The sequence below is a fragment of the Hemiscyllium ocellatum genome, chromosome 22 (assembly GCF_020745735.1).
Source record: "Hemiscyllium ocellatum isolate sHemOce1 chromosome 22, sHemOce1.pat.X.cur, whole genome shotgun sequence".
Taxonomy (NCBI): domain Eukaryota; kingdom Metazoa; phylum Chordata; class Chondrichthyes; order Orectolobiformes; family Hemiscylliidae; genus Hemiscyllium; species Hemiscyllium ocellatum.
The window spans coordinates 23,095,982-24,249,414 of NC_083422.1; the positions used below are offsets into that span (position 1 = coordinate 23,095,982).

Genomic DNA, 1,153,433 nt, shown 5'->3' on the forward strand with positions numbered 1-1,153,433 from the left:
AATATTTGAAAAGGAGCAATTTACAAGGACAAGAGGTAAGAAGTATTAGAATGTATAGTCCCACCCAAATGACAGCTTCATGATAAATTCTATAAAACTTCTTGAGCACTCATTTTATGTAAGTATTCTTCATTTCCCATTGAACACAAAATAGTTATTGACACAATTGAGCTCTAAGATTAACTAGTTGATGAATTATGTGATGATGCTGCTCCTTTAACAAGGTTAGGTTGTCCTTGTTTTTTGTTTCTGAGGGTTGTAAAGACACAGACTCCGAAATGTCTGGGGTTGATTTACTTGAGAATGCTTTCGAGTCTTTTTTAAAAATCTTGTACAATGAGAGGGAAGTTGACAGTTCTCCTAGTTCAGCTTTTCTCTGGCTTGGTTTGGTTTCATTTGGTGTTTTGCAATCTGGCTATTCAGTGAAAGCAGTCAGTCAGTTTTTGAAGCTACATGGAAGAAGTGTTCCATGCTGAATCTCTCTCTCTGACATCTCTCTCCTGAAAGATGCTGTGTTTGATTTTACTTTTTTTTTAAACTAAGGGGTGTTTGTGGGGATCATTGCAAGTATTTGGAACAGCATCATTAAATTGGGATAATCTGTTGGGTCTTTCTGGATAGGTTAAGTTATTCTATATTCTGTCCTCTGTTGTTTGTACTTCATTCAGTAATAAAGACTGTTTTGTTTAAAACTAATTGGTTGGACCGGCAGCATCTCCTCTGGAATATCCAGTTTCTAACTGCTTAAAACAATTAGCAAAGTTAGGGTCCAGGCAACTTTCTTGAAACATGGGAAATGGGAATCCTGCACTAACCGCCTAAGCGCCACATACGAACAACTCCGGTTCCTACATGAATGCCGAAAGAATCGAATCCTTCCACAATGTGTCAGGTACAGACCACCAGTCAACAATCCACAAGCCAGGGAAACAGCCAAGCAGAACGGATTCAGGATGATCCAGGTAATGATCACAGACGCTCACAACCGACTCCACAAATACAAACAAGAAATTGCGCACCAAAAGTCGTTAATTTCAAAAACCACTAATCGTGAATGGACCCGGGCCATAGAACAGGCTGTCACTATAGGACAGAACAGGACAACACACTGCAAAAAAAAGCACTAAAAGAAAAAATGGCCAAACAAACACACAACAAAGAGGACACTACAACACACACCTGGGTTAAAAGCCTCTCCCACAGACAGCTCACAGACATGGAAAGAACAATACTGGCCAAGGGACTCAACTACAACCACAGGGATGCCAAGACAGCAGACTTCCTAGCAGCACAAAAATGCACACTCAGGAACAATGGACTGACAGAAGAGACACAACAAGCAGTGAGACAAACGGTCGTACCTATGATGATAGGGAAAAGACAAACACATAACCTCAACACCAAGGAGAGGGAAGCACTGAAAGCACTAAGAAACGATAAGAACATTATCATACTACCAGCAGATAAAGGCAGAATGACGGTCATCCTAGATAAATCAGATTATATCCAAAAAGCACAACAACTACTCGCAGATACCAACACCTACCAAATGAAGGAATTTGACCCCACACCACAACTCACCAATAGAATAAATAACACACTGAGGAATCTACAAAAAAATGGACAGATAACCAAAGCTGACCTACAAAGAATGAAACCGAAAAGCAACAACACCCCCAGATTCTATGGACTACCTAAAGTACACAAACCAGACATCCCACTCAGACCCATAGTATCACTACCAGGGACACCAGCATACAAACTAGCCAAAGAACTACAACAGAAACTGAAACACCTGGTCAGCGGATCCAAACACTCCATACAATCAACACAAGAATTCTTGGACATCATCAGAAATATACACATAGACAAAGAAGAAACCATGATCTCATTCGACGTGATGGCACTGTTCACTTCGATTGACAAAACCCTAGCCAGAGAAATAATAGCCAACCTACTGGACATACAGAACAGAAAACAGGAGGCGGAACCTATCAACAAAGACGGCATATTTAAACTACTGGACTTGTGCCTCACTACACACTTCACATTCAACAACCAGATATACAAACAAATCAACGGAACACCCATGGGATCACCAATCTCGGGACTCATAGCAGAGGCAGTTATGCAAAGGTTAGAACAAACAGTCCTACCACAAATTCAACCCAAACTCTGGGTCAGATATGTCGATGACACGTTTGTAATCATTAAAAACACGGAAATAGAAAAAACACACCGGATCATCAACGCCACACTCACAGGAATCCGATTCACGAGAGAAGAAGAAAAGGATAGCCAACTCCCATTCCTAGACGTGATAGTACAGAGAACACCAAACGGAGAATTCACCACAAGGGTACACAGGAAAACAACACACACAGACCAAGTCCTAAACTATGAAAGTAACCACCCCAACACACACAAACGAAACTGCATCAGGACACTATTCAAAAGGGCCACAACACACTGCAGTACACCAGAACTGCAAAAAGAAGAAGAGGAACACCTATACAAGGTATTCGCCAAAAACGGATACCCACGCAACTTTATCAACAGATGCCTAAGAGATAGACCACGGAACGAGGACATGCCACAACCCAAAGGACTAGCCACACTACCATACATCAGGAGCGTTTCTGAACTGACAGCCAGACTACTGCGACCCTTAGGACTCATAACGGCACACAAACCAACAGCCACGCTCAGACAACACCTCACTAGAATGAAGGACCCGATACCCAACATGAGCAAAACTAATGTAGTGTACAAAATACCATGCAAGGACTGCACAAAACACTATATAGGACAAACAGGAAGACAGCTAACAATCCGCATACATGAACATCAACTAGCCACGAAACGACACGACCAGCTATCCCTAGTAGCCACACACACAGACAACAAGCAACATGAATTCGACTGGGACAACACCACTATCATAGGGCAAGCCAGACAGAGAACAGCCAGGGAATTCCTAGAGGCATGGCATTCATCCACAAACTCCATCAACAAACACATCGACCTGGACCCAATATACCAACCACTACAGCGGACAGCTGAAACTGACATCCGGAAGCGGCAAGGACAGACCACTATAAATACCGGAAGAAACATCAAAGAAGCGCTTCGCAGGAGGGTTCAAAGCACTGATGATGTCGCCTAGCCAGGGGACGAAACGTTTGCAACAAAAACTTCCAGCTCGGCGAACAGAACCACAACAACGAGCACCCGAGCTACAAATCTTCGCACAAACTTTGAACGTTTTGAGGGGATCTGGCCTGGTCCACAACAATTACTTTTGTATCTTTAAAATATTCAAATGTTATTTGTTTACAAATGTCAAAGTAATGCTTGCAAACAACTGTGCAATAAGCATTATCAAGAACCAGTCTATGTTGTTACGTTTATGTTATGGGTTAGACAGATATGAGTTGCATGAGCAAAGCCCCATCTGTTAGTAACTGTTCCAACTAATTGGACCATTGTCCAATAAACGTCCTTCTCCAAGCGAAAATGAAAATTGGATCCTGCATCCTCTTACTAACAGCTATGGAGACAATTAGAGCTGAAATCATATCAATTAGTACTATTTGATCATTTTGATTATATTTACTTAATTTGTAATCATTTGATATAGTTTCCAATTACACCCAGATAAAGTCCTTGTGTTATGATGTCCTGCTGTAGGACCTTGCAACATAAAAGTACCTGTAGGCTCCCAAAAACAGAGGTTCTCATCACTCTAGCTGAAAGTACAAATGGAGGGTGATTATTTTGTGAACGAATGAGATTTTTAAAAAATAAAACCAAGTACATGCACAAATGAATTAGAATACCATCATGGTACAGGGTTTTTTATGCCAAGGTGAAATTTGTGTTTCCTCAGTGCATATAATTCTAAATGGAAGGACCTTAAGCTTTCGTCCACTATTGGTATCTGTGAAGGTTCTCTGACAGTTTCAATGGGGTAACAATGCTGTCAGTTTTACATTGATTACCACAAAGTCTGGGCCATTATTTCTTAATTTATATGTGATCAGATACTTATTTATGTTTATTAATAAGGCCCAGATGTTCAATTCTCAGTGGTAGTGCAGAAGCAATTTAAAAATCCAATGCTTAGTCTGCTCACACCATTTAAGTGAATTAAATTTCAATTGATCAATTTATGTTTAGCCCCTATCCATTCAAAGCAAGAATTACAAATAAAAAATCTGTATTGTTTGCCTTCAAATAACACAGCAAATGAAATTGATTTTTTAAAAGTCTTAGGCATGCTTACAACTGTTACATTCAGAGGTTCAGCTACTGAGACTCTCCTGTTGTGATGTATAAAATGCCATTATCAGTGACTGCTATACTGATATAAGAAACAAACTGAAAAGTCAACCAAAGGTCTGCTTCTAAGTGGACTCTGTTAGTAAATGGTTTCTCATTGTGCATTAAATTCAAATGATACTGGAATAGAAAGTTTCAGAAACAATTAATACTTAGTGGTCAGTCAATTAAAGCATGTGAAATGCATAACTCATTCACTAATTATGTGTTGCTGAACAGAGACAAAGGCATTCATCAAGGTAGTGAAATACACATTTTAAGGACTAACAAGTCCACATGAAATTAATTAGGTGGAACATCTTGACTGTGTTATATTTCTAGAACATTAATCATTTCTCTGATTATAATGACAACATTACTGTTGCCTCAAATTTAACTATTGCATACATTTTTAATTCTCATTGATGAAGAAATCCTGAGCGGACTGTCAAGACTCACTGGAGCAGTGCACTGGAAATCAAGTGCTATTCCTAGAGTTGTCAGAAATGTGAAATGATCTAGTCAAACCATCGAAAGTCCCCAATTTACTTGACAGATGAAATCACTGACAAACTTTTAAAAACTCACCAGTTTCTGTACTTAGCAAGAAAATAACTGTTCATTATGACCAAATTGTCAATAGCCAGTGCCAATTAGAAATTATGAATTGCTAACTTATAACTCAACAAATTAAACTCTATCCCTTCTTAAATTCACCATTTCACAATCAGACAGAAATAACATAGACATTAAGGTTGAGAAAAGAATCAGGGAAGCACAGTTCAATAGCACCAGTCTAGACCACAGGAGTTGATGAGTTTGATATTTTTCCAAATCCAATAGTTCTTTGTTGCAGACATGAGGTTCTTTAAACATTGACATTCTCTTTCATACACTTTACACATTTCAGAATATTATAGCTGACTGGTGTAAAAATGAGTTGTGCCTTCCTCTGACTGTTTTCTGCTACGAAAGATCAGAGCATCACCTTCTGCCAGAATGTAGAATTCCCTTCTTACATAAAAATAGAAAACGCCAAAGTACAAATCTCATGCATGCATTCATTTTCACATATATCTGAAAGCTTTTATTCCTCCTTTAACAGTGAACTTATAGAGAAATGTAAGTGGAAGACAGCCAGCTGTAATTGGAGACCTTCTGGTACCTCCATATGAGAGAAAGAGACAGATTGTTTTTATGCTTTCTCTTTGCAGGCTGGGTGATTTGCTGTTGCACTGGCCCTCACACAAGCCACAGTCATCTGGACAGCAGCCAATTAAGATGTTATCCAGCAATTTTTCTCTTTTTAGTTCAGAAACCATCAGCTCCTTTGTGTCTACTTTTAATCCCACTGCTGCAGGGAAAACATTATGGAGCCAGATCTTTTAAGGCATGCATAATATTTCTACTTTGGCATTTTCTATTTTTATGTAAGAAGGGAGTTCTACATTTTGGCACAAGGTTATCCTCTGTTCTTTCGGAGCAGAAAACAGTCAAAGGAAAGCACAGCTCATTTTTACACCAGTCAGCTGTAATATTCTGAGATGTGTAAAGTCCAGGCATTTACTTTGACAGTTACTGTCAAAGGTTAAGTAGATGAAGTAAGTGTGATGTTAGAGAGCTGAGAGGGTAGGATGCCAGAAGGGTAGGATACAAGTTGACTTTGTTTGGATACTAGATGAATTGGGGATATGGTGCCAGCTATGTAGGGTGCCAATAGAGTAATGTGCCAAATGGGTAGGGTGCCAGGTTGAAAGGTGGCAAGGTAAGTGATATAGTGTTGAGGTTAAGTGGGAGAGATTGGGTCAGATTTGGTGTTGGATGGGGTCCAGCAGTGAGCATATCATGTCAGGTCCAATGCGAGGGTTGGGCACAGATGAGTGGGACTGATTTAAGAGCAGGGGTGGTCTTTTCGGTCTAACTTGGGAAAGTGATGTTTGATTGCGGGGAGAAATGTCGGATTGGCCCTGACAACAAGGGGTTATGTCTGTTGTGAGAGGAGGGGTGTGGGGGATTGGGTCCCAGGGTAACGGTTCTGGTTGGATGCAAGAGAGTTGTCAGGTCAGGTTCTGGGAGGCAGAACTGCTCTGGGAGATGCGCAGATGTGATTATGTGAGGTAAGTATGTGGTCAATTGAATAGTTACGCAGGAGTTAGACTATCGAATTAACTGTCTAACTTTTCCTGAATAACTATTTTGCTTAATTTCATAAGAACCATCTGAATTCTCTGATTTTAAACTGAGACTTTGAGTGGGTTTCAGGTGTCGAGGAATTGCCCAATGGAATCCTCAGTTTCCCAGACAATTACTTTGGAGTCTGCTATAATGAGAATTTTGTGCGGTCCCCATGCACAACTCTCTTCCACACTGGAATAACAACAGTCTGGCCAATTAAAAATCGGGACCACTTTTAAAAATTTCATGTGCTATAGTAAACATGATATTTAAAATTACAACCATTTTTAAATCTTGGTTTAAAGTAGTATCTTTCTTTTTAGCAAAGCTAAAGGAATTTTTTTAAAAAGTGGTCTTTACAAGAATAAAAGTTTTACTTGTGCAATGTAGCACTGTAGGAGTAAATTTATAGAATTGTCTTTTTTTTATGAAAAGAGCACTGATTAACAATGAAACAACAATGATTCAGCTAAATGATGATAGCTAACATCATATCACAAAATTATTGACTGATTTACATTTCACCTGGTTGGCCCCACAAAGTTATAAAAAATTAGGATTTGGGATTCAGGTTCAATACTTAAAAGACAAAATACATTGTCAATGTGACATGCCATTTTTACAACTATTGTGGTTTGACAAATGAATGACCTACCTTGGACAGGCAAGATGCTTCAGGAACATGATTGAATCAGCTTCTCAATGTGTAGTTGGAAACCTGAATTAATTCTAATAAAGTGTGGAAATGACAGGACTCTCCACACTGCAGGCACCCTGCCTCTATTCCTGATGAAGAGCTTTTGCCCGAAATGTTGATTTTCCTGCTCCTCGGATGCTGCCTGACCTGCTGTGCTTTTCCAGCACCACTCTAATCTAGACTCTGGTTTCCAGCATCTGCAGTCCTTGGTTTTACCTCATCTAAACTGGTCTAGTGTTGGTAATTGTTATGATGGAACTCCACTTTGGACCAAGCCCATTACTTTCATTTTTTTTACAGTTTTTCTCCTTCTGCTCTTGGCCACAATCAGAAAATCTGGCAACGATAGAGTTGGCTGTGGATAAGAGTATTTTGTAGCAACAATTTGTGTCAAGTGAAGCAGGAGTCCTCCCTTGCCTTTAATGGAAACCTTCGGTCCCCTTTCTGCTGATTGATAGTCAATCTTTAGCCCCAACCATAAATTGCAACCAACGGACTGTCTAATTCCAGCTCTGATCTCGAACGTTTTCTGTGATCACCATTGTTGGTTTACAATCTTCCTGTGATCATTAATTCCTCCTAAACAGCGATCTAATAGCCATAAACAAGATCCCTAACTACAACCTCTTATCACTCTTTTTAAAATAGTCAATCTGTCAATTTAATCAGTTGCTGGGTGTGAAATGGAAGAAATAAAGTACTTTTAAAATTAGCAGGCATTCTGCCTTCCTATTTCTGTGAGATTTTCTGTGCCCCATTACTTATGACCAAACCCAATATTATGATCACAGCTGATGTTACTGGACAAACCAGATCCCAGGCCGAAACCTAATTTGATGGATTATTTCATCACAAGAGGCCTAACAGGGAAAGCAGACAAACTCAGGGCATAGTTAGGAACGTGGGACTGGGATATTATAGCAATTACAGAAACATAGCTCAAGGATGGACAGGACTGGCAGCTTAATGTTCCAGGATACAAATGCTACAGGAAGGATAGAAGGGGGGGGGGGTGCAAAGAGGAGGGGTGGGGGGTAATGTTTTTGATAAGGGATAGCAGTACTGCAGTACTAAGGGAGGATATTCCTGGGAATACATCCAGGGAAGTTGTTTGGGTGGAACTGAGAAATAAAGGGATGATCACTTTATTGGGATTACATAATAGACATCCCAGTAGTCAGCAGGAAATTGAGAGATAAATTTGTGTGGAGATCTGTTACCTGTAAGAATAATAGGGTGGTTAGGGTAGGGGATTTTAACTTTCCAAACTACAATAGTGTTAAGGGTTTAGGTGAAGAGGAATTTAAGTATGTACAAGAAAATTTTCTGATTCAGTATGTGGATATACATACTAGAGAAAGTGCAAAATCTAACCTGCTCCTGGGAAATAAGGCAGGGCAGGTGACTGAGGTGTCAATGGGGGAGCATTTTGGGACCAGTAACCATAATTCTATTAGATTTTAAATAGTGATGGAAAAGGATAGACCAGATCTAAAAGTTGAAGTTCTAAATTGGAGGAAGGGAAGTTTTAGTGGTATGAGGCAAAAACGTTCAAAAGATGATTGTGGGCCGATGTTTGCAGGTAGAGGGACGGCTGGAAAATGAGATAACAAGAGTCTAGAGACAGTATATTCCTGTTAGGGTGAAAGGCAAGGCTGGTAGGTGTAGGGAATGCTGGATGACTAGAGAAATTGAGGTTTTGGTTAAGGAAAAGAACAAAGCATATGCCAGGCATAGAAGGAAGAGATTGAGTGAATCCTTAGAGTATCAAGGCACTAGGAGTATATTTAAGAGGGAAATCAGGAGGGCAAAAAGGGAACATGAGATAGCTTTGGCAAATAGGGTTAAGGAGAATCCAAAGGGTTTTTATAAATACATTAAGGACAAAAGGGTAACTAGGGAGAGAATAAGGCCCCTCAAAGATCAGCAAGGTAGCCTATCCATGGAACTGCAGGGGATGGGGGAGATACTAAACGAGAATATTGCATCAGTGTTACTGTAGAGAAGGACATGCAAGATACAGAATGTGGAGAAATAGATGATGACATCTTGAAAAATGTCCATATTACAAAGGAGGAAGTACTGGATGTCTTAAAATTCATAAAGGTGGATAAATCCCCAGAATCTGATCAGATGTGCCCAAGAACTCTGTAGGAAGCTCAGGAAGTGATTGGTGGACCCCTTGCTGAGATGCTTGTATCATTGCTAGTAGCAGGTAAGGTGCCAGAAGACTGGAGGTTGGCTAACGTAGTGCCACTATTTAAGAAAGGGGCTAAGGAAAAGCCATTGAACTAAGAACCCAGTGAGCCTGACATCAGTGATGGGTAAATTGTTGGACAGAATCCTGAGGGACATGATTTACATGTATTTTGAAAGGCAAGGACTGATTAGGGATAGTCAATGTGACTTTGTGCATGGAAAATCCTGTCTCACGAACTTGATTGAGTTTTTTGAAGAAGTAACAAAAAGGATTGAGGGCAGAGCGGTGGATATGGCCTATATGGACTTCAGTAAGGTGCTTGACAAGGTTCCTCATGATAGACTGTTTATCAAGGTTAGATCTCACAGAATACAGGGAGAATTAGCCATTTGGATTAGAAAAGGCTCAAAGGTATGCCTCATTCTTTGTCTTGACCAAGTATTCTAGTCATCCAGCATTCCTTGCACTTACCAACCTCACCCCTTGCATTAAGAGGAATATACTCTCTCTGAACTCTTATTAACTCATTTTTGAAGACCTTCCATTTTCCAACTGTCCCTTTACCTTAGAACAATCTCCCTCAGGCTGACAATACCCCAGATGGCAGTCTTGTATATTGGTACAAACCCTTATGGGTATTAATGGTAGCAGACTTCACAGAATCCTCATCTAACAATTGCAAGTATGCAAGCTAGCTCATGTCCAGCTTTGCAAAGGAAAGCCCCCACCCCCCCCACACATACCCTGCCAGCTTGGTGAATAAATCCACTGTGTGAGGGATTGGATATTTATCCAGTCTCGTCACCACTGAAATAACTTCACAGAAGCTGGTATGCCATCACCAAGTCACCCCTTATTTACATGAGGAGAGTCCTTGACACTGATCTCACTCCCTCCGAGCCAGCTCTCAGAGTAAACAGAATGTCTGACATTCCTTTTATATGTCAGCCAGGGCTTCCTGATCAGACCAGATTAACAGCCTCAATCAGGGAACTCATATTGTATGAGGTTCACCTAGCTGACTGTGTTACAGTCATTACAATCACTGCCTCTAAATTCCTATTAAAGTTATACATTGCTCTGATATGGTCACATGTGATCATTCTTTCACCATGTTGGGGTCAAAATCTGGAAATTTCTGTTCATTGCTAGTGAAAGTTTGCAGCAATTCAAGAAGAGCTGGAACAACTTTCTTGAGGGCAAATAGAAATGTGAAATAAGTGACACAGGCATTCATATTCTGAATATTTAAAAGATGTAGCATAATATTCCCTCATCGGGTGTTTAGCAGATTCTTGATTCCAGGAATTAGATTTTAAGATGAAGAAGGCTTTAAAGGTAGTTCCACGTTTACCCTGACTAGTCATACTCTTGCATCATTTAAAAACTTCCACCTACCTTCCCTCTCACCGTATCCCTTAATTCCTTTATTTTTCAAAAAAAAATCTACCTTGGCTTTAAAAGTGTTTGCTAAATTAGCATCAACTACTTCCCTGGGCAAGGAATTCCATAGATTAACAACACTTCGGGTGAAGACGTTCCTTCTCAATTCAGTCCTAAATCTGCGCCTTATAATCTTGAGGCTATGCCCTCTTGTCCCCCCTCCAGTGCCAGCACATCCTTTCTCATGTAAGGAGACCAAAACTGCACACAGTACTCCAGGTGTGGCCTCACCAGCAACTCTGCTTTTAGGAGAAAGTGAGGACTGCAGATGCTGGAGATGCAGGAATGAAGATTCCTGAAGAAGGGCTCAAGCCCGAAACGTCGACTCTCCTGCTCCTTGGATGCTGCCTGACGTGCTGCGCTTTTCCAGCAACACGTTTTCAGCTCTCTGTTTTTAAACTCAACCTCTTTAGCAATGAAGGACATAATTCCATTTGCCTTCCTATTTACTTGTACCTGCAGACCACCCTTCTGTGATTCATGAAAAAGGACACTCAGTTCCCTCTACCACATGTTGCAACTTTTTAACCATTCAAGTAATAATCTTTTTTACTGTTACTCCTACCAAAATGGATTACTTCACATTTATGAACATTGTATTCCATCTGCCAGACCTTTGCTCACTCACTCAATGTATCTATGTTCCTTTGCAAAGTTTCACAGTCCTCTGCACGCTTTTAGAGCAGTCCTCTCCACTCATTTTAGTGTCATCTGCAAACTCTGACATCATCCATTTCCCAATTCCAAATTACCTATATAAATTATAAATAATTGTGGTCTTAACACTATCCCCAATCTTTGCTTCCTGTTAGGCAACCAATCCTCTATCCATACTAATACTCTACCCTTAATGCCATGCTTCCTTATCTTATGCAGCAGCCTCTTGTGCAACACCTTGTCAAAGGCTTTTTGGAAATGTAGGTACAACACATTCACTGGGTTCCCATTTGTCTACCTTGCTCAAAATGTCTTCACAGAATTCCAAAAGATTTGTCAAGCATGACCTACCCTTCATGAACCCATGCTGTGTCTGTCCAACAGGTCAATTTCTTTTCAGATGCCCTACTACTTCTTCCTTGATAATACACTCAAGCATCTTCCCCATTGCAGAGATTAAGCTAACTGGTTGATAATTCCCCACCTTTTGTCCACCTCTCCTTCTAAATAGTGGCGTCATATTTGCTAATTTCCAATCTGCTGGGATTGCCCGAGTCCAGCGAATTTTGGAAAATTACCGCCAGTGCATCTGCTATTTCTCCCACCATCTTTTAGTACCCTGGGATGCATTCCATCAGGGCCAGGAGACTTATCTATCCTTAGCTCCATTAGCTTACCCAAAACTAGCCGTTCCATAATAATGATTGTTTCCAGGTCCTCACCTACCTTTGTCTCTTTGTCAATTACTGGCATGTTTTTAGAGTCCTCCACTGTGAAGATCGATACAAAATATCTGTTCAATGCCTCGACCATTTCATCATATCCCATAACTAAATGCCCCTTCTGGTCCTCTAAAGGACCAACATTTACTTTAGCCACTCTTTTTCATTTTATATGTTTATAGAAACTTTTGCTATCTGTCTTTATATTCCATGACAGTTTTTTTGTTCTCATACTCTATCTTTCTTTTCTTTATTGCTCATTTTGTGGCTTTCTGTTGACCTTTAACATTTTCCCAATCTTCTAAGTTCATGCTGTTTTTTGGCCACTTTGTATGCCTTCTCTTTCAATTTGATAGCCTGCCTTATTTCTTTAGACACCCATGGCAAATTACCCCACTTCTTACAGTTCTTTCTTTTCATTGGAATATACTTTTGCTGAGCACTTTGAAAATTTTCATTGAAAGTCCTCCACTGCTCGTCAACTATCCTATTACAAAATCTCTGTTTCCAGTCTACTTTAGCCGAGTCCTCCTTCATTCTATTGTAGTCCCCCTTGTTGGAGCACAGGACCCTGGTATTGGATTTCATCTTCACACTCTCCAGCTGTATTCTAAATTCAACCATACTGTGATCACTTTTTCCAAAAGGATCCCTAACTATGAGATCACTAATTATTCTTGTCCCATTACACAGAACCAGATCTAGGATCGCTTGCTCCCTCGTCGGTTCCATTACATCCTGTTCAAGAAAATTATCCTGGATACATTCAATGAACTCTTCCTCAAGGCTACTCTGACCGAGCTGGTTTGACCAATCTACATGTAAATTAAAATTCCCCTGCTAATAGCTGTACCTTTTTTACAGGCATTAGCTTTCTCTTTGTTTATTGCCCACCCCAATGTGATGTTATTAGTTGGTGACCTAAAGACTACATCTATCAGTGATTTTTTTCTTAGAATTTCTGATTTCCACCCAAATGGATTCAACCTCATTCTCCATAGCACCTATATCATCTGTCAGCACCACCCTGATGTCATCCTTGAATATCAGAGCTACTCCACCTCCCTTACATTCCTGTCTGTCCTTCCAAATAGTCTAGTAACCCTGGATAATTAACGCCCAGTCGTGACCATTCTGTAACTATGTCTCCATGATCACATTCATTCGCGATGATTTGTGCTGTTAACTCATTAACCTTTTGTTAAGAATGCTACAAGCATTCAGGTAAATTGCCTTTATAATAGCTTTCTTACTGTCATGATTCACAACATCTCTAATGTCTCCTGAGTTATCCTTCCTTTTTGCTTCTTTCATAGTCTGCCGTGAACTTAAACCCTACTGCATTCTGCTTACCTTTTTATTTACCATCATACTTCCTGTTGCTTTCCCTTTCCCTTCCCCCGACTCGCAAGTTTAAAGTCCTAGTGACCACCTTATTTATCCTGATTGCTCGAACACTGGTTTCAGATCGGTTCAGGTGGAGACCATCCCATTTGGTCAGATTCTCCTTGTTTCCAAAACTGTTGCGAATGCCCCATGAAGTGGAATCCCTCTTTCCCACACTATTCCCTTAGCCACCTTTTACTTTCCTGGTTTTCTTATCCCTGAACTAATTTGCACATGGCTTTGGAAATAATCTGGAGACTATGACTCTCGAGAATCTGTTCCTTAATTTCATTCCTAGTGCTTGATAATCCCCAACAGATCCTCTATCCTAGCCTTGCCTATGTTGTTAGTCCCAACATTGACCACAACAACGGGATCCTCCCTCTCCAGATCCAATAACCTTTCAAGTCGGTCAGAGATGTCCTGCACCCTGGCACTGGGCAGGCAACACGCCATACGGGACTCCCAATCTGGCTTGCAAATGGTGCGATCTGTCCCTCTAATTATAGAATCCCCTATAACAACTACTTGTCTTTTTGCTCCCCTCTCTTGAATGGCCTCCTGCATCATGGTGCCGTGGTCAGCTGGCTCATCCTCCCTGCAGTCCTTTTCCCCATCCATGCAGGGAGCAAGGATCTCATACCTATTGGATAAGGTCAAGAGCTGAGGCTCCTAAACTCCTGAACTCAGGATCCCCTACCTACGTCACTTCTATTGACACCTTATTATCCCTGATCACTAACTAAATTTGAATTACTTAATCTACCAGGTGTGACTGCCTCCTGAAACAAAGTATCCAGGTAACTCCCCACCCCCCTTCCAGATGGGCCGCAGTGTTTGAAGCTCAGATTCCAGATCATCAATTCTAATCCGGAGTTCTTCCAGCAACCAACATTTGCTGCAGATGTGATCACTGCCGTTCACACTGGGATCAGCCAGCTCCCACATCATAAAGCTACAGCACGTCACCTGCCCAGCCATCTCTACTTAGTTAATTCATACGAATTTATGAGTTAAATAATTTCTAGTACTTCTCTGCTATGGTGATATTCCAATAACCAACTAATAGATAAATAAAAAAGAAAATAAATTTTTAACCAATCACACGGTACAGAAGAAATAGAACTAGAAATAGAAGAGCCTGACCTTATCAACCCACCACAGAGTCCTTTTTATTTTGGTTAGAGGAGGAGGGCGGGTGGGAGACACTACATGTGGTGTCTCTAGTTCAACCACTGCCCAAATATACTCTTGGCAGCCCCCGATCTTTGGTGCCACCTCTCCCTCTGCTCCTGTAAAATGAATCTTAAGTATTTTATAAGACATCCTGCCACCCACTCTATTCAAGAGGAAGGAAACCCAATCTCTATGTCTAATGTGATACCTAAACAAGGTATTGATCGCACGATCCTGCTCTGAATCTTTTCTAAAATCTGCACATCTCCTACCATGTTGGGGGGATTTCGTCTAGACAGAATATTCTCAAGGGCGAATATAGGCATAGGGTTCATTAAAGGGAAAGCATTATGTATATAGTTGGGGTTGCTGCCCCTTTAAGTTAGTTGGTCAAGTGACTTGGAGGGGCAGACCTTGGGTCCAGTCTAGATTGGGCTACGGAGGTGTGAACATGGTCTGTAAAGTGCTTCTGTTCAGATTTATCATGTGTCTACCTAGTATCTAAGTCCTGGTTAGAAAGAAAGCACCAACATGACAGAAAGGACTTTGGACAAACAGATCCTGCTGATTTATTTTCACTAAATGGTCGTTAGAAATTATTCACTGGTACTTCTTTTTTATCTGATACTTATTGGGTAGTTTCCTTCTGATTTCTTTTCATTAGAGTGTTTGTTGGTGGTATGACAAAACTGTGCAAAGCTCCTTTCTGGTGACTATAAAACTTCAGCAAAGAAAACCTGATTTATTTTGTTACTGGCCAAGCAATTATGCTAATTGCCAGAGTTGACAAAGCTAATAGGGATTGCAGAGATGGTGTATTGTCATCCTCTGTTTGAACATGATAATTGGCTGAAAAATGCTTGATGCCATCGCTGCACAATACATCATTTCGAAGTTATAGTCAAATTACTTGGGTGAAGTATTTTAATGGTCTCTGTGTCTCAATGTCATCCCTATTTGGTAATGCAGGCTGAGCAATTAGCTTCCACATGCTGCATATTTTGATCCAACATCTACCTTTTTTAACATTATGTGAACCCCTGAATGTGCTCAAAGATGCCTTCATAAGAATAGAATATAATACTCAACTCATCGATCGCCAGTTCCGAGGACACAGCAAGAAACCATAATGACCTCCTCAGGAGACAGACACGGGTTGCAACCGATAGGGTACCCTTTGTTATCCAGCACTTCACGGGAGCCAAAAGGCTATGCCATGTTCTTCGCAGCCTGCAACGCATTATTGATGAGGATGGGCATCACACCAAGACCTTCCCTACACATCCACTTCTCGCCTTCATACAACCGCCAAACCTGAAACAGACGATTGTTTGCAGTAAGCTGCCCCAGCTTTAGGACAGCATCAACCACAATACCATACGACCCTGTCATGTCAACCACTGCAAGACATGTCAGTGCCGATACGGATACCACCATTACCCGTGGGGACACCAACTTCCATGTATACGGCAGGTACTCATGTGACTCAGCCAACGTTGTCTATCTCATAAGTTGCAGGCAAGGATGCCCTGACGCATGGTAATTTGGCAAGGCCTAGCAGACACTACGACAATGGATGAATGGACATCACGCAACAATCACAGACAGGGGTGTTCCCTCCCAGTCGGGAAACACTTCAGCGCTCAGGGACTTAGATCTTTGGGTGACCATCCTCCAAGACGGACTTCAGGAAAGGCAACAATGCAAAGTGGCCGACAGAAGCTGATAGCCTAGTTCAGTACCCATGGAGATGGCCTCAACCGGGATCTTGGGTTCATATCACACTACAGGTGACCCCACAACACTATACACTCTCTCATTCACACACAAGCACCCAGAGAAAATTCACGCAGCCACAGGGAGAAAGTGCAAACTCCATACTGACAATCGTCCAATGCTGGAATTGAAGCCAGGTCACTGGCACTGTGAGGTAGCGGTCCTGACCACTAAGCCACCATTGATTTCACTTCTGTGATTTAGCAAAAATGCTCAATCTGAATATGCCAGAAGACCACTGTATATGTGCCAGCATATTGTGTATTTGATGTTTGCATTGAATGAGGTTATCAACACATCAGTAAACTACAAGTGTCTGTCTTAAACACTCTTCCTCATTCTTAAAATGACCTGTATTTTCTTCACATTAAGTGAATAAGTAGTAGCTTGATAGATTCTGAAGAAATGTATATTTATTACATGTGTGAAAGTAGCTATTATACAAGTGAATATGGGCAATACTGGAAATGGTCTATGTCTTAGAAAACTAGTTGACTTATGCATTTTTTTATTTATTAATTCTTGAAATGGGGGCACAATTGGCCATGCCAAAGCCTATTGTCCATCCCAATTGTTCTTTAGAAGGTGAGTGAGAGCTATTTTCTTAAAATCCCAAATGGCAAAGGTTATGCCCATAGAGTCTAAGGTAGGTATTTCCAGAATTTTGACCCAGTGTCAATAAAGTAATGGTGGTCACACACTTCCAAGTCAGAATGATCTGTGACATGACAGGGACTTACAGACAGTAGTGCTCCCAAGCATCAATTGTCTTTGCCCTTCTAGGTAGTACAGGGCATGGGTTTGAATCAGTGAACAAGCCTTGAAAGCTTTCCGAAGCTTATTTTATAGAAAGCAGACACTGCTCCCAATGCACACATTGGCAGTGGGAGTGAATAATTAAGACAGTGAGTTGTTGGTATGTCCTGAATAATGTCAAAATTCTTGACTATTATTGGAGTTGCATTTATTCCAACAAATGAGTACAGTAAAATATCGCCATGTAAGTATTTATTGTTTGCAAATCCACTTAAAGTACTTCACCAGTTGAAGGCCCACAGTGTTCATTGATAGTAAGGACCTGGAAAATTCGATTAGTATCTTAAGCCTCATACCAGTTATCTCCTTGGGTTAATTGTTTCTGCAGTTTTCACTCACACATATTTTATGATAAATCAATTACAATAATATCAGAATTAATTCCATGTCACAAGAATCCCCTTATAGTCATCGATGTAAGGAAGCTTTGTGCTCTTATAGAACATGCACACTTAAATTGAATATTATTGACAATACGCTAGCCAAAAAAGGTAAAAGGAAAGCTATTTCTAAGACTAAATCTATGAATGAATATTTGGCCACCAAATAAAAAACATTGAAAACAACAACACATGTTAATTGATGAGCTGTCATTTATTTGGAAGAAATCAGAAACTCAGCTTTCTGCTTCATGCACTTTTTAAAACACTTCTGTCCTTTTTTTCCTAATGATGTCCAATCTGGATGTATACCTCCTGCCAAAGCACTAAGCTCATTCATGGTTTTAAAAGGATCCTTGTAACATCATGAAAGTAATCTAATCTATTTTGTGGCATTACAACTGTAGAGTAGAGTATTTTCTAGGTATTAACAAATTATTCAGAAAGATTCCTCTATTTAGCTTATGTAAGTTGTCTTCTTTGTGAGAATGGAAAACAAGTCCATGGATACTTGGTTCTAATAGATTCATAGAAACAGAGGACATATGAGCTGGAGTTGGCCATTTGGTCCTTTCAACCTGCTCCACTATTCAGTTAAGAGCAAGGCTGACCTAGTTGTTTTAAATGCACTTTCCTGACTGCATGCATTATTCTCAGCTCCCTTGTCTATCCAAAGTCTATTGCTCTCAGCCTTGATTAAATTTAAAGACCCAGCATCCAAACCCCTTTTGGGAATGAAAATTCTACATTCTACAATTCTGCCTAAAAAAGAGAGACCTCTTACTCTTTGCCTAGTTTTTTGTTTGCCCCATAAGTGGAAATGTCTTCTGGTTATCAACACTATCCAATCCTTGCCTCTTCCAGTTATTAGAGATAACCCTTTCATCCCAGCAATGAGTTATGTAAATCTTCTTTAAATTGCTTTAATGCAATCACATTATTTTTCCAACAGGGAGACCAAAGCTTACATAATGCTAAAGATATGATCTCACCCACAGCTAGTACAGCTGCAGTAATATTCCATTCCCCTTGCAAAGAAAAAAGTTTATTTTGTCTTATGGTCATTTATAGAGTCAGTTCTATTTCTTTACTTTGTTCTATTGAGAGACAATGGAGTATGTTTGCAGCTTTAGCTATTTTTAACAAAAGTATAAATAGCTGAGTAAAAAGTAAGCAATATGACTATTTTTGCTGAAAGAGAAACAAAGAACAATAGTGTAAGGTCTTCTGACACAGCAGCAATATAACCAATAGAGTTGAATTTCATTTTCTTTACATGTTTAATATTAGGATACAAGAATTTTCATGCCATTAACCAGAAGGACAATGTTCACACTGTTCTCTTGTAAATAATCAAAATTTTAATGAAAATTCTGTGGATTTCTTAGTACTGTAATGACATTTCTTAGCAACTTCAATTCATCTTTAACTATGCAAGCAATTTGTGCTGCCTTTTCTGTTGACTTTTAATTTCACTTACCATTAAAATAAACAGGAAGAATCCTGTGAAGATTCCTCCCTAAAGGATGTTCGTAAACCTGATGAGCATTTCCTAATAATCAGCCATGGATTCATGATTATCATTCAATTCTTATTTCCAGATCTTTATTAACTTCAAATTCCACCATCTGCCATGGCAGAATTCAAACCCAGATCCCCACGGCATTACTTTGGTCTCTGGATTAAAAGATCAGCAATAATGCCACAAGCCATCACTTCCCCTTGGTTAGCTCAGAACAGACCAGTGATTCAGTCTGCAATCTTATTGACCTCTAGTCTCACAAATACATTGACAGGACATTCGTACAATCAATGACTGGAGGAAGTGTATTGCACTAATAGTGATAAAATCAGAAATTGAAAAATAGCATTAAAAATGCACTAAATCAGAAATGTATTAGAACCCATCACTGCCCATTGGACTTTTCCAAATTATCATTTGCTGACTTCAAACTAGTCCTACTGATGATAAATAGGAATGTATATGCTTATGATAACCTGTGGCACTTACTGAAGTTACCTAGCTTTACATATCCTGGCTGTTTGCCATCCTGGCATAAGTGCAATGGAATTGTGTTCCCACTTACTTATGACACAAACTGGGGAGGGAGAATTCCCATGTAGAAGTGCATCAGAGACTGCTACTCTGAAATGTCAACCAATCTGTCAAAGTGTTACTATTTCACTAAGCCCTGTGTGTGATTGGTATAACTACATGTGAAAAAAAAACTAAGGTTATGGCAGCTCATAGTTCTAAAGATTTGGGATTTTAAGTATACCTTCCATAACATGCAGGCACTGTTTTTTGAGAGTTAACTGAGCAGGATACAACACTCAATCCTTCAAATACAAAAACAAGAGCTAATGTAAAAATAATGTATCAAGTCTCACTGTCAGAATTCTGTAGAGATTCTACACCTTGTGTCATTGTTCTGAGATCACCTTTCATTCTACGTGGAAGGCATCAAGTCCTTCGGAAGATTGTCAGATCTGGGAGGGTTTAGTTTGTTAGATTTTGTCTGAAAAGGTTTTAAGCAGGAACACAACTTCAGGAGCATATTTTGGACTGAGACTGCACTTTAAATAGAACTCCATTGACAGAAGCAGGAACTAAGCCATTACTTTCAGTTGTCCTTTTAGTGAGCGAAGTGCAAGTTAAAATACTGCAGACCAGGCTGGAGAGAAGAATCTAATCAGTAGCAGGTCCTAGCGGCCAAAAGATTCAACAAAGTCTAACTTTGCAAGTATGTATTAACAGTGAGATGAATAGTGGGTGAGTGGAAGTTTTAGTCAATTCCATTGATTGCAACTTGATGGAATAATGATAATGACTGCTGACAGTTTCATTGTCAGCATCACCATGAAATCCAGGCTTGAATGTGTAATACAACACAGTAATAGATTTCTGGAAGCCAATTATTTAATCAGGCTTGTCAAAATATTACAATCAATACAAATCTAACAGTCACAACAAAAGCACTGTGTCTCCACAGCAGCAATGTTACCGGATCCTCTGATTCCACCAGTGGTATAATTTAATGAAAGCATACATCCTACAGAAGTCAGTGTGAACAGAGCAAGTAGTAAGTTAGACAGAACCATTTATTCCTGCTATTTGTAATTTGCAGTTCTGATTTTTATAATAGCTGCACTAAATATTAGAGGCACATTCAGAGTCAAGACGAGGTGAGACTGTTTGCTTTAATCTTTTCAATGATGGAATTTCAACACCATTCAAATTCTGTTGCAAATTCAAATTGATTAATTCTGATGCTTGGTGTTATGTTTGACCTCATTTTTTTTTAATAAAAAGCACCATCTAGAACTATTCCTGAAGTTACAGGGACAGATAGGCCTTCCACAAGGACAAGTCAAATGGAGGAACAAGAGCCAGGAAAGATCTCTACAAGCAATGTGCAATCCATTCCAAGGATTATAAACAGAATGCTCACCCTCTCATGGAAAAATCCTGCTTAACATTGACTACTACTGTTACAGGCTACAAAGCACATTGAATTAAAATAATTCTGTACTTTGATACCATTTTTTACAAAGGCATTTTGTGCATGATTTTGCTCGGAGCACTGAAATTTTGAAGGGTTGTGGAAAAGGGTTTCAAGTTTTATGGACATATATGGATTGGTTTCTTTAAAAGGAAGTTCACTGTGGCCCATGGAGGTTTCAATTTTCTAACAAGACTTCATAGAAATCCCTCGAATATTGCTGAACAGAGAGACATTTTGTCGAAGGTTTTTACCTTGTGCTCATCAGGACCTTTCACTAGGATGCAAATTCAAAGGGAAAACTTGCATTTATAATTCACAGGAGGAGACTGTGATTGGTTGGTGTGTGAAATTGATTGGTAGATTCATTACAATGGAAAATGCACCTATGGCTATAGTCATAGATAATGGCTGTTCAATTCCCAAAGGCTACACCATCATGAATAATTATTGCTATGGTAGTGATAGTGAGATTAACTTAGTTCTTCACTAGCTATAGATTACTGATGGAGATCTGGTCAGATTAAGTTCCTAATTTCATGTCTAGAATTTACTAAGAAGTTATGAATAGTCTTGAGTATAACACAGTTAAAATCTTCTGTATATCACCCATGTACATAAGGCACTTCGGAAAGGTACCATCAAACATCAAAACCATGATCAGGACATAATGTCATAATCTCCTCATGACTGGGAGAAAGGACTTCCTTGTTAGTCACTCCGACTCACCTAATTTACTAATTTTAGCCCCTTTGAATTTGCTTTGGACATGCTGTAAGGGGGCAGCTGAAACTATTAAAGAAAACATTTAAGACTGAAAGGCGGTCATTCATGTCAGATTATGTGTCCATGTTCCTGAACCAGCTCACATGACCCTGCAAAATAGCTCAAGAACACCTTAGAGTGTCGCAAGCTTCTATGGAACAATGGGCCAACAAAGATGCCCAATCAGTTCAACCAGAGAATGAGGGATTGGTATTACAGCTTTAAGGAGAACCATTGAAAGCGTAGTTCAGTGGTCCATACAGGATAGTCAAAATAAGAGGAAAAATCTAATTAACACTCCAGATGGCTGGAGAAAGAATTGACCTGTCATATAAATACATTGAAGCATTATCACATTCAGGAGGAAGATAAGCAAGTGTCATTTAGTAAGGACAGTGGTGGATGAAAGGGATAGTGAGGATAATGAAGGAGGATGAGACAATTCTTAAATAAGACTACCTACTATCTATTTGGGTAACACGGAACTGTTATGGAGTTTGCCATGCTTGCATTATTACAGGCAGAAGATCAAAAGGACCTAGGAAAGTTACACACCAAATTTAAAATACCCTTTCTTGGTAAACCTGGGTGTTTAAATTTAGCCATACACATTATGGTTGTAGAATAATCCTCTCTTATAATAAAAAAATGCATCCTTACCACTTGGGCCCTGGTGAAAGCAGAAATCCAGTAATGTTCTTTGGGGAAGGAAATCTGCCATCCCTACCTGGTCTGGTCTACATGTGACTCCATATCTGCCAGAATGTGATTGATTCTTGACTGTCTTCTAGACAATTAGGAATGAACAATAAATGTTGAGCTAAAAATTGCTCCAGCAACTTTCCAAAGACCAATGAACCAAGTTCTTAATTGTGAAGTTTAATCTGATGATGTACTGAAACACAGTGATACGAGAAAGGGTGACATGGAATAACTTGGAGCTTTGTTTAGAAAATTACCAGCAGCTGATGGGACAATAAAAACTTGCCAAAAGTGAGTAACATATCTGAGCAATCAAAGGAAGGGGATATGTGATATGATATACAGCGAAAGTACAAGCAATAGTGGAGTTTTCTGCTCCTATAATTAATGGGAAATAATGAGATGTTTGGAGATGTGTGGGTTTGATTGCAAAAATAAAGTAAATTACAGCACAATAGTTGCTCCATAGACAAACTCACTAAAGAAAAGCCAAAGAATTGTCTATGTACTAAAAGTTAAAGTCTCTGTAACCCTACCAGGCTTTTCTCATTAGAGAGAGAATTGACTGATGCTGGTTTAACCTGGTGGTCATCATGTCTGAGGCGAGGGGAGAGTTTTGGAAGGAGAGCCCACTGGTGCAGGGTATACAGAATTTTGGAAGATGGCAACCAATACATCAACTGTTGGCCATCAGCCTAAACTAATGGAAGGTGTCATCAACAGGGCTATTTAGGAGCACCTGCTCAGCAACATCCTGCTCAGTGTCACTCAGTTTGGGTTCTACTGGGGCCATTCTGCTCCTGACCTCATTATAGCCTTGGTTCAAACATCGAGGAAAGAGCTAATTTCCAGAGGCAAGGTGAGAGTGATAGCCCTTGATATCAAAGCCACATTCATCAGGGGGCTTCAGCTGAACTGGAATCAATGGAACAGAAAACAGAAATTGCTGGAAAAACTCAGCAGGTCTGGCAGTATCTGTGGACAGAAATCAGAGTTAATGTTTTGGGTCCGGTGAAGAGTCGATTTACTACACACGGATTGCAAAAGTTCAAGAATCACCACCACCTTCTCAAGGGCAATTAGACATGGGCAATAAATGTATCCAGGCCAGCAGTGCCCACATCCCACAAGTAAACAGAAAAAATTCCATGTCCACCTAATTACTACCCATCATTACTAGATGCAGCTTACCAGGGCCTTGGAATTTGTCAGCTTTCAATCTGCTAATTTCTCTGATACTGATGTCCTTCAATTCCTGTTTCTCACTGGACCATTGATTCCCCAGCATTTACAAATAATAGCATAAGTAATATGAGCAGGAATAGGCCATTCAGCCCTTTTAAACTGTCTTGCTGTGCAATGAGCTAACAGTTTAATGGTTCCAGGCTTCTCGTCCTCCTTCATGCTGGCATGTCTTTCATACAAGTTCCCGTTCAACTTTTTCTGACAGAGCAGATTTCCCACCTCTGCCAGCTTCCGACTAATCAGAGTTGAATACCAGTAGGGGAAGGTTGAGGCCCTTAGCTATTTCACTTAGTAGTTTCTGATGGGACTTACACACCAATCTGGCAGAAAGTTAGAGTAAGTCCCGGTGACTGATAATTCTGTTGTCCCTGTAGTGCAGGAAAAAAAAATGTATCAACTGCTGAGACCCTGAGGAACAAGCTGATAGAGTCTGGACTCAAAGGTAAGACAGATCCCCGCAAGTGATCCCCGGAGGGGAATTATAGGGGTTGTGATTGAACAAAATATTGAGGGACTTTGATAGAGTGGTCAGGGAAGATCTGTTTCGCCTAATGGAGAGATTGATAACAGGGGACACAGATTTAAGGTGATCACCACAAGAATTAGAAGAGACATGAGGAAAGATGTTTTCACCCAGGGGGTAATAGAAGTTTGGAATTCACTGACCAGGTTGGCAGTTGAGACAGAAACCCTCACATCTGATGTACTGTAACCTGCAAAACAAAGGACCAGACACCGGAGAGTGGAATTAGAATGAACAGCTGGCATAGATACTTTGGTCTCTTTGTGGTTACTCTTCTGTGATTCTTTCAGGGTGGAGGAGACCATCCTTCTCATGTCTTTGTGATCCTCATTAATACACAGTTATCTCTAAGTATATACTTCTCTATTCCCATATGATCTTCAGGTATCTCGAGAGGTTGTTCCCAATTAAGTTTTCCCAGCAAGTGTGCACTTATGAACCTCAGACCACTGTCTAATTCCAGTCACCACCTTGAAAACTTCTTTCTGACCCTCTCTTGCCCATCGGCAAAATCTTTCTTAAGTTTTACGAAAAACTAATTGGAGGACCATCCTTAGGTCTGGCATTAAAAGTTGCAACATGTTCCAGAAATGTAGGAAGGTTGATACACTGCCTAAGAGTTCTGTTTTCATTGTGTATATAACATGGGGATAAAGGAAATTTGAACAGGAGTAGGGCATTCCACCTCTTGGCCTGCTGTGCCATTCTAGCTAGACATCTAATTCCACGGCATTTTGCTGTTTTATGATCCCAATGAAATCACTTGATCTCTGTCTTGAGCATATTCACTGACTAAGTTTCCACAGCCCTCTGGAGTACAGAATTTCAAAGATTCATGATCATTTTGAGTGAAGAATTTCCTCCTCATCTCATTCCTAAATGGCTTGGTCTTTATTCTAAGCGTGTGTACCTAGTTATAGATAGTACACTACCCACCCCCCACCAACACACCTCCACCTCCACCCCCCGTATTCCTGCCTTTGGTGAGCATCTAAAATCCAATAAGCTAGCGAAACCAATCTAAACAAGCATATGAGAGTTAATGAAAGAGTTATACCCCTTCACCCCAATCCAACTGATGCATTACCTGTCAGAATTGTAAATCAATGTTGTAATTAGTTCAAAGTGAGCCTGCCAATATTCTCTTGGAGAATTCATGGATCGGTCTCTGGATTATTAGACCTGTTATACAGCCATTATACCTTTGTGCCTTCTGCTCACTGAAGCCTGTTTTAACTATTAAAAACACTGGCATCATATTTTCCCATCTAGAACATCACAAATGTAGGCTTTAGTAATTGATACATTTGATCACAATTTGTAAAAACATTACAAAAAAAGTTATCACAAATTCTGTGGTAACTGCAATCATTGTTGTGAAGTGAAGCTAAAGTAAACCCCTTTTGAATGAATCAAAAAATTGCATAATGCTCCTTCAGTGTTTTGATTGTAACATTTTCCTTTTAATTCTCCTTACTTTTCATCCTGTCTTGAAGCTCTCATTGGATTTTTTTAATGTTAGGTAATTTTTTTCCTCCAAAATACACCACAAATATTTTTTTCAATCTGTTATTTCAAAGAACAAAAGCATCAGACCCAACGATAAACTCCTCCTCCAATTTCCCTCCAAGACACACAATATCCTGTTTTGAAAATGTAACTAAATTTCTTCATTGCCATTGGATCTAAATCCTGGAAATTCCTACCTGACACTACTATGGAGAATTAAATGGAATAATTATGACATCTTTCAGTCGATGAACATTGAAGAAATGAACACTAAGAAAACTTATAGTTTTAAAGTAGGCATGAGAGAATCAACCTGTTAGTTTCAGTGTGTTGGAAACTGCTCCAGATAACTTGGAATCAAAGATTGCAAAGAAAATAGTAAATGAGCAATGGATAGATAACTAAGTTAAATAGAGGAGAACATAGAAAGAATGTAAGAGAGGGGAGGAAAAAATTTATAACAAGAGTTTAATGACTAACATAAAAGGGAAGTCCAAAGTCAAACAACTTTAAAAAATCCATATACACAACATCAATTGCAGAACCTATGTAAGTGGTTGATTATATACCGCATAAGACATGTCAGCAAATGTGGCATCTACAGATTTGAAGGAACACTAACACCTTTTATATAAAACTAACTAAGAAGCAGAACTAAAGAAAGTAGTGGTGAATAGCTTTTCTTAAATCTCAGGGATATAATTGTCTGCCTCAGGATTGTTAGAATTACTGCTGTTTTGGATCAGGACTTGAGTATGGAAGGCATTACTTCAAAATCACCAGACAAAAGATGAGCATAATATTCAGAAATATTACAACCAATGAGGTGAATAGTAACAAACTTCAAAAAGACATAACTAGACTGGTAAAATGGACTAACATTGAGCAGATGCAACACAAAGGAGAGTTGACTGAGATGGCGCATTTTGGCTCAAACAATGACCAATAACAATTTTACAGAGTGCAAGACAGCAAGAAATTTGTGAAGGAAGCAGGACAATTTGAGAAACCAGTTTATAAAAATCATATGGAATGTTAGGCTTTATAAATAGAAGCAGAGAAGTCATTGGAAGTCTGCTTAATCACTGGTTAGGTTTCAATTGGAAAACTATTCAATTCTGGTTTCACAAAATAGCAAGGCCTTATAAAATATGTCGAGCAGATTTATGGAATTGCTTTGGAGCTTTGGATGTGAGACTTTAGTTCTGTGGGGAGAGTGGAAAACCTGGGGTTCCCTTAAACGCAGAAAAATCTGAGGCTATCAAAGTTTGATCAAAGCATAGATAGTGTAAATAAGGAGAAACTGTTCAGCAACTGGCAAAAGAATCAGAAGTGGCATGAGGAGAATACAGGTCATTCTACAGTAACATGTGTTCCGTTAACATGAAATCTCAAATCCAGCAAAGGCATGGTGGGGCCAATGGCCTCCTTCTGTTTTCTATCATTCTGTAATATGATTGACAAATTGAGGATACTGTTTCTAAAGCATGAACTTTTAAAATATGCATTGGCTGTAACACAATTACCAACACTTTAAGTGCTTGTTTCAAAAGTGCAATTTTCCTGTAACATAAGGTTGCACAAGAACACAACCATCACGTTATAGAAGAACTATCTGTAGTTTATAGTAGTGACTTATTATGATCTGAAATAAACTGTCTAAAGAACATTGGGAGTAGATTCAATCACAACACTGAAAAGGAAACTGGACAAATATTTTAAAATGCAAAATTTGGGAAAAAGGGCAGGAAATGTGGTTAATTAATGGGCTTTCTCAAATCCAGCAAAGGCATGGTGGGGCCAATGGCCTCCTTCTATTTTCTATCTTTCTGTAATTCAATGAAGAAAGATTACACTTTAAACTCCAATATTTCTACTTGCCAAACTCAAAATCTTTAATAATAGACAGATGGGATTGATGAAAGGGATTATTTTAATTTGTTAAATAACATATTGGTTTATGGAATCATAAATTGATTCAAAACCAAAACCAAGCACAACACCTTAAACAAGGAAAATAATTTGGATGGACAGTGGTTTGCCATTAAGAATAAGTATTCAATTAGCCACTACAAAGTTATTTCTGTTTTCTTTTACAATTACTTGCTTAAGCTTAAATTTTGACAGTTCCATGTTCACATTGAAATGATTTCTGTTTACTAATTGGATCTTTACTCCCAAAATGCCTGGTAGACACTATTTTTGCCAATCTGTGAACTTCAAAGTGCTCAGGCAGTTTTAAATCCTTTTTATGCCATATTATTAATTCCAGATCATTTTGATGTGCAGGAATGTGTTCTTCTGAGCTGGAAAAAATTATCAACTTAAGTCAGATGCCTTTATCTTTATCTTCTCTAGGATGCCTGTGGCTGCAAACATGTTATCAGGCCAAGCCTGCCCTGTTAAGGACAAATAAATACTTGTGAAGTCAGCAATTGAGATGAATTAATATATCATCCTTTAATAAAAATGAGTAATTACTTTTATACATTTCATACCAACATTTCCAACTTAATCCATGGGCCATACAAAGTTAACTGACACCAGCTGAGGCAAAACTTTGGGAGCCAGAAACTGAATTTAGTGCTCAGATTTTTTTTTTGTCCTCGATTGCTATATTGTACAATGACTCTGGCTAAAAAGTTAACTGAACTTAAAAATTCTTACTTAAAAATAAAGGAAAAGGTTACAAAAACGTGAAGTTGAGTCAGAGACCACCTTGTTTTTTCAGAAGAGTGGATAACTATTTGGGAAATACAGAGGTACAAAGACAGAGCAGGAGAATGGGATTAATTTCAAATTGTTCCAGCAAAGAATAATCACAGATATGCAGGCCTGGATGATGCAGTTGTGAAATTGTTAGGTTTTATTGTCATTATACTCTGTAAATCACACTTTTGGAGTCTACACATGAACAGAATAACATGGAATTCCAAGAGTTGTCATTAGGGATTCTGCACCCCTTTGTAAGCTGCACAATTGGAGTCTCCACTGTTTAAATTACCACAAACTGCAATGTACTGGAGTGAACTTGGGATAGTTGCCCAGTTCTTATGAGCTTTCTTTACCAGAAAAACTCAAGCTTATGCAAAGATGCTCAAGGAGAGTGTTCTGACAAAATATGTTTGTAAATATTTAGTAAAGCACCATTGTACCAGAAGATTTATGTGAAATAAACTGAACCAAAATGGCTTTGAGACACAGCTATAAGATTGTTCCATTTCTGTACAGAGTTAAATTAATTCTCATAATTTTATTCACATTTATATGTCTTTTGAAACATTTGTTTCTACCAACTTACTTTGTAAATATGTTTGTCAAAGCACACTCTGGCAAGTGGAATCACATAAAGAGGGAGAAAGTGTCTTTTCTACTCTTGACCCCAATGTTTTTCATCTTTGAGGCAAGGAATAGCAAGGAGAAATCAGGCATCAGATCCTTAAGCTGATCAGGAGGAACTTTTACTCAACCCAAAGCTTGTGTGATGAATAGTTGGCTTTCAAAATGAGGTGAAGAGACAACACTTCAATAAAGACCAAATACCTGCTTAGCTGTTTGATTGAAGGACATTAAGTCACCATATTACCACATCAAATGTAACAATGGTAAACAGAGTACTCAAATTTCATGCATTACTAATCATATTCTGAAGGTTACACTACGTTTTAGCATTCATTCATGAACAGAATAACATGCAGGAAATAAACAAAGGATATGAGGACAGAGTATGGGCAACGGGATTACTTTCAGATTATTCCAATGAAGAACAAGCAGACTCATCACATTATTGTACGAGTAATAATATCTAACAATAATAAGCAATTGCCAGTGCAGGCACAGTAGGCCAAATAGCTTACTTCGGCATTGTAACAATTCTGTGATTCTGTGAATTAGATGTTGTATTAAGAGGGAAGAGTGGTACTTCTGTCCTTCACTGTGGACATAGTCCCACCCTCAGATGCTGCTCGATTTGATTGGCCAGCAGCTCCAATAGATTAGATTACCTACAATGTGAAAACAGGCCCTTTTGCCCAACAAGTCCACACCAACCCTCCAAAGAGCAACCCACCCAGCCCTATTCCCCTACATTTACCCCTTCACCTAACACTACGGGCAATTTAGCATGGCCAATTCACCTGACCTGCACATCTTTGGACTGTGGGAGTTAACCGGAGCACCCGGAGGAAACTCACGCAGACATGGGGAGAACGTGCAAACTCCAGTGCAGGGACCCCCTGCGGTCATTCCCCTCAAGAACAAGTATACCGTTTTGGATACTTGTGGGGGGGATGACTTACCAGGGGCAAGCAACGAGGTTCAGGCCTCTGGCACGGAGCCTGGCCCCGTTGCTCAGAAGGGTAGGGTGGAGAAAGGTAGAGCAATTGTTCTTGGGGACTCGATAGTGAGGGGTACAGACAGACGGTTTTGTGGGGGTGACAGGGACTCACGTTTGGTATGTTGCCTCCCAGGTGCAAGGGTACGTGATGTCGCTGATCGTGTTTTCCGGGTCCTTAAGGGGGAGGGGGAGCAGCCCCAGATCGTGGTCCACGTTGGCACCAACGATATAGGTAGGAAGAAGGGTGAGGATGTCAGACAGGCTTTCAGGGAGCTAGGTTGGAAGCTCCGAGTTAGAACAAACAGAGTTGTAGTCTCTGGTTTGTTACCCGTGCCACGTGATAGAGAGTCGAGGAATAGGGAGAGAGAGCAGTTAAATGCGTGGCTACAGGGATGGTGCAGGAGGGAGGGATTCCGGTTTCTGGACAACTGGGGTCCTTTTTGGGGAAGGTGGGACCTCTATAAAAAGGATGGGCTACACCTGAACCTGAGGGGCACCAGTATCCTTGGGGGGAGGTTTGCTAGTGCTCTTTGGGAGGGTTTAAACTAAGTCCGCGGGGGCATGGGAACCAGGACTGTAGCTTTAGGGTACAGGACCTTGAGTGTAGGGAGGTTAGGAATAATGCAGCGATCTCTAAGGAGGGTGCCTGTAACCAGAAAGGTGGATTGAAGTGTGTATACTTCAATGCCAGAAGTATAAGGAATAAGGTAGGTGAACTTGCAGCGTGGGTTGGTACCTGGGACTTCGATGTTGTGGCCATTACAGAGACGTGGGTAGAACAGGGACAAGAATGGCTGTTGCACGTTCCAGGGTTCAAATGTTTTAGTAGGATCAGACATGGGGGTAAAAAAGGGGGAGGCGTGGCATTACTTGTCAAAGACAGTATCACAGCAGTGGAATGGACGATGGAAGAGGACTTGCCATCTGAGGTAGTTTGGGCTGAGGTTAGAAATAGGAAAGGTGAGGTCACCCTGTTAGGTGTTTTCTACAGGCCTCCTAATAGTCCTAGAGAAGTAGAGGATAATATTGCGAGGATGATTCAGGAAAAGAGTGAAGGTAGCAGGGTGGTTGTTATGGGGGACTTTAACTTCCCAGATATTGACTGGGAGAGCTATAGCTCGAGTTCATTAGATGGGTCGGTGTTTGTACAATGTGTGCAGGAGGGTTTCCTGACACAATATGTCGACAGGCCAACAAGAGGGGAGGCTATATTGGATTTGGTTCTAGGTAATGAACCAGGCCAGGTGTTAGACTTGGAGGTAGGTGAGCACTTCGGGGGCAGTGACCACAACTCGGTGACTTTTACTTTAGTGATGGAGAGGGATAATCGTGCGCCGCAGGGCAAGAGCTATAGCTGGGGGCAGGGAAATTATGATGCAGTGAGGCATGACTTAGGATGTGTGGATTGGAAAAATAGGCTTCAAGAGAAGAACACTAATGAGATGTGGGGATTGTTCAAGGAGCAGCTACTGCGTGTCCTCAATAGGTATGTACCAGTCAGGCATGGTGTAAAGGGCCTTGTGAGGCAGCCGTGGTTTAGTAAGGAATTGGAGTCCCTTGTGAAAGGGAAGAAGGCGGCATATGTAAAGATGAGGCGTGAAGGTTCAGTTGGGGCGATTGAGAGTTATAAGGTAGCCAGGAAGGAGCTAAAGAGGGAGCTAAGAGAAGCAAGAAGGGGACATGAAAAGTCTTTAGCTGGTAGGATTAGGGAAAACCCAAAGGCTTTCTATAGGTATGTCAAGAATAAAAGGATGACTAGGGTAGGTATCGGTCCAGTCAAGGATAGTAGTGGGAAGTTGTGTGTGGAGGCGGAGGAGATTGGAGAGACATTAAATCAGTACTTTTCATCAGTATTCACTCAGGAACAGGACACTGTTGCTGATGTGAATATGGAATCACAAATAATTAGAATGGATGCCCTGGAAATATGCAGGGAAGAGGTTTTGGGAATATTGGAAAGGATGAATATAGATAAGTCTCCTGGGCCTGATGGCATTTAACCCAGGATCCTATGGGAAGCTAGGGAGGAGATAGCAGAGCCATTGGCCTGGATTTTTATGTCGTCATTGTCAACGGGAATAGTACCAGAGGACTGGAGGATAGCGAATGTGGTCCCATTGTTCAAGAAAGGGAGTAGGGATAGCCCTAGTAACTATAGGCCAGTGAGTCTGACTTCAGTGGTGGGCAAAGTCTTAGAGAGAATGGTAAGGGATAAGATTTATGAACATCTGGGTAGGAATAACGCGATCAGGGATAGCCAGCATGGTTTTGTGAAGGGCAGGTCGTGCCTCACAAACCTTATTGAGTTCTTTGAGAAGGTGACTAAGGAAGTGGATGAGGGTAAAGCAGTAGATGTTGTGTATATGGATTTTAGTAAGGCGTTCGATAAGGTTCCCCATGGTAGGCTAATGCTAAAACTTCGGAGGTATGGCATTGAGGATACATTAGAGGTTTGGATTAGGAATTGGCTGGCTGGAAGGAGACAGAGGGTAGTAGTTGATGGATTATGTTCATCTTGGAGCGCAGTTACTAGCGGTGTACCACAAGGATCTGTTTTGGGACCATTGCTTTTTGTTATCTTTATAAATGATCTAGAGGAAGGACTTGAAAGCTGGGTAAGCAAGTTTGCGGATGACACAAAAGTCGGTGGAGTTGTGGATAGTGAGGAAGGAAGTGGTAGGTTACAGCGGGATATAGATAAGTTGCAGAGCTGGGCGGAAATGTGGCAAATGGAATTCAATGTAGCTAAGTGCGAAGTCGCTCACTTTGGTAGGAATAACAAGATGATGGATTACTGGGCTAATGGTAGGCTACTTGGTAGTGTGGATGAGCAGAGGGATCTTGGTGTCTATGTACACAGATCTTTGAAAGTTGCCACCCAGGTAAATAGTGCTGTGAGGAAGGCATATGGTGTACTGGGCTTTATTGGCAGAGGAATTGAGTTCCGGAGTCCTGAGGTCATGTTGCAGTTGTATAAGACTCTGGTGAGGCCTCATCTGGAGTATTGTGTGCAGTTTTGGTCGCCATACTATAGGAAGGATGTGGAAGCTTTAGAACGAGTGCAGAGGAGGTTTACCAGGATGTTGCCTGGAATGGTAGGAAAATCTTATGAGGAAAGGCTGAGGCACTTGGGGCTGTTCTCATTGGAGAAGAGAAGGTTTAGGGGAGATCTGATAGAAGTGTATAAGATGATTAGGGGTTTAGATAGGATAGATACTAAGAACCTCTTACCGCTAATGGAGTCAGGTGTTACTAGGGGACATAGCTTTAAATTAAGGGGTGGTAGGTATAGGACAGATGTTAGGGGTAGATTCTTCACACAGCGGGTTGTGAGTTCATGGAATGCCCTGCCCGTATCAGTGGTGAACTCTCCTTCTTTATGGTCATTTAAGCGGGCATTGGATAGGCATTTGGAAGTTATTGGGCTAGTATAGGTTAGGTAGGATTCGGTCGGCGCAACATCGAGGGCCGAAGGGCCTGTACTGCGCTGTATCCTTCTATGTTCTATGTTCTATGTTCTATGTCCACACAGACAGTTGCCTGAGGCGGGAATTGAACCCTGGTCTCTGGGGCAGCAGTGCTAAGTACTGTGCCACCGTGCTGCCCATAGGAGAATGCTTTGCTGTGAGAGCAGGTAACCATACATCTTGGACCTAGGTAAGTGGGCATAGAGGGTCTGACCAGATTGGAAAAGGAAGGTGAGGTGCATGATATTTTGGAGAGCAGGAGATAGTAAGGAGGTAACTCTTCATCACAAAAGGATTGTTTAAACTTCATGAAATTTTCTTTAATAACCCAGCTGAAACTACATCTTTCTGTGAGAATGGTCAAATTTTCTTTGACTGACCTTTCTCAAATGTTTCATGTGTTCTAACATTTCCTCAAATAGTGCACAGATCCATGGGAGTTCAAACATGTCTGGATTTTGCACAAAGTTTCCATTAGGACGATCGGTCAGGGTTAGTGAACGATTTTCTTTCAGATCAGTAGCAAGCTTTGTTGCCATGGCACTGACAGTAAAGCACAGGCTAATGAAATTGAGAACACATTTCTGTTCAATAAATTTCTATGATTTTTTAAAATTATTTTGATTCAACTTCAGCTACTTAAAAGGCCATTGTAGTCTTCAATAAGCATCAGCACAGGCTATGATAACCTTTCTGAATAGATTAGTGGGTGGCACGGTGGCACAGTGGTTAGCACTGCTGCTTCACAGCGCCAGAGACCTGGGTTCAATTCCCAACTCAGGTGACTGACTGTGTGGAGTTTGCACATTCTCCCCGTGTCTGCGTGAGTTTCTTCCGGGTGCTCCGGTTTCCTCCCACAGTCCAAAGATGTGCAGGTCAGGTGAATTGGCCATGCTAAATTGCGCACAATATAAGGTAAAGGGGTAGGGGTAGGGTTATGGGTGGGTTGCGCTTCGGCGGGTCGGTGTGGACTTGTTGGGCCGAAGGGCCTGTTTCCACACTGTAAGTAATCTAATCTAATCTAAAAAAAAATTGATTGCTTAAGATCTTCACAAGGTAAGTATTTAGAAAACACTGGCAGCTCCCACTGATTTAGACTTTAATTGAATTGAATTTACTTATCATCATGTATACCAAGGCAGAGTGAAAAGCTTTGCCTTGTGAGCAATACAGGCAGATCATGTAGTTAAGTAGCATAGATAGTAAATAATAGGTAAACAGCAGCAAAAATAAAAACACAGGTACAGGCAAATGTTAAGAATTTGTGAGTTCATTCAGTAATCTTACAACAGTTGGATAGAAACTGTTTTGAAACCGACTGGTGCAAGTGTTTAAGGAAATTTATATAAATCAAAAAACGTTGCATGTCGATTGTCCATATCACTTTCCATCAACTCATTGCAATTATGAGAATGAAGACATCTTGTTCTGTGAAGAGATAGGAAAGTCATTTTTAATATGTAAACTATTCCCAACAACCAAATAGTCAAAACTGATATAAGTAATGTTTGACTGCTTAATAATCTAATACTACTTAGAAGCTTAGTCTTCACTTTGAATTATTATTCATAAATGATCTAGGAAATAGATCATGGAGGACTTTAACCAGTCAATGATCAAGTTCAGCATGATGTAAGATACAGAACTGTTGGAGCTTAAACCAGGTGAATACCACAACCTACCATTACCTTGTTGCTAATTACAAAATTGACTCTTACAATTTGTTCAGCACTTTTCCTGTTTCAGTCAGAACCAGAAGGTGGTGAGAACATGGAACTCACTGCCTACAGGAGTAGTAGAGAAAGAAGCCATCATAGGATTTAACTGTGCACTTGAAATGTCAAGGCATGCAAGGTTATAAGCTAAGTGCTGGAAAATGGGATTAGAATAGTTAGGTGTTTGTTTTTGACCAATGCAAACTCTATGAGCTGAAAAAACATTTTCTGTGCTGTAGATCTCTATAACTTTGAGTTAGGTAGTGAATGGTTTGGAGGAGAACTTTCAGGTGGTTGTGGTCCCATCTCTCTGCTGCCCTTGGTGTTCCGGAGGGTGCTGTCCGAGGACTGTTGGTGAATTTCTGAAATGCATTTTGTAAATAGTACACTATGCTGCTACTTGAGCACCCGTCATAGCAGGAGTGGATATTTTTGGATGTGGCACCAATTATACAGGCTGTTTCGTCCTGGATGGTTTCAAGTTTCTTGAGTGTTGTTGGAGTTGTACTCATCAAAGCAATTGGGAATATTCTGACAAACTCCTAACTTGTATCTTGTAGATGGTGGACATGCTTTGGGGAGTCAGGAGGTGAGTTACTTTAGAGTCATAGAGCTGCAGAGCATGGAAACAAACTATCTGGCCCAACTCGCCCATGCCAACCAGATATCCTAAATAAATCTAGTTCCATTTACCAGCATTTGGCCCATATCCCTCTAAACCCTTCCTATTCATGTACCCATTCATATGCCTTTTTAAATGTTGTAATTGTACCAGCCTCTACCACTTCCTCTGGCAGCTCATTCCATACATGCACACCCGTCTGCATGAAATATTGCTCCTTAACTCCCTTTTAAAACTTGTCCCATCACCTTAAATCTGTGTCCTCCAATTTTGGACTCACCCATTCCAGGGAAAATACCTCGTCTATTCACCCTATCCATACCCCTCATGATTGTATAAACCTCTAAGGTTATCTCTCAGCCTCTGACGCTTCCAGGAAAATAGCCCCAGCCTTTTCGGCCTCTCCTTTTGGCTCAAATCATCCAAGCTTGGCAACGTTCTTGTAAATCTTTTCTGAACCCTTTCAAGTTTCACAACATCTTTCCTATAAGAGGGAGACCAGAATTGCATGCAGTACTCCAAAAGTGGCCTAACCAACGTCCTGTTCTTGCTGCAAGATTCCTAGCCTCTGACCTGTTTTTATAGCCACTGTGTTTATGTGGCAAGTCCAATCAGTTTCTGGTCAATAATCACCTCCTCAGGATGTTGATAGGGCAAATTCAGTAATGGTGACACCATTGAATGTCAAGGTGCAGTGGTTAATTATCTCTTATTGAAGATGATCATTGCCTGCCTTATGTCAGTCCAAGCCTGGATATTGTCCAGGTCTTGCTTCATGGACTTCTTCAGTAGCTGAAGAGTTGTGAATGGTGCTGACTAATGTGCAGTCATCAGCAGTTTTCACATTGTCAGTTCGATGCCAATGTTGTAACTGTACTGGAACAGTTTGGCTAGGGATGCAGCAAATTCTGGAGCAAAGTAATGCCGGACAGTTGTCAGTGTCCATGGCCTTTGCAGTGTCCAATACCCACAAATGTTTCTTGATATCATGTGGAATGAAACACCTTGACTGGAGACTGGGAACTGTAATGTTGAAGAAGGCCAATATGGACTGTCTACTCTGCATTTCTGGCTGAAGATTGCTCTGAATGCTTCAGCTTTATATTTTGCACTGAGGTTTTGGGGCTCACCTATTAATAAGAATTGGAAAATTTTGGAGCCTCCTTCTCCAGTCAGTTGTCTAATATTCCACCAACCGACAGGTCTCCTTCCGATTGGAAAGATGTTGTGAAACTTTAAAGGGTTCAGAAAAGATTTAAAAGGATGTTGCTAGGGTTGGAGGATTTTAGCTATAAAGAGAGGCTGAACAGGCTGGGACTGTTTTCCTTGGAGTGTCGGAGGCTGAGGGGTGACTGTATAGAGGTTTACAAAATTATGAGGGGCATGGATAGGGTAAATAGATAAAGTCTTTTCCCTGGGGTCGGGGAGTCCAGAACTAGAGGGCATAGGTTTAGGGTGAGAGGGGAAAGATATGAAAGAGACCTACGGGGCAACATTTTCACACAGAGGGTGGTATGTGTACGGAATAAGCTGCCAGAGGAAGTGGTGGAGGCTAGTACAATTGCAACAGTTAAGAGGATTTGGATGGGTATATGAATAGGAAGGGTTTGGCGGGATATGGGGTGAGTGCTGGCAGGTGGGACTAGATCGGGTTGGGATATCTGGTCGGCATGGACGGGTTGGACTGAAGGGTCTGTTTCCTTGCTGTACATCTCTATGACTCTATAACTGGATTTGTCAGAACTGCAGAGTTTAAATTTAATTCATTGTTTGTGGAATCACTTAGCTTTGCCTGTTTCTTGTTGTGGTCCTGTTTTGTAGCTTCAGCAGGTCGACATCTGATTTGTAAGTGAGCTTGGTGCCGCTGCTGCACTCTTCATTGAAACAAGGCTCATTCCCCAGTTGGTGGTAATGGTAGAGAGGGAAATTTGCAGATTGTGTTGGAGTATGGATCTGCTGCTAATGGCCAACAGTGCCTCTTGGATGTCGATTCTTGAATTACTAAATCTGTTTGAAGTCTGTCCCATTTAGCATGGCGATGGTGCCACACATGGAGAGCATTTTCAAAGGGAAGATGGGGATTTGTCTCCACAAGGACTATGCGGTGGTCATTCTTAACAATACTGTCAGGGATAGCTGCATCTGCAGCTGGCAGATTGGTAAGGATGAGGTCAAGTATTTGTGGGTGGCACGGTGGCACAGTGGTTAGCACTGCTGCCTCACAGCGCCAGAGACCTGGGTTCAATTCCTGCCTCAGGCAACTGACTGTGTGGAGTTTGCACATTCTCCCCATGTCTACGTGGGTTTCCTCTAGGTGCCCCAGTTTCCTCCCACAGTCCAAAGATGTGCGGGTCAGGTGAATTGGCCATGCTAAATTGCCCCTAGTGCTAGAGGTAATGTAGAGGTATGGGTGGGTTGCACTTTGGCGGGTCGATGTGGACTTGTTGGGCTGAAGGGCCTGTTTCCACACTGTAAGTAATCTAATCTATGTTCTCCTCTCTTGGTGGTTCCCTCACCACCTGCCACATATCCATTTTAGCAATTATGACCTTGTGGACCCGACCAACTCAATCAGTATTGCTGCTATCGAGTCACTTTTGATGGATATTTTGCATCCTTTCACCCTCAGAGTATCCTCCAAGTGTTGTTCAATATGCAAGAGCACGGAGTCATCAGCTGAGGACGGACAGTACATGGTTATCAGGAGGAGGTTTCCTTGTCCATGTTTAAGCCAAAACCATGGGGCTTCATGGGGTCCAGAGTCAATGCTGAAAACTCCCAGGGCAACTTTGACTTGAGTGTACACCACTGTGCAGCAACTCCTGCTGGGTCTGTCCTGCTTGGTGGGTCAGAGCATATTCAGGTATAGTATTTGTGGAGTCTAGGACATTGTCAGGTATGATTCTTTTGAGAATGGCTTTATTAGGTTGTTGTTTGACGTGTCTGTGAAACAGTGTTCCCAGTCTGGCACTAACCGCAAATGTTAGGAAGGGGGGATTTTGCAGTGTCAACAAGGCTGTTTTTGCTGCTGTTGTTTATGGCTTTTAGGTTGAATCCAGCTGGTCAGTCTGCTATCAATTCTTCTTTAATAAAACTGAGTCACTTGCTAGGCCATTTTAGAGTGCAGTTGAGAGACAACCATGATATTATATGTCTGGAATCACATGCAGTCCAGAGAAGTTAAAGATGGCAGTTTCCTTCCTTAAAGGATATTACTGAAGCTGAAAGACTTTTTTTCTGACAATTGACAATAGTTTTATGGTCATCATTAGGCTTTTATTTGATTAATTTTGACCCAGGTACCATGGCGCAATTCAAACATGGGTCCATAAAGCATTACCTGGACATCGTCTAGCAATAATATCACAAGGCCATCGCCTCTCCCTCTGCTGCAAAAATAATGAGCAATGAGGGTGACATTGTTCAGGTTTTTTCTTTGCCAGTTTTCTTCTATGTTCTACTTCAAACGTTGCATTTTCCGCATGTCTACCTGACTCCTCTTCTGGTACCCTGATCAGTTCATTATCAATGTCACCAGAATATGTACTAGTTACTACAATAAGTCATTAACTTTCTTTAAAAAAATCACTTTGGACATTATACCGTAAGTAATTAGCAATTACCTTCTGTGTTCTAATGTCAAGAAATGTCCTCAGAACACATTTTAACTTAATATTCAAGTATTAAGTATTGAACTATTGGAGGAAGCAATTATGTAGTATAAATGTAGTATGAGAAAGTGGTGTTTTATAAATTATTAAATTATTAGAAACTTCATTATAGTGTACTGTCACCTCCCCTTTTTTTTAACAAACTCAGTTTGACATATTACTAACAATATGTACTGGTTACCAGATGACTGTCAATTCAAATTAATCAGTCAGGAAGTTTCCATCTTATTCTGCTGAAAGTGACTATGAATGACAGTAATAGGGTTTACTGGAAGATGAAATAATGCACCAAATGTTCATTATAACCAAAATGTGGCTGAGTAGTGGCAATAATTAAATATAAATAGTGTTCATATAATTTGCAATTGTCACCCTTTCAAAAGTTCATTTACGTCATAGCTCTAAATCAGTTTTACAAGCCTCTGACTCATTTAAGAAAAGGTGATTTATGAAATTCTGGAATGACTCGTGAAAAGAGTACAAGTTTAAAATTAATGTGGATTCCGTTTTAAATTCAAATGAAAAATGACAGACTTGGAACATCAAATACTTTGGTGATGAAGGATGAATGGTCAGATTTGAATGATATTTTATCCTTATTTCTATGGCATTGCCTTTTGTTCGAAATAAAGAATAGTTTAAAACTCACATTTATCCACAAATTTCTTATTAGTGGCAAAGAATGTTATGGTTCAAGGTATCAAATAAAATGAATCAAAATTACATACATTCATGTAATATTTTGCTAGTATAAGCTCCAACACTAATCAATTTTAATAAAATAAGACTTTAAATTAAACATGTTATTGCAAACTTTGAATTGTAATTGTAGCTAGCTTCCTTCCATTGAATCAAAAGCACTTCAGAGGTTATAAATGCTTTGGTTGTGAAAAGCACTACATACATTCAAATTAATCCTTTCATTTGACCCCAAATTATAACTTCTAACATTTGATTGTGACGCTGTTGAAAACAAAGTGCCTGCATCGCAGATTTATGTTTATAATGGTGCATAGCCCTAGGAAGATCAGGGCCACCAGCCTGGAATTTTATTGGAAATTATCAGCACGATTTTAATACAAGATCAAAGTTATGCACTATTTCCCTCAAATGAGTTTTGCATGTAACTAATTTCTAATTAATATTGAAATGTCACTGAGCATAAATTTCCTTGATCATTTGCACAGTCACAACTTGTGTTCACCCGAATCTCAGCTAACTTGGTGATTTCTGCATTCAGATTCAAAGTATGGTTGCAGATCAGGCAGCATCCAAGAAGCAGGAGAACTGACTTTTTGGGCATAAGCTCCTTCCTCATTCATAAGAGCAATGAATCCTGTATTTACACCAGCTTTCACCAGCATAACTTGAAACCCAAAGTATAAGGGGAAGCAGATAAAAAAAGTCAATTTCTGATATGATCATGTTTTTTAATTACACAGCAGAGGCCTTTTGGAACAACATATCCATGTGATAATAACCCTTCTTCATCTAATCAACATATCTGTATATTCCTTTTTCTCTCATCTAACTCTCGTTTAATGAATCCACAAACTGTCCTTAGAACTCCATGTGTGGTTGAAGCAGCATTCTATGCAACTTTAAACTAAATTCTCTATTCTTTAATTCTATCACTCTAAAAATACTCCAGTGGGATTTTTAAAATAGGTTGATTAAGCTGTGTGACTACTTTTTAGGGCTTTGGGCATTTGCAGTCCAGGATCTCTCATCCATTCTCCTCTGTGAGATCCTTTTTTTCCTAAGGAGTATGTGACTTCCTTATTCTCCCTGCCAATTGACTACCTCACACTTGTTGAACATATTAAGATGCAACTACATTATTGTTCTGCAAGCTTATTAATATCTTTGTATCTTACCCAGTTTCATCTTTATTAAATGTATTCCCAATTGGTGACACTTGTAAACTTGAAGTTGCACTTCCAATGCCTGAATAAAAATCAATTAAATAGATAGTCAGAGGTTCCCAGCATCCAATACCATTTCTCATCTTTTGCTCATCTAAGGGACTATCTTTAATCACTTCTCTCTAATTGCTGTTTTGTAACCAATTGGTCTGGTTTTTTTGTCATTGCTCCTCACAGCTCTATTTTTCTGTCTTTTTTTTGAAGGAGAAAAACTTTTACAATTATATTTTCTCTAAAATGTTGCAGTAATATAATTAGTGGCTTAATGTTTTCAAACTTCAATTCCCATAACATCAATAAGGTAAAGAGGGCCATACAAAAGGAAGGTGGTCTATGTTCCACCCACTTCCTTGGCCCAGATTCTTTATGCTGATTTTTGGAAAAGGTTATGAGGACGTTCACTGAGTAATACTTCATTTCAAAACTTCCAGTTCCTATCAAATACCTTCAATTTGTTTCAGTGTACAGGTGATTTATTTAAGGACACAGCTCTTTGACGTTTTTTATGCAATTAGGTGCAAATGGAACTTAAAGGACTGGTGCGTAGTCTTTGCAAGAACTTCCAAGTTGCTCATATTCATGCAACTGACTGGAAACATTGTTTACCAAGATCTGCTCAGATTGGGAGTTGATTTGACTTAGTGGAAATAGTCACTTAGCCATACAGAACTTGAACATTGCTGAAAATAGCTTTCTGTCATGCACTCATCAAGACAATTTGTAATAACAATGTAAGGAGAAACTAAGATTTATATTGCATGAAAGAATTAGTTTTTGGCTGATTCATATTACACTTTCATTTTGGTTGATAGAGGCCACAGCACAGTTCAAGCACCAGGTAATGATAACTGACAGCTTACTGCTAAACTGTGTTTAAATTTTAAAACAGGCAGTTTGACTCTGGTCAAGTCATTGCCCAGTGAAATGAACTAGTGAATGACTGTCACCTGTTTTGAGTTGAAACAAGCACAGTGCATGTATGTGTTCTTTCTGCCTGCAAACCCAGTAGGGAAAAAAACAGAAAAACTTGCAAATGTCAGATGCTGGTCAAATTTGTTTTGTATGCCTCAGAACAGTGGTCCAATTCAACTACTATCTTCATTTCCAAGTATTCCTGTTTTCTTTTACCAGTATCTCCTTCTGGAAAGCCTTCTAGCTTAAGAGTGTCTGAATGTCATATTGAAAAAGATTAAATTGAGTCACATCTACTAGATTAATAGACACTTATATTGTTTAGAATCATTGTTAATTTATTCAACTTACCCATTTAATCATTATTACTCAAATTTGTTTTGTTCAAGTTTGTATATTAAAGATTCTTTGGTGTTTGAATTTATTCCTCTGGTCCTGCCACTCATTTTGTTACTCTTGGCTCTTCCAGTTATTTTGTTCTTTAAGTGAAATGGGGTCTAAAAAGCTCTATACATTTAGTAAATATCCAGCTTGTCCAGCATTCTCAATTGGGATAATATCATTTACTAATGTTCAATTTGATAACCAGCTCAAAATGTTCTATAAAGATATGCAAGGACTTGGGAAACTAGAAACTGACAAATCTAGTTTGCAAATTTAAAAAAAAACAGCATTGTGTCATCTTCACTTCACATCCATTAGCCTAACCTGAATTAAATATTAACTTTATTGAATTTCTATTGAGTAACCAAATAAATTATATTGTTATGAAGATGTTTTATATTTCATTCTTGGAGAGGTTAAGCTTTGAAAGCCCAGTGTTCTGACATGGGGTAAACCCCTCTGCTAATTTAAAGCAGCCGCACAGAAAACGTTCACCTCATTCCATAATCTGTTAAAATTTGAGAGGCAAAGAACTATCCCAGTGGTCATGATTTAAAGTAAAAATTAACAATTTTATTCTTTAAGTCCAACAGAGAATATTAAAACCAACAACTATTTACAACTCCTTTCTCGTAAATCTATCTTTTACCTCCCACTCCACAATACTGATCCAATTAAAAAATCCCAATTATGATTTACAAAAAAAATTATGTTTCAAACTCAGTCAGCTTTGCCGATTCTCCTTTGTCGATTTTCCTCTGTTGATTCTCTCCATTTCGGCCTCTAAGTTCTGCTGCCCAGACTCCCCACAGACAGGTGACTGTCAGAGAGCTCTTCAGCTAGTAGTCTACATTTGTTGGTCTTTGGCTGTCCTTCCCCTAACTGTTCAAACTGTCTGGTTTTATACCCCGAAACATTGGATCATTTCTTGGTTTTAATATTATCAAAATACTAAATTCAAATTTGATTTGAATTTTGGTATCTTGGGGCATAATTTAAACTGGTTGGCTGAATTTGTATTTGTCTTGTTTCATGACAACCCAGCTGTTGCTATTTGTTTCAACCAAGTGTTACATTATTACCTTGTTTAGAACTCTTTGTACTTTGTCAGTCCTTGCTAGCCTTTCAACTCACTTAAAGGCACAGTACATCTCTACACCTTCATAACAGTATGAAAAATGATTTATTTCATTGTTTTATGAAGATTCCTGCCATGATTTTTTTTAAGTTGAAAGGCCACTGTGAATGCCAGAATTTTATTCACAAAAATTCCAAGGAATCACATGACTGGTAATAACTGTTTGTACTACTTGTTTAAGTGGACTGGATACGTGACTCCTGAGGTATTTTGCAACTAGTTGGAAAATAAAAAGCTGCTGACGAAGAGCGACCCAGCTGATTAGTTTTGTTTCTGAGAAGAGTTCAGGGTGAAATCTATTTTTCTCCTGAAGGAACATCTCAATATTGCATTTTCTGAGTGAGCTGTATCTGTCAAGACTTCAGAGATACCATACATGGCTTGTGATGACTGCATGTTTTGGAACTTCAGAAAGGCAGACTTTGGAGCATTCTACATTTTATTCTTTTTGATTTCAAGGATAACTATAATGACATGAAATTTTATTTAAAGTGAGTTTCTGCAGAAAGAAATCCATTTTCCAATTTTGCCAAAGACCATGTTTTGGGTTACACAGAGGAATAAACATTTATACATCCGTATTACTGGCTGTGCTTGTTACTGCAACATCAATTAATACATTTTGATTTGATAATGAACCAGTAATTACATTTATTAAAGTAACCTACTGATAAAACATTTATTTTACAAACTGGATCTAGATAAGATATGTAATTGTCATTTTTGGTGACTAGGAAATGGATTTTTAATTTTTCATTATAACCTATGAAGTAAAATATTAGAGCAGCAGTGTACTTCCCAAACCTCAGTTATCAGTGTTTTAAGAACATCTGCAAAATGTGAGCTAACACATCTTCTAATTGAATAAAACTTATTTCATCAAACTAAGGGAATTATCACATTGAAACTCTTGGAAAATGCCATGTATTTCCTTGAGCTTACACTGACCTTCTTTGAAACAGTGTAGGAGGCCAAGGACTGAGGGGCTAGTGTGAGAGTGGTATGGGGAATTAAAATGACAGGGAACTCAGGAGGCAGGCTTCAGAGCTGAGCAGATATAGTCTACAAAGTAATCACCCAATCTGGAGATTTCCTTTGTCTTCAAAAATAATTATATTAAGTTGTTTGAAATGCAAGTAAATTTTTTTCTCACCTGGAAGGGATGTTTGGACCATTGGTTGGTAAGAAGGTAGGAGGTGAAAAGACAGGTATTACAACGCCTAGTTTTATGCTTTCACATTTGATTCAAAGGAAGTCACACTTAATTTCATTAAGGACATAATCTGTAGAAGAGAATGGCTGAAACTAGGCAGAGCGGAGTCAATGAGCTTTAGCTGATGCCCCAGAAAACCATAAGGAACAGGATCTACATGAAAATGAGTGAAACACAGTACATTGTAAAGCTGTTTAGAGGTTCAGGCTGGGTAAATGTCCATCTTGATTCTGTTAACTCTTGTTTGAAGACTTGGGTCATGTCCAATTACCATTGCTAAACCGCATCAGGACTCCAATGTCTGTTATACAAGGACATCCTATGACTGGAATGCCTGAAAGATTTATTTACAAAATTCAGTGTGTGTCAAAGATCAGAAATGAGTTGGTTTTCACAAGTAATGAAAGATAAATAAACAGATGGTAAGATGAATGGGAGTACCATGTAGAGTTCTCCAAACATCCATACTGTTTCTAGCTACTTGTGGATCAGTGGGTAACACTGCTTCCTCACAATGCCAGGGACCTGGGTTTGATTAAAGCCTTGGATAACTGTCTGTATGGAGTTTACACATTCTCTGCATAGGTTTTCACTGGGTGCTCCAATTTCCTCCCACTATTCAAAGATGTGCAGGTAGTGGCGAATGGTCGTGCTAATTTGTCCAAAGGAATGGGTATTCCTGATGAAGGGCTTTTGCCCGAAATGTCGATTTTCCTGCTCCTTGGATGCTGCCTAACCTGCTGTGCTTTTCCAGCACCACTCTAATCTTGACTCTGATCTCCAGCATCTGCAGTCCATAATTCTGCCTATGTGTAGGCTAGGTGGATCAACCATGGTAAATGAGTGGTTAATGGAATAGGGAAGGATGCTCTTCAGAGCGTCGATGCAGACTCAATGGGTCAAATCATCTCTTTCCTTAATGCAGGGATCATTTGACTTTGATTCTAAATGTTGTGGATTTAAAATATCAGAGTATGGAAGTTAAATATCCATTGAGCACCCAGACGGAGGAATTGAAGACACAATTTACAGGTTACACATAAATTCTTACAATTCAGTAATGTACACACTTGAATGCATCAGTAGCAAATTAAATTCTGTACAGGACCTGGGGTCACCAATTTAAGATGTTGGGCAAGAGTTGCAGATTGACTGTGAGAAGAAGCCTTTTCAAGCAGTGAGTGCGAATGACATGGTACTTCTATTCACCAAGGTGCTGGAGGTAGAGTTGATCAATCATTTTAAATGGAAAATAAATGAAACTTGAGGAAAATAAACTCATTTGGCTCTGGGGATAAAGTGTCAGAATGGAACTGGCTGGATCACTCCACTGAGATCCCACATGGACTCAGTTGTGAAATGGTCCCCTCCTTTCCAAATTCTTTTATTCAATAACTTTACAGATACATGATTCAGTCATTTTGAATTAAAGATAGAAGCTATGTGTAATCCCTGGGAGTATTTAGAGTTATAGAGCCATAGAGATGTACAGCATGGAAACAGATCCTTCAGTCCAACTTGCCCATGCTGACCAGATATCCTAAATTAGTCTAGTCCCATTTGCCAGCACTTCATCCATATCCCTCTAAAACCTTTTCATTAACCCATCCTGATGCCTTTTAAATGTTCTAATTGTACCAGCCTCCACCATTTCCTCTGGCAGATCATTCCATATACGCACCACCCTCTGCATGAAAAAAGTTGCCCTTAAATCCCTTTTAATTCTTTCCTCTCTCACCCTAAACCTATGCACTCAAGTTCTGGCCTCCCCCACCCCAGGGAAAAGACCTTAACTATTTACCCTATCCATGCCCCTCATGATTTTATAAACTTCTATAAGGTCACCCCTCAGCCTCCGCTCCAGGGAAAACAGCCCCAGCCTGTTCAGCCTTGTTATAGCTCAAACCTACCAGCCCTGACAACATCCTTATAAATTTTTTTCTGAACCCTTTCAAATTTCACAAGAAAGAATTGACAATTCCATGAGAGTTAGACCACAGAAACAGATTCCTGGCAAGAAATTGCTCCTACCAATGACAAATTTATGTAACACGTTATAGCAAAGAATTAATATTAGGTCAAGCAACAGAGTGAAAGATATGACATATTAAAAAGCAGAATCACACATTTGAACTACAGCTATAACAATATCATTATTATATTCTATATCAATGATCATATGATGTCAAACATCAATGTATTGTAAATCATTATCTCAAAGTACAAGATAAAGCAGCTCTTAGGAAGGGAGTTGCAGAAAGTTGATCCAGTGGCTGTGAAGGAACCAAATGGCTTCACTTCAGTGATGCAGAGTTAGTCTGCAACCACCATTATGTATGTCCATGCAAGATTCCCAGAAAGCTGCCAAGATATTTTTATCTCCCATCAGCCAAGTTAGCATGAGACATTCAGTCTTTAAACCAGTATTAGTGCATGACTCCTTGAAGACGATGATTACATTCCAAAGATGTGAAACTTGTCAGGAGCCTAAACGTTGTCATGCAGGAAAGCTACAACAGACACGACATGAGCATAACAGAGTGAATAATTGTACAATCATTTGATACCGATTATTTTCACTGTTATTGTTGATATAGAATATTATAGCAATAGTGTATTGTTTTAGGTCTAGTTTAAATGGGTGATTCTGTTTTTTAATATGCCAATTTTTTCACTCCTTTGCTCGATTTAACACATTCTTACAAAGATTTGGTATTATGCAAATTTGGCCAAAGTTGTGACTCAGGTGGCTAGGCACTTTCAAATGGGCATCAGCTAGAATTTCTAAAATGTTAGCTGTTTGCCCTGTCATTTGCAATATTGCACATCAATGAGGACTGGAGTTCCACTAGGAAGAGATTGAGGAATAGTCTGTCTTTTTGGAAAATGGAGGAGACCAAAAGCAGCAAGGGAGGTGTAATGTGGCAAGGGCAGCGTTTGTCACATACCTAACTGTAAAAAGTGGCTGTGATTCAGGAACATGTCAGTTAAACTGAGGATCTTATGCTGCAATGGGGTAATCTACCCACAAAGCTGTTAACAGGCCCTGCAGTCTTCCATAGTGGTCTCCTCATCTCAGTTCCAAAGCCTACCCTATTATACTCTGATTCCTTGTTCTGGACTTCCCAGTCATCAGGATCACCCTTCCAGCAATTATCCTGTCTCGTCCTGTTTGAATTTAATAGGCATCTATGAGATCTCCTTCCCTTCTTTATTTTAAACTCCAGTGAATAGAGTCCTACCTGATCCAATTTACCATCATATATTAATCCTGCCATCCCAGGTCTCAGTCTGGTAAAGCTTTGCTCTACTCCCTCCATAGCCGGAACAGCCTTCATCAGATAAGCAGACCAAAACTACTCTCAAAACTCCAGCAATCTGAGTTTTTGCAATTCACTGCTCCACATTTGGGCAAGTACAATTTTTAAAATTTATTTGGTAACGGTGCCCCAAAATAGCTTTAATTACTTCTGACTTGCCTGCTTTAGATTTCGAACTGCATGCTATCGATAAAATGAAATATGGGAAGGAAACCTAAGGCTCTTAATTTAACAGGAAATAACTTCAGACAGCCTTGCATGACATCATAAGAAGGTCCTCACTACTTTGGCAAGTATCCAAGGGCAAAACAATTTCACAAGTACTGCTTTCTGTTGTGAACCATTCACCTGTATTTTCGCTAAGAATTAGGCATTGCTTAATCCCATTCTTTGTCTTAACTAAGAGTCAACATCTGGGGCAAAAATGCCAAGCCCAGGTTTCTGGAACAACTGAGACCATCAAAGTAAAACTTTATTAAAAGCATTGAAAGGAACACAAAACAATTCAAAATATAAACTTGATAGTTGTAAAAAAGGCAACTTATTTTGAACGCTCCCAGTTTTATGTCTAAAGCTTATTCTTGTTACTAGTTTAACTCTAATCTGTAGGGCGATGCTGCCTGGTGGCCAGGTTTTGCAATTACAGACATCAAAGATTTCCATTATAAATCTGAGCTTAGAAATTTATAATGGAAAAAGTTAGCTCAGAAATGGAATGAAACAGTGGCAGCAAGTTCATAAGTACAGGAAATCCATGAAGATGCAATAAGCTATTGGTTGTCTTTTAGGCATGATCAGACTCTTCAATTTAAGAAAAAGTTGCAATTGCAATTTTCACAACACAAAAAAATTATTGACAATTGCTCATTTGACATTTAAAACCAGTAACCATTACAATATTTAAAATCATTTCATGGGTGATGTGGAAAAATTAAAATCGATACTCCATTTGTGTCACAATGGTACTGCATCAACTAGCTCAACAAAAGAAGTCCAGACCTCTCAGACAATGAGATAGGTTGATATTAGTTATTTGAAAATAATAATTGTTTTTTTTCTCTTACTATTGAAAAGATAGTACACTACCTCAACAAACTCAAATGTTTTGAAATTCATATTTTCCGTCAATGTTCAAAATTAATTCATCTATATATTGAGAATGCTCTTTTATTAAAAATAAATTTTAATTGCTGTTAAATTGTCACACGATTTGCAGCTTATATTTCAAAGAAGATGCTGGTCAATTTTCACTGATAGTGCACTACGAAATAAAAAGTTGAAGAATCAATTTCAGTCTCTTCTTACAGTCAAAAGTTATTTGATTTCGTATAACTTTACAAAATCTGTTTATAGGCCTAACTCGAGAACTCACTGCAAGTGCATTATGGGAAAAAATATCAGCAAAAGACAATGTACATGTGGCAGAGGTGCTGCAATTGTCAAACTTCCCATGTATTGAGATGTTTATTAATTTTTGGCTCAAAGTACATTTTTTTTCCTCTCACATTTTAAGAAAGGCTTGCATGTGTCATTCATTATCCACAATCTTTACTTATTGGGGTTATATTTGACATAAAAGTCCAGTTAATGATCATGTCAGTTACACAAATCAAATGGGACTGATGAAGTTGCATATCACACTCCCCTGCAGGTTAACTGACAACACCAAATTGCCATTCTGTGTGAAGTGTTATCATGCACTTTAAGGTGAGCTGTGTTTTTAACTAGATGAAACTGTCCAGAATAGAATATGGTCATTAAATGACAAATTACATTTTCAAGGATTACAGTACCACTGGCACTCAAAAGATGAGAAATCTGATAACTAAAAACTGAAATAACTGCAGATGCTGTAAATCATGTTATGACATTTTATAAACCCCTATGCTAATTTAAACCTGACACACAGACAAGCTCAGTTTGGGCTGTAATCTGTTATATGTTGAGAGGCAAGGAACTATCGCAGAGGTCACTATTTGAAGTAGAAATTAACAATTTTATTCTTTAAATCCAACAGAATATCAAAACCAACAACTATTTACAACTCCTTTTTCTTAAACTTATCTTTTACCTCCCACTCTACAATATTGGTCCAACAAAAATACCAATTAAGATTTACCAAAAAAATTCAAATTTCAAAACCAGCCAGCTGTCAAATCTTCTCTTTGTATCTTCCTCTGCCATCTTTTCTTTAGTATTCTGCTTCACAAGTCTTTTATATGAACAGGTACCATTCAGAGAGCTATTTGGCTAGCATGCTATACTTGTTAGTTCCTTTGGTAGTTCTCCTCCTACCTGTTCAAAATGTCTGGTTTTATACCCAAAAACATCAACTCATTTCATTGGTTTGATGTCATCAAAACACTATATTCAAATTCAATTGGATTTTGGTATCTGGGGCATGATTTAAAGCGATAGGCCAAATTTGGATGTTTTATTCCACGGCAACACACTTCCAGCTATTTGTTTCGACCAAGTGTTACATTTTTACCTTGTTCAGGATCCTCTGTGCTTTCAGTTTGTCCTTGGTAGCTTCCTCTTTCACATAAAAGTACAGTACACCTCTACACCTTCATAACAATCATAAACAAAAACAGAAGTTGCTGGAAAAACTCAGCAGGTCTGGCAGCATCTGTGAAGAAAAATCAGAGTTAATATTTCAAGTCACCTGATCCGAAATGTTAACTTTGATTTTTCTTCACAGATGCTGCCAGACTTGCTGAATTTTTCATCAACTTTAGCTCTTGAAGCTTAATAATTAGTCCACTCACTCGTGTTTCTATGCCCAAACTCACTCCATTCAATTCCATTTCCTTCTTTGCTCTCACTTTCTCAGTCACAGCTTATTAAATATCTGAGTTTCACTGTTTGAATTCTGCCTCTCATGAGTATGTCTTGCTAAAATTCTCAAATACTGCACAATGCTCAGGCTGTTTTGGCAATGGTTTGAAACATTCTGAACAGTTTTTCAAACCATTGAACTAAATGTTTCACTTTGGCATATGCTCCATGAGATACCTTGAGTTTAGCACTTGCTTCTCCAAAAGTGATACTTTGTGATCTGATTTACTGACATAAATGGATTACTCATGATCATGCACTGATCATCGTATAAACATGCTGCTTTAACTTAAATCTGTTTCAATTGCTGTCTTATCAGCTTTAAGGTGATGTCACTATTAGAATTACAATGTGCAACGAGCCAATTATCCAGATGTTATCACACGATTACAAGCCACAGGTTCTTGGCTATTGAGCACTCTCGATACAAGCTGTGATTGGAGGTTACTCTGTGTGGGATATATTAGTCTAGCTAATCCATTAGTCTAGCTAAACAGAATCTATGTACCTGACCTCAGTTAAACTAATAGCTACCAAGTGAAAATTAGGGACATGGCAAATTGTACAGTATCTATAAATATTTTCTTCATTGCTAGATTCCAGGAGTCTCCAACACAGAAGCCATCCAGAGATAAAAGGATACATTTTAAGCCCATCAGGGTAGAAATAGAGTTTCTGATCAACATATTGGGGCTATTAATTTTAAACTAATATAACTAAGGCCTAAGTCTAAAGCAGGCATGCTTTATGTCTGTAGTCAGCAATTGCTGTCATTGATCCTCTGAAACTGACAGCACCTTCTGATGACCACATGTGCAATCAGTGATTCATAGACTCTAATACTTTTCAGTTACACCTGACCCGATCAGTCAGGAAACTGTTCATTTACCTCTCAAATTTCAAAGGATCCAAACATCTGATATGAAGAACCTGAAGAACAACCTTATTGCAAAGACCCATGTGAAGGTGATCAATGCAGAAGGGCATCCTCACTTTTTACAGCACTAGCCACCTTGTGGTTTAACTCTTTAAAAATGTTTTCATACAAGGGACGTGGTTGTCACTGGCTGGCCAACATTTATTACCCAGTTACCCTTGAGAAGTGGTGTCTTCCTGAACCGCTGCAGACCACATGTTATAGGTTGACTTACATGCCCTTATGAAAGGAATTCAAGAATTTTGACACAGCAACTGTGAAAGATGTTTCCAAGTCAGGATGGTGAGTGTCTTAGAGAGGAACTTGCTGGTGGAGATATTCCCATGTGTCTACTGCACTTGTCTCTCTAGATGCAAGTTAGCATGAGTTTGAGGATCTTTGATAAATTTCTGCAAAGCATCTCATAGATAGTATACACTGCTGAAACTGAGTGTTGGTGGTGGAGGGTGTGGATGCTTATGGATGTGGTGCCAATCAAGTGAGTTGCTTTGTCCTAGACAGTGTCAAGCTTGTTGTGTGTTGTTGGAGCTGCACATATCCAGGCAAGTGGGAAATATCTCATCACACTCCCAACTTGTCTTGTGCAGATGGTGGTCAGGCTTTGGGCACTCAGCAGTGAGTTATTTGCCACAGCATTCCTAACCTCTGACCTGCTCTGTCACCACTGTGTTTATGTGGAAAGTCCAGTTGAGTTTCTGGTCAAAGTAACACCAAAAATTTTGAGAATGGGGGATTCAGTAATGGCAAGACTTATTGAAGATGGTTATTGTCTAGCATTTGTGTTGTGCAAACGTTACTTGCCACTTGTCATCCTAAGTGTGGATATTATTATCCAGATTCGGTTGCATTTGAACATGGACTGCTTCAGTATCTGAGGAGATGTGAATGGCACTGAAAATTGTGCAACATTGGCAAACATCCCTATTTCCCACTACTTATTAGTGGATGGGTGACTGGGTGAATAAGTCAATGGGCAGATTGGGTATGCCTGGTGGGTAAGGTGGTAGGCTGGTCATGTGGCATGTATGCTAGCTGGGAGGTGGGTTGCCAGATTAAGTCAGGTCAGGATAGGCATTCAGATAATAGGGAGACTGTCAGATTTGGCTGGGGAAGAGTCAGGTTGGGATATGGATATTATCAGTAGATCAGGCTGCTGGAGAAGCTGAAGAGGGTGGGTTAGTGTGATTGCAGAGGATCAGTTTTATGTTGACACAGGAGTTAAATGAAAACTGATATACATAACCTTTCACAGTTTCTGATTCCAGCTCAGGGTCAGAGAGCTTGTTTGCTCCTGTAAAGCAGGGGATTAACCCTTTGGAAGTTCAAACTTCCTTGACAAATGTCACAATGGACATTGGCAAATCAGCCAGGTCATGATATGCACCTTCAATTATACATCCAGTAATCCGGAGACTGGAAAGTGTGAGACTATATTTCTCCAGTGTTCAGGTCCTGGAAGGCTGACAACAAGAAGCAGTTACTAATCTGACTGGAAATGCCACTGTTAAGCAATAATCTTCAGACAAAAACTCTTGAAAAAATTATACTGTGCTGAATGAGGCACATTAATTTCATACTCACTGCTGAACAGCCACAGGTGATCCCAAAAGCATAGTTGTGGAGAGTCAAGTTTCTCCACAATGATAAATCAAAAAATTACAATGTCAATCTTGTTTTCTGATATTTTAGCTTCTGCTTAAATCCCACCTGTATATCTCAATTAATTCTAAAAGGATTTAAAGCGAAGTGATTTTCACTTCCTGGTTTACATTCTGTGAGAAGACTGCAATTTGATTAGTTGCAGTATCTTGCTTGATGCTGGTTTGACACCAGATTCCATTTAATATTGAAAAATACTGTTAGAGGGAGATCACTGTATTTCCATGGACAATGTTCTTCAAGGTTAATAGAAAGCGCTGTGACTTTATTCCTACTAACTGGAAGATCAGAGCCAAACATAGGCAATGTACATTATCATCAAAATCATCCTTTGTGTGGATTTGTTGAGCCAAATGGTCTGTTTCCACACTGTTCGGGATAGTATGATGCTATGATTTAAGTTCCCAAATTCAATGATCAGTCAAACTGGCCAAATGTGATTTATGCTTTATAAATATAAAACTATGTTTCAATGAATTCTTGATCAAATGGCTATTTCAGAGAAAGGGTGATGAGTTTCGTGTGACGCTGTTGGAGGATATAGAAGTAAGATTGCTTGAAAATAGTACCTGCCTGAAAACTACTTAAAAGGAATATCACACACAAGTTTTTCAATAAAATTAATTGCAGTGCCAGCAATGTATTGAAGCTAACAATTATCAAATATGTTTCCAAAGACAAAACAAATGCCAACAACTGCCAATCAGTCCACCAACACAGGCAATAAATTGTTCCAGCAAATCATTTTTTTGCTGCAAACTTAACGGTTTCACATAAAACAAAGTCGACGTAGCTCATATAAAACCTTTGCAAATGCTGGAGAAGTAAAATCAAAAACAGCTCCAATGAAGGTCAGAATGCACTTGCAACCACTCACTCTATATCTCCCTTTACAAATGCTGCCAGACCGGCTCAGTTTCTCGGGACTTCCTGTTTTGAACCATAATAATTCTACAATATTTTCTCCCAGGGCAGGCCAAAGAGATAATTTCCCAAAATAGTATATCAGATGTATGCAACCTGTTGCAAAGACCATAAATTCAAATAATATTTTTTCAATGCAACATTTTTCTTTACTCAAATTGAAACTTAGAAGGATCAAAGTATACTAAGGATGCATTTCTAGCTGCATGCACCATCTGTTAAAAATCATATTTATAGAATAATTTGAAGCTTTGAAAACACATCATAGGCATTAAAACTGATTTTCAGCATAAACATTTTTCAAAGGGAAGCTTCAAATACCTACATTTAATGCGCAGAATACAAATCAGTATTCTATTTGTTTGATTATTTTTGATTTGCAGTGAAATGTAATTTCAAGGTGCATACTTCATATTTGTCGAAGCTTTTACTGTTTTGCAGATAACATAGGTACAATTGCATTCTTACACTCACACTGTTGGTGACCTTAGGCAGTAAGACACAAAAAAATATAATTGTCAATTAATGCTAAAATAATAACTCACAAACAGCTGTCAATGTAATTGAGAGGCTAATCATGTTCACTGTTATTCATGTATAAATGTCATGGCAACTTCATATGAAGGCAGATTTGCAAATAAATTCAGAAGTTAGAAAGATGGACTACAACGTTAATTTTCAAACAAAAAGCATCTCACTGTCTGATAAACCTTGGAAATGCATTGATTGCCATGATGTTATTGTTGATGATGTGGTGGGTATGAATTAAATTTGCCACAGAAAATGACAGCTCTTTTGAATTAACAGAAAGAGCCTTTTTAGGGGCAATTTATGACCCTGAACATTTAATAAAGCTTGGATAAACTGTCAAAGATCCTTCTAACAATGTGCTAATTATTAGTTGCTTCCAATGATCCATCTCGCTACTGTAAATTAATTATTATGAATTTGGCATCTCATTTATTTCAGCTATAATTATTGTTGGAGATTTGTTTTAAATTGTTGTTTCACTTATATTTTCTGAATTACATTTGCTATTTGTATCGGATTAGAGAGAGAGATGTTGGCAGCCATTGTGAGGAGTGGTAAATATCTTCACACCAGTATGGCATGTTGCAGACATTTCAGCTACCTTCGAGCTGCAATAAAGGACAATTCCAATTGCTTGAACATTTGTCCTGATATTGAGATGACCCCTTGCCACATGGGATGACCTCCTGGGAGACCCTGACTGCCTCTCAGCCTAGCCTCTATTCTACCATGACACAAAATGAAGGGACCAATCCTGGTTCATTCTAAGAGTACAAGATGGCCTGATCAGAACAGCATCAGACGCACCAAAAAGTAATTTGTGAACCTGGAGAAGCTATAACAAAAGATGAGCAGCATGCAAAACAAAGAGCTAGGCAATCTCAAAACCACTGGATCAGATCTAAGCTCCACATCCAGCCATGAATGATGGTGGTAAAATAATAACTAATAGCACGATGAAGCAGGATTAATGATGTGAGAGGCCAGAAAATCAGTATTAAAAAAAAACTGAAGCATTTGTATCCACCTTCAGCCAAAACTGTGTTGTAAATGATCAACCTTGGCTTCATTCAGTGGGCCTCATCATCACTGGTGTAAGTATTCCACACTGGAAGTTATTCTACTTGATATAAAGAAATAGCTGATGACTCTGGGTCCTAACAACATTCCAACAATAATATAGTTGCACCCCTAACCAAACTGTTCCTATGCAACTACCATATTGGCATCTATTCAATAATGTGGCAAATCACCCAGGTACATATAACATTCATAAAAAGGAGGACTAATCCAAGGCAACCAATTCCCAACCCCATCAGTCTGCTCCGAATCTTCTGTGATATAATGAAATGGATAAGTCCAGGGAGAGAAATCACGGGCTCTGCTGCTCCAGCTTTCTTTCCCTTTTCCCCATCTCCCTGTTAACTTTTTAACACTTGGCTTTAGTTCAAGCATGCATCGAGCATCACCACAGTTTGATCTGTACCATTATTGATCCCTAATAATAATGCTCCATGTGAAAGTCATCGTGTTCTTTCAATGCATATGGTGTCAAACCTGTCTAGGCACTTGCATTACAGATCTTGAATTGACTTAATCTTCATCATTTGAGTCCATTGCATGCTGGTAATTCCATTGCCACTGGTCCATTGGTGTCAACAACAAGCAGACTGTGGTAACCATGCCCAGACCCTTTGGTCCATCAAGTTCACAGCAACCCTCCAAAGAACATTCCACCCAGGCCCACAAACCCTTTCCCCCCACCCCTTCATTGTTACCCTGCATTTCCCATGCATCCCTGGAAATTTTGGGCAATCTAGCATGCCCATTTCACCTAACTTGCACATCTACGGACTGTGGGAGGAAACTGGAACACTGGGAGGAAACCCACACAGACACAGTGAGAAAGTGTCAACTCCACACAGACCATCATCCAAGGGTGGAATCGAACCTGGGTCTCTGGCACTGTGAGGCAGCAGTGCAAGCTACTGTGCCACCGTGCAGTAAATCCAGCTCTTGTTGGCTGTATTATAAATTTGCATTTTATCAGATGATTGCCTTGAAGTAGTAGTGGCAAACCATTAGTATTTGCCCCAGTATTTACCTTTAATCATAGTTGATGCCTGACACCCGAACTAGGCGTATAGTCTTAAATGTGGTATCAACTTTCAAGTCATTGTATCCAAATACAGTATGACTGTCACTATATAGAAAATTTGTTCACTTTCTAACTCCTGTTCCTCTCTGTATGCTTTCTTTTCCATTTGTGTCTCTGCCTAACTCATAGGCATACCTGTGCTTGAACTGGTATTTGGTGAACTCTTTTTTTTATTCTTCCCACTATTCTGACTGTTTGATTATGGCTTGTTATCGTCTGACCATTTCCTCACTGCCAAAGTTTCTACACAATTTGTCCAATATGTCTTTCGACTGCTTGTCTGTCTGGTGTCTCTCAGTGCAGCACAGTTTCCTGGGTGCTGCATCATATAGCACTTGTTGCACCCATCACCCTGCATGCTTTCCATACAATGGAATGTCTGGAAAACTATTGCACATCCTGCAAAATGATGATACAGCATGTTACGAGAATTTTATTTTATCAGGTACTCTGCCCCACTCCTTGGACTTTCCCCATCAGACTTTCCCTATCGGACTAGGGTTTGTAACACCTGGACTTTCCCTAGCAGACTTGAGTTCATAAGACCAGAGAAACAGCTCCAAGTGCCAGCCATCATCCTGATGAACAGAAGGCAATGAGACTCATTTGTTGCATATGTCTAAAATAGTTTAAGCTAATAAATTTGCTTTATGTCAAGGCACACGTGTCTTCTTGTAACCATTTTGATCAGACTTTGAAGAGCTCATTAAGCACTTTCACCCTAACAATACACAGATACAGCTTATTTTCTAATACTGAAGATGTGATAACCATATATAATAGATTATGGTCAAATACCACGCAGCACACATCAAAAAGCAATGTGCTCAAAATAGATCCTGTGGATTTCTCAAAAAAATTCACACCACATATTAATTACATGGTGAGTTATCAAAACTCATAAAGGATTACATTCATTTCACAAAGGATTACAATCTTTCACTTTTGTTGATCTGATTTTGAACCTATCTCTCATAACTGCTCCATCCTCGAATTCCTCAACAACTGCTCAAGTGCTGTTGATAGGCTTTTTTTCCTGATTCTATGCTCCCCTTGGCGCCAAAACGGCACCCCATCACTCGCTGATGGGTATAACTCTCTGACAGTTATCCACACTGAGCCAGCCTTGGATTGAGCTCCAATCTGTTCAGTTGCATTAAGTAGATACTGCTAATGAGTTTTTTGAACTCCACCCCACCCTCCCACACCCCAACCTTCACAAGTTCACTGGAGTATTATTGTAGGTTTCTTATGAGCCAGTCACAGCTTCACTCAATTTTGAACCAGTGACCTTCCTATCAAAGTCAATGTTTTCCTACAAAGGGCTCAGTGAATGTTGTTGAAAATGTCTGTTCCATAAACGTTATCAATCATAGGTTGCTGGCTTGCTTAGCACAGAATAATGGATTAAAATAAAGAATTGCATTACATCCTTTAAATGATTTTTCCTTAACCAAAAACAAAACAGTTTTGATCCACTGCCTGCAGCACCGGGCTTCTGCCATATTCTGAGATCTGTGGCTCCAGTACAGACTTGGATCCTCTCCAATGAGAAGACTCCATCCACAGCTTTCTTTATTGCAGGGAAACACAAACAACATCAATGGCTCTGTAGTATTGTAGGCCCAGTAAGGATCAGCTTTCCCAATCTAAAGTTCTCAGAAAACTGGTCTTCTGGTTGACAAGTATTCAAGTTGTAAAGTCATTTTATTTTTCTGATTTTTTAATTGTGGAATGAAATGGGAAAAGGACTGTTTTAAAATCCAAGAATTGTGGAAGGGATGGCTGCATTTTTTACGTTAAAAGTCACACAACACCAGGTTATAGTCCAAAAGCACTGTAACCTGGTGTTGTGTGATTTTTAACTTTGTCCTCCCCAGTCCAACACCGGCACCTCCCCATCAAGCATTTTTAGAAGCAAGCTATCAGTACCTATTGTAAATGTTGTTTACATGGTACTTCGTTCAAGCAGTGAAGGGAGGTTGCTGCAGATGAGCTGAAGCCAGGTGTATGTCAGAAAGGATCTTTGGATAGCAACAAGTAACTGATTGGTCTGTGGAATGATGACCTGTTGTCAGTGAAAAATACCTTCTCCCACCTATGTGATTAATAATTTGCTATAACTGAATAACCTAACTGAATAACTTGGGATTGACAATGAGATAGCCCAGAAATCTTTTGACCTCTAGAAAAAGTGGCACTATCTTTCTCTCTGCAGTTAAAACCACCTAAAGTTTGGAAGAAGTCAGTTTCTTTTCTTTCACCAGTTACTGTAAACTATGGTTTTTAACCAATAGCTCAGAGACTTTTAAAGCTGTGATCCAGATGCTCTGTGCCTCTGCAAGCAAATGAATATCCCTAGAGAAGGAAAATTATGGAGCAACAAATCCTGCCAAGCCAAAGGAATCCATTCAGTGAATCACATGGACAGGAACCATTGAATTGCTTTCCCATGTTTTCCCTCCATCTTTGATACCATTTTTTTTTAAAGTTGGAACAATAGAAGTAGCATGAAGAAATGGTGTCAAACTCCCACCGAACCAGGATTTTAGTTTAGCTTAATTAGCAAAGACTTAATTACAAAGACTAATTACAACAATAACCATCCCAACATCCACCAACAGAGTTGCGTCAAGACTCTCTTTAAATGAACTATAACATATTCCAAACTCCAGAGCTCTGCAAAAAAGAAGAGGAACACCTATACAAAGTCTTTGCTCATAATATGTACCCAAACAGCTTCATCCACCGATGCCTGGCATACAAACAACACCAAGAAGACACTGTGCGCCCCAACACACTGACCACCTGATCCTACATTAGAAATGTTTCAGAACTGACTACAAGATTCCTATGTCCTTTGGGAACAATGGCAGCACACAAACCAACAGCCATACTTCACCAGCTACGATCCAGGACAAAAGACCCCTGCAATGTGCAGGATGAATATGATACGCAAAACGCTGTGCAGCAACTGTGAGAAATATTGCATAGGACAAACGGGCAGGAAGCACATCACCAAAACGCATGAGCATCAGCTTGCAACAAAACAGCACGACCAGTTCTCCCTCATGTCAACACACACTGATAATGAAAGACATCAGTTCAGCTGGGAAGTTACTATAGTGCGACAGGCAAATAAAGACGAGCTCAGGAATTCCTGGAGGCCTGGTCTTCATCCACTGGTTCCATAAACAAACATATTGAAATAGAGACCATCTACAGACCACTACAGTACAAAACCAGAAATAGAACCCCCCGTCATTACAAACAGGACCGTATAAATTCAAGACAGATCACAGCAACAGTGTTTCTTTCGGGTAGATATTTGGACTTGAAAGCTACTGTACATTTCTTCCGCCTTGAGTTCCCTCTCTTTCTCTCTCTCTCTCACACACGCACTCTCTCAGAAGTTTCTCTTGATGTTCTTTCCTCTTGGACTGGAGAAATGTTGCATGTGAGAAAATCTATTTTACTGAATTTGCTTTTGTCAAGGGTATGCTTATGAAATATTACTATTTGGAAAGGCTAATTAGTGATAATCAACAGATATATTATCATGTTGAATATTTCAATAGAACATAGAACATAGAACAATACAGCACAGAACAGGCCTTTCGGCCCACAATGTTATGCCGAACATTTGTCCAAGCATAAGCACCTAACCATGTACCTATCCAATTGCCGCTTAAAGGTCACCAATGATTCTGACTCTGCCACCCCCACAGGCAGCGTATTCCATGCCCCCACCACTCTCTGGGTAAAGAAGCTATCCCTGACCTCCCCCCATACCTTCCACCCTTCACTTTCCACCCTTTACCTTCCACCCTTTACCTTAAATTTATGTCCCCTTGTAACACTCTGTTGTACCCGGGGAAAAAGTCTCTGACTGTCTACTCTATCTATTCCCTGATCATCTTATAAACCTCTATCAAGTCACCCACATCCTTCGCCGTTCCAATTAGAAAAGGTCTAGCACTCTCAACCTATCCTCGTACGACCTATTCTCCATTCCAGGCAACATCCTGGTAAATCTCCTCTGCACCCTCTCCAAAGCTTCGACATCTTTCCTAAAGTGAGGCGACCAGAACTGCACACAGTACTCCAAATATGGCCTTACCAAGGTCCTGTACAGCTGCAGCATCACCTCACGACTCTTGAATTCAATCCCTCTGCTAATGAATGCTAATACTCCATTGGCCCTCTTAGAAGCTCTATCCACCTGAGTGGCAACTTTCAAAGAGCTATGAACATAGGCCCCAAGATCCCTCTGCTCCTCCACCTTACTAAGAACCCTACCGTTAACCCTGTATTCCGCATTCTTATTTGTCCTTCCAAAATAGACAACCTCACACTTGACAGGGTTGAACTCCATCTGCCACTTCTCAGCCCAGCTCTGCATCATATCTAAGTCCCTTTGCAGCCAACAACAGCCCTCCTCACTATCCACAACTCCATCAATCTTCGTATCGTTCTCAAATTTACTGACCCACCCTTCGACTCCCTCTTCCAAGTCATTAATAAAAATTACAAACAGCAGAGGACCAAGAACTTATCCCTGCGGAACTCCACTTGTAACTGTGCTCCAGGCTGAATATTTACCATCTATCACCACTCTCTGACTTCGACCGGTTAGCCAGTTCTCTATCCAACTGGCCAAATTTCCCACTATCCCATGCCTCCTGACTTTCTGCATAAGCCTACCATGGGGAACATTATCAAATGCCTTACTAAAATCCATGTACACTACATCCACTGCTCCACCCTCATCCACAAGCTTGGTCATCTCCTCAAAGAATTCAATAAGACTTGTAAGGCAAGACCTACCCCTCACAAATCCGTGCTGGCTGTTCCTAATCAAGCAGTGTCTTTCCAGATACTCATAAATACTATCTCTCAGTACCCTTTCCATTACTTTGCCTACCACCAAAGTAAGACTAACGGTCTGTAATTCCCGGGGTTATCCCTATTCCCTTTTTTGAACAGGGGCACAACATTCACCACTCTCCAGTCCCCTGGTACCACACCCCATTGACAGTGAAGACAAAAAGATCATTGACAACGGCTCTGCAATTTCCTCTCTTGCTTCCCACATAATCCTAGGATATATCCTATCAGGCCCAGGGGACTTGTCTATCCTCAAGTTTTTCAAAATGTCTAACACATCTTCCTTCCTAACAAGTATCTCCTTTAGCTTACCAGTCCGTTTCATGCTCTCCTCTTCAACAATACGGTCCCTCTCGTTTGTAAATACTGAAGAAAAATACTCATTCAACACCTCTCCTATATCTTCCGACTCAATACACAGTCTCCCACTACTGTCCTTGATCAACCTATCCTCGTTCTCGTCATTCTCATGTTTCTCACATATGCATAAAAGGCCTTGGGGTTATCCTTGATCCTAGCAGCCAAAGATTTTTCATGCCCTCCCTTAGCTCTCCTAATCCCTTTCTTCAACTCCCTCTTGACCATCCTGTATCCCTCCAACGCTCTGTCTGAACCCTGTTTCCTTAACCTTATGTAAGCTTCCTTCTTCCTCTTTACTAGACCTCCCTTGTCAACCAAGGTTCCCTCACACGACCATCTCTTTCCTGCCTGACAGGTACATACATATCAAGGACACGTCGTATCTGTTCCTTGAAAAAGTTCCACATTTCAACGACATCCTTCCCTGACAGCCTATGCTCCCAACTTATGCTCCTCAGATCCTGTCTTGCAGCATCATATTTACCCTTCCCCCAATTGTAAAACCTACCCTGTTGCATGCACCTATCTCTCTCCATAACCAAGGTGAAAGTCACAAAATTGTGGTCACCATCACCAGAATGCTCACCCACTAACAAGCCCATCACTTGTCCCGGATCATTACCAAGTTTCAAATTCAATATGGCCTCCCCTCTGGTCAGACAATCTACATAATGAGTTAGAAAAGTTTCCTGGACACACTGCACAAACACCGTCCCGTCCAATCTACTTGATCTAAAGAGCTTCCAATCAATATTTGGGAAGTTGAAATCGCCCATGACTACTACCCTGTGGCTTCTGCATCTTTTCAAAATCTGTTTCCCAATCTGTTTCTCCACATCTCTGCTGCTATTGGGGGGCCTGTAGTAAACACCCAACAAAGTGACTGCTCCTTTCCTATTTCTGACTTCAGCCCATACTACCTCCAAACGCAGATCCCCTCGAACTGCCTTTCTGCAGCCATTATACCATTTCTAATTAGCAACGCCACACCCCCTCCTTTTTTACCACCCTCCCTAATCTTACTGAAACATCTGTAACCAGGAACCTCAAACAACCTCTTCTATCCACATTTCCGTGATGGCCACAACATTGTAGTCTCAAGTACCGACCCACACCTTAAGTTCACCCACCTTATTTCTGATATTCCTTGCGTTGAAGTATACACACTTGAACCCATCTCTGTGTCCACAAGTATTCCCTGTCAGTGCTACCTTCTCCACAGCCTCCCTACATTCTTGGATATCCTGAAAAACAGCCAACCTACTTGCTGGACTACAAGTCCGGATCCCATCCCCCTGCCAAATTAGTTTAAACCCTCCTGAAGAGTGCTAGCAAACCTACCTCCCAGGATATTGGTGCCCTTCTGGTTCAGGTGCAACCCGTCCTACTTGTACAGGTCCCACCTTCCCCAGAATGCAGTCCAATTGTCCAAATACCTGAAGCCCTCCCTCCTACACCATCCTTGCAGCCACGTGTTCAACTGCACTCTCTCCCTATTCTTTGCCTCACTGTCGCGTGGCACTGGCAACAACCCAGAGATGATGACTCTATCTATCCTAGCTTTTAGTTTCCACCCTAACTCCCTGAGCTCCTGAATGACCTCCCCACCCCTCTTCCTACCTATGTCGTTGGTGCCTATGTGCACCACGACTTCTGGCTGCACACCCTCCCTCTTAAGGATTCTGAAGACATGGTCTGAGATGTCTCGGACCCTGGCACCCAGCAGGCAACAAACCAACCGAGAGTCTCGCCCTTGTCCACAGAACCACCTGTCTGTCCCTCTAACTATAGAGTCTCCTATAACTAGCACTCTTCTCCTCTCCCCCTTTCCCTTCTGAGCCTCAGAGCCAGATCTCGTGTCAGAGACCCGGTCACTGCGGCTTACTCCCTGCTAGGCCGTCCCCCACAACAGTATCCAAAGCGGTATACTTATTGTTAAGGGGAATGACCACAGGGTAACAACAGAGTTACAGTTAAGCTAATTTTTTTATTATTCTTATTTTGTCTGTATTTTTAACTATTGTGAAAGAATAAAGTGAGTTTTGCTTTAAACCTTGTAGTCTGACCAATCAACTTGCATTTGGAACACAATGCCTGACACCCATCTTTAAAAATAAGAAAACATTGGGGTCTAGGCCAACTTCTTAAAATATTTTGAAAGGGTTTGGCCTGGTACATAAAACTAGCTCTTAACAAAAAATGTACCAGCCGCTCTTAAGAGTTTAGAAGAACAAAAGCTAATTTATAGATATATGGAAGGTTTTAGGGGGCTCAACAGGATAGATACAGAGAGGCTATTTCCCCTTGTGAGAAATCTAAGATGAGGAGGCATAGTCTTAGAATAAGGGGATTGCTCAGTTCGGACAGAGATGGAAATTAATTTCTTTTCTCAGAAGGATCTGTGAACATATATAACAAGAAGAGTTGTTGAGGCTAGGTTATTAAAGTATATTCAAAGCTGAGATGGACAGATGTTAATAAGTAAGGGAATCAAGGGTTATTGGAAAAAGGCAGCCAATCTGAGGATTATCCAATCAGCCATGATCATATTGAATGGCAGAGAAGACTCAATGGACCAAATAGCCTGCTTCTGTTCCTACATCGTATGGTTGTGGTTTTACTTTGACAATAATTGGAAATCTAAAAGATGGGTTCTTTATTTATGAATAACAGGATTCCGGGAGAGCCCTTCATACATGTGTCATCTGTTGATCAACATTGTTTCAGCTATTAGATCACATGCTAATTTCCCTCACTTCTTAATGTATTCCAAAATCCATTAATATATTCAGCAGTATGCTATTGAGTATGCTAAACTTATTCATTTCAAAGCAATGCAACAACATTCAATGTTCAATGAGCACAAACATCGACAAAGAACTAAAAAGCTAATAAATAGAATATTCCAGCAAGTAGCAGCCAAAGTAATGTAAGAAAGTAAAGATCATGCCCGGTCTCATTTTTATTTTCTAAGAAGAATACTGAATGAACTGCAGAAAGACTTAACACATGCCCGATATGAGTCCTCCAGAAAACTATTATAAACCTCTGGATGAAAAGCTGTTGCACAAGACCAAACCAATAGGAAAACCTTAAATTGAATGAAATATTTTTTGAAGGGAAAGTAGCAGGTACTGGCTGGTGATATAGGATTCGATGAATCATTAAATTATATACAGTGTGCAATTGCTGATTTCAGTACCCATCCAACCTTCCAGATATGGATGTGAAGTTGGGTGTGGATAGGAAGGTGTATGGGGAGAGTGCCCACACTATGTTATAGGCCAAACACACCCTGTAGGGGCATGTCATATTCAGCCTATTAAGGAGTCAAGGATCAATACTGGGATATTAACTGGCAATGATTTTCTGATGGTTTTTGCTTACAGTTTCATATTTTGCCTTCATGAAGTCTCAAAGGCCACTTGTGAAGCTTAACTGTTCTTATTGTATTGACGGTACAAAGTATGTCTTGCTGCATAATTGGCGTTCTTGGTCATTCATTATAATATAAGATTGTACAAGGAGGAGGAAGCATGCATATTCTCTATACTCTGATCATGGGACAACATCACTCAGGAAGATAAAGGAAAGGGAGAAAATGGTGTGTAATGTGTCAGCACTTCTGAGAATCATATGGTGTGACTATGTGACCTATGAACTAGATTGAACATAGAACACAGAACAGTACAGCACAGGAAAGGCCCTTCGGCCCACTACGCTCTGTTGAACATAACACCAAATTAAACTAAAATTCTGCCTGCCCTTGGTCCGTACGCCTCTATTTCTTGCATATTCACAGCTTATCTAAAAGTTTTTTAAGAATCCCTATCGTATCTGCCTCCACCATCACCATTGACAGTGCATTCTAGATTCTGACCACTCCCTGTGTAAAAAATATGCCCTCACATCTCCTTTGAACTTTCCCTCTTTTGCCTTTAATGCATGCAACCGGGTTTTAGATATTTCAACTCTGGGGAATAAAAGATTCTTCCTGTCAACCTGATCCATGCATCTTATAATTTTATAAACTTCTATCGGTTGACTGATTTGAATTATTGTCATATGTTCCTAAGTACAGTGAAAAGCTTTGTTTGTGAGCAGAACAGGTGGATCATAGTAAACAAGGACGTACAGATTATAGGATAAAAATAAACTGAGACAGAATAAGGCATACAGATTATATCACACAGGACGTTCATTAGGCAAAATCAACATTAACAAATTCAACATTATTTGAAGTTAGAGAGTCCATTCAGCTGGGAAGAAGCTGTTCTAGTACCTGCTAGTGCATGTGTTCAAGCTTCAGTATCTTCTGACAGAAGAGGTTGTAGGAGAGCATTACCAGTGTGGCATTGGTCTTTGTTGGCAGCCTTGATGCAGCAGTGAGAAGTGTAAATGGAGTCCATGGATAGGTAAAAACAATGACTGCAGATGCTGGAAACCAGATTCTGGAGTAGAACGGTGCTGGAAAAGCACAGCAGTTCAGGCAGCATCCGAGGCGCAGGAAAATCAATGTTTCGGGCAAAAGCCCTTGATCAGGAATACAGGCAGAGTGTCTGAAGGGTGGAGAGATAAATGAGAGGAGGGTGGGGGTGGGGAGAAAGTAGCATAGAGTACAATAGGTGAGTTGGGGTGGGATGAAGGTGATAGGTCAGGGAGGAGGGTAGAATGGATAGGTGGAAAAGAGTACAATGGGTGGATGGAGGTGGGAATATGGGATGGAGTGGAGGAATTGGGAATACGGGATGGGTGGAGGAATTTTTCCCAATTCCTCCGCCTCCACCGTATCTGCTCCCAGGAGGACCAGTTCCATCACAGAACACACCAGATGGCCTCCTTTTTTAGAGACCGCAATTTCCCTTCCCACGTGGTTAAAGATGCCCTTCAATGCACCTCGTCCACATCCCGCACCTCCGCCCTCAGACCCCACCCCTCCAACCGTAACAAGGACAGAACGCCCCTGGTGCTCACCTTACACTCTACCAACCTTCGCATAAAGCAAATCATCCGCCGACATTTTCACCACCTCCAAACGCACCCCACCACCAGGGATATATTTCCCTCCCCACCCCTTTCCACCTTCCGCAAAGACCGTTGCCTTTGTGACTACCTGGTCAGGTCCACGTCCCCCAACAACCCACCCTCCCATCCTGGCACCTTCCCCTGCCACTGCAGGAACTGTAAAACCTACGCCCACACCTCCTCCCTCACCTCCATCCAAGGCCCTAAAGGAGCCTTCCACATCCATCAAAGTTTTACCTGCACATCCACCAATATCATTTATTGTATCCGTTGCTCCCGATGTGGTCTCCTCTACATTGGAGAGACTGGACGCCTCTTAGTAGAGCGATTTAGGGAACATCTCTGGGACACCCGCACCAATCAACCACACCGCCCTGTGGCCCAACATTTCAACTCCCCTCCCACTCAGCTGAGGACATGGTGGTCCTGGGCCTCCTTCACCACCACTCCCTCACCACCCGATGCCTGGAGGAAGAACGCCTAATCTTCCGCCTCAGAACACTTCAACCCCAGGGCATCAGTGTGGACTTCACCAGTTTCCTCATTTCCCCTTCCGCCACCTTACTCCAGTTCCAAACTTCCAGCTCAGCATTGTCCCCATGATCTGTCCTACCGGCCTATCTTCTTTATCACCTATCCACTCCACCCTCCTCTCTGACCTATCACATTCATCCCACCCCCATCCACCCACTGTTCTCTATGCTACTTTCTCCCACCCCCACTCTCCTCTCATTTATCTCTCCACCCTTCAGGCAATCTGCCTGTGTTCCTGATGAAGGGCTTTTGCCCGAAACGTTGATTTTCCAGCTCCTCGGATGCTGCCTGAACTGCTTGCTGTTCCAGCACCATTTTACTCCAGAATGTGGAGTCCATGGATGGAAGGTTGGCTTCCATGATGGTCTGCACAACCTTTTGTAGTTTCTTACGGTCCTGGGAAGAGCTGTTGCCGTACCAGACCGTTCTGCACCCAGACAGTATGCTTTCAATTTTGCACCTGTAAAAGTCGGTGAGGGTCATTATGGGCAGGCCAAATTTCCTCAGCCTCCTGTGGAAGAAAAGGCTTCTTGACCATTACATCTATGTGGGAAGTCCAAGACAGTTTGTCGGTTATCATCACTCCAAGGAACTTGATGCTCCCCTCCATCTCAACCTTCACTCCATTGATGTAGGTGGGGGCATGTTGTCCTCCTTTATTTCTGAAGTCAATGACCAGTTCTTTAGTTTTGTTGACACTGAGGGAGAGGTCGTTATCATTCCACTACATCACCAAGCCCTCTATCTTCTTTTTGTATTCTGACTCATTGTTGCTTGATATCTGTCCTACCACAGTGGTCTCATGAGCAAACTTGGAGATGGTACCATGTATATCAAGTCCCCCTTCACCTCCACTACTCCAGAGAAAACCCGAGTCAGGATTAGAGGTTAGGAACTCCTTATAGTTCCTAACCTCTAATCCTGACAGCATCCTGCTAAAGAGTAAAAAATGAGGTCTGCAGATGCTGGAGATCACAGCTGCAAATGTGTTGCTGGTCAAAGCACAGCAGGTTAGGCAGCATCTCAGGAATAGAGAATTCGACGTTTCGAGCATAAGCCCTTCATCAGGAAACAGCTAAACCCTTGTCTGCACCCTCTCCAAAGCCTCCACATCCTTCCTGGTGGCCAGAATTGAATGCTATATTCTCAGTGTGGCCTAGCCAATGTCTTATAAAGCTGCAACATTACATCCTGACTCTTGTTCTCAAATCCTTGACCAAAAAGGCAGTCATGCCATACACCTACTTTCCCACCATAACCACTTACATCTCCTCATCAAGCTGGCCTTTGTGTGGAGCCACAGAAAATGGGGGAGATACTAAATGAATATTTTGCATCAGTATTTACTGTGGCAAAGGATATGGAAGATATAGACTGTAAGGAAATAGATGGTGACATCTTGAAAAATGTCCAGATTACAAAGGAGGAAGTACTGGATGTCTTGAAACAGGTAAAGGTGGATAAATCCCCAGGACCTGATCAGGTGTACCCGAGAACTCTGTGGAAAGCCAGAGAAATGATTGCTGGACCTCCTGCTGAGATATTTGTATCATCGATAGTCACAGGTGAGGTGCCAGAAGGCTGGAGGCTGGCAAATGTGGTGACACTCTTTAAGAAGGGTAATAAGGACAAACCAGGGAACTGTAGACCAATGGGCCTGATGTCGTGGGTGGGCATGTTGTTGGAGGGAATCCTGAGGGACAGGATTTGAAAAGGCAAGAACTGATTAGGGATAGTCAACATGGCTTAGTGCGTGGGAAATCATGTCTCACAAACTTAATTGAGTTTTTTGAAGAAGTAACAAAGAGGATTGATGAGGGCAGAGCAGTAGATGTGCTCTATATGGACTTCAGTAAGGCATTTGAAAAGGTTCCCCATGGGAGACTAATTAGCAAGGTTAGATCTCATGGAATACAGGGAGAACGAGCCATTTGGATACAGAACTGGCTCAAAGGTAGAAGACTGAGGGTGGTGGTGGAGGGTTGTTTTTCAGACTGGAGGCCTGTGACCAGTGGAGTGCCACAAGGATCGGTACTGGGTCCTCTACTTTTTGTCATTTACATAAATGATTTGGATGTGAGTGTGAGAGGTACAGTTAGTAAGTTTGCAGATGACACCAAAATTGGAGGTGTAGTAGACAGCGAAGAGGGTTACCTCAGATTACAACAGGATCTGGGCCAGATGGGCCAATGGGCTGAGAAGTGGCAGATGGAGTATAATTCAGATAAATGCAAGGTGCTGCATTTTGGGAAAGCAAATCTTCGCAGGACTTATACGCTTAATGGTAATGTCCTAGGGAGTGTTGCTGAACAAAGAGACCTTGGAGTGCAGGTTCATAGCTCCTTGAAAGTGGAGTCGCAGGTAGATAGCATAGTAAAGAAGGCATTTGGTATGCTTTCCTTTATTGGTCAGAGTATTGAGTACAGGAGTTGGAAGGTCATGTTGCCGCTGTACAGGACATTGGTTAGGCCACTGTTGGAATATTGCATACAATTCTGGTCTCCTTCCTATTGGAAAGATGTTGTGAAACTTGAAAGGGTTCAAAAAAGATTTACAAGCATGTTGCCTGTGTTGGGGGACTTGAGCTATAAAGAGAGGCTGAACAGGCTGGGGCTGTTTTCCCTGGAGCGTCAGAGACTGAGGGATGACCTTATAGAGGTTTACAAAGTTATAAGGGGCATGGATAGGATAAATAAATAAAGTCTTTTCCCTGGGGTCAGGGAGTCCAGAACTAGAGAGCATAGGTTTAAAGTGCGACGGGAAAGATATAAAAGAGACCTAAGGGGTAACTTTTTCACGCAGAAGATGGCACGTGTATGGAATGAGCTGCCAGCGGAAGTGGTGGAGACTGATACAATTGCAACATTTAAGAGGCATTTGTATGGGTATATGAATAGGAAGGTTTTGGAGGGATATGGGCTGAGTGCTGACAGGTGGGACTAGATTGGGTTAGGCTATCTGGTCGGCATGGACGGGTTGGACCAAAGGGTCTGTTTCCATGCTGTACATCTCTATGACTCTATGACTCTATCCCTCTGTACATCAGTGCTGTTCAGGGTCCTGCCATCGAACGTATACTTTTCCTTAACATTTGATGTCCTGTAGAGCCACATCGTTGGTGTTCCACAATGTTCATCTACTAGGGAAAACAACCAAAGCTGAAAAATATTTCAAGGAACAGCATTTTACATGTGCTTTGACAATGATAACAACTCTAGAAAGGTAAAACGGTGTGTAACAATAGTTTCACTTTGGTAAAGGTGATAAAGGGAGACTTTTTTGGCAGAATGCAGCTTTGAGACACAAATGCATAATACTTATATGACATAATTAAACATAATTTGATCACCCTCTCACATGAGAAAAGAAGATTTTATTTTCAGTAAATTTGCCTTGACCCAGATTTATTTGAATCTGAATATCAAACTAAAACAACAAAATTACTGAATGATTTTGACATAATCCAGCATACATTGTGGGAATTAAAATAAAGACCAAGTAAAATGGAGAGAAAATGCAAAATATCAAAATTATCCTATTTTGGGAATAATTGTAGATTCTGGGAAACATTGTTTGAGATTAATCATTGGATATGGATTGTCCCTCATGTGTTGGCCTCAATGCAATTGATCATTTTGATGTCTTTCCTATGTCTGATGATAGCGGTGGAAAGACACCAGAAGATGAAGAGACAACAAAAGTGAATGCATAAGTTGAAGATGCTTTAAAAGTGACTGATATTTTGAGGACCCTGGATATCAGTCATCTCTGGTGACCAAATTCTTTAGCTGGTCTTTTAACTTAAAAGAAGTCAACATTTAAAAGCCCAAAAGAAGTTTCTGTAAAAAGATCATATGTATTAGGCCAATTTCAGAAACTGGGTAAATTTAACCCTCCAGCATTACAAATTGCAACTGGTCCAAAGTAAAAAGTGAAATCTTGATAAAGAACCCAATGGATTAGTGTAAACTGCAACAGAACTGTAAACAAGACTGACAGGTTCATGAGTTATACAGATTCATGTTGTCTCAAAGCACCCATGTTCTTTGGAAATGCTAATCATGTTCAGAAGGATTTCTACATTCCACATCCTGAGGGCTCAGGCACGAGCTCACTTAGGTGTTCAGAGTATATACTATATGATAATTATTTGGTAACTTGACTGAAAGAAACAATAAACCTGTTTTCCTTTTTAGTTATAACTGTGTGACTTTTTTAAAGGGTCAGAATATCATTTTTAAATACGACTTCAAAACAGCATTTCAAGAAAGCATGTGACTAAAGCTGAATGACTCAATAAACTACACGGAGAGCTAATTTCTGAAGAGTTCACTAGATAGAGTTCTTCCAACCCACAGAAAGAGAGGCCACAAGCAACAAGCAGGTCCCATTCAGAAGGAGTAAAAGACTAGCAGCAGAACGGCTTAGTGTTAGCAGTCTCCAAGTGGTCAGAGCTGGAAAGAAGCTGTTTTAACAGTCCAATTCGACAGGGCTTGAAAATGCTCTGAGCTTTTGTTAGCACTAAGGAAGAAACATCAGTGAGACAGCCTGTGTCTATGTGTCCCTGGTAGTGAATGATAGAATCACATCAGATGAATGTGTAGAGTATTGCTGAATGGAAACTGGTGTAACCTCATCAATTGATTAAAAAAAAACCAAAGGGAAGAGTAATGCTTTACCAGAGACAAGTATCTGTAAAGGATATTGCTGGGAAAATGGGTTGAATCTTGCTTTCTGCTGCTGAGCAAAACAACTTTCCTTTTTGTCTTCTTCATTTAAATATATTTCTTTTTCTTTATTTTTTTGTGAAATATATTACTTCTTTCTGTAAAAAGTACACTGGCAGTCTTTTTTTCTGAAAATATTCAGTGACTAACCCCCCCATGGGAAACAAATTTCAAAAACTAAGACTTATAGTCTATCAAACCAGGTTTCATTCTGGAATCTGACTTGTATATATATTAGTTAGCTGAAAAGGATTCGTTAACACAATTGACCAGATGCTGGCTTACAAAGCAGTGATGCCAGTTCCTGTACTGGCAGAGGTCCAACATACCCTTGATAAACTTTGCAGCCGTTATGAATAGTGATAGATTGGGAAAGAGTGAGGCACATTAACACCTGGGTGTCATTGAACATCAGTTGCTGAAAGTAAATATGTAGGTAATGATGAAAGCCTTAACGTGGGCCTTAAGGTGAGAGGATTTGAGTATGGAAGCAGCAATGTCTTGCTGCAATTGTGTAAGCCTTAGTGATACCATACCTGGATTATGATTTGCAGTTTTAGTCTCCTTATCGGAGGAAAGATTTTCTGGTTACAGAGGGAGTGGTATGAAAGTTTCCCAGACTGATTCATGGGAGGGCTTGGCTGATATTTGAAGAGAAATTGAATCAATATTATATTGTAGGGTATTGATTCAGAAGAAAGAGAGATATCTCATAGAAACTTATAAAATTCTAACGGGATTAGACAGGGTAAACATCGGAAGGATATTCCTGATGGCCTGGGAGTCCAGAACCAGGGGTCACCGATTAAGAATGTGGGTTAGGCCATTTAGGACTAAGGTGACAAGAAATTTCTTTACCTAGAGAGTGGTGAGGCTGTGTTTTTCCTGCTATAAAAAAGTGAATGAGGCCAAAATAGTGAATATTATCAAGAAGGGTTAAACATAGTTCTCAGAGCTAACAGAATCATCTCTTAAAATAAAAGTCTGAGGTGCAATGTATCACATCCACCAACAGGAATGCATTCTCTTTATCCCTGTTTCTCTCATATACATGAGCAATTACTACATTATGTCAGAAGATGAGAAACAAGAGGATGAAAAGGTAGAGTCAGAGGAATGAAGCAGCATGCTGGACAACCTCCTTCAATTCCATACTCTACATTTTATTTAAACATCCTGTGTCAAACATGATCAATTTGCTTCAGGCAATCTATAAAGACGATATCCAAATTAAGCTGCCTTAACTGGATTTTAATATCAACAAAGAAAATTGTCACAAAGCTGGTCCCTTTTTCCCAAAAGCTGTTCCTTTTTTCAAGGAGACTGTGTCCTTGGTTTTTTCTCAGAGGTATCATAAACCACTCCCTGTTCTGATTAGGCGGGTTTGGCACAGAGGTTAAAGGGTATTGAGAGGCTTTTTTGTTTATATGTAAACAGATGAAACTTCGGGCGAAAGTGGTCATGTTTTAGAAGTGACCTGTATAATGAAAGGACAGTGGTCAGCTCTCTAGCTGAATAGTTCAGTCCAGAACTAGTTGGGAGTTCAACAGTGAGCTGTGTGGAAACTCCCTCTCTCCTTCTGCCTTTCTGTCTTCAACCTGTAAACATTTGTTCAATTTTTTTATTGGTCTTTAAGGGAGTTGCTTATTGGGACTGTTGTGTATGTTCGGAACAGCACAATTAAGTCTAGTTTTGACAGACTAAGTTCTGTTTGGGGGGGCGGGGGTTCTTTATTATGTTCTTTGTGTTTCATTGTGCAACTTTGTGAATACATTTTTTGTCTGCTTTAAAACCTGGTGGTCAACCTAGCTAACTTACTGCGGGTGTTTTTCACTATACACCTACAGAAACAAATAGCAAAGTTATGGTCTGGGCTGCCTGCTTGAGAATATTTTAAGTGGTCTGGCCTTGACAATAAGAGATTGGCACTTTGCGAGATTTTAAATAGCGAGTGGTAGGTGCTAGTGTCTCTAGTTTGGGTGTTGGCCTGTTTGGGTAGACTTGGGATAGTAATGGCTCTTTCAGTCACCAAAGGTTTTCTGGAAGTGGATGCGGTGACTCTGGAAGTTTTGCAAATGGTGAATAGCACCAAGCTGCAGGAATTAGCTGAAAAATTGGAATTGGAACTGTCTGCTTCTGTGAGGAAAGGAGAAATAATTACAGCAATAGCTCAGCATTTAAACTTGCTGGAGAAACCATCAATATCTCAAGAATTCAATTGCAAATGAAGCAGCTTGAGTGAGAGGTCAGAGATAAGGAAATGGCAGCAGAGAGGGAAAAAGAGAGAGCAGCAGAAGAGAAAGAAAAAAGAGAGCTTTTGAACTTCAGAAACTGACACTTAAAAAGGAAAGTCAGCTTAAAAGGCTGGAGATAAAGGTTGTAGGTAACATTAGCAAGGAAGTAATGCAAACTCATGTGGAAGAGCAGAGAGTTAAACAGCAAGGTTAGCATCTGATGTGGCTGATGATTATGAGCTGGTCCATAAAACTTGGTTTGGCTTCCAGAATCAACTTCAGTCCATGAGGGATAGAAATTGGGGCAAAGAGAAATCCTTGTGTAAAAAGGAACCCCTTGAGGGGGACAAAGAAGTTAAAAAGCTCTGGTGTTTTCATTGTAATAAAGTGGGTCACACAAAATCACAGTGTTGCTGGGATAGGAGAAAGCCAGATGCAGGAAAACCGGACAAGCATGTGAGTTATGTTGGACAAGTTACAAAAAGTACAAGGAAAGTTAGACAACAGCTTCAAAGTGTACGAGATGATCTGAGGTTAATTAAAGAGGAAGTGCCAGATCTGCTTAAAAAATATACATGCAAGGGTAAAGTTTTTTCAAATGGGCCAGAAGTAACAGGTAAAGGGATTACAATATTAAGGGACACAGGATCCTCTCAGTCTGTGATGCTGAAGGATGAGGAGATATATACTCCTGAGGGATTATTGTCAGAAAAGGTACTGGTAACAGGAACTCATGGTGAGACAAAAGTGCTCAATTATGTAAAGTGAGGCTAGACAGTTCAGAGAAGAGTGGAGAATTTGTGGTAGGAGTACTGGACAAACTCTTAGTTCCAGGAATACAATTTGTCCTTGCAAATTATATAGCTGATTCACCAGTAGCTGTGCTGCCTAATCTAGTTGAAAAGCCTGTGGAGATGCAGGCAACTGAACAAATGAATAATGCTTTTCCAGGAATTTCCCCAGAATGGGTGGTCACAAGATTATAGAGGCACAAGTTGAAGCAGGAGAGGTCAAGAGGCACAGGTAAGGAAGCTGACTTCTTTTGATCAGATAAGTGGGACAGAGCAGGAGCAATTAGGTAAACATGCAAGTATCTTTAGTTTTGTTATGCTTATTGAGTTACAGCAGAAATATGAGAAGTTAAAATAGTTGTATTAAAAGGAATTTACAGAGAAGGAGAGTGAATGTATCATTTGTGTGTCATTACTTAACAAATTATGTCTTAATGAGAAAATGGAGACCATCACACATTCAAGCTGATGAGAAATGGGTGGAGATTCACCAAATTGTTTTGCCAGTAGGGTATAGAAAGGAGGTGCAGCGTGTGGCATATGAACTACCATTTGGAAGTCATTTAGGGGTGAGGAAAACACAAGCTAAAATACAAATCATTTTTACTGGCCTGGACTACACAAAGATGTAGTTGAATATTGTCAGACGTGTCACACATGTCAGCTAATCGGAAAACAACAGGCAGTAATAAAATCTGTACCTTTAATACCTATTCCAGCATTTGAGGAACCTTTCACAAGAGTCTTAATTGATTGCATAGGTCCCCTATCTCAAACAAAATGTGGAAATAAGTATTTATTAACAATAATGGATGTGTCGACTAGATTTCCGTAGGAATCCCATTATGCAACATCACAGCTAAAAATGTTGTAGGAGAATTGCTTAAATTTTTTACTAGATACCGACTACCAATAGAGATTCAGTCAGATCAAGGATCGAACTTCACATCCAAATTATTCAAGGAGGTGAGGGATAACTTAAAAATAAAGTAATTCATATTTACTGTATACCATTCCAAATCATGGGGAGCGTTAGAAAGATGGCATCAAATACTAAAGACTACGTTGAGGGCTGATGGTCAGGATTATCCAGACAATTGGGATAAGGGAGTTCCATTTGTACTTTTTGCAGTCAGAGATATACCAAATGCATCGACCAAATTCAGTCTGTTTGAATTAATTTGGGGGCAAGAAGTAAGAGAACCATTAAGATTGATTATGGAGAAATGAATAAATCAGAATTCAGAGACCACCCAGTTGGACTCTGTGGCAAATTTTAGAAAACAATTAAATAGAGCTGGAGAGTTGGCCGGACAGCATTTAAAAGTATCACAGCATACAATGAAACAGGAAGCGGATAAGAAGTTACAAATGCACAATTCTGCAATTGGGAAAAGGTATTGGTGGTACTTCCAGTAACAGATGAACCTTTAAAATCAAGGTTTGTTGGACCTTGTCAAATAGAGAAGAAATTGAGTGAGGTGATCTCCTTGATAAGAACTCCAGACGGGAAGACATCTCACAGAATCTGTCATGTGAATATGCTCAGAAAGTATTTTGATAGGGAAGGAAAGCAAGAGGAGAAGGTGTTAATGGTTATAGCACAGAAGGAAGAATTAAGTTCAGAGGATTCTGAATTGGACATTCCTCAAATCAAATTGAACAATGAGAGAGTTGTCAAAAATTAGGATAAATTATTGAGTACCTTCCACAAGAAAATCGAAATGACCTGAAAGAGTTATTACTATCACACGGGGAGATAAACGGAAATAAACTAGGAAGTGTGAATCTAATTGTGCATGATGTAGAGATAGGAGATGCCATTCTGATTAAGCAACATCCGAATGGCATAACCCTCTAAAGTTGACACAGGTTCAGAAGGGGATAGAGTGCATGCTCCAAGATGGCATAAACAAAGTGAGTTACAGTGACTGGAGCTCACCTATAGTCATGGTGCCAAAGTCAGATAGTACCCAACAGTTATGTGTGGACTATCAGAAAGTCAACATCATTACAAAGAGTGCATCCAATTCCACAGGTGGAGGACTGTATCGAGAAAGAGGGACAAGCAACTTACATTTCTAAGTTGAATTGCTTAGAGGCTACTGGCAAGTACCTGTCAGAGCAAAAGCAATTTTGACTTTCGTAAAGCCAAGTGGACAATATCAGTTCAAAGTCATGTCATTTGTTATGAAAAATGCTCCAGCCACATTTCAGAGACTGACTAATAAGGTCATTGCTGGATTACCCAATTGTATTGCTTACATTGATGACCTGATGTTTTTTAGTCACTCATGGAAGGAACATTTACATCATTTATTGGACTTGTTCAATCAATTTCGAAAGGCAGGCTTGGTGATAAACCTCGTTAAAAGTGAATTTGCCAAAGCCCGAGTCACCTTCATAGGCCATGTTATTGGACATGGACAAATGGCCCCATGAGATGCAAAACGAAAATAATTGGGGAATTTCCCACACCGTCGACAAAAAAAGCAGTACTACGGTTCCTGGGATTGAGTGGGTTTTACCGAAAGCTTGTACCGAACTTTAGCAGTGTGGCTGCTTCTCTCACCGAATTGTTAAAAAAGCGCAAGAAGTTTCAGTGGACAGCAGACTATCGAAATGCATTTGACAGCCTAAAAACTGTGTTAATCACTGTCCCAGTATTAGCCACACCAGAATACACAAAGTCTTTCAAGGTGGCTATCGATGCCAGTGATGTGGTTTTCGGTGCAGTGCTCCTGCAGGAGGATGATGAGGGGATAGAAAGAGCCATTGGAAATTTTTCCAGGAAGTTGAACATTCATCAACAGAAATATTCAATGGTGGCAAAAGAGACTTTAAGCTTGGTGTTGGCCTTACAACATTTCAGTGTTTATATTACCAGCAATACATCTGAGACAATCATGTACACTGATCATAACTGATTGACATTTGTGGAAAAAATTTAGGACAAAAATGCCAGACTGTTTAGATGGAGCTTGTTGTTGCAGCCATTCAATTTGACAATTTGTGCAGGTGGCAGATTGCAAAAACGTGATTGCTGATGCATTATCAAGACTTGAATGAGATATGGGGGTGTTTAGCGGCAGGGATACCATGGCTTGAATTTGCATGTGGCTGTGCATATTTGCATGTTTATAGTATCATGTATATGTGTGTTTTAAGCTACTAACCATTTTGTTTTCAAAGGGTTTTAAAAATGAAGCCATCTTTTGGTATTGATGGTTCATTTCTCTTAAGGGGTAGGTGTCACAAAGCTGGTCCCTTTTTTCAAAAAGCTGTTCCTTTTTCTTAAGCAGGCAGTCTGGGCTGTTTTAAGTGGTCTGCCTAGTCCATAACAAAATCAACTAAAATATTACAGCATGATCTACTATTCTCATCCTATATTGACTCTGTTGGTCAGTTCATACTTGTTAAAATGATGGTAGATTCCAGTAACTGATCTAATACAGATTATTGAATATATCCAACAAGTTCTGATTTCTTCAATCTCCTGCCTTAAATAATTGAGTGAAGCCACAAATTTCAAAATCAAAGCACAATTCCTGAATGCAGGAAGGTTTATAAATTAATGACTAACCCTTCTGCAATTTCCCTAAATTTTACAACTTCAAGCTGGCAACTAACTGATCCTAGAGATAAGTCTTAGGCCACATTACTTTCTCCATTTTAATTTGTGTTAACTCCACACAGTAGCTTCCATAACTTATATTTGTCCTTTTGCAACACTGTGAAAGCACTGATTTGACCAGCCTTCCATGTCCTTAATATCAACCATAATCAAAAGCCTGTGAAGGAGTTCTCAGCTTTTCGACAAGGAGCAGAGAGGCTGATCAGATCAGCCATGATACCATTAAATGGCAAGCAAACTTAACAGGTCAAATGCCTTATTTCTGTTCCTGTGCCTGATGGCCTTATGAACATATGGACTGGTTTGAAAAGCATTGCAAGAGACTCAGAAGCTAATCAACGGAAGCAACACCACAATTCAAGAAAAAAAAGCACATCATGAGGTGTCTGAAGGCGAGATGCTTGAAAAAACTTGCATCATAAAGAACCAATAGTGGTTGGAAAGAACATGGGAGTTCCACCAACTGACAGATGACAACAATATATGACACAGCAGAGATAGACTCCTTTACACAAATGCAGAACCACATTTCCCTGATCTGGGAAGAGGAGCACATGTCGGAAAGTTTCAAAGAATTTGTAATCATGGCTTCTTCAAGGAAAGGGTGTAATAGTAGTAATTACTTTGATGCCTATTATAAGGAAGACCATTGGCAGGCTCTTTCACAACCACCTCCTCCCACAACCGTGAGGCTGGTCTTTGCCCCATTAAGAAGTACTAGAAATGCCATTTTTATTTCATGACTAATCTTGGAAGATTCCAGAGGCCAACAGCAAATGTTCTATATTGCCTCTGTGACCTCCCAGAAGCCTTTGACTCCATCAATCATGAGGGCTATGGAGCATTCTCCTCAATTTTGGCAGTTCTCAAAAAATTTATCACTTCCCTTCACCTATCACCTGGTTAGATGCAATTCATGATCTTTAGGAACCAAGAACCAAAGACCTCATCTCAATGAAGACTCCAGTCAAACAAAATTGCTGTGTATCGAAACTTTTCTTTCACAATTCTGCACCTCACTTCCAGCAAGCTCCCCACAAGCTGACAAAGAGATTATTTAAGCTTTGTCATCTTTCTTCCAAAACTAAGGTTCCTTCAACAACAGTCATTGAGCTTTAGTGTATAGTTAATGCTTGTGTTTGTGCTCATTCAGAGACAAGCTCCAAGTCATCATTGATTCTTTACTGAAACATATAAAATAATGTGACTTAGTTTAAACAATTGGGAATCTAATTTGTTTTTCTAACATGCTAGCACAGTGCAACATCACCCCCTGCTGACTAAGATTCAGGAAAAAAATGGATCACTTTCCATATATTGAGCTGGTATAACTCAATGATATCAATAATGAAATCCATCAACACGTCCAGTGTGCCAGTTCAACCTTTAGTCAGCTGAGGAAATGAACATTGGTTGATCAGAATCTCATATTCAAGGCTAAAGTTACAGTTAACTGTGCAACAGTTATCTCTACAACCCTTTATGCTTCAGATTCATAGACAGCTGCTGAAGATTCAAAGTTTGTGAGAAGATTTGTAGCTCGGGTGCTTGTTGTTGTGGTTCTGTTCGCCAAGCTGAGAATTTGTGTTGCAGACGTTTTGTCCCCTGTCTAGGTGACATCCTCAGTGCTTGGGAGCCTCCTGTGAAGCATTTCTGTGATCTTTCCTCCGGCATTTGTAGTGGTTTGAATCTGCCGCTTCCAGTTGTCAGTTCCAGCTGTCCATTGCAGTGGTTGGTATATTAGGTCCAGGTCGATGTGCTTATTAATTGAATCTGTGGATGAGTGCACAGGAATTCCCTGGCTGTTCTCTGTTTGGCTTGTCCTATAATAGTAGTGTTGTCCCAGTCAAATTCATGTTGCTTGTCATCTGCGTGTGTGGCTACTAAGGATAGCTGGTCATTTTGTTTCATGGCTAGTTGGTGTTCATGAATGTGGATCATTAGCTGTCTTCCTGTTTGTCCTATGTAGTGTTTTGTGCAGTCCTTGCATGGGATGTTGTACACTACATTGGTTTTGCTCATGCTGGGTATCAGGTCCTTCATTCTGGTGAGTTGATGTCTGGGAGTGTCTGTTGGTTTGTTGTCAATGGAACAAGGACATGCCGCAACCCAAAGGACTAGCCACACTACCATACATCAAGAGTATTTCCGAACTGACAGCCAGACTACTGCGACCACTAGGACTCATAACAGCACACAAACCAACAGCCACTCTCAGACAACAACTCACCAGGACAAAGGACCCGATACCCAGCATGAGCAAAACCAATGTAGTGTACAACATCCCATGCAAGGACTGCACAAAACACTACACAGGACAAACAGGAAGACAGCTAATGATCTACATCCATGAATACCAACTAGCCACGAAACAACATGACCAGCTATCCTTAGTAGTCACACACGCAGATGACAAGCAACATGAACTTGACTGGGACAACACTACTATTATAGGACAAGCCAAACAGAGAACTGCCAGGGAATTCCTAGAGGCATGGCACTCATCCACAGATTCAATCAAAAGGCACATCGACATGGACCCAATATACCGACCACTGCAATGGACAGCTGGAACTGACAACCGGAAGCGGCAGATACAAATCACTACAAATGCCGGAGGAAAGATCACAGAAGCGCTTCACAGGAGGCTCCCAAGCACTGAGGATGTCACCTAGACAGGGGACGCAACGTTTGCAACACAAATTCCCACCTTGGCGACCAGAAGCACAACAGCTCCTGAAGATGCGTTCAGGGTATTAGAGTAATACTCAATGTTGTCTGGACATAATTCTTCAAATTTATTATCAGTATAAATGGTCTACTTTTAGAATTCCTTCCAAAAGCAACACTCCTAGTCTTACAGGACTAAACAACCAAAGTTAACTTCGCTGGGCAGGTTAAATTATTTGCATGCTTGCCACCTGAAATAACGGGTCTGCTTCAAATTTCATTGCACCAGGAGGTTCCCAAGAAGGAAAAGGAGATCCAATATCCATATCAATTCACCGAAATCCTTGAGCCCTGACCACTTTTTATATAAAAGAAGCATTCAGAAAAATGCAAAAGAAACTCAGAAGATTGTAACCGGAACAAACGGAGTCCAAGTTGCTGTAGAACAAGGAACCCATTTACCCATCCTTTCAAATACCTACTGTGCCTCGTGGGTGAGATCTGCAGATCACACCATCATAAAATGAACTTAGCTGCAATAAAAGAAAGTCAATCTTGATCCGAATGAATTGCCTAAGAGAGATTATTAACAAATCAATTGCATATGCATTTCATGAGCTGTTTCTTATTCACCCTCATCAGTTTCTTTCACTTTGTATTTTTTTTTAAAAATGATTAGTTTTGAAACCTCTTAGCATCTCTTGTTCATATTTTGATTTTGGTTCTCATTATGTTCTTTTGCACTCCCTGATTCAGAGTTTGTAGACTGTAGGTCATAACCTTCATTGGTGCCACATGATGAGATTTTGACATTGCCTATCTCAAGTAGGCAATGGTTATTGTGGAACTTGGACTGGCCCAATTCCTGCTGCAGAAAATGTCTGTGAAGAGCTAGGTGTGGTCTTTCATGTTGCAGTTTAAGCGCTCTCAGCCATATTCAACCTCTCCTTCACTCAACAGTTGAAGACCACATGTTCAACAATTCTCATATGCCCCAAATTTCACTCTGGTGTCACACAAAATCTGGGGCTATTCAAATGGTGTTGTATGGGGAATGGTTTGGTAAGCACTGTCTTAGTTGTTTAACATGTGTTTGAGATAAAATAAAGCTATTAGCAATCAAACCTCTCTGGGATAGACAGCAAGTCTGTCGCACCATGTTACCAACTTTCGCAAGATATCTCCTTTCATGCTATCACACATCAAACTGTAATATGTTATGTGAGCAGTGCCATGGTAATTTCCTTCGGCACGTTATGTGTAATGCAATTGTAAACCTCGTTAAAAAACCAGGAATACAATCATGGCATTCAAATCACTCACACATTATAATCATCCATTATGCTTATAGTAGCACATCAAAGACAGTAACACAGTTCAAGCTGCTAAATAAAATTTGCTAATATACTTCATACTAAAAGTTTGCTTATATGAAACCCACCACCAACCTGTAATTACACCTTACCATAATGCTGAAATTATTATCCTTAATAGCCAGTCGAGTAGGAAAGATCTTTCTCCAAGTCTTATAGCAGAGACTGCCTGTATTGCATATTAATATTGTTAATTCAGCTCATTAATGATCTTCATACACTGCTCATCTTTCAGTCATCCTGCAGTTTGCTCATTTTGAGTGAGAGATGAATTCCCTATTCAATTATTTAGACAGCTATTGACCAATTTAATCCAACAGTAAAAAGTACTCACAGTAAAGAGCTTCTCTGCTCACGAAACACTAGAAAATCTGTGCTTGATAGTCACTTGACCAGGGAAAAGGTAGCACCCACCTAATTACTCTGATTACAGTTCGCCCAAAATCCACCCACTTCTTGTCAATTAAAAACTGGGCCTAAGGTTTTTGTACTGAACTTCTTACTGATTTACATTCACAGAATGAAACTGCTTTAAAATATTCCTTGGTTCGGAAGGAAATTGACTTAACAGATGTGATAAAGCAGAATACTAATCTAATTAAGTTCTTTGAAAAAGGGTTCTGATGAAACATTGACTCTATTTCTCTGAACAGACACTGTCTGATCAGCAAAGTACAGTGTATTTTCAGCATTCTCTGTTTTTTAATCAGCTTTCCAGCACCTGCAATAGTTTGCTTGTGTTACACATGCTTGAAGTCCTTTCTCACTTGGCAACTCTCAAGGGAATTCCAGACTTGTCTGAGCAGGACAAGCGACCATGAGGGTTAAATTCAATAATTCCGAAAACTGGCACAGAGATTGCTGTGCAGGTTGACTGTGATTGTTGCTTCTGATTCAGATAACAATCTGGCTTTGTGCAGCCTACTAATGGACACGATGGCAATGCACAGCCAGTGCTAACCACACTGTTTAGTGGCTGTAGTCTCAGAGAGTCATGGAGTCATAGAGATGTACAGCATGGAAACAGACCCTTCAGTCCAACTGGTCCATGCTGACCAGATATCCCAATCTAATCTAGTCCCATTTGCCAGCACTTGGCCCGTATCCCTCCAAACCGTTCCTATTCATATACCCATCGAAATGCTTTTTAAATGCTGCAATTGTACCAACCTCCACCACCTCCTCTGACAGCTCATTCCACAACCCTCTGTGTGGAAAAGTCACCCCAGAGGTCCCTTTTATAGCTTTCCTCTCTCACCCTAAACCTATGTCCTCTAGTTCTGGACTCCCCCACTCTAGGGAAAAGACTTTCTTTATTTATCCTATACATGTCCCTCATGATTTTATAAACCTCTATCAGGTCACTCCTCAGCCTCTGTTGCTCCAGGGAAAACAGCCCCAGCCTATTCAGCCTCTCCCTATAGCTCAAATCCTCCAACCCAGGCAACATCCTTGTAAATCTGTTCTGAACCCTTTCAAGATTAACAACATCCTTCCAATAGGAAATCATGCCTCATGAACTTGATTGAGTTTTTGAAGAAGTGACAAAGAGGATTGATGAGGGCAGAGCGGTGGACATGATCTCTATGGGACTTCAGTAAGGCATTTGACAGTGTTCCCCAACTGAGAAACAGATCCTGGATAAAGCACCATTTACCACCAGCATTAACCTCTTAAAGAAAGGTGCATTGCTGCTCAAACAGATCATTGTACAACAGCGTCTGACCTGAGAAATTCAGAAGAATATCATGCAGTGATAGAGAATAGGCTGAAAGATGTTAAAACGTCACTCAGGTGATCTTGGTCAAAGAGTAACAGTGGAAGAGGAAAGTCATTTATCCATAATAAACCAGGCAATCCTCTACAAAAGCTCTTTGAAGGCTGTGCAACCCAATTACTGCAGTAGTCAATGGTAGGGGACAGGGGCCAAGAGCCTCCTCGATCCACAACTGTTCATAGCTGTCCCTGCAAAGTCATTTGGTACTTCCTCCATTGAAAGTCATCAGCCTTCCATACTGCAGTCACTGGGTTGTCAGTACATGGGAGCACCAAAACAAGGAAGAAATGGCATTAAAGGAATGTACCTTGGTGATTAATTAGTATTTATATGCTGAACATGGATTGTCTTAAGTAGCTTGGAATTTTTATTTTATAATGGCCTTTATCTTTGCACTGTGACCAAATGGATGCTTTGCTGGTCATTCACAGAGGTAAGGTGAGCCGTGGAACTGACTAATGGTAAACACAGAATTATTCTTTAGTTTATTAATATCACTGTCAGATGGATTGTTCATGGACAACTTGGCCAGAAGCAGGTCACTTGCCATGCAATTCCATTCCTCTTCCTCAACCTCTTTATCCTCTTATTCTTCAACTTTTTACTGTACAGTTGGTCGAAAGGACGTGTTTCCTAATAACAAGATTACTCATACAGCACTTACACCGACTCTGCTGGGGACAACAATCCTCCTCCAGGATGACCCAGGAAGTGGAAATATTTTCTTGGAATGCTTGTTCTGTCACATTTCATTGCAGTCATACTACCTGCAGGTGTGTGTGTGTATGTGTGTGTGTGTGTGTGTGTGTGAGATAAAGTTTTCAGCTATGTTAACAATGGATAATCCAGTAACCACTCTTTCATCCATCAAAATCTCATATCTTATGTGGGTAGCATACTGAAATCAAGCCGCGCTATTCTGAAATTGTCAGAAATAAAGATTATATCACTGTATGTAAAATTCCCAAATGTACTTGTCTTTGTAAACCCATATTAACAGATAGCATGGACCAGGTTTTTATACTTAACAAGAATTGTTATTTATTTCAAATAAAAATTTACTACAGGTAAATGACTATGAACTGTCAACTTATAAAACTAGTAGTTAAAACTCTAAATACCTTTTAAAACACACACACACACACACACACACACACACACACACACACACACACACACACACACACACACACACACAGAAAATATAACTTTTCATATTCACTTGTGAGATGTGGATGTCGCTGGCAGGGCCTGCATTTATTGCCCATCTTAGTTACTCTTATGAAGGTGATGATGAGCTGCCTTTTCAAGCTACTGCAATCCATTTGGTATAGGGCACCCACAATGTTGTTAGTGAGAGAGTTCCAGCATTTTGACCCAGCAACATTGAAGGAATTGTGACACATTCCCAAGTCAGGATAGTGAGTAGTTTAGAGGGGTTCTTGCAGATAGTCATGTTCCAGTATATTTTTTGCCTTTCAGATGGTAGTGGTTTTAAATTTGGAAGATGCTGTCTCAGGAACATTGGTCAATTTTTGCAGTGCATCTTGCTACTGTGCATTGGTGGTGTAGGGGTTGGTTGTTTGAGGATTTGGTGTCAAATAATTGTGTTTCTTTATCCTTGAAAATGTTAGGCTGCTAGAGAATTGTTGGAGCTGTACTCATCCAAGCAAGTGGGCAGAATTCCATTACACTCCTGATTTGTACCTTCTTGATTGTGAACGGGAAGAAATGAATTATTTGCTACATGATTCCTAGTTTCTAACCTGCACTTATAACTACAGTACTTACATGGCTAGTCGAATTCAGTTTCTCCTTAATGATAACCCCCAAGATGTTAACACGGGGGTGGAGAGGTTCAGTGATGGTAATGTCTTTGAGGGTCAAAGGGGATGGTTGAAGTCTCTCTTGTTGGAGACAGTCTTCTGACACTTGAATGATGCAAATGTCACTTGTCACCTGTCAGCACAAGTCTGGAAATTATCCAGGTCTTGCTGCATTTCGACATGGTCTGCTTCTGAATCACAACTAATGCTGAACAGTGTGTAATCATCAGCAAACCTCTGATCAAACCTCCATCCCCACTCCTGACCTTATGATGGAGGGATGGTCATTGATGAAGCAGTTGAAGATGGTTGGGCCTGGGACACTCCCCAGTGGGAGTCCTGCAGAGATGTCCTGGAGCTGAGATGACTGACCTCCAATAACTACAATCATCTTCTTTTGTGTCAGATATGACTCTAGCCAATGGAGAGTTTCATCCCTGATTCCCATTGACACCAATTTTGCCAGGGTTCCTTGATGTCACACTCAGTCAAATGTGGTCTTGATGTCAAGGAATGCCACTTTCACCTCATCCCTTTTGTCCATTTTTGAACCAAGGCTGTAAAGAGGTCAAGAGCTGAGTGGCCCTGTCAGAACCTAAACTGAGCATTAATCAGCAGGTCATAACTAAGCATATGCTGCTTGATAGTACTAATGATAACATGTTTCATCACATCACTATGGACTGAGAGTTGACTGATGGGTTGATAACTGATTGAGTTGGATTCTCCTGCTTTTTATATCCAGGAAAATAACATCTCTCCATTCTTAATGTGCATTACTTGTGCCAATTGGGCGAGTTATCTTGGTGGGGGAGCTATGTTTATCCCCGCACTTCAAAATAATTTGGGAAACTTTTCCCCCTCAAGTCACCCATGCTCCACACCAGAAGTGTACTTTTTTCTTCTAAATCATCCTATTGTCCAAAAAGCAATCTGACACATCTGAAATTTGCAATAGGTATTTCTCCTTAACCAAGTAAATTGGAGAAACGTAACATGGTGTATTCAGTTCAATGTCAAGCATTCATTTTTAAAAAATCAAGTGATCCAAAGAAAAGTGAGATTAAGAGAAAAGATAGGAAAAGACGCTGAATTATGAAAGTAACAACTGAAGTTTTATTAAAACTTTTAATTCTTTAGACTTACAAGATGAAACTGAGTGCCAGAAAGGTTGTTTGGCAATAATTCAGACAACATTAAAATGTTTGTGCTTTAACGTTTTTTTTATCATGTTTCAGCATGCCCATAATGCATTTCAATGCCACGACTCGAAGTGAGATAATAGTGTGCAGATAAACCCAGAGAATGCTGGAGAAACTTAGATCTGATAACAACTGAACAGAGAGACAGGGAGTTTTGAGTCCTGTGTGACTCATCTTCAGAGCACCATAGTAGTTGATCACAACATTGTGGTATGCAGACATCTTTGAAAAGGTTGTGCCAGATTTCCAAGTTTAACTGCCAGTGTGCAGGTGTTGGAAGTTGCTGACCAATTTATCTCCTATTCAGTGAATGCTGTTCAGGTAAACCCTTAATTGATTAATGGTTTAACCATTTAACATAACCATTTCCAGTTAGTTTCACTCAGTTGGCTGGATGGTTGATTTGCAAAGCAATGTGATGCCAACAGTGCAGGTTCAATCTCCGTGCCAGCTGAGGTTACCCCTCACCTAAGGTATGATGGCCCTCAGGTTAAATCACCATCAGTCATCTCCCCGTAATGAGAGAGCAGTCCTATGGTCTGGTAAGGGTATGGCAACCTGACTTGATGGTTGGTGCCAAAACTAAAACACATTCAACTCAGAAAAAATTGTGTCCTTACAACAACTTTCCAGAAGAGGGTGCTAAGATTCAACACTACCAACTCGGAGTATTGTATTCTCCAAAATCAACTGATTTTACACAGCAACAGGATTAAAATATTGTGAATCTCTGATGTGGAAGTTCAAAGTATTCTGTAAAAGCTAATATTTCAAACATATTATTTTGATGTGTTTTGTTCCAATGTGAGTTTGAAATAAAGTGAATTTTCTCACTTCAGTGAAAAGCTAAGAGATGAAATTTAACATTGGTGGTAACACTAAACAGACAGTATCTTACATACCACCTGTAATTCACACTGTGCAACGTCCAATTCAACTGACATCACTCAGTGTTTTCCTTTCCATTGCTCATCCAATTCCCTTTTTAAAACCACAATTGAATCAGCTCTCATTATATATTCAAGCAGCACATTCCAGATCATAACCATTAATTGTATAAAATTTTCTTTTTCCATTTTAATCTCCATCCTTTTCAACATCTCTGCAAGTGGCTACTCTAATCAGATCACTTATTATCTTGAACATCATATTGGGTCTATCCTAAAATTTCTCCTTTCCAGGAACAATCCTAGTTACTTCAACCTATCCACATAACTAAAGCCCCTCACATGTGGAGTGAGGATTCTTGTATATCTTTTCTGTACACTGTCTAAAGCCTTCACACTTTCTTAAACCGCAGTGTTCAGAATTGAACACAATATTCTAATTTAGATTAAACCAGGCTTTTATAAATGTTCATCATAATTGTTTTGCTTTTGTACACTACATCCTGTTTACAACTTCCTGTGTGTAGGACCTTCCAGTGTGCAGTTTCATTGGTTTACATTAGAACAATGACTTCTCCTTAAAAAGGTAACTTATTGGTTGTGGCATCCATTGGAACATTCTGAGAAGATAAAAGCACTACAATAATGTAATTATTTTTTATCTTGGGCAATTATTGTTTTCTGATATAGCGTCATGGCCAATCAATGAGTATAGGGAGAGTTCAAACAGTGGAATCTAATCTACTACACCAGGATTTCATAGTGCATTTTTATATGCCACAAGTTACATCGAAACAAACATGAAGGATAGCAATCTATGCTGTGTTAATCATTTGTCTGTATCCTTTTAACTAACGACTGTAGGACAACCAGTTTTGATATCAGGATGACCAATGTCCTCTTGCCAATCTCATCTGAAGATTAGTAATTATTATTTCTAAGACCATAACTTTCTATTAGGAAGTACTGTTATTTTGGATAAATCTTTGATGTCAGTTTAGTGGAACATCATGACCTCTGCTATCTTGGGAATTCTTGTGTGCTGTCTTGTACCTTCCTTTATTCTTTATTTATTTATTTTTAATATATTTGGGGAAGGCTGGTTACTATTGTAACAGCAGTTAAACAATATCTCACACTTCAAAAACAAAAAAAAACTTTATTGGGATCCCAATTTCCAAATGCAAATTTATGGAAACATTTGTTTTCAAATTGTTGCCAAGATCTTTTATTACGTAATTACCTACTTGCAACACTTTATAAAGTTTTGTGCTTGAAAAATCCAAAGGTGATGCACTTGGGTTTGATAAAAACTTTCTTTTATTGATATTCTCCAGAAATAGCACTGAGATATTCTGTCTCCCCTTTGTTAGATCAAGTTATTTCTGAAGCTAATTGTCAGGCTACTCTAAAAATTAAGTTAATCCTCCATTTAAAGTCAGAAGTGGGATATTTGCTGATGATTGCACTTTGTTAATTTTTTTGAGCTCCTCAGATACTGAAGCAGTTCAAGCTCATATCCAGAAAGACCTGGACAATATTAGGGTTTCAACTGTTAAGTGACAACTAACATTTACACCACCCAAGTTGCCCATCTTTAATAAGAGAGTTTGCAACCACCTCCCCTTGACTTTCAATGATTTTATCACTATTAAAACCATCAGCATCAACATCAAAGGAGTCACTATTGACCAGAAATATAAATGAACCAGTGACATAAATATTTTGGCGCTTAGGGGTCAGATTTTCTGTAGCAAGTAACCCAGCATCTGTCTCTCCAAAGCCTGCTCACCATCTAAATGGCACAGGTCTGGTGTAAAATGGAATATTTCCCTCTCATCTGGGTAAGTACAGCTCCAACAACTTTCAAGAAGCTCTTCAACATGCTGACTTGACTGGCATGCCATCCACCACTTTCAAAATTCATTCTCTTCATCACTGACACACAACAGCAGCAGTGTCTAATTTTTTTTAATATGCACTGCAGCAATTCACCAAAGCTTCTTCAATATTACTTTCCAAACCTACAATCTCTGCAGCCTAAAAGAATGATAGCAGCATGTGCATGGGCACATAATTACCAGCTTACACTCATCCACACACAATGCTAGCATGGAACTATATCACTGTTTCATCATTATTGCTAGATCAAAATTGTAGAACTCTGTGTCAAAGAGAATTGTGGGTCTACCTATGTATTTGATTCCTGTGTTAATAAGGAGGTTAATGAAGGAGGTTCACCAACCATCAACTCACCCATCCCCCACCCTTCTCAAGGAAAGGTAGAGATGCACAATAAATGCAGACCTAACCAGCACACCAACATCACATGAATTTCGAGATGGGACTGCCAGTTTGTTCGATTGGCAGTCATGAACGGAATAGTCAGTACTCTCATTCTGAATATATATCAGATTAGAAAGTGCAGTAGCCAAGATAGATATTGTAGGAGGCAGGAGCTAAATGCAGCCATCATATGTAAGTGCATGTCACCAAGTGAATTCCAGAAACATTCATAGATCAAGGAAACCAATAGATCTGTATGAGAAACTAAATACCTTCTATGTTGAATGTATAGACATGTACTGATCATTACTCTCGTGAGGCAAGAGTATGTGGTATGTTGTCTCTATAGCAATTAGGAGTTTACCATGAATGTGCTGACTTCTCAACCTTGCACCTCACCTGAAGCATGGTAACTCTTAGGTTAAACTTCCATCAGTTAGCTCTCTAATAAGAGAGCAGCCCTATGGTCCTCTGGGACTGGGGTGAATTTTTAAATTGGGAGTTAGTCACTCTGTTTACTGTTGATCTGAAATTAAATTTGATTAGAGAATGCACAGTTGGTTTGATTTTAAATAAGGTTTCGACATTTATTAGTGGTATTTCTTTTTGCTGATGATATAATCTTTTTAAATTCAAAGAAATGGTGTCAAAATGCAAGGACAGCAATCCTGGTTGCTGTAATGTAGAAGATTATGGAAATATGAGCTATGTGCCACCAAACATTGTTATTTGCTGATGCTTCTGATAGGACTGGGATGCGGGTTACCAAGTGCTGAGGCCAAAAATGAGAGAACAGTTAGGAATTGGCATGCACTTTGTCTTACAAAAAATACAAAATGTATTGCTGTGAGATATGAATGGAGCTGCCATTGGATATTAGAGACCTCTGAACAACTGAAGGAGCTGGAAATTAGATAGCTTTGAGCAAATGCACATCATTAATTCTAGTAAACTGAGAGAATGTGCAGAAAAGAAATAGGTTAGATTAGATTCTCTACAGTGTGGAAACAGGCCCTTCAGCCCAACAAGTCCACACCGACCCTTCGAAGAGTAACCCATCCAGGCCCACTTCCCTCTGACTAATGCACCTAACACTATGGGCAAATTAGCATGGCCAATTCACGTGACCTACACATCTTTGGACTGTGGGAGGAAACCCATGCAGACGCAGGGAGTATGTGCAAACTCCACACAGGCAGTCGCCTGAGGCTGAAATCGAACCTGGGACCCTGGTGCTGTGAGGCAGCAGTGCTAACCACTGAGCCACAAAAAAAGTTTAAGGTTGAATAAAGAAGTTAACTGCTTATCTAATGCACTGCTTATGGAAGAGTAAGAGAAATCTCCCTTTCAAACAATTACTGCTCACCAACAAGAGCAATTGATGATCCCATCATTACTTTTTGTGAGTACTTGTTCTCCCCATATTGGCTGCTGCATTTCCAACATCACAACATTACCTGCACTTCAACATTATTGCATTGAATGTTGTGCACTTTCAGATGTTCTGAACTCACGAAAGATGCTTTTTCATTTTTTTTTCTGTGCCATATTGAGGACCTCTTTGACTTTTTGTTGCCTAGATCAGAGACTTGTAAGCTTATGCTAATCTATTGTGACACTCAGTGATAGGAACTTGTAATGGCAAGTATATCAGATCTGTTAGGTCACTGTTGTGTTTTACCAGCCAGCAATAATCTCTTCTGGTATTAAGTGTCCTTTGCATTATGTTGAGTGAATATTAACTTTTTCATAATGGATTTTCACATCGAGATAGTGTTACAAAGTATTTTTAAATACATTTTGAAGTCAGATGTTGCAACTTATTCATTAAGTTTAATATTAGAGTCAATGGGAATTAGAGGGAAATTCTCCCCTGATTGGGGTTGTACCTGACACAAAGGAAAGTGGTTAAGATGGTTGCAGGTCATTCATCTCAGCTCCAGGACATCTTTGCAGGAGTTCATCAGGATTGTGCCCTTGGCCCAAACATCTTCATCTGCTTCATCAATGACCTTCCTTCATCACAAAGTCAGAAATGGAGATGTTTGCTGATGGCTGCACCAAGTTCAGCACCATTCTGACTCCTCATATGCAGAAGCTGTCCATGTCCAAATATAGCACAGCCTGGACAATATCCATGTTTGAGCAACAAGTGACAATCATTTCACACAAGCATTAAGCAATGACCATCTTCAACAAGACATCATTTTATCATCTCCCATTGGCATTCAATGACATCATCATCACTGAATCTCCCACTATCATCATCCTGGGTTGCCACTGACTAAACTTGAGCTGGGCTAGTCATGTAAATAAGGTTATACTGTATACTGGCTACAACAGCAGGTCAACTCCTCACTCCCAAAAGATGATTCTACTCAGTGCAACTCCAACTACACTCAAGAAGACTGACACCATTCCATTTGATTGGCACCACATCCACAAACATTTACTCCTTCGACCATCAGCACTCAATAGCAGCAGTGTGTACCTATGACAAGATACACTGCAGTGATTCACCAAGGCTCTTTTGAAGCACCTTACAAAAAGGTCCTAGGGCAGCTGACATGTGGGAAAGCCACCACCTGCAAAGTTCCCTCCAAGCTACGCACCATCCTGCCTTGGAAATATGTCATCATTCCTTCAGTATTACTGGTTAAAAATCCTGGAAATCCCTCCTTAATAGCACTGTGGGTTTACTCACAACCACTGAACTGCAGTAGTTCAAGAAGGCAGCTCACCAACAATTCAAGCGTACATGAGAATGGTAAATAAATGCTGCCAACGATGCCCACTATCCAGGATTGAATTTGAAAAATAAAATTGGTGCCCATTTGCCTTTATCTTTAATTTTTTTTGTACATCAGTTAATTATGTTGATTCCAAGAATGGATGCATTTTCTTATGAAGAGAAGTTGAGTAGTTTGGGCTTGTACTTTTTTGGTGTTTAGTAGAATGAGAGAAGACATTATTGAAAAAAATACATGTTTCTCAGGAGCATGATGTGTTAGATCTAAGAGATTGTTTCCACTCTTGAGAAACTATAGTAACAGAAGCTAAAATCTCAACGAAAGGGGTTGACCAGTTAAGACAGAGATGAGGAGGAATTGTTTTCTCTCAGAGGTTAATGGATCTGTGAAACTCTTTATAACAGAGTATTGTTGAAGTTGGATTTTTACATATATTAAAGATTGAGATTGGCAGATTTTTATTCAGTAAGGCATTCATGCATTATGGGGAAAAGGCAGAAAAGTGCACTTGAAAGACGATCAAATCAGCCTTGATCTCAGTGAATAGCGAGTGGATTTGATGGGCCATATGGTCTAAATCTGCTCCTACATCTAATGGCCCTATGGTCTAAATTTCCAGTTGCAAAGCAAGACATGAAGTTTGTTTGAGTTATGATAGCAAAATCAAGAATCCTGTGATTGCCATAAGTCAGAAAGAAGGCATTGCTGTGCCTTTACAACGAAAGCAACTAAGTTACTACTGCCAGAATTGGAAGATTAGACCTATGACTCTAAAGACAGCCTTTCTGACAAAACGTTTTGTAGGGACTGTCAGTGTAATGCAACACCTCTAAGAATATTCATAAATGTTCTGTTCAGATAGGTTTTTTACAAATATATATATTGCATCAGTTTTACTGATAAAAGCACTGAAAACATTGTTATAGTTGTTAAAGAAAATCGCAGTTCTTCAAAACAGAATTCATCTGATTTAGTCATTCATCTTTTCCTTTCTTTTATAGATGGGTTTTCTTATGTCCAACTTGATTTTTTTAAAATTCACTCGTGTGATGCAGGTGGTACTGGCTGCTTGTATTTATTGTCCATCCCTGGTTGTCCTTGAGCAGGTTGTGGTGAGCTGCATTCTTAAATCTCTGCAGTCCATGTTCTCCAGGTAAACCCACAATGTCATAAGGGAGGGAACTCTATAGTATTGGCCGAGCAACACTGAAGGAACAATGATAACTTCCCAAGCCTGAATAATGAGTGGTTTGGAAAAGAACATGCAGGCAGTAGTGTTCCTATGGCACAGCTGCCCTTGTCCTCTTAGATGGGAGTGGTTGTAGAGTTGGAAGGTGCTCTGTAAGAATCTTTTGTGAATTACTGAAATCTATCTTGGACACACGGCTTCTACTGAGTGTCAGTGTTAGAGTGTCAGATGTTTGAGATTGCATTGCCAATCAAGCAGGCTGTTTTTCATTGGCTTTTTAAGTCTTGTTGGAAGTGTACCCATCCATGCAGGGGGATGGGGATGTTTCAACATTCCTGATTTATACCATAGAGATTATATACAGACTGTGGGGAGTCAGGAGGAGGGTTATTTGCTGTAATGTTCCTAGCCTCTGACTTGCATTTGTAACCACTGCTCATGTAAACTGAGAGTTTTTGATCTATATTCCTCTGTTCAAATTGTCCATTAGTTACCTCCTCAGAATATAAAATAAAACATAGAAAAGTACGGCACAGAACAGGCTGGTTCGGCCCGCAATGTTGTGCCAAAGATTATTCCTAATCTAAAATAAGTAACCTAACCTATGCACCCCTCAATTCACTGCTGTCCATGTGCATGTCCAGCAGTCGCTTAAATGTCCCGAATGACTCTGCTTCCACCACCACAGCTGGCAACGCATTCCATGCATTCACAACTCTCTGTATAAAGAACCTACCTCTGATGTATCCTCTAGGCCTTCCTCCTAATATCTTAAAACTATGACCCCTTGTGCCAGTCAATCCTGCCCTGGGGAAAAGTCTCTGGATATTGACTCTATCCATGCCTGTCATTACCTTGTAGACCTCCATCAGGTCTCCTCTCTTCCTCCTTCTCTCCAGAGAGAAAAGTCCGAGCTTAGTCAACCTCTCTTCGTAAGACAAGCCCTCCGGTCCAGGCAGCATCCTGGTAAACCTTCTTCGCACCCTCTCCAAAGCCTCCATATATTTCCTACAATAGGACAACCAGAACTGGACACAATATTCCAAGTGTGGTCTCACCAGGGTCTTGTAAAGGGGCAGCAAAAGCATGTGCTCTTAAACTCGATCTCCCTGTTAATGAAAGCCAAAACACCGTATGCTTTCTTAACAACCATATCCACTTGGATGGCAACTTTGATGGATCTATGCACTTGAACACCATGATCCCTCTGTTCCTCCATGCTGCCAAGAATCCTGTCTTTAATCCTATATTCAGCATTCTAGTTCGACCTTCCAAAATGCATCACTTTGCATTTATCTAGGTTGAACTCCATCTGCCATTTCTCAGCCCAGCTCTGCATCCTGTCTGTGTCGCGCTGCAACCTGCAATAGCCCTCGATACTATCAACTGCACCTCCAACTTTTGTATCATCAGCAAATTTACGAATCCACCCCTCAACCTCCTCATCCAAGACATTGATAAAAACTACAAAGAGCAGAGGCCCAAGAACAGAGCCTTGTGGGACACCACTCACCACTGACCCTCAGGCAGAATACTTTCCACCTACAACCACTCTCTGCCTTCTGTCAGCCAATCAATTCTGAATCCAGACAGCCAAATCTCCCTATATCCCATACTTCCTAACTTTATGTATGAGCCGACCATGGGGAACCTTATCAAATGCCTTGCTGAAGTCTATATACACCACATCCACTGCTCGACCTTCATTGACCTGTCTTGTCACCTCCTCAAAGAACTCAATAAGATTTGTGAGGCATGACCTGCCCTTCACAAAGCCATGCTGACTGCATTTAATCACACTATGCGTTTCCAAATAGTCATCAATTCTATCTCTCAGAATTCTTTCCAAAACCTTGCTGAACACAGATGTAAGACTAACTGGTCTGTAATTGCCAGGGATTTCTTGATTACCCTTGTTGAAAAGAGAAACAGCATTCACCTCCCTCCAATCCTGCAATACGACTCCCATAAACAGTGAGGAAGCAAAGATCTTCGCTAGTGGCTTACCGGAGCAATCTAGGATAAATCTGGTCTGGCCGTGGAGACTTAGCAATCTTAATGTTTGCCAAAATTTCCAGCACATCAACTTCATCAATCTTGATCTGTTCAAGCCTGTTTCCCAGCTCCTCAAAGTTCTCATTCACAACAAGGTCCATTTCCTCAGTGAAATCCAAAGCAAAAACCACATTTAGGGCTGCCTCTATCTGCTCAGACTCCATACACAAGTTCCCTACGCTATCCCTGACCAGCCCTACCTTCTCCCCGATCATTCTCTTATTCCTCACATATGAGTAAAATGCCTTTGGGTTCTCCCTAATCCTTCCTGCCAAGCCATTTTTCGTGCCCCCTCCTGGCTGTCCTCAGTTTTTTTCTGAGCTCCTTTCAATTAAGCCTATAATCCTCTAAAGCTGTGCTAGATCCTTGCTTCCTCAACCTTACGTAAGCTGCCTTCTTCCCTTTGACAAGAAGTTCCTCTGTTTTCGTCATCCAATGTGCCTTAATCTTACAACTTCTTGCCTGTCTCAGAGGAACAAATTTGTGCATCACTCACAACAGCTGCTCCTTAAACAGTCTCCACATGTTTGTTGTGCCCTTTCTGTGGAGCAATTGTTCCAAGTTTAACAGCACAATCATTTAAAACAAATTTAACTGCCAGCACAAATGTAACAGCACATGCAGCAATCATTTAACAGCACAAATCATCGCTGTTTTACAAATTTGAGTGAATCATCTGTAATAAATCTGTAATATTGAAATATTCAGTTTCATGTCACCCAAAATGTGACGCAAAACATATGTTGTGATTATGAAAGTATGCACCAAGCACCATATTTCCAGGTACAAATGCAAATGTCCTGTTGATCTGGAGGATATAATACTTTAAAACAATCGGGTACAACACTATTTATCGAACGTATGTTGTGCAGATTCTGTACAGTGCAGAGCAGAGAGTGCTTTAAAGCCTGCATCTGTGTGTCATTTGGAGTTTTATGCACTCCCTCTAACACCTAGACTAAACCAGTATGCTCCTGACAATGTCTGACTAAGTGGTCAATGCCCTCCCAATTGAACTTTCTCAGTCACAAGCCATGGTTTAGCCAAGGCATTTTCTCTTCCTCCTGGTAACTACTTGGAATTGAATGCTTGTTTTTGAAGTCTTGAGACAGGCATATGGATGATGTGCCTGCCCAATTAGGCTCATTGATTGAAAACAGTGCCTCAATGCTGGGGATGTTGGCCTGGGAGAAGACATTAATGGAGAATCTACCCTGCTATTGAATTTGTAGGACGTTGTAGAGGAATTGCTGGGTTCTTTCTCTGGGGATTTGAGATGTCTGTTATATATTGTCTATGTCTCCGAGGCTGATAGATCTGCCAGGTAACACTGCCACCCTGTAGATCATGAGCTTTGTGCTGGGTTTGAGGGCTTTGTCACCAAACACTCTCTTCCGCAGATGGCCAAAGATTATTCTGACTCCATGGAGATGTTGTTGGTTTTCATCATTGGTATCTGCCCTCACTGCAAGGAGGCTCCCAAGATATGAAAAATAATTCACACTAGCCAATGAGTTACCACTGATCTTGATGGTCAGGGGCCAGTGTTGTGTCAGGAGCAGGCTGGTAGAGCACCTTCCATTTCAGGATGTTTAGCCGAAGATCCATTCTCTTATACACCTTTATGAATGATTCAATGATGAATTGGAGCTTGGCCTCTGAAAACACGCACACTGAAGTATCATTTGCATGCACATGTTGAGGTAGTGCATTCTGGGCTGGAGGTGATACAGATTGAACAGTTTCCCATTAATCCTGGGAATTACTTGGTACTCCATGGGTACGTAGTGTAGTATTGCTTCAAGAAATGTTAGTGCAATGACAGAGTCTTTCTTGACCCCAGTTTGCACATGCAATAGATCTATGATGGCTCCGTTGGCGAAAATCACAACTTGCATGTCATCACGCAGCAGATCGAGACTGGTGACAAATTTCTGCAGGGCAGCCAAATTTGATGAGAACACTCTCCTGAATTCCCTTCCAATTTACAGAATCAAAGAATTTTATGAAGTCAAGACAATCCATGAACAGAGGTTGCTGGTGATCTCTGCACTTTCCTTCGACTTGTCTTGCTTTGAAAATCGTGGCCATTGTACTTCAAGTTAACGGAATCCACAGTATGATCTAATTAGGAACTCTTGAACCATTGGAAGAGAACGATTGAGGAAGATTTTTGTAGTGATGTTCTCCACAATGTTTAGCAACAAGAACCTTCTATAATTATGACAGTTACTTTTGTCTCCTTTCTTGAAGATAGCTACCACTATAACATCTTGGAAATTTACCAGCTTGCTTGTCTCCCAATTGAACAAACAACAATGACAAATCAAAGCAGAAGTAGAATTCTTTTTTGGCCTCCTCCATTGATTCTGGGGCTGAGGATGTACTGTTTCAGCAGGTATTAATTTATCCCATGGTGGTTGGGTGGTGATGCGGTTCATTAATAAGGTAAACTGTTTTTTCTTTTATAGTGAAACCAGAACCTGATATCATTGTTCTTCCCCAGATTTACTTTCCAGAAGAAGATATATCTGCCACCTTGTTCTTTGTGCTGACATTCTCCTGCTCACTGTGTCTAACTTATGGCAGCAATGTTGTCACAGCACCAGAGTTCCCAGCAAAGACTGTGGTGCAAAGTCCAGGTCTTCACTCCTGGGATAGTCTATGAGGTTCCTGATGTTCCAGGTACAAATCTCATTTTGAAGAGGTGATAAATACCTGTACTTGTTGATAATTTTAACGTGCCTGGCCATTGCACACTGACTACCACATAGTCCAGGTGTAGCAAGGTCTACATCGAAAAGCAGGGAGAGGCGAGATATTTAGAGATCAGTCTCCACTACATGGACGATACTCAACAAATCAACGTCTATATATTGAATTAGGTAACAAAGTTCTTTCCAAGATTTCCAATTTGTTTTGAAAATCTTCAGTTTAGCACAAACTCTGGATCCATGCTCTGAGCATCACTTGTTCTTCATCAGCTCAAGAGCTATTCTGGCTTGCCCTTAATGGGACCTACATTTCTAACTCTGAGAGGTGGAGCCTAACACCTGAATGTGGTTGCCCCCAGAAGCCCCATCCTAGGAGCTGGCACTCCTGTTTACTGATGGGTTGGTATTGAGACAAAGGGATTATTTCATATCAATCAGCTCCTGAGAAATCAGCAAGAACTCATTGCGGCCCTAGCAGACTATATGCTTCACAAGTGACCAGTCAGATCCTCCCCTTGTGCCAGAGCAGCATGAGAATCACTCCTGCCCAGTAAACCATGACCTTCGTCTTACATTTGTGATGCTGGCCCTCAAATACACTTATTTCTTTCATTTGAGAAAAGACTGAGCCAGCACATTGGTAACAATGTTTAATTTTGTCATCTATCTGCTGCCATTAAGAGTCGCCTCTAAAGTTATGGACATTTTCCTAGAACTTGTCATTGTTCTTAATTGAGATGTTGTGGAGATGTATTTTGCTGTGGGAGCTGGTTGAAAAAGGACCTCGGTTTGTTTGGTGATTTGTTCATTTTCTTACATGTTTAAGGCAATAACTTGAGTAAAGTTTCTGAGCAAGTGCACATGTAAAAGTCATCTGAATACTGCAGTTCTATGATTGATGATGGAGAGGTTTTCATCTTGAACCAAAACCAATAGTGTAATCAGGACCATTGATTTAAGATGAATTTTGCTTATGCCACAGACCTTTCTTGGCAGTATTAGGATTCTTTCGGCTGATACTTGAATCTCTCCAAGTGGATAGGGTTGTTTACAACATTTTCAATTTATATAAATTACTTAAGACAATGGGACTGAGAGTATGGTCGGTACATCAGCCAATGACACAAAGATGGGAGAGAAAGTAAATTGTGCAAATGACATAAGGAGGCTACAAAGGGATATAAATAGGTTAAGGGAATGAGCAAAAAACTGACAAATGGAGAAAACCATGGGAAAAATGTAGTCACAAGAGGTTTGAGAGTCCATTTTGGTAGGAAAAGTAAAATAATGGCATATTATCTAAATGGTGAGATTGCAGAGCTCTGAGATGTGGAGGAAGAGGGATTTCTAGGACATATATCACAAAAGGTTAGGCTGCAAGTAAAGCAATGCTATTGTTTAGTTCAAGAGGAACTGAATATAAAAGTTCTGAGGGTATGATTCATTTATACAGGATATTGATGAGACGGCATAAGAGTACTATGTGCAGTATTGGTTTCTTTATTCAAGAAAGAATGTAAAGCAGTTAACTCGACTGAAGAAGGGTGAGTCAATCAGAAACATTAACTTTGCTTTCTCTCCACAAATGCTGCCAGACCTGTTGAGCTTCTCTAGCAATTTCTGTTTTGGTTCCCTCGACTAATACCCAGAATGGGCAGGATGTCTTATGAGGAAGGATTGGCAGGTTAGGCTTGTATCCAGTAAAATAAAAAAAATGAATTTTGGATGCTGGAGATCAGAAACAAACAAAAACAGAAATTGCTGGAGAAACTCAGCATATCTGGCAGCAACGGTGGAGAGAAAACAGAATTGACATTTCAAGTCCAGTGGCCCTCCTTCAGAAGTAGGCTTGTATCAGTGCAATGCAGAAGAATCGGAAGTGACTTGATTAATCCTGAGACATCTTGATAATGTGGATATGGAGAGGTTGTTTTCCCTTGTGGAAAAATCTACAACTGGATTAAATACAAGGAGCCATCCATTTAAAACAGAGATAAAAGATTTTTTGGGGGATTTATGAGTTTTTGGATCTCTCTTCCTCAAAAATCAGTGGAAGCAGAATCCTTGAATCTTCTTAAGGCAAAAGGAGTGAAAGTTCACTGGGATAAGCAGGAATGTAGAGTAATCAGATCAGCCTTATTGACCGGGGGAGCAATTCGAGCTGCCCAGTGGTCTATTCTTGCTCTTAATGTGAAAGTTAATATAGGAACAGGACTAGGCCATTCAGCCCATCGATCCTGTTATACCATGCTATACCATGCAATGAAATTACGGTCAATCTATGGCCAATGTGAAATGGGAATAATAGAGCAGAGACGTCAAAGTGTACAACTTGAAATGTGGTTTATCAGCTTGCTCTTGTGAAGCATCTTTCAGTAATGATAGGAACATTCATTCATTAATATTCCCACCCAGAGTCCTCAAACCTTCCTCCCTCTTTGCTCCAATTGCCTCTAAATTTCCCCTCCTACAGCCTCCAATACCATCCCACTGCCTCCAATACATCCCATCACAGTATGCAATGTGATAGCCTCCGATGGCCTCCCCAAGGCTCCTGGACCTCTCAAAGCTTCTGGTATCTCCCCCTACAACTTTTGCTACTTGTCTCCCTCCCTTCCAATCCCTAGTTCCAGACTGGCGTTGAAGGCTTACGTACCCACAGCCAGTCAGCATTTCAATTTGTCTGACTTTGCCTGAGAAGTGACTGAAATAAAATGCTAACCAGTCCCTGCCATTAGATTAGGCAAACCTGCTCTTTTGAGTTTCCTGAGCCCAATACTATACACTTCCTAAACAAAACAAAGGTAAAAATCACACAACAACAGTATTTATCTCTCCACCCTTCAGGCACTCTGCCTGTATTCCTGATGAAGAGCTTTTGCCTGAATCGTCGATTTTCCTGCTCCTGAACTGCTGTGCTTTTCCAGCACCACTCTAATCCAGAATCTGGTTTCCAGCATCTGCAGTCATTGTTTTTACCTTTTACATAGTCTAACAGGTTTATTTGGAAGCATTAGCTTTCAGAGTCCTGTTCCTCCAGGCTACCATTAAAAAAAAGGACAGTGGATGCTGGAAACCTGAAACAAATCAGAAATTGTTGGTGAAACACGACAGGTCTAGCAGCATCTATGAGGAGAGGGAAGAATTATCAGTTCGGGTCAGTAACCAGCCTAAAAACTCTGCTTTCTGTCCACAGATGCTGCCGGACCTGCTGACTTTCTCCAGGACTTTCTGTTTTTGTTACAGCATACTTCCGGACAGCTAACATCAACCCCATTATTACCTGCTCCCTCCTCTCTTTTGAGTAAAAAGAAGTATCCATTATTTGTTTAGATTACGTATTTTTTTTAATCAACCTGTATGTCTCAGACATGTTATGACACGCCTCCGGGGCAAGTGGAACATAAACCCGGACCTTTTAGCCCAGAGTCCGAACATTATCACTGGGCGAAGAGAAGCAGTTTGTGTGTCAGATGGTCCGTATGAGGCAACAAAGTCTAGTTGTTGCAAGTCCTAAGTTCAATTGAAGGTTAGCTGTTTTTCATGAATATTGATTGGCAGTTACTTGTAACTTTCTCACATGTCTGAAAAAAGCGTCAAATGACTTTCTTAATACACTTTTGGTACAACAATGTGATGCAAATATCACATACAATATTTTTATAAAGGCTAATTTAATGCTTTACTCATATTTTTGTGAAAATGATGACAATTCTGGAGGTAAAAATGAATGTTGAAATAAGATATTAATTTGCAACTATTGAAACCCACTTCTAGATTCACTGTGCATTCTAATAGATAGCCTTTGCACCTTTTCATTTTCTAAGGGCTAGGAAGCAGATTTCTTCTTGAAAATTATTTTATTGAATGGAAAGTGAAAATTATCTCAGGAAACCTGTAAGAATTGAACTTGCAGAAACGGTCAACGTTTTGCCTGATTGGTAGACGAAAATAAACAAACTACCAAGACAATTGACTTACGTTTGAAATCATTTATTAATTATTTTAATTAAAACCTAATTAACACAAGATCCGTCTAATAATTAGTGCATATTTCAGATGGTCGCCACACATTTCGAAGTATAACTTTGCACCTGTAGAGCCTCATTAGTACAGACACTCATTGTAAGACCAGCGTTAAAAGCAAGTCCGTGTAATATCGAGTATCTCAGCTCAATGTGCTGGTGCCTTGCAAAATATCTGTCCATCTCCTTCACTTCTTTTTCAAATGTAACGACTTGGTGTTTCAGCTCCTGATTTTAACTAAAGATACATTTTGCTCCGCAATAACTTAATATTTTCATTAAAAGCATCCCAAGTGCGATTCCAAGTCGCTTCAATCCGTCCCTTTAGCTAGATTTCTCACCTGCCGATAAACCTTCACCGTCGATTTCGAATTTTAAGCAAACTACCACTTCAACCAGAAATTCACGTCACATGAGGCAGAACACTTAATTTTTTTTTGACATTAAGTAATTCAAGTGATTTTTGAGACCATAATGTGCAATTTCTACAGCATTTAAGTTACCGCTGTATCTGTGACCGTGTCTCTTTCCCCCTTCCTTTAGACCTGAGGAAAGTAACTCAGGAAATGGAGTGCATGTATTTTTCGGCGCTGTTCTCGGGGAAAAAAAGCATGTGTAATGCTATGGTAACTGTGACAGAAGCACCCTACAGCAGCTCTGTTGCAACTGCTTGGGAACTTAAGAGTTCAAAACCTGCACAGGAATTTGAGCGAGGTATGGAAACTTCGCTAAGTCATGTTTGATTGGATGAGGATGCATTTTGCGAGAATATATGTGTTTCCGTTTGGGATTGCATTTGGAGTGAATCAAAACATTGGTTTGAACAGCCAATCAACCGTACTTAAAATCCCAATTCAACCCAGAATAAAATATACATTTGAGTCAAAATTTCAAAAGTTTATTATTTCAAAAACAAAAATCCAACTATTTGTGTCAAAGATATGCGGGCCTTCATGGACTTACAAGGAGCTACATATTTTACAGAGAATTGCCGGATATTCAATTGGGATATTCAATGTCTGCTCAGTCGGTCTTCAGATCCTCAGTATTTGGCTTTGGAGCTGAATATTGAAACTGATTCGGATCGAAGGGCTCAACGTTTTTGATTGAGCTGCCATTAGTGGAACTCAATATGTTACCGTCCACGATCCCAGGAGGCATCCAGATGAATGAGATTAAATATCTGGATGCACCAGGTTTGTTACTCCTGCTCTGTAAGTTGTCGGTTGGTAACCCAGTATTTTTGCCTTTTCCTATTTGTCACAGCTTAGAGCCGCAAAAAGACAAGGACACCAGGCAGTTTGCATGTTTGTGTTTTTTTTTAAATTTTGCTCCACTAAATACATGCAAAATCCAGAAACCTGTAGACACCTCGGGAAATATTTCTCGATGAAACACGTTTCTCTGCTTTATTTGAATAACCAAGTGTGAACAATCAGGTTGAATCTATCACGTAAAACCTGCTTTTAAAAGCCCGATATAGAAAGCCTCGTCAAAACCAATATTTTGAGCGTCGTTAAAATGTAGTAAAGGCCTCCTCCATTGTTTTAACATTCTCCCATATTTTGTCTCAAAATTAACTCTAGCCCAACTGGTTGTAGCAACCTGTTTAAATAAGCGGCATTGTGTTCATTTATTCTGATGTAACATGGATTTTCTTTTCACACAGCATTTAATCTAAGAATGGGAATGATGATTTATTCTCCTTAAACGAATGCAGCCTGTCCAACAGAGAAGCTCCTGTAACGACCACTTCCATCTCAACCCATTTGGAGGACCTGACTGCGCGTTTTAGCTTTTGAGGATCGAACGGATTTATGGTCCTGTCGGGGTGTTATCTCCTTGTTAATTTGTGTCATTTGTTTCATTTTTGTATAAGACAGCAACCATTTACTTCCACGTGGAAACCATTAAAACCAAATCTGCATCCAATCCCCCAGCTCAGCTATCTGACGATTTGGAATGTTGATTTTGGTTTGTGGTGGGGGTGTTGTTTAAATATATCAAGGTGAAAAGGAAAGACGCCGTCGTTTTGGAGGATCACATAACTGCCCTCTTATTAAATTTGGCCTGAGGGTCTTCACTACACCTCAGGCGAGGGGGAAGGTTGAGAAGGAGGGATCTACAGGATACCACGTTGAAATATGTAACAAGTGTTTTATCGAAATGTAAAGAGGTCTAAAATTGTTAATAAAATTAATAGAGTGCTAAACAAAAATGGTGTCCAATAATGGTTAATGATTCGTTTTGATTCACCTTCTGATTCAGAAACACTAGAAATAATAAACCAACAATTGTGTCTTTATTATTCATTGGCGGGAAGTGGGCATCGCCAGCTGACCAGCATTTATTGCCTGTCCTTAGTTGTTCTTGGGTATATGCAGTGTCAATGCCAATTCACGGGCGAACTGAATCAGAAACTAAGGATGTGTGTGGTTACTTCGGAACATCCAATAACCAAATAACAGTTTTATAATGGCATCAACTATACAGGAACATTACAACAAAAATCTATCTCTGAAAGGCGTTCTTGCAGATTAGAGATTGTAGGTATTTTAGATGAAACCATATTGCACTCATAAGGAACGATACTATCGTTTCATGCCAGTAAATTGTTTTGGTGGTAGACGTGGTATAACCGGATGGAACACATCAGATTTGCTAATTTTATAAGATCGATTCCAGGTATCTGCTAACTCCTACGTTATATTTTTTTAAACGAAAGCACAGTTTTAGCTGGAAACTGGAGGTAGAAAAGTAATACCTGTTTGAATACTTATAAAATGACCCAGAGCTACGATTTGAAAATTCCACAGATACCGAATAGTAGCAATATGGACCGGGAGACACTGCATAAATACAGGCTTCTTCCAGAAGAATACTGGAATGAAAACCAACCATTTCAGCATCACGGAACGAAGTTGGTAATTAGCTGGTCTCGTCTCTCAGATTGTCCTCATTAAACAGAATTCATTAAGCCCTCATTTAAATACTTTGTGCATTGGGAATCAATAGGTGCTGGGGTAATGAGTGTCCCCATTCATCACCTTCCTGTTATCCGACATTAATCTGCACCGTTCTTTCGATTTGATGTGATGTTACTTTGTTCAGTACTTGATGCTCGATAGTGGCGTTGGGTACATCACATAACTCTGCTTGATTATACGTAGAGTTCATTCGCAAATGTTGATCTTAAACCAAATGCTTCTAATTAAACCGCAGTCGATTTTATCAGCCCTATATCTCATTGTCAAACGAGTGGACCTTTACTAAGGAAAATTGTTGTGTGTCATTTGAAATTTGTAGGGAAAAGTTTTCTGATAACTGTGGCCGCGCTCTCTGCTCTAACCCCATGTGCTCGCTAGAGGTCTCACGCCGCGTTCTCAAGACACGGTCCTCGTCTCGCTCATTTCTTAAAATAAAACGATTCACCCGCACTGAAAACTTTCCAATCATTACAGATAAACTACTTGGGGATTATTAAAAACGATTTGCACTGCTTAAAGCTCCGCAAGGATTTAACATACTCCTGTTTTGTTCAATAGGTTGCGAATTATAAGTGGTAGAACGTTGCAAGTGGCTGATTCCTCATAAGTTTTATTTGTAAATGAATAAAGCTCGAAAAGGGACATCTCGTGTTCATTTATCTTACACAATCGGAATAGGCGCCATATTTGGATAGTTAATCGTTACTATTCCAAACTGGATGGGTCCTGCTGTGGGTGACAATGAAGTATGACTGATGTCTCCTGTTAAGAGGACACAGGGAGCTGATGCATGAAGATATTCTCCCAAGGAATACACTTCGCTAATGCTCATTGAACTAAACTGACGGCTTAAAAAAACTCAGGCTCCTCTACTTAATTTCAAAACAAATAACTCAATTTAAAGTCATTCTTTATTCAAGTATATATCACAATATTCCATATCTATGTAAACGAGTTATTAACGTGGAACACATTCAGTTTGCGTATTCCCTGTCCCCTTGGTTAGTTGATCATTTTAATGGTTCAATTCTGAACTCGTTTAAAAGACTTTTTTTTAAAAAGTCTCAAACAGAATGTAAATAAGTAGAAAATTGAATCGGGTTGAAGATGTTTAAATATTTCCATTATTATCTGAACTATTTAAAACCATTAAATAATACCGTGAATATTGGTGATGAGTGCGTGTCCTACTGATGTGTGGCAATTTGACTCATTCAAATGCCTGTTGAGAATGGGGAGTTCACTCCCGCTGTAACTTGTGCAACTAGTCTTTGCCTCTTTTTATTATCATTGGAACAACTGATCCAAATTGGTTCCTTTAATTTCAGACCAACTGAAGTAAAGCGAGTTTGCTATCGTAGCTGTAAGTCGATGAAGTGGAGCGTCTCCTGCGTGTGCAGATAATTAACAACGACAAGCGGTATTGAAACATATTTGTGTGTCAGCAGCAGTTATATATTTAAAGATTGAAATGGGCTGTATTTGACTACAAACCACAGCGTTGCTGCTTTTGTGGGTGAGATCTTCTTATCCTTATTTAATAAAGAACAGTTTTTTTTAAAACATTAACTGTTCGCGGCCTAACCATGAAATTAACATTCACAAACATTAGATGGCAAACCCCTGAATTAAGAGTTTTAGATCACCTTACGAGCCACCACTTTCTATAGATATATAAAAACTTGAGATGGTAATAAAATAAGATAATTTCGTTAAAGTCTTGGGAAACTACTACTGTGCACATGTGGTATATAATGCATTTAGTATACAGAATATAACAGTTGTAGATCAGTTTTGATTTGGATTTGCAACAATTTTTTATTGCGTGTTACTGTTTCATTCCTATATTCGCTGTCTCTCGTTGAAGTCTGGTTAGAAGAACTCGACTGGAATGAAAATTTGTTAAGTTGTTACTTCAAAATGAAGCATTTTCTGAACTGCAATCCTTTGATACAAAAATAAAGTTAAACCATCCAATTCATCGCACAGACAGAATATAGCAACGACAACAAAGAGAAACAGAGGGAAAACAAGCTTTCTTGCTGAGGTTGACTGGTGGTTTGGATCCTCTCATGGACAAGGGGTTTGTTTTGTTGAAGTGGGACTGAAACTGGAAGCAATCTTGCCTGATGCTCGCCTCATCTTCCGGCCGCCGCGACCCAACTCTGAAGCTGACGCGCCCCCAGGAGCCGCAGGCGTGCGGCCAATCACAGAGCGAGGGTGTCGGCCCTGGACCAATGGCGAGGGGGGAATGGCAGGTTTATCAGCGCATCTCCCGCGCCCGGCCCTCGACTCGCCTCAATTTCCGCGGGAAGCCCAGGATAGTGGCTGGTGGCCGGGCCACAGAGCACAGCGTGCTGCCTCACCCTCCACCTCCCAGCACACAGCATCCCCACCCCCTCCACTCCCTACCCCTCCCCTCCTCCCCCACACTCCCCACCCCCCCCCACCCCCCCCAGCCTGGAGATCTCCCCGGACTGGACAGCCTCCTCTGGATCAACCCAACTTCTGACTGGTGGCACGGTCACCCTCTATCATACACCGATAGATCTGTACCAGCAACAACAGGACGACCCAGCAGAGCTCTCGCAGCGTTTGCCAGTGGCCCTGTCAACTCTATGAGCTGATCAAATGTTAGCCGTCGGGCAGATGGATACCCGCCAGAGTGCATTCGTCCTGAGCAGTACGCCGCTGGCTGCGCTTCACAACATGACTGAGATGAAGGCGTCTATATTTCCCTACTCCCTGCAGAATCCGTCCAGCTTCAAGGCGCCGACCCTGGCGAGTTTGAACGCGCAGATCCCGCTGGGGACGCCGCACGGGATCAGCGACATCCTAGGCCGCCCGGTCACTACCGCTGGCAATCTGCTCTCTGGACTCCCTCGACTCAACGGACTTGCCACCACGGCGGGGATGTATTTCAACCCGACAGCAGCCAGCGTCTCCAGGTACCCCAAGCCCCTCGCTGAATTGCCGGGGAGACCTCCCATCTTCTGGCCGGGAATGATGCAGGGATCTCCGTGGAGAGATCCCAGGGTGGCCTGCCCAAGTAAGTACTCTGTTGCTGTTTTTAATGTTTACACATACTCTCTTATATAGACGTATATTTACACGTGCATACATACATATATCTGTTCGAATCTGTTATTTGAATTATTAGTTAAAACGTTGTCTCGAGAAAAGAACTTTACTGTTTGCTGTGAAATTCCGGATAAATGCTTTCACTTCAGCTTTACAAACTTTTCCTGAATCCCAGCTGCTGTAACGTTAACACTATCACTGTGATAAATACTGATCCAACTGGTGAGACAACTTGGCAATCTGTTGTTTCGTTTTGCGCTGTCAGTGCTGACCCAACAGGCACTTGCTGGTTTTGTTTTGATTTTGTGAAACTCCACACAAAAAAATGACAGAACACGGCCATTAATTGCAGCCAATCCCACTTCTTCACGTGTTCACTTTTAACTTGCAAAGAACTGGGCTCGCTTGTTTTTATTTTAATGCCGTCGATCTACCTATTACAGACAATATTTCCCTGTTTGATTTTTTTTCGTTTCCCCCTCCACAGCTCAGGGCAGTTTGGTCCTTGATAAAGACGGGAAGAAGAAACATTCCAGGCCAACATTTTCAGGTCAACAGATTTTCGCTCTGGAAAAAACGTTTGAGCAGACCAAATATTTAGCTGGACCAGAAAGAGCCCGGTTAGCCTACTCTTTGGGAATGACAGAGAGTCAAGTAAAGGTAATAAGTCTCACTTGCCTAACTGAATCCATAAGGCGAACATAGATAGAACGTGGTGGTCACAATAAGGAAACATTCAACTTAGTATTTGCTAACGTCCTCAATAAACATACAGCAGAATCGTACATTCAAATTATGCTGTTAATGCTAAAGCGTTGTAGATTTTTTATTGTTGTTGTAGACCTGTTTATTCGCAATAGTGATTTAGGTACTTCTGTCAGGCCGGGATTGACAGCAAGGCTTGGTCTCAATCCTCAAGTGACTGGAAGCGGCTAATGTTGACTCATAGTTTCCACGTAACTACTTTAATAATGTTGGTGTTAGAAATATGGACACTGTTGTACAAGCACCAACAACGGACTGTCCATTTCCTCTGCCCTTTTCTAAATCCAAATGTTTCATTTTGAGTATCGAATACACTAAACTGAAATTTGACCTTGCTAGTTCTTGTGAAATACAAAGTAGCAGACACAACATTGCAAACTGTATTGCCGTCGCTTCGTTCTTTGAGACGACACATTTTACAATTGCCCGAGTGCACACAGTGTTGTATTAAACTTCTGGAAAACGATGAGGATAATGGGTAAAGCTCGGCCTTCCTATATAACATTTCGGATAGTCATTTAAAGTCAGTTAACTGCATTGCTGAACACAAGGCGGGATGGTTGAGATTAAGCTCGGCTGTTCAGACAGGGAACTGAAACCCACCGCACTGACACATTCAATTTTCTCTTCGCAACAGGTGTGGTTTCAGAACAGACGGACCAAATGGAGGAAGAAACACGCGGCTGAAATGGCCACGGCCAAGAAAAAGCACGATTCAGAGACTGAAAAACTCAAGGAAACGTCGGAAAACGAAGAGGATGAAGACGAATACAACAGACCCCTTGATCCCAATTCAGATGACGAGAAAATCACACGGTTATTAAAAAAGCACAAAAGCGCCGGATCGCTCACCATCCTGGACCCACACAACAGCCCGGAGATCTTGTGACAAACTTTTTTTAAAAAGAAAAAAAGAAATGATTATTTGAACAGCTTGAAAGGCTGAATTAACCAGGGTATATATAAAAAGTTTAAAATAAATCGATGTTCCAGAGAATGGTGATATGTGTTGTACAGCTTAATGTATGTGAGATGTATATATTTTTTACAGAATAAGTTATGGAATTATCTTACAGCTCGATTATATAAATAACTTGGACTGAATCTGGCGGAGGTTTAAAAGGAGTTGTTGGAAATCACAGTTCACCCTCAAGTGTCTATAAAACCAGGGGTGTTTTTCTTAGAATTTTCAATGTTAAGGAATAACAATCAGAGCTCATCCTTTTGTATAAATTACAGATTACAACTGTAGCTGTACATACTAAGATGCACGTTTGTGTTGTAAAAAATATTAAATGTAAACTTTTTTTGTGCATTCACATTCTAAGGCTAATATTTTGCTTTCGCCTGTGTTAGTGACTTCCTTCAGAGGAGTTTTTTTTCTTCCCGCGTTTTAGCGCCATTAAATCCCAAGGAATTTCCGAACACTGCTGGAGATGATTGAAGGAAATATTATTGCGTCCACAGTGGTTGGGGTGAGGGGTAGGGGAAACTTTGTATTGCCAATAAATTATTTAACAATATGAAACCCGGTGGTCGGAATCCGGCTGATTTTTGTGCCCTGGAGCTAGAGTTCACGATTTACGCGGAGTTTGCTCAACAGTTACCTGTGACTGACAAATTCAGACCCCCTTCAGTGATGACTGGAACCAAAACGGTCTGTTAACTGCGCTGATAACCTCGAATTAATTCCGAGTTGTTTCCAGAATAGAGAATTACAAGCATGTTATCACTTTACTAACAGGTTTTGTATCAAACGGAACTTGCAAACCTAGTTTGATAACATTTTGGTGAATTTGTTGAGAGTTTAATATTCAAAGCTGGGGGCTTTGCAGGTCAGTGCAATTGGGTGTGTTTATAACCACTATTGCAATCAGTGCTGGGACAGTTCATAATATTGTAGCAGTTATGTAAGTTACAAACAAGCCGGTGTGCATCTCAACCGGGGCAACAGACCCCATCAAAGTTAGCAATAGTAGCTGCTTTGCAATACAGCTCGTAGTTACAGCAAACGTAACTAACATCTTAAATTTGTCATAACATTTTGACAAGTTTCCCATCTTTTAGATTGAAATTGCATTTACTAGTTATGTGAGTATTACGGTCATGTTTGTACGGCGTTTTGTTTTACAGCCGATGAACTCCGTTAATCATTTCAGAAATCAAACTGGTCGGAGGTGAGCCAGTGAGGCTTTTGACACTTTCTAAAAATGAAGTATTTGATTTTTGAGGGAATGGATGACCGCGGCTCTGCGGTGCAGCTGCTCAGAGTCTGCTGTGGGGCGCGTTGCATAGTCCATCCAGGCACCTCAGAAATAGATCGAATTCTGCTGAATTTACAGACTCATTCGTAATTTGACGGAATCATTTATATAAGCGAACAAATGAAAGCGGGAGCAATTTCTTGTTCAAAAACACTCATATATGTGTCTGGAGTCCAATGTTGGGACACTTTGGTATAAGTTATTGTTTTAAAGTAATAACGCCGTCATATCACATTGAAACTAATCGAATATTTACCAAAAAATATCGCGATTTGATGTACCAATGCTTCCAACCACTTATGCATCAGTGCGGTGTGCCTCCTCATTGGAGACCAGATGTCATATTCTCGCTTCTTCAACTGTTGATGAAGAGTTAACATCTTTCTCCCTCTCCTTCCAGCCCTCATCCATCGAGAATCATTGATGGCCATATAGATTGACATAACGAAATATCTCACTGCAGACACATTTCAGTCGCTCATTTCTTAAGCAGAATCACTGGCCGCTCTTGCAAATTTTGGGAACTCGCGCGGTGTGGGATATCTTGTGCGGGTATTGCAGGGGCGAGGGTGGAATCAGTTCTGAAATGAGTGAAGAGCTGGGGAGGGGGTGGCGGGGGGTGGGCAAGGTCACATAGTGGGAGAGGACAGGCACAAAAGGGAAGATCAACTGCGAGAGGGAGAGAGTTTGGGAGCTGCGACTGCGGCGGCTGGCGCCGTTCTCTGCTTTTTAGTTCACATTCCAAGAAATTGTCTGAGAGGGAAAAAAAACAATTCTTCAATAGAAATATAAACTTTCCACGCGGTATAGTTAGTGAGGTTAGATATGGTCGCCAAGTTTAGATCGGGGAACAGAAATCAGGGAGCCAGTCAAGCGCATGAAACTGACAATCATCAGAGAGAAAACAGCAAGTAGTGACTGAAAGAGTTTTATGCTTTAAATGCAGAGCGAAACCGCATGTGTGTGTTTATGTGTGTGTGTGTGTGTGGTGGGGGTGACCCATACCACTCTTAAGGTGTTTTTTCTACCATGTCCGTGTTAAATACAACGACGTTGCTGTTTTAAATATATATACTTTTTAACTTTAATCCCTCATCCACAACTAACCTTTGAATATTTTAAAATACATTTCACTCGGTGCAAAATCTACTGCATTTTTCGTCAATTGAGATGAGATTATTTCTGATTTCACAAATTAACTCAAGACTTTTGAATACTTGCATCAATTTTCAAGCAGTTTAAGTCAATTTTAAATAGTCCGATCATAGACTTTCTAAGTACGCCGCACAATACTATCTGCTTAAGAATTGTGATTATTTCGCGTATTTCAGTGGCGCTCGGTGGGAAATGTCAGAAATCTACACCACACCAGCTCATGACGAGAGGACTCGGTTACTTGGTGAGACCGTCAAAGTGTGAACGATAGCTAAGTCGATTCTCGCTCATGGTTAACTAGATTTGCCATCAGTTCAATCTATGTTTGATAATGCTGCTCTGATGGGGTGTGAGCCGAAATGTTTCACTTGCCCCTTTCCCTCCCAGGGACGATGCCTAACCGTGTGGGACAGTTCCCAGCGAATCTCACTACAGATACTGGAAATACCAGCCTGCCACTGGAGATCTGGGGACCGGCAAAGAGTTGGGAATCTTAAACCCGCACAAATTAGTGCAACATTGGCTTCTGAAGAAGGGTCACTGAAGTCGAATTCTTGCTTTCTCTCCACAGATGCTGCCAAACTTGCTGAGTTTCTCCAGCATTTTTTGGTATTTTTTTCAGCATCCTCATCTTTGTTTTTAACCCCAAACCAGACCCCTCCAAACACCCGTTGCTTATTTTGCTTTACTCATCCCCCCTTGTGAAATTCAACCCATTCTCGTTGTCAGCTCGGTGTGTGTGAGTCGAGCCGATGAAGCCCTTGGTCCCAGACTTTTTTTTAAAGAACCTCCTACTTTTCACGTTCTCCTACTTCGGGGAGGGGGCGTCGTCCGTCGTCCGTCCAGGAAAAGTTAAGAGGAATTAAGTTCTAGAAATGGTAAAAGGCGCGTCTCAGTTTACACATCAAAAGGAGACCCAGATATCTTACAGAAGAGTCGGTTACAAGCAAGAAATAAACTAATTGTGACACTTGAATTGTTTGAGAAACAAAGAATTTTATTTCTATAGCCCATAAACGTCACTTAAGTTGAATCCTTGATTTAATAAAATAGTTTACAGTGTGTGGCTATTGATACATGGACACATCGGTACAGTTTGTCTGCATCCTCCTTGTTGCATTCGGTCTACAGACGAGAATGATCTCACGGTCACGGTCACATAAATTCTGCCGGCGGACACAAAATCATTTCCAATCGTAGTGATTTATACGAAAACACGCATCAATCCACCGCTATCAAGTAGCTAGTGAACTTTGTAGTGTAGTAAATTAAATCGATAAGAGGAAACGTTTCGGCATTGGCTGTGTTTCCCATTTTCGGACCTAATCATCTTTTAATGCTGTAAGGAAGGCAGCATGTACAATTTGCAACATTAGCGCTGGAGATTAAATATACGCGGTACAATACGAAATTGGCAACTTCAGGTTTCAGGGCATTATATACAATCCATTAAAGCACATTTAGCAAGCGATTATCAGGAGAGATTCCCACTAAACTCTGTCCATAGATACTTGGCACTATATGCAGTAACAAAAATAGACAGAAATAGTTTACAAAAAATCTTATGATACCCATCCTCTTAATTTTCACATTCTGAAAACAGCATTATTCAGGAATAAGTTACAATAGAAGTACTGAACACAAAGACTGTTGTTGTGTGGTGCTGATAGCAACTTCGATTATTTCATCAACAATGGCACGGTACAAGCTTTATCTACAGTCTAATTTGGTCGAGGACTTGTACGTTTTTTTATCTATTCAATCTGCTGTAGGTACTAACTAATAGTTGATATGTCAGAGCAGTCAGTCTTTATGAAAGGAATTTCACGTAGGCTTGTGGAAAGATTATATTATAAATTAGTTTCTTTTTAAAAGTGAATATAAAAATGAGAGGAGCTAAACTGTGATTCAAAACCAGATATGTAAAATGTAGTATCTAATATAGGGAATCACCAAACTGAAAATGTCTAACTAGCCTACCACAGACATAAAAAGATGAAGGGAATATCAATAATACCATCACTGGAAGTAATTCCACGATCTATACAATCCAATGTACAAAAAAAACTCTCTAATACAGTATCGATATACAATTTTCGCATTGCACTTCATAAAACTTTACATAAGGAAACAGCTTCTTCCTTTTAAAAGACACACAATGTTTTCAGCTAAACATTATAAACGTGAGATATTTAAAGGTGTAGTAAATTCTACTGTTAGTGTTTGGCAACAAGTCTGTGACACGTTTTTAAAACTGTCCCACATTGAATTCAAGTGTCACAGGAATGTCTGAAATGGCGAGGTATGTGTGGCCGTCTTGTGCAAGACTTCAGATGTCAAAGCAAAATGGATGATGAGCAGCTTGAGGTGCGGCCCTAAGAAATACAGCATCAACATGAATTGAATGAGAGAGATGTGTGCGAACGTTCTGATGTCCCTGTTCCTCCGCTTCTTATTTGCTTGTTTGCAAACAGACTAGAGGGCAGTTTCTCGAAAGATTTTCTCAGTCCGCTGATACCGTTTAGCTGCTACAGAGGAGAGACAGCAACAAGGAAACCGCAGTTAATATCGGTTAACAGCAACAGCCAAAGTGTTAAAAAGTGCCAACAAATTAGTTCAGTGCCCAAAATGAAAATGAGTGAATAGTAAAAAAAATAAAACATTAATATTTACCACCACATCACTGCACCACACAACAGTTGCGCATATTTCTATTAGGTTTACCTGCCCCAGCAGCTATTCGAAAGAACAGGAAGACAGGCTGTGAAAAAAAAAGACACACACAATCACATTACTGGATCAGGGTAACATTTCAAACTGCAATGTTTGACCCATGAAAGAGTTTGAGAGTCCAGGCTTCTAAATTATTCTGTTTTTTTTAAGAAGATGGGTTAAAAGGGTAAAATGCTTATTCATGTTGCATTAATAATATTGGAGGCGAGTAAGGACACTTTTCGGGTCAGTGTGAGATGTATTAATTCGAGGGGTTAAATGGTTTATTGATGTCATATTTATCTTCTTGTGCTGTGTTTGTTTGCCCTTCTTGTCCTCGAGAGAGAAATCCAGCATTTTTTTTCCCCTTCAAGGTTGTGAAACCTCGCTGTTATACTGAAGGACAGCGCGAGTTCCGGTTGCTGCATTCGGCCACCCGCTGATTCTTGGACTATCCACTCACTTCGACCAATGAAAGTCACCTCTTAGTCAAGGCAGCGTCCCAAAACGTCCAGCCAGAAACTCAAGATCAGAATGTGGCTGTCAGCGATGGCACTACCAACAGGAGAAACGGACTAGAGATTTGCGGCTTCTACACGGGGAGGTGGTGGCAAGGTGGTAATGCAACTGGACGAGTAATCCAAAGCTCCCAGTTGATGTTCTAAGACATGAGCTCGTTGGTCCTGAACATGATTCCAAACCCATGGACTCTTGAGGGAAGTTGAGACCTAATCCGTCCAAGGGCAACAAATGCTGGCCTGCCAAGGAAACTCAACACCCGTCCAAGAATAAAGGAGGGAAAAATCTGGGAAGCTTTGTCTCCTTCCTTGCTCTTTATAAGTCCTGCATCATCACAGCACCCTTTTAGATGCTCTCCCTCTTGTGCACCTGATAGAACACCTCTATGGCTGCAGAAAGCCAGCAGACTAACTGCTAAGGAGAGAAAAAAAGGTAGTGGGAAGAAAATGGAAAGATGAAATGAAAAGACCAAAAAGAGGGAGAGCTAAATGCAAGAGGACATAGAACAATAAAAGTGGGAGAAAGTAAAGGATTTTTAAAAAAAAAGACAGAAAGGAATGGTTAGAGTTGCAGAACTGAAGGTGGTGAAAATGAAGGAAGAGGATAGATCCAGGAGAGAAAGCCCCGAGCGAAGAAAACCAAAGTGGAACTTGAGAATGAGAGCTGATTAGGAGAGGTGAGGGTACCATCAAGCTGCCTTTTGAAAACTTATCAATATCAGAAAACTTCATTAGAATAGTGTAAGAGGTGTGTTAATGGAGCCTAAAAAAATTCATAACTACTGAATCAGAAATTCTTATTATCATTGATTGTTTGAGAGTGGTTTTCAGACATCTCAAGTGAAACTTTGCTGGACATCATTTCTATTCTTGGCTTCAGGTTACACACATTATATTGCGCATTTGGTTATGTTGCTGTGTGCTCCTACAACCACTGCACATCACCTTACATATGGCAGTGAAACTGCTCAATTTTAAATGATAAAATCTCAAATGCTTCCTTATTATAACAATTAGCGTTTTTCATGAAGGAGGTTGGGTTAAAATGACCCCAGAAGTTTTATGATATTTTGTTTTTTGTAGGCATCACTCTCAAGATATTTATTGCCCATCCTAATTGCAATTAACTAGATGGTGAGTTGCTTTTTTTGAATACAACTGAGTGGTTTACTAGGACATTATACAAGGCAGTTCTGAGGAAAGATCACTCAACCCAAAATACTAACTCTATTTCTTTCCACAAATGCTACTAGATCTGCTGAGTCTTTCCAGCAATTTCTATTTGTTGAAGTTGAGTCATTGCTGACTAACCTAGACCAGTATGATGAAATCGTCTTTTTGTAACCATTTTATGCAGTGCACACCAGCAATCTGTGAATATTGTAATTGTCAGTCTGGTACCGAGGAGTAGGGAGAAGAGACTCCATTCTAAAAAGGTGCTGTTACAGCATGCTCCAAGCTATTGGGACTCAGGAGAAACCCGAGGGGCTGTGGGCCTCTGAAGAAGCAATGTGTCTTAAGTGCAGCTGACTGCAAGGGTGAAAGATGCCTACAAGCAGCACTTGCATTCTGCAACTGAACAAGAGAGCTCTGGGAAACACAAAAGCAGTACCAGCTTAGTGAAGCTAGTTATATGTGGACTGGTCGAAATTGTGCCTGTAAGTAGGTAGAATAGATCCAAGCAGGAACACAGTCCCAGTTGGGAGGATGAACTACTGTGAACTGTTATAGAGATAGTCCATAAGGGAGCAGTTTTTGAGGCAGTACAACAGCTAGTTCTTAAATTGTGAAGAAGTAGAATCTCATGTAAAATTTTAATTGGATTTGGAGACCTCCAGCATCACTAACATCAAGAGGTTGCTGAGAAATACACAGGATTTGACTTGTTTGCACTTGCTATGATTTTCAGGGCTAATTAGATTGTTCTGAAGTATTATGAACTTAATATCTAACTAAAAATCAAATTGCACCTCCTTAAAAGTAGAGCAACTTTTTAGAGCAACTTTAAAATTTATCTTGCTTTTTACAAGTGCAAAGTTCATTGATACCAAATTGATTGTAGTCTTCCAGCAGTTGAACCCATGAAAAGTTTTAGAAGTTCTAACAACATCTGAATTTCCACACTTAGTTGAACATGTATGAACACTAGACATTGCTGCTGGTTTCATAGGAGTAATGATAATAAATGCCAATAATTGTGTCAATATTATTAATGCCAAATCCTGACCATTATTTCCACTTGGTCACTATCACTTTTGTTGACAGAGGAAAGCTACGCTGACAGTTGTGGCAGGGGTTTCTTGTGCTGCCTCTTTCCTTGGAGAAATAAATGAGGAATAGTGGAAAGGCATCAACTGCCCAAAATTCCAGCAAATCTATTGAATTGCTTCTGACACAATATACTTTATGCAAATGTTAAGAGCACCAATTAAGACTTGAACTTGGCCTGCAGCAGTTGATAAATGTGGAATGTGAGCTTTTGTAATGATTTAGAAATATTTACGATGGCCCTTTTATATATTTGAGTAAGAGCCTACCACCAAATGTTTGATAATGTCAGCAATTGCCTGAAGCTCACATTTGGAATGAGATGAAAGGCACATTCATGGACTAAGCTATAGGTTTAGCTCTGCTCTATGAAATGAGAAAAGGAACTTTTATCCTCAGCATATTTTTACTTTGGAGACTGGCTTGTTCTTAACAAGAATTGACTGAGTTATTTCTACATATGGAGCCAGCCTGCTCCTTATATCAATAACAAGCCTACAACTGAGCAAACATATTGATTCTAACTATGGCTTTGCATAATGGAAGTTTCTCACTTTTTAACATGCATTGTATAAATCCCTTACTTAAATTATCATGCCATTAAAAGACAAAAGAACATTTGCATCTAAACAACTTTATTTTCAGCAAGCCCTCCCTAAAACTAAGCCATAATCAAACTTTGATCAATATAAGCATGAACTAAACATCTCTTTCTCTCTCTTGTGTAAGTGTATTTGTACAATCAGACTGTTGATTTTCACTTTTGACTTGCATGTTCCTGATAGCTACACAGGATCCAAGGGCAAAAAAAAAGGTCACTGATGTAAATAAGCATGCAATGACTTACTTTAAGCATTAAAATATTAAAATAAGTGATGTTGTATAAAGATTTAATTTATCCCTATAGTTGAGAAGACCTTAATCATTGGTTGGCTATGGCTAGGTACAGATTCAAAGACAAATATATTAGCAGATGTGCAGATCTTGCGAAACAATGGCTTATTTGCAAAGTTTGTAGCTTTAATTTATTCAAGAAAAGGATTGTTGAAAGTTCCTTCCAGTCCTGAAAGTTGAGTTGAATGATGTTGTGACACTATATCCTATAAACACACAAAACACTTGTAAAGGGGTTCACATATGTTAAAGATACTATCGTGCATAAAACAAAATGCAGCATGTTTAACTATATACTCATTAAATTGTTACTAATCTAAGAGGAAGAGTAACAGTTAAAATAATCCAATTACATTAAAATGAGTACATATGCAGATATACACATGCATAAATACCAATTTTTCCTAGCTGCTATCAGTTCTGATTAAGTATCAGGAGACTTGAAAGGTTAACTCTGCTTTCTTCCCACAGATGCTACCAGATCTGCTGAGTTTCACCAGCAATTTCTGTTTTCGTTTTAGATATAAACACAACCTAGTTACCAATATTAGAATCCATTCATTTGAATATTTATGTTGAAAATTAATTGCAATTTTAACACTATTTTAACTTAATTTAAAAAAGGATAATGGCAAATGTTTTATACAACTCCAGAGATTTATTGCAAATCAGCAACATAAGGATTTTGGAGCTAACTTTGCTATTAAGTCCCATTGACACTGGGTGATACAATGATATTCTAACTCCATCTGCTTAACCTACAGTTATTTAACTGATCATGTTTCACAAGATTCCTTTAAGTTCTTTCTCTTAGCATGTTAATGTGAGAAGAGCGCCACCATTTTATAAGTAGCAAATTTGACCACAAAATTAGTCGATAGTCTTGTTTCAGCAGTTTTCTCTAGAGTTTAGCTGTAGCCCACTTTGAATGTCAAATCTACTATAATCTATGGAAAAGTAGAACAATTGAAGTGCATAAGGAATGTACTCTGAACAGGTATATGTAGAACAAAATAGTTTGCAACTTATAAGGAATAAGCCACAATTGATTTAGTAATGAGTAGCTAATGAGCATTAGTTAACAGACATGATCATATGGATACATCTTGAAAATATGAATCAAAATAATGATTGAATTTGATGTTAGAATTGAGAGGAAGAATGAAGAGGCAAAACTAAGGTTTTATATTTAAGTAACAAACTTAGAAATTAATTAACCACAGCAAACTGGGCTGAATTGATAAAAGGTAAGCCATGGCAAGCAATCAAAGAAGTATTTAATAAGACACGGCACATTGTCCTAATAGAAACAAGATTCATTTATAAAGTTCAGCCACCATGGTTGACAAGTGAGATATGGCACAGTGCCAAATTAAATGCAAGGAGAATGCAATGAAATCTACTGGAGTGGGAGAGTTACAAAAAACAAAAAAGAGTAAAAGAGAGCAAGTCAGTGAGTTTAATTTACAAAAAAAAATTAATACAAACATAATAGGACAAGATCCAGGTCCTGATCATTTCTATCCCAGAACACTTAAAAAAAGTGAAGCAATTTCAGATGCATTAGACATAATCTACAAAGCACTCCAGATTCGAGAATTAAGCTGTGCATTGGTAAATTATCAGTGTCATTCAATTGTTGAAGGATCACAGAAAACATCAGTTGTGGAAAACTTATTGGCATCTCAAACACATGGGAGATAATCAAATGCATGGGAGGTATAAGCTGACTGGTGATATTCCATAAGGATTAATATTGTTGAATTTCTTGAGGAATTTGCTTTCACAGTAGAGCGCAGCATCTTTGGAAATTATCTATCTGAATTTCCAGAATTTATCTGATAAAGCTCTGCACAATTAGCAGGGAAAGAAAAATAAAAGAACATAGAATGGGAGGTAAACCAGTGAAATCCATTGTTAATTGGCTAGAAGACTAAACACAAATAACCAAAATAAAGGGATAAATCTCTGATTCTGAAAGGATTTTTCTTGTATAGTAGAGACTAGAATCAAAGGATACAGCTTAAGAATAAGAGGTGATATGAGATGAGGAGAATTAATTTCTCCCAGAGGTGGTTAGTTGGTGAAATGATCTTCCCCAGAAAATAGTGCAGACTGGGTAGATGTACTTATTCAAGGCTAAAAGTTAGATAGGTTTTTTTGATAGACAAGGGAGTCATGGATTATAGGAAGGCAAATAATAAGGTGGTGTTGAAGCCACAACTGCATCCTCCGTGCTCTTACTGAATGGTGGAGCAGGCTTAAAGGACAGAATATCCTACTCTTAAAGACCTATGTAAAAGAAGATAACTGGTCCTCCATGAAATAAAAAAAATCTGAGCAGGGCACTAATTTTCCTCATGTATATCACTGAATTGAATGAAGGAACAGAGAGCTGTACATCTAAGTTGTTTTTTGGGACATGGAGTTACAAAAATAAAATATATAGACAGAGTACATTAGAATGTAAAGCTATGGCAGGTGGAGTTCAATGGAGAGAACTGAAGTCATCTACTTTGAAGCCGAAAAAGAAGGTCAGAATATTTTCTTCATGGTGAGAGGTCTTCACCATAGATCAGCAAAGAAATTTTGTCATCTATGTACAAAATTCATACAAAGCCAAGAACAAAGAATGTTCAGATAGGCTCACGGGATGTTGGCTTTTATCTCCAGGGGAGTGGACTATACAAGTCAGAACGCGATGCTCCAAGCCAGCAGTACAATGTTCAGATTATATTAGAGCTAAGATGTACTAGCATTGGAGCAATTTGCTGTGCAAATTCACCAAAATAATGCAATACATAAGGGGTTAAATTAAGTTAACTGATCGTGTGGACTTGGTTATATTTTCTTGATTTTATAAGGTGATGATCTAATCAAAGTATTTAAAATGATAAAGGTAATGGATAAGGTAACTGCAGAGAAGCATTTTCTCCAAAAAATCCAGAATTAGGGGCTTTAACCTTAAAATTAGAGCTATCCCTTTTAGCAGTGAAAACACAAAACATATTCCCAAGTAAAAGACAAAAAGAAGCTTAGAATTTTCTTCTGCAAATGGAATACTCTCCACCTACCTGGATGAATGAGGAGCTCCAACAACACTCAAGAAGCTAGATACTAATCAAGAGCAAAGCAGGCCATTTGATTGGCACGACGTCTACAAATATTCACTTTCTCCACCAATGAAGCTTAGGAACAGAGACAAGATGCATTGCAGAGTCTCACCAAGGCACTTCAGATAACACTTTTCAAATCCACAACGACTGCCATCTGTATGGACAAGTGCCACAGATGCATGGAACATTACCCCTTGCAAGTTCCCCTCCAAGTCACTAACCATTCTAAATTGAATTACATTCCCTCTCTTTCACTATTACTGTGTCAAAATCCTGAAACTCTCTCCCTAATACTACTGCGAATGTTTCTACACCAAATAAACGTCAGTATATCAAGAAGACAGCTCACCAGCACATTCTCAAGGGCAAATATGGAATTGCAATAAATTCTAGTCCAGCCAGTGAAGCCCATGTCCCCTGAATGAATAAAGACTAAGGACGCCGATTAAATTGAAATTTCCAAGTCTGAGATCAAAAGGCAATTGTTAGCAAATGTTACCAAGGAATATGAAGCCAAATTGTTTAAGTGAATTTGAGGTACTGACATTATTCTGAAAAATGATACAATATAACCTTAAGAGAAGGGCTTCAAAAATTCACACTGCAGGTACTTGGGAGGAGTTTAAAGGCCAGCAGAAAATAATAATGTATGGCAAGGGGCATGTAAAAGGGAAGAGTCTCTTTTGTCAGTTTTGTAATCATTAGAGTGCTGTAAAAAAAAACTTATCTGGATTAATTGGAAAATATGAATCATGGTCACAGGTTTATTCAACTGAACAACCCACTACAGCCAGTTGAATAATGCAGGGAAGCATTGTAACAGTGGACATTGATGAAAAGGGTCTCTAATTAAATGCAACTTATGCATTGGATGTAAAGTCAGAATAGATAGTGTACAAGTAAATTCAATTGAATAAAAAACTCAATGTAACTAGAAGTTATAACTGTATTATAAACTATTTATACATTTAAAAGAAGCAGGCTGTTGAAAGGGTCAGAGTTATACTGTTCATCCTGATCATGTAACGACTACACAAATAGAAATTTGAGAAATATTCATGTGTCTACCAGATAAATACTGTTTATGGAAAATGCTCATATGCCCATATGTAAATAGGGTTCAGAAAAATATATCCTCATATCAATAGGAATTATCTAGCATTACCTATGTTCAGCTTATAAACATTTTTTGAATTTTTATGAATGCCAGTTCACTAGGACTGCTTTTGTTTTCTAATGAGAAAATTTCAGTTTTACTTATTCTCATAATATTTTCTGCCAATTTTGTTGGTATCTTGCAGCAGTGAACTGCTTATCTGTTGATCAGAATGAAATAGTGGAGGGAACGGAAGGGAAGAGAAGTTCAAGAGACCATATTGGAGAGCGCGTTGACGAAGCATGAAAAAGAGTGACAGAAAGAATTTCAATTCAATGCAGTGCTGAGGGAGTGCTACCCTGTTGGAGATGATGGGGTGGAAATTCATCTCAGGTAGTGGCAAAATTGGATAAACTGTCGCATAATTGGTTCCATTGCAGTTAATAAATTAAATTATCATCTGTGTTCAACAGTCCATTGCCTGATATGATAAGCTCTCTCTTGTCCTTTATATGACATTAAACCAAGGCATCAACTCTGCTTTTTAAGAACATAAAAAGATTGCATGTAAGGAAATTCTTCTGGCACCCCGGCCAATCATCACATTTCAACCAATGCTGCTAAAACAAATTAATTAGTGCTTAGCGCATTACTATTTGTAGGAGCTTGCTGTGAACAAATTCACTGTCATGTTTGATTACATGGCGGCACTGACTTTATATCAAAGGTACTTTGCTGTGAAGGTTGTAGACATCATAAAGAATAGATGTTGAGTTCATTTTCTCCTCTTTTGACTATATTGGAGCAGAAATTGCTGTAAGAGGACACCTAACATCGTCTGATATTGGCTGAATTGGTCTCTGCGTCCCTTCAGCTCAGTGAATGTTTACCCACTAAATTGCTGAGGTATGAGGTGGAAACATTTCAGTGTGGGAAACAGGCTGTCCAGAACCTAAATACAGCAGGATGGCTCCTTAACCAAACTGAAGGATTGAAAAATAAACAGTGATAAGATGTATATTACTGTGCGAACCACAGCAACCTCACAACATTCAACAGATTTCAATGGTGATCAAAAATTCTTCTTTCGAGAGCTTAGTGTAATGGTAAAATCTGGGCAGCCAGCTTTGGCTTTGACATTTAACCATACATCTCCACTCATCTGAAGTTGCTGCAACATTTTGGCACAAATAACAGTGAATGTTATCACTGTCAGTATCAGTTTCACACCAAATCTACCCGTTACGATAGAGAACTAAGAATGGCAAAATATCGTATTACTAATACCTTGTCATTAAAATAATTTCCCACCCCACTCCAAATAGTACTCACAAACAGCAGTACTTAACCTTGTTGATATTGACTACTGATGGCATATATCTTTGGTGTGTCGTTAAAAAGCTTTCATATGTAAGGAAATCAACAAATTAGTGTTAAAACATCATTTCCAAAATTAAGTTTTAAAGTTGGACTTTATACATTAAAGAATTAAAAAAGAAATCCCCCAGGAAACTTGAAGAGTTGAATCCTTATGCTGTGTATTCAAGATTTCAATAATGTTATCCTCTGATATCAACAGCTTACCAGACATTATAGTGAACTTAATGCCTATTTAATGTACATCAGTTATTTAAAAACATTATTGTTTTGACTCGACTTTTAATTTATAGAAATTCTAATTTTGATCTCGACAGGAATCCACTGTATACTTTCAGCCAGTTAGATTTCTTTATTTACTTGCGTAAATGTTGTTTTTAAACAGACCAATATCAAAACAAAGTACAACATAGTCACAATGGACAAGTATGACAAAGGAGTTATGAGAAAAGAGGGGCCAGGAATTTGGAGACAGGGCAAGATTGCACAGAGGAGCCAACAGGGGGTCAAGAAGAGGGTGGGTGGGAACCTGGGGTTACAGGGAAATGGCAAGCGAAGATTTAGGAGCCTCAGCAGTTAGCGAGGGGTGGAAGAAAAGCAAAGGGTGGATAGTTGGGAGGTGAGGAATCATGATGGGCAGGAGTCAAAGGAGCGGGTAGTAAATATAAGGGACCGGAAGTCAGAAAGGGGTGCAGAGTGTCAGAATGGTATTAATGAGACATGATGGGGAGTCTGGGATGCAGCAAGCAGTCAAGGAAGGGGTGGGCAGTAAGGTTTAGGGCTGGAAGTGGCAGGTGGTTGCAAAGTGCCAGAGAGGGCAGGAAATCTCAAAGATGTTAAGGTGTCAGCAGGGGCAGGAGGTGTCAGAGTAGTGGAAAGGAGAGAGAAAATGATTGGGGTGACAGAGAAGGGTTAGTGAGGCAGGTGGGGACTTCTCAGAGGTGTTGGGAGTCAGAGGGCTTTTGAATTTGTGCTGGACTCAGATGCTGGGGTCTCAGTGAGTGGTGGAGTCAGGATGGAGTCAGACGTTGAAGCTGAGGAGTGTTGGAGTGAGCAGCAGATTCCAATGTTGGAGTCTCATCAAGAGGTTTGGTGACTCAGACACCAAGTGTGGTGGGGACTGAAAGAGGATTTGGGTGTCAGAAAAAGGCCAAGAGTCAGACAGACACTGAGAAATGCATAGAACAGTTCTTGTTCTATAGCAGAAAAATACTAAAAATGATCAGAAATACAAAGCAGCTGCTTTAACACCCAAAAGAAAACGGTGAATGGTGTAAGTTTGGATTGTGTCAGTATTGAGATCAGACTCAATGAAGGGCAATTCTTAAAATATTAGCTTTCTCAGATCCAGTGTGCATCCATCACTTTAAGGTAAGAATTCTCAATTTCACGTGTCATAATTCCTTGTTTTATTTCTTATAAAGTTTCCTTGACTGCGACCTGAGTTGACAGAATGAAACAAGGAGTCGGTATTGGAGAATTGAAAGTGAATTCTGGAGTATATGTGCAACATTACTATCACATTCTTGAAACAGACCTTATCACACTCTTACTTATATATCCAATATCTTCCAAAAAGACTCCAGCACGGTCTGCACACTGTTCAGGTTTAGTGGCCATTTTGTTCAGTTCTACAGCTAATCTCAGATATTTTACTTATAAAGTTGACTAAATGGAAAGGTTGGTATAACCAAGTGGGACAGGGGCATTGTATCTAAAATTTAATGCACCGGACAAGAACAACAGTATTATATTGTGAGCAAAAACAAATTGCTGGAGGAACTCAGCAGGTATCTCCAAAAATACATGTTTTAATTTCAGATTTCTAGCATCCGCAGTTCTTTGTTTTTTTGTTTCGTACTGTATTAGGCATTCACAAAAATCCACAATGAACCACAACTTGAAAAATCTGACCTTCAGATGGCACACATTGTTGAATGAGCTTTTATTCCATAGAATCCCTGCAGTGTGGAAACAGGCCATTCAACCCATCAAGAGCACACCCTCTGAAAAGCATCTCACCTAGATCTGCTTCTAACCTGTCTCTGTAACCCTGCATTTCCTATCACTAATCCACCTAGCCTCCACATCCCTGGTCACTATGGGCAAGTTAGCATGGCCAATCCACCTAACTGCACATCTTTGGACTGTGGGAGGAAACTGGAGCACTAGGATGAAACCTACCCAGACACGGAGAGAGAATGTGCAAACTCCACACAGACAGTTGCCTGAGGGTGGTATTGAACCCAGATCCCTGACACTGTGAGACAGAAATGCTAACCACTGAGCCACTGTGCCACCCAATTCCCATTCGGCAGAGATTGCTTGTCAGGTGGGAAAGAATTGCACCTATGCACGTAAGTGAGTAAAATTAATCAAATACAAAAAGTCTGATTCTATGGTAATACACTGCATTAGGCATTTGTAGATTTGCTTCACCTCTGAAGAAAATGACCAATAACCCAGACCTAATGCAATTGGTTCTTAAAATCTTAAAATCTGAGCCAAAAATAATAATGAAGTGTATTGTACTATGCTTCTATGTTCTATTTGAGGGCACAGTGCAACCAAGGTTTCCAGCAGACTTTGACACAATGCATTTGGGAATGACTTCAAGAATCTAAGAAATATAAGTTAAAAGCTTTATGTGTAATATCAACGTATTAGCATCTATATATTAAATGCACCCAGCTATGGATATTTTCAAATGGATTAGTGACCATGTTTAGAACGACCAGGGATTTGTTACAGATAATCTTGGGGTGGTGGTGTGGGGAAGAGATTTAAAGAAATGGGAATCAAACTATTTCAGCTTGGACTGAGCAATTCATAGCCTATAAAATTGCAGCCAAGGAATGAGATCATTACATCATTTAAATTCTAAATACGGTGAAAGCAGATTACCAAGCAGTTTGAATTTAAACTGCTTAGACCATGTGGTTTTTCCAGAGTTGCAATTTCTGACCACAGAAGTTGATTGAGTCGTGCAACCAACTAAATTATAATTCAATACTTACTTGTTACAACTTGAAAGTCAATTCGTATATACCTTTTGGGAAATAAATTATGAGTAAAAGGGAAATAAAAATAATCAGCATACAACATGTCATACAGTAATGTTACCAATAAGAAGAGACAATAGCATTCATTGCATTCAACAAAACTATTGAATTTAGCAACAAAGTATTCTTTACCTTGTGGTCCCCCATGCAAACATTTGGTCCAATGTTGTCATAGATAACTGACTTCTCATCATTTTCTGCCTGTAAAACAGAGATCACTTTCTTTAGAGACAGAGTGGCTATTCACAGCAAAGGTCTTTTTCACAATTGCTCTGCTGCAAAGGCAAATATTTAGAAGCAGTGAGAAAGCAATCTACAAGAGTTTTAACAAACAAATAGAGCTGGAAGGCCACCCCTGCAAGGATTTGTTAAAACTGTTCCAAATGTCAGTGAACTATTTGCTCCAGCAATTACAAATCAAAACCAACATACTGTACAGGGGTGGTGAAAGGTAGCAGACAGAAGACCATCATTCTCAAAGTAGCTGAATAAAGTTGCTAAACAATAATTCTATCTACAAGATGGTGTTTGTGCTATTACTACGTGGCATTTTCTAATATTGATGATTTTGTTGTTTCTGGCATCTTTATTCATGACAGATTACACCATATAACAGCTTGATTATTTTAAACTGGATGCAAGTACTCAGATAATTGCCCACAATTTTTGAAAAACTGTATTAGGGACCATTAACACATAATCATTAAATACTTTGCATTAATTTGCACACAAAGCCACCAAAAATAAGCAGATGATGTAGTAATAAACATTGGTTATAAAAACATTTATGTCTTCATGTAGTTTAAGGCATCAATTTATTTCTATTGCAGTGCCAGTCTTTAATTAGTAACCCGTTGTGTATTTCAAAAGAAGTTGAATTTAAGACCAGTTCTGTTGGAGTAAGTCCTACTTATGGCGAATTTTTATTTATACAAAGAGCCTTAATTTCTGTATTATTTGTGCAGAAGCACAGTTATCTGATTATATCAATTGGGTTTTTGAGGTCAATGATTTTCCTGTCGTTCATTCTGCAGTGTTTTATTAACAGCTGCACTTGAAAGTTTTGATTCTTAGCATTTGTAACTTTGCATCACAATTATTTGATAGCCTAATTCCCTTAATTCTATTTTGTCCCATTAGTAGGAGAACAGGATTTCTGTTTTGTGCTGTGCCGTGTGAAAGGGCAGAAGAGTGGGTCAGGGTTAAATACACATTTATGTGGTGTCTCCAGGACTGCCATCAGCATTTTACGTCCTCTGCACTGTTGCATGAGCTTCAACCTGATGAAGTTACTATGACAACCCTGAATAGGGCCCAGTGGAGGGTCTTCACATTTTTTTAATAAGTTGCAAGAAGTTTTACTGTGTAATACTCCTGTCTCTGACAAGGCCAAATTCTGAATGACATTTAGAGAATTGCTTTGTGAAGAAAGAGTTTTGGGATTGGACAGCAAGTGTTTTTCGCAGACCTATGAATGCCTCGTGAAACTGATGACCAGACAAAAGAAAGTAAATGAAACCAATTGCTAAGCGTCTTAATATTAGGAATAGAGTGAGACACTCTTAAAGTTTACTGTTTTAAACTAACATTAGTGAGACTCAAAAGGCCAGTTCTACATCTGATACAATGTATGGGAAATTTTCACTGATGTTTTTAGCTTAGATTGGGAAGAGGCAGTGAAGGCTTCTGCAAGGCTATCTGAATGGGAGGTCATCTGCTGCTGTGGGGATGGTCTGAATGGTTTTGGGTGAAGCAGAATCAGATTCCTATTATGGCCTTATTCCTGATGTAATATGACGAGTATCCTTCTCCGCGAGTTTGTCTCAGCTATTCTACGTAAGTTTATTTCCATTTGTTCAAAAATGTTTAAACATTTTTCGTTTGATAAAATAATTATGGATTTGCAAAGGGAACTATATGGAACACAATTTGAATAGAGGGATCAGCAAAATGAATCCGCTAATCATGATCAATCTGTAATAATACACAAAATCATGGTGAGACCTTGGGGGGGCTGGGGTCTCATTGCCAAGACAAAGCTGCCTCTTTATGCGAAAGCCCATGAATCAAAAAGTGAGACCAGTGATAGTCCTTCCCCAGAGATCACGTGCCAGAGTCTGGAAGTCTCAAGAGCTGCCAGCCAATCAATCAGAGGCTGGTAATTCTGGAGCTCAGCTGAATAACAGACAGGCTCTTGAGTCCCAGGATCACAGAATGGCACAGGCCACCGATAAATAATGGCAAGACAGGTTCCTTGGTGTGTGAATCATGGGAGATAGGTACAGGAGGGTCAGCAGACTGTGCTGTAGCTTTCAGACTGTGTTCGATTAAGGACACCACCACTGCCCCCCACCCCCCCCAAACCACCTCCACAAACCTTAGCCACCGACCCCCTCTCCCCCTCAAGCCACCTCCCACCCTGGAAACCATCAAGCTGGTTACATTATGTATGCCACACGGTGGCAAGTTTTTCTGCACCAATGGCAGGATGAGGCCGTTAGATGGCCATTAATCAGCGATGTGGCTGACTTTTAACTCTGATATGATCTCACTTGTTACTCAGTTCAACTGAATTCTGGCAGAGGCAGAAAAATGGTTGGGTTCAGCTACACTACCATCCAGCCAGATTAAACAGCCTTCCCAGCTCCAAGCTCAGTACCACAGAAAACAGAGAATTCTGCCAATCGCTCTTCAAAACTTTTCAAGCAGCTACGGAATAATTGGCATCTATGCTTAAAGGTTTATGAAACTAACAATGGAGTGCACTGTACTTTTCATTCGTGACTGAGAGACAAGGTCATAAATTCACTTCTTACTGTCTAAATGGACTGGAAAATGGAGAAGCTCCCCTAAAAAAAGGCAAGCTCCGTGGATATATATCCAGCACTTGGCACTTCATGCTCTAGTAGGAGTTCTTGAAGACATGCATCGATATAGAAGAAGGTTGTAGTTGTTAATGAAAAGTCTCAAGAGAGCTGTCCAGAGCTCCATACTTGCGTGATCCGGATCTCTGAGAAACCAACTGAGGGCTATCAGGCCGACAGTCCCATGGTAGAATTGATGATTGCTGTATAAATGTTGCGCATCTCTATCATTCAAGAAGATGTCATCCATCTGAAGAGGTGGATGTGGGGTTTTGGTTTAAGAATGTGCCAGCCATGATTATGCACTCTAATGCTGAGCTAGACTTAGGTCAAACATAGGAGAGGGATTTGAACTCTCAAAACAAAAGTCCTCGCAATCGAGCCAAGTAGACTTGAACTAATGGAAAAATAACAGACAAACTGACTGTTCTGAAAAAGGGTCACTATACCCAAAACATTATCTCTGCTCTCTCAGATGCTGCCAGACCTACTGAATTTTTCCAGCAATATTTGTCTTCGACTTCCAGTACCTTCAGTTCTTTTTTTTTTGTTTAATGATTTTATTTAAGTTAGCATAGAATAAAATCTTCACACTTTCCCACTATTACTTTTCTTTGGAAAGCATGCACAAATATTCATCTCTCCTGAATTAGGTATACCACAGGGTAGACACAGTTGCATGACCTGTGATACCTCGCATCTCAGAAGAGGGCACACAAGCAAATCTACCCAAAGTTTAACAACCACAAGATTTCTTCTTTGCTGTAAGTACAGGGTGTTGCCTCCTGGGGAGAATCTAGAACCGGGGCTATAGTTTAAAAATAAGGAGTCGTTGATGAGGAAATATTTTTTCCTCTTAGAAGGTGTGGAGTCTTTCAAATTCCCTTCCTCAAAAGGCAGTGGATGCAAAATCTTTAAACATTTTTAAAGTAGAAGTGAATAGACTCTTGATTACCCAAGGGATGAAAGATTATTGGGGTACTCAGGAATGTAGAGCTGAGGTTAAATTCAGATCAACTATGATCTTATTGATTGGCCGAGTAGGTTCTAAGGGCTGAGTAACCCATTCATGTTCCTATTATCTCCCATTTAAAGCAGTCCTAATTGCACAATTTAGTTTCTTTGCGAAATTGGTAAATTAGAAATGTTCCCTAAATAATGCTTCCTCTATTCTAATTTTAGTGGGATTATTGAACACGTTGAGCTTTTTTCTAAACAATATCAAACTGTTGCTTTGCCAATTCCTTCTTGTCACCTCTCTGCCTGGAATCTCCTGCTCACAGCTTTTCTCCCCAATCTTTCTGCTTTTTGCTCCATTTGGCCCAGCCCTTATAAAGGCCGCAGTCTATTGCAGTTGACAACTTTGGGAAGGGTCTAGTGGTGCAGTGGTAGTGTCACTACTTTGGGGCCAGAACTTCCAGGTCCACCTACCCTGAGATGTGTCATGACATATCTAAAAAGGTTGATGAATAGAAGTACAACTGAAGCTTTGGGAGGTACACCTGAGCAAGCAGCCAGGTTAGAAAGCTCCATACTGACAATGTTGCACTCCTCAAGTACTACAGTTAAGCATCAGCCTACTCATTTGCTCAGCCCCTGCAGTCGGGCTGTAAGAAATACCTGCTGATTCAGAAATAAGAGAGCTACCATTGAGCCAAGAATACCTAAAAACCCCTCATTCTCCTTCACAAGTAAGCCAAAAGTGCTTACAACTTATTTTTATTAAGACCTCTAAAAGTTATGTTGAAAGATGCAAATCACTGTACAACAAAGATGCAAAATGCCATCCATATGAATGGCTAGACAAAATATATGACATTTGAAAGAATTTGGCAGGACGGATTTCTATTTGTCCTTCGTCAGTATCCTGGCCAGTCCCAATTAATGTGGTTCTGCACTAACAGTATGGATGAGAAATTGGTGAACACATGACAGAGCTGAAACAAGAGGCACAGCTGCCATGTGCACAGTTAGTTCAAGTTTCATTTTAATTCCACGGGTGAGCTGTCAGCGCCTGTTAAACCAACAGAGGCAGCTTGTTTGTGCCGAGGATTTTTAGTTTCAGTTGGCTACATTGTAGTATTAGTTCTCAAGTAGATCATTTGTGGGGAGGAGAACAGGAAGGGTTAAATGGTGTGAGTAGCCAGTGGTACTCTAAAGTGCTAAGGAGCTGGCTCCTAATAGCTTTGTGTGAATTTATATTATTTTTAAATAATACAAACTAACCAACATTGTAAAAGACGTGCAAGCCCTCACCTGTTCTGCTCAGTATAGCCCCATTCTTTGAAGTAATCAACTATTTTGTAGTTTCTTTTCCATTTTAGCAATCAGATCAGAGGAATATCATGGGCAACATGTTCATTGTCTCCATCCCAGTACAGCAAAGCACCATATTTTATTTCCAACATTGTACACTTTCAAAATTTACTATTGCGCTGTCAGCTTGGAGTATAAACCCGTTTGCCCTGCATTCCATGGTGAAGTTAGCATCACAGTATTTAAAAGAAAAATGATCTATTCATCCATCAGTTATCCATTGAGAGGAGGTACAAAGATTGTTGGAATAAAAGTATCTATTTATTGTTATTCAGCATTTTTGTCAATGGTTCATTCTCTCACTTTATTTTACAGAGGCATAAACATAACTTGGTTCAGTCCATACGACGGGAGAAAGGTCAGGATCAAGCTAAGGCTACACTCCCACCTATTAGCAAGTTAAACAAATCAATATTCTGTTCAGTTATGGAAATAACGGAATCGCCCATGATACTTTGTGAGGCTTGAACTTGTGTAAATAGAATAGGACAGTAAATAGTAAGTACAAGCTCTGTGCATCACGCTTCAATTAAACGTCATCCAAGTCTACAGTTTCTGCAGCCAGCTTTAATGTTCATTCATGCCCTACAAATCCACAGCTTCCAACTTCAATTCAGCCACCTGCTCTCATTATATTGTCTGTCCTTCTTCAGTTGTAAATTAAGTAGAGGATCATCTTAAGATCAATTCAAATTGTGTAAAACTCTCAGGATCAAATTTTATTTGTGAGATGTACCTTATATAAAAAAAAACGACCGGTACTTCACCCACCCATTTTTGGCTCCCCTGCAAGCTGAGTTGAGCATAAAGCATTAAGGGAGCCTGTATCCATTCAGTCACCCACAACTAACAGGGAATGTATGGAGACAAGCAGCTGCCATGGAAGCAATGGATTCAAATAGGAAAACTGGGTTTGAATTAGGTCTCATCTATGAAAGGATTTGCGAAAAAAAAGGTTCCTGTGAGTCTGTTACTTCATGCTTGTGATGTACAGTCAAATGGACATCACAGAAAATTAAATAAACTCACAACATAAAACACAAGAAATCAACAATCTTCTAATTAGTTTTGAATGCAATGAGCTGCTTTAAGGTCACACACATTATTATAAAGCACTATTCCCCACAATCAAAATGTAACCTTTTATATGTATGCATGGACACTTTCAATATTCTGGAATCATCATGTAGTCTTGGCAGGAAGTTCAAGTGCATTCATCAAATTCAAGATGATAATTTTCAAAAGCAGTTTAAAATTGTAGATTTTCGGCTGCATAATCTTAAGACAGATAAACAAATTACAGCAGCACACAAGCAGAAACAAACCTACACTTCACTGAGCATTCATTATCACATGCTATCAAGCAGTTATGCAGCTCCGTAGCAGTGGCCAACCTTTGGTGTGTTAGGGCTCAGAAAGCATAAAATAACATGATGGTGAGTTAACGGACCATGGTATGATAGATGATGTTGCACAGCGGCTGTTTACAGCTCCATGTCTGTACAATCTGTAACGCCTAGTGCATTGTGCTCAACATGCCGTTTGCTAATATGAAACGATTCACACATTAGCTAGGCCACCATCTCCAGTATTCTAAAGTGAGCTCTCTATCTGTATGATTATGTATCTGAGCAATCACAAGAGGCAATAAAATAAATGTGGAAAGTGATACAATCTAATTATAATGCAAAATCATTTTACGGATCAGATGCTTTATTTTTTATTCTGAATCGGGAAAGATCAATGAAGGGGGAGAGTGAGAGAGAGAGACAGTTTACTACTGCAGCAGTATTAAAGTGATGAAAATGAACAGCAGAAGCCAGTCAAAAGGCAATACAGTTCAATTAGCTAAGAAGTACAAAGACTAAAAAGTGATAGTTACTGAACGATAAAAACCCTGAAAACTTGCAGTTGCAAGTAACTGATCAGCTTGATGTCTATATAAACTGTACTATTGTTTATAACTGACTGATATGTCAATTAGATAATTCAACATATCAGGCAGTAATAGAGTTTAGAAGCCAACTTGCATAAACCCTGAATGCTACATTGTCATGAACAAAACCATGATATCAAAAATTAAAATCAAGTAATTCAGCAATCAGCACTGATTTGCAATATTGCAGTATATTTCACACAATGCCATTTGTAGATAACAAAAGCAGTTTTGATTTCAATCTTCAACAGAAATCACCATTCAATGAGTCGTGTGAGAACCTGTTAGGTACTAAACATGTGTCTGTTTCATGCTCTGAATACACACTGAAGTCCATAGACTACTGCTACTATTCTGTCAGAAGCAGTTCAAAACAGAAAGAAAAATGAGGGAAAAATCGATGTCAATAATTTTAATCAGGACTGAAAAAATCCAGAACTAAGCTACTGGTATCTTAAGAAGAGCAATGCAAAATGTGAAATTTTCAAAAAGATTCATCTTTCTATGAGTACAAATCAAGCAAACATTTAGTTCTTATGTAAGGAGGAGTTAAGCTTTCATAGTACTGCGATTATGATATAGTTAAAGTTACTTGAAGTACAGATGGTATAAAGCTAATGCACATGAAACGTTGCATCAAGTAAACAGCTTATTTTTGCTACACAGCAGTATAATGATTAGGGCTTCTGAGTGAATTTGCCTGGTCAAGGAATCAAGGTGATGGTAATATTGCTGGGGAGTGAGCGACATTAAGAAAGGCAGAGACAGGACCAGACTGACAGAGTCATACATGCAAAGAGATAAAGAATTGGATCTAGGGAAAATGCCTATTTTGAGATTATCTAGTTGATGGCCACTATTAAAACCAAGCTTAGAAATAGTTTTCTTTACTGTTTATAGCAAGGATGTGTGGATAATTGAATAACTTTGTAATTAAATATTTGTTTTTCTTTAAAATGGCCTTGATATAATCAGAGACCTTTGTTCTTTATATGTTCAATGAAATGATGAATATCATTTGCTGCACACAGTTATGTATGTATAAAAAATTATATGCTGTCTGATTTTCTCTTCATTCCTGAATTTATTGTGCAAAGGTTCTGAACTTGCTATCTGGTGAATTCTTGCTCCAACAGAGGACAAAGTTACGGTAGATAATATTTTTATGCATTGAATTTACTCAGAAACAAACATTTTTATGCAAAATTACAGCACACGGGTCATAGCTCAGACTTCTTGTATTGTGTACAAATTCAGAGGATTTATTGTGGATGCTAACATCGCACCAAAACGCCTGCTTTCTAATCACCTGATGATGGAACATTGTAGAGTCTCAGAGAAGTCTTGTGAATGGACAGGTAATATAAATTGGAAATTAAAGTTTTAAGGGATACTAATCAATAAATTAAAGTCTTTGTATGCAGTTTTCCCTTCCTGAAGGTTGTGAGAAAGGCAGCCAAAAGGGGAAATAATTCAGCAAGTTGACTCGAGACAGACATTTCACCTTTTTTGCTACTTTACTCATTTAAAGCTTAGCAAGAACATCCATTGTGGATGTTCTTGAGTAATCTGCAATGAAGGCACCGAAGTGGTTAATTAACAGCCATTTAAAGGTCTTGGTTCACCCCCTTCCTTGTTATTTACCTTCCTGGCAGGTGAAAAAAGTAGCTGGTTTCCCAAATGGGTAACCAGGTTAACCTGCCTGCTGTGTTGGTGGGTGTGCTTCATTTATGCCAATCTTGGGCAATTAGAAACATGGATGGTTGCAAAACCACACCTCCATGTCTTTTAAACTGAACCCCATACCCTCCCTCGATTCTCCTCTCCTCACAATCCTCACACCATGAGAAGCAGAAGAAAAGTACGTATCGACTCAGGTTTGGATCCTCTCAAGCACAGACCTCACCTGATGGTCTTAAAGAACCAGAAGATACAAAACTCTGATTAGGCAGGAGTTTCTGGTGAGCCAGGATGTTACAGTTGAAGCCTGACAATAGACCGAGAAACTCACTGGTCAGCCCTTAGCAAGCTGAATGGCATCTGATCTGGTGAACTTTCTCAACAATAAGGTGGCCAATTAGTTGACACCTAATCTACCTGCAGCACACTTAATCTAAAGAAGGAAAAAATACTGCCTTAGCCTTCATGGCTATTGTAAGCAGTGTGCTGAGTGCAGTTTTTTTTTACCAGAAGCTGGTTGTCATGACGAGTGTAGTTTTCCAATTGTACAGTCTAGTGAGATGGCCAGATATTGCTGCTTAAGTGATGAAAAGATGGTGCAGTGACAAATTGTACAAGAGAAGCAACAGTTGCTAGTAGAATGAAAGGAAACCAAATGCTGAATATGAATTCATCATACATAGCAAAAAATAAATTATCTTGTTCCTGTTTCTACCCTTATTGCCAGCTATCTGATTTCTCTGAAGCCTAAAAGTTGTAAGTAAGTATAGGGTAGTTGATACCTGATGAACTTTCCACTGCAGATTTTTCCACCTCCAGGTGGTAAAGAAGAGAAAGTTTTACATAATTTTAAATAAGCAATTCCTGATTCCCATTCATTAGTACTTTCCAGTTAGTTAATTTTATTTTGAAACTTGAGGAGTTTGACATTTAAACAATTTCATATCAGTTCTGTAGAGATTCTCCAGTGTGGAATGCACATTATGATTAAGACAGGATAAAAATAGGCATTGAACTTGAATCTGCAAGATTTTCATGTCGGGCAGTATGGCACGAGTGAAAGTGAGGACTTCAGATGCTGGAAATTATTGTGGTGATGGAAAGTTGTAGCAGGTCAGGCAGCATCCGAAGATCAGGAGAATCAATGTTTCGGGCAAAGCCCCTTCATCAGGAATGGTATCTGAACTGTTTTGAGTAAATATTCATTCTTACATTTACTTTAGTTTAAAGGAACAAAATTGTGCATGAACTACTTACCTTATAAATAAGGTCCCGTGCTGAATGAGACAAAAGGATACGATCACACCATGAAGGGCACCTTGTATTCATGTACTGCTTTCCCTGATTTGAGTCCTCACTGTATGGATAACTGTAAAAGAGAAGTCAGAGTAAGCAATCCTTTCTTTAACCAGGAAGAATTATAAGATATATGTTTGTTACTACTAGACTTGGCTGCTCCCAGCCAAACTCTTACATTCTATATTTTGTAAACTTGTGGTCACCCAGACGGTTTTTTTATGCACCAGCTTGTAACAAAGTTTCATAAACCCATCACAAGGATATGCATTGGTTTCCAGTTACATGACACTTAGAGTCATAGAGATGTACAGTACAGAAAATACCCTTTGGTCCAACTCGTTCATACCAACTAAGTACCCTAAATTAATCTAGTCTCATTTGCCAGCACTTGGCCCATATCCCTCTTAACCCTTCCTATTCATATATCTGTCCAGATGCCTTTTAAATGTTGTAATTATCTCCACCACTTCCTCTGGCAGCTCATTCCATATACACACCACCCTCTGAATGTGAAAAAAAACCCTTCAGGTTCTTGTGAAATCTTTCCCCACTCGCCTTAAACTTATGCCCTCTAGTTTTGGACTCTCCTACTTGGGAAAAAAAAGACCTTGGCTATTTACCCTATCCATGCTTCTCATGATTTTATAAATCTCGAGAAGGTCACTACACAGCATTCTACACTCCAGGGGAAAAAAGCCCCAGCCTATTCAGCCTCTCCTTGTAGCTCAAACCCTCTAGTCTCTGCAACATCCTTATAAATCTTTTCTACATTCTCTCAAGTTTAAAAACATCCAATGGCAACCAGAATTGTACACTGTATTCTAAATGTGGACTCACCAATGTCCTATACAGCCACATGACATCCAATTCCTATATTTAATATACTGATCAATGAAGGCAAGCACGCCAAATACCTTCTTCATCAATTTGTCCACCTGTAACTCCACTTTCAAGGAACTACCCTTGAAGCCGTACCTCTCAATTTTAAAATTCTCATCTTCAATTCCAAACTTTTTAGTGCTTTTGCCTCTTCCCATCTCTATCATCTTTTCCAGCCTAACAACTCTCTAAGTTATCTGCGCTTGACTGACATTGGCCTCTTGAATGTCCCGGACTGTAACTCTACCATGCCTTCAGCTGCCAATATTCTGGAATTCCCTCCCTAAACCTCTGCAGTTCGCTTCTTCAGTTCCCTTCTCTAAGGTGCTCCTTACAACTTACCTCATCAACATCGACATTAGTACCTTCTTATTTAATTTGATAACACTCCTGTGAAGCACCTTAGCATGCTTTTCTACATTGAAGGTATGATATATATGTATGATGAACTTTATCAGCCTGAGATAGCAAGGGGGTAAAATGGCACAGGAAGATGTGTTGTATACCTGACCAGGATTGACAAAGTGCTGCCATTAACATTTCCATTAGCATGGCTGGAGGTTGTTGAATTTGGCTTCGGTATGCTAACCATTGGCCAGCTTTGGTTGGGGTAGTTTGCTGACTTAACTGAATTTCTCTGAGAAGAGGGTCTTACCTTAAAGGTTTATTGCGTGATGGCAATTAGGCACAAGTTACATTCATGATAATAACAGTGTTACTAAGATTAAAAGGAGGAAGTAAGGACTGTAGATGCTGGAGATCAGAGTCAAGAAGTGTGGCGCTGGAAAAGCACAGCAGGTCAGGCAGTATCCGAGGAGCAGGAGAGTCATGTTTCAGGCATAGGCTCTTCATCAGGCATGTTGAATGGCCGATGCCCGAAACATCGATTCTCCTGCTCCTCGGATGCTACCTGACCTGTTGTACCTTTCCAGTGCCACGCTTCGCTAAGATTATAAAGAAACCTGTGGATATAAGTCTACACTCCATGAGATCCTAAGATGCTTTGCCTTATTCCCACCCAAGTCTATACGTCATAATCAAATTGAGTGAAGCTTAATACAATCTCCAACATTAATCCTTACAGAACTAATATGGTATACATCTTCCTCTAAGCTTTTCCCCCTTTGTTTTTACATCCATGTATCCATGTTTATGATTACATTTATCACTACTCCATCCTCCCTAGCTTTTCCTAGGGCTCCTTGATGCCATACTCAATTGAATGTAGTATTGGTGTCACAGCTATCACTCTCACCTCGGGAATTCAGCTCTTTTGTCCTTTTTTGAACCAAGGTGGTAATGATGTCAGGAGCTGAGTGGCCCTGGCAGAACCCAAACAGGGCATCACTGAGCAGGTTATTGCTGAGTAGGTGCTGCTTGATAGACACCTTCCATCATTTTACTGATGATTGAATGTAGACTGATGGGATGGTAATTGACAGGCTTGGATTTGCCACACTTTTTATGTACAGGACGTACCTGGGAAATTTTCTACATTGTTGGGTAGATGCCAGTGTTGTAACTGTTATTGGAACAGCTTGGTTAAGTTCTGAAGCACAAGTCTTTAGTACTATTGCTGGAATGTTTCCCGGACCCATATCCTTTGAAGTGTCCAGTGCATCTAACTATTTCTTGATATCACGTGGAGTGAATTGAATTGGCTGAAGACAGGCATTTGTTATACTGGAGACCACTGGAGGAGGGCAAGATGGATCATCCACTTGGCTGGGGATGCTTCAGCCTTATCTTTTGCACTGATGTCCTGGGCTTTTCCATCGTTGAGGATGGGATATTTATGAAGCTTCCTCCTCCAGTGAGTTGTTTAATTGTCCAGCATCATTCAGCAGGGATGAAGCAGGGCTGCAAGGTTAGATATAAACCATTGGTAGTGGGATTGCTTAGCTCAGTCCATCACATGCTGCTTATGCTGTTTGATAGTTTGGTCCTGGTTGGTAGCTTTACCAAGTTGACACCTCATGTTAAGCTATGCCTCATGCTGTTCCCAGTATGCCCTCCTCCACTCTCTATTGAATCAAGAGTTGACCCCCTGACTTGATGGTAATGATTGAATGCAGGATATGCCAGGCCACAAGGTTGCAGCTTGTGCTGGAGTCCGATTCTGGTGCTGTTGATGCCCCTCAGTGCCTCATGGATGCCCAGTCTTGAGTTGCTAGATCTGCTTGAAGTCTGTCCCATTTAGCACGGAGATAGTGCCACACAACATGATGGAGAATATTCTCAATATGAAGGTGGGACTTTGTCTCCACAAGACAAAACTGATTCACTTTGTTTATAGGGAAACAGGGAAGGAGTTTGATGAACGTCCCCCCTTCCACTTGCTCTCCCTGCACCAGCAGCACTTCATTCGTCTTTCACCTGAGCAGCCAACTCGTCTTCATGCTAGAGTGAACTTTCTGGGGTCATCTGTGACGGTTAAAGATTGTGTTGCTTGATGTTCATGACAAGTTAATAATGCTGTGAAAGGGGTTCAAAACACAAAGAAATGGTCTGAGTAGCCAAAAGCAGCTCTCTGATAGGAATCAAAACGTCGCTCTGAAGCTTTCCAGCATATTGTACTGAGACCAGTGGGGCTTCAATTGAATATTGTTGAAAATGGCTTCTTTCAATTTGAGAAACTGGAAACAGTAAAGTCAGTGGTTATACCATTTTCTGAGAGTTCCAAAAGCCAGAATAAAATCTCTCATATCTATTTACTCCTTTAACTCCTGCCTGTTTCCGGTAGGAGCAATATCACTGTCTAAAGTGGTGCCAGCTCAAACAATGCATTGGGTGGGTCTTAGATACTAGTTTGAAACAAAAAATTAATGACTACCACCTAGACCTACTTAATATATCAGCTGAAAATATTTATCTTTCCTACTGGCATCATGGCAATGATATCTCAACTTTATATATAAAATGAAAATTGTCATGAATTGCATTATAAATGGTAAAGATTAGCAAATATCGTGTTCCTTTCTTAAGGGCAAAGTTGGCCTTAATTTTTTTACACAAAAATGAAATAAAGACTAACAAGAGATACTTTTCATAACGAGAGGCCAGTTGAACCTTAGATAATGCCCTCAGCACTAGCAGAACTGAATTATTCCAGCACCTTTGCTTGCTGTCTGTTCAGTGACAATGGAGTCCTGCACATGTGTTCTGGCATGTATGATCAAGAGCTCCACCCACTGGTTTCCAGATGTTACTTAACATTTTAAATGTTACAAACATGACAGGAGTACAGCATCTCCTCTTACGTGAAAACAATTCAAAGTTATACTCAGCAAGTTTTAAACTTTGTGGAAACCTTTTAAACTCAGCTTTACATAAGTTCCACCTATTCTGACTCCTGAATATTGCTTTGCCTCAATGTGGGTCCAAAATTGCCTTGATAAAATGTTAAACAATAGCCTAATCAACCCAGAAGGTGCCTAACTTGTCAGCTAGCACAGCTTGGATAACAGCAAAGGGATTTATACTTGAAAAGATTGTCAAAATATCCAAACTCTAAGCCAACTAATGGAAAAGGCATAAAAAGAACCTAAGAGGAGGAAGGAAGAGAGCTACAGACAAAGTACTGGGAATAGAACAAAAGGATTGCATTTATATAGCATCTTTCCCAAGCTCAGGATGTTTTAAGGTGCTTTACAGTCAATAATACATTTTTGATATATGGTCACTGTGATTTCCTACATTACCATATTGTTTGCATTTCAAAACTAAGCACTTTGCAATGTTGTGAGATCATGAAAGATGCTCTAAATATGCAAGTCTTCCTGTATCAGTTGAGAGTGAAGATTTTAGGTAATAATTATCATCTCATCTTGCATAAAAAGTTTGTTCAGTAATTGCATTCACTACACAGATACACGTGAATCCAGGGGAAGCAGTCACAATTCACTTGGAGACCTTCATCTAACCCCTTAGGCGGATATAAATATTACAGTACAAAGAAAATCAGATGAGTTTATTACAGTCTTCTGGAAAATATTTATCAACGCTCAACATCAGTAAAAAGATAGATGCATCCTGATAAGCATTTAGGGAATGCTGACCAAGATCACATTTCTGTTTTTGCACCATAATTAACCACAAATTGACCGCTGTATCTACTACAATGACCACAAAAAAAGGTGTTTTAAAAGCTGTATTATAGATTAGATTACTTACAGTGTGGAAACAGGCCCTTCGGCCCAACAAGTCCACACCGACCCGCCGAAGCGCAACCCACCCATACCCCTACATTTACCCCTTACCTAACACTGCGGGCAATTTAGCATGGCCAATTCACCTGACCCGCACATCTTTGGGCTGTGGGAGGAAACCGGAGCACCCGGAGGAAACCCACGCAGACACGGGGAGAACGTGCAAACTCCACACAGACAGTCGCCTGAGGCGGGAATTGAACTCAGGTCTCTGGTGCTGTGAAGCAGCAGTGCTAACCACTGTGCCACCGTGCCGCCCATAAACTTTGTGATTATAGTTGTGATTACACCATATAAATGCAAGATTCTTGATGAAGGGATTTTGCCTGAAATGTCGATTTTCCTGCTCCTCGGATGCTGCCTGACCTGCTGTGCTTTTCCAGCACCACTCTAATCTAGATTCTGGTTTCCAGATCTGCAGTCCTTGTTTATACCGTATAAATGCAAGTCTATTGTTATGTTGCTATATGCTTCATTAGGAGCCAGGACTTAATTATCACATGAATATATATCCTCAATGTCCTCATGACATATGCAGGAGCAGGAGTAGGCTACTCGGCCCATTGAGCCTGCTCTGTAATTCTAGATCATGAATGATCATCTTCTCAATGCGTTTTCCTCCACTATTTCCCTCACCCAAAATGTCATTAAGGCTGACACCTACTAATTTCATTCTTAACCCTGCTCAATGACTGAACTTCCACAGTCTTCTGGGATAGAGGATTCCAAAGATTCACTGTCCTCTGAATAAAGGAAATTGCTCATCAGCTCAAACTTTAAGGCCTGCCCATTATCCTGAGATTATATTCTCTAGTTCACCAATTCTTCATTGCTCTGAAAGAATTTTCTGAGTTTTAATGGAATCTTCTGTCATTCTTCAAAATTCTAGAGAATAAAGACCCAGTTACCTCATAAGACAATTCTGCAATCCCAGCAATGAGGTGCTGAACAATAATGTATCAGTCCACCATCCACATGGGGAGGTAAAAGAAATACATTCACTGGAGCTCCAGCACTTTGAGTCTGGAGTGTGATTATTTCTGACTTATGGAAGGAGAAGACATTAAATTTGTCTTTTCAATCTAAACTCCAGAAGACTGTGCTTACATTGCAGTTCAGGATCTGTAATTTGAGTATGAAAATCCAATTAATGGAAGATTGGTTTTAAATCACTTAGTGTGATATGTAATTAAATCATTAGAGAAAAACTACATGTTCACACGAGCACTAGTGTTGCAGGGAATCAGAAACTGCTTATGTGTAATAATACCGAAATTTGCACGTGAGTGTATTGTAAGATGGAAACTCCACATGAACTGAACACTGACTTTTAATCTTTTACCAATCCCAAAATATTGTAACGATACAGATGATTATGAAACGAATAATACATCTTCTAATTTGGTTGTAAGAACATCAAACAGACAAAATTAATTTCAAACTAAACATCACACCTAAATGCTCAGAGGCTGATTGGTCCTCGAATCAAGTAGATATAACATTTTAAAATGATTTTTTTTGCTGTTGTTAATAAAACTAATCTTTTTCAATGATATTTTGATAATTCTGTCTTAAAAATGACCAAAATCTCTCTCAGATACAAACCTACCTACCTCACTTGTTTTACTGAATAAACTAAGATGTTGTGTAGCTCATTTATATAAAAAAATCAGTATGGTAAACACAGGACTGCAAACATTGCAGTTAAAATACAATGTGTTAAACAGCTGCTACTTGCAAATGTTACAATAACACCATGGTGACCAAGCTAACAATGGGGTCAAAGGTTTCAGAAGAAAATGGGGTCAATCAGGCAATCCATGGGCTGCAGTAGCAAAGGACAAGAAGTGTAAATATTACTTGAGTCATAGCACTGCATATCAGATCAAAATCACATAGAAGGTTTTGCGACAAAGCTGACTCAAATCTCAGACCTTTCCATGGTGTTAACTGAAAATCACAATCAAAGCTTTGAAAAAGCTAAATTTAATTCTTAAAAATTTGCCACTGTACTCTGAGTTTCCATTTGTGGGGAGGACCGAAATAAATACTAGTTTCTGATTAACAACTTTCAATGATCCTTTCTGATCAGTAAGTCTGAGCTCCACAAATTTGCTAAGACAAACTAAACAGGTCAGGTCTCAAATGAGGAGCTTCAAGCAAGACTCAATTGACTACAATGTAAACTACCCTCTGATGTCCTGCTACATTGTGAACATCGTGTATGTCCCAGCAGATTACATGGCAACCTAATACAATGCCGAACATAAGGCGGTCACTACTGATTAATTTCTCTAGATTAGTTCTCCTGCATGCTTATCAGAATACAAACTCCAGTATAGGGTGTGTGCCATGCAAAAACAACACTTTTAAACAATGTCACTTTACAACCTTCCAGAATCAATACTGTAATTAATGAATTGCTTGACAATGTAACAATTACTTACATGTTTAACCTTCTTCAAGAAACCTTCATTCACAATTTGTGTTCTGCTCATTGATTCGTTATTTACTGATACTCCTGGATTAAAATCTGAGTCTTGTTTTATTGTTAATCACTGGGACTGTCAAGGGACAGAGTGACTAACTCTTACTTTCAGACTGAAGTGATCAGGTGAGGGGGAGCGAAATCTCAAAGTAAACAGGACTCGCAGTGAATTCCCAGGCTAGGTTAGGCATCCTTTTATACAGTCTTCTGGCATGAATAACAGACATGATTCATCCTGACAAAGTTCTATTGAGAGGGGTTTGGCCTAGTGAGTAACCAAAATTGCATGATGGGTTACATTCAAATTGGCCAAGATGCCACATTTCCTAGGTAAACAACACTCTGAACACTGTTGGAAATGTAATGTGGTGCACTGGATAAAATGCAAGTGGGTGTCAAATAAAAAATGTCACTAACATAGTAGGAAACTAAAGAAGGACAAAAGCAGATCTTCCAGAGTCCTGCTCAGGGCACATGTTGACTGAGCTTATTTTTGCAAACAGTTAGCATACAAAATAAGTTTTAAAAAAGAAAATATCCCTAAACAAAAACGCAATGCTTTTTTTTCTCTTGAGGCCTAACAGAGGTATTTAAATTATCAATTATAAAAAAAATACGCTTCCACTTGTGGGCAGACCAAATTTAGGGGTCATAAATTAGATAGTTTCCAACAAATCAATAACAAATTTAAGGAGAAACTCAAAGAATGGTTGGAATGTGGAATCTGCTACCACAAGGTGTGGTCGAGGTAAATGTATTTAAGGCAGAAGTTGAAAAACACATGAGGGAAAAAGGAAGAGATTGTTGTGCAAATAGGATTAGATGAAGGGGATGGATAAAGGCTCATTTGGAGCATATATACTAGTGATAGGACCATTTGTTTCTATTTGCTTTCATGTGTGTTCAAGTGATCAGTCCACTGTTGTTCCTCTATGCCTTGCAGTCCTGCACTTTCCTCTTCAGTAATCAATAATGTCATAAGGAAAAACATATATTCATTATTTCCCTTTGCCGTCCTCATATGTACCTATGGCAATATACACTCTGTCTGAATGATCCTCAACCTATCAGCAGCTGTTATACTTTAAGGGTCTCGCTTCTCCACCATCACAACTGAAAATTCATTGGTTCCACCATTAACTATGGCTCATAATCCTGGGAATGAAACTCAGATGTGGAGCTGGGGCAGTGCGCAAATTATCAGAGCTGACTACTTTTCAAAGTCTCAAAGAATCCTGATACCTTGTCGATTCGATGTAACTCTAAATGAAAATTATTGGTCATATGGAACATAAATTTTACTTTAAAGAGAGACATTACTGAAGCTTTTCCACTTGTACTCATCAGGACTGATGTAAGAATGGAAAATTTCAAACCATCACAAAGAGTACAGCGGAAAAGGGGGCTGACTGGTTGTCAAATCATCTCTAATTGCTCAACATAATGCCAAGAGGAAATTGAGAGGGAATGATCAGTTGCCCATATTCCTGAATAATTGCCAATAGATGCAAAACTTGAACAAATTCCTGTATTTTCAGAGAACATAGACTTATGCACGAATGTGCATTGGTTCTAGCAACTAGAAATGACATTATGAGCACAAATTTGCAAATCTTGATTTAATTCTTTCTGCAGACTCAGATGTCACAGAAGTGCCAGCAATTGTTTCCCCTCCTGAAATATCTTCAGGAAGATGGTGAGCTATCTTCTTCAACAATTGCAGTCCCTCTTGTTTGACTTTTCTGCAGCAGTTTATGGTACAACTGAGCTCCTTGCCAGACCATTTCAATGACTGTTCAGAGTTAACCATGTTGCTATGCATGAGTCACATGTAAGCCAGACCAGGTGAAGATAGCAGAATTCTTTCCCCTAAAGGACATTATTGATTGAGATGGGTCTCTATTCCTATTAAAATTTCACCAGTTTATTTTACATTTCCAGATTCATCTTACCAAAGTGAATTACTTCACACTTTTCTGCATTGAATGTCACCTGTGTCCAGTTCATCAGTGAAGGTCATCCTGAAGTCTCTTACAGTCCCTCTCACCATTTACTACTCCTCAATTTTACAATATCTACAATCTTTGCTATTACATCCTCTAAATTCAGGTTAATGTCATTAATATCCAGTATATCAATACAGCAATGATGCATCATCTCAGGGAAGTTGCCCATGGGAATGTTACTGGGCTAGTAATTCAGAAGCTTGCACTGAGACCTGAAACCAAGGCTCCTTAGTCAGCATCTTTTAAATTCATAGTAGACAAGCAGGAGGCTGGAAGAGCACAGCAATCCAGGCAACATCAGGAGGTGGAGAAGTTAATGTTTCAGGTATAACCCTTCTTCAGGAATTCCCATTTCACCATCAAACCTGCTGATAAAGCCAGGGCGTGGTGGGTGGACCTCTATGTCACAGAGGCCGAAAGCCAGCTCTCCGACACCATGTCCTACCTCCCCCTTGACCACGACCCCACCATGACCCATCAGGCCACCATCATTCACATGGTCAGTGACCTCATCACCTCTGGTGATCTCCCTCCAATGCCTCCAAACTCAGTCCCGCAGCCCCGCACTGCCCAGTCTTACCTGCTCCCCAAGATTCACAAGCCCAACTCCTCTGGCCAAACCATCATCACCGCATGCTCCTGCTCCACCAAATTTATTTCTTCCTACCTCAACTCCATTCTTTCTCCTTGGTCCAGACACTTCCCACCTGCAACTGGGACACTAACCACACCCTCCACTTCTTCAGTAATTTCCAGTCCCCAGGGCTTCATCTCCTGCAGTCCTTGTACATGTCCATACCCCACAGTGATGGCCTGCAGGCCCTCAGTTTCTTCCTCTCCAACACACCCATCCAGTTCCCCTCCACCAATATTCTCCTCTGCCTTGCTGAATTAGTCCTCACCCTCAATAATTCTTCCTTCAACTCTTCCCATTTTCTCCAAACCCAGGGGTGACTATGAGCACTCGGATGGGCCCCAGCTATACTTGCCTCTTTGTTGGCTATGTCGAATAGTCCCTCTTCCGTGCACACACTGGCACTGTTCCTCAACTCTTCTGCCATTACATCAATGGTTGCATCGGTGCTGCATCTTGCACCAAGGCTGAACTGGAGCAGTTCATGGACTTCACCAACAACTTCTACCCTCCCCTCAAATTCACTTGGTCTATCTCAGATACATCCCTCTGCTTTGTTGACCTCTCCATTTCCATTTCCACTGACAGTTTATGGACTGACATTTACTATAAACTCAGACTCCCATAACTACCTGGACTAGACCCACCACACCCCCCCCAAACCTCGGATCCTGCAAAACCTCAATCCCTCTATCTCCACCTCATTTGCTCTGACGAGGAGATGTTCCACTCCCAAACATCCCAGATGTCCACCTATTTCAAACAACATGATTTTCCACCACCCCTGTCATTCAGACAGCTCCCCCCCCCATCTCATCTCCTCCATTCTTCGCTCCACTGCTGTAAATCCCACCCCTAACATAATAAAAACAAGGTCCCCCTTGTCCACCCTCACTTCCCACTTCACCAATCTCCACATCCAACATATTATCCTCAAACATTTCCACTGACTCCAACTGGACCCCACCACTAAGAACATCTTCCTCTCCCGATCCCTCTCTGTGTTCTGCAAGGGCCGTTCCTTTTGCTAATCCTGGGTTTGCATCACTGTCACCAACACCCCCCTCCACCCCAATAACTTTCTCTGTAACTGTAAAAGTTGCAAAATCTGCTAGCACACCATCCCTCCCCCCCCCCCCTCACCTCCCCCCAGGACCCCAAGCAGGCCTTCCACATGAAACAGAGGTTCACCTGCTTCCCCAAACTAGTTTGCTGCATCAGGTACTTCCCATGTGGTCCTCTCTACATAAGAGAGACTAAACATAACCTTCTGGAATGTCTCATTGAGCATCTCAGCCGGGCCCATAAGGACCAGCCTGATCTCAACGGTCACCACCCACTTCAATTCCTCTTCCCAGTCCCTCTCCCACATGTCCATCCTTAATTTCCTCCATTGCCACAGTGAGTCAGACCACACATTGGAGGAATAACACTTTACCTTCCATCTAGGGAGCCTACAGCCCGGAGGACTCAACATTGAATCCTTCAATTTTAAATAACCTTCCCAACCATCCCCTTGACTCCCTTTCAGTCCTGCCTCCACCCTTCCATTCTACCTCCCAAATCTTCCTTCCAGTTTCCAACCGGATTCATCCCTCCCTTTGACCAACCAGATTGTACCCATCAACTGTGCTCACTTTTACCAGCACCTTACCATTCCGCTCCTCTCCCTACATTCCCCACTCTTCGTGTGCAGCTCCTCCTACTCCCACCCCCAGTCCTGAAGAAGAGTTATATCCAAAATGTCGACTTCTCCATCTTCTGATGCTGCCTGGCTTGCTGTGTTCTTCCAGCCTCCTGTTCATCTACTTTGGATTGCAGCATCTGCAGTTTTTTTTTTGTCTCTAATCTATTAACCCCATGGCCATTACCATCAAGAAGGACAAAGGCAGTGAATACATGGTAACACCATCATCTGCATGCTCCTCTCTAATTCACTCATCAGCCTGACTTGGAAATATACTGCTATTCCTTCATCATCACTGGGTCAAATGCCTGGAATCCCCTCCTTAACAGCACTGTCATATTTCTAAAATAAGTAGTGTGCAGCTGTTCAGGAGGTAGCTCACCACCACCTTCTCAAGGTCAACGAGGAATGGGTAATAAATGCTGGCTGAGCCAGCAATGCTCTCATCCCTGAATGAGAAAACAAAAATCAGCTGGGGGTAATTCAACATCAATGAATTAATCTGGAATAAATTGATTAGTATTGATCATGAAACTACCAGATTGTTGTAAAAGCTATTCAGGTTCATGAATGACCTCTAGGGGAATAAAATCTGCAGGATTTGGGGTCTGAATAACGTAATGCTTCAGACCTACAGCCATGTGGTTGATTCTTAAGTGCCTAAATATATTGAGCAAGTCACTTCAGTGTATGAAACCCACAGAAAGAAAAATAATGAGCACCTAAACTGTAACTCAATAAGACAGCTCACCACCACCTTCTGAAGGGCAATAAAGGCTGATCTTGTCTGTGGCACTCACAATCAAGACAGAATTAAAAGAAAACACAGGTAAGAGGTGCATTACATCTGTCTGCATTGTGACTATTGTCCTGTTGTGTTGTTTTCTGCAGGAATAAAAATGAACTTGCATTGCTACAGTGCTATGCAAATCCTTATATTCACAAAGGAGAAAGTGAGGACTGCAGATCAGAGCTGCAAATGTGTTGCTGGAAAAGCGCAGCAGGTCAGGCAGCATCCAAGGAACAGGAGATTTGACGTTTCGGGCATAAGCCCTGAATTCCTGAAGAAGGGCTTATGCCCGAAACGTCGAATCTCCTGTTCCTTGGATGCTGCCTGACCTGCTGCGCTTTTTCAGCAACACATTTTCAGCTTATATTCACAAAGCACTGCATTGGCAACAAATTATATTTGAAGGTGTAACCACTGACTTTCTGTATGCAATTTATATATGCAATTTGGGCAGTTACTTCAAGAATGGCTACATTGAACTGACTGATCCAAGAGATTCAGTGATGCTGGTTAAAGGGGTCGCTGTTAGCTATGACACGAATGTGCTCTATAGTTCTTCAGGCTAAAGGGATCAAGGACATAGGGAGAAACAGGAACAATTTACCGAGTTGGATGATCATCCATGATCTTATTGGATGGTGGAACAATGACTCGAAGGGCTGAATGACCTAATCCTACTCTTATTTTTATGTTTCCATGACTCCACTGATATCTTTGGCTAAAATCATTAAATCTTTTCATTCTCTGGAGCAAGAACATGGGACCTTGCTTTAGTGTCTGGCCTGAAACACTGTACAGGTGACAAAGCAGCATGCCTCCACTATCAACTACACACTATCAACATCCTTTCTCCCCTAGCACTCTAGCCCACAACATGGCATAAATGCTGCCCCCTTCACACTTCACGTCAGCTCTGATGAAGAGTCATTTAGACTCAATGTTAGCTTGCTCTCTCTCCATGGATGCTGCCTGACCTGCTGTGATCTCCAATGTTTTTTGTTTTCAGTACAGGTTCCAGCATCTGCAGTTATTTGCTCCTGCCTCCAGTATCACCAATGCATTTGTGGTTCTGGATTAGTGTTGAACCTAACCTTGCTAACTCAGAAGTGAAAATGCTATAGCTGATTTAAAGCCAGAACATGAAGGTAATTTAACAATTATTTGCAATTCGATATTGGGAAAAGATAAGTTTTAACAGTCAATAATTAGGTATAGAATTTCACTAATCAAATGGTTTCTTCCAAATACCCATACAATAAATACCAAATCAGTACTTCAGATCCTTGAGAGATTTCTTGCAATAACCTTCCTGATGTGATGATACTTCAAAATTTGTGATATGTATTTTCCAGTATGTTTAAAAATTAGTAGATTTTAGCTACCTAGTAAACAGCTTTTCAGATTCAGAACACTGTCGCACTGTAGTGAATGTGGCAATGTCTATTTTGCTCACGGAGCTTTACTGAATGGACTTTGGTCTTAAGGAATTTGTAAGGATGCAAACAATTTCTAATATCAGAAGAATAATGATATTGCTACAACTTCTGTTAATATGATAAAAAATAACTGTTCCAATGTAAAGCGATTTTCACATTGACATATGTACTGAAAACAAAACGTTATTTATATCTGTGAATTCCAGATCATGTGTTCATACAAATGATTCAATGAGACATAGTAGCTTTCAAATATTTCACTTGAAATTCTTTCACAATTTGCATGCTTTGAATATTAACTTCTTGAGCCTTTGAAGTTTTTTTTGAAATTCAATGCATTTTGTCAAGATGGTGTAAATACAATTGGCCTTTCCAAATTCAAGTCATTTCTTATCAGTGACAAGAGATTGTAGTGATCATGTGGTTACTGAGCAGAATCAGATCTGGATTAGGACAGGTACAGTCAATCCAATTGTTTTATGATGCCCAATTCCTCTGAACAAAATTTTATTAAATTTCGTTATCTACTTAATTGAACTTTGAGAAAATTTCAAGCCATTTTTTGTCAGCTCATTATTTAAATGTACATTTATGGTGTAGAAAACTTGCTACAAACTTCTTTTATTATTACAAGAATCACATGTATTTAAAATTTTTAATTGATTCAACTATTTCCCATGTATCAGAGAACACAAACATACTACATTTTTTACGTTTTCAAAGCTTTCATGCTAAGTAACTTTTTTGACCTATCCTCATACACCTGCAGAGTTTCTAGGATGTCTGCTAACTTGCCAAATCCAGCTTCAACGAGTCTCAGTTTACTATTAAACACCCAACGGTGAAGAGACAACTGTATATCATTCCTTACTCCCATTGCTCCTGTCTAGACTTGGCAAACACCCTGAAGCGGGAAAGAAGCCATTCATTTAATCACTTTGGCTGCAAGGACAATGTATTCCCTGCTGTGCATGTTAGCAGTTTCAAACATAATCAATGCTTAATGTCTTCATAAATAATACAACTGAGACTCTTAACAAATTATCATTTAATTTTATGAACTGCAAAAGACTAGCTCTTCATTAACTAACGTTTAATGCCAGTCCTGACTTCCTCTTCTCCACTAAGATTACATGTAATTATTAAGTAATGATTTAACTCTAAAACGTTATTAAATGTTGTTTTGAAAATCAAAATAATTAAACTGGAATCTTCAAATTTTTTGGAACAGCGTAATATCCTGGTACATATGTTACAATTGAAAGAAATGCCAACTTGTAGAGCATATCACAGAGGCACACTATTTAATCATTTGGATACAACAGTAGCACGTCCAGATTTCCATAAGTTAAAACTGGGATGAAAGGCAAAAGTCCATGATAACTGACATGTTGGGGTGATCAATGGCAGGAGTCTGGGAAATGGGCAGTTGAAGGTGTGAGGCAATGTAATGACATCTGATGGAATATTCTCAGTCAGAATTGGCAACTCTAATCCATAGATTGTTTAAAAGGCATCATCAGTAATGGTGCATTCAGTGCTAAAGTGAGGAGATGGGGTTGGGGCGGGGGGTGGAGAAGGGGAGGAGAAATTCATGCCAGGAAGGATACTGGTTCATTGTATATAATGGTGTGATATAACATATATTTACAGGAAGAAGGACAACATTTCACACAGATTTGTTCCAATCTGGCATTGTTTCTATTTGATGAAAAGGAAAAAAATTGAAAACCAGACTGTATGAACTATTTTTAGGAAGTTATCAGGACACTGGGGCAGTTCATGAAGAATGAAGACAAATCTAGGATGTCCGACCACCCTATATAACATACACACCAGGCTGGTTTTACAGATTTCGTCAAGTTTTGGGTTTTGCTCATCTTGACTTGCTGGTCCAAACAGACAAGAAATTTAATAATAACTCAGCATTAAGCTGTGATCACACAACTGTATTGTATTACAATAACTCCTCCCAGTGATAAAGGGTTCTTTGCCAGGTAAGTTTGCACAGGAAAGTTTGTACATGTTCTTTTTGAGTATGTGTTTACCGTGATAAGAGGTTTGAAGTGATCCGTCAGAATCTAACACTCCATCAATTCCATGTCATGCCTCTCTGGCTCCAGAATGACCACTAACATGGGAAAGCCAAATTCTGCACAAATACGTGCAGTGTTCAGACTTGTCACAGTTGGCCTGATCGATGACTTCTTGAGCGTAAGCAATATACATTTACAGCTTGTACCACATTCTTTAAATCCAAACACAAGGCATGATAATGCAACTGACTAAACTAATGTCCACAAAATATATTTTGGAAACACAGCAATCTGCACATTAACCAGAATCCAAAGAGCAATGAGTGCATACTGGGGGAGAAGAAGATTGCAGAAGCAGGATGGAGAAATGCCACAATATATTTTATCTGTTATATTATTGTGACAGACACACAGAACTTTAAGTCTGGATTTGAATGCCCAGGTTCTGGAGTTGAACTTGAGTTCAAAATCTTCTGACTTGGAGAAAAGAAACCATGGTGAACCAGCACCTTAAATTGTCTGCACATTCAGAATGGTTCAGTTCCTGTGATTTGGTGAGCTGACAATCTCAAGCAAGCAGCTCTAGGGAAGTTGTTTAAAGCAAGGAGGAAGCAATTTGATGGTTCACACAGCCTTTAAGTTATCAAAACAGTGCTTCAGTACCAAACAGACCTATCGCTTGTAGACCTCTGAAACATTTAGTCAGAACAAAAAGGCAACCAAAACGTGTGAAGTTACATTAAAGACTAAAGAATCAATCCTGCAACTAACCTGCAACTTTGGCACGATCTTTTAAAGTGACAGTGGTGGTGGGAGCTCCTTTGAGACATTTGATGATGTTGTCAGCTTTGTGAGCTTTTAAGAAGGTATAGGTTCCAGGGCTCTGTTCCACTGACTGAAGCTGTAGTAGTTTAGCTCTTTTGCTTGTTGCTGGTAGTCACTAGGAGTGAGTAAACTAACCCCTCGCAAATAAGGCCAACACAAAAACGAGAGTGTAAAATTTTGCAATGAAATGCTGAGTGTCTCTCATATTCCTTTAAGTCAGGGATACAAGGAAGCCTCACGCACACAATGCAAGAGTAAACAAACTATTCAGCCTGGACAGCAACATCGGATCAGAGAGAACATTTCAAAATTCAGATGTCTGAAGCAAGGTTACAGATTAGAGAGACCGCTTCCCCACAGCTTGGTTGAACTGTGATTTGGGGCCAGGGGTAAGTTAGAAAGATTTTAAATTGCTTTCAGGTTCAAACGAAAAACTGAGGATTACAGGAAAGGCTGGGGTGGGATGCCAGAGATACACAGGGCATCAACTTCCAGCCTTGGGAGTTGGCACATCAGTCAGACACTGGAAAGATTTTTTTGTGCCTGCCTGAAGCTTCAGAGGGCTGAGCAGGAGAAATTAACTGTGCAAGAAGCAATAATTGAAATGCCTGACAGCAGGCTATAGGTTTGCCACGAAGTCTTTCAGATGGGTTGACACTCCCACCCTTCATGGTCAGAACCTCTTTTCTGTTCATCAGCATGCCACAAACACTCATTAACACCTCAGCCCCCAATGCAATTATGCTCAGAGGTTCAATCTTCTTAGTCAAAAATGAATATGTCTGTTCACAAACCTGATGTATAAATATCCAAGGCACGTACCTGGCCAGGTACAAACCTCTTCAGTGACTTGTTTCCTTCCCAACCAAGCGGTTTCACTGCACATAGGGGCTGAATGTGTCAGGGGTGAAGCTCCCCTTTGTCAATCAGCTTTTCAGAAGTCTCAGTTTTCTGTGGTTTTGCTTCCTGTAGTTACAAGTGTAAGCAGTGAAGGATAACTGGGCCCACCAGCCTGAGCTAGCCACATTAGGGGCGGCACGGTGGCACAGTGGTTAGCACTGCTGCCTCACAGCGCCTGAGACCCGGGTTCAATTCCCGACTCAGGCGACTGACTGTGTGGAGTTTGCACGTTCTCCCCGTGTCTGCGTGGGTTTCCTCCGGGTGCTCCGGTTTCCTCCCACACTCCAAAAATGTGCGGGTCAGGTGAATTGGCCATGCTAAATTGCCCGTAGTGGTAGGTAAGGGGTAAGTGTAGGGGTATGGGTGGGTTTCGCTTCGGCGGGTCGGTGTGGACTTGTTGGGCCGAAGGGCCTGTTTCCACACTGTAAGTCTAATCTAATCTGGCCAAGCAGCTAACCTGACCAGAGCAAGCAAGTGGGACTCATCTGAAAGGGGGTCCAAAATGAAAAGTTGTCTCTGCTGAAAAGGGGGCAGACAAAAAAAAGGTTCTCAAAAAGGTTGGCAGGGTGGAAAGGAACACAAGAGGATCAAACTTAAATGGCATGGTTGTCAGGGGCACTGGAAGGTTCCTGAGGAATCCAGGGACAAAACTGGGATACAGTGGGGAGAATCACAGTGAAATATGAAAATGGGGTTATTAGATGTGCTAGGAAGGCAGAATAATCAGGTGAACTGAGTGAGGAACAGTGAAGCGGTCAGGCACAGATTGGGATTCCAGATGGTTGTGAGAAGAGAAGAAACATTGAGGGGAAATGCCGAAAGGACTATTAGTCGCGTGGGAAGTTGTAAAAGGAAAGAAGTGATGCCAGCGGAAGGGAGAAGGGCATCTACACCAATATCCCTAGGTTTGCAGGCGAGACAAAGATGGGTAGAGTGATAGGTGGCATTGTGGATATGGGGAGGCTGCAGAAGGATTTGGATACATTAGGAGAGTGGGCAAATAAGTGGCAGATGGAGTCCAACGTGGGAGAAGGTGAGGTCATGCACTTTGGTAGGAAGAATAGAGGCAGAGATTATTTTCTAAATGGTAAGAAAATTCAGAAATCCAAAATGCAAAGCGACTTGGGAGTTCTAGTCCAGGATTCTCTCAAGGTAAACTTGCAGGTTGAGCCAGTGGTTAGGAAGACAAATGCGATGATGGCATTTATTTTGAGAGGACTTCAATATAAAAGCAGGGATGTACTTCTGGGGCTCAATAAAACTCTGGTCAGACCACATTTGGAGTATTGTGCATACTTTTGGGCCCAATTTCTCAGGAAGGATACACTGGTCCTGGAGCATGCTCAGAGGAGATTCACGAGAATGGTCCCAGGAGTGAAAAGTTTAACATATGAGGAACTTTTGAGGACTCTGGGTTTATACTGTATGGAGTTTAGAAGGATGAGTGGATACCTAATTGAAACATATAGAATACTGAATGGCCTGGACAGAGTGGATGTTGGGAAGATGTTTCTATTGGTAAGAGAGACTAGGACCCGAGGGCACAGCCTTAGAGTGAAGGGAACAGAGCTAAGCCACAGAGTAGTGAATCTATGGAATCCATTGCCACAGAAGGCTGTGCAGGCCAGCTCATTGAATATATTTAAGAATGAGATAGGTACATTCTTGGCTATCAAGGGGTTCAAAGGTTACAGGGAGAAAACGGGAGTATGGAGCTGTGAAACTTATCAGGCATGATTGAATGGCAGAGCAGACTTATTGGGCTGAATGGCCTAATTTCTGCTCCTTTGTCTTATGATCTATCCCATTCACTTCCTGTCATTCACTAACCTTTACAAGAAGGAAACACAAGAATCACCAGCAGCATACAGAGTCTTATGGCACAATGATTGTGTTCCTACCTCGGGGCCCAAACATCTGGCTTCAAGTCCCACTCAGGAAGTGCTTGTCACAGAAGAGTGTCAGAGCACATTCAAATAGGGTGCCTTTAAAAAGGAAATCAGCAACAGTATTGATGGTGCAGTAGAGGGCTTTTCCAGAGTCAACTTTCATACCCACATGCTGGTGAATAGGAAGTTCATAGGGATGAAATTGTTCTGCAGGCTGTAGCACTGAGAGACAGGGAAAAACATAAGCTACCTTGAATCACCATTGAGCTGACTGCCACATACATGGAAAGCAAATGTAAAGATCAAGACCACAAAGACCCTCCACACAGGCAGCATCAGGAAAGGGAGAACTACCTACAGGTCATGGAGGATCCTCCACAGGGCAGGATTTAAAATAGCACCTGACCAGCCTGATAAGGCCTCAAAGGGCAACTTGACTGTACCAAGATCTCAAGTGGAAAACAAACACCCCATTCCTGATGTTTCTTCATAAATCAGCGCTTCCAGATCAGGCATTCGACCAAGATAACCCAGCAGCTGTGTTAGCTTTACTAAGGATAAGGAGGAGGGGGACAGCACCGACAAAACCAAGGACACTAGGCTCAGGGGATTGCAGCTGTGGATGGGTAAACAACACATGAAGAGGGTAACCAGGGCCTTCCGCAGCATTGAGCAGTCTACCCAGAGAGACTTTATCAAAGATGTCACAGCTAGCTGCAGATGAGTGAAAGACAGTTTCAGAGGTTTCTTTGTATGACTAGAGATATCATTAGCTACATTTGCCCCCGCCTGCAGGCAGTGCTGCAGCAGTGATGTCCGTACGGAATAGAATTTTATAGCAGCATTGAATTTCCTTGCCACAGGCTACTTCAAACCTCAATTGGAGACCTTGCTATCATCTACCAATCTGCAGCTCATAAGCATGTGTGTGAGTTCACTGATGCCCTTTGCAGTAAACAATATTATTTGCCCACTTCACTGTGGGTTCAGAGAGCCAAGGTGTTACCCACATCATCGGGATCCCTCAGAGAGCCCAAGGGATAATTGAGTGCACACAGGTGATGCATGGATCTCCATAGCATCATCTAGCCACATTCCTTAATTGGAAGGGATTGCATTCCCTCAATATCCAGCTGATTTGTGACCACAAGCAGCAATCCCAGCAGGCATGCACCCCACTCTTCAGGGAGCTGTCACAATACTTATGTTCTCTGCAACTCCCAGTTTCCCTGAGCATTTGTACTCCTTGCATGATCTCCAAGGTTGACTCATGGGTGACAATGGGTACACCCAGTTCTCCATCTGTCCTCCAGGTGTCAGAGACCTTAGCTGTTTCTTCCTCCTTTAGCTGCAGACTCACGTCAGTGCTGTGCTCACCAGAATGTGACCCCAAGCGTAACTGGTTACATTATCAGCCAAGGTGAATGTCTCCGCACTGGTGGAGGGTGGGAGAATAGTCTTGATGTTGCATTCTCTGAGGCTCACAATTGTCACTGTTCAGAGGTGTGCTGTGAGGTGCTTGCAGAGATGGTTCGGGAGGCCAGGAGCCTCTGGCTTGGGAGTGGGATCTGGAGGTTGCATTTAAAAACAAAAAGACTTGCTCATCATACGATTTGCCACCCCCAAGGTTTCATTAAGACATTGGTTCCTCATGTGCAGCTGGAAGGAGCAGATTGGAGGCTTTGTCATTAAATACAATCTTCTCTTCAGCTCAACCATGCTTCACTCACTCAGTTGCCAGCTCAATGGCTTGCTCCTCAAAGACGGTCAGGATCCACACATCAGGCAATCTTGCTCCAACCATCTGTCTGTGCATGCTCATATCTTTTATTATACATGTTCTTCTCTTTCAGGAGAGTAGCATTAAGAGACATTAGCATGGTTACTTTAGTATTTTGCCTGCATTGGCAGATACAGGTAGAGCTGCCAATACCAGGTCTGTGAGTGTCTGTGGATGTTACTTTAAAAAGAGTGTGGTATGGGTGAAGTTAGGAATTGAAGGGTCCAGAAAATGATTCAATGTCATCCAAGAGCTAGAAATGATGCAAATTGATAAAGCATTGAGGTACCTGTGAGGTGTTCATCTCAAGGCCATACTTTGTGGCAGTGTTCTTGTCCCACGCAAGTCTCTGGTGAAGAGTTATCATCTGTGCATGCTCTTGTTAGGATGAAAGGGCAGTGAGTTGTTCAGGTGTGAGCTATGGAGTGTTGTAGCTCCTTTTATGGGTTAAACATGAACACAGACAGATGTGTGAGAGGCAACAGCACTCTGGTACAAATAATGCTGCATTGGCAGCGGAAGTGAAGTTTCAGATGTTGACTGCATATGAGGCAAGTGATGAAGATGGCTGACGATCCAACTTGTGTGAGATAGTCCTGCACAGTGGCAAGCTTAGATTGCTAACTCATGCTCATAGAGTCATGAAGCATTGAGCAGACAGTGGTACATATGCCAAGCGAAGTGCCAAACGGATCATTCATTCGCTTGCGACAAGGGAGCTACATTTTCTTGAGCCACCCATGGGTGTTGATCTCCGCAGCCTCTGCTGTCCAGCCTGCCCTCCTCAGTTACGATGGTCTCATTGCTATCTCAGGGGAATAACATTTCCTTTCTCTCTTGGGCAGTCTCCAGGAGAAACTCTCCTAAGGTGTTACTGAATCATGCTCACTTTTTGCTGATATCTGAAAGCAGAGCACCAATGAGTGATACTAGTGGGTTGCAGAATATGAAGTGGTATCTTTTAAACTTGGTGCTTGGAATTTGGAGCCTGGAAGGCTCTGGCAGTTGTGGCAGGCAGTTATTCCTGATGAAGGGCTTTTGCCCAAAACGTCGATTTTACTGCTCCTCGGATGCTGCCTGAACTGCTGTGCTCTTCCAGCACCACTAATCCAGAATCTGATTTCCAGCATCTGAAGTCATTGTTTTTACCTAGAACGTCCCACCTGCCTACACAGTGGGATATGAATGTACAACAAGCTAAGAAAAATGTGCAAGAAACCTGACCCACCCTGACATAAAAGTACCTCCCAACTTTGGGCCTGCCTTCACACTTAGTCTCACAAAAAAGATTGTGCCCATGGACTCAATAAATTGGCTGTGATGGACTGGATAGCTTTCTTCTTATATTTTTATTTTTTCAAATTCAGATTTATTGCTAACATTCCAACTCAAAAGAATGAATGCTGGAATCATTGATGACACAATCCATTTACCAAATAACCAGTTGTTGCACAATGAAAGCTCCTATGGTACTGCTTTGCAAAATAGTAAAGTACCAAATGAAAGCTTACCTGGCTTATAAAATTCTTCAGGAGCAGCATATTCGGAATTTACTTTATGAAAATCAGAATATATTCAAAATGGTGCTGTTTTATTTTATAATGGTTTTATTAGTTGGTCTATTTATCTATTTGTCTAGTGCACAAGTAATTCAGAGATATACCAAAATAATATTTATACAAAGGGTATCAGCTGTGTTTTAGTGGACTATATCCAACAAAAGTCAGAGGATATTAGATCACATGACAGAATGAGCATCATCACCAAGTTATTTTCAACTTGAGCAAAAGCTGAAATATTTTGTAATTTACTGCAGACTTTTAGAGTCATGGCTAATAAAATATGTTCAAGGAGATCCTACAACATGACAAGGTAAATACTGGGTTTTAATAAGGCACAGCATATCCCACAGCATAAACAATCAAAGGTCAAGTCATAACCTGAATGTAAACAAATCCCCTTTCTTCTATTTTCTGATGGAGGCAGGGGCCCTGTTAATTATCACTAATCCAACAAATCATTTTCAAAGAATACAGACAAACACAGTCCCACCTCTCACATCGGCATATTGAGATTAGCTAAAAGAAATCTAAATGTTTGAAATATTAAGACTTATTTGAAACATAAAGTTCTAAAATATAAAACATTCATTCAAATGTTTGTTGTAGAATTACAGTAGTATAAATTTTGTACCTTGGTGGAAACGATATCTCTTGTTCACTCAACTTGTCTTTGAATACGGACAACTCTCTGTCAAATTCTAAAAGCTGAAAAGAAATTGATTAACAGAAGGTTATTCTACAGCATCTTGTACTTAAGGCATTTCATTAATCCACTGAACAATCGTGTTCAAATATCTTTTCTCAACATCAGATTTCTCCCCTGCCTTAATCTCTAGAAATTGTTGGTGTCTTGATAGCACATGGTTGCATATATCACTCTGTAAGTGTTGACTACTTTTGGAATATAAAGGAGATTATAGCAATCCTGTCTCCTTCTGATATCCAATACCAAATATTGCCATCAAAAAGAATCATGGCTAACTTCCTCCTTGTCAACTGACAGATGCAGAGGGCAACAGAGGTTTGTCTAGTCTGCTATATTGTTGGAGGAAAGCATCCAATAGTTCAAATAAGGATCAAACCATGGATCATGTGATCTCAGACTCTGTAACTCACTGAACAAATTGTTGAGTCAGTAGAATGTACTAATCAATATTTTACTGGCAATTCGACTTACTTTATCTCATTGTAATTACATATTTTTTATATCTATATATAAATATTAACGTTCATGCCTTTATGACAAAAGTTGCCGACTCTTTTAGGTAAGGTGTCCTTTCCAAATTGGCATTCATATTCATTTTTACCTTTTGTTCGCTATTTTTCCATTTCCTTATTTTGATATTGAATGGCCTTATGCCTAAAAGTTGTACATTCAATATTTAAAGGATAAGGCCCTTTTCCTTTTGGTTTGTTCTTTACTGGTACCAATGCCAAAATGAACACTGATTCCAAATAGACAACAAAACTAAATTAGGTGACTGACTGATATAATCCTCAAATACAGCTCAATGCAAACAACTCTTGGTAATAGCCAGTGCACAGGAGCAGTCAAAATTTCCAGCGACTTTTAAATGATAAATTAATGTCAGTGCTGGAATCAGGCATGTAATTCAATTTAAAACTTTAGAGCACAAAGCGACTGGGGGAGGGGTAGTTCTCATTACAAACCTTAAGGGAGTTAGATGGTTCATTCAGTTTGGTTTGTGATGACCTGAACTAAATACAATCTCAAGTCTGAAATTATGATATTCATTTTCTACACATAATACGGTTTTCGTGCATTATTCTCCCATTTAAAGGGTACAAATGTATTTTCTTAACTTTTACTGCAACCCAAGATTAGATCACAGAGCTATTAGCTGGTTTTGAACAAACATCCATTCAAATTTCTACAAACAGCATTATCTTTGCATCAATATTTGTTCTTATCCTGGATTCTAAGTGAATAAGTGACTGAATGCTCATAATAATCTGTTCTGCTACTGACCATCACTCTTTGTAAGTACCGTTTCCTATTCTGACAAGTATGTCATCAAAATAACACCTTTTATGACTACAGCGTGTTTATGCTACTGCCCATTAATCATCTCTCATCTCACAGCTGCGCTGATACCATTGTATGGGTGGCAGAGGTTCTGATCTAAATTAGATTATGTCCCTCTATCCCATGCCACCTCATAAATCATTCCTGAAATGCAAAATTAGCAGCTACTTGTACACATTAATTATCCGTACAAAGGCAGTCACCTGAGCCACCTGCAAGGATGACCAGTTCTTCCACCTTTCCATTTAGAGACAGGAATCAAAGTCCTTTCTATTTGTAACACAGCCACGTTGTTCAAACATTTTCATTGCTTTATCAACTATGGACCTATCCACTTCATTGAACAAATGTCTTCAACATTTATAACTTATAACAAAAATGTGACCAAGGGCACTTTTGTTTTGAACATATTCAAATTCAGACAGTCTGTGGCCTCAATGTTTATTTCCAGTGAAACTGAAGCTTAAGTAGGTTTAAATTCAGACTGAGTACACTGACCTGAGGCTACACCCCTCCCACAAGGCAATACTGTACTTTAGCTGATTTTAAAACCAATTGAGATTTGTGTCGATTCAAAATGAGTTACAACTGGAAAGCAATACTCGATGACTCATGATGTGCAATTTTACAATTTTCATGAGCTGGGGAAGTCTGCCCAATATCAAACCCACCAGAGAAGAACGGCAGGAATTCTAATTGCTAAGTTCAAAAAAGAATTGCACTGGAATCATTGTAGGTCAGGAGGAGCAGGGAAGTTCTCCCTAGACTCCTTATGAAGTCTTCAGTCATCCCCAGTGCCAGCGTCCCAACAGCTACCAAAACTCTTACCTAGTAATAACTATAGACCAGAGGGGACTACTTTATGTCTTTAGGCTCAGACCCAATTATCTGCTCCCAGCAACTGACAATGTCATTATCAGGACACAGGATAGTCTGAAATTATTTTAAGAAACTCCAGGAGTTTAACTGACCCAATCCCAGAGCTGAATTTCCCACAAGGATTTCCTGCCCACATCCTGTCTCATCCATAGCCAATCCCAGTTAAAATCAAATCCTAAATGTTTTAATTACCATACAAGAAAATTACTAGAATTATATTGATATTCAAGTGGACTTCATGACAAAATGACGTGACCAGATTTGAACACCATTCAATAATTCAATGCTGGATGAGCAGAAATTTCCTCCAATTAAGTATTGGGAAAACCAAGGACATTGTATTTAATTCATTCCACAAACTTCAATCCCTGTGCATGTATTAATTATAGGTATAATTTCACATGTACTTTTATCATTATGTTTTGTTCAGAACACTGAAAGCAGCATTGTAGTGCTTTTTATGTCTAGCCATATTCTTAATTGTCAGTGTTTTGATTCACATGCAAAATAAAGGAGACACTAAAGCCTGTTTGACTGTAGAAGGCTTTGTTTGACTGTAGAAGAGGCCATCTACTGTATTGGGAATGGACATAAAACTACTACCGTCAGCAACCTTGTAAATATATCAAGTATCCACATCCACCACTGACTAGGTCTAAAAGCAGGATATTGGTTGGATTTAAAAGTTTTTAGTGGGCTAAGGATGGCAGAGTGCAAAGTGAATGGTGTGTTTACTTCTATCATCTCATTAAATTAAGTGTTGGACTGCCATTCAGTGGGTCTCTGGCAGGGTGACAGCCAGTTAATAGTGTGAAGGGGCCTCTGCAACCAATCAAGAGTCTAGACTGAGATCATGTCACGTAGCAGAGAGGTCCATACTGTGAACAGGAACTTAGTGATAGTTTCAAAGGTCCCTTGCTTTCTGAAACTCTATTTCTTACGGTGGGCTGAAAAATGTCAGTAAAAGAAGTCAAATCATACAGAGCTTCCACTTCCACCACTATAATTGGTTGCTACTTGGAGCCATGATACTGGTGGCAGAATGTTTCTTCCACTCTTGTGCTGCCTTATCTTATCTGCCATAAAACATTCTCACATGTTTTCCCAGTTCACAGCTGTGAAATGAAGAGTTAGGTATATATGATTCTCTCACAAACTTTTCAATTCTTAATTTCAAAATAGCACCTGGGCTCCCAATTTCAATGCCCACACAATCTCTCTGATTTCAGAGGTTGAGCAGTGATGTTGCTGACCCAATATCATCTGGCTTGTAGGGATTGGCCTGCCCAACTTGTAGCCATAAAACCCAGCTGAACACTACGTCCTAAGGTGAAAAACTAAAAAGCTGTGCATTTGCAAAGAATCGTAGCATTAATGCAAAATATAGAAATGTTCAGCATGGATCGTTGACAGGATTTCACAAACTTTCCCACCATCCTTGAATGGTTAATTCTACTTTCTGACACTCTGGATAACCACAGTCAGCAGAACAACAGCTATTACTCTTCAGGACCTACAGCCCAAGCCTGCAGTGAGTCAGATTAAGAGGTGATGCTACTTACATTTGTCAAACCCATCAGTGCCATTCACGAGAGGCTCTGCAGATGCAAAAAATTAGCTGATGTGTGGAAGGAGGAAAAGATGTGACTTGCATTTTGGAAATAGTTGGAAAGAATGATACGTTAACAAAAGTTTCTTATCAATAGAAAACATCTCAACTCTTCGAAATTTACTTCAAATCTCAGTGCTAATTATTCCAGTACTGGATGCAGATTGTAAAAATTCTCAGAGCTCCTTTAAGCATTTGTTTATGATAATAGTTTGTTTATTCCTGTGGTTAAATGCAGCTCATGGTAACCATTTAATATTGTCCTTTGGAGGGGATTCAAGATGGCGGCGACTCAGCAAGTCTGAGTCTATAGTGCTCCTCCCAAGACTTGGGCAAAATGGATCGCCCACCCCCACCACACTCACCAAATCATCTAAAATAGCTTTTATTTAATATAATTAGTTGTTTGGTAGTGTTAGTATTAAATTTAAATAATCTAATCGCTTAGGAAAAATGACTAAAGGGAGGAGAGCCCACAGCTCTCAGCAAGCAGGAACCCCTCCCCCACCCTCTCCAGCTGCAGCTGAGGCGTCCATAGCCGCCTCGGGGGACTTACCGACAATAACAAGCCTTGTGGAGATGATCACCAAGCTGGACGCGAAAATCGACGCATCTATCGAGGAGTCCCGAAATCGATGGGAATCACTCTCAGCCGAGCTGCAAAAGCGCGGCCGAGACATCCAGGAACTCGAGTGCCGAGTCGGAGGGGCGGAGTTAAAGGCCGCTACCTCCGAGACTACAGCTCAATCGGCCACGGATCGGGTCCGGACTCTCGAACAGCAAGTCTGGACCTTACGAGAATTACATCGACGACCTCGATAATCGAGGTCGCCGAAAAAATATTCGTTTGCTGGGCCTTCCCGAACGGGAAGAGAAAGGCCAGCTCACAGCATTCCTGGAACAGTGGTTGCCACAACTTTTGGATCTGGAGGCTGGATCAGGCCAGGTGTGGGTAGAATGGGCCTACCGGGTCGCAATACGCGGGTCTGGCTCGAACCAGCGCCCACGCCCGGTCCTGTTCCAGCTGCAGAGCTATAGGGAGAGGCAGATACTCCTAGATGCCTCTAGAAATCTTGGAAAAGATCCCAAAGCCATGGTCTATAAAGGATCCAAGATCACGTTATTTCAGGACATCTCCCCGGCTCTGGCTCGAAGGAGGAAGGCGTTCGATGAGGTGAAGAAGTGTTTAAGGGACTTAAATATTCAATACTCCTTACGCTACCCAGCGACGCTATGTTTTAACCATGAAGGATCCGGGTATAATTTCAGATCTCCAGAAAAGGCTAAGGAATTTTTGGACTCTCTTAAATAAATCGTAAGAGACAATGTATGTTAGCTTGCCTTTTCCCCACTCCGATTTATATCCCCCCCCCCTTTTTCTTTTTCTTATCTTACTGTTTATTATTATCTTGGGGGGGGGGAGAGGGAATTATTTATTTGCTCTCCATTTAACGATTTTCTCCCCCCCCAGGGTTCTTTTATTTTATTATTATATGTATGTATGTGTGTATGTACATATATGTGTATATATGTGTATATATATATAAGCCGGGGGGTTTAGTTAATGTTGGTGGGGAGAGGTGGTTACCTTATTCTATTTTACTTTTGTCTCTAGGAGCGGGGTTATTTTCCCTTGCTATTTTATATTATTATATTTAATTATAATTTGTTGAAGTTGTAATTTTATAGTTATATATGTTTATACATGGTATTGATACTACCAAATATACTCAGGTGTGGGTGGGGGTGGGGGTAGGGTGCTCACTGTTAACTCTAGCTCTGTATTATATCTGAATTCTCCTCATCCTATTAAGGAGCGCCTGGGTCAAGGGTCGGGCACGGGTTGGGAGAGGATATGATGGACCTTTGGAAAAGAAGTGATACCCCATGGGAACAAGGGGGATAATCTCCATTCAAATATGTTTTATTTTTTATTATTATTTAGAAATAGTTTCCTTTTTATTATACTGTTATGAGTGTATTAGAGAACCTTTATTTTTGTAAATTCTATATGCTCTATACGCGGGATGTTTTAGATAGGGTTTCCCCTCCTGAGAGGTCTCGGATTTACCGGGATGATTATGGTTGATCAGTCGGTTAAGTGGTGCACCTGGAATGTCAAATAGGAAGAGATTATTTTCTGTTCTCTCTTTCCATATAAGGAAAAATATTTTGGTAAACTGGGTGGCTGAAGGTTCCCCTGGATTTTCAAATTGGCACAGATTAATCATGGAATGTATTCCCTTTGACTTCCTTACAAATATGGTGCACCGAAAGACCGAATTATTTTATGAAATATGGCAGCCCTTTTACATAGATATTTTGGCTATCCTAACAAGGGCTTTTATTTAATTGAGATTACAAACATGGCTGGACCGGGGCCCCTTGGGAGACGAATCCCGCACGAATACGGGTTTTGTTATATATGATGTTAACACATTCCGAGCAAGTATTTCAATATCCAACTTCTATGTTAACCGTTGGGGTTTTTTTTTCCCTCCTCCACTTCTTTTTTTCTCTCTGATTTTCTCTTATTTGAAAGATGTAAGTGACTCAATTATACACTCTGGCTAATTGTAGGTTAGATTAGTAGTTAATTGAGTTTTGTTTTTTCTCTCTCGGTATTTTTCTTTTGTTAAATTTTGATTATTGTATATTTAAGATTTATTCTATATCAATGTTTGTACTTGAGAGTTTTGTTTATTTTTGTAAATTTGTTAAAATGTTAAATTTCTAATAAAAATATCTATAAAAAAAATTGTCCTTTGATTCAGATTCGAGGAGGGCTGGGCCTCAGTATTTCTGCTGTAATTCCTGTGTGTGTAAGCATGCCACAGGTCTGAGATAATGTTACATTACAACCACTGCATACCCCAGATGCAGGTCTTGTGCAGTTGGCTATGAGGATACCGCAGTCTTCCAGAAATCATTAAAACCAGGCAGTCTAAATTCATTTGTCCACATAAACTCGTACAGGGTTCACAATGTAAGACTCATCTGCACCTGTTGCTGCTGAGGTAGGCAACACTCCAGGTTTGTGCTGTCCTATTTAACATGACTATAGAATACAGTCAAAGCTGACTGGGTGGCTGAGCTAGTGGGGTCCAAAATCATGAGAGACCAACGTCAGGTAAAAATAGCCTGTATACTTGAAGCTGGATTGCATTTCTTAATGGGAAAGTGGCTATTGGATGTTATGTTGGAAAGTGTTCTAATGTGGAAAAGAATATTTTAATAATAGAAAGATATGGCAGAGGATGTGCTCCAACATTTTCTGACACTACACTGGAGAACGTGGTGGAAGAGGTAGAGGAAGAGAGATGCGTTCAATGCACGGGGGGCCTGGCCGAAATGTTGCAAAAATGTTCACAACCTCACATGGACTGGTGAGAGTTAATAAATATATCTTGAAGTATCATCTTCCTCCATCTGCAATACTAGCCTGATACACTGTTCAACTCATATCTTGCTGGCCAAAGATTTCTGTCAATTATGAGTAACACACCACATTTATAGTTTCATCACCTTCCCACTCTTACCACTGATCGTAGCTAACTCTCACAGCCAGACTCACTGTTAGCTATTCAATCATGATGATCATATTTCATCTCTCTCATTGACACATTTCTCTCTGTGTCTCTCGTAGGGAGGGTGGTGCACAAAACAGGAGCTAACTGACAGAGAACATAAACAAAAGTATGTCCTCTTCCACCAAGAGGTGATTGGGTTTTCCATTATTATAGTAGCGTGTCAAGGGTCTGGGCCAGCAATGCCTAACACTTCAAAACTAATGTTACTTCCCACTTATTCCACAATCTCTTCTCTTTAGAAACTGCAGATGGTCTAAACATGGACCTTGTACTTCCTTCGGTACTCTCTTTCCCACCTTAGTCTTTCTCTTTTCAACTACCCAAAGAACTGGAATCTAGTTATAAAATGGTGAGAAAGCAACTGGTTCAATCAACCAATGGCTAATTTCTAAGTAGCTGATGATGCAGGGTGGGAGATGGGGCTTGATGTTCCTACTGCTCACTGTGTGTTCAGCCATACACGATTCAAAGACCAGTAACTGGAATGTTGAACTTCATTACTTTCATCAGGGCAGCAATAGACATTGATCGAGATTATGATCTGCCATTCTGAGTGCTTCAATCTGTTTATCGTGTGTGTGCTAATGCCCTACCAACATTGTGTCAACCACAACACACACCCTAAGTATGGATGATGCACAGATTCCATTCTGGATCTTTAAGGCCACTTGAAGCTTCCAAAGAGATGGATACAATGTGTGCAAACTTTGTATCCATCTCTTACTAAGTCCTAGGCAGTTTCATATTTGGCTTACAACTGACTGATCAAAATCTGCACTTCAGGAAACCATCCACATTACAGTACATGTGCAATATTGTAGCCTCTCAGAATATCCAGTTTACAAGGCTATCTAGGTCTTGAAGATTAACAGGTCTTCTTCCATTGATTGGGGTTGTCTGAAGTGTAATTAGGATGGAACACTCTTCAAAGCATTGGAAAAGAATGTAAAACTCCAACAACACTGAACATGGATTCAATAACATAAAAGGACAGAATGTGCCTTTGTTAGATGGTGGTCCTGGAGCTCGAGACTTAAAGGATCAACATAAAAGCCAGTCTAGTTTTATTATATGGGTAAGAGTCTTTTCCTTTGATGATGCCAATACTATATTGTTATCTAGTATTCTGCAATTATTATATAATAAAACATACATATAATAAAAGGCTTGGGTTCAAAAGACTTAATTATAATGCTGTTAGAATACAACAAAATTAAAAATTTACCTTTGACAACTTACATTCTGTCTTCCTAATGTGCAATAAACAGCTCTTTAGATAAGAGACACAACAAATGCGATACTTTAAAGGGTTAATGTAATTTTGAATACTGCTTCACGGATTGCCATTCTTAGATCTTGGTGACAAAAACATTATGATGCCAGAAGTAAATGTTTAAAAACAATATCAAATTCAATTATTTATAAATCACATCTCTAAATGCAAACTATTTCCAAGAGGATTTGTTTTTTTTGCATTGTACACTCAATAAAGAACATATCAAAAGCATTGCAAGGATAAAATTGTGCTTTAGCAGACTATGCATGAGAGAGGCCAAGGGGACAGTGACAAAGCAGTTTACTGACAAGAAAGTTTGTCAGTGATTGTTCAATTTAAATAGATTCCAGTGTTACTGGAGAGACATCACACAGATAAAGCCCAAAAATCAATGAGACTTCAGCATGCAGCAAGTCAGAGACTAAATAAGCAGGCACCAAGAACAACTCTATCCTGCATCAGGCTGTGAAATTCCCAATTCTACATCTGTATGGCAAAGGAAAATTTAATCTTCCCAAATACTCATCACTGCATTCCATCCTCTGACCTGACAGCTACACTTATAATTAATTATACAATTTAGATGGGAATATCGACTAAACAAACCTATAAATCATAGAAAAAGTCAATAGGCATGGACACATTCAATCATGTCCAAACCAATGATTACTGCTTTCAAAATACAATAATTATTTTCAAGAGCTGACTTGAATTAAATTTCTGTCAACCTGGTACAAGACCAGTGGTTGATGAAGGATGCAATAGATTTTTGGGGGGGAATTTGGTATAGGAACATTCATCCTGAAGAAGGGCAGTTTGTTTTTAGTGATCACACCACTCTGTGTATAACCAGACCATGAAGATTAGATTATCTCAAATGGCTCATTAAATCATTTATCTTTCCCATGAAGTTGATCCAGAGAAGCTGCTCACCTTCTTGCATTCCAATGAAATCAGATGTAATGAATTCTGCTGCACAGTGAATGTGAAGGAATGAGGTGGTACATTTACAGTTGGAAAAGCGGCAGCAGCGCAAGTGGAAGGCACTGTTTCATTGCCAGCCTTCTGAAAATGCCCGATATTAAAAGAAAAGCAGCATCTTAAACTGTGACTAATGTCCGATCTCACTCAACTAAAGGTGCTCAAGTATTTCCTATAATTTTACACTTGTCAGGGAATGGAGAGCTTAACTGAAATGTACTCCTAATGCCACTAGTGCAACAGTAGAATGACCAAGAATGGGAGATATTTCGCATGGGTCCAGTTTGCCTCTGCTAACCTAACCCCCACAACTTTAAATTCAAAAATACCCTGCTATCTTAAATTTTGGATGATAGCTGTACTGCTACCCACTACTGCAAATGTCAGTGAGAATGTCAATAAGCATGAACTAGAGCCTTCATCCCTTGGATCTCATTCTCCCACTTAGACCTTGACTGGACTTTATGTTGAAATAGATTTCCGAACAGAGTTCTATATCAGGCATACCTTGTTAGGGTCATGCTTGTAATGTAGCCTTTTAAGTATGTCACACATTGATTCAAAGATATTCACCATAACATTAACAGCTATCTTTCATACTGGGGCAAAATTTAAAAGCACCTGAAAAAATGACACGGGAATGCACAATTAATCTGTGACCATTCTTTTCAGTGGAGGCAGCATGTAAACTAGGTGCTGCTCATTCATGAACGTAATTGCTGTATGCAGCCAGCATTACATGCACTCCTAAGCAGTTAGACACCTAAGGAAAGGGTCCAAAAAGACTCACAGAGGTTCAGGCTACATTAACAAAATACTGCATACTCTGAAAATCTGAAACAAAATCATAAAATGGTGGAAATTCTCAGCAGATACAGCAGCATTTGTAAGGAACAATGAATTTTAACAGAATATGTTCAAATTAGCCTGTCCTACTTAAACAGAAGTACATTTTGAGTGGAATAGGTGACTTTGGGGAAGACACAGGAATGCACTACACGGAAGAGAGTATGCTCCAAGCTTCCACAAAGTAACATTGGAGGTCTTGGGACATGAGCTGATCAGAGCAAAAAGATCCTCTGTTCAAATGGATCTAAGAGGTTATTCTGACATCACAAAGGCAGTGACAGCAGATAGCTATTGCATTTAATGCCAACAGTACTGCTACCATGATATGAATAGAGTGGTGTAAGAGGTTTGATGGTCTCGCAGGAGCGGTCCAGGCCAGCATATGCATCTTCAAACTCCATATTCCACCAAATGCAATTTTACCTCGTGATAAACTACGCATCCACACTCACATACCAATAATCTCCATCAACCGTGACCCATACTTCACAATGACAGCTTCACTTCACCATCACACACTTAACATTGCCACAAACTGTTTGTTGGATGTATATTTAGCAGGAGGATGGAGGCATATAAAACAGCTAACTGGCCACCTTTGTACCTAATCCTGGGCAGACTTTCATGATATATTATGTAGGTGTCTGTTGAAAGTAGCTGGCCTGCCATAATTCAATGAATAATTAAACAATGCATTGCTCATACTAAAATATAGTGGACAGGAGGTGGGCAGACTGCTTTTCATGAGAAAAATGCAGGAAGGAAGTGAAATAACTCCACAGAGGCCAGTATCCCATAACCAAGTCACCCTTTATTTACATGTGGAGAGTCCTTGACACTGATCCAGCTCCCTCAGAACCTGTTCTCAGAGTGAGCATGATGTTTGACACTCCTGTTTATATCTGTCAGCCAGGGCTCCCCAATTGGACCAGATTATCAGCCCCAATCAGGGAATTTATATTCTGAGAGGTCGACCTGGTTGACCTCATTCCAATCACTGCAGGAAGAAAGGAAGGAAGACTGGGGGACCTCATCCGGAGGTTGGCTTGTGTGCATCAAAGGCACTCACCCCACAAGTTCTCTCCTGCCCCCACCACCCATACAGACTTGGGCAGCCCAGTCTTCCTGCCAACTGAAGTGAGCACTAAAACATGACCAGCAAACCTGAGGCATATCTCACGCAGTGCCCTTTTACATAGCTTTACTACGGTGAGGCCAAGAGATGAAATAGACCATGCATTGCCTCACATTAAAATGCTGTGAACTGCAAATTTGCACACCACCAGGAAATCATTGCAGGACCAGCTTCTCCTATTCAATTTTTTCTCTGCTACTGTCATGCAGTTACTTGATGCAGTGCATCAAAAACTGTTCAGCTACGTCATTGTAAATCGAGTCAAACTCCGAAACATCATCGCAAGCAAGGACTTAATGACTAGCCTCAGTTTGTATAATGTCAAGCTTTATTCATAGTCAATAAACTAAACAATCTAATTAGCTAGTCGTCACATGGTAGATCAATCTAATAACATTTGAGCAGTGGATTGGCTGCCATTCTTTATAAGGAATAGGAGTTTTGTTATTCTGAGTGTAATTAAACTCACATGGTCATACATGTGTGTTGTGAGAAACCATCAAACAAATATATGACAGGATTAGAATTTTAACTTAATTCTTTCCCTGACACACTGTTAGCATCACACTCTAATGCAGGAATGCTATTAGACTTAAGTCTATCTGATGGTTCAGACACACTTTCTTGCTTAACATTATTCAAGAGCAAGAAAGTTACATTTTTAACAGGTCACCTCAAATCAAGGTACAATATTGACAAACTACTTTTCCAATTCATTAACCAGCAAGTATTAAAGAAACACTGCATCATCATTTAAAGAATCGGTCTCCCCCGTTTTTCTCCGTGGTAGAGTTACACTTCCTCGTAGCCTGGGATCAATTCCAATGCTTTCACAGCATGAATCCCTGATCCAAGCTCCCATTCTTTATATTTATGTGAGATAACCTGACTCAACAGAATCACTGTGGGACATCGCTGCTAAACCTAATCTCTATCCTTGTCCAATATCTATATTAATGGACAATGTTAAAGATTGCACAACACTAGGTTATAGTCCAACAGGTTTATTTGGAAGCACTAGCTTTTAGAGCACTGCTCCTTCATCAGGTAACTAGTGGAGCAGGATCATAAGACACATAATTTATAGCAGAAGATCACAATGTCATGCAATTAAAATGCTATACTGAATAAACCTCGATTGCTGTTAAGTCTTTCATCTTTTAGAATGGGTTGCAGGTTTCAGTTCATTAATACGACGATCCAATAAATATTTTTAAGTCATCTTCTCGAGATAACTTAAAGTTTTATAAAAAAGGGTGACATCTCAGCTCAGACAATGTATTAAAAGTCTAAGGTTAGAGTCTGTCTATACCCCAACCTTGAGTCAAACTGATTCTATTTCCAAAGTAGGAATTTATAAAACGTTATATGCATTGACTGCCTGCACTGACCGCTTGCAGATTGCAGACAATTTTCAAATTGTATGGTATTTGCAGATATATTATATTTTTACTCAAAAAGCACACAATCTGCAATGTAGGCAGTCAATCCATATAACATTTTATAAATTCCTACTTTGGAAATAGAACCAGTTTGACACAATATTGGAATACAGACTCTAACCTCACATCTTCAATACATTGTCTGAGCTGAGATGTCACCCTTTTTTATAAAACTTTAAGTTATCTCAAGAAAGTGACTTAAAAATATTTATAGGATCGTCGTATTAATGAACCGAAACCTGCAACCCATTCTAAAAAATGAAAGACTTAACAGCAATCTAAGTTTGTTCAACATATCGTTTTAATTGCTTGACTCTGTGATCTTTTGCGATAAATTCTGTGTCTTATGATCCTGCCCCACTAGTTACGTGCAGAAAGAGCAGCGCTCTGAAAGCTAGTACTTCCAAGTAAATGTGTTGGACTATAACCTGGCATTATGTGATTTTTAACTTTGTCTACCCAAGTCGAATACAGGCACCTCTGCATCATATATTAATGGAAGCAAATGCAAAATACTTTTGACGCTGGAAATCTGAAATAAAAGTCTTTTCAGAATTACCTACTTTTATACAGCTTTTAGAGCAAGAGTCACAATCTCAAACATTGGCCAAATGTTTGCCTCCCTGGTCCAGAGAGACTGAGGTTACCTGCAGAGATTAGGTTCTAAATAGAAATCATCCAGATACTTATAGATCAATGTAGAAGAGATTATGCATTTAGCCGCTGAATTAATGAGGGAGGCCCTCTGCAGAATTTTGGATCAACATATATGAAATTCTGGGGAAATAGGAAACGCTTTTCTAATACATAAAATGAAAAGAATACTTAAAAAGTTTAAATTGTTTTATCTTAGAAAACAAATCTTGAACAAAATAAATAAAATTATCCAGAATAGAAACAACAGAATGCTTTAAACTTGATTTGTTCTACAAATGAAAGGCAGATCTTTCTCATTCATGAAATAGATTGGGCATTCTGCGGTTCCCCCTAATGTACCTGTGATTTAATCACTGCAGGGAAATTTTTACTGATTGAAAGAGCAGGCACTCATGCACTTTAACCCCATTTATACAATAGTGCAATTTGTACTTGTTCTCAATTTGGAAATGTTTCACATTCTAACCTCCAATGAAAATGGTGCCGACATATTTACTCAGATCTTTGTTCAGATAACAACTCACACCTCCTGAAGCTGGGTTAAAGCCAGTTGGGACTCACTTTGATTAGAGTCAGACTGATGTAAACAGTCACTTTCAAATTTCTGCTACTTGCTGCCCCTGAGGAAACCCTCAGTGCATGAGTTAGGGGCTGATGTTTGATGTCATCTGGCATGTGAATTGCTTTAGGGCAAAGGTGAGTGTAAATGCTGAACTATCACATTCAGTTTAGATCAATTCTGATTTGCTGTGAATGCTACTGCACAATGTAAAACAGCCTTTAGGCAACTTAACCATTCTCTCTGCCAGAGAAACATTCACAAAAATCTAGGGCTTTATGTCCCAAAGGTACAGTTTTGGTGGACCATGTTGGTACCAAAATAATATATATCCTATTTTGGTTTTAAATTTGAAATTGTACAAAAACGCTCTGTACAGAGATATACCTTTATAGCTTCTAAAATAAGTGGGATATTTTGCTTTTGTCACTTCAGAAAAAGATCATAATAGCAAACAATTAGAGAAACAAGGAGAGAACAAACCCTGGACCAAATCATACTCTTTTTACTGGGGAAACTTGAAAATACAGAGCGATTTCTTCATGCAGTCCTTTAAACGAATGGAAGCCTGTAGCTCTAAATTTGTGGGGGGCCAGAAAGCTAATTGAGAGTTGACATCATGATAATGTTGGCTTGTGGAGCAAGCTATATGATATCAGTAATTAACGTATGGTTAAATAACACATTGCAGTTTAGAGAGATTTAAATGCCCTTCCACTTTCTCCTTTCCCGGCAGTATTAGATCCTGCCGTGAAGTGATACTGGCTGTACACTTGTACCTTAATCAAGCTTTAAATAAAACTGTCAGATTTTATGTTGACAATCAAAAAGGACAAATGCTTCTCTCCTCAACGCTCTCTATAATGCCAGTGGAAGTAATTCCAGTACAACTCTGAACACTAATTGATCCATTAATTGCATAAACTGTACTGAATAAAGATGGTCCAATCCAGACCATTGATGACAGATCTCAGGTAGGCCTTGGTCTGGACAAAGGGTGGAGGACAGAGAAAGAGAAATACCAATGGAACAAAGGGAAACAGAGGAACATAGGACAGAACACTTGTGATGAAGCTTATGATATATTCTTACCATTTGGGAATTTGGATTTTAAAGGAGAGATCTGTTTTAAAGGAGAGATGAGCAGTTCTGAGTTCAGATCAGAATCAATTTTTTAGTGTAAAAGACTAGTTTCATACCAGCAAATGGACAATTTGTCAGTTATGTAGAAATCTCCAGATTGCAAATATTTAGCTTGCAGATCTCCAGCTTGTGAGACTTTAGCATGTGAGAGTTTCTGTAAGTCTTCAACTAGTCAGAACTGAAAAAAAAGGTTAGTTCAAGAGAACTCAAAAGGAAGCCAGGCCCATCGTGCTGGACTGAAGTATCTCAGTTTTCAGAACTAAAAGGAACCAATTAATTCAGAAATTGAAGCACTGAGATGGCAGCAAACTAGGATTGACTGTCTATGAAGGATATTCCTGATTATGTTAAGAAATTTCTGATATTTTGCTTTGTGTGTTCTTCTTCCTTTTGTTATGTTCCATAACTAATCACCATGATAACTAAATGCAAGATTGAGAATTATGACATATCTGGGATCTGATCTGTCCAGTATTATCATCTGAGATCACAACAGCTTTTCATAACCACACAGAGTGTCAGAAAGTCTCCAAAGAAACAGAACAATTTAGGTTTTCACCCTGCAGAGAAGCAAAACATTCCTCTTAAAATGGCAAGAGGTATTGCATTGAGGGATTAAATACTTTGTCCCCTGCAAACATGGCCCTCTCTTCACCAAATGGGCGGCACGGTGGCACAGTGGTTAGCACTACTGTCTCACAGCACCAGAGACCCGGGTTCAATTCCCGGCTCAGGCGACTGACTGTGTGGAGTTTGCATGTTCTCCCCGTGTCTGCGTGGGTTTCCTCCGGGTGCTCCGGTTTCCACCCACTGTCCAAAGATGTGCGGGTCAGGTGAATTGGCCATGCTAAATTGCCCGTAGTGTTAGGTAAGGGGTAAATGTAGGGGCATGGGTGGGTTGCGCTTCGGCGGGTCGGTGTGGACTTGTTGGGCCGAAGGGCCTGTTTCCACACTGTAAGTCTAATCAAATGGATTTGAAGAAAAGGCACAATATTCCGATGTATCGTGTACCCCCCTCAGAATTTCAGAGAACTGTTTCAATCTTCACTATGTACAGGGACTGATGTCTCAGTAGTGCCATTACAGGTATGAAAGCCTTACCCAAGAATTCGAAGTCTAATAGCAGCCCAAAATATGTCTTTCACTTTGAACAAGTTCCAAGGAGGAAAGAAGAATGATGTTAACGAAGTGGAAAACTTGAGATTTAAAGGAAAAATATGTAAAGAAAATGTTTTAAAAAGGTGAACTGAGCCCTCTTTCGACTGAATATATTAATTTTTTGAACTTGTGCTTCAATTGAACTCACTGTAGCAAAATGAGAGTTCAGGCGTAAGGATGCAACAGGGAATACCAATTTAGTCATCTGTAAGATGTTTTTCTTGACTTCTATTTCCAGTAAAGTCAACATGAATTTTAGAAAGTTAACTAAGTCAACATGCTGTAATGGACAACTTGAATGTTTTGTGCTGAGCCAAATTATCAAAACTTCTGTCACAACAAGCAAAACATCAATAAATTTACCCATATTGATACTTTGTCGAGCTGGACAAATGTAGCCTTGGAAGAATACAACAAACCAATTAAATTTCAGAAAACAAACACAAATTTTACTTGACCGCTTATACGCATAGAGAATTAATGGATGCTTCTAGGATTGACAATGCTGTAACACACTGTCATTGCTCACTGGGCTTGAAATCAAGTCACACTATTTCCACAACCATCACAACTGTGAAGAATTGATTAAACCACTGCATTGGTCAAGTTTATCCTCACTGACTCATTCAAGTTAAAATAATACGCACACTTGGTGTTTTCTATTAGCAAGAAAATACCAATGGCAAAAAAAATCATTAAATTGCTAATGTAGAACTTAAACTCTGCTCCTTTCCTAAAATTCATATACACATACTAACAGACACACTAAAGGACAAGGCATAGGTATTGTGGATGATGAAAATAAAGAAATAGATCTGGCACCAATCCAGATCACAGATGTTGATGAGTTTTTTTTTGTCTGGTTTTCTTTTGACTCCTTCCAGTTCTTTGCTAATGGTGCTTGGTTTTGGGTGTACTGATTCTCAGACTTTCATTTATTGAACAAAGAACAAAGAAGATTACAGCACAGGAACAGGTCCGTCAATGCTCCAATTTTCACCGATCCAGATCCTCTAATTAAACCTGTCGTCTATTTTCCAAGGAGCTGTATCCCTCTGCTCCCTACCCATTCATGTACCTGTCAAGATACATCTTAAATGATGTTATCATTCCCACCTCTACCACCTCCGCTGGCAATGCATTCCAGATACCCACAACCCTCTGCGTACACAACTTTCCAAGCATATTTCCCTTAAACTTTTCCCCTCACCTTGAACTCATGACCCCTAGCAATTGAGTCCGCCACTCTGGGAAAAAAAGTTTCTTGCTATCCCCCTGTCTATACCTCGCATGATTTTGCAGACCTCAATCAGGTCCCTCTCAACCTCCACCTTTCTAATGAAAATAATCCTACTCGACTCAACTCTCTTTATAGCTTGTTCCCTCCATACCAAGCAACATCTTGGTGAACCTCTTCTGTACCCTCTCCAAAGCATCCACATCCTTCTGGTAATGTGGTGACCAGAACTGTATGCAGCATTCCAAATTTAGCAAAACCAAAATCCCATACAACAGTAACATGACCTGCCAACTCTTGTACTCAATACCCCATCCAATGAAGGAAAAGCATGCCATATGCCTTCTTGACCACTCTATCAACCTGTGTTGCCACTTTCAGGGTACAATGGACCTGAACACCCAGATCTCTCTGTACATCAATTTTCCTCAGAGCTTTTCCATTTACCAAATAGTTTGCTTTAGAATTGGATCTTCCAAAATGAATCACCTTGCACTTGCCTGGATTTAACTCCATCTGCCATTTCTCCTTCCAACTCTCAAATCTATCTATATTCTGCTGCATTCCCTGACACCTTTATCTATCTATTGCATTCCTAGATACCTTCTCCCCAGCCCCAGCCCCCACCCAATCATCTGTCAGTCCCCTTGCCCCTCCCCACTCCCCACCCCACCTCTCCTGATGAAGAGGTTATGCTCAAAACATCGACACTCCTACTCCTTGGATGCTGTCTGACCTGCTGTGCTTTTCCAGCATCACAATTTTGACTGCATTCTCTGACAGTCCACTTCACTATTTGCTATTCCACCAATTTTAGTGTCATCTGCATACTTGCTAATCAGACCATCTATACCTTCCTTCAGATCATTTATGTATATCACAAACAACAGTGGTCCCAACACGGATCACTGTGGAACACCACTGGTCACAGTTCTCCATTTTGAGAAACTCCCTTCCACTACTACTCTCTGGCTCCTGCTATCCAGCCAGTTCTCTATTCATCTAGCTATCACACTCTGGACCCCATGCGACTTCACTTTCTCCATCAGCTTACCATGGGGAGCCTTATCAAACACCTTATCAAAGTCCATGTATATGACATCTACAGCCCTTCCCTCATCAATCAACCTTGTCAACTCGTCAAAGAATTCTACTAAATTGGTAAAGCATGATCTTCCCTGCACAAAACCATGTTGTCAATCACTGATAAGCCCATTTCCTTCCAAATGTAAATAGATCCTATCCATCAGCATCTTCTCCAGCAATTTCCTTACCACTGACGTCAGGCTCACCGATTTATAATTACCTGGATTATCCCTGCTACTCTTCTTAAACAAGAGGACAAAATTAGCAATTATCCAGTCCTCCAGGACCTCATCTGTGTTCAAAGATGCTGCAAAGATATCTGTTAAGATCCCAGCTATTCCATCTCTCACTTCCCTCAGTAACCTCGTTATGGATTTGCCCTTTCCATGCCACTGAAATGAGGTTTTCAACTTTTCGATGAAAGGGGGTATTTGCAGCGAGAACAACTTTCAAAGAAAATGTGAAGGGAAGTAGATAGACACAGGAATATTTATTTTAGTTTTCCACACAGATGGGAGAGAGAGGGATGAATTATTTCTCTTCACAGGCTAGATATTTTCTGCTATTTTGTCTACACCAAAGGAAGTGGCCTCCTGCCAGACAACCAATGAATGACTGTTGCTATCCTGATCCCTCCTAAGCCCACAACAACTAATCCTATTACAAAATCAAATCAAGACTGTATCTGGGCAAAATTGTCATGACCACACACCATTGTTTGTGATGCTCCTTCACTACTTGAATAAGGCAACATTATGGATACAACTCACAATGTCTTTCAATAACTTGGTTTGCGAACTGCAAGTATTATTTTACATAGTTCCCTTGGTTTAAACCAGCAGGTTCTCCCTATTTTAGTCCACAATCCAAAAATACAGTAGTCTTTACAACATTGAAAGTGGTAATACTCACCTCAACTCCATTGTTTTGCCGAAATACATCTTGGTTAAAGTAGTCAAAAAGCTTCTTTTCTAGTTGGAGCACCACCTTTAATAAAGTCAAAAAACAGTGAAATTCAATTTACACATCACACAGAACAAGGGATTATAACAAATGTTTTCACTGCAATCAAAGCATACCTTCCGATCGTTCTTTGATTCACGGAAAATTAACTTATTTATTTGATTGGTGTCTGCTGCTCGGATAGTTTGCATTGTTGCTGATGCACAGAGTGTCTAGAAAACAGTAAAACAAGACTTGGTAAAGGAAGTGCAACAATAATGTTAAGTCAGTTTGAGCTTCCTGATACTTTTCAAGATTTAGTATGGAGTGAACAAAAGCAATGTTATGAAACATCATTGGCCTCACAGACTTTATTTTACTGCATGATAATTGATTTTTTAAAAGCAAATTGTAGAAGTCATAGATTCATTTGGAATTATAAAGTTTAAATACAGTGGGAACAATGCATATATTTATTCAGCTGGAAAGATTTCAGTTTAAATCATCTAACAATTCAAAAAGGTTTAAGAATACGCTCACATCAGTTTTGTGAACCAGAACATTAAATTACTTCACATGCTTTTGGATTTTCTGTGTGGTTTGTGTAAGGGAACAAGTAGTCGTGGTTATATACATGATCCTACACTAGTCATATGTGTCCCCAACTGGGGTTGTGAGACCCAAGAGTGTGCAACTAATAGAACTTGAGTTGTAATCACTCCACAGTGAGCTTACCCATCTGCGAATTACACATTTTGGGGCAGTTTGTTTTTGAAAGAAGTGACAAGAAGGTAAGCATCAGCTGGAGAAATAGAGCTGTGAGGGATGATCAGTATATTGAGGAACTGGAGGAGAACTGTCCCACTCCTTCTGTGAAAACAATTTAAAAAGAAACTTACATTTTGCTATCAGCTGCTTCGGAATCCTTCTTGCTAGTGTACTGAAAACAGGAGCTTGTGCTCAACATAAGAGGGGCCTAGTACCTGTTTTAAGCATAGGCCAAGAATGCCTGAAAGGCATTTTCCACTCGTATGGATCTCATCTTTGACGAGTGTTCTGGTCTATCCACTTGAACCTGAAAAACTAAATCGCCCAGCCAACAGCACTCCCATCCCCTGCTCCCCAAAAGCCTTGGGTCTGCACTGGCTATCTTGTATGGAGTGGATGGAAACTTCAATATCTGCAACAAGCTTACCAGATATTCCACCCTACTGGTACCTAGGCCTTGTTACACACATGGCAGAGTAATTGTGGAGGCCAAATAACTGCAGTGTCACAAACTGTGGATCCATGGAGAAAACACACATATATAGATACACACAAAAAAAAACAAAGTGTAATGAATGTCCATACCCACAAAGGTTTACTGCCAATAAATGAATTCATTTTGTGACTACTTTGTAATATGTTATTTCATGTGCTGTGCACTGAAATCCTATAGAAGAACTGTACACAATAGATTAAACTCCAGCCATATCCATACTGCTATGCTCAAAGGAAGTGCTTTCAAAACTTTTTTTTTAAACAGCAAGAAACTTCAATACCACTTAAACAAAGTGTGAAAATCTTGCCATTCAAGGACAAAGCTTTTATGGGGAGGAGTTTGAAAGGTTCTTGCAGTCCCAAGGGACTTAAAGTCTTCTTGTTATTGGTAGACTTCTCTATTTCTACCATTGCCAGTCTTTGTGAAATTGTTAGATGAATGGAACTATTTAATTTCTAGTTTGGTGAAACAATAATGACAGAAAACTTGGACTGTAAGGATAATTACTGGCTTAAATAAGTGATGGTACATTCATACAGTCCCAGGCAATTCCTGTCATTTCTTAGTAATTTTTAAAAAATAAGTCATGCTCAGCATTTTAAGCATAAAAACAAAACTTTCACCTTTTCAGAACAGTTTCATGTTTGAATAATTGTCATGTCATACTTTTAGATCCAAAAGTAAGTAAATGATAGGTAAATAAGGGGTGGTTTAATTGAAATTTTCATTTACAATGAAGGAATAGGAATCAGTTATTCCTAAGGCTATGGTACACCATAGAATGCAGTAATATCAAAATACAATAAATTCTAATGGCTACCAACACGGTCTCGATCATGGCCAAACATAAGATGAACACTGAACAATTTCCTACCACTAAATTGCTGCTGGGCAACTTGTTCATTGCACTGTCAAGTTGATAAAACACTAAAATATGAACAAAAATCAAATACAGCCAGTGCGTGATGAAGCCATTAAAATACATCAATATCCAATCAATGCTGCACAATATTCTTCAAAATTATAGTATGCAAAAATGATCCTGGCCACACACCACTGCACACTCAAACCAAATTATTCCTCACTGCCCTTTTTTTCCCCTTTTGGTCAGGGAACAGTTTACCATCTGTGTTTGACTGACATAATCCACAGAAGAGCTGGTTCCCATACTGAACACAACTGACTCAGAGTTTTAAATTCAAAGCACAGATTAGTTAATCACATCAAACTAAAGAGCCCTTTAGACTCGTATGTCACAAATCAGCCTGGTCGCCTTTAAATACTGCACCACATCAGAACAAGTACCAGAACAAACCAAAGCAGAAACCTCTAGTTTTCTAAAGCCCTAACAAATCGGTCCATCTTTCAGTCATTTAAACCTTCCAATCAAGGGTCAATATGGTCCAAGCATCCAAATGCTAATGCACTTAAGTGCGCTTAAGCTGCTTTCCTAAGTGAATGGGTAAAAAGGACTGCAAAGGACAAGGCAGAGTTACTGTCACTGTCAAAAGTCATTGTACCAACCTCCAAGCAGGCACAATTCAACAAAGTCATGTTTTTAAAGCATCTCCTGAGAATCTGGACTGCCTCAGTATCAAACCGATTTAATGCTTCTCCGATTAGCAAAAATCTGCTACACTACTGATCAAAATAAATAATCCATTCCTCTTACGCGTTCTGAACTAACTAGATTCAAAAATAATCTCAGAGTAGCTTCATTGCCACTTACAGCCTGTTTTCCTCCAAATCTACCTTTAAAATACTGGATTATACATCAAAAATCAAACAGACAAAAAGATTTTAGTGTTTGTTCCTCTCTATCAAAGGTTTCACAAAGTGTTATGATTAATACAAAAAAAAATTGTGGTTGATAATTGCGTAGGATGTTTGGATCCTCATTGTTTTCTGGAGTAATTTCTGAAGAGAAAAAAATAAGTATCTACTGGTATAAACACAAACATCGTAATCATATTGGTAATAGATTTCCTTTTCTAAGAGACATACTTATGTAGGTCATTTATATTTTTAAATGTTTAAACCAGTGTATTAATAACACATTGAAATAAAGACTCCACAAGCAACATTTCTGAAGACAAAGCAAGTTTTGAAAATAAACTGCATTTTAGGCTGAGTTATAAAGTAATTGTTATAGGACAGGTGAAATGAGAATTCTTCCAGCAAATATATATTTCACTATCATTAAAGTATATAAAGAGCCTTAAACTTTCAGGAGATCAATGACAATTCCAGCTTACTCAGAAAAATAACGAACAGTTCACAGAGCGATGCTAAAGACTTAATTTATTTCTAGAATAATATGTTGAATCAAGGAATCAAGAATATTCAAGGAGGCATTGAAATGCAGAGAGGTTGAAGAATGACCACTTGAAAACTTAAAAACCCACATGAGATCAAAAGAAAATGGCCAGCTGCATAGAAAAATAGATCACACATTGCAGCACCACTCTGCAAACTCACTGCAGCCCAGGCTGGATGTCAAATAAAAAAAATGTTTCAGTGAAGATAAACTTAAACAAGAAATCAGATTATCAGTTTGCTAATAGTTGACATTATAAAGGCACACTAATTGAATGAATGAATGAGTTTGTATAGATGAGACATCAAGATAGTGTATTTTTGAGTTGCACATCTGGAATATATCTTTAAAACTACTCTTTGCCTGTTAATATGCTATTCTTTTCCAATATTTAAAAAGTGCTATTAAATTCATTTGTCAATTCAGTATGACTGAGGACCACAAATCTCCAATGGACTTCTTGTGTTAAGCTCTGACAGCAGTATTCTGTTTCTCCACAGGAAGACATTTGTGTATTCTTCTGCTCAATGTGATTTCCACTTTTTAACTCATCTGCCATCCAATTCCCCGCTCAGAAGGACAAATTGCTCACTGTGATTCCTTTCAGCATGAGCACAGCCAGTAGAAAATTGTGACTGAGCAGAAACACAAGAAACAGCAGCATAAAAATTCATCACTTTGGCCTGTTGACCTCTCACCACTAGGTTGACACACCCTGTCTCGGTGAGTAGCATCAAGGGAGAAATGTGCAGCCTGGGTGAGTAGAATTACTAACAAAAAAACTTAGAAACAGGAAAAGCCCACCAGATGCTTCATTGTTTTGTATTCTTTTCTAAAGAACTGGTCCAGCAAAAGGGTTTACCACATGGCATATTGGATGGAATGAGTACAGTCATTGTTTCATGGCAGTACTGTCACTTACTGACTGCAGTACAAAGAGGTGTAATGCAAGATTAAATCCAGACTTTTAGCTAGCAGATTAAAACCAATCATGACAGATGTCCATGAGACTGTTTAACATACAAAATGCATGACACGTCCATGAAGTGAAGGATAAAGCTCTCCATTTCTTCAGCAGAGCAGTCTTTCCAATTCGGCCACCAAAAGAAATTCTAATGATGCCTATAACACTTCCTTTCTAGTTTTCAGCAATGCATGAATTTCGTCAGTATGGTATATTTAGTAATGCCCTACAATGTTTGTCAAACCGCGTCACCTCATTTTGGGGTGACATTGCTTCTGCTAATACAGAATTTTTTTTTAAATTGCTCTTGTGGATATCGAAAAGTAGAATAAAGAAATCCAAAAGCTGTTTCTTTTCACCAAACAAAACTTAGGTGAAAAGAGCAGTAACATCAACTAAATTCCACATACTCAAAATTATCATCTCGGTAATTTATTTTAAAGGGATTAAATTTGGGTAATAACTGCAAAAAAAAAATTTGCAAAGAAAATTGAATGTGGTGAACCACACAAATTTGATCAAGTGCTAGGGTTCTTTTATGTTGTAACACTTGTAGCCAAGAAATACTGCAAAAGAAATGCTGTTCTGACAGTTCTTATTTTTAAGTGAGAGTTTGACAGTTTAAGTTTGCGTGTGTGTCTCTAGAAATGAATTTAAAAGTAGGATTGTTCAATCTAAATTCAAGCTGCTCTAAGCAACCATCCAGTGGGTGGGCTTCTGATACATTTTACCAATTTTTCATGCCCATCCCTCTAAATGTGACCCTGCTCCTCAGCTTTTATGCCTCTGACAACTTGGCTGAGGAAAACATGCGGCCTCTCTGATAGCATGAAATTGGGAACAAAGGCGTGGGATAAGAAGAGAGCTCGAAGGATGGATACAGCCAGAGCCCACCCGATTTCATCTGGAAACAGATGTTAGTTAAACCAATGCACCAGCAAACTGAAAGTAGAACATTCTGTGATTCTGGAAGGAATAGCATTCCAGTACTTAGTTTTAAAAGGCAAGACAAACAAAAAAAAGAGATCTGTCAGAGATAAATGTGTAAAGGATAAGCAAACCAAACTGGGATCATGTATTTCCACAGATCTGCGGTTATTGTCAGAAGAATCAATTAGCACAACATAAGACTTTTGAATAACCATTATTCTTTAAGAAGGATCAATTAGCACAGCAATAAGCTGCAGTTGACCAGAAATAGATTGACACCAAACTATAATTAATACCTGTTTGCTGGACAATGATTGAACGGTTTGATGTCTTGATTAATTTTAATCCTTTCACTTTTGGATAAAAACATAATGACTGCACAAACATTGGGAATATGTGGCCCAGTATCAGTTTTGAGGGCTTTTGGCAAAAAAAACCTTGACCTTTGAAAAGAAAGGAAAACAAATTATAAAACATGAACCAAGGAATCAGTGCCTCAGAAGCAAAAAGGTAACAGGCTGCCAGAGTGCTCTTGCTAACCTGCACAATGGACCTGCAACACTTGTCTCTTGTGATATTTGAAGGATTTTATCACATGATCTACTCACGATAATAGGACTGCATAGACTTAGTAATACAGTGCTAAAGTGCCAGGGCGTGTGGTTACATTTCAGTTCAATGACTAATAGGATTTATTTTAAAAAAAACAAAAACTGACTTTTTATAATTGGTACTTGTGACCCAGCAGAGAGGAAAGTGATGTTTGCAGTGTTCTATTCTAACCAGCATTGACATGCATGATACCATGCTTTATACTTAAAATATCTTTCCTGTCTTTTTTTATATTGATGAACATTCAAAATAGAGCTGGCTCAGTGACTCCTTTCACAATGTCTTAATTAATTTTGAGAATATGACAGGCTGATTAAGATAAAGCTTGAGAGAAATGAGTCTCATCTCCGAAAAGCCTGGCAACAAGGCACAGCTGGTGACAGTGCAAGAGTCACAGCCAGTCCCTGGCAAGCAAAAGCTTGGAGCTTCCAAACCCCCATCAATCATCATCAGTGTTGACTGTGTGATGAATGGCAGGTGTGGCAGCATCTAGCGCCAGGCTCCCCGATCAGTGACGAGCGCTACTGGTACCACTATCTCTCTATGTCAAACCATGCCAGCTGAAACCCACAGCTGCCAGTTGCTGCTATTCAGACACATGCTCACACTGACAGCAGCAGCTACTTTTAAACATGTTATTATTAATTACATTAATGACGCTATGGCCTATTAAAAATGCAAGATAACTACATTCATTCCGCGTATGTTTTAATTATGCTCAGTGCTTTGGCAAATTAGATCAAAGCCCCGGCTTTTCTGTTCCACTCAGTTGCCCTGTTTGTATTAATTTACATCTCAAATAGGCGGTGCTGTTAATTCCAGCTGGGAATAACCTCTCTTTTATTCTTTAACAGTGTCATCTTTCCAGATAATGAAGCCTTGTAGGACCCTGGAGCTGATACAGTTTAATCCCCTCTGTTTGTGCAAATTAAAATCTGGTTTATGACCACATGCATCCAGATTCTCTGAGGGCTGGAAGCTCCCACCGCCAGTTGTGAAACAATACAGTCAGCTGCATTGATAATACAGCCCCTGCCCTCCCGTTGAATGATGGAAGGGAAAACAATTGCATCATTTAATTTACTATTTCAGTGATTATATGCCTCATTGGCTTCTCGTTGTTTTGATGATGGATTTAATTAACCTCCAATGAATCTTTCCAGTAGCAAGGTTAGTGGCAGGGAGGAATAGCAAGTGTCAAAAATTCCAGCAAAATGAATGGAAATAAGTGATATGCTGCTGGAAAAGCTGTTGGAATTTAATCTACTGAATTGATCACGTATTAATCATAACATCTAAAAGGTAACAGCCTCCTTAATATTCTGATAGAACTTGAACTCAGTCCAAGCTTTTCTTGAGATGCTTAAAAACATGTTAAATTTAGTCTCCAGCTATAATTCCCTCTGTAGAACATTGCTTTTCTTTCTTCCCATTATTTGATGATAAAAAGTTTTAACAAAGACTTGAAAATGTGATTACTGCAATTTCAAGCCAGTCATTTTGGATGTAGCATTTGTTTAAATTTCAGTCAAGATCACTGACTGGAATTTCCTTTCTAACCCCAAAAGAAAAACAATATGCATTTGGATACCAACTTTTTAGGAGGGCCAAGAGCATCAGATCAATAAAGTAGTTTGGAAGGACACTCTCTGTTGCAGTTTAGGAAACACGGCAACCAATTTATGTATCTCACACAAACAGGAAAGAGATAAAGAGAGTCATAGAGTCATAAAGACATACAGCACAGAAACAGAGCCTTCGGGTCCAAGTTGTCCATGCTGACCAGATAGCATAACCTAATTTAGTCCTATTTGTGAGCACTTGGCCCACAACCCTCTAAACCCTTCCTATTCATATACCCATCCAGATGCCTTTTCACTTATCTGTTCCAGTCCTGTGAGCTCTCTCACAAAGGTTCCTCCAAGGTCAGTTGTGAAGTTTGCTGTTTGTTAATTTTTTTCCTAGATGCACTCCAATGTCCAGAAATATGAACTCAAACAGCAAAGGCACTAACTGTGCAGATTCTCGCTCCCTCGCTGACCATGCCTTTTGTCTGTCTTTCTCCCTTTGACATTTTTCCTCAAAGTTCCAAAACAATGTAACAGTATATAAAACAGTAATTGCTGCTCCTGGAATTCGAGGAAATCACCTCCAACACCTAAAATATCTCAACAAAGATCAATTAAACAAAAAACAAGAACTGTGAATGCTGGAAAACTAAAACGAAAACAGATATTGCTGGAGAAACTCAGCAGGTCTGGCAGCATCTGTGAGAGAGAAAGCAGGTTTAATGTTTCCAGTCCCGAGACCATTTTTCAGAACTGGAAACGCTGTTGGGATTCATTGTCCTGAAATGATTACGTATTAATCATAACATTTAAAAGGTAGCGGTCATTGGACTTGAAATGTTAACCCCGATTTCTCTCTGTAGATGCTGCCAGACCTGTTGAGTTTCTTCAGCAATTTCTGCTTTTATCATAAGTGATCAATTAAGCGATTTTAATGATGCTAATCGACAGACATTGGTTAAGAAAAACACTGGAGGAAATCATCCATTCATCTTGGAAATGTGCCATAAAGTCTTTCTCATCCATTGAAGAGAGCCGATACAGTTTCAGAGTAAAATCAAATTTGTGAAATGATGTTTATCCATGAGAATCTGAAGTTTAACAGTTTGTCTTCAAAGCACATGGATGATGCACATAAGATGTGTATATTTCTTAACTTAAAAAATATGATGTGCTCTTACAGATCTCAAAGTAGAAAGGAGGGAACATGCTGACTGCAGAAATTAGGTCATTGTAAGAATGTGTTCAACAGTTGGCTGGGTGCTGTGTGAATTACTTTTGTATCATGTTTCATTGCCATTTAAAATAACAACTTGAAAGTTTGGGCATTTTTTCTTTTTTGTTTAACAAAGAATCCTGTTCTTGAAAAGATGTTATCCGTACAATGTCTTAACAGAATATGACTATGATTGGCTTGGTCAGTCACGAGGCCTTTTTAAGCTTTTATAAGGTTGCTATTTCGGCGGGAAGCAGACCACCTCTGGAGAGCACAGTGACACCATTAGTATCCACGTGGCTGTGTCTTTTGTACACTTTCAAAGGAGAACAGTGAATAAAGGTCAATTGAAGTCAATTCTTTCTGTCTGAGCCAATTAATTATTCTGCTAATGTGAGAGTGGCTGCAGTGCTCAGTTACTGCTCTCCCCCACAGAGTAAACCTGCGACTGTAAACATCGAGTTTTCTGGTACAACCCACAGGAAATCAGAATGATAACTGGAAGTAATATTTTTCAAGTGACTGCAGCTTTCTCCCATTGAAATCATACGAGGCAGTGTAGTGCAATGCCGATGATGCAAAATGCCAATTAACTCTGAGTGCTATTTTTGGAGGAATGAAAGATATTAATAGATTAGTGGTCAGCTCAGTTGCAGTCTGAAATCATTATTTGCACTTTTTCTTGATTCATTGAAATGTTTGGTAATGTTTGGGGAAGTGTAGTTATTTTTAGATTCCTTACTGACAGAAACCCTGAACTGTTATTGCTTGACAATGTCACTTGGAACACCCAATCAACAGGGAACACACTCTACAATGTCACCTGACACAAAGTCTTGACATCAATGTCCCTTTCCCCTCCCAGCAGATGTTATCTTTCACTTTCAATCTCACAGATGCATTTTTCCACGTGTGTAGTTTCCAAATCTGAGCAGAGTGTGTGAAAATCCTGGTTGCCTTGATGACATACATACTGGAAGTATTCCTTTTACAAACCAGGCTTCACTTTTAAAATTCCCTCTACGAACTGTATACAGAGCCCATGTTCAATTATAGTGAGGAAAAGAATTACAAGTTACCTTTAGCAGAGCAACTATTATTGATTTGTAACAAGTAAAATAATCAGCATATAGAGTCGATGGTCAGTTAATCAGTTAATATAAACAGAGACTGGTAACAACAATGGCAGGGCCTGGTTACAATGTTAATTCTGATATTAACTCATGACAGAATAATTGATTAAGGCAATCAGATCTTTTCCTAAACTAGCCAGCAACAGGCAACTACATTGACCAAGGTCCTGGGAGAATGGGCTGTAAATGGTGCCAAAAACTGTGGGCTGGGGTGGGAGGTCTAGTTGCCTGAGTAATTGTCATCAAAAGGAATTCTCGCCATTAAGCAGCCTACATTCAGAGCTGAATAACTAGCTTTGAATGATTCTGATTTTATAAAAAGTTAGTTTTACTGACAGTTGTTGCCTATCAGTTTACTGTTGTCATAGGATGTAGATAAATAGGTGATTGAGTGTCAATTGCATGTGAACATATGAAACAGCAGCAGGCACAGACCGTTTGGCCTCTCCAAACAGCTCTGGAATTCATTCGTTAAGATCATGGTTGATTTGCTTGTGTTTTGAAATCTTCATTTCCATCTACTCCCAAACCATACCCACGTGTATAATACATGAGACAGGAGAAAGTCTTCTAGATCTTGTGACGCTTATCTGCTAAATACTGGTGGGGGTTAGCTGAATGGCTGTTTTGTGCTGCAGAGGTAAGGTAAACAGCATAAGTTCAATTCCCATATTGGCTGAAGTTACCATGAAGGACACCTCGTCTCAATCTCTCCCCTCTCCTGAGGTGTGGTGACCCTCAGCTTTAACCACAATCAGTTGTCTCTCTCTAATGAGACAGCACCTCTGAGACTATGGTGACCTTTCAGTGCTGGTATTGAATCTTTCCCTAAATTTATTGTTACTGTGTATATATGGTGCAATATGCTGAACATATTAAGTTGGTTGTCACCAAAATCAGTCTTGCTGTCTGTGCTAAGCTAATGAGATATTTTTCTGTCAGATTAACAAAGTTGCACAATGCTGTTCAAGTGAAATTTGCACTTTTTCGTTTGTTCAATAGCTTTGTCCTCAGGTTGAACACAAATTAATATCCATTATATCGCTAATCACCTGTGCTGGAGATATATTGGACGATATTATCATTTTATGAGGATTTAAAGTATTTGTTTGATGAATTGATTGGTGAACCTTGAAAGCAGTACAAAAAGCACACATTGTTGAACAGAGAGGGTGGGGGGTTAATGTCAAGGCAGAGTAAGGAGGGCAAGGGGCTCAAATATAGGACAACTGTCAGGGCCTGTGAATTTTCTCCCTGGTCCTCCACTGATCCGTTGTCTTTGAATTATCAATTCATATCTGGGAGTTTCTCCATTGTACAGTGATTGTTATCACTGTATAGAATGTCATTACACATTCGATAAGATCAAAAGGCATTGAAGGAAACTTTGTTCCACCTGTAACTTTCCTGTACTTTGTTGTTGCAACATTCAAATTCTGTGTCAAGGAAGTTAAGAAGCTCAGTGGTAACCTTGTTACATTCTTATTGTTTTATTCTTGCATAACTCGACTGTTCAATAAAGCTTGCCTTAACTTATTTTATTTACTTTCCTGGCTTTTGAGGAACATGGTTTATAGAACTGAGGAGGATCTTAATGTGATACAACCACAATGTTCTCAAAGCTATAGATAGAACAACATTATGTATTTGAACATTAAAAAGAAAGAAAAACAGTTTTCTTTAGTTTACACGGTATTGTGGAAGATTGATAGATGAATATTACATTTTGTTATCATGACATGAATCGAACTACATGTCTTCATGAATAACTCTTTAGAGTGGGATGAAGCTTAAAATTCATGTAATCATACAAAAGCACAATACTGTGATTTGTTTTGGTATACTGGTAAAATTTAGCTTCAGTATCTATAAAAAGGATACATTGCTTAATCTGATAGCAAAGTCATTCTTGGGGGTCCTACTGAAAAATGGGCTGTTTTTTTTCTCATCCAATGTTTTGCAATGTATCCGAATACCCAGCCATCATTGTTGTAAGCGCCAGAGAGGGAGAAACTGAATTGTGACATAAAATAATATTCAATGAACTTCATGCTATATGGCTTTGAATAAAACTTTTCTAATCTGCCATTGGCACAATTGTGGCAGAAAATATGAATGGATTTTTTTCTGTGTTAAATCTTACTTTTTCAAATGAGATTAACAGATTTTAGGAAGCTGACAATTATAAAGCTAATTTATCAAGAGTCTATAAGATATGACGTTTCTGTGCATTTATGCACCTATGCGGGCTCCTTGAAAGCAAAGTACAGTACTGCTTTCATTGTCCATTGGGAAACACAAATGGAAATCATCGCAATCTAAGCAGCAGGTATAAATGCAGTTTGCAGATTTAATCTGATATCCCAAATAAAAGTATGTTAGATAGGCGGGAAAGCGCAATGTATTGTTAGAGTCATAGAGATGTACAGCACGGAACAGACCCTTTGGTCCAACCCTTCCATGCCGACTAGATATCCCAACCCAATCCAGTCCCACCTGCCAGTACCCGGCCCATATCCCTCCTATCCTTCCTATTCATATACCTATCCAAATGTCTTTTAAATATTGCAATTGTACCAGCCTCCACCACATCCTCTGGCAGCTCATTCCATACATGTACCACTCTCTGTGTGAAAAAGTTACCCCGTAGGTCTCTTTTGTATCTTTCCCCTCTCACCCTAAACCTATGCCCTCTAGTTCTGGACTCCCCAACCCCAGGGAAAAGACTTTGCCTATTTATCCTATCCATGCCCCTCATAATTTTGTAAACGTCTATAAAGTCACCCCTCAGCCTCCGGCGCTCCAGGGAAAACAGCCCCAGCCTGTTCAGCTTCTCCCTTTAGCTCAAGTCCTCCAACCCTGGCAACATCCTTGTAAATCTTTCTGAACCCTTTTAAGTTTCACAACATCTTTCCAATAGGAAGGAGACCAGAATTGCACGCAATATTCTAACAGTGGGCTGTACAGCCACAACATGATCTTCCAACTCCTGTATTCAATACTCTGACCAATAAAGGAAAGCATACCAAACACCTTCTTCACTATCTTATCTACCTGTGACTCCACTTTCAAGGAGCTATGAATCTGAACTCCAAGGTCTCTTTGTTCGGCTACACTCCCTAGAACCTTACAATTAAGTATAAGTCCTGCTAAGATCTGCTTTCCCAAAATGCAGCACCTCGTATTTATCTGAATTAAACTCCATCTGCCACTTCTCAGCCCATTGGCCCATGTGGTCCAGACCCTGTTGTAATCTGAGGTTTTCTTTAATCAAATATTCTTTTAGCAAATCAGATGCATATGTGGCATTTTGAGGTGAGATAGATACGCTAGATTTTTGACTTTTATTTTACTCATATAGATTTTCTTTAACTCTGACAGGACTACCATTCCCTTGGTTACCGTTTTACTTTTGTTAGGATCAGAATCAAACTGTTTATTACTTTATTCATTATATCACACCACGCAAATGTTAATAAGATAATATTTATGCCCCTGGATCATAAACGACAGAGGATTCATTTACATAAATTATATCTGTGCTCGAGGACCAGAGCCACAAGTTACAGAGGCTCCTTAATTCACAGCACATGCTGCAGTCCACTGTTCTTTTTCCATCACCCTGATAACTCAAAATATGTTCCCTTATGGGTCTTTTCTTAGAAATATGTCTGGTTGTTTCTATAATTTACAAACTCACGTTTTACAGACTGATTCTAAATATTTCAAGTATCATCTTTCTAGTGTTTTAACTCATGGATCTGAACGTGTAGCAGTATAATCCTAAAAAAGGCAACAAATAACTGTAGTTAACATGCATGAGCCCCTTCTCTTGGTAATGTTTAATAATTGTTCCTCATGCCACCTGCTACAGCTCAAAGGTTTGTCTTCATTTTCTGCAAGGGAGATAGTTGCATGCAACCATCAGCAGGGAACCCACACTGATGATTCATTCAACCTATAACACCTTAGCTGTTACAAAGAGCACACCCTCCAAATGTTTGGCATGAAGGTCACTTATGGAGTAGGTGAAAAAGAGATTGGTAATCTTGTTCTGTGTCAACAGGATAAAGGTTCACTTCAACTTTGACTTCTCGTTAGCAGACTTCATGGAATGTATGGGCAACAGACTGCTTTCAATTGTGGCACCATAGTGATCTGCCACTGTGTGCACACTCACACAGCATGCTAACATATGTCCTCTTTCCATTTGTGGTGCATCTGTGGAATTAAAGTATCATACTAATAAAATGACATTATTTATTCTCTTGCCCTCACATGTGATGAATCTATTTTTGAATAACATTTTTGGATAATTAATGGAATCTTTGAGCTGCATTTGTGCCTGACCTTAAGTTGTCATGGTTCCCATTTGTGTTCTTTACTGGAGGATGAATACTTTTCCTTTCAAGGAACTCCCAAAGGTGCATAATTACACATGAGCTTCCTTCAACTGCCTTCTGTAACAATACCATGGTAGGTGTTGCTTATGTCACTCCTTAGTATTAACCCTTTCAGATCCGTACACGGTGAGAACCAGGAAAAGGAGGATGAAAAATTAGGGTTGGATAGATAGCTACTGGAATTCCCATGGCTTTGGAACTTACACAAGTTACAAATCAAACTGCACAAGTTTTTACTGCAGTCCTTTGACCAGTTTCACAGTTCTTAATATGGTATGGAAGAGAAAAGAACCCGTTCACACACTTTCTGTCAACAGTTAACTTCCTTCCCTTTGCTTATATACTTTGGAGATTGTTTGGAGAATTTCCTTTGCCCCACAATTGCTCCATTCACCAGATGGGTGCTTATGTGTATAAAGTAGCTCTGGAAACTTCCAGAGAAACACAGAATGAGTTGCAGCTCAATAGCAACATCTGAGGCTGAGAGAATTCAGCTTTCATGTAACTTTGCTTGTCGAAGCTGGATGATGCTATTGGAACCTTGGGCACCAATTTATAGAATCCTCTTCGTTCTAGTTTAAGGTATTAGTTCAAGAGAATCCTGATGACATGGTCAGACTCCTTATTGCCTGCAAGGGACAGATAGAGTTTGATGAGGATCTTATCTTTCTTATTCAATTTTGGGTTCTTAAAATTGCAGAGTATCGTCGGTCACTTGTTGGAAGCCCCAACTTCTCACAATTTAGAGTCAGAGAGATGTACAGCATTGAAACAGACCCTTTGGTCTAATTCATCTATGCCAACTAGAAATCCTAACCTAATCTAGTCCCATTTGCCAGCACTTGGCCCATATCCCCCTAAACCCTTCCTATTCATATACCTATCCAGATGTCTTTTAAATGCTGTAATTGTACCAGCTTCTACCACTTCTCCTGGCAACTCATTCTATACAAGTACCACTCTCTGTGTGAAAACATTGACTCTTAGGCCCCTTTTAAATTTTTTCCCTCTCATCATAACCCTGTGCCCTCTAGTTCTGGATGTTGTTAGCTATTTTCAACTGTGAAGGTGATAAACCAAGACTGTATGAATGTCTGACTCAACTGGCAAATGTTGACAGTGGTAGCTTGAAACAAGCCAGTTGCATAAGCATTAAATGAGATGGTGAATTTAACCAGAACAGGCAGGGCTGGATGTCCTCTGAAGGTCAGTGTGTGGTAACTCCCTGTTGAATGGTAGTCAGTGCAATTATTTTCCACCATGCGCTGGGAGGTATAGTTGTGTTTTCTGATATGATTCATATGTTACCTGAGGGAAGGTGCCAGCTAACCATTGCAGCCAACCTGTTTCCCTTCCCACTGCAGAAACTGCTCTTCCTCCTTCAAATCTAGCACATTAATGAGAAGATACATCGGGATGCACGTGGCTAAAACTGTCTGTAGCTGGAGGGGGTAAACTGGTGGCAGTAGAAATGCTGCTGTGAGAGACATGGCATTGAAATGGCTGCTGAATCAAATGTGAAAACAACAAGGAAAAAAGATGCAATGCATTAAAAACAATAGTTGAGTCAAAGTGGACAATTTGAACGTCCGGCACTTCAAGCAGCAGGTTTGCCCACAATGTATCCAGTGTCTTTCAGATGTCACAATGCAATATAAAACATTACAAAAAATGTTACACAAATTCCTCATACCTTTATCAAACTTCATTTCATTTCACATAAGTTATTTCAGTCAAACCTTTGATACTTTTATGATGGATAATTGTTTTGAAAGCTAATTTACATATTATGACACCCAATACAGGGAAGTTGGAAATTTACTGCAGTGAAGCAAAATCAAACTGTTGTGGCAATCTTCAAGTTAAACCTTGAATCAATTGTATGTAATTTCGATAGGGCTAATATGCAACAAGCAGTTGGACTGAACAGATAAGTATTCATGAGATACATATTGGGTGACATTTGAAACTTTTACCCAGTGCTCAAATGATTACTTTTGCTGCAATAAACAGCAAATGAGAGCTAAAAATAATGACACTGATTCTTGGCAATGGCATAAAGCAGATGACAGAACAATATAAAATATTTTGTATAGTTAGCGATCAAACTGGAAACAAGCATAACAATAGAGTTTGCAGCTACAGGTGATGCACAGTAACCCCTAAACTAAGCCAGACTGTCAGCCAATATGAGAACAATGATCATTCTACATCATTGCTGCTTTTAACCTGGTTACACATGCTAAAGGAATTTAGAAAATTTAGTAAATAAAGCAATTCTTCATGTTCTTATAGCAAATGCATTAGCAAAGTACCATAAAGTTCATTCTTCCCTCAAAATACCATATAGCCTATTAAATAGTTATGATGCATGGCTATTCCAATTGCAGCACATTGCAGCAGTAATTTATGTTTGTAATTCTTCCAATAATGATATCTGCAAAGGAATTCTGTGAAAAAAAGTCAAATAAATTGAAACTGCATGTGCATGTACATATGATGGCCTATGATTTCATTACATGCGTTCTCCACACATCCCAACTGCTTCTGTGCTTGCACAATAAAATGGCACATTAACCTACAAGAAACAGACATTGATGAGAGGAAGTGTTTTTAATGTAAAGAGTTTTGGATTCCTTCCTATATTGGAATCAATGGCAATGGGCTCCATAGTGGGAGAATGGGCCCCTCCTTTAAGTTCAGAGCACTTTCACCTTTTCCATGTACTTTCTCATCACCCTGTTCACACTTCTCCCGGCATCCATTTAAACATGTTACCATAAATGTACAATATAACAATATTTGAAGGAGTGTAAGCAACATTATATTGCATGTTCCTTCAAATTCTTCTGCTAACATTTAACAAGAAGCAATGCCAGAAGGGGTCAGCACCTCACAAAGTGTTGTGTCACTCACTCTTTGTTACAAATACTAACATGGATACATTAACCTGGAGCAAATCAAGTAGTGTGTTGTACAAAGGACCACGGGGTGGAGGATTGAATATAAGTTAGAAGAACAAATGCTGCTGCAAGTGAAAAAGAAAGAAATGGCTTGTTGGAAAGCAAACCTACATTCATCTGCAGCAGATGAAATCTTATGGCACCTGCACTTAAAAGAACACTGTCAGCATGGTCCAACCAGTCCATGCTGAACATAATCCAAAACTAAACTAATGCCACCTGCCTGCTCCTAGCCCCATCCCTCCAAACCTTTCCAATTCATTTCCTTATCCAAATGCCTTTTAAATATTAAAATTGAACTCATATCCACCACTTCATTCTATATGCGAGCCACCCTCTGTGTAAAAGAATTGCCCATCATGCCTTTTTAAAATCTTTCTCCACTCCCCTGAAAAATGTGCCCCTTAGTCTTCAAATCCACCCCACACCCCCATCCTCGGGAAAAGACAAACACCATTAGCTCTATCTATACTTCATACTATTTTATAAACTTCTATCAAGTTGTCTCTCAACCTCTTATGGACCAGTGAAAAAGTCCCAGCCTACCCAGCCTCTTTTTGTAACTCAAACCTTCCATTACCCAGCAACATCCTGAAGAATCTCTTCCGAACCTTCTCCAGCTGAATATTATCTTTCCTGTAACTGGACGATCAGAACTGAACACAGTATTCCAGAAGAGGCCTCACCAATGTCCTGTACAACCTCAGCATGATTTCCCAAGGATTGTGCAATGAAGGCAATTGTGCCAAACACCTTTTTAACCACCCTGTCTATGTGTGACGCAAGCTTCAAAGAAATATTTACCTGCACCCATAATGAGTAATAATCAATGATAATGTTAGCATCAAACTTTGTAGGATACCTTAAATGTGGAGTAATCTCCTAGTTGCATCAGGGCTGTCTAGACAATGTCTTTTCTGCACTGTAAGCTGTCATGGACTGAGTACCTTAAGTGGCATCTTAAGTGGTGCTCCCACATCCCAACTCAGCCTAAAGTTGCGGATGGCTGCACACCCAAGATAATCCCAGTGATACATAACAGCAAACCATGCTCCTCCTGCCATTGAGAAAGCACCTTACTACTGCTACTTTTCTACAGTGGGAAAAGTTTATAATGGGATGTCTAGTTTCGCTATCAATTCAATGGTCTTTTGAAATGTTGAGTGGGAGCAAAGAGATATCTCTTCCAGCGATGAGCAAATCAAAAGGATATGATCAATAGTCTGAGACTCAAGGTCACAATTTCACAAGATCACCCTCACCTTCCACTTCTGGAGCAGTTGGCTGCTCAATCATGCCCTGATCAGATTTGGGTAGCGTCCATTCCCTTCCAGGAAACAGAAACCCAGTACTGGGTTCTAAATGTTCAGTTAGTGATAAGATGACTTTCTTTTAAGTTGCTAGTGTATAACTATTATTTCTACCTTGTACCAGGTATATGTGTGACTGGTGTCATTTTAAGCATTTTCTCAGTAGGTGTTTCAAGCCTTTGTGAGTGACTTTTTCCATCTCATTGAGATCAAAAGAGCATCACAATGAATTATAGACTGGGAAAATGTGAGAGTTACTTGCTTATATTGTTTAAATAATTCCTGACTGTCAAACAGGTTTTATCTTTAGGAGAAAGTGAAGAATACAGATGCTGGAGATCAGAGTCAAGAGTGTAGTGCTAGAAAAGCACAGCAGGTCAGGCAGCATCCAAGGAGCAGGAAAATCAACGTTTTGGGCATAAGCCCTGTTTGGTGGTGGAGGGGGCCCAGGACCTGCATGTCCTTGAAGTAGTTGGAGGGGGAGTTGAAGTGTTCAGCCACGGGGCGGTGGGGTTTGTGGGTGCGAGTGTCCCAGAGATGTTCTCTGAAACGATCCACAAGAAGGCATCCTGTCTCCCTAATATAGAGGAGACCACACCGGGTGCAACGGCTGCAGTAGATGACATTGGTAGAGGTGCAGATAAATTTCTGATGGATGTGGAAGGATCCCTTGAGGCCTTGGACAGAGCTGAGGGGAGTGGTGTGGGCACAGATTTTGCATTTCCTGTACAGGCAGGGAAAGGTGCCAGGAGTTGGGTGTGGACCTGACGAGGGAGTTGTGGAGGGAATGATCTTTTCGGAATGCTGACAGGGGTGGGGAGGGAAATGTAGGTCTGGTGGTGGGGTCCGTTTGAAGGTAGCGGAAGTGGTGGAGGATGATGCGTCATATTTGGAGGTTGATGGGATGGAAGGTGAGGACTGGGGATTCTGTCCTTGTTGCGTTGGGAGGGGTGAGTTTCAAGGGCGGTGCGTGAAGAGATTCACTGGAGGGCATAGTCAACCACGTGGGAAGGGAAGCTGTGATCATGGAAGAAGGAGGCTATCTGGGTCTTTCTGAAGTGGAACAGATGCGACGGAGGCAGAGGAATTGGGAATAAGGGCTGACATTTTTACCAGAGGTAGGGTGGGAGGAGGTGCAGTCTAGGTAGTGGTGGGAGTCGGTGGGCTTGTAGTATATGTCTGTGGTTAGTTATCACCGGGAGGGGGGGGGGAGGCAGGGAGGGAGAGAGGTTGCTGCCGGTGTAACTATTGAAGATGGACTGTTCCCCATATCTGACAGGAATTCCTGAAGAAGGGCTCATGCCTGAAACATCAGTTCTCCTGCTCCTTGGATGCTGCCTGACCTGTTGCGCTTTTCCAGCAACACATTTTCAATCCCATATCTGACAAACAGGCAAGCATAGCTGGGTCCTATGCAGGTGCCCATGGCTATCCCTTTTGCTAGGAAGAAGTAGGAGGATTGGAAGGAGGGGTTGTTGAGGGTGAGGACCAGTTCAGCCAGGTGGATGAGGGTATCGGTGGAAGGGTACTGGTTAGGACGGTGTGAGAGGCAGAAACAGAGGACTTGGAGACCTTCGTCATGGTAGATTGATGTGTGCAGGGACTGGATATCAATAGTGAAGGTGAGACGTTGGAGGCTGGGGAAACAAAAGTCTTGGAGGAGGTGAAGGGCATGGGTGGTGTCACGAATGTAGGTGGGGAGTTCCTGGACTCATGTCCAAAACGTTGATTCTCCTTGGATCCTGCCTGATCTGCTGTGCTTTTCCAGCACTACAGCCTTTTCCCCAGTTCCAATGTGATGATATCTAATTTTAGATAATTCATTTATTAGTTAAGAACAAAAAAAAAATCCGGAATAAATATTGTTCAGCTGGAGGATGGCCTATTTCATCAAATCGAAGAAGCATTGGGAGCCATTCATTTGGAATGGACTTAAACAACTCGAATACTGTTTTCATGGGAGAACTTATGGTGGTTTTTGTGTAATAACTGAAGGATCATAAGATGTTCCAATATTTGTAGCAGAAGACTTGACATTCCAGCAAGTTTCCAGACCAAATTCACTCTTTTGTTTGGACTTTTTAAGCCAGTGTTGGTGCAGTGAGGTTGAGAGGTGAGGCTCAAGTCTGTGACGCCACACAAGATTTTTGGGTTAATGCCATCCTGTTCTGAAATGTTATTTACCTTAGTTGTTACCCAGCAGTATCATTCCTAACAAACGCTGAGACACAACTGTCTTCTCAAGTTTGCAGGAACCAGGCCTGAAGCAAAATGGCAATAGATCCAGGTTAATGGTAAACATCCTATCCACTTCCTCGAGCGCTGGAGGTTGTATCAACAGCAAAAAGGAATCAGTGTGGACAATTTTCCATGATTTGCTGCAAAAGGCCACTGCAGGTACCCACTCCTGTGGTGAATTGCTGAGTACCCATTCTTCACTGAGATAAATGAGGAGATTACAGTTGGTTGCTGGCCTTTAATAAGCCTAAGAAATTTGTGGCATTGATTGATTGACCTACGGTAGGCAGGTCTTCACACCAGATTGTATCTCATGTCAATGAGAAACGTGCAAAAGCAAATCCAGTCTTCAGCTGATTCTGGAACCTAGTCCTAGTCCATGAGTGCAAAATGCCAAACAGAGCAGTTTCTTATCCCTGAAGCCCATCATTGGTCAGTTTTCTGGTCATTAGGGGACAACAACTTCAGCATGACACTGGACTCCTGGGATTATCCAACATTCCAAGATTTTAGAAATGAGTTTGACAAATCATATCCACACATTTGCATTCTGGTTCTTGATGGTTTCTAGACAAATGCCATTGATCCATAACTTGACAGTTGTCAGCACGATTGTTCCACCACTTTGGTGTGAAGTCTGCCAAAATGGTGCTATGTGAACTGGTTTTCTTGAAGAGAAAGTTTCAGCAGCTTTGTTTTCAGTCATGTTGCCTTTCAGTTGTTTAGGAGCCATATCGCAATGTTATCTGCAGTGACTTCTGGCAACTCATATGGGGCATGTGAGGCAGCTCCTGCCAATATAATCATAGAATCATAGAAGCCTTACAGTGTGGAAACAGGCCATTTGGCCCAACAAGTTTCCATTGACCCTCTGAATACTAACCCACTCAGACCTATTCTCCTACCATATTACTCCATATTTACTGCTGACTAATGCACCTAACCTACACATCCCTGAATACTATGGACAATTTAGCATGGCCAATTCACCGAACCTGCACATCTTTGGATTGTGGGAGGAAGCCCAGGCAGACATAGGAACTATGTGCAAACTCCAAACAGACAATCGCCTGAGGATGGAATTGAACCCAGATTCCTGGCGCTGTGAGGCAGCAGTGCTAACCACTGAGCCACTGTGCCACCCGTGATAGTATGATTTAATTTATAAATTTGGCTTGCAATACATATTTGCGTTGCTTTTTATTTCTGCATTGTGGTCCAGAGGATAATGTGAAGATCAGTGCTTGAGGGAAGTTAAGAAATGTGTAACAGGCCAATTATTTGAAAAAGTTATCAAATCTATCCCAGTCCCCTGGCACATCTCCAGGGTTCTCAATTCATTCCCTGTCATGAGAAATAAATTGCTACTTTAGTATCAAAGATTCTATGTGCAGAAGTAGGCCATTCTGCCCAATGAGTCCATACTGACCCTCCGAACAACGTTCCACCCAAACCCACTCCATGACCCTATCCCTGTAACTCTTCATTGCCCATGGCTACTCTACCTAGCCTGCACATCCTTAGGACACAATGGGACAATTTAGCATGGCCTGCACATTTTTGAACAGTGGGAGGAAACTGGAACACCTGGAAGAAACTCATACACGGGATGGGGCAGGGGGGGGAGGAATGTGCGTACTCCACACAGACAGTCAAAAATGGAATTGAACTCAGGTGCCTGGCGCTGTAAGGCAGCAGTGCTACCACTGAATGACCCACTAATGCTGTTCCAATAACATTAATACAACTTTTGGCAGTCCATTTCAGTCAGCTTTTCTTTGTTTATGTGCTCCATGTTTAGCACCTTTTTGGATGAACATTGAACTTTGCCATTAAAAAAAAGTTCATGATATTGCAAACTCTTTCCAAGGCATCAGGTTGAGGATGAATTTACATACTGTCCTCTGGGAGCCACTATTACCTCCTACCGTAGGATTTGTAAAGGTTGCTTCTTTCCTTCCCACTTCAAATTCACAGAAGCTGTTGGATATTCCCCTGTCAACCTCCCCCTAGGAGAGGTTCCTCCTTATGCCAAATAAATCAATCAACAAGTAAGAACATCTGCCTGGACAGCACAGGGGAAAGGGCAGTGCTACATGTTAAAAGAACAAAATGACAGCGAGAAGCAAACACTGATCTGTGGGCTGCTTTCAAATTTATGAAAAAAAGGTCATGACCTGGTCTCAGCTGTAACACAAACACAGATGCATAAAAACAATAGAATAAAACCAGCAAAAAAAATTGCTACACTTCATTGAATGCATCTTCATGTACTCCTGCACAGAAATAATTTTTCTTTTCCTTCAATAAGAGTGAGGATAATAACTATTCATAAAACTAGATTCTCTTGCACAGTTGCCAAGCTTTCAACAACGACAAAAGGAACATCAGTTCATCATCGGCCCGCATGATCCTGATCTCAGCTTTACTATCAAGAGGAGAATTAGACTGCAGGTTGGGCATGGCTCCATAAGGAACAGGGCAATCAGAGACCACCTCAGCCTGACTCATACTCACTGGCATCTCTGTAGTTGGCAAACAAACTGGATTATTAGTGCAATAACATGGAGGTCTTTAAAAAGAGTGGTTTTGTTGTAAATGAGGAAAGCACAATATAGAAGAGAATTGGAGGGCTCTTCTGTGGCAGTGGTAGCATCTCTAGCTCAGGCGGCCCAGGTTTAAGTCCGACCTGTTCTAGTGTGACACAACTTCTGAGCTGGTTAGTTAGAAAATGACTAAAATGGAGGCTCCTGTAGCAGGTATGTCCCTACATGTCAGTCAGAAAGGCCCACCTGCTTCAGAGGTGCATAATGGTATCTCTGAACAGATCGATTACAAGCTATTTAGAGAATAAAATTAACAAGGCACATATTTACATAGGAGAGTCCAAAACCAAACCACAGCAAATAACTTACTTTCAAACAGCTGAATACAGCTTAATTTGTACATGAAGGTTTCACAAATTCTAACTGGCAGCTTAAAGTTCCACGATACAAATGCTATTAGAAAGGATAGAAAGGGGGGGGGGGGAGTAGAGAGGAGGGGGAGTGGTGTTTTTGATAAGGGACAGCATTACTATTGTACTTAGGGAGGATATTCCTGGGAATACAATGAGGGAGGTTATTTGGGTGGAACTGAGAAATAAGAAAGGGAAGATCACTTTATTGGGATTGTCCAATAAATCCCCCAATAGTCAGCGGGAAATGGAGAAACAAATTTGTAAGGAGATCTCAGTTATGTGTAAGAATAATAGCATGGTTATGGTTGGAGATTTTAACTTTCCAAACATAGACTGGGTCTGCCATAGTGTTGAGGGTTTTTTCATAAATGGAGAGGAATTTGTTAAGTCTGCTTGACCTGCTGTTCTTTACCAGCACCATAGTCTCGACTCTGATCTCCAGCATCTGCAGTCTTCACTTTCCCCTAAGATTTTTCAAAAGCTGACTGGGGGCAGATGTTCACAGGTAAAGAGACAGCTGGAAAATGGGGAGCCTTCAAAAATGAGATAATGAGAGTCCAGAGACAGTATATTCCTGTTTGGTGTAGGGAAAGCTGGATGACCAGGGAAATTGAGGTTTTGATTAAGAAAAAGAGGAAAGCATATGTCAGATGTAGACAGGAGAGATTGAATGAATCCAGAGAAGTGTATAAAGGCAGTAGGAATATAAGCAAAAGGGAAATCAGGAGGACAAATAGGGGACATGAGATAGCTTTGGCAGATAGGGTTCAGGAGATTCCAAATGGATTTTATAAATACATTAAGGACAAAAGGGTAACCGGGAGAGAATAGGGCCCCTCAAAGATCAGCAAGGCAGCCTATCTTTGGAGCTGCAGGAGATGGGGGAGAAACTAACAAGCATTTTGGATCAGTGTTTACTGTGGAGAAGGAAGGTACAGAGTGTGGGGACATAGAAGGTGATATCTTGAAAAATGTCCACATAACAGAGGAGGTGGTGCTGGATGTCTTGAAATGCATAAAAGTGGATAAATCCCCACAACCTGATCAGGTGTACTCTAGAACTCTGTGAGAAGTTAAGGAAGTGATTATTGGGTCCATTGCTGAGATATTTGTATCATCGATAGTCACAGGTGCAGTGCCATAAGATTGGAGGTTGGCTAATGTGGTGTCACAATTTAAGAAGGGTGGTAATGAAAGGCCAGGGTACTATAAACTAGCGAGCCTGACATCAGTACAGGGCAAGTTTTTGGAGGGAATCATGAGGGACAGGATTTACATGTATTTGGAAAGGCAAGGACTGATTCAGGATCGTCAGCATGGCGTTGTGCATGGGAAATCATGTCTCACAAACTTGATTGAGTATTTGAAGAAGTAACAAAGAGGATTGATGAGGGCAGAGTGGTAGACGTGATCTATATGGACTTCAGTAAGGCGTTTGACAAGGTTCCTCATGGGAGACTAGTTAGCAAGGTTAGATCTCATGGAATACAGGGAGAACTAGCCATTTGAATACAGAACTGGCTCAAAGGTAGAAGATAGAGGGTGGTGGTGAAGGGTTGTTTTTCAGACTGGAGGCCTGAGACCAGTGGTGGGCCACAAGGATCGGTGCTGGATCTACTGCTTTTCATCATTTATATAAATAATTTGGATGTAAACATTGCAGGTATAGTTAGTAAGTTTGCAGATGACACCAAAATTGGAGGTGTAGTGGACAGCAAAGAGGGTTACATCAGAGTATAACAGGATTTTGATCAGGTGGACCAATGGGCTGAGGATTGGCAGAAGGAGTTTAATTTAAACAAATATTAAGGTGCTGTATTGGAAAAGCAAATCAGAGCAGGACCTATGCACTTAATGGTAAGGTCCTGAGCAGTGTTGCTGAACAAAGCGACTGTGGAGTGCAGATTCATAGTTCCTTAAAAGTAAAGTCACAGGTAGATTGGATAGTGAAGAAGGCATTTGGTATGCTTTGCTTTATTGGTCAGAGTATTGAATACAGGAGTTGGGAGGTCATGTCGCGGCTGTACAGGACGTTGATTCGGCCATCTTTGCAATATAGCGTGCAATTCTGGTCTCCTTCCTATTGGGAGGATGTTGTGAAACTTGAAAGTGCTCAGAAAAGACTTACAAGGATGTTGCCAGTGTTGAAGGATTTGAGCTATAGGGAGAGGCTGAATAGGCTGGGGCTGTTTTCCCTGGAGCGTCAGAGTCTGAGGGATGACCTCATAGAGGTTTACAAAATTATGAGGGGCATGGGTACGATAAATAGACAAGGTCATTTCTCTAGGGTGGATGAGTCCAGAACTAGAGGGCATAGGTTTAGGGTGAGTGGGGAAAGATATAAAGGGGTCCAATGGGGCAACGTTTTCACACAGAGGGTGGTGTGTGTATGGAATCAGTTGCCAGAGGAAGTGGTGGAGGCTGGTACAATTACAGCATTTAAAAGACATCTGGATGGGTATATGAGGGATATGGAACATGGGACTAGATTTAGTTAGGATATGTGGTCGGCATAGTTGAATTGGACCTAAGAATCTGTTTCTGTGCTGTACATCTCTATGACTCCAGATTGTTCTGGTGATGGGAAAAGCAAATCCTGTCTATCCACAAGCACTTATATGGACAGAGAATTAGTGACTCATAGTGCCCTGACCGGGCAAGAGGGAGAGAAACTAAAGGTTAGACAATGGGGCAGTGGCAGATTCCTCCACTCCATATTCTGCTGTATCTGCAGTGAGCCTGCTCAAATCCAACCACTATGTGCCCTTGGATAACACTCCATTACTGGTGTGGGACCCTCATTCACAGAATGATACCTTCTTGATTGAAAGCATGAAGCAAAATAGCAGTACACAAATGTATATGTTGTGGTCAAGCTAATTAATCAAAGGTGAGGACAGGAATAATCTACACATGGCTGAAACCTGAGCAGCCTGAGTGTAAATTCTATCATGCTCACTTAGTCATTACACAACCAAATTACTGACCTGACCCATTGAGTATAATTGCTGAAATATAAATTATTAAAGGGAAACGTGTCCTTGATCAGTTCACAGAGCAAGAATTTTGTAAGAAATTATTTGACCAGGCCATCATAATACAAAATCTGATAATCAGTGAGGAAAATATTCCAAATGGTGTGCTAACCTTTGACCTGGAAGCAAGAAAATAAGGATAATTTGCAATTTCTTGAAAAGATTTGCAGAATGTTTAAAAATGACTTTATAACTTCACAACAATTATAAAGGATCAATGACTGTATATCTCCCTTGGATAATAAAAAAAATTGCTCCGGGATAACCAGGCTGTTTTTATTTGGTCACTTGAAAACAAACTCTGGGAAGCTATTCCATTCAGACTGTTATAACCTGAGGAAGTGAGTGTTCATGGAAGCGTGCCCTGCTGATGATAATTGTACGCATGAAATTTTGAGGTAAATGCTAATAGACTTGGGTAAATCTCCTGACTTACTCTGTGCAAATAAAGAATTGCCTTTGTGGAACTCTGTAGCTCTTTAAAGTCACATGTTTGTGGAGAATGGTGCTGCTGCTTGTCATTATCTAAGATATATCTTTGTTGCAGTGATTAACTATTTGAAGTGATATTTACCTTTTTATTTCAAGCATCATTAATTCATGTTTAATTCATATTGCATCTAATTCATGTTAAAGTAAAAGTAACAATGTGAAATCTTGTTGATGTTTTCTCAATTTTGGGGTTGATCAGTAAAATTTGATTATTCTGGTTTACGGTTCACCCGTGGAGGTTTAAACAATGTTTAAAGTGCAGGGAGAACTACCCACTTCCTGACTCAATGTGTTTACAGACATTTTTAAAGCATAGCCAGTAAGCACACTTGCCTGACACCATCAGGCTCATTCTCTATATGTGGAGATTGAGCTCTTACTGCACATAATCTACGCCTGGCCAGGACAGCAGTTGTAGCTTTCCCATGCAGTCAAAGCTGCCAGGATCTGCATCACGATTCATTGGAAGCTCAGAGAATTAAAATATGTTTCAGTTTGCGGTTTTCTTGTAGACCGACAGAGCTGGATTGTTTCCGCTTACTTTAGTCCTGAGACTTTTGTGCCTGGGCTGACTGAAGTAGTGGTAGTGGCTACCATTCCCATTGGCACTGCCAGATACTGAAGAGCTTCCAGCTTCAGATTGGTGGAATATCCACTGCTCACTAGATGGTATAGTGGCCCTGCTGAAGTTGGGAGCTTGAGCATCAAGGTTCCAGTTGCTAATTAGGCATTTTATTTTATTAAGTTCATGGAAATAGCGTCCAGATGGTGCTACCAGTTTTCAGTTCAGAAGTTAGAACCCCTCCCCCAGGTTAAAACTTGCCTACTGTTATTGCAATATTCTGTTCCATAATTTGTTTACTTCTAAAAAAAGGAACATTGTCATATTCTTCATTGTCCAATCCTAGTTACTCTGAGGACATTTATGAGTCAGCCACATTTCTCACTTCTGTCCCTAACAATTAGGGAAAGGAAGCTTTTTGTCTTTTGCCTACTGCGTGCCAGCTTTTTTAAATGTAATATCACAACTTGCAATGGTGGGATTACAGTTTATGACCTCTGGTCTGGTGGTTCAGTAATAAGTCACAAAGCTATAGAATCCTACATTATGATGGTTTCCCTATCTCCTTTCTTCCAGCCATGACCTAATAGTTGACTTCACATCTCAATGAATCAGAAAGCTATCAGTTCAAGACTCACTCTAGCAACTCAAGCACAAAAGTCTCAACTAACATTATTTTAAGAAACAGCAGAAGAATTCTCCCTGTTGTAGTCAATATTTACTTCTCAACCAACGATATGAAAAATGGGTTATTTAGATATTAGCATATTGCTGTCTTTGTGAGCTTGCTGTGTGAAATTGTGTTTACTATATTCAAACATGACTACATTTTGAAAGTAGCCCACATTTTGGAATGTCCAGAGGTGTGTGAAAGGTGGTATGTATTTCTTTATGTGCCCAGATTCAGTCAGAGAAGTATGGTGGTCTTCTCCCAGTCTATCATAATGCCAAATTACATGAATTATCTGCCGGATTGCTTTGTGGAAAATAATCTTTCACATTCGCCCATCTTCAGCTTCTCCTCCCGAAAAATAATGGGCAATGTCACCAAGAGAGCTCCATCTAAAGGTCCAACTGGAAACTGGCAAGACTCAAAAACATGCTGGATTTAAATACTCACTCCAAATCGGTAACTGTTCATCAGATTTAAAGCATTTTCCTCAGGTCATGTATCATCTGAGCCACATGTAGCTTCTCGTCACTTAATCCCAAAGGCATGGTTTCCAATGTAGGAATGTTAAACATTCTCAAATACTATTTGACTTGAGTCTCAAATCAAAAGTGTCTGCTACACTTACCCTTCAGGTAAAACTGCATGTGACTTTAATCAAAGTTGCTGAAAAATTCTCAGACTCTTTTTGCCAGCTGATGTGCACATCCTCCCACGCTCATTAGGGAACTTCCTCTTTTATGGTGGGATTGTCCTGCATTTCCCTTTTGTTCCCAGTGTAAGATATAGCTTCTTTCAGGACAGCATTTTCTCCTTCTGACTTTTTAAATGAATTGTATCCCATTCTAGCCTGCACTATAATGGGCATAAACAGCAGTGGGAACAATGCAGTTTCAGAATAAACACAGCTGTGATGGCTGTGATTACATGAATAATGAGCTTGAAATCTGCATTATCTCAGTGGTGACAAAGAAGCACCAATTACAAGTGTGCAGTGGTTTTCTAGCAGTTGATGCTGATTAGCTGTTCAGGGCAACAAGGCATTGAAGTGATGTTTGCTCTTCAGTTCTTTAAAGTAACAAGAAAACAAAGGAAACAAAGCTTGGCCCTTTAAAACCCTGAACAGATTTGCTCACAAGTAATAAATAAACGTAATAAAATCAGTTTGAGCAGTCCTCAAAGAACCATTTGCACATCCTGGTTCCAGATATTTATGCAGTTTCTGCCCCCACCTGTCTTAAAAAGTGTGAGAAATAGGGAAGAGTGTTGTTTTTGCAGATATAGCAAAACGATAATGATGATAAGCTTTAAGCAAAAAGTGCTGACAGAAGGCAGCTACCTGACATGGTAAAATGAGCAGACTTCTTAAAAAAAGGCAAGCTTGCACAAAAAACAAGACAATGGAAAACCCCTGGCACAGTAGGTGCTAGTGTGGATTGCAAATAACGGCCCAAGAAAAGGAGAAGTCACCGTAGAGGCCGCCAGGTCACAAGTTAGGGATAGAACTAGGGTGATTGGGTAACATGGGAGGCAGGAGAGGTGACCTCATGCAGCTCAAAGGTATAAATGTGTACGTGTACCAATGTTCATTGCTCATTTGCTTCAGCAAGCATCTGATGCCCTTTCCTTGCAAGATCGTAAAATAAATTGTTTGGTTTCCAGACTTTGGTGGTCTCAGTTAATTTTGTTAAGTTTGTTTCTAACAGATTTGGGGGCTCGTCTGGGATCCCAATCTCCGGTCGCTCGGCATTCTTGGAAAGACAGAGAAGGTGCACCTCGCCGATTTCGGCGATCTCTGGTTTCCACTTGTTGCCGCGGCAGCTTTGGGCGAGTGTGATCTGGATGGAGAGACCCAGGAAACAAGACAGGAAGGCGCAGCTGGTTCGGTCGGGCAACTCTTGTGCACAAGACCTGAGTCTTAAAAAGGTCTTAAGGTCTGGAAAAAGACATATCCGGGCGACTGGGGTTTGCAAGACCAGTAAGTTCTGTGTGGTTTTGCAGTGACCAGTTAGAGCTGCAGGAATTGCCGCGCAGGTTAGGAGCCGACATGACCAGATAACTCTGTGCACAGACTAAGGTAAGAAAAGGACCTTTAAGTATTGCCTTGGTGGTCGGGACGACCTTATGTGGTCAGGAACATATGAGACTTCCGAGGAATTGGCAATGTCTATTATTAACATTTAAATGGCCAGATTGATTAGACAGGAAAAGGTGTCAACCTGATTCCAGCAGCCAGCCTTAGACAGGTTATTAAGAGGGGAAGTCCCCCATGCGAATGATGGCAATATTGGGGACGTTATTCTCAGGAGAAGAGAGAAGTATGATTAGGTGGGCTGCCCGACAAGAGTGGGAAAAGAGGCACCCAGTTGGTGATGAAGAAGCTCCTGCGGAGGACAAGTTTCCCAACATTGGGATAACAATGATAGGCGACACAGAGGATTAATGAAGGATTCAAGGGAAATGGTAATATTGGGAATATTGAGGCAGCACCAAAATCACAGAACTTTGTGAAAGCCTTTGAGGTAAGGCAAGAGAAGGATGAAACTCCTTCAGCGTTTCTTCAAAGGCTCAAAGAGGCCACAAGGAAATATTCGGGACTGAATCCTGATGACTCGGTGGCGCAAGGACTCTTGAAGGTCCAGTTTGTGACTAAATCATGGCTGGACATACAAAAGAAATTGCAGAAAATAGATGGATGGAGTGAAAAACAGATGGAAGAGTTGTTACGTGAGGCACAGAAAGTGTATGTGAAGAGAGAGGACGAGAAGCAGAAGTAGAAAGTGAAAATGATGGTGGCAGCAGTAGATGAAATAACAAAGAAGAGATTAGGATCGGGAGATAATAGAATGGATAAGGATAGAGAAGGATACGAAAGACAAAGATTGGATATCCGGGGAAGGAGGCAACAGGCGGGATGTTACCATTGTGGAAAAGTGGGGCATTTTAAACGAAATTGCCCTGGGTTAACAAGGGAATGGGAAACTGTTTCCCTGATGACATTTGATGAGAAATAGGGGAGTCAGGGGTTCCTTCCTCCTGAAACCCACCGGGAACCCTTGATAAATCTAAAGGTGGGACCTGAAGGGGAGGAGGCAGTATTTTTAGTAGACACAGGAGCGGCACAGTCATCTCTAAGTTTTAGACCTACCGGTGTTAAATTGACTAATAAAACGCTCAAGGTTTCTGGGGTAAAAGGCAAAGAATTCCTAGTGCCCATCTTTGAGCCAACGCTAGTTAGAGTAAATAACGAAGAAGTAACAGGACAGTTATTGTATATTCTCAATATAGGAAGTAATCTATTAGGAAGGGATTTGATCATCTTGTTAGGCTTAAGAATTGGGGTGGAAAATAGTGCAGTGATCATAAAGATGGCCATGTTAACACCTAGTGATGAAGAGTAAATCAGCCCCAATGTATGGGCAAGACTGGGCAATACAGGGCATCTAACTATTACTCCTATGGTAACGTTGATTCAGGAGAATAAGACAGTTCGGATTAGACAATACTCCATATCACTTGAGGGTCGTAAAGGTCTACAACCAGTGATAGATTCTTTGTTAAAAACCGGATTGTTGGAACCCTGTATGTCACCCTTTAATACCCCAATACTGCCCGTCCGCAAACCACACGGAATCTATCGATTAGTGCAGGATCTCAGAGCATTGAACCAATTGGTCCGAACACGACACCCAGTAGTCCCCAAACCGTACACCTTGCTAGGCAAGATACCGAGTGACCACCGTTGGTTTAGTGTGATAGATCTAAAGGATGCATTCTGGGCCTACCCTCTGGCTCCAGAGAGCCGTGACATGTTTGCCTTTGAATGGGAAGACCCATACAAGGGTAGGAAGCAACAATTCCAATGGACGGTACTTTCCCAGGGGTTCACAGAATCACCTAACCTATTTGGGCAAGTACTGGAACAGGTCCTGGAACAACTTGAGATGCCTAAAGGTTACAATATGTGGACGACCTGCTTGTGTCAGGATGGAAGAGAGATGACGTGAGCCTGGCCACCAATAGACTGTTAAACTTCCTAGGACAACAGGGTTTAAGAGTATCTGGGAATAAATTGCAATGTGTGGAGAGAGAAGTGAAATATTTAGGGCACCTTATTAGTGAGGTATTAGGCGAGTTAACCCCGAGAGAATTAAAGGAATAGTAGAACTACCCCTCCCGACCACCAAGCGAGAATTATGAAAATTCTTGGGGTTAGTGGACTATTGTAGATTATGGATAGAAGCATACGCCCAGAAAACGAAAGAATTATATCATAAATTGATAGAATCTGAACGTGAAAGACAGCACTGGACAGAAGAGGAAAAAGAAGGGTTACATGAGTTAAAGCGTAGCTTAATACAAGCTCCAGTGTTGGCTCTTCCTTCCCTTGAAAAACCATTTCACCTTTTTGTGACAGTAAATGATGGAACAGCCTTGGGAGTGTTAACACAGAAAGGAGGTAGCCCATAGCTTTCCTGTCCAAGATCTTGGATCCTGTCTCGAGAGGATGGCTTGAGTGTATACAGGCAGTGGCAGCCACTGCCATACAAGTAGAGGAGAGCCGTAAACTTACTTTTGGAGGGGCGCTAATTGTTAGTACCCCCAATCATGTCAGAACAGTACTAAACCAAAGGGCAGGGAGATGGTTGACAGACTCACGAATCTTGAAATACGAGGCCATCCTGATGGAGAAAGATGACCTTGTATTAGCAACAGACACCTGTCTAAACCCAGCTACCTTTCTATGGAAGGGAGAACCCCTGGATAAACGAGAATTAGAACACGACTGCTTAGATATCATTGAGTATCAGAATAAGTTTGGCCAGATCTAAAAGATACTCCCTTGCATGATGGGGACAGACTGTTTATAGATGGGTCATCAAGAGTGGGACAAGGAAAAAAACACAATGGGTACGCCGTAGTAGACGGTAACAAAAATCAAACAGTTGAGGCGGATTGATTGCCTAATACATGGTCAGCCCAAACTTTGGAGTTGTATGCATTGAACCAAGCCCTAAAACAACTAGAAAATCAGGATGGGACAATTTGCACCGACTCTAAGTATACCTATGGAGTGGTCCATACTTTTGGAAAGATATGGCAAGAACGTGGACTAATTAATAGCCGGGGAAAGGAATTAGTACACGAAGAATTAATAGGACAAGTGTTGAAAAGTTTGGAATTACCGCATGTACTGGGGCACCAAAAGGGGAACACTCTAGAAGCAAAAGGAAATAGGCTAGCAGACGAAGCAGCCAAAGAGGCAGCTATGACCCTTACAGTAACTAAAATACAGGTTCTCACACCTCTGGTGGAGTCTCCTTCCGTGGACTCCTTATACACGGAGGAAGAGGAGAAAGAATTCCAGGAGATAGGGACCACTAAGGCAAGTGGGGGAAGATGGATTCTCCCGGATGGGAGGGAAATGTTGAGTAAACCAGTCATGAGAAACATTCTAAATACCCTGCACCAAGGCAGTCATTGGGGCTCTCAAGCTATGTGTGACATTGTGTTATGAAAGTACGGATGTAAAGGGATATGCACTTTAAACCAAGCAGATATGCTCAGGATGCCCGATTTGCCAAAAGATTAATAAAAAGATAACAAGAGGAGGGCAAAAAGGTGGAAGGAAGCCCGGGGTGAGACCTTTTCAGAGCATACAGGTCGACTCTGCAGAATTACCCCCCGGTAGGGAAACAAAAGTACTTATTAGTCATAGTAGACTACTTAACCAGGTGGGTAGAAGCCTTTCCAGTGTCTTCAGCTCCCTCAAAAGGAGTAGTGAAAGTGTTCCTTGAACATATCATTCCACGATATGGAATAGTGGAAACTATAGATTCAGACCAAGGTATCCACTTTACTTTTAAGATCTCACAAGGGGTAATAACAGGGTTAGAAATTCGTGGGAATTCCACACTCCTTGGCACCCACCCTCCTCTGGATGGGTGGAAAGAATGAATTAAACCTTAAAAAAGCAATTATCAAAGTTAGTCCTAGAGACTCAATTACCATGGACTAAATACTTACCTATTGCACTATTACACATTTGAACGGCCCCGAGGTGAGATATCGAACTTTCTCCTTATGAAATGATGTTTGGGCTGCCATTCCTGGGAGGGAAGGGAGAGGTACCCATGGCCGAGTTTAACAACAAGTTTTTGAAAAACTATATTGTTGCATCATCTGTTCTTGGGAATAAACGGCCTTCTGGTACAAACACCGCCACTCGAGTTTGCGGTCCATCAGATACAGACAGGTGATTGGGTCCTGATAAAGGCCTGGAAGGAGATCAAACTAAACCCGAACTGGGAGGGACCATTCTGAACTCTTCTGACTACTGAAACACATCCGAACTGCAGAAAAAGGGTGGAGCCATCACACTCGTGTCAAAGGCCCCGTGGACGCTCCTCCCTCTTCGGCAGAGTGGCAAGTTCATCCTACAGATAACCCTCTGTAAATCAAGCTGAGTAGAAAGACTGAACTGAAATAAGAGATTTTTAATATTTGCTGCTATTGATTTAAAAATTTCGCTGCTACTAATTGTAAGGGTTGCGTGGACTCACCTCTCCCAGATGACTACAAAAAGGGAAAAGATAGGCAGGAAGGCAGACAGAGGTAAGAGATGGGTGGGTACTGGTTTAGTATAATGATAATTATACTGATGGCTCAAGGAGATCGGAAAAATCATTTTACTTCCCTATGCCCATATTATGCTGAACAAAAGGGGCTTGCCGACTGTTGGGTCTGTGCAGAAATCCCTCACCATAGCGAATTAGGAATCCCCATTTCAATAATACCACTTACCCAAAGCGAAGTTTATGATGCCCAGCAATTTGACCAAAGCTCAAATAATACAAAGTGGAGATCCGAAAGGGACAAATATAACTTTGAGGGATTGTTCCCTCGACCTGGCCTTAAAACCCTGGGTGCTATCGATGGACTTAACGTTCATCTGCCAACAGGGACAGTGAACGCCACTTACTTCCGTAATCGGAATGATACTGCCCCCTTTCAATTAGGAAATTCATCTTGCGTCTACACTAACCAGGCTACGGCCACGAACATTCCCCTATTATTAAACAGAACATATTGGATATGTGGCTCGAAAGCTTATCCATATATGCCTGGAGAAAAATACGTTGACATGGTCGAATGTGTGAGAGTGTTCAAACACTGTCTCAAAGCCAGAAAGGCTGAAGTGGCTGCTGTTACCTCGCCTATATAATTCCCCACCTCCGGATAGAACACACCCTGAAAACAGAAAAGCAAATAAGTCGTCTCTGAATGGGACCGTTTCTGGTGGACATTATTCCCAAATTACGGCACTGCAAGAGCGGGGAGGGAAGTAAAGAAACTGGCGGCAGCCCTTGAGAAATTGGTTAATGATACCACTGACTCGTTTAGAGGAACAGGGTCCCAAATATCGGCCCTAACCACTGAAATGATTGCCACAAGACTAACAGCTTTACAAAATCAAATGGCTTTAGATTATATCTTAGCCGAGAAAGGGGGAACCTGTTAATTGGTAAAGAATGTTACACTTTCATCCCAGATGCCTCTTCCACGGTGGAAGAAAAAGCAGAGATAATAAGGAAAATGATAAAAGATATGAGAGAAATCGGGGATGAACTTTGGAAAGATAAAGGGACAGAATGGGGATGGGATGATTGGAGACTAGTGGGTTGGGAAAAGTGCTTGATCAATCGAGCAATCTATGGATTATTAATATTGGTGGGCCTGGTGGTAGGGTTCAATGTCCTCAAGTGGATAATGAGCCAATTGATGAAGTCCCTTGGGGAGGGGACTCAGAGACATCATCAGATGCTTTTACAATCAACAGGTGACCAACAACAGAGGGAAAGTCAAAGAATGCTCCCAGAATTTGAGAGACAAATGGGGTAAAGTGATACTGTGAGTAAGATTGTGAACCTCTGCAGTTTAGAGTGCAAAGAGGGCAGAATAAGTGCAAAAACAACAAGTTGTAAAAGAAAAGGAATGGGGGAGTTGTGAGAAATAGGGAAGAGTGTTGTTTTTGCAGATATAGCAAAAAGATAATGATGATAAGCTTGAAGCAAGAAGTGCTGACAGAAGGCAGCTACCTGACATGGTAAAATGAGCAGACTTCTTAAAAAAAGGCAAGCTTGCACAAAAAACAAGACAATGGAAAACCCCTAGCACAGTAGGTGCTAGTGTGGATTGCAAATAACGGCCCAAGAAAAGGGGAAGTCACCATAGAGACTGCCAGGTCACAAGTTAGGTATAGAACTAGGGTGATTGGGTAACATGGGTGTCAGGAGAGATGGCCTCATGCAGCTCAAAGGTATAAATGTGTACGTGTACCAATGTTCATTGTTCATTTCCTTCAGCAAGCATCTGATGCCCTTTTCTTGCAAGATCGTAAAATAAATTGTCTTGTTTCCGGGCTTTGGTGGTCCCAGTTAATTTTGTTAAGTTTGTTTCTAACAAAAGGTTATGAACCTTCCAGGGGTCACCCAACAGGAAATAAAGATTAATCTCCAGTAATGCAGAGGGGAAAAAATATCAAGGAACATTATAATAAAGTTTTTAAAAATAATTTTCTCTGTACTCTTCCTTTGTTGATCATAGAAGTGTCACCAGTAACTCTGATTTGGAGATGCCAGTGTTGGCCTGGGGTGTACAAAGTTAAAAATCACAAAACACAAGGTTATAGTCCAACAGGTTTATTTGGAAGCACTAGCTTTTGGAGCGCTGCTCCTTCACCATGTGGTTGTCACCTGATGAAGGAGCAGCGCCCCGAAAACTAGTGCTTCCAAATAAACCTGTTGGACTATAACCTGGTGTTGTGTTTTTTTTGACTTCATCAGTAACTCTGGTGGTCAAGACTCATCCAAGTGTTAAAATGAAGAGCATGCCTTTACTTTCCGATTGGTTCTGGAAGGTTGAGCACTTTGAGTATGAACTTGTCAGAAGATCATTGTTAGGAGTGTGGGGCAGAGAGTTTGGAGGTAAGTAGTCAAGTGAAGCAATTCCAAGAAAATGGGAAAAGGCGATGGAAATATTTATCCTAACTTTGCGATGAAGGATCTGATGGAACCTACCAGAAAATTACCCACCGCACTGCGTTTCTGCTGTTTTCTAACCTGTGTTTAAAGACTGCCTCAAGATATCCAGAGGAGAGATATTTGAAATTTAGCCAAGAGACTTCCTTAGATCACGCAGGATTGGTTATAATCCCTGAAGCGGGTATACCAAGTGAGACGGACAGTACCAGTCTCTCATTATACATTGGTGGGTTCAGGCTGAACTCATGAATAATGCAACCCAATTCCTCAGATTATGCAGGGAATGCACCCATGGATTGTCAGGGCTCTAGTTTGTTGGAAACAATCTCAAGAGAGACATAGCAACATAATGTATATATTTAATCTCAGAAAGTGCACGTAAAGTTGAGGTACAACATCTTTTGTGCTTGTATTGCTTCTGTTGCCTCTTTCAAAATAGACTTGACATAATTTTCTTCTCCATATTTCAAGTCACCCCTACATTACAAGCATATGTATACTTTCTGCCTCTAAAATACTTTGCCAATTGAAATAGAATACCAGGACCAACTTTTCTTAAGTCCAAATGCAAAATCAACCCATGAGGAGTCTATAAAATTGGAACAAAACTGAAAAGTTTGGATATTCCTGTCAATATTACCTTACTGTAGTAGGTCTCTGAAAACCATAACGATTTAACTTGCCAATGAATTATCACATGCCAAAGACACTTTAACTCCAGCTACAGCATTACATTCTGCAAAGACATTTTATCTTACATACTGGAGCATCATTAACATCTAATTATATAATTTCAATGAGTAATTAATGGGAGAAATATCATTCTAAAGCTTGACTAATAGGGAAGCATCCCCAAGGGAGAAGCAAAACATATCCAAAAGATTACAAAAAAGTAACTCCAAAATCCATGCTCTGCTCTTCGCATTTTGAGCTCCAAAATTACCCAACGTTTCTGATGAAGGACTTATGCCCGAAATGTTGACTCTCCTGCTCCTCGGATGCTGCCTGCCCTGCTGTGCTTGTCCAGTGCCACACTTCTTGACTCTGACTCTCCAACATCCATGGACCTTAATTCCTCCTAAATGACTCCTGACCAACATAAATGTAGTTGACTCTTAACTCCCCAATAAATGCTGGCCTACCCATTGACACCTCAACCCGTGAATGAATTAAAAAAATTCTTAGTTTAAGCAAAAGCAGTGTACTGTTGTTCAAAGAGACTGAAACAAATATTAAATGTGAAAGAGTAAAATAAGCTCTCGAGTATTCCTCCCTTGTAAAAAAGGAAAGTGTAAAAAGGGAAGGTAAGGTAACTTAGTTGATATCAACGTCAATATTGATTCCTAATCAATTGTGATTGGTATTCCAAATCAAAGTAAGTCAAATAAAGTGGGCACTCAATGGAGTGCATACCTCTGTCAAACCACGCTAACATGATTGGAGTTATGCAGTTCTTCCTTGAGGTTTTATTTTCTGTTTGCTTCATGCTCAAAAACTACAAAGATTCAAAGAAACCTTTCTAATAATAGCTTTCTTATCACTGAAAATGCTTTAGTCAAATCACATCCAACAATCTGTTCTGAACACACTGCTCACATTTGACAGCTGTGAGAAATTCCACAATAGCATCTTGTAAAATTCACAACATTCTAAAACATCCAACAATATTATAAGAGAAAACATTGCACAACATCCTTTTTTCCCATATAAAAAAAGTCAATTTGCTCTGACTGTTAATGTAAACATAACCTTTGAAATAAAAAGATTCCAGGAATTGGATCTGCTTGTTTGCTAATAATAGATCAGTTTTTCTTTCTTTTCTAACAACTCGATATTCTCTGTATCAAATTTCACTGAAATTCTATTGAAATACATAGTTGACAAATAGATTGATAAAATGTAACATTAATTCTGCCTGTTTTCAATGGTGGAGACAATCGCTGTAAAACAGTTTAATCTCAATAACCTCCATGGGAAAGGGTAGGGCTCCACATGAGCAGAAGTCTTGAACAGATAAAAAGCAAAGGTTTAGATATATGATAGCTCTCCAATTGCAAGTGTTTTCTCAAAACAGGTTCCACTTACTTCTTGGACATATATTTTACCATGATGATCAACACTTATTCACAGATTTTCTTGATCAGTTCATTTCAGTCAATCACAGAACTGGTGGATTCAGAGGTATGGAACAGTAGGCAATAATTATAACCCGGGCTGGCATTTCCAGACAGTTTCTAACATTGGGCATCAGAGTTATTCACATCTTTGTTTATATTTGGGAGTATTGACATTATAAGGGTACCATGGTGTGAACCTGTTTCATTGAGGTTAAGGTGTAAGTGTGGTTTGCATTTTGCTATTATGCTTTGTTTAAATTTTAAACAGCCAGGCTAATGGATTGCCCTGTGAAATGAACCATCCAATAATTGTCACCTATTTTACTGAGTTGAATCAGGCATGTTTTGTTTCTGGCTGCAAAATACAGAGAGTTGTATTCACTTCACCAGTTTCCCAATCACCCCTCCACTCCCCCACCTCATCCCAGAACCAACCCTCCAAGTCGGCAATGCCCTCTTAACCTGTCCATCTTCCTTCCCACCTATACACCCTCCCCATTGACCCATCACAATCGCCCACCTATGTATTAATATAACAGTTTCCGGTATCTGCACATGTCCCACACTGGGCGCGCTGTTCGACAATCCTAAATTGGTTATTAGCACATCATTTTGCAAGTGTTGTCCAGTCATGAAATCACATTTGTTCTCAATATGCAAGGTCTTCACCACACCCAACCAGACTGCATTTGCAAAACTCTGCTAAAAGCAGGGTCCTGTTTATTAATCTGTGTAATTTCCAGAACATGTACACATGCTATATTGTCACTAATTGACAGTCCCAATTTGATTACTAACACTTTTTTTCGCACACTCGGGATTAATTAGCAAATGTTGTCCAGTCATGAAATCACATTTGTTCTCAATATGCAAGGTCTTCACCACACCCAATCTGTCTGCATTTGCAAAACTCACACAATGCTCAACATCAGATGCAATTTTATGATTAACTGACATTTGCTAAATAATCCTGAGTGTGCAAAAAAAGTGTGATGGCAATCATATTGGGACTGTCAATTAGTAGCAACGAAGCATGTGTGTGTGTTCTGGAAATTACACAGATTAATAAACAGGACCCTGCTTTTCGCAAACAGAAAGAACCAAAGTACCTAGTGCACCTCTTCCAGTTCAACATAATAGCTGACTGCCATTCTCTGGGCCATTTCTCAAGGTAATGCCCTGACCAATTAGATTCAACTTAAACTGAGTTTGACAGTTAACAGTAAATCATCATTAACGTGCTGCTACTAATCCAGGTCCAACCAATTCAGACTAGCTCTTCATACAATTTAAATGCTGTATTCTTTTTAATTTGGTACTGCTTGCAAATTGTGCTGATGAACCAAAGATAAAACTTTTTGACAAAATTTAGAATTTCCCAGCAATACTCATGTCTATTACCAAATGTCAGAATGTAAATGTAGTAAATAGGTGATCATGAATAAGTGTGTTCCTTTCAATGTGATTAAAACCTTATGATATCTAATCTCAGCTTGAGTCCCGAGATCTGCCCATGGTAGGTGCTAAGTGAAGTTGGATTGTGGGTCTAATGGCAAAAGTAATTGGAGGATACAGGTTGGAAAGAATTGGTATTATTTTGGCAATGACGTTATAGGTTATCAAGGAATGTCAGAGCAGTCATGGGAGAGGGTACAGGGATACATTTTGGAAAAAAAGACATGAGGGACAGGGGAAATATGTTGATATGATTTGGCATGGATGGGGCCAGGGGAATGTGGAGCTGAAGGCTGAAGGAATGTTTTATGTTACATCATCTAGACACATGGCAGTTCCCTGATAAAAACATTTCTGCATTCAACAGTCTCCTCAGTTTTTCTGCCTTTGCCTGCCTAACCTCTACTTACCTTACCCCAATACTCCCTGACCAAAGGTCTGACACGTTTATAAAGATCAGGTTACTGGGAATGTTCTCACCTCTGCATACCTGACCCAGGAATGAAAATCTGAGCCCAAGAGGAGCTACTAATCCCATTTTTGCACCATCAAAAAGACTTCCTTTTTTACATCTCTGTAACATTGCTTGACTTTGGCCCTGTCTCGGCTCATTAGCTGTTAGAACTCCTTTCCATTGTCTTCATTGTGTCTGGTCCAAGCAATTTCAACGAACTCCAGGCTCCCAAAATCAATGTCTTGTTAACTCCAGGTGATCCAAAACCATTTTCATGACCTAACTAGCAGAAAGTCTTGTTTCCTTAACAAGAGTGTACTCGCTGACCTGTACTGGCTCCCAATCAAGCAATGTCTTTCACTTAAAATTCTCCTCCTTGATTTCAAATCATGGTCTTGCCCCTCCCTATATCTGTCATTTTCTCCAACTCCACAACCTTTCAAGATCCCTGCACTCCTCTAATTCTGAGTTCTTGCGTATTTTCAATTACAATTGATCCACCCTGCCTTCAGTTGCCTAGATCACAAGTTCGGAATCCCTTCCTTCCTCCTCCTCCAATTCACATCCCTCTTTTAAAACACTCGTTAAAACATACCGCTTTGACCAAGCCTCTGGACAAATCATCTAACATCGCTTTATGTGGTTTGGTGTCATCCTTTGTCTTGCAATGTTCCTGTAAAGTGCCTTACAACATTTTATTGCGTTAACAGCAAAACAGAAATATAAGTTGTTGGGGGTCATGGTAGGCTCCAAAATCAAATAAAAGTTGATAAAGTTCATACTGACATAAAATCTGCAGCACACATGGATACTATCAGATACTATTTAATTTGAATTTAACCGGCTAGCAAAGAACTTTAGTGGGAGTAGAAATACTCCTGTGTGACAAAAATTAATTTCTTAACAATAAAAAAAACCTGTGGATGTTAGAAGTCAAAAACAGAAACTAGTATATATAAATTGCTGGAAAAACTCAAGCTGCGTCTGTGGAGAGAAAGCAGAGTTAATGTTTCCAATCCAGTGACCCTTCTTCTGAGCTTTGCCAGAAATTTCTGTTTTATTTCTACTTTCTGTTTAACAAGTAGCATATTTAGAATCCTTGCACTTATTTCCAAAAGTGCTCTTTTGCCTTACTCTGAACTGTAGATTGATGCTGCTAAAACAAAAATAACTTAATTTTATGATGATAGATTGTGATTTATATTACAGGGCTATGCTAACATTTTATGTAATCCTGCCTACACCGAATACTTTCTGAACACCGAGCACCTTGTACAATTGGTGAAATCTGAAGAATATCACTCCTCCCCCTCACTTGTACTGAATATAACCCATTTATACTTAGTATTTCTTCAGCAACATTTACCAATTTTTAAAACAAACTCTTATTTATAGAGCCATAGAGATATATAGCATGGAAAGAGACTGTTTGGTCCAACTCATTCATGCCAACCAGATATCCTAAATTAATCTAATCCCATTTGCCAGCAGTTGGCCCATATCCCTCTAAACCCTTCCCATTCACAGTCCCACCCAGATGCCTTTTAAATGTGTAATTGCACCACTTCCTCTGGCAGCTCATTCCATACACGTACCACCCTCTGCATGAAAATGTTGCCCCTTAGGTCTCTTTTAAATCTTGCCCCTCTCAATGTAAACCTACTCCCTCTAGGTTTTGACTCCCCTACCCTGAAGAAGAGACTTTGACGATCGTCCTTATGCTGCAATTTATCTTTTATTTAACTCTATTTGTTCTTCTTAAATTTATTTTCCTTTTATCCAGATTATCTGTAAATGCTCAATTATACTGTGCTCACATATCGAAGGGCTCAGTGCCCAGACCAGTGGTACAAAATTCCCAATAACATAACTCCACTCTCTACAAACTGGAACAAAATGAAGACAGAATTAGACAATCTGCTGACTCCTCATTTGTTATGATTTTTAAAAAATGTTAATTTTCTGTTCATAAAACAAGAGCTAATTGTGTCAATGCTAGTGGTCACTTGACATAAATGCACATTTTATTGATGAATAGCCATATGGAGATTGTTTATTTCAATGATTCCTCTGTAATGTGATTAATTGAGATAAATATGCTCCAAAAGAGTTCAAATTCCAACTCTCGCCTCAATAATTTTTCTTTAATGTTTCCTGCTCTAATATTCTAACTTCAACTTTCGCTAGTGTTTTGCCCTTTTGGAAAACCCAACCCAACTGTTGAGAATATTGTGAAACTAGACAGTAAAAACTTGAACGTTGGTGGAACCGGAGTCTTGTAGAACTTCTGTTCATCAATAACACCTACCTCTATCACACCTTTAGAATCCAACCTGAAGTTGAAGTCACCAAACAGGAAATGTGGTACTTTGTCATATCGTTGATCTGTAATCCTAGAGTGAGGATGAGAAATTTATTTGCATTTTCTATATACTTTTAGCTCAGGTTTATTAATTTAAAATAATAGAACATTGCTAAGTCAAGGATACAAAAACAAATTTAGAGTGACTCCTGCCAGAAGCACAGAATTGGTGAATTTATCCTTAAAACTGGATCACTTTGAGTAAAATTACATTAAATATCATAAGTTACATCATGAACTTACAGATCACAATCAAATTTCTCAGAGCAATTCAGACAATGTTTTCTAATGTGTGTCTTGATGAATAATGAAAAATATATTCTAAGAACCTTTACAATGTGCAAGTCAAGATGCATTATTTTACAACATTACATTCGGCAGTTTCACTTAAGTCCTTTGGAAAAATAATATACATGACAGAAGGTACAGGTGAGGAGCATGTTGGAATATTCTTCATTTACCTGAATGAGTCCAACTCAAAACATCTGACCCCCATCCAGGACAATGTTCTCTACTTGAAAGTCATCCCTCCATCATTTTAAACATTCACTTTCTTCATTACCAGTGCCCCAACTGCAGTAGGAACCAATTATAATATCTACTGCAGTGACACACAAACGTTTTTATAACCGTACTCTTTAAACCTATGATATTAGCTTCCTAGAGGACAAGGACAGCAGATACAAAAAAAAAAATGACCTGCTGCCAGTCTCCTCCAAATCAAACACCATCCTGACTTGGAAACATACTGTCATTCCTTCACAGTCCTGGAACTTCCTTTGTAACAGCACTGTAAAAGTATCTGCACCATTGGTCTGTAGTGGTTTGAGAAGATAACTTACAGCCACTTTCTCAAGAGTAATTAGGGATGAATAACAAATGTTGGCATTGCCAACACTGCCCACATCCCTGAAAAAAAAATGTACGAACTGGAGGAAGATAATTCATATTTGCCAGCACTGTCAAAGGATAGAGAATTCATCAACACGGATCATACCTGGCATTTGCAGGCTCGGATAGCACTTGAGGATGGTCTTGAAGTTTAGGAACACATTTCACAAGGCAAGATCCTTATTTCTTCAGCACTAAAAGTATTCACTTTCCAGGTTAGGCCCTCCACAACATCATCACAATACTCTTACATCATTTGAAAAGTGTGTCCTGGAGTAGTAATAGAGCTTTCCACAAGCTTATGTACACCAAATTTCCACGTTATTATAGGAGCCATAGAGATGTACAGCACGGAAACAGACCCTTTGGTCCAAATCGTCCATGCTGACCAGAATCTAGTCACAGTTGCCAGCACTTGGCCTATATTCCAATAAACCCCTCCTATTCATATACCCATCCAGATGCCTTTTAAATGTTGTAATTGTACCAGCTCCACCACTTCCTCTAGCAGCTCATTCCATAATAGCCCCACTCTTTGTCTGAAAACAGTTGCCCCTGAGGTCCTTTTTAAATCTTTTCCCTCTCACCCTAAACCTATGCCATCTAGTTCTGGACTCCCCCACTCCAGGGAAAAGACCTTGTCTATTTACCCTATCCATGCCCCTCATGATTTCATAAATCTTTATGAAGACACCCCTCAGCCTCTGACATTCCAGGGAAAACAGCCGCAGCCTAATCAGCCTCTCCCTATCGCTGCAACCCTGGCAACATCCTTGTAAATCTTTTCTGAACCCTTTCATGTTTCACAACATCCTTCCTATAGGAGGAAGACCAGAATTGTGCACAATATTCCAAAAAGTGGCCATACCATACAATGTTATTATATAAAAACCAAAGGAACAGCGGATGCTGTATATCAGACATTGCTGGAAAACCTCAGCAGTTCTGGTAACATCTGAGGAACGTTCTGGGGAAGGAACACTGCACCCAAAATATTAACTCTAATCTCTCTCCACAGATGCTGTTAGACCCACTGAGCTTTTCCACTAGTTTGTCTTTACGCCACTTTATTATGTATCAAGCATAAATTTGATTCGTAATCCAATGAGGCATTGACATTTAGGCATAATTTTCTGTCTTCATATTTAATGCCTCAGTCACAGATTATTTGTCGCAATGCTTTTTCCAACCTAACCATCTGCAAGAAAACTTTTAAGATGCAAGTGTGATACTTCTGTATGATGGCTTTTTAAATGCTATCATCTTCCTTTTATGCTATTATTTATCCATTTTATACTAATTTTAGCTTTCTGTAGGTGTCCACTATTTGGCAAAAGTGAGGACTGCAGACACTGGAAACCAGCCTCAGATGCTGCCTGACCTGCTGTGCCTTTCCAGCATCACTCTGATCTAAAGTCCACTTATTTGCCCTAAATGTACATTTCTTCTGAAACATTGTTTCCTCATTATGTCAAAAGTTAACAGAACATTTTTTTTTCTTTCTGTATTGTTCAAAATTTGCTGATTTGGTTCCAGTAACACCGGATCCAAGTCAATCTTGATCCTCCAGTTGGTTGGAATTTGAAAGACTAGAATCAAGGCAACTGACAAGTAGTAAAGTACTAAATTCAAATCCTTAATCCCAGCAGCAAAGCATGACACTCACAAATAAATACTGAGTCTATCCTGCCACCATGATAAATTAGCTAGATTTAGCTTGGCACGCAGATATTAACGTCCCTGAATCAAGACTGAACAAATACCAGGGTAAAACACCATCCTTGGCGCAATTATAGCCACAACTCTCACCACAAAAACTTTCGTTCTGAGTTTAAGTGATAGTTTAACATAATTGTTTATTGACTTCAGTTCATTTGAGATGTTTGACTGTTGTAAGTTTATTGTTGCTACACTATTGCTAGTCCCTGTATCTCAGCTGATATTGATCATTATTTCTCCAAATTGCTTGGTGTTTTTGCATTCTTTTTTACATAAATACAGTTACATAAATAGAGAAATGCACGTAAAACAAGAATCTTGTATTCAAAGTATTTTTACTTGACATCTGACGCTGAGACAGTTGAGAAAGTTTGATGCTGAATTCATAAAGTGCTTTGTTCCCCATTATACTGATGAAACACCTCTCCGTTACACAAAATCAGTAAAGAAACAAATAGTCAATGACCACTTGAAGTTGCTGTTCAAATAAGAAGTTCCGAAAGATAACACTGTGGTGAACATTTTCTGAATCCTGCAGATAAAATAGTTTCATGAGCAGACTGGACCTTTCCAAAAAAAGTAACAACATTTCCATCAATTAGGAATAATTCTTCTGGAGTTGTCTTTCAAAGGTCAGGGAGTGCTACTGGGTAACGAAACAGCTTACAGCCTTATGTTTTTTCTCCTAATTCAATACTCCTGTATACTAAGAAGTCAAAACCAGGACAAAAAGCACAAAACTAGCCATGTCAGACATTGCAGTGGTAAAACGACAAAGAGGCCTGCAGCCCCTGATTTGCTATAACATTTCATAGTTATTCTGTCAGGAGGATCAGTTCCCCTTTCAGTTAATTGCCATGCCTAATACGATAGCCTGTATCATTCAGTTGTTCTAAGTCAAGGTATCAGCTGCAGGTCAGAAGGTAACATTTTGTTTACAAGATTATTTCCTAAAGTACTTATCCCACATTCCCTGTGAAAGTTGACTTTGCTTTTTGTGGAGGAAGAATTGGGAATAGAAAATTATCCACAGTGGCTGGATCTGAATGGGTTTAGGTGGGAGGTCTGAAAACTGCCTGCCATGACACCCAGCAGGATGCCTTATTAGCTGCGTCATCACAGTTCATTCAAGCAAACCATAACAGTGTCACCAACATTCCCACACAAAGACAAAGTTCTTCACACAGTCTATAAACATGCTTCTCCTGGCCAATTCTTCCCCGGCTGACATCAGTGAAAAGATTTTAAAAATAAGCTCCGTCAAGCAGACTGAATGAGCTGACGATTCTTCAAGCTTCCTGAGAAGAGATGTTCTGGGGGTCAGCACATAATTTATCACTGATGAGAAGAGTTTATTCTTCCAGCTATTATAACTGCAACGATATTACACAAACTAGTTCTTACCATTAGAGATTTTTCAAATGTAATATGAAGCTGTTAAGAAAGAGTTTTTGTCAGAACTGTCACCAATTTTTATAAAGGATTGGCATCAGAGAATATTCAAACAAAAGGGACATTTACATACGTTCCATATGAAATAAAAGTCTGTGTGACCTCCCAAAGCATAGAATCCAGAATAGGAGTCACCAGGAGCAATGCAAACTAACAATAAAGGTCACTGAAAGGTTACTGAACACAGCAGAGAATGACAGATACAGTCACACAAACAGTATCTACTCTGTCAATTATCCTAGTGGTGAGTTTTATGACAATCAAGCTAAATGTCTAAAGACTACTGGCATTAAAATAGTCAGAAACCACTTGGTATCTATTCTGTGTTACTGTTCTTTATTATAATTCACACTGCATTTGAGTGCTCTCATCTTATAGTCAGACAAGATAAGTACCTCTTATCTTTAAGTGGATATTTTCAGTCCCAGGACATTGGGTAAAGCAACCTCTGGTTTTCCTATGATCATTTCCCATGAGTATCAATTTTCCTCCCACAGTCCAAAGATGTGCAGGTTAGGTGAATTGACCATACTAAATTATCCTAGTGTTCAGGGATGTGTAGGCTAGGTGCATTAGTCAGGGAAATGTAGAGTAGTAGGTGTAGGTGAAAAGGTCTGGGTGGGATACTCTTCAGAGGGTTGGTGTGGACTTGTTGGACTAAATGACCTGTTTCCACACTGTAGGGATTGCAATTCTAGTATTTTACAGCACAGCACAGAACCAGACCATTTAAACTAACAAACTTCTGCTAATGTTTATGCTCTAAGCAAAATTGCTTCAAATATACATTATCTTGCTGTACATGTCTTTCTATAGTATTCACAGCACAGAAGCAGGTCATTCCATCAAACAAGTCAATGTTTATGTTGTACATAAGATTTCTCTCATCTTTCTGTGTCTAACTCCATCAATATATTTTTCCACTTTCATATATGTCTGACATCCCATTAAACGTAAAACACAAACATGAAGTGCTGGCAGCATCTGGTGAAGCAGGGTTACCAGACTCAAAATCTTAACTCTGCTTCTCTCTCTTCTCATGCTACCAGGCCCGCTGAATTTCTCCAGCACTTTCTGTTTGTGATTCAGATTTCCAGCATCTGCAGTTCTTTTTTATATTCCCTTTAAATGAATCTATTCCGATTATTTCAACTGCTCTGTGTGGTAGTGATTCCACATTCTAACCACTCCCTAGAACTTTCTCCGGAATTCCATTTTGGGTCTTTGAGTGACTCTTCCATATTTATCACGTCTTGTTCTGTTCTCTGCTAAAAGTGGAAACAATTTCTCTGCTTTTACCCATCAAACCCTTTCATAATCTTAAAGAGGTCCAACAGGTCACCTCCTAGTCTCCAAAGAAAAGATCCCCAACCTGTCCAACCTTTCCTAACAGGCATAACCTCTTATTTCTTGTATGACACCAATAAACCTTCTCCACACCTTTTCTAGTGTGACTATACAATACTGAAAATGTGTTGCTGGTTAAAGCACAGCAGGTCAGGCAGCATCCAAGGAACAGGAAATTCGAAGTTTCGGGCCAGAGCCCTTCCTGATGAAGGGCTCTGGCCCGAAACGTCAAATTTCCTGTTCCTTGGATGCTGCCTGACCTGCTGTGCTTTAACCAGCAACACATTTTCAGCTCTGATCTCCAGCATCTGCAGACTTCACTTTTTACCTGACTATACAATACGCCAACATTTTCAGATGATTCCTTACCATTTGTAATTTTGTTTTAGCAACTTCCAGCAGACAGTCTGTTTTGGGGCAAGTGTGAGGCAGATAGTCTGTTTTGGGGCAAGGTCATAAAGGCTAACAGGGACAAATGTTTTGGCTTTACTAACAGCATTTTGCTTTTGGTACTGTCATGCCTCTCTTTCTGAAAGGAGATTGATATGCAATCCAATTAAGCTCCAATAACACACTGAATGATCAATAAATGAGAAGTTAATATTTCCAAACTTGTTTACTGCTAATTGCAAAACATCATCAGAACACAACATCGAAAACATGGGTGTGGCATAAACTATTCATTTAACAATCTAAAAGGGACTGGACCACAAAGTTATTGAAACACTTTTGAAAGCAGCCTTTAGAGTATTAAGTGAGCTCTGAAGTCTCACTTGGAATAGTTACAATACACCAACGTTTTAGAAAATTCTGAGGAAAACAAAACTGGCAGTATTCCTGAAACACTAAAAACAACTGAATATATTGATTCTAAGGATATAAGAATGTGAAAGTTGTATAAGTCAAATTCCTGTCAATAAAATTTCATGCAATACTCTCTTATAGCTATCATTGTATATTTGAAGGCCACGCGCAGGGAGTATTTTGTTCGGTTAATTGAATGCTGGATAATTGAATGCCGGTTAACATAGTTTAGCCATGCATCGGGACCTTGAAGTCTTCTTTGGATAATCTGAAATTCAGATAATCGAGGTTCCTCGATGAAACCTACAAAGGCTTATACTATCTCCAAGAACTACAAAGCTTTATTCACATAAACATAAATAACAGAGATTACCGATAATCAAGAATTATGCAGGACTATTCCACCATATACATGAACTAAATAGATGTATTCTTATTTTCAAAAAAAAATGTGTAGGAAAGTCTCCTTTTCATGAACAATCTGGGCATATACCTAGAAACAAAAATGGTCAAGCCTTCTTTGCGATAATTGTAAATGAAACTGATTTTGAAAAACATACATGAAATATTATGTAGTTGTTGATTTTCATGGTGTTTCTCACAAGCAGGAGTACTTTTTCCTTACTTTATGGTATGGTAGATGTCAATCCATAAAGACAATTAAAGCAATTTTAACAATGTAATTTTTACAGGGTTGATTAATCTCAGGGATGTAGGAACAGGAGTAAGCCATTCAGCCCTTTGAGACTGCTCCACTATCCAATACAATCATGGCTGACCTGTTTCCACATTCCAGTCTAATTCCATATGCCAGTCTCAGGCCCAAATTCCTTGGTACCTTCGTTTAATAAAAGTTTGTCTTTCTTATGATATAAATTTAACAACTTAATTAACACCGACTGCCATTTGAGGAAGATAATTCCAAACCTCCACTACCCTTTTCATGTAGAAGTGCTTTTTAATATCTCTCCTGAATGTCCTGGCCGTAATTCTTAGACTATGCCCCCGGTTCTAGAAGCTTCAACCAGTGGAAATAGTTTGTCTTGATCTACTCTGCCTTTTCCTGTTAATATCTTGAATACCTCAATTGGATCACCCCTTAACCTTCTAAATTCTAGAGAACAAAGACCTAATTTGTCTAATCTCTCCTCATGATGTAACCCCTGAAATCCAGGTACCATCACTGTAAGCCTGTGATGAATTCCCTCTTGGGCTAAAACATCCTTCTTAGGGATGGTGCACTCTTAAGTGGGGTGTAACTTGAATTTTGCACAACTGCAGCATAATGTCTGCATCCCTACACTCCAGTTCTTAGATAGGAAAGCCAGGATTCCATTAGCCTTCCTGACTATTCTTGGTACTTGTTCAAGGCATTTTGTCTTGAAGATTATCAATAACCATGGGAAAGAGCAGACATACTGAATGATTAATTTGCTTCAATATTCACAGCAGAATACAATAGCTTACGGTGGTGTGGACTTGTTGAGCTGAAGGGCCTTTTTCTATACTGTAGAGAATCTAATCTAATCTAAAAAGTCCCAAAGAAGTTAATCGACGATCAGGGACAAGGTCTAAATAAACTAGCTGAAGTAAATCATCAGGTGATGGGGAAATTAATGGAAGCGAAGAGTGATAAGTCCCTAGGACCTGAAGGTTTCCATCCACAGGTGTTGAAGAAGGTGGGAGAGCACATTGCTGATGCTAGAACCATAACCTTTCAGAGTTCCTAGATTCAGGAATTGTACCTCTGGATTGGAAATTTGCTCATGTCACTCTGCTCTTTAAGAAAAGTGACAGATGGCAACCGAGTAATTATAGACCAGTTAGCCTGATATTTGTGGTGGGGATTTGTTGGAGTCTATAATCAAGGACTGGGTAACTGATTACTTCAAAAAATTTCAGTTAATCAGAGAGAATCAGCATGGATTCATGAAGGGTAGGTCATGTCTAATAAACCTCAGAGGATTTTTTGAAGAGGTGACAAAGGTAGTGGACAGAGATAAGCAAATTGATGTTGCTTATATGAAGTTTTAAAGTCCCACAAAGATACTGTTAGCTAAGGTGGAAATCCACGGAATTGAAGGCAAATTACTGACATGGATAGGAAATCAGTTGAGTAGCAGGAAACAGAGAATTGAAAAATGAGTAAGAAATGGGCCAACTCTTGAATCCAGAGAACTCGGAAAGTTTACGGTTAGGGCATTGGCAATATGCTTTCCTCCCTCCATTACCACCTGTGGATGGAAACCATCAGGTCCTGGGGATTTGTCACACTTCAGTTCCATTAATTTCCCCATTATCGATGTTTTATAGAGTCACAGAGTCATAGAGATGTATAGCATGGAAACAGACCCTTCGGTCCAACTCATCCATGCCGACCAGATATCCCAACCAATCTAGTCCCACCTGCTAGCACCCTGCTCATATCCCTCCAAACCCTTCCTATTCATATACCCATCCAAATGCCTCTTAAATGTTGCAATTGTACCAGCCTCCACCACTTCCTCTGGCAGCTCATTTCATACACGTACCACCCTCGGTGTGAAAAAGTTGCCCCTTAGGTCTCTTTTATATCTTTCCCCTTTCACCGTAAACTTGTGCCCTTTAGTTCTGGACTCCCCAAACCCAGGGAAAAGACTTTGCCTATTTACCCTATCCGTGCCCTTCATAATTTTGTAAATCTCTATAAGGTCACCCCTCAGCCTCCGACGCTCCAGGGAAACCAGCCACAGCCTGTTCAGCCTCTCCTTATAGCTCAAATCCTCCAATACTGGCAACATCCTTGTAAATCTTTTCTGAACCCTTTCAAGTTTCACAACATTTTTCCGATTGGAAGGAGACCAGAATTGCATGCAATATTTTATTTAGACCTTGTCCATAATCATCTGTTAATTTCTTTGGGACTTCTGGAAAGCTAACCTCCTTTTCAGCTTGAACACTGGAACAAAATAACTATTCAACATGTCTTCCATTGCCCCTTGGCCATTGAAAATAACACCATTCTCAGCCTTCAGTGGGCCAACAGTACTCTTAACCAGTCACTTCCCCTTTATGCAACTACAAAATCCCTTCTGGGTGTTAGAGGCTGGGCCTCTTGCTGAGATATTTGTATCATCGATAGTCACAGCTGAGGTGCTGGAAGACTGGAGGTTGGCAAACGTGGTGCCACTGTTTAAGAAGGGTGGTAAAGACAAGCCAGGGAACTATAAACCGGTGAGCCTGACCTCAGTGGTGGGCAAGTGTTGGAGGGAATACTGAGGGACAGGATGTACATGTATTTGGAAAGGCACGGACTGATTAGGGATAGTCAACATGGCTTTGTGCGTGGGAAATCATGTCTCACAAACTTAAATGAGTTTTTTGAAGAAGTAACAAAGAAGATTGATGAGGGCAGAGCAGTAGATGTGATCTATATGGACTTCAGTAAGGTGTTCGACAAGGTTCCCCATGGGCGACTGATTAGCAAGGTTAGATCTCAAGGAATACAGGGAGAACTAGCCATCTGGATACAGAACGGGCTCAAAGGTAGAAGGCAGAGGGTGGTGGTGGAGGGTTGTTTATCAGACTGGAGGCCTGTGACCAGTGGTGTGCCACAAGGATCAGTGCTGGGTCCTCTACTTTTTGTCATTTACATAAATGATTTAGATGCGAGCATAAGAGGTACAGTTAGTAAGTTTGCAGATGACACCAAAATTGGAGGTGCAGTGGACAGCGAAGAGATTACAACAGGATATGGACCAGATGGGCCAATGGGCTGAGAAGTGGCAGATGGAGTTTAGTTCAGATAAATGTGAGGTGCTGCGTTTTGGGAAAGCAAATCTTAGCAGGACTTATACACTTAATGGTAAGGTCCTAGGGAGTGTTGCTGAATAATGAGACCTTGGAGTGCAGGTTCATTGCTCCTTGAAAGTAGGGTCGCAGATAGATACGATAGTGAAGAAGGTGCTTGGTATGCTTTCCTTTATTGGTCAGAGTATTGAGTACAGGAGTTGGAAGGTCATGTTGCGGCCATACAGGACATTGGTTAGGCCACTATTGGAATATTGCATGCAATTCTGGATTCCTTCGTATCGGAAATATGTTGTGAAACTTGAAAGGGTACAGAAAAGATTTACAAGGATGTTGCCAGGGTTGGAGGATATGAGCTGTAGGGAGAGGCTGAACAGGCTGGGGCTGTTTTCCCTGGAAAGTCGGAGGCTGAGGGCGGACCTTATAGAGGTTTACAAAATTATGAGGGGCATGGACAGGATAAATAGACAAAGTCTTTTCCCTGGGGTCGGGGAGTCCAGAACTAGAGGGCATAGGTTTAGGGTGAGAGGGGAAAGATATAAAAGAGACCTAAGGGGCAACTTTTTCACGCAGAGGGTGGTACGTGTATGGAATGAGCTGCCAGAGGATGTGGTGGAGGCTGGTACAATTGCAACATTTAAGAGGCATTTGGATGGGTATATGAATAGGAAGGGTTTGGAGGGTTATGGGCCGGGTGCTGCAGGTGGTACTAGATTGGGTTGGGATATCTGGTCGGCATGGACAGGTTGGACCGAAGGGTCTGTTTCTATGACTCTATGAATCTAAGTAGAAATTTTGAGCCATTTAACATTCCTTGAAATTTACTGTTTAAGCATCAGATATGTTAGACAATTTTAAACTGATATATAACCTTTCAAAGAAAATGTCTGGCTTCAGCAAATAGTTTACACAAATAAATTACAAAGCTTCAGCCTGTGATTTTATGTTTCCCAACTGCAAATTGAAGGGAGTTCATTTTTACTTCACATGGTCCTATAAAATAGATGTTATGATATGAGTTGTTCATTACACATCACTTCTGATATTTATTACCTTTGACTGCAAGGGCCAAGGAGTGGCAGATGGAGTTTAATTTAGATAAATGTGAGGTGCTGCATTTTGGAAAAGCAAGTCAGGACAGGAATTATACACTTAATAGTAATGTCCTGGGGAGTGTTGCTGAACAAAGAGACCTTGGAGTGCAGGTTCATAGTTCCTTGAAAGTGGAGTCGCAGGTAGACAGGATAGTGAAAGCAATGGTATCCTTTCCTTTATTGGCCAGAGCATTGAGTACAGGAGCTGGGAGGTCATGTTGCGGCTGTAAAGGGCATTGGTTAGGCTACGTTTGAATATTGTGTGCAATTTTGGTCTCCTTCCTATTGGAAGGATGTTGGGAAACATGAAAGGGTTCAGAAAAGATTTACAGGGATGTTGTCAGGGTTGCAGGGTTTGAGCTATACGGAGAGGCTGGACAGACTGGGGCTGTTTTCCCTGGAGCATTGGAGGCTGAGGGGTGACCTTATAGAGGTTTATAAAATCTTGAGGGGTATGTATAGAGTAAATAAACAAAGTATTTTCCCTGGAGTGGGGAAGTCCAGAACTAGATGGCATAGCTTTAAGGTGAGAGAGGGAAGATTTAAAAGGGATCTAAGGAGCAATTTTTTCACACAGAGTGTGGTACATGTATGGAATGAGCTGCCAGAGGAAGTGGTGGAGGCTGGTACAATTGTAACATTTAAAAGGCATCTGGATGTGTATATGAATAAGAAAAGTTTAGAGGAATATGGGCCACGTATTGGAAAATGGGACTAGATTTACATAGGATATCTGGTCAGCATGGACAAGTTGGACTGAAGGGTCTATTTCCATGCTGTACATCTCTATGACTCTAATTTGTGAATAACGTAGTGAATGATGAAATCCTTGTTGAATTGTTGTTACAGTGGGATTTCAAACTTAAAGATGGGCAACATTGGTAGTGCTTTTCTGTGGATACAACAATTATTAGGTTTCCAGAGGTAACTTTAAGATGCCAAAAAGCCCTGAATTCTACTCAGTGAGCAAGAAGTATGTATGTTCTGTCAACAATTGAGGGAACAAATAATCAATTTCAGGCTGGAATATATACAAATATCATGATTGAATTTTACCAACATTGACTGTGTCAATGTAGGTGAGCTTCAATGAGAGTTTCTCACTGTGAATCCAACTGAGATTTCTCCTGCTACCTTCCTCAATTCAAATCACTACCTATGCTGCCCATACCATCTTGCTTACTTCATCTTCCCTCTTACCAAAGGTGGAAGTACTGGCCATTGCTATAGAGCCAGGATTCCTGGTGCCATCACCTTCTTTGAAGCCTAGCCTTGGATGTAGTCAAGTGATGATAGTCTGGAACAGCCCTTCACCATTTCTGTCAACTGCCCCAGATATGCTGGGCAGAGGGAAATTGGTGCCCTGCTTTGTTGATAGAGGCATGAATGTCCTTCTGGATGTGATTGCTTGGGTTCATAGCCCATAGAGCTAGCCTGAGATATTGACGACTGGCGGCTAAGATAAAGGGGCAGAGGAGTGAGCAGAGAGTTGGTCAACAGGTTATTGCTCTAACTTTCACATTGGGTATTGTTGCCATTTACGTCCTCTCCAGTGGGTGGGAGAATGGGAGACGGCATCTAAATAAGGTGAGATATTATAGTAAGCCGTCAATGTGTGCTAAAGCTTGCAAATATTCCTGCTGTCACTCATGAGTGAGAAACTCGTATCATTCAACACAGTTGTAAAATGCGACTTTGTGCTTTTGATGTCAGGAATTTCTTTACTGCCAATTTCATGAGATTCGCCCAATGTTCTCGTGAATGTCTGTGTTGCTCTGTGGTTAGGAAAGTCCAACTCCAAAGGAACTATGATAGAGAGATAAACATTGGAAATGCCTAGATTCCAAAAACTCTAGCAATTGCATATGCACACAAAGGTTATGAAGGAGCACCTAAAAGCACATGAGGGAAACCTGAGATAAAATATCCAGTATGATAGTGGAATAGCACTGAACATTCAGCTTCTCAGGGCATTGGCTAGTAACCAAACATAGCAAGCAAAGAAAAGGAGATGTTGTAAAACTTAGGAGATCAGGGCGGCACGGTGGCACAGCAGTTAGCACTGCTGCCTCACAGCGCCTGAGACCCGGGTTCAATTCCCGACTCAGGCGACTGACTGTGTGGAGTTTGCACGTTCTCCCTGTGTCTGCGTGGGTTTCTTCCGGGTGCTCCGGTTTCCTCCCACAGTCCAAAGATGTGCGGGTCAGGTGAATTGGCCAAGCTAAATTGCCCGTAGTGTTAGGTTAGGGGTATTTGTGGGTTGCAGGTAGGTGTGGACTTGTTGGGCAAAAGGGCCTGTTTCCACACTGTAAGTAATCTAATCTAATCTAAACAGTCAAATGGAAGTATCAAAAAATGCAGGACAAACATCACAAAAAAATGAGGATTGCAATTTTACTAAATTAGCTTTTTTTGTCATAGATAGTGAAAATCAAGTATTGTGATTCATTTTTAATTGTTTTGCTTTAATTTAACTAGCTCTTGTTGAACGTTGTCAAATTCTATAGATGTATCAGACATTCACAAAAATACTTTTAACTCCAATTATTTTGATCAATCATACACATCTGGCAAAATATCCAAGCAATCTATTGAAAAAAAAGGCATTTTGATTGATATAACATGCTTTGCAGGGAAGTACTTTTGAAATATTCATATAGTCATAGTCACAGCATAGGAAGTGTGACAGCCCGATTGCACACAGCAAGCTTCCACAAATAGGAATGTGACAATGATCAGATGATCTGCTTTAATAATGATGAAGGGATCATATTTGCCCACAATAGCTGTGCTACTGTGGCATCGAACATGGTTCAGAGACAAGAGTGCTATTAACTAAGCCACGGCTAATCCTATAGATTGCAGAACCAACGTAACGATTGAACAATTATTTATTTCTTTGTATTAACTTGATTGCACTTCAACAACAATGAAGTACATTGACTTGCTATCAGCACCAACAGCTAATTCATTTCCTGCTTAAAACAGACACAAAACTCAATAATGCATTCATCTGTAATGGAAAATGTACACCTACTTAATAAGCACTATATGATTCCTAGGTTGTATTTCCAAGTTATAATCTAAACACAGGGGTTCATAAAGTGATCATCAAACCAATCTTGCAATTTACAACATCATTTTAATCCTTTAAATATATCGACTGCTTTGTAATCATTTCCAGGTATTCGCCTCTACCTTAAACAGGAAGTGTAACAAAACCACAGGGAGTTTGTGGAAGGAAGTGGGGTGGGCGCTTATGTATTGTTGAGTCATTTGCGTAAAAACCTTTTTAGAAAGATGTTATTTTATTGTTATATGACTACAAACTAATCTCAAATGTATGGTTGCAATCATGTTATCAGAGCTGAAATACCTTACTGGCCACCATTGATGGAGTGGAATTATCACTAACAATAACTATCATTATGGCTCTGTTAAAACCATTATTAAATATTCTGAATCTCATTACGTGAAAATAACACAGTCACTAAACAACAACTGCTCAAATATTCCACAGAAACTTTCAAATGTCATTATGATTTTGCAATTTCACTTTAGCTTTTCAGTAAAAACTGAATTTTCTTCAGTATTCATTCATGCCAAGCAAATTATTAAAGAAAATAAAGTTGCATAATGGCTACAGACTCATCACGTGCTGTACAAGTTAAATTGTAATCGACAGGCAGTAGTGTACTAGCACACAGCTAATCATCATTTTTTTTTCCCAGCACCAGTTTGGCAAATACAATGAGCACACATACGTAAAAAAATTGTTTGGGCCTGTCCAGCATTAATTGATATCACAGTCACTGAATGTTCTCTCATCTCACAATCCACCACACACTTTCCTTCTTTATTTTACAAGAATGATTAAATTCAGGGACATGTGTATTCTTTGTTGTAGTGCATCTTTGCACTTCAAACAAATTGTCCGTTTATTATGCAGTTTTGGATTACAATCTTGTGAACAGCTCAGCTGTTGCTACATTACCATTCCAGATGCTAAAGCAAAGCCCAGATTCACTACCACATTCTCAACTTTTCACCTTGAATCTTACAAGCTATGATTGAACATAAAACTATTAACCCTAGACTTCTGCTCGTATTTGCCATATGAAATTATACTAAAACAGTGTTTGATGCCAGTGGTTTTGTGCCACTATATTAACAAGCCATGACTTCAATTATTAGTTCGGATATAAATCCACCATGCACTGAGGCCAGTACAGTTTTACTGTGCTTTCATGCCATAAATCACTGGGTTCATCTAAACATGGATGGAAATAAAATATATTCATTGAAATCAGTTTCTCGTTTCTTTTGTCGTGCATCAAAATCAGAGTAAGATATTTATGTTTAATATTGTGAGGATTTACAAATCTTGTAACTAACTACAAAATGCTTATCAAATTCTGATTATTAATATTGAAAAAGGTGCATTTTATTGGAAATAAGTGATATGGGGAAGAAATCCCAAACAAACAGAACTCCATTCTTTACTCCTCTGTTGAACTAAATTTAATTTTGTCCTCTGGGCTTCCATCTGTTTAAATATTTGAAACGCATCAGTTTTTGCCCTAGCACTTTTGATCTAGTCAAACTAATGTAATCCACATCAAAATAATCTAGAAATCTTTTAATGCTGAAGGAGTTAAATTATTTGAGTATATTATGCAATGTTAACAGTGTGTTGTACGTATTTGTTCGCAATTAACATAAAATTCAGAAATTCAGGTTTAATCAGGCTTCCATGGTAAAATTATTACGCTTAATTTCTCGAGGTACAGATTGCAATGTATTGATCACTATGTACTTTTTTAAATCCTGTGTCCAGGTCCTATATCCTGATAAATATTATTTTGAAAGCTTTTGTAGGCTGTGTTAACCTAACAGAGTAATTTTTTTTCTCTTCAATATGATAAATGAGGTAGAGAAATATAAAAACATTAAAACTGTGCTTGGATGGTCCTTTGTATACAAACTGCAAGCTCTGATTTTGCTTTGCCCCCCCTTCCCTTTTCCGCAAAACATCACAATTTGGCTGCTGCTGGTAAAATCCGCCCTGGTGAAACCTCAGAGGCCAGGCATTCAGCCACACTTTTAATAGGAGCAAAGAAAACAAGAGAGCAATACAGCTCAGAAAACGGGAAGTAGGAGGGATAAATATTTCTTCACATTTTGCCAAATTGTGAAGCAGAATGAGAACGTAATTTAAACACTGACTGGAGAAAAAGATCCAGAGAAAAACACAGCAAAATACTTTACATATCTCATCCAGAATGGAAATAAATTTATCATCTGAGCAGGGATATTTTTTCCTACTTCTCATGTAGGTAATTCTGGTTGTTAATGCAGTAAGGGTGTAACATTTGCTGACTCGTGTGATAAATTGCAACAATCATTTAATCGTTAGTAGGATAATGTGTACATTTTATCTCTTGCTTTCCATCGTATTTATAATTTTTCACACTACATCTCAAGACTCCAGCCATGCATTATATAATGGTGCTTCATCCAACTAAGACCATATTCCAATATGAAACTCATAACTTTTATATATAATTACTTTGAAATATAAAATATTCAATTGTTGTATATTTTGATGGTGGAAGATGGCCTTTGATGACCTGAAAAATGTAAAACATTTTAATGAACAGTAATGATTATAATTAGAGTATAGATACTAACAGAGTGAATTTAAAATTTAATGAATATTTGCCAGGCTCACATTCTGACAAGAAATTGAAATTTCTGGTATAAATAATCACAGAATGAACTTGTCTCATACAATTCCTGCAATGACTCTGATCAATGCTGAGTCTCCCTTTCACCATTCTCGGTTTTGCAATTCTATTTCTTTTGAGGGGAAATCTCTGCTTTCACTTCAGTCTTTTAATAAAGCCATTCGCCGTTATCTTTTAAATAACTAAAAATGCACTCACAAAGAATGCATTTTCTGTCGCGTTCTCAGTGCCATTTGTGTTGCTGCCAGGGAGCTTTGTAAATTGGCCGTTGGGACTAAATAAGGCCAAGCTTGTTTTAATAGGTTTTCAAATAAATAAAACCAAATACCATCACGTCACTTCTGGCCAATCAAGTGTGATGTTTACTTGCACAGATAGACAATATTTAATTGTTGATAGCTGCCAGTTGATCGGACCATCAAGCAGCTGTGGCCTGCATAATCTAATAGCGACTGTCAACAGGAGCTATCTACTTGGAGAAGGGGCTTTGATCTAATGGTTACAAGTTTACATATAAAACTTTAACCTGTTGGCTCCTGAGAGATTTCCTCCTGTGCCGAGTCAATTAATGGCTTATAAAAACTTTCTAATTATATCTAGAAGTCTTATAGCTGTAAAAGAGAAAATTATTTTGTCAGTAAATCACTTCCTTTGGGGTCACCTAAAATGATGAGATTTTATTTTCCAGTAAAAGAAAGCACTTCCACAGCTGGTCTAGTGTCAATCTCATTTTTGAGAAACATATTGTTTCCTGTCATAGGTTGCAAAGGGTAATAGAAAAATTTGATGATTGCAATGCCGGTGGCAAACAAGGAATTTGCTGAAGTAAATGGTTGGTGAAAAATTTACACAGTTTTGGAAGGCTGATTAATGAGGGGAAAAAAGGACGACTATTTATTACAGTACAAACAAAATAAAGTGTGTGAGAGGCTTTCTAAAGAGATGAGCTTGGGCATTTATAGCCAAATTCACATTAAAGTCAAGGCAGCAACTCAACACTGATCACTAGTTAACACCCAGTAGTACTGGTTTTGCAATCTCATTCAAGAACTCACAAGTTCATCTTGTGCAAAATTTCACACCGGTGCGATTGGAAAAGAATGCCTAGGCTTGGTCTTAAGGATACATTGCAGCAGAGCAGAAACAACTTTCTTCTTCAGCTGACTGAGTTACATCTGACGCCGAGGGTCTGATCTACACATCAATCGCCCGAAATAGAGAAATGTTTCATTTCTCACCTTGATAAGCACAAAAATGTATCACATTGTGTGGGTGACCTTCCTAAATTAAGCAACCTGTATTTAATAAGTATCAGCACCCTCTGCTGTGATTACATCAGTAGAATGAGTTCCTCGATCAAAATACTTTGTGATTCTGAACATGAAGTCAAACCAAAACTAAGATATCTCACGCAAGAAGTAAAATATTTGCATTCTGCCAAACTGGTCATCACACTTCCCTGAATGTTGAATGTTGAAATTCAAGGAAGTTAATTAAACAGCCTAGAAGCAAAGTAAATATTCCTCACCCCAATTTTACTTTTCTCTCTCTCTCACACATGAATCTATTAACTTGTGCAACAGTGCAATTCTGGAAAAGCAGAGCAGGTCAGGCAGCATCCGAGGAGCAGAAGAATCAATATTTCATTTCTGATGAAGGGCTTATGCACGAAACATCGACTTTCCTGCTCCTCAGATGCTGTCTGATTTGCTGTACTTTTCCAGCATTACACTCTCGATTGTGAGCTCCAGCATTTGCAGTCGTCACTTTCTCCAACAATCAATTCCCCAATGGAATAATCATCTTGTGTGATAATCCTGACTGTCAGCAGAGTATGTGATTGAAGCACCTCTGACCTCACTCATTGGGTGGAATTCAATAATGGTGACACAGCTGCCACCCATTGGTTGGAGAACTAGAGGCAGCCTTGTGTTCTCTTGCTGTCAAAGGCTCAATACTATTTCAATGCATGCTCACCTGGATGTCCTTGGACTTCCTACTGAATTATGGCTCAATAAAGGTGCAAATCCCACTGCCAAAAACTTCCAGTGAATCAGAGGCCAGCAGCTTTCTATTACTTACAGGATTACCAGACGCTGTGGTTGCTGCCAATAATTAGAAAGGCCTTCACTACTGCCATCGAGTTGACTGCCATTTCAACACACCACCCTGTTCCCTGGCAAACATCTCTGTCTCAGGCTTGCTACAGTCCTCCAGCGAAGCTCAGCACAAGCTGGAAGAACAACACCTCACTTTCTGCTTGGGAACCCTGCAACCTTCTTGACTCAGTTGGGCATCACAGTGGCTTACACTGCTGCCTCACAGTGCCAGGGACCCAGGTTCGAGTCCAGCTTCAGGCAATTATTTGTATGGAGTTTGCACTTTCTCCCCATGTCTGCGTGGGTTTCCTCCAGGTCCTCTGGTTTCCTCCCACAGTCCAAAGATGTGCAGGTTACGTGAATTGGCCATGCTAAATTGCCCATAGTGTTCAGGGATGTGTAGGTTAGGTGCATTGGTCAGGGGTAAAAGGAGAATAATAGGCTAGGGGAATGGATATGGGTGAGTTACTCTTTGGAGGGTCGATGTGGACTTGTTGGGCCAGGTGGCCTGTTTTCACACTGTGGGGATTCTATGTATATGTCAATATAGAGTTCAATAATTTTGGGCCTGAGCACCTTCTCCCATGTCCTTACCCCAACCCTCAAACACCTGGCTTTGTCATCAGATGGGCTGCTACCACAACCTTCCCATTGTTAGCCACTGATGGTCCCAATTAGCAGCTATTCATTCTCCCAGGCTGACCATCACCAATTCCTTTGTCTACCCAACTGTTTTTTTTCTCTGTCTGGCCTCCACTTATCACTTAACTCCTGCTCTCTCCCCCCATTCTTCTCCAGCATAGATACCAACATTTTTTCTGCAGTCAGTTCTGAAGAAAGGTCACTGGTCTCAAAACATTAACTCTGATTTCTCTCCACAGATGCTGCCAGACCTGCTGGGTTTTTCCAGCAATTTCTGATTTTGTTTCTGATTTCCACCATTCAGAGTTCTTTGCTTTTTTGTTTCAGCCTTCATCGTGACTTGGTACTGTTTTTCTAGACACAGAGAAGTGGGACGGGATGGTGGTTGCAGGGAGGCGGTCACTGGATGATTGGATGAAAGGGCAGTGACACTGACTTGTCTCCTTCCCAATGCAGGATTCTTTATTCAGGCACTGAGTGCCTATGAACAAGTGACCCTCTATTTAGGCTGTTGGCAAACATGGCAGGAGTAATGACACAGTGAGTTTCTGAAGTGCTAGTGAAGTCCCTGAGTCAGCATGAAATCCTGGTAGGCTGGAGGATTATTGCTCCAGAGTGGCTCATTAATAAGCCTGATTAGCTTCCTGCCATCAGTTGGTGTGTTTCCCACATTAAACCCGTGCTACCCTTCACTACATGTGGGCATGTTTCCCACCACAGAGAGATGAATCGATCTCTTTGGAAATTCTCCCAATACGTGGGAGTCCCACTTCAAGAGAGGTGAAGGTTTTGGATGCTGGTCCTAAACTTAGTGCAGAAGGTTGTGAAGAGGAGAGATGTCCTGCAATGGAAGAGGAGTTGGGGGCAAGTGGAAGAAGGCCCTTCAGACATGGTCAAAAGTCAGTGGAATCAAAGAAATTGATCGCAAAAAAACTTGGAGATCATTGCAGGAATCAAACCTTGAGCTGGATATAGTGTCACAAAAACCTCAATTAACCTTAAACAAGAGGTCAAAGGTCAGCGAACACATCTACAAATACCATGTCCCATCACGTACAATCAGCCAACCATTTTAAAGGCTGGTAGTGACACATAAGTTGCAATCATATAAAGACTGAAATGACAATATTACCAAGTAAGGGATAATGTTATCTTCTCAGCTGATTATCATTTCAACAAACCAGATTCCAGAGTAAAACCTGGCTTGATGGGTCATAAGTTTTATTTTTGCAATTTGGTTACTGTAAGAGCCAGTCAATCAATGTCTTCATAAAAGACTGTCAGTGTACTTTTGACAAAAGAACATAAGTTTATTACACAGGAGAAAATTAGTAAAATCAAAGTTATATATTTGTATAAGACAACTTGGAAAGACCTTATCATAAACAGAAAAGGAAACATTCAACCCTTCTCCCAGCAATATCCCTTATGAACATTCAACCCCAGTGAAATATCACTTCTATCTTCACTCCTTAAGTTCTTATTCATTTTAATCAGATGACAAGCATTTCCATTTTGTGACTTTCTGCATATTCACCAGATGCGATTCTCTCCCTGGGACACATGCTAATTTATTTGACTTTTCTTATTGAATTCTGTTTTCGTCCAGTTACTTTGATGACTTTTAGACTGCTAAACAGCACATCAGCTGTTATGTATCTTTTCTACTTAAGTGAACCTGCTTCTGATCTCTGGCCTCACTATCTTTCTCTTTCTAGGTTGTAAATGTGTTTCTCAGTAAATATTTCAACAATTGTCTCACCAGGTAGTTTGTCTATTCGTTTAGCTTCAGTCACATAGAACATAGAACATAGAACAATACAGCACAGAACAGGCCCTTCGGCCCACGATGTTGTGCCGAACATCTATCCTAGATTAAGCACCCATCCATGTACCTATCCAATTGCCGCTTAAAGGTCGCCAATGATTCTGACTCTACCACTCCCACGGGCAGCGCATTCCATGCCCCCACCACTCTCTGGGTAAAGAACCCACCCCTGACATCTCCCCTATACCTTCCACCCTTCACCTTAAATTTATGTCCCCTTGTAACACTCTGTTGTACCCGGGAAAAAGTTTCTGACTGTCTACTCTATATATTCCTCTGATCATCTTATAAACCTCTATCAAGTCACACCTCACCCTTCGCCGTTCCAACGAGAAAAGGCCGAGAACTCTCAACCTATCCTCGTACGACCTATTCTCCATTCCAGGCAACATCCTGGTAAATCTTCTCTGCACCCTCTCCAAAGCTTCCACATCTTTCCTAAAGTGAGGCTAGCAGAACTGCACACAGTACTCCAAATGTGGCCTAACCAAAGTCCTGTACAGCTGCAACATCACTTCACGACTCTTGAATTCAATCCCTCTGGTAATGAACGCTAATACACCATAGGCCTTCTTACAAGATCTATCCACCTGAGTGGCAACTTTCAAAGATCCACGTACATAGACCCCAAGATCCCTCTGTTCCTCCACCTGACTAAGAACCCTACCGTTAACCCTGTATTCCGCGTTCTTATTTGTTCTTCCAAAATGGACAACCTCACACTTGGCAGGGTTGAACTCCATCTGCCACTCCTCAGCCCAGCTCTGCATCATATCTAAGTCCCTTTGCAGCCGACAACAGCCCTCCTCACTGTCCACAACTCCATCAATCTTTGTATCATCTGCAAATTTACTGACCCACCCTTCGACTCCCTCATCCAAGTCATTAATAAAAATTACAAATAGCAGAGGACTCAGAACTGATCCCTGCGGAACTCCACTTGTAACTGGCTCCAGGCTGAATTATTTATTGGAACTACTGTTTTGATGCACTTCTTTTAAAAAAATAGGTTCTGACCCTTAGTACCAGAATTCCCCAAATAATAACAACAATATATTATATAACTTCATTACACAAGCAATCTGTGAATGCTAACAATTCTTACGCAGCTGTAACTTCAAATGACTTAACAATGGCAGGTTAAAAAAAAATAGCTTTTGAACAATTTATTCTGTTGCTTCATTAACAATATTGTACAAAATGATACAATTATTGTGTCTAAATCAAAGCATTTCGATTAGTAACTGGTTGCTGGAATATAAGTGAGGCCTAGTGATTATAACAGCCCAGAACTCAATTTGATGACATTTCAGAATGGTAGGGGGTGGAAGGGAATGCAGTTGGTCAGGCAGGGGTTGATGGCCTCCAATGCTCCACCTTCTTGAATCTCACTTCCAGTTAAAATAGAGTCATAGAGGTATACAGCACAGAAACAGAACCTTCAGGGCCCAACTCATCCATGCTGACCAAGTTTCTAAAACTGAACTAGTCTAATTAGCTTGTGTTTGGCTCATAATCCTCAAAAGCTTTCCTATTCACGTAACTGTCCAAATGTCTTTTAAATGTTGTAGTTTACCTGCCTCCACCACTTCCTCTGGCAGTTCTTTCCATGTACACACCATCCACCATGTGAAAAAGTTGCGTCTCAGGTCTGTTGTAAATCTTTCCCGTCTCACCTTAAACCTTTGCCCTCTTGTCTTGGACTCCACCAATATCATGTAATTGTCAAAGGATTCATAGAGAACATTTTACTCTGTTCAGGTCCTGAAAGATGAAACTTGGTGATTAACTAGCAGTTTATGTAGACAGGGGTGAAGTCGAAGGGTGGCAAGGGGGCTCTTTGGAAAAGAAATGAACAGAGTACAGGTTTCACAACACATTAAGGAATTTCAACTTGTTGATAGGTTTCCTGCTCAACAGCCAGTCTGATTGACAGATTTGAACTGTAGTTAGGTGGGAAGCAATGTGCAGCTGGACAAAGGGCAAAGCTGACATGATCCACAACTCTAAGGCAGTCTAATCTCTTGACACCCCAGTGGATCTTTATATGGTGGGCCTGGAGATTTTGGAGGAGAATGGTTGTTGAAACATTCCAACTTTTCTGGATCACAAGCCATGCTGTGAAGGCTCTCACCTTCTCCCCAAGTCTGATCTCTCGAACTGTGGAAATAGGAGCAGATGTAGACCATTCTCCCCAGCAAACCTGTTTGACCGTTCAACAAGATCATGGTTGTTTATCTAATACAAAACCACATTCCTGCATTATCCCCATATCCCTAGATAGCAATGTGGCACTTCATTTACAGGGTCCTGAACAACCTGGTCTTCTCAGTATTGAACCTGTGAAGAGGAATAAGTCTGAGATTCCCAGTCCCATTAAGATACTGACCAACCCAACAGTTCTCCTGAGAGCTGTTTTGCAGTTATAAATCCTAGGAGTGTACAGTTTGAATTTTTGTTCCGAATTGTTTTTAAATTAATGTGACTTAAATCAGTCCCACACATTCAGAAACTCCTTTCTAATTTTTTTAAATTATTCATTCACTGGATGAGGGCATCGCTGGTGAGGTCAGCATTTATTGGCCAGAGGGAGGTGAGAGCCAGTCGCATTGCTGGGGTCTGGAGTCACATGTAGGCCAGACCAGGTAAGGATGGCAGTTTCTTTCCCTAAAGGACATTAGTGAACCAGATGGGTTTTTCCAACAATTGACAATGGATTCACAGTCATCATTAGATTCTTAATTCCAGGTTTTTATTACATTCAAATGACATCATCTGCCATGGCGAGATTTGGACTCAGGTCCCTGGTACATTACTTGGGTCTTTGGAATAATAGTCTACCAACACTAGGATATCGCCTTCCCTCTGATAGTTGTTACACTACCTATTTCAAAATATTTACCATTTCATGGTTATTACTATTAGTTGAATGTTTCATGTATATCAAAATTGTTCTAATTCTGCAATAATTCCACAAGGAGCCCTCAGTAAGCACATTGGGTTGAAAAGTTCCAGTAATCTTTTCAAGCAAGATAGAAATGTGGTAGGACAGGACTTCAGCTCATTTTGCTGTCATTGTCGAGCACTGGGGTCAGTTAAATATTTGGGACAAGTGCCAAATATCTGTGTCCTTGCAACAGAGGCACCTACCCTGCTCAGGAAACTCTGAAAGTGGCAGCCAAGATTGAGAATGGCCTGAAAGGAAACGTCTGCCTTGCTAAGTTATTTGACCTCCTCTTCAGGAAGATGGACCAGCTAGGAGAAGTCATGATGCAACTAGTACTCATTTCAAGCTGTGTGGGACATACAGGACTAAACAGAATCTATACAAAGAGGACATAACTTGGTCAGAAAGGGCAGAACCTCTGGGATAATCTGGCACCCCCCACGGACATGTCCCCAGCAGTAAAATAGGGGTGAATCTAAAAACTTACACCTTGAAATTTAATCTTAGAAGTGAAAATCCTGTGAATCAGATTGTTTCCCTTCCGCTGGGGTTATGACAATGATCCATATTTCTCTAAACTGGGATCACAAATCCTATTTTGATCAAATTAATCACCAGTAACAGAATGTCATGCAATGTGGTTCAACTTGATTCTGATATTGTGCATTGTTTTTCTTCCCTACATAATGTTCCTAACAGGGACAATTAAACACACATTATTAAATCTGATAAAATAGTCTCATAGATGTCTATTGTAACATTTCCTCTATATCCAATAAGTAATTACAAGGATAAACAGTATAAAAGAATTCACAGTGGTATGCAAATACAACACTTGTACTGTAAAAGATTTATCATTCAGTCATACTTGTGGTTTTCTGTGAGTCAATGCAATCTTATTCAACAAGATAGTTTTCATACACCACTGCTTCCTATGGTGTATCATGTGTTACATAAAGAAGGCTTTCATGTGACACATTTATCTGGATTTTCAAAATGTCCTCTGTTTCATGTTTATTAGTTATTGAAATAAATATTATAATTGTTGCAAAGAAAGAAGGAGGTCACATTTCCCTAAATCTCTGAAATTACTGGGTGGTGGGGGAGGGGAGCAGAAGAATGTGGCAAAGCTAGATGGTCAATCCAAAAAACACCAGCAGAAAGCTAGATCTTTAAAGCTGCCTGTGTCTTTGCCTAGAAACTGAGTAGCTTTTCTTCCCGTATTCAGCTACCAGTTCTGGGAAAAGCCAAAAGGGAAACATTTAGATTGGAGGGTCTTTGAAATGTGGTGACAGGTGACTGATGAGCATCCATAAAATGACAAAGAATTGTTGTGTGCAGCCTGTGCATCACATAGCCTCTCCCTGGGAAACTAATTGCTTTGAATTGTTAATGGTAACATTATTTTTCTGGCAATCATTTCTTTAGAATACGCAAAATGAGCATGAAACAGTTCTTTTGACTAAACATAAAAGTTAAATGTCCCAATGTTGATCAAATTAACTTCAGCTATGTGACAATGGACTATATTTGTGAGACAATAATGGAAAGGACAAAGAGCTGCTTTATGCCAAGATTTCACAGTTGTAATGTAAAAATGTTGCAGTTGAACTAGGCCAGAGAACATTCAAAAGGCAAACAGAAGAGTACTGTCACTTTATAGAAATCTAGCTACACAGACCTGAATACACAGGACAATTTCAGGAAGTTTCAATAGTTGGCACATTGAAGTCAGCAAGTATCCTGTGCTGCTCTGTTATTAGAAGTATGATGCAGAATGAAACAAGTGCAGAGCAAATATACAGGTGAATCAGAAATCTCAAGGTCATAATCTCTGCTTCAATGGTACCAGTAGTCAAGCATTTTAAATAATTTTAAAGTAAAAGGCTCAGCTGAGCCAATGTTCAGGAACTCAACAGCAAGAAATAGAATATTTTAGGTTCCCATGTTGTCCTGGCATTAAATTGCTGTAATAGCTCCTACAGAGATCTGCTTAAATTACCTCTTCTAAAACTATTTATACATACACCACTAGCGAGAAGCACTTTGGTGTTAAAACAGTGTTTTACACAAGTTGAAAGGATTGAGAGAAGACAATCACTCCTTTCTGAATAGGGTTAAAGCTGCCTTAGTTCATGCAGATAAGTAATTCAAAAGCCCAGCTTGAAACTTCTCTTGTGTGATTATCTGACATCACATAGCTACAGTAGCTTGGCTGGAAATGTAGATCTACACAGCTTTTAAGAGAGATTAAAACTGAAAAAGAGGTTTACACCATAGATGCTCTCACTTTCTCTTTCCTACTGTCGGCAGGAGTAATAACAAACAATGGCCAAAGATGGTTCCCAAAACCTCTGAATGGCTACACTGTTGGTGGCAGCATTCATTCAAACTGAGCCCAGTGTATTGTCCCCTCTATCAGTGGATCAGAATAGAGTTTGCTGGTGGCTGCCAAAAGGTTAGCTGCACTGATGAAAGGAGTTTCCCATTATTCACTGCTCTACAGAGCTTTCCTATTATGTCTCCCTGCCACCGTTCATGATGGAGGTCCGGATCCGCGGCTGGATGATCAGTCAGAATAATTGATTTGTGCAAATGAAGCCCACAATAGTCGTGCAACATAAAATCTACTTTCTCCAAAGACAAATGATTTTGGCAGATCTGGTGCTGTCACATTCTAATGATATACATTATAAAACTTCTGACCCAAAAGTGAAAAATACTACAAACCTCCGAGTACATTGTGGGAGGTCCTAAATGGGGAGCCATTTGTTAAAAGGAGACAGCACCATCGTCTAAACTACGAAGAGTTCTTTAGCCTGTCAATTAATCTTTTGCGATTCTTTCACAATTTTGGTCAGACACTTGGGAATGCTTCCAAAAATAGTTTTGATATGGATACTACTTTAAGAAGTATGAGAGGATTGTTCCTCTGACTCAATTATTACTTGATTACTGGAGAATTCTGTATAATTTACACCACAGTTTTTGCAGTAGAATTGACATTAATGCAATACAGTCGATTGCACAGCACCAAGTGCAAACCTTATGATTTCAGAATTTTTCATTAGTGAAGTGATGATCCCTCAGCACAGCACGTCAACTGTAGATAGAATACGACACTATTAAAATGGAAAATAAAGTTTAAAAACGACTGAAGACTTTTAAACATGGTATAATTGTCTTTGGTTGCAAATGGCTGATTATCCGGTTAGTTCATTCTTATCATTAAATATTTTAAAGTCAGAAGCAAGACAAATTTGCAACCTCATGTTCAATTGCACTCGGATGGATCTCTGTTGCTCCCAATGTAGGCACTCTGTATATGCAACATTGCGTCCTGTGTAACATTTTTAAAACTACTCCAGTTATTGCAACAGTGTATTTACTGGAGTAAAGTTTTCTATTTCCTGTTTCATAAATAACATCTTAATAAATATAAAAAAAGTGCATTTAACCACATCTAATTTTTTTAACTATTTAATCATTACTATTCATTAGACCATTTGAAAAAAAAATTAATTTTCTCTATTTGACAGGTACAGAACAATCAAGCAAATAAATTGGAGTGGTTTCATTTCTGTTCTTGCCAATTGTTAATCTTAATACTGCTATATTGACGTGTAAATGCTAATTAAAATTCTATATGACCAATTGGATCCAGTGATAGTGATACTTTGGTAGTGGAGGCTCTCTAGGGTAAGTAGGCAAAAGTGAGGGCTGCGGATGCTGGAAGCCAGAGTTTAGATCAGAGTGATGCTGGAAAAGCACAGCATGTCAGGCAGCATCCAAGGAGCAGGATAATCGACTTTTCGGGCAAAAGCCCTTCATCAGGAACGTAGGGTAAGTAATCAATCTTGCATGGTGTGCAAGGAAACTTTAATCCTCTGCTACCTCAGGTATCTGTCCCGTCCTGGAGACAATTCACTTAGTGACTTGACGATTGCTTTTCCGTGTGTTCTGGGTGGACTATCTCTGGCTATTCTTGTGGTGAAAGGTTAGATTTTCCCTTTCCCTCAGTTATGGCCATGTTGAGAAAGCCACAGATTTAAAAAAACATCAGAGTCAAATGCCCCAGTTAGAAATTTATGCCAGTGAATTGTTTTGTGGCCAACCTTGACTCATCCTGTTTCCAATGAAAATCCACTCAATTAATCTTTAAAGTAATTTCTGCCATCGCTAATTTGGTTACATTTCTTCCCTCTGAGTCATACAATTCCAGCTTCAAGGTCATTCCAGGACTTAAGCACAAAATCAAGGCTGATGCTGTAGTGACTATTGAGTGAGTGCTGCACTGTTAGAATCACTGTCTTTACTGAGGAAATCTTCAAGCTGATGCCATGTCAGTGTTCTCAGCTGGGCGTAAAAGATTACATGACATCATTCTGAAGAAAAGCAGGCGAACTATCTCTGACGCTCTGGCCTATGTTTATCTCTCAATCAACATCACGAGAATAATCACAGCAAACTTTATATTAACAGGCACCAAGGGGCCTGGAATGTTCTGGTTGATCAAATATTTGGGATAATCAACATGTCCATATAATCAATGTAAAAATACACACTAATAGAAATGTAATGTCGGGGGTTACACCACTGTTAAACTTTATTTACAGCATAAATCACTTAACCAATAATGTAACTTTGCCTCAAATAAAACGTGATGGCAGATAGCCTTCTTACTCACCTTCAGCTGGCTACTCTAACGTCACAGTGATATTTCATAGTCATAAAATTATGCAGCATGGAAAGAGACCCTTTGGTCCAACTTGTCTGCACAGATCAGATATGCTAAACTAATTTAGTCCCATTTGTTAGCATTTGGCCCATATCCCTGTAAATCCTTCTGATTTATGCACCCATCCAGATGATTTTAAATGTTTCATTTGCACCCAGCTCCACCACCTCCTCTTGCAGCTTGTTCCATACACAAACCACCCTCTGAGTGAAAGAAATTGCCCTTCAGGTCCCCTTTAAATCTTTCCCCTCTCTATGCCTTCTGGATGTGGACTCCCCTACCCTGGGTAAAAAGACCTTGGTTATTAGAAGAGAAACTGATTTGAAATTGAATCAACTGTGGTTATTTTGTTTGGCCATTCAATTGAACAGCAAGTATATGTACAGGGTAAGTACACAAAAAAACCATAATAATTGCACAGAATAATGCAGTGAACTTTTCAGTACCTGAGGTGTATAATTTTTGCAGGTTTATCAAGGATGCCAGATCATCAATTTGCTGCCACATTTACTACATTACAAAAGTGACGATACTCCAGGAGTTGTTCTTTAGTGCCTTGAGATATCCGATCACTGTGAGATGTGGTGGATTAATGCAAATTTTGTTTTGACATAGGGTCATAGAGATGTACAGTGTTAAACAGACCCTTCAGTCCAACCTGTCCATGCTGACCAGATATCCCAACCCAATCTAGTCCCACTTGCCAGCACCCGGCCCATATCCTTCCAAACCCTTCCTATTCATATACCCATCCAAATGCCTTTTAAATGTTGCAATTGTACCAGACATGCTTGCACGAAGTATAATTTATCAACAAAGGCAGCAAAAAGTCCCAAAACAATAAAAGTACAAACCAAATTGAGTGTTTATATTATTCACCAGAATGTTATCACAAGCTTTCAGATCAACTTAAATCCATAAACCAGTGAGATTGCTACCATTTATACATCACGTCATTTGATCTGTGTTGGGATTATGTAATTTGTGGTTGCAACAGTGCCATGCATTTGAGTCCTGCTTGTCAATGCTGACTGTATGCTCCAAGAGAAATACTGGATTAGAGCTGGGCCACAGCATTTCAGGCTACTCAGATCAGATGTACATCAGATTTTTTGCAATTTAATTTGAGGCTAGTAGCAATCATAAGATGCAAATGAGATATTAATAAAGAATCCTCCTGACAGCAGCTATGTTCACTGTATTGACAACCCTGAATATCCAACACCTACCTCTGAACAAATGTTAGATAAAAATGGATAGAATTACATTGGTGAACAGATTTTATGCTATTCATATAATTATCATACACATTGTAATTGCACCTGCCTTCCACTGTATAATTTTAATGAAGAAGATAATAGTGCAATGGAAAACCGTTGTAGAAAATTAATGGTTATGAACTTATTAATATAAACAAAACAAATGCTTTTATTTCACCTAAGTCAACAACAGTTATCTCACACCTATATCAAGATAATACAAAAAGCAGGATGTTGTTTTAAAATAACTACATCTGCTGCTTGTAGGCACAGAAGCAGTATATTTTGAAAAAAAAATTAACAGGTGGATATAAGTATTAATACAGTGAAGCATATATTTGGTTTGGTCCTAGGATACTAAAAGAAACAACTAGTGGAAGCATAGGTAGTAATCTTTGAAAAATCTTCAGATTCTGGAGAAGTCCCAGATGATTAGAAAACTGCCAATGTAACACCTTATTCAAAAATGGATGGAGGCAAAAACAGGCAACTATAGGCCAGTTGGCTTAATATCTGTCATTGTGAAAACGTTAGAGTCTATTATAAAGAATGCAATGTCAGAATCTTTAGGAATGCATAATATGGTCAAACAGAGTCAACATGGCTTCATGAAGGGGAAATTATATCTGATAAATTTATTAGAACTTTATTTGAATAAGATATCAAGCAGAATAGAAAAATGAGAATCAGTAAATGTTACATATTTGGATTTCCAAAAGGCATTTCATAAGATACCACACATAAGGCTAGCTAATAAGAGCCCATAGTATCAGTGCTAGTATTTTAGCACGGCTGCAAGATTGGCTAACTGATAGAAGACACATAGTTGGGATAAAGGGGGCATTTTTAGAATGGCAACTTGTAACTAGTGGAGATCAGTGTTTGGGAAAAAAATATTTATTAAATATATCAACACGTTGGATAGGAAGGTACGATAGCTAAGTCTGTGAATAACACAAAAATAAATAGGGAGGCAATGGTATATTAATTCAAAAGGCTTATACAGGGTACAGAGAAGATATAGACAAGTGAGCAAATACTGAAATATAATGTAAGAAAATGTGAAGTTATGCACTTTGGCAGGAAGACTAGAGAAGTAGAATATTATTTAAATGCAGATAGCCGCAGCCACAGGGCTTGAGGGTCCTTGTGCATGAATCATGATCATGTCTGTACCTAGCTTCTACTTTAATGCATCAATACAAGTAACTTTGACTATTCCTTCTGGTAACAAATTCCACATTCTAACCACTCTCTGGGTAAAGAGCTTTCTTCTTACTAATGATTTGGCAGCAGTCCTGAAATAAAACCTATTTCCACCTCTGATGCCACCCATGCTCAATGCCTCGCATCTCACAGTTTCTGAGTGTGGCATTAAAGGGAGTATTTCTTGTTGTTCATAAAGTGAATGGAAGCCTTTCTTAGTAATAATACTTTGAGATGAGACAACGAGGCATAAACACAACAGTAGTGGCAATCAACAAACTGGTCCATTTGGTTTGAATGCATTTCTTCGAGTTTTACAGCTTTCAAAACTGCGTACATTTGCTTTGTACTAAAACCCAACACTTAAATCTAATTCAATTCAAAATCCTTCTCGCGAACAATAAAATGATCAAGAATCCTGAAACATGACAAATCATATGTTTAACTATTCATCAAGTCAGAAAGTATTGATTTCCAGCTCTAACAGCCCAGCCTCAACAAGTCCATGGGGAGAGAGTTCCAGATTTTCACAACCCTCTCTATGAAAGAGATGTTTTCGGCCTTTACCTCTTTATGGCCTAGCTCTAATTCTAAGACTATTACCCTGATTCCCTCATTTTGTGCTCTGTTACCAATTCGATTCCTCCCCAACTAAACAAGAATGTTTGAATCATCAGCGCAGCATGCACTTTTTTTATAGCAGCTTACATACCTGGAAAATGCTATACTGACAGATTTGGCACCTTGGGAGGTAGAGGAATTTGACCCCTGAATACAGGAAAGTTTTGATTCAAAGGAGGGAAAAATGGAGAATGGTCATGGGTAGACAGAAACAGTCCTGCTCCTCTTGGCCCACAAACATTACTGTAAAGGCACTCACTTCTTCCTAAAAACATCTCTGCAGAAATATTCTGTCAGGTTTTCTCAGGGCTGGGAAACCAAGCAGGCCCAGTTTGGGCCTGCTGACTAAGTCAGCTTTAAGGCACAGGCCTCATAAAATATGCATTAAAAATGTTAACTCTATTCTGATTCTATCAAACTGAGAACTACTTGTGTAAAATTCAGGTTAGGGTCAGAATTGAGAAGTTCCAGAACAGAAAGAAAATTGGTTGTGAATAGATTTAAATGATAATTATTCAATTACACCATAAACATTTGTACTTCAGTACATATGCATAGGTGGCATTAGTTTGAGCTCAACATTGCACATGATTTGATATGCTTTATCAGCAGTTCAAACAGTGCTACTAGTTGAGAGTCTATTTCATATAAATGGAGACAATGCTTACCCATGCTGTTCAATAACTCTATAATCATTATAACTTGTAGAAAAGTTTCACTCAAGTTGTTTGGGGAAATCTCAATCCATATGATCATGAAATGGAAACACTAACAGAAACTGCTGGAAAAAAAAACTCAGCAGATCTGGCTGCATCTGTGGAGAGAAATCAGAGTTAACATTTCAAGCCCAGTGACCCTTCCTCAGAACACTGACATGAAATGGATTGTTTTGGAGTTGATGGTGGGACCAAGAAGGACAGGACAAAAGAAAGACTTGCATTTATATGGTGCAGTTTGTGACAACCAAATGTCTCAAAAGTAGCGAATGAGGATAAATCATTTGAGTATAGTAATGAGCAACGAGTCAATGTTGTTCAAGTGGAAATAACATGGAAGGAGGTAATCTCCCTTAATACTGCACAAAAGAGAAACAAATGATAAATTTAGGATGCACAGACTATATTGAAACAACAGGAATCCTACAAGTATTTGTATTGCGTTAGTGTATCTAACATTGTTCCCTAATATTTATGGGATGACATTGAAGAAAATGAGGGAGAGTGAAAGCTGTCCAGGAACATGGAAAGGCCAAATTTAACAGCAAGGCCACATCATCATATCTCAATTTCAATTTTCACCCAGCAGCTGGTTGACAGTCTGGGGCATGGGGCTGTGCTAAGCCTGGGAGGGGGAAAGTGATAGAGAGGTCACAATCAGCAGAAAGAAGGCTGATGATGATGTCCAGGAAGCACACATGGTCCTCCTGGACCTACCAGAATTGCGAGAAATGAAACTTAGCTTCTGGAAGGGGCAGCTTTCATCTCAATTTTGCCACTGAATGTTGGAAAAAACTCTCTAGGACAGTTAAAGTTTTATGCTGGGCTCCCAGTCGTTTAGTGGGAGACAGTTTTAATTGCATTACTGAGGTGCACTGCATACCCAAAACGGAACTCACACACTTTGCTCCTTGCAGCCACAAGAAACAGTGAGCAGTGCAGGCACTGGGGTGAGGTTGCATCATATATTTTCTGGGAATTAGCATGCCCTCCCACAGTGTTAGGTTTAAGATCAAAGACTGCAATGCTATGTGAAAAAAATATGATTTATAAAAATTCTGAAGCAAATGCAAGCTACTCACAGAAGAAATTTGACAGACTCTGAAAACCCAAACATTTCACGTTGTACAAAGCAGCAATAACATGGTCAACAATACTTCATTCAGTAAAAGCAAACAACAAATTCTCAACATCTTGGACATGGGGACACAAAGATAGAACTTTCCTTGCTTTAATAGAAGCATTGGATTAGAAAGCAGCTAAATGTCTCATTCTCAGGCTGGAAGCCCAACAGAACTGGGATGACCAGCATGCCCTGAGCGGAGCAGGCCAGCTAGTGGGCTGGAGGCCTGATTGGAGTCAGGACGGCCAATGGGCTGAAGGCCCAAAGGGAGTGGGGATGGCCAGTGGGCTGGAGGCCTAAATGGAGTGGGGACAGCCAATGGGCTGGAGGCCCAAAGGGAGTGGGGACGGCCAGTGGGCTGGAGGCCCAAAAGGAGTGGGGACAGCCAGTGGGTTGGAGGCCCAAAGGGAGTGGGGACAGTCAGTGGGCTAGAGGCCTGAATGGAGTGGGGACGGCCAGTGGGTTGGAGGCCCAAAGGGAGTGGGGACAGTCAGTGGGCTAGAGGCCTGAATGGAGTGGGGACGGCCAGTGGGTTGGAGGCCCAAAGGGAGTGGGGACGGCCAGTGGGTTGGAGGCCCAAAGGGAGTGGGGACGGCCAGTGGGTTGGAGGCCCAAAGGGAGTGGGGACGGCCAGTGGGCTGTTGGCCCAAAGGGAGTGGGGACGGCCAGTCGGTTGGAGGCCCAAAGGGAGTGGGGACGGCCAGTGGGCTAGAGGCCTGAATGGAGTGGGGACGGCCAGTGGGCTGTAGGCCCAAAGGGAGTGGGGACGGCCAGTAGGCTAGAGGCCTGAATGGAGTGGGATGGCCAGCGGGTTGGAGGCCCAAAGGGAGTGGGGACGGCCAGTGGGCTGGAGGCCTGAACAGAGTGGGGACAACCAGTGGGCTGGAGGCCCGAATGGAGTGGGATGGCCTGTGGGCTGGAGGCCTGAGTGAAGTCAGGACAGCCAATGTGCCCTGAGTGGGGAGAGTTGTTCGACTGGCGACCACTGCAGGCAGTCAGTGGCTTGAGAGCCTGGTCAGATCATGTGTGGAAGACCCTTGCATAGATCTACTGCAGGCCCTTTTTAGAAAGGCTGTAATGTTTATCTTTTTAACTTTGGTTCTTATTTTTCTAACTTACACTATGAATAACTACAAGGAAATGGAACTTTTTTTCCTTTATCTCTCTGTTTTGTATCTAAGATTTGTACTTGGGTATCTAAGATGGCGTCATGTGGGGCAACATTGTAAACCTTTCACTGGACTCCTGTACTTGAGTACAGTGACAGTAAAAAATGAGGTCTGCAGATGCTGGAGATCACAGCTGAAAATGTGTTGCTGGTCAAAGCATAGCAGGCCAGGCCAGGCAGCATCTCAGGAATAGGGAATTCGACGTTTCGAGCATAAGCCCTTCATCAGGAAACCTAATTCTTCTAAGAATTTCACTAGTACTAACAAATATCTAGTTTAGGCATTCAATGTTTATCAAATCATTTTCTGAGGTAATCTGAAAAATCCAAAACACAATGGATAGGATGTATATGAGAGAGGGAATAATTCGTTCAGAAAATATGTGGCAAAAATTAAGCTGATCTTAACAGGACCATCTAAAGGCTCTGCAAAGCAGACTTTTAGTAGGTTGTAGGCAAAAGTGAGGAGTGCAGATTCTGGAAACCAGGGTGTAGATCAGAGTGGTGCTGGAAACGCATAGCAGGTCAGGCAGCATTCGAGGAGCAGGAAAATTGATGTTTTGGGCAAAAGCTCTGCATCAGGAATAGAGGCAGGAAGCCTCCAGGGTGGAGAGATAAATGGGGCTGGGGTGGGGCTGGGCAGAAGGTAGCAAAGAGTACAATAGGTGAATGGGGGTGGGGGTGGAGGTGATAAGTCAGAGGAGATGGTGGAGTGGATGGGTGGGAAGGGAGATTGGCAGGTAGGACAGGTCATGAGGACAGTGCTGAGCTGGAAGGTCAGAACTGAGGTAAGGTGGGGGAGGGGAAATGAGGAAACTGGTGAAGTCCACATTGATGCACTGGGGTTGAAGTGTTCCGAGGCAGAGAAAAGCTAGTCCTGTTGGATGTGAGATTGCTCCTTTTCAAAACTGAGCCTTTTAAAGTTACACTTAGCAAAGAAATAGCTGCAGCCAAGCATCAAGGCTTTAAGGCAGCTGATGTCATCCATTTTAATACAGTTCATTACTCACATTTACTTAATGCTCGTAGTTATTCTGCTGTTAAAATTGAAGCTGCCCCAAAAGAATTCAGGTTTTTACTGGTACATTCTCATATTTAGAAGGGATTCAGCATCATTGTTTGCCGGACACAAAGTGAAGATTACCAGAGTACCTGGAATTATTGCGATTGAAAAGTACTCAAGTTATACTCATTGAGAAGGCTCTGCTTACTGCCACTACAATTACAGGGGAACAGTCATCACTCAGGCAGGTCACATTCCTATAGCGGCACTGCCAGAGATGCACCGGGTAACTTCCTGCAAAGACTAAGACCATCCTTACCATTACAGCAGAAACAATAAAATGTGAGCTTTTTCCAGTGTTTCTCCATTACACACTTGTAACTGTTGTGTGATCTTATTGTGCCAGCCTAACACTTTGGCTCAGGATCACATGGCAAATTGAAACAGAGCCAAATGGTGGGATCAGATGGAGAACCAGTGGGGCAGTGGAGTACTGAGAGAGTTAGAGCACAGAGCAGTGTGCCAGTGAGATAACAACAGTGCAACAGGCCACAGGACAGTGCTTGAGTGAGACAGGGCGGGGCAGACAGAGAGAGAGAGAGAGAGAGAGAGTGGGGCAGACAGAGAGAGAGAGAGACAGAGAGTGGGGCAGACAGAGAGAGAGAGAGAGAGAGAGTGGGGCAGACAGAGAGAGAGAGACAGAGAGTGGGGTAGACAGAGAGAGAGAGAGAGAGAGACAAAGAGCAGGGCAGACAGAGAGAGAGTGAGAGACAAAGAGTGGGGCAGATAGAGAGAGAGAGAGAGAGGGAGAGAGAGAGAGAGAGAGAGGGGGGCAGACAGAGAGAGAGAGTGGCAGACAGAGAGAGCAACAGAGAGAGACCAAAAGAGTGAGAGAGGTAGAGTGGGGAGGGCAGAGAGACAGTGGGGCAAGTACAATAGTGAACAAGAAAATACAGCAATGGAGGGACAACTGAGCAATGGAGGAGGCTGAGCCGGTGGGGCTGTGGTGCAACAGAGCAATCAGGCAGCAAAGCAGCTCTGTAGGAAGCCAGTGGGGAAGCAAAGTGGCAGAGGAATATTACAATGGAGAAGCAAGGCACTGCAGCAGCAGAGAAGCAGGGCAAGGGGGAATTGTGCAGCAGGCCAGATGAGTAGTGGAGCAACAGAATGATGAGCTGGTGAAGCAGTGTACTGGCTGGGCAGCAGAGCAGCAAGTACAACAGTGCATCAGAGGCACGTGTCTGGTGCCACTTCAGCAGAGATGGTGTTGACTTCTTGTGCCAGGCTGACATCAATGGTATCCACACCACTGGCCCCTGCAATGTACCCTGCATTGATGCTATCAGGGCATACTGGAACTTCACAAAGAAATCTTGACAACAAAGCTTTTAAGACCATAGCTGGAAGTTCCAATTATTGAAGAGCATGAAACAAGCAATGGCTTGATCTATTGTACACTCAGTTTGATTGTTATGCGCACTAACACTGTAAGTAACCTAATCTAATCTAATCTAATAAATGTGCAGGGTGTATGACAGGCAGTCAATCCAATACAAGTCTGAAGATGAAGAAGTAACGAAGAGGACTGATGAAGGCAGAGCGGTGGACGTGATCTATATGGACTTCAGTAAGGCGTTCAACAAGGTTCCCTATGGGAGACTGGTTAGCAAGGTTAGACCACATGAAATACAGGGAGAACTAGGCATTTGGTTACTGAACTGGCTCGAAGGTAGAAGACAGAGGGTGGTGGTGGACGGTTGTTGGTCAGACTGGAGGCCTGTGACCAGTGGAGCGCCACAAGGATTGGTGATGGACCCACAGGCTTTTTGTCATTTAGATAAATGATTTGGATGTGAACATAAGAGTTACAGTTAGAAAGTTTGCAGGTGACCCCAAAATTAGAAGTGTAGTGAACAGTGAAGAAGGTTACCTCAGAATGAAATGAGATCTTGATCAGATGGGCCAATGGGCCGAGTAGTGGCAGATGGAGTTCAATTTACATAAATGTGAGGTGCTGCATTTTGGAAAGGCAAATCAGGGCAGGAATTATTTACTTAATGGCAAGGTCCTGGAGAGTGTTGCCAAACAAAGAGACTTCAGTGTGCAGGTTCATAGCTCCTTGAAAGTAGACTCGCGGGTAGATAGGATAGTGAAGAAGGCATTTGGTATGCTTTCCTTTATTGGTCAGAGCATTGAGTCTAGGAGTTAGGAGGTCATGTTGTGGCTGTAAGGGGCATTGTTTAGGCCACTTTTGGAATATTGTGTGCAATTTTGGTCTCCCTCCTATTGGAAAGATGTTGTGAAACTCAAAAGGGTTCAGAAAAGATTTACAAGGATGTTGCCAAGGTTGGAGGTTTTGAGCTATAGGGAGAGGCTGAATAGGTTGGGGCTGTTTCCCTAGAGCGTCGGAGGCTGAGGGGTGATGTTAGAGTTTATAGGGTAAATAGACAAGGCCTTTTCCTCGAGGTGTGGGAGTCCAGAACTAGAGGTTTAGGGTGAGAGGGGGAAAATTTAAAAGGGACCTAAGGGGCATCTTCTTCATGCAAAGGGTAATGCATGTATGGAATTAGCTGCCAGAGGAAATGGTGGTGGCTGGTTCAATTACAACATTTAAAAGACATCTAGATGGATACATGAATAAGATGAGTTTAGAGGGATATGGCCCAAGTGTTGGCAAATGGAACTAGATTAGTTCAGGATATCTGGTCAGCATGGATGAGTTGGACTGAAGGGTCTGTTTCCATTCTGTACATTTCTATGACTCTAAGACTGAGTTGAACTATTTGCTCCTTGTTCCCTTTCAATTATCGCTTTGCTGATTATCTTTCACTGATATGTTAAAAATCATGTCCAATTAAAGGGACATTGACTTTTTTGTTTTGGTGAGGGGAAAAGAGCATACATTATTTTCAACTCAAGACATCATACACAGATAGAGAAACGATGAATTTCAATTCAATTTTCCTCATTATATGACGTGCTTCTAATTAAATGAAGGAACACATGCCAAATACTTATCAGGAAGACAACATTTTTTAAGAGTAACTCCCAATACAGGACCTGATCCAATCAACAGTACAAACCACACAAAATAAAGACTTTTCAGAGCTGGCTATCACATCGAAGCACATAATTTTCTAAATTAAGAGGTCACTTGGTTTCAGTGTATAAAATGTAAAGTAAAAATCCTTCTTACCTATCTAGCACGTAAGTAAGAGCTTTCTGTCGGGTTCCTGAGTAGACAGATGGGCTTGTTTCCCAAGCAATTAAATTGGAAGCATCATGGAAAAGATGAATGTTCACCAAGTCAAAGGCACTGTCAAGAAAATAACCATCACAAAAGTGAATCATCAGGCGAGTGCTCTTACGATCATGACAGAATTTAGAAAAGGGTCGCACTGCACATCAAACTGCCATAATAGGAGCCTTACAAATACATTTGTATTTTGGAACATGCCCTTTGCATGTACTGGGATTAACTATTATGGTTAATAAAACAATAAAATTCTTTCAATAATGATGCTTGCTGACTTTCCTTGACAAAATTCATATTTGCTTACTAAGCATACTGCCTCTGTTGTTTTAATGGAGAATTGCTTTTAAACAATACATTGTAAGTAAACTCTGATATCTATCACCCCACAGATGGAACCTCATTATACCTGTCAGCTCACACCTTATATATTGAATGCTATTGTCATCTAATCCATGAAAAGTAAATAATGCATCCCTGTGTACATGCTCTGGGAGGGTAGCTTCACAATAAGAATGACACAATCATAAAAATGTGCCATTTTGTGCATTAGTTTATTAAGTGTTATTAAAAATCTGTAAAACTGAGCTTCATTATTTTAAGTGTTTTACAGCCAGCATTCGGAAGCACTTGGAGAGAAGGATTTATGAGATCTGAGGGAAAATTTTGATCCAAAAAAATAAGAATAGCGAAATTAAATCATTTTCACCTTGTAGACGAAATGTCATTCACTAAGAAATTGTCAAGCTGAAAGAATTACTTTCAGTCTTTCATTTAATATCTTTCTAAAGTTCACTAAGAGCACAGATGAACATTGATAGGAGCTCCAGATCTGAAAGATATTAACTGAATACCAAAGTTAAATGATAGAGGATACAAGTGATTCCCTCTTCTTACCAAGTGAAGAACCTTATGAAGAAAAATACCTAGTCACATCATACTTTTACTACATGCAAATCTCCTCAGTACTGAGATCCAATGCCAATATTTGTAGCAACACTAAAATGAGGAGTGTTTCATCCACTCAGAAAAATTGTAATATGGGATGAGGGACTGGAGAATAATCAAATTTATAAAACTAATTGATGGATTTCTCCCTATCATAAATATTCTACAAATTCAACAAATTCAACAAATTAAAATCAAATAAATGAGAATGGCAGCAGAGTTAATTCATTTCAACTGGGGTGACAGTGGATGGACTACAATCAACTTTGATTTCACTGGCATTGGTACAATGGGAAGAAGAAAATCAAGCTGATTCCAAGGCTTACTGGCTCCCCATTTGGAAAGCAGATGTAAAGTTATAACAGGCACAGTCTAAAATGGCCTACTCATGTATTTGTTACTGTGAAATATTTGCTGATGCTTACATATGAGAATTTGACATGTAGCAAGCTATTGATTATTGCTAGACCTGTGGAAATATATATGGACCAATCAACAGGGTAACATTATGAAGAAGGTAAATGTTATGTTGACCTTCAGAGCGAGTGGATTCAAAGCAGGAGCAGGAATGTCTTGCTGCATTTGGACAGTGCCTTGATGAGACCATGCTTGGAATATTGTATGCGTTTTGGTCTTCTTACCTGAGTAAGAATGTTCTTGCTATAGAGGGAGTGCAACAAAGATGGATCAGATTGATTCCTGGGATGGCAGGCTGGCATATGAAGGCAGAATCGACCGGTTAGAATTATATTCACTGGAAACGAGAAGCAGTAGTGGGGACGTGATGGCCTAGTGGTATGATCACTGGGCTATTAATCTGAGGACCTTGGTTCAAATACAGCAGGTGGTAGAATTTTTTTTAGATTAGATTACTTACAGTGTGGAAACAGGCCCTTCGGCCCAACAAGTCCACACCGACCCGCCGAAGCGCAACCACCCATACCCCTACATTTACCCCTTACCTAACACTACGGGCAATTTAGCATGGCCAATTCACCTGACCCGCACATCTTTGGACTGTGGGAGGAAACCGGAGCACCCGAAGGAAACCCACGCAGATACGGGGAGAACGTGCAAACTCCACACAGTCAGTCGCCTGAGTCGGGAATTGAACCCAGGTCTCAGGCGCTGTGAGACAGCAGTGCTAACCACTGTGCCACCGTGCTGCCCACTAATTTGAATTCAATAAAAAATTTAAATTAAGAGATTTCCATTTCATGGGGCATTGGCACCAGTTTTGGAACCGGGGTGGGGTGGGGGGCGGGATATGTATCGTTGGAACAGTTTCCACCTGAACCAATCTGGAACCAGTGTTCTAGTCAAAAGGATAAATAGGGTAGTCAGTCGGACTTAAAACTTCTGTGTCGGGAGGTAGGGAAAGCAAAAGTGATGGGAGGTATGGAGTTAAATGGAAAGACAAACAGCGGGATAGCATATATGCAGGTGGTTTTAAGCTCGAGGCAGACTAGGAATGCAGCAAAAAGGAAGGATAACTTAGGACATCTTATGATATCCAATATCTCTAATAATGATAAGAAATTCAGCATTAAGACACTTTACCTGCATGCTTGTAGTATTGTTCGTAACAAACTAGATGAATTAACGGCACAAATCATCGTGAATGATTATGATGCAGGATTGGCTGTCTGATAGAGACAGAGTTGGGATAAAATGTTCTTTTTCGGAATAGCAACTGGTGACAAGTGTAGGGTTCAGTATTGGGGCCGCAGCTGTCCACTTTACCTGTAAATGATCTAGATAAAGAGACTGGGGGCATTCTGGTGAAGGTTGGCAATGATACGAAGTTAGGTGGACAGGCAGGTAGTACTGTGGAGGTGGGGAGGTTGCAACAAGATTTAGACAGTTTAGGAGAGTGGTCCAGGAAATGGCTGATGAAATTCAACAAAAGCAAATGCGAGGTCTTGCATTTTGGAAAAAAGGATATTTGCGAAAAGGTGAGAAAATTCGTAAAGCCAAAGTACCAGGGGATCAGGAGTGCTCGTCCAGGATTCTCTAAAGGTCAATTTGCAGGTTGAGTCTGTGATTAAGAAAGTGAATGTAATGTTGTCATTTATCTCAAGAGGGTGGAATATAAAAGCAGCAACGTGCTTCTAAGACTTTATATACGTCTATTAGGCCACATTTAGAATACCATGTCCCTGGAATGGCAGGCCTAACATGCGACGAACAGCTGAGGATCCTGGGATTGTATTCATTAGAATTTAGAAGGTTGAGGAGAGATCTAATAGAAACTTACAAGATGGCTTAGAAATGGTGGACGCTGGGAATTTGTTTCCGTTAGGCAGGGAGACTAGGACCTGTGGGCATAGCCTTAGAATTAGAGAGGGTCAATTTAGAACAGAAATGAGGAGACACTTCTTCAGCCAGAGAGTGGTGGGCCTGTGGAATTCATTAACACAGAGCACAATGGAGGTGGGGATGTTAAATATCTTCAAGGCAGAGACTGATAGATTCTTGATCTCACAAGGAATTAAGGACTACGGGCAGAGTGCGGGTAAGTGGAGTTGAAATGCCCATCAGCCATGATTAAATGGCAGAGTGGACTCGATGGGCTGAATGGCTTTACTTTCACTCCTGTGTCTTATGATCTTACCTCCTCAAAACCTGTAATTTTCTAACAGTACTAGACAGAGTAAGGCAGGAAGAAAGGATGTTTCTGATGACTGAGGAGTCTAGAGAACAAGGAGTCACAGTAAATGGCCTACCTATAGGGTAGGCCATTTACGACTGAGATGAGAAGACATTTCTTCACCCAGAGAATGGTGAGCCTGTGGACTTCTTTCCCACAAAAGCAGCTGAGACCAAAATATTTAATAGTTCTTAGGGCTAAAGGGATCAAAGGGTCTGGGGAGAAAGTGGAATCAGAGTACTGAGTTAGTGATCATTTATGATCCTACTGAATGGTGGTAAAAACAAGGACTGTAGATGCTGGAAACCAGAGTCTAGATTAGAGTGGTGCTGGAAAAGCACAGCAGGTCAGGCAGCATCCGAGGAGCAGGAAAATCGATGTTTTGGGCAAAAGCCCTTCATCAGGCTTTTGCCCGAAACGTCGATTTTCCTGCTCCACGGATGCTGCCTGACCTGCTGTGCTTTTCCAGCACCACTCTACTGAATGGTGGAGCAAGCTGGCCAAATGTCTTATCCTGTTTGTATTTTCTGTGATCGTATGAAATGGTTCTTGAAAGAACCTGGGTAATTTCCCTCTCTCCGTGATTTGTTGAAATTATGTTTCACAATTATGTTCCAAAATAGAAGTTCGGAACAGGAGTAAGCCATTCATTCCTTTGAGCCTGCTACACCATTCATTATGATTATGGCTGACCATCAAACTCCATACTCTAATCCCACCCTCCCCCACACATCCCCGATCCCTTTAGCCACAAGAGCTACATCTACCTCCTTCTTGAAACCACATTACGTTGTGGCCTCAACCACTTTATGTGGTAGCGAGTTCTACAGGCTCAACACTCTCTGGGTGAAGAACGTTTTCCTTATGTTATCCTTAAACTATGACCTGGACTCCCCCACCATTCTTCCTGCACCTTACAGTAGAGTGCTGTAAGAATTTTACAGTTTTCTATGAGATTTCCCTTAAACTCCAGTGAATACAATCTTAACTGACCAATCTCTCCTCATAGATCAGTCTTGCCATACCAAGAATCCTCTTGATGAACCTTCACAGCACTCCCTCCATAGCAAGAACATCCTTCCTCAGATAAGGAGGCCAAAATGGCAAATAATGTCCAAGTCAAGCTCATCACCAAGCCTGCAAGTTATTGCCCATCCTTTGGGCAACTTGCAATGCCACGTCAGACACTTTTTATCTTCTGCCATATAACACATTTGGGAAGGTGACAAGACCTCTGCCCCAAAGGACATTAGTGAATCTGTGTGGCTGTCATAACAATATGAATGTTTTTCTTGTGCCATCTCAAAACTTGCTCAATTTATTTAATGAATTTCCAGGACTGACCACCTGGGGTTCAAGCTCAGGAATTTGAGCTTCTACTGTGGTTCTACAAATGCACACTTACTGATCTGGAATGTGTATCATGGGTTGTCTGGATGTCAGCCCTAACATTGATGGGAGATTAATGGAATTCCTGGAAGAAAAGGAATTAGGCATTCTCAGATGTATACTCCAACTGATACCCATCAATGTTACAAACAGAGACTGAGGCAGCTCCCTTGCAAGTCACAGTCATTGTCTTCAGGAAAGGAAGAGAAGAAAGAAGGAGTTCAATACCATGAAAATTGCCCATTCCTTGCAACCTTAAATAATTGGCCCTCATGTGATGGGTAATGAATCATTTGGATTGATAAGTTATTGTGAATTCAACCAGCCTTGGTCAGTTCGTCTGATGAGAAAATTGAATCAGGGTGAAATGATCAGAAATTAACTTTATAATATTCATTATCTCATAAACAGAAGTGTTCTAAGCATGAGATGGGGAGCTGATCCAGACAAGTTAGAACACTCAGAACTTTTGTTTTTTTTCATTAGTGTTGCGTAAGCTGATTTTAACTGGAGTATTGTAATTGCTTTCAATGTCTTAAGCCATGAAAGAGCAAATCAACCACACATCTTTGGATCCTGTTCTGGCTGCAGCCCCTTTGTGCCCCACACACAGATCTCAATCTCATTAATCTGTTGTTTAAGCACAAGTTCATCGAATGATCAAAACACAATGATCTGCATCTAGATCACTGTGCTTTAGCTGTTGATATTGTCCCACACAGCTACCCATTCTCATTGTCTTTTGACCGTATTTTTGAAAGGCCTGTTCCCCTATCCCTGCAGATTCAGGACATTTCTACCCTCTCCTCCCTGACCTATCACCTTCATCCCCTCCCCCACTCACCCATTGTACTCTATGCTACTTTCTCCCCACCCCCACCCTCCTCTAGCTTATCTCTCCACGCTTCAGGCTCTCTGCCTTTATTCCTGATGAAAGACTTTTGCCCGAAACGTTGATTTCGCTGCTCCTTGGATGCTACCTGAACTGCTGTGCTCTTCCAGCACCACTAATCCAGAATCTTAAATAGAGTGCCTATTATGGCTGATGTCATGGCTGAAGAGAGTCTGATATCAATGGACACCAACATTGCAGCCAGACCTGGAAATCAGTCGGAAGTGATTCGATATCACTTGAAACATATTTCAAAGTCCCCAGAGAAGAAAAATAAAAATCGCTGATATTGAAATAGATAAGGTTACTTTGTATCCTGCAACATTCTAAAACTCTTTTATTCTTAAATGGCAAGTACCAAGATACCATTTCAGGATTTGTTTCCTTTGTTGTTTATGTTACCTTACTCCAAGGGTGTAGGTCAGTCCAATGCACTGCAATTACCTGGAGCTAATTGAAACAATTACAAATGGCCTTCAGAATGTATTGCCTTTCTCAGGACCAATATATTTATATCACAAAAAGAGTAAAAACTTGCGATAGTAGCAATACACTCTACCTCAAGGGTAGTAAAAAAATCGTAAGGCTAACCATCTGCCATCAGGTAATCTCATTATCTGGGTCATTAATACTGCTTACTCTTACTATTTTTATTAGCCATGATAATTTTTTAAAATCTAAATTTATCATCTTATCTTCATATACCTCAATATCTTGGCATATCAACAAAGTGTCTGCAGTTTAACAAGCATTCCATAACTCAGAACATCCACTGTCCCTTCTGAAGCAGGAATATCACAGATGGAAACAGGGTCAAGATAGTTAGGTACAATAGTATCGTTAATTGTCCAGATCATTTCTGTGGCTTTCAGTGGAAGAGGTCTTCATGGATAGTCAGAAAAGAAGTTACGTTAAAAATTTCTAGTTTGGTATTTCCATATATTCTGTCTTATTAAAGTCCGATAAACTAAAATATAAAATGTTAGGTGAAATTGCAGCAGCATTATGTAAAATGCCAGGCTGATGGATTAACCCTTTCCACCATAAATACATTTCCAAGGACATAAGGTATGGCGAATGACAGTGAAGTGACTGAAAAGGTCTGGACATCAAATCACAACTCTACCCGGTTTGTACCTCTAATGCTATTAAATAAATTGCAAATTAATGTACAAGTTAAAATCAAAAGGACTGGAACATACCAATCAGTGACACTCCATCGTGTTCTGATGAAGCCTTTTCTGGACCACTTACACTATTAATAAAAGAAAAGGAAGATGTCAATTTTACATTGTAAGCAGGAAGAAAGTACAATCTTCACAATGTGGCAACAGAGTCTGAACATCAGACAAGAGCTTGTTTCTCTTCCTAAACAAATTCTGAACTATCAGATATTGTACACGTCATTTATAACACAAGCACAGTGGAAGACTATCAAAATGCAGCGGAAAATTACTGAACCAGAAAAGAAAAGGCATTTGATTTATTTGTTTGGCAATAATTTATCTTTGGTTATAAATCACTGTAATCACACTCAGTTCATTCCACTAGATGGAAGGAAAGTAACAGCTTGGCAAAGAAATTAATCACCCCTTGCTCACTACACTTAAGAGAAGATGCAACTGCAACATACCTCAATACAAACGTTCACACAAAACTGACAAGGAGAATGGGAGACTTATATTGTACTGTCAGAATATTGTGCATTATTCCAAAGCTCTGCAGGATCGAATTTTAGCATAACCATGAAATTCACAAGCCACTTGTCACCTGTCTTGTAGTTGTTAGCAGTTAAAGGTCAACATTCAAACTATTTATAAGTGCCATTGCTTTATTTGAGAAAAACAGAAATGGCAGATGAGAGGCCTGAAATGTGTTATCAACCAGCAGAAAGGATGAGGAGCAAATCTGTGCAGTGACGGGCATTTAGTTCCAACTGTTGGGTGGCGCGAACATTTTCCTTTTGTAAACTTTCATTTTCAGCCTACCAACTTGTTAACTTCTGGTTTCACAAATGGATCGAGACTAGACACTAATATTGTACTTAAGTGACTCTTGTGTATATGTCGCTAAAATATAGCTACCATAGTGAAACTACATCAACCTTAGTAGCTCAAAAGATTAGTCAACTGACTGACCAGTATATCACATGACGGCAATGCTTGATGTGTACTAGTATTCCTATGAACCACAGCATGAACTGTATTGCTGAGCAGTGGTGCTTGGCAAACACTGACACTTTCAACAATTGATTAAAAAGCTGCTGAACCTCCCACGCTGATGAGCTGGTGAGAATGTTAGTGCTTTATAAAGAATATGAGTGCTTTTATTTTGCTATTGCTCTCAACTCAAAAGCAATACTGTGCATGGAGCACTGTTCAGCTGTTTAGAGTACTGGTGACGAGACAGTAGCATTGCGTTGAGTATTGTTCACACATCATCTTATGTTCACTCATCTACACTGGTTCCTGATTTTAAAATTGTTCTTAAATGCTTCCTAGGCCTCTCAGCTCCCTATTTCTGTGACTGCTTCCAGGTCTACAACCCTCCCTGGGATCTGAACAGCTCTAATTCTGATCTCTCAAGCATCACTGATTTCATTTGTCTCAACATTTGAGGCTGTACTTGGGATTCCTTCCCTTAACGTCTCCATGTCTCTACCTCTTTTCCCTTCTTTAAGATGTTCTTTAAAATCACCTTTGACCAAGCTTTAAATGATCTGCTCCCATAACTCACCATGTGACTCATTATTATCTTTTCTTTAATAACAGTGAGGTGCCTTGGTATGTTTTAGTATGTTAAAGGCACTCTATATCTATGTGTTATTGTTGTACACTTCATGCTCTGCTGCTGGTCAACTTCTCAAATGTTCTTCTCGAAGCCTCCATCCTCCACTGACTAGAGTACAATGAGGGCCACGACTCACATCCTCAACCACAATAAACCCTGCCTTCTCATGTCCTCCATGCTTACTGTCATAGACTCGATTTGGAGATGCCGGTGTTGGACTGGGGTGTACAAAGTTAAAAATCACACAACACCAGATTATAGTCCAACAGGTTTAATTGGAAGCGCACTAGCTTTCGGAGCGACGCTCCTTCATCAGGTGATAGTCTGCTGAAGGAGCGTCACTCCGAAAGCTAGTGTGCTTCCAATTAAACCTGGTGGACTATAACCGGGTGTTGTGTGATTTTTAACTTTGTCATAGACTCATGCAGCACAGAGTGCCGGCTTATCTACAGCAATCCCGCCTTCCAGCACTTGGCCCATAGCCTTGAATGTTATGACATTTTAAGTCCTCATCCATGTACCTTTTAAGGATTATGAGGTCTCCTGCGTCTATTGCCCTAACAGACTATGCATTCCAGATTCCCACCACACACTGGGTGAAAACATTTTGCTCAAATCTCCTGCAAACCTCCTGCCTTTCACCTTTAAAAACTGTCTCATCATTGAACCTTCAACTAAGGGGAACACTACTACATTTTATTTCAGATGAGGAACCAAATGAAGGAACAGTTTGAGTGTTTTGTTAAGTTATATGTATAACAGATGGTTATTTTTCAATGTGACTTCACAGTCATTCAAATTCATGATGTCTCAGTAAGCATTCTCCTGGTTGCAACAACTCCACAGAGGCCACTATCCCATTACAAGTCACCCTTTATTTACGCATGAACAGTCCTTGACTATAGCACTAGCTCATACTGTGTACTAACTATAAGATGTACTGCAGAAATTCAGCAAGGGTCCTCACACAGCACCTTCCAAACCCATGACCATTTCCAGCTAGAAGGACAAGGGCACCAGATATATGGAAACACCATCACTTTCAAGTTCCCCTCCAAAACACTAACCATCCTGATTTATAGAGTCATAGAGATGTACAGCATGGAAACAGACCCTTCGGTCCAACCTGTCCATGCTGACCAGATATCCCAACGCAATCTAGTCCCAACTACCAGCACCCAAACCCTTCCTATTCATAACCCATCCAAATGCCTTTTAAATGTTGCAATTGTACTAGCCTTGACCACTTCCTCTGGCAGCTCATTCCATACACATACCACCCTCTGTGTGAAAACATTGCCCCTTAGGTCTCTTTTATATCTTTCCCCTCTCACCCCAAACCTATGTCCTCTAGTTCTGGACTCCCTGGCCTCACCGAAAACACTTTGTCTATTTATCCTATCCATGCCCCTCATGATTTTGTAAACCTCTATAAGGTCACCCCTCAACCTCTGACGCTCCAGGGAAAACAGCCCCAGCCTGTTCATCCTCTCGCTATAGCTCAAATCCTCTAACCCTGGAAAAACCCTTGTAACTCTTTTCTGAAGCCTTTTAAGTTTCGCAACATCATTCCGTTAAGAAGGAGATCAGAATTGGACGCAATATTCTATTGGTGGCCCAAACAATGTCCTGTACAGCCGCAACATGACCTCCCAATCCCTGTACTCAATACTCTAATCAATACAGGAAAGCATCTTAAATGCCTTCTTCACTATCCTATCTAGCTGCGACCCTGCTTTCAAGGAATTATGAATCTTCACTCCAAGGTCTTTGTTCAACAACACTCCCCAGGACCTTACCAATAAGTGTATAAGTCCTGCTAAGATTTGCTTTCCCAAATGCAGCACCTCACTTTTATCTGAATTAAACTCCATCTGACACTTGAGCCCATTGGCCCATCTGGTCAAGATCCTGTTATAATCTGAGGTAACCTTCTTCGCTGTCCACTACACCTCCAATTTTGGTGTCATCTGCAAACTTACTAACTGTACCTCTTAAGCTCACATCCAAATAATTTATGTGAATGACAAAAAGTAGTGGACCCAGCACCGTTCCTTGTGGCACTCCACTGGTCACAGGCCTCCAGTCTGAAAAATAACCCTCCACTACCACCCTCTGTCTTCTACTTTTGAGCCAGTTCTTATCTAAATGGCTAGTTCTTCCTGTATTCCGTGAGATCTAACCTTGCTAACCAGTCTCCCATTGGGACCCTTGTTGAACACTTTACTGAAGTCCATATAGATCACATGTATATTGTTGTTCTTTCACTGTCACTGGTTCAAAATCAAGGAATTCCCTCTCTAATGGCATTGTGGGTCAACCCACAGCATATTAAAAAGCGTGGCACCGGAAAAGCACAGCCGGTCAGGCAGCATCCGAGGAGCAGGAGAGTCAATGTTTCGGGCATAAGCCCTTCCTCAGATGCTGCTTGACCTGCTGTGCTTTTCCAACGCCACACTTTTTGCCTCTGATCTCCAGCATCTGCAGTCCTCACTTTCTCCAACCCACAGCTGGTGGGCTGAAACGGTTCAAGAAGGCAGTTCACCACCACCTTTTCAAGGGCAACCAGGGACAGGCAATAAATGCTGGCAAACCAGCAACACAAATGAATTAATTTATAAAAAACTGAGTCAAGCACCATAGTGTCAGTAACTCTATTGCTCACCCCTTTTTATCTGTCCCTGATTGGACCAGATTAACAACCCCAAATCAGAGAATTCATATTCTATGAGATCCAGCTGGCTGACCTCATTATGCGGATGGCACGGTGGCTCAGTGGTTAGCACTGCTGCCTCACATCACCTAGGTGCCAGGTTCGATTCCCACCTTGGATGAACGTCTGTGTGGAGTTTGCATGTTCTCCCTGTGTCTGTGTGGGTTTCCTCCGGGTGTTCCAGTTTCCTCCCAGTCCAAAGATGTGCAGGTTAGATGAATTAGCCATGCTAAGTTGCCCATAGTGTTGGATACATTAGTCAGAGGGAAATGGGTCTGTGTGAGTTGCTCTTCGGAGGGTCAGTGTAGACTGATTGGGCCGAAGGGCCTGTTTCCACACTGTAGGGAATCTAATCTAATTACTATATTGGTGTAACTCTGAGTGAGAGTTCAGAATTTCCACTATAAAGCTGAAATAGGACGGTGTTGCTGTCACTCTGCCCCGCTGTTATTCTCGTTCTCTCCTGGTGGACAGTGTAATCCCACCCCTGGAGGGGCCAACAAGGAGAAATAGTTCAGCACAGCCAACAACTCCCTGACAGTTCAGAAATCTACCTCCTCTTTAAATTTTTCCACTGATTTGGGGAGATTATTCCAGACAATCACTACCTTCTGTTTTTCATGCAGAACACCCTGAGTTTTCTGTGACACACCTTTTTGGATCCTCCCTCTATTAAATAACACTCTGTCTTTTGATTCCACCAACCAAAATCATGATCTTTCATTTTTCTCCATTGAACTCCATCGGTCAGGTTTTTTTGCCCACTCACTCAGCCTATTTATTTCTCCTTGCAGATATTTTATGTCCTTATCACCAACAGGCCCTCCCAATTATTTTGTACCATCAGCAAATTTGGATTTGTTATACTCTGCTCCCTCTTCCAAGTTATTAATATTGAGAGAAAGAAATTGAAACCCCGTGACTGACCTTGTAGTAGTCCACTAGTTGCATCCTTCCTACCTAAAAAAAACCCATCGTTCCGAACTCTGTCTTCTTTGTGTCAACCAGTCCTCACATATGCAATACACTGCCCTCAATACTCCCATCTTCTGCACTAATCTTTTACGTAGCACCTTACCAAATGTCTACTGAAAATCTAAATGCACTGCATCAACAGGTTGCCCTTTATCAATTCTGCTTGGAGATTTATCAGATGTGATTTCCCTTCACATCTTGTTGCATTACACTTTCCAAATCCCCTGCTATTCCTTCCCTGAGATGGACTGTAGCATTTTCCTAATGACAGATGTTAGACCAACTTACCTACAGTATTCTGCTTCTTATTGACTCGTGGCATCATATTATTAGTTTTTTTTCAATCTGCTGGAACCCTCCTGGAATCCAGTGAAATCTGGAATATTTTATTCAATGCCTCCACAAACTCTGTAGCCACCTTTTTTAAAAGTCTTGAATGCAGAGTATAAGATTCTGGTGATTTGTTTGTCTCTAGTCCCATTAGTTTGTCAAATACATTTCTGTCACAAGATCATTCCTCCATTTAACATCTTGCTTATCTGATGTTTTTCACCGCAATGACTAATTAAAAATATTTGTTTAAACTGTCTGCTATTTTCCTGTTCCCTGTCATCAGTTCTCCATTTGCATCTTCAAGAGACCCACACTTATTTTAGCTATTCTCTTTTTATAACAAAAATAGAAACTGCTTGAAAAACTCAGATGTGGCAGCATCTGTGGAGGGAACGTAGAGGTAACATTTTGAGTTCAGTGACCTTTCTTTCTTTTTATACACCCACAGAAAGTCTTGTTGTTTGTTCTTATATTTCTTGCCAATTTACTTTCATAATCAATTTTCTCTCTTTTCACTAGCTTTCAAGTCATCTGCTGATTCCAAAATAAAACCCAATTGTCTGGCCTACCATTAGGTTTTTTTTACCACTTTGTATGCCTTAGATATTGACTGAATACTCTCCTTTACTGCCTTTGTGAATCATCATGGATTATTCAGCCTGCCATTGGGTCCCTCTTCTTCATCAGAATAATTTTTGGCTGATCATTATGAAATATCTCCTTAAATGCCTGCTGCTCATTCATTGACTTATCCCTGAGTCTATTTTCCAAACCTTCAGAAATAATTCGTTCTTCCTATCTGACACTGCCATTACTTACATTTAGGACACTGGTTTCAGACTTGAGTTGCTCCTGCAAATTGAATTTGAAACTTTACTGTGTTGTGATCACTAACCCACCCCCCTCCCAAACCAGATGACGTTTAACTTTGAGACCCCTTTTTAATCGTACCTCATTACAAAATTTAAAATATCTTGTTCCCAGATAGATCCTGCAACATACTGCTCTAACCAACAATCACTGATGCTGCCAACAAATTAATCTTCCATGTCACCATTATCCTTCTGCTTTGTCCAGTTGAAATTAGTTTTTACATCACCCGTGACAACAGTAGTGTCTTTTTAAATCCTTTGTTATTTTTCCATACAGAATTTTCCCTCTGAGGGCCTGTCGATGACTCCCACTTGTGACTCACACTTATTCTACATCTTGATCTATTGCAACTATGTCACTATTCACCAGCAGACCAATACTATCCTTTATTAACAAAACTATTCCACCTCTATTTCCGTTTTCCATGTTCATCTGGAACATCAAACTGCCCTTGATTAAGTGTTCCCAATTGTAGTCACCCTGCAATCATATCTCTGTAACAGCTAATAGGTTATATTCATTTATTTCTGCTTGTTCTGTCAACTTGTTTATCTTGTTACAAATGTTGCATGCATTCAGATACAGAGGCTTAAGCTTTGACTTTTTACTGTTATAATTCTTCCTGGTTCTGTAGTTATGCTGCATGGTAATTTTTAGGCCTTCCTGTCACACTTCAATTGTAGATTGCTTTTTCACTGCTCTGCATCTTGCTCTTTAGTTCCTTGTGGATTTTTTAAACCTCCCTTCAATTGAACCCCCCCCCCCCCCCCCCAATAATTAGTTTAAAGCTACAACCCTAGTCAAGCAATTTGCCAGGATACTGCTCCCACCATAGTTCAAATGAAGCCCATTCCAACAGAACAGCTCCTTCTTTCCCCAGTACTGGTGCCAGTTCCCCATGAATCAGAACCCATTTTTCCCACATCAATCTTTGAGTTTATCTCTCTAATTTTATTTACTCTACACCAATTTGCATATGGCTCATTATTACATTTGCGGATCTGCTTTTCAATTTAACCGCAAAACATTCATAATTCTTCCACAGACCTTCTCTGATAGTCCTGCCTATGTTTTTGATACTGATGTGGGCCATATCCACTGAACCCTTCCCTTTCCACTCCAAGTTCCTCTCAACAGAAAAGATGCCCTAATCCATGGAACCAGATCGGCAATACAACCTTTACGGCTGTTTCTAATTCCCTAACAATGTTATGCCCCCAGTTGGATGGCACACTGGACCACACTGTTGTGGTCAGTTCACTCACCTTCACTGAAATCTATGCCCTTGTCTGCAGCGATAGCGAAAACCTCATGCCTATTAGTAGGTGATGGCAGTGACCCAGGTTCTGTCAAAGCTAAATTCTGGTTGCCAAAATCTGCCTCACTGGCAGTCACTGACCACAGACCAATTTAATGTAATTAATCTAATGCGTTTGTCTATCTTCTGAAACACAGTGTCCAGGTAGCTCTCCTCCTCCCTGATGTGTGGCAGTGCCTGCAGCTTGTCAACTCTGAGCCAAAGTTCCTCGGGCCGCCAACACATTGCAGTGGATGCGACCATCTTGGATCACACTGACATCCAACGGAAAGTGGTCATTTAATGGCTAAGTAAAGGCCTCAACTCATCATTTCCTCAATCACCTGCCTTCCCATTGGGTGAGAACTGTCTGGGTGATCTGCCTGTCTAGTTGGAGAAGCAGGGGAGTGCAAATCAGAGGCACAGATGACAGTCAACAGATTTCTTCAGATTAGGTTAGATTCCCTACAGCGTGGAAACAGGCTCTTCAGCCCACCGACCCTCCGAAGAGTAACCCACCCAGTCCCATTTACCCCTGACTAATGCACTTCACATTATGGGCAATTTAGCATGGTCAATTCACCTAACCTGCACATCTTTGGACTGCGGGAGGAAACCGGAGCACCCGGAGGAAACCCACGCAGACACGGGAAAAACGTGCAAACTTCACACAGTCACCTGAGGCTGGAATCGAACCTGAAACCTGATGCTGTGAGGCAGCAGTGCTAACCACTGAGCCATCATGCCACCTAGGGTAGGCTCTGAAAGTCACTCCTCCTTGCCCTTCCCTTTGACTCCCCTAAGACCTCTCACATACAACCCTAACCAGCGACAGCAAGATGAATATAGCTTCTTGTCTCCCTCCACACTAGGACTCAACTGACAGCCCTTATGAAGCAGAGGCTGCTGATCTCTGATGATCATGCTGAGTGTCAAAGTGCCTGAGAGGATGACAATCACATTTGCACGGTCTTTCAGCTCTTACTTTGCCTGGGGAAGGTGAACTGCTAGTTGCCACCTAATACACTTACCCCTCACTTGGGGAAAAAAGAGAAAATTGAGCCATTGCTCCTGATTGGTTTTAGAACAGTTCATTTAAAGTTGGAGCCCACTGTTGGCAAATGAAATATAAAATACATGTCTGCACCAAACTTTCAAGTTTCCTGAAGAAATGAGACAGACACAAGATAAAGCTGGTAATGATAAAAAAAGGAGAATATTTATAATGCTGTAAAAGTTACTTACATAATGAGACTTCAGCATTTAGATTGCAACCATTTATTGAGTGCCTTTCATGGCAGGATATTATTAAATTGGATAGGGTTCAGAAAAGACTGAGAAGGGTGTTGCTGGGACAAGACGGTTGGAGTAATAAAGAGTGGCTGGATAGGCTGGGAGTTTTTTCACTGGAGTGTAGGGGATTGAGGGGTGACCTTATAGAGGTTTATGTAATTATGAGGGGGTAAAGATAAGGTGACTAGCAAAGTACTTTTCCAAGCATAGGAGAGTCCAAAACTATGCAATAATCAATGATCTTTGAGCACTGTCATACACTTAGGCACCTTGCCATAAATTAATCTCCATTGGAAATAAATACCTCGGTGTTATCCAATGGATTACACACAACTGGTTTGTTTAATTATTTCTTGTCAAATCATGCCTTACAGCCTCTATATAAAACATATATTTAACTCTTACAGTAGGACCTATGCAAATGAAAAATACATGAAAATGTTAAGACTTTTGAATTAGTGTCTCATTAATCTTTAGGTAAGCATGAGATGATACAGTGGTTTTAGACATATCACGTGCAAAGTCATATTAAAGTAGGCCTCAGGCTTAAATAAAATCTCTTACTGACCTTTCAAAGAACCTCCATAAACATCACCTACATAAATACATCAGCTGCATGGGGTAAAACCTCTATGGAGCATCAACAAGGAGACAAAGGTTACACAGGGCTAATGTCAGAATGCACTGTGAGTAATAACTAATGCTTACAACTTTGATTGATAATGTCCCATGCAATGTCTCAATTCATCTTTTGTATCATTTTGCTGCGGGAAACCATATCAACTTAAACAGCAACACAGCAGGATTGATTCCACTGAACAAAGCAGGCAAGGAAAGAGACACAGGAGGAAGTGTCAATGGCTCTGTCAAGAGTTCATACCTATTATTAACAAACCGCATGAATGTGAAGGGGATTGGGGAGGCGCTACAAGAGGATACAATGATTTAAATGCGTATTAAAAGGACAAGCCTTAAGTGAGGAGTGAGTATACTTTATACCGCCTCTTTTTAAAAAAAACAAATCACCCAATCCACATAAGCAGGAGAAAAGATTCCAATAAGAATGTTAATTCTTTAAGCAAATCATGTTTCAGTCATGAACATGGCAAACAAAACAGCCTATTAAGGTGAGCTATCAGTGATAACATACCATGGAGGGAAAGAGGAAAGCAGATTTATTTCCCACAATCCCACAGTGTTGAAGCTATATCTGGTTTAAAAAGAATCTGGAATATTCCTGCACCAGCATTGGCGCAGTGAGGTGGCACTTTATCCACCAAATATTTTCTTTTCCTCAGTGAGAGTGAAGACTGGTTTAGCAACCAGGCTGTTGACAATCCTGACAATGTCAAGGTGGTATTGGATGGCACTACTGTCATTGTTAAGGATGAACATTGCAAAGGGAATTTGATCGCATTACACTGGAACTCAGCTTTCTTGGCATTAAGAGAAAGAAATATCAAGTTGACACACAATTGTGTGATAGCAAAGAGCTGGCCACAGTGTGGACAAACTGAAGTCATGAACAGAACATGATCAAGGGCTGCAGTGTCGGTTTCTCCGATAAGATCAATGTAAACACATTCCCAATTAAAGTGGTTTGTCAGCAGACAGGAACTTCGGTACCTTTTTGAGAGAAAGCATCATCTGCAAGTCTGAACGAAGACAGATGTTACATGGATGGCTTTCTAGGCCTAGAAAGAAAAGTTACTTCTGCAGGGAAATGACATTGAATTGGTGTCCATCTCTGCTACCCTGATCCAACAATCAAAAACAATGATAACTAAAAGTCCTCAGACATTATTTGTGTGCCTAGGAAGATTGCAGTCGATGATACCATTGCACAAACACAATGGCCAGCAAGTAAAAAGATATAAAGTTCTTCATCGGTGCTTGGATATCACCACACGCTTAAAAGAGCTCTGGTCATCCACAATTCATTTCAGCGAGTCAATTATTTTGGATAATAACATTGGATCACAATTTATGGACTGAGAAAAGTATCACTTCACTTCTTTTCTGTGTCCTGTCGAACAGTCATTTAAGTAATGTTGAAAGAACCACATCTGATGCTCCAATAAGGGGAAGTTAGAGCCAGAATTGGTCAAGTAGCAATTTGGATTTCTTTTTTCTCTTTTTTACATGTCACAAAACCACATGCAGGGGTTATCATGCTATGTACAGGGCTGAAAATGTGTTGCTGGTTAAAGCACAGCAGGTTAGGCAGCATCCAAGGAACAGGAAATTCGATGTTTCGGGCCAGAGACTTACTCAGTGGCAAGACTTATTTTTGAAATGAAACAGTACCTGTTGTGGGATGACTTTCTGGTGAAGAATATTATTTAAGACTGCAAAGAGATCTCGATCAATTTGGTCAATGGGCTGAGGAGTGACAGATGGAATTTAATTTGGATAAATATGAGACATTGCTTTTTGAGAATACAAACAAAGACAGGACTTATACAGGTAGGGCCCTGGGTAATGTAGTTGAACAGAGTGAACTCGGGTTCAGATACACAATTCACTGAAATTTGTTCCACAAGTAGACAAGATGGTTAAGAAGACATCTAGCATGCTTGCATTTATTGCTGAGACCTTTGAGTATAGCAGTTGGGACACCTTGTTGAGATTGTACTGGACATTAGTGAGGCCTCTTCTGGAGGACTGTGTGCAGTTCTGGTCACCATATTATATGAAGGATATTATTAAACTGGAGAGGGTTCAGAAAAGATTTACTAGGATGTTACTAGGAATAGATGGTTTGAGATTTTAAAAAAATAGACTGGAAAGGCTGGGAATTTGTTTTACTGGAACTTAGGACGTTGAGGGGTGACCTTATTGTGGGCTATAAAATCACGAGGGGGTAAAATATGATGAACACGAGTCTTTTCCCTAGGGTGGGGGAGTTCAAAACTTGGCAGCATATTTTTAAGGTGAGAGGAGAAAGATTTAAAAAGGACATTAGGGGCAACTTTTATCGGTGGTTCGTGTGTAGAATGAGCTGCCAGAGGAAGAGGTAGAAACAGGTACTGTTACAACATTTAAAAGACATTTGGATAAGTTCATGAATGGGAAAGGTTTGGAGGGATATGGGCCAAACACTGGCCAATAGGACTAGTTTATGTTGGGAACATGATCAGCGTGGACTGGGTGGACCAAAGGGTCTGTTGCCATGTTGTATAATTCTATGAATCTGTCTGACAAAAGACACCTGACTACTTGCAAAATAAGATGGGACAGATCCCAAGAAGACCTGTCTGTCCCCTCTCACCTCAGACCTCATCACATTGAAAGTGGCCAATGGTATGTGAATAGTGAATCCAGGATCCGTCTTATTTCCTGACCTTCCATCGACCATATTTATGATGTCAAATGTCAAATTTCTATATCAGTTGCAGGTAAATCCATTAACTATTTATCCATTCACAAAGGGTGCTGTGTCACAAAACGAATCAGGCCAATACCGGACAGCTCACAGCAAGATTTCAGCAGTCAGAATTCCAGAAATTCACTTTGGTTAAATTATTGAACAGATGCAAAGATAACCATGGGGCACAGTATGCTACTCTGTGGTATCAAAATACATTTTATATTCAAGGATAATTACTAATTGAATCTGGTGCAGATAGAATAGCCCCAATACCGTCTTCCTGCACTGTAATCATTCTATGATAATCAGTAAGTCAACCCACCTACACCAGAACTTAACTTTAAGTCCTTTTAATGGAAGCTGGAATAAGAACTCTAAACATCCAATGTTTCACAACAGAACATAACCAACTAGTCTAATGAGGGTGCTGAAAGGGTAAATGAACAAGATGGGTTAATTTACCAAGGAATGAAGATCAACTAACTTTCATTTCTCAATTTGCTTATGCATTAAATTAATTGCATTAAATACATCAGATGGTACTAGTTACATAAGTGAATATAATTAATAGCAACATATTCATGCAGCCACACAAACTGATTAGATACAGTTCAAACTGAAATGTCATGTAGAATGAAATCATGCTTCCTGTCCAACCAAAGTTCATTGTGTTATGGTACTGTTGCCTAATCTGGAACTAAATACCATACAAAAAAAAAGGAAAATATCAGCATAGATTATAAGGAGTAACATTTCTTTCCACGATTATTTTCACATCTTTCTGTTGTTTCCTATTTCTTCAATTTAAGGCAAACAATCATTTCAAATACAGTTTGGTAACCCATTTTTATGCTAAAGGTGCCAGAGCAGTCTGAGGGCATTAATGAACAATGATTCACATTGGTTTGAGCTTGAGGCAAAGACAGCTGTCTAAATTAATGTCAAGCAATATTATTTACCAACAATGAACTCATCCAAGATCATTATTGCCATTATATTATGGCATGAATGATAAAGTTCATTTATCAATGTTTAAGATTTAAAAATAAACTTAAAAAGACAATATTTTTAGCAGTGAACATATTTTTAGATGCTAACATTGGATTACTAATTAAGAGTTCCTTTTAATCTTTTGCATATATTTCATGTTAGAAGACACATTCATAAGTTGAGTTGAATTAGTATTTTCAGAGACTTGTAGCTTTTGTGCATGAAGAATGATTGGCAGCTCACATTAGTTAACAATTAGTCCTCCTCTTTTACAAGTTCCATTGGGAAGGGTATCACTGATGGTCAATAAAAATAAAAATTAAGTCAGGTCAAATGAGTTCTTTCTTTGTTGTGTTTTACAAAATAATTTCAATTGAAAGGAGAATGGATATGTACAGAATATCTTCTTGCCTCCTTGCATTTGCCTTCCGACACAGATGGTGAAACATTATGGGTTTCTTTCTCTTTGAGGCTGAACCTGTACAGGCATCTCCCTTTCCATCAACCTTTTCTTCCCATGATACCCATGCTGATTCTCTCTCCTTTGCAATTTCTTGCCCAATATCCCGGGTTCACTTCTCCTGGAGACCTGACTTCCTCTCCCTTGTCTGTTTCCCTAGTCAACTCTTGACTATTCAATAAACTGCCATGTGTTTATAGTTCTCCAGCCACAAAAACTGTCCCTCTGCCTTTCAAACAGATCATTATTATGCCCTCTATAAAATACCTGACCCGTGACCCAGCTCCTTCTTCACTCAAAGGTCTTTAATGCTGCCTCCCGGCTCCACTGCAATGCATTCAAATGTTCCTGTATAAATTCTTCAAGGAGCAAAGCCATTAAGTTTGTTTAGGTGAGCAAGTTGAGAATAAGATGAAGATGATACTTGCTCCACCAATGGTGTCTGTGCCTTCAATTTCCCAGGGTGTAAGCTCTAGAATATTCTCTCAACAACTCTCTGCCTATCTAACTCTCTTTCCTCTTTGGACCACCCTGCTGAAAAAGCGTAAATTACTCTATCTTCTATTTCCATGAGGTTCTACCTTGTGCAGTTTTGATTTGACTGATTATTCTTCGATAACCTCTCCTGAGTTACCCAGTTCCACTTGTCCTTTGATACTTGGCTGCAAGGGGCACCTGACATCACGAAAGTCACCTCGTAAGATGCATTCTGTTCTGTGAGTCATCTTGGGTTCCAACAACTTGCCATAGTTTCCAATGAAAGTTGAATTGAGGACACGATAACACTTTATGTCATACAAACTCAAAAAGGATGCAAGCATTATTCCTTAGCTCAGCAAGCTGATTACTTAAAGTCTGACATCTGCAGCATCTGCCTAGCACTCTGATCCACCTATGCATATGTAGACATTCTCTTGTGATGCATTTTTTTTAAGGAAAAACATGAAAGATCAATGAGGGCAGCTTTGGGCTGGTGAAGAAAGGTGGACAGGGCAGTCAGTGTGGACTCCAGGACCTCGCTCACTACATTGTACACACCCTCCATTGTCAATTCACCCAGGCAGGAAAGGAAAAAGGAGTCAAGCACACCAAGCGAGAATATACTCTATAACACACTCCAAAACTCATAGTGATCCCTGTTTACATTGCTAAAAAATCTTTATATAGTTACTGTCAATGTATTATAAAGCCCACCTTTCATCAAGGCTTTATTTGCATTTCCATGCATTCAACTCCTGAATGTTGGAGTAAAACTTTTCCCTCCCTTGTCATGTGCTGGAGCATAGATTGCAAAACTGTGCATTCAGTTGTTAACTTTGTGGAGAGAAATTGGAGAGTGCATCCCATTAGCAATACTCTCTTCCAGAATACAACGAAGGGCCAACAAAACAGAATATTTTATCTATAATTACTTGTTGCACAAGCTTTTTCTCACATTCATTCTGAGCTCGGTACAACATTTTGGTGTTGTTCCATGACATGGTAACTGAATACTTTTCATTTTCTTTCTTTAAGACTAAGCCTGGTGAGAGCAGAGAGGTGTCATAGACTGGAGGTAGCTGCAATAAGTTTGAACCACAGTGTCCCCAGGAGGAGGCCCTGCCCAATATTGGGAGTAAGGCCATTGGCATGTTGATGATGAGAGATTTAAGAATGTGATGAAGATGATAATTGCTCCGCCAATAGTGGGTGTGCCTTCTGTTGCTTAGGCACTAAGCTCTAATATTCTCTCCCTACAACCCTCTGCCTCTATATCTTTCCTTCCTCTTTGAATACACACTTTGTAAAAGGTCTTGCTTTGACAATTTCTTATTCTCCTGATTATATCTCCTTACATGCCTCATTGTCATATTTTATTCCATAGCACTCTTGAGAATCTCCTTGGGATTTTTTTTTAATCTCAAGGATGGTATATACATTAAAGTTGCTGTTGTTTTAAATCTAAGATAATATATGCCAACTGAACTTCACTGGGGAATTCTGCATTTTCTATTGTTAGTGTGAACTATCTATGAATGCACTGTAGAAATTCTTTGAATAGAACTTTCCAAATTCATGTCCATTACCATCTAGAAGGACAAGAGCACCAGGTGCATGGGAACACCATAACCTGCAAGTTCCACTTAAGGCTGCATACCATCCTGACTTGGAAATAAATTGCTATTTCTCAAGTGTCGCTCACTCAAAGTCCTGGAACACCTTCCCTAACATCATTGTGGATCCAGCTACAACAAATTGACTGTGATCAAGAAGGCAGCTTACCACTAACAGGCTAAGAGACACTTAAGGGGAGGTGATGGCCTATGGTATTATTTTGAGATAGCTAATCTAGAGACCCATGGAATGTTCTTTGCAGTTGGGTTTAAATTCCGCCTGCACAGATGGTGGAATCGGAATTCAATAAAAATCTGGAATCGCGAGTTTAATGGTGAGCATGGAGCCATTGTTGATTGTTGGAAAAACCCAACTGGTTTACTCGAGTCCTTTAGGAAAGGAAACTGTCACCCTACCTGGTATGGCCTACATGTGACTCTAGACCTACAGCAATGTGATTGTCTCTTAAATGCCCTCTGGGCAATTTGGGATGGGTAATAAATGCTGGCCTAGCCAGTGATGCTGATATCCTGAACGAGCAAAGAGAACAAACTAGGGATGGGCAATAAATGCTGGCACAGCCAGCGACACCGTGAGTGCATGAATACATACAAAAAAAATGTCACTGATGGAGGAATTGAATGTTTAACATGATGGATTGGGTGCCTATCAAGTGATTCACATTGCCTTGCATTATGCCAAGCTTCTTCACTGTTGTTGAAACTGCATGCATCCATTCGAGCAGAGATTATTCATCACAGTCCTTAACTGTGCCTTGTAGGTGGTGGACAGACACTGGGGAGTCAGGAAGTTAACTATTCATCACAGAATACCCAGCCTCTGACCTGGTCTCACAGCCGCAGAATTCATATGGCTGCTCTACTTAAAATTCTGATCAGTGGTGAGCCCTAGGATATAAGCAATGGAGGAATTTAGGAATGTTATTGTGTCAGAGAGATGGTTGGATTTTTACTCCACTGGGAGATGGTGATTATCTGGCATATGTGGGCATGGGTCACTCTGATGACAGGGGCACTGTGCCAGCTCCCAGCAACGTGAATACTTGCTTGCATGATAATGTTCTACTGGTTGCAAACAAGCTGCTGACAGATAGTTGGTGCCCTTTCTTATTGGCATATATAAAGGGCCATGCACAGGCAAATGAGTGTATTCCTTTGATTATAGCCTTTCAAGACATGATATATAGCTGCAGTGCTCTACATCACCACCATGTCTTCCGTAGAGAAGCTAGTGAAATGTTTAGTCCAAGTCAGGTCCTGCTGATCTATCTGTGGACAGTAAATTGGTCCATGTGGCTGGTGGCCTTAGTCACATAAATGTTTTGGATGGCGATAACCCAACGACCACTGGCAGAAAATGAAAATGCTGGAAATGGGTGATGTCCTCTTGCAGCACATGCTGATACTCCTTCATAAAATGAAACTTAACAGATATCACATTATACCGCTATGTACTCAGTTTGGGGAGTGCTATTGAGTGTATGTCGTCTCTCTTTCTGGAGTGGCTGGTGGGTAAGGGTGTATGGCGGATTGGGGAAAATAAAATATAATTGTAAGATATGACAAAGTAAAATTCGTATAACTAAAGTGGAGATAATGGAAAAGTGGATGGCAGACATCACTATGCCATTCCTATCCCACTTAAATGTGACTAACATCAATATCATAAAATTAAAAATGACACAACACTAGGTTTTAATTCAACAGCTTTACTTGGAAGTACTAGCACTCAGAGCGCTGCTCCTATATCAGGTAGCTAGTGGAGATGGAGGAGCAATGCTTTGAAAGCTGATGCTTCCAAATAAACCTGTTGGACTATAACCTGGTATTGTGTGATTTTTAATTCTGTTCACCCCCAGTCCAACACTGGCACATCCTCATCATCAATATCATAAGCCAGGATTCAGAATGGATACTGAAGCAGGCAGAACAGATCTGCCTTGGGCTAGCAACAAGATATCTTAGACTACCTACTGCCAAAAACACATGAACAACTTGGTGAATCCTAGCTGCCCGGTCCTCCAACAGAGTTAACTACATAGTCATTCAAACAGCAAGAGTGAAAGGATACACTGTTCCAGCAGCTGGTTGAAGTAACGTTGCACAACGCAAAGAATGACAGGACATAAGTGCTCAGCAACAGTTTCCACATCAGATCACTACTTTTGGACTGGTGATTATTTCATTTTGTGCAAATGCTTCTGCTTGTTTGAGAAAAAGAAAACTGAAAGGCAAGACAATCAAATCTTTTCTCATGTGCCTCGTAGTGGTTAGTCAGAGAGTTAATGAGAAGATTGAGAAGAGTAGTAGACACTTAACTTGGAAATTTTTGACAAAGTTCTGCATGGTAGACTAATTGGTGAAGTTAGAATACATGGGGTTCAGGATGAGCTTGCCAATTGGATAGAACATTAGGTTAATGGCAGGAGACAGAGAGTGATGGTGTGGATTGGAGGCCTATTTTTGAAGAGGTGGCCTGCTACAGGCGATTGGTGCTGGGTCCACTTTGTTTTTCATTTATTTAAATGATTTATATGAGAATATAGAAGACATGGTTAGTAAGTTTTCGGATGACACCAAAGTTGGCGGTGTAGCGTAATCTAAGGTTACAAAGAGATCTTGATCAATTGAATCAATGGGCTGAAGAGTGGCAGCTGGTGTTTAATTCAGATAAATGTGAGATTTCGGTAAAAAAAAGCAAGGGCAGGACTTATAAAATTAAAAGTAGGGCCTTGGGTGGTATTGTAGAAGTGAGAGACATAAGGGTTCAAGTACATAATTCTTTGAAATTTGTGTTGGTGAGGCTTCTTCAAGAGTATTGTATCCAGTTCTCTGTTATAAGAAAGATGGACAGGATTCAGAAGAAATTAATTAGGGTGTTGCTGGAATGGAGAGTTTGAGGAAAAGAAGAATCTGGACAGGCTGGGACAATTTTTTAATGGATTTTCATAGGTTGAGGATTTTTACAGAGGTTTATCAAATGATGAGGGGGTATAGGTAAAGTGAATGACAGGCGTCTTTTCCCTAGGTTGGAGGATTTCAAGACCTGGGGGCAAATTTTAAGGTGAGGGAAGAAAGATTTAAAAGAGACATGAGGGGCATTTTTTTAACAGTGGTTAAAGTGGTTTGTGTGTGGAATGAACTTCCAGAGAAAGTGGTGGATATGTACACAGTTACAATGTTCGAAAGTCATTTGGATGGGCACATGAATTAAAAAGGTTTGGAGAGATATGGGCCAATCGCAGGCAGATGGGACTAGTTTAGTTTGGGATTATGGTTGGTGTGGACTTGTTGGGCCTAAGGTTCTGTTTCCCTGCTGGATGACTCTATGACTCTATTCAAAGTTAAACAGAGAAATGTCCCCACAAATGTTTTATTCCATACATCCAGTAGCTCTCTTTGCAGTAATCCATCTTTTTGATGACAATTACTGAAGGAGGTGGAGAAGGGGTTCAGTATAATTTAAAGCTGGAATTACAATCAATTTAGCAACACTGAGTATACACTGGGCTATATTAGTCTTCCTTGAAACCTTTCATCAGTCTGGAGTGTGAAATAAAAAGGGAAGTGAAAAATCCCATGTAGCGTAAGTCAGTGTCCCTGCTTTGCACGGCAGATGGATTATATACAGGCTGTTTCTTTTATTAAAACATGACATAAATCACTATTGAGAAACTAGGGACCCCTACAAGGTTATCCTTGTACAGCTTTGTTCATGAAAGGTTCACATTAGAGCATTAGTGAAATTAATTCATCTTTCATAAGAGCTTTGAGCAGTATCTATGATGTATGATAACAACCAATTTCTCACTACTGGCAAAAATTATTCAGGTCTGATAGACTACACAAATCTGTTCTTTTTAAATAGCCTAACATTATCTCAAGTGCTGGTCCCAAAGGCATCATTTAAGATTCATATACAGCCAAGAGGTACAATAAATCATCATGAAAAGTTTTGTTAGTTTTATATGCAGTGAATTGTAATTATTTTGGATTGCATTATACCTCAATCAATGTAATTACTTTTAGATCATCTTTAAGCGGCAGTAATAAAGAGAAAGAAATCAGTCTTAAACCAATTGAGAGGATTGTTTGCATATCTGTCAGTTTCAGAAAGGAACAAGTTATTACTAAGATGGAGAGTGATGTTCTCAGTCTGATATATTTACCAGTTACAATTATTCTGTCTTATTTATTGGAAACAATATTAAATTATCGATATAATAGGACAAGTTTTGATTTATATGGTACTTAAAAATGATGCAAGAGATTTTTGGATAAATTTTAAAAGCATAATGAGGATGTTTTGTGAAAATGTAATTGGCAAAGAAAGGATGCTGGGCCTAAATTATTGAAGCATATCCACTCCAGATTTCAATTAGTGAGCGCAGTTGAAAAAGTATAAGCTCAGAATCAAGTACTGCATTTGTATGCACAATGTACACATGCCATCACATGTGGTCACCTCAGTTATGCTTCTGTGAGTTATTGCATGACCCACAAAACAATGTCAATCATGTCACATGACCTCAAGTCAAGGTCTCCAATATCAATAGATTTTTAAAACAGTTTTATTTTTTGTGATTTTTTTATTACTACTGTCTTTCAGTATCCAAGTTAATGCAATACAGACTGTTTCCTTTATGTGAGATACATAATGTTACAAATTCTGTAGACACCAATAACCTTTAGTAAGGAATTTGAACTTAGCTGAAACAGGAAGATTCCATATATTGAAACATTTATAATAAAAGAAAAACCAGTAGTAAGTAAATCCTACTTACTTTTTGTACATATATTAAACTACAGAATCAATATTCCGTTTTATACTCATTTATTTAATGGTAGAGGTCTCACTGAAAAGTAGGTAGCGTTCGTGCCTTTGAACTAGAAGTTCCAGGTGTGAGTCCTACTTCAGGACTTGATGCACACAAACATTACATTAATAACAAGATCAAACTGGTTGAGTATCAATCTTTAAATCCTTTGAATCTGACAATGACAGACATTAAGACAGAGAGTGTCTTGGTCAGCCATGTGGAAAGGCATGCCTCTGACTTTAGCTGCAGGTGACATGTTCCAAGAAAAAGCTAGCTACTGAGATAGATTTGTCTGTTTTATGTGTCACTAGTCAGAGGAGCAAACCTAAGCCCAACATGTATGTCCTTTTCTCAGTTTTCAGAGAGATTCTTAAATCCACCAGGCGTTTAAAGCCGAACTAAATCATTTTATCATGCCTGGTTATGTCAGGGCTTATCCCCTGGAACTTGCAGATGGCTGGAGAATGTGACTCTTCAAGTAGAGACTGTTTGCGTCCTACGTCCAGCTGTGGTAACTCAGACAGCCAAGTAGCTTCCTTTCTCTGCTGACCACGCAGAACCTCTGTTGTCTATCTGAAGGTACTCAGTGATTTAAAGGGAAGCCCATAACCTCAGAATGGCTTCCTTTGCCCTCTTCTCCAAGGCAATGTGAAGAACATTAATTTTGAATCGAATAGAAATTCTAATTAGCTATATTTGTTCTCAACTCCATAGAATGTCTACAGTGTGGAAACAAGCCATTTGGCCCATCAAGTCCGCACCAACCCGCTGAAGAGCATCTTACCCTGCCCCGCCCCTACCCTGTTCCTGGAATCCTGCATTCCCCATGGCTAATCTATCTAGCCTGCACACTGGTGGAAACAATGGGCAATTTCCCATGGCCAATCCATCTAACCTACACATCTTTGGACAGTGGGAGGAAATCAGAGCACCCAGAGGAAATCCATGCAGACACAGAGAGAACGTGTAAACTCTGTATAGTCAGTCGACGAAGAGTGGAATTGAACCCAGGTCCCTGGCACTGTGAGGCAGCAGTGCTAACCACGGAGCAATCCTGCTGCTCTTTCATCTTCTTTAAGCTTTGAAGAATATGGACAACGTACAGTAAAATAGCGTACAACCTGCCATTTTCAGCATCTTCCTGGCAGTTTGGAAAAACTCAGCATCTATTCATTACAAATCGAGAGTCTACTGATATTGTTTCCAAGTATAATTACCTTGCATTTTCTTTCCAGTAAAATATTACAAATCTTCATTTGATCTCCAACAATCAAACCATCCAAATTTACTGTCAAGTTGACTTCTAAACAAATCATATAATCTCTTTCACTAACCCTAAATTTAAAGTTAAAAATCACACACCAGGTTATAGTCCAACAGGTTGATTTGGAATCATTACCTATCGGACTCCTGCTCCATCCACAACCACCTGATGAAGGAGCAGGGCTCTGAAAACTAGTGCTTCCAAATCAACCTGTTGGACGATAACCTGGTGTTGTGTGATTTTTAACCTCGTCCACTCCAGACCAACACTGGCACCTCCAAAACTAAATTTAAAGTTATAGTCCCAAAAAACAATGATCTTACAAACCTCATCACTGTAACAATGAAAATAATTCACAGGACAATGGCAAAACAAACATAAGAGATCTATTCTGCAACCCTTCCCAAACTTGCAAAGCAAATCATTTTAAGACAGCTATTTGACAGATCATTAAATAACATGATCCCTTGACAGGGACAACGATAAATCTTTGCAACTTTACAAGTCGACTTTGTGTTTTATGTGATTCAAAAGACTGAGCAACCTACCTCAGGGAAGTAATCTTGTGGAAATTTCTCTTTTTCCAGCATGGGCGTACTTTCTAACGTTTCTGAGTAGATTTCTTTACCCGTTACTTTCTTGAACTTTTTAGCTTGAAGAAAAGAAATCACATAAAATAAATTTCACCTAAGGAATAGTTGTTTTTACTGAGAACAGTATGTCTGGTTATTCTTAATGGAGTACAATTCACAGATTCTGTTAGCTTTCTATAGTATACTAGTGCCAAAACATCTTTTGTGAGACGTGATGATGTTTGTAAGCTACATGCTATAGACATTTTTAACTCACCCTGCTCTGCACGTAGTTTGAATCAGCCCCATATGTTCATTCAGAATTCCCTGCTTCAACAAACGTCAATACTCTAGCTATATTTTTTGTTACCACTCAAAAGACATTCTCTGCAACAAGAGAGTAGAAGAAGAAACTACCTCTTCACAATCAAAAGGAATTTCCTTTCAGATTCCTTTCCACTCTGCTGTATCTTTGTCGAAAAATTAGTAGACATCCCGTCTCCTGTGCAAACAGAATTTCTGCCAAACTTATAGCAGGGGTGGAGGAATCCAGAGGAAATTTCCAGCCAACCCCTCCGTTTCACTTTAAGCTACTAGTTAGTCTTTTCCTCACATGAAGTCAGGGTAACCCTTGTTGCAAAGCTGTCTTCTTTCAAGAGAAAATATGGCTGAAGAGAGAAGACACCTCCATGCTTCATTGTGATTCTAAACATTTTAGTGTCAACCAGCTCCTTCCTCAATGTATGGCTGCATTTCTATCTCAAAATACACTTTCAAAAACACACTTTAATTATCACAACCGAGGAAGGAAATTACACCTGGCTCAACTATCATACAGATAATAGGGTAAGGACACTAAATTTGATTGTTCTCAAGAACAGGCATGGTGATTAGGATGTGTAATTATCCTGCATCTATTGATTGTAATGCAGGCTGCAATGCAATTTTGGGCTGCCCACTTACTTCAGTGATTTCAATATCCAGCTTTTGCTAATGACACTATTAATAAGTCTGATTAAAATACAGGCAGTCAGCATCAGGACTGGTAGCATCACAGAATGTGCAGGTGTATTATGATGCTTGGGGCATGTGCTGAGAGTAACAGTTGATGAGAACCTGACCTGAGGTGTAGGGGAGACTCATCTGTTCAAAGGGAAACAGATAAGTAATTGCAATGGTATGGGAAAAGTGCAAGAAAATTGCCCATCTAATGGTGATTGGAACCAACTGCTCACTTTCTGTGCCATAAAAAAGGGTTATCTGGATTGATTGACGATGTAGTCAATGTAAGAATTTAAACAACACGCTTCTGGAGTTTCACAATTAGATTAACTACTAATGTAACAATATTTAAATTGACCATTACTAGACCTTCTGTAATACACAGAAAAGTTAGATTGCAAATGCACAAATTACTAGGTGGCACCCTCAGTAGATGTGACAATAGAAAGGATCAGTAAATATTTGTTTTGTTTATAAATTCCCTAGAATGTTACCATGATTTCAAAATGACTTATCAAGGAAGGCTTGAGAAACTAGGATCTTTTTTATAAAATGTTGAAAGGCTGATGGATGCTTTGATAAAGGCCTTTGATAAACATTTTCCCAACACAACACAGTTGAGAAATTGGCAGGTCCGCTGTGGTGGCATTGCAACATATTCTAGGGCTTAATGTGGCTCCATAGCAGGTTTTCACAGAAAGGCTCTCAGTAGCTATGGTATTGCCAAACCCAAGGTACTGCCTTTCCAAGCATCTATGCTGTAGCTACTGAGCTGCCAACCCTCTGATTAATTGACAGTCACCCTAGGGCCTAGCTGCCAGCTGGAGCAGAGGTCGCTCCCATTTTAACCCTAATTTCTGCAGGAAAATTCAGCTGTTCAACATTAATAAGAGGTACAAGTGGGTGAATTCGTGATTGCACAAAATAACACTTAAGAAAGATATTTTGTTTTACATAGGAATCTCGATTATTCGAAGGACTCGGGCAGGGAGTATTTTGTTTGGTTAACCAAATTCCGGATAATCAAATGCCGGATAACATAATTTAGCCGAACATCGGGACCTTGTAATCTTGCCAGATAATCCGATATTCGGATAATCGAACGCCGGATATTCGTAGTTCCTCTGTATATCCTGACAATGAACAGGAGAATTCATTTGCTTTGTAACAACCATACATTTAAATATTGGATCTTGACCTGCAGTTCTATTTACTGGATGTGAATGAAAAGTCAATTCCTTCTGTGTCAACAATTGGTAAGTAGATCATTCCTAAATCATTAAGGCGATAAAAGGAAACATCCACATTTGCCGAAATACTATAATTTAATATAGCAGTTGCAATACAGTAAATCTGAATCTGCAGTGTTCAGTAGCATATAGTTCAGCAACAAAAAAAATTAAACTGATATTTTATAACTTCATTTTACAGTCATTAAATGTTACACTATGGAATAATGACAGGGCATGTAACAAGCATTTGCAAATCATCAGCATTTATAATTGAATTTTAATTGTTCTTATAATATGATCTTCTTTTCTGATGCTTAGTAGACTAAAGCCCTTTCTTTACCCCTCAAGGAAAGATTTTTTTAAACTAAAACTTTTCCAAAATAAAGCCTTTTTAATCTCTGTTGGGTTACAACTCCAGAAATGAGTTGACTCATTTTAAAAATAATTGTCTATGCGTATAATTTTGTAGCAAAAAATAATTGTATGCACTTGGGTATGATGGTATATTGGTTATGCTAAATGAGTAGTAAACCTGGATTAATGATCTGGACATGAGTTCAAATACTACCACAGCTTCTGGGAATTTAAGTTTGATTAATTAATTAAGCATGGAATAAAAAGTTAATATCAGTAATAATGACTATGAGATTGTCATAAAGACTCTCTGGCTCAGTGATATCTTTAGAGATGCAAATCTGCTGCCTTAATCCATCTGGTCTTTATATGCCTCCAAATCCACAGGAACCCACATGTAGTGCTGTCTGAAATAGACAAACAAACTACTCATTGGTAAAGAAGTTGGTTAGCTATCACCTTCTCAAGGGCAGTCAGGAATGGCCTTCCCTGTGAATATACATATTGTTTTTTAGAATGTGCATGAATGTATGTGAGGAATGTAACTTATGCTTTGAGCAGCTATTGTTTCATGACGTTAAGCAATAAGTCAAATATCAGAAGTCAATATAAGGACACTGATCCACTTAAGCTGATGCCAATTAAAACACCAAAGTCACCAGCTGCATTAACTTTAATATGAATGTAGAATTCAGCTCACTATTTGCTATCTTACAATTAATAGTACGTAAGGATTACCTTTAAAATCAAATTGATAGGTATTTTTCAAAGACTCGTGAAGAAAGTAAAGATTTCCTAAAGCCTGCAAAAGAAACAGAAGTTTTATTTAATACTAATTTATGCAGTATATTTGGAAAGAAACAGGATGAATTATGCTTTTACAAATCTAAAAGTAAACTGCAGCTATAAAAAAAGTTACTTAATTGTTACTGCAATTAGCAATGTACTTCCACTTATTGAAATCATGAGAGTCTGTCTGTATTTCTATATCTAAAAAAATTTGTATTGTGCAAGCCTATACTATACATTTCTCAAACATCATACGTTGGGAGGTACACATCAGTTTTTCTGCTACAGTTGCAAATATGATACAAATATGGAATCTGAACTAAAGACAGCAGGAGACAGCAAGTGAAAACCATTCATCATGAAGCTACAAATCATAAATTGCAGGCTCTTATGAATAAAAGAATTTGAAACAATTACATTACCTTCACATGTTGTTTGTGCTTTGCAAACTTAAAAGATCCATTTGGAATCTTTGATTGAATCCAAGATATTTGATTAGGCTTTGCTAACCCTTATTTCTGTGAAACCTCTGATGATCCCCATTTGGCTACTGTCTTTGCCAATCAGGGTGAGTTCCTCCTCTCTGCAACTTCGCTCCAGAATTTAGCTTACTGGAATCTGCTGCTACTGACCATGTCTCCTTGTGGTGGTGTTCTAAAACTCAAAGGTCTGTGAGATAAACTATGGTGTTTCTGAGTTTTCCTGAATGATTTATACAGATAACTACATAAAAGTGTTTATGAGTGTGGAAAAGCACAGCAGGTCAGGCAGCATCCAAGGATCAAGAGAGTTGACGTTTTGGGCAGAAGCCCTTCATCAGGAATCAGTGCCACATTTTTCGACTCTGATCTCAGCATGTGCAGTCCACACTTTCCCTCATTATGTACACGTGGTTGAGTTTTTGTGCAATCAATGTTCATTAAAGTAGTCATGCGTTTGTTTAATCCATGAAATTCTGCAGGACTGAAATATTACAGTAATGCTTTCCTAGATGGAAACACAGCTTGGAAATAAGATGATAATATTGCAGTACTAATTCTCACATCTAATTTGAATGCAACAAAGTACTCGAGAAATATTAACAAAGTTACCCTCCGATTCTTCACTTGGTCATTTCCATCAAAGCAAAGCTAATCGAATTCTTCAGACATGATTTTCTTGGAAAACCTATTTCACTTACAGTTGTCAAGATTTATTTGTTAAGTATATCATCAGAGGCTCTGATATATCAGACTTGGCCTGGTAGGATTTTAGCAGCAATTGGGTAGATGCTGGGTTCTTGCAGCAATTAGAAAGACATCCCAAAGATCAAGCAGACTGGAATCTTGGGACATGTAGTTCTGTAACCTTATAGTTTCATGGCCAATCAGAAAGATGACACCTTGAACAGTGAAGCACTCCCTTGGCACTGCACTGAAGTGTCTGCCTAGTGTGCTCTAGTCTCTTAAACCATAACCCAATGCTGACATCATAAGCACTATATTGCATTAAGTAAAAACACTTCATGAAATGTTTAAAACTTAATAGTTTATTCAATCGCCCAGTATTTAAAACCTAATTTACTTTGTATAATGGATTAGAAAAGAAAGATTAGTTTACCATATTTCAACACTTCAACTGCAGAAATATAACACTTTATTAATAAATGCTCTTGCTGATTGCTGCAAAGAATTAGAGGGCATAGGTTTAGGGTGGGAGAGGAAAGATTTGAAAGGGATCTAAGGAGCAACTTTGTCATTCAGAGAGTGGGGAATGTATGGTATGAGCTGCCAGAGGAAGTGATGGAGGCTGGTACAATTACAACATTTAAAAAGCATCTGGATGGGTATATGAACAGGAAGGGTTGAGGATATGATGAGACTAAATTAATTTAGGATATCTGAGTGGGAGAGGGAGAGACTGGGGTATGATGGAGATGGGAGACTGTGGGACCAGTGGGACTATATTTAGTGTCTGTCTTCATCTGATCCCAATCCCATTAGGTTTTAAAATCAAACTCCAAGTATTGCACTCAGTTGTTTAATTAAATAGCAGCAAACTGGGACAATCTATTTCACTGTGACCCAAAATAACTGCACATCAATTCCATTTTTGAGACTCTAAACTGCATCATAAAATTTCTAATGACCTTCAGCTAAGGCTATACTCATATACCTTGAGCTCATAGTTATGTACTACTTATGTTCTTCAAATATCATAGGATTCAACAGGAATACACTGTTCAAAAGATTAGAAATGAAGTTTCTTGGTAGTCAACATAAACTTTTAACTTTCCAGATAATGATTGATATATACATTTCTTCCTTGTGTCCTTCAGCAATAAACAAATCTTAGGTATATCATTATGAACATTATGTGTTACATATGAAGGAACACTATTCTATTTTTTGTGGATGCTATCAAATAGAACAAGGTGAGACATCACAGGATGGAAATGTAAGACTTGTCCCCACCCTCATAATTTTTTGAGTGACCATCTATTTTAGAATCGGGGTCAAATGGACTGTCATTTATGAAATGCTAACTGAAATGCCATCTCACTATTTCACCAGGACATTCCATTGACCCTGCTGACATTACCTCTCATGATTGTGTTGTGGTTGACTGCCTAAGAACAACTTCCATGCTCTTGCTTTCAAATCTTGCACTCACTGCTTGAATGATGAGGGGAGAGCCTGTACCTTGGTAACAGATGTATTAACATGCACTGTACACATATCATTGAAATTTCTTCACCATTCACAGGTCCACAAATTCCATGCTGTATGTTCTCACCAAGCCCAGACTGAAAGTACAATTACAGCAAACGATTCTACGAATCATAGTGCTGTAGATCTCAAGAATTCTTTTATTATTTCCTCATGCATTGGTGTTGATTCAGAAAATGCTGTGTATTTTGCAAATAAAAAGGTCCCTGATATATTTTCACAAATATTGTTGCAGTGAGCAATCTAAAAAACAAAATGTAAAAAAAACATCAGAAAGGAACAGCTATTATCACTGCATCTGAACTAAATTCTGATAAACCGCAAAAGGCTAAAATATCATTTTCTTTTGAAAGTACAATGATATATTTCATTTGCTAGATCTTCTGTGGTAATAAAGCAATGAAACAAAAAAAAAAGTGGTCTTTAAGAATGCAACCCAAAAAGAAGTGATTTAGTTGACTTTTCTTTCCCGACTGCAGTTCCTGGGAAAACATTCACACAGGGTTCTGTCTCAGTAATCACTGCATTATTTATGAGAACTTGCACATCATGAGATTAAACATTTGTTGATTTGTCAAAAGCCCAAACATGAGGTCCTGCCCATCTCCTTGACATATTAGTTCATCCAATGCAAAATTCCATAATACATTTAATTGATGAGTATTCCTCTTGTGACCCAAATACTCTGCACCAGGCTTTCTGAAAGTGGCAAATGAGGTAGGCCAGCAAGAGACGTCCTGTCAAATAACTCAAGGTGAACAGCCTTTATGACAAGGACGCTCTCAGGTTTGGGAAAACACTGTTCTGCTGATGATTTTAACTTTTTTTAACTTTAGGAATACAACAGTACTAACACAATAGATTTAGTATCACTTGGCATAACAGAATAGTTTACTGAAGAGGTCCCAGGTGTTGAATGGAAGGTGAACAGCTCCTAGACAATGTTATCAAAGAGAACACTAAGATGGCGTTCTACAAAGATCACTATGCTCAGAGATCAGTCTCTGGAAGTTCTGCTAATTCTCACTGCTCATGAATGTCATGTTACTCTTTTGAACATAGGTATGCTATCATTATAAGAGTTAGTGCTTCCCTCAGACAAATAATTTAAGCTGTATCTTTGAATTCAATCCTGTTTAAATTACAGAACCAGCACTGGGGGACAACCTCAGGGTTGTGTCACATTTTAATTGGATTTAAGATTGAGTTGAGAATGACTCGAACATCAAGTTGGAGTTTAAAAAATGAAGTGATTTGTGAGTGGGGCATATGAAATTCTGAGGGGTTTTCACATTGTAGATATGGAGAGAATGTTTCCTCTTATTGAAGAATCTAAAACTAGAGGGTCACGGGTAAAAGTCAATGGTTTACTTTTCGTAAAAGACAAGGTGAATTTTGTTCAGACAGGGCATGAATCTTTGGAAATCTTGCTGAAAAGTCCGTAAAAGCAGAGTCCTTAAATATTTTCAAGGCAGAGGTAGGTCGATTCTTGTTAAGTAAGGGGTAAAGGGTTATTTATGATAGGCAGACATGCGGATTTGAGCTTACAATCATATCAGCTATGATCTTATTGAATGGTAGAGCTGGCTCAAGGTGCTGATTAGCTGATTCCTAATTTCAATGTTTGTGTGTAAAAGTGGTCAGGTAGTTAAAGTGGATTTAATAAACAATGGCAGAGTTTCATTTAATGTCCCAAGAGAGTGGGGAATACCAACTGCTTTTGTAATATTAGATGTCTGAATGTGTGGAGGCAGAAATTTCATAGTTGTCTCTTGGGTTAAGAAACCCTGCTTATAAGCCTTTAGTCTAACTTGAGTGCTGTTGGCTATCTGACTCGAACAAGCATATGAAGGAAACCCACAGACTTTTAAACATATGCTTAATTTACTGAATTAAACATATGCTTAATTTACAGTTAAACATATGCTTAATTTACTGAATTTATCCTGGAAAATGTAAACAGCTGCAAAAGATATGGAGAAGCTGGAATTTTACAGATCAGAGTAAAATGAATATCAGTTAATTTTCTGGGACATTATGTAGCTTTCTTCACTTTATTACGTTTATCCTTTCAAATCAACAAGGAAAAGACTCAGAGGATCACCAAATAAATTGCACTGATAGAAAATTATTTAACTGTTTGTGGGACGTGACCAATATTGATTGGATAGCACACCTCTCCACTTCCAGACACCCTGAGCTTATTATGAATCCACTACCTGATTTCAGTTCTTTTGGTAACACACCAGCTTTAGAGTCATGATGCCCTGCTCCAGAGTTTGAGCAGAAAAATCAAGGCTTACAGTCCATTGAAGCACTATTAGAGACCTGTTTTTTTCAATGATATATTAAATTGCTTAACTGGATGCAAAAGATCTAATGTTACTGCTTTGGAGAAAAACAGGTGAGTTACCAGAAAGTCCTACAATTATTAATTCTCAATCAACAATAGAATAGCTGGTCATTCTAATATTGATATTTGAGGGAGTGTGTGGTTATATATATATAGTGACTAGGGTGGGGGTGGTGGTGGTGTGTGTGTGTGTGTGTGTGTGTAATGATTGGAACATTTAAAAGGCATGTGGATACGAAGGTTTAAAGGGATATGGGTCAAATGCTGGCAAACAAGACAAGACTTATTACGGATATCTGGATGGCATGCACGAGTTGAGCCAACGGGTTTGTTTTTGTGGTGTACACTTCTATGACTCCACTTCAAAATGTATTTCATTGGTTGTGAAGCACTTAGAGTCTTTCACAACCACCAGACAAATCAAAGTGCAAGTCACAAGTAGATCACAAGAGACTTTCTTTGCTGAAGGGCATTAGTGTGTTGGTATTAGTCCACAGATTGACAGCAATTCTAAATCTAAATTCATAACTTAATTTCCTGAACTGTTATTTAACAACTAGGCTGCAACACCCACCAAGGTCTAAATTTCCAATAATGTAACATTCCCCCTGTTCTCCATGGAGATGCTAGCCTAGATTAACACTACTCCACTGGAAAGAACACGCAGAGTTGACATTGCTACCCACGGAGCCAAACTAATAATTATAGCTGAACATGTTCCTATTTTCCATATTAAGGTAATGAATTAAAAGGAACACAGAATTTACTACCATAATGGAGACATTATGGAAAAGGCTGGTTGTTACATAAAGTTGTGCACTAAAGTTTATAACCCTCACACTATCTATAAACAAAATGTAAAATGAAGGACTGAGAGTAGTGTGGATCTTGCAGCTGCTTCTGAGATTGCAAGCTTACTTCTAGATTTCTTATAGTTATGATGATTATATTTCTTACAATTACTGTATAAGATTTTTATTTTGATTTGTTTTGGTCGAAAAAAACAAAAGCACTTTTTTTTGCAAACAAGAGTTGGCTTTATGGAGCTTTTGACAAGGCCTACATGTAGACAGTTCAAGCTTTTTTAAAAAAAATGGTACCTTAAAAAAATTGTGTGTGTGCAGGGAGAGTTTTTTGTCAAATATCACTGAAAAGATACTTTTTTTGAATCGCAGGGAAGTTGCGTTTACAGAGTTTTTGAAGTGGCCTACATGTGGCTGGCTCTGCAGTGAGATTGTTTTATCATCAGAGGATTGAAAGCTGTCTGCTGAACCACTTGAGGAATCATTTTTAATTCGCTTGTTCACCTAAGTGGTTGATTTGCTTTTTTCTATATTTTGCATGCTTAATATTAATTCCTTGGGTAAAAAAAATGTTGATTTTATATGAAAACTGCTCCTTTTTAGGCTTGATATCATTAAAGGCATATAAAAGACACAGAGTTATATGCTGATAGATTTAGAGAAGTGCTTACACAGCACCATTCATCAGATAAATGGTTGACTATCAAGAAAGGTAAGAAGATAGTTCCGAAGTCTTTTGTGGCTATTCCTCTCTCAAATAGGTATTCAGTTTTGAGTACTGTTGAAAGGGATAGTCTCAGAGGAACATGGAAGAGGCAGTCAGAGCTTGAGCACTACAAAGAATCTTATGTAGGCTCGGTTTGACAAAACTTAGAAGAATAATTGTTATGGAGACTCTCCTGTCAGGGATACAGACAGGAGATTCTGTGGCAGTGAGTGTGAATCTAAGAAAGTATGTTGCCTTCCTGATGCCAGGATTTAAGGATGTGACAAAACATTTGAAGCATATTATTAAAAGGGGAGAGTGAGAAGTCAAAAGTTATTGTAGACATTGATAATAATGACATTTTTGGGGAAAAGATTAAGGCTTTACAGAGTGAATATAAAACTTAGGAAGAAGATTAAAAGACAGAACATCAAAAATAGTAATTTCTGGTTTCCTCCTGGAGTCAAGCTTGAATGAGGGAAAGAATAGAAAGATAAAGGAGATAACTCAATGGCTGAAGAGCTGGTGTAATGTTCAGGGATTCAGGTTCTTGGATCATTGAGATCGCTGCTGTTCAAAAAGGATGGGTTTCACCTGAACTGGAAAGGAACTTAAACCTAGCAGGGAAACTTGGGGGGGTGGGAGGGTGTGGAGCGCGCGTGTGTGTGCGTGTGTGTGGGAGATGGGGAATTGGAGTAAACAGAGTAAATAGAAAAGATTTGAGGATGGTTCAGAATCTGAAATAAAACTTATTTAGAAAAGATAGGGAAGAGCAAGTCAGAGAATAAAGTTATTCTGATTAATTAAACTGCAATTCTTTCAATGCAAGGGATGTCACAGGTAAGGCTGATGAACTAAGGGCATGTTTGTGAACATAGATTTGAGTCAGCATAGCTAATAAAGAAACTTGGCTTAAGGATGGACAGAGCCGAAAATGTGTTGCTGGAAAAGCGCAGCAGGTCAGGCAGCATCCAAGGAGCAGGAGAATCAACGTTTCGGGCATGAGCCCTTCCTCAGGAATGAGGAAAGTGTGCCAAGCAGGCTAAGATAAAAGGTAGGGAGGAGGGACTTGGGGAAGGGGCGTTGGAAATGTGATAGGTGGAAGGAGGTCAAGGTGAGGGTGATAGGCCAGAGTGGGGGTGGGAGCGGAGAAGTCAGGAAGAAGGTTAGGAAGGCGGTGCTGAGTTTGAGGATTGGGACTGAGTCAAGGTGGGGGGAGGGGAAATGAGGAAACTGGAGAAATCTGAGTTCATCCCTTGTGGTTGGAGGGTTCCTAGGTGGAAGATGAGGTGCTCTTCCTCCAGCCGTCGTGTTGCTATGGTCTGGCAATGGAGGAGTCCAAGGACCTCATGTCCTTGGTGGAATGGGAGGGGTAGTTGAAGTGTTGAGCCACGGGGTGGTTGGGTTGATTGGTCCCAGAGTGTTCTCTGAAACGTTCCGCAAGTAGGTGGCCTGTCTCCCCAATATAGAGGAGGCCACATCGGGTGCAGCGGATGCAGTAAATGATGTGTGTGGAAGTGCAGGTGAATTTGTGGTGGATATGGAGGGATTCCTTGGGGCCTTGGAGGGAAGTAAGGGGGGAGGTGTGGGCGCAAGTTTCTTGCGGTTGCAGGGGAAGGTGCTGGGAGTGGAGGTTGGGTTGCTGGGGGTGTGTGGACCTGACGAGGGAGTCCCGGAGGGAGTGGTCTTTTTGGAACGCTGATAGGGGAGGGGGCTTCTGTATTTTGACTCGTCGTTGTCAGATATCCTTCCTACCACAGTGGTGTCATCAGTGAACTTGTAGATGAGTTTGGAATTTGGCAAAAGTTGTGGGTGTACAAGGAGTACAGTAGGGGAAGAGGTTGTAATAATAGGAGATTTTAGTTTTCCAAACATTGACTGGGGCTACCATAGTGTTACATGCCTGGATCATTAAGAAGTTGTTAAATGTGTTCAAGGAAATATCTTTCATCAAAATGTAAATGTTCCTACTAGAGAAGGAGCAAACCTTGACCTTCTTTTGGATAGTAAAACAGGGAAAGTGACAGTGATAGAAGGGGAATATTTTGGGTCTAGTGATCATAATTCTATTAGTTTTGAAACAGTTCTGGAAAAATATAAGCCTTCCAAAAATGTTATGGTTTTTAAAAGTGGACTAAGGCAAATTTTAATGGTATGAGACAAGACTTTCAAAGATTCATTGGAGTAAACATTTTGCTGGTAAAGGGATGTCTAATAAATGGGAGACTTTAAAAGTGTGATAACAAAAGTTCAGAATTATTATTTTCCTGTTGGAGTGGAGGATAAGGTTGGTTAGGATATGGGAATAATGGATATATAAAGATAATTGGATTCTAGTCAAGAATGAAAAAGAATCATATACTAGATATACACAACTGGGTTCAAATGCATCTCTTGAACAGTATAAATGATGTAGGGACGTTCCCTAAACAAACAAGGGCATCACTTATACAATTAAAAGTAAGGTGTTGGTTAGCGTTGTAGGACAGAACAACCTAAAGGTTTAAGTACATAATTCTATTAAGTCTACATGTAGACAGAGTGGTTAAGAAGGCATTTAGCATGTTTTGCCTTCATTGTTCAGATTATAGAGTACAGAAGTTGGGACGTCATGTTGACATTGTACAAAATGTTGGTGAGGCCTTCTTTGGAGTATTGTTTCCAGTTCTGGTTGTCCAGTTATAGGAAAGATATTATTTAGCTGGAGAAAGTTCACAAAGATTTAATAGGCTGTTGCTGGAAATGGAGTGTTTGAGTTACATGGAGAAACTGGATTGGCTGAAACTGTTTTCACTGGAGAATAGGAGTGACATTATTGAGGTTTATAAAAATCATGAGGGGTATCAATAAGATGAATAGCAGGTCGAGAAGGTCAAGGTTTGCTCCTTCTTCAGTAGGAACATTTACATCTTGATGAAGGATATTTTCTTGAACATATCTAACTTCTTCACGATCCAAACATTTCGCAGTATGGTAGTGTTTCCTTGGGCAGGTGACTTCAAGATGAAGCGGCATATTTTTACGGTGTGAGGAGAAAGATTTGGAAAAGACATGAGAGCCAACTTTTTTAAACAGAGAGTGGTTCATGTGTGGAATGAACTTCCAGGGAAATGGGTGGTATAGTTGCAATGTTTAAAAGACATTTGGTTAAGTACATAAATAAGAAATGTTTGGAGGTATCTGGGCCAAGCACAGGCAGGTGAGACTAGTTCAGTTTGGGATTTTGGTCAGCAAGGACTGTTTGGACTGAAGGGTCTGTTTCCATGCTGAATGACTCTATAACTACCTAACAATCAAAAGACAAATACCAAATCTGCATCTAGCTGTATAAATACTCAAAAGTCAGAATTCGGATCAAAATTGAGCAATGTTTTTTATGCTGTGTATGTCATTACCAATGATGAATGAATTTGTAATCACAATCAAAGAATATTAATTGGAAAATGCTCTGCTGACAAGAAATCTTGATCTCTGAACAATAGCATACGTCAACTGTATGTTTGTCACGTCCCATTTTATTGATTTCCTGCCATTTTCACTTGAAATAATTAAAACTATATTTTACATATTTATAAACCTCACTGTCAGTAGCTCTACTTAATTTTCCATTAGTAAAATGCATCTATTAACTTCTGAGTAGGACCCAAAGGAGCAAATGAGTAATTGCATTAACTGTAGACAGAAATAAACACAATAAGCATACAGCAAAATTATGGTTTCCAAGACATTATGGAAAAGTATATCTTATCTGAGATTCATTCACTTAGTCCCAGTGCTGTGCAATCACACTCACTGGAAGATGGGAAACCTCTAAGAGGTAAAAGATTAGTCAAACTTTTTAATGTTTTTTTATGAATGTTTGTTATATTTGGCTTATGTAATCTTACTGAAGATATGGGACAATCTGAGTCATTAGCAGATATTGAAAATATATATGTGCCATTCATTTGGGTGTAGTTATAGTGCAAAGTAGCTTAACGTATTGTCCAACTGGAGTATTGCATTCAAAACTCTGTCAATTAGTATGAAAGTTGAAAAGGAGCAAATAATACTTTTGGTTAGAAATTCATTGCTTTGCTATTGAATTGAGCAGCTCACCCAGTCAGTATTAAAAGTGCTTGCTTCTTTAAATACGACCTGTATTTTCTTTGCTTTTAAATTTAAAACAGCAACACTACAACTTCTCAATATATTCATCATTTAATAAATAGTCCAAATTAAGTCAGTCCTGTTGCATCCAAAAGCATTCCTATTTGTAGTAAAGCTATCATCTAGCCCATGAACACTGGAACTGCTAGTGACGAGGTGTGGATTTATACTTGCAGCTGTCCAGTTCTTCCCCGCCTGATTTCCAGTGCATCATGAAGGGAGAGATCTGGAAGGCGATTCCCTCATAGGGGGATTGAGCTCCTGAACTGAGCTCATGGAGTTGAAGTCATTGGCTACAGCTTTAGTAGCAGGTCTTTTTTCTGATTACTCCAACAAAGGAAATATTTATTTTAAAAAAGAAGATAATTCAGAACTCAAAGGTTCGCAAATGACAAAGATTATATTCAGCTGCTTCAACATGAAGTACAATATTCCTACATATGAAATCCATATGCAGAAGTCAATTACTGCACAGCTAAGGTAATTTTCAGGTAATTTTCAGCTATCAAGAAATTTAAAAGGCTACAAATAACCCTCAGGAAAATTTCTAATGCCAGATTTTTAAAAAAGTATAAATAGCTGTTTTGTCAACTACATAATGCATATGAGAATCTGTTCCCATAATTACAGACTCAATATTGAGCCTTGTCATTTATTACATATTAATAACAAGAGGCGTGATTAGCAAACAGACGGAGCTGACACTTTTGTAAATCCATCATTTCTTATTTGGAAAATGATAAGCTATTTGTTGAATTGAACTTATTAGAGAAGGTATGTATATTGAGTGCACTACACAAGATCTGTTTTCTGCAGCTATTTTCTAAAGGAAAACCAATCATATCAATGCAAATAAAATATATGAAGAAAGTAGCTTCTAAAACATTAGATAATCTCATTTATTTTCATTTCTTCTCTGAGAACATCAAATATAAAGTTCACTTTATTGCCCATCTCATTTCATTTTACTGTGGTTGATTCCCATACTAAAAGGCATTAGATTGTAACAGGATACAGTGGCCATATCAGAGCACATATTAAACTGTTGTGAGTTTCAGTGATTCTTTGTCAATGTCATACAGTTAAACATGATTGATTTATAAACTACAGAAGTTTAAAAAAATGGAGTTCAAGTAAATATGAAATAATTGGACAAAGCAGAACCCCAGACTGACCTGCCACAATAAAGCCCTTTCAAGGTTGCCTGCATTACTGAGAAATATGTGCATAATTTCATTTTGTCTACCTTCCAACATACAATGTTAGAAGTTAATTAAATTGCATGTCCATTGTGTTCATCCACTTACAAAGTTAATGATATTCTGCTCCTGAATTGAAGAGCATTTTATAAAGCATACACTATGGGACCTGGCAGACAGTACATAGTGCAGTTGAACTCTGTCATATTCCCCAATTACAGATCTCCTAATTAGGGCAGAAATGAATGGGTTTTTGTTTGACAATTCAGAACATAACAAGTCACTCTGAGACACAGGGCATGTGCTAAGCTTATTTTAATAAGCTGTGCTTGCAATGTTCACTGCTGTATTTCCATGCAGAGGAGTGTGTTGATTTTTGAAACAACATAAAATAGAGAGAAAGGATTTCTTTTTCCCTATAAGAATAAATGAATCCCATGTTTTGAAAGATATATATTGGCTGCTTATCCTGCATATTGCTATTTGTAGACTTACATTCCAGCAGAGTCCGGAACTTCATCATACAAATTAGAATATTTAACAAAAGACATAGTGCTTTCAATAACAATTAACAAGGTCATGTGAAATGACTGTGGCAAAGCCAATTGGAAAGTGGGTCTACTTCACATCATGCTGTAATTGATATTTAGAGAAAGATTTGCTTTCATCTTCTGTTGTGTGGTTTAATGTCCACACCCATGAGTTTTGATTCAAAAGAGACTGGTGGAAGAAAAGGTCAAGGACGGTCTTCAGACTTGGGCTTATTTATAACATTATTGCATGTTAAGACAAAATACTACAACACATCATATTCAGAGCTATACCAGGTTCCAATCTTACTGTCACATTATTGAAATACCATTTTATAAAGTCTACTCCACTTGTTTTTCCGCACATTTCTAAACCAGTGTAGCTAAACTTCAGGCTTCTGCCAAACTAGCCATATATTTTCCTCTTCCCTTTACTCCAATCACACCATGCTATTTATGCCCAGTGAGAAAACAGCTCAGTGACATCATTACAAAGTTGCTCCAGGGTCCTCAAGGTCTTGCACAACCTTTCACAATCCAAAGAATATCCCAGCTATTGAAATAGACTTAAAGTGCAGTAGTTACCCTTATAACGTACAAAACAAAGACTTGAAAAGAAAATGTTTGCAAGGGAGTGGGGGAAAACTATCAGTGATATTAATTGTCTAGCTTATCAGAAAGCATGCACAGGATGGAACAAATATTTTTCCCTTGTGTTGTCTGATTTTAAGAGAAACAGTCAGCATAAGTGGGGACCTATGAGAACAAACAATATTTGCCACAATATATTTCTGAGAATTTCACTTTTTTGCAAAATACTTCACTTAATCCATCCATTTTCTGCCTCAGTACGTGCGGCACTTAAGTTTTGAATTGGGTACCAACAGTTCCCAGTCTGACATAAAATCTCAGAAGTCACAGCTCAGTATACTTATATGGAGATGAACACATCCTACTGATTAAGAAGCAGTGAAGGCGCTTTGACAATGCGTCAGCTTTTTTACAAATCACAAGATGTGAAACCTACCAAAAATGAACAAAAGTTGGAAAAGAGAAGTATCTGGGTAAAATCTAATAAATAAAGAATTCACTCATTGAACTAAAAAGGATTTTTTTTGTAGACCTATTTTATATACAAAGTGTACGTTTCCCATTTACAACTGTTCTCATCCAATTGATGAGAATTTATTTTTTCCTCTTTTGTGCCTCCGAAATGACTTATCACTGCCCCAAGCTCCTAGTGTCAAACACTACTAAAATTCACAATAATGTCAGGTATAGTTGTATTGTTGCAGCAAATGCCTGTTGCCTGTTCACTTTTAATTCAGAATAAGGTATGTAATTTCCCCTTATTTTATTGAGAATCGTAAAACCTATACTGTGTGGAAGCAGGCCATTCAGCCTATCAAGTCTGCAGTGACCCTCCAAAAAGCATCCCATTCAGAACCACCCTCATATTGTATCGCTGCAACCCTGCATTCCCATGGCTAATCCACTTAGCTTGCACATTCCTGGACACTATGGGGCAACTTAGCATTGCCGATCCACAATTTTTGGACTGTGGTAGGAAACTGGAGCAACCAGTGAAAACCCATGCAGACATGAGGAGAATGTACAACTCCGCAGAGACAATTGTCCGAGGGTGAAATTGAGCCCATGTCCCTGGCACTGTGAGGCAGCAGTGTTAACCATTGTGCAACATGCCTCTCCAACACAGTTTTTATTCTGAAGTGTTTCTGGAATAGAATTTAACAAGGAATAACCTTATCAAAAACTGGTCTAAGTCTTTTGATTCATAGGAATTAAGAACTAAAAGGTAAATGAGGAACCCTGGAGAAATATTTGAATGAAACCATTCTAAAGAAGTCAATGCTATTACTATACAACATAGAGCAACATCAGGCACCCACAAATAATAATAAACTTGAACAGTATGCTACATTAAGAAAGTATCTTTGCTGAATTTACTGGCGCAAAGTATATTATAACGGATGCACTGATTTCAATTTTGAGATACATGTTTTTCTGATTCTGAATGCAACTACAGCAAAAAGTTAACCCAGAGAGACAGAGACAATCTCCAGTTCAGGGTATCAGCTATTTGCAAGACTTCAGCACATATCAGGATTAATACAAACCAGTCAGCAGGATTATTTATTTGGTAAAAACAATGACTGCAGATGCTGGAAACCAGATTCTGGATTAGAGTGGTGCTGGAAGAGCACAGCAGTTCAGGCAACATCCAAGGAGCAGCAAAATCAATGTTTCGGGCAAAAGCCCTTCATCAGGAATAAAGGCAGAGAGCCTGAAGCGTGGAGAGACAAGCTAGAGGAGGGTAGGAGTGGGAAGAAAGTAGCATAGAGTACAATGGGTGAGTGGAGGAGGGGATGAAGGTGATAGGTCAGGGGGGAGAGGGTGGAGTGGATAGGTGGAAAAGGAGACAGGCAGGTAGGACAAGTCCAGACAAGTCATGGGGACAGTGCTGAGCTGGAAGTTTGGAACTAGGGTGAGGTGGGGGAAGGGGAAATGAGGAAACTGTTGAAGTCCACATTGATGCCCTGGGGTTGAAGTGTTCCGAGGTGGAAGATGAGGCATTCTTCCTCCAGGCATCTGGTGGTGATGGAGCGGCGGTGAAGGAGGCCCAGGACCTCCATGTCCTTGGCAGAGTGGGAGGGGGAGTTGAAATGTTGAGCCACGGGGCAATGTGGTTGATTGGTGCGGGTGCCCTGGGGACGTTCCCTTTTATTGCCTACATTTATTTATTTATTGCCTACATGCATCAAAGTTTTAAAATTACAAAATAAGTCAACAGATGATGACATTTTGAGATTTCATGCAAAATGCCTGATGCAGAGGGGAAAATATATCACTGCCAAAATTACTCAGTTTACTTTGCAAATACGTTAAAGAAAGCCTGGCTGAGTGGAGCACATTATCTGCCTCTTAGATTAAGAAAGTAAGCATCATTAAGATGAATATATTATTGAGGTAAAGTTTCCATTACAAATACTGCTTATCTCAAATGTTTAGTGTGTCTTTGGGGACTTGGGATTTATTGCAAGTTTTGTAAAGTTTGAATAACTTTTTTTGACAGGACTCAGAATTTTTAGATGTGTTATCTAATTACACCCTAATGAATCTAGCATATAAAATGCAAAACATTAAATAATTCCACGGCATGTTGTATGATTGGCATCTTTTTCTTGTACCATCGATGCCATTATCAGCCCGATGTAACAGTAGAAATTAAGAGTTAATGATGTATTCACTATGCCAGCAATATGATTTGACGACAAAAAAATAACTTTCAGCTGCCAGTGATCACATGGTTATTTTCGGCTGAAATTTCCCAGCCCCTGTAGAGGTAATGATGAGTCAATTGGAAAGATATGGCGAGATTGGAAAAATTAAATTCTTAATTCTCATGCGATTTTTCACGCAAGGTTGGAAAAGTGTGATAAGACTCTCGCTTTGAGTGCCATGACGCCCACTTACATGTATTAACAACTCAATGTTATCTATTCTTACCTCATTTACAAGTAGTTTGTTTTTCTTCGACATGGCAGAGAGAAACTAGACAGTGCAAGTTATTAACATAATAGTTCAGAGCAGGTAGCTGGCAGATTGAGCAGGCCACTTGCTCCTCCAGGTCTCCATATGGCCACGGTCAAGTCAAGGTGGTCCATTAGCTGAAAAGGGGTGGGACAGAGGTGTTGGATATCAGCAGTAAGTCTTAGGCATTTTCTAAAATCAGTCTTGGGCTTGGTTCACTGTCAATTGGGCACTTTGAGTAGGCAGAATCAAGAATTCATATCATTTCAACCCACGGACTGGACCATGGTTAACTCCAATGCAACAGGACAGGGGATTTGTGATAAGACAGCTGGGAGCTGCTCAGAGGTCAGTCAGGGAATAAAAGTGGTCAGCTGATGTTCCAACTTCTACCATGCAATGGCCAACTCTTAGACACTTTGTCCTACTTTCCCTTGGCCCATGACTCCATCACTGAACATCAGGTTGTTGTTTTTAGAGCTGTCACTGACCTCATCTCCTCTGGAGACCTCCCCTCCACAGCTTCCCACTTGATGGTCCCCGAACCCCATAGAGTTCATTTCTACCTTCCCAAAATCCACAAACCAGACTGCCCCGGCAGATGCATCAATTCAGTCTGTTCTTGCTCCACCGAACTTACTACTTTTTATTAGTTTCCCTCTTCATCCAATCTCTTCCAACTTACATTTGTAAATCTTCCCATGTTTTACATCAGTTCCATAATTTCCAGTTTCCAGGGCCTAGCTGCTTTATTTTTACCCATGCAGTCCGTCTATGTCTCCATACTGTTAAAGGATGATTTGAGGCTCTCTAGTTCATCCTTGAAAGTTGGATTGACAATTACCATCTATCACCACACTCCTTCATTTTGCTAAGCTTGTTCTCAGTTTCTCCTTCAACTCATCTCACTATCTCCAAGTAAAAGGTGTTGCTGTAAGTACACCTCCATGGGTCACAGCTATGCCTTTCTCTTAATGTGATATGTGGAACGTTCCTTATTCCAGTCCTACTCAAGATTCCACCCTCAACTCTGTCTCTGGTACATTGATGACAGCTTCAAGCTATTGCCCAGACTTGGAAAAAAATAATCAATTTTGCTTCCAATTTCCAACCTTTTCTCACTTTCACCTGGTCTAAGTCAGATTGTTCCCTTCCCTTCTTTGGCTTCACTGTTTTGAATTCTGGGAATAGGCTGACCACCGATATGACTACAAACGCACTGATTCCCAAGATTACCTTGACTGCACTTCCTCACACCCTAATGGTTATAAGTAATCTATTCTATTCTCCCAGTTTCTCCATCTCCGTTGCATATATTCTGATGGTGTCATCTTCTATGATGTGTTCTCCTCTGATATGTTCTCCTTTCTCCTCAATCAAGGACTCCCCACATAGCAGCTGAAGGGTACCTCAGCTAAGTTGGTCTCATTTTCAGCCATTTTGCCACCATCTCTATTCCTCCCTCTTAGAACAATGATTTATTTCCCCTTATCCTCATTTGCCACTCCATCAGTTTCCGCATTCAAATGATCATTGTCTACCATTTCTGCTAGCTACAGCAGGCTACCATCAAATATCTCTTCTCCCCAGCACTGTCAGCATTCTGCAGAGTTCAATCTCTGTGGTACCTTGATCTACTCCTCCATCCTAACACTTCCTCACTCCCTCATAGCACTTTCCTATACAATTGCAGAAGGTACAACATGTCCCATTTAACCGCTTCCCTCTTCACTGTCCAAGATCTCAAACACACCTTCCAGGTATTTCTTTCAATCAAGTATCCTGTATTGACTGCACACAATGTGCTCTCCCCAACATGGGCAAGGCCAAATGCAAACTGGGTGTCTGCTTTGCGGAATACCTCTGCTCCGTCCATAAGCACAACACTGACCTTCCAGTTGCTTGCCATTTCAATAAACCATTTTGCTTTCATGCTAACATTTTCATCCTCGGGCTGTTGCAGTGCTCTAGTGAGGCCAATCACAGACTGGAGGAACAGCACTTTATTTTTCATCTGTGCACTTTACTCAATAACTTCAAAGTGTTTCAACACAGGGTAATCCCTCCTGCTTAATTTACACCAGAAACACAGAAAGAATTGATTCCGTGCAATAATCTATGAAAATTCAAGAGGCCAAGAATATTTAAAGTACAAATTAACAACTTTATTTCTTAACGTATAACAGAGAATAATTAATGAACAACTATTTACAACTCCTTCCTCTAACCTATTTTTTACTTTACCCTCTGCAATACTGGTCTGATAAGACTCCCAATTAAGATTTACAAAACAAAACTTCTTATCTCAAAACAAGGCAGTTTTTAGTCCTTCTTTGTATTCCTGTCTTCTTTTCCTCTTCTTAACAATTCTGCTTCACAGTTATTGATTGATAAAGGTCTCTTTAAGAGAGCTATTTTTCAGACGGTCTTTACATGCTGGTGGCTTGGCAGTTCTCCTCTCAACTGTTCAATTTTCCCCGGTCTTATACCCCAAAGCATCGAACTGTTTAATTGGCTTTTGAGATTGTCAATATACGAAATTCAAACGGAATTGGAGTTTTTTTTTGGGGGGGGGGTTATAATTTACACTGATTAGCCTAATTTGAATCTGTTTTTGTCTCTAGGCAATCAGTTACGCTAACTTCTCGACCAAAAGGTTACATTATATCGTTTTTCAGAACACTTGGTGCTGACAGGTAGTTTTGTTGCTTTTAATTCTCTTAAAGGTACAGTACGTCCACATCTTCATAACAAAGGTATGAACTTCCATGTAGATTATGACCCGTTCACCCACCTGCATATACCCATGCCGTGTACTAATGGCATGGGCTTGCTTTCAACAGAGTCAACTTATATTTTACTGTTCTTACCCATCATTTACACTTACTTTGTATTCGCATTTCTCCTTCACTGCCATTAGTATTCCCATTGTCTTTTGCTCAAAGAAATCTCACCATTTGTTCCATGTATTCCTCTTCCTCCCTCTTTGTCAAAAGCAAAAGTAAAACCCATCATTTTACAGCCTCTTCAGTCCAAAGAAGAGTTATTAGACTTCGCATGTTAACTCTGTTTCATCCTCCACCAATGCTGCCAGACCTGCTGAGTTTCTCCAGTATTTTCTGTTTTTATTGAAGATCAATCAGAGATCTGCACATTCTTCAGTAAAATCTGGCTGATGTTCAGTAAAACTGATATTTTGGGTGCAATTTTAACAGTAGACATGTAAGAGACTTTTTTCCTGTTTATAATAAAGGACGTTGTGCATCACTGCCTTATGGGAAAATGAAAATGCACAAGTGGGAGCCTAACAAAGAACTGTGAGAGTCAGGAATCTGTCTCTCAATTTTTGGTAACATGTCCTCAAGGTGAGTCTTGTATAAAGATCTGTAAGTTCAGGTGACAAGGTTGAATTTTCCCAGGCTGCCAGGTATAGGTTTGGGGCAAGCAGAGTGAGAGAATCCTAGGAAATGAGGGATGAATGTTCCTGACATGATGTTGTCCACTTTTAGTTTCCTCTATGTCCATTTCAGGACCTTTGAAGGTCAGCAGTAAAACTCCCTTGCTGGTGTTGGGTAAATATTTAAGAGCCTGTTTTGCTAAGTAATCAATTATGAATTGGCTCAGCCTTAATTCCTGGATTTCCCATGGAATCTGTTTCCTGATCTGTCAACAACTCAGCAGGATCATTGAAATGAGTGCACAGCAGGAAGAGTTAAGTTTCTTCAGCCACAAAAGTTTTGATCAGTTATGATGAAGAGCTCCAGCCACAGACATTGAGATGCTGCTTTTCAAAGTATTTCTTCTCTCAGAGAGTAATCTCTCACTATTTGACAGGTAAATGCCAGCCTCTTGGAAGACACTTTACATGTCTGGCATTTCACTCACATTGAGCTTTCATCATAAAATGGCAGTGGAATATGTAGTTGCACCTTCCACCTTGGCTGAGAAAGTCCACCAGAAACATCTTCAACATCAACTGCTTCAGCAGCAGATGGAGCGACACTACAGAAATTATCAATTGCCTCCTGCTCAAACATATGCCTCAGCAGAAATGTCCCTAATTCCGACATAACCATTAATGTGTGCCATCTATGAGGCATGCTGCTCCAGTAAGCTAGTCCCAAGAAATGACATGCATAAAGTGAAATCCCTGTCAGGTCCAATATTTACAAGTGACATTTAAGTGTGAAACATGCCTGTGCCTTGTGCTCTCCAAACATTGCATGCTAATGATAGTGGAGTTCAGCTGGAAAGTTCTAATTGGGATGTAGGACCTCCCTATTCAGTCAGAAGACTTATTTATATACACTTACACCGGCTGCATTATCATATGACAGTGGCTTTTTCACTGAGTTATGCTTCCTCTGTCATGTCATCACATAAGTTTTGCCTGCATGATATTAGTATCCAGAATCAATAAAAAGCAAGAAAGCGCATGTACACCCCTCTTCTGATTCTGCCATTGGGCACAATGCACCACAGATAAAATACCACCCCCGACTGTGTATGAAGAGCGACAATCCTCACCAATAAGAAAATCAATAAGAGCAGATTGCAGACAGGAGGCAATCAGTTCTAAAATTCAGATTCACCAGTTTGCTGCTGCATGCCACTATTTTGGAGCTTATTATTACACATATTAAATTTGCAATATTGGAATTACAAACTCCGAGCAGAAATAATAACTCAATTTTTCAGTTTGCAGCTCCCAACTCCTCAGCCTGGATTGCAGATAAAATCCAACTCAATTGTTCAGCTTCCAAAATTATTGCTAAGTTTTGCCTTGCTACTACAAGTGATTGAAATATATAAGACAAACACAAAAATAAAATTGATGAATTTGTTATAGCACAAACCTACATCTGTGCACCGTGTTCTAACAACCTCCTGTTCGCTAACCCAATATTGTACCTGAAGACTAGAGTTAGTTCCAACTCAGTTGCTGGTATTTAAGCCAGGCATCAGAAGCCTTACCTGCAGTTCAGAGAGCCTGCAATACCAAGAACTGTCTATCACCAGCTGAAACAGAAGCTGCTGCCAGCAATCCACCCTATAGTGACCCAGGATTAGCCAGGGACACAAGTCTACAGACAGAATGGGTCATGAAAAGATGAAAAATAGGGGTTGGCACCAAGGACAGGAGGACAGCTTTCAGGAGCTGGGTGGCTGAAAAGAGTAGCCCACTGAGAGCTGTGCTCCCCTTGTGGCAACTTCCTCATCTGCCAATTAATGGGCCAGTTAATTCCTGCCTGATTTTGTGTCATCTTGGTCTAAACCTGCCCTGCAGGAGGGCATTAAATTCTGAAAATGAAATAATTTCAAATATTCCATTTGGGTTCATCAGCGATAAAGAAGAATCACATATTTGTACGTCCTTTAAGGATAATATCTGTGGCTTTGTTGATTTTTAGATTGCTATGCACAGGCTCAACTAATTGAATGCTGTACAGGCTACATGGTGCTGCTATGTATTTCACTGTTTGTTATTTGAGGAACATGAATTGTTCCCTGTGTTTGATTACTATTGCTCTTTCAGCCATATGGCTGAAAACAGAAATGATTTATAAAAAAAAATTGTCATTGTGCTGCTGCCAAATTCTGTCAGAGATCAGAATAACTTGCTGCTGACATTGATCAAACGTCATCCTTGATATTGCGTGACAGCCATCAACATTATTTAAACCCAAACAACATTTCACTTTTACCATTTACATGAAGGTACAGTACTCTCACAGTGCTATAGTACAATGAAGTTTTGGTGAACTAGTAAATTAGCCAAACTCTGTTTCAATTCTATTGGACACTGATGGCTCTTTGGAATAAGAGAAAGGAGGAACACTAAAATGGAAGCGTGTCATGAATCAAATAAAGTAACACTTTCCGCAACTGGAATCTATGAATTCCTGATTTGCTGATGATTTATGTATTGCTGTCTGTATCTTAGTACACATTTCAGGACATCGGAATAGCAGGGAAATACAAACTATTTCTGATAGGAATGGGTAAGATTGCAATGCCTATCCATGGTAAATCTAGTTTCTCTTTTCATTGCTGGGTAAACTTTGTCCCTATTATGCTTATCTGGTCTACTTTTGAAACATTTGTTGTTCACTGCTACTAAAAATAAAACAATATCCAACCAATAAATCAGACCAAAGGGCAAAGCAATGCAATGATAGGCTGCTACCTATTAAAATAAAATTACTAAAGGGAGAAAGGAGGCCATTTGTGGCCTATCATATCTGGACCATTTCTACAAATAAGCTTCTCCCCAAAGTCAATCTCCTGTCTTTCCTCCATGATCCATTACTATCTTCCTTTCAAGTAATTCTCTAATTTTCTTTTGAATCCCTTTGTTGAACCCGCATCCAATGCACTCTGAGGTTGTGCAATCCCAATCCCTCATTGTAATGAAAAATGTAAATAGTGTTTTTTTCTTGTGTCTTCCCTCTCTCTTGGTCCTTACATAAGTGGCAACATTTTCTCCCTATTGACTCTGTCCAGATATCTTGCGATTTTAAACACCTCAACCAGATTTCCTCTCAGTCTTCTCTTCTCAAACAAGAGCAGCTCAGCTTCTCCAATCTTTCTTCATAACTGACATTCCTCATTCCTTGAAGCTTTTTTTTAGATTAGATTAGATTTGATTCCCTACACTGTGGAAACAGGCCCTTCGGCCCAACCAGTCCACACTGACCCTCCAAAGAGCAACCCACCCAGACCCATTCCCTCTGACTAATGCACCTAACGCCACAGGCACTTGCAAACTTCCTCTGTACTTACAGCAGTACATTCAGATCTTCCCGAAATTGTAGTGCCTAGAACTGGACATGATACTCCAGCTGAGACTAAACAAGTTTCACATAACCTCTTTGTACTCTACATATCAGTTAATAAAACCGAGGATATTGCATGTTTGTTCGTCTCCACCTCAAAACCATCTTGCCATGTTATAATTTTTAAATTTTTTTTCTCTTGCCACCTTTAATGACTTATGCACATATACTTTCAAGTCCCTCTGCTCCTTCATCTCCTTCAGAATTGTAATACAAAGAAAATTGGTTACTGATCAAAAGCTATTGTCAAAATGAATTCATCTCCTAACAAAATGCTACTTCACAGAAGCAGGCATTTGTCCCCTGATATCTTCACTAGTGAGGTATAATGATTTTGTGATGGCACATATTATTAAATTCACGTGGTCAACAAAACCATTTTTTAAATTTAGAAAGTGTTTAAAAACCTTGTCCTCAATTAGAATAGGGATTAATGCATCAAATGATATTGAACCTGTAGTGTTGTATTACAGTATCATTTGTTCCCATGGCGAAATTAAATAAAAACTACTTCAAGAATAAGTTTATTTGTTCTTAGGGTGCTCTTCAAATGTTCAAAACAAAACCTGTGGAGTATTGCCTTCAACACATTACAGTTCACTAAAAGACTATCACACATCAGCTCAAAGCTATTATGCCTTCATGGTCAATTAATGTATCGTTGAAGCAGACAAATAAAAACAAAGGTCTGTGAAATTTACTCAGCACTGCACAAAGTTCAGTTCAATGCCCTCAGGTTAGGGGCGGATGTGTAATTCAAATTGAATGTTCAAACATGCAGTCCACATTACACTACTTCATCATTAGCTGTTGGAAATGTGCTCAGATTTTGTGGATGCTCAGCATCAAAGGCAAAGTGAGAGGAGGACTAGGCACCACAACCTCACTTCAGGAACTCCTGCTTCAAGGCGACACAGTGGATAACACTGCTTCCGCACAGCACCAGGGTCCCAGGTTCGATTCCAGCCTTGGATGACTGCCTGTGTGGAGTTTGCACATTCTCCCCGGGTCTGCATGGGTTTCCTCCCACAGTCCAAAGCTATACAGGTTAGGTGAATTGGCCGTGCTAAATTGCCCATAGTGTTAGGTGCATTAGTCAGAGGGAAATGGATGCTCTTCGGTGTGGACTTGTTGGGCTGAAGGGCCTGTCTCCACACTGTAGGGAATCTAATCTAATCTAATCAAAGGAGGCAAGGTGGTGGCAGCTGGCAACCACAGATAGCAGGAGCAACAGACATGCACACTGTTCCTCCACCTCATCTCTGTCAGTAATCCCATTGCAAAAGATCAGCCCGAGGAGATTACATCCCTGCTGGAGACTACCACCAGCTTGGGTCCTCGAGGCAAAGTTTCATAGTCACCAGGACAAGCCAGTCAGCAGGCTCCATCTACCCCAGCTATAGACATTGAACCCATACGTAGAAGTAGCAGTACGTTAAAAAAAAGGAATTATTTTACAGGGCACTTCAGTTGGATTGGTTTTATTGATGTGAAGAAAGAGAACAGTTGTAAGTTTATATGTACGTCTGTTGTTCTAATGTTTGATGTAGTCTCATTTCCCTGCAGGGTGCCTGCTTGAGTTATCTTCAGTGAAAGCCATGAAATAACTTCCCCCATTACAATCAGATGCTGCCTTTCCTTGGTGCATCTTTGATTTTCTCACTCATGAGCAACGTATGTATCTGTACTTCCACTTGCATTTCAGAGAATAATGAAAATGTCACTTTGACAATATGGCCAGAGCTGCAGAGATAAAGTTTAACAGCACACAATTTGTCCCAGCAGTTCAAGGGCAGGACACTGGGCCTGGAACTGCCAGATAGTGAACCCCACACAGTGAAAGCCATGCTGAGAGGTGACTCGCTGACTTTGCAGATGAAAGGATTTGAGTATAGAAGTCGGGAGGTCTTGCTGCAGTTCTACAGGGTCTTGGTGAGGCCACATCTTGAGTATTATGTACAGGTTTGGTCACCTAGTCTGAAAAAGAACATTCTTGCTATTGAGGGAGTCCAGCAAAGGTTCACCAGACTGATTCCCAGGATGGCAGGACTGCGAGATGAGGGAAATCTGGATCAACTGGGCTTGTACTCACTGGAATTTAGAAGAATGAGGGAGGACTGCATAGAAACATATAAAAGTCTGATGGGACTGGATGGGCTTGATGCAAGAAGAATGATCCCAATATTGGAGAAATCCAGAACTTGGGGTCACAGTTAAAGAATAAGGGGTAAGCCATTCAGGACCGAGATGAGGAAAAATCTCCTCACACAGAGAGTTGTGAACCAGTGGAATTCTCTCCCACAGGAAGTTATTGGGGCCAGTTTGTTAATTATATTCAAGGGGGAGCTGGATTTGCCCCTTGCAGCTAAAGGAATCAAGGGGTATGGAGAGAAAGCAGGAGTGAGATACTGAGATTGCATGATCAGCCACGAATTCACTGAATGGTGGTGCAAGCTGAAAGCTAAATGGCCTACTCCTACACCTATTTTCTATGTTTCCATGTTTCGATGTTTCTCCACAGCCTGAACTGGTATTCTCACTAAATAAGACAAGCAAAGCACGTCTAACCCTAAATCTAACTCTCACCATTTCTAGTGGAGTATAGTGGGGAACTGTTAGCATTCATGCACCTCGATATACCGAACAGTAACTCACTGGGAATGTGCAGCCATTGTAATGGTGCAGTGTAGGATCCTAACTTTCTACTGAAGTGCAGCGAGAGAGAGGGCAGAATAATTCTAATGGCATTAGATGGGATGTCATCAACCTGGGGAATCTCACAGGCACCCTGATCAGCTCTCTCTTAAATAGAGGGATAGCCCAGAACATCACAGTCCCTCTGTGAGCCCCTGTTCAGGACAGAACCCAATGTTTTACAGATGAAAGTGTGTGTAGTTAACACAGAGCATAGAGCTTGCTCAGTTAGGCTTCTGTGTCACAATTTATCACATCACAGGCAGATAACATGAGAACTTTGCTTTTATTCTAAACAACAGTATAAAATGAAATGTTTCCCTGTCAATGAGGTATGATTAATTGTGAATGTAGTAAATCCTTTGATCTCCCGATAGTCCTTAGCTAAGGGGTACTCTTAGAGAGGAATTATAATGATGGCTTATGCTTCAGGTAATCAACACCTTCATAAGGCAGGTAGAAAGCTAACCACAGAAAAGGAAAACTGAACTGGAAAAACATTCCTGTATTGAAATCAGCTGCAGTAAATTACTTCATCCTTTTAGTGAATGATAAAGCTTTTATAATAAATCTATTATCTTCATCACTAATTGCATTAAAGTTCACCACTTAGCATAATGCAAAGGCCAAATATCCAAACCTGAGCCCACTGGGATTTCTCATAGCAATTAAGCTTATTTTTGTTATTTATTCTATTGTCTGAAGTTATTAAATAACCAATACCATCATCTCATTATCTTAAAATACATTAGTAGAATTATACTTCATAAATAGAAATAAGAATAATTAGTTTAAGCCCCAGTTTTATCTATAGGGCAATTAAAACAAATCTGCATTTATTCTATACTGGCTGGTTGTGGATTACACAAAAAATACAAACGAAAAACTATGGGAATTGCACTGCAACTATCTGCTTACAGAAATGAATTTTGCGACCATGACACAATAAAGAAGAGCTCTAACACAGAAACCCATGTACTTTCTTTCTATCATAAAATATATATTACTAGTTTTGTCAACTTAATGGCCCCACAAAATACATGTTTTGATTAGATTACCTACAGTGTGGAAATAGGCCCTTCGGCCCAACCAGACCCTCCGAAAAGTAACCCACCCAGACCCATTTCCCTCAACTAATGCACCGAGTTTTATGGGCAAATTAGCATGGCCAATTCACCGAATCTGCTCATCTTTGGGCTGTGGGAGGAAACTGGAACAAACCCACACAGACACGGGGAGAACATGCAAACACCCAACCACCCAAGGCCAGAGTAGAACCCGGGACACTGATGCTATGAGGCAGCAGTGCTAACCACTGAGCCACCAAGCCATTTAGCAAGTGACTAGAATTATTGCCACACTATTTATTTAGATTTAATTGATTTAGTTATGTATTTATTTTTTAATTTATTTAGATCAAAAGGAAATTGACAACAAAAGGAGGCCAGTTAAAATATGTTAGAGTGGAGTATGGCAGTTTGGTAAGTGTGGGAGTTAGGAAAGTGGGAGATAGAGGCTTTTCTTTTATTCTGCTGTTTTGTTTCCCTAAATACTTTCAGTGGGGGCAGGAGCAGACCAAGACCAATAGCTGAGATACATTTAAGGGATTAACTGAGAAGCACCAGGAATAAATAAAAGTCAGAGAAGGAGACTTAAAGTGGGTATTTTTAAAATTCAGTAATTGGAAAAGTTAGCAAGTTGGACTAAGTAAGTTCAAGTTTAAGCCATGGCAGGTGAGGTCAGCCAATCGGGCTATGTGATTGGTCATACGTGGAAATCATGGACCCTTACTAGCATTCAAGATGATCATGTGCAATGGTGGATGGAGATACTGTGATACATATTGTGAGAGTGAGAGTTATGAGGATAATGTGTTTAGAGAGTTGGCCACAACTCAGCTGAAGGGACTGTAGGAAAGAGGGATGAGTAATCACGAGCAGACAGTCAAAGAGAATTGGTAGGTAGTGCAGGAGCCCCTTGAGGTCCAGCTCACAAATCAGTGTTCCATTTTGGCAGCCAGTGAGAGTTTCCTCAGGGGAGACAGAGCCAAGCTTCTGACACCACAAACAGCCTGACTGTGCAGGAGGCAAGGAGGAAGAAAGCAGCAGCAATAATAAGGGATTGATTAGGTAGGAGGACAGACCTTAGGTGGTTGTGTGGTTGTAAACTTGAATGATAAGTTGCAGCCCTGGTGCCACGGTCGGGCATGTTACTGACCAGCTGCCGGGCATTCTTAAGGGAGGATGGGGGTGGGGGGGTGATAAAATCGTGTTCTGGTACACATTGGTACCAATAATACCAACAAGAGGAATGACGTATTTCACCAAGAACTTAGGCAGCTGGGCAGTAGCCTAAATACAAGAACCTCAAAAGCTGAAATCTTTGGATTACTCCTGGCACCATGTATTCACTAGTACAAATCTAGGAGAATAGGACACATGATTGAGTGGCTCAAGAGTTGGTGTAGGAGGGAGGGTTTTGGATTCCTGGGCAAGGTGTCCCCTGTACAAACAGGACAGTCTTCACCTGGGCCAGAATGGGACCAACATCCTTGTAGGTGGCATTGCTCGTGTTATAGGGAGGAATTTATGATAGTTTGGCAGAGAGCAAGGACACTTTAGTAAAGGAACTAAAGGACAGGAAGTTCAGCCATGTTGAGTTTCAGGGGAGTGACACGTGCCTCGATTGCTTCTACTTTATGACTTAGAGCATTATAGGAGTTAAGTATGTCATTCGACACATGGAATTGTGATAGTCTTTCCATCACAGAGGTGTAGTTGAAGGAGGGTCGAGACTGGCAAGTGAACACTCCAGGGTATTGGATCTTCAGATGGACAGGGAAGGGTATAGAAGGGGAATGATGTTGCATTATTAATTAAGGAGTTAGCCACTGTAGTATTGGATGATATCTTGGAGAGGTCTACAAATGAGGCTTTGTGGGTATAGTTTAGGAATACAGAGGGGGCAGTCACACTGCTGGGAGTGTATTGTAGATCCCCAAACAGTCAGCAGGCAATACAGGAGCAACCAGGTATGTAATTCACTGATGGTGTGTAAAACAATAATTCTCTTAAATTTCAACAACCCCAACATTAATCGGGGTAGTTATAATATAAAGGGTGTTTCGAAATGTATGCAGGAGAACTTCTTATATCAACATGTAGAAGGTTCAACAAGGTACAGTGCAGCCTTGTTGTGATAGCAGCCATGACATTCTATTTTAAGCTGTAGTGGAAAAGAAAAGATGATCTTGAAAAAAAAATGGTTTTGGATTGGGAAGGCAGATTTTATTAAAATAAGGCAGGAACTGGTAACAGGAGCCAAGCAACAGCTATTTTTGGATAAATCTATAGCAGAACATTGGGGAGTTAGCAAGAGTACAGGTCTAATATGATCCCTTTAGGGTGAAATGTAGGAGCAACAAGTCCAAAGAACTCTGGATGTCTAGCAATAATTAGGATTGACTAAAAAGGAAAAGACAGGCTTTTACCAGGTACAAAGGGGGCAACTCAACAGTGGACCAAATAGAGTCCAGAATGCTCAGGTCAAAAGCAATTAAGAGAGCAAAGAGGGAGCATGACAAAACACAGGCAGGTGAAATTAGGGAGAATTCCAACATATTCCATAAATGTATCAAGCAGAAGAAGTCAACTAGGGTAAGAGTAGGGTTAGGGATCAAGAGGGCAAGCTGTGCCTGGAGCCAAAGGGACATTGGTAACTTGTTAAATGTGTACTTTACATCTGTCTTCACTTTGGTGTAGAATGACATAGGTACAGCCACAGGGAGTGTGAGGATCTCAAGCAGGTTAACATAGTGAGTGAGGAGCTAGTGAAGATTTTGATGGGTTTAAAAGTGGACAAATCGCCATGTCCAGATGAGTTGTATCCCAGGCTCTGTGGGAAATGAGGAAAGAATTGCAGGGGTTTGGAGCCAAATTTTTAATTTCTCTCTAACTACAGGGACTGGAGGACAGCTACTGTGGTTCCACTTTTCAAGAAGGCTGGTAAGAATGAACCAGGAAAGTACATACCAATGACACTTGCATCAGTGGTAGGGAAATTAGATTAGATTACTTACAGTGTGGAAACAGGCCCTTCAGCCCAACAAGTCCACACCGACTCTGCGAAAAGCAACCCACCTAGACCCATTCCCCTACACCTAACATTATGGGCAATTTAGCATGGCCAATTCACCTGACCTGCACGTTTTTGGACTGTGGGAGGAAACCCGAAGAAACCCACGCAGGCATAGGGAGAATGTGCAAACTCCACACAGATAGTTGTCCAAGGCGGGAATTGAACCCGGGACCTGGTGCTGTGAGGTAGCAGTGCTAGCCACTGAGCCACTGTGCCGCCTTGTAGTAGGAGTCCCTGAAGTGAGGTTGTGGTGCCTTGTCCTGCTCTCACCTTGCCTTTGATGCTGAGCACTCACAAAATCTGAGCACATTTCCAACAGAGTAGATTTATCCAAGGCTGCTCCGGAAAGCAAGAAAGGAGGTTGCTAAGCCGCTGGCGAGGATATTTACCTCCTCACTCTCCACGAGAGTCATATCGGATGATTGGAAGAAGGTGAATGTTGTTTCACTTTTCAACAAGGGTAATAGGGAAATTCCTGGCAATTACAGACTAGTCAGTCTCATGTCTGTGGTCAGCAAAGTTGTGGAAAGAATTCTGAGGGGTAGGATTTATGACTATTTGGCAAAGCATAGTGTGATTAAAGGCAGTCAGCATGGCTTTGTGAGGGGCAGGTCATGCCTCACAAATCTTATTGAGTTCTTTGAGGAGGTGTCAAGACAGGTCGACAATGATCGAGCAGTGGATGTGGTGTATATGGACTTCAGCAAGGCATTTGGTAGGGTTCCCCATGGTAGGCTCATTCATAAAGTCAGGAAGTATGGGATACAGGGAGATTTGGCCATTTGGATTCAGCATTGGCTGACTGACAGAAGGCAGAGAGCGGTTGTAAATAGAAAGTATCCTGCCTGGAGGTCAGTGTTGAGTGGAGTCCCACAGGGCTCTGTTCTTGGGCCTCTGCTCTTTGTAGTTTTTATAAATGACTTGAATGAGGAGGTTGAGGAGTGGGTTAATAAATTTGCAGATGACACAAAGGTTGGAGGTGTCGTTGATAGTATAGAGGGCTACTGCAGGCTGCAGCGCGACATAGACAGGATGCAGAGCTGGGCTGAGAAATGGCAGATGGAGTTCAACCTAGATAAATGCGAAGGGATGCAATTTGGAAGGTCAAACTCGAATGCTGAATATAGGATGAAAGACAGGATTCTTGGCAGCGTGGAAGAACAGAGGGATCTGGGTTAGCAAGTACATAGATCCCTCAAAGTTGCCACCCAAGCGGATAGGGTTGTTGAGAAAGCATATGGTGTTTTGGCTTTCATTAACAGGGATATCGAGTTTAAGAGCTGCAAGGTTTTGCTGCAGGTCTACAAGTCCCTGGTGGGACCACATGTGGAACATTGTGTCCAGTTCTGGTCGCCCTACTATGCAGAGGCTTTGGAAAGAGTGCAAAGAAGGGCTTGTCTTATGAAGAAACGTTGAATAAGCATGGACTTTTCTCTCTGGAGAGAAGGAGGAAGAGAGGAGACCTGATTGAGGTGTACAAAATAATGAGAGGAATAGATAGAGTCAATAGCCAGAGACTTTTCCCCAGGACAAGATCGACTCGTTTGAGAAGTCATAGTTTGAAGATATTAGGGAAAAGGTATAAAAGAGACATCAGAGAAAGGTTCTTTATGCAGAGAGTTGTGAATGCATGGAATGCGTTGCCAGCTGTGGTGGTGGAAGCAGAGTCATTGGGGACACTTAAGCGGCTGCTGGACATGCACATGGATAGCAGTGAGTTGAGGGATGCGTAGGTTAAGTTACTATATTTTACATTAGGAGTAAGTCTCGGCACAACATTGTGGGCCTAAGGGCTGTTCTGTCCTGTACTTTTCGATGTTCTATGACAGGGCAATGTTTATAGGGTAGTTAAGGTAGTACAGACACTTGTCTTTATCAGTCATGGCATAAATTATAAGACCAGGGAGGTTAAGTTGGCAGTACAGGACTTTGGGTTACATCATAGTTGGAGTACTCTGTACAGTTCTGGTCTCTACTATAGAAAGGATGTGATTGCACTGGAGTTAGTGTAGAGGAAATTCACCAGGATGTTGCCTGGAATGACACTTTGTAGCAATGTAGCGAGCAGGATAAGCTTGGGTTGTTTCCTTCTGAGTTAAGAAGACGAGAGGGGACCTGATAGAAGTATATAAAATTGTGAGGGGCATGGACAGGGTGGAGAGAAAGAAGCTGTTTCCCCTTATTGACCTTACAACTAACATGGGAGAATAATTTTAAGATGAAAGGCAGAAGGTTTAGAGGGGACTTGAATGACTTTTTTTCACCCAGAAGGTGGTGGGAATCTGGAATGCACTGCCTGGAATTGTAATTGAGATGGAAAATCTCACAATTTTTGAAAGGTACTTGGATGAACACTTGAAATGTCATGACAATCAAGGCTATGGGCAAAATGCTGGAAGGTGGGACTGATGTCAATTTAGTGTAGTTTTGTTTATGTCAGTGTAGACACAATGGGTCTCTTTTGTATGGTATATATCGAAATGCAATCACAAAATATGCCCTTACTAAATATAGATTTGATTGAGCTCTTGTGTGTCTATGATGGAGTATAATTTAGTTTATGACTCTTGAAATACGTGAATGTGAATGAGCTGAGGATTGTTTAACGCAAAGAAAACAGAAAGTTGGGATTAATGGACAATTATATCACTAGTGGGTTGTCTCAATGTTTTACAATCCACATTAATAACTTTGAGAAGGGCTCAGGAAACATACTCAAATTGCTGATGATACAAACACAGGTGGGAGGTCATGTTGTGATTAAGTTATAAGAAATATGCAAGGGGACATAAAGAGATAGAGTGATTGTGAAAAAATGGAGCTTAATGTCAAAAAGTGTGAGGTCATGGACTTTGGTTGGAGAAATCAAAAGGTAGACTGTTACTTAAATAGAGAGAGATTCCATGATGTGCAACGCAGAAGGGAGCTGGGTGCATGAAACACAAAATGTTAACACAGGTGTGGCAAATAATTAAGAAGACAAATGTAATTTGATTCTGGATTAGTGGTGCTGGAAGAGCACAGAAGTTCAGGCAGCATCCAAAGTGCACCGAAATCGACGTTTCGGGCAAAAGCCCTTCATCAAACCATTCCTGATGAAGGGCTTTTGCCCGAAACATCGATTTCGCTGCACTTTGGATGCTGCCTGAACTGCTGTGCTCTTCCAGCACCACTAATCCAGAATCTAGTTTCCAGCATCTGCTGTCATTGTTTTTACCTGAATGTAATTTGATCTTCATTGCTAATGAGGGAGTTTTAAAAAAGAGAGGTCAAGTAGAGGATATGGCTGAGGATGCTCCATGAGTAGTGTGTACAGTTCTTGTCTGCAACTTTAAAGCAGGAAATACTGGTATTGGAGGCAATTCAGAGGGATTCCGTTGGCCCTTACCTGGGTATTTTTCTGGGGGTGTGTGGTGGGGTTGACCTATCAAGAATAGCTAAACAGTATAGGCCTTTATTCATTCGAGTTAAAAGAATGAGGGGTGACCTGGTTGAAACATTTAAGATTCTGAGGGGCTTCATAAGATAGATGTTCAGATGATGTTTCCACTACTCAGTGATATTGACCTAGGGAACGTAGTTACAGAATGAAGGGATAATTATTTAAATATTAGACGTGGAGGATTTTTTTCTCCCAGTGGATACTGAATGCCTGGAATCCTTTACCACAGAATTGTGGATGTTAGATCACTGTATCTATTTATCAAGGGCGACATAGTGGCACAGTCATTTGCACTGTCTCACAGGCCAGGGACCTGAGTTTGATTCTAGCCTTGGGCAACTGTCTGTGTGAACTATGCACATTCTCCCTGTGTCTGCGTGGGTTTCCTTTCAGTACTCTGGTTTCCTCCCATAGTCCAAATATGTGCATGTCAGGTGGATTGGCCATGCTAAATTGTCCGTAGTGTCCAGAGATGTGCAGGTTAGTCTGGGTGGAATGCTCTACAGAGGGTCAGTGCAGACTTGATGGGTCAAATGGCCTCTTCTGCACTGCAGGAATTCTGTGATTTAAAGAGGCATTACGTTGATTTTTGAGATATTGAGAGTCATGATGAGCTGCCATGAAGGAGGAGTTCAGGCCTGAGGCGAATAACGGGGTAGATTTAAGGGCTGAACAGACTACTCCTGCTCCTGCCTTGTATGCTGTTATTTTCATCCAAACCAATGTGCTGCTGTGTCCAAATGGAAATAAGTTAAAGTTGCCTTCTTCTCATTTTTTGCTTGGACATTGATAAGTTTTTGTGAAGTGTCTTTAAGTTGTCTTACAACAATTTTAAAAAATTAAGACACTGCTTTGAGAAAATTAGGTTTGCGTGTGAATTATGAAGAGTGAAGATTGATTTTCTGTTGTTTAAATTTTCAAATTCATTGGTGATTAGAAAGAAATATGGAATCAGTGGTTTGTTGTGTTAAGATCCTCTTATCATTAACACAGACAGTGAACACCAATAGCAGTATTTTAGGTCCTACAACTTTTACCTGTCCTCACAATCCAGTGTGTCCTTTCAGTCACTGATCTTACTGCTCTGCACTGGCACTGCCTTTATTTGCACTTAATCCTCTCTCCCTTTTCTGGCTTTGTTTTCCTCTGCATATAAAACTTAAAATAAAGTCTTGCATCAAAACAGGATATCTTTAAATATCTTGCTTGAAGCAGTGTTGCCTCTTCCAAGATTATACTTTTGGAGATATACACTGATGTACTATTTCTTAGTACCTCTGTTCTTATGTCGGGGTGATGATGGCATAGTGGAAATGTCACTACTCCAAAGATTCAGGTTAATGGACTGGAAACATGAGTTCAAACCCACCGCCACAGCAGTGAGTGGAATTTTACAAAAAATGTTTGGAATGAAAGCCAGGAGACTACAAAACTATTGTTATTGTAAAAACATATCTGATTCACAAATGTCCTTCAGGAAATGAAATCTACTGTCTGTTCATCCATGTTCTGGTACATGTACATTTCATACAGTTCTGGTCAACACACTACAAGAAGGATGTGGATGTTTTGGAGAGGGTATAGAAAAGAGAGATCCTATAAAGTGGCCAAGAACAATGGGAAATCAGAAGATTGGGAAGGCTACAAAAACAAACAGAGGATAACAAAGAGTGTAATAAGAAATGAAAGGATCAAATATGAAGGTAGGCTAGCCAGTAATATTAGAAATGATAGTAAAAGTTTCTTTCAGTACATAAGAAACAAACGACAGGCAAAAGTAGACATTGGGTCACTTCAAACTGATGCAGGAAGCCTAGTGATGGGAGATAAGGAAATAGCAGGAGAACTAAACAAGTACTTTGCGTCAGTTTTCACAGTGGAAGACATGAGTAATATCCCAACAATTAAAGGGAGTCAGGGGGCTGAGTTGAGTATGGTTGCCATTACAAAAGAGATAGTGCTAGAAAAGTTAAAAAGTCTTAAAATTGATAAATCTCCTGGCCCCGATGGGATACACCCTAGAGTTCTGAGGGAGGTGGCTGAGGAAGTAGCAGAGGCATTGGTTGAGATCTTTCAAGAGTCACTGGAGTCGGGAAAGGTCCCGGATGATTGGAAGATGGCTGTTGTAACCCCCTTGTTCAAGAAAGGATCAAGACAAAAGATGGAAAATTATAGGCCAATTAGCTTAACCTCAGTTGTTGGTAAAATTCTAGAATCCATCATTAAGCATGAGGTTTCTAAATTTTTAGAAGAGCAGAGTCTGATTAGAACAAGTCAACATGGATTTAGTAAGGGGAGGGCATGCCTGACAAACCTGTTGGAAGTCTTTGAAGAGGCAACAAGTAGATTAGACCAGGGAAACCCAGTGGATGTGGTCTATCTAGACTTTCAAAAGGCCTTTGATAAGGTGCCACACGGGAGGCTGCTGAGCAAGGCGAGGGCCCATGGTGTTCGAGGTGAGCTAATGGGATGGATTGAGGATTGGCTGTCTGACAGAAGGCAGAGAGTTGGGATAAAAGGTTCTTTTTCAGAATGGCAGCCGGTGACGAGCGGTGTCCCGCAGGGTTCAGTGTTGGGGCTACAGCTATTCGCATCATATATTAATGATTTGGATGAAGGGACTGGGGGCATTCTAACGAAATTTGCAGATGATACGAAGTTAGGTGGACAGGCAGGTAGTACTGAGGAAGTGGGGAGGCTACAGAAGGATCTAGACAGTTTGGGAGAGTGGTCCAGGAATTGGCTGATGGAATTCAACGTGAGCAAATGCAAGGTCTTGCACTTTGGCAAAAAGAATAAAAGCATAGACTACTTTCTAAATGGTGAGAAAATTAGTAAAGCCAAAGTACAAAGGGATCTGAGAGTGCTAGTCGAGGATTCTCTAAAGGTAAACATGCAGGTTGAGTCCGTGATTAAGAAAGCGAATGCAATGTTGTCATTTATCTCAAGAGGGTTGGAATATAAAAGCAGTGATGTGCTACTGAGACTTTATAAAGCTCTGGTTAGGTCCCATTTGGAGTACTGTGTCCAGTTTTGGTCCCTACACCTCAGGAAGGACATACTGGCACTGGAACGTGTCCAGCGGAGATTCACACGGATGATCCCTGGAATGGTAGGTCTAACATATGAGGAACGGCTGAGGATCCTGGGATTGTATTCATTGGAGTTGAGAAGATTAAGGGGAGACTTAATAGAGACGTACAAGATAATACATGGCTTGGAAAGGGTGGACTCTAGGAAATTGTTTCCATTAGGCGAGGAGACTAGGACTCATGGACACAGCCTTAGAATTAGAGGGGGTCAATTCAGAACAGAAATGCGGAGACATTTCTTCAGCCAGAGAGTGGTGGGCCTGTGGAATTCATTGCCACGGAGTGCAGTGGAGGCCGGGACGCTAAATGTCTTCAAGGCAGAGATTGATAGATTCTTGTTGTCTCGAGGAGTTAAGGGCTACGGGGAGAACACTGGTAAATGGAGTTGAAATGCCCATCAGCCATGATTGAATGGCAGAGTGGACTCGATGGGCCGAATGGCCTTACTTCCACTCCTATGTCTTATGGTCTCATGGTCTTATTAAAAGGTTTACCAGGATGCTGCCTACTATGGGGGATTTTCACTGTGAAGAAAGGTTGGATTGACTGGATTTGTTTTCACTGGAATGCAGGAGGTTGAGGGATGACATAATATAAATTTATAAGATTGTAAATGGCATGGATAAAGTGGAAAGTATGGGGCTTTTTCCCCCAGGGTGGAGGGATCAATTACTAGGGGACACAGATTCAAGGTGTGAGGTGGGGACTGGGAGAAACAGGGGAGTTTAAAAGAGATGTGTGAGGCAGGTTTTTCACACAGAGGGTGGCGAGTGTCTGGAATGCATTGCCAGAGGAGGTGGTGCAAGCAGACACAGCAGCAGCATTCATGAAGCACCTGAACAAACACATGAATAGGAAGGGAATAGAGGGATACGGACCCTGTAAGTGAAGACAGTTCTAGTGTGAAAAGGCAAAATGTGGTGGCACAAACCTGGAGGGCCGAAGGGCCTGTTCCTGTGCTGTATTGTTCTTTGTTCTGGCCTTCATGCAACTCTAGTCTGATAATAATATAATTGGCACTGTAATGGCCTAGTTAGCTAACATACGAGATAATTGGAGATAAGCCACAAATGTTAGCCTTGCTACTAAAGCTCACATCCCATCAAAAGATTAAAAAAACTTCGGCTAGCCAATGTTGTCAGTGTATCAGCTATTGTAAAAGAGGTGCCCCTTCTTCCACCTTGGCATACGCTGGATCTCACTTCTCTTGTTCCTGTGGTGATCAATACTGGCAGTCAATATTCTTTAATATCTTTTTGTCCTGCAACATGCCCCCGGGAAGGAGGTCAGGATGACCTCATTATAATTTTATGTATAAAAACCCGAAGAACTGCAGAGGCTGTAAATCAGAAACAAAAACAGGAATTGCTGGAAAAGCTCAGCAGGCCTGGGAGTATCTGTGGAGAGAAATCAGGGGTAATCTGAGGAAGGGGCACTCGACTCAAAACATTAACTCTGATTTCTCTCCACAGATGCTGTCAGATCAGCTGAGCTTTTCCAGCAATTCCTAAAGTTGAATGTGTCCCTGCTTGAAAGTGGCTCCAATTACAGGCTTTCATTTGGTACAATTTACATGCTCACTCCTTTCCCTTGCATACTTACCAACGAGAGATTTGGTAGCACCATTGCCAAGATAGTTAGCAGTTGTTTGCCATGAACAATTCTGGTGTGGTTAGTGCCATTTGCTAATGGCACAGAATGACGGTTTATATGCATAGAATTCCTGATTCTTATATCAGATTATTTATAGTTTCTATCTCTCTCCCTCCCCCTCCATTAACATCTGCATCATCACCATCCTCATTATCTTTGAATAATTCAAATACTCTTCCTATAAAATTTAACTCTCTAACAATATTTGTTTCAGATATATTATGGAAGCTAAATATTGACTTCAGGTATCTCTACCATTTGAGATCCTGTTGTCTGAATACAGCAATAAAAAATATCAGCTGGGATACACATATACAACTTTTCAATTATAATGAAGTAATTTGACCATGACATTTTGCAGGACAAAAACATCATAGTTCAGTCACTTGTCTTTCTATTTTGCACACTTTGAAAAGTCCCTGATGATTTGAGCAAGGTGTTCACTCAAACTGAAACACCACATGCTTTATACAGATTATTCTCATGGATTTTGATCTCCAACATATTCTTTGTCTACTATTTGAAAATTCATATACTCTTAACTTTGATTGAATTTTAACGATTTCCTGCCATGTCACAGTACAAAATCAGTTTCCTTTTGTGATTTGAGTTTTCTAGGCATTCTTTTGAGTATTGATACATTATAAAGAACAAAGAACAAAGAAAATTTACAGCCAGGAACAGGCGCTTCGGCCCTCCAAGCCTGAGCTGATCCAAGTCCACTGTCTAAACCTATCGCCCAATTCCTAAGGATCTGTATCGCTTTGCTCCCCACCTACTCATGCATCTGTCCAGATGCACCTTAAAAGAATCTACTACCTCTACTGGCAACACTAAACAGGCAAAGTGAAGACCTGAAACGAGGGCTCGTCCGGGATTTATCAGGCTGCGGATTTTATCTTCAGCAAATTGTTGCTCAAGTGTATAGCTGAATGGTTAGCCAAAATGGCATGAAGACATTTGTTTGTCTCCACTTGGTTGATTTGTCGTTACTGGTACGACAAAGCTTTTGCTGATACTGGGACTTCCTTAGTAGGAAGTACATTGCATACAAGAATATTATAACTAAAAGCAAAGCTTTTAAATATTAAGAGTTAATTAACCAATATCTTAATGAAACAGTATAAACATACAGCTAGCATGCATACAGAAAGAGTTGGGGCAGACAGGAGGGGAGTTACTCACTGTAGGATTCCTAGCCTCCAAATTGCTCTTGAAGCCACAGTATCTAAATGGTTAGTGCAGTTCAATTTGTGGCCAATGGCAATCACAGGTTGTTGAAGTGATTGTCATGTACTGAACATCAAGGAATAAAGCATGAACTCTTACATGTTCTTAATTAGAAACAGGAATGGTGGATTGGCCTTGATAAATTGCCTGGTAGCATCCAGGGATGTGTAGGCTAAGTAAATGTAGGGTTTAGTGACATAGGGTGAGAAGGTGGGTGTAGGCGTAATGCTACTTAGAGGATCAGTGCAGACTCAAATAGGCAGAATGGCCTTTATCTACACTGTAGGGATTTTATGATTCTATGAATGCTACCGCTGAATGAACTAAACATGTTTTAGCAGTCAACCTACCCACTTCATGGCACCAGCTCCAGCTTCTTTGCTTTACCGATAGTTTTGAATACATTCAGTATTTGGATTTTTGAGTTGGAGGGGAATATCAAATACCAGAATGAAATATTCACACCAAATTTAGGGTAAGCAAAGATATTGTTTATAGTGTTATTGTGTAATCAACTTATTTGAATTTAAAACAGTGAAATATTGATAACATTATTATAACAACTGTTCTAGTGTAATCTCAAAACCATTCTGAACTCAGGTGGAAAAGAAAAAGGTTTACTCATAACAAAATCACGTATTAAATGCATTAATTTTAATTTTAATATACTATGTCCTCATTTTATTTTCACTATATTCTTCCTAAATAGATCATTTGTTTGGACTCATCTTTATCTGTAATTTGGTTTCTAACTTTGTTTATACTTCTTAGATTTCTTAAAATTCTAAAAATGGTTTTTTAGAATCTCTTACATGTCGAATTAAACAACCCACCATTGTGTGTATCAACCATGGGCCAAATTACATTTAAGAACTTTGGAAAATAGAATAGATAAACGTTTTAAGGTTGATTTAAATCTGTGAAAATCAATGAAGTATTATGAGAGAAAATAAGGACACCAATAGAGTTTTTATTTTGTTCAGAAAGCACAAGGCTAGGCCATACAAGGCTTATTCATTTGTTTATGAAGAGGAGTATTGATATGTTTGACACTTGCTGCATTCAGAATAGGAAACAGTCCAATTTAGCATTAGACATATGACTGATATTTCCAGCATGTGATTATCTCAATATTATAATGGGCTTTTTATAATCTTTATATTTGGACATAAAATAGAAGCTTTTAATGAAAAATAGAAGATATTTAATTCCATCCATTAGATGGTAATGCACTGAAAAACAGCTTTTCGGAAAAATGTTTTAGAGAGCAGTTGAAGAAATTGAAGACATCATTAAAAGCAAACACAATGTGAGAAATATAAGTCATGAACGAACATCTGAGTGTGGTTTTTTTCTGTCAAATATACACATGTGCAGAACGAGCAATGATTTTAACGGCTGTAATCCGTTCGTCTGACAATGATTACCAGAACAGATTCTACATCAAAAAGCATTACAAGTGTCTTTTCACAGTTTGTTATTCAGTAAACACTCTACCACCCCCACCCCCAATAAAAAAGAGCTTCTTAATTCAAACCACTGATCCTAAAAGATGAACTTACACACAATTCTAATATAACTAGGATGCAGAAAATATGAAAAGCTTAATTATCACTATGGGCAACATAGGATTTTTTCATTACTTACTCTTTATTACAACCCACAAAAGCTATGCTCATATATTTTCCAGGTTACCCAGCATTAATCAATTAAAACTGGCAATCTTATAAATTGTTGAATTTTGGTCACTTCACATTTTCATAAATGAAAGCATATTTATTAAAATAAAGTGGCAATATTGATTACAGTTCAGGTTTTCTGTTAAAAATGACTTCACAAAAATGCATTGGAAGAAGAAAAACAAAGTGCCATCAACTTGCAGGAGCATTTAATATTATTGTCTACACTTAGAGTCGCAAGGAGACAGGAACTTCAGAGAAGAAATGAGAGAAGGATAAAAGATAGAAATGAAAGACAGGGAAAAAGCAAAAATGGAAGGCAGAGGAAATGAGGACTATCAACAAGTATATCTGAAATACACCAACAATTGCATAATTGCCAAAGTGACAAATTTGGAGTTACTATATTTGCATGAATGAGCATTCATAATTAATGTACTTTATTAACAACACAAATAACTGTCAACAGTTATGATATGATTGTGATAATGGAGACATGACTGCAGGGTGACTGAGACCCCTGGAATTGACCACCTAAGTGTATTCAATCTTTCAGCAGGGCAGGCAAAAAAGATAAAGGAGGTGGAGTGACATTGTCATTGAAAGATGAAGTTCGTGCAGCAGTGCAAAAGAATGCTGATACAGGAAACATATGTGCGCAACCAGGCTCTGTGGAGCTAAGAAACAGAGACAGAAAACATAAGGAGGAGTTATTCATAGGCCTCCAAACAAAGTAGGGGGTGACAGTAAAGAGGGAATTAGAGATGCATGCTACAAGGGTGCTACAGTTATTTCAATATTTTATTCACAATAATGTTATTTCAATATATATAGAAATTGGGTAAACCACATTAACAATAACATTTCAGTAGCTGAATTCTTTGAATGTGTACAAGATTTTGTTTCAGACCAACTAGACAATAGGTTTTTCTCGATTTGGCATTGTGCAATGAAAAGAGATTAATTAATAATCGTGGTGTGAGAGATCCTTTACAAAAAAGTGATCATAAAATGACCAAATGTTGAAGAATTGGATAGAAACTGATGTAGAGTGATCCAAAACTAGTGTCCTCAATTTAAACAAAAAAAATTCTGAAGGTTTGAGGGTTGAGTTGGCTATGGTAGACTGGGTAACTTCATTGAGAGGTCAAAGTAATGGTTAGTAATTAAGAAATTAGCACAAATATTCCTTTCAGATAAAAGAACACATCAGAAAGAGTGGCCTAATTGTGGTTAACAGAGAAGTTAAAAATAGAAATAGATCCAAAGGTGAGTCATACAAAATTACTAGGAAAAGTAGCAAGCCTTAGGATGTGAAATAATTTAGAATTCAGCAAAGGAGGACTAAGAGTTTGGTTAAGAGAGGAAAAATAGAGTGGAAGAGTAAACTTGGAAGGAATAAAAGTATATATAGGAACTTCTATAATTATGTGAAAAAAGACAAGCTAAATAAATGCAGATCCTCCTCCCCAACACCCTTTTTGATGCAAAATCACTGGGGGTGTTGGAGAGGGAGATCTGCATTTGTTTACACTTGTCTTCTTTTTGCAAGCAAAATCACTGAACATACTTCAGAAAGAAACAGATTGACTTCTAGAAGCTAAAGGTGCTAAGAAGTATGGCATTGAGATAGAGGGTAAGCCATGGTCATGTTGAATAGCAGAGTGAACTCAATGGGCCGAATAGCATACTCTTTTCCCTATTTTCTATTTTTATGTAACTGAATGGACTGAGGAAAGCTCAACATAATAGGAGCATAGAATTTCAACATAATGCTCGGGCTTGAAAACGACATTGTAGAATAGCTTGCCACTGTAGCAATCACCTAATTTTCATTTCCACTGATTGCAAATGAGATGTACAAAGGACAACTGATCCACTATCAGACATTTTTTTGTCTAGCATCCATTGATAAAATTCATATTATTTTTATGTTATGAAGTTTGTCATAGTCTTTATAAAATCCTGTTAGTAACTACAAATCTTCCAGTAAATTCTAAAAAGTTGTTTTGAGTTCAGTTTATTAGTCAGTCAGTTGCAGATCCTGTACTGTGAAGCCAGCACTGCAGATTTTACAACTCAGTTCCAACTGACACTGACTAAAAAGGGATTCAATAACAGAGGTAGGCAGAGTTTGTCAACCAATGATTTTATCAAATATTATTATTCATTACAGTTACACCTAACGTTAATAGACAAATATTTTATTAATTATTTTGAGGTTCAATGAATTGCAAAGTGAATAGTATTTTGTAAAAGCTCTGCTAACTTGTGAGCAAGGAATATACCAACAAAGACATTGGCATGACTGCAAACTTAGTTCATGAGAAGTGATTTAAAATAATGCCACTCTAGTCAGGTTGAACGTAACTCTCCAGGCTGATAAATGTCCTGTCATATTACAATGAGTGTAAGCATCATTGTTCTGCTTTGCAACTTTTGTTGAGAGTTTGATATTTATTGTGTGCATATGTCAATAATCCTGCAATCTGCACATGTAATGCTGGCGTGCAGTAATAAGTTTAAATACTGTCTCCTGAGTTATTGGATTCTTAAATGTTCATTTTCTTACTTGGAGTGCCAGAAGTATCTCTGGTTAATCATAATCTTGAACGAAGGTGGAAAAGTTAATCATGTTCTCAGAAAGCAGAGGCATATCAAAGGCACAGATTTGGAGATATACAATTTAGACAGCAAGCAATGATGACTTACATTACATGCATAATCACCAGAGTCATTGTCAAAACAAAAGGATTGACATTTAAGTATATCATGAAAGAAGGGCTAGGATTATAAAGTATAAAGGCATCTTGAAAACAGTCGTAAGTTGATGATCAAGAAAAAAATAATTTTGGGATAATAGCTGAATTTTAGTACAGAAAAGCAAGAGATACTTCTGGCACTCCAAGTCAAGTCACAAATAAATCTGTTTTTCCAAAACAGTTTGAAAAAAATCATAACATTAGAAAACAGTTAAAATATTATTTAATTATGTAAATGAAAATAAATACTTAAATTCTCTGGGTTGACAAATTATTAAACCCTGAAAAGGGACAGGAGGATTATGAACAGTGATGACCCAGCACCCCTCGTTTCCATCACAAACTTTTTACTGTGTGCTCATTTAAGCAAATGCAGCTGCACACCTGAGCAGAATACACATGGTTGTGAAACACTAGCACCAGGTCAGGTTTACCTGCACTAGCTGCTTAAAACCAGACTATATCTCTCAAATGGGAGATATATTTTAGCTGCAGCAGGTATAGGCAATCATTGTCAGAGTGAATTTTACCTAGAAAAATCAAACAAATGATACCATACACCATGGAATGATCACTAAGGACCAAAAATTGTACCTCTTTCGTGACAGATTTTGTGGCAGGGAGACAATTACTCAGGCTGAAGGAGGTCACGGAGGTCTCTGCTGCTTCTCAACTCCACCTCAATTAAGTCCTTGATGGGAAGGCTCATGGATGACCATGCTTCTGCCAAGTGGGTAATGCTCTCCCAGTGCCGCTGATATTAACCAACCAGTAGAAAGATTTGCTTTCCAATGGGAAGCATAACAACAAACAAACGTGGCAAGTTTGCTCATGGACTTCTTACATTGGTGTTAGTGTAAGGGCTGGAAAACAAGAAAGATGTTACCTATCAAGGCAAATGCTGCAAAGTAGAGGGACCAGACAATGATAACAGTTAATGCCAAGCTCAGAGTCGCGAGATGTCGGATGCCATATAATAAGTTCAATTACTGCACTTCTATGGTTATAGACAAACCTAAAAGATTTTCTTCTGTCACACAAATGTTGGATATAATTTTCAGTGCTAGAGTACTGACATGTATATATGGTGTTCATCTCAATAACTGATCGATTGTATCAAGCTTTGTTCATGTTGAAACTCAAAACCCTATGTCATTTCTCCAGGGGTTCTTTGAACCTAAAGTCTGGTTGAAGATTTGTAGCTCGGGTGTCCATTGTTGTGATTCTGTTTGCCGAGCTGGAAGTTTTTGCTGCAAACGTTTCGTTCCCTGGCTAGGGAACATCATCAGTGCTATTGGAGCCTCCTGTGAAGCGCTGCTTTGATGTTTCTTCCGGTATTTATAGTGGTTTGTTCTTGCCGCTTCCGGGTGTCAGTTTCAGCTGTAGTAGTTTGTATGTGGGGTCCAGGTCGATGTGTCTGTTGATGGATGTTCTTGCCGCTTCCGGGTGTCAGTTTCAGCTGTAGTGGTTTGTATATGGGGTCCAGGTCGATGTGTCTGTTAATGGAGTTTGTGGATGAATGCCATGCCTCTAGGAATTCCCTGGCTGTTCTCTGTCTGGCTTGTCCTATGATGGTAGTGTTTTCCCAGTCAAATTCATGTTCCTGGTTGTCTGAGTGTATAGCCACTAGGGATAGCTGGTCGTGTCGTTTTGTGGCTAGCTGATGTTCATGGATGTTCATGGATGCGGATTGTTAGCATCAGCTAGCCACAAAACGACACGACCAGCTATCCCTAGTAGCTATACACTCAGACAACCAGGAACATGAATTTGACTGGGAAAACACTACCATCATAGGACAAGCCAGACAGAGAACAGCCAGGGAATTCCTAGAGGCATGGCATTCATCCACAAACTCCATTAACAGACACATCGACCTGGACCCCATATACAAACCACTACAGCTGAAACTGACACCCGGAAGCGGCAAGAACATCCATCAACAGACACATCGACCTGGACCCCACATACAAACTACTACAGCTGAAACTGACACCCGGAAGCGGCAAGAACAAACCACTATAAATACCGGAAGAAACATCAAAGCAGCGCTTCACAGGAGGCTCCAATAGCACTGATGATGTCCCCTAGCCAGGGAACGAAACGTTTGCAGCAAAAACTTCCAGCTCGGCGAACAGAATCACAACAACGTTCTTTGAACCTCCTGCCCAATTGTATCTGAAAACTAAATAGGCTGTTCACCATTGTGTTAGTCAGAAATTTGTAATAGTTGGGCTTAAGGTAGGAGGAACTAATTTAAAGTTTATAATGATAGCAGTCAATCTGTTCATTTGCCCTGATTTAGTTCTTACCACATCAAGGACACAGATTAGTAATTATAGATATTGCTTAACTGCTGATAATGAATTAATAATTGAATGATAAATGAATAATTACATTCCTGTATTGCACAGAACAACCAGTTTGACGTCTGAGTCAAGGCCCATGACAAATATCATCAGAGCCAAACATGGTGGCCTTGGCCTCTGTGAGGATGGGGAGGGAAGTTGGTAAGTCTCTGCCACTTGCCCAGAGGTGTATTAGCATGGTCTGTAATTCAAATGGGCTAGAGTGGGGAAAGAGCTACTGGTGATTGTTAATTTATTTCTATACTGAATTCTTAGAATAATTCCACAGTTAATAATTGCCCATAATTTCAACATAATTCAGGGACTTAATTAAGAGAGCACTTAAAACTTGAGCCATTTTTAAATTCAGTCATGGGATTCAGTTGCTGCTGAGGTGAGCATTTACTGCCCTCCACTCCCACTGTCCTTGAGAAAGTGGTAGTGGTGAGTTGCCTTCTTGAACTACTACAGTCCCTAAGGAGTAAGTGTACTCCCAGGGTTAGAAATAGCGTTCTAATAGCTCATGACAGTAAAGGAACAACAATATAGTTTTGAGTCAGGATGATTCTTGGCTTGGAAGAAATCTTGTGTCTGGTGCTGCTCGCTTGCATCCGCTGTCCTTGTCCTTTTAGGTGGAAGAAATCACAGGTTTGGAAGATGCTGTTGAAGGAGGCTTGGTGAGTTTCTGTGAATGACTTTGACTGCTGCCACTGTGCTTTGGTGGCGAAGGGAGTGAACATTGAAGGTGGTGGATGGGTTGCCAATGATATAGATATTTTGTCAAGGATCATGTTGAGTTTGTTGATTGTTGTTAGAGCTGCATCCAATCCAAACCAGTGTGATATATTCCATAACACTCCTGATTTGTACCTTGTGTCTTGGACATATGTTTGTTAGTCAATAATAATCCTGAGGGCAGAGCTTCTCAAAGTGGAGTAATGAAATGAAATCTTAGGAGTCCTGATTATTGAGGAAGTAATGACTGCGGTGGAGCTCCGACTGAGTTTTAACGACTGTGGTCTTACTCTAACAGGTTCCAGTTCTCAGACCACCCCCTACTCCTCTCTCACAGTTCCCACTGAGGGGCCATGACAATTTTCAAGCCGTAATATAGAGTCACAGTGAGAAAAAATTTGTAAAGAACTGCTGCAGGTTGTTGTTTATGGGGGCTTGAGAGGTTGCAATGTCACTGAATGTCAAGGGTAAATAGTAAGATTCTCTCTTGCTTGTGATGGTCATTGTTTGGCAACTGGGTGGTGCAAAGTATTAACTAGATACCTGAAGATGAGTTCACTGGTGCATGCTCATACTATTACACTTGGTTCACATCTAAGTGATGGCAGTCATTTGTAAACATACTAACCTAGACCAATTTCCAACTCACGGAGGAGAAAGTGAGGACTGCAAATGCTGGAGATCAGAGTTGAGAGTGTGGTGCATCAGGAATCCTGATGAAGGGCTGATGCCCAAAACGTCGATTCTCTTGCTCCTCGGATGCTGCCTGACCTGCTTTGCTTTTCCAACACCACACTCTCGACTATTTCCAACTCATGTATGTTCAGGTAGATAAACTGGGCAACTTGATAACACCAAATTACTGGGTTTTATCTTTATTGAGAAACACTTATCAAATCTTCCAAAGGTGCTACTTGATTAAGGATAATTGCTATTCTGAAAAATGCAGAAGAAATCAATTAAAATCCTATTAAGATATGAGCTTAGAAGATGCAATTGATTTGCATTTAAAGAATAATCAATTTGCAAACTGATTTGTATTCATAGATTACATGTCAGGCTTGAAAAGTTGCAATTTACGCTGTGCTGGACCCATGGAGAGAGATGACATTTAGAATATTTCTGTCAGCTTGAGGTTTAACATGTCTTCACTATCATGTTAAAAGTTTCAATTTGTCACCATTGAACAGCGTTTGCAGCTTCATCAACTTGAATTTATGCAAAAAAATGAAGTACTGTATTTCAGATTTCTAGTATCTAAAGAAAAATGGCAGAAATACTCCACACTTGTCTATGTATATTGCAATTTTAATATTACTTGTTTTTTAGGATGAAACATCTACAAATGCGCCAGGCCAAACTTACACGTTGATGTTGTCGAAAAGTGTGATGCTGGAAAAGCACAGAAGGTCAGGCAGCATCTAAAGAGCAGGAGAGTCGATGTGATGTTTCGGACATAAGCCCTTCATCAGGAATGTTGACGTTGTTTGAGTTTGATTCTAACAGGTTGAATTCAATGGTTTACAGGTCGTTGGAGCATATTTCTCATATTGGCCTTCCCATCACCATCCATTCTGCGGTTTTACAGTGCTGCCTGCCTCCTTGTCCCCATTGGCCTACCAACCAAGATTTCCACCCATTCTTCTCACTCTCGAGGTCTCACTTTCTCAGACTGTCCATAAATTGTACTTCATCATCATGATATTGAGCCACACATCTCTTATTAGCAAGTATGTATTTACGTCAAAAGGTCCTGATGGGAACATTTCAGTATCATGGTCTGTTGATAAACTAGACCAATCCCGCAACTGTTTTTGACAATAACGTCCGCCAACAATTTTGACACAGTAACAAGAATCAATAATAAGAATGATTATACTTCTGAACTGCCAACACAAAAGCTCAAGTCATGATGAGAATTGGCTAACATTTATATTTTGACACAATTGTTCTTTTTCCCTCATGATTGCCAATTAGAATAAAAAAGCCCAAGAACACAAACAATAAACAATATAGTTTACAATAGCAGGATCAAATTTGTTTGTTGCATTGATATTTTTATTTATTGTGCATTGCCTTCATTCAAGTTTCTTTTTGAAGACCCTCCAACAATCTGGGTGTAGGCTGGATACATTTTCATTCTCCTCCTCCTCAGACGCTGCCTGATCTGCTGTGCTTTTCCAGCACCCCACCCTAGACTCTGATCTCCAGCATCTGCAGTCCTCACTTTCTCTAAGTGGATAGTTACTGTGCAGATCAATGATGATATTAACTGATTAGATCCTACAGTCATAACACATGCCATGTCCCAGAATTCATCCATTGTATTTAAGCTAGACAAATGATAGAATGCTTTTCTTTCAATTACCAGGAAAATCTATTTGGCTGTATTTCAAAATTATTAACAGAAAAAAAACTGGAGAGGTGTTTTCAGAAATTTACTTAAGTTGTGTTTGTTTTGAATATTTGCGATTTTAAAACTGAAAAGCTGTATGCATGTGTCCCCTCACATATAAAAGAATAGAAAAGAGATAGTACTAACATTGTGACCGTGATCTAGAAACTAGATTGAATCGAGATCAGGGTGTTATTCTCAGTACTGTGTGTGCTGAATGTGCAGAAGGAGGATTATTCTTTGGTGATGTGAGGGCTGGTGGTTTCGCCAACATTTCTTTCTTTCTTAACTAATGTAATTGCAAAACAGACTACATGATAATTTAGGAAGAAAAAGTGAGGTCTGCAGATGCTGGAGATCAGAGCTGAAAATGTGTTGCTGGTTAAAGCGCAGCAGGTCAGGCAGCATCCAAGGAACAGGAAATTTGACGTTTCGGGCATAAGCCCTTCATCAGAATTACATGATAATTTAACTAATTTTATGTGAAATCTTGCTACATTTTCTCCCTCATATCTTCCAATCTAACAATAGTGCATGCACTGCAAAAGAAGCTGATTGACTGTGAAGCTATTGGGTCATCCAGATGACATTAAGGCACAATGGCCTGGAGTTCAGGACAGGGCTTCTTCACCATCAGCAAAATGGCATAGGTGGCTAGATATCTGAAGGCCCATCCTTGAATACCATTATCCCGCAGATGGGAATGGGGTTAGTTTGCATTTCAGAAATGTATGTTTTGCGGGGCAGCTGCCTGTATAATCCAGCAGCCACTGCCCTCATTTCTGATTTTGGTGACCAAGGTCTGTGAAACATGACGTGGAATGACTAGAACTGGTAGGTGAAACTCTGAATCGTGAGGCTTCATTTGGATAGCCAGCATACCCTTTGTGACAATGCTGTCACTTTAACAAAGTTATTTTGTCTTTGGGCTTTTTTCAAGAGAGGTTGTCAAGGCAGAGGTGTCAAGATGTCTGGAAACTTTACAGTGGCAGAGGAGTGGCCAGTTCTCCCAGTTCATGTTTGTTTCTGGTTTGGTTTAGTTGTAGCAGAGAAGCTGTTAGTAGCTGTAACAGAAACTGATACAGTGCAAAAAGGTTCCATGCTTCAGCAGATGATTTTTGACTGGCTTCTCTCTCTGAAATCTCTCCTGACTGTATGAACCAATGTTTGAATTTACCTTTTGCCAAGGCATGTTTACAGGATATCACGGGAATTGGAACAGCACTTTAGTTAAGTTGCTGGGTCAGTTAGGTTTTCTAATAGTTAAGTTATTCTAAATTCTGTTTTATTTTGTTTGTGTTTCAACTGTAGTGTTAAAATAAATTCTGTTTTGCTTAAAGTTCAGGGGTTTGACCAGCTGCATTACGCCTGGAATGCTCACTCATATCTGCCTTTTAAAATAAGCAAGTTTAGGGTCCAGGCTACCTTCTTATCATATTATGAGGGGGTCTAGCCTGGTCCATAACACCTTTGGATTTGAAAATGGGAGAGCTAAAGATATTCTTTGGAATTGCTAAAAGGAGGCACAAATGTGCATAAAACTACATCACCTGATAACTGTTAAGCCCAGTAAAACTGTCAGGGGACTTCTCAAAGGCGTCAAGAGCAAACGATACAAAGCTCTCTCAAAGGCAACTGTCAAATCTGTCAAGGCATTTAAAATTCTTGTTCTTTAGATCTTTGGGGAAAAATGTCTGGAATGTTACATCATTCCTTGCTATTTATTTCTGTCAAAATAGCTCTGTAGGCTGCCATTACTGGGTTAGTGCTGCATAAACGACTTCATAAATCTTCCATCAACACAGAATGTTGCATATCATTTCACAGTTTGATTAACAGCTTCAAGTGGTTATAGACTCTTGGCAGTGGAACAAAGATTTTAAATGCTTGTTTTTAGTAGGAGTTGTGACTTGAATGAAATGGTTATTTAAGGGATTTTGTAGCTGAAGGCAACTAAATGTCGAAAATGACATTTAATGATCAAACAGATTTTTTTTTGATAAAGCTGTTATAATCACTTGAGTGGCTCCTGAGGTCTGTCCATGGTGAGTTAGCAGTTTAAGCATAATGACAGAGGGTGGTAAGTGACCAGGTATGGTTTAACATCAGTTCTAAGGAAGAGTCACCAAACCTGAAATGTTAACTCACATTCTCTCCACAGATGCTGCCAGATCTGCTGAGCTTTTCCAGCAATTTCTGTTTTCATTTGTGGTTTAGCACGAGTTGGCAATAAGTAGCAGAGGAGCTGTAAAGAATCATGAGGATGGGTGGAGGGGAATAGGCTGGCATTGAAGGAAGGAGTGGTAATGGAGGGCTGACAGGCATCAGCCAGTATTGGAGGATGGATCGTGGTATGGAAGCATTGGCAGAGGGGGGAACTGTGCGAGAGATGAGGGATAAGGGATGGAGAGTGTTTTTGTATGTAATTCTTTTATCTACTTTCACATAGTGCCAGGGCATTGGCAGGTCTTCTGCCTAGCCCTCCACCACAGCCACCAGCCCTGCACTTATTCCAGGGTCACGTAGCCTGGCTGTCAAGTACCCCAGCACCCAGGAATTATAATTCCAACTTATGAAGCACTTGTACATATGCTGAGTTTGCAAAGCCAGAAATGTCCTGACTCTCCTTCGCTCAACCTTTGCCCAATTCCAATACTAAAATTAAAACATGTCATTTGATGATTTGCTATAGAAAGAAATTATAGAAGTCAAAGTCCTAAAGGGAGTACTTCAGATATAGCATTGTGATGCTGAATGGATTTACATTGTAACTCGCTGATCTCTCGGTTGTTCATTCAGGGGGAAAAGAACGTGGTATGCTGTCAGTTTTCCAAGACATTAAAAAAAGGTCAGTACACCTCATTGCTTATTGAATATCCATAAAAGTCTCAAGAAGTGACAATAAAATGGCTAATGCAGAATTAGACAAAGGGGTAAATAGTTTTCAAATATATTTTACAGTGGTAATACACAGAAGAGGCCTCAGCGGTATAATTATAACTGTGCATCTATGATAATGTAAACCACTTCTAATTGATTATTGAAATGAATGGGATCAGCGAATGAAGTAGCTCCTGTAGCAGCAGCAGTCAACATGGCAATTCTGCAGCTGAGTTTTCAACAAGCTCTCCAAGGTGCTGAAACTGCTTGATATTTTTCCAGCAGAGCACTGCTCTTTGTGTGGGAGGAAGATGTAAAGGTGTAAAAGGAACACCACTGTGTCTTTAAAAACCATTAATGGCCACGTTTTCTACAGAAATAGTGACAGAATACATTGTGTGTGATGAAATACTTCTACAGCTGATTCATATTCACTCTTCTTTTAAATCAGAGTGCGGCCATATCTTGTGTTCTAAAAACATAGCAATTGTAATGTGTCACTGCTAAACTAATTAATAATTGTTTTAAGCATTGTAGATAGGCCAGAGCCTGAGCATCATACTTTACCACCAGCATGAAAAGCGATATATCAGCTATCCATTATAATACTGCATAACTCTCTCTAAAAAGTGGAAATTATTTTCATGACAAATTGTGGTTCATGATTATTGGAGAAAATTGCTCAGGATTCTTTTTGAATAAGGTGATGGATTAATATAAGATTTATTTGCAAGTTGCATTGCCAGTGGAGAAATTGCTAAGTGATCATCCTCAGGATATCACTGCAAACATTACATTGGCTCAATCTATCTTCAGTAAAAGCATTAGGTCAATGCACACATGTCCAAAAGATGTGGTCCTTAAAGGTCCCCTGCATAAACAGCACCCCTGGTATAAGCCCTTTTCCCCTATCTCCTCCTCATTCTTCTGGTAGTTTATGTTTCTTATGTTAGCTTTCCTTAATCCTGGTGGCACCCGATCATTCTAGAGTTCATTTTTTTGTTGGGGGTTTATTCTATGAGGATTAGGCCTTCATTTCCTTGAATACAGATGAATGAAAAATGATCCAGTTGAAATCTGCAAAATTCACAATGGGCTGGTCAAGATACTGATACTGAGAAAATGTCTTCTTTGACTGGGGGGGTTTGAGAAAATTATAACACAATCTCAGGATAAAGAGTAAGCAATTTTGGACTGAGATGAAGAGAAATTTCTTTACCGAATGAGCCTTTGAATTTCTCAATACCGAAAAGCTATACACGTTCAATCCTCAAGCATATTCAAGTTAGAGAGTGATTGTTTTTGGTCTTGAATAGATTGAAAGATATGGGATTGCCCAGAAGTTGGGAGTTGAGATCAGTCAGCCATGATTTTGTGGAAGGGGTGAACAGCCTTCACAGGTCAAATGGCCTCCTCCAATTTTTTTCTTAGCTTCTTAATAAACTTTCCCAAACATTTGTAATGTCAAAAGGAAGGCTTACCAGGCCTCCCATTTCTGGGAGCAATGTTTTATGCAGAATTCTTGACATCAGCAATCACATTTCCACATCTGTCCATTCAATCCTCCATAAATTTCATACTGAAACAAGAATGGGGAGGAACAAATGCTTTTTTTTCTTTTCAATCTATTTTTCTAATCAACCTGTTCAGAGATATAACTATACACCTCTGGACCAGGTGGGACTTGAACCCAGGTCAAAAACCATTGCGCCACAAGAGGGCTCCTACAGCCTACTGCACCTGGTATTCCCTGATGGTCTCTCATTGAGGCCTGAGTCTGTTTAGTTTCTGAGATCAGGTGTTTTCAGATGAGTATGGCCGTAGGCAAGGGCATGACAAACGCTTCTGAAATTCTACCAACCCACAGGAAAGATCAACCACAAATAGTCCATAAGTAATTGATAACTGCTTCAAATGGTGCTGGTGTCATACATATTGTGCTGAGTGTGGTTAGGGGAGGGTGTTGGCTGGAGTGCCTGTTTTATTCATTCATGGGGATGGGCATTGCTGACTGCAGTAGTATTTATTGCCCATCCCAGAGGCAAGAATGTGGTATTGAGCTGCCTTCTTGAATTGTTGCAACACCTTTGGTGTAGGCACACCCTCAATGCTATCAGCGAGGGAGTTCCAGGATTTTGACCCAGTAGCACTGAAGGATCAATAACAAGTTCACAAGTCAGGATGATGGAGGGAGACTTGCAGGTGGAGGTGTTGCCTTTATCCTTCTTGATAATCACGAGTTTAAAAAGTGCTGTCTAAGGAGCATTGGTGATTTGCTGCAGTGAAATTGCTAGATGATACACAGTTGAGAGTGTGGTGCTGGAAAAGCACAGCAGGTTAGGCAGCATTCAAGGAGCAGGAAAATCGACGTTTTGGGCAAAAGCCCTTCATCAGGAAATAGGTTGATGCTATCCTGAACAAAGCAGACAGCTTGACTGGCACAATATACAAACCTAATCAAACACATTTCTGATGTAAAGCTTATGCATTCCTGATGAAGGGTCAGTGTGGACTTTTTGGGCCAAATGGCCTGTTTCCGCACTGTTGTGATTCTGTGAATTGTGCACTCTCTATTCCCTCATTGATGGCATGAAGTAGACCAAGGTGAAACCAGTTAAAATCCAGGAACTCAATGTACCTGAAGCCAAAGTACTAAAAAGCATTCCTTAATGACCCAATCAATGTTTTCATTCTGTACATTCAGGTAGGATGATGACATTACGAGTTTTCAATCTTGATAAATGAACAAGGATTACCTTAACTGAGTTTGGTCTCTTTGAAGCCATGTTGCCGTGGATATCATCATTTGCTGAATCATCAGATTTCAGATGTTCAGTTACACCAATCAATTGCACACTATTGCATGCAGGTACTACACAGCTGAGTCACTGCAATTTGAGTGCCCTTTGAGGGCATTTTAATGTGGATAACTTTTATACAAACTGTGTTCAGGAAAATACTTGGTTTGTTGAATTATTCTTAAATCAGAATAGACTGAAATGTTTGTTTTCGATTAATGTTTCTATTAATAGCATATTTGGTGACTATTGTGTGCTCATTTGGCATATGTAATAAAACTTATAGGCATTACATTAAAGCATAACAACTGCAGTGCAATACACACTAAAAAAGTAAACTTGAAGGATTTTTAAACTAATGGCACTGCTTATTGACACACCAGGACTGTTGTTGACAGGAGATTTTTCCACCTGCAATGCCACCCTGAACCCTCATAAAATCTGCTCAGTTAAAAGGTCATATACAGTAACCTGAATTCACTGGATAAATAAATGCAAGTAAAGCAGATGAATCACAGGAGAATTGGTGCATGGCAGTGAATGAATAACCTGCAAATGGTTCCCAAACCCCATTATTTCCTTTTTTTTTCAGGCCAAAGATTCATGTCCCTGCATCCTGTCAGTTCATTACGGAGAAATATCATTCCTCTCATGGCACATTCTGGACTACCCTCTCAGCCCCATGAGGACCCTTTAATGTTTAATTCCCCATCATCTGCTTCAGTGAACAGTTTAATCTCTGCTTGTATGATCAATACTATATCAGTGTAAATTAAAATGACAATTTTAAAGTAATTAAGCCTGTTAATGCTCGATCCAAATATCATTATTTGTAAAAGGGATATGGGAAAAATTACACAGTGTCTAGGGTGACAGGCAGATGTTCTATCATTGCAATCCTGTTGCATTTGTAGACACTGAAGGCTTAAGGAAAGCAGATTAACTTCTTGCTCAGACTGCCAGGATACCTATCCAATTTCAAAGGGTATAACACAATTTGATAAATTTAATTTATGGGGCAAATGCAATTATTTTTAATATTAAAAGAAAACTGGGCAGACTCCAAAAATGACACAATGAAAATGCACTTAACTGCAGAACAAAATCCAGAAGTAATTGTGTTATTTAATTTCCCAAAACCTTTCTAAAACCTTTAAATAATTGTAATGCTAAGATGAATAGCCAAGATTCATTTATAGACAGTGCTCTGAATTTGATACAGTTGTTAATAAAAAGGTGCTGTTCACAGTATAAACGTTCATTCTTACTCGCATTTGGCAACATATATTACACTTGAATCATTAGGTTGTTCAATCTCATAAATAGCTCAATACCATTCAAAATACTTCAAAGCAAATTTTTGATTCTGTCCAGTATTAATCCCTTTGAATATAAGTTTACAATGATGACTTATCTGTTGTGGATTACTTCATTTCATTAATTGATAATTGACTGATACAAAAGTTTGTCAGTGCTGGGCTAGTTTGTGTCTTCTTGACACACATCTTCCACAGTTTGTTTTAAGTATACAAGATTACATCGTGAATGCAAGTTAGCAGGCTCAGGAACATGAGGTCAGACATGAAGATCAAAGTATTGGTTATTTATTGCAGGAAAGAAAATAAACCTCAACAACAGAATATGAATCAAACATGAACGAAAACAGAAATAGTTGGAGAAACTCAGCAGGTCTGGCAGAATCTGTGAAGAGAGAAAGCAGAGTCAATGTTTTGGAGCCAGTGACCTTTCTTCAGAACCGAGACTGAGAGTTCAAATCCACATGTGTAGAATATGATGGATCAACTTGTCCATCACCTTAACCTCGCAGCCGCCTTCTGGACCTGAACTGTTTAGATTAGGTTACATTACATTACTTACAGTGTGGAAAAAGGCCCTTCGGCCCAACAAGTCCATACCGACCCACCGAAGCGCAACCCACCCATTCCCCTACATTTACCCCTTTACCTAACACTATGGGCAATTTAGCATTGCCAATTCACCTGACCTGCACATCTTTGGACCGTGGGAGGAAACCGGAGCACCCAGAGAAAACCCACGCAGACACCGGGCAAATGTGCAAACTCCACACAGTCAGTCGCCTGAATTGGGAATTGAACCTGGGTCTCTGGCGCTGTGAGGCAGCAGTGCTAACCACTGTGCCACCATGCTGCCCACAAATTTGGCTTTCTCTCTACAGTTGCTGCCAGACCTGTTGAGTTTCTCCAGCCATTTCTGTTTTTGAACCACAGATGCTGGAAATCTGAAACAATGTTTCCAGTTTAATGAATCAAACACCTTGGCTGGGATTTTCCCTTTTTGTTCTATGTGTGGAGGTGAGTACTGTAGTTTTATCAATGACTAACATACTACCAGCAAGATAACTCTAGCCTATTACCCACCCAACCAGCTCATCAAGATAGTTAGGAAGATTTCCTGTTGTGAGAAGGCAACTCTTGATTTCTTTATTGTAACAGGTGAGGATCATGGGAGAAGGGGGGAGGTTCAGAAGCAAAGTTGGGAGAAGGTTTTCAGAAGACACTCTCTTGTACACCATATGGCTCCGACTGCTCCAGATTTGGGAAAGAACAGCAATTCTCCAACCCAAACTCTGCAGACAGGACACCTTGGTTTCTCAATCAGACTCTAACTACCCTTCTCAGTCATTGGGAAGGCAGGTGACTGGGGAGGTGGTGAGCTGAGGTCCTTAAATGACCATTAATTGACCAAGTATGGGCTTACTTAATTGGTGGTGGATTGAAAAAGCTGACAATTGACCTTCTTAATCAGCATTTAATTACAGACTTGGTGAGAAGGGGCCATATTTCTCTCCAGGGCAAAGTAACCCAATTAGTTCTCCTCTCACCATCTCCAGGGAGGGGAAAGTACTGCCTATTTATACAATACAAAAGTGGCTATTAGTCTGGCACAAAATAACAACTTAATGGATGTACTGCTGAATATGATGGATTTCATTAAGTTCATGACATCTTAAGAATCTTGCAGTCATAAGCATTTCTCCTCTGCTCTGAGGGGCCTAACTGTGCAGACTTTCCAATTAATTCACTTGATTTTATGCCTTCAAAGGTGTCCTCATTTTGAGGTGCCATCACCGAGACAGCTTCAGCGATGGCTACCTTCATTGGTGGGCTGCTAAGGGATAGAGCATTCAACCTGTGACTGTGAGAGCACCCACTAACTTTACCAGGAAGATGAGCAGCCAAATTGGCTGCTGTCTCCAGAAGGTTAACCACATTGACCCAGCTCCCAGTAAATGTGGGTTTTGCATCCTCATTTGGTCCTCATGTCAGGTTTCCAAATTCCATGGAAAATTCCTGCCTATTATTCAGGGCTTTTGATTTTAAACAACAAGATGATGAACAGCCTACTGAGAGTTGTCACCCTTTCTATCATCTGAAACCACCCTCCGCCCCATTTCTCCCTTCATCCCTCCAGCTCTGGTCAGCTAACACCACCCTCCCCACAAGCCATCGAACTCTCACTCAAATGTGGCCCATGCCTTTTACTGATTTTAAGTCTCTAGTGCGTACTACTAGCAGCAGCCACTGGTGCTGATGAGCAAGGAGGAGATATTGGCCTCTATTGACCAGCTCCTGGAGTGAAGGCGTTCATTTCCAAGATCCCAAATTCTATGGAAGGCACTACGCTGGCCACTTATGTGTATAATAGTCGTTGAATTTTAGTGGAAGTGATGCTGGGCTCATTACTAGTTCACCAACCAGCGAGTACTACAGCCATCAATGTCACATTCTGCTCTCAGTTTTTGCTGTATGGGTACAGAAAAATAAAGTAGCAGGCAAAAAGTAATGTAATAGTTTAAGTTTTGTTATTCACACCATTTAAACTGAACAAAAAAAATACTTGGGGAAAATCTACTTTCCAGTTTGTCTGATTTTTGGATTTCCAGAATATAGTATTTGATTTTTTATAATTTCTGTCTAGTTTTCCTAAACTTAAGTGAAATATATATAGATGCAATGATCAAGAGTTGTTCAAATTAGCAAACTTCAGAGTTCTTGCAATTGCAGATTCTGTCCATGCTGCAGTTTCTCAGGATGAGATCTCCATGTCCCCAGGTGTAACAGCACAGCTTAAACAGCAACCCACAGAATAATTGTGTACAATTAATTTAGCTGAAAAATCACTTTTAAATTCAATTGGATTTAACCAGATTAGTCACAAAATTCTTCCAATAACGTTACGGATAAATATATTCCATGGTGTGCTGTGAGCCATAAATCCCCGGACATTCCCGGATTTGATTCACAGTCTGCATGGTTAGCAGACATTGTTCAAATTACTGGGTGCATTAAAATTACCCAAGATACAGATGCACCATGCAGGAGAAATATCAACCAAGATGCTCACTCTTGGCATCATCCTGCTGAGTATTAACAATGCTGAAGAACAGAGTCAGCTTTAGATATAATGCCCAATTCAACTAGCTGCTAATAGTTAGCATGAAAACTTTGCCACAGTCAATTGGGAGAAAAAAATCTGGCATTACTAGAAGCATTCTAGTCCAGCATGAATGACAGATCCAAGAGAAAAACAGGAGATGAGATGGAAGAAGATCCACAGAAGACTGACAGCAAGTTTACATTGACCATCATACAAAAAATGTCAATAATTTGATGGTACAAAGGTCTCACGCATATGAATGGTTAATAGTCAACTTTAATACAATTCCAAAATTCCTCAGTTCAGATTATTTTACATGCCTATTATTATCAAAAGCAATAAAATTTGAATATTACATTTACATATTTTGAGATAAGAGTAAATGGTTGGGTTATATAAAAATGTAAATTAGGAGCAGGAGTAGGCCATTCAAATCCTTGAACTTGCTTTAACATTTGATAAGACCATGGCTGATCTGACTGAGGCCTGAACTCCACTTTCCTGATGACACACACCCACATCCCTGATGACACACACCCACATCGCTGATGCTCTTTGACATCCATGTCAACAATTGATCTAACTCATGCTTTAAAATATTCAATGACCCTGCGTCCACCACTCCCTGGGGAAGAGTTCCATAGACATATGACCTTCAGAGAAAAAAAAACTCTTTTCATCTCCATTCTAAATGGGAGGCGCTTTATTTTTAAACTGTGTCCTCGAGTTCTAGCCTCTCCCACAAGGAGAATCATCCTTTCAGCATCTATCCTGTCAGGCCCCTCAGCATCTTAATGTAGTAATGAGGTCATCTCTCATTCTGTTGGACTCCAATGGACACAGGCCCAACTTGTCCAACTTTTCTTCAAAAAATAATCTCATTCCAGGAAAGTGCAAAGTGAATCCTCTTTGAACTGCTCCTAATAATGTAGTGTCCTTTTTAATTAAGGAGATTAAAATTGTTGTGGTCTTACAAATTGCCTGTAAAACTGGAGGAAATGCTTCCTTCTTTATATTCCTTGATCCCTTAGTACGGAGAATTCTGCAGTTTTTCTCCATTTAAGGAATATACAGCTTTTTATACTGCTCTCCAGCCAAATGAATGACTTCAGATTTTTCCACATTATACTTAACCTGCTTAAATTTTACTTAATTCACTCAACCTCTCAATATCTTTTTTGCAGGCTTCTTTTTGTCCTCTTCACAACTTATCTTTGTGGCATCAGCAAATTTAACAATATATTCAACCCCTTTATCCAAGTCATGATATAGATTGTACATAGTTGAAACCTCAATGAGTGTTACTCCACTTGTTATGCCTACTGTTTCCTGTTTGTTAACTAATCCTTTTCTATGGTAATATGTTACCCTCTATATAATAAGATTTGGTTTTATGTAGCAATCATTGATGTGGCATTTATTCCAATGCCTTTTGGAAATCTAAGTACACCATATGCTCTTTATCCACACAACTTTTTACTTCCTCAAGAACTCTAGTAAATTAGTTAAACATGATTTCCATTTCATAAAACCATGTTGACTCTACCTCTACGTTAAAACTTCCGAAGAGACTTGGTACAACCTTCTTAAATAACAGATTCTAGCATTTTCCTTGTGACAAGATATTAACCTGACTGCTCTATTGTTTATTGTTTTGTATCTCCATCCACGTGTGAATGAAGGAATTCCATGAGCAATTTTCCAACATAGAGTCATAAAGTCATAAAGAAGTACAGCATGGAAACAGACCCTTTGGTCTAAGCCGTCCATGCCGACCAGATATCCCAACCCAATCTAGTCCCACCTGCCAGCACCCAGCCCATATCCCTCCAAACCCTTCCTATTCATATACCCATCCAAATGCCTCTTAAATGTTGCAATTGTACTAGCCTCCACCACTTCCTCTGGCAGCTCATTCCATACACGTACCACCCACTGCATGAAAAAGTTGCCCCATAGGTCTCTTTAAATCTTTCCCCTCTCACCCTAAACCTATACCCTCTAGTTCTAGATCCTCCACCCCAGGGAAAAGACTTTGCCGATTTATCCTACCTATGCCCCTCATGATTTTATAAACCTCTGTAAAGTCACCTCTCAGCCTCCGACACTCCAAGTCTATTCAACCTCTCCCTATAGCTCAAATCCTCCAACCCTGGCAACATCCTGGTAAATCTTTTTTGAACCCTTTCAAGTTTCACAACATCTTTCTGATAGGAAGGAGACCAGAATTGCACGCAATATTTCAACAGTGGCCTTACCAATGTCGTGCCCAGCCACAACATGACCTCCCAACTCCTGTACTCAATACTCTGACCATAAAGGAAAGCGTACCAAACGTCTTCTTCACTATCCTACCTACCTGCAACTCCGCTTTCAAGGAGCTATGAACTTCCCCAGTATCTTGCGAATTTTAGAAAATTAAAACCAGTGCATCTACTAGCCACTTCTGGTATGACGCTAGGATGACGTCCATCAGAACCTGGAGACTTAACAGCTTCTGGTTCTAATAATTTTCTAAATACCCTTTCTCTGGCTGATTATAATTGTTTTATATTTCTCCCCAGCTTTAACCTCTTGATTTACAATTATATCTGGGTATTATTTGTAACCTCTACAGTGATAGCAGACATACCACAGCAGCTGCCTAAAGAAAACAAATTGTATTAATCAGCTTTTTACTATTCGTTGTCATCTCTGAGCTTAGTTTATGGCTTTGGGTTCTTCATTATCCTGACAAATTAGATTCATTTTCAGTTTTCTTATACATCATTAGTTGAACAAAAAGCATTTAATTTTCAGAGTTCAGTTTATTTTTAGGCTGATTTCAAAGTCAGAACACTGTAGCTCAAAATAATGTAATGCCAAGAGAAAGATTAATGTTTGGTTTTGTGTCGAGAGAATGGAAATTCAAATTCATCAACAAGGCAAAGTATTTTCATTTACAGTGGTGGTGTATGGTGATTGGAGGCTGATGGGCAGGGAGGAAACTCCCATGACCCTCAAAACAACAAAAGTGTTGAAGACTTCAAATGCAAAAAGAGTCTTTAAAAAAAAAAGTGACTTTCCATTCTCGGACTGCAGAAGGAATCAAAGGAGACTCATCATTTACATTGTACAAGGGCTGGCAGGAGATGGTGTGCTCCCATAAGGACACTTCAAAGATACTGTGGGCCCAAGTTCCCAATCTACTTGAGGTTATTTTTCCTAAGTGACAATTTAAAAATAAATGGTGATATCCAAGAACATGCATTATCTATAAGAATTATCCATAACTACAGCTTAAAATTCCCAAGACATCAATGCAGCAATGGCAATCAATTATTGAGCCTGGTGATAGCAGATCTCCACCTGGGCCTTTAACTATGTTCTTATAATGATTCAACAGAGGTACCATTGATGAAGTAAACATGTCAACTCTTAGTGTCCCAACTTCTAGTTACTCTTGTCATATTGCAGCTGGATTAAAGTGTGGTAGCACATTCAACAAAATACAGTAAAATAAAAAATCCAGTAAAATGTTAAACAAGCTAATAAGCTTAGAATGTGTAACCAGAGCATTTCCCTCCCAAAATTCCTAGTTGGTTTTTGTTTTAATGGTCGTTGCCTTGAGTCCGTCTTGAATTTAAGCATTTTGTCAACCTGATCTGAAATACACTTTAACCTATTTAAAATACACAGAATCAAAAATAAAGCAATTTATGTGGCAATTGTTTGTCTTGTGTTTAATAGAGTAATGTCATCTCATCTGTTACATGGGAAATAAAAAAGTCAAGCTTAAATGTACAAAAAATTATGATGGAAGCCCTAAATAAAGTGAAGTAATGCAAGTTTATTGAGTACAGAATCAATCAATCAATGCACAAGTGGATTAACAACAACTCATCGACTCGAGAGAGATGATTTGCCAAAATATCAAGAAGATTGTGCAATTAAGGACTAAAAATGTTGTCTGCAACATTATGGGATGTAAATGATGAGAAATCAATTTGCAAAGGAAAAGAACAGATGCACCTCCCTCCCCCAAATCCTGACATGCTGCTTTATTTATTGCTAAACAACATTGCTGGAATGACCTGAAACTTCTGTAGGTGTTTATTTACTCTCAACACATCAAATGATCAATATTTTTAATTTGGGTTCAAGTTATTATTTTTCACATCACAGCTTCAGGAGCAAAGTAAAGTGGCTCATATTTTAGCGCTAAAAAGATCGATATGACAGATTCACCTTCACTACAGACCCTGCCAGTTGACTACAGCACATCATAATGTACAGTAGGTGATGTAGGTGCAGCCGCGCTGGAATCACATCATTATCCAGACATGGAGCCAGACAGGAATGATTTAGCCCATCATGAAGCGCCTGATGCCCTTAGTAAACCAATCTCAGCTCATACAGTTTATCAGACCTGTCTTTTATTGAGCAAAGGACGGACAGTTTCATAAAGCAGATTACGTCCCTCATCATAAATGCATCCAATTTTTGCTGAGCCAAGGAACATCTGTAAACTATAATTAATTTTCCATAAATTTCCAAACAAAATTATTCAAACCTGAAACCATGCCCTGAAATACACAGTTATAATTCATTTACTACGGTGAATTCATTGATCGCCATTCCGTATGTCTGTGCCTACAGGAAGAAGAATTACAGCCACAGCGTATTACTTCAGTGACATCTACTTCATTTAAATGATTTGGGACTGGTCTGCATTTCCTGAGTCAAAATGAAAGGTGGCTGGATGGCTCATTCTATCTCAGTCGCATTTTGTCTAAGCTGGAAATGCATTCACAGTTTATGTTTGACATAAATTCAAGACACAATTCTCAATCAAAAATTTATCCCCTGTTCAGAGGATCATACTTCTTAACTCTGAACAACTGGCTGCTTTTATAGCAGTTTCTCTGTTAAAGAGTTTTGCACAAAATGATTTGCTTTAATAAGCCAAAGGTTGATGGGGAAACCATGCTTACAGTCAAGTCCTTTGCAGCTTATTAAAGAGAAGTTAATTATCCTTGATAATTGCCATAGTGGTTTTTCAAGTGACACACTTAAAGGCCACATATACCTTTTTGGTGAAGATTAATATTGTGTTGATTGTCGTTGGGTGCAGAGGGATGGCAGGGAGGAAAGTCAATAGAAAAGGACTTAACAAAATGATGCTTCAGAGGTTAAATGGAGATGTTACAGGTATGGTGGCCATATATATATCAAATAATCCAAAGGACAGAAAATTTTCAGACAGTAATAAGTATAAATTAAACATTACAATCCATTAGGAGGCATTCAGCACCACATGGCTTCTGGGTGAATTTGACTGCTGATGAGCCAATATTTCCAAATTTCCTTCAACACTAGGACTTTGCCCAACTATGTCACATCTAGAACCATATTAAGCAATTCTCTGATTCAATTTAATTATAAAAAATGACAGCATTTTAGCTACATTGAGGAAAATTCCATATTTGGTAGACTGTCTCTAAACCAACAGCATGAAAGCTAAGTGAACAGCCAGTTAACGGTGACTTTTCCATGGCAAGGAAGACATCAGGGACGACATAACCACGTACAGTTTCCTTATCACCTCTTGTGCCTTTACAGGCAATCAGCTGCAGGGTGCCTGTCATGCCAGCAGTGACCCTCAGGACACTTATGGAGCTCTGGGTAACGTTGGGATGAATAGGAGGGAAACTGACTGCTCACTGGCAACATCTGCTAGCTGAGCTGTGAAATGAAGAGGGGCTCTGTTGTTGACTCCACAAGAGTCATTTAGAGTAAACTCGCCTTCCGTTTAGCCAGCAGTGCTAAGGCCATAGCACCAAATGAAGAATCCTGATAAAGGCAGGCCCAATGGTGTTCTAAGCAAAGACCAGTCGTGTGTGTGTGTGTGTGTGTGTGTGTGTGTGTGGTGGTGGGGAGGGGGGGGGGGCCTTAAAACAGGTCGTAGCCAAACCGTCTGTATCCAAAGTAAGAAATGGACTGATGTAATTCTGGCACAGAATGCTGAAATTGAGCTACATTGCACTAGCTGTAAAACAGTTTTAATGTCCAATCTTTTCTGCCCATTCTGCAACAAACAAATCCCTGAAACAGATGACATTTGCAAGATTGAGCCATGCAAGTATGAGATAATATGTAGCTATCACCGCGGCAGTGAAAATAATGAGTATGAGTTTGACGCCTGAAAAAATGAGGACAAGTGATTATTAGTTGGTCCACCTTTCTAAGACAGGAAGTAACGGCAACTCAAGAATACAGAGGAGCTATAAGGTTCAAGAGTCATAGCAGCATAGTGTAGTACAGCAAACCTAGCCATCAGGGCAATGTAGAGGTGATTTGGGCTCACCATGAAGGTTTTCTTACTGAAGCATCGCTATCCTGCAAAAATCCCGTACAAATCCCAGTCTGTGTAAACATTGTGTTTCTCCCTCCTTGACAGTCCTTGTTTATTATCAGATACAATGGGCTTGTAACAGTTCAACTGTCTCAGAAGTAGGAGCATTACCATTGCTTATTTAGATCATAGTTATACTTGAACCACAGTTATTTAGGTCATAGTTATACTTGAACCCCAGTTATTTAGGTCATAGTTATACATGACCCCCAGCTATTTAGGTCATCCTGTGCTAAATAGTTGGGAGAAGTTTACGTCACCTGGTGGACTGTTTTTATTGAGTTAAGAATGTGATGCTGGAAAAGCACAGCAGGTCAGACAGCGTCAGAGGAGCAGAAAAATCAACACTTCGGGCAAAAGCAGTGCATCATGATCAGAAAGAAGTTTCATGTCACTTCAGGTTAAACTGTATCCTCAGGAAATCCACATTTCAAAACTACACTTCTTTACTTTGTGGGATGTATACACTAATTTTTTAAAAAGTCCATCGTTTCAAGAACAGGAAAAGAAAGTACACCACATTTCATGGTCAGATCCTGCTTTCATCAGTAACTTGGCAAGCTGTAGGGCTTATGTAATGATAGGTTTGTGTTTTTAAATTCCACATAACATTGTGGGAACTCCAGTGAGGAAATGACATGCACATCGCAAGACAAAGAATGATTTGTGGCTCCGCAATGCACTTCCTACAGCCCTACAGATAGCAGCCTCAACAGAAATTAAGGAGCAGCCAATGCTAGCTGTGGTTATAAATGAAGAATGAAATTTGGGGTAAATCAAAATGATTTAAGTTTATTCAAAAAGTATTCGAGCTGATGCTAATTCAATCGACAAGACCAAGTTCTAAAAAAAACAAGGTACGTGACTTGGAAACCAAGGCAGGACATGGATATCTGTTGAGGTGCAGGCGGGACTTGAATCTAGGCCTGTTGTCTCAGAGGTAGGAGCATTACCATTGCACCACAAGATCCCTCAAAATGAGGTATGCCTCAGTAAAAAACATAGGGCGAAAATGAGGACTGGAGATCCTGTAGCTCAGAGTCAAGAGTGTGGTGCTGGAAAAGCACAGCAGGTCAGGCAGCATCAGAGAAGGAGGAAAATCAATGTTTCAGGCAAATGCCCTTCCTTTCATTCCTGATGAAGGGCTTTTGCCCAAATGTTGATTTTTCTGCTTCTCTGATGCTGCCTGACCTGCTGTGCTTTTCCAGCACGGCATTCTTAACTCAATAAAAACAGTCCACCAGGTGACGTAAACTTCTCCCAACTCATTAGCACAGGATGATCTAAATAACTGGGGTTCATGTATAACTATGACCTAAATAACTGGGGTTCAAGTATAACTATTATCTAAATAACTGGGGCTCAAGTATAACTATGATCTAAATAACTGGGGGGTCAAATAACTATGATCTAAATAACTGGGGTTCATGTATAACTATGATCCAAATAACTGGGGGTCATGCATAACTATGATCTAAATAACTGGGGGTCATGTATAACCATCCCAATAGCACATCAAGGACACTCAGTGGTTCATGGTGGACCAGCACCCAGCTACTCAAACCCAGAAGAATCCCAACTCTCACCTGGGTCCGAAAGAGTAGGATGCAAATTTTGAGTTCCAGTTGCTTTTATGCATCAACCCAAAGCCAATTTTCTTTCCCTAAACATCTCCCTGACCCTCTCCTTTGACTGCAGTGAAATCCTGCCAGGTCTCAGCAGTTAATAATTATAGTGATGCTTTGTAAGGACTGGAGGAATGGCAGTTCTCAGGGAAGTTGAGGAATTCCCTCTGAGGCAAGCTCTGCCCTCAACCGGGAGTGAGGGGGCTGGATAGTAGATTCAACTATGGCCTCTATAGGAATATTTAAAAGACCACTGGCATATGAGGCAGAATCCTCATGTGGATCATTTCCGCTTAACGTTCCTGTCTCCTCAAGGTCAAGATCAGGCTGTCAGGTTGAAGTCATTTGGAGCTGGACACAAAAGTGGATCTCAAATCCCAAATGAATTGATGGTTTCGGCATTTTCTTTTAATTGTTTAAATCAGGCATCCCTACAAATACAATAATCTGTGCAGTTATATGACAGACAATTAAAATCAGCTGACTGTAACAGAAAGAAGAATAAGGTGTGGTGTATAATCAGCCATTCTCAGAAGTCCAGTCATGGACTTTTCATGCACAGCACAGTGCCTATCAAATTAGACCCATCAGGTTAGATTCTCATTTTCACAGCCTCTGCAGTACTCCACTGGAACAGTTCACCTGTGCATTGTGAAACCATCGGATTTTCACTCTTCTAATTTCATGGAGCAGAGCAGCTGGATTCTACAGCAGAGATTTCACCAGCCTACCAGCCAGACAGCAGCAAAGGTGATAATCTACTTCCGTATTTCCATTTTGCTGCCCCTCAATTGTTATATTAAACTGGAAACTCTTGTTAAAAATACTGGCTATTAAATACAAGCAGAGTTCACTCCCCATGCTTCGTTCCAATCGGTCAAACTGCAACCCCAGTCCTAGAGAGACTGGATGAACCGTTCCTGCCTGATGATCTTTCAGTGTTGCGGGGTACACTTGGTCATGGTATCAGTAACCAAAGTGCCCAGCTTTTTACAAGTTGTATGCTGCCATTTATTTGCACTGCATTTCTAATTCAGTTCAGAACATGTTGCCACTGATCTTGACACAAATGACAATTCCATTGCCTGATTCACAATTATTCCACTCATTCGTGGTACTGAGTGTAGTCACTCCAGACTTCATTATTGGTCAATTTTACATTGGAGAACATGATTGACTAGAGGAAATTACACAATTCAGATTGTTGAACAATGTCAAGTAACTACACCAAAATTATTTTTCACAACTGCGAGGATTTATAAATGTTTCTCTTTAGTAACTCCACCTGCTCTCTCATTAGAGGGATATTGCTGGTGGTGATTTAACCCGAGGGTCACTACACCCCAGGTGAGGGATGAGATTGAGAGGCTTGGACCTCCAAGGTAACCTTAGCCAGTGTAGGAGTTGAACCTATGCTGCTGTCTTCAGTCTGCATCACAATCCAGCCAACCAAACCCCAATGTTACTGTACAGTGGTAGACTAGTGACATTGTCAAAGAACTGAGGTGAGGAATGGGACTTGCAATTTTAAATTGAACATAAATTGATAACCCCTTAAAAAAAATTATATTGATGCTACCAAACTCTTGCATAGCTGAATCTTGGTAGTCACCTCTGTACTGCTATAAATACTTAGAAGGAGAACCACTTGAAGGCAGCCACTCAAACAAGGGGCCATCACAAAAGCCAACCTCCCATTCATGGACTCTATCTACATTTCTCATTATGTGGAAAGGCTGCCAACATCATCAAAGATCCCTCCGACATCCGTAATACTCTCTTCCAACCTCTTCAGTCAGACAGAAAATACAGAAGCTTGAACACACATACCAGCAGGTTCAAGAACAGCTTCCTCCCTTCTAATATTAGACTACTGAATGAACTTCTCTAATTTCAAATTTAATAAAGATCTTGCTTTTGTGCACCTTCTGTGCAGCCATAACTCTGTGTGCCTTGTTCTGTCCAAGCACCCTATTATTTGTATGTCCTTGCATGTTATGATCTGCCCATACTGCTCACAAAACAAAATGTTTCACTGTACTCAGGTACATGAGACAAAATAAATCAAATCAAACAAATACCAATCGCAGCAGGACGTTTGGCTCATCCACTGGTGTCTAAGTATAGCAAGAAGCCTCTCTCAAAACTGAAATCCAAGATAGAAAAATGAAGCCATGTGATTACAGAAATTGGGGAGATGAAAAGAAACGTTTTCCTCATTAAATAATGGATAAGTGGGAAGAATTCAAAAGAGAAGAATCAGACACGTCTAATAACCAACATGAAAATACCTGGATATTACATGGTTGAAAATGGATCTGCATATTCTAAGAATGGGTGCAAATTAAGATGATCAGATAGTCCATGAGACTCAATATTTATTATGTTAAAGTCTGAAAGACAATAATGTTTGTGGAAAGCAGCAGTTCACAGCTGGACAGATGTAAGGGTACTGTAATGTTGATATAAGGGTACTGTAATGTTAGAGTTATGTTATTGGATTAGTAATCCTAAATTAGGAATCCAGAGAGTGAGACTTCAAATCTCACCATGGAGACAGTTCGAAAATTTGACTCTAGTTAAAAAAATCTGTCATTAGTTAAACTGACCATGAAGTTGTCAGATTATCAAAAAAACTGAGTTGATACTGTTACAAAGATGATTTCTATTTAATATTGCTTGGAGGACAGAGGTTTTGAAGGATTGTGGAAAATTGATTAATTTTAATAATTGTGGAAATTCCTGGAGTGGTTTATTTGGAAACAGTAATTGAAAATTCACTGTGGATATTGGTGATCTTTTTAACAAGGCTGCTTGCAACTCATGTGACTTGTGTTAAGTCTTTTGCTATCGGCCTCTATTGTGGCTATTTTGAATACAGCCTAACTTGAAAAAGTGCTTGCATATCTGGTTCAGTTAGAATGAAGTGTAGTGTTTGTAATGAGGCCAGCCAGATGGGTCTCAGAATATGGTTCTTGATTGGGGCTTTTAATCTGGTCCAATCGCGGAACCCTGGCTGACAGATAGGAGTGTCAGACATCTTGTTTACTCTTGACAGCTGGCACTGAGTGAGCTGGATCAATGTCAAGGACTCGCCACATGTGAATGAGGAGTGACACGTTGAGGGGACACTGGCCTCTGTGGAGTTATTTCAGGAAGCCTGCTAAGAGCAAGTTGTCCAGTTGTTCTCTCATTTCTGAAAAGAAACATCTCGAAATTAGTTCAGCCTGAAACTCATTTGTTCTTTTGAAAGAGTCATTAAAGAAACAAATCAAGATTGTACTTCCTGACCAATTGCATCTGTAAGACCTCAGGGAGCACTGTCCAAACTTAGTGATTCAACTAAACATGCCAGAACATCAGAACAGAATGCAGAACATTCTATGCCTTATCCTTTTAACTTTGAGAATATAAGTAAAGTCATCATAGTCTTACTAAACCTTAGGGCTCCTCTCTTATTAGAGAGAGAGAGAGAGAGAGTCAGAGACAGACACACATAGACAACTGGTATTAGCTTAACCTGAGTGACGTCACCTCATTTAAGGAAAGGAGAGTCCTTCACGATAACCTCAGCTATGGGGGAATTGAACCCATGCTGTTGCATCACAAACCTGCCACGAGCTAATTGACCCCTAATGCTCATTTTGAGAATAACCTACTGGTCAAAGTCTTTTTTTTTCTGAAGGCAATTCTCTCTGGAAAAATCTGTATCTTTTCTACCTGAACACTGTGTTGAATGTATGTATTGGGGATATTTAAAAGCATAAGCATTTTTTGTCTAAATTACTGATGTTTATGTTAACAAAGTACTTTACCTTTACTGAATAAATTTTGTTCCATTAATGAATTAATTATTGTGTTTATAAAGAAACATAGCTGATAGAACTTTTAATTTAATCTAACATAGAAAAGGTGTCTAATTGGTGAGTTTAGTAATTAGAAAAAAAAATATTTTCTGTTGTGACCATGGAAGTAGTAGGATAAAAGCAATGGTGCATTATCAGTAACAATAACAATACTCTCAGGGAAGGAAATGTGCATAGACCATGCTGAAATCAATCCTACACCAACATGGCTGACCCTTAACTATTCCCTGAGATGACCTGGCAAGCCACAAGAAAACACATCATTCATTGCAGGATAACTCAGGATCAGCAGTGAATGGGAGCCGGGCCAGCAACATCCAATCCTAAGAATGAATTAACAAAAATATTTCCATCAGAAAATGAAATGGTCCCTGATAGGAATAATTGTCCAGATGCGTAATAAATTAGATATTTTCCTTTACTTAAGAGTTAATCGAGTTAATTACTTCAGAAACCCACCCCTTTTTCGTACTACTGTCACTGTTGACTTTACCATTCTATCATGCTGTCGGATTATTTAAAGTCATTGAGTCATAGAGTCATACAGCATGGAAACAGACCTTTCGGTCCAACCAATCCATGACGACCATGTTCCGAAATTAAACTAATCCCACCTGCCTGTGCTTGGTCCATATCCCTCCAAAGTTTTCCTGTTCATGAACTTATCCAAACCTCTTCTAAATGTTACAACTGTATCTGCATCCACCATTTTCTCTGACAGTTTATTCTACACATGAACTACTCTCTATATAAAAACGTTGCCCCTCTCACCTTAACAATATGCCCCCTAGTTTTGAACCCCCCCCCCCCCGATCTAGGGAAAGGTCCCTGGTTAAACTGTAATTTGCTCCAGGTAAACTGAGTCATCAACTTTGGGCTCTGCCAAAAACATTTGACCTTTGCCACCACTTTGACTCCATGCTGACTGTTGTATCAGTCTGAACCAAACTGTTTGCAGTCTTGGATTCCTTTTTTTCTGAATTTTGGCTTCATATCTTTTCCATCACCAAGACTGTCAACTTCCAACTCTGTGACATCACCCACTTTGAGTCATAGAGTCATAGAGATGTACAGTAGCAAGGAAACAAACCCTTTGGGCTAGCTCGTCCATGCTGACCAGATATCCTAACATAATCTAGTCCCATTTGCCAGCACTTGGCTCATATTCCTCTAAACCATTCTGATTCAGCTACCTTTTAATTTTACCAGCCTCCACCATTTCCTCCGGCAGCTCATTCCATGCATGCACCATCCTCTGTGTAAAAAGATTGCCCCTTAGGTCCCTTTTATATCTTTCCCCTCTCATCCTAAACCTATACCCTCTAGTTCTGGTCTCCTCACCCCAGGGAAAAGATTTTGTTCACTTATCCTATCCATGCCTCTCATGATTTTATAAACCTCTATAAAGTCACCTCTCAGCCTCTGACATTCCAGGGAAAACAGCCCCAGCCTATTCAGCCTCTCCCTATAGCTCAAATCCTCCAAGCCTGGCAACATCCTTCTCAATCTTTTCTGAACCCTTTCAAGTTTCACAACATCCTTTTAATAGGAAGAAGACCAGATTTGCATGCAATATTCCAAACGTCCCAAAACAATGACCTGTACAGCCGCAACATGATCTCTCAACTCCTGTACTCAATACTCTGACCAATAATGGAAAGCATACCAAACGCCTTCTTCACTATCCTATCTACTCAAATGTGTGTTCGCCCTTTGGCTGCTGTAACCTTTACTCTTGCTCTTATCAACTCCAAAATTCAACGTCAACACCAACAATCCAAAATCCACATTTTTTTTAAAATCACACATCCATCTTGCTCCTCATTATCAATAGAACATTATTCAACTCTCTAACATCCTGAAGTCCTATTTCTCAGCTTCACTACATTTCTTTACTCTAAATTCCTCCAACTCGGGCCTTGTGCATACTTTGTCTCATCATTACTGATTATGCCTTCAGTTATCTCAATGCCAGACTCTGGAAATACATTTCTTCAATTCCACCTTCAAAGCTACATTTGCCCAAGGTTTTGACTCTTCTTAGTCACTGCTCTTTTAGTTCAGTATTATTTTTGTATGATTACGATTCATTGAATTGTCTTGGGATAACACCATCCCAACCCTTACAGCTACCCCATTCCTACAACCACAATGCTGTCATCATCCACCTTAGCTATACATGAAGTAGCTCAGAGAGTTTCCTCTAAGTAGTGATGGATATTCTATAAAATAACACAGTTTGCACAAAGGGAACCAGCAGAGCTAGGAAGAGTCATAGCGTCATAGAGATGTACAGCATGGAAACAGACCCTTTGGTCCAACTCATCCATGCCTACCCAATCTAGTCCCACCCACCAGCACCCGGCCCATATCCCTCCAAACCGTTCCTATTCATATACCCATCCAATAGCCTCTTAAAAGTTGCAATTGTACCAGCCTTCACCACATCCTCTGGCAGCTCATTCCATACACGTACTACCCTCTGTGTGAAAAAGTTACCCCTTAGGTCTCTTTTATATCTTTCCCCTCTCACCCAAAACCTATGCCCTCTAGTTCTGGACTCCCCAACCCCAGGGAAAAGACTTTGTCTATTTATCCTATCAATGCTCCTCATAATTTTGTCAACCTCTATAAGGTCACCTCTCAGCCTCTGATGCTCCGGGGAAACCAGCCACAGCCTGTTCAGCCTCTCCTTATAGCTCAAATACTCCAATCCTGGCAACATCCTTGTAAATCTTTTCTGAATCCTTTCAAGTTTCACAACACCTTTCCGATAGGAAGGAGACCAGAATTGCACGCAATATTTCAACAGTGGTCTAACCAATGTCCTGTATAGCCGCAACATGACCTCCCAACTCCTATACTCAAGGATAACGGCTTCATCATTTCCAAGTGGGGTCTCCAAAGAAAATGATCTTTAACTGAACAGGCCAACGGGAACCTCACCATAAAGAGAAATATTTCAGGATCACACGTTAAAGCATTTCGGTCATTCTTTAAGGATGTGGACATAAAGACAGGAACATTAGTTCTTCTGTGCAGAATCCTCAGGGAAACTTCTCTAGATTGCAAATAGCATTGGGACGAACATCAAAGCAAAACACAACAATCTCATCAAATGTAACAGATCGGGAAGAACTAATGTTAAAACACATGATCTATTTGTTGAGCTGCCATTGGTCATGACCACAAATTACAGCTCTTAAGCTCCATCTTCCTTCCTCTATCACTGGACCTCACCATTCATATCCCAGACTCCATACCCACTCCATCTGCCTCCTGCTAGATCTGATTTCTCCCACCCATTCTGACTGAAGCTATATCATTTACCTGACTCCCTTGCCCCCTTACACAGTGACACCCACCGCTCTGTCATCTGGCAGCCTCTCCCCTATCCAGATGGTACCATTCTCACCTGGCATTCTACCCTAACTAAATCCTACCACATACCCTCACACTTACCCTACATATTTATTATTTGACAACAGCTGTCAAAGTGACTTCAGGACCTTAAAATGTCAGAATACAGCTGCCTGCTGTGGAAAAAGGACAGGGTTTATCTTCTTCTGGCAATTTTATGCAATTAAACAACTGTCAGCAAAGGAGTATGGCTCTATATTTCTGAGGAAAGCTTGAATAGAAACCCCTCTCAATTATGCAGAGTCCCTTCCTTTTGTATAAAAGTAGGGTGAAGTGACAGTGTGAAATTGCTACTCTTCAGAAAATCTAGTGCATTATGTTTTTTATTCAAGTACATTTCAGCTGCAGGGTACATTTAATATCCAAGTATTTGATTCAGACCTCCATTAAACTGGACAATTGATGAACACCTGGAACAACTTACAGTATCATGGCCTTCTCTATTGCTGTAAAACCCAAATGTCTTAAAATATACAAATTTTGCTTCAAAATACTGTACTGTGATAGATTATTTAAAGCGATTTCTCTCTGCAATATATCTTAATAATGATCACAATAATTAACTATATGTCCAATCCAGAATCTCTGTGAATGAATAATTCAGCTTTTCCTAACCAACAGATAGAGGAAAAAGTAATCCCGCACTTCATTTTTAGATTGTTATATGCTGAATTTGCACCAAATGCAAGCTCCTTTTAAACATGAGACATTGGAAGATTGTTAAATTTACCAGGTTCATGATTCATACAAAGCCTTTTGGGACCAATGTGTGTGTCACAGGATTGCTTGCCTTGCTGATTCTGATTTGATAACTGTCTTCAAATTAGTTGGCACTAATTAATCTGATTAATGGCAAGGGGTGATTGTGGGGAACTGGATGGTGGGTGGTTTGAAAATCACTGGTTTTTGTTCATGGTGTATCTTTCTTAGCTGTCATTTTGCTAAATTCCATTCACCGCTGGTTTGTACAGAGCTGATTTGAAATATGCTATTGTGACTTTTTGATTGAATTTGCAGGTGAATTCTAGGTCGTATTATCCAATGTTCAGGCAGTTCGCAATACTGCATTTTGAATAACATCATAGAAAAGCATTTTGTGATTATCGTGATCCTTCAACCATCACTTGTCACCTACAAACAGTTAAGATATTTTTATTACCACCAAACGTCATTAACCTTTATTGCAATGTCAGGTAAATAAAGGTGTGCACAAAACTGGGCACGCAAAGCTAAACAATGCTATTTGATGACATAACTAGCAAATAGCAATTAATTAATTAATTACTATCAGCAAACAAGTTTAGTTATATTTATAGCATATCATGCCTAATCAATGAGCTGTTAATAGTTCAATCTAACAACTCCCTGTCATTAGATCCATATTTTTCCCCCACAGTCCTTCAATAACATATCATATTTTTTATTTATATGAGATAACATTTCAATAGAATTTGTTTTAAAATGTAGCTGACTAAGGAATAGAAAATTCTGAAGAGATTGTGGGATGATTGAGGAAGGACAGTAAGAGAGCAGAATGGGGTTAAATCAGGGGTGAGCGGTGGTGGGGGGAGAATGGGAGTATAAGCATTGAGTGTATATACAGAAACACAGGCTATTGCAAAGTTTCTTTTGAAACTGGCAAGTTTTGGAAATTAAGTAAAATTTAATAAACTGATAAGTTAATGAGGGGCAAGCTATATATTGTTCTCAGTAACATAGCTACAAATTAACATGAAGATCTGACTTAAAAGTGACTGCAGATGAAGTATACCAATGAATCCACAATTTTAAGATTCCAGGATAATTCAGAGTAGGGAATTAAAAGGTTTAAAGCAGACCACATTAAATAAATGGAGGAAGTTGAGCAAACTGAATAGAAGAAAATGAATAAACCTAGCATTTGGGCCTGGTTCCCAGTTTTGAACGCTGGCATTAAAACATGTCTCTTTGACAAAGCTTTTGGTTACTTCTTCCAGGATTGCTTTCTGAAGTTTAGTAGCAAAATTTATTTGCATATGTCACATGAGATGTAACACTATAATAAAGGTTACCCCTGTATTCCAGTGAAAACTGTAATCTAGAGAGCTATGCTAATGTTTGAACTCATCAAGGTGAAACATGTTAAGGCTGGTAGATTGAACACTCCACACTTCAAGGTCCAGCCTTTCTGCAAGGCAATGTTCAATCAATAAAATGAGAACACCACTTCAACAACTGTTTCAGCAACAATGGCCTAGATCTTCTGGTGTCCAGATAGTCAGAGACCTGACAAAGCCTGGAAGATGAGCATGATGACCATGCATAAATCTCAACTTACTGACTATGTTGTAGTAGAAAATCTCAGCCATAGCAAAATGAGCTCTCCATGCCACAGTGGCAATTTCCTGCACCAGCGTGGCATTTCTGAGTACACTGCCAATTTATTGATTAATTTGGCATGTTTTATACATGTTGACTAGAAATTGATTTGAAACCAAAGAAACTCATTTATTTTGTGTGACAATAGCTTGGATTGAATTCATTGCCAGGCCTATAGACGAAAGTCCATTATCTATAACACACTGAGTCTCAAAGCTCCTATATCCATTAGCACATATATTGCTGAGTTGAAAGTTCAACTCACAGATTGACTATGCCACTAGTTACCTGATGAAGTGGTAGCACTTTGAAAGCTAGTACTTCCAAATAAACCTGTTGGACTATAACCTTGTGTTGTTTTATTTTTAACTATATAGATAAATTAGATACTTTGGTGATAGAAATCTTCCCATATCATGAAAATGGGAACGTAACTTGTATGTTTACAGACTAGGAGACCTGAGCCGAGAGTGTGGTGCTGGAAAAGCACAGCAGGTCAGGCAGCATCCGAGGAGCAGGAAAATCAACCTTTCGGGCGTAAGCCCTTCATCAGGAATCTGATTCTCCTGCTCCTCGGATGCTGGCTGACCTGCTGTGCTTTTCCAGCATCACACTCTCGACTCTGATCTCCAGCATCTGCAGTCCTCACTTTCTCCTAGACGAGGAGACCTGACTGTATATCAAGTTGATACAGGTGTAGCTTTTTCCAGTTGTGATGATTCGTACATATACTTTTGAACTGAAATGAAGAAATGTTGAGTTTTGGAGTTTGATGGAAATAAGCGCTTCCTTTCCCAAGCAAACTGAATGCATTTCCTTTTTTTTCAGTCTTGAATTTCAGCCAGTATATTTCTGATCCTTAGAAATTCCTGCTGTTGGATGCCATCTAGTGAAGCAACCTGGTAACATGATTTGGAGATGCCGGTGTTGGACTGGGATGTACAAAGTGAAAAATCACACAAAACCAGGTTATAGTCCTACAGGTTTAATTGGAAGCATACTAGCTTTCAGAGCGACACTCCTTCATCAGGTGATAGTGGAGGGTTCAATCATAACAGAATTTAAAGCAAAAATTTACAGTGTGATGTAACTGAAATTATACATTGAAAAATTGATTGTCTGTTAAGCCTTTCATCTGTTAGAATACAGTGATAGTTTCACTTCTTTCATGTGTAAATCACAAAACCTTTTTTTAAAAGTTGCATTCTCGGGTTAGCTGTTAACAATGGTGATAGCTAGACAATATGTTGAAGGTGTTGGCCCCCTGTGTTCTCTGTCTATGCCATGATGATTAGATTGATTCTAATCTAAAATGTGAGAGAACAGTTTTACATAAATTAATGCAGTTTTTTAGCGCAGAGTTCTACATGAATGCATGCAGTTTTTGAGCAAAGTACAATGTAACTCTGCAAGTACAAATTCACCCCACAAAATATATGTGTGCATGTGGGTCTTTGTCTGTCTGTGTGTGTCTGTCTGTCTATCTGGGGTTGGGGTTGTGAGTGTGAGAAAGTTTGTGTGTGTGTGTGTGTGTGTGTGTGTGTGTGTATGTGGGTGTCTGTGTGCGTGTCTGTGTGTACCTGTGTCCGTGTGTATGTGAGAGTGTGTCCCCCAGACAGACAGACACACACAGACAGACAAAGATCTAAAACTGCATGCATTCATGTAGAACTCTGAGCTCAAACACCGCATGAATTTATGTAAAACTCTGTTATCTCACTTTTTAGATTAGAATCAATCTAAACATCATGGCATAGACAGAGAACACAGGGGGCCAACACCTACAACACATTGTCTAGCTATTACCATTGTTAACAGCTAACCCGAGAATGCAACTTTTAAAAAAAGGTTTTGTGATTTACACATGAAAGAAGTCAAACTATCACTGTATTCTAACAGATGAAAGGCTTAACAATCAACTTTTCAATGTATAATTTCAGTTACATCACACTGTAAATTTTTGCTATAAATTCTGTTATGATCGAGCCCTCCACTATCACCTGATGAAGGAGTGTCGCTCCGAAAGCTAGTATGCTTCCAATTAAACCTGTTGGACTATAACCTGATGTTGTGTGATTTTTAACCTGGTAATAGTAAGCTGTTTGGTTTCCAGAATAAATATTGCTCCAATCTGATTAGCACAGTCAGGGATGTCTTGAGAATTGTCTCTCAAAAACAGACATGAAAATTTATTGTGGGGAATTCATTAAGCATTCATTAAACGCTCCATACTTCTGTGATATTTCCCAAACATTTTATCTTGCAAGATGTTGATACTTCATTCACAATATCGAAGTAGCAACAGGGAGGACAAGCATATATAATTTGGTGTCATCTGATTTCAGGCTAACCCAACTTGTTAACAGTAATTTCTAACCAGTGCTAGGCCCTTATTCATTTGGGAGAAGAACTACTGCAGATTTAAGGTGCAGGCCCAGCATCTTCACTTTGTACCAATATGACTCGTGGAGAACCTCCTGTACATGCATATCGTGCACCATGGGTGCCCAAAGTTATATCTGTTGAGCGTCATTAAATTTCTTCACCCATATCCTGAACGTTTATACCCTTGATGTAAAAGTTGTTCATTTGTTGCCATATTGTCAAATAGATGGAATGTAATATTTCATTATTTAAGAATTACTCCCTTACCTGTTCAATCATTTGTACAAAATACAGCAAGGAAAAAGTGAATTCTCCACAGGATCATGAGGAAGCAAAGGGGTGCCAAGTACTGGGAGCAGTCTCATTCTGGTTTCTATGAGATTCCAAATTTACACACAAATGCGTCTGCCTGAGCAGCTACAATGAAGTCTCATGTAGAAGTCACTGCTACCAAGAGCTGGATTTCGTATTGCAGATTGCAAACATTTATAGGCAGTCCTATTGTTCAGGTTGGTTTTGTTTACATGGATGCTTTGTCACATACATTTGACTTGTCAACTCTGGGCTGAATTTTACAGAGCAACACCTTATAAATCTAATCATACCAATTACAACAATTTTAAATGAAAGACTGCCGCATACTATTAAATACAACGTGCAGCAAGCAAAAAAGATGGCTGTGTTATTGTGTACCTTGAATGTCAGTGCTGCTAATCAGACTCTTCCGAAATTCAGTCTTGGGAGTTGCAAATTTCTATTTATTGTGCTGGAACTGGGATATGATTAATACTCCTCCCCACCCCATGAAAACAATAAATCATCTAATTTTGCGGGCAACTGAACTCCTTGTCATTGATGTAATTCAATCTCAAAATAAAAATCTTCATGTTCTTGCTGCACGTTAAGATATAATGTCCAAACTTCTTATAAATTTTAATTCTTGAATCACAATCACATGGTTGATAGGGATGCCATGTTGATTAAGGAAACTCTTTCTTACCGTAAAATGTTCTTGCGATTTGTAATTTTCATCCAAGTACACTCGTGCTCGGTTATACTCATTCATTTCATCACTCGATAGCAATTCTCTACAACAAAAGAAGAAAAATACAAGTCTTTCTCAGGTGATCTCTTTGATGGCTTCCAAGTCTGTCTTTCAAACATTTAAACTGTTAAATGTTACAATGGTTTAAGAATATTGTCCTTTCATCTCCTGGGACAAAGGGTCAAATGCAACCTAATCTGAATGAACAGAATACTTTCTCTTATTGCTGGAAGGTGAACTTCAGGCAATAATCCAAAATTCAAATTTTCCTTAATGCTGAACAAAATGGCAGTCCTGAAGAGGCAAGAAGGTACGGGAAGTTCAAATTTATAATAATGCAGTGGAAATTTTTGTTCTTAGCTTGAAGCTAGGGAACATTTTCTTGTGATAGAAATGCAAAAAGACATTTGTAATGCATTTTAGCTTGGTGCTGCCTTTAGGTGCCAAAACTTTTTTTTAGATTAGATTAGACTTACAGTGTGGAAACAGGCCCTTCGGCCCAACAAGTCCACACCGACCCGCCGAAGCGCAACCCACCCATACCCTTACACTTACCCCTTACCTAACACTACGGGCAATTTAGCATGGCCAATTCACCTGACCCGCACATCTTTGTGACTGTGGGAGGAAACCGGAGCACCCGGAGGAAACCCACGCAGACACAGGGAGAACGTGCAAACTCCACACAGTCAGTCGCCTGAGTCGGGAATTGAACCCAGGTCTCTGGTGCTGTGAGGCAGCAGTGCTAACCACTGTGCCACCGTGCCGCCCTAAACTTCTTAAATGTTCACAGTATCCTTCATTTTAATATCCCTTAGTATTCCTCACTACAATATTTCCTTTATGATGCCCCTCACAGAAATTCACTGACTTTGAAAACAATAAGTAAAAAGGATCAGATTAGTCAGTAGTTAGCCAAATAATGCATTGAAAACACAAATCTAGTTTCAATTGACTATAAATGAGCTGCTGGCTCATTATCTGATTCTGCAGCATCTTAAATTTAGGCTGGCTCTCAAAGATGGGGGAACGGGGAGGAGGCAAGGAAAAGTCACCTTTAAAACTATGAGCAACATTTAGCAAATTTGTGGAAAATCAACGAGAAGTTACTTTTATTTAAGAAACAATACTACTGTAAATAGAATAATAGAAATAAAAGGAGAGGCTGAGGTTTGGCATTAGAACACCTAAAATAATAATTGATACAAATATATTTTCTCAAAAGCATTTGTGTTTTTTTAAAGGATTTTTAAAAGTATATTGCTTCTCTAAGCCAAAGAAAATCTGCACTCTTTCCAGTATGTTTTCAGTAAACTGATGCCTGAAGTTTTGTTCAGAGTTATAAATCTTCACAAACATTTAAAGATAAAGGTTCTTCTGCTGGTCCTATATCCTGAACAGAGCTCAAGTATCAACAACATAGAATTATCAACGGGACTGAGGCTACTTACAAATGACAACATCTAGTTGCTTTATTCAAACTGAGCAATCAACATGAGTGTCTTCCAGACAGCAAAAGTCCTTTCAGTCCAACAAAAATATCCCTCTTTCAGAAATCAATCCCAGCAACCATCTCCGCAATATATGTCTAAAACCTTATTCCTGCGAAAATACTTCTAATTGTCCAGAGAATCCCAAAGACCTTCCCTGGTAACTTACTGCACAATTCTCTTCAGTGCAATCTTTCAGATAAAATCATTCAGTATGATTTGCTTCTTTATTCTTAACATCCTTATTTTTTGTTTACGTTTTGTGTTATTTTAGCTTTAATGAAATCTGTTTCATTCAACCACTGTGAGCACAAAATTACACGCAGTTCGTAATCTTACAATCTTCACTGATACCATCCTAAGGATATCATTGTTTCTGAGGAAAATAAGGAACAACAGGAAACGTATAATCACTTCATCTGGTCCTCATTTCAAATAAAAGTGAGGTACAGCGGTCGCAGATGACCCGGAAAGTGCTGAAAGTAAATGCACTGACAACTGGGATTTTAAATGATCTTATTTGTGAATTATTGTGTAACATGTGCTAAATAAAAGTTTGAAATATGAACTGTAGATGACCTTTTGAAGATGTAATCTTTGCAACCTTGGCTATTATAATATCGGTTCTACATTTGACACCATCTGATAGTCACAGTACAGTGGAAATTCTCCCATTTATATTGAGGATAGCTCCATTACTAACGCAAGATAAAAATAGCCGTGCACAATTGCACATGCACAGTTGTTTGTCTTAAATAGAACTTAACTTTCCAGCACTTAGTCATTCCCAAGGGGTGGGATAGAGCCTATTTTGGACCAAACCAAGTTTCCTTCCTGCAGTGGCTTGTATGTATGGGCTGAGCTCAGTGATAGTCAGAAAGGACAGCATTAACTTCTTGAAGCATCAATGTTGAGGATGAAGGGGATGGTGTGGCTGTGGAGATATTGTCACTGCTGTCCCTTGAGGTACTTTGTGAATCCTGTCTCTTTGAATGGGACTTAGTTCTGCCAGAGTTGAATAACCTGCCAATGCTTCAATGATACCCAAACAGCCTCGAATCACTACCCAGCGATTAGTCAATGTTTTCAGGTGTGGAGGTGAGCAGAGCTCAAGCAAGGGAGAACATTCTGAGAAACTGTGGCAAACAATTGACAATACTTTAGCCCCTTCCTTTACATCACATCATTTGTTTACAGACTTGAAGCAAAGGGTTAAATGTGGCATTAAAAGCCACTCTGCTTTGATTTTTAATTTCTTGAATACCGGCAGATGGATACAGAAAAGAAAAGATTAAATAAGAACGATGAGTGCTTACAGTAGTTACACAGTTTCCTATCAAGATTGGAATGCCTACACCATCTTGTTCTGTGTCAGTAGGGGGAGACACTGTCAAGAACAGATCACATAAGCTGACAAACATTGTAAATACACACCGTTTGTACCAGCAGAGGGAAGCCTACGCTGTCTGGAATGTAACCTGTGCTGCAACAGTCTGAAGTTTCGATGTCTCAAGGATGGGCTTGCCATTATGATAATACTGAGCAGATTTTAAATGAATAAAATAAATTTAACAGTGAAATTTAGTACGTAATTTGCAAATCTTTATTCATGAATAAAGAAATTATCAACAAAACCATTATAAAAATTACTGACTCTAATAATAAGGCAGCAAGTTACCACACAACTGGAGTACCCTGGTGAACACACAACACAACAGTGGCTGGATATGGCCTCACTGTCACTGGGGGAAAATGACTGTTTCATAATGACTTCTTGAACAGTTACTGATTTTTCAAATGAGTTTGATCCTTCATGGAAATTATTTGTTGTATGAACTTTTGATTGGTGAGAGATTTAAAGCTGACATTTGGCAGTGATCAACAAGTTTGTTAAAGTCATGAATCAAAATTCTTTGTTGTTGCTCACTTTGTGTTATGCAGTCTGCAAAACAACAGAAGGGAAAATGACAGCCAAATGATTTGAAGCAATGCAGTTTGATATTGTACCTCAATAACGTAATGTGAGTTTTAAATCTCTGCATTTTTATATTCATTGCAACAGAACCACAAAGGAATGAGTGGAGGATTCTATTTGCTAAGCGAATTATACTTGGTACTTACTTCACAAACTTGTCAACATGAGACATTGACGCTTCATAGTTCTTCCCGCCAACCTCTTGGCAATGCAATGCAATAAAATGAGGCTTGTGCGTGTGCACAGTCTGCAAGGAAAAAGAATACATAATCAGTGCCTCAACAGAACAACCTGTACAATTCACATGGAGTACAATGGCTGTCAGCTGATAAAATGCTTTAGATGTGTGGTCTAATGTCAAAATGGAAACAATCGTCAGGGAACTTGTCTTTGCGTATTTACATAGAGTAAAAATGATCCACAGCAACCTTTGGAAAGCAGAGAGAAGGCCAAGCATGATCAATCAACTGCTGTCAATGTTTAAAAAAAAATGCTCTGATTTGCCCTTTTGGGTTTTGCAGTTTACTTCAGCAGAGATCTGAGCTACAACTTCTTGCTCACATCAGCAGCATTCCTTAAACGTCAGGTTTAACCTGAGGTTGCCAGTTCGGCTGGGAATGGATTGATTGGCCCACAGCAGACCTGCTGTCCCATGTGGTTTCAGTGGTTTGGACCAGGTGACTGAAAGAGGAAGCTATGATTTTCTGTCACTACTTCCCATACTCTCTTCCTCTCCAGTACTTTGAGGAATGGAGTTCTCACATTATTCAATGCACAAGTTGAAAGGCAGCTTGGTAATTCTTCATCGCAACATTAGTAAAATCAAGACACTGGGATAAATGGGGAAACCTGACCTCTATTATTTCAGACAGATTTTTAAGTTCCATTTAAACAATAATCCACTGTTTTCAATCGGTAGGAAAAAGGCAAATGTTAATACTAAGAACAATGTTAAGCTAATTTAATGTTCAGAGTCTACAACAGGTTTGTGAAAAGGTTATACTAATCTCTTGAGAGCAGATTTCGTCTCTATCTTGGTTTAAAACTATGTTGACTGTATTATTTTGTTACGGATGTTCCAGTTTCCTCCCACAGTCCAAAGACATGCAGGTCAGGTGAATTGGCCATGTTAAATTGCCCAAAGTATTTGGTGCATTAGTCAGAGGGAAGTGGGTCTGGTTGGGTTACTCTTCGGCGGTCCAGTGTGGACTGGTTGGGCCAAAGGGCCTGTTTCCACACTGTAAGGAATCTAATCTTTTGCTTTCATCTGTGTCCTGTAGCATGGAGATAGACCCTTCAGTCCAAATAATCACGTTGACCATGTTCCCAAAATAAACGAGTCCCATTTGCCTGTGTTGAATATTTATCCTTAAACATCATCACTAACATGGATCATCTGGTCATTCTCATCTTGATCTTTGTATAAAGCTTGCTGTATATACATTGTTTATTGCATTTCTGACATTACAGTGACTACACTTCAAACGGATCTATTTGCCTGCAAACAATGATAGATTCTACTTGTATCACATCCTCATGTAATTAAACATCCTGAAGGCCTTCACAGGAGCATGGTAAAAGAAAATATGATACCAAGCCGTATAAAGGGATATTAGGTCAAATGTACAAAAGCTTGGTCAAAGAGATAAGTCTTAAGGATAGTCTTAAATAGGAAAGCAAAGTAGAATGAGGAAGTAGTTTAGGAAAACATTATGTAAATAAAAGTTTATCTTCTTTATCCTAACTTAAAAAGTACTATTTGTGATATTGATGTTCATTATGCTCATAAAATCCCTACAATGTAGAAGCAGACCTTTCAGCCCATTGAGTTCACATCAACACTCCGAAGAACAACCCACACAGACCCACCTCCCCCATCCTATCCCTGTAACCCTGCATTCTGCATGGCCAATCCATCGAACATGCTCAACTTTGGACTGTGGGAGGAAACTGGAGCCCTCAGAAGAACCCCACACAGATACGAGAAAAACATGTCAGCTAATCAGAGGGTTAGATAGGGTGGACAGGGAGAGCCTTTTTCCAAGTATGGGGATAGCAAACACGAGGGGACACAACTTTAAAGTGAGAGGAAATAGGTAAAAGACAGATGTCAGGGGTAGTTTCTTTAGTCAGACAGTAGTGAGTGTATGGAATGCTTTGCCTGCATTGGGAGTAAATTTGCCAAGTTTAATTGCATTTAAGTTGTAATTGGACAGGCAAATGGATGTACATGGAATAGTGTAGGTGGGATGGGCTTCAGATTAGTATGACAGGGTGGAGCAACATCGAGGGCTGAAGGGCCTGTACTGCACTGTAATGTTCTATGTTCTAAGTTATATGTTCTATGTTCCATATAGACAGTTGCCTAAAGCTGGAATCAAACCCTGGTTCCTGGCGCGTGAGGCGGCAGTGCACCTATTAATGATCCAGGAACACAGGGACTAATCCAGCTATTTTCACCAAGTTGTCAACTCCAGTAAAACAGCATTCCACACCAATGTATTAATCGGATGTTTTTCAAGGTTTGTGAAGGTTTGTAGCTCAGGTTGAGGTTTAGGGTGTAGGTTTGCTCGCTGAGCTGTAGGTTTGATATCCAGACGTTTCATTACCTGGCTAGGTAACATTATCAGTGGCGACCTCCAAGTGAAGCGAAGCTGTTGTCTCCTGCTTTCTATTTATAAACATATAAATAGAAAGCAGGAGACAACAGCTTCGCTTCACTTGGAGGTCGCCACTGATGATGTTACCTAGCCAGGTAATGAAATGTCTGGATATCAAACCTACAGCTCAGTGAGCAAGCCTACACCTTATTAATCGGATGTCTAACATGGCCAAAATAATTTCCATTCTTCATAAAAGACAAGGAATCAATTTTAAAATCATTATTATTGAGAACAATAATTTCAACCATGATGATGAGTTGTGAAGAGTGCCTCCGGAGTAAAATAGAACTAGTATTGCAAGTTCCTTAATGAGAATTTTGTTTATATTATGATCATATTTTCCCACTGAATATTATTGAGCTTTATTATGTTCCAAAGATTGTTTTACCCTACTCCACAATCACAGGAGACTGCTTCCACCTTATTTCTGCACAGCAAAGGTAGCAGCTCTCAGAATCATCAGGTCTCGTTATTGTTTTCTTGAACAGTACGTAAGGGAACATGCAAGGGAGCAAGGTATCCCAGATCTGCTTCTGTGTAATGAGACAGGAATCATAAATGATCTCATAGTTAGGGATCCTCTTCAAGATATTTAAACAGAGCTGGAAGGCGAGAAGGTAAAATCCAATACCAGTGTCTTGTGCTTAAACAAAGAAGACAACAATGGGATGAGGAACGAGTTGGCTAAGGTGGACTAGGAGCAAAGACGATATGGTGGGTCAGTTGAGGAACAGTGGAGGACTTCCAAAGTGATTTTTTTCACAGTGCTCAGCAAAAGTATGTACCAGTGAAAAGGAAGGACTGTAGCAAAGGGGATAATTAGCCATGGTTAATGAAGAAAATAAAAGACAGTATCAAGTAGAAAGCTAATTCATAGAAAGTGGCAAAGAATAGTGGGAAATCTTTAAAGGTCAACAGAAAGCCAAAAAAAAGCAGAAAAAAAACTAAGCTACATTACGAGAGTAAACTACTTAGAAAATGTTTCTACAAATACATAAAATGTAAAAGAATGACTAACATTAGTCCTTTAGACAATGAAAAGGAAGATTTAATAATGGGAAATGAGGAAATGACCTAGCGTTGAACAGATATCGTGTGTCAGCCTTCACAGCATAAGACAAAATAACATTCCAATAATTGATGAGAAGAAGGTTATGACAGGTGAGGACCTAAAAAAAATTAGCACTAAAGTGGTAACATCATAGAGTCATAGAGATGTACAGCATGGAAACTGACTCTTTGGTCCAACTCGGCCAAACCAACCAGATATTCAAACTTAGTCCCATTTGCCAGCACTTAGCCCACATCCTTCTAACCCTTCCTATTCATATACCCATCCAGATGCCTTTTAAATACTGTAACTGTACTAGCCTCTACCACTTCCTTGGGCAGCTCATTCCATACATGCACCACCCTCTGTGTGAAAATGTTGCCCTTTAGATCCCTTTTATATCTTTCCCCTCTCACCCTAAACCTAAGCTCTCTAGCTCTGGACTCCCCCACCTCAGTGAAAAGACTGTCTATTTATCCTATCCATGCATCTCATGATTTTATAAACCTCTGAAAGGTTACCCCTCAGCCTCCGATGCTCCAGGGAAAACATCCCCAACCTATTCAACCTCACCCTATAGCTCAAATCCTCCAAACCTAGCAATATCCTTGTAGAGCTTTATGAATCCTTTCAATTTTCACAACATCCTCCTGATAGGAGGGAGACCAGAATTGCACGGAATATTCCAAAAGTTGTCTAACCAACATCCTGTACAGCCACAACATGACTTCCCAACTCCTATTAAGTAAAAAATGAGGTCTGCATATGCTGGCCTAACCTGCTGTGCTTTAACCAGCATCTGCAGACCACATTTTTTACTCGAAGATTTTAACCTACTGCGAATCCTCTTGCAATGCCTTCCTTGAAGAAGCTCTCTTCCTCCCTCTCAGCCTGCTTGGCTACTCTCTCTCATTCCTGATGAAGGGCTTATGCTCGAAACGTCGAATTCCCTATTCCTGAGATGCTGCCTAACCTGCTGTGCTTTAACCAGCAACACATTTTCAGCTTCCCAACTCCTATATTCAATATTCTGAGCAATAAAGGAAACCAAAAAACTAACATACCAAATACCTTCTTCACTATCCAACCTACCTGTGACTCTACTTTCAATGAACTATGAACCTGCACTCCAAGGACTCTTTGTTCAGCAACACTCCCTAGGACTTACCATTAAGTGTATAAGTCCTGCTATGATGTGTTTTGCCAAAATGCAGCCCCTCACATCTACCTAAATTAAACTCCACCTGCCAATCCTCAGTCCATTGACCCATCCGATCAAGATCCCGTTGTACACTGAGGTAACCATCTTCGCTGTTCACTGCACCTTCAATTTTGGTGTCATCTGCAAACCTGCTAACTATATCTCCTATGTTCACATCCAAATCATTATGTAAATGACAAAAAGTAGAGGACCCAGCACCGAGCCCTGTGGCACTCCACTGGTCACAGGCCTCCAGTCTGAAAAAGCAACTTTCCACCACCACTCTCTGTCTTCAAACTTGGAGCCAGTTCTGTATCCAGATGACTCGTTCTCCCTGTATTCCATGAGATCTACGGGTAAAAAATGAGGTCTGCAGATGCTGGAGATCACAGTTGAAAATGCGTTGCTGGTTAAAGCACAGCAGGTCAGGCAGCATCCAAGGAATAGGAAATTCGATGTTTCGGGCATAAGCCCTTCATCAGGAATGAGGAGAGGGTGCCAAGCAGGCTAAGATAAAAGGTAGGGAGGAGGGACATGGGGGAGGGGCGATGGAGATGTGATAGGTGGAAGGAGGTCAAGGTGAGGGTGATAGGCCGGAGTGGGGTGGGGGCGGAGAGGTTAGGAAGAAGATTGCAGGTTAGGAGGGCGGTGCTGAGTTGAGGGAACCGACTGAGACAAGGTGGGGGGAGGGGAAATGAGGAAACTCCGTATACAGCGTATCATCTGCCGTCATTTCCGCCACCTCCAAACGGACCCCACCACCAGGGATGTATTTCCCTCCCCTCCCCTATCAGCGTTCCGCAAAGACCACTCCCTTCATGACTCCCTCGTCAGGTCCACACCCCCCACCAACCCAACCTCCACTCCCGGCACCTTCCCCTGCAACCGCAGGAAATGTAAAACTTGCGCCCACACCTCCTCCCTCACTTCCCTCCAAGGCCCCAAGGGATCCTTCCATATCCGCCACAAGTTCACCTGTACCTCCACACACATCATCTATTGCATCCGCTGCACCCGATGTGGCCTCCTCTACATTGGGGAGATGGGCCGCTTACTTGCGGAACGCTTCAGAGAACACCTCAGGGACGCCCGGACCAACCAACCCAACTACCCCGTGGCTCAACACTTTAACTCTCCCTCCCACTCCACCGAGGACATGCAGGTCCTTGGACTCCTCCACCGGCAAAACATAACAACACGACGGTTGGAGGAAGAACGCCTCATCTTCCGCCTGGGAACCCTCCAACCACAAGGGATGAACTCAGATTTCTCCAGTTTCCTCATTTCCCCTCCCCCCACCTTGTCTCAGTCGGTTCCCTCAACTCAGCACCGCCCTCCTAACCTGCAATCTTCTTCCTAACCTCTCGCCCCCACCCCACTCCGGCCTATCACCCTCACCTTGACCTCCTTCCACCTATCACATCTCCATCGCCCCTCCCCCAAGTCCCTCCTCCCTACCTTTTATCTTAGCCTGCCTGGCACCCTCTCCTCATTTCTGATGAAGGGCTTATGCCCGAAACGTCGAATTTCCTATTCCTTGGATGCTGCCTGACCTGCTGTGCTTTAACCAGCAACGCATTTTCAACTTTCTTCCATGAGATCTAACCTTGCTAACCAGTCTCCTATGTGGAATCTTGTCAAATGCTTTAATGAAGTCCATTCAGATCACGACCACCACTCTGCCCTCGTCAATCCTCTTTGTTACTTCATAAAAAACACTCAATCAAGTTCATGAGACATGATTTCCCATGCACAATGCCATGGTGACTATCCCTAATCAGTCCTTGTCTTTTCAAATACATGTACATCCTGTCTCTCAGAATTCCCTCCAACAACTTGTCCACCTCTGACATCAGGCTCACTGGTCTATAGTTCCCTGTCTTTTCCATACCACCTTTCTTAAATAGTGACACCACATTAGCCAACCTCCAGTCTTCTGGCACCTCACCCGTGACTATCAATGATACAAATCTCATCAAGGAGTCCAGCAATCATTTCCTTAGCTTCCCACAGAGTTCTAGGGTACACCTGATCAGATCGTGGGGACTTATCCAATTTTTTTATGTTTCAAGACATCCAACGCCTTGTTCTCTGTAATATGGACATTTTGCAAGATATCACCATCTATTTCCCCCCATTCTATGCCTTCCATGTCCTTCTCCACAGGAAGCACTGATGAAAAATATAGAGTTAGGATCTCCACCATCTCCCATGGTTCCACACAAAGGCTATCTTGCTGATCTTTGAGGGGTCCTATTCTCTCTTTAGTTACCCTTTTGTCCTTAATGCATTTATAAAAACCCTTTGGATTCTCCTTAACCCTATTTGTCAAAGCTACCTCTTTTCCCTTTTTGTCCTTCTGGTTTCCCTCTGAAGTATACTTCCACTGCCTTTATACTGTTCTAAGGATTGTCTCGCTCTCTCCTGTCTATACCTGACATATGCTTCCTTCTTTTTCTTCTGTCAAGCTATGGGGGGCTAAAGATAAACAAGTCTCCTAGCCGTGATGGAATGCATCGCAGTGTATTAAAAGAGATGGTGGGTGAAATAGCAAATGTGCTTATGGGAATTTATCAAAATTCGCTAGATTCTGGCGTGGTTCTGGCAGATTGGAAGACAGTGAATGTGACACCACTGCTAAAAAAAGGAGGATTGACACAAGGTGGATAGCTATACACCTGTTAATGTAACTTCTGTAATGGGGAAAAAGCTTGTTCATAGCTCCGTGAAAGTGGAGTCGCAGGTAGATAGGATAGTGAAGAAAGTGTTTGTAACCTTTCCTTTATTGATCAGAGTATTGAGTACAGGAGTTGGGAGGTCATGTTGCGACTATACAGGACATGGGTTAGGCCACTGTTGGAATATTGCATGCAATTCTGGTCTCCTTCCTATCGGAAAAATGTTGTGAAACTTGAAAGGGTTCAGAAAAGATTTACAAGGATGTTGCCAGGGTTGGAGGATTTGAGCTATAGGGAGAGACTGAACAAGCTGGGACTGTTTTTCCTGGAGTGTCAGAGGCTGAGGGGTGACCTTATAGAGGTTTACAAAATTATGAGAGGCATGGATAGGATAAATAGACAAAGTCTTTTCTCTGGGGTTGGGGAGTGCAGAATTAGAGGCCATAGATTTAGGGTGAGAGGGGAAAGATATAAAAGAGACCTATGGGGCAACTTTTTCATGCAGAGGGTGGTACATGTCTGGAATGAACTGCCAGAGGATGTGGTGGAGGTTGGTACAAATGCAACATTTAAGAGGCATTTGGATGGGTATATGAATAGGAATGGTTTGGAGGGATATGGGCAGGGTGCTGGCAGGTGGGACTAGATTGGGTTGGGATATCTGGTTGGTATGGACAGGTTGGACCAAAGGGTCTGTTTCCGTGCTGTACAGCTCTATGACTCTATAAGGAAGGAAGAACCAGTGAGACATTCGGATAGATATTATCCGATTGGGCAGATGCAGCGTGGGTTCATGAAAGGATGTCATGCATAACTAGTTTAGTGGAATTTTTTGAGGTCATTACAAGCATGAACAATGGGGAACTGGCGGATGTTGTGTATCTGGAATTCCAAAAGACATTTGACAAGATGCCACACTAAAGGCTGCATAAGATAAAGGTTCACAGCATTACAGGCGATGTATGGATAGATGATTTGTTAACTAACAAAGGAAAGAGTGGTGATAAATGGGTGTCACCTGGTTGGCAATCAGTGGCCCATGGCGTTCCTCAGCGATCAGTGTTGGGGCTGCAGTTGTTTACAATTTAAACAGATGATTTAGAGTTGGAGACCAATTGTAATATGTCAAAGTTCACAGATGACACTAAGATAAGTGATACAGCAAAGTGTGCAGAGGACACTGAAAACCTGCAGATGGATCTAGATGAGTTACGTGAGTGGGAAAGGATCTGGTAGATGGAGTACAATGTTGGTAAACATGAAGTCATCCATTTTGGCAGGAATAACAGAAAAATGGACAATTATTTTAAAAGTGAAAAATTGCAGCATGCTGCTGTGCAGAGGGACCTGAGTGTCTTTGTGCATGAATCACAAAACGTTGGTTTGCAGGTGTAGTAAATAATTAAGAAGGCAAATGGAATATTATCCTTCAATGTTAGAGGGATGGAGTTTAAAAGCAGAGAGATTACCCTGCAGCTGTATAGGCTGTTGGTGAGGCTACATCTGGAGTACTCTGAACAGTTTCGGTCTCCTTACTTGAGAAAGGATATACTGGCACTGGAAGGGATGCAGAGGAGGTTCACCAGATTGCTTCTGAAGTTGAGAGGGTTGGCTCATGAGGAGAAATTGAGCAATCTGGGACTATACTCATTCAAATTTAGAAGCATGGGGGTGGGGGAATCTTATAGAAACATAAAATTATGAAGGAAATATATACAATAGAAGCAGGGAGGTTGTTTCCACTGGCAGGTGAAACTAGAACTAGAGTGCATAGCCTCAAAATAATGAGGACTAAGTTGAGAAGGAACTGCTTCACCTAAAGTGTTGTGAATCTGTGGACTTCCCTGCTCAGCGAAGCAGTTGAGGCTACCTTGTTGAATGTTTTTAAGGCAAAGATAAATAGAGTTTTGAACAGAAATTAAAGATAATAGTGAGTGGGCAGATAAGTGGAGCTGAGTCCATGATAAGATCAGCGATGATCTTATTGAATGATGGAGTAGGCTCGATGGGCCAGATGGCCTTCTCCTGAACCGATTTTTTTATGTTCTTATGTTCAATAAAAAAGCTCTGAAGAGCACATCTATACAATTGTAATGACAAATGCCTAAAAAAATGTTTCTTGAAGTAAAATAGAATTTCATAGAATGGGAGTTGGTGAACTCGTGTTGAAATTTGTCTAGAAACAGGTTTATATGATTTGGTTGCCATGGGAACACAGGCCCAGGCCAAAACTCTTGGAAACTCTAGCACCAGTGTTATACCTTCACACAAAGGAATTGGTCTGTCTGGACACAGGTTCTGACACTCAGAGAACCTGGCAAGAATTGCTGCTGTGAGAGGCAGATGGTGAAGACTGCATTCACCACAAATACAATGTTGGTGTGAAACAGTTTTTCATTTGAAAAGATGGAATTTGTCTAAGTTTAACAACCAAGGAGTCACTGGTTGCCTCACTACTGGAAGATCTGGAAAACTTAAAGAAACAACTTTCAAAGACTTGCCTTGATATGTAGGAAGAAGCAAGTCTGCTTAAAAAAAATCTGGGTGGTTTTAACGTGATCCACAACACTCTATATCTCTGCTGAAAAAGTGGTGAAACATATTGAGTCATGAAGGATTTTTGGTTGTCTTAATTAATTAATGAGGTAGTGCTTTTTTTAGTTTGGTATGTCAGCCACCTGTTAAGTAATGTTTAGTCTTTGTTGATTTTAGTTGTTTGCTAATTGAATTATTGGCAAAACACTCAGTTATTTGAAGCAGTAGTTTTATTGAGCAGTTTCCACATTCTCCTTTAGCATTTTTCTGCCGAGAGTCCAAAGACTTACAGGTTAGGTGAATTGGCGATTTGTATGAACATAGACCTACTGTTCTCAATTTCTCCTCATAGCATAATCACAATGAAGAGCTTTGCCCAAAATATCAATTCCCCTGCTCCTCAGGTGCTGCTTGACCTGCTGTGCTTTTCCAGTGCCCCACTCCCGACTCTGATCTCCAGCATCTGCAATCCTCACTTAAAATCTTGTTGATTTTGAACTTACTGTGAAGCCTCTCCCAAGGATAATTACTTCATCCTAGATAGCAGTCTTGTAAATCTTTGCTGCAGTCCCTGTTAGGCAAGTGCTGTACATCCCTCCTTAGGGAAAACAAAACCTACATAAAACTCCATGCTGATGTCACAAAGGTCCATATTTGCAGTAAGACATCTTTACTCTTCTATTCTGCTCTCTTTATAACAAAGGCAAAAATTACATACGATTTCCTGACTGCTTGTTGTACCTCATATTGACTTTGTGTGATTTGTGTGCAAGGATATCCTGGTCCCTCTTGAAACAAAAGAGATCCAGTCTCTCATCAGTTAAAAATAAAATTCTACTTTTCAGTGTTTTTTTTAATTTTGTCTAGAAGATGTCCTGTAATATAAAATTAACTTGATCCAGGCCAGACAACCCCACTGGCAGTAATAATGACTTATTTTATGATGTATTACTTTCATCTCTGTTACATTCAATAAATATACTGCTCCATCTTTTTAAATTGGACTATATTTTGTCTGAGTTATGGGAGTCATTGGGTTTATAATGAACAGTAGTTCATAACCTATCCCCAGAAATTGGGGTAGAGAAGCCAAAAACAAGAGAGGAAGAGTTTGGCCTGGACCCTGGAAAGAAGTGGAAGAAAGGTGAATAGTGCAAACAAAATTGATTATCTTTTCTCATTCAGGCTGAGAGCAGGAAATAATAACAGTATAGTCATTGATATACCAGAAAAAGAGGTGAGGGAGTGAGACTGAATAGAACTGGAATTAGGAATATGCCACATATCCTACAAAATGGCAGGGAGTACTAGGATCCACGCAGGTATTGATAGCAATAATTTTTTTTCTTGAAATAACTGGCTGAAGTTAAAAAGAGAAGTCATTCAATGTGGGAACAGGTTCAGTCAGACAGAGGAGGTTAGTGAACAATAGGGGACATTGGCTCGGTCTCCAGTTAAGAAGTGGAAAGCTCACAGATTGGTCTGTTGGGATGGATGAAGGCTTAAAGGAACAAATTCTGAAATGTTAACTCTGTTTTCTTTCCACAAATGCTGCCAAACCTGCTGAGTTCTTCCAGCAATGCCTGCTTTTGTTTCATATCTCCCACATCTGCAGTTCTTGGTCTTACATCAGATGGGATGACTGATGAACAACATTCCACAAAACAATCTCCGAGGGTAATTTTGGTCCCAGTCACTTACTATCTTAATTATTCACCTAGCTGTCACACTGCCCTCTGTACCCTCAGTCTGTAGCAGCATTCCAATGAAGTGCAACACCAGCTTGATGAACAGAATCTTAACCATTGAGTTTGGGATGCTCTAAAGTGCCTAATCAATGTCAAGTTCAACAATTTCAGATTATAACCTCTGTCCCCATTTTGTTTCCTTTAGCTTTGCAGATTTTGGTTTCACTCTCAGTTTTTTTCTCCTCTTACTTTTGGGAGTAGGCCATGAATTTGTCTGCCATTCATACCTCCTCTTGACAAATCTTCTATTTCTTTGCTTGTCCCATTGTTATTACCTTTGATCTTGTCCTTTCATTACTTCGTTATTTAGTCTCTCTTATCTTCCATGCTATCACAGATCCCCTTTTATACTTATGTAAACCTATTACAGTTTTAACTTTTCCTCATTCTAATGAAAGGTCATCAATCTGAAAAGTGAATTCTGTTTCTTCCTACAGATGGTGCCTGGTCTGCTGATTATTTCCAGCATTTTCTGTGTTTAGTTCTGACTCCCAGCATCCACAGTGTGTGGTTTTGTAAAATTAATTTTTAGATTGATTAGAAATAACGTGCCCTGAAGGAAAAAAAGGCGAGAAGCGTGAGATACTTGGCGGGTATCTTTGCATAGTAAACATCTGATTATATCAGGGTGGAGAAAGATGATAAAACTGAAATCAGAAATGATATCTAATCTTATCAATGTTTTGTTTCCACAGCATTGTGTGGGAGGTGATGAAGTGGAACTTATTACTATGGTAAAGCAATTTTTAAGGTTCAACCACAATTGGGGTGGCTGGGTGGCTCAGTGGTTAGTACCGCTGCCTCATAGTGCTAGAGACCTGGGTTCAATTCCATCCTCGGGTGACTGTCCAGTGTGAAGTTTGCACATTCTCCCTGTGTCTGCATGGGTTTCCTCCGGGTGCTCCAGTTTCCTTCCACACTTCAAAGATGTGCAGGTTAAGCCGATTGGCCATATTGAATTGCCCATAGTGTTCATGAATGTTTAGGTTAGCCATGGGAAATGCAGGGTTAAGGTAGAGAGATAGGTCTGGATAGGATGATCTTCAGTGTGGACTTGTGGGCCAAAAGAACTGTTCTCTCACTTTAGGGATCCCATTCTATCACATAGATGTACGGCAATCATAACTGCATCAAAATAATGTGGCTCAGCTTGCATGTCTTTCTCAACCTTAATTCATTCAAACTTTTGCCTGAATCCTATCCCACCCCAGGTTATCTCATCCTGGTTTCCCACATTGCCTCCCAGATACTAATAATGCTTCCAATTTAAAGTTTTTGTTTTGATTTTAAATTCCTTTCATGGATGCTCTGTGCTGTCTCCTCTACCTCGACATATACCATTTCTCTTCAATTCCAGACCCCTGTACATCTGCTTGTTACCGCCACCATTGGACTCCATGTCTTCACCATCTATGTGCCATTCTTTGGAATTTTGTAAATCCTTCTGTCTTTCCATGTCCATCTTCCACAAAGGACTTCGGTTTAAAGGGATTTGCAAAAGAAGAAATGGGAGGCATATTTTGGAAAGGTACAGAAGTGACTGGCTTGTTGTTATGGGTGACTTTACCTTCCCTAATACTGATTGGAACCTCCTTAGATCAAATTGTTTAGATGGAGCAGTTTTTGTCAGGTGTGTCCAGGAAGGGTTCCTGACTCAATATGTAAATAGGCCGACTGGAGGGGAGGCCATATTGGATATGATGTTTGGCAACGAACCATGCCAGGTGTCCAATCTCTTGGTGGGAGAGCATTTCGATGTTAATAGAGTCATAGAGTCATAGAGATGTTCAGCATGGAAACAGACCTTTGGTCCAACCTGTCCATGCCGATATCCCAACCCAATCTAGTCTCACCTGCCAGCACCTGGTCCATATCCCTCCAAACCCTTCCTATTCATATACCCATCCAAATGCTTCTTAAATGTTGCAATTGTACCAGCCTCCACCACATCCTCTGGCAGCTGATTCCATACACGTACTACCCTCTGTGTGAAAAAGTGTCCCCTAGGTCTCGTTTATATCTTTCCCCTCTCACCTTAAACCTACGCCCTTTAGTTCTGGACTCCAGGGAAAAGACTTTGCCTATTTACCCCCTCATAATTTTGTAAACCTCTGTAAGGTCACCCCTCAGCCTCTGACGCTCCAGGGAAAATAGCCCCAGCCTGCTCAGCCTCTCCCTTTAGTTTAAATTCTCCAACCCTGGCAACATCCTTGTAAATCTTTTTTGAACCCTTTCAAGTTTCACAACATCTTTTCAATAGGAAGGAGACCAGAATTGCACGCAATATTCCAACAGTGGCCTAACCAATGTTGTGTACAGTCGCAACATGACCTCCCAACTCCTGTACTCAATACTCTGACCAACAAAGGAAAGCATACCAAATGCCTCCTTCACTATAATGATCACAACTCCCTCACCTTTACTATAGGGAAGTATTTAATTGGGGGAGGGGGAATTACAATGCTATTAGGCAGGAATTGGGGCACTTAAATTGAAAACAGATGTTCTCAGGGAAATGCATGACAGATATGTGGAGGTTATTCAGGGAGCACTTGCTAATAGTGCTGGACAGGTTTGTTCCACTGTGGCAAGGAAGTGTTGGTAGGTTTAAAGAACCGTGGGTGACAAGGGATGTGGAGCATCTAGTCGAGAGGAAGAAGGAAGCTTACATAAGGTTGAGGAGGCAAAAATTAGACAGGGATCTAGAGGGTCACAAGGTAGCCAGGAAGGAACTGAAGAATGGATTCAGGAGAGCTAGAAGGGGGCATGAAAATGTTTTAGCAGGTAGGATTAAAGAAAACCCTGAGGCACTTGACACTTATGTGAGGAACAAGAGATACCAGAGTGAGGGGAGGGCCGATCAGGGATAGTGGAAGGAACATGTGCCTGGAATTGGAGGAGGTAGGGGAGGTCTTTAATGAATACTTTGCTTCAGCATTCACTATTGAGGGGGACCTTGATGTTTGTGAGGACAGCATGAAACAGGCTGATATGCTCAAAAAGGTTGATGTTAAGGAGGAGAATGTGCTGAAATGTTTTTAAAACATTAGGATAGCTAAGTTCCCTGGGCCAGATGGGATATACCCAAAGTTGCTACAGGAAATGAGGGGAGAGATTGCTGCGCCTTTGGCAATGACCGTTGTGTCCTCACTGTCGACTGGAATAATACCAAATGATTGGAGGGTGGCAAATGTCATTGCCTTGTTCAAGAAAGTGAATATGGATAAGCCTGGGAACTACAAACCAGTCTTACATCAGTGATGGACAAATTAATGGAGAGGATTTTGAGAGACAGGACTTATGATTACTTGGAAACCCATTGCTTGATTAGAGATAGTCAGCATGGCTTTCAGAGGGGCACATCATGTCTCACAAACCTTACTGAATTCTTTGAGGATGTGACAAAACACACTGAGGAAGGTAGAGTGGTGGATGTGGTGTATATGGATTTTAGCAAAGCATTTAATAAGGTTCCACACAGTAGACTCATTTGGAAAATAAGGAGACATGGGATACTGAGAAATCTGCCTGTCTGGATACTGAGCTGGCTGGCCAATAGAAGACAGAGGGTGGTAGTAGACGGAAGGTATTCAGCCTGGACCTCGGTGACCACTGTTGCTCCACGGGGATGGGTTCTGGGACCTTTGCTCTTTGTGATTTTCATAAATGACTTGGATGAGGAAGTGGAAGGGTGGGTTAGTAAGTTTGCCAATGACACAAAGTTTAGTGGAGTGGTGGATAGTGTGGAGGGCTGTTGTAGGTTGCAACAGGACATTGATAGAGTGTAGAACTGAACTGATAAGTGGCAGATAGAGTTCAATCTGGAAAAGTGTGAAGTCTTTCACTTTACAAGGTCAAATTTGAATGCCGAATACAGGGTTAATGGCAGATTCTTGGCAGTGTGGAGAACAGAGGGATCTTGGGATCCACGTCCATAGATCCCTCAAAGTTGCCACCAGGTTGATAGGATTGTTCAGAAGGCATATGGTGTGTTGGTTTTCATCAGCTAGGAATTGAGTTTAAGAGCCATGAGGTTATGCTGCAGGTCTATACAGCCCTGTTTAGACTACACTTGTGTTCAGTTATAGTCGCCTCATTATAGGAAAGATGTGGAAGCTTGAGAGAGGGTGCAGAGGAGACCTACCAGGATGCTGCCTGGACTGGAGCACATGACTTATGAAGAAAGGTTGAGGGGGCTAGGGCTTTTCTCATTGGAGCGAAGAAGGATGAGAAATGACTTGATAGAGGTGTACAAAATGAGGAGAGGCATAGATAGAGTGGATAGCCAGAGGCCTTTTCCCATGGCGGAAATATCTATCACAAGTGGGTATAATTTTAAAGTGTCTGGAGGAAGGTTTAGGGGAGATGTCTGGGGTGGGTTTTTTTACATAGAGAGTGGTGTGTGCATGGAATGCACTGCCAATGGTGGTAAAAGAGTCAGATACATTTGGGGCATTTAAGCAACTCTTGGGAAGACATATGGAAGATAGTACAATGAAGGGTATGTAGGTTAGTTAGATCTTAGAGTAGGATAAAAGGTCAGCACAACATCAAGGGCCGAAGGACCTGTACTGTGCTGTGCTGTTCTATGTTCTATGTGAGGTAAGGAAGATAATTTTCATAAGGAAGTAGTTAGGGTCTGGAATGCACTGCTTGGAAATATGGTGATGACAGGTTCAATTGATGCATCCAAGATGGCATTGGATAATTATTTGGATAGAAATGATGTGCAAAGGAGGGGGAGAAAGCAGGAGATTGGAAGTAGGCAATGATGCACATTTGAAGAGCCAATACAGACATGATAGGCTAAATGATCTCTTTCTGTGCTGTCATGATTCTGTGATTCTCCTCCTTTTATGACCCACTTTAAAACTCATCCATCTTTTCCTGCATCTCAATGCCCGTTCCTACCTGACCCACATCTGTGAAGTTGCTTGAGACATTTTGCTACATTAAAGGCGCTATACAAATGCAAATTGTTGCATTATTCTTCTGCACTCAATAACACTAAGATCATGCTGCACCTTTCACAATTGCTGTCTAATCTAAGAAGTACTCCTGAAAATCTGTTTCCTGTGCTAAATACAGGAACAACTGTGCCAGTCTAACTGATCTTTCCATGTAGCATTTATAGCCTTATTTCCAACAATTTATTTGACAGACGAGGCACTTGTGGTTTAAGACCAAAGCACTTGAAAAACAATATGCATTAGCTAGCAAGCATTTAATTAAGACAACAGGGGAATAACAGTGATTTCTTTTTCTTGATGTGGCTGCCACTTTTCAGAAAGTCACACAGAAAGCACCTCAATAACCAACTTTTTCCAAATATGTACAGAAACCACAACATGGAACTTTGCAAAGACACCAACAATTAAGACGAATCATTACCATTCACACAAACACTTTTTAAAAATAAATCTTTCACACATATAAGATGGACAACAGACAGAAAAAGTTCTGTAGCCTGTCATAAGGAAGGTAATTCCAGAATGATGGAAGGAAATATTCCATTTAGCAAATATTTACTTTTGCCAATACTGTATAGCCCCAGTTACCTGGTTCTGTGAGTAGCATTGAAGTTGGGCTTGCAGTAACACAAGAAGTGTAAGGCATTAGAATGCCAAACAAAATGTGGAATTGAATATGGTAAAAGAAGAGAAAAATGAATAAAAATAGTTTACTAATGTTCAAAAGTAAAGCGTGGGTTGTAGAGGGGCTACTGAAATGGGGTCAGGACAGGACATGTCAACTAACGTGGCACAGACATCAAAGGTAGTCTTTTTTGTCTCAGTCTTTACCAAGAACACAGGCAACTTCTCTGATCTGGAAAGGAAGCTGCAGAGAGCTGCAGAGGCAAATAATGATATTAATCATATTACTGCCAGGACGCCTGCCAAGTACCAAGAAAACTCAAGGCAAATAAATCTCTGGGTCAGATAAGATGCTTCCAAGGATACTTAATTCAGTTAGGGAGGAAATTGCAGGAACTTACACATATCTATTAGAAATTCTTGAAAAACGAGGATTGGAGAATGGCAAATATTACCCCTATTTTGAAAAGGTAACAAAAGTGACTTTGGAAACGACAGGCCAATAAGTGCTTTGATGCCTATTGTGGCTGTAACTACTGACACCCTTCTAAAAGATCATCAAACAGCTGGATGCAAATATGGCATCATGAAGGCAATGTCTTCACTGTTAATTCATTGTTAGGTACAGCCTGCTTGGGAAGAGCAGAGGAATTTGGATTTAAGACAATAAAAACTTTCCACCTCTGGGTGTCACTTCACATCTGGATTAACTAATTCGAGATTAAATATTATGATTAGTGAACAAATTCATTATTACTGTCTCCTGTAAGTACCAGGAGTGTCAAAGGCAAGTTAGGTGAACTTTGGGCATCTTGCATCTAGTAATTTCTACGAGAGCTTGATGCTAATTCTTTAGTCTTCCTTCAGAAAACAGAAATTGCCTGAAGTGATCACAAATCTAGAATTGCCATCTTTCACAGTATGTCTCCTACTGCCAAAACTTGTGGCTGTGAGTCTGGTTTTATTAAATCTAAAATGTGTTACATATTGGCTATAATGTAAATCCTACAGTCTGAGCAATATAAATCAATGAATTGGCAGTAAGAGTTCAAACCAAACATAAAGTTGGATACATTTGGTCATCATCTCATCTTACACAATATATAATAAAATTCTACTCAGCAATAAATAAAGTCTTTAATATTATAATTGGGTTGCCCTTCATTTCATGTGTAATGATTGTTTTACAATCATTTTAAACCTTTCCAAATTAAGGATGGCAGATTTAAAATTATGTGTCAATTTTTAAAATTTTGAGATGAAATACAGATGAATAAGCTTTGATATTTGAGAAATATCCACTTATAAAGTAAACAAGCAAATAACTTTAATCTAAATACGCTGATTTTGAGAGGTAAAAACACTTCTTCCATTTATGGAATGAACCTGAAGAGCTGCTGCTAATGACAAGAAATGAGGTAATAGATGCAGTTCTTGTATAAGCTCTTTTATGTAACAGAAGTTGGCAAAGCTCTCCAACCAAAGTTAGAGTTATCTTTTTGATTCAACAACTACCTAGCATCAAGCTTACAACAACAGTAACATGAAGGTTTAGCAGATTATACTTCACTTAAACCAAGACGTTTCATGATGTTATCTAGAAAATCTGTTATACCATCATTATACTTTGTTTCATTAAAGTTGCTATATAAATGCAAACTGTTGCTGTTACACATGATTTAAAGAATGTGTTGAATTGATTTGCGCCCTAGTTGACAATGCATGTGTTGAATAGACTTGTTACTGTAGCCAACAGCTTTTGTGAGGTGAGGTTACAAGTTGTGAAGGAACTAGAACTTCCTGAAACATCCTTAAAGAGTTGATAACTTTCCCTTTTAGTTTTAGATTGCACTGTTTTAGGCTAAATGTCTAAGGATATGATTAAATTGAAAAGGGTTCAGAAGAGATTTACAAGAATGTTGCTGGGAATGGAGGATTGAATTATAGAAAGAGGCTGGATAGGCTGGGACTTTGATCACTGGAGCACAGAAGGTTGAGAGGTGACCTTATTGAGGTTTATAAAATCATTAGGGATATAGATAGGATGAGCAGCAAAGGACTTTTCCCAAGGGTAAGGGGGTTCAAAACATATTTTTAAGGTGAGAGGAAAGAAAATTAAAAGGGACCTGAGGGACAGCTTTTTCACACAGAGGGTGGTTTGTATGCGGAATGAACTACCAGAAGAAATGATAATTACAGGAACAATCACAACATTTAGAAAACATTTGGACAGGTACATGAACAAGAAAGGTTTAGAGAGATATGGGCCAAATGCAGGCAAGTAGGACTCGTTTAGTTTGGGAAACTTAGTCAGCATGGATGAGTTGAACCAAAGGGTCTATTTTCATGCAGAATGACTCTATAACTCTATAAAACTGATTACTGCTGGTTTGTAAAAGCAGATGAAAATGAGAGTGTTAGACTAACAGAACAGAAAGAACAACTTTAGAATGCACAAGCAATTGAGACTGGATGCTGTAAAGATAATAAAAAGACTAAGTTAAAGATACATGTAGCGTTCTTAACAAAGAAATCAAATTGATAGCACACATTTAAGCAAATAAATATGATGCAACAGCCATTACAGAGAAGTGAGTGTGTGTTAAGAAAGACTCAATTCAAAATTGTTTAGTGGTAAGAGAAAAAGGATAGAAGTCTGTTTGAGAGACTGGTGGTCAGTGTGCAGTGGCATATCACAGGGATCAGAGCTGCATCCCCTATTGTTTGTGATCTGTATAAACACTATTGAAGGCAACAGGGAAGGATTGGTCAGATGGGTACATTAGGGGCAGATGGAATTTAATCCTGAAAGTGAGAGGTGAGTAACTAGACAGGGGAATACTCAAATCAATAGCAGGACACTAAAAAGTTTAGAGAAACAGAGGGATCTTGGAGTAATTGTCCACAAATCACTGAAGATAGCATGACAGGTTAAGAAGGCATACCAGACACTTGCCTTTATCAGTTATGGCACACATTATAAGACCAGGGAGGTTATGTTGGAACTGTCCAGGACACAGCTGGAGTATTGTGTGCAGTTCTGATCACTGCACTATAGGAAGGATGTGACTGCATTGGAGAGGGTGTAAAGGAGTTTCAGCAAGAAGTTGCCTAGAATGGTGCTTTTCAGCTATGAAGTGTGACTGGATAAGCTGTTTTCTTTAGAACACTGAAGTGTGAGAGGGGACCTGATTAAAATCGATAAGATTGTGAGGGGCATGGACAAGATGAATCAAAAGCAGCTGTTCTCCTTAATTGAGGGGCTAATAACAAGGGGCATAATTTTAAAGCCTTCTTGGGATTATAAGAGAGATTGTAAAAAGGCATTGTGTTAATTTTCAAAATTCCTCCATTCAGTAACGTTCAGTCCGGCTGGAAAGTAGTAAATTTAATTCCTCCTCTTCAAGAAGGGAGAGAGGCAGGATAGAAATACTTTCAGTGACACAAAGATAGGTGGGGGACAGCTAGTGTTGAGGAAGTGGGGAGACTGCAGAAGGATTTGAATAGGCTAGGAGAATGGGCAAAGAGATGGCAGATGGAACATGAGGTGGAAAAGTGTGAAATTATGCACATTGGTGGAAAGAAGAGACGCATAGATTATTTCCTAAATGGGGAAAGGCTTGAGAAATCTGAAGTACTGAAGAACTTGAGAGTCCTCATTTAAGATTCTCTTAAGGTTAACATGAATACTCAGTTGGCAGTTAGGAAGGCAAATACAATGTTAGCATTCCTTTCAAGAGGGCCAGAATTCAAGAGCAGCGATGCACCACTGAGGCTGAATAAGGTTCTGGTCAGACCACATTTGGAATATGGTGAGCATCTTTGGGCCCCCTATCTAAGGGAGGATGTGTTTGTGCTGGAAGGTTCCAAAGGAAGTTTACAAGAGTGATCCCAGGAATGAAGGGCTTGTCACAAGGAGCAGTTAAGGACTCTGGGTCTGTATTTGGAGTTTAGAAGGATGGGGTGGTTGGCGGGGGGGGGATGGATTCTGATTGGAACTTACTAAATACTGAGAGGTCTGGATGGAGTTGACATGGAGAAGATGTTTCCTCTAGTAGGAGAGACTCAGTCGCGAGGGCATAGCTTCAGAATGAAGGGATGACCCTTCAGAACTGAGATGAGGAAGAATTTCTTCAGCCTAAAGAGTGGTTAATCTGTTGAACTCATTGCTTCAGAGGGCTGTGGAGGCCAAGTCATTTAAGACAAAGATAGATAGGTGCTTGATTAGTAAGGGGATCAAGGGTTAGAGGGAGAAAACAGAAGAAAGTGGTTGAGAATCATTTCAGATATGACTAAATGACAAATCAGACTGGATGGGCTAATTCTGCTCCGTTATCTGATGTAAAAAATGAGGTCTGCAGATGCTGGAGATCAGAGCTGAAAATGTGTTGCTGGTTAAAGCACAGCAGATCAGGCAGCATCAAAGGAACAAGAAATTCGATGAAGGGCTCTGGCCTGAAACGTCGTATTTCCTGTTCCTTGGATGCTGCCTGACCTGCTGTGCTTTAACCAGCAACACATTTTCAGCTCCTTTATCTGATGGTCTTATGGTCAATGAGTGGGCAAAACTTCGGCAGACATCATATAATTTGGGAAGATGTGAAGTCGGTCACTTTAGTCATAGGAATGAAAAAGCAAAATATTGTTTAAATATTGAACACGTGGGATTCTGAAGGGAATAGATATCTATGGGTTCTAGTGTTTGATTAACAATAAAATCAGTTCACAGAAAGATCATGTAATAAAGAGACATTTAGAGAGGACATAAATATAAGTTATACTGGGCATTGGCAAGATCAAATGTTGTATACAGTGTGTACTGCTGATCTCTTTATCTAAGGAAGGATGTAAATATATTGGAGGCGGGCTCAGAGGTGGTGTACTTGATTGATACCTGGAATGAATGGGTTGTTTCAAAGACAGGCTGCACCAGTTGGGCTTTTTGCCGTTGGAGTTTAGAAAGTGAGAGGTAACGGGATTGAAGTGTATAAGGTCCTGCATAGTCTTGATACAGTGAAAGTGGAAAGAGCATTTCCTCTTATGAGGAGTCCTGAACTCAGAAGCACTGTTTAAAATTAGGACACGGGACATGTCCTTTTAGGACATGGATGAGGAGAATTTTATTTTCCCATGGTGTAATAGAATCATTGAATCTCTTCAGAGCAGAAAGAGGCCACTTGGCCTATTGAATCTGCTCCCATCCCATACCCACAAGCCTGCATTGGGTTTTAACTCACTAACCTACGAGGCAATTGTTTTCTTAACATAGGCAATCCATCTAACCTAAATGCTGTGGGAGGAAACCAGAGCTCCCAGAGGAAACCCACTAAGCTACAGGGAAAGCATGCAAACTTCACAGTCATCTAAGGCTGGAATCGAACCCAGGTAAGCAACATGGCTGACCACTGTGCCATCAATAAGTGTTGTGCAAGTTTGGTAGTCTTTGTCTCAAAAGACAGTGGAAGTGGGTTTCTAAAGTATTTTTAAGGTCAAAGTAGATTGATTTCCTTGCTGACAGGAATCTAAGATTATCAAGAATAGATAGGACTGTGGAATTCCAAACATAAACATTATTGAATGGTGGAGAAGAGTTGAGGGGTCAATAGCATACCTGTGCTCTTATTTTGTGTGTTGGTATGAACATGCCATATTATATATTGATATTGTGCTGAGTGCAGAAACCTGGAGCGAATGGTCCAGGATAGGGACAGTGTTGGGCATGGTCAATTTTTAATCCTAGCCCTCAGTGAAACATTTCAATGCAAGTCATCCCTGCACCCCTGCAAAGGTGGTGGTGAGCAATAGATGCCGGTCAATTCTGGGAGTTAATGAAATGGTCCTGTTGGAAGTGAGGGGAAAAAAAAAGTGGAAGTTAGGAATTTCTGACAATGATGGTCAGGGTAAGGGGATGGAAGCCTGGGACTTCTTATTCCTCCATGTTCTTCTCCGGTCTTTGTTCTTTCTTCCAAATGTCTCTCTCTCTGCCTGCAAATTGAACTTGTTGCTTTCAGATTGCTCCGCATGTACTCTGGATCACTCTCTCGTTCCTGTGTGGATCCCGCTTTTTCTGTCACATTCTCATTCCTCCCAGGACATTCTCACTACACCTGACACATGCCTGTTCATTCCTGCTCCTGTCCCCTCCTCCATAAGCTAATCTTAAAAGAAGAAGGGAGTTGGGGTTCTTCTGGTCCTGATCCTGCTTGTTGCCAGCATTCACTGGTGGCCCCGGAACACCATGTAATTTGCATATTTCACAGTTAAACTAGCAGCCGGGTTTGAGTGATGATAAACAGGATATTTCTACCTATTTGCAATTTGTGAAATCAACACTCATTAGAAACCGGAGGTTAAATTCTATTGATACAGCAACACGGGAGACCGTCTGAATGCTGCTTTGACAATTGCATCACTTCCCCTCTCACCAACTCCAACCATCCCAGTTGCACAGGCAAGATGAACATTGGGGCATTTGTCTCTGTCTGCACATTAGCACACTTTCCCAATTAGTGTAATCTCAGCCTCTTTCACATTCAAGGACAAAACCCTAACCGTAGGTACATAATCATTTTAAAATATGCATTAAGTTTTAGACCACACACACACAGCCTGAAGAGTCATTGAAAGCAGGATTGAGCATTGAACAGAATGTGTTCATTACAGTGTGACAAGGATACAGCAGGTTCACATACTCTAGTAACCGAGCTACAGCATGCTTTAGCAAGCTATCAGACTGATTGCTCAATCCACAATCTGTCCTTATAGTACATCTCCTGTTCTGGTGACATTTTGTAAAGGCAAATAAAAGTTCACCATAAAAGGAGTCATTTGCACAGTAAAACTGACCAGCATGAACAGTTCAAAAATTGGCAGTCCTCTTGTCACAGTATTTCTCACAATGTAACTGATGTAGCCAGACGACTAATTCTGGGAAACTGTGACTTACTCAAGATCTGACATGTGATAGACAGGAAATGCTGTATCCCTTGTTTATGAAAGTTATCAGTAATGAATTCTTCACTCTGGACATATCAATGCAAACATTTTTAAACATCAACATGATGTTTATTTGTGTAAATTTTATTTAAAGATCATGAGCATTAGATTTGACTGATAGTTTGACAGAATCAGGCATCTGATTGAACCACTATACAGTACAACCCTGATTCACAACCTCCAAGTTTCTGAACCACATTGGCAATGTATTGCTTTTGGAAAGAAAACCAAAACTGTCATGATTCTATGTCTTATTGTGATGTATTTCTGTTAATCTGAGTCTCTCGCATGATTAGTGATTCCTCAATTCAATTAAAGAGTAATAAGAACCATAAGTGTGTCATTCCATCCATCGAGACTGCATCTGTATAAGTTCCAGCATTATCCATCATGACTAAAAGGAAGGCTGTAAATAGCTTTTAGTCTAAACTAAATGTAATACTTAAACTTGAATATTAAACAGAAATCACAAGAATTTTTTTCTATTAGGCAATAACTTCAAGATTATGACATGTCTGCTGGCCTCTTTCAACAGGTTGGTTCACATGTGATAAATTGGATTTTAACCATACTTACAATTGGCAATGTCTACTTGATTGTGTTTTGCGATTCCCCTACAACTTCATTCTGACTCTCACAAGTCACCAACTCATGTTGAAGTGTAGCTGCACAATGACTCGCCATTCAACCCCTTACAACTCTTCAAAGTTGTATAAATCAGGAAGGCGGCTAGACCCGAGACTCTGCAACTGTAGTATCTCCCACCCGCTCTCCTCCTCTAACCTAGTTAATAAGGACTCTGGTTTGTTAAGGTAAGTATTTTCTATTTCTTTATCAGTGGTTGGTTAAAAATTTACTTTTTTGGTTTATCTATTAATTGGTTTTAGAAAAAGACTATAGCAGAGAGGTATCAGAAAGTATTTTAACTCAAATTTATACAAAGTAATAAAGTAATTAACTAAGCAGAGATGGCTGGGCAGTTGATGTGCTGTAGCTGTATGATGTGGGAGCTGGCTGATCCCATTGTGAATGGCAGTGACCACATCTGCAGCAAGTGTTGGTTGCTGAAGAACTCTGGATCAGAGTTGATGATCTGGAATCTGAGCTTCAAACACCGCGGCACATCCGGGAGGGGGAGAGTTACCTGGGCGCTTTGTTTCAGGAGGCAGTCACACCTGGGAGATTAAGTAATTCACATTCAGTTAGTGATCAGGGACATCAGAGTGTGAGTGTAAGTGAGGCAGGTAGGGGGAACATGAGTTCAGGAGTGCAGGAGCCTCAGCCCTTGACCTTGTCCAACAGGTATGAGATTCTTGCTCCCTGTATGGATGAGGAAAAGGGCTTTGTACAGGATGAGCCAGCTGACCACGGCACCATGGTGCAGAAAGCCATTCAAGAGGGGGGAGCAAAAAGACAAGTAGTTGTTATAGGGGATTCTATAATTAGGGGGACAGATAGTATCCTTTGCGAGCCAGATCGGGAGTCTCGCATGGTGTGTTGCCTGCCCGGTGCCAGGGTGCGGGACATCTCCGACCGACTTGAAAGGATATTGGAGCGGGAGGGGAAGGATCCAGTTGTTGTGGTCCATGTTGGGACTAACAACATAGGCAAAGCTAGGGTGGAGGACCTGTTTGGGGATTGTCAAGCACTAGGAAGGAAATTGAAGTACAGATCCTCAAGGGTCATAATCTCCGGATTACTACCCGAACCACATGCCAATTGGCATAGGGATAAGAAAATTAGGGAAGTAAACACGTGGCTAAGGCATTGGTGTGGGAAAGAGGGAATCCACTTCATGGGGTATTGGCATCAGTTTTGGAACAGGGGTGATCTGTACCGTTGGGACGGTCTCCATCTGAACCAATCAGGTACCAATGTTCTAGCGAAGAGGATAAATAGGGTGGTCAGTAGGACTTTAAACTTCTGAGTTGGGGAGAAGGGAAAGTGTAAGCGACAGGGAGTATGGAGTTAAATGGAAAGATAAACAGCAGGATAGCATATGTGCAGGTGAATTTAAACTTGAGGCAGACTGGGAATGCAATAAAAAGGAAGGATACCTTAGGACATCTTATGACTTCCAATATCTCTTACGATAAGAAAGTTAGCATTAAGGCACTTTACCTGAATGCTCGTAGCATTCGTAACAAAGCAGATGAACTAACGGCACAGATCATCGTGAATGACTATAATGTAGTAAGCATCACAAAGACATGGTTGCAGGGGGGTCAGGACTGGCAGTTAAACATCCAAGGATTTTCAACTTATCGAAAAGACAGGGAGGCGGGCAGAGGGGGTGGGGTTGTCTTGTTAGTTAAAAACAAAATTAAATCTATGGTACTGAATGACATAGCGTTGGTTGATGTGGAGTCTGTGTGGGTGGAATTGAGGAACCACAAAGGCAAAAAAAACATAATGGGAGTTATGTACAGACCTCCTAACAGTGGTCAGGACCAGGGGCGCAACATGTACTGGGAAATAGAGAAGACATGCCAGAAAGGCAAGTCACGGTGATCATGGGAGACTTCAATATGCAGGTGGACTGGGTAAATAATGTTGCCAGTGGGTCCAAAGAAAGGGAATTCATGGAATGCTAACAGGATGGCTTTTTGGAACAGCTTGTCATGGTGCCCACAAGGGAGCAGGCTCTTCTGGACCTAGTGCTATGTAATGAACCAGACTTTATAAAAAAATCTTAAAGTAAGGGAACACTCAGGAAGCAGCGATCATAATATGGTAGAGTTCAGTCTGCAGTTTGAAAGAGAGAAGGCAAAATCAGATGTAATGGTGTTACAGTTAAATAAAGGTAATTATGAGGGCATGAGAGAAGAACTGACAAGAATAGACTGGAAGCAGAGCCTAGCGGGGAAAACAGTAGAGCAAAAATGGCAGGAGTTTGTGGGTATAATTGAGGACACTGTACAGAGGTTCATCCCCAAGAAAAGAAAGATTATCCGGGGAGGGACTAGACAGCCATGGCTGACAAAGGAAGTCAGGAAATGTATTAAAGAAAAAGAGAGATCCGAGAAAGTGGCCAAGAGCACTGGGAATCAGAAGATTGGGAAGGCTACAAAAACAAACAGAGGGTAAGAAAGAGAAAAATAAGGAAGGAGAGGATCAAATATGAAGGTAGGCTAGCCAGTAATATTAGAAATGATAGTAGAAGTTTCTTTCAATACATAAGAAACAAACGACACGCAAAAGTAGACATTGGGTCACTTCAAACTGATGCTGGAAGCCTAGTGATGGGAAATAAAGAAATAGCTGGAGAACTTAATAAGTACTTTGCGTCAGTCTTCACAGTAGTAGACATGAGTAATATCCCAACAATTAAAGGGAGTCAGGGGGCTGAGTTGAGTATGGTTGCCATTACAAAAGAGAAAGTGCTTAAAATTGATAAATCTCCTGGCCCCGATGGGCTACATCCTAGAGTTCTGAGGGAGGAGGCTGAGGAAATAGCGGAGGCGTTAGTTGAGATCTTTCAAAAGTCACTGGAGTCAGGGAACGTCCCGGATGATTGGAAGATGGCTGTTGTAACCCCCTTGTTCAAGAAAGGATCAAGACAAAAGATGGAAAATTATAGGCCAATTAGCCTAACCTCGGTTGTTGGTAAATTTCTAGAATCCATCATTAAGGATGAGGTTTCTAAATTCTTGGAAGAGCAGAGTCGGATTAGAACAAGTCAACATGGATTTAGTAAGGGGAGGTCATGCCTGACAAACCTGTTGGAATTCTTTGAAGAGGTGACAAGTAGGTTAGACCAGAGAAACCCAATGGATGTGGTCTATCTAGACTTCCAAAAGGCCTTTGATAAAGTGTCACACGGGAGGCTGCTGAGAAGGTGAGAGCCCATGGTGTTCAAGGTGAGCTACTGGTATGGATTGAGGATTGGCTGTCTGACAGAAGGCAGAGAGTTGGGATAAAAGGTTCTTTTTCGGAATGGCAGCCAGTGTCAAGCGGTGTCCCTCAGGGTTCAGTGTTGGGGCCGCAACTGTTCGCGTTATATATTAATGATCTGGATGAACGGACCGGGGCATTCTAGCGAAGTTTGCCAATGATACGAAGTTAGGTGGCAGGCAGGTAGTACTGAGGAGGTGGGGAGGCTGCAGAAGGATCTAGACAGTTTTGGAGAGTGGTCCAGGAAATGGCTGATGGAATTCAATGTGAGCAAATGCACTTTGGAAAAAAGAATACAAGCATGGATACTTTCTAAACGGTGAGAAAATTCATAAAGCCAAAGTACAAAGGGATCTGGGAGTGCTAGTCGAGGATTCTCTCATTCGGGTTGAGTCTGTGATTAAGAAAACAAATGCAATGTTGTCATTTATCTCAAGAGGGTTGAGATATAAAAGCACCGTTGTGCTACTGAGCCTTTATAAAGTTCTGGTTAGGCCCCATTTAGAGTACTGTGTCCAGCTTTGGTCCCCACACCTCAGGAAGGACATACTGGCACTGGAACGTGTCCAGTGGAGATTCACACGGATGATCCCTGGAATGGTAGGTCTAACATACGAGGAATGGCTGAGGATCCTGGGATTGTATTCATTAGGTTTAGAAGATTAAGGGGAGAACTAATAGAAATTTACAAGATAATACATGGCTTGGAAAGGGTGAACGCTAGGAAATTGTTTGTGTTAGGCGAGGAGACTAGGACCCTTGGACACAGCCTTAGAATTAGAGGGAGTAAGTTCGGAACAGAAATGAGGAGACATTTCTTCAGCCAAAGAGTGGTGGGCCTGCGGAATTCATTGCCGCAGAGTGCAGTGGAGGCCGGGACGCTAAATGTCTTCAAGGCACAGATTGATAAATTCTTGATGTCACAAGTAATTAAGGGCTATGGGGAGAATGCGGGTAAGTGGCGTTGAAATGTCCATCAGCCATGACTGAATGGCGGAGTGGACTCGATGGGCCGAATGGCCTTACTTCAACTCCTGTGTCTTATGGTCTTATGGTCTTAAAGAGACCATCTGCTGTCCCAGATAATCTGGGAACAAAAGCACATTGATGAGGGCAGGAAGTGTTGTTGATATGCCCTATATCAGACTCCTGAAATGATTGTTCTACTCAGAATTCTGTCATGGCAGTACTGATTAAAAAATTGTCAAATCAGGAATAACAGGTGGTTGTTGTTGAGGTACACTTGTGGGACAGTTATCAAACCAAAATCTTCAACTTGATCATTGCACTGCTCAGTGGTAAATTTGCTGGCAATCGTGTTCAAGTGTCACTTCATTTTGAGAGCTTCAATTGTCATCTACACCCAAGAAGATATCATTTATCCATTTGAAATTCATAGCAACTGCATTAAAAGCAGTACTTCCTGTACAAAGACAAAATAGGAATTTAAACTCAGAGAAAGTGAGGACTGCAGGTGCAGTCAGAGTTGAAAAGTGAGGCACTGGAAAAGCACAGCAGGTCAGGCAGCGTCCGAGAAGCAGGACAGTTGACGTTTCGGGCATAGGCCCTTCATCAGGAATGTGATGGGGGAGGAGAAGGGGACTGAGAGAAAAATAGGAGGATGGGATTGGGACTTGATGGGGTGGGTAGGGGAAGGTAGCTGAGAAGGTGATGGTTGGTTGCAGGTAATTGTGATAGATGAGTGGGGAGGATGGAACAGATAGGTGGGAAGGGATAGGTTAAGAGGGCAGTGCTGAGTTGAGCATTGGGATGGGGTGGTGGGAGGAAAGATTTGGAAACTCATGAAGTCTGAGATTTTAGAGAAGATTTGTAGTGCCCACTTGTTATTTATCTGTCTCGGTTTATTGTGGTAGGTGATACCATTTCTGGTTCTGTTTCTGAGAGGTTGATAAAGGAAGTCCAAATCAAAATGTTTGTTCATGGAGTTCTGGTTTGAATGCCAGGCCTCTTGGAATTCCTGTGCGTGACTTTGTTTAACGTGTCCCAGAATGGATGCATTGACCCAGTTGAACTGGTATCCCTCTTCGTCTGTGTGTAAGGATACCAGTGATAGTTGGTCAATGCATCCATTTGGTAGCAAGTTGGTGCTATGTGTTGCTAGCTTCCTGCCATCTGTCCAATGCAATGTTTGTTGCAGTCCTTGCAGGGTATTTTGTACAGGACACTCGTTCTGCTGGTTGTTGTTACAACGTCCTTTAAATCAATCAGGAGCTGTTTCAGTGTGGTGGTAGGTTTGCAGGCTACCATGGTGCCTCGGGGCCGGAGTAGTCTGGTTGTCATCTCCAAGATGTCTTTAATATATGGCAGGGTGACTAGAGTCATGTTGTGTCTTCCTGTTTAGGTCTGTTGTGTAGGAATCTGCAAACTGCGCTTATCAGGTACCTGTTGTTCCTGAATACGTCATACAGGTGTTTTTCCTCAGCTTCCTTTACCACAACACACTGTAGCATGCGGAACTACAAGAAGCCGAGGAAAAACCCCTGCACAATGTGTTCAGAAACAATGGGTGCCCACCAATTCCTGCACAACAGACCGAAATGATGCTCCTGATGAATTTAAAGGACCCTGTACTAACAACCAGCAGAACAAACGTTATATACAAAACACCCTGCAAGGACTGCAACAAACATTACATTGGACAAATGGGCAGGAAACTAGCCATCATGATACATGAGTCTAGATTAGAATGGTGCTGGAAAAGCACAGCAGTTCAGGCAGCATCTGAGGAGCAGTAAAATCGACGTTTCGGGCAAAAGCTCTTCATCGGGATACATGAGCACCAACTAGCCACCAAAAGACATTCCCAACTATCATTAGTATTCATACACACAGACGAAGAGGGACACCAATTCGACTGGGACAATACATCCAGCTTGGGACAGGCTAAACAAAGACATGCACGGGAATTCCTAGCATCCTGGCATTCAAACCAGAACTTCATTAATAAACGTATCTATTTGGACCCCCATTTGCCAACTCCTCAAAAACAGAACCAAAATGATATCTTTTACCACAGCAAACCAAGACAGATAACTAGTAAGTGGGGCTGAACACCAACACTTCACCGGAGGCTCATTGATTATGTTACCTAGCATGGTGATGAAATATCTGAGAACAAATCTACCTGCTCACTGAGCAAATTTACAGCTAGTGAAATCAATGTTGACACCATGTGGTAGAAGGATCCCAAGGCAGAAGATGAAGCATTCTTCCTCCAGTCATCGGATGGCTTGGATTTGGCACAGGAGGCAGCCCAGGACTTGCATGCCCTTGGTGGCGTGGGAAGGAGAGTTGATGTGGTCAGCCACAGGATGGTGGGGTGGTTGGGTGCATGTGTCCCAGAGATGTTCCTTGAAATGTTCCGTGAGTTGGCGTTCTGTCTCCCCGGGTGGGACGCACACCCAACAACCCCACCGCCCTGTGGTCAACCACTTTAATTCCCCCTCCCATTCCACCAAGGGCATGCAAGATCTGGGCCTGCTCCACCACCAAATCCAAGCTACCTAATGTCTGTAGGAAGAAAGCCTCATCTCCCACCTTCAGACCCTTCAACCACACAGCATCAACATCGGTTTCACTTGTTTCCAAATCTCCCCTCCCCCACCTCATCCCAGATTCAACCTCCAACTCGGCATCACCCTCTTGAACTGTCCTATCTGTGCATCTTCATTCCCACCTATCTGCTCCATCCTCCCCACTGACATGTCACAATCAACCCCCCCCCACCTGCATCCACCTATTGCCTTCCCACCTACCTCCCCTGCAGCCCCACTCCCACCCTCCTATTTAACTCCCAACCTCCTGTCCCTCCTACGTTCCTGATGAAGGATTTATGCCCGAAATGTCAACTCTCCTGCTCCTCGGATACTGCCTAACCTGCTGTGCTTTTCCAGCACTTGAGTTTTTGACGAGGAATTTAAACACCTAATTGTAAAATTATCCAATTTTGATTTTCTCTCAAATCTTCCCTTCCCATGCACAAGAGGCTTTGCCAAAATTCCTACATGTTTGAAGGAGAAACTGATCTATTTTCTGCGCAAAGTGTTATATTTTATTCAGTAGCTGTCCTGTGGACCATTGCAAGATTGCTACTTTTGGATTTAGTGTTATTCAGTCCTTGTGATCTTTAGGATACCCAAAACAAATTCCACAGCTCTCCTACTGTATTCAGTGTACTGGACAGCCTTTCAAAAACAAAATGTCACAATATTGACTTGAACAACAAAAGAAATTATGCTTCTATGGTTTGTTTCATATGTCTCTCATTATTATTAGTTGAAGATTAATTGTACACATGGGATCCCTGATTTACAAACATCCAACTTACAAATGCTTGTATTACAAACATGTAGCTGCAATCTTAAAGACCTGGCATACAAATGTTTCCTTTACCTGTACTTATGAATGGCTGCCTTACATTGTCCTGCATTGTGTTCCAACTTGCATATAAATCAACTTGCAAACGGACTCCAGAACAGAAGCTGTTCACAACCCAAGTCTGTATTGCACATACAGGTGATGGACCTTAATAGGAGATTTAATTATCCTCCTATAAAAGGGAACAGACTGAATCAGGTGACTGAGTTAGGAGATGCAAGTTTGTAATGTACACCTCTGTATATAAACATTCACACAAGTGCAAAACATTTCCACCAGTTCTACCCTTCATTGTCTCTCTTTTTGTAATATAATAATTTGAGGATGCTACACATTTAAAATCTTTCAAAAACAGATAGATAGTTTCTCAAGCCCAGATACATGCGCCTCATCTGTTGCACATTTCTGAGTAATATTCAAACTGGGGTGGAATGCAAAAGACAATCCTAGCTTCTTCTGCAATGACTGAGATGTGGTTATCACTGTGTTTCATTACAAGTAATTACTAACAATACTGGGCAGTCATTTAAAATAATCAGTTATCCTATTGCACAAGTAACACAGTCAACATCCCCACTGGATCATTCCGCAATGCTTTATAGTATTCAACTCCTCATTATATTGAATATTTCCTTAAGCTCCCAAAACATAGCACGTTACAACACAAGGTAGAAAGCTGAAATTTGCAGAAATAATAAGACATGCAGAAAAATTAAGCATCTGCACAATTGGTAGATCATCATCCAACTTTACTCAAAGAATGGCAAGAATGTGGAACTCACTACTACATGACGTTATGGAAGCAGTTAGCACAGAAACATTGAAGGCTCAGCTAGATAAACATATGTGGGAGGACGGAACAGAAGGACATGCTGTCAGTCTCAAATGTTGCAAGACTTGAAGAGGCTCATGTGGAGCATAAATAAACACTGGCATTGAACACTTAAGTTGAACGTTCTATAAAATTCGAAGTATTCACAACAGCAATTGTAAAACTTAAGGATTGTGATGGAATTTCTATTTTATACCATTGCAACTGCATTTGTAAGAAACCTTCCCTTCCCACGCATTGTGTGTAAGACATTTAGAAATTGAAGTACTCTAACTAAAAAGTATTAGACTGAGCTAAGAGATGTGGATCCACAATGCTCGGCAGAGACATTTCTAGTGGGACATTCAGCTGTTCCAGTGCTGCATTCCCTGGTTGAGATGAGTGTTCGAGGAGAAAGTGAGGTCTGCAGATGCTGGAGATCAGAGCTGAAAATGTGTTGCTGGAAAAGCGCAGCAGGTCAGGCAGCATCCAAGGAGCAGGAGATTCGACGTTTCGGGCATATGAAGAAGGGCTTATGTCCGAAACGTCGAATCTCCTGTTCCTTGGATGCTGCCTGACCTACTGCGCTTTTCCAACAACACATTTTCAGCTGAGATGAGTGTCCACCTGGAAGTTTCGCGTCTGCACCAGAAATTCCCTACCTGACCACATTCTGATATAAAACAGCTGTCCTAGCTGATCTGATATATGATTTTCAAGTTTGGATGAGACAGATCAATAAAACGTATTCATTTCTCATTCAGCAAAGCACATTTGTATAGTTGCCAGAGGCAGTCAACACATCTACTCTTTAAACAGTCCAAGCAGCAAATTGCTAGTAAGTTAAACGACACCGACCGATGCAATTTAAAAGTTTCTGAAAGTCCGGTGGAGTGTTATGTTGTGGTGTTATGCTGAGTTACTGGATAAACCAGAGAGCATTGCTGCATTGACACAGGGAGCCCTGAGGAAGAAGAGAGGGAGGTGATAGACTCGTGGTATTATCACTAGATTACTCATCCAGAGACCCAGGTAATGTTCTGGGAAAGTCAGGTTTAATTCCTGCTGCAGCAAGTGGTGAAATTTGAATTCAAGAAGTATTTGGGATTGAGACTCAAATGGTAGTCATGAAACCACTGAGAATTGTCAAGAAAAACCTATCCTTCAGGGAATGAAACAGCCATCCTGACCTGGTCTGGTCTACATGTGTCCCTAGACTCACAGAAATGTGGTTGACTCTTAACTGGCCTCTGCGTAATTAGGGATTGGCAATAAATGCTGGCCCAACCACTAACACTCTCACTCTGTGAATGAAAAGTTTTTTTTTAGAAAGACCAGAGGATCTGGTAACCTTACCACACAAAGGCTTCCATAGTTTGAGGAGCTGGGATGGCAAGTATTATCAATAACTTGGTAAAAATAAAACTATATCCCTTTGTATCGTGCCATTTTTCTCAGAAGGCTCTTTTAATTGAACAGCAAGGACAGTCTTCAATTTTATGGCTACTTCAATGTCTCTTCAGCTTCAGCTTCCGCCATCACAAATTGGGCACCAAACCTCAATTTAACTTTTAGTGCCACAGACACGCCCTGGTCTGGGTCTTTTGTTCGCAGGCAGAGAAGCAGCTGCCACTCTCCACTGTTTTATCTCATTGATGCACCTCCAGTTGCACAGGCTCTACTCTGTTGAATCCTACTCTACCTGCTGCAGCCATCATTGAGTTACCAGTTGAAATTTTCTTCCTGTATGAGCCAACATTTTTAAACACTATTTCATGCTTCCCTATATTAGTTCAGAGTAGACACTCCTGACTGTTTGATTCCTGACCAATAACATTCATTATCCAGATGCCCTCTCTAATTTGCACTCAACCCACAGCCTACACAGTAAACAGCTGGCTTCTGTGAACCGTGTAATATCACAGGTCAACGAGATGTAGATTGAAATAGATAGAAGTGGCTAGCTTCAGTTGAACCCTTTCATTTCTTCGTATCTGAGGGAGTTCAAAAGGACAAGGTCATTTCCTTCAAATTAGGCCAGAAGCATGGCACAACAGCATCTGTCTGTTTATTACTATCAACGTTTTTTTACACCAAGGACTGCATTTCCTAGCGGACAAATCCTTCAGAACAGTCATTTGCTGCAATTTGCTGCATTACCGTGCAATGTCTCTGTTCTATATTTTAGAAAAAAAGAAATCAACCTACCTTTTACCAGTAGAAAAAAAATCTAAATTTATTAATGTTTCTAGAAATTATGAGACAAGTAAAATGTACCATCAAGTACTTTCAGTTGATAAACATCAATTATCTGCATCATTTATTAGCCTCTAAAATATTTGCCCAATGCAGCAAACAGATGTTGCCTGTTTTAGAAAGCAATCTTCATTTTGCTGAATAGGAGATGTTCCATTGTAGGGAGCTGCAGGAGAAGATTTGGATAAACATGTTTAAGCTAACCACATTGCACTTTAATTCCACTGAAGTAGGAACATGAATATTAATTTCTCAAAGGGATCTCCTAATATGCTATACTAAAACACCTTGGATATTTTAATACTTCAAAAGACAATGATTTTATTCTTTTTATTCAATCTGTAATACATTGTCAGTTCTTTTATGCCATAGGTTTTAATAATACCAAGAGACAGTGAAAGTGGTTTGCAGTTGCATTCTCCAAAATAGAAAATAGGGTTCAATTTTTACCACAAGATGAGATCAAATTGCAAACCAACAGGAACTCAACAACTCCCCAAAGAATTAATACTCACTGATTTCCCATCTTAGAAGATCCTATTTCCCCCTTTTAGAGGGATTCTGCTTCATATAAAGATTCTTTCAGGTTGATGTTTGTTTGATGTCAGAGCAGAAGAGAACAATATACATTCATCAGCCTCCTGACCTCATATCACGTAAAATGCAAGATCCTTAAAAAGACAGCATTTATATTAAACCAAGAAAGGGCTGATATTTATTCGTCATTGAGGATTCATGTGATTTGATGATCTTTAACAAAGTGAAAGATTAGTTGTGTTCAGTTGACCCAGGTCAGGAGAAAGTGAAAATGCTACAACCTGATACTGGTGTCAGCAATGGAGCGTTGATCACCTTCCAGTAACTGACTCCTACTGACCCTGCACAAACATAGTAAGTCTTGGGTGATGATAGAATCAGGTTCATTTACAATAGTCCTACAGTCAATTAATCAGTCAAGAATTACAGAAAAGGTTTGCACGTTAAGGCTATTTGATTGAGGTAAGGGAGAAAGAAGTGGTGACTGTGAAACTGTGCCACATCATTAGCCACCATCATTACTGGTGAAGCTAGTGAAATACTTGCAAAACTAATGGCGTCATGTGATTGAGTCATCAGGAGTAGAGGAAATTTGCTTCCATTACTAGGAATATTACTTGTTGAAGTGATGCATTCTTCTTCCTACATACTCATTGATGATATCATCACACATGTACACATATATGTGACAATATAAAAAGGCCATTTATTAGAATTGCAATCAAACTCATGAATAGGCTGAAAAAGATCCTTCTTCCTTTCTGAATTGCATTCCTATCACAAGAGTTAATCATGATGAATGATTCCATTCACAGAATAAGGATTAGTCAAGCAAACTGAATCATTTTCTGAAAAGTTAAGAATGCTTTGTAACTTTTTTTAAAAATGTAATCCGCATACAGGGGGTCCCCAATTTATGAATGTCCAACTTACAAACATGATCTTATGCAGGGATGTCATGTAAGTACCTTACATACAAACGTTTTCTGTACTTACAGTCAGATTCTTTATGTTGACCTGCATTGTATTCTGACTTGCGAATGGACTCAAGAATGGAACCGGGGAACTGCCTGTAAACATACAGCTGCCATGACCCCAGAGGAACAGAGGGCTACTCTCTCATTAGAAAAAGACACTTGGTCATGGTTTAACCTGAGGGTTACCATGTCTCAGACGAGGTTGAGAAGGTGGATCTTCATAGCAACTTCAGCTGATGCTGGAATTGAACCCACACTGTTGGCATCACTGAGCAGCCAACCAGTGAACTGTGCTAATCAACACCTGTAAACTGTGCAGGCACTTGCAGATAAACAATGAAGGTAACAAATGGACACAAAGTTCTATGACTTCAGTTTAAGGATGGATGATAACAGTGCCAGGGTCATCTCTGTTTGTGGATGCTGGACGGCTTAAGAAATTACAGTTCTTTTCAGGATTATTTAGTTTACAGAACCAAAAGCCAGCTTCCTTTGAATCATTGTTGATTTAAGTAAAATACATTTTTATTTTATTAGATTACTTACAGTGTGGAAACAGGCCCTTCGGCCCAACAAGTCCACACTGACCCGCCGAAGCGCAACCCACCCATACCCCTACATTTACCCCTTACCTAACACTACGGGCAATTTAGCATGGCCAATTCACCTGACCCGCACATCTTTGGACTGTGGGAGGAAACCAGAGCACCCGGAGGAAACCCACGCAGACATGGGGAGAACGTGCAAACTCCACACAGTCAGTTGCCTGAGTCGGGAATTGAACCCGGGTCTCAGGCGCTGTGAGGCAGCAGTGCTAACCACTGTGCCACCGTGCTTTATGTTGGAAGTCTTACACGTTTGTGATTATCTTTGGTTACATCAGATCACGATGGAAGGGTCTGAAAGAAGTTCCATTTTTACTTCAAAATTCTCATTTTGTTTGCGACCAGGAACAATTATCCACAACATTTCATTTTAAAAAAACACAGAAAATGCTGGAAACACTCAGCAATTTTAATGTTGTCAGTGGGGACAGCAAGATTCTGATGACAAACATGGATTTGAGATATAAACCCTCTCTTTCTCTCTTTACAGATGCTGCCTGTACCGCTGAACGCGGCCAAGATATTTTGTTCTTATTTTTACCATCTGCATTATATCACTTTTAAGCTGTTTTTTTAATTTTGGTATAAAGGTCAACCTTTGAAGGATCAAATAAATCTCTCCACAAACAGGGGTCAGCTCATCAGGCCAAGAACAAAAGTGAACCCACAGCAAGAGTATGGGTTGTTGCCATTTTGAAATATCACTAGTGCCTGATGCAAAACAGTGGGCATGTCTGAAGCTACCCTGCCCCAAGATCCTGAGGGTAACCAACTGAGTGGAAGTTGAACTGATGCTTCCTCTTGTAGGAGAATCTAGAACTTGGGGTCATAGTTTTAAAAAAATAAGGGAGTGCCCACTGAAAACAGTGATGAGGAAACATTTTCTTCTCTTAGAGAGTTGAGTGTCTTTGGACTCAAACCAACTGTCTTCCTAAAAAAGGTGGTGGATACAGAATCTTGAAATATTTTTAAAGGCAAATGTAGATAGATTCTTGATTTCCAAGATTATCAGTGTTATGCAGGAATGAAGAGTTGTGGTTTACATCAGACCAGCCACGATCTTACCAAATGGTGGAGTTGGCTCAAAGGGCTGAGTGGGCTACTGCTGTTCCTTGTTCATATATTTGTAACACAATCCATATTGCCTGCTTGATCTCTTGTATTCTCTTGTGCGGTGAAAAATTGAAGCTGACTAGTAATGCAAGTGTGGCTGAAATTGGGAGTTGTTTTTTCCACCAAGTTAATTTTGGAGTTGGGAAAAAAAGTTGTCTCATTTGGGGCAATGACATTTAGATTAGATTAGATTACTTACAGTGTGGAAACAGGCCCTTTGTCCCAACAAGTCCACACCGACCCTCCGAACAGCAACCTACCCAAACCCATTTCCTTACATTTTACCCCTTCACCTAATATTATGGGCAATTTAGCATGGCCAATTCACCTAACCTGCACATTTTTAGACTGTGGGAGGAAACCGGAGCACCCGGAGGAAACCCATGCAGACACAGGGAGAATGTGCAAACTCCACACAAGCAGTTGCCTGAGGCCATTTACTTCATGATTTACGGTAAGTTAAGGAGAAACGTTTAAATGAAACAAAGAACTGCAGCTGCTGGAAATCTGAAACAAAAACAATTTGTTGGAGAAACTCAACATTAGTGGAGAAAGCAGAGTTAATGTTTCAAGTCTAGTGACCTTTCTTCAGAAATGTGCTCTCTGTGGACAGATTCACTGGACTCGAGATGTTAATTCTGCTTTCTGTCCTCAGGGAAAGTTTGAAATTTGGTACTGTATTATTTTATTTTTTCTAATCTTTAGCATTATATTGAAAGTTTAGAAAATTTATTAGCATGTTTAAAGTCTGCTCACCATTACTGTTCCATCATCACTGATATCTGTCCTATACCTATTACCCCTCAATTTAAAGCTATGTCCCCTCATGCCAGTCAGCACCATCTGAGGAAAAAGGATCTCACTGTCCACCTGATCTAACCCCCTGATTATCTTATACTTCTCAATCAAGTCACCTCTCAACATTTTTCTTTCTAACGAAAACAGCCTCAAGTTCCTCAACCTTTCCTCATAAGACCTTCCCCCCATACCAGGCAACATCTCCTCTGAACCCTCTCCAAAGTTTCCACATCTTTTTTATAATGTGGTGACCAGAACTGTACTCAATACTCCAAATGCAGTCGCATCAGAGTTTTGTAAAGCTGCAGCATGACCTCGTGGCTCTGTAGGATAGACAGACTTCAGAATGGTTCCACAGGTCAGTGCTACATCGAGGGCCTGTACTGAGCTGTAATGTTCTATGATCAGTTTAAGCCTTCAGAGCTTCAAGTTAAACAAATTCATCCATCATCATCATTATTATTAAGAAAAATAAAATACTGCAGATGATGGAAATAAGCACAGAATATCTTAGAAATGCTCAGCAATACAGGCAGCATCTGTAACGGGAGAAAGATAAGTTTAATGTTATAGGTCAATATCTATCACGAGAATTTTCCTCACATTCATACGTTACTATTGAGCACAACAATTCAAATAAAAGTACACCTGGGCTACTCTGCTACAGCTTTCAGTAAGCTGACGTACCAGACTTATCAGTACAGCCTTTCTCATATTTTGAAAGATTAACAACTGGGTTACCACAGTTCCATTTTTAGTCATTCTCCGAACTTACTTTGGAAGAGGATTGGTGATCTTAGTGGTGAGACAATGTGAGAAGTTGAGGACAGGTATTATCAAGACTATGGCCTTCAAAGCATATTTAGGTTACCTCTTTGCCAATTTTAACTCCTGAGAAAACTGTTTGTTTGACCATTACATCTTCAGAACAAAATCACAGACAAGTGACTTGAAAAATTATTTTGAAATGGTTTTTCCTGCCAGTGTTGTGGGTCACACTGAACAATATGAATTCAACTTTTCACATATATTGTCTCATAAAAAGTGATGTTGCTTTAAACGCTCCCAGCTTCAACCTCCACCTCCATCCTTACCCCTACAGCTTTCCTGCAAAATGTCAATAGTATCCATTTTACATGTCACACTGGTGGACAGATTTATTCCTAGTCCATGTGGCAAATCAAATTTTATGCCACAACAATCATAATGTTCTTAGCTGTCATAAAATATCATGACAGACTTATGGATCAATATAATTGGCTCAACCCATTTTATCTTATAAAGTTTGGAACTATTTGACCTTGTAAACAACAGGAATTTCAAAATCTCCCAGCCTTCACTGCCAGCTGACCTTCAGGAAGTGTGCGGGTGTTTGCTGCTGTTTGTGTTCTGATGCCCTTAATGTAAATGAGAAATCTCTCTCTTAAGCAGACCCTTGGGACAGTGGATGACTTGCCTCCTCTCCTGTTGGATGGGTTCTGAAAAGATTGAGAAGTCCAATGCATGATCTGCGCCTCTGCCGCATGTGGAGGCAGATCATTTTCAAAGGGTTGGGTTGTTAGGAGGTTTGCATGCTCTCTCAATATTGCATCTGCACACTTTCTATGAAGTCTTTTGATGTGTTTACTGCCTCTCGAATGTACTTACTCTACTTTGATCAGACAGAAGCCAGGATCTCCCACGAATGTATGGGGATACTTGAATTCATCAGAGATGCAAATGAGGACGTCCCTCAAGTGTTTCCTTTGTTCTCCTAAGTGTCTTTCTTGATACAAGTATATTCTGAGTAGTGGACTTGCTTGAGGAGTCTAGTAAGAGGCAGATATTTGAAATGCTCTGCCAGTGGGACTGGTTTTGAGTGATGAGTGCCTTAATGCCAGAAAATTGGCTTGGAACAGGATGGAACTATTGGGCCACCATTCTTTTTTTACAATATTTGAAGGAACTTGCAAAGCCATCACTCCTCCACGGGTTTTCACTGAGGCAGTTATAGAAAATGGAGAGCATTAAATGACATATATCACCATTGCTCCCTTATCACTGGGTAAAGACTCTGGAATCCCTCCTTAATGGCTTTGTGGGTGTCCTGAAACACAAATGGATTGTAACAATTTAAGGTGGTAAGTCACTGGCGCCCTCTTAAGGGCAACTAACAATAGTAATAAATGCTGGTCCAGCCAACAAAGCCCACATCCCAGGAATGAAGAAAGAAAAAGAAGTTCATTAAATGCCTAGAAAACAAAAGACCCTCTTCTGTCCAGTTCCCACAGCAGAATATGGAATACTTTCTATCTTCAGAACCCTCCACCCCTCAACTCACTGAAGGCTACCATACCCAAGGAAAATTCATTTTGCCTCCAAAGTGCCAGTTCAACCTCTGTCCAACTGAGAAAGAGTTTTCAAAGACCAGAACCTCAAACCCTGACACGTAAGGTCACAGCTTACTGGGCAGGAATGACTCCTGCATTCTGAAGTAATGACAGATATTGTTGCACCCACAGACTTCATTTTGGATTGATAAACAATACATGCAAATAGCATCATCTTCATATTAAAACTTCACTGCACCATGAGTCTGTCTATTGTGCAAATACAACCATCTGCTTAATCTTTCTTCAAACTTGCATTGTTTAGATTAGAGTTTAGTTCACTTACATATTTGGCAAGTATCTTTTTAAACAAATATTAAAAATAGCTATCCCGCTAAAGCATAGAATGTTTATCATCTTTAAGGCATAAGGGGAAGGGAGAGCTTGTGAACCACTATTCTGACTGTACAGTAGAGAGACAAAACCGCATAATTATCGACCAGTCAGGCCAATATCAATTGTGCCCAAACTCTGAATTGTGAAGACAAGATAAGAGTAATAGTCATTTAGAAATGTAACAATTAATTGAGCATGGTCAACTTTAACAATTTAAATGTAGATGGTGTAGCTGCTCCATTTATTGACACTGTCAGGCTTTCTGCCACTCCCTATTGTTCCTTTTCAGTGTTGCATTGTGCTCTATGCTGTGCATTTCCGTATGCTGCCTTTTTTGTATTAACAGCAGATGAAATAAGTTTGTGTTCTCAGTATCATAAGCATCAGACAAAAGAGAAGAATGGGTTGGGTGAGGACAAATTTGTTATTTGTCCTCCTTGTATGCCTCTTCACAAAACATGGTGTTCTGTAAAATGTGAAACTATTAAGGTGCCCCATCTATTTGAGAACATTTGAAATATCTCTCAGTAGACTTTTGATGAAATGAAGTAAACTGGGTGAACCTTATTAAAATTGATATTTCTTCCAACTCAGTTTACAGTGTTTCCTGCTCATGATGCAGCATCCTCTAGACAGGTGGGACCAAATACAGACTAGATGGCTGCTTTGCTGATTGTCTGCATGCAGTCTGCAAGTTTGATCCAAAACTCTTGGTCAGTTGTCATTTTCTAACTTCTCCTCGGTATCAAGCATTGTCCCAATGAAACTCAATGGAAACAAAGGAAATATCGCCTCACCCCAGAGTCAGGAAGCTGAGACCCAGATCAAATCAAGGTCCTGACTGTGCATCACATCAGTGTCAGTGACCTAAGTACATTTGCTAGCTCTATCATCAGGAAATCCTGTCCAATATACATATGGCTTGTGTACCACTGGGGTACCTGCCAAGGAGTCTTCCTGTCTTCCCCATCGGACCAACTTTTGAGGGGGAGCAAAGTGATCCTGCAGAGACATCATCAGCCTAAGTAGTTCAACGGTCTTCAAAATGTCTCCACATCGTCATGTTGTCACACCATTCACCTAAATGGCTGAGGCAGGAAAAGAGGCTTATGACAGCGTCTCTCCCGAGGAGATACAAATTACGTTCTTTGTCTCTTCAGCCCCTTCAACTCAGGAACCAACCATGAATCAAGGCACTGAGAGACTGAGGCTGCCCTGCGATGAGCCAGGTATCGAGGCTGGTGGACAGAAACCACAGCTATCACTGTCTGATGAAGATGCATTGGAGCAAATAGACTCCACCTCACCCTTAATGCCAGCATTTGTCATAAGGGCTGAGAATTTCTTAAGCCATGGGATATACTAGCTGGCTCACTCTGGTGGGGAGCATTCACTGAGTGGTCAAGGCTACACTGCCATATCTTTGAATGTTGATGGCTTTGGTTCTGACTCCTCCCAGCCTCTGTGTCAGGGAAGTAGATGGTCAGGAGCCATCTCGTAAACAGATGATCTTCATCCTCCAGCAGCTACCCATGCAGTCCTGAACATCGTCCTGAACAGATAGAGTGCCCAAGACTCTTACCAGATGAAGCAACTGCAACAGCTCTCCAGATATGAAGCACAAAACTGCAAGATACATTTCCTTTGGTCACAGGCTAGCTGGACATTCAATGAGTCCAAGTCTTTGCAGTTGAAGAATCTGGCCAGCTGCTCTGTTAGTGCTTTAATGACCCACCAGGACCTGAGGGAATTCACTAATGCTAACAATAACCCCCTGTGCCTGTGCTGACTTGCTGCTCATATTGGATGTATTCCATGCCCTCCAGAATATCGAATGTGTGACCTACCTGAAGGTGTGATGAATTGCCAGCTGAGATCCAACCCAGACCTGTGGCTAATCATTGGACTGACCCAAAGCAAAAACCTGCACCACCACAGTGACCTGGACAGCTGCAGATAAGTCATTAGGTCACTGTGTACTAAACACTAAACGTCTGAGGCTACCTGACTGGATAGGCACAGTGTACTATGGAATTACCAACCTCTCAACTGGGCACTCAATGTCTTGGTTGGCACCTTCTTCGTCGTGATACATCTCAGTCTTTCCTCCTGAGCCTCTGTTAAAACATTTCCTTCCTTTTTCAGAATCAGAGCAACCTGCCCCAATCTCACCTGCCTTGACTCCTGCTTGATCATTCACCAGGGCTTCCTCTGCCAACTTCTGTTGCCCTGCTGCCACCACCCACTTGGCACTGGCAACTGAAAACCTCACAGCTTCAGTGGCAGCAGCTCAAGTGGAATTGGTGAAGCAACAGAGTATGATTCACTGCTTTGAGTTTATTTATTTTATGCGGCACAGACATTGGTTCATTTGGTTGCTCAGCTGTGTGTACGACAGTGTCTCAGAGGCCGTGTACACCCGATCACGAACTTAACACTGATGCTCCGAAGCCTGTTAATGAGCTCAGCAACAAGCTCAATAAGAAGTTAATTGGATTTCTGGCTTCTCCCTTCCTCCCTTTGAAAATTCCTTCACATTCTGGAAGGTTCGGGATGCATAGTCATCTTTCAAGAATGTAGACTTTAGCCGTTAAAACATAGAACATAGAACAATACAGGCCATTCGGCAGGCCATTCGGCCCTCGATGTTGCGCCAACCTGTGAACTAATCTAAGGCCATCCCCCTACACTATCCCATCATCATCCACATGCTTATCCAAGGACTGTTTAATTCCCCTAATATGGCTGAGTTAACTACATTGGCTGGCAGGGCATTTCACGCCCTTGCCACTTTATGAGTAAAGAACCTGCCTCTGACATCTGTATTAAATCTATCACCCCTCCATTTGTCGCTATGCCCCCTCATACAAGCTGACGTCATCATCCTCAGGAAAAGACATTCACTGTCTACCCTATCTAATCCTCTGATCATCTTGTATGTCTCTATCAAATGCCCTCTTGGCCTTCTTATTTCCAATTAGAACAGATCCAAGTCGCTCAGCCTTTCCTCATAAAACCTTCCCTTCAGACGGTAAATCTCCTCTACACCTTTTCCAATGTTTCCACATCCTTCCTGTAACGGGGCGACCAGAACTGTAAACAATATTCCAAGTGCAGCCGCACTAGCGTTTTGTTTAGCTGCAGATGACATTGCAGTTCCGGAACTCAATTCCTCTACCACTAAAACCTAACACACTGTATGTCTTCTTAACAGCACTATCAACCTGGGTGGCAACTTTCAGGGATCTATGTACATGGGCTCCAAGATCCCTCTGCACATCCACACTCCAAGAATCTTTCCATTGACCCTGTATTCTGCCTTCCTGTTATTCTTCCCAAAGTGAAGCACCTCACATTTATCTGTGTTGAACTCCATTTGCCACATCTCAGCCCAATTCTGCAGTTTATCCAAGTTTATGAAACCTGCAACATTCTTCCCCAATGTCCACTAATCCACCGACTTTAGTGTCAAACATACTAATCCACCCACCTATGCCTGCGTCTAAGTCATTTATAAAAATTACAAACAGCAGTGGTCCCAAAACAGATCCTTGTGGCACACCACTAGTAACTGGACATCAGAATGAATATTCTCCATCAACCATCACTCACTGCCTTCTTACAGAAAGCTAGTTTCTAATTCAAACTGCTAAATCACCCTCAAACCCATGCTTCTGCATTTTCTCCAACAGTCTACCTTGTGGAACCTTATCAAAAGGCTTACTGAACTCTATGTACACCACGTCAACTGCCCTACCCTCATCCACATGCTTGGTCACCTTCTCAAAAAAACTCAATGAGGTTTGTGAGAAATGAAACCAAAAGAGAAATTGCTGGAAAATCTCAGCAGGTCTGGCAGCATCTGTAAGGAAAGAACAGAGCTGATGTTTCGAGTCAAACTGACCCTTTGTGAGAAATGATCTGCCCTTGATGAAGCCATATTGACTATCCGCAATCAAATTGTTGCTTGCTAGATGATTATAAATCCTATCTCTCATAATCCATTCCAAAATTTTTCCTACAACAGATGTAAGGCTTACTGATCTACATTGACCTGGGTCATCTCTACTGCCTTTCTTGAACAAGGGCACAACATTTGCAATCCTCCTATCCTCTGGTACTAAACCTGTAGACAATGATGACTCAAAGATCAAAGCCAAAGGCTCCAACATCTCCTCCCTGGCTTCCCAAAGAATCCTCGGATAAATCCCATCTGGCCCAGGGTACTTGTCTATTTTCATTCCTTCTAGGTAGGTAACACCTGTTCCTTACTAACCTTGAGCCTTTCTAGTCTAATATCTTGTATCCCAGTCCTGTCCTCTACAATATTCTCCTTCTCCTGAGTGAAAACCGATGAGGAATTTTCATACAGCACCTCTCTAATCTCCAGAGTCCACATACAACTTCCCACTTCTGTCTTTGACTGACCCTATTCCTAGCCTCGTCATCCTTTTATTCCTCACATACCGGGGAAAGTTTTAGGGTTCTCCCTTATTCTGCCTGCTAAAGACTGTTCATGTCCTCTCTTTGCTCTTCTTAACTCTCTCTTTCAATCCTTCCTAGGTAATCTTTATCTGCATGAACAATCAAAACTCTTGTCCCGCATTCTTCAATGTTACACTTAGATGCAATACCTCCAATCACTGAATGCAATTATTCCCTTTCATTACATGCTTGATTTAAACTCTGTCACATTCTTTTCATTCTTTCTTTCAGATTTCCTCTCTCTCCTGAAAAGACATTTGCCTCTGACATTTTGATTTTTTTAAGATAAGTCAATGTGAAACATTAACACTGTTTTTCCTTCTACAAATGCTGCCTGACCTGTTTTCCCAACTTTTCTGAATGACTAAGATGTGACTGAATTACTTCAGATATGGTGAATGACCAACAGACATGTAGCTGCAAAACACATGAGTTATTGGTCCAACTGAAACAGTAAACAACATTCACTCCTTCACAACACACCCCACAAAAATAGTTCACTTTCTTTGCAGTTTGCTTTTCTTAATAGAAAAAAACTCATTCAAATGAAACTTTTCACCACATTGTGCTATCCTGTGATACCCAATATTAAAGCACATTGCCACAGATCCCCATTCCATGCAGCATTGTGCTGAACTTTACCCTTGATGGCTTCAGTCTGGAGTTCCACTGCTAGATCTGATGAGGTCTAAGATCTTACGATGGCAAGAATTGCCACACTATGTTTTCGCTTAAAATAACTCTCCTGCTGTGAATTATGATACGTTCAGATTAAAAATAAATGTGGAGCTTGTGAATTGTTCTTCATTCAGTATTCATACAGAAAACAAAATCGTAATCATCAGCTTTACCCGGAGATTATGAGCACAGCTGAACCCGAGACATCGACATATAGCAGCCTTTATGTGCTAAAGTAGCAGCATTTTCCATTAAAAATATTCAATAAGTAACATGAGTTTAAAACTGTGCTTTTCAGTAGTATCAAAAAACTCAGCTCTGTGCCTGAAATTCCAATTTTTTGTCTTAACAAAGACCCATCGACTCATTCATGTTGATTGAAATAGGTTACAGTCTGATAAAATAACAGAGGAATGCTGTGGAGGTTTGATATGAAAATTGGATAGTAGGTCCATGACATGGAGCATTCTTTTTAGGGGATTTTTAAAAAAAATAATGAGTTATAAATAATCTTATTTAAACTTGGAAGCCTTTATCATATTAAAATGCAGATATCCCTTATGAATAGAAAGAATAAATAAGTAGCGCACACATTTGGAAGTTCAGCTCTGGCCTGAGTCATTTCTTTACAGATTTATTTTAAACAGGCAGCCTTAAGTTGGTTGAGGTGCTGCGACCAAGTCTGAGTTGACACTATTCAATCAACTAATGAAACTCAAGTATAACATGGCAGGAATCATTTGGCACAACAATAAGAAACCCAGCAACTCCGACATCATACCAAACTAGGAAGGAATATACATTGACAGCATTTCTGTCACATGCTCAGCATGATCCAAAGTGCGGAGGGGAAGTGAGGTCTGTAGATGCTGGAGATCAGAATTGAGAGTGTGTTGCTGTCGACAGTAAAGCTGTCTGCATTGTCCAGAAGAGCACCAACTTATTTCCTGATGAAGGGCTTTTGCCCAAAATGTCCATTCTCCTGCTCCTTGGATTCTGCCTGACCTGCTGTGCTTTTCCAGCACCACACTCTCAACTATGTTCCAACACAGGATCCCACATTTCACTGTATAGGCAAGTTACATTCTTCAAAAGGACATTGGGTTCAACCCAGTGGGTGGCAATTTAAGAAATGTGCCACAAAATTCTCAGGAAGCAGAGTCGCATCATGACGACTTCTGATATCACATTCATCGCTGCGCGTGTGGAAAATGGGCAATTCTCTCATTATGCAGCCTGCTTGTACTCTAAGCATGCAGAATGATCAAGGATCATATTTCTGGGTTAAGAGGAAATGCTGCATGATCAGTAAAGAGGGTGAAATTGTTGAACTGACCTGTCTGACACATTTCCACATTAGCACTGATTCTAGGGTGAATATTAGAACAGATTCCAAAAAGAAATGGATAGGTTCTTGTCAAAATAGATGATTCCTCTATTACTTCAGTTGGTTAAACATCAGACCCCCTAAAAAAAATGCAAGAACTATTCAGAGACAGTACAACGAGCACTATCTTTATGGATTTCACTGGACAGAAAATGTCACTTGCGCCTTACCTGAATGCCTCAAATGTGGACAGATATTGGCAAACACTGCAATGGTACTTAGTAAGTTAAGACACTACTAATAGGCACAACATCCATATCTTGAGACCAATAAAATTCAGTACTTCAAGAGAGAGATTGAGAGAACAAAACATCAAGCAGGCTCAGATAAAGATGAAGAGACTTGTTACATGGTGGCTGAGCTTTTAGCAAAATCAAAGAAAGCCCATAACATTGCCAAAACCATAATCACATCTGCATGTGAAAAAAAACTGTAGGTATAATCTTAGGGGCTGATGCCGCTAAAGAGATCAACAAAACTCCACTCACTGATAATACACTTCAACAGCAAATTAACCGATAGAGGTGTTGCTGCAAGAGAAATTAGCTAATAGTGGGAGATTTGATTTGCAAATCGAGGAGTCCACCAATATAAGCAGACACCGCCGGCTGCTGGCCAATATTTGGGGTGTTGATGGGAACTCCATTCAGAAAAATATTTACTTTCGTAAGGAACTACCAAGTTAGGCGATTGATGAAGAAATATCTCAGGTAACTTAAGAGAAAACAAACTTACCTGGGTCATGTGATGGAGCATCAACACTGATGAAGCACCCTCCATGACAGGGAAAGACAGAGGATTTGTCAGTCAGGTGAAAATGCAAAAACCTGACATTCAGATCTCCTATTAAATTCTCCACTGTGAAACTCTCATAGCCTAAACAATGCTCCCACAGTTAGCTTCAGAATTAGAGCAAGCTGTGAAAATTGTGAATTACATAAAATCATGAGCTTTAAAATCATCTTCAGTCACATTTCCTGTCCATGTGCAGAGATGGCAGACCAAGCATCAGAGTTTACTGTTACACACTGAGATGCAATGCTTATCCTGGAGAAAAGATTCTCATCCATATTTGTAAGCTGTGGAAAGAAGTGATAGAGTTTGAACAATGCATGAACTGCTTATAAAGAGTTACAATCTGCTGATTACTGATGGGCTGGTATATCACACAAGCATTTTCAGCTGACTGAATAAGCTCTACACTAAAATGCAGATGAAGAAGAGCCAATCCTGACCTCGCAGATAAACTTCAATATTTCAGGTCAAAACTGGGCCTTTGGCAATAGACAGTGTTAGGGGATTGGCTCGAGACATTTTCACTAGTATCGTCACAGCAGATGCAACTCTCAAGATGCACAGTCTGATATTCAAACATCTCAAAGCATGGCAACAGAAGTCTGAGTTCTACCTCTATTCTACAAATGTGGAAGACTATAACTGGATATGTGATCCATTCCGATCAATGTCTTCTAATTTATCAAAAAAAGCTGATGTTAAAAAGAAAAAGAGGAGTACACAGAGCTACAGATGGACTGCACATTAGACCAGAGTTTGGAGAGGTGTCTTTGTACATGTTTTGGGGAACTGCAGTACATGAGTAACGGATAATCTCTGCCCATGTTGTTACTGTACTCTTGTCTTTTGCAACAACATATCTCTGGGAGCTAGCATTTTTTAAACACTGGTTTATGTGAAAAACAGCAGGTAGGAGGGTGCATGTCAATGGAGCAAGATTTGTGGGTGGTCCTCTCATCAATTCCTCCTCTGCATGCACCACAGGTCCAGATCTCCCACTGGCCCAGTAAATTGCAATTTATTGTACTTTGTATTTTTCTCTGATCTACTGGTATGACCAATAAAAAATAGCTGAGTTGAGTAGGTTTTGATAATGTGTCTGTGCTTAGTCAAGACGGTGTATTTTTCTGGTGGATTTGAAACACTAATGCTTTTCTTTCTTCTTTTGCTTGTTATATGCACTATGTTGCAAAACTCTCTTAAGGTCATAACCAAAGTAAATGTGATATTTATGAGCTATCAATTTAGCTGAAAAAAAGTGAGTGTGGCATGAAATCATTTATCTCATTGAAGTGTGTCTTGTAAAGGACAGGAACCACTCAGCTAAAATGTACAAGAAGTCCAATCACTCAAAAACGTGCAACATAACAGCACATGAAGAAGAACCAACCAGAGAATAATGCCAAGGAAGCTTTCAATGTTTCTTCATGGCACATGAGCAGGTCAACAAAGTCCAAGAGCTAGTTGCAATGCTACAGCTTGCAGACTCAGACAGAAAGTACATATGGTAAACTTGACACACCCCACTGACACATCAGAAAACTTGAAGCTTTGCCTCCATTCAAGTGATACATCCCGAAAAGAATGGTCAACATGCATTGTATGCAAAATTTGACTTTGGCATCAGTGCAAGCATCATTCGTTTACGCATCATACACAGAATACACTCAGGAAATTAGCATAGAATGTTGCAGTCCTCACATGATAAGCTTAACGGTCTACAATAGCTTTGACGTTCCATCCATTGGTACAGTTTGAGTATGCACGGATCTAGATATATTTACAATCTATGGGGAAACAACTTCATCAATTGCAACACCAAAGATTCCGGGTCACAACACTGAGTGTACCCACCACCTGAGTAAGTTTTAGCAAAATGGATTTGATGCTTTTGGCAACTTTAAAGGCAATGCTGTATTACATGTTACATTCAAGTTGAGATAACTGTCTGCACACTCATTGATCATCATCCTTTCTTTCCAACCATGGGTCATGCTCATGGCAATTGGTAGTGAGATTATGGGAGGGATGCACTGTCTAGGTCTCACATCCCGAAGGATTGGTACCCCATGATCTGAACTACCTCATCCACAATACTATTACTGCACTGTAGACTTCCAGCTAATCCTGTGACCTCCTCTGGAATGTTACCTGCCAACAAAAAAGCAGTCTGAATATCTGGCTGACTTCTGGGTCGGACAGGAAACTTGATTTGAAAGAAAAGACTTTGTGTTGTGTTCAAACAAGGTTTGTGAAAAAAAACTTTCCCATGATTTGGGTACTGCCGGCATTATAGGTTGGTTGGCCATCTCTACTGCCCTTGAACTGCTGCAGTCCAATTCCACCCCCAGTACTGTGCTCTAACCAAAACATTATCCCCTACAACAAGCCACCCTCACAAAGTGTACCTCAGTAAATATTAAAGTTGTTAGTTGTTTCTCTCTCCACAGATGCTGTGTGATTTACTCAGCATTCCCAGCTTCCTGTGTTTCTATATGAGATTTCCAGCATCTGCAATATTTTGACTTGGGTATTATTTAACGTCCTTGCTTCAAAAGCATTGGGCTGTTTGCTCTGACAAGTCAAAGGCCACACCACCAGGTTATAGTCCAACAGGTTTATTTGGAAGTGCAAGCTTTCGGAACATGCTTTTTCATTAGGTAGCTAGTGGGGCAGGATCATAGGACACAGAATTTATAGTAAAAGATCAAAGTGTCATACAGCTGATGTGATGCATTGAGCAATACTAGATTGCTGTTAAGTCTTTCACCTTTTAGAATGGATTGCATGTTTTGGTTCATTAATATGTAGATCCCAGACATCTTTCAAGACACATTCCTGAGTAACTTAAGGTTGTGTAAAATAAAGTGACATCTCAGCTTAGATAATGCATTAAAAGGTGTGAGGTTAGAGTCTTTATGCATTCCAACCATGAGTCAGACTGGTTCTATTTCCAAATTGGAATTTATAAAATGTCACATGGACTGACTGTGCTTTTTGAACAAAATAGAATATATCTGCAAATGCAAATTCATCCCATAGACGTGTGTGCATGTTTATGCCTGCCCCGAGGCATGGTACATTGGCGAGACCAAGCAGTTGCTGTGACAATGGATGAATAGACAACACACAACAATCGCCAGGCAGGGATGTTTCCTTCAGTTGGGGACCACTTCAGCAGTCAAGAGCATTTGGCCTTAGATTTTCGGTGACCATCCTCCAAGATGGACTTTGGGATACACAACAAAGCAGAGTCACCGATCAGAGGCTGACAGCCAAGTTTGTACCCAAGAAGGTGGCCTCAACTTGGATCTTGGGTTCATGTCATACTACAGGTGACCCCACTACACTATACACTCTCAAACACACACACGCGCAAACCCCCCTCTCATACACACCCACACACCCTTTCACAGGCATATATGCTGTTACGTTCACGTGCACACACTGTGAAGTATATACACACACAAACAAACAAACAATCTCCTCTTTCTTTCCAGTCAATTCATGTGACATTTTAAAAATTACTAATTTGGAAATAGAACCAGTCTGACTCAAGATTGGAATACATACAGACTCTAACCTCACACCTTTAATGCATAAAGTTATCTCGGGAATGTAACTTGAAAGAAGTTCTAGGATTTACATATTAATAAATTGAAATTTGCAACCCATTCTAAGTGATTAAGACTTAACAGCAATCTAGTTTGTTCAGTTGTATGACACTTTGTTCCTTTACTGTGAATTCTGTGTCTGATGATCCTGTCCCATAAGATATCCAACAAAGGAGCAGCGTTCCTAAGACTTGTACTTACAAATAACCTGGTGTTTTGTGTTTTTTTTAACTTTGTCCACCCACGTCCAACACTGGCACCTCCATATCACGCTAATCAAAAGAGTCACTGCTCCAGATATTTTCCTCACGGTGAATGATATCGGAGTCTTTGCTTCTCAATGAGCAAAATCACCACTGACTTGTAACTAGCCAATGCACTAAATTAATCCACTATCGACAACATAATTTAAGCACATTATTAAGGATGCAAACATAAGGGTTGGGGAAATTGATGGAGCAATATTACAACAGGAAACATAATTAAGGAAAGAAAGAACATGGTCAGAGAACAAAGTGGAATAGAAAATTGGAGGAAATTAATTTGTTAACTGGAAAATGGAGCTCGGAATTAGACACTTCTGGAATGGTAAAAATCTCTGGCAGGGACCTTATGCCCAAGGCAAAAGCACAAAAGGATGCTTTGATCATTGATTTCCTGAATGCAAGGCCTCACTATGTGCAAATTGGTTGCCATCCTTTTCTATCAAAAGAAAGTGACTAAATTTTAAAGTTCTTCATTGCCTGTGAAATGCTTTGGGATGAGAAAACTTTTATACAAATCCAAATGTTGGTTCTTTCCTCGTTCTATTATTCTGCACCATCCACATTCTGTTTCACTCCAAGAAGTAAGGAAATTATGTTCAGTCCTCCTAGGTAAAGTAAGTAGGTCATTTCCTTTTTACCAATTTTATGGTCTCCATTTCCATCAAATTCGATTTAATTTTTGTTCTTATTATTTCATTACAAACTCTAAAAAAGTGCTGTCATTCAACAACATGCTTCAAAGTTCTGTGAAATTTCAGATTTGCTGTTTTTCTTTGAATCGTAAAAAAAAATTTGAACTATGTAGAATGCTGACATTTTCTATCTTGAGGTAAAACAAACAAAATTGAACAATTGATTTTGCCAATGAGAAATTCTCCAGCCATGACTGCGATGCAAGAATATATAATCAGTACTCCAACAAGCTGAAGAGGTTAAAATGGCTCATGCAAAATGTCATCTTGATCTATTAGTAACAAAGACAAAACAAAATGTTTTAAATGGGACAATGTTTCAATTTGTCTGACAACATTCAAGTTTTAAACGTGGAGATCAAGATTCAGAAAGAAAAAAATCAAAATCAGCCCAAGATTTTTCCAAGTTTTCTCAAAGATTTATTTTTTATGTAGTTTTTTTCCCAAATTATTGCAAAGGGAAACAATATTTCAAAATATCTAGTATTTTCTGACAATGTGAAACATCATGAATGGCAATGCATGTTTATATTGTATTTAAATATCAACTTGGTTCAGTAGTTGCACTCTTATTCTGAGTTACTCAGCTGTGGATCAGCTGGCTGACACACCTACGTATGCAGTTCTGAAGGAGTGTTACATTATTGGAGGTGCCATTGAATGAGATGTGAAAACTAAGGTTGTAAATGATGTTTCGAGTGGATTAATATGATAAGGACCCACAGCACCATTCCAAAGTGGAGTTCACCTGGTGCTCTCACCAACATTTACACCTCAGGCAAAAGCATCAACAAGATAATCTAGTCATTAATCTCCTTTTTGTTCATATGGCCATAATGTGTGTAAATTGGTTGCCATCTTTTTCTATAAGACAGCTGTGATTAAACTTCAAAAATCCTTCATTGGCTGTGAGATGCTTTGGGATCTGAAAGGTTTTGTACAAATGTAAATGTTGTTTCTTTCCTTTGCTCTATTATTCTGTATCATCCACATTCCTTTTGATTTTAAAACATAAACAAGTTGAGTCATTTAATTAGTTCAAAGATAAATTCTTTGTTTGATGTAGAATTCCATTCTTATTGCATGCTGAGCTCGATGAGGCTTTAGAGGTATGCTATTATTGACCTCAAATTGACATGTGAGGAACTATGATACAAATGAGCATTTCTGCTAGAACCACGGTTGATGAGTATTCAAAATTACTTTCTAATCCAATCTAAGAAGGACCCATGACCAAATCAGATCTCAATGTTGAAGTGTGTGGTCAGAATCATCAGAGATTTTCACTTACAACAGATAGACAGCTTCTACTCAGCAATCCAATGGATTTACACTTGCCAGGTTACACGCCCAGCAGACACTTGGCACGGTTTATGATTGATTTCTAGTGAAATAGTATTCTACTGATGAACACGGTTCAATCTCAACTTTTGAATTCATAGAGCACTTATTTTTCTAATGTTAAATATTTCTACAACAAGGCTGTAGAATGGCCAGCAAACTCAGGGAGTTGAGCCTGAATTGTGTCTGAGATATCAGACATTTCTTTCTATTAACTTCATCATCAGGATATATACACCACTCTGGCAAGGCCAGCATTTATTGCCCATCTCTACTTTGACCTTGAGGTGGTGGTATTTAGCTGGATTAGATCACATGTCACTATAGATTGTCATTTTTCATAGCTGAATGCATATAAGGCAACTCATCCATTTATCTATCATAAAGCATCTAAGTGAACTGAATTCAGTACAACAATATTGCAATAGTTCCAGCATTGTCAACACAAGAGAAATTACAAAGTTTCTGCTTCAGTATTATTTGCCAACTTATTGTTCTTCAAAAAGGTCACTGACTTCCTGTTGAGTGAAACATCCAGTCATTCATTCAGTTCAAGCACACACATTTTCCACTTGACTTCCTCAAGACTGTACCCCTTGACCTGAGGCAGTACCAGCAAGCGTACTGAGACATAAGTTACCGAAAGCTTTTTTGTGGGGATAAGGGATTCCAAGAAGATGAGAAATTGAAAAAAATACAGAACTTTCCATTACAGAATTACAGCTCAGCAATTTCAAGAGAATTGGTTCAGTAAATAAACATTGTAAATATTTTCAAGGCAATGGCAATGTTATCACAAATCGACTAGGCAGTGCAAGAAACAATAGTCTAAGGCATTTACAGAGTATTCACCCTTTCATGTCCACACTGGTCAACAAAGATCTGATTACACTATTCCTATTTTCCACCTGTTGGCCCATCATCCTGTGGCTATGGCAACGCAAGTGAATATCTAAATACTGCTTAAATATTACAAGAGTCCAAGACTCCCACCACCATCTAATTTATTATTGCATTGTCTGCTCTCCTCTTAGCCTTCTATCTTTTATCTTATTTCCACGCTCCCTTGTTATTGACCCCTCTAATAATGTCCACCCTATTTATGTCCCTCATATTCTTATACACCTCTGTCAGGTCAACTTATTACCTTCACTGCTCCAAGGAAAACAACTCTTTTCTTATAAGTCAGGCCTTCAAGCCTGGGCAGCATCCTGACAAATTTCCTCTGCACCCTCCCTACAGGAATCAAATTCTTCCTTTAGTATGGTGGCCAAAACCGCACACGGTACTCCGATTGTGCCTAGCAATTTATACAATTCCAGAACAACCTCTTTGCTCTGGTAATCCATGCCTTTCCGAATGAAGGCAAATATCCAATATGCCTTCTGAATTGCCTTATCTACGTGCACTGCTACTGTCAGGGATTTGTGGAAATCCACACCTGGCTCCTTTGATTTTCAGCTCTTTCCAGGGTTCTACCATTCCTAGCAACTCTGACTGTCCAGCATCTGCAATCCTCACTTTGTCATATTGTAATCCCTTGCTTTGCCAGCCCTTCCCAGAAACATTATCTCAACTCTTCTTTGGGTTGAATTCCATTTTCCACTGCTCTGCCCATCTGAGCAGTCAATTGATATCTTCCTATCATTTTATGGCTATCCTCCTCACTATTTCCCACCATGCCAGCTCAGATCACTCTCTGACAAACAAGCCAGAATCAACAGAACTCTCATCATCAACGTCTTTTAAAGAGCTTTGTTGGTTTTCTGTTGTAATGTGAAAAAAAGTGCATAAAATAAGGAGCTTTCTGAGTCATTAAATGTTGTTTCTGTAGAATTATATATCTCCCTGTCACATACAACATTCATGGTTCTCTCTAATGAACAAGTACATCTTTACTAAATAGTTAAATAAAATAGAGGAGAATAGTTGCTCTGTGTTTTGATCATTTCCCCAGTTATCCAGAAATGATGGAGGGGTCCAGTTGGGAGAGGTGGTGTTAACCTACAGTTGATGTTCCTGTCACTAGGCTCGAAGGATGTTACAAAGGCTGGAAGGAAATAAAGAGTACCCCAATTGACATCACAACCAATTTTTTGTAACGTATTGACTTACATTGGAAACATCCAATTTACACACAGCAATGTCCCACAAATAATGAAGCAAGTAACAAATGAACCAGATTAGTGTTGCTGGATAAAGGATGAATGCTGAACAAGATGCTAGGACCCCTCAGTTTGGCACAGTATTCAAAGTTATAGCATTTCCTTCGATGTGATTAACACTCTTGCACAGATGAACTCCAATATGACAGGAACTGCTAGTCTGGATTACGTACTCAAAGTCCTGGCTGGTGTTGGAACACATAACTCTGACTCAACCAATTTGGCAGTACCGAACCACATTAACAATAGCTTCTGAGTACTGAATGTGATTTATAATTTCGAGAAACACCAGATTATTCTGATGCAATGAAACCTCTTAACTTCACATTCTGCCCTGAAGACACTTTTTAAAATGTAACTTATTGATTAAACCATCCGTCACCAGACCAAATATTTCCTGATGTAGCTTACTGCCTTATGGTTTTTAAAATATTCCTTGGAGCACCTTGAGATATTTCATTACATTAAAGGTGCTAATCAACTATGCTAATATCGTTTCCTCATTGGGAGGTCAAAGGACATGACTGTAAATGCCAATGTGAACAAACACTTCACCTTGTGCACTGATGAAAATACGAATATAAGAGTGGAAGCCAAGAAAACATTCTCCATCACTTTAGGAAAGGTGACCTATAAGAACAGTATAGGAGAGAGAGATGGAATTGAAGCTGAACTAACACAAGATGTATTAGTACCATTTCTAATATGTTGAATGCTGTGTAATACTGAAGAATAAGCTGGAGAAAGTCGGACAATTGTGCTAAGACAGCCCCTGGAAATTTAATTTTGGCCCTTATGATGATCAAAAGGAAACTGCAGCAATGTAGAACAGCACAGCCCAGGAAAAGGTCCTTTGGCCTGCCATATCTGTGTCAACCATGATGCCATTCTAAACTAATGGCTGATACACAGTCTGTATTCCCTTCTTGTTCATGTGTGTGCCAAAATGTCCCTTAAATGTTGCTATTGTTTCGGCTTCTTCCACATCGCCTGGCAGCATGTTCCAGCCACCTATCCACCCGCTTTATAAAAAAAACCTGCCTTGTACATTCCTTTAAACTTGCCCCCTCTCAGCTTAAACCCATGCTCCCTTGTGTTTGACATTTCCACCCTGGGAAAAAGACTCCAACTATCCACCCTATCCTTGTGTCTCAAAATTTTACAAACTTCTATCAGGTCACCCTTCAGCCTCCGATGCTCCAGTGAAAACAATCCAAGTTTGTCCAACCTCTCCTTACAGCTAATACACTCCAATTCAGGGGCAACATTCTGGCAAAGCTCTTTTGTACCCTCTCTAAAGCCTCCATATACTTTCATAACTGTGGTGACCAGAACTGCACACAATACCCCAAATGTGGCCTAAAGCAACATGACTTCCCAACTTTTATACTAAGTGCCTTGAATGATGAAGGCAAGCATTCTGTGTACCATCTTTATCATTTTATCCACTTGCATTGCCACTTGCAGCAAGCTGTGGATCTACACCTCAAGGTCCCTCTGAATGCCAATGCTCTTTAGGATCCTGCCATTTATTGTATACTTTCCTCTTGCATTTGACCTATGCATCACCTTACACTTGCTCAGATTCAATTCCACATGCCATTTTTTTCTGTCCAGATTTCCAACTGAACTATAACCTGCTCTATTTTTTGACAACCTTCCTCATTATCCACAACTCCATGTTGTCTGCAAACTTACTAATCAGATTACTTACATTTTCATCCAAATCATGTATATCTATATTACAAACAACTGATCCTTATGGAACCCCACTGGTCAGAGATCTCCAGTCAGCAAAACACTCCTCCACAACTACCAACCATCTTCTACGACCAAGCCAATTTTGTATGCAATTTACTGACACAGCGTGGATCCCACGTGATTTACTTGATCAGCCTTTCATGATGGACTTTGTCAAATGTGTAAGTAAACTCCATGCAGACAACATCCATTTTCTTCTCTTCAATCATCTTTGTCACCTCAAAAAACTCAAATCAAGCTTGTGAGACGACCTCCCTTGTGCAAAACTATGATGACTGTTCCTAATAAGTCCATTTTTTTTTACAAAAAATAAAGCAAGTCCTGTCCCAAAAAATCTTCTCTAATATTTTCCCTACCACTGATATGAGGTTCACTGGCTGATAAATTTCCTGGATTATTCCTTCTTAAACAAAGAAACAGCAATGGCTATTCTCCAATCATTTGGGGCCTCCTCTATGGCAAAAAGAATGCTACGATTGCACTCAGGGCCTCACCAATCTCCTCCCTTGCCTCCCTCAGTATCCTAGGATAGATCCTATCTGCCTCAATGTTTTTCAAGATACACGACACCTTCACTTCTTAAATCGACATGTCCTAGAATTGCAACATACCTCCCACTAATCTTATAATCATCGATGGCCTCCTCCTTGGTGAATACTAATGCAAAAATATTCATTAAAGATCTCATCCACTTGCTTTGGCTCCACGTATACATTCCCTCCTTTGTCCTCAAGTGGACCTACCCTTTCCCTACCTACCCTCGTGCTCCTAGCATACGTATAAATTCTACTTAATCCTACTTGTCAAGTAAATTTCATGGTCCTTTTTAACCCTCCTAATTCCTTGTTTAACTTCTTTTCTGCTACCTGTATATTTCTCAACAGTGAAATCAGTCAGAATTGCAGTTTGCAATGTCTGTGAAAGCACACATTGGTGTCCAATTGGATTTGACTTGAGCCTTACAGGTTGAAAAGAGATGTCACACGGGAACTAAAGTGAAATGTTCAGGTGAACATCTTTGATATTTCAAAACAAAGGAAGCTACTCAACATTGTTCTATAATTTGGAAGTGTTGCCAACCTTTGCACTGCTATTTACAATATGGTCTTTGACAGAAAAGAAAGTTTTGAAATTTGTAAACTTTATTACATTGTTGCCCGTGCAGCAGAATAAGGAAATAACTTTGAAGAAATATCCAGTTACACATGAAATACAATGCATCTAAATTGCCCATAGTAATGAAGGATTTGCAGGCGGGGTGAATTAACCGGGGTAAATGTAAGGTGACAGGGATAGGGTAGGGACGTGAGTCTGGATAGGATGCTGTTCAGAAGGTTGGTGTGGACTCAATGGGCCAAATGACCTGCTTTCACACTGAAGGGATTCTATGAGACTAATCCATTGGAAAATCAGACACTGTAAACAGTATATGCTGTTAAAACATCTCCAAATAAAGAAAAGAACTTAAACTATGCTTTGTCTCGAACTATTGTTAAGTGAATTAGTCCTAGGCTTTAACAGTAAATATGGCTGGAGGAATGGAAAAGCTGTGCACAACACAAGGTTATGCCGTGTTAAATAAATTTGCATTAAATCAAATGCTGATTGGTGTGCTAACAAACTGTTAACTGGTGAAACTTATGTTCTCCCATCTATTGTGTGTCTCTACTAATAACACCTGGATATTAATCTATTTCGTGTCTCCATGATTGTGCACATTTTAGAAGTCTTGACCATATTTGTGGGCAACAGATTTTGTCAGAACACATAATAAAACAAGCAGAATGCCACAACTTTCCATTGCGTCACAAGAAAAGCCATAGACTTGGCTGCCTGCCTGTTTGAGATAAAGCAGCTGCTTTCACGCAGTTAGACAGCAGCCCAAGCCTTTTTAGCAAGTCTGCCTGCTGCAGTCGAAGCACACTTAACAGTAATTGACACTACACTGAAGCCTGGGTTCAAAATACCAGGTTACTAAAATTAAACTTCGCATGAATCAATTTCCTTGTAGGATTCACCACTTCTCTCATTCTGTGCAAGATTGCATTCCCCACAATTATGTGTGTTTCTGGGCACACCTTTCAGTGGAAAGTGGAACAGAAAGGTCAGAAATGCCACCTTTATGTGTGAAATTTCCAAACCTTCTTAAAAATCAGAATGCGGTTGCTGAAAGTTAAATTAAGGGCTTGATTCTGTAACTTTGTATCTCTCAGATGCATTTAGAAACATGAAAAATTCCAGCTGGCCTAGAGTCAGCAAAACTGGAGAGGTGTTAGATAATTAGACATTTGTTCGAAACAAGTGGTCCTGCAATTCTGACTGAATAATTTAATTTGAACAGATAATATCATGATTATTAACTTTATCCCTCATTTTCCTATAAGAAGAAACAGTGGCACTTGGAAATGAATGCACTAGCCATACTGGAACTCCCCTTTAGAGGTACAAGAGGAGTCGAAGCAGTATGTGTCAGTCTCAAGTTTTACAGATATTTTTTAAATTGCCAAAATACACATCATTTGTAAAAAAAAAAATCATGTCCATACACAAGGTCCAAACAGTTCTATATGGTCTTTGCATATATACATAAAATGGAATTTGACATTCCCTGCAGTTACAATCCTAGTCATGCAGGACACTATTTCCATAAAATGATGCACAAAGAGGATCTAATAACGAACGGATCAACATTGTAATTTGCCAGAAAGCTTTAGACAATGGTCTTTCCCCACTGCACCTAGGCAGCAGCTGCCCTGAGTTTTACTGCATCCCAAAGCACATAGTCCGGTACCTAAGAATGTGGCAGTCCGCAACACTCGGTTAAGGTCAACTTTTTACACAGGAAGACCAACAAGTTTCAGGAAGATCAAATAGTGTCCTTCACTGAGCTGGTCTTCCAGGCGCAGTTAATGTTTGTCTCAGTGTCCCAGGGAACAGCCCAGGGCAGCACGGTGGCTCCGTGGTTAGCACTGCTGCCTCAGAGTAGCAGGAACCCAGATTCGATTGCAGCATCGGGCAACCATCTGTGTGGATTTTGCACATTCTCTCCACGTCTGTGTGGGCTTCCTCAGGGTGCTCCGGTTTCCTCCCACAGTCCAAAGATGTGCAGGTTAGGTAAATTGGCCATTGTGTTCAGGGATGTGTACGTTACGCAAATCAGTCGGGGTAAATGTAGAGGAATGGGTTTGGATGGGATACTCTTCGGAGGGTCGGTGTGCACTTGTTAGACGAAAGGGCCTGTTTCCACACTATAGGGATCCTAAGATTCTAAGACAACACAGAATCCCTGCGTCATAGAGCTGCTGGGGACTAACCTTGACAAAAACCATTGCATCATTATCCAGGCCTTCTTTGTGAAGGAATAGTCCAGAAGCAGATGTGTAACAGACTCCGTCACCTCCACAGCCACTTCAAGGGCAGCGTGCAGTGATGCAGAGTGCCTGGACATCCATGAAGGGTCTTTTCACCACCAGCCAAGTGATATCTTGGTGCTTGTTGGAAAGTTCTGGGGATAATAACGATCTGAGATCGTTGTGGGCGGCATGGTGGCACAGTGGTTAGCACTGCTGCCTCACAGCGCCAGAGACCTGGGTTCAATTCCTGCCTCTAGGCGACTGACTGTGTGGAGTTTGCACATTCTCCCCATGTCTACATGGGTTTCCTCCAGGTGCTCCGGTTTCCTCCCATAGTCCAAAGATGCGCAGGTCAGGTGGATTGGCCATGCTAAATTGCCCGTAGTGTTAGGTTTAGGGGTATGGGTGGGTTGCACTTCGGCGGATCGGTGTGGACTTGTTGGGCCGAAGGGCCTGTTTCCATGCTGTAAGTAATCTAATCTAAAAATCACACCATTGATAGGCTGCTGTATGATCAACCCTCTCCTTTTCCCACAGGGTTTCAAGGACACTGTGTGCTGACCACTTCCTGATCGACAAATATTTCTCACGAGGGACAGGTGACATGGAACAGTCCAACTACTTGGAGTGTTCTGTGGCACCGACGCCTGGTGTATCCTTTGCAACATCGGAGACAGGTAGAACGTCAGTACATAGTAACACTTGCATATGAAGGGTTTACGCAGAGCTTAATTCAGCCACACACAAAGGTAGCCATCAGGATAACGGTAGCGTTAGATACATTCTTCCACCACCCATTACCCAGAACATTGCACATGGCACCCTGTGGACACACTCCATCTTTGACCTCCTGATGAACTGGAAGATGGTTTGGATGATTGAAAAGGTGTAGGTATAGGTAATAGGCCAGACCTGTGCCACATTAAACAATACCAAGAGTACCTCACACCTGATGGGCAGTTTTTAACTCACAATGGAGAGGCAGCGGTGCTCCCATGTGCCCAGTTTTTGCCTCACCTTCACGTTACACTCCTGCCAAGTTTTGGCATATACCCAGCCCCCCAAACCATCTCCCCAGCACCTTCAGGTAATCTGTCCAGACAACAAAGGGGATAAAGGATTGGTCGGCTCAGTTCTCAAAGAACATGCCCTTGCTGTTGCTCCCGAAGCCTGTTCAAACTGTCACAAATGCTCATGAGTCTGTGCACAGACAATAGATCCAAGCAGAAAACAGCAATGTCATTCATGTACAGGAATACTCTGACTTGCAGGTCTCTGTTGCCCTGGAATAGTCGCCTCTCTTACGCTTGCATCCTTCCTGATGGACTTGGCAAAATGCTCTATACAACACACAAACACGGCAGGAGAGAGCAGGCAGCCATGCCTGACTCCAGATCTAACTGGAACCTTTCTGATTCCCACCCAACGATTGAGACTGCACTCACGATGTTGGTGTGGAGCAGTCAGATCCAATTTTGGATTCCGTCCCCAGAGCCCATTTGGAGAGCATATCCCTCATGTAGGTGTGTGGTATCCTATCAAAGGCTTTCTCCTGGTCCAGGCTGATGAGGCAGGTGTCCACACCCCTGTCCTGCACTTAGGCAATTGTATCCCCGAAGAGCATGAGTTTTACATGTTTTACAGGTTTTTCCTTCTGAGTAATTCCTTGTTGATTCTTGCCTCATCCTGTTTGCTTTACTATTCAAGTTTATGACCTAACTGTTGTGGTAAACCTTGAAGTGGGTGTGGTTATGTTTCCTACATACATCACTGGAGAGAAAATGATGAAGTTCATAATGTGATTCGGACTCAACTGGTAGTGAGGTAGCTTACACAAATGGACAAGCTCTCCAGCTTTATACAACTGCTATCAATTTCTTAGTAAATCAACAAAATGTAAGTAAAGTGATCGACACATATTTCTGCTAACCAAACCCTTATACAAGATTATTGCCTTGATATTTATCTGCTAATTAAGTACAAGAAGAAGAAAAATTCACCTGTGCAGATATGGCTTCACAGAGCATCCTCTTTCTTGGTACCACTCTGCTGTAACAATTAGCAATTGACCACCATTTTAAAAAATTTCAAAATCATTATTCTATCCGTCTGAAATTACTGATAACTTATGACAATTATTCAGCAATTCATGACTACATTTTTTTTTAGCAGTAAGTCATTCCGCTATATATTTTTTAATGTTATCAGTCATCAGAGGACAATTTGCAGATGTCAGTGTTCTTCTTGTACGATGTCCACATGATGTAAACATCTAGTGCCAGTAAGCTCTGGGCGGAATCACAGTCTGGCTCAATCCTCTCCTTTTGGGACATTTGTAAGAGCACTTCGACCTGATTAATAGCAATCCAAAATTAGGACTTATACTAGAATTGGACAGCACAGCTCATCGACTGTGTCTGATGGGTACCATCCCCTCAGATCTCTCTCAGTGATGAGCACTTACGTTCTGTCACTTACAATTCAGCTTTGATTGCCTTAAACCCTTCACAAGTAAGATGTTGAATTTCAGAAATAATGAATGTTCTCAGCAGATAGGTGCTAAAACTACTTTGTCAATGATTTTAAACAACATGTTCCATGTCAGTTCTTTGAGTTAATTAATGTACTTGCTGCTTCTCAAACTTGAAATAAGATCCAAGTTTCTTATACAGTTCAGTACTTCGTTAGATCAATGTTGGCTGCTTATTGTGGCTAAACAGTTAGAAATGTTACTGTTGTTTTGGTGGTGGAGGATGGAGTTAAAACTGAAGTCGAATCACAAAATGTATTTGTGAAATCTGGGTTTGAGTGTTTGACATTAGTTTGCCTTGCAATACCTTCTTGTGCAGATTGTTTTCTGAAAATGTGGCTGACAACCGCTTTATATTCAATCCATACATTTCATTCCGATTCAATGATTCAAGAAACAACAAATTGAACTAGCACCTATAACAATCATGGGCATTTTTGTTAGTTAGTTAATTTGCCATCCCAGCCTGACCCAGTAAGGAAAATGTCTCCTGTTGTGAAGAAGCCAGATGATGAACTGTCAAATTACTGAACATGACAGTATCCATATGCTCAGCAAATAGGCACCTTTAGAATTTTTTTATACAATCCCTACAGTGTGGAAACAGGCTCTTCAGCCCACCTTGATCCTCCGAAGAGTATCCCACCCAGACCCATTGCCCGACTATTCCACATTTCCCCTGACTAATGCACCTGATCTACACATTCCTGAACACTATGGGCAATTTAGGATGGCCAATTCACCTAACCTGCACATCTTTGGAATGTGGAAGGAAACCAGAGCACCCAGAGGAAATCTATGCAGGCACAGGGAGAATGTGCAAACTCCACGCAATCGCCCGAGGCTGGAATTGTACCCTGGTCCCTGGCGTTATGAGGCAGCAGTGCTAGACAATGAGCCACCGTGCTGTATAATGCAATCGTTCCATTCTCGCATGATTTCACGTTATAAGAAAATCCTATAATAGTCATCCCATTGAAGCTAACAGGGCTTGAATCTCATTTTAGCCAATACAAATAATGAAAGTTTGTGTTCTACAAATAATAGTCTAAATTATTCAATCACATTAAAGTCAATTTGCATTGAAGAAACATGCGTTATAGCAGAACCGACTGTACACCATAGTAAAAGACTGATCCGCAATAGTAGCTCGTTCAGTTTGATCACTTATTCATGCTCAATGCAGTATATCCATGTCCATTTTGAAATAACTCCAGGTAGGCTGTATTCTGTAACGAAGCCACCCTTTATTTATGCACACATAGTACTTGACACTGGTCTGGCATCCTCAAAGCCAACTCTGAATGAGTAGAACCCCAGACACTCCTGTTTATATCTATCAGCTAGGACTCCCTGACTGGACCAGATTAACATCTCCAAATAAGAAACTCATTCTATGATGTCTGCCTGGCTGATTTTATTACAATCACTACACATTCCTCGTTCAAACCCAGTGAGATCACATTCTTACCATCTAAGTCTTCACATTCAGAATCTCACAATTTCACACATTGTGTCCAATCTTGTATCTTTTCATTTTGTTTTAGAATGAGAGAAAGAAAGAACACATTGTGAGCGAGTTTTGAGAAGATTTGTGGCCCAGGTTGAAGTTCTGGATGTCGGTTTGCTCGCTGAGCTGGAAGGTTCATTTTCAAACGTTTTGACACCATACTACATAACATCATCAGCGAATGTCCGGTGAAGCACTGGTACTATCTTCCACTTTCTACTTATGTGCTTAAGTTTCCTTGGAACTCTATCAACAAGCACATCAGATCCCCATTTAGATCCCCATTTACCACCCTCTGAGAAAAAGAACAGGAAGTGACATCACCAACCCAAGGAAACCTAAAACATAAATAGAAAGCAGGACAGAACACCAGCACTTCACTGCAGGCTCACTGATGGTGTTATCTAGTATGGTGATGAAACATCTGAAAACAAACCTTCCACCTGAGTGAGCAAACTTACATCTGGACTGTATTGTTATCTCAGAATCCATAGTGACAGGGATATTCATCCGTTCTGTTAACCTAGAGACCGCAGATATAAGAAAGGCCAATACATATAGCTCTGCATCTAAAGCCTTCTCTTTCATGCTATCATGTTCCAAATAAAGAGACTGAATTAAATCTTTGGGATGTGCCCCAAGGCAAAATGAAATGAGGATGAGAGCAGAGAATGATATGTGAGGGTAGATGAGAGACAAGTCCTTGATTTAATGTAATTGTTTCCTGCAGCCCATATGACAGAATCAGTCTTTAACTATGCTTGTTTTTGGCATCAGTCGATGCCTTGGGCATACAGCTCAGATCTGAATATCTCACACTGTGGATTTGGCCAACATTAATGCTGTGTAAACAAAGGTAACATGTTTGCATGTTTGCATAGGATCATTGACCAGAGGCAATTTTCTAATAGACACACATTCCTTAATTATATTCTTGTAAAATGATGTTAACTATCCAATTATCAGATTTCTATTTAAATTAAATGGGCGACAATCTGGTGAGCCTTCCCTTATGGCTGTGATATTCTACATTTGAATTATCTGGTTTCAAATTAGGTTGGAAGAGCTCAGGGGTACGGCCATTCTCAAAGTACTTTTCTATCAGTACTTTCCTACAGCTGGTGAAAATATTGAATTATCTTTGCTGAGTTCGTGCCTAATCACTATTTTGTACATGATAGGTAATGTTTCAATTCTTATAAATTTTCATCAGCCATTTAGAGTCATAGAGTCATAGAGATGTACAGCATGGAAACAGACCCTTCGGTCCATCCTGTCCATGCCGACCAGATATCCCAACCCAATCTAGTCCCACCTGCCAGCACCCAGCCCATATCCCTCCAAACCATTCCTAATCATATACTCATCCAAATGCCTCTTAAATGTAGCAATTGTACCAGCCTCCACCACATCCTCTGGCAGCTCATTCCACACAGGTACTACCTGCTGCGTGAAAAAGTTGCCCCTTAGGTCTCTTTTATATCGTTCCCCTCTCACCCTAAACCTATGCCCTCTAGTTCTGGTCTCCTCGACCCCAGGGAAAAGACTTCGTCTATTTATCCTATCCATGCCCTTCATAATTCTGTAAACCTCCCTAAGGTCACCCCTCAGCCTCTGACGCTCCGGGAAAATCAGCCCCAGCCTGTTCAGCCTCTCCCTGTAGCTCAAACTCTCCAACCCTGGCAACATCTTTGTAAATCTTTTCTGAACCCCTTCAAGTTTCACAACATATTTCCAATAGGAAGGAGACCAGAATTGCACGCAATATTCCAACAGTGGCCTAACCAATGTCCTATACAGCCGCAACATGACCTCCCAACCCCTGTAATCAATACTCTGACCAATAAAGGAAAGCATACCAAACGCCTTCTTCACTATCCTATCCACCTGCGACTCCACTTTCAAGAAGTTACGAACCTGCACTCCATGGTCTCTTTGTTCAGCAACATTCCCTAGGACCTTACCATTAAGTGTATAAGTCCTGCGAAGATTTGCTTTCCCAAAATGCAGCACCTCGCATTTATCTGAATTAAATTCCACCTGCCACTTCTCAGGCCCATTGGCCCATCTGGTCCTGATCCTGTTGTAATCTTCTACATACAGGATAAAGCTTTAGACCAATTTTTAAATAAATACTTTCTTCTTTAAGACTGCATTCTCAACTTATAAATCTGTCATAAACTAAAAACACTTAGAAAACTCTGAATGTACCTTCCATTGAACATGCTTCAACAATCATTTACCCCATTCAGTTCCATTCATCAGACTTCAATTATTTTGTGATAATGACAAATTGGTAAAACTATTGAAAACATCAGAATAAATCCAGCTGAGAGTTTTAGTCATTAACTAAATACATGATCTCACACTACAATTATTGCCACTACAATTACAAGGGATGCACTTACTGCCAATGCAGTTGTAATCACTTTGCCTTGTGATGTCACTGCAAACAGTGAGGTATCTACAAAGAGGAACAAAATATGAATGCTGTGTAAATGTCTTGAATCATTTCAGATTCTGGGATCATGATTTGCACACTGAACCTCTCCCAACACTTGCCCATTCCCAAGTCACCACTGCTTCCCTACTATTTATTGATATGCTGCCTCTCTCTTCACTGGCCCAGAGAGTGAAGGCTCAAGGGAAGCAGACGGTGGTCAGACATGAGCAACCAGAAAGGTAGCAAATAGACTGATAAATAACTGCCAAGGGGGAGCATGGGGAACCAAAAGAAGAGGAAAATGAGAGAGTAGGGGACTGAAGGAATTGGAGAGGGGGAGAGCAGCGCTCAGTGAAGGTGTGAGCAGAGTGGCACTGTGCCTGCACATCCAGGTGGAGCTACAGGCAGAATAGCACTGCACCAGCACATCCAGGTGGAGCCACAAGAGGCAAACTTTGACTGGTCTGTTCCTGGGCTTCCTGAGTTTGAGGAAATGAATGCAGCCTCATTCAAACACACAGTGCACGGCAAAGGAATCCAGTGTTAGATCAGTGGCAACTATTTCCCTTCCTGCACCCAGTGACCCGCTGCCTGATCCCTCTATTCCAAACTCATTCACCTCTGGCCTAAGTCTTCTGGCCTTCAAGAGGGTGGGGGCATTGCCAGCAAGCTTGATTGCTCCCAGTGGCTCTGATAGGCAGAGGACAGCCGCCATCCTTTGACTGACATTTCTTGCTTTCGAATTCTAAACCCTGGAGAGGCTTGACACTGACCAATGCAGCATTCCTAATGATTCTCCAGTAGGTGGGTGAGAACCCCAGTCAATGGCATTAAATTTCTTGTATCTTCTTTTCCATTCTTTCTCACCACAGCAGTTATGGGCATTGTGATTCATTCCATTCATATACAGCTAAACGGATTCCATCACTTTGAATGGTTGGGAAGGTCCTCTGCTGAAATTATATGTAACACGGAAACAAATCCTTCAGTCCAACTAGTCAACACTGACTATGCTCCCAAACTACACCAGTCCATTGACTTTTGCTTCTTCTCCATAACTTGAAGGTATCATGATGACTAGGGTGTGACTGAAGTGTACCTGAACCACAGGGATTATTCTGCACATGTAGACAGACTGGTGGAATTATGATATCAGATCCAATCCTATCTTCATTAGATATCCACAAATCCAAACTTAACAGCAAACACAGCCAGGCTTGTTTCCACCTTCCTGAAATTGCAGGGGTTGAGCTGAAATCAATTGTGAAATTTTGGTACAATGCCCATCTGGCCGCAACAATTCCAGCACAGAGAGGTTAGCACCACACCCTTTACTATGTCTAGCTCATTACCCCAGCAGCACACTGGGGGAAAATGGTCCACTGAGGTTCCCTCTGCCTTCTCAGATGCAAGCAAAACAAAATGAGAAATTCTTCCAGTGTCCCGGTCAATATTTGATCTCCAAATTAAAGCCATTGAAACAGATTAACTGGTCTTTTGTCCTATTGTTTGTAGGGCTTGTTTGAAAATTGGATGCCCAAACTTCCAACTTTACAGCACTGCCTTTACTTCAAAAGTACTGAATTTTCCAGAAAGTGCATTTGAATGCATTTGATTGGATTAGATTTGATTTATTATTGTCACATGTACCTAAGTACAGTGAAAAGTTTGGTGTTATGAGCTGTACAGGCAGACCATAACATACAAGGACAAACAAATCATAGGGTATTTAGACTGTGTTGAGGCATTAAATTTTCTTAATGCTAAGAAATTACTTAATTTTAAGTAATCTAATCTAATCTAATCTATCATTTTCCTGGAGGGGTTCCACTACATTAGAACAGTACTTTCTTTGAAGTCGCGTAAGTTAAAGAAATATGAGAAATTATCACTGCTGTATAATCTGAGACCAGGGTGTGAAAATGTAGGCTCCACAAAGCCTACTCAACCTGCATTTCAGTGCCAAATTATATATCATTGGCATTTGTGTCCCAAATATTGATATCACACCAGGCTTTTATTGGTGTCAAAGCAGATTCATTATGGTGACAATCCAAACTGAAATCAAGATTGTGATCAAATTCAGAACTATTCCCATCCCCAAATTCACATTATAGTAACAACTTGATCATGTTCCAGAAAAAGGGAGGGAGAAAATTATTTTAACCGAAATGATTTACATATTTGGCAATGAAACGGATTGAGAAACTTCTGTGGATAGAATTTCCATTAATGTTTATAATATTCAAATCAGCTAACTGATTCAGAGTAGTAAAATGTCAAAATCAAAGACATAAATAACCCACAAAAACAAAGATGCAAGATTCATAACTATCCAGATCATTAAAAGCACATTTTGCAGAAAGTACAAAATACAGTGCTGATAGAGGCCACTTGGCCCATCATGTCTGTGCAGACTGTCAGAAGAGTATCCCTTCCATTCCCATTCTCCAACCTATCCACATAACCACTCATTTCCCATGGCTAACCAACCTAACCTACACATCCCTGGACACCAGGGGCAATTTAGCATGGCCAATCCACCTAACCTGCACATCTTTAGACTGTGGGAGGAAATCAGAGCACCAGGTCTGGGTACAGACATGGGGACAATGTGCAAACCCCACCTAGACAGTCACCCAAGGCTGGAGAGAACCCAGGACCCTACCACTGTAAGGCAGCAGTGTTAATCACTGAGCCACTGTGACATCCATAACTGGGTTACTTCTATTTTTGATCATTTTTCATCACATTTTCCATGGTGCCACCACTGCAGCTCATTAAATTAAGATTAAATCAAATAAAATGGAAAGTTAGCTTTTCTCACAGAATGTTCAAGTCATGATTCACTGCAAAGCTGTCATTCTAGGAAAAGCAAAGCTGTATTAATGCCTGCAGGCTACTTACTGAAGAACGTTTTTGTCATACAGTCATACAGCACGGAAACAGACCCTTCAGTCCAATCAGTCCATGCCAAACACAATCCTAAATTAAACTAGTCCCACCTTCCTGCTCCTGGTCCATTTCCCTTCAAACCTTTCCCATTCATTTATCTATCCAAATGTTTTATAAATGTTGTAATTGTACCCGCATCCATCACTTCCTCAGGAGGTTCAGTTATCACGCGAACCACCCTCTGTGTAAAAAATTTGCTTCTTATGTCTTTTATTAAATCTCTCTCTTCTCATCTTCAACATGTGCCCCCTAGTCTTGAAACTCCCATCCTAGGAAAAGGACAACTACCATTAACTCTATCTATACCTCATGTTATTTTATAAACTTCTATCCGGTCACCTCTCAACCTCCAATGTAAAAAAGCTCTAGCCTTGCTTTATAACTCAAACTTTCCATACCCGGCAACATCCTGGTAAATTTCTTCTGAACCCTCTCTAGCTTGATGATATCCTTCTTTAACTGAGTAACCAGAACTGGGCACAGTATTCCAAAAGAGGCCTTACCAATGTTCTGTACCATCTCAACATAACTTTCCAATTCCTATATTCAAAAGTATTGAACAATGAAGGCAAGCATGCCAAACACCTTTTTAACCATCCTGTCTATATGTGATGCAAATTTTAAAGAATTGCATACCTGCACTCCAAGGTCCCTCTGTTCTACAACACTATCTTGAGAACTTTCTGTGCTCCTTCTTAACACTCTTAACTTTGAGTTCAGTTTACTTTGATAAGAGTTAATAAACACCATGAAAGGCAAGTTCCTTCCTATACCCACATGGTGGGTATATACAGGGGAGTCAAAGCAATCTCAAGTTTACACAACTCAGTATAATCTAATTTGCTGATTTATAGACCTATCGGAAATATTTTAAGCAGCACTTTCTGGTTCTCTGCAAGTTTTTTTCTTGTACTTTAAAGACTCTACAACAGAATCACGAACAAAATAAATAGATTAGATTACTTACAGTGTGGAAACAGGCCCTTCGGCCCAACAAGTCCACACCGACCCGCCGAAGCGCAACCCACCCATACATTTACCCCTTCACCTAACACTACAGGCAATTTAGCAAGGCCAAGTCACCTAACCTGCACATTTTTGGACTGTAGGAGGAAACCCTCGCAGACACGGGGCGAACGTGCAAACTCCACACAGTCAGTCGCCTGAAGCGGGAATTGAACCCAGGTCTCTGGCGCTGTGAGGCAGCAGTACTAAACACTGTGTCACCGTGCTACCCACAAATGTCACATTGGGCAAGAACAGTGCAATTAGTGAAATTCTGCCCTTTTAAGTGGATCAATAAAGTGGGTTTACTGGATCAGGATTTCCAACCTCTCAGTGTTGCCCTCATAGGTCAGGAATTAAGACTGACTAGCCAGACACTTCTAGAAGCAACCCATGATAAACATTCCAAAAATGTGTTTTTTCTCAATTTTTTCATTGCCTGTCTTTATTAATCTCTTGCCTGGAAAAGCAAAATAAGAAGTCACCAACATAAAATAGTCACCAATAAATCAAAATAGGAAACCTACAGCCAACTTCTTTCCCTGAAGAGTGGTCAGAATGTAGAAACTGTCACCACAGGAAGAAACTGAGATCAATGCACATCCACTTAAAAAAATAGAGGTGGTTAGACAAGGATGAGATGAAGGAAATAAAATGGACACCAAAGGATAGCAGGAAGCTTGAGTAGAGCAGTAATGTTATTGTCGGCCAGTTTGTGCTGATTTCTCTGTAATTCTAGATAATAATGAGGTGGTGATGGAGGAACAGCACTCCAAAAGCTAGTGCGTCCAAATAAACTTGTTGGGACTATAACCTGGTGTTGTGTGATTTTTAAATTTGTCTGCCCCAGTCCAAAACCGGCACTTCCAAATCGTACATAATAATGGTACTAGAGGTGGGAAACCTGACTGAGGCACTTACAGCAGAAGGCCAAGTCATGAAACTACCAGGAACATATGTAACTAGAGCTGGTTACCTTAACACCGAGTAGAGAAGGCGAGGCTTGAGACACTGACAATATGAAGCAAGTGAGTATCTTTCAAGAAGCAGCTGAGGCAATGCAGATTAAATCATGAATATTACTCCTGCTAATTAGCACCATGTTACAGCACAGTTTTTACACTAGTTAGTATTCCAGTTTAACATTCTTACAACGTTCACACATGCTACTTGCTTTGTCAAAGCAAGGAGAAAGGTTTGCATGACAACAGCCCCATAAATGCTGATGAAGGGCAACAAACTGTGATTTGTCTATGCCTGTCAAATCTTGATAATATGGCTCTAAACATGGGCTGATAATGTCACAGCAAGGGAAACATGATATTAGGAAATTAGATTGAAGGATAGAACAATTAACTCTGCAAGGACTGGAAAAGAAACATAACATCGAGATAGAAAAGCAAAGGTTTTTGAAATCTTTAAAATTAATCTGTATCAGGTAACATGCAAACGGAAGGACTCCAACACCACATTTGCAATAGACAACTTTCAGTGTCAGAACAATTGTGTGGCAACTATTTACACTGTGTGGAAAATAACCTCTGGCATGTAATTCAGGCGGTTAAATATGCACAATGTTTAAATGCTTCAAACATGCTCTAACTCTAACTTACTAATGGGTTTAGTTAATACGTATTGTATAATTACTACACACTATTCAGTCTGCAGTCTTTTGATAGAGATTCAAACAGAGTCAAGTTCTGCAAAGTTAACTTCAAGAATGCAATTTTTGGATTTCCCGTTCTAAATGCACATCTGCCTGTCCTAAATTTTCGGTAACGATTGTGCACTGAGAGAAGTGAGAACCTGTTCATCACAACAATATTTTGACCACAAATTTTGAGCCTGCAGTCATTACTGACACTTTGTTTAAATGTCTCAAACTGTTTTGCCTGAAATGGCCTGATTTTCAAGTGCACAGTGACTACTTATGGAAGCAAAGCAGCCAGCAGTTTGTACACAGCTAATGCCATAAACAGCAAAAATAAGAATGGATCGGATAATGGTCACACACCCCAACACACACAAACGAAGTTGCATCAGGACATTATTCAAAAGGGCCACAACACACTGCAGCACACCTGAACTACAAAAAGAGGAAGAAGAACACCTATACAAGGTATTCACCAAAAACGGATGCCCGCACAATTTCATCAACAGATGCCTCAGGGAAAGACAACAAAATGAGGACATGCCACAACCCAAAGGACTGGCCACACTCCCATACATCAGGAGCATTTCTGAACTGACAGCCAGACTGCTGCGACCACTAGGACTCATAACAGCACACAAACCAACAGCCACTCTCAGACAACAACTCACCAGGACAAAGGACCCGATACCCAGCAGCAGCAAAACCAATGTAGTTTACAAAATCTCATGCAAGGACTGCACAAAACACTACATAGGACAATCAAGAAGACAGCTAACAACCCGCATCCATGACACCAACTGGCCATGAAACGACACGACCAGCTATCCCTAGTAGCCATACACTCAGATGACAAACAACATGAATTCGATTGGGACAACACCACTATTATAGGACAGGCCAACAGAGAACAGCCAGGGAATTCCTAGAAATATGGCACTCATCCACGAATTCCATCAACAGACACATCGACCTAGACCCTATATACCGGCCACTGCAGCGGACAGCAACTGACAACCGGAAGCGGCAGATTCAAACCAGTATAAATGCCGGAGGAATCAGCACAGAAGCGCTTCACAGGAGGCTCCCAAGCACTGAAGATGTCACCTAGAAAGGGGACGAAACATTTGCAAGAAAAATCTTCTTCAAATTTTGCTTTAATATTTAACATGTTCCCACCAAACAGTTTAAAAACTTCCAGGAACTAAACTGAAGGATCCATTAGCCTAAACTCTCACTCCTGAGTCAGTACTGCAAAGTTGCGACATTTCCACAAACCCAAAGATGCCAGGTGCAGAGATAGCAGGGTGAAAGGCCTATGTCGGTGCCCTGATACCATGTTGAGTGTTTTTTTTAATGTAGAATATAAACTAGATAACCAGCGCACTCATGCCACAAAGTACCCATGCAAATCCATGCCAACCCATACCACCCTATTTTGGCAGGCAACAGAGTAATATAGGAAGGTTACTTTTCAGACTGGAGTCCAGTATTCAATGGTAATGGAAATCAATTGATGGTCCTCTTTGTTTTCCATTTATATAAATGATTTGGATGTGAATATAGTAGGCATAGTTAGAGTTTTCCGCCTCTCTCTACAAGAATCTCAGGGAGGCCCTCTCCCACTGCAACTCCCAAGTCAGCACTGTCCTCATGACTTGTCCGGACTTGTCCGACCTGCCCAGCTCCTTTTCCACCTATCCACTCCACCCTCTCCTCCCTGACCTATCACCTTCCTCTCCTCCCCCACTCACCCATTGTACTTTATGCTACTCTCTCTCCACCCCCACCTTTCTCTAGCTTATCTCTCCATGCTTCCAGCTCACTGACTTTATTCCTGATGAAGGGCTTTTACCCGAAAGGTCAATTTTGCTGCTCGTTGGATGCTGCCTGAACTGCTGTGCTCTTCCAGCACCACTGATCTGGAGTCTGGTTTCCAGCATCTGCAGTCATTATTTTTACCATAGTTAGTAAGCTTGCAGATAACACCAAAAGTGGTGGCATTGTAGGCAGTCAAGAAGATTTAAGATTGCAAATGGATCTTGATCAAATGGATCAATGGTCTAAAAATGGCAGATGGAGTTCAATCTGGATAAATGCAAGGTATTGCATTTGGGTACCACAAGCAAGGATAGGACTTCAGAGGGACCTAGGGGTGCAAGTACATAATTCTTTAAGGTTTATGCCACATATAGACAGGGTGGTTAAAAAGGTATTTGGCATACTTGCCTTCATTGCTCGGTCCCTTGAGTATGGGGGTTGGGAAGTCATTTGAGGTTGTACAGAATATTGGTGAAGTCTCTTCTGGAACACTGTGTCCAGTTCTGGTCGCCCAGTTATAGGAAGGATATTATCAAGCTGGAGAGGGTTCAGAAGAGATTTACCAGGATATTGTTGGTACAGAAGGCTTGAGTTATAAAGGAAGCCTGGATAGGCTGGGCCTTCTTTCACTGGAGCATAGGAGGTTGAAAAGGTGGCCTGGTAGAAGTTTATAAAATAATGAGAGGTTTGGATAGAGTTAATGGTTTTTGTCCTTTTCCTAGGATGGGGGATTTCAAAACTAGGAGACACATTTTTAAGATGAGAGGAGAGAGATTTAAAAAAGGCATAAGAGGCAAATTTTTTTACACAGAGGGTGGTTTGTGTGTGGAATGAACTTCGTGAGGAAGTGCTGAATGGGGGTACAATCACAACATTCTAAAGACATTTGGATAGATACATGAATAGGAAAGGTTTGGAGGGATATGGATCAGGAGTAGGCAGCTGGGACTAGTTTAGCTTGGGATTATGTTCACCATAGACTGGTTAGACTGAAGGGTGTGTTTCCCTGCTGTATGACTCTGTGACTCCATAATATCTTGTTTCACATAGTTAATTCATTAATGTCAGACATGAGTGGAGGAAGCTGCTGATTAATATGTGCAACACATTTGCACAAAATGTAACCGAACGTTAATTCTCATCATGCACAAAAAAATTGTTAGGGGTGTGCTCAACTTCCAAATTTCAACCTCATCTGCCAATTTCACGATGGCGGAGAGGTTCTCAATCATTGCAAAAATTCTGGTCTTTGCCCTTGTGAAGAAGGGTGAGGAAGTAAACAGGTCGGAAAAAAGCATGGTATATATTCACTGGTGCATGAAAATGAAAGATCAGAAATTCAAGCTGAACAGTGTCCTGAGTAGCAGATAACCCAGGACACAGAACAACTGCCTCAGACAGGGCATGGTCCGGTTCAATCCAGTTATTTATCCTTCCACCTTGGAGAGAGATGAACCTCAACCTCAGGGAAGCATAGTCAACAAGACAGAATGACCTCTAAACACATTAAGGTCTCAGCCAGTTTAAATGCTCAAGTAATGGAAAAGCACCTGAAAAAGTGTAAACATTTTCTTCAAAAATGAGAGAATTGCAAATCAAATCAAGTTAAAGTAAACTGAAACATTTTATATTCATTTAAACACTTTTGTCACTGTCATAGCTTCAGTGAAAGTTTTACTCTGATGGTTATTCTACTTAGAAAATCATGCCATTGTCACAATGCAAACATGCACTTATACAATATGTCAAAACTCTTGGGACTTCCTTGTTATGACATCTATTTGTTGTCACCACTTCACAACATTTTGCAGGTTCATGATTAAATTATGAAGCAGAGCAAGATGTTTATTCCAAAATAGACTTTAGTTGCCACATTTGTAAAATATGCACTATAAAACACTTCAACTTGAATATTACAGAACTTGTAATAAAATTTAATGTGTCTCTCCACTCAGTAAAACTGCAATTGCATTCATATTTAAATATAAATTCCGTGTCAGGTATGCAGCCAGGAAAAAATACATTTCAAACTCATTTTATTAAAAATGCTTCAGAAATAAACTGTACTCTCTGCACCATGCTCCACGCTTAGGTGCTTTAACATCATTTTACTGTTCTTGATCCTGACAATTTACATTTCTGTAAGGTACACAGCCCAAGGAGTTCTACAGTTTCCACCTCCTTGATGTACCATAGTTGATAGGCTTAGACTGCAATCTTTCCCCATTGCACCTCTGTGACAGCTGCTCCCAATTTAGTGCATCCCTCAGCACATAGTCCTGGTTGAGGAAAACTCTTTGTACTGGATGACCAGCATGCTTTGGACATGTCAAAGAGCATCCTTAACCTGAGGTGATGGTGTTCCAATTAATGAATATCTTGTGTGCCTCCCTGTGAACAGCCCTTAAAGCACAAGCACCCGTATCACAGAGTTGCAGGGGCTGAAAAGTCAACATATCTTTCTCCTGATCTTTATTACAGTATGTAAACATGCTGAGGATCTACCTTCCACTGTGTTATGAAGGATGGGTCTTGCCACATGTAGTTGGACCATACTGCACTACCAGTTGCATAGATGGGTAACTAAACATCTTTAATCACAAGTCCATCAGGCAGCCGTCAGAACATAACATCCTCGAGACATTGCCAGAAAAGGCGATGGTAGATCCTGTCAGATGGTTCCTCAAGCACATTGCCAAAGTCTATTGGCCAAATGTCCAAAAAAAGTTATTAATTTGGCTCAAAACATAATTTAACTGACAGCGAGAAATGCCCCTCCCATCAGATCTTTCCCATATACTACTCTGCATCTTGTCTTCAAGGTGACTGTTAGAGACAAAAAAACTGCAGATGCTGGAAGCCAAGGTAGACAAGAAGGCTGGAAGAACACAGCAAGCCCGGCAGCATCAGGAGGTGGAGAAGTCAATGTTTTGTGTATAACCCTTCTTCAGCTAAGCTTCCAATCACAATCTCACAACCACAGAGGAGTTGTCTTGGTATGTTCTAATGGTGTCCTGATCCCACAATGCCACTGTACATTGCATTATTTGAGTTCCTAAATAATTTTGTCACATTTATTGCATTCTATCTTTTGAGAAATTACAATTTTGATCAGCTTTGTCTATTAGACACACCATGAAACCTGCAATTATTTAATATGCATCATCTATTTACATAATCTGCAGCTACTGATTACAAACAAATGCTCCCTTTTATGCTTCAAGTTAAGTCCACACAATAAAATTATCAATTCAAATTACATTCAGTCCCCTATTGAATGTAACACCACTACAACTAAATACAATACTGTCAATGATGGAAATGGGAAAGATCTGTTACTAAACTCCATACCACTCCTGGCACTCAATCTGATAGAATGAACCAAAATATTATGGACAAGCAAATGGTTTCAAATGAAAACAACAGATTTCTTAAGAGATATACAGACACTGTCAGTGGTTCAGCTGACTGCTCAAATTAATTCAGAGTTTAAAATTTGTTACTATTCCAGTGAGTGCTGGACATTGCAGTTCAGATAGTACAGTATTAACAACATACCACTAACCACCATGAATCACAAATATACTGATTTACAACACTAGGTCTTCATAAATTTGCATTACAAATATTGGGTAACAAGAAATAATACATTCAGTCCCTATCACAGATAATTCGGAAAGAAATACTAATGTTGGTTGACGTGCAGTGAAGTAAACGTGTTTAAATAAAACCTTATATAGGCCTTATTAACGTTTGGAAGCTATTTTTGTGCATGTCAGTTTTCACTCGTAAAATTTCATGAGCACAGCAATAATACTGTATTTTGTTGTAACACAGTAAGATTAGCTAAGTTGGTGCACAGTTATAGAAAGAATGGAAAAGGTTTAATTAGGACGACAGTGTCAACTTTAGGGCAACATTTTCCAACATGTAACAATACTGTTCTTTCGGAGCATGCTCCACTGGGACAAAGGTCAGCTCTAATCTTGGACTCCAGCACTTTCAGAATAAGTGAAGAAGCAAATACCATTGGCCAGCTACAGAATATACTGCACTACCAATTTAATTACACGTAATTGCCCCTCACTGAAAATGCATTACATTCAGATATGTAGCCAATTTCCTTTTAAGAATAACCAAATCAACTTTTTAAATAATCTATAACTTCTTTCATTTTTGAATTCTAGTTTAATTGTTCTTATTTTCATAGAATGCTGACAGATTATACTGGGGTGGGGGAAGGGTGCGTTTCAGTATTCCTTGCAAACATTCCTACCTGATAAAATTCTCGAAGCCAGTTCTTTTGTAGATTTTCAGGCTGTAAAATACAAGGGAAAAAAAATAAACAAACTATTCAGAGTATACACATGTACTACAATGCATATCTGTACAACTCGTGTGACTCATGTGTTCCCAATTTCCTGCTAAACCTTTTATTTAATTTGCAAGTACAATAATTAAAATGAAAATGGTGATTATTTAACCAAAATGGAACTATACATCATTAAGCCTGTATTGAAAACTATTTCACTTTCCCTTATCTCTGGAACAACAGAAAATGTCTCGTTCCTAACTGAAGGAGAGTGTTTGGAACGGAGTAGGTTCTGGTAGTTGTTGAGATATACTTTAAAAGAAGCATACATCTAAGATTATCTGCACGCAGGACATAGCTCAAAACAGTTGGTAATGTTGATCAGGGCAGTCATATTACAGGGTGTATATGAATCATTTTTTCCTGAACACAAATACAGTGAACAGAAAAATGATTTATCAAAATCAAATAGTTGTTTGCCCTACTGTTGCATATTGATGGTAAGATTGCTACACTGTTATAACAGTGATTATATCCAACAGCTAATTGAACCATTAAAGACATCAAACCTTCAAAATTGTTACGATCAAGATTTTTGAATAATATCCTGTTTCAATTAGCCAGGCCCAGCATCACACATCTGCCCTGGAAACACTGTAATCTGTTCAGACTAGTTAATGCATGTAATGGTGACAGATGTAATAGTTTGCTTTACTTTACTTAAGACTGTATCCACTTTAGAGTCCACATATAAAAAAGTGAAGCTAGATTGAAAGTAAGTGTGAGGGTTTAGCTGAAATAATTTAATTTTCTCTGTGGCCTATACCTTTACTCCAGGGATTAAGCACAAAAGAAATGTTAGATTTATAGTAGACTATTTGACCAAGATTGATCGTGATCATTGTACTATATGCAATAATGGTTAGTGGCAAGCTTGATGGAGCTTGACCTTTCTCTGTCCAACAATTCCTATGTTTCTATGTTCCTAAACATTGTAAGAACTAAGAACAGGAAATGCCAGAAATAAGCAGCACTCCCACCAACATCTGAAAAGAGAAAAGGACAGGGTAACATGTCAGGTGTAGACATTTTATCAGAAGATATTAATTTGTCTGAAACGTTAATCAGTCTCTTTTCTGTTCAAATGCTGTGGAGCTGTTACATGTTTCGCAAGTGTTCTGTTCATACTTCAGTCTTTCATTGCAATTCCTTCTGTCAAAGGCCATGTCAATGTCCAGACATTACAGGGTGGATTCACTTTTTACATGGATTGTGAATGTCACCTGCAAAGTTCAGTTTCAATCCATACAATTGAGTCATCAGTGACAGTGGGGATGTAGGACTGTAAGTTACTTTTGAAAACATTTCTGAATTCATGCCTTAAGTAACATTCCAAGAACTAAAGAAATGCAAAAGTGGCATCTTCTGAATGCTGGACAGGCTGCAGAAGTACCCCTTTTACACATGCTGCATAATAGCAATCACTGGAAAATTGCGCCATTGCCTCTGGAGTCAGGGTGACAACAGGGGAGCGCTGCAAGTTTGGAAATCCAAAAGCAAAACAGGAAATATTGGAAATATACAGAATGACATCTGCATTTTTAAGAAAAAAGGTTAATTAGGGTCTTTGGATATCTCCCTTTGAAGGCACCCACCCAAAATGTCATAACCTGCAGACTGAAACACTGTTGAATCCCAGCATAATCTGTCTTTCGTCATCATCTATTTAATTGCCATTAATTCCTTGCTCTTATTGTCACTTCTAGTACATACATCAAGTAAAAGTTACAAGAATCGTGTACAGGATATGCACAATTGCATCAATTACACAAATGAGACTGAGAGCATATCATATTAATAACGTCTACATCCACAGTCACAGCCCACAAATACCTTGTGCCGTTACAAAAACAGAAATAAATAAGTGGCATTGATTAGTGTTATGGAAACAAACTGAGGCAGCAAATATCCTGGACAATAATACAATGCCTAAGAACGTTTGTTATAATATCAGTCCAAGAATCAGTCATAGAAGGACAGCCAGATATTGCTTTATACTGATTTCTAGCATTTCAATGAGCATAAAGATTATATAAAAAAAGACATTGAAAAACTGCAACATCTCAAAACTCAAATTGTCTTCAATGAAAATGTTTCAATTTATCCATGATAACAGAATCTAAGTTTTATTTCTGGCACAGACAGTGATTGAACTTTTCAGTTCTTTATACACAGCAGTGATCCTTCTTCCCATACAAATCATCTCAGAATCCGGCTCCCCAGTGAAATAATAACATTTTAACACAGCACATTTGAAATGATGAATCATATTCTGAACTATGTTCAGTATTAACTTTAAATCCTCCAACTATAGAGACCTTGGGCTAAATATTGGAGGGGTTTGATCATTGGAATGATGGTTAGAATTCTTTTCAATTTATGAATTTCCAGCAAATAGAACAATAAACCACTAAATTGGAAATTGAGACATTTTTCAAATACAAGTCCAGTTTGAGAGTAATGGTGGACAAAGTGACTCAAGAGAGAGATGAGCCACCACAGATAAGTCTGACACTGTGTTTCCCAGTTCTCCATATGGATGCACTTCTCTTGCAAGTGCTGGATAGGGAACCAAAATTTGTCATAAAGATGTTGAAACAAATAGCAACATCCCATTGCTCTTTCTTATTTTCTCTCTTAGGTCATCCCTTCAGATTAAGAATGACTTGCTTCCACTCCAGGTTGATGTGTTCTGAGATGGTTGATAAGTCAATGCATATTCTGCCAATTATAAGGCAAGTGTTATTGGGGGTTAGGTAAATGAATGACTGGATGCTTTGAGTGGTCTCTCTGATGATTAACTTTTGCAGCTGCATGTTCCCATCGAAATCCTCCAATCTGTTCACTGCCTTCCAGAATGAACCTTATCCATTTTGGTCAACTGCAAACTCTCATTAATCGGCACAAGTGTTCGGTCTCTTCAGAGGTGCATTAAGGACATCCCTAAGGCAGCTTGTCCGGTCAGGAGGTTCCTGACATGACAACATTCAGAGCAGAATAGCTGCTTCTGGCATTTGATGCCAGGCATACAGATCACATGGCATGCCAAGTTGAGTTGGTTTTGAGTGATTAGTGCCTCACTGCTAGGCATATTAGCCTGGGAATGGATATTTTGAACACTTTAGTTTTGCTACTCACAGCTACATGAATAGACAGAGAAAAATCAGGACAATCCTGGTGAATGCACCTGGGAATACCGAACAACCTTGATTACCCGAATGAGATGGCAGGGAATATCTTGTTCTGATAATTGAGAGTTCAAATAGCGGATCGTTCGGCTAATGGATAATGTTTTTACAGGACCTTGAGATCTTGTTCGGATAATCAGAAATTCGGATAATTGATGTTCAGATAATCAAGGTTGTTCTGTATATAAAACTGGTGGATGGGTCATTATTATATTTTAAAAAAGCAATGTCACTGCCTCCAATAGACAGTGCTACAATTCATTGTTATCTCAGCCACTCCAGACAAGTGAATAATGATCATTAGGTATATTGGGAGTCCGTGCATGCATAGCTTGAGCAAGTTGACAATAGGTGGACCATGAAAAGAATATGATGTTCATCTTCATCTTCACTCCCTTGAATTCAAATAAACGTCATTTGGAAGTATTTTTGTGCATGTCAGTTCTCACTAATGACACGGACTTGAATATTTATTTAGATAACTGAATTAGCTATTCATCATGTGATCAGGCTGGATCACATAAAGTACCACTGTGCCCTGCTACCCTCTGTTCCCAATTATCGCCATGTTACTGAAAGTTTCCACCGGACCAAAAATGCTAGAAGTAGTTAGGAATCTCAAGAGCACCACTGAACCCAGTATTTCACATGTTTTGCAGAGATGTGATTGGAGGTGGTCCATGATCATTTAAGTGACAAGCTACCTCCAATGAAATGGGGTTTTGAACTCCCTGATGTCTGGAAGCCCAAGTATGGACTATTAGAGCAAATCTGCTCTCAGCTTATTTCTTTGGAACAACCATGGCATCCCTTTAGGGAGCTGGGGTAACTATGTGGATATGGTTCCAGGACACGTGGAGAATGGATGGTTGGGTGGTAACACTGAATTTTCCGGCTGAGACAGGTTAGGTGGTAGAACTGCAGAGGTGCCCGGGCTTAAATTGTTGGGTACCCTTCCTGGCAAGCCCTCGCCTCTGAACGACCTTGCTGAAAGATGAAGTGGCCACAATAAAAGCTACCCATCTGGCAGTGGCAAGTGGCTGATCAAGTCCATTAGCGGACAAGTAAGTGGTCATGAGTAGGGTGATAGTGCCATACAACTTTCCAATGGTGAACAGGGCCCTCTTTGAGGTCAGATCCTGGCAGCTTCCAGGCAGGGTGGCAGTGATCGATTGATGACTCCTCTCCATCACCATAAAACACATCCGCTAGGATGCAATGGCCAAAAGTCTTGAACAATCCTCTGGGAGGGATTTCCTTCTCTAACCGATATCCTGATAACTGTGACTATGTGAAATTTCTAATTGTAGTCAGTGCTGAGTGTCTCTATTTAGAGTCACCAGTCACATATTCACACAGAGTCATCTAGCCTCCTGTCTGCCTCAGCAAGCCTAACCTGGGGCTGCTTGCAAGACATTGTCGGAGATTATCTGATCAAGGCGCCTACTTACCCACTTTGATCATTTTTTTAAATTGGATGGGACTCAATGGCTACATCCCCTTCCAGTTTCCTAACCTAGATCCTAGATCAGTGACCTAGATCAGTAAGATCCAACCAGAAATTTCCAGCCCACTGCCCACTACCACAAACACTCTTCCCTCAACACTAATTCCATCTCTCTTTGGTCATTGTCTGAGATTGAACCAAACTTCTCAGAACTTTGCTGCACTATTCATTCCTAGCTGACTTTTGATCCCATGTAGATTCCATCAGCAAGGCAACCTACTTGTAACTCCATAACATTATCAGTCACCAACTATGCCTCGTCGACACCGTTGTTACTTTGAGAAAACTATTTCAGTGCTCCCCTTGCTGTTCTCCCATCTTCCACCCTCTGCCTTTTTGATTGCTATACCTAACTCATAGCAAACTTCATACAGCCATCCTTTCAGGGCATGACTCATCTCCATTTCTGTACTTTCCTCTCATCCAATACCTACCGCCCTCCAATTCCAAACTTCTGATTTTCAAAACAATGCCACTGGTAACTGGGCCTTCAGCTGTCTTCCTTTAGTAGCTTAGACCATAGGCTCTGGAATTCACATCCCAAATCTCTCCCCTGTCTTCCATTTTGATACACTCTGAAAACCTAACTCCGACCAAATTCTTGTGTCTTAATATCTCCTTTTTTAACTTGGTGTTGAATTCTGTTTGGTAAATTGTGACTGTGAAACACCTTGGGACATATTAGCAACATTAAAAGGAGCCAATAAAATCCAAGTTGTTCATGTTGGTTGACAGGATAGAGGGATGAACAGAGAGGAGCCGTAGCCAAAGAGAAGCATTCCAAGAGGAGAACTTGGCAAAGTCATGTCAAACCTACAAAATTCAAAACAATCATGTACTCTTAGTCATTGGCCAATCCATAAAACTCATGACAAGCCAGGCCATTACTGTTTTCCATTGCAAACATTAATAAAAAAATTGCTATCATATTCTCTACTGTGTATACACACACAAAAACCTCAGAATAAATCTCCTCAGCTGTGAATTGCTGTTGCCAGTGCTTTACAGTCAGCAGAAAAATTCAATTCTGGTCAGAAGGAAGCACATTAAAACCAGTGCCAGCTTTACAAATGGGATATGAAATGTGACAATTCTCATGTCAATCATGCTCAATCCTTACTCATTGGGTTCACTGGCTGTCAACATTAATCCTTGTACATGTGGAAAATGTGATTCAGAGCAGTATTTTACCATCCACCTTGATAGTTACAATAGCATGAAGAGACAAGATTATTTCATTTATAATTTGTATGTATTCTAAATAATGTTGTTGTTTATTTTAAATAAAAGCCACACCTGAGCAGGTGCATTTTTGCCAAATTCTCTACCTGTATGTTTTGTTTTTGTTGTCAGTACTAAACAAATAAAAATTAAAGGCAGGCAGTTACTGCAACTAAGTGTATTTACATAAGAGAATCATATTTAGATTACTGATATAGAAACAAAGCCAATAATTAATCACTACAATAAATGGTGGAGACTGATATGTGAAGAGTTTTCTCCTGTTTGTCAAAACATATTGGAATACTCAAATTTATTTAGATGGGAAAGGTCTGTTGGTGGTGGTTGTGGTGGTGGTGGTGGTTGGGAGGGAGGGAAGGGGATTTTTTTAGTCGCAGTTTGATCTTTGCAATCTGTTTTGGATGCATTTATATTGTCACTTTCTGTCAGCAATGACAGGTTCCATCAAAATCACATCTCTGCTCACACAGACCCTGAGACAAGAGGGACTTGTTACCACAGCTAGAACTCCCACTGGCTGAATTTGAACACTAGCCCAGCTGTTTGAAGCAGGATTTGAAATATGCTGAGACCTCTGCATAGATTTGGAATCTTATCTTTATATCTTCTCTAAGTGATAGATCAGAAAGACTGCCCCACTTTGCAAGGCAGTAAAATTAGTGGCAGAAAGCGGTGGATCTACACACATCTCACCGCACACAAGACACTGGGTGGAATCAAGCAATAGGTGCTAGGCAAGCCTCATGGCAAAATCAGACAGCACGTCCAGAGACACCCAACTCTGTGTCAGCAGCAACAATTCACTGTCTCCTTCTCAGTTTTCTCTCCACAGATGCTGCCAGATCTACTGAATTCTCCAGTAATTTCTGTTTTTAGTGTTGGATTTCCAGCATCCGCAGTTCTTTTGTTTTCTTTCGCTGCATCCTTTTATGCATTTGCTGATTCTCACTTGGCAAATTAAGAGAAATCGTAGCTTGCTAAACATTTTATTAATTCATTAATATTCAGCTTCCCATCCTACCAAACATGCTGAACAGTTCTATGTCAAGAATTCTCAACATGGAGTTTAGAGGGGGAACGTGACTTACTTCAAAGGGCCTCCATATTGAACACTGGGCACCAACATCTACTGGTCATCTGCAACCCATGTCCACAGATATTAGCATTGCAAATGCAACAGCTTCTAAGAACCGTGATGCACATCTCTTATTCCCTTATAGTACGCTTCTGCATTTAAGTGCTGAACTGGCAACTATCATTGTAATGCTGCTGCAAGGACACTGTGCACTCACTCACTCTGAGCCTAGCTGGACATTCACAGCATCCCTGTCTTGCTTTGGCTTTTCACATTTGCCTTCTCAGCCAGAGAAGCCAGACTCACTGTATCTGTATTATTGTGCTATTTAGCAGAGATACAAAACCAGAAAGATGGTGATGATTGTCAGCAATTCTTCAGTCAAATCCATGGGGTCCCAGCACGCAAAGTTAAAAACAGCCTGTGACACCAGTCCAGAGACTTGGCCATGGTCAGTCAGCCAATCGATGCTCTCCTCATAAAGGGGCGAAGAGCTGAATGTTGGGTAGCCCACCATCCTTTCATTCTGATATGGAATGTTTTCCTACTGCCATGAGAGAATGCCTGAAATTGGGGGAGAAGAAAATGTCAGGCATAGCTTTAATTTGGATGCAGGCGGGGTGGTGGCCCGTGGGTAAGTGGGAGGCACAGAGAGCATGAAGGTTAACGATAGTGTTGGGGCGCGGGAGGTGTGACAGTGAGTGAGGGAAGATTTTGCAGGCAATAGTGAGAATGTGCCTTGGTGGGAATGGGTGCAGTAGCAGAAGTAGAGCAATTATGAGATATAAGCGAGAGATTAGTGGCACTTATACTGATGCAGTGGAGGCCTTGTAGAAAGGATATTGTTAAGTTGGAGAGGGATCAGAAGAGATTTACCAGGATGGTATGGAAGGTTTGAGTTATAAAAAAGGCTGGATAGGCTGGGACTTTTTTCACTAGAGCATAGCAGGTTGAGAGGCAACCTCATAAAAGCTAATAAAATAATGAGAAATATAGATAGAGTTAATGGTAGTTGTCCTTTCCCTAGAATGTAGGATTTCAAGACTAGGGGGCACATTTTTTAAGGTGAGAAGAGAAAGATTTTAAAAAGACATGAGGGACTTTTTTTTACACAGAGGGTGGTTTGTGTGTAGAATAAACACCCTGGAGAAGTGGTGGATGTGGGTACAATTACAACATTTAAAATACATTTGGATAGAAACATGAATAGGAAAAGTTTGGAGGGATATGGGTCAGAAGCAGGCAAGTGGGACTAGTTCAGTTTGGGATTATGTTCAACATGGACTGGTTGGACTGAACGGTTGGTGTCCATGCTGCATGACTCTATGACTTCATAAAGGAGAAAGTGAGGACTGCTGATGCTGGAAATCAGAGTCAAAAAGTGTGGCGCTAGAAAAGCACAGCAGGTCAGGCAGCATCCGAGGAGCAGGAGAATCAATGAGAATCAGGAATGATGAACGGCTTATGCCCAAAACGTCGATTCTCCTGCTCCTCAGATGCTGTCTGATCTGTTGTGCTTTTCCAATGCCATACTCTATGACTCCATAAGGTCACTGACCTTCTCCCTATTTTGCTGTGCATTCCTCCAGACAACTGAGATTCTGCCCCTTCAGATGGCAACCTCAGACCAGGTTAGCATGATTTGGGATCATGGCTTCCTTGTCTAGTACAGACCTCCTAACAGTGGTCAGGACCAGAGGCGCAACATGTACCGGGAAATAGAGAAGGCATGTCAGAAAGGCAAGGTCACGATGATCATGGGAGACTTCAATATGCAAGTGGACTGGGTAAATAATGTTGCCAGTGGATCCAAAGAAAGGGAATTCTTGGAATGCTTACAGGTTCATCCCCAAGAAAAGAAAGATTATCTGGGGAGGGATTAGACAGCCATGGTTGACAAAGGAAGTCAGGAAATGTATTAAAGAAAAAGAGAGATCCGAGAAAGTGGCCAAAAGCACTGGGAAATCAGAAGATTGGGAAGGCTATAAAAACAAACAGAGGGTAACAAAGAGAGAAATAAGGAAGGAGAGGATCAAATATGAAGGTAGGCTAGCCAGTAATATTAGAAATGATAATAAAAGTTTCTTTCAATACATAAGAAACAAATGACAGGCAAAAGTAGACATTGGGCCACTTCAAACTGATGCTGGAAGGCTAGTGATGGGAGATAATGAAATAGCTGGAAAATTTAATCAGTACTTTGCATCAGTTTTCACAGTGGAAGACATGAGTAATATCCCAACAACTAGAGGGAGTCAGGGGGCTGAGTTGAGTATGGTTGCCATTACAAAAGAGATAGTGCTAGAAAAGCTAACAGGTCTTAAAATTGACAAATTTCCTTGCCCCGATGGGCTACATCCTAGAGTTCTGAGGGAGGTGGCTGAGGAAATAGTGGAGGCGTTGGTTGAGATCTTTCAAAAGTCACTGGAGTCAAGGAAAGTCCCAGATTATTGGAAGACCGCTGTTGTAACCCCATTGTTCAAGAAGGGATCAAGACAAAAGATGGAAAATTATAGGCCAATTAGCCTAACCTCGGTTGTTGGTAAAATTCTAGAATCCATCATTAAGGATGAGGTTTCTAAATTGTTGGAAGAGCAGGGTCAGATTAGAACAAGTCAACATGGATTTAGTAAGGGGAGGTCGAGCCTGACAAACCTGTTAGAATTCTTTGAAGAGGTGACAAGTAGGTTAGACCAGGGAAACCCAGTGGATGTGGTCTATCTAGACTTCCAAAAGGCCTTTGATAAGGTGTCACACGGGAGGCTGCTGAGAAGGTGAGGGCCCATGGTGTTCGAGGTGAGCTACTGGCATGGATTGAGGATTGGCTGTCTGACAGAAGGCAGAGAGTTGGGATAAGAGGTTCTTTTTCGGGATGGCAGCCAGTGACAAGCGGTGTCCCGCAGGATTCAGTGTTGGGGCCGCAGCTGTTCACGTTACATATCAATGATCTGGATGAAGCGACTGGAGGCATTCTAGCGAAGTTTGCCGATGATACAAAGATAGGTGGACAGGCAGGTAGTACTGAGGAAGTGGGGAGGCTGCAGAAGGATCTAGACAGTTTGGGAGAGTGGTCCAGGAAATGGCTGATGAAGTTCAATGTGAGCAAATGTGAGGTCTTGCACTTTGGAAAAAAGAATACAAGCATGGACTACTTTCTAAACGGTGAGAAAATTCATAAAGCCAAAATACAAAGGGATCTGGGAGTGCTAGTCGAGGATTCTCTAAAGGTAAACATGCAGGTTGATTCTGTGGTTAAGAAAGCGAATGCAATGTTGTCATTTATCTCAAGAGGGTTGGAATATAAAAGCAACGATGTGCTACTAAGACTTTATAAAGCTCTGGTTAGGCCCCATTTGGAGTACTGTGTCCAGTTTTGGTCCCCACACCTCAGGAGGGACATTCTGGCACTGGAGTGTGTCCAGCAGAGATTCACACGGATGATCCCTGGAATGGTAGGTCTAACATATGAGGAACAGCTGAGGATCCTGGGATTGTACTCATTGGAGTTTAGAAAGTTAAGGGGAGATCTAATAGAAACTTTCCGTTAGGGGAGGAGACTAGGACCCGTGGGCACAGCCTTAGAATTAGAGGGGGTCAATTCAGAACAGAAATGCGGAGACATTTCTTCAGCCAGAGAGTGGTGGGCCTGTGGAATTCATTGCCGCAGAGTGCAGTGGAGGTCGGGACGCTAAATGTCTTCAAGGCAGAGATTGATAAATTCTTGATGTCACAAGGAATTAAGGGCTTACGGAGAGAATGCGAGTAAGTGGAGTTGAAATGCCCGTCAGCCATGATTAAATGGAGGAGTGGACTCAATGGGCCAAATGGCCTTACTTCCACTCCTATGTCTTATGGTCTTATGGTCTTATAATCTTGAGGGAAGAGAGTGTTCCACATGTGACTCATCCAACAGGACTTCTAGGTCACTGCTTGCACAGCAGGGGGGGAACAACTTGTCCACCGTGTCTAAGGCAAATGTTAGGAGACATGTAGGAGAACTCCTAACAGTGCTCTTCCAAGTGCACCACTTTTCATAGATGATGCCTGTGGACCAGATGCCAGTTGTTCTGGAATATACGCCAGTGGCGAACTGTTTTAGGAACAGTGGGTTGAGGCTAGAATTGGATGTGAAGGATGCCACAGGAGCAGGATAAACAGTTAATGAGGCAAGTTTGGTAAAATATGGAAAGTAAACTTGCTAGCCCCTTGTTAAAACCCACCCAAAGTAATGGACAAGCACCCACAAAACTGCAAGATTCAGCTCATTGAGACTGTTAACAGGATTCCCACTGGCATCTCCATCATTGTGCTGAATAGCGTACAGGTAAAGGTTTACTGTCTAATTAGGAAATCAATCTCATAACTCTGATGTCTCTCTCTCTCTCTCTTTTTCTTTCAATTGCAAATTTCCCATTCTTTCCCAAATGTACAGTTCCCATCAGTTTTAATGTCCACATTTAAAAAGTACCAGTGCGTGTTTTAGCCAGCACATGATAACAATTATCGACTTCTAATTACACAAACATATAACTGTTTGTTACTGCGTCTTAAATGGTTCTTTCATTTCATACAGAAATAGCTGTGTTTAGTCAACAGTTCACTCTACGTTGAGGTACATAAAATGGAATATGAAAAAAAAGTTTTAGAGGCAGGCTTCACTTTCCAAATCTTCCAAAATAGTCTGCATATGAGCCCACTATCGAGCAAATACACTGGCCCTCTGAGATGTCCCGACAATGTGATGTCATCACATAAATGCAAATACTTCTTTTTCCTTCAAATGTTGCTAAAGAAATATAAAATTCAGTCTAAATAAAGTTATGTTTATGTACCAATACAAAAATTTCAGTACTGAAGTCATAGGAAAAAAATAGTTTGCTTGTGGTCATCAGTGTCTCCAAGACAGGCTCAGAATTGGCATTAAGAAATGCTGTACAAAACTGGTTAAGAATTCAACTCTCATAAATCAAACAACTTCAAAAGCAAACATATTGGGCAAGTCATTTTTTAAATTTGATGACTATTGATAGTTTTATTAATACTGCCAAAGTACACTAGACACCACATATAAATAGCAAACTGTATTCACTTGAAGTCCTGCATGAGCAAGGTTTTCATCTTAATTTAATTTCTCTATCCCTAACAAGGATTTATTTTCTTCAAATCTCTATGAAATAATGTTGTTTCTTTTTACATTAAATTCATAACATAATTGCAAATCCTCTGTTGTGAGTGCCAATATGCTGTCCTCTGTAAAAACACTTATTCTATTAAGAATATTACATGGACTATCAAAAGGACAAACGCGATTTATAAGCACTTCCAAGATCATTTCACATTTCAAACTACTTTACTGAAGGTTTCTTTTTTGATGTACAATCACTGCTGTAATGGAGGAAACACAGCAAGCTTCCAGAAACAACATACAGTAATAACCAAATAATCTGCTTGTGATGGTGGTGATAAATATTGGCCTTGACATTCAGGATATCTGCCCTTCTCCTGTTTGAGAGGATACCACAGCATCTGTCTACATTTCAGAACAGACGAATGGTATTTACAGTCTCAAGTAAAAGGCAGCATCTTTGACAGTGCAGCCCTTCCATCGTACTACACTGGAGCATTAGCCTCAATGTTTGTACTCATGTTCCAGAGTTGGTCTTGAATCCAGAAGCTTGTGACTCAGCATTGAGGGTGATACAATCACTCTACACACTGTTGGAACTCATTAATCTATCCAGGGCCTCAAAACTGGTCATTTTGACCTCTCTCAGTCTTTCCTCTATCTAAAACCACTACATATTGAAAATCTCAAGTTACCATCCCTTAATTGGACCATCTGATGGTTGTAGATTTGTTTATTTTATCTTGATGATGTGTGACATTAAATCTTTGGCATATTGTCAGAACTGTCAATTGAAAGAAGTAACAGAATGGGTATCCTTCTGTGAAATTAAGATTGGCACATATAACAATGAAACAATGGCATTGTTATTCAGAGGTTTAGATATGATTAAAAGGTACTGAACTTTGAAATAAAATGGCAGTTTTGTGCTTGTGAAGAAGAAGAAATCCCCTAATATTTACAGTGGAATCCAGATTAGCAATAAGATGTGGGAAAGTGCTAAACAGCCCATCATCCTTAGGCTAATTTCTTTCAAGGGGCAGACAGGCTATAACAATAGTTACTCAGATATATGTATTTACTTGGTTGTAAAACCCATGAATTTAAACTGCACAACTACTTTCCAAATAAAGACTGCACAGAAACAACTGACACACTCTACATGAAACACACCTCTCAAACATTTATACCTTTCAGTGCAAAGCTCTGTCAATTGAAATTCTAGCAGGAATTTAACACACATTACATCATTGTACAGCTTTTATCTTTAGTTTAGATTGAGCAGTAGCAAGTGATACTTTTGTCTTGCTTACATTGGCAAAAGGAGTGGTGAGAAAAAGGTTGTGGAATGCATTCAAGATAACTTCCTAGAAGAACCAATGAGGGAACATGTTATTTTGTGTAATCAGATGGGGTAATTATTCATTTTGTGGTAAGGCATCCTCCGAAAAAGGTGAGCATGCTCTAATGAATTTTATATAAGTTTGAGAATTATGTGGCTAAGTCTGAAACCAAATTTCTAAATTTAATCAAAGACAATTGTGGATAAATGCGGGGAGAGTTGGCTTAGATACATTGGGAACTTAGGATTTACAAGTGATCAATAAGCAATGACAAACATTTAAAATATAAAATTCATAATTCTACAAATATGCATTCCCTTCAGGAATAAAAATGTAACTGGAAAAGTAGCATGGCCAAAGCTAATGTAAAAATTAAGACAATATGAGATTAAAAGAAGGTTAGAGTCTTGTCACAGGGAGAAGTAAATCTTAAGGATTGGGAAGAGTTCAAAAATCAGCAAAAAGAGACAAAAGTATTAATAAAGAGGGTGAAAATATAATGTGGGTAAATTAACAATGTAAAAACCTTTGATAAGGAGCCACACAAAAATATCATTCATAACATTGTGGTAATATATTAGGATTGGTATAGAAAGGAGAAGTAGGAATAAGTGGGTCATATTGGGAATGACAGAATGCAATGTCTGGAGTCTCACAAGTATCAGTGCTTGCATATCAATTACTTACAACTCATATAAATGACTTGGATCGAGGTTTGAGTGCATCCATCCAAGTTTTTTTTTGTTAAATGGGAAACTAAGCTGTGAGGAGAGTGCAAAGAAGCTACAGTGGGAAATAGTATGTTGCTGGAAAAGCACAGCAGGTCAGGCAGCATCTGAGGAGCCAGAGAATCGACATTTCAGGCCAGAGCCCTTCATCAGCTCTTCTGGCCCGAAATGCTGATTCTCCGGCTCCTCAGATGCTGCCTGACCTGCTGTGCTTTTCCAGCAACACACTCTCGACTCTGATCTTCAGCATCTGCAGACCTCACTTTCCCCTACAACGGGAAACAAACTAGTAAACTGATGTTTACCTTTATAACTGAGAAGGAGATTCTTCAGCAGACTTTTCACCAGAGGGCTGAGGACGTTCAGATGATGAGTGTATGCAAAAGAGAAACTGAAAAATTCTTTTGAATTAAGTGATGAGACAAATACAGAAAAGAAGTTGATGTAGAAGTTCATTCCTGAAGAAGGGCTCATGCCCGAAACGTCAATTCTCCTGCTCCTTGGATGCTGCCTGACCTGCTGTGCTTTTCCAGCAAGACATTTTCAGATGTAGAAGTTCAGCCAAGGAATGGTAAAAGTTTCAAGAGCTGTTAATGTTCTCCATCTCCTGCTTATGTTTTTAGCAGTGATTGATAAGAATATTGACTTGCACAATGAAATATAGCAAAAGTGCTCCTGCTCTCCACTCACCGTGCAGTTCGATGCTACTTGACCTTTACTGGACATACCCTGTGAAAGCTACTCATCACTGTTTGGGTTGGTGTTTTTTCAACTAGTTTAGGAGTGGTTACAAGTAAACTGATCACAATGAAAGCTCTATTCCTTTCCTAACAATGCTGCTTGGGTTTCCATGGTGCTGAAGTCCAATGTTTTCAATCACCTTCAATCAGGTAACCAATAAGTTGCAACAAGGGAAGAAAAGCACATGCAAGAGTTTAAAAAAAACTCTTATGTGAATGGGAACTCAAATCAAGTCCCTAATCAATGTAGCAATCGCCTGTAATTTATAGAAAGATCTAAGCGCAATTAGCTCATTTTGGATGTACAATTAGCAAGAGATGGCTAGTAGCTGATGCATGAACAGCACTGGACTTCATGTGAACTCAGATATATTGAATAATAGTTTTACAACTATTGGACTTCAAGCAACTGCCGTCATTCTTATGGGAGTGTCAAATCCTGGATCACTATCTCAAACTTGATTAATCAGGGTTGTAAACTGTATACAAGGTAAAGTGACTGAATGTTCAACAGGAATAATAGGGGCTGATTTATCTTGAATAATGGTAGTGGAGCTAACAAGAGGCTTTAGTAACTATTTCTCTTCAGAAAAGAATTGCAGACTTGTGTCAGGCTCCAAAACAATTTCAACATTATCAAATGACTTTTCAGAGAGTACAAAATATTACAAATAAGTAAGAGTTGGGTTGGTGCATGTAGACTTTAGAGAACGAGATGGAAAGAAATAAGGGTTGTTGCTATTTCAAACTTGTTTCCTGATTATTCAGATTGAATTGATTTAATTATTAATGAAACTGACCAGCACATCCCTCGCCATTGTTATCTGCAATTGGACCAAGTCTTGAATGGGAACACCCACTGTCTGACTGATAAGTTTTTCAGACACATTTGCTTTCTCGCTGTATGAATGGATAAAATTGGAGTACCACAAAAGATTGCTAGAGTATTTGAAGGGCAGCGCAATTCTTTTCCAGGTTTCCTTTTGAATGTTTGAGATGGATTATTATATTCAGAGATGGAGATAGTTCAGCAGATTCATTTGAGACATCAGGTGGTGGTCGTCCCTGCCATTTTATGAGTTTCCCAAGGTCCAGATCAGAGTCCCTTACTCAAGATTTGAACCAGGGCCAAATGGCATAACCAATTAACTTTTTTGCCGATGAAAGGGAAGAGCTCAAACTTCAAAGGAAAATGTTTGTTTACGTGTGAAGGGTCCATATGAGAACATGAGGAAGACAATTGAGATTCTTTTTCCAAGTTGTGTTACTCATTCCTTATTAAAATTGAAAATGGAAGGCTCTTGTGAGGCTGCAAAGGACCAGCCCATAGGCAGATCACAAATAAATAGAGGAAGAGACATATGAGAGAAATATTATTCACAATCCATTGACATCATTGTGTATAAGGTACAAATCTGTGCAGAAAGTCTTGTTTAAGGTGTTTGAGAGAAATAGCAATTCAATAACACACACTGGTAACTTTCAATCTCTGTGCACTTTCAAAGGCAGTCTCTTGCACATTCCCCATTATCATTGCTCCAGTGTTGGTAGGCATTCCTACAGTTGCCTGGACATTGGATTCTGCAATTCTCTCCTTAAATCTCTCCATGTCTCTAACCTTCTCTCCACCTCTAAGGTGCATCTTAAAACACACTCTCTGACTGAGCTTTTTGTCACCTGCCTTATTATTTCTTTTTGGGACTTGGTGCTAAGTTTTGTTTGACATGCTCATTTGAAGCATCTTTGGATATTTAACCCTATTAAAGGTCTTATATAAAAGGAAAGCTGTTGCTGTAGAATATATGCCTCAATTAGTGGTATTCTCATCGCAATCAGAAAATTGTGGGTTTAAGTCCCACTCCAGACACCTCAAGACAAAAGTCTTGCCCACAAGAAAATTCTCAATGCCATAATGGGGGAGTGCTGCATTATTTAAGTTGCCATATTTTCTGAGACATGAAGTCAAGGCCATGTCTGCTTATTCAGATGGACATAAAAAATCTAATTTGAAGAAAATAGGGCTATTATGTCAGGCATCCTGATAAATATTTACCCCCCCCCCCCCCCAACCAATCCTACCAGCTTTGGCCTTTGTATTATCATTTCAGGAAGCAATATTGACTTTCCATCTGCAGATTGCATTCATAAAATTATATGGCACTCAGAATTATATTACTCTGAAATTACAGCACACAAACATTCCAACCACTTGATCTGTACCAGTGTTTACACTCTATATGAGCCTCCTGTCACTCTACTTCATCTAATCCAATGAATGTCTCACTTGCATTTACAAACTCAAACCGATTAGGACACAAGTACCACTTGTGACATTATCCTGTGATTTTTGTTGGTGACCAGTAGTAGCTGTTAAATTTGTCCAAACAATCGTAATCCAGCTGGGATATGAAACCATCTCAATGGGCAAATCCTTCTGCCCTCTCTTGTGTTGAGCTTAGAGGTGGGATGTGGTATACCTGTACCCTCCCAGAATGAACTCAGGCACACGAATGCATCTGTTGTATGAATCCGAGAGCTGACTGAGAGCCCTTGGTGCCAATACCCCTACACACCTCTCCCTACATTCCCCAATCCATGATACCCCTCATGGCATTTATCTGTTGCCAAGGTCAGTCCTTGATCCTGGGACACTGGGATCTCTTATTAAAGCAGCAGCCCTGAATATACAAACTGGGAGCAGGCATAGGCCATTCAGCCCCTCGAGCATGCTGTGCCATCCAATAAGATTATACTATCAAATCTGCACTCCTGCCTGCCCTGATAACTCCGATTTTATGATTCTCCGAGAGAGAAGAATTGCCTCACCGGTTTTAAAAGACTAACCTCTGATTTTTATATTTCTGGCTAGCTTTTTGGTGTACACGTTTTTTTTCCTTTAATGTTAGTTTTTTTTAGTCATTCTTTGCATTGTTTTATATTGGGTCCAATCTTCTGACCTGTGACCTGCCTTTCTTCTAGTTTGATACTACCTTTAATGTTATTAATTAACAACAAATTGATTTTTCTTATTTGTTGGAATATACCTTTTCTACATATTTGGAAATGCTCCCTTTAATGTCTGTCCCTGTGTTTCAATTGACCGCTTTTCATCTAATTCACCAATTTATTTTAGCCAGCTCTGCTTTCATGCATTTATAATTACCCTTATTCATTTTTTTTAAAGTGTCAGATACACTCCTCTTTCTTTCAAGCTAAATGTAAAATTCTGTCACATTATTCTCACTGCTACCCAGTGGTGCCTTCATTATGAGATCATTTACTAATCTTATCTCATTGCCAATCCAAAACATGCAGTCCAAACAAATTACCTGACTTTGTTCCCATGAGACAATAGGTAGATTATCTCCCATGATTATCATTTAGCCTTTCTGACAAGCTCTTATTAATCAATTTTACAACACTGTCGCATGTGGTTACTGTTAGTGGCCTGTACAGCATAAGTGAACTTCCACCTTTACCATTTCTCATTTCGACCCAAATTATTCCAAATCTTGGTTTCCTGAATTCAGGTAATTCTTCACTATTGCACTAATATCATCATTAAGTAACAGAGCCACCCCTCCACCTTTCAGAATTTTGTGTCATTCATAAATATCCTTCAAGATTCAGCTGCCAATTTATGTTATTATACAGACAGGTCTGAATATTGGCTACCAGATCATTCCTATTTGTAATCTCAGTTCAACTTTTGTTTCAAATCCTTCATTGAATTCTAGTCTTATCTATTGGTTGATTCTTAGGTTTGTACTTTCTATCCTTCTTTGGCCTTGACTCAACTTTTCAATTTACTGTACCTTTTCAAATTTAATTCCTTACCCACACCAGTTAGTTTAAAATTCTCTCTACTTCCCTAGTTATGTGGTCAGCAAGAACACAGGCCTCTGGATACTGATCAAATCAGACTACCCAGTCCTAAGATGTGGTACTGCCTTGAGTCCAGGTTACTTCTGCCCTCCTTAATATATCACAGTGTCTATAGTTCAGCCTCCAGTTTAAAATCTCTCAGCTAAAGCTTCTCGAATTTTGTCAATAATGTGTTTGCCCTGAACTAAACTGATATCCAGGAACTTCCACAAGCCATAGTTGTGAAACATCATTGTCTCACCATCATTAAACTTTTCTAATTACCTAGCACATCATCAAATAACTAGCTTCCTCTCTAGTAGCAGAGTAAGAATCACTTTCTAAAGCTGAAAAGATTTAGGAGAAGCAAAAGCACCTTTTTCCCTTCCTCCCCTGAAGTCCCTTAATCACTGAATTCTTATACTCTATTGCAGTTCACACTTAAGTGCTAAGTCACACTAAATTGGCTAGTTTTATGTACACCTAACATTATGACTCACTTAATAAAGCACCAGTTTCAGCTGGTTCCTAATTCAACTACTTAATCACTGCAACACATGTTAAAACCCTGCTTTAATGAACTACGGAATTCAGTTTATTGCCAACAAAACGTAAAATTAGATTTGCACAACACATGAATTTACCTTTTCATTCCCAAGAACTACATGCACTCAGATTTTGGATATTCCCTGCGGTGATGCTGACCAAAAGAGCTGCCAATAAATGATTAGCCTGCAGCACTTGGTAAGCAGAGCATCTACGCCATGAGCCCCAATTCCAAAGAAAAGCCTGCTGGTGCCTGATTGGTTCTTGGTTCAGCGAGCCTTCAGAGGCACCGCCGGTTCCTCCTCAGCTCTCTGGCTGATGAGAATGTCCTTTGACGCTTCAATAATGTTCTGCCCAATATTCATATACATTTGTTAAACTGTAGCACACTTTGTTGAAGAGTCTGTTCAATGAGACTACCAAAATTACTTCGGGTTTGATGGTGTCATTTCAAGAGCTTTTTCTTCAAAATGTAAACAGAAATTACAAGATTAAGATCTCTTCATGCAAGTTGAGTGTTTTATTAGTTTTATTGGCTTTGACAGATGTTTTAAACAGTTTGTGAAGAGCAAATAGAAATGTGTATCAATATCTTCTTTAACAAGGCAAGTGACGTCTGCTGTTCAGATAGAGTACTTACAGCAATCTTAAAAAGGAAGGACAGCTCACTAGACTGAAACACATGATGCTTAAGCTTCCAGTCCTTAGTGCATCTGAGTTCCCAGTTTCAGCAGTGCTATTCTGGGATGACATGCAACAGTCATCATTTGCTTCAGCCAGATGGTTTGGGGAAACTACCAGCCTACCAAGGGAGCAACCAGGGAAGAGTAGCATTGCTATAGGAGCAGAAGGAAGGCTTTCTCTCTCTCTTTCTCTCCCCCTCTCCCATACACACACACACACACACACACACACACACACAGTTATATCCTGGCTTACATCACACTTCAGAGTAGATTTTACAGAAGATCTGTCAAGCAATCGTGAACTTTTCCCTAATTTATGATGTTTCTTTCACATACTGGCAGGTATGATTTCCCCACAATATGCTCCTGGTTTTGCTTTGTTTCATATTCCAGTTTTATCTTCAATGAGTTTCAGCCATAACAAAATATGATTTGCCTTGACTGAACAGATACTCTATCTTTTAATATGCTTCACACTTTCAATCATTTTCTCATATGTCTAATCCTTGGGTTGATGCAAAGAACAAGTTGGGCCTTGTCCAGGACTACTGGTACAATTATCGGCCTCTTTTCTGTAATGACGTTTTCCAGGATAACCTGAGATAAAAAAATCAACAGGCTTTTTGTTGACTGTTATTGTCAGTCAGAGGTCTCTGGTAAAACCACTGAATTCCATTCATGCATTGAAGAAAGTCATAGAGTCATAGAGATATACAGCATGGAAACAGATCCTTCAATCCCAACCCTTCCATGCCGACCAGATATCCCAACCCAATCTAGACCCACCTGCCAGCACCCGGCCCACATCCCTCCAAACCCTTTCTATTCATATACCCATCCAAATGCCACTTAAATGTTGCAATTGTACTAGCCTCCACCACATCCTCTGGCAGCTCATTTCATACACGTACCACCCTCTGCATGAAAAAGTTGTCCCATAGGTCTCTTTTATATCTTTCCCCTCTCACCCTAAACCTATGCCCTCTAGTTCTGGACTCCCCAACCCCAGGGAAAAGACTTTGTCTATTTATCCTATCCATGTCCTTCATAATTTTGTAAACCTCCATAAGATCACCCCTCAGCCTCTGATGCTCCAGAGAAAACAGCCCCCAGCCTGTTCAGCCTCTCCCTGTAGCTCAACCCCTCCAATCCAGACAACATCCTTGTAAATCTTTTCTGAACCCTTTCAAGTTTTACAACATCTTTCCAATAGAAAGGAAACCAGAATTGCACGCAATATTCCAACAGTGGCCTAACCAATGTCCTGTACAGCCGCAACATGGCCTCCCAACTCCTGTACTCAATACTCTGACCAATGAAGGAAAGCATACCAAATGCCTTCTTCACTATCCTATCTACCTGCGACTCCACTTTCAAGGAGCTATGAACCTGCACTCCAAGGTCTCTTTTTCAGCAACACTCCCTGGGACCTTGCCATTAAGTGTATAAGTCCTGCTAAGATTTGCTTTCCCAAAATGCAGCACCTCGCATTTATCTGAATTAAGCTCCATCTGCCACTTCTCAGCCCATTGGCCCATCTGGTCCAGATCCTGTTGTAATCTGAGGTAACCCTCTTTGCTGTCCACTATACCTCCAATTTTGGTGTCATCTGCATTGTAAAAATACAGAACTTACTCAATGAGGCACTTTTTCATGTTGAGACAACTTATCATTTTATTTCAAAAGGGAATAATAATTCAGCAAACCTTAAATGTTTTATTTAATCACGGTTTTCATAAGCAAACTGTGAGCCCAGTTAAAATAAAATTTTCCAAGTATTTACTGCAGTGAAGAGAAAAGGAATCAACATAAAGTACAATTAACCAATCTTGGATGAAGAATTCTCAATGAAACTTTTAGTCTTTAACATCTCAAACGTATACAATCCAAATGGAAAGTAACCCTACTTCATGCTGTCTGTATTCCATATTTAAAAAGGTTTTTGCAGGTTTTCTTTGAATTTTATTGTCTTAAACTCAGTAGTATGAAGCCTATAACTACCACAGGAATGTGCACATGACCAACTTTCCAATGCACTCAGCATCCACGATGACAGCTGACACTCCCAACACAGCCTTTATGTATACTCAACAGACGTCAAATTATCAAAAACATTATTAAAGGTCAATTTTTGTCCCTCAAGGAGTGTGTGTAAAAGATTCCACGGCTTCTAAGTACTCTTCACCAAAAGTGACACTTGTCCAATTACTCAATAAACCATGTCACATGTTATGATACATTTTAACAATGCATAGGCCATGGAGGCAGGCCCTAAGTCTGTCGTAAAGAAAGTGGGACTGAACCTTATGCAGTTAGTAATCTGATTTGCACACTCACCATCTAGCCAACTCAGGTAACAAGTCCCCAGCATCCAAATAGGCAGTTAAAAAATCTTCATCTTATGAAGAGAGCTGACAACAGCTCATTACCTTATGAAGAAAGGTGAAAAGGTTGGGCCTTAACTGTAGGAATTTAGAAGAATGCTGAGTGTACTTATTGAAACATTTAGTATCCTGAAGGGGCCTGAATAGGATGGATCCTGAGAGGACGATACCTCTCATAGGAGAGGCCAGAACTTGGAGACAGAGTTCAAAGGTTAACGGTTGAAGACAGAGATGAGGAGTTTTTTTTCTCTCAGAGGGTTAATAATCTGCACAGTTATTTTTCCCAGAAAATAATGGAGGTTGGATCATCAAATTTATTCAAGTCTGAGTTAAATAGATTGCTGATAATAAAGGGAGTCAAAAAGTTACAGGAGGCAGCCGGGAAATTAAGTTGAGAATGTGACCAGGCCAATCAGTGGAACAAGCTCTAATCCGCAAATAGCACACCCCAGCTTCTAGGTCCTGTGTTCCTATCTTCCAAACTGAGGAGAGCTTCAATAGAGAAAGGCCACTGATGCATTGGTCTATTTTTAGTTTGAACATGATCCTTTCCACTCAGACTGGAAAACTTCCCTTCAGTAAGGTGGGTTGTGCAAAGAAAGAAAGAAAAACAATTACAGAATATAATAGGCAGGGCTTAGACAGCTAGGAGAAAGTGAGGACTGCAGATGCTGGAGATCAGAGCTTAAAAATGTATTGCTGGAAAAGCGCAGCAGGCCAGGCAACATCAAAGGAACAGGAGAATCGACATTTCGGGTGTAAGCCCTTCTTCAGGAATGACGAGGGTGTGCCATGCAGGCTAAGATAAAAGGTAGGGAGGACGGACTTGGGGGAGGGGCGTTGGGAATACGATAGGTGGAAGGAGGTTAGGGTGAGGGTGATAGGCCAGAGAGGGGTGGGGGTGGAGAGGTCAGGAAGAAGATTGCAGATCAAGAAGGCGGTGCTGAGTCTGAGGGTTGGGACTGAGAAAAGGTGGGTGGAGGGGAAATGAGAAAGCTGGAGAAATCTGCATTGGTGTGGATCTGAAACCTTGCAAGAGGATTTGCAGGAGGTTAACATCATTTCCGCGACTCTCTCATCAGATCCACAACCCCCACCAACCCAACCTCCACTCCCAGCACCTTCCCCTGCAACCGCAAGAAATGCAAAACTTGCGCCCACACCTCCCGCCTCACTTCCCTCCAAGGCCAGACTATGGCAACACAACGCCTGGAAGAAGAGCGCCTCATCCTCCACCTAGGAACCCTCCAACCACAAGGGATGAATGCAGATTTCTCCAGCTTTCTCATTTCCCCTCCCCCCACCTTTTCTCAGTCCCAACCCTCGGACTCAGCACCGCCTTCTTGATCTGCAATCTTCTTCTCGACCTCTCCGCCCCCATCCCCTCTCCACCCTCCACCCCAGCCTATCACCCTCACCTTAATCTCCTTCCACCTATCATATTCCCAACGCCCCTCCCCCAAGTCCTTCCTCCCTATCTTTTATCTTAGCCTACATGGCTAAGGGCTTAGCCTGAAGAAGGGCTTATGCCCGAAATGTCGATTCTCCTTTGATGCTGCCTGACCTGCTGCACATTTCCAGCAATACATTTTTAAGGACTTAGACAGCAAATTATGTTGTGATGTACACCATGACACCAGCTGCTGGAGGTTATAGGCTTATACAATGAACATATTTGGTAATAAGACTGCTGCTCTGAATTCACATTTACATTGGACATCATCGTGGCATTAAAAGTTGGAGGGTAAACACTTCCTAAAAAGGGTTGTGACTGTGATACAAAGCTAACACAATTTCAGATGAGTTTTAAGAGAAGAATAAAACACAAATTGTTTATGGCCTTGATTATAATCTAAAGATGAGGTGACAAGCTCCAAATATGCGCACTTATTGTCAGCATCTCTGATTCTAAATATCAGAGTCATTAGAGTAAATCAAACATCATCTCACAAGCAAGGTTAATATGAAAACTAATCAAACTATTTCCAGTGATACAGCAACTTAGAGTAGGGAAAGCATACGTAGAGTATACAGATGGCAGCTATCATGAGAGACTATAATCATACATATTACTGTTAGACTGGAGTGGAATATGATGATTGCCTGGAGCATCAAGAGAGTCATCTTTTGTGATAACAATTCCTCAGAGATCTCATCAAACAAGCAATTTGTGCATAATGAGTACAAGTTTCCCATCCAGAGTTCATTATGTTTTATTTACTTCCTGGGCAACTATGAAGAAAAGACTACATTTTATATTGATATTCTGCACTGGATCTTCTGATGGTAAGGGTAATGGAGTACCCTATGTTTGCTGCTGTTGTACATTGGGACCCTTTGTAAGCCCTGACCCATACACATGTGCAGTCATTGCTCAAGTGATTTTCACTTTTCGTTAGGCAGATTTGGGCTGCTTGGACTTCTCTGAAAACGTCTCCAGCACTGACATGAGTGTTGAAGACTTAAGCATGTTACATGCTTCTTACCAAGATACTTACACTAATACTGTCTCACTATTAATTTATTTACAGACGACCCAGACCATGAGCATCAACCTACCATCCTCACTTTACACATACACACACACACACACACACACACACACGCACACACACACACTTCCTCTAGCTATCCCCATCAACTAACCCCAGAACTTATGAAGCTACATGTTCCAGGGTAGCACAGTGGCTCAGTGGTTAGCACTGTTACCTCACAGTGCCAGGGACCTGGGATCGATTCCAACCTCGGGTGACTCTCTGTGTGGAGTTTGCACATTCTCCCATGTCTATGTGGGTTTGCTCCCACAATCACAAAAGATGTGCAGGCCAGGTGAATTGGCCATGTTAAATTGCCCATAGTGCTAGGTGCATTAGTCAAAAAGAAAATGGGTTTGGGTGGGTTACTCTTCAGAGAGTCGATGTGGACTGTTTCCACACTGTAAGGAATCTAATCTAACAATCCCCTGACCATGCACCTCATCTCTAACTAGTCTCCACTCTGAAAAACTAACTACACAGCCCAACTTGACGAGCCAGCCTTCAGACTGTCCACTCATAGAACCTGAAGAAGAGTTGTATCCAACTCAAAATATTAACTTCTGTTTCTCTGTCCACAGATGCTACCAGACATGCTGAGTTTCTTCAGCACTTTCAGTTTTTTATCCAACATCCTCCCTCAAATGAATAACTGAGCTGATTCAGACCATAAAACTTGCCACTGCTTTCTCCACTGCAATGGCTCAGCCAATGAGAGTTCACTTGCAACCTCTAGTCTGAATTGATGTACTCATTATGAAACTGATATTCTTGCAATGGATCCTGATGAGTGCAAGATTAAAAGCTTCATCAAAGTGTCTCCCTTTTCAACAATCCTCAAGTACTATACAACAAAATTATTAATTTTGAAGTGTAGTCACTGCAGTGAGCTAAAGAAACATAGTAGGCAATTTTCAAACAGCAAAAGAGCAGTTTGATCATGAGCAGATAACTTCAGTTAGCAACTTGGTTGTAGGATAAATATTGGCCAAGGCAGCAAGGAGAAATCCCATGCACTTCTTCAAAATAGTCCCAAGGGATATTCAACATCTACCATAATAAGAAGACACAGTCTCAGTTTAATATCCCATTTGAAATACAGCAGGATAGCATTCCACAACAGCAAGACAATGTTAATCGAGATAATTTGCTCAAATCTTTAGAACTTGAGCCCACAACCTTTTGACTCAAAAGATTAATATGCAACCACTGAACAGAGACTGACTCTCAACGGCCATTGGCAATTCACTGAAGGATATAATAGTTATTTCGCCATTCTTTGTTTGTAAAAAAAACACTTCACGAGAGTTCAGGTGCAGCATAGCAGCGACCACTCAATATTTAAAAATAACATTGAAGTGCCAGTGCAGTCTAACAATTAATTTACTTTCTTGAAAGTGGATGAGTTTTGTAGACCTGAGTTTGGAGGTAGTGTTCCTGCCAATTAGAATCAACAGGGTGAGGATGCAATAGGATGTTTCTGAGTCCTGAACTCTGAAAGATAGTTCAATACGTGATAATAACAACAACGCTACCTAATGTTGGAACTCAGAAATGAACATGACAGAAGAACATGTTTGGACAGTTAGGAAGAGACCACTCTTACATTGCTACTGGCAGAGGCATGTGACATTAGGAAACCTGAACTGAAGAGGACAAATAGGCAGATTAAAAGCTACAAACATTAATGAAAGACACAAAGAAAAATAATGCCGTGGCCAAAACTATCATTTCAAATACTTCTAGCCTTCTAACAAAAACATTACTTGCTCAAATAAAAGTTTCTATTTAGTTTAGACAGATTTTATCCATTACAAAGATTACTTTATTTGTGTTTAATTTATGTTTATAATATGTTTGCAAATGAATCTTTCACGCGTGTCATATTAAAACCTGGGGGGGGTTGCCTGGCAAAAGTGCTGAAGGTTTGAGAACTCCAGATGGCCCAATAATGATAGTACGTACATCAGATGCACAGTACACAAAGACAAACTCACATGAAAGCACTTATGCTGGGGCATGTTCCTTCTATTAGCAGATTAAACACAGTTTCTATTTGCATTCACTAAACAGTCAACGCTTAAGGACAAAATTACCTTCTGTAGTTTAACAGCATTGTGATATGTTTAGTACTTAACAATAGCAGAGTACTCATAATGGAATAGACTAACACTTTTAAAAAGTCAGGTTATAGCGTGTGCAGAGGACTAAATGTGATTTTGTAACTGGCTCTAAAGCCATGGAAACGGCTGTTTGTGTAAGGCACATGATTCACAGCCCATTAGGTTTTCAAGCATCACTTTCTATCAGATCACAACAAACCCAGATCTTGTTATCCTAGCAATCTCTTTTTCACTCTCTTTTCCCATTATGGCTGACCTCCAACCCAAGTCTCACTAAGTATCTTTCTTTCAATTCCAAGGTGTAGAATGTTCAGCTGTTTGTTAAATCAAAAATAGTTTAACAAACACTTCTCCTAAAAACTTACGCAGAACTCATGAGTCATCAGGTCAAAAGTCCATTTTCATTTACGCACTGAAGAAAATACAGCCACTTATAGCACTGCAACGTTTGATAATACTTTGAACAACTAAACATGTTTAGAATGTGGTGACTGTTATTGTTAAATAGATAACCCATTCACACGTAAGACAGAGGGCGGGGATGAACCCTAATAGTAATGGGTAGGATGTTGAGTTAGAAGTGCATTTCTGTGTCAATTACAATTGCAGGGATGAGCAGTCAAACAAGATGATGAGTGAACTGGAAAAGGGGTAGATTTTCTTTGTAGGGGATTGAGAATGATGGCCTCTGTTTTTCCTTTGTTCACCTGAAGGAACATCTGGCTTGTGCACAATTTAACTGAGACAGGTAATTGGGCAACATAAGGCTGGTTATGGGGTCAAGAGAATGAACGGTGAGGCAGAGCCAGGCATCATCAGCATATATATAAAAAGGGATTGCCATGCATACTGAGGGGCAGCATGTGAATGCTGATGACAGAGTGAAGGTTGGAAACTTGGAATAAAACATATGACTGTGCCGCACACAATGGACAGACACTGTTAAACCAGGTCAAAGAAGAAGCACTTACATTCAGAATGAAGGTACCTGTGTGGTTTCCAGCACATGCAGCTTCTAGAGCTTGTAAAGCTCCATCTAGTGGTGGAAGAGCAGAGATGAAGTATGGTTTTGTGACAACAGAGTCACAAGTGCTTGCCATAGAACAGTTCATGTAATTCATACAGTTACTGAGTCTCCAAAGCACAATAGAAACACTATTTCATACATTACAAATGTTCCTCTCTGAGAAACAATTTCCCTGGTGTCACAAATCCTTAATCTACAACATGTTCATGCATCCATTTCAGTATTTAATTAATTTTTAGCTTTTAAATACATGGACATCCTTATTTTTATGAGAACACTTCAATGGTCCAGGACATTCAATCTCAGACCTGCGGGAGACCATCCTCCGGACTTCGGGACAGGCAACAATGCACAGTGGCCGAGCTGAGGCTGATAGCCAAGTTCGGTACCACCCATGGGATGGATGCAGCTCAATCATTGGGTTCCTATCATACTACAGGTGACCCCACTGCACTACACACACACACAGACACACACATAAACACACATACACATACACACTGATACTCCTACCTACACACACACACACACACACACATAAACACACATACACACACACACTGATACTCCTACCTACACACACACACACACACCAACAGACCCATACACCCACGCAGACCCTCTCCATATTTACTGCTATACGATTGAAGTGTTGGATATGGTTCTTCCTTTGAAAAAACTGTTCAACATAAGAGTCATCATGTCATTGAATGAAAAATGTCTCCAGCAATGCAACTAAAATTGTAGTTTTTACTGCAGCTTGGGGAATATTCCTTTTATCACAAGCCACTGATGTTTGAAGTATTACTGAATAACTTGGTGTAATTCTAACTTATACCAGAGATATATCACAATTAAATACCAATGCAAACAGTGCCTCTGCTTCAAACTACCATTGAAAGAGAATTACTAAGCCACAAACTACAACTCTTCTGTATTAATTTTCCTTTGGTCATATGTCAATTAGCCTCCATTAAGCTTTCTCTCATAGAATCCCTACAGTGTGGAAGCAGGTCGTTTGGCCCATCAAGTACACACCGACCCTGTGAAGAGCATCCCAACAATTCCTGTAATACTGCATTTGCTATGGCTAACCCACCAGCCTGCACATCCCTGGACACAATGCGCAGTTTAGTATGGCTATTAATTAAAACATATTGTTCAGTAGATTCTCGATGTTGCAGACTTTGGTGAGTAATGTTAATTTTCAATAGTTTTACGGTGTTTTGTGCTCGTATCCGGTGAGGATTATAAACTCCTCCACATTATGATTCTTTTATGTTGATAAAAGCCAATCCACCTACCGTACATCTTTGGACTGTGGGAGGAAACCAGAATACTCAGAGAAAATCCACGCAGACATGGTGAGAATGTGCAGCCTCCACACAGACAGTTGCATGAAGGTGGAATCAAACCCAGGTCCCTGGTGCTGTGAGGCAGCAGCACTAACCACTAAACCACCGTGCCACCCCCAATACCATGTAATAGGGTAGCAGCCTAGGGTTGCACTGCTTCTAACGGCAAGTCTTAGAAGCAAGAAAAGTCATGTTTTAGAGGATGCCAGCATAGACAATGTAATTCCTTTGTATGACAATGAGGCATTGATGTCAGGACTGTCAGAGGCCTGACTTTTATCAACATATAAGAATCATAAAATGGAGGAGTTTATAATCCTCACTGGATATGTGCACAAAACATGGTAAAACTAATGAAAATTAACATTACTCCCTAAAGTCTGCAACACTGAGAATCTACAATGTGTTTTAATTAATGAACTAAGTCAATCAGTTCATGTCAATCATATGTAACTATGACTGAAGTTTCAAATGCCACTTTATGCTAGAATTAACTAATAATGATGGAAGCATAGCTCAAATAATAGTTAATGATTTGAGCAAGATTAATAACATTTCCACTGACAAGTTTTTATTTTACACAGCATTAGGTTAGCTAGAATTTTCTGGTGGTTTTTCAGGTCATAAAAAAACTGCAAATAAATGCAGCAAGTATTTCCATTTTCCTGTGACACAGAAATGCATTTTCCGGTTACCTGCCAAGTTATCAGATCAGTTGTAATCGTCAACAAGTAGTATGCAAAGTGACTGAGTGATAACCTTGGCAGGGACTCCACATCTAATACAGAATACATTTTCAGCAATGTGAGGCAAACTAGGGCAGAACACAATGTACAATGTTAAATAATTGAGTGGGCCAAAGGCTACACCTCATGCAATTACATTGGTATTTCTGCACCTTTTCAGGCAGATGTAAAAAATATTGCCCTGATTCAGTGAGGAGTTCCAGACAACAGTGAATGAACATTGTGCTTCTGGTTACTTGGCAGGGAGCTAGATTTCCCAAGAGGTTACTTGAGGGCAAATAATGAAATTGTACTATCAGCACATGCTGCCTCATTTTGGTACTTAACATGAAATGAGACCTTGCCTGACACAGTACTGTAATAAGGCTGGGCCTGTTGAAGTACACTTCTTCAAAAAGTCATATTGTTTTTGTTTGTTTCTCATTGATAAATTCATGCATAATTCATTGCATTTTGTTCCACGTATTAACAGTTTCTCCTCATTCTCTGCATTTTAGGGTTCCTTCATCATGGATTCTTTGGAAGCTGTCTGCTAGCCTTTAATAAATTAGGCAGTTTGAGGCGCTTGCTAGCACTTAATTTAAGTTCTTTTTTACTCATTTAGGGCATTGGGGGGAGGGGGGGGGGGGGGGGGAGGCGCTGTACAGGCCAGCATTTATTGTCCATCTCGAATTGCCCAGAGGGGCAGTTAAGAGTCAGAGAGTCATAGAGATGGACAGCATGGAAACAGACCGGTCGATCCAACTCATCCATGCCGACAAGATATTCTAAACCAGTTTTGTCCCATTTGCCAGCACTTGGCCCATATTCCTCTAAACCCTTCCTATTCATATACCCATCCAGAAGTCTTTTAAATACTGTAATTGTACCAGCCTCCACCATTTCCTCTGGCAGCTCATTCCATGCATGCACCAACCTTTGTGTAAAAATACTGCTCCTTTTATATCTTTCCCCTCTCACTCTAAACCTATGCCCTCTAGTTCTGGACTCCCCCACCTCAGGGAAAAGACCTTGTCTATTTATCCCATCCATGCCCCTCATGATTTTATAAACCTCTATAAGGTCACCCTCAGCCTTCAACGCTCCAGGGAAAACAGCCCCAGTCTCTTCAGCCTCTCCCTACAGCTCAAATTCTCCAACCCTGGAAACATCCTTGTAAATCTTTTCTGAACTCTTTCAAGTTTCACAACATCCTTCCAATGGGAAGGAGACCAGAATTGCACGCAATATTCCCAAAGTGGCCTAACAATGTCCTGTGCAGCTGCAACATGACCTCCCAACTCCTATACTAAATGTTCTGACCAATAAAGGAAAGCATACCAAACGCCTGCTTCACTATCCTATTTACCTGCAACTCTAATTTCAAAGAGCAACCTGCACTCCAAGGTCTTTTTGTTCAGCAACACTCCCCAGGACCTTACCATTAAGTGTATAAGTCCTGCTCTGATTTGCTTTTGAAAAGTGCAGCACCTTGCAAATATCTAAATTAAACTCAATCTGCCACTCCTCAGCCCATTGGCCCAACTAATCAAGATCCCATTGTAATCTGAGGTAACTTTCTTCACTGTCCACAACACTTCCAATTTTGGTGTCATCTGCAAACTTACTAACTATACCTCCTATGCTCACATCCAAATCATTTATATAAATAAGGAAAAGCAGTGGATCTAGCACTGATCCTTTTGGCACTCAACTAGTCACAGGCCTTCAGTCTGAAAAGCAACCCTCCACCACCACCCTCTGTCTTCTTCCTTTGAGCCAGTTCTGTATCCAAGTGGCTAGTTCTCCCTGTATTTCATGAGATCTAACCTTGCTAACCAGTCTCCTGCAGCCAATACAGATCATGTCTACCACTCTGCCCTCATCACTCTCTTTGTTACTTCTTCAAAAAACTCAATCAAGTTCATGAGATATGATTTCCCATTCACAAAGCCATGCTGACTATCCATAATTACTCCTTGCCTTGCCAAAAACATGTAAATCCTGCCCCTCAGCAATCCCTCCAACAACTTGCCCACCTCCACCACTACTTGTCAGGCTCACCAGTCTATAGATACCTGACTTTTCCTTACTACCTTTCTTAAATAGTGGCAGCACGTTAGCCAACCTCCAGTCTCAAACACATTGCTGTGGTTCTGGCGTCACATGCCGGCCAGACCAAGTAAAGATGGCTGTCTCCTTCCCTACAGATGTCAGTGAACTGGATGGGTCTTTCCGATGACTTACAATAAATTCGTGGATCCCCATTATAACTCCAGTTTTATTGAGTGAACTGAAATTCCACCATATGCAGTGGTGGGATTTGAATCCAGAACATTACCTGGATCCTCTGATTAACAAGCAGGTGATAACACTGGGCCATTGCCTCCGCATAGTAGAGAGACTTAGGCTCTGAGGAGAGGATTCAAGTGACAAGGACAGAGAAGAGCTGTGGCTTGACAGGGTAAATGCTGAGGGGATGTTTCCCCTCATGAGAGAGTCTTGGACCAAAAGGCATAGTCTCAGAATAACAGGGCATCCAGTTAAGACTGAGGTGAAGAGCAATTTCTTCACTCACAGGGTTGAGAGTCTTTGAGACTCCTTGCTACAGAGAGCTGTAGGAGTAGTGTCCTTGTATACATTTAAGACTGAGATAGGTAGTTTTTTGATCAGTCAGGAATCAAGTGATATGGGGAAAGGGCAGAAAAGTAGATGTGAAGAATATCGGATTAGCCATGATCCTATTGAAAGGCAATACAGGCTCGAGGGGCTGAATGGCCTACTCCTGTTCCTAATTCTGATGGTCTTATAAGTTTGGTCTGAGTTTTATGTGTATCAAAGCAAACCAAAACATAAAGATAAAAGACTTGCATTTCATGATTTCAGGACATTTTAGAGGTAATGAAGCATTGGTGAAGTGTGAACTAGAATTTTCTGTGGAGATTGAGGCCCCCTCATCCTGTTGAAAAGGTGTTGCTGGGGCGGGGAGGTGAAAGGGGCAGCTTACCTCCATTTAGCTGGGGCACCTCTCAGCAAGTCAATGGCTGTTCAGGTTGTTCATTGGCACAGAACAAGAATTTCACCCACATCAATGACAAAGCTCCATCTCTCTGAGTGCCTTTGGCCAGGCAGCTCACCCAGCAGTGTCCACTGCAATGATTGCAAGGCAGCCCCCAACATTGCTCAGCATTGAAATGTGAAGGAAGGTTAATTTGGGGTCTTCCTTCAGGACTAGGCTGTAAAGTTTTCTGAGGGCTGAATGGGACCAAATTTGTGAGGAATTTTCATTGATAACAGATCAGCTCCAAAGGGATGAAGCCCCTGCCCTCCTCAGACCACAGTGGAGGTGGTCACCTTCCATTGACGGTAAAATGCCTGCAGCAGCTGCAAGAAGGGTCTAGCAAGGCCCAGACTGGACCAAGGGGAGATAGGTGATTCCATACAACGCCTGATTTGACAGCACCCTGTCCTCCCCATTACCTGCAAGTCTGCTCTTGGGGTGGAGAGGATGACACTCAGTAGAGTAGCACCATTGTCATTGCTGCAGTGATGGGCAAGCCTCAAGCTCTTAGTCTCACAACACAAAATTTCAATCTTCCCTTTTGTAGGATCTACCTCTCGACAGGGACTGACTGACCTTCCCTATCCTTCATCTGTAGAAAATCTCATGGAAACTCCCCGACTTGGCCCAGAAGCAGTGCAGCAGGCAAGAGCCTGTGATGTGGATACACACTGCATGTTTAAAACAGGAATTCTGCCAGTTTTTGCCAGCCAGTCAGAAGTGCAGGTTCTTTTTGGAAGGTAAACATTCTGCCAATTCTGCCCACTGTAGCCAATCGGGAAACTGGAAGAGCACAGCAGGCTAGGCAGCATCAGGAGGTAGTGAAGTCAACATTTTGGATGTAACCCTTCATCAGGACTGGAGGTGGGTATGGGGGAGCTGCAGGTGGCGGGGGCAGGGCGGTGGAAGTGGGGATAGATGGTACGACCTGGGGTTGGTGAATGGGAGGAAAGAATCTGGTTGGTGGCAAGGAGGAGTGGAAGGGAGGGGGAGGGGCTGGGAAGGGAGTCGGGAGATGGGAAAGGAGGTTATTTGAAATTGGAGAACTCAATGTTGAGTCCTCCACACTGTAGGCTGCCAGGTGGAAGATGAGGCGCTGTTCCTTCAGTTTGTGGTTTGATTCACTGGAGCAATGGAGAAGGCCAAGCATGGTCATGTCAGACAGGGAGGGGGAGGGGGAGGGGGAATTAAAATGGGTGGTGACTGGGAGGTCAGGTTGACCCCGCAGGCCCGGCTGAGATGTTCAGTGAAACATCCCCAGTGTAGAGAAGACCACATTGGAAGCATCAGATACAGTAAACCAACTTGGAGGATAGGCAGGTGAATCTCTGTCTCACCTGGAAGGACTTTTTGGGGCCTGGATGGAGGAGAAGGGAGTGTTGTGCTGGCAGGATTTGCATCTTTTGCGGTTCCAGGGGAAGGCACCTCGAGGTTCAGGGGATGGGGGGGTAGGTTCGGTGGGGAGAGTGGTGCAAACCAAGGATTGAGTAAAAAGTGAGGTCTGCAGATGCTGGAGATCAGAGCTGAAAATGTGTTGCTGGTTAAAGCACAGCAGGTTAGGCAGCATCCAAGGAACAGGAAATTCGACGTTTCGGGCCAGAGCCCTTCATCAGGAATGAAGGGCTCTGATTCCTGATGAAGGGCTCTGGCCTGAAACGTCAAATTTCCTGTTCCTTGGATGCTGCCTAACCTGCTGTGCTTTAACCAAACCAAGGATTGGCAAAGGGAACAGTCTTTTCGGAAGGCAGACAGGGATGGGGAGGGGAAAGTTTTCTTGGAGGTGGGGCTTAATTTGAGTTGGTGGTATTGTTTAAGGATGATTCATGGGATGTGGACACTGGTGGGGTGATAGGTAAGCACAAGGGAGGGGGCAGGGAACCTGTTTTCATTACATTTGGGGGGAGTGTTTAGGACAATAGAGCTGGGAATGGAGGACGGGCTGTGATGGCTGTGCAGATGACAGAGGGCAGAAATACGCGTTGCTCAAAATAGGTGGACATCTGGGGTGCTTGGAAGTGGAATGTCTCCTCGTCTGAGCAGATACGGCAGAGGAATTGGGAGATTGCGATGGAGTTCTTGCAGTATACTGGTTGGGGGTTGTGTAATCCAGGTAATAAAGGAGTCTGTGGATTTATAGAAAACGTCCATCTGGACACTATCGCTGGAGATGGAAATGGAGAGGTCAAGAAGTGGGGGAGGCATCCACGATAGACCAACTGAATTTAAGGACGGTGTGGAAGTTGTGGGCGAAGTCGATGAACTGCTGCAGTTCAGCCTGGGTGCAGGCTGCAGCTCCGATGCAGTCATCAATGTAACGGCGGAAGAGTTGGGGCACATTGCTGGCAGGAGGATGGAAGGGAGGCATTGGGAGCTTTTCTGGCCCTTACCTGAGAGGAAGAAAACTCTGAAATGGGAGCTCCCTCCAGCACCTAACAGAACACAAGAGATTTCTATCCCTGATAACTTAACCTGCTATAGATGTTCCACGGTCACCCATCGAAAACATTGTCTAAATGTTTACGATACGTAAATAGAAAGAACATGCATAATTCTTATAGCTGGGGATGATTCCAGAACAGAGAATTGTGGATTATGACAGATCAAAGCACCATGATTGATCCAAATTTCATGAGAGGATTATAGCATTAATAGAACAGAAACTCCAAGAGCAGGTATCTCTTCTTTCATCTTCTATACTCGACTTATCTCCTGCACGAGTGCACAAGCTGCAATTCATGGGACCATGTAATCATCATTCATTCCGTAAATACCCAGATAATTTGAGGTTCCTTCAACAATCAGTTCCACAATTGCAGGGTGTCACTGCAGTGAAATTGTCATTTTAAAAGATGCGGCCAGATGTTGTAGCCTCAAATATTTTATTGGTATCTTGTTATTTCAATTTTCTAGTGGAAGTGAAGTACCTGCCAAGCCAAGCTGTGTGCTGTGCTTGCTAATAATAACTGGCTGCAGTGATACAGAAACAACGCAAGAGCTCAGTGGCTGGTACAACCCAAATCCACCTTAAAATCACTGTTCTGGGTTACAAATTCAGCTGAGAAGCTGTGCAAATTAAAAACTCACGCTAGGGCTGTGCTATTTTTAAATATTCTCTCGTTATCCATAGAGCACTCATTCGTTCAAATATATTTGGGGCACGGCTGACCTTAATGCACAGCTGTAGAAATATTAATGAGCATTATGTCTGCAGTTTTTAAGCAGCTATGACATTTCTTCTTAAATACTTGTGCATTGGTTCAGCCACTTTCGGAATATTGAGTGCAAATCTGGTGTCCTTCCTATCGGTAGATTGTTGTGAAACCTGAAAGGGTTCAGAAAAGATTTCAAAGGATGTTGCCAGGGTTGGAGGATCTGAGCTATAGGGAGAGGTTGAATAGGCTAGGGCTGTTTTCTCTGGAGCTTTGGAGGCTGTAGGGTGACTTTATAGAGGTTTATAAAAATCATGAGGGGCACGAATAGTGTAAATAGACAAGTTCTTTTCCCTGGGATAGGGGAGTCCAGAACTATGGGTCATAGGTTTAGGGTGAGAGGGGAAAGATATAAAGGAGACCAAAGGGGCAACTTTTTCACACAGAGGGTGGTGCGTGTATGGAGTGGATTACCAGAGAAAGTGGTGGAGGCTGGTACAATTGCAACATTTATTTGGCATCTGGATGGGTATATGAATAGTAAGGGTTTGGCAGGATATGGGCCCGGTGCTGGCAGGTGGGATTAGATTGGGTTGGGATATCTGGTTGGCATGGATGAGTTGGACCGAAGGGTCTGTTTCCGTGCTGTACATCTCTATGACTCTATGCTGCTTTCGGAGGCACTTTAGCAGTGCAGAGACATAGTGGGAAAGTCCATTAGCCTTTGAGCTATTTTTGAGGAAATAATGTCACAAATTAAAGACTTCCTTGCTCATCATAAAGGTGAAACAATGATCAAATAAATCAATTCATTCTTCTGGTATATTTAAGCACAATGGCATGTCTGCACAACCAGAAGAAATAAATTGCTTGTTTTGGTCTGTTCCACTGGATTGGTTCCCATTTTTATGAGGCGATTACCTTGAGTAAAGCTTTTGCTCTACTTGAAGCAAGCACTCCTTTGGCCTTGGATTAAGAATTCCAAATATTTACCAGACTCTACTGCACTCAAACTAATTCATAGTCATTCATTTTAATGTCCATGTACTATGGATTGAGCTGCATTGAGAACTTGCTGTAGCATGTAAAAGCAAAGTGAACAAGTTGCATGTGGGGAAATGGTTCTGTTTGTGCTGTTGCCCCATTTGGCAAACATCCCTAATTGTCCCTGGCCTCTATGTGCAAAAGTATTGGGGTTGATTGAAATAGTCAGCAATATCTGGGGCAAAGAGGTGAAAAACACATTGTGGACATGAGGATTACCAGGGATTGGGGAATCTGGTCAGTGTCTTGTCCACTGCATGGGTCTGTACGTAATGTTCTTGCCCTCTAAAAGGCCTTACTTTGGTGGGTTCTGTAGACCCCTCTCTCAGAGATTGAGTGATTTGCCCTGCACACTCCAGGTGTGGTCGTGACCATTTTCTTTCCCATTGAGTACTTTCAATTTCCATCATGACACAACGTGACAGTGAACTCACTTTGGCCAGTGATTTCCAGCCTGCCTTAACATGATGGTAAGATCCCAAACTTCCTGATAGCCTTTCCCAGGACCCCACCCACCCGTCCATCCATCTAATATGAGCTTACCCCTACCCAACTTCCCCTCTTTTCCCTCCCCCACTCCCAAACATTGAGGTGATCATTTCAGATGTGATCATACGTCCTTGACATCAGGAAGCTGCTGACAGTGATCAAAACCCTGTCTCATGATACCCTGTTACCATCCATGCTTTGACGCATTTACCCTCCCTTCACTAATACATACAAATGCAGCCTTTTGGAGCTAGTGCCAGTTGCACCCAGCAAACCAGATCTGAACTTCTGAAGCGTCCTGAAAAAGGATTTGAGAGATGCCGTGGGGATCCTGGGGGGTTGACAATTATTGGATGGCAATGAGGCTTGTACCTGTGGATCGTGCCCTGAGATGTTGTTGCACGGTGACCAAAATAAAGGATGTTTGTAGCCAGCGGTGAGCCTAACTTGTCAGGCATGTGCTGTGCCAGGCATGTTGAGAATTCCCCGTGCCTACTTGGCAGCAGATGGAAGCTGCATATGAATGAGGTCGTTAAGATGCAATAGTCACCCTAAGTAGGCGACTCACCACTGCCTAGCAGTAAACTTGTCTCCTGCCTGAAACTTAGTTAAAGTTTACAGCAAGTTGTTCCCGATGTGGAGGTGGGCTTCAATGGACTTCTCACATGATTTTACCACATTTCTCATCAGAGCCCACATCGTTCAGGCCCCTGAATGATTCTGCCCGAGGTAAATTGAAAAGGTTTAGTTTTGGATGATTATGTTACTGGTTATTCTGAGATTCTAGCCTCCGAGCTGCTCCATATTAGGTCCTTTTAAATGCTAACTCTCCCTTGTTCACTGAGACATGGCTGTGCCTTGTTGTTCTCTCTCAAAGAGACTTGATTCTGATGCCAAACCATTTGAATATGGAGCTATTTCCAATTTGAAGAGTAATATAAATGAAAATAGGTCACATTTGTAAGTGAAATCAGCAAGTAGAACTCTAATCCGTAAAGGCCATTGAGTCTGCATTTTGTGCTCCTTCACAGATTCTTGATTGGGAGTCAGGCTTTTTTCAAAACTAGTTCTTCCTTATTCATCACACCCTGGCTAGGCCCTGTTGTAATCAGGAACATCCAAAACAGCAGTTTATTTGCTGGCTAACTGCAAGAATGGTGTTGCATTCCTTACATCCATCAGCAATATTTAGACTCAGATTTCCTGGAGAGAATTGCTCATTCTAGGATATAGTATCATCATTAAACCTGAAGATCTCCAACTGTTTCAAAAGTCTAATTGTGAGGCCCACTGTGCTGACAATAAATGTGTTTGAACTATACAAAAATGTGCTGTGAATAACTGTCTGTGTCATTAGGATGATTATTGGGCAATCAATGAAAACTGCAATTAATCTTCTCTGTTGTAACAGATTACCTATTCATATTCAACACCCTGGGTGTTTATTCTTCACAGTATTTTTATTAAAGAGACTGGATAAATAGATGAAATCCATTTGACAGGTTCTGGCTTAAGAATGATGGATTTTAATCATCATTGGCCAATACCTAAATTACTGACCATTTGATTACAGAAGGAAGACTTTGGAATTTTTGTATAGCTCAAACAATTTTATTATCAACACAGTGGGCTTCACAGTTGTGACTTTTCAAGTGGTTGGAGATTTTTCAGGTTTAATGGTGGTGCTATTTCCAGGAAATCTGAGTCAAAACACTGTTGATGGATATAAGGAATACACCACCATTTATGCAGGTAGCCTGCAAGTAAACTCTGCTGTTTGTACGTTACTGAGACCAACAGGGCCCAGGCGTGGTGTGATGAATAAGCAAGAGTGAACATGACTCCCAATCAAGAATCTGTAAGGGAACATGCTTAATGCAAACTCAACGGACTTTACTTGCTGATTTTACTTACAAATATGACCTATTTTCATTTATATTACTCTTCAAACTGAGAATAGCTCCATATTCAAATGGATTTGTGAACAGAATCAAGCCTCTTTGATCATATGAATCTCAATCCAAAACTTGACAGTTAGGATATTATTGCCTACCAACTTTAAATGTTGCAATCCTACAAACAGCATGGTTAGCTGGAAACATTCAGATCCCAGTAACCATCAACAAGAGTTCAGATGACCTGAGAAATGGAGGTAAAATAAAGCTGAACTCAATAATGCTCACTGAGCCCCAGGCAGCGTCATTTTAACCTTCCCTCCAAGGTGATCATGAGCAGTACTACAGCAATCTCCTCCTTATGCCATATATGGTTTTCCACATTAAACATCACATTTGCTGATGGCTATAGACCTCAACTCCAATTCCACTGTAAAGTCAAATGAAGCTTAAAGCTGTTGGGGAAATAGAATCATTGATCACTATATAAGTAGGGCTGGTATTGCCTTAAAATTGGTAATTGTGATTTTAATTGATTTTAAAACTCTAAAAGCTTTCTTGTTAGGGCTGTTGTGGCATAGGGGTAATATCACCAACCTAAACTGAGAGACTCAGGTTCAAATCCCACCTGCTCTATGTGTGTAGTAACATTGCTGAACAGGTTGATTAGAAAAATAGGTTAAAAGCATTTTTGTAGGAACAAAGTTAAAAATCACACAACACCAGGTTACAGTCCAACAGGTTTATTTGGAAGCATTAGCTTTTGGAGCGCTGCTCTTTCATCATGCTTCAAAATAAACCTGTTGGATTATAACCTGGTGTTGTGTGATTTTTAAATTTATACACCCCAGTCCAACACCAGCATCTCCAGATGCTGGAATCTCTACTGAAAACAACGAATGCTGGAGATCACAGTGGGTCAGATAGCATCCATGGAGATACAGTAATCTAACATCTCCAGTCCAGATGACTTTCCATCAGATTCTGTATTAAAACAAGAAGTTTCAAACATACCCTGCACTGAAGCAATATTAATTTACAATGAATCTCAAGCTCACTCTGATAAAGTACCAAGATACCCAATATTGATTCAACTTCTTTTTTTTTTCAAGATCAATCTTAGCTTCAAGAAAACCCAGGCCTGTAAGGATATCATGCCAGGAGAAAAGCCAGTTAAAATGCTCATGAACAATGTTTAGCTTCATTTGTGCTTTTAAATGTTGATACATTGAACATCTAGATCCTATATAGTACATAGCCCATATTTCTGCCTGACAATTTCACAATATTGATTCAAAAAGAGTTTTTTTTTCAACCTGACACATGCTCTACTTAGTGCAACAGATACGATTCATATGCATGCAAAATTGGAGGAAGTCGCATTGACAGTGCAGATCTGAGGAGGACTTTAAAAAATACAAACAGACAGATGGAGAAATTAGAGATTATAATGTCGGTGAGGATCCATCACCCACATTAAGAATGCAGTGCGAATATTTTAGTCAACCAGCAACTGAAATGTGACAAATAAACAGAGATAAAATATTAAATCATTTAAAAACTGCACATGAATGTTTAAACTTCACATCGATCGTGAAATATATATCTCCTACATGCCTGTGTACTTGCATCACAAGTTGGGCTGACATACAAAGCAAACAAGTAAATTATTTGCATCCTCTGCTACCAATTTACATATGTTAAAATTGTGCTTCTTGCTGGGTTAAGTGTAATTTTGAACACTGACGCCTGAACATACAGCCAAGGCACCTGCTGATCTGTTAACTTGTACATGAGCATGAAAGATGATACTATTATCCTAGCAAGAGGTATTGTGGTCATACATATTAATAGATTGTGAATTACAAATTCGTACACAGCTTTTAATTCCAGAATGCTTAGCTCAAGAGCAATTCAGGTTTCTACTCAGTGGGACAAAAGCATGAGCCACAAATGGGGAAATCAATGCTGTGGATTTATCCTTCCTAAAAAATAAGCTGCACCACAATGTGACTGAACTCTGATTCATGCTGCTCACTTCCTGAATTACATTCTCAAAACAGTCATGTATAAGTATGTTCAAAATGTGCCCTCTTTACTTAAAATCCATTGTCTAGTGTCAAGCATGCTGCTGATTAGCTTTGGCATTTTAAAATATAGCTTTTCAATTTGGCATGATAGTAGGTAATTAGCCCATAACAATGAGTGGCTTATTCACTACTGACTGAAGATCAATATTTGTCAAACAATTCTGAAAATGAATCCATAAACTATGTGTTTTCATAGGTTGAGTAAAAATAACTGTCTGTGCTTTACGTAGTGACAGAAGATAAACAAAATTAATTTTAAGGTGATCATATATTTATACTGTGGAACTCCATGATCATTAGCATTTCCTCCTTTCGTGTACACACAGTATTAGAGACTACTCCCTATTTGTCAAATCTTAACAAAATATTGTTCATGAACAAATAGGCAACCAGGCAATATTCTGTCAACATTCTGTCAGACTGGGTGACCACATTGCAGAATACCTATATTCTGTCTGCAAAGATGACCCTGAGCTTCCAGTTGCCTGACACTTCAATAGACCACCCTATCTCCTGGCCAACATCTCTGTCTCAGGTTTGCTGCAGTGCTCCAGCGAAGCTCAGCACAAACTGGAAGAACAACACTTCATTTTCCGCTTGAGAACTCTATCTCCTATTGGGCTGAATATTGAGTTCAACAATTTTAGGGCTTGAGGGAACTTCTCCCATGTCCATACCTCAACCCCCCACACACCAGGTCTTGTTATCACATTGTCTGCTATTAAACACTACTCATTGTTATCCACTAGTAGACCCATTAGTAGCTATTCATTCCTCTAGGCTGACTGTGATCTATTCCTTTGTCCATCCAAATAAATTTGGTATCCTAAGATCCTGCCCCACTAGCTACCTGATGAAGGAGCAGCGCTCTGAAAGCTTGTACTTCCAAATAAACCTGTTGGACTATAATCTGGTTTTCTGTGATTTTTAACTTTGTCAACTGAGTTTAGCAACTTGACAAACAAATGATTATCAATCCCACATATTCACAGAATATTACAGCAGAGAAAGCGACAGGTAATCTAATTCCACTCTCCTGCTGACTGCCCATATATTGCAATATACAACAAGAATTACACACTTAAAAAAATTTATGAAGATCTGATGTTACATTGAGAATTGTTTTAGAATTTAAGAAATATGTTTTCTTTCAGCTCCACACAGTTCCTGAGGTCTGCCTATGATGATTACTGGATAAGTGGCTTTGGAATCGGGATGGAACTATGGGAGCTTAGTGGAGATCATACGTGGACATTGAGTTGGCATGGCGGCTGTAACGAGCCAGGAGATGGAAGGCATGGGACGGCAATGAGTTGTAAAAGGGGGGGGGGGGGGGACAAAGCAAAACTCAGTTATCGGTGTGCTCACTCATATCGCACAACATAACTTGACACACAAGAATACATTCAGGATATGGAGTGACAGCAGTTAAAACCTACACACGTCAACATCAAAGCCATTCACTTGTGTTAAATCCCTTCTAATGTGAAGGGATTGGCATCAGGTCCTTGGTAATACCAACACTTTATCACCAGCTTGTTTCTAACTTGTAGAGATGGAGCAATGTCTACAAAAGCCACCATGCAAAGATGCACAATGAGAATGCACAATCACACAGTAAATGGCGCCTGACACCTGAAAAATGAAAAGTGTGTCTTTGTCAGGCCTCACATGTTTCAGCTGACATGCAGAAATGTATGTCACAGCAAACATATTAGGAAATGCAGTTGGACTTCTACTCTCTCAGTATACCGAAGGAAATGCACAATTAAGTGTCAATGTATCCCACTTGTTGTCAGAAACCGAACACAAATATCCTGTTTTAAACTGTTGAAAGTACTAGCCTGCAGCTATCCTTGTGACTTTCGGCACAAGTACCTGTAAGGTAGGAAGTTCATTCTCTGCGTCAACCAACAAGATTGACCACATGGTTAAGTACATCAGGATCTCTGCACATCCACAGATGGTCTGATCATCATCAGCACAACTTCATGTTTGTGGATCTCTCAGGTTTATGCAGCTGTATAGGTTACATGTTTTGCTGTACTATTATCACAGACAGCATTAGTGATAGCTAAATGACTTGTACCATTGAAGACTACGTGATCATGATGAATTCACATGTGGCAGTAAATACTGTCATGCTAGAAGGAGAGGAAGAACTGATCCAATACTAGAATATGCGATGAACTCAGTGTTTGTCATGATTTGGAGGAGCTGGTATTGGACTGAGGTGGACAAAGTTAAAAATCACACAACACCAGGTTATAGTCCAACAACTTTATTTGGAATCACTAACTTTTGAAGCACTTTGAAAGTTAGTGATTCCAAATAAACCTGTTGGACTATAAACTGGTGTTGTGTGATTTTTAATGTCATGTTTGACTGCAATTGTTTCACATGCAGAACATATATTGCATCTTCTCCATGAACGATATCCAGATGATCATCCCATGAAGTTTATGCCCGAAATATTGACTCTCCTGCTCCTCGGATGCTTCCTGACCTGATGTGCTTGTCCAGCACCATACTCTCAACTCTGATATCCAGCGTCTGCAGTCCTCACTTGCTCCTAGCAATAGATCACTGTACAGAAAAGCTTATTATAAATAGCAAAGCATGTACAGTACGTATTTTGTAACGTTAGCTAAACCACCTCCAGCGCCTCTGCAACCAAGCCTATGACCAACAAAAGCATGGCAACTTCTTATATTGATACTTTTGGAGAGATTCTGACAATCAATAATTACTGCTTATTGCCCATCTTTGGCCAAAAATCACAACAACAAATTCCACATTGAACACTTTGTTCACTGACATTCTAGAGAAGTTCCAACAAATTGAGGCAAACCATCACCACAGATGATGGACCTCAGTTTTTTTTCAGACAGTTATGGAGTTCCTATCAAGTTACAGAATTCACTGTCACCAAACTTTGTTATAGACCAACAAAGAAATGGTGGCATCAAATTATTTACAAATGCTATTAAAGATTGTCTGAGAGCTAGCACATCAGAATGAAAAACATTTGAATTATTTATTTATTTCCTACTTCACTCATATCAACCGACACCACACTCTGATCAGAAAGACAGTGGTTGAGTTTATGCCTGCTTTCATGTTAGTGACTATTTTTAATCTGTCACCGCTATCAGATGAAACAAATGTCAGAACGAGAGCAGGCAAAATCTCAAAGTGACAAGGAAAGCAAAACGACACTTCAACAAGGAAACACAGGCAAAGAACACAATTTTAAATTAGAGACGGAGTGCACATCAAATGTTCAAATTGCAAACACAAGCTCACATTGTTCCTATCAGGACCCAAAGAAAATCATGTAGTTTCTTTGATACCAAATGCTTATCTGTTGGGTGGCAACATAAAGTACTTGATAGCAAGCAGACCAGAACCTTTTGAGAGCAATGGTTATGAGGATACATCTCCTTTTTCAACAATGCCTGTAATGTGGATCATCCATCTCATCAACTAAACAAATAGAACCATAACCTCAAGTTTACAGATTCTAGTGCTGTCACGAGCAACTTTCCAATCTCAATTATTGTTTCTTGTACTTCGGGAAAACAGATGTTCTGAAGCCAAAGAAAAGACTTGTTATTTACGATGGCTTAACTTAAAAATAATGTCCTTCAATTTTCCAAGGTGGAAATGATGTGTTCAATTGGTTAGTATTTCATTAGGTGTTTCTGTTGACTGCTCAATATGCTTTGTGCTGCTAAGTAAGCTTTGGTTATAGTGACATTGAAGCACACAGTAAACTTCTGGCTATAGACATTTTTAAAACCTTTATAATAAAGTTCCAATTCACACAGAGAATCTGGTTAGAATATCACTTCAGCAAAGCCAAAAAGACAATAGTAAACTTGGGCTTCAAAGATAACAAAGAGTGACAACAAATTAGCAGCATTCTTGACACTGCATTCAGTTGTTTTCATTGACACTGAAAGAATGAAAACAAAAAGATGTGAATCTTGAATTGAGACATTGGGGAAAATGTGTGCCAATGACTGTAAATAATTAACAGCATGATAGCTCAGTGAGGCTTCTGAATAGGGTGTTGGGTCACAAAAATCAAAGCATTAACTCTGCTTTCTCTCCACAGCTGCAGTCAGGCCTGAGTTCCTCCAGCAATTTCTGTTTTAATTGATTTAAGAAAATAAGTTTGCATTGGGTTGGAATGGGAGGCTAGATATGACAGTATTTGAATAGGGTCTCAACAGCAAATGTATAAAGTAGAGATGGATGTGAGCAATGGCTGCTAGGGGCAACACAGTGGCTCAGTGGTTAACACTACTGTCTCACAGCACCAGGAGCCTGGGTTCAATTCCTGCCTTGGGTGGTTGTCTGTGTGGGTTTCCTCCCACAAACACATCGACGTGCAGGCCAGATGAATTGCCTTAGCGTTAGGTACATTAGCCACGGGCAAATGTAGAGCCTGGGTGGGTTATTCTTCGGAGGGTCAGGTTGGGCAGAAGGGCCTGTTTCCATTTTGTAGGGAATCCAATCTAGTCAATGTTGCAGAGGACAACTAGAGATGGAAATTGCTAACTTGCAGGCACTCCCTGCAAATAAAATGGAGTTGGTATGAAGTTTTATCTCCAATCTGTGTTCGATCAGGTTGCACTGATGGGAATGGTTTTAATCGTAAGCATGGTCTCTGGATTGTTCAATGGAAAATGAGCCAGGGTTCATGCTCTTAAAACTGCACAGCAATCAGTGCTGGAAGTATACTTGCATGGATTTTGATTGCGCATAACAGCAATTGAAACTCATAGAGTCATAGAGAAGTACAGCACGGAAACAGATCCTTCGGTCCGACTAATCCATGCCAACCTGATAGCCTAACTTAACTTAGTTCCATTTGCCAGCACTTGGCCCATTTTCCTCGAAATCCTTCCTATTCGTATGCCCATCAGGATGCCTTTTAAATGCTGTAATTATACCAGCTTCCACCATTTCCTCTGGCAGCTCATTCCATGCACACACTACCCTTTGCATGAAAAGTTTGCCCCTTAGATCTCTTTTAAATTTTTCCCCTCTCACCCTAAACCTATGACTTCTCATTCTAGACTCCCCCACCCCAGGGAAAAGACCTTAACTATTTCCTCTATCTGTGCCTCTCATGATTTTATAAACCTCTATAGTCACCCCTCAGCTCCCGGGCCTCCAGGGAAAACAGCCCCAGTTTACAAAACCTCTCCCTATAGCTCAAATCCTCCAACCCTGGCAATGTCCTTCTAAATCTTTTCTGAACCCTTTCAAGTTTCACAATATCCTTCCAATCGGAGGGAGACCAGAATTGCACACAGTATTTCAAAAGTGGCCTAGCCCCAATGTCCTGTATAGCCAAAACACGACCTACTAATTCCTATACTCAATGCTCTGACCAACACAGAAAAGCACACTAAACACTTTCTTCACTATCCTATCTACCTGCGACTCTACTTTCAAGAAACTATGAACCTGCGCTCCAAAATCTCTAGTTCAGCAATAGTCCCCATGACCTTACCATTAAGTGTGTAAGTCCTGCTCTGATTTGCCGTCTCAAAATGCAGCACCTCGCATTTATCTAAATTAACTACATCTGCCACTCCACAGCCCATTGGCCTATCTGATCAACATCCCTTTGTAATCTGAGGTAACCTTCTTCACTGTCCACTGCACCTCCAATTTTGGTGCCATCTGCAAACTTACTAACTATACCTCCTATGTTCACATCCAAATCATTTATATAAATGATGAAAGGCAGTGGACCCAGCACCGATCCTTGTGGCACACCAATGGTCACAGGCCTCCAGTCTGAAAGGCAACCCTCCACCACCACCTTCTGTCTTCTAACTTTGAGCCAGTTCTATATCCAAGTGGCTTGATATCCCTGTATTCCATTAGATCTAACCTTGCTAAACGGGCTACTTTAAGGAACCTTCTTGCATGCCTTACGTCCATATAGATCACATCCACTGCTCTGCCCTCATCAATCCTCTTCTTTACTTCTTCAAAAAATTCAATCAAGTTTGTGAAGTCTGCATATGAATTCAAGACAAGTTGGATCAGGTGAAGGGTGTTTGTTGCCTGATGATTGAAAACTATCAGAAATTCATTCCTAAATCAGAAGATTGTTTAGAAGGTGTACATGTGTACATACATGGGTGTATGTATGTCCTTTTGTGCTTGCACCTGTGTTTGTATGTGCATGCACAATTGGAAGCAATAATAATTTTGCTCTCCAAAAACGCCACTAAAATGTAATATCTGCAGAAGATATTCATAATAAGTAAAATAAGACACTAGTAAAATATTATTTTTGTATTCTTATTTTTAAACATCATTAGGAAATCTAATACTCAAATGCTGTCATGTTCCTCCTGGCTTTCTTTAACAATATGTTGTCTGAATGTACTTCCTCCTCTTCCAACTCCCACTCCCAGCCAACTCACATCCTGTGGAATGGCTACAGTCCAGATCAGCTAACTAATTTTAAAGATTCTAATGTGTGGAGCCACTGTCACTATAGAATGACTGTCCACCGTCTCTTCTCTCCTTTACACTTCTCCCCAGTACCTGATACTGCATATTAAAGTCATCCCTGTAGTGATTGTAACAAGGTCAGCCAGGTGGACCTCACAGAATGCGAGTTCCTTGACTGGGGCTGTTAATCTGGTCCAATCAAGGAGCCCTGGCTGAAAGATAAGATCAAGGGTGTCAGACATCCAGTTCACTCTGAGAGCTGGTTCTGAGAAAGCTGGATTAGTGTAAAGGACTCTCCATGTGTAAATAAAGGTTGACCACATGATGGGATACCGGCCTCTATAGAGTTATTTCAATACCCTTCTATCTTTGTATATACTCAGACTTTCTGATAGTTCCTGAAATGGCAATGCCAACAGTACATCATCATAGAATCTCATTAAACCATGAATACGTGCGTCTCAAGTTCCAATGCTGTATGCATATGTGAGGAAGAAGTTAAAGTGAGGCTACCCGTGCATTTGACATGTTCAGCAAACCACTCTCACCACAGTTTTATATAAAATGTAACATGCTTCTCAGTCAACCACAGTGTTTTACTCTGATAATGTGTGAACACAAGAAGTGCAGGAAATGGCTGAACCACAGTACTCAACTATTCAATTCTTAAAATAAAATCTCTCAGTTCAGGCACATAAAGAAGTGATAATGTTAGAAATTTTTGACAGAGAAGGTGTCTGAACAGATTCATTCCGCTAATGGTGGCAGTGCTAGGATCAACTACCCCACTAGTCACCTCAATGAATGAATTCAGTTGCTTTACAAAATGTGAAATGGAAAAAGCTGACATGACTGTCAAAGAAACAGATTCATATTGTCTAAGTTTCCTTTATGAAGGAAGAACTGTTATTAGTATTAAAGTAGATTAGATTACTTACAGTGTGGAAACAGGCCCTTCAGCCCAACAAGTCCACACCGACCCTCTGAAGAGCAAGCCACCCAGACCCATTCCTCTACATTTACCCCTTCATCTAACACTATGGGCAATTTAGCATGGCCAATTCACCTAACCTGCACATTTTTGCACTGTGGGGGTAAACCGGAGCACCCAGAGGAAACCCACACAGACACGGGGAGAATGTGCAAACTCCACACAGACAGTTACCTGAGACAGAGAACTGAATCCAGGTCCCTGGTGCTGTGAGGCAGCAGTGCTAACCACTGTGCCACCGTGTCACCCAAGTAATAACTCTGTGGGTCATAAGCCTTATTTAAACTTGGAAAATGGGGTAACACAATCTGACAAAATATAAAGAAAGCATACCTAGAGGAACTGAGAATAACATTTCAACTACTCAGAAACAAAAGCATTCTGGTGGATGTTCCATAGTACTGCTGTTTTTGAGATGATTTTATGATGACAATCTGTCCATGATCCCAATTATTTCAAAATTGCCAAGATTGAGTTTTGGTAACCTTGGCTCACCCTACCCTCAATTTGGGCTTTATTGTTATTGATGAGGGATGTTTGCTGATTGTGGGTTGTTGTGGATTCCATTGAGAAACAACCAGCATGAAATTACTGTCTTTTGTTTTATTTTAAGTACTTTTAATAAATTGCACTGTGGTGTCTGCAGCATATCTATTATTTGCTAACATCCAATAAATTATGATTGACGTACATATAGATATATTGATTACATAGAACTTAAAACAAATACATTGAATTAGCTGGCAATAGTAATTTCTGGAACAGTAATCTGACATTTCACTCAAATGTCTTGGTTCCAAAGAGTTACTCTTCATTTTTCCAATGTGATAAAAAGAAGTCCATTAACAAAAGAATCACAGTGGATCCCCATCTCTCTCACATTTAATAGGAATCTGTTGTGGAAGGAAGATCATAAATCTCAGCTCCCTTGCTTTAATGACCATAGTAATAACTCCTAGTATTACTTTCTATACTGAACTGTGTCTGTGTAGAATTCAAAAACAGTCTTGACATTGATTAAGTGAACTAGAAGGATTGGAAATGGTGGGTGTGTGGAACTAGTTATGACACACAATGTGTCACAGAGATTCTGAAGATTGTGAAAGGCAGGATTAACAGGCCAGTGATGAAAGCATTGAAATACCCAATCCTGCAAATCATGATGACACAGGCAGAAGACTCTTCTGTGATTTTACATCAATCTTTTAGTTTACTCAGTCTTAAGAGTAAATGCTGATGATCATTTAATTATGTATTCCAAGTATTTCTCAGAATGTATTCCATTACTATTTCAATGGGGGGGCGGATTTTCAATGACCACCTATTTCATACCTAGAAAACAGATACTGTAACTGGCAATTGAAGATCAGCTAGAAAGGGCACCTCTACCATGCTACTCACAGCCAAGTCACCAGATATAAGGTACGTTTATGTGCCTACTTACAGCCAAACCACTTGTAAAATGTATAACTGCCTACAGATGTAAACCCAGGCCACATTTTGTGGCCACATTATCAGATGCAAATAGGCATGTTCTATTTTTATCAGGCAGTGACTGGCTTGACCGATGAAGGGACTGCTGGATGCTACTCAGAACATGTCATCAGCAGCCGCTAATTTATTTTTGTAAGAACAGAAGGAGCTGCCCGCTGCCAATTCTTTAGAAATTTACTGCCATCCTCAGCCATTGGCCAGTGCTGCCTAGGTCCTGGCAGATTTCTCATCCTCAAATCACCCATCTGTTTGTGGGGTGGCTCAGGGATGGACAGGGCAGGCAGCTTTATGTACCAGGATACAGATGCTGTAGGAAGGTTATAAACGGAGGTGAGACCGGAGGTGGAGTGGTGTTTTGGATTAGGGATAACATTAGGGCTGTAATTAGGGAGGTTATTCCTGGCAATATATCCAGGGAAGTTATTTGGGAGGAAGTGAGAAATAAGAAAGGGATGATCACTTTATTTGGATTGTACTTTTGACTCCCCAATAGTCAGCGGGAAATTGAGAAGCAAATTTGTAAGGAAATCTCACTTATGTTTAAGAATAATAGGATGGTTATAGTCGGGAATTTTAACTTTCCAAACATAGACTGGGATTGCCATAGTGTTAACACTTTAGATGGAGAGAAATTTGTTAAGTGTGTAGAAGAAAATTTTCTGATTCAGTATGTGGATGTACCTACTAGAGAAGGAGCAAAACTTGACCTACTCTTAGGAAATAAGGCAAGGCAGGTGACTGAGGTGTCAGTGGGGGAGCACTTTTGGTCTAGTGATCATAAGTCTGTTATAATGGAAAGGATAGACCTGATCTAAAAGTTAAAGTTCTAAATGGGAGGAAGGCTAACTTTGATGGCATTAGGCAAGAACTTTCAAAAGTTGATGGTGGACAGATGTTCACAGGTAAAGGGACGGCTGGAAAATGGGAAGCCTTTGAAAATGAGGTAACAAGAGTCCAGCGACAGTATGTTCCTGTTAGGGTGAATGAAAGGCTGGTAGGTGTAGGGAATGCTGGATGACTAGAGAAATTGAGGGTTTGGTTAAGAAAAAGAAAGAAGTATATACCAAGTATAGACAGCAGAGATTATGATTGACATACATATAGATATAATGATTACATAGAACTTAAAACAAATACAGTGAATTAGCTGGCAATACTAATTTAGGGCCTGTCTAACCTCGAACTGACTCACACTTTGAAGTGATCTTCTACAGCCTGAAATTTGCCACCAAGAACTTTACTTGATATCATCAGACATTGGACGACTTTATTCTTCTTAACCATTCAGTGCTAACAGTGAGACGTTTGACTGACATTCCTTGTCAGCTTTCTGCTGATCTATAAAGGCAAAATATTTCTTTGAATAACTAAAGTTTTAACATAATGCCGATGGGAATGCCAACCATGCCTACTTATTTCCTTTCCATCATCTTATGTCTAAAAATGCCTGTGTAAGAATCTGTTTTCAAGTTTTGCGGTTGCTTTGTGTTGACTTCTTTGCTTTCTACCCATCTTTGTTGCTGCTCTTTTAAGAGTTTCAGGCTTGTAATAGCAGGAGTTTGCCTATAGGTGGCATTTGCACCAAAAAAGCAATGATGACATCATGTGGGCTTTTCATTGATTTGAGAGTGGAGTTTTAAAAGAAATGGTGGAATCCACTGATGTTTAGACACACGCAGACATTTTCAAATTAAAAAAACATTTCGTATTGGGATTTTTTTTCTCCCTGTTTTGTTTTGTTCCAGGAACGGGACTATCCTTAAGCACTTTAAATGACCTTTTCTTCAAAACTGAACCAGTGCCAACCTTTTGTATTTTTGTTTTAAAGAGAGACAGAGTAGTCATTATCTTTCAGTACAGGTTTGTAGCCTTTAGTTTTGGATGTAATTGTAACTTCAGCTCTGAACTTTGATAGATTGATGGAGGAACCTTAGAGAAAATACTTTTAACGACCATATGTTGTTTTGTTATCTTGTCAGCTTTTAGAATCCACTTATTGCCACTAACTGGTTGTCAGGCTTAGCTTTTATTGCCCATTTTCTGCCACCATAATATACCACATATAGGCTATTCTTAAGTCAATCGAGAGATTGATTTATGATACTAACTACTTTCAAGACTACAATATCTCAGAAAAACACATACTTTTGAGTTTGGCGCTAACTGATGTGACAGTATTTTTTTTTACTCTGATAATTGTATAACTTTGGACCTCTTCCTCTTAGTAGTGGAGGTAGTGTCAGTGAATGTTTTTAAAACAGTGGTAGTTAGACAAAGGAATCAAAGGTTAGTGAAAGGAGATGGCATCTGATGCATAAACAGATCAGCCCATGTCTTATTGAATATTGCAGCAGAATTGACTGGCCCTGCAGATTTTATTTTAAAAGTGTTATTATTTCCCATGCAAACATGGAACACTTGACTAATTTTATCAATCTACTGGCACAGTAGATACCTTTCAGTCTTTCTTAAAGCTATTGGCTTGGGATAACACTGTGTTTATTGTGATATTTATCGTCAAGTGTGACTCATTTGGCAGGTAGTAGAAAATGAGGACTGCAGATGCTGGATATCAGAGTCGAGCGTGTGGTGCTGGAAAAGCACAGCAGGTCAGGCAGCAACCGAGAAGCAGGAGAATCAAAGTTTCGGGCATAAGCCCTTCATCAAGGATAAGCCTTCATTCCTGATGAAGGGCTTATGCCTGAAACATCAATTCTCCTGCTCCTTGGATGCTGCCTGACCTGCTGTGCTTTTCCAGCACCGCACGCTCGACTGTCTCACATTTGGCAATCTAGCAAATTGATTTAAGTATCAGTTATATTAGAAAAGAAAAAGCACTATTTACTTGATGAGATGAAAATAAAAATGGTTAATGATAAGATGCCGTACAAACTTTCTATTATCCAGAGACAGATGAAGCAAGCCAAAAGGCAAATACACTCTCAAGGAGAAAGGTCAATATTTTCTCAAGCAAATCCCGACTTTAAAAAATTCCTGAATGCTCTTAATTTTTTTCTTGTTCCCACAACAGTACATTTTTTGAAAAAAAAAGGCTTATTTCTGTAGCAAAGAAACATGGGCCAAGAAAACACAAGCAACTGCTTGGAGATGACGTAGGAATAGCAATTATCACCTTTTGCATGTTTGAAATAACTCGAGTGTTTTGAATAACAGTTGGTACAAAGGTCATCCACCTCCTCTGTTCTTGCTGACCTGCATTCTACATCTGTAGATCAATAAACTGATGAGGGGCTTTTGTGGTACAATAGTCGAATCCCTACCTCTGAGCCAACTGCCTGAGTTCGAATCCACCTTCTCCAGACATGTGTCATAACATCCTGAATAGCTGGTTAAAAATATTGTCTATTTCTCCCATATCTCTACAGCAAAGGACGACAACTCGAGAGCCTCCTGACATTTAGGTAACATGCCAAAACATAGACTTCAATTCTGAATTTCTTCACCAATCTTGGAGATTGATCATGCCAACCTTCCTACATCAGTCCAATTCTTGCCTCTAAACTGGCCTCTGATATTGATCAGAGACAAAAAAAACTGCAGATGCTGTAATCCAAAGTAGACAGGCAGGAGGTTGGAAGAACACCACAAGCCTGGCATCTTCAGCAGGAAGAGAAGTCAACGTTACACCAAAAACGTTGACTTCTCTACTGCCTGATGCTGCCTGGCTTGCTGTGTTCTTCCAGCCTCCTGCCTGTCTACTCTGATAATGAAAGAAAGTGAGGACTGCAGATGCTGGAGACTAGAGTTGAAAAATGCTCTGATACTGATCAAACACACTGTCAGCAAATCACCTACAATGAAAACCTACAGTTGTTAAGGCCTAGCATTCAAAACTTACTTCCACACAGCCAGTGAAGGAACGCGAAGACAATGAGATCTAAAGTAGAAATTAGAGGAAAGGTCTCAAACAGTTTAGCTTTCTGGGTCCAAACATCCTTGAACTAATAGAGGGGAGTTGTGAATGTAAGATCACCAGCTAGATCTCAATTTATTGCTTACCCATACTTTTCCATGAAAAGGATGTGATTAGCTGCACTCGTGAAGGACTATGTTCGATTGGGGATAGCACATCCATAGTGCTGTTAGCAAAGGAAATCAAGGACTTTGATAGTGAAGGGAAGGCTATGATGTGGTTTCACTTTAAGATACTGTTGTGGATCAGAGAGGCACTTGGTGGTGTTCTCATATGTCTGCTACCCTTGACCTTCTGGTTTGTTGAAGGAGCTTTGGTAAGTTGTTCCAGCACAGCTTGTAGATGGAATACACTGGCTGCCACTGTGTACTACTGATGGAGGGAGGAATGTTGAATGAAGGTGTTACTTGGAATATCAATCAAATATGTTGTTTTGTTCTGGATAGTGTTCAATTTCCTGAGTGTTGTTGGACACATTCAGGCAAGTGGACAGTGTTTCATCACACTGTGCATTGTAAGTGGAGGACAAGCAATAGGAGACAAGAGATGAGTTACTCACCAGAGAATTCCTAGCCGCTGACTTGTCCTTGTAGCTACAATACTTAAAATGGCATGGCCAGTTCAGTTTCTCAAAGACAATGCGAAATGTAGAATATAAGAATTAGATAAAATTGCACAGTTGGAGACTTCTGTAATATTTGCCTATGTTCTGTCTGCAAATGTGGGCATATTTTAGTCACTAAATTAAGTGTGTCCCACTTAATTCTTCCTCCTTTCAAATAGCTCAAACAAGAAGGTTCTTACTGGAAATGTATTGTAGCCAATAATGACACTAGGAAGGAAACAGATTATCTGACATAAAGGCCTGCCATAGCTTTGATATAAATTGGAAAAGAAAATCAAGAAACCATGGAGGCATGTCTAACATGCATTTCATTTTAACATTACTCTGTCCTTTCCACGGCCTCTATATGTTTTCTCCAACTTTCACATGAATGCTATTTAAATCTAGAGTACTGACCACAAAGTGACAACTGACATGCAGTATGTCCCAGGCTTCAGTCTGAAACTCAAAAGAAAGTCTCTATTCATTTGAGGTGGGTAATTCAATTGGATCAAAATCTCCTCCCACACCCAGAGAATATTTTAGAGAATACACTTGAAACAAAGTGAACAGTGTTCCTAAATGTCCCTCTACCTTTTCTTATTTCAAATCATTTGACTTCTACCAGTCAAGTGGACAGTTAGGATTGGAAAATCCAGGCTATGTAATAAATCAATCAGGCAAAATCTCTCAAGACAATGCATAATATAGTCTTGTCAGATTTACACCAGATTTGATATCTGTGACACAGATGAGCTGCATGAAAGTCTGTGAGTGAGGGGTCTGAGCACATAGAGCACATGAATCATGGGTTGAGTTGGTGGTGAGCAACATGGAGCTTGTTTGGAGCAAGATGGAGCTGAATCCACGCAAACAAAGGTGGGAAGTTGAATATTAATGAGGTGACATTAACAAGGCATTTAGCGAACCATAATTACCATCAATTGGCAACTCACTACTGCCTAATGGGAATTCTCACTACCCTGCTGGTGAAATGCATTTAAGACAGTGAGAGTTGCTCCTGACATAGGCATAGGTTTCTGTACCGAAATCTGCCAGCTACCTTGGCTTAGCCCACATTACTCAGATCCCAATAAAGATTCTGCAAAAATATATTGCTTCCAATGTCTAGCAAGTTCCTGATGGAATATGCAACTTATAAAGTAACGTTGCGCTGATGGATCTATCTCATCAAATCAACCTTTTAGACAGTTATTGTGGACATTTAATATGATGGTTTACTCCAAGATTCTTTCTCTATTAAACATAGATCTGGAGGTGAACAGAAAGTTCGCAGTGGGAAAACACCCCCTTGCTCCAAATTTCTCAGAAAAATCATTAAGTGTATTGCAAAATGATAATGATGTTTGACCCTTGACTGATACACTTCCAGCAGTCAGAGAGGGAAGAAAGGGATTTTCCACTTTCATATGGTTTGCTATTATTTTTAATTCATAGCACGAGGTCACAGTTGGAAAACTATCGTTATCACATTCTCGAACATTGCATCCTTAAAGAATAATTTTCATCTTATGACTGTTATTTAATTTTTTTCTCAAAATTACTGCTCCCAAACTGAAGCAGTGTTGATCAGTATCTGCTTCAGATAACCTGGTTTGGGAAGCTTCAAAATATCATAATTGCATTTCTTACATTTAAACAGGATACTTACCACCATTAACTTAATGTCAAAACCACAAAAAAACTTTGTCTTTCTTAGTTAGTAAGAACAGCAGAGACCATGCTTAATCATGCACATTCTATTCTTAGTTGTTTTTTATGATACATTCTTGCATTTTAGGCAGCAAACTAAATCCATTTAATGAAGCATTCACACAATTACTAAGATTTATTATTTTGCAACCTAAAGTTCAGCACCAGCAGACATTCTCAGAATTGAGGAATACTTGTATCCTGATTGGAAAATGAATGCTTCTGACAGACTGAGCCAGGCATTAGATAACCAAAGCTGTTTAATGTATCATTCCAAAAACTGATTTTGCACAAAGTCGTGCATGAGTCCTCATCAACCTGATTCAGGTCGGGATTAGAAATTCTGAGAAAAGAAAACAATAATAGTCATGAAATTAAAATTATTACAAAATAATGCAATGTCAAGGAATGTGATATATGTACAGTTTTTTGGACTGAATTAGGATTAATTGTATTTTTGGTTTGTGTCCAGGCCACCACAAACTGCAACTGCGATTAGAAAAATGGCAACACCTGATGCGATCATGTGTCTTATTCCATGTGGCTTAAAAACTCTGGTGAAAAAGATGCTGACCTTGTCAACTATCAGTCCAATACTAATACATTGTACAGCTACAGAAGTAAGAAATAGGAGACAAAATATATGTGCCTGCAAAGTAATGAGTCACATTCTTCTATATTCTGTCATGCCTTATAACCATGTCGAATAAGGTTCAATGATATGATTACACGAAAAATAATATAGAAGAGAGTTGGCACATCATGTCCAAAATTGACTTAAAGCTCCGTAAACTGTTCTCTTAAACTTTAAATTGTCGAAGTTTAGTTTTAAAATAAGTTCATAGCTCCTTGAAAATAGAGTTGCAGGTAGATAGGATAGTGAAGAAGGTGTTTGGTATACTTTCCTTTATTGGTCAGGGCATTGAGTATAGGAGTTGGGAGGCCATGTTGCGGTTGTACAGGACATTGGTTAGGCCACTGTTAGAATACTGCATGCAATTCTGGTCTCCTTCCTATCGGAAAGATGTTGTGAAACTTGAAAGGGTTCAGAAAAGATATACAAGGATGCTGCCAGGGTTGGAGGATTTGAGCTCTAGGGAAAGGCTGAACAGGCTGGGACTGTTTTCCCTGGAGGGTCGGAGGCTGAGGGGTGATCTTATAGATGTTTACAAAATTATGAAGGGCATGGATAGGTAAATAGGCAAAGTCTTTTCCCTGGGGTCGGGGTGTCCAGAACTAGAGGGCATAGGTTTCAGGTGAGAGGGGAAAGATATGAAAGAGGCCTAAGGGGCAACTTTTTCACACAGAGGGTGGTACGTGTGTGAAATAAGCTGCCAGAAGAAGTGATGCACACTGGTCCAATTGCAACATTTAAGAGACATTTGGATGGGTATATGAATAAGAAGGGTTTGGAGGGATATGGACCGGGTGCTGGCAGGTGGGACTAGATTGGGTTAGGATATCTGGTCGTCATGGACAGGTTGGGCCGAAGGGTCTGTTTACATGCTGTACATCTCTATGACTCTATAACTCTATGATATGGTCTTATGACATATATTTTAATGCTGCTGAAAACAAGGACACCCATATACAAGAATGACAAATTTTAAACAATCACAAAAACATATGCCACAGGAGAAAGGAAATGTTGATCAGTTGGCTGGTTAACTCTAACTGATCAAGCTGTTACTCTATTCCTTACTAATTAAAGGGATAGCTTCAAGCTTTGCACTTACCTAAAATTCTTGAATTACCCAGAAGCATGAGTAGCTTGTAGTTCCCTGTTGCTTTCTCCCTGGCAACATCATGGTAATCAGTGTCAACATGCTAACCAAAACAACCTGTTTCCTCCAGTGGTAGAAAATCGTTACAATTATTTAAAATTTGGCATTCTTGTACAAGTCCCGATGAGGGCATGTCAAAACATTTTAGCAAAATGCATTTCTTTTTGGTAATATTCAAATTCTGTGCTTAATGACCAATTGAACATAAATTTATTATTTAAATCTTGCGCACACTAACATTATTTGTTGTGTCATTGTTTCGGGATGCATTTTGTATCAAAGTTAGAAGAACAAACTGTTCACCTAAACATTTACATAATGCTATGTTTGTCACAAAAAGACCCAACTTAAGTCAATCATGTCTTGTGAATTAGTTAGTAAAACTACCAATATTTCTGTCAGTAATGTCTATTTCTAATGTTCCAATAAAGGAAATTGAAGCTATTAATAAAGGAAGCAATGTTAGGGAATATTTTCTGGACTAAAAGGATCAGTTCCATTTCGGGTTAAATGTTGAGAGTATCAAAGACAGCAGCTGTAGTTAGAAAACTATCAGCACCTGATGTGAACACTTGGTGCCCAAAATTTCCTCAGGTAAAAATATATTTTGCAATTATTTGATCACATTTGTGCATTGGTAGTCTTTCCTAAAACGTTAACTTAAGACTACAGGCTGCCTCAAAAATGTCAGTCCTGACTGGATAATTTTACTTCACAAACTATGTTAGTATTTTCAACTACTTGGATTTATTCACAAAATGTGCAGTTTGTAGAATTTCTAAACTTGCCGTTAATGCATTTTCAAGTTGTGTAACTTTCAGGATGTCCCAGCATGCAATCTCTGATCCTGCCTGCCTTGATAGGACAGCACTTGATTAGGAGCAATCTTCATCGTGCAAGTAGTGGATATCCCAATCAGGAGCTCCCAGGGTCAAGAAAATAATTCCCTATGTGTTAAGGACAATGACTCGCACACAATGTTTTCAATGATTCCCCGCAGAAGGGTCAGGAATTTCCCACTCAGCAGCACACTTCGTATATCAGGAGGAACTTAAAAGTAACATTCCTCTTTTGAGGCCAGGCACAAGGATGATGGCTGATAATCTCTCCCATGCAGTTGGCGTCTGTGCTTTAAGCTTCACATATGGTTGTCCTCTTAAGTTGTACTTCTTGTGATCGATTTACAAAATCTTCAATATCAAAGGAAATAGTGCAAACTATGTGTATCTACTGTGCGGAACTGTGAGGAACTGGGCAATTTTTCTGTAAAGAGCATTGTTTCCCTTTTGCAACAAACTGTGATGCTTTAATCTGTATTTTATGGTCAATCTCCCTCGATTAGTTTTTACAATGATTATAGTTTACTGGAAATAAGTCCTGACTTAGAACACAAGATTTAGAGCACCCCACCCTTCATGTCACTGGCATATCACCACCAAATGCAAGGGCATAAACTGCTGATGTAATAAATCTCCTTCATAATGATATTTATACTCTCGAAAACACAGGGACATATAAATGGTCCTTTAAACTGCCACATCCAATAGATCAGATGGTTTTGCAGACCTCAGGCTATGGTTTTGTCAGTTAATTCTCTGCTAAAATATCATTAGCCCAGCACATGCCCTCAAACACAACAGCCTGCCATCTGAAGTAGACATTATACTTTGCAGCATCCGTTAGGAGGGTAATTAGGTTTGACGAACAAGTAGATAAAACTGCACTATCCTAAACCCTGATAACATAAACAGATTAGACATCCACATGGTATGGAGAATCGAAAGATGGAGAGATCAGAAGCTCAAAGCACAACAAAAAGCAAACAGTAACATCATGCTGACTTTTCTGAAAGACGGCTAAGTTCTTAACTAATATCTTTGTATCAACAGTTGGGATCACGCTGCATTTTCCGTGGTGGTATTAATAATAAAATCTCACTCTCCTCTCCTAACTTCACCTGACAAAGGAGTAGCACTCTGAAAGCTTGTGATTTCAAATAAACCTGTTGGATTATAACCTGGTATTGTGTAACTTTATTCCTGGGATAGAGCGAGAGAGAGAGAGAGAGGGCACCATCCCTGCAATGAATAGAAAGAGAATGCAATCCATGGTTGAGCCTAACAGTGTTGTGTACCTCCTCCATGCACAGTTTTTGTATGGCCAGCTGAAGAGATAGCCTGTTTAAATGTTTGAATCTTCAATTACTTAGTGGTCAGAGAACAGCTCAGCCTCAGTTTCATGTTCCTGCCAAAAGCACAGCTATCATACATCATTCCTGACTGCTGACGAATTTTAGTGAGAGCTGCATTTTCCCTTGCTCAATCGTACTTTAGACTGAGTTCTACAGTTGTCAAACTGCCATTAAAATTTGTCAGGGGGCTCATTAGGAAAGCAAATACCACAGATTCTAGTACTCTGTCATTATAACACAGATAAATGATTATTCAAGCATACTCTAAGCCTCTCCAACTATTGTAGTACACAAGTATGGTAGATCTATTTTCAATACCGCGTCTAGAACAAAGGCTGGTTTAAAGACTTGTAACATCATGAGAAACCAGAGCAAAAGTTGGCCATATGGCCCATTAAGCCTGCTCTGCCAAAGATCACGCTTCTTCTGACAGTGGCCTTTATTCCATTTATTATTTACCTCTTCTCTCCCCAAGCAGAAATATTATTTCTGTTCTGATAAAAATCCGTTAAACTCAATATTAAATCTACTCAGTGACACAGCCTCCTTGCTTTTTGTAGAATTGAATTTCAAACATAATTCAACTTATGAGTCAAAAAGTTCTCCTCATCTCAATCTTAAATTGAGAACCTTTCATTTTTAAACTGTGCCACCTCTTTCTAGATTCCTTCATGAGAGAAAGTATCCTATCAGCATCTCATCAAACAAGTCTCTTCAGGTATTTTCCAAATCAACCTGTTCATCCCTTTGGAATAGATAGGACTAATACACTATATGTAGCAATAAGATTACTTTTCATTCAATGAGTATCACTCAGCTTTTCCTCATACAACAACAACTTAATTCCAGCGAATCTTCTCTGAACTGCTTCCAAACTAAGTCTGTCCCTTCTTAGGTGAAGAAACCAGGACCGTACACAGTTCTCCAGGTGTGGTCTCACCAATTCCTCATACAGGTAGCAAGACATCCCCCCTTTTATACTGCAATCTCAGTGCAACAAATGCCAGTTTTCCATCAACATTCCTAATTACTTGGGTGGCACGGTGGCTCAGTGGTTAGCACTGCTGTGTCACAGTGCCAGGGACCTGGGTTGAATTCCTGCCTCAGGCAACCTTCTATGTGGAATCTGCACATTCTCCTCGTAGCTGTGTGGGTTTCCTCCAGGTGCTCCGGTTTCTCCCACAGTCCAAAGATGTGCAGGTTAGGTGAATTGGCCATTGTGTTCAGGGATGTGTACGTTACGCGAATCAGTCAGGGTAAATGTAGAGGAATGGGTTTGGATGGGATACTCTTCGGAGGGTCGATGTGGACTTGTTGGGCTGAAAGGCCTGTTTCCACATTGTAGGTAATCTAATCTACTTTAATTGCTAGGCAGTTCTTCCACGCTAATCTTTTGTTATTAACATACAAAAATGTCAAGATCATTTTGTACTGCAGCATTCTTAGTCATTCTCAAACTAAATAATATTCTGCTTTTCTGTTTGTCTTACTAAAGCAAACAACCTCACATTATCTACATTTATACACGACCTGCCCTTTTCTTTTTAACCTGCTCACTTGCCTCTATCCTTTTGCCAACTGTATATCCATCTCATACTTGTTTACCTACCAATTCTGATATCATCAGCAAATTTGGCTGCAAAGATTCAATCATCCAAGTCATTACTATAGAAATATAAGGAGCTTAGGGCCTAGAGCTGACTCCTGGCCTTCTATTTCTTGTTAGCTGATTTTTTATACATCCTAATATATCATCCCCAACATCACAATCTCTCATCTCGTGAATTAATTTTTTACGTGTAATGTTTCAAATGTCTTCTGGAAATTCAAATACACCACATCTTTATCCACACTATTGAAAACTTCTCCAAGATACTCAATAATCAAATATGAATGATAGAGAAGGGGGATACATAAAAAAATTCTGCATGAAAAAGATGCTGAAAAAGCTATTAGAACTTGAGTTTTAAAACAGAGTGTTGGTGGAGGGTGCTTTTCGGACTGGAGGCCTGTGACCAGCGGTGTTCCACAGGGATCGGTTCTGGATCCTCTTTTGTTTGTCATTAATATAAATGATTTGGATGAGAATACAGAAGGGGTGGTTAGCAAGTTTGTGCATGACACCAAAAGTTGTGGCATAGTAGAAAGTGAAAATAATTTTCCACAAAGGGATTTTGATCAAATGGGTCAATGAGCTAAAAAATGGTAAATGGAGTTCAACCTGGATAAATGCAAGGTCTTGCATTTTGGTATAACAAACAGGGGCAGGACTTATGTAATTAATGGTGGGACCTTGTGTGGCTTTACACAACAGAGGGACTTAAAGGTTCAGGTACATGATTCTTTGAAGTTTGCATCACATATAGACAGGGTGATTAAAAAGCGTTTAGCATGCTTGCCTTCATTGCTCAGTCCTTTGAGGATCAGATTTGGGAAATCATTTTGAGGTTGCAAAGGATATTGATAAAGCCTCTTCTGGTGTACTGTGCCTAGTTCTGGTTGTCTAGTTATAAGAAGGATATTATTAAGCCAAGAAGGTTCAGAACAGATTTATCAGGATGGCTGCCGGGTCTGGAAGGTTTGACTTATAAAGAAAGAGTGGATAGACTGGGACATTTTTCACTGGAGTGTAGGAGATTGAGAAGCGAACTTACAGAGGTTTATAAAATTATGAGGGGCAAAGATAGGGTTAATGGTAGATGTCTTTTTCCTGGAAAATTTCAAGACGGGTGGCATATTTTTAAGGCGAGAGGAGAGATTTACAAAAAGACATTAATGGCAAATTTTTTACACAGTGGGTGGTTTGCATGTGGAAGGAAGTAGTGGATGTTGCACAGATATAACATTTAAAAGACACTTAGAGATGTGCATGAATAAGAAAGGTTTGGAGGGATATGTGTCAGGAGTAGGAGGTGGGATTAATTTAGTTTGGGATTATCTTTGGCATGGACTGGTTGGACTGACGGATCTGTTTTTGTGCTGTATGACTCGATGACTCTATGTGACCGCGGAGATCCTTGCATTTAGATAAAAAGGCTTTATTTCTGTCTTTTTGTCATCTATCACTTTCATGAACAATAGGTGTTCATTGCTTTTATGCTATGTTCGTTACGTTGCACCCTGGACAGCACATTGGCTCAATAGTTAGTACTGCTCCCTCACAGTGCCAGGCATCTGGGTTTGATCGCAAGCTTGGGTGACTGTGTGGAGTTTGCACATTCTTCCCGTGTCAGCATGGGCTTCCTCCAGGTGTTCTGGTTTCCTCCCACTGTCCAAAGATGTACAGGTTAGATGGATTGGCCATGCTAAATTGCCCATAGTGTTCATGGATGGTTAGTTAGCCATGGGAAATGCAGGATTACAGGGATGGAGTGAGGCTAGAGGGGATGCTCTTCAGAGGGTTGGTTTGGACTCGATGAGCTAATGGCCTGCTTCCATACTGTAGGGTCTATGACTCTGTTCACTATTACCCATAATGCTTGCCCACATTATTGCTTTATCCTTTCTCTTTAACTTTCCAAATCTCCAATCAGGTGAACTCTCCCAACTCCACCCATGTTAGTTTAAAGTCTTTTCTACAGACCAGGTTACACAGTTTTCCAATATATTGGCCCCAGCACAATTCAACTATACAGCTTCTTCTTTCTTCTCTACTTCTCAAGCTTTTCTTGGGAAATCAGCATTTAAAAGCCTGCCTATAACAAGATTAATCTTAAACATCATGCTGTTCAAACATTTTACATAAAACATACAAATATCACCAAAGCCTACTTGTCTGTGTCGAACCAGGAGTGAAAACACAATGTAAAAAAGGGTGTGACTGCAAAAACTTCCTTCATTTACATAATGTATTTAACATACGAAATAGTCCCAGGACATGGAGGTAAGGAATAAATGAAACAGAGGTCAAAGTAATTTTCCTTAATACAACTTTCTCAAATCTCCCAACGGCCACCAACTCCAGAGACATCAGTAGGACCCATAGGAAGAGGACTCTTCTGGTAATATTTAGGCAAAATTGAGGACTGCAGACGCTGAAGATCAGAGTCAAGATTAGAGTAGTGCTGGAAAAGCACAGCAGGTCAGGCAGCATCTGAGGAGCAGGAAAATCGACGCTTCAGGCAAAAGCCTTTCATCAGGAATGACCTCTTTTGGTAATGTCCTTACCTCTGAGCCAGAAGGCCTAGGTTCAACTCCCACCTGCTGAAGTAGGGCATAATAAATCTGACCGATACAAATTTCTACCTGTTCCCTCTCCTTTGAGGGATAACAACTGACCCAGGGGAACCCGGCAAAAAAGATGAAAATAACTTCAGAGAAGGTAAACTGACATTAGAATATCACAGCGCAAGAACAGTGTTAAACCTGCAGTATTATGTAACATGGGAGAGAACACAAAGCAACACAATTTGAAATATAAACAGCAGAGTTGTGTAACAATTACACTCCCAAACGTAAATGAACTATTACACACAGCACAGTAAGTCCCTTCAGAATGTGCCTGATCTGGTCAGGCTGTGCTGAACCCATTGCTTGGCAGCTTATCAAAGTTCATCCACAGGAAATCCTGCTTTCCATTGCTGCCTTTTCCATTAACAAACGTCCGCAGCCCCAGTGAGATTTCTTTGCCAAGAAAAATTGCTACTTCAATTCTTTGTGATTAGCACTCTTTGTAGACTTTAAAAAAACAATTCGAATACATTCTGAAGTGTGCGCCTGGTTGGAAATTCAGAAGTCCAAATTTCCTTTACAAGCTGCATCAAGTAATGATGGATCTTTATAACAGAGCGCTGAAGAAGATAGGCACCATGACTGTTGACAGTGCTAATAGAAAAGATAAGCAGCAATCGGACTTGGTTAAATGAATAAAAAGGAAGAAAACAAGAAAAGGAAGGAAAAGAGAAAAGCAAAGCACAGAATAAATACAGAAATGGGATTCCTCTCCTCTGGACATAACCTGACCCTTAAGTTGGTCAAAATGTTCTTTCTAAGTCTATTCTATTAGCACAGTGAAAGAAATGTAAACATTTCGAAAGTAATAAATCACAGCAACTTTGTAAATGTGAGTGCCAGAAAATAGATTGCAAACATTTAATAAGAAACTTGGAACCACTTGTAGTGGAGAGACAGTGAAGTTGATGCAACACTGTCCATTCACTTGAACAGGCAGAGAACTCAACAGAAACCCAAGACTTAATGCAGAGCTCTGTCTGTTCTGAGCATTTTTCATCAGACATAGAGTCATAGAAATGTACAGCATGGAAACCCACCCTTCAGTCCAACATGTCCATGCCAACCAGATATCCTAAATCTAGTCTCATTTGCCAGCACTTGGCCCATATCCCTCTAAACCCTTCCTATTCATATACCCATCCAGATGCCTTTTAAATGTTGTAATTGTATCAGTCTTCACCACTTCCTCTGGCAGCTCATTCCATGCAGTGTTTGCACAAAGAAACCTTCTAAATTCATAATACCTACAGCCAAGTCAAAAAGGAGCATTTATAGCGACTATGAGAAGGTGACTAAGGAAGTGGATGAGGGTAAAGCAGTAGATGTTGTGTATATGGATTTTAGTAAGGCGTTCGATAAGGTTCCCCATGGTAGGCTAATGCTAAAACTTCGGAGGTATGGCATTGAGGATACATTAGAGGTTTGGATTAGGAATTGGCTGGCTGGAAGGAGACAGAGGGTAGTAGTTGATGGATTATGTTCATCTTGGAGCGCAGTTACTTGCGGTGTACCACAAGGATCTGTTTTGGGACCATTGCTTTTTGTTATCTTTATAAATGATCTAGAGGAAGGACTTGAAAGCTGGGTAAGCAAGTTTGCGGATGACACGAAAGTCGGTGGAGTTGTGGATAGTGAGGAAGGAAGTGGTAGGTTACAGCGGGATATAGATAAGTTGCAGAGCTGGGCGGAAATGTGGCAAATGGAATTCAATGTAGCTAAGTGCGAAGTCGTTCACTTTGGTAGGAATAACAAGATGAGGGATTACTGGGCTAATGGTAGGCTACTTGGTAGTGTGGATGAGCAGAGGGATCTTGGTGTCTATGTACACAGATCTCTGAAAGTTGCCACCCAGGTAAATAGTGCTGTGAGGAAGGCATATGGTGTACTGGGCTTTATTGGCAGAGGAATTGAGTTCCGGAGTCCTGAGGTCATGTTGCAGTTGTATAAGACTCTGGTGAGGCCTCATCTGGAGTATTGTGTGCAGTTTTGGTCGCCATACTATAGGAAGGATGTGGAAGCTTTAGAACGAGTGCAGAGGAGGTTTACCAGGATGTTGCCTGGAATGGTAGGAAAATCTTATGAGGAAAGGCTGAGGCACTTGGGGCTGTTCTCATTGGAGAAGAGAAGGTTTAGGGGAGATCTGATAGAAGTGTATAAGATGATTAGGGGTTTAGATAGGGTAGATACTAAGAACCTTTTACCGCTAATGGAGTCAGGTGTTACTAGGGGACATAGCTTTAAATTAAGGGGTGGTAGGTATAGGACAGATGTTAGGGGTAGATTCTTCACACAGCGGGTTGTGAGTTCATGGAATGCCCTGCCCGTATCAGTGGTGAACTCTCCTTCTTTATGTTCATTTAAGCGGGCATTGGATAGGCATTTGGAAGTTATTGGGCTAGTATAGGTTAGGTAGGACTCGGTCGGCGCAACATCGAGGGCCGAAGGGCCTGTACTGCGCTGTATCCTTCTATGTTCTATGTTCTATGTTCTATAAGCAGAAGTTTGCTTTCTTGATATTTTCTGGAGTTAGGCCTAAAAGTGGGAGGTGTTTGCATTGGGGAGGGGAGTCAGGCTGGGTTTTCTTAGATCACTGTACTTGTGACATACACATGCATGGGTGAAATGGCAAAGTTTATGGGCAGTTAGACAGGAGGTCATGTCACCCTACCAGGACCTTCTGGGTTCCAACTTGTAGGTGCAAAGTTTAAAAGGCACTTGCTCTGCACTTCATTCTCCGTAATCCCAGAGCATCACTCGACCATTGCTGTTCAGGAGACAAGGAGAGGTTATTTTCTCTAGGAACAGGGTGCAATCCCAACAGACACAGGGGTCGCAGAGGTCAATGCTCACAGGCACCTCAAGGGAATCTGGCTCCAGTGCTGTAAGAGGATGAATGATCTGCTGTGTTCTACCAGGGTAAGTACCATCGTCTATTCAATTCTTCATGTTTCTGAGTGTAAGTTGGCACGGTAAGGTTGTCAATGCAGAGGACTGTCATACAGAAGGTTGGGCACCTAATGTGCAATTGATATCAATATCAGTCATTGTATTCCAGCTACAAACATACCACTAAAAGGAACTGGGTTTAACACTGTTCCACTTTGTTAGGAGGGTGAGAAATTCTGAGTGCTTTGAGATTTGTATTACACAAAGATGGAATTATTGTTCAGTCAGGTATCTTGAAGTTTATTAACAACATGAAGCATGTAGTTTGGTATGATATCTCTGATTTACATGTAGCTTTGCCTCTATGCTTACCTATATTACCATCACATTATATACTTAACTGATCAGTTGACCGATTGACTCACTGAATAAGACGGAGACTTTTTTTTACTGCAGCATTCACCTGTTGTAATGAAATCTCATTGACTGAAAAGTAGAATTTTTTTTTCTGAGATCTGTGCAATCATATAACTAGGGCAGCCAATCCCTGGCCTAATGTCTAGCATGGTGGCTCAGTGGCTAGCACTGCTACCTTCCAATGCCTGGGACCCTGGTTCAATTCTAGCCTCGGGTTATTGTCTGTGCAGGTTTCCTCCCACAATCCAAAGATGTGCAGGTTTGGTGAATTGCCTATAGTGTTCAGCGATGTGTAAGCTTGGTATATTAGTCAGGGGAAATGTAAAGTAATAGAGTCTGGGTGGGTTACTGTTTAGAGGATCAGTGTGGATTTGTTGGACCAAATGGCCTGTTTCTGTAGGGATTCTAATGAGAAAAATCTTGTAGAGTAAACAGGATGTAGCTTATTAGAGTTCTGCAAATATTCATGTGTTTTAAGAATGGGCTCTAACCAACTACAAAGCCTGTTTGGAAGACCCAGCGTTTGGCCCGTCTCCCAAGAGATTTCTATTTTACTCTCTCACCAAATCCTCATGGTGTCATCACAGTGGGTGATACTTATTGCAAATCAACAAGAGTCAACTCTTCCAGATCCATTTACAGGTAGATGCTGGAGATCAGAAATAAAAACAGAAAATCCTGGAAATACTCAGCAGGTTTGGTAGCATCAACAGTGAGAGAACAGTTACTGTTTTGTGAAACATTCCTTCAGAGCGTGGAGCCTAGTATCGCCACCACCTTTGCAATTTAACCTCTCCTGTCCTCTATTTGACCACAGAGTTTTGTTGTTTATCCAGTCACCTCTTTTCATTTGCACAAAACAGCCAACATTTCCAACTAAAATAGAAATTACTGGAAGAGCTCAACAGGTCTGGCAGCACCTGCAGAGCGAAATCAGAGTTAACACTTTGTTTCGAGTGACCCTTCCTCAGAACTGATGGTAGCTAGGAAAATGTCAGTTTATATGCAGAAGATAGGGTAAAGGGAGAGGTAAGGAATAAACAGTAGGTGGGGATTGAGCCCAAGGAAAGAGAAGAACAGTGAGACAGATAAAGGAGTAGGAAACAATTTGGATGGGAGAATGAACAGCTGTGAATAGAGACTGGGTGGTGTGTAAATAGCAGACAATGTGGTAACAAGAGTGGCACAGTGCCTCAGTGTTTAGAATTGCTTCCTCACAGCACCAGGGACCTGGGTTCAGTTCCAGCCTCAAACAGCTGTCTGTTTGAGTTTTCACATTCTCCCTGTGTCTGTATGGGTTTCCAATGGGTAATGTGGTTTCCTCCCACAATTCAAAGATGTGCAGGCCAGGTGAATTGGCCATGCTAAATGGCCCAAAGTTCCCATGGGAATCGCAGAGTTACAGGGATAGGGTGGGATACTCTTCAGAGGATTGGTGTGGACTCAATGGCCTGCTTCCACACTGTAGGGATTATATGATTTTTTGAAGGCCTGGTAAGGACATGGGGGAGATCAGGACCTAAAATTATTAGTCCCTGTGGGAGTCAGTGAGTTTGTAGTAGCCAGTGGTGGCCCGTCTATCCCCAGAAATGGAAACAGAGATGTCGAGGAAGGGAGGTGTCGGAGATGGACCAGGTGAAGATGAGAGCAGGAAGAAAATTGGAAGCAAAATAGATAAATGTTTCCAAATCCAGATGAGAAACAGAGGAAATGCCAATGATATCACCAATATATCAGTGAAAAAGTTGCGGGTGGGGGCGGAATAGTGCCAGAACAAGGAATGTTCCACATATCCCACAAAGAGACAGGCATAACTGGGGCTTATGTGAGTTCCCGTGACCACCCATCTGACCGGAAGAAAATGAAAAGACTTAAAAGAAAAGTCATTCAGGGTGAGAATGAGCTCGGCCAGGTGGTGAAGAGTGGGGGCGGACAGAGGTGATTCAGGCCTTCGCTCCAGAGAGAAGCGGAGAGCCTGAGACTATCCTGGTGGAGGATAGACATGTAAAAGGATTGTACGTCGATGATAAAGAGGAGGCTGCTGAAGGCTGCAAACTGGAAATTCTGAGGAAAACTGGTGTAAAGTGTCTAAAGAATTGCAGATGTGAATGGGCAGGGACTGGAGAAGGGGAGAAAATATTGAGTCAAGGTAGGAAAAGATGAGTTCTGAGGGGCAGAAGCAGGCAGAAACAATGACTCTATGAATTTTGGGAAGGTGGTAGGAGCGAGTTGTTCAGGATTGAGGGTCTATCAGCTTGGAGAAAATTGAGGGGGCAGGGGATCACCAGATGAAATGAGCTTGGTGACCATGATTAACACAATGGCCTGATGTTCCATCTTGGCTCATGGTCCAGTGGGAAATAGGAGGAAGTATCTGAGAGTTGGCGCTAAGTCTCTGCAATGTAGAGGTCAGTTTGCCAGACTAGAACAGCACCACCCTTATCAACAGGCTACTTCCAGGAAGATAGGTTGGTATGAGCAGTCCTGGTGAAATCTGATCAACCTAAACATTCATTCAGCTTCTCCCTCCACAGTCTTGCCTGACCCGCTAAGTATTCCAGCATCCTTTTTGTTACTGTTGCAGATTTCCTGAATTGGCAGTATTTTACTTTTGAAAATCTAAGGCTTCCTGCTGCATTAATTAGCATGCTTAACATGCAAACTCGCCTCCTAAAAGCAGGTAGGCTTTGTCCCACCTCAGCAAAACACTAAAGTCAGTCATTTGAAGCCAATTTCCTGATCTGCATTGCATATTTAACTCCTGCATCAATCTCCATCCAGTCATTTATGTTAACATTTCCTGAAACATAATGCTCAGTTTCCACAATGTAGGTTTGCAATAAAGGAAGACTTGTGGTTGCTTCAATCAACCCGTTCAAACATGCTGTGACACACCTTCAGGTTAGGTGGGACTTGAACCTGGACCTTCTAGCTCAGATGTACAGACACTACCATTGCTCCAAAAGATCTCCTTAGAGGGTACTACAGAGCTGCTGAAGATACTCCACTTTAGTCTTTGACAAATTACACTCCACATAAACAATTTACAAAATATCTGCTTGATCATCTAGATACATCAGTTTGTCAGACCGGTTTTAAGAAGAACGTAACAATAGCAATTAATCTGCTGGCAGAGTTCAAGTTGACTACAGACAAAGATTAAAAAGATATTTAATTGACCTGCTATGGCTCTACGTAACTTGTAAATAAGGTCTTGGCTATAACGGGTGGAAAAACTAAAATTAGTATATAGTACGTCAAAAGAGCAATGTAAACTACCAAGTAAGTTAAAAACAGGAAAAATGTGTACACTTCATATCAGAAAAGATATGTTACTAAACCAATTGAGAGCTTGCATGCAAATTTAACTGATACAGAATACAATAAATGTTTAAATGGTTCTTATGGATTAGGCCACATAAGTTATCAGTGTTGTCACATTTGCCAATTTAACCAATTGATAACACAATCCATTGCACTTGTCTGCCGAGAAAATAAAACAGCCTACTGCTGCCAGCGAAGTGGTCATGATAAGCTAAATGGGAAGGTGTGAGGTGAGGAAGATGTAAATCAGCTTCAAGAGACTTAATGAATGGGCTAGAATATGGCAAATGGAATATAATGTGGAAAAATGTGAGGCCATCCACTCTGATAGGAGAAACTGACATGCAAACTATTTCTAAAGTGGTTAAAAAGGGCCTATTGTGTCATAGAATCCCTACAGTGTATAAGCAGGCCATGCAGCCCATCAAGTCCACACTGACCCTCTGCAGAGCATTCCACCCAGACCCACTCCCTAACCCTATCCCCTATAACACTGCGTTTCCTATGGCTAACCCATCTGATATGCACATCTCTGGATGCTATGGGGAAATTTATCATGGCTAATCCACTTAATCTGCACATCTTTGGACTGTGGGAGAATCCCACGCAGACATGGGAAGAACGTGCAGACTCCATACTGAGAGTCACCTGAAGCTGGAATTGAATCACTGGTGCTGGGAGATAGCAGTGCTAACCACTGAGCCACTGTGACACCCTTAAACCTTGATCCCTTATTTCGGCAACATTTAGAGGAACTGCAACATAAGTTCACCAGATTTGAATTCCCAGGATGATGAGACTGTCCTTTGAAGAGATAGAGGGAAGGATAGGCCTGTGTTCATCAGAGCAGTGGTTCCCAACATTTTCTGACCAAAGCACACTTCAATGAGACAAACAATTCACAGCACACCCACTTTTCTCAAATCACTTATGGTATAGGAAATGTATGCATTCATTACTGTGGAGGTTTGCATGTGCGCTGTTGATAGGGGCACTCGGTGTCAGCAGATACTACCTTCAATGATAGATACCGAGGAGTTGGGGGGGGGGGGGGGGGAGGCGCTGGTGGATTGGGCACACGGACACAGTATTGATGTTCAGGTAGAGCACTGCTGCTTCTCAAACATGTTGCGAGAGACAAAAAAACTGCAGGTGCTGAAATCCAAAATAGATAGACAGGAAGCTGGAAGAACACAGCAAAGCCAAGCAGCATCAGGAGGTGGAGAAGTCAATGTTTCAGGTGTAACTCTTCTTCAGGACTTGGGGCAGGTGTGGGGGGAGCTGCAGATAAAGGGGATGGTGGGGCAGGGTGGTGAAGTGAGGACAGGTGACGACAGATAGAGGGTACGACCTGGTTGGTGAATGGGAGGAATGAATCCAGTTGCACAGCCTGCAGTAGGAGGACACAACATTGAGTTCTCCAATTTCAAATAACCTCCCTTCCTGTCCCCTGACTTTCTTCCCAGCCCCACCCCCTCCCTCCCACTTCTCCCTGCTACCAATGGGATTCATTCCTCCCACTGACCAACTAGGTTGTACACTTTACCTGTCATCACCTATTCCCAGTTCACCACCCTGCCCCGCCACCCCCTTTATCTGCAGGTCCACCTATACCCGCCCCTAGACCTGATGAAGGGTTACACCAGAAATATCAACTTTGCCACCTCGTGATGCTGCCTGACTTGCTGTGTTCTTCCAGCCTCCTGTCTGTCTATCTCAAACATAATGCAGCACACTTCCCCCCATGTTGTGTGTTGAATCGCATTGCTTGAAATCCACTACTTTGGAGTTTCAAAGAATGAAAAGTGACCTTATTGAAACTTGCAAAATGCTTGCAGGGACAGACAGAGTAGGTGCAGGTAAGATGTTTCGCCTGCTTGGGGACTATAGAATCAAGGAGCGCCATTTCAAAATAAGAGAGATACCACTTAAGTCCATGATGAGGAGAAAATTACTTTAGTTGGAGGGCTGTTGAAATTCTTTCTTTTAGTCGGTCTTTGAGTATATTGAAGGTAGAGACTGGTACTTTCTAATCACAATGGCATGTCGACTTATGGGTAAAAGGCACCAAAGTATTCAATCAGCCACGATCATACTGAATGGCTGTACAGTTTTAGTGGAGTCAATGGCCAAAACAAAGTAAAATTCACCTCTCTGGGATTTCTCACAATAGTGTCCAGGAGATTAATTACAAGAAACTCCATGATAATCCTACGGAGATGTCAGTCCTGGACTCAGTATTAAAATCTTCAAGGTACTTATGGCATAATGATATCATAAGAATTATAATGACCAACTGATAAAAGAAAGAAGGAACTGACCTTGAATACATTATCCATCACAATTTGCAGATTTTAACAATAAAGATATAATCTTTAATAGGTAATCACATTAACCACATTCTGTTGAATGTAACATGTTTATCGAAGATTTGGCTGATACCAGAAATGTATAAAGTTAAAAATCACATAACACCAGGCTATAGTTCAACAGATTTATTCGGAAGCACTAGCTTTCGGAGCACTGCTCCTTCATCAGCTCTTCACAACCATCTGATGAAGAAGCAGCGCTTGAAAGCTAGTGCTTCCAAACAAAACTGTTAAACTATTACCTGGGGTTGTGTGATTTTAAACTTTATCCACCCCAGTCCAACACCAGCTCCTTCAAATCAGAAAGGTATAGGCACCGCTGAGAAAAACAAAGTTGCTAATATTGTCACATTTGTGTGCATAGGAGGTTCTTTCGTTTCAACAGCTAATAGGATTTCTGCAAATTGCTCAACTTCTGATAAAGGATTGAGCTGTTATCAATCTGGACAATAACACACCATGCATGACCTGTCAGCAAGCTATGTGAACAAACTGAACAAGGCGGCTACTTTAATTAGCAAAACAAAGTGCCATTTGATCTTCTATATACGGTCTAGAGGAGAGATGGGACTTCAAGTTAATGTTCCATCTGAGACAACACCTCCAACAGTGCAGCACTGGAGCATCAGAGCCCCAGGCTGAGGGGTGGGGGTGGGGGTGGGGATGTGTTACTGAATCCACAGAATGTCTGACTCTGAAAGAAAAGGTTACCACTTAGCCAAATTTAAGTGACTAGAATGGTTCTTTCATCAGCAAACCAGTTCATCCACTTCTCCATGAACAACATATATCTCAATGACATTACATAAAGTCTTCTTACTGTGCTTTGCGTTGTTCCAAATGAAGCAAGTATAAATTTTAAAAACTTTTTAACCCAAGAGATATGGTCATGTTAGGCCTGAGTGTTAGGTTGCTGGCTCTGTTATCTTGTCTGACCCAGACACACACTCACATGCACACACTCACTCTCTCTCTCTCTCTCATACACGCGCACACACACATAAGTCTATGGGGTGAATTTTCATTTATAGACACATCTTAATTTGCTCAAAAAGCATACAATCTGCAGGCAGTCAACCCATGACATATTTTATAAATTCCTACTTTGGAAATAGAACCAGTCTGACTCAAGATTGCGATTCAGACAGACTCCAACCTCACACTTTTAATGTATTGTCTGAACTGAGATGTCACCTTTTTTTTAATAAAACCTTAAGTTATCTCAAGAATATGACTTATAAGAAGTTCTGGGGTTTACATATTGATGAACTTGAACCTGCAATCCATTCTAAAAGACGAAAGACTTAACAGCAATCTAGGTTTGTTCAATATATTGTTTTAGTTGCATGACACTGTAATCTTTTTCTAAAAATTCTGTGTCTTACGATCTTACTCCATGGCTAACTGATGAAGGAGCAATACTTGAAAGCTAGTACTTCCAAATAAACCTGTTGGACTATAACCTGGTGTTGTGGGATTTTTTTACTTTGTCCACCCCAGTCCAACGTCGGCTCCTCCATATCATGACCCAATATGTCATTAAGTTACATACAGTAAAGGGCTATGCCTGTGACTCGGCTGTTGCATTCTCACTTTTGAATCACAAGGCTGTGGCACATAAATCAAGATTGACACTAGATTGCTGCACTGTTGGCAGTGCTTTCCTTTCAGATGAGATGTAAAGTCAAGGCTCCATCTGCTTTCTCATGTGGATCTGAGAGACTCCTTGAGACTACTGTGGAGCAGAGCAGGGGAAAGTTAACCCCCAGTTTAATAGCTAATGATTGTCACTCAGTTAACATAAGCAAAACCGATCATCTGGTCATTATCACATTGCTGTTAAGAGTGTGGTGCTGGAAAAACACAGCAGGTCAGGCAGCATCTGAGGAGCAGGAGAATTGATGTTTCGGGCACAAGCCTAATTCCTGATGAAGGGTTTATGCTTGAAGTGTCAATTCTCCTGCTCCTCGGATGCTGCCTGACCTGCTGTGCTTTTCCAACAACACACTCTCAAATCTGATCTCCAGCATCTGCAATCCTCACTTTCTCCTATTATCACATTGCTGCTTGTGTGAGTTTTCAGAGCAAAAACTGGTGCTAACATTTCCCAAATTGCAAAAATAACTATGCTACAAAAGTACTTCAGTAGCTATAAAGCACTTTGAGACATCCAGTCTAGGAAAAGCACTATACAAATGTAAGTCTTTCTTCTTTTCACTGACTACCTTGACTATATCTTCCACTGTGGCCAATCAGTACAGCTCTACAATCTCTACTTTCATTTCAAACAGGGTCTCTCTCCTCCAACATACTAAGACCACCATCACTGCTACTGTCGTCTGTGTAAACCTGGGACTTCTGTACTTTACAACAGATCTTTCAGCATCTCTGGAAAGACTTGCAACATTTATTTTTTAAAAGTAGTTCAAATGATGATATTTGTCCTTAAACTTGATCTGGAAAATGTAAGCTGCAGACGCAGCACACTTTCCATCCCCAACTGTGTGAAGTCTCAATCTTAAATTGCTGATAATCTGCAACAACCCCCATCCCCTCAGTCAGTCAAACTGGGTCAAGTCAACATCAGGTCAGTTGACGGAGTGGAAATGTCTCTATGCTAACAATTTTGACTCATAATCAATTAAATATTGAAGTAACAATTCTTCCATGAGGCACCACCAGTAAAAAGTGACACTCGTAGGGAATGCTGTGATCTTTATCTTTCCAGGTGAGAAGTACACAATTCAGGAATCAGCTTTTGTAACACTCTGTTTTTACAAAACATGGCCTCAACAGACAAGTTGCTATTCTAATTGTAGAAGAGAAATTGCAAAAAACAAAGAAAGCTTCGCATTTATAAACTGACATTCATGAGCTAAATAAACTCCAAGGAGTTTACCTCTAAGTAAGTAATTTTGAAGTGTCAGTGTTGTAATGTAGGAAACAAAGTTTGTTTCTAGTTTATTTCTCTCACAAACAACAATGAGACAATAACAAGCTAAAAACCAAAGAACTGGATGCTGGAAATCAGAAACAAAAACAGAAATTGCTGGGAAAGCTCAGCAGTCTGGCAACATCTGTTAAGAGAAATCAGGGTTAACGTTTTGGGTCCACTGATCCTTCCTTAGAACTCCTCAGACAATAACAACATTGTCTGTTTTGTGATATGATGTGGAGGTGCCAGTGTTGGACTGGAGTGGACAAAGTTAAAAATCACGCAACACCAGGTTATATTCCAACAGCTTTGTTTAGAAGTACTAACTTTCAGAGCACTGCTCCTTCATCAGGTAACTCGTGATTCTATTGCTGCCTTGAACTTGTGCTGTGATAGCTGAATGAAGAGGCTATTTTTGCTACTCATCGATTATGGTTCTGGGATTTACATATTAATGAACCAAAACCTGCAAAAACATTCTAAAAGATGGTTCAGCAACAATGTAGGTTTGTTCAATATATCATTTTAATTGCATGACACTGTGATCTTTTGCTGTAATTTCTGTGTCTTATGATCTTGCCCTACTAGTTACTTGATGAAGTAGCAGCAGTCCGAAAGCTAGTACTTCCAAATAAACCCGTTGGACTATAACCTGGTGTTGTATTGTTTTGTGATATTCATTGTTATTTAAAGGATCAGTCTCAGCTGAACATCCGGGAAAACTCATGTGAATTTCTTCAAAATACAGGAGATCCACTGTTTTTTTTCATAGGAGACAGTGAGGTCTGCAGATGCTGATCATCAGAATTTTTCCAGCAACACCCTCTCAACAACTGTTTTTTTCATATCCACCCAACAAGGAAGACAAGGCCTTGATCTAATATCTCTAATGAATGAGAGCTGCTCAAAAATGCAATTATTCATCAGTACTGCTTTGATGTATAAACCTAGATTTTGTGCTCAAGTCACTGCAGTGCAGGATCAACCTATGAATTCAGTAGCGCTGTGAAGTGATGAGCTGAGACCTGCTGTCTTCCTGCAGGAAAAGTGCATGTAGTGTGTATCAACATGGTTCAAGATGCACTTATGCATCAATAAGCAGTTAGTAGTGAAGTACACTTGAAGACACCATCCAGCCCATCTCTGACAAGTGTCAGTGCAAGTCATAGTGAGATGCAATAAAGAGGAGACACAACCAAATAAATTAAAAGCACAAATTTTTCAAGCATCAACATTCAACTGGCTTGCAAGGAAAAAAATCCCTGATAAAGAAATGTTCTTGGTAACTACATTTCCTCAAAAAGGTAAGTGTAGAAAAATGAGCTGTCTTCCAAGATCACAAATTAAAACAAGGGAGATGCCTGACTAACCATCAACATTCCTTGGTAAGTCCTTATTGCAGTATTTTATGCTTTGTAATTGCTAGTTAGAGTCAGGCATGGAATTTTCCATAAAATGGTATAACATTTGCTCTAAGGGATGTTAGGAATACAGTGGCTTTGCCACAATGCAGTGATTATCCCATTGCATAATTCATGTATTTTTTAGAGTGTAATTTTTAGTTTTAGGAATATCACTTCTGAGTTGGACATTAAACAATTAAATGCAAGATAAATAATTGAAAACTTAAGAAACAGCCCTAAGTGAATACAAATCCATCAAGCCGGGTTAGGTATATTTAAAAGTAATATGTCTATCTTGTCGGCCAGCATTTAATGCCCATTCCTAGTTGCCCTTGAGAAGGTGGTGGTGAGCTGCCTTCTTGAACTGCTGCAGTCCCTGCACTGTAAATAAACTCACAAAACCTTAGGGAGGGAAATAAAGGAACTGACCATTGACAGTGAAGGAATGGCCAGTATATTTCCAAGTCAGGATGGCAAGTGGCATGGAGGGGCACTTGCAGATGGTTGTGTTTCCTTGGATCTGTTACCCTTATCCTCTAGACAATATCAAAAATCACACAACACCAGGTTATAGTCCAATAGGTTTATTTGAAACCATAAGCTTTCAGAGCCCCCACTCCTTTAGTCCACCACCCAGCACCTCCACGTCTAGACAATGGTGCTTGTGGGTTTGGAAGGTAATGTCTAAGAAACCTTGGTGATTTTTTGGAGTGCATCTTGTAGATAGCACACACTGCTGCTACTGATGTAGTGGCGGGAGTGGATGCTTGTGGATGTGATATCAGTCAAGCAGGCTGCTTTGTCCTGGATGTCGTCAAGCCTCTTGAAGGCAAATGGGAGTATTCTGTCACACTCCAAACTAGTGTCTTGTAGATAGTGGGTTGTCTTTAGGGAGTCAGGAGATGAGCTACTCCTTGCAGTATTTATAGCCTCTGACCTGCTTCTGTAGCCATTGTATTTAAACGGCAAGTCCAGTTGAGTCCCTGGTCAATGATAACTGTAAGAATATTGATAGTGGGGGAAGGGGTGGGGTTCATTGATGGTATCACCATCAAATATCAAGAGACTGTGGTTATATTGTCTGCTATTGCAAACAGTTACCGCCAGGCATTTATGTATCTGCCATTTTCACCCCTGAATCTAGATATTGTCCAGATCTTGTTGCACTTGAACATGGACTACTCCAGTATCTGAGGAGTCACAAATGTTTGTGAACATTATGCAATTATTGACAAACATCTTCACCTCTGACCTTATGAATGAGAGATGGTCATTGATGAAGCAACTGAAAATGGTTGGGCCTAGGACACTGCCCTGAGGGATTCCTGCAGAGATATTCTGGAGCTGAGATAACTGATCTCCCAACAACCACAACCATCTTCCTGTCTGCCAGGTCTAACTCCAACCAGCACAGAGTTTTCCTCCTGTCTCCTATTGACTCAGGTTTTGCTTGGCTTCTTTGGTCAAATGCAGCCTTGATGTTAAGGTGCTATCACTCTCATCTCATCTCTTGAATTCAGCTCTTTTGTGCATGTTTGAATCAAGGTTATAATGAGGTTAGGAGCTGAGTGGCCCTGCTGGAACCCAAAGTGGGCATCACTGAGCAGAATATTGCTGAGCAGGTGCTGCTTTAAAGTGCTATTGATGATAACTTGCATCACTTTACTAATGATGAAGAGTAGATTGATGGGACGGTAATTGACTAGATTGGATTTGTTCTGCTTTTTGTGTACAGGAGATATCTGGGCAATTTTCCACATTGTCGGGTAAATCCCAGTATTGTCAGGGCTCATAGCTTTTGAACTCTCCAGTGTCTCTAACTGTTTTTTGATATTACATGGAGCAAATCAAATTGACTGAAAATTGGCATCCGTGATGCTGGGAACCATTGGCAGAGGCCAAGATGGATTATCCATTCGGTACTTCTGGCATATGAATGTCACGAATGTTTCATGTAAGTGAATGATCTTTCAAGATTTTGGAGAATAAGGAAACCCTTGGGAAGGTGGAAAATAAAGTAAATCTGGGTTTATGGCAGAACATATTGTAGTTAGAAATTATAATGTTAAGTTAAGACTTCTTTTCTATATGCACAATCACATTTTTAAAAGAATGTAATATTTTATGACACAGTTGACTACAGTTAATTACGTGGTGTTCAAATTTCTCTTTCAATGTTAAGGCTCTAAACAGATTATAACAGCAAAGACACATGAGTTCTACACAAAGGATTTGATTGGTGCACTCAGTGGTGGGTCAATTTCCCAGAGAGCCAGCCAATGCATCAGCTAACCAAATTGTCTGCTTATAAATTGCCTTTCACTTACAATTTTGAAGCAGATAATATGGTAATAAGAGGGAATCCTGTTACAACATTTATAATTTTGCAAACTGAATACACAATATTTCCTCTTTCATAGTCAACCCTAAGTTTGGCTTTGAAGCAAAGAACAATATTGGCACTAACCCATTTACCAGTAACTTTAATTACTCCATTTCAGTAACCACAAAATGACACATTTTATTCCATAAAGGAGACATATCTATTTGCTTGTCACTACATGTTGTATATCAGAAGGTTCAAAGTAGTCTTCTAAGGATTTGAGCTATAAGGAGAGGTTGAATAGGCTGAGGCTGTTTTCCCTGGAGTGTCGGAAGCTGAAGGGAGACGTTATAGAGGTTTATAAAATCATGAGGGGCATGGATAGGATAAATAGACAAAGTCTCTTCCCTGGGGTGGGTGAGTCCAGAACTGAGGGCATAGATTCAGGGTGAGAGGGGAAAGATATAAAAGAGACCTAAGGGTCAAGTTTTTCATGCAGAGGGTGGTACATGTGTGGAATGAGCTGCCAGAGGAAGTGGTGGAGGCTGGTCCAATTGCAACATTTAAAAGGCATTTGGATGGGTATATGAATAGGAAGGGTTTGGAGGGAAATGGGTTGGGTGCTGGCCAGTGGGACTAGATTAGATTGAGATACCTGATCGGCATGGATGAGTTGCTGTACATCTCTATGACTCTAAGTTAGTCTTCAGTTTATTCTTTAAAATATTTTTAGATCACATAAGACCAAAGTCATCACTCTCAAGATCATTACAAGGATGCTACAGTTACTTAAAGCATAGATAAAATACAGATAAATCACAAGGTTATCAAGAAGAGCATTTTCTTTAGCTATTAGAATGTCAGTGGACAACTGTCAGTATTCGGTGAAAGTAAGGACTACAGATGCTGGAGATCAGAGTCGAGGGTGTGGTGCTGGAAAAGCACAGCAGGTCAGACAGCATCCGAGGAGCATCGGGAATGATGAAGGGCTTTTGCTCAAAACATCGATTCTTCTGCTCCTCGGATGCTGCCTGACCTGCTGTGCTTTTCCAGCACCACACTCTCGACAACTGTCAGTATTCGCTGTTACAGACTGCAATAATTAAACCAGCATTTCCCAATATTACAGGACGGATGCTACATGTTTCTAAACTCCACAATGTTCTGATGTCATTCTGATACTGCCGTTGAACTCACAGTGGACTTCTCTGACTTTCTTTTGTCATTGATTTTATGAATATTTATTACTTTTTAACTTTGCCGGTCTCAGCTCATCTGCTGTTGAAACACCCACTCATGTCTTTGTTAGCCATAGAATTGATGAACCCAAAACACTGGTATCCTGGCTGGTATCCACAATTTACTTTGTGTAAATTTGTAATTGTATTTTCAATCTCTGTACCAAACCTATCTTCCAATATTCTAAATCTCCACATCTCATTTTTTTCGGCCTAGTTTGTTTAAATTGTTCAAATCTTTCTGCAGTTCAGTCTTCCCAAATTCCAGAATGCTCCTGGTGACTCTTCCTGGAGAGGGTGGCAATTCATTTATACTGTTTTTGACATCAGGTATCCAAAGTTGTACACCATAGTATAGAATTCAACAAACCAGTGATTTATGCAACTGTGTTTAAACTCATTGTCACATGAGCTATCCAATGTGATGCACTTATGTTTAAAGTAAATCAGGCATTAGGGTGCAGTATTCCAGTCTGATATTGGAAAAATTACCATCAGATGAATGTACTGGAGGGCTGCCAGCAAACTCAGGTAATGGTCATTTCCTTCAGAATAGGAGAAGACATTGATGGAAACATCAAATGGTAAAACATTGTGACAGTGCATCTGCTGCCCAACAGGAACAGACAAATGTGAGATGCTGCATTTTGGGAAAGCAAATCTTAGCAGGACTTATACACTTAATGGTAAGATCCTAGGGAGTGTTGCTAAACAAAGAGACCTTGGAATGCAAGTTCATAGCTCCTTGAATGTAGAGTCACAGGTAGATAGGATAGTGAAGAAGGCATTTGGTATGCTTTCCTTTATTGGTCAGAGTACTGAGTACAGGAGTTGGGAGGTCATGTTGCACCTGTACAAGACATTGGTTAGGCCATTATTGGAATATTGTGTGCAATTCTGGTCTCCTTCCTATCGGAAAGATGTTGTGAAACTTGAAAGGGTTCAGAAAATATTTACAAGGATGCTGCCAGGGTTGGAGGATTTGAGCAATGGGGAGAGGCTGAATGGGCTCGGGCTGTTTTCCCTGAAGCATAGGAGGCTGAACCGTATATAGGTTTATAAAATCATGAGGGGCATGGATAGGATAAACAAACAAAGTCTTTTCCCTGGGCTGAGGGAGTCCAGAGCTAGAGGGCATAGGTTTGGGATGAGAGGGGCAAGATATAAAGAGACCTAAGAGGCAACTCTTTCACTCAGAGAGTGCTACGTGTGTCGAATGATGTGCCAGAGGAAGTGGTGGAGGCTAGTACAATTGCAACATTTAAAAGGCATCTGGATGGTTATATGAATAGGAAGGGTTTGGAGGGATATGGGCCAAGTGCTGGCAGGTGGGACTAGATTGGGTTGGGATATCTGGTCGGCATGGATGAGTTGAACCGAAGGGTCTGTTTCCATACTGTGCATCTCTGTGACTCTGTAAGTCTTCAAATTCTCATCTAACCACAGCCTGACCTCTGGCCTGTCATTTTCTAGTGTGCATGGTACAATAACAAATATGATACACTGACACACAGACAAGGCAAAGAGAATCAGCACCAGTTAGCTGACAAATGCTTCAACTTAACTTTTCCACCTGTATTTTTAGGAAGTATATTTTAGACACTCACTTGAAAATGAAATCATTTCAAATATTCCTTGTTCCGTATCACTCTAAGAAACCAGAATCAGTCTGGAGAACTCGCTGTCACCTCAAGTCGAGGATGCTGTCTACATAGGCTCGTGGGCTTCTGTCATTGGTCTTCATGCACTTGAACAAGTTGATTCTGAACCCACAGAACTTTAAGTAAATGGGGCAGGATGTCCCACAAGATAATGTGATCTGGAGCTCAGAATTTTCCTCCTGTTCTTTCCTTCTCTGCTGTTGCTCTGCCTCATCATTTAGGTGTTTTGACTCCAAGCATGATGCAACTTGCTAGACTACTTATTGCCATTTTGAAAAATTGGTAGTAAGCTCCTCCTAGTCATTAACGGTCAATGCTGGCTCACTTCAATCAAAGCATCAGAGTCTCAGCAGCATTTAATATTGTACTCGTGACAGAGTGCTGTTGAGTTTTGATGAGATGAATAACCAGAGTCAGATAAGTGATAAATAGGATAGATCCCATTTCTACATCCAATAAATATATAATGCAAATTAAAAGCAAATATTAGCAGGACTTATACACTTAATGGTAAGGTACTAGAGAGTGTTGCTGAACAGAGACCTTGGAGTGCAGGTTCATAACTCCTTGAAAGTGGAGTCGCAGGTAGATAGGATAGTGAAGAAAGCGTTTGGTATGCTTTCCTTTATTGGTCAGAGTATTGAGTATAGGAGTTGGGAGGTCTTGTTGCGGCTGTATGGAACATTGGTTGGGCCACTGTTGGAATATTGCGTGCATTTCCGGTCTCCTTCCTATCGGAAAGATGTTGTGAAACTTGAAAGGGTTCAGAAAATATTTACAAGGATGCTGCCAGGGTTGGAGGATTTGAGCAATGGGGAGAGGCTGAACAGGCTCGGGCTGTGTTCCCTCAAACATTGGAGGCTGAGGGGTGACCTTATGGAGGTTTACAAAATTATGAAGGGCATGGATAGGATAAATAGACAAAGTCTTTTCCCTGGGGTGGGAGAGTCCAGAACTAGAGGGCATAGGTTTAGAGTGAGAAGGGAAAGACATAAAAGAGACCTAAGGGGCAACTTTTTCACGCAAAGGGTGGTACATGTATGGAATAAGCTGCCAGAAGATGTGGTAGAGGCTGGTACAATTGCAACATTTGAAAGGCATCTAAATAGGTATATGAATAGGAAGGGTTTGGAGGGATATGGGCCAGGTGCTGGCACATGGGACTAGATTGGATTGGGATATCTGGTCAGCATGGACGGGTCGGACCGAAGGGTCTGTTTCCATGCTGTACATCTCTATGACTCTATGACTCTAGCTAATTGTTTTGAGGGACTCCTTTAAAATTCAGGAAACACAGCTCCCAGAATTATGAGTTTTTCTGCCTTTTAATGATTTACATAAACAAAGTGCTTTTATATGGTGCATTTGGTTTACTGAGATCACACAGATGGTCACGTAAAACCCTGAGTGTCTCTGATCCCACTGCACTTAAAATGGCAGCCTGGAGAAATCAGTGTTTAAGCAAATGATATACAGGATTTATGCATCATATGGCCTGGCTTGATCCTGGTCCAACCTGTTTCACATCACTCATTCAAGACAGTCACAGTCACATCTCATGAAACACTTGAAGGATTGCACCAAAGCTTCTTACACAGCCAAGTCTTTGGAGCATCATCCACACTGAATCAAATGCTCTATTTTTCTCAATGGTTGGGACGATGAATACAATGAACAATTCCTGATGTTGTTCTCAAACATTTTTCTTGGGATTTGTCTGACAACAAAGAGATTCCTCTGGAAGGTCTGAAGCCACACACTGTGTACTGGGGAGGATTTCCTCAGTCACAGGAAGTTAGCAACTCAGTGTTAATAATATGGATTTGGAAGGAAAATGTACTCCCCTACCTCCCTACCCTGTCCCCAATTTCAGGAATACAACAATTGTTACAATCTTTGAGAAACAAGTAAATCAGGCTGTGAAACACATTGAGGTATTTCCCATGTGACCACAGGAAGGAGAATTCATTGCACTTGTGGGCAATAACACCATTAAGAGAGTGACTCAGTGGTTAGCACTGCTGCCTCACAGTGCCAGGGACCCAGGTTCAATCCAATCTTGGACGACTGTCGGTGTGAAGTTTGCACATTCTCCCTGTGGCTGCATGGATTCCCAAAGGGTGCTCTAGTTTCCTCCCACAGTTCAAAGATGTGAAGTTTAGGTGAATTGGCCATGCAAAATTGCCCATAGTGTTAAGGGATGTGCAAGCTGGGTGGATTAGCCATGAGAAATGCAGGGTTACAGAGATCTGGGTGGGATGCTCTTCAGAGGGTTGTTTTGGACCTGATGGGCTTGCTCCCACACTGTAGGGATTCTATGGTAAAGTGGAATTTGATGTGCACACAATAAGATCAGAATTACCAATAAGCTCATTACCAATAAGATCAGAATTGTTTCATCTGCTCAGAAGATCAATCCAGATATTGATCATACTGGTTCCCCAACATCAGTCTTCAACTTGCCTTTTAATTAATTCTTCCTATAAACATTGTGTGCCCACAGTGCTTTCACCATTCAACCTCAGCCTCAGGAATTTACAGCCATAATAATGACTGACAAGTGTAAGGTAGGACCCTGCCAGAAAGTCGAAAATGACAACGCATATCTACTCCCTCTCTCTCAATTTAAATTGGTACAACAAATCATTAGAGGCAAACAAAAATATATTCATGTCAGATGGACATTCTATTGGGATGGAGGCAGCTGTATTGGCAAAACAGCACAATTGCAAATCTGTGCCCCTACAAAGCACTACATCTGAACCAGTGTAGACCGACAGCAAGCAGATTCATTCCACTTTGAGCTGGAGCATAGAACTCCACTATAAATTTGGACCAATGAGATCAAGACATGAAGTCATTTGCTCACAGAGATTAATTTAGGCTGCAATTTTGAGTGCATTGGGAACAGAGACACTCAGTGTTATTGAAGAACAGTCTGTTGCCCAAGAGACTAGTAGCCCTACAGTCAAATTAAACCTATGTAACACTACTTAATTTCTGCCTTGAGGGTTATAAGTGTGATCTCAACGGACCAAATGTGCCACATAAAAGCACTTTGTTTATGTAAATCATTAAAAGACAGAAAACACATAATTTTGGGGAAAAAAATAGAGGTTACTGGAAAAGCTCAGCAGATCTGGCAGCATCTGTGAAGAGAAGTCAGGGTTAATGTTTCAGGCCCGGTGACCCTGCCTCAGTTCGAAGCCAATCTGCTGAGCATTTCCAGCAACTGAATCAAATTCAGTTTTTTTTCCTGATTTGAACAGTGTCTGCATTTCTTTTGATTTTTACATAATTCTGGGAGTCATGTGGCCTGAAAACCTGAATTTTAATGGTGCCCCTCCAAAACAATTAGATCAATTTGCATTGTACATTTATAGCAAAGAAAAGACTAGCCACACAGTGTGAAGTTAGATGACACGCAAAACTGAGCTAGCTCATATTATTGTCTAAATTACAACTGTGCAGCAAAGCATATTTTCCTGCAGTTTGTTCAAAATAATGTTAAAAGGGAATTCAAAAAGCTTGGAGCCAGTTTTAGAAAACATTTACCTCAGAGTTGTTGGAGAAAAGATTGAAAACTAAGACCCAGATGTTGCTGCCACCATGTCCATCTGCTAGAGTAAGCAATAAATCACCCCCATTCTCCCATAGTACAAGTAGTGTATTCTATTACCATGGTGCTTATCCCTGTGTGGAGAGGCATTAAAACCACTGGAATGTAATCTACAAATATCAACATGAATATGACTTCAATTTTTCCATATTTCAAGAGCCTGAGTTCCAGGTCACACAGTAGTTTGCACCACTGTGATGTTTGGCACAATCTTGTCTACACTATCTTCAAGACCACAAGAATTACTCTAAAGTCACTAAATTAAATTTCTATAAATCTTTATAAATTTCAATGGTGGGGGGGGGGGAGGAAAGGAGCAAGAGACGTTTTACAGGAGCTGTAAAATGGATTTTAAACTGCATGGATCTTATTGGAAGGCAAATGCTACTTCGATTTAAACACTGGAAGAACAAACAAGAATACAATCAGAGTGAAAAAATAATATTCTAAATAATAGTCTAAATGCATCTCGTACATAACACTACCAACAAAACAAACATAATTTACAAGAAACCATGCAAGAACTGTAAAAAACACTATATTGGACAAACTAGCAAGAAACTTGCCACCAGGATACATGTTGCCAAAGAGACTAGTAACCCTACAGTCAAAGTAAATTTGTGTAACACCAACTGGCCGCCAAAAGACACAACCCACTATCACTACTTTCTATACATGCAGACAAAGAAGGACACCATTTTGCCCGGGACAACACACACCTCCTGGGATAGGTAAAGCAAAGACACACATGATAATTCTTAGAGGCATGGCATTCTAACCAGAACTCCATTAATAAGCCTATCAATTTAGATCCTATCTGCTTTCCCTTAAAAAAAACGTAAATGAGATCATCCATCTAAAGAAACCAAGACCTATAAATAGAGAGGCGGGACAAACCACCAGCGCTTCACCAGAGACTCTCATTGATGACGTTACCTAGTGTGGCAATGAAACATCTGAAAACAACTCTTCAAGCTCAGTGAGCTAATTTACATACTTAGCATCTCATGCATATTCTTAATCCTAACTTTCCGGCTTCTAAGGCAGGAAACATTCTTCGCAAAGTTATCCATTTCAAAGGCCATGGGAGCAGCAGAATACACATCCACTATCTTTGTAAGAAATTCATTTTGGACGAAATTCCAAGGCAAAGCCTACATTAATCAGCACCTTCAGGAAGATCACAGTCTGCCTGAAAAACTTCAAAACAACCAACTATAATAAAGATGATTTGGAGATGCCGGTGCTGGACTGGGGTGTACATAGTTAAAAATCACACAACACCAGGTCATAGTCCAACAGGAAGCACACTAGCTTTCGGAGCAATGCCTCCTTATCACCTGTTGAAGGAGCGTCGCTCCGAAAGCTAGTGTGCTTCCAATTAAGCCTGTTGGACTATAACCTGGTGTTGTGTGATTTTTAACATAATAAAAATGAGAATGGAATCACAATCCACGACCATCTTGGATAATGTAGTACTTACTCCATCACCATGGTAACATCTGTACACTATTACCATAATTATACTGTCCTAGCACCGCACTGACACACAATGGCAGTTCCCCTGTAATTGAGCTGTCCAGAGATGTTGCTTGTTTCCTGCATTGCCATGCCATATTAGTCTGAGCCCTACGCCATTTACAAACATTTCAAAATACTACTTGCTCAAAACTTCTGTTAGTCTTTGTGGCCTGGAGTAGACAATATCTTGAAAGAGCACATTTATATTTCTGAAACTGGCAAAACAAACTGGAAACAAAACACAGTATTAGGAACTGAACTGTCACTATTTTAATTCATCCTTGGCAGTCAAGTATATCTGAAATGAAAGCCAGACTTTAAAAATGAAGCTTGCAAATATTCCACAGGCGAGACGGCTGTAATAAGCATTTACATTTGACAGCCCTCCTCCACAATGAAACAATGTGTTATTAATCTGTTGGCTCAGAACTAAAGATACATAATAATTGTACCAATTTGGTATTTCACTGCAGACCGAATCTCTCAGTGCAGTGATTACATCGCTTATTTCGGCAGGAGTGCTCAATGATATTGAGAATGAGCAGCTGGTAAGAAAATACCAGAAAAATAGAACTGTTCCTTATCACACAAGAATAATACGTGCATTGACCAGATTTTTTTTTGTCTCAATAACAATAGCATATCTTCCGTTTTTGTCAAAAAGGCTTCAACTTTCCTTGGAGTTTTTAATTACTATATCAGCGTGATCTTATTGGAGGTGTAGCGTCTACGGTACCTAAAAGGGTCAAAGACTAAACTTGCAACTAACATGCTGGGACCCAGTAGCAGAAAGCCTGAGGAAACTCAGGGCTGCATATTTTCTTCAATGTGGTGGGAGGGGACCTGATGTTAACTCCTGATCCCCAGATATTTCTAAACATTTGTGGTAATCGTGACTTCTGACCCTTACCTCAATGAAAAAGTTGAGAATTAATAAATATGATGGAGTTTCGACTTCCACAAGGAAATCTGCTTAGGCTGCATTCAATTGTTTATCTGTTGGTTCGGTGATAAAGGAGAAAGTAGGAAGCACAGTAAAACCAAATGGGGGGGGCACATTTTTGTCTCAGTGGTGAGCATTGCTGCCTCACAGCACCGGAAACCCGGGTTCAATTCCACCTTTGTGTGATTGCATGCAGTTTACACATTCTCTTTGTATTTCTGTTGGTTTCCTCCAGGTGCTTCAGGATCCCCCCCACCACCACAGTCCAAAGATGTGCAGGTTAGGTGGATTAGCCATGCTAAATTGCCCCATTCTGTCGAGGGATGTACAGTTTAGAGGAAAATATAGGGCACTGGGGATCGGGTAAGAGGGGGTGGGATACTCTTTGGAGGGTCAGCGTGGACTTGATGGGCCACATGGCCTGCTTCCACACGGTAGGGAAGCTATTCTATGAACCAAATCACAGCAATTATTAAAAATAACTGACACCAATTTCTCGATTTTTCTCAATGTCACACATGGGAGCCTCCTGTTCTGCACATCAGTTGAGAAAGAGATGACCACAGAGAGCAGCATAATCAGAAATGCAAGCTGCCAGACCACTCAGGGACCGATGTTGGTGACAAGAATTTTTTAAATGAGGCCTTGGCCCTTTAACAGCAATGCTTGATTGACTTGACCAGAGTCGGTTACTGTTACCAGAATTAAGGACACAGAGTGCCAGCACTGGAATACAGTTGCCAAATCTGGTGATGTTTCCAGGGGATTTTGTCAAAGGATCTCCTGCCTTCCAACACTCCATAGTCCCACCATTGGTCACAAAACATGATAAACCTCACAATGCACTATTTTTCTCTGACATTTCTTAATCAAACCTACTTTCCCATCTTCAACATTTTTACAACTAATTTATGAAAAATTTTAAAAATCTTTTTAAACCCTATGATTTAGTTTCTGGTTTGTTTGAAGCAATGTGTTGGACAATAGCCTTAAATTCCTAAAGGGTTGACATGCAGACACTGAGAATTGAGCTTTTGTGAGAATTCAACTTTGATATTTAATTTATTGTGAGTAACACCACAAGAAACAAATGCAATTTCTAATTTTCCTGCAAGTACACGATACAGTAATATTTCAGTGAAAGTGCCTATTCCAAATGTTCCACAAAATGCAATTCACAAACAGAAAAACCATTATAAAAACAAACATTGATGTAGAAATTAAACACATTTGTGCCTTATTCACTGATATAGAAAATTACATGGTCTTTTCCTAAAAAGGCCTTTGCAGTGATATGCACTTCTTGTCAGATGTGGGAGTTTAAAGAGAGTTTAAGGGTTACTGCGGATTATATCTGCCATAAATGCTGTTCGATGCGAATCTTATCAGATCGAGTGGATCCATTGGATAGACAGATAGAAGCGATGGGGAATTTGCAAAAGCAACAGTATGTGATGGATGGCAGTTATAGGAAGGGGGGAAAGTCTCAGATACAGTCACATAGATGGGTTAGGAAGGGTGAGAGAGATAGGCAGCTAGTGCAGGAGTCTTTTGTGGACATACCCATTTCAAACAGGTGTGCTGTTTTGGAAAATGTAGTGGGTGAAGGATTCTCAAGGGAATGTAGCACGAACAGCCAAGTTTCTGGGATTGAGACTGGCTCTAATGCAACGAGGGGTACATCGGCTTCCAAGAGATCAATTGTGTTAGGGGATTCTGTAGTCTGAGGTACAGATAGATGTTTCTGTGGCTAGCAGAGAAAAAGCAGAATGGTGAATTGTTTCCCTGGTGCCAGGATCAAAGATGTCTCAGAGAAGGAGCAGAATGTTCTCACGGGGGAGAGGGGCCAGCAGGAGGTCATTGTCCACATTGGAACCAATGAAATAGGAAGGGAAAAGGTTGAGATTCTGAAGGGAGACTACAGTGAGTTAGGCAGAAATTTAAAAAAGAGTTCCTCAAGGGTAGTAATATCTGGATTACTCCCAGTGCCACGAGCTAGTGAGGGCAGGCATAAAAGGATAGAGCAGATGAATGCATGCTAAGGAGCTGGTGTACGGGAGAAGGATTCACATTTTTGGATCATTGGAATATCTTTTGGGGTAGAAGTGACCTGTACAAGAAGGAAGGATTGTACCTAAATTGGAAGGAGACGAATATAGTGGCAGGGAGATTTACTAGAACTGCTTGGGGGGATTTCAACTAATAAGTTGGGGGGGTGGGACCCAAGGAGTCAAACAGTCAGGGCAGGTAGGGACAAGGTAGGACTAATCAATTAAACTGCATTTATTTCAATGCAAAGGGATAACAGGGAAGGCAGATGAACTCAGGGCATGGTTAGGAACATGGGACTGGGATATCATAGCAATTACAGAAACATGGCTCAGGGATGGGCAGGACTGGCAGCTTACTGTTCCAGGATACAAATGCTGCAGGAAGGATAGAAAGGGAGGCAAGAGAGGAGGGGGAGTGGCACTTTTGATAAGGGATAGCATTACAGCTGTGCTGAGGGAGGAGATTCCCGGAAATACATCCAGGGAGGTTATTTGGGTGGAACTGAGAAATAAGAAAGGGATGATCACAATATTGGGATTGTATTATAGACTCCCCCAATAGTCAGAGGGAAATTGAGAAGCAAACCTGTAAGTAGATCTTAGCTATCTGTAAGAATAATATGGTAGTTATAATATGGGATTTTAACTTTCCAAACATTGACTGGGACTGCCATAATGTTAAAGGTTCAGATGAAGAGGAATTTCTTAAGTGTATACAAGACAATTTTCTGATTCAGTATGTGGATGTACCTACTAGAGAAGGTGCAAAACTTGACCTACTCTTGGGAAATAAGGCAGGGCAGGTGACAGAGGTGTCAGTGGGGGAGCACTTTGGGGCCAGCGACCATAATTCCATTTGTTTTAAAATAGTGATGGAAAAGGAGAGACCAGATCCAAAAGTTGAAGTTCTAAATTGGAGAAAGGCCAATTTTGATGGTATCAGGCAAAAACTTTCAAAAGTTGATTGGAGGCAAATCTTCGCAGGTAAAGTGACGGCTGGAAAATGGGAAGCCTTCAGAAATGAGATAACGAGAATCCAGAGAAAGTATATTCCTGTCAGGGTGAAAGGGAAGGCTGGTAGCTATGGGGAATGCTGGATGACTAAAGAAATTGAGGGTTTGGTTAAGAAAAAGAAGGAAGCATATGTAAGGTATAGACAGGATAGATCGAGTGAATCCTTAGAAGAGTATAAAGGAAGTAGGAGTATACATAAGATGGAAATCAGGAGGGCAAAATGGGGACATGAGATAGCTTTGGCAAATAGAATTAAGGAGAATCCAAAGGGTTTTTACAAATATATTAAGGACAAAAGGGCAACTAGGGAGAGAATAGGACCCCTCAAAGATCAGCAAGGCGGCCTTTGTGTGGAGCCACAGAAAATGGGGGAGATACTAAATGAATATTTTGCATCAGTATTTACTGTGGAAAAGGATATGGAAGATATAGACTCTAGGGAAATAGATGGTGACATCTTGCAAAATGTCCAGATTACAGAGGAGGAAGTGCTGGATGTCTTGAAACTGTTAAAGGTAGATAAATCCCCAGGAGCTGATCAGGTGTACCCGAGAACTCTGTGGGAAGCTAGAGAAGTGATTGCTGGGCCTCTTGCTGAAATATTTGCATCATTGATAGTCACAGGTGAGGTGCCGGAAGACTGGAGGTTGGCAAACATGAAGCCACTGTTTACGAAGGGCAGTAAAGACAAGCCAGGGAACTATAGACCAGTGAGCCTGACCTCAGTGGTGGGCAAGTTGTTGGAGGGAATCCTGAGGGACAGGATGGACATGTATCTGGAAAGGCAAGGACTGATTCGGGATAGTCAACATGGCTTTGTGCGTGGGAAATCATGTCTCGCAAACTTGATTGAGTTTTTTGAAAAAGTAACAAAGAAGATTGATGAGGACAGAGTAGTAGATGTGATCTATATGGACTTCAGTAAGGCATTCGACAAAGTTACCCATGGAAGACTGATTAGCATGGTTTGATCTCATGGAATACAGGGAGAACTAGCCATTTGGATACAGAACTGGTTCAAAGGTGATGAGGGTGATGGTGGAGGGTTGTTTTTCAGACTGGAGGCCTGTAACCAGTGGAGTGCCATAAGGATCAGTGCTGGGCCCTCTACTTTTTGTCATTTACATAAATGATTTGGATGCGAGCATAAGAGGTACAGTTAGTAAGTTTGCAGATGACATCAAAATTGGAGGTGTAGTGGACAATGAAGAAGGTTACCTCAGATTACACCAGGATCTGGACCAGATGGGCCAATGGGCTGAGAAGTGGCAGATGGAATTTAATTCAGATAAATGCGAGGTGCTGCATTTTGGGAAAGCAAATCTTAGCAGGATTTATACACTTAATGGTAAGGTCCTAGGGAGTGTTGCTGAACAACGAGACCTTGGAGTGCAGGTTCATAGCTCCTTGAAAGTGGAGTTGCAGGTAGATAGGATAGTGAAGGCGGCATTTGGTATGCTTTCCTTTATTGGTCAGAGTATTGAGTACAGGAGTTGGGAGGTCATCTTGCGGCTGTACAGACATTGGTTAGGCCACTGTTGGAACATTGCATGCAATTCTGGTCTCCTTCCTATCGGAAAAATGTTGTGAACCTTGAAAGGGTTCACAAAAGATTTCCAAGGATGTTGGAACATTGCATGCAATTCTGGTCTCCTTCCTATCGGAAAAATGTTGTGAACCTTGAAAGGGTTCACAAAAGATTTCCAAGGATGTTGCCAGAGTTGGAGGATCTGAGCTACAGGGAGATGCTGAACAGGCTGGGGCTGTTTTCCCTGGAGCATCGGAGACTGAGGGGTGACCCTATCGAGGTTTATAAAATTATGAGGGGCATGGATAGGATAAATAGACAAAGTCTTTTCCCTGGGGTCGTGGAGTCCAGAACTAGAGGGCACAGGTTTAGGGTGAGAGGGGATAGATATAAAAAAGACCTAAGGGGCAACTTTTTCACGCAGAGGGTGGTATGTGGATGGAATGAGCTGCCAGAGGATGTGGTGGAGGCTGGTACAATTGCAACATTTGAGAGGCATTTGGATGGGTATATGAACAGGAAGCGTTTGGAGGGATATGGGCCGGGTGCTGGCAGGTGGGACTAGATTGGTTTGGGATATCTAGTCAGCATGGATGGGTTGGACTGAAGGGTCTGTTTCCATGCTGTACATCTCTATGATTCTATGGGTAGCAGAGTTGAAAACTTGAAGGCATAGGTTTAAGATGAGAGGAAAGATTTAAAAGGGACCTAAGGGGTAACTTTTTCATGCAGAGGGTGGTGCTTATATGGAATGAGTTGCCTGTGTTAGTGATGGAGGCTGGTACAATTACAACATTTAAAAGGCACCTGGATGGGTATATGAATAGAAAGGGTTTGGAGGGATATGGGCTAAGGGCAAATGGGATAGATTTATTTCGGATATCTGCTCTGCATGGATGAGTTGGACTGAAAGGTCTGTTTCCATATGCTCTATGACATTGCAGAAAAGCTTTAACATGCTTAACACATTGAAGGCATGTGTTGGATGAAGTGAAAAGCTTTAATTCTGAGCTATTGTGTTTCCCCTCTACCTTTGGTCAACAGTCTCTGGAAGAAAAGCCTAAATTTAGAGGTGATGTGGAGGAGCCGGTGTTGGATGGGGGTGGACAAAGTTAAAAATCACACAACACCAGGCTAGATTCCAACAGGTTTATTTGGAAGCACTAGCTTTCGGAGCGCTGCTCCTTCATAGTCATAGATATGTACAGCACGGAAACAGACCCTTCGGTCCAACTGGTTCATGCCAATCAGATATCCTAAATTAATCTAATACCATTTGCCCGCACTTGGCCTACATCCCTCTAATCTTCAGGGAGTTGATTGGACTATAACCTGATGTTGTGTGATTTTTAACTAGCTTTAGAGGGTTAATCCTCTGTCAGGGCAATATTTCAATTGCCAGTAAGGGATGAAGAAAGAGTGGGAAAAAAAAACTGCAGGCGGATTCGAGAGTGTAATTTTATCTTAGTCTCAAATATTTATGCTACAGATATGAATCATCACAACTGGCAGGGCTAGCAGAAAATGGATACAAACATCACACACCAACGTTCAGCCAAGAACAGTGTTACTTTCTGGTAGAAGTATAATCCTTGTTCTCAACACTCATCATGCTGATTGAAGTGTTGATTCCTTTTCAATTCTCTCTTTCTCAAAGCATCAGGATTAAGTGTTCAGCTGCACAAATAAACAGTTGCCTGGAGGCTTTCAGAGGCTTGAACTTAATGCAAGTGCTGCAAGATTTTCTTTGGAGTAAGGTATAGTTATAGTCTACAGGGACCATAGGCAATGCTCTATTTTTGGGGAAACAGAAGTGGCCAATACAGCTGCTGCATGCAACTCAAATTTTCTTTGCAATAAAAAATAATTAGTCCCCCAGGATAAACCAGATGAAGTTAGTTCATTTAATAGAAACCATAGTTGAAGGAGTGAGGACAGAAGAACGTATGACAAGCAGAGGTTCATTCTCAAGTTGATGCCCCATGAGAGATTTGACAGGATGTTGCGAGTTCATTTGATCCTCTGACCAGATGAGGGTGTGTGCTGGGATGAGCAGTGAGGCTTGGATTGAGCACATTTGGACTTGCGGCAACACGTACAGCAGCAGTGTCACCTCAGATCACAACAGTTGTGTTGAAGGTGAGAAAGTTCGGTCTAAAGTCAACCCAGATAGAAATTTATTGTTACCTGTATTTGTGAAAATAGAGTAAAATGTAATAAGTCACCACAGAAACAGTGTCATTTAATCACATAAATTATATTTTAGAAAAGAGACAAGGCTAAGAGAAAGTAACAGTTTTAGTTCTTTCCACAGCCTCTTGGTTTCATGAACTGGCCACTACTGAAGACTGGAGTCTGCCCAACTGACAAGGACTGGGTCTTTTTCAATCTCCAAGGACAGCGCCCAGTCAATACTATCGAGGACTGGGGGGGGGGGTCTGTCAAAACTGCCATGGACCGCGGGCCTGTCAAAACTGTCAGGGACTGAGGGGCCCTGTCAAAACTGCGGAAGACCAAGCCCTGCTAAAGCCACCAAAGTCCTGGGTCCCGCCAAAACTGCTGAGGACCCGGGGCTGTGTAACCGAAACTACCGCACCTCAGCCGCAGAAAGAAGAAAACGTGAATTTGTTGCAAAAGGTGAAATCAAGAAGTAATAATAAAAAAAGGATGTGGCCAGTCAGTCAAAAGGGGATCGAAGATGGCCAGTGAGTGACTGAATCAGTATTAACAACAATTAGTGTGCAGCAGTTATCAGAGAACAAATGACAACTCTTAAATGTTATCTGATCACACTAACATTAAGGAGCACGAAGAATATTATCGACTGATTAATTTTATTTAATAACTGCCCCCACTAACTTTTTTAAACCACCTCATTCAGTTGCTATTAATCTTCCTCTGCATTTATCATCTGTCTCCCCAGCCAGCCCTTATTCCTGCCACAGCTTTGCTCTCTGCACTGCTTTGTATATCCCCATCTTCTGCTCACCCAAGTACACTCATACTCCGTTGCTCTCAGAGCTTGTTCGGTAAGCAAAGTGCTTTGGGATTTTGTATTTCTCATAAACTCAAACATCCTTCCCCATAATTACATTTTTTAAAAAAGGTCATTCTAACCTTTGCAAATAACACTCACTGCTGCACAAGGTGTGGTGTTTCCTGAAAAATAAACTATCAGTGAGTCACATCTTTGGGACAGTGAGGATCTTGCTTGCTTTCATTTTTAAAATAATTAAATTGGCACAGGCTTAGTGAGGTGGGAAAACCGCACAGAACTGTAAATATTAAGCATTTTTCCTGTTAGGGTTCCCACCCATACACAACCTGGATGCATTTCAAGCAAGCCTGCTTCACAACGCCAAAGTTTATGAGAGCAAGCAGGTATATTGGGGAAGTGAGAGAAATTGTACAAACACAGTGCTTCGGATTTAGGTGCTGCCAATCATGGTCGTTCTGATGAACAATTAAGTCCTGACTGTGAACTGGGAGTGTCCTAACTGTGAGGGAAAAGGGGCTGATATGATGGTCGTCCAGATTCCAAGGAGGTTCTGATGATAGTAGTGAAGGGTGGCAAATGGAAGGAGGATATCCTTTGAGTTTGCAGGAAGGAGACAGTCACATGGCACATGAAAGCTCCTCCTGTCTCACAAGCAGCACTACAAAGATATCTATGTCATGGATTTATCCTGCTTTGCCTTCTTTCCGCTGCCAGGTTCTCTGAGTCTAAGTAACCTGGCCACCCATGGCTAAAAAGAGAATGATTGTCAAAAGGAAGGATGGAAGCCATATTGTAACAATTGAATGATCAGTCCACTTCCTGAAACCATCATCCTTCATTCCCCCTCTCCCCTCACCACTAAAATCAGAATTGGGTAGAGTTCTGTCCATTTTTTTTTTCAATTTAACCTGACATGACACCAACCCTTAGGTTATGGGGGTTGAGATTCAAACCAAATCCCAGTATGAATCTTCTTTGTCTGATGATGAAAACAAAACAGAAATATGAAATTAGGAGAAAGTGAGGACTGCAGATGCTGGAGATCAGACCTGAAAAATGTGTTGCTGGAAAAGTGCAGCAGGTCAGGCAGCATCCAAAGAGCAGGAGAATCGACGTTTCGGGCATGAGCCCTTCTTCAGGACATGATTCCTGAAGAAGGGCTCATGCCCAAAACGTCAATTATCCTGCTCTTTGGATGCTGCCTGACCTGCTGCACTTTTCCAGCAACACATTTTTCAGAAACATGAAATTGCCAACTAGCAAGCACTGAGAATGGTTAGAAAATCACTGATATTCAAGGAAACTTCAGTTGTCCTCCATGTGTCCATGAGCATTGTCCAGAGCAAGAAGTCATTAACTCTGGAAAGTGAGCATCTGACAAAATGCTTTTTGTCACATTGGATCCCACTGGGGTTGTGAAGAAAAGTGCTGTCACTGTTTCATGTCTCAACTCACACTAAGAGATGAGGAACATTTAAAAGGAAGAAAGGGAGACCAAAAATTGAGTAAAAACTTGCAGGGTTTTTTTTGGCCACAGATTAGGGCAAAACCTCAAAATACAAAAGTCTAAAAAGCAATAGTCTGAGATCTCACAAGCTGTAAGGGTGCTCAGTATTATGTCTCCTTTCTCACTCTTCAACCCTAACACCGACTAGCATCGCACCTCCAAACCTTAGAAGGATGTGGCCTGAGAGGGCAGAGTCACAACATGATGATTTATTGCTCTGCTTCATGCAAACATTTTCTTTCACTGAGTAGGGTAGTCTTGGGGGTTGGGATTGGATTATGAGTAGGACTCATCAACTGATTTTACCATATTGGCTCCTACTACCCTGACCAATATCAAGCAGAACTGCGTATAAAATTCAGGATGAGGAGGTGCTGGTGTTGGACTGGTGTGGACAAAGTCAAAAAATCACACAACATCAAATTTTCCAAATAAACCTGTTGGACTATAACCTGGTGTTGTGTGATTTTTCACGACAAAATTCAGAAATAGGTACACAAAAATGTGACTTACACAGGTGACTTACTTAATTCATGAATGTCATATTATAAAGACAAAGTCTTATCAGACCATAGGCTGCTGTCTCATTAGAGAGGTGACTGATGGTGGTTTAACATGAAGGTCAATGTGACTCAGGTGGACGGATTAGGGGGGAGGGGAGTTGAGAAGGAGAGTCCTTTGTGCTGTGGAAATTTAATCCACGTTTTTGACATTATTGTGCATTGCAAACCAGCCATCCAACCAACTGAGCTAACTGTCATAAAAGTATATAATTGTGAATGTAGGAAAGTGACCAGATAGAAAACAATGCGTAACTCTTTTTTTAGGTAAATTATTTTCAGAAATACCGGTCTAGGATTTTCATGTGTTTAGCAGGAATGTGGGATTAACCGCATCAGAAATTAAAATACACAGCTTGAAGGGATTGTCCTTCCCTGCAGCTTTAAGCGGGTAGGTTCACATTGTTCACGTCAGTTTTTCTCTTCATCTCACGATACCTCAAATGAGACCACAGTTTATTTATCACTAAAAAACTGCTTTGCCTGAGGATGCTCTTCATACCATGTTAAAACTAGGAATACTGATCTGTTGACCTTTCTTACAACATCTGAAGTCAGCATTAGAACACCTAATTCTGAAATGTAAATGTAACTTCTGGGCAACACATGAAAACTCAAAACTGTTTTTTTAGTTAATGGCTTAAACTGTGTGAAATTAAATATTCTTGTTTTTTTGCTTGCTCATTTTGCTTTGTTATCATCATGCTGTCTTGATATTCAAATTTCAAAGACCCCGCCTCCTCTCCAAGTCATAAGATTAAAGAGCTACTGTTGTGTTTCAACATAATAACCAGTTTCGTACATCAGCCAGTGAAGGACCAATGAGATTCCACTGTCCTTCAGCTCAACAATAAATTGAGATTCCTGATCTGCCAATTTTTGCAATTTTAAAACAGTGTTAAGGTTGCTGGAATGCAATTAAAGTGGAGCACAGCATTCTCCAGGTGCCCTGCTAATATTTCTCACTCCATTAGCATTATCAAAAAGTGATTAACTGATAAATTAATTGTGAGACCTTGACTTATTGTACAAGGTGGCTAGCAAATTTGCATATCTGAAACTGGGCATTTAAAAATGATTAATTGGAAATGTATTTTGGGACAATATTGAAACGTGTTTCTTTTTCTTTTGAGACATCCCAATGTTTTTACATTGTGTTGTCAACTTGGAAACTAATATAAACTGACCAACAACTTAACATAAAACCGACACAATCCTCAAGTTCATAAGTTGTGGTTCAGTAATAGTCCTGAATGCACTTCCATTGGATGTGATGTCAGACACAGATTTAAATTGTTTATTTTCCAACATTCCATTGCTTGTGTCGTGGAAAATTGTGGTGAATGGCTTGAGGATATTCCCTCATTTCCTGCAGACAAACTGTGCACTGCTATGGAGATGTGCTGACTGTTGCAAAATCCGATTGTTTAATTTGTTTTCACTTTTTTTTAAGATCATCACAGCAGCAATTCAACTCTCTCACCCACTCATACACATCAGGCCTTCTCGCTACCTCCCACACCGGCTTCTGCTGGCAGACTTCCCAATAATTTCTCTCCAACTACTGCTGGCACTGTTCTTTGCTCATTCTCCCTGTACTCTGATCAGAAAGTGTCAGTCAGTCTGAGGAACAAACTTCTGCTGCTGTATATTGCAAATCAAGAATTGCCTCAAGTGCCATGCAGACAAGGGTAAGGGTACAAGCAGCAATAGTACTGAATTATATTGTCCATGGGATCAGACAGGGGACATGAAGCTCAGAACATGAGGTGCCTCTGCAAAACTTTAATCTTTAATATGAAGGGTATGCTGTGAGATGTGCAACTTATGTACATTAGAGGTCCTCCACAGTCACAGGTCCGATGTAATGTCCTTTAGCAGGTGTCATATGGCAGACAAGACTTTTATACTTTAAATAATACAGTGAGCGCTGCACACAACAGTAAGAAATTCCTCTCCCCAGTGGACAGTTACGGCAGTGATTCATTTTCCTCCAACTAACTTGATAATTTTTCCCATGTGTCATGTCATAGCAGGACCTTGAAGTCTCCAGCAAAGTTATCACCCACTGAACTGCCAGCAATAAATAAAATACAAAGCAGTGTTTCACCCCATCAAGGACAGAAAACATCAATTTCTGAAGGTTACAGGCTAATTCTACATCATTTGTCCTCCTAGTTTCTTATTAAAACTATTTCCTCCTCGTCCACCAGAGGATAAGTTCAAATTGCATAAATACTTTCGTTTCTAGAAAATTACAGACCAAAATATATTTTTTTTTATTCCCAAATCCTATTAGCTGAAACCTTTATCTAAAAGGCCAACTTCATTATAAGTTAAAAATACGACAAAGGGTATGAAATAGTAGCAGTGTGAAGGTTGTATAAAGTCATACTGAACAGGTCATTGTCAATTCATGATCAAGTCAGACTCAAGCCTTTCATTAAATCTTGCTCTCGGTCACTTATTTCATTCTGCCTGAAGCAGCAATTTGGCCTATTGTCTGCTGACGTACTTCAGGGAACTCCACTTCCAGCTGAGCAGGAATCAGGATGACTCAAACATCCTGAAGTTTATAAACCAGTCTTTCAAAGTAATATCTATGAAGAGTTAAATAAATGACCTAATGCATCGCATGCTGGAACACGAACCAGCAACTCATTAAAGAGCTCAGCTGTAACTTGTTACTCAGTCTCTCCATTATTTCAGCAAAGAACTGGCTGAAGGGCCACTGCTGTAGTGGTAACATGCAAAATTCCCACTCTTGCAACCTAGTTTATTTCCTGGGTAGAACACAGCTAACTGACACAATAAATGCAAAGTCTGGTGGTGCAGTGGTAGTGTCCTTGTGTTTTGGTCAGGAAAATCTGGGTTCAAGTCTCTCCTTGGAGCATGACAACTATGGCTGTTTATATCCAAACAGATTGTTTTTTTACACACAGAATCTACTAAACCCTCCACAAAACCTTGTGCTTCTTAATGATTAAAACTGGGACTTCATCAATGTTTAGGGCTTAGATTTGTGGATTTAATGAGAGGCAGCATGGAAAATTGCACAGGAAGTGCAAGTCTGAATTAAATCATTGTTTTGTTTAGCCATCCCAATCTGATTTAAAAGAGCATTATTACTTTTAAGAAAAGTGATCAGTACCAAAGTTCTTTTGTAGTGGGGAAGGGTAAAGGTTTGAAAGACCTTCCACTCTCAAAGAAATGGCATCTTTCACGCAGGAATTTGAACATGCTATTCCAGTCAATCATACTGACATTAGTATGAACATGCAACTCGATTGAGGTAAAATCTTTACCAAACAGGTTTTATGAGGAAACGCTATACTTTAAACAATCAAAGGACACTCTGTTTTGTCCAAATGCAAATCCTTTTCGATCTGAGTAGTCAACAATCTGGCAGGTGAACTATAATGTAGGAAAATGTGAAGTGGTTTGGCAGGGATAATTAAAAAAAAAGCAGAATATTGCCGAAATAAAAAGAAACTGTCGAACACTCCATGCAGACAGATTTAGGTGTTCTAGTGCATGAGCAACAAAACATTAGTATGCAGGCACCACACAATCCAGAAGGCCAATAGAATGTAATCCTTCTTTATGAAGGGAAATGAACACAAGAGTAAGAATGATCTGCCTTAGATTTACAGGGCATTGCTGAGCCTACATCACAAATACTGGGTGCAGTGCTGGGCTCCTTATTGAAGAAAGGATATAAATGCACTGGAGGCACTTCACAAGAAGTTTACTAAATTGCCTTGAAGAATAATCATAACACAGGACTGACTCTTGCAATTATTTGGCTAAGTGGAAATCACATCCAGTTTTTTTGGAAGGATTCTGACCATGACGCTGAATGAGATTTCTCACCCTATCTTACCAAACATGCCTCATATACCACCTGGAGAAAGTGAGGACTGCAGATGCTGGAGATCAGAGCTGAAAATGTGCTGCTGGAAAAGTTCAGCAGGTCAGGCAGCATCCAAAGAGCAGGATAATCGACGTTTTGGACATGAGCCCTTCTTCAAGAATCATCCTGAAGAAGGGCTCATGCTCGAAACGTCGGTTCTCCTGCTCTTTGGATGCTGCCTGACATGCTGTGTTTTTCCAGCAACACATTTTCAGCTCATATGCTACCTGCCCCATTCCAATGGCATTTCTCACTTCCAATTCTAGCCCTATCTGACCACACAGCGTTCCCAAAACAAATCAGCACTTACCATAAATCCACTGAAAGATCAGTATCCTTTGCACCCATGCCATCTTTAAAAGGCCAACCACTCTTAGTCCTGAGCTGCCTTGCTCTGCTCCTGACATTTGCCTGGTCACAGCAGACAGGAGGGTACTGTCACCCCCCTTTCTGAGCAGGGATCTAGAGGCCCTGCTGGATGGGAGTGATACAGACGTGGGACTTGCTCGTCTGCCAGGACTAGCAGACGAGGTCATGATACCAGACCATGCCAGCCTATTCTGAGGTTGCCATGTGGGTCAAAGCCCTTGTTTCACCTGGAGAAAGGCCCAGCACTCTAGGAAGAATGTTAATAGCCTTCTCCACTCTGCCAGTGTACGTGGCACCATTTTCTTTCTGATACCTCAAACTCACTCTCCATGCTACCATGTCCATCTCCCACCAAGGCTCATTCTTTCAGATGCTCACTATTACCTTCACCATTGACTCTCACCCACCCCAACAGCACTAATCCTGTGTATCCTCAATGCTGCCTGCTCACCCAATCAGGGCTCACTCCACCAGCATCAAAAGTATCTCTTGTGCCACCACTTTCATCTCCCGTGATACTGGCCTCTCTCATTCCAGAAACAGCCCCCAATATGGCAGCAAGTGACAGGATGGGTGACGGATGCCCGTCGTTTGGCTTCTCAACACACACAAACGAAGCTGCATCAGGACACTATTCAAAAGGGCCACAACACACTGCAGTACACCAGAACTGCGAAAAGAGGAAGAGGAACATCTATACAAGGTATTCGCCAAAAACGGATACCCACGCAACTTTATCACCAGATGCCTAAGAGATAGACCACGGAACGAGGACATGCCACAACCAAAAGGACTAGCCACTCTACCATACGTCAGGAGTGTCTCAGAACTGACAGCCAGACTACTGCGACCCTTAGGACTCATAACAGCACACAAGCCAACATCCACGCTCAGACAACAACTCACTAGAACAAAGGACCCAATACCCAGCATGAGCCAAACTAACGTAGTTTACAAAATACCATGCAAGGACTGCACAAAACACTATATAGGACAAACAGGAAGACAGCTAACAATCCGCATCCACGAACATCAGCTAGCCACAAAACGACACGACCAGCTATCTCTACTAGCCATACACTCAGACAACCAGCAACATGAATTTGACTGGGAAAACACCACTATCATAGGACAAGCCAGACAGGGAACAGCCAGAGAATTCCTAGAAGCATGGCATTCATCCCCAAACTCCATCAATAGACACATTGACCTGGACACCATATACAAACCACTACAGCTGAAACTGACACCCGGAAGCGGCAAGAACAAACCAATATAAATACCGGAAGAAACATCAAAGCAGCGCTTCACACAAGGCTCCCACCGCACTGATGATGTTCCCTAGCCAGGGAACGAAACGTTTGCAGCAAAAACTTCCAGCTCGGCGAGCAGAACCACAACATTGGCTTCTCATCTCGCATGTGGAGACCATCCAGGCTATGAGCACCCCAAGTGGCTTACTGCCCATATCCAAGCCCCACAATGTACTGAGCTGGGACTCTCTGAATAAAGACTCGCTCCCTTGAGCTCAGCTGACAATTGTGACAACCCTCCTGCCTTTGTGTCTGCACTGAGCAACAAGATAAGAAAGAAGTGATGTGAGCCTGGTATCTCTGGCTATGGAGACAAAAAGCACAAAGGCAGGGATGCTGTGGGGATCCAGGTTGGTGTAGATTGAGTGAATGCTGTTACAGTGACTGAAAAGACCAGAGATGCAGCCTGGTAAGGTCCATCAGCTGGGTGTTTGTTCCTGAGCACACTTGTACTTGCAGTAGCAATACAATGATCAGTGCCAGTGTAGCCCAAAGCTTATTAGAGAATGGCACAGCAAGTTCAAGGAGCTAAATGGTCTACTTCTGTACCTTCCACATAGGAAATATGATCTGATATATCGGACATCTAAGCTTGAAGTAAGGTTAAAAATGTTGGGGAAGAAAAATTAACAGGCCTGGCAACCTCGTTGAGAGAAAGAAGAGTTTTGAGTCGAATGCGACTCTTCTTCACAACGGAAGAGCTCAGCTGTGATTTGTTATTCAACACTCGAGCTCACCATTATTTCAGCAAATAGCCGATGGAAATCCAAGCAAAACCAAACACTCTTTAACATGAAACCAAGGTTGAAAAGCTTTGTAGCCAAACGCCAATCTGTCACAGCTTCTGAAATTTAATTAAGAGGTTTTAACGTTGTCCATTGATTTTTAAATTTCAAATGACCTGGCTTACATCCAAAGAGATGCTGTTCTTTTTCTGGAATTCTCCTACTCACAATATTGCAAAAGTTCAACAGTTTAACATAATAGTGTTGAAAATCCTTGGTTCGAAGAGGTTTAAATTTGGAAAGGGTCATGGTACAGTTGATATTTTAACAGATGTATTCCTTTTCAGACAGAACAATTCCACTTCAGTTATTACACTGCATCTGGAATAGGTCAAAAAGGGAAAAACACACACACACACTGCCCAGCTGCTAATACATCTGAAAACAAAAATAGGCCAGTCTAAAAAGTCAATTAATTCCATAATCCCTTGGGTATAAAAACAGAAAAAAAAATTAGAACGAACAATAATGTACACAATTGAATTGCCTGGTACATGACATATAACAGAATTCTGAAGCAGTAGAGTGGGGGAAGCTGTCTCAGTACAATGTAAAAATACCAAACGAAGCTAAGACGCTGATAGGAAATATGTGACCGTGGTAAGTGGATTTGAGAGATGTTAAGTGTGGAACTGTAACTCCATTGTTAATATCTCCACTCTACTTCTGCCAGCACACTCCCCACCATCCAACCTCATCCCCAACCTACTTGAGAGTGACAAGGGACAATAACTTCTGGCCTTGTTGTACTGCCCCTATAACAAGAAGTAGATGTATTTATAGCATATGCTGTATACAATAGTAGAACAGTTACAGCACAGCAGGAGGCTATTTGGCTTATCATATCGCTGCTGGCCCTCCGAAAGGGCAATTCACCTGCTTTTCTCTCAGAATTAACATTTGTAATATTCCTTAACTAAATCCATCAACTCTTGAAAGATATTAGTACCTTGTGCCTCAGGGCAAGTTAGGCTCCTAGTTACTGAAAAAGCTATGGGTGCACAAGCTGTCAGGAAAATTCCTCGTTGCTGTCCATCTTCACCAACATCAGTTGCTCTGAAAAAAAATGCATTCTTTCCACATAATGTGCCCAGTCTTCAACTGCAGGATCAAACAAGGCAAATGTGAGTACTGCAGATGCTCGAGATTAGAGTTGAGAGTGTGGTGCTGGAATAGCACAGTAAGGTTAAATCAACTAGGCAAATGTGAATACTGCAGATGCTGGAGATTAGAGATTGTGGTGCTAATCCAGCATCAGGATTGAACAAGTCAAGCTTCCTAAGTAACAACATGATGCAATTCAAAGGCAACTGTTAAGAGTGAATTTTTTTCAGGGTCATGTTTTTCTCATTGCTACTGAAATAACTCCACAGAGGCTGGTATCCCATCAGCAAGTCACCACTTATTTCCACATGCAGAGTCCTTGATGCTGACCCAGCTCTCAAAATGAACAGGATGTTTGACACTCCTGTTCTTACCAGTCAGCCAGGGTTCCCTATTTGGACCAGGGTAACAGGCCCAATCAGGGAGCTCATATTGTATGAAGTCCGCCTGGCTAACCTTGTTACCATCACTACACTTTGACTGCCTGATACCATTCCCTGCTCCTGAACTGCATTGATTAGCAAACTATCTGGTTTAGTTAGAAGAATGATAGCAGTCAGACTTTGCAGTTTCATTGTCTATGAGCTGGAATCACTTGTTATGTCAGCAGATATAATTATGAATGTTTCGATGAATTTCAAAAGCTTCAGACCATTGATGTCAGCAGGGGGTCTCTCAGCAGTTTGATTGATAGCTTTAAGAGCTTATTAAAGGATTATATACCTTTGATGTGGTTGGCAACATGATTTGTGTCAGTTTTTTTGTTAGATCAGATTGACCCCTTGCAGCGATGTAACTTTTTTGAATGGCTTTTTTGAAGACGTTTCTTTTCAATATGAAGTGAGCAGGCAGCCTCAGCAGTTTGTCATAAAGTTTGAGCGTCTGACATTCATCACTACAACTAGATCAGTATCACTGTTGATAGAGACAGGCAATGTTGGCCGGCCTTGTCATCTTCCTGCCTCTACTGCCTGCCTCAGTCTGCTTTCAGAGGCAGCAGGGCCTGGCTGCATCCTGTCCTCACCTCCCCAGAATACAAGTCTGGACCTTTTTAAAGCAGACCGCTCTGCTGAGCCAGGAAGTTTGTGTTTTGGCCTTACCGCTTCCTCTGGGAATATCTGGCACACGGACTTTATTTCACCCATAACAGCCAAAAATAACCTTACATAAAATTTCAAAAATGATCATTGCCACTAACACATTTCTCCCAAGAGGGTCTAATATAGGGAGGAACCTTCAAAATGCCTCCTGTCAAAGATGTAAATCTGGAATAAAATGCCAAAAAAATGTCAGATTCCATCTTCAATAAGAGATAATAAACCAAACTGATGACCGAGAAGACTTAAAAAACCCAGAAAATATAATTGATTACACCAATACATTGTAAGAGAAATTTGGAAAAGTCAGAACTTCCCACACCTACTTCTGAATTTATCAGGTTTATGGAATCTTAAACTGCATTTTATGTAATATTGTGTCATTCAGCATTTTATGGCAAAAGCTGCACTTGAATTTATTTACAAGAATAAAGGGAGCAAATGAGAAGTAGTTTGGTGAGGAATTGGATCCTTATTTAACATAATGCTGCAATCTATGACAAGCATTTTGTGCAACAGTCTTAAAATTTGTGTTCTACACTAAAATAATGGCAAAATACTGCAGATGCTGGAAATAAAAACAAAATGTTCAGGAAATGCTGGGCAGGTCTGTCAGGTATTTAATTTTGAAGAACAGTCATATTCAACTTGAAACACTAACTCTGTTGTTCTCTCAGCAGATGCTGCCAAACCTGCTGAGCATTTCCAGCAATTTCTCTTTTTAGCGTCATGGAGATGTAGAGCACGGAAACAGTCCCTTTGATCCAACCTGTCCATGCCGACCAGATATCCCAACCCAGTCTAGTCCCACCTGCCAGCAATTGTACCAGCCTCCACCACTTCCTCTGGGAGCTCATTCCATACACCATCCTCTGTGTGAAAACGTTGCCTCTCAGGTCTCTTTTATTTCTTTCCCCTCTCACCCTAAACCTATGCCTTCTAGTTCTGGACCCCCCACCCCAGGGAAAAGACTTTGCTCATCTATCTTATCCATGCCCCTCATGATTTTATAAAACTCTATCATGTCACCAAGGAAAATTCAACTAGGATAGATATAAAAGAGACCTAAGGGGCAACTTTTTCACGCAGAGGGTGGTACGTGTATAGAATGAGCTGCCACAGGATGTGGTGGAGGCTGGTACAATTGCAACATTTAAGAGGCATTTGGATGGGTATATGAAAAGGAAGGGTTTGGAAGGATATGGGCCGCATGCTGGCAGGTGGGACTAGATTGAGTTGGGATATCTGGTCGGCATGGACGGGTTGAACCGAAGGGTCAGTTTCCATGCTGTCCATCTCTATGACTCTATGACTCTAAAACAATCAAGAGAATCCTGGTGAAAATTCAACTTTAAATTGCTGTTGGTTTGCAGATCAAGCTAGTGTGTGCACAGCCAAGACAGTTAGTGTGTGCATTGCCAAATTCTTTTGACCAGTAGATGATTAATTAATGTGGTATGCATGCAGTAATGAAGAGATAAGTTTCAACTTGTATATCAAGAGAATTTCCTGCTTTATTCTATCGATGTCACAAAACCTTTATGTCCATATGCAGGCAGCAGGGCAGTTCTGTAAAGTCTTCTCCAAAAACTAGCTAGAACCTTAAATATTTAAATATCTACTTTAAATTGTTCTAAGATTAATATGTAACAATGGCATCACTAATACCTAGAGCATCCTTAAGTATCTCACAGAGCTTATGTTACAACAGGACACACATTCACAAGTTAGTTCTTACTTGCCCAATTTAACCAGATCAAAATATAATCTTTGACACAATACCACAGGAAGTCATTCAATATTCAGCACTGAGATAACATGGAATTGAAATTACCAAAAGCAATAAGAACACAGCAAATCAAGTAGTATTCTTGACTGATTCTAATACAATTATCAATAAATTGTACAATAACCAAAGATGTTCACATTCTACTGATATTGTACTACTTTTTATTTATATTACAAAGCATAATGAAAACATATTTTAGTTCCATATCTAATGTTCAACCGAATTTTCTTTACTAATTGAACTAGATTAGATAGTTTTCCTACTTCATACATATTTTTGTGCCTTTCCTGTTGTATTCTGTTCTCCCAATTCAGCCAACTGCATGTTTCCTAGTCTGTATTCTGTACCAAAAAATGGAACAGCCTTCAGCAATCCAAAAAATCAACTTCTTGGGCCTTTCTATGAGTTACTGCTGTTCTCCATACCTTAAGAAGCCTCCATGAAACCTAAATGTTTGATCATACCTTCTATAATCATATTTCATTCCAACTAATTCCTACTTCAATTTAGTCAATGATTGTCAAGTATCTTGTTAATTTTCATATCATATGTAAACTGTTATGCAGTTCCTTAAAGGGCCAGTGGCACCATGCTGGAATGCTTTGGAATGGGCTCAGTTTCACTATAAGATGACAATATCATTGTATTGCATGCAGAACAAAGTTAATAAAGAAAGGTAAGAACAATGCTCCCAACACTCAAGGTTCTGCATAAGTGAAGGATAAATGTGTGGACAAACTATTTCTGGCATACTGAAAACTTTGCATCATTCTACAAAGTACTTTACATTGCAAGAACTGGCTGACCAAGTGAAACCACATGATATCATATGTTATTTATGACAGATTACACAGACCACTGTCTATTTACTTTAAAGGTAGGGAACCTCAATATGGGAGATGTTAACATCACGAACAATGTCTCAGGCTATAGCCAGGATTTACTGCATTACTAGAAATGTAACTTCAATGTAGTGGTTTCCTTCTATACGCAAACATATTTGATATTTTTCCAGCCTCAGGAATTTAATGCTGCCAATTCTTTCACCACCCCATCCCACCAACGTTCTACTACAATACAACTGGTGATAACTTGAATGGGATAGGTCCCCTAAGTGTAACATTGTCATCAATTGCAGTTTTCTAAAATTGCCACCAAGCCCTCTGCAAGCAATCTTACAGCAACTAATTGCATAGGTAAGTTTTGTCTTATGCCAAATCATATTTTGATGGAGCTTTGATTTCTGGAAGGTGTTGAACAAACTAGCCGCTATGAATATCTTCATTCATGTTGGCTCATCCACATAATTATGGAAGGAGTTTCTGAACCTGACACGACAGTGTAAGTGCATGAAGAATCACCAGAGAAGCCAATAAGATATGATATGCTGCAGCTTTGAAGAGGTGATAGAAAAAGTAAAGTGAACATTGCTTCACATAAAAGTTGCAATCAAAGGTCATGGCATCCTCGTTATGATACCTAAAAGCCGTAAGACAATTATATTTAAACAGTCTCCTTCAGTTTTAGGTAAAATGAAGTAGCGGAAAGGGGTATGTGACCTCATACAATGATGAAAGGCTTTTGCTCAAAACGTCGATTCTCTTGCTTCTCGGATGCTGCATCGTGGGCTGAAGGGCCTGTTCTGTGCTTTACTGTTCTGCCTAACCTGCTGTGCTTTTCCAGCACCACACTCTCGACTCTAATCTCCAGCATCTGCAGTCCTCACTTTCGCCACATACAAAGTCTGCCCAGAGCCAAGCCCATGTGAACTGGTTACCATGGAAACATGGGCCTGCACTGGAACTTGTTGAAAGGTGTATTTCTGAATAACAAAGGAACACTAAGGAGAAAGCAGCTGTTCACACTGTTTGCTGAATCACAGAGTCTCAGAGGCAGTCAGACAAGAAAGATTTGGGGGAGAAGCTCCACAGTAGATGCTGTTCCATCAGGCAGAACGAAAGGACAGCTTTTCGGTGACACCGAGGGAGGGCTGGTGAGATGGGCCCCTGTTAAATAAAACCAGGATTGTGAAGAGTTAAAGAACACAGAATTACCCTGCATCAGGCAGTCAGTTTTATTATGGTTCAAAGGATTGTGTTCACTACTTAAAATAATAGTGGAAGATTCATCCTGTTGAAGCAAGGAGTAGCAATTCTACTGGAGCAGGAAGAGTTTTAATGATGGCTACATCTCTGTGAAGACTGTGCTGTAATCTTTAAACGCAGCGTGAGATTTTCCGCTGTGTTAAAAAGGCACCAGGGAATACTTCAAAATGTTTAAAGATAAGACTAGGTTGATTTAGTGTGTTTGTTACAGAAAGGGCTTATGTTAAGTGCTGCCTTGTGTTTTTTTTGAGTTGGACAGTGAAAATGTAGCTCTTTATAAAAACTGTTTGTCTCTGCAGGGATCATAACACTGCTGGGATCATAGCAATGCTGAACTCAAAGAATAAACAAGTATCACTCACATGTAGGCTTAACATGCTGCAAATAATGTGAAATGTGGCACAAAATGGATTTGCATTTTATTGCAAGGTGCCCCCCTGACACAGGTGGATCATATTTAATGCTTCTCATCTCGGCCCACAAGAAATTCCAAAAACCTCAAGGGAAGTCATTGAGACTGAAGGCAGAAGATTTGGGTAAATACTTCATCTCAGGTATGCAGCATCTTTCAATTTCTACAAATTGATTCATTGGATCTCTCGCATTCTTAAGGTTGAAGTTGGGTAAGTGGGAAGAATCGGAATAATGGGTGGATTACTGAAGAGATTTTTGGGTAGACTATAGTTTAGTTGTTGCGGGTTACCTCAGGGTAGGTTAGTCTTGCACTGGGTGCATTAGATGGTCTCTTCATATGTGCAAAAGTGTTGATGCTTACTGAATATTTAAGCACTGCATGCTGATTTCCTTTGGCCTTTAATAATGGGTGGCTCAGCTCCAGTTTATAATAAAACTGCATTTCCTACCTGTCGCTAGAGGTCGAGAAGGCTGTTTCAAGTTCATAAAATATACAGCAGAATTTCTAGGCAATATGATAATCAACTCTCAAACCTTCTGTGCAAATCTCTTATGCCATGTGCTATTGAACAAAACTTCTAAAATAAAGACAGCTACTTTTGACTTCATATCCTTCACTCTGCTTCTTATGTCAGTGGCACTGCAATTATCAGACATTTGATGTGACATAGTGCTTTCTGAAGAGACTGGAACATTTTCTGGACATATTCCACCTCCCGCAGTCCTCAGGGGCTCAGCACAGAACTGGTTGGACTGGGTCAGTCTCATGTATTTACGTGGAGCAACCACACTGCCAAAGAACTGAGGGATGAAAATAGCATCAGCTTGATGGAAACAGTAAACAGAGATGTGGTGCGTCCAATGTGGTAAATTTTGAGAGTGAAAAGCATTTATTTATGCTATGTAATCATTTGGTTTCCTTCGGTTTGCTCAACATTAAGTTATGATGATCTTCTGAACTGTGCATTACCATATAACTGACAATGTGGTTTGAGCTGTGATAATATTGGACCATCAGAGACCTTACTGACCATCTAAAAACTGCCTGGGAAAATAAACACAACTCTGTAATTCCTATTAATTTCGGCAGATTCCATTAAAGGCAATGGAAATGGCCCGTAAAATATCAGGCTGATTTCCAAAATAATCACATCAGTATTTGACATAAATGTTTTATGAACTTCAAATAGGAAAAAAAGATTGATGGAAGAGACTACCCTTTATTTCAAATCATTGATCTGCCAATTAAAGCAAGCATTAATATTTCCTCAGGTAAATAGACATTGGGCTCAAAGGCATCAAAAATTGCCAATTTTCCATGTACTGGCGCAAAGGGTTTCTTTCCAGATGTCAAAAATGCAACTAGAAGGCTGGTTTAGTTCGAGCATCAAAATGACTCCCCCAGTTTTAGCAGCCTCTCAGCTGGTTTGGCTTTTTTGATCAACGTCGGCATAGACCTCCACTTAGAATGCTTACATCAGATTATGACTGCACAGATGGCTACAAAACAACACGACCAGCTATCCCTAGTAGCCATACACTCAGACAACCAGGAACATGAATTTGACTGGGAAAACACTACCATCATAGGACAAGCCAGACAGAGAACAGCCAGGGAATTCCTAGAGGCATGGCATTCATCCACAAACTCCATTAACAGACACATAGACCTGGACCCAATATACAAACCACTACAGCTGAAACTGACACCCGGAAACGGCAAGAAGATCCATCAACAGACACATCAACCTGGACCCCACATACAAACTACTACAGCTGAAACTGACACCCGGAAGCGGCAAGAACAACCCACTATAAATACCGGAAGAAACATCAAAGCAGCGCTTCTCAGGAGGCTCCAATAGCACTGATGATGTTCCCTAGCCAGGGAACGAAACGTTTGCAGCAAAAACTTCCAGCTCGGCGAACAGAACCACAACAGTCCAGTAGGTAATAGCGACTAATGGTGAAATGTATATTGAAGAAAACCAGACAAGGCTCTCCAGGTTCCTATCCCCATCAAAACAAACTACATTAAATATTTTAATACATATAGTTTCTGTTCCAAATCTTGTAGCACATGGACAAAGATATTCTCAAATAAATTTTCAACATCAGACCGGAAAACTGGGTTGCTGTGGCAATATTGGAAAGAATTATTTTACATTAAATAGCTCACACCAATGTATGCTATTTTAACTATGTAATTAGATTTTGCCAACAAGAAATCTTCAAACATCCTACCTGTGCTGTTCAGGTGAGCTAATTCATTGGATTATATTATTTTTCTGCCGACTGTCTCCTTAAATAAAAAATTACATTTTTCAGATGAGGATGACCGTTCAGTTCTTTGAGATCTTGACTGGAAAAAGGATGATGATAAATTTGAATAACCAAATCTAATGGCACAGCTTCTAAACATAGTCCTTCAGTTTTTCTCCAGCTAATTGACAGTCCTGTACTCATTTACTTCACCACTTTCTATAGGTGATTAATAACTCCAGATGGGTGGCTTTCTATTTATGTTTAGATTTACAAAATCAATGCTGACAGGATAGTGTTATCTACCTGTGTTTAGTGTGAGCAAAGTTGGTAACTTACAAACCATTCTTCCACTGCCCATTTAATCAATCAATTGGAGAGAACTCAAAAGTGGATAAGAATACAGAATGCTGGTCTAATAAAACAAATAATGTACTCACTTTTCTCTTGCCTGATTAAAGTATGTGATTCAAAATGTGTCACCAAGTAGGATTCAACCACAGTGTAAATTTAGGAATTAATGAATGATAGTTGCTACAAAGAACAAAGAAAATTTACAGCCCAGGGACAGGCCCTTCGGCCTTCCAAGCCTGAGCCAATCCAAACGTACTGTCTAAAACTGTCGGTCAATTCCTAAGCATCTGTATCCCTCTGCTCCCCACCTACTCATGCACCTGTCCAGAAGCATCTTAAATGAATCTACCATGCCTGCCTCTACCACCTCTGCTGGCAACGCATTCCAAATGCCCACCACCCTCTGTGTGTATCTTACTGTGTGTATCCCCCTTAAACTTGCCACCTCTCACCTTGAAAGCATGACCTCTCGTTATTGAATCCTTCACCCTGGGAAAAAAGCTTGTCTCTATCCACCCTTCATGATTTTGTAAACCTCAATCAGGTCCTCCCTCAATCTCCTTTTTCTAGTGAAAATAAACCTAACCTACTCAACCTGTCTTCGTAGCGAACACCTTCCATACCAGGCAACATTCTCATAAACCTTCTCTGCACCCTCTCCAAAGCATCCACATCCTTTTGGTAATGTGGCGACCAGAACTGTACACAGTATTCTATATGCGGCCGAACCAATGTCTTGTACAATTTTAACATGACTTGCCAGCTCTTATACTCAATACCCCGTCCGATGAAGGCAAGCATACTATATATTATGTATTCATAAATCCAGTCATTTAGCACAGAAGATCAATATCAGTTCACTAGTCAAAATGGGCTCTTGCTGTCACATGGGTCACATAAAACTTCCACTCATATCTAGAATTAAAACTCCTGGTTTATTATAATTGCTTAATATATGGTTCTTAAGAATATTTAACCAAGATTTTTTGGTCCGTGTAGCCCTCAATTCTTGATGTCATGTGAGTTAAAAGAGAAAGTTTCAGAAATCTGAACTAAAACATCACAGATAAGAGGAGCTTTTGGAAATAAAAAAATGGAACAGATGGGCATGATCGTTAGCACTACTGCCTCACTGTGCCAGGGACCCAGGTTCAATTCCAGCCTTGGGTGACTGTCTGTGTGGAGTTTGCACATTCTCCCTTTGTCTGTGTGAGTTTCCTCCAAGTGTTCCAGTTTCCTCCCACAGTCCAAAGATGTTCAGGTTAGTTGGATTGGCTATGAGAAATGCAGAGTTACAGGGATAGTGTAGAGGGGTGAGTTTGGGTGGAACATTCTTCGGAGGGTTGCAATGGGCCAACTTTTGCACCGTTGGGATTTTATGATTCTAAATGAAGACGAGCCCTTGAGAGAATAAGAATGGGGAAATCAGGCCACTTTTGGAATATTGTGTGCAATTCTGGTCTCCCTTCTATAGGAAGGACGTTGTGAAACTTAAGCAGTTCAGAAAAGGTTGACAAGGATGTTGCCAGGGTCAGAAGCTTTGAACTACAGGGAGAGGCTGAATAGGCTGGGGCTGTCTCCCCTGGAGCATCAGAGGCTGAGGGATGACCTTATAGAGCTTTATAAAATCATGAAGGGAATGGGTAGGTTAAATAGACAAGGTATTTCCCTGGGGTGGGAGAGTCCCAAACTGGAGGGCATAAGTTTAAAGTGAGCGGAGAAAGATTTTAAAGGGACCTAAAGTGCGACGTTTTCATGGGAAGGTGGTGCATTTATGGAATGAGCTGCCAGAGGAAGTGGTGGAAGCTGGTACAATTACAATGTTTAAAAGGAATCTGGATGGGTGCACGGGTTTAAAGGGATATGGGCTGAGGGCAAATGGGACTAGATTAATTTAGGGTATCTGGTCGGCATGGATGAGTTGGATCAAAGGCTCTGTTTCTGTGCTGTTCATCTTTATGACTCTACTGTTCTGTGAGTCAAATAAATAGAACATAATAATCTTTAAGGTAGAGGACAATAATAGCATTCCAAAAATACTAAACAAACAATCAAAGAGGTAAAGTTGAGAGGGGATGGGGGGAATAAATACAGAAAATATCATTAGAGAAAATGTACTTGGGTAATGAATGGAGCTAAAGGCCGGTAAACACCCTGAACATGATGGATTGCATCCTTAGATTTTAAAAGTAATAGCTAAGATATAATAGGTGCACTGGTAGAACACTTCCAAGAATCCTTGGAAAACTGCCAATGTAACACCTTTATTTAAAAAGGGAGGGAGACAATACATTATACGTCAGTTAGCTTAACATTTATAATTAGGAAAATATTAGAGAGTCTAATATAAAGGATGAAATATCTAAGTATTTAGAAATATGTTATATAATCAGGCAGAATCAACATGGAGAAATCATGCCTGATAATTTTATTACAATTGTTTGGGGATTTAATAGTATGATAGATAATGAAGAACTATTAGATGTAATATGTTTGAATTTTAAAAAGGTGTTCAAAAAGCTATTGCACATTAAACTAGTTAATAAGACAAGACCCCATTGTGTTGTAGTGGTATATTTGCGGAGGAAGCAGTTTAGCTAACTAAAAGACAGAGAGTTTGGATCAAGGGCCAATTTTCTGTAATTAATGACATGACAAAGGGATCAATGCTGGGGCCACAATTACATGCAGAAAGCTACAGCAAAGAGAGATTTCTGAATCTTTGTGCATGAATCATAAAAAGCTGGCATCAAAGTCCAGCAGCGAAGGTAAATGAACTTTTGGCCTTTATTTTGAAGGATATAGAATACAAAAAGAGGAAACTATGCAAAGTACTGCTCAGACCAAATCTAGACTACTGTGAATAGTTTGGGCCTTCTTATCTCAGGAAAAGTATACTGTCATTGGAGGCAGTCCAGAGAAGCTTCACTAGGTTGATTCAATGAATGGAGGGAGTTTCTTTTGAAGAGAAGTTGAGTAGGTCGGTCTAAACTTACTGGAGAGTAGAAGATTAAGAGGAGATCTTATTAAAACATACAAAACTCTTACCGACCTGGACAGGGTAAATGTGGAAAAGCTGTTTCTCCCTGTGGGAGAGTCAAAGATCAGACGGCATAATCTCAAAGTATGGTGTTACCCATTTAAGACAGAGATGAGCAGGAATTTCTTCTCTCAACGAGTAGAGAATCTGTGAAATTCTTTACCACACAAGCTTGTCAAAATTGGTTTATTAAGTATATTCAATGCCATGACACACTTTAAATCAGCAAAGAAATCAAGAGTTATGGGAATAAGGCAGGAAAGTGGAGCCCAGAATTATCGGATCCGTGTTATCTCACTGAATGGTGGAAAGACTAGATGACCTACTTCTGTTCCTATGACTTATGGACTTATTGTAACTTCTGACTCCCACCACTGCCACCGACCCCCCAATCCTGTCTTACAGGCAAATAAAATCAAGAAATCAACTCCCACTTCATCTGTCAGTGCATTTGTAGTTCCTCCTGTTGACTACAGCACTATTGTATGTTCTTCTCTCACAACTCACTTTCCAGTACAGAGGGAATGATGCAGAGAGCTGGGGGAATGGAACAAAACTACTTGTGTGGTCTTTTCAAGTTTTGATCGATAAACAGCATAGAGTCAAGGAGATATCAGCATGGGCACAGACCCATTGGTCCAACTTGTTCATGCTAACCAGATATCCTAAATTAATCTACTCCATTTGCCAGCTTTTGGCTCATATCCTTCTAAACCCTTCCTATTCATATACCTATCCAAATGCCTTCTAAATGCTGTAATTGTACCAGCCTCCACCACTTCCTCTGGCAACTCATTCCATAAACGTACTACCTTCTATGTGAAAAAGTTGCCCCTTAGGTCTCCTTTACATCTTGTTTCTCTCACCATAAACCCAAGCCTTCTAGTTTTGGACTCACCTATCCTGGGAAAAACACCATGGCTATTCACCCCATTCATGCCACTCATAATTTTATAAATCTCTACTGTTTCCGATGCTCCAGGGAAATTACCCCAGCATATTCAGCCTCTCCCTGTAGCTCAAATCCTCTAACCCTGGCAACATTCTTGTCAATCTTTTCTGAACTCTTTCAAGTTTCACAACTTCTTTCCTACAGCAAGGAGACCAAAATTGAATGCAGTTATCCAAAGTGGTCTAATCAATCTCTTTCATATTGGCACTTGTCTGGGACATTGTTGGCAGTAAAGTCCCAAGGGCTGAAAAATGCCTGCCCTCGTGTGCTGACACACACCTTCTGTGGTCCTGGCATCAGCAATGAAAGCCAAAACAAAAAAGGCAGACCAACACATTTAGATATGAATTCCTCATTGGGCTGAAAGTTGTAAGGTAAAGGCTCATTTGGAAAAATAGAGGGAAAGATGGGGAAAAGGGAAGTTGAGACAACCAACAAGTACACAATCACAACTGAAGAGTGAAAAGATCAACTGACCTGCAACTTGCTTAATAGAAAAATAAAACATAAAAGATAATCAGATATGTAGAAATATGCATTTATATAGAAAGGACAAAAGACTATGCAAATAGTGTGGATACTTTAGGAGGAAGCACAAATTAAAAAAGCATGAGTTATGAACAATAAAGAGAACATTAAAAAAATTGTACAGAAGGCAAAAATTAAATTAAAGCAGAAATTGCCAGAAGAGCACAATGAACTCACTACCCAAAGAAATATTAGTTCTGCAAAAATCACTGCATATAGGAAAAAGCAGAGCAGCAATGAAAAATGGCTCATCTGAAGACCTTTATTAATGATTCTTCTACCTATTCCAGGAGCTGCTGTGATTTATAACCTTAAAATAATTAAAGTCCCTAATTTCTGTACCAAATCTGCTGAATTACTCATTAAACAGTGTCACGTATCTTGTAGTTGAATTTCTTGCCAAAATAGGAATGTAATTTCACAGATTGGTTTGTGTGAAGGAACAGCTTAGCAGCATCTCCCTTCCATAGGCTCATGCCAAAGACAATATATTCACTTTGTCAAGTAATACTGTTAAAAGTTCAGCTCTGCTAATCGCTTAAAGAGTCTAGCAAGTCCTGTATTCTGGGAATCACAATCACTACAAAGTCAGCAATTTGTAAATCATAATTCTATAGCAGATTCAATAAAAAATGTGGTGGTTTATTTATATAGACCTTTCATAGCCTCCATCATCTAAAGTCTTTGGCAACCAATCAGCTGCTTCATAAATTTGTTACAACTGTGTAAATAAATGCAGCAGCTTATGTGTGCATGGCAAGATTCCAAAAAATGTAAATTGAGATAAGCAACCAGTTATGCTGCTTTGATGGAGTTGGATAGTGGATAAATATCAGCCAAGAATGCAGGGGAACACTTCTCCTTTTCCTTAAATAGTGTCACAGGATCATTTACACCCACCTGACTCATAAAATGCACATTGCTTTAATGTTGCATCTGACAGAGGGCGTCTTCAACATTGCAGCATTATCTCCATCCTCCAGGTACCTTAAATCTAGGACATCCTGAGTTAAGAGGAGAGTGTGCTCACCCTGAATTATCCTAGCAATTTCTGAGAGTGTTCTTCTGAACATCCCTGGAGTAAAAGGCATTTACTCTATTTCACAGAGTTTTCTGTGGAGTTACTGATGAAATTACAGCTGATGATTGGGAAAGCCATTGCAGAAATTAATATCATCGAGTCATACAGCATAAAAACAGAACCTTTGCAATAGTTAGATTTCAGAATCTTGCTGAAATTTATGGTGAAATTGTCATTAATTGGCAGTAAAGAAGATTAACTCCTTCCGAGTGACACTGTAGAGAAAAGATTGGCTTCCACATTCTTATGGAAGAGCGAGGGGTCAATGGGTGTCATTTAATCCTGAAAAATGGGATGCTTTGGTTCAGGAGAGATGTTAACATGTTAAAAATTAGATTCTTGGTTCTGAGGCGTCTCAAACTGAGTTTAATCTAGGCTTCAGGGAGGCAGGTCTCCTGTTGGGCAAGCGACCCTCTCACAAGAAAACACTGCCTTAAACCTACAACCACCCCTCCTCCCCTGCCTAGACTGATGAGTTAAATTGTCAACAACAGGATCTGTCATTAGCACATCCTGCTATTGTTTGCTAGTTACAGTTTAACTTTCATGAAATGTAGCTCTCCATTCAAGGCCATTCACAGAGTCTGATAAACGAGGAACACTGCACACAATATTTATTTACTTTCTATATATTTTTAGCAGAGACAGGAAGGAAAGCTTCTTTAATGCCTGATTAAATTTAACTCTCTCCAAGCTTGTTTGTAACAGCAAACAGGAGCCAAATAAATTCATGGATTTATTTCCCATTCTCTAATATATACCTAGCAATTGGAAAAAAGACAATTTAAAGAAAACCTTCAAATCTGGGAGGGCTTCAAAATACATCTGAGATGACCACAGCCTCACTTATTACTACCAATTATGGGACAGTCCCAAAGTGACAATAAAATAAGGTTCCTGTCAATCCAACTACTTCCTCTTTTTTATAGAATGCTTTTTGGAATTCATCTGCTAACATTATTGCTCCTAATGGATTAGAATCAAACTAACAAAAACTGTTTAAATGCCTCTCAATCCCGAAGAATACTCAGTGGCTGACATGTCCTACAGGAAATGCAAATATCACTGACACAGCTTCTGCATTCTTATGGGCATGTGTGGATTCTCGTAGTTGTGATCAGTTTCAATGGTGATGGTGAACACTGACAGTCTCATTTGTTTACTTAATTTAACAGCAAATAAATCAGAAACTGTGATGCTGTAGTAGTCATTCAGATAAGAACGATTGCCGACATGGCAAGATTTTCTTCATCTTTCAAATTATATCTGTCCTTATACATCGTAGGTGTACAGCCTATCTGGATAGGTTGTGAGGGAGTAATGGTAAACCAGCATACACCTAAATGTAATGTAACAGTGCAGGCACACAGTGCCACACACTGGGTTTTGATCTTGCCTTTGTTTGATACTTTAAAACAAATTATAGTGAATCAGTAGCCTATCTTACATCATTCCAACTTTAACTGAAAATAGGTGGTTGACTTGTTACCTAATAAAATCTGCCCCATGCTTTCTCTCTACCATCAGATCAAGGTCGGAGGTTTCTGTAACCACAAAATTTACTCTGAACTGAAGCTAAATTCTTACTGATGCTAACTTCACCAACAACACCCCTGCAAGGAACTATTGAGCCTGAATTAATAACACTGCTTGGAGGATGCTTTATTCTAAAGAAAGAACCAACTCAATTAGAGACTATTTAAAAACCCTGTGCAAACCTTAACTTCAAAAATCTCCTAATAAAATCTGTTATTTCTTCAGAAAGGTGCAGTGTGTGGATAACAGTTACATATTAAAAACAATTTTTTCACTGAAATATGCAGGAAGTAGGTGATAGTTACTTAATATAAATAATGTATAAATATAAAATTAATATCCTTTCCAGTGACAAATGGGAGAAATCACCAAATCATCCTTGTTCCAGTTGGGAATACTAGTGTTACTTTATTCTGCGAACAAAGTTCAGAAATGTAAGATGGGTAAGACATTGTATATGAAATTCCTATGCACCAACCGGGTGATGGCTAAATATTGACAAGTAATGTTTTGTGAATGTGTGAGGATAGCTTCAAATGATAGGCACACCTAGAAACTAGCAATGGAAAGTCTGGAATAAACCATAAGATCATGAGACTGGGGAGAAGAATTAAGCCATTCAGCCCATTGAAACTGCTCAGCCATTCAATCGTGGCTGATATATTCTTCAATCCCATTCTGCCTGCTTTCTCCCTTTAACTCTTGAACCCCTTACTAATCATGAACTTATCTATCTCTGTTGTAAATACATTCAATAACTTGGCCCCCACAGCCTTCTGTGGCAAAGAATTCCACAGAATCATCACCTTCTGGTTGAAGAAATTTTCCTCATCTTGGTTCTAAAGGATCATCCTTTCATGTTTAGGCTGTGACCTCAGATCCTAGTATTTCCTAATAGTAAAAATATCTTCTCTACCTCCACTCTATCCAGGCATCTCAATATTCTGTGAGTTTTAATCAGTTTCCCCCCTTCATCCTTCTAAACTCCATCAAGTACACATCCACAGTCCTCAACCATTCTTTACATGATAAGCCCTTCATCCCCAGAGATCATTCTTGTAAAATTCATTTTGATCACCTGAAATGCCAGCACATCCCTCGTTAGATATGGTGCTTAAAACTGCTCACGCATTCCAAATGCAGTCTGATCAGGGCCTAAAACAGCCTCAGCAGTACTTCTCTGCTCTTATATTCTAGTCATGTTGAAATGAATGCTAACATTGCATTTCCTTTCCTAACTCCCAACTGAACCTGCATGTTAACCTTAAGAGAATCCTGAACTATGACTCCTAAGCCGCTTTGCACTTCAGATTTCCACAGCCTTGCCTCATTAAGAAAATAGTTCATGCCTCTATTAGAATCACAGAGTCAAAGAGATGTACAGCATGGAAACAGACCATTCGGTCCAACTCATCCATGCCAACCAGATATCCCAATCTAATCTAGGCCCATTTGCCAGCACTTGGCCCATATCTCTCTAAACCCTTCCAATTCTTATATCCATCCAGATGCCTTTTATATGTTGCAATCATACTAGCCTCCACCACTTCCTCTGGAAGTTCATTCCATACATGCACCACTTTCTGCGTGAAAACATTGTCCCTTAGGTCCATTTTATATCTTTCCCCTCTCACCCTAAACCTATGCCCTCTAGTTCTGGACTCGCCACTCCAGGGAAAATACTTTGTCAATCTTCTAGCAAAGTGCATAAGCTCACACTTTCACACATTCCAACTGCAACTTTTCTCCCCACGGTCCTAGCCTATTGAAGGTTTTCTGAAGCCTCCCTGCTTCCTCAATACTACCTGCCCTCCACTTATTTTGATGTCATCTGCAGACTTAGCAACAAGGCCCTCAGTTTCTTTGTCCAGATTGTGAATAGTTGTGGTCCCCACATTGACCCCTGTGGAACACCAATAGTCACCAGCTGCCATCCTGAAAAAGACCTCTTTATCTCCACTCTCTGCCTTCTGCCAGTCAGCCAATCCTCTATCCATGTCAGTACCTCGCCCCTAACTCCATGGGTTCTTAACTTATGTAGCAGCCTCTTGTGTGACATCTTATCAAAAGCCTTCTGGAAATCTAAATAAACCACATCCACTGACTCTCCTTTGTCTAACCTGCTCATATCTCCTCAAAGAGTTCCAATAGATTTGTTAGGCATGACCTCCTCTTGACAAAGCCATACTGACTCAGCCATATTTTATAATGCACTTCCATTTACTCTACAATCTCATCCTTAATAATGGACTCCAAAATCTTACCAATGACTGAGGAGTTAACTCACCCAGCTTTTTCCCACACAAGATGATAGCTTGGAAAGGCATGTCAACCATCTGTTTTGCTACCTGCTGCTCAGATACTGAATTGGCTTGGGTTATCACACCATAGGAAACAAATAACTGCCAAGATTTCCTATTTTGTTGTGTAAGCAGCATAATAGATTAGAACTCTGCAAGTGTCTATATTGTTAATGTCATATTCTAGTTCTGGCTTCCATGGGGCACTTAAGATGGAAACTTCATGATCCAAATAAACTTACAAAAAATTTTAGGTAATGCTGAAGGTGAAACTGAAGGTCCTTCCTGTTGGAATGGTGAATATAAAGAATATGGTTTCATTTGTAATCTGAGTCAAATCAACGTGAACAACAATGCAAATGCTTAAACTCACACATTGAAAAATGGTGGCTGGACTAACTTTGAAGAAGAAAATATATGTACTTCTTTTGATCGGAATTGAATTCTTGATGGAATACAATTTGCAATTATTTTGAATGGAGCAGATTACATCATAAACTAAACACAGTTGGATCACAAAAGACGAAAATATCAATTCAGTATCAATTCGCTTTTAAACGCACCCTAAAGTTCAAAATGCTTATGAAGCGCAGGATCAGATCACACTAAGACAGCACTGAAAAGAAAGATTTTCCACTTCATTGAAAACATACTTAAAACTTATCAGAGAGGTAAATTTCACAGGACTCCCCCAATTGCTCATTGTGATTTCCATGGAGTATGAGCAGATATCCTGGGGACATAGCATAAACTGCCCTAACCTACAGGCAGAAATTCATGCTGAATGGCAGCATGAAACAAGCAGAATCAATTGTCTTACATGTCTCTGATAGTTCCACGGAAGTTAACCAAGCTGTGTATACAACTGACAACCAACTTGCTGTGATCTAATGTCTAGCCCAATGTTACTCCAGAATTTCCCCCAATCTTTTAAAAGTTTGTGGCACTTCATCATGAATGTTAAAAAGAAGTTGACCCAGAAGGGAGTCAATCCAATAATCAATAACTTGCATAAGCTATGACATGAGATTTGGAAATAATTATTGATAACACAAAATGTAAAAAGAAATTCTTTCTTCAAGGTATTGAGATCAAATCTAATTAGTTTGTGGGGGTTGACAAGAGATTACCAATTCTATTTGGTCAAGTCCTGATTACCAAATTTGTCACAGAAATTTCACAGCTATAAATTTTCATCATGGACATCCCACTTAATTTTCTGCATGAAGAAGATCAGACATTGGTGAATACCCCATTGGAATTGATGAGTTGAAGCCTTTTTAGGTGATGGATGCTCCCTGATGAGCAGCACATTTCACCAATGATCTTAGTGCCTTAATCTTCCAGGGCATAATATGGGAATGTTTATCATTCACCATCGGTAGTAACGCCATTACTGGTAAAATGGGATGCTGGCCTTTCTACAGGCACTTCAATAACATTGAATTGCCAAACCCTTGATATATGTACTTCCAGAAAACCTTCTTGAGCACTCATTGCAACAAGTCTTCTTCACTTGCTATAGTAATATAAAATTCTATACTTTTGCCTTCTCTGCAGGGTAAAGATCAACACAGGATAGTTTGAAATTTGCTAGCTGTTTTTTTTTTGGTTCTTGATGTCCAAATCCTTGACATGTTAGACTTGCTCATAATTCAGCAAGAGACAAGGGTCCAACCTCCAAACTAGCATGAAATCTGTCCTCTAGCCAATACATGACTCTCTTCAAGTATTCCCTGAGCAACTTATGGATCAATTTTCCACTCAGGTACCATCTGCAGACAGGTTATGCCGTGTCAAGAGTGGAAGCTTGACAACCAGACATATATGTATATATATAGGACTGTAATCTAGCAAAGGTAGCAAAAATAAGTCAACTTTTAGTGCTGCTCACACCTAACAACTCGCCCTATACCAAGGTCTAGAAATGTTCCACTGATAGCCATATCTACTGTCACACCACACCATCCTTCCTTTGACTCAATTATTCTTGGGTCTCCATTAGCTGTGGGGATTTAGACCATCCTACTATAACTTAAATCCTGGTTCTTATTGGATTCAGCAAATTACTGAGGTTCTGCCATGCAGTGTCATCTACAATCCCACACATATGACTAGGGAATTATGCAGGATTCTTGATTCCCTGATATTGTCCAATCCAGAGGAGAATCTGTGGTTGCATGTCTGTGAGGGACAGCGGGTGCTGGGAGGATACAGCACATCTTTAAATACTCTCCTGGATTATTTTCTGGAAGAAAACACTTGCAGTTTCAAGGTAAGTGGTCAGGCGGACAAATTTAGTTTATTTTCAAGCAAGATTTGCATTTCATGTATTAGCACTAAATTCTGAACTATATAGCCACAGCCCACCTTGAGCATGTATTACTTGCTAACTATAAAATTCTATTTATTTCTTAAGATCTTGGTTATAGTTTTCTTGTCTGGTTTATTTGCTGTCTATATTGCCAAGAATGAGAGTGCAGTTTTCCTTGCCACAATTCCCATAAACTAAAAGATTGTAGATTTTCTTTTGGTTTGTATTCTTGTCCTGAGAATAATGACAAATGTACTAGAACATTTTCCACTTCTTCAATACTTTTCTAAATGATCTCAACTCCACAAGCTCCAACTCATTTACTCTCATGTTTTGGAGATGGAATTAAAAAATGCCAGTAGTACAAAACAGTCTGATAGTGAACTGGACAATGGGCTTGGGAATCAAGTAATGTATATGAGAGATCACTGACAAGCCCATCATGCACAATGGCACTGACCTCAATGTCATCACAAGCACAAACTCCTCTTTCCCTTTAACCCATCATATTTAGGCTTCACTTACTCCATTGGCCTGAGTACGTTGACTTCAATTTCAAATCTTCCCATCTTCCTACCTGATATCAGCAATGGTCTCCTATTTTTCTTCTTCTAATGTCAGGCCTTTCCTTGTTTCCTGCTTCCTCATTCAGTCTCTAAGTTCCTGCTCTCTATAACTCTCTTGTAATATTCTTGCCATCCTAACAATTATCTCTATTTTCAGAAACCTCCTCAGAATGTTTCTCTTTCAAAATGCCTTCGGTATTCTTATCTGTTTCCGTTGCTCCACTTCCCCTTCCTACACTGTGTCCATAGTTGTGCTCATAACTCTAAACTTGTTTTGCAATGTCTTCCTGCCATGAGGAAGAACAGTATAGAGATATGTGATGTTTACATCTAGTATATTTGTGATATGTGATACTAATTAGTGCAAGCACCTCACCTTCAGGAAAATACAGAAATGAAACCACAAAGGGAAAAATCAGTACAAGTTCTAGTTTGTTAGCAGAATGTCTGTTCTAATGTTTGTCAATAGTGTGTAACCCAGCCGGTGTGGGATATGAACCTACACTGAACCATTGCTATGCATTGCAAACCAGCCCAGCCTCTCCCTCGCCTGAGGCATGGTGACTGTCAGGTTAATCCACCACCGGTTATCTCTCTCTAATGAGAGAACAGTCCTATGGTTTGGTAAATCTATGATGACTTTACCTCTACCTTACTGAACAGAATGTTAACAAGTCTAATGTCTGTCTAATCTAATTTAATGTTTTGGCACTGATAGCACAGCAAAAAGCAGGAAGGACCTTTACCTGGGAAAAAAGGAGCTGATATGCTGACAGACATATAAAATACAGAGATCATATACAATCTGGCCTTTTAAAAAAAGGAAAAGGGTCATGTGCCTGCTCAGAATAAAAGATTTCCCTGCATTGGCTGAGCAAATCTGTAACCTAGTGTAGGTCATGAATGACGAATGAGGATGGTTTCTTCATAATAAAAAGCTTTTACACCCTCTGGCTAAAACAGTGCAAATCTAGGACAGATTACAAAATATAAAGGTTCACTTGTAATGGAAATTAAAATAGGAAGGATGAGCCCTATTCCTTATATGGTTTGGGTATTCAACAAAGTAATTAAATGATGAAATCTATATATACTTCAGTGTCTGTATGCAGGAATGGTGTAATGCTTTGTAATTTTAAATGTACTTTTAGAGTCATAGAGTCTTAGAGATATACAGCATGGAAACAGACCCTTTGGTACAACCTGTCCATGCCGACCAGATATCCTGACCCAATCTAGTCCCAGCTGCCAGCACCCAGCCCATATCCCTCCAAACCCTACCTATTCATATACCATCCAGATGCCTTTTAAATGTTGTAATTGTACTAGCCTCCACCACTTCCTCTGGCAGCTCATTCTCTACACATACCAGACCCTGCGTGAAACATTTGCCCCATAGGTCCCTTTTATATCTTTCCCCTCTCACCCTAAATCTCTGCCCTCTAGTTCAGACTCCCCCACCCCCAGGGAAAAGACTTTGTCTATTTATCCTATCCATGCCCCTCATAACTTTGTAAACCTCTATAAGGTCACCCCTCAGCCTCGACACTCCAGGGAAAACAGCAGCAACCTGTTCAGCCTCTCCCTATAGTTCAAATCCTCCAACTCTGGCAACATTTTTGTAAATATTTTCTGAACCCTTTCAAGTTTCACAATATCCTTATAATAGGAAGGAGACCAGAATTGCACTCAATATTCCAACAGTGGCCTAACCAATGTCCTGTACAGCTGCAGCATGACCTCCCAACTCCTGTACTCAATACCCACACCAATAAAGGAAAGCATACCAAACACCTTCTTCACTATCCTATCTACCTGCGACTCCACTTTCACGGAGCTATGAAACTGCACTCCAAGGTCTCTTTGTTCAACAACACTCCCGAGAACCTTACCATTAAGTGTCGTTGAATATCACCATTCTTTTAATATCCAGTCTATCATATCCCTGTTACCTACTGAATTTGTTTGTCTGTCTTACATGTTTGCACATTTTTAACCCAATTACTTAGTCTTTACACCCATTTTAAAATTAAACTTATGTACAATTCAGCCTTCAGTCTGTGAACCTATTTCTTGAATAAAATACCATTATGTATTTTAGTAGAGATTTAAACAGAGTTAAGCAATTTACTTTTTAAAAGTTGCAAATACTTCACTATTTTATGTTCATTCCCACTTGGTTAAGCTAGTAAGCTCTTTAGACAGACTTGTCATGCAATCCAATCAGACTACACTTTTTCAATGAGTGCTTTGCAGTAACTAGAATTTTGCACTTAGATACATTTTCCTGGAAATCTGACCAAGACATAGCTTCTTTCAAGCAACTGAAGTTAAAATTGAGAAACACCAGTACCATAGTGTTACACTGATCACACAGATTTGAGCAACTTCCAGTCTAGTTATAACAACACAAAGGAACAGGAAAGGGCCATTCACCCCCTCAGATCAATTCAATGATTTAGCTAAATAATGATGAAATAAATGGCCATTGACTAGTCAGAATGTATAGAAAAAAGGCAAATGATTGGATGTGGTTGAATACAGTCGAGAGTGTGATGCTGGAAAAGCACAGCATGTCAGGCAGCATCCGAGGAGCAGGAGAATTGACGTTTCAGGCAAAAGCCCTTCATCAGGAATCTGATGGTTGAATACAGGCAGCACTCCTTCACTAACCCCATGGGAGACTGATTAGCGACAATCATGGAATACAGGGAGAACTAGCCACTTGGATACAGAACTGCCTCAAAGGTAGAAGACAGAGTGTGGTGGTGGAGGGTTGTTTTTCAGACTGGAGGCCTGTGACCAGTGGAGTGCCACAAGGTTCGGTGCTGGGTCCTTTACATTTTGTCATTTACATAAATGATTTGGATGCGAGCATAAGAGGTACAGTAGTAAGTTTTGGGAAAGCAAATATTAGCAGGACTTATAAACTTAAAGGTAAGGTCCTGGGGAACAAAGAACTTGGAGTACAGGCTCATAGTCCTTGAAAGTGGAGTCGCACGTAAATAGGATAGTGAAGAAGGCGTTTGGTATGCTTTCTTTACTGGTCAGGGTATTGAGCACAGGAGTTGGGAGGTCATGTTGTGGCTGTACAGGACATTGATTAGGCTACCGTTGGAATATTGCATGCGATTCTGGTCTCCTTCCTATCGGAAAGATGTTGCAAAACTTGAAAGGGCTCAGAAATGATTTACAAGGATGTTGCCAGGGTTGGAGGATTTGAGCTACAGGGAGAGGCTGAACAGGCTGGGTCTGTTTTCTCTGGAGCGTCGGAGGCTGAGGGGTGACCATATACAGGTTTACAAAATTATGAGGGGCATGGATAAGGTAAATAGACAAAGTCTTTTCCCTGGGATCCAGGAGTCCAGAACTAGAGGGCAGAGGTTTAGGGTGAGGGTGATACGAGTATGGAATGAGCTGCTAAACTAAGCGGTAGAGGCTGGTACAATTGCAACATTTCTGAGGCATTTGGATGGTTATATGAATAGGAAGGGTTTGGAGGGCTATGGGCCGGGTGCTGGCAGGTGGGACTAGGTTGGGTTGGGATATCTGGTTGGCATAGACGAGTTGGACCGAAGGGTCTGTTTCCATGCTGTACATCTCTATGACTCTATGACTCTAAGTAGAAGAAAATCTATTGGTAGGTTTCTTCCAAAAAAACTGTAATTTTTTCAATGCTGTCTTGGAACCCAAAGTGCATGTATTCAGGCTCAGACTACTGCTAACTACTTTTTAAATGGATCTAGACATGGGCATAAGAGCTTCATGCTATACTTAGATCTGAACTTGATTGGGAAAACCACCATTAAAAGGTTCTGTCAAATTTAACAGTGGTCTAAGTGGATATGCAAAGCAGGTACAAGCCTAGCTTCTACTTAATGCTAAATTGTTATTGCTTTGTTTATTGTGCATCCATAAAATAGGTAAAGCAAAGTTGAATTTAAACTCTCATTTGTTTACTGATATTGACTGCTGTATAACTATTCATCAGAAAACTCCTGTTTACTTTAAATATTACCATGGAATTCTTTACATTAGCCTGAAAGGGTAGGGCATCAACTTAAAATAACACAGACAACAGACAGCAAACAGGAATAGAAATAGGCAAGAATAGGGCTGGAGATGGATTGTAATGCCATTACAGAAGGTGCATTAAGTATACTGGGACACATAGGAACAGCATTGAGTTCAATGTTGCACTAGAAACAATAAGGGTAATGCGGTCAAAGTTTTTGAACACCAGAGAGGTCATGGAGAACAAAGATGGATGTGTATTTTAGTCACAATCATTTGTTAATAGTTTTGAGATGAAGATGTTGGAAACAAACTACTTTAATAGCTGATGTTAAAAGTAAGAAAAAATTCATAGTAATCAGTAAGTGTAAACAAAATTTGCTGGAGAAACTCAGGCAGTATCTGGTAGGGGAGAAAGTCGAGTCAACATTTCAGGTCCAGTAACTCTTCTTCAGGGCACCATGCACTGATCAGTGAAGCTTGGGACAGCAGCTAAACAGGCACATTAGGCAAGTGTGACTGCCTAGCACCTATCACCCACAGCATGCTGAGAAGTTGGAAATTGTAGTAGCCCTCAGGCTGTGCACTTTGCAAAGAATGAATGTTATAAATCAAGAATACTGTACTGAAGCTCCCAGTGTGGAACACCGTATATGGAGGAACATTATATATCTACTGCACTTACTGTAATTTCCAACTTGAAATATTTTGCCCTCAGGCTACACCTGGTGGGAAATGTATTTTATAATGTTATATTGTAAATATATACAATATAAATATTAAGATGGTTACAATCTTATAGAGTGATATATGTTAAAATGAGACAAGTTGAATTTTTCGTACATCTAATAATATTCAAGTTAAATATTTTTTATTAATGTTTCTTTTTGAAGGAAAAAAAGGCACAAAAATCAAAATTAGGCAGTTGAATAGGAAGAGTTCAGAGGGATATGGGCCAAGTGCTGACAAAAGAGACAAGATTAATTTAGGATATCTGGTTGGCATGGACAAGTTAGACCAAAGGGTCTGTTTCTGTGCTGTACAGCTCTTTGCTTCTATGCCTGTAAGTTGCTGTGACACAATTTCCTTCTCTTTTCTCATTAACAAAAACCAATAATGGTATATTACTGTGGCTGATTATATTTGGTTTCAGAGGATCAAAATTCAGCCTCAAATCATGTTATTAAATGTTATCCAGGCCACATTTGATTTTTTTATTTCAAACTTATTTCAATTCCCTGCAACGCTAACCATGATGCTAACATTTTGATATTTGTAAGCTTCAGTGGGTCACACTATTTAAGTCATAGATTTAAAATGCTGAATTTATTTTACTGTTTAATTCATACACAATGACGCCGCACTCAGCTCCGCACTTACATTTACTCCCATTCCTAATTGCCCTCTTCAAACTCATATCATCCACAGGCACTGATCCTCTGTTTGTTGAGAGCCCAAAAAAATTTAACCTGATTTTACATCATTATAAAATCAAAACCAATGACGACAACACATGCAAAAGAAACCCAGCATACCTCGCTATCTAGATTTCTGCCCTACTGATCATTAACTTGCTACAGGAACAATTGAGAATAAGGTGCAGGGGAAGACATGGGCGTCTTCCCAAAAGTTCACTATCAGTAAATCGTTCTTAAAGTTAATGTTATCATTTCAGAACATAGGATCTTAAATAAAAAAAACAAAAGCAAAGCTATAAAATACTGGTTAAACATAAGAAATAGGAGCAGAAGTAGACATTTCAGCCCATCTAGCCTTTTCCATTGTTCAAAGAGATCAGGGCTGTTCAAATAAACCTCAAAGTCCACATTCCTTCTGTCCTCCCCAGAAGCTTGATTCCCTCACTGATTAAAAATCTCTCAGTTTTAAATATACTTAATGATACAGCCTCTGTAGCCCTCTGAGGTAAGGAATTCCACAGATTCAATACTCTCTGAGAGACTTTCCTCGCTTGTAAATCACTAAAGTTTAGAAGTCACAGAGTTAAGCAGTGAATACTCTTTGACACACAGCTTTTAAAGATACCATTTAGTTTAAACACATGACCAAAATATGTTAAACACAAATCTTTTTGATTAACAGCAGTAATTGAATTTACAGTGGTACAATCTGTCATGGTAAAAAGCACTTCATCTTCCAATTCATAACTTCGGTCCACGACACTAAATGTCAGTCCTGAACCAAAAACTGGCAGAACAGGGAATTCCAGCACATTCAAATCTGCCTCACATTAAATACGAAGGGTTGATTATGTGGCATGTTATGTCAAGTGCGACACCACACCTTTTTACCTAACCCTACAATGATTAGGGATATGTTTGCAATCATTTAGGGCAAATCATTATGTTATTCTTTACTCAAAACAAATATTGTCCATTCCAGCATCACACTCAATTACATAGTAGCAGCCAAGTATCATGTATTTGTATTGAATGGTGACTTCATGAAGTATTATTTAACAATTTATAATGGCACTATTCAAGATGACTACATAACATTTTCCTGTATAATACAATGTGTACTTAATGAGTAAACTGTCTCCCTTATCACAAGGAATTCTTGTCACAGGATGATGCAATGCTAAATTGCAGTCAATAAGAAAGAAGTTCACGTTGTTACAACCATGAGAAGGGTTAAAGTTCTGCATAATTGTCGCATGATTTCTTTCTTCATGTGCTCCAATCTCCTTGCAATAAAACCCAAAGTGAAGATTAACATGCTGAAGCAGCAGGATTAGGTATGTTAGCCTTTATTGCAAGAGGATTTGAGCAAGAGAGTAGCCAAGTCTTGCTTCAATTGTGCAGAATCTTGGATATGACTGCACCTGGATGAGTACTGCGTGTCATAACCTTAGAAAGAATATTACTGCCTTAGAGGGAGTGCAATGACTTGGTCCTGAAATGGTCTTATCAACAGAATTGGGAAAATTGGACCTGTGTTCGTTCAACTTATTAAGAATGTTTTAATTGAAACCTTCAAAAGAGATAGACAGGATTGACGTACATAAGGTGTTTCCCCTGGTTGGGGGAGTCTAAACCAGGGAGCACAATTTCAAAATAGAGGGAGACCACTTAAGAGAGAGATGAGGAGAATGTAATTTTTTCAGAAGACTTTGATTCTTTAGAATTCTTTAATTCTGAGGACTATCGTACATTAATTGCTTATGTTTTAAGGTAGAAATTGACAGATTTCTAATTATCAATGACACAGTGATACGCAGATTGTGTGCAATAAAAGGGATTGAAGCAGACGATTAGCCATGATCACACTGAATGGTGGAGCAGACACACACACTGAATGACCTACTGCTGTTCCTGTGTTCGGAACATATCATTCATTATCTAATTACTTGCTGTACCTGCATCTGAAATGTTTACATTCTTAGCACAGATACATCCAAGACACTCTGACTATTGACATTATAAGTTTAAAGCTTTTTAAAAATATTCTGCTTTTCTGTTCTTACAACCAAAATGAATGACATCACATTTCCCCACATTGTTCTCTGTTTGCCACTTTGTTGCCCACTCACTTAATCTGTCTATATCTCTTTGCAGAGTCTTTGTGTCTTTCTGACAGCTTGCATTCCCACTGTTTTGTGTCAACTGAAGCTCAGTTGTATCATTCTCTGCTCCCTTCTCTAAGTCACTGATATAGATTGTAAGTAGTTGATGCCCCAACACAGACCTTTGTCATACACCAAGTCCCTGTGTGCCAGCTTGAAAATTGATGATTATTGCCTTCTGTCTGCTTCCTGCCCATTCAGAAATACTTTATCTATATGAATGTATCACCTGCTGCCCAGAACGTAGCACGTATATTAACTGTTTGTGTGGCATATCAAGTGCATTTTTTGGATATTCAAGTATACCACACTAATGGTTCTCTTTTATTTTCCCTCAAAAATCTCTAACAAATGTGTCAAATAGGAGTTCTCTTTCATAAAACCATGGTTATTTCATCTAATCGTTCTATGTTTGTCTAATTGCATTGTTATGATTTCCTTAACAATTTCCTGATGATTGATGTCATGCTAATAGGCCTGTGGTTCCCTATTGCTCTCTCCCTGATTTCTTCAATAGCTGTGGTATATTTGCTAACTTCCAATAATGGTGGGAAAATCACAAAATCTAAGGAATTTTAGAAAATCATTGCCAATAATAACAATACTCTGTCCAACAGTACGTTACTGGGGGTGGGGACTATAGATTACTCTCAAGAGCATTTCTGACCCTTGCTGTTCCTAATCTTCACCTATTTTGATTCTACTTTCTAATTTTCTGAGCCAAGAAACTGTCAATAATACCCTTAGGTCATCCTTCATTATCTACTTCCTTTGACAAACTGTCTTTTGAAATGTGGTACACCCAGGAATATTTATTTCCCAACCTTGGTCATCTTATAACCATGTATCTGCAATTATGATTTGATCTGAACTATTTATGCTAGTCTTAGAATTCTGATAATACATGCAATCATCAATTCTGTGATTGACAGCACATCCATTCTCACATTTTAACCAGTAACTCAATATCACTTGGTTGTGCTCAAAATAATCCAGAGGATATTTTAGAAATATTCTACAAAGACAATTCATTGCAAATTTCAAAGTCATGAGATTGTATGATCAGTCATTTCCATTATTTGTGTGGTACATGTCCTGTTCAGGATTTGGCCAAGATATAGGTGTCCTTTTAATAAGCATTCCATTCTCTAACCTAAATATTTGCTTTCTCCACCATTTCTGCACAATAGCTATCACATACTGCCCAAAGGATGCACTGCAGCAGCTTGCCAAGTCTTCATCTTATAGCACTTCCCCACATCTCTGACCTTCATGACCTAAAAAGAAGGATTGCAGGGGCACAGAAAGAACATGACATCAAAATTCCCTTAAGAGTCACATATCATTCTGGTTTGGACATAGCAATGAAGAAAGAACAGCATAATGAGTGAAAATCCCTCCTCATAACAGAAAGGAATCATCTTTACTATTGGGACTGCAACACTTCATGAAAAAGGACCACTGCAAGCATTTCAGGATAACTAAGAACATAAATAATGATCTTCTGAGCACCACCTACATCCTGTGGACTTTGTTTTTAATCGTGGAGACCTCTTGCTTGCTCAGAAGATAATAGGGCTGGTTCAGTAGAATCCAGAGTCTCAGAGAAGGAAGGACAATACATGCGATGCAAATCCAAAAAAAAACAGCTGTATGTTTAAGCTATTCCCAATTTATTTCAAATATTAAATGCCAATTAGTTTTCTAATAGGATGCATCCAATGCCTTTTCAAGAAAGATTATTTAAACGGATGATTCCCCTAATACTTCCACAGTTAAAAATGCTTCAGTGTAAGTGAGCCTGCAATGCCCCACTTAAATTAAAATGTACAAATATGGCGATGTTGGAGAGCTCGACTTGCTTTGGCAAGATTCCAAGTACCCAGAGTCTCAGCTTCATCTGTTCGCATATAATTTTGATGAATTCTCCAAATGTGGGAAACATAACACAACCTTTGTTGCTGCTATTCTGAGCTCACAAATGTCCCACCTTCCACCAACAACGTTTTCCCTTTTCTCCCACTCAACACTGGGAATTGTGTATACAGTGGGAAGTGGAGAGGTGGTGGTGAAGAACACCAGCAGTGACACACTGAATTGCATGTTTCTATGTTCTTAATATAGAGAAAAAAATTAACATAGTTTTTTTAGACGTAGAATGACCGAATATGATCTGTACTATCGCTGAAAAAAATTAATAAAACAATACACTAACTTCATAAACAGCAGTGAATAATGTTAAACACTATTCAGTGTCACATAAAGTAAAGATCATACTTAAAAGAATCAATATATATCTTTTTAAAAAACTATTTCAGTTTTTCATGATTAAAATAAACTTGCAGTTTGAATTCAGATTAAAACAGGTGATAATTTCAAACCACTGACAGGAATGTTGAAACCAGAGGATGTATATTTTAAAATAATTAGCAAAGAAATAGTGAAAAGATGAAGATAATCATTATGAACTGCAAAAACACTGCGTAAAAGGGTGACAGTATCAGATTCAGTGGTTAATTCCTAAACGGAATTGGATAAGCACTTGAAAAGGAAAACATTTGAACAGTAATGGAGAAAGACCAGGGTTTGGTACTAACTGGATATTTCATACGCCATAATGGCCAAATAAAGTCCTTCAGTTTTACAGGATTATATACGTTGTTCTTACATTCAGTGATTCTATGTAGTACCTGATTACGGCATGAGAAAGCAGTGACGTACACGAGACACCTATATTCTTCAGAGGCAGAGCACGACATCAGAAGGTTGTTTTATTTCACGGCTGCTAGAGACACTTGCTGATTACACAGTCCTCAGCCAGAATAATAACATAGCGACTACACATTCACAAGACTGTGCATGCTTTCCAGTCTGTTACCTTTGTTTGAACAACTATGCACTATTCAACTCTGCCAAGTAGGCGGGGTATAAAGTTTCCATACTGGAAAAAATGCGTAAGTTAGTATATGTCAGCACCTTTACAAGTCACAATGTGAGCAAGTTCCTATACGCTCATCAAGATTGTTTTGTGCTAACTTAAATGCATGTACATAATGCTGGTTATTGTATAACACTTTGCACATTTTCCAACCTTACATCCACACACTGGTATCACACGTTTTCATAAAAAAAGACTGATTATGATGATACATATACACATATTTTATAATGTTAATTTGGGAGATTATCTTTTCCAGGCAATAGTATTTGCTTTCCAAAGCCTATAATAAAATCAAAGCCATGAAACAATGCCTTCCAAATATGTTTTAACATCAAAACCATAAGTTCAAATTATACCCATAGCTAAAGTCGAAACAAAGGGAATAATCAATTGTATAAGAATAAAGAGTTATCATTAAAATTAAGAACAAAAATTATGCACATTTCATAGCATAATTAATTAACCATTGTGTTGCAAAACCTCATATTTCTAACATTGTACTTACTGTACATAATTTAATACTATCTTCTATGCCAAATTAGGGCATTTAATCAGACAACAAGATGGTGGATGGGGCCACTGCTGTCTTCCTATCATTGCCCTGATTAAGTTTATGGTGGAAAAGCTTTCCCTGCCAACAACATACACCCTTCAGTGGGCAAGTAATATGTCTGGCTCCATCAGTGATGCTTGGCCTCAGGTTGGTGTACTAGCAGCAGCAGCCACCGCTTCTCTTGTGGCATTGCAAAGCAAAAAAAAGGTCTGATTGGTCAGCAACAGTCACAGTGTAGACTTTTTACTCCCCAGGCAAGGTCTATTTCTGCCTGTTTTAACTTCAGAAGGTGCACCTGAAAAGAGGTGATTCAGAACTCTCCATCCAATGGACAAAATACTGGGACCTTCCAGTAAATGTATCCATGTATCGTTAGTGACTATATAGGGAAAGGTGGTGTCTCAAATTACACCTCCATCTCTGTGGAAGCAAAAATTGTGGGGAGAATATGTTGTCTACATCATGGAGAGGGCATAGAAATACTGAAAGTGGTTTTGCTAGCCGGTGGCCTCATTTTCTCAATGGAGCATTCCCTATCTGGAAGCAACATGTAGTCTATTAACTAAAGAAACGTCATATTGAAGACTCTTGTCATTGGCATCCAGGCTGGCTGAGAGGCCTATCCTGTAGAGGGGTTCTCCTCTTCTGCCCTATTGTATTGGCCTGTTTGTAAAGGATTTGATTTTATGTTAAGGTTGAAAAAATTGGAAAGACTTTTTTGAAATGCCCTCTCGCTTTCATTTACATTCCATGGCATCACCGGCTTTGAGGGCCCACCCATTGTCTGAAGTGGATGGCCAATTATTGGCCAATTCAGAAAAAAATAATAGTGACTGCTACTTAAATAATTGTGAGCATATGACCCTCAGCTTCATGTGATCCTGAAGCAGGCACATAAAACCAGAAGGACAATCCTGCCCGATTGTTTGCTTTTCTCTTTTGATTCCCGTTAATTGGTTTTTCACAATATACAAAAATGTATTATTTTAATATCATTTTCAGCAATTCACAGAAAGAATGAGGACAGTTAATATCTCTTTAAAAAATCTTCCAACCTTTTGTTGTTATTCTTTCTGTCCTGCATTTTGAAAAGGCAAGGGGATAATGCAGCATGTGTAAGGCATCTAATAAAGATGTAAAATTTTTAACCCCACGATCTTTTTTCTCTTCCCCTCTCCTGAGAGATGGTGGCACAATAAACTTAATCAGGGCAATGACAGGAAGATAGCAGTGACCCCAGGGCCACTCAGAGATCAGCTCAGACTAAATTTGTTTATAAGGTTTAGATGTAAAAACAGACTGGTTTGCCCACAAACTCTGCCAATGCTTGCTGAAATAAACATTTTTTCCTACTTCCACTTTGCTATTCTAGCAGGTAAATACTCTGATCGGAGGAGGCTTTAGGGCAGGACATAATCACCAATGAGTGTCAATGACAAAAGCAGAGTTGTGATCAATAATAGGCATAAGTACATAGAGGGTAATATTTTGGCCGATTTCAATGCAAAAATGATGGTATAGAGGTGACTCGAGGGTTACTTACGACAATGAGACTCTGGACCATGTTAACAACAAAAGCTTTCTCCTGCATTAATAGATTCCTATATATTGAACACGCTGAATTTATTTTAAGTGTGCAGTTAAACAATCTCTGCCACTCAATTAATTGAACTTTTCTCAGTGCATGATAAAGTATTTTTCTCTTATTTCCCTTCCGAGGGAAGAAGAGTTTACATTTCCATGTTCTAAGCAGTGTAATACCGATTAATTCAAGTTGAACCCAGTCTTAGCACGGTCACTGCATTTGGCTGCAAAGGGCTGTCAATGATGTGCTTGTTTTTTTTACAGCTTATGCTGTACCCACCATATAATGTGCAAAGGCACAAAATTCAATGGATAAATGTCTACAGCAATGTCACAATGGTGATATTGCAAGTTATCTGTTAAATTTTAATAAGGTATGCAAGATATAATCTGAAATTATTCTCAAAAGACATTACTTGAGCTATATAAACAGTCGAGAAAATGTAATGAGAATGATTCAGTCCCTGGCCTTCTTATGCTAGCTTATGCCCTGGAGATTTTAGGTAAATAGTGCCCAGAGTTTCCGAAATGCAAGGACCACATTAACAAATACATCCAAGCTTATTGTGTTTATACACAACTGCTCAGAATGGAAGCAAGCCCATTTCACTGTAGGGCAACAAAATTTGATAATCCTGTACATATAGGTGCTAACTCATCAGCTCAAAATATTGGCATGATTCAGTTAGGAATTGTTTAACCTCCTTGACTCCACTAATTAAATATGACAAATTTAGACACAGTTATTTGAGGTAGTAAAAAAAGGTCATTTCCAAGTCTTTGATGTACATATTTTTAAAGTATCAAAGATATATGTGGAAGGAGTGAAGATGCAGATGTCTCACTATCAAACTGAACAGTCTGACAAGCTCTAGGGACGGAGTGTCTTCCTTTTGTTCCCAATATTGAAAATTAAGTTGGCAGAGTAAAGAATATTGACCTGGAATTTCCTTGTATTTTTGGTGCAATGATGTAAGAGCTGTGATTGCTCGGAGAAATTAGTGGATAGGTAACGTATGCTGGTTTTACATGAGAACACTTCTTAATTTTATTCAGGGACTACATAGACTGGGCAAAAGACCTCACAGACCATCTTTGACTCCTACCCCATGTGCTTTAGATTACCACCGCAAAAAAAACTCATCAAAATAAGGGTGAAGAATCACATTGTTCTCGATGAGACACCAATGAACCTTTGTCTTGTTCCAACCAGGAAAGCTTCAGTCTCATGTCAGGCTCCTCATCCACCTAGTTCTGCTTCTTTGTTTTCAACCTCACAAATGATGAATATTTGAAAAAGCATTGCAATTTGGAACAGGAACACCAGTCATGTTTATAAAACATGGCTCTTGCTTGCACTTATGAAGGCACGGGCCAGGCAGATACAATCTGGTGGATGGTGTCATGTGAGTGGTGAGAATGAGGTCTTTGGACTGCTACCTTGATAGATTTCAGTGGAGACCTTGTGCCTTAGTGACTTGCATTTTGGCCTTAAAGACCGGCTATAGGATCCTTGCACAGAACCACACTACATGTACATTTTAATGATCATTCACCACAACTGATAACAAATTACACAGGCCAAGATGCTACTGTTATGACCAGATGATGAGAGGTCAAATAATAATCCTTTTCAAGCTCTCCTCATTTGACGGCAAGTTCTTTTTTGTTCGAAAAGGATATACCCGTCAACATTTGCATAAGACCAATCAATTGCCTCTCTGCTAATTTATTTAAAAACCCAGAGCTCTTATGTCATTGTTGCATTGAAAATTATGAGGAAATTCCAGGCCAATATTGTTTATTTTTAATTTAATTTTGATTTTAAATATTAGGAATAGGATGAGGTCATTCCACGGTTGCCTTGGCCTGGAATATTTCTGCTGACTTTCCCTTGTTGCATATTGTTTCTTACATTTCAGCATTTACTAATGAGATTTTTAGGAAATATCACTCTCAATTGCTATTTGGAGATGCCGGTGTTGGACTGGGGTGTACAAAGTTAAAAATCACACAGCACCAGGTTATAGTCCAACAGGTTTAATTGGAAGCACACTAGCTTTCGGAGCAATGCTTCATCACCTGATGAAGGAGCAACGCTCCAAAAGATAGTGTGCTTCCAATTAAACCTGTTGGACTATAACATGGTGTTGTATCAATTGCTATTAGCAGCATCAATATATTTTCATTATGAATTGGACTAAGGAAATCCCAATTCATTATAATCAACATGTGTTCCAAGACAGTGTATTCAAAGAAATAAGCTCTTCCATTTCTTCACTTGAGAGAACATTCTGTAAAAACTGATACATGCCTAAGGGTTGCTTACAAATAGTGACATTTCCAGGTATCCCTTACAAATATTGGTATTTATGAGTAAATGCAGTGAAATCCATTCCCAAGTGTTGCCTGCAAGAAACTGGTACAATCCAAAGAACCCCCTACAGATATTCCCAAGGAACTGTACAAATATTGACACTCTCAAGGGTTCCTAATAAAATAGATATACATCCAGGAAACAATGTGAATACTGACTTACTCCTAGTTATCTCTAACCTTAACATGCATCAAATAAAATCTCTGATCCAAAGGGCATGGATCAGACCTTGTTGCCAACAGATTTGTAAATAAGAATAATTTATCAGAAAGTCAACAGGATACACTGTACAGGATGCCCAATCCCAACAGCTGAAACTGTGAGATCTGGTAGGCACTAAGGTGATACCATACAATAAATATTTTGCTGCGTCAGTGAACTGAGAAAACCACAGCCTGAAATATCTGTCAATGCAAAGCTAAATATCATTGACTCAAACTTTCAAGGTCATTACATTTATTGCTACAAGACTTAATTGCGTTCAGAAAAGATTTACAACGACGTTGCCAGGGTTGGAGGGTTTGAGCTAAAGGGAGAGGCCGAATACACTGAGGTCATTTTCCTTGGAGCGTCGGAGGCTGAGGGGTGACCTTATAGAGCTTTATAAAATCATGAGGGGCATGGATAGCATAAACAGACAAAGTATTTTCTCTGGGGTGGGGCAGTCCAGAACTAAAGGATATAGGTTTAGGATGAGAGGGGAAAAATGCAAAAACAACCTCAGGGGCAATGTTTTTACACAGAGAATGGTGCATGTATGAAATAAGCTGCCATAGGAAGTGGTGGAGGTTGGTACAATTACACCATTTAAAAGGCATCTGGATGGGTATATAAATAGGAAGGATTTAGAGGGATATGAGCCAAGTGCTGGCAAATGGGACTAGATTAGGTTAGGAGATCTGGCTGTCATGAAAGAGATGGACTGAAGGGTCTGTTTCCGTGGTGTACATCTCTATGACTATGCCTCTATAACAATATTGCCACCAAATGTAAGGAATAATGCGTGCAGTGTTGGAAATCGAAATAAAGGTAATAACTTGCACGTGTATAGTACCTTACATTTTCTTGGGCATGTTCAAAGTACTTCATAGTTAAATTAATTAACTAGTCACAGGTTTGTAGTCAAACCCAGCAGTCAATTTGCACACAGCAAGGTCCCATAGAAGCAAATAGATAACTATTTTGCTGATATTGGTTAATGGACAGTTGTTGGCCACAACACCAGAAGAATGTTCATGTTCTGCTCCAAATCCAACTTCAAAAACCATGTTTTAAAACTTGGCAGATATGTGACCATTGCTCTCTGCAAGCATGTAGGAACTGTTTTAGAATGGCAGTACATTGCTCAGTCACACTTCGTATGCTGGCAAATAAATTTATTCAAATGTAATGCCCTGTATTTTCAAATGACCAGTTTCTGAATGGTAAATGCCAATTAAACACAGGGAATCGGCAAGTTCCAATTGGAGTGGACTTGAAAGTAACTGCATGGGAAATTGTGTGGGAAATTGAAGATTTTGTTGGTCAATTTCCCCATGTTTGGTACACTCTGAAATTATCCATTTATATCAGATAGTCCAGAGTGTTCTATTTAAATTTACTTAATAGTAACTCAGGAAAAGTTAGACAGTTAAGTACCTAATCTAACTGCTGAGTAACTATTTAATTGACCCCCAGCTTACAACACCCAACCATCTACACCTCTCCCTGATTCTAATATATCCCCAGCACTAGATTTAACAATCTCCCCACTATGTCTGGCATCCAACACCACTCTCCACCCTCCCAGGATCAAAACCTCTCTGCCAGACCCACTTATTCCCCTCACCATACCTAACTGTCCCAGTCTGCCACTGGAAACTCCCCCTCGACAATGGACTCCATATTCAACCCCACTGACCTCACCAGGCACCTGACAAGACCACTCCCCACTGCTGTACCTAACCCCCAACAACTACCAACCCCGCTTTCCCACCACCCCAACCAACTGGGTACCAATCCCCTATTATGCTAGGGGATGCAGAAACCCCTATTCCACTCTGAACCTGACAATGCTGTTCATCACCCCCACCACTCAGAACCTGACACAACATTTGTTCTCCCCATCGCCACTAAGACTCTATATTTTCCACACACCTCGACATATCCTCAACGCTCCATCACTTACCTGGCACCCTATTTGCTTGCCAACCTAAACCCCTATCTGCGTGACACCCTACCTGCTTGGCATTCTACTTTCCTGGCAGAGTATCCTGCTACCCACCCAGGGCCCTTCTCTCCCAGCACCCTAATACTTAAAGTACACACTTACAATTTGACTGCAGCTGTCTCGGTGGCAGTCAGTGATTCTGCACGTTCAGATTTCACCATCTGGCAGCTGCCTGCTGTGCAGAAGGAGGTGTGGGTTTGCTTTCTTTTGAATGTTCCGTGCTACCAGGTACCTATTAGACTGGAAGTACGGTTCCACATTTCTGAAGGGGCCAGATCGGAAATTCCCATCGGAAATGCAGAGCTCTTTCCTTGCATTTAAAACAAGAGCAGACTGACAATCTATGTGAGGTTACTACTCCTCAGAAAGTCTTGCCCAATAGCTTACAATGTACTGAGGAGGGTACAGACTGCCTTGAGCAATTCTATTCTGTCTGCAGTGACAAAAATTGTGAATAGCCTTTTCATTTCAACACGGTTTGATTGCTACACAGTCATGTTTGTGTGCATCTTTGAGGGAATATTACGTTCCACCATTTGGTCCCATTCTCTCTCTGTATGTGCATATTCCAATCTCTCTTTCCTTATAAATCCTAAAGCTGATTCAACACTCATTCCTCTCACTCTACCCCAATCTCATGAATTCTATTCTGCCTCGAACCTCACACTTACTATTCTATATCTATGACTTATTTTCCTTATCCTTATGCACCTCATTCCAGCTTTACTGTCATGTTGCTCATTCTCCATCTTATCACACATCCCATTTTATCCCTCCTCCCATCTGTGCCCACCCTCACTAACTGCAATAAACAAAGAACTGCAGATGCTGGAGATCTGAAACAGAAATTACTGGTGAAACTCTGTGGGGAGAAAGCAGAGTTAAATTTTGAGTCTGGTGACTCTTCATAGAACTGGTAGTAGCAAGGAAATAGTGTTATTTATACTGGAGACTGGATTGGGGTTGGTGGCAGGAGAAGTGGGTGATAGGTGGAAGTGAAGCCCAGAGAGAGAGAGAGATTTGAAAGGGGAGATAAATGAGGGGATTATTGATAGAAAATAAGGACAGAGGAGAAGCTGAATAAATGATAATGACAGCTGAGTAGGAGAGAATAAGTAGGGTGTGCTGAAGTCAACCCATGTGATGCCAGGATCATGATGTGGGAATGGGTATAAAGACACAAAAGAATAGAATCAGGTTCTAGGCTACTGAACTCACTTTTACTTTTGGCGTTCAGTCACAAAGAACCGTAAAAACTCATTCATCATGCCGAATAATGACCTAACACTTGTTATCTGTACACTCACCTATTACCCATTAACCAAGCCAGCTTTAATTATCGCCTGTGGTTTAAAAGCTAGTGTATGTGGTTCAGCCCATTGGCCACGTTCCCTATGTATGATCAATAAAACCAATCTGAATCATATCAGTGCCCAGCAGAAAGCAAGGTTTGTTCATCAGTCGATCACATTCATCTCAGACTCTGTACGTTTATCTGGCAGTGATAGGATCTCCTCATTGTGTTTGCTTCCTCTGTTTTCTGTGGGCTTTCTTGGGGTGATCAACAGTGAGTAGAGTAGATGATTGTCAAAGCTGGCCTGGTGACAATCATGTAGCCACCATGGATTGGCATTAAAAACCTATCAGGGAATCATCCAACCTTACCTACTCTGGGCCACATGTGACTCCAGAACCACAGCAATGTGGTTAACTATTTGCTGCTTTGTGGATCATTAGAGATGGGCAATAAATGCTGCAGTGACACATGCATTCCATGAACAAATATTTTAAAAATCAATCTTAGCTTATGGCCTGATTCATTAGGATGGGGGTGGGAATTGGGGATGGTTGGGGGGGTGGTTGGTAGTACAGGGACCCTCCTGAACGCACTCCAATTCAGGGTTGCAGCCCACCACCCTGCGCTCTGATTGGGTTCAAATCCTGCTCCTCTCCTCATAGGGCAAGTGGCTGTCGAGGATCACTCGTACCCCATCCAGGTTCACAAGACCTTCTCTCCCAGCCTTAACTCGAGCCCACTAGCTAGCTGCTCTGCAACTCCAGGCAACTTTCTCAACAACTGAGTTAATTGTTTGACAACCCTTTTCTCTACATTTACAGACCCACACAAACCTGACAAAAGGAAACCTCAACAAAAATTAAATCCTGAAAAGTAAGGCCGGTTCGTTCACTAGACGAAGATAAAGTGCTGCTCTCTATGGTTTCAGAGTGTTTAAGCAAAGAGCAACATATCCCCTCAGGAGACTTGTGCAGCCACACAATGATTATAGATTACCATTTGGTTCAAGGACAGGGTTTTTATGGGCTGTTTGGTTTTATACCTTTTCTGAGATGATAAATTATTCTAAATGAGCTGAGAAAAGTTTCATTTCAATCATGAGAATCAGTAACTGCAAGTTGTCTCAGTTTTATGCATCTTAGGTTAAAGTTTGTTTTAAAAATGACTTTTAATTTTAAAAAGGCAAAGGATTTTTGTTTCTATTTACCACTTAGCCAAATTATGCATCATTTTATAGAGACTTGATGATTTGCCATGTGTTTAGTGTAGAAGTTACAAATTTCTGCCTTACAGCCCACAATTTTGTTTTTGTTTTAGACTCTTCACATGAATGAAGGACCTGACCCAGCCACACGTGTACTCCTAAAAAGGAACAATTTCAAAGAAACTACTTTTTTATTAAAAAGCATAGAAGCAGGAACCAACTAGGCAAACTTTACTTCTGCATTCTGATCTCTTATGATGTTAAGCTATTTTTGGTGCTGGTTTGATGTTTTTAACTTGTGGTTTATGTGCTGACAATGTTGATCTACCCTCCTTATCCACAATTCTAACTTATCACGCAGCCAAAATTCAGGATGAATAACTGAGGTTGACATCACAAGTACAGTAACTGTAAGTTGAAAATTAATTTCTCATTCAATAAGTTGACTATCTTCTCCATGGAGCAAGTGATGAACATTAAAAATCATAGTTATTGTTCTAACATCTGGTATTCAATAAAATATGGAATTATGAGGCACTACTGTCTTCATGAAAGCAACACAGATTAAACAGGAACACTCTGTCACTGATCTGGATTGTGATGATTGAAGCACCATAACTGGATTCTGTGTTAAGAGGACAATGTATTGTAAAAATACCCAGTTACTCCAAACCTTTGCAATAACTGCTCGCCTGTTCCTGCCCATTGCACTTATATCATTGATGTGGATAAAACATCCAAAGCTGCTTCATAAGAATGTAAGAAGTAGAGGCAGATCTAGGTCTCTCAGTCCCTCGAGTGTGCATTGCCACTCAATAAGATCATGGCTGATTTGATCATGGCTTCAACTCTATTTCCTTGCTTGCCCTTCCACCACCTTTGACTCTCCTGTGGATCAAACATCTGTCTAACTCAACCTTCAATGAATCAGTTCTCACTGCTTTCTTGGGAAAGGAATTCCACAGATTAAAAGCCCTCTGATGGAAGACATTCCTCCTCATCTGTCTTAAATGGGAAACCCTTTATTTTCAAATTCTGCCCTCTCTTTCTAGATTCCCCTATCAAGGAGAAATTTTCCTTATTTAAGCTGTCAAGCTCCCAAAGAATCTGATATGTTTCAATAAGATCACAATTGTTCTTCTAAACTCCAATGAGTACAGACCCAACCTTTCAACTTTCCTCATGAAACACCTACTTCATCACAGGAATTGACCTAGTGAAACGTCCCCAAACTGCTTCCACTGCAGGTATATCCATCCTTAAATAAGGAAACAAAAATGTGTGGTCTCACAAATGTCCCACTAAAGTTCACAACCGTACATTTTCCCATCATATACATCACTTGCCAAATGTTTCCCTCCTCAATTAATCCATTTGGCAGTTGGAACTTATTGTGAATAAATGTAAAGTTGTCTACTTGGAGAGATGGGGGAACGGAGGTGAAGAGTATTAAATGATGAGAGATTGGGAAGTATTAATGTCCACAAGGACCTGAGTCTTCCTATTCGTAAATTAGTGAAACCTAATAAGCAAGTGCAGCAAGCAATTGGGAGGCAGTCCATGTCCAAATGCAGAAAAACCTGGACAATATCTAGGTTTGGGCTGGCAAGTGGCAGGTTACATTCATGCCACACAAGTGCCAGTAAATGACCATTTCCAATAAAAGAGAATCTAAGCATCACCCCTTGACGGTTAATGGCATTACCATCTTTGAATGCCTAACTATACCCTAAGGTATGAGGATTTGCAAATGCAAATTGATAAGAATGATGATAAGTGAAAATGATGTAATGTAAGGTACAGTAGCAGCATTTTGCTGACCTGGTTTATAAAGCAGGATTATAGTAGGTTGATCAAGGGTGTATTCGAACAGTTGCGCCTTGATATGAGCATTGGATAGCTGAATAGTTTAGCAGAAGACAGGTGAAACAGTGATTGTAAAGGAAGTGAGTGGTTGCTATGATAAATATGATTTGGAGTCAGAAGTTCAGAGCAAATTTAAGTCAGATTTTGAGAATGCAAAATGTCTGATTCCTCCTGGGATGATAACAGTGGATCAATTGAATTAGTGCCAAATGCACAGAGTTTATGGAAAAGGCCAAAGCCAATGGATCAGGCATTCCCAAAATTTAATGGAGGAAATTGTAGTTAACAAAGACTGGACGCAGTGGATGAGAGATATAAAGGGTGATTGCAGAATTCGAAAATGATCTATGTCTGAGGGTCGTGTGACCAAGTAGTGGATGAAAGGATGATGTGTACTCAGGATAAATCCCTAAGGGACTCTAGAATGACAAAGCAGGGATGGGAAGTGAATCCATTGCTAGAGATGCTTTAGTGTCAGTTGATAGATTAATTCATTTCTTGAAAGTTGATCACAAAGCAGGAAAATAGAAGATTGCCAAGAAAAAGTTAACAATGCCTATGGGAATATGATGGATCTATAAGAAAAGGAGGTAAATCAAAGAGAAAATCGAGAAGAAGAAAAGAAGACAGGAATACTTCACAGATCTTCAGTATGATTGAAGATGTGTCTGACTCCATTTGGCTTTCAACTTCTGATGCAATACAGCAAGGCTACTGGAATCTTTGCTACATATTTTACAGAAGAACATTCCAAAAATGAAAAGCATTCACAACAGTTAGGATGGAACATTACTTTCAGAATTATGATTGAGCATGATCTGCAGAACGCTAAACACATGCAGAGTGCTCAGAACATGGCAGTGGTAAATATCAAGCCAAAGACCCGCTTACCGCTATATTTCCTTCACGACACTTAAAAGCTACTTTCAATTTCACTTTAATAATCTTGGTTTTGATTACTGTCAGAATTGCTGAAGCAGTGGTGTACATATTTTCTACCTTTCACTGGTATTTGTGCTGCTGTCACGCCTTGTATAATAAACCAATTTGTCTCCTCACTTATGAATAAAATACAGTAAAATGACTAAATTGTTGTGCCAATTATTTCTGCCTGCTTCCCCTCTCCCCCAAAGATCTGAACAAACATCAGGTGGAGCACACCTAATTTTCATCCAATCTAACCTGGGTCCATTGCAGTTTCTGCACTGAGGTCGCAGTATTATCAGGATTAGTACTCCAAAGGAGTCCAGTTACTGCTGCAGGCTTGAGGGTCCAAGAGCAGCAGGTTATGGGCTCCCAGTCCCACGATCACCCAGAAAAAAACTTACAATTTGTTCCTGTATCACCTTGCATTATATTTTTGCTTACACCCATCAATCCTGCAATTTGAGTAAGATGTACTATAAGGAAGAAGTTGCCTTGACAGTAGGTATCACTCCATTTTGGGCCTTATCCAGGAGAGGCCCAGGAAAATGAGATGGGAGACACAGTGATATCACTGCAATTTTATTTGCATTACTATTTTAATGTTTGTGCTTATGAGGCTATGCAAGCTCTGTGGGGAAGCCCCTGGAAGCTGGAGAGCTGATCATTTGGCATCTCACCGAATCACTTCCTTTTGCCTGATGTCAGGAAACTATGCATTTGGAGCAAGCATTTGGAAAAAGAAAAATTAATTTTCTAAAGTAAAATGGATGACATTTCAAACATATTCATATGTAAATTAAGTAGATGGTACAAATACAATACCTCCCTCTTTCATTACACTGTACAAAATAAAAGGAATTTTCAAAGACAAGGTGTAGTGCAGAAAACAGCAAAAAAAGTGCCTTTAGATAGTAGCTCTGATTTCAGCCAGAAAATATAGTGCCATTCTTTGCTCTGAGTACAGTGTTAGAAATCCTTTGTTTTTGGATTATTTTTGTGTTGTCTTCACTTGTGAAACACTTCATTACAAAGACTATACCCTGGGTCTCTGCACATATTGTGAAAATGAGATTCTACATTAAACTCTACACTAAACAGCAAGCGTACAACTATTTCAGGTGCAATCAAATAAGATGTAACAGCATAACTATACTGAAGGTAAAGGAATTTCACTTGGAATTTACAATCTACTATCAGAATCACTGGCAATTTATAAACTGCTGCCAGGATCATTGGCAATTTACAAAAAACTGCTGGGATCACTGGCAATTTACAAATTGTTAATCTTTTACAAGCAATGCCAGAATCACTGGAACGTACTCGCTGAAATGCTGATAGAGGCAGCAACCTTTCTCGCATTTAAATATCATTTGAATATGTACCTGAAGTGCTGTAGCCTGTATGGCTTTGGACCAAGTGCTGAAAAGTAGGTTTTGGCTGGATTGCTCTTCCTTGGCTGACATAACCAGAGTGGGCAAAATGGCACCTTCTGTGCTGGAAATTTCTACAGTTTTGTGATTTGTGTTTTTATCTGGTGAGTGTTAAAGCAGACAAGAAACCATTATGGGGTGGAGATGAGAGGGGGGTGGGGATGAGAGGGGAGGAAGGAATTCTCACGTTTGGCCACAATAACACGAGTAGGAAAATTGTAGAAACCTTGGAAAAGGCCACAGTTTGTCTGGCCCAGTGGGGGGTCGTTTTTTCCCACAATGTCTAGAGTGACAAATCAAGTTTCAGGAAAAGTTGCTAAAAATGTAGAGGCAAACCCAGAATTAAACTTTAATTAAAAGGTTATGACAGATCACTGAATCAATAGAAATATTTAAGCATTATGGAGACAAAGTAGTGGCCTGTGAAAAGACTAGAAAATGGGAGTAATGAAAGGAATAGAACTCTAGAAAGTCCAGAAATTAGGTGTGTAAGTAAAATGGTTTCAAAGTGAGCAAAATAACTATATTATCTAAATGTATGTACCCTGAGTACAGCCAAAAACACCTTGTAAGGAAGCTTGTGGGAATTGGAAGTGGGATCACGGACAACTTCTACAATTCACTTTTGACTGCATTCACACCCAGATAGGGCATGTTGACCTGGTAGGAACACTGGCACTGGGTACTGGGTACCAAACTTCCGACAGTCAAACTTCTGCACTGGAAAACAGGAAACCAACTTAAAAGTTGCAGTTCAAACTGCCACCATCAAATGACAGGCATGAGAGTGATCTGGGAAGCTGGCATGCAGGCCAGAAGTTGTACTTTGTTCACCTTCATTCCCAATACTAATAAGGCCCAAAACATCTTCCAAGGTATTTGACAACAGCAAATCCCAAACATTTTGGTTGAAGAAATTCTTTTTGAATTTACGGGTAAACATAGACTTCTATCTAAATCATAACACAATATCATAATATGAAAGTACTGTATGCTAATAACGCTTTTAAAAAAAGAAAAGTAATTAATTATAGTTATCAATGGAATGGATGTGTCTGCTTCTAGCTGGGGAAACTGCTTGGTGAGAAATTTGGCTATGATACTTGTGAATCATTTTATACAAAAAAAAAATTTCAGTGAAACGTTGCACAGCGTTGTCCCCAAAACATCTGTAAAATCCCACTGAATTTAATTTACTCAGTGTGATGAGACAGTGATCTTCCATAGTACTGGCACAGTGGCTGGATGATGGTGTGAGACTAGTTTGACAACGTTGCACATCTCTTTAAGAGAAAGTGCATCAATGCAAGAGGTTGCAAACTTTCAGCACATCTCTCCACAGACGAGATAGAATTGTGTAGGACTGACAGGGTCTCAAGCTGCTGGCTGGAGAGCCAGTGAGAGTTCTATATTGATGCTTTTCAGCACGATCCTCCATATCTTGTGCCACTCCGCTCCCTCCCAAACTTTTAACAGACTATCAAGGCATTCCCCACAATCGAGCACCCTGAGGGTGGAAATACGATTTGTTGAGGGCAGCCAGCCAATTAGAGGCTTGTTGCTCTTCCATGCACAGCGGTGCTTCTGGAGAGTCAGTGGCTCCTATACCTGCTTGAGTCTTTAGGCAGGAGCAGACAGGCGAGTGATGTTGGGAAAGGGAGTAAAGGGGTTGGGGGGTTATATGGGACTGGGGATTTGGCAACAAGGAAAGGGATGTGGCTTTCAGAAGCCCCTCCCTTCCCAATACCAAGCCCTTCAATCAGGCACTGAGAGTCTTTGTTCAATGGATATCCCTAGCCATACCACAGGGAGCTGCAGAGAAATACACGTCAGTGTTTGATTGTTATGCATCTTGCACGGCCAGATGCTTATCCATCAACAGGTTAACACAAGCTGCATCAAGATGAGGTTCTTAAGTGGGCATTAAGTGCCCACTGTCTGTCACTACAGACCACCAGGATCCAAGATTGCAGTATGAGAGGTACTTAGACACTGTCTGGTGAAGTATGGAGTGGGGCAGCATTAATTTCCTGTCACTAAACAGTGATACATCATGTAACTTCAAATAAGAGGATGTCCAGAACTTCCCTTCACAGATCTAGAGTGACTCATGATCCTAATCACGTTTAATCACGTTGATTAAACGTTGGCACTGTGTCAGAACAGTGGAATCTCTTGTTGAATTAGATTTAGTGTACCTCCCTTTGCATTCTTTCCATTGTGCATACAATGGAAAACTTATAAATATAACTGTCCCTCTCTGTCTATCATACAGTTGGTGCATTGCCCATTGAACTCTTATTTTTACACATGTTTGTTTTAAACACTTTCAAGTCACAAATCATCCTGTAACTGTGAAATCAGCATACAAAGAAGCTGTTTGTTGCTGACATATATGTTATATTAAGGTATTATACAAGTATTGTGTATGCATATATGTATTTTTATGAGGGCTAAACTTGTTACTGCTGGGCAACTAACTGAAATGAAGTCAAACCTCAGGGACAGTAATGTGTACCCACAGACTGCTGAGGCCATCCACATTTATTGGCGAAGCCCTGGCAGTGACAGTGCAAAATTCTGTTAAATAAATTCTGTCCATTAAATAAATATGGCACCAGCATTATGCTGTAGGGTACCATAAACGTGCATTCCATATAATTTGAAACCATTGTCTGGTTGCTGTATCTCTAAGGGTTCAATACTTTCTGATGAAATACGAACTGTAAACACACACAAAATAATCTCACTGTTTATTAATAACCAAAAAATATCAACTTTCGGAAACGTTTAAATACTCCTGTATTGACCCCAATGCACTTTATTGGAGGAAATGGGAGGTGGGGCCAGAAAATGTTCAGCTTCCATGAAAGATCGTTATTATTTTTTCACACAAGGATGTCATTTCTGCTGGGAGGAAATGCCTCGTCATGCCAAAAAAATGCTAGTGAGTTACAATTACACTGAACTATAAGTGTATGTATTTATAATCCATGGACAGAAATTGGAAATCATCCAGGTGCCAGAAATGACTGTTAATGATATCATGTGGATATTCCTTAGGTCTATTATTTTAACAGGGGCTTTGCTCCTCGGGATACCAATATGCTAACTGTCCACCCATTAATGTTGACAACTGTTATTTCGAGGCAAATGTGTGGAACAAATCTTTACTGAGTGTGACCACGTCCGAAAAGACAGGCTGATAACTCGTGTGCAACAATGGGAGGCAAGACTCTGTGTAAGGCACGTAGCTGCCAGTGGATGTCAAAATAGCTACAGAGTATCCAAGCCTGGTGTGAGCGAGATAAGCAACTGAGCACCTTCAGAGAACACATCAGCTGGAAAAGAGTTCGTGAGCAGTCGGAACCAGTATCACTTCGAATTATGAATCCAATGTCATAGAGCTGCAGAAAGCAAAACAAAAAGCTTGGATCCAAGGAAGCAGAAAATAAAGAAAAAATACATAAAGAAAATACTCTTTTTAAAAAAAAATCCCCCGTTAACAATTAAAAGTCGAAAGAATGAAACTCCACACTTGTAACTTATTTCTCAGCGCCAAGCAGATTATCTGACAGTAATTAAAACCATAAGACCATAAGACATAGGAGTGGAAGTAAGGCCATTCGGCCCATCGAGTCCACTCCGCCATTTAATCATGGCTGATGGGCATTTCAACTCCACTTACCAGCACTCTCCCTATAGCCCTTAATTCCTTGTGACATCAAGAATTTATCAATCTCTGCCTTGAAGCCATTTAGCGTCCCAGCCTCCACTGCACTCTGCGGCAATGAATTCCACAGGCCCACGACTCTCTGGCTGAAGAAATATCTCTGCATTTCTGTTCTGAATTTACCTCCTCTAATTCTAAGGCTGTGCCCACGGGTCCGAGTCTCCTCGCCTAACGGAAACAATTTCCTAGCGTCCACCTTTCCAAGCCATGTATTATCTTGTAAGTTTCTATTAGATCTCCCCTTAACCTTCTAAACTCCAATGAATACAATCCCAGGATCCTCAGCCATTCCTCGCATGTTAGACTTGCCATTCCAGGGATCATCCTTGTGAATCTCCGCTGGACACGCTCCAGTGCCAGTATGTCCTTCCTGAGGTGTGGGGACCAAAACTGGACACAGTACTCCAAATGGGGCCTAACTAGAGCTTTATAAAGGCTCAGTAGCACAACGGTGCTTTTATATTCCAACCCTCTTGAGATAAATGACAACATAGCAAGCTCTTCCTTAATCACATATTCAACCTGCATGTTTACCTTTAGAGAATCCTCGACTAGCACTCCCAGGTCCCTTTGTACTTTGGCTTAATGAATTTTCTCACCGTTTAGAAAGTAGTCCATGCTTGTATTCTTTTTTCCAAAGTGCAAGACTTCACATTTGCTCACGTTGAATTTCATCAGCCATTTCCTAGACCACTCTCCCAAACTATCTAGATCCTTCTGCAGCCTCCCCACTTCCTCAGTACTACTTGCCTGTCCACCTAATTTCGTATCATCGGCAAACTTCGCTAGAACTTCATCCAGATCACTAATATATAACGCGAACAGTTGCGGCCCCAACACTGAACCCTTTGGGATACTGCTTGTCACTCCAATTATTAGGTTCTCCGACTGGAATAGGCAAACTCTAAGGATTTCAGTTTGTATTTAGCACCCTAGAGCAGGAACCTTGCACTGTTCAACATGTGGGGACCAGGCAAATGTGATACTCAGTCATACAACAGAAACAGACCTTTCGGCCCAACTCGTCCACACCGACCACACTACACCGAAAAAAGATCTTGTCCCAGGTGCCATCATTTGGCCCAATCCTTCCTATTCATGTATCCATCCAGATGTCCTTTTAAATATTGTAATTGTACCTGTCTCCACCATTTCCTCTGGCAGCTCGTTCCAGACTTGCACTATTCTCTGTGTGGAAAAGTAACCCCTCATATCCCTTTTGAATCTTTCTCCTCTCACCTTATGCTCATGTCTTCTAGTTTTGGACTCCCCAACCCCAGGGAAAAGACCTGGGCTATTCACCCTATCCAAGCCCCTCATGATTCTGTAAATCTTCATAAGGTCACCCCTCAGCCTCCAAAGCTCCAGGGAAAATAGCGCCAGCCTTTCCCTTTAGCTCAAGCCCTCCAATCCCACAACATTATTGTAACTTTTTTTCTGAACTCTTTCAAGTTTAACATCTGTCCTAAAGCTGAGAGACCAGAAATAAATGCAGTATTCTAAAAATGGCCTAACCAATGTTTTGTACAGCTGCAATATAATATCCTATCAGTACATTGACCGGTGAAAACAAAAGTGCCAAATGCCTTTGTAACCATCCTGTCTCCTTTTCAAGGAAACATGCACCTGCACCCCTAGGTTCTTTTGTTTGGTAACACACCCCAGGGTGCCACAATCTACTGTATAAATCCTGCCCTGATTTGCCTTACTAAAGTTCAAAACGTTTCTCAAAATTTAAATCCATCTGCCACTCCTCAGCCTATTGGCTCATCTGATTAAGGTCCTGTTGTACTCTGAGATAATCTTCTTCACTGTCCACCACACCATCAATTTTGGTGTCATCTGCAAATTTATTAACTATACCGCCTTTACTCATAGCCAAATTGGCAGCATTTAACTATATGTGCACCTGCTGGAAGCCACTGTCTAATTTGCGCATAAATAATAGCATACAGCATTGGGTTCAATCCAAAAAGAACCCAAAATAACAGGATATTGTTAAAACTCTAAGAGTACCAGAGCTTCTTTATCAATGATTTAATAGAAGAGCAGTCACTTTCTACATGCAAAACAAATATGAATGTTGACTTGCACATTCACAAAGAGACTCAGTTTGCTAACTTCACTGTTTCCATTTGTGTGTGCAAAAGGTAAAAGAAGATAGTTTAGGAAAATTAATTTTCTGTGGTCATGCTGAACTCAATTCAGACTAACCCAATTTTATACTTCCTGCCTCCTTGGTTTACTTTCATGCAGGGAAGTATTGCATCACGCTCTAAGCATAAAATAACCACTTTCATAACTTTTACATGTATTACTAAACTTCATATACTCCTATAATCAATTACATTATCACTTACATTCTTAAATATTCTCAACCCTTCTATAACACATATGACACTGCTCTCTCATCTCTCACATGTGGGTGTCAAGTTTACCCAACACAAAGCAGAAATGGGTTCCTTGGCTTAATGTTATTACTTAAGCAAGTCAAACATTCTGCATCTTCAAACTAAAGTGACACCAACTGAGCACACAGCATCCAAACTCCTAACAACAGCTGCTTTAAAAAAAATTACTTCTGCATGATACATTTTGTGAGACATATGTATTGGATTCCACATGCAACACAACTTCAAGTATTTATCACATTCATTATTGGCATTGGACTTTGCTGGCTGGGCCAATCACCATTCACTTCCTATCCCTAGTTGTCTTTAAGCAAAGTTAAAAATCACACAACACCAGTTTATAGTCCAACAGGTTTGATTGGAAGCACACTAGCTTTTGGAGCGACGCTTCATCACCTGATGAAGGAGCATCGCTCCGAAAGCTAGTGTGCTTCCAATCAAACCTGTTGGACTATAACCTGGTGTTGTGTGATTTTTAACTTTGCACACTCCAGTCCAACACCGGCATCTCCAAATCATGTCCTTAAGCAGGTGGTGATGATCTGCCTTCCTGAATTGCTGAAATCTATTTGTTGTTGGAAAACCGACAATGCTATTAGGGAGGGCCTTCCAGCATTTTGACCAGTGACGGTGAATAAATGGTAAGTTAGGGTGGTGACTGGCTTGGAGGAGAGTATGCAGATCATGGTATTTCAATATATCTGTAATGCTTGACCCTTTAGGGGGTAGTGCTCATAGGACTGGAAGGTGCTGTCTAAAATGTCTTGCTGAGTTACTGTAATGCATCTATTGGATGGTACGCATTACTGCTACTGTGCATCAGCGGTGGATGGAGTTAATGTTTGAGAATGTCGTGCCAATTAAGCATGCTGCTTTGTCCTGGATAGTGTCAAGCTTTTTGAGTGTTCTTGGAACTGCACTCATCCAGGCAAGTGGAGAGTATTCCATCAGGCTCCTGACTTGTCCCTTGGAGATGGTGACTGTCTAAAGCCCATTCACCATCTCCAAGAGGAGAGTCAAGAGATGAAGTACTTGCTGCAGGATTCCTGGTGTATGACTTCCTCTTCTAGCTGCAATATTATATAGCTAGTCTAATTCAATTTCTGATCTCTGGTAACTCTCAGGATGATTGTTACCCCACACAATTTTAGGCACCTGGAGCAGCAGGATTCATGGCACCCAGAGTGCAGGAATTGCTTTGTTTTCTATCCTTCTCTGCTGCTGCTTTGCATCATTATTAAGGTGTTTGGACCCAGAGCATGTTGCAGCTTGATCGACCAATTGTTGCCACTTTGAATAATCTGTAGCAAGCTCCTTCATGTCATTAATGTAAATAGTGCCTCGCTTCAAGAAAAGCTTCAGAGCATCTTTGAAGCAGTTTCTTTGTCCTGCTCTAGAACATTGGCCACATGAGAGTTGAGAAAACAGGTAAAGAGACATTTTTTAAGCCATCTAGGTACAATGTGCAGTCCGTCACAGATGGTTTTGCAAGATTTTTGCCAGAATGCTTATAAAGATGGCTTCAAGAAGGATACCAGTGTTTGCTCAACAGACTCCCATTGAAGCTGGAGAATGCAGTAGAAATCTTGCTGGTGTAATTTCTCTGTGCATCACTAATATAGGTTCCAGGCCTCACTTAGTACAGGACTGTGATGACAACAACTGCTCTATACACTAGGACCGAGTCCTGTCACATTCAGTAACAGAGGTCAAAATGGCCATTAATGTGCTTCTCACCAGGCAATCACCTAATCAGGTTTTATTTCCCTTCTTGACAGAACTTTAGCTGAAACTAATCTTTTACCGAAACAAAATAGCAATGAAGTAATATCATTGAGCTCTACTTACTGGGGACAGAGAATACAATGTTTTGGGACAAAGAAAATTCAGCTATATTCTTTCTGACAGATCAGGGGTAATTTATCTTTGTCAAGTTCTTTATACTATTTGTGTCACCTGAGACTCACCTTTAAACTACACAACCTCCATAATGTCAGCTTCGCCACGACCGTCTGAGCCCATATTATGGAAACCCTCCTCCATGCCTTTAACACTCCGATCCATCCTGTTTGCCTCCTATTTCAAACCTGCATAAGCTCTGCTGTGCGTATGTTATATCCCATTCCAAGTTTAGTTCACTCGTCATCCTGATCTTTGTTGGCCCACAATACCTCCCACTCCCCCACGACCTAAAAGTTAAAATTCCTTTCCTTGTTATTCCAACAATTAGTTGTCTCTTCCCTCCTTAACTCTGTTACCTTTTCCAACACTACCACTCCCTCCAATCCAAACTCCCAATTCTCCTGTTTGGTATAGACTCCCCCTCACTCCCCCACCCAAAATCTCCCACCGCACCATCATTCCATCATCCAACCACTGGCTTTATAACTTTAGTAACTGAGCCATAGTTCTGGAATTATTTTCCAGTCCTTTACTTCCCCAACTTATTTGTTCCTTTTAAGATCCTCCTTAAGGTTACTTCTTTACCTAAATATTTGATCACTGTCCCATTATTACCTTCCTCAGTGCAGCATTTACCGTTTTTGCTTTTGCCTATACAAAATGTCTTGGCAGTTTGTCCTTTGTTAAAGCCATCATAACCAAGCAAGATATTGATGATGTCAGACTATCATAAGCAGTATTATACATTATCCAATGTCATCATGTGCCAATTTTTTGTATTCTTTTCATCCCCTCCTACTATCTTCCTAGTCCTTGCATCCCCTCCCTGCTGCACTGTTGGAGATGCCCTTTTTGAATGAGACTTTAAATCGGATTCTGCCTACACTGCAATAGATTTAAAATCTCTCATGATGACAGGGCATTTCTGAAATTTTATCTCAACAAAGAAATAAAGTTTGATTTGCATTTAGATGCTGTTTTTCATGATATTTGGCCATCCCAAAGAGGAGGAGAAAATGAGGACTGCAGATGCTGGCGATCAGAGTCGAGAGTGCAGTGCTGGAAAAGCAAAGCAGGTCAGGCAGCATCTGAGAAGCCGGAGAATCGACATTTCGGGCATAAGCCCTTTATCAGGAATGAGGCACCCAAAGAGTGTTACAGCCAATCAGTACATTTTAAAGTTTAGTTTTGTAACGTAGGAAGTACAGACTCAACTGGAACGCAGCAGGGTCCCATAAATACCAACATCATAGGTGACCAGATCATCTGTTTTTACTGGTTGGTTGATGGAGACTTAATATTGGCCAATATACAAAGGGAAGTCCACTGCAGTTCAACAAAAACAGTGCCATGAAATCTCTAAGTCCATCTGCGAAGGCAGACAGAGCTTGGTTTAATGTCTGATCTGAAATATGGTAGCTTCAGTAGTACAGCTCTCCCTTGTCACTGTACCAATCAAGTGTGTTGTATCAATTTAGATTTGTGCAAAAGGTCCTGGACCCCTCAAACTCCTAACACAGAGGAAAGATTGCTACCAACTGAGTCATGGTTAACACAAACTGACATTGCCGTAGTTACAGTTGAATGTGACATACTTTTCTAAAGCATTTGGTGCAAACTGTCTCATATAGAACATGTCTCCAAGGAACCATTATCAAATCAATGTGAGATGTTGCTGTTGTCACATGGTATTAATTGTCACTTTTCAGCTTAGTAAACAAAGAGATGTGAATAGGACTCTGAGGATTGCTGTGTACAATTATCATTGTGGGAAGATATCATTAACATCCATTCATGTCAGCACTACAGCCCTTCAATTTGCTTCCAAAGAGCCAGCATGAACTCCTACAGCAGCATATGGCACAACTATCGCTGGATTCTTTCAGGAATTTTACATTCTAATTTGTAATCTACTGCACTGTTCAATGTTTTAACAATTATATATTGCTGAATTCATTATATGATTGAAATATAGTTCATTCTAGGTGAGTCCTGGTGTAAGATTTCTACACAGTGTTAAATGATCTTTTCTTGTTGCAAATGCTGATAAATATACCATGTATTTTCCAGCATCTTCTACCTGCACTTCATTGTTGTTTTGCCCTATCTTTAATGTATTATCTGCTCTTGGCTCTCCAAACACCACTTCCATTTCTGTTGCATTATTGTGCATTTTTTAAGAGGGCACCTTTTAAACTTCTAAATTAGCTATTTTAATTTTTGTGAAATTACATGAATTACAGAGGCCTGTTCCTTTAAGGTGTTCAATATCTTTTTTTGTCTTTTCTGAAATGGACCTCTCTGAAAACGATCCATTGTAACTTACCTCCTTCACTCATTTTGGCAAACACTTGACCTGTTCTCTGCATCTACTTATGACAGTGGGGTTGAAAATGGGAACACACTGTGCAGTGAAATGCCATCACCCATGACCATAGATGTAACTGCTAAAGTGCCATTATACTGTGCCAAATGCTGCTTTAATTTTCTTGCATGTACATGGCCTGTCATGACCTTTCATTGCCCCTCAGCATTTCACAACCAAAGTCCTGTATATTTAAAGCTTAGTAACTTCTGCAATATGGGCTAACACAGAAGTCTTCTGTGCCCCACAGAAACTTCACCACAAAGAACAATGAGATATTTAATAGGATAAACTGCTTTAGTGATATTATTTATAAACCTTCACTGAGACACTGAGTGAACTCCCCTGCACTTTTGTTTTGGCAAATTGCTTGTTTATATCCATCTAACAATTCAGACAGGATTACTGGTTCCTATCTCAACCAAAATACCACAGCTCTGACAGTCTGGCATCACCTCAGTACTGCATCAAAGAATGGGCCTGGATTACACTTTTGGTACAAAAGCAACCCAATGCAGATACTTAAAATCTGAAATAAGACAAAAAACATGCTGTAAATACTCTGGTCTGGCAGCACCTGTGGATAGAGAAACAAAGTTGCATTTCAGGTCACTGGCCTTGCATCAGAACTGGGAAAGTTACAGAAGGATTTAAGCAAGTGAAAGAAGATGAGTTTTCATGTGCTGATTTGGGTTTCTCCATTTTTCACTCTCTACTTGTTTTGGATGCAGCTATTCAAAAATCTGCCTTTCCCATTTCTAGATACATCTTTTGTTTCTTTATATGTCCCTTTGACACTGCTTTTGGCCTGTGCCATCAATCTTCTTGTCATTTAACTTCTGCTTTCCACATTATCACAGATCTTCCCTCTTGTTCTTTTTGCCTCCTGCTTTTTCTTTTCGCTTACTTCCAACTTGTTACATTTTCAACTCTTTGCAGTTCTGATTAAAGATCATCAAATCTCATGCTTTCCCCAGTTATGCTAAACCTGCTGAATATTTGTACTATTTTCTGTTTTTATGTCTTCAAAGGCTTGGAGTGGGAGCTTGAAGTCTTGAATTAAATGCACAGGATGCTGGTGAGGCCTCTTCTGAAATACTGTGTGCAATTCTGGTCGCCTTGTTATAGGAAGGATATTATGGAACTGGAGAGAGGTCAGAAAAGATTCACAAGGATGTTGCTGGGAATGGAGGATTTAAGTTATAAAAATAGGTTGAATGGGCCAGAACCTTTATTTATTAGAGCGTAGGAGGTTGAGGGGTGACCTGATGAAAGTTTGTAAAATCGTGAGGGGCATATATAAGATGAATAGAAAAGGATTTTCCCTAAGGTAGGGAGTTCAAAACTAGGGGGCATATTTTATGGTGAGAGGAGAAAGATTTGAAAAGGACATGAGGGACCACATTTTTAAACAGAGACTGGTTAGTGTGAGGATTGAACCGCCAGAGGAAGTGGTGGATGCAGGTGCAGTTACAACATTTAAAAGACGTTTGGATAAGTACATGAATAGGAAAGGTTTGGAGGCACATGGGTCAAATGCATTCAGGTGGGACTAGTTTGGTTTGGGAACATGGTCGGCATAGACTAATCTCTCCATGCTCTCTGACTCTGTGTATTGCATTCATGATCACAACTCTTATGAAAATGTATGCAATAATTACATTAGGTCTATTTGACCAATATCACTGTTGAATAATCATGCTGTTGCAACTGTCCAGATTGCATGCAATGTTTCAATATTGATTCAAATATTACTGGTTGCATCCACATTGATGCATGAGTATGAGAAACAATTAAAATATATCTGAATCTACATTATCTGACTGCTAGTGATCTTCGGTAATAATTTCTACAGAGTGCAGTACATTTTTGGAAGAAAGCTTTTAATGTTTTACTGTCTTTTCAAGGAAAAGGAGAAGCAACATATTTGACACAAGGGATTATTACATATTACACAACATTGCAGTAAGAGGGATCTGTCTTAGGAAATGAATTGCTTTAATAAAGCATCAAGTGCCGTTCTGTTCAATGCAAGGCGTACATTGTAATCAATGTTTTGTAGTTTTATAGTAGTTGCATGTTGTATATTTATTCAGGAAAATGTCCAATGTCTTTTCTTGTTGAGCTCAGCATCAAATCTCTCCTTTAAAAATAGGTAGAAACAACAGGTACAGCTTAAGACTTGAACCCAGTTTGTCTGTTCACAATGAATTAAATTAACAGCATTGCTTTCACAGAATTATATTGAAAATAATAGATGCAATAAAGAAAGAGAGTGGTAGAATATTCTTCTGGATAACACTAGATGCCAACACAGCATATCCAAAAATATTTTAAATCTAACAAAATATTTTGTGAAGTACTATCACTATTGGACCATTGTAAACATGTTAAAAAAGTTAGACAGCAAGATCCCACAAATGGCTTTGGAAATAATGACCAGATAATTCATTTTGTAATAAGTTAAAAATCACACAACACCAGGTTATAGTACAGCAGGTTGTGCCACCTGATGAGGAAGCAGCGCTCTGAAAGCTACTGCTTCCAATTAAACCTGTTGGACTATAACCTAGTGTTGTGTGAGTTTTAACTTTGTACACCCCAGTCCAACACCGGCATCTCCATACCATTTTGTAATGGTTGATTAAGGGTTAAATAATATTCAGCATACCGGGGAGAACTCCCTCGCTTTTCTTTGATAATGGTGCATGGGAACTTTTATGTCATCTGAAAGGATAAACTGAGACATTTGTTTACATCACACCCAAAAGCCACCAACTCACATAGTGCTACACTGAATTCGATTATGTGCTCAGATCTCTGATATGGGATTTGAATCCAAAAGCTGTTGATTCAGAGGCAAGTGTGCTACCACTGAACCCACGCTAATAAGTGTGGTTATGCCAATAACTACGTATTTAGGAACAGACAAAAAAGTGAAGGTCTTGCTAATAAAAGTTATGAAATTGGCTTCCTGTAATGTCATGGTCAAACAAGCCTTTTGACTATCTAAACCGACATAAACATAAATCATGATGATGAATTAGTTAACCCCAGTTATATTTTTTGATTTGATTACTTACAGTGTGGAAACAGGCCCTTTGGCCCAACAAGTCCACACTGACCTGCAACCTACCCAAACTCATTCCCCTACATTTACCCCTTTACCTACCACTACGGGCAATTTAGCATGGCCAATTCACCTCACCTGCACATATTTGGACTGTGGGAGGAAACCGGAGCACTGGGAGGAAACCCACACAAATGCAAGCAGAATGTACAAACTCCACGCAGACAATCACCTGAGGCGGGAATTGAACCTGGGTCTCTGGCACTATGAGGCAGTGGCACTAACCACTGTGCCACTGTGCCGCCCACTGACACAAAGTGTTACTGATTCAAATATGACTGGATCATAATAGAAAACTTCAAAGAAGTTTTGAAATAATCTGATATTCCACGACTTAATTAGACGGAGATGAAATGCTGTCATATATGGTGAATTGAGGAGCTCATCTTCCAGTGCCTCAATTAAAGACCCAAACTTAGTTGATATCTTGAGTTGCCATTTCAAACTTATCAGGTTCACACCAACAATGATGCAAGAAAAACTATTGCTCAAATTTTTCTTTGGAAGCTTGCAAATATTATTTTTTAAAAATCAATAAAATTATTTTGTTTTCTTCAACTAGTCAGACTCAACACAGAATACATTCTCCCTCTTTGACCTAGCTCCTATATCATGCTTTAAGATATTTCAATGATCCATTTATTTACCAAAAATGTGAGTAAATTTGTACATTTTTGGGAAGCATGACTTATCCTTACACATTTTGGGCATCTGTAATGTGCAGACTTACTTCCTCCTACTCGTATTTAAACTTGGAGAACACCAGTAACAGCCTACAGTTAGATAAGGTCACTAATTCATTTACCATTTATCACAAATGCTGTGGATAATCTACTTCAGAATTATTGTTCTAAGATCATTTTCATTCAGAGCTGTAAAAATTTCATAAAAGCATCTGAATACACATTCTTTATCCTGAAATCCTGACAGTTAATATTGATCATTTATATCCAGTTACTTTAATATGAAGGAAAATTCCATTGATAAAGATATTGAAGTGTTAGATCATTTCAGATAGTCAAGCTGAACTGAGGATAGAATTTGAATACCTTTTCATGCATAACTATTCCCTTACTATAGTTCATTAATTCACAACAATATCAAATTTTGATATGATAAAATGTAGTGATTTTTGAAAAGATATGTATACTTGGCACAAGAAAATTAAATATTTATTGCTTTGAACAGAAAATATAACATTGGGAACCTATAGAGTTCTGAGTGATCTTGAACATCTTGGACACAGTGAGCTGTGTTAGAGCCTCTCTCTAACTATTACATTTAGTGAGGGGAAGCCTAATGATTTAAGTTCTGTGTTCAGAATTTCTGGCTGACAGAGTCTATTAGAGTACCTGAGAAATAAATTAATTCCTGAAGTTTTTTTTTGAAAAATCTTGATTCATTTTAACAAGTGTTAATGTACAGAAGTCTTCTCCAAATATTTTCACATCTAATTCATCCAACAAACAGAGAGAGTGAATATGTGCGCAATTAATGTGAAACGTGGTTGGGAACAGGTTATCAATCAGTTGAAGATTGGGAATATGCAATAAAGCACTGTTTGAGATGAATGAATAGTGACTAAAGGAAAACCTTTCTCCCCTTTAAAGCACAGAACTTTGGATTATTCTGCAAGAAGGAAGATTTGAAAAATGTCAAAATGCTCACACGCAATACTTCTGGTAGTGTTAGGAAGAAGTAACTCTTGAACACAGCAAGATCCTATGGGCAACAATGACCTGTCGACTATTTTTAGGTTCGTTGGTTAAGACAAGAATATAGACTATCAGAACTATTTGTCCTTCATTAAGTTAAAAATCCCAGTCCAACACTGGTATCTCCAAATCATGACTACTATCCTTCATTAAGGATTTCAACGTCCTCCTGAGTCGACCGATGGGACCTCAATGTTGTCTCGACAGTAACGGACAGCATTTCTCTTGACACTCTCTATTGTACTGGAATGTTAGGCCTGGTGATACTGGGGCTGTAAACAGACTAGCTCCTAGATTGAATGCAGAAGTAAACACAACAGCCTCAAAATTACTCCTGTGCTTCTTTATGCCAATATGCAGTCGATTTGGTCCCGTTTCCTCAGCTCTCAATACCTTTCATCAGAACAAAGTGATGTGTGTGCTCCCCCACTGTTCAAGCTGACACAGACCTGGCCCACTTATCAGCCACATTCACTCTTCCTGCAGTGGGTGTTCGAACTCCTGATTAATGGATTTAACATTCAAACAAGATGGAAATACTCAGCAAGTCAACCAGCTTCTGGGGCGACCTTTCATCTGAAAGCTAAAGTCCATCGTTCAGAATAGTTTAGATTCAGGTCCCTTTCTCCAGCCTGACCTGCTGAGCATTACTAACACTTTAGAACAGCTTTTATTTCAGATTTCTACAACCCGGCACTTCGCTTTTTGACAAATAATTTATGTTACCAAGTGCTGGGAACTTCTCACTTACATTCCCGACAAACCTTCCCAGAATCAAACAGGGTAGATTTTACTCAGGCCAACCAAGAACTCCAGGAGGAATCAGACATGTTAATGAGGGTCCCCCCTCTGAAATAAACATTACATTGCAGATTCCGGCGTAACTTTCAAAATTTCAAAGAGAACTCAGTGACTCGATCAAGTCTCCCTACAGTGACTATCCAACATCAGGAAAGAACCAAGTCAAGCTGTGTGTGTGTGTGTGTGGGTGTGTGTGCTGGGGGCTGCTCCCTCTTGGGATACATGGATTGAAGAGAGCTGTTCAGTTGATCCGAGCTGCCCTTTCTCAGCCGCTGTGCATTTCTGTCCACTTTTTCTATGTGTTTCCCAGAGACGTTGTTAAGAGTGTGAAGGCAGTTCAGGGCGAGTGTGCCAGACAGGAGGCTGCTCTGAGCCAGGGGTTTGCTGGGATGTCCACTGTAGAGAAGGGGGTTGACCCTCTCTGTATCCTGACCTGAACCCCGCGCCTTCCCTCCCAAAAAACCCAATGGAGATCATTGGCCACGGGGATATCCTTAAGGTTCTGAAAATGTATGCAATGTCAGTGCAGCTGGGGGCTGAAGTGTCGGTCAGGAATTGACACCCCCCGTGGAGAGAGAATGAGATAGAGGGGTGGGTGGGTTGGAGTTGAGGATGGGGCCAGCAGAGAGAGAGGCGGGGGGGAGCTGACCCAGGACAGAGCGACCTCCATCACCCCCTCCCCCAACTGTCCCCCTCCCCCAACTCTCCCAGCCCCCTTTTCCGGGACATTAGCTTTAACCAACACACACACACACACACAGGAACAAACCCCAGTATAGACCCAGGGCCTGTTTAGATAGAGTGCACTGAGCACAACCAGTGACTTCCAGAGGGGGAGAGCAGATCAGACTACCACAAAAGAAAGCTCCCCCAAAAATAGACACACACACAAGCCCGACCTATAACCCAGAGTGCGTGCAAAAAGAGAGGCATCAAAGAGAGGCAAGACTTACATCTTCAAACAGGGATCCGACGTTCGCTGTTGTCAGCAACACTCCGGTGCCCTGTGCAGGCGTCTTCACCGCCATAATCTGCAGATTTCTCAGCACACCTTTTGTTTCGGGATCAGTGGAGAAGAGAGAGAGAGAGAGCCTCGCAAACTGCCTGCCTGCCTGCCTGCTGCCGCTGCCCGCACTGCTCCTTATACCGTGGCTGCTGCTGCGATCTGAGCTCCTTCATTCATTCACAGACACACACACACACACAGCGCTTCTCCCTCCCTCTCTCTCTCTCTCCCAATCTGTGTGTGTGTATGTGTGTGTCTGTCTGTCTCTCTCTGAGTCTCAGGCTGTGAGAGGCTGCCTCTGCCTCTGGACTCGCTTCATTATCAGCCTCTGTCTCTCTGCCACCACCACCACCGCTTCAGACAACAACCAGAAAACTTTCTCCTTCCTTTCTTCCTTCTAACACAGGCCGATCACTGTGTTTCCAAACATTTCAAACACACACAGTCTCTCTCTCTGATCTTTGCCTCGGCTTTTTTTTCCGGGCAATCTGTCGCCCAGGAAACATTGCGTGAAATTGACTCGTAAGGCATGAATTTTTTTTAACATAAACTGTCCTGACGTCAGTTACCAGATTTGAAAAGTGTCCTGCCTCTTAAAAGGGCAACGCCTGCAATTTTTGGTGGAAGGGGGGAAGTGGGGTCTAACTTTGTCCAGGTTGGGGAGAGGGTTTCGGGATCAGTACGGGGTGTCAGAATGAAACATCTCAATACGAGACGTTCAGTCGGTCCACTGTTTGTTTGCTCAAAGGCATAGCTTTCTGCGCTCATTAATGATATTAAGGAGCTCTCTCTCGGACTGGGGAGTTTATTGTGAAGCGGGAAATCTAAACCCTTTAGGCGTGTTGCACAAGGCTGTGAATCCAAAAACAAGCCACGGAAGGTCAGTCATTTCAGCCAGATCTGATCTACCCCCTCTGTGCACCCAGGCTGCTTAAAGTGCTGTCCCGTTCTTCAGCTTGACCGGAGACAGTCAGTCAGTCAGTGTATGCGCGGGGCATCATCTTACCAACATGAGCTGGGAAGTGTCATTTACTGTCACTTTATTAATCCTCCGAAATGGACGCGCTGCGACAGGTTTTTGTTTCACATGAACACAGGAAGGCTTCCCGGTTGCATTGCTCAGATCGTGTAAACATCAAACTTAAAACAAAAGTGTTCTGTTCCCGAGGGAGGGTGAAACAAACAAAAGTTGTTGTTTCACAAAATGACAATGCGGCCGAGAGTCTATCCGAACTTCTGGACAGTGAAATTAGGTTCAAACAGGTCAGTCTGTTAAAGTGACGTTTCCTGCAATGCACCAGCCTTCCTGAGCACCAGCGCCTCAGGGTGTTCGGACTTTCAGGCAGCTCCTGACTGATGCCGTTGTTAAAAATGAGAGAACACGAGGTCATAGCCATAGAGTCATAGAGATGTAGAGCATGGAAACAGACCCTTGGATCCAACCTATCTACGCGGACCAGATATCCCAACCCAATCTAGTCCCACCTGCCAGCACCGGCCCATATCCCGCCAAACCTTTCCTATTCATATACCCATCCAGATGCCTTTTAAATGTTGCAATTGTACTAGCCTCCACCACATCCTCTGGCAGCTCATTCCATACATGTACCACCCTCTGGGTGAAAAAGTTGCCCCTTAGGTCTCTTTTATATCTTTCCCCTCTCACCCTAAACCTCTACCACCCCCAAGGAAAAGACTTTGTCTATTTATCCTATCCATGCCCCTCATAATTTTATAAACCTCTATAAGGTCACCCCTCAGCTTCCGACGCTCCAGGGAAAACAGCCCCAGCCTGTTCAGCCTCTCCCTATAGCTCAAATCCTCCAACCCTGGCAACATCCTTGGAAATCTTTTGTGAACCCCTTCAAGTTTCACAACATCTTTCCGATAAGAAGGAGACCAGAAATGCACGCAATATTCCAATAGTGACCTAACCAATGTCCTATACAGCCGCAAGATGACCTCCCAACTCTTGTACTCAATACTCTGACCAATAAAGGAAAGCATACCAAATGCCTTCTTCATTATCCTATCTACCTGCGACTCCACTTTCAAGGAGCTATGAACTTGCACTCCAAGGTCTCTTTGTTCAGCAACAGTCCCTAGGAATTGACCATTAAGTGTATAAATCCTGCTAAGATTTGCATTCCCAAAACGCAGCACCTCGCATTTATCTGAATTAAGCTCCATCTGCCACTTCTCAGCCCATTGGCCCATCTGGTCCAGATCCTGTTGTAATCTGAGGTAACTTTCTTCGCTGTTTTGACACCTCTAATTTTGGTGTCATCTGCAAACTTCATAACTGTACCTCTTATGCTCACATCCAAATCATTTAAGTAAATGCCAAAACCTAGAGGACAAAGCACCAATCCTTGTGGCACTCCACTGGTCACAGGCCTCCAGTCTAAAACACAATCCTCCACCACCACCCTCTGTCTTCTACCTTTGAGCCAGTTCTGTATCCAAATGGCTAGTTCTCCCTGTATTCCATGAGATCTAACCTTGCTAATCAGTCTCCCATGGGGAACCTTGTTTAATGCCTTACTGAAGTCCATATAGATCACATCTATTGCTCTGCCCTCATCAATCTTCTTTGTTGCTTCTTCAAAAAACTCAATCAAGTTTGTGAGACATGATTTCCCACGCACAAATCCTATCCTGAATCAGTCCTTGCCTTTCCAGATACATGTCCTTCCGGTCCCTCAGGATTCCCTCCAACAACTTGCCCGCCACTGAGGTCAGGCTTACCGGTCTATTGTTCCCTGGTTTGTCTTTACCGCTCTTCTTAAACAGTGGCACCATGTTTGCCAACCTCCAGTCTTCCGGCACCTCACCTGTGACTATCTCAGCAAGAGGCCCAGCAATCACTTCTCTAGCTTCCCACAGAGTTCTCGGGTACACCTGATCAGCTCCTGGGGATTTATCCACCTTTAATCATTTCAAGACATCCAGCACTTCCTCCTCTGTAATCTGGACATTTTGCAAGATGTCACCATTTATTTCCCACAGTCTATATCTTCCATATCCTTTTCCACAGTAAATACTGATGCAAAATATTCATTTAGTATCTCCTTCATTTTCTGTGGCTCCACACAAAGGCCACCTTGCTGATCTTTGAGGGGCCCTATTCTCTCCCTCGTAACCCTTTTGTCCTTACTATATTTGTAAAAACCCTTTGGATTCTCCTTAATTCTTTTTGCCACAGCTATCTCATGTCCCCTTTTTACCCTCCTGATTTCCCTCTTAAGTATATTCCTACTTCCTTTATAGTCTTCTAAGGATTCACTCGATCTATCCTGTCTATACCTTACATATGTTTCCTTCTTTTTCTTAACCAAACCCTCAATTTCTTTACTCATCCAGCATTCCATATACCTACCAGCCTTCCTTTTCACCCTGACTAGAATATACTTTCTCTGGATTCTTGTTATCTCATTTCTGAAGGCTTTCCATTTTCAAGTTGTTCCTTTACCTGCGAATATCTGCCTCCAATCAGCTTTCGAAAGTTCTTGCCTAATACCATCAAAATTGGCCTTTCTCCAATTTAGAACTTCAACTTTTAGATCTGGTCTATTCTATTCCATCACGATTTTAAAATGAATAGATTTATGGTCGCTGACCCCAAAGCGCTCCCCCACTGACACCTCAGTCACCTGCCCTGCCTTATTTCCCAAGAGTAGGTCCAAGTTTTGCAACTTCTCTAGGAGGTACGTCCACATAGTGAATCAGAAAATTGTCTTGTATGCACTTAAGAAATTCCTCTCCATCTAAAACTTTAACACTTTGGCAGTCCCAGTCGATCTTTGGAAAGTTAAAATCCCCTACCATAACTACCCTATTATTCTTACAGATAGCTGAGATCTCCTTACAAGTTTGCTTCTCAATTTCCCTTTGACTATTAGGGGGTCTATAATACAATCCAAATAAGGTGATCATCCTTTCTTATTTCTGAGTTTCACCTAAATAACTTCCCCGGACATATTTCCGGGAATATCCTCCCTCAGCACAGCTGCAATGCTATCCCTTATCAAAAATGCCACTCCCCCTCCTCTCTTGCCTCCCTTTCTATCTTTCCTGCAGCATTTGTATCCTGGAACATTAAGCTGCCAGTCCTGCCCATCCCTGAGCCATGTTTTTGTAATTCCTATGATATCCCAGTTCCCATATATCTAACCATGCCCTGAGTTCATCTGCCTTCCCTGTTAGGCCCCTTGCATTGAAATAAATGCAGTTTAATTTATTAGTCCTACCTTGTCCCTGCCTGCCCTGACCTTTTGATTCACTTCTGTTCTCAACTGCACCCGTCTCAGATTGATCTCTTTCCTCACGATCTCCCTGCGTCCCACCCCGCCACCCCCCAGCTCCTCAGCCACGCATTCATCTGTTCTATCCTCCTATTCCTGCCCTCACTAGTTCGTAGCACTGGGAGTAATCCAGCTATTACTACCCCTGAGGACCACTTTTTAAAATTGCTGCCTAACTCTCTGTAATCTCCCTTCAGAATCTCAACCTTTTCCCTTCCTATATCGTTGATTCCAATGTGGACAATGTGGAGCTGGCCCCGCTCCCCCGTGAGAACATTTTGCACCTTCTCTGAGACATCCTTGATCCTGGCACCAGGGAAACAACACCCATTCTGCTTTTTCACTGTTGGCCACAGAAACATCTATCTGTACCTCGGACTACAGAATGCCCTAACATAATTGATCTCTTGAAAGTCGACGTACCCCTCATTGCATTAGAGCCAGTCTCAATACCAGAAACTTGGTTGTTCGTGCTACGTTCCTCTGAGAATCCATCACCCCCTACATTTTCCAAAACAGCATACCTGTTTGAAATGGGTATATCCACAAAAGACTCCTGCCCTAGGTGCTGACCTCTCTTACCCTTCCTGGAGTTAACCCATCTATGTGACTGTATCTGAGACTTTCCCCCCTTCCTATAACTGCCATCCATCACATACTGTCGCTGTTGCAAATTCCCCATCGCTTCTATCTGTCTCTCCAACCGATCCATTTGATCTGATAAGATTCGCAACCAACATCATTTATGGCAGATATAATCTGCAGTAACCCTTAAACTCTCTTTCAACTCCCACATCTGACAAGAAGTACAGATCACTCTATTAAAGGCCATTTTTGCTCCTTCACAATCTACAGACGCAGAAAAGAACACCGTCATATTCCTCTACAAAACACTGCACCAGGTTAAATTAATGGCTATGGCTTATATTTTAAGTTTAATTAATAGACTTATCTCCAAAAACATATAATCAAGAAAGGACCCACTGTACTCACTAACGCAGCCTTTCTCTTGGACAGACTTAAAACAACAATTAACTTGTCTGATTCTGTGTTGTGAACTTCGCCCAAACCAGTTCCTCCAAGATTAGTTGTAAAATTCACTGTTTGTTAATTTTCCCAGATGCACTCCGATGTCCAGCAACACACGACTTCAAAATCTCCCTCTCTCTCTCCTTCCAACAGGTTTATTTCAGAGCGCTGCTCCTTCATCAGATACCTAGTCATGACTGATGTCTGAAGCCTGCCATAAGTAACCTGCCTCCCTGTGGAATGGGTGGACATCTCTCCAAACCACCACACACCTCTTTGCTTCTCCCTGAATGTTCATCTTTTCTGCATGGAGAGAAATCAGAGAGATAGTAATGACCGCGCTGCAAGAAGTGAAGGGCTCCATTTTGGAAAGGTGAGTGGGTATGGGTGGGAGAGGGCACTAGGATGAGGGTATGTCTAGATGTGTGTGTACTGGCAGTATTCGAGAATGATCCAGTACAGTATTATGTCTTTTGGCACCAGTGGAGCTGTGCCATTGCTTTGAACGGCTAACCAATTAGACCCCACGGTGCTGCATCTATCCTAAAGGTCTACAGCATTTTTCATCTTTATCCAGTGCCCTTTTGATGGTCACTGTTCTATCTGCAATATTTTCCACTCTGGATTTTGAAGGAACATGAAGATGATCTTCCTTTACTTTTCAAAACACACAAGAGGTTTGCAAAGTCAAAACATTACTCAAGTTAAGAGGAACTAATCATTTTTTTTCGTTCGTGTTATGGAATTGTACAGCATGGAAACAGCCCTTCAATCCAACTCATCCATGCCAACCAAGATTTCCAAACTGAACTCGTCTCACTTGCCTGCATTTGGCCCATATCCTTGTAAAGCTTTCCTACTCATGTACATTTCCAAATGTCTTTTGAATGTTCCAACTGTACCTATAGTGGCAATATAAACATAAGAGTAAAGTCACCAGAGTCCCACCTGACCATAGGACTGTTCTCATATTACAGAGAGAGACGACTACTGTGGTTTAACCCGAGTATCACCAGGCCTCAGGCAAGAGGAGAGTTTGAGAAGGAAAATCCTTCATGTAATCTCTGAGGAGCAGATGCAGGAATTGAACCCACGGTGTTGGTATGACAAGCTGGCAACTGAGCGAACTGACCCTTGGCTGCTCAACAAGCAAAACATACTGCAGCTTACTGCTTCTGGAGGATGACAAACCAGCTAGTTCTACACACTGAGCCAGCTACTGCCTGGGGCCAGGGATATAATTCCAGAAATGAAGCTGTACTCAAAGCGGCAGGTTGGAGGGATTTACATTGGTTTTCAGCAGGTACAGGCATTCTTTCTTTTCTTAACCCCCAAAAATAAAAATTCTGAATTTGCTTTTTTTTAGCAGCCTCTAACAATTCTTTCAAGGACTATTGATCAATCACTTATTACCTGGGACAAATGGGTTGATTGTGAATGGCTACATTTCCCTCCTTTGTGTTTGGATTACCAAAGCAAGTCTGACTTGCTGTTGTTGAGGTTTGGTGGCCTTGGTTGGAGAAAGAAATTTGCTGAAGTTAGCATCAGTAACCGAGGGTTAGGATCAAACAAACATGAAGGAAAAGAAAGCCTGAAGTTATAACTCTGATCATTCTCCTTGCTGTTTCTTGGAACTACATTTTGGCATTTATATAAATGATTTGGATATGAACATAAGAGGTATAGTTAGTAAGTTTGCAGATGACACCAAAATTGGAGGTGTAGTGGATAGTGAAGAAGGTTATCTCAGATTACAAGGGGATCTTGATCAGATGGGCCAATGGGCTAAGGAGTTTAATTTAGATAAATGTGAGGTGTTGAATTTTAGGAAAGCAAACCTTAGCAGGGTTTATACACCTAATGGTAAGGTCCTAGGGAGTGTTGCTGAACAAAAAAACCTTGGGGTGCAGGTTTATAGCTCCTTGAAAGTGGAGTCACGGGGCATGGATAGGATAAATAGACTTTTCCCTGGGTAGGGGAGTCTAGAACAAGAGGGCATAGATTTAGGGTAAGAGGGGAAAGATATAAAAAAGACCTAAGGGACAACCTTTTCACACAGAAGGTGGTATGTGTATGGAATGAGCTGCCAGAGGAAGTGGTGGAGGCTGGTACAATTGCAACATTTAAAAGACATTTGGATGGGTATATGAATAAGAAGATTTTGGAGGGATATGGGCCAAGTGCTGGCAAATGGGACAAGATTAGGTTAGGATATCTGTTTGGCATGGACGAGTTGGCCCGAAGGGTCTGTTTCTGTGCTGTACACCTCTATGATTCAATGACTCTATTTATGGAGAGGTCAGATGCACAGATTAAGATTAGCTGTATAACCCCTTCATCGTCAAATAGCCAGACAACACTCATATTCAAAATGCATGCAGAAAATAGCCTTCCTGGCAAAGGCATATTAAACAGAGTAATGTGATGGAATTCTATTCTATTGAGAAGTCAACACCATCAGAAAATGTTGAGAACAGGAAAATATGGAAAATTAAATTGTGCAATTAAGAACCAATCATGTCCGTTTGGAAGCATAACAAAAAAGACCACAAGAGAGAACAACAACTAATTCTGGCAGGAAATGAACTTTTAATGAATGTTTTCCAACCATAATATCACAGCTATTTCTTCAGAACTTTCCTCCAACTAATCAGATCATAGTTTGTTCTTCCCATAAAGTAGACCCCAAGCACATCATCCAGCATTATATCTTAGCCATGACTTCCCAATTACATAAGTTACTACATTGCAGTATCAAATCACAGTTACTTCCTCCCAGAAAACTGATCACAATCATTTCCTTCCAGCATTAAACCATAGAATATCGAATAGCACAGCGCAGGAACAGTCCTTTTGGCCAACATGTCTGTGCTGACCATGATGCCATTCTAAACTAATCCCATCTGCCAACACATGGTCTGTATCTCTATATTAGGCGAAAGTGAGGACTGCAGATGCTGGAGATGAGAGTTGAGAGTGTGGTGCTGGAAAAGCATAGCAGGTCAGGGCGCATCCAGGGAGTAGCAGAATCAACGTTTTGGGCATAAGCTCTTCATCAGGAATCAATGTATCTCTCTATTCTCTGCCCATTCATTTGTTTAAATTTCATTAAATTGCAGTTTCTTCTCTCTGTAGTAAACCATTTTGTGATATTGAACTAACTCCACAAAAACCAGTATCCCATCACCAAGTCACCCTTTATTTACAGGAAAATCTTACATGACACTGACCCAGCTAGCTCAGAGCCAGCTCCTAAAGAGTGCAGAACCTTTGACACTCTGTTTCTATCTGTCAGCCAGGACTGCCCAATTGGAACAGGTTAGCAGTTCCAATCAGGGAACTCATATTCTATGAAATGCACCTGGCTGACCTTATTCTAAATATAGCATCCCTCCCCCTCTAGGTCCTGGGACATAGGCCCTTCCTTTCGCCTGTATCTTCTTCTGAGACGTTTTTGGACCAGGTCAACTCCACCAACTCTGCCTCGGATATGGTGGCCTGTTTCGGATTGTGGCCCATCTCTTGCACCAGGAGCATTTCGAAAGAAATTCATTTTCTCCTTCAGGTGATAACAGTGTTGAGGCTGCCATAGCTGCCATATCCATCTTGTTTCTTCAGTGCTAGACGGAGGGGGAGGATCCACAAGTTCTGACAGACTCGTCAAATGTTCTGAGGGATGGGGCGTTTTTCACCTGCCCTATGGCCCACATGCTTGTTGAGGACTGTCGCTTCTACCAGAACTTTATACATCACTGGACCTGATCTCACATTGAACATGCCTCTTACCCATGCAGGGCCATTCCCATGGTTCCTATACATGAAGTCAACTGCTTATCTCACTTAGTGAACTGTTGTGTCCAGCATTGTTGTACCTGATGACATTTCATGCCCCCACACTGGGCCCAAGTCAGGGAAGATCAGAATGAACCACTTTGAATGAATGTCCACAATGAGTAAAAACATAGGGCCCATGAAAGGACTTGCATAGTCAATGTGTAACTGAGTCATAGAGATGAACAGCATGGAAACAGAGCCTTCGGTCCAACCTATCCATGCCGACCAGATATCCCAACCCAATCTAGTCCCACCTGCCAGCACCCGGCCCATATCCTGCCAAACCCTTCCTATTCATATACCCATTCAAATGCCTCTTAAATGTTGCAATTGTACCAGCCTCCACCACATATTCTGGCAGCTCATTCCATACATGTACCACCCCCTGCGTGAAAATGTTCCCCCTGAAGTCTCTTTTATATCTTTCCCTTCTCACCCTAAATGTCTACCCTCTAGTTCTGGACTCCCCGACCCCAGGGAAAAGAGCTTGTCTATTTATCCTATTCATGCCCCTCTTAATTTTGTAAACCTCTATAAGGTTACTCCTCAGCCTCTGACACTCCAGGGAAAACAGGGTTCAGCGTTTCCCTGTAGCTCAGATCCTCCAACACTGGCAAAATCCTTGGAAATCTTTTCTGAACCCTTTCAAGTTTCACAACATCTTTCCGATAGGAAGGAGACCAGAATTGCATGCAATATTCCAACAGTTGTCTAACCAATGTCCTGTACAGCCACAACATGACCTCCCAACTCCTGTACTCAATACTCTGACCAATAAAGGAAAGCATACCAAACGCCTTCTTCACTATCCTATCTGCCTGCGACTCCACTTTCAAGGAGCTATACACCTGCACTCCAAGGTCTCTTTGTTCAGCAACACTCCCTAGGACCTTACCATTAAGTGTATAAGTCCTGCTAAGATTTGCATTCCCCAAACACAGCACTTAGTATTTATTTGAATTAAACTCCATCTGCCACTTCTCAGCCCATTGGCCCATCTGGTCCAGATCGTGTTACAATCTAAGGTAACCCCCTTCATTGTTCACTACACCTCCAATTTTGGTGTCATCTGCAAACTTACTAACTGTACCTCTTATGCTCACATCCAAATCATTTATGTAAATGACAAAAAGTAGAAGGCCCAGCACCGATCCTTGTGGCACTTCACTGCTCACAGGCCTCCAGTCTGAAAGACAATCCTCCACCACCAACCTCTGTCTTCTACCTTTGAGCCAGTTCTGTATCCAAATGGCTAGTTCTCCCTGTATTCCATGAGATCTAACCTTGCTAATCAGTCTCCCATGGGGAACCTTGTTGAACACCTTACTAAAGTCCATATAGATCTGCCCTCGTTAATCTTCTTTGCTACTTCTTCAAAAACTCAATCAAGTTGGTGAGATATGATTTCCCACGCACAAAGCCATGTTGACTATCCCTAATCAGTCCTTGTCTTTCCAAATATATGTACATCCTGTCCCTCCAACAACTTGCCCACCACTGAGGTCAGGCTCACTGGTCTATAGTTCCCTAGCTTGTCTTTACCGCCCTTCTTAAACAGTGGCACCACATTTCCCAACCTCTAGTCTTATGGCACCTCACCTGTGACTATCGATGATACAAATATCTCAGTAAGAGGCCTAGCAATCACTTCTCGAACTTCCCACAGAGTTCTTGGGTACACCTGATCAGGTCCTGGGGATTTATCCACCTTTAACCGTTTCAAGACATCCAGCACTTCCTCCTTTTTAACTGGACATTTTGCAAGATGTCACCATATATTTCCCTTCAGTCTATAGCTTCCATATCCTTTTCCACAGAAAATATTGATGCAAAATACTCATTTAGCATCTCCCCCATTTTCTGTGACTCCACACAAAGGCCACTTTGCTGATCTTTGAGGGGCCCTATTCTCTCCCTAGTTACCCTTTTGTCCTTAATATATTTGTAAAAACCCTTTGGATTCACCTTAATTCTATTTGCCAATGCTGTCTCATGTCCCCTTTTCACCCTTCTGATTTCCCTTTTAAGTATGCTCCTACTTCCTTTATACTCTTCTAAGGAGTCACTTGATCTATCCTGTCTGTACCTGACATATGCTTTCTTCTTTTTTTTAACCAAACTCTCAATTTCTTTAGTCATCCAGCATTCCCTATACCTACCAGCCTTCCCTTTCACCCTGACAGGAATATACTTTCTCTGGATTCTTGTTATCTCATTTCTGAAGGCTTCCCATTTTCTAGCCGTCCCTTTACCTGCCTCCAATCAGCTTTCGAAGGTTCTTGCCTAATACCATCAAAATTGGCCTTTCTCCAATTTAGAACTTCAACTTTTAGATCTGGTCTATTCTATTCCATCACGATTTTAAAACAAATAGAATTATGGTCATTGGCCCCAAAATGCACCCTCACTGGCACATCAGTCACCTGCCCTGCCTTATTTCCCAAGAGTAGGTCAAATTTGCAACTTCTCTAGGAGGTACATCCACATAGTGAATCAGAAAATTGTCTTGTATGCACTTAGGAAATTCCTCTCCATCTAAACCCTTAATACTATGGCAGTCCCAATCGATCTTTGGAAAGTTAAAATCCCCTACCATAATTACCCTATTATTCTTACAGATAGCTGAGATCTCCTTACGAGATTGTTTCTGAATTTCCCTCTGACTATTAGGGGTCCAGGGTTTAGCCTGCCATTCCCACAAATGTGGGGGAGCTGATGGTGATGATTTCCATTCTTGTTGGCACTCTGAACACTGACCCATCAATGTGGCTCTGTCCCTGCATCCAATCCTGGCCACCTGACATAACTTCTTGCCAGCACCTTCATTTTGGAAACCCCTGATGACCTTAGTGGAGCTCAGCCTGCGTCTGGCCACTTGGGCCAATCACTCGTGCTGCCCATAATAATACGCCATCCTGTACGGTGATCTTGTCTGACCGGGTCCAGCAGGGTTTCAATGCTAATTGTCATGGCCCTTTTGCTTTCCCCATCCCTACCAGCTGTTTTTGTTTTACCAGGACAGGACCTTTTGGTGTTCACAGTCTGATATTGTCAGCGACAACTGGCAGGGTATCCAGGAAGATTAAAACCAGAATGGGGACTTATAGTAGTGGCATCACCAGCAGTGTATCCACTGGGAGTTGGTTCAGTGCATCTGCATTTGCCATTTGGCCTCCTGGATGGTATTCCAAGTTATAATTATACACACTCACAATACGGCTGAGGATCCTGGGATTGTATTCATTGGAATTTAGAAGATTAAGGGGAGATCTAATAGAAACTTACAAGATAATACATGGCTTAGAAAGGGTGGATGCTAGGAAATTGTTTCCGTTAGGCAAGGAGACTAGGACCCATGAGCACAGCCTTAGAATGAAAGGGGGCAAATTCAGAACAGAAATGCAGAGACATTTCTTCAGCCAGAGAGTGGTGGGCCTGTGGAATTCATTGCCGCGGGGTGCAGTTGAGGCTGGGACGTTAAATGTCTTCACGGCAGAGATTGATAAATTCTTGATGTCACAAGGAATTAAGGGCTACGGGGAGAATGCTGGTAAGTGGAGTTGAAATTCCCATTAGCCATGATTGAATGGCCGAGTGGACTCGATGGGCCGAATGGCTTTACCTCCACTCCTACATCTTATAGTTTTATGGTCTTAATAAGAGCCCACTGCTAAATTTGGCCTAAAACTCTGGGTGGCATAACTCTGTCCTCTTGAAGTGCCCTAGCAGGAGTCTGTGGTCTGTTACTATTATAAATGTACATCCGTAAAGATATTGGTGGAACTTCCTCACATCATGATGACCAGCAAGCCTTCCTTCTCTACCTGGGTTTTTTTTCATTTGGCAACAGCCAAAGTCCAGGAAGCATATGCTTTCAGCTGTTTCTCTCCTCTGGGTCATTGATGAGCCATCACTACTCCAACGCCAGATGGGGAGACTTTGCATGTCAGTATCACACCTTGCTTAGGATCATACTGTGCCAACACCTTATACAGCAATAGTTGCTTCTTCACTTCCCTAAAGGCTACATCTTGGCTTATGTGACCAGTTTCAAGGCTGACCTTTTTCAATAGCAGATATAACAACGCCAGAATGGAGGCATGGTTACAGAAGAATTTTCAGTAATAATTCACTCACCCTAGGAAAGACCTAAGCTCCATGACAGAAATGGGAGCCAAGGCATCTTTGATAACCCTCCCATTATCTTCTGACAGGTGTGACCTGGTCTTTTCCACTCTGTACCCCAAGTTGGTCTGACCATGCATTTCCCATTCACAAATTCACACCCACCTTGGAGAAAAGTTTAAGCACTATATCTAAGATCACTAAATGTTCTTTGTTGGTCTTCTCAGTTATTAGCACACTATCCAGCTAAATGGTGACCTGGAGTAGACCTTGTGAAATGTTTTCCATTATCCGCTGGAAAAGGGCTCAGGTTGATGAGACTCCAAAAGGCAATCTGGTATATTGTAACATACTTCTTGGATTCCTTACCTAACCTCAATTGCAGGTACACATAACTCATATCCAGCCTCGTGAAGTCAGCCCTCTGGCCAGTTTTGTGTATAAGTACTCTGTGCAAGGGATGACGTATTTATCCAGCCACAAAAAGGAGTTTACCATTTGATTGAAATGCCCACAGAGGTGAACTGACCCATTGGGCTTTACTGGTAAAACTGGCCCTGCCCATTCCACGAGCTGTACTGGTTCGATGATTCCTTCATTTTCTACCCTCTGAATTTAGAGTCATAGAGATATGCAGCACAGAAATAGACCCTTCGGCCCAACTCGTCCATGCCGACCAGATATCCCAAGCCAGTCTAGTCCCACCTGTCAACACCCGACCCATATCCTTCCAAACCCTTCCTATTTGTATACTCATCCAAATGCCTTTTAAATGTTGCAATTGTACCAGCCTCCACCACTTCCTCTGGCATCTCATTCCATACACGCACCACCCACTGCATGAAAAAGTTGCCCCTTAGGTCTCTTTTATATCTTTCCCCTCTCACCCTAAACCTATGCCCTCTAGTTCTGGACTCCACCACCCTAGGGAAAAGACTTTGTCTATTTATCCTATCCATGCCCCTCATAATTTTGTAAACCTCTATAAGGTCACCCCTCAGCCTCCGACGCTCCAGAGAAAACAGCCCCAGCCTGTTCAGCCTCTCCCTATAGCTCAAATCTTCCAACCCTGGCAACATCCTTGTAAATCTTTTTTGAACCCTTTCGAGTTTCACAACATCTTTCCGATTAGGAAGGCGACCAGAATTGCACATAATATTCAAACAGTGGCCTAACCAATGTCCTGTATAGCCTCAACATGACCTCCCAAGTCCTGTACTCAATACTCTGACCAATAAAGGAAAGCATACCAAACACCTCCTTCACTATCCTATCTACCTGTGACTCCACTTTCAAGGAACTATGAACGTGCACTCCAAGGTCTCTTTGTTCAGCAACACTCCCTAGGACCTTACCATTAAGTGTATATAAGTCCTGCTAAGATTTGCTTTCCCAAAATGCAGCACCTTGCATTTATCTGTATTAAATTGCATCTGCCACTTCTCAGCCCGTTGACCCATCTGATCAAGATCCCATTGTAATCTGAGGTAACTTTCTTTGCTACACCTCCAATTTTGGTGTCTTCTGCAAACTTATGACTTGGAGATGCCGGTGTTGGACTGGAGTGTACAAAGTTAAGAATCACACAACAGCAGGTTAAAGTCCAACAGGTTTAATTGGAAGCACACTAGCTTTCGGAGCGACGCTCCTTCATCAGGCAACCCCCTGATGAAGGAACGGTGCTCTGAAAGCTAGTGTGCTTCCAATTAAACCTGTTGGACTTTAACCTAGTGTTGTGTGATTTTTAACTCTGCAAACTTACTAACTGTAACTCTTATGCTCACATCCAAATCATTTATATAAATGACGAAAATAGTGGACCCAGCACCGATCCTTGTGGCACTCCACTGGTCACAGGCCTCCAGTCTGAAAAACAACCCTCCACTACCACCTTCTGCCTTCTACCTTTGAGCTAGTTCTGTATCCAAATGGCTAGTTCTCCCTGTATTTCTGCCTCTACTTTTGCCTGTAAGACAAATGGCACTGGTGGGCCTTGCAGAATCATGGAATTGCTTCTTGGTCAACATGTAAGGTGGTCTTGACCCCGTTGATAGGCCTCAGACCTTCCTGAAAAACATCTGGACATTTAATTAGCACTTCACCCAGGCAGCCATTTTCTAATTGAAAAGTGTTGAAGCAATCAAATTGAATCTTTCTCAACCAATTTCACCCCATCAGGCTTGGGCCCGTGCCTTTTACTACAATCAGTGGGAACTGAACCAGCCGCTTGCCATAAGACACCGGAACTGAGGTTGGCCCTTAAGCTGTAGGAGCTCCCCAGTCTCGGTTCGCAACCCAGCCGAGGTCTTAACCAAACTTAAGGATTGAAGTCCAGAGCGAATTTTGGTAAAAACTGATTCCGCAATCACTGATACAGTCGTGCTGGTATCAACATCCATTAGAACCAGGTGATCATTTAATCAGATGTTTATTTTGATTGGTCCTGATTTGGATGTTGCTAATCAATTTCATTGTTTCAAACCAGCTGTCGGTGGGCTTTCCAGGGTATGCACTGTCTGGGATACCAATCTATGAGCTCTCTTAATCTACACAGCAGCTCAGTGGTTAGCACTGTTGCCTCACAGTGCCAAGGACCCAGGTTTGATTCCACCCTCAGGCAACTGTCTGTGTGGAGCTTGCACATTCTCCCTGTGTCTGCATGGGTTTCCTCTGGGTGCTCTGGTTTCCTCTCACAGTCCAAAGATGTGCAAGTTAGGTGAATTGGCCATGCTAAATTGCCCATAGAGTTCAGGGATGTGTGGGTTAGGGGAAATGTAAAAGTAATAGGATAGAGGACTGGGTGTGGTGTAGCCCTATGTAGTTTTATTATCAAATAAAGAACCCATGTTGTTGACTTACAAGGGATTGGCTTATGATTAGTCTGTTAGAGATACTACATAGAAGAATATGATAATGACCTTAAAAGTCTAAACAATCGAGGGTCAACAATCAGAAATCAATTATGATTGAATCTTAAATTCTAGGAAGAATGGAGTTCATGTTGCTCAGACAACAATCAGGAGAGACTATTGATCATTTAATAAGGAAATGCAGAAACAAAGGACATACTAGTTATTTGACAACAGTAAAGCTAACTGACAGAATATCTGAGTTTGTGATAGCATGTACCTCCATTTAAACAATCCAAAGACACCTCTTGACCAATTCAAAGACCACTTGGACCACACAACACCAGTTGGGTGGGACTGCTCTCACCTGCTTCCATTGTTATCTATTTAATCAGAGTGAGAGAATCCTTTGCAATGGCTTTTATTCCTGCTCCCATATTGCCACTTCTGCTGTCCCATTATGATATATGCTTGTTTTGCTCTTTTCTCATCTACAAACTGGCCTAGTGACGATATCGGAAGGCACAGCATTAGTTTTCACATGAATCCAGACAACACTCAGGTCTACCTCATCACCACCTTGTCCACTGCTATTAAGTTATCAGACTGTTTATCAGACATTCACTACTGGATGAGCAGACTTTTCCTTGAACTAAATATTGAAAAAACAAGCCTGTTATTTTCGATCCTCACTCCAAACTCTATCTATCAAACTCTTAGTCCATTATTCTCCCAAAAAAACATTTTAAGAATAAGCCAGTTCATTTGCAACTTTGTTGTCATACTTTGCACTTTCAGTAAAGCAGGCTATTTCCAGAACTGTCCTCTGGGCAGTTAGGGATGGACAATAAATGCTGACCTAGCCAGTAATGTCCAGGTCATATGAATGGATAAAATGCATCTGTATCTCAGCTCACTTGCTGCTGAAACCCTCAGCCATGCTTTTGTTGCCTCTACACTTGACTATTCTCATGTACGCCTGGTCAGCCTCCCACATTTTCCCTTCCATAAATTTGAAATCACTTTAAAATCTGCTGTCTGCATCCTAACCTGCCGCATGTTATCTACCATGCCTGTGCTCGCTGGCATATGTTGGCTTCAGGTTCAGCAAGACTTTTTATAAAATTCTCATTTTAATTCTCAAATCCATCCAAGGCCTCACATATTCCACTCTCAATAATCTCTGCTCCAATAACATTCTGAAATATCTTCTTTCCTTTAGTTCTGGCCACCCTCACGCTCCAATTTTAATCCACTGTTCTACTCAGTCTCTTACTTTTAGGTAGTTTGTAAAATCCATCTCATAGATAAAGTTTTTGATCATCAGACCTAATGTCTCCATATGTGGCTTTTTGACATACTTTATGAGGTAATGCTCATATGCAGAACATTGGAGTATTTCATAAAATAAAAGCACTATATAGGTAGTTGTTGTTCCAGCACAAATAACCCTCATTACAAACTAAGTACAAATTAACAGAAAGAAATCCGACTAGCTACAAGATAACTTCAAAGTGGATTGTAGATAAAAATACTCGGAAATCAGGAGTGACAGAAACAGTTTGATACACAGATGAACTCAGGAGCAAAATACAAAAATCACATATACTCATCAAAAATGTCAAGCTGTTCAGACCAGATATTTATATAAAAAGTGAGGGGTTGACTTTTGCACAAGTATTACTTTTGAGGGGTTGAAGTCCAAGCTGGATCTTGGGAAGTGGTAAACTGTGATAAAGGCACTGCCTCAGCAGTTGCTGGGCGTGGTTTTGAGCTCAGCAGGAAATTGCTATTCCAGGCTAAATGAGAAAAAAGCAACTGTAATAAAGAATCGCCAGGCTGTTTCCACTAACTCCGCTCCCAAAACTAGCCCAAGAGATATATGAAAAATGAAGGATTTGGGTTAAAGTCAGGGATTAATTCATACACAAGATTGACTGTTACTTCAGCATTTTCAGTGTTACACATCTGATGTTAAATATTGTGTTCGTATCTGAAGAAATGTAGCTGTGTATATTTTCAACAATAAAATGTTGATTTCTGTTGGTTTATGCTTTGAAATGTAAAAGTAAATTTGGTGCTGTAAAAGATGTTATGGTAGAAATTTACATGACATCAAAATGCCTGTGGCTAGTGCTTATTCCCTTTATATTTTACTGTAACTATTGTTCTACTACAGGGGGTGATCAAAGACCATTGATACATTTATGAAGCTATTAGCATAGGATGGATTATTGAAAATATTAAAAAATGCTCTTAGGTACAGCAATCAATCAAAATTAAAGGCAATAATGTTTCTGATTCCCTGTGGTGAAGACAACTAAACAGTCCGACAAGAAAGCCAACATTAAGACAAAAAATATCAGAAGAGATACTAAGATTTTAAAAAATTCAATATGGTTTCAAGAAGATGGAAAAAATGCATTGAAAATGGGACCTTTATACATGCATGATTTTAGTAGCAAAATAAATTGGGAAGTCAGAGATCTATGTGACTGGTTTATTGTTTCTTTTATTCACTCGTGGGGCATGAGCCTTGCTGGCCAGCCAGCTATTGCCAATCCCTGGTTGCCTTTGAGAAGGTAGTGGTGAGCTGCCTTCTTGAACACTGCAGGCCACATGCTGTAGATCGATCCACAAAGCCAATTAGGAGGGAATTCTAGGAGTTTTACCCAGGAACAGTTAAGGAATGGCAATATATTTCCAAGTCAGGATGGTGAGTGACTTGGAGGGGAACTTGATAGTGTTTCCATATATCTGCTGCCTTTGTCCTTCTAGATCAAAGTGGTTGGGTTTGGAAGGAGCTGTCTAAGGATCTTTGGTGAATTTCTGCAGTAAATTTTATATATAGTGTGTACAACAGCTACTGAGCATCAGTGGTGGATTCAGTGGATGTTTGTGAATGTAGTGCCAATCAAGAGGCCTGTTTTGTTCTTGATGATGTTAAGCTTCTTGAGTGTTGTTGGAGCTGCACCAAACCAGGCAAGTGGAGCGTATTCCATCATACTCCTGATTGCTGCTTTGTGGACAGGCTTTGGCGAGTCAGAAGGTGACTGCAGTATTCTTAACCTCAGACCTGCTCTTCCAGCCATTGTGTTTATATGGTAAGTCTGGTTGTGTTTCTGGTCAGCCATAACACAAAGGCTGTTGATAGGCATCCAGAGATGGTAACACCGTTAAATGTCAAGGGGCAGTGGTTGGATTGTGTTTTACTGGAGATGACCGTTGCCTGGCATTTATATAGTGTGAATGTTAATTGTCACTTCACAGCAAATGGTACCTCTATCATGCCCTCACATCTTTGGACCTAATTATGGCAGGTGCCATGTTGATTGGGTGCATTCAGTGATTGGTCACCAGAAGTAAACAGAGCAGGCAAAGCATGATGTTATTCAGCATGCAACACTGCTTTAATGCCAGTGGTGTCATTTGGAGATTGACACTCCAGCTCATCTCCTCTGGTTAGGTGGCGCCAAAGCTATTCTTACGCCTGCCTCATGTCTCAAGACGTGAATATTTCACATGAATGAATAGCGTTAGTTCAAGTTGGGGTGAAAGAATATATTATAAAATTGACTAGGATTGCAGTGACAGTTGACTGCAGGTGATGTTGATAAAATTGTTAATAGGAGATAAATAATTAATACTCAAGTCTTTACTTTGAATAGAACCTTTATCTCAATATTGCATCTGTCCCTACCATTAAAACCAAATGTCTTTGATAATATTGAGTATGCTTGCACTGCAAACTCATTTTTTTAAGAAGTGGAACTAACGTGATGGTGCCACACTAATTTGCTGCTTCAACTTGCCATTGAAATGATGGATGAGAAACCTATTTTGTGTGCTGTGAATGACATCTGCCCTACCAAAAGCTATAGAGCTGAACCCTCGATTGATCCCCACTAGATAACAGTGCAAAAATCCATGGACCACTCATTCTGAGTCTCATCACATCAAGAGCACAAGCCTTGCAGAATATCAACTCCTGTTACATTGGACTGGAAGACAAGGAGAAAATAAAAGATCAAAATGGTTGAGAAAAGCTGGAAAATATGGTTCAAAATACAAAAATACAAAAAACACTGGCCAGTCACATAACTGTGAGTGTTAACTTCTTTGACTTGCATACCAAGCAATGTGTTGGCAAATGGGTGAAAACTTGTGTTTATTTCACTGTAAACTGAAATTTTATATTTGTTGATATTACAAGAAATGTTATATAGAATTATTGGTCTTGTCAAGATGACATCAGGCAGTTAAAATGCATTGCTTTATAAATGTCATAAAAAGCTTTGTGTGATCTTATGACGGATTTGTAATCAAATAATAACCAACCATTGGAAGAAGAGTCAGCAATGTAACCAAACTGGAATATTAGTCATTGTTAATGGTGACATGCCAAGGGAAAATTTAATAATACCTTTAATCGTAAGCAGAGTTCCTTGGCTTTCAACAGCACATATGCCTCAATGTGTATAGAGCAATCCTTCAGAAAAGATGTTAACCTGGATCTCACAATCTGCAACAATGCTGGACAGTTTCCCACTGTCGGCAAAGTTTTGTCTAACTGTACGATACTACCTGTTTCTTCCAGTGACCTCCAGTCCTGCCTGAAGGAGGAATGAGTTGTGCAATGTTTCCAGGGTAAGTCCAGTGAACATAATAGCATTGTGAAAAGAGAGGACCACTTCTGGCAGGAAGGAGAACAAAGCAAATTGTCTTGCTAGTGAGAAATTGCAGAGCTCTAAAGATGGAGGGCTCTGGATATATAAATACAGGAGACACAGACACTTAGTATTCTGGTACCACAAGTTATTAGGAAAGCTAATAGCACATTGTCATTTGTTATGATGCAATTGAAAACAAAAGTAAGGACGTTATGCATCAGTTGTACAGGGCACTGGCGAAACTACTTCTGAAGTCCTGTGTACAGTAACAGTATCCCTGTTTACAAAAGAATTTAAATTTATTGGATGCAATTTATAGAAGATTCCCTGGACTAATTCTCAGAACTGGCTGGTTGTCTTATGAGGAAAGGCTGGGTAGGTTCGGATTGTATTGGTCAAAGCTTGGAAGAGTGGGAGGTGATTTGACTGAAACATAAAAATCCTGTGGTGACTTGTCAGGGTTGATATGTTTCCTCTGGTTGGAGAATTTAGGACTAGGAGCCACTGTTTAAAAATAAAATGTGGTTCATATAACACAGAAATAAAGATAATCTTTTTTTCTCTCACGGTTTTGTGGCTTTGGAACTCCCTTCTTCAAAAGGTGGAGGAGGCATTATCATTGAATAGTTTAAGGCAGAGGTAGATAGATTTGTGATAAACTGGAGGGATGGGGGGAGCAAAATATTATTGGTGATAGGCAGAGATGTGAAATCAAGATTAAAATCAGTTCAGTTATTGTCATATTGAATGGCAAAACAGATTTGAAGGGCTGAGTGGCCTTATCCTGACCCTCATTCACAGGCTGCCTCAGTATAGATGTACAGCAGCTACATCTATACTGAGGCAAGATTTTTAATACTTGTGTGTGAGTTGGTGAATGGATGAGTGTTTGGATGTGGATGGACGGATTATTAGGAGAGTGAGGTAGACTGTGTGAATGAGGTGGCTGAGTGGGCAGATAAGGTGGATATTAAGTGGGTGAGGTGGGTAGTAGGTGGATGAGATGGCTAGGTGCGTCACTTAGTAAGTGGCTAGTCAGGTTGAGAGGGGTGCGATAGTCTGGAGGGTAATTGGAACTGACTGGATACGGGTAAGCAGGTGGTAGTCAGGTAGTCAGGGCATAATTGGATCAGGTTTGAGACTAATTAGAAGGTCAGTAGGTAATTGGATGTCCATGGGATAGTTTGGTGATATAGCTGGGGAGATATGTGTGTAGTTAGTTCTGTTCAAGAAGGGAGTCAGGGAGGTGGTCAGGGATACAAGCACAGTCTGATGACATGGGGATCTAGTCTGTTTGAGGTTGGTTTGGGGTTGGGCCAATTGGGTGGTCAGTGGAGTTCAGTAATTTGGTCAGTTGAGTATCATCTCTGTTAGAACAGATGTTAAACAGCTCAGCAATTCCTGGGTCGGTATGCAAGCAAGTTGTGCGTATTTGGTTCAAGCCTCTGCCCTAGGCTCAGGGTTGGAGACCTTAGCGGTGGATCCTAGGCAGCAACGAATTTGCCCACTGGAAAGTTAAACTGCCTGGGTAATTCCTAGTATGTCCAGCATTAGGACTTTGCAGGATCCTGAAAGACATCTCTCAGCATTTGTCACATCTCCAATGATTCAGAGAGTGGAATATTTGTGATTAAGCTTTTCGTTCCATATCATCAGCTTCAATGAATATATAATTAAAATGTTAGGAAACAATGTGAGGTCAATTATGCACGGTTTGCCTGAGTGAAAAATATCTTTGATAGCAGACAATAACTTATGTCCTAAAATAAGCTATCACAAAACATTACTTGTTCATTAATTTATTAATGCATAGTTTTAACATACCTTTTGCAAAACCTTTCCATCAGGAACCAATCCATTATCCTGAAATCACTAAAGTAATAGCACTTTTATCACACTAGGAGCTTTCATGTGATTATGATGATGGAATAAAATGAATCAGGTTCATGTCCACAGTTGAACTATAAAGAAAGGAATCGAATTAATAAAAGGGAATGCCACAAAAGGGAATGGTCCTTATGTTCAGGACGTTGTTGCAAAAACCACAGCATTTTTACCCTGATCAATATGCTTGTGTAGCTGGCCCCTAAAATGTGTGCTCTAATTGAACTACATCGCTTTCTTCTGCACACTAATGGTTTTATGACCACCGCTATTAATCAGCACATCAACCCCTGAATAAATTCCCCATGAACATTCTAATTATCTCAGATTTTACTCAATGTGGTTAAAGAAACTGGGAAATGCCAAGTTATCAGCATGTCAATAAAACCAAATGGGAACCTTCAAGTAGTATGGCTGTGGAACAACGTTATACTTTCATTAATTTTTGAACATTTACAAAGTATAAAGAACCTATAGAATTCCTTCACATAAATTGCACATTTCCTGTTTTTCTTTCTTTCCCAATTCCATCCAAATACACCGAATCTCAAGAATCAAATTGCAGCAAAAATAATGGACAAGCTGTCAGTTTCTCAGTCTCCCACTGCAGTAATTGGACTCTCATTATAATAATGAACACCCTTTCTCATTTCTAAAACCCAGGTCCTGCAAACTTAGCCTAGGATTCCTGCACTCATGTAATCTGGGTGTCTCTAGTGAATGAAAAAATGAATTCTTTATATTCAATGAATAGAATTTTGTTCCAGATTTCTCAGAATTTAAGTACTTTTCCACATTTCTTTGAATTTCAGACTCTCGGCTAAACAAATAAAAATACTATTTGGTGTTGTGTTAGTCATTTCTTTGGACTTGATCGTAACCAAAAACATTCAACAATTGACTTTTGTTCCCTCTTTCTGGTCATCCGGTTAGTTGAACAATTCCACGGGGGATAAAGTATTGTTGTTAATGCTGAACTGTAGACAGATTCTGATAGTCCATACTTATTTACTGAAAGCAATAAAGAAAGGTGTTTTTTTCTTCTTTTTCCATCCTCTTGGCATCATAAATGGTTACTAGAAATAAAATAGTCCCACAGTCTAATCTACAATCTCTTAGGTGTGTGAACATTTCTCATCTTAATCTGTCAGAACAGCTCAGGAATAAAAAGTTAATTCAAGTTGATTTATATTTAAGTCCTTTGCTGTAAGTATAGGTTCAGCCTGACCTTTGGAAGTGCATAATGGTGGTTAATAGCACTAATTTTATATTTTTATATGCAACTGCAGGATTCTGCCAATTTTGTTTCTTGGAGGACCTGCCAGCTGGAAATCTCTCGAAGACAGTGTAGTTCCATGAGCACTGGTAACACTACTCCTGAAATCGAAGTGATTGAAATGTGGAAAGTCAGATAATGAAACTTCCCCTGCTGACCTTTATTGTTCCCATATGGCACTATATCTGACAGAAGTCACTGTTAATGTCTGAGACAAGCAGATTTGAATTGACAGAATGTTCTATGAATCTTCTGTTCTCCTGTCCTATGACATTCTGGTTTTGTAACTAGAATATCACGACCATGATTGATATTAATTATAATACTGGGTAACACACCAGAATCAAAACACATTGTAGCAGTGAGGAATTATTACCTTTTTATCCTTTTAATTCATAATATTTATTATAAGATTCTGTAAGTGAAGTAAGTAACGTATTCAGTTAGTTGCTGAGATTAGCTGAACTCCATCCCGTAACTCACAGTGAAATAACATCCATGAAGACAGTTCCTCCTACAATCTCCTAACACCTGCCCAACCATGCTCTCACTTTCACATCACTTTCTGTGTTGCAAATAGGAGTGAGAAAAAATAATTTGCTCTTGATGTTTTGTTGTGATATACCCCATTGGAGAGGTCACTCACCACAAAGCAGCAAATGCTCAGACAATTTCATTCATTGTAGAATCAAGTAACAAAACAAGAAAAAAATGAAAATGATACGAACAGATATTGCAACAAAACAATGAATATCAGAGCTGAAGGGAGTAAATTTGAACTTAGATGTTCACAAAATACATTGGTTCGGGGATTGACAACCTGTTATTTGAATTTATTTCCGCAAGCTTTAACCTACAAAGAACCTGACGCTTCCTTCAAATGTGAAGAAAGAATGCCTCTCATTTGTCCTCACTCAAATCACAGCCTGAAATGTACATGTGTTTCCACCTGTCATCTCCAGCTTTAGTAATCCAAACTTTGCCTGATAAACAGACACTGTGTGAACCAATTTCGAGGTTGTGGCTGGAGTTAATCAGTCAACTAAGTCAAACTACCTGTACTCTGAATGACCAATTGTTTAAGATCTAGAAATAGTTGATCTTACTGTGGGAAAGTATTCTTTGTGCACCTCACCATGTACTTCACACACCTTCCCCAAAGCAACAGCAAAGCTAGTAGGCTTTGGAATATTTATTCCAAATACATATCCTATGTCAAAATATTCCGCTTGTTGTTAATCATTGAAGTGATTAAGCCAGAGGGATATAAACCGAAGCACAGAATGAAAAAAAACCTGTTGGAAATGAACAATGTGTGGCGAAGATATCAATAATGTAGATCATTTAGTAATTATTCTCTTCGATGAACAATCTAAATAAAACAGTAGCAGATGGGATGTTGAGTGGGACCAAGCAACACACATGTGACTTATCACGTAAGGTACCATTTTGCCTACACTGATGTAAATTGATAAGACAATTTTCATGCCATAAATAAGACAACAGATGGGTACTAGGGTGTCAGGATAATTTTGCTACCAGTGACTCACTGTTATAAAACTTTTTTGACACCTTTATGATGTGTTGGAAGAGTATTAAATACTGTTTCCTTTTCTCTGCTGATATCTGTAACAGCAAAAGCAACAGCCATCGAACAAGAGCAGAAAAAAAATGTATATTTCAATTGTTGGCAATTCATTACTCTAATGCTACATTGACATTGCAGTACTCTCAATGGCAATGCTGCATTTTTAGTAATTGTTTCAATATCTTAGATTAAAGCGAATTTTCTTTCTCTGCGCACACATTTAGGTTTAAGTAATGGATTGTCCATTTCATTCAATGAACATAATGTGCAGTAATATGCAGTAATTCAATTCTAGCCATGGTGTGCAATTAATACAACAGGAAATGCTTTTGTTGACTCACATTGATACATTAAAAATAAAAATTCATCTTTAACTAGACACCTCAATTTAAAAATTCTCATCCTTGCTTTCAAATTTCTCCATGGCCTCTTTTCTTTGTACCTCTGTACTTTCCACAAACCTTTGCGAATCTGTAACAACATCAGAAGTTGCTGGAAAAGCTCAGCAAGTCTGGCAACAATCGTGGAGTGAAAGTAGAGTTAATGTTTCAGGTCCAGTGACCCTTCTTCAGAACAGAGAATGTGTGCTCTCTAATTCTAGCCTTTTGAGTATCTCTGATTTCAATTTCACTCGCTTTGGGCTATGTTAAAAATCACACAACACCAGGTTATAGTCCAACAGGTCTAATTGGAAGCACACTAGCTTTCGGAGCGACGTTCCTTTATCAGGTGATAGTCATAGATGAAGGAGCGTCGTTCCGAAAGCTAGTGTGCTTCCAATTAAACCTGTTGGACTATAACCTGGTGTTGTGTGATTTTTAACTTTGTACACTCCAGTCCAACACTGGCATCTCCAAACCAGGAATGCTTTGGACTACATTTGCATGGGCCCAGCTCAGAGTTCCTCCCTTAAATGTATATGCTTTTCTATTACGCTTTCCTCTGTTAAAACACTGCTTAAAAACCTCTCTGAATAAGATTTTGATTATCCCCTCTAATATAATCTCAAGTGACTCAGTATCTGTTTGTTTTACAATAGGCAGAATTTATTGCTGTCCACTGGGGTGAGATAGGAGGCAGTGAGTCATTTAATAAAAATGGGAAAGAGCCAAGTGTGGACCCAACTAAGTCCAAGGCAGAAAGTCTTGTGAATTGGCCTTTCTGTGCAGCACCAATTGAGGCTGCTGTGTGGACAATAATGGCCGCTTAAGGACCTCATCCCACTGCTGCTGTTATTTAATCAAGGGATTTGCCATGTCAGGTTTAGTTGAAAGTACCCAGGGGATCAGTGCTTGTTGGGGAGGACCAGCATTGGCAAGTGACGAGGGACAGGATGAACCTACTTAGAGTCATCCCCTGACTCGTCGCTGAATTCTGTCCTCCTTCATATATCACCACCCACCCAGTGGACAGCATTAAATGGGAAATTGTAACTGAGTTGATCCTGCAACTCAAATTCTGCCATTGCCTGTTTAAGACTAATATCCCTTGTTCATCCTGGGCCTCTGCTGTCAGCATTACCAACAGTGGCCACTCTCCCTGCTGGCACTGCCTATATTGGAGTAGCTGCCAGCCTCTGTTTGACCAACAGCTCCTGGGGAGCAGCTCCTCAACCCAGAGCTCCTTGCTCCTGGGAATTCCCACTGCTGGTTACCCAGATGGCACCTAACCTACTGGGTCTTCCCCAAAGAAGGAGGCACAGTGTTTTCATCAGCTTGCCAGTTGGCAGGCGAGACCCTGTCAACCAGATGAAGTGCCAATGTCTCTGAAAAGCTCCTAAAGGCATGTTTTTTTGAATGTTAAAATACTATATAAATACAAACTTGTTAGTTCTACTAAATCATAAGCATGAATGATGTAACAAATGGACATAAAGTCAGCAAGTGTTAATAATTAAATATTACCACATCAATTGCCATTCATAAATTGTGTTTACAACAGTTGCAATTGCAATTATACCTAAAATTGTGGGCTTTTTAACAAAATTTGAAGTCAAAAGAATTTATTTTGTCATGATAAATGAATATAATTTAAACCAGGTTTGAGATTTTGCAATGAATCATTAACTGGAAGTAAAAAGTACTTACATAGAATTAATCTCAAAGATTCTCTCGAAAGGCCAGGATTCATTAACTTATATTCCCAGTCAGTTCTGAATTGTTCATTAAGTAAAGTTTGGATCCTGGATTGGAAGTGGGAAATTGTTGTTACTGAAGTTGATCCTGCACAAATCCCTGCAAATAGGTTTCCCTTTTCTTATTCCTTTTTAAAATATTTATCTATGGGATGTGGGCATCATGGGCTTGGTTGGCATTTACTACCCATTTATAGATGTCCTTGAGAAGATGGTGGTGAGATGCCTTCTTGAACTACTGCAGTCCATTTGGACACACAATAACGTTAGGGAGGGAAATTCAACATTTTGACTCAGCAATGCTGAAGGAAAAATGAATGATATATTTCCAAGTCAGGATGGTGAATAGTTTTGGGAGGAGAATTGGAGATGATCATGTCTTCACGTATTTGCTATCCCTGTTCTTCTAATTGGTAATAATCATGTCTTTGGAAGTTGCTGTCTGAGGAACCTTGGTGAATTTCTGCAGTGTATCTTGTAGATGGCACACACTACTGCTAGTGAGGGTCGATAGTAAAGGACAAATGTTTATGGATGCAATGTCAATCAAGTGGATGGCTTTGTCCTGGATCACGTCAAGCTTCTTAGCGTTGTTGACAACATCCATTGTGTCACAAATCTGAAGAAAAATATGCCTGGATTCTAGAGTCAGTGACAAAGCCAAGAGCACTCACTCCAAGTTTGAAGAAAACTTAATTGAGAGATCAAACAACGTCTGGGGCACAACTTTGAACAGTCTGTGTATGGATTGAATGTTGAGTTCCAGTGATAGCATTGAGCTGTCCTAGTCAACCATATTACAGAATTTTCAGAGAATCAAACAGGAAATAAAAAGGACAATAATTAAATCATTGAAAATTGTACATCAAGTAAAGTTATGACATGTATGGGGTGAAGGGATATAGCATGAAAAAGTCTTTAAAATATATGAAAATCATTTTAAAAAATCTAATACATTTAAATAATAGGAATATTCAACAATACTTCACAAATATAAAATTAATTTTCATTGATATCACTGTTAAAACATAGTTTCATCTAACTGATGAAGCATAAATTTACTTGGGGTTCCTAATACCAAAGAGAGATTAGTAAACAGAAAGTTCTCACTGAAGTAGCAAATATAATGATTTCTTCCCCCTGGCTCAGTGGTTAGCACTGCTGCTTCACAACAGCAGCGTCCCAGGTTCAATTCTAACCTCAGATGACTATCTGTGTAGAGTTTGCACATTTTCCCCATGTCTGCATGGGTTTCCTCTGGGTGCTCTGATTTACTCCCACAGTCCCAAGATGTGCAGGGCAGGTGAATTGGCCATGCTAAGTTGTCCATAGTGTTAGGTGCTTTAGTCAGAATGGAATGGGCCTGGTTGAGTTACTCTTCGGAGGGTCAGTGTGGACTTGTTGGGCTGAAGAGCCTGTTTCCACACTGTAGGGAATCTAATCAAAAAAGCTTTACCCTGGTGGTGGTCATGGGATAGGGTTGGCGGGATCCAAGGCAAAACCTGGGGTGAAGCAGTGAAAAGCAGACTATAACTTCAGGGTTTCTGTATTAATAATTTCATGTGCTATATTCCGTGGATGTGGTCATTTCCTGTGCGACAATGATAGCGAGCAGTCTCAAGTGTTCATTACTAAGAACCATATAAAATTCACAACATCTTTTCATTGATAAACTAGAAAAATCTTTGTAGAAACAGATCTGTTGTTCCCCCCCTGTCACATATATAATGTAGCAAAAAGGACAAGTGCATGACTTGCAACAACCCCTCTTTTAACAGGCCACCAGGAGTAGTGAGACATAAGTTCCTGTTGAATCTTATCAAGCTATCCCAGTACCTGTATAAATTAAGTTAAATGAGAAGTTCAAAAAGATATGAAGTGCAGCGTTTATGGGATGACTTTACCAAATAGATTTTCCACTTGGATATTGTTCTCCAAAACCAACTATAGTGATGTGATGAAACAAAGAATGTCTTCTTATATCTTTGAGACAACATTAAGCATTCACTTGCAATGAAAGAATTTGGTATACAAGTGTCATGCCTAAACCAAAACTGTAGACAATTCTCAGCAGCAAAGTCATAGGAACGTCAACAAAATGAATGATTAGTTAATCTGATATATCAAAAATAACTACAGCTACACCCAATGCAAGACAATATTAAACTGGATTTTCTGGTTCTCACTGCTATTCCTGTCATATTCAGGTCAAATTTAATTCTTCTTCTCTGTAAAATTTTCCGAAGGACACAAATGTACATTTATATACTGTGTTTAATCTAATAAAACATTCCAAAGATGCTTCCAGTCGTCTTTCACATTAACAGAATGTAACATGAGATTTGAACACATGTATGTCCAAAGACTAAGAAGCAGAGATTCTTTATTCCACTGGCATCAGGTCCTCACAAGCAAGAAGAGAACTTAAGAATAGACAAGGAACTGTTTACACTGAGTACATGAATTAACTATTTGGGTTAACTCAGATAAGGAATTCCTTTTCTACCTGCTCCCTCTTCCCATAAGCCTTCCATCCTTTTAAAACAGCCTTTCACTGCAACGAGAGTCTATTTGACTGCTCTAGTTTCCCTCCCTCACCATCACTAACTACTGTAGGAGGTCCTGTTACACAACACAAGGCCTCATCATGTGAAGGAAGACATGCTCCAGTTTTCTTCAACTGAGATACGCTATCTCAGAAGGACTTTCCCCTTGGTCTTCAGGATAGACTAGAGAAAAATTGAGGGTAAGAAGCTGTAGGGAATAACCACTGAACTATCCCTAAATTGCCAAATGATGACTGGAAACTGGGCTTATGATCCAAATAAAGACTTCAGATGGGCGCTTGAAGGTGGAGGACAGAAGAATCAGGGGTTTGATTTTTTGGGGAGCTGCAATCACTCTGAGGTTGTAATTCCATTTCTTCATTTTATGTTAACAAAGATCTCCATGTTTCTGACAGGAGATTCCAATCAGGTCTCCTTCAAAAATGTGGTGTACACTTCAGATCTGAAAATTTCCTTGAAGTGAGAATCGTCAGGGGAAGGCAGAGCATGCCCCCTTTTCATGGCAGTCAGATGGAATACTCCATGTCTGATCTCGCAGGCAGCTACCTTGACAGGTTTTGTGAAAGGGTAAGTATATAAGTGAGGTTAGGGTATCAGAAGGGTAGGGTGAGGTGGGTAAGGTGCCATGTAAACAGACAGCAGATGTCTGAGTGAGACAAGTAGATGCCAGGTTGGTAGTGTGTTATGGTGCCAGGTAAATAGGGTTGCGGAGTGCAGGCGAGGTTGAAGGTTCAGGCCCCAGGAAAAAAGGGATAGCTGAGTTGAGAGGAAGAGTTTGGGGGGAAACGGATTGTGAAAGATACTTTAGACTCCTGCAGAGAGGGACGTTATGTCAGGGTATAGGAGTTGTAGTAGGTCTGTGGATGATATGGTTGGAAAGTGTGTGATAAGACGTTTGATAAGGTTCCCCATGGTAGGCTATTTGCACAAAACATGGAGGCATGGGATTACGTGTGATTTAGCAGTTTGGACCAGATTAGTTACTAGTGGTGTATCACAAGGATCTGTTTTAGGTCCACTGCTGTTTGTCATTTTTATAAATGTCCAAGAAGAGGGCGTAGGATGGCTTAGTAAATTTGCAGATGACAATAAGGTCGAAAGATGTTGCAGGTTACACAGGGACATAGATAAGCTGCAGAGCTGGGCTGAAAGGTGGCAAATGGAGTTTAATGCGGAAAAGTGTGAGTAATTTACTTTGGAAGGAGCAACAGGAATAAAGAGTACTGGGCTAATGCTAAGTGTAGATGAGCAGAGAGATCTCGGTGTTCATATATAGATCCCTGAAACTTTCCACCCAGGTTGATAGGGTGGTTAAGAAGGCATACGGTGTATTAGTTTTTATTGGTAGAGGGATTGAGTTTCGGAGCCATGAGGTCATGTTGCAGCTGTACAAATTCTGGTGCGGCTGCACTTGGAGTATTGCTTACAGCTAAGGTCATTGCATTATAGGAAGGATATTGAAGCTTTGGAAAGGATTCAGAGGCGATTTACTAGGATGTTGCCTGGTATGAAGGGAAGGTCTTATGAGGAAAGGCTGATGGATTTGCGGCTGTTTTTATTAGAGAGAAGAAGGTTGAGAGGTAACTTAATTGAGACATATAAGATAATCAGTGGGTGAGATAGGGTGGACGTGGACAGTCATTTTCCTCGGATGGTGATGGATAGCACAAGGGGACATAGGTTTAAAATGAGGAGTGATAGATATAGGACAGATGTCAGAGGTGGTTTCTTTACTCAGAGGGTAGTAGGGGTGTGGAATGACTTGCCTGCGACTGTAGTAGCAACTTGCTAACCTTAAGGGCACTTAAATGGTGTTTGGATAGACATATGGATGAAAATGGAATAGTGTAGGATCAATAAGCTTCAGATTGGTTCCACAGGTTGGCGTGGAAGCCTGAAGGGCCTGTCCTGTGCTGTAGTGTTCTATGCTCTATGTTCCAAAATGGGAGTCTGTTTAAAAGTTACCTAGGAGTTAGGCTTTGAGGGACCATTACTGTTCAACTTTCTATCTCTTTGTGCCCCATTCAACTTGTCCAGACCAATATAGTCATATTCTTTTCTAGTGCTTCAACTTTTATCTTTGGATTTGTAAATCTCCCTTCACTTCAACCTTCATCATCTATGAGGTTAAAGCCATTCTTACCTACTCAGTCAGTATATGCTGCTGCCATATATGTTCCATTCCTTCTTATCATACTCTGTTTACTATTAACCACATTAATAATATGCAGTATTACCTTGTCCTTTCTCTGTAATTTCCAAATCTCAGCTCACATGAACACTCCAACCCAACTACTGTATTTCATTTCCTCTGTACATCCTAGTTATGTAGATCACCAGAACGCTGATATCACTGCAGTTCAAGTGAAAACCATCCCAATTATACAGCTCCCTCTTACCCTGCAACTGGTGTCAGTGTTACTTGAATGAAAACCTATGTCTTCTATACCTGAAATAACACCACAGAGACCAGTATCCCATCACCAAGTCACTCTTTACTTACACATGAACAATTCTTGACTGTAATACTGTATGAGTCAGAGTCAGATACCAGAGTATCAGTACTCCTGACACTCAACTTTTACAAGTCAGCCAGGGCTCCCTGATTGGACCAGATTAAAGTCCCAAATAGTGAGCTCATTGTAAGATGTCCAACTGCCTGACCTTGCTATAATCAGTATGTCTCCAATCTTTTAACGTGGTTCTACTCTCTGATCTTATTTACTCTATGCTAATTTGCTCAAGAAATTATTACCTTTCTGCTCTTTAACTTAGCCTTTAAATGCTAATACTCCCTCAGCAAAACCTCTTTCACAGTTCTATCTATATCATTAGTGCCCAAGTGCCCTACAACAGCCTAATTCTGTCTCTGCAACTTCAAGTTCCTTGCCAGACCAGAGGAGATTTCCTTAACCTTGGTATTGGGCAGGCAACGTAGCCTCTGACACTCACAATTTAATCTGTAGGGAATGAGATCTATCCCTCTAACTTTATTGTCCTTCACTACAACTACGTTCCCTTTGTACTCCCTCCACTTGAACATTTTTGTATAATACAGCATCATGGGCAGCTTGCCCGTTTACCTGTAATCCCAGGTCTTCTCCACATACGCTGCAAGAAACTCAGTTTTCCCTTCTGGTAGTTTCTTCTTTGTTATATCAAACCGTCTTCCCAGCTTCTACTGAGCTGGTGGTTACCCCAGGCAATTGTTCGTTTACCCTCTTAGAATGCCATGGCGATCCTCAATTTTATTAGAGAAATGAAAAAGTTGAGGCTGCTCCATTGTTATTTTCTAAGTCTTCAAATGTGCCTCAGTCACCATATCCATCAAAATGGACCAAATCTGAACCAGCTCACATAGGTTGGGTGACAGCCACCTGGATTAAAGTGCGTGGTTACTTTCTCCTTCGTCGATGCATTGCACGATCTGCAGGTCAAACGCTAGCTCATCAACTCTGAGCTGAAGTTCACCGAGCTGCAAACAACTAATGAGGACAAGATTGCCATGGATCATGCTGGTAGCTGCAAGCTTCCATGTCACAAGACATGCATGACAGTATGTTCGTAAGCATGTACCTTGTCCGTGTTTACAGTATCTGGGCCCCTCAGATAGAATATGGCTGCCAGTGAAGGTAACTTGAGGGTTAAATGAGATTGCACATTTAAAAAGTGCAAATATGTGCAGTGCCTTCATTGTATCAATATCCAAAGTGAAATTTATTTTTCAGTGAAACACCACTTGTCTGCAAACACATGCTGTACTTTATATTGATTTGTGGGTTTAACAATTGTAGTGAAAGCTTAAAAATTAAATCTTATCAATCTATTCCTTTCTGATTCTAGAGTTACTTGAGGATTCCTTTCCTTTCAGACTACAGATCACCACAGGAATGTAACAGGGAAAACCCACCATCTTACTTTACCAGTCCCCCAGCTCAGTAGAAGCTGAATTTGTTGGACTATAAAAGGGGTTGCCAGCTAGGAAGATGGCACCTATGATGCCAAAGTTATCTCTGCAGGGGCTGTCCTAATGCAGATTGATATCTCGCTTTTTATTCCAATATCTTGATGTAACACGTAAAATTCAATCCCTCAGGTTTGATTGGAAAATCGCAGTGGACTTCCGACTACAGGCCGTATCATGTGCTAAAGCAGCCAAACTGGCTACCAGCCACTTGTAGCTGTTACTGTATTCACCAGTCTCTGTCCCCACAAACAGGCACCACCAAGTCTTCTACAGGAAGAGAACACAGCCCAGGTATAGGATGGAGCTATGAAAATGGCTTATAAGTAGTGAAGGTGCTACAACGACTACAACCACTTCCTTCACTTCCCATTTGGAGCCTAAACCTCCAGTCAAGTCGTTATCTAGTTTCCTGTGATTTTTCTACTGAGTTTTGTTTTGATCAGCATGCAACAAATTTAATTAATACTTCCATCTCACCGAGCATTTCTAAAGCATTGTTCTAAATTCTGCCACATTTATTAGCTTGAATTACAATTTCACTGTTCTCAACAATAAATACAAACTAAGATTATATTCAGTAATTATGCTTAACCGTCATTTCAAAGTTGGTTTGTTTCTCATAGCGAAAAAGTAATGTCTGCTAGTCTTACTGAAATTACAGTTCTCATACAAGTAACATTAGCAATGTGAGAAAGTGAAGAAATACTGCAGAGCATGACCATCTGCTCAGCCAAGAGATAATTAACCATGGGACAATTGAGTCTAGAAATTAAACATGGATTCCCCAGTGGCATTTAGAGTGAATTCAATGGCACAGATAATCAATACAGAATGGGAGGATTCTTGACTTAAATTGTAGTCTCTACCAACTGATCTTGGCAGGAATGCTACAGTTTGCATAAGAATACACAGAGCACATCGACATTCAATGGCATTACTGTCAGTAAATCTGCCAACATCAATATACTGAGAATACCATAGATGAGAAACTGAACTGCACCAACCTAAAACAATTGAGCCTGCAAGATCAGGTCAGAGGTTGGGAAATCGGAGTTGGGAAAATCAACTTCAACATCCCCTAATCCTGTCCATCACCAACAATGTACAAGTCAGGCATGCGGTGGAGTACTCCCCACTTGCTTTAATGAATGTGGATCAAGAATACTGGCACCAAGCAGGTCAAAACAGCCCTCCTAACACCCCAACCAACAACCTGAACATTCACTCCTTCCTCCAGCAATGCACAATGAAAGCATGTTCTACAATCTACAAGATGCACTTCAGTGACTCAATAAGGTTCTTTCATTAACACCTCCTAAACCTGCAATCTCTACCACTGAGAGGAGCAAAGTTTTCAGATGTATGGGAATACCATCTACAAGTTCCCCATCAAACTACTCACTGTACTGACTTGAAACTATATCACTGCTCCTTCATTGTTATAGCATCAAAATCCTGGAGCTCCTTCATTACAGGCACTGTGAATATACCTGCACCAGATGGACTGCATCAAGTCAAGTAGTGGAGGAGCTGGTGTTGGATCGGGGTGGGCATAGTTAAAAATCACAAAACTCAGTTCAAGAAAACAGTTAAATTCTGCTTTTATAAAAGCATTTATCAATGGACAACACATGTTGGCCAGTTATGCCAACATCCAGTTTAAGATTAAAAGTACACTGAAAGAGATCACTCAGCTCAGCCTTCCATATCATTGCTAATGCTGCACTTGAGCCCTCTCCCACTTTTCCTCAGCTAAATGTATTCTTGTCCATTTTATACAAATGGCCAGTTTCCTCTTAAATGCATAGACACTATTCTCTTCAACCACTCCCTCTGGTAGAGGTTTCACATTCTCTTTGGGTAAAGATGTTTCTTCTGAATTCTTTGCTCAATTTTGTTATATTAATTACTTTTATCTGTGCTCTTTCCCAGGTAGAAAGATTTGATCTGTATACAATCTGTACAAATTTTCCATAATTTTAAATTACCTTGGACTAGATCACCTTCTCTTTCCAAGTGAAAAGGTGATGTTGCCTGTTAATCTTTCCCAATATATACCCCAATACATTTCTTATATTTTTTGTGTAAGTTTTTCTGCATCCCCCTCCAGAGTCTTTATATCCCTTTCATAATGTGATGACTAGAACTACATGCAATACTCAAAATGCTTGGTCTGTATAAGGTGCAAAACAAGTTTAATGTAATTTCACTGCTCCTCAGTATTATTCCTCCAGAAATAAAGCTGACCAGGGTTTGTTTGTTTCTGGCCTCACTAACATATGGCATAACTTATTGTGACTGTTGTATGTGTAGATTGAATTCTTTTATTCCTCCATTCCAAATAGGCTTCCATCTTACAAGTAATAAGTGTCTTCTGCATTCATTCTTCCAAATCTACAAACTTACATTTATCTGTGCCAAATATCATTTGCCAATTATTTGACCATTCAGCAGGTTTACCACATCCTAATAGCTTGCAGCATTGACTACCCAATCCAATGTAACCAGCAAATTTATAAATTATGCTCTTGATTCCAAACTCTGAATTATCAATGTAAACTCTGACAGCACTGGTCCCAGAATGGAATCTGTTGGATACCAATTCTCACCTCCTATCACACTGAAAAACTACCTTATACTCAAATTCCTGACTTAGATATATATAGAACATTACATCGCAGTACAGGCCCTTGATGTTGCTCCGATCTGTGAAACCAATCTGAAGCCCATCTAAACTACACTATTCTATTCTCGTCCATATGCCCATACAATGCACATTTAAATGCCTTTAAAGTTGGTGAGTCTACTACTGTTGTAGGCAGTGCATTCCACGCCCCTACTACTCTCTGAGTAAAGAAACTACTTCTGACATCTGTCCTATATCTATCACCCCTCAATTTAAAGCTATGTCCCCTCATGCTAGCCATTGCTATCTGTGGAAAAAGGCTCTCACTGTCCAACCTATCTAACCCTCTGATTATCTTATACATCTCAATTAAGTCACCTCTCATCCTTTTTGCTCTAACAAAACAGCCTCAAGTCCCTCAGCCTTTCCTTGTAAGACCTACCTTCCATACTAGGCAACATCATGGTAAATCTCCTCTGAACCATTTCCAGAGCTTCCACATCCATCCTTCCTATAATGCGGTGACCAGAACTGTACACAATACTCCAAGTGTGGCCGCACCAGAGTTTCGTGCAGCTGCAACATGACCTCATCGTTTTGGTACTCAATCCCTCTACTAATAAAAGCTAACACACCATATGCCTTCTTAATAACCCTATCAATCTGGGTAGCAACTTTCAAGGATCTGCGCACCTGAACACTGAGATCTCTCTGCTCATCTACACTACCAAGAATCTTACCATAAGCCCAGTACTCTGCATTCCCGTTACTCCTTCCAAAGTAAATCAGCTCACACTTTTCCACATAAACTCTATATGCCACCTCTCAGCCCAGCTCTGCAGCTTATCTATGTCCCTCTGTAACCTGCAACATCATTCATCACTATCCACAACTCTTCCGACCTTAGTGTCATCTGCAAATTTACTAACCCATCCTCCTTGGCCCTCATCGAGAACATTTATAAAAATTACAAACAGCAGTGGCCCCAAAACAAATCCTTGCAGTACACCACTAGTAACTGAACTCCAGGATGAACATTTCCCATCAACCACCACCCTCTGTCTTCTTTCAGCCAGCCAATTTCTGATCCAAACCACTAAATTACCATCAATCCCATGCAATAGCCTACTGTTGGGAACATTATCAAACATCTTACTGAAATCAATATACACCACATCAACCGCTTTACCCTCCTCCACCTGTGTGGCCACCTTCTCCAATAGTACTGAAATGGAGAACTCCTGCAGAATTTTGAGGTGTGGAAGGATTTAGGATTTGCAGTGCATGAATTACAAAGCTTTAATATGTAGGTACATATTCCAAATGGCTGATAGGATGCTATTCTTAAGCATGAGAGGAATTGAATGTAAAAATAATAATGTTGTGCTTCAGTTATGTAGGCCATTGACAAGACCAAATCTAAGTCATCACGTGGACTTTTGGGCTTCTTATTAATGATGTACAGCATAAAAACAGACCCTTCAGTCCAACTCATCCTGCCGACCAGATATCCCAACCTAACCTAATCCTACTTGCCAGCACCTGGCCCATATCCCTCCAAACTTTTCCTGTTCATATACCCATCCAGATGCCTTTTAAATGCTGCAATTGTACCAGCCTCCACCACTTGCTCTGGCAGCTCATTCCATACATGTATCACCCTCTATGTAAAAATGTTGCCCTTTATGTCTCTTTTATATCTTTCCCCTCTCACCCTAAATTTATGCCCTCAAGTTCTAAACTCACCCACCCTAGGGAAAAGACCTTGTCTATTTATCCTTCCATGCACTTCACAATTTTGTAAACCTCTATAAGGTCACTCCTCAGCCTCCGACTCTCCAAGGGAAACAGTCCCAACCTGTTCAGCCTCTCCCTATAGCTCAAATCCTCCAACCCTGGCAACATCCTTGTAAATCTTTTCTGAACCCTTTCAAGTTTCACAACATCTTTCCGATAGGAAGGAGACCAGAATTGTACACAATATTCTAAAAGTGGCCTAACCAATGTCCTGTGCAGCTGCAACATGACCTCCCAACTCCTATACTCAATACTCTGACCAATAAAGGAAAGCATACCAAACGCCTTATGCACTATCCTGTCTACATGCGACTCTACTTTCAAGGAACTATGAACCTGCACTCCAAGGTCTCTTTGTTCAGCAACACTCCCTAGGACCTTACCAATAAGTGTATAAATCCTGCTAAGATTTGCTTTCCCAAAATGCAGCACCTCACATTTATTTAAATTAAACTCCATTTGCCATCCCTCAGCCCATTGGTTCATCTGATCAAGATCCCATTGTAATCTGAGGTAACCTCTTTCGCTGTCCACTGCCCCTCCAATTTTAGTGTCATCTGCAAACTTACAAATGATACCTCCTATGTTCACATCCAAATCATTTATATAAATGATGAAAAGCAGTGGACTCAGCACCAATCCATGTGGCACTCCACTGGTCACAGGCCTCCAGTATGAAAAACAACCCTCCACCACCAGTCTCTGTCTTTTACCTTTGAGCCAGTTCTGTATCCAAATGGCTAGTTCTCCTTGTATTCCATAAGATCTAACCTTGCTAACCAGTCTTCCACGGGGAACCTTGCCGAACACCTTACTGAAGTCCACATAGATCACGTTCACTGCTCTGCCCTCATCAATCCTCTTTGTTACTTCTTCAAAAAACTCAATCAAGTTCATGAGATATGATTCCCCATGTACAAAGCCATGCTGACTATCCCTAATCAGTCCTTGCCTTTCCAAATACATGGAAGTTCTGTCCTTCAGGATTCCCTCCAAAAATGTGCCCACTACCGACGTCAGCCTCACCAGTCTATAGTTCCCTGGTTAGTCCACACCACCTTTCTTAAATAATGACATCATGTCAGCCAACCACCAGTCTTCTGGCACCTCACCTGTGACTATTGATAATACAAATTATCCCAGCAAGGGGACCAGCAATCACTTCCTTGGCTTCCCACAGAGTTCTAACTTACACCTGATCAGGTCCTGGGAGTTTATCCACTTTTATGCATTTCAAGACATCCAGCACTTCCTCCTCTGTAATATGGACATTATCAAGATGTCACCATCTATTTCTCAATATTCTACATCTTCCATGTACTTCTCCACAGTAAACACATATGCAAAGCAATTGTTTAGTATTTCCCCCATCTCCTGTGGCTCCACACAAAAGCCGCCTTGTTGGTCTTTGAGGGGCCCTATTCTCTCCCTAGCTATCCTTTTGTCTTTAATGTATTTGTAAAAACCCTTTGGATTCTCCTTAACCCTATCTGCCAAAGCTATCTCATGTCCCCTTTTTGCCCTCCTGATTTCCTTCTTAAGTGTACTCCTACTGCCTTTATACTCTACATGCTACATACCCCTGAGAATCCATCACCCTGACATTATCCAAAACAGCATACTTGTTTGAAATGGGGATAGCCACAGGAGACTCCTGCACTACTTGACTACCTCTCTTACCTTTCCTGGAGTTAACCCATCCATGTGACTGTATCTGTGACTTTTCCCCCTTCCTATAACTGCCATCCATCACACCCCCTTGCTCTTGTAAAGTCCTTATTGCCTCTAATTGTCTCTCCAACTGATCCATTTGATCTGATAGGATTCACAACAAATGGCATTTTTTGCAGATATAATCCTCAGTAACACGTAAACACTCTGTTAACTCCCACATCTGACAAGAAGAGCATATCACTCTTCTAAGAGCAATTTTTTGCTTCTTCCAATCTATAGACCCAGAAAGTAACACCATCTTATTCCTCTACAAAACACAGCTCCAGGCTACCTTAGTACTTATGGCTTGTATTTTTAACTTTAATCAAGAGACATATCTCAATAAAACATACAATGGAAAGAACCTGCTCTACTCAGTATCATAGACTATACTGAAGAGTATTAACTTATCTGTTTCTGTGTTGTGACCTCTCCCTAACAGGTTCCTCCAAGATTAGCTGTGAATTTCACTGTTTGTTAATTTTCCCAGATGCACTCCGATGTCCAGCAATACATGAATTCAACCAGCAAAGGCAGTAACTGCGCAGGTTCACTGCCGTGTCAGTTAGCAGTGTGGGTTTCTTTCTCTCTCTCTCTCTCTACTGCACTGACCTCACCATGTGCTGCCTCTGTCTGTCCATCCCCCTTCTAAAAGAACTGTTGTTTTGACTTTTTTTTTGCTCCAAAGTTCCAAAACAATGAAGCATCATGTAAAACAGTAAGCACTGCTCCTGGAATTTGAGGAAATCACCTCCAACACCTAAAATACCTCAAAAAAGGAGCAACCTGTTACAGCCAAAAATTTTTTCCCAGCCTCCACCTTGGATTACCCAGAATGACTGCATTTTAATGTAATTGCGTCTAAATGCTTTGATATATTCTGAATTAATTGCTATATGAATGTCAGCATCTATTTTTGCTGAAATCTATCTCTTAACCTTTCTGAAACTGGTTAAAATCCACATTTTTGCAACAGCAATTGAAAAATGCAAGTGAAGTATATGTAATAATGCTGATTAGAGTCAATGAGTTCATATAGGAATATTAAATTCAAGCACGTGGTTAAATGGTGTGGGACTAAAACAAGACATGGCCAAAGAGGCATCAGTTCCATTTCAGTTCTGAAAAACTAATGATGGAGCAGTGAAATGAGTTTGCAGAATTCCCATTCTGTATATGCCAATAATAAAAATAATGATCAGCAATGTTCAGGTAATTACTGGATAATAATAAAACTCTAAACAATATTACTTGGAAAGGTGGAAAGGCATATTCACTCTGGAGTTTCAAAGTAAAATATATTGTAGTTAATATTGCGCAACCACAGGAAATGCAAAACTTGTGCCCACACCTCCCCCCTCACTTCCCTCCAAGGCCCCAAGGGATCCTTCCATATCCACCACAAGTTCACCTGCACCTCCACACACATCATTTACTGCATCCGCTGCACCTGATGTGGCCTCCTCTATATTGGGGAGACAGGCTGCATACTTGCGGAACGTTTCAGAGAACGCCTCTGGGACAACTGGACCAACCAACCCAACCACCCCGTGGCTCAACACTTCAACTCCCCCTCCCACTCCACCCAAGGACATGCAGGTCCTTGGACTCCTCCATCGCCAGACCATAGCAACACAACGGCTGGAGGAAGAGCGCCTCATCTTCCGCCTAGGAACCCTCCAACCACAAGGGATGAACTCAGATTTCTCCAGTTTCCACTTTTCCCCTCCCCCCACCTTGTCTCAGTCCCAACCCTTGAACTCAGCACCACCTTCCTAATCTGCAATCTTCTTCCTGACCTCTCCGCTCCCACCCCTACTCCGGCCTATCACCATCACCTTAACCTCCTTCCACCGATCGCATTTCCAACGCCCCTCCTCCCTACCTTTTACCTTAGCCTGCTTGGCACACTCTCCTCATTTCTGAAGAAGGGCTCATGCCCGAAATGTCGATTCTCCTGCTCCTTGGATGCTGCCTGACCTGCTGCACTTTTCCAGCAACACATTTTCAGCTCTGATCTCCATCATCTGCAGTCCTCACCTTCTCCTAATATATACAGGACCAGGGTAATCTTTGGATACAGTCTTTATCGGGTGTGCCACAATACAAAGTGACTGTGGCTATTTGATGAATCCCGGTACCAAGGTTCATCTGTATGTTCCGTTTAGATTAGATACAGTGTGGAAACAGACCCATTGGCCCAACAAGTCCACACCGACGCGGAACCCACCCAGATCCCATTCTCCTACATTTACCCCTTCACCTAACACTAGGGGCAATTTAGCATGGCCAATTCACCTAACCTGCACATTTTTGGACTGTGGGAGGAAACCGGAGCTCCCGGAGGAAACCTACACAGACACAGAGAGAATGTGCAAACTCCACACAGCAGTTGGAGGTGGGAATTGAACCCGGGTCTCTGGCGCTGTGAGGCAGCAGTGCTAATCACTGTGCCACCGTGTCGCCCATGAAGTTGCTTGAAGGAACATCTCTCTTGAAGCAATGAGATACATTTTTTTCTGAAGATAGCTCTCTTAAGCTACAAACGAAAAACCAACAATGGGTCGTAACAAAATTATTTACACAAAAAAGCATAGGTATAGAGATAATGATTTCAGAATTATGAATACAGAAGTTGAAGAGTCCATATAGATTTTAGCAGTTTGGCAACTCTTCCTGATCTTGTTGTGATGTACCTTTTGTAGGTATGGATGTCAGCCTTGGATGCTCTGATTGCAGGAGTATGGTATGTTGTGGTTTTGCTCATGTTCTATCATGTTACTGCTGTTAGAATTGATTTTGCGTGCTCATTGGGCACAATTGACATATTGTGCATGTCCCTTAACTGACGTCTATATTTTCTCATTCTTCTCACATTATGCATTATTTCTTTGTAAAACTGAGGTTCATTGCACATTTCAGTTGGTAACCATGTTCCCACTGTGGGCTGTGCGATTCTGACCTTTTATCTGACATATCGTTGATCTCTGCATACCAGAGATATACCAGTCCCTACATACCAGTCCTGTAAAATCTTCATCCTCCATTCTTCACTGACAGCTGCATTCTGCACTTCAGAGAATTTTCATTGGCGGTGGTTTGCCAATATTGTTCTTCTGAACTTGATCTCTGATGGTGATACTATTTCTGCTGTACTCTCTGCTTTTCCTTTTCAATTTTTAAAATTTTTTGCACACATCCTGTTTCGTGCTACTTTTCTATTTTTGACTGAAGACTTGCTTTAAGGTTTCATGCAGTTTTCACCTGGCAGCTTGCCTAACTTTGTCCAACTCAATGAACTTACAGTTTATGAACTGAACCTTGTTCCCTTCTGTTTCTGAACTGTGGAAACTCCTGTTTTGCTGTGGAATTATCTTTGCAGCTTCTATTGGTTTCCAGACTTTGTATAGCTGTCTTCTTTGCTCTGATTTTTAACCTTAAAGAGAACAATCACTGCTGCACACCATTTCATAATGATTCCACCAAAGCCACAATGGCATAGCTAACTAAATGTAACCCAAATGAGGTATATAGGTACTGTTTACTTGAAGATTTCTTGTGGGTGTCTTTCCAGCCAAATGAATGCATACTAAACTAATACAAAACTAATACTGAATGCATGGATGGGTTGGACTGAAGCATTTGTTTCTGTGTTGGATAACTCAATTACTCCATACAGGCAGAGTAAACTGTTGGCATTTCTAGTTCACGACCAAGCAGGCAGATTGTGGTTTCTGATCCTGTGATGGCATCCAGGTACCTTACTCATTTGCATGTTAAGCTTCTTGAAGGGACGTGTACTTAATGTGACAATACAACAAGCTGAACCAGAAGTGAGAGCTTGGAATACAGATGCACTCACAATCCTGAAGATAAGGGTGCTACAAAACCTGATATTGTAGCCAATGTCTCATCCAAAAGAAGACATCTTTGAAAGCGCCTTTGTTCTGCACTGGAATGTGTGCTCATGTCTCTGAAATGGAACTTGAACCCACAGTCTTCTGGCTGACAGGTAAGGTTGTCATCGTTGAGTCATTAGCTGCCAACTGGAAAATCAATAAGCAAATAACATAATTAAGGAATAGGAACAAGTCAGGCAGTTGAGGTTGAAATGGATTAATGATAATATTGGTTTGTGAATAAATCAGTAATCATCCTATTATCCTATTCCCTCTTATAAGATGAATATATAGCAATTCTTTATATTTAAACAAGTGGCAAATGCTTCTAAATTGATATCAATCTCAACACTTTGTCCTCTGTCATTTCATTTCATATCCTTAAAAAAATCCTATCAGTTTTGGTTCTGGTTCAAATGTGAACCACACCTTGGTTCTCGATCACTTGATATCAACTACAATGCAGCTCTTTCTCAATGTCCCTTGGATGGTTGCATGCTGTGCAGAATAATGGGGATTATATGGCACAACATGTTTGTTCCAAATGCGTCACAAGCACAGCTTAAAATATGCATTTTGTCCATCTCCTCAGCTGTGTGCATTCAAGTTGGCCACTGCTTCACAATATTTAACAACATTCTTTAGAATAGGGCTGTACAAGTAATTTGTGATGTTTAAAAAGAACATGCTGAAGTTAACACAGCATGTTATCGGAATATATTCAGGTAGAGCCTTGTAGTAGAATTGTACATGCAGTCCTTTTTTGCTTTTGACTGTTACAAGAAAAAAATCCAAAATTACAAAATTCACATGTCATCTGTAAATGCATACTGCAACCTTTTCGTTTACTGCATCACAGTTTGAAGCAAGAGGTTTATCTTGCAAATCTGTTTGATTTTTTGCTTCACACATTATTTTGCCATAGGTGGTCAAAACTGAAAGAAAGTGATATTTTGTCCATTGGGAGTACTCCATGTTCATTAATATGAACTTGACTTATTACTTAACAAGAAAAAAACTATTTATAAAATATAATTAGGGTAAGAAGTATTACAATAAAGGAGATCAATAGGACATGAAACCTAGATATTAGACTAGCATTTTGCACTTCTCTTTTGAACACCTAGGAAGAAATAACTGTTCGCAAAATTGTATGAGCAAAAAAGGCAAGTATATAAAAATAATTCCTTAATTATTTTAATTGCCTTGTGAACTCTTGTATTTTGAGTTGGTTATACATCAGTTAAAATCAAAGGGAGAGAGGTTTTCAACAGCATCTTCATCAGAAATTCCCATTTAATAGACGTATTGTGTATCAGATTGCAACATGTACTAATTATATATGTAATGACCAGAATCCCTGAGAAGTTATGACTTCAATCTTGTGGCAGTATTGTACAAATTCTATTGTCCTACTTTTCAGCTGCTATTATTGTAATTTTTCACCTGAAAAGCAAATGGTCAGCATTTGAAAATTAGTGACTCACCTTGGCTGTCCCAGTGAAATCTAAGACCAATCTGAAGCAATTTTCATCTGGGTTAATAAATGAAGGGGCAGCCTACCACTCTTAAAAAAAAGGTGAGAATCTGTATCAAAATGGAATTGAGGTAATTTATAGTTATTAAGACCCTATTTTTTATATTTGAGGTATAAAGTAGAACACATGCCATGAGTTTGCCATTCATTGGTAGCATATAATGAATGGCATGACTTATAGTCTAAGTATATATCTTTCTTGGATATTCTGTGGCCCTTAAAAGAGTCAGGAAAAGGTCAGGAATCTGCACTGGACTTTTTTGAGAAGATCTCCTCCGATTATTCTCCCTCCCCCAAGCCTAACCAACCAACTGACTTAGCAAGGATACCAGCCAAATACCAACCTCCCGGCACCAGAGTCTCAACGAGTGTCATTTGCAACTTGCCAGCAGCATGTTAATGAGACATGGACTTCGAGTGTGCATGAGAGGTAAACACAGGAAGAATGTTCCCGATGACCTGGGAGTCCACATTCAGGGGTCACATCTAAGGAGAGAGAGTGGGCCATTTCTGAATGAGTTGAGGAGAATTTTTTTCACCCAGAGAGTGATGAGCACGTAGAATTCTTTGCAACAGAAAGCTGTTGAGACTAAAATATTGAATATTTTCAAGAAGGAGTCAGATATAGTTCTTAGACTTAAAGGGGGCAAAGAAAATGGGGAGAAGGTGGGAAGAGGGCACTGAGTTCGACAATCAGCCATTTTCCTATTGAATGGCAGTACAGTCTTGAAAAGCTGAATGGACTACTCTGGCTTCTATTTTATATGTTTCTGTATTTTTATTTACTTTAAATAATTAAAGAGATATATTTTTAAATTGTTGGAAGAAAATATTTCCTCAATGATTAGGATACTCATTATTTTTCTGGATTATCACTGTTTTTAAGGAAATACCTTTGTAGTGTCCCAGTGACATATGGACTCATATCTTCTGATTTGTTATAACAGTAATATTTGATGGTTAGGCTCAGTTGTATATATATTTTGTCCTGCTCCCATAACCTTAATTATGCTTTTGATTGCTATTGAAGAAGCTGTGCCACTGCCCAATCCAATCCTGCTAACATATGATGTGGTTATTGGCAATTATATGAACTATATCTGTCTTAAAATATTACATTCTCACTTTTCACCTTATCCAACAAACTGCTTTGATTTACAGACTGATATCATGGCAGATACCAAATACTTCCAGAAGACATGTGATGCAATATTGCAGCTAAACTCTATTGCTGTGAAAATGAACTTCTATTACTTATTCTGTTATCATATGCAATGTCAATTGCAGGTGTCTCTGAATTGCTGCACAAATTTTGATCTTTTCCATCTGTGGCAGTAACAAATCACAGCTGAAGACCATGAAGCAGGAACGCTCACTAACTGAACTATCTGGCCATGTAACTTTGTAATCTCAAAAGCAGGTGCAGGGATTGCAATGCGTAACAAATGCACACCATTGCTTCCAGTGTGGGCAGCATGTCAACATCATCATGATTGTACAGGCACCCTGCATAACCATGCTGTTACATGGTTGTATGCATCAGCAGGGGCCTACAGCTATGAGAGACTATCTCCAGTTAAAGCTAACCTGCTCTACTTAAAGGGAGTGCATTTCTGAAAGTTCTCATAAACTGATTCCACCCTGGGCAGGAGAGAGAAGTGGCATACTGTTGGAGACTAAGACTTTTATTATGCTGCATTGGAAGAAGTTTTGAGGAACTGGAGATGGAGAGAGATATATTCCATCTGAAGGGGAACAGAAGGCCATCGAGATAAGATTCAGATGGCAATATTTGCAGACTGCCATCATAGCCATTGCAAGAAGTCAAACTTGAAGCACCTGGATGCTATATTTTAAGAAGTTCGATGTTTGACATGAGTAGTCAAGATCAATGAATGCATCTTCAAATATCATAATAAGTACTACCAATTGTATCATATATCACCAGTTGTACTATATACTACCAATTGTAATCCACTACATGTTCATCAATTAAAAATCTCTACTAATAATGACACATAACTGACTTCAATATTTTCATCACATAGGCTTATGCACAAGGAAGGCTGTCATTTCTAACTGAGGGAACTAATCCCTGAAGAGTTGTATTAGGTTCAAAATGTTAATGCTGTTTCTCGCTCCACAGATGCTGCCAGACCTGCTGAGTTTCTCCAACACTTTCTCTTTATGTATTATATCTCTTGAATCCAATGTATTTTGCTTTTATCTTTGGGTAACAAGAGGAGTGTTTGTCATCTTTTGAGTGACAAATGCTGAGATGAAGGCCAAGAGTAGGACTGAAGAGATAAAAGATGCTGGTATCCTCATGCTTAATTCTCTGTACATTCTAACTTTTCACCTTATTCAACAAACTGTTCTGATTTACAACTTACATGCATACCTTGCTTTCTCCCCAGTCCCTCACAACAACTTTACCTTGTGACTTTCTGTCTTCAAATACGCAAAATTTACAATTGGTCAGGTAGTGATGGAAGACCAACAAGTGGAAAAGGAAGAAGACAATAATGATGAACTTGCATGAGCTCATGCACTCACATCCCCGTCTCAGTTTGCATGCAGTTACGAATTAGGCTTAGGGTAGGATTTGTAAGGTGCAGTGACCTGTAGCCAAGTCAGAATACAGAAGTAGTACAGATACTTGTTTTCTGGTGGTAAACTCATCCAGGCATTCTGCTACAGGGACTCAAGGTGAGGACCTCAATGGGGATGGCTACAGAAGACTGCTGACAAGAATGTGCAATTGGTGCATTGGGAGACCTGATGCAATGTGAAGGAACATGGAGTAGTTGGGAAACAAATTTGACCAGGACTTATCTGAGCTTGAAGCCTAAGCTTTGGAGTTTGGAAGTGGTAACCAACACCTTTGGTACACTTGTGGACCCAACCATGATGGAGTTTCTGATAGTCATGTCTCAGCTTTCATTGCAGCACAAACAGAAGGTATTGGAAGCTGTGGTGGAAGTTCTGACTGATGTGCGGCCAGCTCAGACAGCTGTCATGCAGGCTCATAAAGTGTCATCATGATTATTGTTCAAAGAGGCTTGCAGAATATCACAGCAATCCATCAATCTGTACTCCAACCAATAATGTCATTCATTAAGATTTTGCTCGAACGAGTGACAGATGTCTTCATCCTCTCTCTACTGCCACTCTGCTGTTGCCCTGTAAGTGTCATCCAACCAATGCAGACTATAGTCCCCCAAACCAAGACAGTGTAGTCTGAAGCTGCACCCTCTAGACTAGAGCTGCTCAAGATTGTCTGCCAAGACTATCTGGGGTCTCCTGCACTGAAAGTCCACCAGCTGTCCACCAGCTATGTTGCAAAACTGGGACAGCACAGCATACGACCACTAGGAATGGGAAGGACACATAGAAGACAGTCACTGAGGAAATGGGAGAGTGATCAGTTGACTTTTGTAAGGAATATGGCATGATTTCATTTATAAATTTGGTTTGGAATTTTATTTTGTGGCGGCTTTCTCTTGCATTGTGGTTAACTGGGTATGGATGCCACCATCATCAGTGATAGACAGAAGGCTAAGGTGACACCATTGATGAATGAAGTATCATGGTAGCATTCATTCCTGCACCTGTAACTGTTATTGCTAACGTAGTCAGATGAGTTGTTCAAAGACAGTCTAGACAGAAAGGAATGTTGTTTACTCCTCTTCATGTTTCTCAGTTGTTTGGTGATAAGAAGTGTACTCACACAATGGCAATATTATTCATCAGATGACAAAGTTTGACACAGTCAAACACAGTAATGAAGGAATATAGGGCAGTGAAAACATTATTTGAGCATGGCAAGTACAAATTCCAACATGTAAGGTAGTAGGAATTATACATATGTTGCTTATGTAGGTTTGATCTTTGCACTGAAGCCCTGAGCATTGTTGTCAGCAGATCACCTTTGCTGCTCAGTAGCCATTATTCGGTTTGTTATAGCTGTTGAGATGTAGCTGGCAGGCAGGATTGCTACAGAATGACAGCTTCATGATGACTGCCAGGATATTGGGCACGAGACAAAAGACTGCAGATGCTGGAATCCAAAGTAGACAGGCAGGAGGCTGAAAGAACATGCAAGCCAGGCAGCATCAGGAGGTGCAAAGGTCAGTGTTTTGGGTATAACCCTTCTTCAGGACTCATTGCTTACTTGGCCATCTGCTCTCTGAACAAGAGAGAATGGAATGAGACAATCGGTCTTTGTACAAAGTGACCTGTCTTATATAACAGCGGATGACAAAAAAACTGTGTGATGTTGGAACTGTTGCCTGTTTATCCCTGGAAAAAGCCAGATTCATTCATGATCACGGCTACACTTATAGAAAACAGCAATGCGGTCCTTTCCCTGCTCTGAGGTTTTGCTGTGGCTGCAGCAAGTGGCAGATTTCCATGCCGACATCCCTACTGAAGCACAGACATTGCAGATATTGTTCATTGCTAACATTTCAGGGATCAGCTATTGCTTGTTTCTGAGAACCCTTCATGTTCTTGTCCTCCTTCTTCTCCTTAGTCTAGCAGCTTGTCTTGCTGTCTGTGCCCTCTGCTCATTATCCTTGTGTGTTGTAATTCGAGCTGCACATGTATGGTGGCAACTGCTTTGTACAAATGTCTTGAAGTCATGACCAAGTTCATCAGTAACAGCCACAACACCCCCTATATAATTTAGCAACTTTAAACATCCATAGAAAGCACAAACCTTTGTATAATTGTAGCAGTTGCCACTAAAGATGTACCAGCAACCAAGCTGAATAAATTGATTATGTTTAATAATGTTGGTGAGGGAGGGGAATCATCCCTGCAGCTTCAAACATATCTGGCTATGAATGCCTCAGGGATAGCCTGATTTGGACAGTTCAGCTCCCAAATGGCAGCACTGGCATCAAATCATTTCCTGCTCCTCGGATGCTGCCTGAACTGCTGTGCTTTTCCAGCACCACTCTAATCTAGAATCTGGTTTCCAGCATCTGCAGTCCTTGTTTTACCTGGCATCAAATCAGCATTACACACTCTTTATGTTCATGATCTGCCTCTCTGTATACTTTCAATGGATGCTCACTGTATGCACTTAAGGCATCTCCCATATGGCACCCAGGTGTCACAATGGGCACTTCCGGCGTGGATATAATTTTGACTTTTCAAGGCCATTCATAGTTCCTGCAAAATGGGCTCTAAACACTGGATATTTCTTCCACTAACTCCAGAGCCATATCTGAATATGGCCACCCTGTCATTGTCACTCACAGCAAGCCTGTGTGCACAAGTCTAATTACAATCTAACAAAATATATGAGCCACCAATTCAGTTGCTGCTTTATCATAAAAAAGCTTGCGGGATCCCGATTGACTGACTGTGTAAGGCTGCCATATAAATCATCTCAACATGTTATTGTGAGCATTTTGATGGGAGTAATTAGGATCTGATAAGCCACCGAGAGTTACATTCGCAGGAGGTAAGTCAAGATGTCAGAGGAGCTCCTGCCAGAGTATTTGTAAAACAGACTCTGTTTACTCAACAGTGTGGGAATCCCATTAGTGCTGATTGCATTGTAAATGTATTTATATTCTAATATATTATCTTATCTTGCTATTTTCATATCTTTCAACCATTGACTTGCTTAAAAACTAATTCAAAAGTAGTGGAAGGGTAGAAATTCTATTGATTAATTAATCTGGAAATCTATCACAATAGCTTTTTTTTTAATCTAGAATTTCTATACGGTCTCATGGGAATTCAAAACTGTATAGACCTAAAAATTTATTGTGGACTGAAAGAGAGCAATAAAACTTGAACAATGTGCCACGGTGAGATCCCATCAGAACAACTTAACATTAATAAGGATTCAATTAATCTACATTGAAATAATTTATGTATTTTTATGAAGAGCTTGCGGTTAACAAGATGTACAATGTTCAAAGTTTGTGAGAAGATTTGTAGCTCGGGTGCTTGTTGTTGTGGTTCCGTTCGCCGAGCTGGGAGTTTTTGTTGCAAACGTTTCGTCCCCTTTCTAGGTGACATCTTCAGTGCTTGGGAGCCTCCTGTGAAGCGCTTCTGTGCTGATTCCTCTAGCATTTACACTGGTTTGAATCTGCCGCTTCCGGTTGTCAGTTGCTGTCCGCTGCAGTGGTCGGTATATAGGATCTAGTTCGATGTGTCTGTTGATAGAATTTGTGGATGAGTGCCATGCCTCTAGGAATTCCCTGGCTGTTCTCTGTTTGGCCTGCCCTATAATAGTGGTGTTGTCCCAATCGAATTTGTGTTGTTTGTCATCTGAGTGTATGGCTACTAGGGATAGCTGGTCGTGACGTTTCGTGGCTAGTTGGACATCCCACTCAGACCCATAGTATCACTACCAGGAACACCATCATACAAACTGGCTAAAGAGCTACAACAGAAACTGAAACACCTGATCAGCGGATCCAGACACTCTAGACAGTCAACACAAGAATTCTTGGACATCATCAGAAAAATACACATAGACAAGGAAGAAACCATGGTCTCATTCAATGTAACGGCACTGTTCACTTCTATTAACAAAACCCTAGCCAGAGAAACAATATCCAACCTGCTGGACATACAGAACAGACAACAGGACGCTGAACCTATTAACAAAGACGGCATACTTAAACTACTGGACCTGTGCCTCACAACACACTTCACATTCAACAACCAGATATATGAACAAATCAACGGAACACCCATGGGCTCACCGATCTTCGGACTCATAGCAGAAGCAGTAATGCAAAGGTTAGAAAAAACAGTTCTAACGCAATTACAACCCAAACTCTGGGTCAGATACGTGGACGACACCTTTGTAATCATTAAAAACACAGAAATAGAGAACACACACCAGATCATCAACGCCACACTCACAGGAATCCGATTCAAGAGAGAGGAAGAAAAGGACAACCAGCTCCCATTCCTGGACATGATGGTACAAAGAACACCGAACGGAGAATTCACCACGAAGGTATACAGGAAAGCCACACACATAGAACAAGTCCTGAACTATGAAAGCAACCACCCCAACACACACAAACGAAGTTGCATCAGGACATTATTCAAAAGGGCCACAACACACTGCAGCACACCTGAACTACAAAAAGAGGAAGAAGAGCACCTATACAAGGTATTCAACAAAAACGGATACCCACGCAATTTCATCAACAGATGCCTTAGGGAAAGACAACGAAATGAGGACATGCCACAACCCAAAGGACTGGCCACACTAATACATCAGGAGCATTTCTGAACTGACAGCCAGACTGCTGCGACCACTAGGACTCATAACAGCACACAAACCAACAGCCACTCTCAGACAACAACTCACCAGGACAAAGGACCCGATACCCAGCAGGAGCAAAACCAACGTAGTGTACAAAATCCCATGCAAGGACTGCACAAAACACTACCATAGGACAAACAGGAAGACAGCTAACAACCCGCATCCATGAACACCAACTAGCCACGAAACCACACGACCAACTATCCCTAGTAGCCATACACTCAGATGACAAACAATGCAAATTCGATTGGGACAACACCATTATTATAGGGCAGGCCATACAGAGAACAGCCAGGGAATTCCTAGAGGCATGGCACTCATCCACAAATTCTATCAACAGACACATCGAACTAGACCCTATATACCAACCACTGTAGCGGACAGCAACTGACAACCGGAAGCGGCAGATTCAAACCAGTATAAATGCCGGAGGAATCAGCACAGAAGCGCTTCACAGGAGGCTCCCAAGCACTGAAGATGTCACCTAGAAAGGGGATGAAACTTCTGCAACAAAAACTCCTAGCTCGGCGAACAGAACCACAACAAGATGTACAATGGAATGATAAATGGCAATTTGATTCAGTTGTTGTACATATGATAATTGCAATATTGGGTTAGGCCAGTCCTCACATTCCTCCTTATGAATGCCATTTCGGTGGCAAAATAGTGTCTAACCCATGATACACCCTCCAGCTTGGCCTCCTGTGGATACATCATTGTGGTGAGGACATTCTCACAGGCATCAGGAAGTAGGTATCTCTGGATTGATCCCAGATGCATTTCAACATTTCTTTTCCAAGTAACTTCCTTTTTTGAATAACTCAGCTGAACATATGTTCTGCAGCAGAAAACAAGTCCAACCAGCGCTATTTGAAAGGATCAAACACCAAAATCAGGTTAGTTACTGATTAATTTAGAATGCCGTTGTTTAAGTTTGTAGAATTCTTGGCAGCTTTAAAAATATTGGTGAAGCTGACAGGCTTGATTTTGTCTTCATGGGTTCTAATCAGACCACATTCTCCACTTATGGGTGCTCTAGTGACTATTTCCCTTGGGCTGCAGCACAGTGAGACTGAGCTGAGGTATCACAGAACACAAGCTGGTTGCAATGGGAAGTTGAGGAGAGGTAGAAGCGTTGTTCAGTAGCAGGCTTCTGCCTGTACCTCAGTTGCCTTGACTAAAGTCAGAGGCACTGTGTGTGGGTTATCAAACATTAACAAAGGAGGTGCTCACAGAACTCCGCCACCTCCTGCAATCTTGGTTAGAGACAATAAAACTGGAATCCAAAGTAGGCAAGGAGGAGGCTGAAGAACACAGCAAGTCAAGCAGTATCAGGACATGGAGAAGTCGCGTTTCAGGTGTAATCCTTCTTCGGGATTGTTGGGGGAGCTGCAGATAAAGGATGTGGCGGGGGCAGGGTGGTGAAGTGGGGATAGGTGAAGATAGAGGGTATGACTTGATTGATCAATGGGAGGAATGAATCCGATTGGTGGCAGGGAGCAGTGGAAGGGAGGGGGAGGGGCTGGGAAGGGAGTCAGGGGATGGGAAGGGGTGTGCAGCCCCAGATCAAGACAAAGGAAATCCTGTCAATGACTATGAAGGTGATGGAATTTGTTTGCATTTTGGTATCTATTTAACTTATGGCAATGACATCTCCAGTTCCCTGCACCCAGGAGATTTTAAAATTCTTTATGTCAGGAGAGGAGATTTTACTTTGTTTTCTCTGATCATAGAAAGCAGGGCATATAGATGGCATTACCAGGGTAGTGGGTTTCCCTATGATACAAGTGCATTGGGCTGTTTTTATGCTTTGTGTAGCATGTTCTCCAGTGACAAAATGTCTTTTAATTGAACGTGCAGTTGATGTGAAACCATGCCTAGTTTGTCATGTTGATGAATAAATCCAAAGACATTTACAGTATTCAGTACTAGTCCGGCACCCGGAATGAGTGCTAGGTAACCAGGGCTATTTACTGAACACCAAGCTCATGATTCCACACCTCAACCCAGCAACAATGTGTGTCATAATGACAACTGTTTTGCCAAATGAAGTTTCATTGTGTGAACCATTGGAGTGCTGAAGGAATGGTTGTGTTGCCTCAACTGCAGTCATCATTGAAGTGGGTGTCCAGATTGTGATTGTCTACTTCTCAGTGTCGCCACTATGAAAGTACAGTCCATACCAACAGGGAGGCAGTGAGCAGCTCAGGAGCAGGAGATGGAGGTGGAGGGAGAGGAGAAGCAAGGGAAGAGGAAACCAGAACATCCTTTGCCGGTCAGATTGTTTGTGGTCACCTTCAGTTCCACTTGAACACAATACAAAATCTCACTCCACAGTCACAAACTTAACCATCCATCTTTCACTGATTATCACAGTATCCACTTGGCCACTGTACTGGATTAAAAGCCATGATAAAACAAACACTCCAAATTAATGTTCACCAACAAGTCTTTCAACTTTTTATGCAAAATTCATCCAATTACCTTTGTAAATTCCTTTAATGCCTATCATTAAAGTGTCATTTTCTGTCCTATAATTTACAAAATAATACCTCACGTACTGATGAAAGGCTGTTGACTTTCAGTCTCTGATGCACAGATATGATGGTGGGTGTCCAACATTGGATAGCACCAACTGGTAAAATATCATGACTTCAGTCTGGATTTCTAAAACTGATCTCAGACACTGGGTGGTTTATGCTTGTGCTACAATGGGAGCTGGAGCATCAGCCAACTGACAGTGAATCATGGTCAGGCCTGAACATATTTTCTGTGAGCTTGCTACAATTCCACACTGGAAAGGATATTTTCGACACTCTGTGCAAAAGGCCTGTGCCAAGTTAGTGCTGGACCCAAGCTCTGTGGAGCTGGCATCAATACTGTCCTTCCTCTATGTTGGGTGCTGTTCAGTCAGGACAGTGACAAACCATTCTCTATGTTGGGGTGATGATCAGTCAGGACAGTGACAAACCATTGTCTATGTTGGGGTGATGATCAGTCAGGACAGTGACAAACCATTCTCTATGTTAGGGTGATGATCAGTCAGGACAGTGACAAACCATTCTCTATGTTGGGGTGCTGATCAGTCATGACAGTGACAAACCATTCTCTATGTTGGGGTGATGATCAGTCAGGACAGTGACAAACCATTGTCTATGTTGGGGTGCTGATCAGTCAGGACAGTGACAAACCATTGTCTATGTCGGGGTGATGATCAGTCATGACAGTGACAAACCATTCTCTATGTTAGGGTGATGATCAGTCAGGACAGTGACAAACCATTCTCTATGTTGGGGTGCTGATCGGTCATGACAGTGACAAACCATTCTCTATGTTGGGGTGATGATCAGTCAGGACAGTGACAAACCATTCTCTATGTTGGGGTGCTGATCAGTCAGGACAGTGACAAACCATTTTGAAATCCTGCTTCTATTCTATCCTTGTTTTCCAATTTCTGAGCTTGTGACTGTGAACGTGAGATCAAATGATGTTCATTTGTCATATCCTATTTGGGAAGATGCACTGGTTCTGGAGCCCCACTACAGCTGGGTCAGCACAAAATTTGAAGATTTAATCAAATTACTCCAAGTCCCCAATTTTCCTGTTGGAACTGCATTCTGGACCCTAAACGTTGACTTTTGTTTCTCTCCACAGATGCGGCCAGAACTGCTGAGTTTTTCCAGCAATTTCTGTTTTTGTTTCAAATTTCCAGCATCCACAGTTCTTTGTTTTTCTCATTTTGTGCAATTTAAAGATTATTTTATCTCATTTTTAATGACAAGGTAATGCTATGGAGCTCAGTGCCTTCAGTTCATACTATTTATTTGTGAGCATGTTCAGATGCCAAGCAATGGCCAGCTCCTTCTCAAATAGTAGCAAAGTACTGCAGAGGCTGGAGAACTGAAATAAAAACAGGAAAAGCTAGTGAATTTCAGCAGGTCGAGCAAAGACTGGGTAGAGAGAAACAGAGAGAGAGTTAATATTTCGAGTCCAAAATGATTCTTCATCAAAACTATTGCTGACAGAGTGGGAGGAGGAAAAGATAGTGCAGTACCCAGTGCAAAAGGTGAAGGGAGTGTTGGTAGATGAGGGATAAGTGTTAATGGTAGTTGTGAATAGCAAATAAATAAGTTAGCTCTGCTGAGACCAACCCATGGAAATGAGACATGGAGGGGAGAGGGGGGCGATCATATGGGGTTGGGGGTTGGTTTTGGGGCAGTTGGGGATGATACTAATTGAGCTGGGGAGGAGTGTGTTTGAAAGGGGCTGTAATCAAAATGGAGAACAGTGTCCATGGTCTGAATTTATTTAACTTAATATTGAGTCCTGAAGTCTAGAAGGTGCCTCAGTAGAAAATGATGTGCTTTTTCTCTACCTTATGTTAGGCCTCAGTACAGCAATGCAGCAGGCCTAGGTCAGAAATGTTAGCATGAGAGCAAGATGGTGTAATGAAATGTCAAGTGACTAGAAGATCAGGGTCATTATTATGGACAGAATGGGGGGTGTTTCATGTTCACTTTGATTCTGTCTCCACAATTTCTCCAGCAGTTTCTGTTTTAATACCAGTTCCTTCTTTATATACCTGGAGATGTTTTGAAGCCACGACACGTCAAGTGCCACATGTCAATGTAAAATACTCGTTTAAATGAGAGCAGAAAGTTAGTTGCTCTACACGGCTATTTCAGACTTCAGGAGAGCCAGGGTTTTACAAAAGAAACAATTATCTTCTAATAGAGCATAGTACATCCCGAAAGGGAATTGCTGTCTAATTGAGCTCAGAAGATGCATCTTTACACCAATTCAATGCTGAGGGCTGAATCTAAGATTTTTTTTAGCTAAGTGTCAGTTCCATTGAACTTCTTGGAGGCTTTCTCTCCCGCAAGATCTAATGAGATTTCTTATTGTATCCTGACTTGTCTCCACCTCTTTAAATACAGCCCCTGTTCCTGTGGAGCTACTTTTACTCAATTCTAACCCCATTCCACTATTTTCTCTGCCTGAAACAACTTGCCATGATGCACTATTCCAGATTGGATTGGCATTCCTGGCACAGGCGTTATCTTCAAACACCTCTGTTAGTCTGGAGCTACCTTGCATGGCTCCTGATATTTGCCCCCAGATGTGGCAGAGCAGGGAAAATTGGCACCACACTTTGTAGGTAGGGACCTGCAAGTCCTGCTGGACTGGGTGGTGCAGCGGCAGCATGTCCATTACCCCTCAGATCAGCAGAGGAGGCCATACCCCAGACCAAGGCCAGACTGACCCAAGGATGCCACATGGGTCAATGTTGTCTCAGTGACCTGGAAGAATGCCTAACAATGGAGGAATAGATCTGGAAGAATGCCTAACAATGGAGGAATAATGTCAATGACCTTCTCTACTAGCATGTGTTCCACCAACTTCTTCCTAATATCTCACACTCGTTGTCTCTGCTACTGTGTCCACCCTCCTCCAAGTCTCATGTTCTACCACTCTCACTATTGACAACAACACCTTCTCTCACTTACCCTCATCCCTATATCACTAAACTGCCATGACCTCTGCACTACCTACTCACACAATTGGGACATCTCCCCAACTGTATGAAAATTAACAGCTTTGGCAACCACTTCTATGTCCCTAGTTACCCACTCTCTCCTATTCCAGGAGAAAATCAACCCATTGTAGGGCAGAACAATTAAGATACGAGGTGGACTGCCCAACATTCAACTTCTCAGTCCTTTTATGGAAAGCATCCTGAATCGGACTATGTGACTAGTCCAAGTCCACGGACTTGGATGGAAGCCTGTTGTGGCAGGACTCCCTTGTTTTGGCTGAAGACTGTTGACAACCATAACAAGTTTCCTGGCTTTGATTAGATTAGATTAGATTGCTTACAGTGTGGAAACAGGTCCTTCGGCCCAACAAGTCCATACCGACCCTCTGAAGAGCAGCCCACCCAGACCCATTCCCCTACATTTACCCCTTCACCTAACACTATGGGCAATTTAGCATGGCCAATTCACCTAACCTGCACATTTTGTATCTGTGCTAAATGAAATGGCAATATAACAATATTGAGAGACTGGTATCTCTGGTAGAGGGGCAAGGCAGGGTTGCTGTGAGATTCCAGGGTAGGCTCAAAATGAGCAAGCATTCGTACAGTGAGCAAGCAACCTGATCCAGTCCAGGAGCTGGGTGCATGTTCCTAAGTGTTCTTGCTGCAGCATTACAATGATAACTATCATTACACCCCTAAAGTGCAGCATTGAAATGCAGAAGCATCCTGTAAGTGGATCACAGATGGGTGCATGAACATTCCTAGAGGCTGGAACATGTCAGATGTCAACGTCCATGGAAGTAGGGTGTGTGTGAAACTGATGTCCGTGGAGCATACGCTGAGATGTTTGCAAGGTTGTCTTCTGGAGCAAGCAGTGAGCTCAAGTTACCTCGTATCTCTTGTGACTTCCATGTTGTGAAGTTGTATGTTAACGTGGTGAGATTTGCAGTAATTGAGGCTGTTTATCAGGCAATAATGTCCTGTGTCCAAGCCTGGAAGATGGCAGCGGCAGTGTAGGCAGCATCCGGACTCTTGTGCCCAGGCCTATCCTCTTTGTCTACATTTATCTTCTTTTTCTTTTTCCTTTTCCCTCTTCTTTTTTCTTAAACTTACCTGATAAAAAGAACTCTTTGGTGGGAAGGTTGCTTCAATGGGCTCAGGAGTGGTTGAGGCAGTGTGGCTACAGAGTTAGTTGGTCAACCTGTGAGGCCTGGAGTGGGACTGTTGCTCTCGCGTGGTGTAGGCCCCTGGTGGCAGCATAGTGTGGGCTGTGAGGCCTGGAGTGGGACTGTCACTCTCACGTGAAGTAGGCCCCTGGAGGCAGCATGGCATGGGCTGTGAGGCCTGAACTGGGACTGTAGAAGCGGAGAAGGAAAAGATCAACTTTGTCTTGAAGTTATTTTTGTATTATTTTATTCTAAGTTAATGTGAATGGCACCTATGTACGGTGATGTTACACACTTTTCACTGCATTTTATATTGAATGCATGTGACAATAAATGATTCAATCAAATAATAAGCAACTCTTTGCTACCTAGCAAGAATCGCACCTCGATGTCTAGAACTTATATAAAAGATGCAACGAGTATTTCCTGACATTGAGATGTACCTTGCTAGATTTCTCACATGATTCTGACACATTTTGCACCATAGCCCACATCATTCAGATTCCAATAAGATTCTGCCATGGGGTGTTAAAGGACAGCAGTATTCTCCTACCAATTGAAAATGTATTGTGTTTAGCATGGTTCTGTATCTACTCACTTGTTATGAATAATAAGCATTCATTCACAAGACCAGCTCCAATGAAAGACCATTGACCTGAAATGTTAACTTGGTTTCACTTTATTCTTCTCTTCTCACCCATTGAATACTTTCAGTATTCCCTCTTTTTTATTTCTGATTAATTGTCACATGTATATGAAAATACAATGAATGGTGTTTTACCGCATGTTGTATGTAAAGTGTTGCCACGCTCTGGCGCCATCTTGAAACACTGAATATAATGCAAGATTTTACAGCTTTGGGTTCATCTTTCTCTCTTCTTCTTGTTCCTCCTCCACTGCTCCTCAAGTTGCTGCTTGACATCAGCCAGAGTCTCTGTAATGGGCTCTCGGGTCTCTGCCATCACGATCGCGACCACCTCATCCAAACTGGAGCCATGGGGAATGAGCAGGTTCCTTCCCTCCTGATCCCCATCTGATGCTCCTCCAGATGCTGCCAACAGTCATCAGGCTCTCTTCTGCCGATGCTACCACTCCTTCAGGCACCTGGGCCTAGCTGGGCACCTGGAGCCTCGGCTCAGCCTACGAATCCGGGTCGGGACAGTCAGTCCAGGACCTGCTCATCGCTTGTCGGGATAACCCGGTCTGGGGTGGAACCGTGTCCCACTCTTCCTGGCATTGCTGCCACTGCTATTGCAGGCCTTCTCCTCCACCTGTCTCCATGTTTTAAAGAAAAGAAAATGATAAAGAGCAAATGTTATAAGGAGATAAGAGAAAGAAAAGGAAGAAAGCGGCTTTGCGCGGTTACGTCTGGGTTTGGCCCTGTTATTCCGTCACCATCTTGATTGCAGGTTGTTAGTATCTATAATAGTTTGCTTCTGCACTGAGGAGCTGGATACATTTTGATTATCTTTAACTGAAGCAGTTAAATTTCCCTCGCAAACTGAAATAACTTGAAGGTTTCTAAAGTGTTCCTTTCTTTTATGCACAGATCAGTTTGAAAACAGATTTGCATTTGTTTGCACCCTCTCTTAAGTAAATGATTACTTTTAAAGTATTGTCACTGTTGCAATGTGGGCAGAGACAGTAACCATGTTATACTCTGCAAGATCCTGCAAATAGCAATCAGATTACCAATCCAATAATCTAATTTTTCAACAATATTTATTTGAGTGATAAAAGTTGCCTATGGTACTGAGAGAGCACCCATATCCCTCTCCAAGTTACTCCAGCTGTCTCTTTAAGTCCATCTGAAAGGGTTGGCTGGACCACGGTTAAACATCACATCCAAATGACAATGCAGAATCTGTGCTCAGCTTCTGTGCAAAGGGTTTGAATCAACAAGAGTGTCCTTCCCTTGTTGCAGGTGATTGGTTAGGACATTTGAACACATATCTGGCAATCATTCCCAAGAAATTCTAGCTACTGTTGTATTCTGAAACATAAATAATACTGAATAAGAAAACCAAAGCAACACAATAAACAAGATTCTTTTTGAGGGACCTTTGATTTTCCTGAAAAGTCACGTCAATACAAAGACTATCTCTTAACTTCGGAAAGTTTGCAGATTATGTAATATATAAATATCCTGAACAGAAAGACTCATACATGTGACAAAGTACAGCATTCAAAAACACTTGGAATAGTAAGAAAATTTCACCTAATCTGAAGATAGGAAGTTCCACTGAAAAGTCACTTAACTCTGCATTACTGATGGACAGAGTGCGTGTGACATTTTAGAAACACTGCAGTCCTCTGTAGAAAATTACATTGGGAAACTATTACTAGGCTTGCCAGTAAAAAAGAAAAAAACTTTCCATTGGTTGATAAAAGTAGTAACTGATGGAAGTCCCTCCCTTCACTGTGGGTAATGGAAAAAATGATGTAGGAATTTTAGTATGTGAACAAATATGCACTATGTGACCTCTGTTCTTATGTTTCTAAATTTACTCAAACATTCGGGCCTAAAAGTTCTCAGCATTACACACTGTACTTTTTATCAAAGGTAAACTGAGTTATAAACTGTTCATTGTTCAATTCTATAGAACATTTCCGAGCTGAATGATGGAAAGAGTACTTCCATTAACAACACATGTTTCAGATTTTCTCACAGTTGTCCTAATTATAGTAGGCTGTCAGATTTACATCACTGAAGAAAGTCGAGCCAGATTTTGGAGCAGCCGTGTGTACATGCTATGCACTTCAGCAAATGTTCTCCAGATTACAGTCAAATCATTTTGCGAATGTGAAGCCACAAGATGTTCGTGATTTATTTATTTTTAAAAATTAGGCCACTTCTCTCCTGTGGAAATTGCTGACCCACAAAATCTAATCCTGGATCCTCCTGATCCAGCTGAGATCCATGGAACAATCCCTGGAGGAATTACCAAAAATAAATGACATGGGAACCCTCCTTTAATCAGCTCCAGCTAATTAATGAAAATTGAAATGATTTCATGCTTAAATTGGACTACTTTTGATAATTGAAAATGTAAATAATATTTGGCTGCTTGTGGTTGGATCCATCTGTGCTAGACTTGTCAGCTCATAGTCATGATTATTATAAAGTAGCATTTTAAACATGGCCAGGTTTCCTTAGTTTGAAATGGTTAACACCATTTCTCTTCCACTTCAAATGTCAAGATTTTATAATCATACCAAAGTTTAGCTGTTAGCTATTTAGCTAATAATGAAGTTATCAGCTAAATTAACCCTTTAAATAGTTTGTGTCCCTTACAACTTCCAAAATGCAGAAATGCCTTCTGCCATACAATTTTTGCAGAATCCCTGTTTTTCAATACAACTAGAGTCATGCATTTGTTATATAACTTTTGAAAAATAAGTTGGAGCTGTAATTGTGAGATAAAAATGGAAACGAAAATCTGAAAAACAACCTGGGCTTTTAAATTTAAACACTCACAAATGTTTACAGGATATTAAAATGCTATAGTCTGAGGCAAAGGAAAAATATTGTAATACCCATGTAATAGTAGCAAGGCAGAAACAAGGTTGGGCTTTACTTCAGTTGCATCATTTTTTTTTAGTATTAATTTGATGTGGTTCTCAGTTTTCTGACTGTACACAAGGAATGGATCTCAGTGTTCAATGGAAATTCTTTTAAACTTTCACTCATTGCCTTAGGGCTTCCTCAAATCTCTGCTGGTTTCATAAGACCGGTTAATAGTTTTCCAAATCACATGTACATTCTTGTGTCATGAAGTATGAACTTCCAGTGTGCAGTGACAAATCTGCTTCCATTACGTGACTTTGAATTATTGGTTTCTAAGTTTTGTGATCTGCTTTTTTTCATTTGATGGAAGACTCCAATAATTAATTTGAGTGTTAATTGATCCTCCTTCATGGTGCCTCCATGAACAAATCCAAGTAAACACAGATATACAATGTCTTGTTATCTTAAGACATGAGGTTTTTATTTAACTTTCCATTACCTTTATAAGGGTGTGTAGTTCTTTCAGGAACAATTGCAGAGGACAGACTCTTCCTTAAGTGCGCCTGCCTAACATCGAAAAATACACTAGTGAAAATTGGAGTGCTTTGTGATTTGAATTGATATTAAGTCTTTCTTATGAGCATTTCTCTAATCGTCCTAAAGGCAGGCTGGTGTACTTCAATGAGACAAGGTCGAAGACTCGAAATTTATCTCAGATGGTGGGCAATGTTTGATCAATGCCTGTGATAAGCATTGCCTGCTATTCATCAACACTAACTGCAAAGTCCCCTAAAAACTGAGTGAGTGACTCAAAAGTATTGTGTAGGCTGCAAATAAGCTGCTGCCTTTAAATTACCATGAGCATATAGAGTAACAGACGTAATCAAATGTCAATTTGATTCTACTAATTTCAAACCCTTCTCCACGACAAAGTAGCTCATAAATATATATCACATTCTTCCTATTAGCAAGTGCACGTAAATCTTACTGCCAACTTTCTGACCCTGACTAGCTTTGAACTTGAAAAGAGCAAGGTTCCCCATGATAAATCAGGCTGCCTTCCCAGATTTATTTGGCTGACTCATCTCCTCTGTGTTCCTTTCTCTCTGTGTTCCCAGCATGTAGCAAGGTTCTCCTTCTGATGTCTTCCCCATTCAATGATTCATCAGCAGGCTTTACCTTTTGAACTGGTTAATGTTCTATTCTGTCTCCTACCTCCACCATCAGTCCTTCCAACCATTGGAATGTCGGTTAAAATAAAACATCTCCCAAAATGAATTGGAGCTCTCCTGTTTTCATAGATCCGGAATATAGTGAGAAAATTTCCAACTGTCAATTAGAATGTCATATACAATGTGTCTATGTTTTAGAGAAAAAAATACTCATGGGATGTGAGCATCATTGGCTGGGCCAACATTTATTACCCAATCCAAGTTGCCCTGGAGAAGAATTTGGTGAACTGTTGCAGTCCACATACCATAGGTAGACCCACAATGTCATCAGGAAAGAATTCCAGGATTTTGATCCAATGACACTGAAGGAAAGGCAATATGTTTTCAAGTTAGGTTGGTGAATGCCTTGGAGGAGAACACATAAGTTGTGTTTCTGTTCTTGTCCTTCTGGTTGGAAGAGATATTGGGTTTGATAGGTGCTGTCTAAGGAGCCTTGGTGATTTTCTGCAGCGCATTGCATAGATAGTACACTCTACTGTTACTGTGCATTAGTGGTTGAGTGAATGGATGTTTGCAGATGTTGTGCCAATTAAGTGGGCAGCTTTTTTCTAGTTGATGTCAAGCTATTTGAGTGTGGTTGGCGCTGCACCCATCCAGACAGCTCCTGACTGCTACCTTGTAGATGGACAGGCATTGGGGAATCAGGGAGTGAGTTACTCACTGCAATACATGGTCATAATGCATTCTTGGTGGTTGACATCGCTCATGCTTATTAACACAATGACTGGCAAGTTGTATTGCAATTGGCTTGGAAGAACTGAAGTACAAAAAAAATTCTTGCAAGTAACAGATTCAGAAATGTCTCAGGGTAGCATGAAGGACATGGGATTGATTGGTCAGTGCCTCAAATACAAAGCTTCGACACATGTACACCCATCCTAAACACGCAATAGAAATTATTCATACTGGAGCATTTTGTGGCAGTCTCGGGGTAGTGGTGTGACAATGTGGGAATTGAAAGCTACGTGCTACTTTGAGGCAGAAAATACTGACAAGTGGACAGTCTGAAATATTGGTTGTCAGCATGATATCTTGACAATTGATACATGTGCTTTACAAATTAAATTATGGAAATGCTAGAATCCCTATAAATGCATGAGCATTACCTTAATTTCAGTTGCTTTTTTTTGGCTTATTAAACATTTATATGTTGTGCCATCAAAATAATATTTCCCTTGATAAAGGAACAATCAGCAATGCTTTAAGTCAATTGGTAATAAATGGATCGCCTTTGCATTGTTCCCATTTGATTTTGTCTTCATACAATCATAGAAACTCTACAGTGTGGAAGCAGGTCATTCAACCCATCCGTTCCACACCAACCCAGATCCACCCCATCCCTATAAACCTGCATATCCCTGGACTATGGGCAATCTACATATTCTGCACATCTTTGGACTGTGGGAGGAAACTGAAACACCCAGTGGGGAGAATGTGCAAACTCCACACAGACAGTCACCCAAGATTGGAATTGAACATGCAGCCCTGGCTCTGTGAGGAAGCAGCGCCAACCACTGAGCCACCAATCCACCCTTAAGTTAACATTATCAGATGATTTGTTGCATCAACCCATCACTAGTTGAAATTTTAACATGACCTGATAACAAAAAAAGGTTTCCAATTTCCTTCCCTTTGATTTGGGAATAAAATTGCTTTTTTTCAAGTGTTTTTCTGAATTATCCAAGCAACAGAACTCTATATGATATATATTGATGTTGATTGTATGTGCAGGAGATGGACAAAACCCAACTATGTCAAAATCAGTCGTGCTCAAATCAGATTAATACATACTCTGTATTGTTGAGATTACATTCTGAATATTCCTGTGACTGAATGTATTATTGTCAGCCAGAATTGTGCATGCAGAAAGCAGAATAATCATAATTGCATCTACTTCCCTTCCACCTGCTCTTCATTACGTTCCTGACTGGGATCCCTGCTGGCAAAGCATCACCACAACAGAATGTACAATTGCACAGTTCAATCTAATGCAAACTATTTGCTATGCAAGATGTTCTTTATTGCTGGCGGCATCTTGTGAGGGAAAAGGAAGTTAATGTTTCAAGTTCAATATGATTCTTCTTCAGAAAAATCAGAATATGAACTTGAACCTGAGAAGACTTTGGTTCATCTGATTAATGTGACAATAAAGGCAGGCATTGCCAATCTTCCTGGGGCTGCTGCTTTGAGAAGTGGATGCAATTTAGAGAGTGGGAGGGTAGTGTGGAAGGAGTGAGGAGTTCTCAGAAAGTTGCCAGCAGAATTCTCAGCCTGAAGTTTCCACAATTTTAACTCCTGGGCCACATTAAGTTCAATGGGTGTGCTCAGTTCTCTCATCCTCTCTGCAGTCTGAACCCTCAGCTGCACAGACTCATCCAGGGTTTAATTTATTGATGTTTGAGCTCCAGTCTTGTCTTTGCTTCTCAAGATATTTTCTCTGTTAATTGTTTCACTTTCCTCTCTTGAAGTTGTTGACGCTGAGCTGAACAACTTCAGGCACACAACTGGCTTTTCTGTCTTTGTTTAGTAAGGAAGGGAGGGTGAGTGCTGACGAGAAGTGAATGCAATGGATAAACCCTGTCGATGTCTGGATATAGTAGTTTTCTGTGTCAATAAAACATGAACCATTACAAGCCATTATTACAAGCTAGACCATTTGGAATGAGGAAATCCATGTCATTTAATACATATTAATTCATCAGAACATCGTGTGTATGTCATTCAACAGATTTTTATGTGTATATAAACATTGATGGTAAATCTTGGTAGACTATTCGACGACAGAGGCATCATGTTTTGATTGTCCCCTCATTTCGCCTTCATGTGTAGTTTAACCAAGTGTCCCTGGGTATCGATTAGGTACATGATCATGTGAACAGCAGGGAAATACATACAGGCAAGCTGTGCAATTTTTGACATGGCCCCTGAAGCATTTCTAAAGATGAAGCTGTAAAGTAGGGACGGTGTTCCTCAAGCAAACTTACATTTTCAGAGAAAGTTCTGAAGAAGGATCATACCAGACTTGAAACATTAACACCGTTTCTCTCTGTGCGCAGATGCCTCCAGACCTGCTGAGCTTCTCCTCTGTCTTTGTGCCACATTTTTGGAGGCATTTTAGGCAGGACTAATCAAGAGCTCCAGCCTCAAGTGTTCTGATCCTTTCCTTGAGGTCTCAGTGAAGGAAGTAAGGGGTCAGGAGGAAACAGGTTTTCTTCAGAACTCACCATAGTATCCTCAAATAGTATAGTCACTATTGAGTAAGCCTGGACAGAGGTCACTGAAAGAGCCCATGTCATTAGCTTTCACTCTGGAACCCGATTTGAATACTCACAGAGATTCACTGAAAAGCAGCAAGAGTCAGTAAAATTCTTAAGGAGGAATTTAACAATGACGTCTATGGACTTTTCTGCCCAGTGATGAGCCACTGTCAGTTTTGTCAAGGCCAGTTTGAGCGGCTGACCCCACCTATTGTCACTGGAGGACTTAGTTTGTTGGCAGCAAGATCCTGGGCACCTTCAAGGGGAGTTTTCCGCCACAGAGTTGCTAGACAATCAGTGGCAGCACCACTGGGACAGGTTCTAGAGTTGGACCAGGTTAAGATCGTCACCGGAACCATGGGAGAAATGTGAGGTACGAACACTGGGACCCTGGAGAAGAGGGGGGAGGGAGGTGTCAGTTTAAAGAGCAGGTGGAGGGTTTTGTATGTGGGTAGCCACTGTCACCTGGGATCTGTTAGGCAGAGCTACTCAACTAGAAAGGGCATACCCATCTGTACAAACAGGCTTCTCCCTTACGGCATGGACCATGCTCACTGCTGGTTGAATACTAGTGGTGACAGGATGAAGTTGTTAAGTAGCCCCAAACCCCATCTCTGAGTAGGAAAGCTTTCTTCAACACTTCCCACCCCATGATTTAAAGGGAGGTGGAGATGTGGACTCAAGAAAGTGATGGCGTCTTCATTAGGGCCACATCCTTCTTCTCCCACCTCTGTGGGGAGCATTTAATTTCACTCTTAATTACAGCACCTTTTCCATAATTGCACCTCAAAATACTCATCTCACTCCTTTTAAGTCCATCTCAACAGGAGGAGAGAAGGCATCTCAGAGATGGACAATCTTCCTGGTGATGCAATATCACCATTCCATTCCACCCAGGCACCCCCTGCAGTCCATTTGGCCATCTAAGAAGTAATTGGCTAGGGAATCGAGGTAAGTTTTAGTAATAAATTGTGGCTCATACTTTTTTGGCTTGTTGCAACCTGACCTTGCCTGTCAGGCATTTGATAGGGTATGTCGTTGTCAGGCAGCATTAAAATGGCAACAGGATTTGAAGAAAACGTTGCGTCACTCTCCAAATATAACACAGAGCAAAATGTTACAGAGCTGTTTTCGCAGGTCTCCCTTCTTCTCTCACATATTTGGAGCCAAGTATTGCAGGCTTTGTCAGCAACACTTACACTGCCAGCTAACTCATGCCAAAATTGTTGCATTTGACTTTATATGAGGGGTCACTTGCAAGCCGCCTTTGCCTCATTTTGTCCAGTGCATGCCTTCCAGCACATCATCAGGGAAACTGGGCATGTTTAAGCAAGACCTTCTCACTCTACAAGAACTTGGCAAACTGAAACCGCTGCCAATCCTGTATTGCTTACGATGAACTTTGTCTCCAACCACTGTTCATATTTTGGAGAGACTGCATGAATATTTCATTGCTCTTTAGCATTGTTCATGGTGAGTTTCCACCAAATGACAAGACCAGTAGTGCTCAGAGTTGATTAAACGTTTGTGAATTTTATTTGATCTGTTCCCAAAGTCCTATTAATAGCGTTACAAAAGCAGCCATGATGTCAGCTGTGATAACTGCACACTTCAACAGGCTAAAGTGCTGTGGCAGCTATTGGTATGGCTTTCGCAAAGTCTAATCGTACCAGTGGCAAAGCATTTCAACAGCGTTTTCATTAGGTCTACTGTGCAAATATGGCCCTTTGGTGATGTACCAATTACAATTCCTTTGTATTTTTCAATCATAACTTCAAACTATTGTAAAACTTTCTAGCTTCACATTCTTGTAACATCATTACATAAAATTCAAGTTATCAGCTGCTTTTGAGACTTGATATTTTTGGCCTAAGTAACAAATGGCAGAATCTTACCATTTCCAGAACAATATGCCTCATGGCCAGAAAGTTGGGAAAATTGAGCAAGAATTCCAATGAGGAGTTTCTCTACATGGAGGATAAAAAGTCCTATTTTCCAAGCAAATGTTAAAAGACAGGATGAAGTTTTCTTTTGTAAGTGGCGAGAAGCCTATTAGCATATATTAACACCTTGTTATTGCTTAATCTTGTCTTGTTATGATGCAGTTTTCCATTCTCTCGCCAACTGGGTAGCTACTTGATGCCAGAATTCCTGTCATTGAAGTCAGATTGGTCACCTGGTTACTACCTCACCACTTGCTCCTATGGACCTCCATCTTGGACAGCTGGCATCAACACATCAGAGATTGTGGTGCTGGAAAAGCACAGCAGGTCAGGCAGCATCTGACGAGCAGGAGAATCAACATTTCAGGCATAAGCCCTTCATCAGGAATGAGACTTGTAGGCTGGGGGTGCTGAGAGATAAATGGGACGAGGGTGGGGTTGGGGGGAAGGTAGCTGAGAATGCAATAGGTAGATGAAGGTGGTGGAGAAGGTAATAGATCGGAGAGGAGGGTGGAATGGAGAGGTGGGAAAGACGATGGATACATCAGGAGGGTGGTGACGAGTTGGAGGTTTGGAATTGGGATAAGGTGGGGGAAGAGGAAATAAGAAAACTGATGAAATCCACATTAATCCCATGTGGTTGCAGGGTCCCAAGGCAGAAGATGAGGTATTCTTCGACCAGGCATCAGGAGGTCAGGTTTGGCAATGGAGGACGCCCGGGACCTGTATGCCTTTGGTAGAGTGGGAGAGGGTGTTGAAGTATTCAGCCACAGGGTGGCGGGGTTGGCTGGTGTGGGTGTCGCACAGATGTTCTCTGAAACGATCCACAGGTTGACATCCTGTCTCCCCGAAGTAGAGGAGACCACATCAGGTGCAACGGATACAGTAGATGACATTGATGGAAGGACAGGTAAATTTCTGTTGGATGTGGAAGTATCCTTTGGGGCTTTGGACAGAGATGAGGGGGGAGGTGTGGGTGCAGGTTTTGCCATTCTTGTGGTGGCAGATGAAGGTGCTGGGAGTGTGTGGGGGTGGGGTGGTGGGGAGGTGGATCTGACCAAGGAGCATTGGAGGGAATGCTCTCTCCGAAACGTTGATGGGGTGGGAGGGAAATATATCCCTAGTGATGGGGTCTGTTTGTGGGTAGTGGAAGTGGCGGAGGATGATGCAATGTATACGGAGGTTCATAGGGCGGGGCGGGTTCTGCTCTTGTTGCGTTGGGAGGGGTGGGGTTCAAGGACAGAGGTGCAAGAAATGGAAGAAATGTGCTGGAGGGGAGATACCTCTCGAAGATACATTTTTATTCTTCTCTGTGGGGAAAAGTGATGAGCTTAGATTTCAAACAAGTGGCATAAAGGAGTTGGTTTATTTTTGTGAAGGGTTTTAAAAATCAATGATGTCAATCTTTTCAGAACCATGATTTAATACCAATATATAGCAGGCAGTAAATGACCGTAAGCATCCTCGAATGTTAATGAAGTTTGTTCGTACTTTGGGGGTTTACAACATGTGGGACCTATGATGAGCAATTCTTTTTAAATTTAGTACCAAAACTTTTGTGTTCATTTTGAAGTAGGTCTGACTGGAGTCTGAAACAAGTAAAGTCAATCCTAGAAAATGAGACAGTTCAGAGCAAAGGAAAAAAGTTATCTCAGTGAAAATGTATAGTTTGTGGAAGATTCCAGGCCAGGAGTGCTTATTAAAACTCTGCAGATTACTGAGAAAGTTTAAACTCTTGGTTGCATGAATATTCCAGAAAAAAGACTTCACAGTTCACAGGTCAGGATCTGAAAATAGGCAGTTAAGTCAAATGGTCGAATTGAAGAGGAAAACACGGTAGTTCAGTGGTTGCTGCTTCACAGCACCCAGGATCCAGGTTCAATTCTAGCCTTGGGCGACTGTCTGAATGGAGTTTATACATTCTCCCTGCGTCTGTGTGGGTTTCCTCTTAGTGCTCCAGTTTCTGCCCACAGTACAAATATGTACAGGCTAAGTGAAATGGTCGTGCTAAATTGCCCATAGTGCTCAGGGATATGTAGGCTAAGTGGATTAGCCAAGAGAGATGCACGGTTGCGGGGATAGGGTGGGATGCTGTTTGGAGGGTTGGTGTGGACTTGTTGGGCTGAATGGCCTGTTTCCACACTGTAGTGATTCGATGGAAAGTTTCTCCAGATTCTATCCATTCTTTATCATTTTGCAGTGGTCTACTGTGGCAAACTGCATTGCTTCCTAGAATATGCTCATGCATTCAGAGTGCTTCTGAGATATATGATGATGGAAAGATCAAACTAAACTAGTCCCACCTGCCTGCTCCTGGTCCATATTCCTCAGTAAACTCAGTTATCACATCCACCAAATGCCTTAAGAGTTACTTAACCTTAACACATGCAACATTAGTCTACTGTCTCACCATCTCCTGCTTTTACACCAGTAGTCATGTGGGATATGTTATGTGTCGATGAATTAAAGCTGGCTCATACAAAGGCATCATGTATACAATCACATGGATAACTACAAAATGTCAAGGACTAACAAAATAAGAATATCCACCAAAGTGACAATGTCCGCATGCTCTAGCAACAAATAAAGTCCAAACCCAACATTCGTCCCTAAAACAGGTTTCAACTAAATTATCTCTGGCCTTGTAGGCATGACAATGCATTGTTCTTTCATGGACAGTCATTCTGGTCAAAGCCCTGATCCTCAGCTTCATCTTCATCCTTTGTACAATACTATCATTCTGCTCCATCATCTGTATCTAGCTGGTTTCCTTACTTTGTTGGCTCCAGTTGTGCAGGGTGCAGCATGCCAGTGTTGCTGGACACCACTTCTGGCTCTGCCCCAGTGGTTCAGGTGGAAATATGGCCATTTAAAGGGCAAGGCAGAAGAAAGAGAAGTAGAAAGACAGTAAATGACATTTTTCAACCCAAGAACTACCACGAAAGTCAAAACTATCTGGAGATGGCCAAGAACCTAAGCCTCAAACAGGCCTGACAGTGTTACTTTCAAGACACATGGTCGTCAAGACTGTGCTCTCATTGCCAAAGATCTTACATCTTGCAGCACTGATACTATGCTCTGCTGGGAGTATCAAATCTCCACAGTCATGACGTCCTTTGCTTCTAGCCCTTTCTGAGGATCGGCTGTGGATTTAGTGGAAGTACTAAAATGGCTTCACACCACTCTTCCAGGCTAGGGTTGGGCAGAATATGCATTTCAGGGCAATTGGAGTCTCACATGAACAGATGACATTGAGTTACATCTCATCAATTTCCTCAGACACAAAGCATCATCAATAGCACCCAAATGCTCACAAGGCACTCAGTGACCAGACATTTAGATTTGTCAACAGCAAGGGCTTTCACTCCCTGAATATTTAACTGGTTTGTGATAACAGTAAAGCTTCCCACACCTTGCCTTTGACAGTCCACTTCCATGTGGGAGGGAAAGACTTTGCCTCAAACTAGTCATCTCTCCTTCAGGACAACCAGCAGCCACAATGATGGCTGTTGTGGTCCATCTCAATGACTCTCATACTTCATCTGACCAACCTGCATTTGTGATTGCTTGGCTCTTTCAGGACAGGAAAAGTCTCCCCATATCATTTATGGACTCGTCCACACAAAATTCTGAAGTTTGGTCAGATGTCCTCCAGAGAGATTCTGTCCCAAATATGTCTCCATGGTGGAAAATCAGCTTAGAGAGTCAATGAGGTGCCTAGCATATCCCCAAGGAACTAACATAAAGCTTGATATAACCTGTCTTGGAACAGCTTAAAATCCATTTCTTAAACCACAGATGATTTCTTATGATGTACTCCAGTCTGGTAATTATGCCAGGTTTTTCAGTAATGTGAGAAAGCTTTTCAGAGTATACATAAATTCAAACTGATGGATAACTGTTGTTAATTTTAAGTGCACTTTGTATCTGGTCAACAGCCATACTGCAAAAACGTCATCTAAGGCAATATAATTTCCATTTTCATAATTCGACTATTTCTACTCCCCTACATTTGATCCATGTCTGTAAGATGATTAGTTGCACACCAACTCATCTCAAGTTGTCATGTCTATCTGATTCACTGAGTTAATGTATAATCTTAATCTCAAGTACAGAAATAAAGTTTGTAACAAATGCCAGAAATTTTAGGTCGCACCATCACTTAAAAGTCGAGAATGGAGACAGATGGGTCTACATGATACCAGCACTGGCCAATCTATTTGCTTCTCAGTCCTGTTGTTGGTACTGGACATTTTAGGTAAAAACAATGACTGCAGATGCTGGAAACCAGATTCTGGATTTGTGGTACTGGAAGAGCACAGCAGTTCAGGCAGCATCCAAGGAGCAGTAAAATTGACGTTTCGGGCAAAAGCCCTTCCTCAGGAATAAGGGCAGAGAGCCTGAAGTGTGGAGAGATAAGCTAGAGGAGGGTGGGGGTGGCAAGAAAGTAGCATAGAGTACAATGGGTGAGTGGGGGAGGGGATGAAGGTGATAGGTCAGGGAGGAGAGGGTGGAGTGGATAGGTGGAAAAGGAGATAGGCAGGTAGGACAAGTCCGGACAAGTCATGGGGACAGTGCTGAGCTGGAAGTTTGGAACTAGGGTGAAGTGGGGGAAGGGGAAATGAGGAAACTGGTGAAGTCCACATTGATGCCTTGGGGTTGAAGAGTTCCAAGGCGGAAGATGAAGCGTTCTTCCTCCAGGCGTCTGGTGGTGAGGGAGCGGCAGTGAAGGAGGCCAGGACCTCCATGTCCTTGGCAGAGTGGGAGGGGGAGTTGAAATGTTGGGCCACGGGGCGGTGTGGTTGATTGGTGCGGGTGTCCCTGAGATGTTCCCTAAAGCGCTCTGCTAGGAGACGCCCAGTCTCCCCAATGTAGAGGAGACTGCATCGGGAGCAACGGATACAGTAAATGATATTAATGGATGTGCAGGTAAAACTTTGATGGATGTGGAAGGCTCCTTTAGGGCCTTGGGTGGAAGGTGAGCACCAGGGGCATTCTGTCCTTGTTACAGTTGGAGGGGTGGGGTCTGAGGGCGGATGTGGACGAGATGCGTTGGAGGGCATCTTTAACCACGTGGGAAGGGAAATTGCGGTCTCTAAAGAAGGAGGCCATCTGTTGTCTTCTGTGGTGGAACTGGTCCTCATGGGAGCAGATATGGCGGAGGCGGAGGCGGAGGAATTGGGAATACGGGATGGCATTTTTGCAGGAGGTAGGGTGGGAAGAGGCGTAATCCAGGTAGCTGTGGGAGTCGGTGGGTTTGTAAAAAATATCAGTGTCAAGTCGGTCATCATTAATGGAGATGGAGAGGTCCAGGAAGGGGAGAGAGGTGTCAGAGATGGTCCAGGTAAATTTGAGGTCAGGGTGGAATGTGTTGGTGAAGTTGATGAATCGCTCAACCTCCTTGTGGGAGCATGAGGTGGCGCCAATGCAGTCATCAATATAGCGGAGGAAGAGGTGGGGAGTGGTGCCAGTATAATTACGGAAAATCAACTGTTCTATGTAGTCGACAAAGAGACAGGCATAGCTGGAGCCCATACATGTGCCCATGGCTACCCCTTTCGTCTGGAGAAAGTGGGAGGATTCGAAGGAGAAATTGTTAAGGGTGAGGACCAGTTCGGCCCAAGGGCGAAGGGTACTGTTGGGGACGCCTGGAGAGGAAAAATCGGAGGGCTTGGAGGCCCTAGTCATGGTGGATGGAGGTGTAGAGGGATTGGATATCCATGGTGAAGATAAGGCATTGGGGGCCGGGGAAACGGAGGTCTTGGAGGAGGTGAAGGGCTTGGGATGGTGTCTCAAGCGTATGTGGGGAACTCCTGGACTAGGGGGGATAGGACAGTGTCGAGGTGGGTAGAGATGAGTTCAGTGGGGCAGGAGCATGCTGAGACAATGGGTCGGCCAGGGTGGTCAGGCTTGTGGATCTTGGGTAGGAGGTAGAACCGGGCAGTGCGGGGTTCCCGGACTATGAGGTTGGAGGCTGTGGGCGGGATATCTCCTGAGGTGATGAGGTTCTGTATGGTCTGGGAGATGATGATTTGGTGATGGGGGGTGGGGTCATGGTTGAGGGGGCAGTAGGAAGAGGTGTCCTCGAGTTGGCGTTTGGCGCCCCTTTATCCGCTGGTTTGATGGTGAGGTTGGGATTGGAGTAGAGGGATTGGAGGGCTGCGTGTTGTGAGGGTGAGAGGTTGGAGTGGGGGAGGGGGGTAGACAGGTTGAGGCAGTTAATGTCCCGGCGGCAGTTGGAAATGAAGAGGTCGAGGGCAGGTAATAGCTGAAAATGTGTTGCTGGAAAAGCGCAGCAGGTCAGGCAGCATCCAAGCAGCAGGAGAGCCGATGTTTCGGGCATGTGCCCTTCTTCATTCCTGAAGAAGGGCTCATGCCCGAAACATTGACTCTCCTGCTGCTTGGATGCTGCCTGACCTGCTGCGCTTTTTCAGCAACACATTTTCAGCTCTGATCTCCAGCATCTGCAGTCCTCACTTTCTCCTACAGGGCAGGTAATAGGCCAGCGCGGGGTGTCCAGGTGGATGCAGTGTGTTGGAGGTGGGTGAAGGGGTCCTTGGAAGGTGGGCGGGAATCCTGATTGTGAAAGTAAGCTCGGAGGCGGAGGCGACGGAAGAATTGTTCGACGTCACGGCGTGTATTAAATCGACATTTTAGGCCACTTCAAGGCTTGGCAGTATTTAGTCAAGCTCATTTAAAATCCTGTCATAAGTAGTTAAAGGAAATTGACTAGGATTTTACAGTCATAATCTAGTTTCCTGAAGTGAAAATTGGAAGGATGGCAACTTCATTGCTTGGATGTATCACAGGCCAGAAACCCGGCATTCCTAAAGTTCAATAGGATCTCCCCACCTACCAGGATGTGAGTGTGGCCAGAGGCTGCTCTGTTGAAGATTCCCTCCTGTAACATTGTCACCCATTTGCTTTTATGTTTGACGTTTGAATATTCAATGGATGAACCATCTCTGTTCCTTATGATTTGTTAACTGCTGTTCCCCAAAGCCCTAAATCAATCAAGTTGCTACACCTCTGCTTTTCCACTCTCCTTATAGCATTTAGAAAGTTTTGTTCAAAGACTTATATCTAGATTTTTAATGGTGATCTGAGTATTGACTTAATATTGCAAGACCAATTTGACCCCAAGAAAATAATTTTACATTTGTCACAAGTTGTTAAATGTTTTCCTTGTTGTTTCAATTGCTAAATACTGTGTAAGTTGTTTAATTGCTTTTAAGTTGTTTCATTCTTGCAGTTTCTACATTCACCCCAGGTATGTATAGGTGAAGACTGCTGCTCCCAGAGGTGACAAGGTTGTTGGCAGGAAGGCCACTAAATTATTCTGGATGGAGCCATAAACAAACCTTTCCAATGCATCAAAAGTAAGTTCAGATCAAGACGGTCCAGGATTGACTTTTCTTCTTGGCCCTTTAGGTTTGAGTTAAGGTCAACCTGACACCAAGGTAAAAGCAAGGTGTATGGAGATCAAAGGCAATCAGTGCCTGATCAAGGAACTGGATATGAGACAGGGAGCTGTCTACCGAGTGCCAGCCCCTCTCTTTGCTTCTGATCCTCATGTCACCCAATGCCCCTCTCTCCACACAAATCACTTACCTTGAGCCTGAGTCCTCCTAAATCCTGGGTGTTCATCCAGCAGGACCCACAACTTCCTCCATGACACTGCTGAGTACAGTAGCTGCTCACCTCTGGTTGGCCAGCAGCTCTCACTGATTTAGGTTTCTGCCCTTGGGTCTGAACTGCAAGCAAAGGCCCAGCAGTGACTTCATCAATATCTGATTGGTGTCAGATTCATCAGAACCTCTCTGGAAGAGATAGTGCGTGTGTCTCTCACTGATTTTCCAGCCATCTGCAGAGATCTCCATGTTTCAACAAGATTCTGTCCTATATTTCACTCTCTATGAAATGTTTAAAAAGTGATTTGATTTTGTGATCTTCATATCATGATTGGCTGATGGTGGAAATTCTTAGCTGGAATGGCTATTGGTAACTCCTTTTAGAAATGTGACAATTTATTCTCAGTGAAAGAGTTATTGTCTTTGCCAGATCCGCTTGCATTATTCAATAAGGAAGAGAGTTCTGAGTCAATATTTATCCCTCAATCATCTTTGCAACAATACAATATTGGGTGTGTGGAATATTGCTGAGTAAAATGAGTTGTAGTGTTTCCATTCATTCCTAAGATTTTTGATGAAGTACCTATGGATATAGTGTGTTATAGTAATCTTCCAAGAATCCTTAGATTCTGGAAAAATGGAGACTAACAACTAGTAACTACAGGTTAGGTTTCTCACAAGCTCTCATTGGAGAAATATTGGCTATATTGGAAATATTGTAAAGGATGAAATAGTAGAGGGTTGAGAAAAACACACAATCATTCCTTTGTATCCACAAATGTGATGAGCCTGTTAAAAATAGGTTAAAAATCATAGATACAATTTTTGCCCAGGGATGTTGATTTTTGTTGATACTTAATTTTTGGAGCAGATAGACAAATTCACTATTTGTGATTTCGCAGATACAGAGGATTTACTGTAATATCATCAAGTAGAGGCAGAATGACTTCGTGGAAGGGAAATCATGCCTAACAAACCTTGAGAAGGTAACATGTATCATAGATGAAGGGAATTTAGTAGGTGTAATATATTTGGGTTTCCTAAATGTTTTCAATAAGGCGTTGCACATAAGCTACTTTGTAAGAGACCATGGTGTTAGGGGTAGAATATTAGCATGGTTGGAGGGTTGTCTGAGTTGTCAGAGACATAGCGTGGAGATGGATGGAACATTTTCATAACAGCAACCTTTAACTATGACAGAAGTGAATGTAGTATCATGAAGTTTGAGGATGACACAAAAATGAGTGAGATGGGAAGTAGTCAAGATGACATAGAGTGTCCACAAAGGTATATAGACTGGTTAAGGGAGTGGATGAAAACCTGGCAGATGGAATATAATGTGGGAATATGTGAGGTTATGCACTTTGACAAGAAATAGAAGAGCTGAAAATTGGGGGAAAGCCAGCAGAGAGCAGTAGCACTGAGGGATTTGGGGGTTTTGTGTATAAATCACAAGAAGCTAGCATTCAGATTCAGCAGATATAGGAAAGGCAAATGGACTGCTAGCTCTAATTTCAGAAGGAATAGAGTGTAAAACTAAGCAGGCCTTGTCAAATATTTACAAGGTACTAGTCAGACAATGCCTGGAATACAATGAACAGTTTTGGTTCCCTTATCTAAGGAAATATACACTGGCATTGGAGGCAGTCCAGAGTAGATTCACAAGGTTTCTGGACATGGAGGAACTTACTTAGGAGGATACATTGAGGAGGTTAGACTTGTACCCCATTGGGATTTGGAAGAAAGAGAGGAGATCTTATTGAAAACTAAACCATTCTTATGAGTCTTGACAAAGTAGGTGTGGAGAGGTTGCTTCCCTTTGTGGGACAATCCTGGACATAAACTCAGAATAAATGATTGCGCATTTAAGACAGAGATGAGAAAGAATGTTTTCTCCCAGACGGTAGTCAATCTCTAGAACTCTTTACTGCAGTCGCTTGTAGACATTGGGTAATGAAGTATATTCAAGGCTGACATTGATTTTTAATCAGTAAGGGAAGCAAGGGTTATACAGATAAAAGCATTAAGTGGAGTTGAGGATTATCAACTCAGCCTCGATCTCCTTGAATGGCCTACTTCTGCTTCTACATCTGATTTTAAAAATGAATACAGTTTAACATGATTTAACTGGAGTCAAAATGCTTTGGGCTTGAAAGACCAAGCATAAATATATGCTTTCTGTTTGTTTTCTTTCAAATACTTCTTCAAATTTTGTTTGAATTGATTACAATGCAAGTATGCTGGATTGTCATGACTCCAATATAAATTATTCAAAATTAATTCATCAAAACACTGGCATTTTAGTCATGAAGTTTATAAAGCAAAGAACAAGTGTGTTGAGGCAAGAGAAGCCAAGTCACAGCATTGGTCTACATGACATGTCACATCATAGTCTAGCATCTGACCTTGCTAACAAGTAATTATTACACTTAGGTGGGGACAATAGTGATACAGATTTGGATAATGGGAATTTAAAAGAAGCCTACCATTGTATATTTAGTTGCTAACAAAGGTATTTTTTGAAGGCAAGTTGAAATTTCTGATTTGGCATACATCGAGAAGCTAATTATTTTGATACATTTGAGATTGATCCACATTATGAACAACGGCATCAAACTGACCATTCAGTTGATATATTTTTTAAAAAGGCATGGTCCTTTATGTCATTTTGGGGCAAAGTTAATTCTAGCAACTGGGAACTCAACAAGTTTAGCTCAAATTTGGCTTAAAGCATGGACATGATCAGAGACATGACAGAATTGTTGGATCAACTGGAGTATAACTTTGTGCATGGGCACCTACACAATGTAATGGGTATCACTTTGCCCCAACAGTGCTCCAAAAATAGATTATTGCAGGCACATGTTTCTCGTCCCAGAGAGACTTAGATGTGGAGCAGTTTTACAACTATTGTGGGGCGGCATGGTGGCTCAGTGGTTAGCACTGCTGCCTCATAGTGCCAATTCCCACCTTGGGCAACTGTCTGTGTGGAGTTTGCACATTCTCCCTGTGTCTACGTGGTTTCCTCCAGGTGCTCCGGTTTCCTCCCACAATCCAAAGATGTGCAGGTTAGGTGAATTGGCCATGCTAAATTGCCCGTAGTGTTAGGTGCACTAGTTAGGGGAATGGGTCTGGGTGGGTTGTTCTTCGGAGGGTTGGTGTGGACTTGTTGGGTCGTAAGGCCTGTTTCTGCACTGTTGGTAATCTAAATCTAAATCTAGCCATTGTCCATCCAGCTACTTCATTCAGAAACAAGATTTCGTGTCTTGTCAGTTTAAAAATAAACTGGCGATGGCTCTGTTCACTGTAGCAGTAATAGGTGCCTTGTTGGGTCACTAATGCGCATCCATAAAGAATGGGAGCCAACAAATTCTGTCACCCTCCCCAATTCACTTTTGTTGTGAGCTGAGCTAAGCAGGAGGTGGCAGCAGAGGCTGAAGAATCTTCCTGTGGAGACGGAGCACAGTGTCATTTACAAGTTTCAACAATGGGTCACCTTTCGCCTGACGACAAACAACATGCCCAAGAGCACACCGGCAGAGATCTAGCCTCATTGCTGACAAAGATATAGGAAACTTAATCTTTGGGTTATGCTGGGGGAAAAAACAGAACATATGGCTCGAAAGGAAGATGGTGTTAATTAGTAAGGACATGTTTACCAGTCTGGTTTCAGCCTTTCATTTAAATATGATTAATGAAACAATATGACTGTCTATACCACTTCAAAAGGCTCTATTTCCTGTTCGTTAGCTAACTATTAAAAGGATAATGGTTGTCACATGAACAGTAATCTAAAACAAGTCGTGAAGTGCTTTGCAATTAACACAAATGTGGTTCCAGAATATAGAGTTATTTATAAAACATGCAATTGCGGTATTGTGACTGTCCTTTCCTGAATTGGTTTAATAAAAGAATATTTAAGTTAGTTTTGATTAGAACAAGTTTTTTTAGATTCTTATACAGTCCCAAAATATAATTTATCAAAAAGCAGTTGAAAACAGACTTTTAACTAGTTTGTTGAATGTTCTGTTCAATGCTAATTAATAGATGCATCTAAGCATTCATTAAATGTACTGTAATAGAAATTTCCTTCTTTATGTAATTAATGGAAAGCTGTATGAATGCACATTAAATATATTTGCACTTTTGCATTAATATGTATTTGTGTGTGTATAAATTATAGGTGCATGCCATTGTGTTCATGGAGTGTGTGCGTGTCAATGTGAACTCTTAACTGGCCTTTAAGTGCCTCATTCTATTGCTGCTGGTTTCCTGACAGGACTGCTTGGTGCAGAATGCAGACAATCTCCTCCTGCAGACAGGGATAAGGACTGAATGTTTGACACTGTTAAAGGAACTGTTAACTCTCCTACAAGTTAATCCCAAGAAGGCACAGGTCATGAGTCCTTAGGTCTCACATTGGGACCTGTGATAGCTCAGGGACAACATGAAATAGAAAGCAGGTGTATCGAGGCCAGAACCTGTTTTCTCCTCGTCAGGAATGTAAATTTGTTGTGTTCCTTTTTGAGCTCAGTGGAATACTGCTTCACCATCAAAGCCACCCACTCTCTGACTTCCTCAAATGGAATGCCTCATGGGAATGGACTGAACAGTAAATGGATGCTATTGGTGTTTTAAAACAGGCCCGGGCACATGCCCTGCACAGCTGGTATCAGACTTAGAACTTCCCTTTACCTTGGCACAGCCACAGTTGCCACATTGGCAGCAGGACGTCTCCAAGAATGTCTCAATCTACTTGGACCGATAGCTTCTGTCTCCTGGACTCTTTCACTAGTACAGCAGGGTTTCTCTACATGTGCTAGCTGTGCTCTGGGTAGTACAATGTTTCCCTTTATTACTGGCCTCAGCCGCCTAATGATTCTGATGGAGCATACCCCATTCAACTTTTGCTGGATGTCAGGATTAAAGATGGAACGGTCAGCCGAAACCGCATAGCATGCTGTACCCTACTGTTACAGTGTCGTGACATTGCAGTCAAACATACCAAAGTGCTCACGTTCATCACGAACAATCTGAGATACAGAAGAGAACCCCATAAATGTCAGGTAGTGGCAACAACTGTCCCTAAGGGACCAATCCTGCCAAAGCAAAAGGAGCAGGACAAAAAGTGAGTAGAAGAGAGACCCCACTGAGACAATACTCACAGATGGATCCTCTATGGTGGAGGATGGACACTGAAAGACATGATGTGGCATATATGGAGAGCCATGGAGACAAACCCCTAATAGAATCAGCGCTGAATCTCCTCAGTAAAATAAGCACTCAGGCTGTTGAGTGAGCAGTTATAGCCTAAGTGGTCAGTCACCCTGAAAAATTACCCCCACCAGGAGACATACATTGAAGCAGTATGTAACAGTTTAAGTGAACCTGCTACTGTGGGAAGCTAGTGGATTCATTTTGACACACGGGAAACCATTACTCATCTGTACCCCAACACAAATTTATTCTCCAAACTGCCAAGGCCATAAATACAGCATCATTATGATGAAGGGCTTATGCCCAAAATGTTGATTCTCTTCCTCCTCGGATGCTGCCTGACCTGCTGTGCTTTTCTAGCACCACACTCTCGACTCTGATACGCAGTCCTCACTTTCTTCCACTCTGAGCTAAACCAATATCAAAGATCACGTACATGCTCAAAGCAGCAACATCAAGTTAAAGCAGGTACAGAAGGGAATGATCCCTGCTTCATATAGCACGTGGGAGGACATGTTAAGTACTAAAGATGGACATGTTCTCAAAGACGGATGGTAAGTGTACCGATCCAGGACTGAAATCAAGTTAGTTAACAATGTCACAAAGTCCAGGAGCATCAAAAGATGGAAACCAAAACTGACAGAATTAGGGGATTGTGCTGGTGACTAGTAATAGGAAGTTATAAAACATTATGTTGAGAATCATATCCTTTCCCCCCAAGACAATCCAGTGAAGTTTGCCACTAAAGGAGTGCTAAGGCATACAGGCCAGTAAGAGGACTATGGACTGACCTTCAAATAAACTATGTCAGCTCCTAATATCCTGCAAAGGAGGGCATAAATATATCCTGGTCATCATGGACATTATTAGCAAATGCAGTGAGGCGTTTCCCACTTGAACAAACACCACTAAATTTGCAGCAGACATCTTCATTCAGTACATTTTCAATAGATTGAATCTTCCCTGCAATGTAGATGCAGACAAGGGAACCCATTTCACAGCCTATGTAATGCAGGCGGCAATGAATATATTTGGCATCAGCTAAAGGTCCACCACATTGCCTACCATCATTAATCCAGCAGGATTGTAGAGAAGACAAATCACACCCCTCAAAGGGATGCTGTGAAAAGTCGTCCAGCTAAATAACTCGGTCTGGAACATAGTTTTACAACTTGTTCTCATGCTCAAAAGGAACTCATTGTCCACTTCAATTGTAGTCATTTGCCCCACGTTCTACTGATGGGACACTCCATGTGCAACATTGAACCCTTAATAGAACTGGACTTGACAGAGCCTAAGGTTGAAGCTCTCTACCATGAGAAAACTGAAAATTCTATTTGGAAATGTACAAGCTGCACACAATGCAACTGCTGTCAGAATGGCAAAAAAGGGGAAAGCAGATCAAGGCGAACTTTGATGGGAATGGTCACTTACAATGTATGGCAGTGAGTGATGGTACATATTTTCCAGCCAGGAACATTCCCGTTCCCCCAGATATTCGGGTCCCAAGCTGGTGGTGCATAAGGTCAGTCTATCCATGTATGGAATTTCGCTAGATACAGGAAAGACCAGGTGGTACCACATTAATCAATTAAAGGCCTATGGAGCCCAAAAGCAATAGTCACCAACTCCATGTGGTGCAAAGGGAACTGGGGGAAGTGGATCTTAACCTGAGTCCTGATCCAAACCAAGAATCAGTCACTGATCCAAACCCAATCCATATTCTTGATCCTGATTTAGGCCAGACCCAGTCACCGATTCAGGCTAGGATCCTGGACCAGTCCTGGACTTTATCCCTCATGAGACCTCACCCTCAATCCCAACCAGAAGAGACAGTGCCTCAGCAAGCAGCAGCCCTGAAGGGTAAGGGATGGCTAGAGATAGTCTGCCTGAGAAAGTGCCGTATATGGCACAGTGGTTCCAATATTAGCACTGTTACCTCACAGTACCAGGGACCCAGTTCACTTCCAGCCTCAGGTGACTGTCTGTGTGGAGTTTGCACCTTCTTCTCATGTCTGCTTGGGTTTCCTCTGGTGTCCCAGTTTACTCCCACAGCCCAATCATGTGCAGGCTAGGTGGATTGGCCATTGGAAATGCGGGGTTACAGAGATGCAATAGTGGGGTTGGTCTGGGTGGGATGCTCTTTGGAGGATTGGTGTGGACTTGATGGGCTGAATAGCCTGTTTCCCCACTGTTGGGATTCTATGTGATGCTCTAACCCAGAGACAGAGACACACTCTTTACAAGGCTGATCATTCCAAAGCTCCCACTGAGATGTTGAAGAGAAGGCAAGTCCCAGCTCATCAAAGAATATTGTCATGAACCTCTGCTACCACTGGAACCTGAATGTGCCAGTCCATCCTGGTCTTATAGCGCTACAGTACTATGCACTATGATAGATAGCTATCATCATTTCATATACGGGCCTTTTTCATCTCATCATCTAAATCCAAACTTCGGATGATGCCATTGCACTACCACTTCTGAACACCCGCACCCCCATCCCCAAAGTTTGGAATAATAAATGTCATGATTGACAAAAGGAGACTTGGGAGAATTCAATGAAAGCAAAAATCAAAAGAGCTGCGGATGCTGGAAATTAGAAACAAAAACAGAAATTGTGGGAAAAGTTGACAGGTCTAGCAGCATCTTTGGACAGAAATCAGAGTTATCATTTCAGGTCCAATGACACTTGCTCAGAACAAATGGTAACTGGGATAACATTGGTTTTATGCAAAAGATAAGTTAAGGGGATGGGGAAAGGAGCAAATGATAGGTGGAGATGGTGCCCCAAAAAGAGAAAAGAGTTGGACAAACAAAGAAATGGATAACAGTCAGCCTTGAAGAATGAATGGCAGCTAAAGGGGACTGTAAGTAGCTAACAATGAGCAGTGTGTAATAGCAGATGATGTGATAACAAGGCCTGGTAAGTGGGGGTTGGGGTAAGGACATGGATGTGCCTCAATCCCTAAAATTATTGAACTCGATATTCAGTCCAAAAGACTGTAGCGTTCCCAAATGGAAAACGAGGTGCTGTTCTTCCGGCTTGCACTAAGCTTCATTGAAGCAATGCAGGAAGTCTGGGACAGAGATGTCGGCCAGGGAACAGGGTGGTGTGTTGAAATGGCAGACAACTGGAAGCTCAGGGTCTTTTTTGCAGACAGAACACAAATGTTCTGCGAAGCATTCACCCAGTCTATGCTTAGTTTCCTCAGTCTAGAGGGGACCATATTGTGAGCAGCAAATGCAGTCGACTAAACTGAGTGAAGTGCAGATAAAGCATTGCTTCACCTGGATGGTATGTTTGTCACCTTGGATGCTGGGAAGGGTAGAAGTAAATGGGTAAGTGTTACATCTTCTGCAGTTACAGGGTTTACATTTTTTTAAAATATTGAATGCAAGTTCTCCGAACTGTCATAATAAAATTTAAATAATATTTTGGATTATTATTCTAATACTGTAACTGATGCAATATTGTACCTCAGGAAAGAGGCTCAAAAAAGGCATTGTCCAGTTTGTTAAGATATGTAATATGAGCTACATTAGTGCAATACACAATAGACTAAAATTAACATATTTAGACCAGTTTATTAGCACTGACAATGGTCTCAGCATGAAATTTTTGAGGCCAATCTTCTGCACCTCCCACGGGAATACACAACAGAAAGGGTGGATATGACAATTTAGATTAGATTAGATTCCCTACAATGCAGAAACAAGCCCTTCGGACCAACAAGTCCACACCAACCCTCTGAAGAGTAACCCACCCAGACCCATTTCCCTCTGACTAATGCACCTAACACTATGGGTAATTTAACATGGCCAATTCACCTAACCTGCACATCTTTGGACTGTGGGAGGAAACCGGAGCTCCCAGAGGAAACCCACGCAGACATGGGGAGAATGTGCAAATTCCACACAGACAGTCATCCAAGACTGAGAATCGAACCTGAGACGCTGGTGCTGTGAGGGAGCAGTGCTATCCACTGAGCCACTGTTCCACCCTGAGTGTTCCTCCAAAAGGAGATCCATAAAGCAAGAGTACATTTGGAAATTAAATCCAACATTCCAATTCACTATGTGGATTTCTGCCAAGTAAACTTCTATACTGAGATTGCCAAATCTTAGATAAATTTCCAATTACTATCACAGGCTACGTTTAATTCTCAATCATATTTATTTCAAATTTTTATTACATTTTTGTTTTAAGTATTATTAAAGACAAATGTAAAGAAATTCAAATCATTTCACTAAATGGATAATTATTAATATTTTGCCATCTACACATTGATTTACCTGTGTTTATCAATCAAATGTGGCATTTAGGTCATGGTATTCATATAGCTCGCTGCTGTACATAACCTGTTCTTCTTGAAAGGCAGGTCTCTTCTTGATCAAGAAGTTTTCCAGAAGAAGCATTGTGCAATAATTTATCTTTAATGTTTCCTTCTTCACAGTGTTTCATTGTATTACTATTTGAATTGTCATAATTAATATTTTCATTTTTACCTCGTTCTGTTTCAGGTTGCAGCTAGTTTATTATGACCAGAAGTGTCTGTACTGAGTTAACATGACTCATGATCTGCAAAAATGAAGCCATGGTTTTAGTAGCAATATGGACTGAATCCATCAATACCTTCTTCAGGGTGACCAGGGCTAGACAATATACGAGACTATGTTGCTGGAAAAGCACAGCAGGCCAGGCAGCATTCCAGGAGCAGGAGAATTAACGTTTTGGGCCAAAGCCCCTCATCAGGAATTCTCCTGCTCCTCAGGTGCTGCCTGACCTGCTGTGCTTTTCCAGCAATACATCGTCAACTCTGATCTCCGGCATCTGCAGACCGCACTTTCTCCTTAGACAATATACGCCAGCCTATCCCTATTTGCCTACATCGCAAGGATAAATATTTTTTAAATGTTAAATCTGACTTACAAATATATATGAAAGGCATTGAATGGAATCTGTATGGTTAGATATAAGTTATTATCACTGAGTGAAAAAAAAAATTAAAAATGTAGTCCATAAGAGATGAAAGAAATAGCTTTGAATTAAATTTCTGAAGAGCTTGCGGTGTCAATAATTTCAATAATAAATACGCAGTGTCAATCAGCAATGTAAATAAAATCTTCATTTTATTGTGAAATCAATAAGTTGAAGGATACTTATTCTGCGCTTCAACATAGAGATCCAAAAACTACAAAATTGTATAATGAATAAAATATTGTATTACAAGAAAAATTGGATTTATTTTAAAAATGACTGAATATTGTGTTGTGTGTGACTGTAGGTTTTCTTGGTGAGTGAGTTTGCAATCTTCTGATCAATGCTACCTAAGTGAAATCTGTGCATCATACCGTCCCTCAGTAAAATGAGGACAATGTCAGATTACTCCCTTGCTGGAAATCCACATTAGCCTCTTGAACCACTCCTGAATTCTATTAGATCACTCCAGATCTGTACCTCACAGTGTCATAGAGTTGTATAGCACAGAAACAGACCCTTCAGTCTAGCACATCAATGCCAACCAAATATCCTAAACTGATCTAATCCCATTTCCCACTATTTCGCCTAAATCCCTCTAAACGCTTTCTATTCATCAACCCATCCAAATGATTTTTAAATATTGTAATTATCTTCACCACTTCCTTTGACAACTCCTTCCATACACACACCACTGTCTAAGTGAAAAAGTTATCCCTTAGGTCCCTGATAATTTTTTCCCCTCTTACCTTAAACCTATTTCCTCTCATTTTGGACTCGACTAGCCTGGGAAAAAGACCTTGTTTATTTACCCTGTCCATGCCCCTCATGATTTAATAAACCTCCACAAGGTCACTTGTAAGCTTCTGATAGTCCAGGAAAAAAAGTTGGAGCCTATTGAGCCTCTCTCTTTAACTCAAAGCCTCCAATCACAGCAAAATCCTTATAAACTTTTCTGGATCCTTTCAAATTTAACAACATATTTCCTGTAGTAGAGAGGTCAGGATATTTGTGGTATTCTAAAAGTGGCCTAACCAATGTTCTGTACAGCTGCAATTTGACATCCCAACTCCTGAGTTCAACTCAATTTAGCCACCTTTCCTTCAACCCCTTCATATACTTGGCTTAAACATCATTAAAAAGAAAGAGACAGTGATTCTTGTAAGGATATGGATAGTCTTGGCATGCATCAGTCTTGTATGTTCTCCCAAAATTATACTGAGCATTCCAGCTACTGTCACAGCAAACTAAGATGCATTTGGAGAAAAACAATACACGGCAATTATGTCAATAGTTCTTCTGCTGACAAGTATGCATCTTCTGGAATGCTTTACACAGTTCCTGGTTGAATTCTTTACTCCTTGATTGAGTTAACCACTCCAACATTCAAACAATTTTAAATTTAAAAAGTTTAAAAGTGGTTGATTATAATTCTAGTTCCAAATGTCGAGACAATGCAGAAGGTACATTTAATACTGAAGCATCTTCCATTTTATAGTGTACTGCCAATGTAACTTAAGTATCTTGACTCAGGCCTAATTTGCAATCTGGAGGCACAGGTTGAGGACAAGATAAAAGTTTTGGGTGTAGCATGGTTGAATTAAAGCATATAAACATTCAAGTAGTGCCAGAAGGAAATTAAACTAGATTAAATATGTTATGAAGGTGGAGCTAAAAGACAGGTTGCATTAGATATTCCAGGCATTGTAGTTTTTATTTTCATATGCTTTGCTGACAGGAATAAAGATAAGAAAGGGTAAGCATTTAATGAATGCAACTTGATTCTTTTAACCTTAAAGGGCCCGGTTGATAATTTAGGAATGAATGAAGATTTTGAAAGGGAGAGTACAGCTCTGTAGCCCTCAGACCATTTCATAAACAGAGATGCTCATAAGATTTAAACAATCCTTAGATTAGCACATGGATGATTTTGGGAGAGTGTAGGGGGACGAGCTGAGAGTAGTTCACAGGTCGGCGCAACATCGAGAGCCGAAGGGCCTGTTCAGTGCTGTATTGTTCTATGTTTTATGAACTAAGGTAGCTTACAGTCGCATCAAGCTGATCGGTTCAACCCAATGTTCTAGCAGGTGTGGAAGTTGTGGACCACAGTGAAAAGCTGCTTCACGCAAAAAATGGCGACATTCTGGAAATCTTTCTTCTCACACCATCCCCTGCCAACACCAACCCCTCTCCCCTCCCCCACCTCCTTCATCATCCCACCCCACTCCCCCAACACCCCCCTACCGCCCCACAAGAAAAAGGTACAAGTTTTGGGTATCAGAATTGTTACTGTGATGTAATTGTAATTCCTATCAGTGTCCTGGAGTTTAATTGTTATGTATGACCTTTTGATGGCGTAAAGATAAATCATCATTTTAACCTGGAACGGCTGCATTTTTTAATGTTAAGCATGTCTAACATTACCAGAATCAAACATTCTTCATTTGAAATGGCTGAATATGTAGTCATAATGCTGTAAAATCCATCAAAATGTGACAATAACAAAGTTTCTTGGAAAGAAATGGGGAGGATATGGTACTGCCCAAAAACTGTCGAGAATAAATCTTTCTTATAACTTAATTCAGGTTTTATATTTCTGTGAACATTGAGAATGTCAAGTACAATCCTTCTGCTATTTGAATTAAATTACATTCAACTTGTAATTACCTTCAAATTACATTGCTCAACTGTGTACAAAGTGAAGGTTGGTAAAATTGGTTTGATTACAAGAACAGCATTCAATCAAGCACAGTGCGCTGTTGGCACACTTTTCAGGTATCCAATGTCTCTATAAACTTGTTTTATTTATTCAACTTTGCCAAAATCTGCATTTAAACTTAGTAATAAAATGCCTGTCAGTTCAAGATTATTTGTTTGATTTTACTCTTGTATGCATCTTTATATTCACTGTTACAGGTTCTGTAGAGGCCAATAACTTGAAAAGAGAAATATGAATTCCCCAGTAGCCAACAGAAAGAATCACATGACAAGATTTCACATTTTTAGATTCCTATTATAACAAACTATAATCAGCATTGAATTCACATTACTTTAGTAGGCAACTAATGTTACAGGAAAGAGTAAACCCTCCTGCTTAATTTAAACCAGCAACATAAAACAGATTTATCCCGTGCAGTAATCTGTGAAAATCTGAGAGGCCAAGAATTATTTAAAGTAAAAATTAACAACTTTATTTCTTAAAGCATAACAGAGAATAATTAACTAACAATTATTTACAACTCCTTCCTCTAACCTATCTTTTACTTTCCCTTCTATAATATTAATCTGATAAAACCCCCAGTTAAGATTTACCAAAAATTCAAATTTTCAAAACTAGTCTGCTATTGACTCTTCACAACTTCCTTGGTCTTCTTTTCTTATTCTTAGGTGATTTCTGTTTCACAGGTCACTGATCAATAAAGGCATCCTTAAGAGAACTATTCTACAGGCAGTCTGCAGATGCTGGTGACTTGGCAGTTCTCCTCCCAACTGTTCAACTTTCCCTGGTCTTCCACCTGCAAGAGTGTCATCAGCTTTTAAGATTGTCAGTAGACTAAATTCAAACTTGATTGGAGGTTGGTATTTTTCGGGGTATAATTTAAACTGACTGCCTAATTCAAACTTGTTTTGTCATCTCCAGGCAACCAGCTAATCAAGTTGTTCAACCAAATATTACATTATACCTTGTTCAGAACACTTGGTGCTGTGTCAGGTAGTTCTGCTAGCTTTTAACTCTCTCAAAGGTACAGTACACCCACATCTTCATAACACACTGATACAGTGAATGGTAGGAAACTTCCTCTGTGTAACACAACCAAAAATCTCACTGTACATTTTGCTGTATCCTCAATAGAATGGAACTTTGCAGATACAGTTACAAACTCCTCTAACCTATCCAAAGCTTCTGTTCTCCCTGTTACGTAATGATGAGTTATTTGAAAGTTCTTCACTTGATCTTATTAAACAGCATCAAACTGATCTTGCTCCTTAAATCTCCACATGTATTAGCTCTTCAAACATTATTTTAATTGCTCCATACTTCAGGCACTAGAAAAGTACACACTGGTAGGAAAGGAGCAGTATGAGCCCCCTATGATATATTAACAATATTATTAGTTGTCTAAATTTGCATTAATGGGGCCTGATGAAGGTAAGAATAAGTCACATTTGTAAAATTGCTTCCGGATATTTCTGCACACTTACTTTGATCAGGTTTGTTATGTGATTAAACCTTTTCCAACACTATGTGAGATAGTGAAGATGGCACTGATTAGCTGATCTATTTCCCCCACTAATGCCTGAATTGCATTGGTCCATAGTGTCATAGTCAGAAATCTCTCGATACCAGGTCATAGTCCAACAGGTTTATTTGAAATCACAAATGTTTGCGTGTTTTCTGACTTTGTTTACCCCAGATAATGTAATGTCATAGAGTCAAAGAGATGTACAGCATGGAAACAGACCCTTTTGTCCAACTTGTCCATATCGACTAGATATCCTAACCTAGTCTAGTTCCATTTGCCAGCATTTTGGCCCTATTCCTCTAAATCCTTCCTATTCATATACCCACCCTTTTAAATGTTTTAATTGTACGAGTCTCCAACACTTCATCTGACAGCTCATTCCATAGATATATAGCTCTCCGAGTGAAAAAGTTGTCCGTTAGGTCTTTTCAAAATCTTTCCCTTCTCACCTTAAACCTATTCCCTCTAGCTTTGGACTCCCTCACCCCAGGGAAAAGACATTGTCTATTTACCCTATCCATGCTCCTCATGATTTTATGAACCTCCATTATGTCACCGCTCAGCCTCTGATGTTTCAGGGAAAATAACCCTAGTGTATTCAACCACTCCCTATAGCTCAAATCCTCCAACTCTGGCAACATCCTTGTAAATCTTTTCTGAACCCTTTCTGTACTCTATCCTCCATTCTTGCACAAATTCGACTACAGCTGAATCATTCAAGGCTTCTCCTCTATTGAACACATTTTAATTTTGCTTGTGTTGTATAAGCAGGGAAGATTTTCCTTCCTCTTGGTATTAGTGAATCTGTCAAGATTGGTGACAATGAACCAAATCTGCCCTGCATCACAAGCTGGGCTACCCCTCCCCCCCAGGAGAATAGAATGGAGGGGGTGGGGTTATGTGATGGTCACATGGATGGATGGAAAGCTTGTTCTACTAAACTTTCAATAGGAAGTAGAAAAGCCAGGCATCCAGGATGATGACAGTACAAGTTCAACATTGTGTTATATTACGCGGGTTTCCATGGAAATGCATTTCTCTTTATTGTTCTACTAAGCCATCTTTGGTTAAATGGCCATCATGGATAAACAGTCCCCTGGAGCGAAGATATACTTAAAGTTGATTTGAACTGAAGTTATTATTTTTGTGTCCAAGACAACCACATTTTGTGTTTCTTAAGGAGCATTTATCACAGCAAGCAAACCTGAGTGCTCAGCAAGCACCTTGTGAAAAGACAGAGATCAACACTTTCACAAAAGGTTAAACATGCCAAGGTTACTCTGGTATATAAATTGGTGATTCATCTATTAAATGGAAGCAAATAACTTTGCAGTTACATTACCAAAATACACCTAAAGATATGGAGAAGAAACATGAACCTGCAAGTAATTGTAGAATATTCCCAGGTACTGTACTGTACTGTTTAGGGTGGCACAGTGGCTCAGTGGTTAGCACTGCTGTGTCACAGTGCTAGGGACCTGGGTTCAATTCCTGTCTCGGGCAACTGCCTGTGTGGAGTTTGCCCATTCTCCCTGTGTCTGTGTGGGTTTCCTTCAGTTTTCTCCCATGGTCCAAAGATGTGCAGTTTAGGTGAATTGGCCATTTTAAATTGCCCATAGTGTTACGTGGATTTGTCAGGGAGTAAATGTAAGGGAATGGGTCTGGGTGGGTTGCTCTTCGGAGGGTCGGTGTGGACTTGTTAGGCTGAAGGGCCTGTTTCCACACTGTAGGGAACCTAAAATCTAAATCTAAACATGGGCACTGCGATATGGCCTGTGAGGTGCTTCTCAATGTAGCAAGCATGAAGTCTCTTTTCCAATCAAGTGAATGGTGAGACGAGATTCTCACCAGTGAGCAGTGAAAGGTTCATTTGCAAGTATTGGCATCACATTGTTTCTAACCTCACCCATGTTTTATGCAGTTTCCCGTTCTCCCACTCACCAGACAGAAACTAGATGGTGACGATTCCCAAAATGACTCCAGATTATTCCATCATTCCTCCATATGTGATATCAGTCACCAATACCATAGACCATGCTCAATGGGCTTACCTAAGTTCTATGAATTTACACTTCAATGTAACTTTGGAACACATCAGCATTTTTCATTGGAATGCTACTGAAAGGACATACTACACATTGGGACAGACACCTAGCTCATGGATTGGACCAGAAAGTATTTCAGGGCTGTTCGCTCTTTGTCTTAGTATTCACCCACTTTGCTCTGACAGCATTCCTGCCTTGCCTTGCCTTCCCCTCAGCCAGACCTTAAACCCATACAGTTCTTATGTACTGACATGTCATTTAACACAGACAGAAAGCCAGGCTACATGTCATAGCTGTCAGCAGTGATCGGTCAAGGGGAACAACACATTGTTGTACATGACCTTGCTGCATCAATCTCATATCTCTGGAATGTGCCAGCTGCATATGCAGCCAATGCACAGCATAGACATCAACCAAATGGCCATGTCTCAAAGTCTTTGGAAAGTAGTCCTCAGTCAATTGAAAAGATGCACCCTTCAGCCAGAGAGATCTAGCACAGTAAGTCATGGGCAGCCTCTGAGATCAGTCCATGCACTTGGGCATAGTCAGGGCCAGAGAGTCTATACATTTACAGTCCAGGGAGTGGCCATAATCCTGATGAAGGGCTTATGCCTGAAATGTCGATTCTCCTGCTCCTCGGATGCTGCCTGACCTGCTGTGCTTTTCCAGCACCACACTCTCGACTCTGATCTCCGGCATCTGCTGTCCTTATTTAATCCCAGTGACCACAATCAGACCTGCGTGTCCAGTGCAACCAGTCCAGAGTGTTATAGGAAGTCAGTCATGGTCTGCTCAGGAATTAGTCAGAGCTGCTTATCCAAACTGGTCAAGAGGTGGGCCCCAGTCAGTCTTAGGGGTCTATCCATGAAAAGTATTAGGGAGGATGGCATTATATTAGGAGGCATTGTTGTGGGAGGGAATTTGAGGAACTCAGTTGTGAGGACAGTAGGCAGCATGCTGAGATTCAGAGGAAATAACATTTGTGAATTGAATTGAATTGAAATGAACTGAATTGAATTGAAATAAACTGAATTGAATTGAAATGAATTTATTGTCACGTGTCCCGAAGCACAGAGAAAAGCTTTGTGTTTTCAAAACTCTTCCCTTCCCACGTGATTGATTATGCCCTCCACCGTATCTCCTCCACTTCAAGCACCACCGCCCTTGAACCCCCGCCTCCCAGTGCAGTAAGGACAGAACCCCCCCAGTCCTCACCTTCCACCCCACCAACCTCCGCATATAAAGCATCATCCTCTGCCACTTCCGCCACCTTCAAACGTACCCCACCACCAGAGATATATTTCCCTTCCCACCTCTATCAGTATTCTAAAAGACCTCCGTGATTCCCTCATCAGGTCTATACCCCTCACCAGCCCATACTATCACTCCTGGCACCTTTCCCTGCCACCACAGGAAATGCAAAACCTGCACCCACACCACTCCCCTCACCTCTGTCTAAGGCCCCAAGAGATCCTTCCACATCTGTTAGAAATTTACCTGCACCTCTACCAATACCATCTACTGCATCCGTTGCACCCGGTGTGGTCTCCTCTGCCTAGGGGAGACAGGATGCTTTCTTGCGAATCGTTTCAGAGAACATCTCTGGGACACCCGCACCCACCAACCCCACTGTCCCATGGTCGAACATTTCAACCTCCCATCCCACGCTGTCAAGGATATGCAGGTCCATGGCCTCCTCCACCATCAAACCGTTACCACCCGACGCCTGGACCTGCCTTGGGACCCTGCAACCACAGGAATAAACATGGATTTCAATAGCTTCTTCATTTCCCCTCCCCCCACATTATCCCAGTCCCAAGCCTCCAACTCGGCACTGCCCTCCGGACCTGTCCATCACTGACCTATCACCTTCTCCCTCACCTTGATCCACCTATCGTTTTCACAGCTACCTTTCCCCAAATCCCACCCCCTCCTATTTATCTCTCAGTCCCGCCCCACAAACCTCATTCCTGATGAAGGGCTTATGTCCAAAACGTCGATTCTCCTGCTCCTTGGATGCTGCTTGACCTGCTGTGCTTTTCCAGCACTACTCTCTCAACTCTGATCTCCTGCATCTGCAGTCCTCACTCTCCAAGAAAGCTTGTTGTTGATGACCACTCCCAGGAACTTGACACTCTCCACTCGTTCCACCTCTGTGCTGTTAATGTGTAGGGGGCATGAGTAATATCCCATCGAAAGCCAGTAATGAGTTCCTTGGTTTTGCCGGTATTGAAAGCTAAGTTGTTCTCAGTGCATCATTTTTCCAGGTCTTCCGCCTTCTGTCTGTACTCTGTTACTTTGCCATCTGAGATTCGACTGATTATGGTGATATTATCAGCAAACTTGTAAATGGCATTAGTCTGGTATTTGGCAACACAGTCATGGGTATACAGTGAGTACAGTAGGGGGCTGAGTACACACCTCAGGGGGGCTCCAGTGTTGAGTGTTAATGATAATGAAATATTGTCCCCAATCTTCACTGATTGTGGCCTGTGGGTCAAGAAACTGAGGATCTATTTGCAGAGAGTGGGGCTTAGTCCAAGATCACCGTGTGGGCGGCACGGTGGCACAGTGGTTAGCACTGCTGCCTCACAGCGCCTGAGACCCGGGTTCAATTCCCAACTCAGGCGACTGACTGTGTGGAGTTTGCACATTCTCCCCGTGTCTGCGTGGGTTTCCTCCAGGTGCTCCGGTTTCCTCCCACAGTCCAAAGATGTGCAGGTCAGGTGAATTGGCCATGCTAAATTGCCCGTAGTGTTAGGTAAGGGGTAAATGTAGGGGTATGGGTGGGTTGCGCTTCGGCGGGTCGGTGTGGACTTGTTGGGCCGAAGGGCCTGTTTCCACATTGTAAGTAATCTAATCTAATCTAATCACTCAGTTTAGTAATCAGTCTTGAGGGGATAATAGTGTTGAAGGCTGAACTGTAATCCATGAGTAGGATCCTTCTGTGGCTGTTTTGGTGTCATGATGTTCTAGGGAGGATGAAAGGCAAATGATACGGCATCTGACATGGATCTGTTGGTCCAATAGGCAAATTGGAGTGGGTAAAGAGTAATGGGGAGGCTGGAGTTGATTTATACCATGACCAGCCTTTCAAAGAACTTCATGACCACCGAAGTTAGGGCCACTGGGTGGTAATCATTGAGACATGCTGCATGAGCCTTCTTAGGCACAGGGATGATGTTGGCCCTCTTGAAACAGGCAGGGACAGTGACCTGCTGCAGGGAGAGGCTGACGATGTTCGAGAAGATCTCTGCCAGTTGATCTGCGCATGCTCTGAGTGCACGGCCTGGTACTCCGTCTGGTCCATCACTTTCCTTGGATTCACACGAAGGAAAACTGATCTGACCTCTGTTGGGGTGACTGTTGGGTTAGGTTCGCCAGAACTTGTCGGAATAGGTGTTTCCTCCCTACAGAAATTCTGCTCAAAGCAAGCATAGAAAGTTTGAGACGATCTGGGAGGGATGTGTCATCGTCTGCTATTTTGCACCGTCTCTTTATGAGCCTGTGATGTCATTCAATCCTCGCCATAGTCGCCGGGTGTCTGTCTGGGTCTCTAGTTTGGCTCAGTATTGGTCCTTGGCTGTCTTAATGGCTCTGCAAAGGGGGTAACTCAATATATAAAGCAATGAGACAATACAGAATGGAATGGAAAGGGGTAAATTGGTGGAGAGTCATTGACAGTCAGCAACAGCAATGCTTTGCAGCATAATATATTTCCATTTCTGGCATCATGACTCAATATGCCTAGGACCCAGGAGAATCTATGATTCAATGAAATTTGCCAGTTCAGTGTCAAAGATGAGGATTTAGATAGACATGTACATTGGGAAAACAGAGAAATTCAAGGGGGAGGGCTACAAAGAAGGAAATGTGTACTTTGTGGGTTCACCAGATATAGGAGACTGAGTCTGAGACTCACTGAATGAAGAATGATCACTGTTTCCTTCCATTGTACTATATTTCCTTCAATGTCGTAGTTGCAGCTGGACAAACACACAGCTGGTGAAAAGTGGATGTATCTTTACCAATGTAAGAATGTATTCACAATGAAGTGTCACTCATGCCACCTGTGTGACTTCATAAAGTCTTCTTCCTTTTCCTCTTGCTATGTCTTGATGTAGTCCAAGGATCCACGCTGGGATGAGGAACATATTGGTCTTGAGGTTTTAATCAGGAATACCAAAGACATTTTGTCTGAAGGACCCAAGAGCGATTTTATTCTCTGATCGTAGTGCTCCACTGGGAGCTAATAGAGATCACTTGGATATTGAGATAAGCTTTGTATATCTTACTCACTTGCGTACTTAAGTTCGAAATAAAGTGGAAGAGGATCGATACTTTCCAAGTCATTTTACGCAAGATTGTCAAGCAGATCTAAAGAATGCCATAAACACTTTTGAAAAAATAGGATTCTGGGTAATCCAAGATGGAGGATGGGAACAATTTCAGGCTGTAAGAGCTGCTTCTTTTTTTTGAGGCATTTTAGATGCTGGAGGTGATTTCCTCGAATTCCAGGAGCAGCAATTACTGTTTTATATACTGTTGCATTGTTTTGGAACTTTGGAAAAAATAAGTCAAAACAACAGCAGTTTTAAAAGGGAGAAGAGCAGACAAAGGAAGTACATGGTGAGGACAGTGCAGGAGACAGAGAGTGAGAGAGAGAGAGAGAGAGAGAGAGAGAGAGAGAACCTGTACAGTTCCTGCCATTGCTGTTTTTGAATTCATGTGCTGCTGGACATCGGAGTGCATCTGGGAAAGTTAACAAACAGTGAATTTCACAACTAATCTTGGAGGAACTGGTTTGGGTGAAGTTCACAACACAGAATCAGACAAGTTAATTGTTGTTTTAAGTCTGTCCAAGAGAAAGGCTGCATTAGTGAGTGCAATGGGTTCTTTCTTGATTATATGTTTTTGGAGATAAGTCTCTTGATTAAACTTAAAATATAAGCCATAGCTCATAATTTAACCTGGTGCAGTGTTTTGTAGAGGAATAAGACAGTGTTATTTTTTGGGTCTGAAGATTGTGAAGGAGAAAAATGGCCTTTGCAGTGATTTGCACTTCTTGTCAGATGCGGGAGTTTAAAGAGAGTTTAAGGGTTACTGCGAATTATATCTGCCATAAATGATGTTGGATGCGAATCTTATCAGATCAAATGGATCGGTTGGAGAGACAGATAGAAGCGATGAGGAATTTGCAACAGCAACAGTATGTGATGGATGGCAGTTATAGGAAGGGGGGAAAGTCTCAGATACAGTCACATAGATGGGCAAACTCCAGGAAAGGTAAGAGGGATAGGCAGCTAGTGCAGGAGTCTTTTGTGGATATACCCATTTCAAAGAGGTATGCTGTTTTGGAAAATGTAGGGGGTGATGGATTCTCAGAGGAACGTAGCAGAAACAGCCAAGTTTCTGGTATTGGGACTGGCTCTAATGCAACGAGAGGTACGTCAGCTTCCAAGAGATCAATTGTGTTTGGGGATTCCATGGTTTGAGGTACAGACAGATGTTTCTGTGGCCAGCAGAGAAAAAGCAGAATGGTGTGTTGTTTCCCTGGTGCCAGGATCAAGGATGTCTCAGAGAGGGTGCAAAATGTTCTCACAGGGGAGAGGGGCCAGCAAGAGGTCATTGTCCACATTAGAACCAATGACATTGGAATGGAATAGGTTGAGATTCTGAAGGGAGATTACAGAGAGTTAGGCAGAAATTTAAAAAGGAGGTCCTCAAAGGTAGTTATATCTGGATTACTCCCAGTGCTATGAGCTAGTGAGGGCAGGAATAGGAGGATAGAGCAGATGAATGCATGGCTGAGGAGCTGATGTATGGGAAAAGGATTCACATTTTTGGATCATTGGAATCTCTTTTGGGGTAGAAAAGACCAGGACAAGAAGGACGGATTGCACCTAAATTGGAAGGGGACTAATGTACTTGCAGGGAACTTTGCTAGAACTGCTTGGGAGGATTTAAACTAATAAGGTGGGGGGATGGCGGGGGGGTGGGGGGGGGGGGGGTGGGATCCAGGGAGATAGTGAGGGAACAGATCAATCTGAGACGGGTACAGTTAGGAACAGAAGTGAGTCAAACAGTCAGGGCAGGCAGGGACAAGGTAGGACTAATAAATTAAACTACATTTATTTCAATACAAAGGGCCTAACAGGGAAGGCCGATGAATTCAGGGCACGGTTAGGAACATGGGACTGGGATATCATAGCAATTACAGAAACATGGCTCAGGGATGGGCAGGGCTGGCAGCTTAATGTTCCAGGATACAAATGTTACAGGAAAGATAAAAAGGGAGGCAAATGAGGAAGGGGAGTGGCATTTTTGATAAAGGATAGCTTTACAGCTGTGCTGAGGGAGGAGATTCCCGGAAATACATCCAGGGAAGTTATTTGGGTGGAATTGAGAAATAAGAAAGGGATGATCACCTTATTGGAATTGTATTATAGACTCCCCCAATAGTCAGAGGGAAATTGAGAAACAAACTTGTAAGGAGATCTCAGCTATCTGTAAGAATAATAGAGTAGTTATGGTAGGGGATTTAACTTTCCAAACATCGACTGGGACTGCCAAAGTGTTAAAGGTTTAGATGGAGAGGAATCTATAAGTGCATACAAGACAACTTTCTGATTCAGTATGTAAATGTGCCTCTTAGAGAAGATGCAAAACTTGACCTACATTTGGGAAATAAGGCAGGGCAGGTGACTGAGATGTCAGTGGGGGAGCACTTTTGGGCCAGCGACCATAATTCTATTCGTTTTAAAATAGTGATGGAAAAGGATAGACCAGATCTAAAAGTTGAAGTTCTAAATTGGAGAAAGGCCAATTTTGACAATATTAGGCAAGAACTTTCAAAAGTTGATTGGAGGCAGATGTTCGCAGGTAAAGGGATGGCTGGAAAATGATAAGCCTTCAGAAATGAGATAACAAGAATCCAGAGAAAGTATATTCCTGTCAGGGTGAAAGGGAAGGCTGGTAGCTATGGGGAATGCTGGATGACTAAAGAAATTGAGGGTTTAGTTAAGAAAAAGAAGGAAGCATATGTCAGGTATAGACAGGATAGATCGAGTGAATCCTTAGAAGAGTATAAAGGCAGGAGGAGTATACTTAAGAGGGAAATCAGGAGGGCAAAAAAGGGATATAAGAAAGCTTTGGCAAAAAGAATTAAGGAGAATCCAAAGGGTTTTTACAAATATATTAAGGACAAAAGGGTAACTAGGGAGAGTATAGGGCCCCTCAAAGATCAGCAAGGTGGCCTTTGTGTGGAGCCGCAGAAAATAGGGGAGATAATAAATGAATATTTGCATCAGTATTTACTGTGGGAAAGGATATGGAAGATATGGACTGTAGGAAAACAGATGTGACATCTTGCAAAATGTCTAAATTACAGAGGAGGAAGTACTGGATGTCTTGAAACAGGTAAAGGTGGATAAATCCCCAGGACCTGATCAGGTGTACCCGAGAACTCTGTGGGAAGCTAGAGAAGTGATTGCTCTGCCTCTTGCTGAGATATTTGTATCATCGATAGTCACAGGTGAGGTGTCGGAAGACTGGAGGTTGGCAAAAGTGGTGCCACTGTTTAAGAAGGGTGGTAAGGACAAGCCAGGGAACTATAGACCAGTGGGCCTGACCTCAGTGGTGGGCAAGTTGTTGGAGGGAATCCTGATGTACATGTATTTGGAAAGGCAAGGACTGATTCGGGATAGTCAACATGGCTTTGTGCGTGGGAAATCATGTCTCACAAACTTGATTGAGTTTTTTGAAGAAGAAAGAAAGATGATTGATGAGGGCAGAGCAGTAGATGTGATCTATATGGACTTCAGTAAGGCGTTCAACAAGGTTCCCCGTGGGAGACTAATTAGCAAGGTTAGATTTCGTGGAATACAGGGAGAATTAGCCATTTGGATACAGAACTGGCTCAAAGGTAGAAGACAGAGGGCGGTGGTTGCTTTTCAGACTGGAGGCTTGTGACCAGTGGAGTGTCACAAGGATCAATGCTGGATCCACTTTTGTCATTTACATAAATGATTTGGATGTGAGCATAAGAGGTACAGTTAGTAAGTTTGCAGATGACACCAAAATTGGAGGTGCAGTGGACAACGAAGAGGGTATCCTCAGATTACAACAGAATCTTGACCAGATGGGCCAATGGGCTGAGAAGTGGCAGATGGAGTTTAATTCAGATAAAAGTGAGGTGCTGCATTTTAGGAAAGCAAATCTTAGCAGGGCTTATACTTAATGGTAAGGTCCTAAGGAGTGTTGCTGAACAAAGAGACCTTGGAGTGCAGGATCATAGCTTCTTGAAAGTGGAGTCACAGGTAGATAGGATAGTGAAGAAGGCGTTTGATATGCTTTCCTTTATCGGTCAGAGTATTGAGTACAGGAGTTTGAAGGTCATGTTGCGACTATACAGGACATTGGTTAGGCCACTGTAGGAATATTGTGTGCAATTCTGTTCTCCTTCCTATCAGAAAGATGTTGTGAAACTTGAAAAGGTTCAGAAAAGGTTTACAAGGATGTTGGCAGGGTTGGAGGATTTGAGCTACAGGGAGAGGCTAAATAGGCTGGGCTGTTTTCCCTGAAGCGTCGGAGGCTGAGGGGTGATCTTATAGAGGTTTACAAAATTATGAGGGGCATGGATAGGATAAATAGGCAAAGTCTTTTCCCTGGGGTCAGGAAGTCCAGAACTAGAGGGCATAGGTTTAGGGTGAGGGGGAAAGATACAAAAGAGATCTCAGAGGCAACTTTTTCACGCAGAGGGTGGTACGTGTATGGAGTGAGCTGCCAGAGGAAGTGATAGAGGCTGGTACAAATACAACATTTAAGAGGCATTTGGATGGGTGTATGAATAGGAGGTGTTTGGAGGGATATGGACCGGGTGCTGGCAGGTGGGACTAGAATAGGTTTGGATATCTGGTCAGCATGGACAGGTTGGGCCAAAGGGTCTGTTTCATGCTGTACATCTTTATGACTCTACGACTCTATCTGGGTCACCACTTGTTGAACAACTAAATGTACAATATCATTTCAAGCGCACACTAAACTGCCTCTTATAAGACACAATTCTTGATTTGTGCTGTAATGTTTGAAGCCTCAAATTTAACACAGGGTGCTCGGAGCTGGGCTGTTGTCACACTATCATGATGTCTTCACCATGAGGCTGCTGTATAAAGTAATAGTTTTGAAAGGATTAATGATGGAAACCATCAATTTGGTGATGTCATAAGTACTTGGCTGGGAAAGGGAAGAACAGGTTAGAATCTTGAAAGGAACAAACCTGTTCTCTTACATCTTCGGTCATTTCAGTAAGTGTCTAGCTTACTAACAGAACTCGTACTGATTGCTATCATGCAATAAAGTACATCTCATTTATGACAAGAGTCACTTCTCACTAGACTATCTCATGGTTTTCCTTTCCCACTATATATCTAGTAGGCCCTGTAGACCCAGGCAGAAGAGAATGATGGCAGCAGTATGCTTGTCAGTGGTTGGCATCACACGTCCATATGAAAGAGACTTGAGTGCCTTTAGTTCCAGGCATTATTTCCATTTGACTCCTGGGCTGCCTTCTTTAATGTATCAAAAATTAGGCAGCCTAGCGATAGATCAGAGTGGTGCTGGAATAGCACAGCAAGTCAGGCAGCATCCTAGGAGCAGGAAAATCAATGTTTCGGGCAGAAGCCCTTCATCAGGACTGAAGCTGGAAGCCTCTGTGGTGGAGAGTTAAATAGGAGGGGGTGGGTCTGGGGAGAAGTTAGTTGAGAGTGCAATAGTTGGATGGAGGAAGGGATCAAGATGATAGATCGGAGAGGAGGGTGGAGCGGATAGCTGGGAAGGAAGATTGACAGGTGGGACAGGTCATGAGGATGGTGCTGAGTGAAAGTTTGGAACTGGGATAAATGGGGGAGAGGGGAAATGAGGAAGCTGGTGAAGTCCACAATAACGCCCTGGGGTTGAATGACTCTGAGGTGGAAGAACGCCTGATCTTCTAATATTGCAGACCATATATTGTTGAAACCACATGGGAGATCTTCATTACCTCTTGAATTCATCCCATGGCCGACCTTGCAGCTTCCCATCCATCAATTCTCATTGTGAAGAACAATGCCAAATGCAACCTGTTCCCTAAAAATATCCATCTGCCTATGACACCATTCCCTAAGCTTTAAGATTTTAATACACATCCTCTCCTTTGAATCCTTGCTGCATTTAATTCCTGCAAACTCCAAGTCTGTTATCTTTCTTGCTCTCCTTCCCAGAACATTCTGTTCATCTTTAGCCTCTTGTACATTTTCTTCCTTTGCCTTACCAGGCTCTCCAACTGTCTTTGCTTCACTTTCTGGAATCCCTTCTGTTAATCTTCCCATCCCTCTCTTTCAAAAAATCTGTAAAATTAACCTCAACATATAAGGTTTAGGTCAGCCCACTTAAAATCTTCTCTCCTGACTCAGCTTTAATTCTCTTCATGACAGTCTGTGAAGCACACTGGAACCTTTCTTTTAGAGTGAAATGCTGTATAAATGGAACGGTTTAAGACCATTTTGAGGCTTCATCTAGTACCACAAACATTAAGAGCAAACTATCTTTGTTTATAAATTTCAAAGACAGCATTATTTAAATGCAGTCTTAAACTCTCCACCACTGTCCTAATTAAAAGGTAAATTGCACTTGGTTCCAGTGACTCATGTTCCTATTTGATATATAATTACATTGTAGAAGATATAATGCCTTGTAGGATTGAAAAGGAAGCACTAAGCATTTGCAATCTATTTAATTTGGGGATTTACCAGAGGCAGTTCATAACATAAGATATCTGAAAGAAAATTACAGAGTAACAACCTCTCATTGAATTTGAAGGACATTATAACTCAAAGTAAAAGCAAGTACCTTATGATTAAAATGACCCAGAAAATTTTAACCTGCCTTAAGTTGGTGAGTACATGAATGCATGATGGGAATAGATGCTAACACTTTGTTCAATAAAAAATGAACCATGTATAAAAGAAAATTTGAAGTCGTGACATATTTGCCCCATTGCTCGACATGTGTGTAGCAGGGAATTATAGCCTTATTGGAGATCCAAAGAAAAGTCATTGGATTCAAAATATTAACTCTGATTTCTATATATCTGCCTTTCTCTCTCTCTCTCTCTCCATAGATGCTGCCAGATATGCTAAGTTTTTCCAGTTCTTTGCATTTTAATACAGTCTCATTGCACTGTTCTCTCTTACCACAACTAGACCTACACCTGGTGAAACAAATATCTATGATGGATTATTCGTTGAAGGATTATTTATTGAATTCGTTCCTTGATGGTCACAGTACAAATGAGGTTTAAGCCAATTGTATGGGCACTGTTTCTGTGAACTGCATTGACTATACATTACAATTTCCCCTATATTCTCATCTCCAAAAGGCTTTGTTTTGCAGAGTTTGATAGCTGTCATTAACTTAAATGGAGATGATCATGTGACTATATAATATAGAAGCAGATTATGTCATTCACTTCTCCAAGTCTGACCTGCCATTCAGTCAACACAAATGTATTTCTCAACCCCATTCTCCTGCTTTCTCCCTGTAACCCTTGATCTCCTTATTCATCAAGAACCTATCTCTGTCTTAAATACACTCAATGACTTAACCTCCACAGCCTTCTGTGGCAATGAGCTGCACAGATTAACCACCCTCTGGCTGAAGAAATTCTTCCTCGTCCCAGTTCGAAAGGGTCGTTCCTTCACTCTGAGGCTGTACTCTCAGGCTCTAGTCTCTCCTACTAGTGCAAACATCTTCTCCATATCCACTCTATCCAGGCTTCCCTGTAAGGTAAGTTCCAATCAGTTCCCCCCTCATATGTCTAATCTCCTCAACCGCTCCTTATATGACAAACCCTTCATCATCGGGATCATTCTTGGAAACCTCCTTTCTTCAAGGCTAGCACATTCCTCTTTAGATATCTTAGGGGCCCAAAACTGCTCACAATATTCCAAATGCAGTCTGACCAGAGCCTTAGAGTACATCCTGGGCCTCTTGAAATGGATGCTAACATTGTACTTGCCTTCCTAACTATGAATTGAACCTGCATGTGAACCTTAACAAAATGCTGAACTAGGACTCCAAAGTCCCATTAAGATAGAGTCATAGAGATATACAGCATGGAAACAGACCCTTCAGTCCAACCTGCCCATACTGACCAGATAGCCTACTGAAATCTAATCCTATTTGCCAGCATTTGGCCCATATCCCTCCAACTCTTACTATTCAAGTACCCAACCAGATGCCTTTTAAATGTTGCAATTGTACCAGCCTCCAATGCTTTCTCTGGCAGCATATTCCATACACTCACCCACCCTCAGCATGAACAGGCTACCACTTATGTCCTTTTTATATCTTGCCCCACTCACCTTAAAACTATACCCTCCAGTTTTGGACTTCCCCACCAAAAGGAAAAGATCCTGACTATTTATCTTATCCATGCCCCTCATGATTTTATAAACCTCTATAATGTCACCTCCACACCTCCATTCTCTGACATTCCAAGAAAAATAGCCCCAGCCTATTCAGACTCTCCTTATGGCTCAAATCCTCCAACTCTGGTAACATCATCATAAATCTTTTCTGAATCCTTTCAAGTTTCACAACATCCTTCAGGGAGACCAGAATTGCATGTAATACTCCAAAATTGGCCAAATCAATGTCCTGTACAGCCACAACATGCCTGTTCAGCCTCTCCCTATAGCTCAAATCCTCCAACCCTGGCAACATCCCTGCAAGTCTTTTCTGAATCCTTACAAGTTTCGCAACATCTTTCCGATAAAAAGGAGTCCAGAATTGCACGCAATATTCCAACAGCGGCCTAACCAATGTCCTGTACAGCCACAACGTGACCTTCCAACTCCTGTACTCAATACTCTGACCAATAAAAGAAAGCATACCAAACGTCTTCTTCACTATCCTATCTACCTGCAACTCCACTTTCAAGGAACTATGAACCTGCACACCAAGGTATCTTTGTTCAGTAACACTCCCCAGGACCTTATAATTGTGTATAAGTCCTGCCCTGATTTGCCTTTCCAAAATGCAGCACCTCACATTTGTCTAAATTTTGACTGACACCAATCAATAACTCAAGATTTATTTCAAATGTATGTAATTGACAATCTGTGAAATCTTGTCTTTTAATGTTAGGTTGTCCTCTGAAACAAGTAAGCTATCCTCAAAGAAGTATGAATGGTACCTGAGGCTGACATCTTCATTGCCGACAGCCAGCCTTATCTGAGCTAAGGAACTGAGCTGAACAGAAACAGAGATATAACAGAAGTATTTTAGGGATCAATTTTAAATTGAAGGTTAGCATCCTGATTGGATTGATGTTTTAAGAAGCATAGTATTACTGTAAATATATTGTTTTTGCAGAATACCATGTAGTTACCTTACCAATAATAAAAAATGTTCATTTATAGTTTGTTGTGCATTCTGATTTAGTGGACATTCTTCTATTTTCTGTAATTGCGACAGTCACATGGTCATATTAATATACTCCTGAAAACCAGAAAACAATAGCAAGAGTTCTCAATACATTTACAAAAACCCATTTGATTGATAGGGGATATGAGGTCCACTTATAGGTAGACTGAACCTAAAAAGGGTATCAATTGTAAAACCTCAAAAACATCACATGAATTCATCATTGAAGTCTGGATGGGACTGTAAGGAAAATACAGTTAAAACCATGCAGCGGGTCAAAAATAAAAGTGGGCTTCACTTCTCAAACAGCCTTTGAGTAGGTCTAACTACTCTCAGCAGACTGTCCCCTCGTAATTTCATAGATTAGGCACTTTGCTTGGATCATTACTACCTTACTGTAATAACAAACCAATTATTTGCAAATTATGCAAAGATTTAGGAGCAGTTTAAGGAAGAGGAAAGCCATGATGAGATATTAGACATCTATAACATCAGCAGTTGTAATGCAAATCATGTTGTGAACTGAGAGGCAAAATGGGTCAGAGTAATTCACTCACGATGAGTTTATGCCATCCACAGTGTTCATAATTCCAACATTTCTATGATACCTTTCCAAATGCCCATTAAAAATTGCAAGAATTGACCTATTATTCGAGTAATTGATTTGGTATGAACGACATAATGTGATATTTGAAGCAAATGCTTATCCTGTCTATGTGAGGCACAATTTCCTGCCCAGGTGCTATAGCTCTGTATAAAAAGCACCAGACAGAGTGAAACTGTCGCATTCTTAGTGGATCTGAGTTTAACAAAATACTTGTCCAAACTAATATTCATTTATTTATTTAACTATCTTTATCAGCACTTAGTTTCCTCATACAGGTGCCTAAGCAAATGAACACCAACATTCAGAGCAGAATAAAACAAGCCATCAACAAATGGGCTAGAATTTTCATATTGGGCTGAGCAGCTGGAGTGAGGCCTGCTTCTGCAAACCAAACCTACCACCAGGGGAAACATACTAAGTTAGAACTTTCACAGGGACACCCACTTAGTTGGCCTGAAGACCGGTTTCCTGTCTAATAAGGAATGCGGGTTTTGTTCTTAGTTATCACATCAGTAAGATGATCAGATTATGAATGATAGTTCATGTGAATTCTGCTGTGGTGTTAGTTTTACTTGATTCTGCTGCAAATATCTTATCTGGACCCATGTTAAACATATGGCACTCCTTCAAAATACTACCTGTGTAAAAATTGCCCCGATGAATCTTGGTCTAAAAAATTGGCCTTAAAATTGGACATTTACATGAATTCATTGGATAAAATTACTTCATGTTATAGAATCAAAGAGACACAGAGATGTACAGCACAGAAACAGACTCTTCGGTCCAACTCTTCCACGCTGACCAGACACCCTAAGTAAATCTAGTTCCATTTGCCAGCATTCGGTCCAAATCTCTTTGAACCCTTGTTATTCATATACCCATCCAGGCATCTTTTAAATATTATAATTATACCAGCACTTCCTCTGACAGCTCATTCCATACATGCACCACCCTCTGCATGAAAAGGTTGCCCCTTACGTCCATTTTAAATCTTCCCTCTCTCACCTCAAACCTATGCCCTCTAGTTTTGGACTTCTCTGCCCTGGAGAAAAGACCTTGACTCTTCCATGTCTCTTGTGATTTTTATAAATTTCTGTAAGACCACCCCTCAGTCTCCTCTGCTCCAGGGAAAATAGCCCCAGTCTATTCAGCCTATCACGATAGCTCAAACCCTTGAACCGATGTCAATAGCCAGAAACCATAAGCTGATATTGAAGAATGTCTTTCACAATCAGTCAGCTTCCCAGAATAAATTTTATCTTGTAGGAAATGTTGTAACTTGTTTTTAATTATATTATGTTCATTTAATTTAGAATTGGATTGTCCAGCTTCCTCAGTGCAGATGTTTTCCAACTGATGTTGTCTTGAGCCACAGGAAGAGCTCAGTTTTGTTTTTAGAAGATCATTCTCAGATAATGGGCAGCATTCATGAGGTCAATGTTCACAACCCATCATTAGTTGCTCTTGACAGGTTAGTGGTGATCCACCTTTTTGAGTCACTTCACACACTGCGTGCTGAAGGTACTCACGCAGCGTTGTCAGACAGAATATTAACCTAGCAATGATGAAAGATGGATTACATAATACCAATACAAGACTGTGTGTGACTCAGAATGGGACTTGCAAATGGTTTAGTTCTCAAGCACTGCTTACGCGTGTCCTCACAGGACATCCTATTGTACTCATGTCTGTGAATGAACTGTAGTGCAATATGGGGAAAAGTAAATGCAGTATTGTCCTTGAGCTCTAGGAGGTGTTTTGGGGTGAGAGAATTTTTTTTAACAAACCACGTTTTTGACTGCAATAGATTTTATTTCCTTCTCTCAGGGAATTACACTACATCAAATCAAAGTAAGATCAGATTGCACTCTGATATTTGTCACGAGGGTAACATTCCAAAGTACGTGAGAATCTCTTCAAGGGTCTCACTCTCGAATAGGTACTGTTGTTATAATAGACGTGAGTGACAATATCAAGTAATGTGTCAAAGGCAATGACAATAAAACAGTTATAAATGATAATATATTCAAAGCAAAAAAGAATGGACAGCTTTATTGAAAAATAAACAAGAAAGGGTGAAAGACAACTTCAAACAATAACTCCAAATTATTATGTCCCCAACAGAACCCTAAAATGGCCAAACAACCCAATGTACATGCATCACCAAATTCCTGAATATTCTTGCACAGGAGTGGATTTTTTTGGTCAGTTACTCAATCATTACCCCTTCCTCTCCCGCTGTCTCATCGGCAGTGGCAAATGCAGGGAACAGCGTCCACTTCAGATCACTTTATTGTTCCATTCAGTCTTTCAAGACCTTGTTCATAATTGCCCAAAATAAATAGTTTTATCAATTCTTTCTCACATATTTTTTCAAGGTCTGCAGACTTCACAGAACTCAGGTTGTTTATACATCCTTGATGGTGTCTCTCAAGTCATTAGGCTACTAGGTCATATTGACTATCTTTTCAACTTCATTGTCATAGTTAACCATGCTGTCTAAGGGTTCTGGTATGTTGTTCAAGCATCATCCAGATCATTTCCATAAGAGCAGTTCCTCTTTTCAAACAATGGAGATCAACTTTACTTTTCTACATTCTACTGACATATGGAAAAAAATAATTCAGTCACAACAACAACTGTGAATATGATGATTCATTTTGGCCTAATCGAAGCTCAATCAGAACGAGATTTAAATCAGTGACGACAAAGCAAGATTCAGTACAGGTTCACTTATAAATTAAAAGGAAAGCAGAGATGACATGTAAAAATAAAAGAAATATTGTGAAAGTTATTAACTGCTGTCTAATTTGTAAATGTGGGTAAGGAAACAAAAGAAAAAGTGTACCCAAATATGTTAGTGTTGTTGTTTCTCAGATTTATACTTACTGACTTGAATTTCTATGGGAGAAAGAAGAAATAGAATAAGTGAGAAAAAGGAATTAAAGAATCAAATTTAAAAGAACATGTGGTATTTTTTCACAAGCAAGTGTTGTGAGTAAAAAATAGACAGATAATGATAAAAGTGTTAAGTAATTTTTTTGCTTTGCTCTTCAAACTTTAGCCTGAAACTTTGCACAGATGAAAAAGTTGTATCTGTAAAAATTGTGACAGGGTTCCAACTTTCAAAGTCAATTGACATTTCTACGGTTACGTCCAACAGAGGAAGGGTTCAACTGCACATACAGTCATAGTGCCATACAGCTGTACAGCACGGACACAGACCGTTCGGTCCAACATGTTCATGCCGATCAGATAAATCTAGTCCCATTTGCCAGCACTTGGCCCATATCCCTCTAACCCTTCCTATTCATATACCCATCTAGATGCCTTTTAAATGCTGTAATTGTATCAGCCTCCACCACTTCCTCTGGCAGCTCATTCCATACATGCACTTCCTTTTGCATGAAAAAAGTTGCCCTTTAGGTCCCTTTTAAATCTTACCCCTCCCACCCCAACCATTTGCCCTCTAGTTCTGAACTCCCTCACCCCAGGGAAAAGACTTTGTCTATTTACCAAATCCACGCCCCTCATGATTTTATAAACTTCTATAAGGTCACCCCTTAGCCTCGGATGCTCCAAGGAAAATAGCCTCAGCCTTTTCATCCTCTTCCAATTTCTCAAATCCTCCAACCGTGGCAACATCCTTGCAAATCATTTCAAGTTTCACAACATTCTTCCTATGGTAAGGAGACCAGAATTACACACCGTATTCCAACAGTGGCCTCACCAATGTCCTTGGTACCTGAAAGGAAATTCCTGCATAAATAGGAACTGCCTCTACTCATGTTGTCAGGTAGACATCTGAAATCCAATTATAAATGGTAGTTCCTGGACACCTTTGGGTGAGGTCAGCTGCCCTTTAACAATTCACTGAATTGTTAAAAGTAGAGTTTCAAGTGAATAAAAAGTGTGTAGACTCATTAGAACAGTCAAAGCTGACAGAAAATCTTCAGGCTGATAAAGAACTGGCAAAATATGTTGTGAAAGTGTGAAAGTTATTAGAATTTAACTCTGTGTAAAAAAATGTGAGTAGAAGCTGTAGCACATCATTGCATGATTTGTGAGCATGACTGTTTTTTGCAACCTAACATTGTCACGGTGGAGTTTCTGAGAAATGAACAGTTTAACTGACAGCTCCAAGTGGCTACAGAATAGGAATGTTTATTTTCATAAGAGATTCGTTCAAGGAATCTAAATGTATTGTTTTTATTAAGCCAACCGGAATATTTTATTCAAAACAGTGGCACCATCAATAAGAATGACTCAGCATGACTCCTATCTATTCATGTTAGATATTACATCAGTTGGTATGGAGTGGTGAGGGGTGAGGGACATTGTTTGGTACTACGTTAGCTAAGGGGCTATAGAGGATCTTGAGCATAAGGGAGAATAGGGACAAGGGCTAGCATAGAAGGTGTGAGTTGTGATGGATGTGGATCAAGGGAGTTAGAGAGGCATAAAGGGTATGAAGGGCGGTGGGAGATGTAAAAGGACCTAGTTGTCATGGAGACTGTGAAGGACTACGGGAATAGGTGGAATCATGAGGTGACATAGTTTGGTATGAAAGAGGTAAGGAATGTCTGTGATTGAGGGGATTGTGGGGAAATACCTGGTGAGCTTTTATTTTGTTTGAATTATTTTTGGAATGTTTCAATGCTGTGGCAGAGGACTAAGGCACATCATGTGCTTGGCCAGCCTCTGCAACCCTACAGCTTCCATATTCATTCCAGGATTGCCCATGCCCCAACCCACAGGGCACTTCAGAATGAAAGTCCAATCATCCAGATCACATTTTCCTGCATCAGTTGTAGAGCCAGGAAATTACTGACTCTGTCCTCATGACCCCAGACTGAAAGTCTAGGCCATTTTCACTCTTTTATGTTTCAGTTCATCAGAAGAATAAAATTGCTGTATTGTGCCTGATGCAAAAGATCAATTCTTCCAATTTATCTTGGAACAAGAATATAGCATATTACCCCTGCCAGGGGAATGTAAAGGCAAGCGTGTTGACATCAAAGAACTGATAGTTTATGAGGAAGCAGAAAGGTAAATCAAGAAACTTCCTAACCCAGCACAGCTCTCTGTAAAATGCCCCCCACTTGCTTGTTTGTTGTGGTTCCATTTATTCTTATAGTTGGTCTGTTGCAAATGCTTGGCTGTTTAAAATTATCCTGAACAACATATCTTAAAAAAGCACTGGATGCATATTTTGATCGACAATTTTTAAGAGGTTATTAAAGGATTATTTGCCTTTGATGAGGTAGGTGGAATAATGTTTCCTTTTTCAACAATAAATTGACCATCCAGGAGAATTACAATATTTTTAAATGGCTTTCACAAATGAGAGGGACTTTATTTTGTCAGCATGAAGTGTGTTTGAACATGGTTGCACTATTAAATAATTAGAAGCCTGGTTTAATATCCATTTCAAAGACACAGGGAGATTGTTTCACAGTAAATACTCGGTGAGTAGAAATGGAAAATAAATGGACAAGATGGAGGAATTTGGGGTGTCTGAACAAAATGGAGGGAGCACAGAGGGGTGGGTGTGGGGATGAGTGAGTAGACAGGGAAAAATAAGTGGCATAGACACTATGCTGGAGTGCTGGCTAGATGATCCAGCGAACTAAGGCAGATCTACTGTACTCTTCTAATACTGCCTTGGGATTCTGAAAACAGGAACTCTGTCAATCCACGTCCCATGAAGACAAAAATATGGAGGGTATGGACAGAGGAGTTGGGCTCTGTTTTCTGAACTCAGTAGATGGTCCAAATTGTATTTCCTGAGCCCAACATAAAAATGCAGCCTTGCGTGTTCCTCACACTGAAAATATGTTGCTGGCAAAGCACAGCAGGTCAGGCAAAATCCAAGGCGCAGGAGAGTCGATGTTTCGGGCACGAGCCCTTCTTCAGGCTCATGCCCGAAACGTCGACTCTCCTGCTCCTTGGATGCTGCCTGACCTGCTGTGCTTTGCCAGCAACACATTTTCAGCTCTGATCTCCAGCATCTGCAGTCCTCACTTGTTCCTCACACTGCCTGTACTTAATTTTGCAGTTTGATATTGTGAGAGTGAAGGTAATTCAGTCAAAGATTTTATTATTCTTCCCCACCCTGTATACTTGCTTTGTTTCAAGATCTTAAGGAATGTTCTCACTTTTTAAAAATGAAATAGCTAAGATTCTGGTGTTATTCACACATGTAGATTTCAGATTTTTTCATAAAACAGTGCCAACACACCTCGTTTGTGAACACAACTATTTATTTTAAATTTATGGGAGAGAAGAACAGTGACACAGTGAGAAGCCCTTGTAAATCAGAATACTTATCAGCAGAAAAGAAAACAAATCCTATCATTGATTAATGTGCTAAACGAGTTTCCTTCCCTCCTGACAGTATATCTCCTCAGCACTGCTTATTTTGTTATGGATGCACTGTCAGGCATGGAAATTTACTAGAGCTCTTTCCCTCTGTCACTGAAACAAAACTGTCCTAAAACAAGTGTAAGGCATAAGAAAAGCAAAAATCACTGCAAGCCAACAAAAATGGACATGTACTGAGGTTAAAGGTTACAGGTGTAGTGCTCAATTGCTTTGCGTTTGATGGAGCGTAGGAGGTTGAGAAGTGACCTTTGGGAAGTTTATAAAATAACGAGAGGTATATATACGGCAAAGGGAAGGTGTTTTTGTTTCCCTAGGATGGGGGGATTTCATGACCAGAGGGCATAATTTTAAGCTGAGAGGAAAACGATTTTAAAAAGACACAAGGGGCAATTTCTTTTACACACAGAGAGTTGTTTGTGTGTGGAATGAACTTCCAGAGAAGTGTTTGATGTGGATACAGTTACGATGTTTAAAAAACACTTGGATAAGTACATGAGTAGAAAATGTTTGGAGGGACATGGGCCAAGTGCAGGCAGGTGGGGCTAGTTTATTTTGGGTTCATGTTTAGCATGGACTAGTTGGACCGAAGAGTCTGTTACTGTGCTGTACGATTCTATGACTCTACAACAGGAACAGTATGTAGAATTCATTGGAATACATTTATTATGAATAAATCTTGGGATTCAAATAAAAACTAGCATCATTGCTGCATAGCTCCAAGATATAAAAATACAACAACAGGGCCATGACGAGGGTTACACTGTGTCAAAACTGGAATTGTTGCTTGAAATGGCTTTGCAACATCAGATTGTGGCAGTAGGTGAGCTTTTCCCTCTACAGAGGTGGCCTGGTTTCTGATTCTACATTTTACCCAATACTTTGAAATATCGAGAAATGAAGGTCAAATAATTATTTCTTTTAAAAGAAAATCCCATTGATCACAATCAGTGCTGCACCCCCTGCATCCTGAAATGAAACATCCCCCTTCCCCAACTTGATTTCCAGGTTCTCCCAAGTATGCGTGGTCTCAGTCCAAGGCTTCCAAAAGTTCAGGTGCCAGGATGCTCACTTCAATTTGCCATACACAAGGGACGTTTCCGGCCAGAAGGCTGGAATTACATTAGCTCAGGGCAGGGATGCCCATTGCAAGGCCACCTCTATATTGTGTAAACAAATTCCTTTCTAGGAAACATCATGAGGTTTGACTTGAGCTCATCTCAAAACATAAGCTACCACAAAACTGCTCAGACATGTTATTTATTTTCATTTCTCCATATAGGGTATAGGTTTGCTCGCTGAGCTGTAGGTTTGATATCCAGACGTTTCATTACCTGGCTAGGTAACATCATCAGTGGCGACCTCAAGTGAAGCGAAGCTGTTGTCTTCTGCTTTCTATTTATATGTTTGTCCTGGATGGGGTTCCTGGGTTTGTGGTGATGTCATTTCCTGTTCGTTTTCTGAGGAGTTGATAGATGGTATCTAGATCTATGTGTTTGTTTACAGCGTTGTGGTTGGAGTGCCAGGCCTCTAGGAATTCTCTGGCATGTCTTTGCTTAGCCTGTCCCAGCCTCAACCTGAGCTACAAACCTTCACAAACCTTGCATTTCTCCATATACTTTAACCTGCTACCAGCTACAGAATACACAAAAAATAATGCAGTGAATGGCATGCAATTGCCTAGATAGGAGACCACTTTTGTTCTTATTTCTTCACTTACAGAAATAAGAATACAAAATTGGATGAGAGATAGAAAACAGAGACGAAAGTTAATGGATATTTTTCAGGCCAGAGGGTGGGTTGTGATGGGCTTCTGCAAGTTTTGAGTCTTTGTTTCTCTGATATATTAATTATCTAGATCTCGAATCACAGAATCCCTGCAGTGTGGAAACAAGTCCAACAAGTCCACATCGACCCTCCAAACAGTAACCCACCCAGACCCATTCCCCTACCCTATTATCCTAATTTTACCCCCGACTAATGCACATTATGAACAAATGTTCAGGGTACACATCCCTGAACACTATGGTCAATTTAGCATGGCCAATTCACCTCACCTGCACATCTTTGGATTGTGGGAGGAAACCGGAGCACTCGGAGGAAACTCACACAGACATGGGGAGAATGTGTAAACTCCATGCACACAGTCAACCAAGGCTGGAACTGAACCTAGTTCCATGGCGCTGCGAGGCAGCAATTTTCACGGTTGCAAATGATGCAAAACTTAGAAGCATTGTAAATTGTGAGAACAATGTAGATTCAAAATTACATAGACAAATGGAATGGGTAGTTTGGTGACAGGTGAAGTTCAATGTAGGGATGTCTGAGGTGATACATTTGGTTGAAAGAACGTAGAGATACTGTATAAATAAAGGATGTTCTACATGCCACATTTCAGGAAGGTTGTGAATGCTTTGGAGAGGATGGAGAAGAGGTTTAAGAGAACCTTTCCAAGGATGAGAAACTTCAGTTGTGAGGATAGACTGGAAAATTTGGGACTATTTCACACAGAGAGGTGAAACTAAGAGGAGATTTGATAAAAGTTTCAAAACTATGAAGGAGCTGACAGATTGGGAGAAACTGAAAGGATAAAAAATAAGTAGTCATAGATGTAAGGTAATTTGAAAAAGGAACAAATGTGATGTGATTTAACAAAATTTTTTCACTCAAGTAGTTAGTGTCTGGAACATACTTTCTCAAAATGCGAGGAAGGCAGGTTCAGTTTGGATATTAACGAAGTTACAAAATTATCATTTAAGTAAAAACAATATGGAGAAAGGCAGGAAAATGACACTGAGTCATAATGCTCATTCAAGGAGTTGGTGTAGTCACAATGGGCTGAATAGCCTGTTTCTACACTGTCAAGCTTCTGTAGTTCGGTGAAGTCTGGCTCGCTGTTAACATTCCTGTGTTCATCCTGTTGCTCTGCTGCCATCTAGTGTTGACATTCTCAGATGCTCTGATTGAAAGCTTGAGCTATAAGTCATTTATTCACTAAGGTGCATAATATTTGCAGGTCTTGGAGAATTTTAAAACTGAGCTTTGCACCTGAACATTACCTAAAATACTCAGATCCTAGATTAGTCCTAAAATTCATTATTAAATACAGAGCTTTATTGAGATGGAGTCGCATTGCTATCAATCGCCACATTTGAATAACTGCTGAAATCCTTACAAAGAAACTACAGTTTTCACTGGATGCTGCAAGTAATTCTATTTTCTTCTAGTTGATCTAAAATCAACCTCTAAAACATTGTAAAGAAAGGCACAATTGTTTACAAATAGGCAAACATCAGGACATAGTGAGAACAACGGTGCACAAGCAGGAAGCTACAAAATTGTATTATTGAATTAATGCCACACTAGATCAACCTTAAGGACAGATTTGCAACATAAAATCTAATGGGGGACTCTCTTATTCTGCTCCTTCCTCTTAATTACTTTGTTCTTCAGTGTTTTTAGATAAACGGAACTGTTCCACCAACTAAGTTCATGTCTATTCTAAACACACAGTACAATCTTATCATTTTACTGACAATTAGGCCTCACACTAAATGGTGAATTTTAATCTAGTTCCTAGTATAGAAGCCCTACAGTAAGGAAGGAGGCTATTTGGCCCATCGAGTCTGCACCAACCCATCGAAGCGAATCCCACCCCACACACACCCCGCCTCCCCCCCCCCCAACCTACCCCTGTGATTCTCTATTCCCATGGTTAATCCACCTGGCCTACACATCCCTGGATATTATGGGTATTTTAGCATGGCCAATCCACCGTCTTTGGACTGTGAGAGGAAACTGGAGCACCCAAAGGAAACCCACACAGACAGTCAAGTAAGGCTGGAATCAAACCCTGACCCCTGGCACTCCGAGGCAGCAGGATTAACCACTGAGCCACCGTGCCACAGTGTGTGGACCTAAAACCACAACACTGAACCCAAACATCAGCCCCACTCAAAACATTACCAGAGTTCATTGTTGTGGGAATTGCAAAAAGCTTAAAACTGACATATAGACTGGCTAGTTGTAGGATTTGAGACCTTTTGCACAAGGTGAACAGTTTTGATGTAAAATATGATGTACACATCTGACATGTGAAACTGTGATTGGGGGTTGTCCACAGGCAGTATTGTATGATCTCCTATCTCCAATTGCCCCACCAATTAAATAGCCTTTTCCTTTCAAAGACCATTTCCAGTTTTTTAAAAAAATTAATGGACACAACCAACGAAGGGGAGATGTCTTTTAAAGCACTGTTCTGACTTTTCTCCTTGGACTTTGCTCACAACTGCGTTTTGCAAAGGATTCTTTAATTTTTGGACTGTGCAGGGCAATCCTGGAGAGTTGGCAACTCTGTAAAAGACTGATCCTGAGAAATGTGGAAAGGAGAAGCTCTCAGTTTCTCAGGAACAACATTCCTAGCCTCAGTTGGAATGTACACTTTCCCCTGACTATCCTCCAAAATACATATCTCATTTCGCTTTTGGAAGAAGCAATTCCTGCAGCATAAACAGTGGATGATTTATTTTGTCCTCTTCAAACCAAACGTCTTTGTTACTCCGTGCTACCATAATGTTTAACAATTTCAACAAGAATGCAAATCTTTAAAAATGATGACAATGGCCAAAAAGCCACAAGAAAATTCAATCAAGCACCAGGGTTTATTTTTAGGAGGGATAGAATTGAAAGTTAGAGAAGTCATGTTAAACATTCCTTGGTTTGAGGGCACGGTATTACAGAAGCTAGATAAACTTATGAAAAGCAAGGAAATTGAAGAGGATAAGGATGGATGAAGTCACATGGGAGAAAGCTGTTTATGTGTCACACATTCTACGTAATATTACGTAACTTAATGTCGTAAATGTCCCAGGCAGGCAATGCACTGGAGCCAAAGAAGGAGATTTTAGCATTGGTAGCTAAAAGCTTTGTCAAAGATGTTCATTTTAAAGACAGTCTTAAAAGTAGGAGACAGAGATGGAAAGTTGGAATGTTTTAAAGCAGAGGTTCCCAAACCATGGGTCACCAATGTTGGATAAGGTAATGGTTATGAATGAGTTAATGTTGAAATTTGCATAGAGATACACCCACTTTGGATTATGTCACACAATCTTTGGTTGGAGAATAGTGCATGAGATCATGATGGCTGCAGAGGTGATATACCCGGTTCTTGATTGTCTTAAGTAATTATACCTAATTAGTTAATGTAATTTTTAAATATTGTTACTATGCAGTAAGCAGTCTCAGGTTTTGTAATAGACAGACAGAAGGCTGGAAAAACACATCAAGCTAGGCAGCATCAGGAGGTGGAGAAGTTGACGTTTCGGGTCAGGTTTTGCAAGAGAACTACCTCTTATTGTTAAGACTCTGCCTAGATAGACTCATTGTCTGTCCTCCACCAGCGATATTTAGACAGGCCCTTAAATTGTGGTGCAGTGGGAGTGTCCTTATCTCTGCAACAGGAGGCCCAGGTTCAAGTCAAATCTGCTTGTGAGGTGTATAATGACATCTGTGAACACTTTAATGAGGAATATATCTAGAAATGGGGATCTGTGGCAACATTATGTCTCAATCACCCAGAACCCAATTTAAAGTAACTCGCAACACGAGGGGGATCAGAGGACAAGCAATTGGGGTCATGGTGAAGATCCATTGAGAGACTCTATCATGTACAGATGCCCAGTTTTTTTCAGGCCCTAGTGCACTATGAAAAGAGAGAAGAAAATGAGCTCCGAGGCAGATGCACAACTGACTTCCCTATCTGTGTGCTTTTTTTTAAAAGGAAATAGGAACAGAAATAGGCCATTAGGCCCTTCGAGCTTGTTCTGCATTTTAATAAGATCATGGTCCATCATTCAACTCAGTACTCTGTTCCTGTTTTCACCCCAAACCTTTTAATCCCTTTAGCTCTAAAAACTCTGTCTATCTCCTTTTTCAGAAATCAAAGGTCTTGAATAGTTTGAAGACATGGATTCTGGGTAATCCAAGATGGAGGACAGAAGAAAACTGTGGCTTTAAGAGCTGCTCCTTTTTTGAGGTTTGTTTCAGTGTTGGAGCTGATTTCCTCAATGCCTTGGAGCAGAAATTATTGTTTTATAAGCTGTTGCATCATTTTGGAACTTTGGACAACTACAATACTTAAAAGGCATCTGGATGAGTATATGAATAGGTATGGTTGAGAGGAGTATGGGTCCAATGCTTGCAAATGGGACTCGATTAATTTAGGTTATCTGATTGGCTTGGACGAGGTGGACCAAAGGGTCTTTTTCTGTGCTGTATATCTCTATGACTCTATGTGTATATTAGGTTGGTAACAGTTCGTCTCCCAAAATATCCTGCATGAGTGCATGGATTTTTTATGCAATAACTCGAGGTACAGCTAGATCTTCACATAAGTTCTCTTCACAAAAGGTTAAAGAACCTGCTCTATCCCAGAACTCTCGACCTATTCATATGACACTGACAACATCGTTATATCATCATCATGTGTGCTTCAGATGTTACCTCCATAACTCTGCAGAAATGAGTACCTTCAAATGACCCTACACATAGCAAGGTCACATCAGCTAATATCAACCTGATTGGGAGGTCAGTCAGTGGGGCAGGAAGGGTCATGCTGCACTTGGAATTAGGCTGAGGGAGTGGGGCTAAGAAAAAGTACTTGAGCAGAAAGTTCTAGAACTCATCAGCACAGTGCATCCTCAATCTGGAGCTGAACAGTTAGGCTCATGTACATAAGTTAACATTTTCATGAAATAAGTTAAAATACACATTTTCAAAAGACGTGCTTTATGTATGTTTATCTTTAATGTACAAACTTTATTAATGAAAGATTGAATGCTACTATCACGCTTTTGTTAGTATCTGGAGTCATACCAATTTTGAAGCATTAAAACAGAGTTTCAGTCTGAATAAGTTTGGGGGAAATAATTCCCGAATTCAGAGCCGTTGAAGACATGGTCAACAACTGTGGAGCAAATGGAAGATGACTGGGAGGCTGAGTTGGAGAAGCATTGAGGTACTGGAAGGTTACGGAGGACAGTAAAGTGTCTGAGTAAGAGGGTGTGAACTTTAAATTCACCCTATGGACTACTATATTTGAGCAAATTTTTCCATGTACCTAAGTTGATGGATACGTAAAATGGGAGAGGGCTGGTCAGTAAAGCATTGGAATAGACAAATATGTTCATCTCTGAAGGTTACTGCAGTTGATGAGCTGAGGTAGAAGTGAACATCGGCTGCTGCTGGAGTGGAGATGATATAGAGTTGGAAGATCACTCCAGTTAAGCAATACACCAAGGTAGCTAACAGTCAGTTTGGATAATATTTACAAATGTGTACATTTTATGGAAGACTGAATAATTTCTTTTGAACATAATATTGGTAGTTGTCTCTGTCACTCCACCATTTCGCAGGTTCATACTGACCTATTAGATTTATCCCCTAACTCTGTTAAAAGAATATATCTCCATGTTTGACCTATTAATTCATATTTCCCTCCACGCAGAGGGAATTAAAATAAACCAACAGAAAAGCTCAGTGAAGCCTAGCATCGAAGTTCTGAAGTGAAGTAAAATTATCTTGAAAAATAATTTCAATAGACCATTATGTGACAATATATATTAGTTTCCCTCCCTATGTTTTCCAAGAGCACTCACATATATAGAAGAAATTTGAGTAAAGTGATTAGCTGATTAATCTGTTCAGAATGGACTCTGCATGTGTGTTTGACATCAGTTTGCTTGAAGCAATACTGAGTGTACAGACAGTGCATTGATCATTAGGAACAAGTACTGGAATGAAAGAAATTGTTTATATTTTTGAATTCTGTCCAAATGATCCAACTTCTTACATTTCATGGCTTTTACAAAGCCACATGAAAAGTCAATAAGGAAAAAAGTAACTGATGTATGATCCAAATGTGAAAATACATTTCACAATGGACGTTTGCAATGAGAGCTGTGGAAGGTCAGTCTTTGAGTTGAGAGTGTGTGTCTGGAGAAGCACAGCAGGTCAGGCAGCATCCAAAGAGCAGGATTTCCCAATGAAGGGCTTATGCTCCTTGGATGCTGCCTGTGTGCCTTTTCCAACGGCACACTCTCGACTCTGATCTCCAGCATCTGCAGTTCTCATTTTCTCCAAGATCAGTCTTTCAGCATGTTTGAGGTCGGGATTGATAGATTTCTAAGTACCTTTGGCATAAATGGCCGTGCGGGTGAGATGGGTAAAAGTTATTGAAGTGTTCACTCAACCATGAGCTTAATATGTGGCAGGGCAGACTCGACAGACAGAACGAGTAACTCCTGTCCCTAAGTCCCTATGAAGTATTGAAGTCAAGAGAATTTTCAGTGTTTGGGCAATGATGTCTTTGTCACAACCTTGTCTATGATAGCAAACTGGAAACAAATCATTATGGGTGGTCAGAATTCAAGCTTCCACTTGCTGTGATAAGCAGAGTAATCTTACACTTGGCTAGATCCAAGTGAGGGCTGTGTAACAGCAAACAGCATGACCACCACTGTGCCTCCCTCTGTTGGCAAACATCGCACCAAGGAATGGAGGTAGGTGGGTTGTGGGAATGCCAATCGACTGCGTTTCAAATCTCTGCCACAATGATGTGAAAGTGTCCGTGAATTGGCTTTGTTCGGTCGCGACACCAAGATTTGTTGTTTGCTGAAAATTGCTGAAGTTGTATCCAACGACTTAAAGGAAAAGGTAGCAGCTTTCTCCAGGGGGTCAGAGCAGGGCAATTGGGCCAATACAGGATAAATCCTGAGTCATTGCACGAAGGGTTCGGGTGTCTCAGTAAATCTAAGATTATAGCTGCAGCTCAACAGGTTGGCACGGTGGCTCAGTCGTTAGCACTGCTGCCTCACAGCAGCAGGGGCCCGGGTTCAATTCCAACCTCGGGCGACTGTCTGTGTGGGGTTTATATGTTCTTCCTGTGTCTGCATGGGTTTCCATCCGGTGCTGCAGTTTCTTCCCATTGTTCAAAATGTGCAGGTAAGGTCAATTGGTCTTGGTCATGGGGGGAGACTAGGTCAGTGCAGATTTGATGAGTCACTTTCTGCACTGTTGAGGTTCTCTCCCACTGTGACTGGGAGAGAACAACACCTCAGCTCAGCTGAGTCAAGCTGGGGAAGAATAAGTTGCTGGACTGGTATGACTGCAGCATGGGCAGAAGCTGTTATGTTGTAATGCAAGTTGAGACATTAACCACCAGACATGTGCCATGGTTTTATCCACTAGTCTGCTGAGAGAGTTGGCCACCACTTCCATTCTGGAGAGATGGGCTCCTGGCTCTGAGCAAAGTTGTAGTTGCTCCTTGATACTGGACTCATGCTTTCTGCCAAATTTCCAATGTAGCAAACATTTTAGAGTGATAGAGTCATACAGACCCTTCGGTCCAATTCGTCTGAGTTGACCAGCTATCCTAAACAGACCTCGTCCTATTTGCCAGCATTTGGCCCATCTCCCTCTAAAACCTTCCTATTCATGTAGCCATCCAGATGCCTTTTAAATGTTGTAATTGTACCAGCCTCCACCAGCTCCTCTGGCAGGTCCTTCCATACATGCACCACCCTCCATTTAAAGGTGAATTCTCTCACCTTGACCACTTATGTGAGATCATTGAACTTCTTGCAGCACTGCATCCAGATCCTTAAACTCCAGTGCATTCCTGGCACAGACTTCCAACAGTTAACTGCTCCTGGGGCTTTCTCAATGTATGTTTGATGCCCCCTTCTGAAACAAGACTTTTCTTCTCTCCACCATGGTTTCCCAGCCAGTCATCCCAGAAAGTTGAAGCCTCCTCCATTCTTCAACACTACTCATTTTACAAAGGACTCCTACAATTGTTCTTCCAAGAAGTGCAGGTTAACTATAAGCGAAACAGATGTTTTAGTTGGCACTATCTACTCATTAAATTGCCCCCTTAACTGGTGCCTAGCCAATCAACAATGTAGGGCTGAACAGTACAGTCATTTAAAGCAATAACAGCACAAATTTGGCCTGTTGCCTACATTGCGATCTACCTGCACAAGGTAACCATGTTTAATGTCAGAAGCTGTTAAATTTAGTAACTTAATTATGTCCCATCAAAATACTAAACAATGAAACAAAGGATTTGTCAGTGACTAGCAGGTAAGAAAGATTAAGTTCCATACAGGAGGAGGAAGTAGATGAAGTTCAAGTAGCAGTGTGAATATATAATCATTCTTCTCTCAAAGGTAAACATACTAATACACAATGCATCATCAAGAAGTCATCTGTGGCTATTTCCTTTCAGTAGTAGAAAATACAAAGAAGCACTCATCTTTCATCGTGTTTCAAAACACAAAGAAAGAGTTTGTTACCAGATTTGCTGCAATGCCAGGTACTGTCATTAGGAAACACTGCTTGCCAATGACAGAATGCCATTTATATTCTCTGGGTAAACATACACCCAGGAATAAAGGAGGCCCAGCAATTCCCCACAAAGACTGTAAAGTAAATCAATCTGTCTGCTGATATAAATCTGAGCTTTATTATTTTTAATCCAGTTTGGGTTGTCATGTGATTTTTAAAGCTGTAAATCACTTCCAATGCGATGAATGTTATAACTACCGCAGCAATTCAAAGTAGATCCGTAGATTATCAAAGAATATCTCAGGCTACGTCATCTTTCACTGTGGTCCAACAATCAGATTTAGATTTACAAAAGATATCTTTTGAGACAAGGCATATAAGTAAAATATATCTGGGAAGGCAGGCAAAATGTTTAACTATATCTTGTACAATACTTCTTCCTTTTCCACTGTACCAACCAGTACCCTTCCACTGACACCCTCCTTCGACTGACTGAACTGGTCCTCACCCTGAACAACTTCTCTTTCCAATCCTCCCACTTCCTCCAAACCAAAGGAGTAGCCATGGGCACCTGCATGGGCCCCAGCTATGCCTGCCTCTTTGTAGGATATGTGGAACAGTCCATCTTTCGCAGCTACACTGGCACCACCCCCCACCTTTTCCATCGCTACATCGATGACTGTATCGGCGCTGCCTCGTGCTTCCACGAGGAGATTGAACAGTTCATCCATTTTACCAACACCTTCCACCCCGACCTCAAATTTATCTGGCCGTCTCAGACTCCTCCCTCCCCTTCCTAGACCTTTCCATTTCTATCTCGGGCGACTGAATCAACATGGACATTTATTATAAACTGACCAACTCCCACAGTTACCTAGGCTATACCTCCTCCCACCCTGCCCCCTATAAAAACGCCATCCCATATTCCCAATTCCTTCGTCTCCGCCGCATCTGCTCCCAGGAGGACCAGTTCCAATATCATACAACCGAGATGGCCTCCTTCTTCAAAGACTGCAAATTCCCCCCAGGCGTGATCGACAATGCCCTCCACCGCATCTCCTCCACTTCCCGCTCCTCCGCCCTTGAGCCCCGCCCCTCCAATCGCCACCAGGACAGAACCACACTGATCCTCACCTACCACCCCACCAACCTCTGTATCATCCGTCGTCATTTCCGCCACCTCCAAACGGACCCCACCACCAGAAATATATTTCCCTCCTATCCCCTATCAGCGTTCCAAAAAGACCACTCCCTCGTGACTCCCTTGTCAGGTCCACACCCCCCACCAACCCAACCTCCACTCCCGGCACCTTCCCCTGCAACCGCAAGAAATGCAAAACTTGCGCCCACACCTCCTCCCTTACTTCCCTCCAAGGCCCCAAGGGATCCTTCCATATCCACCACAAATTCACCTGCACCTCCACACACATCTTTTACTGCATCCGCTGCACCCAATGTAGCCTTCTCTATATTGGGGAGACAGGCCGCCTACGTGCGGAACGTTTCAGGGAACACCTCTGGGACACCTGGACCAACCAACCCAACCACCCCGAGGCTCAACACTTCAACTCCCCCTCCCACTCCACCCAAGGACATGCAGGTCCTTGGACTCCTCCATCGCCAGACCATAGCAACACGATGGCTGGAGGAAGAGCACCTTATCTTCCGCCTAGGAACCCTCCAACCACAAGGGATGAACTCAGATTTCTCCAGTTTCCTCATTTCCCCTTCCCCCACCTTGTCTCTGTCAAATCCCTCGAAATCAGCACCACCTTCCTAACCTGCAATCTTCTTCCTGACCTCTCCGCCCCCCACCCCCACTCCGGCCTATCACCCTCACCTCGACCTCCTTCCACCTATCGCATTTCCAATGCCCCTCCCCCCTACCTTTTATCTTAGCCTGCTGGACATACTTTCCTCATTCCTGAAGAAGGGCTCATGCTCAAAACATCGACTCTCCTGCTCCTTGGATGCTGCCTGACCTGCTGCGCTTTTCCAGCAACACATTTTCAGCTCTTGTACAATACACCTGGTTTCAAAGTACTGGGGGTAAAGCAACCACTTTGGGATGATTAATAAACAAATAAGACTCAAGCATTTTCCACATTATGTCTTTACCCTGATTGAGTTCAGGAAAGTAGTGCTGTCTTAATCAAATACACATTGAGGCCGAATACAAGGGCCTGGGAGGACCGAAATAATGCAAGCAGGTCATCATAAAATGGAAGAGAGCTTGAGGTGAAACCAAGGTCTGCAGTAATGCCACTTTATGTAGGATCCACCCCAAATTCCATGCACATTTCCTATCTCACATTGACATGCAATTTGGGAAAGTGTACTAATGCTCTTTGCTGCCAAATGGCTGTTGTCGTGCTGCATACAACCGGCAAGGCAGTAGGTTCCTCAGCACTTTAGGGCCATCATATCCTCGAATTCCTGATGATGCAACTTCCAAAGCCACCATTTCAAATACTAAAACTACACTGGTCTCAGAGAATGTATGAGAGAGGGCATTGACATGAGGAGAGTCACCAAACATAAGCGTGCTGTAGCCACAAGTGCCAATTTGCTGGAGGGTGACATGGTACTTGCATTCTGCTGCAAGGGACTCAAATATGAACTGCAATCAGACATCTCTCAGAAGAAGGCTGATCAGTTTATACAATGGGAAGTTGGGTGTATTGGGAAGCCTGCCAGAAAGCAAGTGTACAGTGTCAAAGAGCACCAATTTGACATTGCCCTTTGCACAGAGTTTAGAGTCCATCCTTTCCAAGATGATCCACATGGTCAGCTCCACCAACACACTATGGACCCAACTGTATTGCAACATTTAATGGTTAGCTTCAATTAAAACACAAACAGATCGCAACAGTAATCAAAGCGCAGCAGGGAATCCCAATGAGTACCAGAGTTCAAAGGGGCTTGCAGATGTCACAGCAGGCCAAACGTCTCTGTTCCAGCAGATTACAAGGATGGTCGAGGTGCTACCCCATGTTAGTGCCAGTGGCTATGGCTCCTGGAGCACGAATCCCTCTGAGACAGTCATGCAGATCACTTTGCCCATGCCAAACTGATGCAATCTGCAGCTGGGGTTTCGGAGATGCTGGAAATTTTCCTACAAGGTAGCCTATATTCTCCACTGCCTCAAGTTCCCAGCTGCTACACTGCAAGACATTGGGGTAGCACTGAGATAAGCAGTCACCTGGAAGGCACGCATTGAGGGAATCCATAAGGGTGATTGGGGTAAGCCTATATCAGTATGCCTTTAATTTTCTTTATAAACTAGCTTGGAATGTGCATTTTCTTTTTGTTGGCTGTTAATTTTTTCAATGTGGACAAGAGAAAGATGTTTTGGTCAAGTGAGAGAGTGGAAGTAAGGAGCTAATATTAACCCACACTCGGAATAGTTCTTCAGGTACAACCCAGACAGAGAGGGACTGTGTAAGTAGCAGACGGTCTTTATCTTGCTTCTCTGTCTGGGTCCTATACTCCTGTTGCTCAGTTCCACTGATAGCTGGTGGCTGTACATTCCAAATCAGCAAGCAATGCAGCAAGTGACAGGTACTATCACAAATTGAGAGACTACCTTCAAGGTAGTCATCATCAAGTGGGCTTGGTAGCCCTAACATTACCCTTTGCTATGTCATAGTGTCTGAAACACAACTGGTGCAGCAAACTGCCATAGAACAAACCATGGTTGCTGCCAGCATTGACATGTACAATGTGCTGCCCATGTTTATACACTGACAGACAGCTTTGTAAACTCTGGTGCTGATGGCACATACTTTCCTCTGCAGATGTTAAGTGCATGTGAGCTACACACTGAAGACAAACTGGTGTTTGGTGCACATCACATCAGAGTTGTTGATGCATCCCATAAGCACCAAAATGCTGTTAAGACTTGACGTGGAGCAAGATTTAGCAGCCTTGAGTGGAAGGGCAACATTATAACATTACGAATAGTACCCATCATAAAGTATCATGCAAGTTAGTTTTTCTTTTGTGCTAATGTACAGAGGACAGAACACATTATACTTCATACCAAAAAGGAAGGTCTTCTACGTTAGATGGAATAAGAAATATTAACAAAATCCTTCAATTACCAACATCCTTAATTCACAGTGGAAACCCTTCCATGGTCATAGCCAGTCTTTTGTCTTATGGCAAAAATGGACTTAGAGAGCAACTATAATTCTACATTCAAGTAGTTAAGTTAGATAATGTCATCAGGCATGGTGCAATGTATTTCTGTGGAATGTTTGACTGAAGCCTCCCTTATATTTCTGAATCAGGTATTGATTTGTTCTGTGTTCCATGGTCTGTTCTGGGTTTCTGTTGTCACACACTGGACAGAACTGTTTGTTTCTGTTTGTAATAAAGGTTCGTATCAATCATACCTTACATGGATGCAGTTTGAGGTTACCCACAAGCTTTGCAGAAAATCAAAAGCAGTACTTTTCTGTATTGGATCTTCCATAAAATAGTGGAATTCTTGTGAATTCCATTTTGTTTTCCAAGATTCATCAAGATTGGAGGCCCCTTTAGTTTGAAGTCTTACACAACTTACTGTTGGTCCCAAAGGGTAAAAAGCTCAGGCGATGATTCCATGGATATAATTTCCTTCATTGATAATACCTTAGAACAAGACAGACCCAAGTTCTGCTGTTAGAGTACCATTGCATCAATCTCCAGCAATATCTACTTGAAAAATCAAATGGAACATTGCTGCTGTCAATAGGGCCAATATTTGCTTGTGAAAGGTCCACAATACAGAGCTGCTAAGAGTCTAAAAAATGGGTCAGGTGCTTTACTGTCAATTATGTGCTGCAACTTCCATAGACACCTACCAACAGATAGCCAAAACAACTGACAGGCAGTGCAGCTCTTTCCAATGTACAGTTCAGAATCCACCTGGGGAGATTGTGATGGTGTGTTGGCAATATCACAGGGCCTATTCACCCAGAGCTCAGTGTAATACTCCAGAGACTTGAGTTTAATCCCATAATAGAGTTCAAATTCAACCACAGTGAAGCTGGCAAAACTGAAATTCAATACACAAAATCTGAAATTGAAAGTTGATCTCCATAATGGGGACAGTGAAACTATCCGTTGTGGTTAAAGCTTATCAGGTTTATTGCTATCTTTTAAGTAAGGAATTCTGGCCTAAATGTGACCATACATCCACAGCACTGTGTTGACTGCTCTCGTTAATGGCTAAACAAGCCAATTAACTGGCTAGCATTTCTAGTGATACCTTCATCCTATGAGGAAAATTAAAAGATGAAATTGAAATTTAAACAGACTGCAGACAGGAGCATGCAAAGCTCAATTGTAACGCTACACTAAATAGAGTATAGAGGGTCTCTGCAGACCTGCCAGTTAAAATAAAAATTGAGGCTAAAGATAGACTAAACAGGGGCCATCATTTGACATCTGTAACTAATCAGTAAAATTCCAACGAGGTCAGGGATCAAAAATATGTGCTTCTTTTCTGGCCAATATACATTCCATGAGTTGATTGGTTACTGCCAATCCCAGTATCTCCAGATTCTGAAACAATAATTCCACAAGACAATGGTGAACTTCTATTTTCTGTCAATGTGAAGTGTTTAAAACTACAAGGATTGCACAAGATTTTTATGATAAAGGCTCAGTGTTGTCTCTCCTCTCCCACACACCTCCACATTACTCCCTCTATCAGGGTTTGAAACAGTAGGTTGGAGCATTCACAGGAGAGAGTTCGGAGTAGATTTAGAACTCATAACTGACTGAAACCAATTATATTTTTGCTTGCTGACTGCATTTGAAAGATGTGGACAGACAACTGGTTAACTGTTCCAGGCTGGTTTTACATGTTTTTTGATGGGAATGTGTGCTTACTGATTTGACAGACCTACATCCATCATATTGTATAAACATAGAGCATGTACTAATGAAAAGACCATTTTGCTGTTTGATGGGTTTGCTTGGCAGGAATTCTAAAGCTCAGTAAGGCAAATCAGTGCCATCTCTTTCAAACCGTGCCAGCTTCCATAAACTGTTCCCTGCATGTAGCTGCAAAAAATGCAGCACCAGCAAGACAGTGGTCAACAACAGGACTTGCACTAAAACACTCGGGTAAACCATTAATTTATTTTCAGTAACCTAAGACCATGTACAAGATTCAGATTATGTGGAAAAATGGCAGATGATTTAAATAAAAACATAACTTGGAGTGGAAATCAAATCCTATTGTGCTAACAAGTGTACAAAAGCCAATAAAAGTCCGTTTATTACCTTCACACAGTCCAGAGGTTACCTGAGAATTACATCTGGTTTAAATGTTGGTTTGGATAGTTTTCCACACATTCCTACAATCCATTTAAACAGGCAGAAGGGAACCCACATGTGAATGAAACACTTAAAAATTGTTTTAGTCCCATAGCAGTAATTGCTTTCCTATGCATTGGCCTGGATTCTTCTAGAGCACTTGAAAATCATGAAAAGACTTGTTAGGGTAGTTAAAGAGATGTTTCCACTTGTGGGGAAATCAGAACTACAGGTTGTACAGGCAGCATGGTGGCTCAGTGGTTAGCACAGCTGCCTCACAGTGCCAGGCACCCGGGTTTGATTCCAGCCTCAGGCACTTATCTGTGTGAAGTTTGCATATTCTCCCCGTGTCTGCCTGGGTTTCCTCCGGATGCTCCGGTTTCCTCCTATAGTCCAAAGATGTGCAGGTCAGGTGAATTGGCCATGCTAAATTGCCCGTAGTGTTCAGGGGTGTGTGGGTTAGGTGCATTAATCAGGGGTAAATGTGGGATAATAGGGTAGGGGTCTGGGTGGGTTATTCTTTGGAGGGTCAGTGTGGACTTGTTGGGCCAAATGGCCTGTTTTCACACTTTCGGGATTCTAAAAAGAAGGTAATGACTAGTTAATCCAATAGGGAATTCAGGAGGATTCAGAGAGTGGAATAAGGAATAGTTGAGATAAATCTTACGGATACAGAAGTAGAAATAGATACACACAAGGGAGAAGTGAACAGAAAGTGATGCAGCTAGATTGAAGCTGTTTGTGGAATTGAAGGAAATCCGAAAGCCCAATTTGAAGTCTTCTTCAGATTGTTGAGTCCAGACTGGGGTCAATAATGAACTTCCATTGTCTTTACTTCCTGGATGGTAATTTCATTCAAATCAATGAGAAACTACTAGTAATATTTATATGCTTCAAATGAAACTTTGTATTGGTGATCAATAAAAAAAAGTGAAAGATTCCAGCAGTTCCAGTGAGTTTCTTTCATTTGTTTCCTCACCTGAGGTAAATAGCAAAATAATATTCTATACTGGCTAAACTTGATGTTTAGAATATTCTCATTAATCAAGGTTAGTGATTTGAAAATTGCTATGCAATGTGCTGAAGTTTGATCAAAGGTGCCAGCATTCCAGGAAATTTGACTCAAAGACCATAAACTCACATTGTTTCCAGTACATCCCAATGTAGACATGGGGCCATTAATGGGCGGCACGGTGGCACAGTGGTTAGCACTGCTGCCTCACAGCGCCTGTATACCTGGGTTCAATTCCCGACTCAGGCGACTGACTGTGTGGAGTTTGCACGTTCTCCCCGTGTCTGCGTGGGTTTCCTCCGGGTGCTCCGGTTTCCTCCCACAGTCACAAAGATGTGCGGGTCAGGTGAATTGGCCAAGCTAAATTGCCCATAGTGTTAGGTAAGGGGTCAATGTAGGGGTATGGGTGGGTTGCGCTTCGGCGGGTCGGTGTGGACTTGTTGGGCCGAAGGGCCTGTTTCCACACTGTAAGTCTAATCTAATCTAATCTAGACATAGAGGAAACTGAGAGAGTGTCATAAGCAGGACACTAGACTGTAGAATATGCTGTTCTCTTGAGCAGGGACTGGAAGAGAAACCACACGGAAACTAATGTCTACCTGCCTGAAGTTGCTGGGTATCACTGACATGGCACGCGTGGTACATATAAGAATGGCACAGCTTGGACTGCACAAGATCGTGATGGCAGCTTTACGTCAATTCACATGTGGGCAGGCACAGTTAACACACATAAGAAGTCACCCCAGAGTGTATGTTTAATTTTTATCACTCTAAAAGATGTTAAATCAAATAGAAGATTTAAACTCAAAAGGTGGAATTTACAAATGGTTGATTTGCAAATTTTGAAATTCCAAATGAGAAGTTGCACTGAAACCCAGTGATTCATTTTACTCAATCCCCATTGTACATTTCAGGGATACAAAGTTCTGTCCCAGAAACACTGAATTATTTTACTTTAGACTGTAATGTAACACCAATACAATGACCTGACCCTGAACAATCTTCTCTGGCTTGACATATAAATTATGATATGGAAATGCTGGCAAACAAATGCTTGTGTTAAGTTCTTTTTTCTTCTATTTTCATGAGGTAGTGTCCTGTTTATTTTAATTGGGTTGCAATCTCTGGTTAACAAAAAGAAGAAAATATTTTCTACAAACACTAACAGTTAGCACAATGGCATTTCAAAGTCATATTGTTTCAAATGTTTGAAAATATCCATAAATGAAAATCAAACGTAGAGGTCACTTCATTTCAAGCCTGTGCTACTACACTTTATGCTGGGCATAGTGACCTTAGATTACTGTAACTGACTGGAGCACATAGCTTGAATGTCAGTGGAAACATTCCAGGACAGAAGTATTACACAACTACAAACTATATTTCTGTTTGGATAAAGTAGAAGATTACAACCATTAATTGTGCAGATATCACTCACCTCATAGTAAGTAACAACTGGAAGGCTCAACATCTGTGATAAAGTACAACCATTAATATTATATTAGTCAAAGAAAGCACCAGAATTAGAAATTATAACAGAGGGAAAATGCTACAGAAGGCTGGCAGTACATGCAAAGGAAACATATGAAAAGATTGAAATATGAGACAGTTCACAAAAAAGGAAAAAAGAACAAATAAGCTAAACATTAAATACAGAGCCTTTCAAAGTAAGTGAACATCTGAAAGTACTTTTAATGTGTAGTCATTTTTAATGTAGGAAATGAGGCAGCAAGTGTGTACACCACAAGCTCACACAAACCAAACCAAATACCGGTGTCCATCTCTATTGTAGCAAAAAAAACCCTTTTTAAAATAACATTTAATGACAAGCTACCTCCACTGAAAGTTGGAGTCCATTGTGTTTGGATCCCAGAATATGGTGATTAAACAAAGTAGAACAGTTCCCAATGGATTTCTTTTGGATAATCAGGGTAGCCCTTTGTAGTATCCCTGTGAATATGATGGTGACATCTTGCAAAATGTCCATATGACAGAGGAGGAAGTGCTGGATGTCTTGAAATGGGTAAAGGTGGATAAATCCCCAGGACCAGATCAGGTGTACCCGAGAACTCTGTGGGAAGCTAGAGAAGTGATTGCTGGGCTTCTTACTGAGATATTTGTATCATTGATACTCAAAAGTGAGGTGCCAGAAGACTGGAGGTTGGCAAACGTGGTGCCACTGTTTAAGAAGGGTGGTAAGGACAAGCTAGGGGACTATAGACCAGTGAGCCCGACATCGGTGGTGGGCAATCTGTTGGAGGGAATCCTGAGGGACAGGATGTACATGTATTTGGAAAGACAAGGACAGATTAGGGATAGTGAACATGGCTTTGTGCGTGAGAAATCATGTTTTACAAACTTGATTGAGTTTTTTGAGGAAGTAAAAAAGAGGATTGATGAGGGCAGAGGTAGATGTGATCTATATGGACTTCAGTAAGGCGTTCGACAAGGTTCCCCATGGGAGACCAATTAGCAAGGTTAGATCTCATGGAATACAGGGAGAACTAGCCATTTAGATACAGAACTGGCTCAAAGGTAGAAGACAAAGGGTGGTGGTGGAGGGTTGTTTTTCAGACTGGAAACCTGTGACTAACGGAGTGCCACAAGGATCAGTGCTGGGTCCTCTACTTTCTGTCATTTACATAAATGATTTGGTTGAGAGCATAAGAGGTACAGTTAGTAAGTTTGCAGATGACACCAAAATTGGAGGTGTAGTGGACAGCAAAGAGGGTTACCTCAGATTACAATAGGATCTGGACCAGATGGTTCAATGGGCAAATGGGCCAATGGGCCAAGAAGTGGCAGATGGAGTTTAATTCAGATAAATGCGAGGTGCTGTGTTTTGGGAAAGCAAATCTTAGCAGGACTTATACACTTAATGGTAAGGTCCTAGGGAGTGTTGCTGAACAAAGAGACCTTGGAGTGCAGGTTCATAGCTCCTTGAAAGTGGAGCTGCAGGTAGATAGGATAGTGAAGAAGGCGTTTGGTATGCTTTCTTTTATTGGTCAGAGTATTGAGTACAGGAGTTGGAAGGTCGCGTTGTGGCTGTACAGGACATTGGTTAGGCCGCTGTTGGAATATTGCATGCAATTCTGGACTCCTTTTTATCGGAAAGATGTTGCGAAACTTGAAAGGGTTCAGAAAAGACGTACAGGGATGTTGCCAGGGAGGATTTGAGCTATAGTGAAAGGCTGAACAGGCTGGGGCTGTTTTCCCTGGAACGTCAGATGCTGAGGGGTGATATTATCGAGGTTTGCAAAATTATGAGGGGCATGTATAGGGTAAATAGGCAAAGTTTTTTCCATGGGGTCAAGGAGTCCAGAACTAGAGGGCATAAATTTAGGGTGAGAGGGGAAAGATCTAAAAGATACCTACAGAGCAAGTGTTTCAAACAGAGGGTGGCACATGTATGTAATGAGCTGCCACAGGAAATAGTGGAGGCTGGTACAATTGCAACATTTAAGAGGCATTTGGATGGGTATATGAATAGGAAGGGTTTGGAGGGATATAGTTTGGGTGCTGGCAGGTGGGACTAGATCGGGTTGTGATATCTGGTCGGCATGAATGGTTTGGACCGAAGGGTCTGTTTCCATTCTGTATATCTCTATGACTCTATAAATATGGTTCCATAACACTTTGGGGTGAGGGTCAGGGATCCTTTTGGTGTAAAGGGGGGGAACAGTCAGAAGCCCTTTCAGACTGATAACTGCGGAGATGATGATGCATGAAAAACGGGATAGTTCCTACACTGTCCAAATTGTTGAAACCTGCCCAGTAGTGTTAAAAATGTTTTTATGATTTTATGGATGTGTCTGTTTCATGATTGAGGGTGCATTTTTCAATAACATGTAGACTGCATTATAGATATTAATGTAATAGGACTATATTGTTTTCCCCTATATGTATGGGTAGTTGTGGATATTTAATAGGTTGATACGGTAGGTGAAAGGGGAAGTGTGGTGTTGGAAATAGGCATTAAGTTGACATGGAGAATATATCAGGAGAAAGTGAGGACTGCAGATGCTGGAGATCAGAGTCGAGACTGTGGTGCTGGAAAAACACAGCACGTCAGGCAGCATCCAAGGAGCAGGAGAATCAACATTTTGGGCATAAGCCCTTCATCAGGAAGAGCTCAAAACATTGACTCTCTTGCTGCTCAGATGCTGCCTGGCCTGCTGGGGTTTTCCAGCAGCACACTCTTGATGGAGAATATGTCAAGCTATTGGGGATGACAGAGGGCATCAGATTATATGGTAGTAAGTTGGCACGGAGACTTTAAAGGATGATCTGGGGCATATAGGGTGACATATGGGGTATAAGGCCCTAAAAGATTTGGGCAGAAGGACATAATTTGGCACGAATGGGAGATGGGCATTGTGAGGATGAGAGAAGGAGGAATGCTTTGTATTTTAATCTCATATTTTATAAAAAAAAGTTTGGAACAATACTGGAACCTCTGGGTAGGCCTTCCAACTAGTTCACCCTGGGAAGGTGCAGTTTCCTCCAATTGCCTGATCTAACTCCCAGTCCAGCTCAGCCGTGGAAACAAAATGGAAAGTGTGCACAGCCTTTTTAAAATGTCACATTCACGGTGCCAGAATAAAATTGAATTTATTGTCATGGGTACCGAGGCACAGTGAAAAGCTTTGTCTTGCAAGCAATACAGGCAGATCACGGAGTTAAGTAGCATAGATAAGTAAATAATAGGTAAACTGCAGCAAAAACAAAAACATATGTACAGGCAAATGTTAAGTGTTTGTGAGTCCATTCGGTATTCTAATAACAATAGGATAGAACTGTTTCAAAACCGGCTGATGCGTGAGTGCAGGCTTCTGTACCTTCTCCCCAATGGTAGAGGTTGTAGAAAAGCATTGCCAGGGTGGAATGGATCTTTGAGAATGCTAGTGGCCTTTCATTGACAGCAGGCCTGGTAGATGGATTCTATAGATGGGAGGTTGGCCTTTGTGGTTGGCCGAGTTCACCACTCTCTGCAACCGTCTCCAATCTTGAATGGTGTAGTTGCCATACCAGGTAGTGATACATCCAGACAGAATGCTCTCGATGGCAAACCTATAAATGTTGCCAAGGGTATTTGCCGCCATGCCAATTTCCTCAGCTGCCTGAGGAAGAAGAGATGGTGTTGGGCCTTTGTAACCAGTGCATCCACATGAAGAGTCCAAGAAAGCCTGTTGTGGATGATCACTCCCAGGAGCTTGACACTCTTCCCTCGTTCCATCTCTGTGCTGTTAATGTGTAGGTAGGCATAAGTAACATCCCAGTGAAAGTCAACAATGAGTTCCTTGGTTTTGCCGGCATTGAGAGCGAGATTGTTTTCAGTGCACCATTTTTCCAGATCTTCCACCTCCCATCTGTAGTATGTTTGTCGCCATCTGAGATTCGACTGATTATGGTGGTGTAAATGGCATTAGTAATTTCCCCTGCCTCTACATACCTGACCCAGGAACTGAAAGGTGGGGCTAATGTGTTTGCATGTAGTTGAGTGAAGAGTATACACTGACCAGTACATGAAGGATGACTCCCCTGTTTCTTTTCAAAATAACGCCAAGCGATCTTCTGCTTCCAGCTGAGAGGTCTCATCTGAAATATGGTACCTTTAGGAGTGAGTACAGTACTCTTTCAACACCACACTGAAATGTCAGCCCAAATTTTTGTGCTCATGTCATGGAGTGGGACTTGAACCCACAGCCTTCTAACTAAGAGGGAGTGAACTGCCTAGACTTCTGAACAGATTTATTTTTTTGCTCAAGTCTCTGCTCAAAAGCATTTACATATTACCGAATGTAATATTTTCCATGAACCAGCAACATTTTAGACTTTTAAGATCTCATCAGTTTACAATATATTTAAGAGCTGACAACCTGATGCAGCTGAAAATGGTTTTATCCCTAAAGCATTTTAATTAATGTCTTGGCCATTGGCTGATCTTAAATAACTGAAAATGACTTATGAAACCATCTGGAACCATTTACTAGATTTCTTTGGCATACTGGAGCCAATTTCTTTAAAGTTTTAATTCTGAAAATAAATTACTAAAAATGTACAAATTAAATTGTTCCTTAAGAGCTAAGCTTAGCTCTAGTGACCTCTTCAAAGGCCTGTATATGGCTACAATTGACCAAACTCACTTGTTGATTAATTTGATCTGGAGGGTGTGACCACTTCTGTGAGCATGATGTTTTATATAGTAACTGAATAGTTATTTATACAGCTTTATAAAGTTGTGTTGGATGCAATCTTGTGTTCAAACTGCCTTGATCTTACACACTGGTTTGGCTCATATCAGGAGAATTACGCTGGAGAAAAACAGCACAATGAAGCAGAAATACTATCCCTGGGTAAATCAATGATGTTTCCCGCAGAGAGACTGTGCTTATTTAAATACTTTGTATTGACAATTTAAAACCACCCTGCTGGGTCTTCTTATAAGAATTCACCCATTGATGTCACCACTGTTTGTAAAACAACCAACAATTCCAAAATCTGTCTGACAGGAATCAAAAAATCAGGATCAAAAAGTTCTTTCACAATGTTAGGCCTTAGATCACATGCCAGACATTATTGATGCCTCAATGCTAATTCCAGTTAGCAAAATTTTAGCATCGTGGTGCTAGAAAAATATTTTGTATCGTGGGGCACTGTGAAATTATACACCTCCATCTGAATATTTAAATACGTAGCTGGTTGCACCTTGCTATTAAATGTGGCAACTCTGAAGCTGCCCTATAAAACTCCAATATTTCCAACTAATCCATCCCCTCATATCCACATTTTTAAAACAAAATGTTAAAATATCAAATCATGGTCTTTAGCGGCAATGAAATTCATAGCATCAATTGGTTTTGTTAATATGGAAACTTAACTTCATTTTGGACATTTGAGTTCAAAGATATTCTGTTCTTTTTAAAATGGAGGACTGTAAAAAAAGGGTATCATACAAACCACCATCCAGATAGAATCATAGAGATGTACAGCATGGAAACAGACCCTTCGGTCCAACCTGTCCATGCTGACTAGATATCCCAACCCAATCTAGTCCCACCTGCTAGCACCCGGCCCATATCCCTCCAAACCCTTCCTATTCAGATACCCATCCAAATGCCTTTTAAATGTTGCAATTGTACCAGCCTCCACCACTTCCTCTTGCAGCTCATTCCATACATGTACCATCCTCTGCGTGAAAAAGTTGCCCCTTAGGTCCCTTTTACATCTTTGCCCTCTCACCCGAAATCTATGCCCTCTAATGCTGGATTCCCCGATCCCAGGGAAAAGACTTTGTCTATTTAACCTATCCATGCCCCTCATGATTTTGTAAACCTCTATAAGGTCATCCCTCAACCTCTGACGCTCCAAGGAAAACAGCCCCAGCCTGTTCAGCCTCTCCCTGTAGCTCAGATCCTCCAACCCTGGCAACATCCTTGTAAATCTTTTCTGAATCCTTTCAAGTTTCACATCTTTTCGATGGGAAGGAGTTCAGAATTGCAAGCAATATTCCAACAGTGGCCTAACCAATATCCTGTACAGCCGCAACATGACCTCCCAACTCCTGTACTCAATATTCTGACCAATAAAAGAAAGCACACTAAACGCCCTTTTCACTATCCTATCAACCTGCAACTCCACTTTCAAGGAGCTATGAACTTGCACTCCAAGGACTCTTTGTTCAGCAACACTCTCTAGGACCTGACCATTAGGTGTATAAGTCCTGCTAAGATTTGCTTTCCCAAAATGCAGCACCTCACATTTATCTGAATTAAACTCAGTCTGCCACTTCTCAGCCCATTGGCCCATCTGATCAAGATCCTGTGGTAATCTACGGTAACCTTCTTCGCTGTCCACTACACCTCCAATTTTGGTGTCATCTGCAAACTTTCTAACTATACCTCTTATGGTTGCATCCAAATCATTTATATAAATGACAAAAAGTAGAGGACCCAGCACTGATCCTTGTGGCACTCCACTGGTTACAGTCCTCCAATCTGAAAAACAACCCTCCACCACCACCCTCTGTCTTCTATCTTTGAACCAGTTCTGTATCCAAATCACGAGTTCTCATGTATTCCGTGAGATCTAACGTTGCTAACTAGTCTCCCATGGGGAACCTTGTCGAACGCCTTACTGAAGTCCATATAGATCACATCTACTGCTCTGCCCTCATCAATCCTCTTTGTTACTTCTTCAAAAAAGTCAATCAAGTTTATGAGACATGATTTCCCTCGCATAAAGCCATGCTGACTATCCCTAGTCAGTCCTTGCCTTTCCAAATACATGTACATTCTGTCCTTCAGGATTCCCTCCAACTTGCCTACCATCAAGGTCAGGCTCACTGGCCTCTAGTTCCCTGGCTTGTCCTTACCACCCTTCTTAAACAGTGGCACCACCTTAGTCAACCCCCACTCTTCCGGTACCTCACCTGTGACTATCGATGATACAAATATCTCAGCAAGAGGCCCAGCAATCACTTCACTAGCTTCCCATAGAGTTCTCAGGTACACCTGATCAGGTCCTATGGATTTATCTACCTTTATGCATTTCAAAACATCCAGCACTTCCTCCTCTGTAATATGGACATTTTGCAAGGTGTCACCATCTATATCCCTACAGTCTATATCTTCCATATACTTTTCCACAAAAAAATATGATGCAAAATACTCGTTTAGTCTCTCCCCCATTTTCTGCGGCTCCACACAAAGGCCGCCTTGCTGATTTTTGAGGGGCCCTAATGTCTCCCTAGTTACCCTTTTGTCCTTAATATATTTGTAAAACCCCTTTGGATTCTCCTTAATTCTATTTGCAAAAGCTATCTCATGTCTCCTTATTGCCCTCCTGATTTCCCTCTTAAGTATACTCCTACTGCCATTATACTCTTCTAAGGATTCACTCAATCTATCCTGCCTATACCTTACATATGCTTCCTTCTTTTTCTTAACCAAACCCTCAATTTCTTTAGTCATCCAGCATTTCCCATACTTACCAGTCTTTCCTTTCACCCTAACAGGAATATACTTTCTCTGGACTCTCGTTTCCTCATTTCTGAAGGCTTCCCATTTACCTGCGAATATCTGCCCCCAATCAGCTTTTGAAAGTTATTGCCTAATACTGTCAAAATTGGCCTCTCTCCAATTTAGAACTTCAACTTTTAGATTCAGTCTATCTTTTTCCATCACTATTTTAAATCTAATGGAATTATGGTCGCTGGCCCCAAAGTGCTCCCCCACTGACATCTCAGTCACCTGCCCTGCCTTATTTCCCAAGAGTAGGTCAAGTTTTGCCCCTTCTCTAGTAGGTACATCCACATACTGAATTAGAAAATTTTCTTGAACACACTTAACAAATTCCTCTCCATCTAAATCCTTAACACTGTACAGTCCCAGTCTATATTTGGAAATTTAAAATCCCCTACCACAACCACCCTATTATTCTTGCAGGTAAATGAGATCTCCTTATAAGTTTGTTTATCAATTTCCCTCTATTGGGGGATCTATAATACAGTCCCAATAAGGTGATCATCCCTTTCTTATTTCTCAGTTCTAGCCAAATAACTTCCCTGGATGTATTTCCAGGAATATACTCCCTCAGCACAGCTGTAATGCTATCCCTTATCAAAAACGTCACTCCCCCTCCTCTCTTGCCTCCCTTTCTATCCTTCCTGTAACATTTGTATCCTGGAACATTAAGCTGCCAGTCCTGCCCATCCCTGAGCCATGTTTCTGTAAATGCTATGATATCCCAGTCCCATGTTCCTAACCGTGCCCTGAGTTCATTGGCCTTCCCTGTTAGCCCTTTGCATTGAAACAAATGCAGTTTAATTTATTAGTCCTACCTTGTCCCTGCCTGCCCTGTTTGACTCGGTGCTGTTCTCAACTGTACCAGTCTCAGATTGATCTCTTTCCACCTCCCCCCGCCCTCCCCCACCCAAACAACCTTATTAGTTTAAATCCTCCCGAGCAGCTCTAGCAAATCTCCCTGCCAGTATATTAGTCTCCTTCCAATTTAGGTACAATTTGTCCTTCTTGTACAGGTCACTTCTACCCCAAAAGAGATTCCAATGATCCAAAAATGTAAATCTTTCTCCCATAAACCAGCTCCTCAGCCATGCAATCATCTGCTCTATCCTCCTATTTCTGCCCTCACTAGCTCGTAGCACTGGGAGTAATCCAGATATTACTACTCTCAAGGACCTCCTTTTTAAATTCTTGCCTAACTCTCTGTAATCTCCCTTCAGAATCTCAACCTTTTCCCTTCCTATATCGTTGGTTCCAATGTGGACAATGACCTCTTGCTGGCCTCTCTCCCCCTTGACAACATTCTGCACCCTCTCTGAGATATCCTTGATCCTGGCACCAGGAAAGCAACATACCATTCTGATTTTTCACTGCTGGCCCCAGAAACATCTGTCTGTACCTTGGACTGGAGAGTCCCCTAACACAATTGATCTCTTGGAAGCCGACGTACCCCTCGTTGCATTAGAGCCAGTCTCAATACCAGAAACTTGGCTGTTTGTGCTATGTTCCCCTGAGAATCCATCACCCCCTACATTTTCCAAAACAGCATACTTGTTTGAAATGGGTATAGCCACAGAAGGCTCCTGCACTAGCTGCCTACCTCTCTTACATTTCCTGGAATTAACCCATCTATGCGACTGTATCTGAGACTTCCCCCCTTCCTATAACTGCCACCCATCACATACTGTTGCAAATTCTTCATTGCTTCTATCTGTCTCTCCAACCGATCTATTCGATCTGATAAGATTCGCAACTAACAGCATTTATTGCAGATATAATCCGCAGTAACCCTTAAATTCTCTTTAATCTCCCACATCTGACAAGAAGCGCATATCACTCTATTAAAGGCCATTTTTGCTCCATCACAATCTACGGACCCAGAAAATAACATTGACTTATTCCTCTACAAAACACTGCCCCAGGTGGGCGGCACGGTGGCACAGTGGGTGGGCGGCACGGTGGCACAGTGGTTAGCACTGCTGTCTCACAGCGCCTGAGACCCGGGCTCAATTCCCAACTCAGGCGACTGACTGTGTGGAGTTTGCACGTCCTCCCCGTGTCTGCGTGGGTTTCCTTCGGGTGCTCCGGTTTCCTCCCACAGTCACAAAGATGTGCGGGTCACGTGAATTGGCCATGCTAAATTGCCCGTAGTGTTAGGTAAGGGGTAAATGTAGGGGTATGTGTGGGTTGCGCTTCGGCGGATCAGTGTGGACTTGTTGGGCCGAAGGGCCTGTTTCCACACTGTAAGTAATCTAATCTAATCTAAAAAAAAGGTTAAATGTCAAATGGTAGGGAAGTGATCTGTTAGGTACAGGAATGGTACAGAATGTTTAAAATAAAATGTTGACTTGACTGCTTCTGAGAACTGAGCTGCAGAGGCAGACTATTTATTTTCAAAATTTACTTATTACCCCTTTTAAAAATGGTTTTGATTCCCAGGTTCTTTCCCCCATTTCGGTTGTTGACTCGAGAATAGACCATTTGGATGGAGAGTCAAGGTCACAATTTTAAATCTCAAAAACAAAAGAGGTACTTAAATAAGATACAAATACTGCAGTTTATTATGATTATTGTCCAAAAGTGATGATTAAAAAGTTTATATATAGTATTCTGTGAATCGCCAACTGGGGTTATTGAATTCAGGCCTATAAAACACATAGAATTGTGACATACAATTAACCTGTACACAGTGATTGTTGTATCATACAGGCAGCACATCAACCCCCTGCTGCCTACTCATTCCACTGATGTCAAAGCACCAACAAACATCAGAGCAGAGTCAATATTATGACTGGCTACAGTTTTTAAAAGAGAGATGCATGTTGGCTGGAGTCTTTGCTGAAAGTTGTACAGTCATGCAGAGAGGGATTCTGACTTGTGAGACATTGAATAATGACACAATGTGGTACGGATCAGGCTTCAAAGGTTTTCAGATGCAGTACAGGAGTCCATGCTGGAAGAGGCAAGAAAACAGAAAGATGTCCTGCCAGCCCTCTAGCTACATGTCTTGAAGGTAGGAAGAACAGAAACCAGTGGAGGACAATGCCAGTGGCTGCATTGTCCAATTCCTTATTGCACCAATTACACTCAGTTGGTAACAAACTCTATCAATTAAGACTCAGGCACAAACATTCACATGATTCACATGGCAAAGGCACATGGTAGACAAACAGAGTGAATGCACAAGGGCAAATAATTGACTTTAGCAGAATATGACACAATTTCATTTTGAAGTTTGGTTTGGAATGTTTGGTTTGTGCTTGCTTTACACTTTGCATTATGGTGATGTGACTCAGCAAGTGAGGGAAGACGAAGGGAACACTGAGGGGTGAGGAAATCAGCTCTGCAAAATCATACCATTGACCTGAAACCAATATATGCTGACTGACACCACAATCTGCCTGCTTTGCACATATCCAGTGGCTGTTCATGCAGTTGAAAAGTGTGGTGCTGGAAAAACACAGCAGGCCAGGCAGCATCTGAGGAGCAGGAGAATCGACATTTCAGGCATAAGCCCTTCTTCAGGAATGAGGCTGGTGTGCCGAGTGAGCTGAGATAAAAGGTAGGGGGGAGTGAATTTGGGGGAGGGGCGCTAGGAATACGATAGGTGGAAGGAGGTGAGGGTGAGGGTGATAGGCCGGAGAGAGGGTGGGGCGGAGAGTTCGGGAAGAAGATTGCAGGTCAAGAAGGCGGTGCTGAATCCGGGGGTTGGGACTGAGATAAGGTGGGGGGAGGGGAAATGTGGAAGCTGGAGAAATCTACATTCATCCCTTGTGGTTGGAGGGTTCCTAGGTGGAAAATGAGGCTGTTCATGGAGTGTGGTGCTCATTAACCCATTAATGTTATGTCCAACTTAACTGTCTAGAAAGTGTCCATGTACATCACAATGCTAAAAGGTGCTGAAGTGGCAGCCATAGTAGCCAATCATAAAGATTATCAATCCCAATTTCACAGCAATGATGCTTACGCTCAGCACTTGGGTGTTAATGTTATAAAAATACAGGCATTGACAGAAACCTTGCAAAAGAAAATGTTACATTCTGTGGTAATTTGATACATTGTGATGCAAAAAGAAGAATCCCTGCCTTTGATCTCGAAGCTCCAGGGTCAAGTCACTAAGGACTTGATAGCCAAGAAAGGTATATTGATAAACAGGTTGAGCATCAATGTGCAAATCCTTCCAACATTTTCTTTGATTCATTATTTATGACCAGACCAGTATTTGTTACCCATCCCTAATTGTAGGGTAGCTGTGGGAGAAGAGAAAGGAGAAAGGGACAGTTTTATATTCATGCAGGGGTACAGTGTATGGAATATTAACCAAGATGAATTTGAGGGTTAGAAATCGGATCAGTTTTACTCTCTCTTCTAGCCACTTGTCCAGGCAATTGAGGAGGGAAAAGGACAGGAAACTAAATTTTCTGCTATTTCCAAACCAGATAGGCACCTGTGCCACAGATATTTCAATGTGTTTTTGCTGGAGGACTCTGTAATGTGGTAGAGGGATGATTGTCTTGGACATCTGATTAATATGTGTTGATAGGATACTTTAGCTAAGTAAATTAATTCTAGACTTTGACAGAAAAGCAAAAATATTCAGAATGTTTAAAATGAATTCACAGCCAATTAAATATTTGTGAAGTGTGCTCATTACTGTAATGTGGGAAAATGAGGTATTCCCTCAGTACCATGCCACACTGGAGTGTCAGCCTCAATTACCTCTCAAGTGGAGCTCAAACAGAATCAAGGGTTGATAAATAACGAAGGTCAACAGAGAAAGCTTCTTTTCCATCAGACAAACTGAAATTTATTCGTCAGAACCATCTGGACCGCAAGACAATTTATGCATATTCAATGCTCAATATTCAATGCCCCATAGGTTGGAGTAAACTGAAATCTTTCTCTAATGCTAAAGTAAGGATTGGATTAATGGATAGCCATAAATCTACAGGATCATCGTAGGAATCTTGAATTGTTAGCTGCTTTCCATAATCAGAAACCATAAAAATGAATACCAACCTTCTTAGAAATAAACACTGATCAATCTCCTTCCACTCACTCACTTCAAAACACCACAAAACATCGCAGCTTAAAAAGTAGGTGAGGTTGCTGTCAAAATAGACCTGCAGAACAAATGTAGCCCAATTAGAAAACACATTGGTTTAGAAACAATTAGAAAACAAGCAGGCTTCTTAGTACCATTCCATCATTGAACAAGATGATATAAACTTGCATGTAAGAAGTGACTTTTCATTGCCTTTTAAATTTGGAGCATCTGCCAAAATAAGACATGATTCCTAGTGACTTACCAGCAAGTCAGCCATAATCCCTGCTAAAGAATGGCATGTTAACTATTGCTGCCACTGAAACGTAGAATTCCTACAGTGTGGAAGTAGGCCATTCAGCCCATCAAGTCGACACCTATTCTCTGACGATCATACCAACCAGACCCAGCCCCCTACTTTACTCCTGTAACGCTCATTTACCATGGTTCTTCTGCACATCTTTGGACTGTGGTAGGAAATCTGCACAGAAATGGGAAGATTGTGCAAACTCCACACAGACAGTCACCCAAGGGGAGAATCGAATCTAGGTCCCTAGCACTGTGAGACAACAGGACGAACCACTCAGCTACCATGTCACACCATGGAACACTAATTCATCAAGACCAAACATTAGCTATGTTGAGAATGTGAATGAAAGAGTGTAGGGTCTTTTATCACAAGGTTTGATGTCAAACAATGAGGTTGGTTTCTTTAGAGACTCTTCAAAAAGAAGACAAGGTCAAGAACCATCTTCAGACTTAGACTTCAAAGTAACACTATTTGTAATACATTAATACTAAATGCTGCAATACAGAGTATTTATAGATGTACTAGGTTCTGATTTATAGCTTAGTCCTTACATAATGTAAATATCACCTTTATGTATTCAGATCATTGTGAACTTAGTGTTCCTTCCATAGTTTGTTCTAGTATGTTCTAATTCCACCTACACCGTCAATTTATGCTTAGTGATGTGTAGCTCCATGACAACATCGCAAGGTTGCTCTGGGGTCCTGATGCTCTTACCTAATGCATGGTACACCCCAAACCTTCAGCAGGTGATCCAGTGCTGGGTACACTTCTAGAATTTCTGTGAGAAACTAAATCTATCAGTAACAACCTTCTGTCTATGTTTAAAGCTATTATATGTTACTGGATCAGTAAACCAGAGACGTGGGGGCCATGAGATCAAATCCCACTACAGTAGTTGGTGGATTTTAAATTCAACCAATAAATCTGGAATATGAACTGTAGTCTCAGTAATGGTGACCAAAAAATTACCAATGATTTGTAAAAATCACTCAGATCCACGAATTTTCTTCACAGGAGAAATCCTGTCATCATTACCTGGTCTGGCTTACATATGTCTCCAGACCCTTACAAATGTGGTTGACTCTTATGTGCCCTCCAAAGCAAGCCATTCATCAGAAGGGCAATTAGGGATGGCTAACAAACGTGAACCTCACCAATAACATTTACATCCCCATGACAGAAAAAAAATCATAGTTTTAAAGAGACACAGAAGAATAACTTCAATTACCAAGAATGTGTAACTTGTAAAAATAAAACAGAATGTTATGGATCCTGTCTTTGTGTTCACTGAATACGAATTTGAAAAGGTCACAGATAAGCCTGAAGATAAATAAGAATGAACAAGAAATTTCATGCTTTCATAATATAACTCAAAATATTTTCCAGAAATTCTCATTAGCTAAAATCCACTGCTTAGGTGTGCAGAGATAAATAATAAAGCAGAATTTGGTATGCTTCCAAGACAAAATCATTTCCATCAAAAAGGGACTGCTTATCTACAAAAACAACTTTACACAATAGGTAAATCTTCCCTGTTGAAAAGGTTTATTATTCAAAAGGATTCCATTTGTTGACTGTTGCTGGCATTTTGATCTGCCCAAAGAAAATCTTTATCAAGAATCTTGCATTTCAGTTAAAGTTTAAGCAGGAAAAATATCTTTAAAGAGTTTATTCAAAATTAGAAACAGGTTTCTCCCCAGTGGCTAAATGCAGTGTGTGTGTGTTTGTGGAGACAATTGGCCTCAGTGATCCTGAAAACAGCGGGGGAAGAAAGCTGATTAAAAGTTAAAAAATACACAGTGGCAGGATTTGAATAAATAAATCTGATTCAATTCCAAATGGCATACTGGCTTCTCAGCTCCTGGGAGCAGGAAATGGAACAAGTTTTGTTTTGTCTGATCTCTTGCTGGCACAATGAGTTTATGCAGAGTGAAACTTAAAGCTAGTGACAGAACTGAAGTGAATGGACAAATTGTGAAGTGATTCAATTCATTCACTTTTTTTTGAGGAAAGCAAAAGCATTGGTCATTTATTATTAACAAAGACTCTCATTCCATGGCAAATTGAAATTCAATTGGACACATAAGCAGCCAAATTGATTTTAGGTGTCTATCAGTTATCCAAAAGTCCTTATAATTCTGGACCAATTGTTTCTCAATCCATTTTTAAATTGGTTGTTTATTTGATAACTAATATTAGTTCTTAGCTGTTATTCTTAAAGCTTCACACACATAAAGATGGTTAAGTGGCTGTACTTAATTATAGTTGAAAAGTATGGCACTGGAAAAGCACAGCAGGTCAGGCAGCATCCGAGGAGCAGGAGAATTGAAGTTTTGGGCGTAAGCCCTTTCATCAGAAATTCCGTTGATGCTCCTGATCCTTCGATGCTGCCTGATCTGCTGTGTTTTTCAGAGTCGCACTTTTTGACTCTGATCTCCAGCATCTGCAGTCCTTTCTCCTCTACTTTATTCCAACAAGGTTCAATTTTCAAAAGTGCTTGGGTTTAGCTGTTAATAAGGATGGTTTGAAAGCAGGGGAAAGTGAAGGGCAGGAAAAATAATTTGAGCAGAACATTATAGGGGTCTCAGCGACAAAGGCTATGATGAGATGTGTGGCAGAATTGGATGAGAAGTCTGGCATGGCCCATCTTGATGTTAAGATCATCACGTTCCATCTTTCATGCTTCTTGCAAGCAGCATGGTGAGATTCTCACTGGGCAATGGCAAGATTGCTAATTGGTAAGGATTAATGTTTATAAACGCCCTGTTGATGGTACAAATCATCTCAGTAATATTCAGCCTTAGCAAAATCAGCAAACAAGCTGGACAATAGTTTCTTTGTCAAGTTTGCCCCGTGTGTGACCTGACAAATTCAGTTTGCTACCTTCTATGAATGATCTCCATGTAACCTGTAATCAAACCGCTACACAAGGCATTATCAATGGGCACACAGCAGAGGCAATGGCCTAGTGGTATTATCACTGGACTATTAATCCAGAAACCCAGCTAATGTTCTGGGGAACCAGGTTCAAATCTCACCATAGTGGAATTTGAATTCAATAATTAAAATGAAATCTGGAAATAAGAGTTTAATGTGACTCCAAATGCACTCTGGGTAATTAGGAATGGGCAATAAATACCAGCCTGGCTAGAATTGCCCTCATTCTATGAGTGAATGAAGAAAATTGAAAAGAGCATATGTATCCTTTCTCCATAGGTATTGGCATTTTGTATCTATTACCTTCTCATGACAAACTGGCAATTGTAATATGCATGAGCAGTGTGCTCGAGAAGCACAGACTTGCATTGCAGGGTGCACCAGCAACTAGCATTGAAAGGCTACAGCAGAGTCACTTTGTGCACCAAGTGGCACTTATCCAGATCACAAACTGAATCAGGCTGCGCCATGGTGATGCTTGCTCACTTAGCACCCAACTGCATGCATACAGCATTCTTGTCCTGCCTTGCTGTGCTAATTAGTGCAGTCACAGAAACAGGTAGCTGGCCTGGTTGGTCAGCAGTCCCAGGTCTCGAGGGCACACATCTTGGATGGCAGTGTATTACCTCGCTCCGTGTGCCAGCTGCTTACACCGCAAACACAGCACACGCAGCACGCAAGCAGCCATGTGACCAACTCCGAGGCAGCAGTACACATGGAAGTCTGTGGAGGGTCAGGTTAATGCAGTCGGAGAGTTGTATTGCCCATGTCTGTACAGTCATGTCAGCTGAGGGGGTGAGTAACAGTGCATTTGTCACAGCAACAAAAGTGGAAGGGGGAGTGAGGCAAGTGCAGCAATATTTTCTGGACTGATCCTCAGCAAGTTAATGATGGAGATCTGGAACCTCTGGACAATAGCGTTGGAAAGATCAACAGCAAGATTTGCATTGAGTTGTACAATAAAGCATGGCTGGGAAGGGTACAATGTGGGAAAGGGGGTCATCCCATTGGGTGCACCATGGCTTCAAGAGGAATGGTTGCGAATGACAACACCAGGCATGGGCACTTCTAGTGTCAGATGGGAAATATGGACAGGATTAGCTACATATGAATGGGGTCAGGACTTGGGAAAGTGTAAAGTCTGTGGGGTTTACTGGATGGGTTACTAGGAAAAGGTTCTGGATATCTGGGAGCTTACCAGCATATCCAGGCTGTGGTTGGAAGCCACTGGAAGAGGACCACTCACCTTCATCTTCCATCGTGTTGCAAATCAAAAGCCTGCAGTGGGGAAAAATTGGCTGTGAGTACACTTGGAGTAGGCAGGGTAAGTGAGCTGAACTGTGAAGGGGGGGGGGGGGGGGCGGCAGCAAATGCTAATTTTTAAAAGCATTGTCACAGACCCATGCAAAGTACAGCATGCAGGCTGCTCCCTCTCTGACCATTGTCCCTCTGTATGGTGCACCTTGCTGGAACAAGCACGGATGAACTAAACTTTGAAATGTACACCTTTATACACAGAGGGAACCAAACATTAGAGATGTCGAATAAGGAGGCCAAAGCTGTTATCATGACCCTATGCCTTGTGTGGGCTTGTTCCAGATGGTACAGCAGGCTCTCGGAGCAGACCATCCAGCCTTGTCTCTGGCCATGAAGTGCTGCGACATGCTGTGAAAATGCATGTCACGCCTCCACAGAGAGACTCACAACCACAAGTAAGTTAACATCCAGAATGTGTGTGCAGAAACTGAGAGTGACATACAAGCCTTTCTTTCTTAAAGCAAATGAGCACCAAACTTCCCTCAACACGTTTTCTCCTTTCTCTCCTTCTAAACCATTTTAACTTAGTGTACTCCCTGCTTCCACACCTGGGTGGTGCCCATTGATCCTAGTAGTGGGGTTACCCAGTTGTTTTTTTTAGGGGAGGAGGGAGGGGAATGGGAATAAGACACTCTCGAGGGTCATTGATCTGTGGAAATTTCTTCCCCAGGCAACAGTGGAGACAGGTCCTTGAATATTCAGGGCTGAGTTATTAGATTCTTGACTAACAAGGAATCAAAAGGCTAAAGGAGGTAGAGAGGAAATTAGAGTTGAATTCACAATGAAAAGCATCTTATAAAATTGCAGAGAAGGCAAAGGGGCTTCTGCTGCTGATATGTATTTTTGCACGTTTATATGCAAATCATCCCACAACTTTAGGAGAATGAAATGCATCAGGACAATATTTGTGACATTTAATGAGTCAATAGTTTGAATTATTTCTTGTTGCAAGAGGAGATCATAAATCAAATCAATGCTTTTTCATATATTGTTGATAAATGCAAGTTTTATACAGATTTGACATTATTTTGTGGCTCATCACTCTCTCTCTCTCTCTCTCTCTCTCTCCCCCTCGGTGTTCCCTAATCAGTAATTTTAGATATTTTTAAATCAACCTGCTGAAGTGATTTATGACATGCCTCTGGAGTAAGAGTCTTGAAAATGGGGCTTCCTTGCCCAGAGGGAGGGACATTACCACTGTGCTGCAAGAGTTCAAGATTAACTTAGACAACAATGAGGTTGAATTACAGATTACGAGTGAATTAACAATAAAACAATAAATTCATGAGGTCAATTATTTTCTAACATTTGTGCAATCCCCACCACCTAATGAGAAACTAATTTTAAAAACATGCTCAAAATTAGTCACTTTCCAAGTTAGTTTTAGACAATTGTGCAAATGTCTCTCCATAGTTTGTTATCAATTTATAAATATTTTCTAATCAAGCTGTTCAGTGATGTACAGCACACCTTTGGAGGGCCCTCTTGTGGTACAGCAGTAGTCATAGAATCCCTACAGTGTAGAAACAGACCATTTAGCCAAACAGGTCCCTCCAAAGAGTAACCCACACAGACCCTTTCCCGTACCCTACACTTCCCCCGACTAATGCGCCTAACCTACATACCCCTGACCACAATGGGCAATTTAGTATGGCCAATCTACCTAATCTACATATCTTTGGACTTGGGAGGAAACTGGAGCACCTGGAGAAAATCCACGCAGACACAAGGAGAGCGTGCAATCTCCACACAGACAGTTGCCTGAGGCTGGAATCGAATCCCTGGGTCCCTGACGCTGTGAGGCAGCAGTGCTAACCACTGAGCCACCGTGCCACCCAGCTTCCCTACCCCTGAACTGAGGTCCAGGTTCAATGCCCACGCACTCCAGTGTTGTTAAAAAACAGACTGATTTTTTTTAAAAACACACACCTCTGGAGCAAGTGGGATTTGAACCTAGGCCTCCTGGTCCAAAGGTAGGGACATATTTACATTTATACAATACCTGGGATAATTTGTTTCATTAAAAGTTCCCATTATAAATGCAAATGTTAATGTTGTTGGTGAGAAATGAAAAGAACTGCATTGCGACAGATGTTGTTCTCAGATTGAGTTGAAAGCTGATAGCTGACCAACATGGAATTTCCTCACTCAATTTCTAACTCATATTGTAACTCTTCAGTGACTCATATCGTCAATGCCAAAAATTAAGAAAAATTTGGCTCGATTTGTGGTTGTTCTATTAGAGGACCTATCATTATTTATCAGCAATTACACAGTAAGACTGATAACCAACTTCTGGCAGGTTCATGTGCAGGAAAACGTGGAAATCCAGCAGATCCTGTCAGTGATACAGCTCCCCATGCAGAGTGAGTGCATGCTGAAATCCTTACAGATGTGAATCTCAAAAATCACTTGAATTGTCAGGATGTTTCATTCCAAAGCTATTACAGTATCACTGTAAAACCCCTTGCAAAGGGGTCACACCTTATTAATTGAAATGTAACAGAATTTGTAACGTTATGATAAAATTACAATTGTTCTTGAATATCCTCACAAGCTCAGAAAAACTAATCCCAAGTTTCTCCATTCCGTGCTGAAACTTCCTTCGATGTCTATAATAACATACCTTTTCAATTTTTTTTGATATTTCAATTCTATTAATCCCAGGCATATGTCTCAATATTAATTTTGCTATCTACAAAATCATTATAATATGAATAATAATAAATAGATGCATTTTATTTCCTGGTTAGCTTGCTGTAATAATTGTTTGATGTGATTAGCTGCTTGATTTGCCTGATAAATTGACTGTTGTTGAATGCGCGAGATCTCCTACAACTGGCACCAGAATGACTTTAATGTTCACTTGAGAGAGCACAAGAGAGTGTGTGACACTTAAAGAGAGAGGGTTAGATTACTGGATCTTGGGAGCACCTCTCTTAAAAGTTGATCATGAATACTGCTAGTTCACCACTGAGTGGACATTCTAGGCTGTTGTTTCACAACACTGAATCAGATTTCAATAAGAGGAGAAAAATACGAAAATTAAAGAGATACAAAGAAAGAAATTTTTTAGATTAGATTACTTACAGTGTGGAAACAGGCCCTTCGGCCCAACAAGTCCACACCAACCCGCCAAAGCGCAACCCACCCATACCCCTACATTTACCCCTTACCTAACACTACGGGCAATTTAGCATGGCCAATTCACCTGACCCACACATCTTTGGACTGTGGGAGGAAACCGGAGCACCCGGAGGAAATCCACGCAGACACGGGGAGAACGTGCAAACTCCACACAGTCAGTCGCCTGAGGTGGGAATTGAACCCAGGTCTCTGGCACTGTGAGGCAGCAGTGCTAACCACTGTGCCGCCAAATAATTAATTGGTGCATAGTTCTGTGATTCCAAACATCAGGAGTATTGTACGAGAACTTGAACATTCAAATAAATCTAACTAATCGTTGCCTTCACACTAGCGAACTATGCTTCATGAACCTATCTTGATAAAAGGTTTATAAATTTTATTTATTCTACTTATTTATCATGGAGATATATTTAGTATTTAATGTGCCTGCCTTGATTGGGAATGGGAATGAAATGTATATGGAAATGACACTGTCCGGTGTTATACTATGTTGATCAATATTAGCAGATACATTGTAATGTTATCCTTGTGACATTCTCAGCAATGTGACACTCTGAGTAACTCATTGGAGAATTTATTGAGCCAATTCTTGAAGTGTATTAAACTGCTTAAAAATAGCTGAAATTCAGACTTTGGTTTCACTTTCACATAAGCAAATATCTCTGCATAAAACAAATGCTATACTTGGCAGAGTTGACACCAATGGCACAATAAGCTCAGACAAGTACAAATTCAGAGTCACTTTGGCTTCACTTGAAGTTAATAGAAGCTAAAACAAAATCAGTGATGTCCATTTTCTATCACCTGCTTTACACAACACAAAGTCAAATTACTCAAGGGAATTCGTTTTAGAACAATTTTGCCGGAATCGGAGTATAAAAATGTTATTCAGGTAAAAATGTCAAAGAGCTGTGGATGCTGGAAACAAAAGCAGAAAATGCTGGAAAATCTCAGCAAGTCGAGCAGCATCTGCGAGAGAAATCAGAGTTAACATTTCAGGTCCAGTGACCTTTCTTCAGAACCATTGATTGCTCGGAAAAAGTTGATTTTTGCGGAGAAGAGAGGGTGGAGGAAGGGGATAAGGAGTAATCGATATTTGAAGATAGAGCCCAAAGAGAGAGATGAACAGTTGGACAGACAAAGGCATGGAGAATGCTCAGCCTTGGAGAATGTATGGCTGCAAATGGGAACTATTAGTGGCAAACAATGAGTAATGTGTAATAGCAGACCATGTGGTAACAAAGCCAGGTATATGGGGGTTGGGGTAAGGACATGGGAGATGATGCCTCAAGCTCTAAAATTGTTGAACTCAATATTGAGTCCAGAAGGCTGAAGAGTTCCCAAGCGGAAATTAAGGTGCTGTTCTTTCAGCTTGCTGTGAGCCTGAGACAGAGATGTTGGCCAGGTAACAGGGTGGTGTGTTTAAGCGGCAAGCAACTGGAAGCTCAAGGTCTTTTTTGCAGACAGAGCGTAGATGATCTGTGCAGCAATCACCCAGCCTACGCTTTGTCTCCCCAACATAGAGAGGACCACATTGTGAGCAGCAAATGCAGTAGACTAGATTGAGTGAAGTGCAGATAAAGCATTGCTTCACCCGGAAGGTGTGTTTGGACCCTTTGAAATGGAGGTGGGAGCAAGTAAATAGGCAGGTTTTACACCTTCTGCAATGCCGTGGGGCTATGGGCAGGCTGGGTGGGGGAGGGGGAGTTAGGAGTGAAAGAAGAATGGATCAGAGTGTCCTGGATGCAATAGAGTCATAGAGTCATAGAGATATACAGAATGGAAACAGACCCTTCGGTCCAACCCATCCATGCCGACCAGATATCCCAAGCCAATCTAGTCCCATCTGCCAGCACCCAGCCCATATCCCTCCAAACCCTTCCTATGCATATACCCATCCAAATGCCTCTTAAATGTCGCAATTGTACCAGCCTCCACCACATCCTCTGGCAGCTCATTCCATACACGTACCACCCTCTGCATGAAAAAGTTGCCCCTTAGGTCTCTTTTATATCTTTCCCCTCTCATCCTAAACCTATGCCCTCTAGTTCTGGACTCCCCGACCCCAGAGAAAATACTTTGCCTATTTATCCTATCCATGCCCCTCATAATTTTGTAAACCTCTATAAGGTCACCCTTCAGCCTCCGACGCTCCAAGGAAAACAGCCCCAGCCTGTTCAGCCTCTCCCTGTAGCTCAGATCCTCCAACCCTGGCAACATCCTTGTAAATCTTTTCTGAATGCTTTCAAGTTTCACAACATCTTTCCGATAGGAAGGAGACCAGAATTGCACGCAATAATCCAACAGTGGTGTAACCAATGTCCTGTAAAGCCGCAACATGACCTCCCAACTCCTGTACTCAATACCCTGACCAATAAAGGAAATCATACCAAATGCCTTCTTCACTATCCTACCTACCTGCGATTCCACTTTCAAGGAGCTATGAACCTGCACTCCAAGGTCTCTTTGTTCAGCAACACTCACAAGGACCTTATCATTCAGTGTATAAGTCCTTCTAAGATTTGCTTTCCCAAAATGCAGCAACTTGCATTTATCTGAATTAAACTCTATCTGCCACTTCTCAGCCCATTGGCCCATCTGGTCCAGATCCTATTGTAATCTGAGGTAACCCCCTTCGCTGTCCACTACACCTCCAATTTTGGTGTCATCTGCAAACTTGCTAACTGTACCTCTTATGCTCGCATCCAAATCATTTATGTAAATGACAAAAAGTAGAGGCCCAGCACCGATCCTTGTGGCACTCCACTGGTCACAGGCCTCCAGTCTGAAAAACAACCCTCCACCACCACCCTCTGTCTGCTACCTTTGAACCAGTTCTGTATCCAAATGGCTAGTTCTCCCTGTATTCCATGAGATCTAACCTTGCTAATCAGTCTCCCATGGGGAACCTTGTCGAACACCTTACTGAAGTCCATGTAGTTCCTTGAGGATTGCTAACAAGGAAGTGGAAGGGAATATCTGTCTGGTAGGGGCATCCTGTTAGAGGTGGTAGAAATGGTGGCTCATGATTCTCTGGATGTGAATGCTGGTGGGTGGTTGGTGAGACAAGAGGGACCTTATCATTGTTGTAGGGGAGGGGTGGGGGGTGCAACAGAGGGGGTGAGGGATTTAGTGTGGGAGATGGGTTGGATCCGGCAGGAGACCCTGACAGCTACAGTGCTGAGGAATCCTCATTTGAGGAAGAAGATGGACACAGCTTCATTGCTCACACCTTTGAGTACTGGATTTGGAATGTTATGTTGAGGACATTGGTGAGGCCTCTTCTAGAATGCTGTGTCCAGGACTGGTTGCCCAGTTATTGCAAGGATATCATTAAGCTGGAGAGGGTTCAGAAGAGATTTGCTAAGATGTTGCTGGGTTTGGAAGGTTTGAATTATAAAGAAAGACTGGATAGGCTGGGCCTTCTTTCATTGGAGCATAGGAGGTTGAGAAGTGACCTGATAGAAGTTTATAAAATAATGAGAGGTATAGATGGGATTGATGGAAGTTGTCTTTTCCCTAACATGGGGAATTTCAAGGTTGGGGGCACATTTTAAGGTGAGAGGAGAGAGGTTTTAAAAATGACACATAAGAGCAAATTTTTTACACAAAGGGTGATTCGCATGTGGAATGAATTTCCTGAGGAAGTGGTGGATGTGGGTTCAATGGCAACATTTTGAAGACCTTTGGATGGATACATGAATAGGAAAGGTTTGGAGAGATAAGGGCCAGGAGCAGGCAGGTGGGACGGGTTTAGTTTGAGATTATGTTCGTCATGGACTGGTTGGGCCAAAGTGTCTTTCTCCATGCTGTATGACTCTATGACTCTATATTGGAGACTCGCTTGTCAAAGTTGGCATCATCAGAATAGATGCAACAACAACAGAAGAACTGAGGGAATGGAGTAGAGTCTTTATAGGAAGTAGGGTGCAAGGGTGTATAGTCAAAGCAGCTTTGGGAGTCAGTTGGTTTGTAGTGGATATTGGTGGCCACCCTGTCCCCAGAAGTAGAAAGAGAGATTTTGAGGAAGAGAAGGGAGGTGTCAGGGATGGGCTAGGTGAAGCTGAGAGTGGGGTGGAAGTTGGAAGCAGAATTGATAAATGTTTCCAATACTGGGTGACTCAGGGAAGCAACACCAATGATAATCATCGATGTACCATCGCAAAAGTTGCGGGTGGGGGCCGGAATAGGACTGGAACAAGGAATGTTCCATGTACCCCACAAAGAGATAGGCATAACTGGGGGCCATGCCACTCCTTTGACCTGAAAAAAGTGAGAGGAATTAAAAGAGAAGTTGTTCAGAGTGAGGACCAACTTGGCCTGGCAGGCGTAGGCAGAAACATTAGGTCCTGTTTGTGGATTTGGGGATTGTGTTCAGCTAATCTTTACTGCTATCATCTAAGACAGAGTGTTGCTTATTCTCGCCACTAGAGGGTAGTGTGGTGCTCTTGAGCAACATTTGGTTGTGAAATGTGCTTTCCTGTGGTTAATCTAAATGGACGCCATAGCAATGGCATCATTTAACAGTCATGTCACAGTAAACTATCAGCATTTAACCAAACTGAGCACAGACAGGCTTAGAAGAAATATCAAATAGGTAAAGTGAATAAATGACAAGTGCTAGATTCCCGTTAGAGTGAGAACGAGGTCAATACAATTGCCTGAACCATTTATAGAGAAATAAATCCATCGGCAGTAAAATACCTTTTACCTGATCTTTCTACCGTAAGTGAATTGCTCCCCAGAGATAGGTATAATTATGTATTACAGCTTTTGAACTTGCAAAATAGTATCAAGCAATTCCTCTTTCTCATCCCAATCCTCAGAACAACATTATTCTTACTCCTTAAAGGACACAGACTGGAATATGTATTGTTGAGGCATTCACCTGGTTCCATTCTCATCTAATGATGGCCAGACTGACACTCAATGTTGTCTTTTTGGATTTTGCAATCCTTGCCCTTTCCTATTTTTCAACCACATGTTACATCTTGGGAATATAATCGACAAACACTACTAATTTCCAAATGGATGTTATACATCATCACCTGTTCTCTCTACCCCTCTAATGTATTTTGACATTCAGCTTTGAGTTAATAATAACATTCACACCACACCAGTGTGAGTCAATGACCATTTTAACAAAAGAGAATCTAACTGTTTCCAACAAATTGAGACTGTTATGCTCTTTAGTTCTGTGCATCCTTGGTTTTTATCACTATAACTTTGGTAAGTGTGCTGTCATCTCTAAAGGCCCTTAGGTTTGGAATTCAATTCCTTGATTTTTTTTTGGTTCATTCTCCTCCATTAATAATATCACCTTGTGCGCCTGTGTGCCAAATGTTGATCAGTAATGGTTCTGCAGAGCACCATGAGACATATTTCTTTGAAAGGTGGTATATAAGTGCTATTTATTAGGGGTTACTGTTGTTGCCATTGCCTTTAAGATTGGATGCAAGCTAATGACTGAGTATCATTGCTTGTGACAGTCCCAACAAGATTTTGGGGAGTAATTCCTTCTAGGCTCTCCTGTCAGCTCAGTGAGTTTTATTAGTTTATAGTTGAGCCAACCAAATCACAAGTTTCAGGTTCAACCCCAAATCCGATCTGAAAGGTATTAGATTAGATTACTTACAGTGTGGAAACAGGCCCTTCGGCCCAACAAGTCCACACCGACCCGCCACCCACCCATACCCCTACATTTACCCCTTACCTAACACTATGGGCAATTTAGCATGGCCAATTCACCTGACCCGCACATCTTTGGACTGTGGGAGGAAACCAGAGCACCCGGAGGAAACCCACGCAGACACGGGGAGAACGTGCAAACTCTACACAGTCAGTCGCCTGAGTCGGGAATTGAACCCGGATCTCAGGCGCTGTGAGGCAGCAGTGATAACCACTGTGCCACCGTGCCGCCCACGTATTCTTGAGCAGCTCAGTAATGATGAGAATGGGGTTGTCTCCACTGCTAGGTTTGTGTACCTGGCAGCTATCCTGCAACCTTTCCCAGGGGATAATTCTGAGGACAGAATCCTGAATGAGCTATAATGTTGAAAGGATGCATGAAAATCCGTCCAGTTGGAGCAGGAGCCTGGGAGGAGAACAAGAACAGACTGTATCAACTGTTGTGTTTCTCCAAGGGTTGGTTTGCAATTTTATCTCCCTCTTTATTTTTTATTTAGTTGCCTTTTGTTGGCTTTTAAAAGTTCCTCAAACTTCTGGCTAAAAATTAACCTATGCACTTAACTTTGGAGAAGATAAAAGGTGATTAGATAGAGGGATTCAAGTGTGGTCACAGTAAATTGACAGGAGTAGTTCCCACACATGAAGAGGTTGAAAATAATTGCCAAAAGAAGTAAAAATTTGATTTTAAAAAGTTTTTTTTCGCGTGGACAGTGAATGAGGTATTCAAAAGGAAATTAGACTATAATTTGAATACAAAGAATGTGAGTTATGGAGACGTGGTGGAGTATAGCATTGAAAGACACAATGGGCCATATTACTTTTCTCTCTGCTGTGAAAATTCTAGCATTCTGTAGTCTAAGCCTGGTCCAGTAGAACAAAGTGTATACATCTTATTGACTGAAAATAGTAAATTGTTTGAAAAAAATTTACATATACTCACTACCTTTTATATTGTATCTATACCTCCAACTATGGCTAGTAAACAAATTTTCTCACCTCGCCTTTTGTTAATATTCAGAAAAATTAAGCACCATTCCTCAAGCATGATTGGTCATTCTCAGGGTAATATTGTTTCTTTCAGGTTCGTAGTGCTGCTTTACAAAACAATGTTGGTAAGTGTCAATAATTCCTTGCAACTTTATGGGATGCAAGATAACAGGCACATAACGCAATGTCAAGCAATTAACAGCTATACCCACAGAAGATAATGTACCCATAATTCACAAATGAAGAGTGATCACTTCCAAAACACAGTAGCTGGTTGCCCTTTGACCTGTGGAGGACGTTTTCTCACATGCATCTACAATATTCTGAGGAGTTTCAGCATAGAAAGAGGACTTTAATGTACTTAACTCCTCCCATCAGTGCCTCAATTTGCACATTGTAGACCAGAATTGACAAATCTAATATAATTTCTGGTCTTCATGTGCCTTCAATGAAAGCAAACAGGTAATTTTATGCTTTTAATGCAATCTTTCAGGTTGTCTGCTCCACTGCACTCCACTTCCCATTATTAAATCTGTGCGTGTAAATGCCAGTGGCCTAATGAAAGCAAGAGAGGATAAAAAGGATCGTTGATTTAAAGTAAACCTCAATTTCCTGTCACAGATACTCCACTGTTTCAGAGGTTATTACATAATAAGTTAAGGATCATGTAGAAATTTGATCATTATTGGACATTTTGGGTCAGAATCATGTGACAGATCGCAGATCAACAAAGTCTGCCTCAAAACCCGAAAGCAAAACAGCAGACACAATAAAATCCAAACTATTCTGAAAATTACACAGTATTCCAAGCTCTATTTTACCATATTGTTGTACTTATAAACTGATAAAAAGGGTTTTTTTAAAAAAATGCAGCTAGAGAGGTATCATTGAGACATAGAGATGTACGGCATGGAAACAGAAGCTTTGATCCAACTCATCTATGCCAACCACAGGTCCAAAACAGATCCAGTCCCATTTGCCAGAATTTAGCCCATACCTCTCTCAACCCTTCCTATCCATGAACCCATCCAGATGCCTTTTAAATGCTATAATTGTACCAGCCTCTAGCACAACGTCTGGCAGCTCATTTCATCCACACATCACCCTCTGCATGAAAAAGTTGCCTCTCTCACCTTAAACTTCTGCCCTCTAGTTTTGGATTCCCATACCCTGGAGAAAAGACCTTGTTTCTTCACCCTATCCATTCCCCTCATGATTTTATAAACCTCCATAAAGGTCAACCTCCAGCCTCCAATGCTCCAGGGAAAAAAGCCCCAGCCTATTCAGCCTCTCCCTATAGTTAGACAGCAACCTTATAAAGCTTTACTGAACCCTTTTAAGTTTCACAACATCCTTCTTATAGCAGGGACCAGAATTGCACGCAATGTTTGAACAGTGGTCTAACCAAGGTCCTGTACAGCTGCACAAATGAACTCACAAATGCTGTACTCAATGTATTGACCAATGAAGGCAAGCATGCCAAATGCCTTCTTCCCCACTCTGTTTACCTGCAACTCCATTTTCAAGGAATTGCTTTAACAATAGAACAATGGTCTTAACAAATTGGAAAAATCAAATTCCCCTTGGGTAGACAGAAGGCATTGTGATGGCAAAAAAAAATGCAAACTGCAGTTTTTTTTGCATTATTTGCTGCTCTGATTGCTTGTATCTGTTGACCATTCTTTGTACTGTGAGTGTGTTGTTAGAGAAACAGAAACAATGTAAACTGGAAATTTGTGCTGTAGACCATTTAAGTATGCTGTAAATAAAGTTCTTTGCTTCAAAATTGAAACAGGTATCACATTCAAGCCATAACAGACCACGTTCACCAATCTGTTGAAGCTTTACATTTTACACTCACTCACCAGAATGGAATCACAAGAATCTTAAAGGGAACACTAATTTATACAGCATGAGAAAATGATGCTGACTGGTTGCAAAGTGAACTCTGATTGGTAGAGATGTTACCATGGAGAGTACACCAGTTAACTGCTGAGCTTTTGTTTAAATTTAAACCAAGCAAGTTAAATCTGATCGATCAAGGCATTGACATTGGAAATGCCCCAGGAATGGATTTCTCCCCAGCTAAAAAGGACACCATGCATAGACATGTTCTGTTTTTTGAAAACAAGGCCCTGCAAGTATATGTATATAGCACATGCATGTGAGCCACAACACCCAACTAATAATCATAAAATGGTTGATCATGTAATTCTTAGCACAATTGAGATTGTTTAAATGTTTAAATTATATCGAATGTTAGATACTATGTCCTGAGTTTTGCAAGTATAGACCAATTGCATTTCATCAGTGCTCTTCCACCAGTTGTAAACCCATTTACATATGTAAACCCATTTACCATTACGGAATGTCTTGGTAGGTACTTGAAATATATGATACCAAAAGTATTCGCTGGGATGTCTTGCTAAATGTCCATACATCAGACACAACATGCCCCATGCCATATCCATATTAAATGGGTACAGTGACTCAGTGGTTAGCATTGCTGCCTCACTGTGCCAGGGACCCAGGTTTGATTCCAGCCTCAGATGACTGTCTGTGTGGAGTTTGCACATTCTCTCCAATCTGGTGGGTTTCCTCCAGGTGCTCCTACAGTCAAAACATGTGCAGGTCAGGTGAACTGGCCATGCTAAATTGCCCGTAGTGTTAGGTGCATTAGTCAGAGGGGAATGGGTCTGGGTGGGTTGTCCTTTGGAAGGTTGGTGTAGACTTGTGGGGCGAAGGGCTTGTTTCCACACTGTAAGGGAATCTAATCTAAATACTAGTTTATGAATATTTGCACAATTCCACAATTTTCTCCTGCTGGAAATGATCTGTTACAGTCAGATAGAAAATATTGCAACCATGTAAGGGAGACTTCAAACAAGACAAAAAAAGTTGAAAGTTGTTGTCGAAGATGATGAAACTAACTGATTCAGTGATAGACGAGGGATTGAGATGAATAACAATTACCTTGCTCACAGTGACTGAGAAAAAGGTAATTTCTGACTTTGGCTGGGGTCACTTTATTGTTGTGATGGGGCTGATGAATGGATTGACATGATTCAAGCAGAGAATTATTTACTGAAAGATCATTGTTCAAAATCCAGAATATCAGTTGGATCCACATCTTCGGTATTCAACCCCAACTTGCTGTTACCAGTTCAAAATTGTCCCCCTTCTTGTCCCAATAGCATGAGTATAAATTCCTTGTTTTATCCAAACGGATAAATATGGATTTCAGAAAGATAGACTGTAGATTGAAAAAAAAACCTCATGAAAACTCTTCGATACAGCAAGATGCATTATTATTGGGTAAATCTTTTCAGTGATGCACTGACTCTCTGAAACCTTAAAATCTTGGATTAAGCTGAAGAATTCGGGAAAAGTGACAATCTGGAATAAAAGCTGCTTAGAAAGGAAAAGTACATGATTGGAATTTTGAAGGAAATTAAATTGTCAATCCAACAATTTCTTATCGTAAGTTATCTTGCAACTAATCCCAACAGGAAATCTTTTTGATGTGTCTACAGACTAGGGCTTATTTTAAGAATTTAATTGGCAGCTTTCACTGGCAGAGGTTTCAATTATTGATATAAAAACTTTCTTCACATTGAGCCATACCTGTTCTGCTTTGATTATTCACACCTTCCTGGCTCCAGGTCAAACCATCCAGTGTGGTGGGAGGTGATGGGGAAAGAGCGAACACGGAGTTGTCTCTGTATTTTTAATTGCTATCATTAAGATTAATTTTGACAACTTAACCACGGTTTTCCTGTTCGTGTGCAAGAATGCAGAGATTCTGTATGATGTTTTGAGTCAAAACACTTGAGCTTAGTATTAAACAATTGCAGTGAATTGCTCTATTGAATGACTCTGTTTGCAATTCAATGCTGAATATTAAGTGAAGATTGTGAAACTAATCCTGCTGTCAGTTAGTAAACAGCAACTGTCTCTAAATGTCCACCAGCTCAACCACGACGCTGTTCCTCCAAAGCTTTTTGTCTCGGAAGAAAGACCTTCCATGTTCTATTGTCCCTCATTTAGATTTACCAACACGTGCAGGTTTCCAATGGGATAGCTGGTTTTCACTGAGATAGGAAAACACAACTGTCAGGGGAATGTGAATACACGAACCAGCTCGCTACTTTGTGTAATAAATAATGTTTACTCTCTGGGTTCACAGGTGTCCATCCTTGATGCCAAGAGTTTTCTCAGAGTTTACAACACTCATACTGGCAATGTCTCAAAAATTGACTCCATTCACAACACAATTAAAAAAAAGTGCACAGCTCCTACGAGGGGATCATTCAGTCACAATTGCTGTAAAATTCCACTGTCCCCACCCCACTGGCCAAATAAGGAGGAGCAGGATCTTTCATGCACTCCCCACCAAGGACACTGTTTAAGATGGAACCTTGAAGGCCAGGTCATTGTGATATTCCTTATACCTGTGCAGCCCACAGAGATGGCCAATCAAATGGCGCACAGCCATATCAGAGCTGCACGCTAGCTGCATGGGCAGGAAAAGGCCCATTTTGTTCCAAATGGATACCAGGCCTCCAAAAGTGACCATTCTCTTCTGAAATGGGTTATGTCAATGAGAAAGCATTTTGGAGACTGTAGCAATGAGCATACAAGTATTCTTGAGCTGCTACTGTCCAACATGGGTGCGGAATGACAATTGGTGTGGCAGTGAGTTCCTTTTGCTGTTTTCGCCTGGCTTCCAGGTTTTCCCAATAGCAAGTCTTGAGAACACCAGATGGTGTGCCAGACACATTGCTGGGTGAATACACTCTCACCTTCCCAAAACGTCAGGCTTGAATTAGAATATAAGAGAGCAGAAAGACAGCACATATGCTTCCTGCGCCATTGACCTTCTATCCACCTCAGTAACTGAATCATACCTTACAGTACCTATCTAGGAGAGAAAGAATAATGACCTCAACACTGAAACTTTAAGTAAATCAGCAGCAATAATCTCTGAGTGAATATGTATCAATGTCTTTACTATTGAGTAAATAAAGAATTCAGACTCTAGAATCTTTCTCTGTGTTCTGTTGGTAATCTTCCTTCCACAGGGCAGATGAATGAATAAGGGTACACGGATTAAGTTTTGTTTCTTCTCGGGTAGGAAACGAGTTTGGGTGTTGTCATTCCGCACCTATGTTGGACAGTAGCAGCTCAAGAATACTTGTATCCAGTAGCAGTGCTAAGCTGTCATTTGGAAGAGACATCAGACAGAGGGTCTTCTGGCCACTCAGAATCATAAAAGGTCTCATGACAATATTTGAAAAAGAGCAGAGGTTTCCCCAGGTTTCTGAATCAATATTCTTTAAACAGCCTACTTCAATCAGATACAAATTAGTGCAGATGCTAGAAATCTCAGCTTTCAAAAGAGAAAAGGCTGGAATTTGGAGGTCGAAGGACATTAGAACATTAGAACTAGGAGCAGGAGTAGACCATCTGGCCCGCCGAGTCTGCTCTGCCGTTCAATAAGGTCATGGCTGATCTTTTCATGGACTCAACGCCACTTACCTGCCCTCTCCCCATAACCCTTAATTCCTTTACTGTTCAAAAATCCTTCCTTACCTCAAAAACATTCAATGAGGTAGTCTCAACTGCTTCACTGGGCAAGGAATTCCAGATTCACAACTCTCTGGGTGGAGGAGAAAGATCATCAGCCTGAAATTTTGGGAGGGATCATATAGAGAACTGAGCATGATGTGTTATGTTGAGATGTGTGGCCAAATCAGATGAGAAGTCTGAAAAGGCCCATCCCGTGCCATATTTTATGCTTTTTACAAGCGGTAAGGTAAGTTTTCACTAGCAGCAGAGAGTTGCTGACTGCAGGATGCATCAGCAGGTCATTAATGAACACTGGGTCATTAATGTCCTTTTGGGAAGGAAACTGTCACCCTCACCAAGTCTGGCCTACATGTGACTCTAGACCCAACGCAGTGTGGTTGAGTCTTAACCACATAGGCAATAAGGGATGGGCAATAAATGCTGACGTAGCCAGCAATGCCTTCACCTCATGAATGAATAAAAAAAAACAAATGGCCATGTCAGAAACTGATGCAAGTTAATGCTGTGGCTCAGGGGTTCCGGTTGTGGTGGTGTGTGTGTGTGTGCGTGTGGGGGTGGGGTGGGGGGAGGGGTGGTGTGCAGCTATGATTGTGAGGCCTTAGAGAGGGTTTTTAGATGCCATGTAGCTAAAGATTGGGAAAACTGTTGTCTGATGGTTAATGTACAACATGGGGGAACAGATGGGGTCACCATGTATTGAAAAGAATGTCATCCCCCATCCCCTGCACAATAAGCAGTGCAGCTTTGTGGCTGCTGTGCCATAGTTGTTAGTGAGGAACAACACCGGATTGCCAATGCTGTTCTCAATGCACAGTGGCATTTCAAAGATGGAGGCGTTACTATTTATTAGTAACGCCTCCACAAACTTCCACTTCCTCTACCACCGATGCTCAGTGCCTTTAGGGTCTGCCTACAGAACACTTCAGTGGTTCAAGAAGGCAGATCACCATCACCTTCTCAAGGGCAACTAGGGATGGACAATAAATGCTTGTCCCGCCAGTTACACCCGACTCAGGCGACTGACTGTGTGGAGTTTGCACGTTCTCCCCGTGTCTGCGTGGGTTTCCTCCGGGTCCTCCGGTTTCCTCCCACACTCCAAAGATGTGCGGGTCAGGTGAATTGGCCATGCTAAATTGCCCGTAGTGTTAGGTAAGGGGTAAATGTAGGGGTATGGGTGGGTTTCGCTTCGGCGGGTCGGTGTGGACTTGTTGGGCTGAAGGGCCTGTTTCCACACTGTAAGTCTAATCTAATCTAATATCCCATGAGTGAGTGATTGAATACTTTTAAAAATGCACTGAGTGGCAGGTTGTTCTGGAAACAGAATGTGGTAAGACAGGATAGATTTTAAAAAAAGAGATGCCATAGGGACTGGAGAGTTAGTTAATGAAATGGGTTTTGAAAGATATGGTAAGATATCTCATGAGACTTCATGACAAAAAACCCTCCAAAAAACTTCTACTTGGACTGAACCAAAAAATCATATGTTTTTGCCTTTTGTTTCTATCTCCATAAATGATGCTAAAGCTGCTCAGTTTTCCAGGCTTTTTAAAAAAATCATTAAAACAGAACACATCATGTGTCTCGTGAAGTTTGTGGGTTAATTAAATGTCACATTTCTTTACATTACAGCCTTGTCTACATTTCAAAGTGCTTCGTTACCAGTAACGTAGTTTGGCATGTCCTGAAAAGCTATTTCTGAAGTCCACTTTGCATTTTCTCAATATAAAACCAAGAATCATATCCAAAAAAAGTTGTGTAGCTAGTTTTTTTTTAAAGAAAATCTGCCCTTGGGTTGTGAGTATTTAATACCAATCCCCAGGTGTGTTCAGGAAAGTAGCAATGAACTGTCTTGCTGAACTACTGTGGTTCATGGGAATATTGGTAACTCACAATAGTGTGACAGTAATAGTGGAGGAGTAGTGATATAGTTCCAGGTCAGGATAGTGCATGGTTTGTGGTGGTCCCACTCATCTGCTGCTCATGTCCTTCGAAGTGATAGAGGTCATGGCTCAAAAACGGAGGTGTAATGGTTAATAAGGAAAGCAATTTGAATTTTTGTCATTTATTGCTAAACAAATGAAGTATAACAGTTTGGATGTGTTACTGAAATTGTACAAGGCAATAGTGAGGCCTCATCTAGAGTACTGCATACTGTTTTAGTCCCTTTACTTGAGGAAGGATGTAATTGCATTGGAGGAAGATCAGACAAGGTTCATTAGATTAATTTCAGAGATGAAAGGCTTGTCGTATAAAGAGAGATTGAAAAGTTTGATTCTATAGTCACTGGAGTTTAGCAGTATGAGGGGAAATCTAATTCAGGTACATAAGAATCTAAAGGGTATTGAAAAAGTAGACATAGACAAAATAGATGATTCCTCTTGTGGACTATTCCAAAATGAGAGGTTTTGGGCAAAGGGGTGACAGATTGTAACCAGATATGAGAAGGAATTACTTCTCTCAGAGTCGTGAATCGATAGATTTCAGTATCACAAAGTCCAGAGGATGCTGGGGCACAATTAATAATAAAGGAAGAAAAAGACAGATTATCAAATTTGCAATGCGTTAAAAAGGTTATGGGAGAGCGAACAGAAAAGTGAAGCCCAAGATGAGATCCGCTATGTTTGTATTAAATAGCAGAATAATCGTAAATAGCTGAATTGTCTGCTCTGCTCCCAGCTCTTATGTTCTTTGGTGATGTAGAAACTATGAAGCCATTAACATTTGAGCAAATACAGATAATCAGAGTGAGCAACCAGATAGTCTTCTAAAAACCGCCAGCTGTATTCTGTGGTCAGCGAACTATAAATTAATGTAGCTTGTTTAACCTCTTAGTATTTGTATAATTCAAGTAGGCCAGTAGTCAGGCTGTTTGTTTCAGAGGCTAAAGAACAGTCCATGACAAAGTTATTACTGAAGCTTATTTAAGGATAAAGAGATTAAGTTATTAAAGAGAAATCATAAATGAAGATTAGAATAAGTACAGACAAGACAAAAGAATACTGAAGAACAAAACCCCACCAGCTCTGTCGTACACTCTTATGGCTCTTTGTTCTAATTTTTTGTTGCTGAAGCAAAGAGATTAACATGTGAAGTCAGATCCCAAAACTGACTGTGGCTTCTGCAGTTAAAGGATGTAGGTTAGTTTCATTGAGGGAACGGCTGGTTCGTGATACAGAACAACACCAACAGAGCAGGTTAATTTCAGCTCCAGCTGAGGTTACCGTGGAAGTCTGACCTTCTCAACCTTGTTCCTTGCATGAGGTGTGGTGACCCTCAGGCTAAGCTTATCACCAATTGCCTCTCTATGGGACTATGATGACTTTATCTTTATTGAGTTGAATGGCTCTTATTACCTCCATATTTGGTCCACCAGCAGGTCAGCAGATTGTGAGAGTGAGAACGAGAGAGATTCCTTTGGAGAAGAAGACCTCTTCTAACTGCTTTGAGAGCTCTCCCTTTCTCTCTCCCTCTCTCTCTCCTTCCTCCTCCCACCAGCACCCCTTCCTCCATCCTCTCTACCTGGAGAGGTCTTTCTTCCGAATGGTTCAAGATGGAATCTCTTTTTCTCAGCAGGTGGCATTCTTTGAATCAATCCTTCTTAGCTTCTTCGTCAAGGTGAATAATATAATTAAGTGACCTATACAAAATATTGAATCATGTTCCATATAAAGAATTGACATTCCAGAGATGGGTCTTCTCCCACCTGTGGCTTTAAGCATTGACCTGAACAAAAGTTAATTACATTCTCACAATGAGTTGTATTATCTCCTGAACAAGAGTCTGTACATGTCTGGGCAAATACAAATTAAACTTACTGCTGCATAGTCAGGTGATAAGCAAAAGCCACCTTTTACTTTCTTGTGTCCTGTTACAATCAGATTAACTTGCCAAAAATTACCAGATCATAACTGTATTGTCATGAAATTCTTAATTTGAAGGTTGCATAATTGTTAAAACAATTTTTTTTAGCATACAGCTGTATCGGATTGTGGCATTTGATTCCTATGGCAATTCCAAGGTGGCTGGTGTAAAATGGTACAAAACACTCTGACCTGTAGCAGCTTGTTTAAATCCTGTGATGCGTGAGAAAGTTGGCAAAGAAAACTAGATTTTATCAGTTTGAAGTTTTGTTCCCAACAACAGCTGTTTAAAAAAATAATTTTGTCTACATTTCTTTTCCCACCCTCCAATTACACTGGGCCAGTTATTTCCTCTTCATGCTATCTGTGTAATTATGAAACCTTGTAAGGTGCCAAATAATTATCCAAGTGTATTTCTTCTGTTCATTGTCACATGGCACATTTGTTTTGAGGCTGCCATTGATTGTAAAGGCAGCAAGCATTCCAGAAACTAAGAGAAAGTGAGAGCTGCAGATGCTGGAGATCAGAGTTGAGAGTGGTGTACTGGAAAAGCACAGCAGGTCAGGCAGCATCCGAGGTCCGGGAGAATCGAGCAGGCCCTCATTCCTGACGAAGGGCTCTTGCCCGATAGATCAATTCTCCTGCTCCTTGGATGCTGTTTGATCTCCTGTGCTTTTCCAACACCCCACTCTCACTTTCAGAAACTAAAACCCATCTTTAAATGGAATGGTACTACAAAATCAATATATTCCTCAACTCTGGTCGTAAAGCCCTCCTTTAGTCACAGCTCATTCTAAGTGTCATACCTGTAATGGGAAAAAGTGGTCTTTGGACTTAACAATTCCCAGATTTCTCCACCAGATGGTTTTTTTTTAGCCTTTTCTAGAAGCATGTAATTTCTTTTTAAAATTCTTTCAAAAAGTGGGAGATTCACTGACTGGCCTGGATATTTTACCCATCCCTATTTGCCCTCAAGACCACAGCAGAGAATGCCTTTGTGAACTATTGCAATCCATTGTTGCAATGGTACTCACAATGATGTTAGGGAGGGAGTTTCAGGATTCAGATCTAGTGACATTGGAGGAATGATGATTTAGTTCAAGTCAGGATGGTGATGGGAACCTGTAGGCAGTATTATTCCCATATATTTGCTGCCCTTGTCCTTCTAAATGGTCGCGGTCATGGGTTTGGAAGGTGTTGTTTAAGAAAACTTGGTGAATTTCTGCAGTGCATTAAGTTGTAGTTGGTCCACGCTGCTGCTACTGAGCGTTGGTGGTGGAGGGAGTGAACGTTTGTGGATGTGATGCCAATCAAGTGGTTGCTTTTGACCTGGAATGGTGTCCAGCTTCTTAACTGTTATTGGATCTTCATCTATCCAAGCAAGTGGGGAGAACTGCATCACACCTCTGAAATATACCTTATAAATGGTGGTGTAGTGCTGGAAAAGCACAGCAGGTCAGGCACCATCCGAGGAGCAGGAGAATCAACGTTTCTGGCATAAGCCCTTCATCAGCCCTTATGCCCGAAATGTCAATTCTTCTCCTCCTCAGATGTTGCCTGACCTGCTGTGCTTTTCCAGCACCACACTCTTGAGTCTGATCTCCAGCATCTGCAGTCCTCACTTTCTCCTTACAGATAGTGGGCAGACACTGGGGAGACAGGAGGTGAATTACTTGCTACAGAGTTCCTAGCATCTGATCTGCACTTGTAGTCACAATACTTATTTGATAATCCAGTTCAGTTTCTGGTCAAATGGTAAACTAAGAGGATGTTAATAGCAGAGTATTCAGTGACATTAATATCATTGAATGTCTAATGGTTAGGAAAATAGTTAGTTCTGCTTTTGTCAGAGATGATCAATGCCACTTGTGTCTTGCAAATGTTAGTTCCACCTGCTAATACAAGTCCAGGTCTAGCTTCATTTGGACAGGAACAGTTTCAGTATCAGAGGTGTCGTGAATAGTTTTGAATATTGGGCAATCATCAGTGGATATCCCTACTTCTGAACTTATAAATAGAAGTAAGCTCATTGGTAAAGCAGCTGAAGATAGTTAGAACTAGAAAAAAAACCCTAAGCTGATGTCCTGGTGCTGAATTAAATGAGCCCAAGTAACCTCAACATTTGTGCTAACTATAATTCCAAATAAAATTGAACGTTCCCTCCTGATTCTCATTGACTCCAGTATTGCTGGGGTACGTGGATGGGACTCTTGGTCAAATGTAACTTTGATGTCAAGTGCGATCACTCTCAGCTCTTTTAGTTTTTCATGACATAAGGCGAACTGAAGAGAGTTGATAGCCGAGGCAATAGTTTACACACTCAGAATCATTGCCTTTGTTCTCATGGTAACCAAATAAGATAATAAAATGCCTCACAGAAATCTTAGTAAAGAAGGAGTAAAAAAAATAGACACGGAGACATTTCTGATAAGGGAAGGTCGTATGGAAGCCTTTTTGCAAACAAATTTAAAGTTTGCTATTTACAATGGAATAGAATAGGAAAACTTGATCCACCTCAGTTCAGACCCCTTAGATCATTATAATTAATTTATGTGCACACACATATATTTGTACAATAACAAAGTAGCTTCAGTTTTAGTGTATTGGATATGGAGAATCTAATTAGATTCCTAGAGACAGCTCCAGGCACAGAAACAGTCTTCATAAGGAGTACCCTTGAAAAACCTAGATAACAGGCAGCATGGGAGCAACTAGTCCAAATATGTAAATAAAGTGCAGAAGGAAAAGTCTGATCCCACCATAATCAAGGCATTTTATGCAGTTGCCATGGGATATTAAATAAACCTGTATGGGTATGTTGAAACTATAAACGCAACTAACAAACTAACTTCAGGGGACTTAACTGAATTCCTATGGACAGGCACCTTTAGACAGTAGGCAGAAACCCCCATCTCGATAGCAGGGAGGATTGAATAATTAGGGCAAATTTGAGTATTGGAATATTGTTGAGTAAGATGCATTGTGAAAGCCCAAGGATAGGTGTTGAGGATGTCTGGTAAACATCACGAGATCATGAGAAGACCCAGTGTTGTCCAAAGAGTTGTCTATTATTGACCATGCTGTGCATGTCAGAGGGGACGTGGCAAGCTCTGAGGTCAATGTTGCATGTAATCAATATCCCGTATCCGACTGGGAGAGTCAGTGTTTTGGAGACTATCTCCCATGCTGCATTAGAATGGAGCTCCAAATAAAGATCAATTTGTGATGCTGAACACTGGACTCAAGACTCTTTGAAATCTCTCCACAACAGTGGAGTAAGTTCTGTAGCACAAGTCACCAGGACAATTAACAGAATCATATAAGGGACAAAAGCTTTTGTAGTATCCATTGCCAACAATTGTTTTGTTATCACATGGAGTGAGTCAAATTGCCACTGACTAACAATAGAGATCAATTGCTTGGTTAAATAAAGAATTTCATAATTGCCAAGGTTACAGAAGACAAGTTAGATAAATCTTGATCTTTCTGCGTTCAACAATCTCTATGTTGCAAGCACATATTGACAAAAAGGTAGACAGAAAGAAGGAAATCCAAGTATTTAGTGTGAGTGATGCACTTGTGCCTTGTTGTGTCTTTAAACTGCTGTTGGAAGACTTAGTTAGCACTCCACTAAAAACTCCCATATATATGCATATTCAAAACAATTATACTGGGGTTTTCTAAACATGCAGGCTCAGACATAATAATTCAAAACCTCTCCCTAGTCAAATCTTTTCTAAATGTTCACTCACTTTTGAACCAAGATCAAACAAATGCACTTTCCAACTTTTCCACCTCTTCATCAGACAAGTGGTTACAATTTCTGGATGAGATTAAAAACATTAGTTTTCAAAACAAAAATGCAATAGGCAATGAGCCGGAGGAAATAAATTTGTCTTAATACTGGTGTTTTGCTTGAGGACAGAATTCAATTATTATGTAAAATAAAGAGATTTCTGTCTGAAGAAAAGCTCCTTAAGGTGGTTTTGAACACTTATGAAACATTTCAACTTATTTTGTCATTATCTGGCAAAACCAGCATAAATTGGTAGCCAAAATCTTAATAGCTATTGTTGGAATTGTTCGTATATGTTCAATCAACATTTAAGAACTGGAAGCAAGCTGTTCAATCTTAACCAGTATTTTTTTCTATTTCACATGGGTTGTAAACAATATAGAGAAAGCAAAAAGGTCAATTGTTTCTCTTGTTCAAAAATATCTGGTGGTAGACTGAAATAAATAATTTATACAGAGAAAAATAATTCAACTATTTGGATTGTAGTGTTCAAGAAATAGAATGACAAATAGCTTCCAAAAATAAAGCTAGTTGAACAAGGATATATGTATTGTCAGAACAATCGCTGCAGGTAACAGATCTACAATGGGATCTAATTCAAAGTGTAATAATAGCTCAGTTAGCTAGATGGCTGGTTCATGATACAAATTGATGTTGACAGTGTGAGGTCAATTCTTGCACTGGTTAAGGTTACCTTGAAGGACTCTCCTTCTGAACCTTGTCCCACACCTGAGGCATGGTGTCATTGGTCATTTCTCTCTCTTTTTAACAGGTGAGCAGTCCTCTGGTCTGACAAGACTATGGTAACTTTACTTTTTATAATTCTAGTAAAAATGGTTTATCATTTTTTTACATCAGCCATTTGATTGTAATACATGAGACATGGCATAGATTAAGATAATATTTAAAAAGGAAGAAAATGGTGAAGTGTCTACCTGACCACAGACTTAAATAAGCTTTAGAACATAGAACATAGAAAGATACAGCGCAGTACAGGCCCTTCGGCCCTCGATGTTGCGCCGACCGAATCCTACCTAACCTACACTAGCCCAATAACTTCCAAATGCCTATCCAATGCCCGCTTAAATGACCATAAAGAAGGAGAGTTCACCACTGCTACTGGCAGGGCATTCCATGAACTCACAACCCGCTGTGTAAAGAATTTACCCCTAACATCTGTCCTATACCTACCACCCCTTAATTTAAAGCTGTGTCCCCTAGTAACATCTGACTCCATTAGCGGTAAAAGGTTCTCAGTGTCGACCCTATCTAAACCCCTAATCATCTTATACACCTCTATCAAATCTCCCCTAAACCTTCTCTTCTCCAATGAGAACAGCCCCAAGTGCCTCAGCCTTTCCTCATAAGATTTTCCTACCATTCCAGGCAACATCCTGGTAAACCTCCTCTGCACTCGTTCCAATGCCTCCACATCCTTCCTATAGTATGGCGACCAAAACTGCACACAATACTCCAGATGAGGCCGCACCAGAGTCTTATACAACTGCAACATGACCTCAGGACTCCGGAACTCAATTCCTCTACCAATAAAGCCCAGTACACCATATGCCTTCCTCACAGCACTATTTACCTGGGTGGCAACTTTCAGAGATCTGTGTACATGGACACCAAGATCCCTCTGCTCATCCACACTACCAAGTAGCCTACCATTAGCCCAGTAATCCATCTTCTTGTTCCTCCTACCAAAGTGAATGACTTCACACTTAGCTACATTGAATTCCATTTGCCACATTTCTGCCCAGCTCTGCAACTTATCTATATCCCGCTGTAACCTACCACTTCCTTCCTCACTATCCACAACTCCACCGACTTTTGTGTCATCCGCAAACTTGCTTACCCAGCTTTCAAGCCCTTCCTCTAGATCATTTATAAAGATAACAAAAAGCAATGGTCCCAAAACAGATCCTTGTGGTACACCGCTAGTAACTGCACTCCAAGATGAACATAGTCCATCAACTACTACCCTCTGTCTCCTTCCAGCCAGCCAATTCCTAATCCAAACCTCTAATGTATCCTCAATGCCATACCTCCGTAGTTTTAGCATTAGCCTACCATGGGGAACCTTATCGAACGCCTTACTAAAATCCATATACACAACATCTACTGCTTTACCCTCGTCCACTTCCTTAGTCACCTTCTCAAAGAACTCAATAAGGTTTGTGAGGCACGACCTGCCCTTCACAAAACCATGCTGGCTATCCTTGATCACGTTATTCCTATCCAGATGTTCATAAATCTTATCCCTTACCATTCTCTCTAAGACTTTGCCCACCACTGAAGTCAGACTCACTGGCCTATAGTTACTAGGGCTATCCCTACTCCCTTTCTTGAACAAGGGGACCACATTCGCTATCCTCCAGTCCTCTGGTACTATTCCCGTTGACAATGACGACATAAAAATCCAGGCCAATGGCTCTGCTATCTCCTCCCTAGCTTCCCATAGGATCCTAGGGTAAATGCCATCAGGCCCAGGAGACTTATCTATTTTCATCCTTTCCAATACTCCCAGAACCGCTTCCCTGCATATTTCCAGGCCATCCATTCTAATCATTTGTGACTCCATATTCACATCAGCAACAGTGTCCTGTTCCTGAGTGAATACTGATGAAAAGTATTGATTTAGTGTCTCTCCAATCTCCTGTGCCTCCACACACAACTTCCCACTACTATCCTTGACTGGACCGATACCTACCCTAGTCATCCTTTTATTCCTGATATACCTATAGAAAGCCTTTGGGTTTTCCCTAATCCTACCAGCTAAAGACTTTTCATGTCCCCTTCTCGCTTCTCTTAGCTCTCTCTTTAGATCCTTCCTGGCTACCTTATAACTCTCTATCACCCCAACTGAACCTTCACGCCTCATCTTTACATATGCCGCCTTCTTCCCTTTCACAAGGGATTCCAATTCCTTACTAAACCACGGCTGCCTCACAAGGCCCTTTACACCATGCCTGACTGGTACATACTTATCGAGGACACGTAGTAGCTGCTCCTTGAACAATCCCCACATCTCATTAGTGTTCTTCTCTTGAAGCCTGTTTTTCCAATCCACACATCCTAAGTCATGCTTCACTGCATCATAATTTCCCTGCCCCCAGCTATAACTCTTGCCCTGCGGCGCACACTTATCCCTCTCCATCACTAAAGTAAAAGTCACCGAGTTGTGGTCACTGTCCCCGAAGTGCTCACCTACCTCCAAGTCTAACACCTGGCCTGGTTCATTACCTAGAACCAAATCCAGTATAGCCTCACCTCTTGTTGGCCTGTCTACATATTGTGTCAGGAAACCCTCCTGCACACATTGGACAAACAGCGACCCATCTAATGAACTCGAGCTATAGCTCTCCCAGTCAATATCTGGGAAGTTAAAGTCCCCCATAACAACCACCCTGCTACCTTCACTCTTTTCCTGAATCATCCTCGCAATATTATCCTCTACTTCTCTAGGACTATTAGGAGGCCTGTAGAAAACACCTAACAGGGTGACCTCACCTTTCCTATTTCTAACCTCAGCCCAAACTACCTCAGATGGCAAGTCCTCTTCCATCGTCCATTCCACTGCTGTAATACTATCTTTGACAAGTAATGCCACACCTCCCCCTTTTTTACCCCCATGTCTGATCCTACTAAAACATTTAAACCCTGGAACCTGCAACAGCCATTCTTGTCCCTGTTCCACCCACGTCTCTGTAATGGCCACAACATCGAAGTCCCAGGTACCAACCCACGCTGCAAGTTCACCTACCTTATTTCTTATACTTCTGGCATTGAAGTATACACACTTCAATCCACCCTTCTGTTTACAGGCACCCTCCTTCGAGATCGCTGCATTATTCATAACCTCCCTACACTCAAGGTCCTGTACCCTAAAGCTACAGTCCAGGTTCCCATGCCCCGGCGGAGTTAGTTTAAACCCTCCCAAAGAGCACTAGCAAACCTCCCCCCAAGGATACTGGTGCCCCTCAGGTTCAGGTGTAGACCATCCTTTTTATAGAGGTCCCACCTTCCCCAGAAAGAACCCCAGTTGTCCAGAAACCGGAATCCCTCCCTCCTGCACCATCCCTGTAGCCACGCATTTAACTGCTCTCTCTCCCTATTCCTCGACTCTCTATCACGTGGCACGGTAACAAACCAGAGACTACAACTCTGTTTCTTCTAACTCTGAGCTTCCAACCTAGCTCCCTGAAAGCCTGTCTGACATCCTCACCCCTCTTCCTACCTATATCGTTGGTGCCAACGTGGACCACGATCTGGGGCTGCTCCCCCTCCCCCTTAAGGACCCGGAAAACACGATCAGCGACATCACGTACCCTTTGTTAGATCCATAGCAATAATCAAATCCATCAATATTGAAATTTCTAATTTCTTTCTGAAAACATTGAAACCTGGCAATTGAGTCAGTTTTTAGAAATCTGTAGCTCCTGTTTTAACTCACTTGCACAATAATTTCCCATACTGTGAATCTGAATATGTTCCATATGGTGAACAGACAGCCGTTAAACCAACTTGTAAAGGCTGCAGAGCTAGACTCTGGAATATATAGTGAATGATATTTCAATAGCTGCTTTTGAGCAGCAGAACAGAGAAATGGAAAATGGATTTGTAAGCAAGAACTGGAACACACACTTTGTCTGCCCCTACTTCTCTCTCATCGTCTTGGAATACAGTACTTGCTGAAATGGGAAATTGTGAAAAGAACCATTCATTGAATACTCAGAAAGAAAACTACAGATTTTGCCACTGAAGATATGTACCAATAATAAAAAAAAACGTGTTCTCCATTTAAAAGAAAAACAAACAATTCTAGAACTCAATTTTAAACTGCATAGCCTTCATTTTTCCTGTTTGTACCAGGTACTCTCTCTTTAAAACATGTTACCGGTATTAGTTGTTACGTTTTCATTATTTTTCTCAGAATTAGTGGGTAACAAAATTATTTTCTTTCATTTAAAGGAAACATTATAATTGGCTGCTTCATTTTAATCGGGCAAAGAATATTTTGTAATTGGCACGTGATATAACTGCATGCTTAAAAATAAATAACCACTGACTGAAAGTGGTTTAAAAAGAGGGGAGTTAGCTCCTTCTCCTCACTTGGACAGTCTTGATCCTGTGGCCAGTAGTACCTGTTATCCAACTCTCAAGAAATCACAGTAAACAAGATAGTAACTTGAAAAATAGGCTGTTGACATATAAGAGTAGCTGAACACTGTGACAGTATGTATTTGTAGCATATCATGAGTCCTAACATATTACCAGGTTATACATAGCTCATGAAATTAATTCTGGGAAATATACATGCAATGGACTAAACAGAGCCTTTCAACTAGAACTCGCTCTGCCAATCATTCATGATGCAGCAGTCTAACATCATTGTTGGTGTCTCCTTTAAATACATTCTAGAATGGTTACAAAAAACATAACTTGCTTTAGGTATGGCAGCATCCATGGAGAGAAAATAGCACTAACATTTTAAATCCGGTGACTCTGTTCTGAAGAGTCACCGGACTTTCAGCATTACCTTCATTTTCTCTCTGCAGACGCTGAGGTTCTCCATAATTCTCTGTACTAGTTTCAGATCTCCAGCACCTGCTGTTCTTTGTCTTATTCTCGAACTGTTCTTCAGCCTCAATGCTTTGTGTTCTGCCACACTTTCTTGTCAACTTCTTCCGCCTGCCCTAATGCAGTGTTTCAAGCAACACTTGAGTAGGAGACAATTAGGGTCGAAAGAAGGCAATGGTTTCATTCTACCAGATGCATACAAGACAATAGCTCGAGACAGATTGCTTATCGAACAAAGGTTTCTTTATGTTCTTATATACTTTCCAGTATAACATTTGTCACATGACCACAAATGGTATGGGACAATGACAGTATCAATGTCTCAATAAAATGCTCAATCAGTTCCCAGTTGCCTTCCATTGTAGGTTAATCAAGCTCTAGCTGGGCTTATGTCCAGTGACCATGAAATGTCCAGTGAAAATGAAAACAAATTCTCACTGACAGCAATTATCTGTAAGGTTAATGAGTTTCTACTTTTTTCAACATTATCATTATATCTCTTGGTGTAGCTGAAAGTTCTGAATTAAGCTTACGTTCAATGTGTTTTAGTTTAATCCTTAAAACCCCAAAGTTGGCCTACACCACCCTCACGGTCTATTTTAAACTCTTCTTTAAATCTCATTGCACAATTAATTTCAGTTAAGAGAAAGTGTGGTCTGCAGATGCTGGAGATTAGAGCTGAAAAATGTGTTGCTGGAAAAGCACAGCAGGTCAGGCAGCATCCAAGGAGCAGGAGATTCCTGAAGAAGGGCTTATGCCCGAAACATCGATCCTCCTGCTCCTTGGATGCTGCCTGACATGCTGCGTTTTTCCAGCAACACGTTTTTCAGCTCAATTAATTTCAGTACATAATGAGCATCTGCAGATCCCCCGATCTCTCCAGTTGCATTAAGTTCTCTTCAAGTTCATTTTCACAATCATTCATGGTCCGGCACCCAGGGCTCTTTGTGAATGATCTTATCTCTGTACTAAAAAAAGTCTCTTTCTCTCTGGCATTCAGAACATTTTGGGTTTTCTTATCAGTACTCCATCTCTGCAACTCTGCCCCTCTTCACCCACTGATTGCAATCATTCTCTATCTCTCATTCAAAATGCTTTTTTGAATTTCCTTTTAGCTATGAGCTAGTGAGGGTAGGAATAGAAGGATAGAATAGATGAATGCATGGCTGAGGAGCTGGTGTATGGGAGAAGGATTCTCATTTTTGGATCATTGGAATCTCTTTTGGGGTAGAAGTGACCTGTACAAGAAGGATGGATTGCACCTGAATTGGAAGGAGACTAAGGTACTGGCAGGGAGAGTTACTCCAGCTGCTTGGGAGGATTTAAACTTGTAAGGGTTGGGTGGGGTGGGTAGCGGTGGGATCCAGGGAGACAGTGAGGAAAGAGATCAATCTGAGACTGGTACAGTTGGGAAAGGGAACGAGTCAAACAGTCAGGGCAGGCAGGAACAAAGCAAAGAACAAAATAGGACTGATAAATTAAACTACATTTATTTCAATGCAACATTCAATGCAAGGGGCCTAACAGGGAAGGCAGATGAACTCAGGGAATGGTTAGGAATGTGGGATTGGGATATCATAGCAATTACAGAGGCATGGCTCAGGGATGGACAGGACTGGCAGCTTAATGTTCCAGGATACAAATGCTATAGGAAGGATAGAAAGGGAGGCAAGGGGGTGCTAGCATCTTTGACAAGGGATAGCATTACAGCTGTACTTAGGAAGGATATTCCTGGGAAAGCTTTTTGGGTGGAACTGAGCAATAGGAAAGGGATGATTGTGTTATTGGGATTGCATTGTAGACACCCCCAGCAGTCAGCGGGAAACTGAGAAACAATTTTGTAAGGAAATCTCAGTTATCTGTTAGAATGATAGCATGGTTATGGTAGGGAATTTTAACTTTCCAAACATAGATGGGGACTGCCATAGTGTTAAGGGTTTAGGTGGAGAGGAATTTGTCAAGTGCGTACAAGAAAGTTTTCTGATTCAGAATGTGGATGTACCTACTAGAGAAGGTGCAAAACTTGACCTACTCTTGGGAAATAAGGCAGGGCAAGGTGACTGAGGTGTCAGTGGTGGAGCACTTTGGGGCCAGCAACCATAATTCTATTAGTTATAAAGAAGTGATGGAAAAGGATAGACTGGATCTAACAGTTGAAGTTCTAAATTAGAGAAGGCCAATTTTGAGGGTATTAGGCAAGAACTTTCAGCAATTGTTCTCAAGCTATTGTGTGGGAGCAGATGTCCAAAGGTAAAGGCTTGACTAGAAAATGGGAAGCCTTCAAAAATGAGATAATGAAGTCCAGAGACAATATATTCCTATTAGGTGAAAGGAAAGGCTCGTAGATGTAAACAATGGTGGATGACTACGGAAATTGATGTTTTGGTAAAGAAAAAGAAGGAAGCATGTGTCAGATATAGACAGGAGAGATTGAATGAATCCTTAGAAGTGTATAAAGGCAATAAGAGTATACTTAAGAAGGAAATCAGAAGGGCAAAAGGGGGACATGAGATAGCTTTGGCATGTAAGGTTAAGGAGAATCCGACGGCATTCGATAAATACATTAAGGACAAAAGGATAACTAGGGAGAGAATAGGACCCCTCAAAGATCAGCAATGTAGCCTATGTGTGGAACTGTAAGAGATGGAGAGATTCTAAATGTGTGCTTTGCATCAGTGTTTGCTGTAGAGAAGGACATGTAAGATATAGAATGTGGGGAAATAGATGGTGACATCTTGAAAAATGTCCATATTATAGATCAAGAAGTGCTGGTTGTCTTAAAATGCATTAAGGTGGATAAATCCCCAGGACCTGATCAGGCATATCCTAGAACTCTGTGCAAAGCTAGAGAAGTGATTGCTGGGCCTCTTACTGAGATAGTTGTGTCATCGATTGTCACAGGTGAGAAGCCAGAAGGTTGGCTAACGTGGTGATACTATTTAAGAAAGGTGGTTAGGAAAAGTCAGGGAACTACAGACCAGTGAGCCGACATCAGTGGTGGGCAAGTTGTTGAAGGGAATATTGAGGGAAAGGATTTACATGTATTTGGAAGGGCAAGGACTGATTAGAAATTGTCAACCTGGCTTTGTGCAAAGGAAATCACGTCTCACAAACTTGACTGAGGTTTTTGAAGAAGTAATGAAGAGGATTGATGAGTGCAGAGCGGTGGATATGTTCTACATGGACTTCAGTAAAGTGTTCGACAAGATTCCTCATGCTAGGCTGGTTAGCAAGGTTAGATCTCGTGGAATACAGGGAGAACTAACCATTTGGATACAAGACCAATCAGGTCATGTGACAGTACCAATTTAATGCCACAAATTATCAAAGACACAAAATAAAAATACGCAACTTAATATGACTTGAAAAGATAAATAAATAAATCATATTCTAATATTTGTATTCCACTTCAAAAACTAACTTGATGTTTGTTGCTGTTGTTACAATTTTGTCTTCCCCACCGACAGAGTGTTTGCTGAATATTCTTCCATTCCCACCTTAAAATATTGTTTGTTACTTACATGACTGTGAAAAAGAGTTTTGATAAAAGTTGTCACTCTTGTTAACCATGCAAGTTGTCATCATTCCAATTTGTCCTATTGATGGATTATAAGAGGACGGTGCCATATGATCAAAATACTATAATAAAAGCAAAATAACTGTACTGCAGATGCTGTAAATCTGAAACAGAACACTGGAGAAGCTCAGCAGACCTGGCAGCACCTGTGGAGAAACAAAAGCAGAGAGTTTCTGAAGAAGAGCCACACCAGACTTGAAACATTTGTTTTCCTCCACAGATTTCCACCACATCTTATCCCACGCCATACCTGGAACAACTCGCCCCTCAGTAGGGATCTGCTGGAATACCAGCATCCCTTGCAACTTTAAAAAGCTGTTGTACACCAGGCGAGCACCAAAGCTGACCTGCAAAGTTCCTGACATTTACCCTGGGCATGGCACACTGGGGAAATTAGCACCCCACCTTGTTGGCAGGCTCTCAGAGCACCATGGGAATGAGCCAATGCAGGAGTTCCTCCAGCAATAGAAGTCACAGCACAAGACAATGCCAGCCTTTTCCAAGGTTACCACCAGAGTTAAAACAATCTCAGCTGTTTGGAGGAAAGGACAATACTGCAGCAAAGTCAAAATCTTTCTCCACTCCACCATGATGCATGCCACCACCTTTTCTCCAATACTTAAACCTCCCTCTCTCTCTGCACCACCGTATTCACCTTCCACCAAGGCTCTTACTCTTATCACCCTCACCATTGTGTGCAACATCTTCCCCCTTCTCTGTTACTCTCCCCAAACCCAAAGAGGAGTAATCCTGCAAGTCTTCTCTGTTATCTCCTCCCTCACTTGGGACACCTCTCCACCTTAACCAATTGCTGTGCCATCCATTTTCATCTTCCATAATACCTGACACTGTCTCTTATTCCAGGAGGAAACCAGCCCATGATAGAGCAGAAAAGTCAGGATGGGTGATGAGCTGCCAACAATTCACCCCTTATGGAGGGAGAGAGTCCTGACCTTGACTGCGTAGGGTAGGGCCTGAATTGATATTGGTGTTTGGTCTTGACCTACTGCGCCAGACCCTCAGGTGAAGGACATCACCGTTGATTTGATTAGAGTATGCCGACAATATGACAAGTTTCCTGGTTTCATGCCTGCGTTAAACCTCTCAACAAGACATGCGAGCCTGGTATCACTAACTAAGAATGCAAACTGCACAAAGGCAAGACAAGGTAATAACAGGCAGAGATGCTGCAAACATCCAAGTAGGCTCAGAGTGAACCAGCACAATGATAGCAAACAAAGAGCCCAGAGTTACAGCTTGATTCAGTCCATGAGAGCAAAGAGTCCTTGTTGTGGCTTTCCAACAATAACTGTTGGTGCAGTCTGCAATACAGCGTTGAAGTGCAGAAGTGCAGAGGTGCATCGTAAACGGGATAAGTCAGTCATTCCCAGCAAGTGGCAAAAAAAACCTCAGTCTCCTTGGTGAACTTCCCAATGTCTGGTTTGTTTGGTGGGATGGTGCTATATAAATTCCACCATTGCATATGTCATTTTTAAGGAAAGTTGCTGTAAGCTTGGATTTCTCATAGAAACATAGAATCCCCACAATGTGGAAACAGGCTCTTCAGCCCTATAAGTCCACACCGACCCTCCAAACAGTAACCCACCCAGACCCATTCCACTACATTATGCATCTAACCTAAACATCCCTAAACACTCTGAACAACTTTCGTATGGCCAATTCACCTATTCTGCATTCTTTGGACTGTGGGAGAAAACCAGAGCACCCAAACGAAACCCACTGAGACACAGGGAGACTGTCTGTGTGGAGGTGCACAGTCTCCCAAAGCTGGAATCAAACCTGGGTCCCTGGTGCTGTGAGGCAGCAGTGCTAACCACTGAGCCACTGTGGCACCACCTTCTTATCTTTCTAAACCCTGACACAGTTCACTCTGAAAGATAGCATTGACTGAAACCATTGAACATTTCTGCCTTTCAGGGTTGGAAAGACAAGGTTCTTTTGAAAATATTACATGGGCATTGGTAGCCCGTCCTTCCCAGCTGCCCCCAGTCAAGCTTTCCACACCAGGGGTGGTAGAGACAGCACCAGTATTCAGTGTATTTAAAGAGGTAATCCAGTTAGAGCTACTGTGGTCTAACTGGATTAAAATGACACTGAAAATATGACATGAAAATGTTCTCCCTCGACCCCACCCAATGTTGCCCTCTGCGTGTGTGACTTACTACAGAACTGAAACAAGATTTCACACGATTATCTGGAGCTAGCAACTAATTGGTTTTTCAGTGTCTGAAGTTAATAATTAACTTGCAAGTAGTTTTGTAACCATGGCAATTTCTTTTAAGTGAAAAAAGTTGTTGAAGAATAGATGTTGGCTCAGTGCTTTTGTACCCGAATGGAATTTTGTTCATTGTAGAGAGGGTTTGCAATCCAGCATGGTGAATAATGGAGTCTCAGAAAGGTTTGTTAGAAATCTGTTTTGTTTTAAGTTTAAAGGGAAACACTTATAGCTGAGAGAAAGACCTTTTGGTTTAACATTTAAATTTGGGGGTGGAACAGGATGGCTCTATAGGGAAGTGCTCTCGAGAAGAGGACATGTAGTGAATTCGGTCCTTAAGGTAGGGGGTCAATGTTAGTTCCAGACCAGTTAAAACCCAGAAGTAGCTATTTAATCTGATCATGTTGAAGCTTAAATCTGTGGCATTTCGAGCAGGAAAACACTATTTGCAATTCCAGTTTAAAAGTTGAAGTCATAAGTGATTTAAACCTATCAAAGGTGTTAGATACAGTGATTCTGTGGTTTTATGAGTACTGTTTTGGGTACTGTACCAGGACTGGTGTTTTCGGGGCTATACTAAAGTGTTCCTGGTATTTTTACTCCCTCAAATTGGCCTGCAAGGGCCAGTCACTCCTTCTCACCATCTTCGTATTTAAGTGTTAGGACAGAAAGTCTATGGATTGTCTACTTGACTTACCAATTAAGACCCTGCAGTGGAAAGTTAATGGCAACTTAAGAACCTCAATCTCTCACCGCCAGTAAGCAAGAAAAGTCACTAATATTCCAACTGGGAAACTCTGGCAACCTGCCTCCAAGGTGGGAGCAGGCCTCCAAGTGTCCCAATCTGAGGAAAATCAGAGGCACAGACGTCTTCTGAAAGCCACCCCTTGCCTCAAAACACCTTCCCCTCCCAACTTAATCTACCCTGCATGAAGGAAACATGACATACTGGGTCCCTCAATGAGAAGCTCCTTGACCGGCAGTTTTGAGGACCCAGAAACTGCCTATCTCCGATTGGCCGGTAGCTTCTGACAACCCTGGTCACTAATGTCAAGGTCTGTGATAGGGCAAGGCACTCACCCTCACTCTGAATGAGCTCATCGGCAGGCAATCGGGTGAGGACTCTCAACAGAGGGAGTTATCACAGCCTTGGTGGGATTAGTGAACTGAAAAATCAAGTCGCATGATTTCACCAGTCATTTAATGTGTAAGATATGAATTATTCAAATCTCGCGGACAGTTAATTCCTGACATTGATACGAAGAACTAGAAGCTGCACCAGGTTTCAATGAACATAAAAGCAAAGAAAAGAAAACTATAACAAACTTATCCTTTAGCATTTGGCAAAACAAATAATTAGCAATACGCAATCTTAAATTATATTCCCTTTAAATCCAAAGATACCCACATTGATTCATATATAGGCTGATAGCACTGATGAAATAGGCAGTCTTTATTTTAAAGAATATGGTGGGTAAAATATAAAGGGAAAAAAAAACCACAAACGTCTGTAGTTCAAAACCAAAAGGGGTGGAATGAGATGACTTCCTCAGTTTCAATTTTGGCAGTTACATCATGTTGTTGCACAGGAAGAGGCAGAAAGAATCCACTCTACACCCCCCCCCCCCCCCCGACAAAATCTAAGGGAAAGCTTTGCCAATGTTTTTGGCTATGTTAGAAAACTATTAACATATCAATCACAACACTACTATTAATATATCAATCACAAGACTACCATAAATACACTTTATTTGCTTATAAGAACACAATAATTGCATCAAATGAGGGGAAACAACATTACGGTGTCTTGGTAGCTTGAACTAGAGAATGCTCATATGGTAGTTTGACTTCAATTAAAATGTGGAATTTAAAAGCCTACATGAAACTGTTATGAAATTACAATTTGCTCACGTATTTATGTTTGAAAAGGAAAGAAACCTGCCATCTTTACCTAATCTGTCCTACACCAAAACAAAAACAGAAATTGCTGGATAATCTGAGCAGGTCTGGCAGCATCTGTGGAAAGGAAGTAAAGAATTCAGACTTTGACTCCAGTGATTTCGACTTCTTCAGAGGTTTATCGCACTTCCCTTCCACAGGTGCTGCCAGACCTGCTCAGTTTCTCCTGCAATCTGTGTATTTGTTTCAAATCTTTTATTTTACTGCCCCACCCTAGATGTCCCACACCTCTCAGGTGTAGAAATGCAGTCGGGGATGGGCAATAGCTACAATGTTGGGAGTAAGGCGAATTCAAAAAAAAGTTGAAGAACTGAGAGACTCCACTTTGAGTCCCCGAGAGAAGCAGTCAAGGCAAACATCAAAGGTTCAGAAGTGGGGTGGGGAGGAGAGACAGAGATAATGACAATGACAGAAACAGAGACAGAGATAGAGAAATTATTGTATTCTGGAGAATCTGGACGATTCACTGATGCTAGAGTTCCCAAAAAGCAATGGCTTACCAGATAAGTTACATTTTAATCTGATACCGGATTGAGCCAGACCTGCTAAACATGCACGAGCAGCATGTCAGACATTTTTCACTGCTTAACGTGGATCAGAAAATTCAGTCCAAGATAGTTAATTGGGTCAAGTCTGCATTGGTGTCCTACACTGATCAGATTTGTACTATACTTGGCATAAAGATCTTGCTTAGCCATGCAGTACTCAGGATGATGCCTACATACTATACAAGGGAGTAGAAAGCTGCCTCATTAAGTTGAGCGTGAGAAGCTAATTGACAGAATATCTCACACATACACAATGGATGTGCCCATATAATGGAGTTAGAGCAAAAAGTCTGCATTGATGTTCAGCACAAACATTACTAGCCCAGATTCAATTCAATAAGTAGGATTCAAAAAAAAATTCTGATCAACTTTGGAATCAGGCAGGATTGTCCTCTCCTCCCCAGCTTGTTCATGTGCTGTTTCAAACTTTAAAAAATAAAAAAAAGTAAAGCTCCCTTTATTCTTTTAAATTGAAAAGCCAGGTTTCATTGATGCTGTCCCCATCAAATACTCCCAGGACAAGGACAGCACAGGGTTTGATACAGAGTAAAGCTCTTTCTACTCTTTTAAACTAAAAGTAACTAAATTACAGACCAGTGAGCCTTATGTCTGTTGTAGGATAAGTTTTGGAAATAATTAAAAGAGATAGGATTTATAATCATCTAGTAAGCAACAATTTGATTGGAGATAGTCAACATAGTTTTGTCAAGGGCAGGTTATGTCTCACAAACCTCATGCATTTTTTGAGAAGGTGATCAAGCATGTGCATGAGGTAGGGCAGTTGACGTGGTGTCCATGGACTTCAGTAAAGCCTTTGATAAGGTTCTGCATGATAGGCTTGTGGAGAAAATGCGGAGGCATGAGATTGAGTGTGATTTAGCAGCTTGGATTAGAAACTGGCTTTCTGTAAGAAGGCAGTGATTGGTGGTTGATGGAAAATATTGTGCCTGGAGTCCAGTTACTAGTGGTGTGCCACTGATCTGTTTTGGGATTACTGCTGTTTATCATTTTTATAAATGACTTGGACACAGGTGTAGATGGATAGCTTAGTAACTTTACAGATGCCACTAAAGTTGGTGGAGTAGTGGACAATGTGGAAGGATGTCGCAGGTTGCAGGGGGACTTGGATAAACTACAGAATTGGGCTGAGAGTTGGCAGAGTTCAATGCAGATAAATGTGAGGTGCTCCACTTTGGGAAGAATAACAGGAAGGCAGAATACTGGGTCAATGGAAAGATTCTTGGTAGCGTGGATGTGCAGAGGGATCTTGGTGTCCATGTACATAGATCCCTGAAAGTTGCCACCCAGGTTGATAGTGCTGTTAAGAAGGCATTGAGTGTGTTTGGTTTTATTGGTAGAGGGATTGAGTTCCGGAGTCGTGATGTCATGCTTCAACTGTACAAAATGCTAGTGCAGCCACACTTCGAATATTGTGTGTATTTCTGGTTGCCCCATTACAGGAAGGATGTGGAAGATTGGAAAAGGTGCAGAGGAGATTTACTAAAATGTTGCCTGGTATGGAGCATTGGTCTTATGAAGAAAGGCTGAGGGATTTGGTCTGTTCTCATTGGTGAGAAGAAGGATAAGACGGGATTTAATAGAGACACACAAGATGATCAGAGGATTAGATAGGGTGGACAGTGAGAGTCTTTTTCCTAGGATGGTGACGTCTGCTTGTATGAGGGGCCATAGCGGCAAATTGAGAGGTAATTGATTTAAGACAGATGTCAGAGGCAGGTTCTTTACTCAGAAAGTGGTAATAACTTGGAATGTCCTGCCTGCCAGTGTAGTTAAATCAGCCACATTAGCGGCTTTTAACAGTCCCTGGATAAGCATTGGATGATAGAATAGTGTAGGGGGGACGGGCTTAGATTAGTTCAGAGGTCAGCACAACATCGAAGGCTGAAGGGCTTGTTCTGCACTGTATTGTTCTATGTTCTATGTCTATGTTCTAATATAAATGGTTAAACAGCCCCTGATGAGTCTCTGTAACTAAAATACAAACTAACAGTGAACAAAAACTCATTTAAGGAAATGGCACCTACTAAAATCAACATTACACCATCTGAGGTGACAACGCACTCCAGCCCATGTAGTACCCATCACTTGCAAAAGGTCTGTTGTTTTGAACTTTTTAAACAGAGTCCATCTGGAGTGATGTAGGTTTAAGTAATGGAGGTACACAGGTCAAAGCCTCCTTTTACATTGACAATGTAGATTTTTTAAAAATTACTTACAGTGTGGAAACAGGCCCTTCGGCCCAACAGATCCACACCGACCCACCGAAGCGCAACCCACCCACACCCCTAACCTAACACTACGGGCAATTTAGCATGGCCAATTCACCTGACCTGCACATCTTTGGACTGTGGGAGGAAGCTGGAGCACCTGGAGGAAACCCATGCAGACACAGGAAGAACATGCAAACTCCACACAGTCAGTCACCTGAGGTGGGAATTGAACCCGGGTCTCTGGCGCTGTGAGGCAGCAGTGCTAACCACTGTGCCACCGTGCCGCCCACTGTAACTGTGTTTTATTTTGATTCACAATCAGTGAACAGCCTAATAAGCATGCATGACCTTGGAAGCCAAAATATTTGTGCCAAGAGTGAGATCACATTCTTTAGGAACTCAGCTGATCAATCCTGTGGCCCTTCCACTATCAAAAGTAGAAGGGACTAGTAACAAATAAGAGAATGAGTATGCCAGCATGTAAAAAAATCAGCAACTCAGCATCTGGGAGCAATGATCTCACTCCAATGCATGCAGGAACCTGGTCTTCAGGTATGAGGCACCCTCAGTGTTGCCATCTGTCCCATACTCTGTCACAACACCGAAACAATCACCCAAGCAATCTCCCATTTCGTCTGTTGATCAAAAGTGAACAGTGCCATTTATGGGCACATTATTTAGATTGTGAGATTAGCAGGAAAGAAAATGTACCCAACATCATAGTGTCCTGATGGTGACTTATGCCTGCGCTGGGATCAAGCTGTGCATGGACCCTTGGTACACAAAACCAATTTTCACTAGAGTGTTGCTGGTGAGGTGAAAATGCCGGAATTTGCCAGAAATGCAAGTCCTCCTCCTGACTCTGGGTGTTGGCATGGAGTGGGACTGGGACAAGACAGGGTTCATGCATGGTTCCCAGAGGGAGCTGGCCATTTTAAACAATGAACTGCCTTCAAAAAAGTTATATGTTGGAATCACCAGTGTCTTGAACTAGGATTGTGAAGATTATAGCAGGTTAAGCAGGCCTATTCTCAGTTCATTTCACTGAGATAGCTAGTTGATCCTTTGGAGAGCTAAGATACCCTAACAAATATGATGTCAGGACATCTTAGGGGTTGGTATTGAAGGATCCTTTGATTGGATGGTCTGTGCGAAATGTACCTATGGAGATAATGAAACATGGAGAACATTATGTGTAATTGCTGCATAAATCCATGGAACTGTCCACCTTGTAAAGTGTATGCATCTCAAAACGTGGGTGTTACCATTGCCCAGAAACTGAATTAGACCAACCATATACACACATGGCTACAAGTCAGAGGCTAGGAAGTCTGTGGAGTGTACCTCATTGACACTTGAAAATCAGTCCACCAGGTACAGGACAAATAATTGAATATTATCCACTTGCCTGCAAGTCCATTAGCACTCAAGAAGTTCAACAACCATTTATGACAAAGCAGCCTGCTTAATGGCAGCCCTACACCTTAAATAATCATTCCCTCCACCACTAGTGTCAGCAATGCGTATCATGACCAAAGGTTCTTTATAGACAAAAAAATCCAAATCCCTGATCAGACAAGCAGATACGTGAGACCTATATTGCCATAACTTCACTGTCACTAAAGCAAAATTCAGAAACATTCCTTCCCAAGAACACTGTGTATACCCACACATGAACTACATAGGGAACGTATGAATATTGGAATTAGGAGAGGGAGTTGGTAATGCAGCCCTTCAAGTCCACTCTGCCATTTAACAAGGTCATGACTGATCTTATGCTGGTCTCACCTCCACTTTCCTGCTTGCTCCCTTCAGCTCACTTTTCATCAGAACCACAGAACTGTTCAAGCAGTTCACCTTCTGAAGAGCCATTAAGGATCTGCTATAAATAGCCCAGACACTGACACCCTGTAACTGAATAAAAGAAATTATGAATGATAATTTTTTTTGTCAATAGTGTAGCTTGCAATACAGAAAATTTAATAAATAGGTCTTTTTTTTCTCATGTGTGCATGGGTACTTGTAGATCTTTTTTGCTAATTCGTAGGACTTGGGCAGCTATAGTATGTAAAGTGACTGGAAATTAAAGCTTCCTCAGTCTATCTATTCAACAATGAGCATTGCAAATTTTGTCTGCAACTGTAAACATAGGGACTACAGTATTTTAAAAAAACGGATTGGTTTTGCACTTAATATAAACTCAATTTTGAACAGTCATACAATTCACTTTTACAAATTTTACAAATAAAAATATATTTTTGGAAAATAAACTTGGTCAGCAACACCCACATCCTATGAATACGTTAAAAAAATACAATATTTCACTGTTCAGCCAGTTTTGAGGTCAGTTTGCGCTTTGTGTTGCAGTGGTAATTTTCTTGAGCTATAATTCCTGACAGAGTCTGAACATTCACACATGTGCAAATCACTATCAATGTTGGTGGCATCAAACAAAAGGTTCCTGATATTGTTTGTACAGGATCATGTATTTTATATTTCCCAGCTTCCTTCCCCACTCTACTGCCTAAGCATTTCCTTAATGCCACATCTCTTCTCAAATTGTGTATTCCTTAGTTAATTTCTCTTTAAAAAAACAACAAAAAACAACTCCCAGCTCACTAGCAGTGAAAATTAGCAGTCTTTGCATGACTCATACACCAAAGGGTGGACCCTCCTAACCTTCAGTGGGTACTATTGCACTGATTACAGAGCTAAGAAAAGGAAATTCATTGTGTGAGGACTCACAGGAATAGGACAATTAGTTGGCTCTTTTCTAGAAATCTGTAATATATATTGTCACTTGCACACTTTTCTTTTACCTTTCCAAGCAAATGGAATGTTGGCAATTTACACCTTTATATGTATCCTTTCCAGCTGTTAGATTACATTAGAGTCCCTACAGTGTAGAAACAGACCATTTTTCCCAATCAGTCCACACCGACCCTCCGAAGAGTAACCTACCCAGACCCATTCCTGTCTGAGCAATGCATCCGACACTATGGGCAATTTAGCATGGCTAAACCACTTGACCTGCACATCTTAGGACTGTGGGAGGAAACGGAGCACCTGGAGGAACCCACACAGACGTGGGGAGAACGTGCGAACTCTACACAGACAGTCACCCAAGGCTAGAATCGAACCCGGGTCTGTGGTGTGGAGAAACTGTAGTGCTAACCACTGAGCCGCTGTGCTGCCCCGATAAGTTAAATAAGCAGAAACTCTCATCTCACTTCAGGTTTCCCTGCAAATTTTGCAACTGAGCCATCTGACACCATGGCAAAAATAATCTGCAGTATTCTCGATTCTCGTCTATATTTCACGATTTTCTGATGTGCAATTCTGCATATTTCATGCTCTAAAACAAAGTGTCCATGCTAAATGTGTTTGTTTTGTCAACGTTGTGCTGCATTCCATCAAATCATTACTGAAGATCGTAGGTGGATCTTATTGAAGCATTGAAGGTGTCATGTCTAGCGAGAGAACCAGCAAGAGATCTGCACTGCCTTGTACAAGGAAGGTCTATCAAACCACACACTAATCAGGCAAAAGCGAAGCCGCTGCTGGGTCGTCCCCCAGAATCAAGGCTCCAGGGGCTGAAGTCATGCCCAGCAGAACTTGTGACCATTCAGAGCTCAGTAGCTCCTCTGCTCAATTGTAGAAAAGGTCTTGGCTGCTAGCACCCAGGAGTTCCAGGGTCATGGAAATCTGAGGAATTGTGTCCAGGGCAGGCTGGATAAGTTCTCGGGTGGGATTGGAGGGGAGTGGTGCCAAGAGTTTGGCTTCAATAGGGTGGTCTACCATGTTTATGTTGTTACCTCCAATAAAAAAAAGTGTGGATATTGGAGTATTGAAGATTCCAACAGATACTTATTACAATTGTTTACTATGTACCAACATTGTACTCCCTCAAGCAGGCAAGCATCTGGGCTAACATTAAATAACTATGTTACAAAACAGGTGCATGCTTCCAGGAAAGGGCCATGCATTACATGATTGGAGGTAAGGTGGAGTACAAGATCCTAATAGCCTCAGGTCACGTGCCAGGGACAATATCACGGACATCTTGTTACAGGGACAATATCATGAGCATCCCTCTTAAAAGCTAGATTGACATCCTGACCACGAGACATTATATCATGAGCCCCAGATGAAGGGCTTATGCCCGAAATGTCGAATTTCCTGTTGGATGAAGGGCTTATGCCCGAAACGTCGAATTTCCTGTTCCTTGGATGCTGCCTGACCTGCTGTGCTTTAACCAGCAACACATTTTCAGCACGAGACATTATACAATGGAAAGATTGGAAGCGAGGGCTAGAGGAATGGCTCCTAACAGGTAAACTTCCCCCATGCCTGATTTCCAGTCTGTAGTTCAGACACTGACTGCCTTTGACTGTTGCAAGCTCTTCTCCTCTGGGGTGACTAATTGCCTACAGAATAGCACGATTAGGAATGCTGCATGGACCAGACCTCCCTGCAAGGGAGTTAAAATGTTTCTTCTTTTTGAAACAGCGCTGTTTAGATATATAATGATACACCTCTCTGGCCATCATATCCTGAGGTGGCTTTTGAATCCAGAGCTAAGCCCACTGCTGCTGTGCCACAAGACCTTAGTCCCAGTAGTGGCAGGCTGAAGATGTCATGTTCACTGGCCACTTAAGGACCTCGATTTGGCAGTGGGGCAGGAAATCGAAGAGTGTGGTGCTGGAAAAGCACAGCCAGTCGGGCAGCATCTGAGGAGCAGGAGAGTTGATGTTTCGAGCAGAGGGTGTTCATCAGGAAGAGCCTGACCGGCTGTGCTTTTCCAGCACCACACGCTTCAACTCTGATCTCCAAAATCTGCAGTCTTCACTTTCTCCTAATGGGGCAGGAAGAACAAGAATAGAAATTGTTGAAGAAACCTAGCAGGTTTGGCAGGATCTGTGGAGAGAGAAAGCAGAGTTAATGTTTTGGGTCCAGTGACTCTTCTTCAGAACTGCAAGCAGGAGAGTCCTCCCTATATACCCATGCAGGACATATTTTTGGTGCAATTTGTGAATGCTACCAGCCTGTTTAATTAGGTGCCCTTCTTGCTTCCAACCTTGCTAGTTTAGAGTAGAACCCTAGTAGGCCATTCAGCCCCTCATTCTGATTATCCCAGCCTATTGCAGCAGTTAATTCCAGTCTCTACCATTTCTGTACAATAAAGTACTTCCTGATTCCAATCCTAAATAGTGCAATCCTAAATTTTCAGAACGTGTCCCTTCATTCTGGAGTAACATGGCAGAGAATTTGGCTTTCCTGCCTGTATCTGTCAAGTTTGTTTGATTTTTCAAACACCCCGATCGGATCAGCTTTTAATTTTCCATGAAATAAAAATAAAATGGAAGAAAACCCCAATCCACAAAATGAGGTTGACCTTCACAAGTGCTTAAGAAAAAGCAAAAATTGTGATTTGCAGTAACAAAATTTTCAAAAGATCTTTCTTCCCCTACTGCTTTGCCCATTTGCAGCAAATGGTCGTAATAAAGGAGATGTGCAAATTAACAGCAACGTAAAAACACTGATAATGTATACTCATGAGCAATTAAATGCAGCAACCAGACTCTGTTTTCCTTGGGAACCCAAGAATGGGAACTTAATTATGTCTTCTTGGAGTTAGTTAATTGATCAGGGAGTAAATGGCTCACCACGCACTAAAGGTGTTACTGTGGGATACTAGTCATCTACATCAGGGAGGCACCAGCTCAGTCCTGATTTAACCCAAGGTATCACTGGTATTGTGGACACTTAAGTTGGCCTCAAAATCTAGTATGGGGAAGTGTTCAGACATTGACATTGGATCAGAAAACCAGGTGAAGCTTGCTTGCAATGTGCCATGCAATCGTCCATCCAGAAGGTAACTTCCTGATTGAACGCTACAAATATAAATAATGTTTATGCATTTTCTCTTGATCAAAAGCTCACTATTTCCACAATCCTATCCAACCAATGAATATGTCAGAACATCCAAATCAAACATAAATAATACAATGGCTGTCACATCATTTGATTCAAATACACAGACTACTTTCCATCAAATATATATATATATCCTTTGTTGAATTCTCAAGCCTGAATATGAGTATAGGGCAGTTCTGTGTCTCAAATCCATGAACTAGAATACCTGTATCTTGCTAACATTTATCAAGTTGAGCTGCAGATATAGTTGGAGAAAGTGAGGGGTGCAAATGCTGGAGATCAGAGCTGAAAATGTGTTGCTGGAAAAGCGCAGCAGGTCAGGCAGCATCCAAGGAGCAGGTGAATCGACGTTTCGGGCATAAGCCCTTCTTCAAGAATGAGGAGAGTGTGCCAAGCAGGCTAAGATAAAAGGTAGGAAGGAGGGGCATTGGAAATGCGATAGGTGGAAGGAGGTTAAGGTGAGGATGAAAGGCCAGAGTCGGGGTGGGGGTGGAGAAGTCAGGAAGAAGATTGCAGGTTAGGAAGGTGGTGCTGAGTTCGAGGGTTGGGACTGAGACAAAGTGGGGGGAGGGGAAATGAGGAAACTGGAGAAATCTGAGTTCATCCCTTGTGGTTGGAGGATTCCTAGGCGGAAGATGAGGCGCTCTTCCTCCAGCCATCGTATTGCTATGGTCTACATCGCCAGACCATAGCAACACGACAGCTGGAGGAAGAGCGCCTCATCTTCCGCCTAGGAACTCTCCAACCACAAGGGATGAACTCAGATTTCTCCAGTTTCCTCATTTCCCCTCCCTCTACCTTGTGTCAGTCCCAACCCTTGAACTCAGCACCACCTTCCTAACCTGCAATCTTCTTCCTGACCTCTCCAGCCCACCCCCACTCCGGCCTATCACCCTCACCTTAACCTCCTTCCACCTATCGCATTTCCAACGCCCCTCCCCCAAGTCCCTCCTCCCTACCTTTTATCTTAACCTGCTTGGCACACTCTCCTCATTCCTAAAGAAGGGCTCATGCCTGAAACATCGATTCTCCTGCTCCTTGGATGCTGCCTGACCTGCTGCGCTTTTCCAGCAACACATTTTCAGCCCTGCAAATATAGTTGGGCAGCACAAATTAACATCAGTTTGCATGATTATTTCACCATTTGATTGTACACATATATATGTGAGAAAGAAAAATCTCTGTGAACAGAACAGCAGGAAGAATACAAGAGGGCTGACAGACTGTACTGTTCCATCGCTACCTCCACTACTTGTGTGTGTCTAAAGGCATTTTATGTTGATGTTCTGGGCAAACTGCAAAGAGGAACTGTTATTACAATTAAGATTTCAGACAAATATGCAGATCCTGGTGTGTTAAATACTGAATCTAAAACACATGCCTGAATTAATCTGATACTTTTCTCAGATTGGTGTATTTTCTTTAGTCTTTGCTTTAAATTAATACTGCAATCTACATTTTGAGATATAGATTTGGATTATCTTGGGCTATGGGTGTCTGCATATGCACTCTCCCAGAGGCTGCTTGTTCCTTCTCTAAGTCAAGGTTTCAACCCCATGTGTACTGGTGTACTTATTTACATCTGTGCATAGGAGGTTCTCAATTACAGCTCTCCAGTGCAGTGTGCATGTTCTCTTACTGGTGTCGCAGGTCACATCATCAATGACACCATAGTTTACAAGAATGTCATTATAAGACATAAATCATTTTTGACCTGTAGGTTTTTAAAAAATCCATCCCACTAAAAATATATACTGCACATTCAACACAAGTTTTGTCCAAGCAAACCCTGTGCACTGTCAGGTTGGCATTGGTCTATAGATGGGACTGAAGGTATATATTAACTTTCTTTTTGCTCCAGACAGCAGTGACTGAGTTTCACAAAAACCAGATGCCCTCCTGTGATGTGACTCGCACCTGAGCCGAGTCAATAAATAATAGTTAGTGAATCAACCACAGAGAATCAGAATCAAGCTCAATACTGCAATTTAATTGTTCACAGATGCATTCCAACAATGACAATCAGAACTGTCAACACTGACTTTAAGCCCAAACTAGCCTAGAGTCCTGAGAATTGTCACACCCTCGCTGTCAGCCTGATTAAGATCAAAGTCAAGAACAAGCGAGGATCGAATCTGAGAAGTTCCTGATCTATATTATTCCATTAAACTAGACAGAGCTGTGCACAGTATGTATTCTACTTGCATATTCTTAATTGAACATTAGTGGGCTCCCTAATGGCAGTTACAATGTTGGAGCAATTGCACCCTAGGGATTCCTCTTTTTAGATTTAACAAACATTTCTAAGAGAAACTTTCACATTGGAACTCAATTCTGTTACCAATTTTTTTTTATCCCCGGGAGTCATCAGGATTGCCTCTACTTCAGGAGAGTCTGATCACAATAGAAAACCAGCAAAACTAGCATTTATATACAACTTGCTATGCAAATTGTCTCCTGAGAAACAGGACAACAATAGAATAAAACTTACAACTATTGTTTAGTCAAATTTTCTTTGCAGAATCTAGCGAACATCAAAGGTTAATGCATCACTTTTACAATTACTAATTCAAAGTGGCAAATAATATTTGTGTGGTTCAGGCTACATTTGTTAAATTGCATTGTGTTTTCCTTCCTCCCTCTTCCAAAAAACATGAACCTTGAAATTGACTTTGTAAGAAGGAAGGATATTATGCTTCCTAACAAACATTGTCATTTTTAACATTTGCAATTTTTGCATTTTATGTCTTTCCAAACATAAGTAGCTTTTTTATTTATTGTAATCCCAAGACAATCTATTGGTGAGGGTGAGCTATATTAGTATCTTTCACAGCCTCAGAATATTTCAAAGTGCTATACTCAGTGAAAACTGCCAGCATTATCTGATGTTTATTTGTTGAAGGCTTCTGCATTCTGAGGATGTGCAGTTAAACAAGAGGCACTTAAAAAATCAGCAATGCTCAATATAGAAAGAGTCACCCTGTCCAGATGGGATCTAACTGAGGTTGCTGAGGAAAGCCAAAATGGAAATTGCACACATCCTTGCCACAAGCTTCTCCTGCTTCCTAAATAGGGAATGGTGTCAGAGGACTGGAGGATTACAAACACTTCTCTGGAGATAAAAGGAGAGATGGTAAACCTGGAAACTAGAGACCAGCATGTTGGTGGTGTGGACATATTTAGAGATCCAAATATGGGACATTAATTGACATTTGGTAAATATGAGTGTCAATAAATGCTGTCCAGCGTGGATTAAAAACTATATTGTATCTGGCAACTCATTTGAGGTATTCCTTGATTTTATAGATTTCTATGAGATCCCTCGCATTCTGAAAAATTCCAGGGAATACAATTCTAACTGATTCCATCTCTCCTCATAAATCAGTCCAACTATCCCAGAACTCAACTTGATAAACCTTGCTGCACTCTCTCTATGGCAAGAACATCCTTCCTCAGATAAGGAGATCAAAATGAACACAATATTCTAAGTGTGGTCTCACCACTGCCCTGTCTCAATTGTAGCAAGGCATTCTTGTTTGTCTACTCAAATCCTTTTGCTATGAAGGCCAACATACAGTTTGCAGCACCTGCACACTTACTTTCAACAACTGGTGCACGAGGGCACCCAGTTGTTGTTGAATATTTCCCTCTATCAATTTACAACCAAATAATATGTCTGCTTATTTTTGCTACCAAAGTGGTGTCCACTTCATTCTGCACCTGCCATGCATTTGACCACGCACTCAGCCTGTCCAAATCACTTTGCGACATCTCTGCATCCTCCTCACAGCTCACCATTCCATCAACTTTATGTCATCTGCAAATTTGGAAATGTTAAAATTAGCTCCCTCGTCTAAATCATTAACATATACTGTGAATAGTTGGGGTCCTAGTACCAAAGCCTGCAGAACCCTTCTAGTCACTGCCTGCCATTCAGAAAAGACTCATTTATTTTTACTTTTCTAACCATTCAATGGTGGTGAATTCCTTGTGCAAAATGTTGGGACCAGGGCTCTTTGTGATAAACATTTTGTGATTGAACTTGTCTTGGATGTACAGGAACATAGATTACAAAATTTCAAATCAAATCAAGAACAAAGAAAACAATAACAAACACCAGAAGAACATAGATAGGTTGCTGAAATGGATAAGTGAAAGAGACAAAATTTAAGCAGGAAAGTGTGAAGTCACACACTTTGGTGGGAAGAACGAACAAAGATAAAAACTACATAACACCATTATAAAGTAGGTTCAGAACAGTGATCTGGAAGCACAAGCATACAAATCTTTGAAGCTCGCAGGACTCATTAAGAGGTGTAATAAAAAGGGGTACATGATTGTTGGCCTTAAGCACAGTTATAAAGGGGAAAACATGGAGGTTATGATAAAATATTCACTTGCTAGGCTCTATTGTGGCCAATTCTGGACATCACACTGTTGAAGGATGGCAAGGTCTTTGCAACAATGCAAATGGAGACTTAGTCAATCTGTGCCTCAGATGAAAGGCTTCAGTGAAGAGACTGGATGGGGAAGGAAGGGCTTTATATTTTGAGCAGAGAAGTTTAAAAGTGGAAATTTGGCAGGGTTCAAAATCAAGAAGAGAGAGTCTTCATATAATAAGTAAGGTGAAACTTTACCCAACAGTGAAACGGATGGGTCCAGGAGGCATAGATAGAAAAGGGATTGAAGTATGAGTTAGCATGAGGAAAATATGATTCAATAAGTTACAACCTTGAAGGTACTGTTTGGAAAGATTACCATTGCCAAGAAAAAAGGGTTTTGCAGATAATTGCATTTCCTTAAAAAAAAACGAGAGGATACCATAGAACCAAGGCTTGGATTGGTGCAGTACAAGCTTCCTCTGCAACTCTCCCTTCTCTACTAAAGAGTGGGTTGTGAGTTTTTGTCAGAGGAAATGCCTCCAGGCTAAGGAGAATATCAAAACGGCAGGGGATTGATCATTTCAACATATCTACCCAGAATTGGTTAGAGATCATTACTAGAGGAGATTGGAGTAGTGAATCTCAGCATGGAGGATTGTAAATATATACTTGGTACAAGGTAAATAGCAGCAGGAAAATGGATGGCAAGGTAAGTATCAAAATGGAATATGTTCAGGCAATCTCTGCACGATCAGCAGTTATTTTTCTATCTGTCCTAAAATGCTTATTGACACTTGGCTTCTGTGTAAATTTTTCCCCTGTATGAACAGTCAGCAATCAGCAAGTGGTCCAACTTGGAGCAAACCTAGTCTTTATCCAGCTGGAAGCTGAACATTGCACAACACGTACACTGGATGCTGAATGTTATTTAAAAATTAGTATTGGCAGTTCTTTTTTTTTCCCTTGGGTATATTGCGAACATTCTTGACTTTGACTTGCATTAGTGAATTATATAGTACTCTTTGGAAATGGGTCAAACCTCACAACAGTATTAATTATCTTGAATTCCTAAAGTAACTATAAAAGCTACAATGTTCAGTTGATTTACTGTTTAAAAGGTATTTCTGTTGCAGAATATGTGTTATTTACCTTTGCTACAACCAGGAAGAAAACATTTCTTAAAATTGGATGGATAGATATCGCGAAGGACAGAGGTAATGTTGTGCCGAGGGCTTTGCTGGAAGCATATCCATCTCTGAAACAGAAGGTGGCAGCTTTTAAGTTCACTCCAGGACATGAAGTACAAAACATTTAGCCTGACATCAATACAGCATCAAAAAAGATTGGTGCAGCACCAGAGGATTCAACTTTCAAATGAGACAGTGGACCAATGTCTTGTCTGCCCTCGCAGCTCAAGAGGAGTGAGGGAGTGTCCTAGCTAAAATTCAATCTATCAATATCACAAAAGCAGATCATATGGTCATTATGTTTGTGGGAGCTTGCTGTATGCAAACTGGCTGTCTGCTTGTTTCCTACATAAATACTTGACCGGCTGCAAAGTACTTTGAAATGCCTGATAGGCATGAAAAGATACCATAGAGTTGCATTTATCTTTCTAACCATTTATTTTGACAAAAGTAACAATAAACATAGGAGTAAAATTCCTCTAGGCGGCAGTACAGATCACACAGAGTACGCAGATGCACCGTACATAGTCCATATCTGGGTGGCACTGTGTGAGCAAGAGATGAATTCCATCCAATTTAGAACAGTTCTTTCCCAAATACATCCAAATGTCCACCAAATTAAGCAAACTGGAGCAAGTGCTTGTCCTATTACAATGTTGCGTTTCACATTAACAACAGTAGGGCTCAGCTTTCAACAAGTCCAATCAGTGAAAATGTGAAGAACCAACTGTGGGCACTGGATCACTGCCTGCCTACCAATGCACTCTGTTTTCTAAGAGAAAGTGAGGACTGCAGATGCTGGAGATCAGAGCTGAAAATGTGTTGCTGGAAAAGCGCAGCTGGTCAGGCAGCATCCAAGAAGCAGGAGAATCAACGTTTCGGGCATCGACGTTTCGGGAATCAATGTTTCCTGAAGAAGGGCTCATGCCCGAAATGTCAATTCTCCTGCTCCTTGGATGCTGCCTGACCTGCTTTGCTTTTCCAGCAACACATTTTCAACTCTGCTTTCTAAGTCAAGAAGACAAACTGTGATTGAAAGAAACATTGGTATATCTGCCTTCATATAAGTTAACAATTTTTGCTTCTAAATATAATTCATTTGTGTCAATGAGTGTATATGGATTTTTATTCCACCATAATTCAAGTGCAATTACAAACCAAAATGGCCTCCATGTTGTAATATACAGAACTCCAGTAGATGGCATTTACTTTAAAGACTCTTGTGCCAAATTCATGACCTGTTCAATTAATTTCTTGTTACTCCAGTCAGCAAGTTAAACTCACAATCAGTCCAACTAAAACAGGTTCTTGGATGATGTTTTTCACAATGTGACGACAATCTTGGCATAATATGACATTTTCAGTCAGGCCACCCAAAAAGGAAAATTATATTTCCACTATGTTCTGGGCCATTGTCCACAAGTTTCTGTTTAATTTTAACACCAACGCTTCATTCTGAAGTACTCAGCCTTCAATAACATTTGCTGACAGATTTACATCCATATTTTCTCTGATGCAGCTTCCTCAAGAATTTTGTTCTTTCATCATTTCCTTCCCTTAACCCATCCAAAACTCACCACAGTTTGAAATGAAGGTGCCAGTTCTATCAGTAAATGTTTTCTTCTGTTGCTAAAATGGATGGATTTACCTGACTGGCACTGACTAATAAGTTCACCACACAGCTATCTGAATTGCTGACACTGGGACTCCTGTGTGCTGCTAGACTGGCCACAGAAACACTCCCAAATTCCTCACTTGCACACACATTCTTAGTGCTGACCCCAGAAGGCTGTTTGCAAAATGGAGAACTTTCCTACGTTTGACAAATGGAGGTCTGTGACCCTGATGAGAAACAGCACACAATCAAAGCTCAAGGCATAATTACATGGCACATGTGAACAGGCTCTCTCTTTTAATCACTGTAATGTGGAAGCGAAGATAAGATCTAAATGCATCTCAAGTGCAAATTCTCTGGATTAACTGTAATTATTCAGTCCATTTTCCTTTACGCTCTCTTTAGGAGGCAAAAGTATTTATTTGCAGTGATCAATCTAATCCAATGGTCCTAAACAAAATATTCCCTAGATACGATAGGCCTCTACAATCAACTAATCCTGTCATTTTATTCCTAGGAATTACACCTCTGTTTAAAGACAACATGTACATCTTTGACTGGCCCTCAACCAGGAGCTACTACCTTATACAAAAGATAATATTTAAATTCACTTCTAACATATTATCCCCAAGACTTAAATGATGTATGACCACTTATTACGAATAGTCATAATGTATTGAATATTTTTTAAATGATGTAGCTCAATTCAGATTAGATATCTGAGAGTTTTTGGTAATCATGCTGTATAGATTGTTATAAATAAAACAGTATAATTGTAACGCATAAAAATAGATGACAGAGAATAGTGACAATTGGAAATCATACTTTAGTAATGACAAATTACTCAAAGCCTTATTACTCTTCAGGGTCAGAGTCCTTCAATCTCATTATGGGCTTATTCTCCAGCAATACCTAACTCAAGACCAACCCATTAGATACGAAGCAAACTAACATACAACCAGTTGGAGGAGTGAATTGGGTCCCCTCTTTTCAATCTGCTCAGTTAACCACAAAGACTTAAAATGATCTTCTTAGTATGCAGCTATATACCATTCCAATAAAAATGTTGTTAACCAGAGCTACTGTAAGGTTCTCTTGAGTGAAAAAAAGAACGAACAAGATGATTACCTACCTGAAAAATGTAATGAAAAAATGCAACACTAAAAAATACAAAGTTTAAAAAGAAATATCTTATAATAAAAAAGGGATATACGATTTCAAATCCTGAGGATGTTCTTGCAGTCTAATGTTTTAACCTGAGCCCATGGTTGATTAGGGATGTCCTGAATTAAATGCAACTGTGAATATTGTAGATTTGAGTATTCAATGACCACATGGTTTCTTGCAAGTTTGAGTTGTCATTGTGTACATTGTGCTTCAAAAGGCTGAGAGAAAGCAAGGAGACAGATAATTCTTCAATTGCAATCCCAAACCATCTTAATTCCCCACAAAATCAAAAACTGCTCCATGAAACACATCTGATTTGTGTATTCCAATGTCTGATGTTTTTAAGCTGATTAAACATGGCAGATTTTCATATCTCCAACATAAACTTTCCATAAATGCAATAGGAGATACAAATCAGATTTTTTTATTTTAATTTCTTTGCTAATGTCAATTGCCATTCTGAGTGGCTCCTGGTTATGCACTTCATGAAGCCTGCCTCAACCTGCAGTCAGGTGATCACTGCAGCCATTTTGAAGTCAATGTTCTTTGTTTTCTGAAGCTCTTTCAGGCCATGAGAATCAAAGGGAATCAAATCAGATGATGAAAGTCAAAAATTGCTAATCCATATTGTGATTATGCTGTCACTTTAAAAAGGTTATTTTGTCCTGGGTATTTTTGAAGAAGGGTTGTAAAGGTAAAGGTACCAAAGTGTCTACTGGAGCCACCACCATTATTTAATACTCACGGTTGCTACTACTGTCTCCAAATTTATCAAAGATCCTTAGACAGCACCTTCTAAAGCCATGACCACTTTCATCTAGAATAACAAGGACAACAGATACATGGGAATACTATCACCTGCAAATTCTCCTCCATGCCACTTATGATCCTGACTTGGAAATATCTGACCATTCCTTCATTGTTGCTGAGTCAAAATCCTGGAATTCCCTCCCTCAGGGTGTTATGAGACAACCTACATTGCATGGTTCAACAAGACAACTCACAACCACCTTCTCAAGGACTGCCAGAATGGGCAATAAATGCTAGCCCAGCTGGAAACACCCACATTCATAAGTGGAGAAGACAAAAATATAGTTAATGTAATCTGAGGAAATCCTGATTTTGCGAGAACAATTTTCCTATATTTAAAGCATGTAAAAGATAGTTCTGTAATAGTCAATTCATCCCAGGAAAATATTCTGTGAACCATTTTCAGTACCAAATTTCTGCTGAAATCAGCAATAAAGCTCGATGTCAGTCACAAGTATGTACTTTCATTTTATGAAGCTGGATACTTCCACTATTACTTATTTCACACAGTATCCCATAGCTGTGGAGACTGAAGCTGATTAATGTAAGCAAAATAATCTCAACACAAAAAAGGTGATAAAAGCACACCATTAACTACTGTTGTCTTTAATGGCAACAGAATCAAACTTGTTTCTTGAAATACTGGAATTCTGTACAACTAAACATGCATATGCATGAAGGCATGTCATCCTTCAATGCAACGTCCAATGTATCGACCTGATTTTTCAATACAAACTTGGGGGACTGTACAATGCATTGTATCAACACTGGAAACATCACTTTAACTCACAAGGCTGTTTAATTCTCCAACTCTCCGATCAAATAGTTTCATGCCAACTTTGCATCAGCTCTCATGAATAAGTCTTGTTCAGAAATATTAACTTTATTTCGCTCAGATGTTGTCAATCTTTGATTATTGTCAGCATCTACACTATCATGCCTATTCATTTCATGTCAATTTGCCTGCTAGTTGTTTTTCTGGAACAACATTGTTGACATTTTACTGCAATCGACATATTTAAATGGAATAGTTACTTTAAAAAAAACATTGTACCACTTTTTCAGTTGGTTTACTAAATGCACTTTGTTAGTTTAAATTGCGAAAACATATTGTTGCATGGCCTGCAATCATAGAAATTTTGCTGAATTCTTCTGGCATCTCTCCTTCCTATACATTTGCCAAACACTTTACGAAAACAATGTCTCTTTATTAAAGAAAACAGCAAAGAGCAATGATACGATCTCAAAAGGTTCTACACAGCAATTTTTCACTGAAGTCCTTGCAAGGCTTATATAAGAAACAATATTTTTGAAAACTTGACAAGGTTACATTATATTGAATACTTTCCAAGTTAGGCTGCTTTGGAATTCTAAAGCCAGCTCAAACAGATCAATGAAAATGGTTCCAACTCATTGAGTATAGCATCTCAAGCAGCTTATACCAAAAGCATTTAACCAGAAAGTCTTTTACTTATAGTTCTGTCAGTACCAGCTGAGCTTTTATTATTTGGATAGCTGTGGCTGTTTCAAGGCTGACTAATAAGTTGCAAAACAGATTCTGGAGAGAGTCCCAAACTCACAAGAGCTGTCACCAATTAAACAATTATATATAAAATAACAAGCATATGCATGGGGTTTACAATACTGCCATCTGATCTTGGAGTTCAGGTAACACCGTGAACTGCCAGAAAAGAGCATTTAACTCATTGCTTTTCCAGACCACACATAATTTGCCTTGCAGCAAAATCTAACTCATTTATTTAATCTCCCCAGAGAAGTAAATATATATACAAAAGAAACTCCCAAGAAATTAAAGCTCAGATTTGTCCTGATGATTCCACCCACCCCTCCCCTCCTCCAAAGTAATCTTCTAATACTCCAGGATATTGATCTGGCACCAGAATAGACAGTCTATTCAATTCCAACTGGTTGCATTCCGCAAATGTTTCGAGGGTCCTAACCGTAAACAAGCCTTTATGTTCCACAGGGTACTTGACTCTCAATCTATGTGTGTTTATCCTTCCAGCCTCTGATTCTGTCTTAACTAGGTGTTTATACAACATTCTTTGTAAAGGAGTTAATTGACAGACCATTAATTTCATTATTGCTCTCAATTACTCACAGAAAACAAATCCATCGCCTAACTTGAATCAATCAAATTTCACAATAATTTTCAAATTTCAGTGGTTGATGTGAAGCTATATTTTCTGTTTTAAAGACCAAAATATGTCACCACCTGACCTGAGTTTGTTCCAAGTAAAATGAACTGAACTCTGTAAACTTTGTTTCTACTAAGTCAAAGTCTTTGATTCTTTCTTGTTGAGTTTCTCTAAACAGTTTCCAAGGTACTCCAACCTTTTGAAGATGGTGTTCTATATTTATGAAATGGCTACAAATAATAATAAAGGCCTCACCTATTTCCTCACCCATTTTCTTCAGAATTGCAGGCTGTGTCATGTCCGTTCCTGTCCTGCAAACAATGAATTCTTCAAGTTTATTCATTGCCATGTTTACCAACTTCTACATATATTATGGACTCCTGAAACAATTCAATCTCCCAGTTGTTTCAGGTTGCTGTCTGTGAAAGTTGACATGAAAATTAATTCAACATATTTGCCCTTTTGGGATTTTCTTAATTTTATATCCATCATGTCTTTTAAAAGGACTGAGCTAGTTTTATATATTTTAACCAGTTTTTTTTAATTTAATAAGGTTTGGATACATCTTGTTGTTCATGCTTTAACCCTGTATTCCAACTAATGTGGAGAAAGTGAGGACTGCAGATGCTGGAGACCAGAGTTGAAAACACCACATTTTTCAACTTCCAATTAATGCCTATTGTAGTCCTCATATGATTTATATTATTCAGCAAATTCTCCCTACCCAAAGGCAGCAAACTCCATACTGGGTACAGCTTCTGAAATTTATAATCCATCTAAGTGACTGTTATTCATATTTTAGCCTTCGACTGAGGTTATCCAACCTAATTGTAATCCTTATATGCATTACTGAAAACAAACATTGCCAGAGAAACTCAGCTGATCTGATAGTATTTGTGCAGAGAAAGCATTTTGAGTCCAGTGATCCTTCTTCAGAACTGGTTCTGAAGTTGGTACCAATATGTTCCATGATCTCTGTCTGTCAACTCTGAAGAAGGGTCATTGAACTTGAAACTTTAACTTTGCTTTCTCTTCACAAATGCTGTCAGATCGCAGAATCTTGACAGTGTGGTAGCAGGCCATTCAGCCCATTGATTCCACACCACCCCTTCAAAAAGCGTATCACCCAGATCCACCCCCTTATCCTATTCCTGAAACCCTGCATTTCACATGGCTAATCCATCTAACCTGCACAACCCTAGACACTGTGGAGTAATTTAGCATGACCAATCCACCTAACCTGCACATCTTTGAACTGTGGGTGGCATGGTGTCACAGTGGTTAACACTGCTGCCTCACAGCGTCAGAGACCCGGGTTCGATTCCCGAATCCGGCGACTGACTGTGTGGAGTTTGCACATTCTCCCCGTGTCTGCGTGGGTTTCTTCCGGGTACTCCGGTTTCCTCCCACAGTCCAAAGATGTGCGGGTCAGGTGAATTGGCCGTGCTAAATTGCCCGTAGTGTTAAATAAGGAGTAAATGTGGGAGTATGGGTGGGTTGCACTTCAGCGAGTGGGTGTGGACTTGTTGGGCTGAAGAGCTTGCTTTCACACTGTAAGTAATCTAAATCAGAGCACCTGAAGGAACTGTGAGGCAGCAGTGCTAACCACGGAGCCACCTTGCCGAAATAGATAAAATCGTAGCATTGCTACAGTGCAGAAAGAGGCCATTAGACCCATTGAGTCTGCACTGACCATCTGAACAGGTGACCAATCCACTTAATCTGCACATCGTTAGGCACTTCGGGACAATTTAGCATGGTCAATCCACCTAACCTGCCCCTGCACTGCCAAGGTCTGCTAAGTTTCTGATGAAGGGCTTTTGTCCAAAATGTTGATCCTCTGGCTCCTCAGATGCTGCCTGACCTGCTGCGCTTTTCCAGCAACACACTCTTGACTCTGCATCTGCAGTCCCCACTTTTGCCTAAGTTTCTCCAGCAATTTTTATTTTTGTTTCAGTCTTCCAGCATTTGTAATTCATTGTTTTACCCTATATACTTTAGACTGGTTTACAAAGTGAGAGAGTATTTTTTCCACTCAGTTCATGAACTGAATTTCAGTCCACTTTTCAGCCTTTAGCCCTTTTTATTGTTACGGTGATCGAAAGCAGAAAGTGCTTTTCCCTTTCTAACAGAGATATCATTTTGAATACTGACAGGAGAGATGCACAGGAGAAAGAGGGAAGAAAGAAGAACAGCAGGGTCCAGGGTGTGCTAGCTAGATGAATCGAGAACTGGCTGGACAGCAGGAGCCAGAAAGTTGTAGTGGATGGGAGTTTCTCAAAATGGAGAACTGTGACCCGTGGTGTTCCACAGGGATCCGTGTTGGGACCACTGTTGTTTGTGATATACATAAATGATCTGGAGGAAGGTACAGGTGGTTTGATTAGCAAGTATGCAGATGACACTAAAATAGGTGGAATAGCAGATAGTGAAGGGGACTGTCAGAGAATGCAGCAGAACAGAGATAGATTGGATAGTTGGGTGAAGTTCAAGCCAGGCAAATGTGAGGTGATGCATTTTGGAACATCCAAGTCAAGAGTGAACTAAATGGTAAATGGAAAAGTCCTGGAGAAAATTGATGTTGAGTGAGATTTTGGGTTTTCAAGTCCATTGTAACCTGAAGGTGGCATCGCAGGTCGATAGAGTGGTCAAGAAGGCATATGGCATGCTTTCCTTCATCGGACAGGGCACTGAGCACAAGAATTGACGGGTCATGTTACAGTTGTGTAAGACTTTGATTTGGCCACATTTGGAATACTGCGTACAGTTCTGGTCGCTGCATTTCCAGAAGGATATGGATGTTTTGGAGAGGGTGCAGAGGAGGTTGAATAGATTTGAATTATTTTCATTAGAAAGACTGAAGCTGAGGGGGGGACCTGATTGAGTTCTACAAAATCATGAGTGGTATAGAGAGGGTGGACAGCAAGAAGCTTCTTCCCAGAGTCAGGGCCTCAATTACTAGGGGTCATGAGTTCAAGGTGAGAGGGGAAAAGCTTAAGGTAAATCTGTGTGGAAAGTTCTTTACGCAGAGGGTGGTGGGTGTCTGGAACGTGTTGCCAGCAGAGGTGGTAGGGACGGGCATAATAGCATCATTTAAGATGTATCTAGACAGATACATGAATGGGCAGGGAGCAGAGGGATACAGATCCTTGGAAAATAGGCGACGGGTTGAGATAGAGGATCTGGATCAGCACAGGCTTGGAGAGCCAAAGGACCTGTTCATGTGCTGTAATTGTCTTTGTTCTATGGTGATAGGGGATTTAATTTTAAGGGGAACAGACAGGACTTTCTGCAGTCACAGAAGAGACTTCAGGATAGTATATTGCCTCCCTGGTGCCAGGGTCAGGGATGTCACTGAATGATACTGGGCATGCTGAAGAAGAGGGCAAACCAACAGAGATCGTGGTACATATTGCTACCAATGAAATGGGTAGAAAATGGGATTAGGTCCTGCGAACAGAATTTTGGGAACTGGGAAACAGATTAAAGAACAGGACTCCAGAGGCAATAGTGCTAATGATATAAAAATAGGACGTCAGTGTAGATGGAAAGTGTGGCTGGAGAGGTGGTGCAGGAGGGAAGGCTTTATATTTCTGGGATATTGGGATTGTTTTTGGGAGTAATAGGACAAGTTGGACCTGAAATGAAATGGAACCAACATCCTTTCCGGGAGCTTTGCTAGTGCAGTTAGAGAGGGTTTAAACCAACTTGGCAGCTGGTGTGAGATTCAGACAGAATATTCAGCCACAAGGAATGAATGACCAAAAAGAGAAATTACAGACCAGTTAAGGCACAAGGAAGTTTGGCAAGATCAGACGGTATTTATTTTAATGCAAGGAGTCAGATAAACAAGGCAGATGAGGGCACAAACTAACACATATGATGTCATTGATGTTACTGAGACACAGTTGAGAGAGAGGCAGGACTGATAGCTCCATATTCCAAGATGCAGGGACTTTGGGTACGAGAAGGAAGGACGTAAAGGAGGAGGAGTTGTCACAGTATTGATCAGGGTATCAATTACAGTAGTAAGGAGGGATGATATCTTAGAAGGCTCCTTAAATGAAGCCATATGGACAGAACATAAAAATCAAAGAAGAACAATAACATTGTGGGGAATGTACTATAGATCTCTAATAGTTCTAGAACACTAGAAGAGCAGATGAGTGTGTAAACTTTAGAGAGGTGCAAAAGTAATGAGATAAGGACTGTAGGGAAGTTCAATTTCCCCAACATTAACAGGGATTGTCAGTTCTTCCCACAGATGCTGCCAGAGATGCTGAGTTTCACTAGCAATTTTTGATTTTGCTATGGGAAATTTGAAAATGCATCCAAGAGAGCTTTTTAAGCCAGTACACAGAAGGTCCTACAAGTGACAGGGCGGTCCTGACCTTAATTTTAGGTGATAAAGCCAGGCAAGTGGTGCAGTATCAATGGGGCAGCAGCTTGCAAATAGCGATCCCATTAGATTCTCCATTAGATTCAACACGATTTTGAAAAAGGACAAGGATGGGCCTGAAGTCAAAGTTCTAAATTGGATGAGACTGATTTTAATAAAATCAGGAAGGATCTGGCCACAGTGGACTGGGAGAAGACGTGTTAAGGTAAATCTGTGTCAGAACAATGGAATGCAATCAAGATGGAATCAGGGTGAGTACAGGGCCAGGTAAAGGGTGGGACCAACAAATCCAGTGAACCCTGGACATTGTGAGATATACAGGATTAGATGAAGAGAAAAATGGAAGCTTCTGGCAGATATTGGGGGAACAAAACAGCTGAAGCCCACAAGGAGTACAGAAGTGCAAGGACAAACTTAGAAAGGAAATTAGGAAAGCAGAGAAAGAGCATGAAAGTATAACGGTAGGTAAAAGATAGGAAAATCCTAATTTATTTTGTAAGTACTTTCAATGTGGAAGGATAGTAAGGGAACGATTAGGACTCATTAAAGACCACAGTGGTAATTTGTGCATGGAGAACCCCAATAGGATTCTAAATGAATACTTTGTATCAGTGTTCACTAGTGAGCAGGACAATTTGGGTATAGAAATCAGAGAAAAAGGCTTTGATGTAATTTAAGAAATTATCATGGAGAGGAGGGGGCACGCTTATAAGTAGATAGTCTCCAAGACTGGAGGAAGTATATCCCAGGCTGTTATGTGAGGTAAGGGAGGAAATAGCAGGGATTTTAGATTACTTACAGTGTGGAAACAGGCCCTTCGGCCCAACAAGTCTACACCGACCCACCGAAGCTGAACCCACCCAGATCCATTCCTCTACACCAAACACTATGGGTAATTTAGCATGGCCAATTCACCTAACCTGCACATTTTTGGACTGTGGGAGGAAACCGGAGCACCCGGAGGAAACCCAAGCAGACACGGAGAGAATGTGCAAACTCCACACAGTCAGGGAATGCTAGGACTAATTTTTAATTCCTCTGTGACCACAGGAGAGGCATCAGGGATTTGGAGAACAATGAATGTGGCACTGTTATTCAAGAAGGGAGCAAGGGATAAACCTGGAAGCTACAGGCCAGTCAGAATAACCTCAATGGAGGGAAAAACATTGGAAGCACTTGGAAAGGCACAGATTTATCAAGGACAGTCAGCATGGTTTTATTGAGGAAAGGTCATGTCTGACCAATGATTGAATTCTTCAAAGAGGTGACCCCAATGCATTCAACATAGCCTACTCGAACTGCAATAAGGCTTTTGAAAAGGTCCTGAGTGAGACTATTAGCAAGGTAAGAACCCATGGGATCCCAGGAAATTTGACTAATTGGATGCAGAATTGGCTGAGTGGCAGAAAGCAGAGGGTGATGGTCTGGGGCTCTTTTGTTTTGTGACTGGAGGCCTGTATCCAGTGGGGCTGGATACCTGGAGGCCTGTATCCATAGGGATCAGAGTTGTGCCTTTGCTGTTTGTGGTGTATATATATAATTTAGAATTGAATGTAGGAGGGTTGATCAGTAAATTCGCAGATGGTATGAAAATTGATGAGCGTAAATAATGGGGAGGATAGCCTTGCACTACAGGAGGACATAGACAGCTTGGTTAGATGAGCTGTGAGTGGAACCTCATTACTGGAGATTGACAGGTTTTAAATTAGTAGTGTAGTGGGGCTGCTGGATTCCAACTGTACAATTGATCAGAATGCTCAGCTGAGGAGGCAAACCCCATGTGGCTGCATTTTCTGACAGTCTATTCCAATGGGGTAAAAACAGATGTCTAAAGGTGTTTTTCTAGTGCTTGATTCTGAAAATAAAGTCTGGCCACTTTCAGGTTAGAATATGTAGGAATTAATTTTACCTCCTTCTGAAGAACATTTAGATCCATTTTTTGATTGTCGAGAAATCCGTGTAGATGGGATCAGATCTTCAGCTTTGCTGAGAGCAGATTTTAACTCGACTGAAAATGTAAGTGAAATCCTGATAAATCCTAACCGTGTCCACCGCCTGAAATCGAGAACGCACATTGTTAAAATTTGGTCACTGAATGAAAGCTGATTAACTACTTTTTTTTCTCTCCAGTGAATGTTTAACCTTGCTGTGTCATTACAGCAACCAAGTCAAACCTATAATCTTTTTGGGCAGCTATCCGTTTATAATCCAGTCAGGCAATTTGAAAGAGGCAATGAGCAGAGTTCAAAATCTTCCACAGTGAAAGGGAAGGGTTTTGTAATAGGCAGCTCACTGTAGTGGCCTGGGAAGAGAATTGCATCCACTCACTCTTACAGCCAAGAATTAGACATTAATATGAAACTGCCCAAAGAGGACTGAAAATAACATGGAAAACTGGGGAGTTGAAGGATCTTTTAATGAGCAGGAAATGAAACAATCAATCAAATTCTTATTGATACAATGACAATGCTCTACAGACAGCTAATCCGGTCATTTTAATTCAGTTCTACATAAAAATGTCAATGTTAATGCTGCAATAACAGCACAAATGATGACAATTATTTCATTATTAGCTGTGCAACTGACATATGAGATGCTGGAAAATCTAATTTGAGTGAATCGTGGTTTGTTCAGTTTGACGTCAATGTAAAATTACAAAGAATACAACGAGCAAGCATTTAACTAGCGAGCAGCATTGTTTTTATGCTAGGTTCTGGTCCTCACTGATGCTATTTATCTTTAAAACAGCTGGTTACTAAACTAATCAATACGCACAGTTCTCAAACTTAGCCTTTGTTCCGATTTGAGCCAGGGCTATGTAAGAGCTGGTTCAAAATCGTGATTATTCTATCCACATGAAAAGTTCTTCATTCCATGCTCTCTCTCACAATGTGATGGTTGCTATCATGAGAGTTAAGTAAAAGAAATCTTTTCATGTACAGACTGAGAGGAGGAACATGTGTTATTTTCTCCATCATGATATTCAATGTGGGGATTATGGTGACTTAATACCTTGTAACTGAACTCAATGTATCATATCCTTGTATTAAAAAATGGCTGGTCAAATATTCCTTCAATAAAACAGCTCTTTTTAGTCCATTTCTATCTTTACATTTTAGTGATTCTATTTCTGGCCTAGCCTGGTGGAACTGGCTGAGCACATACAGTATGTCTTAATATGTGTTCCTCTCTCAACAGGAAATAACAAAGCCAGAGTAAATAATCATTGCCTTACCAAAATCTGCCACAGAAGACAAAAGGACTTGCATTTAAATAAGAACAGAAAATTCTGGAAATATTTGGCAGATCAGACAAAATCTGTTGACAGAGAAAGATAGTTAGTAATTTAGATCAATGACCAGAACTGGAAAACTTAGAGGCGTGACATCTTTTTAAGGACATTTAGAAGTAGTGTAAAAAGGGGCTGGTAGGCCCATCTTTTTGAACAACAATTGCCGGTAATGATTGTACTTTTCTCAATTACGGCCCCTCGTGGAATCATTTGTTACTTCAGTCCCAACTGTCCCAGTGCAATCTTTGATTTGCCTTACAGCATCAGCTCCTTTGTCACTTAATCTCCCCTATTTTCTATTCCTTATTACAGACCTTTCCCTTATCTTCCTTCCCCTCTCCTCACTCTCCTGACACTTTTTAATTACAATTTGTACATCTCTACCACCATCCAGGTCTGATGAAAACTCAGCAACATTGGCCAGAATTTTTCCAGTGAGAAACAGAGGTGGATGTGGGGGTGAGCTTGGTGGAAAGGTATTTGCAATATTCCATATAATAACGTCAAGTCAAAAGCCCCTCCCCCGCTGCCTCTCTGATTGATGCCAGGACACCTGAATGCCATTTTACAATTTGGCAGTCAGCCAATCTCCTTTATCAAGAGGACAGCTTGCCCTCACCTCCCCCCATCCATGCAACCTTCTGGCCACTAATTGGCCAAGCTGTATTTGGGCATCACGATCAGCATGGAGTTTGAAGTGGGTGGTACTCAGTTCCTGAGAACCCCTGCGTTATGTTTAATTCCAGCTGTCACCACTGCTGCTCTCTCCACACACAGCCAGACCTACGGACCATTTCCCACAATTTTTCGTGTTCGCTTCAGGGTCCCATTAGTAGTCATAGAGTTGTACAGCATGGAAACAGACCCTTTGGTATAACTCATCCATACCAACCAGATATCCTAAATTAATCAAGCCCCATTTGCCAGCAGTTGGTCATATCCCTCTAAATGCTTCCTATTCATATACTTATCCAGATACCTTTTAAGTTGCATGATTGTACCAGCCTCAACCACTTCCTCTGGCAGCTCATTCTGTACTCCCATCACCTTCTGTGTGAAAAGGTTGCCCCTTCAGTCCCCTTTTAAATCTTTCCTCTCTTACATTAAACATATGCCCACTAGTTTTTAAATAAATCTTTTTCTTTATTTCCTCAAGGTGTCTCAATTTACAAGTAGTTACTTGTTAACATATGGTCACTGCTGTAATTCAGGCAAATACAGCTGTGATTTTGCAGGAACACAGCCTCACTCCTTTAATAAAATGAAATAATCTCCCATTTTCTGATTTTCAGTTGAGGCTGAGTCACTAGGAGATCTCTCCACTCTTCTTTGAATGAGATAGTTAAATGCACATGATCAGTGGCCCCAATTTATACCTAAGAGGTAGACATCCTATACTGACTTCCACCAGTATATACTTATGTCCCAGCTAGGGCGGCACGGTGGCACAGTGGTTAGCACTGCTGCCTCACAGCGCCAGGGACCTGGGTTCAATTCCCGCCTCAGGCGACTGACTGTGTGGAGTTTGCACGTTCTCCCCATGTCTGCGTGGGTTTCCTCCGGGTGCTCCGGTTTCCTCCCACAGTCAAAAGATGTGCGGGTCAGGTGAATTGGCCGTGCTAAATTGCCTGTAGTGTTAGGTAAGGGGTAAGTGTGGGGGTATGGATGGGTTGCGCTTCGGCGTGTCGGTGTGGACTTGTTGGGCCGAAGGGCCTGTTTCCACACTGTAAGTAATCTAATCTAATCTACACTCGCATCCTAAGTATGAATAAACAAACATTTGTAACGATAAGTTGCTTGAATGTGCTGATATCCACACTCCTGGTGACCTGGTGTCCACTTTAGCAAAATAATCACTGAACAAGAGGGACAAAGATGAAACACATGCTCTGAGACACTGAAGTCCAACAGTGAGTGTGGCTGTTTTGGAGGCAACAAGGAATGTTTATTTACCATCTGAACAGAAAATCTAATCAAGAGTTGCTTCACTGTAGTCTAACTAAAACTGTTTAACCAAAATTAGAAGGTCTAAGTTTCATAATACTCCTGCCAAATTTAAGAGGAGGCTCTGGTACCCATGTTTGAATTGTGTTTCCCAGCCACAGAAGCCAGATAGTGAGGTTAGCTGGCTGCTGCACAGATAGACCATTGGTACCAGACCTCAATGAAGAGGACAGAGACATCAGAGTCGGGGGTGGGGGGAGGGGCAAAATCTATAGAAGATCCTGGGGAGGAGTTGGAAGGAGGGGCTAACAGTGAACCTAAAGCACTTAACTCGTCAAGTGTCCGTCAATCAACCATATTTCCCAAGGTTTGGCAATTCCCAAGATTCAAATGGAGAAAAAAAATGCCTGAGGTTGCTCATTAATGTACTTAATGAGCAGCATATTTCCTCATCCGACCTCAAGTAAAACCTGGAGTGGGCAGGTTCACATTTGAATATTGTTAAGACCTTTGCTTTCCAAATGACCCAAACCCTTCTTAGTGGGAAGCAAATGGCTGTAGCAAAGGATAGATAATGATCACTTAAACAAAATTATGCTACCACAGTGTGCCAGCTGAAACTTGAAACTAATCCTAGTTTGAATTCATAAATGATAGGATGACTTTGCTTAATTCAAAGTGTTAAAAATGTTGGGAAGGCTCCTACATTCTTGAAAACCAGGGCAACCTTCATTGGACTTAAATTTTGTTTTACTATTTTTACTTTGCAGACCAATGCCCACAATACCCAGTATAGGTCTGTTCACAGTACATACTGCTATTTAGTTAAGGCGTTGGGAAGACAGCCAGCTCCTGGCCCACTGCCAAAATAGCGCTTGAAGCATCTGACAGGAGGTATGTGAGAGGATTGCACTTGCATACTACCACACTGTGCTGCTTACCACAGGCATGCATTTCAAACGTCTGGTTTGAATTTTGTGAAATGTTAATTGAGGTGAAGTTATTTTAAATTAATAACATTTTAAACTAGAATTCAATGATGAGTATAGGACTAACAATTTGATATTCTGTAATATTGATTGCTCAGGGGATGTGAATAATGTAAACCATGCCCCATTTATTGCTTACGTTTAGTGAGAGAAGACAATGGTGAACTTCTTCTTTAACTGCTACAATCCTTGTGCAGATGGGTCTTCCATGATACTTTTAGAGACTAGAGAAGGTGCAAAACACGACCTACTCTTGGGAAATAAGGCAGGGCAGGTGACTGAGGTGTCAGTGGGGGAGCACTTTGGGGCCAGTGACCATAATTCTAGTAGTTTTAAAATAGTGATAGAGTAGGATAGCCCAGATCTAAAAGTTGAAGTTCTAAATTGGAGAAAGGCCAATTTTGACGGTTTGAGGCAAGAATTTTTGAAAGCTGATTGGGCGCATATGTTCGCAGGTAAAGGGATGGCAGGAAAATGGGAAGCCTTCAGAAATGAGATAATGAGAGTCCAGAGAAAGTATATTCCTGTCAGGGTGAAAGGAAATTGACTAAAGAAATTGACGGTTTGATTAAGAAGAAGAAAGAAGCTTATGTCAGGTATAGACAGGATAGGTCGAGTGAATCCTTAGAAGAGTACAAAGGCAGTAGGAGTATATTTAAGAAGGAAATCAGGAGGGCAAAGAGGGGACATGAGACAGCTTTGGCAAGTAGGGTTAAGGAGAATCCAAAGGGTTTTTACAAATACACTCAGGATGAAAGGGTAACGAGGGAGAGAATAGGGTGCCTCAAAGATAGTAAGGCGGCCTTTGTGTGGAGCCACAGGAGATGGGGGAGAAAAGAAACGAGTATCTATTTACTGTGGAAAAGGACGTCAAAGGTATAGAAGGTAGGGAAATAGATGGTGACATCTTGAAAAATGTCCATATTACAGAGGAGTGGGTAAATCCCGGGACCTGATCGGGCGTACCCTAGAACTCTGCGGAAGCTAGGGAAGTGATTGCTGGGCTTCTTACTGAGATATTTGTATCATCGATAGTCACAGGTGAGGTGTCGGAAGGCCAGAGGTTGGCTAACATGGTGCCACTGTTTAAGAAAGGTTGGAAGGAAAAGCCAGGGAACTATGGACCAGTGAGCCTAGTGGGCAAGTTAGATTAGATTACATACAGTGTGGAAACAGGCCCTTCGGCCCAACAAGTCCACACCGACCCGCCGAAGCGCAACCCACCCATACCCCTACATATACCCCTTACCTAACACTAGGGGCAATTTAGCATGGCCAATTGACCTGACCCGCACATCTTTTGACTGTGGGAGGAAACCGGAGCACCCGGAGGAAACCCACGCAGACACGGGGAGAATGTGCAAACTCCACACAGTCAGTCGCCTGAGGCGGGAATTGAACCCAGGTCCCTGCCGCTGTGAGGCAGCAGTGCTAACCACTGTGCCACCGTGCCACCGTTGTTGGAGGGAATCCTGAGGGACAGGATGTCCATGTATTTGGAAAGGCAAAGACTGATTAGGGATAGTCAACATGGCTTTGTGTGTAGGAAATCATGTCTTACAAACCTGATTGAGTTCCTTGAAGAAGTAACAAAGAGAATTGATGAGGGCAGAGCAGTAGATGTGATTTGTATGGGCTTCAGTAAGGCATTCAACAAGTCCCCCATGGGAGACTGGTTAGCAAGGTTAGATCTCATAGAATACAGGGAGAACTAGCGATTTGGATACAGAACTGGCTCAAAGGTAGCAGAGAGAGGGTGGTGGTGGAGGTTTGTTTTTCAGACTGGAGGCCTGTGACCAGTGGAGTACCACAAGGATTGATGCTGGGTCCACTACTTTTCATCATTTATATAAATGATTTGGATGTGAGCATAAGATGTATAGTTAGTAAACTTGCAGATGACATTAAAATTGGAGGTGTAGTGGACAGCGAAGAAGGTTACCTCAGATTACAAAGGGATCTTGATCAGATGGGCCAATGGGCTAAGAAGTGGCAGATGGAGTTTACTTCAGATAAATGTGAGGTGCTGCATTTTGGGAAGGCAAATCTAAGCAGGACTTATACACTTAATGGTAAGGTACTAGAGAGTGTTGCTGAACAAAGAGACCTTGGAGTACAAGTTCACAGCTCCTTGAAAGTCGAGTCACAGGTATCTAGGATAGTGAAGGAGGCATTTGGTATGTTTTCCTTTGTTGGTCAGAGTATTGAGTACAGGAGTTGGGAGGGCATGTTGCCACTGTGCAAGACATTGGTTAGGCCACTGTTAGAATACTGCGTGCAATTCTAGTCTTTTTATCGGAAAGATGTTGCGAAACTTGAAAGGGTTCAGAAAAGATTTACAAGGATATTGCCAGGTTGGAGGATTTGAGCTATAGGGGAGGGGCTGAACAGGCTGGGGCTATTTTCCCTGGAATGTCAGAGGCTGAGGGGTGACCTTATAGAGGTTTACAAAATTATGAGGGGCATGGATAGGATAAATAGACAAAGTCTTTTCCCTGGAGTGGGGGAATCCAGAACTAGAGGGCATAGGTTTAGAGTGAGAGGGAATGATATAAGAGAGACCTAAGGGACAACGTTTTCACGTAAAGGGTGGTACGTGTATGGAATGAACTGCCAGAGGAAGTGGTGGAGGCTGGTACGATTGCAACATTTAAATGGCATCTGGATGAGTACATAAATAGGAAGGGTTTGGTGGGATATGGGCCAGATGCTGGCAGGTGGGACTAGATTGGGTTGAGATACCTAGCTGGCATGGACGAGTTGGACCAAAGGGTCTGTTTGCTGTACATCTCTGTAACTCTATGACTTCAGGATATCCCAAAGCACTTACAGCCTATAGGCCACCTTTGAAATTTGGTCATCATTGTAGTGTAGGAAAGCCAGCAACCAATTAGCGCACAGCGAGGTAATACTCACCATTTGATAATGACCTGCACTCCTGCATCAGTAATTTATATATTGAGACATGTTTCCTGATATTTGTTGAGAACCATTCTTGCTTTCAATTTATGTAATTAACTTTGTTGTTTAGCTGAATCTTTTGCATTCCCCTACAAAGTCGCTCAGATTTGACGAATTTCAAGATGGACGTGTCAAATTTTACTAACTTGACTCAACCCAAAGCACTCAGTGCAAGATTTAGGGATTAGACAGAGGACAGGATTGGAGAGTGGGTGAGATGTCAAGTGGGGGCATCCTCTGTGAGCTCCCCCATTTACCCCCAATTCCAGGAAGCACCCACAAATCACTTAACTAACACCGTGGTCGTCTGCAATCCTGAGTGTCCCGGAAGCAGCATGGCCTTGCCCATGCAGCTGCAAATGTGTTGCTGATGAAGGGCTTATGCTCGAAACGTCGAATTCTCTATTCCTGAGATGCTGCCTGGCCTGCTGTGCTTTGACCAGCAACACATTTGCGGCTGTGATCTCCAGCATCTGCAGACCTCATTTTTTACTTGCCCATGCAGCTGCCCAGTGCAAGAACTGCTGGCCTCAAATTGATTGGCAGCTCTCATAAGCAAAACTTTTACCCTTAACCATCTGCCCCAACCACCGAGGACTTAATTCCAGCCAAAGGCCTACCAGTGGCTTCAACAATGCCTGCTCCATGTTTGGTGGATTTTGCCTTAAAGGGTCGGTGCAGATCTGTCTTGTTTTTTCATTGGCTGACAAGTTGCTCGCTGCGATGTCTGAAAAGGAGAAAATGTGACCAACAGGTCTCTGAAGAAAAACATCTGATGTATAAAGTTGGAAACCCATTAGAATGGACAGGCTTAATAAAATCAAAATACCACAGAGTGCTGGAAATCTGAAACAGAAACAGACAGTGCAGGAGAACCTAAGTAGGAGAGAGAAACACAGCAATGCCTCAAGTTCAATCTGACTCTTCTTCAGAATGGACAGACTTATTGGGTTTTCAGGCTTTTTCTCTTTGTTTTAAAGGTTTTTTGTTCTTACAATGATGCTAATGAAAATTTCTAAACAGCCGAAACAGATAACATCTCAAAACAATTTTCGAAAGGTAGAGTTCTGAAACAGATCACAGCATTGATTTTTTTGTTGCATTTCATTATTAAAGTCATGTGTAGCTTAATGTCTGACACTACCTTGCTGGAACACTGGATTCCTGATTCAGTCTCTATTGGTGTTCAGACATATGGAAAAAGATTTAATGCCATAAGACATAGATCATTCAGCCCATCAAGTCTGCTCTGGTATTCCATGAGATAACGGCTGACCTGATAATCCTCAAATCCACATTCTTGCCTTTCTCCATTACCCCATGATTCCCTTATTGATTGAAAATCCTCCTGTCAAATCTTCCTGCCTGAGTCTTAAATGAGATATCCAGTATCCTGTCAAATAGCGTCATAGTCACAGAGATGTATAGCACAGAAACAGACCCTTCGATCCAATTCGTCTGTGCCGACCAGATATCCCAAGCCAATCTAATCCCCCCACCTGCCAGCACCCAGCACATATCCCTTCAAACCCTTCCTATTCATATACCCATCCAGACGCCTTTTAAATGTTGCAATTGTACCAGCCTCCACCACTTCCTCTGCCAGCTCATTCCATACATGTACCACCCTCTATGTGAAAAAGTTGCCCCTTAGGTCTCTTTTATATCTTTCCCCTCTCACCCTAAACCTATGCCCTCTAGTTCTGGACTCCCCAAACCCAGGGAAGAGACTTTGTATATTTATCCTATCCTTGCCCATCAACAATTTTGTAAATCTCCATAAGGTGAACCCTCAGCCTCCGATGCTTCAGGGAAACAGCATTAGCCTATTCAACCTCTCCCTTTAGCTCAAATTCTCCAACCCTGGAACATCCTTGTAAATCTTTTCTGAACCCTTTCAAGTTTCATAACATCCTTCAATATTCCAAAAGTGGCCTAACCAATGCCCTATACAGCCGCAACATGACCTCCCAATCCCTGTACTCAATACTCTGACCAATAAAGGAAAGCATACCAAACGCCTTCTTCACTACTCTATCTACCTGTGACTCCACTTTTATGGAGCTATGAACCTGCACTCCAATATCTCGTTGTCCAGCATCAGAAATAGCTCCCAAACCACACTCTTAGCTGGGTCAGTTCTGAGGGATTATGGGACTGAAATGTTCTTGCAGAGAATCAGGAGTACTGGAGGATCTAATGTGGTGATTTCACAGTTTTGCCTGGTCCATAGACAAACCAGCAGTTGCCGTGCCAACACTGAAGAGGACGAGGATCATGCAAAACTGGTTGTCCCTTGTAAAACCAGCACAATCAGGCACAGATTGGCCAGCAGGAGCACAAACATTGGTGCGTATGAAAGGAAAAGATATTTGGAAGTCTATTGATGCCCAGCAGCAGCAATCTCTAGATTTCCTGTGGATCCAGCAAAGGCACTCCTGTTCTCTTGGGCCTCATTTTCAGGAGAGAAATTTAATGTTTTGCTCACTTATTATTCACCACAGAAAACTGACTGCACCATATATGGTGGTAATCAGTTTTTATTCAGACACATTATGTATATTGCCAGTGCAGATCAAGGGCATTACATTATTTGAGGCAAAATCTGACAACTACATCAACCAACACTATGAATGGGGAAATCTGCTGTAGAATGAGCACGTGTTATAAGAAGCGATTGACAGAAAAAATGTAGTACTACTGATCTTTTTGTCTGATGTTAATAATCAAGATAATGCTAGAATGTAGATATTTTCCAATCAATCTGTTTAGAAATGTTATGACATATCTCTGGAGCAGGCGGGACTTGGACCCAGGCCTTCTGACTTACACTGCCATAGCACCATCAGAACCCCTTTTAGAATATATTGTAAAGAATGTGATTACTGGATATTTAAAAATTATTATTCGATCACACATGTATATTTATGAAGGGGATGTCATTTGGACAAACATAACAGTTTTTTGAGTCTCAAAATAAAAGGCAAGTCTGTGAAGAGAAGGATGCTTTTCACTCAGATGGTAATGAATCTTTGGAATTCTCCACCACAGAGAGTGCGGAAGCTCAATCATTCAAGTAAGTTCAAGAACAAGATTGACAGATTTCTAATAAGTGATGGCATCAAGGCATATGAGGGTAAGGTCAACCTTAATCTAGAATGGCAGAACAGCCTCAAGAGGCTGAATGGTCTACTCCTGCTCCTATATTATATGACCTGGTTTCTAGATTCTGCCTCTTACCAGACAGTGCTCAGTCTGCATCCAGCATGTATTCTGGTCACAGGACATGGGAGAGATTTGTGAGCTCCTGAATTGAAAGAAATGGACTATAGGCTGCACTCTCATTAGGCAGATTCAACAGGTGATGAGTTAAGCGAAGGGTTACTGTGACTCAGGCGAGGCATAATGTTGAGAAGGCAGGGCCTTCATAGTAATCTCAAAGAATTATTCCATTCTTAGCAGGAGGAAGACTTTTATTGGAGTTTTGTGCTTGAAATGGTTAGCCTGCCACCTTCTCAGGATTTGGAGATGCCAGTGTTGGACTGGTGTGTACAAAATTAAAAATCACATAACACCAAGTTATAGTCCAACCTGATTTCAGCAACCTGAGCTTGAATATCTGGGTGCGTCTACTTTTCAATCAGTTCTGACGCTATGCTTTCACAAATTCTCATGATTCATGCAAAAGGTGTATGATGGTAGAAGATTGAGGAAAGATGGGCAGAGCAAAAGTGGCAAGATTTTGAGATACATTTTATTGGAGATGATTGGGTGTCTACACCCATCTAAAATGGCAACATAGGAAAATGGATCAATGCTTGGTAGCTGAGGTGGACATTGTTTGTTCTGGTGCTGACAAAGGTAGGATGCATTTTTAACTGGGAAGTTCATATCCTTGTGCCATCAGAAAGGAAGTACAGTCATTGGGAGTGAACACACACTGTATGAGTAAGGCTGTTGTCAGCATCAGATCCACAGATTACTGAATGCAATTTCCTGGCAGATTCTGTGTAACTGCTGAGTCACTGACTAACAAGGCTTTCTTTTACAAAGTTGGGCAACAATAGTGCTGTCTAAATCATACAACTATGTTATCAGCTCACTTGTGATTTACAGAGTTACATGCAGAGAACTTTCCACGTGGTAATAGCCAATTTAGATTAACCAGTTCTGTTTTGATGTTTATTCTCCATGTGGCCTCCAGTCAGCAGGCCCCACCTCAGGGGCCTGTATTACTTTTATTCGTCCATCCTTTCAGTTGCCCATCTCACTCATTCTTAAGTGTTGACATAATTTCTGCTTCAATTACTAATTCTAGTTGTCCAGTAGTCTGACAACTCACTTGGGAAAGTGTTTTTCCTGGTACCTGTTGCAAATCTTTTATATTTAATCTTTTCTCTGTATTTGCCCTCATTCTAAAATGGGAGGCGTTCTTCAACTTTGTCTTTTCAACAGTTTTTGATAAATTATATACAGAGTATAAATACAGAGTATAAACCATTACATTTTGATTTTTAATCTTGCATCCAGGCTTGGCAGTTAACCCACTATTTAATTATTTCTTCTTTATGGTTATATCTACTTCACACGTAGCATTTAATGCCTGGCGAACTTAAAACCCAATTCTCTTTGTTCTTCTCAGCCAATCTTTTTGAATTCAAAATAAAATTCTCACCATCTCATGTGTACTGACATGAGATTACAATTGTCAAATTTTTCTGCCTTTTACCAGTTTATCAATATTCACTTGCAGCTTCCTTTGGGTCCTGAGGGTGACAGATAATTCCTTCTACTTTAAGATAATCTATAAAATCGATATTTTTATTGCTGTGACATCAATGCTTTTAACGCTCTTTGATCATCCTCTCACTATTTGAGTGTTGAATCATGCATACATGATTCAGACATTTTTGTTTGTATTTCAAGGGGCAACGTTTTCATGCAGAGGGTGGTACATGTATGGAATGAGCTGCCAGAGAATGTGATGGAGGCTGGTACAATTGCATCATTTAAGAGGCATTTGGATGGGTAAATGAATAGGAAGGGTTTGGAGGGATATGGGCTGGGTGCTGGCAAGTGGGACTAGATTGGATTGGGATATCTCGTCGGCATGGACAGGTTGGACCGAATGGTCTGTTTCCATGCTGTACAACTCTATGACTCTATCTTTGCACTTATGTTTTTCTCCACGTCAATCTCCAACCTGGACTTTATACTCCCTGCCTACAGGTTTCAAGACAAGAGGGACATGTAATATCCAATGGGGGGGCTTCCTGCTCTATAATCACTTAATGCCCAATTAATTGTCCCATGCCATCCTCACTTCAATTAGGGAGAAGTTATGCCAAGCACGTGACCTTGTGTGAGGTCAAAGTGGGTGACCTCCATAATTTATGGACCCAATGCACAGCCCAACCAACATACTAGCAAGCTCCCCAGGTTCCTCACCCTACACACCTCATCAGGGCATGCCAGCCAAGATGTCCAAACATTTTGCCATTCCCAATCCAGTTCTGGGCATCACCACACCCTCCCCCCACCAACCCACCCTGCACACCTGGCACCTTCCCTTACCACCAGAAGAGATGTAAACCCTGCACCCACACCTCCCTCCTCACCTCTGATCAAGGCCCCAAAAAGATCTTTTCACATCTGGCAGAGATTTTCCTGCACATCCAAACACCTTATCTGGCGTATCCATTGCTCTTGATGTGGTCTCCTCTATGTCGGGGAGAGAGAACACCAACTCTCGGAACGTTTCAGAGAACATCTCTGGGACACACGCATCAAACAACCTCACTGCTCTGTGGCCAACTACTTCAACTTCACCACATCTCCCACTCCAACAAGGACATGGAAGTCCTGGGCCTCCTCCACTGCCAAATCCTAGCCATCCGAAGCCTGGAGGAAGAACACCTCATCTTCCACCTTGGGATTTTCCAACCACACAGCATCAATGTTGATTTTCCCAGTTTCCACATTTCCCCTTCCCTCACATCTTATCCCAGATCCAACCCTTCAACTCAGCATTGCCCTCTTGAACTGTCCCAATCTATCCACCTTCCTTCCCATCTAATGGCTCCACCTGCCACTCTGAATTATCACAACCACCCCCCCCACCTGCATCTACTATCGCCTTCCCAGGTACCTCCCTCCAGCTCCACCCCTCATATTTATCTTTCAGCCCGGCCGCTGCCACTTACCCCGGGCACATTCCCGATGAAGGGCTTATGCCCGAAACGTCAACTCTCCTGCTCTGCAGATGCTGCATGACCTGCAGTGCTTTTCCAGTGCCACACCTTTTGACTTGAAACCTGAATGTAGTGTCAACAGTGGCTACCCTCAGATGAAGCAAACACACAGACACTGCACTAGCTTCTGTTCCTTCAAGGTAACATTGGTGAATCTACATCATTATAAAGGAGGAGAGGGAAGTCGAGTTAACCAGTTGTAAGTAGGGAAAATAATTGGAAATAAAGGAATGGATTTTATGACAATAAAGCTGTTGGTTGGAGAGACAGGGAGCTTGCTCAGCAGAAGAATAGTTGTCCCGCTGCCATTTACCAGCTGAGACTGGAGGCAGGAGATTCCCTCCCTCAAGGACAGGAACCCTGCCTCAGATACCTTCTGGCCAACCAGCTGCCTCTTAGTATTGGCAATGCCCCCACTATGTCAGCTCCTTTATCTAGATTTCTTTATTGGCTTGCCTGCACTCTAACATAGAACATAGAAGGATACAGCGCAGTACAGGCCCTTCGGCCCTCGATGTTGCACCGACCGAATCCTACCTAACCTATACTAGCCCAATAACTTCCAAATGCCTATCCAATGCCCGCTTAAATGACCATAAAGAAGGAGAGTTCACCACTGATACGGGCAGGGCATTCCATGAACTCACAACCCGCTGTGTGAAGAATCTACCCCTAACATCTGTCCTATACCTACCACCCCTTAATTTAAAGCTATGTCCCCTAGTAACACCTGACTCCATTAGCGGTAAAAGGTTCTTAGTATCTACCCTATCTAAACCCCTAATCATCTTATACACTTCTATCAGATCTCCCCTAAACCTTCTCTTCTCCAATGAGAACAGCCCCAAGTGCCTCAGCCTTTCCTCATAAGATTTTCCTACCATTCCAGGCAACATCCTGGTAAACCTCCTCTGCACTCGTTCTAAAGCTTCCACATCCTTCCTATAGTATGGCGACCAAAACTGCACACAATACTCCAGATGAGGCCGCACCAGAGTCTTATACAACTGCAACATGACCTCAGGACTCCGGAACTCAATTCCTCTGCCAATAAAGCCCAGTACACCATATGCCTTCCTCACAGCACTATTTACCTGGGTGGCAACTTTCAGAGATCTGTGTACATGGACACCAAGATCCCTCTGCTCATCCACACTACCAAGTAGCCTACCATTAGCCCAGTAATCCATCATCTTGTTATTCCTACCAAAGTGAACGACTTCGCACTTAGCTACATTGAATTCCATTTGCCACATTTCCGCCCAGCTCTGCAACTTATCTATATCCCGCTGTAACCTACCACTTCCTTCCTCACTATCCACAACTCCACCGACTTTTGTGTCATCCGCAAACTTGCTTACCCAGCTTTCAAGTCCTTCCTCTAGATCATTTATAAAGATAACAAAAAGCAATGGTCCCAAAACAGATCCTTGTGGTACACCGCTAGTAACTGCGCTCCAAGATGAACATAATCCATCAACTACTACCCTCTGTCTCCTTCCAGCCAGCCAATTCCTAATCCAAACCTCTAATGTATCCTCAATGCCATACCTCCGAAGTTTTAGCATTAGCCTACCATGGGGAACCTTATCGAACGCCTTACTAAAATCCATATACACAACATCTACTGCTTTACCCTCATCCACTTCCTTGGTCACCTTCTCAAAGAACTCAATAAGGTTTGTGAGGCACGACCTGCCCTTCACAAAACCATGCTGGCTATCCCTGATCACGTTATTCCTACCCAGATGTTCATAAATCTTATCCCTTACCATTCTCTCTAAGACTTTGCCCACCACTGAAGTCAGACTCACTGGCCTATAGTTGCTAGGGCTATCCCTACTCCCTTTCTTGAACAATGGGACCACATTCGCTATCCTCCAGTCCTCTGGTACTATTCCTGTTGACAACGACGACATAAAAATCCAGGCCAATGGCTCTGCTATCTCCTCCCTAGCTTCCCATAGGATCCTGGGGTAAATGCCATCAGGCCCAGGAGACTTATCTATATTCATCCTTTCCAATATTCCCAAAACCTCTTCCCTGCATATTTCCAGGGCATCATCAGTGGACTCATCAACTTCTGCTGAGTTCTGACAGTTCTGTGTCCTTTTTACAGACTTTCAACCAGATTCAGTTTCCAATTCAGTTTTAGATTTGGTCTCTTTGGATGCTGGCAGAGTCAGTTTCCTTCCTCAGTTTTCTTTTCAGTTTCTCTTCTCAATTAGCTTAGTCTCAAAGCTTTGAAATGACACATTCCATCAGACGTATTTAAGTGAGTATATGGCAATGAATCAATTGCACTTATGTACGGAATCATAGAACTGTTACAGAGAGAAGCAGGCTATTCAGTCTATCATGCCCATTGCCAGCCCTTAGCAAGTTATATTCCCTGACCTTTTCCACCTACTTTAGACAATTGGTTTCTCTCTAAATTATTGCCCAGTTCCCCTTTGAAAACCACAATTGAATCAACTTCCAACATATTTTCAGGCGGTGCATTCCCGATCTAAAACACTACAAAATAAAGATGTCCATGGGGTCTTTTTGTTCTTTTGTCAATCACCATAAACTAGTGTCCTCTGCTTCATGTCAATGGGAAGAATTTCTCTCTCTCTACTCTGGCCTGGCCCCTCATGACTTCGAGCACCCAAGTCTCTTAATCACTTGGTCTCTGAAAAGGACCAACACCATGTTTCCTAACCTATTCTCATAATTTCTTCTTCTTCAGACAAGGGACAGATGATTAAAGAAGTCCGCCTTTGCTCCAACTCCCAACTGACTTGAGACAGATGTATTTTAATGAGAAATTGTATTGGAATCTCTGAGTCCAGCAACTCTGAAGAACCGACAAAAATCAAGCTCAGTTGTAAACTTATTTAAAAAGGTGGATGCAGTATTTACTTTTCAAAGGGACCAAATTGTCATTTGCAACTAATGTCCTGTCCAGATATCTAAGCTAGCTGTAAAAAATGAGGTCTGCAGATGCTGGAGATCACAGTTGAAAATGTGTTGCTGGTTAAAGCACAGCAGGTCAGGCAGCATCCAAGGAATAGGAAATTCAACGTTTCGGGCATAATTCCTGATGAAGGGCTTATGCCCGAAACGTCGAATTTCCTATTCCTTGGATGCTGCCTGACCTGCTGTGCTTTAACCAGCAACACATTTTCAACTGTCTAAGCTCGCTACCAGCCTTGGGTAATTCCATGTACATTGGTGGGAAAGAAGAAAGAATGTCAATGACATCTTGGTTCTAGTTTATTTCACAGCAGAGTATCCATTCTCCCTTTTTGTTTCATATCCATTTTCCATAAATCTACGATTATAACTGTGCAAGCTTGAAAGCTTTTTCTGTACCCTTTCCTATTCCTTCAAGTCATTTATACATTGTAGTCACTGTAATTGAACATAATACTTCAGCTGAGACTAAACCAGTGTAAAAAAAGGAGGTTCATATTAATTTATTGCTTTTGAACTCCATGCTTCTATTTACAAAACATAGCCTTTGTTAATGGGAATTATGGGATTAGTTTCTCCGTTGAAATTATGCCAAATTTGTCGTTACTGCAGGCAAATCATCTTAGCCTAATACTTTGCAGGAGGACTTCCCAGGACAGTGACCATATGACCATAACACCATGAGAGGAGCAGAACTAAGCAAATTGGCCAATTGAGTCTACACTGCCATTCGATCTTGGATGATATGTTTCTCAACCCCATTCTCCTGTCTTTTCCCAATAACCCTTGATCCCCTTGCTAATCAAGAACCTATCTATCTCTGTCTTAAATACACACAATGACTTGGCCTCCACAGTTTTCTGCAGGAATGAGTTCCATAGATTAAGCATACTCTGGCTGAAGAAGTTCCTACTCATTTAAGTTCTAAAGGGTTATCCCTTCACTCTGAAGTTGTGCCTTTGGATTCTGATCTCTTCCACTAGTGGAATCATCTTCTCCATGTCTACTCTAGCCAGGCCTTTCAGTATTCTGTAAACTTCAGTGAGATCCCCCTCATCCTTGTAAACTCCATTGAGTACAGACCCAGAGTACTCAACCACTCCTTATATGAAAATCCATGCAATCCCTGGATCATTTTTGTAAACCTTCTCTGGACTCCCTCCAAAACCAATATATCGTTCCTTATATACAGTGCCCAATTGTATCTCAAACTGCAAGGTGAATTCTATCATATTATGGTCACTGGCCCCTGGAGGTTTCTTTATCTTAAGCTCTCTAATCATATTTGCCTCATTAGACATTACCAAATCCAGGAATGCCTGTTCCCTAGTGGGTTCTACCACAAGCTCCTCCAAAAAACATCTCATAGACATGCCATGAATTCCTTTTCTTGGGATCCTCTACCAATTTGATTTTCTCAGTCCAATTGTATATTGAAATCCCCATGATTATTGTAATTGTGCCTTTCTTACATGTCTTTTCAATCTCCTGATTTATTTTCTGCCCCACATCCCAATGTGGGTTTCCTCCGGGTGCTCCAGTTTCCTCCCACAGTCTAAAAAATGTGCAGGTTAGGTGAATTGGCCATGCTAAATTGCCTATAGTGTTTGGTGAAGGGGCAAATGTAGGGGAATGGGTCTGGGTGGGTTGCGCTTCGACGGGTTGGTGTGGACTTGTTGGGCCGAAGGGCCTGTTCCCACATTGTAAGTAATCTAATCTAATCTAATCTATTGTCAGGAGGCCTATACACAATTCCAATCAGGGTAATGTTTTCCTTGTGGTTCCTCAACTCTACCCACATAGATTTTGTGCTTCTGAGCCTATATCACCTCTTACTATCAATTTTATTTCATTTCTTGCTAATAAGGCAACTCCACTCCCTTAGCCCATCTGCCTGTCCTTTTAATTGGTTGGAAATCCTTTGGTATTTAGTTCCCACTGTTGATCTCCTTGCAGCCACGTCTCTGTGACACCCACAACATTATACATTTCAATTTCCATCTGCACCACAACCCATTTACCTTGTTTTGTATGCTGTGTGCATTAGAGTACAACATCCTCACTCCTGCGGTAACTGCCCCCGCTTCTCACACTTGTTTCCTCATCTGCTGCACAAGAAGTTAGATTCCTGACCCTTTCCATATTCTCTGACCTCTTACTTGTTCTGGAAACTTTAATAATCTCTCAGGAGCCCTCATTCATACATTCCCTCCACCATTAACGCTGCAGCAATTAACATTATATATAAGATGCATTGCAGAAATTCACCAAACCTCCTTTGACCTTTCAAACCCATAACACCCACCACCTAAAAAGGACAAGGACAGCAGACGCTTTGGAATCTCACCACCTGAAAGTTCCTTTCCAAGCCACAGACCATCCTGACTTGAAACTATATCATCATTCCTTCAGTGTCACTGTGCCATACCTTTTGAGCTCCCTTGGTAACATCATTATAATCATACATACATCAGATATGGTGGCATCCATTAGTCTTGCAAGACCATGGATCTGTGCCTGATAAGTCTTGCTTCACTCTTTGTTGGTAGAGCAGCGTTTGTTGTAGCTGTAGAGGCCTACATGGGAGTGGCATTCTCGGCTGCAGCGTCTGTACTGGAAGGTGCTATCCTCTGGTGTTGTCTAGGTGCTGTTTTTTCAGTGGATGCGCTTTTCTCCAGCTGCAGGCCTCTTCTCCTCTTTTTAGACCTCTGTGTAATTCCAGCTTCCAGCGAGAGCGATCGTTTGCAATGTCCTCTCACCTCTCGATGTTCATGCTCAGTGACTTCATGTCTCTCTTGCAGACATCTTTGAAACTAAGATGGGCCCACCCTTGTGCTCTTCGCCGGAGGCCAGTTCCCCATCTGACATGCGGTGTCTGTGGCCCAGCCAGGGGACATGGTGTTGTTAGAGTAGGGTGAAGAGGCTGGATATCTAGGCGTGGGTCAGGACCACATTGTTGATGTCCAAGATGTGTCCCAGGCTGCGAAGGTGGAAGATGTTGAGAAGCTGCTCTTGTCTGGAGTAGAGGCTCCGGTCCTTGCGCCGTAAAGCAGTGTGCTGAGGAAACAAGCCCTGTAGACTGCACCTTGGTGTGTGTTGTTTGCTTTCTGTTCTCCCAGACTCCCTTTGTCTTTGATGAATGTTGAGGCTGCTCATCTGATCCATCTGTTGATCTTGGAGTGTAGGGAGGTACTGTCCATGATGGCGGAACCGAGGGATGTAAACTCACGGGCTATCTCCAGCTTGTAGTTGTTGATGGTAATGGCATGGGGGGGGTGCTCAATGCCTTGACACAACATGTTGGTTTTTTCAGGCTGATGGTCAAGCTGAAGTCCTGGCAAGCTGTCCATGAGGCTTTACAGTTGCTCTTCCGCTTCTGTTGCCAGTGCCGCATCGTCTGCAAACAACATGTCCCTGATGAGTATTTCATGAACCTTGGTTTTCGCCCTCAGCTGAACAGACTGGACAACTTCCTGTCAGATCTGGTGTGGAACATTAGTTGATGTTCCAAAGTTGATGTATTTCAGCATGACTGAAAAGAAGATACTGAATAAGGTGGGGGCTAGCACACAGCCCAGCTTCACACCGCTGCGAATGTTGAAGGCCTCTGAAGAAGAGCTGTCAACTGAATGATGCCTTCATGTCTATGTGGAATGACTGAACTATCCTGAGGAGCCTCGGGGGGGTTAACCGATCCGGGTGAGGATTTTGAACAGGCCATCTCTGCTCGTAAGGTTGAAGGCTTCGGTGAGGTCAATGAAGGTGACGTAGAGTAGTTGTTTTTGCTCTCTGCATTTCACTTGTAGCTGTCGAAGAGAGAAGGTCATGTCGATTGTGGAGTGTTCTGACCTTAGACTCGGGATATATACTTTCGGCGATTTTCTACAGTCTGTTCAGGACCACAGGAGTGAAGACCTTTCCAACAATGCTCAGTAAAGAGATTCCCCCCTATATTGTTACAATTGCTCTTGTCCCTTTTGTTCTTATACAGAGGAACCTCGATTATCCAAGTGAGATGGAGGGCACTATTTCGTTCCGATAATTGATTATTCGATTAATTGAATCAATGCCTTTCCTCTGGGACTTGGGAGTTTTCTGTTAGGTCTGCGCCCTGTTCAGAGAGAAGGCAGCAGCACACATCACGTGAGCCCCAGGCCCCATAGCCTACCCCCCCAACCCTGTCCAACACCGACCCCCCTGCCCGCCCCCATCCCCGCCCCCTCCCCAAACCCATCCAAGGCCACCCCCTACCCACTCCCCAACCCCATCCAACAATGCCCCCCCGCCTGCCCATGACACCCATCCAACACCACCCCCCGTCAACCCCACTCCTGCCCCTGTGCACACCACCCGCACGCGCGCGCGCGCGCACACACACACACACAACTTTTGACTGCCACTTTTTGACAGGTACCATCTTGGCCTTGTACAGGACAATGTTGGAGAGATTATCTGGGGAAGGCGGGGGTGCGGTTTAGGGTACACCACTGTGTAGGACTCCATGGAAAGTGTGGGGAGAGGGAGAGGGCGGGAGATCAGTCATTTGGAGATGGTGCCTGGGGGTCGCATCGATGTCCAGGACTATTCTTAGCAGCATTTCCATAAGCCAAGTTCAATTTTGATCACTGTAAACAAAAGACGCGATCAGTGTTGGAAACACGTCATTGATGTAATGTTTAGAGTCATACAGATATACAGCACGGAAACAGACCCTTCAATCCAACCTGTCCATGCCGACCAGATATCCAAATACAATCTAGTCCTACCTGCCAGCACCTGGCCCATATCCCTCCAAACCCCTCCTATTCATATACCCATCCAGATGCCTTTTAAATGCTGCAATTGTACTAGCCTCTACCACTTCCTCTGGCAGCTCATTCCATACACGTACCACCCTGTGAGTTAAAAGGTTGCCCCTGAGGTCTCTTTTATATCTTTCTCCTCTCACCCCAAACCTATACCCTCTAGTTCTGGACCCCACCCACCCCAGGGAAAATACTTTTTCTTTTTATCCTATCCATGCCCCTCATGATTTTATAAACCTCTACAAGGTCGCCCCTCAGCCTCCGATGCTCCAGGGAAAACAGACCCAGCCTGTTCAGCCTCTCCCTATAGCTCACATCATCCAACCCTGGCAACATCCTTGCAAAGCTTTTCTGAACCATTTCAAGGTTTACAACATTTTTCCGATAAGAAGGAGACCAGAATTGCACACAATATTCCAACAGTGGCCTAACCAATGTCCGGTACACTGCAACATGACCTCCAAACTCCTGTATTCAATAGTCTGACCAATAAAGGAAAGCATACCAAACGCCTTCTTCACTATCCTAGATACCTCTGACTCGACTTTCAAAGAGCTATGAACTTGCACTCCAAGGTCTCTTTATTCAGCAACACTCCCTAGGACCTTACCATTAAGTGTGTAAGCCCTGCTAAGATTTGCCATCCCAAAATACAGCACCTCACATTTATCTGAATTAAACTCCATCTGCCACTTCTCAGCCCATTGGCCCATCTGATCAAGATCCCGTTATAATCTGAGGTAACTTTCTTCGCTGTCTACTACACCTCCAATTTTGGTGTCATCTGTAAACTTACTAACTTTACCTCTTATGCTCACATCCAAATCATTTATATAAATGATGAAAAGTAGTGGACCCAGCACCGATCCTTGTAGCACTCCACTGGTCACAGTCCTCCAGTCTGAAAAACAACCCTCCACCATCACCCTCTGTTTTCTCCCTTTGAACCAGTTCTGTATCCAAATGGCTAGTTCTCCCTATATTCCGTTAGATCTAACCTTGCTAATCAGTCTCCCATGTGGAACTTTGTCGAGCGCCTTATTGAAATCCATATAGATCACATCTACAGCTCTTATGGAACAAATCCACCGCTCTGCCCTCATCAATCCTCTTTGTTACTTCTTCAAAAACCTCAATCACGTTTGTGCGACATGATTTCCCACGCACAAAGCCATGTTGACTATCCATAATCAGTCTTTGCCTTTCCAAATACATGTACATCCTGTCCCTCAGGATTCCCTCCAACAACTTGCCCACCATCGACATCAGGCTCACTGGTTTATAGTTCCCTGGCTTGTCCTTACCACTTTTCTTAAACAGTGGCACCACGTTTGCCAACCTCCAGTCTTCCGGCACCTCACCTGTGACCATCGATGATACAAATATCTCAGCAAGAGGCCCAGCAATCACTTCTCTAGCTTTCCACAGAGTTCTTGGGTACACCTGATCAGGTCCTGGGGATTTATCCACCTTTATGCATTTCAAGATATCAGCACTTCCACCTCTGTAATATGGACATTCTTCAAGATGTCACCATCTATTTCTACATTCTATATCTTTGATGTCCTTTTCCACAGTAAATACTGATGTAAAATACTCATTTCTTATCTCTCCCATCTCCTGCAGCTCCACACAAAGGCCACCTTCCAGATCTTTGAGGGGCCCTATTCTCTCCCTAGTTACTCTTTTGCCCTCCTGATTTCCCTCTTAAGAATATACTTACTGCCTTAATACTCTTCTAAGGATTTGCTCGATCTATCCTGTCTGTACCTGACATATACTTCCTTCTTTTTCTGAACCAAACCCTCAATTTCTTTAGTCATCCAGCATTCCCTATACCTACCAGCCTTTCCTTTCACCCTGACAGGAATATACTTTCTCTGGATTCTCGTTATCTCATTTCTGAAGGCTTCCCATTTTCCAGCCTTCCCGTTACCTGCGAACATCTGCTCCCTGTCAGCTTTGAACGTTCTTGCTTAATATCATCAAAATTGGCCTTCCTCCAATTTAGAAGTTCAACTTTTAGATCTGGTCTATCCTCTTCCATCACTATTTTAAAATGAATAGAATTATGGTCGCTGGCCCCAAAGTTCTCCCCCACTGACACCTCAGTCATGTGCCCTGTCTTATTTCCCAAGAGTAGATCAAGGTTTGCACCTTCTCTAGTAGGTACATCCACATACTGAATCAGAATATTTTCTTGTACATACTTAACAAATTCCTCTCCACCTAAACCCTTAACACTATGGTAGTCTCAGTCGATGTTTGGAAAGTTAAAATCCCCTACCATAACCACCCTGTTATGCATACAGATAACTGAGATCTCCTTACAAAGTTGTTTCACTCTGACTATTGGGGGGTCTAGAATACAATCCCAATAAGGTGATCATCCCTTTCATATTTGTCAGTTCCACCCAAATAACTTACCTGGATGTATTTCTGGGAATATCCTCCCTCAATACAGCTGCAATGTTAACCCTTATCAAAAACACCACTCTCCTCCTCTCTTGCCTCCCTTTCTGTCCTTCCCGTAGCATTTATATCCTGGAACATTAAGCTGCCAGTCCTGTGACCTCTGAGCCACGTTTCTGCTATATCCCATGTTCCTAACCATGCTCTGAGTTCATCTGCTGTACCAGTCTCAATTTCCTCACTATCTCCCTGGGTCTCACCCACCCAATTTCCTCGCTATCTCCCTGGGTCCCACCCACCATCCACCTTACTCATTTAAATCCTCCCGAGCGGCTCTAGCAAATCTCCCTGCCAGTATATTCATCCCCTTCCAATTTAGGTGCAATCCGTCCTTCTTGTACGGGTCACTTCTACCCCAAAACAGCTTCCAATGACACAAAAATGTGAATCCTCTCCTGTGCACCAGCTCCTCAGCTATGCATTCATCTGCGCTATCCTCCTATTTCTCCCCTCACTAGCTCATAGCACTAGGAGTAATCCAGATATTAGTGGACATCCTTTTTAAATTCCTACCTAACTCTCTGTAGTCTCCCTTCAGAATCTCAATCTTTTCCCTTCCTATGTCGTTGGTTCCAATGTGTACAATGTCCTCCTGCTGGCCCTTCTCCCACTTGAGAACATTCTGCACCCTCTCTGAGACATCCTTGATCCTGGCACCAGGGAAGCAACACACCATTCTGATTTTTTACTGCTGGCCACAGAAATGTCTGTCTGTACCTCGGACTAGAGAGTCCCCTAACACAATCAATCGCTTGGAACCCAATGTACCTCTCATTACATTAGAGCCAGTCTCAATACCAGAAACTTGGCTGTTTAGGCTACATTCTCCTGAGAATCCATCACCCCTACATTTTCCAAATCAGCATACCTGTTTGAAATGGGGATAGCCACAGAAGACACTTGTACTACCTGCCTACCTCTCTTACCTGGAGTTAACCCATCTATGTGACTGTATCTGAGACTTACCCCCTTCCTATAACTGCCATCCATCTTGTAGATTCCTCATTGCCTCTAACTGCCTCACCAACCGATCCATTCGATCTGATAGGATTTGCAACCAATTGCATTTATTGCAGATATAATCCTCAGCAACCCGTAAACTCTCCCTAAACTCCCACATCCGACGAGAAGAACACATCGTTCTACTGAGGGCCATTTTTGCTTCTTTCAATCTACAGACCCAGAAAACAGCGCAGTCTTATTCATCTACAAATACTGCTCCAGGTTAAATTAATATTTATGGCTTATATTTTAAGTTTAATCAAGAGACATAGCTCAATAAAACATACAATCAAGAAAGAACCCACTCTACTCACCACTGCGACTTATTTTAAGGCTGCGCTTAAAATCCACTTATCTGCTTCTGTGCTGTGACCACTCCCAGACAGATTCCTCCAAGAGCAGTCGTGAAGTTCACTGTTTTTTAATTTTCCCAGACGCACACCAATGTCCAGTGATACATGAATTCAACAGCAAAGGCAGTAACTGCTTGCTCTGTCAGTTAGCAATGTGGGTTTCTTTCTCTCTCTCTCTTTCCTGCACTGACCTCACCATGTGCTTCCTTTGCCTGTTCTTCTCCCTTTTAAAACTGTTGTTGTTTTGACTTTTCTTTCTTCAAAATTCTAAAACAATGCAACAGCATATAAACAATAATTGCTGCTCCTAGAATTTGAGGAAATCACCTCCAAAACCTAAAACACCACAAAAAAGGAGCAGCTGTTACAGTCAGAAATGTTTCCCATCCTCCATCTTGGATTACCCAGAATCCCCCGGGACCTTGAGATTTTATTCAGATAATTGATATTCGGATAATCGAAGATCCTCTGTATAGGGTGACAATGTTGCTGCCTCTCATATCTTGCGACACTGCTCCCTCTTTCCAACACTGGAACAGTAGTTCATGTAGGCAGTTTAGCAGGATGCTCTTTGTGTACTTGATAGCCTCTGGTGGAATGCCATCCAATCCGGGTGCCTTCCCAGCAGGCTGGCTGTCGATTGTGTTACTCAGCTCTTCGGCAGTCGGCGATGCATCCAGTTCCTCCATGACGGGCAGGCATTCCATGGTGTCTAGTGCGCTGTCTGAGATGCTGTTTTTTCTGAAGTAGAGTTTGGAGTAATGCTCCACCCAACTCTCCCTCTGCTTGCCTTTGACTTTAATGATCTCACCTATTATTTTTTTCAGTTGTGCTCTCTTCCTCTGGGTTGGACCGATGGTTTTCTTGATCCCCTCATACACTTCATGGATGTTGCTTGTGTCAAACGATGACTAAATACTTTTGTATAGTTGTAGCCAGTAATCATTTGTGCAGTACCTGGCTGTTTTCTGGGCCTTGCCTCTTGCTGTCCTTTGCACTTGCAGTGTGCCTTGTTGGGGTCGCATTTGTGCTCTAGTAGTGCAACATGCTTTGCCTCAATGACAGTGGTGAGCTTACTTGAGCTCACTTCAAACCAATCCTATGCCTTGCCCTGTTTCTTCCCGAAGGCCTTGAGTGCAGTGCTATGGATGGTGTCCCTGAGAGAGTCTCATTTCTGCTGAGCATCTCCTTCTGGTGGGTCTGCAAGGAGCACATCTTCCAGCGATTTGATCTATTCTGCCACTTTGCCTGGGTGTTGGGTCTTACTGGCATCGATGTGCCGCTTGCCTGGAGGCTTGGCGCAGTGCATCTTATTTGGCCGAAGTCTGATCTTGCAGCAAACCAGAGAGTGATCCAGGTCACAGTTGGCATTCTGAAAGGAGAGAGTCATGAGCACATTTCTCAGATGGCAGCATCAGGTGATTACCAGCTCTATCTGGTGCCAGTGTTTGGAGTAGGGATGTTACCAACATACTTTGTGCTGAGATTTGGTCTGGAGGTAGGTGTTGGTGAAACGCAATTCATGGAGCGTGCAATGCTTTAGCAGTCATTGCCCGTTGTCAGTTATACTGCCAATCCCCATACTGCCCCAGGCAGCTTGGCCAGGAGTTGTGGTCAGCACCCACTCTGGCGCTGAAGTTGTCAAGTAGCAGCAACTGTTCTTGACTTGGAATCCCCTGTATTATCATTGAGAGCTGGTCATAGAACTCCTTTGCATCTTGTGTAAAAGCTTGGGGCATAGATGCTGACAAGGTTGACTGGCCCATTGGATGTGTGGAGTCGAAGTGAGAAAATCCGCTCCGTCCCATTCTCGCTAGGCACTACCATCTTCAGCATTGAGTTCTTCATGGTAAAACTCTCTGGCCTTGTCTGAGCCCTTCCCCTGAAAGAAGAAGTATAGTCTTTCTCACGTAGGATTTCCCATTCTGCGAGGCGTGTCTCTTGGAGAGTTGCGATATCCACTTGGAGTCTCAGCAGCTCATTGTTGATCACTGCTGTCTTGCCTGTATCGCTGATCTCCTGAAGTTCATCTGATAAACCATTGTCATAATCCATATAATCCAGCATCCTAGTCTGAGTGCTGGCTTCTTTCTTTGTCTTCTTGCTGTGCTTGGTGCACTGTTTACAGTCTGCAGTTCAGGCTACTTATAATCCCTAAGCCCCACACACCCAATGGAGAGGGCAGACGTGGCAGGACAGCTCCTAATTGACCGGGGCCTGCCCAGCTTGAGGCGGAGGTAGCTGTCCAGTGAGGCGCGATGGCCTCTCCCTCTGTCGAAAACAACCTCTGGCAGCTTGCTCTACAAGGTGCCCACACCTCCTCCCTCACCTCCATTCCAAGGCCCTCAAGGAGCCTTCCATATCCATCAAAGTTTTACCTGTACATCTGCCAATATCATTTATTGTATCCGCTGCTCCCGGTGCGGTCACCTCTACATTGGGGAGACTGCACGCCTCCTCGCGGAGCGCTTTAGGGAACATCTCTGGGACACTCGCACCAATCAACCACACTGCCCTCTGGCCCAACATTTCAACTTCCCCTCCCACTCTGTCAAGGACATGGAGGTCCTGGGCCCTCTTCACCACCGCTCCCTCACCACCCGATGCCTGGAGGAAGAATGCCTCATCTTCCGCCTCAGAACACTTCAACCCCAGGGCATCAATGTGGACTTCAACAGTTTTCTCATTTCCCCTTCCCCCACCTCACCCTAGTTCCAAACTTCCAGCTCAGCACTGTCCCCATGACTTGTCCAACCTGCCTAGCTCCTTTTCTACCTATCCACTCCACCCTCCCCCGCCCCTGACCTATCACCTTCATCCCCTCCCCCACTCACCTATTGTACTCTATGCTACTTTCTCCCCACCCCCACCCTCCTCTAGCTTATCTCTCCACCCTTCAGGCACTTTGCCTGTATTCCTGATGAAGGACTTTTGCCCGAAACGTCGATTTTACTGTTCCTCGGATGCTGCCTGAACTGCCGTGCTTTTTCAGAACCTCTAATCCAGAATCTGGTTTCCAGCATCTGTAGTCATTGTTTTTACCTTGCTCTACACCAATCAAGTGCAGGCTTATAACCAGTAGGCTGCTGCTTATGTGTTATGCCATCGTAGTGAGACGATGCTTAAGTATCCTCTCCAGAGCGCAGGACTGGGGAAGGTTGTATAGAATACCAGCAGTTGCCCATGCAGCAGGTCTCCCCTCTCTATGCCACTGATGTTATCCAGGGGAAGGGCAAGGGCCGACACAGCTTGGCATCAGTGTCGTCACAGGAGTTGCCAGAATGAGGTTGAAGACAACATTGGACTGCCTTAGGGACTGCAGCTCTGAATTTGTCCTCAGGGTTCACTCCCGAAGCCATTCTCATGAGTGGGTATGGCTGCAAGGCAGCATACTTCCTCACCACCCCGCCAGTAAAAACATCTCCCTCCCTCACCACCCCCACCAAGTGAAAACATCCCCCTCCCTCCCTCACCCCCCCACCAAGTGAAAACATCCCCCTCCCTCCCTCACCCCCCCCCAGTAAAAACATCCCCGTCCCTCATCACTGTCCCAGTAAAAACATCCCCCCTCACAACACCTTCCGGTAAAAACAATCCCCTCCTTCACCACACCCCCAGTAAAAAACATAACCCTCCCTCATCATCCCCCCAAGTAAAAACATCCCCCTCCCTCACCACCCCTACAGTAAAAACATCCCCCTCCCTCACCACACCTCCAGTAAAAACATCTCCCTCCCTTACCACCGCCCCAGTAAAACCATCCTCCCCTCACAACCCCTCCCAGTAAAAACAATCCCCTCCCTCACCATATCCCCAGTAAGAATATACCCCTCCCACACCATCCCTCCAGGAAAACACATAACTCTTCCTCACCACGCCCCAAATAAAAACATCCCTATCCATCACTACCCCCCAGTAAAACCATACCCCTCCTTCACCACTCCCTCTCAGTAAAAACATGCCTCTCCCTCACCACCCCCCCAGTAAAAACAGCCCCCTCCCTCACCACCCCCCCAGTAAAAACATCCCCTCCCTCACCACACCCCCAGTAAAAACATCTCCCTCCCTCACCATCCCAACCAAGTAAAAACAGCCCCCTCCCTCACCACCCCCTCACCACCCCCTCAGTAAAAACATATCCTCCCTCACCACCCCCACCAAGTGAAAGCATCCTCCTCCCTCACCATCCTCCCAAGTAAAAACAATCCCGTCCCTCACCACCCCCCCAAATAAAAGCATCCTTATACATCACCACTCCCCAGTAACAACACACCCCTCCTTCACCACTCCCTCTCAGTAAAAACATACCCCTCACCCACCCCACCCCCACCCCAGTAAAAACATGCTCTGGGGGATATGGAACCCATCTCCAGACTTTTTTATTGATTTCAAATCCATCATCTGCCATGGTGGGATTCAAACTGGTGCCAGAATACTATCTGGATCTTTGGGGGCAACACGGTGGCTCAGTGGTTAGCACTGCTGCCTCACAGCACCAGCGTCCCAGATTCAATTCCAGCCTCGGGCGACTGTCTGTGTGGAGTTTGCTCATTCTCCTCCTGTCTGCGTGGATTTCCTCCGGGTGCTCCTGTTTCCTCCCATAATCCAAAGATGTGCTGGTTAGGTGGATTGGCCATGCTAAATTGCCCATAGTGTCAGGCGCATTAGTCAGAGGGGAAATGGGTCTGGGTGGGTTACTCTTCGGAGGGTCGGTGTGGACTAGTTGGGCCGAAGGGCCTGTTTTCACACTGTAGGGAATCTAATCTAATCTAACCCTACACCACCACCTGCCCCTCGCTCGCCCCCCACCTCGCTGCCCCAGCCTCTGACACAGATAGACTGGGACAATTCAATAAAGTGGTTCACTTCTTCTGCTACCATCTTAAGTATAATTAAATACTGGCCTTGCTGGTCATACTCACATACCCTGAAAGCTTTCTCAACCTGCTTAACTTCAACAATTACTACACATCAAACACCAAGTGCCTCTTCACTGCAGGGCCCCTTTTGAATTAAATCCTTTATTTTATCTTGTCTTCCTTCTTATCAAAATCTGTCACTTCACATTACTCTGCATTAAATTCTATTTGTTCCACTTCTGCCCAATTACTGGAAGATAGTTGGAAGATGGGTTGTAAGGACCATGTCTTTTTATTTTTGTGTTTTTAAAAAACAGGGACTGAAATGTGAAAGAACTATTTTAAAAGTTGTGTTTCCAAGGGTGCTATATGTTTTGAAAAGCAAGTAACCTGACATGGCAAGCATCAGAAATAGCTCTTTGAAAAAGCTTTAATAGAGTATGCAGTTTGGTTGCAGATGATTTGGAGCCAAGATTGTGTGTTCATGCAGCTTTAGTTCTGACAAGAAGTTGCTTATTCGATGGATGAGTGACCAGTTATCAATGACAGAGACCTCTCTGCCTGCCAACAACTGTGTGATTAGTTCTCATGTAACTGAACAGCTTGGAGGAGGGAATAAGTGACAGTGACACAGAAGTATTCAGTTCTTCCCTAACTCAAGATCAATCTCTCTGTTTTCTGAAGTCAAACTCACTGTAAGCCTGAAAAAACACAGTTTCTCTTTCATGCAACAATTGTTGTGAGCAGTGACTTTTAACTGATTCAACACGAGAATTTTTATAAGTAAACTAGGCTACTTGTATATCTCAACAATAGTAGCTGGGAACAAAGACTACCATACTGTTATTCCAGTTCTGTCTATAACTTATTTGACCCTCTCTATTTATCTGTCTGTGTTTTCAAAAGGGGGAGTTAAGAAGGGGATTAGACTTTTAATTAGTAGTATTGTATGTTGATGATTTATAACTATTTTAATTGCTAGAGGATATTTACTTGTAATAAAGAGTCATTCTTGATCAATGCAGAAACTGGTTCATGTTTTCTCTCAATCTGGGTGTGGAAGTCAGAGAAATTGAAAAATTTGCATACTTTTTAAAAGCCTTAACTTTTGTGATGATTCCAGGACATGAAGGGCTTGATTTTCAGTGGAGTACACCAGTGAGTTGTACCAGGTTAATAATAACCTTTATCAGTTATTGGCTGATTCTTCTTACTGATTGAATGGATGAAGCTGTTGCAATGAAGAACTATACAATATGTTGGCTGCTAGCAAGAAACTTACTCATGAGAGGGCATTTTTGAGTTTGAATTTTCCATGAGACTTCTTTGGTCTCATTCCTTGATATTAACAGGTCCTGACCTGATTGTGTTCTTGCTGGACAACACGAGTAGGCACAATGTCAGCGGGGGACTCTCGACTGAGATTAAAATTGTTTCTCACCTTACACTTGGTCACTTGCTGAGCCTCATTATAGCCTTGGTTAAAATTAGACAATTCAACACAGATCTCCCATCTTTTGGATTTTGGCTTTTGCAAATGAGTAACACTACTGTTCGTGCAATAACGTCTACATGTTTATGGTTTATGCATATTTCTCTGATTGTCCCTTTGCCCCTCCATTCCCAGACATTAGATATATCCACACCAGATGGCCTCTGAAAAATAAGCATGCACTTCTCTCATACTTTCTAAACAGTTCTACTAATTGTAAAATAGTCATGGACAGGGACAAAGCTGGCCCACAGGTTCAGGTTCTAAGCTGGGGTAAGGCAAATTTTGATGGAATTAGAGAGGGAGCTTGAAGGGATTGATTGGAGTAGTTTGTTTGCAGGCAAAGGGACCTCTGGCAAGTGGTAGGCCTTTCAAAGTGAGATAGCTGGAGTTCAAGGTCTATATGTTCCTAAGGTGATGAAGGGCAAGGTTGGCAGGTATAGCGAATCCTAGGTGACACGAGATATTGAGACTTTGACCAGAAAAAAGAAGGACACATGGCTCACATACAGGCAGCTTGGATCAGGGGAATCCCTGGAGGTATACATGGAGTACAGGAGTTTACTGAGGAAAGAAATCAGGAGGACAAAAAGGGGGCATGAATAACCTTGGTTGAGAAGATTAGGGTGAACCCAAAGAGGTATTTTAAGTATATTAAAGGAAAATAAATAACTAGAGAGATAATAGGGCCCCTCAAGGACCAAAGTAGACATGTATGTGTAGAACCACAGGAGATGGGTGAGGTTCTCAATGAATATTTATCCTCTGTGTTTACTATGAAGAAAGACATGAAGACTTGGGAACTTAGGAAGATAGTGTTGATATCTTGGGGACAGTCCATATCACAGGAGAGGAGGTGTTGGATGTATTAGAATGTATGCAGGTGGATAAATCTCCTGGTCCTGGAAAATATATCCAAGAACTCTGCAAGAGACTAGGGAATAAATTGCAGGGGCCCTGGCTGATATTTTTGCATCATGGTTAGCCATAGGTGAGGTCCTGGCAGACTGGAGGGGAGCGAATGTTGTGCCCTTCTTCAAGAAGGGCTACAAAGAAAAGCCTGGGAACTATAGACCAGTAAGTGTTACATCTCTGATATTTAAGTTAATTGAGAAGATTCTGAGGGATAGGATATATGCATTTGGTAAGACAGGGTTTAGTGAGGAGTAGTCAGCATGGCTTTATGAGTGGGAGATCATGCCTTACAAATTTGTTAAAACTCTTTGATGAAGTAACCAGGAAGGTTGACAAGGGCAGGGCAGTAGACATAGTCTAAATGGATTTCAGTAAGGTCTTTGATAAGGTTCCACATGATAGACTGCTCTGGATCGTATGCAATCCAGGTAGAGTTGGAAAATTGGATTAAAGATTAGCTTGATAGTAAGAAGCAGAGGGTAATAGTGGAAGGATGCTTGTCAGACCGGAGGCCTGTGACTAGTGGAGTGCCTCAGGGGTTGGTGCTGGGCCCGTTACTGTTTGTCATCTATATCAATGAATTGGATGAGAATGTACAAGGCATGATTGGTAAGCTTGCTGATGACACTAAAATAGATGGTATCATGGACAGAGAGGAAGGTTGTCAGAAGTTGCAGCAGGACCTTGATCAGCTGGAGAACTGGGCCAAGAAACGGGAAAAATAATTTAATATAGATCAATGTGAGGTATTGCATTTTGGAAAGTCAAATCAAGGTAGGAGTTTCATGGGGAATGGTTGGGCCTTAAGGCTTGTAGTGGAACAGAGGAATCTTGGATGTCAGGTTCACAGTTCTCTGAAATGGAGTCACAGGTAGATAGAGCAGTGAAGAAGGCTTTTCACACACTGACCTTCATCAGTCAGGGCATTGAGTATAGAAGTTAGGAAGTTATGTTGCAGTTCTATGGGATGTTGATGAGGCTGCACTTGGAGTATTGTGTTCAGTTTTGGTCACCTTGTTATAGGAAGGATATTATTAAACTTGAAAGCGTGCAGAAGAAATTTATAAGGATGTTGCCTGGACTCAATGGTCTGAGAGGTTGGACAAGCTAAGACTTTTTTCTTTAGAGTGTAGGAGACTGAAGGGGACCTTATAGAGGCATATAAAATCATGACAGGCACGGATAGGGTGAATGCACTCAGTCTTTTTATAAGGGGTGGGGAATCGAGGATTAGAGGGTATCAGTTTAAGGTTAGAGGGGAGAAAATAAAAGGGAACCTGAGGGGCAAATTTTTTACAGAGAGGGTGGTACGCATATAGAAGGAGCTGCCAGCAGAAGTGGCTGAGGTGGTTGCATTACCAACATTTAAAATGCATTTGGACAAATACATGGATAGGAAAGGATTAGAAAGATATGGGCCAAGTGCAGGGAAATGGGGTTAAAGTGGGTGGACATTTTGGTCAGCATGGGCAAGTTTGGGCCAAAGGGTCTGCCTCCATGCTATAGGACTCTATGACTCTGTGACTTAAATAGATACAACCTAGCTTCCTGTATCATAGCAATTCCCCAGTTGCACACTAACACCAAACCAGTCAAGATTAGATGTTCATCTATTACAAAGTCTCATGATAATTCATGCTTGCTTATTTTCCATATGGCACATTAGCACAAGCCACCAACGTACTGCTAAGAATTACAGCTGAACTCAGTAACCAGATAGGCAGGGATCAGTCTACCTGAAATCTGGAATTTAGAAAGAAATCTTCAAAAGCAGAACATAAATCTGATATGTTAATATGTTAAGTGGTAGCACAAGAAGTTTATAATACTTTTCAGTGGGAAAGGCACCCAAATCCAAACTTGTCAGACATTGGTCAAGTTCCCATTTTCATGAATTAATTTTGAAGAGCGTAGATAGGAGAAGGCTGTTTCTGTAATGTTTAGTCTATGCCATCCTGTACTTGAAGTGGTCCACTTTGATTTGGAGATCCACTAACTCCTGATGAAGGAGCGACACTCCGAAAGCTAGTGTGCTTCCAATTAAGCCTGTTGGACTATAACCTGGTGTTGTGTGATTTTTAACTTGGTCCACTTTGGGTTACTTTGAAAATTTGATTCAATGCCTGTCCCTACTACTCAGTCTGTATTTAAATCTGATGCAATATTGAGGAGTGCTATACCACCAACAATGGCAACTACAGAATGAGATATCCCTAGGTTGTGAAAAACACTGCATAAATATAAGTCTTCCTTTAAACATCTATTGATATGCGCTTGGTATTATGCGTATATTCAAATGGTTGCTCCCGTAAAGTTAGAGAATTCAATCAACTCAGTTTGTTAGGTTACGAATTAATTCAATATGCAAAGATTGTTTTCACGTTCATTAAGGTAAGCAGTACCGTGCACAGACATACTGTAAACAAATCTCATGTAACAGATTGGCTCCCTATGAAGTCCAGCGTTGTACAAGTTTCCATATGCTGTACAATTTGTTCTCATCAGCACAATCTCCCAGGAATCTATCAGATCGTCTCACAATATATTCTTGTTGCAACTCTGCAGCTACTGATTTTACTTCTACAGCTTGGTACACAGAAATGTCAAAGAAAATTGTTTCTTCTGAAGCCACCGATCTCTTGACAAACATATTCAGCTGAGAATCAATAATAAACTGTGAGGAAAAGCCAATACAGTATTCTACAGCAACCTGAAAAAGGCACACAGAAATTGCATGCCATCTGGTGCCAACCTGCACTCACACATAGGCAGATGGCATTTTCATCTCATAACCCTGGAAATGCAACATCCTTTTATAGATTTACAGCCGCAGGAACTCCTTAGTATTGTCAAAATGTTGTCAAATGACCATTGATGCAGAGAGCAAACTACTGCAGATATACGAAACCTGAAATGAAAACAGAAAGCACTGGGAACATTCAGTGGGATAGGAGGCATCAGTCAAAAGAAAAAAACAAATGGACATTTTGGAGGTGAGTCCTTCTCCTTGCCCTCCAATATGGTGGTATTCATTATAAGAGATGCCTGAAGTTGGCACTTGGTTCTACTAGGATTTCCTTTGGATAGATCCACTGCCAGCTTTCTGCCAATTTTCTTACCTGGCAGCAGCTTCTGGAACCGGAAGTCAATGCCACAATCAGCACATCGATGCCAATCACCATATGCAGAATATAAGATTGGATAGGACAGACAGACGGATGGACAGACCCCACACTTTAGAGGGAACATTGCTAGCTGCCAACAAACTTACAATAATAGTCTTTTCAAACCTATTAATGTTAAGTGGTGAAAGTTTGACTGCTAATAGTTCTTCAGCAGAAGAGGCACATACTTGGGCAACAAGAAATCATTGATTGCATATTAATTTATGCAACAGGTTATTTTAGCTTAATAAACGTTAACTACATTACACTGATAGAACATGTATTTCCTAAGAGATACTAGGTTAATCCAAGTTACATGGTTGCTAACAACATAAGACTAACAGATAATTGGACACAAACAACACACTGACTACTTCCTCACAGAGACTGGCCTCTTTATCTCAGTTGGTGGAGCTGTACAAAAGCTTCCTATTAACTCTGTCACACCAACTGCCTTAAACAACAGCATTCCTGCAGAATGTTTTCCACATGCAGTGCCAGGATTGCTCAACATTGGATAATTCTTAGATTTAGGCCATTCCTTAGTTCAAATATTTAAGAGATAGTGGATTAGCACAGAATGATGTCATCGTACGGGATAGGTGGGTTTGGAGGCAAATGGGCCGGGTGCTGGCAGTTGGGACTAGATTAGTTTGGGATAACTGGTCGGCATGGACGGGTTGGACTGAAGGGTGCGTTTCCGTGCGTACATTTCTAGGACTCTTATGACTCATAGCTTAATAATAAGATAATGGGAATTTACCATGATGCAGTGCTGCGTCTAGCTGCTCAACCAACAAAGTCCTTCTTCCTCAGCTTCTAACCCCAACCCACACTTTCCCTCCCTCACTAACCTGCCAAACTCACAAGGACTAAATTCAAGTGATAAATGGAAAACCATATCTGAAAATGATTGCAGTCATGAAACCACTGGCTCAAAATGAGTCAGTGACATGAGAACTTGGAACAAGAACCTGAAAAAAAGCTTAAAAGGCATTAGTAGTCACATGCAAAACACACGCACACAAGGTCCTTTTGGTCACTATTTCAACAGAGGCATTAACCAGTTTACAAAGGACAAGTTAGAAATATTAAAACAGCAGGCAAAGTGTTAACAAAATCTGCTTAGTGCTCATCCACTAATTTTAAGGCTCATATTTTTATCTGGAACTGAAAGTATTTTCTACTTTGGAGTTGTTTTTGTACCAAAAGATCATAGTTCAGGTTCAATCTCAGCATGTTCTTGCAGCAGTGACATTGATCTCTGACTCTATTCTGTTCATTAAATTACATGCTGCATTTTGTTTGCATTTCTAATCCATGCGAGGGCCTCAGGAGATTTACATTCAGCACTCAGCAGTCTAATATACATTTCGTTATATTCAGCAGATTAAAAATCTGGTACAGGGAGGAAGAATTTCAACAACATTTCAAATTTAGTTGATATCTCAAACAAGTGCAAAACATGCAATTGTCAGGGGTGTTAATGATAAGGTAAAGACTGTTCCTTTTTATTTTTCTGCATTTCGATTCTGGACTGAAATGGGAAGGCAGACTAATTTAAAAACCAAGAATTATTGAAGGATTGCCGAATTTGTTTTAAAAAACAAGTTACCTGCCACTGTTTACAACTCTGTTGGTTTAAGCAGTGGATACAGCTTAGTTATAGACGAGGTGGAGCCGGTTGGGGGTGGGGGGAGGTGGGGAGGGAAGGTGTACCAGTGGTGATTGCCTGCAACAAGTAGCTGATTGGTCTGTGAAATGGGTGAACAATTATTGGTGACAAAGTTCTCCTTCCTCCTATCATCTGGTGATTGGTTTCCAAGAGGTTAAACAGCTTGGGGGTGTTAATGTTTGGGATAGAAATATTCAGACCTTCGGATGAGAAGAAGCTGTTTTTACTCTGCAGTAAAAAGTATCTCAAGGCTGAAGATGGCTGTGCTTTTTTCCTTATCAGTTACTGTAAGCAATGACCTTTCATCCATAAATCAGAGACTGTGAACTGGTCACCCTGTACCTCCTGCAAGTGGAGAAGGAAGATCAGAAAGTAGCAATCAAATTAGCGAAAGGATCATTTCAGAAATTCTTTGTAAGGAACCACTGAGTTGCCTTCCCAGTCTTTCCCTTTGCCCAAAACACTCTTTTTCTGCATCTATTTGTATCTGTGTGTGCATGGAGAGAGAGAATTCTACAAGTAGGCTAGAGGTTTACTCGTACTGTAGTATGTCAATGGATTATAGTTGCTTATCTGGAGTTAGAATCATTTATTTGAAATAAATAGTAATTCCTTTAAGTACAGAAATGCGGTCTGTGTTTTCTGTCAATCTGGGTCTAAAAGGTAGGTAAATTTGGAACTCTGCAACTTTTATAAGATCTTTAAATGTTGTGATAACTCTGGCCTGATACTACCTCAGTGAGGTGTAACAGAACTATGGGGTGGTGCACAGTCTTTCCATCTCTTTGACCTGGGCATGAATCCAGTCGGACTGATGAGTTGAAAACCTTCTCCCTCTGTTAAATATATAATTTTATATGAAGTGAGTTAATTAGAACACCTCAAATCTGTCTTTTTTTTTGTGTAGATGTCAACTGACACAACAAAACTGCTTTCACTTTAACAATCACTCAAAATTCCTGATGTCAGAAGTCATGCCTTTTGGTGCTTACTTTAAAATGCATGGCACATCGAAATGAACCTTAATGAGCATTATACCTGGAATGGAAGTATTTGCAGTTTACACAAGGGGCCATTCCACAAGATTATATCTCTGGTATTGTTCATTATAAACATTCATCACTAAATTCTATTGTTCAGAAAATCTCTCCAATATAGAGCAGAAACTCCTGAGGTTATTTTAACTTGTGTGTTTATCATGTGGATGTGTGTTATTGTTGTACCTTGAAATGACCAAGATGGAAGAAGAGGCACAAGATGGTCCTTAGTTCTTTATCATTTGGAGATTCATACCTCACTATGGATGGTTGTTTGCAAAATTTCATAGTTAAATCTCCTCAAATTACTTGTTTCCAAAAAAAAAGGATAGGCTTGTTTTATTCCCCCTAAGACACTTGAATCTAAATGTAGGCTTCTATATGAAGGCTGCAAATGTGTTGCTGGTCAAAGCACAGCAGGCCAGGCAGCATCTCAGGAATAGAGAATTCGACGTTTCGAGCATAAGCCCTTCATCAGGAATAAGAGAGAGAGAGAGCCAAGCAGGCTAAGATAAAGGGTAGGGAGGAGGGACTAGGGGGAGGGGCGATGGAGGTGGGATAGGTGGAAGGAGGTCAAGGTGAGGGTGATAGGCCGGAGTGGGGTGGGGGCGGAGAGGTCAGGAAGAGGATTGCAGGTTAGGAGGGCGGTGCTGAGTTGAGGGAACCGACTGAGACAAGGTGGGGGGAGGGGAAATGAGGAAACTGGAGAAATCTGAATTCATACCTTGTGGTTGGAGGGTTCCCAGGTGGAAGATGAGGCGCTCCTCCTCCAGCCGTCGTGTTGTTGTGTTCTGCCGGTGGAGGAGTCCAAGGACCTGCATGTCCTCGGTGGAGTGGGAGGGAGAGTTAAAGTGTTGAGCCACGGGGTGATTGGGTTGGTTGGTTCGGGCGGCCCGGAGGTGTTCTCTGAAGCGTTCCGCAAGTAGGCGGCCTGTTTCACCAATATAGAGGAGGCCACATCGGGTGCAGCGGATGCAATAGATGATGTGTGTGGAGGTACAGGTGAACTTGTGGCAGATATGGAAGGATCCCTTGGGGCCTTGGAGGGAAGTGAGTGTGGAGGTGTGGACGCAAGTTTTACATTTCCTGCGGTTGCAGGGGAAGGTGCCGGGGGTGGAGGTTGGGTTGGTGGGGGTTGTGGATCTGACGAGGGAGTCACGAAGGGAGTGGTCCTTGCGGAACGCTGATAGGGGAGGGGAGGGAAATATATCCTTGGTGGTGGGGTCCGTTTGGAGGTGGCGGAAATGGCGGCGGATGATACGTTGTATGCAGAGGTTGGTGGGGTGGTAGGTGAGAACCAGTGGGGTTCTGTCTTGGTGGCGGTTGGAGGAGTGGGGCTCAAGGGCGGAGGAGCGGGAAGTGGAGGAGATGCAGTGGAGGGCATCGTCGATCATGTCTGGGGGGAATCTGCGGTCCTTGAAGAAGGAGGCCATCTGGGCTGTGCGGTGTTGGAATTGGTCCTCCTGGGAGCGGCGGAGACGAAGGAATTGGGAATATGGGATGGCATTTTTACAGGGGGCAGGGTGGGAGGAGGTGTAGTCCAGGTAGCTGTGGGAGTCAGTCGGTTTATAATAGATGTCTGTGTTGAGTCGGTCACCCGAGATAGAAATGGAGAGGTCTAGGAAGGGGAGGGAGGAGTCTGAGATGGTCCAGGTGAATTTCAGGTCGGGATGGAAGGTGTTAGTAAAGTTGATGAACAGTTCAACCTCTTCGTGGGAGCACGAGGCAGCGCCGATACAGTCATCGATGTAGCGGAGGAAAAGGTGGGGGGTGGTGCCAGTGTAGTTGCGGAAGATGGACTGTTCCACATATCCTACGAAGAGGCAGGCATAGCTGGGGCCCATGCGGGTGCCCATGGCAACTCCTTTAGTTTGGAGGAAGTGGGAGGATTGAAAAGAGAAGTTATTCAGGGTGAGGACCAGTTCAGTCAGTCGAAGGAGGGTGTCAGTGGAAGGGTACTGGTTGGTGCGGCGGGAAAGGAAGAAGCGGAGGGCTTTGAGTCCTTCGTGATGGGGGATGGAGGTGTACAGGGACTGGATGTCCATAGTGAAAATAAGGCGTTGGGGACCGGGGAAGCGAAAATCCTGGAGGAGGTGGAGGGCGTGGGTGGTGTCCCGAACGTAGGTGGGGAGTCCAAGAACTCCCAGGAGGACCAATTCCAACACCGCACAGCCCAGATGGCCTCCTTCTTCAAGGACCGCAGATTCCCCCCAGACGTGATCGACGATGCCCTCCACTGCATCTCCTCCACTTCCCGCTCCTTCGCCCTTGAGCCCCGCTCCTCCAACCGCCACCAAGACAGAACCCCAGTGGTTCTCACCTACCACCCCACCAACCTCCGCATACAACGTATCATCCGCCGCCATTTCCGCCACCTCCAAACGGACCCCACCACCAAGGATATATCTCCCTCCCCTCCCCTATCAGCGTTCCGCAAGGACCACTCCCTTCGTGACTCCCTCGTCAGATCCACAACCCCCACCAACCCAACCTCCACCCCCGGCACCTTCCCCTGCAACCGCAGGAAATGTAAAACTTGCGCCCACACCTCCACACTCACTTCCCTCCAAGGCCCCAAGGGATCCTTCCATATCTGCCACAAGTTCACCTGTACCTCCACACACATCATCTATTGCATCCGCTGCACCCGATGTGGCCTCCTCTATATTGGTGAAACAGGCCGCTTACTTGCGGAACGCTTCAGAGAACACCTCCGGGCCGCCCGAACCAACCAACCCAATCACCCCGTGGCTCAACACTTTAACTCTCCCTCCCACTCCACCGAGGACATGCAGGTCCTTGGACTCCTCCACCGGCAGAACACAACAACACGACGGCTGGAGGAGGAGCGCCTCATCTTCCGCCTGGGAACCCTCCAACCACAAGGTATGAATTCAGATTTCTCCAGTTTCCTCATTTCCCCTCCCCCCACCTTGTCTCAGTCGGTTCCCTCAACTCAGCACCGCCCTCCTAACCTGCAATCCTCTTCCTGACCTCTCCGCCCCCACCCCACTCCGGCCTATCACCCTCACCTTGACCTCCTTCCACCTATCCCACCTCCATCGCCCCTCCCCCTAGTCCCTCCTCCCTACCCTTTATCTTAGCCTGCTTGGCTCTCTCTCTCTCTTATTCCTGATGAAGGGCTTATGCTCGAAACGTCGAATTCTCTATTCCTGAGATGCTGCCTGGCCTGCTGTGCTTTGACCAGCAACACATTTGCAGCTGTGATCTCCAGCATCTGCAGACCTCATTTTTTACTTCTATATGAAGGCTCCCTGCCATCAATCTCTCGTGCAAAATACTTAGCGCTCTCTCAACATTAGGGATTATGAGACTGATTTTGCAAGTAGACGTGAGGTGTATGAGATTATTTTTCTGATGCCAACACTCATCTATCCGCCTCTGGATCAGTTCTAAGAGGAGGTTGGTTAAGGTCACAGATACTCGCTTGCAATATATTAATAGGCCTGTTCAGACCAATGAGCAGAGGCTGACTGTAATCATTGCCTGAGTCATCACGGCAGATACCTGAAAGCAACAAGCTAGGGGAACAGTCTGGGGGACTCAGTTGAGGCCCACTCCAACAGCGTTGCCAAACTAAAACAGCCACAGCTGAGCCTCACTGAGAAGACCATTGCTCTCCACAATAGTGGCCCAGCAACTGTGGCTATTTTTGAAGAAGGTTTTTAAAATGTACTGAGGTGTGTCCCATCTTGATATCCCTTGTTTTACCTTGTATGGGCCAACAGACTGCTGCTCATTCAGTGCTGCAGAGTGTCCTGTTGGCCCCCAACTCCTGTCCTGCATCCTAGATTGGATGGCAAATGTGATTTCTGTCCATTAATTGCCCTTTCAATTAAAAATTGGGATGTGTGTGTCATGTCTATGCCACAGGTTCTGGTTTCAACACAAAATTTAAAGTCCAGCTCTATTAGTGAGAACTCCACAAATTTGTACTCTTAACAAATATCCAACCGAGAATGTCAGATTTTCAATGAGATACATTGAGCTATTTTCGAACTAACCACTAGGAGCCCACTGAAGAACAATGGGAAACATTCAACCTCACCTATTGTCAGTCTATCCCCTCCTCCCTACCACACCTTCACCTCCCCGCAAAACATCCCAGATTAGCTCCACAGAAAGGTTTCCAGCTGATGAGATTGCTGTCAGTATTTCTCTTGACTCTGGCAAGTTGCTAATTTCATTTTAATGAGAGTTGATCATCAAAGTTATTTGGGCCTCTCATTCATTACATGGGAGGCCAATGCAATAACCCTGCCATCTGATTTGATCAAGATGGAAATTATTTTGGTCTCAAAAGGACTCATCTTTAATACACATAAATTATTTAACAAGATGTTCTCTCTTTCCTAGTTGTGATTCGTCCCAGGCCAATTCACAGCTCAACCGACCGTGTTTAGAAGTGGCTATTAGGAGATAAATCTACATTATGCTTTCTCTCTCTGATACTCCATTGCTTGGCATTTTAGAAATATCACGGTTTAGATCAATAATGCACTGAATGGGGGAACTGCATATGTCTTGCTATTCATTGTTCTGACCTCAGATATTGCTGTTACATTAAAAGAACTTCACTGCTTACATTTTCCATACAGAAAACGGCCAACACCCAATATTTCAAAGTGAAGTAGCACCAAAATAGGTACAGTTTCTACATGAAGCAATTTTAGCCCCCATATTTATAATAAACTGCTAATTGAAACTGCAAAGAATATCAGCCAACACTTTTGATCAGAAAGCAATGCAGATTCTCAAAATGAAAATCTGCTGCAGCCATAAAGTCTGCAAGGCTATACATAGGATTTATACTGAAGCAAGTCACAGAACAAATAAAATAAACATCAACACTGTAAAATTCGAAGCAGCTTCAAAAAAGCTCCAGATAGTTCAATTTCATAACCAAAACTAGGTGCAGTTAGTTTTTTGCCTGTTTCTTATCTCATCAAACAAAATAATCTGGTTGTTGACACATGTCCACAGTTGTTATGACAAACTGACAATTATAGAGTTGTTTGCCTTAAATACATTCAGTTTATTTATAAATGTTTGTGTTTAAATGAATATTCTTAACAGCAACACTCTCTGAATTAGTTTACAATGGGAGCTTTATTTCATGAAATGTCATTATTTGTGCAACAAGTCAGGATAAATAAAATTTGCCTTTGCAAGTTGAGCCTGCAAATTAGCAATGACTGTACTGTCATAGTACCATGTTTGTTCATATCTTGCCTCTGATAGGAAGTCAACAACATCGTGTTAGAATTTTTTTTAAGCGTCTTAGTAAATGTATTGAGTGTACGAAGGGATATGCTGTTTTATGCACTATCATTGTTCACATAAAACACCCATTCAAGTCACACGTTCACAATGGACCTTCCTAGAGGGATACTATCCTGGGAAAGCCCTTGAAATCCAAGGATGGAGTGAAATGGAATGCATCTTCATTTTCCTGAGTTTTATATCAGGTGGTTAAATGTTCAAAATGGATGGAGTGGAGGGCAGGGATTGTGAAAGGGTATGTGAGGTTCTATTGGAGGTGGAGGTTGGGCAGCTGTTGGGAATAATGATCAGTACATGACCTCTGAAAATCATGTCAATTTACAACATTTAGTGACTGTAATAAGTGGTTATACTTCAATGGTGTTCCTGTTCCTCCTCAATGAGTTAAACCAATCAGTGCCTTCTCATTACTGCACTGTTTCTAATACTTAACATCACTACCTGCGATAACGGAAGACAGAAAAATTAACAAAACTGGATTCAGAGTCAGCAAAGCTCCTTTTTCTCAAACTTTATTCTGTTAAGTAAGTTGAAGCACAGACAGGAGGATGCCATGTTCTTGAGAATCTAAATATCGTAGGTTGTATTCCAGAAGTTACGTAAGCAAGATGTTTTGCGGTCCAAAATCTAACATAAACCGACTATCGATAAATAATTGATTGTTTTAAAAATTAATGCAACTCAAAAATATAACCTTGTCAAAATTCTCACTTCTCAGCTATAACCATCACCAGACCTGCCTAGAAGTCCATTGAGTAGAGGGTTGCAAGGTCATGTTGCGGCTGTACTGGACATTGGTTAGGCCACTTTTGGAATATTGTGTGCAGTTTTGGTCTCCTTCGCATCGGTAGGATGTTGTGAAACTTGAAAGGGTTCAGAAAAGATTTACAAGGATGTTGCCAGGGTTAGAGGATTTGAGCTATAGGGAGAGGTTGAATAGGCTGGGGCTGCTTTCCCTGGAGCATCAAAGGCTAAAGGGTGACCTCATAAAATCGTGAAGGGCATGGATAGGATAAATTGACAAAGTCTGTTCTCTGGGGTAGGGGAGTCCAGAACTAGAGGGCATAGGTTTCGAATGAGAGGGGAAAGATATAAAATGGACCTAAGGGGCAAATTTTTCATGCAGAGAAAAATTTCGTGTATGGAATGAGCTGCCAAAGGAACTGGTAGAGACTGATACAATGATAACATTGAAAAGGCATTGGATGGGTATATGAATAGGAAGGGTTTAGAGGGATATGAGTCAAGTGCTGGGAAATGGCACTAGATTAAGTTGGAATATCTGGTTGGCATGGACTAGTTGGACTGAAGGGTCTGTTTCCGTGCTGTACGTCTCTATGACTCTATGACTTTAGTGAGCCATAAGTTTCCTACCAATCTTGACTAAACTATTTTCCAAACTAGTTGAATATATGAATATCAAACTTAGCGATTGTATCACAAAGCCCTTGTTCCATATGACAGCTATTGAATCATTACACACACCGTACGTTGTAGGGTATTGTGAAACAGCAGTAGTGTCCATACTCGGAGGCCAAAAGATCACGATTTAGTTCTCACTGAGCAGACATTGATTACTACAACTACACGTCATAGTACAGCTTTGAGGAGAACTGTCTTCCTCAGAATAGCAAGAAATAACAACACAAATTACTGATTCCATAAAACATAACTTCAATTCCTTTGATCAACGATTCAAAATAAGGGGTCGTCACTTTTAAAGTGCAAGCATCTGTTAGTTTTTGTTAGTCATTTGTGGGATGTGACTGTTGCTGGCTGGCCAGCATTTATTGCCAGTTCCTAGTTGCCCTTGAGAAGGTGGTGGTGAGCTGCCTTCTTGAACCGCTGCAGTCCATCTGCTGTCGAATGATCCACAATGCCATTAGCGAGACAATGCCAGGATTTTGATCTAGTGACAGTGAAGGAATGGAGATATATTTCCAAATCAGGATGGTGAGTGGCTTAGAGAGGAACTCAAAGCCAGTGTTGTTCCCATATATATGCTGCCCTTGCACTTCTCGATGGAAGTGGTCGTAAGTTTAGCCGGTATTAAGATTTTTTGGTTATTTTCTACTGTGCATGTTGTAGGTAGTACACACTGCTGCTGACTGAGTGTTGGTGCTGGAGGGAGTGGATGCATGTGGATGGAGTGCAATCAAGTGAGCTGATTCATCCTGGATGGTGTCAAGCTTCTTGAGTGTTATTGGATCTGCACTCATCCAGGCAAGTGGGGAGTATTCCATCACACTCCTGACTTGTGCCTTGTAGATTGTAGACAGGCTGTGGGGTCTCAGGAGGTGAATTACTCCTGCAGTATTCCTAGTCTCTGACCTGCTGTTGTAGCTACTGTGTTTATGTAGTGAGTCCAGGTGAGTTTCTGGTCAATTATAACCCCCAGGATGTTGATAGTCGGGGTTTCAGTGACGGCAACACCATTGAAAGTCAAGTGGCAGTGGTTAGATTGTCTCTTATTGGTGATAGTTATAGCCTGTCATTTGTGTGGCAGAAATATTACTTGCTACCTGTCAGCCCAGGCCTGGATATTGTACAAATCTTGTCACGTTTGAACACATGGACTGCTTCAGTATCTGAGAGGTTGCATATGTTGCTAAACATTGTGCAAAATTGGCAAATATCCCCATTTCTGACCTTAAGATGGAGAGAAGATCAGTGATGAAGCAGCTGAAGATGGTTGGGCCTAGAACACTACCCTGAGGAACTCCTGCAGAGATGTCTTGGAGTTGACGTGATTGACGTCAAACCACCATGACTATCTTCCTACGTGTCAGGTATGATTCTAATCAATGGAGATTGTACCCCCAATACCCGTTGATTCAGTTTTGTTAGGGTTCCTTCATGTCACACTTGGTCGAATGCAGCCTTGATGTCAAGGGCTGTCACTCTCACCTCAACTCTTAAATTCAGCTCTTTTGGCCACGTTTGAACCAAGGCTGTAATGAGGTCAGGAGTTGAGTGGCTCTGGTGGAACCCTAACTAGGCATCAGTGAGCCGGTTATTGCTGAGCAGGTGCTGTTTGATAGCACCATTGATGGTAAGTTCCATCACTTTATTGATGATCGGTGGTAGACTGATGGAGCTGTAATTGGCTGGGTTGGATTTGTCCTGCTTTTTATATACAGGACATATGGGGGAAATTTTCCACATTGTCGTGTGTGTAATAGCTTGGCTAGGGAAGTGTTCAATTCTGGAGCACAGGCCTTCAGTACTATTGCTGGAATGTTATCAGGGCTCGTAGCATTTGCAGTATCCAGTGTTTTCAACCATTTCCTGGTATCATGTGGAGTGAATCAACCTGGCTGAAGACTGGTATCTGTGATGTTGGGGATCTCTGGAGGAGGGCGAGGTGGATCATCCACACTACACTTCTGTCTGAAAACAGCCTTATCTTTTGCACTGATGTGCTGGGCTCATTCATCATTGAGGATAGGGATATTATTGCAGCCTCTTCCTCGTCCTCCTCCAATGAGTTGTTTAATTGCCTACTACCATTCACAACTGGATGTGGAAGCACTGCAGAGCATAGGTCTGATCTGTTGGTTGTGGGATCACTTAGCTGCCTATCACGTGCTGCTTATGCTGTTTGGCATGCAAGTAGTCCTGTTTGGTAGCTTCACCAGGTTGGTACCTCATCTTCAGGTATGCCTGGTGCTGCTTTTAGCATGTCCTCCTGCACTCTTCATTGAACCAGGGTTGATTCCTTGTCTTAATGGTAATGGTTGAGTGGGGGATATGCTGGGCCATGAGGATACAGATTGTGCTGGAGTACAATTCTGTTGCTGTGTATGGCCCACAGTGCCTCACGGATACCCAGTTTTAAGTTCTTAGATCTGTTCGCTGTCTGTCCCATTTAACAAAGTGATAGTGCCACACAACACAATGGAAGTTATTCGCAATAGTCTTTTTCTCCACAAGGACTGGACAGTGGTCACTCTTACTGATACTGTCATGGACAGATGCATCTACAGCTAGCAGATTGGTAAAGATGAGGTCAAGTATGTTTTCCCTCTTTTTGGTTCCCTCACCACCTGCCGCAAACCCTGACTGGTAGCTATTCCCTTCAGGTCCCAATCTGTCCAATCAGTAGTACTGCTGTCGAGCCACTCAGAGGTGTACATCGAAATCCCCCACCCAGAGTAGATTTTGTGCTCCTGCCATCCTCAGTGTTTCCTGTAAGTACTGTAAGCAGAGGGAGGATGGTAAATGGTCATCAGCAGGTGGTTTCCTTGCCCATATTTAATCTGAAGCTATGAGATTTCATGAGGTCCAGCGTCAACACTGAGGACTCCTAGGGCAACTCTCTCCCAAATGTATACCACTGTGCCACCACGTCAGCTGGGTCTGTCCTGCTGGTGGCAAAGGACACGTCCAGGTCATTGTTTGTAAGGTATGATTCCATGAGTATGGCTATGTCAGGCTATTGCTTGACTAGTCTGTGAGTCAGCTCTCTCAACTTTGGCGTAAACACCCAGACCTTAGTAAGGAGGACTTTGCAGGGTCAACAGAGCAATCTCTGCCATTGTCTTTTCCAGTTTCTAAGTCATCGCCAGGTGATCTGTCCAGTTTCATTTCTTTGCGCCTTTGTAGTGATTGGTACAATTGAATGGTTTGCATGGCCACTGCAGAGGGTAATTTAAAGTCAACCACAGGGCTGTGAATATGGAATAATATGTAGGTGAAACCAGGTGAGGATGGCAGATTTCATTCTCTGAAGGACATGAGAGAACCAGACGTGTTTACCTGACAATTGGTAATGATTTCATGTCATCAGTAGATTCTTACTTCCAGGTTGTTTAAAATTCAGATTCCACCATCTGTTTGTAGCAGGATTTGAACCTAGGTCCCCAGGATATTAGCTGAGTTTCTAGATTAATAGTCTAGCAATAATACCATTGCCTCCCCTTACATGAAACTTCTTCCTATCAGATCACAAATCACTTGTAGGTACCTGAACCTACTAGTTTCCTAACATGTGGGTTCAGTTAAAATTATTCTCTTTGTATCTAGAAGAGAAAGAGACTGCTCTTTCTCAATTTAAAATCATGAGATGGGAGCTTTGGCTCACCAAGCTCAAGCTAAGTTGCAATCATGAAATAATGCCAGTTTTTGATGTGTGAGCAGTGGACTTCCAAATGTCTACCTTAGTGAAGTCCCAAGCTATGTATATGAAATGGGACAAAACATGGTCCCTCCAGATATTGCAAAGTGTCTTCTGCTCAGATTAAACTAAAATATTTGAGGTTTGTATAGTGATTCCCTCACACACTTCGATTGGTTAATTATCAGTTTGATTCATCAACAGAAATATTGACTTTATATTGTGAAACCTGCTTAATTCAACCTTTTTGAAACGTTTTATACTATAAAATCTGAGCTCAAGCAACATCAAATTATTGCAACCATGTAAAAAGACTGTGATGAAATTCACAATCACAATTATATAGATTACGGATATTTTTTTTGATTTATAAGTGAACCTTAAACACACTTTTGTAAAAAGACACACTATACAACTTCTAAAAAATTGTGCAGTATTCAATGCCATATTTTTGTGACATTTTTCAATAATTTGGAACAATGAAAAAGTACCTCAGCTTTCAAATGGCAATCTTTCACTTGGTTTTAATGTAAATAGTCTGAGCACCATCTGGGTTGTAATGCTTGGCTAGTTATGGTTCCCACTCATATAGTATTAAGCACCTGCTATCCTGTAAAATTCACACATTGTCCATGCATAATATTTCATAATGGACACAAGGAAATAAATGTTTAGTTACCATTGAATCTGTGAGCAACATTATTTTTTTGATTTATTTTGAAATGTCTATCTCCTGAATTGAAAATCAACACAGCAATTCTATTTATATTGTGACTGTACTCTGCGTGTAATTGTATTTTTCTTCATAACTATTAACCCCTGGCTGAGTGTCCCCAGTTTATGATCCCAACTGAGGAGGGAGGAACTGGCTCCCTTTCTTTATTCAAAGTGCCCCTCTGTGGGTCACAACACGATTAATGTAGAACAGAGGGTCCCTTTCTGTCATGGACACCATTCCCAATTCTAATGTATTTATGTTGTAAAAGGGGACAATTAAACCAGGCTTCCTTAAGTTAAAGAAACAGTTAATTTAGCAGTTACTAAAATATGAGAAAAATAAAATATAACACACAGATTAGAAAATGAAAAATGTGAAAAATATAGCAGTTAAAAAGATGTACAAATTGGTCTTTGGTTTGTCCTCATGGAGTAGATGATGAAACGTTGCAACCGTTAAACTGAGTGTTTCTCGTGGCATTGATGTTGGCAGTTAAGCCGTTGGTTAGGAGATTCTGGGTTCTGCAGATTCATTGGTTTCCTGTTTGACTGTGGCTTTTGACGGGTGCCTTACTTCCAGAAATTAGAAAGACAGAAAGCGAGTGAGAGAGAGAGTGAGAGAGAGAGAGAGAGAGAGAGAGATTTTCCATCCTTTTCCATTTTATTGCAAGTGCAAGGCTATCTCATAGATGGTCTTTAGCTGTAACCTTCACAGTACTCTCTAGCCCAGCATCATAGAACACCAAACCAGCACTTACACAAACCAGAGACAATTGGTTTTTAATGATTTATCTTGTGTATTCCTAACAGGGAAGAATACAGACATGTCTTTTGCCCCAAACTGCTTTGGTTTACCTCCCTTTATGCCCAGAGCCTGGGGATGAGATTGAATGGAAGTGGCTCATGATTTTGCACTGCCTCTCTTCCTTTAAAGCGTTTTTCTGAAATTTCTTGACACCCTTCCAAGTGTGATATTCCTTGGTCTCTTCATTGCAATGACTTCTTGCAGCTAAATTTCTGTCTTGTTCTGCTAAAAGCAACTGGGATATTGTGCAAAAACATATAATGTGTACTTGTGCATTGTCTTAACACCAGAACACTCAATATTATCTATTCTTAATTTATGTAATTATCCTTCTGTATTACAAAAAAAATCAATTTAAGCTGCCACATACTCATTTAAACTGTAATTTATTTAAGAAAAACACAAATAATTTATTTGCAACTCAATAGAAGCACACATTCTCTTTCACAGGAAGCCTGGTAGCTCAGTGGTTAGTACTGTTGCTTCACAGCGCTAGGGGCCCGGGTTCAATTCCACCCTCAGACGACTGTCTGTGTGTGGAGTTTGCATGCTCTCCCCATGTCTGTGTGAATTTCCTCCCATTGCCCAAAAATGTATAGGTTAGGTAGATTGGCCTTACTATAGTGCTGAGGGATGGGATAGCTGTGGGAAATGCAGAGTTGGCCGGGATACTCTTCAGAGGGTCAGTATGGCCTGCTTCCACACTGTAGGGATTGCATGATTCATCTCAGGTCTAACCTCTGAATAAGACAAGTTGAGTCCTTTTTGGATGTGTGCCCAAATTAAACTGTTGAAAAGAAAATGATGTCTTTAATTTGTTTGAATTAACATTAGGAGGCTCCTTATGTGATTAACTGAACATTTTATTCGGCTCAATTACACCACTGAATTGTAAAGCTCCTGGTTGTTTCTGCTAGACTTGATTTCTTTCTGTGCATTCCCCAGTTTTTCCAGCTGCATGTTATGTATGCTTAAGCTGCGCAGTGATTCCTCTCACTTCTTCCAGTTTAACGATCACATCTGATCTTCCAGAAATGCCATCTTCTGTAGCTGTTGCTAGTTTCTAACATTTCCAACTGTAAATTTTGTATTTTATGAATACATTTCGGATCGACTGGTTATCCAGAAATACCTCACTTAGAAGTTAATACCATTTTAATAAAGCTGATACCAAGAAGCTTGTTTATGAGGAGCAAAGATTTGTGATCTTTAAGCTGTTGCACATCCAATTTGCACAATTTCTTGCCAAAATAGACACATCATGCACAGCACTTTAAATAACAAGAGTAAACAGACTGAAGACTGAATTACACCAAAATACACTGAAGCTACTGTGAGCACATGTCGATCAATGATATACTGGCTGATACACAGCAATTTAAACAAACTGCATACACAGCATGACATTGAAAATTGAAGTACTGTGGACAAAACCTTAAAAAGCCCTATAAGCCAATGAAAGAATATGATGATTAATTGAAACAATGGTTCATTTAAAGTGGAGTTGCACCTTTAACAGTGTGGACGTGTTTGTTGTAAAAATGATCTCAATATAAGAAGACAGCTGACTAAGTGATACTGGCAGTTTGATAAACCACAGAAAGCAGCAGGGCAGGTTCCTCTATTGCAATTAAGTTTTAATTCTAAGAATTATTTCACCCTTATAAGTTCAGTATGCCTCTCCAGTCCTTTAGGCATCCAGCTTGCTTTTAAAGTCAACTTTGGTTTCTGCAGGAACCTGCATGTTTTAGTTAGATTCCAGCCCATGACCAAATGAGGCCAAAGCAATTGTAACTATTTCCTCATTTACACAGTCCTGGGCAGGAAGTAGTCAAGAAGGCTGGCCAATCCTATGATTTGTGTTGGGATGAGGGTTGCAGAGATAGGTTGAGGGTGGGGGATGGGGAAGGTTTTAAGATGCAGCAGAGACAAGGGTCTGAAATTTAAGAAAGGGGCCCAATGCTGCATACAATAATCTCTCTTTAAAATGGAAATTTCCAGGCCAAATTAAATCAATTAAATGAACTGTTATATCAGTAATTGGTTTGATTAGACGATTATTTAATGCAGCATTATAAATTTGAATTATATATCAAAAGTAGAAACACCTCTGAAAATATTTTTGATTTTTTTGTCAACAACCTTTTCAAAAATGACGGCTAATATTTGTTTCCTTTCAAGTGGTCAGACTCACATTAAAGCAAACCCACACAGTGGACAAAGTACTTCTGTGACAATCAGTCCTTATTAGGAAATGGAACAAGAGAGAAATGAAAATACAGGGCTTAGTAAGCAGTTTAGTACTTAAGTATGTGATTTGTTAGTGTTGACTCCAATCCTTACGGCTCTCCCTAAATTTTTTTTTAGTTGTTCATAGATCACTCAGACACAAAACATTTCACAAGGTCAGTGCAAGCAGGTTACTGTGCAGATTAAATGTCAGAATGCCAGAGAATACTCTCCACACCACAACTTTTTCTCTTGCAATTTCTCAAATGAGACATCCCCAGTACAGTAGTTAAAGCTAGATTTTAAATCATTGCTTAAGTATTATATTAATTATGTTTCAACATAAAACATAGACTTTATAGAGGGTTATAAAATCATAAGGGGTATGGATAGGGTGAATAGTTTTTTTTCCCAGGGTGGGAGAGTCCAAAACTAGAGGGCATAAGTTTGAGGTGACAAGGGAAAGATTTAAAAGGGACCTAAAGGGCAACTTTTGCACACAGACGGTGCTGCATGGATGGAATGAGCTGCCAGAGGAAGTAGTGGAGGTTGGTCCAATTACAACATTTAAATGGCACCTGGATGGGTATATGAATAGGAAGGGTTCAGAGGGAAATGGACCAAGTGCTGGCAAATGGGACTAGATTAATTTATGATATCTGGTCGGTATGGATGAGTTGGACCGAAGGGTGTGTTTCCAAACTATACATCTCTATGACTCCATTTTGCCTAGAAATGATATAATATTTAAGTGACTTAAAATACGGCTGAAAAAATTTGATTTAAACTTGACTTTTAAATGCACCTACAGTACTTAATTAACAAATCACTGGTTTGGGAGTTTTTCATAAAATAATGGACAAAATGACAGAGGTTGAAAATTGGTCTGGACCAGTTTTTGGACCCAGGCTGAATAAATGAAGTAACATTACCACTAACTAAGAGCCCTAAGGTTGGCATGAGCTTAGACTTCAGCCCTAATTAACTCTGGAGTCGAGGCAAGTGTGCAATGTTGGATTGCTTGCTTTGTGGGCGTGGAGCTTGGGAGTCGTGCGGCATTTCTGCAGCTATTCTGTCCTCTTGCTAGAGTTGTCAGTGTTAAGCCATTACATGTCAGCAACAAGAGAACTAAACAAGTATTAGCTTCTACTCCATGATCGCAAAAACATGGACAAAAACAGTAATGGAGGCAGAATGGGATGTTGCCCTAACTACTCCCAGAGTCTAAAAATAAGCAATTTTTAATTACCATTAGACTGTTTCATAGTTCACTAATTGTACAACATCCAAGGCAGTAAGTCATCCACAGGTGCATAACTTCATTAGCATACTGCAGTTACAAACTGCCTCTTGACAGCATGTTACTTGCCTGACAAACAACCTACCCTAGTTAAACTGGAAGTTTGAGGTAGGTTGTGATTCAGATTTCAAGTTTTTAAGAAGCTAATCCCACTACCCCACTCCCACCATTCAAAATTCACCTCCAAATGCACCTCATTAAATAACAGGAAATTGAAAAAATTTGCTTGTTAACGGAAAATGACAGAAGTATCTCATAAATGATGCCACTTCACTGGAACAAAGTGAGGACTGCAGATGCTGGAGATCAGAGTTGAAAGTGTGTGGTGCTGGAAAAGCACACCAGGTCATACTCCATCCGAGGTGCAGGAGAATCGACGTTACGGGCAGGAGCCCTTCATCAGGACCTATCCATCACATACTGTGGTGATAATGGAAATCAGAAATGTTAAAAGAAAATCAGTTTGCTGCCTTGAGTGCAGCAGTGCAGCTTGGATTGGCACAGTCACTGTTGAGTCAGATCAAATGAATAAGGATAAGGAAGGAGTTAAAATAGCTGTTTCTGCATCAAAGTAAGTAGCAGCAAAGAATTGACAGGTATCTGCAGCCTGTTTGAGGATGGCAAATCTGTATCCTCTTTGAATTCAGGAAATACCCGTAGACATACTCTCTGAGAGTCAGGAACCAATGTTCAGGACAGAAGCCCAGGTGGTTTCTTTGCCCCTCCTGAATTCAGAGGCATCAGCTGCAGTTGAACAAGAGCAATCCTGTCTAAGAACAACAACTCAGCTCAGACTACTCTGCATAGCATGTTGTCAGTACCTTTAAGCTACCGAAACATCAGACCTACAAAAAGGTTTTAGGGGACAGTGCAAAAATATATAAAAATATAATTGAACTTGCACATACTTTCAATGAATTTGCACATATTTGTGTAATGTTTTACATTAAAATGATGCACAGGAAAAGTCCTTACATTTCTACATTTCGCTTCACGACCATTTGGAACAGAAAGAGCTAGAATTAAGGTGGGGAAATGTCCATTCAATTGCCAGAGGACAGCCTTACTGGTAAAGGCTGTAAAACATCCCTTTGAGTTAGTAATGCCATCTAACCTGTTAGGGTTACCTGATAGTTTGGTCAAGAATAAAAATAATGGATGGAATCTTATCAGGGTCTGAGTGATGTGGGCTAAGGTAAGATATATGGCAGCAGCAAAACAAGTGCACTAAGGTTTAACTTAATGCCAAGATCATCTCACTCTGGCAGCACGATGGCTCAGTAGTTAGCACTGCTGCCTCACAGCACCAGGGACGCAGGTTTGATTCCAATCTCGGTGACTGTCTGTGTGGAGTTTGCACATCCTCCCCGTGTCTGCGTGCATTTCCTTTGGGTTCTCTGATTTCCTCCCACAGTCCAAAGATGTGCAAGTTAGGTGAATTGGCCATGCTAAATTGCCTGTAGTGTTTAGAGATGTGTAGATCAGATGCATTAGCCCGGGGTAAATTTAGAGTAATAGGGAATGGGTTTGGGTGGGATATTCTTTGGAGGGTTGGTGTAGACTTGTTGGGCCGAAGGGCCTATTTCCACATTGTAGGGATTCTATTCTTTACACTCTATTTTTTCTGCTTTCTGCAAAAGAAACTTGCTAGGCAATAGCAAGATGCCAACTGACAAGGAACACAGTTGTGAAATGTCTTGATAATGCCACTACTCACCTCATTAATAAGTAGACTCCCATCTTACCAAACTGTGTAAAATGTTGGTTCGACCACAGCTAACGTATAGAATGCAGTTTGGAGTCAGCATTATTGGAGGAATGGGACAGCACAGGAGATCTGCCAGGTGGGTGTCTGGGCTGGAGAGTTTCAGTTGTGGAGAAAGATTCTTTCCTCAGTTTTCTTTCCCTTGGTGCAGAGCAGACTGAGGGGGGACATGATTGAGATTCCCACAATGATGTAAGAAAGAGATAGGGTAGACAGGAACAGATTTTTCCACTTGATGGAGAGATCAATGATCAGAGGGCATCGAATTAAGGTAAGGGCAGAACATTTAGAGAGATGCAATGAACATCTTTTACACCCAGAGGGAATCTGGAACTCACTGACTGTATGGGTGGGAGAGACAAAAACCCTCTTAACATTTAAGAAGTATGTAGACATGCCACACATGATGTCAAGGCATACAAGACTAAGAGGCAAGTGCTGGAAAATGGGATTATAGAGTCATACGGAAACAGACCCTTCAGTCCCACTCGTCCATGTTTGCCAAACTAAACTAGTCTCACTTGCCTGCATTTGGTCCATATCCCTCCAAAAACCTTCCTATTCATGTATCTGTCCAAATGTTTTTTAAACATTGTAACTGTACTTGCATCCATCATTTCCTCTGGCAGTCATTCCACATACGAACCACCCTCTGTTTGAAAACATTGCCCCTCAGGTCCCTTTTAAATCTTTCTCCTCTTGACCTTAAAAATGTGCCCTGTAGTTTTGAGTTCCCCTACCTTCCAGAAAAGATCTTTGTTATTCACCTTATCTATATCCCTCATGATTTTATTCAGTTCTATAAGGTCATCCCTCAACCTATCCAGCCTATCCAGTCTCTCCTTCGAACTCAAAATCTCCAGAGCAGGCAACATCCTGGTAAATCTTTTCTGCACCCTCTCTAATTTAATCATATCCTTCCTATAGTAGGGCAACCAGAATTGTATGCAGTTCTCCAAAAGTCCTGTACAACACAACATGACGTCCCAACTCCCATCCTTCATGGCCTGAGCAATGAAGACAGGCATGCTAAATGACTTCCTAACCACCTGTCTACCTGTGACACAACTTTCAATTAACTATGTACCTGAACCCCTAGGTCTCTCTGTTTGACAACATGACCCAGGGTCCTAACATTAAGTGTATAAATCCTGTCCTTGTTCATCTTAGCAAAATGCAATACCTCACATTTATCCGAATTAAACTCCAAGTACCACTTCTCAGCCCATTGGCCCAATTAATCAAGGTCCCATTGTAATGTTAGATAACCTTCTTCATTCATTCCTGATGAAGGGTTTTTGACTGACATGTTGATTTTTCTGCTCCACGGATGCTGCCTGGCCTGCTGTGCTTTTCTAGCACCACTCGAATGTAGACTCCCACTTTCTTCACCGTAAACAATGCCATCAATTTTGTATCATCTACTAACTTATTAATCATGCATCCCAAATTTGCTTCCAAATTGTTTATATAAATGACAAACAAAAGCTGACCCAGCACTGACCCTGCACAGGCCTCTAGTCCGAAAAACAACCCTCCACCACCACCTCCATCTCCTACCTTCAAGTCAATTTTACATCTAATTGGTAAGCTGCCCCTGAATCCCATGTGATCTAACTTTACTAACCAATTGACCATGCTGAACCTTGTCAAAGCCTTTCCTAAAATCCATGTAAACAATGTCTATCACTATGCCTGTATCTATCCTTTTGGTCATGCCCTTAGAAATGTCAATTAAGGTTGTGAGACACAGTCTCCCATGCACAAAGCTATGCTGACTATCCCTAATCAGTCCTTGCCTCTCCAAATGCATTTAAATCCTGTCTCTCAGAAACCCCTCCAACAAATTACCCACAACTGATGTCAGATGCACCGGTCTGTAGTTCCCAGGCTTCTCCTTACATCCTTTCCTAAATAAAAGCACTACAATAGCCATACTCTAGTTCTTCAGCACCTCACCTGTAGCTGTAGATGATACAAATATCTCTGCTTAGCCTCCCACAACATCCTGGGGTAGTGTTTGTTTTTGACCAGTGTGGATATGATAGGCTATAGGACCTTTCTCCGTGTTGTAGACATCTCTGATCCAATGATTGGTCAAGCAAGTAGACGTCAGGAACCCTCAAGAAGAAAAGCAAAGAGGCAGATTGACCTTGCCACTTGCTTCAAATGACCTCCATGCTGTACACTGGGCTACAATATCTCGGGTCAACATTCACAGGCACCAGCCATATATCACCCCTTCTCCATGGGTCGCTGGCATTGGCCAATCATCCTGGCAGTTCTATAATCCACTGGCAATGCACTCTGAAAGTACCGACCTGCATTGGATGGGGCACCACCAACTAACATTGAAAGCTTGCAGTAGGGCTATTTTGTGCAAAGGGACTGTATCCAATTCACAGACCAAGCCAGGCTGCAACTCATGGCTGTGTGCTTGCTCTCTGAGCACCCACTCACTCAGCATGCTTATAGCATCCCTTATCATGCCAATCACTGCTGCCATAGAAACACTGTCACCTTACTGCTAAGCGAGCTCCAACCTAAGGGCCTCATGTCTTGCTGTATGGCAGAACGCTACATTAATCTCACACCTGCTTCATTTGACAATAGTTTATACAGGGAACACATGGCATGTGCAGCAAGTAGGCAGCTATCTGTCCATCTTTTAGGGGAGTAATCCTCAATGAAGCCCATGGGGACAGCCATCAGTCCAAGAGTTGTTGTGGGAAAGACATGTGGTGAAATGGGTCGGAAATTGAACTCAGAGTTGCCAAGGTGTGGGTTAATGATTTGTGCAGAGTATCTGGCATGATATGACAAGAAGACTTGCTCGACTTTGTGGTGAGAAACACGACAAAAAACTTAATGGAATGTGGATTCAGCCAAGAAGATATAAGATTCAGCCCAGTGAGTGTGGATAGGTACAGTATGTGCTGTAGCACTATTCATATTGTGAGATTCCAGGGCTCCTAGATCAACAATTTGGACATTGAAATGGCCTTTTGTACAGGCAAGTTTCTGTAAGATCAGTAACATTGTGTTATAAAATGATGTAAATATCTCACTACATTTTGTTGATAACAGATTTAGATTTATAATGTTGGTAGCGGGAAAGTTGTCCCTGATACTATGTGAATAATGTCAAGGTACACATATCAGCTTCCTTAATAGCCTCCTCAGTAACAGTCCACATATCGTGGCTCAGGAACTAACAACTGCCTGGTGCATATAATGCAGCATTGCGATACTGTGATATCGCCAACTTATGTAGAGCAAAGGAATCCCATTAATAGGTTGATATCTTCCTGAAAGTATTTGGTGAACCAATGGCTGGAGAAAACTCATATAATAAGCTTTTGAGCAGCTAGCACCTATACCCTAATTCTATAGGTTTGTGGATGTAGGCTTCCTTGCTGAGCTGGAAGGTTTGTTTTCAGACATTTCATCACCATACTAGGTAACATCTTCAGTGAGCCTCCGGATGAAGCACTAGTGGTGTAGCCACTTTCTATTTGTACTTTTGGGTTTCCTTGAGTTGATGATGTCATTTGCTGTGGTGATGTCGTTCCTTTGGTGATGTCATTTCCTGTTCTTTTTCTCAGGGAGTGGTAAATGGGATCCAAGTTGATGCATTTGTTGATAGAGTTCTGGTTGGAATGCCATGCTTCTAGGAATTCCCATGCATATCTCTGTTTGGCTTATCCTAGGACAGCTCTGCTGTCCCAGTTGTAGTGATGTCCTTCCTTATCTATATGTAAGGATACAGTAAGAGTGGGTCATGTCTTTTTGTGGCTAGATGATGTTCATGTATCCTGGGGGCTAATTTTCTGCCTATGGGTCCAAATCTTCTCAGAACTCGCTAAAATCTATAGGCTTCTAAGCAACCTGAAAACAAGTCCATCTGCAGTGGCAGCCTTGCATTCATATCCATTGGTGCTTGAAGTTTTATTACCTCTAGGGACACCCATGGAAACCAATTTGGTTGTTATTGTTGTGCAAAGCTATCAAAGGCAGCCACATAACCTCATTTAGATATTGTTAGCAATAGTGCATTAAAGTAAACAAAATGAAGCAGAGGGTGCTGTATGTCTGATCATATAAATTCATTGAAATGTCATTAATTAAGATCCATTAGACAACAAGATCACAGACAGCAGGATTCAGTTGATGATGAAGGTGTACAGGAGAAATTAAAATACTCTGATGACAAGCCTGGAGATGTGAAATAAGAACATTTCAATTATATGTTCAAAACCATAAGATAAGAAACCCTTTTCCTGAGAAACACTGAAAAAAGAAAATCTTCTCCATGGGTGAAAAGTATTTTCACTCATCCTAGTACAGAAATACAAATCTATCAACTAAATCAATCTAAGCATCACATTGGGTTAGCCAATTGGCACAGAAGAGGAAACTGAAAGATATTTAGAAATGAAAGAATAATGAAGGCAGGCTTGAAAGATCCCTGACAATTTGTTAATGTGGATTGTTGTCTATAAGCTGTTGCAAGTAGACAGGGGCAGATGGATAAGTACATGGATGTACAAACAGCATACGGTGCAGGGAGATTACGATTTCTCATTAATTCAGCTCAGGGATGCCATTGCCATAACTACAGAGCAAGGGGATGCTTATGAGATTTCATTCTAACCTCATGTTCTGCTAGAAAATTGCAGAAAGGTTGCGATTGTGTAATCTTTCTTAAATTCCCTTGTTGTTGGGTGCTGCCTTCAGAAAAGGGATTGTGCACACCTTTGTGTTAGCTTTCAGAAAAAAAACAGCCATAGCTTAGTTTTGCCACAATGATAGCAATGGTGATGCAATTTTGCACATTAATTAATTAATGCCACTCATTATGTTGTCTATTATTTTACCTTTTTTTCCAAACCAAATAGGGGATATTTGTTCTCCATCCTGTTCCCTTATCTTGAACAATTCCTTCTTTAATCAATTACTAAATGATTTGACTCAGGCAAACTTATCCTCTCATTTCCAGTAAGGAACATCTCCATACCATTTTCTTGTTTGAATCAGTTTAGATTAGAAACTGGATGAGGTGGGGTCAGAGATGGTTTGAAGTAGAACATTGCGGCATTGGTTATCAATCCTCAACTGCTTAATGTTATTATGGCTACATCACGTCATGTCTTTCTCAAAAAAGAAGCAAGGTGTTCTACACATTTTCTCCTGAGAATTGTACAAGTAGAGGTTGGCCACATTGATCGCATCAACACCATTTTAGCAAAACACATTTGCAATATCGAAGGTGTATTAATGAGGGCACTCAAGGGCTAACAAAAGAGAAATTCAACATTTATCCATAATTCATAATTATCATTGCTGACCCTGGTTCATGTTGAGAGCTAAGACCAAATCTCTCGATTAAAAAACAATCCCATTATATTTTCTTAATCAAAGAATGAGGATAAACATAACAGTGCAGATGAAAGCTATCCAAGCAGGTAAGTGAAAGCGTGGGATATGTCATTGAAGATGGTCTGACCTCTTAATCTTGTAGGCCCTTGGGACTTGGTAAATATATTACTGTGGCACATAAAGACCTATTTGATCCTCCAACCCTGACTCATTCCTTTTTTTCTCTCTGACTTCATGTTCTTAATCCCTTATTTGGATAATTACAACTTGTGTGAGGAGCTGTATCTATAAGTACTGTCAATTTTCTGCAACCCCGTTAAGGTGCTCATGTTTTTACATTTGGATCAATCAAGCATCACTGAGTATCAAAGCAGAGTCCGATCCTATTCTTGTTTATTATCTGGCATCATGTGGGTAGCAAACAGGAGCTGGGACCTTTTCAATTTTCCCAATCCTTAACACAGGCACAATAGGGGCAACTGAACGTCCATAACATTTCTTAAGCTGCGACTGAAAAACTCAGCCCAGATTTAGAGACAACTCTCCCTGATTTGTATGGATGACCAGCTCACCAGGAGATGCAGTAATTGATTGAACCTTTGAGGGAGCTGGGTTTTCTCATTGTTAAAAGACAAAGTTATTGGCATGAAAAGTATATCAATAAAAACACAATTGTTATCTAGTTATTTCAGAGGATCCCCCAACAGAACAATAGTGCCAATTTGTATGGTACTCTAGCCTGACTTGTTTATCAATGCACGTTTTAAAAGAGTGTGTGAGCAGTACAAGGACATTGTGCAAAGTCGAATGAATCAGTATTCATTTAGTGCTCTTGCTGAATCTTGGTGTTGAAATCGCGAAATGAATGCTCAGTTGGCTGAGCAAGTTACTGATGGTAAGAAAGAAAACAGTGGAGTAATTAGGTACATGTTCTGCTTTTACTTCATAAAATACCACTTACACTTCATGCTTCATTTCACCAGTGCCATGAGCCATCCACTTCTACATACAAGAAATAAAAGGACTAATCAGATCAGGAAATCAACACAAAAGATGCTTTGGCTACAGTTCTTTTCAGAATAGATTTGATGCTTCAAATGGATCTGGCTAAATTGGCACAGTTATATAAAAGCTGAGTTAACTATAATTTTCTTGGTGAGCGTTCTCCTATTTGGATAATAGAAGGAAAAAAATAGAGTATAAAATTGCAAATACCAGCTCACCAAAAAAACAATGAATTGACTCAAAAGACTAATTTGTCTTTTCTCTTTACAGATGCTGACTGAGCAACTGTGTCTTTCCAGCAATCTCTCTATTTTATGCCCTGAATGGATTTGAAGTACATTTTTGATAATGACCTTTTTGAAATATAGGTCCCTTCAGCTGTCTGTGTTGCAAGATTATCCAAGTAATGCTGCTTTCTGTGATTTATCCTTAATTAAAGACTGGGTGACTGGCTGATATATGTCTCCTAGATGCCTTTACATTATTGAATCAAAAGGAAACCAGAACTTCCTTCAATCTCGCACGATCAATCTAACTTGACTGAACGATTTCATATTGTGTCTGTGGAAAGGAAAACAAGTCTGGTCATGACAGGACTGAAGGGAGTTAGTGGAGATGCGTGGGGAGTGTAGGCACAGTGTAGCAACTGTACCCATCTAATGAAATCATTTCATAGGGTCATTGAACAGTACAACACAGAAGGAGGCCACTTGACTCATCGTGGCTGTGCCACCTCTTTGAAAAAGAATTCAATTATAGTTCCACTCTCCTGGTTATTCCTGTAACCTTGCAAATGTTGAAGTTTAAGTATTTACCCAACTTTCTTTTGAAAATTGCAATTGACAACACTTCACCCATCCTGTCTATTAATTGTTTAAATCCCAAGAATAGTTAATGATCAACAGGTGGAGAGCATTTATATTTTGAGCACATATACGGAGACACCTGGGTAGTGCGTAGATTAGGGATTTATATACGGGGAATGTTTCATTCTGTGAAAAAATCTGAACTGAGTAAAGATTGACTTCTGGCCTACTCTTTCACCACATGGCTGTTAGATGCTTAAGACTTCCAATCACAACTTTGAAAAGAAAAGCTTCCTCATGTCACACCTGGTTCTTTTGCTAATTACCTTAAACCAGTGTCTTCCGCTTACAATCTTCTTTGCCAGTGGAAGCAGGTTTTTCCTTATTTATACTATCAAAATGCTTCATTGTATTGACACCTCTATTAAATCTCCCATTAGCGTTCTCTACCTGCAGATGAACAACATCAGCTTCTCTAACCTCTCCAACACCTCAGGTGCCAGTCTGGTAATCTGCCCTGCACCCTCTCTGAGGTCTTGGCATATTTAGTAAAGTGTCGTTGAAGAATTTGGAAAATTCCAGTTAGTACCTAAAAGGTGATTTATAAAGATTTAGCACGACTTCTTCATGATTGTACAATAGGCTTCTATTCATAAAAACCCAATGATTACATATGCATTTTTAGCAGATTTTTTCAATTAGTTTTTTTCACATTCAAAGATTTGTACTTATATCCTCTTACATCGCTGTCCCTGCACCCCTGTAAAAATGTTTACTGCTATTATTTCCTAGCAAATCCTTCGAATATAAAGGTGAGGGATAGATGGTGGATCAGGTTCTAATGAAACAAACTGGAGACAACAACTCTATGATATCTATGCTGTGCAAGGATTTTCTAGTTTTGTAATAAGCTTCATTACAATGTAAAACAGGGTCACAAATGCTCTAAACCAGTGCACTTAACCACATTTACTTGTCACTGGTTAATTGCATCCAGAAGTTGAAGAAATTCTTTTCTTCCAACTTGCTCTTTACCTCTTCTTTCTTGAAGATATTGATTCCATTTTGAGTATGGACTCAAGACTGCACCCTCTCTCTCCCCCAGACCCAAGAGCAACCAAAGTGCAAATTATTTGCATGTGAATTTGTTACTCAGCTATTCAACCATTGTACTATCCCCATAGTGCTGATCTTTTCCTCATCTGCCCACACACACTCACATTCATAGATTCAGCAAGGCTTACTTCATAATAACCAAGGTACAGATCCATGGATGTTTTCCCACACTCTAACATGAGCCTTGCCAGTGTCTTAACTACATTTTGCTACTTAATGAACACATTCACTAGTTTATCAGAGAAGAACTTACTAATGACAGTCATGTGAACCATTGCTTTATCAACAATGCTTTCTCCCTAATGTTGCCGGCTGGCACTTTGACACCAGAATATTAAGTTACAGGTATTTACATTGTGGCCTCTTGCAACAGACAATAGTTTAACACCCACTCTCAAAAATAAATTAATTAACCACAAAATGTTCACGTTGCATGTTGAAAACTGCATTTAGGTTCTGTTTCCACATAAGCAATAACGAAGCTAAGCATTGTTCAACATCTCACAGCTCACCATGCAACTTGATTTAATGATGTGAAAGTTTTTGATACTTGTCAAACTTTGGCATCCAGAAAAAAAATCCTCTGACGTTTATTAAAAAAAAAGATAAATTCAACTTTAAAACATACTTTAGTACCCTGGCTTTGGTCCTGATGACAAAACATCTGGTGTATCAAAAAGTGGTCATAAGTTCTAAACAATGAAATTATGGATGAGTACCTCCACCCTCAAACCCCACCCCTCCAATCATAACAAGGACAGAACCCCCCGGTGCTCACCTTCCCCCCCTACCAACCTTTGCATAAACCGCATCATCCACCGACATTTCATCCACCGACATTTCCGCCACCTCCAAATGGACCCCACCACCAGGGATATATTTTCCTCCCCACCCCTTTCCGCTTCCCTCCTTGACTACCTGGTCAGGTCCACGCCACCCAATAACCCACCCTCCTGTCCTGGCACCTTCCCCTGCCACCGCAGGAATTGCAAAACCTACGCCCACACCTTCATTCAAAGTCCCAAAGGGGCCTTCCACATCCATCAAAGTTTCACCTGCACATCCACCAATGTCATTTATTGTATCCATTGCTCCCAATGCAATCTCCTCTACATTGGAGAGACTGGACGCCTTCTCGCAGAGTGCTTTAGGGAACATCTCTGGGACACCTGCACCAATCAGCCCCACTGCCCGTGGCCCAACATTTCAACTCCCCCTCCCACTCTGCCAAGGACATGCAGGTCCTGGGCCTCCTTCACCGCTACTTCCTCACCATCTGATGCCTGGAGGAAGAACGCCTCATCTTCCGCCTCGGAACACTTTAACCTCAGGGCATCAATGTGGACTTCACCAGTTTCCTCATTTCCCTTTCCCCCACCTTACCCCAGTTCCAGCCTTCCAGCTCAACACATTCCTCATGACCTATCCTACCTGCCAATCTTCTTTCCCACCTATCCAATGCACCCCCCTCTCTGACCTATCACCTTCATCCCCACCCCCATCCACCAACTGTACTCTTTGCTACCTTCTCCCCAGCCCTATCCCCCCTCCATTGATCACTCCACCCTTGAGGCTCTGAGCCTCATTCCTGATGAAGGGCTTTTGTCTGAAACTTCGATTTTCTTGCTCCTCGGATGCTGCCTGACCTGTTGTGCTTTTCTAGCACCACTCTAATTTAGATTTTGAGTTCCAGCATCTGCAGTCCTCACTTTTGCCTAGCATTATTTTGAAACATATTGCAATTCCCTGTATTTAATTTTGCATATATTATTTCTATTCCTGTGTCCTTTTGCTATCAGATTCTTTGGTCACATGTTTCATCAACTTTGTTTCCTTGGCCTTTTGCACTCTTTACCACCTCTTGCTTACTTCCAGTTCCCTTTTTTGACATAGTGTTTTTCAAATTCAACCTTTTTGTACACCTCTAATCCTCACATTTTAATTAGATATCCTTCAGTTACATTGAGCAATTTTTAGGAATCCGAGGACTGGTATATCAAGGTTTTGTCTGTTGTAGAAGGACTATTTTCCCTTGTTAAGTCTTGATATCCACTTTAATTGTTCCCTACCTTGACGAGAGAAGTTGAACGTCTCTTCTGAGGAAGTTCCTGTTGGTGGATGGATCAAGAACCAGAAGTTACTGGTATAAAGGCAAAACAAGCAAAGATGGCATGAGGGGAAAAAATAATTTTTATACAGAGTAGATTGATCGATTGATTTATCGTTGTCACATGTACCAAGATCCAGTGAAATGTGCTGTTTTGCATACAATACTGACAGATCATACTGTACAAAGTGTACCAGTGTAGCAGAACAGAGTGTACAATACAGTTACAGCTGCAGAGAAGGTTTAGAGAGAGAGAGATCAGAGTTAATATTTGAGAGGTCCATTCATAAGTCTGATAACAGCGGGGATGAAGCTGCTCTTGTACCTATTTGTATGTGTATTCAAATGTTCATATCTTCTGCCCAATGGAAGAAGTGAAAGAAAATATAAGTGGGGTCGGAGGGGTCTTTGATTATATTTAGAAGATCAAAAGTGAAAATATAGGAGCAGTTGGTTGCTTTTCTGAGGCAACAATAAGTGTGGATGAAGTCAACAGATAGAATGCTGGTGTGAATGACAAACTGGGTTTCTCTGTAGTTCCTTGCAGTCTTGAGAAGAGCAGTCGCCAACCACACTGCGCTGCATCCAGATAGGAGATGTGTGCAGGTCGAATCTAGAATGCATTACTAAAGAATGTGGTGGAAACAGATTAAATCATGCCTTCCAGATGAAATCAAACAATTACCTAAGAAAAGGACATGCAAGGCTAGAGAGAAAATTCCTGAAGAAACCTGGCAGGGGCACAAGAATTAAATAGTTTCCTGCGCTGTCACAATGCTATGACTTAATAACTTACTGTATTATGCACCACAACTATAACATCATTTTCCAAATTATTTGATGGTTTAACGTCTTTTCAACACACTTAGGATGTGGTCAGTGTAGTATTGCATTCTGGTAAATACCGTCTCTTTGTCTAAACTATGGCACAACATTAGCAATTAGTGTTTTACCAGTAAATGTACAGCAACATTAAAACTCATCTTAAAGGCAATAAATTTGTATCACTCAAACAGAAGACAATTTTTAATCAGAAGTCGATTTGAGGTATAATGCTTTCAGGGACATGATTTGGAAAGATTTCACCTGAAAAGTCTCTCATTCGGTAAGAGGGAGGTCTTGAAGATTGTACTGAGAATATATGCCATGATCTCCAGAATTAACTGGCTTCCATCCTATTGTGGAATTAAGCATACAGTAATGGTTTAAATGGTGAGCATACAGTAATTATTTAAATGATGACTTTGAGGTGATGTTATTAGGCACAGACAACTGCAACAGGTGCTGTTTGTATATGTGTGGGCATTGGTGTTAGTATGGAACTTTCTCACTGTGCCGTTCTATTCAAACTAACAAAGGTCACTATATCACATTGAACTGGGAGGTCAGGCAATTGCCTGTTCTCAGCAATTTCACCATACTGTTGTCATTTGTAAAGAAAGTACTCAGAGAACGATTTCACCACCCTCCCCTCCACCTCCACCCCACCACTGTATGAGGTTAATCATAAAGGACACACACATTTTAAAAAAAGATACTAATTAGAAAGAATATAATTCAAACACTGCTGCCAGAATGAACTTGCAGTGTTCAAAGAATAACAGTACAGGAGAAATATTTCCTTCAAGCCAAAAGGCTTTCAGTCTCTAATTTCAGTCTAGAGGAAAATGCTAAATTGTCAGGATTGTTTTATTATTAAGATAATTTTTCATGACTCATACTACTTTTCCTCGCAAAAACATCCTACAATGTAACTCCACAACAGCAAACAGCACTCAAAAATCTCAAAGCATAAGTGCTTACTCAGAGAGATAAAGATAGCTGTTTGACATTGGGACAGTGGAATGAAATCACAGCCAAACCATGACTTCAAATGACTTCCATACATAACTGCTCCCCAAGAATATATGTTAGCCATAAAATTAATAAAAGTACATTCCAAAACATTTCAAACTAATTACAGAAAATGTAATACAATTCAACTTTTCTCCAGAAAGGACTCTGAGGAGCCTCAATACAATTGCAATACTCTTGACATTCATAACATGCACTGTATTTCAAGCATACAACCTGAGGGGTTCCAGGAAGCTGCTGACTTCTCTATTCTGGGCCCTCAGTGCATTATAACTGAAAGACATAAGCTGGTCTTTCCCTATGGAGGCATTATGGCAGCTGCCTCAAGCTTTACTGCATCCCCTAGCACATAGTCCTGGATTGTGGAATGTGCCAGTCTGCAACACTTGGTTGTGGACAACTCTGTACACTGGGATCACTGGAAAGAGCCCAGAATGCATCAAGTCCTGCATCACAGAGCTACTAAGGATGAACCTTAGCAAAACCCACTGCATCTCAAGTACTTTTCCAACAGGAATCAGCTTATAGTATGCTTGAATTTTGCTCCTCCAGAGTCCATGCCCATGGGAGCTCATATACTATTGAGGTCAGCTAACTCAACATACCTCAGAAATCAAAATGAGACACTTAGTAAGATCCAGTGCCACATTAAACAAAACATCCACAGAATGAATTATATGGAGAAGGAGAGAGATAGCTCATGATTCGCATTTGGAGAAGATTATTTGGGAAAGCTAACAAAATCTCAATTTTTAGGAGTGGGTGAGATGGCAATTGCAGTGAATACTATCCTTCATTTTAGAAGCGAGGGTCAGAGGTTAGGAATGCTGCAGTGAGTAAGTCACCATGTGACTCCCAAAAGCCTGTTTATCACCTACAAGGCACAATTCAGGATTGTTTTGGAATCTTCCGCACTTGCCAACAAAGCTCAAGAAGCTTTACATCTTCCAGCATTAAGTCCACTTGACTGGTACCACATCCACAAACATTCACACCCTATATCACTGACACACAATAGCAGCAGTGAATATTAACGGATGCAGCAGTGTGTATTAATAACAAAATGTACTGCAGAAATTGACCAAAACTCCTGAAACAGTGTCTTCCAAATCCATGGCCCCTTCCATCTAGAAGGACAAGAGCAGCAGATACAATGGGAAAACCACTGCCTGTATCTTCCCATCCAAACCAGTCTCCATCCTGAACTGGAAATATGTCACTATTTCTTCACTGTCGCTCGGTCACAGTCCTGGAATTCCCTCCCTAAGGGTATTGAGGGTCTACCCAAGTAAGTGGACTGCAGCGGTTCAAGAAGGTAGTTCTCTACCACCTTCATAAGGGCGACTAGACACGGGCAATAAATGCTGCCACTGCCAGCAATGTCCACATCTCATGACCGAATTAAAAATAAGTAATGCGCTGTTCAATGTTGGTTTTAATGTGCCTCATTGCCTCATCGTGCCAAGCCAAACTTACAACAGAGACTTGAAGTTATTTTGCATATGTAAGTTGTCCAACACTTGATTCAGATATGGCTAAATAATTCCTCTAGTTCCTGCTCGATATGCAGGTAATGTACTTCCTAGTGTAACTGTATCACACCCTAGTCTGCTTTTGAGGCCTTAGGAAGGCAAGAACACATTAAAAATGTTACTGTCACTAATGTTTGAAATGGAGGCCTGTCAGCCATCACTGTGGGACAGCACTAATACTGGCCTTATCAACACTGATACTGACCTGTAACAGTAACTCCATTTCATTCTCTCTAGATGTTTTCAGAACTGTTGAGTATTTTCAGTATTTTAAGTTTTACTCTGGCCATCATATTAACTCTTCCTGATTAGACATTAATATAGAAAGCTCAGTCACTGGGTCACAAAGAGAGCTACCGTAGAACTTACCTTTTGAGCTTACACTGGTGGAGAATGTGATTCCCCTTTGAGGTTAAGAAAGGAAGTAGGCCATTTTATTCCAGTAGAAATACTGTAGTAACCTGAAGGTACTTGATATCGACATTGAAAACATGAAGTAACATCTACTGTTTTACTGCACAATGAAATGCTAGTGATACACATATGAAAATTGTTGATGTTAGTTTCAAGATATCAAACAACCAGTTGAATCTCAGATTATATCAGCAACACTAGGCAGCCCTTAGAATAATTGTCATACACTGCATTCCCTTTGTTTATTGATGGTTGCTTTCTTTCGTCTAGAACAAGTTAGTCACATCCACATACTGTACTTTGTGTTGAAGGTATTTGTCATTGAGACTGCTTACCTGACTGGTAAACAGGGCGCACAATTTCAGTGCAGCTCCTTTTACCAGGTTTTATTTCCACAAGATGGACAGCATCATTTCTCAGTGCTTCTGTTGCAGCAAAGGATTGAGTGAGTTAGAGTGACAGGCGATCCTGAGGGTCAAACTCATCAGTGCAGTAAATGAACAGCACCTCTACTCAGATGTCTGGGTGATTCTGTCAATGTTTCATAGATTTGAACTGTTCAGACAAGCCCGTGTAGGTAATAATAATACTGGGAGTAGTTTTATTAGTGTTTGGTATAAAGTATCTGCTTCATTCTAGCTATTGTGTATATAACCTTACCTGCCAGCATTGGTGAGACATGGTCTACATATTGCAGCATGGCACAGTCTCTGTCTTAAGTGTACATTTGATAATACATCATAAAAGCACTACATCATTGTACTTTGATTGATTTGGATGCACAGCAGAGTTTTAAGTGGTTACTGGAACCAGCAAAAACATCCAGCAATTTTCTAAGCACTGTGCTTACAGTGGAACATTATAGCATCTTTTGTGGCCTTCTTCCTAAATACAACAATGTCATTTTAACAAACTAATTACATGTTTTTGGCCAAAGTCAATGACCTCCCCATGACATTTACTCATCAATCCATAACTGTTCTTACTCCAAATAATTAAATGTTCTGGACAATGAATATCTCCATAACCTATGTCAGCCCTTTAAAGATTGGTAACTCAGCATGGGGCAAGTTAAATTTGTTGTTGTATGGTACGCTGGAACACTGAGGCACTGTGCCACAGAGTGACCTTGGCATTGCTTTTGTTTTCCACATTCAAGAAAAAGGTTAAAGTAATGTCAAATCACTTGGCTTTATTATTTCGAGATTAGAGAGTATGTCCTTCAGGAAACAGAACTATGTAAACAAAACATTGCACTAGAACATTCAAGAGGAAAGCAGGGTAGCATAATATACAGCAATGACCATAAAACCACATATTTTCCCAGATCAAATCCACTTGAACACTTCTATTTTATTCCTTAATTCAAAAAATTCAATAGATGATACAGAGATGTAAAACATTAAAATAAAATGTCCTATGGCACAATAGGAAGCCAAAAGGAACATGGATCACATTAAAACATTGCAGATGGCTGATAAAAGTATATATTCTTTATGGCCTATCCTTAGGGTAAGAAGTAGTAGGCCTTCTTGAGATGCATAGTTCATGTGGTGAAGGTTCTCCATCAATTTTGTAGGGGGGAGTGACATGGTCTCTATCCAGTAACAATGAAGAAAAAATAATACTTGTCCAAATAGAATGAAAGGTGACTTGGAGATAATGGTGTTTCCTTATATCCATTAGTCCTGTCTTAGGTGATGAAAACTGCAGATTTGGAAGGTGTTGTTGGAGAAATCTTGGCCACTTGTTGCAATACATCCTGCAAACAGAATGTAATGCAGCCACTGTAGTCCTGGAGTAGAGAGGATTGTTGTTTAAGTTAGGAAGGTCAGTTTGTTGGCGCATATTGTGCAAGAAAATGGAATCAATTGGCCAGGAAGGAGAGAAACAATCAGTGCACAGAAAAAGGTGTTTCCTGTAAGATGTTTTTGAAGTAATATTTCTAAAAGTCTGATTTGCTTTCATTGAGCAGAAATTAAGTACCAAATTTCCATAAGATCAATTAAGGGACTGAAAGCAGGCATGAACCATTTGGGTTCCTATGCCATAAAAAGTTCGGATCATTGATCACCTAGTATATAATTGGTGTGGCTTTGTAATGACCAGACATTGGGTGAGTGTTTTTATGATTGTAAATGAAATATCCCGAAATGCATGTGCCCCAAGGTGAGGAGAGATGAACTGATTTTGTCTTCTTTACACAACAAGCTTAACTTTAACTAAAGATCCTTTACGTTGTGGATAGCTACTCCTAATTCAAATATATTTATGTTTTAAAAGAAGTCTATTTAATCTTGAGTAAAAGCAAGTAAACGCATTAGCTTCTAAAATATGACACACAAACACAGGTTAGAAATGAGAGGAAACGCCAGAAAATAAAAGATTAAAAAAATCAGTCTTTAGCTTATTCATGAGGAATAGGTTGTCCTAATCATCATGAATAGGGAAGAAGTCCTAGTCAAGAAATACCAGGGACACGTAAAGATTACCAAGTGGAGAGCCGGAGTTTGGGTATTGGTATAGTGGCCAAGGATCTCAAACATGAGTGAGAATCCTGTGCTATCTGTGAAACAGTACCATTCACGGGGTTGAACAGACAGAGCCATTGATCTCCACCACTTACCCAATATGACTATGCAAACAAGGGGAATAGACCTACTTATATTTGACAGAAGGTCTTACCTTATTGCTAGGAGAAAGTGAGGACTGCAGAAGTTGGAGAGTCAGAGTCAGAAAGTGTGGTGCAGGTCAGGCAGCATCTAAGGAACAGGTGAATTGATGTTCTGGACATTCCTGATGAGCGGCTTATGCCCGAAATGTCGACTCTCCTGCTCCTCGGATGCTGCCTGACCTGTACTGTTCCAGCACCACATTTCTTTGACTTTTACCTTATTGCTGTTGACTACTTTTTACAGAGGAGTGGAAAAATCTATTTACTACTGCAACAGGAGCAGTGGTCAGATCTTGATGAAACGTTCAATACATATGGGATCTGTGATGTGATGACAATAGACCACAGTTTACAGCTGAGTCTTTCAGCCAGTTTTAAGCCACTTCTGAAATCAAACATATAATAAAATCACTAAAGTACCCATTGCTGAACAGAGAACCAGAGGCATGAGGTCAAGATAGTCAAATCCCTTTTAAAGAAAATCTCAGCCTATCATAGATCTCTGGAGTTCATCTCATTCCAGCGTGTCATTATTGCCATCAGAATTGTTGATGGGGAGAAAATGCAAGATTGAATTCCTTATCATACCAAAAACGTGAATGCCACAGTCAAATCCACAAAACTGTAAGGTGTTTGTCACAGGTCTTAGTTAAAAATCACACAACACCAGGTTATAGTCGAACAGGTTTATTTGGAAGCATTAGATTTCGGAGCGCTGCTCCTTCATTAGGTGGCTGTTGTAAGTCATACGTCTGGTTAGAAATAGCAGGTTATTCATTATCATAGTTACCACTGTGCACAATGGAAGCCTTAAGTAAGTTCACCATCACTTTCTCAAGGGCAACTAGGGATGGGCAATAAATGCTGGCCCCATCAGCAACACCCACATCCCATGACTGAATTAAAATAAAGAACTGATTGGCTTGTAAGGCCATTTCAGAGATCAGTCAAGTGTCAGGCACATTGCTGTGGGTACAACCAGATGAGCTTTTACAACAATGGTCAACACCAGACTAACTTTTAATTCCAAATTTTCCTTGATTCAAGTTTCACCATCGGCCATGGTAAGATTCAAACCCATGATCCTAGAGCAAGGGGCTAGCTCTTGGGATGACCAGATCTAGTGATAATACCACTGTAACATTGCTTCTCTTGTGTCAAACTAACCATTGCTATCATGCACAATCAAACAGACCAAACAAGTGCTTCTTCTCACTGAGCCTCACTCGTGGCTCATCCTCTACACTGTTACCAAAATAGGTGTTTGGTCTCAGGTTAGAAAAGCAGCATCATCATCAGCATCCCTGATAACAATGTTTTGATTTAATTTTGAAAAGCTACTGCTGCAGTTCTGTACATTTCCATTGGCCTGAGTTTTGTTTTTGTTACTGTGCCCCATCAGAGGATGTCTAACTTCTTTAAAAGAGTTATTTTAAAAGAGTAGAAAGTAAGATTATTGGTAGCACTGTACTCCAACCATTAGTTGATTGTGATTGATAATGCAGCACATACAATGGTTGCTAGTGGGCACTGTACAATTGCTTGCAGAAAATCTCTCAATATTTCAAAACTGATTTTTACTTCTAGAATCATGAAGTAATCTACAACAGAGAAACAGAGATCATTAAGCCCAATGAGTTCATCAAGAGTTTGTTTTTTTACAGAGCCCCAGAAGTTTATTTCCTTCAAGTTCCCATCCAATTTCATTTTGAAATCATTGAACACTTCTACTTCCAGCAATGTTTTTTTTTCCTGCACACTATGTCATTAAATCTGTCCAACTGTGTCATTACACCTGTATTGCTTCTCCCTATCTCTGCCACCCACAAGCATTACCTTCTATTTTTCTGTGTTACATTCCATCAGTCATTTCTCTGCCTATTTTTCTAGTCTACCTGTTGGTAGACAATTGGAAACATCCCCACTGTTTGCCACTCTTCAAAGTTTGGCACCACTGGCAAATTTAAAAATCTTTTAATATCCAAATATCTAAATATTTTAATATTCAAATCATTTACAAATGTCAAAGAAGCAGTCGGTCCAGCACTGACTGTTGGAAAATGGTCAGTCTATTATCCTCCGATTGTCTGGAAGATAATCAGCTTGCAGTTTTCAATCCTTAAGCTTTTTTTAAAATCCAAATTGGCACTGCCTCCCCATTCCGTGAGCCACCACTTTGTTCAGCAGGCGTTATGACCACAACTACGGCCATATTTTGACATCTTCCTATCCGTTGAACACTTCATATTTGTTAAATATATCGGAGGGAGACCCTTCACCAGCACATCTCAATGTATTGAAATTAGTGGATGATAAGATTGTGGAGAGGAGTGCACATTCAGGCAATGTTTACTATTACGTTTAGTTTCCATTTGGAGTAAAAGACCCACTTTTTGATGCAGCAATTCATTTATGACATTGAATAAAGCTTTTTGCTAAACAAAATAACCAGATTTCTTGCGCATTGTCGTTGGTATTTTCAATTCCTTTAACAGAGTTGTGGGGATATTTTGAACATTACAAAAGATGAGTAAATCATCCACTGATATTTTCCCTCAACATTCTTCACTCAATTTATTTTGCTTTAAGACTAGTGAACACTGCAATGCTAACTCTACAGGCTTTAAACATCGTTAATAAAATTCTCAGACAGTGACTATGGTGACGGTGGTTTGATACAAGTATTGAAATCTAATTTATGAAGGCTGTTAGGCAAAAATGTATGTCTGCAACCTTTTATTGTCCATAAAAGATTAAGATCAGTTCTTGCAGTTGTCTTCGGCAAACTGAGTTACGGTATGACAAATATTCTCACCTAAGAGCAAGGCACCTCTGGAGATCCTTTGTATGGAAGACTTTATTGTGATCACTACACATAAGAGGACCAGTCTGGCAAGTTATTCCAAACATCTGACACGGATCAGTGAAGCTATTCACGTCATTCATTTCCGAACCGCCCAACATGATTGATATCCTGGAGCCTGAAGATACTGACTCCTGATTGACAACTATGTCTAGGGTGAAGACACAGAGCAAGACCAATAATTATTTGCAATCAGTTTGATGGACATTGCTGTAAGGGGTGCTCTACATTGGGCTTCCTGTGCTTCACACATCAATCCATAGTCTGCAGCCTGCAGAGAGGCTAGACAGTGATTCGACACATAAGAAATGAACTTTTTTTTAGTTCGAGTAGCTTAGTTGAGGACATTTAATTACTTTGATATATTACAAATAATGCTAATGTTCATGTATTATGTCACACTGAATTCTGTCCAATGTTAGATTACTTGTTGCGTTACAGCCTTTGCTCTTAGTCAGATGATCTACTGTATATATTCCAACTGTATCATGTATATTTTCAATAATTCCAGTAAGATGGTAAACCATTGCTGATTATCATTTGTACAGATATTTGGCAGATAAAGACATGCTGGGTTTTAAAAAAAGACCTGCCGACAAAAATAGTGACATCTAATCCAAGTAGAATAACTGCCATACAAATGTAACTTGTAGCATGTTGTATCAGCCATTTTTTTTTGCTGATATAACACTATTTGCTCTCTTCACATAATTGCTGCTGTCAAAACCAGCACCTATCAGCCAGAGTCGAGTGTGTGGTGCTGGAAAAGCACAGCAGGTCAGGCAGCAGCCGAGGAGCAGGAGAATCAACATTTTGGGCAAAAGTCCCAATGAAAGGCTTTTGCCCAAAACATGGATTCTCCTGCTCCTCTGATGTAGCCTGACCTGCTGTGCTTTTCCAGCACCATACACTCGACTCTGGCTGATAGGTGACCACAGCCAGATGTCCGCAGTACAATAAATCCCGAAGCCTGATAAGTATGAGGAATCTGGCCCCAGGTTACATCTCCTGATCTCTCTGTGTGATACCTTCCAGAAGCTTGTGTACACAACTGTCGGATGAGAACAGCTTTGGGCTCAGTTGCGATGGATTGCACAGTGGAACACAGTCTGACACGTAAATAATGACCATATATAATGGATATTTGAGCAAGCTAACAAAGGACATTCATACCACTGGAATTGTATCCATTCCAGTAAAAAGATCAGTGCCTTCAGTAGCAACTGGGAAGGGGAAGGGAAATTAGTAACTTACTAGAAGCAAAGTAAATGAAGAAAATATTATGTTGTTTTGACAAATGTTTTAATATTTCACATGAAAAGGGCAGCATTAACTATTATTTTGACTTGCTGCATCTCTACGTCTTTGACATGCAATACTTTCTTCACACTTTCCTGTTGTTGGCCACTATTGAAGTTCTACTTTCTCTAGAATTCTTAGTAATTTTTCTCAATGTACATCTCCACAATTAAAACATTTGGAAGTCAGCAGGCATACTGTACATTTTAATTTTCTTTTTCTTGCTGTCTTCACTTGTGGGCTGCTTGCTAAATACATCATATGTAGAACATTTTATATAATGCTGACAAATGTCTGCAGAGAGCATACAGCCTCACTAGAGTACAGTGATCTATGAAGCCATTAAATAATATTAATTATAATAATTATATTATTAATCATTGTTGTATCAATCATAGTAAAATCATACCTATTAAGAATAAAATCCTCAATCTACCATTGTTTAAGTTATAACCTTTATGCTCCAATTTTTTTTACCATTAACAAGAAAGCATTGATGCATGTTGAATCAAGAAGCCTAGTGGGTCAGTATTAATACGAACTCTGATCGACGGCTTCATTTAAGATGACATTGGGAGATAGCTTTGGTCAAAATATCTTTAGCAAGTGTTCTTAAACAACCTATGTGTACATATAGCTAACTTAAATAAATGAATAAAAATAAGTGGGCAGCACAGTAGTACAATGGTTAGCACTGCTGCCTCACAGTGCCAGAGACCCGGGTTCAAGTCCCACCTCAGGCAACTGTCTGTGTGGAGTTCGCACATTCTTCCCGTGTGTGCGTGGGTTTCCTCCCACAATCCAAAAATGTGCAGGTTAGGTGAATTGGCCATGCTAAATTGCCTGTAGTGTTAGGTGAAGGGGTAAATGTAGGGGATGGGTCTGGGTGGGTTGCTCTTCAGAGGGTTGGTGTGGACTTGTTGGGCCGAAGGGCCTGCTTCCACACTGTAAGTAATCTAATCAGAACTATTGCCAAAGAGATCGTTGGGCAAATCTATTGCAAAGTATGCAAGGTCATTATTACTAATATGTCCAACCAAAGAGACAAGGAAGGTTTTGAGCTTGATCCTTTCATCCTTTTGGAGTTAGCTGGAATGAGGGAGGAGATACTGGAGGAAGAGAAGATAATTTCTGCTCCTGATTAGCCCTGGAAAGTGAATGTAAATGGACATTTAGATACAAAAAGGTCAAGCTTGAACAGGATATTTTCCACATGCCACATGCCTGCCTATTTTCATTGTTGAAATTCACAAGAAATTGGCAACTTGGTTGAGATTCTGAAGGCTAGCATGAGTCAGTGCCCCATGCAGTGAGTAGGAAAATTTGAGAGAGGGAAGAATTAGAAAAGTTGAATGGTATAAAAAGGCAACTAGGCACACTGAAATCCTAGACTAACTTTCAGAAACCTAAGCATACCATTACAGAAATATGTTTTCTATGTCAGTTAAGAAATTTAGCAATCTATACTGCATTAGTGACAGAGTCACTGCTTTATGAGAAAACATTGGTCGGGTTACTTTGTGGAGGGACAGGTCAATATGTTTGAAAATAAGTATTTATCACATTGCTACACATAATGATCAGGCCTTTAATATCCCCAAAGCATTAAACATGTCATTGTCACACAAAACTCTCAAAATGGACTGAGAAGTAGCCTTTTATTGCATAACTTATTGTTCCCACTAGGTTGGTGCAAATTTAGTTCAAAAATAGTTTATTGCATTGTTTTATCATCTGCTTTGGTTTTTAATGAGCTGCTCTCAGACTGCAAGAAGCTGCAGAAGCTTCGAACAAAGCTCAGCACATCTCACAAAATATCACACTTTGCATTCTCAAAGGACTACTTAATGACTTGAAATGAAAATGTTAAATTGCATCCATGAAATAGATGTGCCTGAAATATAATTAGCAACTTACAGGGAAACTAAAGAACAAACCAACACACACACACAAATACTCTACTGAAACACAAACACTAAGGTTTCAAAAGACTTCAAAACAACTGCTAATCAATATGGAATAATTAATTCCAGCAGTGGGAATAGTTGTCCATCTGTCGATCGTGGCTTAACATGTTAGCAGTGAGCAGCTGTTAGGTTTTAATTGATCTTTTAGAGCTTGGAACTCGCATGTTTGAGCAGCCCTTTGGTAAAATGACTCAAAGTCAACCAGTAAATTTCTCTTAGTATAACTGCCCAATTAATCTACTGACATACTGGAAAACCTATAAAGCTGGAATTTCAATCTAATTAGAAAGTCTAATGAAGGGTACAAAAGGTGTGCACGCTTTATGGTCTTAGGCAAGACTATATGTTCCTTAAATAGAATGTACAATGTAACATACCCATGTTGCAGTGAAGTTTCTAGGTATGTTGGTATCTTGTCTGAGCAATTTAGGGCTGAAGTTAAGAACAGTTTGTATTGTCAATTGCCATAAATTCTGAAAGTTTGAATGTTATCCAAATGTTTTACACTGGTGTTAATGCTTGCAGGAGAAAGTGAGGAGTGCAGATGCTGGAGATCAGAGTCGAAAAATGTGGCGCTGGAAAAGCACAACCGGACAGGCAGCATTAGAGGAGCAGGAGAGTTGACATTTCAGGCATAAGCCCTTCATCACATTCCTGATGAAGGCTTATACCTGAAACGTTGACTCTCCTGCACTTTAAATTCTGCAGGCAGAGAGGAGTACCATCCTTCAGTATAACCTTAATTTAAATTATCACTACAGTTTATTGAATTCATTAACAATTGTCATCACAGATAATGCCGTTGATAATTATTTCACATTGTGCACTGATTCCTGTTAAAAACTGCAGTTAAGCTGCCATATGAATGTATAAGAACACATATGGTCTGTGTCATGAGTTCAGCATTTTTGTAAGTATAACATTTATAAAATAGGATTTACTTCAACCAACTGTAACACTTTTAAGACTGAAGAATTTCTTTCTCTTTAACATCCCAATACTCAATCTTACCATCTGTTTGAAGATATTGACATGCAGTGGGATATGGGTATGTAGTTAATAGCTCTTCATGTGAGAACTGAGGAGATGAATATTAACTAATTATCCAACCATAGCAGATCACAGCTAAACATTTCTTGCTCCATTGTATACATCTGTCTGAACCCTCTTGCACCCATATATGTCTGGTAATCCAGATTTCTGATGATTTTGCATTCTGCACAGGATTAGGATCTTAACGTTAAGGCACAGCGACATTATTTTCCAGTTAATTTAATTCCCTGAATATCACAGTATGAATTAATAATATTAAGGAAATTTCTGCATTTTTCACTCAACCAATTTAGTTCCTGAAATGAGTTCCTCAACTAATTCTGCACTGTTGTAGAAATGAGCACTGGTCTAGAAAGGTCAGACTGCACCAGAGATATCATGTGCCAACCTGTGGGTTTGCATTACACCCTGCTCAGCAAGCAGAGGTGCATAAGCCTCACTTTGACAGAGAATTGATGCGTACAAAGGCTCCAATTCCCAAGAGAGGCAGTGGCTGACCTGCCAGCATAAATTAGCCAAAGGCATGCCTGACTAACAACAATGCCAGATGATCCTTCAGAAATCCAACATACACATTGCAGACTCAGTAGATGATCATGAAAGGAGGATTGATCTTGCTTTTCTATCTACCTATCCTTCCATATATTCCAATTCACCTTCCTTTAATTCTTCAAATCCCTTCACATTTCATCAATACAATTTTCTGTTTCCAATGTTATGTTGTCTTCTTGCACACATTAAATCTGTATTTTAAGTAATTATGGTTAAATGGTCGATCTGGGAGATTAAATGCTTTTACCAAATTGTTCTAGCAAATTGCTCCAGATTTGAAACACTTCTTTCTTGCAGGGATCTTTGGATGGTGATGGGAAACAGGAGCTAGATTTTCCTTATTAGGGCCCCTTGTCATCTTTAAAACCATCATCTATCTCTATCCATCCCATATTGGGCAAATGCAGGAAATAGGTCTTATTTCTGCACTATCAAGACTAAATGCACATAATTATGCATCAAATGTTTTGTTTTGTGTTTATATAAGTTTTCTCCCTTGCATTCCTGGAAGTACCAGCATGGCTGGAATAAAGATATTAATTAGAAATTCTCAAAGATGTGCTTAAATCCAACACCTAAATATAGTCAGCAAACTGGTCAACATTAGATTAGACTAGATTACTTACAGTGTGGAAACAGGCCCTTCGGTCCAACAAGTCCACATCGACCCGCCGAAGCGTATACCACCCAGACCCATAATCCTACATTTACCCTTTCACCTAACACTACGGGCAATTTAGCATGGCCAGTTCACCTAACCTGCACATTTTTGGATTGTGGGAGAAAACGGAGCATTGTTGAGCTCCATCCCTCCCTCAGCTATTCTGCACCAGAACCATGTGATTTCTCACCTTCAAATTTGGACATACCAATGCTCTTCTTCTGGTCAACTTGTCATTGTTCATAAACTCTACTTTCAGCTCATCTTCTATCCCATACCAAGTCCCATGCACCCATAATGAGTTTTTTCAACAAATTCTCTGGGAGACACCGACATGGTATTTGTGTACATAAAGCAATCCAAAGGCAATTGTGTGGCTAGAATTGCATCGATCTTCACCAGGAATCTCAAAACATCTGCCTTTACATGGTCTGCCTACTTACGATATTTAATATTATATGGGTCACCGAAATCAATAGCGATCTCAGAAACCAAACTGCTGCTGGTGATCATACTGCCTTCTTTGAACCAAATATGATCATGATGACTTGGTGTTCAGATAACAAAATGAACTTCCTCCCTAACAAGGTATTTGTAAAACTTAATGACACTATTTAGGATCGCTTATGCCTTTTTCCCAACTTCTAATTTTGCTCTGACTTCATTAACAGACATGAAACGCAAGTTACAGCTCTGTACACCATCTTCCATTCTGTGAGATATACGATACCCAACCCCTATGGTGAGGATTGGACAGAAATACAATTTAGTTTGGTTAAAATAGGTTAAAACAGCATCAATAGTCAGTGTTTTCTTCTGTACTTCAAGTGCTTTTTGAGACTTCACAGATCACTCCCAAGTTCTGCCATCTTTGACCAGTTGATACAATGGGAGTGAATGTATTGGCTAAGTAAGGTGTGAACTTGGAATTTTAAAAAATCTCTTTGAATGTTCTGATTTCTTCTTGGTCTCTTTGCTTTCAAAATCCTTACCACCTTCTTCTGTGACGGGTGAATACCTTCACCATCTATTTTGGAAGGAGAAAGTGAGGTCTGCAGATGCTGGAGATCAGAGCTGAAAATGCGTTGCTGGAAAAGTGCAGCAGGTCAGGCAGCATCCAAGGAACAGGAGATTCGACGTTTCGGGCATAAGCCCTTCTTCAGGAATTCTTGAAATGTCAAATCTCCTGTTCCTTGGATGCTGCCTGACCTGCTGCGCTTTTCCAGCAACACATTTTCATCTATTTTGGAACCCAGGTATGATACACTTGACACCATAATACTTTGTATGCTTTTCAACTTTAATGTCACATATCTGAAGCTAATGTAGGACTTTGTTCAACTTTACAATGAGCTCTCTTCGTTTTCCACTTGTGTGTCATTTAAGTAGCAGCACACTCCTGTCAAACCATTGGCATGTTTGAATGGTAAACAGTTCCTAGCTCTTGTCAGTAATTCTGATTGCCAATATAAATTTGACAAGTTTATCTTACCTTCTTTCCACTGGCTAAATCATAAAATAAATTTTAACGGTAGGAACCAGTGAGTAAGGAACATTCTTGATCAGCTTAATGATCGTTTGTTTGGAATCTCCACATATCCAAATAGTGTCATTTACTTTTAAAGCTACTACAAAGGGTGCAGCAAATTCTGTCTGATCTATCTAGCTGTTTATGTACTGCTACTAACTGTGCATAAAGCATTCACATATTCTTGCAACATGTTGACTGCACATTGTCCTTTATCTTGACTTTAGCTTTTAAATCCAAATTTTATCATTTGATCATCATTGCTCAAAGGACCACATTATGCTCTCTTAGCACTTTCTCACAGCAGATGTACTCATACTGATCCTGAGAGGAAATAACTTAGCTCAGTTTAACTGTATTTTCCAAAGCCAATTATTTCCATCATGAGAGGCTGACTACTTCACCAGTTTCCTCATTTCCCCTACCCCCACCTCACCCCAGCTCCAAACCTCCAGCTCAGCACTGTCCCCATGACTTGTCCTATCTGCATATCTTCCTTTCCACCTATCCACTCCACCCTCCTCTCTGACCTATTACCTTCATCCCACCCCCATTCACCCATTGTACTCTTTGCTACCTTCCCCCACCCTCCTCCTTGACCTATCACCTTCATCCCTAACCCCACTCACTTATTGTACTCTATGCTACTTTCTCCCCACCCCCACCCTCCTCTCATTTATCTCTCCACCCTTCAGGCACTCTGCCTCTTTCCTGATGAAGGGCTTTTGCCCAAAACGTCGATTTCCCTGCTCCTTGGATGCTGCCTGACCTGCTGTGCTTTTCTAGCACCACTCTAATCCAGAATCTGGTTTCCAGCATCTGCAGTCATTGTTTTTACACTAATGGCAAGTCATGAGGCGCATCAGTGTATTACCACTTCATGCAAACTTCAGCTACCTTTAGGGTACTGTTATTCAAATATTGAGTCAGTCTCACTCCAGTTTTATGTAGGAGAGTATGATTGAGCTAATTTGTGAACTTTTCAAGATAACAGGCATAGTCACAGCTGCTCCAATGACAGTTATGAACCTTTGACTTTCATTACCACTGTGGATACTGGCATTTTATTTTCAGCCCTATAACATCTCATTTTTTACTGTATTTCTTGCTCTTTGATTCAGACAACTGTTGGTCTTCCTGCTCAATAACATTAAATTCTGTTTCCACATCTAGCATGTGCAAATTAGAGCACTTACAGACTAATAAATTAGCTTTGGATCCATCCTGATGTTAACCTGGCGTATGGTTGTGACCTGATGCTTTCTGATGATGGCGTTTCCTCTATTCATGTATGTCGTCCAGATATGAACTACTTTTCCATAGGGATAGCACTTTTACTAGGAACAGAGGCATTTAAGTGGTTGGTGGCTATCATGACAACAATAGCATCCAAAGTTCTGAGGCAGTGAACTCAGCAGTTGTAGCATGGATCCCTCTGAAATCTGGTGAACTCCCCACCAGCTCAGGAAAAGAATTCCCTTAAAATTTGCAACTATCTCTTGTATCTTCTCAACCATAACCTCATTCAAGGCCTCCCTCCATGTCACCTTGTTGCCTTTACAGGTGATGTGCAGGTGCCAGTATTGGACTGGTTGGGACAAAGCCAAAAATCACAAGACAGCAGGTGATGGCCCAATGGGTTTACATGAAAACACCAGCTTTCGGAGCATTGCTCCCTCATCACTAACACCCGATGAAGGAGCAGTGCTCCAAAAGCTAGTGTTTCCAAATAAACCGTTGGACTTATAACCTGCTGTCATGTGATTTTCGACCTTGTCTTTACAGAAGCATCGCTTGGAATTTACTGTTGTTCACACCTCCTATGTGTTTGTCTCTAAGGCTAGCTTCAAAGTTTGCCTTGTACCTGTATACAGAGAAACCTCGAATATTTGAACAACGCAAGTGGGAGTATTTTGTCTGGATAACCGAATGTTCGGATAACCAAATGCCGGATAATCGAGGTTCCTCTGTAATTTCTTTAAGAATGTAACCTGCTACCTTCTTGCTTGGCCTCCTTTCATGGAATGTACTTCCATTCCTAGTCTTGCCATAATCTTAGCCCAAATTCGCCTTATATCAGAATAGTTCATAGTACTGGGGTCTCAAAGTTAACATTGGTTAGATACCACCTCAGAAGAAGCTTGCCCCATCAGGAGGAAAAGATTTAATATAATCTTCATCACTATTTCATTTTCTTCCAGACAAATATGTAACACTTGTTTGTAAATAAGCAAGTCATTCTTTGTTAGGAGTGAATTCCCACACTGTTTCCAAATATGTCTCAGCTGCTAGTACTGCATTGTACTATGTTCCTGCGAACCTGAACAAAACCTGCCCACAGACCAATCTTTCAAACTGCTCAGACTTTCTCAATATTCATGATAAAAGTAACAAAAAGTGCTTCACAATTTTCTTCAGTCCTTAATTTTCAAATGAAGTGTAAAACAACTTCCACCCGGTGCTCATTGCCAGAGTTAAGTAAGACTAACATATTCAATGTCATTAGATATTATTAAACAACTATATTTACACCACTACAATGGGCGTGACAATGAAAGGTAGCCGTAATGGGCTAAAATCACACTTGTCCTTTCTGTCGTCCCTTGCTTCCCACTACTCCAACACCTCAAGTTAAAAATTCCTATCTTCAAGTTTAAGTAGCATCAGTGGTTTCTCCCTTACTGTACCTTCCATCTTCCTCAAATTTTCCAACAGCCCCAAACTTTGCTTTCCTCTAACTGTATTTATGTGCAGACTGCACACACTTCCTCCTATCTTCAATCTATGATTTCCTTCTTCTTCTTTTGAACCCTCCCCACATTTCATCAGGTTTTTGTTAACTCCCTTCTTATATCTTCTTTGGTTCAGTCCTTTTTTTCATGCCACTGTGGTGTGTTTCGAGTCAAATTTCCACATTAAAAGTGCTATATAGTTACAAGTTGTTGTTATGTCTCTCAATGCATTAATTGATGAGCACCTTTGGCCCACTGCTTTTGAGTGCCCCTAAGGTGGTTTCCTTCTCGATTAACAGAAGTAAATGAGTGAGAAGAATTCATTCCCACTTCATTATCTTATTTGGACATTGCAGGTATAACTAACTTGTCACATTAACCTCCCTACTTACCCCGCCCAGGAAACCCTGGAAATATCAAAGCAGCACAAAGGAAGTGGATTTTTCTGGACCAGCTCAGTTCAGTACAGTTGGAAGGTGAAGTGCCCTGGTTTGTTAATGAGGTGAATTTATGTAATAAAGCAGCCTATCAACAGCTCCTCATCTAATGCACTAAGATTTTAATGTGGCTGGGGAGTTCTCGTGGCATGGTGGTAGTGTCCCTACATTTGGTCAAGAACATCTGGTTTCAAGTCCCACCTATTCCAGATGTGTGTCATAATATGTCCACTGAAGCTGACTGGTTGATGGAATGGAATGTTAAAATTATTCACAGATGACAGCAAAGACAGAACATGTCTTGCCTCCATTTCTGTTTATCTGTTAAGTAATTAACTAGCAGACATGCCCCACTTTCAATTAGACTTCTGCCTTGGCAAAAATGCTAATAGTTCCTTGTTCATGACCAGGGTGGGGCTTATAATTGGAAATTTAATCAACGTCCTGCTTCCTGCCTCCTCATTGAAAATGCATCTGCAAAAACATTACAAATCTGCCCTACTCACCAGGAAACTGAAAATTCCTCAGGGCTTTGGCTGAGAAGACCAAGTTGAAGAAATCACTCTGTTACAGCCTTAAAGAGGTCCCATCATAAAAGTGAAAAGAAAGTGTGGATGTTGGAAATCTGAAATGAAAATAGAAATTGCCAGAGAAATGCAGCAGATCTGGCAATATCTCAAAAGAAAGCAGAGTTAACATTTCAAGTCCAGTGACCTTTCATAAAAGTAGTGGGTGATGAACTTGCACTTAAAGATAAATATTGCCGCACATTACTGTTTATAATAATGAACCATTACTTGTCACAACACAACTAAGGTGCTTTAAATAGTCATGGACAAAACATCACCAATAAAAAGACTTACCTTAAGCACCGTATGGGCAACAATTATCCTTGTATCATTTGGTATTAAAATATTTGAATTATAAACAAAAGACATAAAGCTGAAAATATAATTTTCTGTCGCTTTCTATGTGCATGTGTATATGGGCATAAATCTAACATTATATCATTATAATACTGAAAAAAGTATAAATAATGTATCCGAAACGGAATCAAATTTGTATCTGATGTTGTTTTCTGAAAGAAAACTAACATAGATTCTACCAATAAAGAAAGATTTAATACATTTATTGCTGAAGAGCTACCATCTCGCTCACCCTCATTAATATGGAGCACATATTATAAAGTAAATAAATGCAGTAATGACCGATTCTTCTCTTAATTAAGAAAACAATGAAGTAATTTCAAAGTGATGTTCTTAAAATATTACAGTGAAGTGTCAATTGTTTGACAGTCACTCACCTTGAACCAATATTATTATATTTCCTGAATACATGACCATATTTTTTCAGTCACTAAATGCATAACTAGAACTTACCATCTGCATTTCCTCATCTCGGTTATCTAATTCCTCACTGGTCAATAATTTAGTTGATGCTGCTCTTTTATCATCTGTTCAGTGTAAATCTATCTTATGGCCAGTAAAAAAACACTTTTCTGCAGCACCCTGTCAACATCACCAATTTACCATGTCTCTTCATGATAGTGATGGTCTGTTTGCAATCACAGGATTTGCAAGTTGAGCCTTGGTTGAACCTCCACCAAAGAAAACAATCAGTTTCTACATTGTATAATCATGAACCCACTTTGATTTTTATAGGCCTCTAAGACAAAAGAAATTAAACTGTATGTTGATATGCAACAGCCTTCTTACTGTTTTAACTATTTGAAGTTTTTTTTTAAACTTCAGCATGTTAAACACATTAACTTACAATCAAAATTTTCTGTATTTTAAATGAACACAGGACAAGTAAATATTGCTGGCCATGCTACTGCATCATCAAAAATATTTGATGCTGCTTAAAATGGAGAGTTATTTCATAACTCTCAACAAAGATATATGCTGTTGAGAAAGATAGACTCAGAAGGTGTCGTGTATTTAGATCTCCAAAAGGCATTCAGTAAGATGCCACATAAAAGGATGGAATATAAAAAGCTCATAGCTCATAGAAAAAGTGCCAGGGTAATATTTTAGAATGTATAGGGGATTGCTTAAAACAGGAAGTTAGAGCTAGCAGAAATGAATCATGTTTAGTTGGCAAACTGTATCTAGTTGAGATGATCAGTGCTGGGTTCTTAACTATTTACGATCTACATTAACAGAGGCACAAAATGCATTATAGCCAAGTTTGCTGAAGATACAAAGATAAAGATGGGAAGTGAAGGCTGGCTTTTCCGGTGATGCCCACATCCTATGACAGAATAAAAATAGATTGAAAGGTGAGGAGGATACAAAGAATGCAAAATGAGATATAAATGGCTTAAATTTGGCAAATTGGGGATAATGTAAGAAAATGTGAAGATGTCCATTTTGGCAGGAAGACAACAAAAAAAAAGCAAATCTATTTAAATAGCGAGAGAGAGAGATTCAGAATGCTGCAGTACAGAGGGATCTGGGTGTCCTTGCATGGGAATCACAAAACGTTATTCTGCAGAATAAGTTAAAGAAAATAGTTAAAGACAAATGAAATATCATTCTTTATTGCAGGGAGTATGGAATATAAAAGCAGGTAAATTTTGCTACCACCATACCATTCATTGGTGGAGCATTGGAGTACTGCATACAGTTTTGATCCCTTTATTTAATGAGGGATATACTTGGATTCATGGAAGTTCAGAGAAGTTGGCTAGGCTGATTCCTGGGAATGAGAAAAGTTTTAGCAGGTTGTGCCTGGACTTATTAGAATTCAAAAAAAATTAGGCAATCTCATTGAAGAATATAACATTCCAGTGAAAATGTAAGGGGCTTTACAGGGTGAGTGGTTGGAGGTTATTTCCCACTTGCTGGGAAATCTACAATTAGAAGTCTCCATTGTATATACAGAGCAGGAGGAATTTACTCTCTGAAGGCTATTAGTTTTAGGAATTCAAGGCTGAATTAAGACAGAATTTTAATCTATAAACTTTATGAAATGCATGCAACATTAAAAATCTGTCTATCTCAGCACAATCTCATCGAATGTTAGAACATGTTCATGGGATCAAATGGCCTACTCCTGCACCTACATCTTATCGCTCAGTGGTGGTACTCTTGCCTTTGTGTAGGAACGTTATCAGTTCAATGTCCCATCCCAGATACTTGAGCTGATAATCAAGGCTGACAATTAATAACTACTGGTAAAAATCTAAACTGAGTAAGTGCCATCAGGGGAGACAATAAAGCCCTCTTGATTGGATCAATAAAGTCATCGCTTACTACTCTGAAGAAAAAGGAAGCTTTCTCTCATGTCCAGTCCCACACTTATCTCTCATCCAACATCACAAATCCAGATTATTTGGACTATCACATTCCCATCTCCGTTGTGCAGAAATTTGTCTGTACGGATCCTTCAATACAGAAGTATCTATGTTTCAAAATGGGGGCCTTGGTTAGCTCAGTTGGTGGGACAGCTGGTTTGCAGTGCAGAGTGAAACCAATAGTGGTTAGCACTGCTGCCTCACAGCGCCAGAGACCCGGGTTCAATTCCCGCCTCAGGCAACTGACTGTGTGGAGTTTGCACGTACTCCCCGTGTCTGCGTGGGTTTCCTCCGGGCGCTCCGGTTTCCTCCCACAGTCCAAAGATGTGCGGATCAGGTGAATTGGCCATGCTAAATTGTCTGTAGTGTTAGGTAAGGGGTAAATGTAGGGTTGTGGGTGGGTGGCAGGTTGGTGTGGACTTGTTGGGCCGAAGGGCCTGTTTCCACACTGTAAGTAATCTAATCAATAGTGTGGGTTCAATTCCTATGAAGGACTTTCCTTCCCAACTTCTCCCCTCACCTGAGGCATGGTGACCCTCAGGTTTAAACCAACACCAGTCATCTCTGTCTGACGACTGAGCAGTCATATGCAACTATGGCAGCTTTACTTCTTTTTAACTTCAAAAGTACTTAATTTGCTTTGAAGGTGGGGTGGCACAGTGGCTCAGTGGTTAGCATTGCTGCCTCAAAGTGCCAGGGACCCGGGTTTGATTCCAGCCTCGGGCGACTGTCTGTGTGGAGTTTGCACATTCTCCCCGTGTCTGCATGGGTTTCATCAAGATGCTTTGATTTCCTCCCACAGTCCAAAGATTGTGAATAGGCCATGCTAAATTGCCCATTGTGTTCTGGAGTGTGTAGGTTAGGTGTATTAATCTGTGGTAAATATAGGATAATAGGGTAGAAAATGGTTCTCGTGGGTTACTCTTTGGAGGGACAATGTAGATTTGTTGGGCTGAAGGCCCTGTTGCCACAATGCAGGGATTCTAAGGACTTTGGGGTGCCCTGGGGCTCTGAAAAACGCTATATAAATACTTGTGCGTTCTTTATTCTTTGTGTATCTTTGAGCGATGCTAGTACTGGTGCTGGAGATGCCAACAAGAAAAGCAAAGTTGCATTGTCATTGAGCTATGCGTGCACTCTATGTGTGTACCATGACCTAGAATACCAACAAACTGCTGACCGTCTCCACCAGTCATTCCAATGTGATTCTGGTAACAACCCAAGCAGTCAGTCCAATACACTGAGCAACAGCTGGCTCACAAGAAGCATTTTCTCTTTACAAGGTTGGACCTTTAAAGGCTATACCTCTGTCCTTTCTGGTCACCCAGCAACGCTTTTTCTGGCTGTTTTTCCTACCGCCTACTGGGTGAATGCTGGCCGGTGTGCAATCTGCCTTAGTGCTTGAACAGGTCTGAATGACTGACAGTGCATCCTCAGAATACCTGCAGGACTCACACTGGCAAAAGAACCTAAAATAAGGAGCAGAAGAAAAACAGTCAGTATGGCATGGAAATGGAAAGCTGTAGCAGAGAAGAGGCAGCTCAAGGTTACTATGCCGAGAGGATGGATTGAATAAAAACACAAAAATCTCAGTCAACTCTTCACCCATTCTGAAAAGGCGTATTTGCACAGTAGACTGAGTCTTCACATTAATCAAAATAAACTGTACATCTAACATATCAGCAATAAAGCAGATGCACTTGCCACAATATCAAGACCTGTGTGCCAGATTCATGAGTTTGAATCCCACGTAGCAGTTGAGATATTTATGTTCAGTCAATTAAACGCATTTGGAATAAAAAGGTAGTATCAGCAATAGTGACCTTGAACCTACTGTTGTTAATCCTACTGTTTCAGGAATGTTCCTTATGGAAGGCAATATTACCCTTATTTTCTCTATCTTACATGAACTTCAGAATGCAACAATTAGATTGATCTTTAATTGTAAGACTATAAGATACAGGAGCAGAAATAGATCATTCAGCGCATCCAGTCTGCTCCAGAAATCAATCAAATCATTGCTAATCCAATAACTCTTTACTCCAATTTCCTTCCTTTCCCCATAACATTTGATTCCCTGACTGACTGAAAATCCGTCCATTTCAGCCTTGAATATACCTAATGATACAGCCTATGAAGCCTTTTTTCGGTGAACAATTCCACAGATACACTATCCTTCCAAGAGAATAAATTCCCCATATCTCTGTGGAGACCCCTAATTCTGAGATTATGCCCTCTGGTCCTGGACTCTCCCACAATACAAAATAATTTTTCAAATCCCCTAAAAATCTTTTCTGTTGTTGTGGTTCTGTTCGCCGAGCTGGAAGTTTTTGTTGCAAACGTTTCGTCCCCTGGCTAGGCAACATCATCAGTGCTCTGGAGCCTCCTGCGAAGCGCTTCTTTGATGTTTCTTCCGGTATTTATAGTGGTCTGTCCTTGCCGCTTCCGGGTGTCAGTTTCAGCTGTCCGCTGTAGTGGTTGGTATATTGGGTCCAGGTCGACGTGTTTGTTGATGGAGTTTGTGGATGAATGCCATGCCTCTAGGAATTCCCTGGCTGTTCTCTGTCTGGCTTGCCCTATGATAGTAGTGTTTTCCCAGTCGAATTCATGTTGCTTGTTGTCTGCGTGTGTGGCTGCTAGGGATAGCTGGTCGTGTCGTTTCGTGGCTAGTTGATGTTCATGTATACGGATTGTTAGCTGTCTTCCTGTTTGTCCTATATAGTATTTTGTGCAGTCCTTGCATGGTATTTTGTAAACTACATTAGTTTTGCTCATGTTGGGTATCGGGTCCTTTGTTCTAGTGAGTTGTTGTCTGAGCGTGGCTGTTGGTTTGTGTGCCGTTATGAGTCCTAAGGGTCGCAGTAGTCTGGCTGTCAGTTCTGAAACGCTCCTGATGTATGGTAGTGTGGCTAGTCCTTTTGGTTGTGGCATGTCCTCGTTCCGTGGTCTGTCTCTTAGGCATCCGTTGATAAAGTTGCACGGGTATCCGTTTTTGGCGAATACCTTGTATAGGTATTCCTCTTTTTGCAGTTCTGGTGTACTGCAGTGTGTTGTGGCCCTTTTGAATAGTGTCCTGATGCAGCTTCGTTTGTGTGTGTTGGGATGGTTACTTTCATAGTTTAGGACTTGGTCTGTGTGTGTTGTTTTCCTGTGTACCCTTGTGGTGAATTCTCCGTTCGGTGTTCTCTGTACTATCACGTCTAGGAATGGGAGTTGGCTATCCTTTTCTTCTTCTCTCATGAATTCACGAGAGAAGAAGAAAAGGATAGCCAACTCCCATTCCTAGACGTGATAGTACAGAGAACACCGAACGGAGAATTCACCACAAGGGTACACAGGAAAACAACACACACAGACCAAGTCCTAAACTATGAAAGTAACCATCCCAACACACACAAACGAAGCTGCATCAGGACACTATTCAAAAGGGCCACAACACACTGCAGTACACCAGAACTGCAAAAAGAGGAATACCTATACAAGGTATTCGCCAAAAACGGATACCCGCGCGACTTTATCAACGGATGCCTAAGAGACAGACCACGGAACGAGGACATGCCACAACCAAAAGGACTAGCCACACTACCATACATCAGGAGTGTTTCAGAACTGACAGCCAGACTACTGCGACCCTTAGGACTCATAACGGCACACAAACCAACAGCCACGCTCAGACAACAACTCACTAGAACAAAGGACCCGATACCCAACATGAGCAAAACTAATGTAGTTTACAAAATACCATGCAAGGACTGCACAAAATACTATATAGGACAAACAGGAAGACAGCTAACAATCCGTATACATGAACATCAACTAGCCACGAAACGACACGACCAGCTATCCCTAGCAGCCACACACGCAGACAACAAGCAACATGAATTCGACTGGGAAAACACTACTATCATAGGGCAAGCCAGACAGAGAACAGCCAGGGAATTCCTAGAGGCATGGCATTCATCCACAAACTCCATCAACAAACACGTCGACCTGGACCCAATATACCAACCACTACAGCGGACAGCTGAAACTGACACCCGGAAGCGGCAAGGACAGACCACTATAAATACCGGAAGAAACATCAAAGAAGCGCTTCGCAGGAGGCTCCAGAGCACTGATGATGTTGCCTAGCCAGGGGACGAAACGTTTGCAACAAAAACTTCCAGCTCGGCGAACAGAACCACAACAACGAGCACCCGAGCTACAAATCTTCGCACAAACCTTGAAATCTTTTCTGTTTCAGGAGTTGTTTTTCTCACTTTTCTAAATTCTATGAGGTACAGGCCCAACCTTCTCAACCTCTCCTAACAAGACAGTCCCTCTGTTCCTGGGATTAGCCTAGTGAAGCTTCTCTTGATTTCCTCCAATGCCAGTATATCTTTCCTCAGATAAGGAGGCCAAAACTGTTCACAGTATTCTAGCTGTGGTCTGACTAGTAGCTTGTATAGTTTTAGAAAGACACCCCTATTTTTATATTCCATTCCTGTTGAAATATAGGCTAACATTCCATTTGCCGCACCTATTACCTGCTGAACTTGTATGCTAGCTTTTGGTGATTTATACAGAAGGACTCCCAAATCACTCCGTGCTGTAGCTTTCTGCAGTCTTCCTCCATTTAAATAAGATTCAGCTCCTGTATTCTTCCTGCCAAAGTGCATAACTACACAGTTTCCCACAATATATTCAAATTGGTTTAGTCTGTCTACATCCCTCTGCAGACTCTTTGTGTCATCCACAAAACATGCCTTCCAATCTATTTTTGTATCATCCTATCTGCACTTTAAACAACCTAGTCAGCATTTCAGTTGCTTCAGACAACGACAAGAAATAAAAGTAAAGCCAACAGAATCCTTAACATCATCTAGACACCAGATTTGGATATGAGGAAAGTACATGCAATCCTGCAGAGTTCTTCCTCATTAGGGCCAAATGGTTTCTGCCAAAATTGGGAGTACCTTCCCACAGATGAGTCAAACAACTGCATGGCATAATCATTCTCAGAGTTATAGTTATCAAGTAATGTTCCAGATATCCCAATCACCATCCCTATCTATACCTTATCCCACCAGAAGAATACAAGCACCAGATAGAATCAGAGAGCTATAAAGTCATACAGCATGGAAACAGACCCTTCAGTCCAATTTGTCCATGCTGACCAAGTTTCCGAAACTAAACTAGTCCCATTTGCCTGCATTTGGCCCATATCCTTTAAACCTTTCCTATTCATATACCTGGCCAAATGACTTTTAAATGTTGTATCTACCATTTCCTCTGGCAATTCATTCCATATATGAACCACCCTTTTGTGAAAAAGTTGTCCCTCAGGTCCCTTTTAAATCTTTCTCTTCTCACCTTAAAATTATGCTTTCTAGTTTTAAACTCCCCAGCCAAAGGGGAAAGACTTTTGCTATTCAACTTATCTATGCTCTTCATGATTTCATAAACCTCTATATGGTCACCCTTCAATTTCCTATGCTCCAGTGAAAAAATGTCCCCGTTTTTCCAGCCTCTCTTTATAACTCATATCCTCCAGTCCTGATAGCATCTTTGTAAATTTTCTTTGTATCTTCTCTAATTTAATAATATCCTTCCTGTAGCAGGGTGTCCATATCTGTACACAGTGTTCCAAAAATGACCTCACCAACATCCTGTACAACTATAGGATGATGTCCCAACTCCTAAACTCAGTGGTCCGAGCAATTAAGGCAAATGAGCTAAACGCCTTCTTTACCATCCTGTCTAACTATGACGCAACTTTCAATGAACTAAGTAACTGAACTCCTAGGTCTCTCTGTTCTACAACACTCCCCAGAGCCCTTGTGTATGTTCTGCCCTTATTCATCTTACCAAAATGCAACACCTTGCATTATCTAAATTAAATACCAAGTGCAAACCTTCAGCTCATTGGCCCTATCTTTGTAATCTTTGATAACACTCCTCACTAATTTTGCTGTCATCTGCAAACTTACTGACTATACTATAGTCTCATTCAAATCATTTATATAAATGACAAACAATAGCAGACCCAATACTAATCCCTGTGGAAGAATCTCAATATTGACTCTAGACACGATAAACCATATCAAACACGGGCAAGGATACTTCTTGTTGATTGCCAACTACTGTCCTCCCTCAGCTGATGAATCAGCATTCCTCAATGTTGAAGTAGCATTGTAGGTAGCATTGGCACAGAATGTCATCACTAAGGGTGTCTCAGAATGATGGTTAACTGAGTAATCTGATTCATGCAGGGCATATCTGCTGGATTAGACCTGCAGCACCATCAGAAGGGAAAAACCTACCTGACCTCATACTCTCTAATCTACCTGCTGCAGACAGACTTAACCATGGAATATTGGAATGAGTAACTAACAGTGAAGACCAAGCCTGATCTTCACACTCTGGATAACTACCGTCACATTGTGTGGCAGTATCTCTGTACTAAATGAGATAGATTCAGAACAGATCTAGCAGGTCCAAACTGGGCAGTCAAAAGATACTGTGGGCCATCAGCAGCAGAATTATATTCCACCACAATCAGTAGTGTCATGGCTCGTTCTAACCCCATTCTCATCAGGTCAGGGAATCAAGGTAGATAAAAGGAACAGTGCCAGCACACGTTAAAAGAGAGTTGCCAACCTGACTAAGCTACAATAAAACATTACAATGATGCTAAACAGCAGAAGCAACATATCAGAAACAGTTAAAAAAGTCCACAAACAACTGTTCAATTCCAAGTTCTGCAGTTCTCTCAGACACTGTCATGAAAGGTGTAGGACAATCGAACAACCAATTGAAGGATGTAATTCCAAAAATATTTCTATCCCAATTATGTTGGAGCTGGCACACAAATGCAATGGATAAGACTGAAATGATTACAACCACTTTCACTCAGAACAGTCAAAGCAAGAAGTCAATCTGTGCTTCCTCCTACATCACCATCTGCAGCCAATTCAATCAACTCTTTGTGATGCCAAGAAACTGCTGAGGAAACTGGACACTGAAAAGTCTCTGAATGATAACATCACAGTGTAGTACTGAAGATTTGTACTCCAGAACCAGCAGTACTCTTAGCCAAACCAGTGCAGCCAAAATACAGCCCAGTAAAGTGAAACATTTCCAGCTTTGTCTTGTCAACCAAAACCAAGTCAAATCCACTCCAGCTAATTAACTTCCCATCAATCAACTCTCATTCATCAGCAAAGAGACAGGAAGGTGTTACTGACTGTGGTATCAAGTGACACTTACTCATCTGCTCATCAAAACTCAGTTTGGGTTTTGCCAGGACCACTTTGCTTCTGAGCTCATTACAAATTTAATCCAAAAGATCTGAATCGAAGAGGTGAGGTGAAGGTAATTGCCCTTGATGTCAAGGTAGCATTCGACTGAATGTGGTATCAAGGAGTCCACAAGCAATTGTAGTCAGTAGGAATTAGACAAAATTCTCCACTCAGTAAAGACCTTCATAACATAAAAGAAGATGGTTGTGTTTGTTCTAATCATCTCAGCTGCAGGAATCTGCTGCAGGCCCTCAGGCTTGTGTGCTAACTCCAACTATCTTCAACTGCTTGATTGCTGACCATCCCTCCATCTTAAAATCTGAGAGGGGAGGCTCAGTGTTGATTGCAGTGATCAATTTTGATAATGATTCATCAAATATTGAAAAATCTATGCCCACATGCAACCAGATATAGATAACGTTCAGGCTTGGCCACTAAGTGATAAGTAGCACTTGCTGTCACAAGCACCACCTCCAACAAGAGAGAGTCTAACCTTATTGCCTTGACATTCAGTGGCATTGTTATTCCTGAAAATCTCAATGTTAATGTTCTGGAGTTACCATTGGCTAGTAATTTAACTATATAACTATTATGGCTACAACAGCAGGTCAGAGATTAGGAATTAAGTTTCATTGTAAGAAAAGGAGTATTTACATTATGATGTGGATCCAATGAGTTAACACTGTAATCAACTCTACAAGGCACAAGATGTCTGAAATTAGTGAATATTAAATGTCCTTATCCATTTCCCAATGTCCCAATTAGATTTCAGGGATAGTGCTTGTGCAGGATGACATTTTCATTAATACCAGGTTTGTAGCAGAGTAGAACCAGGTGCATTCTGCAATGAGACTCTTTGGGCATACAAAACTGCTGATAGCACACAACCAATATTTCCAATCTTAGAAATTAATTTAAAAGATAATTAGCTGTACTTTTATTCTTAATTTTAGAAGTTTATTAAAGTCTGTTAAGCAGAACTCTGTCCCTCTGCTGTGAATCAGGCTCTGCTTTTCTCAACTCAGTTTTGTGAAGTGGAAAGTATATTCACAACTGTTCACTCATTCTACTCTCAGACCTCCTACTGCTACAGCATGATGGTAACAATAACAATTCCAGAATACCTTTTTCCTAAGAGTACCACGGTGTAGAAAGCTAGGTTCCTTATGAAGATAAGCTGAGTTTTAAGTTCAATCTTCTGCACAACACAATAGAAAACATTAAGCACAAAGATATATTTTGGGGGAAGTGTGTCAAAGTATTTAATCTAAACATTAGAACATTTTAACATTCTAAATATTTGCTTACAAAATAGATTTTGAAATGACTAAGTCATGATGGAGCATATTTAAAGTAAAAAAAAACAACTTTAAATGACACCCATCTGAAAACAAAAATGTATTTTCAAAGATGAAATTTAATAAATATGCTTATTATGAGTTCATTTTTCATTCATTTGGGATCCAGATTCAAGGGGACGCAATAAATATAGGAAGAAATTACTTATGTTTCCTTCCTGTCTGTCAACATAACATCACGTGCGTGGTTATATAGAAAATTGAATTAACGGGCCTCTGAATAGAGTGAAATTGTCAGTATCCGTTTTGCAACATTAAATCTTTAAGTACAGCACAATTAAAACCTCTTCAACTCATCAATCAGAACTATAAAAGGAAATGACATCTTAGTAATCACTTAGGTTATTTAGATGGAGAGAGCAAAACTTGTGGCCATATTCAAAGAGTCTCCATTTTTGCCCCACGTCTGGAGCAAGAGTGATTGGTTGACAAAGCTACTAAAGCAAAACTGCACATATTAATTCAAATATCATTGCCCTCAATAGATTATTAAGTTTACATAATGTAACATATATATTTTTCATTATTGCTTCATGCATGGTGGTATTAAATGTATTGGAACCCATGAAAGGTGCTGCATAGGTGTGATTCATAGCTTTCAAAATTTGGTGGCTGGTACCTAGCATTCAATGCCAGATGCCAGAGTGAAATATTGCACACATATCTCTATAGTCTCCAGTCATGTGTTTCAAAAGAAGTCATTGAGCAGATACTGTATAAAATCAACCGAATATTGAAATAGCTGCTTTTAATTTTCCTTTTTAAGTCTGAGTTGCTGTGTTCATAGTGGAGGGAGCAGGGACATTGCTTCTGGGCACATCTTGGGATCCAATCTATACTGAATGCTATAGCTGACTGTTAAAATGGGACACTGGTGTAATTATGCATTCAAACTAAAGCTTCCTTTCAAATTGCTGTCTGCAAATATATTCCATCAAATTTCCCTTATCCTTACTTTTTGACTGCCTCCCTCTTTTGCCTAGACCCAGCTGAAATGAATCTGCAGATTAGGGACTTGCTTCTAAGACCATAAGCCTCCTGCCCCCACTCATATCACTATCCAGTCCTCAACAGACCCCCACCACACACCCGCTCGCGCACACATATCCCCCTCTCCCTTTCTCCAGCATGCAAGTCACTTCTTCAATCAGTCTCAGCAGCCTTCAGTACTGAGTTCAGATTGTAAGATCTGCACCTGAATTATATTTTGTCATAAACACTCAAAGGTGAATTCCCCCAAAAGATGGAAGTCCAGTTTTCCACTTGTTCAGGCCATCCACATTGTGCTATCACTGCAATGTGGCCTTATTTTGAAACCGACTGATTTTTCCTTGAGAGAGTAGGAAGCATCCACACCCAGTTCCTAATAAAGTCCAGCCCTTGGTGTCACAATAGATTAAGAGGTGAGATCCTGAACACATATCAATTAGTAAATTAACTTATTTCCACCTTTAAAACACCATTCATTGTCATTCCTGTCTCAGCTAATATCCTGGTGAAATGTACATCCTTGCTTTTCCTGCATCTAGACTTGACTATTCTAATACAGGCCAGACTCCTGTGCCCTATTCTCCATAAACTGGAAACCAACCAGAACTCTGACATCCATGTTCTAGCAATACCAAGTCCCATTCAACCACTATGCCTTGATTTTAACATTATAAATTCTCTGACTTCAAATTCCCCATGGTTTGGTCACTGTTTATGTCCGTTATCTCTTCCAGCCCATACCCTACTTTGGGTATCTTCGATTTTAATTCCGTCTTCAGATTTTGGAATTTTCTCTCTAAAACATTTCTCTTCAACCTTGTTTTCCTCCTTTGAGACATTCTTTAAAATCTAACTTTTTGATCAAACTTGTTGTCATCTGTCCTAATATTTCCTTATGTAGCTTGATATCAGATTTTATTTGATAGTATGCCCGCCAAGTGCTTTGGGACTTTTTTTATTCACTCATGGGACATGGCTGTTGCTGGCTGTCTAGCATTTATTGTCCGTCCCTAGGTGCCTTTGAGAAGTTGGTAGGGAGCTGTCTTCCTGAACTGCTGCAGTCCATGTGATGTCAGTAGACCCACAATGCCATTAGGGAGAGGACTCTGGGATTTTGATCCAGTGACATGATATATTTCCAAGTCAGGATGATGAGTGGCTTAGTGGGGAATCTTCAAATCATAGTCCCCCTATGTATCTGCTTCTCTGAACTTGTTTTATTATATTAAAGGAGCTTTATCATTAATATGTTGTTGGTGTTTCATAAGCATAATGACGTTTGCAACAGACATAGAAGTGAAGCGACCAGCACTTATTACTATTATGGAGTAAATTGGACAGAACCTTCAGGTACCAGCATAGTTACAGTAACATATGGACCTCAAAAGGTTGCTGTTTGATTTACTTTGTTTCTTCACAAGTATCACTGCACTGAAAGTTGTCAATAGAATGGTCATTAAAATTGATACAAGATAAGAAGTTGTTACACATACTCAACAGTTTCCCACCAGAGAAGGTTAGGGTTGGTGCATTAAGACTTAAGTGAATTTTTGATGGCATGATTCATCTTCATTATTGACTCTTTCCCGTAAGATAATTCTACAAGTATGGAGTCTATAAAAATGTAACTATTGTTGGCAACCACCACAGCAATCATCAACCTATACATTGAGACAGCCTAACGCTCTCATATCAAGAGGCAAAAGTGACAACCAAAAAAGAAACAAGAGGAGGCCAACTGACCCTTCCAGCCTGCTCCACTATTGAATTAGATCGTGGCTTATTTGATTTTAACTTCAATATATATTCCTGCATATCCATGATAATCTGTCTTCCTCTTGGTAATCAGAAATCTCATGAACTAATGAATTCTAGAATTAAAACCTCGCCTGAAGTTGGCTTGATTGGCCAAATAGCCTACTCTGTTTTTATATTCTATGTTTGTGAGTCTATCTACCTCTGCCTTAAAAATATTCAAAGATTCTGCATCCATTGCCTTTTGAGGAAGAGAATTTCAAAGACTCACAACCCGCTGAAAGAAGCAAAGTGTTTTCTCTTCTGTTTTAAGAGGACATCCCCCTATTTTAAGAGTACTCAGTTCTCCCACAAGAGGAAGCACCCTTTTAACATTCACCCAGTCAGGACTCCTCAGGATCTTTGATGTCTCAACTGGTCCCAACCAATCAGTAGTACTCTTACGTTAAGACCTAAAGGTAGATTGTCAGTTGAATTCCTACCTCAAAAACCTCAGGTAAAATTCCAGTGCAGGGAGTGTCAGACTGTTGAAGGTGCTGTCTTTTGAATGGAACATTAAACCAAGGTCCAGTTTCAACCTAGAGATGAAAATGCTTGGAACAGAGCAGACCCTATAACTGATGAGAGAAAATAATTTATGCCTTGAATAAATGTCATCTGGCAGTACCTCAGCATATGTCTCAGCTCATCAGTACTTTATATAAAACATTTTTTTCCATGGGATTCGAGGTTGCCTGTATAAGTTAATCAAACTGGACAGTGGAACTTTAGACTGTCAGAGGCAATGAACTATACAATAATTTCTCCCACTCTTTCTCCCAAAGGAACTAAAATATCTTTCAACTCAAATGATGACTGCTGGGAGGAGCAATTACAGGTGTATACAATAATGCATACCTCTAAAATGTGACCAAACTAATAAGTCATCAAATGCAGCTAAAAAGAACAGATTTTCTCAAATAAATGTCCTGAAATAAGCTGGTGTGTTTTGCATGAAAGTTCATTTGTTTTCAGACCAGCTGCTGATACTTTTCCTGAGATAAGGAAGTTGTTTCTGCTGTGAATATTAGTTGGCTTTATTTCAGCATTCCTGCAATCAGACATTGCAGAGTTGCCAGGATTTGGGGAAAAAAGAGAAGTGAATTAGAACACCGATTGGCTTTATTTACAAAGAGAGCAGAGATCAGCAATCCAGTGCCCGAGTTCCAGGAGCCAGTTACACTTTGTGATTTTGAAAACATTTCTCAAATTTGTTTATGTGTTCATAATAGAATTGCTCTGTTACCAAAGAGAAAGCTGGCAATATTTCTATGAAAGTAGTCATGATAGGAAATGTGATTAAAGGCATTAAAAATCAATAAGAATGTAATAGATTGCGCACCCCACCCTGCAGACTGTCAGGTGAATTTTGCCCTTTCATGTATTTAAGACCCTGCTTGTGCAAACAAGATTTTTGGTGCAATTTTAGTACGATTGCAGGATACTTTTTGTTGCATAATAACTAGTTTGACAAGCAGAAGAACAACATGGGCTAGAAAATTACTGCTGGTAACAACAACAGATGCTGATATAACACAGTTGATCGACTTACCTCTGGTAGCTATTTTAAAGGAAAGGATTAACCCATTTCTTTTAAGGACAGTAATCATGTTGTTTAATAGGCAACACGTGTGTGCCTTATGCATATGCCTAACTTCAGTAATAATAATGTTTCATTCGAAATATCCAACTGCAACATTGAAAAATTGAACAAAAAAGCTGAATGTGAGCATAGGATCATCATTTGACAGTTCCACAGTTTTGTTTCAATGACTCACCTTTATCCCTTCTGAAGCTACTTATGAATCCTCGATCTAAAATAATTTAAATCAAGATACCCTCAATCCCGGGACAGTTGCTCAGCTGACTTACAGGTTGTTATTATAACAGTGAGACAGTTTGCATCTTGGATGTGAGCAAGTTATACTGCAGTATCTATAGTTACTGTATTTATAGCTAAAATATCTTAAAATACTCTTTCAAAAGGATATATTTACACTTTCAGAGGCTGAGCTTCACAATGTTAACATTTACAATGTAAGTGATCAAATATTCTAAAAGGAATCTAATGTATTCAGCTCTCAAGTCTCCTTTTAGTATATGCTAAGACACTTTCAAATGTGATGAAATGTGGGTCCAGTTTAAGTTATAACACACCCAAGTCTCACTGAAGTTTCATTCTGAGCTTTATTTTTATATATCATAAGACTATGATTTAGGGTTGCATTTGGTCTGGCTTTTATGGACCCCAACATCATTTTTTAAAGGTAATTGCTTGCTTTTTCCAGTTTTTTAAATTTGGGATGTGAAGCGTTTTGGCTCAGATTGACATTATTAAATGGATAAGGGATGTTCATATAGACATACTAAATAGGAACAGAAGTCAACCATTTGGCCCCTCATGCCTGCTCCTCCATTCAATAAGATCTGGCTGATCTGTTCGTGAAATGACTCCAGAAGCCAATATCCCTTGCCAAGTCACCCTTTATTTACATATGGGCAATCCTTGACACTGATCCAGCTTCCTCAGAACCAGGTCTCAGAGTGAACAGAACCTCTGACACTCCTGTTTATATCTATCAGCCAGGGCTCCCTGATGCTACTAGATTAACAGCCCCAATCAGGGATCACATATTCTATGAGGTCCACCTGGCTGACCTTGTTACAATCACGATAGTTTGTGTTTCAAATACCTTGCTCTTATCCTATTTCATTCCCGATAACCCTTGATTTGCTGACCTAACAATATTCTGTCCAACAATGTCTTAAAAATATTCTGTACCACCATACCTTCTGAGGTGGAGTTCCAAAGTTGCACAACATCGGAGAGAAAAAAAAAGTTTCCTCAATTCTATCCTGAAAGGATGACCCTTAAATAGTAAACAGTATCCCCAAGTTCTTAACCCTGCTTAGACTCATATGTGCACTCTGTCTTCTTTTGGCCAGCCGATCTTTAATCCATACTAACATGTCACGTTACTACATCACAAACATCAATTTTCCTCAAATCTTTGATGCAGGAACCTATTAAATGCCTTCAGGGGAGATCCAATAGGTCAGAGTCTGCAGAGCTCTGCCCAAGACTCGGGCAACGTACGGCACCCACCCTTACCATACTTGCTAAATTACCTACAATAGTTTTTGCCTAGCACTCTTGACCATTTTACATCAAACTTTAACAGTTTGGCACTTTTTAAAATCGCCAAGGGCAAAGGCTCTCGCAGTTCGCAACAGACAGGAACCCAAAGAGAAAATTGATGTGTCCATCGAGGAGACCCAGTCCAGGTGGGAATCAATCTCTGTCATGCTGCAGAAGCATGACTGAGAGATTGAGAAACTCGGGCAGTGTGTTGGATGGGTGGAGCAACAGGCCGCGCCCTTGGAGACTGCTGCTGAGTCATCTATGGGCCATGTCCGGGTTCTGGTGTGGTGAGTCCGGATCCTAGAGGAACATATCGACGACCTCGAAAATTGAGATCATCCGAAAAATATTCAGTTGCTGTGCCTTCCCGAACGGGAGGAGGAAGGCCAGCTTGTTGATTTTGTGGAACAATGGCTCCCACAAATGCTGAAATTGGAGTTGGAGACGACCCACTGGGTTGCTGTGCACAGGCCCGGGTCAGACTAGCGCCCCTGCCCAGTCCTAGTTCGACTTCAGCACTACAGGGAAAAACAGATGCTGCTGGAGGCCTCCAGAATCTTGGGGAAGGATCCCCATGCCATGATGTACAAGAGCTCCAAGATAATGTTTCAGGGCTTCTCTCCGTTTGTGGTCTGCAAGAGGAGGACATTTGACGAGACGAAGAAGCATCTGAGGGACTTAAATATTCAATATTTCATATGACATCCAGCAACACTGCACTTCAGTCATGGAGAATCTGTATATAACTTTGGGTCACTGGAAAGAGTAAAAGAATTCCTGGATGCTCTCAAATAGATTGTGGGACTTGAACTGTATAATGGATAATGACTTTATTTTGCCCCCATTTGTCTTTCCCTCTTCCTTTCTTTCTCTTCTCCATCTTTCCTTGGTTGGGCAGTGATTGGGGGGGGGGGGGGGGGGGGAAGGGGTTGGTTCCTTATACTTTCTTTAGACTCTTATCTGCAGCTCGTACGATTTATTTGATTATTGGGGGATGTTTCTGAGTGTTTTTTGTTTCTTATTTGGTTGTTTAATACTTGCTGGGATTGGAATTTTGTAATCTTATATATTTTTATCTTGTGCTGTTTTGCTAAGTGTTTCTGGGTGATGGTGTGGGGGTGAGTGGGTCGCCCACTTTTAACTCCTGTTTTATAAGATAATGAAATTTTTTTTTTTGTAATGCCTGGGCCAAGGGCCTGGCTCTAGCTGGGAGAGATTATGGCGGGGTTATTGGAAGGTCCTGTGAGGAAAGTCTCCTTTTAAATATACCTTATGTTATTTTTATTTAGGTGTAGTTCTTAGCTGTTTTGATTTAGCTGCTTTAAAGACTGTTTTTACACGTGAAATGTTTTTGGTTTTTATTCAGTCGTTTGGGTGGGGTTCTTCATCCTGAGGGGTCTCGGGCTTGCTTGGACGATCATGGCTTAGCCATTTGTTTAGGTGGTAGACCTGGAATGTGAAGGGGAGCAATTCACCAATCAAAAGGAAAAGATATTATCAAGTCTCAAAAAAGAAAGGGTTGATGTGGCCCTTCTACGGGAGACACATCTACTTGACAAGGAGCATTCAAAGCTGCAACAGGGTGGGGTTGGCCATGTGCCCTTTTCATCTTTCAGCTCAAAAAGTAGGGGAGTAGCTATTCTTATTTGGAAGAATCTTCCCTTCCAAATGCTAAGCCAGGTAAAAGATGAGTCTGGATGGTATATATTAATTAAAGCCCGAATTTATATGGAGAGGAATACGGGATGTTGAATCCTTATTGCCCTCCGGCACACCCTTTTAAATTTGTAATGGAAGCGTACTCCAAATTGATGGCTCTCGGCGTGCGCCAAATAATTATAGGGGGAGATTTTAATTGTATCATTGACCCGGAGGCGGACAGGGTACCTAGGAGCTCTGCGGGCATATCTTTGAGATCTAGGCAGCTGGCGGATCTGAATAGGAAGTTGGGGCTGGGAGATGTGTGGAGGTGTCTTCATCCTGAGGGTAGAGACTTCACTTTCTATTCTAACCCACACACAAGTGCCACACGAGAATTGATATGTTTTTTGTCCCCTTGACCCTTTTGAACTCGATATTGTCTTGTAAAATAGGCAATATAACTATTTCTGACTATGCTGCAGCATATATGGAGAGTAAGACAAGTGATAATGGGATAGGTTCCCGACATTGGTGTATGGACTCTTTTCTATTGAAGGATAGTAAGTTCATAAAATATTTTTCACAGTAATTTAAAACCTTCTGGATATCAACTCAGGCATGGCCAGTAACCCTTTGACGATGTGGGAGACTGCTAAGGCATACATGCGCGGCTTGGTTATCTCATATTCTATGACTTGGAAAAGACAGAAGGGAGAGCAACAGCATTTGCTTGACGCTCGCTTGAAGGCGGCTGAGACAGTGTATGCTGATAGGCCCTCCATTACTAAACTACAACGGACCACAGCCCTTAGGGAAACATTGAATACCGCACTGGCTCAAACAGTAAAGAGGGAGATATTATTTGCGAAGCAGAGGCTATTCGAATACGGTGACAAGGCTGGCAGGTATCTAGCATACTTTGCCAGAAAGAAAAAGGCTCCCCAAGCCATCACGTCTATTAGAGAAAATGCTGGTACCCTGACTTGTGATCGTAAAAAGATCACTGCAGCCTTTAGAAAGTTCTATTTCAAATTGTATAAGTCGCAGGACTATGAGGATAGAACGAGGAAGATGAAGTCTTTCTTTAAAAATCTGGCCCTCCCAGGCCTAGCCTCAGAGCAGGTGCTGTTCTTGAATGTCCCCCTGGCAACCCAGGAAGTACAGGAAGTACAGGAAGGGGTGAAGCAGCTTCAGAATGGACCAGATGGATTCCAGGCTGAGTTCTATAAAGAATTTATAGGGGAACTAGTCGGGCCACTTATAAATACGTGTAATTATTCACATAGTCAGGGCTGCCTCCCGCCTTCTCTGAGAGAAGCAAATATTTCTCTCATTCTGAAGAAGGAAAACACCCCAGATGGCTGCTCTTCATATAGACCCATATCCATGTTAAATGTAGATTTCAAAATTCTCTCAAAAATGTTAGCATTAAGACTGGAGAGGGTTTTGCCATTCGTTATAAAAGAGGACCAGATGGGGTTTATAAAGGGTCACAGATCAACAAATAACATTAGAAGAGTCTTAAATATGGTACAAGCCTGCCAGCAGGGAGCAATACCGGGATTAGTTGTCTCCCTAGATGCAGAGAAGACAATCAATCGGGTAGAATGGCCACATCTCTTTTATATGCTGGAACGGTTTGGTGTTGGAGAGGTCTTCGTTAAATGGGCTACAGTATTATATAATGATCCCAAAGCAGCGGTGATCACCAACGGTTTAAGTTCGGATAGCTTTAGCATTAGCAGAGGCTGTCATCAGGGATGTCGTCTCTCACCAATATATTTAGGCTAGTGATTGAGCCGCTGGCAGAAGCTATACAAACTGACCCTAATATAACAGCTCCGGAGGTTGGATTGGGCAAGCACAAAATTACTCTCCATGTGGATAATGTCCTCCTTTTCTTCAACGATCTTTTGACATCTGTGCTCCGCTTACTTCAAGTGGTTAACTTATTTGGTATGTTCTCAGGTTAGAAAATCAATGTTATGAAATTGGAGGCCATGCCGCCGGGAGGCCTTGCCAGTATATCCAATTTTCCGGATGGATCCTGTTTCCCCTTTCGGTGGTCACTAGGAGGTTTTCTGTACTTAGAGATTTTTATTACTCTGGCATTTGGTCAGCTATATAAAGCTAATTATATACACTTATTACAGAAGATAAGACAGGACCTTCAATGCTGGGAGGATCTCCCAGTATCCTGGCTAGGTTGAATAACTTTAGTTAAGATGAATATTCTACCTTGCCTATTGTACCTATGAGAATGCTCCCCTTGATGCTGCCAAGACAGATGTTGCATAAGCTTTATGGTTGGCTCGGCTCCTTTATTTGGAATCATAGATGGCCCCTTATCAAATTAGAAAAACTGCAGCTTCCACAAGTAAGGGGAGGGCTGGACTTTCCGGATTTTAGGAGGGACCAATTGAGCTCCCTGTTATCTTATGTAGCTGATTGGGTTTCTTGTGACCCACAATCAATCTGGTTAGATATTGAGGCCTCCCAAGTAAAATGTCCTCTCATCAATCTACTATTTATGGACAAGATTACAGATTATTGTAAAACCCCTATTATATTAAATACAATCAAAGCCTGGAGGATAATGCAACAGGATGAGGGTAACCTGCAAAATACCTCCCCTTATACCCATATAGTGGGAACATTAGGATTCCAGCCAGGGCTGACCGATGCTGTATTCAAAATCTGGGAGTCCAGAGGTATCTCCTGTTTGGGAGATCTGTTCAATGGGGTAGGTCATGATGTCCTTCGAGCAGCTGCGTCAGAAGTTTGGGCTGCCTCGCAAGGCCCTCTTTCGGTATTTTCAAATATGAGACTTTATACAAAAGAAGACCGCACTGATAATCAATCCTTATAAATCGGATAGGGAAAGGAGAGTGCTTTGGCCGAAGGGTCCGCCCTCGGTCAGTACTCTCTACCACTTACTATGTAATAAGGAATGGAAGGCAATGGAATGGTTATATAAAACCTGGAGTCAAGAATTGGGGATGGAAATCTCCTTCGAGATGTGGCAGGATGTCTGGGAAAATTCCAAGAAGATCTCGATCTGTAACTGAACTCAGGCTACTCAATTGAAGATACTTCACAGGGTTCACATGACACCTGAATGACTTGCAAAGTTCAAGGCAGGAGCACCTCCAATGTGTCCTAAATGCAAAATCGAAGTTGGTACTCTCACGCATTGTCTGTGGACATGCAACAAGATCCGCAGGTACTGGGACAGAGTAGCAAATGCTTTGACAAAGATTTTGGGTATGGGATTGGGTTGGACCCAGTGTCTTTAATCTTGGGGTCCCCAAATTTCCCCTCTTTGGATGTATACAGGAGGAAATTATTCACTATCCTTTCCATTTGTGTGAGGAAAGATATTTTAGTGAATTGGGTATCCGAAGGTCCCCCCAGGACTTTCAAATTGGCATAGGATAGTCATGGAGTATATCCCCCTTGACTTCCTTACGAATATGGTGCACCAATAAACAGAATTATTTTATAGAACTTGGCAGCCCTTTTTGAACTACATTGACACCCCACAGACATTTCGGCCATATTGTTCAGGGTCTTTGCTTAGCCATGGTAATGGTTCTGGCTGGTTTGGGGGCCCCGGGGAGGAAGAATCCTGTATAAATACAGATTTTTTAATGACTTGATATAAATCTATTTTGAATATGTACTTTAGTTACTTTCCACTTTTGTTTTCTCTTCTCCTTTGTTTATTGTTAGTAATGTATGATATCCTATTTTATGTTTTGGTTGTTTGTAGAATAGATTAGTTCGCTTTTTAAAAATCTTATATTGGTGTTGTTATTATATTATAAAGTGGAATACACTAGTTTGTATTATTTTTGTAATTTTGTAAAAAATCTCAAAAATCTTTTTCAATAAAAATATCTGTATAAAAAAAAAGCCTTCAGGAAATTCAAGTATAGTACATTTGCAGGCTTCCCTTTATCCAAGGCATGTTGCACTCCTTCAAAGAATTCTAATAACTTAGTTCAAGATGACTTCTCTTTGACAAAGTTAAGCTGACTCTTCCTAAGTAGCTTGGTTTTGTAAACATACAGCTATAATCTCTTTCATGACCGATTCTAACAAATTTGCCATGACACAGAGCCTATAGTTTATTGTTTATTGCCTCATTTCCTTCTTCGATAGAGAGGTTATATTTGCTACTTTAAAATCCAGTAGAATCATTCCTGAATCTAGGAAACTTTGGAAAATGTGTCTATTACTGATAAACAACCTCATTTAAGACCTTAATGGACAGCAGTATAACTTAAACCACCGACTTCTGCATTATAGGAGAAGGCATATTTTGAATAAAACTTCTTCCAAATGCAAATTCTGCTCCTAAGAACTATTGCAATATGACTAAGACATAGCAGGTAGAATTTCATGATCACAACAGTAGCTCCATTCACTGGCAGGAGAGCCATTGGTAACACCCCCACATCTATTTCTGGGAGACACAACAGGATTACATTCCAATCTGCCGACTACCGTTGGTGTCCCAAGTACTGGGAATCTCACAGTCAGTAGTCTTCTGTTACTGGCAGTACCATGGATTGTAATATCCACAGCCAGGACTGCTTTAGGCCCAAGGAGGAATATTACTGTTGAAATCCCAGAATACAGATACATGAGGTGAGATTGCTGAGGCCACTCAGGGAGGTCCAAGTAAGGTATGAGCAGTCAGAGAGTGAGAGGCCCTCCAGTGGGTTTGTCCTCTTGCCAGATCTCTCCATTAAACCACAAGACGCCCAAGAAAGAGTGACACTTCACAGGGTCACAGACATGCTCCACCCACACTGGTTGAATAAGTGACAACTTAAATGATTCATCCAAGCTCAGGATGAGAAGGCCATTCTTTACCATTCCCACTCTGATTTACTTGAGGGAGGAGCTGCAACATTCCCATCCCATATATACCAAATCCCCTCATTGCCACCACTATCTCAAACCCAATTCAACACCGCTCGCCTCCCCTCCCATCTTTCAGCATGTTAAACTTGAGAGGGTGCAGAAAAGATTTACGAGAATAGTGCCAGGGTTGGAGGGTTTGATCTACAGGGAGAGGTTGAATAGACTGGGGCTATTTTTCCTGGAGCATCGGATGCTGAGGGGTGACCTTGCAGAAGTTAATAAAATCATGAGGGGAATGGATAGGGTGAATGGTCAAGGTTTTTTTTTCCCCAGCGAGGGGACTGCAAAACTAGAGGGCATAGGTTTAGGGTGAGACAGGAAAGATTTAAAAGGCACTTGACGGGCAACATTTTTGTGCTTAGGGTGGTGAGAGTGTGGAATGAGCTGCCACAGGAAGTGATGGAGGCTGGTCCAATTAACATTTAAAACAAATCTAGATGGGTATATGAATAAGAATGGTTTAGAGGGTCATGAGCCAAATGCTGGCAAATGGGGCTAGATTTATTTAACATATACATGCATTTGGAAAGACAGAGTTTGATAAGGAATAGTCAGCATGATTTTGTGCGTGGAAGATCATGCCTCATAAATTTGTTAGAATTCTTCGATGAAGTGACTAGGAAGGTTGATGAAGGCAGGGTGGTGGATGTAGTCCATTTGGATTTCAGTAAGGCTTTTGATAAGGTTCCACATGGTAGGCTGCTTTGGAAGGTTAGATCACATAAATCCAGGGGGTGCTGGCAAATTGGATACACAATTGCTGAAAATGTGTTGCTGGTTAAAATGCAGCAGGTCAGGCAGCATCCAAGGAACAGGAAATTCGACATTTCGGGCAAAAGCCCTTCATCAGGAATGAGGAAAATGTGTCCAGCAGGCTAAGATAAAAGGTAGGGAGGAGGGACTTGGGGGAGGGTCGATGGAGATGTGATAGGTGGAAGGAGGTCAAGGTGAGGGTGATAGGCCGAAGTGGGGTGGGGGCGGAGAGGTCAGGAAGAAAATTGCAGGTTAGGAGGGCAGTGCTGAGTTCAAGGGAATCGACTGAGACAAGGTGGGGGGAGGGGAAATGATGAAACTGGAGAAATCTGAGTTCATCCCTTGTGGTTGGAGGGTTCCCAGACGGAAGATGAGGCGCTCTTCCTCCAACCGTCGTGTTGTTATGTTCTGGCGATGAAGAACAACCCTCCACAACCACCCTCTGTCTTCTACCTTTGAGAAAGTTCTGTATCCAAATGGCTAGTTCTCCCTACCTTGCTAACCTTGTTGAATGCCTTACTGAAGTCCATGTAAATCACATATACTGCTCTGCCCTCATCAATTTTCTTTGTCACTTCTTCAGAAAACTCAATCAAGTTTGTGAGACATGATTTCCCATGCACAAAGCCATGCTAACTATCCTGAATCAGTCCTTGCCTTTCCAAATACATATATATCCTGTCCCTCAAGATTCTCTCCAACAATTTGCCCACCACCGACATCAGGCTCACTGGTCTATAGTTCCCTGACTTGTCTTTACAACCCTTCTTAAACAGTGGCACCACGTTTGCCAACCTCCAGTCTTCCGGCACCTCACCTGTGATTACCGATGACACAAATATCTCAGTAAGAGGCCCAGCAATCACTTCTCTAGCTTTCCACAGCGTTCTCGGGTACACCTGATCAGGTCCTGGGGATTTATCCACTTTTAACCATTTCAAGACATCCAGCACTTCCTCCTCTGTAATCTGGACATTTTGCAAGATGTCACCATCTATTTCCCTACAGTCTATATCTTCCATATCCTTTTCCACAGTAAATACTGATGCAAAAATATTCCTTTTGTATCTCCCTCATTTTCTGCGGCTCCACACAAAGGCCACCTTTGAGGGGCCCTATTCTCTCCCTAGTTACCCTTTTGTCCTTAATATATTTGTAAAAACCCTTTGGACTCTCCTTAATTCTATTTGCCAAAGCTATCTCATATCCCCGCTTTGCCCTCCTGATTTCCCTCTTATGTATACTCCTACTTTCTTTATACTCTTCTAAGGATTCACTCGATCTATCTTGTCTATACCTGACATAAGCTTCCTTCTTTTTCTTAACAAACCCTCAATTCCTTTAGTCATCCAGCATTCCCTACACCTACCAGCCTCCCCTTTCACCCTGACAAGATTATACTTTCTCTGGATTCTTGTTATCTCATTTCTGAAGGCTTCCCTTTTTCCAGCCATCCCTTTACCTGCGAACATCTGCCTCCAATCAGCTTTCAAAACTTCTTGCCCAATACCGTCAAAATTGGCCTTTCTCCAATTTAGAACTTCAACTTTTAGATCTGGTCTATCCTTTTCCATCACTATTTTAAAACAAATAGAATTATGGTTGCTGGCCCCAAAATGCTCCCCCACTGACAGTCACATGCCCTGCCTTATTTCCCAAGAGTAGGTCAAGTTTTGCACCTTCCCTAGTAGGTACATCCACATACTGAATCAGAAAATTGCCTTGTACACACTTAACGAACTCCTCTCCATCTAAACCTTTAACACTATGGCAGTCCCAGTCGATGTTTGGAAAGTTAAAATCCCCTACCATAACCACCCTATTATTCTTACAGATAGCTGAGATCTCCTGACAAGTTTGTTTCTCAATTTTCCTCTGACTATTCAGGGGTATATAATACAATCCCAATAAGGTGATCATCCCTTTCTTATTTCTCAGTTCCATCCAAATAACTTCCCTGGATGTATTTCCGGGAATCTCCTCCCTCAGCACAGCTGTAATGCTATCCCTTATCAAAGATGCTACTCCCCCTCCTCTCTTGCCTCCCTTTCTATCCTTCCTGTAGCATTTGTATCTGGAACATTAAGCTGCCAGTCCTGCCCATCTCTGAGCCATGTTTCCGTAATTGCTATGATATCCCAGTCCATGTTCCTAACCATGCCCTGCATTCATCTGCCTTCCCTGTTAGGCCCCTTGGATTGAAATAAATGCATTGTATTTTGCAAAGTTAAATCAAGGTAGGAGTTTCTGATGAATGGAAGGGCCTTAAGGAGTGTAGTGGAACAGAAGGACATTGGAGTTCAGGTGCACAATTCTCTGAAAGTGGAGTCACAGGTAGACAGGGCAGTGAAGAATGCTTTTGGCACACCGACCTTCATCAGTCAGGGCACTGAATACAGAAGGTGGGAAGTTATGATTCAGTTGTACAGGACATTGGTGAGGTCGTACTTGGAGTATTGTGTCCAGCTTTGGTCACCTTACTGTAGGACGGATATCATTTAACTGGAAAGCGTGCAGAAGAAATTCACAAGGATATTGCCAGGACTCAACAGTCTGAGTTGTAGGGAGAGGTTGGACGAGCTAGGACACTTTTCTTTGGAGCAGAGGCAACCAAGGAGGGGATCTTATTGAATTGTATAAGATCATGAGAGGTATGAACAGGGGTGAATGCACTCAATCTTTCTTCCAGGGCTGGGAAATCGAGGACGAGAGTGCATCAGTTTAAGGTTAGAGGGGAAAGAGTAAAAGGGAACCAGACGGGCAATTTTTTTTTTACAGAGAAGGTTGTATGCATATAGAATGAGCTGCCAGCAGAAGTGTTCATCATATGTGAACATCTTTGTGAAGATTGTGGTGTTGTACAAATGCGAGGTCATTCTCTTCCACTTACGATAAGGGAGTTCTGCTAAAGTGGGAATGCCATTAGAGCAGTAATCCCATGGGGCTTCACATGGGACATGGATTTGAATGCCACCATGGCAGATTTGAAATTTGAAGTCAATATAATGCATTGGCTATTGGTGACCATGTAGCCATTGTCTTTAAAACCCATCTGGTTCACTAATGTGTTTTAAGGAAGGAAATCTTCTTTTTCCTATCTGGTCTGGTCTACATTTGCTTCCATTTCCAGGGCAATGTAACTGACTTTAACTATCCTTCAGGCAATAAACAATAAGAGACATCTACATCCAATGATCTTTTCTTTTACAAAAGCACATTAATCTCTCAACCACATGCAATGTTGCGGATTTATAATTACTATAAACAGTGTTATATAATATTTATCAAATAGTGATACTGCTGCTTTAGCCAGGAAGACCAAGACGTGTGCATACATATGTGAGAGACAGAGAGATATTTTTGTGAGAATGCCCAGATGTGCTTTATGGGGAGACTGCTTTACCATGACTGAGAAATACTGGTGAATAGGCGAAGGCGAGGACTGCAGGTGCTGAGATCAGAGTCAAGATTAGAGTGGTGCCGGAAAAGCACAGCAGGTCAGGCAGCATCTCAGGAGCAGGAAAATCGATGTTTCGGGCAAAAGCCCTTCATCAGGAATGAGGCAGGGAGCCTCCAGTGTGGAGAGATAAATGGGAGGGGGGCGCGGGTGGGGCTGGGGAAGAAGGTAGCTGAGAGTACAATAGGTGGATGGAGATGGGGATGAAGGTGACAGGTCGGAGAGGAGCGTGGAGTGGATAGGTGGGAAGGAAGATTGGCAGGTAGGAGAGTTCATGAGGATAGTGCTGAGCTGGCAGGTTGGAACGGGGGTAAGGTGGGGGGGGGGGGGGGGGGGGGGGGAAGAGGGGAAATGAGAAAACTGGTGAAGTCCACATTGATGCACTGGTGAATCATCATCGTGTGCTACCATTTGATTATCAGTTTTGTCCCTCCAGTATTTTACTCAACTGTTTAGCTGATATGTATGACCCAGACAAATCATGGTTTTAAGTGGTAACTAATGTTATCCAGTGACCACTGACAGTGGCTGATATTGTTACAACATCGCTGGAACCAACATAAGTTGGGCCTTGTACTTGGAGAACATTGAGCTTCATTTTCTTTCCAAATTTGACTCTGGAAAACAGATGGTATCTGAAAATCTTTAGTGATTAGGAGAAAAAAAACTTTTGCTCTGGTCGTTGCTGCTCATGAAAAGTAGATTAAATGTTAGCACTGAAGAAGCACAATTTTGCCTTGTAACTCTCTCATGTAACACCTCAGAAATACTTCATCCTCAATCCAAATCATCCAGGATGAGACGGCCTTTTGCACTTGATGTATCCATTTCCAAGACCGCATAAAGCAAGTTTGGCAGATGAACTCAATATCCAGCTGTGTATTTTGCATACCATATTTATGATGCATAAATGGTTCATGCAGAAACAACAATATGAACAATGTGCTCTGCACACAAATTTCTGAGCTGCCAGACTTGGAAATTGACTACATCAGCATTGATGAACAAGGTTAAAAAAAATGACTGTGCTCCTCAGTGCAGTATCTTAGCTGTCCACACTTTCCATTCCTCAGCCTCATTAGGCCTGTGCTTACACATATTAAAGGATGATAAAACAGAGCACACTTGCTGCATACTTAAATACACTATAATGATAGTTGGCTGTCTTGCAGTCCCCTGAATGAGGATTAGCCCCAGAATAAAAGAGGGAGCGATAGAAGGAAACAAGGAAGAGAGAGAGTGTGGGTGATTGAGGTGAAGTCAGTGAGAGGTAAAGGAGGTGGAAAAGGACAAGCAAAAGGCTAACAAAATCCAACTCTGCACTTGAAGGCAGACATTAGTCAGTCTATTGGTCAGCCTGTGGTCAATGAGGGACTGTGTCTCTTCTTGAGCTTTTTTTTCTTGCTCGACATCTTTGGTCTTTATCATCTGCCTTGCTTCAAAGTCAGTTCCACTTTGCTGAAGCAGGGATCACTATGATGGATGGTCCAGTGTACACTCTTCCCCAGCTGATGAGGTCAATGCCAATCTTTTATTCAAGGCTAGCCGAATTGGCTTATTGTGTAGGACATAAATCAAAAACAATGCGCACTTATTTATTTCCTTTAGTGCCGTAAAGCTTTGACAGGCACGCCATGGGAGCATTATCCAACAAAATTTGACATCAAGTTAAATAAAGGGATATCAAGGCAGAAAAACAAAAGCTTACTTAAATTTGCCAATTCTGAACAGCACCTTTTGGATGAAGCAAAGGGAGAGCAGTTAAGAAGGTTCAGGGAGGGAGTCACAAAATTTACATTTCAGGCAGCAAGAAAGGTAGGTCCACCAATGCTGGTGTGGGCAGCACAGCGACTCAGCAGTTAGCATAGCTGCCTCATAGCGCTGGGCACTTGGGTTCAATTCTAGCCATGGGTGACTGTGTGGAGTTTGCACTTTCTCTGTGTCTGCGTAGGTTTCCTCTGGGTGCTCCATCTTCCTCCCACAGTCCAAAGATGTGCTGGTTTCGTGGATTCACCATATGAAATTGGAATGAGTAGGCCAGGTGGATTACCTGCGGGATGTGCAGCGTTACAGGGACATGGTTGGGGGGGGGGGGGGGGGGTTGGTGATGATGGGCTGAATGGCCCATTTCCACACTGTAGGAATTCTATGATTCAAAAGGTCAACTCTTAAAATCAGGGACCGCAGAGGCTACAATGAGAGAAGCATCGGTATCCCAGTCTGTTGCAGATCAGCATGCAGTGTCAGTAGGGAAATGGGACATGGTAAATGCTTCAGATGAAGTCACCAGAGAAAGACAAGAAATAAAGACCGAGGCTATACTCTTAGGGGATGGTGAAGTTAACACAGGAAGAGTAAGAAGAAAAGCCTTTGAAAATGGAATTAAAATTACAGTCAGACCAGCCATGATCTTACCGCACGTGACAGACCTGAGAAGCAAATAGTTGGCTTCTGTTCTTTCTCCATGTAAAGTGTATTCTGTGTTCTTGAAACCAGCTGGATAATGGAGCATGTTATGTTTTCAGAGTGCTTAAACATACTTACCTTGACTAAGCTTTACACTCTCACTTGGAAATTTCCCCTCTGTTGATATCACCAATTGAAAAATATTAGCACAAAGAATATTCCCAGGCTCCCAGCAAAAATGGTGCCAAATTAACTTTTCCATCAGAACTTTGGTGCCGCACATTTGCCGGGTAGGCAGCAACCAGTGACTTGCTGCAAAGTCGCATCTTTCCCCTCATACAGGATAAAAGGCGATCAAGTTGAAATTCACACTTACAAAGCATGTTTAGGTTAAATTCACACTTCATAAATAATGGAAGACTTGGGCAGAATGCACTCAATCAAATATCCAGCTATTTGCCTATAAATAGAATGCAAGTACTGACTCCCAGCTTATAATCGACGATTAAAGACCTGAGCTCGAAGGCCCTCCACCTACACCACACTAAGAATGAGGAAAGTTACACAGCACCGTCCCGAGAGAGGTAGGAGGTGTGCATGCTATTGAGAAACACTGAGTGGCAAATAGTTCTGATCAGCCAGAAGGCAGGTTAACTAGTGAGAGCTAGTGAGAAACTGCAGCCTGTAATTGAGATGATTCACAAGGATGGAGAGGTCCTGGGAAGGGGAAGCACCAACAGGTAAATCAATTCAAACTGAATAATTTTAAACAATATTCAACCTTCAGCAGGATGAAGGAAATAAAACCAAGATAGCTAAACATCAAGTATTTTTAAAACATATTCAAGGCAAATTAGATTTAAACTTTAAATTGATTAAAAAAGCTTAGTGCTGAAAATATGTTGCTGGTTAAAGCGCAGCAGGTCAGGCAGCATCCAAGGAGCAGGAAATTCGATGTTTCGGGCGTAAGCCCTTCATCAGGAATGAGGAAAGTGTGTCCAGCAGGCTAAGATAAAAGGTAGGGAGGAGGGACTTGGGGGAGGGGCGATGGAGATGTGATAGGTGGAAGGAGGTCAAGGTGAGGGTGATAGGCCGGAGTGGGGTGGGGGCGGAGAGGTCAGGAAGAAAATTGCAGGTTAGGAGGGCGGTGCTGAGTTCGAGGGAATTGACTGAGACAAGGTGGGGGGAGGGGAAATGAGGAAATACCCGAAACGTCGAATTTCCTGCTCCTTGGATGCTGTCTGACCTGCTGCGCTTTAACCAGCAACATATTTTCAGCTCTGATCTCCAGCATCTGCAGACCTCACTTTTTACTAAAAAAAGCTTCGTGGCAACTATAGAAACAGACTGTGACATATATCTTAGTGGATAATTGAAAGGTCTAAGGTGGTAAATTGAGAAACACACACATTTTAGAGTTTAAAAGCAATTAGGTGTTACACCTTGATGTATGACAGATGTGACAGAATTTTCCTTCCAGAAATAATTCATGAGAAACGAGATGTGAGCATTCGACACAAGATGCAGCAACAATTGCCCATCGTTGATGAAAGTGCATTGCTTTCCCCAACCCCCCACAACTGGATCTAGTAAGGCATTTGTTATGATAGATGAGACAGTGTACTTCATCTGTCTTTTCTTCTGTTCTCATTCTGAGGGTTGGGTTAGGGACTTCCATTGGCTTAGTCCATCCCATAATGCAATAATTTACCCTTGCCTCCCACCTTTTGTTCCTGCTTATATGAGGTTTATTCAACAGGCTATTTGATCAGATGTAACAGTGCCTGATGCAACAACACTTATTTTATACATAAAATCTTCAGTTCTGAAGAAAAATCATTTTGGACTCAAAACAGGCCTGCTGAATTTCTTCAACATTTTCTCTTTTTTTTATTATAGAGTCCAGGTATCCACAATATTCTGCTTTTATTTGAATGCCTATTTTATCTTTCACTTGCCATCTGGCCTATTGGAAGGATTAACTGGCTGACTAGCCACACTACAAAGGCATTCCATAGCTCCAATTCAGAGTGTGGGACTCAAAGGTTCTGTCTCAGAGGTAGGGATGCAACAACTGTGCCATTGCTTTGTAGGAACAAGGAATTTGATCCAAAGGCTTTTGGAAAGGCAGATTCAATTAATTGGATTGTAGAAAGCCATGGCTATTTGTAAGGATTTTGTTTCAAAGTGAAAAACTGGTGTTCAGGGGTTAAAAAAGTGAAAGCTGGTGAACAATAAGTAAATGGCTTCCTCCTGGGGATTTTGACAGACATTTGAATGAGCTAAACAGGATATGTGTAGAAGATGAGGTAGGCTGGAGTTTGTTAAAGGTGGAGGATGAAAAAGATGATTGTTAGAATGCTTAGACTAGATTTCTCACCCCTTGATGATAAGTCACCAAATGCAAAACTCCTAATTTCTATCGCAAAATAAACTGAAAAATATTGACCAGGTAGCTCCAGACACACCAATCTGCAGGAAAGATCAAATAGTGTCATGCAAACAAACACAAACCGTCTTTATTGGCAGTTGTAATAAACATATCACACTGCACAGAAAAGTCAGCAGAGGAACTTCCCTTCTGTTAACCAAATACTACTCTTCACATCTGGTTCAGGTGCATATTAATACCATGTATGCAGTGTAATTGTCAATGCAGATGGGCAGAATCCATACATGAAAAATAAAACACTTACAAGAACATTCCGAACCTTTTGCAACTCCTTTAAAACTATATTATCTGTATAATGATAGTTACACAAATATACCTACATTAATGCTGTGCTTTTAGGCCCCTTCAAGAATGCTCTCAACTACACTGGGTTGAGGGAGGATTGTTAGTTGAAAAGAGTGGTTAAGTTTATCCCGCTTTATTAACTAGCTAAAATTAGGATGTCTAGGCCAGAACACATTTATACTTTGTAAGTGTGCACACAGTGATATTTTATTTTCAACGTTTATGAATGAAGTCCTCCATTTGTTCAACCACACATTTAGTTTCCTTTCCTACATCAAATCTTCGATTTCTGAATGATCGCTATTCTTATCCTCTGTTGACATCAAAATCCTACTTCAGCCATGACACGATTGCTTTGAAATTTAATAGATTTTTCTGATAGCCAGATACCTGCTACTGTAGCAACGGTGACTGTTGCTTATAGAGACTCCAGATTTCAAGGGAACTGCCTGGGAATATGAAGATTCCAATGAGAAATTCCCTTGTTCTTTCTTTGGAGTGTGTCCCTAAAGTTAAGTAAAGTGTTTAAACAGATACTGAGGTAAAGTGAGATTGAAAAATACCGAGGAGAAAGTGAGGACTGCAGATGCTGGAGATCAGGGTCAAAAAGTAACTTAGACTGTAGGATGGAGTCGAAGGATAGAATCCCCCTGGTCCTCACCTTCCACCCCACCAATCTCCAGATACCACACAAAATCCTCTGCCATTTCCGCGACATACAGTCAGACCTCACCACCAGAAATATATTTCCTTCCCCATCTCTATCAGCATTCAGCAGAGACTATTCCCTCTGCAACTCCCTGATTAGGTCCACATGCCCACCATGTCCACATTAGGTCCCAGCACCTCCCCTTGCCACTGCAAGAGGTGTAATACCTGCGCCCACACCTCCCCCCCACCCCCCCTCACCTCCATCTAAGGTCCTAAAAGGTTCCTTCAACATCTGACAGATTTTCCTGCACATCCAAACACTGCATCTTCTGTGTCCATTGCTCTCAATGTGGTCTCCTGAACATCTCCAGGACACAAGTGCCAAACAATCCTATTGCCCTTCGTCCGACCACTTCAAATCCCCCTCCCACTCCAAGGACATGCAAGTCCTGGGCCTCCACCACCACCAAATCCTAGACACCAGAAGGAAGAACATTTCATCTTCTGCCTAGGAACCTTCCAATTACACGGCATCAACCTCCATTTCACCAGTTTCCACATCTCTCTTCCCCTTACCTTATCCCAGGTCCAACCCTCCAACTCAACACCTCCCTCTTGAACTTCTCCCACTTGTCCATCTTCCTTGCCATCTATCCACTCCATTCTCCACTCCAACTTATCACAATCACCCCCCACCTGCATCCACCTATCACCTTCCAAACTACCTTACCCCCAGCCCCAACCCCCTCCTATTTATCGCTCAGCCCCCTTGGGCTCCTGCCACATTCCTGATGAAGGGCTAATGCAAAACATCAACTCTCCTGCTCCTTGGATGCTGCCTGACCTGCTGTGTTTTACCAGTGCCACACTTTTTGACTCTGTAAAATACCTATTCCATCTCTTGAGTAACTATAAAACTAACTGACCTCACACACTCTTAACTGCAAACCCTTTACAAACCCTACCCCAGAACCTGACACAAAAAAAACCCTTTTCTCAGACCTGAACCCCACCTCACCCTCTCCCCTGCTGCCAGAACTATGATCTTTGTCTACCCATGAGACTCATTACCCTCACCAATTGATCCAAACTTTCCCACCTGCTGGAGACCTGTCATTCCCTCTACTCTCAGGAATCAACACTTCAGAAACCCCAGGATCTGAATCCCTCACCTTCACTGCAGGACCTGAACTGCTTTCTGCCATCACCAGAGCAGACACCCCCTATGCCCTGGCACCCACCCTTACTTCCCCACCATTGGACCCAACACACCTCACCACCCACCTCACAATTGAACATGTCACCATCGCATCACCAACCCGATATTCCCCCCCGTCTCTGACACCCCACATTACCGAGGGCCCAATATCCCCTGGCCACTCTAATATACTCTAATCACTTTCTCACTTATCAGCCCCCTTTGCTACTTTGCGTCCTATCCAACTAGAACCCTACTTACATGGCAACCTAACCACCTGGCACCATTCTCCTTAGCATGTTACCCATCTGCACCCCAACTATCCAATGCCCTACCCTCCTGTCACCATAATGTCACACTTAAGTTTTTATCCTTTCACAAAAGCTGACAAAGTGTCTGTGAGACAGAATCTTTAAATCACAAAATACTCCAATTGACTATTGAGGAAAGGGAGCATAACTTGCTTACCCTTGACTGCCTGGCACTATGATGGACCTGTCAGAACGAAAGCATGGCTCCCCATTCCCGCACGACCAACATTCAGAAGTTCCAGTCAAAAATGGCAACCTTGTTTGTTATAAAAGTGAAGAAGCTATTTGCATTTGGTTGACACTCCTTGGAAAATCTGGCCCAATCTCAACATTTCCTTCCATCGTGCTTAGCTTGCTCCTACAAAAGCTTCCAAATCATATAGTGCCATTGTTGCCTGTGAAATATTCTGTACAGACATTGACTCAGTTATTACTCAAAATGTATTTCCCCAGGTGCACTTACTGTATCAGACAAACAAAGGACTGTGGCTCAAACTTAGTTGTACTAAACACTCAAGTTAAAGAAACAACTGTTATACAGTAAATTAAGATGGCTTTTCCCCAAACTAGGCTCACTGCCTGAAAAACGACACTCCCACTCTGGTGAACTTGATTCGTCTGCTCGACTTATTTCACTGAATTCTGTCATTAGGTGAATTGAGGGTCCTTGGTATGAAGGTGGGTCTCACATGGAGTCTTTGCTCGCCAATTCCCCAGTGAGGAATGGCTGTCAGGTGCCCCTTCTCATCTGCTCTTTCTGACCCATTCTAGAAGTGTCGGACTTCAGCCAATGGGGCCACAGGGCATGGGTCACTGCACCCAATGAGGTTAGGCCAGATCATCCTAGGTGTACCCACTCCCTTTCCAAGATATGATTACTCCATACAACCAAGGGATTTGGCCAAAACTAGGCAATAAACAAACGTAACTTCTCTCTGTATTGTTCTGGTTGAGTACCTCTTAATGAATTTTGAGCTCTCCTGTTCAATATGCTGGACAGATCTGAGCTGGTCCTTGTTTGCTTTTGATCTGTGGTAAACTTGGCCTTTCTGCATTTCATCAGATCTTGCTTGCATAAACTGTTTAGCTGATGTTTTCTTGGGTCTCATTGTTTAGGTCGTTGGCCACTTGCCAACACTATGGACTCTTCTAGAGTCACAGAATCCCTACATCATGGAAGCAGACCATTCAGCCCATCAAGTCCATACTGACCCTCTGAAGTGCATTCCACCCAGACCCACCATCTCCCCTATCCCTGTAACCCTGCATTTCCCTCTTAGCCTTCTTTGGATGCTGGGAGGAAACCAAAGCACCCGGAGGAAATCTAAACAGACATGGAAATAATGTGCAAACTCCACATAGACAGTCGCCTGAGGCTGGAATTGAACCTTGTTCCTTGGAACTTAATAGTTTAACTTGTGTTAATCTGCAAAAGCCTCCACATTCCCTATCAACTCCATATTTGCTAAATTTCATGAACTCTCTATGTTGCAACAAATTGACCTGGAACATCCCTTCCTTCAAATCAATGCAAAGTCTCTTGCTGTCAGCAAGTGCAGCCAATCTGCTGATTCCAGCTTCCTCCCCATCTCTTTAAAGCCAAAACTGTCACCCTTAAATTCCTCATAAACCACACTGTTTCCTCAAAAAACCTTCCTTTGCATTCAAGACCTCCCTAAGTCTTTGTCCTGCAGGTCTCATGTTTGTTCTGCCTGCCACGCACTTAAGCATCTTCCTCAAATGAAAAGCACAATACAACTGTGAGCTGTCACTCATTCAGCGTCAGTGGGACCAATGTTCCTGAGCTATCGGAGAAAGTCTGAACAGATCTGTTGAAATGCGGCTTCAATATTAGCCAGCAACAACTGTGACTGTTGGTTGTTGTGACACTGCTTTTCTGCGTATAACTGAAAGCAAAATAAATGGCTGAGGGAAAGTTTTGCAAGTCATCAACCCTCATTGCAAAACAGCATTTAAAACGCAAGGACCATGCCATAATTTAGGTGTCTCTGATGAGACAGAAAAATAATCATCTTTCCATCACATGCACATAAAAAAAGTATTTTAGTCAGCATAAATCCCATTGTAAAATAATTTTTGAGAACACAAAAAAATTAACCTGTTCAATAACTTTATTTATCCAGTATATTATAATTTGAAAATGAATACTTTTCATACAAAGAACTATTGTTTAGTTGGACTCTGTGAAGTTTAAATTCACCTGTCTTTGGTTACAAACCAGTCTTAGCTTCCTGTTAAGTCAATAAATTGTGAAGAAAAACAAAATCATATTTTAAAATTCATTCACATTTTACTAAGATGTTGTAGGTGCAATAACCTGAAAAAAAAACCTTTTCTTGTCCTCACTTTTTAAACCACATTTATATCATTGAATGTTGTGTGGTAAAATGAAAAAAATGCACAAAATGAAAGCACATTTCTTAAATTACCACATTTCAGAATTCAGATGAAAACATTAGATCTAGTTTGGGTTTTATTTGAAGAATGTGACAATCTGTGACCTTTCCATCCAACATCCAGATTACTTCAATACTCATACCTTAAAAATGATGGAGTCCCAACTCCAAGGTTCGACATCTGGGTAAGTGATCTGTAGAAGATCTGTTTGTTACGTTTGTTCTTAGAATTTTGTCAATTTCACCAAAGCATCAGACATTCAGGTTTAATTTTAAAGTTAAAGCTATTAAGTTAATAGGAGGTTAAAAAAAGTCATATTGTCATTCTATATTTGCTGTTGATATCCTTTTACTGAATTCCATTCATTGAAATCTAGGATAAAGCCATTCATAAGGCTTCATGATGCAAAACTGTGATTGAACAACACTTGAACTTTCAAACCATGTAGACTTTAAATAAATAACAACAGATTAAAAATAGTCATTGTAGATGAATTTCTTGCTATGGGAAACCTTTAAAGTTGCACCCTTGCCTTTGAAGTCCACAGACAACCCGTGAGTACACATCCTGTGAGGAAAGATATGGTCAAAAAATTACTGTTTTCCTTCAAATCTCTCTCTTTAATGTTTAAAGTTTTGTGAATTCATCTATTCCATAGTTTGTTGGCCTAGTTGACTTAGATAGTTCTAATCATGAAACTTTGATTCAGTTTTTAAACAAGGTATTAGACAAACAAGTTAAATTGATCCTTGTTTTAAAAAAATTTTGCATTTCCATGAGCTTATTCATAACCAGTTACTTAAAATTGCTCATCTCTCCACAGAGTCACTGAGGGTTAAATTGGTTCGCCTCCAAGTTAGACATGAGTATTGTGAATTGATGATTAAAACATCCCCATTCTGTAGGAGGCCAGCATGCTAACTTAATGCGACTGACTCATTATATTGATTTCCGTTTACAGCCAGTGGCCCTCACATTGCACCTGCAGGTAGCTCGATTTCTTAGGTGCCTGACACTATTTAAACATGGCCAGCTCCTCTTGAAAAGGCAAGTAATCTATAGCTGGTACGGGGGCGGACATCAGTGTGGAACTGGTGCTACGTAAAAAACACTGACTGACTAAAGGAAAGTACAGACAGAGTTGTACTGGGGCAATGTACTGACAAGGTGGAACAGAGGAGGAATATCCTGTGTCCTCAATAGGCCAGGAGGTCATTTTTGTGTACTTGCTGAGGGTGTATAGCCATGGAAATCAATTCCAGCATGGTCAGGGTCAATGAATGCATCTTCAAATTCTATACACTACCAACTGCGACATTAACATCAGATATTGCTCATTTTATTGTATTCTCATCTATATAGTGGGCGGCACGGTGGCACAGTGGTTAGCACTGCTGCCTCACAGCGCCTGTAGACCCGGGTTCAATTCCCGACTCAGGCGACTGACTGTGTGGAGTTTGCACGTTCTCCCCGTGTCTGCGTGGGTTTCCTCCGGGTGCTCCGGTTTCCTCCCACAGTCCAAAGATGTGCGGGTTAGGTGAATTGGCCAAGCTAAATTGCCCGTAGTGTTAGGTAAGGGGTAAATGTAGGGGTATGGGTGGGTTGCGCTTCGGCGGGTCGGTGTGGACTTGTTGGGCCGAAGGGCCTGTTTCCACACTGTAAGTCTAGTCTAGTCTAATCTAATCTAATCATCTAAGATCTCTATCAGATCCTACTTCCTAGAAGGACAAGGCCATTAAATATACAGGTACACCACGACCTGCAATGCCCCTCCAAGCCACTCACTTCACAGTCACTGGGTCAGAATCCGGGAACTCCTAACCCATCTGTTCTGTGGGGTAAAAAGTGAGGTCTGCAGATGCTGGAGATCAGAGCTGAAAATGTGTTGCTGGTTAAAGCGCAGCAGGTCAGGCAGCATCCAAGGAACAGGAATTTCGACATTTCGGGCAAAAGCCCTTCATCAGGAATGAGGAAAATGTGTCCAGCAGGCTAAGATAAAAGGTAGGGAGACTCTGTGGGGTACCTACAATACATCAGTTCAAGAATGCAGTTCACTACCACCTTCTCAAGGACAACCAGTATGGGTAATAAATTCTGGACAAGCCAGAGATGCCCCCTGAATATATAGTTTCAAAATTCACTTATCAATGCTAACATTCACACACACAGCACTGCTGCAAATCTCAAACCAACAGCTCATGGCTTGTACATACTAGCAGCCACCACACCTCATCAGAATGTACAACTCTTACTGACACAGCTTCCTCTTTCTTTAGGTGAACATGATGAACAAGCAGAGGCAGTAGGATCTGGGAGGTGAGATGTATCTGCATACCCTGACCCTCATGCAGCAAAGGATGCTGGCCATTAGGATGAGAATTGCCTAGGTCATGGTTTTTGTCAGGTCTGCAGCCATGATAAATGTGTAATCCTGGTGGTCACGATGTACTTTCCTCGATCTCTTGATTTACAAGCTGTAGATCATTGAGAGGAAGCAGTTCCTGCTTTTTCCATTCTCCTCTCAGTAAGTTTACTCTTGACTCTTTCTGTTCAGATAGCCAAGAGCTGCAACCTGACCAGACAATGCTAAAAGATCCACAAGACAGTGATGATAAAGAAAAATACATTTCTTTTAATGCAGCATTGTGTCCAAGTAAACCCCATAATGATTAGTAATAGAAAAAAAGTCAAGGTCCATAGGACTGTTGGTGAATGAGGATTTGGAGCTCATATTATTAGCACTAAATTAGATCTTCAATACTGCCTGGGCCACAAAGGGCTGTATACATTGTAACTTTCCTTCTTCCTCAGCTTCTTGACTGTAGATGAATTTAAGGCTTTTTATCCTGATAATGAGGTTGCCCAGCAGGCAGACAATCATCACAAATTCTCACCCATTGAACAGGGGACTGCAGAGATCCTCTAGAGTGGTCCATCCAGTAGAATGTATTATTTCAACACACCATGTGATTGGTTTATCAGATGTCCTGTAGCAGTAGGACATGGTACATCTTCCATAGAGATGATTGTGTGTTGTTGTCAAGTCACACTTTAGTTTGCTGTGGTGGCTATAATACAACTGTCACAAGCTGACAAAAAAAAATGCATGATGACTGTTGTCAGGATGACCTGCTTCATTGCTGCCCACATTCATGGACAAGTTGCACAGTAAGAGTGGAATCTCTTTCATGTCAGGTACATGGCAGAGTTGATAGCAGGAACATGCATACCAACATGTTATCAACTCAACTGTATCCTGCAGCATGGGCAATACTGGAGTCCCTTACTTATTCTAATGTATCTTCTACCTGCTTTTCTGGCATGAGGAAATTAAATGAAGTGGTCTCTTTTTTTCCATTCAGAGTCTCAAAAGCCTCCCCTAACCATCACTGTAACACAAACTGAGAGCTGTGTTTTATATTTGCAGCAGCAGTTTGAAAGGAACCAGGCAAAGCCTTTCAAAGTCACAGTTACCTTGACAGTTACTGATAATACATCTTTGACAGGCTCTGAAGTTAGAGTTGTGGTTGCAGAAGACGGCAAATTTGAGCAACAACCTCCTTGGTAAAGCTAAAGTTCAGGTAGGAGATCCCTATACATGTGGCCTTCCTCTTCTAGCAGCTTGTCCTGTTCTATGTGACATCACCCTGTACTCCCAGTCCTGGAAAATCTAGAGTCAGTGGAAAAAAAAATAATTGAGAAACCTTCCTGTTTCGCTATGAATGCCACAATTGACCAATTCTATTTAGTAAGCAGGAGTTAAGAGACTTTAATAAAAAAAAGTTAATGTAACCATTTTTGAGTTAAACCAATTTCTTATGCATCCCAAAACATGATCAGTTGACACAGTATTTTTTTAAATGCTAAACTTGCAAATTAAATAAGTCAGTTTCCTTGCAATAGTACTGTGTACTTTTATTCCTTTTCTAGTTCAATGTGGAAATAATGCATCATTCTAAAGGTGACTCAGATTTGGACAAATGCAACCTGAAGCCTGATCCCCATGATATAGTATGAGACTTTTAAAAATATACACTATATGCAAAAAGCAGTGACCTCCAAATGTGGAAAGAACTTGCCTTTTATTATATTAATTCAACATCTTGTTTTTTTTGAGCAAAGAAAGAACTTTCATTTATATAGTGCCTTTAATGTCTGCAGAATGTTCTAAAATGCTCAATAGCTAGTAAATCAGGACGTTTTTCACAGCAGTACTGTCTACTATTATTGGACTCAATTTTGCAAGTGACTTGGCTCTGCTCTGTGACATTGAAACTTCAATTCTCTGGAAAGCAGGTCACAGAAACAGCACTCAGCCAAAATGGCACCCAGTATTCATGGCTGTCATCCAAAAACTGTGTAATAATACTCCAATTTGTTTCCAAAGCAGTTAACATTGCCTAAAGAACAAATAAATTACAATCCCAATGTTTAAATTTCTTTCTACCCAATTCTCATAAATGTACGCTCATTCACCCATGCGATGTGAGTGTTGCTGACTGAGCCTGCATTTATTGCCCATCCCAGTTAAGAATCAACCAGATTGCTTTAGGTTTAGGTCAGACCACGTAAGGGCAGCAATTTCCTTTCCTAAAGGACATTAGTAAACCAGACGAGTTTCTGTTATGATAATCAACAATGATAATCATTAGGATCTTAATTTCAGATTTTTATTGAACTCTAAATCCACCAACCACAGTGAGTGGAATTGAATCCAGAACTTTGCAAGGGTCCCTGGATTTCTAGTCTAGTAACAATACCACTATGTCATTGCTTCCCAGGCAGTACAACAACACAATTCTTCTTGCAAGAGGCAGGGCAGAGACTGAAGTGAGAGAAGGATTAAAGAGAGGGGGAAGAAATAGTGAGAATGAAGAGAAAGAGAGGTGGGCAAGTGTGAGGTGAAAAAATTGACATCAAGAAATTTTCTGCAACTTCTGGGGCTGGAAAGATGGTTCACAGCAATTACGTCTTTGTCATGTTGTTAAAAAACATAACGACTCACTCATTCAGGCATAACTTTGAGGCTTTCAAATGGAAGACCTTCAACAATGGAAAAGCAGAACAATTTAAAACAATTTCACAATGCAGGCTGACAGACCATGAAGTAGCTTAACAGTCATGATTTGGAGATGCCGGTGTTGGACTGGGGTGTACAAAGTTAAAAATCACACACCACCAGGTTATAGTCCAACAGGTTTAATTGGAAGCACACTAGCTTTTGGAGCTTTCAGTGTGACGTAACTGCAAATTTTTGTTATAAATTCTGTGTTACGATCGAGCCCTCCACAATCACCTGATGAAGGAGCGTCGCTTCGAAAACTAGTGTGCTTCCAATTAAACCTGCTAGACTATAACCTGGTGTTGTGTGATTTTTAATTTAGCTTAACAGTGTAATGGTAGCCTGAAAGGAGAGCATATCAAAATAGTCAGAGATATATTCAGCCCTGGTCTATTAAGCCCAGTTTCTCAAAGCAGATAGTGCAGGCAGTACTTCCCAAGACTGCAGATCACTGATTTAACACTTAAATCAGAACAACTGCAAAAGCTATGGTCAAGGGAAAAAAAAATCAAAATGCAGCTCTTAAGGGAGCTTAAATGTGACAAAGGTTAATTCTTCTGTATCATAGAGCCTGACTTACAAAACAATTTGTCACGGATTTTCTTTTTCACAACTTCAATTGGTAAATAATCACTAACAACTTGGGGAAAAGGGAATAGTTATCGGATTTGAACTAAAATAATCAGACCTGCAAAATTGCTGCATCCAAGATATTTAATCAACCCAATGACTGGAGACTTACTAATTTAGACAATTTTCATTTCCATAGTTTTCCTTGTAGATAGGAACCATGATAAAGAGCAAAATAGAGATGGGCTGTGGCGAAGAATCAAATACAGAAAAAAGTTATATCATTGCAGGAATAGATGGAACTAGATGCAAGGTTGATAATGGAAGGTACAGAAGAGATTTTTCTTAAAATGAAATAAAAAGAGCAGAGCGAAAGTATGAGAATAAACTCAGAACAGAAAAACTCAGCAAATGAAGCAGCATCAGCAAGGAGTGAAACAAAGCAGTTCATAATCCTCAGATCCAACACTGAGGTCAGCAACTTCAGATTGTAACCTCTGCTCCCAATTTGGCTGGCAGCAGACTCTGTTAATCCCATTTATTCCACCTCTAAAGCCATCCTTTGTTTTGTTACTTGTGCTGTTATGGAATAATTTTGTGATACACGATTATCCTTCTTGGAAGGAAAGAATTACCTGACTGGCAGTAACTGTGTTTGTTATGTGGAATTCAGATAGGTGTCAAACTTGCTCATTCAATCAACAATTATTAATTGCAGTGATACCACTGAATTGAACAGAACAATCTAAATAGAGCTGTTAAATTACAGCAAAGTAGTTGACATTAGATTGATTGAAACCAGACATGTTCACTGAGGGAGCAGGAAGTAGTCCTTGCCTGGTTAAGCCAATGGAAGGCAATTTAGGAATGGGCTAATCAAACAACAGTCAATCATGCATTTAACAAATCAAACAAGTCCCACACACATGCTAACGTTAGAACACAGATAATCCAAGGTTGCCAAGAAGCAGCTCACTTCTAAGTGACATAGAATCAGCCCAGATGAATGACGTGGGAAAACTGTATGATTTAATTTTAAACTCTTTTTTGTTTAAAATTCACAATTAATGTTTTCATTTCATGCGAGATTGATAACTATGATTGACAGTCTCTGAATTTAAAGAAGAGGTATAAACAAAAACACTTTTTTCGTTCGATCTCTCCGGTCTTCCTCCTATCACAGGCATTCACTTTCATTCTTCCCCCAACCCTGGTCATTGAGATGATGCAGAACCAGCCACATTTCTACATTTCCCATTATTGATGAAACAGTATCGAATCAAAACTTTAACTTTGGCTGGGATTTTATATGGAGGCAGTAGCTCTGCCCACCAACTGGAAATTCAAGATTAGCTCTGGAACCTATGATTGAATTTTATGTTGTTCAGGCATTTAATTGCCATAAGTCATGACCTCAGCACCTTTAAGGCAGGATGTCCTGCCTCCAACCAAACAATCAACAACTGTTCAGTCCCAATAGTGCCACTGGGGTAATGCAGCAGTTCCTGGAATATGAATTGGAGCCATGGTACACCATGACCAATAATAGTGAACCATTGGCAAGGTTGTGGGGAATTGGTCTTATTAGTAGAAACATGCTTTTGAGTAGGAGTTGCAAATGCTGATGGCAATCAGAATCCCACATTCCTTGAATTCTTTTATGGAGCAGGACTTGGGCGGGGTGTCAAGTTTTACCAGTTTAAGTGGCAAAGTGCTCATCTATTGCGGTAAAATACCAGTGGCAGTAGAGAGAGGCCCTTAAGTGATGGAATACCAGACTGTACAGCTTGTCCAAGTTTCTCTCTCTAGTGATGCTACGTTACCTGCTGTACTTGCTGCATTTTCAGTTATTAATTCAAATATCCAGCATTTGCACTATTCTGTTTTTAAATGAGAATAGTTTAGTGGCAAACATAAAACAGGAACACAAACATCGTTTATAAATATTTAAATAGCAAGAGGAAAGTCAAAAAAGAATGGCATTGTTTCAGGATCAAAGAAATATTTTTGTTTAAAAGGAAAATGGTAAGGATTGAATGCATACTTTGCATTTCTTCACTCAAGAAGATGCTGCTGCCATGGTTATACTAAAACAGGAGGTAACGGAAATATTGGATAGAATCAAATTCACAAGGTTGGCAGCCCTCAATGCATAAAGGTCAGACAGTCCATGTGAACACATCTTAGATTATTGATCAAAATAAGGATGAAAATTGCAGAAGTTCAAGTCACAATCTCTCAAACTTCCTTATTATCAGGGTGGCATCAGAGAACTGGATGATTGTAAACATTTTGTCCCTCCTATAAAAAGGGAGAGTGATCCAGCCAGCAATTACAAGTCAATCAGCACAAATTCATTCACTGGGATATCTTGATAGAAAATACTCTTGGGCAAAATTAAATACTTTTGCTGTTTTACCTACCTGTCCTGCCACTTTCACTACTTGTAGACATATACTATGAAGATCTTTTGCTATACCTACTCCTCTCAATCGCCTCCTACTTTTTCTGTATTCTCTTGCTTGGTTTGCCTTCGCCAAATGTATAACCTTGTATTTCTCTGGAATAAATTCCATTTGCCAATATCAGCCCACTCAATCAAAACATTTCTATTTTCCTATGGTCCACAGCCATCCTCCTCACTATCAATGACCTGGATAAGTGTGGTCTGCAAGCTTCTAAGCCGTTGAGCCTACTCTGCCATTCAATTAGGTCATGGCTGATCATTTCCTCAAAGCTACTTTCCCACAATATCTCTATATTACTCGACATCATTGATCAGGTTCTGGAGACTAATCTCAAATCCCTCAATGCTTGAGCTTCTGCAAAGTCCCCAAAACCTACCAACTTCTAAGTAAGGAAATCCTTGATCACCTCAGTATCAGGTGACCTACTTACCATGGGACACAATCTCAGTGTAATATGTAGATATACTAATCATTGAAAACACTAGACAAGCTGTGAAAGATGTTATGAAAACATATTACAAAAGCATCATATATTGAGGCTGGTCATGCAAAAGCGAGAAAGTTATATTACCTCTTCATAAAGCAGAGGTTAGATCCTCATTGTGTAGATTTCTGGGCACTACTTCAATCTTAGAGAGGGTGCAGGATATTTTTATGAGAATGATACCAGAGATGGAGAATGTCAATTCTGTGGCGAGATCTGACTCATTCTCTTTTGAAATAGTGCTCAAGATTCTGACTAGCTTCCTCATCTTCCACCTTGGGACCCTCCAACCCCATGGCATCAATGTGGATTTGACTACTTTCCTCATTTCCCCTCCCCCCCCCGCCTTACCCCAGTTCTAACCTTCCAGCTCAGCACCCTCATGACCTGCCCCATCTGACCATCTTCCTTCTCACATGCCTACACCACCCTCCCCTCCGACTTATCAGCTTTAGCCTCACCTCTATCCACTTATTGCACTCTGAACTACCTTCGCCAACCTCACTCCCCCTCCCATTTTTTTCTCCACCCTGAGGCTCCCAGCCTCATTCTGAAGAAGGGCTTTCGCCCGAAACATCAATTCTCCTGCTCCTCAAATGCTGCCTGACCTACTGTGCTTTTCCAGCACCACACTCCTGACTCAATATAAAGTGGTTTACATTGAGAAAAAAGTCAGTAGCCAGAGATAATAGATTTAAGCTGAGATGCAATAGAGTCAGACATGGCACTAGGAAACATTACTCATTGAATTGTGATCTGTAAGGGTGGTAGAAACAGATTCAATAGACTAATTTAAAATACAATTGGATAAATATCTGAAAAGCAAAGAGGTTTAGAGAAATTTCAGGGGAGTGAAATTAACAGATAACTGGAATGTAATGAGCCATAAAGTGACAATAACAACATGTTTATGTAACACTGTTCAACTTAAAAAGAATGTCCTGATTTAACAGTTAAAAATCACACAACACCAGGTTATAGTCCAACAGGTTTAATTGGAAGCACACGAGCTTTTGGAGCATCGCTCCTTCATCAGGTCGTAGTGGAGGGCTCAATCCCAACACACAATTTATAGCAAAAATTTAGTGTGATGTAACTGAAATTATACATTGAAAAATTGATTGTCTGTTAAGCCTTTCATCGTGATAGTTTCACTTCTTTCATGTGTAAATCACAAAACCTTTTTTTAAAAAGTTGCATTCTTGGGTTAGCTGTTAACAATAGTGATAGCTTGACAATATGTTGAAGGTGTTGGCCCCTGTGTTCACAGTATCACAGTATTCTAACAGATGAAAGGCTTAATAGACAATCAATTTTTCAATGTATAATTTCAGTTACATCACACTATAAATTTTTGCTATGAATTCTGGTGGTTAGGATTGAGCCCTCCACTACCACCTGATGAAGGATCGACGCTCTGAAAGCTAGCATGCTTCCAATTAAACCTATTGGACTATAACCTGGTGTTGTGTGATTTTTAAACTTTGTACACCCCAGTCCAACACCAGCATCTCCAGATCCTGATTTAACAGGATTGGTTTACGTTTGATATCAGGAGAAAGTTGAGAAGTACAGGTCGACGATGTCGCAAAGGTGCAAAAATGTAATCTTGATGGGTATTGCTGTTGGAGAAGTAAAGCTGAGCTCAGGACCAAGCAATACGCCACAGATCATCACCATCAGTCCCTCAAAATAAGAATGATGTCTGACAGGCTTCATGTTTAGTGTATCCGCCAGTGACCCAAAAGGCCAATCTTGGAGCCACATATGTTTAGGCAGGAAGGTCAAAAGTGTGCTTGGGATGGGGAATTATGAAGCTACAGTTCTGCTCTATTCCCTTCCACTTTAGTCTTTTCTTCAAAGGAGGGCACAGTTAATTCTATGCTAGACTTACACTTCAATAGTGAGCTTTTGAGAAAATATGTCTCCCCATTAATAACAATAGCTGGAGATGTAGGTGCTTTTCCAAGAGAAGATTGGAAGAGGATATTGGTTTTGTTGATGGTCAGTGAGAGGACTATCGTAATGTGAAGAATTCGAAAGGTTGAAGGACGTCTGAATATGGTTTGTGATGTGAGCCACAATGATAGAGTTGTTAGCATACTGTAAATTGTGGAGATGCTGGTGGGTCTCTTTAGTCTTGGTGCTTAGTGTCTTGAGGTTCCCAATGAGTTGAAATTCAATCATTACTTGTGTGGAAATTGGTCAGGAATATGTTCATGACTAGACTGAAGTAAACATTGAAGAGAACTTGTGTTGGTGCCCAGGTTTGTTTAATGATTAACTGCAAATAAAAAGGCACTTTTCTTTTATTTGAGAGACGTGGGCATCGCTGGCTGGCCAGCATTAATAGCCCATCACTATCAGCCCTTGAGAATGGGATCTCTCCAGTCAATTGTAAAGGATTGTTGCTCTCATACTGTTGCTCAAGAATTGAAAGGCGTCTTGAGTTTGAGGAGGACTTTCCAAGGGGGCTTGTAGTTAATGGACTCAAAATCTATCACAAATCAATGGACACCATGGACTATCCAAGACACATTTACTGGATTTGCAGAAAAACAGATCATATCTGCAATTCCCCAGGAAACCACATTTGGCCTTGAATTACATCTGAACAAATGGAGGTGGTTCAGGAGAATTTATGTGAAAATCTTCTCCAAAGTGCACCAAATGCCTCTACATTTCACAAAAACTGATTAATCACCCTTCTTAGAAATTGAGACAATGATGGCACTGAGAGAGTTGTTACATGGCACCTCTTCTTCCTAGTTTTGTTAAAGTATCTCAAAGTTTGAGCAACAGTCTACAATCATCAGCTTTACAGTTTGCTGCAGGAATTGTCTGGACCAAGTCATGTTATGTTTCATCTATTAGCTGCCTTTTGTGTCTCAATGAGCGATAGCAGCGGACCCAAATAGTCTCAAGGAGCTGAGGGATTGCTTCGATGGCTTTATCAGATACTGTTAATTCCTAAAACTTGATTGAGAATTCTAACAGACCTAGCATTAACAAACTTTTGAGGCGAAAGAATTCCAAATCTTCAGTACCTTTTTGCCTGGAAAATATGATTCCCAAGTTCATTCTCAATTTTATGATACTCTCCTGCTCTGATCTCAGTTTTACTGACTGTAAGAAACATACCACTCAGTTAAACAGAATACAGCATCAATATAAATCAATGAATTCAACCATTGATAAAGGTCACATGATAAATCAAATTATTCTGTTGTACATCTCAATGCAGGATCCTTACTATTTACGTAATAACTTGCGTGTGGATCAGTTAATTACATCCATTACTTCCCAATGGAGAAGTCCATACACATGCTCAGATAAATCATGAATGTGATTTATTTGATTCCTGCATTGCTGATCTTTTTATTAAAACAATGAGGACAAACACCATCAGTTCTATCACTATAGAAAGCTGCTACAGGTCAAATAAATCAGTAAAAAGCAAGTTTTACTCTACTTACAGTGTTATATCATATCAATAAAATTGAAATATACCGACAGTATTAGGGTCACAGGAGAATGCTGGTAAATTCTCACTATATATTTGAACCCAGAAGTTATGGGGTTCGGAATTAGTGAAGCAGATCCTCCTCACCTCTGCATTTGCATCTATTTTTTTTCAACTACCTGGCCAGTTAGATCTGCCAATTCTAATCTTCAGCTGAATGCTTAGTTATCAATTTTCCAAAAAATTAATACAGTGGCAGGGACTAAGATTCAATTCTGTCTGTATGGAGTTTGCACATTCTCTGCATCTCTGTAGGTTTCCTCTAGGTTCTCTGGATCCCTCCCCAGTCCAAAGATGTGCAGGTTAGATCAGGTGGTCATGCTAAATTGCCCATTATGTCCAGAGAGATGCAGGCTAGGTGTATTAGCCATGGGACTAGCAGGGTAACAGAGATAGAGTAAGGCACTGGATCTGGGTGGGCTGCTCTTCATAGGGTCAGTGTGGACTTGGTGCTCCAAATAGCCTGCTTCCACACTGGAGGGAGTCTATAATGATTCTATGATACTGGACAGACTGACTGCTGAAAATATTTCATATACAAGAACAAACAAATTTAAGACTCTTGATAGGTCTTTTATGTTTGTATACTGACCTGAACCATGATTAGTGTGACATTTTATTAGAGGTTACTTTATTGACAATAGGTAGTGCAGTAATGACCAATGGGTGGCATGTTACACAAAAGGTGAAATAAAATCCATGGTCAAAGGACTTACGAGCCCAGTTAATATTATGGATCGTATCCACTTTTAAAATACAACTAGGACTGGGCAATAAACAGAGGCCGCATCAGTGATATCCACCTCACAGAAAGAACTTCTCTTACATGTCAATTAATTTATCAATTCCACAGTCATTGTTTTGTAATGCAGCCCACATTGTTTGTGTATGTGTCGGAGTGTGAGCGCGTGAAGGCTTTAATAACTGATTTTTGATTTTCTTTATGAACAGTCAGTTTCTAGTCTCCAGTTTCACCTCGTACTCCCTCATGACTGACATGGAGCATGGAAGTTGTGATGTTAAAATTCAAATTTTGATCAGTTAAGATAATCTTCTTATCCTTTTCCTAACTGGTTGTCTTAAGGATTTACATTTGCATAACCTTACTCTGCCTATCTTCACTTCTCATTTGAATACATATCTCAAGGCCAGATTAATCTGCTCAAAATCACCTTGTTTTTTTTTATATAAAAGGTGTGCCTTTTGCCTGCTTTAGAATTTAACTGTAGGTAGTACGGAGTTGGGCTGCTTGACACAATGTAGGGTTACTTGCCAAAACACTTGCAAGACTTTAACCCACTAAGCTAACTAGACAACTGAGGGACCATTCCTTGGATCTTGAATCCATTTGCTTGTTCTCGATTTTCACATCTAGAACAGATGTTTTGCTCTAAGGTGAATATCCTAATTTCAAAACTTAAATATGGAAACTTGTATCTCAATAAGTTAATATTCCTTAAAAAAAATCAGGTTAATAGAAGTTTTTCACTCTTTCATGTCAAGTAAAACATTTATATAATTTACAATTTAGTGTTATTAAACATCAAGTAATATGGACACTATTAGATGCAAGTGATCTCTCTCTAACATTTAAGTATATCACACATTTTTGGCCTATTCCAGTGATTTAACATCCAGAATAGTGATGCAAAACAGAGTAAGGAAACAGCAAAAATAAAACACAAGGTGACTACTTTCATTTACAAGCAATCCAAATGATATACCGTTACAATGAATTGTTTTGTCATTGTGCAATACTAGTCCCAGGAGCTGGCACAGCAAAAAATGCTTCTTGGAGAAAGTGAGGACTGCAGATACTGGAGATCAAAACTGAAAATGTGTTGCTGGAAAGGCGCAGCAGGTCAGCCAGCATCCAAGGAGCAGGAGAATCGACGTTTCTGGCACGAGCCCTTCTTCAGGAATGAGGATAGTGCGCCAAGCAGGCCAAGATAAAAGGTAGAGGGAGGAAGCGAGCTTCTTCAAGGAAGACATCCTTGCAAGAGGATTCACAGTAGGTTAAAATCTTCTAGGAGAAAGTGAGGACTGCAGATGCTGGAGATCTGCAGCCTGACCTGCTGCGCCTTTCCAGCTGCTGCCTGACCTGCTGTGCTTTTCCAGCAACACATTTTCAGCTTGGATCTCCAGTATCTGCAGACCTCACTTTCTCCTAGAAGATTTTAACCTACTGCGATTCATCTTGCAAGGATGTCTTCCTCCCTCTACCTTTTATTTTAGCCTGCTTGGCACACTCTCTTCATTCCTGAAGAAGGGCTCATGCCCGAAACGTTGATTCTCCTGCTCCTTGGATGCTGCCTGACCTGCTGCACCTTTCCAGCAACACATTTTCAACAAATGCTTCATACTCTGCAGGACCTTAGTGTTTTGCTTCAATTTTTATTTTAATCCATTTTCAGTATGAAAATCTTCCAACTATATATTCTGTACTTTGACACAAGTTGAACATACATTCATGAAAACAAGAATTAGTAGCAAGAGTATGCCATTCAACCCTTTGTGCGCATTCTGTCATTTGATAAGGTCACAGCTGATTTGAATGTGACCTGAACTCCACTGGTCTTTCTGCCCTCTCTCAAGCCTGGACTCCCTTGATCATCAGAAATCAATCTAACTCAGCTGTGAACAGATGTGCCCAAGCCTTTTAGGGGTTGGGGAGGTGGGGAATTCCATAGATTAAATTACTCGGAGAGAAAAAAAAAGGTGTTGAAAACTATTCAAGATAGAGGAGTCTCCAAGGCCTGATACCAGGAGACTGATGCAGGCCAGGGAGGAGATTGCTGGGGCCTTGACAGAGATTCTTCTAGGTAAAAACAATGACTGCAGATGCTGGAAACCAGATTTTGGATTAGTGGTGCTGTAAGAGCACAGCAGTTCAGGCAGCATCCGATTCTATCCTCTTTAACAACAGAAGAGGTCCCAGAAGACTGAAAAATAGCCAATGTTGTTTCTTTAAGCAGTGATAATCCAGAAAAATTAGAGGCTGGTGACCCTGACATCAGTAGTATGGTAATTATTGGAGAAGAAACTTACGTACATATTTATTCACATTTGGAAAAGAATAGTTAACAGTTGATTCTGCTATAATGCGTTTCTTCAACCCAGACTGGATTTAATGCAATTGAACAATTTAGACTGTTGTTATTTGCAGAACTTTCCTACCTTTATCAGTTATAATGCCATTCCAGTCCCAATAGTTTAAATGGTGCAGCTATTGTACACTTTTCTTATAACATGAGATTGCATGAGAACTGGACAATTTCATTATATCAGAACCAACTGCACCGCTCCCCAGCCCAAAAATGACGATCATGCAGAGTCTCAATGTCTTCTTCGCTAACCAACTGTCTATCCACACCAACACAATCCTTTATACCTCAAGCTCTTATTTTGCAATATGACAGCTCATGAAAAGCTTTTGGAAATCCAAGTTCACCAATTCTAGATTCTCCTTCATTTACCCTCTGTGTTACTCCATCGAAAAATTATTTGTCAAAGAGCACTTCCCTTTCATAAAACTATATTGACTCTGCCTGATTGTATTCCAATTACCTGACCTCTATTGCCTCTTCCATAATAGTTTCCAGCATTTCCCGATGTCAGGCTAATTGATCTATCATCTTCTGTATTGTCTCCCTCATTTCTAGCATTTATGATTTTGCAATTCATTGGAACATTTACAAAAATCTAGGTAAGTTGAGAAGATCATAGCTTACTTTACAGATACCATTTCTGAAGCCATTTCTTTCAAGGCAATGGTCATCAGGTCCAGGGCTTTTGTCAATTATTAACTAGAACAGCCCCCAAGAAAACTAAAATGTAAAAGGAGATAAAAACAATTTTAAAACAGCTAACAAGCTGAATGGAAATACTTAACCTACTTTAGAAATTATTTTGAAATTTCAGAACAATTATTAATTAAGGTTAACTAAAAAAAAATTACAGCACAGGAATAGGCCCTTTGGCCCTCCAAGCCTGCACCAATAAAATAAACAATGACTTGTGAATTGATAATAAAAAACAAGGTATGTAAAATGTCTGTCTTTACTGGAGAAGACAAAAAAATCCCAATAACATGTGAAAATCAGAAGAGTGAGGAACCATCATAGTTACTTTTCTCCGAGATCAGTTTTACAGTAAATACATAAAAGAGAACATTTAAGAAACAAAATATGACCTTTGAGAAAAAGAGGAACAGAAAGTCACATCTTCTTGAGCATACAACAAAGACAGCTTGTATACTAAACACTGCCATTATGTTCCACTGGTTAAAATACTTTATGCACAGCAGAGAACTGGAAAAATCATGATAGTTAATTTTCTTTTACTCCATCAAAGTGTAATGTTGGATCATCAAATCAAAGTGTTTTGTTAGGTAACCTCTGGTTTCCTTCTCCTCACCTTCCCCTCCCATTAAAATCTCAAACAGCATAAAATATGAAGTCTTTATACATAAATGGATAAGCTATTTCAAACATTCAAACTATTTTGTTGGAGCTATAACAATCCACATGCACAGCCAATGTCCTAAAGAAAATGAATGAAATGCAAAGAGTTTCAATAGACTTTATTGCTGATTAACTTTTTATCTTGTTGCTACTCCCAATACATCAGCAGTTTGTACGGTGGAAGTGCACTAGTAAATACACAATGTCAATCTGTTGTAAAGCAAGTCATACAAAGACTGAATACAATTCACTAGCGTTTACAAGTACAGCAGAGCACATTTTAAAATTCATTGCTACAATCACTTTAAAAAAATCTCCTGTAGAGTATATAATCTATTATCATTCACTGCAGTTTACAACCCAGGAAATCAAATCCAATTGAGGCTGACATTTTCAGTGCAGGGTCATTGAAGTTGAGGTTCTATGCTGTCCCTCACATGCCACAGCTTGTAAGTGACTCCAAGGGGTCTTCTAATTCTGCATTTTACCTAAATCCAGTTGGTTTGCTCTGCTGTCCAAATGGAGCAGTTGCAATTTTATCTAGAACCATTGAGAGCCATACACACAAGATAATTGCCTGCAGCAGCCTTTTACCATCTTGTTATCAGAGTAAATTCTAACACAGTGGAACTCTCCAGTGTTTAGGTAAACAAAACTGTCAATAAGCAAGGCAGAGCTTTACCTCAGCATTCAATTTTCCTAAGAAAATGAAATTAAATCAAATGACAGCAGATTGGTCTTTTGAATCTAAAATGTGTTGTTCAACATAACAATGGGTCTTATGGCTTCACAAGTGTACACAGGAGTCCAATCTTCTGTCTCCACACCACCATAAAGCAGAGTCGTCGCTAAAAATGATTATAATTGGCAGCAGCCACTGGTTGAAGTTGTCCCTGTATAAGTAGGAAGGCACCTATCATCTGCATCAACTCTTGTAAACAATTTGGTAAACTGATGGATGAAAGCTATTGTACATGCAGGATTTAATTTTTATCTCTCTTCCCCACGCCCCATCCAAATATAAGCTCATAAGGCTTCACTATTAGCACAAGGAAGAATTATTCCACTCAAGGAAGCAGCAGCCATGTTTTTACTGCTAAAACCACTTTGCACGCTAAAAAGTGATTTCACCAGAAGTACGAAAACAAGCATGTGATTTTTGAAACTGGGGTTATAAATTAGATAAACGCAGTTCTTTTGCAACTATACTACAATAAGAGATTGTTAAACATTCCTTCTCAGAAGGTACTGGAAACAATTAAGATGAAAAAAAGATGAAAACAAGTTTTTGCAGGAACAGGTTGACAAACTGTACAGAAAATAAGTCCGTTACACTGAAGATCTGCAAATCTAATATATCTGCTCTCATTCAGGTTTCTTTGAACACCCCAAAACAGAATTTTGAGACAAGAATTGGCTTACTAGGGGAAATGCTGGTAGCACCTTTGGACAGGTCTCTGGTTCCCTAGATATATATACCTGAAATTAGCAAAAAAAAAAGAATTATTCCATACTTTTCAAAGTTGTCTGCTCAGTTCTTCTAAATGCTCGTAATGAATACAGATGGACATTGTCTGGAATGCACCTACATGCAACATGATGCGCTGCTCCAACAAAATAACAGTAGAGAACAACTGATCCATTAACTCCATGCATGCATACAAAATAATTGCTTTGATAAACATTTCCATTCCATTTCTTGGATTCACCTTTGCCCTTCTGAAGGCATCAGCTCATGCTTCAATGCAGTTCCACAAAGGTTCAGCCACCTCTAGAACTGTAAACGTCCTTCTGTACATGTTCTAGTCTGAACCTAATTTGTTTGATGTTAGCACACAAGCATTTTGCAAAAGGATCAAATTTTCACTCCTACCTGTCAGGCTGCCAATTTCAATTATATAGTTGCAAACACCACACTTGACCAAAAACTGAAAAAGTATAGTGCTGGATTTATGTGGATCCATATTGCAAAGGTACACTTACCAACTGATAGTATTTAAGTGCTCTAAAGGGCTGTTTTGCAGCATAGACAAGGTAAAGACACCAGTATTCTTGCAGGTATTGTCTTTTCAGTAATGATGGAATAAATCACTGCTTCTTTAAAGAAACTTGGGCTCAATCATCGTGAATTTCACTGTAAAAGTTCATAACATATTGGAGACACCCTTCAAAAAGATAAAAGCAATGCATTCCTCAAAGTTGTTAATCCTTTCACCAAGTCAGATATTATGCAAACAATCTTCACATGGCCTGATTTTCTTTGAACTGCATTTTCCTCCCCGTTAAATTAATTTTGGCTTATTTCTATGGAAGCACTTCAGTTTTTGGTAAACTTCATGCATATAATAGGACTGGAAGTGAAAATGCAATGGTGGAACAAACAATAGAACAGTTCTACTAATCTACAGTGGCCTGGATTACAATTGCATCTTCTAACACAACTTGTTATGTAATGTCCAGTGCTGTTAATAGCACATTTAAATTTAATATCATGGCTTGCTCAATTACTTCAACTTCAGTGTTCAAAATACCTTAAAGAAAGCCACTAAAGTTAGTTTGAATTGATACACTGAAAGATGACATGATTAGAGATACAGGTTAATGCTATCCATGATATTGCTTGAGAGCAAATGGAAGGGCCAACATGTTAGTCTATGGATTCTTCTTAGTAATGGTTCATTTTAAGTAACTTTTCCCTATGGCAAATTTGTGTTACAACTTCATGATTTACTATACCATTGAACTGCTTTAAATTATTTCATAATTAACAATAAGTTATTGTTCAGCATTACTTGTTCATTGGGTACAGGTCCAGTGAATGCTGGAGAAGAGGTAACATTAGCATTTTGCAAGCCTTGCATCTAGTGCACTGATAATGATATGCTGCTAAATGCCAATGAAGTTACAAAAAAAACACCCAAAATGTCTCGTAACCATTGAGACAAATAGTCATTTGCAGTATTTAAAGACATGTTATGTTCGCTGCCTTAAAACTACTGCACTATATAATTTTAAAAAATCATTTGAATCAAAATAAAAAAGGCTCTAGTCTTTGTCGATTATTCACCCTGGAATTTTTTTGCAGTAATTTATTCAATTGAAACCAATCTCAGACAATGAAAACAGTGACTTAAATAGTTACATTCCAAATTATAACATTCACTGTCCACCCATAAGAATATGGGCTACGTCATAGCCATTAACAGTCCAAAAGAAAAGTCAGACTTCCTTCTGCTTGATCCTTTCTCTTGCTTGTCACAGCTCAAGCTCAGTCCTTCAAGATTACTTGGTAGAATTCACCAGGATCCAACAGCCATGTAATTGCCATACAAAATGGAATATTAGTTGAAGCTCAGAGACAGTTAAAACATGGGAAGGATATCCACTCATCTTTCCCCTGATCTTCAGCTATCTTCAAGAAAAAAAGAAAGGAAAGTTACTGCATCAATGGCTGATTTAAGAAAGCTGTAATAACAAGTATTGGCACTGATCAAACATTTCCAGTATTGCACATTATCTTTTCATAATAAACAATAAATCATACTATACAAATGTGCACAGTAAGTTCTTCTGCAACAGCAATGCATTATATCCTATGCTGGATTTAAAGTTGCTCTGCAAATCTATGCTTTTACTTAAAAAAAAACTAAAAAAGCACCATGGAATTTGCAGTTAGCCCATGGGCTCTTCTTAGTAACAGTTCATTTTAAGTAACTTTTCACCATGGTAAATTTATGTTACAACTTCACGATTTACTATACTACTGAACTACTTTAAATTATTTTATAATTAACAATAAGTTATTGTTCAGCATTACTTGTTCATTGGGTACAGGTCCAGTGAATGTTGGAGAAGAGGTACATTAACATTTTGCAAGCCTTGCATCTAGTGCACTGATAATGATATGCTGCTAAATGCCAATGAATTTGCAAAAATAATCACCCAAAATTTTTGAGGACTGAGGATCCAAGAGATCTTAATTTCGTCAAAAAATGCCTTGGGTCCAAACCTCCACCCAATAAAAGTTCTTTGGGGTTAACGTCTCATTTAAAAAAGGATCAAGTGCCTGCTTCAGAGAAGTTTCAAATGTGTCACCCAACCACTTTTTTGTGACCAGTTTAATGAAGAGGAAGAAGAGATACTGTAGAGGATTTTCATGCCAAATAAGATTTTTCAAAATGTTTGGGAAACTACACGAAAACAATAGATGAGTATTGTCCCATTAGGTGGAGGAGAAACTTTTGCACCAAAATAGGTAAAATGAAACTTGTTCCTGGAAACAAACTGCCATTACAAAAAAAGGGGGCCTCCAAAATGCATGGGATTATAAAAAAAAGGATATCATGAGTTAAATCTCATTTTTAAAATATTTTAATGTATAGTAAGTGAAGTTCGCAGATAGATATCAAACAGAAAGAACAAAATTAGGAACCAAGCAAACTGATCAAAAGGATCTAGGTCTTTCGGACCATCGGCCAATTTGTGACATATCTGCTTCAAAACAGATTAAAGTCAAAAGGAGTCAGTTGTGACAAGAAAAGCTCAGAGACTGTTAGTAAAAGGGGTCTTGAGGTTACAACAACAGATCATTTGATCAGAAAAGGTACCTAGACATTGAAAAAAGTAAATCAGAAGAAATCTTTAATTATATATTTGCTATATAAAACACAGCACAAACATGTGTTGCAGTCAGTCATTCCAGTTACCTACTTTAAGCTTATTAATGTCTTTCGATCGGTGTCGCTTCTAAACCCTATTTATCAACAATTGGAAAGACCTGTGTTCAGTTACATTTGCAAAAAAAACTTCAAAACAAGTGTGAAGATAATTAGCAACTCATCAGTAAACATTCACAATTTATCGCACCATAGTTTGAAGGAAAGTGTAGGAGTAAAATTTTACTGTGACTGAGACATCGTCAATGAAGCAAAATATTTTAGTTTAACCACATTAATTTTCTATGGCAAAATGCACATAAATCCCTTTGGAAACAGACCATTCAACCTGGCTAGACAGTAATGTCTGTCTGAATCACCACCAAATGAATAATTTACTTAAAGCCCTCCGTAAACAGTCAGGAGTGAAAATTAAATATAAGGCTCTAAATGAAAATGTTATATAGAATACCCAGGAAAATAACCTTTAAAATTAAATTCTAAAACTAAAAGTGGATGTCATTTTAAAAAATGTTGGCTCATCAACACACGAAATATTGTACCCAATGCTGACTGAACATTTAGATCTAACTGAACTCACTATGGTAAATGTCAATTAATCCACATACAACGTATTATGTACTGAGAAAATTCTTTGACTGGAAGGTTACAGCAGAGTAACTCTACTGGTTAACAGAAAGCTTAATAATAGCAGTTTATCCATTCCCTTGCTTCAAAGTACAAAACAAGTTCAAAGAACTATCTGGAAATCCAAGCTTCAGTAACAATGATGTGGAAACCTGCAGTAGACTCACTTGCAGGTTCTTAAGAATAGTAACAGCAGCACATTAACACCAATTATAGAAATTTTTTTAACAAAGTTAGGGAAAGGGCACCATCTTCAAAGTGTACAAGGCCAAATACACAATGCTGTGAAAACTTTTCATTCTGTACAAAAGAAGGGCATTCTCTCAAGTACAAGTAGTAAAAGAACCTTTGCATACAATGTGAAATAAAAACAGAATGTGTATGAAATGCTTAGTGCATTTAATGAACATCAGTAAAAAGATTGAACATTGATTAGAAAAGGATTGAAGGCTGATAAATCCCCAGGGCTTGACAATCTACATCCCAGATTACTTAAAGGAAATGCCCCAAGAAATAACAAATGCATTGGTGGTCATTTTCCAACATCCTTTAGACTCTGGAACAATTCCTATAGATTGGAGGATAGCTAACATAACACTACAATTTAAAAAGGGAGGGAAAACCATAGAAAGCTGTGAGGAGGATACAGAGATATAGCAATGTGATTTGGGAAGGCTGAGCGAGTGAGCAAATGCATGGCAGCATTATGCAGATAAACGTGAGGTAATCCACTTTGGTAGCAAGGTGGATTATTATTTAAATAGCTGTAAATTGAGAGAGTGGTATGTTCAAAAAGACATAGATATCCTTGTGCACCAGTCGCTGAAAACAAGCATGCAAGTGCAGTACACAGTGAAGGCGACCAATTGCCTTTTGGCCTTTGTTGCGAGAAGATTCAAGGACATGAAAAAGGATTTCTTGCAGCAATTGTACAGGATATTGGTGAGGTCACACCTGGAGTATTGTGTGCAGTCTTTGTCTTATCTGACAAAAGGATGTTCATGTCACATAGGGAGTGCAGCAAAGATTCACCAAATTGATTCCTGGGATGGCAGAACCGATGTATGAGGACAGACTGAGGCAGTTAGGATTGTATTCATTGAAATTTAGAAGAATGAGGGGGGATGTCAGAAACCTAAAGAATTTTTACAGAGTTTGAAAGGTTAAATGCAGGATGTTCTGGATGCTGGGGGAGAGAAGACCTGGGGTCATAGTTTAAGGATGTGAGGTAAACCTTTGAGGACTGTTACGTTGAAATTTCTTCATTCAGAGTGGTAAGCCTGTAAAATTCACTAGCAGAGAAAAAAAAAGGGTTTCAGACCAAAACGTTTGATATAGATCATGTGGTAAAGGGATCAAGGGATACTCGGCAAGGGCGGGATGAGGTAATTGAACTCAAAGATCAGCCATTATTATAGTGAATCAGAGAGTATTCCCAAGGGGTCAAATGGCCTACTCCTGTTTCTATGCTAGGAGTTGGATAATGGAGGAGGATAGAAATTGGATAGATATAATGCCAAGTTAAAAAGGAAAACAATACAGAAATGCTAAGAGATGTGGCTGAAGGCTAGTCACATACCTGTGACAGAGGTCGAATGGAAGGGCCAGTTGAATGTCAAGTATTCATAAAGAGACAGCATAAAGAAAAAGTGACAAGACCTTGTTTTTTGTGGACATACATAGAGTACAACTCTTAAAAGACAGCACACAAACATGGACAGATTAGCTAAGTTAGGAGGGTCAAGTTTACCACCAACTTTTCTTTGAAGGTGGAGACAAAACTACTCAAAAGAAATTATACTTGATTGCAAGTACAGCTTTCTTTAAATCACTACTTTACATTTTTTAATTATCTAAAAGAATTTTTAAGGTGGATTTGAACATTGTATAAATTTCAAGCAGATAGTTATAACTGACTCACTCCACAGCTACAGCTCATGAAGGGAATACAACACTGAATATTTGCTTTGCTCAAAACAGTAACTATCTGGACAAGTGATTGCTGTTAAATATTAGATAACAATGGGTATGTGGCAGAGAATACAATGTAATTTAGAACTGAACATTACAATAAATATTCACATGCAATTGTAAAAATGCTGCAGTCTCATTTTTAAATTCTCAAGATGACAGGTAGATAACAATATCCTAGAATCTTGGTTTAGAAGATATTGGTAAATTTAAAAAGTTGTTTCTGCCAGAAAACATGCCTGTTAATAATACTTACGATTTTGCAAACCATAGGGGAGGTGGTAGAAAGAGAAAGGGAGGGAGAGAGGACATTTCATAACATTTCACATCCTTTAGGGTTGGAAGCTGCCAACCTTACTCATGTGACTCCAGACCCATAGAAATGCTGTCGGCTCTCAACTGCCCTGTGAGCAATAAATGCTGGCCGTGGAAGCTTTGTTTGTAATAAATGTTAATGTGATGTCAGCATCTCTGGCTATAAACAGCATTTATTGCTCATTTCTGATTGATCCCATGGTGGTAGTGATGAGCTATTTTTAAACACTGCTGTCCTAGATGGTGTCAGGCTTCAAGTGATGTTAGAGCTGCATTCATCCAGGCAAATAGAGAGTATCCCACCATATTCCTGACTTGGGCCTGGTGGATGGTGGCGAGGAAGTGAGGAAACAGCTGTTGGTTGATCCTGCACCGCCAGTTCTCTTACCAAATGTGGCCTACTGGTCACTCGTATTCCAGAATTCCTAGCTTCTGACCTGATGCTGAAGGTACTGTATTTATATATCGATGACCCAGTTCAATTTCTGGTCAATAGTAACTTGTGATGGTACATCTAATGATGGTAATGGCAAAGAATATCAAGAGCAGACGGTTAATACTCGCTTCCTAGAGATAGTCATTGCCTGGCACTTGCAGATCAGTACAACATCTGATTCTATAACTGGCAAGTGCTAGGTAGCATTCAGATCATGCTTGTGTTCACAATATTCTTCAATGTCCGAGTAGTGGTGAATAGTGCTGAATGTTGCACACTCAGCAATGAAAACCTCCATTCTGGTCTATTGGAGGAAATAAAAGAGCACAGATGAAGCAATGAAAAATGGTTGGGCCTGGCACAGTACAAAGAAGAACAATACTGCACAGGCCCTTCGGTCCTCCAAGCCTGTGCTGGCACATTTTGCCATGTGATAATGGTTTTTTTTAAAAAAATGAGTTTGTATACATAAAAATCCAGAAACAAACTTAAAAAAAATGAATCAGCATTTGAAAACTTCAGCCCAAATACAGATGCACTGCCCAACATTCCTCATGCTGCAGTGAATTAATCAGAAAACAAGCACAAGACACTCGTGGCTAAACTTGACAAACATAAATAGTAATCAAATCCTAGATTCAAAAGGATAGGAGATGAGTGTCCAGCATATTGTGCCTGCTCTTTGAACAAACTAGACAAGTAATCCCACTGTCCTGATATTTTTAGATACCTTTGCAATTTTTTCTCCTTAACTTTTTTTTAGCTAATTCTTTTTCAGAAGTTGTTTGCCTGCATTACTCCTTGAAGCAGTGAATTCTAAACCCAAACTGTTCAGAACACAGAATTAAATGAAAAGAATATTACCAGGAACTCAAGATGGCAATCAACCCAGTACAATGAAGGGTACCCTATCACCCTCTGGTAAAATTCTTCAACCAACTATCTTCTCGTTACCATTTCTCGCCTTGTCAAAACCCGTAATTTTTGAACAATGCAGTACAAATAATAATGCTAAAGAAACAACTGATTTTACTAAACTGATTCAATATGCTTGTGACCCTGAAATACTACATTCTGCCATAATGAAAGCAAATCAAGGAGAAACACAAAACATTGTTACTAGAGGCTGTTTTGCCAAGTTTTGCAAAATGAAAATAAATGCAAGGATAACTAATTATAGTGACATTAAAATCTTAAGTTTGGTAATATTAGATAAATAAATGCAATCACGTTTAAGTGTGGGTTCTGTTTAATGTCTCTTTTTAAATAAAAAAACATCCTTCCCTTGGTTTCAAACGGAGGGCAAAAAATTGGGTGGAATGAAATTGTTACTGGAATAACAGCTATTACACAGGCAAAATGTCCCAGATCATATACTGGTAACAAGTCAAACTGTCAGCATTTATCATCATTACTCCAATGAAACTGACAGCAACTTATGGCATCTGCACATGTGGAGAATTATAGAAATGCAGAATGTAGAGAGTTATTTAACACTTCTCCAGCAAGCGTACTTTTGACAATTCCCATCCTTCTCCCAGAACCTTCCAGGCAGAAATCATGGAGAAAAATAGAATGGACTAAATATTTCACTTGTAAGCAATTAATCTTAGAAAGAACATTACTTTGTCAATGTAGAATTGGGTTGTTAGCAACACATTAACTTCATAGTCACTGCCACACCTGCCTGAAAAGCTCCTTTTAAATGATCAAAAAAATTAGAAAAATCATTTCCCTTTTCAAAACTCGCTTCATTTTAGCACCTGTCTTAATCTAGTCGTTTTAATAAGTCTTCAGATAGCAAATTAAAAGGAGAGGTGTTTTCAATTCTTGGCAGTGTGTTTGCCCATGTGCAGGCTGACATGTTAGCTGGTGGACATCAAATCAGCTGTATTTTTGCTTAACACCAGTGCTGGGTGGCACAGTGTCCACACACGTTTGGAAATACAAATCTGCAGTTGAAAGCCCAAACATCAGTTCACTAAAGTTAAACCTTATAGTATAGCAGAAATGACTTGGCAGCGTGTGGATTGATTAAGCTTGCACAACATTTTGCAGTTTTTTTAAATTAACCTGTTCAGAGATGCTATTGCACACCTTTTGAAGTGTAGTAGAAATTACAGAACCAGAAAACAAAATAAAAAGTCAAAGCTTGAGGCTCTTATCGGAATGCATTCAGCAATTGCAACAACAGAGGAGTTGACAAAGAAAAAATAATGAATATGACTAGACATGGAGACACAGTTACAGAATGACCAAGACTGGAAATTCAACATTTCAGAAGAATAGCCAAAAAAGCAAACGTTGGAGTGAGATGGGATTTAATATTATTAATAAAGGCTAATATCAGCTCTAATAATGTTGGTGCAATGCACATCATGATATACTCAATTTGGATCAAAATAAGGAATAGCAAAGGAAAGAAGTTGTGGGTGAAAGTTATGTACAGGTCTCCCACACTGCATCCAAAAGACGAAGAGCACTGTGGAAGATCCCAGTGACCCCTCACTCAAACTCTTCTCCCTCCTACCATCTGACAGAAGATACCAGAGCATTCGGTGTCTCACGGACAGACTGTGCCAACAGTTTCTTCCCCCAAACCATCAGACTCCTTAAAGTGTTATCAGATTCTTTTCCTTCTGAAATTCTTTGCACAACTTCAAATTGCTGCTAGGACAATGCCTATTAATTATAGTCTTCTATTACATTGTAATTTGCATTGTTTCGCTGGAAGATGATATGAAGGCATCCTCTTCAGGGTCCGGTGCATGGCAGCAGCTGATGAGCCTGGGAAACAGGACCCTAATCGATGACTGAGGGGTGGCTGAGGAGCACAGAGCAGGACTCTGGAATTGACATTGAGGCAGCAGTTGGCAGAGGGGCAAGCACAGGGACCCGATGTCAGCTGCTACATTAGCACAGGCTTCAGCATTGGAGATGGCTTCAGTCCGTCATTTGGTGGCCCGAGAATCCTTTGGGTGGCCTTTGCAACATCTTCATTCTTGCGATCAATGAGAATGGCCCTTGGGGCAACTTCTGTGGAATCTTCCGGCCCAGTATTCCAGCGGCACTGTGCACCAGTACTAAATTGCAGCAATCCAGGAGCCAGGAATTGAACTAAGATGGACTTTGTCTTAATTTGTTTTTAAAAATCTATCCGTTATTAACATGGGTGCCATGGTTTAGCAACAAACACTTTTCACTGTATTTTTCTTTACAAAATGGTAAATGTGACAATAAATGGCTATTCTATTCTCATTTAAAACTGAGATGCAAAGGAATTGCTTTACTCAGTAATAATTGTCTGCAATTCTCTACCCAAGAGAGATGTGCAGACCAGACCACTGAAAGCAGTTAGAGAATGCAGATAGATTTTTGAGATTTTTGAAATATCAGGGAGATGGCAGTCACGTTTGAACTGACATGAAAGAAAGGAGGCCTGGGACAGATCAGCCATGATCTTGTTAAATGGTTTAGTAGGTCCGAAAGACTGTACGACCTGCTTTTGGCCCTATATTACCATGACAAAAGTGCTGTTTAGATGGATTACTTCAGCATTGCAGTGACCTTCTCCCAGGTCCCAACAGATGTTCCCATCATTCTCAAGCAACTTCTCTTACCTCCCCAATATGTAGCTTCCTAAAAAAAAAGAAAAAAAGATAAAAACACCCCTTCTGAAATCAAACAGAACCTAATACTGCACTACATAAGGAGATTTCAGGATAAAAGGTCTAAAAAAGCTTGGTGGAGAAGGGGAGGGATGGAGGAAGAGCCAAAAAGGAGGGTCACAGAGAGGTTTGGGAAAGGAACTCCAGACTTGGTCAAGACACATGAGCAATAATGAAGCAAAGAAAATCAGGATGCACAACAACATGCCACAACTGGAGGAGCGTAAAAATAAGAGTGTGATTTAACTATGAAGGTTAGTTGTGGTAGGGAAGGCTATAGAAGACAAATTAGATTCTAATTATCAACTAGTTCAAATCAGCCTGAACATTCCAGATTACTGGATATTCTTAAAACTCAAATCATATTCCTTGAAGTCATTATCACAATTTTCTATAGATTTAATGTGTATACAAATACTGATACATTCATAACAGATAGTTCCTCATTCCAGAATCTAGATATTTTATGAAGAAAGCATATAGCTATGAAAAAAAACATTGCTATACATATAACTAGACTTCAGTAACTAAAGAGAAGCATGTAGAAGCATAAAAACTAAGGGTACAGCATTCAGTCATTTGAGCCTTTTGGTTGATCCTTCAACTCAACAACCTTTTAAGTAATGTCCTGTTGCTTATTGCTGAAGTGGTAGCAGTCACAGATTTGGAAGGTATGATTGAGGAGGTTTGATGAGTTGCTGCATCTTGGAAATGGTACACACTCAACCACTATACGTTGGTGCTTAGGTTAGTGGAAGGAGTGCCAATCAAGTAGACAGCTTTGCAGTGGATGTTGCTGTTGGAGTTGGATTCATTTACGCAAGTGTGGAATATTTATCTACACCCCTGGCTTGTATCCTGTCATGGGTGGACAGACTTTAGGAAGGCAGAAGGGGGTTACTTCTACCACTTAATGTCTAACCAGCTCATGTAGCCTCGGGGAGGTAATGGTCTAGTGGTATTAATCATTAGGCTATTCAGGTTCTGAGGACCTGGGTTCAAATCCTGCCATAGACTCAGCTGAACAGTATGGAAACAGACCATCTATCCTAAATAAATCTAGTCCCACTTGCCACCATTTGGCCCATATTCCTTTAAACCCTTCCTATTCATATAACCATCCAGATGCCCTTTAAATGTTGGAATTGTACCCACCTCCACCATTTCCTCTGACAAGTCATCCCATACACACACTACCCCGTGTGAAAAAGTTGCTCCTAAGGTCCCTTTTATATCTTTCACCTCTCAAATTAAACCTATGCCCTCTAGTTTTGAACTCCCCAACTCCAATGAAAAGACCTGGTCTATTCACCCTATCCATGCCCCTCATGGTTTTACAAACTTCTGTAAGGTCACCCCTCAATCTACGATCTGCAGGAAAAATGGCCCCAGTCTGTTTAGCCTCTCCCTGTAGCCCAAAACCTTCAATTCTGGTAACATTTTTGTACACCTTTCCTGAACCCTTTCAAGTTTCACAACATCAGAACTGCACGCAGTATTCCAAAAGTGACTTAACCAATGTCCTATACAGCCACAACATGACCTCTCAACTCCTATACTCAATGCACTGACCAATAAACGCAAGCATTGCAAATGTCTTCTTCACTATCTTGTTTAACTATGATTCCACTTTGAAGGAACTATGGACCTGCATGCCTTGTTCAGCAACTCTCCCCAGGACCTTACCATTAAGTGTTTAAGTCCGAGGTTGATTTGCCGTTCCAAAATGCAGCACCTCACATTTATCTAAATTAAACTCGATCTGCCACTCCTCGGTTCCTGGGCCCATCTGATCAAAATTCCTTTGTACTCTGAGGTACCCTCTTCGCTGTCTGCTACACCTCCAATTTTGGTGTTATCTACAAACTTACTAACCATATCTCCTATGTTCACATCTACTCAATAGCCACTCAATAAAAATCTGGAATTAAGAGACAACAAGACGACTGTGAATTGCCAGGAAAAGCCCAGGTCAGGGTGAAGGTTTCTGGGTAGTGTGTGACTTGGGTGAATTGAACTTTGAACTAACATAACAGATCTCAAAACATACACTATTGTGGGCAGCTGTACCAGCAATTTCAGAACAGTGCCTGCTTTTCCAGCCTAATTGGCCCAGATTGCATCCAGAATACCAGGTAGATGAATGGATACTCAACTCTTAGCTAGATATTCCCATTATTGTAGTCCACTTTCATGGACACCAAAGTACTATTTACATTCACAGCTTATACTCCAACAGGATTCAATTTGCAGCTGATCAACTTTGAAACGTTTTGTTTCTTTCCACAGTTTGAGGCAACTATTAGACATAATGACCTTGATTTTATAGTTAGCAGTGAAGTAAATGATGCTCACTGCTGACATTAAAGAAAGTTACCCATAAAGATAAAGTGATCTCTAGATATAGTTTTCATCTTTCCCAACATTAACGTAACTTTGCTGTTGGGTCTAGGAGATCCTCAGACATCCAGCAACAGTAACAATCAACCAAGGCAAATGCCCAACAACAACGAAGTATTCTCAAGCCGCAAATCAAGAAATCAAATGCAACAATTATCCTTGACGACCAAATAAATCGTAGAGACAGAAATTTTAAAAGTCGGATCAAAGTTTCTATCTTAAGCTTAGTATTCCACATGCAGAATTTAAAAATGTCAAACTAAATGAACAAAGATTGCATTCCACAAGAGGAGCTAATGCCAATGTTTAATATTAATTATGAATTGGTAAGGCTTCAAAAGTTTAATTGCAACTCATTCACAAGGTATACAACATGTTGGGATTTTTCTTTAAAATAGGTGACGTTAGAGTAAACAAGGGGAAATTGCCATCTATTTCAATTGTTTACATGTGGGAACCAAATATAATATTTCCAAGTGTACTCATGACACAAAACTGGGGGTGGAAATGCAAGTGGTGAAGAGGCTTCAAAGGGTTTTAAATACGCTCGATGAGAGACATGGCAGATGGAATACAAATTTGCAAAACTGTGAAGTTATCCACTTCGGCAGGAAAATAAGAAATGCAAAGTACTTCTTACATGAAGACACTCAGGGAAACACTAAAGGACATAGTTCTTGAGTCAGTGATGGCTATCATGTAGGGTGCAGCAAGCAATTAGGAAATCGAATGCTATGTTGGCCTCAACAATTCAGTATAGGAATAAAGAAAGTATTCCTAATTTCAAACTCACTATTGATTTGAAAATCTGTCTTCAACAGGTGTTTTAATGTCTATAATCCAACTTGGATCAGAGATTCTCATTTAAAGTAAAACAATTATGAACTTCCTGTAGCAGTACTTATGGTAAGTCAAAACAGAAGTAATATTCCGACACAGCTTAAAGACAGCCCCAGGATCAGGCTGCCATTTGATCAATCTCAGGTTTTTTGAAGTGGGGGTGGGGGGGGCCTCAACAATGGATTGTGCTTAGCAGTTTCACCTTCACTTGGATTGCAACCAAGTAGCTCATGAGCATAGAGTCTGGGTGAAGGCCAAAGTATAAAATTCAAATTGCATTTTACTGCAGGTCCATCTGCAAGTATGTAGTTGGCCCTGCACAATTAAGTTTCACAGCACAATTTTCCCATTCTGCTACAAATCAATCAGTATAATATGCAATCCAGTATAAGATCTGCCAGAGGGGTTCCTGTGGTGCAGTAGAGTCCCTATATCAAAGCCAACAGGTGTGGTTCAAGTCTCACCTGCTTCAGATACCTGCACCATCTCGATAGGCCTATGGTAAAATATGAGAGATCTGCCAGTCACATGGTCCGGGTTCAAGTTCCATTTGCCCTAGACATGTGTTATGTGTTGATTGAAAGCAAAATTAAAATCTGCCAGTTAGGGCTTTTGTAGTGACCCTCTCTAGTGCAGAAGACCTAAATTTAAAACCAACCTGTTCCAGAGGTGTGTCAATAATATATCGGAAAAAGATTGATTAAATACATTGAAGACCTGCAGTTTTATAGGAATATAAAATGTCTAATCCTTTCTGAAAACAATGCTTGTAAGGCCCACAGCAGAGGCTTCTTTATCAATACTTTTAGTTTGCTTCCCTGGAGTGCGAATCCAAATTGTAATCGAAAAAATAACTGGCTTCAAAAATTGGGCTAGGATTTGCCCAGGTTAAGACAAATACAAAACATGCTCGAGTTTACTAAAAAGCTGTCAAGATGAAGCCAAAAAGCCTGTAAATGTATATGCTGAAAAAATCTCTTCAGAAAACATTTATGCATCAAACAACAAATCATTGTTTACTGGGAAATTATTTATGGGAATTCCCACAGATAAACCACTGATACAAAAGCATTACTGGAAACTCCAACAAGTAGTAAAATTTGGGGACATGAGTCGTTTATTTCAAGAATCCTATTAAAGCCAAAATATCTTTACTCAGGACAAAGCTCCATTCTATCTACTTATGCTTAGCCTTTGGCTCTCAACCGATTTTTTCTTGCTGCACCACTCTTAGTCACCTTCAACTTCATGCATTTGACCCTCATCAGCACCTTCAAATCCACAGCCAAATCCACATTATGGGATTCCGCTCTTTTCAATAGAGCATATCACCAGTCAAATGAACAAACTGAATAAGTTGTCACAACTGGTTTATCCCCAATAACTATACTGAGTTGAATAACATCAAGTGCCATTACAATCATGTTGCCCTGCCAATACAATCCTCGAAATAAATCCACTTCTCCACTGTCTTACCTTTCAAAAATGCTTTCTAATGAAAGAACAGCTTCAACTGTTTTGGCTACTCCTTTCATAATCATGAATCCCAATTCCCCAATCCCATCTTGTAGTTTCTCTACCATTTCCCAAGGCCCACTGCTGACCGCATTCTCACCAAATTGAAGGTCATCTATCCTTTTTAGCCCCTTGCTAGCGAATACTGGAAATGGCTCCTGTCCCTTGGGTACTGTCCTAAAACCATTATCACCCAATGAAACTGTTTCAATGGACCCCCACTGCCTTCTTACAAAGTGTTGCATTTTCTTAGTCTACTTCAACATGCCATCTCCCAAAAACCGTGCCTCCCTGTCACAAAATTTAATGTTTGTATCTCTAGAATCAGATATCAGCTGCTCCACAACAGTCATAAGTAGTTGCAATCGACACAAGGCATGATTTATTCTCGACAAGTGCCCAGTTTCACGAAATCATTTTTCAATTTGACACTTGTTCATTAAAATATCCACAGCAACAGCTTGGAGGTTTGCCCATCCTACCCCTAATCCCCTCTTCATGGCCATGCTCCTTTTGGTGACAGATATGAAGCGAGCTCCTATTTCGGTGGGATGGGGCAAGATTGCTGACAGAAACATAAACTGAAAAGCTTGGGGAAACAAAACCTAATGAAAGCAAAGTTCAAGTTACTAATAGTGTCAAAAGCAATAAATAAAACCTCAAATTGACAAAATAACTCAAAATTACAAGTGACAAAACATGAATAAAGAATTTGACAAGCTTTGATAGACGCTGAAAACAACATCAGCACAAGAGAACTACCGCATTGATTGCTAAATTCAATTTTCTGCATTGATACGTACAGCATAGACCAAGTGAATTAGCAAAGCTCAAGTCAGCTTCAAAAAAAGGCACAAAGTAGCTATCACCAAAACCTGGATGCAAAACGACATAATTGGGAGATTAATATGTCAAGTTAAGTTGTCTTTAGAAAGAACATGAAAATAGTCATAATTTCTGCACCTTGTCCCAAGGGATACAGTTGTGACATTAGAAAAGACGTCAGTAAGAAGGAGTAGGTTTAGAAACTCCAGGTTGGATGGAACAGAATAGGATGTAAAACTTGTTGGGAGCTGTTTATGAACCTCTGCGTGGGTTTCCTCCAGGTGCTCCGGTTTCCTCCCACATTCCAAAGATGTGCAGGTTAGGTGAATTGGCCATGCTAAATTGCCTGTAGTGTTAGGTGAAGGGATAAACGTAGGGGAATGGGTCTGGGTGGGTTGCTCTTCGGATGGTCGGTGTGGACTTCTTGGGCTGAAGAGCTTGTTCCACACTAAGTAAGTAATCTAATCTAAACCTCTAGGTAACTTGAAAATCAGAGAAGCTTACTGCAAAATTATATACAGCTATGGACTTCATTTTTTCATTTACAGAAGATGTGAGAAGCTAAACATCTAGAGGCAAAAGGTAGTAATTGACTATTCTTTTCAACACCATTACTAAAACTGCCCACACCTTGGCTCATATGTTTCTGAAAATCTCACCCATGTATTTGTTATCTCGGCATCCTTGGCTGATTTCTCACGTTTTACCCTCCATAAACATAATGTCATTCAAAACTTTACTCTGCATGTTATAACTTGCAGCAAATCGCCTGTGGCCATCATCCCTATGCCCACTGACCTACATCTTGATATTAAGCACCACATCCATTTTAAAATCTCATTCTAGCACAATTTCACTCAGCCCTCATTCTCCAATATATCTACTCCTCAGATTCTATCCACTTGAGCACCTCCAACTTTAAATTTGTCATCATTGGTGGCTATATCATTCGTCACCAAGTCCCACAAAGCTCTGGAATTCTCTTTAAACTTTCTCTCTTTTTCTGCCTTTAAGACACTTAAACCCGAATTCCTTCATCAAGCTTTTGTCCATTTTCCCAATACTCCAGTCGTTCAGTGCTCCTGTGAAACATCCTGGGATGCTGTGTGCTAAATGCACCACAATAACAACAACATTGTGTTTTCTGAAAGAATGGTATGCTTGAACCGAACCAGGGAGATTCCAACCAATTAGTAAGATAACAGTAACAATAATCAAATAGAATTCTTAAATTCAAAAGGGGGAAATGCAGGTCATGAACGAGACTTTGAGAATCAGTTGAACATCTGGAAATAATAGATACAAATTCAGTCTTTGAGAAGATGTGGCCAAAATATCAGAAAAATAGTGAACACTAAACAATTAAATGAAGTACAAGGATAATTCAAATAAACAAAATGTAATCAAGAAGCTGATAAAAGTAAAAGGTAGCAAAATTTCCAGACCAAGACTTAATAGCTTCCATCTCAAGACATTATGAGAAACATGGCAACAACTTCTTCACCGATGGTAAGTCATTGCTTTCCAAAGCATTTATGATCCAGGTATTGTCCCTTATCAAAAATGATTAGATCATTCAGGGATAGAATCAGACATAGTACTTTCCCCACACAGCAGTCAAAATCTGGAAGTAGCTTGTCAAAAAGATACTGAGATTATGTTTTGAAATGTTTGTTTGACAGAGTTGCTGGACAAAACTATTAAAAGTTACAAACTCAAAAGAAGTTGCACTGTAGATGCTAAGATATAGATCAATCATGATCTAAACAAGTGGTGGCACTGGCCCAAAAATGATGGATAATTTACTCCAGTGACTAACTACTCAAACACTGAAAACTATTCCACAGCCACCATTCTGTCTTCCAAACTTGCAAGCTCTTAAATTCACAAGGAGAAGGGCAGTGGATGCATGGAAACACCATCACCTACATATTCCATCATCAAGCAACAAACCATTCTAATTTGGTATTCTAAATACTGCTCCAGAGTCACTGGGACAAAAGCCTGATACTTCCATGTTAAAAGCCATTGATATTAATCTAAAATTTGCTGGGTTGCCAAAATAGAGTCAATTGAAAGTACATCAAATGGGAAGGAGAAGACATATAAGAGGAGAAATCATAACAGCTGGGAACAGGTTGAGGCAATTCAGTCTCTTGAGCTTGCATCACTATTTAATACGATTGTGGCTAATCCCATCTCAGCTTCAACTCCGTTTTCCTGCCCACTCCCCATAACCCTGTAACCCATTACCAATTAAAAACATCCATCTCCTCCTTAAATGTCCCAGCATCTACTGCACTCTGGGGTAGTGATTTCCACAGACACTCAATCTTTTCAGAGAAATCGTAATTTCTTATCTGATTCAAATCTACTACCCCTTATTTTAAACTATGGCCTCTTACTCAAGATTTCCTACATGAGGGAACAGTGGAGGGGAAAAAAAAAGTGCTGCTGGAAAAGCACAGCAGTTCAGCAGCATCCAAGGCAAGAGAGTCTATGCTTCGGACATAAAAAGGAGGGTGAGGGGAAAGGTATCCAGGAAAGCGACTGGTTGATTCTGGTTGAGGGGAGATTTGGTGATAGTGGTAGTTTGGAGGTGAGGGTGGAGCAGATAGATGGGAAGGTAGATAGACAGGTGGGAGAAGTTAGAGTGGGCTGTGCTCAGTTCAAAGATTGAAACTGGTCGCGTTGACGTTAATGCCGTGTGGTTGGAGGGCCCCAAGGTGGAAGATGAGGCATTCTTCCTCTAGACGTCAGGTGGCTTAGCTTTGGCAGCAGAGGCAGCCCAGAACTTGCATGTCATTGGCGGGGTGGGAGGGGGGAGTTGAAGTGGCCAGCCACACAGGACAGCGGGGTTGTTTGATGCGTGTGTTTCAGACCTGTTTCTGGAAACATTCTGCAAGTTGGCGTCCTGTCTCCCCAATGCAGAGGAGACCACATCAAAAGCAACAGACATAGTCGATGAGGTGTTTGGATATGTAGGAAAATCTCTGCTGGATGTGGAAGGATTCTTTGGGGCCTTAGATAGAGGCGAGGGGACAAGGTGTGAACATAGGTTTTGTATCTTTTCACAGAGGCAAGGGAAAGTGCCTGGAGTGGAGGGTGGGTTGGCTTTGGTGGAGGACCCAACGAGGGAGTCAGGCAGCATCCATGGAACAGGACATTCGACGTTTCGGGCATAAGCCCTTCTTCAGGGCTTATGCCTGAAACGTCGAATCTCCTGTTCCCTGGATGCTGCCTGACCTGCTGCGCTTTTTCAGCAACACATTTTCAGCTGATCTCCAGCATCTGCAGACCTCACTTTCTCCCCAACGAGGGAGTCGCAGAGGGAATGGTCTCTGCAGAATGCAGATTGGAGTGGTCAGGGAAATATATCTCTGGCGGTGGGGTCTGATTGTAGATGGTGGAAACTGCAAAGGATAATGCGCTGTATCTGGAGATTAGTGGGGTGGAAGGTGAGGAACAGGGTGTTCTATCCTTGTTGCGGTTGGAGGGGTGGGATTCAAGGGCAGAGGTACAGTAAGTTGAGGAGATCACATAGATCATGAAATTGCGGTCCTTGAAATAGGAGGCCATCAGGGATGTCCTGGAGCGGAATTGTTCCTCCTGGGAGCAGATATGGCACAGGCTGAGAAATTGGGAGTAAGGGATAGCGAGGTGGGGGGAGGGTGGGTGTGTTGGATGCAGGTTTACTTCAGCTCACTGTGGAAGACGGTGTGTTTGAAATAGATGTCCGTATTGACTTGGTCGCTGGAAATGGAGATGGAGAGGAGCAGGAAGGGGAGGGAGATATCGAGATGGTCCAGGTGAACTGGAGGTCAGGGTAGAAGGTATTAGTGAAGTTGATGAACTGGTCAACCCCCTCATGGGAGCACGAGGTGACACAGATACAGTCAATGTAATGGAGGTACAAGTAGTGCCAGTGTAACTGCGGAAAATGGACAGTTCCATGTATTCAACAAAAAGGCAAGCATAGCTGGAGCCCACGGCTATCCCTTTGGTGTGAAGGAAGTGGAATACTTAAAGGAGAAGTTGTTGAGGGTGAGGACGAGTTTCACCAATCAAAAAAAAAAGTGTCAATGGAGGGGTACTGGTTGGGTAGGCAGGAAAGAAAAAAAAACGGAGGGCTCGGAGGCTTTCCCCATGGCAGATGGGTATGCTCCCATCATGATGGGGTGTCAGCGTCCGGGGAAATGAAAGTTATGGAGGGTATGGGTGGTGTCCCGAATGTATGTGAGGAGTTCCTGGACCAAGGGGGAGCAGGACAGTGTCAACATAACAAGGATGTTCTCTCATATGTCCACTTTGTTAATTCCCTTTAGAAGAATGGGAGATGAATCTAATGGAGGTGTATAAGATGCTAAACTCCAGACAGTACAGGCCCAAACTGGTCGGTCAATCTGTCTTCATAAGGCAAACCCCTAATCTCTGGAATCAAATCCAGAGAACCTCATCTGAACTGCATCCAACACTACCTCATTCTCTACCTTCCTTCACCCACCCCCTTAAGAATGTAAACCAAAATTGTATGCAATACTCCAGGTACCATCTCACTAATGTGGTGTACAGTTACAGCAACATTTTCCTCCCCTCATACCTCTATTCCTTTAATAATAAATGCCAAAATTTTATTTGCCTTTATTACTTGCTGTACCTGCAAACTGTACATGCATAAGGACATGCAGGGATCACTCTGCACCAAAGCACTCTGACGCCCTCAAAGTTAATTCATGTTAAACTATGGCAAATTTTGGCACATTCACCTAACGTATCCATATCTACTTGAAAATTAGTTATTTCTTCATTGCAACTAAGTTTCCTATCTACTTTGATGCCATCTGCAAATTTGGCTATGGTACTTCCTATTCTCACAAGGTCATTAATATCTAGAAGTTGAAACAGAGCAGGCTGACTACTTGCTCTGATCTTTAGATAAATCCACATCAATAAATTCCTGTGTGATTGTAAGCATTGTATGGGTAGGATTCTTGCAGTCTTTTTTTTAAAGTGTGATTAAAACTAATCCAAGACTGATTTTGAAGCTATTCTATCTGCTCACAATAAGAATTCCCAGATTTAAATGGGAACCATTGGTTTGTGCCATTCAGTTTTAATAAGGCACACATTCATTTTGTAGCAGCTGCATCTTGCATTTCCCACACAAATGGAAGACTGAGGTAACTGACATTTTGTCCCTGCTATCTGTGGTAGACACCAGTGAGATTATTGTATTTTAATGGTTACCTGGTAGATAAGCAGAGAAGAAAAAATGGATTTATAACAAGAGGTCTAAGTCTCACTCTCTCTACCCTCTCAGTTTTTCAAGTCTCTCAGAATGCAAAACCTGGGCAGAAAAGCAAGTTGGGGAAAGAACCACTCATCAATACCTTAAAAGATTTTTATAAACTTTGTCAACATCAATAATTGAACAATTGCAACATCAGTTAAAAATCTAAAATTTCAAGGGGTTCAGAAAAGATTTACAAGGATGTTGTGAGGGCTTGAACTACAAGAAAATGCTGGATAGGCTGCAGCTGTTTTCCCTGGTGCATTGGAGGTAAAGGGGTGACCTTCTCGAGGTTTATAAAATCATGAAGGACATGGACCGGATAAATAGACAAGGTCCTTTCCCTGAGGTGGGGAAATGTTTAGTACAAGAAGAAAAAGGTTTAAAAGGGACCCAAGGGGCAACGTTTTCATGCAGTGGGTGGTGTGTGCGCAGAATGAGCTGCAAAAGAAAATAGTGGAGGGTGGTACAATTACAACATTTAAAAGGCATCTGATTAGATATATGAATAGGGAGGGTTTAGGGGATATGGGCCAAGTGCTAGCAAATGGGACTAGATGAGCTTAGGATATCTGGTCGGCATGGATGAGTTGCACTGAAGGGTCTGTTTCCATGCTGTACATCTCTGTGATTGAACACCCGTTTAAAACTTCTATCTTGCATTTGATGTCACATCTTTAACATGTTCTCCCTTTTTGAGATTAGAAAGCAATAAAAATCTCCTTTCTTTCACTCAACAAAACCTTGTAATTGCTCAATTTTAGTTAGTCCTATGTTATAATTGAAGCTTGATAGCCACATGCTTTAAAAAAAATTGATGCAATGGGAGGGCGTTTAGAAAGGTCACTAATTCACCGTTTCTCATCTCATCATAACAACCTGACCACTATTCAACTCCTCTAACGTCACATTCCATCTTTCATGCTTCAAATCATCTAAAACTGCTTACGTTTATCCCACATTTCATCTACCTTGCCAATCCTGTATCCTAGTTCATAAAATTTAAAAAACAGTATTCCTCCAGTATGTAAAACCACCTTGTGAATGTTAACCTTCAGACTCTGTGCAACTTTCTACTATCTTAAATTTCTCCATTCCAAAAATGACTGAGATCAACCTTCTCTTTGCAATCCCTTGTCTTTCCCCCATCTTCGGAGGTTGTATCTTTAGCATTCTTCACCCTACATTAGTTCCCATCAATTCCACTGCTTATCAATATTTAAGGATACTATTTAAAAATAAACTCTATGCTTTTAGTCACCGCTAATGTCTTCTGTACCATACTATCTACTTTTGATTATGCCACTAAATCACAATGCTGTTTCCAGTATTAAATATCAGCATTTGCCACGAAGGACTTTCAGCATAGAGTCATTTATATACAGCATGAAAACAGACCTTCAGTCCCGCTCATCCCTGCGGATCAGATATCCTAAATAAATCTAGTACCACTTGCCAGCATTTGGCCCCTATCCCTTTAAACCCTTCCTATTCATGCCTTTTAAAATGTTGTAATTGTACCAGCCTCTACCAATTTCCTGACAGCTTGTTCCATATATGCACCAGCCACTGTACTAAAAAATTGCCCCTTAGGTCCCTTTTACATCTTTTCCCTCTCACCTTAAACCTATGCCCTTTAGTTTTGGACTCCCCCCATCTCAGGGAAAATACCTTACCTATTTATATTGTCCACGCACCTCAATTTTATAAACCTCTAAGATCACTCCTCAGCCTCTGATGCTCCAGGGAAATTATCAGTCTCTCTATAGCTCAAACCCTCCAATCCAAGCAACATCCTTGTACATCTTTCTGAACTCTTTCAAGTTTCACAACATTTTTCCTATAGCCAGGAGAACAGAATTGCATGCAGTATTCCAAAAGTGACCTAACCAATGTCCTGTACAGCTCAACATAACCTCCCAACTCCTATATTCAATGCACTGACGAATAAAAGGAAAGCATGCCAAACGTTTTCTCCACTATCCTATCTATCGGAGTCCACTTTCAAGGAACTATAAACCTCTTGGTTCAGCAACACTACCCAGACCTCACTATTAAATTCATAAATCCTGCCCAGATTTGCTTTTCCAAAATGAAGCACCTTGCTTTTATTTTAATTAAACTCCACCTGCTACTCCTTGGCCACTGGCCCATTTCATCAAGATCTGGTTGTACTTGGAGGTAACCTCCTTCGCTGTCCACTACACGTCCAATTTTGATGTCACCTGAAAACTTACACAGCTAAATCATTTATATAATCTCAAAGCAGTGAACCCAGCACCAATCTTTGTGGCACAGCACGGGTCAGTCTGTCTTCTACCTTCCAGCAGGTCCTGCATCCAGACGACTAGTTCGCCTCTATTCCATGTGATCTAACTTTGCTAACCAGTCTACTATAAGGAACCTTGTTGAATACCTTACTGAAGTCCTTATGGATAACACCCACCGCTCTGCCTTCATCAATCCACTGTTAGCTCTTCAAAAGATTCAATCAAGTTCGAGAGACATGATTTCCCACACACAAAGCCATGCTGACTATTCCAAACTAGTCTTTGCCTTTCTAAATTCATGTAAATCCTGTCCCTCAGGATTTCTTCCAACAACACAACACGCTCACCACTGATATCAGGCTCACCAGTCTATAGTGCCCTGGCTTTTCTTGCCACCTTTCTTAAATAATAGGAACACATTAGCCAACCTCCAGTCTTCTGGCACCTCACCTGTGGCTATTGATGATACAAATATCTCAGCAAGGGGCCCAGCAATCGTTTCCCATAGAGTTCAAGGATACAACTGATCAGGTCCTGGGGTTTTATCCATTTTTATGGATTTTAAGATGCCCAACAACACCTTTTCTGTCATATGGACATTTTTCAAGAGGTTACTATTTGTTTCCCATGTTATCGGTCTTCCATATCCTTCTCCACTGTAAACACTGAGACAAGTTACTCATTTAGCATGTCCCATCTCCCGTGGTTCCACACATAGGTGGTCTTGCCGATCTCCCTAGCTACCCTTTTGGCCTTAATGTATTTGCAGAACCCTTTGGATTCTCTTTAACTCTATTTGCCAAAGCGATCTCATGTCCCTTTTTTGACTTCCTGATTTCCGTCTCAAGTGTATTCCTATTGCCTTTATACTGTTCTTAGGAATCATTCAATTTCTGCTGTCTGTACCTGACATATGCTTCCTTCTTATTTTGACCAAAATCTCAATATCTCTAGTTATCCAGTCTTCCCTATAGCTATCATCCTTGCCCTTCACCCTAACAGGAATATAGTGTCTCTGGACTCTCGTTATCTTATTTTTGAAGGCTTTCCATTTTCCAACTGTACCTTTACCCGAGAACATCCACATCAAAATTCTTGCCTAATACTGTCAAAAGTCTCTTTCTTCCAATTTAGAACTTCAACTTTTAGATGTTGTCTACCCTTTTCCATCAATATCTTAAAACTAATAGACTTATGGTTGCTGGGTCCAAAGTGCTCCCTCACTGCCAACTCAGTCACCTGCCCTACCTCATTTCCCAAGAGGTGGTCAAGTTTTGCACTCTCTCTAATAGGTACATCCACATATTGAATCATAAAATTTTCTTGTACACATTTAACAAATTCCTCTCCTTCCAAGCCCTTAACACTGTAGCAGTCCCAGTCTTCAGAAACTTAAAATCCTCTACCATAACCACCCTAGCATTCTTACTGATAACAGAGATCTCCTTATAAATTTGTTTGTCAATTTCCCGCTGACTATTCAGGGGTCTCTGTGGAGAGCACTGAATGTAATTCACAAAAATGACTTGAATGAAGAAATCATTTGAAAGAAACATTTTGAATATTTCATAGTCTAACTAATCACATTTTGATCCCCACGAGATCAAAACTCCTTAAAGAAAACCCTTCAAAATGCAGTTATTTTCTAATCCTTAAAAACTAAATGGCAAAAATTAAATTTTTGACAGTTCATTCAAATGCCAATGCAATACTTTGCCTGCAATGAAGCACTTCAGAGATGGCCACTGCCAAGAAAGCTCTTCAGGCACATTGTAGGGGAAAACAAATCTTCAGCAGATTTCTTATGTTCTTCGAAATCTGTTCATTCTGCTGCAACTAGAGATACATTAACACTTTTGCACTGAAATACGATGCTTCATTAAGATTCTGCACTACAGATTAGTCTAAACGATCAGAAAATGAAGTCAGTCTGAGATTAAAACAGCTTCTACATTTATTGTTAAAGGCACCTTCAGTCAAATAGCCATACAACTATTTCAGCGATCTTCCTAAAATGTTTTAAATAGGTGTTCTTTCTAAGAAAAAAAACTCTTAACCAGTCATATTATTCCCATAAATAATCTTAACTTCATCCTTTGGTTCTCCAGACTGCTACTAAATGTATCCCTTAAATTTATCTCACACCTAGGATCCTTGGGCTTTTAAAACCCAAAGCTTGATATTCACCACCATTACTTTTGGGCGGCACAATGGCACAGTGGTTAGCACTGCTGCCTCACAGCGCCTGAGACCTGAGTTCAATTCCTGCCTCAGGCAACTGTCTGTGTGGAGTTTGCATGTTCTTCCCGTGTCTGCGTGGCTTTCCTCCAGGTGCTCCGGTTTCCTCCCACAGTCCAAAGATGTGCGGGTCAGGTGGATTGGCCATGCTAAATTGCCCGTAGTGTTAGGTTAGGGGTATGGGTGGGTTGCACTTCGGCGGGTTGGTGTGGACTTGTTGGGCCGAAGGGCCTGCTTCCACACTGTAAATAATCTAATTACTTCTCATTTATTTTCACAAACATTATAAAATAATAATTTTAGTCCAAGACTTTTAAATTTCTATCCCCAAATTATTGTACTTGAATGCATCCAGTTATCAAAAAAAAATACACAAACAGAAAAGCACAGGTCAGGTGAAGTCATACTAAAGTGATAACAGTGTTCAAATCAGAGCCATCTTCGTACTATGCCCAAATAGAGAAATGATTCATAGCAGTATCAGTGATAAACTTAATCCTAAATGCTTGGATGTTTTTTAATGTAAGGAAGTGCTCAGTTTAAACAATGACAGAAAACTGGAGTAAATGAATTAAGCCCTTACAGTTGGAATAAAGTAGTTATTTATTTTGATAGATCACTACTAATATAAAGTACAAAAAGGCTCAAGATCAAAATAAAAGTTCAGTAAGGCAACAGATTGTCAGCAATAGCAAACATTCATTTAAATTTCATACCAAGGGGACTTCAATAATTGATGTTGTAACATTTATTCAATCATCCATCGCATATAATCAAAATGACCTACTTTATGTCCAACATATAAAATCTAGTTCTCATGTGTTTAAATATGGCTAGTGTAAATACTTCAACAGAAAACAAAAGGAACATTTAATTATTTTTCCTTCCAAGCCAACATCAGAAAATTAAAAACCGAGTTAGCAGGGGTCAATCACACCATTCTCAATAAGTTCTCACATCAGCTCTTCTCAACAGATATAAACTTGTCTAATCGAGACAGAAGTCTATAATGCTACCTCCAGGGGAAAATTATTATAAACCATCACTTCCCACAAACACGTGAACAGTCACGGTCTTTTAAAAGACCTGCTCAGGATGTTCCAAGCACCATTGTTAGAAAAATGCTACAGCCAAATTAGCCCCAGTGTTTGCATATGGAGGGAAACTGAGGATTATTTATATTATATATAAAAAATCATGTAAACTGATTACTCAGAAATAAAATTACTTTCAGAAAAAATGGTGAAACCAGCATGTGACAAACATCAAATCAGATGAACTGCTGCTTAATCCGTATTTGATCTATTGAAATGAAGATTGGAAGTTGACCATAAAACCAGAAGAACTCCCTGTCCCATGGAAAATCCTGTCCAGCAAAATAGGAAGATCAGGGCTAACTTTAAACACTTAAGCCACAAGCCCAAATTTGACAATGCAGCACACTCTCACTATTACACTAGCTATTTTAAATTTTAAAATTCCAGCTGGTAGAGATGCTGTAAAATAATGAAAGGAGAGGACAATTCAACCCCTTCAAACCAATTCCTACATTTATTTAGGTCACCCCTCTTCAGTCCATCAAAATGAGCCAGCCTTCCTGATTGGAGTCCTCAGGTGATTCAGCAAGCTCCATCCTGGAGCCACAGCTCTTTGTACAGAGGTGTAACAGTTTCCCCAAGGAGGAAGGTTCACCCTCTCTCATTCTGCCTGTCATTTTTGGCAGAGTTTGTGAGGTAGTGTTCCTGACTGTGCTATTGCTTGTTGGATGATGAGCTACTAAAGTGAATGGTTTGTGGCGTATTCCTTGTCTCTGTCAACTTGTCAACGAGGCCCTCAAACATATCTTTAAAATGTTTTTTTTGTTCTCAAGATCAGGTGCAAACCTTAACTTTCTGGAATCAGAATGTGCTTTGGAGGCCAAGTACTAGCATGGGGATACAGTGCCCAGACCAGTGGAGCCAACTTTAAATGATCTGGGTGGTACCATGGTAGAGTTAACTTCAATAAGGATGCTGGAGTTTGTTGGTATGGCTAACCTTCCATGGGACTTGGTGCATCCTAAGAGACACCACTGGAATGAGTTCTCCAGAGTAGTGTTGATAGATACCCCAAAACAACTCAATCAGATCATAACTGATTCGGACCTCAATTTATTTTTTGAAAACCCAAGCTCCTAACTTCTCCAGAGGCACTGTTACCTAACTAAAGGCTCAAATTGACCCAACATCCACAGATTTTTGTAGGTGATATACCTTTCCTGGGTATCCCTAAACAAAAAAAAAGTTTGCATATTGACTGAAGTGTCAGCCTTGACTGTCAGACACACACACTCCAAGTCATACACCATCTTAACTTAGAACTAGCTCATTGATTCTTCATTGTCGCTGAGTCAAATTCTCTTCCTAATGACACTGTAGAAGTACCTACACAAGATGGACTGCAGTGGCTCAAAGCTCACCATTACTTTCTCAAGGACAATTAAGCATGAGCAAAAAGAAATGCTGATCTTGCCAGCCATGCTCCCGTGCATAAAAATACTTTTAGAAAAAATAAATAAGATTGTTCAAAAATTGTACAAATACAAGAGACTTGAATGTCTCAACAAAGCTGTTGCCAAACTACATTGATCCAGAAATAAACAAACATTCAGCAAGAGACAATTTTAAAAAGGGAGACTGGAAGACACTTTCATCTTCAAGTTATGAACTGCAAAGGCTTTAGGTATCTAAACCAGTCATTACCTGTAAACTGAATTGTTAATAAATTCAATCCAAACCAAGTAGCTTTTGGTAATTTCATAAACTCCACACCCTCTTCAACAAGATTGACAAGCGAGTAGTTCAAATCAGGAAACCCCACTTACTCAAGGTTCATATTTTCCCTTGCAACTACAGTTTTGCTTTCTTAAAAAGTCAGTTGATCAAACTCGTTCCATGCAAACTTTCAGTCATTTCAAATTAAAAACTGAATTAAAGAGTCAGTCTTATGATCGTTGCCTATCAGATACAATTATATGTTTCGCCGCTTCTTTCTTCTACCCATTCTTCTATTCTATCGATACAGCAGATCTTCTGTAAAAGAGGTGAGGCAGGTTGGCACAGATTATAAGATTAAATTTAACAATTATTAGGATTTTGTAATCTTGGAAATATTTGGAAAAAATTGAAAAAAGTAACATTAGGATTGTTGACAGTTGAATGCTGCAATTGGACAGAAGACGCAGAGAAAGCTGTCCACAAAGCTATAATATTTAAAGTATATGCACCCCAATGGTAACCTTCGTACCCTCCCACCCACTTGAACCATAAATGTCTTTCTCCTAAAGTCTTATACTAGGAGATTCTACAGCCAATTGCAATGCTCCTTGCACTACCTAAAATCATCCAAGGATTTAATAGTTATCCCTGGTCTGCACAAACAGAAAGGAGACAGGTAATGCATGACCAAGGTTTCCAGTCTACTTCTCCAGCAAAAAAGTAGAAACTTGATGATTAACAATAATATCAAAACAAAAAAAAAATTAAAAATATAGTTCGAAAGTTTCCAGCTAGAATAAAATTTGATCTCACTGCAGACATTAACCAAGAGTTATTTAGTTGTGCAAAACAGTTTACTCTGTAGTCAATCACGTGTGATATGCAGAAACAGTGACCATATTTAATTTGCCAAACCAAAATTCACAAAAAGGTAGAGAATTTGCTTATACTTCATGAAACAGACATTTTCAAGAGGATACACTATATTTATCAGAGGTACCTTTTCAAATGATCAAAATATTGGCCGAAGTGTTGGGAATGAGTAGAGAGAGCTGGGGCTGAAGCATTCAACCTTGCAATACCCACCATTATAGTCCCTCCCTGCCACTCAGGAAACGATATATTTATTCCCATTCTGATTCTTGTCGGTCAACCAATTCTCGTTTTGTGCCAATATATTGTTCCTATTGTCTGTAGGAACTGTTCCAGGATGACCACCAATGCATTCAATATTTCAATGGCCATTTCCTTTAGTATTCTGGGATGTATGTTATCAGGCTCTGGTGAATAGTCAGGCTTTAACCCCATTCATTGCCTCAGAACCATTTTCTTACTAACACCAATTTCCTTCAATTAGGCTCTCTCTCTAGATCCCTGGTTTTCTAACATTCCTGGAAAATTATTTGTGCAACCTTTTGTAAGGACAGAACAGAAAGTTTGCATTCAATTCTTTTGCCATTTCTCTATGCCCCCTTATAATTTCACCAGTTTCTGACTGCAAGGGATCTACATTCACTAATCTTTATCATTTCACATATTTATGGAAACTGACAGTAAAAGTCTCTATGTTCCCTGCAATTTCACTCATTCTATGTTCCCCCTTGTGATCAAACTTGTGTTCTCTTCTGCAGAAGAGAACAAAAACCCAATTTTTTTTTCTGGCAGTTTTATATGTTGCCTCCATGGATCTCATACAATCCCTAATTTATTTGATAAGCCATGGTTGCGCCACTCGCCTGTTAATTCCTGTGTTGTGCAAAAGTGAGGCAAAAGCCTGTTCAGATGCTGTTTGGTTATGAAAGTTTAAAAAGGGATACACAAAAAAACTTCCTCCACTATATCAATTCCCTAAAGGATCTTTCCAGAACTAAAGTTTTCCATTATTGCTAGTCACATGGATTTACTTTATGATTTGCATGATAAAACTGCACAGAATACTTGAACTGTAGCTAAATGAAATTTTGTATAACTGTTCAATAACATTACATATAAAAATAAAGACAGCCTGTCAATCTGAACTCACTTTCAGGGAAATGTGAACCATAATTCTTTATCCACCTCACAGTCAACATTTTTCCCTTGAGGGTTAGCTCATTTTTTTTCAAGCTACGAATATCATATCATATATCCCACACATGAAAATATACATTCTACTGCTCCACCCAACTGACTTGTCAAGTCTTCCTGAATTTCCGGCTGTGTGAAATTTTAAGATGTCATCTTCACACTAATTCAAATGAACCACTGAATTTCAAAGAAAAGTAGATCTCAGTAATGACTCTCAAACCAAGTATATCCATCAATCCTTGCCTCTTCAAATGTTTACAACACTAAATTGATCGACACCCCAGGTCAGCAAAATGTAAGTTTACATATGGAGAAAAGCTTCAGTAAAATGTAGTTGCTCCAGAAATGAATAATATATCTTTGCAAAATCCAGACATCCCCAAGTAAACAGGATGTAGAAAGTGATTTTAATGAATTGTTGACAAAGTCAGACACAAGGCAAAGCCAATTGTACAGCTGGTCAGCTATCTTGCATGAAAATGTGGCAGCTAGCCACACAGAGTTAAGAATGTCAAAAATGAAAGATATGTGGCATTAGTGCTTAATGCCTCCAGTCGGCAGTACACTCATTTACATGGTTAGCACAAAAAAAAGGAGCTATCTTTCCAAGTTTAACTTTAAAAATTCTAGTATAATGGCTTACCTAACACAATATATGATAGAAACATCTTAGAACAAAGCAGGACAGACTCCATACCAACATTATTATTGGTCAGTGAACACAATTAATTTAAGAGTAACAAATAGGAAAGAATAAGAAATGAGGAAACATTAATATGGTGAAATATATTGGGATTTACAAGTGTCCTGACTCCAGACATCAAAATACTGAACCGATGAGGTCCACATCAAATAATCAAAATCTATTTAGAGACAATGCTCTAAAAATAGGCAAGAGCAGACTTTTAAATCCCTAAAGATTGTATCCTTCCCAAAACGTGGAATTGATCACTGCATTGTCACTACAAAGCACAAATATTAGCTCTCTTACTAAAGAGCCTAACTATTTCAAGTTACTTCAGCTTAAAAGTCAAATTCGTGGATTTATATGGACCAAAACCAAATTCTATGAAAGCAAAGATAAAAATACGGAAAATATTTAGCTCAGGCAGCACCTAAGGAAATAAGTGAGCATCTACTTCTCTCTACAGATACCGCCTGTTTAGTTTTTTTTAATTGATTCACTACTTCAGCTTTCTAGTCTGCTTTATATTAAAGAAACATAAAGGATGAGTTACAGGAACCCAAAGTGCAAAAACAAGAAACAAAACCCTCCACAAGTTCTGTTGCAATCCCCTGACTTCGTACCATATAACCACATTGCTAATTAATCTCTCTTTTCCTTCACGACCGCATAAACCTCTGGTCTTTTTTCCCTACTTTTTGCACTTTCATTTGTTCAGTTTATTATATTTCTAACTTGTCTTTGTTCTGAGGAAATGTCACACTTAAATATTATATTTATGGCAGCCATAAAGTTTTAAAAACATCTAAAATACAATGTTATTAATCAAAATATAATGATTTGTAGAATTACATATTTTGATACAAAGCCATTAATATTTGGCTACATAAATTACGTATGTCAACTAGAGAATTGCTGATGCTAAATAACACAGTTAAATAATATACTACTTTGTAGCTGTATAAACATCTGGAGAGAAACCTTTTTTCAATGCATTCATCTATTCCATACTGGATCGAAGTGAACTAGTCCAAAAGGGGTTAAATCACAGCATAACTTAAATGCACATGAAACGGCATGAAACAGGAATCCTCAGTATGGCAAATTAATTTTAAACTGTACAGTGCTAAAAGTTAGAATCCTCATTGCAAATCAATTTCATACAAGTATTCCAACTGTTGTGGCCCATCAAATAAAAACAAGAGAATTAAAATTCACTTGAACTCTAATGCTGCATCGCACAGCCAATATTAATGCCCTGTACATTCCACAACGTTAAGTGTGCATTGGTATCACACTTCTCAAGACTGAACCAAATTGGGCAAAACCAAAAGTGCAATGTGCATTGGTCATCAAATCGAGGAGATCTGGCTTGGCACAATTAGGTAACTTGTCATCAGATGCACAAAATATTATTTGAAAGCTAATTTTATAGAAGTAGCTGACAATTTGGAATCAGACTGGGCAAGACTATGCAGAAATTTAATGCTAAGCACAAACAAGTCAGTTTTAAAAACTACACTAACCAAAATGCTATTATTAAGAGTTTTAAAAGGAAAAGACATGGACGTAAAATTACAATAGAGACTTGAAAATATTTTTGTTGATGCGTAAATGTTAATAAAGATTGTTTCCGGTTATTTTTCTATGTTTTCAATAAACAAAGAGAGAGCGAGCGAGTAAGCGACCAGAACAAGTTGCTGATTGGTCTGGAGAATTTGGTCACCAGTTATTGGCACCAAAGGCTTTCTGTTTGCCAACAACTGTATGATTGGCTCCCAGTTAGTGCATCAACATATGGGTGTAAATGCTTTGGTGTACTGCGATTGGATCTCCAGAAAGGAAGGAACTGGTCTCCTATCTGCAGGAAAATCTCCTGCTCATAACCAATTAGTTAGAGACTTCAAAATGTGAACCAGTGATTCTGTGCCTCTGTCAAGCTAGCAGAAGTACCCGAGAAGGAAGATCAAGGAACATGACATCTCAGTGAACCCCAGCGCACAGACCATGAAACTGCTTTCTCGGTCGGTCTCTCTGACTATAAAAATCGTTTTTTAGAAAAAGGGTACGGTGTGTACACAAGGGGGTTTATGATTTTAACTAGTAGAATTACATGTAGATGGTTTGCCTGATGCTAGAATCTATTTGTAATTTATTTGCGCAGAATCTTGCTATGTGCTGTGTCAACCTTGGTCCAAACAACAGATAAATTGGGCAATTCTGCATACTTTTAGAAAATCTTGAAATGTGTGATGACTCTGGAAATAGCACCGTTTTATTTCCAGTGTGCTACCCTATTGAGGCATAAGAACAAGAATAGAATTCACTGTGTAATCAAATACCATGTGCAAATAAGAGAAATGAGAGCAGCTAAGAGGACATTAAGAAAGAACGTGAACAATAATAGTGGGTATGGTAAAGCACTTGCAGCTTAAATAGTCAGAGGATTCTTAAAGAATGTACAGGACTGATTCAAAGATCTTTCAAAAAGGAGAGACTAAAATGGACTCAAGGTATGGAAATTGTTTTAAATTATTACCCTTCTATCAATCCTCACTCCAGAAATGTTGCTCTATAGCGAGCTATATTGTTGCATAGTAGGAGATTAAATGTAATTGGAATTTATAAGCATCTTACCAGCCTTGCGTGGTGGAAAACAAAATTTAAATATTCATTGTCTGCCAATTTGCAGACCATTCCAGTACAAGCATTCGAACTACCTTAGATGAGGCGTTTTTTAAAAAAAAGAAGGATCATTTATCTTGGTAAGGGTACCGCTGATCATTAGTATCCTGAGCAGATCCACAGCCATTAATAACTTCCTGATGGGAAAGCAGCCAATAGTTGATCCATTTTAAATTTCAGCTGATTTCTGGAAGTTTCCGTCTGGTAGAATACGGTGATGAAGTACTAAGTTCTGATGTTCCTGCCTTGCAACCTTACTAACTACTTTTACATTTTAAAACAAAACCCAATTAATATAGGATTGGGTCTTTTTCTATCTGACTGAAGGAATCATGAGGCACTCTAAAATAAGTAATTATGTGACCCAGGTTAAACATTCAATTAATGGGCCTACAATGCCCTGCATCTCACCTAATTTGGTCATTCTTCCTAAAATTCAAACTTCAGTGGCCTGTAAAAAGCTGTGTGCAAGGAGTTGTATTGTGCATGTCCCATTTATTTCCATCACACTTCTGGGTTGCTGGTAAGATGCTTATAAATTCCAATTACATTTAATCTCCTACTATGCAACAATATAGCTCGCTATAGAGCGACATTTCTGGAGTGAGGATTGATAGAAGGGTAATAATTTAAAACAATTTCCATACCTTGAGTCCATTTTAGTCTCTCCTTTTTGAAAGATCTTTGAATCAGTCCTGTACATTCTTTAAGAATCCTCTGACTATTTAAGCTGCAAGTGCTTTACCATACCCACTATTATTGTTCACGTTCTTTCTTAATGTCCTCTTCCCAGAAGTGTGATGGAAATATATGGGACATGCACGATACAACTCCTTGCACACAGCTTTTTACAGGCCACTGAAGTTTGAATTTTAGGAAGAATGACCAAATTAGGTGAGATGCAGGGCATTGTAGGCCCATTAATTGAATGTTTAACCTGGGTCACATAATTACTTATTTTAGAGTGCCTCATGATTCCTTCAGTCAGATAGAAAAAGACCCAATCCTATATTAATTGGGTTTTGTTTTAAAATGTAAAAGTAGTTAGTAAGGTTGCAAGGCAGGAACATCAGAACTTAGTACTTCATCACCGTATTCTACCAGACGGAAACTTCCAGAAATCAGCTGAAATTTAAAATGGATCAACTATTGGCTGCTTTCCCATCAGGAAGTTATTAATGGCTGTGGATCTGCTCAGGATACTAATGATCAGCGGTACCCTTACCAAGATAAATGATCCTTCTTTTTTTTAAAAAACGCCTCATCTAAGGTAGTTCGAATGCTTGTACTGGAATGGTCTGCAAATTGGCAGACAATGAATATTTAAATTTTGTTTTCCACCACGCAAGGCTGTACTATCTTTAAATAGATCAAGGCCTGAATATACCAAAGTGCATAAAATTGCATTTAATTGGAGATGAAGTGTAGAATTATGTATTTGGGCTCCAAGTACACCTAAATCCCTCATGCAAAACATAATCAGTTAAAATAAACATCTTGGAGTTTAAGTTCATCCTTAATAAAAAAAGGCCATGACCAATACCACAGAGCTATATCCAAAATGATAGTTGTATTAATCGACCTATTCAAATACAAAATGAAGCATACCATTTGTCTCAAACAAGACCTTCATTCAAATATATTCTGAATACTGCACCCAGTTTTGGCCCTCTTGTTTGTTGACTGAGGGGCTTTGGAAAAAGAGCCAAAACCACAAGAATGATTCCCAGCTTAAATAACTTAATTATTTTTAAAACAAAGGCTATCACGTTATAGATGCATGACTTTGGGGTTATTAACATAGGATCATTCACACAGGTTACTCCATGGAGGGCCAGTTAAGAGGCCCCATCCCCCCGCCACCTGCAAACCATGTACTGATGGTAGCCATAGAACAAAGGGCCCATTCTTGTATTTAAAGCAAAAAGTCTTCACTTGAGACCTGTAATCAATTCCCAAGAAATCATACAACTGTTGGGATGTAGGCAGCACCCAATCATGACATGATTATATGGTTATATGGCAAGGGCTTGATAGACCAAAGGGTATTTTGTTATTGCTAGAGACTGGATGTTCTTTGCCAGAAAGGTATTGCACAATACTTTTCAGTCTGCAGACTTGAGTCAGTTGATACATCAGATTCACAGGGAGCAATTTCCCATAATATTGGAGTGAACAGTTTTGCTTAATTTTAAAGCGTGTAAACAATTACTCAGAAGTCCACATTATTAAATTCAATAAAAAAATTGTTTGTCACTCACCTGTTGCTGCTGCTCAGTTAAGTTTCATATTGTGAAAGAAGAGATCGAATTTCAGGTGTCAGGTGATCAGCTGCCTTTGCAGCTTCAGTAATCGCCCTGCGGTACACTCCTTTTTTCTTTTTGTTAAACCTCAATTTAAAATATTCCAAAAATGGGGAGATTTTTGATACAGAAAGTAGCGATGTTGTAGGTGATCCAAACCAAGACACTCTGGCTTCCTGCCATTGTGGAGCCCCATTTTCCTTCTTGTTAATACTAATGCTGAGAACACGGGCAGGCCACCAGGGGAAGCCATGAATTTTCCCCCATACTATATCTCCAACAGATATAGTCCTGCCTTCAGCTGTTACACATTTCATTACAGTTTTGGTGTGAAGTCTCACAGTTAAAGGAGGCACTGTCTTTTCTTCTTTGGAAGACGACGACACAGAAGCATCATCTCCAGGTGCAAAATCACATACTTCTGGCGAAGTCATCTCTGAACTAGAAGACTTCGATTCATCTAAACTATCATTACTACAGACCGATAAACTAGACGAATCTGCTCTTTTTTTCCTATAACTTAAATACACAGTCAGATCATCTTGATCTTTGCTTCGACGACTCCTCTTGTACCGCCATTGGTCCTCCTCCCCAGAACTCCCTGACGTCTCTACTGAACTCTTTCCTGTAGATTCTTCAGAATGAAGTGTACCATTATCTGATCTCCTTTTAGGCTGTGCATTGCTATTTACATTATCTACAAGCTCAGCCTTATAAATTGCAACACTGTCCCCATTACTGAGTCGATGAGGTTTTAACCTAATTCTAGGTGGTGGGATGTCTGCGCTGGAATGCAACGGTCTAGTCAGTTTTAGCTTTGGAATGGTTCCAGGTGGACTAGAGAATGACTTTTCTGGAAGAACCTCCATTTCCTCACAATTTGCATTCTTGTCCTGGTCCACACTTTCATTTTGCAGTAATCTTTTAGGACAAAAGGGCTCAACTGAACCATGTACCCGTGAGGGAATTTTTACAACTTTTCCCTTACCTTGAGGAGTGCTATATGATATTTTTATCACAGGACTTCGATGTACCAGCTCACCAGAAAATTTATCATCTTTCTTTTCCTTTTTTATTTTCCTATTTTCACAGCACATTACCTCAGGTTTTCTCTTTTCATTTTCCTCCATGCTAGATTTTTTCTCATTCTTACTGTTGTGTCTATCTTTGTCATCATCGTCCTCCTCCTGATTTAGTGTGTTTTTGCACTTTTCACAAAGTACCTGCCTTGGTCGCAGTCTGATGGTGCTCATTATAAGCTTACCAGGATCGCGATTCCTTGACAGGCGTCTTTTTGTACGCTTGATTGTCCGAGGTGGTGGCTGGGGAACCCATTGATTGTAAGTCTGTCTCAATACTAATGGCTGTGGTAGAGGTACACCTTCACAATAAGGTGGAAAGCAAGGCACAGTTTCTGGTAATGGCTGAATAGGTGAAATTTGATCTCTGCCTAATGTGTTGGAAACTTGCATGTTGCAGAGCTGCGACTCAGTTTGACGCACTGCCTGTTCTTTTCCATCAAGGAAGTCACTGGCACACGAACTGGCAGCAAACTCCTCTTGCTTGGCAAACTGGCTTGGGAGAACACCATACAAACCAGACCTGGCAAATAAAAATAATTTAGGGAAAAAAAAACACAAAATGAATAGCCACTCTGACTCTGATCAGAATTCATGCAGTTTTGCAAAGTGTAGTGCACAACTTGTAAGATCATAGCTTTTAATACTGGAACTTAAATCTAATCATCACAATCAAAAAGATGAAAATTTGGCTGAACATATTTGACCACTGAAGCTAGCTATGTCATATTTTCAGTATCCAATGGTCTTGAATGTCTAGCATAAAAGGTTCCTTTGTGGAGTTAACAAAAGGGCAGAGTCAGAAAATAGTTGCAGTTCAGAAATTTGAAACCAATGATATGATGGCATGCAGAACTATGTAGATACTTATCACATGATTAAAGTGTCTACAAAAAAGGCATTTTATTTAAAAGCAGGGTCAGTCTATTACAAGGACCAACAAAGTGATAAAAGTTTTAAAAAAGCAACAGAATGCAATGGTGTTTTTAAACTTCGACAATGCTCTATTTCCTGCAAACGACAGGGAGGAAGCTGATCTAAACATACATCAGATCGCATTTGCAAGTAAAAGCACCATGTTCAAAATATCAACTGTGAACAAGTCTGTAATATTTTCTTAGGACAATGATGTCAGCGTACAATTCAAAAGATTGATCAGAATGTTTCTTTACTGATTTACACACCTAAACTTTTTTAAATCGGAGAAATGATAAATATCTTAAGAGTTATCAAGTCAAGGGGATTACGAGGGTGGGTGGGGGAAAGAGATTTGAAGTGATACTAAGTTAAATTTACATTTTGAAAAAAGGAACTTGAGAAATTAGACTTATCTCATCCTCAAATTTATGCATGATCACTAAAAAGTCACATTCAGAACATCTTACAAAATTGAATAGCAAGCTTCTTCCTGCATGCCAAAATTAACAGGGAAGGTTGGGGGAGGGGACACATTCCATGACCCATCCAAGTGGCCATTATGCATCTACAAATCTTGGACGACTGTATTAAAGTCAAAATAAATATCATTGAGCATCTCCAGTAGCTATAAATGTTTGAATATTGAATCCTCAATAATATTGATGAGTGAAACTCATTCTAAATACCTAACAGTTCATTTTCTTATTGTAACTCAAGCCAACATCAGCCCTACACAAATTGAGACTGAACTCAGGGCATGCATTTTATTTTAATTGAGTAGACTCACCAGGGAAAAGGACTGCAACTGCACAGCAGCTGCTCCACTATAATGAACATTTTAAGTTTGAGTTTGTTGCAGATTTTTTTCATGTCCTGAATTTATTATTTTAAAGAGGGAGACTGTGAAGGGGAACAAGAGGCCCAAAACGATATAACCATTCCCAATGTTGCAAAGAATGTAGAAGACAATTCCTGCTGACTCACACCAACCTGACAAAAGGGTTAAAAATGGTAGGGCACACATATAGTGAATATTCAACGCCAGTAGTACTCCAAGCACAATTTGAACTGAATCAAATTGTATAATTTAAACAGTGAAGAACCATGTATACCTTTCAGGGAAATCAAAAATAATAAAGTTAAACTCTTACTTTTTTTAAAAATAAAAAGCTTGCTGTCTCTGAACTATAGAGGCAGAGGTCACTACAGCTATCTAAAGCTTCTCAGTTTGAGGTATCATTTTTTTTTGCTGTTGCAACTTTTAAAAGAATGCACTGATCTAGCCAACAAATTATTCTTACCACAATGGAAAGAGCAACAGGATATCAGAACATCTTGTGTGCATCACGTCTAGTTATCCTTAAACAAGTACTAATGTATAGCATCAGCCAGTGTAAAACAGCTCCAATTTTTTTTGCCACAATAAAACAAACTTTACAAATGCAGTACATTAGTTTATGATTTAGGTTAGGGATAGTATGTGAAAGACATAAATTGATATGACATTTATTCAACCAAAGGGGATAAAATAAAATGTGATGTCTGTGTTTACAATATATTACACTAATTAATCAAGTAAATGCCTGGTTAAGATGCACATTACATATGGATCTTTACCTTACTGCATATAAATGAAAGATGGGTCCATGTACTGACCAGTAAGTGGTAATGCAAATTATTGCAATTTAAACTAAACCATTTGTTAAAAAAAAGTTGCTGAAAAATCAAAGATAATGGCGTCAATCAACAAACAAACAAGTAGATCATACAGTAAAAAGTGAGGTCTGCAGATGCTGGAGATCAGAGCTGAAAATGTGTTGCTGGTTAAAGCGCAGCAGGCCAGGCAGCATCCAAGGAACAGGAAATCCGACGTTTCGGGCAAAAAGCCCTTCATCAGGGCTTTTGCCCGAAACGTCGAATTTCCTGTTCCTTGGATGCTGCCTGACCTGCTGCGCTTTAAACAGCAACACATTTACAGCAAGAAGATCATACAGCCAACACAACAGTTTACTGTACATTAATTTTCCTAAATAATATTTTGATAATTTATGTTGGTGAAAGAGCACTTAATTACAAAACCTGTATAGAACAAAAACCAACTTTGATATTCTCCTAGGTGAAATTTCCAAAATATAGGAAAGGCAGTAGGGAAGTAAAAATATGGGAATTCCATTAAGTGTGTGCCAATAATACAAATGGTCAGGCAGAATGGTGGTACTGGACATAAAATAGTTCCACGTTGTTATAAAGTAGGTTACATTAAGTATTACTTTCTAAAGAAAAAAAACCCCTTATTTTATGAGGAGGGTCAAATCTGAGTGTGTATTTTAATTTGATGTTAGTTACTCATTGCCCCTGGTGTTGTTGAAGGCCTGGTGCTCACAGTCTAATCTAGGTGACTCCCAGCTCAGGCTGTGTGGAGGGGGGGGGGGGGGGGGGGGTGGGATTGGGGGCAGAAGAGGACTTACTTCTTGGCCATATCTATCAGGATCCCGGTGAAGCTGCTTCCTCCGAAGTTGGTGGACACCACCAAGGTGCCGCTGACGACGTGTTCCACCGTGACCGAGAGCTGGGCGCCCGCTCGGAGCCGCCCCGCTGCGGGCTCCGGGCTGAGCGCCGCCATGTTCGCTGGCGGGGTAACGCCGAGGTGCGGGCCCTGGACCAGGGGGATGGGGGGAGGGGTGGGGAGACGCTGCGGGAGCGGCGGCGGGAGCGAGCGCCGACACGTGCCCGCGCCTCGTCCTTCAACCTGTCAATCAAAGGCCAGCTCAGTCACAGGGCCCGGAGCGAAGCGGCAGGCGCATGCGCCCCATCCCCGGAGCTCGAGGCAGCGGTGCAGCAGAAGCTTGGAGTGCAGGCTGTGCTGCTGGAGAACAGCTCCTGTCGGGAGGGGGTGGGGGGAGAAGAGAAAAACACACACAAATTCACTATTTCACATAAAATAACATAAACAAAAACACCTTTCATCCCGCCCCCAACGTCTGATCCACTTCCTCAAGCTCTCTATGCAATTTACACAACAAAACTATAATCCTCATCCAAGCAGAAATGTTTAGGGAAAATTGAGAGCCATACTTAATTAGGATGTAGCTGTGTTCATTCTTTTCATAATGGAAACACATATCACACTTCTAAACAGCTGCTGGCGTTCGACTCTTTATGTAGATAGCTTTCAATTATGGAATATAACCAATTAGTGTTCCAAGATCTTTAATAAATACGGTAAGGTATCTATAGACGTCAGCTCAAATCTGGTTCTTGTGTTGGTCACAGGCCTATTGAACACAGCAAGCAGGGTTAGATCACTGTGTAGTCAACTACCAACATCTTAAAGGACCCATGCAATCATTTTAAAAGATAATTGTGCTGCAAGTATAGTGCTTAAATATGTACTCTTCTACTTCGTCCTGTAAGATTAGGCTTAAATTACTTCGTAACGTCTGTTTTAAAACAATAAGTAAATACATCCAAGTCTGTACTGTACAATTAACAAGAAACTTTAAACTGGTCATTCTAAAACCGAGATATATGTACCTTCAACAAATCAGGAAGAGATTAAATAGATGTTTACTTTGAGAGAAACGCCTCAGATCGCATTTAAAAGCTAAAAAAAAGACGCCATCGTGTAAAAAGAGCAATAAATAATACCTGAGAATGCACCGACTGAACACTACACGTAGACGATTTCCTGAAGGTACACCATTTGAAGTCTTTAAAGCTGCCAGCACCAAACGCCCCACAGTGGCCTAATGAGCAAGATGACTAATAAGGCGATACAAACGATGTCTTGCGGAAGCACCAGATAGCGTCCTCTTGTGGCTCCATTATATGTCACTTATTATTGTTAGTTATGATGCCACCAACACATTTTGCTCACTTGCGAGCGAATTAATTCACCTTTGCCCGTGTTGCTGTTTGACAACTCATTGCCAACATAAATATTCTTAAACTTCTGAAAACTCCAAGGAGATAAATCAAAGCCAAAATGAGATCATTCATATTCGTGCAATAGTTTGTCCTCAACCATTTAAAAACAACAGACTAGGATGTGGCCCAAATAAATGTGTGAAAGTTATTTACAAATACGCCCCAATTTAAAAACTACGAAACAAAACAAGTCAGCAGATGGCTTCTCAATCAGGAACCCTGCACTATCATAATTTTAATGTTCGTATTGGACAACCAGTTCGCAAGTTTGCTATGTATTTGTTCAATCCAGTGTCACATTTTGAAAGATAATTGGATTGATGACGTAATGGATGAATCTCTTCGTCAGTCCCTGAGGATCCCGGGTGACTGATTCCACTGAGATTTAATGGGTTCTGAAATGGTTGAACTGTCCAAAGTTCAATCTGCAGAGTTTGTCACATAGGGGTAGATGCTGCTTGTGGAATCAAAGGATAAGCAGTTGAAAGATTTGCAGACTTTCAACAATACCCTGATTTTGCCTCTATATGTTCTTGACAAGTCTTCGTCATGTGTTCCGTGGCTTTCAGTGGGCTCCCTCCTTCACAAACAAGCTCTTCCATTTGCTATGAAGTTGTATGCTAGCCTGTCAGAAGAACAACTGCAGACCATGGGACTGTTAAAAAGAAAGCAATCCTCAATGCTTATGAGTTTGTCCCTGGAGCTTAATAATCAAGTAAATACAAGAAGTAAGCCTCATCAGACATTTGTAAAATTTGCTGGAGCAAAAGTAAATGCTATGTTGATCACTGAAGACAGAGATTTAAAAAATTATGAATTTAAGAGAAATTATGATAATGAAAGTATTAAATAGTATTCCAGCAAATCATAAGACTTATTTAGGTAAGTCTCAAGTATCAAAGATCCAAGAAGCAGCCATTCTGGCAGAGTTTAGTGATACCTTGTGTAAAGAATTGCATGTGGAGAGATGGCCATATGGGCATACACCAGGAAACTGGAGGAATAAAATTCTGCACATGCAAGAGGTACTAGTTTTATGGAACAAACAGAAGCATGCCAAAATAATAAAGGAGAAAAGTTATAATCTAAAGGTGAATCAAGAAAGTAACATCATTCTATTGCAATAAGAATGAACATGCCAAAGCCAATGGGTGAAAATTAAATGAAAGACTGATTGTGGTGTTGGAATGCCTAAGAAATGCTCAGAACAGAACGCATCAGAAAAGGAGATGTATATTAAAACTGTGGCTGTAGTACAAAGGAGACCTGTTTCCTTAGCATCTACCAAGAAGATACTGATGACATAGGATAATCAAGAATTTTTTTCCTTAAGTATTGTAAAGAGAACTGGACCACTGGTGTTCTGAATATTTTGTCTTGAAGGGAGAGCTATCTTCTTATTCATTAAATCAAGGAGAAAACCATGAACAACATTTAGAGACATGGTAGCAAGTCAGTTGCTAATGCTGGCTGACGATACAAATTTTCCACCAGATAAGTAAATGAAGGAGAAAATATTGTTTGGAAATATATATTTGATTTAATTTGATTTGATTTATTGCAATCACATGTACCTAAGCGCAGTGAAAAGTTTTGTTATTGAGCAGAACAGGCAGATCATAGTAAGCAAGGACATTCAGATCATTGGATCATAGATCATAGTATCTCTACAGTGTAGAAACAAGTCCTTCAGCCCAACAAGTCCACACAGACCCTTTGAAGTGTATCCCACCCAAACTCAATCCCCTATCCTATTGCTCTACATTTACCCCTTTAGACAGAATGAAGCAGACAGATTATACAGCACAGGAGGTTGTGAAGCAAGATCAACAATATTTGACCTTTGACAGTCTAATCATTCATCTAATAATGGCAAGGAAGAAGCCGTTCTTGAACCTATTGGTATATGTTCAAGTTTCTGTAACTTCTACTTGATGGAAGAGTTTGTAGGAGAGCATTACTGGGGTGAGATGATGATGTTGGCAGTCTTTCCGCAGCAGCGAGAAGTGTAAATGGAGTCCATGGGTGGAAGGTTGGCTTCCATGATGGTCTGGGCTATGCACACTACCTTCTGTAGTTTCTTACAGTTCTGGACAAAGTGGTTGCCATTCCAGGCCATTATGCACCCAGATAGAATGCTTCCTATGGTGCATCTATATAACTTGGTGAGGGTCTTTACTGACATGCTGAATTTCCTAAGCTACCTGAGGAAGAAGAGGCATTGTTGTGCTTTCTTCACCCATTCTACATGGGAAGTCCAGGACAGTTTGCCAGTTATCATCACTCCTGGGAATGTGACTCTCTCAACCCTCTCAACCTCTGCTCCTTTGAGGTAGATGGGTACATGTTCTCTTCATTTCTTTCTGAAGTAGATGATCAGTTCTTTTGTTTTGCAGATGTTGTGAGAGAAGTTGTTACCCCATTGCACCACACCACCAACCCCTCCATTTCCTTTCTTTATTCTGACTCGTTGTTGTTTGATACCCATCCTACCATGGTTGTAACATCAACAAACCTGTAGATGGCATTTGTTTGGAATTTGGCTACACAGTCATGGGTGTACAGGGAGTACAGTAGGGGAGTAAGAAAGCATCCTTTGGGGGCTGCAGTGTTGAGTGTTATTGTGGAAGAGGTGCAGTTGTTTACCTTCACTGATTCTGATTTATGGGTCAGGAAGCTGAGGATCCAGTTGCAGAGAGTGGAGCAAGACCTAGGTGTCAGAGTTTTCAGATAGGTCTTGAGGGGTTTATGGTGTTGAAAGTGGAGCTGTCGTCAATGAGTGGGAATCTGATGTAGATGTCCTTGTTGCACAGATGTTCCAGGAATGAGTGCAGGACTAGGGAAATGGTGTCCACTATAGACCTGTTACGTCATTAGATAAATTGCAGGGGAATAAGGCAGGCTTGGAGGCTAGAGTTGATGTGAGCCATGACCAGCCTGTCAAAGCTCTTCATGGTCATGGAGGTCAGAGCCACTGGGTGGTAGTCATTAAGGCACGCTGCATTTGCTTTCTTTGGTATTGGGATGACTGTGATCTTCTTGAAGTAGATGGGGACTTCAGCTTGTAGGAGGGAGAGATTGAAGATATCAGTGAGTCCCTCCAGTATGACGATTACAATCCAACATTATTTTGCAGAGTTGGATCGAAGAGTGACCTAGTAAAGTGAAACTTTATAGTTGAAGTTGTGCAACTAATTCCTGTGGAATGACTTTATTTTATCTTGGGGAATGACTTAGCTGTTGGAATCGAACCTGGGCCCCTGGCCCTCTGAGGCAACAGTGCTAACCACTGAGCCACTGTCCCACCCTGGGTCCTATTTTCTCTCTAGTTATTCTTTTTCTTTTAATATACTGAAAGAACGTTTTTGAATTCACCTTAATTTTCTTAACCAAAGCTATTCCATGTCCCCTTTTCATCCTCCTGACTTCCTTCTTCAATAAATTCTGGATTGCCTTTACATTTCCAGGATTCCCTTGATCCCAGCTGTCTATACCTGAGCCACACCTCCTCCTTTTCACTTGGAGTAATTTTCAAAAATTTGCTGCCCTCTGGGGCAGATAGGAAAATAGCAAATATGACGGCACTATTTTGAAAAGGAGGTAGACAAAATCCTTTCCCTCATACGGAGCAGGTGAATGCTGTCTCCCCAGTGTGACTGCACTGAATGGAGTTTGCATATTCTCCCCATGTCTGCGTTGGGTTCCTCTGAGTTCTCTGGTTTCCTCCCATAATCCAAAGATGGTGGAGCAAAATTGCCCATAGTTTTCAGGGATGTGTTGGTGAGGTGCAATCATCATGGGTAAATATAGAATACAGGCTGGAGGAATGGGCCTGGGTGGGTTAATCTTTGGAGGGTCTGTGTGGACTTGGTGGGCCGAAGGGCCTATTTCCACACTTTAGGGATTCTATGATTCTATTCTATGGTTCAAAGATATTGGCCTCACTGAGGCTGGTGGGGCAACAAACAATGATAAAATAAGCTGAAATGTTATGAGAGGAACATTGTGGATTGTTTCTTATTTGGAAACGGAATCAAAACAATGGCAAAGGATTATTTGAAAGAGAAAGCACTACTGAGGAAATGGAGGTCCCTTGAATATCAGGCAATGAAGAATAGATAGTAGTCCAGCAGGTAGCAGTTCCATCTGAGTAGCATACTTCTTTTTATGATTTCTCATGAAATTCCAAGGGTGAATAATTAAGATATTAGGAAAACACAAGGTAAAATATTAATACTTTTTTTTTGACCAACATTGCATTTTGTGATTGAATTTTTCAAGACACACCATACATTTCTTGTAATGGAGCTGAAAATGTGTTGCTGGAAAAGCGCAGCAGGTCAGGCAGCATCCAAGGAACAGGAAATTCGATGTTTCGGGCATAAGCCCTTCATCAGGAATGAGGAAAGTGTGTCCAGCAGGCTAAGATAAAAGGTAAGGAGGAGGGACTTGGGGGAGGGGCGATGGAGATGTGATAGGTGGAAGGAGGTCAAGGTGAGGGTGATAGGCCGGAGTGGGTGGGGGCGGAGAGGTCAGGAAGAAGATTGCAGGTTAGGAAGGCGGTGCTGAGCTCGAGGGATTCGACTGAGACAAGGTGGGGGGAGGGGAAATGAGGAAACTGGAGAAATCTGAGTTCATCCCTTGTGATTGGAGGGTTCCCAGGTGGAAGATGAGGCGCTCTTCCTCCAATCATCGTGTTGTTATGGTCTGGCGATGGGGGAGTCCCAGGACCTGCATGTCCTTGGTGGAGTGGGAGGGGGAGTTAAAGTGTTGAGCCATGGGGTGGTTGGGTTGGTTGGTCCGGGTGTCCCAGAGGTGTTCTCTCAAACGTTCCGCAAGTAGGCGGCCTGTCTCCCCAATATAGAGGAGGCCATATCGGGTGCAGCGGATGCAATAGATGATGTGTGTGGAGGTGCAGGTGAATTTGTGGAGGATATGGAAGGATCCCTTGGGGCCTTGGAGAGAAGTAAGGGAGGAGGTGTGGGCGCAAGTTTTGCATTTCTTGCGGTTGCAGGGGAAGGTGCCGGGAGTGGAGGTTGGGTTGGTGGGGGGTGTGGACCTGACGAGGAAGTCACGGAGGGAGTGGTCTTTTCGGAACGCTGATAGGGGAGGGGAGGGAAATATATCCCTGGTGGTGGAGTCCGTTTGGAGGTGGCGGATGATATGCTGTATATGGAGGTGGTGGGGTGGTAGGTGAGAACGAGTGGGGTTCTGTCCTGGTGGCGGTTGGAGGGGCGGGGCTCAAGGGCGGAGGAGCGGGAAGTGGAGGAGATGCGGTGGAGGGCATCGTCGATCACGTCTGGGGGGAATCTGCGGTCCTTGAAGAAGGAGGCCATCTGGGCTGTACGGTATTGGAACTGGTCCTCCTGGGAGCAGATGCGGCGGAGACGAAGGAACTGGGAATATGGGATGGCATTTTTACAGGGGGCAGGATGGGAGGAGGTGTAGTCTAGGTAGCTGTGGGAGTCAGTCGGTTTATAGTAGACGTCCGTGTTGATCCGGTCGCCCGAGATAGAAATGGAAAGGTCTAGGAAGGGCAGGGAGGAGTCTGAGACAGTCCAGGTGAATTTGAGTTTGGGGTGGAAGGTGTTGGTAAAGTGGATGAACTGTTCAACCTCCTCGTGGGAGCATGAGGCAGCGCCGATACAGTCACCGATGTAGCGGAGGAAAAGGTGGGGGGTGGTGCCAGTGAACCTAAACCTGCACTTTTAATTCTAATGCAAGCTTTTGAAGAATTGTTTGCGAGGGCCTTAATATGCTGTGTAGGACCCTAACCTAAAACTGGGAGTGAGAATCAGTATTTTTTAACAATTATAAATGAGTTGACAGGATTTTCAAGAGCAGTGCCTTTTGTAAAAAATATAAACTGACAGATGACAAGTGAGTTCAATTTTTTTTTACAAGATATGAATTACCCAAAGAAATGCAATCATTACAAAGTTCAAATGTTATGTCTCAAATATCCAAGAAAATAATAAACTTTGGGAATTGAAACAATTTGGAGAAAGTGAGGACTGCAGATGCTAGAGATCAAAGAGTGTGGTGCTGGAAAAGCTCAGCCAGTCAGGCAGCATCCAAGGAGCAGGAGAGTCAACATTTCGGGCATAAGCCCTTCATCAGGAATTAAAACAACTTACATCATCATCTTGCCACCCAAAATTTCAAGGAACATTAGAAAGATGGTATCAAATTTGGAAGCCCCTGAATAGAGCTATTGTCCGAAACAGTCTCTTGAATGGAGTAAAAGAATTCACTTATGATTATTTGCTATTTGGGATGCTGAAATAAATCAACATGATTCAGTCCTTTAGAACTGATATATGGACGTAAGTTTTGAGAACCTCTTAAAATGACTAAAGAAGAAAAAAATAAATCAGAGCTCTGGGACCTTTGATTCCAGTCTCAGGTGACTGTCTGTGTGGAACTTTTATGTTCTCCCCATCTCTTCATGGGTTTCCATTGGATGCTCCAGTTTCCTGCCACAATCCAATGTCCAAAGATGTGCGGTCTGGGTGAATTGGTCATGCAAAAACTGGCTTGCAATGCCGAGGGATATGCAGGTTACATGAATTAGCCCTGATAAATGCAGGGCCATGGAGATGGTCTGGGATGGTCTTTGGAGGGTTGGTGCAGACCTAAGGGCTGAATGGCCTCTTTCCATACTGTAGGGAGTCTATGAATCTATGACTATGTTTTCAGCCCAAGTATTTGAAAAGTGTTCAACAATCAATGAAAACTGGAGCAGAAAAAAATCTAGGATTGGAAATTTTGCTACTGGAGACAATGTATTAGCATTATTACCTGTCTCTAGAGACCCGTTAAAGTCAAGGTTCACTGGACCTTATCATATCATAAAGCATTATGTGAATTATGTAAAGAATACTTGCAAATAGGAGGAAAGTTCACCTAAAGTGTTATGTTAATAACTTAAAGAGATATTATCAAAGACAGGATAGCTAAGATAAAATCCACCTTCCAGACCTGAGTGATCCTCCCACCACTGGGCCCATAACATCCCATTCCCTACACTTACCTTCCCCACCTCTATGTAGAGCCCCATTTCTCCTGCCTGTTCTGACCTACCTTAACATGTGTTCCCATGCATCTTTTACATTAACACCTTATCCCTACCCCAGCTGGTAACCTATCAAATTGATACCTCTATTTAACTGGCACCACAATATCCTACCTGCTTGACACTTGATTTACCTGGCATCCTTTTGACACCCGATCCTCCAAGCACCTTAACCACCTACCTCAGGTACTTAACTTTTGTCAGCAGATGTTATAAAGTGTCTGTCAGACCTTTAAGTTTCAAAATACGGCAGCTGACTGTTGTCGGCTCTATGTGAGATCCATCAGCCTTTCTGAGGGACCATAAGGTATAGGAGCAGAATTTTGCCCATTGAGCCCATGCTGCCATTCGATCGTGGCAAATATGTTTCTCAATCCCATTCTTCTGTCTTCTCCCCATGACCCTTGATCTCCTTACTAATCAAGAACCTATCCATCTCTGTCTTAAACACATGGTATGGTGGCTTAGTGGAGGGCAGCATGGTGGCTCAGTGGTTAGCACTGCTGCCTCATAGCACCAGGGATCTGGCTTCGATTCCAACCTCAGGCGACTGTCTGAGTGGAGTTTGTACATTCTCCCCATTTCTGCGTGGGCTTCCTCTGGGTACTCAGGTTTCCTCCCACAGTCCAAAGATGTGCAGGTTAGGTGAATTGGCAGTGCTAAATTTTACATAGTGTTCAGGGATGTGTAGGCTAGGTGCATTGATCAGGGTAAATGTAGAGTAATAGGAGAATGGGTCTGGATGTGTTAGTCTTCGGAGGGTTGGTGTGAACTCCACACTATCAAGGTTCTATCTCTACACTCAATGACTTGGTCTCCAGAGCCTTCTGTAGCATTAGTGTACATAGTCGCCACCACATGGCTGAAGAAATTCCTCCTCATCTCAGTTCTAAAGGGTCATCCCTTCACTTTGAGGAAATGCTCTTGGATCCTAGTTTCTCCTACTAATAGAAACATCCACACTATCCAAGTCTCTATGTATTCTGCAAGTTTCAAAAAGAATGCTTTCTCATCTTCCTAACTCCTTCGACTACAGAGGACCCAGAATCCTCAATTGCTCCTCATATGACAAGCCCTTCATTTCCAGAATCATTTTTGTAAACCTCTTTTGATCCTGTACAATGTCAGCACATCCACCTTTAGCTATGGTGCCAACTCTGTTCACAATATTCCAAATGTGGTCTGACCAGAACCTTATAAAGCTTCAGAAATACATCTCTTCTCTTGTATTTTAGTGTTCTTGAAATGAATGCTAACATTGCATTTGCCTTCCTAACTGCCTCAAGAGAATTGTGAACCAGGATTCCCAAGTCCCTTTGTGCTTCATATTTTCATAGCCTTTCCCCATTTAGAAAATAATCTATGCCCCATCCTTCCTGTCAAAGTGCGTAACCTCACAATTTCCCACTCTCCTAGCCTGTTCACATCTTTCTGCAGATTCTTTGCTTCCTCAACGTTACCTGTTCCTCCACTTCTCTTTGTCATCTGCAAACTTAGCAACAAGCTCTCAGTTCCATCATCCAGATCGCTAACGTAAAACGTGAATAATTGTAGTTCTAACACTGACCCCTGCAAACTCCATTTGTCACCAGCTGCCAGCCAGAAAAAATATTTTTCCAGTCAGCCGATCCTCAATCCAAACTAATATTTTACCCCGAACACCATGGGCTTTTATCTTATTTAGCAGTGTCATGTGCAGCACCTTGTCAAAGGCCTTCTGGAAATCCAAATAGATCAAGTCCGCTGACTCACCTTCATCTATCTTGCTTTTTACTTCCTCAAAAAATTCTAACAGATTTGTCAGGCATGATGTCTCCTTGATGAAACTGTGCTGACTCAGCCCTGTGTTACCATGCACTTCCGAATACTCCAAAAACTCAACCCTGAGCAGCATTTCCTGTCAGAAATCTGAGGCTTCCTTCTTTCATGAAAAAAGAAGAGCAGGAGTGGCAACTGTATGAGATTGCCACTAATATATGGACATGAGATGAGAGAACCCCTTAAAATGATTAAAGAAAGAAAACTATAAAGTAAGCTCAGCGACTATGTTTGCAGCCTAAGCTTTGAGTTTCAATGAAAAACTAAATATAGCATATGAGTTGGTCAAAAATATTTGAACAGTGTTCAATAATCAATGAAACATAGAGCAGAAAAATGGCTGGGATTTGGAATTTTGCTACTGAATGCAACTTGTTATTGACAACTGACACTCCCCAGAAAATCTGGAACAATATCCAATAATAGCTGGGCAGTGCTTGTGCCTGAGGTCTCTGCATTCCACAGTGCTGACATCGACTGTTAGTATCTGATGTTCACCTTACTCTCTGAACTGGTATCTCATGTTCCTCTTTTTGGGTTTATGTCTTAAGAACTAAATAACTTTCTCTCGAGTCAAATCTTCTTTTTGACTACTAAATCTGGCAAAGACTCTGCCAGACTGATTTGATCCCACTGTCTGTGGCTTGAATAAGTGATTCAATCCAACTTTCCATCTCAGTAGTTGCACAGCTGAACTGAAAGTGCATGCCTACAGATTGGTAAACTTAATCTATGCCAACATATTCACTTCCAGTTTCTCCAGCCACTGCAGTATATAGACCATGGAGGTCTGAACTGCAACTGGATAAATTAGAAGAAAGGTAGATTGAATCCTTTTGTCTCAATAGCTTTACTGAATCCTGTTTTCTGAAGCTTGATAAGATGAATCCCATTCAGGTACCAGCTTTTCTTAGATGACTCCAATTGTTTGTAGTCGTTATTCAATAAACCCTGTTGCTTCACATTTTTCCTGTGTCCCGCTGTGTGCAGTTTAAGTATGTGCTTACAGCGTTTACCACAGTTTAAGCAATGGATCTCCTACTTTTTCTGGTGTCTTAGTATTCTCCTAACATTTTTTCTCTTAAAGTGTGTCTGCTTAGGCTTTTAGTTTGACTATTTATCACTTTAATTTATGCTAAGTAGTGTTTCTGTGTCTGTGATCCAGTCTTAAATTGTTTCTGTGGCCCTTGATTTCCCTTACTGTAGCTGTGCTGTGTGGTGTCTATTTGCTATAATAGCTAAACTCGATCTGAGCTGTAAATACTTCTTTTACTTTTCAATTTCTCAGCCTATAAATCATGCAGCTTTTTAAAGCTTTCTGCATGCCCACAAGGGATTTCCATTAAACTCACAGAGCCTCCAGTGTTCATTCAATCTTCAACTGAACCCCAACTTGGGCCTGTTCTTCCAGACCATCGGCTCCCAATGCAATTTGTAATTGCCTTTGATGATGAATACACTAGGTTGAGAGTGTTCCAAGCAGTCTTCTGATCTTCTGATTCCAGCATTGACTATAATTTCTGCCTTGTTTGATCTTGCCATGAGTTTCTCTTCTGTATTGTATACAAATGTTCAGCTCTCCCAGCTGCTGTCTGCACGAGCAACTTTCTTAAAGCTGTGTCTGAAGAGATTTTCACATATCCCAGACTGCCGGCATTGTGCATAATGCCACTAAATGGAGTGTCCAGCACTGGCAATCATGTTGTTCAGAGGACCCTGTCTGCAGGGACAGTGGAGATGATATTTTGCTCATCAGAACATTACTTCTCAGTCAATCAAGAGACATTCACTTGCTTGTAGGAGGCACTGGTTCCAGCTCACAAAGGTCTTTGACTTATCAATTTAAAGTCACAGTTTACAGCAACTGGAAAGGGGAATTACATTAATTACCTTTAACACTGAATTTGAATTCAAGTAAAATTTCAAATAAAACGCTACCCAAATGGTAACCATTGTCAATTGTCATAAAAACCCTGATTTGCTAATGTTCTTCAAGGAAGGAAATCTGCCATTCTTGGCTTAAATGCAACTCCAGACCTCCAGCAATATTGTTGACTCTTAACTGCACCTGGGCAATTAGGGGATGAGCAATAAGTGTTGGGTCTAACCGATGACACTTCCATCAAATGACCTAATTAAAAACATTGCTCCACTGCCTCCTGAAGTTCAATAGCTTCTGCCCTGAACATTCACAACCCCAACCTGTTGAGCTACTGGGAAGCCAATGGCCTTGTAGTTGTTAGGAGAGATGCCTTTATCATTGATAATTGGTCACTCGTCCACAGATCAATCAGTTACTTGTTGTCAGTTGTTGCTTCAGTTTGTCTGCGAAAGCGGTTTCCATGACTGTTTAAACAAACAGCTGTGTAACCAGGACTTACAATGAATGTCAGGTTTCTTCCTTCATTTAAAAAAATTTCTTTTTCCTCTTTGGTCCACAATCAAAAAGACCATAAAATAAGAAAACAAAGTCATTTGGAATATTGGCAAATAGTCCATCAAGCGGTGTCATATTTTGTGTCCAAATGCATCAATGTTGAGGGACAGCAGTGCCATAGAAGGAAAGAAAAATAAGCAAATCCTGCACGACCTCATGTGGTCATGCTATATTTGGCCAACATTTTGAGAGTGACCCATTTGTCACTTAATGACCAACAGTAGAAACTTTTGAGCATGAATAGGTGTCATTTTTGAATTGAATTAAAGGTCAGCCAGTGAATGACAGCTGAATGTTGGGGGTGGGGGGATGGGTGTGGTGTGGGAGCGGAGGGTGGTGAGTGGGGGGAGTGGGGTGCTAGCTTTCGAATGAGACATTAAACCAAGGATTTGTCTTCTTACTGGACCAATGTAAAGGTCCAACTTTGAAGTAAAGGGGAGTTATCTCTTGCGTCCAAAATTATTTTTCAATCAACATTACAAAAAGATGTAACTATTCATTATCACAATTCTTCTTGTGGGACTTTTCCAAGTGCATATTTGCTGCTGTGTTTCTTACATTACAAAAGTGATTACATTTCAAACTGGACATGATTGACTAAAAGACACTTTGAGACATCTGGAGGTCATGAGAAAACTTACATAAAGAGGCACATCTTTCATTCTTTAATATCTTCAGCAGCTAATCTCCGATTTATAACTATGAGTTATTGATAGATTTACTGTAACATGTGGGACAGATTTCCATATGTTTGCTACCTTTTGCACAAAGAAGTGTTTTCTATCTCCTTTCTGAATGACTTTACTTTGATTTTAACATTAGGTTCCCTTGACCTAGGATTCTCCACCAAAAAGTGTTCTCTATTACCCAACTTGTTCTTTTCAGAACCCTAAAATCCTCAAGCAAATCATCCTCAACATTTTGTTTTCATGCTGCATCTCCAGGTCAATCATAGTCCATCCAATCAGCAACCTCTTCTCATACAGCGTAAGTTGGTGTTCCTTGTCTAAGTTTGATTTCTTGCTTCCTCGTCCTGAAAAGTGCAAGAGAAATAGCTTCAGGTTCATTTTTCTTTAGCAATGTGTACATTTTTATATTTACAGAGCATCAATGTTAAAATTATTGTATGGGTCACATATTAATTGTGTGAAAGTAAGGACTTGGAGATTAAAGTCAAGGGCATTCCTGATGAAGGGCTTATGCCTGAAACGTCGATTCTCCTGCTCCTTGGATGCTGCCTGCCTTGCTGTGCTTTTCCAGCACTGCACTCTCGACTCACATATTAATTGTAACCTGTAATGTAATAACCAGCTGTATCTCTCCTTGGCACCAAAAGGTGACAGTTTAAAAGTAATTTCCTGCCTTAATTTGAAAATTTACCATCAATTCCCATCTGTCACATTATCAAGGAGTATTTTATCTCTTGAGGTTTCTCATACTGAGATCCCTCTCTGAATTTGCCAGCATGGAAACATTTTGCCTTTACCTTTGTGTGCGTGGTCCCAACATTATTTGAATAACTGAATAAAATTAATCTCTTAATGCGATTGGAGGTGTTTTTCCCACTGTTTTTTGAAGTGCCTTCAGAACAAATTCTACCTGCATGTTTTATTTTATCTGCTTGCTCTGATGAAATTCTTCTCCTAATTAAAAATGTTTCTAATTCTTACTATACCAAAGTTTTTTTTCTGTCCTCACTCTGTCTTCCAAAAATCACTTCTCCTTCTGTATCCACATTGACTCCTTCATGTGATGCTCTTTCCACAAATTCTTGTGCCTATTTGGGCACAAGTATTTCTTTGTTTCTGTTGCATTTTTCGTACAATTTGCTGTGTTAGAATTGTTGTCCAAGTTATTTCTCAAGTAGGAATGCATCAGTCTAGACATGCTGTCTGCTTTGTTGCCTTGTTTATCTACATGCTTCAATTAAACTGAGGATAATAGATAAGATCAGGATTAATAGACATGTTCATTTACAGATCTCTTAGTTTATGCATTAGTTCTACTTGGTTTTGATAAATAGCCATTGTTTTTACCTTGCGTCCTGCTGCAACACTCTGCTAATGCACTGTCCCCTTTCCTCGCAGCTGCCAGGAGATGAGTCAGACTGGAGCTCTGGCATTCTAGTTGACTCTGAATTGAGATTCTGGCCCTCTGTCTCACAAAGAGCGAGTACTTTCTCTTTCCATGGTACAGTTCAGCTGCATTGCCTTAGCCCATATGCTGTTGTACTTCTCACTTGCAGTTCTGTATTTAATGCAGTAAAATGTACAAAGCTGCTTCATAGAACAAAAATTACATCTGTCCAGAAAGTGATATTTCGTTGATGATCAAATGCTTGGTCAAATGTTGTACTTGGTACATCTGCAAACAAGCCTTTTGCAATTCATACAGGAGGATACCAAGACCTTCTCAGAGGTCTGCAATCTCTCACCACTTAGATAACATGATGTTTTTATTCTTCCTGCCAAAATGAACAATTGCCAGATTTTTACCCTCTCACTACATCCCCTTTGTATCTCCTCCCATTATCTTGACAATTGCAGATGACACTAAAATTAGAGGTGTAATGGACAGCGAAGAAGGTTACCTCAGAGTACAATGGGATCTTGATTAGATGGGCCAATGGGCTGAGAAGTGGCAGATGGAGTTTAATTTAGGTAAATACAAGGTGCTACATTTTGGGAAAGCAAATCTTAGCAGGACTTATACACTTAATGGTAAGTTCCTAGGGAGTGCTGCTGAACAAAGAGACCTTGGAGTGCAGGTTCATAGCTCCTTGAAAATGGAGTCACAGGTAGATAGGATAGTGAAGAAGGCGTTTGGTATGCTTTCCTTTATTGGTCAGTGTATTGAGCACAGGAGTTGGGAGGTCATGTTGTGGCTGTATAGGACATTAGTCAGGCCACAGTTGGAATATTGCGTGCAATTCTGGTCCTCCTTCCTATTGGAAAGATGTTGCAAAACTTAAAAGGGTTCAGAAAAGATTGACAAGGATGTTGCCATGGTTGGAGGATTTGAGCTATGGGGAGAGATTGAATAGTCTGGGGCTGTTTTCCCTGGATCATCAGTTTATAAAATCATGTGGGACATGGATAGGATAGACAAAGTCTTTTCCCTGGGGTGGGGCAGTCCAGAACTAGAGAGCATAGGTTTGGGGTGAGAGGGGAAATATATAAAAGGGACCTAAGGGACAACCTTTTCACACAGAGGGTGGTACGTATATGGAATGAGCTGCCAGAGGAAGTGATGGAGGCTAGTACAATTGCAACATTTAAAAAAGCATCTGGATGGGTATATGAATAGGAAGGGTTTGAAAGTATATTGGCTGGATGCTGGCAGGTGGGATTAGATTGGGTTGGGTTGGGACAAGTTGGACTGAATGATCTGTTTCTGTGTTGTATATCTCTATGATTCTATGACTCTATAACCTATTTTCCACTTATTTTTGTATCATCAGCAAATTTAAACATATCCTCAGTCTCTTCATCCAAGTCATTGATAAAAATTGTAAATAATTGAGGTCCCATTTCTGATCCCCGTGGCTCTTGACAAGTAGATAATGACCCACTTATGCCCACTCTTTGTTTTCTGCTTGCGAGCCAAAGTTCTATCCATGCCGGTATGTTACCAACTACACAATGCGCTGCTATTTCCACAAAAATAACCTTTAAAGTGGTACCTTATCAACTTATTTCTGGAAACCATCCCCTTTACCCACAGCACTAGTTATTTTTCAAACAACCATTAAATGAGGTGAACATAATTTCCCTTTCACAACACAGTTTTCACAGTTGGTTTTCAGACTGGAGGCCTATGACCAGTGGAGTGCCACAAGGGTCGGTGCTGGGTCTTCTACTTTTTGTCATTTACATAAATGATTTGGATGCAAGTATAAGAGATACAGTTAGTAAGTTTGCAGATTGCACCAAAATTGGAGGGGTAATGGACAGCGAAGAGGGTTATCTCAGATTACAACAGAATCTGGACCAGATGGGCCAATGGGCTGAGAAGTGGCAGATGGAGTTTAATTCAGATAAATGCCAGGTGCTGCATTTTGGGAAAGCAAATCTTAGCAGGACTTATATACTTAATGGTAAGGTCCTAGGGAGTGTTGCTGAACAAAGAGACCTTGGAATGCAGGTTCATAGCTCCTTGAAAGTGGAGTCGCAGGTAGATAGAATAGTGAAGGCAGCATTTGGTATGCTTTCCTTTATTGGTCAGAGTATTGAGTGCAGGAGTTGGGAGGTCATGTTGCGGCTGTATAGGACATTGGTTAGGCCACTGTTGGAATATTGCGTGCAATTCTGGACTCCTTCCTATCGGAGAGATGTTGTGAAGCTTGAAAGGGTTCAGAAAAGTTTCACAAGGATGTTGCCAGGGTTGAGGATTTGAGCTATAGGGAGAGGCTGAACAGGCTGGGGCTGTTTTCCCTGGAGCTTCGGAGGCTGAGGGGTGACCTTATAGAGGTTTACAAAATTATGAGGGGCATGGATAGGATAAATAGGCAAAGTATTTTCCCTGGGATCGGGGAGTCCATAACTAGAGGCCATAGGTTTAGGGTGAGAGGGGAAAAATATAAAAGAGACCTCAGGGGCAATATTTTCACGCAGAGAGTGGTACATGTCTGGAATGAGCTGCCAGAGGATGTGGTAGAGGTTGGTACAATTGCAACATTTAAGAGGCATTTGGACTGGTATAAGATTGGGAAGGGTTTGGAGAGATATGGGCCGGGTGCTGGCAGGTGGGACTAGATTGGGTTGGTATATCTGGTCGGCGTGGACGGGTTGGACCGAAGAGTCCATTTCCATGCTATACATCTCTATGACTCTATGACTCTATAACACAGTTTTGACTCTGACTAACTGATTTTTCTAAATGCTCTGCTATAATTTATTTAATCATGGCTTCTCTCATCATCCTTATGATGGATATTAAGCCAACTGGCTTCCCTGATATTCGTTTCCTTTCTTTTTGCATACAAGAGTTACATATGCTATTTTCCAATTTAATGAAACCTTCCTCAAATCTCGGGATTTCTGGATGTTTAAAAACAATATATTAACTATCTCACTGGACATTTCTTTCAAGATACTAGGATGACATCCATTAGGACCTGGAGACTTGTTAGCCCCCAATTGCAGTCATTTGCTCAGTACCACTTCCTTAGTGATTGTAATTTTCTTGAATTCCTCCCTCCTTGATTTGCAGCTATTCTGGGATATTACTAGTATCCTCCATATGTATACTGATGCAAATCATCCATTTGATTCATCTGCCATCTTGTTATTTCCATTACTAATTCCCCAGACACATTTCTACAGGACAACACTATCTTTGTTAGTGATTTTCTTTTTATGAGTACCTATAATTTCTAGACATAAAAACTTACTGTATGTTGTTATGTTTTTAGCTTTTTTAGCTTTCTTGCCTTCTCCACTTTCCCTTTCTATTAATTGTTTAGAATTTCTTTCAAATTCATTCGAATCGTATGGCCTGCCACTTATCTTTGCACAATTATATGATATCACTTCGGGTTTGATACTGTCTTTAACTTTTTAAGGTAACCATGGATGGTGGCTCCACCAATTGGAATTTTTCTTTATTTTTAATTTAATTATTTTACATTTTCTGAAATATCTTTTTAAACATATGTCACTGCCTCTCTAATTATCTATCCTTTAATCTAATTTAGTTTAGTCAGCTCTGACTACATGTCCTTATAATTACTCCTATTCAGTTTAATCAACTAGTCTTTGACCCATTCTTCTCTCCTACAAACTGAACATAATAATTCAATTCTATTATGGTTGTTGATACACAGTGGTGCCTTCATGAAAAGGTCATTAATTAATCATATCTCATTGAACAATTTGAGATCCAGTGTCGCCTAGCGCTGACATAGATAAGAAGTAGTCTAGATTAGAGTGGTGCTGGAAAAGCACAGCAGGTCAGGCAGCATCTGAGAAGCAGGAAAATCGACGTTTTGGGCAAAAGCCCTTCATGAGAAATGAAACCTGATGAAGGGCTTTTGCCCGAAACATCAATTTTCCTGCTCCTCGGATGCTGCCTGACGTGCTGTGCTTTTACAGCACCATTCTAATCTAGACTCTGATCTCCAGCATCTGCAGTCCTCACTTTTGCCATTGATAAGAACTAAGTAACTTGAACATCTAAGGCTTGTTTATTCCAGTATGTGTATTTTTCAATGGTAGGAAGTTTTCATTGTGCTAAACATGAGCTATGGCTATGAGAATAATCATTAATACATACGTAATCTTACTGATTTGTAGAATCATCATTTGCACACCAGATCTTTATAATATTAGATTACTTAGAGTGTGGAAACAGGCCCTTCGGCCCAACAAGTCCGCACCAACCTGCCGAAGCACAACCCACCCAGACCCATTCCCCTAACACAACAGGCAATTTAGCATGGCCAATTCACCTAACTGGCATTTTTGGACCGTGGAAGGAAACCAGGGCAAACCCGCACAGACATGGGGAAAATGTGCAAACTCCACGCAGACAGTTGCCTGAGGGGGGAATTGAACCTGGGTCTCTGGCACTGTGAAGCAGCAGTGCTAACCACTGTGCCAATGTGCCACCCACATTAATTCTCCATGAGCAGCAGATGCAGCATTAGCAGATTTTAAAGATCTTCAAACTTTACTATGCACAAAGTTTACCTTAAAGCAGAGGACATAACAAGATAAAGTTTCAACTTTGGCCACAATTGGTATTCTGGTTATAAATACTGAAAAGTGAGGTTTTCTACTGAATTTTCATTTCAAACTCATTTATATTTAATTAAATACAAATATTTCCATAAACCAAGACAATTTGGAAACCTTTTAGAATGTTAAAAACATCCATTGGATTAGTTAAGAGTGAAACTTGTAACAGCTTTACTAATTGAGCTGAAAATACTTTTATCATAACAGAAAATGATTTAAATAAAGTCTGTCTTCTCCTTTATCTGTGTGTTAACTGATTTTTAAATTACTGGAAATGACTTTATAAAAGGATGTAAAACCATTTTGTATGTTGTATTGTGTCCCGATACAATGCTTCTCAAACTGGAACAAATAATTAAAGTTTTGTGGTCTTTTAGTTTGGCTGCTTTCAGTCAATTTGTTCTAGGAGAAATAGTGAAACCAAATGGAATATCCAGGCAGTTTTCATTCTTTTGTTGAGTGAATTCCAGCACACTCAATTTCTGCCAGATATGCACTCCTTTGCTGTAGTCATGGTGATCAGCATCAATAACAAGGGAAGGGGAGACAAAAGACTTCATCCTCACTCCAGGTAGCCTTCCTCTCAGGAAGAGCAGATGGTGCCAGCAATCACTCGTGAGGAGGAACACCACACACATGGCCATGAATCTTATTTCCAGGGCACTCTGGAGATAACTAGTGCCTCCACCTCCTTGCTGCCAATAATGCAAAAGCTTGCAGTAGGAAAGTGAGCCCTCTAGCCTTAAGTTCCACAGGGATTACTGCCCAACCCTTCCAGGCCAACAGGGCCACCTGCAAAGCAGGCTTCCACCATCCCAGTTATATATGTTGGGACTGCACTTCAATGTAGTGAGACGGACAGTAAAAGGAAAACAGAAGAAGTGCAAATAGACTGACACATAATTGTAAATAGCCTTGTTCTTTTATGTTATTACTTGCATTCTTAAAATATCTGTTCTAGTATTATTTTTCATATTGGATCTGATTAAGCTGGAGATGCATGAGAGATGATCAGCCTCTCCATAATCCCAAGATGAAAGATATTGTAATGACCAAGCATTGCTCATCTCTCACATGAAACCAACTCTTGACTGCGATAACCTGAGGCATCAAGGATCCTTGAACTGCGACACCCAAGACTGCAACCAGAATGTTGCACATTGATGTGGAATAAATTGAGGCTAATTACAGTGTGCAGAGATTATCACAGAGTCATTGTGTCATAGAATTTTACAGCCAGGAAAGTGACCCTTCAGACGATTTTGTCCACGCCAATTATGTAACATTTATCTATTCCAATCCCTTTTTCAAGCACTATGGTGATAGCCGTGTATTATATGGCATTTCAAGTGCTCATATTAATAGTTCTTTAATATCTTGAGGATTCCTGCCTTTATTATCCTTTTAGTCAGTAAGTTCCACAGATTCACTACTTTTCCTAAATGTCCTCTAAACCTCCCACTCCTTTACTGAATATTGTAACTGTGTTATTGACCCCTCTATTATGGGGAGAGGTTTCTCTCTATCTACCTTATCCCATGCCCTTAATAACTTTATACACCTACATCAGGTGCCCCTCAGCCTTCTCTGCACTATGAAAAATAACTCCAGCTTATCCAGCCATTCTTCATAGGTGAATTGCTCCAGCCCAAACAATATCCTGGTGTATGCTGTATCTCCCTTGCAAACCCCTCCAGAAGAATCACATCCTTCCTATTGTGTGGCAACCAGAACTGCACACATTAGTCCAACTGTGGAGTAACTAACATAATATACAGCTTCACAATAACCTTTCTGCTCTTGTATTTAGTGCTTTGATTAATAAATACAAGTATCCCATATGTCTTCTTAATCACATTATCTACCTCTCCTGCTGCCTTCAAAATTTAATGGACATGCAGAACAAGATCTCTCTGATCCTCTGTACTTCTGGCGGGCCGACCAATCAATGTGTACTCCCTTGCTTTGTTAGCTCTCACAAAATGCATCACCTCACAGTTTTCAGGATTAAATTTCATTTGCCACGGACCTGCTAATCTGACCAGCTCATCTATATCATCTTGTGGTCGAGTTTGCTCCTCGCTATTTACCGCATCACCAATTTTTACGTCATTTGTGAATTCAGTGGTCACACCTGGTCCATTCACATCTAGATCATTTACTTACACACAAAACAGCAAGGGATTCAAGATCAAATCCTGTAGCATACCATTGGAGACAGGCTTGCAGTCACAACAACATGCTTCGACTATCAGTTGCTGCTTCCTGCCACTGAGTCAACAATGGATTCAATTTGCTAAAGTGCTCTGGATCCCACAGGCCTTAGCTCTTTAGTGCATCTGCAATGCAAAACCTCATCAAACACGTTACTGAAGTTCATGTAGACTACATCATTCCTACCCTAAGGGCATTGTGTGTTTATCTACAGCACATATATGTAGTGATAACTCACCACCACCTTCTCAAAGGCAACTTGGGTGATAAATGCCAGCCACCCAGTGATGCCCACATCCCCTGAGTAAATAAACAAAATAAAACTGCACTATCGTCATCCATACATCTATTCACCTCAAAACATTAACCATGATCTACCCCCAACAAAATCATGCTGACATTAATCCTTGTCTCTTAAGCTTCTGTCCCACAAATTGTTTTCCAATAGTTTCCCTTCCATTGATGTTAGATTGTGCTAGGACTTGGACTGCATGTACCATTCCACACATACATACATTTACGAGTGAGAGTATGGAATCAGTGAAGATTCCACACATCCTCAGAAAGAAAGGATCATTCCACCTTTCAAGGGAGGGTGTTGCCTTTCAAACTGGGCGATATACAATGGGAAGCTTACATTACTATGTTCATTCATAGTATTGTGGTTTGCAGAGAAAATTGGCCTCATCACAGCCTCTCATATATTCAATACAGTCCTGCAGGATGTTCACATATTTCAGGGTAACTTTTCAGTCTGTGTGCATTTTGGAAGATTGAAGGCTAACCAATGACAGAGGTGTCAAAAAGAGATTTCTCTCAAAATGTTAGCTATCATGAGAACATTCATTGCACAACACTTAAATATGGTATCCTAATGGCAGCCTTAAAACCAAATTTCCTACCTAATGCTGTTTCCTAAGTGGTCAGTAAGACATATAAAACTGGGATCACCTGAAGATATCAATTGTACAATCAAATGGATAGCAAACTTTTTATTCAGTGACAGAAAAGTTCAAATGATACAAAAATGACACGGTTCCCGTGTCCTTTTCAGTAGACAGGGACTATTTGTCATATAACCAGTAGAAACTTTAGCAGCTATTGAAAGTTCAAACTAATTTATTTATCCTGGAAGAAGACTTCAATGAATGTATCCCTGGATTCTTGAGTTCTTTGATGCATTGTTCTAACATGCTGTCTTGGAAGGATCTCCTTAACAATATCCTTATCCTCATCCTCAGAAACTTGCTGTCAATCCCCCATTTCCTTTAGATTCAAGACCTATCTCCTTTTTCAGTTCTAGCTGTGAAGGGCACAGTGTGCCATGGTGATATAGTCATATCTTTTTGGTCCATACTTAAAAGCCCCACTAGAGCAGTCCAGACATCAAAACCACATTCTACTGAGGCATAAAGTCTGTACCATTATGGAACTGATGGAAGAGGGAGCAGTGCTGTGCCTGCATTCTGCACCAATGTGAGGGTTTTGTTACTGTATCAGCAGCCATGTAGGGAGAGGGTAACCCTTGTACCCCAGTTGTCATGCCTCATTGGCCTAGTGCACTGGAAAGCAAGCCCAGCTATTCCCAGATGATCACAAAAGTTAAAGACTTTATAAAAATATTCAAAATTTCTCAATTTATCAATCTTTCAGGCTTGGGTTGACAGAAGGCCTGGACCAAGTTTCTGTAGTGTACTTAAGAATGATTACTATTTATTGCAAATAATTAGATTCTAGCTACAATAACAAATAATGAACCATCGACGTATAACTCCTTATAAACATCCTCCTGTATGCATAGAATGACAGGCACAAAAAAATTTGCGTGATATGGGCAGAGGGAAAGACTGGGAATGCAGTTCAATGGTCCCTGTCCACTGAGGTCACTGAGATGATCTTTTTGGCTTGTCAGGACTTGCAGCTCCTTCATTTTCTTCCTCCAAGTATGTTCTCTTGCTTGCAAGAAGCACAAAGTGACTGGTTCACATATTAAGTCTCTCACTTATTAATTAAGCTCCAGAGCTTACAGTAACTGATAAGGGGAAATAAGTTAGCTTCTGTCAGATTTGAGGTATTTTTCACTGCAGAGCGGACAGCTCCTTCCTTGCTAGACGTCAGACTCAAACATTCATATATACAAGCTGTTCTTCTACCTTAGAGCCAATATAAAGACAGCTAGCAAAAGTTTCTAGAAATATACAAAATGAAAAAGAATGGCTAAAGTAAACATTCGTCCTTTAGAGAATGAGAAGGGGGATTTAGTAATGGGATATGAGGAAATGGCTGAGGCACTGAAAGGGTATTTTGTGTCTGTCTTCACAATGGAAGATAAGAATAACATGCCAGTAAATGACAAAGAGATGAAGGTAGGTGAGAACCTGGAAACAATAGTTATCATGAAAGTGGTAGTGTTGGGCAAACTAATTGAGCAAAGGATAGACAAGTCTCCTGGCCTTTGTGAAATGCATCCCAGGGTGCTAAAAGAGATTGCAAGAGAAATAGAAATTGTGGTAATTTTCCCAAATTCACTGCACTCTGGAGCAGTTCCAGCAGATCAGAAAACAGCAAATATGACACCACCATTTAAAAAAGGAGGTAGACAGAAGATAGGGGATTATAGACCAGTTAGTTCAACTTTTGTAGTGGGGAAAATGTTTGAATCTATTATCAAGGAAGAAGTAACAAAGCATTTAGTTAGAAATTGTCCCATTGGACAGGCGCAGCATGAGTTCGTGAAAGGCAGGTCATGCTTAACTAAATTACTGGAATACTATGAAGACATTACAAGCATGGTGGAGAACTGGGACCCAGTAGATGTGGTGTATCTGGATTTCCAAAAGACATTCGACAAAGTGTCACACAAAAGGCTGCTGCATAAGATAAAGATGTATGGCATTATAGGCAATGTACTAACATGGATAGATGATTGGTTAACTAACAGGAAGCATAGAGTGCAGATAAATGAGTCATTTTCTGGTTGGCAATCAGTGACTAGTGGTGTGTCTCAGGGACCAGTGTTGGGACTGCAATTATTCACAAATTATATAGATGATGGAGTTGGGGACCATTCATGTGTGTCAATGTTTGTGGATGACATTAATTTCAGTGGTAGACCAATGTGTGCAGAGGACTGTGAAACTTTGCAAAGGGACATGGATAGTTTAAGTGAGTTGGCAAAGGTCTTGCAGATGGAATACAATGTTAATAAATGTGAAGTTATCCATTTTGGTAGGAATAGCAGTAAAAGCACGATTATTTGAATGGTAAAAACACTGCAGCATGCAGCTGTGCAGAGGGACCTGGGTGTCCTTGTGCATGGATCATAGAAGATTGGTCTGCAGGTGCAACAGGTAATTAAGGCAGCAAATGGAATTTTGACCTTCGTTGCTTAAGGTATTAAGTTTAAAAGCAGGGAGGTTACGTTGCAGATGTATTGAGTGCTGGTGAGGCCACACCTGGGTGCAGTTTTGGTCTCCTGACTTGAGAAAGGATGTGCTGGCACTGGAGTGGTGCAGAGGAGGTTCACAAGGTTGAATCTGGAGTTGAGGGAGTTGGCTTATGAGGATAGACTGAGTGGACTGGTATTATATTCATTAGAATTCAGAAGAATGAGGAGGGATCTTATAGAAACTTGCAAGGTTATAAAGGGAATTGATAGGAAAGAAGTAGAGAGGATGTTTCAACTGGTGGTTGAAACTAGGACAAGAGGGCATAGCCTCAAAATTAGGGGGAGCAGATTGAGATTGGACTGAGAAGGAACTTCTTCACCTGGAGGATTGTAAATCTATGGAATCGCTTGCCTAGTGAAGTAGTTGAGGTAATCCTTAGTAAATGCTTTTAAAGCTAAGATAGATTTTTTTGAATAGTAAAGGAATTAAGGGTTATGGTGAGAGGGTGGGTATGTGGAGTTGAGGCCACAAAAAGATCAGCCATGATCTAATTCAATGTGGAGCAGGTTCAAGGGGCCAGATGGCCTACTCCTGCTCCTAGTTCTCATGGTCTTCTGTATGTATGTTATACAGATGTTGACAGGAAGAAAGCCTTTGTTATCTAGCATAGATGACACTTGGTGATACATTCAGCTCTACTTGCCTCTGTCTAACCACAAGGTCATACAGCTTGCCTGTCCTTAGCCACATCCCATCCTTACAATTCCACTGTAATTCATCATAACACTGTCTTCAATGCACACTAGAATCTTATAATTATCCAGTAGGCAATAGTCGCAGACAGGCAGGCTTTTGGACATTTCCAAATATGAGTTTTATTTGCTGTCAGAGGTGAACACAAATGAAACAAATAGAGGCAGCAGTTCACCAGACAATGCAAGCAAGCAGCTGGCATGATGACCGCCGATTACTTTACATTTCACAATTTCTGCTGTATCTAGCTGTCATCTACTGGAACTGGCTTTCAGTCAAGTCCCATTTAACTTGTAGAACCGTGTATATCACAGTGAGTGTAAATCTCACACCTGCAACACAGGTGCCTGCACGGCATACACACTTCATGATTTTTCAAACAATTGTCTCATGTTGCACATGGGGTATCTCCTCTGCTGCTGTCTCTCTGAGGATCCTGGTATCTGTCAGTCAAGGGTGGAGTCTGCACACATTCGAGGGGCTGGAACATGGTCAATCATCTGCTGAGGGACCTTGCATACTGATATCGTCATCGACTTTAGGTGGAGTCTGGCCATGACTAGCACACTACTTGCAAGACTTCAAAGGGCACTGTGGGATATGAAGCCCATCTCCAGACCTTTTTATTGATTTCAAATTCACCATCTACCATGATGGGATTCAAACTAGTGCCAGAACATTACCTGGATCTCATGGATGTTCTAAAAGGCTGTCAGTTGCTGTATGCCAGCATCTGTGCATGTTGGGGGCGTGTGTGTGTGGCTGATGTCTGAGACACAGCTGCAGCATGTCCACGATGATGGCCGAGAGGAACAAGTGACAAGTTGAATTTGACCTGTCTGACCTACATGTTAGGAATTGTTGCTTTCCTGTTTCTTTGCAATGGGTATTACAAGAGGAAAGCTGCATGATAATGAGGTGAAATCTATTGTTAATGAGAATGTTAAGAAGCAATAATCCTCCTCAACAGGCATTTTGCTGCTCACTAGTGAGAGTCTCATCTCAGTACATGCAACTTTGCTAGAAAGTGCAACAAATTGCTCCTGATGTCAAGAAAGGCCTTATCTAACGTCTTACACAATTCTCCCATATTTCTCATTATTGCCCATGTTCTGCAGATGCAGTTGAATGATGGCCAGTAGAAACAACTGACAAGCTGCAGCCACAGGTACATGTCAGAAATGATTCTCCTCTTGGGAACTTGCAGATTTGAGTTTCTCAGGGAAAGAGAGGAGAATTGGAAGTGATGCAGAAAATGTGGGGAAATAAAGTAGTTACGTTTCAATGGCAAGACCCTGAGATTGGCATTTAAAGCTTAAGGGGAAAAATGTGAAACTTTTTTCTCAATAGCAAGGATATTATTAAAACTGAAGAGGGTTTACCAGGATCTACCAGGATGTTGCCAGGAGTGGAGGGTTTGAGATGTAAAAATAGACTGGAAAGGCTGGGACTTTGTTCACTGGAGTATAGGAAGTTGAGGTGTTTATAACATCATGAGGGATATAGATAAGGTGAATGACAAGGGTCTTTTTCCTCAGGTGAGGGAGTTCAAAACTAAGGGGCATATTTTGAAAGTGAGAGGAGAAAGATTGAAAAAGGACACAATGGGCAACTTCTTTACACAGAAAGTTGTTTGTTTGTGGCATGAACTGCCAGAGAAAGTGATGGATACAGGTATTGTTATAACATTTAAAAGACTTTGGGATAAGTTAATGAATAGGAAAGAATTGAAGGGGTACGGACCAAACACAGGCAAGTGGGACTAGTTTAGTTTGGGAACATGGTCCACAGGGACTGCTTGGACCAAAGGGTCTGTTTCCATACTGTATGCTCTACAACTTTCTGAGATTCTGATTTTTGTCAAGCTTGTTGAATTTTTCCAACTTGTTCACCATTACCTATGTCACATCAGGGAAGAGCAAATCCTGCTCTGGATGGATTTAATTTTGCGAAATCATGCATATACTTTACAACCTGTAAATCTAGATATATCGCATCAGGCTTATAAGCCAATTATACCTTGTTAATGTCAATGAAGAAGTTTGACATGTTATGTCTCACAGTCCATGAGTATACCTTTAAGAAACATTGTGGGAAAAGATCTGCCACCCTGCCTACCCACAGCATGGCCATACAGAACACAGAAAATCAAGCCTGTCCTAAACATACAAGGAACACCTAGAATGCCTCAGCATTGACCAAACAGACTGACAAGGGAGACCAGACATGACCACAGTCACTCGCAGACCAGGGAATACACTTCCCAAGACAACCTGACAATAAGTTTCCTGGATCCGATAAACACTGCTGTCGCAAAGCCCTAAGGGCAGTCTCATACCCCAGTGATACCAAAACCACACAAAGCTCAGGTCAGACAGAGAGGCACCAGAATACCTCGCTCACAGGAGAGCAACAATGGAAACACCTTACTGCCAAGCAAAGGGATATTCTCATCTACCCTCGAAGAGAGCTGGAATCTCCTGATCCCATTAAGAACTGATTGATGCTGCCAGGGTGTTTCATTGTATCTACATTCAGGACATTCTTCCGATAACTGCTTTGCGATTATCACCATCGTAACTTTATTACTTGATTATCAAGACCATAGTATTTTCACTATTTTTAATTAGCATCATTTTACAGTACTCCTATTAAAAACTGGCTTAATTCTCAGCACAGGGAAGAGAAGCCTTGATCTACCTGGACAGACTGTCAGTTCTGTGTCAGCCTAGTCAATTTCTCTTCCAGCCATATCACTTGTAATAAACAGCTTGTCATTTTCACCCACTTTGGCTTGTGTGGTTTCTATTCAATTGGGCTCAATTCTTCAACACATATACTCATGATTTCATCTCTGTATCATAGCACATGTGACCTGAGGGGATCAAAGTATAACTTAATTCAGGAATGAAGCATGTGATGCCAGTAGAAGCATGCCACGTTTTAGAACTGAATAGTTTAAAGTTAGCCCAGACACTGAAGTGCCCTGAATGTAACATTTATGCATAAATGCTACAATAAATATAATTTAATTTCATGCTACTTATGCCAAGTTCTTATGTTATGAGAGATAAAAAGCAATGCAGCACTAAGTTCAAATGCCCTATTGGAGACGAACACACATTGAAGCCCACTGAATGTTTCGAATTACAGGTATTTTGCTGAAAAGGATACACATTGGTAAAGCTTTCCATCTTTCAGTCATCAGGACAAGTACAATAATGCCAAATTTCAAGTGATTGCAACAATTTATATCATAGGAGAATAGGCTACTAGTGTTTTTCAGGCCTCTAATTCAAGGTAACAATGGGAATAAGTTACCCAGCAAATTCCATTCTTCACGCCCCTGCATAGCCATTCCTGTATCTGATGAAGTCGCCCATCCCTACTCTTAAAATGATTGTGCAAACAATCCATGAGGCCAAGACAATCACATTGTGTGCTGATGTATGTGCTGATTACATGGGAACATACATAACTCTTTTATTGCTGCCAGTGAAAACTAAGTAGGAGGTTTAAGGAAGGAGAATGAAATGATTGCTTGTTGTTTAGTAAACCATGAATACAATGTGAACAGAATCTTTATTTCATTATAATGCACATCCTTTGTTCACAAGTTCAATAAAGCTAAGATCTGAAGCATGAATCACAATTGTGCACAAGGGAGTTATTATAAAGTTCACATAACACTGTGCCAATCATTGGAATTTTAATAATGACATCCTGATAGTCAGGATTCATGGGTAGATTGATCACAACACAGTCCCAGGAAAGCATGCAAATGCTTTGTTATCTGCTTGATTGCTACAATGTTGTGTGGTACTACAGTGACACCTCTAAGTAATGATACTTTAAACAGATGGTTAAGGAAAATGCACAAGCAGAAAAAGAGCAACAGTATTTACAGGTGTCAGAGACATTCATAACCTTTAAACATCTGCTTTGTGGAATTTCAGCGCACTGGCCACACCGGAATGATTTGCACAATACACAAGGTCAGGGTATAGGCATACACAAACTGAACAAGTGATTATGGTACAGCCTTGAAGTAAAGAAATGCTGCTCCCAGGAGATGCTACCTTGAAAAAAAGGCAAAGACAACAGAAAAGGTTATAAAATCTGATACTTAATGAGATTAGAACAGAAGTAACTTTAATAGCTGGCAAATATGCAAGGTTAAATTTTTGTTTTGAAGATAGTAAACAGGAGTTGGGCATCTTTCTGGGCCCTGAACCCAATATCATAGAATAACAGTCACCCATTGTGATTTTGACTTGAGAAACCCCTTAATCGACACACAAACAATTTTCATGTCCAATGAAAGGTGGCAGGCAGATTCTTGCAGCAGGATGGCAAAACAAAGGTCTCCGAGTTTAATAGAAACAGTCGGCTGCAGGAAGGAATAAGTAACCTATTTGTTGGTTCAATATGAAGGTGCCATCTCAGCTAAGTTTTTTAAAAAAAGCGTATGCAAAACAGATTTGGAGCCATGCCATTACTACTGGGGGTTGCATTCCCCCCTGGTAAGGGGAGTTTATATAGTCCTACCTGGGCTGTTGGCTCACCCTAACTGACTGCTAAATTGCCCTCCATTGCTTCAGGACTGAAAGCCAACAAAGTTGACATCCTTTGACTTTTCTTAGTAAGATTCTCAATGAGCTGAATAGGCTGGCTGCTTCATGAAACTGATCAGACTTTTTGTGTCCCAAACCTGTCTCACCAGAAACGATGTTGGAAAATTGGCATATTGGTTGGTGTTGGTATTTTTGTATCACATCTGCATCTATCCCTAACCTTGGCAAGACCTAAAAGTTTTGCCCATAGAATCCACTTTTAATGATTGTAATTATTATCATTTGTAAATTGATGATGCTCACATTTCTGAAACAAAACAAAGGAAAATCCTTATAAAATCTCTAGTTAAAAGTTATTGTCAGTTAAGTACAGTACATATGATTTGGAACAGTGTGAATGATAACAAAAAATAAACTGAGAAAACATTGTTTGTGCTTCCTGATTAGCAGAGATATGGAGACTGAATTGTGGTCATCTGTTGCAAGGATGCATGATGCTTTCATGTGTTACAGGGCTGCGCGGTCAATGGCATTATAGGTCAGCCAGGGCATTCCTGCTTTCAGTAATGCTACAATCTGGATTTATCAAGATGATCACACTTCACAATTTAATCTAGGATCATAAAAGTAAAGAAGGATGTTATTTGGCCCATCAAATCAATGATGCACTACTATAATATAGAGCTGCTGAGAACTTGCCTGCTGAATTGGGCCTGCACTTTCTGATTTAAGCTACTTCTCCTAAATTACTCCCCTCAGCTTTGGCAAAGGTATCTAATGAGTTGGGTTGCCTTTTGTGCCTTTCAGCATTTTTATCATCTGATTCTGATACAATTGCGAAATTGTGTTATTTCTTTAAGTATCTGTTGCACAAAATTTTCCAACCCTACCATCATTAATTCAGTCCCTGAATCTGTGAATATTTAGGCAAATGACCCGATCCAAGAAATCTGCATGTTCTTAGCACTTGACTGTACTGCTAGGGTTAAAAGCAGTTAATCCATTCTTGCATTATGTCTGGAATTAACTATTCCAATGTTCTCCTCGGTGACATCCCACGTTCTATCCTCTACAAACTTGAACTTATTCACTTTTTGTTAATTCATTCATAAATGTGGACTTCTCTGGCTGGGCAAGAATTTATTGCCCTCCCGTAGTTGTCCAGATGAGTGTCTGGTAAGGTTAGTTCAGAGGATGGTCAAGAGTTAACTATGCTGTTGTGAGTTTGGTACATATGGAGGCCAGAAGCAGATTTCCTTTCCAAAGGACGTGAGTGAACCACATGCATTTTTACAATCCACTGAGATTATATGGTCATCATTAGACATTTCATTGCAGACTTTAAAAAACAATTCCAACCATCTGCTGTGATTTGAACCCTACAATATTATCTGGGCCTCTGTATTACTAATATGGCACCAATACTACATGCCATCTCCTGTTGCTGTCTGTGCTGTAATAGACATGTAGTGTTCACACAATTCTGAAGTATAAATTCGCCTTTCACTGATATGGATTGGATCCCCGTGTCCTATTAATTTTTATTAATACTTCCAATTTGTTCTTATGCTAATTTTTGAATATCATTTTTTCTGCAGGATTAATCAAAGCAGGACTTGGTTGAAATGATTGAATTTTTAGGCAGTATTTTAGTCCAGTTCTGCTCTCGTGACCTTGGATGTAAATCAAGAACAATGAGTATGAAGTGAGTTGGTCATTATTTCTAGGAGAAAGTGAGGTCTGATGATGCTGGAGATCAGAGCTGAAAATGTGTTGCTGGAAAAGCGCAGCAGGTCAGGCAGCATCCAAGGAACAGGCGATTCGACGTTTTGGGCATAAGCCTTTCTTCAGGAATTTCCTGAAGAAGGGCTTATGCCTGAAATGTCGAACCATTATTTCTAGGTCCATATTATTAATAGCCTTGAAGAGCCTCAGATACAAGTTATTGGAAGATAATTAAGTACATTCAAAAAAATACAGGCACAATATAAATAACATTTATTTTTTATGATAAGGAGCTAATGTCATCTGTAATGATTTGATACTAAAAAACATTATGAAGCAAAAGTTATGATTCTAATAGCAAGAGACTGAAAATCAGCAACAGCATTTTATTTTTGTTTCTATACCAGGCAGCTGAACATGGCACTGTGTTATTTTCTCCAAAGATCAGCATTATTGTATATTCCAATTGTGCTGGAAGCCCTGCTGATCTGTCTTCATCCCCCGTGAAGAAGTGCTTTATTTCTGCACACTCCTCCAGTCAGCACCTACATATTTAATAAAACTCTGAGGGAGAAGAGTCTGCAATATATATAGTCAGCTTTATTTTTGTTTGTCATGGGATATAGTTTTTGCTGGCTAGACCAGCATTTATTGCGCATCCTAAATTCCCCAGAGAAGTTGGTGGTGAGCTTCCTTCTTGAGCCACTGTAGTTCGTGGGCTGGAGATACACCAGCAGTGATATTAATGAGGAGTTCAGGATTCTGACCCAGTGTCAGTGAAGGAATGATGATACAATTCCAAGTCAGGATGGAGTAAAGCTTGGAGCTGAACTTGCAGGTGATGGTGTTCCCATGTGTCTGAGACCTTTTATATCTAGGTAGCAGAGGTTATGGTTTGGAAGGCACTATCAAAGAAGCAACAGAAAGTTACTGAAGTTTAACCTTAGATCCTACCAGAGCTTGGAACAATGGTGTACACCAGAGTCCAATAACTGAGGCCAGGTCTCCAATACTCAGGTAGAACTCAGGGCCACTGTTTTTGGATTAGGGTTCAGGGGCAGGTCCAGGGTGCAGGATTACTGTCCTCAAGTTGAGGGGATGACCACTATTTTAATTTCAAAAATATACTTTATTCATAAAAATCATCTACACGTACAAACATTCTAAATCATATCTGTACAGTCTTTGCAGAGAGAAAAAAAGCAAGCAAAACATTGGAATTTTTACATTACTCAGAATTTCTGTACAGTTGTGAAATACAAAGACATTTCCCAGTTGTGCAGGGAACTGTTTGTATTCACTTTCAGGCACCAAGAGAGTCTGACAGCTGAACGGACCATCATTATATTTGGCAAAAATACCTTAGGTGATGGTCTTTCCCCACATCTCCCTGACAGCAGCTGCTCTAAGCTTCAGTGCTTTCCTTTGCACGTCGTCCTGGACCTTGGAATGTGCTAGTTTGTAACACTTGGTTGAGGTCAACTCTACACTGGAAGACCAACAAATTCTGGGCAGACCAAAGAGCGTCTTTAACTGAGTTGATGTTTCTCTAGGTGCAATCAATGTTTGACTTGGTGTGCGCTCCAGGGAACAGAGGTAGAGCACAGAGTCCTGCATTGTGGAGCTGCTCAGGTCAAACCTCAAGAAAAACCACTGCACTTCTCCCCAGATTTCCTTTGCTAAGATTCATTCCAGAAGGAGATGTCTGACAGTATCATCCCTTGCAGCAGCTTCGTGGACAGTATGCGATGAGACACGGAGAGCAGGCGTACATGGAAGGATCTGGTAGACAGTGCCCTTCTCACTGCCAGCCAAGCAATGTCTTGGTGCTTCATGGAAAGTTCTGGTGATAAATCATTCTGCCAAATTACTTTGACAGTCTGCTCAGAGAAACATATGACAGGATCCATCCTCTCCTTTTCCCACAGGATCTCAAGAACACTGCATGTTGACCACTGCCTTACAGACTTGTGATCAAAGGTTTGTCTTTTGCAAATTTTTACATGAGGAGCAGGTGATATGGAATGGTCCAATTACTTGCAATGTTCTGCAGGGCCAAGGTCAGGCCCATACTACGCAAACTGGGGTCAGGTAGAACCAGTATGTAGTGACTCTTGGCTTTTATGCACTCAGGGTCTATGCCCAGTTTGATGCAGCCACACACAAGGATGGCCATCAGGATGAGTGTTAGGCACATTTTTCCCTACCTGTTATCCAAAGCTTTGTACATGGTACCTCTACAGGCACACTCTATCTTTGACCTCCAGAGGAGTTAGAAGATGGTTCAGGTGAATGCTAAAGCACAGTTACAGAGAATGGGCCAGACCTGCACCACGTACAACACCAGAGAGATTACCTCCCACCTGATGACTGGGTTGTTACCCACATGGAGAGGGAATGGTGCTCCCATCTGCCGAGTTTCAGCCTCACCTTGGCGATATGCTCCTTCCAAGTTTTGTAGCACTTCCAGTCATGCTGAACCATACCCCAGCACCTTCAGGGTAGCTTTCTGATACCCTCCTGTTTTTTAAGAGTGCACTGCTGATTATGGTGTAGAGCAGTCAGATCCAATTGCAGATTCCCTCCACAGAGCCCATTTTTGAGAGCATGTCCCAGTTGTAGGTGTGCGATATCCTGTGAAGGCCTTCTCCTGGTCCAGGCTGATGAGGCTGGCATCCATTCCCCTGTCCTGCACATATTCCTGAGGAGCACGAGAAATCTTCCTGCTCAGTATTGCACAGGTTTGGTCAGAGTGAATCACCGATCCCAGAGCAGACCTGACCCAGTTGGCAATGACCTTAGACATGATAATTTGGTTTCAGCTGTGAAATTGGTCTCTAATTTATTATTTCCTGCCTCTCCCTTTCCGCTTGGAGATGAGAGCGATGATACCTTTCCTCATGGATTAGCACTTGTTAACTGCCAGAAGCACACTGTCATACAGCAGGTCCTGGCCAATCAAGACCTCACACAGCAGAATACAACTCAACTGGTAAGCTGCCACTTCCAGGAGTTTTGTTCTTTTTAAGAACTCGAGGGCCCTGGTCAGTTCATCCAGAGGTAGCAGCTGGTCCAGTCCCTCCCACATGCTGTTGTCTTACACTTCCATGATAAAGGATGGGAACAAATGGAAAGCTGCCCAGTCTGTGGGCTTCACGTCACCCATTCTGTCATAAAATGATTGGCTGATCCTCAGGATGTCAGACTGAGAATGACGTTACTGAGCCATCTTCTTCGTTCAGGCCGCTGAGCACGGAACTCTCCCAGTGCACCTTCTGGGAAAAGAATTGCTTAGGGCGGCACAGGGGCTCAGTGGTTAGCACTGCTGCCTCACAGTGCCAGGGACCTGGGTTGATTCCCACCTTGGGTGACTGTCTGTGTGGAGTTTGCACATTCTCCCTGTGTCTGCGTGGGTGCTCTGGTTTCCTCCTACAATCCAAAGATGTGCGGGTCAGGTGAATTGGCCATATGAAAGTGTCCATAGTGTAAGGTGCATTAGTCAGGGGTAAATATAGGGTAGGGGAATGGGTCTGAGTGGGTTACTCTTCGGAGGCCGGTGTGGACTTGTTGGGCTGAAGGGCCTGTTTCCATATTGTAGGGAATCTAATGTCATCCTGTTCCATAGTGCGGACTCTGGACGAGAAGATTATCTTGGGAGCCTCTGAGGCAAAAAGCAAGGCTTGCTGGCTCTTCATCTTGCTGCTTGCGATTGCCCAGACCTGTATGATACTGAGTAGCTCATTATTCCCGATATCAGGATGAGGGGATTTTGACAGGTCCCTCACGATGTCCAGCATTTTCCGACTTGCTCATCTCCTTCCTCCTTTTGGTGCTTTGCCTCTTCTTATTTTAGGGTCATCCTCCTGCCCATTTTTTTGCAAGAAAGGGATTGCCAGTGTGTCCTTCGTACATCTGTCTCTCTCTGCTACTGGTCTGTGCTGGTCCTGTGTGACTGAAGGGTTTTCCTTTCACAGTTGTTCCTCACTAGCTGCCACACACCCTCCTGCTGGTTCACTGCCTCCTGCTCCATTGAATCTGTATTCTCGGGTGGAGTCTCAGATGGCTTGTTATTCTCTGGGGCATCTTCCTTCCTTTTTCCACACATCGCACCTTCTTTCTGACTATTCCTTTTCTCAGTTGCCTTATTGGAGGGTGCCATCTTACTGCACTTTTGGGGTCCATGATTTGTGGGCGGCATGGTGGCACAGTGGTTAGCACTGCTGCCTCACAGCGCCAGAGACCCAGGTTCAATTCCCAACTCAGGCGACTGACTGTGTGGAGTTTGCACATTCTCCCCATGTCTGCGTGGGTTTCCTCCGGGTGCTCCGGTTTCCTCCCACAGTCCAAAGATGTGCAGGTCAGGTCAATTAGAATTGACCATGCTAAATTGCACTTAGTGTTAGGTAAAAGAGGTAAATGTAGGGGAATGGGTGGGTTACGCTTTGGCGGGTCGGTGTGGACTTGTTGGGCTGAAGGGCCTGTTTCCACACTGTAAGTAATCAAATCTAATGATTGTGTTTCTAGTTCTGGCCATTTTGCATTTGTGGCCCTTTTTTTCGACAGGCTTTGTAAAGGCAGCCTGGTTCCCCGCAACAACTTGGTCTCTTTGCTCTCTTGGGCTCTTTGCAGTCCTTAGTCAAGTGCCTCACCTGTATTTGCAGTCCCTGAAAGGTTGATTGCTAACCTTTGTAGTCGCTTTGTAGTCCATTGCTATGTGCTTTGACCTCCACAGGTTCAGCATATTCAAGGCAAGTATCAGGTAACGTCGGCTTCCTCCAATCATGAAGCTGGAAGGAGGGTATTTCCACTGACATCAACTTTTAGAGTCAGCTTGACCTGCCGCTTGCTGGGTCCAGATTCCAAAAGGACCTACTACATCGCTGCTGCTACCGTCATGTTTCTGTATCTTCCCAGGAAGGTTGGAATATCTGCCCCTGGTACTGGGAGGGGGCGGGGTTGTACACGTAAATTGTAACAACCCGGTTCCTCTACCCTGGGAGAATGAAGAATGGTGCCACAGACAGGACAGAGAGGAGGCTCTCACCTCCTTCCTCCTCGAATACCTTCAGGAGAGGGTCACATGGATCCATGTCATGTTGAAAATATCTTCCCCCACTGAGGAAGTCCTGCAGACAGAAAATATCCACTGCTTGGAGCCTGCAGCACTCTGGGAAACTCCTCTTCACAAAGAAGTCTGATCAACCAGTGTTCTTTCCTCCTATACCTTCTTCACAATCACTCTGACTGTGTTCCGGACACCCTGGCCTGGGGTTGGGCTCTGACAGTGGGCATTGCTCTGGATGGGTGGACACTAAACTGAACATAAAGATCCACCAGGAGTAGCTCAGCTCAATTGACAATCCTCCGATATACAAGTACAATCCAGCCATGATCTTGACATCTTCTGATGAGTCACAACTGGGAGCTTGCATTTGATCTGAGGCAAAAAGCCGAGAGGAATGGCCACTGTTCTCAGGTGAGGGGCCAGGGGCCAGGCCACAGGTTATGAGACAAGGGCACTGCACTTGGGATGGGTGGGTTGACTTCTGGGTGAAAAGGATTAGTGAACAATAGATTAAGCCACATAGTATAATGTCACCCTATTTTAAAGTCTGTATTCACCACTGTTGGAATATCCCACAATATAATGTCATCTGACCTTTTGAATTGGATTCAGAATCTATAGGTTTTGGCAAATGCTTCAACCTTAAAATCACAATTAAATGACTTGAAATTCATAAAGCCGTCCAAGATTCAGTGGGACTCAGCTTGGGAAGGAGAGTTGAGGACGTTTAACGGCCTGGGGGAATCATTTCCGCTTTATGTGACATGGATTGGATAAATAGACAAGATCTTTTTCCTGGGGTGGGGGAGTCCAGAACTAGAGGGAATAGGTTTAGGATGAGACGAGAAAGATATAAAAGGGACCTAAGGGGCAATTTTTTCACACAGAGGGTGGTGCGAGTATGGAATGAGTTGCCACAGGATGTGGTGGAGGCTGGTATAGTCACAACATTTAAAAGGCATCTGGATGGTATATGTATAGGAAGGGTTTAGAGGGATATGTGCCAAGTGCTGGCAAATGGAACTAGATGAGGCTAGGATATCTGGTCAGCATGAACAAGTTGGGCCAAATGGTTTGTTTCTGTGCTGTACATCTCCGTGATTCTATCTGCACATAGATTATGAAAAGTACCAAAGCAAATTTCGTATTGTAATGACACCACTTTCCCATTGGTGGCGCTGGAACACTTCCATTGGAGGTGGGGAAAGATCACTGACAGAATAACAACAATACCAGTGGGGAAAAAAACATAAGAACTGCAGATGTTAGAAATCGGAAACAAAAACAAAAATTGCTGGAAAAACTCAGCAGGTTTGGCAGTATCTGTGGAGAGGGAGCAATGATAATGTTTCAGGTCCAGTTCTGAGGAAGGGTCACTAGATCTGAAACATTGATTCTGCTTTTTCTCCACAGATGCTGCCAGACCTGCTGAGTGTTACCAGCAATTTCTGTTTTTGTTGTTGTTGATTATGCAAAGCAATTATTTAATAATTTGGGCTGGTGAAAATTAAAGTGGAACAAGCTTATTACTAAGTGCATGCTGATGTAGATTTTTAAATCTACGAGTTGATACCATATCAATTAACAACTTGTTTTAATTAACATATTCTTTGAAAACAAGCAAGGAATTGATTCCTATTGCAATAGATCGGCAAAATTAACAGATCATAGTCAATGAATTCCTTAGAGGATACTTCAGCAATTCCATATTTTACATCACCACTGAATGTTTTGCAGCAATACTCACTGTGCAGCAGAAATTCAACCTACAGGAGTTGGATTTCACTTACAGGTCTGATACAATCACCAGGAGATCTTCTTATTAAAATTCATTCCATTTATTCTACTGAAATACTTCTAATCATTTAGCACTTACTCAACCCTTTCAGATTGAACCATTTTAGCAATCAAGCTTTCAGCCCTTGACCAGGTCAACGTCATCAATTTAGTTGTTTTGCCCTTTCTTTTCATTCTCCACCCTCTAATGCCCTAGTTTATCACTCCAGTAGATAATATACTCTACGCATTTGCTGAACTTCATTTTAAACACTTGCAAGATGTTCAGGCAAAAGTCGAACTACACTGGAGAATGGTTCAAGTACTTTGTCAGCTTTTCCTTTACATCTTCCTTTGCGTATATGTTAACTGTTTCTCTCCTGTACATTTCCATCTGTTCTATTTTTCTCACCCTAGCTAGTATCATTTTAGCTAGTATCATTTTTATGAACATACTTCATGGCTAGTTATAGGACAGGATCAATTGCTCACATATGGGTAATCTTGTGAAGTGCTAAGTCAATAGTTCTTTGAGGAGGTGTCAAGACAGATCGACGACCGTCGAGCAGTGGATGTGGTGTATATGGACTTCAGCAAGGCATTTGATAGGGTTCCTCATGGTAGGCTCATTCATAAAGTCAGGAAGTATGGGATACAGAGAGGTTTGGCTATCTGTATTCAGAATTGGCTGGCTGACAGAAAGCAGAGAGTGATAATAGATGGAAAGTATTCTGCCTGGAGGTCAGTGTTGAGTGGGGTCCCACAGGGCTCTGTTCTTGGGCCTCTGCTCTTTGTAGTCTTGATAAATGATTTGGATGAGGACGTTGAGGGGTGGGTTAGTAAATTTGTAGATGACACAAATATTGGAGGTGTCGTCGATAGTATAAAGGGCTACTGCAGCTGCAGCACGACATATACAGGATACAGAGCTGGGCTGAGAAATGGCAAATGGAGTTCAACCTGGATAAATGCGAAGTGATGCATTTTGGAAGGTTGAACTCGAATGCTGAATATAGGATTAAAGACAGCATTCTTGGCAGTGTGGAGGAACAGAGAGATCTGTGTGTGCAAGTACAAAGATCCCTCAAAGTTGCCACCCAAGTGGATAGGATTGTTAAGAAAGCATACGGTGTTTTGGCTTTCATTAACGGGGGGATTGAGTTTAAGAACCACAAAGTTTTGCTGCTGCTCTACAAGTCCCTGGTGGGACCACACGTGGAATATTGTGTCCAGTTCTGGTCATCCTACTGTTGGAAAAATACAGAGGCTTTGGAGAGAGTGCAAAGAAGGTTTACCAGGATGCTGCCTGGACTGGAGGGCTTGTCTTATGAAGAGAGGTTGAATAAGATCGGACTTTTCTCTCTGGAGAGAAGGAGGAAGAGAGGAAACCTGATCGAGGTGTACAAAATAATGAAAGGAGTAGATAGAGTCAACAGCCAGAAACTTTTCCCCAGGGCAGGACTGACTAGTATGAGAAGTCATAGTTTGAAGATATTAGGAGGAAAGTATAAAGGAGACATCAGAGAAAGGTTCTTTATGCAGAGAATTGTGAATGCATGGAATCCATTGCCAGCTGAGGTGGTGGAAGCAGAGTCATTGGGGACATTTAAGCGACTGCTAGACATACACATGGATAGCAGTGAGTGAAGGGCTGTGTAGGTTAGGCTACTATATTTTACATTAGGATTAAATCTCGGCACAATATCGTGGGCCAAAGGGCCTGTTCTGTGCTGTACTTTTCTATGTTCTATGTTCTAATAGCACCCTGTGCCCAAATATGCAATGTGAGTTGGTTCTATATAGTTTCCCTTGTGTAACTGACTGTTGTATTAAGCCGACACCTTGTTCTTCAGTCTACTACCAAAGAGCCTTCCACACTACATCGACCTAAAGTGGCACTTACCTTCTATCTCTACTCTATGTGGAGATACGTAATGATATCTTACATAATAATGGCCCATAATTACCCCAATATCCTCTACTCTCTGTAATATCTCAAGGGTGTTGACTCTGGTATAATTGGGATTGCCACAACAATGTCAATTAACATATTATTTACAGATATAACAACACACCACATCAGTTTTACATGTATATTAAACCCCTGGGCAGGCAGGCAGCTGGTCAGATTATACTCTCTATGCTGTGACACGTTAAGCAAATGAACATTTGTTATCCACAGAGGCTTCACATTATCATGAATTTATTTCAAATTGTCTTTTATCTGCATGATGCTTTAGCGTTGACCATTCTTGATCTCATTGTCTGAGAGATTTTTCTACACATTGATCAATCAATTAGTGGTCCGTGCATAGCTCTCCAGCCAGTGGGCATGCTCTGAGTTAATCAAATCAGGTCTTGGTCTATACCAAGCTAGTTGTCCTAGGTTACTTGTTCTTTTTCTAGAACTTTCTTAATTTGGAAACTTACTGTCTGAATGTTTTGATCAATCAATCACATTTACTCTTGAGGTCCCTGCATTAAATGGCCAGGTGGCATCATAGACCAGTTTGTGCTGCATTTGCACATTTCCCCAAACAAGAAGTGTAGCCCTTGGCATTCTTTCTGTTGTTAGACAAAACCAGCTGTGTGGTCACTTGTTTTACTAGATTCTGAATTGAACACCAGTCAGGCAAGTCAATACCAGAGATGATTAGAATATTGGGTACTAGCTCATGGTGAACATCATCATATAAAATTTCATCATCCTTTTCCAACACTATTCCAAAACTTGCCTCAGCATCAGCACTTTCCCTGACTTGTCGATATTGTTTTGAGGATGGCTGATGTTATGGTTTAATGTTCTTGCAGCTAAAACTATCAAGGCACTTGTCCAGGACAATGGGTTATGTCCTTGTCACTAGTTGGTAGTTGAAATATGGAGCCATTTGATTTGTTTTCTGGGAGCACCTGTTTGTCAATTAATGTTAGTCAAATCCCATCGAGGATTTACTTCTTTGATCATTGCTCAAGCAACAGTTGGAGATGAGGAAACCCATTTGGGATAAGCTTTTACCTACTTCATAAATAGATCAGTAATAACCAAATAGTAGGGCTTTCCCAGACTCTGTGGGAATACTGTTTATAATTGCTTCCTTGACCCCTTAGGTCAGGGATTGTACAACAAATGGACTTTGACTGATCTTCCCAGGTTATGTTGGTCACATCCAATACAATTCAGCACAGGAAAAGGTCCTTTGGCCCACCAAGCCTTTGAGATTCCTATTCCTTATTTAGACACTCTATTTATGGCCCATACGTAGTTTCTATCCCTTTGTTTACCTCCCATTTATGTGTCTATTAGGATAGGCCTTAAACATTGTTATCATACCTGTTCATACCATCTCCACTGGCAGTGCATTCCAGGCACTCACCGCATTCTGTGTGAAAAACTTTCCCTGCACTTCTCCCTAAAATTTCATCTTCTCACCTTGAACCTGTACCATCTTGTAGTTGATTTTTCCACCCTGGGAAAAAGCCTCTGACTATCCAGCCTATCTCTGCCTCTCAAAATTTTGTAGACCTCTATCAGGTCACCCCCTCAGCCTCCATCTTTCCAGTGAAAATAATCTGAGTTTATCTAACCTCTCCTCATAATTAAAACCTCAAAACCAGGCAACATCCTGGTATATCTTCTCTGCACCTTCTCCAAAACATCCATACCTTTTTGATAGTGTGGTGACCAGAACTACATGCAATATTCTAAATATGGCCTAACTAAAGTTTTATACAGCTGTAACATAACTTGCCAACTTTTATGTTTGATACCCTGGCAGATGACGTGTGCTGTATGCCTTCTTGACCACGTTAGCACCTGTGTTGCCATGTTCAGGAACCTATGGACCTGTTTACCCTGATCCCTCTGTATGTGAATGCTTTTAAGGGTTCTGCCATTTACTGTATAATTTGCACCTGAATTTGATCTTCCAAAATCAATCACTTTGCATTTTACCAGATTAAACTCCATCTCTCTGCCCAAATCTGCAATTTATCTGTATCCTGCTGTATTCTTTGGCAATCCTCCTCAATTTCTGCAACTCCACCAATTTTTGGGCCATCTGCAAACTTGCTAATCAAACTACCTACATTTTGCTTCAAATATTTAGATATATTGCAAACAACAAAGGTCCCAGCACTGATCCCATGGAACACTGATTACTGATCTCCATTCCAAAAAGCATTCTTCCACCATTACTCTCTGTCTTCTATGACCAAGCCAGTATTTTTTTTTCCCAACTAGCCAGCTCACCCCAGATCCCGTGAGCCTGCCATGAGATACCTTATGAAATGCATTACTAAAATCCACGTAGACAATCCTTCCCTCATCAATCATTCTTGTCACCTCCTCAAAAATCTCAACCAAGTTGATGAGACATGACCTTCCCCACACAAACCCATGCTGCCATAGCATATCTATTCGCTTCCAAATGTGAATAAATCCTGTCTCAGTATCTTCGCAGCTTCCCCACCACTAATGTCAGACTCAGCAGCCTATAATTATGTGGATTATCTTTGTTCCTCTTCTTAAACAAAGAACCAACGTTGACCAATCTCCAGTCCTCTCAATCCTCGCCTGAGGCCAAAGAGGATGCAAATTAATCTGTTAAGGCCCTGCTATTCCTTTGCTTGCCTCTCTTCTACTGCTTCCTTTGCTGCCTCATCTGCTCATTGGCTAGCATCTAACTTAAAGGCATCTAACTGAAATTCAGTTTCTGGTCCTTTAATGGTAGTCTGGCAGCTTTGACTAATTGTGGGAGAAAGTGAGGACTGCAGGTGCTGGAGCTTAGAATTGAAGAGTGCGTTGCTGGAAAAGCACAGCCAGTCAGGCAGCATCCGGGGAGCAGGAGAATCAATGTTTCGGGCATAAGCTCTTCATCAGGAATTGATGTAGGGCTTCTGCCGGAATACCATTTCTCCTGCTCCTCGGATGCTGCCTGACCATCTGTGTGTTTTCCAGCACCACACTTCATCTTTGACTAATACCTTAACTGCTCCCTCATGTTGTATACTTGTTTCTCCTTCCAACTCCATGTTCCCATATAAAATCAAAGAACTATCGATTGTCAGTGTAAAAAGGCAGTTCATATATTGTGGTAGCACATTGAATGTAGCAATTTATATCCAAGCTTTCAATTTGATTTAAAGTTCTATTTTTTTCTCTCTGGATGTGCACCATCTATTTATAATGGTATTGCCAACCTATAAATGACCTCATTCAATGACATGCTCTTTCAAAATTGTTGCTAATTTTTGATGACTGCCATTTAGGTATCAATGCTTTAACCACCAAATCAAATGAATCCAAAGGATTTTTATTTGAAACTGTATCCAACTAGCAGATATTCCTTTATTCATTCATGGGAGATGGGCATAGCTGACTGGGTCAACATTTATTGTCAATTCTTGGCTGGCGCTGGTGAGCTGCCTTCTTGAACTGCTGGAGTCCATTTAGGGTAGCTACCCTCACAATACCATTATGGAAGGAGTTCCACAATTTTGACTTAATGACACAAGAAGGAATGATGATATATTTCTTCATCAGGAGGGTGAGTGGATTGGAAGGGAACTTGCAGGCAGGAGTGTTCCTGTAATTTGCTATCTTTGTCCTTCTAATGGTAGTGCTCACCAGGTTTGAAATGTTTCTAAGCAGCCTTAGTGAATTATTTCAGTGCATCTTGTAGATTGTACACACTGCTGCTATTGAGTGTCAGTGGTGGATGTGGTGCAAATCAAGCAGGTTGTTTTGTCCTAGATGGTGTCAAGTTTCTTGAGTGTTGTTAGGGTTGCACTCATCCAGGTAAGTGGGGAGTATTTCATCACACTCCTGACTTGTGCCCTATAGACGGTGGAAAAACACCCAGGAGGTGAGTTACTTTCTGCACAATTCCTAATCTCTGACCTGCTCTTGTAGATCCTATTTAATTGACCAGTCTAATTCAGTTTCTGGTCAATAATAATCCCTAGGATATTAATAGTGAGAAAGTCAGAATTAAATGACAAGTTCGTTTGTCCCTTGTTTGAGATGGCCATTGCCCACTTATGTGAATGTTTAATTCAAGCTTAGATATTGTCCAAGTCTCATTGCATTTATCCATGGACTGTCTAATATTCGAGAAGTTGCGTACATCAGCTAACACCTCTTCTTACCTTAAGATGGAAGGAAGGTCATTGATAAATCAGCTGTGGATAGTTAGGCCTGGGACACTATCATGAAGAACACCTACAAAGATGTCCTGACATCTGGAGCCAAGATGTCTGATCTCCAGCAACCAATAACATCTTTCTTTGTGCTAGGCATTGCCAATTAGCATTTCCTCTAATTCCCATTGATTTAAGTTCTGCTCAAGCTCCTCGATGCTACGCATGATCTAATGTTGCCTTGATATTAAGGGCCAATCACTCTCACTTCATTCCAGGAATTCCTCTCTCTAGCTGTCCTTTGCTTAAAAGAACCCTTAAAAGTTCAATTTCCTTTTTGCACCAGAAGCAACATATAAGGAAATTATAATTTAAAATGTTTTGAATTGGATAAAATGCAGATAGCAAGGGAAAGGATTAAGGTAGGACTTCTGTCATTATTTTCCTCTCAGTTCAACATTAATATTTTTCTTTTTGACAGAGATCTATGTCACTAAAGTGTCATCTAAAGTCTAAATGATAATCAATTGGATAATATATGAACCAGACTGGTTTGCAGTGTTTCAAGGCAGCTAGTCTTATTAATGGCATTAAGAAAGTTCTGATAGTGAGGATTGAAATTCTTTACACTTTTACCAGAACACTTTCCAAATCAACATCTCATAGGATAGATTAATCCTATCCAGCTCATCATCAACAACAACAACATGCCTTAAATAAAACTGTAAGTTTCTAAATTTCATCACTTTCCAATTTGTACTTCCTTCTCTGATCCAAAGCAGCGGGGTTTGTTGTTATAGGCACTTAGTGTATACTCTCCATATTAGATGAACAGAAATGCTATCAGTGAAAATTTCTCCATCATTTTAGTGTTGAGACTTTTAAACATAGTGAAAGGTTTTCATGAGACATATACCTGAAAACAACAGGAGGCCAACGGAGCAATGGATATCTATTACAAAACAATATTGCACAGCTTTTAATTTCAATGTCTGTTTGTTCAGCAACACTCTGAGGACCTTACCTTTAAGTGTATAAGTCCTGCTAAGATTTGCTTTCCCAAAATGCAGCACGTCACATTTATCTAAATTCAATTCCATCTGGCCCATTGGCCCATCTGTAATCTGAGGTAACCTTCACTGTCCACTACACCTCCAATTTTGGTGTCATCTGCAAACTTATTAACTATACCTCTTATGCTCACATCCAAATCACTTACATAAATGATGAAAAGTAGTTATCCTTTACAATGGGCTCACATTTTCCCAACAACAGAAGTTAGGCTAACTAGTAACCTGGTTTAGCTCACTGTCCAAATGCTGTCTTGTCAGCACACTTTGATTATTCAACTCCACCAGGGAAACCCAGGAAACAAGCTTCGAATACCACCCTCCCCACTGACAGTTCCCATTGAGGCTAATTAATAACATACATAAAGATCAAAATTATAAATCAAAAACAAACAATTTGATGCTAAAGAGCATTTTGGAATTCAAAATAATACACTGTGGCTAACTCTTTATGATGGGTTACAGCATAATTCTAGAAAAGTCTCATTTTATGCACCAGGATTGTGTTGAATTAGCTGTTGAATGCTAAGGTAGTACCACAAAAGTTATGATAAATGCTCATAAATGGTCATCTTAGCAAGGACAGTGATCTTTGTCAGCATTGTTACTGGTGGAGAAGCACCTGTAATAACTGGCTAATACTCCACATAAGTTCATACAGAAATGGTTCCCACTTCATGTAAATTACCAAAGAACTCCAATGACAAGAAAAACATCTCAATAAGTTATCAGTGACAATAGTCATTAATTTGTTTCAACTTTAAATTGTGATGGGTGAGAACAAAATTAATCAAACTCATTGGGTTTTATTAACTATTTGAAGTATGCAATATTGTGCATTGCAGTAAGTTAAATAATATAACTTGAACATTTGTGCATATGTAGAAGGAAAGGGTTTAATAACTCATTATTTATTTCTTGTTACAGACAGAAGTAATTATAAGGGAGCATATTTTGAACATCATATACCAACTGAACATAACTACTGATTCAATTTGACTCTTGACAGAATATTAAATAACAATCCCCCTAATTATAGAACTTCCATTATCAACTGTAGATATTCTTCAGTGCAGTGACAGTCCATTATCATTTCTTGCTCGAAACAGCATTTTGGGAATGGATAGTAGATAACGTTCTGGATAAAATTCCTCCAGCAATCACAACAACCTTATTTTATGAGAGATTCCCGATGATTTTTCTCCTAGCCAGTGTAGATTTCAGTTCTGTGGCCTTCACAAAAAGACAAAAAGAAATCTTTAAACAGATTAAAAGTTATATTCTAATTAAAGTAGTTGTGAATTCTAAACAACTATAGTGCAATGTTACTTCTATCTATTTCCCCCTAATATTCACACTATGTATGAGTTCATGTTTCCTTCCCCATGTCATCTCTCTCAACCAGTCCCTCTCCGAAATAAAAATAAGCATTTGAAAATAAGTTTTCCAATCAAAGTTCACTTCAACAAAGTTTCAAAAGTTCATGCTCCAGATTGCTCTGAAGTTGTTCGGAAAAATAAGCTTAAGTTCTTGTTGCAAATTTGAGGAATGACATGTTGAACTAACAAACTGTACACATTTCCAAGACTGACCCCTCCAAGTAAGATTAAGGAATTCAAAAACCACAAAAGGCAATTTTATAAAAAAGTGCAACCTTGCTTTGCATTCCCTCTATGGTAAGTATATCATTTCTTAGGTAAGAGACTAAAACCAGGTGTAATACTCCAGGTATAGTCTCACCAAGGCTGTGTATAACTGCAGTAAGGCAGCTCTACTTCAAAATTGAAAACCTTTGGCAATGAAGGCCAGTACCGCTTGCCTTGTTTCATCTTACAGCCAATGTTTGCTTTAACTACAACCAATGGAAACAAAATAAGTAGAATGAAGATGATTTGATATGATTTGACAGAAGTAGGCCTGCATTATGGGAACAATCTGACTGAAAGCATGGCAGCTGAGTAGAAAGGAAGATTGTGCTACTTTCACAGGAGCTTTATTCAAATGCAAAAATGTCAAATACATTACAATGGTGCTGTTTGACTGGGATTCAAAGAATATGCTGTTTCATAACACTCAGGTTTTAGTTCCTATGTTTCCTTCCTCTACCAAGTGCAGTTATGAGGAACCAATAAATTTTGACGGTGCAGGTTTGAAGTAGGTTTTTCCCATTAAAAAGATAAATTTTTGAATAATAAATATATAATTAAGTCTATATATATGTTCAGGAAGAGCAAGATGTGTGTGTGTATATATACATGTACATATATTCATAGATGTACACATGTATAGAATATATATGCATGTATGTAATATATGGGCAGAATTAGTTTATTCGATATAAGCTGAGTAATGTGGATAATATGCCAGGAATAATATGTGGGTCTTCTATTTTCTTTGGTAGTCAAGAGCTTGGTCTGGTATTCTTCTTTCTTGAAAAATAATGGCAAAATATTCCAGTAGCAAAAATATTCTAGCTTCAAGCACCACCTCTACTGAAGAAAGTCAGCTAAGACAGTTAGTTTAATCATGTGTTTTTCCCACTGTTAACAGCACTCTTGAACAAAAACAGTCCTGAATTTTGCTTCAACTGGAAATTTTGTGTTCAAGTCTCTATGCAGACTTCAATCACTTTTGGTGGAGATTGATGAAGTAAATTGGCTGTTTGCTAATCTAATTATTGTTTGTGGGATCTTGCTGTGAGCGAATCCAATACTACATTTACCTACAAACCCAGAAAACGCATGGTTAGATGTAATTCAACCCACTGCTGTACCTGTGGAACTTGATAGAAAGTGACTCATCTGATTCTGTTTTCAGAGTCTTGATCCAAAGCTCTTTACATTATGATAATTCAAGTGCACAGGTAAGGTTTTGTTTTTAAATGTGATGAGTATTTCTGCCTCCATCATTCTTTCAGTGAATTCAAGAGCTACACCTCTCATTGCCCTCTGGCTGAAAACATTTCTCCTCAACTCCCCTTTCACACTTCGGTCAATTACTTTAATTCTTTGCCTCCAGTTACTGACCTTTCTTGAAGTAAAATAAGTCCTTCCTATCCAATTTAATTAGATCATTCATAATTACATATACTTTCATTAAATTTACCCTCAACCTTTTCCATCTATTTGACTGAATTGCTTTCCTAAATGCATTTTAACAGACTGCCCACCTAACCAGTCCAGTGGTATCCTCCTCCTGCAGTTTACACTTCTTTTTCCTCACAGTCAATCAAATGGTCAATGTTTTAACATCTCCATACTTATGACATAGGCCCCTCTAAATCATTGATATAGAATACAAAATGCAAAGGATCGTGTTCTGTGCACTGGAAAACCCCAATGGAAATAACAATGCAGTTACAAAAACACTAAGAACCATTATCCTTTGTACCATGCCTTTGAGCCCATTTTGGATTTAACTCGCTATTTTCCCTTGGAACTATCGTGGGGTCCTATTTCACTGAGTCGTTTACAAGATAGGATACCTATCAAAGCATTGATAATGTCTATGTAGACAATATCAAATGTAGTAACCGCATTGACTGCCTTTGTATCAGTTCAAAAATTAATCACAGCAATGACTATGTTTCAAAAGTTAGCTTGGAACAGGAATGGTGTAAAAGGCACTATATGAACATACGTTCTTCCTTTATTTATAATTTTGCACATAGAAATGAGCGGAAATAAAACTGCAGCAAAAAAAAAGACCTTTTAGTGTGCACTGTATGCATCACTCTAAGGTCATCAGTTACTTTGGTCAGTAGTTGTGTGTGACTTCTTTTCGCATTGCTTCTCAGTTAAAAATAAATTGCCCGATACTTTTTTCCTTTTCTATATATTGTGTGCAATCAGATTTCCTACTTTAACCTATTATTTTGCTGAACCCAAAAGCTGTGGACTCCTTATATCAGTAAACCAAATCTTATCATTGAAATACAGCTTCCTGACAACTGCTTAACTTTCTCTTTGGCTCTCTGAAATTTATTGCTCTCAGTACCAGAAGTTAGCCTCTCTTTAAAAGTAAAAGTACAATATCTTCCCACTAGACATTTTATAAAAAAACCTCCATGAATGCAATGAATTTTCTCATTTCTAATTCTTAAAATCTACTAGTAAAAGCCTTGAAAGAAAGCAATAAATTAATTGATTAAAAAAATACAAAGTCATGCTAAATTTAACTTATTCAAGTAAGAATGTTTGATGAACATACAATTTCTAAATCTGCTTTTGCAGCTTCCAGTTCTTCTTGAGGGTTTCCCTTTTGTCTTTTTCTTCTTTCTCGCAGCAGTTTGATATGTTGCTGAATCCGTTCCCTCAGTTCTTGATCTTTTGCTGCTCTGCAGAATAATAAATAAAAATATATTGAACTTCCAGAGAATCTCTTAATTCAAGGTTAAAACTGCTTGCTTGCTTGCTTTTCTATATATTGTGTGCAATCAGATTTCCTACTTTAACCTATTATTTTGCCGAACCCAAAAGCTGTGGACTCCTTATATCAGTAAACCAAATCTTATCATTGAAATACAGCTTCCTGTCAACTGCTTAACTTTCTCTTTGGCTCTCCGAAATTTATTGCTCTCAGTACCAGAAGTTAGCCAACACTTAACTCCTACACTTTCAGATGTAAAAGCTCTATCATTACGAAATAATAAATTAGAAAATAAAAGGAAGTGATGTTATAATTGCAGTGTATGACAAAAAAAGACTTTTCCATTAATCTGCTTTCAATATTTTCATTCCCTTAAAACCCAAATCCTTGAGAACATGACATATTAGGATGCAGAAGTGTTGGATCATGTTAAACATATGATGCACCTTTCTTAACAATGAAATAATACACAACATAAGACATCAACTAAAGTTATCACCACTGCTTCCTTTCCAAATCATTCTTCCAGACTAACTGAATTAAAATCAATTTTTTTTAACAAAGAGAAAATAAACATTCCATTAAAAATAAAGGCAGATCACAACAGAAGATGCTCTTCATTAAAGTCGTATAATCAAATGCTAATATCTGCAGAAATCCTTGGAACACAACGTCCTCCTGAAATCACCATGTCATCCATCTTTTTGCTGCTTCTCATCTCTATTAGTTGTCAGCTTCTGACTATAACTATATTGGTGCCATGTGAGCCTAAGATTAATAGTCTGAGTACTCTCTGCAGAATGTGTTACAAAGCACCCTGTTGCAGCACACACATCAGAACAAGTTTCTGCCTCTTTTGTAGATATTTTTTAATCAACAAGTTCCAAGTAACTCCACAGACGCCAGTATTCCATCATGAAGTCACCCTTTATTTACACATGGAAAGTCCTTTACACTGATTCAGCCTCCTCAGAACCAACTCTCACAGTATTTGGATGTCTGACACTTGCATTCTTATCTATCAGCCAGAGCTCCCTGATTGGACCAGATTAATAGCCCCAATCAGGGAACTCATAGTCTATGAGGCCCACCTGGCTGCCCTCGTAACAATCGTGAAACTTGGAGTGGATGGGACTTTAACCCAGGCTTTGTGGATCATTATCACTGCACCACTCTCATCTATATTGTCTGAGTTACTTTAAAAGGAGCATTTCCTCCATAGTTCAAAAATCAATCATGTGCCATTTTTAAAAGGGTTACAGAGCAGTATTGTGGCCCTGTTGTGATACTGAGAAAACATTTCTAAAATTTACAATGAGCAAGAAATTTGCATGTCTGTGTGAAAACAACACAAACAATTATAGATAAACCTTAGAAAATAATACTAATGAAAATAGTTGCATACCTTAGCAACAACAATTCGAGGCGTTCAATAGAAAACTATACCTCCATCTGCAATTGATTAATTAATGTAGATCTAAAATCTACAGAGGAAAAAGCTGGATAAGGTAAAGCTATTTTATGTTGGTAACATATTTCCTTATAACAAAAATATCCTTTGTTAAAGAAAATACTTGCTAATTGAGGCAAATTTGTAAAACAAATTAATTACGTCTTGAAATAGAATATATAGAAAGTAGGGAAATAGATGGTGACATTGTGAAAAATGTCCATATTACAGAGGAGGAAGTGCTGGATGTCTTGAAATGGGTAAGGGTGGATAAATCCCCAGGACCTGATCAGGTGTATCCGAGAACTCTGTGGAAAGTTAGAGAAGTGATTGCTGTACGCCTTGCTGAGATAGTTACATCATCAATATTCACACGTGAACTGCCAGAAGACTGGAGGTTGGCTAACGTGGTGCCACTGTTTAATAAAGGTGAGAAAAGCCAGGGAACTATAGACCGGTGAGCCTGACATTGGTGAAAGGCAAGTTGTTGGAGGGAATTCTGAGGACAGGATTTACAAGCATTTGGAAAGGCAAGAACTAATTAGAGATAGTCAGCATGGCTTTGTGCTTGTTGCCCGGTTCTACCTCCTTCCCAAGATCCACAAGCCTGAACACCCTGGCCGACCCATTGTCTCAGCATGCTCCTGCCCCAATGAACTCATCTCTACCTACCTCGACACTGTCTTATCCCCCCTAGTCCAGGAACTCCCCACATACATTCGAGACACCACCCACGCCCTTCACCTCCTCCAAGACCTCCGTTTCCCCGGCCCCCAACGCCTCATCTTTACCATGGATATCCAATCCCTCTGCACCTCCATTCGCCATGACCAGGGTCTCCAAGCCCTCCGTTTTTTCCTCTCCAGATGTCCCCAACAGTACCCTTCCGCTGACACTCTCATTCGTTTGGCTGAACTGGTCCTTACTCTTAACAATTTCTCCTTTGAATCCTCCCACTTCCTCCAGACTAAAGGGGTAGCCATGGGCACACGTATGGACCCCAGCTTTGCCTGTCTCTTTGTTGGCTACGTAGAACTGTTGATCTTCCGTAATTACACCGGCACCACTCCCCACCTCTTCCTCCGTTACATTGATGACTGCATTGGCGCCACCTCGTGCTCCCGTGAGGAGGTTGAGCAATTCATCAACTTCACCAACTAATTCCACCCTGACCTTAAATTTACCTGTAAAAAGTGAGGTCTGCAGATGCTGGAGATCAGAGCTGAAAATGTGTTGCTGGTTAAAGCATAGCAGGTTAGGCAGCATCCAAGGAACAGGAAATTCGACGTTTCGGGTCAGAGCCCTTCATCAGGAATGCTCATTCCTGATGAAGGGCTCTGGCCCGAAACGTCGAATTTCCTGTTCCTTGAATGCCGCCTAACCTGCTGTGCTTTAACCAGCAACACATTTTCAGCTTAAATTTACCTGGACCATCTCTGACACCTCCCTCCCCTTCCTGGACCTCTCCATCTCCATTAATGACGACCGACTTGACACTGACATTTTTTACAAACCCACTGACTCCCACAGCTACCTGGATTACACCTCTTCCCACCCTATCTCTTGCAAAAATGCCATCCCGTATTCCCAATTCCTCTGCCTCCGCCGTATCTGCTCCCAGGAGGACCAGTTCCACCATAGAACACACCAGATGGCCTTCTTCTTTAGAGACTGCAATTTCCCTTCCCACATGGTTAAAGATGCCCTCCAACGCATCTCGCCACATCCCGCACCTCCGCCCTCAGACCACACCCCTCCAACCGTAACAAGCACAGAACGCCCCTGGTGCTTACCTTCCACCCTACAAACTTTCGCATAAATCAAATCATCCGCCTACATTTCCACCACCTCCAAAAAGACCCCACCATCAGGGATATATTTCCCTCCCCACCCCTTTCCGCCTTCCGCAAAGACCGTTCCCTCCGTGGCTACCTAGTCAGGTCCTCGCCCCCCTACGACCCACTCTCCAATCCTGGCACTTTCCGCTGCCACTGCAGGAACAGTAAAACCTATGCCCACACCTCCTCCCTCACCTCTATCCAAGGCCCTAAAGGAGCCTTCCACATCCATCAAAGTTTTACCTGCACATCTACTAATATCATTTATTGTATCAGTTGCTCCCGATGCGGTCTCCTCTACATTGGGGAGACTGGGCGCCTCCTAGCAGAGCGCTTTAGGGAACATCTCCGAGACACCCGCACCAATCAACCACACCGCCCCGTGGCCCAACATTTCAACTCCCCTTCCCACTCTGCCGAAGACATGGAGGTCCTGGGCCTCCTTCACCGCCGCTCCCTCACCACCAGATGCCTGGAGGAAGAACGCCTCATCTTCCACCTCGGAACACTTCAACCCCAGGGCATCAATGTGGACTTCAACAGCTTCCTCATTTCCCCTTCCCCCACCTCATCCTAGTTTCAAACTTCCAGCTCAGCACTGTCCCCATGACTTGTCCAGACTTGTCCGACCTGCCTAGCTCCTTTTCCACCTATCCACTCCACCCTCTCCTCCCTGACCTATCACCTTCATCTCCTCCCCCGCTCACCCATTGTACTCTATGCCACTCTCTCCCCACCCCAACCCTCCCCTAGCTTATCTCTCCAGGCTTCTGGCTCACTGCCTTTATTCCTGATGAAGGGCTTTTGCCCAAAACGTTGATTTCGCTGCTCGTTGGATGCTGCCTGAACTGCTGTGCTCTTCCAGCACCACTGATCCAGACTCATATTTCACAAACTGGTTTGAGTTTTTTGAAGAAGTAACAAAGAGGATTGATGATGGTAGAGTGGTGGACATGATCTAAATGGACTACAGTAAGGCTCATGGGAGACTGGTTAGATCTCATGGAATACAGGGAGAACTAGCCATTTGGTTACAGAAGGTAAAAGACAGAGGGTGGTGATGGAGGGTTGCTTTTCAAACTGGCGGCCTATGTATAGTGGTGTGCCACAAGAATCAGTGCTGGGTCCACTACTTTTCATCATTTATGTAAATGATTTGGATGCGAACATAGGAGGTATATAGTACATTTGCAGATGACACCAGAATTTGAAGTGTAGTAGACAATGAAGAAGTTTACCTGACAGTAAAACAGGATCTTGACCAGATGGTCCAATGGGCTGAATTGTGAAAGATGGAGTTTAATTTAGATAAAGGTGAGGTGCTGCATTTTGGAAAAGGAAATCAGAGCAGGACTTATACACTTAATGGTAAGGTCCAAGAGAGTGTTGCTGAACAAAGAGACCTTGGAGTGCAGATTCATAGCTCCTTGAAAGTACAGGCGCAGGTAGATGGGATAGTGAAGAAGGCATTTCATATGCTTCACGTTATTGGTCAGAGCTTTGAGTATAGGAGTTGGGAGGTCATGTTGCGGCTGTACAGGACATTGGTTAGGCCACTTTTGGAATATTGTGTGCAATTCTGGTCTCCTTCTTATTGGAAGGATATTGTGAAATTTGAAAGGGTTCAGAAAAGATTTACAAGGATGTTTCCAGGGTTTGAGGATTTGAGCTATAGGGAGATGCTGAATAGGCTGGGGATGTTTTCCTTGGAGGTTCGGAGGCTGAGGGGTGACCTTAAAGAGGTTTATAGAGGTTTATAAAATCATGAGGGGCATAGATAGGGTAAACAGACAAAATCTTTTCCCTGGGGTGGGGAAGTCCAGACTACAGTGCATAGGGTTAGGGTGAGAGGGGAAAGATATAAAAGAGACCTAAGAGGCAACATTTTTACGCAGAGGGTGGTACGTGTATGGAATGAGCTGCCAGAGGAAGTGGTGGAGGCTATGACAATTACAGCATTCAAAAGGGTTCTGGATGGGTATATTAATGGGAAGGGTTTGGAGGGATATCGACCAAGTGCTGGCAAATGGGATGAGATTAGGTTAGGATATCAGGTCAGCATGGACAAGTTAGACTGGAAGGTCTGCTTCCGTGCTGTACATCGCTATGACTCTTTGACTCTATAACAAAGGTGCTGAAAGAAGAATAAGATTAGATTAGATTCCTCTACAGTGTGGAAACAGGCCCTTCACACCAAGTCCTCTAAAGAGTAACCCATCCTCCTCTGACTAATGCAGCTAACAACATGAGTAATTTAGTGTGGCCAATTGACTTGATCTGCATATCTTTGGACTATGGGAGAAAACCCATACAGACACAGAGAGAATGTGCGAACTCCACACAGATAGTCAGGCCAGGGTAGAATTGAACCTGGGCTCCTGGCACTGTGAGGCAGCAGTGCTAACCACTGAACCAACATGCCAGCGCTTTTCACAGCAAAAAATCTCATTCAAACTAACTAATCTAAAGGAAGTTTTGAACAAGGTAATCTGTTAAAGAAAGTTATGAACAATGTAAATATGAAAAGTAATTATTTAAGATAAAAAGGATGCCTTTTAATATTAATATTGTCCTAGTATTGGTGAGCATTTCTGGGTATGCAATAAAAAATAATTCAGAAAACACACCTTCCTTCTTCCATTTCATTTCTGGAATGTAATCTTCGCGTAGGTTCACAGGTGTGTGGCCCTTTCAAATCCCCACCTCTCACATTTTGGTAGTAGTTTGGATCTGTAGCATATGGTGCACTCTTCACTATCTAAAAACAAAATACCAACTCTCTTATTACAAAAGTAAAATACTGCAAATCTGAAGCAAAACAAGAAGTAATGGAAATTCTCAACAGGTCAGGCAGAAAATGTGAATAGCAAAACAGTGATTTGAAGTTAACGATCCATCAATAAAAACTGATGTATGTTGCCAAACTTCTAGCATTTTCTGTTTGCATTTCAGCTTACATTGGTAAGGTAAGGAGGTTATTATCCAGAGGATGGCCTGAATTTAATTCTTACATCTGGCTGTCCAAATACCATTGGTAGATTGCAAAATCTTACTGGATAGCTTTAAAAGAGTTCACAGGGTCAAAGGTTTCCTTTGGCTCTTATAAGCAACATTTGGAGCATGTTTTGAAATTTCTATGTCCCTCATGAGTACATCCCTAGTTTTTTTTCCAAACTTGTAACAAGGTGATCAATATCATTTTCAGGAGGAAACTGATTTTCGTACAGCTCAATACCACAGTATTAAACGGTATTCTCTGGTGTCCAAATCTTCAAAAATTATGTTTTTTTAAACAAGCAACATCAGATTTATACTCAACTGAAAGTGGGCAAGACATCTGCCATTACAAAGTCCTGAAACATCAACGTGTCTGTTTGATGCACCCAATTTATAGATTCATAGTATCATGGAGCACTGAAACAGACCTTTCGGCCCAACTCATCCATGCTGATCAGTTTTTCAAGTAAACTAGTTTCATTTGCCTGCATTTGACCTATATCCCTCTCAACATTTCCAATCCATGGACCTGTCCAAATGGCTTTTAAATGTGGTTATTTTAACTACCTCTACCATTTGTTTTGGCACCCTTTGTTGTCCCTCAGATCCATTTGAAATTTTTCCCCCTTCACCTTAAACCTCTGCCCTTTAGTTTTAGTCCCCTCTATCCTGGAGAAAAGACTTTGGCTGTTCCCCTTATCTATGTTCCTCTTGATTTTATAAACTTCTATAAGGTCACCCCTCAGCCTTCTATACTCCAGGAATAAAAGTCTCATCTCATTAACCTCTCTTTATAACTTAGACCCTCCAGTCTCAGTAACACTGTAAATTGGTTTTTGCACCTTTTCCAATATAATGACATCCTTTTTATTGAAGGGCGTCAGAATTGAAGGTTTTGTAGCGAATGAAGCTGCAAAATTCCCATGGTCTGATTTAGACCATCACCTTTTCATGACAATCCTCATAGTGTCCAACCTCCCGATTGATCAGTGGTCCCTTTTGGATCAATAAGTAAGCTTGCAATAGCTGAAGCTTTTCGCATCATCTCTAGCTCCTTTCTTCAAAATCCTATTGTATTTCTGGTAAGATTGCTTGCCTCATGTTTCTGCCACTTGCCAGAAGCATATTCTTTGAAGTTTCACATATTCAAGTCATGAATGGACAAACACATGCCTGAGATACATAAGTTCCCAATAGGTATTCTATTTGTGCCCCAACCAAAACATGTTAGACACCACACTATTAGTGAGCTTTATTGTCTATCAATCTACTTTAACAGTTTTATTAATATTGTTAATAAACTTAACAAATATCAAAAATAGTTTGGAATTTAAATCTGTAGCTGAATTTTTGACATAATCATATACATAAGGCAGCTGTGTCACTAAAAATGAAGACATTTTCAACATCCAATGTTGTTTCTTGTCTAATATTCACCAAAGTAACCACAATCATAGGTGCAGCCAGCAATTTTTCCACAACTAACTTATTTCAAAAAGCATCAATGATTTGTTTGATTTATCTCCAAATCATAATGGTCAAACTCAGACAGGAACTTTTGCCTTTATGAATACCTAAATAGAGGTTTCTATTTTGGGAATGTTTATGTATAGATTTTACTGTTAAATGCTGATATGGGGGATGGATATAGGATGGCAAGCTGTAAACAATTTAAATCTTTTCAATACATTAAGTGGTTTATAAGATTACTTCTATCTTTACACTTTTTTTCTGGAAACAGCAGGTGCAAGATGATGATCATCATTATACTGCAGTTTCTTAGGATTAGGTAAAGACGTTTCGGTACAAATACGCAGATTTTGTTCCAGTCCAATTTGTGGCATTTGTCTCATGACTGGCCATTGATGTGACCCAATCTATGAAACATCTTAGATTGTATTGGTAGGATTGTGAATGGGTTGATGCCGTTTATAGGTTGTTGCATTTACTTAACAACCTGAGTTAACAATTGAATTTACATGTGGGTATGTTGTGCTCTTGAGTTTCATACATTAGGGAGTGTTATATTTCAAGTTAATTAAATCATAGAATTGCTGATTACTTTGCATGTAAACTATACATTTTTGTCTGTAACAATATGTGGCAGTTGTAAAACACTTCAGCACTTGATAACCTCCATCAATTGGTTAGTTATTTTGTTGGCATAGCTTTGCACAGTTACATAAAGTCTGTTTTTCTAAAAAGAAATTCCTGATAAGCCTGTAAACATTAAATATAATTATACTTATGTGCATATTACTTTCAACAATTTGGGAGCAATTAGAACCCTATGAATTCTGGAAATATGTCAATGATTTACTCAAAATGAATATTAAATATCAAAATAAAAATGCAATTGATTACAAAGCTTTATGCATAACATTGGCTTATGGAATAATACATTCAGCTAACGAACATAACCTGCTTTTTATCCAAAATTTACATTCCTAGAGGTGTGGCTGAATGTGAAAGATCAAATTGTGAGGTCATGGTTCTTTTATCTCTGAGACCTGGGATTCAACACTAGTTCAGGTTGAAATTTTGAAGGTGACATCTCTATCAAATTGTAGTCATACTGATTGATATAAAGTATTACATCTAGGTCTTCTGTGATGTAATTATTGGCTCTCTGTAGGATTAACTCAGTTAGTCTTATTCCTTCAACATTTTCCCCTGTGGCCTTCCTCTTATTTCCTAGACAGTTGTCTAATTCCTTTTCAAGGACCTCAGTTGAGTTTGCCTCTGCCCCACTCTCAAGTAGTGTCTTCCATCTCTTAGTTCCAAGTTGCATGAAAGGATTTTTCTCATGTCCTCATTGAACCTTTTGCCTTTGATCTTAAATTAGTGTCTATGACCTTCCTGTCAAGGGAACAACTTTTCTCTCCATCTCCTTTGTCCAGATACCTCATGATTTTTTAAGACATGTTTAACATTAACTTTCAACCGCTTTTGCTTTAAGGAGAACAACCTCAGTTACTCTCTTCCTTCTGTGAAAATGAAGCTCCTAATACCTGGCACCACCCTTGTAAATCTTTTCTGCACCCACTCGTAATACTTTTGTGTTGTTCTTAAAATGTGGTGTCAGAACTGAACACAATAATTTTTAATTCTAATCTTATATTGTGAAGTCTCACCATAATTCCTTCCTTTCGCCTTGCTTTATAAAGTCCAAGATCCTATCTGCTGGATTATCCACGTTCTTATCTTGCCTTACTATGTTTAGTGATTTGCATCCATATGTCTTCAGGTGCTCCATTTCTGGATCCCCGCTTCAAACTGTATCCTTTATATTTCTCTCCTCATTCTTCCTCCCAAAATTATCATTTCACTGCTCTTTATATTAAATTTCTGTTCATGGCACCAGCCTACATCTTTTTAAAATATAACACAATTTCCCTCACAGTTCAGACACTCAAACATTTCATCATTGCAGATTATGAAATTGTGCTCTGCACACCTAATTTTGAAATATTAACAGCTATCCTTACCGGGCCTGGACTACATGTGGCTCCAGACTCACAGCCATGTGGTTAACTCATAACTTTCCTCTAAAGTGGCCCTAGTAAGCCACTCAGATCAAGGGGATGGCAATAATTGCTGGCCAAGCCAATGATGCCCACATCCCATAAACAAATAAAAAAATTGCATTGTATAATTTGAACTGAGGGGTACCAGTTTTACTTTATTGTACATGACATGATAAAGTAGATCCTGTTTACCATAGGGTAGATATTCCAAGTACCCTCTTGTTTAAGGTATGAGACTTGCTTTTCATAGTGGACCAAGTACCTTAACGAGGCCAACATCCTCGAAAATCTAGGCTGGTGTTTCAATTGCTCTGTCATAACTATATTGAGGACAAACCAAAGTACAAGTGCATCTACTTTGATAATGTTAAATAAAATTACTTTGGAAGTAATAGTAGATTTTTTTTTAAATTGCCAGTACCTTGTTCCTTTCTGTTGCAGACCTTTGCTTTATTTCCATTTCTTTCTGCTCTTGCATTAACTTAGCTTGTTCTCTCCATTCTCTCAATGCTCGCTGGTCTCTGTAAATAAGTGCAATTCTGTTTACTCCTATCAATGATAAATTCAAAATAAAACAAAGGCAAATTCAAGTAAGATAATAAATGATATTGAATTGGAACACTGAACATAGGTTGACTGAGATTTTAGCTTGACATCGAATCAGAATTAAAAATCACACATCACCAGGACCACCACAGCTACCTGATGAAAGAGCAATGCTCTGAAAGCTAATACTTCCAAATTGACCTGTTGGACTATAACCTGGTGTTGTGTGATTTTTAATTTTGTCCATCCCAGTCCAACACTGGCTCCTCCATACCATGGAATCAGAAGGAATATTCATATAAATTACAATAGCAACAAGCTCATGACTAAACGTTAGATTTTCTTTGCTACTGAGACAGGTAGCTTTTTTCCTGAATCAGCAGATTTGCCTTGGATTAAAGGAGTTCAATTCCCAGTCAGCTGAATGCATAACAGAGTGAGACTTGTTAGTCTCAGAGACAAAAGAAAGCGCAGATGCGGGAATCCAAGTTTGGCCAATAGGAGGCTGGAAGAACACAGCATGCCAGACAGCATCAGGAGGTGGAGAAATCGCATTTCATGTTTAACCGCATTTCTTTAGGACTGGAGGTGAGGTGTAAGGGGAGCAGAGGTAAAGGAGAGGATTGTGGGTGGGTGGTGGGGTGGGATGGGTTGGTGAGGTAAGGATAGGTGAACACAGGCAGAGGGTACAACCTGGTTGGTCAATGGGCTTAATGAATCCAGTTGGTAGCTGGAAGGAAAGATTATTAGAGGAATGGAAGGGTGGGGGAGGGGCTGGAAAGGGAGTCAGGGAATTGGAGGGGAGGTTATTTGAAATCTTCTGGTGGCATATGTTCAATTCAACAGGCAGGAGGTTGGGATACACAAACAGAAAATCTGAACATCTGAAAGATGGTTTGCACTATTTAGTATCACACTATTGCTGTTCCTCCTATAAAATGTGGGCAGAGTGTTGCAATTGAAAGGAGCCCCAATATTTGAATGAACTTAAAAAACATTATTAACATACCAAAGAAGTTGAAATTAAAAAGTAAAAGTATTCAAACCTATTATCTCCATTTTTTAATGCAAACATACGGCTGAATTATAGCACATAACGTAATGCATTTTCTTTCAATTTTGCACACAAATGCAAGATAAGTTCCTCTTCTTTCAACTTCTCTTAAAATATTATTCAAACAAAGCTTAAAGAAAACTAAAATTTGTCTGTGGTACAAATGTGAATATCACACAAGTCGTATTGAAATACGATAGCTCAAAATTTATTTTGAGAATAAATGCGAGGCTTCCAGCATTGAGCAATTTCACAGCAATTTCAGACATCAGTATACATGCAATGAAATGCAGAAATTTAGAAACAGGCCCAAATCTGTTTTATAGGCTGCATTATAAACTACCTCTGACACACTAAACTTTAAAATCAATGTTAGGACATTGAGTTGTTTTTACTTACTGGTTGTTTAATAAATTCAGCAGCAAAATAGTTAAAGGCTGGTGGAAAACGTTAATGCTGTGATATAACTCTCAACTACTGCCAAATGTCTCTGCTAGCTCTGAAAATTTTATTTTGCAATTTTAAAGACTGAAAAAAATTTACCTCATAACTCTTCTGTTTCTCTTAATTCCATCTTAATTTCTCTCTCTTTATTTAGTTTCCTGTTCACAATTTTACATTGAATTAAATATTCTAATTACACTTTTTTAGTTCAGAATCATATGATCCTAATAAGATTGGTGCAAGAGTTAAACTGCTGTTTGTCCTGCATGCACGTGCCACAAATCCTCTGCAGAGAGAACCTCTCTAAAAATGATCTCTAGCAACAGCAAGTGGTTTCTGAAAAAGCCTTTGGTATTTCCAAGGCAGTCAGAAGAATAACAAAGAATATGCACCACTTCAAGTCTTGTGGCACAGTAGTTGGGTCCCTAACTCTGAGACAGAATTTCCAGATTGAAGTCACAAGCCTGGATTTGTTGACCATGGATATTGTTTAACATTGACTCATAGAGTCATAGAGATGTACAGCACGGAAACAAACCCTTCAGTCCAACTTGACTATGCCGACGAATCTAGTCCCACCTGCCAGCACCCAGCCCATAACCCTCTAAACCCTTCCAATTCAGAAACCCATCTAGATGCCTTTTAAATGTTGAAATTGTACAAGCCTCCACCACTTCCTCTGGCAGCTCATTCCACACATGCACCACCCTACATGAAAAAGTTGCCCCTGAGGTCTCATTTATATCTTTCCCCCTCACCTTAAACCTATGCCCTCTAGTTATGGACTCCCTCATTCCAGGGAAAAGACCTTGCCTATTTACCCTATCCATGCTCCTCAACATTTTATAAACCTCTATAAGGTCACCCCTCAGCCTTCGATGTTCCAGGAAAAACAACCTCTCCCTATAACTCAATCCTCCAACCCTGGCAACATCCTTGTATAAATTTTCTGAACCCTTTCAAATTTCACAACACCCTACCAATAAGAAGGAGACCAGAATTGCATGTAATATTCTAACAGTGGCCTAACCAATGCCCCGTACAGACTCATCATGACCTCCCAACTCCTGTACTCAATACTCTGACCAATAAAGGAAAGCATACAACATGCCTTCTTCACTATCCTATCTCCCTGCACCTCCGTTTTCAAGGAGCTATGAAGAGGCTGATAACCAAACCAGGAATCCTTCCATCACCTCCTCACCATTTTTCAGAGGGAAAAATAATGTGAGAAAATGTATGCTAAAAAGAACACTGACCAGAGAGTACGGCCTAATACTTAAACAAAGCATTAGCACAAGCAAAATTCAGACACAAACCATAAGGTCGAGACAGATTGCTGAAGGCTCTGAACTTGCAGAAGAACTTGATTCCTGTTTTGCAATTTCAACCCCACTACAGTGCATTATTGTTTAAAAGTGCAATGTTTCTTAATTCGAAAATATCTACTTTAACAAAGTTTGTTCTGAAATGAAATAATGCATTTCCTGCTCAATTTGGCTAAAGTACTGGCACAATCAGAGTACCATGAAATGGAGGGATTCCAGTGTGGTGAACAACGTTATACCCATAGAAATTAGAAAAGTAAATGAAATGTTTGAAGTAAATGTTGACGTTTGAAATGTGTTGCAGTAGTTTAATAATCTATTTCCTTTAGTAAATGCTGAAATTGATTTGTAAGCCATTTTTTGTGAATCCATTTGTCAAAAAGTTAACATTTTCATGATGAAGTATAAAATTGCAAATTCTAGTTAGAGAATAAATTCACATCTGGTTGAAACTCTGTTCAAACAGACTTTATTAACTGCAAGAATATCATCAAATCATCTTTTATTGTAAATTGGTCACAACCCAAACATTTTAAGTCAAAGTTTTCAAGGATTTTGAAGACATACAAAGACTATACTCGATAAATATAATTTCAGTAGAAAGGAAAATGTATCAAGGCTGTTTTGCTACAAGCACTCAGCATTTAGTGAAAAATAACAGAACTAAAGTATTTTGTGGACACAGTTGTAATAAAACACACAATTTCACTAACAAGAGATGCAGAGAAATACTGTACTCACTTCATCCTCTGTTCAATAAATGCCTGTTTCTCTTTGTGTTCTTTCATTGCAGCTAATCTAAGTTCACGCTTTCTCTTTGTCTGAATAGTCATGTCATATGCTGTCAACTCAGGAAATAATATGTTTAGATTAGGAGTCTTCTCTCTGAAATACAAAATATAAGATGAAATGTTTAGATTAAATAGCAAACTAAAAGCCAAGTAAAAACTGAAAAATATGCAGGTCCTGTAAATCAGAAACAAAAACAGAAACTGCTGGAAAGTCTCAGCAGAATCTGGCAGCATGTGTGAAGAGAAATCACAGTTAACATTTCAGGTCGAGTGATTGTTCCTCAGAATAGATTAATAGCTACCAGTGCCCTGGAGTTAATTGATGACATGTATACATTTTGAACCATCTGATAGGCAGTTTATGAATCCAGCCACAACTTGTTGCAGAAAAGAATCTTCATTTCAGTATCGAATTGGAGCACAACAAGAGCAGTGGAAGAAGTGAGTTGCTTCATGCAGCACTATGCAAAAAGGGAAAGAATATTATGATTGCTGTCCCACTGGCTCGAGCTAACATGTAATTCAATTATATTCATGCTTTCATTTACCTAGGAATATTAGATACGCTTGATAGGAATCCTGCACCCCAGACCTTCTTAGTTTGGGAAGAATCATCTTTTTTCTCTTCTTGCAATAATTTCTGCTTTAGTGTTTTGAATCTTTGGCGCTCTTTCTCATCAGAGAAACTTAAACTTGATCCTGTTCGGACATTCAATTGTAGTTTTTCAATTAATGGCATTTCTAAAAAGAAAATAAAGGACAAGTCATGAAAATGTAACATCATTAATGTGACATGTCAAGTTACAGGATATAGATAACAAGCAACTGTGGATCTTAACACTCTGGATACTGAAGGTACACAGCATATGGAAACTCATGGATACAGTATCATTACAAAAACCATTTCAGATATCATGTTTGCTACTTAAATAGCACACACCACATTCTATTAATAAAGGAGGTGTCTCAAATATGTTGTGTATGCATATGCTAACATACAACAGTTTTATTTACTCAATAACCCAACTCAGTTTTGACTGAGATTTCTAAACAGTAATAAACAGAGACAAATTGTTTCTGCACAGTTGGGCTAACTTACTTTCAGCCCAAATTACAAAGCAGAGTTTCACTTGATAGACTGCATTATATTTTTATTTAACTTTATTTTAAAGACTTCTAAGATAGATGGAGAATTATAGAGATTTAAAGCACAGAAGAAAGCCAATGGGCACATTATGTGGTGGCCTAAAATGGGCTATCTGATCCTACTCAATGATCAGATACTGAGCTCCTGATAACTACCATCCCCTTAGGGAAAAACACTCTCCTCAATAACCACCCCCCCTAATTTAATACTTGCTACTTATTGACCTCTCTGCTTTGTGGATTAGGTCTTTCTGATCCACTTTTTCTAGGCTCCTCATAGGTTTATGCACATCAATTAAATCCACCACCTAAGAAAACAATCTCACCTGTCTAATCTTTTATCACAGCTGAAATGATCTGTTCCCGACATTCTCATAAATTTGTTCTTGTTAGATCGTACTTTGCCCATAATGCAGTGACCTGAACAGAATATAGCACTCCAACGTAACAATAGTTTTATCTATAGATTCAGCAACAAAGCATGGGAACAGACCCTTTGGTCCAACTCATCCATACCAACCAGACTTCTAGTATTGTATTATGTATTCCCTTGCTGTGAATGCCCTTCCTAATTGAATCACCTCATATTTGTTGAGATTGTATTCTATTAGCCGCTGACTAATACATTGATATTTTCCTGCAGTCACAACACTTTCTTCTGCACAATGAACCACATGGCCTTCTTTTGTAATCTGAGCACATTTTTGAAGGCATGCTGTCTACGTTTAAGTCGAAATCATTTATATAGGCCACCAAAAACCAGGGAGCTATATTTTATACAATCTGAAATATCTGCTAAACCTGACTATTACTTACGTTGTAATTTCATTGTATAATTCAAACCTACCTACTGATTAGTTTCCATTCAAAACGCAGCACTGTTGCGTTTTATGTATATTCTAGAGCTGTTTACATGAGACATACCACCTAGCAATAATAATAGTCAATGATCTTCTGTGAAAAAAAATAACGTCAATGTCTCTTACATTTCTGTGAATAGCACTTTATAGCCAGCTAATTACATTAAAAATGGTTTGGCCCCCAAATTGCAACTACATCAAGAATGTGGAAATGGTTGCTTTTGGGTGGAATGGAGATTTAGACTGTTATAACAAAACAAACAGCACGGAAATATAAAGAAGGAAAAGTTTAGTCACATTTCAGCCAGGCCACTAGATGGAATATCTCATCCTGACTGAAATACACTTCTAATAGAGACTTCTATGAACTAAACCATCTTCCACAAACAGACAAAGAAATTATGACAATGGAAGCAGTTGCCAGGGGATCTCAATTATAAAAATATTGTGCAACTTCATACTTCATTTGATGCGGCATTCATTACTATGTTGAGTACGCTTGGTCTAAATGTGTTATAATGTTAAAATGACTAAGGTTCGATTCTGTTGCTGTAAGGAATTTTCATACAAATTCGCACAAATGACTTAAAATCCAGCAGAATTTGCAGGTCAAATCACAAGGTTGAAAAAACAATTTGCTTTCCCTTTTCTTGTCTCTGATGACTGAATGCTCTACCTTTAAGATTTTTGCAGCTATTGACTTTTGCTGCAGGCAACTTCCAAGCTGAAATGCTTGCATTTACTGAGGTTTCCCAGGTGACAGCAAAGCTGTGGAAAAAAATAAGGCTCCACTCTGCACTGACACAGTACCAATTGATGTCTAGCAAAAACAAAATTCAGATTGGACAAGAAAATTGAATGGAAGTGCAAAATACAATGACAATTATTCGTCTCAAGTAAAATTCTTGACAGTAGTTTCATCAGCTGTTGGGGTATTGGAGTTCATATTATAAATGTTTAAATTTGTAAAACAAAATGCAAGCAAGCTTATGACAGGATGTCAACCCCAATGTACAAGAAAGATGAGATAAATTTGTAAATACAGATATCATTTTCATGAGAAATTTAAATATGGCACAAGATCATTTTCTTTGTCTTACATGTAAATTATGCACTATTTATACTGGAATTGCCTTCCTTCCTTCAGTAATCAAAATTCTAAAGCACCAGGCTCTCTCATTAACAGTTCAATGAACAATGTGAAAATATCATTTCTTCAATGTCTTCAGAATTTGCGAGTTGTAAATGCTCATTTTGCAATACATGTGTTTTGAAAACTTATAAGTTGTGTTTATCCATTAACATTCATAGATATCTGATACGACTGCTGTTGCTACCTTTCCCATATTTGTGTGTGTGCTTCAAACTTCTCTCATCAACCAAGAAAGCAATTATAGCCTCATGGCCCTCCGTCAGCTATCATGTTGAATATTTGCATTCCTTACTGCTATTTTATTCTTGCCAATACATTTCTCTGCCCTGAGAGACTTGCTCTTTTTTGTTTTATCATGTGTGCATTTCTGGCTAAGCCTAACTATTGCCTATACCTAATCATCCTGGTGGTGATGAGCCACTTTTGGAATCATGCATTCCACCAGATGCAGCCTCAATACTGCTCAGAAGAGAATTCCTGGATATTGATTCCGTGAAAGTGATGAAATGGAAGTAAAATCTCAAATTAGGATGGCATGCTTATTTTTTCAATTAATTGGATCTGGCTTAGCTGGCTCAACAGCATTTATTGTCGATCCCTTGAGAAAGAAGAGTTATAGGTGACCATCTTGAATCCTGCAGATACACCCATAGTGCTGTTACTGGAATATTTTTTGTATCTTCTGAAGACAGAAGCAAATTATTTGTTCATTTCATCCAACGTTTCCTTATTATTTACAATGAATCCCAAATCTCACACTCTTGAGGGGCATCACTCACTTTAATTAGTCTTTTCTTTTCAAGTACCTGTATAAACTCTTGTTATTCATTTTGACACTTCTAGCAAACTTTCTCTTATAATCTAATTGCTTCCTTCTTGTTAACCTTTTAGTTATTCTCGGCCATTCTTTATATTCTGATCAATCATCTAAACTGCTTTTCATCTTCAATCAGTTATATGTTGTTTTCCTTAGATTTGATGCTATCCCTGAGTCTTTTCTCTCATCCTTTCCTGCCCTTCTCTGACCCTCATTTTGCATTTACTGTCTTCCTCTCTTATTTTGCTTCTCTTAGACAGATCATATCTTTCCACAATTGATCTCTTGCCTCCAATATTTAGTTTGAAACCCTCAATAATTCCTTAGTTATATGCTTTGAAAAAACACTGGAGCTCCAGCATAGCTCAGATGTAGTACAGCTGTCGTCTTTCCCATTACTGGTGCCAGGGATTCACAAACAAGAATCTAATTCTTTGTGTCATGTATTCATCTTTTTAATTTTATGTAACATATGCTAATTTTCATGTGGCTCAGGGGTTATGGTTTTTAATTTAGTGCTTAGCTCCTCTTTCCTAGTTCTACTTATGTCGTTATCACCTACACAAACTACAACTATGATCCTTGATGACCTCAGAAGTAAGCCAAGCTGAATCATCCGCTCAATGTGTCTTGTTGAAGCTGGTTGGAAATGATTCACTTTCATGTCTTACATTAATTGTTGATGAGGAGGGTATTTATGTTGTCACCCCCTCCTGTTCAGTTGGTTGCTGGATCCTTTAGCTCCACCTCTTATGTGCTGCCATAGCATGCTTATTCTAGCTTAACCTGATTGCCATCTCATTTTAAGTTATGCCTGGAGTTGCTTTTGGTATATGCTCCTGCATGTTTCATTGACACTTATGAGTGAGGGATATGCCAAGCAATGAGGTTACAGATTGCAATTGAATACAGCTCTGCTGCTGCTGATGCCCACGATGTTCTGTGAATGTTAGAAGTTTGAGCCTTTAGATCTTATTGAAATCTACCCCATTAGCACCTATGCTTGTGTTATGTAATATCATGCAAGGTATGCTAAGTATGCCGGCAGGACTTTGTCTTCCTAAAGACTTTGGCATACTACTCCTACCTGTACTGTCATGGAAGATGCAATGTTATGGGTAGATTGGGGAAGATGAAATCAAATAAGTTCTCCCCGTTTGGCAGATAGGTCTTTCAAGACTCAACTGGATCTGTCTGTGATTAAATGTAATACCAGGCCACTTTTGGTGACTGCTATTGAAGTCCCTTACCTCTATGCCCTCGTCATCCTCAGTTGATTCCTCCAAATTTGTTCAGCATAGAGGAATACTGATTCATCCAACAAGGAAGTGTAGTAAGTGGAAAGCAGTCAGAGATTTCCTTGCCCATGTTTGACCAAGTGGGCGGCACGGTGGCACAGTGGTTAGCACTGCTGTCTCACAGCGCCTGAGACCCGGGTTCAATTCCTGACTCAGGCGACTGACTGTGTGGAGTTTGCACGTTCTCCCCGTGTCTGCGTGGGTTTCCTCCGGATGCTCCGGTTTCCTCCCACAGTCCAAAGATGTGCGGGTCAGGTGAATTGGCCAAGCTAAATTGCCCGTAGTATTAGGTAAGGGGTAAATGTAAGGGTATGGGTGGGTTGCGCTTCGGCGGGTCGGTGTGGACTTGTTGGGCCGAAGGGCCTGTTTCCACACTGTAACTAATCTAATCTAATCTAATCTAAGTGCCATGAAGCTTCATGATGTCCAGGCATGGTGGTGATGTCTGGGTTACTGGGTGTAAGGTATGATTCAGTGACTATGAGCAAATCAGGTTGAGGTTTGACGACAGTTCTGCTGATTTTGGTACAAAATTACTAAGGAAGAAACAGAAAACTGAAATTGCCGGAGAAACTCAGCAGGTCTGACAGCATTTATCAATAGAAAACAGAGTTAATGTTTCAAGTCCGGCGTCCCTTCACTCATAGACCCGAAACGTTACCTCTTGTCTTTTCTCCATAGGTGCCAGCAGACTGGCTGAGGTCGTCAAGCAATTTCTGTTTTTATTTGTTTCAGACCCCAGCATCTACAGTTTTTTTGCTTTATAATAGTAAGGAAGATTGTGGAAGCTTGAAAGGCAGGTTATGCCATTGCTCATTTGCAGTTCCTGAGTTGGTTCCAGGTAGTCTGCCTAGTTTTACTCCCTTTGACTTTTCTATTTGACTTTGCTACAATGGGACAGCTTGATTGTGATTTCAGATGACAGTTAAGAATGAATTGAATTGCTATGGATCTTGAAGTAGGCCATGTTGTATTTTTCTTCTCTGTGTTTACTTGGTAAATAAATATCACAACTAATCATATACAAAAATACATCAGCTCATTTCATAAGGGATTGCATAGTACAAAGCAGCATTACACAGTTGGAAAACTCTTCTCTGTAAGTGAGTTGATCATTTTCTCAAAACACAGTCTGGATCACAAGACACAATTCATCATTTCCCCTCCAGTATTGGATACAGTGAAACACACAAATATATTTTGGTGATTGAGCACAGGTGTAATATTGCAAATTTGACCAGCTTATAAAAAATTCTCTAAATGATTTAGATTAATCTTTTTTTTCTTAAATATAGAAACTGGTCATGATTCTTCTAATGAAATAATATCAATACATTAAGGAGATTTTGGCTAATAAATAAGTCAGGGGAAGTGAAGTAGAGTCACATTAATCTCATCGTATTTCTAATTACAGCAGTGACCTGGAATCTCTCTCAAAAGGAAGTTCAATGGGAGAGATATATTTACAACAATACCATTGAAGAATATTTCTGATTTAATGGGGTTGTCAGATATAGTGTAACACAGTCATACAATGGTTTGCATCCAAGAAATTTAAACAGAATACAATTGGTTCTTTCTTTCCTTGTCATTAAAATATTTTAACAGACTTTAGAACAAGGTGTAGCTGTTGATTCTAACAGAAAGATGAAATACCTACACCTAAAAGGAGGAGGAAGGTTAAAATAGACTATAAACAAGTTCACATCACATTTAAGACAAAACTTAGGTTAAGAAGGATACTTTAAAGAATGTAATTACACTATCTATTTTGCCACTATTCACCTGTTCAATTCATAATCTTTACATCATGAGATACCAATATTTATAACATACATCATAAATACATAATAGCAAGGTTACATTATATATTTGCATCCAATGAACATTCACGATGAATACAGATAGTGCTATCCACTAGGTTTAAGTTTTATTCTAAAACCATTTGAGCAATGTTCATTCAGTTATTGATGTTGCATGAGCCCCCCCAGTTTTGTTCCTGTCTTTAAGGGACTACTGTTATTTACACTTGCAAGTGAATCAGCTTATTACTTGGACTATTTTGAACTCACTGCTAACATTCATCTTTTTCCAGACTTCACTGACAGCCTTTCTAGGTAGAAGCCCCCTGTCTACCTTTTTCCTGTAATCGTCAATGATAAGCTGCGCCTCTTGCTGCAGTGTGGTAGCAAATCCTGTTTACAAAATTGAAACAAACAATCTTCCATTACACATGAACTAAAGAAAAGTGTAGCTCCTTTACTAACTCCATGGAAATCAGCTCTAATGGGGTTATAATTTCAATACCATTTCTAGTACAAGCAACAGTAACAGGTTATTTGTAGTACAGATTTTACATTTTGCATTTATTGTGGTTTTAATAGTCCACACATGATTTTAGGTGAAGAAGTTAGATGCCACAATGTTGAATATTTCCTCAGCTATCCTCCCATTACCAGAAAATTTGAAAATATTGCAATGTGCAATTAAAGTTATATTTCTTACATAATTCGTAGCAATTTGGGAACAGGAAGGAGTAGCTCTGCAAGCCTATTCCACCATTCAATGAGGCCAGAGCTGATCAAGTTGTTATAAGTACATATGTGTTAAAATTGCTATCAATACAAAGAAAACCTCATCATTAAAAATTACTTTTCCCCACACTTTTACCATTGACTTTAGCGTTTGAACAGAAGAATGAGCAATTCTGTCAGCAAATAATTTCAAAGCAATTTCCATCAATGATTGATTATTCATAGTGCAAATGAAGACTAGATCACTGAAATTATGCTTAAATAAACAGCTTGTTAATATCTTAATGTCCTTACACATTACTTTCATCTTTACTGACTAAAAAGTGTAAATGTAGACCAGCAAGTGCTAATGATTGGTAGACATCCAACTTCTATTGACTGAGTTCAATACATTTCTGGATATTATATTCAGCAGTATAAAAATCCTGATATCATAGTTCACTTTTTACCCACGTTATAATCAAGTGTGTTAAGAATGTTTTACATGCAAAAATAGTCTCAGCAACAAATTAACTACAGTACATATGAATTCAAGATTTCTCACACTACAACAATTACTACATTCCCAAAGTACTACATTGGCTTTAAAACATTTTGAAATGCCTTGAATCCATGAAAGCTGCTAAATAAATAATATCTTTCTTTTCTTCTCACCATACAGTGCTCACCAAAAATAATTTTCTTGTTTGGCCATAAGTCAAAGAGTGGTGCTGGAAAAGCACAGCTAGTCAGGCAGCATCCGAGGAGCAGGAGAATTGACATTTCAAGCATAAGCTTTCACTAGGAATGGTGATGAAGAGCTTAAGCTTGAAACATTGAATCTCCAGCTCCTTAGATGCTGCCTGACTGGCTGTGCTTTTCCAGCACCACACTCTTCAATTCTGATCTCCAGCATCTGCAGTCCTCACGTCCCCCTTGTTTGGACATGAGCAAATATATACAATCCATTCAGATATGGCATTTGTCTTTAGAACACAATCCAATTTACAACCAAATCAAATATATCTCAACTTACAACAGTGTATCAAATTATTATCCGTAAATTGAAAAATGGAAAGCAAAATATTAACACAATTTGACATCCAGAACCTGGCCATGTGTTGTGAGCTTCTCCATCCTTTACAATTATGAGCTAAAATGATGTAACTTTATAAAAGCATGTATGAAAAGGAATCAGTTAAATTTGAGAAGAAAGAAGAGCAATACATTATTTATAACATTATAATATTAAGCACAGTGACTTATGTGTATCATAATAGACAATTTGAATGTGCAAGAGAAATGTAAAATTGACTATCTTTCTTACAAAGACAAAATTCTTTTAAATTTTGACATTGATGAAACTGGGTTTCAACACCATCCACAAAAGAACTTGGTCAAATAGCCTCAAATTATATTCTTTGTCTTACAGATAACTGGGATAAGAAGGCACTTTTCTCATTATTGGAGGGATCAATAGTCAGGGGCATACATTTAACATTACAGATAGAAAGCTCAGAGGAGAGTTGAGGAGAATTTCTTTTCATTCAGAGGATGGTAGGAGTCTGGAACTTAGTGCCTGAGAGGGTGTTGAGACAAACATTCTCATCGCATTTAAACAGCATTTGGATATTCACTTGCATTGCCATGGCTTCCAGAGCTACAGGTCAAAATCTGAAAAATGGGATTAGTGCAATGAAGAATTGCAAGATATACACAAATCTCTGATAAAGTGAGGAGACATTTTAATGCTTCTGAAAATAAAAGGAGAACATTTCAGGTCTCTGTGCTTTTCAACTGATTTCCTGTTCTCAATGGGATTTCCCTACCAAAAAGCATTGTTTTACATTTCATGTCAAATTATAAATTAGAATTGCAAATAAGGCTTATATTTCACTGAACAACTTTTGCAGGATGATTAAGTGCATTATATTCTAAGTATCATGGCAGAGGATAATGGGGATAGGGATTCAAAAGCAAGGGCAGGGGCTGGATTTCATCTCACACTCCATCCTCAGCGGATGGGACAATGAAGGCTCCCCCAATTGGCAGGCAGTTCACCCTCATCCCTGTTGGCTATCTTCAAATCTTGTTCAAGCAAATTAACACCTGCCTTTGCTATTTCTTCTGTCAAGGATCTAAAGCATCCTTTGCAGTATGAGAAGCATTCATAAAAGAAGCTGCCATTATATCCATGGTACATGTTTCTGGTGTATATTATCATCACTACTGGTGGTACACCTGTTCAATGGTGAACTGCACTGCAGACAACCATTTTTCCGTTTCTTCCACTGCCAGGATGTAAAATCATACTTTCTTTGGACTGTTTAAAGAGCTTTTCTGCAAAGTTCCAAAGATAATTCACCAAAAATCCTTAGACAGCAAATTTCAAACCCATAATCACTTCCAGCTCAGAAAAGACAGCAGATAAATAGAAACACCACCAGCTGCAAGATCCACACCACCTTGCCTCCCCACCAAAGGTTGCTCACCATCCTGACTCTGAAATATATTACTGTTCCTTTGTCACTGGATCAAAATCCAGGAGTAATGGTCAAACTATAGCACGTGGACTGCAACGGTTCATGAAGATAGCTCACACCACCTTTTCAAGGGCAACTTGGAACTGGTCAGCCAGAGATGCTCATGTCTCATGAGTGAATTTAAAAAATTGTTTACATTTTCAGCCTTGGTGACATTTGAACTGGTAATTTCTTTTTTTTCATTTTGTCCAGCTCCTAATCTTAACACTGTCAGTTTTTCACCTACAACACAGCAGAGACTGAACTGTTCTCTTCTCTGAGGATAACTGCATTCTGTAAATGTCAGCTTCCAAAACCCAAAGGATGAAGAATTTAAAATAATGATTCAAAGGGGGAAAATGTTCTTCAATATATCTCAAATTCTCTCCTGTACAGTGAGAATCTTTCAAAATGAATTTAAAATAGAGTGGAAATATACACGGCAGGGTGAATAAAGAAGAGCACAAGAGATTTAGAACAATATAAAAGGGGAGCTGAAGGCTTAAAGAAATTGAAAATGTCTTTATGTACATATGAAATTAAGCCCAGTTCCTCTGGCTACACCAGCCCAAGGCATAGGAACTGAGTGTAAAGCATGGTTGCAACAAAGAGGTAATCAGATGTAAAATAATCAACTGCCCGTGGCAGCACATAGCCAGATGGTGTGACGACCATGCAGACAATCTCACTGTGTAAAGCGATTTTGTCTTTTTGACCCTAATCCAACACTCCCATTTGCTCTATTCAGTCAGCTTATCCTAACTATGGTCTCCAAAGTATAAATGCAGTCACTTTCCTTCCTCCATTGCAACAGTGACTGTACTAAAAGTACCTCAATGGTTGCACTTTAGGACCTCTTCAGGATAAGAATGATGTGAGCAAAACGCAAATCTTTACTTTGACTCTATCCATTCTCATCTGATTGCTTGCTTCCAAAATGCTTTCTCTGTATTTATATAACGGATAACTAAGACTATAAGGAAACTGGTGATGGTAATTAATTGATTTAACTCTCAGAATATAAAAGGGGGGAGGGAATCAGTTAGCACTGGGGAAGAGATCTGTTGGACTGATACAATCAATAAATTCTCTGCACAAAGGAAGCCTATGACTCTTAGTTTCTATTTGACCATCCTGGTTAGAATCTGTTAACACAGTTTCTCTGTCTTGCAATCTGTCCATCTAACACCTCCTCTGCTTGTTCTTAGAGGAGGCTCAGTTTTTTTCACTGCTACTAAAGTGGCAGTCATTCAACCCACCCAGAAGCGTTCATCCTCCTCTTCTTGCTAACATAAACAAAGTTGACATAGCTTGCAGCGTTAATCATAATGTTTACAAGACTTGTTTTAATTCCCTAACAGAAGTTTGCACCTAACCCTCAAAACTACAACCTTATGTCTCACTTGAATGTAGTTTCCAGGATCCTAGAATATGCTCTATAATAGACCAGGGCAGATCCCCTTAAGATATTTTAAGAAGGTAGCCTGGATCTTAGCTTTTTCTCATTCTAAAGACTATGTAGAGTGCTGTGTTCCAGGTGCAGTTTGACTGATCAAATTACTCGACATTAAGCAAAACAAATTTATTCAAACACTATAGTTAAAATACAACAAAAGAAAGAAGAACTTAGAACAACTCAACTTTAGTGGAAACCTTAACAGAATAATAGGTACAGTAACTATTACTAATTAACTGTTCCAATATAGAAACATTCCATAAACACACCTCTTGGTAAAATCCAGAAAGTCTCACAGATAACCCAGAAGGAAAAAACATCAAGAGAAAACTCAGAGAGAGTAGCAGCCAGGAGACACTTACTGCAGCTTCCAACCCTACTGAGAGTCCTTCAGCAACTGCTTAAAGCTAAACTTAAAAAATCTTTTAAAAAACTAAAAATCCCAGTCTATGAGAGTTGAGTCACACCCATTCAGGCTGCTTTTATTGTCCCAACTTTAAAAAAAAACCAAGGCCTCAAAAGCTGCTTTGCATTGCTCAGCATCTCTTTCTCAATCTCTCCCTTAAAAGAAAACAGGACAAAATATGCCTCTTAATGCCATAACATCCCCATAGTCCTTGCAATATTACTCTACACTCATTAAGCCTACAATTCCCTGTGTCACTACCTTAAGTTTGGTCTAGTCCATAGCACCAAGAGCACGTGGATCATAAGTCATCAATATAATGTTGCTGTAGCCACTGATCATCTGTCTGGTGCAGAGGATAAATAGCAACAGCAAAGGATCAAATAGATAATTAACTTTTAATGAAAAGAACAGCCAGATGTGGGTGTCAGTGGCTGAGTCAGGAAATATTGGTCATTCTGAATTGCCCTAGAGAAGATGGTGGTGAGCTGCAGTTCATGTAATGAAGGTACACCTGCATTTCTGTTAGGGAGAGAGATTGAGGGTTTTGACACTATGACTGTGAAGGAATGGTGATGAAATTCTTGGTCAGATTGATGTGTGGCTTGGAGTGGCCTTCTCTGTCATTCTAGACAGGAGAGGTTTTGAGTTTGTAAGTTGCTGTCAAAGGTGTCTTGGTGAGTTGCTGCAGTGCATCTTGTAGATGGTGTCTATTGCTGCCACTGTGTATCAGTGGTACAGGAAGTGCATGTTTGAAATTATTAGACATGGTGCCAATCAAATGGACTGCTTTAATGCTTTTGGGGCTGCACTCACCCAGATAAATGGAGAGCATTCCATCACATTCCTGATTTGTGCCTTGTCATGGTGGACAGACTTTGGAGAGACAGGAGATTACTTTCCTGATACAGAATTTTCAGCCTCTGACTGTTCTCCCTCCAAATGCTGTGTGAGACGAAAATAAATAGGTCAAGTCCTACAAATTGCTTTACTACTCAATTCAATTGGTTATTTCCACACTGCAGCTGCAAGTCAGAATTCCATATTGCTGAAGAGCTAATGTACTTTATTCAATCCCAGTTTAAGATACTGGAAAAAACTGGTTTTGAGCATATCAAATTGCTCATTTATGCTGAATTTTAAAATTAATTTAACATGCCTGAATACCTTCAATAATTAATCTGAATCATAATCTGAATGCAACATCCAGACAATTTTAGTTCACAGAATGTGTTGGTTTTGGTCTGAGCCAAAACAGCTATTGTACCTGTAAATTTGGAGAGAAATGTAATGCAATTGCTTTTATACTACTTGTTGGACACTCTAACATGTATCCCTGTGGTCATTTTGAGATACGTTATTGCAGATGTTTTAATGCAAGATCAACTTGGAGTTTATATGAAGTATAAACTTGCCTACATCAGTTATGTTTTTGCAGAAGCACAAATTGACGAAGAATACACTAAATTATAGCAAGTTGCTTAAAAACATGAACGTAAAGGATGCAACTGAAAGCATTCTAAAAGCAACTATTTAGCTGATATCTCTGCATGTACACCGAATATGTAATAATCTTTTATACACATTGATGGTGCGATTTCTGGCTGTACCTGTATCATGAGCAGATAAACTAGTATGTTCAGCTTTTGCTCTTATTGGCTCTCTGAGGAAAGCCTGAATCGCCATTAATCCTTGATGCATTATAACTTCAGGAGGAAACTCTATTGGACATTTTCTGAGGTTGAGTGCCTTCAATGAAGTCAGATTACCTGTTAGAAAATCAATCAAAAATCCTGAGTTTAAAAAGAATGTTGTGTCTATGATTGCATTCCTGACTATCTTGCTCCTGAATACAACATCAACACTTTTTAAAATAAATGACTTGTGACTTTAGTTTTATTTCAGCTTGTTTTTGCAGTTGTAGAGCAGAGTTTAGGCTCAAAGTAAAGAATTTCAATAATGGCAAGTCAATATATTTTGACATTGACAATGTAAGTTGACAGTGCAGGAGGGAGGGAGAGAGAGAGAAAACCTGCACAGTTACTGCCTTTGCTGTTTGAATTCGTGTATCGCTGGACATCGGAGTGCATCTGGGAAAATTAACAAACAATGAAATTCACAACCAATCTTGGAGGAACTGTTGGGCGAAGTTCACAGCACAGAATCAGATAAGTTAATTGTTGCTTTAAGTCTATCCAAGAGAAAGGCTGCAGTAGTGAGTGTAGTGGATTCTTTCTTGATTATATGTTTTTGGAGATAAGTCTCTTGATTAAACTTAAAATATAAGCCATAGCTATTAATTTAACCTGGGACAGTGTTTGTAGAGGCATAAGACGGTGTTATTTTCTGGGTCTGTACATTGTGAAGGAGCAAAAATGGCCTTTACAGTGATCTGTACTTCTTGTCAAATATGAGAGTTTAAAGAGAGTTTAAAGGTTACTGCGGATTATATCTGCCATAAATGCTGTTGGATGCGAATCTTATCAAATCGAGTGGATCAGCTGGAGAGACAGATGGAAGCGATGAGGAATTTGCAACAGCAACAGTATGTGACGGATGGCAGTTATGGAAAGGGGAAAAGTCTCAGATACAGTCACATAGATGGGTTAACTCCAAGAGAGGTAGGCAACTAGTGTGGGAGTCTTTTGTGGATATACCCATTCCAAACAGGTATGCTGTTTTGGAAATGTAGGGGGTGATGGATTCTCAGGGGAACGCAGCACAAGTTTCTGGTATTGAGACTAAATTGGAAGGGGACTAATATATTGGCAGGGAAATTTGCTAGAACTGCTTGGTAGGATTTAAACTAGTAAGGTGGGGGGATGGGACCCAGGGAGATAGTGAGGAAAGAGATCGGTCTGAGACGGGTACAGCTGAGAACAGAAGTGAGTCAAACAGTCAGGGCAGGAAGGGACAAGGTAGGACTAATAAATTAAACTGCATTTATTTCAATACAGAGGGCCTAACAGGGAAGGCCGATGAACTCAGGGCATGGTCAGGAACATGGGACTGGGATATCATAGCAATTACAGAAACATGGCTCAGGGATGGGCAGGACTGGCAGCTTAATGTTCCAGGATACAAATGTTACAGGAAAGATAAAAAGGGAGGCAAAAGAGGAAGGGGAGTGGCATTTTTGATAAAGGATAGTTTTACAGCTGTGCTGAGGGAAGATATTCCTGGAAATACATCTTTTGGGTGGAACTCAGAAATAAGAAAGGAATGATCACCTTATTGGGATTGTATTATAGACCCCCCCAATAGTCAGAGGGAAATTGAGAAACAAACTTGTCAGAATATCTCAGCTATCTGTAAGAATAATAGGGTAGTTATGGTAGGGGATTTTAACTTTCCAAACATCGACTGGGACTGGTTAAAGTGTTAAAGGTTTAAATGGAGAGAAATTTTAAGTGTGTACAAGACAATTTTCTGATTCAGTATGTGGATGTACCTCCTAGAGAAAGTGCAAAACTTGACCTACGCTTGGGAAATAAGGCAGGGCAGGTGACTGAGGTAAAAACAATGACTGCAGATGCTGGAAACCAGATATCTCGATTAGTGGTGCTGGAAGGGCACAGCAGTTCAGGCAGCATCCAAGGAGCAGTAAAATCGACGTTTCAGGCAAAAGCCCTTCATTAAGTGACTGAGGTGTCAGTGGGGGAGCATAATTCTATTCGTTTTAAAATAGTGATGGACCAGCTCTAAAAGTTGAAGTTCTAAATTGGAGAAAGGCCAATTTTGACGGCATTAGGCAAGAACTTTCAAAAGTTGATTGGAGGCAGATGTTCGCAGCTAAAGGGATGGCTGGAAAATGGGAAGTCTTCAGAAATGAGATAGCAAAAGTCCAGAGAAAGTATATTCCTGTCAGGGTGAAAGGGAAGGCTGGCAGGTATAGAGAATGCTGGATGACTAAGGAAATTGAGAGTCTGGTTAAGAAAAAGAAGGAAGCATATGTCAGGTACAGACAGGACAGATCGAGTGAATCCTTAGAAGAGCATAAAGAAAGTAGGAGTATACTTAAGAGGGAAATCAAGAGGGCAAAACAGGGACATGAGATAGCTTTGGCAAATAGGATTAAGGAGAATCCAAAGAAGTTTTACAAATATATTAAGGACAAGAGGGTAACTAGGGAGAGAATAGGGCCCCTCAAAGATCAGCAAAGCGGCCTTTGTGTGGAGCCACAGAAAATGGGGGTGATACTAAATGAATATCTTGCATCAGTATTTACTGTGGAAAAGGATATGGAAGATATACACTGTAGGGAAATAGATGGTGACATCTTGCAAACTGTCCAGATTATAGAGAAGGAAGTGCTTGAAATGGTTAAAGGTGGATAAATCTCCAGGACCCGATCAGGTGTACCTGAGCACTCTGTGGGAAGCTAGAGAAATGATTGCTGGGCCTTTTGCTGAGATATCTGTATCATCGATAGTCACAGGTGAAGTGCCGGAAGACTGGAAGTTGGCAAACTTGGTGCCACTGTTTAAGAAGGGTGGTAAGGACAAGCAGGGAACTATAGACCAGTGAGCCTGACCTCGGTGGTGGGCAAGTTGTTGGAGGGAATCCTGAGGGACAGGATGCACATGTATTTGGAAAGGCAAGGACTGACCTGGTTATCGAGTGCTGATGTGATACATCAACAATATGGTTTATCTTTCACTAAAAAAAGAGGTTTGTGTTTGTAATACATTAACGTAGCTGGTATGGGCACAGCATATATCGGTGACCAAAATAAGTTTCTTTGTTCTTCATTTTTTTCTTCTTTTTTTTGCAGCAGAGAGCTGCGGGAGCTGAATTGAGATTGGAGCACAGAGGCTGTTGGGAAGGCAAGTGATTGCTATTTAAGTACTTACCTCAAAGCCAGCAGTCTTTTATAGCAGAGACCGGCGGGAGCTGGGCTGAAGTGAGGTCAAGAGCACAGAGGCTGTTGGGAAGGTTAGTGATTGCTATTTTAGTAGGTGTGTTCTAGGCCCCAGGTCTTACACAGTAGGGCCTCACTCCCACCCTCCTCCTCTAACCTAATTAAGAGTCCACAGACTCACAGCAAAAATAAAGAGGATTGAGGGAAGTGTCTGGTGAGAAAAGTGTGGGTCCTTGGATATAATGCAGAAGGTGCAGGTCCTGTTCATTCCAAAGAGGAAGAAAGATCCTAAGGGGAGGCAGGGGTGGGCCGTGCCTGATGAGGGAAGTTAAGGACTGTGTAAAGATAAAAAAGAAGTATAACATAGCAAAGATGAGCAGGAAGCCGGACGACCGGGAAACTTTTAAAGAGCAACAGAGGATAACTAAAAAGGCAATACACGGATAGAAAAATGAGGTACGAAGGCAAACTGGCCAAAATATGGAGGAGGATAGTAAAAGCTTTTTTAGGTATATGAAAACAAAAAAAGTGGGTAAGACTAAAATTGTCTCTTGAAGACAGAAGCAGGTGAATTTGTTATGGGGAACAAGGAAATGGCAGAAGAGTTGAAGAGGTGCTTTGGATTTGTCTTCACTGGGGAAGACACAAGCAATCTCCCAGATGTAATAGGGCTGAAGGACCGAGGGTAACAGATGAACTGAACGGAATTTATATTAGGCAGGAAATGGTGTTTAAAGCTGCTAAGTCCCCGGGACCTTATGGTCTGCATCCCAGGGTATGTAAGGAGGTGGCTCTAGAAATCGTGAACGCATTGGTAATCATTTTCCAATGTTCTACAGATTCAGAATCAGTTCCTGCGGATTGGAGGGTGGCTAATGTTGTCCCAATCTTCAAGAAAGGAGGGAGAGAGAAAACAGGGAAGTATGCACCGGTTAGCCTGACTTCAGTGGTGGGAAAGATGCTGGTGTCAATTATAAAAGATGAAATTACAGCTTATTTGGATTGCAGTAACAGGATAGGTCAGAGTCAGCATGGATTTATGAAGGGGAAATCGTCCTTGAGTAATCTTCTGGAATTTTTTGAGGATGTAACTATGAAGATGGACAAGGGAGAGCCAGTGGATGTAGTGTACCTCGACTTTCAGAAAGCCTTTGATAGGAGGTTAGTGAGCAAAATTAAGGCACATTGTATTGGTGACAAAATACTAACTTGGACTGAAAATTGACTGGCTGACAGGAAGCAAAGAGTAGTGATAAACGGGTCCCTTTCGGAATGGCAGGCAATGACCAGTGGGTACCAGAAGGTTCGGGGCTGGGACCACAGCTGTTTACAATATACATTAATGATATAGATGAAGGCATTAAAAATACTTTCAGCAAATTTGCTGATGACACAAGTTGGGTGGCAGGTTGAAATGTGAGGAGGATGTTATGAGAATACTGGGTGACTTGGACAGGCTAGGTGAGTGGATAGATGTATGGCAGATGCAGTTTAATGTGGATAAATGTGTGGTTATCCACTTTGGTGGCAGGAACAGGAAGGTAGATTATTATCTAAATGGAGTCAATTTAGGTAAAGGGGAAGTACAACAAGACCTAGGTGTTCTTATACATCAGTCAATGAAAGCACACATGCAGGTACAACAGGTAGTGAAGAAGGCTAATAGCATGCTGGCCTTCATAAGAGTAGGAATTGAGTATAGGAGCAAAGAGGTCATTCTGCAGATGTGCAGGGCCCTGGTGAGACCGCACCTGAAGTACTGTGTGCAGTTTTGGTCTCCAAATTTGAGGAAGGACATTCTGACTATTGAGGGAATGCAGCATATGTTCACGAGGTCAATTCCCAGAATATCACATGTTGAAAGATTGGAGCAACTGGGCTTGTATACACTTGAGTTTAGAAAGATGAGAGTGGATCTGATTGAGACGTATAAGAATATTAAAGGATTGGACAGTCTGGAGGTAGTAAGCATGTTTCTGCTGATTGGTGAGTCCAGAACCAGAGGACACAGTTTAAAAATAAGGGGTAGGCCATTTAGAACACAGTTGAGGAGAAACTTCTTCACCCAGAGAGTGATGGATATGTGGAATGCTCTGCCCCAGAAGGCAGTGAAGGCCAAGTATCTGGATATTTTCAAGAAAGAGATGGATAGAGCTCTTAAAGATAGTGGAATCAAGGATTCTGGGGATAAGGCAGGAATAGGATACTGATTGAGGATGATCAGCCACAATCATAATGAAAGGTGGTGCTGGCTCGAAGGGTCGAATGGCCTACTCCTGCACTTATTGTCTATCGTCTGTTGTAATAGCAGGTAATACATTTTTGTCACCACAAGGTCAGTTGAGTAGCTTCCTCTCAGCAGCCTACTCTCACCAGTTGTAACAGAAGATTTGGGTCATTGTAATAGAAAAGGTTACGAAGCAGCCTGACAAGTAAATGAACACTAAACTGAGGAATGCTGGTGGTTCAGAGAAGGGAAGTTAACAAGAGAAGTTAATTTCATACACAGTAGTGAAGAAGAAATCAGTCAAATACAATAAACGGAAACTTGTCCCAGGCTAGAGTTATTATGCAGACTGTTACTAATGGACCATTTTGGCTAACCATTTTTGCCTCTGAAATGTCAAGTTTTTCTTTTGTCACATTAACTGAAATGAAAAAAATGAACCAATGAATAGAATTTGAATTTCACACTAACCAAGTTCCACTGGCAGCCTTCGGATAAGGTTCCCTTCAAGAAGCAATGTTTTAAGGCACCTATAAAAGACAACATAAATATGAAGTGAACTGATTAAAACAAACTATACTTGTATATACTTCCTTTACCAGAATAAAATGGTCCTCATACCTCACAATGCTGAAAATAGATGGTGGTGTTGGGTGGGTGGTGTTGGGGACCAGAGGTGAGAGCGGTATTGGGGGCGTGGGGTGGTGTTGGGGTGGACGGGGGGGGGGTTCGGGTGGTGAGGTGGTGTTGGAAGGAGTTTGGGGGGCAGGGTTGGGGGTGGGTTTAGGAGAACAGGGGTGGGGTAGTGTTGGATGGGGTTTGGGGTGGGTGGGTGTGGGTTTGTGGAGGCGGGGGTAGTGTTGGATGGGGTTTGGGGGGGCAGGTGGTGGGTGGGATTGACGTTGGTTGGGGAGGAGGGTTCACGCGCAGTTGTGTTGCTGAACGGGGATCAGATTTAATAGAAAACTCCCGAGTCCCTGTGGAAAGGCATTGAATAGATTAATCGAATAATCAATTATCGAATGAAATAGCGCCCGCCCACCTTGTTTGAATAATCGAGGTTCCCATATTTGGATACGATGCTGATGTTTGCACAGAAAGGAATGCTTGGGGCGGGGCCTGGACTGAAAGAAACCAAAGGGGTGGAAGTCGTGGTGAGCTAAAGGGCAGTGACAGGTAACATATTGTAATTGAGATTAATTGGACTGGCAATATGAGAACAGGCTTTGAAGCTCCAAAGATAGTATTATGATTCTGTACTGTCAGGTTCAGCGTAACAAACAGGGAAATCATGGGGTATATGCAGAGTTCAGAAAGGAGGCAAAAATGATTGTTTCAGTCTTGCTGATGCGGAGTTAGAGAAAATTCTAGCTTTACACATCAGAAAACACAGTTGTGGCTGTGGAGTTGAGATCAGTAGCAAGGATGCAAATTATATGTAATTAACATAAAATGGTAGCTAAACTCTATACATGTATTTTGCAACGATAGTGCTGGAGGACAAGGTAAAGGTAAGGAAATGTGGTGGTATGGCACTTGGAGCACTCCTCTGAAGTTAGTACCATGGATTGGAATACAGCAGAGGGTTACTGCAGTGTTTATGACAAAGATGGCCTCGATCTTGTGGACAAGGTAACAATGTAGACCATGAGTTTACTCTGAGAGTAAAGCCAACTCTGACCTCAATATCCATATTTAACAGATTGGATATGTGTTCAAAAGTGAACAATGAAGGTAGAAAGGTATTGCAGCTAACCTAAGAATTATTTAGCTGAAGGTGTCCCTGTGACCTCTGCCTGCAGGGGTCCTGCAGTTAGAAATGGTTTTCTTGTTCACCGTCTTCCTCCATTCAGGAATTCATTGACTCTGGTCATTTCCTTTCTAAGGCCTTAATCAGCCATCATTTGCAGAAGGAAACATTAAGAGCATGCAGTAATCCCTAACTAATTAGATTAGATTACTTACAGTGTGGAAACAGCCCTTTGGCCCAACAAGACTGAAAGGATGTTGGTTAGGCCACTGTTGGAACATTGCATGCAATTCTGGTCTCCTTCCTATCGGAAGGCTGTGGTGAAACTTGAAAGGGTTCAGAAAAGATGTCCAAGGATGTTGCCAGGGTTGGAGGATTTAAGCTATAGGGAGAGGTTAAATAGGCTGGGGCTGTTTTCCCTGGAGCATCGGAGGCTGAGGGGTGACCTTACAGAGGTGTATAAAATCATGAGTGGCATGGATAGGATAAATAGACAAAGTCTTTTCCTTGGGGTGGGGGAGTCCAGAATTAGAGGGCATAGGTTTAGGGTGAGAGGGGAAAGATATAAAAGGGACCTGAGGGGCAACTTTTTCACACAGACAGTAGTGCGAGTATGGAATGAGCTGCCAGAGGAAGTGGTGGAGGCTGGTACAATTGCAACATTTAAAAGGCATCTGGATGGGTATATGAATAGGAAGGGTTCAGATAAATATGGGCCAAGTGCTGGCAAATGGGACTAGATTAGGTTGGGATATCTGATCGGCATAGACGAGTTGGACCAAAGGGTCTGTTTCTATGCTGTACATCTCTATGACTCCATGTCTCTAACCCTTTTTAGCTCCTACCAGGGTACCCCTCCGGATTTGTCAGGGCATCTGATGTATGTCTTCAGAATCTCTATATTCAATGAAAATCCTGACTGTTCAATTAGCATATCTGCTATACAAACCTGGATTGATATGATGGGTTATTACTGCAGAGGGCAGCCTTCATCTGCCAGACAGATGGCTGTTTTTCATCTAATTGTCCCAAAGTGTAACATCGGTGCCAACCCGTTGATTGACAAAGGTTAATTTGACTGATGAAGTGCTTCTCAACAAATATCAGCTGTACATGATCTTTTCTCTTAAATATTTGTTTTGGGACACAGGCAATGCTGACAAGGTAGGGTCGGTTGGCCATTTCTCATGTGAGACCAGAGTCACATGAAGGAGGAGAAAAAGAATGTACCAGGAGCAATGTTGTACCTATTATCAAGAATTAAATGGCAGAAATAGGCAAAACCAAACTAAACATAATCAACAAACTTGTAAATAATTTCTGGGCCTGACTCAACTTCTTAACAGCCACTGAACAATTGGTAACACTGTTAATTTTAAACAGCAGCCCAGAGTTAAAGTAAAGTAATGATAGCTTTTGAAGCCCTACTTCAATAAAACGCTTCATGGGATGATGCCTTTCATAACAAGTGATAGGGGATGGCTACGCCACATCACCATCAAAATGAAAATGGCAAGTGGTGTTTTTGCCATCCAGGAATCAACAAAATAATCCCAGAAATGATTCCCCTTTGCCAGCTGTTTCAAGAAATTTTCAGAAAACTGGTTGGAATATTGAGGAAAGTTTAGGTCAAAAGAAAGGAGAGCAAGCAGAAGCTTGTGGCTTAAAGTGAAGGACTTTGATAGGTTTGCTGGCAGGTGTTCATGTAATTCACCTACAAAGCAAAATAATCTTCAAATTTCAGATTTTGCAAACTTAGTTTGCAGAGTTCAATCAACCATACAGATGAACTAATCTGTTTTTCAGATGAGGCATGAAACCGAAAACCCTTTCAGGAATAGGAAGGGTTGAAAGGATTATGGGCTAAGTGCTGGCATCTGGGACTAGATTAATTTAGGATATCTTACCAGCATGGACGAATTGGACCAATAGGTCTGTGTCCATGCCGTACATCTGTATGACATAAAATATCCCACCTATTTCCCGGTGTAATCATGCCCCAGCCAATGTCTCTCAGTCAACATCACAAAAACAATTGATCTGATCTTTATTACACTGCTGTTTGCGCGGGTTTACTGTTATCAACCAGGCTACTGCATTCCCGACATTACAACAGCCACAGCAGTTTAAAGGCTGCAAAAGGTTTTGAAATGCACGGTGATCATGAAAGAACTTTATATAATTACGTCTTTCTTTTTGGACTTTGCAGTATTACCATATTGTAAGCAGGCCACTCATCCAATGCTGTGGTTATTGGATTTCCTCTGCTTTAAGTGACACATGCCCTCTTCATGATTAACATCCTTTGATCACTTGCAAAGCATCTCGGGATGCATGAGGTTCCTCCTTTTATGTAAAAATACAAATGTTCTGACTGTAAGCAGATTTTTATTTATGGGAATTGAACTCTGCTTTATGTGCAGCGCTTTAGTTGAAGCCTCCAATTGCCCTGCAATTATGTCAATTAAGTCTTTTGCACAAAGCAACTGTATGACAAACAGGTAATTGGGAGCTAATTAGTGGGTGTAGTGAACGGCTGATTGATTGATTACCACTGAGTTCGCATATGTTCAGATTTACTGGTCCTGTGGTGTAAACTGAAGCAGTGCTCAATGAAATTCAGCCAGGAGGAAACAACCATAAAATTTATTAGGTTGTCCAAAACACAATTAAAAGTAGTAAATATGAATGTTTATGTGGTAAAAATCAAAGTAATTTTACCTTTAAAACAATATAGTATTGGAGGTATAAAAGTTAAATTTGCAGGGCATTAATTTATTTAGGCCAGATGATATTGCTACTAAACAACTTTTGGGGTGGCACGGTGGCTCAGTGGTTAGCACTGCTGCCTCACAGCTCCAAGGACCTGGGTTCGATTTCCAGCCTCAGGCGTCTGTCTGTGTGGAGTTTGCACATTCTCCCCGTGTCTGCCTGAGTTTCCTCCGGGTGCTCCGGTTTCCTCCCACAATATAAGGATGTGCAAGTTAAGTGAATTGGCCGTGCTACATTGCCCATGGTGTTCAGGAATGTTTAGGTTAGGTGCATTAGTCAGGGAAAATGTAGAGTAATGAGGTGCGGGGATGGGATGCTCTTCAGAGGATTGGTGTGGATTTGTTGGGCCAGGTGGCCTGTTTCCACATTGTAGGGATTCTATGGAAGTTGGAGCAGTCAAGATGTACCAAGATTGAAACATTTTTGGTGAACCACTTCATACAAAACAATCAATTTATTATACACACTATTTGTGCAATCAAATAAGATTGTTGTCACATCAATTAATTTCATAGCTACAGAATTTTTTGTAATATGCTAATCAAACATGAAGCAACAATTCTTGCCCTGAAAGAAAACTGTTTACAAAAATCCTGTGATTTCTGTGACACAGAACTCCTCTTTCCCAATGTCAATTTGAATCTGGCACAAGTTAAAAGGATGAGTTGACATTCAACTGCAGTGATGTCAGTGATAAGCAACCAATCAAATTGAAGCATTCTCACGGACAGCAAACCAGGAAGCAAAATACCCTGAATTTATCACATTTAAATATTTAACTTACAGACAGAAATTTTAAAAAATGAACCATGGACATGAAATTTTAAAAGAAATAAACTTTAGAAAGTGAAATTGAATACCATTCGCAAATCTGTTCCTTCTAAGGCCCCAGCTGATTGGAGATATTTGGGTCCCTAGCAGAGGGAAGGTGGTGTGGTAGGACATAAATGGACAATCCTGCGATAACAGTCCTTGGGCCTTCCTGTTGCACTTCCTCATTGTTGGTGTGCAATGGTACCTCCCTCAACCCTTGTAGGGTTGAGGCACGTGGAAGGAGGTCAAGATCCCTTGACACCTTCCGGATGAGCAAATATATGAATGCATTCATGGCTTACATGATGGACAGCAATGTCAAAGTACATGTACAACAGGCACTAAGTGTTCCTGTAAACTTGCTTGCCACAGCAACCACCATCTGATGCATGGATTCAGACAAGTGCTTGCATGCCAAAGCTATGGCATCAGGTAGAACCTGGGCAGACTCTTTCCCAGTTGTATACCATTTTGACACCACTTTCCATGCATCAGTCCTGCCAGTGGTTCAGGACATACTCAGGGATAGTGATGGTAGTGTCACTGTGTGTAAGATATAATTCTATGAGTATGACTTATGACAACTGCGGCTAGAAAGAGCACTGTTGTCCAATACTCCAAAAGTCATAGCCTAGAATACAATATATTTCAGGTACTAAAATAATAAATTAAATACTTCATCAGTTGTGGGTTTGAAATAAAAAAGCTATTAGCCAGTTTTCTAAAGAAACAAAATTGTTATCAAAACAAGATTTTGCAATGAAGATGTACACACCCAGTCAGGAATATCAAAGTATGAATGTTTATCCTTCAAAATATCCTCAAAACACACACACACACGCACACAGACACAAACACACAAACATGAACACACACACAACACACAAGCACATACACAAACACACATACGCATACACACATGCACACACGTACACATACACGACACACACCCGTGCGCACACACCAAACACCAACAAACACAAACACACACGCGCACACACAAACACGTACATGAACACACACACACACACACACACGCACACTCTCTCGCTCTCTCTTTCTCTCTCTCTCTTTTGTGCAGGCAAAGAGAAAAAGATGAATGTCATTGCAGATTTTTTTTCAGGCTTTCTAAAAATAAAAGTCTAAAAGGATAAATTACAGAATGTTTCAAAGTCTGTCACTGATGTTCTGACATGTGTGTCAGTCACATCATTGTGTCCTTGGAGTCTTTCAGACATAGATTATCCAGGATCTTGAATATTGAGCAGTCCTTTCCGTCACTCCCTCAGAAGAACAAACAATTTTCACCCTAATGCGGGATATTTTCAGAAAAAGGAGACATCAACTGGGCAGCCCATTCTCACAGGTTTCATGTCTGAAGAGCAGTTCCCAAAGCGCTTGTCCAATGACAAATTAAATACCCCCCGCAGGAGTGCACAGCAAAGCAGGCAGTTATCAGCAGTTATGTGATGTCTGGAAATCCCATGTGATGAAGGTTTATGATATACAATTATTATTTGGTAAATGTAATTTAAAATAGACAGAATCATACACCTTTAAGTTTAGTTTATATATTTGTATTAATAGTCAGAAATGTACAGCATGGAAACAGATCCTTCAGTCCAACTCATCCATGCCGACCAGATATCTCAACTTAATCTAGTCCCACCTGCCAGCACACAACCTATACACCTCCAAACCCTTCCTATTTATATACTCATCCAGATGTTTTTTAAATGTTGCAATTGTACCAGCCTCCACCACTTCCTCTGGCAGCTCATTCCATAACACATCACTCTCTGCATGAAAAAGTTCCTTCTTTTATATCTTTCCCTCTCACCCTAAACCCATGCCCTCTAGTTCTGGACTCCCCCACCCCAGGGACAAGACTTTATCTATTTATTCTATCCATGCCCCTCATGATTTTATAAACCTCTATAAGGTCACCCCTCAGCCTTCGACGCTCCAGGGAAAATAGCCCAGCCTATTCAATCTCTCCCTGTAGCTCAAATCCTTGAACTTTATCAACATCCTTGTAAATCTTTTCTGAACCTTTTCATATTTCACAACATAGGAAGGAGGACCAGAATTGCACGCAATATTCCAACAGAGGCCTAACCGATGTCCTGTACAGCTACAACATGACCTCCCAACTCGTGTACTCAATACTCTGCCCAGTAAAGGAAAACATATCAAATGCCTTCTTCACTATCCTATCTACCTACGAATCTACTTTAAAGAACCTGCACTCCAGGGTCTCTCTGTTCAGCAACACTCCCTGGGACCTAACCATTAAGTGTATAAGTCCTGCTAAGATTTGCGTTCCCAAATTGCAGCACCTCGCATTTATCTAAATTAAACTCTATCTGCCACTCCTCAGCCCATTGGCCCATCTGGTCCAGATTATGTTGTAATCTGAGGAAACCTTCTTTGCTGTTCCACTACACCTCCAATTTTGGTGTCATCTGCAAAATTACTAACAATACCTTTGATGTTCACATCCAAATCATTTATATAAATGATGAAAAGTCATGGATTCAGCATTGATCCTTGTGGCATTCCAATGGAAATGTTTGAAACATTCTTCAAAAAAAGAGTTTGTAATAAAATGGAAATGGCTGGAGAAACTCAGCATGTCTGGCAGCATCTGTGGGAAGAAAGCAGAGTTAGCATTTCAAATCTGATGACTCTTCATCAGAACATTCAGTAGCTAGGAAAAAGTGGTATTTATACTGAAGCCAATGTTTGGCATAGAAGGGGGGGGGGGAGAGGGGAAGAGGAGAGGTGAGCAGATTTACTGTTCAAAATGTGGTCTCCCTACATTAGGGAAACAAAACATAGAGAGGATGACCCTGAGCTTCGAGATGTCTGCCACTTCAACACACTGCTGTGTTCCCATGCCAACATTTTTGTCACAGGCCTGCTGTAATGTTTTGCTCAGACTCAAGGCAAGCTCGAAGAACAACATTTCCCACTTGAGGATCCTGCAGTCTCTTGGACTCAACATTGAGTTCAATAAAGTTAGAGTCTAGTTCCATCCTTCCACATTTTTTTTCATCCACCCCACACCCATCCCTGTCATGGCATTCCCGTTGCTTTTACCACAACTACATTCCTACATACTACTCGGTCTACACAAATAGGAAAAGTTTGCAAAGATATGGGCCAGGAGCAGGCAGGTGAGACTAGTTTAGTTTGGGACTATGTTTGGCGTGGACTGGTTGGACCAAAGGGTCTGTTTCCATGCTGTCTGACTTTATGACTATGACTATTATCGCATCATATGGGTTGCATTCAGCACAGTTCATTCACTCCCATCTTTAACATCATTCAATGCAGCTTTTCTTCTCTCCCGTCCTGCTATCCATCATCTCCTTGTTTACCTACTCCATTCATATCATCCCCTGGGCTCCGTCTCCAACAATCTGTTCACCTTCCCCTTCCCCTACTCCTTCCATTTCTGTTTCAGCATAAGTACCATTTTTTCCTCATTACTAACAGGTTCTGATGAAGACATTAACTCTGATTTCTTCCTACAGATGCTGCCAGACCCACTGAGTTTCTCCAGCAATTTCTGTTTTTGTTTCAGATCTCCAGCATCTGCAGATGTTTTATTGTACGTAAGGGTTTGAGCGGCTCCTGAGTCCCTTAGCGTGACTTCAGTTTTACTTACCTCATTTGATAAATAAAGAGTTACCTTTCCTCTTGACAAAAACTTTCTGAAATTCTCAGGTATCTTATTCACTTTTCATACTCACAATATTTTTATGTGATCTCACAACGACAGTCAGAGCTCACAAGATGTTAGAAAGGAAGATTCAGTTGGACCGAAAGGATTAATTGCTCTGTTGTAGCTTCTGGTCAATGTTGGCTGGCCAGTTCAGTTTCATTTCTGAATTTACTTTCTATAGCAGTTTGATGTAAATGAATGGTTGCTAGGTAATTTCAGCAGTATTTACAAATCACACACATTTTTCTAGGTTTGGAGTCATATACACCCAGGGAAGGATTGCAGATTTTCTTCTTTGAAGGACATTAGTGATCCAGATTTATTTTTTACAACAATAGACAGTGGTTTTATCGTCAGCGTTATGAAGACTACATATTAATTCTAGATTTTTAAATTGAATTTAAATGCCACCAACTGGGATTTAAATCTGTGTCTGGAGAGAATTACCTTGGGCCTGTGGTTTGCTAGTTTAGTGACTCTACCAGTATACATCGTCTCCCCTAAAACTGCTTGTTCTTTGACGAATCTTATTCTTCTCACTATCAACCAAGTAATAGAAATCAAAATAAACCATCAGACACCAAAATTAGTTGGTACAAACAAATCTCATGGAAACATAGCAATGAATCATAAACAAACATATCCACATCAATCAAACTGAAACAAAACACAGTGAAGACTACAAATGATAGAACAAATACTGGAGAAGCTTGGGTCCTGCAGCATCTCTGCAGAGAGAACTCAGTTTTGGAAATGAGTCATACCGAATCTGAAACATTAAATCTGCTTTTCGCTCTCCACAGATGCTGCCAGACCTGCTGAACTGCTCCACCATTCTATGTTTGGTTCGGATAGCCACATTATTTCCTGGCATTTACAAGGTGTCCACCTTTAATGCTGCCCTGCCTAGCATTTTCATATTTTAACGTCAGTAAACTATTCGGATTGAAACTTTTGTGGGGTGTTGCAGGTGTCGTTTTAGCATTTTTTAAAAAACTATATTACAGGACCCGTGCTAATTAGCACCATTTCTTTGTTTCCGTGCTCTCTCTCAGAGGTGAGGTTGCCCCCAACCTTTGGACTTGCAGATTCTTCTGATGATGTACCTCCGCCCATGGTCTGCATCAAGGAGCCCCCACCCATAAAGCACCCAGCCACACCAGGGATGCCTATCAGCACCACCCCAAGAGGTTGCTACATCCGCAGGGCCTGCTCAGTTCTGCTGGCTTGGCCTACAGGATGCTGACTATGACTGAGCATGGCAGACCTCTACCCTTAGCCTGAAGATGCCAACCGTGACAGATCGTGGCAGCAGTCCAGTATTGTAGCAATTCGATTAGATTAGATTATTTATAGTGTGGAGACAGGCCCTTCGGGCCAACAAGTCCACACCGACGCGCCGAAGAGCAACTCACACAGACCCATTCCCCTACATTTACCCCTGCCCCTAATACTACGGGCGATTTAGCATGGCCAATTCACTTGATCTGCACATCTTTGGACTATGGGAGAAAACCGGAGCACCCGGAGGAAACCCACGCAGACACAGGGAGAATGTGCAAACTCCACACAGACAGTTGCCTGAAGCGGGAATTGAACCCGGGTCTCTGGCGCTGTGAGGCAGCAGTGCTAACCATTTTGACACTGTGACACCCACGGCAATGTGAGAAAGCTGTATTCTACTGGACCAGAATAGCCATCACCTTGAAATCCCAGCCCAGACAGAACCCATCAGCAGCCCCAGGAGCCATGAACTACACAAGTCTGTTTGCCATCACAAAGGGAGGAGACAGAGAGTGCCAGAGGGCTCAGCCACACCGCACCCCCCCTCCACCCAGTCAGTGGGCAAATGCCATGGCACTAGCCAAGGTGGGCCCTATACACAGCATCAGCAGCAAGAGGCTCTGTAGATTCCCTAAAGACAAATCCAGATAGTGGTCACAATATGGCCAGGAATATGCAATGTTCCCAAAAGGAGGCTCAGAGCTCATTGGGGAAAGCGCCCCCCCCCACCCCCTTTCTCCAATCCCATCCCCAACCACATCCAGTTTTAATCTCCACCGATCTACTACACAAAGCTCTGTAACTAGAATGTTGCATTTTTCTTTTATATACTTTAATGTATTTTATTTTAACAGTTACTTAACCAATGTCTGAATTTAGCCACTACAATATTTCAACTTAAAAGGTACAAGTGTAATATTTTACATTTTTCTGCTAAGGATGGCACTATAGTTCATATTTACGATTGAGTTCTATGAAATTCAAAGCATTTCTTAAAGTTATCGTTTTCAGGAATACAACCCTAACTTTAATTGAGGACATGCTGTATTCTCATATTCAAAATTCAATATTTACTCAAATACAAAGTTAACTAATTTCAAAAATAAATGATTTGACTTCTCGAGAATGCAAAATTAGGCATGTAAAACTAGTTTCTGATTTTCAATTTATTTTGTTGACCAGTAATGCTGTTCTGAAATTGTATGTTCATCTGTATCAATAATACTTTTGCTTTCATTCCCAGATTAGTTTCTCATTTTCTCAAAAGGTGTTTCTGTTTTTCTTACCAAAGTGGGTCACTTCGGACCTATCTATGTTAAAGTTCATTTGCCACTTAACTCCCAAGTCTAAAGTTTACAAATGTTTTCTTTCATTACCTTATATACTCGTGTATAAATCGATCTCATGTAAAAGTCAACCCCTTATGTTTGGCCAAAAAATCTTGTATTTTCCACATATCTCATGTAAAAGTCGACCCTACTATATGGCATTATAAAACTCTTACAAAAGAAACTGCATGTTCCCATTAACCCATTTCAACGAAATCACATTCATTCACTCATACTGGTAACTCTATTGATCGCTCTTTGTTTACTATATTGTGTCTCTATTCATTCATTCATAACTCTACTTAGCCCAGTTGGTTTACTACAGCACGTTTTGATTCATTCATTCATTCAGACAGGTACTAAATCAAACGGTATTTACTGCATTTTGTTCACTATACATCCAAAAGTTAATATCGTTAAAAAGTTAATCATTTTAATTGTGCCACTATAATGGAATAAAAATGAGATGTATTAGCTCCATGTATCTTAAATTCTTTGGCAAATTTGGTAATGTTACTGAGGTCCATTATACATGAGAGTACCTGGGTGGGAAACAGAGGAATTTGGTGGGCAAGTTCAAGGCGCTTACCCATTTAAAATTTAATAAATGCTTCATTTTTAAGTGTGCCATTATACCAGGCCATGACAATGTTGAACAGCATGATTTTGCAGGATTTCAATGAACCTGTTTTTTAAATATATTTTAATTGAAGAAATAAATTTGAGGTATTACAACAAATACAAAATAATACAATTCAAAGCAGTACAAAAATAACAAGCAAAAAAGACCCAATCCACCCTTTAGGGTGTAGGTTTGCTCGCTGAGCTATAGGTTTGATATCCAGACATTTCGTTACCTGGCTAGGTAACATCATCAGTGGCGACCTCCAAGTGAAGCGAAGCTGTTGTCTCCTGCTTTCTGTTTATATCTTTCTCCTGGATGGGGTTCCTGGGGTTTGTGGTGATGTCATTTCTTGTTCGTTTTCTGAGGAGTTGATAGATGGCATCTAGATCTATGTGCTTGTTTATGGCGTTGCAGTGGGAGTGCCAGGCCTCTAAGAATTCTCTGGCATGTCTTTGCTTAGCCTATCCCAGGATAGATGTGTTGTCCCAGTCAAAATGGTGGTTTTTTTCATCCATGGGTACGGCTATGAGGGAGAGGGGGTCGTGTCGTTTTGTGGCTAGCTGGTGTTCATGTATCCTGGTGGCTAACTTTCTTCCTGTTTGCCCACGGACAAAACCAACGTCATCTATAAAATTCCATGCAAGGACTGCCACAAACACTATGTAGGACAAACAGGAAGTAAGCTAGCCACCAGGATACATGAACACCAGCTAGCCACAAAAAGGCACGACCTCCTCTCCCTCACAGCCATACACACGGATGAAAAAAACTACCATTTCGACTGGGACAACACATCTATCCTGGGACAGGCTAAGTAAAGACATGCCAGAGAATTCCTAGAGGTCTGGCACTCCAACCATAATGCCATAAACAAGCACATAAATCTAGATGCCATCAATCAACCTCTCAGAAAACGAACAGGAAATGACATCACCACAAACCCCAGGAACCCCATCCAGGAGAAAGATATAAATAGAAAGCAGGAGACAACAGCTTCGCTTCACTTGGAGGTCATCACTGATGATGTTACCTAGCCAGGTAAGGAAACGTCTGGATATCAAACCTACAGCTCAGCGAGCAAACCTACACCCTAAACCTCAACCTGAGCTACAAACCCTCACAAACCTTGCCAATCCACCCTCATGTACAAACATATAAACATATGCAGAAAAACATAGAATAAAAAAAACTAGCTATTCAACTAAATAAATAAATAATAACCAAGAACAAACTAATAAATAGTGATAACTCAGCCCAGCCAAACAAGACACTCTTACGTTCACAGTTCCTCCTCCCCAGATAATCGACTCGTAAAACACAAACATTACGACTATATAAAAGCCATTGTTAGTGTGGCAGATAAATCTGTGTCCAGATATTCCAAAAAGGGCTGCCATGTCTTATAAAAATTCTCATTTTTGTGGTGTACTGTATTTGTGAGAAAATCCAAGGGAATATACTCCATAACAATCTTCCGCTAATCCGACAGGCCCAGGGGGTTTTCGGATACCCAATATCTTCTTTCTTGCACAGAAAGGTAGGATATTGAAAAGTTTTTTTCTTATGCGCATCTGCAGGGAACACACTGAGCAGGCCCAGAAGAAGAGAAATCGGGTCCTTCTCCACCCTTACACCTTTGCACCTGCTACAACACTCCAGTATGTTTGGAGCCTACCAGAGACAACAGGTAAGAGTGCTTGTACAGACCTTGCACTTGGGACATGTTGAAGATATCCCTGATTTAAGTTTTGACAAATGGTAAGGAGCCAAGTGGACTCTGTTGAGAATCTTCAACTGTAAAGCATAGGTCCTTTATAAATTGATATCTTCCCATGCCTCTGAGGAAATGTCCGCATCTAGTTTTCTCTCTCACACCCTGCATAATCAATCAAACTCAGCTACGGGGGTACCTCCCAACTGATGATATAAAGTACTGACATGAAGTGTATTCTTAGCACTGAGCAGCCCCTTCTCTCTGTCGGATTTGTAGTGATCCGTCAAAAGTGAAGTGTTTTCTTGAATAAAATCCCTAACTTGAAAAAAATGAGAAAGGTCCCTATTAGAGAGCTCGTATTTCTGTACTGACTGATTGAAGGACATCATTACGTCTCCCTCAAATAATTCGCCCATGCAAGACACATGCCGAGTTGCCCAGCGCTTAAAACCTGAATCTATCATACCTGGTTGAAAACCCGGCATACCCACTAAAGGCATAAAAGAAGATACTTTGCCAATATTGCCTTCCCTCTGCCGAATTACCATCCATACTTTAACAGTATTGATGACTATTAGGTTATGGCAATACTTACTAACCGGCCTCATTTTTTTCCAAAAACAGCAAACTGATAAGGGGACACCTTGTCTGGGAGGCTTCGATATCTAGCCATATTGAAAGAGGATCCCCACAAGCCCAATCACTCATGTAGGATAAAAGCAAGTGTAGTTGGTAGTTTTTAATATCTGGAAGATCCACTCCCCCCAATCTGTGAGGCAATTACAGTTTGGCTAATTTAATGAGGGACTGCTTACAATGCCAAATAAAGGAACTGAACCAGCCATTCAGTCTCCTGAATATTTGCTAATTGAAAATCAGGGGGACCATCCATATAGTGTATAGCAAATGGGAGAGAATATTCATCTTAATAAGCACTATCCGCCCCAACCACGAGACTGGAAGTGCCTCCCATCTTTGAAGATCTTGTTTAATTTTGACAAATAATTGAACAAAATTGGCTTTGAACAGCCAATCCAGAACTGGAGTAATGAATATGCCCAAATACACAAAACTCCCTGTGACCATCTAAATGGGAATAGGTGATCACCCTCAAGACCTAGCATCTTCGTAAGGCCACCCAGAGGCATAGCTTCTGATTTCGCAAAATTAATCCTGTAGCCAGAAAAAGTGCCAAACAAGGAGATGCATTGTATCTGGCGGGGCACTGAAACTGCTTGATTTGACAAAAAAATTAGGACAAAGTCTGCATACAACAAAGTCTACTGTAATTTTAACCCCACTTCTGGAGCTGGTATATTGAGATCCCCACGAATGGCCTCTGCCAATAGTTTAATCAGCAATGTAAAAAGCAACAGTGTAAGGGGAGAGCCCTACCAGCTGCCCCTAAAAATGTTAAAATTGCTTGATTGTACCCCTTTGGTGATGACTGCCACAAGAGGGTCACTGTCGAGAACCTTTACCCATCTGATAAAGACTTCGCCCAAACCAAAACGCTCCAGAGTATGGAAATGATACGGCCACTCAACTCGGTCAAATGCCTTCTCTGCATTTAGAGAAATCACCAACCCCTGTGTTAACTGTTGTTGACACGCTTGAATTACATTAAGCAGCCTCCTAACATTATTGGAGGATTGCGGCCCTTTATGAAACCCGACTGATCCTCTTCAACAATACAAGGTAACGCAGTCTCCAGCCTTAACGCAAGAGTCTTAGAGAGGATTTTAAAGTCCAAATTTAAGAGTGAAATGGGGCTTTATGAAGCTCAGTCCTCTGGGACCTTCCCTTTTTTAAGAATAAGTGAAATATTGGCCTCTCTCACTCTCTCATGTAGGTGGCATGGTGGCTCAGTGGCTAGCACTGCTGCCCCACAGTGCCAGGGACCAGATTCAATTCCAGCCTTGGGTAACGGTCTGTGTAGAGTTTGCACATTCTCCCCATGTCTATGTGGGTTTGATCTGGATCCCTCCCACAGTCTAAAGATGTGCAGGTCAGGTGAATTGGCCATTCCAAATCGCCCATAATGTTAGCTGCGTTAGTCAGAAGGAAATAGGTCTGGGTGGGTTACTCTTCAGAGGGTTGGTGTGGACTTGTTGGGCCGAAGGACCTGTTTCCACACTGTAGGGAATCTAATCTAATTTCTCAAGAGATGGTGGGAGACAATCACGACGATATGAAACATTAAACATTTTGAGCATCAGGCCTGATAGTATGTTTATAAATTCCTTATAGAATTTACTGGGAAGTCCGTCAGGACCGGACGCTTTCCACTCTGAAGCTGTCTCACAGCTTCCTGCACTTCTTGCTCTGATAATGGGCATTGAGAAACGACTCTTGTTCGGGGGTCATGCCAAGGAACTTCAGGCCCTTAAAAAAAGATTCCATTTTGGCCCGCCTGTCCTTACAACTCTCAGATTAGTATAACTTGAGAGTAAAATCTCTGGAATGCTGCAATAATCTTCCCTGATTGCCATAATGGCTTGTGGGGCATTCCTTCTCTTGGTGAGATACGCTAAGTATTTGCCTGGCCTGCTCATATGACCATGCTCATATAACCTTTGCTTTGCAAAAGGAAGCTCCTTCTTTGGAATCTGCATGAGCATGGAATTCAACACAGACCACAGCGCTGTAATCCTCTGTAGCTTGACCAACAAGAGTCTGTCAAAGTAAGTCTACTCGGCTGCCTTCAACTACGCTTCAAGGAGATGTTGCTGCTCACCCTTCTGCCACTTCCTACTGGCAGAGTCGGAAATAACTACCCCCCGGCATAGGCTTTGGCAGTTTCCCAAAGGATGGATGGACTATCAACCAAGCCTGAGTTAGTGTCTAGGAATGCCCGAAATTCCCTAGAGAAATACTCCGCAAATGTACTATCCTTGAGGATAAAGGGATCCATTCGCCAGTGCCTCGAACCCATTGTAACGTCCTTAACCTTAACCAACAGGTACACTGAAGCATGACCGGAGATTTTAATATTACCAATTGTACAAGATGCCACAAAGTCCAGGGTTGCCACAGGGGTCAGAAAAAAATCAATCCTGGTGTGACATCTGTGTGGATTGCAGAAAAATGTAAAATCCCTACCTGTAGGGTGGAGACGCCTTCTGCCGTCCACCAACCCTAACTCCCCACACAGACCCATTAACTGTAGTTTGTACAGAGGGTATCGAGCAACCTTTGGGCAACCTGTCTACTGTGAGATCCATGAGACAGTTAAAATCTCCCCCTATAATGATGGGCCGGGACTCGAGACTTATCAGTTTAGAAAACGCATCTATGTAAAGTTTAAAGGTATGAGCTGGAGGGCAATAAACATTTAAAACACCACATTCTTCCCATTTATCAAAGTTTTAAGAAATACAAACCTCCCGTGTGTGTCTTTAATACATTCTAGTAATTTAAATGGGAGATTCTTCCTAACCAATATAGCCACTCCCCTACTTTTGGTATTAAATGATGAAAAATAAACTCAGTCAAAGCCATTCTGCTGGAATTTCAAATGCTCCCTGTCATCCAAGTGTGTCTCCTGTAACAAAGCAATGTCCACCTTCTCCTTTCTAAGACTCAAGTGTAGCTTCTTCCTCTTAATTGGTGAGTGACTTCCCTTGATATTCCAGGTCAACAATTTAATCACATCATTAGCCATAGCCTTTTGCAGTAATATTTAAATTCAAGAGAGGAAGAACTCGAACCACAAATCACTGAACCTTAGTGTCACATGATCCATTGAACATTAAAACCACATAAACTAAAAGCACTGCATTTAACAAACCTACAAAACTATTAAAAATTAAAAACAACAAAAACCAAAAAAACAAACCAACATACAAAGCACCAGTGGTGCTGAATAGGGGAACTCATCCACTTCCTGGAGGGGACAACTGCCCATAAGTAGGCATCTAACCATCCCACCCACCTTCACTTTTCCCAGCTACAGCCGCATGGTGAACACAAGCAGAAAAGAAAGTAAATACTCCATAGAATGCCAATATGAATAAAATAAAAAGCTGTTAAAGAAAAAAAAGGGGTAAATACCCCTCAAATCCTTTGGTATATCTTAACTTAGAAATTGAAAATGCATATCTCAACCACCACAAAACATAGTTTAAGCCAAATTATTATCAATAGAAAAAAAATAGAAAAAGAAAACTCCAACCAGACTTCCTCCATTTCCTTTACAAAATGACAAAGATATACCCAAACAACACTACTATTTATACATACTAAATTGTTTGATTAGGTTTATTTGTCCACAAAGTCTCTTGCCCTTCTCTGAAGTGTCAAAGAGATGTGTTGATACATCTTAGGTGAACCTAGCACCGCCGGAGACCTCAGGGAGTACTGAATCCCAAGCTCTCTCAGTCTTCTCTTGTCACTGTCGTAAGATTTAATTTTCTGGATCACCGCCATTGTGAACTCCTGGAAGAACATGGTATTAAAGCCCTCATAAACTCGTGCCTTTGGATCCTTCCCCTGGATTCTGGAAGCTTCTATGATTCTCTCTTTATCCCGATGGTGATGGAACTGCACCAGGGGAAGACGAGGACGTTGACCCAGACATGATCTCCGCACTACAACCCTGTGAGCCCTCTCGATCTTCAATCCTCTCAATCCAGCTGGCAGCTGGAATTTCGGCAGCCAGTCCTCAATAAATTCTGCAGGCCCCTCTCCTTCCTTACCCTCAGGTAGACCGATGATCCGAATGTTTTTTCTCCTATCCCTATTCTCAAGATCATCCACTTGTTCATGCAAAGTACGGACCTGCATCTCCAGGGCTTGGATCCTATCCTTGGATGAACTGGCACCAGCTTCCACCACTGTGAGCCTGTGCTCCACCTCATCCATCCTCTTCTCCAGGTCTCCTAGCTGCTGCTCATGCTTTTGCAACATGAGAGAGATTGGAACCAGCTTATCTTCTATCTGCTTCCCTAACATCTCGCAAGATTTTGCAGGCTCGTTCACCAGAGCGTGGAAGGTAATAGAGTCCGAGGATCCTGCAGGCTGGGCTGCAGACCCGGCCTTGGATACTCCTCCTCCTTTTATCAGCATCTTTGGACAGCTGGAAACACAGGTAAGTTAACTTTTAAAAGTTTCTTGGGACTCTACGATCTTTCTGGAGCCCCAGGAAACCACGATGCTCCAAGTTGGGCAGATTGAAAGGTCATCCTGCTTGTGCTGTGATGCAGAGCTCTGCAATGCGATCTTCCTAGATCGCCCACCATCTTGGATCCCCTCAATGAATCTTTGATATGTTAGCTTTTCATACCAGTATGTATTAATAAAATTTCCTACCACTAATTCATTCTTATTTATCTTGCTTTTATCCAGTAACTACCTTTACCATAATTCATTGTGTTTTTCTTCTTTACCCAGGATTAGTTGAGTGATCAAATTGACTACTGCTAATAATACTGTATTTTAAAATGCCGCATGAATTTCAGCTCCTCAAAACTAGTACCCGTGTAATAGTTGATCCTATAAATTGAACCTTTAAGAACAGTCTAAAAAAATTGACTTTTACATAAGTGCACATGGTATGTTGCATTCGTCCTCAGTATTAGCTGTACTCCCAAACTGATACCATCTTGAAATTCTGATTGCTAATTATTCTCATCCAAATCATAAATTCAAATCATGAATATAATTATAAAGCTGATCCATCATCCTCCAAACTTACTTCACAAAAGTAATGTGATAATGGTCTGATCATTTGCTTTTAGTGATGTTGGCTGAGGGATCAATATTGGCAGGGCACCAAAGATATTGTAAATGCTCTGCAAAATGGCACCACAGAATTCTTTACATCTGCCTGAGAGCATACAAACCTTACTTTCATTAGTTTTTGTCCAAGGTGTAGCACCTCTGACAATGTAGTAATCGTCACTACATCATTGCAGCACTAGCTTGAATTCTGTGCTCATGTCTCTGATAAAATAATCACAGGTTCTTAGCAGGAAAATAATAACTGACCAGTTACTCTCAATATTTTCTCGCCTGGTAATAAATAGTACAATGAAAAGAGGCACGCAACTATATGTTTTTAAGTCAATAAAAAAAGTTGTCAAACCTATGGTCTCCGATTGAGCAAGGAAGACTTTTGAGTTTATTGTTTCGTAAATCCAGCCAGACAAGATTTGGTAATTGATGAAAGAAATCCTCAGAAAGTTCAGATATGGCATTTCCTTCCAGATACAAATGCTATTGGAAAAAATTATTTTAGTGACTCATGTGACAATAGACATCTTATGATTAAATAAATGAAAAAGTTGCATTTGTTTTAGTAACGTTCACAGCCTCAAGACAACTCAATGTGTTTTACGGCTAGTGAAGTACTGTACTTCGAGAGCCTAGTTACTCTTGCTGTCTAGGGCATACAGTAACCCATTTGCACAAAACTCCCACAATCAGTAATGTGATAGTGACCAGATTATTTGGTTTTAGGAATGGTGATTGAGGGATCAATATTTGCCAAAATTCTGGAAATATATCTTATCTTTTTAAGGAAACACATCATCGTTTTGCATTTTGTTTTAAAATTTCATTCAAAAGACAGTATTTCCAAGACAGTAGCTCTTCTTCAATACTGCACAGGAATATATCATATTAAACAAATTAAATAATCAAATTACAGTTCAATTCAAAATACTGAATTAATTTGCTTCATTAGCAGTTGGAAATGTGAAGGTGAAATCTCATTTTTGATTGCCAGCAAGAAGAAAATGTGAATAAAATTTATTTTTCTTGAACATTTTATTCGAAGTGATGATTGTGTTTGTCCTAATCTTTTTAGCCATCAACTAATTTGCACTTTTACATATTTGTAGACATGCAAGTGTGTTGCTCGGGCACTGGGAAAGCATAAGACCATAAGATTAGGCCATTCAGCCCATTGTGTCTGCTCTGCCATTCAATTATGGCTAATAGGTTTCTCAGGGAAAAGTGAGGACTGCAGATGTGAAAGATCAGAATCGAGAGTGTGGTGCTGGAAAAGCTCAGCAGGTCAGGCAGCATTCAAGGAGCAGGAGAAAGGATGTTTCAGGTATAAGCCCTTCATAAGCTGGGGGGAGGGCGGTGGTGAAGGGGGCTGAGAGATAAATAGGAAGGGGGTGGGGCTGGAGGGAAGGTAGTTGGGAATGCGACAGGTGGATGCAGGTGGGGACTGATGGTGAAAGGTCGGAGAGGAGGGTGGAGTGGATAGGTGGGATGGAAGATTGACGGGTGGGTGACAAGTGGGCAGTGCCGAGTTGGAGGGGTTGGATATGAGATGAAGTGGTGGAGGGAAAATGAGGAAACTGGTGAAATCAACGTTGATGCCACGTGGTTGGAGGGTCCCAAGGTGGAACATGACGTGTTCTTTTCCAGAAGTTGGGTGGCTAGGATTTGGTGGTGGAGGAAGCCCAGGATTTGCATGTCCTTGATAAGTTTCTCAACCCCATTCTCCCGCCTTCTCCCTGTAACCCTTGATCCCCTTGATACTCAAGAACCTATCTATCTCAGTCTTGAATATACTCAATGACCTGACCTCCACAGCCTTCTGTGGCAATGAATTCCATAGGTTCCCCACTCTCTAGCTGAAGAAGCTTCTCCTTATCTCCATTCTAAAAGGTCTTCCTTTTACTCTAAGGCAGTGCCCTCGGGTCCTAGCCTCTCCAACCAATGGAAACATCTTTCCAACATCCACTCTGTCCAAGCCATTCATATTCTGTATGTTTCAATTAGATTCCCCCTCATCCTTCAAAACCCCATCAAGTATAGACCCAGAATCCTCAAATGTTCCTCATGTGATATAAATAGAATAATTCTATATTATTGCAGAATTGTCTCAGGCAAGGTAATCTCAACATGAAGTCATTCAGAGCTTTTAAGAGATAGTGGTATTATTTGTATTATAACACTGACAAGCTCCCACAAATTTCACAAATCCTTAAATAAACACAGGCAATGTTTTAAATTTAAAAATTACAGCCTGTGTCAATATTCAAGATTAGTCTTACTTTTGTTTAGATTTTAGAGCAGCGGTTATATTGTTCTAAATCAGAAGCCAGATGGTGAAGGCTAGTACTAGAGGCAATCTTTACACATTATCATAAAATTTCTTTATAGAGATACACATTACTAATAGGCACCTCCTTACCCAACAACTGCAGTTTCAGATTGAAACTGAATGTGCAAATCCCCAGTTAAGCCACCACATGTATAGAATTAAACATAATTAATATGAAATTATTAAAATTTGATGAAATGTTCTCAGAATTAAATTCTTAGTGCACAACTGACTAGCAAATTTGCAGGGGTACAAATGCAGATTTTGATACAGAATCAAAACATTTCACCAAACAGACTGCTATCATCACATGCAACAGTAGGTATGGCTTGGTTGAGCGCCTGGCTGCTTCACCCATGACCATAATGCAATAGAATTCTTCACTGGGATAGAAAGTAAAATAGTCCAATCTGAGTGTTAGGTCCTAAACTTAAACAAAAGAAACTATGAAGGTGTGAGTGGTGTACAATGACATGAATGACAGAAGTGAATGTGGTATTGCAAAGTTTGTGGATGTCACAAAAACAGCTGGGAACGCAAGTAGTAAAGATGACACAATTAACCTACAGAAGGATACAGATAGGCTTGGTGAGTGAGCAACGGCCTGGTAGACAACATATTGTGGGAAAGTGTGAGGTTATGCACCTTGATAAGAAGAGTAGACAAGTTGAATATTTAAATGGAGAAAGACTGCAGAAAGCTTTAATCAAAAAAAGCTAGCTCCAAATATTAGGGAACATAAATGGACTGTTGACCTTTGTTTCCAAGAGCATGGAATATGAAAATAAGGAGGTCTTGCTAAAGAGATGCAATGCATGAGTCAGACTAGCCCTGACTATTCTAATCAGTTTTCATTTTACTTTCTCAGGATAAATATACTGGCATTGGAGGCAGTGCAGAGAAGATACTCTCAGTAATACTGGTATGGATGGTTTTGAAACATAAGATTCATAAGGGTAGAGGTTTCCACTTCTGGGCGAGTCTAAGACGAGCGGGAATAATCTCAGAGTAAGCAGTCACCCATTTAAAACAGAAACGCAGACGTTTTCTCCATGAGGGCAGTGAATCTGCGGAATTCTTCAATGCAAAGGGCTGTCAGGATTGGTTACATAATCAAGACTGAGATGGACAGTTTTTAATGAATAAGGAAATCAAGAGTTATGGGGATGAGGCCGGAAATTGGATTTGAGGATTATCAGATCAACCATAATTTCATTGAATGGTGGAGTAGACTCGATGGACCGAATAGCCTCTTTCTGCTCCTGTATCTTATAACCTTATGAGTGAAAGGTTGAAATTGATCGGCAACTTCATTAAAAGTTAGGACAGTGGACAGTTAATGGTTCATATTTAAGGAATAAAAGCATGCCCCAGTGCAACAATTATACATTCTTTACACCTGAAAAACAGAGCCAAGAAACTGTAATAGAACTAGAGCCAAAAAATGAAATTAATCGTTGTCTTGGGTCCGTAGAGGGGTCAGATAAAGTTGTCATAAAATATTAGCAAGATTGAGAATTGGAAACTCGTTACAATTCTGCAAAGGAGCACTGAGAGGTTGATTAAGATGGATAAAAGGTACAAGTGAGCACGCAAAGAACATAAAAGTAATTATAAAAGGTTTTGCAGAAATGTAAAAAGGAAATGATTAATCCAGACAAATGTAAGCCCCTTATAAAAGATGTAATAACAGGTCACTTACAAAATACCAAACAGATTATGCAAGGTCAACATGAATTTACAAAAGAGAAATTATGTTTGACAAACTATATTTGGATTATCAGAATACTGTCAATAAGATACCACATAAGGGGTAACCGTCGAAAATAAAAGCACACGGAATTGGTGGTAGTATGCTGGTATGGATTGAGAATTTATTCGCAGATAATAAATGGGTCATTTTCAGAATGGAAGGCAGTGTTTGGTATCGCAGACGTAGGTGTTTGGACCCCAGCTATTCACAATATATGTCAATCATTTGGATAAGGGAATCATTTGGATAATTCCAAATTTAATAATGACACAAAAAGTTGGGGGGATTGTGAATGGTGAAGAGAATGCAAAGAGGTTTCAGAGTGAAATCGATATGTGGAGTGAGTGGGCAAATTGTTTGGCAGATGCAATACAACGTAGGTGAGTGCGAAATTTTCCATTCTGTAGGAAAATCGTAATGGCAGAATATAATCTAAATTGTGCTGGATTAGGAAATGCTGGTGTTCAAAGGGACTTGGGTGTCCTTGCACACCAGTCTCTGAAAGCAGGTATGCAGATGCAACAAGGAGTTAGGAAGGCAAATGGTTTGTTGGTCTTTATTGCAACAGTGTTTGAGTACAGGAACAAAAAGGTCAGCACAGGCCTGTTCTACGCCTGGAATATTGTGTGCAGTTTTGGTCTCTTTATCTAAGAAAAGATATACAGCTTAGAGGGAGTGCAGCAAAGATTCACTAGACTGATTCCTGGGATGGCAGGCTTGTCGGGTGAGAATAGATTGGGTCAAATGGACCTGTGATCACTGGAGTTTAAAAAGAATGAGAGGGCATCTCATTAAAACATGCAATTCTAACAGGGCTAGATAGAGTGGATGCAGGGATGAGATTTCCCCTGGCTAGGGGGTCCACAAAAAGGGGTAATGACCTTTATGAGTAGGCTATTTCTGACTGAGAGCAAGAGAAATGTTTTCACTCAGATGGTGGGGAACTTGTGGAATTCTTTGCCACAAAATGCTATAGAGGCCAAGATAAAGAATTAAATAAATAGAAGTTCAAGGCATCAAGAGAGTATAGGGAGAGAGCAAGAATATGGCAATGGCATTTTGCCATGATCATGTTGAATGGTGACATGGGCTCAACAGACTGAAAGGTCTACTCTCACTCCTGTTTTCTAAGTTGTTTATTAGGATGCCAATCTAAGGTAGCAAGGTTTTGTGTTCGGTCTAGCTCCAATCAAGCAGCAAAAGTTGTTGCCTAACATTCATTTCAACAGACATATGTAAGGCTAATTGGTCCAAACCAAATGGTGGCAGTATTTTGATGATCAGGGTAATATATCTAGAGTCATCAAAGATATTGTGGAATATAGAAAAGTAGATCAAGTGAATAACAGATCTGGATTAACGTAACTGAACTCTGAACCGTAGTGGGAGAAAGTGAGGACTGCAGATGCTGGAGATCAGAGCTGAAAAATGTGTTGCTGGAAAAGCGCAGCAGGTCAGGCAGAATCCAAGGAGCAGGAGAATTGACATTTTGGGCATAAGCCCTTCTTCAGGATTCCTGAAGAACGGCTTACACCCGAAACATCGATTCTCCTGCTCCTTGGATGTTGCCTGACCTGCTGCGCTTTTCTGAACTGTAGTGACCAATTGTTGAGGATGAAAACATCAGAAAATAGAAGATGAAAGATCCTCTGGAAAGAAGAATCAATATTTTCAATAAAAGTAAAATTGCCTATGTAACATGGTGGGAGATCAACTTGTACTGCACGAAAAATTATTCCATTTATTTAATAGTAGGAAGGAGTTTAAACAAGTGAGAATAAACCGTATGTATAACTCACTCTCTCTTCATGTCAGTCCATCCTTCCCAGCAGTAAAGCTGGAAAACCTTCACTGTGCTCTGTCCATTGCCCGAATATCCTTTCTTGGATAAGAAGAACAAAATGCCACACAACACTCCAGATGTGGCATCACAAGGCTCTAAATAATTATAGTCAGACATCCCTGCTCCTATCCTTGAATCTTCTCACTATGCACCCCAACGTAGCATTTGTCTTCTTCACCTGCTGCACCTGCATGCTTACTTCCAGTAACTTGAATACAAGAATACCAGGTCCTTTCCCAGTCCGTCACCATTCAGAGAATAATCTACCTTCCTGTTTTTGCTCCCAAATTGGACCACTTCACATTTACCCACATTATACTTCATCTGCATTCGGCACTCATTCAACTTGTCTAAATAACACAAGCATCCTCCACACAGTTCACCCTCCCATCCAGCTTTATTCTTTCCTCTCTGTCCAAAATTTAGCCCGATTGTGGGGCATTATATTATTGTGTTCAGTTTCTTTATAAAAGCTCCGGTAAATGATCTTTTCAGTGCAATGTTTAGGCAACTTGGCAGCTGTTTTTTTTTCAAGTGACATGGTGAAAAGAGCATGGTCAAGCTGAATTATCCATGGGGATCATGAGCTACAAATCACAGTAACAGAAAATTAGCAATCAGTTGTATTTACTCAAAGTTACCACCCTAAATATTGAAAGTGAAAAACCTGGCCACAGAATTCTCTTTCTGCACAGATGGAAAAATGTATTAAATAGCACTGAATTGATGCATCTGAAGTGTTAACCATACAGGAGGTGTCAACTTGATATGTATAGGAAGATAATGTGAGAAAGTTTTAAGTCACATGTATTGCTGAAGACTGCCAAAAACACATAAATGTGTGATCTACAGTAAAATAAACAAAGCTATTTACAAAAAAAGTGCTATAAACTGACTTGCCCAAAGATTAATATTCATATTATATCTACTTATTGGAGCAGGAGCTGCCAATCTCACTGATTATAATCTATTTTAATTATTTTTAAAAAAATCATAAGTGCAAAATTCAATTGTGCAGTGAATGTTTGCAAGCTGTGCCACTGGACGCTACTTGTGTGCCATTGAAATGGGTGCACACATCTGTGAACCTGCATGCACTTTACACTTGCTGAATTGACACAGACCTGATCTAATACTCCTCCACTGGCTGATATAGCTCCAGGATTCCAGATCCTGGCAAAACCTACATTGTTAGATCTTGAAAAAAAGAAGCATTTGGGCTCCACATTCAAGTTAATTTAAGTGCCAATCAACCTGATTGCAGGCAGGATAAATGTTTTGATCTTATTCTATTGCAAGGTGTCTGAAAGTACTCAGGTGTGTTTCCAGGTAAGTTTTAGAGCAGTCCTGAATTTGCCAGAGGAAATGTTCTAATTCAAATAGGATGGCAGGTCCATACAATGTCTGCACTAGTTTGCATGTTGTGACGGCAATACCTTTATGTCACGACCATAAGGAGGAGTTGGAGCAGATACTGCGGAGATGGCAAGCTCGAAGCCATGGCCTATGCTCAGTTGGGTCTGGACTCCTCTGCTACATGTCAGTTACAGGAGGAAGACAATTCCCTTTCAGCTTTTCACCCAAGTCCATTGCAATCGTACATGTCTGCCACCTTTCCTTCAAGTGAACTCACAAACAAACGATCGTTTACTCCCCAACCTGGCAGTAGCCTACTTGTACCCAGTGTTTTACCATATGTGGATGGCACCTCTATACCATGCTGAAAGTGACAGGCAGTGTCTATGAGCTAGTGCCTACAAGCGGCAGGTCAACTGACAGGGCCATTTTGTTTGTGCTGCATTGTTGCTCTTTTATCCTCCTGGGGCAACTGTGGCTGGGTTATTAGCAGCTCTTGCACCTCTAAAAGCAGAAACTTAAAGTCTGAGGAAAGGTGGCAGTGGTGTGGTGGAAAGCAGGAAGGAGGCACCATGGTCACACCATCAGCAGCATCCTCATCATGCCAGATAGCAGAACAAGGGTACGTTGGAAGTTGAGAAGCAGCATAAGGCAGGGAAGCGTCACCTTTCTCAATGTTGTCAATGACATTGAGTGCTGTGGACTTTGGTGCCGCTGGTCACATTATGCTGAGAGTGAATGCCTCCATCAGGCTCAGGACATGCAAGAGGTCCTTGGCCCCCCCATCAGCTCTGTCCTACTACCTTTGATTTTGTGTCTTCTCGTTCTGCGAGGGAGAGGACAGGATGTCAGCACGTTTGTACAACGATGAAGTTCTTGCCATAGCTGAATACCTGGATTTATGCAAAGGCAGTAAGGGGTGGATGAGAGACTAGTGGTATTGGTGTGTGAAGGTGAGGCTCAGTCTCTCAAAGTTAGGTGTGAGTTCTAAGTACCAGGGCCTGGTGCTGGTGAGTGATGGGGGTATGGTGTATGAACAGTTAGTGTTATAGCAGGTAGCAGAGGTCAGTGCTGACCATTTCCTGATGTTAACCAACTGCATAGGACCATCAGACTTTCCAGAACACTGCTGCCAGGTCTGGGCCAAGGCTAGGAGCCACCTCCTCCGTATCCTTCTGAAAATGGTGCTCACAGACCCATGGGTATATCTCTTCTTCTTCTACCTACCTACATCACTAATGTCCCACCCATGAATCGGGATTCCCCTGTCAACACTGGGGCTCAATTTGCAAGAATTTTCAATGCAGCAACTTTTCTCTTTCAGGAGGCAGCCTGTCTTTAAGACAGAGCCTGTATCATATATATGATCCACAACAATGCAGCTGTGGCCTTCTGCTTTGTACTGCACTGGAAGCTTAATACCTGGTGTCAAAATCATTCATGTAGGGATCTAATGGAATGCTGACCTTTTTATCTAGAGGACTGGAGTATAAGGACACAGAAATTAAGCTGCAGTTATACAAAACTCTGGTGAGGCTCCACTTGGAGTACTCTGAGCAGATTAGGAAAGTTATACAGGCCTTTGAGAGAGTACAAAATAGGTTTACACTCCCGTGTTAAGCTATGAGGAGAGACAATACAAATTTAGGCCTGTTTTCTCTCCAAATTGGAAGGTTAGAATTTAGATCGAAGTTGTCAAGATTTAACAGAAAAAGACAAGAGTAGTTAAAGCTATTTCCACTGGTTGGGGATTCTAATACGAGGGAACATACTTTGAGAATTAAGACCATACCATTCAAGAGAGACGTTAGGAAGCGCTTCTATGTGCAAAATGTGACAGATGTTTGGAATTCCCTTCTGCAAGCAGCAGTGGAAACTGGATCAGTTGTTAAATTAAAATCTGAGATAGAAAAGTTAAGCAGAGGTATTAAGGATAGGGGACTAAGGGATATCAGTTCGGCCACAGATTTACCATGATCTCACTGAATGGCAGAACAGCCTCAAATGGCTGAATGGCTTACTCCTATTCCTATGGTTCTAGGGGCACAAATTGTGTCTTTCCCACCTTAACAAAAATAGACATAGGCAAGCTACAAATGGTAGTCAATGCAGATGCTCCAGGGAAAATAACCTCAGCCTATTCAGTCTCTCCCGAGAGCTCAAACCCTCCAACCCTGGAAACATCATTGTAAATCTTTTCTGAATACTTTGAAGTTTCACAACATCCTTCCTATAGCAGCGATTCCAGAATTGCATATAGTATTCCAATAGTTGCCTAATCCATGTCTTGTACAGCTGCAATATGACCTTCAAACTCCTATACTCAGTGCACTGACCAATAAAGGAAAGCACATCAAACAACTTCTCCACTAAGCTATCTACCTGTAAGTCCACTTTCAAGGAACTATTAACCTGCACTCCAAGGTCTCTTTATTCAGCAAAATCCGTAAGATCTTTACAATTAAGTGTATAAGTCCTGCCTTGATTTGCCTTTCTAAAATGCAGCACCTCAAATTTATCTAAATTAAACTCCATCTGCCACTCCTCAGCCCATTGGCCCATCTGATCAAGGTCCTGTTGTACTCTGAAGTAACCTCCATCGCTGTCCACCTCACACAGTGTTGGGTATGGGGGGACCAGTGTTGGGACTGAGGGACAACGTCAGTGTTGAGACTGGAGACAATATTGGAACTGGGGGAACAGTGTAAGTGTTGGAATTGGGGGATAGTGTTGGGTCTGGGGACAGTGTCAATATTGGGAATGGGGAACAGTGTTTGGATTCGGTGACAGTGTCAGGAATCAATGACAGTGTCAGTGTTGGGACTGGGGCAGTGTCAACGTTGGGACAGGAAACAATGTTGTTTTATGAAGATGTGGGTGTACCTTTAAGAGAGTTAAAATTGCAAAAGAGGTTTGGGGATTTGAGGATGATTCTCAAATTTGCCAAGAAAGTTTAGAAGGAAAGAATAAGGCCACAATTTTAGAATTAGCAAATAAGTTAGATTTGGGTTTAACCAAGGACAAAAGCAAAGCTGAAATTGTAAAGGGGTTACTCAAACACTTAAGTGTGTCAGAGAAACAAACTAGTGTAGTAGAGTAAGGAAAATATAAATTACAGTTGAGGAAAATGGAGCTAGAAGATAAACAGAGAGAAAGAGAGGAAAAAGAGAGGGAGAGAGAAAGAGAAAGAGAGAGAGGAAAAAGAGAGAGAGAGAAGGTTCTTGGCTGAGCAAAGAGAGAAAGAAGAAAGAAAGAAAGAGAAAGAGGAGAAAGGGAGAGAGAAAGATAAAGAAAAAAGGGAGAAAGAGAGAGAGAGAGAAGAAAGGGAGGAAGAGAGAGAAGAAAAGTAGGAAGAAAGAGAGCAAGAGGGCGGCACGGTGGCACAGTGGTTAGCACTGCTGCCTCACAGCGCCTGAAGACCCGGGTTCAATTCCCGACTCAGGCGACTGACTGTGTGGAGTTTGCACGTTCTCCCCGTGTCTGCGTGGGTTTCCTCCGGGTGCTCCGGTTTCCTCCCACAGTCCAAAGATGTGCGGGTCAGGTGAATTGGCTATGCTAAATTGCCCGTAGTGTTAGGTAAGGGGTAATGTAGGGGTATGGGTGGGTTTCGCTTCGGCGGGTCGGTGTGGACTTGTTGGGCCGAAGGGCCTGTTTCCACACTGTAAGTCTAATCTAAGTCTAATCAAAGTCTAATCTAATCTAATCTAAGAAGGGAGAAAGAAAGAGAGTAGAAAGGAAGAGAAGAAGACAGAGAGAGGAAAGGGAGAAGGAAAGAGAGAAAATTTGAATTTGAGGAGTTGCGACTTAGAGAGCAAAGTCAAGTTAATAGGATGGAGATTAAAAGAGAACATAGTGATATACATATATAAATTTCAAAACTTTGCCACATTTCGATGAGAAAGATGTTGAAGTCTTCTTTATTTCATTTGAAAAATTCTCCAGACAGATGGCATGGTCCGAGGATTTATGGATAACGCTAGTTCAGACTAAACTGGTAGGTAGAGCTAGTGAGGTATTTGCCGTGATGTCATATGAGTGTTATGAGATTATGAAGAGGTTAAACAAGCGATTTTAAGTGCTTATGGATTGGTATCAGAAGCATACAGACAGCGGTTCAGAAACACAAACTTATGTTGAGTTTGAAAGAATTAGACATTGTCATTTTGATCAATTGGTGCATGCTTTGAAAATAGATCGGACATTTGAGGTTTTTGGAGTGATTATTCTGCTGGAGGAGTTTAAAAACTTACTCATGTGGAGGAACGGAAAGTTCAGGAAGTGAGAAAGGCAGCAGAATTAGCAGATGAGTACAAGTTGGTGCATAAGACAGGTGTCCGCCCAGACTTTTGTCCTGTGAGGCACAGACATTGGGAAAAGGGGATATCCTACTCTACTAAACCAAAGGTAGAGAGCACTGGTAAGAGTTTGCCACAGGTTAAAGAAGCCCAAGAGGATGGAAAGGAGGTGAAAGGCCTCAGGTGTTTCCACTGTGGTAAGGTGGGACATGTAAAGTCATAGTGCTGGTCATTAAAAAAACGCACTGTGGTAAAAGATGTGGGAAAAGAAGCTAAGCCAGTGGCGTTAGTGCAGGTAGTAAAGGAGACTCCAACAAGATCTGAGGAGCTGCAGGATAGTGCACAACCTAGGCAGAGGCTGGGTATGGAGTTAGTACCTGATCTCTACAAAGCATTCACCTCTGTAGACAAAAGTTTACTCAGAAAGAACAGGGGAGAAGGACAGGAAGTTATAATTTTGAGAGATACAGGATCTAACCAATTGCTGATAGTAGGGGGTGAGTGAATATGCACTCTTTTTGATCTGTTACCCCAGAGTGTGGTAATTTGTGGGATAGATGGGCAAAAATTTAGCATTCCCCGATGTAAGATCAGGCTGGAGTGCCAACTTAAGACCGGGGAAGTAACAGTGGGAGTGATTGACAGAGTGTCAGTTGCAGGAATTCAGTTTGATTTGGCAAGATCCAAGGTGGGAGTGACACCCCTTGTTGTGGAGAAGTGCAAGGAAGACCAAGAAACTGAGGCGGTAAAACAGAAATATCCTGGTATTTTCCTAGATTGTGCGGCAACCAGATCCCACTATCATAAATTACAGCATGAAGTGAAAAGTAAAGAGAAAGATGAAGGAGTTGAGGTTCAGTTAGCAGACACCCTGTTTGATGTAATGGTGCAGGAAAAACATAGAACATAGAACATAGAACATAGAAAGATACAGCGCAGTACAGGCCCTTCGGCCCTCGATGTTGCGCCGACCGAATCCTACCTAACCTACACTAGCCCAATAACTTCCAAATGCCTATCCAATGCCCGCTTAAATGACCATAAAGAAGGAGAGTTCACCACTGCTACTGGCAGGGCATTCCATGAACTCACAACCCGCTGTGTAAAGAATCTACCCCTAACATCTGTCCTATACCTACCACCCCTTAATTTAAAGCTGTGTCCCCTAGTAACATCTGACTCCATTAGCGGTAAAAGGTTCTCAGTGTCGACCCTATCTAAACCTCTAATCATCTTATACACCTCTATCAAATCTCCCCTAAACCTTCTCTTCTCCAATGAGAACAGCCCCAAGTGCTTCAGCCTTTCCTCATAAGATTTTCCTACCATTCCAGGCAACATCCTGGTAAACCTCCTCTGCACTCGTTCCAATGCCTCCACATCCTTCCTATAGTATGGCGACCAAAACTGCACACAATACTCCAGATGAGGCCGCACCAGAGTCTTATACAGTTGCAACATGACCTCAGGACTCCGGAACTCAATTCCTCTATCAATAAAGCCCAGTACACCATATGCCTTCCTCACAGCACTATCTACCTGGGTGGCAACTTTCAGAGATCTGTGTACATGGACACCAAGATCCCTCTGCTCATCCACACTACCAAGTAGCCTACCATTAGCCCAGTAATCCATCTTCTTGTTACTCCTACCAAAGTGAATGACTTCACACTTAGCTACACTGAATTCCATTTGCCACATTTCTGCCCAGCTCTGCAACCTATCTATATCCCGCTGTAACCTACCACTTCCTTCCTCACTATCCACAACTCCACCGACTTTTGTGTCATCCGCAAACTTGCTTACCCAGCTTTCAAGCCCTTCCTCTAGATCATTTATAAAGATAACAAAAAGCAATGGTCCCAAAACAGATCCTTGTGGTACACCGCTAGTAACTGCACTCCAGGATGAACATAGTCCATCAACTACTACCCTCTGTCTCCTTCCAGCCAGCCAATTCCTAATCCAAACCTCTAATGTATCCTCAATGCCATACCTCCGTAGTTTTAGCATTAGCCTACCATGGGGAACCTTATCGAACGCCTTACTAAAATCCATATACACAACATCTACTGCTTTACCCTCGTCCACTTCCTTAGTCACCTTCTCAAAGAACTCAATAAGGTTTGTGAGGCACGACCTGCCCTTCACAAAACCATGCTGGCTATCCTTGATCACGTTATTCCTATCCAGATGTTCATAAATCTTATCCCTTACCATTCTCTCTAAGACTTTGCCCACCACTGAAGTCAGACTCACTGGCCTATAGTTACTAGGGCTATCCCTACTCCCTTTCTTGAACAAGGGGACCACATTCGCTATCCTCCAGTCCTCTGGTACTATTCCCGTTGACAATGACGACATAAAAATCCAGGCCAATGGCTCTGCTATCTCCTCCCTAGCTTCCCATAGGATCCTAGGGTAAATGCCATCAGGCCCAGGAGACTTATCTATTTTCATCCTCTCCAATATTCCCAGAACCTCTTCCCTGCATATTTCCAGGCCATCCATTCTAATCATTTGTGACTCCATATTCACATCAGCAACAGTGTCCTGTTCCTGAGTGAATACTGTTGGAAAACCTGAACAGGCAGAGGGTCAGACAGAAGTGTTTAGTCCTGAAAGGCTAAGGGCCTTGCAACAGCAAGACATGATATATATATATGAATCCATATTCTGAAAAGGAGGCAGAGAATATTCTAGAGGGTTATTATCAGAAAGATAGAATCCTCAAATGGAAATGGAGACCATGCCAGTTTAGTACAGAGGAGACATGGGACGACGTGTACCAGATTGTGTTGTCGGTAGCATACAGACAGGAAGTGTTACAGGTAGCACATGACTACCTGTAGGAGGTCACCTGGGGTGCAAAAGACTCAGGCTAAAGACAGAAACATTTTTTGGCCTGGAATGCACAAGGATGTGGTTAACTTTTGCCATATGTGTCATACATGCCAAATGGTAGAGTAAGCCACAGGACCTTCGTTACCAATTCCCACATTTGAAGAACCTTTCACGTGGGTTATAATTGATTGTGTAAGTCCCCTCCTGAGAACTAAAAGTGGGAACCAGCACTTGTTAACCATAATGGATGTGTCTACCAGATTTCTGGAGGCAATTCCATGATGGAGTATTAAGACAAAAAAGGTGGTAGAGGAGTTAGTAGCTTTCTTCACGCGACATGGGCTACCCAGAGAGATTCAATCAGACCAAGGTTCAAATTTTCGTGCTAGGCTGTTAAGGAGGTTATGGATAGTTTAGGGATACAGCACCTTAAATCCAGTGTGTATCACCCTGAATCCCAGGGAGCTTTAAAAAAGGTGGCATCAGATCTTGAAGATAAAACAACACTCCTATCGGCTTAATCCTATCAAAGCCAGCCAGATCCAGATGGAGGTGGAGGCATTGCTCGACGAGAACATCATTGAACCAAGCCAGAGCGAGTGGAATTTGCCAATCATCTTAGTTCCCAAATCGGATGGGACTGAACATCTCTGCGTGGATTAGTGAAAGGTCAATGCCGTTACAAAATTGGACTCATATCCAAATCCTGGACTGGAGGACTGTATCAAGAAAGTCGGACAAGCTAGCTACATCACCAAGTTGGACTTACTGCATGGTTACTGGCAGGTAGCTTTATCAGAGATGGTGAAATAAATTTCTGCATTTGTAACCCCAAATGGGTTATATCAGTTTAAAGTGATGCCCTTTGGGACTCAGCGGATTCTATTGGAAGTTTGTTCCAAACTTCAGCAGTGTTGTGGCACTGTTAACCGATTTGCTGAAGAAGAACACAAGGTTTCGGTGGTCAGAACCATGCCAGGAGCGTTCGACCATTTAAAATAGATATTAACCACCAAACCAGTTTTAGCTACACCAAACTTTTCAAAACCTTTTAAAGTGGCCATCAATACTAATGACATTGGAGTTGGAGCTGTGCTCCTACAGGAAGGTGAGAATAGGATTGAACTGCCAGTCAGTTACTTTTCGGGGGAGATGAGCATCCACCTGAGGAAGTGCTCCACAGTTGGGGGAGGGGGGAGCTGTTGTGTTTGGTGCTGGCCCTGCAGCATTTTGATGTATGTCACGAATAGTGTGTCAGAGACGAATGTGTGCACTGACCACGGTCCGCTTGCATTCTTGGAACGTTTTGGGGATGGGAGTGTGGGACTGTTTCATTGGAGTCTTATGTTACAGACTTTTAGTTTGGAAGTCATGTATGTTGCGGGTCAGGACAGTGTGGTCGCAGATACGTTATCACAGATTTAACTGATAGAGTTAAGTTGAGATCCGGCTTTATTTAATGTTTCATATGTATATAGGTATATGGGATGAATTTAAGGTGAACTTATATGAAACTTATCGATATATTAGGGTAATGTGTTTAAAAGGTAGAAAACAAATGATAGTTCTTTTCTATTTAAGGGGGAGGTATTGTGAAGATGTGGGTGTACCTTTAAGAGAGTTAAAAGCAGCATAACTACCAGACGCAGCACTAAGTGTTCTCAATAAGGCAACAATGCAACACTAGGTCGAACAACTTGATTCGTTCATTGCCTGGAGACAAAAAAACAAATTCAATTTGGCCAATCAGTTAAAATATACCCCGAAAGAAATACTGATTTCCAAACAAGTTTGAATTGAGTATATTAGGAGAAGGTGAGAACTGCAGATGCTGGAGTACCAGAGTTGAAAAATGTGGTTCTGGAAAAATACAGCAGGCCAGGCAACATCCAAGAAGCAGGAGAATGGACGTTTCGGGCATAAGCCGATTCTCCTGATCCTCGGATGCTGCCTGGCCTGCTGTGTTTTTCCAGCACCACATTTTTCAACTCTGAATTGAGTATATTGACAATCTTAAAAGCCAATGACAGTCTGATGGTCTGGGCTATAAGACCATGGGAAAATTGAACAGTTAAGAGGAGAAGTGCCAAATCCTAGCATGTAACAAACTGCTTGAGAAAAAAAAATCTTTGTTAGAAGTATCTTTTTGATCAGTAACCTGTGACACAAAATCCCTAGCAAAAAGACACAGGACAATCTGAAGACAAGAACTTACAACTGCCTGGTTTTGAGATAAGTGTTGTTTTGTAAATCTTAATTGGGAGTTTTATCGGACTAGCATTATAGAAGGGAAGGTCAAAGATAGGTTAGAGAAAGAAATTGTAAATAGTAGTTAGTTAATTATTCTCTGGTATACTTTAAGAAATAAAATTGTTAATTTTTACTTTACATAGTACTTAGCCAGTTGAATTTTTACAGATTACTGCACGGGATAAATCTTGTCTGTGTCACTGGCTTTAAATTAAGCAAAAGAGTTTACTCCATGTCATAACAGTTGAGACTGGGGGACAGTGACAGTATTGCATCTGGGGACAGTATTGGAACTGGGGGACAGAGTTGGGATTGGGGGACAGTGTCAGTGTTGGGACTGGGGACAGTGTTGGGACTGTGGACAGTGTTCGGACTGTGGGACAGTGTTGGGGCTGGAGACAGCATTGGGACTGAGGAACAGTGTTGGGATTCAGAGACAGTGTCAGTGTTGGGTGTGGGGATCAGTGTTGGGAGTGGGGGATAGTGTTGGGTCTGGGGGACAGTGTCAGTGTTGGGAATAGGAACAGTGTCAATATTGAGACTGGGGAACAGTGTTGAGATTGGGGGATAGTGCCAGTGTTGGGACTGGGGGACAGTGTTGGGACTGGGGGACAGTGTTGGGACTGGGGACAGGGTTGGGATTCAGGGACAGTGTCAGTGTTGGGTCTGGGGATCAGTGTTGGGACTAAGCGACAGTGTTGGGACTAGGGGACAGTGTCAGTGTTAGGATTGGGGAACAGTGTCAATATTGAGTCTGGGAAACAGTGTTGGGACTGGGGAACAGCGTTGGGACTGGGGGGATAGTGCCAGTGTTGGGACTGGGGGACAGAGTTGGGATTGGGGGACAATGTCAATGTTGGGACAGTGGACAGTGTTGGTACTGGGGGGCAGTGTTGGGACTGGGGGGCAGTGTTGGGACTGGGTGACGGTGTTGGGACTGGGGACAGTGTTGGGATTCAGGGACAATGTCAGTGTTGGGTCTGGGGATCAGTGTTGGGACTGGGGGATAGTGTTGGGACTGGGGAACAGTGTCAGTGTTGGGATTGAGGGACAGTGTTGGGATTCAGGGACAGTGTCAGTTTGGGTCTGGCGATCAGTGTTGGGACTGGGGGTCAGTATTGGGATTGGGGGGCAGTGTTGGGTCTGGGGGACAGTGTCAGTGTTGGGATTGAGGGACAGTGTTGGGATTCAGGGACAGTGTCAGTTTGGGTCTGGGGATCAGTGTTGGGATTGGGGGGCAGTGTTGGGTCTGGGGACAGTGTCAGTGTTGGGATTGGGGGCAGAATTGGGTCTAGGGGACAGTGTCAGTGATTTGATTAGATTACAGTGTGGAAACAGGTTCTTCGGCCCAACAAGTCCACACCGACCCGCTGAAGCGCAACCCACCCATACCGCTACATTTACCCCTTACCTAACACTATGGGCAATTTAGCATGGCCAATTCACCTGACCTGCACATCTTTGGACTGTGGGAGGAAATCAGAGAACCCAAAGGAAATGCACGCAGACACGGGGAGGATGTGCAAACTCCACACAGACAGTCACCGAGATTGGAATCAACCCTGCGTCCCTGGTGCTGTGAGGCAGCAGTGCTAACCACTGTGCCACCGTGCCGCCCACAAGTGTTGGGAGTGGGGAACAGTGTCAGTATTAGGATTGGGGGACAGTGTCAATATTGGGACTGGGGAACAGTGTTGGGACTGGGGAACAGTGTTGGGGCTGGGAGATAGTGTTAGGTCTGGGGGCCAGTGTCAGTGTTGGGACTGGGGGATAGTGTTAGGCCTGGGGGACAGTGTCAGTGTTGGGACGGGGGACATAGTGTTGGGACTGGGGGACAGTGTCAGTGTTGGGACGGGGGGATCGTTTTAGGACTGGGGGCAGTGTCAGTGTTGGGACTGGGGGGCAGTGTCAGTATTGGGATTTGGGTCAGTGTCAGTGTTGGGACTGGGGGACAGAATAGGGACTGGGGAGCATTGTCATTGTTGGGACTGGGGGACAGTGTCTGTGTTGGGACTGGGGGGCAGTGTTGGGACTGGAGGACAATGTCAGTGTTGGGACTGGGGGACAGTGTTTGGACTGGGGGACAGTGTTGGGACTGGGGTCAGCGTCAGTGTTGGAACTGGGGGATAGTGTTAGGACTGGGGAGCAGTACCAGTGTTGGGATTCAGGGACAGTGTTGGGACTGGGGGGTCAGTGTCAGTGTTGGAACTGGGGCCAGTGTCAATGTTGGGACTGTTGGCGGGGGGACTAGAGGACAGTCTGTACTCAGCACTACCTGCCCTCAGCTGGGGATCCCGGAACTCCTGTTCCTGAGCTCGGTGACTGCCTCACCTGTAAGCTGGCCATTTGAAGGATGTCCTCTGGTAAGCTCTCCAACCCCTTTCCGCTGAGATCCACCATGTTACACTGGGTTGGGGCTGACTCCTCAGTCGGCAGGTGGCCATCTCTGGCCAGTCGGTCCTGGATGTCCCCATGCTCCATCTGAGCCCCCTTGCCCAGGCCGGGCCACCCTCCGCTCCGACTGTGTCTCCGCACAAACACCGCAGTCTCCATAGCGACGTACACAGACACGTCTGAGCACCAACAAAGCGGCTGCAGAGTACTCGCACAAAGTGCAATCGCCCTGAGCTCTGAGCAAGAGGACTGGAGACTGGAAACCTTCACAAAGTGAATTGGTAATCTTAACAAAAATAAAGCTGAAATACACTGCAGGTTAAATTTGTTTTTTTCTTGTTTTTACAGTTGGAATATTCATTTAGAACATTAATGTATCTTTATTACCGCAGGTAGTCCAGTTCGTTATTTTCAGCATTTTTTGTTTGCCCTGGATAATACATGGTTGCTTTACAGACCTCTGAATGACTATTGAATACATGAATTTTATCTCACTGGGAGCACTTGGAACATAGTGTTTCAAGTTCCACCTTTTATCCTTATCTGGGTAGTGCTGTTGGAATAGCACTATAGAGGGATGGGTGTATAAAGAGAGCAGACCAGTAAGGGAAACAGAGGGACAGTTTTATCAGCAGTATCATTTGATTTACAAATTGTAATGCTACAACATGATATCTTAAAGTGTATATTTTAGTTGCTTCTGCGTCTTTTTTTGCAATTAGAAATGATGAGTTGCTGCTAATATTTCCTTTATGATGGAGTTAATACCTGCACATACATTATGTAATGATTAAAGTTTGCTGAAATAGTTCGCTAGAATGAACCGACGTGCCTGAAGTGAATTCTATTATTTGATTGTCCTGAAACTAACACTTAGCTGCTGATCCTGTCATGACTGCACCCCCAAAGAAATATGCAGTACATCAACCACAATCCCCTGATCAAACCTCTCGACTACCTTTGCAAAACATTG

General features: G+C 40.7%; 3 protein-coding genes and 1 pseudogene across 5 annotated transcripts; 2 read left to right on the forward strand and 2 right to left on the reverse strand.

The window, feature by feature from the left end:
- Window positions 1–110,312: 110,312 nt before the first annotated feature.
- Window positions 110,313–112,424, forward strand: nkx6.2 (NK6 homeobox 2). The gene is made up of 3 exons (XM_060842395.1): window positions 110,313–110,730; window positions 111,250–111,422; window positions 112,165–112,424. Exons 1-3 carry the CDS (start codon window positions 110,313–110,315, stop codon window positions 112,414–112,416), a joined length of 843 nt encoding a protein of 280 aa, XP_060698378.1. The 3' UTR covers window positions 112,417–112,424.
- A 3,498-nt stretch (window positions 112,425–115,922) lies between these two features.
- LOC132826461 (inositol polyphosphate-5-phosphatase A) lies at window positions 115,923–634,502 on the reverse strand. Of its 2 annotated transcripts, none has more exons than XM_060842396.1 (16): window positions 633,935–634,502; window positions 465,375–465,416; window positions 384,233–384,333; window positions 380,577–380,664; window positions 300,378–300,441; window positions 297,028–297,131; window positions 274,390–274,442; window positions 267,252–267,371; window positions 227,809–227,893; window positions 183,932–184,027; window positions 183,765–183,839; window positions 163,836–163,909; window positions 140,043–140,154; window positions 130,122–130,190; window positions 117,620–117,707; window positions 115,923–117,474 (listed from the first exon to the last, which is right to left on the reverse strand). In XM_060842396.1, the coding sequence occupies exons 1-15, from the start codon at window positions 634,007–634,009 to the stop codon at window positions 117,627–117,629; spliced, it is 1,239 nt and encodes a 412-aa protein (XP_060698379.1). In that variant the 5' UTR covers window positions 634,010–634,502; the 3' UTR covers window positions 115,923–117,474; window positions 117,620–117,626. The 2 variants fall into 2 exon arrangements, with proteins under 2 accessions (XP_060698379.1, XP_060698380.1); XM_060842397.1 differs by lacking the exon at window positions 633,935–634,502 and adding an exon at window positions 603,227–603,404.
- LOC132826112 (large ribosomal subunit protein uL6-like) lies at window positions 283,118–285,456 on the forward strand (annotated as a pseudogene).
- A 353,412-nt stretch (window positions 634,503–987,914) lies between the features above and the next one.
- pwwp2b (PWWP domain containing 2B) lies at window positions 987,915–1,031,059 on the reverse strand. 2 transcript variants are annotated; one of them, XM_060841945.1, is made up of 4 exons: window positions 1,030,996–1,031,059; window positions 1,029,816–1,030,227; window positions 1,025,309–1,026,952; window positions 987,915–991,191 (listed from the first exon to the last, which is right to left on the reverse strand). In XM_060841945.1, exons 2-3 carry the CDS (start codon window positions 1,029,968–1,029,970, stop codon window positions 1,025,326–1,025,328), a joined length of 1,782 nt encoding a protein of 593 aa, XP_060697928.1. In that variant the 5' UTR covers window positions 1,029,971–1,030,227; window positions 1,030,996–1,031,059; the 3' UTR covers window positions 987,915–991,191; window positions 1,025,309–1,025,325. The 2 variants fall into 2 exon arrangements, with proteins under 2 accessions (XP_060697928.1, XP_060697927.1); XM_060841944.1 differs by having other exon boundaries at window positions 987,915–991,195.
- Window positions 1,031,060–1,153,433: the final 122,374 nt, after the last annotated feature.

Bases quoted from the DNA above. Each gene is read 5' to 3' on its own strand.
- pwwp2b (XM_060841945.1), bottom strand. From the start codon at position 1,029,970: ATGGCGGCGCTCAGCCCGGAGCCCGCAGCGGGGCGGCTCCGAGCGGGC. The intron at 1,026,953-1,029,815 runs GTAAGTCCTCTT...TTTATTTGCCAG, and splicing joins CTGATAGATATGGCCAAGAA to GTCTGGTTTGTATGGTGTTC.
- nkx6.2 (XM_060842395.1), top strand. From the start codon at position 110,313: ATGTTAGCCGTCGGGCAGATGGATACCCGCCAGAGTGCATTCGTCCTG. The intron at 110,731-111,249 runs GTAAGTACTCTG...CCCCCTCCACAG, and splicing joins TCCCAGGGTGGCCTGCCCAA to CTCAGGGCAGTTTGGTCCTT. The intron at 111,423-112,164 runs GTAATAAGTCTC...TCTTCGCAACAG, and splicing joins TGACAGAGAGTCAAGTAAAG to GTGTGGTTTCAGAACAGACG.
- LOC132826461 (XM_060842396.1), bottom strand. From the start codon at position 634,009: ATGGCGGTGAAGACGCCTGCACAGGGCACCGGAGTGTTGCTGACAACA. The intron at 297,132-300,377 runs GTAATCCTTACG...CTTTTCTTCAAG, and splicing joins CTATCAATTTGATTTTAAAG to CTAAAAAGTTCAAGAAAGTA. The intron at 184,028-227,808 runs GTAGGTGTTATT...ACTGTTTTCTAG, and splicing joins ATTCTAAAGGTGTGATAGAG to ACACTCTGTGCATCAGCAAC.